Source organism: Anas platyrhynchos, chromosome 2 (genome assembly GCF_047663525.1).
Source record: "Anas platyrhynchos isolate ZD024472 breed Pekin duck chromosome 2, IASCAAS_PekinDuck_T2T, whole genome shotgun sequence".
In the NCBI taxonomy this organism is placed as follows: domain Eukaryota; kingdom Metazoa; phylum Chordata; class Aves; order Anseriformes; family Anatidae; genus Anas; species Anas platyrhynchos.
In genome coordinates this window covers 74452259-75513985 of record NC_092588.1, presented here as the reverse complement: position 1 = coordinate 75513985, position 1061727 = coordinate 74452259, and the positions used below count along the sequence as shown (strand labels likewise).

At 38.5% G+C, this 1061727-nt stretch overlaps 9 protein-coding genes, 9 long non-coding RNA genes and 1 other non-coding gene across 37 annotated transcripts; 11 read left to right on the top strand and 8 right to left on the bottom strand.

The window, feature by feature from the left end:
* Window positions 1-7858: 7858 nt before the first annotated feature.
* Window positions 7859-22253, top strand: LOC110352120 (uncharacterized). Of its 3 annotated transcripts, none has more exons than XR_003495489.3 (4): window positions 7859-7917; window positions 8028-8085; window positions 13079-13190; window positions 18392-20905. It is a non-coding gene; the product is annotated as an uncharacterized lncRNA (long non-coding RNA). The 3 variants fall into 3 exon arrangements; XR_002400549.4 differs by adding an exon at window positions 22000-22253 and having other exon boundaries at window positions 7886-8085; window positions 18392-18659; XR_003495488.3 differs by having other exon boundaries at window positions 7886-8085.
* LOC106015973 (uncharacterized) lies at window positions 21490-25141 on the bottom strand. Its single transcript, XR_001188343.5, has 4 exons — window positions 24686-25141; window positions 22497-24191; window positions 22358-22420; window positions 21490-22091 (listed from the first exon to the last, which is right to left on the bottom strand). It is a non-coding gene; the product is annotated as an uncharacterized lncRNA (long non-coding RNA).
* A 4690-nt stretch (window positions 25142-29831) lies between these two features.
* On the top strand, window positions 29832-36173 carry SNRNP48 (small nuclear ribonucleoprotein U11/U12 subunit 48). Of its 2 annotated transcripts, none has more exons than XM_027451736.3 (9): window positions 29832-30030; window positions 30122-30235; window positions 30425-30485; window positions 31301-31375; window positions 32882-33070; window positions 33986-34107; window positions 34475-34590; window positions 35587-35748; window positions 35878-36173. In XM_027451736.3, exons 1-9 carry the CDS (start codon window positions 29938-29940, stop codon window positions 35915-35917), a joined length of 972 nt encoding a protein of 323 aa, XP_027307537.3. In that variant the 5' UTR covers window positions 29832-29937; the 3' UTR covers window positions 35918-36173. The 2 variants fall into 2 exon arrangements, with proteins under 2 accessions (XP_027307537.3, XP_027307536.2); XM_027451735.3 differs by having other exon boundaries at window positions 29838-30030; window positions 35584-35748.
* ROPN1L (rhophilin associated tail protein 1 like) lies at window positions 36134-44277 on the bottom strand. The gene is made up of 7 exons (XM_005016340.6): window positions 44077-44277; window positions 43912-43962; window positions 42916-43073; window positions 40382-40505; window positions 40044-40205; window positions 37554-37729; window positions 36134-36674 (listed from the first exon to the last, which is right to left on the bottom strand). Exons 3-7 carry the CDS (start codon window positions 43044-43046, stop codon window positions 36611-36613), a joined length of 657 nt encoding a protein of 218 aa, XP_005016397.2. The 5' UTR covers window positions 43047-43073; window positions 43912-43962; window positions 44077-44277; the 3' UTR covers window positions 36134-36610.
* On the top strand, window positions 38831-40281 carry LOC106015972 (uncharacterized). Of its 2 annotated transcripts, XR_002400548.4 has the most exons (5): window positions 38831-39100; window positions 39200-39283; window positions 39389-39560; window positions 39719-39910; window positions 40010-40281. It is a non-coding gene; the product is annotated as an uncharacterized lncRNA (long non-coding RNA). The 2 variants fall into 2 exon arrangements; XR_001188342.5 differs by having other exon boundaries at window positions 38833-39100; window positions 39719-40281.
* Window positions 44278-58424: 14147 nt separating the features above from the next.
* On the bottom strand, window positions 58425-104121 carry MARCHF6 (membrane associated ring-CH-type finger 6). 2 transcript variants are annotated; one of them, XM_027451739.3, is made up of 26 exons: window positions 103989-104121; window positions 100064-100160; window positions 99123-99196; window positions 90319-90462; window positions 88765-88837; window positions 86558-86726; window positions 85827-86019; window positions 85456-85517; window positions 82901-82933; window positions 81404-81455; window positions 78383-78441; window positions 76261-76341; window positions 75763-75831; window positions 75556-75630; window positions 74622-74756; window positions 74031-74150; window positions 71775-71875; window positions 71190-71327; window positions 69487-69688; window positions 67615-67684; window positions 66242-66423; window positions 64984-65118; window positions 64018-64107; window positions 62456-62588; window positions 61583-61718; window positions 58425-58829 (listed from the first exon to the last, which is right to left on the bottom strand). In XM_027451739.3, exons 1-26 carry the CDS (start codon window positions 104005-104007, stop codon window positions 58739-58741), a joined length of 2733 nt encoding a protein of 910 aa, XP_027307540.1. In that variant the 5' UTR covers window positions 104008-104121; the 3' UTR covers window positions 58425-58738. The 2 variants fall into 2 exon arrangements, with proteins under 2 accessions (XP_027307540.1, XP_027307539.1); XM_027451738.3 differs by having other exon boundaries at window positions 100064-100163; window positions 103989-104107.
* Window positions 104122-114993: 10872 nt separating this feature from the next.
* Window positions 114994-122136, bottom strand: LOC106019145 (uncharacterized). Of its 2 annotated transcripts, XR_001193742.5 has the most exons (3): window positions 122005-122136; window positions 120111-120222; window positions 114994-118148 (listed from the first exon to the last, which is right to left on the bottom strand). It is a non-coding gene; the product is annotated as an uncharacterized lncRNA (long non-coding RNA). The 2 variants fall into 2 exon arrangements; XR_003495490.3 differs by having other exon boundaries at window positions 114994-120222.
* On the top strand, window positions 117924-127075 carry LOC101802880 (carboxymethylenebutenolidase homolog). Its single transcript, XM_005026098.6, has 6 exons — window positions 117924-118063; window positions 121198-121411; window positions 122044-122151; window positions 123933-124075; window positions 124510-124601; window positions 126691-127075. Exons 2-6 carry the CDS (start codon window positions 121206-121208, stop codon window positions 126868-126870), a joined length of 729 nt encoding a protein of 242 aa, XP_005026155.1. The 5' UTR covers window positions 117924-118063; window positions 121198-121205; the 3' UTR covers window positions 126871-127075.
* A 2740-nt stretch (window positions 127076-129815) lies between these two features.
* LOC140001919 (uncharacterized) lies at window positions 129816-141275 on the bottom strand. The gene is made up of 3 exons (XR_011807711.1): window positions 140830-141275; window positions 136762-136939; window positions 129816-130646 (listed from the first exon to the last, which is right to left on the bottom strand). It is a non-coding gene; the product is annotated as an uncharacterized lncRNA (long non-coding RNA).
* CMBL (carboxymethylenebutenolidase homolog) lies at window positions 140732-146981 on the top strand. 2 transcript variants are annotated; one of them, XM_005026096.6, is made up of 6 exons: window positions 140732-140940; window positions 143219-143446; window positions 144230-144337; window positions 145457-145599; window positions 146291-146382; window positions 146707-146981. In XM_005026096.6, the coding sequence occupies exons 2-6, from the start codon at window positions 143232-143234 to the stop codon at window positions 146884-146886; spliced, it is 738 nt and encodes a 245-aa protein (XP_005026153.2). In that variant the 5' UTR covers window positions 140732-140940; window positions 143219-143231; the 3' UTR covers window positions 146887-146981. The 2 variants fall into 2 exon arrangements, with proteins under 2 accessions (XP_005026153.2, XP_005026154.2); XM_005026097.6 differs by lacking the exon at window positions 140732-140940 and adding an exon at window positions 141989-142202.
* A 14755-nt stretch (window positions 146982-161736) lies between these two features.
* LOC101803585 (serine/threonine-protein kinase SBK2) lies at window positions 161737-174443 on the top strand. Of its 3 annotated transcripts, none has more exons than XM_027451741.3 (4): window positions 161828-161987; window positions 169287-169476; window positions 170244-170446; window positions 170706-174443. In XM_027451741.3, exons 2-4 carry the CDS (start codon window positions 169296-169298, stop codon window positions 171273-171275), a joined length of 954 nt encoding a protein of 317 aa, XP_027307542.3. In that variant the 5' UTR covers window positions 161828-161987; window positions 169287-169295; the 3' UTR covers window positions 171276-174443. The 3 variants fall into 3 exon arrangements, with proteins under 3 accessions (XP_071891064.1, XP_027307542.3, XP_071891063.1); XM_072034962.1 differs by lacking the exon at window positions 161828-161987 and adding an exon at window positions 162904-163448; XM_072034963.1 differs by lacking the exon at window positions 169287-169476 and having other exon boundaries at window positions 161737-161987.
* Window positions 174444-187067: 12624 nt separating this feature from the next.
* CCT5 (chaperonin containing TCP1 subunit 5) lies at window positions 187068-194595 on the bottom strand. Its single transcript, XM_027451742.3, has 11 exons — window positions 194395-194595; window positions 193981-194041; window positions 193732-193896; window positions 193036-193234; window positions 191761-191953; window positions 190910-191059; window positions 190457-190576; window positions 189841-190026; window positions 188692-188829; window positions 188303-188483; window positions 187068-187342 (listed from the first exon to the last, which is right to left on the bottom strand). Exons 1-11 carry the CDS (start codon window positions 194497-194499, stop codon window positions 187215-187217), a joined length of 1626 nt encoding a protein of 541 aa, XP_027307543.1. The 5' UTR covers window positions 194500-194595; the 3' UTR covers window positions 187068-187214.
* Window positions 194596-194749: 154 nt separating this feature from the next.
* ATPSCKMT (ATP synthase c subunit lysine N-methyltransferase) lies at window positions 194750-203852 on the top strand. Of its 3 annotated transcripts, none has more exons than XM_027451743.3 (5): window positions 194750-194890; window positions 195210-195493; window positions 198061-198198; window positions 199232-199282; window positions 202913-203852. In XM_027451743.3, exons 2-5 carry the CDS (start codon window positions 195212-195214, stop codon window positions 203108-203110), a joined length of 669 nt encoding a protein of 222 aa, XP_027307544.2. In that variant the 5' UTR covers window positions 194750-194890; window positions 195210-195211; the 3' UTR covers window positions 203111-203852. The 3 variants fall into 3 exon arrangements, with proteins under 3 accessions (XP_027307544.2, XP_038030809.1, XP_071891062.1); XM_038174881.2 differs by lacking the exon at window positions 202913-203852 and adding an exon at window positions 200278-200427; XM_072034961.1 differs by having other exon boundaries at window positions 194795-194932; window positions 202913-203256.
* A 17107-nt stretch (window positions 203853-220959) lies between these two features.
* Window positions 220960-233159, top strand: LOC140001918 (uncharacterized). 2 transcript variants are annotated; one of them, XR_011807709.1, is made up of 5 exons: window positions 220960-222282; window positions 222549-222692; window positions 223624-223660; window positions 228106-231764; window positions 232344-233159. It is a non-coding gene; the product is annotated as an uncharacterized lncRNA (long non-coding RNA). The 2 variants fall into 2 exon arrangements; XR_011807710.1 differs by lacking the exons at window positions 220960-222282; window positions 222549-222692; window positions 223624-223660 and having other exon boundaries at window positions 227626-231764; window positions 232344-232423; window positions 232985-233159.
* A 23601-nt stretch (window positions 233160-256760) lies between these two features.
* On the top strand, window positions 256761-398746 carry LOC106018009 (uncharacterized). Of its 2 annotated transcripts, XR_011807708.1 has the most exons (4): window positions 256777-257128; window positions 299519-299564; window positions 312418-312490; window positions 398046-398746. It is a non-coding gene; the product is annotated as an uncharacterized lncRNA (long non-coding RNA). The 2 variants fall into 2 exon arrangements; XR_002403506.4 differs by lacking the exons at window positions 299519-299564; window positions 312418-312490; window positions 398046-398746 and adding an exon at window positions 257225-257808 and having other exon boundaries at window positions 256761-257128.
* LOC106018008 (uncharacterized) lies at window positions 398681-402650 on the bottom strand. The gene is made up of 2 exons (XR_011807707.1): window positions 402510-402650; window positions 398681-398954 (listed from the first exon to the last, which is right to left on the bottom strand). It is a non-coding gene; the product is annotated as an uncharacterized lncRNA (long non-coding RNA).
* On the bottom strand, window positions 399047-399115 carry LOC113842993 (small nucleolar RNA SNORD123). Its single transcript, XR_003495899.1, has one exon. It is a non-coding gene; the product is annotated as a small nucleolar RNA SNORD123 (small nucleolar RNA).
* Window positions 402651-402818: 168 nt separating the features above from the next.
* On the top strand, window positions 402819-732190 carry SEMA5A (semaphorin 5A). 6 transcript variants are annotated; one of them, XM_072034958.1, is made up of 24 exons: window positions 403230-403369; window positions 405103-405194; window positions 480353-480448; window positions 500671-500866; window positions 523834-523933; window positions 539306-539351; window positions 584152-584214; window positions 590837-590935; window positions 591906-592119; window positions 606210-606495; window positions 609905-610040; window positions 614767-614971; window positions 634789-634996; window positions 647785-647902; window positions 652793-652974; window positions 654194-654337; window positions 662427-662574; window positions 698893-699118; window positions 706940-707158; window positions 715674-715844; window positions 719555-719710; window positions 723407-723454; window positions 725632-725843; window positions 727220-732190. In XM_072034958.1, exons 4-24 carry the CDS (start codon window positions 500737-500739, stop codon window positions 727337-727339), a joined length of 3231 nt encoding a protein of 1076 aa, XP_071891059.1. In that variant the 5' UTR covers window positions 403230-403369; window positions 405103-405194; window positions 480353-480448; window positions 500671-500736; the 3' UTR covers window positions 727340-732190. The 6 variants fall into 6 exon arrangements, with proteins under 6 accessions (XP_071891058.1, XP_027307545.2, XP_071891059.1 ...); XM_072034957.1 differs by lacking the exons at window positions 403230-403369; window positions 405103-405194 and adding an exon at window positions 402819-402958; XM_027451744.3 differs by lacking the exon at window positions 405103-405194 and having other exon boundaries at window positions 403220-403369.
* Window positions 732191-861504: 129314 nt separating this feature from the next.
* LOC110353702 (uncharacterized) lies at window positions 861505-867590 on the top strand. The gene is made up of 3 exons (XR_011807706.1): window positions 861505-861909; window positions 865480-865626; window positions 865890-867590. It is a non-coding gene; the product is annotated as an uncharacterized lncRNA (long non-coding RNA).
* Window positions 867591-1061727: the final 194137 nt, after the last annotated feature.

Below are 1061727 nucleotides of genomic sequence, written 5' to 3'. Positions count from 1 at the left end.
TCTGCCTGTGGTAACTCTGAATAGCAGAAAGGTTAAAAGAATGAATTTAACAAAATGGGAACAAAAAGGTTTTGGTGAAAATTCGGCTTATCTGTAGGAACCAATTCATCAAATGTATTTGCTTTGATTTTTATGAAATAAATGCACAAGAATAAAGTTGTTTTTTTTTTTTTTTTTTTTTTTTACTAAGTATATATCATCTAATTATAATAAATATGTTAATGAAGATGCAGGCAGTAAAAACTTCAAAGAGAAAAAAAAAAAATAACACCCTGATTCCACCTAGAGGGATACCTAAATTATTTCAATTTAGGAAAAAAAAAAAAAAAGTTTGATTCTGAAAATTTGTGGATTTTTTCCTATGTTCAGAATCTAGCTTATCTGCTGATTAGGGGAGGAGAAACGACTCAGTCCATTCCCACAGCTGTAGAGACACCATGCAGGGACCTCAGGTGAAAACTTTTCTCTCATCCAAGCTCAACACTTTCACCCTTTCTCTCAAAGAGCAGTGCTATATTCCTTGAGTTCTCAAAGCAAGGAGTCAGGCTAATACTCCTAATAAAGAGCAGGGACCATGTTTCCCATTTAATTTCATTGCTTTTACAAGTGCTGTCGAGCCCGTAGTTCACATTAGTTAAGCTCTGTGCAGCCTGACAGTGAGCAGCGAGCTACCACAAAAGGGTGCAGGTAATTGGACATAAACCCTCGTGCAGCTCCCTGAGGTGATGCTGCAGCCATTTGTCTGCCAGCACAGAGGTTCCCACCAATGCTGGTCTGCTTGGGCATGGTTGTATATTTAAACCAGATTATGCTCAGTTTGTAAATTCCTCCAGTGACACAGCTTGTGCATGGCAAATGGGGTTTCTTGTCATTTGTGCTTCAGTGTGCAAATTGCATTAGAACAATGTGAAGAAAAGCCAAAAATACCTGCACATGTTTTCAAAAGATCAAAAAAGCTGTTCCTGTGGCTTTTGTAGGAGGACAGCCTCAAACATTTCATCTAGAAGAGGTACCAGTTAATGTCATTTAAATTAAATACTGTATTTAGAAATTTTGTAGTAAAAACAAAAAAGCAAAGAAAATTAAAGATTATCTTGAAACAATTAGCCCAATATTATCATAATTCTCATCAACATCTGATCAAATTTTATTGATGGGAATTAACAAGTCAGGAGATTAAAATATCCAGAGCAGATCCCACTTGCTAGAGAGGCAGAATTTGTTTTAGTATTCACCCAACCGGAGGGAAGTGTGAGGAAGAGCCTTTATAAATGTGAACCTAACAGCACTTGCTATGACCACACCACTTATAAAGTCCACCCCATTTAGAAGGAGCAGGATTGGAGTTTCAGTTTTCTTAAGTTCTGGCCAATATTTGATGAGAAATCTTGCCTGATCTGAGAAGTGACATCTGCTGAAGAGCTACAGGTGGAAATCGCAAGATGTTTCCTAGAAACCAAAGCCTTGAGCTGAGTGATGAGAGTGGAGCCAGAGAATAGGAAATATTAGCAATCATCTTGCTAAATGTTAGTGTTTTCTCAGTTGCTGTTATTTTCCAGCTGGAGATCAGTCAGAGGAAATGGTGCTTAAAGTATCCGTGGTACCAGCCTGTTGGTGTCTCTGTCCAGTTAATATAATAGAGGGGCATAAGTACAAAAATGTGATACTGGTTCTTTTCAATTCATTTACTAGCTATGATTGATCATAACTGGTGTTCTGCTTTTAGTATGAACCTGTATTTTGCTTCTACTTGAAATCTAACACATGACTTATTCTAGAAAAAAAAAAAGCTTATTTCCTTAAGGCATGGTACTGGATCTAGCTGCTCTCGGCTTAGCTTGTATTGAACCTTGAAAGCCATGCCCGTGCTGAGCTCCCTGAGGAGTTCAAACTGTTGCAGCATGCTCCTGCTAAGGCATGTTGAATATATTATGCTGTTATGTGTTCTGATGTTTTTGAAGGTGTTGGGTAGAAGGCTGGTGGTGAAGGAGCAAGTGCAAGAGAAGGGGGGGGGATAGAGATGGATGGAGTTTCCATTCCAGCTGCTCTTTTCTAATATATGCTACTGTAGACTATGTTAATGATGAAGACCCTTGAAGCTTCCAGTAATTCCCTAGCGTGCAACTTTTGTTTTCATATTTCTCTTTGCTTTTGTCTTAAGGAATTTCTTGGTAGAAAACTGATGAAGAAGTATTTTTAGTGTTCATACGTTGTATTATCAAAATATTGAGGGAAAACAGAAGTTTGTATTGTATCTCTGTCCATGGCTCTGCCACCTCTGGGGAGTGGATTAGAAAAATCTCTGCTTTAAAGTTTTTGTTTGTTTGGTTTGCATAGTATTTCTTAAAATATTACACATTTGCACATAATGGCATTGCAACAGGCATTGTTTGATATGTCAGTTCCTGTCTTTTCTGTTGGACAAAGGCTAAGGAATATTGACAGTAGAAGAGCAAAGTGTTTCTCAAATGATAAGTTTAATTTATCTTTTAATAAAATAATACTATACAATAAATAAATGTATAAAAATGACTAGGGAAAATCCCATGTACATTATATTCCAAGATTATAATTACTGGTTCATTTGCTGGTGGTTTTTGTTGTTGTTTTTAACTGGATTGTTAAGATTGATTGTTTGTAACTGGATTGTTGTTGTTTTATCTGGATGTAAGAGAATGTATTTGCAAACTGTTATTTTATTTTTGAAATTTGTGTAGCAGAGGACTCCCCACATACATGTGAAAACATATTACTGAATTGGGATCTAAAATTAATAAGCAATGTTATCTTTACACCATAATCTTTTGTTCCTCCCTAATAGGATTTCTTTCCACATACAGAGAGTAAGCCATGTAGTTGCTTCACATGTTCCTAAAATAATTCCTCTGACTTTATTGTCAAATTATGCAACCAAAAATAGGTTGTGTTGATACTGGTATGAATAAGCCTGATGATGCCACTCCATATGGACGAAATGTGTAGCACATCTACCCTTGCACTTCTAAAATTTAAGATCCGTTCACTCCTCTTCTGCAGATTTCCTGCATGACTGTGGGGGCTTTGAGCCTACCCATCCCTCAGTTTTATCTCATGAGTGACAATAATGATACATCTCTGTACTTTTGGGATGTTCAGGACATGGCATTACAGTTTGGAAGAGGTGTTTGACATGGGTACCAAGTACCAGCCAAGTACCACACATATATGCCCTTCTGTCCTCACTGTTTTCTCCAGCACCAGTAAACTGTACAGAAGTCAGTACTGAATTCATTCTGATTTTTTCCAGCAAACTCCTGAGAAAACCTTAATATGTGACCTAGTTTCTGTTTCTAAAATATTATGTTTTTAATCCTCTTTTTTATTTCAGTTTTGTCTAATACAAATTGAGAGCTGGAGACTGCTATCTAATGCAATGCAGAACTGGAAAAACATTGACACAAAAACAGAAAAAGAAATGATTTCACAAAGTAAAGAAATTAAAGGCAAGATCTAGAAGTTTTGCTGCCCAATTTTTTTTGTATGTAACAACTCATCTTATCAGGCACCCTCTTGTGAGAACTTTAAGTGCTTTAACATATACCTTGCATCGGGTGGCACGTTTCAGCACAGAATCTGATTTCACGTTGTGAAAGTTAATATCATTCTCATTTGGTAGGTGCTGAAATTGAATTAGAGAGTATTCAGATGCAGCAGAGCAATGCAAAATATAACTTTAAACATGCAGATGTCTTATTTTGGCACTGCTCAAATGCTTTAAATGACTCATGGTTTAAATGTCTTGTCCAAAACCATACAGCTGGGAGGATGGGAATGGCTAGAGAAATCCATCGAAATACATCGAATACATCGAATACATCGAATAGTGTGTACCTCCACCAAGGCAACAAGTCATCATCTTGAAGCTATTTCTCCTTTCAGAATGTAACAAATGCCATCCGGTAAATACTGTAAAAGGCTCTTTGTGACATCTAAGTCAAACACAGTTATTATATTCAGTATACTGCATTGTTCCCAGACTCTTTCTTCTAGATAGTTAAATCTAAACCAGAGCACTGATAAACAAAGTGGTCTCCAGCAAGGCTGCTTGGATACAAGACTACTTTGTTGCTTCAAATTTTACTTCAGAGTCTGCACTTATAAGGTATCAAAATAATAATACCTTATATCAGAAAATGTGATTTCCTTATATGTGCCAGGAATCATGCCTCAGAGGATTTATTTTTTTTCCCTCTCCCACCTCTTCCTGAGATAATTGGTCTTTCTGGCATTAACTGGTGTTTCACCAGACTATGCAATCATACAATTAACTAGTGGTTTGAACTGAAAGACAGATATGCTTAAATATTCTGGAAATGTTTTATGCATGTATTTTATCAATTTAGTGAATTAGTGCCCTGGTGAAGATATGTGTGCTTTGAAAACATTTTAGAAACTCATAGGATGACTGTGAGGCTATTGTTATTTTCCTATTGTGCACATATTTGTTAGCTTTTATTGTCTCTAACAGGAAAATACTCATTTTCATCTTTACAGAGATGTGTTCTTCAATGAGATTATTTATTTTACATTTTCCTGGAATCATTTAAATTGCCATACTGCCAGGTTAAAATAAATAGACATTTGTCTCATCTGAAAGTTCCCTTGTTTCTTGGTGTTTTCATAATGCAATTTTCACAAATCAAAAATATAATGGGACTTATTCAGGAGACGCTCAAGTAAAAGCTGAATATTATACCTATAGTGTACCTCCTTAGAAGCCATAACTCCCACGTGGTCATCATTTATGCAATTTGAAGTACCTTTCTTACTCCGTTGTATCTCTTTTTGTCAGCACCCTTTAGCAAGAAAATACCAAACGTATTTTCATTTGCTACAGAAGAAATTAGAGAGGTAGGTCAGTAAATAACATTGACTCAGTTTCTGTGGCAAACTATGCAGTTCTGCTGGTTTCATCTCTGTTGCCTTGCGCAGCTCTCTTCCACATGGATATAGTCTATGAAAATGAAGAGCTGTTTACAGTTCAAAGCATAGTATGGGTCTTACTGGCCCTCAATACAGGGCTAGTTAACAAGTAACACCAAACTGAGACTATGATATCTCCTTCCTGTGTTGTTCTTGTTCCTTTAAAGATAAAAAAATAAAAAAAAAAATAATCTATGACTGATTCAGTAAAGCAAATACATGCTTCCGCGTGGTTGTGTTTTCTTTGGACACATCCTACGAGTCCTGTGTGTTTTCCTTTTGATTGCTTCTTGCACATCCAGCAACAAGAAAGTCTTTAACTTCCTCTGTAAGAAGGCAGCGTTGAGGGATGAAATTTCCACTGTCAAGCTGCTTCACAAACAGCAATTAATAATCAGAAGACACTGAGATAGGTAAATATTGTTATCTCTGCCTTTCAGTTGGTGAAGCTGAAATAAAGAGGTCAAGGTCAATGTCTTCCAATTTAAAATATATGGTTGTACTTCAACAGCTAAATGAGTGAAATGAATTGCAAATTTTTAAATCCTATGAAGTCAAAAGGACTGTGCATTCTTGGGAATCATGAAAATCTGAACTCATGTATATGCCGACAGTGGTGTAACCAAGTTAAACATTCTTGCTTTAATGATTAGGGCAATGTTAGGTCACAGTCAAAGATACCCTGACTCTCCCTAGTTTTTGGAGTTCTGTCTTATGTTCAGCAGAAGACATCTGCACTTAAATTACCCCCTCTATTTATTTATACTCGTGTTGTACCAAGATCTTAGGAGGAGTTTTTCCTTTAAAATCTCAGTTGCTCTTGAAGCTATGTTGCACTTAGCTTTCCTCTAGTTTCCCTCACTACAGCCTGTCTCATGCTAATGAAGGAACTTGCACTCTTGGTGAAGGAAAAACGTATCATCCGTCCTGTGGGTGGCTGTGGAAAAGATGAACACATGTACTTTCCTTATGACGAGAGAAGAGGGAAGAGAGAGCATCTTGTTTTCCCAGAAGGGACGGGACATGGTTGGTCAAGGCATCTTTTCAGGACAGGATTGGCAGTCAATTCTCTTTTGCATCCAAAAAACCCAGTCTGAAAAGGAGCCCAGAGTATTGTGGCAAGCAGTGATACAGACCTGGAGCAGTACGGCTGATGTGTTCTTTCTGCTTACGAGCAATTTTTCAGTAAAGTCCTGACCATGTGGCACTCAAAATGCATAGCAAGAATGCATGCACAGATTTTGTAGAACTCTTAAAGGTGTGAGGTTTACTTAACTGTAAAACACAATTGCTTTGGACTGCTTGGCTTTTTTAGCCCCCTCTCTCATGTTATGTATGTGGCCAAAATCAAGGTTTTCGCATTTTCAGCAGACATGACAGGAGAGTGTTAGTATAGAAGATACAACTCAAAACAAGAGGTCTTAGCTCATCCTTCACATGCTTTCAACCACCCTCACTGTGCATTTCTCTCCCCCTAGAAGATGTGAGAGTCAAGTCAGGCTTTCCTTTTCTCCTTACCACCCAGCAATGGCACGTCCTGCCTGAGGGCACAGAGCATCCTGGGCATGCTCTGCCCAACACCAGGCCAGCTAAAAAGGGGACTTATTAGCAATACAAGCAACATAATGAAGCGTAATTGGTACAAGGGCTCAGTGCGAACTAAGTGATCTGCAAAAAGTGCCATTTCAGAATGCAAGCAGGAAGCATAAACCTTAACATTTCCTAGAAATTTCCAGGAGGGATTTTACTGAAAAAAAATAGTCAGAGAGAATTTGGAACTTGCTAGCAAGCTGACTTTACTTTTCTTTTTTTTTGTTGACTGGTTTATAAAACCGTTATGTTGTTTATCACCTCGCAACGTGGTTTACCAGCAGGGACTTGTATATTGAGCTGTGTTTGATTGCAAACACTGCTGAAAATGCTGTTTTGGGAACAATGGGTTACAACACAATTGAGAAAAAGAAAGACTGCTGCTAATTTTTGTTGTAAAGGTAAAAATCTTCTAATAATATTACTGAGATAGGGAAACACATTCTTGCTGTAACAAATCTGTCAGTACCACTATAAGATTTTTCATTGTGCCACGCTGTACTGCGTGCTCTGAAGTTAAACCATAAGAGATAAGCTTTTAACAGGTTTCCCTGGGATTTCGAAACACTTATCTGATCGATTGAGAAGGACAGTTTGCCAGTTAAGAATGAAATGGCCTTTAACTTTAAAAAAACTCCTCCCATACCTCTCTTTTGTTCTTGACTAAATTAAAAATATATATTTTTTAAATAATAATAATAAAAAGGAAACCTAATAATTTAACAATTTAGGCTTTTGCTTACCCATTTATATCTAACTCTGTAATTGCGTTACTGGGATTTAGGTTTCCTTCTAGTGGCATATGCCATGCTCTTCACCCAACTTTTGTTTACCTCTGAGTAACGAATCCCTTGACAGCTAAGGCAAATGCATTCGCAATGCTTTGAAACACCACAGAATTGCAAGAGATGAAGATCTGAGTGCTGTGAGACACACATTCAATTCACACACAGTTTCCCTATGTGAATGTTTTGCAGTGAGTTGTTTTGGACTGCAGATGCTAGGGCGGCACAGGTGCTGCCATAGGTGGTGTTCCTCCCCCTGCACGGTGGTGGGGCCACACAGCACAGGTGCTGCCGCTCCCTGCCATCCACCTCCCCTCGTTTGTGCCATGGCTGGGTTCACTTTTGGTGTGGAGGAAGGAGGACTGAGAATCATCCTGCATGCCAATTCTGATATGTGCCCCATCTGAAGACTCTGAAATAGGGATTACCTGCCAGGTCCAGGTGGTGAGGGAGGCTGCTGACACAGCTAAAGGGTCCCAGGTGAGATTTTACTGAAGGATACTTTAAAGTGCTTTGAAAAGCTTTGGGATCCATTGGTAGTACTTTGAGAATGAGATATCAGCTAGTGGGGAAGCTCCCTGTGAGCAATAGGAGTAGGCTGTGGTCCCGGGTAACCAACTTTTTCAGTTTCTAGATGTCTCATGATAATCTCTCTTTTTTTTTTTTTTTTTTACTTTCCTTTTCCACCAGAAGTCAGAGCTTCTGAAATTGCCTGCTTATCTGTAAATGGCATTTTTAATCTAGAAAAGTGAGTAAAAGGAATAATATGTCTGCTATTTTAAATACCTGGTGATTTTGAAGATTATGTGGTTAACTCTGTTGTTGAGTACAAGATCTTTGAAAGCTTGCATGTGGCAGTGCTTGAAACCTGTGACCTACTGTAATATGTTTCCTACAAAATGATGTACAGACCATAAGTAGCCCCCAAATTTGTGATTTGTCTGAACTAATTCCGTTGAGATCTGAGATGCAGCTTCCACTCTCTGAATGCTTGCTGATGTGAGGCAGCATCTCAATGCCTTCACAAGTTAGTCATTAATTAGTAAAAACTCTGCATAACTTAGCTGTTAGGAATCAGTGGTTTAGAAGTATACCTGGCTGATGGTTCTGGTGAAGAAGATACAGGCTAGTGGTAGCTGGGGGCTCCCTCACCATATTGCCTGGCTAGAGAGCTCCCCCCTTAGAAATAATTGGCAGTCCAGCATCTACAACCCACCAAGTTCTTGGCTACTTTTCTGTGTCAGACTTTAATTTCTGTTCCTTCACTGTATACTTTTTATGTGTGGCCTCAGGACATCGTAAAGTCAATTCACATGACCTACCTCTGTTAGTGGGGGGCAAGTTTCATTAGCTATAGATCCGTGCTGGACCTCCGAAGAGAAGTTCCTGATCGATACCAAGCCTTCCATAACAAGGTTCAGCCTCTCGGGTCCTTCTACGCTTAAGGCAGGTTAATACTTTCCCATTGCAAGGAATCCTTAAAACTTCAAGTTTCAAATGCTCAGGCAAAAATTATCGTTTTTTAGGAAGGCTGCTTTTATAAATATGGTGGGTTTTTTGTTTGTTTGCTTTTAACCCTAATTTTTTTTGCTGTTTTCAAGGAAAAAATTGTATTTTGGCATGTTTTTAGGAACAACAAAAAGCACTTTTTTTTTTTTTTTTTTTGAAAATCAGATTTCCATAAATTTTTTAATGAAACCTTTTTCCTAAAGATACCTTCTTTCAGCCCATTACACCAAGCTGTCTAGTGGTCACTAGCTGTATGTTCCTTGTTTTTGGAGGATCTTGATTCTTTCCTTTCAAAGTTCTTGATCTGTTTTTTGAAAGGATGGAACATTCACTACTGCAACTGAAGCATACCCATGTTATAGAGAAATAGTAAATATAGGTGCTGTATAGTTCTTGAGGGAAAGATAGAAGCAATTAGGCATGTGTTAGGTATCCAAATATGTTTCTTTACATGCACTGAAAAAATCTGTCCTAAGCACCTCCAGCAGCAGCGTACTGTAAATCAGTGGACATTTATGACCCATTTTTATGCTTTACCTTCTTTGAAAAAGCTTTCTTTGTATGTGACAAAACTTATTTCACAGCGAATCATTCTCTTTAAGAAGTAAGGCTTTACTTCACTTCTATTCCTTTTTCTCTCTCTCTCTCTCTCTTTTTTTTTTTTTTTAACAATGAAATATAAAAGTTAAGGGGAGATGGGGACTATAATAGTTTGTGCACTACCTTAGAAGAATGGAAATGTAAGAAAAAATAAATTTCTGCCAGACTCTCTCCATTTTCAGCAAACTCCTCCTTTTACTCTACCCCCTTCAAAAATGCAACTCAACCCATTTCTAATCCCAACTCTGCACACCCAGGCTGTGCTGTGGTCCCTGTGTGGGGACATGCATGGGGCTCTGATGCATCCAGATGTGCTGAGCAGGCTCCTACCCTCTGTACAAAGCAGCTTCTCTGGGAGGAGACCCCGTGGGTGCCTCACCCCACCAGCCCATTACACAAGCCCTCAGGAGATATCTGCGGATTAGTGGTGTGAGGATGTTGGGTTTACGTAAGGTACCCGGCTCCCGGGCAGCATCCATCCGTCCCTTGTCAGGGCGTATTGTGCTGCTCTGCAAAAGGAGGTTGGCGTGGCCATCCTCAGCTTGCATCTTCAGTGCCCTGGCTGGGAAAAAATAGTGTTTTCTTGTGGTCAGAGGCAGGACAGCTGGTGCAAAGATTCACAATGGTTGAGCTCTAAAGCAGTGTGCCTGAGTGGATGAGGATTGCCTGCATCCTAGCCTGACATAAGCCTGAATTACCTCTCTCTGCAAACTTTCAGTCATAGAATTGAACACTACTAATCACCAGGCTGTCTGACCTCTTCATATTTCAGGCCGCAGAGCTAGCAGTGCCTATAACTCGCTTTGCTCAAGTTTCCATAGGAAGACTTTGCTTTCAGTTGTATGCAGTTTGTGTGAGCGCACCCAGCTGCCCAGGCTGGGGTTGTCAGAGATCTCTAAAGGCCTTTTAGAAAAAGTGCTTCTGCAAAAACAAGCTGGCATAAATTCAGGTCAGGGGAAACTATCCTTGCATATATGACAGAGGGGTTTTGGCCTCACCCCGCCACTGGATGCAGGCTTTAATGTTGCTGTTATTTAAGTGTCTGCACACCTCATGCCCTGTTCCCACAAGGCGTCTGCTTTTATTGCACAACTGTAAAATAAAATAGCAGTGCTGTCTTCTTGCAGTTTTTCCTCTGCTTTGTCTGTTTTGCCTCTGAGCTCTTTAGACCGGTCTCTCTTTCTTATAAACACTGTCTGGCTTGTCTGGACCCTGGTGTTACCCCAGGAACTTGCTGTACCTTCACTTCAAAACATGTACTAATACAACATAATTGTTGGCTCTTTGATTTCACTGCTGGGCAGCATGTGAAAAGAAAAACACGTTTAGGAAGAGGAGCGCATCTCCTAGGAATGATCATTTGTTTGACCTTAATCTGTCATTGGCAAAGCTTCCAGGCTGCACTGCATTAGCAGACGGATAATCGGCTCCAGCTGAAATTACTTGCACAGTTAAGTAGTTTATTTTCTCATTTTCCTACAGTGAGAGTCTCTAAGAACAGGGCTGGTGTATCAGCACCTACGTATGTGGCTGTATAAATGCATTGGGCTTGTGTGTGGGAATGCATGGGCATGGAGCAGAGGTGTTACCTGTTATTTTCTACCTTTTTGTGCAAGGAACAGAAACCGGAGCCCAGACCTTTGTGAGTGGACAGTCTGGCAGCACCCTGTTCTGCCCTTTAGGGCCCTTTCCAACAGACACAAGAAGGGAGGCTTTTCATAGCCTTCACTGGATCTTGGACCATCTTTTTTTTTTTTTTTTTCCTCTTAGAGAAGTTTTGCAAGTTATTCTACATCGGGCTTTTCAATTACGTTTTTGTGCCATGTAGAGAGAAAGTAATTAAAAGAGAAAATTTACCATAGCAGTAAACCTAATTAGAAAATCATAAGATTCGGAGGAAATAGGATTTAGCTGACAATATCAGAAAACTGTAGTTTTGCATGTACACAATCTTATTGTGTATTAATTCTGCTAGCAGGTTAAGGAGAGCTCTTAACAAGAACTCTATAAAAGTGTAAATACCCCCCCCTCCCCCCCAAAAAAAAAAAAGTCCACAAAAATTATCAATGGTACTAATTACATAGCTTCTGATGAGTTTGATGTCTCTGGAAGGGAATTCCACATGCCACAACTGGATCAGATTTGCATGCCTTTTTTATCAAGGTGACCACTCCCTTAAACAATTAAAATGCTGCTAGAGCAGAATGAAGTGATGTGTAATTCCTGTCTGTATCCCCATCAGAATACAAGGCAGAGGGCTCTTTGTTATAAATTAAAGTAGCATCAGCAAGTTGGGCATAAACTAAGTGGCATATCCAATAATTTTATTAGGGAAGAACGCATTTATTTACTCAGAAGTTACAAACAAAAATTTGCATCTGACAAATAATAATATACCTGCTCAGTAGTGTAATTACAGAACTGGTATGTTTGTGGTTTGGTGGAAAATTGACATTTGGAGCTGGGTTCTCTCCTTGACATGTAGACCTGGCATCGCTGTTACCAATGACACGGGGGTATTTCTAATGAAATATAATTTAAAGGCAGGTTGGATTTGTAACTCCCATGTCAAATATATTAATTCTGCTTATATTAACACCATGCAAAAGAAATGTATTTAATTATGCTTTATTCCTAATAGAATCATGGGTAAATGGCATTCAAAAGAAACTGGAAAAAAAAAAAAAGAAAGAAGAGACATTCCTCTGCCTAAAGCTTCAGGAGCTGGATAAAGAGCAGTATGGTCAGGCATATATCCTCTGGAGAGGTGCATGGTATTAATTTAAAAACAAACCAGAAACAAACAATCCCTCCACTCCACCCCACCCCCCCGAAAAAGTTTTTAATCTTCTGTCAACTTTGTAGTGCAAAGTCCATTATTCCAGTGTAATAATTATATTCTTATAATTATTCTTCTGTGTCTGAATCAAGTAACAAATCAAGATTTGCTTTTGTTCTTTTTAGGGCAAAGAGGGGAATGACAAAAATACTTGCAGAAACAATATGAAACTATATTTTTGCTGGACTTAAAATTCACAGGCAACATTTTCTCTGGTTCTGAGGAGTCCCTGGACTTTGCATAAATCAGCAAGCAGTGGCATTTTCCTAATGTCTCTAATGACATTTTGACCAAGAGAGTCTCAGCTGACTTCACTGCAGAACTGTGTGTGGCATATCCCGAGGGGAATTACTGCATCGCTGTGTTTGCTTGCATTACTCTTAGGCTGCCATGGCCAATAGGTGTAATTTGTTGTCCAGTGAAACAAGATCTTTCATTACCCTCTTTCTTAATGCTTAATCAAGGAATAATTCTCTGGGATATTTGCTTTATGTGGAGTAAATAAAACGTTTCCTCCTCAGCGTGGTGAATAAACTTACCGCTGTCAAATGGAGAATGATGAAAGACGTGGTTTACACAAAGGCACTGTTCTGGGGGGGGGATAAATAAGGGAAAATGGACACTGATCTGCTTCAGTGTTGTAGAGGCTATTATATGACAAACTGAGTGAAGAACGTATTACTCCAGGCTTGTACAGAATTATGTCAGCCAAGGGGCCAGCTGAGATTGTAAAAGTCTCTTACCAGGGGAAGAAAAACACCGAATGTTTGGTAATAACTGTGCTGTTACTCAGGCGTCGGTGATGGATTAGTCCCTGGTTAAAGTAACTGAGCTGAACCCACAGATGCCGAATTACACGGGAGGGAGTTCTGATATCCACCCCGCTGCGCTCCAGAGAGCAACTGGTGAGTGCTTACTCTAACTCTTGTACGTCTCTGCCACAGCACCTGGGCAGATTGAGCTCTTGGGGGATAATGAGGGAGGAAACTGGCCCAACGGAGCGAGGGCAGTTGTATAAATGTGTCTACATCACTTACGGATCATTAGGACTTCTGTATCTGAACCACCTCAAGACTTCTGTGGGTCTTTGCCCAGGATATCCAGCCAGCAGGGCAGCTGTGCCAGGGCTCTGGGTGTGAGCAGGGTTACCCAGTGCTGTGTTTTAAAATACCCCACCTTAATTATCATTATTAATATGTTCAATGTCTGTATATGGCCATCTTTCTTCTGAAAAGGTCAGTCTATGCCTAAATGGAGGTGAACATTGTAGGGGCATGCTGTTACACGTTGTGTGGTGTTGTTTGGCACACCATACCTCTAAGGCTGTGACATCTCATTTCTTCACTGTGTTAGGGCAGGGCTGTGTTAGTGCTAATATCCCAGAGCAGCTCTAGAAGAGGGCTCAGCATAATGAGGTGCACCAAGGGCTGAGGGAGGTGTGTGTTTATTTTATTTTTCATTAAATAAATATAAAGGCTTCAGTGCACAGGGCCTATGCTTTCCACACTCTGCAGAGGTTAATTATATTTTGGGGAAAAGGGAAAAATAATGTCTCTGAGTGGCATGTCCCCCAGGAGGTTAAAATATTCTCTCATTAAATTGGGTGACTGATTCCCTTGCCATTAAGAGCTATTGGACCAGTTTTAGTTGGACAATAAGGCAGTGGAAGAGGTGCTGGAACAGCTCATTAGTCCAGGGACCATGACCCACTGCTCACCTTTGCTGGCCAGAGGAGGTGGGGGAGCTGGTGAGAACGAGGGGGTGGGCTGGGGGGAATGGGAAGGCCGTCCTGGTATTTCTATCAAAATCAAGGTGGCAAACCAAGTTGTCACCTGTGCTATGTTTGATTAATAAAAGATAAAGCCTTGCTGATGTTTGGGGGCAAAAGAGCAAGTTTTTTATTTGATCAAAAAGAACGCTATCGAAGAACAAGTATGAAAAAACATGGATTTCATCAGGCTGACACCAGTGCAAAGAGAGAGAGCAAGTTTGCACTAGGTTCTGATGCAGGCAGGTTGGGCCAGTGAGGGAATAAAGTACAGCACTCATTGCACCTCCTGTAAAATGTTCTTCCCTTCTTGTTTAAACCTAGCTGCCCAATTTCATTTTGAATTACACTGTCAAACAGCTCTACAGCAGCTAGTTCATAGGAAAGACAAGTCATCCACTTGCTTGAACTGCTCATCTCTCGTGGCAGATCCTATGGCATAAAAAGGTGCAGTCTGCTCTAAAGCACTTAGCACATACTGAGGATAACTGGCCTTGAGCTGTGCCCCAAACAGAAGTAAAGCAATTCTGGACTGATGGAATAAGGTGCTCTTCCTTCCTTGTGATAAGACAGAATCATAGATGGACAGCTTTGGGGAAAAGCTAAGTTTCCAGTAAGTGTCCCAAAACTTGGTTAGATTTTGCTGTAAATGCAGAATCACAAAAAAATGAGATTGGACAGGTAGAACTGAAAGCATTTGGCTTATGAGATCTTAATCACTGGTGATTTGAACTGGAGGAAGTTTTTCAAAAGGCCTGTTTACAACTAAAAAATGAAAAGTTATGTTAGATGTTTTGTAAAATATATTTAATCACGTGTTACATGTAACTAGATATATACCCAGCAATGGTCCTTCATTTCTTGGCAGAATACCTGGAATATAAGCAGAAACAGCTTTTATAATAGAAGAACATGCCATGGGATAAGTCTTTTCCAAGCAATTACCTTTTTTCACAGAAATGCTTTCATGAGAAATAATCTGATGAAATTCTTTTGGAAATTCTTTTTTGAAATTAATTCTTTTTTGAAATTAAAAGCCTATTTTTAATTAAATACCCTAGGACAGCTCTACAAGATAAAAACATTTAGCTCGCTTGGTTTTAATGGTTGTCAGTAAACCCTCAATGATTCATGTGGTCAAAGAAGCTGAATTTGTGAAAAAAAAATCCTCATTCATTCCAGCTTGAACCTGTTGTTGGGCAGAGGGGCTACAAAGCAAGTTAAAGGGACTCTCTCTGCTGTACAGACCTCTAGAGGGTGCCCAGAGGGAATACCCACTTGCCCTTCCCTATTGGCATCTGGTTTGAGGCACTTTCAGGTAGACAACTGCTTTGATGCCATGCAGCTATTCCTAAACTGCTGTGTCAAAACTCCCTAAAGCTTGATCTTTTCCATAGCTCAGCAGTCAAAAGAAGTCTTTTGTGCCCCAAACATAATGAGAGTTCAAGCATGCTCTCAGGAAAAGTTGGTATATTATCTCTGATCATTATCAGCTGAGCATACTGGGGAGGGCAATCGATGGATTGATGCCTACAGCTCAGATAGAAAGGGGTCCTGAAACCGTGTGTGTGTATTACACAGGCACATATATAATTCCCTTTATATTTATGTGTGGAGCTTATCCCCACAGGCTGAATGTGCAGTTGAGCCAAGACACACAGCTTACTGAGGTCCCTAGGAATGAGGGTCTGGGGATTTCTGTAAGACATTCTTCCTACAACTGCCACAGGGCTTCCTGACGGCAGGAACAGAAGTGTGTTAAGCCATACTGTGCCGTTTTATATTTTGATTTCATTTCAGCGTTTTGAACACATCAGAAAAGTAAATTCGCTGAATGATACCTTGAGATAATACTCTAATGAGAACACGCTCGTTACAGGGGCAGCTGTCTGAGCCCATTAGCTGCACAGAGAGGAGAGTGCCTGAAAAACAGTCCTCAGAGCATATTAAAACCTTTGGATGATTATGGCTCCAGCTGATGGACTAACACAGAGGTGTAACCTCGGACGTGATGTGCCACAGACAGGCACAGCACCAAACGGGCAGCCACTCGGCATCAGTGGCTCGACCTCTGCCGGAAAAGTGATGGGCTCCATCTTACAGTGTTATATGTGAGATTGTAATGAGCTCAGCAGCTGGAAGGGAGGTTTGCATTATGTGTGGCTAGCTCAGCTCGCTGGCTGCATGCAAAATTCCTAAAAATAGAGGTAGCCATGTTGTCGGTGGTACAGTGAATGTATTTCAGTTTGGGGCTGACACGTGGGCCCAGCAGCAGAAAACAGGGCCAAGTCAGGAAAATATACCTCACCCAGAAGCAAAATTGCAAGATTTATTTTGTTTTAAGTTAATGCTCCAAGAAATTTCTACAGAGAAAAGAAATAGCACGTGTGTCCTACTTTTCATTGAATATTTCTGTTGCTTACACGTATTGATGGAATAATTTCCACTGTACATAGGAGTAATGTATTCAGTCTCTCTGAGGAAACTCAAGGAACCAACAGTATGAGCTCCCCTAGATAACACAAAGTATTAATGCTCCATTTAGAAACACAGGTAAGACCTTTACACTAGCTATGAGCCCTCCTTTCCTGAAAGCTCCTTGAAAAAATAATGTCTGGATTAGGAGCCAAGAAATTCTTTATTGCACAGGAGCAAAGTTTGCAGGGCAGAAGCAGACAAACTTTGAGTGATGCTAACAAGCAATCAGCGAATCTCCACTTCTCCTTATCTTTGATATATTAAAACTATTGATATGAAGCTTCTGATTAAAGTGAGTGTTCCAGCAAGGTACTCATTAATCAAGTCAATTTGTCTTTTACTGAGCTGGAACAAATGCTCTCATCATCTGCAGTTAACATGCTTTTATTTAAAAACAGTCTGCAAGCCTTAACTTGGGCTTCAGATGAAAATAAAACTAAATCCTGTAAAGGTCTGTCATAAAACCTTGCGAGTAAGGTTTTATTTCCACTATTCAGGTACAATATTTCTTTACGGGCAACCAATAGTAGGGTGACTGGGACGTACCCTACAGTACTGAGATGAAAACTGCGAGTCATTATGACCAGCCACGTCCTGCAAATGGTCAGCACCAGCAGGATGGGGATCGGTCCGGCTGCTTTGCTGAGCCGCCGCAGCACGGCCGCGTGGCTAATGACGGATTTCCACAGCACTCAGCGTTCTTGCCGGCGCTGTTAATTTTTCCCTTGGCTCTTTCATGGGACTCTGGTTGTCTTTTAGGCGTAATGCTGCCTTGCTAAAGTATGCTTAATGGTTTATAATTGCCATTTAAAGCATTTTTTTTTCTTTTCTGTAATTTTTACAATATGTGCTGGAGTAGAATACGGGGCATTGGCTTAGAAAATATGTTTATGACCAGCTCAGAAATTAATTTCTCCTGAGGGGCCTCAACACTGACCTGCTTCAAACCACAGGTTTCTCTTGAAATTAAAAGGCAGTCCTTTGCCCAGTCAGCCCTCTCACTCCGTGTTGGACACGAACACCAGTGCTCACAGAGCCAGCAGCAAGGCAGTTGTTCTAAACATTTGGAAAATGGTCTTTTCCCAGCAAAGTCACTTGATAGGGATCTGCTGTGGCTGATCAAGAAAGATTTATGAAAGAGGTGTTTGCTAAGGTAGAAAATGCTGTGGGATCTTTAAGCATTTTAAAACGAGAACAGGTTTTGGAGGTCGGGGATGAGGCAGAGGCCACCACGTGGGATGTAGAGCTGCAACTCAACCAAGAGAGTCCGTGCCCCAGGAAGGAGGTTCCTGCTACACGCAAGTGTATTTTCTTGGCCGCATGCCACTGTAGCAAGGGCTGTTGGTGGTAGATACAGGTGGGAAATGTGCAGCCGTGGCAGCCTCCAGCAGTGCTGTGAGGAGCTTCCTTCAGCTGCCTTTGGCAGGTGCGGCAGCCTCGTGCCCCCCAGGCACCGCCCAGCATCCTCACAGCACGGGCAGCATTGGGGAAGCCAGCCGCAGAAGACCAGGCAAAGTGGGTTAAAGAGGTGAATCAAACAGCTCGTTAAATAATTAACCTCCCCCTAAGAAAGTGCCTTTTAATGAGAGAAGGAAGGAAGCCTGAGCTGTGCATTTTTTACAGGGATTTAGTGTTACCTATTCATGCCACAAGGCGGGATAGCGGAGGGAAACTTTTTAGTGCCTTCTGCCATCCAGCTGCTTTCTGGAGAAGTCTTGGCATAAAGACAATTGTTACTGACACCGTAACATGATCATCAGTAATAATGAGTAGACGTGGTGGGCTGTTATTGTGCTAGGCACAGGGCAATTATTATGCACTCTGTATAACCCCAGCTAAAAGAGGTCTCTTCTCCTACAGGATTTAAAGCCCCGACTCTAGCCCTGTAAATTACAGAACACAAGTGCCGTGCCAGCGCAGTCGGTTGCAGGGGAGCAGTCAGTCACAGCACTACAGCCCTCCTGGAGCCGAGCTGGAAATTGCCTGGGAGGACCCAGAGCTTGTTTGTGGACCCAGCTACTATGCTTGATCTTCTCGTAGAGCAGAGGCTGCTTTTGGTTGAGGAAGAATAATGCAGCACAGGATGACTCTGATAACTCACTGTGATCACCCAGTGAATATTGTCACGGTGAGTCTCTGCTGGTCCCTGAAGGACTCCTGGATGTGCTGTGCCTTTCCTGTGGGTTAGAAGTGGTTACAGCCACAAAGAAATGAACAACTCAGCTAAGGCTCTGTAGTTGCTACCCTCTGACTGGACAGATGGAAGCTCCTAAATCCACAGTCTTACTGTGAGCCTAAACATTGTCATTAGCAAATAATTACCATAATTTAATCATGCCAACTTTACCACAGGAGAAATATCTAGGAAAAGTTATGAATTTTAGTCATTCATAGCAGCTGGTGTCAATGAAGGCACGTGAATTTGTGTTCTTTTGAGCTGACCGGTAAATGGCAGTGAAAGAGGAACTTTGCTGTGTCAGTTTTGCTTTGTCTCTCCAGACTGTCACCACAATTTGCAGCAGTCAAGTGAGGGCTCACTTGGAGGGGATGTGGCGTCCCGGTGGGGGTGTGCTCTGCAGGGCTCTGAACTGCAGCCAGAAATAAAGCCCCGGTGCAGCAGCAGCACATTTATGGCCCAGCCTGGTGGTCCAGCCCCTCGCTTTGCTGTCTGCACAGCGATTGCACAGCCAAGCCCCATATGCATCATGAACATTTTATTGTATGTTTTGGAATACGGAGCACATATGTGGAAGAGACTCACTTGCTTTTCCAGCTGCATAGTCAAACTGTGTCTGAAGTGGAAGATCAGAAAAAAAAAAAAAAACCGAAAGAAAAAAAAAACAACACTATTTATTGCTGTTGCTGTAGATAGCACCAGTGAAGACACCCCTTGTGAATCCTTGGGTCTCATCACTCAGAAGTCCACTCTGATTTCTTTTCTCAGATGTCTAAATGAGTGTGCTTGGACTGACTTCCTTCTTCAGCCCCCTCAAAAAACTTGACTGGAGTACTTGGTATTTCCGTGCTGTCAATATCTGATGAATTCCTCCTTCCAAAACCCAAAGGAAAATTAGCAGAGTGGGTTTCCCAATTAGTTCTGAATATGCATAGATCAAGACAGAAGAAGAAAAGGAAACATGAGGAGGGAAAACAGTTAAAAAGTCTTCATTTGGGGTAGATTTTTTTTTTTTTTTAATCTATTATGTATTGTAGGGGGAGTTACTGCTTTAAAGTGGGGTGAGAAGTAGCAATGCATCTCAGAAGTCTTTACTTCATTTCTCTTAACACTGGGTATCATAAGATTTCTTTAAAAATGAATTGCTTCCAGCTAACCTAAATTGGGGCTGTGCTTTGAGGAAAGCAATTCCCCAGCAAGTGTGGGTGAAGCCTGTTGGGGGATGGCAGTTCTTCCTCCCTGTCCATCTGCCAGCTGCCTCAGCCCACAGTCTGCTCTATTCCCAGCTGGGAAATAATGAGCTTCAAAAAAAAGATAGCAAAACAGTCAAACATATATTGAAATAGCAGAACCATTGAAACTACATTTTAGAAAAAGCCATCATATTGGCTAATGCAGCTTAACAAGAGCAAAAAATCTTTGCATTAACCTTTGCACCGCTTACAGATGGGGTAATCTATTATTCTAGGGCAGGTTTACCTTCTAACACATACAGTGAAATGTGAAAAGCAATACATGCAGCAGTTTAAAACCATTCCTTAAAAGAAGAGGAATAAAGTATTAAGAGGAGTATGATAAGCAGTTTACCCTCTGTAGTCTTTTCAATGCAAGTGTAGGTATTATGAGACCAATCTCTGAAAATATACGTCAATTTACTTTGTATTAAACGGTGATCTATTGCTTCTCAAATTATTTCTATGCATTTTTATAAATATGCATAAGAAAATACTTTTCCTCACACCAGTACTTAGCAGCAATTTGTACTGCTGTGAATATAGAAGACAGGCTCTCATGCTGAGAGCAATATTATTCTTTCCCCTATGTTCACCCTTCTCCTTAACCCCAGTTCAGCCTGGTGAGTGTGATGGCACCAAGCCTTGCCAAGTGTCATTTTTCTACCAAAATATTTCCTTTTCAGTGTGAGATAGCTGAGAGCTGCTGAGCTCGTGGCTGCGTAGGAGAAGTAGATATTCGCAGCAGTGTAACTCAATAAATAACGTTGAATCTTACTCATCTGGGACAGTGGCATGAATATGCTGGTAGTGATAAAGGAGAGGAAGAACTGGAAAGAAAAAAAATGTTTGCTTTATGGGCAGTCTGGGTGTTCTTATTCACAGATGCAAGGGGAAGTACAGCCTGCCTGCTCCTGAAGCCCTGCCCAGCAGGGCGATCCCAGCCGGGTGAGGTTGAACTCATGTCCTGGCTGTGCTGCCCCATCTCACTGCTGCTTTCAGCGAGCCCTCCTGCCTTTCTGGCTCCCTTCTCTGTTTGTCACGTGAGATTAATTGCAATCAGATTTGCCTTCCTGCTAGCAAGATTAGAAGGGTAAAGCCAAGCAAGTCCACGAGGGACTCAGGAGGCATGCTTTTAGGAAACTGGCTGGTTGGTTTTGTGGATGTCCCTCTTCAGCAATGTGCAGTTGGGCAGGACCTGATCTCCCTGGACACCATTAGCCAGATCCTCCTCCACTGGGAAAGCCAAGAGCACAGCCTCATTTCCTAGTCTGTGCTGCTGCACCTCTGCATTTTTCTTGCACGATATTTTTTGGAGGCGCAGTGAAACCTTTGTGGCACTGGAACATGTGAAAGACCACTGCCATCGATGCCTTTGTGGAGGAGCAGCACAGATATCTTCCTTACTGTCTGCAAAGCCTAAAGTGTGAAACAGAGAAAGGAGGACAGGGGCTTTCTATAGTTGTTGTTTTTTTCTATCTAAAGGCTATTAATGTTTTAAAAATGTATTTAAGCTCTAAACAAACAAGTAAATAAGCATGGCCAGGTGATTCTAGTCATTGATTTATTTTCATGTATAACTCTTACTGCTCCAAAGTTTCTATAGGGAGATTGGAGATCTTTGGTGACTACACCTTTTTTCTCCCTCTCGGGGTTTTTCTCCTGCAGCTAGGGGTTCTCTGACCCCCTTAACACATTCACTCATTTCACAGCAGCCTCTCATAGGTCTGTTCAGCTTATGACCCACTGCAATCCCTAGAACCTCTTCTCCAACACTTCCTAGCTATTTGGTCCCAATTTGTACTCAGGAAATTGATTATTCCTGCTCAAGTGTAATGCTTTGCACTTGTCTTTACAGATTTTCATCTTATTATTTTTTCAGTCTGTTTCTCCAATTTGTCAACTTTAAATTCAAATCCTGCCTCTGGCACATTTGAGGTAGGGAAGTAGGGCAGCGATGTGCAGTGCCGGTCACGTTGCCCCTACATCGTTAGGAAACTGGAAAAAAGAGACAACGAGAAGAATTTGAGACTTTTCCTGTTGTGTTATCTCTTCTACAGCTGCAGCGGAATGGGATCTTCATTCAACATCTGGAAGTGGAGCCTCCTGCACCATCAGGCGTAGCTGAGTCCTGTTCCTGCCCCAGTGCTCTCTGGAGGGAGACCAGCACAGCGGTCAGAAACACAGAACTGTGCAGGCTGTACCCCGAAGCACTCGAATCCAGCAAAGCACTCTAGCATGCAGTACCAGCACATGCCTGTTCCCATTGCTGGGAAGTTTCTGGAATTATAAATAAAGGCCTGCTCGAAGCTAAGCATGTATTTGTGTGCTTTGTTGGGTCAGGGCCCCAATCAATCTTTAGATGAGGTGTGAATAGGGGAATAAAAGTAAGATTAACTGCAACTGCTTTTTTCCTACCTCTTGGTAAGACTGGAAGGGTAAAGCCATGCACGTCTTGCCTTCACACTGGGACATATTGGGCTGAAAGAGAAGCAAAGGATGAAAGTTCATTATTGGCACTTCAACAGCAACACCCACTTCTAATAACAGCACTCACCACAAATATGCAGGATGAGGAGGTTGTACTTTTAACAGTCTTGCTTTCAGTAGAAACGTTGTCTCGTTTACAGGCAGATTGGTGTGTTTGATAATGACTCCGGCATTTAGCCGTGGCTATTTTGGCCTGTTTGCTGGGAGCCTCTAACAGCTTAGTGTGGTTGAGCTCATTTCAGAGCTTCCCTTAGCTCTGGGACCATCTGTTAACCAGATCACTTTTTTTTTTTTTTTTTAAACAATTTATTTCCTTGATTGGTTTCACACAGGCCATTTAGTTTGTTTTAAATTAGGCTTGTTTGGGGAAAATTATACTCTAATTTTCAGTTGCTTTCCCCCCCCAGTAAGTCGACGGAAAGCACCCCATGATAAAGTGCCCTGTTGAATTCCCCAGGCTGAGTGGAAAAAGGGCGTGTGAGGGGATTTTCTCTGAGGCTACAAGGCACTGCAGGTGAGCCTACAGACCTGCAGAACAGGGTGATGATTGCCACCAGCCTTCGCTGCCGTCCTAGGTGACCCCCAGTGTCTCTCAAATTAAACAGAAGAGCTAGAAATACCAACTTGTTTTTCTTACTCATGCTGTTGACCTTTTATGTACAATCTTGTATGCATCCAGACATACGTGCGTGTACGTAAATATACACTGTTGACCTTTTAAACATAAATATAAATGGTATATGTAATTCATCAATATGCATTAGATATCTGTGTACATAATATTAGAAAAACAGCTGCCTCATTTCCCCAGGGATTTTCTACCTTAATTTAAAAATCTCCAGCCTCCAGCTCGTCCAGGTCATGAGTGAGGCTGGAGAAGCACGGGGGAGACAAAGCGATATTAGAGAACTCCTCGGAGCCTCTTGAAAAAATACCTCCAGATGAACTCAGAGGCTCATCTTATTTCTGCAAATTGTTGCTGTTGTTGTTGCTTTTTTAATTTTGCACTCTGAGCAAGAGGCAGGAAAGGCTGAAGTGAAGTGTTGCCACTGAGGGGAAGGTTTAGAAGTGCTGGGCTGGAGGAACCTTGCCTTGCTCCCATCGTGATCATGTCATAACAAACAGAGTCCTCCAAAATCCGCTGGGCTTACACCTCTGGCACTTCACACTGAAGAGAAAATAAAGATGAAGGAGTCGCTGACAGGCTCTGGTGTCCTCTGTGCGGTCTGAGACGCTGTTGCAGCAGGCTAAGCTTCCGACAAGCACAGAAGTGCTCTTAATTTGAGCTGCTAATTTTCAGCAGCTTCAAGAGGAGAGGGACGGAGACGGAGAAGGAGATGGGGAAGGGGCTGGGGAAGTTTTTCAGGGGGGTCCTGGTGAAGTCAGGAAAGAAAACCCCCAAATAAAATGGGAAAAGGCAGCGTGAAAGACATGCTCAAGGTTTATGCTGGGAGGATCTTTACATAATGTAAAGATGCCAGACCCCTCCAGAAGCTACGGGAAGGGGTTGTGTGTAACTGTTTCACTACTAGAATATCTCTGGGTCTGTGCTGCTTTGCGCAGGGACCCAGGCCTGATTTCTCCCACCGCTGCCTGCAGCAGGCAGGAGCGGGGAGAGGACGAGCCGGGCAGGGTGGGCATTGCAGGGCAGCGCCTCGGTGAGCTGCGGGGCTTCGCTGTCGCTTGTGCAGCTCCACCTGGCGTCAGGCCGCGACAACGAGCCCAGGATCGGATCCACGGCGTGGTTCGGGTCGGAAGGGACCTCAAATACAATATAAATATAAATACAATATAAATCCAGCCCCCTGCCGCGGGCAAGGACACCTCCCCCCAGACCAGGCTGCCCAAAGCCCCATCCAGCCTGGCCTTGAGCACCTCTGGGCAGGGGGTTCCCAGCTCTTCATGGTCCCAAAAGCCACGCTGCTGGGGTGCAGCTCTTGTGCTGAGAGCACCTGAGAGTACGCCAGCCTCCTTCAAGGGCATCCGTAATCCACCAGCCTAATCCTCCTGCAAAGGGGGGATGCTGGTAGGAGTGCCTGCAAATCCACACCCAGCACACGAGGCTTGTTATAAAACCTGCCCAGCGCTGTGCCTGCTGCTGGCTCCTTTTTCCACGAGACTGTGAGTGAAGTTTCTCCTTCTGGAGCGCTTCCTTTGAAGCATTGCCTCAGCTTAAAAATCAGGTTGCTTGTTTCGCACACCCTTCTGGAAAGAAATGGCAAAGGAAAACCCCCAGGGACAGCCACCACTGCTCACCGAGAGAATAACAAGAGGCCGCGTTTTCAGGGCGACCTCTGCAGCTGCACAAGCCTGCGGTGGCAGCAGAAGCGAGCGGCTCTGCCTGCGTGTGCCTGGCCACTGAGCGTGGCTGTGCATTTGCTGGAGGGTGGAAGGGCTCCAGCTGGCCGTGGAGCATGGCTGGGACCCAGCTGGCTCACCTCGCAGCTCCAGGTGCTTCACAGGTCACAGGTGGCACAAAGGGAGGGATGCTCCCCCCCACAGAAAGCACTTTCCTGTGCCCTGCTAATAAAGGGCGGTGCGGGCGGCGAGGGGACCACGGGCTCCAGCTGATCTTTGGCAGGTGATCAGCTGGGCCAGCTCCCTGTGCTCGGGAAATAAAATAAAATCCTACCAACGCACGCCAGGCATGGGCAGCAGCGACCCAGGGACAAAGGCCTGGTGTCAAGCTGTGACAGCAGCGCTCAGAGCAGCAGCAGCCTGTGGCTGCAGCCCCAGGTACATGCACAGAGGGAGGGAAACGCACCGTGCTCCTCGCTCGGGCAACACTTTTTGGGCCAAGTAACAAATTAACAAATATTTCATCCATTAGCCCTTGCTGCTGTTACTGTGGGAAATGAAGCAGAGAGGCAGTGACACACATTTTCAGAGTTGGTTGTGTGTTATCTGCTGTCCCCTGCCTGACTGGACGCTCAGCCCCTGCTTTCTGGGGGCGTTGAGGGCTCTCGGCCCACATTCACCAGCAGGGAGCTGCCTCCAGGGCTGACACCTCTGCTCGGCAGAGATCAAGCTCCTGGTGGGGCGTGCTACAAAGCCTCACCTCCAGCTCTGGCTGTCAAGCCACCCCAGGAAGACTGGTGCATGGAAATGGCAAGCAGATGGGTAAATCGTTGGGTCTCACCTCTGTGGGAGAAAAAAATCAATTAGACCTCATTTGTGTGGTTTTGGAAAGACTGCACACCCTTCCCTCCTACTCAGCATTGAGGACAAGCAACCCCATGCCACAAGGGTCGCCACACCGAGAGCATGTAGGGCACGATGCTTTATCATTGAGGGCATTAACCAAATTAACGTGCTGGAAGCAGAACAATTCGGGAGGAGGAGGCAGGTGAGCAACCTCAGCGCTGAGCAGGCAGCAGGCATTGCCTGGCTGGAGAGCTCCTCGCAAAGCAGGAGCACAAAAAGGGCCAAAGATCACAGTGCAGCAGCCGTGAAGGTGTGAGGGCTTATGCAGAAAAGTCCACGCAGGAGCAAACCCACCCACGTTAAAGCTTCAGCACACAGGAGGAGGTTGGATTTGCTTCCACCCGCTTTCAGTGAGTTTCCAGGTCCATCATGCGAGGCTGTTTTCTGGCAGTACTCCTGCAGCGATACCTCTTGTCGCCATGTGCAAGCACAGGTTGGCATGCAGGCTCCGTGTAAATCTGACATGCGGGGGCAACTCCAAGCTTTCAGATTCTTTATCTTTAAAGATAAGGGTCATGCCAATCTGATCCACTGATCTAAATCTGCTGCCTCCACCGGAGATCACAGGAGACACAAAAAGAGGAATCAATAAGGCATTAGCGGGTGCTAGAGCTGCCACCTGTAAATCAATTTTGGAGTGTCCAGCCTAGTGCAGTTTGTAAAATACACCTTGGGCTGTAATTGTGAATGGGGCTAAGGTAAAAAACAGCAAGCAGTACGATGTGGGAGCCAGGGACCCATAGCAGGCTCTGGGTGGTACACAGCTGAACGAATAAACCAGCTGGGCTCCCTTGGCAGAGGAAATAATGAGGCCTGAGAGCAATCTCCGACTTCTCTGCTTACCATTAGCACCTGCTCTGCCCCACACCAGGGCTGGGGGTGACCTGGAAGGGCAGCAAAGCTGGAACTCAGACAGCAAATGATGGAAATTAATCTCTGATAACAGATCTGGCATGAGGAATTTTGAGGAGTCTGCTTATGCCGTGAAGAATATTTCTCTAATTTGATTCACGCCTGCTAGAGAAGCTCACCTCGTGTCCCTGCAGATAACAAGGTTGATCCAGCTGAGCCCGTGCTATGGATTTGGAGCGTGGCATCTTAGCTGAAGTCTAGGAGAGCAGGGAGCAATAGCTGCACTGACCAAAAAATGAAACTCAGGTGCCTGTGTGCTCTCTCCTGACAAAATCTCTGTCTAGTTCAGTAGTTTGCTGAGTGAACCCTGGGTTATCAGCCTAGGCACCACATCTTCCCTGGAGAAAATGAGTTTTATGCCCTGGTGGAGCACGCCCCAGCTTCAGGACATGTTGGTGGCTGCCAGGAGAAGGCTGCTCACTCCAAGCCCTGTGCTAGCTTGTAACTTTGCCAGGTATCTTGAGGTGGGGCCCGGCACAAATCTTTTCTAGTTGCAGGTCAAAAGCTGTCTTTTCTACCTGCCAAGCCAGCATGGGCTGCCTGGAGCTATAAGCCAGGCTGTTTCCATTTTGGCCTTTGAGTAGTCCCAAGAAGCATCTTTTCATCTTTCAGCTTGCTTTCCCTTGCTCCCTGGACCTTTCCCTTTCCAGAAACATGCAAGTACACCATGGCAAGGCCTAAAAAGGGTGTTAAAATGCTTATTTAAATTCTCTTTACCAGAAGCATGTTAAAAAGAATGAATAGTTTGAGATTTCATGGGTTTTTGTTGGTGGTGGTGTTTTGTGGGTTTTGTTTGTTTGTTTTTCTAGAAGAAACTTTTAACACAATACACCTCTAAGAATGAATCTAAGCAATAGAGGGAATGTTAAATATGAAAAGCCTGTTCTCTGCTACACTGGAAACAAATCATTTTGTTCAAGGAGCCAATATGCTTCTAAATACATATTTAAAAGGCTGCAGAGTGCCTGCAAGGTTTTGTTATCAGTGAATGAATAAAAACACAAGCCATGGGTGAGGGATGCTCCTCCCTGTGTGATCTGTGTGAGGAAGGGTTTTGTCTCTCCGAATGAGCCTCCTACCTGTGGTGCATGACCATCAGAAAGGTTTGGGCTGTATGAGCAGTATCAGAGGGTATCAGATGTGTAAGCAGCTGGATTTTCTAGCAGTATAAATTGTATCTGGAGGAGGAGGAGAGGTGGTACACTTATGGAGTTCCCCAGGAGTGCTGTACAGCCTTTATGCTGCCATAATGTATGCGCTATTTCCCTGTTGTGCCTTCTGCATATCCTGCAGTTTCGGATTGTTCTGCTGCACTGTGAGGGTATTTGGGGCCGGTTCCTGCAGAGACTTCCTCGGGAGATCAATATTGCCCAGAAAGAGCACCAGATTCCCAGCATACTCAGCACTGCAGCACTGCAAGGGGGGCAGGCTGTGTTCACGTACCCCCTTCTGGGAGGCTGTTCTGCGTGGGGAAATGCAGCTGTGTTGTTTCCTCTCTCCTCCTCAGAAGGGACCGCGGAGGCAGATATGCGTTAAACTCAATGGTGTGTTATCAGCCGTGTCGTTCAACCACAGACTCACAAAGCTGCTGGCCTGCAGCCAGCATGGTCCTAGCGTGCAGAGGAGGGTATGCCACAGGCAGGAATCAGCCACAAAAGGCTATGTAGCTGAAAGTCTGTGGTGATCTCACATCCCATTTGATGGGAAACCAATGTAAGTGTGCTGTTGCCTGTGAGGGAAAGCAGTGCTGTGAATTTTTGTGAGCTGGGAAAGTGGCTCATGGAAGTACCTTATCCTCTCGTGCCCCAAAGTGACAAATGCAGCAAGAGCCACAGCAGCTTTCACAGCTGCCCTGAGGGCATCCCTGGGATGCACTGTGATTGCAGCCACTTCTCAAGGCACTGCTGAACCTAAAATCTTGTCCTCCAGTTTTTGGGAGCCCTACCCAAGGACCAGCTGGAGCATCCCCTCCCAGAGCGTTGTCACCACTTCAGTTGGCACAGTGGTGTGGGGCGCTCGGTGCTGCCGCAGAGGATCCCTGTGAGGCTGCACACTGACTTGCTGTGTCGTGGAGCTGCTTCACAGTATCCCGATGTACTTTTTAAAGGCCTTGGCTCACCTTTTGTCCTCGGTTTTCTTGTAAACCTATTTCAGAGGCTTAATCTTAGCCCAGGCCCCACTGTGGTCTGTGCACTGGCGGCCTCGTAACTGGATTTACTGTATCACAGGAATGAAGCTTCACTGGACTTTTTCTCACAGAGCTCTAGAAAGGAGAACACTCACCCCAGTGGTTTGTTGCTCAGCCATTTCATCAAATCCATGAGGAAAAAATCCAGAGGAAATCAAATCCAGAGGAAAAATGATCACAGGAGCTGTTATTTTAGGGGGGGAAAAAAGCACCCAAGGATTATTTTGAATCACACAAAATGTTCTGGTTTAACAGAGCAAATTATCTATACTGATTTTGATTTTTAAATATAATCTTATTTTGATATATATTTTTTTACTTATAAATTTAGTTTAATTCTATCAAATTATTATTATTATTATTTTTTAAACTGCTTTGATATTTTGTTGAACTTGACTTTTGTAATTTTGAAGAAACAGCATTTTCCAGTGGAGAGGAGGTGGTCAGCACCATTTTGCCCAGCTGTTCTCATTACTCTTATGACAAAATGAGCTAATGTTAGCTAGCACACCCTGCTACAGCATAGCTGAAACGGCAAGGGCAGATGGGAAGCTCCAAGTATTCTTTATCGTGTGAAGTCAAAGATCCTCAGGCAAACATAGCAAGAGCCAGCAAATCTCCCAGAGGGCTAAAATCCCAGCTGAGTCTCAAATTCACTGTGCAGGAGAGAAATGGCTGTAATCTGCTAAGGAAAGCAGATGTACAAGAGTCATTCTGGCAGCTACATCTGTCGTGCTTCCTCCACCCCGCCCCGCCTTGTTACACTGACTCGTCTTTCGAGTCATATGCGCTTTTCCCACAGAAGACAAAAATAGGCAAGCAAAAACTGTCAATCACATTAAATGTAGTTCTTAGGATAGCTGTTCTTTCCTTGTTTTATGTTCCAGTTTTATTGAGTCCTCAGCATCTAAGGGAAGGCTGTTTTAATTTGGGCCAAACAGCGGACAGGATTCCTGGGGGCATGTGCCAGCTCTGTGGCTCTCCCCCACGCTGTCCCTTGGGCTGTGCATGTGTGGGGATGGTGCCAAGACGAAACGCACACCCCCTCCCTCCCTGTGCCGTGCAGCACCACCCTTTGGTACGGGGCAGACTGAGGAGGAGCCGGGGCGGAGCGGCGCCTCCCTCCCTCCCTGCCCTCAGCAGCCGGGCTGAAGCTGCCTCACAAAATGGCGCCGCCCCATCTCGGGATGCGCCCGGAGTAAAGATGGCGGCGGAGGCGTCTCCTTCCCTTCCTGTCCCTTCCCTATGGCGCTCGGGGGCGATGGCGGCTGGCAGCGCCGTGTGGCTGGGCGACCAGGTAATGGCAAGGGGGCGGCGGTGGCGGTGGGCTCCCTGGGGTTGCGGGAGCTTGGGGTGTCCGTGGGCGCTGACCTGTGTGCGGCCGGCAGGTGGAGCGGGTGCTGTGCCCCTACGACAGCCATCACCGGGTGCCCCGGGCGTCGCTGGAGAGGCATGCGGCGTCCTGCCGCCTCCGCAAGATGGGATACTCCGACCAGGAGCAGGTGGGATGCGGCTTACTGGGGGGGTCCCGCATCGTGGGAGGAATTGGGGAGGGTAAATTTGGTGCTGCAAGTAGCCCCCATGCACGGATCCCCCCGGGGACCCCAAGGGAGGGCTGCGGGTTGGGGACGCCACGGGCGGCACGATGAGGTAGGGCTGCTGTGCTGTGACCAAGCTGTTGTGTCCCGCAGGCTGAGATGTACGACTCCAGCTTCTTCTACGAAAACCTGAAGGTGCCCAGCGTTGCGATGGGTAAGCGGGTGGGTGGGTGTGGGGGCGCTTTGCAGCAGGGCTGAGGTCAGAAGGGGATGCTGGAGGTCGCCTGGTCCAGCTCCCTGCTCAAGCAGGGCTGCCTAGAGCTGCGTGCCCAGCACCGTGTCCAAATGGCTTTTGAGCCTCTCCGAGGTGAGAGAGCCACCACAACCTCTCTGGGCAACCTGTTAACACCATCCTTGCTCCTGTGGGGTGGCCTGTGTGGAGCACCCCAGGTGTGGTGAAGCCTGTGTCCTCATACCAGCACACTACACTACCTTGCCCATAAACTCTCCAAGACATCTTAGAAAATCTGAGTGTTTCCATCACATACATTTATTTTGTCTTGTCACTGTGCTTTGCCTTGCTTTACCTTATTCATTTAACCTCTTTCATTGTGTAATTCTGCTCTGTAGGTCTCTTGGCCATTTTAATAGTAAAACACAGAATCCTTTTTCTTCTTTGGTAATTTATCTATGTTCTTCCTTACATCAAGTGCAGAAAGCGCATTAAAAAGCACTTTAATAAGGCAGAAAAACTGGCCCTAGAGTTTAGACATACAGTAATGATACAGGAGAGAGTTCCAATGTACGTACACGTCTTTCCATATCCCTGTAACCCAGAAATCCTTTCCTTTTTTTACCCCTCCTCCCCATAGTTCAAGTATGGGATAGATTAAAATACTTTTAGTTTAGACTCCCTTATGCATCAATAAAACTACAGTGTTCTGTAAAATACCATAAATCTCATAATAGAGGGTGGGGAATAAAGACTGGTACCAAGTACTTGATGTAAAAGTTCTTCTCTATCTGCAGATAAAGATCTCCAGTTTCGTATTGTTCAGCAAGCTAAAGCTCAAAGTGTGAAAGAAGGCATAGGCTACAGTGAAGGTAAGTAGAATGCAGGTATGGAGATGATTTCTTTAGCTCTCTTGTGGAATTGCTGTGAAGGATCTTTTAAAGTTAATTTTTAATATTCCTTCTTGTCTTTATTTTGGGGCATAACAACTTTCTTTATTCAGGTCAACCAGGTAAAAGAATTTGAGTCTGTTGTACTCAGACTTCTAGTTCTCTTCAGACGCAAAACTCAAGAGTTTTCTGAAGCACTAGTCCTTTCCTTCCCATCCCATTATATGCACTTTGTTTTCTGCCTGTATTTTCTGTGTTCTGCCCTGTGTGGCCCCAGCTCTTTACAAGCAGCCTCCAGACTTCTTGTTCATGGAATGGGTGAGGAGGAAAGGAAAAAGGAGGACTGTGTTTTTAATTTTGTTTAAGGATTAGTTGCTAAACATGAACTGTGTGTGCTTGTCCAACACTTTGTAGATCAAAAACTGAGCGATGTTCACATTAGTATTATGTTGGATTGTTTCAAGGCTCTACATAGTTGTATAATAGATACACATCTACAGATATAATAATGTCCTTTGCCGATGGTCTCAGCTCATTATTTTGTCTCGTTTTTCAGTGGGTTTTGTGACTAGTCTGTAGAGTAGGTTGATTGTGACCTATGCTTCTCCTGAAGAGTTGAGGCTAAGAGTAGAAAAGTAGGGCCACCTATAGGAGCCACTGTAAAGCTGCAGTATGTAGTTCGGAAGTTACTGCAACACCTAAAAGATGCAGCATTTTGTGCCTGTACACTTTTGGTTTGGCTAGCACATGTGCAGAAGGAAAAGTGCACTTGTACTTTTCCTGACCTGACAAATAGAACAGCGCTTGCTCAGGCATAGATTTCCACGTTGTTCTTCTTTCTCTGGCTTGGCAAAGCCTTCATCTGATTGGCACTGTGTTTTTTGGAGTGCGTCAAGTGTATTTTGCTCTGGAGAGAAGTGGTAACTTAATTTGACACGTGTATATCCAAATAGAGAAAATAAGCCTTTTGTCACCTGGTGCACCACAAAGATATGTCAGTGAGCCACTAGATGCCAGTGTTTGCTGTGCAGTTTTCACTCCAAGTTTACACTTCTGTGAAGATCTCACTAAAACTATACAGAGTGATTTTTATTGTGGTGTCTTGGCCTATTCTAAGATTTACTGACTTGATGTTGCTTGTTTAATTGGAAATCTTTGTCAACAAAGACAAATGGGGAAAAAAACCAACGTAGCTGTATAATAGGACAGGAAGGCTGGTATTGATCATAAGCTGTAGGATTCTTGTAAAATCATGAGCACATAACTGTTAGGGCACTTTTATGGGCTTCTGTGACCCTGTAAGAACAGTACATTCTAAAAACAAAATTCCTGTGTTACCCTTTCAAGTGAAGAAGGACTTAACTCCTTACAGATGTATAAGGGTAGGATGAACATAGTGTGCGTGTTTATGGCATTGCTGACCTTTTCCTTTTTTTCCCTGTATAATTATGCTGTCTTACTAATAACAGTTCTCTGTTCAACTTCCAGGATCTTATTCATCACTGCCTGTAGAAGTTCCTCAAAATCATAAGCGTTACACTTGTGACCTGACTCAAGCTGACCGCCTTGCTCTTTATGATTATGTTGTTGAGGAAACAAAGAAACAGATGTCGAAGTCGCAAATCACAGAAAATGACAGCGATCTCTTTGTGGATTTAGCAGCAAAGATCACCCAAGGTTTGGAAGATGGTCTACTGTTGTTTTATTGCTCGGAGCTTTTACGTCATATAGGTAGATGACTTTTGGTGCAAGACAACATGAATTTTGCTACTTTTGAGGAAAAACATACTGTTCTTCAAAGCCACAAAGACAACCTGGCATCAGAAAATACTCGTCCGCTAGTCTTTGTGCTGACAGCTCTGAGAAAGCCTTGGTGTTCTTTCTTTGGCATAGATGTTATGTATATTTAATGGATAGATCTTCCATCATTGCAACTGACTTCAGGTGTCTTAATACTGACAAATTACTCGTGAAGTTTGGAACAGTATTTACTATAAGAGATGGCAATATTAAAGATCATTTAAAATTAAAAAAAAGCCTAACAAGGCAGGTTGGTGCAGTCATTCAGTTGAATTCTTGAGCATCATAGCAATGGATATAGTGGACAAGGCCTCCTACCACTATTGAGACGTGCTGCTGTGTAACTGTACCACGTGAAACTTACATTTGTGTTATTCTGTGACCCTGTTGTGCCTAGCAGATAGTGTTTGTTATCTATACAGGTAACAGTTCAACAGAACTTGTCTTTCTCAATCATTGTTTCTTACAGTAATACCAGCTTTGTATATATGGCTTGTGTTTTGTAGCATTTTGACCAAACTACAACCCTGTATGTTGATTTGGGTCACTGCTGGGAGACTGACATCACATAGTAACATCTTCGTGGTGTTTTTCTAGCCTTGTATAAACAGTAACAAAGTTGGAAAGGAAGCTTGTGTTAAGTCCATAATTGCTACTAAGTATTGGAGAAACTTCAGAAACGATACAGTGTATTTTGTTTCAGACTCCTATTACTAAAGCCAGCAGACTTGCTACGCACAGGTGCTCATGTTGTGCTAATGGCCATTTGTTTTACTTCTAATTTTTTGCTAGATGACAGTCAGAAAGGTCCAAAGTCCCATCTTGAAATTCTGGCTGAAATGCGAGACTACAAACGGCGACGGCAATCGTACAGGGCTAAGAACGTTCACATCACAAAGAAGTCTTACACTGAGGTGAGTGTCTTAAGACAAAGATATGAGTTATTGGTTTTTTGTATACTTTATATTGGTATAAACAATACACCTGATTAGAGAAGATGTCTATTCTGCTTCTTGTGCTCTGCCTTAAGAATTGCAAACTATAGAGAAATCTTCTTGTTTTGGTTAGTTGAAGCAAATTACAAATAACTGAAGCATTTCTGACGCTAGTAAATTTTGAATGTGAAAACGCCAACCAGATACACCAGACTGTTGTGAAATGCTATTAAATTTATGCTGAAATGTTGTGGTGGTTTTTTGTTTGTTTTTAAGATATATAGTATGTCATAGGCAACTACCATGGCATGCTGCTTTTCTGTTGTTTAAAATCTTTAATCTGCAGGTGATTCGGGATGTGATTGGTGTACATATGGAAGAATTCAGCAGTCAGTGGCAGGAAGAGAATAGGCTAGATAATGCAGAGATGTGTGAAGGAGGAAAGACAAAATCTTCAGGAAGGTATGTCACAGATAGAAAGGACGTTTTAGCATTCATGAGGAATTTGCTGCGTGGACAGAGCAGCCTGACAGCCTGTAACGTTATCCTGTTCTGCTTTCTATATAGCACATACCGCCCTCAGCTAAGACACATGCAGTTTATTGTATACCAATTCTGTTAAGTTGTTGCTTGAGCAGCTCTGACTGAATAAAGGACGGAGAAAGAAGAATTAGTACATTTCTTTCAGGGATGAGAAGATGAGCTGAAAGTGATCCATGTGGATAGATAGTTTCTGATGTAGCTGGGGAACAAGCACTGCTTCCCTGTGTCCAAACATACATACACATAATAGCTGGGAACAGAAGGATACTTGAAAATACAAGTGCAGGATTTCTTCTTATTCTGTAGCATATTCTGTCATGTGGTACAGTAAAATATAATGCCTCAAAGAAAAAGCTTTCCAAGTTTACTAAATATTTGGACCTTCTTAAGTTCTTAACACAATGCGTTTGTCAGTGGAATTACTACCTGGTCTACTGATGCTTCTTCACTGAGATGAAACAAACTGAAAGGTGACACTTTAGGTGTTTGTTTTCAGCACTAAAGTAAAGGTGAATAAAGGAATTAGGTCAAGCATGTGGGCTCCTCTAATGGTAGGTAGCAGCTCAGGGCAGGTGGTTAAAGACTTGGGGATTTAAAGCAAAACAGAATGAATCCCTTCCACGTTCTCCTGTTTCTTAAGTAGAGATAAGATTGCAATATTAGAGCAGCTTTGAGGAGCAAGGTTTGTAAGAAATGATAATTGGATTAGTTAGTTTGCTGAAATGGGTGCATATAAGGGTATTGACCCAGGACCTCTTTTGGGGGAGGTATTGCATTTTGGGGGGAGATGGAGAAGACTCATTAAGCCTCTTGTTACTAAGGCAATATATTGCACAAGTGATACTGAAAACAATAACGATTGCAAAGCTTCTTATTGAATAATATCAGTACCAATCAATAACTGTTCTTCAGAAGGGAAGACAGACGGTCAGCTTCAGTGGACTCGCGGCAGTCTGGAGGAAGCTCTAAGGACGCTGAACGCACCAGACACAGGAGAGAGACCAGCAGGAGTCCAAGTAAAAGAAAAAGGAGTCGTGAACGAGGCAAAGACAGAGAGTCACGGAGAAAAAGAGAGAGGTGAGCTTAAATGGTGTCAGCTGACTCCTGCTTCCGAGTCAGGCAGCTGTAGCCCTTGTGGGTAAGAATTTAGTACAGAGAATAAAGCATCAGTCTAACAGCATGCACACTTCTCTTTTTTCCTTTCAGGGAAGAAGACAAATACCACAGCCATAAAAGAAGGAAGTAGGACCAAGAACGTAATGATTTTGTTTGCCAGCTGTTCAAAGAATTACTTGCACAGAACATACTGCTACTTGTGTTGTGCCAGGGCCAGTAATTCTGTGAACATAATACTGGTGTTGCTTCACAGCTGTGTTCGGAGACAAAATGAAATAGTGTTCAGAGGTTGTCAGGATGGAAGCAGTGTATGCCAGAAACTGTGTAAATGTGTAAGACTAATGTATCTATTAATAAATTATATTGATCTCGTCTATTTGAGTTTAGTACAGCCTCTCTCTGATTTTATTCATCTTTGTCAGACTAATTTGCAGACCAGGTAGTCAAAAGACAATCTACACCAGTTAAAAAAATAAAATAAAAAAAATCAGTGCTTTACAGAAGGATAATGAGAAATGCACCACTTGTCGCTGTCCAGTCTTCTCTACACGTAGTTTTGTCTTTATGAAGTACAGACAAAGATTCATAGCAAAATACATTTCACTGTGTATAAACAAACGAGTCAAAATACCACTCTCAAGGTGCCTACATCTATTTAAGAGGCAGGAAATCAATATGACCATACAACTAACATCTGATAAAGGGTAATTTAAAAAAAAAAAAAAAAAAAAAAGAAAAAATCCTGCAGAAAAGAATCTTCTTGTATGCTACTTACTCCTGTTTATTTTTTCCACCCTAACCTGGTCCAGAAGGGTAGGCTTGATCAAAACAGTGTTGAAGGCTGGCTCAGGAAGTTTCTGAGCTGTACCATGCCATCTTGTTGGTCACTGGAAAGGAATAAAAAACAGATGTCTTAGAAAAGCACATATGGTAAATCCTAGCATGCAAGGCAAGATACAACTGAGGCCTATATTAACTGCAAGCAGAAGTGCTATTATTAAAACATGGTTCTAAGTAAAAATCAATCTGGTAGCTAATGACAAGAGTTCAGTTCATGTGTGTGCCTGTGCGTTTTTGGATTCTTGTGCGTGAAGTTGGTTGCAATCAATACAGAAAGACCCATTCCAAAAAGACTAACTTGGTATGAAAACCAAAACAGGATGAATTCAGGTGGGACGATGCACAGTCTTTGTCTTTTATACTCACTGAAGGCAACCAATGCCAAGACCATTCCAGGAAGGACAATTTACCATGGCTAATACTACAAAAGTTGCATAGCCGAACTCTTTAAGGCCAGCTATACGTTAAATATTCCCCCCTTGAAGTACCAGGGAGAAGTAATGTGGGAGAAACACAATAGAAACTTCACAGACTTCAAGTGGGAGCTCCCAGTTTCTCTCTGATTTATGATCCCAGCCACCACAAGAGCAGCCCATAAGACACCGATAGTTCCACTACCGTTAACCCACAGATGATACAAAGCTGTGTGTAACTGCTTCCTGAGGGGAAAACCACATCACCAGGCAGTAACTTCAATATTTCAGAAGTGGAAAAATAAAAATTTATCATTTAACAGCTCAAACCCCTAAGGCTGACCACTCAGAGAAAATAACTATTGACACTTTTGATCTAACCTTAGTCAGCTTTTACTCATGTAAGTATGGCTACACCTAAGAGAAGCTAGACTACGCATCTACAATTAAAGGCTTGCAGAGAGCCCAGAAGTGATGCTTATATTAAAATTGATGGCTGAATTGAATACTTACGCTTGTTCTTTAATTCCACTGAGGAACTCCTGAATTTTCTCATCCGGTATCTCTCCATCGATACTGGCCAAATAGGAGTAAAGGTAGGAGAATGTTTCGAAGGGAACGCGAGCCGCTCCACCTTCTGGGTCCTCCGTTAAAATTTCGCAGGCATGCTTCATCGAACTCAGCAAGGACTGTAGGGGAGGCAGTCAAGATACGAGAGGAGAAGTATCAGAGCCATGAACATCCTTTGTGCATCATGACAAAACGCAGACTGTAAGCCACTGAAAATCAGTGTAGATGAAATGAAGGCCTTATCATCATTACCTAGCTTTCATTATCAATTTACCAACCAGTACAAGTTGTGAGGTGGAAACAATACTAAAGTTCAAGTAACAGACAGAAATAAAGAATACCATAATGCTGTAATGCTTAAAGATCACACAGGGTACTCTGAGCCATACTCCAATATGGCCAAATTGCTCTATTCTGCTACTGTAAAAACTCAGACCTTAATATACCCATCTATACACACACATTATCTCAACGGGTCTAAATGAATTTGTAGCAGCAGTTAAGACAGACAAATCCACAAAAAAAAAATTAAAAAAAATTATATTATCAGTATATTATTTATTTATTTATTTAGGAATGATGGAATTTACTGTTTTCCTACTTGTATGCAGGTTCCATTTTAATAGTTAATAGAAAAAACACTGAGGCCAGAAACATTTCAAGAATGTTTCAGTTAATCAAAGCCAAAAAAGGTTCAAGTTCTCTGAAGGACAAAAAACACGCCTCAAAGTGTTAGTTCAAAGCATGCTTAAAAAAATGCTTTATTCCATACAATGTCTATCATCCATTGCCCTATCCATACTGAGCTATATGGGGAAGTGTGGAAAAATTTGCCATGGCATTGAGTTGAATGAGAGACTGGTTGGACACTATTAAAACAAACAAACAGGCTTTTGTTAACCCAGGAAGTCATATTTTTGTTATAACTTTTTCAAAATTTATCTTTACCTTCTCATTAATAAGTCAGCAACAACTTTGTATATTAAAAAAATAAAATAAAATAAAATAAAAAATCCCTACCAGTCAAAAAAGAAAAAAAAGGCAAAATTTAAAATAAATGCAATGTCATTTCAACGATCTAGAATACCTGCCAGAGAAGTCTTGTTTTTATAATCCCTTAACAGTTGAAGCAGTAATAGCTTCAGTAAAACCTCTTCCTGAAGTTTTTACTTAATGTAGCCCCTCCTACAGGAGGCCTCTCTGGGGACAGAGAAACAGCTGCTTACGTGATGTGAATCTCTGCATGGCCTTCTAGCCTCAGCACTTTGCTTCCACTTTACCACCATTCCTCCTCCTCCCATGCCAAGCTGCTACTCATTTCCTCACTTAATGCAGTAAATTTATTCCCACTCAATTTCCCACCTTTTAAAGGCATCATAACAGGCTATTCATGTGGTTATTTCTCAACAGGTAAGACTCAAAATACAGATCAGTTTTACAGAAAAATACTTCGGCTGACTGGTGTTATGAAGAAGTTCACACAATTCTAGGTTAGGACTCTACTTGTCTAGTCTTGTGTCTTAACTGTGACCCTACTATTTACAACTGGAGGAAATGAATCTAACAGTTTGTGAGCTTCTTCCTTTCAGGTTTAGGAAACTGAAGTTTAAGTTTTGCTATGCAGAGCCAAAATCTAATCAATCTCTTAATATCTGAAAGGATGGACAAAGGAGGTAAATCTAGGCTGTACAGCTTCATCAGAATGATGCTCCTGTGACTGCACTTTTTTTTATGTTGCTTTTTATTGTTATTTATTTTAATTTTGTTTTTTTAACAAGGGGAGAAATGCAAAATCATTTGGGAGGAGCTAGAATCAAGAAATATACCGTTCGAGTGGAGAATTAGGACTTCTGGATATCTCAACATTCAAAAATATTTTCTTCCTAGTAGCCCTTATTCTCTGTTGCAGAAGCCTTTAAATATTATCCTTCAGAAGAACATCAGCTTAGTGTAAGTACTTTATAATCTATCATTCTGTTAAAATGCTCTGCTGAGATTGCATTACTGACATTAAAAGAATTAAATGCAGATTTAGTAACATTAACTGCTTCTGTGAAAATGTAATTAGCTACACAATTAGAAACTGATGTTTTAATTTCTCCCTCCAGCTCTGCTCTGTGGACTTCTGCACTGAAGCCATGAGCACCATGCCTCCATTGTCCTGTCTCTCATGAGCTAAGCTCCCCGCAGCCGTGCCTGCTGTTCTACTGCCACCCTGTGAAGTGAGGACACAGCCCACCCTTTCTGGGTAAAAAAAAGCTGGCAGAGAGCAGAAGTAAACACAGGAGCCATTTAGCCAGGTGCAGCTTGCAGATGCACACCAAGTGACACAAAAGCACCTTTACACAACCTAACCCCAAGGTCCATTTGCATTACTTATACTCATACATAACCATTAGGTGCTGGTCCTGAAGGTTCCCGTTGCGAACATACCTCACCAAGCACGCTGCACCCCAGTGCCAGGATCTTCATCCACTCCACCTCTTCATCATGGACGTCCAGCTGCAGGATAGCTTCCAGCTGCTCCTCGGGCAAGCACAGGTTTTTCCATTTTTCCTTCAGTTCTTCTACACTAACCATACCCTTAGGAGAAAGCTGTAAACAAAACCATGCCACCACACTAAGAACGCTGAAAACCAGAGTGAAACTAAGAACAAGTCCCTCACCAAAATACATCAAGTATTTGACAGTCTCCCCAGCTGTCTACAACATTTTTTTGTCTCAGAAAACCACATTAGCATTTGTCACAATTGCCAAAGGCCGGTTTGTACCTGTTTATGCAAGACTTTAAGGAGCCCTGGGGTCAAACCAGCATCTTCTTTCTGTTTCGCTAAAGGCATTTCCACCCTCTCCTTCACAGGAAGGGCTTCTCCTTTTGACAGCGCTGTGAAGTACCTACATGAATGGGAACAGCAACACATTTTAATGCATAGGATGATTAAAAGCTACACAGAAGTAAGTGGTCTTACAGTTCCATAAATGAATCTCCATGCTCCCACACATAGGCAGCAGCGTTCAGCGAGCTCTCTGCATGCAGGATTGCTATTCTCCCCTGCCCAGGGGGTAATTCCACCGTTCCTTTTAGTGGAAACCACACTTTAAGACTTTACATAGTCCTTTTTATAATACTCTAATAATTCTTAAGTAACTTAACCTATTTTATGCACAATACACTCAGCCCTGCTTGGCAACTGCGGACAGTAATTTCCTAACTTCAGAATGTGCTTGCACAACCTCACACAGACTTTTCCTATTAGACCGATGAGCATCTTACTGCTGATTTAATTTACATCCCACATGCTACCCAAAAACCCCTGGCAACACTGTTAGCACTGCAGCATTCACATAAGCATTGGTGCTATTTCTGTCCACTCCGAAATAAAATTTAAGGATAGAGCAAAAAGAGAATGAGATGCACATGCTTTTAATTATAAGGCTACCACAGCCTTTAGAGCTACCATCTCTGCCATAAAGCATCCAACAATCTAAACTGGGAAAAACAAAACAAAACAAAAACAAACAACCAAAAAAACTTAGTTTTCATTCAGGCAGTGGTGGGTCTAACTCGAGCATTTCTTCATTCTTCCTCATTCGTATGTGCTGGTCATTCATGTCCATGCCATGGCTACCCCATGCTGTGCAAATACTTGCCAAAAAAGCACAGCAAACAGCACTGCAGAACTAAACTCACTTAACCAAATAGAAATACATTGCATGTATGTAGGTGTAACACCTGGGCTATTTTTCGGCTGGATCAGTTTTCCCATCTGACTATTCCTATGGACAAACACTACAACACAAGGTGACACAAAGTTCCTCAAGCAATTCTGGCACCACGTATGAAACTATGGCCTGCCTTTACTGCATTTGGTTCCCAAATCTGGGCATTATTCCATCTCAGGTGCTCTCACATAAGAATGTATTCCAGAAAGAAAACTGTTTTAAGAAGTTCCCACTGTCTTCCTCCAACGCTGCAGTTGTAGCAATTAGGCTGCACTTCTTTTATGGACAAGCTAGACTCAAACCCAGCTTCGTTAACAGCTTTTCCTCCCTCATGGACACAGGTACAGACAGTTTTCAGTTCCTCACAATTTAGACATTCTCACAAATACCATTCAGAGTACTTCTCCACACAAGCCGTAGGACAGGCGCCATGGTTTTGGCTGGGACAGAGTTTCTTTTCTTCACAGAGCTCACACAATGCTGTTTTGATTTTAGATGAAAAGTGGTGATAACACACTGATGGTTTAGTTGTCACAGAGCAGAGCTCACACAGAGCCAAGGCCTTTCCAGCTCCTGGTGCTGCCCTGCCAGCAAAGAGACTGGGGGTGCTCCAGGAGCTGGGAGGGGACACAGCCAGGACAGCTGGCCCAGGCTGGCCCAAGGGACGCCCCACACTGTGTGGGGCCATGCTCAGCAATAGCAGCTGGGGGAAAGGAGGATGAGGAGGAGGGGGATGTTCAGAGTGATGCTCTTTGTCTTCCCAAGGAGCCATTAGGTGTGATGAGCCCTGCTTTATTCACAGTGGCTGAACACCTGCCTGCCGATGGGAAGCAGAGAACAAATTCCTTGGTTTGCTTTGCTCGTGTGCACGGCTTTAGCTTTACCCAGTGAACTGTCCTTATCTCAGCCCATGAGCTCTCACACTTTTACCTGAGTCTCTCCCCAACTCCACCTGGGGTAAGGGAGTGAGAAGGTGGATGATGCTGAGCTGACCACCAGGTTAAACCACAACAACAAGACAAAATGATAGTGAGCAGCCGAGGTCAAAGAAAAATAGAACATAAAAAAGCAGAAACATCTTAAACATCTTAAACTTCACAGTGAGAAATTTATTATATGGACTAGCACCTATAAGTCACAACTTTGTAGGATCTTTTCCTTTTTTATTAATGTTTAAGGAGATTTTTTCCTGGAAATAAACAAAAAAGTAATCTAAGCAAGCTTAAGAATTAAATGGCTATTTCTACATTTCCTTTATATTCTGAGAATTAAGTCTCACGTGAGAGAAAAAAAATAGTTTGGTCTTCAGGATAGTAATTAACAACAACAAAAAAGAGTCATTTATCTCTAAAGAAAATCAAGCTATTCCACAGATATGCCAGTCCTAAATGTCAGTGAAGCAGAAAATACATCGAGTACTATACTATTTTTGAAAGGCTAACAGGTTCCATTAATACACAGAAGCATGTATGCAATACATGTTGTTTAATGCACTATTCAGCTCCCTTGTACAATAAAAAGGACCATCAAGACTTTGTGGTTCCGTATTCACAGCACTACATTACGAGAACACCATACTTACGCAGCTGACCACTGCAAAAGATCATGAGGTTGAGTCCTGATAGCAGCTTTGGTAAATTGCTTCAGAATATCTGGCAGCTCGGGGGGGATTTTGATCTGCTCAGCACAAAACATGGTTTCTGGAAGAGGCATGATCTTTTCAAATTCAGTTACCAGGGCCTGAAAGAAATAACAAAACAGCAGGTCACATATGCAGGATGAAAACAAAACACTGTCTGCATGCATGGCAGGAAAAGTATTACTACCAAAACTGCCTCCTTTCTTATTGGGGCTGCTAGAGGACATAATGTCGTAAGGGTAAGCAGACAAGCGATGGGAAGTCTCTACAAACCTTAATCTCAATGGTAACACCAAGCGAAAGGCTGGAGCTTGGACTCCAACCATTGCTCCAGGCAGAGAACTACGACTTTTAACACCTACCTTTAGATAGCTCATTTTCCTCCTCACACTTACCACCATATGCACTTGTAGAACAATGAGTTCAGACAAATCAAACCATACACAAGTGCGAAAAACACCTGTGTTGACAACTAAATACCGCTTGTCATTTCAGTACAGATTAACTTCTTAACTTAGCGTGTATAAATTTGCTTCAGTATTCACAGCCCTCAGGAATCCCTGGTCCTGGAGACAACAGAGAAGGTCTGGAGAAAGGAGGCTTTCCCTCGGTTGAGGAGGATCGGGTTAGATATCATTTAGGCAGACGTGATACCTAGACATCCACAGGTCTGGGCGGGATGCACCCATGAGTGCTGGGGGAGCTGTAGGACGTGGCTAAGCCACTCTCCATCACCTCTGAGAAGTTGTGGAGACGAGGGGAGGTGCCCGAGGACTGGGAGAAAGCTGAGAGGGGTACAGAGTGCAGGGTACAGCCTCTTCGCCATTCCAGCACAGCAAATTTGCATCGGGGGCAGACTTTTAATTACTACATTGGTCACACGCTTTCGTTTTGAGGATAAGCTAGAGACTTAGCAGGAAAACCTTCAGGAAGGAATACCTGTGTGTGCTGATGTGTCCTCGGGAACCGGCCAAGGAGAAGAATCCGAACCTAACCAAAGAAAAAGCAGAAAACAAAAACAAAAGTAAGAGCGTGACCCGCTCTGCTGTAACACGCCGTTAACGCCCGAGGGTGGCAGGGCCCGCTGAGGGCCGCCAGGTCTACCCGGCTCCAGCAGGGCGCCCCGCGCAGCGCTCCCCCGCGTCCTGGCTGCCCGAGGTCTCCGCGGAGGGGAAGGCCCCGGGGCCGGGGGGGGCTCCGCCGCTTCACCGCCCCGGCTCAGCTCGGCCGAGGCTGCCCGGGCAACGCGGCCGGTCGGCAGGGAGGGGCCGGGGCCTGGCTACGGGCAGCAGGCGGGCCCGGAGCCGAAGGGGAGGCGCTGGGGTGGCTGCCCGGCCCGGGGGCGCCTTGCCCGGCTCCCGCCTGGGTGGGCGTCCAGCTGCTGGACCATGAAGGGCACGCGGGATCAGGATAAAGCACTCGCTAGTCTCTGGGAAACAAAGAGCACGCTTTTTATTGCTTGTGTAGTCTTTTGATAAAACCTGGGTATGCTGCAGAGGCTGCTGTGGTGGTTGTACCTTGTTGGGCAGCTGAACGCTCCCGCTCCCTCCTGCTCAACGGGAACGGGGGAGAAATATGGTGGGGAGGGCTCTAGGGATAAGGAGAAGGAGATCACTCTCCAAGCGTCGTTATGGGCAAACCAGACTCGGCATAGGGAGATTAATGCAATTTATTGCCTGTCACTAGCACACCAGAACACCAGAGAATATGAAAGTGAAGCAAACTAAAACCACCTTCCCCCCCATTCATCCCTCCCAAGCAGTGCAGGGGTAAGGACAATGGGGGCTGTGGTCAATCCATGACACTTCGTCCCCACTGCTCCCTCACGGTCACTCCCTGCCCCTGCGCCCCGTGGGGTCCCTTCCACAGGATGCCGTCCTTCCCAAACTGAGCCTGCGGGGGCTGCCCGCAGGTAGCAGCTCTTAAAGACCTGCTCCTACACGGCTCTGTGCAACAGGGCCCATCCATCAATCCCCCAGGAGCAAACTGCTCCAGCACGGGTCCCCCACGGGCGGCAGTGCCCCAGACCCCCTCCTCTAGGTGTCTTAGGGTGTGCACTGGGTGTCTTAGGCAGGCAGGAGCTTCCCCCTAGAAATGACCCTGAAGGCTCCCGGTCAGGAGCTACTTGTGAGTCTTCCAGCCAGACAGGAGAGCTCTTCCTCTGAACGAGGAAACAGAGAAGACACAAAAACGTTGAGAAGGTTTCTCTTGAACACTAGGGAAGAGAGCAAGGGTGAACCTCAGACTGACCCCCCCCACCCCTCCACCTCCAGGCCCCCAGGACCTCGGCAGCCCTCCCACAGACTGCCCGTGTTGTGGCGGCACAGCAGTGCAGAGACCAGGTGCTCTCCTCCCCCATGCCTCGGGGCACAAGCGATGGCACCTCTTCATGCTCTGGGGGCAGGGGTGGGTGTGGGAGATGGCCCCTGAGAAGGGCTCCCACAGCACTTGAGTGTCAGCAGAGCTTTTATTGACTGCTGGGAGACCTGGCAGCACCTGGCTGTGCCTCCCTTGCCCATCTGCAGGCTGTCTGGGTGCTTTGCCCCCTCTCAGCTGCTGTCAGCATGGGGGGCTGCGCCACTGCCACTCGCAGGGAGCCCGGTCGGTGGCAGGGGGGTAGTGGAGGCCCTGCCCCTCCAGAAACACTGCTGCCAGCGTCTTGTGGCACAGGGAGCCCAGGCACAGGATGAGGAGGGGGCTGGAGGGCAGGCCCTGTGCCTGAGGGGCAGCCTGTCTCTCTGGCAGGCAAAATGGCCAGGGAGAGCCATCCCCAGGAGAGGGGCCCTCTGCCCCCCGACCCTCCTCCTCCTGCCTCGCCTCGTGAGGGCGTCTTTCAGGCCACCGACACCTCTCCCAACACAGCCACGTCTGGCCATGCGTTGGCCACCGTCACAGAGGCTTCCTGATGTCACAGTGGCATCTGCCCCCCGGATTGTGCCGGGCCCTATAAAAGGCCCCTGCGCAGGGCCCGCCACTCGCTGAGCTTCCAGGCCCTCTTACAGCCATCATGGATGGAAGAAAGAGGACCTGGAGTGGAGGCTGCCCACCCTTACGTGGGTCGAAAGAGGACGCAGTCCTCAAAGCGAAGAGAATGAGGCCACTGCCTTATCTGAGGAAGTGGAAGAGGGCCGGCGGTCGTGGCATAGGAGCGGTGCCCGGCGCTGTGGAGCCCATGGAGGTGGATCTGCCTCCGGATGAAGACCTGATGGAGGTGGATCCACCTCCAGATGAGGCAATGGAGATCGATGTGCCTGGGCTCCCAGCTGCCAAGATCCATCGGCGGCACCGCAGGAGCAGACCACCAGCTCCTTATCCACGGCCCGGCCGCCGTGCCTCATAGCACGGCCATCCTTCCCTTCCCTTCCCTTTCCCCCATCCTCCATCCCCCACCCCCACCTCGTCCAGAGGTGTCATCTCTTCTGCACGGAGGGAGTCTCAAGGAGTGGACGAGAGGGGACTTGGCTTCCTCTGGGATGCTGCACCAGGGTGGCAGAAGGAACCCCTCAGAGAGCCACGGTGGACCTTGGGACCTGGAGCCCGGTGATGTCTCTGTGTGAGGACAAGAAGGCTGCCCCATGGCTGCTTGAAGAGGAAGCCGCACCTTCCATGGCAAAGCACAAAGAAGAGCTGCAGATCCAAGCTGTTAGGGAGACAGCTGCTCCTCTGAAGAAGCAGAAGACTTCTCGTCTGCCGGGAAGAGGTGCTGGAGCGCAGCGTCACTGTTCATTCAGAGAAGAACAAAGAAGAGCTTCATTAGGAGGTCCTCCAACACCAGGCAATAAAGAGCAATGAAAAATAAAATAAGAAAGTGATAAAAAATCACAGAGAGCCACTTTCTTCTTTGGGGACAATTTAGCGACTGCGTCTGTACTGCTGCATCCCCTTCCCTGGGTGTTCCCAGTAGAGGAAAGATACTGATGTGTGTGCAGTGTGTGTAGTGTAGTGTGCCCAGCCCAGGGCATTCAAGACAGCGTGGCCCTGGGGCACACGGCGTACAAGGGCAGGCTGAGGGAACTCCTTGGGTCAGCATTAAGGAGAGAAGGCTCAGGGGTGGACCCGACTGCTGCCTCCAGCTGCCTCCTGAGAGCCTGTACAGCAAGCCTGTAGACCTCCTGCTAGCAAGTAAACCCAGTCCAGCTCCCAGCCCAACTGATTTAGTATGGTCTTGCCAGTGCCCAAGTACATACCATAGTAACACTTCAGGTTGGAAACATGAAAGCCTTTGTGGGATTCTTCTGGGTTGTGCCTGCGTGCACGCAAGGAGGGGTCTGGGGTGCCTGCGAGCACAGTGGGAGGGGTCCTGGGTTCCTGGGTGGGACGCTTTGACACTAGATAAGATAATGTCACGCTGTAAGAAAATGGCTTACGGCACAGAACGCTGGTCGTTGTGTCCGTTTGTCCCGGGGCTCTCGGTCGGGTTATCCTACAAGCCTTTGCTTGGGGTAACTGGGAGCTTTGTGAGGTAGCAATAGGATTAACAACATTATTGCTCACTAGTGTTTGAATCAGGTTGTGCGTACTCTGTAGTAGAGAAACAGGATCTCTCATTTTGGTAGCTACATGCTCATTTCCAAGGTGATGCTTAATTTACTTCATTTGTAAAAGTACTTTGTAAAAATCAAGTCCTCATGCTTGTAAAACGAATGTAGATTTACATGCATATAATTATATATTCCAAAACATTTCTATCTAGAAATTTAAGTCTTTTGTATGAACTAACCGTTTGGTACAGACACTTATGTAAGGAAAGAAAGAGTTTCTCTCTGTGAGGTAAAATCGGGAACAGATCGTGTCCTTCAGACTCATGCTGGCCCATCTCCATGAGCATGGAAGGTGGTTTAACATGCTGCTTAGCGTGCCTTGATGGTGCTGAGCCAGTCTTGGAGTAAGACATCCTCCAGTGTGCTCTGCCTAAAGCTCCTTCAAAGCTAAGCACTCCAGCAGCTTTGCAGCTTCGTGGAGAAATGCTACAAGGACGCAGCAGCCTGTGCTGGAAGCCTGATGCTGCAGGCAGCCAGAGCTGCTGAGCAAAGTGAACCTGCACAGATTAGCAGGAAATGGGGCTGCACCCTGGCTAAGAAGTGAAATGGGGGAAGGACACAGCTTCCCAGGATGTTGCCTGGTGAATGTCCAGAGTTTCTGCTAGCACTGGCTGGTACTCTTTGAGAAAGTGCCAGGACACAGTCTAGAGTTAGCAAGGATCATCAGCTATTCAGCATTATGGGTCGTCATGATGGGTCAGGCCACACTGTTTTTGAAGGAAGGGTTCAACTGTATGCATGCCAGTCCTTGCATGGTATTTGCTCCGCGGGACAGAGCAGAGGGGATTTAGGCAATGGGGTTAAGTGAGGAAGCACCCATGGCATTACTGCTCTTCAGTGGACAGTATTTTGGGGCTGTGGGAAGGGCCATGTCTATCCTTCATGTCATCTGCTCTCCCTTCTGGCCCACACACAGAAATTAGAGTTGAACTGGATCTTACCAGTTGATTTCCAGACAAGGAAAAGACCTGGCAGCACTGGGGAGTGCCCTGTAGCCCAACTTGGTGGACAAGGAGCCTATCTCCCTGCTGTGTGGCCCACACACCCCTCTGAACCTCTCTGCTCACATGAGTGCAGCCCCAGGACATGACCTAATGTGTCGCAGAGAGCAGGGAGCCCCAGGAGGCCCATGGCAGTGGGAGGCTTCGCTGCAGCTCCTGACTGCTTTACCTTTGTTAGATGTAGGAATTGATAGAACAGGAGAAAGGAAACTCTGGGAACCTGCCCTCTGCAACGTGAGCTTCAACAGCTGTCATTTGTGAGGTCAACTTTTAATGTTCCACTTTCCTCCCTCTCCTGCACTTAAAGGACTAGCTTCAGCCTACCCATCTAGTTAGACAGCTGATGGTTAGTTGTCAGTGGACTAAGTCGACCAGAAGTCAAAGCTATCTGACACCAAGTTCGTCTTTATGGTTTTTTTTCAAATGCGAGCAAAACTTCTTTGTACTCAGAGACAATTTAATCAAATTTCAGTCCCTCAGCAATTGCTCTGGGTGAAACAAACAAACAAAAAAACAAACAAACAAACAAATAAATAAATAAATTATCTGTGGTATTTTTTCTTCTGAGATTTAAGATTAACAATTCCGCTAACCAAACCCACAGCAGCTGCTACTTTTCTGCCATTAAACTGGGTGACACAGCTATTACAGTTCAAGACAATTTGGATATGCTGGAGATAACTCGAAATGACTTAACAAAATACAAAACACATATAAATTTAAAATTTCAATTTGTATTACTATATATTTTATGGTTATTCATGTTTCAATGAAAATGGGAGATGTTCCCCAAGGATTCTGCAAGTAGTAATGCAGATAAAAATCAGTTTAAATAAATACTGTGGATTCTTTAAATTTTAAGATCTTATAGCTCAAATGCTATATAATGACAAATATTAGATCCTACATAATCTTTCTGTATTTTAAGACTGCGTCTTGACGGAATAGTTATAAATGTTTGACAGAAGCCGACAACCACCCCAGACCCTTGGTTTTGTTCTCTTCAGGTACTACTCAACTGTGTTCCTGCTTTTAAAACATTTTTTTTTTTTGAAATATACTTAGCCTTTACTTTTTTTTTTTTTTTTAACTATTTTTTTTTTTCCTGGATAGGGAGGAGCAGAGCTTTAGTTTGTCAAATTTCTTGTAGAATTAAAAAGGCAGTAAATAAGTGATCGATTATCCCAACTAAATGTTTCCAAGGTTTGCATCAGAAGTTTTCAGAGTACTGGTACCACAATACTCTGCTTGTCAAGTATGTCCCCTCTGTGTATGGTCACAATCAGAAATCCAGAGTGTGGCTTCATTTTACACCTTCTATTTAATGTTTTGGAAAGCACAAAGAAACAAGTTGGTTTTCCTGCAGGATTTCCTTGTCATATAGCAGGTAGTCTTGTCTTCTGCTACGGCACAACTTGAAGTGACAAGCAAATCCAATTAGCCTGGGCAGAACAAAATGCTCCCACAGGCTTTGTTGCGTCTTGCATGCCAGTGGGCACTAAGGTGCAAAGCCCAACACTGACTTCCCAAAGCTCTGCTAATGCATTGTTTCCTCATGAAAAGATCCCAGTTCCTGGGACCTGGAAGTTTCTTAGAGTAGTAGCCCAGCAAAGGAAAATAGGATGTTCTGTACCTGGAGAGGAATAAGCCCATGCAGCAGCACTGGCTGGAAAGCAGCTTGGCAGAGGAGGACCTGGGGGTCCTGGTGGACACCAAGTTGAACACAAGCCAGTAACGTGCCTTTGAAAAAAAAGAAAGCCATCAGGACCCTGGGCTACATCAGGAACAGTGTTGCCAGCAGGTCAAGGGAGATGATGTTCCCTCTACTTAGCAGTGGTGAGGCCCCACCTGGAGCACTGGCTCCTCCCCTGCTCTGCACTACAGGAAGGACATGGACTTCCTGAAGCAAGAGTGAAGTGCAAAGTAATAAAGATTATTAAGGGACGGGAGCGTCTCTCATATGATGAAGGCTGAGAGAGCTGGGATTATTCAGCTTAGAGAAGGATCAGAGGGATCTTGTCAATGTGTATACGTTTGTTTTTTGTTGTTTTTTTTTTTTTTTTTTTTTTTTTTTTTTTTTTTTTTTTTTTTTTTTTTACTGGGAGGGCGAGTGAGCGTTGGAACAGCTTGCCCAGAGCAGTTGTAGAGTCTCCTTCTATGGACATATTCCAAACTTGAGTGGACACGACCTTGAGCAACCTGCTCTAGTTGACCCTGTTTTGAGCAGGGCATTTGGACGAGCTGATATTCAGAGGTCCTTCCAGACTCAGGAATGCTCTGCTTCTGTGATTCTGTTTGATCTCAGTGTCCAAGGTGTCTTCTTCTATCTTACAGAGACACTCCAAGAGGAGGTGAAGGCTGTGAGGTGCTTCAACACTGCAATAGTAGTATAAGAAATTAGCTATAAAGCCTAGCTTTGGAAATATAGGCTTTTCCTGCATTATATTGAAGAAATAAAAGGCTGGTGACAGCCTCCTTCATGCCTAAGCGCATTGCTCACTGAACTCTGTATGTAAGCTGGTGCAGTTTCAGGTGTTTTCAGTACAGTCATTGGCTATTTGCTGAGTACCAGAGATACAGTTCAAGCTGTCCAGGCACATTTAACAAGTGTATCAGGAACTTCAAATGACATGGAGTCAGTGCAGTGAATGCTACACTAAGAGTTTTTCATCTTTGTGTTCCGTCATGTTTTAGCAATCATTTCATAGACGGCAGTGCCAAGGTTCAATTTTGGTAAAAAAGGATTTTTTTAAAGCGGAAATTGACTGTGGTCTATGTTCTAAACAGCACAAGAGAAATCTTCCACAAGTTGAAAAGCCTAATGCTACGTTGCATGGCATGATTGTTTTCCTGTCATGGCATATCTGCATCATTTCCAAGCAGGGTACACTGGAGAGAAGGAGGCTGAAGGGAGACCTCACCACTCCCTACAATGGCCTGCAAGGAGGTTGAACCAAGTATGGTATCAATCTCTTTTCTCAGGTGACAAATGGTAGGACGTGAGGAAGCAGCCTCAAGTTGCCCCGGGGGAGGTTTAGATGGGTCTAAGGAAGACTTTCTTCAAGAAAAGGGTGGTAAGGCATTGGGACGGGTTGCCCAGGGAAGCAGTGGAGTTGCCATCCCTGGAGGATTTAAGAAATGTGCGGATGTGGCGCACATTGGTTAGTAGTAGACTTGATAGTTAGGTGGATGGTTGGACTTGATGATCTTAAGAGTCTTTTCCAAGCTAAATGAGGCTACGCTTCTCTGCTTTCTGTGGTGCCATGGCAGATTCTCAGTGCAACGGAGTTTTTATCTAGCACATTAATGAATGGTTTAATAATAGAGGAAGGGCTCCCGCAGCACTTGAGTGTCAGCAGAGCTTTTATTGACTGCTGGGAGACCTGGCACCACCTGGCCGTGCCTCCCTTGCCCATCTGCAGGCTGTCTGGGTGCTTTGCCCCCTCTCAGCTGCTGTCAGCATGGGGGGCTGCGCCACTGCCACTCGCAGGGAGCCCGGTCGGTGGCAGGGGGGTAGTGGAGGCCCTGCCCCTCCAGAAACACTGCTGCCAGCGTCTTGTGGCACAGGGAGCCCAGGCACAGGATGAGGAGGGGGCTGGAGGGCAGGCCCTGTGCCCGAGGGGCAGCCTGTCTCTCTGGCAGGCCAAATGGCCAGGGAGAGCCATCCCCAGGAGAGGGGCCCTCTGCCCCCCGACCCTCCTCCTCCTGCCTCGCCTCGTGAGGGCGTCTTTCAGGCCACCGACACCTCTCCCAACACAGCCACGTCTGGCCATGCGTTGGCCACCGTCACAGAGGCTTCCTGATGTCACAGTGGCATCTGCCCCCCGGATTGTGCCGGGCCCTATAAAAGGCCCCTGCGCAGGGCCCGCCACTCGCTGAGCTTCCAGGCCCTCTTACAGCCATCATGAATGGGAGGAAGAGGACCTGGAGCGAAGGCTGCCCACGCTTGCGTGGGTCCGGAGAGGACTCAGTCCTCAGAGCAAAGAAAAGGCGGCCACTGCCTTATCTGAGGAAGTGGAAGAGGGCCGGCGGTCGTGGCATAGGAGCGGTGCCCGGCGCTGTGGAGCCCATGGAGGTGGATCTGCCTCCGGATGAAGACCTGATGGAGGTGGATCCACCTCCAGATGAGGCAATGGAGATCGATGTGCCTGGGCTCCCAGCTGCCAAGATCCATCGGCGGCACCGCAGGAGCAGACCACCAGCTCCTTATCCACGGCCCGGCCGCCGTGCCTCATAGCACGGCCATCCTTCCCTTCCCTTCCCTTTCCCCCATCCTCCATCCCCCACCCCCACCTCGTCCAGAGGTGTCATCTCTTCTGCACGGAGGGAGTCTCAAGGAGTGGACGAGAGGGGACTTGGCTTCCTCTGGGATGCTGCACCAGGGTGGCAGAAGGAACCCCTCAGAGAGCCACGGTGGACCTTGGGACCTGGAGCCCGGTGATGTCTCTGTGTGAGGACAAGAAGGCTGCCCCATGGCTGCTTGAAGAGGAAGCCGCACCTTCCATGGCAAAGCACAAAGAAGAGCTGCAGATCCAAGCTGTTAGGGAGACAGCTGCTCCTCTGAAGAAGCAGAAGACTTCTCGTCTGCCGGGAAGAGGTGCTGGAGCGCAGCGTCACTGTTCATTCAGAGAAGAACAAAGAAGAGCTTCATTAGGAGGTCCTCCAACACCAGGCAATAAAGAGCAATGAAAAATAAAATAAGAAAGTGATAAAAAATCACAGAGAGCCACTTTCTTCTTTGGGGACAATTTAGCGACTGCGTCTGTACTGCTGCATCCCCTTCCCTGGGTGTTCCCAGTAGAGGAAAGATACTGATGTGTGTGCAGTGTGTGTAGTGTAGTGTGCCCAGCCCAGGGCATTCAAGACAGCGTGGCCCTGGGGCACACGGCGTACAAGGGCAGGCTGAGGGAACTCCTTGGGTCAGCATTAAGGAGAGAAGGCTCAGGGGTGGACCCGACTGCTGCCTCCAGCTGCCTACTTGGAGATTGTAGAGAAGATGAAGCCTGAGACTTCTCAGTGGAAAGGCAAACACCCCCAAGGCCACGCTTGCTGATGGAGACATCCCCATGGATAAAAGGAAAAGATTGTCCCCACAAGGGTGCTCAGATAGAAGAGGTGTCCAGATAGGCAGCACTGTCTCTGTCCTGGGGGACACCTGAACTTGACTGAACAAGGTTGGATGTTCCCAGAGGTCACCTTGCCCTTGGTGTGCCACTCAGGGATCTTCAGGCAGATGTAGCCCCTAGGCTTCCCAGATAACGACGGGAGGCTGGTTAGCTGGTTGCTTCTTGGACCCTCTGACTTGCCTGTCCTGAAGTTGGTCCCAGTGCTTGCCTCCTTCTCAGGAATCTTCTGGGGTCATCCTGACCTCTCAGATACATGCATAAGAAAACAGTCCCTTCTGAAATAGTGAGGAAAATTAGGTTCAACAGGTAAGTAAGGGAGTAAGGCTTCAGCTTCATGGAGTCATGGTGTGATGACAGCTGCCAATGAAACAGGTCAATGTTAGGTTGTTTAAGGAAACTGAGGATTACAGAGTTTAGTCATTTGGCTAGTAGGTAAAAAACCCTTTTGGTAAAGAATGAAAGAGATCACAAAGACACATTATGAGGGACAGTCATAGGGCCAAGATGCTCAAAATGTTCTAAGTTTTAAAGGCAGTTTTGGGAACAAAATAAAGCTGATAAAACTGTTATAACACAGGGTATAAATACACCCAAGTGTACTGAGCACTTTTACCCCTGCACTTTACCAATTACTAAAGGATTTTTACAAGGAAGGGAAGTGTATATATGGACATACTTGGTTTATAGCAGGATCACCTGATTTCATCTTCTAAATTCTTCAGCTTCTTCCTGCTTCCACCACTCCTAATCACAACTAGCCAAAGTATTCTCTATTAAAACTCCACTTCAGTGCAGCGGCATGGTTAAGTTCAGCACATTCATACTGAACTTAACTGAGACCTTTAACCCATTTTTCACATTCTTAACATGTAATGCTGGATATTCACTATCAAGGCTCCAATACAAATTCTATTCAACATAAACAAGTCTCAAGTTTTGCAGTGTTGTGTTTTTGTAAGCAACAAGGAAGCTCTTCCCTCCTGGTAAAACATATTTTCCAGGAGCAGGACCCATCCTTAAGACCAAGTGAGCTAATATTCTTCCCGTTAGTAAGGTTAACTCCCACCTTCCAACCTGATGTCAGACAACTCCAAATATCATAGAATCATAGAATATCCTGAGTTGGAAGGGACCCTTAAGGATCATCAAGTCCAACTCTTGACACCGCACAGGTCTACCCAAAAGTTCAGACCATGTTCAACTTCTCCTTGTACAGAAGGAAAAAAAAAAAAAAGCCTATGCAGCTTTGGCACTGGACAGTAGTCAACAAGCATCAACAGCAAGCAAGCATCTAGGCATCAAAACCGATGTGTACAGCTGTGAAGTCTTGTTGCTGCTCCATCCCCTTATTATTATTGACTTCCAAGCATTGTTTATTTTGGAAAAGTATTTGACCTTTGGAAATATCTTCTGAATATACCCATTATTAGGAAACTTTGATTTCAGCATCTCTTTTCCCAATTGATGTTGACTTCTAAACAAAGAAATTAAAAGCACAAGCATAGCTTGTCACTGCAATAATCCCAGACTTAATACAATTCTTGTAACTTTGCAATTCTTCAGTTCCAGTTGATCTAATTAATAACCGAGGTATCAGAGGAAAAGAGAGCTCTAACTTACCTTGACACTGTAAAAATTAATTTATCTGCTCTGTAGACAGCTTCTATTCCTGCATCCTAAACTTTGTTGTATTATCAAGGCTCAATTCCCTGTTTAATGCTTTCATTACAAATTCTGCCAAGAACCCCTGTCATTGCTTGGATGATACAAAGAATTTACAACCTAGATACCAACAAATGGACAGACAGCAAAGTACAGGGCAGCAACACTGATCAGCCCGCTGGACAGTGGAATCAAGAAGCTACTGTCAGTTGTAAACACAAGGTAAAGGTGTTTTTTTCTTTTTCCTGTTTCTTTTTCCCCAGAATTCTCTGAAGAGTAACAGGGCTGCTGTGAACATTTTTATGAAGACCTTTGCTCACACACAGGGGGGAAGCAAGGGACGAATGCGCTCGACTGAAAAATGATGCAAGCGCTGCAATCTCTGCTGGAGCCTGCACCTCGCCGAGGAGGCAGCCGACAGAAAATAGTTACAGGTTCCAGAGGGCCCTCAGAAATGTAAACAAGTAACTTAGGCTTTACCCAGCGGAGAAGGGGTAGTCAAGAGAAAAGATGCAGAGTTCTCACTGTTTTTAATCAATATAAAACATTCTGTGTAAAAACAGTCAAAGCCATGCTGCAATTAACTTCTTCGTTACGCAAGAGATGGCTACAAAGCCATCTGACAAGTCGCGGATAAAGGCTTTTAGACCTAACAGCATTAGACACTCAACACCACAGAGGGGATACAATTAAGCCAGTACACATCTCCAGCCCCCCCCCTTCCAGACCCAAGGTCAGCACAAATTGTGATGAAATCGCACACAGTTTCTCCCCCACTGCACGCTGTGTCACTAGCACAGATGGAAGCCACTGGTACAGAGCCTGTCAGATGTCCTAGCAACAGCCAGTTCCCTTGCATGCTTGCTATCAAGTTTCTATCCCAGAAGGGTACACAGCACAGTAAGGCAAACTATTAAAATTTAAAACAATAAAAAAAAAGTTACGTCACATTTAGCTCTTGTTCTAAACAGCTTTCTTTCCCCAAACACACTTAATGTAAGGAGACAGATGAGATTTTTCTTTGGAATCTTACAAGGGACAGTTTCAGAAATTTCACTCCACACCCATCATCTATAATGCAGTGCAAAAACAAACAACAGTTTCATTTGAAACCAGCTCTCATTAACAAAGAGCAAGTACAGATAACATAAACCACCACAAAATAGCTACAGTTCACATTACAAGACTGGACCAAGTAATTATTTCTCATGCCATGACCTGTAAAATCAACAGCAATAAGGAACAGCACGAAGGCTTTTTCTTAATAAATTTTAATGTTAAGACCAGTTTGGATAAAAACACAATGTTACAAGAACTGAAAATTCTGCATGATGCACAGTAGTGCTGGCAATATTTGAGTGAGAAGATCTGTTTGGAACTGTTTACAAAAGATTTGTCAAGGACAGAATTGTGGCATAACTAAGTATGGATGTTACCAGTGAATGCAATCTTGTGAAAAATACTTGTCCCACAACGTACGCCACTGTAAATATTCAAATGCAACATTTATGCACATCAAAAATATTCGGGGGTAAATACTCAATTTAGCCGTTAGGCAGCAAAGGTGAATTAGAGAGAAATATTGTGGCTATTTTTCCATGACTTCATTTCACTGGAAAAAGTCCTAATAAATCACTCCAAAACCTAGTATTTATGGGTTCAAAGCTTTCAGGAAAATAATAATTCTGTATAACAGTAGTTTCTGTCCTTATGACCGTGACAGCCCCACCCTCCTGACACTAGGTGCTGATGCATTCGGCTGGTGTGCTCACTGCCTTACAACAGGACAGTCCACACACTGGGAAATGCACCACCACCACCAGAGCCTGGACCAAATTAGCGCAGAACACATCAGATCAGAGATGCAACGTTAATAAAAGGAGATGACACGCTCCAAGCACCTGCCAGATTCTCAAGTATTAATTAGATACACATACAGTTAAGTGCAGAATACTGAAGGACAACGTACCAAGTAGCAAATTTAATCATTCCATCGATTTTCCGATTACTGCAATGGATACTTGCATTTCCCCATTTAATCTAAGAAAAGTATTGCAACCGTAGCACTAGATTTGATGGTACTTAAAGCCTTGTGATACTGGTATGTATTTTCTTCAAAACATCTACATTAAAAATTACTGCAAAAGAACTCTAGCTCTATATAGAAATAACACAAACTTGTTTTGGTGGCTCTTGTTTGTGTCCTTGCAAAGAAACCTAACTTTTCTTTGCCTGTTTAATAGCGTATATAATAACATAGATTCCCCTGCCCCAGAGGCAATCAATGGCATGTGATGCATGACTTCCTCAGGGTTACTCCCATAAAAAATTCATGCTGACCAATTCTGAAAGAATATATATATTTTTAAATGTAATTGTATAATATAAAATTCACACTGTAATTTGCAACTTAGGTAACTCACAGGAAAGGAGGAACAAAAAAAAAAAAAAAAAAAAAGATTTCAAACTCTTTAATTAAAGACCAGGTCAGAATGTTGCTTATACTATGCTCTTTGTTTCTGTGCAAACACATCAGATAAGGTTCATCCCTTCTCTTGAGGTCTTGAAAAATTCTACTACTGGTAAGTGGTAAACCTATCTAATTTTCTTGGTACCTTTAAATGCTTCCACCACCTAGCTTCAGTAAGTTTTTACTTACTGCTTCAATTCAGGAAATTCTGATTCCCAAAGCCCCAGAAAACCCCCAAACAAACAGAAAACCCAGCTGAGCCTCAACAAGTACATCTGAATTCTCAGAAAAGGACATCTTTTCTTGATTTAACAGTAACTGTACAATATTACAAACTCAGACACATGAAAAACAATCAGGCAATAGAAAATGTACAACAGCTTTGGTGTTATACAAAATAATAATAAAAAAAAGACTTGACCGCAAGAGACATAGTTCATTCTGTTCTCACCACAGCCACTTCACTGCTGACAGCTATTTACTTCTGATGTTCTCTGTGTGGCCTTTCCATCCATGAAAAATCATACGATCTTACTACAATAAGAACTGTTATGAACACCATAAAGTAAGCTCCAAATTTTATAAAAACATCTTGCCTCTTTGCACTATTGCTTTGTGGCACATTGTTTGTCAACAGAACAACAGTCCAAAATAAAGTGACAACTAGATTTAATAAATTAATATACTTTTTTTCTTTTTAAAGATGTACAATGCACATTCTTTTTAATCCAAGGTTTTAGGGTGTCAGGATGCTTCTATTTACACATATACAGACCTCAGACAGCATTGATAACACCAGAACACACAGATAAGGAACAGTGCCTTAACTGCTATCTGGATGCTACAAACAGAAGCCGAAACACTGCTGAGAGTATTATTGGGAGAGATATCCAAAAACTGAAGAAAAGTCTATGAAAAAAGGACATGTAAAGGCAAAGGGAAGGTCAAGATGTTTAATATGACCATCTATTCTTGCGAAGACTGAGGTGGAGTTGTTGACGTGCCTTGTTTACCAGACTTCCGTTCGTAATTCACAAGTCGTTGCCCAACAAGGTATCTGAAATTATAATAAAAACAGCAGTAATTTAACAGAAGTTACTACAATTCTGTACCATAAATCCACTCTATCTCCTTTGTTGCAGAAGGAGCTTTCTCATGTCAGTAAAAGTTATTCTAAACGACTCTCCACCCCAACAATTGCCTTCAACAGTCTTCATCTTTGCATCTTTTTTTCCTCAACTTTCAGGTATTTCACAATGGAATACATACCTATTATGGGGTTGTGTTTAGAGCCTTAACTTTGGGAGTCATACGTGTCAAAAATACACAACTCAAATAAGATTTGAAACATATATAAAAGGAATGTGTTTAGTATTATTTGTAAAGCCAGTCCCTTTTGCTAGATGATACTTTTATGAACACTTTTGCAGTGTTCACCCAGATGAACAAAACATCTGTAACAACAACTCAATACAAAACCAAATGAGTGTTAATGAGGTTCTAACTCCAGTAAAGAATCTGGCACAATGCAGAACATGCATCATATGAGTACAAGAGGCTCAGCTCATATATCCAATGAAAAAAGACCTTCGTTGGAAAAAAAAAGTAAGTATCGTAAATGAAGATCTTTTACCACGGCTCAATCCTTCTTAAAGGGAGAGAAAATATTCTCATGGTATTTCAGGTCAGGGTTGGGCCTAAGGGCTGTACGATTATTTTATTAAATTCTGTTTCCACATCACATTGCCTCATCAACTTAGCAGATTTCATCTTTCACATTATTCCTTACCTCCTCTATATCATTTCATACACCTACTTTTTGCCATCTAAATTCTTTTATGTGCTTCCTATTTGTCTGTTGGTTCTACGTGTAAAAGAACCATACGCTCCCATGAATTTGCCAACTGAAACTTACTGTTTCCTTTAGCACCTTTTCCCACTTTAACATAATCAGACCACGACATATTGTTTGCACATTGAAGAACGTCACAAAATTTGTATATTCTTTTGAAATTTGTTATGTAAAAGACGTAATTAAGCATATTTCTAGACTATAAACCTCTACAGGTTAGCATGACTATGCCTGCTTTGCGTACTGTAATCATAATCAGATCATTAACTTATGTTACACAACCTTCTTGTCTACAAGGGTGGCTACAATACTTTCCTTGATAAGTTCATTTAATATCAAAGTAATTTACACTTAGATATTTTCACAGGTTTGTAGGCTGCAAGAAAGCAACTTGCAATATTAATTCAAGTTGCAATTCAATATGTGTTCTGCCTAAAATATATTAACATTTAGCTGAGAGCACATTTGTAAAAAAAATATATATATATATACATGCACAAGTAAAGGCATGTTGGGAACAAAGATTTAAAATGCATGATAAAATTCAGGGTACTAAAATATACATTGAGCAGCCTAGGGTTTAATTTTAGTAAAATCTCTTCTAATATTTATAGATTTTATTAATTGTACATTTACACCACACACTTTTAATGTATCAGTAACTTCAGAACGTTTAAGCTTCAAATAAGTTCATTTTAGATGTGACTCTTTTTGTAGACAGTGGAAAGCAAATCCGTTGTATGGCAACTCAGGACATGAACATGTAACACATTTATTCCTTTTTTATAGAAAAAAAGAGCAAAACAAAACTAAGAAAGCTAGTTGCTGGGGTTTAAAACTATTTTTTCCAAATAACCCCCAAAGCAGTGGAACTGCACACTGCACTAATTAGGAAGGGACATAAAATAAAATGTCATAAGAAAAAGGCCCTATGAAGTATGTGTGCTCATACTTGTATGTACGAGAAACATGATGGAAACAAAAGTTCTAGTACTCAACAGTTAAAAGTGAGAAAACAACATTCCTGCCGAAAAAAAAAAAAGGGACATTTAATTTCTTGTTGCTTTCAACTTCAGAAAAATGTTAAGATAAGATGCATAAAAATGTAATGTAGAAACAGAATGGAGTAGGTTAGCAACTTAAAAATGGAATTGTCTAGAATAGAAAAAAGTTACAGAATAATTTGATCAGTTAGTTGCACTCAAATCTAAAAAACTAAATCATATTTATTCCAAAATGCTTTGGAACAGATCCTTTGTAACACCTGATGCATTACTGATCAACTTCAAGAAGAAAGGGCATGTTTTTAAATGACTGGAGAACAACAAGCATTTTAAACATGGGTAATAAGGATAACAACAAAAGCTTAGAAACTATTCAGGCTAACCAGAAAAACAACGGGAAAATAATAGTTTTTATCATGCATCTGAGTAATGCAGAGTAATAATTAGTAAAATCGTCACGAAAGTGTGCAAAATTTGGTAAAGACAAACTATCCATTCACCTGAACTTTAACAGGTTAATTGGACTAACAATTAGAAAGAATAAGAAAAAACATTATGCAGAAAATGCTGAAGAAACGGTTATAAGCAGCAGATGGATGTAAGATTTTACTTCCAAATATGTAACAAGTTTTTACACTCACTTGCCCTTCAAGGCTTAGAGAGGAGACAGACAAGCAACCAGCATCAAAAAAAAAAAAAAAAAACAACCTTCAAGTTAGACATCAGGGAGTATCTTCCATTTACAAAGAGAGCTTGTTCCTTTGCTTGTCTGCCTGAAGAACAGGTAAAACACTTGCCAAGACAAGAACACTTTACTGTCTGCCTTGGAAAGTCACTTGTCTAAAAAACTTCTTAAAATCACTTTTAGCCCTAAGTCTCTAAATTCAATCTCAGGTTGTTATCATTAAAGTGGGTAAATTAAAAGCCCCTAACAAAAACATACTACATACTCACTTGTCATTTTTAATATGTTCATAAAGGCGCTTGAACTGGCGGACTTGGAAGGAGAGGATTCCCATCAAAACCACCACCATGAGCAGAAAAGGGTAAATTCGACGCTGAACTAGGTTTTGCATTTCAGCAGTAACTCCTACAAAAGAAAATACAACCCTCACATAATCTGGCATTGCTGAAGGTAATGTATTCCTGCTTCGGCTTTTTGTTATACTGTAACTTCAGTGGTAGGGCAGTGAAGTAACACGTCCACATATCCCAGATACCCAACATGACAACTGTCTGTCCTGGTCATCATAAGCATTACAGCAGAAAGCTTTCCGTTAATACAGTGAAAATCCCCAGCAAACAGTGGCCCTCATCAGCTTTTCTTCCTTATTGACTTTTGTGTACCTCGTATCAACAAGTTGACACTGTAGAAGTATGCATTCAAATTTCACTTTTCACTTTTTCACTTTTCTAACCTTCCTTCAAAATGTGACAAGTCAGAAAAGATGTCCTCAGCTCAGTTATAGCTCTTAGAGAAAGAATAAAATTAAAGGTTGACTGTCAAAGGAAACTAATAAAACATCCCTTTCCCAAGCCAGCTAGATACCAACATTTCTGCAGGTAGATATTATTTAATCCCATACTTTTGATGTATTCTGCGTGTTAGGAAGCCAGTCAGAATAACATACTAAATTTCTCAAACAATAAAAAAAGCCGCCAGACTTAAGATGACAGAAACCCTTAAGCATTTACATTTGCTGGCAGAATAGCGTTGGCTCTTTTGTTTGTTTAAATAACCTAGAGCTTGATGTTTTATTTCCACGGAAATGTTTTCCTTGCCCTACAGCATCAGAAGACAATCAGGCATTCACGATGTATACGTACCTAACAAAGGTACCACCCCAGAAGCTATGATGTATGGTACACACAGGGAAAGTAACAGAACAGAGATCGCGGGTGCTGCCAGTTTACAGATTATGAATTGCAAATCAATGTTGCGAATCCCATTTGCATATACCTAAGAAGAACAAGATAGAAATAGAACGGATCAGTCAAGACAGCCACACCTTGTGCTTACAGTAGTAAGGTTTTACACAACTTTCCTCATGAGATGCAAACAATATTCCCAACGTGAAGAAAACCATGACAGTCAGAGTTGAGAAAAAAAAAAAAAAGCCAATCTACACCATGAGTGTCTCAGGAAATCATTTGAATAGTTCCCTGGAGAATAACAATCTGAAATAGTTTTGGGATTTGGTTGCAGCAGTGTAAAAGACCACCCAAAAGATTATTAAACAGAGCTGTGGAATGGCGGTTTTGTCCGTGACCTGGGATTGCTTTGTGCTGTTAACTGTGCTGAAAGATCCTGTGGCTGCTAATAGAGCAAACCTATTAAATTTGGCAACAGAGGCCAAAAATAAGAGGTTCTAAAGTATTCTTGGATGCATGTACTCAGTTGGGCAGACCAGAGCCTCTGCTTGTGAAGACAGCATCTCCCCGACCCCTGGGTTTCTGTAATTATGGCTAGGAGCTGATGTCTGAACGTGACTAGACTCATCATGGGAAACGGTCATTTTCAAACAGCTACCACACACAGCAAGACAAGGGACTCTGTCCCACAGCTTGGGTGTAATTATTTCTAAGGATGGCTCAGAAGAGCACGTGTATAACAAACAGGCCCAAAAAAAGCATTTGAAATGAAAGGAGCTGTGCCATAAAGCAAGAGGTACTCAGAGAATTAAGGCTACATTTCTACAGTGTGACACCTAAAATGATCAGCAAGTGGTTCAACAACTGGGACTCTGGGCTACATCTAATGAAGACAGGAACCTTTTGTACAGAGGTCAAGACATGCACCATGGCCATTACATTTGATGCAGGGTTGAAAAGTTATTTTCCAAGAAACAAGTGAGATACATTATTGGGGCAAGTGTAGAACTTAGAGGTCAGGCTCAAGGAAAAATTACTTGTGCCAAAAAAAGCAACAAGCTGTGCAACTTGTAACCACTCGCACCAACTTACTCAAAGGGGAAAGGCAACACTATCTTTCAGATATTTGTGTATGCATGAGGGAATCTCTACAGCTCCAGTGACCTCAGAGATTTTGTTTTTGAGCATTGAACATTATGTATATCCTCGATATGAACACACGTGAATTCATCTGAAGAATTGTTTCTCACTTTAACAAAAACCTGATAAGCTGCATATACGTACACACAGCATTTTCTTGATTTTCAGTTTCTGAGGTTTATTTTTATTCTTACGTGTACCATAATGGACTTGGATTTGCAATTTAAAGGAATTCTACAAGACTAGTTGAGTTTTACTCAGTTATTCAAATTACTCAATTACTAAAACAGTAATTTTAATTTTCTGACTCACACATACAAAAAAACATCTGTCAAAACATACTCTACAGGTAATTCACATTGACATTTTTTTCTTACCTGTTCAATAACAGTTTTCAGCCACCACTGAGGACCCATCAGAGTTATGGCTGCAATTATTTTGGCATGCAGAACTCCAAGAGCCCAGTCCTAATTTAATAAAAATGGGTTAGTTAGCATTAACAACTTTTTAAATACCTTGATGACTGAAAGGTTTTAGAGTAACTTCTTAATATTACTTGGAAATGAAAAAAATTACTTTCTATTTACAGAGGAATTTGTTTGAAAGAGGCATCATCATTTGCCATCTCCTAAGAAAGACAGGACACTCACCCTCACTTAACATCTATAAAATACTCAACTCCCTGGAACCGGGAAAATCAGCTTCTGCTAGTAACTAGAAAATTAAAGCCTTACACTTACAGCTAACATTTTGGTACAAACTAATTAGCATTGGTAACATTTACCTAGAAATAAGTTAGGAATTTTGTTCACTGGGCACAACTGAAAAAAGACCAGCTCTATCCTCTTGACACCCTCCCCTCGGATATTAACATATATTAATGCAGTCTCCCCTCAGTTTCATTCATATTGCACACCATTACTGAATTAAAATTCTTTATTTAAAAAAAAAAAAAAAAAAAAAAAGGCAACCGAACCTCTTGCTGCATAACTACAGGTAGAAAGCTTTCCAAAAAGCTGAGACAGAATACGTGCATCTGTGCATATAGAAACATAGCTATACTAACTTCTGTATGTAACTTGGTGTCTGTCTGATCACTGACATGCAAAGACCCTCTGAAGTCATCTCATAAAGTTCATCTTCTCATACTTAGATTACTAGACCTATCTGTCTGGTTTAAGTAATTCTTGCATCCAGCTTGGCTATCTTCTCTCTTCTACTTGGAAACATATTCATGGGAAATACACGGAAGCACTGAAACAATGTGAAACAAGAACTTGGGTAGCCCTTAATCTGAAGTCAAGAAATGGATCAATAGCAGCAGAAGCATGAGAGCAACTGACCTGCCAGGGATAGAAGAGAGGTGTTTGATCCAAAGGAACTCTCAAAGGTGCGACAATGACCAGTTCAAACAGAAGACCAAGCAAAAGTGGAACCACACCTGCTAGCAGTATAGCCACTATTAACGTCTTCATTATCTAAAACATCCAAGACATGCAATTAGTATGTTTGTCATGATTTGTTATTTTTAAATCTGCAAAACATAAACTGAACTACAAAACCAGATAAAACTGGAGAAAAAAAACACTACAGACGTCTAATTCACATATACACAGACACCCATAAAAGCAATTATAAACATAAAAGATCTGCAACAAAAATTTTCAGGACCAGGTCCTATTCTAAGCCCTCTCCAGAAAAAGACATGACTGTACCTATTACTATCCATATAGTTTTAAACCACAGACTTGCATTTTATCAGTAAGGAATACCATCCAATGGCATTATTACGTTGTACTTTTCCAAGACATTTACAAGAATGTAGAAGAACGTACATATTTTCCAAGCATTTAGAAGAATCTTTCCAAAACTACAGATTTTTCTCCAGTTAATACCAAATCTTACAAGTTCATCCATAATGGAATATATCTAACTTAAGCAAAAGAATTAGTAACAATAACATGCCTGAATATTTCTTCATTCTAGAATTCTCTCTTAATTTACATACGTCACCCAAAAATCAGATACAAAACTAGTATGACCTAATTAAGATGTTCAGATTAAGGAACAGGTAGAATATTACACAAGAACTATATTACGCAAGAACTCCGGAAAATAAAAGGATTTTTTCTATAAAATTCTTAATCTGAACAACACTCTGGAAGATCAGACAGATTATAAAGATCTTTCTGAAAACACGCACCAAGTTACTTTTCAGAGACATATTCATTATCTGTTATTTTACTGTTTTGTGTTGTTTGTTTGACAACGTTGAGTTACTAACGAAGCAACGGTTAATCTTTCAGGTGCATGTGAAAATGTCGATATATTTGAGGACACATCACATATGGGATAATATGCAACATACTCACTTTTACAGGAACAAAGAAAGACATGAACAAACATATATGCAAATCATGTACACTGCTTAACATTTCCAAAAGTTAGCCCATGCAATGGGAATGTAACCTGCACGAGCTTCAAAAAAGAAAATATAGTACATTACAGGGCAAAATTGGCAAGGAAAATTTGAACAATTATGTAATCTACTTTTTTTTTTTTCTCCTTGATACTTCAGTAGAAATATTTCATAAGACTCACCATGAGAGACCACTCTTTGACCTTCTGAAAAATGACTCTACGGCCCTGTGGCATCCAGGCTACCAGCACGGTCACTGCTCGGATGGTAAGCCAGCAGACATAAAGACCACAAGCAGCTGTGTACAGTTCGTGGATTTTGGCGGTGCCCGTCCAAAATGACATTAACCATCGCCCAGCAAATACTGAAAACACAAATGCTTTTAAGTACTTTTGGTATATTAAGGAAGGATGCCTATAAAAATACTTATCAAATTCATTGCTAATTATCGATCCACAAATAGTTTTTAGCATTACATGGTGTTTTGGTACTATACCCATAAAGCATGAATGTGCAAAGCCCTACAGAAATAACCATGTAGATGATGCCGAATACATACATACGATATTTTCTTATAAAATTTCATTACCCCAACGATGTCACCTGACCTAGCACAAAACAAAGCACTGAATGTTGTGCTATTCAGAGCCTAAATAGCAATCTTCAGAACTTCAAAAGGTAGTAATGTATCAGTGCATAAGCTTGAACTGAAATCTTATGGGTGATGTTTAGGCTATTTCACTGCCTCACGTTATTTGGTTATTTTTAAGGTTTACTATCAGGTTTTCTGAAGCACTCTAATGAAATGGCAACGCACATTTGCTGTTTCATTTTTTAAATGGGGTTTCTATTCACTAATACTACCACGGAATTACTTTTATGTAATGTTATTCAAACCACTACAAAATTTAGAACTCACACCTCAATATATTATTGACTTTAGGATCACTAATAAAAGGAGGTAAAAGTGACATGGTACTATGGTAGCCAGATTTAAGAGAATTCCAACAAATTTACATGTCTTACATTGTTCCAAATTACTTATAACAACTCTGAAATACTTTTGACTTGGTTAAAACTGCTTCTTCATACACATTTAGAAGCAGCACATATTATTTAAAAGTCTCCTAGTGACCTGTCATGGCAACACTTTCAGAAATATTTAATTAAGATACTGTAGGAAGCCAGGTAACAGCCTGTTTATTTCCCTTTTCTAAATGGCAAAGCAAACGCAAGGGGTATCAATTCTGTTTTTCTCACAATTTTACTACAAAGAGTCTCAACACTTGGAGCTCTCCCTTAAAAAATACAAAACAAAAAACATAACTAAATAAAGTAAATGTTGATCTCTTCTCTACTGAGTTGTCATTTATGTAAAGGTACTAACTCTATCATTCAAATTCTAGGCTTCTACAATTTTATGATGTACCTTTCAGAATGAGACATTGTTTCTCCATATTTTCTTCTTTTAACTTTACAGTGTGATTTGGAAGCATCTGCTATTATTGAGCATTAGTCTGCATTTTTCATCACACTTTTACAATAACAAACTTACCTGGTAAGGTAAGGCAGATAAGACTAGCAATCAGTAACGTTATGCACATGAAAACAATCAAAAGAAATATCTGAAAGAAGAAAGAGAAAAACTATTTATAAGAAAGAAGTCTGCAAAGAACAACTTAAAATGTTAGACACAGAAAAGCACACCAGATAAACAGAAAATCTTTGACAGCTGAACAAGTAACTGCTTAGTTATCATCATCAGTTCAACGTCAGCATCCCAAATTACTGAAAACTTATACTATGCAATGATTTCAAAGGGCGATGATTTCAGCCCATATCCTTATCCAGAAGCATCCACAAAAACAAAGCAAAACAAACAAGCAACAACAAAAAAATACAAAGGCACTTAGAGAAAGGAGGACTTTCCAAGCCTCTGGTTTAACACACCTGTTCCCCTTGAAAGTAGCATATCCACACTACAGCTGTTGTGTATTAGCAGGTCACAAAAGATATGACTGCTCTCTAATTGCCTCCTTAGCAGCCAAACTAAATTCAATCAACCTGTCCATCATCCCAGCAACTTTGTATGAACTTTACTCAAACTCAAAATGTTACAAGCAACATAGTTTCTTTAAAAATAACACCATAATCTTATCTGAATCTTCAAATGTGTCTAACCAACACCTTGTGTGTATGCATCAATTTTCATCTGGACCACTTTACTGATCAGCATATCAAGAAGGGAAGAAAGGAGCAGTTGCCATAGAAGTAAGACTGGGACCGCTCCTTTCAGTGAGAACAACGTATTTATGCTAGATTAAATTGGTCTGAGTCAAAAGCATGCCTTGACTTCCTGGTAGGACTAAACAGGTATAGCAGCATCTCCTATGTGGGGGGCAAATTCATTCTGTTTCCCTAGTCCTTTCATCCCTGAGTTACTGCCTCCCACTGTTCTTTCTGCAACAGTGGGAAGTGTTGTAGCTCATGCTCTCCTGCAGAGAGACATTTCAAAGAGTAAAAATAGCAGTGGAGGGAATTAAAAAAAAAAAAAAAGCCCCGACTTAACAACAGTTAAGTCTGTGCCTGTTCTAAGTCCTGAAATCCTTCCAGATTTGTTTTCAGTTCTACTTTGTTGAGTCTTACAGAAAAACATACAAACAAACAAAAAACCCCTTTCCTTTGTACACTGTTGTGAGATTTCTTTTAGCTTAAGCATTTTAAGGAAACTTCAGAGGTCAACAGTGCACTGCTCTAACTTCAGCCACTATTTCCACCCTTGAGCTGTATCTGAAACCATGGTAAATGAACTCTCCTGAAATTTACATTTGATTAACTCAGTCAGAGTTCTGGTAAAACCAAAACAATTTATCTAGTTTGACTTGCGTATTATTTTAGAATGTGAAGTATTTGCCAAGAAGCATCTCCTTTGTAGTAGCAGGCATTTAGAACTTTAAAGTACTTTAACACCTTTCTGTTTAATACAGACACAACAGAAGTTTTCCATTTAACTTTATAACAAAGGAAAGGAGTTTAGAACACGCTTCAGCTACAAGACTGAAGTACACCCTCTTGAAAGCTATGCCTTGTTACAGATTTTCCTGAGGCACCTGTTTGCTGGAGTTTATTACACCATTACTCCATTACTAATCATGAGGAAACCAAGACATGAAGTTTGATAAAATACACAATAGTAAGTGTAGCATCTATAAATAAAATAGTAATTGAAGGTCGCATTATAAAGCTGAAAAAAGCTGCACGTGAGAATATAACGAAAAGTCTAAAACTCAAGAAGTTGCAAACTGTACAGAACACGAAACGTGACCCGCCACTTGACTTCTGAGAATGTGTGGGCCAAATCTTTAAAAAATTAAAATCCACAGCTATTTTTCAAATGCCCTTCTCTTAATCTGTTAGATATACCTACCCTGAGTGGGAATTTTAAAGGCCTGCGATAAGGCTGGAAACCCACGGGTCCTCCTTGCTGAAGTATGGCTTGATGGGCTGCATGAAGACCCTCTCCCACAACCGGAATGGCATTGTTATTGCGAGCATGCTGGTTGTTTGGCTGCTGGTTCGCATTGTTTTCATTCTCTTCTTGGTCACCAAGTAGGTAAGAATGGAGGTCTCTGCAACAACCAAAATCTTAGTTTCGTCCTGTTTGATATGAATGAAAATCTTACAGATGCATAAATGCCATATATGTACTCCAAATGAGTACAGAACTCATAGAGGAGTACTGGCAGAATCTTGAAAAAGTAAAATAAACCATCTGACTACTCCATGTCTTCTTAAACACAGACTGTGGAAGGAAAATGCCATTGCGGATGCAGATTGGAACAATGGAAATACAGTCAAAGATCACCCATGTTTGCTTTAAAACATAACCTGGCATTAAAGTTCTGCATATAAAAGGGAAATTGCATCAATATTCCCATTCATGTAAGCAGACAGTTCAACTAAGATTTTATTTTGCTGCTACTAAGCTCTACTGGAAACAATTGCCTTCAAACCTCAACTGTACAGGGACAAAACTGCTTTACCATAGACACATTTACACTAGAATCTTTCAAGAAGATTCCAAACCATTCAAAACCCGTTCACAACTTTCTAAGAACATCAGCCCCAGAACCAGTCTATCTATTTAAAACACATTCTATTCATATTCCCTGCATACCACGTTAGCAAACAGATCTTGAATGTTTAGAAGTTAACTTTCCTCAGCTGCAGCAGAATTTTTATAGCAGTGAGATGCATGCAGATATTCTAATACCAGACAATGAAAGCATTTTCACAGCACTGCTTGCTTTTCAGTAAAACCCGAGTAAAGAATTTTAATCTTTGCTCAACTATAATTGCTACAGAAATATTTTGCAGTTGTTCTTAGCAACTGTGATAGTGAAGAGAGCAAACCCATTTCTATCATATCTGCATTTCTCTTCTTCTGTCACGTTTAAATACTATAAAAACACTGATAAATGAATTCCAAGAGTAACTCTCCAAAATACAAACTAAGAATGTGGTGGTGACAGTTTCAGGTCCTTAAGAGAAGTTGAAAAAATACACTGGGCTACAATGGAGTAAAAAGTCTCTCTCATTCATTTTCTTAGAGTCTCAGACAGCTTAGACTTGGTAAGAGAATGCCAATCTACTCTGAAGTTAAATTAAAAAAATATAGCAACAAAATCAACTTTTTCTTTCTTGACTACAACATGAATTCAAAAATCACTTCAGGTACGTGAAGTCTGGCTTTGGAGTCAAAATTAAAGAATCTCATTTTGTGCATTTACTCATTTACTTCGCGTTACAAATACACACTTATAGTTGTCTTTTGAGAGAGTGATATCTACCTTTAAAACACGTAATTTTAAGGTATCAGCGTCTTCAGCTTAATATTTAACAGAGTTAACAACCTGTTAGTCAGACTTTTTTTTTTTTAACTAGTACCTACATAGGAAGTTACTATACATTTTTTTTGTTGTTTGTTTGTTTTTAAATTAGATATCTATCTATAAAACAACTGTTAAAGCTACTTGTTGGGATATTTCTCTTGAAAGCATGCTGCCTTCATTTGAAAAACGGCTAAGCTGGACGCAAGGCTTGGAGTTGATTTTGGCTTTCTGCACTTACAGCAAGTATCCAGCAGTAACAGTCCATGCTCGTACGAGGCCTTTCAACCATTGTCTTGTGTGCCCTTGCTCTAGCAAAGCTGGGAGCACCACCTGAAGCAAAAGGAGCTCTAGGGAAAGTTCACTTACTGGAGCATCACTAGAAACAACAGGAAGAGCAGGAAATCAAACACAGGCAACGTTCTGTTAGTAATCTGTTACACTGAATTATACTAACAATAATATAACAATAACCTTGTCGTTAAAAATAAATGCAGTTACAGACATTCTTTTACTCATGATCAGGTATGAACATGAAAAACAAACACACTAACCTCCCTACAAAAAAGTTTAAGAGAAAGCTGTTTTGAAGGAATACAGAAAGTAATCAGTTGTCATTACGGAGATAACCCAAAATGCCTGCTGTTTTTCTTAACAGCTTTTTGACAAGTTATACTGTGTATCCACGTGGTTTGACATTTTACTTTTCTAGAACAGTTTGGTTTAGCTGTGAAAAAATGTCACATTAATGCTCAAAGAGCTCAAATACATTTTTTTCTAGTTACATGAGCATTGAGAAAACATCTTTCTGAAACGAAATACGTACCTGTAGAGCATAACATTATATGGAAGAAAGTTAGGCAGAAGATACTTAATAATGCGTATAGGAAGCCAGAGCATGAGCAGTACAATTGATCCAAAGACAATCTGCAACAAGGAAGTTAACCAGTTAGTTTGAGTAGCAGATTCAACCAACCCTCTGCTGCCCACCCTGGGCTAACTGCCCATCATCCACCCAGCTGCTAGTTCATTCCCCTCTCCTGCTGGATGGGGAGAAAACAGAAGGAAGGAAAGAAGGCTTGTGGATTGAGATAACCACAATAATAGAGAGCAGAAGCTGCACGTGCAAGTGAAATAAAAAGAAGACTCCATTCACCACTGCCCATCAGCAGGCACATGTTTAGCTACCTCCCGGAAAGCAGGGCACATGCTCAAGAAGATGAATGCCATAACCATGAACTCTGCCTTTCTTCCTCCCTTCCCTGAGTTTTTATTACGGAGCACAAGCCATACAGCATGGAATATCATCCCTTTGTCAGTGTGGGTCAGCTGTTCCAGGTTTATCTCTCTCTCCTAAAACCCTACCCACACTCAGCTTACTTGCTGGAAGGTTGAGGGAACAGGGCAGAGAGGAAAGGGAAAACCCCGATTCTGTGCAAGCAGTGTTCAAGTATAGCCACGAACACTGGTGTGTTACAACACTTTCAGCCACAAATCCAAACTGCAGGAGGATGTGGACTGCTCTGAAGAAACATCAACTTCACCCCAGGCAGACCAAATACACTGCATTTCGTGGTGAACGCCTTCAAGCACCAAACAGGATTTTGGCTCAATAAGCACTGACAGAATAACGTTGCACAGTTCTAGTTTCTTTCCCCTTCAACACCAAGATTATGAATTTTGGATTTCTCTCTTTTCCTAGCAGCTGGGTTTTCAAGCAACTTGTAAAAAATCAAAACTCTTTTTGAGGTTTCCTCTCCTCAACTAGATGAAAGATCAAAGCATGGGGGGGAAGAGGGAAGTATGGAAACCACACGCTTTTATAAATTCCACTTCCTTAAGGAACCAAATTAAAAATTAATTATTTTTAAATACATTCTTACACAGTATACAAAAATGCCACTAGAGAATAAAAATTCAGCAAGTATTGCATACTTAATATGCAAGGAAGAAATCAAATCCTGTTCTTTAAACTTAATAGTTCATGTTCTACACAAAAACATCCTTAAAAACATTGAAAAAGAAACAACCTGGAAGGTCTGATGTTTTTTGAAATGGCAACCTGTAAACAATCACCACCCTGAGCCTCATATTCCAGCATGAAGCCAGCAAAAGTTCTTGAATTAATTAGCTAAGCAAACTGTAAGGTGAAGTTCAAGTAACAGCCAGTTCCAATGCAGCCACAGAACGTATGTTTAAGACCTCTGGGAACAAGCAGATGCCTGCCAATATTTGTGCCACTTGCTGTGACACAATGTTTAATGGAACTAGAATATTGTGGTTATCTACAAAGGAAATATTTTTCAAGGCAAATAGGTCAACTCCTCTGATGTTCTGACAGGCTCTCTAATAGAGAGTGCTAAGATCTCTCTCTGAGCTTTCACTGCTCACAGCACTTCAGGTGCATATAATGCTGTGTGTTAAATAACTGTTTCCAGTACACCGGTTTTCACAGTTCACAAGACATTATTTTAAAGATAGCCTGAGACACTTCCCTCTATTGCCCTGCTAAGCAGACTTCACACAAACGAATTTAAAGGAAATCACAAAAAAATTCATTGATTCCAGTATCATAGAATGGTATCTGGAAACAGACACCACTGGCTACATCAGTGCAATTCAACACATAACTTAACCAGTAAGTTACGCTACCCTTTCTGCACTGCTTTAGCTGAATCAGACCAAAAATGTTTACTGCAATTACTGGGAGCATCATGAAGCAGTTAAGTGATTTACAATATCCACAATAATAAACACTTGTTGGCTGAATACACAAACATTTGCTGCAATTTTGTGTAAAGGGAAGATATTCAAGAATAATTTGTTTTGGAAGGAACCTCTAAAGTAAACTAGTCTGACCCTCTACTCAGAGCAAACCCAATTGCATCAAGATTCTCAGATCCTTATCCAGTTGAGTTTTCGTTATCTCAAAAGCTGCTAATTCTGTTGGCAACCAGTCTGAGTTTGATCACCTTCACGGTGAAAATGTTTTTCCTTAAATACGTAGTATTGTATATGTGAGTTAAAAGTAGCAGATGAAGTTTTCTTTCCAAGTACAGAAGTCTGTAAGAAAAATCCTTACCACGGATAATATAAACCTCCTGAGATGTCTATAAATGGGCAAGTGAATCATTTCCTGCACAGGATTAAAGTCCGGATCATTCAAATTCCTGAGAAACCATAAGACACCAGGTCTCAATACCTAAAGTGGGAAATAGAAAACAATCATCAAGGGAAAGTTATCTTTGTATTTCATGTCATTCGTGTTACATTCTACGTAACTCTGCTACACATTAAAAAAAACAAAAACAGGTGTATAAATGTAACATGGTTCAGCAAAATCATATGGAAAAAGAATAAGGAAAGCATTTTCATAGAGGACTAGAGAAGCAATAATTAATTACAAGATTCGCCTTCAAGTGTTAATATTTAACAATTGAAATGCATTCAGATTCACTGAAGCTCCCATTTTTGAAGACTCTGTAATCTGAAAACGTCGAATACTCTGTCATAATTTTCCAGTGCAGTAGGAACCACTGCTGCCTTTTTCAAACAAAACTGAAATCCACAGAGAACACAATAGCAGCAATACCCAGTTGCAAAAGATCTAACAGCTCAACACGCTAGCTTCTCTAACTAATGTTGCCTAACGATTTTGTCCTTATAGACTTACCTCTCTCAGTAGAAGAATGAAGGACGCAAAATAGAAGACGTAAACCATTCCAACTAACCAGTGCAGGAACATTGTGGTACCTGGCGCAGACTGAAAGCTCAATTCTCTGTCTTTCAGAGTGGCATCAAACATTTCCTAAAAGGTAAGTAATAAACAAATATAAATAAAATTTGGCAAACTTCTACAATTACTTACTTTGTTTATCCTAGTGCATACGCGCTATTTGACATTTAAATTAGTTGTCTGAGTCATGCATCCATAAATAATTATAGCATTTAAATAAAAAGAATACTTATGAACATTAAGAACAGCAAGTGAAGATCAATTTCTGATCCATGACATACAGAGAGAAGAAAAAAGCCAACTCAAGCATTTATATACACTGCATACGTTATAAATACTCAAACAGAGTAGCACTGTGATGGAATAAAACAAGTAAAATTACAGTTCTACGAAGGGTAGAAGAAATTAATTTTCTCTGTTTAGAATTAATCTTTTCTGGAAAATCTTTTCAAATTTTACTAAGTTGTCCTTTTTAATTCCAAGGAAACACAGCAAGAATCTTTTTAAAAGAGATAATGTAACTATTATACCATGAAGTCATTAGCATCTCGTGCAAGACAGCTACCATAAATATTCAGTGTACCAATTTGCCTGTAAATTTATTATCACAGTGGTCTTGTAAATGCAGTAAAAATGGTTACAATCTTATTAGCTTAGTTCTACTAGGTTAACTTATGTTAATGTTATGAGTCACATAAAAGCAAACAAAATTAAGTGCCTAAAAGAAACCCAACCCTCTCATCCTAGAAACGTTATGTTTACAAAAACAGTAAATGTGTCATCCAACTCGTATCAACAATTCTCATTAGAACTTTCTTCCTTTAAATATAAACACTTAAAAAAATAAATTATCCCATATTTCTATACCTACCAAAGAGCATATATCCAACCACCAGCCACAGATGAGAGGAAACACACCAATTTCTACCACCACTAACAAGGAAACCTTAGGGGTGGAAAAAAAAAAAGTAAAGAACAACTCAGTAGATTGACAGAAATTAAGAAAATTATAACATAACTTTAAATACAAAGAAGGTGTTTTGTTTGTTTTGCTACACAAAAAAAAAAAAGGGATTACCTTGACAACAATGTAGCAAACTCCTAACAAACGACGTGATCGCTGGAACTTAACAAGCGCTGCCAAACCCTAAATGGTTCTGTCAAGAAAATACTGAAAAGCACTTTATAACAAGCCCAGCATTGCTTAGTTTAATATAAAATATTATGTTATGCAGCTTTTACCAAAGGGGAGAGGAGAGGGGGGAAAGCTTCTTCACTAGTCTTCTTGGATAGACCTTCAAAATTTACCCAGAGGCATTCAAGTATGCCTTTAACCCCCCATAATATCCTAGGATTTTGTTTCATGAAAGACATAGAGGGGTTCTGAAGAATGCAGTTCCACTCACAACTTGAAAAAGGTCCATGAGAACTGAAAGCTTTTCTTCTAATTTCACAGAAAAAGCAGAGCAAAACGGTGAATAAGTTGCATCTGCAACACCTCTGAGCATCCCCAAAATATCTCCAGAAAGATGACTCATGTAAAACCTGAATCAGGTAACTAATGGCAAAAGGATACATGACAAACAATTAGAGTCACTGCCAGCAGAACATATCCAACTATAGTTGTAATCAGCCCTTCAAAATGAGATGCTTGAACCTGGAGGGGGAAAAAAAAAAGGAAGATTTATCAGTCTCTTAGAAGATTACATCTCTATTTCACACAATTAAGACAGAGTCCAAATCTCAACTCTTCAAGAAGAATGACAAGTTAATTTAGATTTTACATATTTTAATTTGCTACTTTTTTGGTAGCTCCATCAAGAGTAGAAAGCATTTCATTTACTGGAAAAGCCACATAACACTTTTCTTCATTTGTGTAACAACCTTTTTGCTGTCCCAATTTTCAATAAGTGCAGACAGAAGACCACAGTAATTACAGGCCTGTCAGTCTCACTGGTAAATTTTACCAGTGCCCGGTAAACTTATGGAGAAGATTAATCTAGGAGTTACTGAAAAACACCAGGAAGACAACTATTCATTGGTAACAGCCAATACAGATTCAGAAGGGGAAAGTCCTGTTTAACAAACTTAATCTCCTTTTGTAACAACGTTACCCAACTATTTGACCAAGGGAAGGCACTTCATGTGATCTTTTTGGGTTTCAGGAAAGCTTCTGATACTGTTTCTCACAGTATCCTTCTGGACAAAAGGTCCAGCATACAGCTAGACAAACACCTAATATGATGGGTGAACAATTTGCTGACAGGTCAGACTCAAAGGCTTTTAGTAAATGGGCTTACATGAAGCTGGCAGCCACTCACTAGTGGGGTTCCTCAAGGCTCCATTTTAGGGCCATATCTCTTTAATGTTTTTATAAATGATCCGCATGCAGGACTCAGATGTACACTAAGCAAGTTTGCAGACAACACTAAACTATGAGGAGCTGTTGACTCCTTTGAGTGCAGACAGGCCTTGCAGAGAGATCCTGACAAATCAGAGAGCTGGGCAATCGCTAACATGAAGTGTAACGAGAGCAAGTGCTGGATTCTGCACCAGGGAAGGGGCAACCATGGATATACATGCAGACCGGGGGACAAGAGGCTGGAGAGCAGCTCTGTGGAAAGGGATCTGGGGGTTCCAGTTCACAGCAAGTTGAATATGAGCCAGCAGTGTGCCCTGGCAGCCAGAAGGGCCAGCTGTGTCCAGGGTTGCATCAAACACAGCATTGCCAGCTAGTCGAGGAAAGGGATTTTCCTGCACTGCTCTGTGCTGCTGCAGCCTCACCTTGACCACTGTGTGCAATTTGGGGCGCCACGGTATGAAAAAGACAAAAAATTGTTAGAAAGTGTTTAAAGGAGGGCAACGAAGATGGTGAAGGGTCTGGAGGGCAAGACGTATGAGGAGCTGCTGAGGTCCCTTGGTTTGTTCAGCCCAGAGCAGAGCAGGCTGAGGGGAGGCCTCATGGCGGCCTGCAGCTCCCTCACGAGGGGAGCGAAGGGGCAGGCGCTGAGCTCTGATCTCTGGGGACAGCGACAGGACCCGAGGAAACGGCATGGAGCTGGGACAGGGGAGGGTCAGGCTGGGGGCTAGGGAAAGGGTCTGCACCCAGAGGGTGGTCGGGCACTGGGACAGGCCCCCCAGGGCAGTGGGCACAGCACCGAGCCCGACGGCGTTTGAGAAGCATTTGAAAAACACTCTCAGACACATGGTTGGATTTTTGTGTGGTCCTGTGTGGAGCCAGGAGTTGGACTCTGTGATCCCTGTGGGTCCCTTCAACTCAGTATATTCTATCATTAGACTCCATATATGAAACAAAGCATTATCTTACACCTCCTCCTAGCCTTCACTAACTACCATCACCAAATGTAAAAGTTACCCACTACACACTAAAAATGTACATGAACAAGATGCTGTTAACAAAACCACAAAGAAGACCATACATGCATTTTTTTCTAAAAGGCAGAAACCTCACTTGAAAGTTAAATAATAGAATAAGTGTGAAAGAGTGAGAGAACATTTTTAAACATAGATTACAAGAAGTTGTAGGGTTGTTTTTTTTTTGTTTGTTTGTTTTTAAAAAACAGACTTTCCAGGTTACAATTCTTATCACAAATAAAAGTGTAAAGATCCTACAGAAATACTGTGATTATACAAACAGTGGCACCTTTTACATTTTGAAAGTATAAAATAGCACTTACATATTCCTCAAAGCCCAGGCCAACAATGGAGAAGTGACCAATGTGGTATGGACAAAATGCTGCATAATGTAAGCAAAAGGGGAAAAAAAAAAAAAGGCCATGAGAACTGCTAATCTGAGTCTTATTTGCAGGATGTATGGTAATTATTCCACATTATACCAACATGGTAATTATTCCAATTCTCATCAATTTTGATAAAAAAACTCAAATAACTACACAAGTATTTGTGCTATACTTCAACTATTTTATGATGTCAGGTTAGAACTCACACTGAAAGACTACAAACAATATAACCCTGCACAAACTAAGATGACAGTCTTCTTAGCTCATACTGCAGTGTGTAAATTAATTCCCTTTTCCAGTCTTACATACTAGATTGTATCATTCTCATACATACACTGCTATAGGAACCTGTACGAATATTTACTTTCCCACGCTTCTGATTCCCTTTTACTGCTTTCACTTTTAGGATTACGAAAAATGAAAGCTCTGAAGATGACAAGGAGAAACAACAGTCCAGCAAAGGGATACAGAGAAACTGAGCATCTCAGGCTTTTACTTCTACCCCGAATTACTGTATTAAGAACTATCACCATTCCTGAGAACTCGCTCTTGCCAGTTTTGAGGTCTCAGGAGGAATGAATTCAAACACACAGTACTTTCACTGCTTCCGGACATCTCTGCATTTGTAACAAGATCAAACAGTCATTTTAGCTCACTCTGTGGTCTAACTAAGCTCCAAAGGACTCAAGAGTTCAAAGCTGACTTTCCTATGGGATTAGAGGCATGTAACAAGAAAGTAAAAGAGAAGCAATAACTGCATTTTTTGGCTATTTTGCATTCAGTTTTGTCTATAACCTTCATTTTTGCCTATACTGCCTTCAATGGTGACCTCAGATGTCTTTTCCAACCTATGATAACCCACTCTGCATACTACTGTAGACCAGACATATCCCTAAACGAAAAGCATAATGATTTTCTCTCTTCTCCTCATTTCTATACAAACCAACATATTAAAAAACTGCAAAAAGATTTATCAGGACATGCACTACCCTCAACAACAATCAGAAAGTGTTAACCTAAGGCCCTTTCAAAAAAAATAAAAAAAGACTCATCAGATACTGGGAAGGGCAAAAATGAGAAAGATAGGCAGAGGCCTCAAATTCTTCAGTGAGAACAGGAGAAAAGTCAGATGAAAAAAACATAACTACAACTCCTACAGACAGGAAATTCATGACTTCGAAGCCATGTGTTTTTTATTTTGAATGTTTTATGAGATTACAGTACACAGTTTATCATGTTTTCTAAAATAGCTTTCTTTAAAAGAGAAGTTTTAATAGCCCCTTTTCAATAGGAAACATGAAGGAATCCCTCTGAGTACTGTAACGAGCTACAGCGCTTATGAATTAACTCAGAACATAATCAACTTGAAGAGAACAACACAGGAGAACTTTTGGACCAGTAATGTTCTTTTCAAAGATCCAAATTCTTTCCCTCTGTTTTATCTACTAGTAAGTACTTCCTGTGACACTTAACTCACCACGACCGCAAAAACTAACAACTAAAGATTTGGCAATTCCAAGTTAGGCAGCATGACTTAGCAAGGAAGATACTAGAAATAGGTTTGAGACACAAATTAAATTCCCAGATCTCCGTCTCACTTGCTCTGGAAAGTCATTCACCTTCTATTCTGTTAGTCTCCAATCTGAAAAACACATTCCAAGCTACTGAAAAACCATCTATATGACAACTTTGGTGATTATTCTTATTATTCAGCTGTTCTTAAATTTAAAGAAAAGATGTAGGTATTTCAGAGTTATCAGCTATGAAAAAGCCTTAATTTCATAGCAAATAAAAGCTTGCCAATTAACCTCTGATATTTAATTTTAATCTGTAGTTGTCAGAACGAAAGAACTCAAGTGTATTCCTACATTCTTGTTAGAAAAGTTATAGTTTATAGTGAATTAAAATTTACATTATGATTCTTTTTACTTTATTCTGATCTCATTTGTTTCAGTAACTAAATGCTCAAATCACTGGTTTGGTATTGTGAGCTTTACTTTAAAGGGAAAATATCCTATCTACAGTATGGCTTCAGTTTTTAAAGCTCTAGGTCTTTTGCCAAGAAAGACCACTTCAAAAAAAAAAAAAAAGGCATCATAACCAACCTACTTTTATGATGCTAATTAAGAGCAAGTGAAATTTTGCTTCCAGTATCTCTTCAAGACTATAAAATGATCTACCTTGCACGTAAAATAATGCTGCTTCTACACGAACTTGTGTCAAATTAACAGCACAAATGAGCCTGACCATTGTATTCAGGAAGATAGTAGCAGAGGTGAATCAGGCAAAATTAAGGCACAGCGAAGGACTGTTATTCTCCAATGTCACTCGAGGTGCAACATACAAACAGAACTGAAACTGAACCACAATCTAATGCCTCTCAGGAGGATCTCAAAAAATATACATTTCTAAATTTGTTAGCACCACCTCCCCCCCCATTTTTTATTTAAAAAATAATTCAGACTAATTTAGTGGTATGAACTAAGTAAAGCTGTTCAGTATTTGTCTAGGACACAAAATTTGACAACTTTACAGAGCCAGCTGCATTCTTCCCACCTTCTCCTTCCAGTTTTGAGCTCCAAAAATGGATTCTTGATCTAAGAAGTGATGTGACTGTATCTAAGGAAAACTATAAAAAGAAACGTACCCAACTCTTTCCTAATTGCTCACCAATGAAATTCCACAAGGTTCCTCCTTTAATTTACCAGTATTCCAAAAATGCTATTTCCTTTGATCTAGCTGACATCATTATATTTTTGCTAGATTTCCTATTTCAAACTAAACACTTAAAGGAATTAAATGATAATGCTAAAAGCAATGAAGATTTATTATTTGTATTCTGAGTGCATTTGTGGTTCTATTTTTAAAAGTCACAACATCTATTTAGCTTTAAAATCAGGCTGAATTATTACTTTACAAAGAAATAACTTTTTTAAACTAAGAGCAAATGATACTTACCAAACACAAGTATGAACAATGTATTTAAAGATACCACCCAAAAGACATGTTCCTGCGAGGAGTATGGGGGAGGAAGGGAAGAAGAAAATAGTACATAAATGTCAGTCATTTTAAAAAAAGCGACTTCACTTTCTTGTTTTTATCTAAACATATTTTAATTCTCTCTTATTACCAGAACTTGCATATCTCATGTTAGGGCAGATTATGAAAACATCCGTTTTTTTTTCATAGATACCTACCTGGATAAGAACGTTAGCATTTGGCTTTAACATTTTTATTTTTACAGAAAAATCTTTAATTTTAAAATCAATATAAATTGCTCCCTTTAAAAGCAGTTACACAAAATATATGTGAATATTCATTTTATAAATAAGAAAAGTTTCTTTTGAATTTTAACAATTAGTTCGTAAAAAGAAACCTATCAACAAAACTGACAGCACTATTATAAAACTTTTAGCTAAGATGTGAACTCAGCTGTAAGTACACTGGAATTTTAATTATTACTGAGATCAATTACTAATGATGTAAGCTACTTTATTTCAAACATGAGATGTTTATTCACTCAATTATCTAGTAAATACATTAATATTTAAGAATTCTATTTCTTTCGCACACAAAATAAAGCAAAAATTACACTGCTGGAAGACAGCAAAACTCATTGTTCCCTTTAAAATAGAAAAGGCTTCTGTTTTTAAAATAGAGATCTATCAGATGATACCTGACGAATGTAACTGTGATGAGTTAAAGTTTGTTGCCATTGACTCTGCACTCCCTTCCCTCTGAACTCAACGTTTGGTATCCCCAGCAATCAGGTGGGATGGGCAGCAGAGACAATCTTAGAAGTAAACTGCAAGAAACTGCCCACTAGATGATATGCATTGTACATAAGAGTTTGTCAAGGAGATAATCAACATGAGTTCACCGACAGACAAGTGTTAAAAAGCCAGTTTTTAAGGAATGCTTTGCTCAATTCTCTTAACCAGAAAAAAAAAATTGAATCAATTCAAAAGATATAATTTTCATTAGGCTAATTACTGTGAAGATCTTAAAAAAGATTTAATACTGATATCAATTAAAATAACATGCAACAGGGAAAAAAATCTAGGGGGTAAAAAAAAAAAAGCCAACAAAGTCAAGAAACATAACTAAATATTTTACATTTTAAAATCTGGTGTATACCAAAAAAAAAAAAAAAAAAAAAATCACTGATGCTATTTTGTTGGTATTAAAGCAAACTAGAGAAGGCAAAACGAGGGCACTACTTCACTACTTCAATAATAACAAAGTGAAACTCCTAAAAATATACAATTTGCTTGGTCATGATATCATATGAAGATCTCTTTAAAGAATATACGTTAAATGAAAATGAGGACTTCAAAGAGAATGATTACATTAAAAAAAGTTTGTTTTTTTTTTTTTTTTTTTTTTTGTTGTTTTTTTTTTTTTTTTAAAGACAAGCTTGTTATAGAAATTCTTGAAATGCAGGATTTTACTTACTAAAAAAACCAGGGATCCATCAAGCCCAAGCATCTGTGAAGATAAGGAAGTTATCTTTATTCATCAGAAAAGTGCAAGTAACATGTCTAATATTGGCATCACAGAAGCCTTTTACACTCTAATTTTAATGTCCAATAGTCAAGAGTTTTTCTATTGCTCACTCAACAGAATCCAGAGACAAATTCTTAATGATAAAGGTCATTATTTATTAATCATTCTCATTAAATACAGTATACTTAGTTGATGAAAGGCAGTGATAACCATATAGACTATCTTAATATATATGTACCTATATATGACAAACCACCCACATAACCACCTAATTTATAAGGCTACTTCTATCCAAGATCTTATAAATACAAAGTCTTTGTTAAACTCTATAAGAAATTTTAGTGTTTAAACTGCTATTTAAAAGTCACCTAAACAATACAGTATTAAAACAAGAAACAATTTTATTTTGCTTCCTGGTTTCAAAATATGACCTTATGTTTCACTGAGAGAAGTGGAAGAGTATTATTTTTACCTTCAATGCAAAAAGTAACTAGTAACTGGATAATGTTGCTATTCCGTATGCTACTAAATTTAGAACAGAATTAGTTTACAGCTAGGGAAGACAGGAAACAAATCCACCATCGTTCTGCACAGCTCTTAGAGGAAGCATCCACAGAACTGCCAAAAATAGGATATCTATTTCTCCACACTTCAAGGTTTTTCTACTATTTTAGTCCTGACACTCATATGATTACTGCTATAAAGTTCCAGGCTCAAAGCTAATTTGTTCCAGGGTTTTGTGCTACAAGTTGTACATACTGTACCAAGTAAACAAAGACGCAGAGAGATTTTTGAAAATTCAGAAAGCTTGCACGTTATTTTCACAAGATGAAACAGCAGAGAACCCGTCCCCCCATTTTTGATATTACATGTTAACTAGAGATCTATTGCCTATGCCAGCAATAGGATTAGAAATGGTTCTGCAACTTTCCTAAAATTTATTTCTATATTCATGGAGAGACATCAAAATATTTCCCATTAGGAATATATCAGCATTTCCTAGAACATAAGTTCAAAAATAAGACTTCCCTCTTGATGTACGCAATAAAAGGTTTCAGAAACCTGAGTGTATGTATATTCTTTTTCATTGAATATCTTTCAAAACAAGATAAGCATCTTTCCATTAGATATATGCAAAGATCATGACCTGTCCCTGACATGACTTTGGCTGGGATAGAATTAGTTTTCTTCATACAGGCTTATATGATGCTGTATTTTGGATTTTTGATGAAAATAGTGGTGATAGCACGCTGATGGTTTTAGTTGATGCAGAGCAGTGCTTACGGAGTCAAAGAATTTTCTGCTTCTCGTGCTGCCCTGCCAGCAAGGAGGCTGGGGGTGCACAAGAAGCTGGAAGGGGATGCAACCAGCACAGCTGACTCAAACTCCTCAAACAGATAAATCCATACCATACGTCATGCTTAGCAATAACAGCCAACTGGAAAAAGGTGGAAGGTGGGGACATTCAGAGTGATGATGTTTGTCTTCTCAAGAAGACATCATGCATTAATGACGAGCCTTGCTTTCCTGGGAGTGGTTGAACACCTGCCTGCTGATGGGAAACAGCAACAAATTCCTTGGTTTGCTCTGCTTGTCTGCATGGCTTTTGCTTTACCTAGTAAGCTGTCTTTATCTCAGCCCATCAGTTCATGCACTTTCCCTATTCTCCCCCCCACTCCACCTGGGGGTTGTGAGTGAGTGGCTGTTTGGTACTTAGCTGCTTGTCCCTTGAGATGTAACTTGAATTTCTTGACCTTGTTCAAGGCAACAACTGTAACAAACAACTGTCTGCCTTGGGCACTAGTGGTAACGGTAAACGAAATGAAGCCGTTTCATCTATCTTCAGGTAGATTTTGTTGTGTGCAGTGAGCTTTGAGCTCAGATATTGATCTAAGCCACAAAAAGTAGTTCTTGAGCCTCTACACTGCTGCCTGATTACAGCGTACATCTCACATCTAACTATGGGACCTCTGATCCATAAACAAAAGAGAAGCAGTATTATATTAAAATGCTCCATCATTTTTTATGAAGTATATCTGTGTTTTTCAAATACATAAATAAAGTACCTAACCAAAATTTCAGGTTTCTTTAGTAGTTTTGATGTTATTGATGCTTTCATGAATATAAAAGCAAGTATTAAACTGTAATCAACAACGCAACGTGCTGTTCATTTGATCTAGCATCTTTAATGTGAACTGTAATTGATTTCTAAACCTCACCAAACTGAAGACTTCAGAGAGGTCTCTGCTAATAGATTTTAAGCTGTTACCGAACTACACATTAATGAAATGACTTTTTGATATTTAAGGGGTATAATAATATTTTATTTCTAATACAATGACCTTTTCAGGTTTGTAAAGGACTCTTACTACCAGTTTTCACACTAGAGAACAGTATCCAAATATATCCCTGATGGATTTTATTACAGAAATACTGCAAATCATTTCAAGTATAAATCAGAGAGAAATATGTAGAAATAAGTCACGGAAGTTACTCTTACTCACTCGCTCCCAAGTAAGCTCTTCTGCTGCTCGATCCCATTCCAAAGCATTCCAGTTCATGTCATCTGAGGAGACAAGAACCATTTTTACAGCTGCCAGACTCACCCCAAACCAGATTCAACTACTCCATGCTATGCTTTAAATGAACAAAAGGGCTTACGTGCGTAACGTTCAACTCACAAATGCTGATAGCTTTTCAGCAAGCAAATGCTTTAATACTCAAAAGAAAAATATGAAATTTGCAAAACCAAAAGGTAAATAATAAGAAGTGGGAAGTTATACAATTAGCTTCCTCGAGTTACGACAGCTTGATTTTCAAGTTTCATTTATATTTAAAAAAAATTAGAACATTACTGTTTTGAGTCACCTGTTACCTTGTGCTCCATTGTTTGCATCTGCTGCATCTTCTACTACAGCATCTTCTTCATCTTCATTATCCTCCTCTTCTTCATCTACTTGTTCTTCTTGAATTTCAGGGTTCTCGCCTACAACTGCATTCTCAGCAGCTGGGTTAGCAGGTTGATCAAGCACGGCATTTTCGACACCACCATTTGCAACAGCCTGAGCCTGCAGAAACAGGTGACTAGCACTCAGTTAAATTGATTATACTCTCTATACTTTATTTTGTATCCAGGAAAAACAAGAAGTGTAACAAATAGTATTCAGTTATTTAGGTAAGCATCAAGAAGCAACAATTTATCTCTTAAAAAAAAAGAAAAGAGACATTCAAGACTTCTTCACAGAAGAGCTGAGGTTGGGAGTAGCCTCTAGAGGTCATCTAGTCATCCCACCTACTTAAATCAGCTACAGCAGGTTGCTCAGTGCTGTTTACATACGGTTTTTGGTAACTCCACCACCTCTCTAGGCAGCCTGTTTCAGCAGCAGATTGCCCTTACAGTAAAAAAGGCATTATGTAATTTCTATTTTGATTTGTGCCTATTACTTTTTGTTCTGTCACTCAATACTACAAGACGACTCTGCCTCCATATTCTACACCCTCTGATCAAGGACCTATACACACTAACAAGGCCCAGCCTGAGCGTTTTTTATTCACATCAACATATTTCCTGAATTTATTATGAACTATTGGGCAGTTAAGTTTTACCTCATTTTGTTGACCAACACCATTGAGTGGCTGCTGCTGATTTTGTTCCAACCACTGTGGTGCTCCTCCATGGACAATCTGTTCACGTAACCAAACAAGGCTGATAAATGCACACAGAGTGCATGTCACCACAAAACAACCTTGCAGACAGTCAGCCAGTAAGTTCTCCCTGATAAAGAGAGAAAAACATTAATTATAAATTTATTTTGCTTATTAAGACTGCACTTAGTCATTGTTAACTACCACAGATATTCCTAGTTCAAATCAACAAAAACATATATTTATGTGAAAAGTTGATTTTATTAGTTTATCTAGGTAAAGAAACTATGCAGATGTAATTTTATTTAGTTTTTAAAAAATCTGTTCAAAGGAGGTTTCATTTAGGAAGGTTCTAAGTACCTGTATAAAAATGATCTTAAGTGCCAAGATAAACACTGATTTGGAAAACGTTGTATTTCCCTCTAGTTTGGCTTTCAAAATTAAATTACTGTTTAAACAGAAATATTCCTCAGAAACAGGTGGTGACACAAGATGAAGAGAAGCTTCAAGTGTAGCTCAGGAAAAACTATTTCCAAGGTATGCAAATGAAATACAATTGTCACTAAGTAAGCTAAATTGCTGTATCAAAGTTATTTCTTCTAGATATAGAATCTGGATTCAATACAATAAAAGATCTGTCTAAATGGCAAGATGCATAATTTCATCCACTGAAACATTTTATCTGCTGAGCTACCCTAACCAAACAAATGGAACTGCTGGGTTTGCCTTTGACTCTACTTTTCAGGTAGTCTTTTACACCAGACATTTACTGTTCCACAATGCACTTTAAAAATCCTAATCTATCAAGTCGTATCTAACTGTAAAGCAGGAGCAAAACAAAGTTCAGTTAGCTAGCTGAAACTAGGCTCCAAATAATGCAATAGGTACTTAAATTGACTTAAATAACCCTCATGCCTATTCAGGGTATCCCTTCCCAATTATTTCCACCCTTGCATTACTCTTTAGCCCCAGTGAATTTGCTCAGGGAACAGTCTGATGACACTAATTCATTTAAAATAAGGAAGAAATATGCTATCACTGTACTTTGCCATTCCCCTGTGAAGTATCAGCCTGACTCTCCACGCAGCCACACAAACACTTTTGCCTGCACGACACGGTGAATACCACAGGGACCAGAAACGAAAAGATGACATGGAGATGCTATGGAAATAGACTCTGTCAAAGAAATATGTGTCAAATCTTAATAGTGTGTGAAACTTTGAATCCTTTATTCTCTCCCTAAATATAGATTCCATAGGCTGTAAGAGACGTGCTCAAGTGAGCATCTCTCCCGACTATCAAAAATTAATGAAATGTAACACGCCCCAGTGCCTAAAAATCAAACAGCTCAACTGCAGGTAATTTAAAGAAAAAAATGAGATGAGTTATCTAAACAGGACAGGACATTCATTCAGCATCTGCTGAACTTGCAAGTGATTCTAATCAAACCGAGTTTCACTTCCTCAGGTTCAAGAGAATGAAAAAAAAACAGATCTAAGAAAAAAACTGAAATTCTGTTGTATTGATAATTTAGTAATTCTTTAAATTATATGGATTTAAAAAAGACAAAAAGGGACAATACACAATAATGTATGGTGACTGAAACATTAAAAAATAAATGCTACCTAAAATGCAAACAGATAAAAAAACTATCACATGAGAAATTCAGGACAGATAAAATTCAGAATATAAAAATGGAGCAAAGCAAACAGTATACCACTGTTATACATAGTAATATATACTAATATTCTACTATGTAGCAGTGGGTTTATACTGTTATAAAATCTTGTAGCATTGGGTTTATACTGTTATACAATCTTGTAGAAGTACTTAAAGGAGATCATTATTATTATTATTATTTTTAATAATTAAACAATTTTGCCACATAAGTTTTCTTAACATCACATATAAATCTTCAACCCACTAACCAGGACCCATTTTATAAAGCCAGCTTTCCATCTCCAAAGCTGTCGAGTAACAGAACTTCAAATTGAAATGATTTGTGCTGTAAAGCAGAGGGCCAAACATCCCATTATGCAAAGGGAAATGGACAGTTCCTAGTGTAAGACCATGGAAGAGAAAAAGCTGGAAGAGGAGGACACTGAGGGACCATTTTCACCGTTATCTGATGAGGAAGGCAATTTGTAACAAACTGGTGAAGTACTTACGTTGACAGAATATCTAATGGCAGTGTCAGTAGTGAGCTCACAGAGCCAGTAAACAAGCACTTGTAGATACGACCTGCAAAACAGAAACACAAGCATGGTATGAAGTTGTTTCTGGTTATGACCTCATTTGGGAAGGATCACAGGTACCTTCTTTTCACCTGACTTTCTAAATAACTTGTAGCACAAACAAAAACCTTAACTTCTGGTGTGTCAGCTGAACTCAAGACCACATATGACACATAGAACAAAGCCGTACTTGATGAGGTGACATTAAAAGAACTGCCGTGCTGTTAGACCCAATATTCAATTAGACCTGTCTCCACCAACACTGGTCACATCAACAAATGCCTAAGGAAGAGTATGGAAACGGGTTAAAGGTACTTGCAGCAATACTTCCTCAGTACATTCTCACATGTTTCACTGCCAAAATACCTGTGCTAATTAATCCTTGCTGGATTTCTTTCCTACTGATTTGTTCAATCGTATTTTGAACCTGCATATGCATTTTGTATCACGATAACAAAATGGTGAAACTCTTGGGTATGTGTTTCAGATCACTGCTTTGTCACTTAATACTAGTTCATGTTAGCTTTTTACTGCCATTTTTCAGTCTCAATCTTAAAACGAGTTTACCCATATGTATAGCCTACTTCAGAATCAGCCATGGAAAGACTTGAAAATATTTTTTGTTTTGGTCTAGGGCAGTTTGTAATCTTGTTTACTCCATGTCCAGAGAAGTTCTTTTTCTTGCACAGAAAGGACAGGCTACAGAAACAGGATCACCTTTTTACAGCTGACCTCGGTACTGTGCTACTTTCGAACTAAGCCAGCATCAGCTACTACTAGGAGCACAGAACATACTGAGAAACTGTCTAGGGATGTTCATTTACTGGCTTCCTGCTCTTTTGTTCAAGGGGTACTCTGTTTGTCGAGATGCCTTTCCAATCATTTCCTTCACTGAACACTATATTCCTTTTCCCTTCTTTTTCATCCTCTTGGTATTTCTACCTTGTTGAAATGTTTGTATTTGAAAAGTAAATTTCAAACTAGATATTGCAGCAACTTAAAACTTCCTCCCTTTTTCTGCCAAATTCTTTTACTATCTATAGGCCTTTAGTTGATTTTTCTATGCAGTTTCACTGCTCACTTTATGTATGACTATAAAGAACTATAATGTTCATACCAACAGAAAATTTGCACTTTCATTTTTAATTGTTAGAAAAAATAAGACAATTCTTCTAGCCAAATGTTAATAAGGAGTATCAAATTAAAACTTCCATGAAGATTTAAGAGATGATAATTGAAGATGCATTTTACGGAAACAAAAGTTTAAAAGCCCCTTTATGCATTTTGTCCTATCTCAACACCTTAAATGCATTGCAGGGCTGGCTCAAGAGTCAAATAGCTAGAATTTCTGAGTGAAAGTAAGTTGGATATGTCTTTGAACTATTTGTTTGTTGTTTTTTTTCTTTTTTTGGCCACACAAAGTATTTCTGCAGCAAGCAACACGTTCTTCTGTATATAAATGTTACAAGGCAAAAAATTTATACTTACATGCAGTAAGAGGTACTACTCCCAACCATGCAAAGGCCACAAGTGTATAATGAAACCAGTATCGTATTGCTGTGCCAATACTTGTAACCAGTCCAGCAAAGATGTCTTGGATTGGAAGCCGTGAAGGCATATCTGGGGAATAAACTGCGTAGAAAAGGCACTTATGAAACAGCTTTTCCTTTAAAGAAGCATTTATGTAAAAGTCCTGCCAACTACAAAATGTTTGTACTTGACAAAAAGCCTACTGTAAGAAAAAGCATATTCTATAGATTCCCAACAGATCACTGCAAACAAATAACAAAAAACTTCATGACACATTTGTTACACTGTGTACCGAGTTCAATAGGAAAATTAATAGGTTCCATGCTAGCTTTTATCTAAGAGTTTTCTTCGTAGCTTTATTACATCAATGGCAGAGTCTAATTATCTCAAAATAAGGTCATGCCTGCAAGAAAAAGCAGATGCTGAATTCAGTAGTCCTCCAACTCAATATTACCTGAAAGAGATCTCTTAATTACAAATCTAGTTCCAACAAAAGAGCACATGGAACAAGATAAATTACAAATTTTGCATTCTGTCAATTTATTTGTGCTAGATAATTTAGATTCCACTTGCAAACTAACAGCACAAAATCTAGCAAAGTGAAAGCACAGGAAAAAAAAAAAACAGGAAAAAATGAAGGCAACCAATTAAGTATCTACAGATGTTGAAATTTATGTAGAAAGGCTTTTACTTTCAATGGATATAAATTTATAGTAAGGAACATGAGGCAAGTCTTTCAGTCTACACAGACACTTAAAATAGTAAACTTTCTCAACATTTTTTAAGTCAACAAAAATGTATTACAAAAATCCCACCATATTCAAAAGCCAAGAAAAAGGGTGACAAGGTTTTTTCTTTTGCTTTCACTTTTATTACCACAGTCAGTACATAAAAAGTTGCCTGATAGGTCATTAACCTTGAGCATATCTTCACTTTTATCAAATTACCTCTGATATCTCTATATGTAACCTATCCTTCCCCAAATGCTATGAAAATATGAAATGATATTTTTCAGATTACAGACACTGATTGCCTGAAGTTTTCGTTATGTATTAAACAATTAGATGAAATCTACTTCTAATAACTTCATTACATTTAAATAGCTTCTACACACTAATATGGATGCCAAGAAGTCTTAATGTACGGTATCGATACCGGACTTGAACGAAGAAGATAAACTACAGTTAAGTGTACAGACACTGCTGCCTGGATGTTTAAAGGTTATGTTAAGAACAGCTGAACTTGGAGACTTCAATATATTTAACCACTAAACTTTTTTTTTTTTAATTAAAAAAAAAACTTGACATACTTTTAACCACATAAACAATGTCATTTTTTAAGAACGATAAGGGATTTTTTCCTTTCCTTCTCATGCAATCCTTTGACTTAAAAGTCTGAGAAACACTGCTTCATGAAATCTACCTGCATCCCCCTTTTCTCTAATGAACATCCCTTCTACCTGCATTCTTAATCACCCTTTTACTAATCTCAGAGAGAAAGCCCCGACGTGAACAGAGACCTTTTTTCTCTCCAGTGATATTTCCCTGAGTTTCTGTATTGTAAAGAGAAGAAGGGAACACAGCAGAGCAGTATCAATATACCAAAGAATGTGGAGTTTGGTGCATTCCAACAATATGTGGATTGTATCTGACTGAAGTAACAGCAAAAGAGTAAGACAAACAGTAACTGGTTTTAAATTTCAAAGAAAAAGGACTAAAATATAATATGCTAGGGAAGCACAGGTGTGAGAACACAGAATAGCAATTCAAAAGTAGGGCACGTGTTTTGATGTCTGCCAATTTACAATTTGGTAGTACCATAGAAAATACTAGTTAAAGACTTGCTAGCAAACACTCAGCTCATACTGAACCAACATTCTTGATAATTTAAAAAGCGGATGAGCAGACATTTGTTAGGGGTACTGAAAGAGCAGTTACCTGATGTGCATGTGTCACAGATTTATTATGTCACTCAGACAAAACTGAACTCAGCAGATACTCTGAAGCTTACTTTTTTCATTTTTCAAAAAACATATTTTGATCAATTCTTTGGAACTCCAAAAGAGGCTACAACAACATATTAACTAAGCATTAATGATCTAATTGTTAGGGAGAAGTTAGAATGGCTAAACAATAAAAACAAAAAATGTGTTTTAGGAATTACTCCAAACTCATACATTACAGTTCCCTCTGTGAGTGAAGATGCCCATCCTCAGTAAAGTTCAGTAAAGCTGCAGTGGCTATAAATGCTAGTAATTCTACATACCAATTTTTCTAAAGGCTTTAGGATTATTACTCAGCATTCAGATAAATGCTGAGTTTAGCTCCTACTCAGAGGAGACAAGCTACATTTCTCCAAATCTTAACAGTTTGGTGATTCTCGATGATGCCAGGAGCTGGGTAGGTGGGTGCAGAGAGCAGGGTTGTATTTCTCTGCTTTGCCACACCTCAGAATATGTAAAGCTTCTACTGCTATTTTGAGCTCATTTCAACTTTTCTTCCCCTTTGAGCCATCCAAACAGAAAGGTACAACAAACAGTAGTCCAGGAAGCTAACAAACTAAAGGGTGCTTAGTCACCTCCCTATTTCCATACACGTTTGTTGAAATTATCCCTATCTAGTATTTTCATTCCTGTTTTACTGAGGTCTCTCCAAATCATGTCTACCAAATAAAGCCAGAGAAAAAGCCTACTTTCGTTACTGCCTCCTAGTATCAACTTCTGCAATTCTAAAGTTTCCCAATTTTGTACCTCACGTTTGGGGTGTGTGTGTGCATATAAATCTCAGGTGGATTTGTGTTAATCCCGATTCACAGAGCAAACAGAAAAAGACTGTGGGCAGCTGCTGAGTAACTACCACCCCAAATTCCACTACTTCAAAAGGAGTCAAGAACCATGCTGAGAAGATAGAACTCTTCCTGTACCATTCAGGTAGGTGTAAACATGTAAAAATTCCTAGCACTACAGGAACCCCTGCTGTGCAAACATCTGCAGCACTGAAGTTTTCTGCCAATGATTTTCACAGGCAATCACCCCTGCTTGTGTCTGTCACTTGTATGTTTTTATCTCCACATTCCACTTCTCACCACCAGTATAAGGCCCAAGACTTTGCCCTATTTACATCCTTCATCTATCTCCTTCTCATACTTGTCCTCCCATTCCTTCCTCCATCTCTTAATTCCCATCCCAATATCTTTCCTAAAACAGTTTGAGAAGTTATTTTACCACAGTTCCTCCAGAGAAAGATTTCTCTACTGGAGGACAACTGAAGCAGTATTTTTTTCTATTACAGTTCTAGCTTGCAATTCAGATTTTGGCTGAGCATGAGTTTTCACAGCTTTAGCTCAGCTTTTTTCAGCTGTCAATGACATGGGAGAACAACCAGAAGCTTCTTGGACTCTTAGGTCACAACTGTGCACTCTAACAGCTATTTTACTTGCAGAGCTTGCAGCTATTTTACTTGCAGAGCACTAATTTTTTTTTTCCTCCCTGCAATTCTGACATTTTCAGTAATACAAATATAAATTTTCCTTCTCCAAAACAGACAGCTCATGCCAGTAATCTTATAATGGGTACTACACTGACACCAATAAAGTCGGAAAAATACAAGGCAGTCTTTAGAAATTTTCCTTCTCCTAGAAAAAAAAAAAAAAAGTAAGAAGGCAGACAACGATTAGACAATTACTTTTCAGGGAAGCAAGCTATCAATAAATTTCAGCTGGCAAAAAATCCACAACAGAAAAGTGGAAAAGAATTCCCAACGCTCTAGCTAACCAAAGTGACTGATACTTTCAGAATTATTGCAGGAAGCATTCTTAGCATTCCCAATTTCCTCTGAGGCTATTTAGCAGAAGCACCACACAACTGTGTTTTGACAAACACAATAGGGGTAATCTGCTGAATCTAAGTAATTCCCTGTAAACTTACCAAGAAATAAAACAAACTAACACTTTCCATTTAACCTCTCCTTCCCAGCCTGTTCCAAGCACCAGAAGTTAATCCAAAAGAAAAACTACACTGCACACACAATTTTCCTTCCAAGGAGATACAGAAATTATTAGCCCTGATGTGGGCAGTACAGAAAGAAGCTCTCATCAGAGCAGTGTCTAAGCAATAAAAGCATATACAGGTATTCAAAAAAGACTGTTATGATGACGTAAAGCATAACAATATTATAAAAACAGGTAACCTCAGACTTCACATTTATTACTTGTATTACAAAAAAAAAAAAAAAAAAAGGCTGGGGGAAGCAGCAGCAGTACAATCCCTGCACAAACCTACTTCCACAAAGAATCATCAGCAATTTTAAACTGATACCAAAGTGACTGTCCAAGAATCTCCCTGTGTCCTAAGGGCTTACTCCCAGTGAATTAGAACAGGTTGTGCAGGTTTAAGCAAGCTACAAGCTTGTTCACCTCCCCCATTTATGGCTAGTTCTGACACAAGGTAGTAAGCCGCTGATTTGTGAAGCATGCAAACAGTTGCAGAGAACTTAGATATACGATCATTACAAGCTAATAAAGTACAATGGAGAGTTATCTGTGGTTTTCATGCTGTTGGCCAGCAGGATTCAGAAAATGCAAATCTTTCCCTAGAAGGAATTAATGATCCTGAATGTTTTTGTTTTGTTTTTTCCAGTTTATATTATACCTACGGTTTTCATGCCTCCTACGAGTTTCTTCCTACTACACATCATCTTACTGTTCACTGAGGGAAGCAGAGCTGCATAAAGAAAAGCAACAATCTTCAGACATATGCTGTATCCAAAAAAAATAAATAAATCACTATTTATTACGACGGCTCAAATGGTTTTAACAGTTTTATTTTTCCTCACAGCTGTCACAACGCAATTGTATCCCATTTCATTTCTCACTCTTTTCCCATCTGAGTCAGCCTATTTATCTGCCCATAACCTAAGCAGATGCGTGCCCAGCATGGAAGAAAGCAGAACATCCTACTTTGCTTAGATAAAACTGTCACTTAGCATACTTCATAGAATCTCCACACTTCAATGGTCCTCTTATGCACAGATTTCCCACCTACCCTTACTTTCGCAAGTCATTTATATACCACCTCAATCATCCTTGTGCCCTGACCATGACAGTCTATATACATCAGAGTAAAAACAGGTACGTTTTACATTCCTGAGATGTACGCACAGATTTTACTCCAGACACCCAATGCAAAATGAGAAAAACGTCACCCCTTCTCATGCAAGCCACAGCCCTAACACAATGTCTGAAATTAACAATCTCATGAATTTCAACTTCATGTTCTTTGTGCACCCTGCAGCTGTCAGCAGATAAATCCCATACCCATGTGTAGTATTTTGTGTTTCAGAAGTTTGTTTTTCCAAACTAGACTATCTAGATAGGTTGAGGATATGGGCTACTGTGTTAGTCTGTCCAAATGACCAGATAAAAGAATTGTTCCATTATATCCTTCCATGAAATCTTAATTACCGTAGATAACGAGCCCAAGAAAACAGGTCACTCACTTTAGTATAATCATATAACATTTCACAGATCATTTTGTATAAAGTTAAAGATCCAGCAGTTTGGAGCTTAATAAATGAAGTACTACTACAAACAACATGCAATTACTAAGCAATGCTCTTGCATAAGCTACTTAAGAACACGAATATACAATTACATTTTAACAGTTTTGCAGTGATACCTGTTTTTCTTTGCCATAGTCTATGAACCTTGAATCCTTCCACATTACGCTAGACATGCTAGTCACATCCAGAAGGTTTTAAGAGAATCTAAAGAAGTATAAAGCTTAATGGATTAATTAGAAAAACAAGCAAACAACCTTATATATTCAGTGTGGAGATTCTCAGTCTGCTACAGGACCACTCAGGAGTTCATTCTATATGATTCACAGGAATAAATAGTTCCTGAGACAGCAAACTTTGATACTAACAGTTACATGTGTTTGCAACTTTCTGTTTAAATGGCTTTAAAATGGCTTTTTTTTCAGTTTAAATTATTTTAAACTAAAAGAGGGTAGATTTAGATTAGATATAGGCAGAAGTTCTTCACAATGAGGGCGGTGATGCCCTGGAACAGACTGCCCAGAGAAGCTGTGGATGCCCCACCCCTGGAGGTGTTCCAGGCCAGGTTGGATGGGGCTTTGGGTAACCTGGTTTGGTGGGAGGTGTCCCTGCCCATGGCAGGGGGGTTAGAACTGGGTGATCTCTAAGGTCCCTGCCAACCCAAACCATTCTGTGATTCTCACATATGAACAAAGGCGGGAAGCAAGAAAGAGAAAGAACAGTAACAAATTAGGATTACAACAATACAAACAAAAAACTCCAAGTGTACACAAACCTTGAATTAGTAGCTTTCCATGCATAAATCAAAAGCTTATTTCAGATTATGATTTATAAACTGAAGAACACCTTCCATTTTACCACCTTTGTATTTACTAAGCTTGAAGTGTCACATCTACCACTTATCAGCAATGCAGCTGCTTAGAAAGCAAAGGGATCAACCCATCCAGATCTGTAGCCGAGTATCAGACTAGTCTACCTCTGTATTTGTATTTCTGAAGATATTTATGTTAATGTTATGTTCTACAGAATAGAAACTGTCTCCTCATGGGAAATAGAGCTTCATTTTTCATGGATCAGTGCCTATGAATATTTAGTGTGACATCAAGAAAAGTACATCTCAGCACATCACAAAGAGGAAAGTACGTATGTGGGGAGGAAAAGAATATAGAACAGCTGCTTTTCAAAATCTCAGGAAGAAAATGTACAAGTTAAAAACAAACAAACCCCATGGCATCATTCAAAAATACAACTATTAAAAAATAGCTTTGGATGAACTCATAATTTGAAGAACAGCAAAAAATGAATGAATTTTAAAATATATAAACTTAAGCTTCAAAGTGTGCATTTGAAAATCAGGCCACTTGCCTACATGGCCAGACACTTTAGAGAATGACGCTATTATTCAAAAGAAAAATCAGTTCTTTGTGCCCCTTCCAAGATGCGGGCTGAACCTCCTACTCTCGTCTTCCTTTCCTTACGAAGGCTAACAAACCCAGCAGTCCAGGTGCTAAACAAGTCCCAAGATGTTATAGAATGTAAAGATAGTGAAGGAAGTAAAGAATACACACACCAGGAATATTTTTGAATACTCCACACACTCTCTTACACTAGCAAAGGATCATTTTTGCCAGAATGACAGTAACAGCCTCAATAAGCAAATCAAGCCAAACTAAAAGAGGACTGGTTGGTATTACTGCAAAATTACATTTCCTCAACTTAGTGCCTGCCAGTTGAAGCACGGATACTGATTACACATGTGCTTATTCCACCACATGCCACGGTAAATTAACTGCTAAGTGTTTTAAACCTGGCACGGTTATAGGCCAGATCCATCTTCATTTTGGATGACAGGCATATGCATCAACCGCAACTCCAATTCCATCTCTGCCTTGCCATTCTCCCTCCAGCATCTGTGACTATTTCCCAGATCCCACAAGCAGATCCAGTTTCCAAACTGCACATCCAGATTACCCTCCAAATGCAGAGGGATAACAGAGACTAAGGACAGTGTCATTGCATGCATTTTATGTGTGAGGGAAATGATGAAACAAGACATGCTGTGTAGAGGAGCAGAGAAGTCTATGCTAAGTACCCGACACTGCACAGGGTGGTAGCATGTCTAGTAGAAAAAAAAAAAAAAGCTTTTTTTTTTTTTGTTTGTTTCTAATTTGTGCAATGTGGGAAGCCAAGAAGAAAACCACTGAGTGTGCTAAGTCTGGGGAGCAACCAGTGTGTGACACAGGAAGATAAACAAACCCTTGCTAAAGGCTGAACAGGGAGGATCCTTTTAACTGGGACCAGCCGCACTGAAAGGGAGCTTTAATTTTGACCATAACAAACACCTAAAATACTCAAACCTCAACATCTTTCCCGACTCAAGACTGCTTTTACAGTGCAGATACTGATCAGTCAAAAAAAAAATTATACATTTTGCACTATGAAAAGCCAAGTTCAGCAATTGTGAAGAATAAAACGGCACAAATGAGCTTAATGAGAAAAATATGTAGCATACACAAGAATCACTTTACCCGTTCAACAGTTAATAACTTGGCAATACTAAATAATGAGCCTAGCCTGTCACAAGGCTAAAGGGCCCCGCTGAGTTCTACTACTGTTGGTCAAAATATAATTAAGAGTCCTATTGGGAACTATTTAGAGATGTAGTCATTTTGATGACTAAGGTATTCAGCCAAATCTAACATAACAGGTGATGTAACACCGGGTAAACACTGTACCTTGAGTGCAATGCAAGTGGAGTAATTATTGTTTACATTATCTATCAAAACCATTTGAAGTGAAACTGACAGAAGTCATGAAGCAGTGTTGCAGGCAGGCAGTTCAAAGGTAATGGGAAGCTGTGTTTCAAACTGGAATTTTGCTGTGATTTCACCTCAACGTTCAGAGGTCCAAACGCTCAAATTTATCAATAAAGTGAAAACATACCATCCACTGTAATGCTGACTACAGAAGAACAGGACTGAGGCAGTTAGGAAATATATGAAAAAAGACTTCTATTACGGCTCGCATAACATTATGAAAGCATCGTATTACTTAACCAGTCTGCAATAATAAGGGCTGCAATTCAAACAAGAATTCAGAAATTAAACAATTACTTTGGGTCTAGCATGCTGAATGAAAAGACTTCATAAATACTAAGAGAAAAAGAAATGAAGTTCTGAAGAAATAGAACCAGTGAAACATACTTACTTGGTGTGAAAGCAAATCTGTGCTTACATAATTCACAGTACTCTTTTCTGCTGTGTTTAAGCCACTGAACTAAGCTGCAACAAAAAGTCATCCCATTAATACATGCTATTGCATCTCTCTCCCCTTTTCCCTCCATTACAAAACCCACACCAATTCTCTACCCTCAAACATAAAGAATACCGGTATTAGCAGGGAGGACTTAAACTAGCATACTTATCATGTCCATTTAGGCCACAGAAGTTTCAAAAGTGAAAAAGATGAGCTGACTATGAGTAACAATGACATATCTTCAATTACTTAACTTACACAAAGAATGTACATCGTCAGTAACGTAAGTCACCGAAAAGGCCAACACCTCAGAGCATGTATCCTCACAGACACCAATCCTTAAACATTTCAAGATATGACACACATGCACACAATGAAGATTTAAAACCACTGTATTCATGAAAGAATGACTATTAAAATACAATCAAAAAGAGCGTGTGCATATGTGTGTGTGTGTTACAGACCAGAATTAGTTTTCATTTTAGCATTTCCCTAACAGACCGTATACCTCAAAATTTTGTTCATTTTGTTTTTTTGGTATGAGGTCAGGTATTCGTTTTCATTTAGAATTATAAGCAGATAGAAAAAAATCTGCATACTGATTTGCCTGCTTATAGTTTTCTGCAGATGTGTGAGCAAAACTGTCGTCTGGAAACACATAACTATTAGTACTTCCTTTTTGTATACAATTACTACATTCTTTGTGAACTATAATTAGCCATCGTGTTAAAAAAATAACCAACCAATCAACCTGCTCTTTAAAACTGATGTGCTGCCTCTGAAAATTTGCTTTTCTTACTTGTTAACATGAAGGCTTAGGAGGTACCATTTTTAGAAATATGTTAATGCATTTAATTAAAAAAAATGAACAAACAAAAAAAGACAGAACTTACCATTCCTGATGAATAAATTTAATACTGCCAGTACACACACATGGATGATACAGGGGTTTCTCCGGAGTTCCTTCAGACCGACAGACTCTGCATATATCTGCTGAACAGGACATAGAGCTTATTACTCTTCTGCTTAAAGAACTCATGTTTACCAAACAAATTATACACGACAGAAACTTTGCCGTGTAGCAAGATGAAGCCAAAGTAACTTAAAGTGAAAAAGTCTGGGAGATAGATTTCATCTGGTGGAAGACTCAGAGACAACCAGAAAAAAAAAAAAAAAAAAAAAAAAAGAACATTATAGAACATTATCTCCCTGTTCATCTCATTCAAAACAAACAAACTAACAAAAACCACCGTCTTATTATATATTTAAGATTTCTAGCATATACACACCAATATGTAGGGCTACTCTGCATAAAAATAGAAATTAATACTAGTAATATATCTGAAACACCATCTAGATTGTTAAGGATAGTCCCCCTGCACGTGGCTATAAACTTCAAAATGGAGTAATTCCATCCAAGTTTTGAACAAGTTAAACAGAGGCTGAGCAGAAGGGATTTACCAATGATTAACAATTACTTAAGACATTTACCACTGTTGAACCTTACACGCATGTTCCTTTGTGCTCTTTGATGACAGGAAAAGCAAACCAAATACAACAAATGTGAATAGGTACTTTGTAAGCTTGCTACTTCAGCTGAGTGAGGCCACCAGAAGCACATTCAGCACCACATCGGTGCTGCTACAAGCACGCACAAGGAGTACTTCCACCAGAGCTGTACCAAGCAACATCATGCTGCTGCCAACACCACGAGCCCCTGGTTTTCCCCAAGAAGCAAAGGATTCCTTTTTCTCGCAGAGGGTTCCTGCAGGTGACTGCCCACAGCAGCTCTCTCCAGCTTACAGCCAGGGGTAGAACCTCAAGCTGCTGTAGCCCCACCTTCCTCCAGCACTCTTAACAGGGCTACTTCCCCACGGCAGGTTGACAACCTGACAGGCTAGAGCAGCCTTGTAAAGGGTCTGGCCAGCACTAGGGCCAGCACCAAACATATGGGGGGGGGGCAGAAGGAAAATGTGGGAACCAGCAGCTACACTGGCTTAAGCTGGCGTGACATTGCTGCCTTAAGGATGCTCTTTGACACCACAGAGAGCAATTTAAAGCATATTCCCTGGCAGACCCCCAGAGCTCTCTCAACCAACCCACTCATTAATGGTCCATTGGCTTTCTCAGCAGAAACTGTTGGGAAGAGCAGAGCTTTCTTTAGTGAAAATAGATGAATTCTTTATTAGGGAAAGGATTTCCTTCCTCTGTTAGCTTACTGAAGTAAGTTAGGCCTAAATCTTAGGTTTTCAAAGGATACAAGAACTTCTAGATATTCTCACTTATTTGGGTTTACCAAACAAACACAAAACAAGTAACAATCTGTACTGTTAAGCAACACAACTTCAAATCAACAAACCCTGTTGATGGTCAGCATGTCAAACTATTCGCCTTAAAACCCATACACTGTCACTTTCAGGGAGATTTCCAGTGTGTAACAGACACTGCTTTTCTACTTGCACACACACTCGGCATCCTGTTAGTCATGTATGCGTTCAGGAAATAATGACCTTGGGTAATACAGTTCTTTCTTGAGAACATTCCTCTGCCCATCACATTTCTCTAATGAAATGTTCACCACTGTAACATCCAAAACTGAAGATCAGGCTATTTAGCAAAGAAATGATTTAGCTAGAAAGAAGCAGGGGCACCTGTCATCAGCAGACGCTGCTATCTGGTGCTGTCAGGTGCTACAGAGGAACAGCTCCCACATCAGGTCCAAGGCAAAGAAGCTGCCCCTTAGGGCTGCCCATTACTACCCTTAACTGCCTCTCTTTTCTGAACTCTTACCATCCAGTCAGTTCTCTGCTAACTCTACAACACAGCTCAGTCAACCACCAAACCTACCAGAAACCAAGGGCCATCATCAATGAGCCAATATCATCATTAACAGGTTACCAACAGTTACAAAAAGTCCATTGGAAACATACAGCAGAAGCTGGGGCTCTGCCACACGATAAAGAACCTGGCTTTCCTTTTCCTTAAGGCACAAAGTCTTTTCAGCTGCTAGTGTTTAAAGCTTTCTAATCTTGGGAAGTCTCTCTGGTGCTTTGGCAAGTGCTATGAAATTCTAATAGTGGGAACTGAAGTCTGAAACCCCAGCAGAAGTCACCATGTCCCAGCAGTATTTATGGACAGTGACCGTGAATCCTACGTACTTACAATACTATTTTTGAGCTTTTTTTAAGGGTAACACTGACAAGAGCATAATACTAAATGTAAGGTGTTGTATACAGTAATAATAAATGCATATACTAAATATATTAAAAAAAAAAAAAAAAAAAAACAACACAGAAAAGTCTAAACTCCAAAACTTCAAGTGCAGGGCATAGCACTAAGGTTTAATTAATGAAGACAATGCCCTAAAATGTAACTAGCAACCCCGCTTTGTCCTCTCCTCCTGGTCTTGCCACTGCTCACCAGATCATGTCCTGTAGAAGCACATGCGACCAAAGGCTACCAGGTTTAACAGCCTGCTACAAATGATCAACTACATTTTTTGGCTTACATCCACCGAGATGCATTTACCAACTACTGGAACGGTGGGAACTCAACTTGTCCTTGCTGAGAATGCACTTCACAGTTTGCTATGAACCAGGTTTTCTGGACGACTAGATGCCCAATACACAAAATCTCAATTTAATCAGTACATGTAACAGTGGGACTACAGAGGCTCAGGAGTTGCGGCAGTTGTGGAAATTGTTAGATTTTAAGCACACAAATATTTTGATAAACCACCGGTTTCCACAAGTACCCAGTTTGTTTACAGTGTGACCCAATGGACACTCTGCAAAGACGTTGACTTATTTCAACCACTGTTTCCCTTTCAGTTCTCTCAAGTTGGGAAATAAGTGACGGTAGATAAACAGCTCCGCTGAAAATGGTGCCTCATCAGCAGATGCCAAGAAGCTATTTATTCCTTGGAACTACCCAGCTACCACAACGCGTATTTGTGGGTATTGCTTGGGATGACAAGCAGCGCTCCTGTGCTGCCGAGAAGCACGGTGCAGCTCCTTTATTTGTTTGGGTTTATGATGAAAGGTCTGCGCTGCCAGCTCCAGCCGCACAGCTCCTCACCATCAGCTGGGCTGCACAAGGGCACTGAAGCAATGTTAACGCTTGGCTTCAAGCCACGCAGTACCCCCAGACGGGAACTACGCGTTACAAACACATCGCTGCAATCTTTCGGACAACTTTTTCAACGCGAGGTACTCATCTCTTGTAAAACAGAGAGGGAACCACCTGGGCTCCTGCCTCGCTTTATATTTTGGGTATTCCGGGCAGGCTGTAGAGCAGCTAAGCGCGGCGTTACCCTTAGCAGAAGCAAGCACTAGAGGGATAAAGGCAGGGCGGCGAGGGCCGGGGGCAGCGCCTCGCACACCCGCCAGGCTGCGGGGCCAGCCCCGCCGGGGCCCCGCGCGTCTTCCGCGCTCATCCCGTGCCCGGCGGCCCCTCAGGGCCCCGCTGCCGATCCGGGCCGCTCCCGCAGCGCCCCCCGGCCCCACACGGGCGGTGATGGCGGCGGTTACCACTACGGTGACTGTTACATAAGGGCAGCCCCCCCCTCCTCCCCCCCCTCCGCCCGCCGCCATTTCGCGTCGCGCCCCCCGCAGCCACCGGGCACGGGCACGGAGCCGGGAGGAGGGGGGGGGGGGGGAGCCCCGTCAGCTCCACCCCCCCCACACACTCGCTCGCTGCCGGTCCCGCTCCCGGTCCGCTCGCCCTCCTCCCGATCCCCTTCACCCCGTCCCGGCCGTGCCCGGCTGTCGGTGAGGGCGGCGGGGAGCACTGCGGAGAAAGCGGCGGGGATCGCGGTACCTTCCTCGGCGGTCTCCATCTTGTGCGGCTGACGCAGCGCCGGCCGGCCGGGTGGCGTGACCCGCGGCGGGCGGGGCGGGGCGCGGCGAAGGGAGGGGAGAGCGCCCCGCTCAGCCGCCACGGAGGGCTGGAGGACTCGCAAGGCCTGCCCTGAGCACAAAAATTCGCAGAAATGCCCCCGAATTCACCACAGATTCAAGGAAATGGGAAGGGGAGGGGTGGCTCTCTGGTAGCGTGTAGCTAAAGCACTTCAGTACAACGCACGTACGCAGTGGAGGTCTTCCTCCTGTCCTCCCTCCGGAAAAGGGCAGGGTGAAAAACTCCCACTCAAAACTGAAAATCACTTTATTTAAAAGCTTATTTTCATCTTCTCCCATTTATGACTGAAAATCACTTTATTTTAAAAGCTCATTTTCATCCCAACAATTCATTCCACGTATTAAAAAAGCACCACTGTGGTACTGTAGAAACAGCAGCGTATTCAAGTTGTCTGTGCAAGAACACTTGAAGAAGAAAAAAACACAGAAAAACCCAAACCAAACCACACCAAGACACAGGGCAGTCCAGTTTCCACCTTCACTTGTAGCTCCAGCTCTATGGCTTCCGAACGTGCAAGCTTTGTTGTTGCTCACTTGGCAATAAATACAAATTAAATGTCATCTACAGGTCCCTGAATTACCATTCGCATTTAAAGACCATGGCAAAATGAGTGTGTGTAATTCTCCATAATTAACACATGTAATTCTCCATAATTAATGTACGCAATTCTCCCAGTTTCAGGCTTTTAAGGTAGAGTGTTTTAAAATCAGATAAAAACTTTTGAAATGAGTTGCTACATGCTGCCAGGGAATAATTTTATTCCTGCCTTTATCTATCTACTCCACCTTTTAAACTATCTAACATTACACTTATACCATCTGCTCAGCAGTTAGAAAGAATTAATCCCCCAAATTTGTTCTTACCCAGAGGTTCGGTAGGGGCTACACAATACTTTACTAGTAAACATGAGTTGAAGGCAGCCCATTATAATTTAAACAGGACAGAAAAAAAAAAATTGTTGTAAATTAAATCTCTCTGAGCCTTCTGTGTGTTATTGATGAACATATTATTAATACGTGTCTATCCAGTAATACGTTGCCTGTTCTTCACCTGAGCAATACATACAGGTTACCTAAATTTTAACTTTTCGTACAGAGGAAGATGTTAGGAGACTGTTATTTGCTTCTGACTGTGATCAAGGTCAAGAATTAGTGTCAACAGGCTCTGAAAAAACATACCAAAAAAAAAAAATTAAAAAAAAAAATCTCTGCTTCAAATAAGTTACAACCTGAGTAACAGAGGAAACAGGGAAATTTTATAGGTGGGAACCTAAGATAGTGATAGATGTAATCCCAAATCACAGAAGGTCATGGCAAAAGGAAAGACAACTTTAGAATGAGTGGGAGGAGTGGAAAAAGAATTATTTTGAACGTGGTCCTATTTTGGCAAAGCACTTATGTTTTGTGACATTTAAATGCTTAGAAAATATCTTGTCTATTTTCAAATGTTCTCTGAAGAAAATATGAAATGAAAAATAAAAAATTGAAACCATGCAGCATTTGTACCATAACATTTCCGTATTTTCTCCAGTTTTAAAATAACTTCATAGAAATGTGTCCCTTATGTTTTTAGAGTTGTTTTAAAGTTTGCAGTATTGAAAAAGCCAAACAGCAAAAGCTAATGCTTTTCAGTTTGCTTCAGCTGAACATTTCAAAACACATTTATTTTCTTAATCAGCTTCAAAAAAAAAATAAAATGGAACTATGTCCACTATTTCTGTTTTAAATTACATCTCCATCCACAGAAGGCTCTCATTTGGAGGTGGCAGCAGCTTACCTTCCAATGTGCTGTCCTAATTCTTTTCCTTAGCTGTCCACCTGACTCATCACAAAAATGGGTCAGGGCAAGCAAGTTACAGAAATGTGGAAAACATGATGGATTATCTTAAAGAAAACCAAGTGGATTCTAGTTTATATGAATAAATCATCTGGAGTGAATAGGTATCTGGTTCCTGAGCAACTTACCAACCACTGTCAGGGAAATCTAGAAAGAGTCCCCATGGCAGAGGAGGTGCTGTTAAGTTAAAAGTAGATTAAGCACTCTGATACACAGCATAAAGTACATCCTACAGAAAGTTAGCATGACAAAATCAGAGATTAAAAAGTTCTGTGAACTACTAAGACACTGGGTAAAAAACATTGTCACTATGGATCTTCCTGATGCACTGCAGAGTCTTTTGAAGAACACATGTCCTGATGACTGGCCATTCGGCCACAATAACTCATAAAACTGCATCTACTCAGCAGGTATCTGCTGTGCCAGAGGATTCCTGACATGGAAATGGAGGAAAGTAGTCTTAGATATACTGCACATGCAAAAATGTTTACAGCTCCATTAGGAGATTTTGCTCTGGCTGTTGCATTAGTGCTTGATGCTGACTTTGAACCCTCTGTATGAATCAAGTTGCTTCCTTTCAGCTGGTGTTTGCATCGTGCTGAGTCCAGGCTATAAGTAGTAGCTACCCGAAGTATCAAAATTCCTGCATGAAAATGTGACTTTTGTTTCATATTTTGCATATATTCTATAAAACGTGTAGTGGTAATGCACCCAACATAAATTTAGGGATGGACATAGTGGCCTAGCACCATCAGACACAGCAGTGATGTAGGCTCCAGATCTGCTTATTTTAGAAAATATTTCGGAGGGGATGCTTGGCTATGAGATTTGTTTTATGGATTATTAAAAATAAAACCAAGAAAGAAATGATGCTCACTACTGCTTTCAGTGAGAGATGATGATTTTCTATCAAGTAAAAAAAATTACCTAAAATGATGTTACGGGATAAATCTCTGTTGAACAGATCTGACTGAGAGAAAACTCAAGGCTGTTTATCTGTGTCTGGATTTCAAGGAGCTAGATAATACTTGGATGACTGACAGATACCCATTTCCACGTGTTAAAGAGGTATTTGCAGAACTTGGTTCTTCTGAAAATCTGCAGAATGCACATCAGCAAATTGCACTGCTGAAGTGCAGAAGAGATCTTTTCACATGTATTTGTTACAGTGTGGATTTTCCATGTAAAACAGGCCCTATCAACTTGATTGTGATCTCCCTGTCATGCTTAGTGCAGAGCCGATGGCTGTTATTAACCTGCCTAGGATTCAGAGTTCTGCGGGTGCTGTTGTTCTCCAAAAGACTGTCAGCTTCAAAAAATGGCCTGTATTTGTCTTCCAGAATACCCCATTCCTACCAACGGGAGTATCATTTAAGGCATGTGCTTCTGTACCTTAAACACTCCCATCAGCCTTTTGTGAAATTCTTAGATAGTTTGATATTTGTGTCATTAGATTAGAACGATGATTTTTATATTTTTGTATAGTTCTCCTTGTTCCCCTTGATAATAGGGGGTGTTGTGTGAAATGTGTTACATGTCAAGTGACTGCTTAAAAGTCCTTCTGAGAATGTTGGTTGTCCTATCTTTAAAAATCTTTGAAGATACCATTACAGATGACATCAGGTAGTGTTTATCCTCAGCAGGATACAATCTTATTTTGCCAGAAACCTCTTTCTTGACCTTCTGGTGTGGATGTTGTTGGAGGTTAGGCCTACCAGCCAACTTAAATTGAAGTTAAAGCCACATTTAAAACTGTGAACGTTGCCAAAATGAGAATGTGTCTATCGTGGAGAACGACCTTCATTCTACCCACATAGTCACTATAGATAGCTTTTACAAAGACACCTGTGTTACTGCCTCTGCTTCTCCTGCTCTGAGTAGGAGGGAAATATGGAAGGGCTTAGATTTGTAATGACTTGTCATTACTTTTTCTCAAACATATGTAGCAACAGGAAATGGGGTGAGGGTTGTCTTGGCCAGGGAAAAGGGAGCTGTAGTCCAAAGGTCAGACTTATTACAGGTTGATTAGTCAATGGCCTCTGTTTTATGAGGTCGTCTGATTTCTGTAGAAGTTTTCCTTTCACTGTAGTTTCCACATTGAGAATGTGACATAAGAGCTAGCTTTGGTTTCTTTCCTTACGGCAATAACACATTTACTGTGTATATTGCCTTTCCTGTAGGATTGGCAAACACAGTGAAGAAACCTCTTAATGCTTTTGATGTCTAAACAGGAGAACAAAGTGCTTGTCTCAGTGAGGTAGATTTTCATTTGGATGACTGATATGGAAAATCAAACATTCAAAGCTAATTTTTTTTGGCTCTTTGTGGATCAATTAAATATTTTGATTTACGAGTTTTTGAATGCAGTCATGATGTAGATGAGCCTCTGCCAGGACCTCAGCCTAAAGGAGGAGTCATCTCACAAAGATGCTGATGCACACAGAAATGGCAGTGCTTGGTATTTCTTTCTCACAGACTTGTCCTCAGATGATCTGACGAATTGAGCAGTTCAGCCCAGCATCCTTGTTCAGCTCCTGAGAACAAGCCTATTTGGAAACTATCCTTTTCAAAACAGGAAAACTGCCTACTTTAGTGTCTACTTTGTCCCTACATTAGAAGTAGGAGTCTTTTCAAAGTCTGTATTTTTCTGTTTCATTGTTAGCTGAGGCCTGAGTATACAAATTGCTATCAGAAACCTGTACAAGATTTTTCTAGTCGATATTCTTATATTCAGGGTGGATATGGGGTTTTCCTTCTCTTTCATCTCTTTCCTGGATCCTCAAGATCAATTCCTTTCCCTCATTATTTTCTCTATCACTGATCTTATTCCAGGAAGGAAGAAAACATACCAGGGTCCTACAATGCAGCAGTGTGGGAACAGTCAGCAGCTATAGAGATGCAAAATATGGTAGAAAGGATTACAGTGAAGAGCATGGCCAAGAGGAGTGTAGAGAGTGGGGAGATGTGTGTATACAGCGAACTGGGAGATGAGAGGCTAGGAGAGGGTCTGGAAGAAGTCCAGAACTGGTTTTTAGGGGGAAGTCCTTGATGAATAGAAAAAGGCAAGTGTCATAGCCATCTTCAAGGCCAAGAAGTCGAGTTGAGGGAACTGCAGGTCAGTCAGCCTAACCTCAGTCCACAGTAAGGTCATGGAACAAATTTCCCTGCAAACTACTTCCAAGTATTTGAATGACAAGACATTATTTGAGCCAGTGTGGATTTATCAAGGGTAAATCAAGTTTGACCACCCTGATTCCTTCTGTAATGAGATAACTGGGCAATTTGCTTGGGGACGCGCAGGGCCCAGCCCACTGCAAAACCAGCACAACGTAAATGGCTCCTGAGAAGACGATAGTCTGGTCATATGCTGTGCTGTTGACCTTGGCATGGCAAAAATGTGGTGAAAGCCTCATGGCTGCTGGGGCCTGCAGCACAAGGGCAGGATGGTGGGCAGAGCCAGCAAGGTGAGGGTGCTGCGTGGGTGCCACAAGAGGGCACCTCTGTGTCAGCCCAAGGAGGTGGCTTAGGGACTTGGAGTAGAAGCAGACCAGGGAGATGCCTGCAATGGGCCAACCAGGCATGGAGCCTGGGAGCACGATGATATGAACCAGAAAGACCTGAGGAGTCAGGGCTTTTGCTCCAGGAGCACCTGGGCTGAGGCCTCCACCTCTGCTCAGCTGTGGGAAGTGTCCCTTGTCACTCTGCTCTGGGTGACATGGGGACAACCTGCCCCCATGCAGTTTCTAACCTTGCCCAAGGTTTCTAACCTTGATGAGGGCTCAGGTAGGAGTGAGTAACTGTCATGCCAGTGCCAGATTTTCCACTTCTCTGTGGATTTCAGGTTTAAATCTAGGAATTTCCATGCAAAATGCTACCTGGTGAAATGCTGTCTCAGCAGTGTCAAGCAGTCAAAAGTCAGGAGGAAGACTTTTGCTGCCCATAGGCAAAGAAGCATGGGACAGAGACAGGCAAGTGCAGGCACTCCAGCACTGACACAGCAAATGCTTTCGTGCCAAGAGCTTGTTGTGTGGATCTGTTTGTAATGAATGAGCTCTTGTCTGGCAGCACGTCCGCACAGTCCTGCTTTTCAGCATGCATGTGTGGACTGATGTGTCCTCACTAGCAGCCTTTACCTTGCAGTTACAGGAGGAAATCCAAGTAGGTCATGGGAGAAGGGATCCAGAGCTATCTATTTTGTCTGAGCAAAGAAGATCTCTAAGTGTAGCTGAATTGGAAGTCTGTGCAGCAAAGAGAGCTTGCAATTGGTTTTCTGCTTTAGATTTTGTCATTGTAGTCAAAATATGGATTTTAATAATGTATGTTTGCGTTACGTATGTTGAAGTATTTATGTTAATATATCTTCCATGATTAGATCATAAATGATTTTGGACCTGCAGTATACTTTGGATTGACTTGTAAATTTTGGATGTGAGATCAATACTAGGTCATTCCTCATGATCAAAATAGGGTTGCATTTACTTTGTAACTGAAAGAAACAAGAAGAAAGACTTCAAAGAAATCTTTCTGGTTTTGAAAACCCATATTTATAATATGCAGAACAACAAACCATTTCCTAAAACATAACTACAGGTCAGCGACTTTTCCATCTATTTTTCCATCACAGTTCCCCTGTGTACTATATTCCAGTTGCTATATTAATCTCTGTCAACTTCTCAGAGGTATTTACTAATCTTCTGTACTTTAATATCACATGCAATCACAGACGCTCTATAAGATTCTTTGCCTACTCATTCTCAGTTAATTAAATTGACCATACTTCGATGAAAGTTGGAAGCTGACACTTGCATGTCCATCCTAAACACTGTGTACTTACAAAATTTCCATATGTATTTATTGTTGTGCTCCATAGACAAATCAAACTCGTCCATGGAGCCCAGGGCATAAAAGTGTGCTGGGCCTCAAGAAAGTGCAGTGCATTGTAAGATGTGGGCAAAAACCAGCTTGGCTCTTCAGAGCTTGGTTTGAGCTTGATTTCTTCTTCAGCATCTCAGTCATGTTCTTTTTAAAATCTGGATACAAGCTGAAAAACAAAACAAACCAACAACCAAAACAACAACAACAACAACAACAACTTTTTTGTTTGTTTCCAAATTATCTCTTTTAAAAAAAGTGGTTTTTCCTCTTTTAAAATTAGCATTTAATTTAAATGGAGAGGCGTTTAGTACAAGAGAAAAGAAAGGTATGGTTGTGGTGAGGAGATTAGAACTGTTGGCTTTCATTTGCTCTTGGCAGATCACAAAAAGAAGAGTTCCTCAAAAAGATACCCTATCTAAAGAATATAAAGAATTCCTAACAGCCTTTGAAGCATGCAGATTCTCTGGGAGGTTTCCAGGAGTAAGCAGCAGGACTGCCAATAGTTCAGCTGACTGGAAAATGAACATAAACACATAAAAAATTACTCTGAACTGTACCCAGGTGAAATGTGCAGCATCTAGTTTGTGTTTAGCAAAACCAGTTGTTTCTCAGAGTTGACAAAACCTTTTTACCCCATCAAAGCAGAAAACTTAAAACAGGCTTTTTAACAAACATGTTATAAGAGCATCTTGTGTGCTAATGAAGAGTCTTAATTACAAATGCCAAGGCAGGATGCTTGTTTAATTAATTCACAAGTTCACTGAGGAATGCGCAGTTTCATTGCTGTTCTTCTGAGTCATGCCATGCTTACTGTTTGCTCTCAGCTCACATAATTTGTAGTTGTGCCTGGGAGTTTGTTTAGGTCTCAGAGCTCCTAAGTTTGAAAATACAGGCATTTATGTCTTTTCCTAGAGGAAGGAACTTGTGATTTTCGCATAATATATAGAAATGGTTGTGGTAGCTAAACTATATGTTGTTGTTTTTGTTTTTGATGCTGACGAGTAGAAATGAGCGGCCTATAATCTTTTTTTTTTTTTTTTTTTTTTTTTTGGATAAATGTATATTGTCATAAGTATCCACATGACCAAAATTCAGTTTTGATGCCACTTTTGAGGAAATTTTCAGGGAAGAGATCAGCAGCAGACACTGATTTCTGCTTAAAACCATAGAGGGAGTGTTGCAATAGCTAATAGTATACCTACATTTGACTGAAACAAAAGGAATGAGGCTTCTGGTTCCCACTCACATGAATATATATATATAGATATATGTGTATATATATATATGTGTGTATATATATGTGTGTGTGTATAGGGAAGATCTCCCAGAGAAGACAGAGGGTAACAAATAGCCATGTGGGTATGGCAGTCCACACATGAATGAACATAGAAGAAAGAGTAGCTTAAACAAGAATTTCTGACCTAGTATATATATGTAAATCTTCAGGGCCAGATTGTGAGCATATGTCTTGTATAGAACGTCCTGGGTCCTTCTTTCAGGACCTACACAAGACTTCCTCCCACAAAGTTATTCCTGTTTCCTTTATATCCAAGTTTCATTTCTTGAATGGACATTCAGGAAAATGCTATCTCATTAATGTTAATCTATTTCCCTCTCATGAGAGAGAGTACATGATGGCAGAGACACACAAGGAATTCCTTTTGGGGAGAAGATAGCTAATTTCCCTTTTTTCCCTCCCCCTATTTATGTAGTTAGCTAGCCCAGAGATCATCCACACCCTGGAGAACTCATTCATTGTTTATATCCAGGCTGGTGGGAAGGTTTGCACCAGCACGAGAAGAAAGCCACTGTGGTCTGTGGCAAGCTGTGATTTCACTCGAAAACATGTATCTCAGCTCCCCAGGCAAGCCTCCAAGCAAGCCAAGAGATCAGGGGAAGCTAATATGTTGTGATGCAGACTGTTGGTCTCTTTGAAGACAAGCAGGTGACTGGAAATTTTATGCCAGCTTGGTGGGGATGGATTTTTTTTTTTTTCTCCTACTGAACCAGGAGAACAGGCTGTAATGAACAGATGAGCTTGGCCTGATGTCTGAGCTGCAGCACAAGACCAGGCTCTGGAAGGGGCCTGACGTATTGTAGCTGCTCTGTCAGGTACAGGCAACCCACTGTGGGAAGGAAAGGAAAATCAAAAGGCCTGAGACAGGAATCTTGCAAAGGATTAAGGTGGACCTAAGCATTTTGCTTCTCAGCTTTCTGAAATCTCTTCACAGGTCTATCAGGCACCTGAGGTCCTTTTGTTTCGATCCTTTATGCTAACGTATGGAGGCATAAAGCATGCAGTGGGCTGGCTCCTCCACTGCCTGGGACCTTTCTTCTGAGACCTTCCATTCAGTATTTACTTCAGCATATGCTAAGGGACTTTTAGAAATTTATTACGTTGAACTTGTACAGACTAAAACAGGCCCACTCCCAGCACAAACTCAACAATTTACAGGCATGCACTGAAATGTAATTTTTAATACTAGCCCAATGTTCATTATTTTGCTTAAAAAGAGAGAAAAAAAAAAAGTAAGAACAGGTGCTCTCTGCAAATGTATTTATTAAAGTACCTTGGTTGCTCTGAATTGATTTATGTATGGTAATTACCTTGTAATGTAATTAGAAGGCCTCATACTTGCTTTCCTTTAACTTGCTGCTTTGATGTTGCATATGGGCGTCTATATTGCTCTGTGGGATACAATCCAAAGCTGTCTGGATTATGGCCAAATTACTAATGTGGAGACAAGTTTGGAAAACAGAAGTTTTAAAGACAAGCAGTCATAGGAAGTTTTTTTTTTTTCCTGTCATTCTAATTTTGAAGTTTAAAACACTGATTTACTAATAATTTACTAATTTACTAGTAGTTTTTTTTTTTTTTTGCCAGAATTTACCAATAACCAGTGATGGTAGCAAACTTTTACCCTTTTTTGGGTTAGGAAAAAGACCTCTGAATGTTCATCTAGAAGAAAGATAGTTTATGGGAGGTCATATGTAAGCAGAAATTTTGGGAACCTCTACGTTTCAAAAAGGATCTCCTGGAAAATCTCTCTCAATCCAATCAAACTGTTCAAGTGCACAGTGGGAGTTTACAGAGAAGCCAGATTTCTACTCACGATAGTTCCCTCTTCTGAAAAGTGCAGTAAAATCTACTGGCACAAGGTCCAGCTTTTAATCCAAGTCATTTTGTTTATATTGAAGACCAAAATTGTGTTTGTATCTCAGTGCAAACACAGCCACAATTATAGGCAAACAAAATGACCCGCTTACAGCTGATTAATCCCAGAAAGTTCCTGAAATATAAAATGAACAGTAGACGAGTTGTATTTAAGGAGAGAACTTGTACCAAGAAAATTTAAAAAGGAGAAGGAGAAGGAGAAGGAGAAGGAGAAGGAGAAGGAGAAGGAGAAGGAGAAGGAGAAGGAGAAGGAGAAGGAGAAGGAGAAGGAGAAGGAGAAGGAGAAGGAGAAGGAGAAGGAAAAGGAAAAGGAAAAGGAAAAGGAGAAGGAAAAGGAAAAGGAAAAGGAAAAGGAAAAGGAAAAGGAAAAGGAAAAGGAAAAGGAAAAGGAAAAGGAAAAGGAAAAGGAAAAGGAAAAGAACTCATTCCCTGGACCAAACTAGACCAAATACAAGTATTTTTAAATCATTGTTTATGGGGATGATTCTACACACAAAATCCAGCTTTCAATAATTAAATATGTGGCATTAATTCATCCTTGAAGATAATAGTCCTAAAGTTGATTAACTGAAAGAAAAAGAACTTTTCAGCCATTTCTGGATTTCGGATTTTAGCAGTTTTAGAGAAGAAGACAGAATGTGTGGTAAGAAAAAATAATGGACATATTGCAAAAAGCAAATTTGTAGGTTTTAGAGAGGGAAATGATCCTGTAATCCATTCAATTATCCATGTAATCTTAATTCTCTTGTCTTGCTCATGTATCTATTTATAGCATTCCTTGCAATAATGCTTCTGCCTCTGACTGTCGGGAGGAATTTTGGAGTAATTGCTTCAAAATTTACTATTTTTCCTATATATTTCTGTTAATATTCATAATTATGAATATTTAGAATTATGTGCCTTGTACTGAAATTCCATTAGAAGTGCTTTTTAATAAAACGATGAGCCACTGAATAACCTAGAAACACCTGGACAGCATTAGGTAATTTTGATACGCCTCTGTGCATATAACCCACAACATTAAAATAGTTTTCATTTTATTGCAAAATTAAACTTAACACTCCGCATTTTTTCTGTAAAGCTCACAAAATAGACCCTCCGAGATCCCACAAGCTCTTTCCTCAAACGGTAAATATTCACCATTTATGCATCTGCAGCATGGATCCCTTCTGAGCACTACCCCTCCATCCCTCTCAGCTCTCCCTTCCTCCAAGCCTCTCCACCAGCTCCTCCGTTTGGCAGCTCCCACGAGGTGCCCTCAGCAGCAGCAACCCTACCACAAGCCCCGCCGTCCTCCTTCCCTTGCCTGCAGCTTCTGCAGGCTGAGGCTGTGAGCAGAACACCACTCGTCGCAGGCGCTTTGAACAGGGCTTTCACATCGTAAATACAGCGTTTGTGATGATTTCAGCTTTCTGACAACTCTGTTGCTACCAGCAGCACTCCAAACACTGCACCAGGTGAAGGTAAATGAGGCATGTTTAAACCTGTACATTGGCCTCTCCATTGGACTCCTTCACTTTCGCACTAGATGCCAGCAGAGTACTTGCCTTGCTGGGTTTTTATGTATCACTAGTTATCTGTGAGAGCGTATCTGTCTATTTTGCCTCGGGACAGCAGGCTTGCATGTCCTAGGATCTTGTCTCTTATGTTAACATACAGGTAAAAATGCAGCTCACAGCTGTGAGGTTTTGCTTTGGGGTTTTATTCCACACCCCGTTCTGTAAAACTAGGAGTATTAGTGCAAACCTTCAGGGTAAAACCAAACCAAACCAAACCAAACCAAACCAAACCAGACCAACAAAACAAGCAGTAAAAGAAGATACGCATTGTGTGCTTCAGGTGAAGGAGAAATTTGACCACTCCAACCCTCAAATATCCTTTTTTTTTTTTTTTTTTTTTTTTTTTTTTCTGGAAATCCCTAAAAATAGGGTTATTTACAGAACAATTAAAACATAAATTTATAAGTTGCTTGAGACTATAGGAAATGCATGTGTACAGTGAACTCCACAACCCCGAGCCCATTACAGAGATGATTCCATCCTGTGAGGAAAGAGGTGGTTTCTGCAAGTCTGGGAGATCTGAATGACGTAGGGTTTGCAGGTCAAACAATCACAGCATGCAGGCAAGGACATGCATTACAGCAGAGCTAGCCCTTTGCTCTCCTTTCAGCCTAGCCATCCTCAAAGAGATGCTGGACAGAAAGACAGGATTTACAATTGCTGCAATGCTTGTTGGATCAGACGCCTGGTACTGCTGGTCTGTTCCTTGCACAGGGGGCTGCAGCTCAGTTGGACCCAAATCCTGGGGGAGCAAAGTAGGAAGACAGTGCTTAAGTCTTGTGGATCAGACTACAGGATGCCTACCCAGCTGGGGTTAGACAAACTCAGGCCAGATGTCATTAATATCAACATACAAACCAGATCTTTTCCGTGAAGTCTCCCCACTCCCTCCCTTGCAACACAAGCAATCTTTTTAATAGTTTCTTAAACAATCTTGATGTGCAAAGCTAATGACAGGTATGACAGGACAGAGAAAAACACCCTCTCTCTGGTCGTGACAAACCCTAATTTTGAGTTGCATGTGTCTCCCGCAGCACACAGAGGTGGGACTCGCCTTGCCTGACTGGCGATGTTCACAGCGCAGCAACCTACACCTGCGCTAGGCCATTAAACTTGGTGACAATCAGATCAGCACGTCTGGCGACATCTTGGGGGCCATCCACCTCGTTCTAAAGACATCCATAGGGTGTGAATCATACCCTAGGTCGCAACGGCAGCTGTGGGGGTGTAGACACCTTGCTGACATGGCCATCCTAATTGCAGATGTCTGAAGTTTGGGTGAACTGAACCCAACCATCACCAGTTCTCAGATTACCCTGTGGTCACGACCACACAGAGTACGGCCCAGGATCTACAGAGCAATCGTGGGACTTGTTTGTCCCACAGTTTATCACACACTTGGGATCAAAATTTGTTTATTGACCTTTATATGGTCATTTTCATTTAGTTCTTTGGTCTCTTTCATTTCTCTCCCCCACCCCAACACGCTCGCACACATAAATCACGTGCACACACAGAGAAAATTAAACCTACAGTAGACATCAGCCCGAGGGCTGAACTAATGTTCCTTGCATACATAGCCATTATGGAAATCGGAACGGAAAATTTCAGCGAGTCACCATCAATAACAACCGGTTCAGACTCAAATGTTTTTGACTTGTTGAAAGCAAGTCCGATCAAAAATAACCTGGAACACTTTTAGACTTGTTGAGAATACTTGTGGGTGTGGTCGTAATATGTTTCGTCTGTGTGCAGGGGAGACTTCCATTAGTTTTTATGCTGTAAGTTTGCCAGGACATACTCGGCTTCATTTGGCACAAATTCCATTAAAGGCATTTATTGTGGACAACAAAAGTGCATGAATATGCTATAAGAAAATGCATCTTTGAACTTAACAGCGCCTTAGCGGATGCACCACTAGGTGCTAGATGGGTCAATTAAAAATGCTGAGGTCCAAAGGTTCTGCAGTCTTAAATGGCTGCACCAGTACATTGCTTCATACCATTTTTGCACAGACCAGTTGCTTTGTAGTGTACAGGTCTGGAAGGGAAATCTTACCGGAAAACTGAAGTCTGTTAGTAAGAAGATTCACTAGTCCTTCTTTCAACCTCTCCATGCTATTGTGTTAGGAATTACACGTCTTTAGAGATGATGAAAAAATAAGTGCAGTTTAGCATCGGTGTGCGCCTTGCTTTCTAAACTCCTTAAATAATAAAAATAAATAAAGGTGGAGTAAAAGGCAATTGATTTGGAGCCTACTGAATCCACCAAACCCTGCCTCTCTGCATGATCTGTCTCCACCCCTTCCGGTCAGGATGATTTGTGTGCTGAGCGTCTCCTCCTCGTCTCCCAATCCCCAGGGCTGCAGAAGAGTTGAAAAGCACCTGGAAACTGGATGGGCAGCAGAAGCAGCAGCTGGAGCAAAACTGCCAGCAGAACGGGTTTTCTTCTTACCGTGTTTAGGGAAGCCTAGCTGGTATCTCACCGAACAGAGGAACCGAGCTGGGATAACGCAGGATCCTGTACTCCAGGTATGTCATGGCAAACTGGTCCACGAAGACTGAGCTGGCAGCAGAGGGAGGCTAACTGCTTGTAACTGTGTTGAGTGGGAGAAATCTGAAATTGCTAAGCAGTCAGAAACAGCTCTTTGAAAAATATGCAAAACATTCAGCAAAAACCACTCCTTTAAAGAAAGACTTTTATTTTGACTTCATTAAAAAAAAAAAAAAAAAGGTAAAAAACAAAACTGCACAAAGACAAGTATTAAGGAGCAGATAAGGTAAAGATAGAGGATATCAACTTTGGGAAAAACTAGATTTTGAGTGTCTGCAGATGCGGCATAGCAATAGGTCTGAGGACAACCCAAACGCTTTTCCCTCTCAATGTCATCATACATTGGCACAAATAGGTAAGGGAGGTAGTACGTTCAATTGAAGCTTTAACTCTAAACTGCCTGACATTGAGGGAGGCATCCTACTTCAGCCACAGTCTGGGGGCTTTCTGTAGGAATTACTGGCCACTATTTTATAGCCAGCAGTAGCAAGATCATGCTACAGGACCATAATTTCTTTTGCCCTTATGGTAATGAATTCCCATTCTTTCCCTTGTTTGGTCCACTGGAGCATTTAGCATTGAAATTAATTACCGCTGGAGTTTAAAATGTTATCCCTGGACCCAGGAAAAAGGCAAACATGTCACATCTTGGCAGCCTTAGTGCAAGGTCCTGGCAAAAAGCAAAGCAGTATGAGATCACGTGCTCCTACCCACTTTATGAGAAGTGGGGATTATCTTTAGGACTATCTTCCTCAGTTTTACCCGATTGTTTTTGAAAGAATATTAGCCTCACCTCTCAAGTATGTTTTTTGTTTGTTTGTTTGTTTGTTATTTAATGAAAACTAAGACTTGACAGGTTATAATCATGTTATTTGCTGCTCCCTACAAATTAATTAGTTTAGGTCTGTCCTGCCATCCAAGGGAGCCCACCTTTGCCTTGTGATAACACTGAATGATTCTCCTCAGTTTTTTTCATTACTTGCACAAAAGCTGGGTGGCACTGAGGAACTCAGTAAACCAAGGAAGTGAGACAAAGAAGCTATAAGGAGGCTTTCTCTAAACCAGCAAAAGGATGCCCTGAAACTCATGGACATCTCTGCTTGTTCCCTGGTAGTAGTAGTTTCCCCTGCTCCTTGCTTTGTGCTAGTGCCTGTGTCTCATCCGTGCTAGAGCTCAGTGACGAGAAGCAGGCTGTAGAGGTGAGGTTCTGCTTGCCTGGAACCGGGCCATGGGGAAAGCAGGAAGAGGAAAAGTGCAATGGATGAAATCGGTGGCAAGAGGGAATGAGGTGAGACAGGACAGGTAGGAAATATCCTGGGTCGTTGCTTCACTACACTGTGTTGCACAGATCAAAGCGGGAGGGAACAAATAAAGCTTCTGACTAAACAGGATCCCATCAAAGACTTCTAAGCAGTTCAGGTGTGGCTGGCTATTTACTATGGTCTTCACAGCCGGGTGCCTGGAGAAGAGCCAGCTGGCTGGGAATCAATCAAGATAGGCCAAAGAAATGATTTCTGGGAAGCTACCAAAAGATAGACAGTAGGCTCTTTCACAACTATTGCAAAGCTTAATGCCTCCTAAGCACTATTTCCTTGAAGGGGACACCATAGGTTGTGCCCTTCTGAACTAAAGGTGCTAATGGGTTAAGACCGTGGCTGCCATCTCAGAAGCCAATGGTGTTAGCTGACTTTGGGGATGCCTGTCAGTTCTTCAAGCAGGCTCTTGCACTTCAGCAACCTCATTCATCTTAGGTTTAAAAAAAAAAAAAGAAAAAGATAGGAAGTACTTTTGCAAAAACAGACATCATTCAAGCATTTTCAGGCTTGTTATGGGGGACATGAGACACTCCCCCACATGTTACAACATCTACTTGCACGTAATGCCAAAGCAATAGAGGTTTTAGTCCTGAAGATCAGGATAATTCATGCTTCCTAATACCAACCCAGCATTCAGATGTTGAAAAAGGTGGGAGAACAATTAACAAGTGTAATTAGCTCTCAGTTATCAGCAGAGGGAACTACTCACCATGTAAGATCACCCATCTCATGGCTATCTGTGAAACAGCTTGATTCTGGCAGTAGTGTCACATCCGTCCAGTTCCTACAGCTCTGCAGCACACTCTAACAGACAGGAGCTGCTGTGGTGATAAAGCACATTCAGTCAAAGTCAGTGCTCTACCTGTCAGATCTGATGACTCCATCCCCAGGGTTAGGAGAGGATTTCTGGTGGAAGAACGGTGTACCTAGATGATACTTTGGGAAGGCCGATTATCTTGGGCATAAAAAAAAAAAAAAAAAAGAAAAAAAAAGTGATGCTATCACTGAACCTGTTTTAATTTAGCAAGCTGCTCCTGAAGACCTAATTGGATTTATTGTACAGATGGATTATAGTACTACTTTTAATTAAAAGATAAGATTCTACTTTTTGCACAGAGTCCATTCCATGCGCCAGACACAGTCAGAACAACTTCTGACTCTAACTTCTCTGGCATTTGCTTGCTTTCTTGCAATCCCTTTCAAAGCCACATGGGCCCAAGGCCTTGCAACCTAGTTTAGAAACCAGCACTACATCCAGTTGCCAGCTGTGCCCAATAGACTGGGTGCCATGGGCTGCAAGAAGCACTGGATGCTATCCTTTTCTGTAGCAGCTGAGTGCTGTGCTTATCCTCACATAATTCAGAGAAACCAGTTTGTGATTCCAGCTGAAGACACATGTGACTGCTACAACCGGTCACTTTCTCCTACATCTGGGGAGAGTACAACATCTGAAGCCGTACCACTTCACACCAGTGCTGACAGAGTTGCATGGGAGCAAAACAAAAGTGACATAAGTGACATGAGACTTAGGACATGCATGAACATATTCTTTGTCATTTTGTAGCTTTCTGTCTCTCTTTCTTTGCAGCTTAATAAGTTATACACTAAGAACGATTCTGCACAGGAACATTGCTTTTGCATTATTCCACTTTCTCCTTTCAGACAAGGATGTCAATATTATTTTCAAAAAATATTGAATTACTTTCTGCAGGCTGCATTTGCCCTTATTTGCCTTAATCTTATATTAGCAAATTAGACTTTCTCACTCTTCTTTTTTCTTTCATTTCCCCCTCCAGGTTTCCAAATGGCGGATCCTTTCCTATATAACACTGGAGAAAGATCTGGATATGGATGCCTTGGACACGAAGTACAAGTTGAGCACATCAAGGCATATGTCTGTAGACCATCTTTTTTCACAGACAAAGCCGTGATTGTGATTCATGATATATTTGGATGGCAGTTCCCAGACATTAGATATATAGTTGATTTGATTGCAGGTCATGGATACATGTAAGCACCCATCTTTACTATTTTTCTGTTAAGAAATACACTGATAGATCACCAGGCCCAAAGCTAAGCATGGTATACATTTTCCACACATGTAGGGCAGCCAGACCATTTTACTCTGTGTGAACAGAAATGTTCCCGTGGCCACCAAAGCTACTGAAACTGACCAAACAGAAATGTCTCCCTGAGCAAAAAGCTAGAAGGAAGGTCATGAAGTGCCAGTGTTTGTGCTTATGTGGCAGTGCAGGTGATTAAAAGATAAGCAATAACAATGTTGGTATGCACTTTTAAGTTATGTAAGTTTGCCATACCAGGCCTTTTGGAGTCCAAACAACAATAAGGGTTGCTTTATCTTTTACTAGCAAAGAGATAAATATTTGTTCACATATAATCAGGAGGGTTGCTCTATCCCTTTACTTTTGTACTGTGTCTTTTTTTTTTTTTTTTTAATTTCCATTGCAAGACATATACTTTTAGCTCTGCCCATTGCCAGAACAGGATGAGTAGAATATGATTCAGATGATAACCATGTAGGTGTGTACTCTGGAGTAGAAAAGACATAAGAAAACATTTAGACATCCACATATTCTCCTCACCTGGATGTGAAAGTTGACTTGTTTCCATGTCTCACACAGAACCATCTGCCCAGACTTTTTCAAGGGGAAAGACCCCTGGAAAACTACTGATCACTGGCATGACTTTGCTGACTGGATGAAAGAACATGATCCTGTGAAAGTAGATAGGTAAGATGCATATTTGTGCTTGAATTTAAAAAGCGTTCAGCAAACAAGGGGAATTTATATGTGTCTGAAATGTTTAAAGTGGCACCTGACAGTGAGGCAAGATGGCTGCATGCACACAGTCATTTGTTCTGGGTGGTTCTTCTATGGTCCTCAGCACTGCCTTTGGATTTGGAACAGATCATCTGCTCCATCCATCACTCTACTTACTGTCCCCATCTTGTTTCCGTGGGCCCTTTTCTAACCATGTCATGCTGCCCGCACAGGCCTGTAACTGGTGTTTCACAGCCCTCCCGCTCACCAGTGCTGAGACTGCCTCAGCTCCTCAGGATAAGGAGGAAAACTCTTCCACAAGTGCTCAAGCTATCTGCCACTTGTCACTTGCTCACCTTGCTTTCTGCCATGTAAATGATAGTAGGTGAGATAATCTCCTGAGCAGCACGAGATCAAAATTTGCAAGACTGACCCAAACCTATGAGACATCTGATCAATTGCACTGTTTTTCTCTATTTGTGAAATACAGGAACTACTTTCTGTAGATCCAAGCAGTGCCTGTAACAAAGCTTCCCTGTTTCTTCAGCATCTATTACCACAGCCTAAAACTTGAGATAATGATAGTGAGACAGTGACACCCTATTACTCAGCTATCATCTCATGCAGCACAAAGTGTTTTTCTGGCCCCTTCAAGAGATTCCAGCGCTCGCACCCTAACTTCAATGTCCCTCAGCATAGATTTTGACAGTAGAGTCGCAGAAGCTGAGACTGAATTTTTGGAAAAAACAAATGACTAATACCTATAAAAATTAATTCTACATAACCGTAACTTTCTTTGTGCCATTTCAAATAAACTAGCTCTGAAAGAGCCCATCCATTCACGATGTGCTCCTCATGCAGGCCTAGAACATGATCTTCTGATCATATCACTCTCATACTGCTTTTTTGTCAGCCTAAGCAAACCTGTGATGACCATACTAATATGCCTAATACTTGAAAATATAGTTATTAGTATATGTGGTCTGCATTTAAAATTAATTTAAAATTCTTAAGATAATCAGAAATATAAACTATTGACACAAAGTTAGTAATAAAAATTTAATTGAAAATGTGACCTGCTCTGGTCTACACTAAAACCAATTTTTATACTTTATGCATTGTATACAATACCTCACACAGTTATCTTTAATTTTTAATTTTTAATTTTTAATTTTTTATTTTTTTAAACATTATAGCTGCTGACAGTTTAATTTGGAGTAGTTGCTAATTTGATATAGTATTTTTGCATGTGGGCTTGGTAGGATATTATTAATATTAACTCATGCAACAGGCATGACACACTTAAGATAAAACTTTATCTAAATAGGTGAACCCTGTAGAGATAGCACAGTGAAGCTTATCTATTCCCACATTCCATAAAGTAAGGTGCTATTCTTCTTGCAGATATGTCTCGGTTTTTGTTCTGTACTAAACAAAGCGATTCAATTAAAAAAAAATGCTTCTTTTGAAAACAAAGGAGCGGGTCACAATTCAGGTAAGTATTTTAGTACCTACAACTGTTTATGGCTACTAAACTAGGACCATAGATGTTAACTCTTATTCAAGAGTAGAAGCTACTGCTTTGGTTTGCAATTTGCCTTTTTTTTTTTTTTTTCCTTAATGTATTCTCTGTTTTAAATAATTGGGGGGTGCCGATGGAAAAAAAAGTATCTCTTTTAATTTACTTCTTAAATTGTCAAATATTGATTCTGCTATAGATTCCTTAGTTCCCTTTTGTTTATATGTCTTAGGGAAGCTGATGTTGTCTTGAAGTATCTAAAGGAACAATGCGGTGCAAAGAAGATTGGTATCGTTGGGTTTTCCTGGGGTGGAATGGCAGTACACCACTTGATGCTGAGAAATCCTCAATTAGACGCTGGGGTGTCCCTCTATGGTAGTGTAGAATACATGAAAACTTACATGGGCTGACACCACTATATGTAGTTTCTAAGTCTAGTCATTGCTTTGTAATGATTTCTGTAAATACTAAACTCAAAGGTGAGTTGCAGATTTTAATTATGGTTATTTCAGCAATATGCTATACTGATATCAATATTTAAGAATGGTGTAAAATTAAAAAAAAAAAAGTATTTCCTTTGGCACATAGATTTTCTTTTTCTTTTTTTTTTTTTTTTTTTGGGTTTAGAGAACTGGAACAATATTTTCCCTTTTTTTTTTTTTTTTTTTTCATCCATCAGAATAGAAGCTGTCCTAAGTAAAAAATGTATTTAACAAGTAAACCTAAATAGAAATTTTGTCTTTGAATTTTTCTTTCACCTTGCAAGGATGTTAACCTCACTGACAGACTGTTTCTCAAACACATTACAGGAATAATTAGGGACTCTGAAGAAAGATACAACTTACTAAATCCCACATTTTTCATTTTTGGTGAGAAAGACCACACTATTTCTCATGACCAGGTAAGCTGGAAATGATTTTTATTTTTCCTTTGTTCTTTTATCCTACACAGAAACCATAGCTTGTTAGAAACTATTTTCAGATACAAAAAAAAACCAGACAGACTAGATTGTTTTGCTTCTATTTCAACTCCCCACATATCTTGCCTAGGTTCTTCAAAGCTTCCTTTTGGGGCTGAAAAATGCAGTAAAGACCAGTGATTGGTCTCTCAGTGGCTAGACAGTGTGAAATTGAGCAGGGAGATCCAACTGGTATGAATCAAACACCTTAAAGACATGGATATTAGTGCCATGGATGGGAGAATGGGTAGTAAACCTAATGAACTTGGACCCAGAATGGAAAAAACAAACAAACAAATGAACAAAAAAAAACAGCTCAGAAACAGAACTTTCAGATGATGTGGATCAATGATTAATTGCTTTTGGTACAACAAGGCAAAATGAACTCTGTCAAAAGAGTGGTTGTGAATTTATAAAAAAAGAAGCTCACAACTTGTGGACCCTGTTTTGAATCCTGGATGCCAACTATATTCCTAAATAACCCCTATCATAAGCTCATCTGAAAGGTTGGATAAATACATGGATAGAAACTGGAGCACTCTTCTGTGCATACATTTTTTCTCTTTAGTGACAATGATAACATACTACCTCTTGTGTAATTACAAATTCTTCATTCACCATCCATTTTTCTGGTTAAAGTCGTCCTTCCCCTTCCCCATGGAACACAGTTTTCATGAATACACACATTACACCTTGAAACCATACCTTTTCCTCCTGAGATTTTCTCTCTCAGAGTTACCTGTGCAGTTTTTTATGAAAAAATCCTGAGTTTAATAAAAAACATCCTCAAATGGATTGTTTTCTGCACTAAGTAATAAAGGGTTATGTGAACAAAGAAACATAAACAAGGAATATATTACATGAGGTGAAATACACAATAGGTAGAATTAAGCTTGCAGGGGTGATCATTCTTTTTATTTTCTGAGTTTCTCATGGAAATAAGCACAAAAATATGTGTATATATGTGTGCAGGAAAATAATCATTAACACTGTATGTATACTTAACATCTGAAGATTGCACAAGAGCAATGCCTTTTTGTTGTAAACTAAAAATAAGAAACAGTTTTTTCTTAACTATCAAAATATTTTAGACTGAGAATCATTGGGATTTAGAGAATATGTTCTCTCAAGATCAGAGTTTAAAATCAGGTTACAAGCCATATTAAGTCTCTGAATATAATTGCACCTGTTCATTTACAGCAACGAGATTTGCCAAACTCTTTGCAGTCACTGTTGAGGGTTCTTAGATGTACCCATACTTTTGAAAACCATTTCAGTCTTATATTCCTGTCGTGGTTTAACCCGGCCGGCAGCTAAACACCACGCAGCCGTTCGCTCACCCTCCCCCCTCCCTCTCTGGGACGGGGGAGAGAAATGGAAAGTGAAGCCCGTGAGTTGAGATAAAGACAGTTTAATAAGACAGGAAAAATAATAATAACAAAATAATAATAACAATAATAACAATAATATGGTGATAATAGGGAAATAATAATAATATGTACAAACAAATGATGCACAATGCAATTGCTCACCACTCGCTGACCGATGCCCAGCCTAACCCCGAGCAGTCCGGCCCCCTCCCCCCGGCTAGCCACCCCTATATATTGTTTAGCATGACGTCAGATGGTATGGAATACCCCTTTGGCTAGTTTGGGTCACCTGTCCTGGGTCTGTCCCCTCCCAGCTCTTACTGCACCCCCAGCCTGCCCGTTGGCAGGACAGAGCAAAAGGCTGAGATGTCCTTGGCTTAGTATAAGCACTGCTCTGCAACAATTAAAGCATCGGGGTGTTATCAGCACTCTTCTCATCCTAAGCCAAAACACAGCATTCCACTAGCTACTAGGAAGAAAATTAATTCTGTGCTAACTGAAACCAGGACAATTCCACAGCAGGGTTTTCTCATCTATTGATCAACAAAAACCTGCTTCAAACATAACAGTGGAGAAAAGGCAAAGATGTAGGAATATGAGTAATAGCAAGTTTGGCAAACGTACAAAACCACAAGCTAACAGAAAAATGCTTTCTTTTACAGATTACCTTACTGGAGGAGAAGTTGAAACAGTACTGTAAAGTTGCATATAAAATTAAAGTTTATCCTGGACAGGTTCATGGGTTTGCACAACTGAAGCCAGAAGACATGAAACCTGATGATAAACCTTACATTGAAGAAGCTAGAAAGGATATGATTGACTGGATCAAAATGTTTATTTGACAAAAACCATGAAGTAATACTAGGCCTCAAGATTAGAGTTCAATTTAAATTATAGAGAAGAAATCAGTCAGTTGGAAGATATTTTATTTTGAAAACTAGGAACATTTTAACTTATAGTTCTTTATTTTTTACAAGACTCACAGAAGATTGTGAGCTCAAAGTTGGACTAAAGGACTTTTAGACATTAAAAAGTTGCTTGAATTTATCTTGCTTTGTATTTGCTTCATTATTCTGCATTATGATATCAATAGTAATGAAACTACTTATCCATTCTTCTGTCCTTGTGGGTATGACTTTTCATTTTGGCATTACTTGAGTTACAGTTTTTATTTCGTTATGAGGAGTCACAGGTGCTGTCATGAAGACACCCTGTTTTTGCATGCATGAAGACAATACTTTTATTATCTCAAACATATTTGTTTCAGATATACATGTATTGCTGTACTGAACAGAATTGCCCATGCATTTTCCCATTTCCCATGCATTTTCCCACCATTTCTCTGCAAACCTCAGAGGGCTGAGTGTGTCCAACAACACTACTGCAAGGTGAACACCGTGCTCAGCCCCAACCCAGAGCAGCTCTGGGGCCCTTCCTGGCCTCCCCACCCCAGATACCTGCAGCCATACCAAGTCACCAGCTTTGTCATGTTCAGCTGAACATCTTGGCCCTGGTCCTGCAGCATTCACGCTTCCCAGGGGAGAGCTTTGGGCTTTGGTGCTGCTGTCACCATGTTCTTAGGTAGCCTCAGAAAAATCCTCCAAATATTGCAGGCTGGTGAAGACAGTGCCACACGTTAACATGGTTTTGGTAGTAAATGAGTGTGTGTGTGAGCATGATAAGACTTTTTGCTTATCAAGAAAATAAAAAACCTGAGGTAGTTGGGAAAGCAAAATATACATTTTGTGGGAGCCCCCTCAGCTGGAGCTGATGAGCTGGGTTTTGCAGCTGTGGCATAGCATGTGTGACACAGAGCTGCAGGTTATGCGAGCAGCTTTTACAGAAGAGATGTGGAAAACTCCCAGTACTTTTCCCCAAACGCGCTCTGTCTGAGCCGTTGTGGCCAGCCCAGGGCTTCTCAAGCCCTGCTGGGGAGCCAGGCTCTCCTGCCATTCACAGCCCACAGCTATGGATGCTGTGGCTTCTGGTGCCTGGGCTAAATTGTTGCCAGGCTTGGTTGGTCCACCTTGGTGGTGATGGGTGCCCTCATTTCATTCCTGTTCATTCTCATCTGCCTGCATCTACCTTTCCCCAGTGCATGAGTACGGAGCTTGCAGGCAGTGTGTAAACTCTTCTCCAGGTCTTTGAAACCCTTAATTTGGGCAGGGTTCCCCACACCTGCAGAAAAGAGAGGATGGTTTGCCTCGAGAGAAAGGAGGAGCTTTCTTCATGTAAATCCTAGCTGCCCAGCCCAGACGTAAATCTCTATTTTAGGCAAGATCTGATGCTGATCCTTATCAGAGCTAACTTTTCAGCACTGCATTACAAGCGCTGTGGTTAGCAGCTGTCACAGCCCTACTCACTCCAGGAAATGTCCACAAGATGGGGCCCGGCTCCTTCATTGTCATCGGGAAAACTTGGTGGAGGTTTGGCTCCAACTGCAATAGTAAGGCTCTGAATGGTCCCTGCCTAACACTGCAGTAATGGTGTACTACTCCCAGAGGAGACCTGGCTTACTGGTCAGCAGAAAGCTGCTGCATATTGTCTCTGTACGCAGCAAGGCACTGTAGCCTGATGGATTTTGATAAAATGTGGAATTTCACCTCCTTAGGACTCTCCAGTTTATAAGAGGGAGCTCTGGTTGTGATACACTATCTTTACACCTTGTATTTTATTTTGCATGACTGAATGTTTATTATTTGAAAGATCAGTTTTTCATTACACAGCAAAATCAGGTCATCGGCCTGATAAGCCGATGAGCTGTAATAAGCATGATTTAAGTTGTACTCTGAGTGTGCTCTGTTTATGCTTGCTCATCGTGAGTACGGTCTTTCTTCACGTACAAACAAATGTAAATAAGAGATATACTGAGCTTCCTAGGGAGATTTTAATCATGACAAACAGTACTATTTCCCTCTGATAGGTTAATCTTGTAATTCTCTGTTATTTAAACTTGCTTGGCCAAATAGCTGAGTCACACTAAGATGACCCAGCAAACTGAAACACAACTGGAGGACAAACCTTAGGCAACCTACATATATATTTGATGAAATAGCATCCAAAGAACAGCAGCTAGTAGGTCTGAACCTCTGCCATACAAGCACCACCAGTGCTCTGAAAGGCAGGAGTAACCCCTGCTATAGCAGACTCCTATGGAGACCACTTTTTTGCAGTTTTGTCTCTGGCACACTTAGCTCTAGAGGGCCAGGGCTTGCTGGATGAGAAGATGGGGAGTTGCCACCTTGGTGGTGTGCCAAAGAGGAAGCAGCAAAAGGGCTGACAAGGTGCTTTTGAGCAGTGGCTAAAACAAAGTGAGGGATGAGGGAGAAGGCACGGAAGTGTTTAAAACTAGAGCTGTTTTTAGTCTATTTATTGATACTGGAGCTCCAGTCTCACCTCTGTGGGTGGGATAACAGCATAGATGCTGTTGTGCCATGACCTCAAAATTCACAGATCAGACATAGCCTAAACTAGGTCTTATGAAAATTGTGTTACTGTTTGGTTTTATTTTTATAGGAGGCCTAAATGCATCTGATTTCTTAGGTGGAGATCAAGTCTGAGTACTTCATATGTAAAGAAGTGTTCATGTGTCTGAGGCTTTAGACACATTTGATCCGTGTTTCATGTGCAGTTTCATGAAGAATTGATCTCAACTACAAGTACAAGCAGCTGATCTAAACTGCAAAAGCAGTCAGAACCCTAAACCAACAAACTCCTTCTCATTAACTTTGTGGTTGAATTACACATGGGTGGAAATTATAATTCAATTAATAAACAACTTCAATAATCCTGTTTTCCTCCATTTTTTATTTAATCATGTTTTTCTTAACAGTACCAGATGAATTCTACATTGAGAATGGGTGGAGGAATCTGTTTTTTTTTTTTTTTTTTTTGTTTTGTTTTGTTTTGTTTTTTTCATTGTCTAATCAGCATCTCTATTAATCCCTTTTGTGAACTATTTTATGTAGATTTTATAATCTACATCTATGTCAGTTTAATTAATATTTTATAGCAGGCATTCACTGCTGTTCACAGGTTATGCAGTGAACTCTGGCATGTTTCTGGCAGCAACCTCAGCAGTACAAGATGATTTTCTCCTTTCTATACATAACTCATCAGCATTCTTCAAGTCATTACATGACTAAAATCATACTTATCAATACAGCATATTTCTTTTGTTTACTAGCCTTGGAAATGCCATTATTTTTGTTTAAACACAGCTTCTATTTTGACATGTAGTATTAGGGTACTTTTAAAAGAAACGGGACTTCTACTTAAATATAAATGGATTTTTGCCAGCTTACTGCTCAGATGAACTGAGCAAAGTGAGGGAAAACAGTAAGCACAGTGGTAGGGGAGTTGTTCTAGGTCTGATAAGTTGTACAGCGTGCATTTGAAATCTCTTCCCATTGCTTTGCCTGAGGTTTGGGAAAGGTGCTGGAAAAGCTGCAGTTAGTCTGGTTAAACTGCACTGCATCTTCTGGAGGGTTTTTGCAGGTTGATTTGGAAGGTCAGGAGAGTAGCTCTGTTCAGAAACGGCACTGTGGAGAGCCATCCCTAAGAGGGCCAGTCTTCGGTGCTGGGAACCTCTGCATGTGTCACCCCACAGCACGTTGCCCTGTGAAGACAGAACTGATGTAAAGAGGCAGGATTTGGAGAAATTTGTGGTGCTGTTCACTGTGCTTTCCTGTTTTGGTTTTAATACCATTTACCTAGATATTTATGTACATTTGTAGTAGAGGAATTGAAGAGGGGAGAGAATACTGGAGATATATTGAGGGTCTTGGCTGACATCTGCTAGAATTAATTAGAAAATCCAGAAGGGGATAAATGGTTAGATACATTCCTAGCAAGCATATCTAATCATTGAAAAGCATATTTGAATTCTATTGCCAGCATGCTGGATTTCACTTTAGCAGTGAGACCAGCCAGAACAAGGAATATTATTCCAGTGGATTCATTTACATGGGAAGAGAGACTGTCCCTTGTTAATAAGCAAACATTGCCATTTTGATTTGTTAAGAGTGGCAACAGGATCAGGTTAAACAGCTTCCCAGTATGCCCCCCCCCCCAAAAAAAAAGGCTGTGAATGACTACCTACTGCTTGGTGGAAGGGGGAGAGCAGAGGACCCCAGAAGTTGGCCAGTTTTTTTAAACCCAAGATCCTACAGTGGCCTATCTCCTGAGAAAATCTCCGAGGCTATAAACTGTTTGGAAACCTCTCTTCACTCGAGAAGAAATAAAGTAGTTTCTAGTTTGTTCTTTAAAATGTACACCTCTAGAAATTTAGGTATCTGTAATGTACTCATAAACAACCCTGGTGTACATCCCTGTATTCCTTTTACCATTCTAGTTCAGATTACAGAGTGTGCAGAGAAACCCCTGCTGATTTACCTTCTCTGAGCTGATTTATGGGAACTTTTAGAGATGTCAGTTAACGATGAGTTCCCTGGGAAAGGGCTGTACTCAACAGGTGATACTGGGGGACCAGCAAAGTGCCTGTAAGCAACAGCAGCTTTGGATTCCCCATAAAAGAAGAGAAAGGGGACACACACAGTGAAAACTACAAGGGAAAAGTAGTCAGAAGAGCAGCTTGCTGACAGTGGAGTCTCACAGGAATAACAGCAAAAGACAATCATGTGCCAGACCATGAGGAGGAGGTGGAAGACCACAAGAGAGGCATGGTTTATTGGGAGTTCACATGGAAATGTAGCTAGCACAAGTTGGATTGCTCCAAGCAGAAAGATAGGAATGATGGATTGACATGGATTGACATGAGCCCTTCTTATGAGCTTATTGCACACTATGGTTATGCTGACTGACTGGAATTCATGAATGACAACCAAAGAGGGCCAGCGCCAGGAGCTGCTTTACAAGCTGCCTAGAGCTTTACTTCTAACCTTGTGGTACAAAGTGCATTTTACTAGGGGTATGTGGGGACTGCATGAAGATTAAGACCTATAATCATAGTTACTGATGCAAATAAATTACATTACTGTTTGTCCTGGTTGCTTTCCTGCAGATTTCCAGATGGCTAATGAATCGAGGCTCTTCCCATGTGATATCGGAGACAGATTTGACTATGAGTGTTGTGGGAAAGAAGTACAAGTTGAGCACATCAAGGCATATGTCTGCAAACCACTTGCCAGCGCAGTCAAAGCTGTGATTGTAATTCAAGACATATTTGGATGGCAACTCCCAAACATGAGATACATGGCTGATATGGTTGCAGATAATGGACACATGTAAGAAATGTTTTCTGCAAGAAATCCCACTCTTTGTGTTCTACCATTAGAAGACAAAGGAGACAAAGGCATTTAATAAGTGAAAGATAATTCGTTTCCCAGGGATCCCATTGCTGCCCTGTGGGCTGGGATGGGGAGAGCACACAGCAGTATCAAAGGGTGGCCTAATGATGGCAGCCTCAAGAGTCCCTGTTCGTTTCCTTCTAGTGAATGCATGACCCTGACTCTTCTGCTGGTCATGCAGCACATCTCAGGTCATCCTGAGCCAGGGTTTAGCTACTCTCGTGATGCAGGAGCTCTTCAGTACTGAGTGGGATCTTACTCTACATCTCTTTTTCCAGTCACCAAATGATATCTGCAGTAAAGCAGTCAGTCCATCCTTTTTTTTTTTTTTTTTCCCTAGCTCATAAGCAAGCCCCATCATGTGCTCTGTGGTAAATAGCTATTTCCTGTAGCTGCTTTTGTTTATTTTGAATGCTTTAATGGTGGATTTATGTTAAGTGGTATAATGTTGTATGCAAAATCTAAAATTGTAATCAGGACCCTCTTTGATCATTTCTCATTGAAACATTGAAAAAAAGCATATATATATACTTAGAAATGTTTTGTAAAGTATATAGGCATTTCTGTAGAGTAGTTAACAATGGTATTTAAAAACATGACTTTCTTGAGGAAAAGAAATAAAAACAATATTTTGCTTGGGTAGAAGCTTTTTGTTGTATGAAGGGCTACAACAAGACAACCCTTAAACAAAAAGTCTAAGGGTCGATGAATTTATTTAATTTTGATTTTGTTTATGTGTGTCTGCATGTGCAGAGCCATCTGCCCAGACTTTTTTTGCAGGAAAAGAAGCGTGGAAGCCTTCTGATCCAGGCTTGATGGTTGGCTGGAAACTCGAGATCCCAGAAAAAATAAACAAGTAAGGTGTCAGGGAACCGCATATCACATCGACTAGAATCTGTAAACCTTTAAACCCAGGGAGGGATAGTATGGATAGTACCCCACAGCCATTTGGCTGTTCTTATGACAGACAACTCTCATGTCACCTCCGTGAAGAAATTGGGACCACTGTGAAACAGAAGCTAGTGCTTAACACCTGTAGCAGTCCTCAAGGAACACCACTTAAACAGTGATCTGTGATCTACCCTGGCTTCCAGTTAGCCTGGAATTAACCTGATGTTTGGTTTTAACTTGTTAATATTAGGGTGTAAAGCGTGCTGCCCCTGACGAGATCATGTCTGTTACTTGCACATGTGCAACGCTGCTCAAGCATTTGTCATTGAAGACCTTCTGTCTCTAGCAAAGGTGCTCTGCTGCCTTAATAACAGAAAGCAGCTGCTGGCAAGACAGTACTGTGAAGGGTCCAGACTAATTAGAAATCAAACTAATTAACTTACGGGGAGAACAAATCTCTTTCTTGGTCTGTGGGGAGTAGCTACATTGAAGGTTGCTGGGCTTAGGTATTTGGTGAGAAGGTTACGGGAGGCATAATTGAATCACATCCAGAGAGCTCCTGTCTCAGAGGGGTCAGTTGTTGTGGAAACTTCTTAGTTTGGAATCTGTCCTCTCTCTGCTGGAATGGGAAGGAAGGGTTGGGCTCTGCCTGGCATTTCTTACAGGCAATTTACATGTTTTAAATGTCATCTATGGTGAAGAAAAATTTTTGGCACTTCATTTGTATATGTATATGTGGTGGTGGTGGGACAACAGATTAGGTAGTATTTGTGAGGCTGAAAATATAATCTTGAGGTGATATAAAACAATTAACTGTTACCTCTCTCCCACTGATACTTTACTGCCTCTGCATGGTGACAGGGTCCTTCGGGGTACTTCAGGGGTAAATGGATACTTCCAGAATACAGCATCTGGGCCAGGTGTATTTCAACTGACACTATAAATCCTCAAAACATCTTCCATGTTTGTCATGTTGACTTTTCTGCAGCAAGCATCTCCGAGCTGAACCTACAGTTATTGTCAACATATTGACTGTCTAATGAATAGTGTTCTCTGGAGAGGTTGTTATTACTTTTTGTGTCTACATTTACAAAACAAAAAATCATCCAACTTTTCAGAGAGTTTTAAGCATTTTTACCTCTTAGGTAGGTGTTTAAAAAAATCAGCTGTTTTCCATCCATATAGATTTCCTTTGATGTATGTTATCCATGTTGTGTTTTTATTTAATTCCATTAGTTTTTTTATCTCTTTGATGATTTCAGATTAGCAAGCCATAATATTTGCCTGAAATAATGGTTTATTTAATGTGTATGAAGAAGATATAATAGCAACGCGGTAGAGGGACACATATGCATATTTATATTTACTTTTCGAATTTTCCAATATTGATTTTATTATGGGTGCTTAATTTGCATTTGTTTATATGTTCCAGAGACGCTTATGCTGTCCTGAAATACCTAAATGACCAGTGTGGTGTTAAGAAATTAGGGGTCATCGTTTTTTGCTGGGGTGGTGTTGCTGCACATCACATGATGCTGACATATCCCAAATTAAGGGCTGGTGTATCTCTCTATTGAAGGATGTAATACAAGCAGGTACACATGAGTATGTGTACTGTATAGCTGAGGTACTTGATCTAGCATTGTTTCTTCAAATTAGGTTTTCAGTTGATGACATATTTTGAGCAAAGTAGGAAGGATATTATGCAAGGAAGATGGTGGTGAGGACATTTGTTCCTAGTTTCATAATGAATCGTAGGATCTGCGTCTTTGCTTCAGGTTTAGACAGACATACATGTCCTTGGGTCACCTTCCCAATTCAGTTCCCTTTTCCTGTTTACTACTGCTTTGCAACGGCGTGCTGCAGGGCTAGGACTATACTCACATACAGGAAGTGTTGTTTTTGATTTAGCTACTCCGTATAGTTAGACAGTGGTTATTTTAGCGTCAGTTGTCCTTTTATGCTCTGCTCAAGAAGCTGGGGTAGCTAAACTGCTCTTGGCTAATGTTCTTAGAATGTAGATTTTGGGCTACTCATTAAAGTATTGACTTCCCCCATCAGTTCAGAGTAACTCAACGTTGTATGCACAGAAAACATCTTTCAAGTCCTGTGAATTCAGATACTCTATCTTTAGCTCAAGAAACTAACTAAAATAAAGTTTTAATCTAGAAGGGTGTTCTTCTAGAAGCCATGCTTACAGTAGCTTGTTAAAAAGCTCCTGACATAATGACATTTACGGGTACAAGTTGCATAAGACAGGAAAACTTTTCACTGCATAAACAGAGTGCTGAATCTGAATTTCAACTTAAAAGTCAATTGACTTTTTTTTTTTTTTAATGTTTTCTAGGTCTAATCAAGAATTCTGATGATGTGTCCTATCTGCTGAACCCTACATTTTTAATTTTTGCTGAAAAGATGATTTCATTCCCCTTCATCAAGTACGCGAATAACCTCTGTCTTCTTTCATTTCTGTGTTTAATTTTTCCTCCTGAATTACAAGCCAGAACTCGGCCTTATTAAAAAAAATAAGCAGAAAAATGGAGGCAGACTTAGAAGGAATTACATAACTTAGAAAAAGAATTAAAACTATATATATATATATATATAGTTTTTTTTTTTTTTTTTTTTTCCTGAAATCTCTTTCTTTAGTGAAAGTATTTCCAGTAACCCAGGTGAAAAAGTTTTATAAAAATCCTCTTGCAGTTTTGGACTATTCAGGGAGCAATCCTTTGCTGTATGCCTTTTTTTTTTTTTTTTTTCCTATTGATTCTGGGTAATCTAGACATGATAATTTTATCAGACTTCAAAGTGAAGAAAAATGTAAAAGAAAAACTTTTACATAAAAGTGTAAAATTAGTGGAATAAATAAAGTCAAGGATATGATGAGGAACAGTGATTTAGAAGACTGTTTCTTCTTTTTATCTGCATTTGATAATTTTTTTAAGTTAGTATAAAGCAAATGGAACAAGGTAAGCCCATGAGCAATTACCTTCTGTATAAAAGGTGCACTTAAACTGCACAGAAAAACACCTGTATTGAGAATTACTATTTTTTATTGCACTTACAACATAAGCTCTTCTCAGTTGTGTGCAAATATATGTGCCTAAATGCAATTTTTGGTAAAATGATCAATTTTTATTGCTGCACACTCTACTCTAGCCAATGTGCTAGGGAGATCATACTTATGAAATTGAAAAAATGTTCAATATTAATTAATTTTCTAGTACTGCAATGAAGGAGATTTTTTTATGTGATTCTTTGTCTCATCCAGCTTTCACAAATTCTGTTCACTTTACAAATTTTCTTAGTTAAGTTTGTGTGCTAAATAGAAAGATGAACTTTAAAATGAAAAAACACCCACACCCTAGAAGTAACATTAAGAAATATAACACAAAGGATAGAATTAGGTCAGCTGAGGAAACATTCAGTCTGGGATTTACGAGCACTTGGTCATTCCACTCCCCAACATTACTGGCAACTACTTGCTGTGAAGCCTTAATGAGTGTCTGCACTGTGATAGTTAATAAGCCTTACGTGTAGATGTCTCCACGTATCCTGTGAAGTGAGGCCATCATGCAGGATGATGTGCTTGTTCCCATGCGTACATGTTCATAAAAGGATATCTCACATTACCTACACAAGTCCAAGTTCATAACTGGAGATCAGGTCTACAGGAATTTCCACTTGGATTTTTCACACTTGCACACATAGTCTGATATAGAGAAAGAAAGATTTGTTAGGTAAACTGTCATGCTCATGATTGATTAGCCATAAAATAAAACACATTTAAAAAGTCTTAGTGAGATGAAAGAACACATGGTTTTCAAAGTGCTAACTGAAGTCATCAGTGACACAGAAATGGGTGGGAATAAAGAAGATGGAGGCAGACTTTTTTCATTGGTATTCAGTGAAAGGAGAAGAGGCAATGGGGACAAAGTGAAACAGGAAATTCCACTTAAACATAAGAAAAAAAATAATCCTCTGAGGGTGCTTTAATATTTGAATCTGAGAGAGGTTGTGAAGTTTTCATTCTTGGAGGTATTAAAAACCCAGCTGGACAAGGCCCCGAGCTGTAGTTGACAGTAGGGGTTAGATTACATATTCCCCAGAGGTCCCTGAAATTTTGGTGTTTATATAACATTTGGAAGTGACACTAAAGTGACACGAGTTCCTAAAACTTGAAAAAAGAGATATCTTGCCCTCATTTATGTCATTCTAAACAATACATACAAATGTTTTTCAAGCTTTCCAGGCACATACACTCATAAACCACATATGATAAGCCAAATTGCATCCATTGGTGTCTGATTGAGGTTTGTTACTGAGTTTTAGTTTATTTAGTATTTTCATATGTTGTGTATGTAGGAAGTACTTTTATTGTATCCACATCTTTGTAGGTTGTTGTACCTACCTTTATATTCTAACAGATTTTCTAGACCCTTATTGCAATGGTGTTTTTTCTTTATATAATTTTACTTTTTCTTTTGTCCATAGGGAGCTTGATTATTAGTGTCTAGCCTACATGATAAATCAGGGAGTTGAATGATGAATAAACTAAGGACTGGCAGCATGGAATATATCTATATTAATGTAACTGTGACTATGCTCTATATTACAGGTCACCCTACTGGAGTAGAAGCTAAAGCAAAATTGTAAAGTTGATTATCAGGTTAAAATTTATCCTGGACAAACTCATGGTTTTGTACATCACAGAAGAGGAGATGGATAAGCCTTATATTGAGGAAGGAAGAAAAGATATGATCAACTGGCTGGATAAATATATTTAATAGAAAAGCAAACAATTAATTTATAACATAATCATGTAACATATCGTGGAGATTTTTGATAGCACATTTTAGAAAATTAGGAGGGAGAGTTTGTTGAAATTAAAGAAAAAAGGAAACAATATTTTATTTTATTTTTTTTTGGTCAGTAGATTCTAACTCGTAATTTCATGTTATATTCTTTTGAGGTGGTTTCAGATGTCACTTTACAGTGTCGTGTCTTAATATGCTGTGAAATGGTTTACAGTTCCTTGGGTTTTAGTGTAATACTTGAAATAATTTGTACTAATGGTAGAATAATATTTGTATGTTGTGGCCACTGTTCATGTAAGTACCATGTAAATCACAGGCCCAAAATTTAGGGACACAAATGGATTGTCTGGTGGAACTCCTTCTGAGACACTAGGTTTCTTTGACTGGTACCCTGGTGGCAGGTATTTATTTAACAAGCGACTTTATTGTGCATGTCTTTTTTCAAAATTTGGAGTCTGAGGTTATTCAAATGGGGTACTGCTTTCTCACATTACCTTTGATCCTGTGATACTGTATAGATAATTTCCCAACAGTTTCAGAAATCAAAAGTATAATACAAATGGCAAACAGGGCATTATTTTGTGGATTACAAACCATGGTTACTGCTTAAAGGAGAAATATTAAATGTTTTTGTGCAATGTATCTTGTTATGTAATTTTTCCATTGATGATACAGCAAAAATCTCTATGTTGCATCAGCTCAAGATTGCATCTACCTCAACACCCAGCCTTCATTGGTGGCCAGCAGTGGCTGCTTAGGGAATTTTCCTCTTGCTCCACATCCTGGCAGGCAGCGGTTTTGGGTCTTTCTGTGCTGGATGTGCCTGTTGGGGCACTGTGTTGAATAGCCACTGATGGACCTACCTTCTGTGAATTTGCCAGGAGAACTCTAATTCTGGCCTGTGGCTGCTGCTGAAGTGTTGCTTTTGATAAGATGCCATCTATACCTAATGTATTAATCTACCTGTTGCCTAGGTGATACAGCTCTTATAACAATTTTTTTTTTTTTTCCAGGAGAAGATTGTTAGAGGTCTGGAAGTCTAGTGTGTCTTAATTACCTCAGTGTAAAACCTAGGTAACCCTAAACTCAGTGGAGCTCCCTTAGCATTACAAGGTAAGCTGTTGTGTAAGAGAATGATCAGGTCATATATTTAGAGAATGGCTGTCATTCATAAATGTTTAAATGGCATGTGTACTGTAAAACTAATACTGTGACTAAGCAAAAGGAAAAAAAAAAACAACTGAGATGCAGCATTTGTTAGAAGTTGAAAGGGTAAATACAAGTTACTACAAGTGTGGTCAAGTCTTCACGATAAAACTGCAACTCACTGTGTAAGATCTGGCATTGTGAGTTTATAGTACAAAGTACAATCAACTGCACATACGGAGAGTGTGAATGTTTTGAATTAAATTTTGACTTCTAATTAAAAGTTATAAGGGGAAAATCTGAATGGATTGTCAGGGAACACAGAATCAACAAGAAATTAAATTAAAACCCATTTAATTTATAAAGTTTAATGTTAATATTAAGGTCATGGTAAATAGTCTTATATAAAGGAAAGTTTCCACAGGCACAGTACAGTCACTCAAGGAAGTGAGCATGGGGCGAAGCAATCCCGGTGAAGAGAAGTTTCTGGAAGAATTGCTGCAAGTGTCTTTCTTCTATGAATGATTTCAACTGCCAGTTTTTGTCATTTATTTTACTACTGTTCTTTGAAGTTGTGAAGAATCTAACCCTATGTGCTATAATTTTTGTAATTTGTAATTTATGTAGTTTGCAATATACAAGTGGGAACTCCCCCCTCCCAATAAAAAAAGACTACCAAAGGAATTGTATTTTGAACCTTACAACTTCACTCTGGAATTCTTTTGTGGGCTTTTTTCATTCATTTGACTTCAGATTAGGAATTGTAAGCAAATCATAGTGATAAAATTATTTAGAATATGGGCAAACAGTTTATATGTGAGGACTAAATTGCAAAACGGGTCACTTTGTCAACATGGGACAAAAGCGCATTTAGCACTATTTTTCAGATGTGCCTCTGAAGAAACAGTGAACTTTCACTGCTATTTTTACATAAAGCTCTTTAAAGAATAAAACCGATTATGCAACAAAAAGATCAGAAAGCCAAATGGGTGGGATACAAGAATCAGGCAGTCACTTTAATTCAAAAGGGAAAAAAATATATAACATGTCCTGATAGGATAAAAATGTATCAGCATTTAAAATAATTATTATAATTATATGTAGAGCAATCTACACAACTGCTACCTTTTCAGATTTTATTTGTTCTCATGCTGAAAGAAAATATTTTTCCTGTGCTGTGCTTTGTATTGTATAGGGCTTTGAAATGATGTCTCTGTGTCACTACCTCACCGTGCTGATGACTTCAGATTTCTCTATTACCAATGGATAAATAGTCTAAAGAAATAAAAATACTAGCATAATGTTTGAAAGTGATACTACCCCAACCTTCAAAAACAAAGGAACACCCTTAAAAAAAAAAAAAAAAAAAGATTAAACGAATTGCTCAGCTAAGTAAACATGTTTCGTAAGAGTTAGGAAGAACTACCAATATTAATACCATTTTGTATAAGCTACAGGGAACGTTTTGTATTCACATACAGCATGACTTGTCACAGTAGCACACCCTGCTTATACTCAGAAGAAAATTAAAGGCTTAAAAAAAAAAGTGAAACTCTATCTTTGTGACTCTGTGATATGCACAGATAAAGGCAGTAAATTACGCAACTCTTATTTGAAGAAACTTGATCCTTGCACTCACCCCTTCCATTTTATGAGTTAGCACTTTCTTCGTGATCCCATTCAGTGCTTGCTGTCCTTGCTGCACTCTTGTGGCTTGGCTCTGCTGTCTCACACATTGGCTGTGCTACAGGTATGTGTGTTTATTTGTTTGTTTGTTTTTGGTTTTGGTTTTAACTTTCACAGCTTTTCCTCATGAGAAACATAAAGCAAGTGCCTGCTGAGTCTGGACTCGGTGTGTTTGGAGGACTTGCACATTATCTACATGCATTTTTGAAGAGTTCATGGTCATTTAAATGGTACCAGAGTGCTACTTTCTTCCCAAATTATTCCAGGTCGCAGTTCGGAAATCTGTTGATTTCCTTCTCAAGATGGGGAAGACATCTCAGGAGGAGATTCAGGAGAACCTCTTGAAAGTGAAAGAGCCACAGAACATATCTTTATATTTTTCTAGTTGTAGATTGAGGTTGCTGAAAGCTAAAGTTACTGTTTGGCCTTCAAATGCTCAAGCACTTGCAGGTGGAGATGATAGAACAGAGAGAGTGCAGTGACGGATGTGGGCTTACAGCTCCTCCTAGAACACTATTTATTGTATATAAGGAAGGGAGAGATAAATTTTTAAGGAATAGTTCAATAGAATCTCAGAAACTGGAAATAGTACTTGTTTCTTTAATGTTCAATTGATCTTTTTATATTTTCTGATTTTAGTTTAATTTTTTTTTATTATATTTTTTTTAAGGAAAAGCAGTTATCAACTCTTTTTGATTATGCATTTAAACTAACTTTTGGCTTAAATTCTGTCAATTAATTCATTTTTCCTAGTAGACTTATTTTAAATTATGAGTCCTTTATATGAGACTACAGCATATGAAAAACACGTAGGGGGGTGTGGCTTATTAAAAAAAAAAAAAAAAAAAAACAACACTAAAACTTGAGGATTTGTATATATGTGTGCCTAACGTTAATACAGCTTTCAAATAAGATACAGCTTGTTTTGAAATTTTCATCTGTGAAAACCTAGCTTTGCTAACTCTTCTTGGGATATTCTGAAATGTAAATTATGTAAATACAGAACACCTTTGTTCCTGGAAGTCTGTGCAAATCTCCCGTCAGCAAGGTTGATTGTTGGTTGGTTCTCCTGCAGCTGTCCCTTTAGGGCTGCAGCTATTTAAGTCATGCCAGTTGAGGGACTGTTTGGTACCTGCTTTTCCTGTTTCTCTCTGTGAGCACATTTGGTGCAGTCAATACTGAACATCCTTGCTTCTGTACTAAGCAAAGTTTTCTTAGACAGTGCTCACAGACCTTTGCACTTTGTCTGGAGGAAGTTTAGGCAAAGCTTTACCTAAATTCTCTCCACACTCTTGAATAACTTGGAGGTTCCCTCTGCATATTCAGGTAAGTTATTTGAGTCTTTTTGCAGTAATATGAAGTCAGTCCAGTTGGTTAATCTAAGGTCAGTGGTATAAAATCATTAACTTGAGAGTGTAAGGATCTACACCAACCTGTGTTAGTCTCTGTTGGTGGCTTTTGACCTTTGTGAATAACTTGTTTATTTTCACCTAAGCAATAGTTTGTAATAATTTAACCATACCCTACTGTTACCTTGTTCGTAAAACGTTTGGCTTAACTCGTGGATTTTTCCTTAAATTCATTTTCCTCGTTTTTCTATCTTGAAGTTTGAATGTATTCCTTCTCTCTCTTTTTTTTTTTTTTAATATTAAAAATTTTATACTCCAGCTTCCACTGATCAGTACATTTTTCTAACGCATTTTTTAAACATCCTCTTTCAAAATCTGCTATATCTGAGGCTAATGCTGGTTTAGAAAAGGGATTTCTTGACACTGAAAATGTTTGCTAAACGAACTTTAAACCTCCAGGAAAATACCACAATTAATCAAGGTGTAATTATGTCTTTCTACACAAGTGTTTTTTTGTTGTTGTTGTTTATTTATTATTATTTTTTTTTTTTTCCAAAATGCAAGGTTCTGTATTAAGCCTTTACTGTCTATAACAAAGAACACATTCCTGGCAGGGACACATGCATGATGTAAATTAAAAGAGCTAGCTTCATCACTATGTAATCAATTTATGACGGTTGCCTGGCTGGTTGTTCTTTACTTTTCCTGTATTATTGTAGGGCACACAAGCCCTAGTTATGTGCCAGGTCCCCGCAGAAGAGTTTATAAGATTAGCAACTTTATAAGATAAGAGTTTATAAGACAACCAACAAGACTGTTACTTATAAAAAACATCCTGATGTGCTGATTGAGTGATGTTGCATTTTTGATCTATCAGTGATTGGTAAGTGTAGTGATTCAAAAATTCAACAGTCTATGACACCTCTGTGTTTTGATCTGTTTCAGCATGGTGTGCTGTGATATTCACACCTTAATGTTTTCATTTCTTCCCAGGGCGATATCACACATGGCTAACGAATTGAGGCCCTGCCCGTGTGACATTGGAGACAAGTTTGACTACGGCGGCCGTGGGCAGGAAGTACAAATTGAGCACATCAGGGCTTATGTTTCCAAACCCTCTGCCAGCACAGACAAAGCTGTGATCATGATTCATGATATATTTGGATGGCAACTCCCAAACACGAGATACATGGCTGATATGCTAACAGCCAATGGATACATGTAAGAAATCCTACTCTTTTGCAAATGCCTTTCATTTTTTTTTTTTTAATTTTATTTTTGAAACCATACAAACATGAACAATGTCATAGGCTTCATTTCCAGGCTTCTGTAAAGAATTTCCTGTTAAAGCATCATTGTCGAGCAGTCCCACCATAACGAGGTAATAGACAAAAAAATAAGGAAAGGAGGAAATGGAGAAAGTCTTATTTTGCATCTTTAGTTGGGGTACTGGAATGGCTCTGTGAGCATGAAACAGCTGCATCCTCCTCCCTTACATAGCACGTTCGCAAGTTCACTGCTATGGCAAAAATTCCAGGCAAGCTGAAAGTAATTCTGTGGAAGTGAACTGTACCAGCTTGTGCCAGAGAAAGAAATAAGGTCTCAGATATGTGAAAAGAGTATTGTATATCCACTTCCCTATATTACTGGGTTAGCATTCCTTCTTGCCCAAATGTATTGACTGTGTAAATGGTAGGTTTTCTTTTATTTCTAATTTAGTAGGAAACCACTAAGGTTTTTCAATTGCAATTAAAGAGAAAAACAAACAAACAAACAAAAAACAGATTAATTAATGAATTTTAAAAAGAAAAAAAATATCTGGAAGTTATGCTAACTATTTATCAGACACGGAAAAATAATGAGGGTTGCATGTAAAATGCTTCAATGGAGATTACATTCTATGTGTACTCAACAAAATGAATTTTTTGTAATACACACAGACTTCCCTTCAGTCCTTTCTCAGTGTTATTTCATGGGCATAAAATGTTTTTATTTTTCTTGCAGAGCCATCTGCCCGGATTTTTTTGTGGGACAAGAAGCGTGGAAACCTTCGAATGACTGGGCTTCTTTCGATGATTGGCTGAAAACTCGACAGGCCAGCAAAATAGACAAGTACAACTGTTGTTCATGGTCCAGCTTATGGACGTGCTTTTTTAGTAGGAATTTTTGTATCAGTAAAGATTCAGGATTAGGTCCTAAATTATTAATGGATCAAATACAGATGGATGTCCAGAAACAAAAATTTTGTGCAGTTCAAGTGTTAAGCTTGAAGGCTATGTGAAGAATGCTTTTTGGAGAAAAGCAGATCTTTGAACAAGAGTAGAAGTGACCACTATTTACTCGTGCAGAGAGTAAAAGGGGGATCAATGACTCAAAAGAAAAGAACCAACAAAGGCTAGGGGATACAGCAAGCTTCTTCCATTTTGCTTTGATTCAATTCCTATGGGCAGGCACATCTTCTATGAGTTTCTGTTAAGGTGCAAACACAGTCACCGAATGGGATTTAACTGGGGAACATTTGTCCTGCTCCCCATCAGATCCCAGCAACTTTAAATAATACTGTTTTGCTATTTTTCTAGCTGCTATTTTTCTAGCTGTATTTTTAACCATTTTTATCTGACCTGGCTTAATTACATAATACTGCTGTTGATTTTTAATCAACAATTTTAAACTTGCTGTCACAATTCCATGAAGTATTTGTGTCCCCTGGGAACACTTTACCTTTAGTCACATTTGTGATAATGGGATGTTCTTGACTGGATGTGCCTCTTTTAAACATTTTTTTTTCCCTAATGTAAGCCTATAGGACATATTGCCACTGGTGTATTTTGTTGCTGTTTATAAAATCACTTTAGATTCTAACCACAGTGATGTTGGAAGAGTGACTTTACATGTATTTTCCTGTCTTCTCACCTGCGGTTTGTCCTATAATTTAGAAATGAGTAATTGTAAGCAAGTGTTGTGGGTTGACCCCAGCCAGCAGCCAAACACACACACAGCCACTCTCTCACTCCCTGCAAGCAGGACGGAGGAGAGAACAGGAGGAACAAAAGGGAGAAAACTTGTGGGTTGAGATAGAGACAGTTTAATAAGTGAAGGAAAGAAAAAAAACACAAATGATGCAAAAGCTCACTACCTTCCGTAAGCAGACCAATGCTCAGTCAGCCTCTGAGCTGTGGCCACTGTGGAACCAGGCTCCAGTTTTAATTCACTTTTATCTCCCTTTTTTAGAGAAGTTGATGTTGTCCTGAAGTATCTAAAGGAGCAATGTGGCGTGAAGGATATTGGTGCCATTGGGTTCTGCTGGGGTGGAGCAGCAGTACAACATCTGATGCTGAAAAATCCTCATTTAAAGACGGGGGTGTCCCTCTACGGTAAGTGTCAAAGGTTTGTTATGTTGTGAGAGAACATGACCAGAGCAGGAGCTATCCTAGAGCAGCATTACTGTAACGAAACTTAACGTGACATCTTATGGGGGAAGGTGATATGATTTCAGAAAATCTTTACACAATTTGTCTTTATGCACCCACATTCTTGCACAGAAACAATCCTAAACATCAGGGTTTGAGTGGCACAGCCAGGATGGCTTCTGTGCACCATAGAGTACAAGGGACACCAAGGGCCTCACCATGTCTCAGATTCCTCTTGACTGGTGACAACAAAATAGTTTCTGTACAAATCTTTCATACCTGTTAGGATCCAGCAGCTATTGTGAGGTGGGTCTTTGCCTAAGGATCTCACCTACCTCCATTTCCGTAAGTCTTCAGGCAGGATGCTGCCCACTGTCTGGTTTTCAATATTTGGAAAATCTGTTTGAAATATGTGTCTGTACTCTATTCTGCTGTTAGGCTCACAGGAAAAGACATGGCAATAGTGATATTCTGCAATGTTTTGCTATCCTTCTGCCAGAGTGCAGGGACCTTCACTGATAAGTCAGCTGTGTTGGGGTCTGCACAGGCAGCAGGCCACCAGGTCATGGCATTCATTGTGATTGTTTATCTTTAATAGTGGTTTAACCGCTTTAACTAACATGAATCATTTCATATGCCTTTGATTTTTCCATAGGGGTGATCAGGTTCTTTGACGAGAGATCCTCTTTGCTTCACCCCACCTTCTTCATTTTTGCTGAAAATGATCATATTGTCCCACTAGAGCAAGTGAGTTTCCCATCAAAGATATTTATCTTTGTATGCTTTCTATCTTTGTTTTGTAATCTGGTATTTACTTAGGAGAAAACAGAAAATGAATTTTCTTCCTCTTTACTGTAGTTCTACGTAAATTTGTGTTGTTTATCCCCAAAGATTTACAGTGACACTAAAAAATGTTTTCTGTTTTTGTTGCAAAATACAATTGTTTTATATGTGGGAGTTGCTAGGAGGAAAGAAGCAAGAGGGGGGAAAAAAAAAAAGGGTTGATTTGAAGTCTGTAAATACATAACGTGCTAATTCAGTATGCAGCCAAGATGATATGTTCTGTTACAGGTCACCGAGCTGGAGCAGAAGCTTAAACAAAACTGTAAAGTTGATTATAAAGTTAAAATTTACCCTGGACAGACTCATGGTTTTGTACACCGTAAAAGAGAAGATATCAATCCTCAGGATAAACCTTATATTGAGGAAGGAAGAAAGGATATGATCAACTGGCTGAATAAATACATGTAGAAGACATAAAATGTCCGTAAAGTAAATATATTTTTTTAAAGGAAATCATAAAAATAATAAAGATTATATTGATTAAAATGTTCTTAAAACCAAAATATTTTGTAAAACCCTTTTGCAATAACACTACTTACATACACTTATTTTCTAAGGAGATGCATAAAAATTTTCAATCACAGAAAGCCTTAACTGTAAAAAAAGGTTTTTAAATTTGCACTCCCAGGCCCCGTAACTGGGCTGGGTTCCTGTTGCTCCCCTGGGATGTAAGGGCAGAGGGAGGGGCTGGACAGACATTTCTGTGCTTCCTGACAGTCCTGACATGGTCCTGGACTCAGCACATATAGAACCACTGAGTGGTTTGGGTTGGAAGGGACCTTAAAGATCACCCAGTTCCACCCTGCTGCCATGGGCAGGGACACCTCCCACCAGATCAGGTTGCCCAGAGCCCCATCCAGCCTGGCCTTGAGCACCTCCAGGGATGGGGCATCCACAGCTTCTCTGGGTAACCTGTGCCAGAGCCTCACCACCCTCTGAGTGAAGAATTTCCTCCTTATATCTAATATAAACCTACCCCCTTTTAGTTTAAAGCCATTCCCCCTGGTCCTGTCACTACACTCCCTGACACAGCTTTCCTGTAGGGCTCCTTTAGGTACTGGGAGGCCACTGTAAGGTCTCCCTGGGACCTTCTCTTCTCCAGGCTGAAGGACTCCAACTCCCTCAGCCTGCCTTCATAGTAGAGGTGCTCTAGCCCCTTGGTCATCTTTGTGGCCCTCCTCTGGACTCACTCTAATACATCCATGTCCTTTCTCCTGTCCACGTACAGGAGAAATTTGTGCACGGGAGAGATTTGCAGACACCTTTGCTCACTGGCGCATCCATGTCCCATGCGTGTGCCTGTGTAGCTCTGCTGCAACGCAAGGGTTGCAATGTGTAAACCTTCCCAGAAGGCAGCAACTTGGGTATGTGGTTCAGAAAGCCACATGTGAAGTGTGAATTTAGTTCCCAGATATGGATTCCTGCCCAATTTGCCAGGGTTACTACAAGAACAGACAGAGATGATGAAATGAAACACCCTACAACTATTGCCTCACATGGATTTTACATAAAAGGATCTTGATGTCTTTCCTTAATGCTCACCACTTTGCTTCATGGGAGACAATCAGTAATATCTTGGCTGGCAAACCATTCCAGATTGGACAGATTGGAGTTATGTTTCTTTTTATTTATTTATTTATTTATTTAAATGTGAACAGACAGATGTCTCCGGGAACTGAGCTAAGCTTTTCTAAATTTCTTCTGAGACAAGGGAATAGTGAAGCTGTGAATAGTATTGTGAGTAGCATTTTGTCAAAATTAATCATCCTTGGAGAATTCATAGTGGCTTGCTATAGGGCAGGTGTTGCATTTCATCATTTATTCGTATTTGCCATCACTGGGACCGTAGAAATATGGGACCTGACATAGAAAATTCAGAATTTTGCCAGTGTTAATATTTTCTTTACTAAAAATCACACACACATTAACAAAACTGGCACCTGAGAATGTTATTTGTATCTAGAAAGCACTGACATACAGGTTACAGAAATCCTTCTGCCAGCAAGGTATGTTTACAGGTCTATCCAATTCAAACAGTCTGTGCCTTTCCAATTTAATCATCTTTGGGAGGGATTCCCTGTTGGCACTGTGTATTATCTGGAAGATGAAATGTTAATCTGCTGTAATTTTTTTTCAGTAAAACGCCTCATCTGCATTTCTACCTTCTGAGACTGCAGCATGTGACAAGAAATTTGAATAGCCATGCTGCCAGCTCATGCTTCCCTTGGGAGAGGGCAACCCAGGAACCTCAGAAGGTTTTTGCTTTCTGTAAATAATATGGTAGGCAAAGCTGTTTGTTAACAGCCTTGAATAACCAATATAACAGGAAAACTTGCCAAACTCTTCCTTGAGGGGAACCTGTGGTTATTGTTTTTTAACTTTGCATTACAGGAAGAGAGAACCTAGAAGAATCCTAGTCACACCTTTTCCAGGGCGAGTAGGATTTTGGCCACTGAGAAAGTGTTAAACTAAGGAAGGAAACTGTATGGGCTAAAGTGAAAGAAATCTTCTGGTGGAAAACCACAGGGATTGGGAAAAGATAGGAAAACAGAGCATAGTGGATGGAGACCAGCATTGTGAAGAGCAAGAACACTTATCATGCACACTGCTGATCATCTCCTGATCTCCAGAAGGTTGAGGTCCTTTACATTAAAGAAAATATTAAAACACAACTTGAATCTGATTCACTGGATCTTCTGCCTTCTTGGAAGTTGAATTCTGTGTCCTCGTTTCTGCTCTCTGACACAAATATTTTGATAGCATCTGATATTTATAATCAATTTTATGTTACCCAGACTTTACTACTAGTTCTTCATTTGCTTCTGCTTCTACATACTGAGCGCTAAGTCTTTTATGGGTTTTCGGTATAATCTTTATAGCAACAATTTCTAATCAGCTTGATGACTCTTCCTTCAACCCTTTTATATTTTCTGTATTCCTCTCTATTAAGCTAGCCTTTACTGTTTCTTTTTACTGTGGTGCCCACAATGGATAGTCAGTATTTTATCTTAACAACCATTCTCAGCTTTTTTTGGCTTCCAGGTTCTAAACAGCTGTGGGCTTTCAGTGTGCAGGTTGAATTCAGATAGGACAAAGAAATGCACTCCCCCAACACATGCACACACACAGCAGTGCCAAAACTCCCATAAAATAATGTGTGCTAACTTAGTATAAAAAAAGTACATCTTCTGGCCTTCTGGCTCTCCTTCCCCAGGCTGTATTTGCATTACTCAGCAGCAACATCTAGCTCTAGGGAACTCTGCTGCTGGGTCTCTAAGGGTTTTTTTTTTGAATTTGCTTTCTTCAGAGTAGGCCCTAAGGAAGAAGTTCAGTGATTGCTGTGCTGGATTAGAGGGGTTTCAGTGCTATGAGGAGCAACCAGAAGTTGAATGTGATGGAACATGGGGAATTGATGGAAGAAGTGGCAGAGGTGACCACACCAGTAGATTTAGCTCCAGCCCATCTGAGGACCTCATTGTAATTCATTTTGGCCACATCCACAGGCATACTAAGCTTCTTATTTAGGACCGTAGTTACCTATCTAGCATAGCTTTTAATCAAACCATACTTTGCTCCTTTAACTTTTCATTGACTTTTCAATGTGTTTCATGGCAGGCAGTGAGTGGTAGCTTAGCCTCTAGTAATTTGTAGAGAGGAGACCATTTTTCAGGGAAGTATGCTTGTCACAGGGACACAAAACAATCTGGTTTAATTTCATTTAAGGTAAGGAAAAATAAAGGTAGACCCACAGAGGGTACTTTGTTGAAGAGCTACCTGAGAAGAGTGATGGGAGTCTGGTGCCTGTCTCCTGCTTATGCCCCTAGAAATCTCCCTCGGCACACTTCGCTTATTTGCCTGTTTCTGGTCTTTGGCACCGAAGTATATCAAAGCCCAGCAAATATTAGAGCATGTAACTTCAGAAAGCAGGGAGTGGAATGGGCTAATAAAGCTCCAAAACAAAGTTCTTCTTTCAGACCATGGAGCAGATGGTGACACCTGTGGCAATACATTTCCTTTCCTTCCTGCCACAGATAGATCGAGAGCTGATGAGGAAATTTTGCATCTGGGCTGGTAGTTTGCCATGAATTTCAGCAGAGCTATGATAATGTTATTTGTTAAGGGGATTGGAAATTATTCCAACTGTGCTATTAAACTGTTCTTTATTTTTTATTATTATTATTTTATTTTTATTTATTACCAGGTGTTGTGCTTACAAATTGTTGAAGATTTCTTTAATGTTCATTCTTTTTTTCCAGAATCTTGAGAAAAATTAGAGAATTACCAAAATACCTCAGCTGTGTGCCTGCCAACCACAACTAAGAAAATTGCTTTCATTAAAATAAAACAAAATAAAATAAAATAAAATAAAATAAAATAAAATAAAATAAAATAAAATAAAATAAAATAAAATAAAATAAAATAAAATAAAATAAAAAGAGCTGAGACAAAACATTATAGCTTCTTCTGATTCTTTTGAGGAGGGAAAGGGGAAAGAGATGCAAGGGGAAAGATGCAGGGGGGATGGGTAGTTCATATGTTGTTTATACTTCCAACACTGTACTTTGCAGCACTCTATGATGCTGCTTTAGAGAGTAGTGAGTGGTTACAGATCTCCCTGTGACTGTCACTGTCCATGATGGTAGTGTGTAGCACCCAGCAGCCCAGGGTGGGTTAGCAGCTTCTGCTGGTTTCAGCAGAACGAGTGTTTGCTGTTGTCCCAGATTGTCTCTGTTTTGCTCACACAGCTGGCTCAGCTCTGCCTTCACTCAGATTTTTATTTCCTGAGAGACACAGACAACCTGGATTGAAATTAAAGGAATGGACTTGTTTCTGTTGTACGCCACAGCTGAAATCTCCACAAAGCAAGGTTAGGCAGAGATCACTTTTTGTCCAGGCGTATTCCTGTACAAAGGTCTTCTCTGTAAGTCAGGGTACTTTAAAAGCCCTAGTCTGGTTTTGCACCCTTGTGGTGAACAAATACAGAAATTGCTGCCAAGAGGACACAGGGGCTTCATGAGTCTTGAGACGGACATGCTGTGGGCTCAGCAGCTCTACCTGGCTACAGACTTCTTCAGCTACCTACAGGGGCGTACCTACAGCTTCCTACATGGAGAGGAAAAGCCGAGGGGCAGCAAACAAGAGCTGCAGCATGGGAAACTCTGAGTGGTTATAAGGGAATTAATTTTCACTTTGAGAGCAGCCAGCAATGGAACAGGTGCCCAGGGAGGTGGTGGGGGTGTCCAAAGCTCACCCAGATGAGGCGCTGAGGAAGCAGTTATGTTAGCGGTGCTTTGAGTGGGGGCTTGGGTCCAGCTTTTTATTCTGTGATTCTACAAATTTCCAGGGGGGATTCAGCATCTAGGAGGCGAGATGAAAGCTTTTCTATGGTGGTTTCTGTACTTTATAGGTTGTATCTGCTTGTGTCTGTAGCACAAAAATCTAGGCTGTTGAAACTAAAGGGGCCAAGGCCATATTAGAGTACTTAAAAGGACTCAATAAATATTTCTCTGCAATAATTGAAAGGCTGCCAAGAAGAAAATAACTGTTAGTGGGGTTCCTAGCATGTCCTGGTGTAAGGACCAATGCAAGGTGGACCTTCTAGTCCCATTTTTGGCTGTGCCAGTGCTCTACTGTGTGACTTAAGCAAAGGTCTGTTCTCTTTACCTGTTACTGGCTTTTCCCTCCATCACAAAGTACTTGGAGGTCACATCAGGACCTGCTAAAGAACTAAAGATTATATTGAACTTGACTATGGGAAAATGGGATGATTTCATTGCTACCCTGTATATTTTCAGATATGTCAAATAGATTTATAGCGGAATATAATAAATGGTAGAATAAACATAAAACATGATAGGGGCACCCTCTGAGCTAATGCAGCTATAAATTCACGTCATTAAAATCAATTGAGGCCAGAAGATTGAAAGTAACAATGCCCTGCAGCAATGTTATTTCTTGCTCCTGGTTCCAGCCCACGCGTGCTGGTGTCGCTTTGCTACGTAACATCGAGGCAGAGAGCAACATGTTGTGTTTGGCTTTGTCAAGGCTGTTGCAAGCAGCCATGAACTTGTTCCCATTGTAGCCTGAGCCAGGCTAAAGCTGTGCAGCAGCCTTGTTAGCAGGGAGCTTTGCTTAGAAGGTTATGTCAGCTCAAAATCATTATTCATAGCCAAAGGGCTTCCAGGTAGGACTGGGCTTGTACTACAGGGGCTGGCAACATGGCTAGAGCTGACTTAATCCTGTTTCTTGACTCTACAAAATACTGCTGAGGCCCATCCCTAGTTATCTCTCTGTACCTCACTCTCTCATTTTTCTACTTTTGCAGACTAAATGTCTGCAAGCAACTACCTGTGGCAGGTGGCTGCAGGTGGGGCAGCAGAGGCCAGAGAGCAAAAGCAGAGATGGCACAGCTTCAGGCTCTTTCTGGTAGGACAGGGAAGAAAAAGGCAGGAGGATTCTTATGAAATTGAAACAGGCAGGGAGTGAGGAACTACCAGGTGGGACAAAGGGAGCACATGGCTGCCTAGGAAAGGGAATGGTGTGGGTGTCAGAGTGTTGTTGGCTGCTGAAAATCAGGGTTATGCAGAATTGAGAGGGTTTGTGCATCTCTGATAGAAGGAAGGAGCAAGGTAGGAGCACAGGAGGTAGAAGAAGAACATGTTATGATGTTTTGAAAAAAAAGACAAGGAGCTGGAAATTAATTCAAAGGAAAAATAATAATTCAAAGAAAAAAAACGAAAAGAAAAAAACATGAAAGAATGAAGTGGAACACATTTTGAATGTTAGTATCTCTCTCCCAAGCAAGCTGGTAGGTTTGAAGAAAGGAACAGACATGAGAGAGAAAGGAGAAGAAAGATGTGTGCACTGTATCATGCTATACTGCTAGGAGGAAGGAGGGGAAGGTCTGGCAGAGACCCCTGCAGGCTGGTGGAGTGGGGAGGAAACCTTCCATGTCTTGTTTTCCAGCTGGCTCACTGTAAACTGGTGACTGCTATTCCCATGATATCTTTGATATAATGTCTGAAGTACTAATGATGAGAAGCTCAATTCACCACTCAAGAGAGGGATTAGGACTTGCATCACCATTCCAGCTTGTCACTCACCAAGTAATTAAAATCTTCTTTGAATGTAGAATTTACGGACCCCATGGGAGAGCCTCCGGCTAAGGAAATGATGCTTTGAACATGAGATCACTGAAAGAAAATAATGCATTAGCTAGAGAGCTTTCAGCTTTCCAAGCTGTGGCAGAAAGCCACTGAGCAACATTACACAGAGGCACCTAATTTGTGCTCCAGCCAGATCATAATAAATACCCTAGCTGTTTCTCCTTCTGAAGAAACAGTGAAGTGTAATTCAGAGACTCCAAGAGATGGATAGTTTTTAAAGAGATTGTATGTTTAGTATGGAAGAGGTTTTGCCATACATCTTTCCTAATGGAGGAAAATATCTACTTAATGTCCTGTTTTTATCACTGACAGCTGGTCGTGTTGACCAGTCTGGAACAGTGGCTATGGAGAAAAACACCTGGAGCCTCATCTGAGCAAATGGCTAATGCTGCTAGCAATGACGTAAGTGAACTTTTGGGAAATAAGTGAAGACTTGTTTGGAAATGGCCACGTGCCCACATGGGAAGACCAGCTTTCTGCAGTGCTAGTCCATGATCAGCCACACTGCAAGGTTTTCAGCAGGAGTTGGCTGGTGCTGGACTAAACATGCACTACAGCAAGAAGAAGCAATGTCACTCATCCCAGGAGACTAGATGCTTGGGCGATAACAAGCAGTTGCTTTGGGTACTCTGTTTTCATCGAGTAATTTGGGCATTTTTGTTTTTAGAATGAATAAAAATAATTAAATTAATTAAATATTAAAATATATATATATATAATTAAATGTCTCCAGAAGATTCCAGGAAATAAAATGCTTTTAAAAATGAACTGTGAATTCCAGCCCTTACTACTTTTTTTAAAAAATGTAATTTTATTTAATATTTTTTATTTTATTAAATAAATTACATTTATTTAAAATGTAATTTTATTTCTAAGCTTATCTTCTATCTATCTATCTAGCTAGCTTTGGAATATTAGAGTAATTTGAGCCAAAGTGTGCTGCAGAATGAAGAGAGTCTATTGTAGCTGGTGGAGTTACACTGGATCTATGGAGGTGCAAAAGAATACGATGTGAAACAGGGCCAAAAAGTCTTTTTAGCTTCCCTTTTTATATGGTTTGGATTATACATTTTGGCTTAGCATCTTAGTATGTCCACTCCTACTAGCCAAGCCTACCCAGGAGTTTTCCAAACCTGTTACGTACATCCATTCACAGCTGTGTGTTTGCATTGCCATATGTCAGAAATAAGAATATGTTACACATACTTGTTTCACATGACAGCTTTGGTGTTCAGACCTGTACATACAAAACCAGTTTGGGGGTGCAACTAGAAACAACCAGAGCCTGAATCTCTGAGAAGTTTTGAGCACTGTTTGCTGTCTTCACTTCTAGTGCTGGCAGCTTTGATGCTTGGTTCTGGGCTGTCCAACTCAAGGAGACAAAACTACACATGTCCTTGAAAAGTTGATTTTAATACCTGAACTTCCTCATAAGTAAGGGAAAAATCTTGCAGAAGAACCTTCCATTGCATGGTAACACCAACAAGATGACGACCTGCACATTTCAGGCCACAATAGGACAGATATGTTTATCCTGGACATGTCCTTTCTGCCTGATTCTGTGATTAGAAACTGAGGCTTAGAAGATAAAAGCCTCTCCACAAAGTGTGGGAATATTTTACCAGGTATGTGAAATTGCTGAGAGCTGTTGGAGCCACCAGTTGTGACAGGGTATAAGCGGGAGGTAAGTCAGGGTTATCCTGGAGGACTGGTTCTTTTCACCTCTGGAACGATTCCTGCTGACATCGCAGCAGCAGCAGTTTTCTCCAGCTCGCTCAAGAGGGAGGACACTGAGCCTCCCAGGAGTGAAGCATCCGTTTTCACATGGTCACAGAGGCTGATGAAATCTCCTCACTGGAAGGCTCAAATTAAATCTGAGGTTCCCTAAGGATGGAGCACCACTGGGCATCCTATAGCTTGTGTCATGCCTTCAGATTTTCCCTCAAAGGGCAATTACCTGGATGCACCATGCAAACTGGTACATCTCCAGGTACTGCAGTAGTAGGCAGTGACTACATGAAGGCAAACCTCCAGGTTAGCAGGAATGAGGTGCTGATGAAAATGGCCAAGAGTCTTTTGCCTCATTTTTCTGTGGAGACAGACGAATTGTGGTATCAAGGTTGCTGAAGTTGAGTTCCCTACCCTTACATGCTATCCATCCAATAACATCTCACCAGGACAAGGAATTTTTTCTGCCTCTTTTGATTCTGCTTGCATATTTGCATGTCTATCCCCTATTCACTTTTGTTGCAGGTCTTCAGCCATCCATGTATCTAGGTATTTGTGTCATCTCATACCGGAGATGGATCACTGGACCACGGTGACTATGAAAACTGAGATTTGTGCCCTGGGAGGTCACCAGTTCAGAAAAAATGAATACTTGAAGGGTTTAGATGTAACATTTCACATTTGTGGCACTGAATGTCAAAGCAGCTAAGTGAATCCATATAGTTAATGAACTTTTCCATTGTTTAATATCACCCTCTAGTGTCACATGGGTCCAGTTTCCACATATTATATTTTTCCATACTAATCTTGGTTTCTTGCCTCTAGCTCTTAATAGTATTACCTTGCAGATGCAGCAGCAGCCACGCTAGCTGTCATGCTTCTGGGAAAGAGACAAGAGAAGCCGGCTTTTGAGAGGTGGATTTGCCAAGACATCAGGCTTCGAATACTTCTCCCAGGGAGTTTAGGAAACTTTCATCCTCCTTCCTTTTATGCATGTCTGGGTGAGAAGTCTTGGAATACAGTTGCTTCTTTCACCCATGAGCAGGAAGTGCCATGTTTGTTGGGGAGATTTCCACTCCTGATGCTGTATTTGCAGTAGATTGGTCAGAACAGACAGCTTATTTTGAAGTAAGACCAGATAGATACTTTGAATGTTAATAAGTCACCAGGACTGGATGACATTTGCTTGAAAGTCCTGAAGGAATTCAAATGTGAAATTGCGGACTGCTGGCCAAGCTGTATAAACTGTCTTTAATGTCTCTGTCCAGAGCCCTGATGGATTGCCAGTGTAACCCCCACAATAAAATATGAGCAGTGTGGGCTGTTCTGGTCTCCTTCAAGAAAGATGATGGAGTTAGAAAAGGTAAAGAGAAGGGCAACTACAGAGATCATGGGGATGGAATACTTGTCTGGTGAGGAATCACTGGAGAGTCTGCAGCTCTTCAGTTTGGAGTTGGTAAGGCAGAGAGAAGATATGGCTGAGGTTTATAAAATCATAAAGATGGTGAATAAAGTGAATGAGGATCTGTCCTTCATGAAATTTTGCAACATGATAACTAGATGGTACACAGGGAAGTTAGTATAAGAGGAATTAAAACAAAAAAGAAAAATAATTTCTTCATACAGCACTGAGTAAACTTGTGCAACTTGATGTCACAGAAGGTTGTAGAAGCCAAAGAGATCAGTGGGTTCAAAAAGGGATGAAACACATTTATGATACTACAAGAATTGGGCAGGGTTGCACCCTCTAGCTTTCATAACACAAGACTTCTAAATGCTGGATCAGGGAAATAGACTGCAGAAAGCGGCTAGGCCTGTGCTCTTAAGCATCATCTCTTACTCCTGCTATTGGAGGTAAAACACTGGGTTAGGTGGATCGTTGGTTTAATAAGGCATTTCTTACATTCTTAATTACTTTCAAGCCTGAGATATCCAAGGTCGATTCACTGTGGCTACAGTTCTTGGGAGATAATTTCCTCCTGAGACAGCAAGGTGGACCAGACTGCCTTTGTCAGAGAAGTAATCCCTTTCCCTCAACAGGTTGAGAAAAGTTGGAGAAATTCCTTAGTATCCCTCAGTTACTGAAGAATTGTTTTCTGAAAGATTGACTTGCTGCCCACTGCTCTGACACCATCCTGCAGACAAAGCATTCCCAGGTGTCTCTTTAAGAGAAACATCAAGCAAACCAGGATGTTACAGTTTAGGGCTAGTCTCCTTTCCATCTCCGGACACCTGTCCTGTAAGATCTCTTATCCACCTAGCAGACAAGCTCCCTCCTATCTCACCTCCTTGACCCTTCTGAAAGCTCACTCACCAGCTAATTGAATAGGAGGTATGGGAATTTGGGGGGATAAATGGTTGTGGAGTGGGGCCACAGAACTTATTGCCTTGCTAGTTTTGCCCAAGGGGTGCTGCAGCATATTAATGTCACCAAAGCATTTCATTAGTGGAATGAATGAGAACAGCTGAGACAGATCAGAATAAAAGACCCTTTAATTCTATAGCCTGGCTGTGAGACTATCCAGTGGCAAATTCCTTGTGGGAGATATAAGAGCATGGAAGTATGTAGTAAATCCCTCAAATATTCTCCTAGCCTCCAGCAGTCTGAGACAGATGTTGAATCTCTGTATTTAATAGTGCTTTTCCTCTGCAGCGTCTCTGTCCAGTTATTTTATGAAACCACATAAATGTTTATTACCCACCCTCTCCTGAGGCAAGGTGTCCACAGCTGAAGGCATGCTGCCTGGCTGGGGAAGCCTTGTGCTTGTTTTGGTCCTGCCTCTAGTGCTTGTATCTTGTCCTTTGAAGAGACAGTAAGCAGTATTATCCTTTCATCTTATTTATTCCTCAAGGAATAACCGCAAAGTTTTATTATACCTATTTATTATATCTATTACAGTTTCTCTCCCCTGTCATCTTTTCTCCAGAGAAGAAGGCGCTGTTAAAGGCAATCAGGAGCCTGTGCCACTTGATGTCTTTCAGAGCAAATTGAACAAAAATGAAGCAGGCCAGCTTGGGCACTGGGAAGCATCAACTGGCCTCGAGTGGGACCTCCCCACACTATGATGCCGTGTTGCTCCAGCCAGCACCAGAGGCCAGCTGATGTGTGTCACAAATGCGCAGCTGTGAGTGCTCCCCATGCCCCTGCCACCCAAATAGAAAGCAAGTGCTCACTGCTGACACCCCACGGGGGCCATCTCTGTCTTTCTCTCCTGATATTGACGACAACCTCAGAAGAAGCCCAGGCAATTGCTTGGCATTCGATGAGACACTGACACCAGGGATGGTGTCCCAGCAGCAGTGGTCTCCAAGGGGTGGCAGATGGTTTGCTGCTCCATGCAGATGAAGGTATAGAAATGGGGTGACATTGCACAGCAAGGATGAGCCTTCCTCAGGGAGACACAGCATCTGTTGCTTTGCAGCCATGGCTAAAGGCAGATATGAGACCATTGCAAATTTGAAAGGCGGGCAGGCACCATCATTTTCCCTTTCTTCAAAAGTGTCAGTGCCCTGAGGGTGCTAATGGGCATGGGTGGCCCTGCCCAGCCTCACCTGGGGCTCAGCTCACACCCTCACCATGTGGGACCAGGTACTCCAGGTAAGCTCAGGTCTGGGCTTTTAGTCCCTGCCTGATCTCAGCTCTGCCTGGCAGTCATCAGGTTGTGTTTGATGTGTTACCAGCACTGGGACTGTCCCTGACTTGTAGATCAGCTTCTCAGCTTGACCTCGGACCTGCTTATCACCACAAATTTGCCTGAGTTCTTGCCTCAGCAGAACTTGGCTTCCATCTCTGGGCCTGTCCCACTTGCCTTGCAGGGGCACTGTGGTGGAACAGCCCCTGTCCTGCCAGCCTTGCTATCTCACTCATCTCCTGGCTTCGTGATGTTTAGGGACCAGCTGCCCCCTCTCTGTGCCCTGACAGAAGGTAGCTTTCCCAGCAAAGCATGGTGTCTCTGCACCACTATCCAAGTCCCACTCTTCCCCTGCAGACCCAGTCATTTTTCCTGTGAAGCCCCACCACAACCTTTCCTTTCCAATGATATCTGATATCCTCAAGCTGACCAGACCCCGTCAACTCATCCTGCTGCTATGGCACCGTCTCACCAGGTAGGGGTGGGTGCTGTGCACTGAGCTGCCACCCAGACAGTCCCTAGGCCTGTACCTATGGTGACAGATAAGTCACCGAACCTCAGGGAGAATGCTGATATGCACCCTGGTTGCTGGATATTGTATATTATTTCAATCCCTGAAGGAGTGACTGGGAGGTATCCCAATGAAAAAGGTTAAAATACACCTCTTGTGAGTCCTCATCCCTGCACTGAGGTTGAACAGCACTGCCTGAGCATTGCCCTGCCCCAACGCTGCACTGAGGCCTTGGGGTCAGCGATCACCAAAGGGAGCAGCACTGCCTCTTGCAACCACCCTGCACCCAATGCACCCAACAGTGCAGTCCCCCTGCTTTGTAGCCCTGAGTGTAGTGCTGTTTCTGAGGGGAATGTGTCTGCTGGTGGACTATCTTTCTTCCCTCCTCTGTGTGTGAATGCAGGCGAGGTGGGACATTGCACCGCGCTGCCAGGAAGGCGGCCAGCAGATTCCTCAGCGATGGGGTAGCGCTGAATGACCTCAGAGCACAAGTGGTCTGTGCAGCTGGTGGACTCCTCTGAGCACCCTGCCTGTGCCGAGGAGAGCTCAGGGCCCCAGCTCCTTGTCCAGGAGGCAGCCCCCACCTTGTAGCACCCTGCAGATTGGTTTGCCTGCCTGCCTGCTGGGGCCGGAGGGGGTGCAAGTGTTTGTAGTTCACAAATTTATTAATAGAAGAAGATGTGGGTAGGCAATGGGAAAAATCAAAGAGCTATTCCCACCCCAGCATCAGACACTAAGCTGGTTCTGAAAAGGTCTGAACAAAACTCAAGTACTGGTATCCTCAAGTTCATAGCTGGGACAAACTTTCAGAAAGACAAAGGCAATCTTGGTTATATTATATTTGCAGCTCTGCCTCTGTTGACTTTGTCCAATACCTTGGTGGCCAGTGGGACAAAATGTGTGCAGCATAGGTGAGATAGGTGTAGGTGTTAAACTAACGGCGGTCCTGAAATGCCCAAGTACTGGCTTAATTAGTAAGATAGCAAGCCCTAGGGCCTCCAACAGCTGCTCTGTGCCCAGAATAAATAAATAAAGGAAATCTATTTGCTTAAATAAAACAAAACAAAACAAACAAACAAACAAAAAAAAACCACAACCAACCAACCAAAAAAAAAAAAAAAAGCTGGAAAATGAGGAAGAAGCAGGTCTGAATCAGTGACTGGAGTGGGGGAGAGAGGGACTGTGGAGTCAGGGCACTTGGGTTCCCTTCCCAGTGTTGCCCTGTAACTGTGACTTCAAGCAAGTCCTCAGGGACCCTTCTCAGTTCAACTGCTGAGTTGTGTTTGAAGTACAGGAAATAGTCTCACCCATTCTGACCCCACACGGCCAGAAGCTGTGTTCCTGGGGAGCTATGGTTACACCATACCATTTATCCCAGAGCTGAATCCTTGGATATTGGATAGGTTTCTCCTATACACTCCCACCAGCCCAACCGTAATGTTCTGCACTAGGAGCTTTGCACGCTGAAGGCCTTTCCCAATCACCGGGGCATCCTTCAAGCACAAGTGTGAAGGGGCAGCCTTGAATGACATGAGACCTGTAGGTCATCAGCACCACAACCTCATTCCCCACCTTCTTATCCAGAAGCACGGGGACAACTGAAAGCCTGACTATGCTACTGCTCTTGCCCTGTATTTTCTTGCACCATCTCTGGGTGGCAGCAGACTTGCTGTTCACAGGTCTGTGATGGCAGCCCGGTGCATCTCACCTTGCTGCCCCTGTGCTGGCTGGAGCCCTGAGAGACAAGCCCTTGGTGAAACCCCTCCACCTTCAGAGAGCAGTCAGTAAGGTTCAGTCCTGTGCTGGTAACCCGGAGTACCTATGCTTATAGGTGCTATACTTCTCTCCTGTGTTAGACTGTCTTTCACCTCTGCCCCCATTGCATGACCTTGAGACAGTCACAGTTTGCACCTGATGCTCAGTGGCAGAAGCAATTGAAAAATTGAAACCAAAATGTCTCTGTCCCCTTGGTGGCCAAGAGAAAGTGCTGGTAGCCCACAGTGGCCCTCATCCCTACAGTCACAGCCATACTCTGACATGGCACATGGCCCCAGAGCAAGGACCACGCACCAAACAGAGAAGCAGCTTTGCTCCCTCATCTGCAGGGACAGCCCAAGCTGTAGGGATGGTCTGGAAAGGGTGGATCTGCTGAAGGACCCCTGGGGCTCATGATGGCCCGGCTAGAGCAGAAACAACAACTCCACCCCAATCCCTGCGACACTTCCTCCTCCACGAAGGAGGCTGATGGATGACCCCCTTCTTCCTTCTGGGCCCCTTTTTTCCTCTCCCCAGCGGTCACCTTCAGCCCCGGGGCGGTGTGCCCCCTGGACCAGAGGCTGGGGAAGGGGCGGAGCGTCACGCTCAGCCCCGTAATGCCTGGCAGCCCCTCCGGCTGCTCAGCACAGCCCAGAGGCAGCGGAGGCGGCAGAGGCGAGGCTGTCCACGGCTGTCTGTCCTGCGCCGCTGGAGAAGGTGAGAGGCTTGGGACGGACAGAGAGGGTGTGTGGGAAGAGCGGGTGCAGTCGTGGCAGGATGACACCGACTGGGTGGGCAGGTGAAGGGGCTCAGCCAAGCACCCCTCACCAACTAGCCTCCGGCTTCACGTGCTGGCTCAACGTGGAGAGCCCCAATTCCCCATGTTTGGTGCCCAGCATGGTCTTGGTGGTGGTGAGCTCCTTGGGTGTCTCTGCCCCGAAACGCTGCTCTACGTACGGGGGATCGCTCAGCGGTTGTGCCTGGTGGGACGGTGCGGCGGTACCGGCGTGTTGGCTGGGAGGAGAGCGTGATGTGGCTTGGTCCCAGAGAGATGGCTGCTGATTTCTGACCGTGGCTCTGGTTTACTGCTTCCTGGGAGACACTCATGGGGCTGTCCGTGGGGAGTCTGGTGGGTGTTTCTGCCTGAGAAGAGCACTGCACAGTGCTGAGGAGGAGATAGCCAGGCTGTTCTCCTCGGTGAGATTAAGCACTAACTTGCGGACCTGTTATAGAAAGCAGCTCGTAAATCTATCAGTAAAAAGGCCAGAAACAGCCACTGTGTTAATATGCTCTGGTCTCTTGCCTGGACTAAACATGGTCTGCGCTAGAGTGTACCTTATAGGGAAAAAAAATACACATTCTTGGGTTAAAAGCCCCAAAGATGGAGGAATATTCTTCCATACTGTTTGATGAGCTTCTTAGGGGTAAATATCCTTCTTCATAAAATTTGCATCACATCTGAGGTCTGAAATTGCCTCATTTCAGCTTTTGGGATTTGTTATAATGACTTAGTGGGAGAGCCTCTTCAACAAATTTCTAGTACCTATGAAGGTACATGCAGATCATAAAATCATTGAGTCACTTTCTCACTATCTATATAATAAGTGAAAAAAAAGGCTGCTGCCCTGTAAATTTTCTGTCAGCCCTTTTAGCATACTCATGGTTCTTTTCGTGGTTCTTCTCTGGTCTTTTTTTCAGTCAAACTGTGCACACCAGTGCTAGTCTGCTGAACTGTGGTCTCACCAGTTCCATTAAAAAGATAGCAAGCATCTGATAGCTAACTCTGTTGATCCTCAGACATCAGCTTGCCTCCAAAATGGTTGAGGAAATTTACCCTAGAGAAACCAGGCTTTCACATTACTAGATTTTTGACATTCCAAAAATATTAAAAAAAAAAAAAAGAAACAAAAAGCACACCATAAAAAGTGGATAAATAATAATGCAAGGCAGAGCAAACCAAAGGAATGCGTTTCTAATGAAAACACAAAGGCCATTGGTGCACAATATTCTCAGTTCCAGTGCAGAAGTCATTAGCAGGTGGCCAGCTCTTTAGAAATACAGCTTTCCTAACTCAGCTGATTTTCAGAGATTAAGTTTCAGGCTGTCTCAAGGCATCTGTGTGTAGAAACCTCTCCAGAAACTAAAGTTCAGTGCAAGAGGCATATTGTCTCACAACAGGTATATTCTTTTATTGTAACTAATACAAATCTAGCTATCTTCTATTGTAACTAATACGAGTAAGGCTGAATGGCTATATCTGTTTTGCTGTTGGTGGTGGTTTTGTTTGTTTGCTTGTTTTGTTCTTTTTTTTGGTTTAGAGTGAAGCTTATTTTTCAATTTAACATCTGTAAAATTCTCGTTTGTCTCTTGTGGCTGATGTTTCGTGCATCTGATCGTTTGTGGACGTTCTCCTTATCAGAGTGAATGCAAAGGTTGAATCTTCAGCATTAGTAACTCTCATACATTATTCTCTTGGACTTGTGTCTGTGTCATTGAGATGTGTATCTGTATCACTGCTGTCTATTTCTAATGCCATTCTACATCTTCCAACTCATTAAGGCCTACAAAAGAAGTAGGGGTATACCAGATCTATATTTCTGGGTTTACACAGCACCAATTCTATTTACAAAAATGCAGAAAGAATTTAGATCAGTCTGATTACCATGACATCTAACTTTTTTCTTCCCTCAATGTCAGACTAAACTTCTGTCTTTTCTGTTCATTTATAATGATTTTTTATATGTGTGTTTGCATGTACTAGTTTTGTCAAGCAAGGTGTTGATTACTTGGTCCCATTTTTGTGTTATTTGCAAGCATTTTCTCATGACTTCAGTGTTTTCTTCTAGATCATTGATAAAGGTAAATGTCCTAGAACAGAGTTGGGATTTAATGAAATTAATTGTGTAGCATGAGGACACCACTAACACATGATAATTCCCACTATACTGAGTCTTTCAAATTTGCTTGTTCTTAAATCCATTACAAACTATGTGACTTACTGATTTTGATTAATGCCAGAATGTATTTGTACAGTTTTTTTTTAGAGAATGTTCACTGGATGGGATGTTTCCAGTAGGTGCTGTATAAACAAATATGAGGCTGAGAATGGTTCAGAACCTCCACCAAAGATTTAGTTGTTAATAAAAAAATCCCTGCAGGTCAGGTCCTTACACAGCCTTGAAACAGAAACGTGGTGTTTTGATAACAACAGAGTCCCTGAGTGATCTGAATTACTGGATATGCTAAGTCTATTCAAGTAAAATGTTCTGCATTAAGGGCAGTGGAAAAGTATTGAGGTAGAAACAAGGCAGGCAGCACCCTGAAAGAGATGTGTTGGACAGAAGGTCTTAGTTTGAGAATTAGACAGAAGGTTATTGGAAGATGTTAAACCAATAAGACTTAGAGGTATCTTGATCTGACAGCATGAAGATGTTTATTAAAAACTCAAAATGTGACTACAATTTCTGGAAACATCCTACCTCTTTTTAAACTAGCTGATGTGGACATTACAGAAGCGCAGTGTGCCAGATGGTTTGGAAAGCCCAAGTAAGGTGTTGGTTAAATACAGAGGCTGAGTATCAGGCTGCACCCTGCTAATTTTACTCAATCTAAGTAGATTAAATATGTCTTTATAGGCTCTAGTCATACCTCTGACCACGATGCCTATAAACCCTGCAACAGTCAGAAGAAACTTAAAGAGCACTAGAAAAGTCTTTTCTCTAGATGAACAGCAGCAGGGAGGTAAACTGATATTAGGATATCACATAAATACATAAAACTAACACTGGCTTTTATAGCTGACCACAGTTTGCCTTTGTATCAAGCCTGCATGATTTTTGGTAAGAGGTGCCCCAAATGCTGTTGTTGGTTATTTGGTTTGGGTTAATACTCTGTAGAAGGTCAGACTAAAAATAGTCCCTACATGCTGTATGCTCAAAGATGTTTTTAATGGAGCATCTGTGATATGAGGAGATGCTGAGAAAGCTGAGGCTCTTCAGTGTGGAAGAGAGATGTCTCAGAGGGGATTTTATTAATGAGCATAAATACCTTATGGGAGGCAGTGATGAAGATGGATCCAGACTCTTCTCATTAGAGCCCATTTATAGGACAAGAGACAGTGTGCACAAATCAAAACACAAGGAATTCAATCTAAACAAACTAAAACAGCTGTGGTGTTTGTGGTTTTTGTTTTGTTTTGTTTTGCTGTGAGGGTGATCAAATACAAAGGGACACCTTCATAGAAAACTTGCCCCAGATGCCCCTGTGTGAGCAAGGGAATTGGACTAGATGATTTCAAGAGGTCCCTTCCAGCCTAAACAATTCTGTGACTCTGTGATCACAGTGCTGTTTCTGTTATAGTGAGATTACTTTGGCTCTTGACATGTATGAAGTGCTTTTCTGGGCAAAATATAGTAATCATTTTGGCTGAAGAAGCAGAGTAACATTACCTAGACTTAGACACTGTATCTCCATAGGCTAGCTCCTCCTCAGCTCCTCAGGAGTTTGGGGAGCATCTTCTGATGGTAGAACGGGTGTGAATTTCTTTCTGCTGGAATTACACACTCTTTGTGGAGTTAGGATTTCCCACATACTGACAGCCTGGAATCAGGATCTCAAGCAGGGAAGGATAGTGGAGGAAAGAACAGTTTTGAAAAGGACCCTGCCTACTGCCTTCAATACAGCACAGCCAAATGGTGAGTGCATCTTGGCCAGGGCCCTGAAAGCATCCTTCCCAGTGCTGGTCACTCTGCAAAGGGCAAATGGCACTCCAGAAGGTAACAAAGGTTACCTAGACACACAGACACACTCTGCTCAGTGGTAGCCCAAATGTAGCCCTCGCTTAACTTTCTAGCTAAATCTTAACTTCATATCAGTGCTCAGGGACAGCAAGGGCCAAATCCTGCAAACTGTTCTGGAGTGGCTGCAGCTTAGGCTTCCTTTGTATGGAGTCCTGGTCAGATAGACAGGATTGTCATTGTCTCTCAGAACACTCTACACATGTTCTCTGGCTGATCTGTTTTTCCAAGATGTCTATTTCACTTTGATTCTCTTCTCTGTACATGGACAATCTTCAATTCCATGCCAGTGACCCATGTAAGGTTCCTTGCCATTTATATTTCAGTTCATCTGAAAAGTGAGATGGAAAGACACAAGAGATTTTTGGTTATTTTTCTTGCAAAAGTTAATGGACTGAAACGAGTTGGCTCCAGCTGAGCTGGAGTGAGAACCAATATACAGAGAAGAATATCTTCCCACTCACAAAAGCAAGTTTTCACACAGTAAATAGGAGACAGTTAATGAATCATGTAATATATAGAATAGATTAATCATATATTAAATAATTAAATGCTAATAAAAGCAGATTAGTGAATATATAGGTGCTTGAAAATTATATCTCCATTGAATGATTCATTAGGTGGATGCAATGATAAGATTCCAGCCTTTGGGTTAGATGGCACTAACAGGTGGTCAGCCTACAAGGAAAGAAATTTTATCTAAGTCAAGTTGGAGAAATTAAGTTATCTGAGAACATCGTAAGCCATTTGCTGACAAGAAGTTGTATAAGACCATGAATTTGATATAGGAGAATTACTGTCTTACAGGTCTTCTTTTTATATTTTATCACAAATATAAATCTAACATATCTGGCACAAGGCAAGCTGACATCTTCCCTTTTGTTCCCCAGTTAGCGTGACTTTAGCCTTTCTAATATCATGGGGAGGTCTGTTTTTCAAAGGTCTATTACAGTTCAAGTTGTTCTCCATTTTCCTAGATAGGACTCTTTAAAAGGCTGTTTCAGATATTCTGTTTAATGCCTAAATACGACAACAGCAGTTTGCAAATGTCAGTGTCAAAGCGGACCCATACATAGGTTCTGCAGTGCCCTTGCTGTGTGCAGTTTTGCAGGCTGTTGTGTTTGAACAGTAAACAGGAGGACATCAAAGCAAAATCTCTAAAATACTTTCCAGACTGACTTTCACTGTGTCTCCCCACCCTTCCCTTGTCCGCTCCCAAGCACACATTTGTTCAATGCTGAATTCCCTATGGACTGTGCTAACTTTGGCTGCTGCTGGCTCTCACACCAAGCCAATGCCTTTTCAGAAAACCAGGGCAGTTACTTGGTACTTCTGAACTGGCTAAGTTTAGCAATACAATCTAGACAAGAAGGGAAGAGAAAAGAAGGAGAGCTCTCCCACAAGCAGCCCTACGCTCCTATAAAAATCCAGCATATTTGCAGTTTTCCTAGATTCTTTTGTGACATTACTGCATTGTACAGAATGACCAGCTTTAGCAGCAGTGGGGGCTGTAAGGTGAAGGAACTGCAATAATCTCAGGTAGAGCAATGTAAAACCTAAGGGAAAGGGCTTCATTCTTTCTGCTCCCACTCATATTCCCAGGATGCCATCTGCTTTATAGCAACCTGAGGTCCTGTTCCCTCCCCTAACAGCATCATGTCAGTCAGAATGTTACATGGGAAGAGATTTTGAGTTCGTAATTGCTGAAGTGAGCACTAGTTTTACACCACAGCTCTGTCTTACTGCACACCAAGAGGCCCAAGAATGCTACAGCACTTGGGCTCTTGAGTTGTACCCTGGACTACATTAGGCAAAGTAATGCCAACAGCTCAAGAGAGGTGATCCTGCCCCTGTGCACAGGACTGGTGAGGCCACATCAGCAGTGGGTCCGGTTCTGGCTCCCCAGCAAACGAGTGACATGGACATACTGAAGAGAGTCTGTTAAGGGCCAAAAAAGTGATTAAGGAACCAGACCATCATATGAAGAGACCCACAGAGAACTGGGACTGTTTAGCCTTGAAGGGATTACCATATCAATGTATATAATGTATAAATACCCAATGGAAGGGCGTAAAAAAGATGCAGCCAGAGTCTTCTCAGTGGTATTAAGTGACAGGACAAGTGGCAGTGGGCACAAATTGGATTTCTATTTAAGCCTAAGGAAAATCTTTTTAACCATAAATGTGATCGAACGCTGGAACAAGTAGTGGTGTCTCCATCCTTGGAGATATTCAAAACCCACCTGGACACAGTCCTTGTCAACCTGCCCTGAGCAGGAGGTTGCTCTTGGTGCTCCCCAGAGGTCTCTTCTGATTTCAGCCATCCTGCGTTTCTGTGGTTCTGTCATGCAGGCCGAGGGAGACTGAGTGCCTGTGTTCATAGCACAGGGGGATAGCAGAAGAAGCAGAGGAAAAGAGTCCTGTCACAGATACTTTGAAATGCTGCTTTGTATTAGGCTAGGAAGACCAAAAAAAGCATTTCTCTGAAATGGGTCTGAAGCAGCTGGGTCTAGCAAAAAATGCCACTGACGTCCAAGCTTCCTTCCTGCCTAAGTTTCTTGGCCACACAGATGGGTGACTTTGGGTCAGAAAGGTCAGCATAGGAGGTACTGAGCTCCCTTTGGCCTGCTTAGTGCACACCATACTCTGACTGCTAATCCCCCTTTTGTCATGCACTAGCTGTGCCTCTGCCTAAGGGTGAGTATGTCCATGCTGCTACCTTAAAGACTTCCTTCAGTAAGTGCTAGGGACAGGTTTCTCTGTTTAGAGACATGGCCTCTCTGGGGTAGGCTAAGAAGGGCAATACATTTGGGTCACACGTCGCAGTCAGGGACACTGTTCATGTTTCGCTTGTTGCTGAACACCACTGAGTGTAGATTAGGAAGAGGCCTGGTAGGCCAAGCTTTAATACAGACACATCTGGGTCTTTGAAAAGAGGGGTTCCAGGGCCTATAATTAGGGAGAGATGAACACCTAGCTGGAGGCCAGAAAGGATTAGGGGGCTAAACAAGAAAAGCTTCCCTTCAGTACAAGGACCTTGTATATAATGAGGGGCTTTGCCCAGAAGTACACTGTATAAAAGCACAGACTCAACCCCAGCACAGATGGTGCTCCATGTGGCAGAAATATCCCTGGCCATGGCATGGTTTGTGGCATGTCTGATCTGTTTTTGCTCTGTGCATGGCGTGCTGTTCCTGACCTAGGCTGTGGTGTTTCTGCAGTGTTCAGCAATGGCCGAGAGCTCAGCTGCACCAGCAACAGTGACGGCAGCACCAACCGTGCTAGATGAGCTCCTGGAGATCACGGCTCAGAGCCTGGTGCGCACCGAGGTGGCTGAGCACTATGAGGTTATTCGGGAACTGGGCAGGGGCAAGTATGGCCACGTGGTGCTAGTGACCCACAGGCAGAGAGGTAAGGAACTGACTGCACCCTATGAGCTGTTGTGCCTCGTCTCCTTTCCACTTGCCAGGACACTGTGTGGGCTAGTGGCTCCCTGGGGCTGGGTGCCAGGAGTGGCAGGGGGTGCTCAGAGGAACCAGCAGGGCAGGGGCCTTCCAGCCAGGGACCATCCCATTGATCCCAAACAGGGAGTAGGTCAAGACAGGGGGACAGCCCAGAGCAACAGGCAAGACTGAGGTGATGAGGTAGGTCCAAAGTCAAGCTGGGATGTCAATCCACCAGTCAAGATCAACAGCATTCATGGACATGCACAGGCATGGATATAATATAGCTGGAACCAGCATTCCTACAGCACAGTGTAGATGAGGAATGAAGCCTTGGGCTTGAGCTTAAATGGGGCCTCTGGGCCCATGGACAGGGATGGGGATGGATGTCCAAGGTAGAGGTGGTCAAGGTCATTAAGGCATATATGTGCTCTCAGGGCACTGGTGGTGCCTTCTCCAGCAGTCTCAGGTCAGACTGATGAGCCAGTGTAGCTTGAATTTCCCCTCCCCTACTCATTGTTCCCATGGCACGCACTGACTAGCTCAAAACTCACACAAGTAGCAGTGTCTGTTTTCATGTCTGGTATCAGTATGACATACCTCCGTACAAAACTTTGGGCCAGAGACCTCCCTGTGGCTGTGAGTTTCCACAGCCATGGCTGCCCTGTGCTCTCTCTGTCTGGTCTTGGTGTGAGTGACTTTCAGCAGGGTCTAACACATTCTTCCCATTCCTAGGGACTCCGATGGCTCTCAAATTGCTGCCCAAAGCCAGTACCAAGCTGCACACCTTCCTCTATGAGTACTGCGTGGCACTCTCCCTTGCCACCCACCCTGCTATCATTAGCATGTTTGGAATTGCAATTGAATCCAGCCAGTACTATGGTTTCCTCTATGAACCAGCACTGCACAAAGACCTCATCTCTATCATCAAACCCCGGGTAAGTGCTGCTACAAAGGCATGGGGATTGGGACTGTAGTGTTTGGCCTCTGTGCAGACTGGATGGGTCAGAGGGAGAGAGGAGTCAATGGCATAAGGTCTCCCACCTCTGGGGTCTATAGCTTTGAAAAAGATTCGAGCTTACAAGACCAGAAACTCAAAGACTCCCTAATGCAGAGTAAAGATGGGAGCCCACCACCTTGGCAGGGCTGCCAAGATACCAAGAGGGCACAGCATTGCCTGTCTCTCTCCCCATGCAGGATGGGATCCCTGAACCGGCTGCCAAGCAGTGTGCCAAGCAGCTTGTGAGTGCGCTGGAGTTCATCCACAGCCGGGGCCTCGTGTACCGTGATGTCAAGCCGGAGAACGTGCTGCTGTTTGATCCGGAGTGCCGGCGCATCAAACTGACTGACTTCGGGCTCACACGGCCCAAGGGAACCAAGCTCAAGCTGGTGGCTGGGGTAATCCCCTACACCGCCCCCGAGCTGAGCAACACCGCTGATGCCCAGGGGGTGCCCATCGACACCAGCTTGGATGCCTGGGCTTTTGGCGTGCTGCTGTTCTGCCTGCTGACTGGCTACTTCCCCTGGGAGCAAAGCCTGCCTGATGACCCTTTCTTTGAGGACTTCATGCTCTGGCAGGAGACGGGCTTGGAGGAGAACCTGCCTCGCCACTGGAAACGCCTGACAGCGGAGGCTGCCCTCATGTTGCGGAGCCTGCTGGCCCTAGATCCTGCCAAGCGTGGCCCTGTTGGCGGGGCTCTGCGCTATGTCGATTGCCCCTGGCGGCTGGAGGACGGGTGCAGTGAGGGGGCTGCTGTGAAGCCCTAAAGACTGCTCTCCATGGGGGAGGGAAGGCAAGTCTCACCCTGCAAGGAGCTTCAGGGTTGGAGGCATCAAGGTGGGCCTCCAGCAGAGCAGCTGAGAGACCATGGTAACCCCAAGAGAAACTTCTCCACAGCACTGTCCGTGCCACCACGGAGCCATGGTCCTCACCACCACTGCTCAGTGCCACCTCTTTGTACTTCCTTGGGGCTTGAAAATATCTCCTTTCTCTTGCAAGTGGTGGTCCTTGTGTGAAGCACCCACTTTCTTCCTGGTCTCTCAGGGGTGGTTTCTAGGGGCTGCAGTGCCTGTCTTGTCCTTGAAATAGAGTAAGATATTTATTTATCCTTGTGTTTCTGTATGTGGCTCATCTTCTATCATAATAAAATGGGGGCTGTTTACTGTGGGACAGTGTGGGCATGACAAAGCCTCTGGCCATCTCAAAGCAGGGGCCTCCCTGTGCTGCCTGGGTCCCTGAACGGGTGGCTTCATAGAGGTGGGATGGAGGTGCTGGGAGCCCCCAGCATGTCACTGTGGGCAGTAGCTGGGGACTCATAATGGTGCTGTGAAGGTGGTGGAAGTCACTGAGGTGGGGTTTCGGAGGACCAGCTGAGGGACCTCAGCCTCAACTTGGTAGCAGCAAGTGGATATGGCAGGGTGTTCACAGGGTGCTGTGAGGAAATAAGCACAGGAAAAGGGTGGAGGGGAGGCAGGTGTGTGTGAGGACTGGCAACGTTGATCTGTGCCTTGCCTCTGGAGCTCTAAAACATCTAGCTCTGGTTTGGCTTCATCTTTGCCACTCATATTGAGCACAGCTGTTAGCATACAGACAACTATCATGGGTTCTTGCACAAACCATTTGAGGATTTTCCTGTCAGCAGACTTAGACATAAGGCTTATCTCTAACATAAGGATGTCTTTGCTGCCCACTCTCCTCACTGTCTCTGAAGTTTGTCCTGTTTAGTCTACAGTGACCGCAACTTCTTGGGCTTCTCTTCATCTACTTTCTTTTCTTCCTGAAATGATACTTAATGCCAACCACATAAATTGCTCAATAGGAGTTTCCTTCTGAAAGCCTCCCTCATCAAAGGGACAGAGCCACAGGGAGCCACAGGTCACGCATTTCTTCACATTTGCTTATGTTGCAGACCAGATGAGAGGTGGGCTTTTCTGGATGATGGGCTGTTAACAGCAAGAGTCCCAATGGCAGTTCAGTTTCTCTCTAGCTATTTTACCTCAGGAAAATGGCCTTTTGCAAACACCATCATCCTCGATAAAGCACAACTCACCTCTCTCTCTTGAGTGGCCTAAGTGCAACTAGAAAGGTGACTTCACTGCTGTGAACATCTACATATATGATTCAGCTGAGAAGACAGTGCTGTGAGGATGGTTGGCATGGGCATCACTATGGAAGGCTAACAGAGAGCTGTAACCACAGGCCACTTTATCCATAGGAATAACCCCAGCTATATCCCCCTGGTTATTCTCCTAGCAGTCCTGCACTGTTGCCTTGCTCTCACTCCTAATCCTCCTTCAGACTGACCACTCCTAATCCCCTCAGAGCCAACCCCTCTCTGTACCAGCCTCCACTACCACTTCTTCCCTCTTCCTATCCTGAATCCTTCAGTCCCAAGGAACCATTTCCAAAACTATCCAGTTCCAACCAAGCACATTTCCCTTGTACTGCCTTCAGGACCTAAAGCAATGTCCTCTATGTGCTTTTAGATGCCTGCATAATACTGTAAAAGACCTTCTTTATCCCATTTCTCATCACTACTGTAATCCCTCCCCTCTCTCCAGCAACACTCCTTGCCTAATCTCCAAATATCCTTGTAGGCATACATTTTAATCCTGGAAAAGGATAGCAAGGGTAGAATTAGGGATTAGAAGCTCTTCTTACATTCCTACATCTTTCCAGTCCTCAGGCAATTACAGTTGGTAATCCCTTCCAGCTCTCAGCACAGTGCCATTGCCAGAAACATCCCCAGCTCAGTTTCCATTCTCAGTGACTCTGTAAATTCCAAAAAATGAATTGTTCCAACACCACACTTTCTACCATCTCAGTTTTTCTTTCACCTCAGGTCCCTTTCTCCACATGCTCTTCTGTAATTCCCAACCACCTGCTCTCTTTTTCCAGCTTCTTCTCACTCACTGGAATTTTACTCCTACTTAGCTTCCACACTAACATTCCTTTTCTACCACTCATTACCTGATGAACCCATTTTTCTTGTTTCTGTCTCATCAACATCACTACCATACTATTTTGTCCTTTTCCTGCTCCCTACATTACTCATTCCTTGTGTCTTCCTTCCAACTCTCAGCCCTACATTATCAATCAGCACAGTGCTCACCTTCAAGATACAGTTTTCTGCTGCCTGCTTCCATTTTTGATTCTTTCATTATCCCAGAACATAATAAATGATACTCAACTCTGGCCCACATAGATTGGTCTCTAATTACTCTTTGATTTCTGTAGGAATAGCATAAGAGTGTAGAAGTACCAGTGGATTTCCTGTATTTAAAAAGGAGATGCACTGAGACCAAGGGATCTATAGGCCAAGTATAGGTTAACTATTTCCAGTGAAAAACAACAGAAAATCCAATACAGGTGCTTATTAATAGAGAATTAATAAACAAGAATATGGCTTTGTGCAATGCGACCCTCGGTGTTCTATTTGATAATTGTGCTTGATGAAATCATGATTGATCAAGTAAATTCATAGTCTTCTGGTATATATTTTTTTTTTGTGAGGCATGACCTATTGATATAAATAAAATTATAGTACATTGTATTGAGTAAGAAGGTTCACTATGCAAAGTCAATAAAGCATATATTAAGTGAATTGAGAGCTTGCAACGGACAGAAGAAATGATTGTCAGTTGGGAATGCTGTTTGATTATTTTGGTTGTTTTCTGTAGGGATCAATAGCAGAATACAAACTGATCAATATTTCCATCAATGACTTGAAGGTATATACAAAACCACCAGAGACAAAAACTTTCAGATGGCAGAAACATGAATAGGCTGATAAACAGCAACAGGATCAGGCATTCCAAAGAGGTCTGGATAAATTAATAGGGTGGGTGTATTCAAACAAAATACATTATCTTAGAGGTAGAAGAAATGTGTTCCAGCACGAGCACATAGGAATAAAAAACATTCTTATAGAAGGACACCTTTGTGTTTATGAACTTTTATTGATGCTTATAAATGTCCAGTGGGAGGGTGCAAAAAAATCATCATCAGAGTCTTATTGGGTACTGGGACAAGAGGCAATAAACACAAATTGAAATATGGGAAAATTTGTTTAAACATGAGAAAAAACGGATTTATAGTGAGGGTGGTTAAGCACTGAGACAGCGAGATTCTGGTGTCTCCATCTCTGGAGACATTCAAAACATGATTGGGCAAGGTCCTGGTCAACCTGTTCCACCTGGCCCTATTCTGAGCAGGAAGATGGACTAGGTAATCTCCAGAGACCCTGTCCACCATCAGTTGTTCTGCTATTCTGCAATGTTTTTCATTTCAAAGACATTCAGTGTTGCACTTAGAGATGTGCAGGACTCCCGGTATCATTGCTTTAGACCTGCTTGGTATATTTGGATCTGCTCTGCAGAGCTGGGCACAAGGTGCAAAACTGGCTTGATGAAAAAGGATGAGCCAGGTTTTAGAGTTGATTACACATTAAAGCAAGCCTAAACTGGTGAAACACTGATATCTTTGGGTAACAAATCAAGCTGTCCAATTCCATCAGTACCAAGGCTGTTTGTTGCAGGAGCCAATCAAGCTGATGAGGATCAAGGTGAGGTGACAAAGGTGATGTGGCAGATGCTGTTTTGCAGTGACCAGTGGCAATGACCAGGACTGTTTGCCTGTCTCCTTTGTCACAGCCTTGAAACATTTGTGGAAGGGGTCTCAGCTGCCAGAAAGCTGTGCAGTGTACAGCTTAGTGATGGAATCCACAGTGTGCCTGCACCACGCACTTGATGATGGTGTGGGCAGGATTACAATGAGCACAGCAGTGAGCACAGCAAAGTGCCCAGCTCATTTTCTCAGTGGCTTACCCATAATTGCATCTGGATTTCTTAAATCAATGAACAAACAGACCTGTTGAAGCCTACCCCCAGGGGGTCTGAAAGAAGATCTGCTGGCCCCATCACCCCTGCAGCAGCTGCTGGGAGAGGCTGAATGGAAGGGAGCTGCGTGCAGACACGCCGGCCCTCTGCACGCTCTGCCTCTCACAGCAGCAAGGCTGGCCAGGTGCCCAGCGCGTAAAGGGCAACACTTCAGCTCATGTAGGCACAAGGTATGGGGCGGATCCGGTGTCGTCCCCAAAGAGGCATCAGGTGGCTGCAAAAGGGGAGGGAAAGACCTGGTACCTCACTCCTCTCCGGGATGGAATGAAGAGATAAATTGGGCAATTACGGAGCTCGCTGCGCTATGTGGGCTCTGGCTGTGGTGACTGCAGGACAAGAAGTGTGAACCCAGGCCCTAGTGCCCCCGTGCATGCATCCCACGGCTCTCAGTAGGACTCGTGGTCTGCATTTCCTGATCTCCTTGTGCACCTCATGAGGCATTCTGGCCCCTCTCCTCCACCACTGCACACTCTATATGGCTCATGAATAGCCATGCTCAGGAGCAGCCTGAGCAAAAGCCTGCACGGTGCAGGAAAGGCTGGGTACAGCACCTTTGTGTTGTGTTGCAAGGGCAGGATGATTTCAGGTTGAGCCTGGACCCTTAACCAGCAGATCCCTTGGTCACAACAATCCTTCTGGTTAGAAAGTGTTGGCAGGAAGCAGTGGAAGCCATTCACTAGGCCAGACCAAAGATGTGGAAGCAAAGGCACGTATAAGAATGAGGACCTCAGGTCTCAATAGTGGTTGAACAGGGTCACAGCCACATCATCTGGGAATTAAAATGCTAAGTCTTCAAGGGAATGCTTTGGAAAAGTACCTGGACGAACCACAGGTCAGAGCTGCCCCCAACAAACAGAGTGTGTTGTGATGCTGGCTGGACTCAGGACATGAAAGGGAGGACAGGACCAGGCTGAATGGTGGTGTCAGTGCCATCTCCCCCTTCTAGGAAGACTAAGGAAAGCCACCCTATTAGTCTGGCTGACCCAGCAGCAACAGGCAGAGCACAGGTCCAACCTTCAAGCCCTCTCCAGTTAAGCTTCTGGGCTCATATCTATGAAGCTTGCAGCCTATAATCTTCCTTCTGCCTTCTGCCACCTGCCATGTCAACTCTGACACTCACTTCCATCTCCTCCCACCTAAATCCTGCTAAGTGCCATTGCTAGGATTGTGACTGAAATTTCTTAGGAAGGTTAGTGAAGGACCAGTCCTCTGCAACCTCAGGCCAGAGAATATGATAGGGCAGATGAAAGACTGTATAGTGCCTGTTGCTGCATCCTCCCACGCTGCTTTTTCTTGAGTTTTGGCTTTCACTTCAAAGACAAAGCAGGCCCTAGCTTTGATAAAACAAGCATACAAACAAAGGACAAAATATAACCCTGCTCTGAACAAGTGTCCCTGTGAGCCCAGGAATAGAAAGAGGCAGTGGCTGGGGGATGCAGGTGGTGGGAATTTGTTACCTTTCATCCTTACTGACATAGGGGCAGGCTGGCCGTGACTGCAGCCCAGCTGCTTGCTCCTAGAGCTCCTAGAGCTGGTCTCTGATGGGAAAACATGCAATGGCTCATGGAGTTTCAGTCATCACCCTTTATTTACTGCATCTGGCATCCCTGAGTGGAGGTGTGTGAACCAGAGAAAAGTGCCTTAGGCACAGTGATCATAAGAACCGGTTCAATAATTTCCACACCTTGTAGCTTGGGTTGCAGAGTACCTTGCTACCCATACTATAATTTTAAGTCTCCTTGAGCTGTGTTGGGCTGTCAGTGCCGGTGTTGACCGCAAGATGAGAACTGACCACCACTAAATCCTGTAACTGTTCTCCAGTGTCCTGGATTTCCCTGCTCACACCCCATCCAAGGTCTGTCTGACAGCCAGCCATGCTGGCCAATGGTCTGGGCTTGCCCATATACAGGGCTGCCCGTTGCTGTGGCTGTGTTTGTGTTTTTCCCTCGGGCTGACAGGCAGCTGGGCATGTTTATAGGCCCTGTGCCTTGGCCCAGCTTTGTGCAAGAGAAGGAGGAAGGGGAATTTGGCCCGGCCCGGGGTGGTGACAGAAGGTGGTCACAGTTGTCACGCAGACTAATTGCACTTCCAACCCCTCCGCGCTGTTTACAAGCTGCCCCACACCGAGGACTCGTGTCTCTGGCTGACCCCCGTGTCTCAGGGTGGAGCAGCACGGTGTTCCTGCCCGCACACGGGGCCCTGGTAGCACCTTTTGGGTGTTAACTCAGACTGACTTGTCCCCAGGCCCTTGTCTCCAGCCCTGCTCTGTGCCTGTCTCAGCCAGTTGTGCTGGAGGGGGAGATGGAGGCCCAGCAAGGGCAGGCCGAACGCCTATCTCCTGACAGTCCTTTCTGCAGAGCCTCTCTCTGCTTTACCGTGCACCTCTCTCTGAAGCTACTGAATAGCTCCTGGCTGCTCAGCCCGCTATTGCAGGAGGAACTGAAACACATTTAATGGCTTGCACCTTTATGATGTGCTAAGCCCTGTGTCAACTACAGGTCAATTCCCTGCGGCTCATGGATCTGGACAAGTGATGCAGAGATGGGGCTGAATGAGAGAGAAGGGTGGAGCACAGAGCAAGAAAGGGAAGGAAAAGAAACAGCAGCACACAAGGAAGATCCCCAAAAGTGCTTTAGGACCTGAAGGAGGGAAGAATCCCTTGGTTAGTGCCCTTCTTCAGCATGAGGGATATTAGTCCATAGCAGCAGCATTGCCCCAGCCCCATGTACTTGGGGCCACTTTCACCACCCAGTTTGGTTAATCCAGACCCTTGAGCATAGCAGAGCTATCTATGATGGCCATGCCTCCCAAATACATGGGTGCCTATACACAATAATGCTATGAACCCTGTGCTGGGACAGTCTTGTGTCTTCCTGTGGCCGGATCCATCACATAAACCAGCAGTACAGCGTGCAATTCCTGTGTTCAATCCCTATTGACTGCTCCAAAGGCAAGGAAGTTCACCACCTGCCCATGTCGTTCAGTTTCGGGCGTTTGGGCAGGGCTCCCCTCCCTCGTACTCATAGTGCTCATAGTGCTTCAGAGAAGACTGCAGCACCTTTATCCCACCAGGGTGGCTTATCACTCAGCTAGAGGCTCATGAGAGCACTCACGTGAGGAGCAGCTGCTGGCCGGGCACTGCTGGGAGCAGTAGGATGGGCGCTTCTATTCCCAGTGCTGGAGGAGGTTGGGGCAGGGAGAAGCTGGGCCTCCTGGTGGCTCTCTGCGTGTCTTTGAAGGTAGCCACTGATAATCTCTGTTTGAGTTTGCTGTTGCTGGGCTACCCACAGGGACTGCCGAAATTGTTGGCTTCTTCTGGATAATGGAAATCTGGGGATTAAGGGGGAGCTGTGGTAGGCAGCAGTTCTGATGGCCCTGAGCAGCCTGCCACCCTCCCACAGGAACCTGGCTGCACAAGGGCACCTCAGGAATTGGATAGGGCTGGCAGAGACCTGGCTGTAACAGGATGCCCCTGTCCTTTCCTTTCCTTCCATCACTCATGGCACGTGGTATGTGGGGGCTGCCAGGTGCCAGCAGCTATAGGAATGATAGGACCTCAGGATGGGGAGGTATTGTTGCTGGAGTGGGGTAGTTTATATATATATTTTTTTAATCTCACCTGTCTTGTTGGATGTCATTGTCCACGTTTTAGCACTTGCATGACTGGCCACCCATCACCAACTGCTCCAGCATGTACATAGTCCATTGCTACTAATTATCTTAAACTACATACCAAACATCTCCTGAGTACCTGAACTATCTACAAAAGATTGTCCTGTGCATCCAGTTCTACATCTGCAGGAAGACTTTTTTTCTAAGTATCTCATCTACATACAGCTTGATCAGGGTTGCATCCGATGCCCCCTGAGAGTCTCTGGGATGGGCAGATTCTCTACCCAGGACGTTAATCTGCACACTGACACACATCAGTTGGTCTGGGCACAGCAGGAGCTGCCTGGGGGATTCTCCATGGCAGCCCAAAATTCCCATCTGAAGAATCCTGCAGCAATTAGTCAAACGTTTAATTGTGAAGCTGGCTATGAGCTCAGTCATTGGTTGATCTGTCAGCAGCCCCCTGCCTCAGATCAGTCCATTGCCTCATCCATGGAGATGAACAGCCTCAGAGTTCCTGGAGAGCCAAGGAAATTAATGGCACAACCCTACCACCCAGCTATGTGATAGTTATAACTATAGGACAAACCTGAGTTTGGCACTTGTGACTTAAATTACACAGCTCTTGCCACACAGCAAATACAGGAAGAATGACACAAAAATCTGTGATGGTCTCATTCCAAAACAAAATCATTTTGCTGTAGCTGAAGAAAGGTTTGTGGGCTGATAACTCATGAAGTTTGGCACAGATATATCTTTACACAACCCCACACGCAATTCCCAAAGAAGCAAAATGTTTGGGGCATTTCTGTTGCTGGGGTTGGGTTCCATATGAAAGATTCTAGAAACAACATCTCTCTGCTTAGTCAAAGCAATTTCCTCTGACCAGCTCTGGCAGTTCCTTTCCAGGTCACTTAATGATTCATTTAATTCATCTTGTTTAAAATAGAGCTGTCTATAGTCATGCTGTTTGGATCTTATATCAGCTGTGTTAAGCACATACCTCCCCAAGAGCCATATAGGCTGTGAATTCCTGATGCTGGGGAAAGCAGGAGCAGCAGTGCCTGTGTGGACTCAGGTCCTGTTTCCTGTGTTCTCATTTTCTTTTTTCTGGCATGGGAACTCATTTTTCCAAGTTCTGATATGGATTTTGTTTCTCTTTGGTGGCTCTTTTGGCTATTTTCAGCTTGCTGTCTGGGGGATGGCTGGGACTGTTGCAGGAACATTTGTATGTTAAAATTGTGGAGGGGAGAGTAGCAGATCAGGACAAATGCTCAAGACTAGATTGGATTTCACACCCCTGCCTTTAAACTTGCAGCTTGCTCTTAAGGTCTGAGGACAATGGGGTGGGGAAACTATTTTCACATGGGTGATCTTAATAAGATGATAATAAAAAAGAAAAGAGAAATGGGAACCTTTGCAGACACTATTTTCAAGACAGGTTCACTTTAGGAAGGATAGTGTTCAGCTCCCTTTTCTGGCTCTTCCATTTATTCCAGGATCTCCTAGGATGCTGGCAGAAATGTTTACACTGATTCAAAGAGGGATTGCTTTGCATCTCTCCCTTGTTAGCCTTAGCTTCATTGTCTTTATTTATGTGTGTGTGATTTGAACATGTTTTTACTCCAGACAAAAAACTGCTTATTGTTTCCTTGCCAGATCATTTTGTTGCAGCAAGGAACCAAGGTTACTACCTGTCAGCCTGCAGACAAGGCAAGAGCTTATGTAAAGATATATTGCTAAGATTAAAAGACTGAAAATCACATTTCAGTGTAGCTTGTCAGGCAAGAACTACCATGCCAGTCATGTCTGGGCCATCACTGAAAATAAGGATTTCTTGCCTGTGTCCAAGGGCTGAGAAGGAACTTTTTAAGAACATGTCTGGAGACAGACTTCACAGCCTCTCAGATGAGGAATAAACTGGATTTCTTCACCTCCCCGCATTTTCTTTCTTTATAGAGCTGCTGAGTAGGCCAACAGTTATGGAAGTGTTGAATGAATGAACGGCTTCCTGAAAAAGGTCTTCAAAGCCTTCTCAAACCCACTTTTTTTGGGACTGCAGCTTTGCCTGGAAATTCAGTTATATTAGTACGCAGAGAGGATAAACATACACACTTTTTGTCAGTGAGTAAACTGTGCACAGAATGAACTCACCATGCATGGATCAGGTCTCTGATCTGGACAACTGAGACACCAGAGCTGCTAAATTATTTATTCTGTGGGTTTGACCTCTGCTGTCTCATCTGTGGCACCACGTAAACCCTCACAGGAGCTAGGCCATCCCCATCACGCCCATCAACAGAGCAATTCCTTCTCCCCACTTAGCTTCAAAGTGGGATTTTTTTTTTTTTTTTTTTTTGGGGTTGGGGGGGAGGGTTACATACTTTTTGCATTAGCAAAAGAGGAGAAATTGCTGTGAGCTTTCTTTGTGAAGGAAGAGAGGACAAGGCAGCTCTGCTCTGTCCCTCTCCTGACAGAGATCCTGAGGAGCCCGGAATGGTGCTCCCATGGGATTTGTCGCAGTAGCTTTTCTTAGGGACTGAGTCAACATAGCTGAAAAGCACAACCAGCATTAAGATGATGTTCCACTGCAATGCTGTGCCAAAGTTACTCAGCACAGGATCTTTCCTAAGCAGGTTTTCCGTCCCTTCAGATACTGCTGCTTCCCCTGCCCTCTCCACACATTACCTCTCATCCCGCTGAGCTGTGTTCCTGGCCACTAGAACTCACAATCTCGTAAAATTTAATTACCAGTGCTGCCCTTAACACAAAGGCACTGCTGGAAACTTGCCTTTCCTGGCCTGTGGCCTTCTTCCAATTACAAGCGACGTGTTAATGAGAAGACCACGGATCTAATCACCAAGTCACAGCATTTGCAAAATGCCAGCCAGCACAGTAGCTGGATGCAAAAAATAGGAAACCAGCTAACGTCAGCTAAGACCGCTGGTTGCAGGGTCCTTGGAGAAGCATTACATTCGCTGGAAGCCCGGCAGAGCATGAGGGCCATCAGCTCCTGCCACTGGGTTACGGAGATGGGTCTGGCAGCAGAGGAGCTGGCGGTGTACACGTGGGGGAAAGGTCAGGAGATTGCCGAGGGCTTTTCACTTGTGGGCTGGGTGATGGGAATGGCCGGTGAATGACGAGTACGAGCAGCTGGCAGAGAAGTTCATTGCAAGACAGTCCAGTTAGAGCGCGGGCACACGGCAGCTTTAATGCTGGATGGGTTTTTTACGATGCACTGAGAACTAGGTGGCATAAGGCACATAAATCAGAGTAGCTTCTTGAAACTGAGACAGTCTGAGGCCCTGATGCCCCGCGGCCAGAGCAGCTGAGGTGACACAAGATATTCCCCTGTGTACACGGGCCCTGCTTGTGCCAGCAGGGAGACTGCTGCCTCCTGACCCGGAGGGAAGGAATAAATGTCGTGTTTGAGGAACCAGCTTGGTTATGTATAAATTTTATGGAAACTGACAGTGTTCTCTGCATGGTGGAAAAAGGCGCTATGCAGTATCAGAGAGCATGAAACCCTAAAATGCAAACCAAACATTTAAATATTTGGTTTATATTTATTTTAGGGTTTATTATTAACCTTTGACATTAGCTCATTATTATTATTGGATTATATTTGCTCATTCACCTCCATCTGCTTTGGTTTTCTCTGTTTATCTCCTTATCTAGTTTCTCTATTCAGTCTGCTCGCCTCAGAGAAAGAGAGCATGAAAATGTCTCTCCTCGAATCATTTGACACTCGTGATCCCTTTCAACCTCTGTCACTCCAAACTTGTCTTTGGCGTTAAGGCTTCATTCCCTCGCAAGAGACATCAGGCAGAGCAAGTACTGATCGCGGGCTTGATGTGTGGCCATTGTCAGGAAGCAGCAGGAGCAGGCTGAGAGAGAAAGCTCCTGAGAGGAAGGAGGAGGGCATCTCCCAGGGTTTCTCCCAGCTCTTCCTCACCCCTTGCACTTCTCCCAGCAGCCCACCTCAAGGTGGCAGAGCTGTGCCTTGACACAAGCGGCCAAAGCTCTGGGAGGGAAGCAAGGGGAGGGCCGTCAGGGCCCTGAGAGCAGCGTCCCACCTTCAGAGAGGAGTTAGGCACCGGGCGGCTGGCAGAGAGCTGTTCCTTTCAGTGCCCACGCTGCGCACCAGGAGCCTCACCAGAGCACGGAGACCACTCCTGAATACCCTAGGGAGAAGCTTCATGGAGATGCAGACTCTAGCACACGTCCCAGGCTCAGTGTCTTGCAGAGCACACACTAGTGCTTTACCCTCCAAACATTTGTGTTCAGCAAACGTCTCTCTTGTATCACAGAGAGGACTTGTTTACAAAGCAAACACTGTCAGTCCATTTAATTGGCTCTTTAACATGGCGAGAAATGTTCCCTGGCAGAGAGCTCCCGGGAAACCCTCCAAGCTGTGAAATGGAGAGGTGCTTCTACGCAGAGAGGACAAACGAGGCTAGTTCCTCACAACTGAATCATCCCTCTTCGGGTGATGGTGAGGGTTCAGTCAGGGGTTGTCACGGCCACAGCCACTACAACAGCAGTTTTTAACAGTGTGTGGCACAGCAGCAACAGAGGAGGGAAGTTTACCTGACTTGTTCTGTACAGCAAAATTGATCAAGCCAGGATCTGCTTAGCAAGACTGCTGGACTGGCTCCATTTAGGATCCTGGTTGTGGTTGCTTGCCTGTTTGTCAGGTGGGATTGCTGAGACTGGAACTGCTCATGTCATGACCTCCCTTCCCTGCGCAGAACAGTCAGAAAAGGACAACTTGAAAGACAGCAATTTTTTTCTTAAGTGTAGGAAAATATGTTTGTACTAGAAAGCATCAGTTTGCAGCAAACCAAGAATGTTGTTTCACAGCTCTGCATAACCTTGTTCCTGGAAAAAATCTTCTCAGCCCCAGTTAAGCTGAATCACCAGGACGCGCCCAAAGCCCGAGGCCTGGCCCTGGACCAACAGCAGGCAGCGGCTGCCACGGGCTGGGTGTGACTGAAGGATGGGGGAACCTGCGGGCAGGGCTCTGGGCAACCTCACCTCGTGCACCTGCCAACACCAGCAGAGAGGGGAGGAGGGAAGGAGCTCAGGCCCTCAGGAGCACAGCAGGAAAGGCTGAGAAGTGAGTCTGGAGAAAGGCAGTTGGCAGCACAACTATTGTCAAAGCAAGGGGCTGGGGTGAGGGCCCTAGGACAATGTGGAAAACTGGGTCTAAGAAGGCACGTGGGACATGTATGAAATCAGTCGAAGCAACTGAGCTCCTGACAAAGATTCAGCTCTTGCTGCTGACAAACGCATGCCATGTGGGTGATGCTGGCAGAGCTGCTCGGCTCCTTCAGCTGGCTTTTAACCATGTCCGCAGTCCCTTCAACACGGGTGTGCATTCATCGCCCTCCAGTGGCGAACCTCGTGTTTTCCCTGGTGTAAAGCAGCAGTAGGACCTGAAGAGAACATGGGGTACCTGAGATCCTCAGCCCCAAATACACACACTAGGCAAGGCTTTCATTTCCCGAAAGTACTAATGTTTACAGACACAGCATGCTTAATTTAAACGTCTGTGTTTGTCTGCCACAGCTTTATCATCACTCAGATGTCTCCTCCACTCCATGTGCGGTGGTCTGCCCTAGTCACAAACTCACAATACTGCTACTCCCACAGCCCTGGTAAAGCACAAATCCATTTACATCAGCCCTGAGATTGTACCAGTTTGAGCTGCATCAGTTCCATTCATCTGGGTTAATGTTTTCAGTTGCACGTTGCTTGTCCTCCAATTAACTGCCTATGCAACAATAACAACTAAATATGTTAAACAACTAATACATTAAATTCAAGTAACTAAGGTATGTTAAATAACAATGTAACTGATACTAAATGTTGAAAATCAAAGTCTCTAATAAAAGAGTAATTCTTCATTTTTAGATTCTTTTCCAGCATTCCACCACTGAACTTCAAACTTTCAATACTGAGGTCTGACTGAAGGTTAATATTTATATACAGAGCACAAAGTCTTATTCCCTTCAGTCAGATTAACAAAAACACATGATCTTGCAATTCTTGGACTCTTCCATGTTGTTCTAGAGACTTCTCAATTAGGCAGTTTACTACAGAAGAAATATGTTCCCAGGAATAATAAAAAAAAATGTTAAAAACCACAATGTAAATCTGGCCAGATTTCAATTCACATATCATTAGAAACTACCAGCATAACATGCTGCAGATCTTTTTGATAGTGGGAACAGTTTGGTGTACACAAACTGTAGGCTCCAAGCTGCTGTGAACAGATTCCATATACAACCTGTGGAGCATTGCCACAGCTTTCTCCCCTCCAGTGGCAGTGCTGCTTGCAGAGCCTGCCCTCCTTCACGTCTCCTGGTCAGAATACCAAACTCAGAACAAGAGAAGCAGTGTCCAGCACTGCCTTACTTCTGGGCATCTCCCATTTTAAATAGGTCACATCATCTATGCCGTGCCAAAAGACTATATAACTGAAAGAGGTGAAGCTTTTGAATAATTTGGTCATGGAATTCACTGTTACGGGCAAGGACTTGAAGGGAAGAACTAATGAAACACAAATAACAAACCATTTTCTCACTTCCTGTTCATCCTATGTACAATCTCACCAGTACAATTAAACTACTCCTTGCAAGTCCTAGCTATAGCCACGTTCATTCGGAGCTATTAAGCAAAGTAAGAGCTGGCTCTACATGAGCCAATGGATTTATGGGATTTTAGTCACAATTACAGCGGTGAATCAATTCCAAGTGCCAGACTTCAGCTGCAGTATAACTGTGTAACTGTTCTGTCCATTGATCTGCATGTAGATAAACCTATTTTGGAAGAGAACAATGATGAACAGAAGTTACAGTAGTCAGTTTCTAATAAATTAAAATCAAGCTTTGCAGGATTCCTCCTTAAATAGTTATGGAAATACACTTTTATCACAACCAGCACTGGAACTTTCACACCATAAAAATCAGACTTCTCTAACCTTCCTCTACTGACACTCACTGAAGGATTTTGTTTCACTCAAGTGGTAATCGTAACACAACTAGAACAGAACATGCTAGCTAACAGAGGCAAGAGAAGTAGCTTCCTCTGTACTACTATGCAAAAACAAACAAACACACAAAAAAACAGAACCCCACACCAAAAACCTACATGCTATTTCTGGTCTGCCACTTGCTTCTTACTAGGAACTATACATGCAAAGATGCAAGGCAGCTTACAGGTAAATTTTACGCTTCCATTTTAAAATAATTTTTGGGACATATAAAGTAAGTACATTTCCTCTCGGTAGCATAGGTAAGTTCTGGGAAGAAAAGAACCAAATGTGTGGCTGAATGCATATCCCTGTAAAAAAAAACTCCTCCCTGCATATCAATCAGGAATACACTAAATGTGAGTGGTAACAGGCCCAATGAAAGTTAAAGTGTTCAGATAATTGGTTTGAAGATTCTGCAAGGTTACAAATAATCTTTTTTTCCTAAACCCTTTCCTAAAACCTTGTTTTTTAGGGTTTCCTAATCCCTGAACTTCTAGATGGTCATATTTGGTGCAGAACTGGTTATCTAGCTTGTTTCTTGTAATGTGATATTTGTACATGCCACTGTTCAAATGGCTCTAACACTGTAATTACTCAATGACTGTCAAAACCCAGGAATGCAACAAGCACAGGTTGCCTTGATATAAAAAAAAATTCCTACTCAGTACCATAAGTGAGAACTGGAAGCATGTAATCTGGATATTTTTCATTGGCAAATTTAAAATTCATACTTGAGATATTTAAGAATTACCAGAGGCTACAATAATTTTCTGCTTACTTCACTGAAGAGGGACAGAAGACCTCTTAAAATGAAAATCTGCAGACTTAGCTCACAGGCAGATAAAGGAATTAGCTGCAGGAGCAATGGAAAAATGACCTACAAAATTCTATTAATGCATTATCCATGCTTTTTTCTTCCTTCCCCATACATTCAAGAAGTTTTCCCTAAGAACATTCACACCCCTCTAAGAAAAAATGCAATGAGGCTTCCAAAACTAGTACTGAAACCATCAGTGCTAAATTGTGTTTTATTTCCAACAATTAGCCATTACAGTATCTGAAACAGTGTCCAAAATAAATAGCTGAAGATGAAGCATCAGAGTACTACCGTCTTCGCTACTGCTGTGGCCCCCTTAATGTTTCTTGCTTTTCAACTTTTACTCTTCAGATTCTCCAGGCCTACGGATATCATCAATCTTCAAAATCATTCTAACGACCTGAGTCGCCAGAGAAATCTGTTGTTTCTTACCAATCAAGGTTTCTATAACATGTTGCTGTTTCATATCTGTAAAAGAGATGTGAAAGAATTAGATGGCTTCCTCAAACCTGAATGTAATGTTTAACCCAGACAGTTATTTACTATATAATTTTAAAGATACTAAATTACTCTTGCCCACCATAGTTAAAACTATAGTTTATGCAAAGTATTCATTAAGTCTGGGTTCTTCCCAAAGACCATAGAACATTAAGATCAAACTCTTTTCCCCATTTAAGCCTTCCTCAATCATAACTTCACCTTCCTGTACTTCTATATACAAATATTAGAAGCATCCTAGGGGCAGAACGACCACTGAAAGCTGACGTGCCATAATGCAGAGACATCTAATCAAGGAAGGGCTATGCATTACACAAACACAAGGCTTTATGCTGTGTTCCAATATGTACTGCCTTTTTATTTTTTTCCTGAAAGGAACATGAAAATAAGAATTTGAACAGTGTAAATTCAGATGAAAACGTATTTTCATACGCTGATTTTGTAGCCTTCACTTGCTTGTGATAGGTCTATATATGTGCATGTAGCAGTGTGAACAAGACTACCTAAAGACATTTCCAACCATTTGCTTTCTTCTTCGCAAGCTGTTTCTCAAAACAACTGTTGGTTGGTAGGACTGCACTGTAAACTGGATCACTAAAAATACAGTACTAAGAACACATCCCGTTTTTGCCTCTTAGTGGCTAGTTTTTATTCCTGTCCCACCAGGTCAGCAGGATCTACAACTAATCTTGTCACTTTTGGTTCAAGCAGTTACATTTTTTCTTTGTGTCAGACATCATGTGTCTCTCCCACTCCCATTTATTAGGGCAAGGGAAAAAAGTTCATAATTAAAGTGACAGACATCTTTAAAAAACAACAAAAAATGAATTAAAAGAAAAAAGGGGCTGGGGGACAACATATAACCTTTTTAATTTTTTGAGGAAGTAAACCCCATTATGCTTCTCTCTTTCTCCCCATTACACATCTTACCATTTGTTCCTTTCTGCAAGCAATCAATGCCGAGAGCAGGATTATTTTCTTTCACTTGTCTAGCCCGTACTTCAGTCATAGTGTGTATTGGATTCATTCCACTGTTCTCCGACAGGGCCATGGGGATTACCTCCAGGGCATCTGCAAAAGCTCTCATGGCATACTGTTCCAAGGATGGGCACTAGGAAAAAACATAAAAAGGCACTTGCAACAACTTTACAAAGAGGGGAAGCAAAACTTTAACGCTGGTTATCAGCAAATGTCAGGAAGTTCTGTAATACGCATTTTTCTGGAAGCTCTTTGAAGCTTTTTGGAAACTCTTAAAATGGTCTTAATCCTTTTTTTCTCCATGGGAAATTAAAGAGAGTTGTAGAATGCTTCTTCCTTACCTTATCTGCTGCTTCACTGACTGCCAAGGCACAAGAAATTTCAGCAGCACCACCACCATACACAATACGATTATCACGGACAAGATTCCGGATCACACATAATGCATCATGAAGAGATCGCTTTGCTTCTTCGATGATCTGGAATTAGAACACAGCACACACTTTACAGCACACAACTGACTGATATGAAGATGAATTTCCTAGTATAGGAACAAAAACTGCACATGAACTAGAGGATCTCTTCACTGCTCTACTGCCGCTATACTATACTACTTCAAAAGTGTTGGCTTCCTAGTAGCAGAGAAGGAATGAAAAATACATACCAAGACAAAAGCCACAAATGTAAATGCCAACATTATTTTCAGACTGCAATTTGTGTCAACTCCAACAGATGTAGAAGGATTTAACAATCTATGCTAACCTTTCATGAAGCATTTTTGTTTTCTGGAAGAACTCTTTAGACTGGCACTTAGAATTCTTTTTTTCCCATTTTTCACCCAAAGTAGAATTTGACCTATACTAAATGTAATTCCACACTAACAGTTCAGTCAATGACTAGATTAAGTAGAGAAGCATTAAAAATGGTCTCATTCTGTTCTTTTAAACTGTTATAAATTAGAAATGACATACAGAAACACAGAAAACCTGATCTCACAAAAATACTAATACATCTTTACTCATAAAAATGACCTTTCCATGAGAAAAAAAAAAAAGCACCCACAAATAAAATTATTTCTCTATTTACAAATGATATGGTCTAATAGCGAGAAACATAACATTTTCATTCAAAAACATGGGATATGAATTTAACGTGACTTAGCAGTCACTGTTGTCTACAGCCCCACTTCCCCCAAATTCTTCCACAGTGCAGAGTAAAAATTAGATAAAAATAATTGAAGAGTTAACGTGCTCTTAATCTGAAAGAAACTACACATTCAACAACTGAGGCATCAAACATTAGTAACAAACTGCTGTGATCCAACCTGGTAGGCAGCTAAACAGCACACAGCCACTTGCTAACTGCAAGTGAGCATCAGTGCATTATCACCATTATCCTCATCCTCAATCTGAGCACAGCATCACACCAGCTACTTGGAAGAAGGTCAACTCTATCTCAGCCAAAAAGAGGACACAAACTAAGCACCTTACCATTTTATTTCCTCCTCTAATGAAAATGGTCACAGCTCTAGAATTCTGACACTGTTCAATGACGAGCATCCTGTCCTTTGTTGTTCCAAAGGAGATCTCTCGGACGATACCAGCAAACCCCAGCTTCTCTGGTGTGAGTTCACAGAAGCGAGGAACAATGCGCCCTCCAGTTGCAATGGCAATTAACTAAAATTAAACAACCATCAATTATTTTGAGAAGACTTCTCCATAGTGCTTAAATAGTATAAACGAATCTATCAAATGCCTCCAAAGTTACATTCTCATTGCCTCAGTCAAAGGGCAGATTTCAGGCAATGCCTTGTTTCTACACACACTAAGACTGAAAGGAGAAGCAATTCCAGCCACATAAAACCTGTAACAGGCAATACGCATGGACATCAATAATAGACTGTAACCCCAATAATCCTAGGTTCTTCCCCTAGATCTTCTCAGTGATTTTGCTCCAATATTTACCAATATCACACCTCATTATGCAGTTCTACCTAGAAAGCCCACACTTTTAATTGGTACAGCACTACACAACAAGCTGGTTGTATAATATGGCAGTATAACACGAGGACTGGTGCAAATCCCGGTTTCTGAAGATTTTACTTACTTCTATTTCAGGTCCACCAACCCAACGAACAGCAGGCAGCTCGTTCTGGAGCAGCAAGTGGTTTGCCTCATCATCAAAACCCCACTGGCAAATAGCAAGGTTTGCACCAGTGTCTTTTATCTGAAATCAACACACAACAATCTGCTGATCAGCACTAACACAGAAAGGAAGACAAGTTTAACAGTTTTAATTGCACTTTTCTCAAAATAGAACTCTCTGAAGAAGGCACGTACCTGTATAACTGGCATATACAGAATTGAAAGTACATTTCAAACTAGAGTGTTATCTATTACTTCCATAAACTTAACTTTCACTCACAGCCTTACAATTCCTTGTATGCTGCCTCTTATCTGGATTAGTAGCTCATTTGCAGAAATAAATCAATGCATTATGCTGTTTTGTGTAAAGGCTATGAAAAATTACAGAACAGAGAAGTAACATTGAACACTTCACCTGTTTCACCATTTCTTCAAACTTCTCCTTCTCGTACTTCTGCAGTGCCTTGTAATCTTCCACAGATGTGACATCAAGCTTATGCTTGGTTTTGGGCTTAGGTGGTTCAAATGGACAAGTAAGGATTGCAATTTTAGCATCTTTGAGCTCCTGTACATTAACATAAAATAAAATAAAATTAAAAGGTTGCACAGTAACACCTCTTTTATTTGCACAATACACAAGACATTGTTGTTAAAAAGGGAGAGACAGAAAGAACCTTGAAGATCACTTGACTCTTTCTGAAGTTTTAACTAACAGCCACACACTTCTATAAAAAATCTAACTAATTCAAAAGAAATTCCACAGCTTCAAGACACTGTTTAAGCACTCAATCTTTACCAGTTATTTTAAGTATTAAATTATTTAAAAAAAAAAAACAAAAAAAAACCTCCTACCTACTGTGACCATTGAAAATACTACTTCTATGGTGTTCCAAACAGGACAACACTCCAACTCATAGAGTGTAACAGTACAAGCTTCGTGGTACTGAGTTGCGTTAAAAATCAGTACACTAACATTTGGTTCTCAATTCTAACACAGTTCTTTGCATTACTCTCTACAAAGGACTTGCACTCTATGCTTGTTCTCACTTCCTTGTGCAGTAATCATCTCCCCAATCACTTCTCAAGACACTTGTGAATTCTAAGTTGGTCCTGTCCAACGAAGAATAATACTCCTCTTCCCTTCCTCTGTTGATACATGAGTGAAGCAACAAGTTTAAATGCTGCAATGCTAGAACAGCATTTTTGGTCTATTTCTATGCAGAATCATTCAAACTGTTACAGATGACAACCAGAGTGTTCACTTACTTTAGGCATCTGCGGATGACTGAAATCTTTATCCACAATCACTCCTTTAACCAGCTGCGTATCTTCCAGTCTACCTCCCACTTTGCCTTGCACTTTGATCAGCTCAAAATCAACATCTTTACGTTCCATATCTGCTACTGTCAGTACAGCATTCACAGCAATTTCTGCCATTTGTCTGTGACAGCGGTTAACTCTAAATAAAAGAGTACAAGGAAGATGTGTTACATGTATACAGTTCAGAAGAAAGAAATTGACTCTGTCAATATGAAATATAATATATGTGTGTATATATATGTATGTGCAGATACATATATATATATACATATTAGTATTACTAATAGCTTGTTTGCTGTATGAAGAGAGGGCGTCCTGCTCACTGGTTCACCTGAACATGCCAAACATGACAGAAACCAGAACACATGTCTTCATGAACACAATTGCAAGACACAGATTTGAAACAAGCAAGGAGAACTAACTACTACTCAAAATACTCTAGTCCCAGAAACCAATGTTAAGACAGGTCTGCACAGGAAGCTCTTACAACATGTCAAAAGATACTGCAATCATAAACTGCACTTTGCAAAAACAGGCCCACAGTAATTAAAAATGAGAGACATCCCTCTCTGTACTTTTCTGTTTTAACTCTCTCTCATGCGTTTCCTATAATTTTAGGTATTAACTCCACAATATCTTAGAAAGCTAATGCCCAAAGAAAGACAGACAAAAACTGTCCCAAGAAATAAAACTGGGAAATGACACTGATGCTCATTTACTCCATACTATATAGCAAATAAATGTTACAGTACAAATGGAAAGCTCACTTTCACCCCCAAGATCTTAATTTAGATTTGTATATTTTAATAAAAATGCACTTATGGAACCAGTAACTACCACTACATGTCTTTTTGGGTAAAGAGAGAGAGAGAACAAACAGGTAGCTAACTTTTACACAGTTTGCACTTGCTATGATGCACAAACACAGAATAAAATAGGTAGAATGAAATTGATTTTGCAGCTGTTTAACTTAATGGAGTTGCCCCTTTAGAGAACAAGGGTTTCACAGTTTCTTATCCTGAGATAAGAGTCCATTGAGAAAGCAGCCAAAATCAAAGAAACATTAAAGAGCAGGCACTCTAGTAATAACTTAATAATTCATCAAAGCATCAAGGATTTCTCCTTTCAACTTAAGTGGAAAATATAAGTATTTGTAAATTTTCATGTATGTATGGAAAATATAAACATTTGTAAATATTCTCTAAGGTTTTGTGAACTTACACTTTAGAGCCTAGCGTTGTCTTGGCTGTCTGGATCAGAGGCTCTATGTTCTGTGGGTCAACTGGAAAGCTGTCACTGATTTTGTCGAGATGCTCAATAGCAATGCGAGCTGCCTGCTCGTAACCATCCGCTATTCTGATGGGGTGAATACCACGGTCCAGCAACTGCTCAGCCTGTTCCAACAGTGCTCCAGCCAGAACTGTAAAACAAAATTTTTAAATAACGTTCATTCTCGCACAGATGGAGGCATCCTGTATTATACATTATCAAAAGCTTAAGAAGTATACTTTTGGATTTATTCTGCAGTACCAGTGTGAGGTTTATTAGGTAATAATATCAGTAATAATAATACCATCAGTGCCCTACTTACTGAGAAAGAAGACTGCATTGAGACTGTACAAGCACAGGAGACACTAAGATCACTACGGAAGAAAATTATGCAAAGAGTTCTGAAAGTACAAAGAGGCCTTCCAACACTAACTTCAAATGCTGCCATACTTTAAGAGAGACACAAAAGCACCTTTTGGATTAAAAAAACTCCAAACAGATGAAATAAAAAAGAATACTGACGCAGTAAATACTCTAAAAACGTGCTTCAGAAAAGCCTCTGTCACTCTATAAGTGATTTCTTAAAATAGTTTAAGAAACTTGGCTTTAAAACTAGAAATGCCAAACTAAATGTAAATCTTTTCTTACCAACGACTCCTGTAGTTCCATCCCCAATCTCATCATCTTGAGACTTAGACAGCTCCACCATGAGCTTGGCAATCTGGTGGTCCACATCCATCATATTCAGGATGGTAGCGCCATCATTGGTTACTGTCACCTCACCATCTTTGTCCACCATCATTTTATCCAAGCCTGAAAAAGACAGAACGTGAGGACAAATCTAGAAACCCCTGAAAAAAACATTAGTAAGTAGAAATAATTGAAGTGATTTATTACCGTTGGGCCCGAGGGATGTTTTCAGGGTATTTGCCACAGCCTTTGCTGCCATTATGTGAGACTATAAAAGAATGGAAAAGTTAAATCAGTATTTTGCGTCCACAAATAGCAGTATTAAGCTAAGATATATAGAGAAAAACTGTTATATTGTGGTAGTTAAGTATTGCAAATGTTATTTTAAGCAGCAACAGAGAACTATGACTGGAAAAAGACCTACACAAGCACATGGCTTTTAGATTAGGTATTTCACGAGCCTTTTTGTCACATATAGAGGTAAGGCTGATAGAAGAACAACTCACTCGCACGTTTAAGGCTCACGTAGGAAAACCGAGCGCACGGCTCCCCCCGGCCGCGTGTGGCGGCCATCCCCGGCAGGGCCCCGCCGCCGCCTGCCAGCCCCCCCACCCCGCTCACCTTGAGCGCCTCCAGCCCCATGAGGCGCGTCTTGCGCTCCTGGTCCTTGAGGATGAGGAAGGGCCGCCCATACTCATCAAACGCCAGCGTCCCCATGGCCGACATGGCTGCGGCGGCTCCCAACGGCCCCCAACCACTCCCAACGGCCACCCGAGCACGAGCCGCACCCGCCCCGCACGCCGCGCCGTGACGTCACGCGCTCAGCCCGCCGGCGGCACCGCGCATGCGCACAGGGCCACCCCGCGACACATTTCGCGGGGGGAACTTATGTGGCGCCCGCCGCGGAGCTTTCTGGAAGCGGCCGGGGGGCTCCGGGCGCTGCGCGGCGCTCGCGGCCCCGTCCATCGGCGCGGCGCCGGGGGGGGGGTGGGGATTGCGATTAGGCGCAATTCGGGCGCCAGGCGGGCCGCAGCGAGGTGACGGGAAGAGAATAAGGAAGGACAGCCCCGCTGCCGAAGGGTGCCGTGCGGATCTGCTCTTCAGCGTGTGCGGAAAGGTGCTCGCCCTCCTCCCGTATCCCCCCCGCCGTAGAGGGGTGGTAGGGTCCTCTTCCATAAATACGGCCGCCGGTGGTGGGAGTCCCTCATTGTGGGGTGTGGGGTCGGTGAGGGGGGGGAAGATGTCTTTTCCTCTTTTTCTTAATGAGCAATAAACCTAGTACCTCAGCCTCTTATATGCAATAATTTAACTTTTTTTAAGCTATTAGAATCAAATGAAGTGTTTAAGCACCTCCCTTGCATTACACGTGTCACATCATAATATTTTGCCCGTTAATCCCTCAGTGAAGCCATCCCCCTGTTAATCTTTGTCCGCAGGCATGGCGTCCAAAGCACTGGTGGCCGAGAGCCCCGCTCCACTCGCGCAAGGAAGCCCTGAGGAGCCCTCCAGAAGAAGGCAGTGGGGGCTGCTGGCCACGGGCGCAGTTGGTGGGGTGCTGGTGGCCCTGTACGCCGTGGTCACCCCCTTCCTGGTGCCGGCCCTCAGGAAGGTCTGCCTGCCCTTCGTCCCCGCCACCTCAGCGCAGATCCAGAATGTCCTGAAAATGTTGCAGGGCAGAAGCGGCTCTCTAGCTGACATTGGCAGCGGGGATGGCCGTGTTGTAAGTTACAGACGTCTCCTTCCTTCTCTACCTCAGAAAAGCAGCAAATACTCCACTCCTGGCCTCTGCTTTGTCATATTTACAAACGTTTTCCTTCACACCCATTGTATTTTACCAAGCTTTATGCAAAGCCTGAGAATGGTTTACGTTTAGTTTAGGTGAACAATCGATAGTTTTGTTCCTGCCTTACTCTCAGCTTGACAAAGTAGCATCCCAAATCATAACCTCATCTTGTCGCTTGGGAGGCATTGCACTGCGTTCACATAAAAAGATGTAATTAAAGGATTGGCACTGTGTTTTCCAGAGAGCTGTATTCCACATAGGTTTATAGCTGCAGCATGTGAGGCTGTGAGCTTAAATAACCCTCTGCTTTTGGAGCTGCAGCTCTATGATTACTGCATAAAAGTGACAGAAGAACAAAAAAAGATGAGAAAGGAATGATGGATTACAAAAATAAATATCATGGTATCATTAAAACTGTAGTCTTAATGCCATTGTACACTTCTGGCTGCCCCATTTCAGCATGAATGTGGTAAACCAGAGCCACTGCAAAACTGAATGGTAGGAAACAACTGTGGAAAGACTTCTCTGCTCTCAGCAGACTTTCAATACAGAAGCTAGTTCAAGGCTTTTTCTGTATGGAAATTAGGATAGAGGACAGGCAAATTCACTGGCTTCAAATGTTTTTAGTATTGTAACACCTATTTTTCAGTGTCAGTTTCTGGTCTTTATCATTATGTGGCAAAGTTAGGATTCATCCAACCCACTGCAAAATTATTTTAAGATTGAACTCAACAGCTTGCTGTGGAGTTTTGGGGCAGAAATAGATTCAAAATGAAGTTAGGGAGGTCTGGGGGGAAATTTCTGGGTAGCCAAAGTGATGCTGTGCTTTCAGGGCATTGCCCAGACCTTCCATTTGTCAAAAGTGGTGGTGAGGGAGGGTGCTGCAGAGAATTTTTTATTTTTTTTTTTTGTAGTTGTAGTGCTTTGGGTACTATTTTTAAAGCACCTGCTTAACAGGATGGTGCATTAAGTGGGTTGTTGACGGAAACAAGCAAGATCTTTCTTGAATACTGCCATTGTCCATATTTCATGTGAACGATTTGACCATCTGTCCATGCTGCAGTTGGAGATCCAAATCTGTGAACAAATTGCACCTAAGTAAGACCTAGGGAAAAGCAAGCACATAGGTACAAGAGAACTGCAATTTCTGATGTCCTCTCTACTCAGCATTCTGGCTCTTGACCCTTATCCGAGACAACTAATTTGACTAGTTACTGCATATTTTATTCCAGTTCCATATATATCTACATATGTAGGCACCTATATATATACATATATATAAATATACATGTGTATATATGCACATTAGTGCCTAAATGGAGACTGAAAGCTGCTTGGAGAGCCAGGTGCCCAAAATTGGATGCTCAGTGTTGCCCTAATGCATCTGTATTGAAAAAAGTTGAGCTTCTGTTCACGTTTGTAAATATTTAGCACTTAAATGGTGTATTCTGTGGACAAATATGAACGTACTTTATTTTCAAGCATGGTGCATGGTGAAAATGTCAAAATTCTTTTACTATATTTGAAAATATGGTGTGTGTGATGCAAGGAGCGTTATTTTAATACTGTGCAGCACATTGTGTGATAATGCTGTTTGAGATGTTGTATTAAAAAATGTGTACTTCTTCCTGATTCTACCCTGCCTGCAATTCATAGCTGATGAGGCTTGTCCTGATTAAAGCTTGGCAGTAACCTTTTAAATTATGGCTCAGTCCTAGATTTTAATATTTCTAAAAATTAGTGTGCTGTTTTGGTTTGAAGTTTCCTTAAAAAAAAAAAAAAAAAAAAAAAAAAAAAACCTTTGATTTAGTTAGAAGACATTTGCTATACAGTGTAATGATTCTGAATATTAAGGTCTGATTTGAGGGAGTATACTTGATACATTTTGTTAACTGAATTACCTTTTGCCTTTTCAAAATTATGTGTGACGTTTAGCATTAGATAAAAGATACACTTTGAGGTTTGCTCTGTGATTTTTTTCTTTAATTTTTATTTTTATGGATGTCAACAGATTGCTTTCACAGACTTTCCACCGATAGGTCATTTTGGCTTTGATGCAGGGATCTTTCAAGTGCCTTACCCTTCACTGCTTCTCAGCTAGGTTGAATGCTCTAATTTTGAGCGTATCTGCTTATGTGTTTTACTGTCTCCAGGGTCATTTTTGGCACTCTTGAATTCTAAGGTAGTGTCATGAATATGTTAAATTTAACTTTTATGTGAGCTGTAGACATAGTACAAGCTTACAGCTTTGTCCTGTGAACATTTAAGTGGTTAATTTTGTTTGTGTGAATATCAATTTCAACAGAAGTAGTCACAATAGCAAAATATAATCTGAATTTTTGTTTGCTATACTACCATTCTCTTAGGAATTAAAAACTGATTACTTGCAAATGTGTATTCCCTTGACGTGTAAATAAAATTCTGTCCTTTGTCCTGTTTGGATGAATATACCTTTTAGCACTCTCTCTCTGTTTTTAAGTGAAGATTTCTTCTCTTCCTTGTAGGTGATAGCAGCTGCCAAAATGGGATTCAAAGCTGTTGGTTATGAGTTAAATCCCTGGCTAGTCTGGTACTCCAGATACCGTGCCTGGAGAGATGGGGTACATCACAACACCAAATTCTATATCTCAGACTTGTGGAAGGTAGGTGCTGGAGTACCTAAGAATGAATGGGAGATTTCCATAGTTCAGAGATACTTTCTTGGAAGAATTGTATTTGTCTGGCCACAAGATGCTGTACTGGGCTTTGAGAAGAGTGCTTACAGCATAGAAACAAGGCTCACTGCACGTTTACAATGCTCTGCTGGTTTTGTGCTGTAGTGTCTTGCTGTGCTTTTCCAGTACAGATTTTCTGAGCATACTACATTGTACTTTTGCCAGTTGAATGATGTGGGCTACTGTAATGTCAGGCTTCGCTGAGAGCTACTTCTGTGGAGTTGGTAACAAGTCTCTTGTTCACCTAATGTGCAAGAACGCTGTCTTGTGGTATTGCATTAGATGTGTGTTCTTCTGTAGCTGTGCAGTATGTTACCTGATTCTTAGTGTTGCTTCAAGCTGTTTTTTTCAACGTGCATTCATTTGAATGAAAATTGCATCTTTAATGAGACTTACTTTTTGCTATATTTATGTTTGTCTCCCCCCAGCTATTCCCATCAGTCTTTTTTCTTTAAGTAGCATTTTGTAAAGAGTAAAGTGGATACAAAGAATTGGTAAAAAGTGTGAATATACTCTTTTTTTCTCTTTATTCAGGAGAGGTGTCTTGGAAAACTGGGCACTGACTAGAAGAACCCAGGCATTGCAATGGGAAGCTCCAATAACTAACATTTAACAAGATGGGGCAAACTTAAAGCATATCTTATGTTAACATATACAGGAGTTGAGGGAAAACATAACAGTGAATAAAATCATATAGTGTTTTCTAAATTGATTTTCTTCGTGCTCCTGAAATTGGAGCCGTATCCTTGACCAGGCAGTAGTTTTCTGTTACTCAGCAGAATAAAGTTGTCTGTATGTGGAAGTTTGTGTGATGAATACTTGATATTGGATCTCCTTCCTTATTTTTGGTCTAAATCCCTGTTCAAAGGACTGTATTTAGAAGGTTCAGGTGAGAATGGTGAGAACTTCTCCAATTAGAGTGCTCATTTCTTTAAGGCTTTTTTTCTTTTTTTTTTTTCAGGTTTCTTTTTCCCATTATACAAATGTTGTTATTTTTGGGGTACCTCAAATGGTAAGTTTTATTATTTTTGCACAGTTATTTTAATACCAACATACTCATCTGCAAAATAAATCAACTTACAAAATGTCAAAGGTAGTACTAATAATATTTAGGTATTTCATCGTTGGTTATTAATGTCCATGATAAAACCTGGTAAAACTTGTGATGGTGTGCAGACTGGAGCTCTAAAAGCATTCCTGGATGGTGGCGGTGGTAGCATTGTATTTAGCATCAATTAGTGAAGTTCAGAATCAAAATGAAAACTGACGTACTTAAGTTGCCTTGAGAAGGTGATAGATCAATTCTTGAATATTTCAGGTTTTCATACTGGGAAAAAAAAAAAAAGTATGTTTGCAGGGAGAGGAGGGAGTAAGAAACTGGCTACAGCTGCTTTTCTGTGAACTTGTCAATGGAAGTTACTGAACTTTTGTTAGATTATCTAAAAATGGGATGACCTCAAATTAGGCTAGTAGCTAGCATTCTGAAATAATTCCTTGCTCATTTTAGACTGTGAGAGTTTTAGGAAGGAAGACAAATACTTCAAGTGTAATTGCTAGAGAACAAGTGTACAAATTTCTTTGCTTTTTAGGAGGGCTTTGTAGCTTATGTTCGTCGTGTCCCATGGGTTCTTCAAAATTGCTGTAGATATTACTGCATAGAGACTATTTTGGTATATTAGATAAAATCAGTCAGGACTTTGACTTTGACTTTTGGCTTTATCTAGTTTTTCTTTTTTACTGCAGAAGAGAAAAAATATATTTTCTATATTTATCATTAGAAACTTCTATATATGTTGAACGCGTATGGAGAAGTGAAATGGAAATATATAAATGCTTCCGTACTGCTGCTTTTTTTATTTTTTTGTGCTAGGGCAGATGTGGGATGAAGTGGAGTGAAGAGCTTTACGTGATGCTATACTGTGCAATATGCATTGGTGTGGTAGTAACAGGAAGACACAACAAGAAGCATAATGATGTTTCCTTACTCTCTGATTTTTCCTTTATTAGCATTGGAATTAAAATACCTACTTCAGATTCACGTTGTAACTCGTGGTGAGAACTGAAGTGAAGATGCGTTTTTTCCTACTTTTCTGGTGGCGTATTAGCGAGAGCTGTTGCAGTGCTCGTGCTGCAGATGTTCCCAGGTTTGAATGCTGCGTGTTCTCTGGCCTGGATTCCAGGAGGGGGCAGTATGAAGATTTGAATCTGCAGTCACAAAGTCTGCAGTTGCACCAAGAGCACAAGTGCAAGGGAAGAAAGATATTTCAGTAAACTAAACAAATGCCCTAGGAGAATGTCAGCATGATTAGTTGAAAAACTGGCTGAATTTTAAAATTAGCTATTTTACCCCATTTTTATACTACTATGATAGAAAGAGTACCCTTTAGTCTCAGAATAACTTCAGTAAATTCAGCAAATATTAGTCTTAATTCTTCCAATAAAATACTGTCATAAATGTAACAGACCCAAACGTAGGAACTACAAAGTGTCCTGAGAATTAATTTGCTCATAATGTTCTTTCAATTTACTTTCTATGTTGTGAATGCTTAGTCTCCTGAATGACTAAATTGATTTTCTAGAAACTCTTAATGCATTTTCTCTCTCTCTTTTTTTTTTTTTTGACTGAGGGCAATAAATGTCTTTAGCTTTTATAGTAATAGTGGTCTGGTTTGATGTTGTCACACTGTGCTTTTATTTCACATCCAAGATTAGCTAACAGAACTGGGATGTATTGATCTTTAGTGAAGACTCTGAGACCTCTCTGTTCTTGCAAGCATCTGGGGGAAGATGTGTTTATCAATGAGTCATTGCAGAGAGACTTTTACTTGCTCGGGGTGGGATGACAGAATTTTTACCAGGTGTTCATGTTCACAACTGCAGTTGAATTTTAACTAAATATGTCCTGTACAAAAGTTTTTTACTAAGCTATTTATCTATATAGATGTAACAAATAAAATCTGAATGATATAAAATATAGTATGGTTATAACACTTAATGTTACTGAGAGATTTAGCTTAAAACCACTTTGGGTTTGGTTCAAGAATGCAGTTGCTTTTGGCTGAGCTGTTAATGAAATCTTCTAATTTGAGACATGAGATACCACTGTTTTTCATAATTACTCAGTAAAGATTAGGCTAGGTCCATGTTTGTGGACTGTATTAATTGCTATAACAACTTAGTCCTGTCTCTTCTGGTGTATTAGTTCAGTTTGAGATATGAAATTGGGCTTATTTTTCTCATTTATTTAAGCAAAAATGTTTAAAAGCATTTGCTGTATGGAATAAATCAGAGCACAGAATACTTAAAGGCATTCATAGATCTAATATACCCATGAGTTACCTCTGAACAATTTTCCTAAAATATCCCATTGTAAGCTTAAATTTAGCTATAGTGGGATGGAACATCAAAGGTAGGCCCTGCATGTATGTGAGAGTTCAAGTTAGCTTTAGCCTTTGAAAACGTTTTTGAAAGCCAATCTTGTTTTCTAATGTGTTCTGCATTTTTTGGTTTTAAATTTTTGTTTATCTTGTGTCCTTCCTGACTTAAATTGAACTGTATTTGTAGATAATTACTATCCTTTCAACCTTTTAATAGTTAAATGTTCTGCCACAATATCAAAGTATAAATATTTTAATTTTAGAGCTCGCTGCTATAATTACTCACTGAGATAGATATCATTTGTCAGAAGGAATTCCAAATGGATGTGCAGTGATCTACTGAAGCATAACACCCGATTTTTGCAAAGGACAGAAATGGATGGATCAATGCAGCATCCTCCCAGCCCCCAATATAACAGCAATCTGGGGGCTGGAAAGAAAATAGATGTGTTAATTCATTTCTCGCTTAATCCATAGAGGCATTTTTGGCATACTTATGGGAGATAAAGTGCCTGGGCAGAGTGTTGCTCAGTTCTGGAGGGGTAATGATATTTCCTGTAGCAAAAATTGAGGTGATACAAAAGCCAGTGGAGGAAGGTTGTACAGAGCAGGTCTCCAACCAAGGCAAGCTGTAGGGTGGTTTGTGCTGTTTCACACAGTGCTGTGCGGGGACTTAGGTGTTTGTGTTAATAGTCTGGAGCCAACAAAGCACAGTTCCAGTGCTGTGTACCACGCCAGTACTTTCTCATACAGTGAGAGCAGAATGCTTGCTTTGGTTTGCTGACCAAATGTGGGGTTTTGAGCCTCCCAAGATATGTCTTGGCGTTAGACTGGAAATCATGAGAAGCATCAGCCTTTGAGTATCACGCGACTTGGTGTTATAAATTCTATACATTTGGGATGCTAAACTCTAACTGTCTGCAGGGAAGAATCTCACTGAAGAGAATAACGAATTAGAACATGCAAAGTCTTGCCTTAATGTGGTTGTGTGTGTGTATTTGCTTTTGTTTTTTAAACTAAAGGTTTATCTACTGTAATTTAATTTTAAAGACTTAGTTACAGTTGTAGTGATCTCACTGGTCAGGGCACAATAACCATTTTCTAGTTTTAGATACTCTTTGTCAATGCATCAAACCAGAATGTATCAGGAATACTTCCTATTTTTTTGAAATATTCCTCAAACCTTGGACTTGTCTTCGACACTTAAATTAGAGAATGTTTCTGTTTTGTACTGTTCCTGAAAGTTTTTTGTTGCTGCTCCACAGATGCCACAGTTGGAGAAGAAACTCAAAGAAGAGCTTGAATCTAATGCCAGAATCATCGCCTGTCGTTTTCCTTTCCCTTGCTGGATCCCAGATCATACTACAGGAGAAGGAATAGACACCGTTTGGGCCTATGATTTGAAGAGTCCTAGAGGAAGCGAAAGTAAATGCTTAGAAACAACACCAGCAGCAGAATCTTAAACATCTAATGTGTTCATGTACTGAAATTTTCAGCTTTGACTTTACCAGCTGGAAGATGAGATTAGCATGAAATGGAGACCAGGATTTTGAGGTGTATATTCTCTAAAATAACTGAAGTACATTGGTTATCTGAAAACACAAAAAGGTTTAGTTAAAGGACTTGGTGTGTTTAGTAAAAGTATTGGAAAGTGTTACAGAATCAGAAAACTTTAGTATAGAAAACAGGATAAAACAGGGTTCAGTACTGTTATGGGAAGCATGTGTGAGTTCAAATGCTCAAATTGGCTAGCGTAAAACCAGAGGTCATTTGGTCCAAGCCCCCTGCTCAGGCAGGGCCACCTGAAGACAGCTTCTGAGTATCTCCAAGGAGAAAGCCTTTGCTGCACAGTGACTATGTAAGTTTGTCAGACCTCTGCACAAGTGCTGTCTGGAGATCTAAGCTTGAACAAGTTAGGGAGTTGCCACCTGACAGCTAGGCGGTTGTTACCATACCTAAAATTAGCTCAGGCCAAGAGAAGCAGAGAAATGCTGCTCTTGGGTCAACACAAACCCTGTGACATTTCATTAGCAGTTACAAAAACATGTTTCTTGAGTTTAAGGTATCTGACTTGAAGAGAAGCTGGTTGTTATTTGGGATGTGTAGCTACAGGTATACTTGTCCTCGAGCTTTTTCGTGTGTGTGTGTGGGAGGGGAGGAGGAAGGAGAATGTGAAATAAAATCCTCACTGAGGAGATGAAATGACGCAGTAGATTTTTTTTTTTCTCCTTATACTGTATACAAAACAGGAGAAGAAAGGGGCAGATGTATCCTCAGGAGTCTGCGAAAGGAGAGATTATTTCAGCCTCACATATGGCAAGGCACAGCTGTGAGCACTGGGGCTGTATGTCCTGAAGAACACTGATTACTAGTAAACCATCTTTTACAGCATTTCACTGCTGTGTAGCATAGTGGGTCTTGTAAAACTACACTAAACTCTTTCCACCACGATCTAAGAGCTATAAATACTACACAATGATAGGACTGAGCTACAGTGGCTTATCTGAATGTCTGCACTTACTTTAATATCCCAAGGCCATAAAGCTGGAATCTTGGACAAAGGAAGTCTGAAAATATTTCCACCAAAAAGATGGTACAAAAGGGGATGTTGGGTAACTAAGCCAAGAGTCCTTCCCTGAATGTTTATAAAGGAGAAGAGGCAAAAATTTTGGTAAATTGTGACTCATCTGCCATGCAGTGCTTTCAGCCAAGTTTCTACTGCTTGCTTTTACCAATGGTCACTAAAGTTAGTTTGCAAGGAATGAAGTAGATATTTGTTTTCCTTTTTGTTTGGCTATATATTTGCATATATATATTGCATTATCAGTTATTTGTCTTTTAAAAAGGAAATCTGAATTTCTGAATTGTACATGTAAAGACTTTGGAGCGGGCTTCTTAGTTACCACCTGTGGCTCCAGAAATACCTGTTAAGGAGGGCGAGATAAGGAATTAATGACCTGATGGTCTGAGCTTTAGGAACACTAAGTACAGTTCTCAAGGCAAGGAGAAATTTATGATGGCTCTTAAAGTGAAGCAGAAGGCTGTTTCTTACTCTGGACATTTACCTTTTGTTAAGTGTCTCTGCTGAAGTATACAGTGGTCCGTAGGTTTTTATTCCTTATTACATAGAGGAATGCAGTGCGTTTCCTGCTTCCATGGCTGAAGTGTAAAGCAGAAAGCAAGCTACTCTGCTTTACACAGGAGGATTGGGAAAGCGCTTTTTGTCATGTCATCCTCAATTTTCATGATCACTCGTGTTGGTATTTAATCAAGTAAACTATCAGAGGAGCACAACTGTGGCTTCAGTTATCACTGTATAGATTATTATCTTGATACATTTCCAATTGCTCAGGTGATTATGATTTCATTGATGTGCTGCTTCGAAGTACACATTTGTTACTTATGGAAACCAAGAAAGCCATAGAGAACTGGCTTAATTAAATTACAGCACAAGTCTGAAGCCACAAGAAGGAAACCCCCAAGCTACACTGCTGTTCAATACCGAAGTAATTCAGATACACAGGAAAAAAACAAAACAACAGTAGTTTATCTTTGTTTGCATCTTCTAGTAGAATGACTTGACTTTTGGGAGCCACTTGTTTCATCCTTTCCTCATGCTGCCAGATCTTAGCAAAAAAAGCTGCTACATTTCTGAAAGAGTAATGCTTTCCTGAAATCCTGTAGAATTTGATCTGTTTGAAAACAAAATGGATTGGAGTTCTTTTGGACTTGGACTTTCAAATTATTTTTTATTTATTCTTTGAGGCATGTCGTGTCCCCCATGGGCTTCGTGGTGCAAGATCAGTTGCACCGATGCTCCTATTACATAATCTTGTAGTTTTCTATTTGACACGAATTGACTTTCTAGAGAGAAGGACAGTGGTATGGTTTCAAGAGAGCCATCCTATATTGCAGGTCGCTCAGTAAGTACTGCACAGTCAGTATAACTACATAAGTCTCAGCTAAGCTTGCCCAGAATTGTTTGTGAAATATACACGTATTTTATGAGTTTTGGGCATTTCTGTGTTAGTAGGTATATTGAAGTTCTTGATTTACCCTCTGGAGTCTGATTATATGCTGTCATTTAATCTAACACTACTCCAAGGAAGCTAAGCCTCTGTCTCTGCGCTGCTGTTTGTTTGTGACTCATGAGTTGTAACCAGGTAGGAAAATAAGGAATCAAATTTAAAATACACTATCACATTCCACAAGGCTGCTTGAATGAGTATGGTTGGTGTGAAAACACTTCGAGAGCTCAGGCTTAGGGAAAGCCTTTAATGAAGGACACATCTCATAAGGTGATAGAGATCTCCCAAATTCTGTGTTTTGTGTTTTTTTTTTTTTTTTTTTTTTTGTGTGTGTGTTAACATAGACTTTTCTCATGCATGTAAGTTTTAACAAATATTGCCACCACAATACCATTCTGAGATCCAAGAAGGAAGTAAGCAGAGGCCGCATCTTGTTCATCTTCTATGTGTTGAAGTATGGGGAGAAAAGAAGGGTGCCTCACAGCCCAAGTATGGCAGTCCGAACTATTTCAAAAGCAGTTTGACAGACTCATCTTAGCTGTGTGCATTTCTCAGCGGATGGGTGCATCCTTAGTAAGAACAGGCTATGATGAAATGGGAGTCAGAAATGAGTTAGCCAGATACCACGGTGCTTGAATGAACACTAACTCTTCACAGATCACCTCAGGCTTCTCTAGATTGTTTTTATGTTGGTTTGCAAATACTGAAGCATTGTTCAAGAAACCACGAATCCTTCGGGTTCATGATCGAAGAGGGCAGCCTAAAATCAGATTTAATGACAAGAAATTCTGATTGGAGTTTTTGTAACTTTACTCATCCAAAATTAGCATATCTCTAGTTTTGTAAAGTAGCCACAATTTGTTTTTTAGAAGTAACATGTTTCTGCCAGAATAGTTCTTGAAATCTTGATTAGAAATTGTGACCTCTGTGTTTAACAGTTAAAAATCACCCCAAGTATGAAAGCTGCAAAATAAGGATTTTCAGTATTTTTCTTTCTATGATAATCTTTCTATTCATCCTTGTGTGCTTTACCGAGGAAGACTTTTACATGGTTAGTTAACAGTGTTTTCTGCATTCTGTTTTCTGCTATCTTCCTCTTATTTCAGCATTTGTTTTTATTTTTCATACCGTCTTTAACAGTTTTGACTATTTGTCTTCATAAATTCATCAGGTCTTCCCATTTCCTTTCATTTTCTGTAAACTGGTTGCCTTTTTCCAGCAAACCTTGCAGAAATACTAAATATATTGCAGGAATGTCCTCTTTCTCTGTAACTTTTTAACATGTATTTAACTAACCCACTTGATTTATTTAGCTGTCTGTATGCTGACATAAGCATGATTTTTGTTTCCAGTAAATGAAAGAAAAACATCCATCCATATGGTATTAGACTGAAAAACAGCCTAGGTCTACAACGGTTCTGGACATTTAGTAGTTTTAAGTACTTAATTTAGCATTTTTATTATATTTCATCACTTGGGAAATGAATACAGGCTTTTCATCCATTCAGTAGTCCTTTTCACTTGGGTTATTTGTTCAGGTGGGATTTTTGCTGATTTCTTTTTCTTAGTGTAATGTTGGGTTTTCTATTAGAGGCTTTGGCTGAAATGTTGAACTGGTGTTTTTGCTGTGAATTGCTGCGTGGTCCTTGAAAAATCACTGTAATACAATCCAGTGAACTGCTAGGATTGGTTAAAAAAAAAAAAAAAAAAGTAAAACCTGCTTACCAGTAAATGTGAAGGGATACTTCTCTGCTTACTGTATGTTGATGTTTTTTTTAGATGAAGTAAGTTTTGGAAGTCCCATGTAAAGCCTGTGGGATAAGGTTTTGAGGTCATCAGAGGTCTTTGCAAGGTCGGAAGCAGTAAATTAATGGCTTTCAACCTGAGGTCTGTGGTCTGCTTCTGGGGAGTCCAGATGTAATTTAATAGGCAGGTCTACTGTCAGTAGGTTTGTATTTGATACTGTAGTCTTGTCTTTCCATTGGAAAATTTTACTGTGTCTTAAACAAACATCTGAGAGTTACTGAACTAAAAAGTACTGGTTTAGGTACGATATTATGGGCTAATGGGAATGAGTTTGTCAAAGGAATGGATTTTTCTTGTCTTTCTCTTGTCCCTTGCATTGGGCTGCTGAGCCTTGAACCTTTCCTTTATAACAATGTATGAGTCTCTGCCTCTTCTTGTAAGCACACAACTTCGTATCTCCCTGTGAGGGCAGGTGCATTCTAATCAATTCTAGCTTTGAAAATGGAAATGTGTGAAGAGCACAGGGAACGAAATACAAAACCACTTGAGCATCAGTGTAAGTTCTGGGAGAGAAATGTGTGGTGTGGGGTAAAAACAAAATGCAAGGGGCCTTCTCTGTCACCATTCCTCTAGCCACCTAAAATTTTATGTCTTTTTTTTTTTTTTTTTTGTCCCCTGGCACTATGTAGCTCTGTTTGTAAGTGTACCTTTTTTTTTTTTCCCATGTTTTTCCCCCAAGCTTTTAGAGTGCACACACAATTTGAAATAATTTATATGTCCAAATGTGCCATTCTTTAAATTGTCTACAGGGCTCCTCATCTGTGTCCCCGTATTTATTATTGCTTCTTCCTTTTCTTCTGCACATGTAGAAGCCAGATTTATACTCTGACTACCTGCATGCTTAATTCATAACTAAGTTTACCAATCAAACACCAATTAAGGTTATTTGCAAACACAGATCTCACACTGAAGCAATTTTACAAAGATTCTGAGCATGAACAGAACAAGTAATGTTCATGATGCGTGAATACCAATGTTATTTATAATGGGGATGGTAGGATCTCGTGTTGAAATACAAATAAACCCAAGCCCTTCCAAGTGAGGACATTACCAACTCAAAAGGAAACTGCATTTATCACCCTGAGAAGCTGAAGAAATAGTTTCTAATATGAACACAGTTGCTGGTTTCAGCAGCTGGCTCACCATGAGTTAAGTATAGCATAGGTCAGATCCATATTGATTTAACAAATGGTTTAAGTTTCTTAGAATTGCTCACTCTTTTCTTGTAAACCTCCTGGACAAACCATCTAAATCAGGTTGTTTGCTCATTCTAATAAAAATCCTGATCAAACAGCACACTTCTGAGGTTTATTTGTCTGCTGCATGAAAATTAGATAGTCTTGAGCACTCTTCCAGGAAATAGGAGACTTGCATACTGGATCTTTAATGAGGATTTGTCTGATCTTATACGTCCTGTAGCAAGTCTTGTGCAGTTCCCATGTGCTCTTCCCCTGTGTTACATGAGGAACACTCCAGCTGCTGCTCCCTGTGCCTCGTGGTGATGGGAATCCCACTGACCCTGCCTGTGGGGTTCCTGCCTGCCATGGTACCTCTGGGCCCTTTGGCAGGCTGCTGGGATGGGAGTGGGCAGGGGATTATTTGGGGTGTCCCCATTGCCATTCTGTGCTCCTCTGTGGGTGTGCGGGTGAGCTTTTGCCACATAACCTAACATAACCTAAGTTTTGGTCCTTACAGCACAATTTCTATCATAAAAATATCACAATATATTGACATAATGAAAATGTAAGTATAATCACTGGTACTCTGGCAATAGACAAAGCCAAAGGTTACTGAATGGAAGTTTCTAGGTTGGAGAAAGAGACACAAGTGCCTTCTCTCTTTGGTAAGCGTGCATTGTTCCTATTAACTGTGAGGGAAATTGTATGCATTTAAAAATATCAAAAAGAAAAATAAGGTAGTTGGAGTGCATTGCATTCACCCCTGCTGTAAAACGTGATGCTAACACAGCAGTATTCAATTTCAAACTGCTACTGAATAGTAAATTTCACAGCACTTTGTAGGGTTGGCTGGTATTGTCTTCACCCTATACAACTGCAAAAACTGAAGCAAAGAGCTGAATTGTTCAGGACCATGGTGAAGACTTGTAAGTCTGCAATGGCTTGTCTGCATCTCCACATCTTCAGCTAAAATAATTCTTTTTTTGGCTGAATGGTTGCAGTACCTGTGCATTCTGATAACTAATGTAGGCAGAGATACAAAGGTCGGATGATCACACCTGCCATTTGGTGCTGCCTTCTTACTGATGACTGTAAGACATGGCACCTGCAGTGGTTGTGTCTGTCACGTTCCTGATTTTGATTTTACATTCCTCAATCTTATGTTTTTTTATAGCCTTTGCTACATCAAATAGCTCTTATGATTTGATGTCTCCTGGTTACTAGCTTTTAACTGCATTTGGATCCTTCTGTCACTGTTTATAGATGCAACTTCATAATAAAACTTCTAATTTATTTTTTAAGTGTATGACTTGACCAAGATGTAAAACATAATGAGTATTGTCTCACATAACTTATGAGAGTCAGTCTGGTTCTTCTGTATATTGATCATTTCCATTTTTTATGACAGAAAAGTTCAAACCACCATTGTTAACTATGCTGTATTGCAGACAATTTGTATTTATTGTGACCTTCTTATTGTATTGTTTTACTTACCTTATTTATTTATTTTAGCCTGAATTGTCTGTGTGTTAATGCTTTGTTGACATGTCACTAAATCAGCATAAATAAGATTTTTCTCTTCAGAAACTCATAGGATTGACCCATCATGGTCTGCATTTGTAAGCTCACATGTTCTCATTTCAAACTCTTATTTTTTATTTGTAATTATTCATAGATAAAAATGAGATGAACTCAAAGAACTGTTTTTCTTAGGCCTCAATGACTTCCTTTTATCAAGATGTCATGTAAAACAGAATTAAAAACTTTTCTGTTCACAAGAATTGGCTGCAGCTCTTGCTGTTATAACTCACTGTTCTTGGAAGCCCAAACTCATTTCACCCTGAGATTACCAGTGGTTTAAAGTACAGCTACTGTCTTGATCTTTTATTTCAGAACCTATTTGACAGTGATAAGGTTAACCAACTCAAAACCAGCAATGTTATGTGATCTATTTGTCTGTTTGGAAAACAGACTGCTGAAATTGCTGGTTGGAAAACAGACTGCTGAAATTGCTGGTGTCTTCCTAGGCTAGTTGGTTTGGCTAACTTTTCTAAAGTAAGAGTCAAAACTTGACGTTTATCCTCTCTAAACATGAACAACCCCAAGACAAAATACTGCTTTCTGTATCATATACAGGAAAATCCACATTGAATGATGCATGAACAAATACACTACTTTCACCATGGTAATCAAAGCTCTTTATCTACCAGTTAAGTAAATATAATTAAAGGTTATTAGTCCAGCAGCAAAACAGTAAACACCATTGCTGGTTTCTGTCTCTTATCACCAAATCACGAAAAGCAATCACGAAATCAGACCAGTCTTGCAAAAAAAAAAAAAAAAATCTCAGAATGAGTATACAGAAAAGGCTGCTTGAGACAGTTTTATGCACAGCAACTGTTTTCTGTAACCTAAGTTATTGAAAGATCAAGTGACAGCCCTTCCCCAGCCCCCAAACTGAAAGATTTCCCTGCACCACCTTATTCAGAAGGCTACTTTGCTCCAGTATGTTGATACACGTTATGCAGACCACTAGAATTAAAACAAACAAACAAAAGCTGCTAGGGAAAATAGTGGGTTTGCTGCTCAGTCCCACCGATTAGGTAATGTTACTCAGCCATAGTAAGGCTTGGATGTTCTGCATTCACTTCTGTCATGCTACATTGATGGTACAGCAAGAGCCATAAGATCAGATAAAAATCAATACACTTTTTCAGCGAAGGCTGAGAAGAGAGTGAACAACCCAGAAAGACCAACTGAATTGAAAAACAATTAAATCTGCCTCTGAGAAGGAAGAAGCCTATGCTACCTGCTTTCAAAATGCTTATTGGAAAGTAATAGAGAAGAAATGTGCAGCCCTTGATTTAAATTGTTTTCCTTATTATGGAGTTGTTAAACCATCTATTATATCCATAGGCATTAGGGAGTATCTATTCACTAGACAGCTTTGATAGTAACAGATTATGCTGATAAAAACTATTTGAAAAATCACTTGTCCTGCAGTTTGCATTAAAAAGAAAGATGAGATCCCTTCATTAAGGGTGAAAATAATGTAGGAAATTGATTTAAACAAGAACAACAACAAAAAACAAGCAAACAGAACACTGCCTACCGCCATGTAGTTTTGCTATAAAGAAAGCTGTTGTTTTTCTGAGCGATTGTGTAACAGAGCTTTAATTTTCAATGATCAAATGTCTGTGCTGCAAATGCCAGCTTTTTAATATGTTTGTATGGATAGTCTGCTAGAATAGATTACAATCCATATCTCTTAGGTTTGTTTATCCCACAGAGCACTGTGAATTTATACCAGTCAGTCTCAGTAAAAATGTGCTTCCTCCTGTGTTGTGGGCCAGGTGTGTTATTGGTGCGTGGTGCCATTAGACACCAAAGATTTCAGAAACAGGTTTCAGCTCATATATTTCATAATGCAGAAGGTAGTGAGATGTAAAAAACTATAGCATAAATGTACTTGCTCTTTAAGAAAAACTTTATACCATCTGATTTTAAAATAAAATGTTTCATATCCTGAACACGTTCCATGAATAATCTGTTGATATTTGGTTGCTATATTTACAGGGGACTTGTAAGTTGCACAACCTGCAAAGACCATAATCCTTGTTCTACTTCTTTCAGATTGTTCTTGCTATTTTCAATTGCCTTCCACTCTCTGGATCAAATTCTGTTACTTGCTCTCCAGACAGAAGTCAAACTTTCACCTGTATATCAGCGGTGTCCTGTCTACCACTGGCCTATCTGCAACGCCCACCCACCACCTACTTTCCCTCCCCACCCTTTCTAGGTGGTAGGTTTATGGAGTTTTTAAACTAGTAGAGTCTTGAGATATTATTTCTATGTTAGAAACGTTTACTTAAATCATAGTCTGGAAGATATAAATAGGAGGATTTACTTTGGTGCCTTCACCAAATATATTAATTTATATTTTAAAGAAGACATTCCTGAATAGAGAAGCCCCGTATGTTTTGTTTTGTTTTGTTTTCTTTTGTTTTTCCAAAGTGCAGGATTGAAGAGAACAAACAAAAACCTGCAAAAGTAGATTGTATCTTCCAGAGACAAAGTTAGGAAGACCTCTCAATGCCTACTGGAATGAATGTTGCAAATACAGTCCAGGCTGCAGATGCTGGTTGCCTCAACTAAAGAATGGGGAGGAGAAAAGGGGGGAAAATAGAGTCTGAAAAATGAGAGGATGGGTATCCTGAATGTTACTAAACCAGATGTCCATCAGAAATATGCAGAAAATAAGGAAATGTTCAATATACAAGCTTCAGTGAATGCTATTCATGTTAGCACTGCTTTTTCTTACAGTCTTGCTCTCCTGGGTATGTAGATTGAATAGGAGCCATCTGCCAAAGTTCTGGCAAGGTGGAGTTTGTCCCTTTGCCAGAGGTCTGAGCTGTACCTGTGTGTTGGCAGAGCCCCAGCTGGAGCAGCTGAAAGCCTCAGTTCAATGCACATCTGGCAAGTGAGGACAACCTGGAGGCTCACCCAGGGGAGTTTTCACGTGGGCTTCTGTCTCTACTGGAAGGATCAGGTTCTTTTAATTGCTGTCTCCTGGTATTTTCTGGAACAAACTGGGTAAGTGCGTGCCAGCAGGCCAAATCCCAATGTGAGAGCTAGTTACAAGGGTTGAAATATTACTAGGCATGAAGAGAAGGTGTATCCTCTGAAGTGAATGCTGCAGAGGCTGCTAACAATGACACATAAAAGAAAAGTGAGATAATTTTCTTGCTGTTGGCAAGACATTAATAGCTGGTAGTGCTCTTGTGACTTACAAAGGAGAATTAACTTTCTATCTCCTAAAAAAAAAAGTCTAGATGGAGTGAGTAAAGATATTAATTAGCCTTTGCTAGCGATAAATCTCTCTGAAGTGTAATTGGTCTGCACCTACTACACTTTTATACTTGCTGGCTCTTGGCTGATGGAATGGTTCCTTGGCCTTTGGCCTATGGAAAATGAAGCTGATTGCAGTGCCAAGGCTGCAGACAGCTTCTGCAGGTGGAGATTTATATGATCATAGACAATTATGCTGAATCCTACACTTGGAATGTCTCAAATTACTCTTGTAGAATTTGATGAAACTGTAGCAAAAACAAGACCTAAATTACAAAACAAAACCCTGGTCAATATTCTGTCTACTGTTTACATGCATTTAGATAATTCAGAAGCTTAATTCTGTTTGTCTGGTTCCTGAGTGTGATGTTATTCATACATTCTCCTTTATTAGTATTCATTCAGTATGGATAATATAAAAATAAAGGAGTTAATACCTTTTTCAACAGGTTGCAGCCTTCATTTTGTACATAAATGTTAGTGGAGGTCACTAAGAAATCGTACCATTTGAAGATATTGGACAGAAAATTGAAACTGTAACTGAGATGCAGACTTCTAAATCAATAGTAAGCCTTGTATCTAGAACACTGTCTTTTTACTCCTGTTCAATTAAACAGCATCAACGCACTCCTCAGCCTTTTGCTGGTTGGTATTGCATGTCACAATATTTGTAGTGCAACATATGTTTGAAGTACAGGATAATCCTGCAGCGTGTTCAGTTTGCTGCATCTAAGCCTTTCTGGATGTAGTTCAATCTCTCTTCCTAGGCCAATTGTTAATGGTAAGGTATCCAAACAACTATTTTCTTGTAGCGCACAATTCTGTCTCATTAAACAGAGAACTCCAACAGAGCTGCTGAATGTTAACTTTATTTTGTCATTGTACTAAATCTGCCTGACCTCCATACTGAAACGATAATAGCATAAAAGGTTAGATGAGGAAAATGGCTAAAAATAAATACTTGTGTATGATAAATCCTCACGATCTCAACAGTGAAGGGACAACATTATTTTATTGTTTGTATTTACTGCTTGATGAGCTAACCTTTCATTTTCCAGAGAAAGCTTTTATGATGAGATCACAAGACAATATGATGCGGTAGTTTTTGTTTAAAAGAGGCAACCTCAGCATTCAGTCCTGTTTGCCCACTTCCTGGCACTAGCTTGCTCTATAGGCAAAGAAAAAAAAAATAAAAAAAAATGCCTGAGATATTGAAAGAAATGGAATACAAGGCAGATGTAAGATTTATTCTATCACAGATTTCTCTAGATAAATGCCGTTACTTTTATAACTATAACTTGCATTCAGGAACAATTGTAAACCTGAAATGTGACTGAATCCTGTTGTACTTTGCCCCAAACCACATGTGAAAAGACTTTGTTGTCATAATTAAGTTAGATGCAACTGCTTGCCAGTGGTAGGAAGCACAGAGGACCTCAGTGCCCTTTGGAAACTTATTTTCAGTGAAAAGTCATGATTTGCTCAGTGAACTTCCCTGCATCATCTTTTGTGCTATAGTAGGCTTCTAATCATGTCCCAAAATGTTTGAAGGCAAATTCAGAGTCCTTAACCAACCTGTACTGACAAGGTACAGAGACTCAGCAGCCACAGGTTTGTCAGCTGTTTCTCATCCTGACCCACACCAGAAAGCCTGAGTGTAGCAGGCTGGAAATGGGGCTGTGGGTCTGCTTGGTGCTTTTATTTCAGTTGTTCTGTAAGTGAGAGGCTTCTTGATTACGGATGCACTCCATGGTTTTTCCCAGGTCTGCTTCCCATGACCTGGCTCCTCATGTTGCCTAGTGTAGGGCCTGGTTCTTAGCCCAGTATCTGTTTATTGCCAGCCTGCCTGAGTTTGCTCCTCTCCTGGCCCTGGAGATCTGTTTGCTCTGTGGACTCCTTGCCAGACTGACCTCTGACACCACTGGTTGGTTAATGAGAAGTCAAAAGTTTATTCTGCTTACTGACACTTGGTCTTTTGGCCTTCTTTGTTTTTACAAGCTATCAGTTTCTCAGGTGTAGCAAGAGTTAATGATGAGGCGCACAGCGCTATATTGCTCTGAGCAAGATTGTACACATTTCATTAGTTTGAACCATCTAGGGCATTATTCTCTTTGGAAAGAAAAGAAAAAAAAAAAAAAAGCATGCAAATTTAGTGTGTTCTGCAAAAGATTTAAATGCCAGAACTCTGTTTTGTTTAGATACTATTTCTATGTGTTGGTTTGTCGATATGTTTTCACACATTTGGGTACATCATCTACTCTGACCCTCATGGTAATTAGGCAGGTTAAGATTTTTTTTCTTTTGTGCTTGAAACGCGGGCCACAATTTGTCTGTTTAGTATTGCAAAATACCAGTAGTATGTTAATGTATTTAACTCTGAAGCCATTATTCCAGTGCAGTTATCTCTACAAACCCTTGTACAATTATTCCCTTTATATTTTAGATGGGATGCTATGTTCTTTCTGCTTTTGTGATAAACTACTTTCCCTTTTTCCTATTCAACGTGCGGCTTTGTGTTCCGTTGTTTTTGATACTCAGAACGTGAAGGATAGTAACATAACAAGCTTGATGCCGCTATTTTATTAGCTTAATTAAGATTAAACAATGGAGACATCAATGCATATTGTAGCACTGCTCATACACAAGTACAGTGACTGACTTCCTGATATCTTCACAGCCTGCACTTCTGCAGTGTTTGCTCCTTCTACCCCTACCTGGTAGATCTGATATTAGAACTAGTGCTTGTCTTACATTGGCTTCAACTATTTTTCTTGAAATATATTTAATAATTTTTGTTACTTTAGTTGTAGCAAGTCTGTGAAAGACAGAATTATTCATGATATATGTGTTCTTCTCATGTTAAGTGTTTAACTCATGCCTCGTTTTGTATAGAAAATTAGTTTTGTTCACAGGGCATGGAAGCTAATGCTGACATACTAGGAACTGATCTGGAAGAAATGATAAAATAAGTGTTTTGCTTCCTGTGAATGTATTTTAATGACATTTAGAGCCATTAAGACAGTATGCCTCTGAAATGATTCTTGTTTGTCGAAGACATTTTTAAAGGTGAATTTAGGACACAGGTATTTATTTTGCTCTTTCAGAACGTATGTAAAGGAGAGGAATTATATTGATGCAATGACATCTAAATCTTTGATAAAGGCCAAGTGTAATGAAGGCCATGAAAATGGCAGACCAAAAATCGTTGTATATAGCAAAATGAACAAAGTGTAGATATTCAAAGAATAGTTGGTATACTTGGCTTGCCTGTAAACAAAATGTTCTTGGATTTTAACTTTTTGAAGGAAAATGTTGAAGGAAAACATTCTGATTTCTGTATTTATCTATTTTTCTCAGTTAAAGCTATTCACTAAACTGTGACCTAATGTACAAATAGCTTTGACCCTGGAATTGTATTTTCTAAAAGTAAATGAGACATGATAAATATCGCACAGGTTTCTATGCAACATGCCATACAATGCTGTATATAGATAATTCTGCTCTAGCTGCAATCTTTTCATTTCCAAAGTGTGAGTGACAATCCTAGCTTTACAAAAGCTGAGGACAACTCATATATTATAGCCATTTCCCCCTAGATTATATATTATTTCGGAGAGCACTGTTTGATGTAATAGTAGAAGAATGGGAATAAAAATATCTCATCTATATAAATATCATATCTTTATTATATTGCATTGTTTACTGATTTTTTGCTACAAATGTTGTTTGGTTTTATACTGGATATAACTGAATTGAATGAAACTGGAATATTCTTCCTTACTGAAATTAAGTATTCAGAAGTCTTCTGTTTTTCAATGGAAAATATTACAGTTGCCTGTGTTATAAACCTTTCTCTGCCTGAGGGAATTTAGTCTGTGCCCCTATAGTGCCGGGGCACAGAGCTGTTACATTCACTATGAATTAGTAAGCAACTCCTGCTACAGAGGTTGTAAGCTGGGAGTCCCACATCTCAGTAACTGGTGCTGAAGGAGAGCCTTGTCATTGGGATCCTGGCTGCTGACAGAGCAGACCCTTCGCCACCAGAGGAAAACAACAAGCAGCAGCTCTTAAACCTGTCTTAACTCTTGTGTTCACCTTATTTTCAGCAAATCAATGGTGTCTGTGCATTATCATGGTGTGGAAGTGATGTGGAAACTTCCAGCCCTCTCCTAGGGAGGCTTTGCCCCAGCTTTTTCTCCTAGAAAGACCTGTTGTCTGCTCTGCTGTCTCCTCCTTCACCCAAATGAAGAGTCACGGAGTGCATGAAATGGTTACTGCCACCTTTGGGTATATTTCTCCTTGCTTCATTGATGCCATTGGTCAGGAGAACAAACCTGCTCATTTTCTATCCATAAACATTTTTTGGCAACACGAATACTCCTCTTTTTATCTTACAGCCCTTTCTTTTCTGTCATCATAAATCTTTTTTAGACTTAAATGACAAATGAGACAGGTACCTGTGCTACTATTCAGTCAAGTGCCACTCTGGGTCGTGCCCTAAGTCCTCAGCTCTGACTAACAATTACATGGTAAGTTTAAACTGAAAAGGCTGTCATGGTTTCCTGATCTTATGATATGCTTAAACTTACTGATGTGAAAACTTGCATATGGAGTATAATTAACACCTTAATGTGCAGGCCTTTATAATACGTTTTATTTTATATTCTCTTGAAATCCATAATTCAGCATGGCATTCCATTGTAGCGCAGTCAAAACAGAAACGTATAGTATCATGTTAATAGGGTTATCATAGTCTGCTGTCTTTTAAAGATGGATTTTTTTCTCTTCCTCCTGAATTACTTTATTTTTTTAGCATACTATGTGAAGACAGAAACATAAAACCCAAGTAGAGGTTTTTACTACTGTGTTGCAATGAAAACATTATAATTCATGATAATTAACTAAAAACCTTCTGTTTATTTATCTTTATAATGAATTTCATATATTAGCAGATTCTTAAACCAGTCTCTTTAAGACAAGAGTGACATATTTTACTAGAGAACATTTGGTCGGTAGATGGAACTAGGGTTCCTGTTTTGTTATTTACACAATTTAATGTCTTACATTCATGCTGAGAAGGTAAATAAGGTATTTCGTAGTTCAAGTATTTTACTTGGAAAACTTTCATCTGTCAGTCATGAGTTCCCTTCCACAAAATGAATTCCAAATAAAGCAAGAACTGTACATATTTTATTCTCAATGAAAGTAGTCTGTGTGGTAGATCTGAGTGGTAGGCTGAAGGAAGGTGTTTGTTTGTTTTGGTATTCTTTGTTGTTGTTGTTCTGTTGTATTGACTTAAATTTTGACAATTTGCCTATGAATGCTGAAGTACAAGTCAACGCATAGTTACTTAAAGTCACTATGTACATTACACACTTAGGTAAGAAAACAGAGCTAATTGTGACACATTTTCATGTTAATAATTACATGCCAATGGAAGTTAGTTTCTAAAAATAATGTATTACCAGTAGGAACGGATAATGCTTGATATATTTTGTGCAAAAATTGTGCTGAGTATGTCCTAAGTATCTGTGGCAAGATCAATAGTGGTAATATTCTATCTGATGCTGGCAACCTATGATTGAATGACACTCAAACCTATAATGTTACTTTTTGAAGATGGATGCTATTTGGAAATAACTAGAGACAGATGTTAAAGAGAAGAAGAAGAAAAAAATGAGGTAAAAGATGAAAGAAAAGTAGCCGTGGAAAGTATGTGAAGATTTTAAATGATAGTTCTTGTAGCAATGAAATGACTTTGTAAAGCAAACAGAATTTCAGAGTGTGGTATATCTGGTAGGTAAGATAAATGATAAGGAAACAGGAGTGGAATAACACCAAGTCTGTATCATTTGAAAGTAAATCTTGCAACTCAGTGCCTATATGCTGTAGTACATGCTTTTTACCATTAAGGGATCCTATATAAATCCATTTGTAGCATATCTATTTTTGTGTCACTGTCTCAACCTGACAAACACTTCCCATTGAAGTATTTGAGTATCATAAAAAAGAAATGATGGATTGTTTACAGAGACATAGTTATTCTGTAATTATTGATAATTCTGTAGCTGGAAGGTCTTCAAGCAGTTAATGTTCTTGGATTGCTTTTCTTTAAATGTGAGATCAGTAATTGTGAACATGTTTCTAAAATCAGAGGTTTTGATGTAGTATATCACCTCACGCTTTAGTCTTATGGTAAACGGCTTATTGGAGAAATGAGCTGCTTAGGAAACCTTGGCATTAACAACAATGACCTGAGGCTATGCATACACATATTTGCAAAAAATCTATTTCAACCATGTTCCAAGTTCTTGCCTACTTACCTATGTTTTTAGCAATTGATTTCCCATGAAGAAGTGAAAGCACATTGACATTGAACAAAATCATATTTTACCAACTGTGGTCTAATCTATTATATAACAAAAAGTCTCGGTTTTGATGTTGCTACAGTTAAGCAGAGGATTTTGCTGGCTAGAATTAAGTTGTCATGTAAACACAACAATTGGAAGAAAATTGTTGACTTCCTTGCTGCAGAAAAATCAATTAATATATTTTAGAATGTATTGAAGTTTAAATATCAGGTCTCACACTAGATTTCTTTAAATTTTGTCAAGTTTAAATTTGTACTTTTTCAAAAAGTATGTCAAGCCTTGAGAAAATTGAGTGGGATAGTCTTTGTACAGAAGACTTTGTTCACATTATTATGAAGGCGGGGAAAAAAAGACCCATATTTTTTCCCCCCTAATATGATGGAAACTTTTCACAGTATCTTCTAAATAGTGCAAATTCTGCAGTAGTTGTTTTCTTAATGTTTGAAGATTAACTTTGATGTAACCAGATTTTTTTTTTCTTTTAGTAGTATTGTATTTTGGGACATGAGTTTTTACAGTGAGAAATGGCATCTGTTTTTCAGAAAACTGGATGTCTGAAGACAATCATATCTGCATTAATATTCTGTATTTTCAAGCAATCATCAGAAAGCTGGAAGCATGTTTAATCTTTGAATGGAAAAATGCCTATAGGTAAATAAAGACCTAACTGTATGAGTTTATTGGAAAAGTGAATAGAGGTCATTATCCGAACTCAATAATCTGCCCATAATGTGTATGAATATTGAATATGTTCAATGTATTTCAAAAGTTTGAGATAAAAGGTTACTTTTTGGTACTTCAGGCAGGTGAATGCAATTCAAAAAAGCCTTTATAAGTATTCAGATGATTACTGAGCTATTGCTATGTCTAGTAATTTGTCATTTGAGAGAAGAGTAATGAGTTCTTAATTTAAAAAATAATTACTATTCATGCATCTTGAATTTAATTGTGTAAGTAGAGAAGATATACTGAAATTCTTATGCTGAAATTTCAAGTATGGGAAGGGAAAATATTTAACTACTTCCATCATTTATTTATTTATTTATTTTCAGAATTTGTCCTAGAAATAGTTCAATAAAAATAACAGTGTTTCTTATGCATTCACAGTTGTTTTTACCTGTCCTTGAGAGTTGGCAGTTCTTTGGGCATTGTAAACTCTAGAAGTACTTGCAGAAAAATGTCTGAAGAACAGGGAAGTGCCCAAGAAGTGTCTGAAGTGCAGGAAAGTGTTGGCCTTCTGTAGATGTCAGCATCCAAGGAGATTTTACAGTAGCTGTAAATCTTTCTTTTTTTTTTTTTTCTGACCACTGTAAAAAATCTGAGTAGCATATCCAACACAACTTACTTTTATTAGCAGTTATTTCTTTGCCAACAATTGGTACATAATGTGTTTGTGGTGCCGGTCCTGTCAGTATTCTCTGTGGAAACCTCTTTGGTCATTTTTAAATCTGCTTGCAGTTTCTGCTGGGTACTCTTTAATATCACCTTGTTACTAACAGATTTGAGAATAGGAGCACTGTGGGATACTGGGCTTATGTGTAGCATTAAATGCTCTCTTGCTTATGTTTAGACAAGCATCTTTCCAAGTTCATTTTGGTATATGTTAAATGTGCTTCACTTAATCTCACATACTCCCTTAAGCTTTATACTTTGTCAAGGACTTAGAAAAGACAGAATTACTCCTCACCTGAGAACTGTATTTGAACAGCTTTGGGGTGCTGGGAATACCCCAGGTCCCACTGATTTCAGCTGAAACAGTAAAACAAACAAACAAACAAAAAAACAAACAAACAAACAAACAAACAAACAAAAAAAAACAACTCAGGAACTCAGGAACTTAAATCTGACGTATTATACAAATTTTAAATTCCTATTGGAATCTGGGTCAGGGTTAATTTGAGTAGTCAAGGGAGAACAACTGTCTTAGCAGACAAACCTTCAAGCCTAATAAAAACATTCAGGGGTATCTGAAAAACTTTCATTTATGAAAACAAAACCTGTTCCTTCAATTTAAGACTAGTCCATGAAATGTACAAGAGGCAAACTTTGATCAGTTATGAGCAAGTTGTGATGATGGAAGTCTTTCAGTGGGTCACGTATTTGCAATTTTATTTATTTATTTATTTTTTTGTTAAGATGGATTTTCTAACCATCATTTCACATGTGTTTTATTAAATTCCAGGTATTTGGAATTCAACTGCAAAGTTTCTGACCTTCCTTTCTTATATGTTTCTTCACTGTTTTACTAGTTGTTTCTCTTATGTTACAGATTTTGCCTTTTATTAAGGGAAATCTATCTTTGCCAGTCAGTAACTGAGAAGCCAGCTGTAGCCAGAGGGCAGTGTCCCTTTGCCAGAACTTGAAGTCACTGATAAGACTCTGCTGTGACCAGCACTGAATTTGAGTGAGTCAGCCCTGAAGATTACCATAAGTCTTTATGTATTTTTTTCTAGTTTCATTGCTCTTTGGCGTATTGTCTTGTGTTAAGCAAAGTGATTCAGATGTTAGCAGGAGCTCTACCCCAACTCAGCTAGTGCTCTTTCTTCGGAGGATTTTCATGGAGAGGGAAAAGTTTCTTGAAATGCTTTGCAGTTGAAAGTTTGCTGTTGAAATACTGCTAGGCTTTCGTTTTAAACTTAAAGTGCTCTTGTTGTGTTGTCTTTGTTAAAGGTCTGCAGAAGTATTTACCAGTGATTGTTGCCATGAGACAAATCAGATACACTCAGCTCTCTGAACTACAGTTAACTGTTTAGGATTGGAGAGTGACAGGATCCTTGCTGGCATCACTGGATCTCTGAGCTTATCTGTTTCATGGTAATTAATACAACACTTTCCATTTAGTTTCCTGTCAGTGCAGTTCCATTGCCTCAGGCTTCATTTGCCTTGCTGCTCTGTGTTGAAAGCAGTTGCAGCCCAGCCCACAGCTTTCTCCCTGGACTTTTCTGATCACTATGAGTTTGTAGGAGAGGAAGGGGACTGCAGAAAATTCAGTATTCCTGAACTGGTGAAAAGAGGTTAAATTCGTACCTGGGGAGGAACCCCATTTGTCTCATTTACCTTCTGTATTTCCCATATTCTCATTTTGCTTACAACCAGCATTTTTTGAAGGAACAGGGGCTCGTTCCTTTCTTCCTGCATTGCCCTTCCTAGTGCCCTTTTAATCCTACCAATTCTTTATAGCATATGGCTGTGTCCCAGTGATTTCTGTTCCTACCTATTTTTGTACTCTTTACTTTGGTTCTAAATCTTGGCCTTTCAAAATTCCATATTGGTTTCTGCAAAGCATTTATATTTTCATCCAAAAATCTCCTTCAAATATTTTCCACACCTACTATTGTGTCTGTGGAGACCATTAAATGGTTCCCTCAGGTGTCTGTAGATCTCACATTTCTTGGTCATGTTTCCTTCAAGGGAGATTATGAAACGGATAGGAATTTGTTTCTCAAGTCCCTGTATATTTCAAAATCATACCATCAGATATACTACTCTGACATCCACTCTTGCAAGCTACATCAGGAGCTGCCATTGTCACTGACACCATGAACTAGATTCTGAGAAACATGTTAACATACTGGGGCTGCTGGTATAAACTATAAGGTTACAGGAAGAGAATGTAACTTAAAATCTTCTAAATTTCTCTAGAGGTTATGTCTGTTCTGACATTTATCATATGCGGTTTCAGACTGGTATGGTGTTTCTTCTAAAGTTTCACAAAAGGTTTTTCATCTTTCTTTTCCCAAAATAGCTCTGTGAATATGGAGATATGGGAAGACCTAGACAAGGTAAGACATACCTGAAGTTTTTACTCTTAGAGAATTTAAAAGCAGAGAATCACTGAATGGTTTGGGTTGGAAGGGGCCTTAAAGATCATTCAGTTCCACCTCCCTGCCATGTGCAGGGACACCTCCCACCAGATCAGGTTGCCCAAAGCCCCATCCAGCCTGGCCTTGAACACCTCCAGGGATGGGGCATCCACAGCTTCTCTGGGCAACCTGTGCCAGTGCCTCACCACCCTCTGAGTGAAGAATTTCCTCCTTATATCTAATCTAAATCTCCCTTCTTTTAGTTAACACCATTCCCCCTTGTCCTGTCACTATGCTCCCTGACACAAGAGTCCCTCCCCAGCTTTCCTGTAGCCCCCTTTAGGTACAGGAAGGATGCTGTAAGATCTCCCCAGAGCCTTCTCTTCTCCAGGCTGAACAACCCCAACTCTCTCAGCCTGTCTTTGCAGGAAAGGTGCTCCAGCCCCTTGATCAACCTTGTGGCCCTCCTCTGGACTTGTTCTAATATGTCCATGTCCTTCTTGTGCTGGGTGCCCCAGAGCTGAATGCAGTGCTCCAGGTGGGGTCTCACAAGTGCAGACCAGAGGGGGAGAATCACCTCCCTTGCCCTTCTGGCCACACTTCTTTTTATGTAGCCCAGGATATGGGTGGCTTTCTGGGCTGCGAGCACGCATTGCTGGCTCACGTTGAGCTTCTCATCAAACAACACCCCTATACCCTTCTCCTCAGGGCTGCTCTCAATCCATTCTCCACCCATCCTCTATTTGTCCTTGGGATTGCCCCGACCCAGATGTGGGACTTTGCACTTGGATTTGTTTGAAAAGATAAGCTTTTGACTTGAGCAGAGAAAGATTGGATCATTGTACCACCACATTGCACACTGTGAAAACGATGTCTTTCAGTAAGTGCTAATAGCTCTTACGCAATAATTTACTAGTGGCATAATATAAAGGCAGCATGCATAGGTTTTCACTTAAATTAACAAGCAGAATCCTTTTTTTTTTATATATGATTTTTTTAATATGATTTTATTTAAATCATATGTTGTCCACATTCTCCCATGTATTTGCAAACTCCCATTCTTTTATGTTCTGTGCTACATTTGCAAGGTTATATATGCAATAATGTAGCTGAAACCTTTAGTTTACCATCCTTTATAGATTGCCACTTATAATGGCACAAACAATGACCAGTGACCAGACTAATACTAGTTGTGATTGTGCTATGTGACTGTAGTGATTCTGTGTGATTACTGCTTTACTTTCAGAAAGTTGTCATGTATTTCATATAGATCAATATTATTTTATTGTGGGTTACTACTCAAGTGTGTCAATTTTTTAAAAAACTCTGATACAAGGATAAATACTCTCACAGCTCAAATAGTATTCCAATCCAATTACTGTCCTGAATACAAATATCAGAAAGAAATCGTGCTTTATGCAGCAAAGGGAACAGAAAACCTGGTATGTTAGATGTGAAACATAATGTGGCACAATGATACCTGTAAAGTGGAGATCTTTGCCACTGTTAGTTTATTCAGTGAAATGTTTCCTCCACTTCTGAGCTATCTCAAGAGATCATAAAACTAATGAGCAGTCCAGGGCACTTATTAACAATGCTGACATGAAAGATGGAGAATATGGTGGAAAGGGAAGATCAAGGTCTATGTAAAACCTCATAAGCTTTCAGGAGATTTTATTTAGTCTGTTGCTACAGAACTTGCTGTGTAGTAGTCCAAAGAAACAGCTTGTATCTGGAAATCTTTAATGGCAACATTAGCTTTACCTTCCAACTATGGGGAAAAAATGTATTCATAATTATTACAAGATGATAATGCATTTTGATCTTTCTTAGTGTATTCACTCTCCAGCAGAAGACATCAGATTCATTTTGATGAAAATAATTTCTTCAAAATAGATAGGACATATAAATAATAGCAAAAAGCAAAAAATAGCAAAAAAAAAAAAAAAAGCAGTAAAGAGATTTTATTTATATACATTCACTTCTTGCTTGTTTCTATTTACCTGTAATGACATGTTTTCGAATACCAGACATGCTGTTGGCAGTGAATAACTTAAAAGGTGTTTGTCCATCTATCTGTAGTTAAGAGGTTCTAGAAATAGCGCAAAGATTTTTTTTTTTTTTTTTTTTTTGTGCTATTCCAGGAGAGAAAACAGGACATATGTTCTTTCAGAGGTTGGACTGACTCAAAGGACTGATGATTCTTTTTATATAAAGAAAGCCAGGAAATGGCATGGATTTGTTGATCCATAGCTGAAACCTCCACTCCTCAAATGGGAAAAGCATTGATTTTCTGTTACTCTAGTATTAAGGTCTCTTTATTTTCTGAGTTTAAAAACCTTAACCAAATCACATCCATGTAATTGTGAGAATGGATGTGTTTTATTCAATTAATTTATTTGTTTGATGCATGCTACCAATCATTTTCATGTGACCAGGAACACAGAAATGCCAATTGGTTTTGAGAAAGGAAAACAACTGAAGAGGAACTACCTTATCTCCAAACTCAACATATAAGTCTTGAAGAAACTTCTTATGGGAAAAGGATTTAGAGTGTTACTTTATTTTTGTTTGATCACTGAACTGAGTGAGAGAAGAAAACTCACCCTGTAGGATTTTTCTTTGGATGTCTCAGTCCCACCTTGGGATCTGAATTCTAGCTACAATATCTAATTACAGTATTACTCCCCCTTTTCCTTTGACTCCCTATTTCTCATTTGTTCAAAAATGTTACAGTTCTGTTAATTTGTAAATTGCAGCTGAAATGGAAGTTTGGTTTGAGATGTATTCATCAAAATGCATAGGGGAAATACTCATTTTTTTCCTCTGCACCCTGCTGTTTTTGCATGCAGAGGTTAAACACTGACTAAATTCCTCTGAGGCTGCAGGAATCCCAAATGCTTCTCTTCTCAGAAAGGAGATTCAAGACAAGCCTACATCCTTTCTATCAGGCTGCTCAGTTCAACTTTTAAAAGCTTTGGGTATCTGAATAAAGTACAAGAAACAGCTGGAGACTGCAGAATAAAAAGAGGTGCCTGGTATGGAGCAAGATATTTAGATCTAATCTATACAGTTTTTACCAGCAAAGTCTACTGGCTGTAGACACAGCTCACATTTGCCAAAAGATACTTTTTCCATATTGTTCAAGTGACTAAGTTGCTTGCCTAAATAGACCATAAAGAAGTGGCTGGCTATACTGAAAAGCAGGAGAACTTTGAAGTGCTCCTCTTCCTTGCCAATTTCTTTGGATCCATGTGATTTATTTCCTTCCCTTAAATCTTTCAGGGGAGAAGGAAGGTCCAGATCTGTGTATTCAGGTCTTAGCCTGACATGGAATTAAGGACTATATAAATAAATATACAGAGAAACACACATGCACACATATATACGTTTTACATGGGTACATATGTATTGGATTTACATGGCAAAGGCTTGGTAGCAGGGGGGCTGCAGGGGTGGCCTCTGGGAGCAGAGCCCAGCAGCTGCCCCATGTCAGATCAGAGCCAGCTCCTGCTGGCTCCAAAAGGGACCTGCTGCTGGCTGGAGCTGAGACAGGGAGAGATCCCGTTGGGCCTCTGGAAGAGCAGATTTAAGAGGTGGGGAAAAAAGTCTGCTGTGTGACAACAGCTGCTGGGAGAATGAGGAGTGAGAAGCAGCCCTGCAGCCCCCGAGGTGAGTGCAGCAGGAGGGCAGGAGGTGCTCCAGGCAGGCAGCAGCAGTTCCCCTGCGGCCTGTGCAGGGAGAGGGTCCAAGAAGCAACAAGCTGACCAGCCTCCTCTCCTTATCTGGGAAGCCTAGGGGCTACATCTGCCTGAAGATCCCTGAGTGGCACACCAAGGGCAAGGTGACCTCTGGGAACATCCAACCTTGTTCAGTCAAGTTCAGGTGTCCCCCAGGAAAGAGACTGTGCCGCCTATCTGGACACCTCTTCTATCTGAGCACCCTTGTGGGGACAAACTTTTCCTTTTATCCATGGGGATGTCTCCATCTGCAAGTGTGGCCTTGGGGATGTTTGCCTTTCCACTGAGAAGTCTCAGGCTTCATCTTCTCTACACTCTCCCAGTAGGCAGCTGGAGGCAGCAGTCGGGTCCACCCCTGAGCCTTCTCTTCTTAATGCTGACCCAAGGAGTTCCCTCAGCCTGCCCTTGTACGCCGTGTGCCCCAGGGCCACGCTGTCTTGAATGCCCTGGGCTGGGCACACTACACTACACACACTGCACACACATCGGTATCTTTCCTCTCCTGGGAACACCCAGGGAAGGGGATGCAGCAGTACAGACGCAGTCGCTAAATTGTCCCCAAAGAAGAAAGTGGCTCTCTGTGATTTTTTATCACTTTCTTATTTTATTTTTCATTGCTCTTTATTGCCTGGTGTTGGAGGACCTCCTAATGAAGCTCTTCTTTGTTCTTCTCTGAATGAACAGTGACGCTGCGCTCCAGCACCTCTTCCCGGCAGACGAGAAGTCTTCTGCTTCTTCAGAGGAGCAGCTGTCTCCCTAACAGCTTTGATCTGCAGCTCTTCTTTGTGCTTTGCCATGGAAGGTGCGGCTTCCTCTTCAAGCAGCCATGGGGCAGCCTTCTTGTCCTCACACAGAGACATCGCTGGGCTCCAGGTCCCAAGGTCCACCGTGGCTCTCTGAGGGGTTCCTTCTGCCGCCCTGGTGCAGCATCCCAGAGGAAGCCAAGTCCCCTCTCATCCACTCCTTGAGACTCCCTCCGTGCAGAAGAGATGACACCTCTGGACGAGGTGGGGGTGGGGGATGGAGGATGGGGGAAAGGGAAGGGAAGGGAAGGATGGCCGTGCTATGAGGCACGGCGGCCGGGCCGTGGATAAGGAGCTGGTGGTCTGCTCCTGCGGTGCCACCGATGGATCTTGGCAGCTGGGAGCCCAGGCACATCGATGTCCATTGCCTCATCTGGAGGTGGATCCACCTCCATCAGGTCTTCATCCGGAGGCAGATCCACCTCCATGGGCTCCACAGCGCCGGGCACCGCTCCTATGCCACGACCGCCGGCCCTCTTCCACTTCCTCACATAAGGCAGTGGCCGCCTTTTCTTTGCTCTGAGGACTGAGTCCTCTCCGGACCCACGCAAGCGTGGGCAGCCTTCGCTCCAGGTCCTCTTCCTCCCATTCATGATGGCTGTAAGAGGGCCTGGAAGCTCAGCGAGTGGCGGGCCCTGCGCAGGGGCCTTTTATAGGGCCCGGCACAATCCGGGGGGCAGATGCCACTGTGACATCAGGAAGCCTCTGTGACGGTGGCCAACGCATGGCCAGACGTGGCTGTGTTGGGAGAGGTGTCGGTGGCCTGAAAGACGCCCTCACAAGGCGAGGCAGGAGGAGGAGGGTCGGGGGGCAGAGGGCCCCTCTCCTGGGGATGGCTCTCCCTGGCCATTTGGCCTGCCAGAGAGACAGGCTGCCCCTCGGGCACAGGGCCTGCCCTCCAGCCCCCTCCTCATTCTGTGCCTGGGCTCCCTGTGCCACAAGACGGTGGCAGCAGTGTTTCCGGAGGGGCAGGGCCTCCACTACCCCCCTGCCACCGACCGGGCTCCCTGCGAGTGGCGCAGCCCCCCATGCTGACAGCAGCTGAGAGGGGGCAAAGCACCCAGACAGCCTGCAGATGGGCAAGGGAGGCACGGCCAGGTGCTGCCAGGTCTCCCAGCAGTCAATAAAAGCTCTGCTGACGCTCAAGTGCTGCGGGAGCCCTTCTCAGGGGCCATCTCCTACACCTACCCGTGCCCCCAGAGCATGAAGAGGTGCCATTACTTGTGCCCCGAGGCATGGGGGAGGAGAGCGCCTGGTCTCTGCGCTGCTGTGCCGCCACAACACGGGCAGTCTGTGGGAGGGCTGCCGAGGTCCTGGGGGCCTGGAGGTGGAGGGGTGGGGGGGGTCAGTCTGAGGTTCACCCTTGCTCTCTTCCCTAGTGTTCAAGAGAACCCTTCTCAACGTTTTTGTGGCTTCTCTGTTTCCTCGTTCAGAGGAAGAGCTCTCCTGTCTGGCTGGAAGAATCACAAGTAGCTCCTGACTGGGAGCCTTCAGGGGCATTTCCATGGGGAAGCTCCTGCCTGCCTGAGACACCCAGTGCACACCCCTTCCTGCTCAAGCAGGGTCACCTACTGCACCTAGCCCAGGACCATGTCCAGGCAGGTTTTGAGTATCTCCAGGGAAGGAGGCTCCACAGCCTTTCTGGTCAACTTATTCCAGGGCTCTGTCCCCCTCACAGTAAAGCTTTTCCTCATGTTCAGATGGAACTTCCCTTGTTTCGCTTTGTGCCTGCTGCTTCTCATCCTGTATCTGGGCTCTACTGAAAAGAGTCTGGACCCCATGCTCTGGACACCTTCTCCTAACGTATCTATATACACTGATAAAATCCCATCTCACCCTTCTCCAGGTTCTACAGACCTAGCCTGTTATGCCTAGGCACCTTTGCAAAACTCTACTGAGAAATTAATTAAATTCCATTCCTATTTGTAAACCCCTGAAGGATGTTTGCTAAGGGTATCATTCACTATAGTTTTTGTTATTGTGTTGAAGCATCACCCATTAAAACGACAGCTATGTTGTGACCCAAAATGTTGTTTTCATGTAATTGCAAGGATCTGCAGGGTATTCAGAGGCAAGGTCCTTGGCATGTACTTGAATTAGGTTTATGTGGCAAAGGCTTGGTAGCAGGGGGTCTGCAGGGGTGGCCTCTGTGAGAGGAGCCCAGCAGCTGCCCTGTGTCAGATCAGAGCCAGCTCCCGCCAGCTCCAAAAGGGACCTGCTGCTGGCTGGAGCTGAGGCAAGGAGTGAGGCTGGTTAGGCCTCTGGAAGAGCAGATTTAAGAGGTGGGGAAAAAAGTCTGCTGTGTGACAACAGCTGCTGGGAGAATGAGGAGTGAGAAGCAGCCCTGCAGCCCCCGAGGTGAGTGCAGCAGGAGGGCAGGAGGTGCTCCAGGCAGGCAGCAGCAGTTCCCCTGCGGGCTGTGCAGGGAGAGGCCCCCAGTGGAGCAGGCTGTCCCCCTGCAGCCCATGGAGCAGATCTCCACGCTGCAGCCCCCCCGTGGGTGGAGGAGCCCCCGGTGGAGCAGGTGGATGTGGCCTGGAGGAGGCTGTGGCCCATGGAGAGCCCCCGCAGGAGCAGGGGGTCTGGGGGGAGCTGCCGCCCAGCCGTGGGCGACCCGTGCTGGAGCAGTTTGCTCCTGGGGGATGGATGGATGGAGCCCGTGGGACGGAGCCGTGTGGGAGCAGTGCTTGAGGAGCTGCTGCCTGTGGGCAGCCCGTGTGGGATCAGCTGGGGAAGGACGGCGTCCCGTGGGAGGGACCCCACGGGGAGCAGGGGCAGGGAGGGACCCTGAGGGTCACTCTGCTGAGTCTGCTTTGCCCGTCATGATACTTGTTGAGCAATCGCCCCGTCCTTATCTCAGCCCTGGAACCCTTTGCATCGTATTTTCTCCCCCTTTCCCTTTGAGGAGGGGGAGTGAGAGAGCGGCCGTGGTGGAACTCGGCTGCCCACCCGGTTCAAACCACCGCAGTTTCAAAGTCCTGGGAAAGATTTCTTTAAAGAAATTAAACAAGGTGTTTAACAAAGAAATGCAGAGTTTCCTTTTTGAGGCTTCCTGGAGAATTGGGGTTCTTTCCTATTCTCAAATCAGAGGAAGGGAATTGTTGATTTCACCTTCTTTTTTCTTACATGGAAATAAAAGGTGAACTGCTCTCCAAGTACGGGCAACGTATCAGAATCAAGCTCTTTTGGTCTGTAATCCCTTCTCAAGGAAAAGATTGATCACACACCTTCCACAGATGTAGGGGAGCAGGGAATAATGTTTGAACTACTCTAATTCAAGTCAGTTTGGGCATAGTGGTACTTCCCTAGCTGTTTCTGAGGCAGACGCGTTAGCAACAGAGAGTGTTGTGCCGTCACTGGGAGGCGCCTGCGGTGATGACTTCAGAAACAGAACTGAATTGTGTCACCACAGCACTTGGCAACAGCTGCCTCTGCGCACGTTTAGCTGGGAGGGACAGAGAAGGGTGCTGGATGTGATGAAGCCACGTGAGGATTTGTGGATCTCACCTCGAGGTGCACAGAGAGGGCCCATGCCCTTCTGTAAGTGTTTTGATGCTTGGCTGGGGAAAACTGTGTGGTTTTGTTGTGAATGTTTCATTTTAGTATTCTGTAGTTTGTGTCAAGTCCTTACAGAAGCCTCAAGGTTGGTACTTTGCTCAATGATGGAGCTGCACAGAGTGAGAACAGACCCAATGTACGGGTGAGGGCCTCTGCACGTTCTCTTCTTCCTACAGACGATCAACAAATAAGGGTAGACAGAGAAGAGTGTGCTGTGGTCCTCCCATAGACCGCAAGTACTAAAGCATAAACAAGAGGCTTAAGAGTCCCCCTGTCATGTTAAAATTCAGGACAGCAATGGACTTCATCACATGGGCTGGCCTGTCGACTAGTGTCTCAGGCTGTGGCGTATGAAGATGCACTCCATCTGCTTTCAGGGTAGCAATTGCAGTGGGCAAGCTGCCTGACCTTAACATTGTTCATTCCATTTTTCACCTGAAAAATGGAATCTTTCTAGAAAAAAAAGAAGAAAAAAAAAAAAGAATTTAAAAAAAAAAAAGGGAATTGGGATCAAAATAAAAGGATTTCCTTTCCATTCATTACATGTTCTTAACTTGACAGATTTGATTATTGACTTAGAAGGCAAATATCTGGCCAGACTGCAAGACTTGTGCTCGCAGCGTGGGACAGCTCTCGTAAAGGTGATTCAGGGTAGCTTCTGGAGAACAAGACATCAGATCTCCCAAACAGCTTTCTTTGTGCTAATGTAGGAAGGGCGAGTAAGAGTAAAGGTAAGAGTCCAGGTACCGTAAGAAGCGGAAGGTGTGAAGGAAACTTCCTTCTGGCTGATACAGCTCCATATCTAGTTGTCAAGTATGAAGAGAGCAGCTCTAAGTTTCTTGGGGAGAGGAAAACAAAGAGACTGGGAGATGGTACAGAGAAAAAAATGGGATGAGCTATTTCAGGAAATCCTAGTAACTGGAAATAGAGATTGGAAGAGTGCTTTAAGCCAAGACAGAAACTTTTTAAAACTAAAGCCTAGGAGTTAGATGAACCAAGAAATGAATCCATTTTGATTATGCAGTTGTGTCCAGCGTTATCTTGGGAAATATGGTTTCCACATAAATGTATCTGGTGCTTGAAGTTTTCCTAAGGCCCTTCTCTGTGTATTCCCTACTGTTTGGTAAGCAGTGAGGTCACACTGCAGACAGCAGCACGTCCTCTCCCCACTACTTAGCTGTCTGTTCTCACAACATCTCTAGGAACAGAATGGCTTGGACACAACTGCGCCTAGGACCGAGTTCATTCAAGCTGGTGGACAAGGTAAAAGCTCTGGACAAGCGAAGGGGAGGGAGGGATGGATGGACATACAATATGATCACTTTAATCTCATTTCTCTAAGAATCCTGGCTGAGAAAACAAAACAAAACAAAACAAAACAGAATCAAAAAGAACAGAACAGAACAGAACAAATGAAGCAAGCAGCTAGCTTGCTGGAGACATTGTCTGGGAAACAGTGAAAACACTTGCAGACAAAAAACATACCAAAGGACTAACTCTTTGAGCTTAATTCTAATCCAACAGCATAACCTCAAACTCCTGTTTCTGTTCGTCACAGGCTGGTACAGTAACATGTCACACTGGATGACTTTGCAGCATAGATGTCAGGAATGCAGCTTGGGATCACCTCCTTCTACTTAGAGGTCAGTTTGAAGGGATGAGCAAGTAATTTTTCCTGGGTTGACAGAAATCTAAAGTCTGTTTTCTAACACTCTTACAGACACTTCTCTGTCCATCGGCCTGTCCTGCCAACTCTGGTGTGAGCGTGAAGTTGTGGCAAGAGGGATTTCCCATTCCTATTTGACCTGGTGGACACCAGCTCTCCTAGGAAATGGCTGATGTTGCTGAGGAGGCAGCAGTATCAAAGCCCTTGTTGATGAAGGTACAACAAGCTGGGGAGGCTTTGGCATTTCTGCACAATGCTGCTCCCTGATTGTCACTCAAGACTCAGATTCTGAAAGAAGCAAAGCAAGCTAGAGGAAAACTGTACGTCCGGGTAATTTTCTTTCTTTCTGTTTTTTCATTCTTCACTTGTAAGAAAACCTAAGTCTTTAAACCATTTGTTTGCAAACACGGCTTAATGGAAATGCTTATGGGTGTGCTCCTTCACCTTGTTTGGAACCTGCTTCACCTCGCTTCAGCTATAGGACACCTATGCTCAAATGTATGCTTCCCATGATAAAGCGGTGTTCTTTCGGTATTCTTTTCTGAGATGGTTGCAGGTGAGGTTGAAAAGAGTTGTCAGTAGGATTCTTCGTTTCATTTGCAGGATCCAAAACTCCGTATTACAGCGGATCTTCTCCTCTGATCTGAAAAGCTTCACAGGCCAAAAGAGAATTGAGATGACGAAGGAAACAGAGAATGCTGACCAGTATTTCCAATTACCACCCGTAAGTTTTGTGAAAGAGTCCAGTGCATTTCTGTAGTGGTAGAAAGTTAATAAAGTCATGATCGTGCGCTTGAAGGCAAGCAATGCTACAAAAATGAAGAATGCAAGGCCCTGCTTAAGGGCAATCTTCAGACTGCTTCTAGATCAACAGCTTATTTGGTTCTTCCACAACCTCATCTCCGCTTGCTTAGAAGTTGTGAAAGTCGGAAGCACACTCCGTCTTTTTCATCCCCTCTGTGTATCTTTTCCCTGACAGCAACTTCTGTCTTGGCTCTTCACATCCAGCCAGAGCAGTTGCTTTGCCTCCGCAACCTGCAGGCTGTCCTCTCGTGTGTACCTGTGCTGGACTGAGGGCAATGCTTGTAACGCACACAGATGCTGTATTCACTAGGACTTTTAGAAAAGAGAGCAAGAAGCTAACCTGCGCAGCAGTTTCTTAGGTTTCTGCATATCTATCTCTCTATCTATCTCTCTGCGTATGTATTTCATTACTTCTTTACTTGTTTAAAGATCCTTTAAATACAGTAGATACTTTAAGAAAGCTTACTTGTTCTTCTCCTTTACTTGTTTTTAACGTTTACTTTTCTAACCGATCCTTAATGTTACAACATTGGATTTCTTTAGTTCTCAGTCCTTAGAAGTTCTCAAAGCACATCAGTGATTTCTCTATTTCTCAATCTTTCCATCTGCATTGAGACCTCTTATCTGAATTTAGGTATTAGGTGAAGAAGAACACTGCAACCAGCTGAAGCCGTATCGGACACATGCTTCTGCTAGGAATTCATTCCGAGTGATTCCACGGTGTACTTTAGACAGGTTTGCTCTGGTCCTCTGGACTCAGCATCCCCAAGGGATATTTCAAAGCTCTCAGAAGGACCTGTCGTTATCTCTGACACTGCAGCCTCCATTAGGAACGGGTAAATATTCCTTGCCCTTGTGGGAAGGAACTACTCAGTTAGCTGTTTCTAACCCAAATCTCTTTGTTGTCTTCTATTGACAGACACCACCCGGCTAGCCAAGCTAAACCTTTGAAAATGGAAGGAGTGGGACATCTTCCAAAGCCTGCTGCTGCTTCTAAGCAGAACTGCCATGTAGGTGGGGACACAGCAAGAGGACACGTCCAGGCCAGGGTGGAACTGCAAGGCACCTGTCTGAGCCACACAACGAAGTCAGCGATTCCCAGTTGGAGACTGTTGCTCAACTAGTGACAAAGCAGCTGGAGCGCTTCTGGTTGCTGCTGATGGGTTCCAGTGAATCAGCCAGGGATATGAGCTACGAGAATGGCTGAAGCGATCTGAACTTACCTGAAAGAAAGAAGACAAGAGGGGAGGGAAGGGGAGGGAATAAAAAGAAGGGAAGGGAGGGGAGGGGAGGGGTGGGGAAGGGAGGGAATAAAAAAAAGGGAAGGGAGGGGAGGGGAGGGGAGGGGAAGGGAGGGAAGAAAAAAAAGGGAAGGGAGGGGAGGAGAGGGGAGGGGAAGGGAGGGAAGAAAAAAAAGGGAAGGGAGGGGAGGGGAGGGGAGGGGAGGGGAGGGGAGGGGAGGGTAGTGTAGTGTAGTGTAGTGTATTGTACTGTAGTGTAGTGTAGTGTAGTGTAGTGTAGTGTAGCGTAGTGTAGCATAGTAGAGGGGAGGGGAGCGTAGGAGAGTATAGGGTAGTGTAGGACAGCGGAGTTTAGGGGAGTGTAGGGTAGGATAGGGGAGGGGAGCGTAGGGGAGCATAGGGGAGGGGAGCATAGGGTAATGTAGGGTAGTGTAGCGAAGGGGAGTGTAGGGTAGTATAGGGGAGGGGAGTGTAGCAGAGTGTAGGGGTGTGTAGGGGAGGGGAGTGTAGGGGAGTGTAGGGGTGTGTAGGGTAGTATAGAGGAGGGGAGTGTAGGGGAGTGTAGGGTAGTATAGGGGAGGGGAGGGGAGTGTAGGGGAGTGTAGGGGTGTGTAGGGTAGTATAGAGGAGGGGAGTGTAGGGGAGTGTAGGGGTGTGTAGGGTAGTATAGGGGAGGGGAGGGGAGTGTAGGGGAGTGTAGGGGTGTGTAGGGTAGTATAGAGGAGGGGAGTGTAGGGGAGTGTAGGGGTGTGTAGGGTAGTATAGGGGAGGGGATTATAGGGGTGTGTAAGGTAGTATAGGGGAGGGAAGTGTAGGGGTGTGTAGGGTAGTATAGAGGAGGGGAGTATAGGGGAGTGTAAGGTAGTATAGGGGAGGGGAGGGGAGGGGAGTGTAGGGGTGTGTAGGGTAGTATAGGGGAGTGTAGGGGAGTGTAGGGTAGTATAGGGGTGTGTAGGGTAGTATAGGGGAGGGGATTATAGGGGTGTGTAAGGTAGTATAGGGGAGGGGAGTGTAGGGGTGTGTAGGGTAGTATAGAGGAGGGGAGTGTAGGGGAGTGTAGGATAGTATAGGGGAGGGGAGGGGAGTGTAGGGGTGTGTAGGGTAGTATAGGGGAGTGTAGGGGAGTGTAGGGGTGTGTAGGGTAGTATAGGGGTGTGTAGGGTAGTATAGGGGAGGGGAGGGGAGGGGAGGGGAGGGGAGGGGAGGGGAGGGTAGTATAGCGGAGGGGAGGGGAGTGTAGGGGTGTGTAGGGTAGTATAGGGGAGTGTAGGGGAGTGTAGGGGTGTGTAGGGTAGTATAGGGGAGTGTAGGGGAGTGTAGGGGTGTGTAGGGTAGTATAGGGGTGTGTAGGGTAGTATAGAGGTGTGTAGGGTAGTATAGAGGTGTGTAGGGTAGTATAGGGGAGGGGAGGGGAGGGAAGGGGAGGGAAGGGGGGGGAGGGGAGGGGAGGGGAGGGGAGGGGAGGGGAGTGTAACAGAGTGTTGGGACAGGGAGCATAGGGGAGGGGAGGGGAGGGAAGGGAAAAGAGCAGATGGGAGGGGTGGGGAGTGCTACCATAAATAAAATTGCCAAATACATGACATTTTGGATCTGGAGCCAAATCTTTGTGTTGCTGAAGGGACGCAAGACACAGACTCCTGATGGCTCTTGAATAGGAGGCGTTTATTGCCCTTTTTCACTCCTACATGTCCTCTCCCCGTAGCCCCACGTGCTGTCCACGCGCCCGAATCTATCATACAGTTGGTCAGAGACCCTCAGACACGCGCCTGGAGCCAGCCAGCAATTGCCCACTGCCCAAAGGTCCTCTTTAACACTGTAGCCAATTCTTTATCCACGCGTCCCTCAAGGTTTTTTTTCTACCGCTTGTTTCCTCATTACCTCTAATTCAGGGACCTGCGAAACAGTGCGAAGCCACCTGAAAATTCCCTCCCCACACGTTGCCATTCATTCCACAACCTGATTTATCGCTGCCATCCGCGCATTGCACAGTGCCATGAAAGGTTTGGCGTGCACAGAGGTGGCTGAGGATTTTCAGAAAGAACTTTCCTTAAGAACTGCATCAAGACTTTTGCTGGAAGGCAAAAGATCTGGTGATTGATTAACGTAGGGAAGGCAGCTGAGCAAGGAAAGCATCTTCCAAACTTCCAAATATTTCCTGGATACAGAACTACAACTCCTCTGCTCTCCGCTTAGGAGTTTCTGTCACCTGCTTAGGAAGCAGAAGCAGTAAAATGGGATTTAGAGGATCCCGCTGAAGCGTCAGTGCCAGTTAGAGGAAACCATCAATGTACGGGGTTTGAAGAGAGTTTGACCAGTGTTCCAAGGAACATGTACTAGTGCTGCATATAGATGTATGTAAATATCTCTACAGCTGGCTTGTATCAGACATAGAGTGGCCATCAGGACTAGGGAAGCGGTTGTCCCTCTGTGCTCGGCTCTGGTGAGGCCGCACCTCGAGCACTGTGTTCAGCGAAGACCTCGAGGTGCTGGAGCGTGTGCGGAGAAGGGCTCTGAAGCTTGTGAAGGGTTTAGAGAACAAGTCTGGTGAGGAGCGGCTGAGGGAGCTGGGCTTGTTCAGCCTGGAGAAAAGGAGGCTCAGGGGAGACCTTCCTGTGCTCTACAGGAAGCTGAAAGGAGGCTCCAGAGAGGTGGGGATCGTTCTCTTCTCCCAAGCCCCAAGTGACAAGACAAGAACAAAACCCCTTAGGTTGTACCAGGGGAGGTTTCGGTTGGGTATTGTGAAAAATTTCTTCACCGAAAGAGTTGCTCTGGTGGGTTTACGTGGCAAGGTTTTGGTAGCAGGGGGCCATAGGGGTGGCTTCTGTGAGAAGAATCTAGAAGCTGCCCCACGTTAGATAAGGGCTCCACTGCTGGCCAGAGCCAAGCCAAGAAACGATGTCGCTTGTTCCTCTGTGAGAGCATATTGAAGAAAGGAGAACAAAAATAACAAAAAAAAAGCTGCTTCACAGGGAGGGAGAAAGAGAGGAGAAGCAGCCCTGCAGCCCCCCAGGTGAGTGCAGCAGGAGGGCAGGAGGTGCTGCAGGCAGGCAGCAGCAGTTCCCCTGCGGGCTGTGCAGGGAGAGGCCCCCGGTGGAGCAGGCTGTCCCCCTGCAGCCCATGGGTCCCCCACGGAGCAGATCTCCTCGCTGCAGCCCCCCCGTGGGTGGAGGAGCCCCCGGTGGAGCAGGTGGATGTGGCCTGGAGGAGGCTGCGGCCCATGGAGAGCCCCCGCAGGGCAGGAGCAGGCCCCGGGCCGCAGCTGCAGCCCCCCCGTGGAGAGGAGCCCCCGCAGGAGCAGGGGGTCTGGGGGGAGCTGCCGCCCAGCCGTGGGGGACCCGTGCTGGAGCAGTTTGCTCCTGGGGGATGGATGGATGGATGGAGCCCGTGGGACGGAGCCGTGTGGGAGCAGTGCTTGAGGAGCTGCTGCCTGTGGGCAGCCCGTGTGGGATCAGCTGGGGAAGGACGGCATCCCGTGGGAGGGACCCCACAGGGAGCAGGGGCAGGGAGGGAGCGAGAAGGAGCAGTGGAGACAAAGTGTCATGGGTTGACCACAGCCCCTATTCCCTTGTGCCATTTGGGGAAAGTTGCTAGAAGAGTGTGAATGGGTGGGGAAGGTATTAGTTTTGCTCATCAGGTCTGCTATTGATAGGCAATATATTTTATTACTCTCCCTATGCTTCGTCTGTTTTGCCCTTGATGTTAATTTGTGAACGATCTCCCTGTCCTTATCTCAATCCTTGAGCCCTTTTTCACTGTATTCTTTCCCCCTTTTCCTGAGGAGCGGAAATGACTGATTGGTTGTGGTAGATTTCAATTGCCCATTAGGGTGAAAACACTGGAGTATGTGGGTAAAATTTGAGTATTTTTGCTATATCAAAACATTCATTAGCACCTTAAATGTATTTTCAAAAGTCCTGAGCATGCAGGTGGGTAACTGATACTTTATGGGTATGTGAGGAAACAGCAAGAGTGGAAAAGTCTAGTTGGACCAATTGCTGTGTTTTTTCGAGTCTGTTACAGAGCCAGGGTCATGCAGTAATGTCAATATAGTAATGCAAGGTGGTAGCAAAGAACAACTGCCAAATTCAGTATTTTCCAAACTCTTAAAATTTAACTTTTGGAGAAAAAATATACTCAGAAAAGTATATACTCATACTCTTATATGTGTATGCCTTTATTATTCTAGTTTCAGTGGTGTCTCCTTTAAACTATGATCACGAGCTGATTACTAAAATTTCACGAGCATCATCAAAATAGCCTGGAATTTTAAAGTGGATGCATTTGAGCTGTCCTCTATAGGTATTACTGCCACTTAACTTTCCTGGTGTACTCTTTCCACATGCACCTTATGAAGGTAGAATCTATAGTGAAACCATGAGCAGCTTTGCTGAGTAAGTAAACCGAGGGTGTAGGTCAGAAAATTCGTATTTGAATAATAAGATAAAAACATGCCTGAGGTGCACTTTCTTGGGTGAGTGTATTTTATTCTCTTCTGGTACCTCTATAGTGAAAAAAACACAACAAAGCATTGTTTATCCAGGACATTCATTTCTAAATGTTTAAAGAGTGGTTTTCCTGAAGAGGTTGCATGAATACTTCTAATCTTCTAGGGCTTCATTTTATCCTGGAGACTCTCCTGGAGAGTCAGATTTAATCCTTTGATTTCTCCTCTTTGCTTAAGTGTTCCAGTCATTATTATAATTTGAGTTTTGCCAAAGTGGATGAAAGGTTTATATTTCAGATGTACTATGCAGCTAGCTGCTTAAGATCTGACTGACTTAACCTAAAAAGCCCTCACCAAAAAAAAAAAAAAAATACCCTGCAGCAAAACAGAGTGGAATAAGTAAGAGATGGATTTCAAATCTTTCAAATTGTTTAGTATTGCAAATAAGAAGGAAAAAATGTTCACTGCTGAGCACTGGATCCTCTATGGGAAGCAAACAGAGTCAAGTGAATTTATCAGTATGATCACAGGAATTGCTACCCTTGTAGTATTCCCTTCTATTTCCCTTTACACATTAATTCCTTGTTCCCTGCCATGGCTTTTGGTGATGAGTTTTCATACTTAGTTTTGTTTTTAATGTACTTTTTAGAAAACTTTAAACAAACTGAATATTCTTTAAGGTTTTCAGCTACTGGAATATATAAGATTTTTCAGGTGAACACACAATTTTCTATCTTTCCTTAACTCACACAATTTGTATTTAGCAGGCCGTGTTTTTCATAGCCTCTGTTTTATCAGAGCAAGTACATCTGTCTTGTTGGAAAATACTTTCATCTTTAGATTTAAAAACTTTGCTATATTTCAACACAGTATTTTCATGGCATTGGATCCAATCCTTCCTCTTCAGTCAAAAGTGCTTTTATCGTAGTTGTCACTAGCAACAGAAACCAGGGTCTTTAATCAATCCTTCCAACACTGCTGTGTGGTAAGTAGCTGGAACCAGCATATGATTTAGAGATGAGTAACTCAAGCAAACATGATAAATGAACTGCTGATCTCTTAATCTTTATTGGCAAACGTACAAATTTTAATTGGGGAAGGATGAGCTGGAGCACATCAAATGTGAATTACTGAGAAAGTTTGATCTGAACTTGAAACCACACTCAGTAATTTTTAATATTCCACAAATATTCCTTGTTTCTATGACCTTTAATATATATTTCTTCTTGTGATATAAAGCTTGGTGATCTTTCGGACAGCAGAGCAGCAGAGTACCTAGAAACTGGGAAATATCAAAATGAAGATTAGTTCAGCATTAAGATAGTGCTTAAATACAAATCATAGAGTTCAGCAAACAGAATAACAAAGCAGTTTGTAGTAAATGAATCCCGTCCATACTTACCCCAATGCCTTATTTAATGAATGATTTAAATTTTCTCCTGAAAATTGAAAACACTTTTTTTAATATAAATTGTCTACTGAGGATGATAATTTTACAAGTATCACAGAGGTGCTGTGAAAGGAATATGCTAAGAAAGCAATAATTTGTCTTCATTTTACAGAGAAAATAATGAGGTACAAAGAGTCTTAAAGCTGGAATTGTCACACGTTCTTGAGTTTTATATGCACTTTTAAAAGACCAGGCATGGCATTATATATATATATATATATATATATATGTATATATGTATATATGTATATATGTATATATATATATATGTATATATGTATATATGTATATATGTATATATGTATATATGTATATATATATATATAAATGAAAATAGATTTCCCAGGGTCTTCAGATGTATCTTTTCACATGATCAGCATTTTCAGCATTTCATCTGGAGCCTCAGCAGATAGACACGCAGAACATTTGGTGATCAGCTGTGAGAAGTTTAGTTTGCTTAACACTGAGAGCTTCAGGTCTGAGGAGGTGAAGATCAAATCAGGCCTCCCAGGAAGGTATTAAATTGCTGTAATCATATGACCATCCTTCTATCTCCTGCAGTCCCATGACTCATTTGGTGCAGACCTTTCCAGGTCCTGTAACAAAGGATGCAAGTGTCCCACAGATCGAAGACTACAGTGAGTGATTCCCAGGAGAGGCATCTTTTCCCCTTGTACAGGCAAAAAGTCAGGCTTTGTTTGGCATGACAGGGGTGCAGAAACATCAAATGGTACTAAATTAGAGTTGCATGCAAGAGTGGAGAAAGGAGAAGTTGCAAGAGGTTGAAGCAGAGATGCAGCATGGAAGTAGATTGTTTAAAGTCTGGCAACATTTTTATTAAAGTGAAAGGGGGTGTTTCAGCTAGTAAAGTATAGCAACCTTAACTATAAGCAATCCTGCCAGCTGTATTTATCGTAATTCTTGCTGTTAATCTTATCTTCTAATCTTAGCTCTCAGAAGCAGCCAAGTATTTTTGGTTTTGCTCTACAGAAATCTGAAATGATTCTTCAAAGGTTGTGTGGTGAATTTAGGTGTCCTGAATCAGTGCAGAGCTCTGTCTGGTGGATCCCAGATGGGAGCTACCTAGAGAAGAGTAGTTGCCTGTCTACTAAACAGTCTTTGGGCAGGTTGCTGAACTGTCTCATGAGGTTTAGTTGTAAAAGCCATACTGCAGCCCAGTAATATTGTGCTGTTATTCCAGGCTTAATTATCAATTTGATATCATGCTAGTAAATGACTGTAAACTTTAAAAAAGTTAGATTTTTTACTACATAATACATTCTGCTTTCTCTGTAAGCTAATTAAGAGCAAATTATATAACAGACAGTTATCTGGTGTACATGGACAGTTCTAGATCACAATTAATGTACAGTCTCACATATGCTTTTTGAGTAGCAATTAGGCTGAGATCCTGAAATGAGTAAGGAGGCATTTTCTTTTCAAAACTCAGATGAAGAGAGAGATTAGCACTGTCATTTGCTTCATTAGTGCTGTCATTTGTTTGACTTTCAACATCAAAATGTAATAGTGTGTTGCAAAGGAAACAGTGCATTGTAGTCACTCTCTTTGCTGTGCCTAACTTTATGCAGTCATACAGCAGGGCTCTGTTAGCTAAGGAGTTCTGCAGTGTAATTCAATCATTATAAATTGGTATGAATTCATTGTTTCCTTTTATTGCCAGCCCTTTCAAAATTAATGCTAAAACATTTTGGCAAGAGTTTCCACAGTAATTGGTGTATTGTGTTTCTGTTAAAGTACATTCTAGTAAAGTATTCTTCTGAAGAAAACATCTTCAATCTGGTCTGATGTGTGCATGAATTTATTTGAGTGCACATTAGGAAATATTCCTGTCAGCCTGCTGTATGTGACTGTCATGATGTGCTTTAAGTTCATAATGTCTGTGTCGAAAAAAATCCTGCTTCGTTTTGCATTTTCATTGTACTTGATTCCACATGTAGCACCTATACAAATAGCCTGAACTCCCCTTTACCAAGTCATTGGGTGCATAATCGTAAGGTCCCTGGCACTATGCTTATTTAAATGATGAAACATTTTCTAGCACAACCCATCCCCAGGAATTTCTTGAGTTTGCTGATTGGAAACACTACACCTAGTTTTGGTGCCACAATGAAACTTTGCTTCATTCCTATGTAAGACTGAAATGCTACTACCAAAGAATTATCTTGAATTTATTCTGAACATTCCTGTATAATTCTATGTTCCTTATTTCTGAATTACTGGAATAAACACCAGCAAATTTAAAAGTGAAATGCAGCATGTACTTTTGAAAATGGGCAGAACAGTGGTATTTTTTAGCAAGAGATCACACTACAGAAGTGCAGCTTTATGACTAAAATGTAAATCTAACAATAACATGATGTTATTTCAGCAGAAAAACATTATTGAAATTGCAAGGATCTACCATCTTTTACAGATAGCTTTTCTCTCGCTGTTTCATCAGCAAGACCTTCTGTTTTTATTTCTGTGAGGGATTCTGCTCATCTTCCCAATATTCTGCAGTCCTTAATATTACTCCTAAATCTGCAAGGCTGATGGAAGATTTATTCCATATCAGGGTATGGTTACTTTTAACTTCAGTCCCAGTTGTTCTAGCCTGGATCTGTTGTCTTGATGGGAGCTCTTCTTACATAGTGGCTTAGTGGAACATTGTAGCAGATTGGTTGGTTCCTTCTGCTTTTTGTTTCTTCCTCAGTTTCTTGTATCTACTATTGGTTAGCAGATACTGTTGTTTAGTTTAGTTTGCAATCTGGACAACTGTCCCTCTCCTCATTCTTTAATAGTAAGAAGGGCTATTTTAAAAGGGGGATGCAAAACATGCAGAAATAATTGCCTGTGATTTGTAGTTTAAACAGATTTTGTTCCATTCCTCTATTTCATCTATTAATGGGTCTGAATAGCATCACAGAGCCATCATGCATGTGTAATTGAAGTATAACTCAGTCAGAGTGCTATTAAGCTTTGCATTCCACTCAAATTTTGGAAAGAGTATAGCAATAGTAAAATCATAGTTTAAAAGTCTGAATGGAGTACTCTAATAATCCATTTTGTATATTGCAACATAGAGACAGAGTAAGCATCCGTGGTTACAGTTCTGCTTTCATTTTCATTAGCTGTCATATGAGATCGCTTTCATGTTGACCAAATGTTGCTCTATTCTCTCCTATTTAGAACAGCTCTTGGAATTCTTCTGTGTTTGGGGGAGAGATTATTTCTTACCACTCTAATTCACATCTTCTTAAAGACCCTGTCTGCAGCAGATGCCATATTGTTATCACTACAGGTAGTGTTATAAAATGAACTGTATGACTAAAATAGTCACATATCCACTTGTGCTGTTTCCCAGGCATTTTAAAAGTCCAGTTTATTCTGAATTGTCTATTCATCAATCCTAAGCATTCATCTCTCAGTCCTCCATTTGCACACTCGTCTGGTAGCCAGACAGGTTAAAAAAATTAAATGTTCCTATCATAATGTGAGATTATTCTGCTATTATCATTTTTGTTACGGGTATATTGTGGTTTCACTCCTTCCTGAACTTATTTTTCCAGAATGACTTATTGTACTACTTAGTATAAAGGCAAGAGGGCCATTCAGTTAACAAATGTGATCTTTCTGACTGTGGGTTTAGAAAATGAATAGGTTTGAAATGAATAGGACACTCAAATGTCCAATCCAAAAGTCAGTTTCCTGTTAAAGGCTGTCTTTTCTTAATTTTCTTAACAAGTAGTATTGGAATGATACAGTATTTAGCTCCAGTGTTTTAGTCCCAGAACAATTTCTGTATGTACACACAGTGATTAAGTCTTTAAGAGAGGAACTGCAGAGCTTATTGAACACCATAACCACTTAAGCTTCAGTAGCAGTTGTATTTTATGGGAAAAAAACCTCATACTTAATTCAGAATGATGTTGAGAACTAATTTTTACAACAGTTGATTAAGAATTTCATCCTGGATAAACATCCTGCAGTCATGACTCAGATTTCAGATCCTTAATGCCCGTGAGTTAGAAATAAAATATGGAGGTTCTTTTTGTTTTTAGAAGCTGTCATTTGTATTCCTCTATGTGTTTCTACCAAGAAATTATCTTGAATTTATTCTGAACATTCCTGTGTATTTCTATGTTCTTTACTTCTGAATTACTGGAATAAACACCAGTAAATTTAAAAGTGAAATGTAGCATGTACTTTTGAAAATGGGCAGAGCAGTAGTATTTTTTAGCAAGAGATCACACTACAGAAGTGCAGCTTTGTGACTAAAATGTAAATCTACCAATTCTGGTTTTATCTCAAATGAATGTTTACTTCACATTTCATCCGCCCGACTTTCTGATTGACTGACGGGAATGAATGATGTATCTAGCATATTGATGAGCGTTATGTTTTAGAAAAGTGAGGTTACTCTGGTTACATGGCTGAAGTTTGATTAAAATGCTAGAACAGTATTTTAGAAATTGCAAAATAAGTTTTTTAAAGATTTCCACTAGGGAGAAGTTACAGGTTATAGATATTTATTCAAAGATGGCTTAGAAAGTTTCAATGGCATATTTTGTACTTAATGAGGTACTAAGCAGTGAAAATTTTGCAGGGAAAATTGAATATTTTCCTGTGTGTTTTCTTGCAGTAAATTCTGCACCAGTTGCCCTGTTAGATTGATTTATTGGACATCATTGTTGCTATCATTAACAAAAGACTTTGTTTTCTACACAAGCACTAGGAAGATTAATTTTTATACAAAAAATTAACCCTTTTGTTCCTTGTCCTTTTTAGATTCCTCTTTCCTCAGACATTTCTTCCCTACAGCTTTCATATGCCATATTGCAATTTAATATATTTATTATCTTCATAAACTTAACGAGGCAGAAGGATTTAATATGATGGAACTCCACTGTCCTTCCCCTTCCCCTTTTTTTAGTGCTACAACTGACCTGCCTTACTATTGAAAAGTGCTACCCACAGCAATCTTTTAGACACATGGTGCTGAAGATGCCACATAGCTGCCTTTCACCACAAGGTGGATAAAGCTGTCTTAATCAGTGCTCAGGACTTAGCCTCTACAGAATTCTTTAGCAGCAATTTTAGTTTTGCACTGTTAAGCATTTTTGTTGTTGTTGCTGTTGTTTGTCATACTGAATGATGGTGGTGTCTCTTTTCTTTTGAAAATGGGTGGAACAGTAGTAGGGGGAAAAAAAGTGCCTTGTGCTACCTTGTTTGCTCACTTTCAGAGGCAGAGGCATCCAGTTAAGTCTGCCATGGAGATATGCTGAACTCATTCTTCTTTCCTGCTGCATCTGGAGCACAAAAGAAAATGGCAGAAGGAACTGAGCAGTCTGCAGAGTCCTTGTAGCTAGTGAGTAGCACAGTTTCTCTACTCTTTCCTTCTTTTACATTTAGTGTAGGCAGGGGACTTGGGGTACTGCTAAGGCCTGTCATGACCTGGGACATCAGGGTGAACAGTACTTGGAGAAGAAATGAGGCTGAGGTTCAGTCAGAACTGAATGCCTGGAGTCTGGGGTGAAAAACATCGGAGAAGTTGGGGTAGACACCAGGCAGGTGTGCAGATTAGAGCTTAGAAAGGATTTATATCATGATTACATCAGAGAATGCCTATGTGAATGATATCTGGAAGTTGTTATCCAAGAGGAATTAGATGCTAGTTTATGTTGTTTCCCTGTTCTTAAAAAAGTTTGGATTTACTGAACAACTTCAACACCATTCTCTGGTCCCATCTCAGCATTCAGAAGGTTTTTTCTTCGAGTTAAGTGAAGGCAAAAGGAGCCAAGAGAGAAGGATTCTCCCCAGTGTCTCCTCAGCATGGTTTTCACCGTCCATATATCTGTATATTCCAGGTGAAGAAGATTAATGAATGGTTTGAAAGGCCTGGCAATGGCACCTTGGGACTCCTTTGTTTCTGTTTTTATGTTGTACTGGTACTTGTATGTCAGTGAGATGTTCCAGCAACCGATATCTTTGTATTTCTTTGTGAGGCTGAGAAAAAGTGGAATGCAAAGGTCTAGGAAAAACAAACTAGTTCTCCATTTTTTATCCCCATGGGAAAAATTCTGGTGTCAGCACTTCCATTTGCAGCGGACTGACTGAACATGGTGACTGAATTCTCTTTTCACCTGGTGAACTATTTTTTACTGTTCTTTGGACTGTGGAGACAATGTAGCCGAATCTCTTATCTAGCTTTGTGGAGGTTTGATTTTTGGTTGCTTATTGCCAATAAGCATGACACCCTCAGAAATGGTGCTCTGCCCACAGACAAGTCTCTCTTCAATGTCCTCTGCTATGAATTTCAGGCGGCGTGGAACCTGCAAAACATGGTGTAGCCTAGCAACTAGAATGCTGCTATTTAGCAGCCGGCTGGTGAACTTCAGAGAGATCAGAAAAGCCTTTTCTTCTTCTTTCTTGAATGCATCCAATGGGTAAAAAGAATAAAAAGTTTAAGATGAGATGAAGATTCAAACTCTCATTTTTGCATTCTTAGTGTATTGCCACTTTCTTTCCAAACCTTAATAACACAATTTGAATTATTTTTATAAATATTCAGGTATGAGAAGAACAAATATGATCTTGATGTCATGAAAATGTCATGTTTTTCTAGGTCTTTTTAATGTGCTTGATGCTCGCATTATATTTCTGCCTCTTTTCAATACATACAGGTTACATACATAATGGAAATTCTAAAATCTAGAAAGAAGTTTCTTAAAGCACAGCAAAAGCTCTCAGCTGAATTCCGTTTTAATGGACATCACTGGAATTCCTTTATACTTCTTATTCCTTTATACGTTATCTTATAATGCCACCTGGTTTACATGTCTTTTGTCTATAAGAAAAACTAGAGCAAAATAACAGAACGCTTCCTGTAGAGTCACCTAAAAGTTGTAGTAGTTTTGGAGTTCTCATCTCATGACCACCGACTGCCATGGTTCTCACAACATCCTGCAGATGTTAGCTGGATTCTCCCTCTGAACTGTGGTAATTCCTAAAAGGAAAGAAAGGGACGTTACGGTTCTGAAGGAGTGAGTCCCTTTCTAAGAACAGCAGAAGGGAAACATTGAGAGGTTTTTTATTCTCATAGCTCTTTCATTTTGCTGATCTTTTTAAAACAATTCTTTTTTGGGGCAACAAGTACCGGTCTGCTTACAAAGAGAGGAAACAATTGGGAAGAAGAGGATCTTGCTAAGTATTTTTGGACCATTTGAATACTGAAAATTTATGATAGGTGGTCATTTAATTAAAAGCCTGATCCATAGCTCACTGAAATGAAGACATGTCCTCTATAGGAGGTCAGGAGAGAGAAGTAAAAAAAAAAAAAAAAAAAAAAAAGATTTGGAAACTCCATATTTAATATATGCTTCCATGTTTGGAGTGGAAATGTTCTTTAAGATTGTTAGGAAGTGGTGCCCAAATAAATTAAGTCTTGATTACATTTCAGGCATATAGTGTTCTTTACCCTGTGAGAGGGTAATGCTCAATTTTATTTTTCCCCTGATCTTTCTTAGAGCTAACAGACCTTTTGGCATGTACATACTAGAAGACTCATATAATAATTATTTTTAGATACATCTAGGGGTTTAATTTATGGCAAGCACATCTTTCTTTGTGTTTTTACTCTTTGTGCAGGGGCAGGGAGGAGGAGACACATTTACAGAAAAAAAACATTATTTTATTTTACCCTGTAATAGTGATACCTATTTAATAATATTTATGTTCATATAGAATATTGTTCATGTGCATGCGGCTCTTAGGGATTGCAATGCACTATCTCATTGATGAAGGATTTGAACTTTTGAAATGGATTTAGTTTATCTTACACAAATTTCTTCCTTTAATAGTTCTGAATCATATTTGTTTTTAATTACTTGGGTGCTACAGATAGTCTTGAATTTAGAAAAAAGACTTTTACTCAAGGCCTATCATAAGTTGTTTTTTTTTGTATGTGGTTAAATTCATATTCCAAATCTTCATATGATTTATTCTTGTGAAGTACATAATTCTATATCTTGTTAGGTATAATTTTGATGAAACACCATAAAATATAATAATTTTTATGCTTTAGATATTACTCCTGTTTCTCTCCATTTTTATTCAAGTCTTAGTGTAAGATATTTCATAATAATTAAATTGCAGCTATAAGAAGTGCGTTATTCTAGATATAATTCCTGTGCTTTTGTCATACCGCATTACCTTTCTTTTTATAGTTAGGGTTTTCTTAAATTGCATTTTCTCTTTATTTCTTTTAACAACAAATCTTATCCCGTAGTGCTGAGTAATCTTCCATTGCTTTTCTGTGGTGTAAATTTTCAAATCAAGCTCTTCTTCAAGAAGGTTATTAAAAGCTTAGGCCTGGTTTTACTGATTCCAAGTCTCTTTCTGAGGAGAAAGAGTAAAAGTCTGATTCTGATGTCAGTCACATTGGTCTGAATGAGGAGCCCTTTCTGCCCATTCCACCACAAAATGTAAAGAGAGATCTGCTTTCATAAATGAAAATACCATCAAGCCATAGGCTTCTTGTCCAGTATTTATTTCTTCCCAGGGAATCTGAGACTCTTGTCATGGGGCAAGAGTCCCCATGGTTAGTTTATGAGTAGATGGCTGTGGTTTGTATAAGAGATGCAATTAAAGAAAACTAGAATTAATGAGGTGAAATGAAAAAATATATATTCAGTTTCTCTAAAGAAGATAGAATTCCTTGCTAAAATTTAGGTAGCATACTGCCAGAGATTACTGTTGACTTGTGGTGATTTTGGACAAGTGATATATGGGATAGAATTCATGTGGATTTGGGGCAGTGCTTTCCTTAAGCTACAGGATTCCTGTACAGGGTTCTGGTGAGACTGTCTGAGTATTTGACTTGGTACTGTCCAGCCAGGGCACTGGCTTGTTCTTTGATCTCAGTGCTCCTTGTCACTATTCAGTGTTCTCTGCACTGCCTGATCTGTAACCATCACAGTTACTCTTCTCTAAGCTTTAAGTTGGAGTGAAGATTTCTGTGATGCCCGTGCTCATCTTTATTGATGCTTATGTGAAAGTAGTTGATTAACTGTATTTGGTAATTGTGAATAATAATATTACTGTAGCTAGTGAATGTATTGAACACTGCTGTCAATGCTGAACCCTAATGTAGACGTGTAGATTCACTTTGTTGTTCATTAAAATGCACAATAACCTTAGATGGAGTTGCAGAATTCTGAAGCACCTGCTAATGAACAATGTTAGGTGTTGTTTCTTTCATCATTGAGAAACCAATACTTGAAGCTCTACATTGAAAAAAGAATTGATTGTCAATAATTTTATAGATGAAGTTGCTACTGAAGTAAATTAACAGAGAGAGTACCTTTTTAGAAGGTGTTTGTACATTTCTTAGTAGTGGCTTCCCGTCTGTGCTCTAGCTATAGTTATGGTAAGTGGTGTTTAAGAAGATCGACACAGTCGGATGACTGTGAGACATATTTGCTGCATTAAGCAAGAGAAATCATTCTTGTAAGCAAGAAAACACTGAGATCACTCAAAAGACAATGTATAGACTCAGAGGTGAATCTTGGAAGATGCTGAGGACCATCTGCTGACATCCATTCTTTACTGTTAAGACTGCGTAGTTTGATCTTTGGCTGTGCTTTAAACATAGCCAAAGTAAGTCTTAAACTTGGTATAAGGATTGCTTCCTGCAATGGAAAACATTTGGGTAACACAGTTACTATAGTAATTCTTGTGCCCTTTCTTCTAGATACTGTCCAGATTAAGCGTGTCCAGTGGGAGCACTGATGTATGAACATTATGCCAGCCACTTAGGTGATGATGAATTACATTGTGTGAAAGTAATTTCCTCACAGTCACAAAATCTATTTTAAAATTTAATTTAAAATGGTGGCTTCCTATGTTTTCTTGCACCCAGATTGCTATATGTGTAGTATAAGGTCAGTGCATGCCTTCTAAGTAATAAATGCAGAGCAGGAAACCCTGCCTTTTGTGCTTTTGTTTTTGTACATTGTTCTTTATCCGAGGCAATCTCTGTGGTTGCTTTCATGGCTGCTACTGTCATAATGCAAATCTGTGTTGTATTTTCTGGCTAGTTGTAGTCACCTCAGAGCCCATCATTCTGTATGTGAAACTCTTTTTCCATATGCATTGCTTTACATTTATCAGCTGTGTATTTCATCTACCACATAACTGTCTGATCTTGTAAGACACTTGCGTGAAAATAAAAAATACACAATGCTGAAGTGCTTGCCCTTTACAGGGATTGTTGGGGGGGCAATTTCACAAACATTATATTGTAGAATACCCCTTGCCCTAAGGCTTAAATGCTATTTTTTAGGAAACCACCCTCTTGAGGCTCACTCTCCAATTTTCTAACTTCAGTGCTAGATAATTAGTTTTGGAAGGCTGAGCAGAAAATAAAAGTAAATTAATAGATGCATTTGAATAGTAGCTTTGTGCAATTTCTCTTCTGCAATTAGAAAATTGTCTGAAGTGCTGGTCTTCCAAAGGTGTTTATAAGCAAAAGGTTCAGTTCTCTTTTTTTTTTTTAATGAGTTCTGCCTGATGCTGAGAAGAAAATCAAGCCTTGTGCAGAATATTTTCAGTAGTGCTAATTAAGCAGTTCCTCCTGCTTATTCTTAGTCAAATTAGTTTGATCCAATTGAAAAACTAATGTTTTACTAGGGCAACTGTTCAGGCATTAACAAAATAGTTTAATGTCAGCTCAAGTAAGATGTTTTTTTCACTGAGTGAAATGTAGCTTCATATATACATACACACTGAGTTGTGAACAACTTACTGAATTCTATCTGTTTGATGGGACTATACAGCATGAAGTACTTTTCTGTTGTTTTTAGGGAAACACTAATTTGTTCCACTGACACTGGAGTGGAACATTTACATCCATGTTTTGGGCAACATTTGCCATGACCATGTTGCTACTACTGGGATCTGCCCAGACGTACTAGATTTAGGAATGGGTACTGTGATGCCTTTTAAGGTACACCATCCTGTTTTGGAAGACTCCTCTGTGAAGTAGCTGAGGAAAGCCATGCACATCAGAATAGAAATACTCAAAACTGTAGCTGAGTAGACAGCCCATTAAGCTAGAGAGTGTGAAATGCTGAGGAAGTGCTGAACTCGTGGCCAGAGAGTGTCATTTGTCTCCACTCGGGATTGTTAGTCAGGAACCTCTCAACCTGTCAACACTTAGGAAGGAGCGGAGAAAAAGCTGTCTCCTAGAGAGTTCATCCAGGAGCTGGAGTACGACTGCCAAACACACACATACAAGCACCTAGAAAAGGCTGAGGCTGGTGATGTGCTTTGTGGTGGCATTCAGTGCCTTTCCTGCTGAGGCTGTACAACTGCATGTGTACACATTTAAAACTAGTTTACCTCTGCCCCATGTCACTAAAACCTCTGGATTGGTAGAGGGGGGAATCTTACCCTTATCTGCTTGTGGGGCTTCCCCCTGGGGCGTGCTCGGTGTTTGGGTATAGGCCGGGCCCAGGGGTGGCAGTGGGGCTCTCTGACAGTCCCGCTGGGGCCTGCGCTTCACCTCAGCCTCTGTTCTGTGCCTGCTCCTGGGAGCTCCAACCAGCACCGGGCTGGGCAGCAGCTGAGGGATGCGTCTGGAGATGGCTATGGCTGCTGAGTGCTGGACTTGTGGTATGGCTGTGTTACAGCAGCTGCGGTTCGGGTGAGCCAGTTTGAGCAAGCTAGAAGCTGCTTAGCTCAGGTACTGTCAGCATTACAGCTGCAGCGGGAAGCTGGTTAAAGACTACCCACTGGCCTGAGCATGTCTCTTGCTGTGGCTGCATCGTCAGCAGTAACAGCCTCTGTGCTTTGGGTTTATCACGAATGCCTACGTGAGCTGTGGTTACAGTAGTGAATGCCAGACATACCCTTTACTCCTTGAAAGAGCAATTAAGTGCCATAGTGGATATATGCTGAAGTATAAAGAGCAGTGGAGAACTGATTTTGGAGTCAGACAGTATGCATGGATACCAGCTGATACTGCCTGGGGTTTTGCTGTCAGTTCTGATCCTGGGGTACAGGAGAATGTGGTCCTGTGCTAACGCTTATTTTTTTTTTTGTGGAGATATGATGTGGATGCTACCAATTAATGCAGTTTACAAATACAATTCTACTTTTCAATTATTTGGAATCACTAGTCAATAATCAGCATAGATCATTTATGCATTTGGCATAACACTAGAATATGTATGTATTAAATAATATGCATAGTAGGAGGCAGGATTTTTAAAAGACAACTTGGCAGGGTAGGCATCATATCCAGGGGTTTCCTTCATAGTCAGGAAGAAGCCAAATTCAGTGGTATATGTTTATTACTTGTCAGTGGGAATGCAACACTGTGCCATACTTACACTGAAAAACATGAATGAAATTCATTATGTCATTACTTTCTTGCAGATTTAAATTCACTTTTTTAATTTGTAGTTTATTAATTTCAAGTCTGTGTGTGTGTGGCTATTTCCAGTCTTGTTTAAAAGAAGCAAAACAATATTTGTATGGGAGAGCTGCCAAGAAGTTGAGGTATGATGTTCATGATTCTTTTCCCTAAGCAAATACTAGAAACTTTTGGCACTGTTGTGATGAAGGTGCCATGTTTATTAAAAAAAAAAAAAGAAAAGAAAAAAAAGTTTGATACATTTAAGTATATAGAAAATGGAATGACATTTGAAGCTGTTTTCTAGAAGCAAGTCTAAACTACATGTACATTTTGCCTATGAAATTGCCTTTCAGTGTTAATTAGTAATTCAGTAAATACGTCCAGTTCCTAAGTAGGTGAAGTACTGTCCTAAACCATTATCATTGTTTATTTTTATAGGTAGCGTAAAGGGAGATCCATCTGTTTTGGATTAGTTCTTTTGCAAATATGGTTTCATTTATGTAGGATGCTTCATGAACAAGAGGCATATATTATAACCCTTCTAAGCATTATTGTGAAAAGCAAGTTACATTGGCCAGTATCATTTTTCTCAGACATTTTCACAGAATCATAAAATTGTTGTTTGGAAGTTACCTCTGAAGGCCATCTAGTCCATTTTCCTGCTTGAAGCAGGACTGTTATACATTCCAGATCAAGTCAGCTGTATTTTTTTCTAGCCAATCTTGAAAACCTCTAAGGATGGATTCCACCTGTGTGAATAACATATTTCAGTGCTAAACTATCTTTCCAGTGAAAATTTTTTTCCTGATGTCCATAAGTCTTCCAAAGTGCAACTACTCCCTGTTGCTATTGGTTTGCCAAGTATGATCTACTGTAAGAGTTTGGCTCCATTGTCACTGTAACTACCTTTCAAGTAGCTGTAGTAGTCTGTTATTAGACCTACCTTTGCATAACCCCCTTTGCCAGACTAAACAAGCCCAATTCCCTCAACCTCTCCTCATGGGTCAAGTGCTGACCATCTACTGGAGAGTCTTCTACTGGAGTGTCTTCAGCTTCTTAGCATCCTTCATGGATTGCAGAGCCTCAAACTGCACACAGCTTACCAGCTGTGGCCTCTTCAATGTGATAGCTCCCTTGACCTGATATTCATTGCTCTCCCATTGTCTGTACAGCTAGTTGCTTCATCATAGAAAGCAATCAGGTTGGTCAAACACAACTTGGCCTAGGTAAATCCCTGCTAACTATTCCTGATGAACTTCTTGTCACTTCGTGTTCTTAAATATTGATTCCCTTTTGTCTTAACATGAGTTGTAGAGAAAAGATATGTTCTCATTGAGACAAGGCCACATAAATGCAATGCACTACTGGCAGCAGCAGGGGCATTTCATGTCTGGAGGGGAGAAGCAGGAATAACCTGCTTTACTGGTATAGAAAACTTCCATCCTGATGAAGAAGAAAAGAAACTCTGCATAAAGCTAAAAATTTGCCTTTGGCTAAGGTATGATTTTTCCAGGAATTTGGTGACATTTTAGGAAACAGCTACCTGGGAAGAGGGTCCTAGAAGTGTTATATTTGTAAGTCACTTACAAAACTTTATATTGCACAGTAGAATTCACTGATGTATTAATTATATTTTTTTTTGCCCCTGTGTTATGAAAATGAACTAATAAACCTTCAGATATTAAAAAAAAAAAGTGATACTTTTCTCTATTTTGGATGAAATATCGAATAGTAATTGTGAAATTAAAAGTTAATCGGTTCATAAATAAATTATTGTGCACTCGAGGTGAGAAAGTGTAACTTCTTGTGGGGAAGAAATAACTCTTGGTTGAATAATTTCATTCTCTAATATATTTAAAATTCACCTTCCCAGATGAGTTTGGGAAAGCTCGTTAACCCTGCCCTCGTATTGTTCAATTCATTGCTTTCTTATTTTCTCCTATGCCTATGTTAAGATGAACAAAAAATTTAATTCAGTCCTAGGTAATATTTCAGTTTGAACAAAGGCATGATCTACTTTGCTACTCTAGCATTTGACAATTCTTAATTAGGGATCCATAGCACTACTTTTGGTTGATCTGTGAAGGATTTGGCTCTTAACTGTAGTTGTGTGTCTAGGTTTCAATGAATTGAAAGAAAGTAACCCCCCAAAAGTTTGTTTGGATATTTAAAATCAGATCTTTGAGAGACCATAACCATTCTGTTTTCCTAAGAATTATCTGTCTTTGTTTCACTCATCTTCTGCCAGATTTGCACAGCTCTAGTACTTCACCAACTTTATGCTAGCAGTGCTTAATATATTCTTGTTACTGTTTAGAGGAGAGAAGACAGATTGCCTTGCTCACATCCAGATGAGGAGGTGCCATGTTGTTTTTCTTCTTTAAACAAAGGTTTCCAGAAAGGCAGGAACTTTTCTTTAATAGGAGAGTGAATAAAAAATTCCTCTGCATATGTTGTTTTTCCTTGGTGGCCTCATCTAGCTGATCAAACTTGGGCAGGGGCAGGTGGATTGGATTAGGCATCATGAGAGGACCCTTCCAATATCAACAGTTCTGTGATTTCGTGATTCAGCTGTGATTTCCATTTTTTACTTGTCTGTCAAAGGGTTATATAATCTAGAATGTTCTGGAAAAGAACTGTATTACTGTCATGACAGCACTTGCAAAAAGTCCACACCTTGATCTAGAGAAATTTTGAGACCTTCTATACTAGAAGACAGTATAATTACAGCAAGTGCTCCAGACTCCTGACCTCTTGGTAGCACTCCACTGAACTCTGCTGGGCTTGGTTCAGTTCATCAATGTCTTCTTTGTATGGAAGGGAGCAAAACTGGATGCAATATGTGAGATGTGTTCTAATAAGGGCTTTTATCTGCAAGCTATGCTCCTGATAACACAACCCAGGAGTCCATGACTTTTTTTTTTTTTTTTTTTTTTTTTTTTTTTTACTGTCAGGGTGTACTGCTGGCTGTCTGCCTTTTTAGTAGAGCTGTTCACCAGCCTTCCTAGGTGCAGGACTTCGAATTTATCTGTGTTAAATTTCATAAGGCTCCTGCTGGCCTATTCAGTCCCTTTTGACAACAGTCCTGCTCTTAAGCATCTCAGCTGTTTCTCCTGATTTGGTGTCATCTGCAAACTAGCTGAGAATGCATGCCATCACTTTTCTCAAGGTCACTGAGTGTGATGGGCTAATTGCTGTCTTCTGAGCCTGATCATCCAAGCAGCTTTTTACCCATCTATCTGCCTAGCAACCTGGTTCTTAACATCCTAATTTGGATGCAAGAATAGTGTGGGAGACAGTCAACCATACTTCTAAAGCTGAAGGTAAATAATATCCACTGTTCTTTCTTCATCTATGAATGTAATCCTTTATCCTAGAAGACAATATGTGCTCATTAAATCAGTACTGACTGTTTGCAGTTACCTTCAACTACTTCACGTGCCCAGAAACATGCTTGAAGACGACTTGCTCTGTGATTTTTCCAGCAAAGCAGGGCTTGGAGTTCCCTTAGTTTACTTCCTGTCTTTTTCTGAAGATGGATATAATATTTGCCCTTCTCCAGTCATGAAGTACCACCTGATATCCATGAGCTTTCTAAGAAAATACAGAGTAACCTTGCAAGGATATTGTCCAGCTCTTTTCACTCTCTTGGATGCTGCCTGTTGGATCCCATGGACTAGCGTGGGTTGGATTATCTGAAGTAATCCCTAGCTGAGTCCTCATAGGCTGCTGGTAGATCTTCATGACTCCTTTCACTAATCATAGGGGTGTGGGATACCATGTTGAAGACTGAGGCAAAGTAGACATTAGATACCTTGGCCTTATCTGTGTTTGCTGTTGCTAAATCACCTGCCTCATTCAGCAGCAGGCCCATATATTCCTTGCTCAGCTTTATAGGTGTTTTTCTACTTTTAGTCTCCAATGAGACATTCCCTTTCTGTGAAGCCACTGTAAATTGATGCACTTCTTATACTGGAAAACAAATAAACGTGAAGACTTTTAACTGGATATTGTGGGGTTTACAAGCAGCAGGTAAAATTTTATTAGGTGACTGTGAAACTTGTATGATTTTAGACAAAACTTTCATGTGCTCTGCTTTCCAGCTCTTGCTGATGGTGTTGTGCAAGTTGTCGTGGTCCTGGGGGCACAGTTGGCCTTGACTGTGCATGCCCACCCCCCAGAGCCACCAGTCCCTGTCCCATAGATGCTGCACAAGGTCGGCCTCCAGCATGCTTGGCCATGGGCCTGGCCTTGGCCCATCCCTAGGATACCCTAGGATGGGGCCTGGCTGCCAGGCCCTGTGGCTCCCCATCCCAAAAGGAGGCACTCACCCTTGCTGCTCCCTGACGCACATTGTCTTTCCAGCAGGGCCTTTCGGAGATTTGCTCTTTTTTTTCCTGTAAAAGCAACCAATATCAGCATTTTTGTAAGAAGCTCTCTTCAGTCATGGAATGAGGGCTAATTTAAATATTCAATATTAAACTGTAATTGATTAGGCATTTCACATAAGATATTAATAAATTGCTTCAGAATACTCTCATGTGTACTTCTAAATGCATTTGTTCTGCATAATAATCTTATCTATAAAGCCTGACATGGGAAAATATGAGACATTGCTGAAGTTAATCAGGGACAAAGGACCGGTATGACAAGGACACTGATGCAGAAGAGTGGTAATGAGCCACTGGGTTTAACTATCTGGGATGTTTTTTGTTTGTTTGTTCTAAGAGGCTCTTGAGAAAAAAAAAGAAATAGCAGGAATGGATGGACAAAGGGAAATTGGATGTCAAGAAACAAAAGATGAAAGTAGATAGCGTTCAAGTTCTAATGTGTTAAAATTCAAAGCTACAAAGATTTCAAATGCACTGTCCTCTGCATATATTCTAATACATTGGAATATGGAGTAGTATTTTGCACATCAGGGCCTACTGATTTAAAATATAGGAGGAAAAAAGTAAGCTGAAACTTTGTGTATATTCTGGATATTTCATGTCAAATAGTATTCCTTATCTGCATTGGTATTGTAGGTTTATTGGACTACTCGTACATGATTTGTTGAATATTTTCATAAACATCGAATATGTTTATTTCCTATCTTCCATTGTGTGCAGTATGCATAAGGTAGGTGGAGTGTTGTGCCATTTCAACTAGTCTTTATTTCCTCCTGAGACACTATTTGCAGATAATGCAAATTAACTTTCAATTAACTATCCCATTGCTGCCCATATCTTCAGGACTTCTTGAACTTATTGCCAGGTTCTGCATCTTCTGTCTCAGCAGAGTACCTTTTTGGTTTTGTTTGACAGCCACATCCCACTGCCTGAGCCAGGCAGTTGCTTGTGTTGTCCACTGAATTTTGTGTTGCTACTTCTCACTTAAGCCCTGTGCCAGGAAAAGGATGAAATCCAAACCCAGGAGAACTTGCTGAAAGATCAGGGTAATCTCTTTATATTTTACACCTCCCTCTTGATGCATTCATGTTCTTTGATGTAATGTTTTGCAGTGCTATCTGCAATTCTTGTACTCTAAAACAAAGGCCTTTCCTTAAAGAACTGCCTATAGCTGCACAGCTTGGCCTTTTGACCCCTGTGCTATGACCACTATGAACCACTCAACTCCTTCTGATAGCAATGCTTAACAAGAGAGAGAATACAGACAAGCTTTAAAATGTCCTTGATAGGACATCTTCATTGCATCAACTTTGAATGCCAAATGCTCCACACTTAACTTAGCTAGGCAAAGGCATGCAACACACAAACATAGATAAAAGAAGGATTTTTCTCATGGGAACCCCAGCTGGGCCTGTTCATTTACAATGTTCAGTTATGTGTTGCTCTTAGAATACCTTGTTGATTGTGGACCTGTTGCCCCTGTGCACAAAGAGATTTGAGGACACTTCTGAGCTCTGCTGATCTTCTTGAAAGGTCTTCTTTTTTCCTTCTGACCATGCCCTGGGACTTAGCCTGTCTGACACAGTGTGCCTGATCTTGTCCTCCAGAAATGAAACTAAACTGGAAAAACTTCACCAGTACTGAAAACTTCTTATGCACCTCTAGAATCAACCTTTCTATAATTAGGCTCCTGAAGAAGGATAAACTGTTTCTCAAAGTCACAATATCCCTGCAGTTCCTATTGATTTCAGTCACAGTTGTTAGTGCTCAGCAGTTCTGTTCTGCTTGCTGACTGTACGGACAAGGGCTCATTCACACAGCTGCATAATGAGACAAGCTATAGGAAACAAAAACAAAACTCCTTCTCTTACCTTCAAATCCGCTTTCAAATGCAGGTTGTGAGAGGCCTGAATTAATTACTGAAGAAGCTGCAGAATACCCAAAAGCACATCTTGATTCATTTGTTTTAGAGCAATTACATGTAGCACAACTCATGGAAAATGACACTCAAGCAAACAACTTTTAGGTAGCTAATACTATTTTTTCACTAGGCATTCAAAATTATGTACATTTGTTTTGTATTTTTCACTGTATCCAGTACTTCAATATGAGGGTTGCAAAATCCTCTGTAGTGCCTTTTCCGTTTTTTATTCATTAGTGTCTGCCACTCCTAGCAAACAGTGCAGTGTTTTTCAGGACTTTTTGTTTTTCTTCTGCACATGGCATGCCTTCTGGGCTCCTTCCCCACCCCTTATTGATTTAGCTATAGAAATTATGAAGTCCAGAAACCTGATAACTGCCTTATTCCTGGGGCAGAAAAAGCCATTATGAATGTTTCTCTCTGCAAAGCACTGTGAGGTGGGGTCTCTGCTCTCACTGTGCTATCCTTTTTGTAGCTTGGGCCTGAATAAAGACGTGCTTGAACGTATGATGCGCATGTATCAGCTATGCATGAGAACCCCAAACTGTGCATAAGTACAAGCTGTTGAGTGCTTAGCATTTGGTGTTGTTTTTTTTATAAGAATAAACTCATCAGAGTGAGAAGTTTCTGAGGGTCCATTCTGATTTCTCCTGGAAGATTCTCGTTCTATGATGTTAATTGTTCCTGCACTGGAAAAGAAAATGGTGGCCAAAGTATGAAATATGCTATACGTGACTAGTGGATTAATCTATTAGGGTGCTCATGGAACAAAGTTTCCTTCCTGAGGCCCTCTAGCAGTGGCCATAAGTTTCCTTGAAAGAAACTTTCTTCCAGCCCAGAAGTGAAGGGATACTCCTCCATTTTATTGAGAATATGAAATCATTTACATTTTGCTCTTACATTGTTTCCTCTGACCTTTCTCCTTTTCCCTCTCAGTATGTTAATATTCAGTAAAAGACCTCTCCCTACAGTAGGTGTTTCCAACATTCTCTGCATTTAGTTCTAATTTTCTGTCTGCTAATGAATTTTCTTAATAGTTAGAACTGCCTGGTAGCAACCACTCCAATGTTCTCTCCTTAAGCCTCTATCAAAGTTCATGAATTTGATGAATGACACTGAGAATCATCTGGTTTTTGCTGTTGTTATTTTTTCTTCTTCTCTTCTTGCTTTAGCTGGACACGTTCCCTGCTATCTTGCACTACCAACTAACTTTATCACTCTAGACTACTCTTTCGAATATAACAGCTGGGAACTAAAATCACATATGTCTGCTTTGGCTCTGCATATGTAGCAGAATCTAATTATTGCATTTATTTTCTCTTATGTGCTAGGTTGAACCTGACTGGCAGGTAAGCACTCACCCAGTTGCTTCCTCACTACCTCCAGCAGGTAGGCAGAGAGAATCAGAAGGGGAAAAGTGAGAAAAGTCATTGGTCAAGTCAAAGGGACTTTAACAGGTGAAGCAGAGCTGTATACACAAGCAAAGCGAAATAAGGAACTTTATCCTCACTTGTCATTGGCAGGCAGATGTCCAGCCCCTTCCTGGATAGCAGTCTCAGCACGAGTAATGGTTATTTGGGAAGACAAATGTAACCCTACATATTATACTCCCTGCCTTCTCCTAGCTTCTATTGCTGAGCATGACATTGTGTGGTATGGAGTATCCCCTTCGTCAGTTCAGGTCAGCTGTCATGGCTGTGTCCCATCTCAGCTTCTTTCTCACCTACAGCCCACTTCCCTGGAGGGACAGAGTGGGGAGAAAAGAAGTGAGGGGGGGGGGAAACCTTGAAAACTTCCATGCTGTGCAAGCACTGTTCAGCAGTAGCCAAAACGCTGGTGTGTTATCAACACTGTTTTAGTCACAAATTCACAAATCTAAAACTCAACACCCTGTATGGTGCTGTGAAGAAAATTAACTCCATCCCAGTCAGGCACAGCAAATGTTATTAAACTCTTGAGTAAAACTCAGTATCTGCAGACTGATTTAATTAAGTTATTCTTTGTCTGACCCATAAACATTGAGAATTTAAATTAAAACCCCACTCTATTTCCTTTTATGAAGTGTATTTTATTTTGCAGTGCTTGGTTGATACATGGTGTTTTTATTGGCTCTGTGTTTCAAAAGTACCAGGAAACAAACATGTATTAGTTTTCCCTGCTTCATTTACTGAGCTGTGTTTAGCTCTGATAGAGGCCTCCTTTTCCTGAGCTGGGACTGAAATGGTTGGCCCTCCTGGCTGCCAGGGCACACTGCTGTCTCATATTCAACTTGCTGCCACTCAAACCCCCCCAGATCCCTTTCCATGGGACTGCTCTCCAGCCCCTCATTCCCCAGTCTGTACATATTTCCAGGGTTACCCCATCCTAGGTGTAGAATCTGGCACGTACTCTTGTTAAACTACTTCATGCAGTTGGTGATTGCCCAGCCCTCTAATTTGTCAAGATCTCTCTGCAAGGCCTCTCCACCCTCAACAGAATCAACAGCTTCACCCAATTTAGTATCATCTTCAAACTTACTCAAAACAACTTCTAGTCTTCCATCCAAGTTATTTATAAAAACGTTGAAGAGAACTGGCCCTAGAGTGGAGCACTGGGGATCCACACTAGTGACTGGCTGCAAGCCTGTTTGTAACCCCCTTTACTAAACTCCTTTGGGCCTAACCCATCAGCCAATTGTTCACCCATCATATTACATTTTTATCTAGCTGTATGCTGAAACTTTTTTCCAGAAGGATACTGTGAGAAATAGTATCAAAAGCTTTCCTGAAATCCAAAAAGATTGTATCAACTGGCTTCACTTGGTCAACTAGATGGGTGATCTTGTCATAAGAAGAAATTAAATTTATTGAGCAGGATCTTCCCCATGTGAACTCATGTTGGCTATGACCAATGACCACATTGTCCTTCAGGTGTTTTTCAGTAACTTCCAGAATAATTTTCTCCACAATTTTACAATTTTTAGGCACTGAAGTGAGACTGACAGGCCTGTAATTACCCGGGTCTTCTATCTTCTTTAGAGTTGGAATGATGTTTGTGAGCTTCCCATCAGCTGGGACCACTCCACTCCCATGACTGTTGAAAGAAAATTGAAAGAGGTCTCATGATGGCATCAGCCAGCTCTCTGAGTACCCTGGAATGAATCCCATCAGGCTTCATAGACTTATATGCATCCAGGTGGAGCTGCAAATCACACACAAGTTTAGGATTGGGTGGGAGTTTATTATTCCCCCCACAGTCATGGTCCTCCAACTCAGGGCATTACTCAGCCCATTATCAGTGTTGAAGAGAAAGGCAAAGAAGGCATTAAACATCTCTGCTTTGTCTATGTCCTTGTTTGTGAGGTGACCATCCTCATCAAGTATTGGGCCAATGTTGCTTCTGGTTCTCCTTTTGCTGCTAACATATTAAAGAAACAAACAAGTAAACAACAACAAAAAAACCTGTTTATTGTTCCCTACAGTAGTGGCCGCTTCAGCTATAGTTGAGCTTTGTCCACACAAGTTTTCTCCCTACAAAGGCCAACAGCGTCCCTGTAGTCCTCCAATTTCACCTGACCTTGCTTCCAGCAGCTATACACTTTCTTTTTCCACCTAAGCTCTAGAAGAAGATTCCTATTCCACCACACTTGCCTTCTGCCCTGCCTGGTTGACTTTGGACATTTTGGAATTGCCTGTTCCTGTGCTATTAGGAGATGGTCTTAAAAATTTACCAGCACTGATGGACCTTGATATCTTCAAAACCAGTTTCCCAGGAGACCTTACTAACTAGTTCCCTGAGCAGCTTAAAGTCTGCTTTCCCTATACACAGGATTGAAGTTTTGGTGGCAGTTTTTCTCCTGTCACTGAGGATTTTAAATTTGCCTGCTTCATGGTCACTATGGCTAAAATGGCCACCAGTTGCCACTTCACTTTCTTGGCACAAAATTCCTTTTCGCTTATGAGAAAGGTGCATCCCATCAGGTGCCATTAAACCTGGTGTCATGTAGACCTTCCCATGATCAAGAAACCCCAAATTCTGCCAGTGGCACCATCCTTGGAGTCATGTATAATTAACTTATTTGACCTATTCCTTTCAATATTGTTCCCTGCTATTGTAAGGATAGAGGAAAATGCTACCTGTGCACTTGATTCTTTAACCAATTGTCCCAAAGCCTTGAAGTCCCTTTTGATTGCCCTTGGACTTCTCTTTGCCACTTCATCACTGCCAACATGAAAAAACAATGATAGGTAATAATCAGAGGGCCATATCAGGTGACTTTTATAGTGATTTCACTTACCTTAGCTCCAGAGAGGTGGCAGAATTTCCCTGTGGGTTGGGTCTGGCCCTCTGTTCCCCTCAGAAAGGGGTCCCCTATGACAATAACCCCATTTTTCTTGATGGCGGTTGTTGTGATACAGTCAGCTTAAGCCAATTGTGAAGGTCTAGGTGATTGTAACTCAGTTTTCATTGTATGAAAGCCTAGTCCACTGTGGGTTTGGTTTTTGCATCTCAGCTAAATGTTTATTAACTGCTTGGAGAATTAGAAGCCATCTTATAGTACCAGCTTCTAAGAAACGTAACCAAGATAGCCTAGTGTTCAGAGGGCAATTTGTAAATATTATGGACTTAATAAATGGACGTCTACAAGTGGTATTTTTTTTTTTTTTCCTTTCAATAAGGAAAGAAAAATAAAATTCATGATTTATGATTTTGTGCTTTGTTATCAGAAGAACCCAAAGATACAATCTTAGCTTCCTAGTTTGATGATTGGGCTGGCATTTGAATTTGATGATTTTCCTTTCCTATTGTTGCTGTTTTTCAGAACATTTTGTAATGAGATGGATATGGACCTTTTTGCTGCTAGTTCTGCATAGTCATTCTTCCTTAAAAAGAGTAGTTGCTTACTTTTCATGAGCTGGTAGCACCTTTTCTTTTATTTATTTGTTTTATATTTTTTACACTGAAGTGTTTTTCTCTTGATGGTTGAATGTAAATTTGAATTCCCAGTATCTCCAAGCCTTTACAATGGTTGTGCTTTTATTGCTAGAATTTAAAACACATTCTGAACTTTTCTTAAACCTTGGAAGAGTTGTTGTATACAGTGAGAGAACTCTTTCATGAGGATTCTATAAATTTGCAGAGAAATGTCCAAAATTTTAATTGATAATACACTCACAGTTCCTGGTTACCTGTAAATGAGAACTTTTGAAATCTCCTGAAGTTTGCTCTATCTAGTAAAAATCCCAGCATTTCCAGTTCTCCATTTTGAGTGGTCAAGTAACTATTTGTGGAGCGTATTGGAGGAGCTGAAGTATACTATAGAAAAACTATGAAGCAAATGAGAAAATTTATTCTTCTACTGCCACAATTAAAAATATAGCTATAAAAAGTCATGCAAATTAAAAAATCTAAAGGTTTCCGTAGTAACAATTACTTGTCTGTGGTGAGTGATTTATATTATCTAACATTATTGTTAGTAGCAGTACATGCATACAATTATATGTAAAGTGTCATCAGTACGGTTAATTAATATTGCTCTGAGAACCGTAGCTTTTGATTTTCCTGACCTCTGCATATTTAAATGTTTGCCCTTAATGCTGCATTAATTCAGTTTTAATTTTCTCGGATTTTCAAAAAATAAAAATGCCAAGGAGGTGTGAGGCAGAGGAGGAGAGCAGAGAAACACACCTAAGCTAGTGACACAGTGACCACAACAGAAATAAAAGTAAGCCAGGCTTTAATGCTGTTGGTTGTGTTTTATGTTGGTATTATCACTTTGCACTTTGTGGGTCCTGTCAAGGAACCGTGTTGCACCTAAATGCGTTCTCCAGCAAAAAACATATGCAACTGGTCAACAATAAACTTTTTGAAATATTTATTTTATAGGTGATGGGTGTAGCATATCTCTTGCAATCCCATAATTTCAAACTGTATTGTTACAAATGTCTGTTTTCATTGATATGTAACCTGAATTACTATGGGATCTCTAAGAATGGAGGGAAAAAAATTTTGGATGGATTTGCTTTCAGCTTTGTAGTTGCAATTCACATAGATTTTCATTAAGTTTTACACTTTTCTAACCTAACCAAAATTGTGTCTGTCCTGTTGTATTTCTTTCTGTGTAAGAAAGAAGGAAGTTAAACAGAAAGTAATGATTCTGCATCGAGTGAAAAAAAAAATCAAATAATATAATTTATGCAGATAGCTCCCTAAGCATTGCAGTTTTCCTTTCCTAATAGTTAATTTCATAATAGCTAATTCCAGGAAGCTTAAATGTATTGCTTTTATGCACTGAGTATAGTGTCTTACCATGGACCCAAATGGGGCTATTTGTGGAGTAAAGTACTTCTCAACCTGAAAAATAGCACAGAGTGGTGCTCTGATGGGTGAACATCGTTCCTTAGTGTCACATTTGTTGGTACAAGTTAAATAATGTTTTCCTTTGTATCTCCTAGTACAAGAGCAAGATGCAATTAAATACTCTACTGAATTTTTGAAAGAAGAGTCTCAGAGTTCAGGCATTTAAATATTGATATGAAATAGAGTGGTCCCACTGGGATACGTGCAACTATTTGGTTTGTGGATCAAAAGAAGATTGACAGTGTTAGTGTGTTTTTGAAGCAAAGCCTAAAAATTTGTGGTAGCTCTCTTGTGGTAGTATGGCTTAATAAACAATTTGACTTTATTCATACAGCCTCTGGCAAAGCTGGTCTCTAGTCTGGCTGAGGACTTCAGAAGGTGCTACAAAACAAATAAGAAATTTCAAAAAACCTTGAGGGGGCTATCTTCATGGTATTCGTTAACTTGGCTAAATTAACTCACCATCAAAAAATATGCTTTGAGACAGACTGAATATATTTGACTGCTGAATGTTAAAAATTCTGCCATTTATAGCTGAGGGATTTGAAGTGTTCAATAAAGAAGTAACCTATTGTAGTCATAACTATGGACAGCACACTGAATAATGGTAGAGTGATTGTTCACCTAAGGCCAAAATTGCCAGTGATGCATAACTTGGGGCAGTTCTAGCAGTGGAATAGTTTTTATGGGCTCATTAACGTTACCAGGTACAGGAGTAGCCCCAAAGAACCAACACTGAGGATAGTACGCTCTTCATAAAACATATGAAGGAGCAAAGGGAGGGGGACAGAGGTAGAAAAGGATCATTAGCTGTGCCAGACTGTTGGCAGAAAAGTTCTACTGACAGATGCATATGGCTCTCCTTTGCTCCAATACAGGGAGTAATCAGTAGAATGCACTTTCTGGAAGCGTGCTTCTGTAGTGATAAGTCTGTTAGCTTGAAGAAAAAACAGCCAGAAGAGAGCTATGATTCAAAATACTCTGCTGTTGATGTCCATTCTCTCCCAGAAGCACCATCTTCAACATCACTGCCTCTTTGTTCATGAGGCTATTAAACAAAGGAAAAATCAATACATAATTTATCTTCTTACATATGGCAGAGTTCAGGAAAGTGAAAGAAAGTGGTAACAGCCAAAGGAGAAATGCAATGCTTTTAGTATTGTGCTGGTAAGGAAAATCGTTTTTTAGAGGAGAAGTCTTAATGTGCTTTTGCACATGTTGCTTGCATGGAGCCTTATGTGATAACTCGATTTATGCTTGGTACTACTTTGAGAGGCTTCAGGAAAAAATGCAGAAACAAATACTTGCTACTAGGAATGGGAGGTGATAACAGTAATATTCTTCTAATCGAGAGCACAAGCCTCAGAATATTGATCCAGAATGTGAAAAGCGTAAATTCAGGTCTTTCTCTGTCTGAAGGGGCTTTAAAACTCATGTTTCATTTTCCAAGAAAAAATGAATTAACTAGTCTCCAGGGAGGCAAGACTGTAAAATGTTTTCAAATTCTATTGACATTATTTTAGTATGTATAAATATTTCCTGGGAATGTAACCAGAGTCCAAGTTCTCTCTCTCTCTTTTTTTTTTTTTTTTTTTTTTTTTTTTTTTTTAAGTGAGCATTTTGGCTACTAGCTTTAGAAAGTCATTCCTCTTCACTATCTCCTTCTGATACCATTTATATATTTATACAAAGCAGATCTTCTTCACCAGGAAAAGCTGATGGACTGTCATCTGAAAACAACCAGCAGGTTGGTAAACGAAGCACTCTTTGGGAAGCCATAGCACAAACCATACACAGCTTCTGCTTTTTCCTCTTTTTTTTTCTTTTTTTTTTTTTTTTCTTGTCTTCTGTGAAGTGTGGTCTGTGCAAGCTGGAATGAACTGCTTGACATTTGTACTGCTGAGTTGTAAGTGGTCACGACTCTTTCTCAGACTCCCCACCTGGCTCTGCAGACTCTGCATTCATACCTTGACCTGTTTGCTAAGGTCTTTCATCTGTGCTCCCTACCCTGAAGTTCACTGATTTATCCAAGTTGCTGTGCAGCAGAGCAGGTCGCATGCAAAGGGCTTGTAGCTTGGACTTCTTACCTGAGAGCCAGAACTTCAGCCAGACAGGGAGGACTGGTAATAGATAAATGCTGAAGGAAAAAGAATGTTTCAAAGATAGAACACTTTTCTTTTTTTTCTTTTTTTTTTTTTTTTTTTTTTTTCCCTTGCTGCTTCAGAGTCTTGAAACTTTTTTTTATCATTATTATTATTATTATTTTTTAATCTTTCAGTGAGAAGCTCTGTGTGTATAACAGTGTGTGCAGGTTTGTTTTTGCACAGCAGTATATATTCATCATGGGTTACACTATTATCCTTGCAGGAAGCTGTCATGAAAGCATGATGAATTACATCTGTCTAACATCTACAGTAATGGTTTTAGATATAAAGTAGGGAGCAGAATGAATTCACTGATACAGTACATTGATTTACAGTCATCCCCTGGTATCATTACAACTCTTTGCACTTAGAATCATAGGGTTGGCTTAGATTTGGAAGGAAACCCTGGAGATTATCTCATCCAGCCCCCTGCTCAAAGCAGGTACCTTCAAAGTTAGGGTTTTATACAGGTAAATTTTGAAATCTTCAAGGAATGGAGAGTTCACAGCTTTTCCAGACAACCTGTTACCCACACTCATCATAAATTTTCTTTTTCCTTATCTGTAGTCAGAATTTCCCTTACTACAAGCCGTGGCCATGACATTTTGTCCTTTTGCTGGGCACTCCTACAAGGAGTTTGGCTCCGTCTTCTCTGTCCCCTCTCCTGCTTCCCTCTATAGATGGCTAGAGTGATGAGATCAGCCTGAAGCCTTTGTTTCTTGTCTGAATAAACCCGTCCCCTCAGTCTTTTGTCCTGCCCCATGTGCTCTAGTCCCCAGCTGTTTTAGTGGCCTCTGCTTGTCTCCTTCTGGTTTGTCAATGTTTCTCTTACACTGGGGGGCCCCAAACTTGACTTCCTGTCTCGTGGAACACACAAACATTTCCAGATGTCTTTTAGCCTTTGATAGACTCTAACTGCTGGTAAGATCTGTGTGGTCTTTCAGAGTGACTACAGGCTGAATAGTGCAATTCATTTGTTTAATGAATAAATACACATTTTTGTATGGTCAGAAAGCTTTCTGCTTTGCAGGGTGGTATTGACTTTGCTGAAAACTCTAATAATAAAAGCTGCTGTTTGTATTTGCTTACTCTTCTGAGAAATACTTTTTTATTCTTTTACAAAGTTTATTTCTTTTCCAAGCTATGGGGGAGTAGCCTAGTTCCAACATTTTCTTTTGTTTTCCTTTCAAGACCCCACCCCCAAAATTCAGATTTGTAATATCAGCTTTCAGTGACCTGGCAGAGCCATAAGAAGCAACACATCACTGCTATACACCACGCTGGGATAAGTGGACAGAAGAAGAATGAGAATGAGAAGGGGCTTGGCATTGCCAGACCCAAACCAGTGACGCCAAAGAACAGTTAGGTGTGAATGAATATGACTGCTGGGCCTCTATTGAGAAGCGAGGCAGGAAGGCTATAAGTAGTTGCAATTCTGTCTGTCTGTGTGTGCAAATGGGTTAGTTAAAACCATTTGGCCTTTGTATATTCAATGTCTTTAACAAACCATAATTTTCTATTTGTATATTTACTACACTGGTCTTGCAGTGACTGTTGCAAGAAGACACTTTTTTCTCCCACTCTTCAGAAAAAGGAAACAAAATCGATGGGGTTCCTTCTGATACTAGCAGATGCTATTCCACTGATGTGGATTTAATAGTATCATTTTATTTCAACAGGGAATTTTGTAATGGTAATATGAAATTTGGTTAAGATAATATATAACACCTTCAGCTGTCTTGATTCCTACTGTTGGTCATGTTAGTTAATTTGTCTTTCCATTTCTTTTTCCTTTTCCTTTTTTTTTTTTCTCTCTCTCTTTTTTTTTTCTTTGCCTTATATCTATACTGTGGCAGATTCACCTCCAGGAGTTTGACATGACAGCTTAAATGTATGATAAATATCCATGAGAAAATTCTGCATGCAGGAATAATCTTCTAGGAAAGGACAGCCTCAGCTAGGAGGCTTTTTCTTTTTTTGGAACCAGTTCCAGATTTTGTGGAGCTTATGGGAGCTTATTTGGAAACAGGTGGGTTGTCAACTCCTCTGTCTTTCAGTTCTTTTTTGTCATTGTTAAAGGAAGGGCATCCTCATAGTTATCTGCTCTCTGATAAGGACTTTGCCTGATGATCAATTATTCCTGTAACTGGGGCTATTGCAAATAATTGTTTCGGTAACACCTACAAAGGATTTAGAAATGTATGGTTTGTGCAAAACGTGCTGTGAGAGTAGTTGGCTAGAGTCAAAATGGAGATGGTTTGTATTTTGCTTTATGCAACAGAAAAGTTTATCTGCTGTTATGCTACTGAGAAAAATCCAACCATATTTTTTTCATCACTGCACATCTGCAAGGGCATGGAAGACTCATGTCCAGTGTGTCTTCGAGTTTCTGATAAGTTGGGGGAGCTGGCCTCAGGAAAGAAGTGTTCCAGGGATCAGTTTTTCTGGCAGTCAACTGTGATAGGAAATCCTGAAGGGTACAATGACATATATTTAGATATATTCTTAATTGCTCTGTGTGATCTCACTGTAATTGTTACTCTCAAACACAGTGCCTTGACTATGAACCTTCATCATTTTCTTGCAAACACAGTGTAAACTGTGAAGTGTGAGAATTGTTCTTAACTAGTTCCCTTCGCTGGTATATTGAATCAAGATAAACAAATTAATCAGACTGGCAAGCTGATGTTTTCAAACAGGTCAAATGTATGGGATTTCTGCTCTATTTTTCTTTATTCCAGGCCCTTGTTATTACCATATTTAAGTTATTGATTGGTCTTTGCTGCTGTGGGTTTTGCAGGTGGTTTGAAAACACCTGAAGGTATTTTAAGGACAAGATATCTAGATCTGGAAATTGCTGGATAGATAATGAGTATATCAGTGCCTATACTCGATCGTGCCACCTTGAACTCTTCCACTGAGAGAAGAGTTTCTTGCATTTCTCATATTTCCATTCAAGGATGTTTTCAACTTAAAATTTAGAGTGACATTATGCCAGCAGCTGACTCATATTTGTAGTTCTGCTTTAACAATAACATGATTGCGGTTCAGTGCATGTAGGGTTTTCTATTTGGGATACACAAATGATTTGCAGTCTCACTACTGAATTAATTTTAACTTTCCAAGTAGGCTTCATTTCCAGAGGTGAGATCTGTATTTACGTAATTTAGGGTTGTTTTGATTGAGTCCACTTAAATAATGTATGATGGAGAGATCTTCCTGTATTCAGTCACGATTAGAAGACTGTAGCACTTCCTTTTGCAATTAGGGAATTTATTGCCATGAACTTATCAAATTGGAGTTAATTGTTTAGGGAGTGCATCATCATGTACCACTCTCAAACATTTATATTGTATTTCCTTTGTTATTAGGTATCAACATTTTGAGTAAACAGTAGCTGAATATTGATCTCAATCTCTGGGGCTGTGTGTACATTAGCAGTCTGGTTTTGAGCAGTAATGCATTTCTGAAGCAATCCCCCTGAATGTCTCCACTTACTGCACATGGACTCAGTTTTCAGGGCGGTCGTGCTGTATGTGAACGGGATTTCTTTCAGGGGAAACTAATCCAGAAGAACTCAAACTCTGGAGCCCATTTGGAACAATTGTAAGGGTCTGAACCAACAAAGTGCCACCTCACCATGCAGTACTTAACACACAAAAGGATGTTCTTGAATCACTGAGAACTCCTGTGCTATATTGAAGCATTTCTTGCACTGTATCAAGGACTAAATGTCATATGCATCCTCATTTTGCCATCCTTTGCTGTCTCTTAGTGCTTCATTTTGACTGCTGCTCCTTCCTTATACATCTACAGTTTTCCTGGTATATAACCTCTTTCTTTTTCTCCGTATTTTATCTTTTGTTGCCATAGTCCTTTGCAGGATCTCCCCCCCCTGAAACCCCCCGAATCACCAAGCCAGGTGTTGGTTTATATCTCTGTCTCCTAGAGCTGTCATGTAGGAGAGAGTCTGAAAGAGGTGCTTTGGGATTCATGTCTCAAGATCCCTCACAAGGATAACACATCCAGGGATACTTTTCTGATGTGCATTAACAATGACCTCTTGCTTCCAGCACTCCTGTCTTCACCCTGTTTGAGTTTTCTGACCCTGCCTGACTGCGAGGGATCCTGTGCCCTATAAAAGCCGCTCCCTGGAGTAAGTGAGCCATGACTGTGAAATACCTATGTCAGAAACTGATTCCCTTGCTGCTGTTCTAGATGAGGTCAATACTGGTGATCAAGTCAGTGGTGCACATAACTGTTCTGACACTGCCATGCTCCTGTCTTTCCATACAGAGACCCTGCCACACAGCACCTTCTGCTCCTCAAACGCACCAGTTAGAGGCTGAGGCCATTGTGGTGGCACTGCACACTACAACATTTTCAACCTCTGTCCTGCCCTGCAGACAGTATGAAGAGGCAGGGAGTACTGTTTATTTGGCTTGCAAGTTGGTTAGCTGCTGAAGCAGCTGTCACTTGACATGATGTTTTCCCTGCACCCACATGTACACCCTATGACAAACAGTGACACACAATCATGTGTCCACAGGCAGCCTCTGATGGTTTCCCTTACCATGCATGTGGCTTGGTGCAGAGACACTGAGCTCCCTACACTGCTGTGAGAAGCCGCTTCAGTCTGAGGAACTGGGGCTTCATGAGGAGGGTGCAAGTGATGGAGCTGCAGATCTGTGGGAGAAACTCTCCCATGCAGCTTGGCTCTTTAATGTAGAAGAGGAATAGCTGTTTAGCTATGTGTGTGACTGACAGAGCAATTAACAGTTGAGAGTGACGATTTTTATCACCATTGAAAGTCTTTCAGTCCAGACTTACTGTTCTGAAAGATACAGGCCAGACACAGTGGCCTTTGTAATACGGGAAGTGAAAGCAGGTTGTGATCTCTTCCAGTGATATGCCCTACCCTGATTCTGACAGATATTTTAATCTGATCTCTCTCTCTCTCTCTCTTTTTTTTTTTTTTTTTTTTCCCAACATGGAAGGAATGTTGCATCAGGGAAGCCTGTTGATTGCTTACCCTGTGTGGACATATGCAATGTGGTTAAATGGACATATTGGAATCAGGTGTGTATCCATTCTACATATATGCAAGAGAGCAGTGGGACTAGAGGCCCTTCTGCATTTGTTTTTTTATCCTAAAAAAGCCACAGACAGCCTTTTCATTTGATTAAATCATCAGTGAAACCCCGGTGTTTCATGGTCCTACAGAAGATGAAGCAGCGATGTGCTTCATTGTAGTGGAACCTCCCCTCTCCCTCCTTGCCCCCCTTAAAAAAAAAAAAAAAAAAAAAAAAGAAGAAAAACTAAATACAGTCCATAGATCCCTATCTGCGTAGGTCACATTCTTCTGCATTTTGAAACTTCAGGCTTATTAATGAAACCTAAGTAAGAAATGAGTGGTGGTATAAGGGTTGATAGCTCGTAGCTGACACGGTTGGAGTAAAAGCTGTAACAAGGGTATTTTCACATGTAGAGGGGAAAATTGGATTGTAAGGGCTTTGTCTTTCAACAAAATAGTGCAGCTACTTAATTGTTTCTAAAGTTGCATGCTTTTGGATTTTTTGTATGCCATCTTTTTAGCCCTTCAGTTTTATACTTTAGCATGTACCACTCACAGAGACACAGACAGACACTGAGAGTGGCTGGGAAGCATCATTGCAGAGGCAAAGTTTAATCAGCTCTGCTAAGCCTGTTAAATGAAGTATTGTCTGTACTCATACAACAGTTTGGTACATGTAAATGAAGTTTGAAGCTTTTGGTGTCTCAGGCATGCCGTTTTAAGGTCTGTTTTTCATGCTGATGTTCCCATTCCAAGCTGTCATAATGTAGTGTAGAGAAGGATAAATGCAGTTAAGAAGAAAATTTCACAAAAGTGAGTTGTAGAGTTTTATTTTCATAAGGCAGCTACACACATCAGAAAATGTTATGGAGCTTGCCTGTGCTGCTGAAGTGCATCATAGAGTAGCTTACACTGCAATGGGCACAACAGGGGCAGGAATGGGAATTGCTTGTGAATTGTGCTGAGGATGTAATGTGGCTCTGTGGTCTTGGGGTCACAAACAAGAATGACTCCATCAGCAGTGGGTTCTGGTGTGCTAAGCTCTGACATTACCACATTGAAAAGCCAATAAACATTTCATTTTATTCCTATAAGGCAATACTGTAACTGTTGATTATATGACTGTTGTAAGGAAAAAAAAAATAAAAATGAAAAAACACCATAGTGAAAGTCTTAAGTACTTGGAGATTGGAAACTAATATAGGTAGTGGTGATTTTGAAGGCACTTAGAGGTTTTGAACCTTATCTTTCTGTCAAACAGCAAATTCTTCTAGCACATTCCTGAATTTTCTATTTACCCTTTAAAGTTAAGGCATGTTGTGGGACAAAGTAATAAAAAACAGTACAGTTGTTCCTTCAGGCAACACAAAGAGACAAATGTTCCTGAACAGTGTAGGCCGTGGTTGTTATGTACAAGAGAATATCAGCATGCTGCTGCTTTGCCATACCTAAACAGAGACACCAGCATCTATAGGTAGTATCTGTACTCCAGGTTTGCTCCTGAGAGCACTGTGCTGCAGAGAATTCAAAAGGAACCAGGTTGTCTGCTCAGTGCTGGGAAGTCAGAAGCATCTCCTGTTGCTTCATTCTTGTGAGAAACTCAGCAACCTCCTTTACTCCCAAAATACAGCTGGAAGAAATCTCAGGTGCTAAACTTCTGCACATCTGCTCTGATAGCTGTCTTACTCTGTACTGACTTTTTGGGGGCCACTTGCTCTCAACTGTTAAAAGTTGTGATATACAAAGTGTTATTAGCACTCAAAGGAACCACTAAGAAAAGCATGTGATGTTACTGTCTGAGTAGGGCATGGTGCTTCACTTACAACATCATACTTTTCTCCTTTTTTTTTTTTTTTCTTAGGTGTACTAGGGTTCTTTACGTATCTATAAGAAAAATGGTCCAAATGTTTTTTTATACATCAACATAAAAAGGGTTTATAAAAGACTGATGAAATAAGAGAATAATGCCATTCTTTAAAAGAATAAGCCTTTATTTTGAAAAACAAAATAGAACTGCATTAATCCATTTATAAATGGAAATAATTGACCTTTAAATATGCAACACTCATTTATATACTTAATCATAATCACTCTGCCACAGGGCAGAGAATTATGTTTTACAGTTCTCTACCTAATTTTATGGATCCAGAATATAAAAAGTAAAAAGCACAGAACAGTATAAATGATAAATGCTTATGTAACAGCCTTTCATATTTTGACTGCTTTTAAAATACAGTAATGTTTGGAACTTAAAAAGTTGAATAGTTTGTTTCTACATTATTTATGCTTTCTTTCCCACTAAATGAAGAAGAGTTTGATGATTGCTGTGAAAGCTGTATTATTCCACTCTGCATCCTATATTGGTGACAAAATATGAACTTTGTTAATATTTAAACAAGTGAAAAACCTCAAACCTATATAAAAATGATGGATCACCTGGTCTTTATTGGGTAGACTAACCTTATCTTTTTTATCCTAATTTTGGGCATCTCTATAATATTCATTTTTATTTTCGCATTTTATCTTCTTTTCACTCATTTCTCTAGTTATTTTACATTTTCAGGTCAAATGTTGATCTACTTCTGTGTTTTAAGTGTTTTCCACACCTTTCTGGAGTTGTTGACTAAAACTACATACCAGTTTGGGAAGTTCTCAGTAGTAAATTCATTTTATTTTCTTAGTATATTTGATACATTAGTGTTTAGAGGTGGTTTCTACTGCTGGAGCTATGTACCATAAAACTAGTTTTTAAATTAGCATGTTGCAAATACTCATGACAGGTTTTTGCTTTCATTTGGTTGTTTTATCAGTTTCTCAGTACGTCGACTAAGAATTTTAACATGACTATGCCATTCAACCTGATGTAGCCTCTATGTTTTTGTATACTCCAGTGAGAGTCATCGGTGTGCTTAAATTAAATTTGAAGAGTGAATACTTATACTAATCCTGATCATTTATGCATAATCAACATAGACAGTTTTAACATGCAATTTTATTTTGTTTTAACTCTGCAGGAGGTCCTAGCTCATTCTGTTCACCACATCTCCCAGTGCTTTTTGAAAAAGTATCATTAATGTTGTAGAGTATGTCAACATACATAAGTTGTGACTAGGCCAAGGCATAAATGGGACTTGAACTGGGTGTGGTAGTACTCATCCTTGTGTATACATATTCTTATATGGGAAATACAAAGGAATTTGCAGTTAGGCAGCCAAAGCAAACCAGCTTTGGAGAAATGGATAACCACTGAAAACAGATCAAGTGAGGCTAGGAAGAGCTTTTTGTGATCAAGACATGACATTATCAACGCTGAAGAAAAATCAGAAAGAGTGAAGACAGTCTTCAAACAATTCCTCCAACAAAATTTACTATCTTGTCTAACAGAAAAAGAAGTGATATACTTGCAAATCACACAAACTCACAACAAAATGTAGGTCTAAGGACTTTCTATGTTAATCAGCATCATTTTCCCTTAAGAAGACAGAAGAAAGAACAGATAGAGTGGACATTGCACTACTTGTCTCCATGGGCCATGGCTTAGGCATGTCACGCTGCTTGCTGTATGAGGAAAGAAGATGCCTAAACCTGGGGTTCAACAGAACTTCACCATCAGAATAGGAAACAGAGAGAATGACAGGATGTGGTTTAGACTACAACAGATGTCTATTCTTCCAGATTAAGGCAGCTGAATTGTTTAAAATACCTCTCTCTGAGTAGGTGTGGGAAATTATCCCTAAATATCTCTTTAGTTCTGGAATGCTTCAACAGAAAAGACTAACATCTAGGGTGCATCCTGCAGTGTACATTGGACAGCAGGGATAGACATACCATGACTTTAGTGCTATTAAATTTGGTGCCAAAGATCTTCTGGTGTTTCCATAACTATACCAGGATTTTCACTGAAATAAGCGTGACGATGCTCTGAATTAATCCTGCATTGTACTTACCCATCTGTCTCTTCAGGGACCAAAATAGCTGTCTTTTCTCTTTCAGAACTGTAATGTTGCTAATAAATATAGATAATTTGAGTTTAAAAGTATTGTTGAGGACCCCAAGCTGCCCATCAGTTGAGATCAGAATCTGCAGAGACTTAGGTCTAACATATGATCCTCTTGTCTCTTGCAACCTTGTGCCCATGGGAACTGTGTTTGGCAGAAAGGACTGATGCAAAAGAGGCTAAGTTAGCAGAGACTAAATAGTAGGTTTAGACCCAGGATGCTTAGAGCTGTCAGATCTCCAAGTAATAGAAAGGAATGTATTTTTGTAAAAACAAGTTGCACTTTTTTTTTTTTTTTTTTGCTTTACAATGTAAATCATATTAATGTTACTTTAAAAATATATCTATTAATCTTAGAACACTTCATCCTTTATTCCTCAACAAAGAAACTTATGCCCAGAATGCTGATGATGACTTTAGGGGAGAATATTCTCATATCAGGTTTAAAAAACTGATTATAATGAATGTCAGTTAAGTTAGACTTGTAAATACTTATATGGTCAGGGTGATTATTTTTTTTTTCTGAGGTACATCTCAGATAGATAGTGATACTTTGTTCATGAGGATGGACAGTTAGTTGGTAAATTATGCATGGTGTCATTAGAGAGGATTTTGTGGCTTAAGAAACAGAGCTGATTAGAATTATTTTTTTTAACTACTTGAGTTGTGGAGAATAAGAAGTTACATTTCCTGCTATTTCAGAATTCCCAAAAGACATACAAGGCTTTGGTCACTGTCCAGAGACACATGAATTATTTAAGAATAGTTTATCACAGGGTTAGATTTTTCCAATTCCTGCTGCAAGTTCTGTGTATGTTTGACAAACACAAATTGTCCCAAGAAGAGGTCTCAAGGGAGCTAAGCCAGCTTTTTCTGTGTTGTTCATAGAACCTCACCTCTGAAATCACTACTGCTGGAAAACATACACTACTGAGCTCGGAATTTGTCACAGAAATAAAGCATTCCTAAGATTCATTGTAGCAAGGCTTTCCTTAAGAACTATTTCCTCAATCATGGGGATAAAGATAGGGTGAGAACAGAGATCTGGAGGCCAGCTAATGGATTCCCCCCCTTCAATATTACCCCTGCAAGTAGAGCTCAGCTGTATTTTTGATGTTAACAGATTGTCTGATCTGCTCTTGGGTACTGGAGATTCTATGGCAAGATTCAAGTGCCTGAATATCCTTTCTGTTTTTCTAATGCCCTGCCTAACTCTTCCTTGCTGTAGTTTTATTATTTTAGTGTCTGCCAAGGACATAAAGAACAGTTTATTCAACGTGATGTTAAGACACACACACATATATACATGTACAAATGAACACATCTGGTTTAGTCTTTCATCTGATTATTTTTGCTTTTCTCCAGGAAGTCTTATTTAGTGGGAATTTTCCTTTATTTTCCTTTATTTATCTTCATGGATGTCCACACTTGGTATGTGCCTATATGTGAGTATTGCTGAAGAAGTTTTCCCTGGGAACACCCATGAGACAAATCCCTAACCCATCTCTGAGAGGTGCTATCCATGAATCATCTCGAAGAGGGAAAGAGTAAATAGCCTCTCAGAGTTCACCTCAGCTTTTTCACTGAGTAAGAACAAATTTTTCATCCTCTCAGATCCTGACCTGCATCTTACTTCAGTTGTACAGACTTTTTTCCCTGCTAGCTCTTGAGTTTTTAGTTTTAGAAGCCATTTAAAAATAATAATGAAAATAAAAATTGTTCCTTTCCCCTTCCCCCCCTTTTTTTTTTCTTAAGTTCATCTTTAAAGATCACCTTAAAGATCATCTAATTCTGACCCCTGTGCCATGGGCAGGGACGCCTCCCACTAGAACAGGTTGCCCAAAGCCCTATCCAACCTGGCTTTAAATGGCTATTGCCTGTCCTGTTAGCTTTGGACATTGTGTTGCCTATGGATTATTGACATAGTTGCAACTCCTCCTGCCTTGGCATGAAGCACATTATGACTACATGACCACTTCAGACATGAGTTAAGACTATTTGTGGTACCTGAGGCATCTTGTATGTAAGCCCACAAAGTCTTCTACCAGTCTAGGACAGTGAGAACTAGTCCTACATGTACAAGTCATTATTCAAAAGAAGAAGAGATGGTGTCCTATAATCATAAGTATTTATCATCAGTACAACACTCCTGGGAAATCAGTTTCTCCCTCTTTCTACTGTATCAGCAAATTGTCCTTTAGAATTACATTTCAGTAATCACTGGATGTCACTAGCGATACTGTTGCCACTTATGTGGTGTCAGAAGTTTCAGGAGACCTCAAGTTTTTCAGAAGACCTCCACATTTCAGAAGACAGTACTTGATTAGAAAAAGGACTTGTTCAGTATTTGCTCTGCTGAGGTGCTGCACTTCGTGCACATATACACCTGCTAAGAAGTTTCTTCTGAGATTTTTTGAAATCTTCCAGGTCAATCTCAACAGGAGATTGACCTTTTGGTTCCTATCCATTGCCTTCCAAATTTCAATATTATTCTGTAACACCATATTAATTTTTATATGAAATATGTGCAAAATAACATACTATTCAGGATTCTCAGAGACAGATAATACAGATTTTCTGCAAGGTCACAATGCCAACATAGCTACTTTGCCTGCAATACCCAATTCAGCTGATTCAAGAGCTATGTTGCCATACTCACACAAAGCACCAATTTGTGCTTTTTAAACACTAACATATAGCTATAAAACAAGGATGAGATTATGGCTGTCTTGTGTGAGATTACCAAAGTAGGTGATGCCTGCGAGGCCTGATCTCCAGGACTGCATTGCTGTTGTACCTCACATGCACGAACTGTTTTTTTTTTTTTGTTTTGTTTTTGTTTTTTTTTTTTTTTGTGCAAGTCTAATGGTGGTGGTGAAGATTGGCAGAGGAGGTCATGGTGCTGTACCCCTAGTGCTGATTAGCCAGGACATGTGGTAGAATGCTCAAACAGGATACTCGTGACACATATTGCATGCTAACTTGTGTCTGGGCTGGCTAATGCATCTTTAGATTAAAATAAGTAAATAAATAAATAAATAAGAAGGTACTGAAAAGAAGGCCACTGAAAAAAGGAAAAAAAAAAAAAACCTTGTCTCCCACACTCTTGTATGTGCAGCCTAATCACAAGGCTGGAGATTGTTGCTCACCCTCCTGCCTCCCTCTGTTGTCTCAGTGAATCATTTATTTCTGTATGCAAAGTAGGCAACAGTGACAGCGATCTTTTCCCTTGTGACTCTCTAGCTGAGTCTTTCTTGGAATATGCTGATTTTTTTATTTTCCCTCTCCTTCACCACAAGCAAGGCTGAACTTAAATTTCTAATGTTGGAGTGAGATTTAGAGGAGAGGAAGAGTTCTGGCCTCATTGAATTAAAATAATAATCCTTGTTGTGCAACTTGATAAGTTTTTTCTTGCCACCTTTTCTATTCTTAAAGAGTGTGTTCTGGGGAGTACATCCCACTGTAAATATCCTCTTTCCCACAATATAGGTGTTTACAAGGATAACTATGGCTACCTTACAGTTGAATGCCTAATATTGTAAATCAAGAGAAAAAATAAATGTGAACAGTTTCAGATGATTTTTTTGTAAGTAAAACATAGGTCATCTTTTTGCTGGTCCACACTTCACCTGAAGAAAGTATAATAATGCTCTTAAAGGACATACAGTCCAGAGTGCATAGAGAATTTCTGATAAAATTTATATATTTTTTTTCCATAAAATAGTGTCTGCTAGATATTTTTTCATCTTCTGATTCACCAGAATCTTGTCCTCCTCTTCTTGCAAGCTGTAATGATGGAACCTGTTAAAGGACAGACTGAGTAATCATAAGTTTACACCCTTAACCTTATTCTAAATAGATGGTCTTGAATGCAGATGGATACGTACATGTATATATGCAAATACATGTATTTATATGTATATTCAGTCTTCAAACTCTACCAGATAACTTCTGTGCTGCCTGTTAGTTTGAGGTAGTTTCTAGGGAACAAGATGTGGCAATTTTAAAAGAATATTCTTCAGTACGCTAAGTGATGTTGCTTCTGCCTTTGTCTTAGGAAAAATACACTGAATAAAACTTATAAGAGGAAAGATGAGTTTCTCTCACCCTACTTCCTTCTTATTGGAATTTTTATTTTGAGAATCTGAAAAGATATATACATATTTAATTATAGAAATTAGTCTGCCTTTTTGGTTATGTTGACTCTTGTTTATCACTTGTTCTATACGTTATAATTTAAGTGGAGAAAAGCTTGTTCAAATACATAGGTTTCTCAAAATTTAATTGAAATGCAATGAATGTTCTCAGGCTCACCAGAAAGTCCTTTTAAATGGATAATCATCAAATTTGACATTGCTGATATTTTATTTATAGAAAAAGCACATCTCTCCTAACACATGCACATGACCCTTCTTTGTTTCCTATCTGAAACTTTAAGATAAGAAAGTTCAAATCTATGTTTTTATTTTGTATGCCTTCTTTCAAATTAGAGGGGAAAAAATCAATAGATTGTCCACTTCCCGAGATCTTCATTCTGCAAGTCCACTTACACTCATCAGGAGCCAATGCTTGTTGCAATCTGAGGATAAATATGCATGCGTGACCAGTGTGAGTGAAGTTCGTATTAGAATATTGACAGCAAATCAATGAATTGTCTAGCCGTTAACAAAGGCAGTCTAGGATTTAAAGGGTAGCTTCCAAAAGAGCAGGAGATAAGTCCTGATGTGAAAGTCAAAGGGTAAACTTTTTGCTAAGGACAGAAAGAGGATGGATCTTGGTTGCCTCTATAAGCATGCCTAAAGAGAAAGCCTTCCTGTTTAAATACATTTGCTCAGGACAGCTCCATCTCTTCTCTCATGTTTTCATTCCTTTGGTTCTCAGATGAATCATTTGAACACTGATTTCATGTTTGTATAAGTAAATGGAGTCCCATTCCATGAACTCAACTGGAAAGAAATTCTCTTTGTTCATACTCACATCATGAGTGAGTATGGCTGAAAATCTTGTGTAAGTGTGTTTGTGCTTTTTTATACTTGAAGCTGAGCATACAACATACACAAAAATCAAATCGTGTAAATATTCCACATGGAAGCATGGAAACTTGCTCAATTTCAAACAAAAAGTTTCACTTTTGCCTGTCTGATTTCCAAACCTACATACTGTTTCCCCAGTGGTTATACTGGTTTTATGGCAATGATATGATGTCAAATACCATAACAACAATCCCTAAGCAATTATAAAATTCCTTCCAAGGTTTCTCCTGGGTTTTGGCCTTAAAAATATATCCTATTAGTTGTAATTAAGTTACTAAAGATATGTGTAATATTTAGAGCATGCTGCTTTTGCATCATTATCACAGTATGAGAAAATCTTTAGTGTCTGACTGTACTATTGACTTGCTGGCATTACTCTTTTCTTCATCAAAATGGATTTCAGATATCTGTTTACAAACAGTTCTTTTCAACATTAGATACTTATCTTCTGTCTGAATGCTTTCTTCTTTAAAGCCCTTTTTACTTGCTGCCATTATTTTTAAAAGTTCCCTGTTCTTTAAAGCACCCCCACTCCTTCTTTCACAAATGTAACATTGCATGGTTTTGCTTTAAAATCTTTATGCCATTAAGCTATGCTGCATTATTTTTGAGGTCCTACTTTTCAGTATTTCATAAAAAAGGTTAAAGTTGCATATTAAATTAGACAATGGGAAGCAACTATTGGTAAAATCTTTCATTTTCTCTCTACCAGACTCCCCACTTTGCCATATTTAATCTTTCTTTTTCTTCTTTTGGAAAAGCTAATCTCAGCAGTCTTTCTTTTCGCTTTTCTTCTTTTTTAAAGAAGGCTTTTTTTTTTTTTTTTTTTTTTTTTTTTTATCAGAGGCATTCTGCCCAGCCTTACAGTACTTGATTTATGATTACTGAAAATTTCTTATATATAAGAGGTGAGGAACATATTCTGTCTATGCTATAGTCACAACGAGAGTAATGATAATACTGAGAATAAATGGAAAAGATATCTCATTTAAACCATAGAGATAAAAAAGAAATCTTTTTTCACATTTTTGTGTATTACTACTAGTCATTTTGACCACTTTAAAGAAATTTTACTGCATTTAGACTGCAGAATAAACAGTAAGTAACTTTAATTTGATTTTACTGTTTTACCTGAGAATATTCCCAAATCAACTCTATCAACATGCAAGATATAATCTGTTTTTCCACCCAGATCTAATATATGACATAGTCTGCAGTAGTCTGCAAAGTATTCATATTCTTTGGTATGCCTTAGCAAAACCACAAACCTTTTCTTTATCTGCCTCCATCAAAACCCTTATTTTCTTTGATGGCAAGGAAAAGGGCTGCTGCTGCTATTTGGCTTTAGTGCTCACCAGAACTGCGAACACCTGTTTCATCGTGTTCCTGACTTACTCCTTTACATTTGTTGACCTTTATAAACCTTTCACTATCTGAGATAAGGACTCCTTTTTCTTCCATTTGGATCATGTCTGTCAATGCAGGGTCATGTTATGATCAGTTATTATTGATAACGAACAACAGTCATCAAATTAATTGTAAGTTTGGATCCCAGCATCAGTGGCATGTACCTAGTGGTGGTTTATTGTTGTCACTTCAAGGTGAGTTCATTACTTTTCAGATCCACATGACAACTGTTGGTTTCTCCCACCAACCTCCAGCATGGCAGTGAAGCACTCTGTTCTTTAACACCTCTGCACATATCACCTTTGGGCTTTGTACGTGTTGTGCTAAGAGGAAGATTGTGTAGGACAACATGACAAATCTTATTTGTTTTTGTTGTTACCTTTTCTTAAAATGTCAAGTAATCTCTTGCTGCTTTTCACCTGTTTAAATATAAGAGGTTTTTTTTTTTTTTTTTTCCAAATTTCTGCTGAAAATCTTAGGTAGTTCTATTGTGTTAGTCTTTTCCCAGGCAGAAGTTGTCAAACTGAAGTGGCTAAAACTCACTTCTAAGAGAATGCCTCCTGAGGAGCTGAACTCTTCTTGGTGAATGGGTGCTATCAGCTAATGCTTTGGCACCAAACAGATAGTCCTGCAGCAATATGTCAGATACGTTGCACATCTCTGATAACAGCATTTGTCATTGAAATTACTTCTAAATGCATTAGTGTGAAGAGTGCATTTTATATCCCGGTGTAAGTATGGCATTGTAAAAACTGATGCTGAATCAAGGGAAAAGAATGATGTTTGGGGTGTAAATTGAATTCCATTCACAGAACAGACATTAAGGTTTGCAGCAGGTCAGAAATGTTATGGGACTTCCTTGCTGGTTTGGAAGGAAAGGGCAGTAAAAGATCAGACAATAGCTCTAGGCAATGTAGGTATGTGGATAACCATTTCAGAGGAGTGACCTCCTGACCTGCTGATTTGTGACATAAACCACAGTGTGGCACTCCTCCACACCTGACTGCAGAACAGAGATACGAAGTGTTTCTGCCCTGAAGAGTCACTTATGCTTTTGCGATACAGAGTAAAAATTTTGGCTGAGCATATTATAGCTGCCAAAAAGAAAACGACAAACTATTGTAAATAAAGAGTACAGTAAAACTATTAAAAATATACATATGTACTATATACATTGTATTCTTATTGAAGTGGTAAATGTGGCAGTGCAGGGAAAAGATCAGTTCAGATACTGTATATTTGTACTGACTCATAGACTAATGCATTCAAACAACTTTATAAGGACTACATTTGTCAGAGCTGCCTGTAAATCGGTTCTCATTTCCCAGAATTATAATTGCATTTCCAGAGCTGCAATGGATTCCCTTCCTATCACCTCTTTCATATTATTTCTGTGTTGACTGATGCAACATTATAATCTGCTTTGGCCAAAAAAGGTCATATTGCTTCTTCATTCTCAGAATGTCTCCACTTTTCTTGCTGGAACCTTGATTATTTTGAGTCAGTGATTCTTTTGAGGTTGGTGTCACAGTCTTTCAGCAAGAGAGTTGGCCAAATATTGCTATCAATCCTTAGGTAGTTTGTTTTTTAAAATGGGCTTTTTAGTTCAATTATTCTCCAGGATTAAGTATAACTGATCCATCTGAATTTGTAGATTTGCTGAAAATTATGGAGGTGAATTAATGTAAACGAGGATTGTTATTGTGCCACTATTCACATTCCTGTTTTGCATTTGAATTTATCATTACGTATGAAGTAGTGCTCTGATTAAGTTCATGGGTAACTGTAAGAGTATCAGAGTAAGTGGCCTTTTAGGAACTCAAACTGAGTGTAATGACTACCAGAAAACTGCTTTTGTCACTTAGCGTTCATAGATGAGCAGCCTGAATAAATTCTCTCTCAGGTTTTTCTCTCTGACGTTTAGCTTACCTCTTTCATAATATTTAAAGAATGATAATTCTGAGCTCTAACTTGGGCTTCTTAATTTTAGGCATCTTTTCTTACTTATAGATTTATCATTTCATGTGGGAATAAGCTTCTAGAAGGTCTTGATGTCTGTAAAGGAAAAAAGAAAGGTCTCTAAACTTGTACTGGAAATTTGCTGAGATCAAATAAAGTGTGAATATCTGCTTTGAAAAATTGGGTATTTTCATTTTTTTTTTTTTTCTGAGACCTCAAAGTTCCATTTATGGTTTCAGAAAGGTCAAGTAGGCAGAAGAGGGATATGAGAGACATTTGAAATATTAATTTGATTTTTCAGGGCAGTTTTTTTTTTCCTTAAAGACATTTTCTTTCATAATATTCAGTTTTTTTATTTACTTTATTATTATTATTATTATTATTATTATTATTATTATTATTATTATTATTATTATTATTATTATTATTATTATTATTATTTATCTGTCTTAAGAGAAAGGCAGACTTTATTTGTAACTCTTTCACAATAGCACTGGATTCTAATTATAAGCTATTTGTTCTGTGGACATCCCAGAGGGAAGTCATGCTGATAGAAAGACTTCCAGTGACATGTATGCACTTCTGTCTGGGCTTCAGTGTCCTGAAAGCAAATCAATACCTTTCTGCCCTACTGACAGTTTATGATGGCTATCAGTTTACAGTATTTAAGCTGCAGAACTTAATTTGTAGAACAAGAAAAAAAGCAGTTGGGACACCATATATATATACCATAAATATATGTATACGTCACTGCAGGTAGGTTACTGATTTAGTAGTACTACTGTAGCATGCTGTAGTAAATGAACAAATTGAGGTTCAGGAGTCAAAATTGTCAATAGTCATCTTTTACAGAAAATCTTTTACTGTTCTTTTTTTTTTTTTTTTTTTTTTTTAATTTTTCCTCCAGTAACATACTTTAAAAAAGAACCAAAAGGTATAGCAAAATTTTCATTTTCCCAAGCTGTCTTTCTTAAGATGTACTCAATTTTTGTTAATGTATGTATATTCAGTATTTCTGAGAGATTCAGTGTGAAGATAACATGATACAGAATTCTTGTAGGCAATGAGGTAAGAAATAGAGGTTTAGATGTCTCAACCAAGTTCTTAAGGAAATTTGTCACAAAGGGCACTGATTGACAGCAGAGATAACAGGACTTCCTGAATCAAGTCTCTTTTGGACTTGCAAGTTGATTCTTTCTAGGCCATCTGGAAGCAAACCTGAGCAATATGTCACCTTTGTGAGCCATGATATTGTCTGGGCCCTGAGATGGCTGGGTTTGCCACATGGCTGTTGCCAGACAACTGTTAAATAGGCACAGAGACAAAACTGCATTCTTACCCTGCGGCTGTCATTGCTATGTATTTATTTATTTATTTTAAACTTTTGTTCTTGACTGATTCTCACTAAGAACTGCCAGCCTCATGCTAGTGCTCCCAAGAGTACTGGAGATCCATTTCCTGTCCCTCCAAAACATCCACAGTATGAAGTGGTAGGTTAGGCGTTGAGTAATGAACAGCAGCCAGTTTTACCCGTCAATGTGAAGGTACTTTTCCTTACTAAGCATAATTGGCACAGGTGTCTGAAATGGTCCATTTTTCTCCATCACCTCTTGTTCTCTGGTTGTAGAAAATCTCACCTACTGATATCAGGGTTATCAGTGCTACAGATAAGATTTTCTTTCAGCATTTTTGCTGAAGTGGGTTCTTTATACTCAGATTTTGAATGGAGCTATGGTGTGATTATGGAGCAAACGTGGCATAATTTTCACCAAATTGGGAGAGCTATTCCTGATAAACAGACTGTTAGTCTGCTTTAAATTTGTGTCTCATCTGCCTCCATCCCTTGTGGCTCTTAGGAGAAGAAAAGTGACTTTAAAGAAAAAGAAAAAATAGCAGACGTTGCCAGGGTTTTGCCCACAGAGATAGACCTGATAAACATTCCTTGCCAAAATCAATAAATTCATGAAGTACCAAGTTTCAGAACAATCAGGGGCTGAACACTTCCAATCTGCCCCTGAAACTGGATTTCAGTTCAGCACGCCCTTCTTTGCCAGTTGGGTAGTTATTTGTGAGCATTGTTATGCTGTGCATAAAGCCTGCCGTCTTCAAGTTGTTTTGAGAATTGTGCTGATGACCTACATTGGAAGGCAACATTTAATTCCAGATTTTCAAACGAGGCTTGCAATTTATAAAATTTCTGAATAAAATTACCTTCTGGATCAATGTGAAGAAGGAGATCAGTAAAGCTGCCATTTATCTCTTCCAACACATCCCCCAAAAAAGCGAGAATTAAAGAAGTTCAAAAGCCTGAGATTTATTTTCTGTGCCAATCGAAGGCTGTCTTCGTGTTCTGTGTACAAAAGGCCATTTGGTTGTTACTGAAATTGCTGACTAAAATACCCAGAGCTGACATATTTGTCAGAAGACTGACAAGCAGCTGACTCAATAAAGGTTTTCAGCCTTTTGTTTGACATTTTGGTGGTTGGTTATCATTGTGAAGGGGATTGTTAGTGCATTATTTTCATCTTGTAGCTCATGCAGATATAACATATTTTGTAGCTCTGCAACCCTTAAAACCTAAGACAACATTTTTCTCCCTTCCATGCACTTAAGAGAACTTTGTTTTTAACAATACCACTGCTTTGAGATAAAATTTACTTATTTATTTGTTTTTTAAAAAAGCCAGTGCACTCTCACCATAGCAGAGCACCATCACTGCAGGCAGAGAGCCGAATCTATGGGTCATTTCCTATGATTTCCTTTTATTTGCCTTCAAGTGGCAGGGCAGGAACTTCATCTTCTTGACAGAATACGTGTGACAACAAAAAAAGTTTAAGCATCATGTAAATATTCTTCCTTCTGTGGTAGGAAGCTAATCTTTGAGGTCCAAAAGGCCATGGTCATTTTTAATTTATTACCTAGATAAACATTTGCTAAATCACATATTTTTAATGTTTGATATAATATAGCAAGTATGCTGGGGATTGTAATGTGGTATATTTGTCTTCTCCTTATAAAAGAACAGGTATGGATTAAGAGCATTATTGCAATGTGTTCTGAACTATGTATTTTGAACTGTTAAATTAAGCCAGAAAGAAAAAAAAAAACTGGCTTCCTAGGTTATTATGTTGCATTATATGATCTACATGTTATTTCTTGACAATTGTTTACTTCATGAAGAATGCAGAAAGGGCAGGGTGGAGAGCATAGGAAAAATCTTTCTCGACTTGTACAGCAGCCTGTACTGATAACCTCAGTAGTACAAACCACTATTCTGCCTCTGAGTGTGTCCCCAGTTTTGATTTTGAACCACAGCCTTCCTTAATTTATGTTAAAGCTCAGTATTTCTGTCTCAGTGGAGAAGATAGAAACAACCATTCATGAATTACCACACGCAATGGTCACATTCAGTTTTCTCTGCCATGTGCTAGAAGATTATGTCTTTTGTAGAGAGAAATTAAATTTCCTAATGGACTAAGATGACACTTGACAAGAATCATCCAGAACCTTCTTGCCTGTAACTGAAGCCATTCTGAAGCTGGCTATGTTCCACATCTTCTTTCCCCTGACCAGAAAGGCAAATACGGGGAGAAAAAAACAAACAAACAAACAAAAAAACAAAAAAAAGCTCTTTATTTCTGCTGATAAATTTCAAGATAACAGCTACTTCAGAGAGAAAATAACAAGGAAGCTAAATTTATAGATTATTGCTGCAGGTGTTTGGAGACTCTGGGTAACAGTATTAGCTTCGTGTCCCTCTAGTTTGTCTAGGCAACTACCAGGACCATCTTCTGCTTACTGTGAATGTAAGACCCTTGTTGGCCTGATGGCCTCTGCTTCTATATTCTGGCAAACAGATCAGCTGGGCTCCAGCTTTCACAGCTTTCATTGAGGAGCCTCTGCTAAATGTACGATGCTTCTTAACTCTATTAGTTTAATTGCATGAGGGATATATCTAAGTTACTGATTTACTCTTTAGAATCACGATGTGAAGATTTATGGTGTCTTTTGTTACTTGAAAAGGGCATGGTGATGTTGTGGTGTGCCTTTGTCTCCATATAACTGCCCGTTTTCGTAGGTGTAAAACTCATAGTTTCCAGTGCTAACCTAACCTCAGGAAAGGTGTTAGAGATTCCATCACTTGAGGCTTCTTCTGGCAGTTAATCCTCAGCTGAGCTTTTGTTGCCTTGCCAACATCTGAGAGTTATCACCCATCTCTTCCTTTACTGCTACTGTCACCACCTCCTGGTTGACTTGTTATTTTCCTCTTAATTTGGTGACATATTAGCCCAGGTAGGAAGTGTTGCTCTCCATCCTCTCACAACAGAAAAGAAAGATAATAATCTATCCTTGGCTTAAGGAAGTAAAACTGTCATATCTGTAAATTTAAGAATGTCAGTGTTTTATTCTCTGATAGCTGTTCACAGTGGACTGATCATAGACTTGTTCAGCCTAACCTCTGTTCCCCTGCCTCTGGGTAGGAGTGACACATGGAGAAGTTATGAACTTCAGTGAATCAAGGACATTCCATTCAAAGTCTTATACTCAGGATCTATTTAACTCTGATTTTTTTTTCAACTTTCTGTCTGTTATAGTAGCATTTTGTTTTGTCTGAAATTAGCTGTTGTTACTATACTTAGATATTTGTTCAAAGAATAGGTTCCTTATTGTCTTCAGAACACACTCAGCACCTCAAAATTAAGTCTCCAAGTTCAGATACAGAATCCTACATGTTTTACATTTCAATGAGATGGTACTGGATATTGTGTCAAAGAAAGCCTTTCTGCCTTAAACTTGTTTCCTTAAATTAGCATTACAAGCTGTTTTATGATTTAGTCATCTCTCTGTCTCCGCATGCTTTCAAGAAAATACACACTTATAAGATATCTAAGTGTCACTCTGCCTCCAGATTCTAGGCTATTTGGCTGAGGACCATGCATTCTTCAAGCAAACATCATGTCTATTCAGCACAGCAGTTCTCCCGGTAATGCACTTTTTGGGTTTTTGGATAGTTCAAGCCAGGGTCTGTAAGCAGGTGCCCTTCCTAGCTTCTCCCACAGCCCAGCTTTGATGTGACAGACCTCATACCTTCTGTTTGTGTGCCCTATTTAGGCAGCCATAAAAAGGACACTGATTCTGAGGAGACTGGAAACCCCATGTGAATATGCAATTTCAGAGCTTGTAGAACATTTTGGATCTGCTTCTGAGCTACTGGTGACAAAACTGTTATGTAGTGTTAACTGTTAAACTGTTTTCTTGAGGTCCAGGAGGACATCTTTTGATGAAATGGTAGTTTGAAATGAGTAACCTAGAAATTGGAACCCCTCTGTGATAAATACCAAGAAAAAGGATTAGGTCTTCAGGTCCTTAATCAGATGATGTCAAAAGCACACCTGAGATGTATTTCTGACCAAGTATGTGCCTTTCTTCCTCATCTGTCTGTTCAGGAGCAACTTCAGAGCCTGCCCCAAGTCTGGATCCATTCACTCAACTTCCTTCTGCAAGCACCTTTATTTCATGGCATGAATACTGAGTATCCCTCATCACTAGAGCACTGCTGCTCTTCCTGGGCAAAGGGAGTTTACTGACAAAATAATCCAGATTTAATGCATTCCTATGTACCCTTGCAAATTTCTTGCAAAGATAGCTTCCAAGTTTCACCTCAATACAATTTTCTTGACTAAATTCAGTTCCTCTAAGGCTTAAGTCACACCTCAAACCTCTGTTTTTGAAAGAACCCTTTCTTCTTACATTTACAGCCCTCCTTCTGATATTGGAGGGACTATTTGAATTAATAGCTACAGGTCTAAAGGAAAATCCGTTTCCACATAGTTAAAACTTTTTCTGCATAAATAGTATACTCTGTTACAGCTCAAGGTATATTTGGGACCTCACAGAAAAATGTTTTACATCTTAACATTTGCTTAGTAGTCTGAATCCCAGACTTAAGTTTTCCTTTATTGCAGAGGAATTCACTGTGGACACGTCTTGGTAAGACAATCCTTCAGCTAATGCCTGAATGAAGCACACCAAAACACTGGTAATTGAGCACGGAGTTCATTTGAAGTAACCTTCCTATGGAAATGGATGTGGGCAGTCACTGGAAGAAAGATGTAGGTTACGTTCTACTAACTACATTTTGCGCATAAATCAAATGCACATACATAAATGTTTCAAAGAGCATGTTTTTGAAGAAAATGTTTTGAAGGAAACAAAAGTTCTACTTACAGTGTCTTATAAGTTTCAAAAAAGTTTCAAAGAAATTTTGAAAATGTCAAAGTTGTTTCAAGGTTAATTTGTAGTGTAAATATTTACATTTAAAAACTGTATTATAAAAGTTAAATGAATATTAGGCTTATTTTGCTATAAATTGCAAAGGAAGTTCTCTGGCTTCAAGGGCCCAATGACGAGTTTTTCATTCCTAATCAGCATGGTTTAGTATCAAAATGTCTTACAATTTTTACAATTAACTAGAAATTTTGAAGAGTGTTTAGTGACTAATTTGTGGCAGAGTTAAAGCAGTTATATTGTATGGCAGGTTTACTTTTGTCATTCACCAGACTACAAAATTAAAGTTGGAACAAGGATTAATTTTGAATTAAATTTTTAAGGTGGCTTTTGAGCCCATCTGACGCAAAGGCAGAGGAAGGTTTCATTGTCTTTTGACCTATGACTACGTGGAGAAAAATATGTCCTTGGGCGTGTGTAAAACCTTTCTACCCAGTCAGTTTTCCTCAGGCCTGCAACAGGTCCCCAGAAAACAGGAAATGGTGAGAGAAAATTACAATTCAAATTTTAAGAAAGTGTCCTTAATATGAATCTTTATTGCTTCAGGAAATATTGGCAGGTATACAGTTGTCTTTAAAACTAAAAAGCTCTGAGCACTGCATATGTATATTTACAGTTCTGCGTGTGAGTGTTAAACCTGTTGTGTTGGATTTTGAATGTATCATAGACTGGTTGCTGTCAAGAGCCCCTTAAGATAGTACTGAACAGGGTAAGTATAGTTAATGTATGGCTTGCTGAGACTGAAAAATGAAAGAAAATCTATTGGAAGTGCTATATACTAGAAACTCTAGGGGAACTTGCAACAGTGGTCTTGATTTGTGATGGAGTTCATTTTGTAGTCTCAGTCCTTGAGGTGTTGCTTAGCTTTTGCACCCTTTATGTGCTGTTATAGTCATCACACACTTTTGCTTATAGCAGGTATGGATGAAAATCCATATACAAAGCTTGAAGCAGACACTTATATTTATGCCCATCTGTTCAGCTGACCAGATACCCTTTGAGAAGTGTGACTTCAACATGCATTTTAAATGGATGTATTTGCTAGTCGAAGTCTGACTTCGAAGTCTGACTGTGTGAAAACAGCACCAGTCTGGGACAATGACACAATTAATTGCATCTGCCAGTGGGATGTGACTGTGCCAAAGGCACTGTCTTTTTGATGTGTCGTTTTTATGGTTTTATTTCTGAATTTGGGATGGAGTTCATAATGAGACCAAGATATAGAGAACAACTCTGGCCTCCTATGAAGACACTGGAAGTTTTGCTAATGAATGTTTCTGTTTTTGGAGACCAGAATATTGTCTTGCTGTATGTCCTGTCCTGCTGGAAAATAAAACAGTTTCTCTTTCTGGATCCTCTCTTGCTTGTCCTTGGAAGGAAAAGAGTTGCTTTTGTCTTGGAAAAAGTTAACATCTATCTCAAGAATCTAGGTCCCAAAAAAGTTTCCTCTTCTATCACCTGAGATGGGACTTTGGTGTCTGTTGAAGCGACGGAATTATCTTCATCTCAAATCTTCTTCTTTTCTTTTCTTTTTTTTTTTTTTTTTTTTTTTTTAATATTTATTTCTAAACACCTTCTGAGGATGTCTTTGACCTTTGCCCATGTCAAGCAACTTGGGCTCTTGTGATATCTGACTCCTTCCAGAAGATGCTGTGGTCTTTTTTATCTTGAATTAAACTGGATTCTAGCTCCCTATAAATTCCCCACTCAGAACTTGATGGTCTCCACTGATTTAGTCTCTTATTTCTTTGTGTTTGTAAGTTAACCACTAAGAAAAGAAACATCCAAAGCCTGTAGACTTGAATTCCACCTTCATATTAGAAGGAATAACCTACAAAGTTTTGGAAGACTTGGCTTTCCAGGAATTCTGAAAGCATTTTTATGATTTTGGGGATTTGGATCTAATATTGACATTTACTGATATTAAACTATTTTCTGGCTTTATGTGGTGCTACAAAAGGCAGATTTACATAGCTACTGAACAACAACAGATTTGTGAATCCGCCTGCATCTCAAAATATTAGGAAGAAAGTTAGATTTATACTAATTCTAGAATGTCTTACACATAAAAAAATGTTTTGTTTGAATCAAATATGAGTGAATGATAGCTGAGACATACATTTGCTTTGGTTATTTCTCTCTTAGCCCTTTTTTTCTGTTATACTTCTGGTACTAATGCTACTCCTGCTGCTATTGTTAGCTACATGATTCTCACAAAGCTAGGTCTTGCCATGATTTCACTTTCAGTGAGTTTTAGCTGGGGATAAATAATATTATGTCTTTTGAATACAAAGCATGAGTGACAGGATTCTAACTTAAAAAAATACCTATTTTAAGTTGAGTTAGTGTTCAGGATTACTGTGTGAGGAGAGTGACATAATTTCCATCTTATTTAAATATACATGATTTAAAAAAAAACCTTTTGTATAAATATTAAAGGAATGTTCAGTAATAGACAATCTTGAAAGAGAAAAGATTATACATTAATTTTATTGATATTGTCTTTTTTATAATCAATTTTGTACCATTTATTTTTTTTTCTTTATTAACGTTTTGCTAATCAAGAATATTAGTGTACTTCATGTAGAAACAGTGAGCTTCATACCCTCTGTTTTTCATAGTATAAGCCTGTACCAATACTTTGAGTGAATACATTGAAATCTTGGAGGTTTTGTTGTTAGGTTCTTTGCTCTTCTTTTGCTTTCTTTGTAAAATTAGTGAATCACAGGGATTTTCTATGGAAAACATATACTTTTATATTGTGGTTTCACACACTTTCTAAAGATGTATATTTGTATCCCATATCCCTGTAAAATCCAGCATTTGTGTTTTTTTCAACTTTTACTGGGCTAAGATATGAAAATATGTAAGAAGCATTCATTCAAGGGTATAAAATTGTTGATATTGACATTATGAGTTTTGTTTGGAAAATAGTCATATTCTCCATTTTTACTACTACTGTTTTGTGGGCAAAATGATTTCAGATGTGATTTTCTGTAATGATATAATCTGAGTACAAAATTCCTCATTTAGTCATCTGTCTAGATAGGCATATTATGAAGTTAAATATCTAAGTGATAATATTGTGTGTGCCTCCACATAATTGTAGGCACCTGTAGTATATGAGTGCCAAAGCAAAGGCAAAGATTTTAAAAAAAATAAATCTGTAGTTCTTTTTATCACTCATTAAAAAGGCTGGAAACCAATGTACTCTCTCATTTTGGAAAATGCATACTGTGCAAGTGAATTTATATTCTAAGTAAGAAATACCTCTCACCACATGAACTTCCAGGCTAATAGCCTCAGCAAAATGCATATAGAATTTTTTCCTTTAATAGTAATAACATTTTCAGAGATTAAATTGTCAAGATAGCTATTAATACCCCCAAATTAAATCTCACTTATAGTCTTCATCATGCTGAAGATAGTTCTTGATATATCCTTCAGGAAATCCATACAAAGGATTTAGCCTTGTTTATGTCTGCCCAATTGCAGCAAAGGTGCACACTTCTTTCTCTCCCTCACCTTAGCTAGTCTTTGGCAGTTGGAAATTTTTGATAACACTATGAAAAAAAAATGTAATGCACATCTCAAGCTAATGCAATGACAACCTGACTGAGTTTTATTCATATGTGTTAATTAGAAAGGCCCAGTTCAGTACATTTATTTGTGAGTGTCTGCCAAAGAGACATTGCAGCAACTGGTAAGTTTAATGTTGGAAAAAGAGAAATGGATGCAGTGGATTTATGGCTAGACACATATTAGACAGGAAAACCTGAGTTCTGTTTTTTATTTTTTATTCTTTCTTTCTTTATTTTCCCCCTCCAAGTAGTATGTGGGTTTTAAAGAATAGCAAACAGAAGCCATCTGTAAGCAAACTCAGTGACACTAATTACTGACTAATAAATGACCTGAATTTTAACTGATACAGGTGTCTATTTAGCATGTAGAGGTTTAGTTGTCTGCAAAGATCAACAGTGACTAAAAGGTTCTAAAATATTTTTGGAGTTTAGGAGGGCACTAGGGACCTAGTTCCCCTCCATATATCTAGGTTGAAAATTCCTGTAAAAATTTTCAACACTGACTTTGGTGAGACTTTTCATGCACTGAAGGACTGTGCTAATGCAATGGGGAGGAGGAATTAAACCTCTGTAGCAGTATGTTTCTTGACTGCCTTCTGTCTGATGTAAACAATTAAGCAGCTACAATTTTTGATAACTCTTGTCATCTGTCCATCTCTCTCATGTACTGGAGAGGGTCTGGGTGGCTCTGATAACATAAGAGCTAGTTTAAATCATTATTTGAACCTCAAGACAAATGTTAATCAGTGTTTGAATACTTTTGATTTAATTATTTTGTGTTCCACTTTGAAAGAAAACCTTTCTTTCTTGGAATCACATCTCTTTGCAAGCCTAAGTTTTATACACTTCTAAAAGAGCATGAAAACTGGGTGGAAGTTCATGAGTTTTTTTGGTGTAATATAGAAGAATAAATATTTAATGGTTGGAAGGGAACAACATACATATAATACAACTTAAATGGTGTTGGCATTCAGCATTAGTTTATAGTTTCAGTACTGAATCTCGTGAATTCTAGAAGTGGGTATGTGTGTGTGCATTTAGTGGTATGCCTGGGCCTAAAAATTTGCAGAAACAGGTCCTTTAACATTACAAGAATCTGAAGACATAAATCAGATAAAATTACACATTTCCAGACTGTGTTAATGAAAATGATAAATAATTCACAGGAATTTCTTTGCATAGAAAATACTTAAAATAGGTTTTGTGAAATTTATTTTCAGTTTTGTAATATGCCCGCTCCCATTTTTGAAAATTGTAATTTAAAATGTATAATTCAGTAATGCTTGTAGGAGTTATTACCCTGGATTAATACTTTGGCATTTTGCAATATTCTGTGTAAAACTTTAATGCCCCTGTTTTTATTAAAGTCATTTCAGCAAAAAATCAGTCCTGCTGTTTGAGAGGTCTTGAAATCTTACTAAACTAAGTCAAAGAGGTAAATGAACATGATGCAAAAAATTGCGGTATTTTACCTTTTCTCATCAAAAAGTAAATGATTATTTAAGTCATTATGTGGCAATGCCTTAACAGTGTGAAAAGTAATAGAAGTTTCAAAAGTCTTACCACTTTTATAACTGGGCATATTGTCAAGGGCTTGGAGGTAGTGAGGGATAACTACCAGCATTTGTTACTGTAAATTTATTTTCTACTTCACAACTGTTAAAACCTAACCCTCATTTACCATAATGTAAGTAACAAGTAATTCTATTGACAGTGGTTTAATTGCTGAAACGTGCTCATGCCAATTTGTGTCCACAGAGCTGGAGGAAAGCTGCACGAGTTAAATCTGCACATCTCTTGGGTATAAACAAGGCCCCAGGTTTAAGTATGCATAGAAACTGAACCAATTCCTGCTGTCTGTGTTTAAACAACTGACAATCCATGTAAATAGTCTTATTTCAGTTTTGAATGGCTTGTATTAATTTTCTGTGAAGTATAGATTCGAGATAGAATTAATTAAAACAAAAAGGCCACCCAGATCAAAGCATCAAAGGCCAACAGCTTCTTGAGTTCTATTAGCAAGAATACAGCCAGCAACTCCAGGGATGTGGTTGCAGCTTCAGGGAAGTGATCTCTTCTCTCTGGCATTTGTGAGGTCGCATCTGGAGTATGGTGTCCTGTTCTGGGTTCCCCAATACAGGGCACTGATGTATGGGAATGAGTCCATTCCCATTCCCATGAGGCCATCAAGATGATCAGGGGAGTGGAGCACTTGACATACAAGGACAGAACTGGGTTTGTTCAGCCTGAAAAAGAGAAAGCTTAGGGGAGATCTTATGGCTGTTTATGCTGGCTTATTGGAGTACGCAGAGAAGATGGAGCCATATTCCTCTTGGTACAGAGTGGTAGGATGATATGCAAAGGACAGAAGTCGGGACATGGAGAAAAATGATTAAACAAGGAAATAAGTTTTGCCATGATCAAATACAGGAACAGGTTACCTAGGAAGACTGTGGAATTTCCACCTTTGTAGGGGTTTAAGACTTGACTGCTCATGGCCTGAATGACCGCATCTAATAAGTCTATATTATTCTGTGAGTCTGTGAAAACATGCTACTTGGAAAACAAATAAGCCTCCATCCTCTGCTCTGCTTTGGCTTCACAAAACTATCTTAATACCATTGTAAGTGTACTTTATGAGTAGATGGGGTCTTTGTTGAAGTTTTTTCTCTTAATATATCAAGCTTGGAGATAACAAGAAGGTACTTGCAATTTAGCTTGCGAGAACAGAAACTTGGAGGGCTTCCTCAGTCTAGAAAGTCATGCTCAAATACTTCTTTTTGATTCAGTAACTGTGATTCCCTTCCCAAACTGATAAAAGATAACACAGAGCAGGGAAGTAATTTAGGAAAAAAAAAAAAAAAAAAAAAGAGTATGAAGTTTTATTTAACAGAGCACATGTGGCTTCTATGAAAAACTGAGTAAGGCTGGACACTGTCCTGGTGTCCTGGTACTGTCCTCAATATCCTGTTCATGTTCCTTGAACTTTGGACTTCATTAGTCTCCAAACATGAGCAGGAATTTCCAGTTTATATTCTTTTGTTGGATGGCCAACCCTTGTTCCAAGATTTCTTTGCAGAGGGGGCCTGGATCACTGTAGATGATCCCTCAGCTTCATCCCGTAGAAGGAAAAAAACACATAGAGTATCAATATGTGACCTGGAACTCCTTGCACATCAAGGAGGATATCACTAATCATGGAACAGAAAGCAGACCCTTCATTTTCTGCAGATCATGTTTCAATTTCCTGGGGTAGACTTGAGTAAGCATTTTCTCATTTGAACTGTACACAGATGTACATGAGATATTATTTCACTGGTCACTTCTGTTGAGGTGTAATGCAATGACTTATTTTTAGCAATAAATATGTGTATACATACATACATACATTAAAAAGTTTTGGAAGTACTTAAGTTTCTCTTAATTAATTGTTTAAAATATTTTGCCAATAAACCGTATTTTGACTGTATTTTTTTTTCTGTCCAGTCTTTCCTGAAAGTGCTAAAGCACACTGAAACTGTGTTTGAGGTAAAATGACATTTAATTAAAAATGTGCTGTGATACTTTTTATTGTTCCAGGCTTCTTTGAGAGTCGGTTTCCTGTTGTTTCCACATGAGGACAGAGGTAAGCATTTCTGTTCTATTAAGTATTATATTATAACCAACAAAAACAAAAAATGTTTAATAATGGAATATGTTTGAGTCAGTTTTTGAATATAAATTGAACCTTTGTACTATTGCTGACCTTTATCTCATTTTAACAAAGGCAGAAGGCAGCAGGCACTATATGACTAATTTAGTCTCCTAGATCGTGCCAGTGTTTTTCACCATGTCGTCTTACAGAAGGGGAGAAGGAACATTAATGCTTTACAGCATAAACATCCTGCCCGATTCTGAAGTAGTGCACAAGGGCAGGCAGCTCCTGCCTTGCAATAGGTGTCATTTCACATAGGTCATGTTAATTTGCATTGCTTAGGTGAGGAATTTAACAGTAAATTCTGACATGTGATCAGGAAAAATTGCTGCTGGCGATGATGAGCTTGAAAGATCACAGTGAATCTTTGCTATGAATTTCTTCCTGCACCTGAGATTTGAGCAGCAGAGAAGAGACACTTAGGCATACATCAAAGGGTACTGTATTTTAAAATCAGTTTGTTTGTTTTTTTTTTAACTCTTTTCATTTTCTTTGTTGCAGAAATACTATGTAATGAAACAATGGGTAGAATTTCATGTTCTTAAACCATCAAATTTATTCATATGAATCTGAAAGAGGTTGTTTTCTTTGTGCTTAGGTTTGTAATATTTCCACAACACTGTATGCAAGCATCACTAGTAGATGTGCAGGTAGTAACCTAAGGTAGTTAAAGCTTTTGAATCAAGGGAAATGTCAGTAACCCTCTTGACATCTATCCAGTAGTGTCCTGGAAATTTCTACTTTCCCTTTCCTGTGCAAAATGTATTCAGAGAAATGCTTCTGAAACAGAGTGCTTTCACAGAATGTGTTCATCTGGTTTTGGAAAAGATTTTCTTTTCTTACCTGGTCAGAAGAAAAGCAGTCCTCTCTCCTATGCTTTTGTTAGAAATAGTTCAACTGACTTATTTAAATGAAACTTTATGTCATCAGAGTTCTCCTAATCATTTATTGTTTTTGTCTTTTGTTCTTACAGTGTTTTTTTTGTTGTTGTTGTTTGTTTTTTTCCTTCTAAATAAATCTATAGCTTTTTGCTGAAAATATCAGTGATATTAGGAATAAAGATTTTGCCTTATTTTGAATCCTAAGTCAAAGGGTCCCTCTTGCATGCTTTGGACTAGAGCCATTATATGATCACAGCCCAATTTCTGAGCCAGCTAACTGAACCTTTCTCTGAGATGTTGTCAGCTATAAGCTGAACTACCTAAAACTGTGACCAATCCAGAGCCATATACTTGCCTTATGTCTAAATTAAGTTTACTATTCTAGTACCTTGTCTTAGAGATGATTGAAACTCTCCCTAACACCTTGCAGAAAATGTTTGGATGAACTAATGAAATATTCTCACTTTTTTTTTTTTTTTGATAAAAAAGCTGAAATACTTTCACAAGAGTTTCTAAGCAATTCAAGTGAAAACAGGTTTGAGATTAAGCGTCCACAAGGTGCTTTGAAGCTGAAATTGCACTTAAAGTTTAGCACCTATTCCTTGCTGAACTCACTGTTTTTCTTTCTTAAAGAACAGCTCCAAGACAATTTTATAAGAGAATTAATGTTTATTTTGTACTTCATTCTCTAACTAAACAGTGAATAAAGTAGAAAAAGTTTGTGAGTTTAGGAATTCCATTAATTAATACAGCTTTCAAGCGTCCACTTGGACCTTTGAAGTAATGGAAAAATGCTTCTCTCCCCATCCTGCAATGAAGATACATTACTGTAGAGGTACAAATATTTGTATTACAAAGGGAAAATTGGAACAGTATTCTAAAGATGGAATCTGTGTGTGACTATGGCTTTGATTTTCATGTTTCTAGTATTCTCAAAATGCTTCATTTCATGATGAAGAAACCTACTGAGAAGGGGGTGCTGTAAAGGGCCTAAGCTTCATAGGCGAACACTGAATTACTAAGGGTTTGATCTTGCAGATATTAGAGCAGAAGAATAATGTTACTTGTTTGGAGTTCTGCTATCTCTATGAGATGTACTGAACTGACAAAAATTGCATGTATGCATGGATATGTGCAAAGGTGAATCAAATTAGTGCTGAATCATTCTAATAGAAAGTGTGCACATTGACTAGGTTGTCCAGGTATAATATAACAATTCCAATTCTTTAGATACGTTTTTTCCCCTACTTTCCTTTTAACTACCCAGTCTCAAAGTAGAGCACACTGAGAAAAATGATAGCTAACTAGGCAGCAAAAGGTCTAGTTAGTCCAGCTGTTTTTTATCATAACCAGTATAGGATGCTTAATGAGAGATATAAAAAGTGGGCAAATACAGAGTGACATATTCCCCTAAGTATCAGCCATTAGGTACAAAAATATATTTTTCATCTTTTTTTTTTTTTTTTTTTTTTCATTGAAAGAGTGCACAGATAATGACAAATAGTCTCTTGCTCAGATATATAGGCAAATTTTTCTTCTCTCCTTTCTATGATTTATGTCTGGACAACTGTTGTATGTCCTCCATCTTCCTGGGAAGATTGTTATTTTTATCATTCTTTGGGAAGACTGAATTTTGTGCACAGAGCAATTTCAGCACTACTTTGAGTTCCTCTAGTCTTGTATTTGGAAACTAGGTGTGATGATTGATTAACTGTATGGATCAGAAAGCAACAGAATAGTTGGTGTGGAATTTTAAAACTAGACCAATTCTTTGTGCAAATGTTTGTGTAATGTTATTATTATTATTATTGTTGTTGTTGTTGTTATTTACAATATTATCAGCACTGTACTACAGACCAAATATATAATCCATGGAAGAGCTCGGAAGAGCTCTTATCATGCTCCCGCATTATATCCTTTTCTCTAAATTGGAGAGACAGATTTGACAGATGAACTGCTCAGTGGGTAAGGAATTGGCTGGATGGTTGCACTCAAATAATTGTGGTCAATGACTCAATGTCCTACTGGAAATCAGTAATGAGTGGTGTTCCTCAGGGGTCAGTATTGGGACTGGTACTGTTTAACATCTTTGTCAGTGACATGGACAGTGGGATCAATTGCACCCACAGCAAATTTCCAATGACACCAAGCTGTGTAGTGCAGCTGACACACTGGAGGGAAGGGATGCTATCCAGAGGGACCTGGAGAGGCTTGAGAGAAGGACCTGTGTGAACTTCATGAAGTTCAACAAGGCCAAGTGCAAGATCCTGCACCGTTGTCCCACCTTGCAATCCCAAGCACACACAGGCATTGTGGAGAATGGATTGAGAGCAGCTCTGAGGAGAAGAGCCTGGGGGTGTTGGTTGATGAAAAGCTCGACATGAGCCAGCAATGTATGCTTGCAGCCCAGAAAGTCAACTGTATCATGGGCTGCATCAAAGGCAGCATGGCCAGCAGGTCGAGGGAAGTGATTCTCCCCCTCTGCTCTGCTCTTGTAAAACCACACCTGGAGCACAGCATTCAGCTCTAAGGCCCCCAGCACAAGAAAGTCATGGACCTATTGGAGCAAGTCCAGAGGAGGGCCATGACAAAGATTAGAGAGCACTACTGCTATGAAGAGAGGCTGAGGAAGTTGGGGTTACTCGGTCTAGTGAAGAGAAGGCTTCAGGGAGACTTTACAAGGGCCTTTCATTACATAAAGGAGGCCTGCAAGAAATCTGGGGAGGGACACTTTATCAGGGAGTATAGGTCAAGGTGGTAACAGTTTTCAAATTAAAAAAGATAGATTTAGATTAGATATAAGAAGAAAATCTTTACTTTGAGGGTGGTGAGGCACTGAAAGATGTTGCCCAGAGAAGCTGTGGATGCCCCATCCCTGGAAGCGCTTAAGGCCAGGCCGGATGGGGCTTGGAGCAACCTGGTCTAGTGGGAGGTGTCCCTGCCCATAGCAGGGGGATTGGACCTGGACAGTGTTTAAGGTCCCTTTCAATCCAAGTCATTCTGGGATTCTATTTCAATTGCTGTGCATCAGAGGTCAAACCTTGGCCAATTAGGAATACAGTACATATGCTTTCCAAGGATGATGTCTTGGAAGTATGTCTCTGTGTTTATCATCAGAAAAGAGGGGAATAAACCAGTTCTTTTTGAATCATTTTCTCCTCAGTCACTCAAAATCTCCCCTTTCCCCATGTATTCTATCAACATAGACAAGACATTAACAGGACATTGTGAGATAAATAGATTTTGTCTTTCCCTGAGTGCAACAAGTGCTGACCTTGGGTTTCTATCTGCTTTTCAGAAATTCATGCCTCTGAGAAGAATAGGCTACTGAGAATTATGGTAGGAAAAAAAATATTAGGCTGAAATGTTCATAAATAAAATATTTTGTTAGAAAAAATGAGGGAAAAAAAATAAATCAGACAGAAGTGGTCTAAAAGTAAAGCCTTCCAGGAAGGTCAACACCTCTAGTGTCAGAGAAGAAATATGCAGTAGTCAGAGCTGAAGATATGCTGCCTCCATATTGCACAGCTCCAGCTTGCCATTCTCAGAAACCCACTCCTGGCTGTCTCAAGGGTTATTCTAGTACATCCTCAGTTTATTTCAGTGTGACCTGATGTGAATACATACTTGCATCTTTGTCATGTCCTGTAGTGAGTTTAAGGGAAGAGAAAATTTGTTAAAAGTCTATCTTAAAAAATTAACTGCTCTATGTGGCAGTTGGAATTATTTCACTGAATATTCCATATCACAAGAATAGTAAGGGCTTCTTTATTTCCTCATTTGAAACCTAATACTGCTTCTTGAAATCATGTAATGTAGTATGTTGCTGTATGCATGTTCTGCCAGATAAAGTTTATGATCCTCTACAAAACTGTTCAGTTTTCCTTTAAAATCAGATAAGATGCTGTGAAGCTTCATTCATAGCACTATATTTCATTGGGCTGTCATTAATTCCTGAATTCTCAGTAATATCAAAGGGTAATATTTCGTGTGTTACATAGCTACAGTTGACATTGGTTCTTCAACACATGAAAGAAAAAGGAGAAAAGATGGTGTGGTGTGTTTAATTTTCTCTCTGTTATCACTGTTGTGGGTTTTTGGAATTCAATGAGAACTGAAAGTAGCTGTTAGATAAATGGGAGAGATATATGCACAATTAATCCCTGAAATTCTAGAGGACTGTCTTGTCTCATCTGCCTATGAGGACGGCTGTTTTTTGCAGCCACTGATATTCCCCCAAATTCCCATTTGGCAGAACTAGCCCAGCTTCCCTCTGGCTGTATAGTGTTAAGCTGCATTTGAAAGTGGTTGTTGGTTGTATTATCAGTAGACAATGGGTATAACACAGGAAGATGCCTCTCCGAAGAACAGGTGGCAGCCATTGCATCATTCTGATCACCCTAAGATGCTGTTGAAAAATTTGATTGTGCATTTTAATTATAAAATATAAATTCTTCCAAGTTGGTAATGAAAATCATGCAGCAATATATCTCCACTGAAAATGTGAGCTGTGCAGGAACAACGCAAGGAGAATCGCCCCCTTCCCCCCCTTTCTTTTTTTCTTCACACCCTGTGCTCCAAAACTTGTGTGAGTGAATTTTAGTACCACTGAAATCAAAGACATAACCCCTGCTGATGTTTCCGGGCCAGAGTTTGAGCAGTCCTAACCAAGTTACAAAGAGCCACAGGAATGTTCCCTCTTTTGAACCATCTGACAGAAATTGTGAGCCATGGTGGAAAGGGAACACATGGGGAAATCTATCCAAAAGCAGCACAGAAGTTAATGTCTTTAATCGGAGGAACCTCAGAAAGCTTAGAAGGTAGGAGGTCAGCTACTTGCTTTGGAAAAATACAAGCTCAGAGTTATTAAGGCCTGTTTATGACTCTTTATAACCTTCATACATCAACTTCAGCCTACCTGCCAACCGAAATGTAGACTGAAGCATGCAACCTGAGGTTCTCATTGATTTTGTGATAACCTAGTTAGAAAGACAGAACTGTGGCACCATTACGATGTTTTTCTGACAGCACATACAATTCAGAATATCTGCTTAAATACTGAAGACAAGACTGTGCTCCTCTAATTTGAGATATGTGTGTGAGTTACTTGTGTGGTCTCCATTAAGGTCAATGGAGAGAAAGATACAGAGGTATGATCAACTGTGTATACTAGGATGTGATAGCTGTATCTTGATGTGCCTGCTTCTGCTTACTGACTGCAAAGGAGCTGTAGGCAGATCTATATCTAGGCATCCATCTTAGATGTGGATGTCTGCTAGGTCATCTTGTAAGGATTAATAAGAATGAACAAGATTCTTAAAAGTGACTTATATGCATTTCTAAATGCTTACTGTAACTTTTTAGTTCTGTTTTATCCCATTTTTTGCTTATACCTGTATGTTACAACAAAGCATGAGTGCCTTCCACGCTAACTTTGGAAGCAGGCTGAAGTACAACATAAATCTTCCATATTTTCATAGTACAATAGTTTTCTTTTTCCATTGTCATTTGAGTGAAACAGAAACTAATGTGACTTTTATCTTTTCAGTTTCTAATTAGACTGTTGTAATACTCTAAATATATTTAAGATTAGCATAGTAAGGATGCTTATACTAAGGATTACTGTCCCAGGAACTGCACTGCACGACTGGGTATTAATCACTACCACTCAGTGATATCATGAGATCCTTCTGAGTTCATTCTTTCTTACTACCCAACTTGCTGACATCTTTTAATAGTAACAATAGATGTTCTGCTGCATTATTCAGATGATTAATGAAAATATCTAGCAGTACCATGCAGACCAGCGTGAAGACCTGTTAACTACATAACAGTACTTATAATCATTAGTTTTGCAACTTCTGTAGCTTTTGACCTTGGTTTCCTAGCTTCCTTACAAAAATGGTACATGGGATCATGCCAAAATCTTTATAACTTATTGATTTTACTGCTTTTACATTATTCACGGGACATGCAATTCTGCCAAAGATGCACATTACATTAGCTTAATATGATTTATTCATAAAGAATCAGCCTTAGCTGTTATTTATGTTTAGTGTGTGCTACCTTTGTGCTTACAATTCTGCTTGTACTTTTCTATGAATCGATGTTGATTGAAAACTCCCCTGATTTTTTTCTCCACCTATTTAAAGATATGGCCTATGTTTCTTTTTCTAGTCATTTGCTATTTTGTTTTCCTTTGAGGTCCTACAGACAGCAATTTAATTGCTGTGAGGCCAGTTCAGTCTTTAACCATGTTTGCATGAAATTCAGGCAAACTGTGCAGTCTGAGAATATTTAATTTAGCTGAGAGTATTTAGTTCCTTCTCCTTTAGGCTGAACTCCTATGCTGTTCATAAAATCTCAAAATAAATTGGGTGAATACCATAGTTAGTCTTTTTATTCCTTACACTTTACTGAACCTTTCTGCTTTCCAGTGTCCCATATCAATAGTTTTCTCTCTGTCTTTAGTAGTGGAACCATGCTATAATTCTTTTTCTTCCCTTACTACTAACAAAGTTTTATCTTGTTACACTTGGTATCCTCTGTTTTCTGTATTAGTTTATTGCTTTTTTGTTTGTCTGTTTGTTTTGTTTTGTTATTTGTTGTTGTATGCTGGTGTGCTTTTTTTTTTTTTAGCAATAAATAAAGGAGAGGAGGAGGGTCACACTTCATCTCACCCAGATCCCTTTCTCACTCAGTTTTTCCCTCTTCACAGAGTCACAACATAGTTGAGATTAGATGAGGTCTTCTGGAGTTTGTCTTGTCCAACCTGCCACTTAAACAGGGACATCTAGGGCAGGTTGCCCAGGACCATGTCCAGATGGCTTTTGAAGATATCCAAGGAGGAAGACTCCACAATCTCTCTGGGCAACCTGTGCCAGTGCTCAGTCACCTGCGTGGTGAAAAACTGTTTCCCAACATTCAGAGGGAACCAGTTGTTCCATTTTATGCCCATTGCCTCTTGTTCTGGCACTGGGCACCACTGAAAAGAGCCAGGCTCCATCCTCTTTGCATCCTCCCTTCAGGTATTTACACACATTTATACACATGGATGAGATCCCCCTGGAGTCTTCTCTTTTGATGCCTAACAGTCCCATCTCTCTCAGCCTCTCCTCAAAGGAGAAATGTTCTAGTCCCTTCATAATTTTCATGTACCTTTGTAGGACTCTGTCCAATATTTCCATGTCTTTTGTACTGGGAAGCCCAGAACTAGGTGCAGTCCTCCACATGTGGCTTCAGCAGTGCTGAGCAGAGGGGAAGGATCATGTCCCGCAACCTGCTGGTTGTACTTGGCCTAATGCAGCCCATGATACCATTAGTCTTCTTTGCAGCAAGGGCACACTGACGGTTTTCTTGACTGGAAGCTAATCTATAAGGATTTTCTAGTTGTTTTCTTCCTGTTTGTGTATATAGCAAACCTAGAACTTACTAGGTGCTTTGTACACTGATCTATTCCCTTTCCAACTGATTTTAAAGCTTCCCATTTCCACCAAATACAGTATTTTCCTCACAGCACATTTCTGTTGGTTTCCTTCTGTAATTATCACTCAGTTTCTGAGCTTAAAATCCCAGACTTGAATTCAAATTTATATACCTGAAAATGTATTCTCCTTTGTTCCTCTCTACTTTTCCTGAATACACTGGAGAAATAAGGATGAAAAGTAAAAATGTAAGTTTTTTCTCTCAGGCAATAGTAGTAAGATGTACAAATACAGAAGGGGGAAATTATGATAGTTCTGCAGATAACGTTCTGGAGATTTCAGGAGATCAAAGCCTGAACTGATGATGTGCTGTCCTTTGCAAGAGAGGTAAATGCCGTACTGAGGTGTGTGAATGGGAAAAAAACTCCAAGACATATGAAGTAATCTCTTTTGTTCTAAGCAATGCTTTTGGTTTTACTCCAGGATTTTACTCCATGGCTTTACTGGGGTAATGCACACATATTTGGGAAAGCATCACCTTACTGGGAAAAGTACAAGGAATAAGTGAGAATCAAAGGTCTGGAAAACATATTCTATCATGAGAGTAAATAAACAGGGATGTTTATTGAAAACAAAACTGAAGATATTAGAATTATAATATAATCATAGAATATAGAACATAGAATCATGGAACGTGTCAACAGCAATTTACTTAAAATTCAGGTCATCGCATTAGTGAAATTTGACCAAGCCTAAGTTATTTGAGAATCACTTTATATCTTCTCTGCCTTTAGTGACTTACATTGTTAACAACTATGCCAACACATCTTCTGTTACAAATAAAAAATCTGATATGCTTTTGTCAGCTTCAAAGAGCAGAACTAGATAAGGAAGACTAAAACAGAGAAGGCAAGAACTGGCATATGGGAACCTTATCTCTCATGTAAAATAAGGAATTGCCATGACAGTACAACTATTTTTGTGTTAGCTTTCATGACTTCTGCTAATCTTCTTCTGCTAATGGAGTATTTTTTCACAGACATTAACACTTCAGAAATTAATGGAATTGCTCTCATAAGTATCTGTCAGTTTTACTAAGTATCACATAATATATTTTTTTAATATTAAATCTCTTAAGGGGAATATTTGGGTGAATGAGAGCCTTTGTATTGATAAAATTTAAATATTAATACAAACTATAAAATCTTTAACTAAAACTTGTATGGAGTAGAAAAAGGAAAGCTGAGTTAATATTTATCAGTTTAAAGTGTGTTCTTACAATTTAACATTCACATGTTTCTGAGGTGTCCCCTGATATCAAAATAATAGCTCACTATTTTGTGCTCTCAAGTGTGATGTCAAGTGTGATATCATTGCTATCTTACAGGTGAGCAGAAAAATACTAAACCATAGTTCATAAACATTAAGTGTTAGATAAGAGCTTTCAGGTTAAATTTGGTTAATTCCCTTTACACATGCAATATGTGTCAGGGCTCTGAGGGCACTAATAGTCCTTAATGGCCCCAATCAGGCTCACCTGGCTCTACCCTGCATCCTTTGCCCATGGGCCCAGGAGCTGCATTTTGGCCTCTGTTGTTGGTAAGTCTATGTCTAGGTCAGTCTTCTATTGTTCCTAAATTATCATTTGGATTTCCCAGACTGACCTCAGACCTGATATTTTTTTCTGCCTTTGCATCATCTGGTGACCATGGGCTGCTTGGTGCTCTCACCAACCCAGCTCCACTTGCCTGTGGTGGGACTATGCTGTGGTGAGTGGGAATCCTGCCTGTGCTATGTTCACTCTTAGCTTTCAGCTGGTCCTCCCTCGTGGATCAGCTGCATAGCTCCTGCATGACCTCCGGATCTTGCAGGGAGCTATGGTGAGTATACAGAAGTAACATGTACCCCCTTCAGCCCTTTTGAACATCCTTGGCACCCAGAATAACCCCTGCTCCTTCCGCTGAGCTGGGGTGAGAGTGTGGAGATCTATCAGTCACGTGCAGCTGACCTTTAGTGTCTTCCCAGTGCCCAACCTAACAGATATAGGCTGATCAACAGAAACAATTTCCCAGCTCTTAATGGCCCTAGACTGAGTTGTCCTCTGCATGCAGCTGCTCAGTGTCCCCTTGCTCCAGGTATCTGATGTCTTGGTCAACATTTTGGAGCAGCTTTTGGGGGACAGTACTCATGCAACTGTGGCTAAGGCTATCTTCCTGAGGCTTTATCAAGGGAGTCAGTTGGCTGCTGACTACGCAAGTCAATTAAAGAAGCTGGCTGTGGAAACAGAATTTCTGCAGTTGTTGGAAGCCGCTGATTTCCACCACATGCACTCATTCTTTGTTTTGGTGCACAAATCTTCATGGTAAGGGGGAGTCATATTTTTGCTAAGGCTGATAATATCATCGTGCACATAAAGGTCACTTTTTGTTTCCCTAAAACAGTCTGCTCCTTTCTCAGTAATGGTGCATCTGATTTAAAATTTCAACTGTAAAGCAGAAGGATAATTATCTTTACATCTCTTCGTTCATGGTTGATTTTATTCATAAACTTTGTGACTTCTGTTCTTAATGTAATGAACTTGTCCCTAGCATAAAATCAAGCTCTCTGTTTGTTTTTGAAATGTCATAGTACAAATAAAGTTGTGCAGCCATTAAGTTTTCCCAGATATAGTTAGCTTTAAACACAGCAAGCAAAGTTGCTCGAGCTGTTACTGTGTGATCTTTACTTTTATGGTCATTCATTAATTTACATGAGTAATAAAGCATCTCTCCATTGTCAAAAAACAACAACAAAAAAAATCGTTATGATTTGTGTCTTCATTGATCTATGAATCCACTTTGCCAACTGCTTTCCATGTTTCTTTGAACTTTCCATAAACAAATTTGCCAAAATGAGGGAAAAGTAAGTTCTGTACCACACAAAAATTGTAAAGTGGTCAAACTTGAATTTATTCACTTTGGGAGCACAGGGCAGTGTTTTATAAGCTGAATTTGATATCCTGTATGCAGACTTCATTGGGATTTCCAAGGAAGCAGTATCTCAATGTTAAGCTATGATCAACTTCTATTGCCTTGTCACATCACAGTTTGCATTTATTTTAGCCCAGTAGGAACATATGGACATCTGTTACTTACCCAACTGAGTTTTTAAGGGCTTTCTGTAGTTGGCCACTGGATGTTGATACAGCAGAAAGAAGGGATCCAAAGGCACCTGGACAAGATTGAGAGGTGGGCCTATGTGAACCTAATGAAGCTCAACAAGTCCAAGTCCAAGGTGCTGCACCTGGATCAGGGCAATCCCAGACATGAGCACAGACTGGGAGAACACCTCATTGAGAGCAGCCCTGCAGAGAAGGACTTGTGGGTTCTAGTGGACAAAAAGCTCGATGTGAGCCAGCAGTGTGTGCTTGCAGTCCAGGGCTGCATCAACAGAGGTGAGGCCAGCAGGTGGAGGGAGGAGATTGTCCTTCTTTGCTCTGCCTCTTGTGAGGCCTCACCTGGAGTGGTAGGGCCCCCAGCACAATAAAGATGTGGGGCTGTTTAGAGCAGGACCAGAGGAGGTCCATGAAGTTGATCAGAGGGCTGGAGCTCTGGGGTTGCTCAGCCTGGAGAAGAGGGGGCTTTGGGGAGACCTTTTAGTACTTAAAGGGGACTTATAAAACCAGGGAGAGTGACTTTTTACACGGGCAGATAGTGATAGGACAAGGGGGAATGGTTTTTATATTAAAAGAGGGGAGATTTAGATTAGGTATAAGGAGGAGATTCCTTATTCAGAGGGTGGTGAGACACTGGCACAGGTTGCCCAGAGAGGTTGTGGATGCCCCATCCTTGGAGATGTTCAAGGCCAGGCTGGATGGGGTTCTGGGCATTCTGGTCTGGTGGGAGGTGTCCCTATCCGTGGCAGAGGGATTGGAACCAGCTGATCTTTAAGGTTCCTTCCAACCTAAACCATTCTATGTGACGTTATGTTGGTCATAAAGCTGATCAGAAATTATGGTTCAAAATGAACTGCTTCAAATCTAAAAAGATACCGGCTCATCATTTTTATACTGCACTTTTGTGTAGTTGTTAAGTTTATTAATGTTCAGAAAAGCTGCATTCAGTGTGGAGTTTTATTCGTATGAAAATCAAAGTTAATATTCTTCTGTAAGTTCACCTTGCCCCAGTGAATATGTATGTTGGAGGATTCTTCATAATGTGAGTGTACAAAACTAATGGGATGTGTTCTTAGATCATAAAGGAATGGTATGAAGGTATAACACTAACCAAATGTTTCTGATGTATTTTATTAATATTGTTGTGTCTAACTTCAGGCTTCCTTTCCATATTGCAATCCAGTCAGAGATTTTAAAAATGTTAAGCTGTATATTCTTAGACTAATGCTGAATGTTTACATTTTTTTTTGTCTGTTTTCTAATGATAACAATAATTTGTTATTTTCTATGTAAGACTCTTCTTTCTCGATGCTTTTCTTTCCTAGTGCTGGAAGTCATTTATTGCTTCTGGTCCAGGACACAGGGTGATCGCTTGCAGCGATGAGGAAGGAACCAACTGTAAGTGCATTGCAGTTCTACATAAGTAGCTACATTTTAGCTGTCACTGAAAAAATTATGCCTCTGAAAGTTCTGAAAAGTTGGAAAATGTCTGTTTATAGGATACAGTACTAGAATCTTGCTTGGCATGGCAAGCAATGTACTGTGGTTTTCTGGTTTGAAAATAATGGTCCTTAAGTAGCCCTACAGCCATCCTGTTCCATCTCCCCCCTCTTACCCAACTGATCTCCACGTTTATTCCCCTTGCTGCAAGACAAATATTATACACGTGGTATTTTTTGTTTCTTGTCTCAGGCTACGGAACTGAGTGTGTATATATATATGTGTGTGTGTGTGCATCTGTATCTGAAATATTCTGCTTTGGAAATAAGGATGCATTGCATTTCTATAACAACTTTGGATTGAGAAGAGTCAAAAAAGTTTTGTGTTTGCTTCCTGAACTATTTTTCTCTTTCACTAGGATGCATTAAGGGCAATGTATACTGTAGCAAAGGTAATGATCTCCTCAGACTGTTAAATTTGTCCATTAATAGCAGAAGCAAAGGATGGCACAGGTGCTACATGTCTGAATGCTATTCTCTGTATTTCTTGCTAAACCTCCTTCAGAACAAAATTTGGGTATAATTTGGTATTTCTTTTGATATGATTTTGAATATCAAAGTGAGAGCCAAAGCCATTTTTCTAACTCCATATCTCTAGATTTATTCACATTGGACGAATACGGTGCACTTTGTGACCACTCTGTCTATGAATTCAGGAACAGGATGTCGAGGAGTACTGTTTTGCCTTCAGCCCTAAAATGACCTTGGCTTTTATTAGTCTATTATATATTGTAACATGGGCATATAATTTTCTTTGCCATTCACTAAAATACCATACATCTCAGTAAGTTTCAAAGCCGAAACAGCTCAGTAATGGGGAAGCATACTCAAGCATATTAATGTTAGATGGGAAGTAATGATGAACGACTGAGTTACCTTTCTGCCTTGAACTGACCTTTCTGCTCTTGGGATGTATGACTTCTCTTTTACTTAGATATTTTCATAAGTATTGTAGGAAGTAGTTGAATATTCTTCAGCTGGAAATATGTCAAGTTAATATTATTATATGGGTGCAGTTGCAATACAGGAAAAAAAAAGATGACAGTAAAGATGTTATAACTGAATTGTGCAAAGCAGCTTTGTGAGTAAGCTAGGTCCACTAAGTGTTAGGTACCTAAATGGGAGTGCAGTACTAAATATTTTTATATCCTACCTTGAGCCATCCCATAAAAAAGAATGGGAAGACATAATTGTGTAGAGAGCTACTTCACTCTCAGGCATGGTCTCTCCTCTTGGGAGTGTGCCTGGGATTTGCAGCCCTGTTGTAGGAGGGAGAGTTGTTATAGAGGAGTCTGTGCTCTATCTAATAATGTAGCTGGGGACAAACCAGACTTCCTTTGGGAGAATGATTGAATGTGTCTAGCACATTTTTCATAACATAGTGGGAATACTTTTTCAGGATGGGGAAAATTCAGTGCTGGCTGCCTTTCTCAGCTGAGAGATACTTTTATTTCTCATCTTATAAAGCATGCTTGTTGCCATACTAGGCTTGGATAAGGATGTTCCCCTTTCCTCCAGTTTTATCTCCACTAGTGCACAACAAGGAAGGTGGACTTTGCTGATACTGAATGCAGTATTAATGCAGCAGCAAGTAATCTATAATAGGATTTATGTTACCTAACCTTAGGTGCCAGCAAGTTAAGCGCTAATTTTATTTAGGCTGGTGTCAAAGTTCTATCATAATCCATGATGGAGTCAGCTGGTCAGCATTGATTCATCTCACCAACACATCTGCTGTAGGATGTTAGTTGCTATCTGGTCTCCTCTGGCTGCATTGGTTAGCCCTCTCTTGACTGTAGAGGGAGCTTAGACACCTGCACTAGGAAAAGAATTTCATGCTTGGTGTTCAGCTAGGAACGTATGGTTATCCTGGACCTTGTCCTTTTTTCCAGGTCAGCTTGTGTATTTTATCCAACACCTGCTTAATGCACAATTCAGTATAAAAATCCCAAAGCCTGGGAGAGAGATACAGCTGCATTTGCAGAATTGTGATTTTGTTAGTGTTCTCAGATGGCTACCACACTAGCGCTTCAGCAAACTTGTGTAGGGGAACTCCCAGTTCCTGAATCCCATTGAGGCTGTGCCTGGAGAGGGTACACCGAGACACTTCTGAGCATACAATTACTGTTTGTGGACTTCAGATCAGAGACTGAAGTGTGTGTGGTGTTTGGATGCCTTTAACATTACTGAGTGTCAACTAGAGAAGGGGATTGCAGTCTGGGGTCTGCTTGCTTTCAGTTTTGCCTTTGTGTCATATAGCACCTAACTCACCTAACATTTATTTATTTATTTATTTATTTATTTATTTATTTATTTATTTATTTATTTATTTTTTAATCTGACCTTTAGAAATACAGTGTGAAAATAGTTTTTGTCAGTAAGCAGATTTGTTTTTAACACTTCAGTTAATTTCAACACCTTTTGGCATTCTTCAGAGTTTTCTTTTCTCCTGTGAATAACTTTGTTTTATTTATTTATTTATTTGAAGTAAAGGTTATGTTAAATGGCTGTTTAAGGAAATATCCCTTCTGAGCATATTAAGACAATAGTAAACAAGTAATGTTTATATTGACTTTCATCTCAATTTGATAGAGCCAGGTGCACTTTTACTTTCAATTCTCCTGTTTTCACCTTTATTCATTTATGTTTTTTGCTTTCCTTGTGATGTTGTCACACTCTGAATGCTCTATTTCTTTTTTTATATATTTCTTATTTTTTTTGGCTATGACTTGCTTTTTGAAGCTTTTCTTTAATTAAGATTCCACTTTTGTTCTGCTTTTATAACAATAATAATAATAATTATTATTATTTTCTGTGAGGAACCATTACCCAATTATTGTCAATTTCTTACAGTGTTTTTTTGTTTTTTCTTTCCTTTTTAAGAGGTAAGTCTTCTTCAAAAAAACAAATGTATGTGTTTGCATACATTGCTATTCACATTATTCATTCTTTTGGGGATTATCACTGTTAGCTATTGATTAAATAATTTTTGTAAGTAATTCATCTGGATACATTCAATAGGATGAGAGACTCCCTAATTATGATGCAGAGTTTGATCCTTAACAGTGCTTGTTCTGTTCAGGGGACTTCAATCATGTTATTTTTAACCGATTAATTAAATCACCATCAGCATGCCATCAGCAAATTTTGCTACTTTGCTGTTAAGTGTCGCTTTTAGTAGATCAATAATATATCTGTAAGCACTAAATGAGCTAGTGAGATGGTAGATGGGCAGAAGACCCAAGAAAATCTTCACCCTAGGGGAAACGGATTTTTTTTCCCCCCCCTGGTTTTCTGTTTGTGTGTGTCTGTGGGTATTTTTTGTTTGTGTACTTTCTTTTCCCTAGGGGATATAACTGGTTATGCAATGGGGATAAGTATTTTGCTCTGGGCCAGTTTTAGTTTTGGTCCAGGAATCGAATTAGTGTGTGTTCCCAGGCAGAAGGGCTTCTGCTTGACGGTAACTGGCAGCCTGGTAATAAATTCTAGCTCCCTTCTGAAGGCTTGCCTTTTTGTGGAGAAGAGGCTGAGAACACGGTAGTTCTGAATGTATGACTTACGTGATAAACACACATTTAGTTTAGCTTTACAGAAATACATTTGGATATGCAAATGAGGGCTGTCTGGAGCCAAGTCTAAGCTGCTTTCTGAATGTTATGCAAGGTTTACTGCAGTGATTACTGAGCATTTCCACAGTAGGGTAGCAATTTCCACTGCAACCCTTACATTGCAGGGACACATACACAAATACAGAAATACTGGAAGAGAAAAATAAACCTAGTCTGAACAACCATGGATTATTATTATTATTAAAACTTATCTCCTCAATAAAACATGAGGGAATCAGTGAAAATGAGGTGCTGGATCTTTAACCTAGAGAACTTCCAGTGTCCACTTGATGAGTAGATGAGGGTGGCTGTGGAAGGGAACAGATATCTGTAATCCTGTGGTGTAAAATAAAACACATCTCATCTGTTAGGCTGTTCCTGCTGTGTACTGGCTCCTCTGTGCAGTCTGTGTGCCTTCCCTTTCCTTAGGCTCTACGTCTTTAGCAGAGCAGTACATAGCTCCTGATAAGAGTTACAACTGAAAAATTATGGGGTGAAGGAAAGAGCTGATCACCTGCACCCTTGTTATTCCCTGCAGTTCTTAGTCTTACGAACTGGGAAGGAAGGAAATGGGGAAAACAAGGGTGGAACAGATTTTTTATTTTATTTTTGTATATCTTTCTTTCTGAGCTGGACTATCTAGATTTTAAGCCCGTCTTCTTGATGAATACAAAGGGAACACTTGACCTGTGTATGCCAACAGCCTTTTAAGGAAAGGATAAAGAGAGGTCTGAACTGGAAGCAGGAGGATACTTTGATCCAAGTAAGCAAGAGGAAGAAGGGCTATGCATTTATGGGGCACAAAAGCAATTCTTTTGTGAACAAGCACCTAAGATGAGTTTATTGCACTGTCTTAAATAGCAGCTGTACTTCTGTTCAATGTACTGCAGAACATGTTTTATTCCTCATAATGGTTATTATTTTGTCTTGTTCCCAGATGTATCCTTGAAGATCACTGCTATGCTTTTTTCACGTTTTTCTATGAACTTCAAAGAAGCAATTATTTTCTAGTGATGTTGGGGACAGGAAAATAGAGGAGCATTTGGGCATTTCCAGTTATTTTCCTTTATTTCTTTTTTTATTATTATTTTTTATTTTTTTAAGCTTTAATGACAAATAAGTTTTGGTTTAGGGACTGATGCAGACCTTCTAGATTTCAGTAGCACAGGCTGCAGGAGTGTGTGTATAAGAGAAGGAGAAAGAGAGAGGATAAAAGAGAAGCAAAGGGGGGGGGGTTGGAAAGATACTCAGAAGTTGAGAGATGTCGATATAATCAACCAAACACTAAAGATGTCACCACTTCTGATGCTGTTTTTCTTGAGTGTTCATGCTCCAAAAAGTATACGGAGACATGGGAAATGCACTGGAACTCTAGATTCACTGTATTCTATTCAGATACTAATCTCCCATGCAAAGTCTACTTTATTTTAAACTTACAAACTAGCAATTTTATATTTATTTTTTTTCAGTTTCTTCATATATGCACTTTCATATTTTATTTTGTCCTATAGCAACCTTTTTTTTCTTCCCTCTCTATACACAAAATATTTCATCTTCTCAGAGCTGTAAGCTCTCCTATCCAGTATATTTTAAGAGGATGGATTTTTTTTTTCTGGTAAAGTCATCCTATGTTGTTCTGTAAATGTAAAAAGTGAATCTGCATAGTAGATTATCATTGTATGCTTACAATTTTATATATTATAAAGCAAACAGTTATTATCTTGAGCATACTAGTAACAGTCATAAAATACTACAGATGGGTTTTGACAGTTCAGCATCACAGATATTTTATGAAGTCAGAGATAAATAATTGTTAGCTAGGACAGAGCACGACTGACAGGAGAAATATATTCTCACACAGTGCTTGAGGTGAGGCTGCACCAGCACAGAGTACAGCAGGACAATCCTTCTCCTCAGCTGCCTAGTAATGCCATGCTTGATGCATCCCTAGGTACAGCTGACCTTCCTGGCTGCGAGGGCACACTGCTGGCTCATATTCAGCTTGCTGTTGAACAACCCCCCCTTCTGTAGGGCTGCTCTCCGGCCTCTTATCCCCCAGTCTGTATGTATAGCTAGGGTTGCCCCATCCCTGGTGCAGAATCTGGTGCTTGCTCTTGTTAAACTTCATGTAGTTGGTGATGGCTGAGCCCTTTAATTTGTCAGGATCATTCTGCCTTCAAGTGAGTCAACAGCTCCTCCCAGTTTAGTGTCATCTACAAACTTACTATAACTTTGAATTCTTTGTCCAAGTCATTTATGAAAGCATGAAAGGGAACTGGTTTTTAAATGGAGCCCTGGGGAACCCCATTAATGACTGGCTGCCAAATCAAACAAACAACAAATCGTTTCTAAATTTCCTCTATTTATTTTCCTAAATCAGGATTCCATATATGACAATTGATTTGTCATCTCTGTTAGCCACTGATTTTCTTTACCTTTTTTGAGTTATACTTATAGAAAGCTGGGGAGAAATTCATAACAGAAGATTGGATTTCAGTGGTATGGCCTTCCTTAAGAGGTAAAATGCACTTAGAAATTATATATGATTGAGGCTATAATTTTGTGATGTTAGTAGCCTGGATGCTGAGACTTCAGCAGTAAGTCTTCTTTTTTCCTTTCAGGAAGAAAACAAACAAAAAAACACCACCAACAACAACAAAAAAAATCAAATTCTGAGCTATTTTTACTGACTGACTTATTATTTTTTCAATATAAATTGCATTATTTTATTTTAAGCACTCTTATATAAGACAGCAAAGGCCTTGGATACAAATGTATCAGGTGAGCCAATTAAAATACAAGGATGATCAGAAGGTATGGCCAATTAAGCACCTGGACAAGGTAAGGGTTATCAGCTCATCCAAGGCCCATACTCATCTGACCGCAAGATCTTATTCATATTCACTGAGCAAATCAATGTAGCTGCATGTGTAAAGGTGCTGCTGTATCAGGTTTGCTATCTCCAAACTTGCCAACCCCTATGCAGATTTGTTAAAACGTGCACAGCCTATACAGGTTTAGCTCATAGTCTGATGAATTCACACAAACCACACCTTCAGCAGTGGTTTAAGTTGATGTACTGCACTGTGAACTGGAGTGACCAACTCATGCATTCCCGTCTGTTGGGATGTGATAGCCTCCAGAGAGAGATGATGTGGAGAGTAAGGGGTGGTAATAGATTAAACCATTCCTGCTAGATTTGTCAAAGTTCATCTGCCAAGAGACTAAATTCATGGGTCTAAAGGATGTGATCTGTCTCCTCTTCATCTGGGTAGTTCTGAAGTAATTGCAACAAAGATCTTGGACTGAAAGCTGTGTTGGCTTGGTGTAGCTGAGGCTTTTATAAGATACCTTCAGGCCAGATGCCATTGTTTAAAAGAAAAAAGAGAATTTTTTTTTACAAATTTGTACAATTTTGCATCTCGCTTCATGAATCTTTGTGCTGTTGTCTGCTCATACACGTAACACTGGATATATTTGAATCACGATATGTTCTCTGATGTACAAGTTGGGCAAGAAAAAAAACTGTATTAAAAAAAAAAAAGTGTTTTAAATGGAGCTTGTTATATTATGAAAGTGTTTATATTATGTGGTATGCAGAAAAAGCATGGTAGTGGATGTAATGACCCAAAACTGCTTCTGATCTTGGTTTGGAAGAATTGGCATCACTTTATGGTCAGTTCTGGTTCATTTATACAGTTAAGTTGCCTGCTTACATGTGTAGGTTTTTGGGTCACAAATGTTTATTTTATTTTGATTCTTTTCCCCCTTCAAATGTTATTTTGTTAAGAATTAACACTGCACACAGTTTCTTTCTTTCTTTCTTTTTTGTAAATAAAATATTTTCCATATGCGTTTTAATATTCCTGAGCTGCTCTCTTTCAATATGCTGTCCCAAATCTTCCTGTTTTCTCAGGTGTAGTCTAGCTTTCCTTTCACATTTCAAAACTACAGCAGCTCCTTTTCATTTTCCATTGAAAAATGTAGCCAGAAACATTAGATGGTTCCCAGAGTTTTTTCAACAGAAACATAAATTCCATAGCTGCTGTAGCTCTAGAAAGAATGAATCAAGAAATTCATATTCACAGTGCTGCTTCAGAGAGAGGGGGAGAGAGAGGTTTTTGAAGTGTGCTATGTCAGTAGCCAGGGCTTCCTATCCCCCTCAGCCTGGATGCAGCTGGGTCAGCTATTTGTTTTACATTTCTTTAGGATATAGCCCTCCCTCCTTGCTCTTGGAGCTAAGCAGCAGCTTGAACGTTTCATGAGAAATGTAAGCCAAATGCTCACTTGAACTGAAAAAAAGCATCTGAGAAAGTCTGTGGCACCCAAGGAGACTGCCCACTCTCTTTTCCTCTGGCTTCAGGGAAGCTCACTCGCATGTGCTGAATCACGCAAGCAGGAGCTGCTTAATGCTACTGAGTGAACTTTTCCATTAGAAACAGGAAGATCAGCTGAGTAGAATATATGCAACAGGCAGGGAAGGAGAATGTAAAGCAAAGACAACAAGGAGGCAGGAGAAACAAAATTCAAGCAGTGTGTCAAGTAGCTCTTTTGAGGTGCTGGCAATTTTGTATTTTTTTTTTTTTTTCTGTCTCTGAGAGCATTTGCAGGGACACAAAGTGTTTTGTAGTTTATTTCAAGGTAAGAACTGTACTCAGTGACCAACTTATTCACTGTGACTCACTTTAACCATGTCTAACCAAGGTTTTCCAGAGATCATTTTTGTATTTTCTTTGAAGTAAGATTTTTGACGTTGACATACTCATTTTCAACAATGTCATGATAAGGGTGTCTGGTCATCCTGCCTCGAAATTAAAGGCCATTATTTGCTTTCTCATGTCTGTGAGTTTAATACTTAAAGCACTGCAATTCTTGTAACAGTGGGGGACACAGCCTCGAAGAAAAGAAAAATGACCCTAAATCTCATATTCTTGTTAAGTAGTTATATTTTTCTTCAAAAACTTCTGCCAACAAAAGCTAAACCCTGATGTCTACACAGATTTTCCCTTTTCTTCAGGTTAGGGACCATAACCTCTACTTTGTTAAAGTAGTGATTAATTCATGAGTACTGAGTTGTTTGAAGCACGGGTGTCATGGGTTAAAAAGACTGGAAACCATTCGTTATTGCATGATACTCTAAAAGAGCCTGCATTAATTAAATTCATTGTAGATAACAAAGTACCTTGTCTGTAAAGACCTTTACGGCTGTGTTTAGACAGAGTTAAAATAATATAGGCTGGCTGTGCTGTACCTCATTGTAATTTGACCAGCTAGTAAAACTGGAAGTATGTTATTAGAAATGTGCCAGCAGTACTGCATAACTTCTCTAGACATGCCCAAGAAAAATTTTCTTTCATAAGATGCTGCATTAGCTTTTCTTTTTAAAAACAAAAATCCCCTACCTTCTCTTGAGTCTCTATTTTAGGAGAAGATATGTCTTTATCTGGTTGGATATGGATAGTTCTTGCCTCCCTTTTTTATTTTGCTTTTACCCCTCTGTAAACAGGATACTCCTGAAGACATTTAGCCTCCCCAAACACTTTGTAACCTGCCATGTATTGAAAAGTGCAGAATTATGTAAAACAGGTGTCTTATATGGTACAACTCCTGTAGAAACCTATTGTAGCTCTATAGGCTGGTCTGTGCTTGTCAGCTGCCCCATTCTGAGGACAGAGAAACTATTGTGCTGTTGTGATTCAACCATTTTCACAAAGATTTACTAGTTGAGATTTATGAAAGATAAGCAGTTTAAGTCTGAAAATGTATGGATGATAAGTATGTATGCATGCAACTCTTAAGTGCATTTCTTTTTTGTTCCCCATTTGCCTCCCATCAATTTGGCCTTGTGGCTAGTTCAGTCATCTGCAGAATCAGAAAGCAAGTCATTTTCAGGAAGTGCAGTTTCCATTTCATGGCAAGTAAAGTCTAATGAAATTGAAAAATACAAATTAATATTCATTAAAGAAACATTTATATGTGTTTCCTTTGTGGCAGCCTGTAGATTAAGGACAACTTGTTGAGTTTGTATTTGTTATTGAAATAAATAAATTCATTATACAACTTGTTGTTGTAAGGGCAACAACAAAAAAGGTAGACTTTGATAGCTGAAGCAAAATACTCCCAAGTAAGAGAAATGTAATTGGGAAAAAGTTATTTGTTTCTCAAAACAAATGAAAGGTTTTTACAGTACTCCTAATGTGAAGATTTTCCAGGTTGTGTTGCTGTGAAACTAAACAATGCACAGCCATAGACAAATAAATAAAGCGAACATTTTAAACAGGTGTGGACTGTATATTCATACTGATGTATAAAACTATAGAAGGCAAAAAAAAAATAGTGCTTCTGAGTTCTTTGACTAAGGCAGAAATTTATCTAGAATCACAGTGTGTGAAAATATTGAGGGTCAGCATTGATCAGCTTTTCTTATTATATGAGATTTCTTAATTAATAACTTCTATTTAAACTAAAGATTGAAATAGATCCACCGGGTATTCTTGTTAATAAAATTTAGAAGCAAGCCCCTTGAGACTAAGAACTAGGAACACACTGCCATATTGGACATCAGAGAAAAGATGATGTTTGAGACATACCTGTTGACAGACTACTTTTTTTTTTTTTTAAGAATTGCCTAGAATTTCACAAAAGCAATAACAGCAAGTAGTGACATTTTAAAGTTTAAATGCAGTTGTCTGCTGTGGCTGGTGACTCATAACCTATCACACTCTTATTTTAAACATAAATACAGTTGTTCTTACAACTGTTGTAACTTATTGTAATAATTACTATTTGTAATCTAACCAGATAAGAAGGTATAACTTCATGATCTCAAAGATGTGTCCTTATCAGCTTGTCCCTTTGTTTTAGCAATTTCTTATCTTTCTGCAAAAGCTTTCTGTTTTTTTCTCCATTTGTCACTTCCAGATTTTCTTGGAAAAGGTTTTCTGTGACAGGGTAAAGACCATTTCTGATCATATATTATGAAATGACAAGATAAATGTAAAATGCAGAGAGATTTGAGAAATTATATTACAAAGAACATACAAATGTCACAGGCCTTAACAATGATATTTTCCCTGAATGGTACTAATTCTATTCCACTCCCCCAGAGGCATCTTTCCTATAGCAGAATGAGAAAAATGTTACATTTCTATTGCTTTCCTAAGAAAGGTGGAAAGAACTGCTCCATTCTTAGCTCAACATTAGAGAGTGAAGATATTAATCCATGCTTTGCTCCATGGGTTGGATTCATATTAATATATAATTCTGGAATGGGCTCATATGAGAGTAAGCTCTTGAACTGAGATCCAGCAGTGCAATCGTGCAAGAATCAGGATGACAATACAAGATTATCCTTCTGGTCTCCTTTTTTTTTAAATATATATATGTAGTTTGTACTTCAAAATAACATATGTTCCATTACTACACCCTGTGTAAGATTTGTAGCAAGCACAGTATGGAGCTGGCAGATTGCAGTACCCTGCCTATGCTACTGCTTATGTGTTTCTTACCCTCAGACGTTTCCAAGAAAGACTGAAGTTGGTATGACTGCAAGGAAAGTTTTTCCAGTAGTGGGGTTATTTCTAAGTATTCTGATGGGTTTCTGTAATCCATCTGCAGTGAAATGTGCCCTCTGTGCCCCCGAGCTGCTCTTTTGTATTTGGTGAATTCACCCAAGGAAACTGATAAATTTTAATGGGATTGTTGCTTTTAACAAGTGTTCAGCAGCATGAATAAGGATTGCATTTTCGAGACTTAAAATTTATGCTGCTTCCATTAGTAAAGATGCACCTTAAAATTCCTCCTCCCAGTACAATATTAATCATTTGTAAAGGGAAGAGATGTAGAACTTTCCAGATTATTACCAGGAAATATGTCCTGGGCAGAAGGAAAACAAACAAACAAACCAAATAAAACAACAAAACATTGCCACTAGCTCTAATTACTAGTAAAATATTGTTGCTGGTAAAGCCTAATTTGAAATCCTGGGTACAGTAGAATTGTCTTGTTTTAGTGAAAAAGAAACAAAGTATGTCTATAAAATCCAACTGCAAATGTTTTCCTGTACTGCCTCATTGATTCACAATGTCTTGCTGTACATCCTTTATGATTAGAGGTTTACGAACCATGCAGGTCATAGCATTATTTCCAACTTTGGTTAATTCCTCTCTGCTGAGGGCCCTGGGTGTGCGATGTAGCAAAATCCTTGGGCCCTTCAACAGTGACAGATTTCTACAGCAGCTTTGTGTGTTCGTTTTATCATCTTAAACTGAAACGTAATTGGCATATTTGCTGGGGAATTTGGTTTTACTTTTCAGTGTGCTTCCATTGTGTTTTTAAAAGTTCAACCTCACCACAGGAAAAAAAAAAAAAGCTAGATGAAGGGTAGCTGAAGACATTGACAGCTGTTTAGATTTCTCTTCGATCTTTCTACCGAGAAGGGTGTTGGAGGTAGTAGGATGTTACTAGTAAAATCATCAGCAATAAAGAGGCCAAATTCACAACAAAGGTACTGTTAACAGATCATTAAAGTCAATAGGAGCCATACTTATTCCTCTTGGATCTGCTGTCTCAGGCTGTCTACAAAATCCAAATGAATGACACCCTGAGATGATTGAGGCTGTTGTTGTAGAGAACTAATTTAAATTGTAGCCTCTCACTTTCCAGATCCTTTCCTCTTCCCCTTTCTTCCTTCCTCCACTCCCCAGCATACAGACCATTACTGTCACCATGTGATGCAGTTGCTCTGTGAGTTCCACTATTATTAATATTATTTTATTTTTTGGTGACTTCTCTCTCCAAACTGTTCTGGAATTAAATTATTTTTAAAATCATAAAGCAAGCAGCCAAACTTCAATCTCCCTTTTTGGGGGACAGACTGGGTATTCTGTTCTGTTTACTACTGAATCCATGCTAACCATCTCTTCCTTTTCTGTGTGTCTGAATGGAAGAGATTCCTTCTAAGAAGTTGTGCAGATCCGGACAATAGCATGCTATTTCTTCTGTTATGTGTAATACAAGTCTTCTGACAGAGGATGCATGCAGACTGAAAGTCCATACTGTCCTCCATCAGGGATTTTTACATAATAATGAACATGATCTTTGTGGATGCTGCAGTATTCTAGCTCTTTTTTTTTTTTTTCCCTAAATGCTGAAGTTAAGCATCTGTATATCGTTTAGTTTGAAATATCAGATCATGTTGGTATGGTGTTAGTACAGTGGCACTAATACAGATCATCCTAGGTATCAGTTTCTCTAAAAGAAGAGGAAAGCTATTGTATTTTGATAAGTTCTCTGTTTTCCCATTTGCATTGCATCATCCAGAGCAGGTTGCTTCTCCTCGTATGAGGCTGCTGCCTACATACATAAAGCTCTAATTTAGGATCTTTATTGAAATTATCAGGGGAAAATTTTGAATTTGAAAAACATAGTCCTAAGTGAACTAAGAGCTTTGATGGTAAGTGTACAGAAAAAGGAGTTTCTTTGAAGAGGGGGATATCTGATTTTGATTAAAAATGTAGAAGGTTACTAAACTTTATAGTGTGTCAAGTTGTTAGAACTGTAATGTGTTTTGAGCAGATAGAAGGAAAAGAAGAAATTATGCTTAGAACTGATAATATATTTCAAAAGCCAACTGTAGGGGGTTTCAAAATGTGCTTTCTATTTGCTAAGGTTATGTTAGGACAATGTAATTTTATGTCTTTATCACAAGATATGTTTAAATTTATTCATGGCTTGGTTTTGGTTTATGTGTAGTACGTAGATCTCTATAAAAATATGCATTTTATGCAGTTAATATATAGTACTATCTGTTAATCAATGTGTTAATTAGCAGAGAATGGCTCTTCCCAAGGAAAAACTCCAGCACTTGTTTGTGTTTGAGAATATCAAAGCTGCAACTACAAGAAAGTTTAGGGTTTTAGAACTGTATTTGATTTTAGCAGTAGAGATAACTTGTTTTCCTTGTGTTTCTGTGCAAAAGTCAGATTCCTACAATAATTTGGTAGCTCTCACCCATGTTCCCCCAACAAATTTAACAAACATTGCATTTAACAAATGAATTAGAACTTAACTAAATTGATTCTAGCTAACAGTAGCCATGCAAGTGCACACATGCACAAAAATCTGTATTTTTTTTGTTCACTTCTTTCAATTTTTGGCATACTAACTTTCATTTCTAGCTATACTCGGGGAAAAATATTTTGAATGGGAATTCCAGAAGGAAGAGAATAGAAATTCTTGCTCAAAAAATAACTCTTATCACATTTGCTCCAACTCGGATATTCTATGATTTTATGATCTTGTTTGTCACTGTTATTTGATGCTTTACCAGTTATGGTCTATTCTCAAATAACTTTTGGTCTGTACCTGGTGGTGGTGTGTTTTGGCTGTTTGTTTTTTATTTTATTATCTATTTATTTATTGACAGAGTTTTGCTGTTCAGCTCAAAGTGTGATTTTGTGATCTTTTAACAGTTGATGAAAGGGAAGAAGGGAGACCACCAGCTGTATCCAGAATGGCAAATTAGAAGTCTTGCTTACTGGTTGAAAAAGTTGTAAAGAAAGCTGGAGAAGGGCAATCTGTTGAGAGGCTGATGGCAGCTTTCAAAGGGAATTTAAAGTGGGGACGAGACAAAGGATTGACTCTTCTTTCTTGTGAACCACAAATTTTAGAGCTCCTAGGCAGTATCAGTCCACACTCTTGGAGAGCTAAGTAACTTGCTTATGCTGAGATGTCGCTGGGTTTCTGTTTAAGCCTATAGCAGACACAGGACGGAGCACACACAGACATGGCCAGTGATGAGCAAAGGGCCTAATCTGGGAGACCAGTCAAAAGGAGGAAAAGGTGGTGAGAGACAGGACACGAGGTGAGCTACAGCATGTCTGTAGGGTCCGTACAGGAGAAAAGACACCTGCAGCATAGGTCTGACTAGGAGACATGGTCAAAGACTTGTCCAAATGCAGCACACCTGAAGGCAGGAGTGCAGGGGAGGCCTAGGTGAGGCTGGTCAGGGCCATTTAGGTCTCTTGATATCCTGAGTTGTTAGCACTGAGGCAGGAGTTTTTGGAGTGTGGTTAGGCCTACAGTGACTTCCAGATAAAGCTGGCGAGACACTGGATAACTAATTATTTAACTGGTTTTATGTATTGTCATCTCTCTGTTAAGTTCGAATCCCTGTCTCTGGGGAGACACAATATGGTGTGGCAAGGAGGAGGCACTGGCTCCCATGGGGCACAGCAGTCCCTGCCTCTCCTAGAAGTCCTACAGCAAAGCCAAATCATTCACCATGGGCCAGGGGCTGCTTCCTCAGCCACTTGCAGGGGTTTGCTCTTACAGGAGATGAGCTGCCACCTCCTTGCTGCTAAAGTTACCAGCTAAAGTCTGGTCATTGCATGGGACAATCCCCCCGCTCTTAATCTTGTCCACCAAAACCGACTGCCAGCCTCTGTTCTGCAGTTAGTTGTGATTGTGTTCTACAAGTGTGGGTTTTGGTGCAGTAACACAAAGTTGTTATTTTACACTTTTCTTTGTTTTCTTCCTCTGTACTGGTCTGTGGGATGCTAGTCACACTGCTAATTAGAAAATTTTTATCCAGGAGTATCTTCAAGCCAGAACAGAGGGACTGTTGGCAACTCCAGCTGAGGCTGCAGCTGGCCCAGGTTCCCCTCCTGCTATGAAACTGTTTAAGTGGTTTCCTGTGAGTCATTACCTGAAGTAAATCAATATGTACTACTATGAGTGTTAGAATTAATGAAGACTGGTCTCTGATGGATTAGTATCTTATGATTACATTCTCTGATGTCTACTGAAGTACAAACTCCAAATGAAACTTTGTACAATTGAGGCATCGAAAATTTCTTTCTGTGCAGGTTTTCTGTTAAGGATGACTGCATATTATATCTGTTTCTTCAGCACAGGCACTGACTGGGGTCTCTTTTCTTTCCAGTTTCCTGTTTCAGTTAAATTCCCTCTGTTAAATGTGTTTGAAATTGGCTGACAAGTTCAAAGGTAACTGGGGAAATAGAATGGCAAATTATCACATGCAGACATAGTGCAATTGCATGAGATATGCTTCTTCAGGAAGCCAGGTTAAAAAGAGGTGGGAACAGGTCCCCTGCAGAAAAGTGGTCTATAATGTGGGACTAGAGGGGTGGAGAACAAGACTGCAATCTATATTCTATTTGTAAATGGAAGCTAAGCTTAAATAAGCAAGTATGCTATAACACTGCATAGCCCAAATTTTGTTTGCAGAGTAGATTTGGAAAGGCAGGGACTTATTCCTAAAGCTTTATTCACTAGATAAGAACACTCTGAATGTAGTACTTAATATATTCCTAACTGGCAGTTACAACTCAAGAAAGAGATTTTGGAGTTGTCATAAATGTTGCCTTGACGGTTCTCTGAAATCCATTAGCTCAGTCTGCAAAAGCCGACAGAAAAATGTTAGAAGTCAAAAGTCAAAAAATAAATAAATCTTGATCACTATCAGGAAGGATTTTAAAGACAAAGTAGAGTGCATTATTTTAGTGTTCTGTAAAATCCTTGTGCACTTACATCTTGTGTAGCATGTAGTTTTGTCCTCCTGACCTGAAAGAGGATGTAATATCATTGAGAAAGGGATATACAGAGTGGCAGTGCTAAAATAATAAAGTGGGTGAAGCAGCCTTTGAAGAGGGTCTTAAAAGATTTAAGTTTCTTCAGTTTGGAGAAAAGGCCAAATGGTGATATGACTGAAGTTTGCAAAGTCATGAAGGGAACAGGTAGGTGTTGTTGGAACTGCTGTTCAGCAGTTTCAAAATGCAAGAACAGAGGGGCATTATGGGCAAATTACAGCAGAGAAATTTAAAGCAGTCAAAAGCAAGAATGTTACATTGCGGGTTGTGAGCTTTTGGCATTTGCTGCTGCAAGAAGCTGTGGAGACAGTATCAGCAGGTTCAAAAGTTAGTTGAATTTATGAACTACAGCTCCATGAATGGGTACTTAAAGTGCAGGGGAGATTAGCACTGTCCAATATCCCCAATTCAGGAAGTCTGGATGCTGGAGGAGGGTATAGGCTGTAGAAAGTGACTGGACCTGTGGTATTCCTGAGCAGCATCTCTTGCTGCTCTGTTGGAGAGGTAGCACTGGGCTTGATGGACCATTGATCTGATCCCCTGGGACATTCCTTAGCTTCTCGTGTGCCTGGTAGTGTCCTGAGTCCACATGTAAGGTGAAAACAAGAGTGTGGACTGGAAGTAATGATGCATAAAAACACCAGATAGCTTCCCTAGTTTCATCTAGTTGGGGACAAAGCAATAAGCAGTTGCTCCCAAATATTATTTGGGTACAATTATAAAACCAAGAGGCAATGGATGGAAACAGTTTAAGTTTACTGCTTGGAGAATAGATTATAGATTTTCTTAGTCTACCTTCAGGCAGAATTCTGATCCACATGTTGAACCATGGCTAGTGATGGAAGTAAGTGCAGGAGATAAATGTTAGTGACAATTTATAGTAAAACTTGTGAATTTGCTTAAAGGTATGCTGTTAACCAGATTTTCTTCTTCAACAACAAAACGCCTCCTACTTCAGCAATGTGCTATGCGTCTATTCACTTAAATGATGAAACGTAGAATAGAGGGACTGATTTGAGAAAAACAAGAATTCTGTTCATATGCTGGCAACCAGAAGTAGCATAATGCATTTTGTGTGTGATCACAACACCCTAACTTCAAAGTGAAGATATTTGATAGTCTGAGGGTTGTAAGTGCTTTCTGAAGCAATTATTGAAGTATTTTATAAATGATTTTGCAAGAGGTAACATCAAATTAAGAGCTCATTTCTAAGTCAGGTACTAATTTAATTTTTTTTTGAAAGATTGGCCTTATAGTGTGGTGGCTCTTCAGGTGGTGTTCTTTTCTTAAAGACAAGAATAATAACAGATGTATATATCTATAAACGTTATACATTATAAGGGTATTTCTTTGACTATGTCTTATACATAGTGCATAATCTTTTTTTTTTTTTTTCCTTCATTAAATTCAATCACAATGATAAGCTAAAATAACATAAAAACATAAATGGCTTTGGGAAGTCCAGTAAGTAAGTTTGTAAATATTTGTTTAATATTTTCAAAGTGGTTTAGGCACAAGAGAAACCTTAGTCTTTTTATAGAACCAGATAACTTATAAGAAAGCCTCTTATATTTGTTCTAATCAGTGAAACTTTTCATGGATAAATTAAGCCTTGGAGAAACATATTCTTTCAAAACTAGCTATGCTTTCTGAAAATGTTAGTCCTTCAACTGTTCCTTGCTAACAGTCCATTTTAGGGCTATGGTAAACTAGCTTCACACTCAGTGGTTCTTAACACCATGAATTCTTCATTATAATGGGATTGTTGCTGATGTAAATAAAGATACAGATCAGAAAGGAAGCATATGGTCTTTTTTTTTTTTTTTTGTGTGTGTGTGTGTGTGTCTCCTGGAAGAAGTAAGGTAAAGAATATGAATGAGAAGAGTTTCAGATATGGAAATAAGAGAGAAACTTTAATAAAAATGCCTAGGAAAATAACTGTGGGGTGGGGTGGAAGAGAGAAATAACTGAATAATGAGAAGGGATTTTTGAACATTTTTTTGTTAAAGAACCTGCAAACTTAGAGACATCTTGGAGAGCAAAAAATAAGTGATTAATCTTGCCTATGAGATGACATAAAACAGCATAGGACATAAAGAGGAGAGAAAAGGAGAGGGCCAAGAAGATCTTCTGAGAAGACTTCAGCTACAGCAGGGAGAGTGCCAAGCACTAGTTTTTACTTCTAGCCCAGCCAGAAAGTCTGCAAGGAGCAGATAGCTCTGTCCTTTCCTTGAGATACCAGGGCCATGCCAGATCCTATTATACCTGTTACCTTGATTTCCTTTCAATCTGTGTGTTTTTCATCAGATAAAGCCTACAGATCTTCTCCAAAGTGAGCAAAGATGGTCAGTGTGGCCAGAGGTGGCAGAGACCGACCTTGATCCAGCTGTGAGAGTTGTGATGAGAGGTAAAGTTGAAGCGCTGCCCCAAAGCAGCAAGTCAGGACAGAACAGTTAGTTAACCACCGCATTATTTCTGCCAGGAGAAATATGTTTACTGTCTAGGCAGCTCTTTTGCTCCCCACATGCACGTTGATAGTGTGAATAAATCTTCTCTATTGACAGTCTTGCATGACTACTACAAGGGCTGTCTCCCTGTCCCTCTCCTGTTGCAGTGTAGGTGGCCACATAGAGCTGAGGGCCTCCGTGGCCTGTTCTAAACATGCTGTAAGGTTTTGAGGAGCCTGTCCTTATGTTGAGGGGCTGGGGAAGCTGCAGCCACTCATGAAGTGCTGGTTTGTGAGAGAAACGTGGGTTGGCTGGGCCTATTTCTGACAGGTGGATGTTGGATTGCCAAGCAGTCTGTGAAGACCCAGGACAGGGTGCTGCATGGACAACTTTGTCCTAAGGTTTGTCTGCCCTTAGTGCCCTGACTGGATATTCCCAAATGTGATTTGGTTTTGCCACACTGGGAAACTAATGCAGAGGACAGGATACAAATGGGTGAAGAGGGGTGGCAGCAGGGAAAGGAAATCATGTTCTCTGCCTATAGCTGACTCTAGAAAGAGTTGATATCAGTGATACTCCTGCTGGTAGGCACCAAGCAGAACTTTAGCTTGGGTCCCCTAGGAGGTGATGAGTGTGGGGAAAGAGACTACAGAAGCAGCAGGCAGTAAGGCAAATGAAGAGCCGTACTGGCACACTGCCCTAGCTGTTTATGGAGATTAGTAGGAAAATACATACAGTCAGTAGCCACAGAAAGATGTGAAATGGATGGGGACTGAGCAGAGACAAGGAGGCTAGGAAACACTAAGACCAATTTTGGTTGAATGGTTTTACTGCATAGCATTTTAGAGTGCTCAACTGGTGATTAATAAGAAGCAGAACAAACAGATTCTGAAATTTTAAAAGCTCTGCCTTTCCAGCTCTGCAAGGAAGCAGGGAGACAGATGCAGATAGAGACAGGGGTAGGGCTCATAGGGGGCTGAATTAAGAACAGCAGAGCATGCTTCTAAAATGAGTAAGGGAAAAGAATGGGAGCATTAGACAGTAACAGTGAGAACAGGGAGATGAGGATAATAGAGTAGCTTGACTACTGTGGTGGGCTGACCTTGCCTGGCTGCCAGGCACCCACCCAGCCGCTCTTTCAATCCCTCTTCTCAGCAAGACAGGAGAAAATAAAATGAAAGAACTAGTCTTGTGATAAGGATTGAGATTGTTCATAAGTTACTGTCATGGGCAAAACAGACTCAACTTGGGGAAAATTAACTTATTTTATTGACAATAAAAGAACAGGATAGTGAGAAATTAAAATAAAACTAAAAATACCTTCCTCCCACATCCTCTTCCCAGGCTCAAATTCTCTCCTGACCCTTCTACATCCTCCCAACCCAAGCAGCACAAGGTGGTAGGGAATGAATGGGGTTGTGCTGTGCTTCAGCAGTGCTGTTCCTTCTTCCTCACACTATTCCCCTGCTCCACATGGGGTCCCTCCCATGGGATGGAGTCCATGGGCTGCTCCAGTGTGGGTCCTTCCCATGGGCTGCAGTTCAGGAACTGCTCCTGCACGGCTCCGTCCCACGGGGTCCATCCATCCATCTCCCAGGAGCAAACTGCTCCAGCACGGGTCCCCCACGGGTGGCAGCTCCCCCCCAACCCCCCTGCTCCTGCGGGGGCTCCTCTCCACGGGCTGCAGCTGCGGCCCGGGGCCTGCTCCTGCGGGGGCTCTCCATGGGCCGCAGCCTCCTCCAGGCCACATCCACCTGCTCCACCGGGGGCTCCTCCACCCACGGGGGGGCTGCAGCGTGGAGATCTGCTCCATGGGGGACCCATGGGCTGCAGGGGGACAGCCTGCTCCACCAGGGGCCTGGCCACAAGGGAACTGCTGCTGCGTGCCTGGAGCACCTCCTGCCCTCCTGCTGCACTCACCTTGGAGCAGGGCTGCTTCTCACTCCTCATTCTCTCAGCAGCTGTTGTCACACAGCAGTTTTTGAAGTTATCATAGAGGCACCACCAGCACTGATGATGGGCTCAGCTTTGGTCAGCAGTGTGTCTATTCTGGGGCTAGCTGGAACTGGCGCTGTCTGACATGGGGCAGCTGCTGGGCTCTGCTCACAGAGGCCACCCTGGCAGCCTCCTCCTTTCTACTAAAACCTTACAATGTTAACCTAATACAACTGTGCAAAGCAGTTGGAATAGATGAGCTGGATTAGAAATGTCAATGTTATAATTGAGGAAGACTTGTTCAGTCACTAATGTTTCTCATTCAAACTTCTGATAGATTTAATTATGATGCTCTTTACCTAGTATTTGTAAGTATTTAGTTTGCTTTTGATGCTCCATTAACATGTGTCAAGCGGCAGAAAAAGTGAAAATGGCATCTGTCTGAAAGTTAAAATTCCATTTCTTTTATGTATTTTTCCTGTGATTGCTATTCATTTTCTGTCTTCAGTCTTAACAGTCTTAAAACAATGAGATTTCTATTCAGAGGTTCCTTCATCACTTCACTGTGAAGTTCTGCAAACTGCCATGTATGTTTCTGCTACAGAGAACAGTCTTCTGTTTGTATATGTGCTTAGGTTCCTGCCAAACCGGAAATCTCAGATATGCGAAGTATGACTTCAGAGTTTCTCACTACGGTCCCAGTAATTCTCTAGGCAAGATTTTTATCACAGAAATAATATAGATTACTACATAGGTATTTTTACAATGTAAACCTTTTTGTTGTTGTTTTGTTTTTATTTAAACCAATCAAATTAAAAGTCAAGATGATGTATTCCCTTTTGCAGATAGAAATATGAAACAATTTCGCTGTGAATCGGTGCATCTGGGCAGCCAGAAGAACTAAAGGTCTAATCCAAACTCCATTGAATCTGCAGGCTCTTCAATGCTATTGAATTCAGTTGGCTATACATCAAAGTCTAAAAAAAAAAAAAATAAAAAAAAAAATAAAAAAAAAAAATCCAACACACAAACAAAGATTAAAATCAGTCGTCATCATGATCAATTTTCCTTTGAATATTAATCATGGTGTTGCTTTGTTCAGCATTGCATTGACTTTGTGGGACAGACACAAAGAAGTATTATTTTTGTTTAGATTCATCTTATGGCTACAACCAAAGTTTTTCCAAATGTTCCAGTCTTTTGGCATCAATTTTCAAGGCTTTGGAGCCAACCTGAATACTGATGTTTTAGTATAGTGACAATCCGCATTTTGCAGAAGTCTGGTATGTCTGATGTGTATTTATCACAGATGCATTCATTTGGGCATAGTCATAAGATGAAGGTTTCACGAATATGAAAATGCATAGAGATTAATTTTTCATTCCAAAGATCAATGACAGGTTTTAGGCAGGCAAGTGAACAAGAACTGTTACAGGAACCTATTCCCCTGTGAGTCTTTGAGCATCCATGGCACTGATACGGACAACATTTATCATTGTGTCCTGTATAGCATGAGCACATTGGTGATATTTATCAAAGATGCATCTGAAGAATCATAATTTCTACATCCATTATTGGATGAAATCCAAAAACAGAACATTAAAATGATGAAATCATAGCTGTTATCATGATTCTTTCAAAGTTTGAAAAATGTTTAGTTTATTAGAGGTTTGAGATAGCATAAATTGTACCCGAGTTATTCTCTCTGCTCACAAAATCAACTCAGCATGGGAGGCAGGGAAAAGAAAAAAGCTGGAAAGGCTACAGAAGTAAAACATGATGTGAATGTCAGAGTTAATACTGACCGTTGAAATGCTCTTTATTTTTGGCAATCTTTTCTTTTGGGGCTTGGACTTTAAAACTTAAAGTATAATCAGCATACATTTTAGTCTTAATATTTGCAGAGAGTGTGGGAAGTTAAGTACAGAAAGAAGGCCATGAGCTCTATACCTTTTTCTGTAGAAGAAATCAAATAAGGAGATAAACCAGATAGAGAATAGGACAGACAAACAGTAACCCTAACCTAGCGCATTGCATGTACCTCCTCAGTTTACCTGTCAAGCAGCCAGATAGATGCATTGCCTTTCACGGTAGCAGGGAAAAATGAGACTGCATAAGCTCTGCTGCCATCACTGTTAAGCTGAAGGCATCAGGAGCAGGACTGTCATCTACGTGGCCACAGCAGGAACTGCTGGATATATTTCTTCCTTTTCTCTTTCTCTGATCTTTGCTCAGCCAAAAGAAGAATTTTCAAATCACTGTAAATTGAGTGCCCGGCCCCAACCAAGTCACTGAGTGTATTGCTAAATGGAGCTTCTGGAAAGAGTATTGTTTCTCACAGCTGAGAGTAGATGTGATCAGTATGAAGGATACAAGACAGAATCCAGGAAGGGTGATGGTAGCTTATTTCTAGGGTCAACTATAAAATAAATATTACATTTATCCAACTATGAGATACATTTAATGGGTACTGTTTTAGGGGCTGACTAAGGAAGCACATAATGCAGGAGGAAGTATTGTGGAACTCTTGTCACAGTAGTGCTATGATGTAGTATTGACTTTCTCTAAGTGGCCATAAAACCCAGGAGAAAATATCCACTGTTAAAGAAGTGCTTTGCACTAAGTCTCAACACTTTTGAAGTCATATTGGTAAGCTTAAGACAGTTATCTGTACAAACAGATTTAATTAGAAGTGTACCCAAGTAAACTTTCAGAACTGAGCTTACGTATTTGAATACAATTTCTTAAGAGTCTACAAGAATCATAGTTCATAGTTTGTATTTCTTAAAGTTGCTTTACTGAGAATGTTTTGTGACTGAGAGAGAAAGCACATAGTATGCCTTAAGAAAAATTGCTTTTGTTAGGATGTCTTGCCTTGGCTGATTTCCAGCAGGAAGAAAACATGCTATGATATAATTACATTACTGTTTTTAAATTTCTCTTCTCTGAATCCTCTAGGCCAGAAGCAGGGTATTTTATGTGGCTCTGGATTATTATTTTAATAATTCTTTATTCCCTAGAAACATGGCTTTATTCAACCAAAAATACTTCAATTTCAATCTGAATTTAAAAATTACATCAGTGGAAACTTTTCTGAAAGCCTTCTAGATAATGAAACCTGAAAGGAAAGAGCATATTTCTCTATGCTCCTTTTATTCAGTGGTTAGGTTATTCACCTGGGGTGTGGAAGGACTGCCTGAAGTGATCTGCAGTTATGTTGGAGTGTACCAGTTAGTGTTTTCAGCAGTCTGCCTTGGTTAAACAAGCTAAAATCAGTGCTTTACATGGGTCTGTCAAGCAAGTGGCAATATGGTTTGGAGCTCAGCAGAGATTCGGAACCCAGGTTTCTAGCAGGTTATCAAGGTGCATCAAGGCATTCTGAAATTGGTTCTTTCTGAAGACTAGGAACCAGCAATCCTGTCTCTCAGCATGCAGTTTTTGGTTAGAGGCAATAGCACCAACCTGGTAGTGCCAGTGACTTTAGAGCTCAGCAGGGTTTCCTCCACAGGTTTTAGAGGTAAGACAGTTTTGACAGGTGGTCTGAGGCTGAGTGCATGTGAAGCAAAACAATTTGCTGTTGTTTTCAGAATTTGTCAAGGATGTCATCCAGTTTTTCAGTTTGAAATTAACTGTACTGAGGTTTATAAGAGTTCTTTGCAGGTTAGTTCTTGTTGACGCATTACATCAGTTTAATCAGATCAACTTTAGCCTCTCACCTAATCTCACGGATGAGTGTTGTGCCACAGACTCCAAGCTGGTACTTGCTGCTTGCTGATGAGTCACCCAGTGCAGACCTTTACTGCCAGGCTTAGAGCCCAGATATGTTTGTCCTTGACTTTACAGCCCATTTTCCCGTACCTTTGGAAAGTGAGCTGGCTCACGTAGGGCTGACTTGAGTGTAGTCATTTTCCTTTTCGAGGTGAATTCTTGTAATGCAGAAGTGTCTTTAAGGTGTGGGAGACTTTTGTTTGTTTTGTCTTGCCTTTTATTTTGTCCTCCTCCCCCCATTTTTTTCCCCTAAAAAAGGCTTTGCATTCTTTTGTAGGTCCTAAATTAGGTGGTACTATGAAACTATTCATAAACAAAGAACTTTTTAGACCCAGTCACTTCTCTGGTAATTTCTGCTTTACAATATTATTTATCTGTACACTTACCCTTGGTGAATATTTAGAATAAAAAAGTGTTCATGGTTTTGTAGCCAGGTTCATTTCTTCCTACTGTATTTCAGAAAGAATGTAAACAAAGCCCAACCTTACACTTATGACTCCTCTGTTTGGGTGTGAGTGAGAGGAATCCTGAGAAAATTGTTAATGCCATGAATGTCTTCATTTAGAGGTACAAAGCCTGCATGACATGAAAATAGATAAATTTTTGCTCTGTGATGAATTTTTGGCTCATATGGGTCAATTTTCCCATTAAAACTCCATAAATAACTAACTCAGTTATAAATACTAAAATCAAGTGAGTACATTTCCATATGATGTTAGTTGCTTTTTGTCATTAAGCAGCTGTGCGGATTAAAAAATAAGTGCTTGTGCTGTGCTTTTCTCTGATTTTTCTTGCCAAGTTTTCATGTGTTTTTTAAGCGAAACCAACAAACTAATAATTTTGCTTTAAGCATGTGTGCTTCGAGAAGGGATTTAAAAAAACAAAATGTCTCTGTTTTGCAGCAGTAGTATGTAAAATGATTGAAAGCCCACTGCAGTTGAAGGAAAGACTTTCACAGGCTTCAGCAGGCTTTTGGCAAAGCCCTTGTTGTTGATGGTTAAGGTGTGCAAGAATGCAAAGGATAAAATGATTATTTCCTGAATATACGCAAAATGAGAAGTGAACATTAAAATGCATGGTATTATACCAGTAAGTCTGTACCCAGGGGTCACATACACTTCTTTGTCAATAAACAAATGTGACACATGATGTGACATTGAAATGGTGCCATGCAACCTTAAACAGTACCCAGGACTGTATTTCCTGTTCCTCATTATATTTTAATTAAATATTGAGGGACAGTTTGTTTACATCAGGCTTTTATTCTGTTAAAATTTATGCTGGCTTATTATTATTGTTAGTGAAATAGTTGGAGCAGCAAGTTGGTGATTAGTGTCAATTTCTCTTGTGACCCAAGAAAGTTAATATAAATAACACTATTAATTTACAATTGTCAGATGAACAGTTTTGCTGACCTGGAATATACTTAATTTTCTTAAGCAAGATCTAGATGAATAAACCCAAAGCATTTTAATGTATGCACTTTATGTTCTTATGGACCTTATGTGTACTGTAATGGGATATGTGAACTGTGCTATATAGACAGTGCATAATACTAATAAAAATCTGCAAAAATTATACAACACTTATTTTAATGTATAAGTCTGGGGCCAGGAACAGTGCTTTTTATGTTGCCTTAATTGCCCTCCTTTCTCCTTGTTATGCTGCATGTTTTCTTCTTCTCTGACCAGCTAATACATTTCTAACTTTCATGAACTTTTGTATCTCATTTAGTAAATTACTGAAAGGACGGAATGAAAAATAAATAAATAAGTTCCAGAAAGTACAGTTGTACTAGCAATTGGAACTGCCTGTCTTATATTTTTGTCATACCTCTTTCTCCTCATTATCTTTCAGGAAATAAATCCTGATCTCAATATAATGATTTAAGTGTTAGCACCGAGTAACATGAAATGTGTGAAAAACACAAACCCCAAATCAAACCAGAAGAAACTCTAAAACCATATCATTATTTAATGTAAGAAGCATTTGTATTAGGCAGATGGAAGCAGTGTTAGAGCTGAGGATGAGTACTTTATAATACAAAGTATCTTTCAAATCCTTTGGATGACATTGTAGACATAGGTATATTTGAAAGTATATGTATTGACCATGTGCTAGGCTAATTAAACTTCTTTTTCAGTGTTACAAAATGCACAGTTGACAATGAGGAAAGGAAGATGAATTTTGAGAGAGAAACCCCACTTTCAGCTCTGATGAAAAATTATTTTCCCAGCTAGGAAGAGAAACTGTGCCTCACGCCATAAATCTCATAGTCATCAGTAAAGTTACTTAAAAAAGAAACAGTTGCCTCTCCTTCTGAGAAGCTAAGTCACCTTTACAGTTTAGTTTTATCTCTCAAGTAACGACCTAATTCCTAGGGAGCTGCCAGAGATATGTTGTTAGCAAGTATGCTAGGGAACAGGGCATTTCTAGCCACCTGTTCTGAAGAAAAAGAAAAATTCTTTGATATAGAAAGGTGTTTTGAGGCTTCTTGAAAGGAGGAAAGGAAAAATAAGACTATGGGACAGTTTTATTCAGCTTGGTTCTGGAAGGCAAAAAAGTAAATGGAAGAAGAGTTAAGCATTTCTTAAAAAGAAAGGGTGTGTTTTGGAGAAATGGAAAGGAAGATATCAAGAACTTGGTATCGTTTTGTAGAATTATAAGCTGATGTTAACTGGAAGGGAGCTGTGAAGATCACATGGTCCAGCCCTCACTGAAAGAAGCAAAATCGAAGGTGAGGTTGCTCACAGCAGCCTTGTCTAGTCAAGGTTTGAGGGATGGAGATTCCACAGCTTCTGGGCAACTTTGCTCATGTGTCTTCACCATAAGGTTAGTTACATTTCCTACCATCTGAACAATTCTTTCAAGCTCTCTTCAAAGAGTCCATCTATTGGACTTGATTCAGTATTTCAGTGTATTTCTTTCCCTGGGGAAGCAAAAACTGGCCATGGTGCTCCAAGTATGGTCTCACATGTGTTGAACAGAAGGGAGCAGGCCCTTCCCTTTACCTGTTGGCTGCTCAGGTGTGAACACCGCTCAGTCTCTTTGCCTCTGTTCACCACAAGGGCAAACTGCTAACGCATGTGAACTGCTAACTTGTGAACTTCACTTTTCTGCAGAGCTTTTCCCTCACCAGTGGATGTCCAGCTGGGGGTATTTTCTCTCGTGTACAGGATTTTTTTTGTCTTGCTGTTGATTTATTGCCACTGAACTTCTTGAGGTTCCTGTCAGGCATCTTCTCTAGCCTCAAGGTCTGCCTGAGCAGCAGCCCTGCCCTCCAGGCTATTTATCACTCCTCTAAGCTTAGGATCATTGATGAATAAATCCATTGATAAATACAGTTGATGCGTTGTGCTTACCTGGATGCTCAGTTGCTTCTCCCGCCTTAGCCCTTTGGCCTTGGGCCATGCATATTAGAAATGTTTCATTGTTCTGCTCTGAGTGATGAGCTCAAAATAATAATAATAAAATCTTTGTTTTTAGTGTTCTGCATTCAGCTTCGTCATTGGAAACCTGCTATTCATTCCTCCAGGTGTCTTTTTTCTTGCCCTTAGCTGCTCATCAAAGTAGAGATGTTGGACCTGGAAGAAATGATATTTATTAGTTAGGTAACTGGCTGTTGTGTAAAGGATTACAAGGCTAGCATGATAATGTTGTGAATTTTAAATTAAAAAGAAGAAATAAAATCCCAGAACTTTTCACTCTGAGATTCACTGTGTCCCTGTCCACAACATCCTAGCTAAGGGGTCATAGCTGAGTAACAAGCTGGTAGATATCCTGAGCCCTGCCTACAACATGAAGTTTGTGCACGAGACATCATTTGAAACAAAAATTTTTCAAAAAAAACCTTTCCGGCATGTTTTATTTATCAGTGAGCATTCTCAATAAATTCCTAGGACTGTCTGCACCCCTTCCAGTCAGACTCTTCTTCAGAAGTCTTGTTTGCTTTGGTGGGCTTACGCCCTTTGGGGACTGTCATCAGGCCTCTGTGCTGGCCTCTTCCAGGTTCTGTGGTTGTTTAGGAGAGAAGGAACGGGATCATTTGTTTGCAGTGAAACGTAAAGATTTTGACCATCTGATACTGCTTTTCCTTCTCTGTCCTGAGAGCCATTTGCTTCAAGTGAATTAAACTGGGTTACCTCCCACCACTTTTTCAAACAGCACATGCTAATCTGCCTGACTGCCTGCAGCTGGTTAGAGGGTGCCCACAGGAGCTGCGCTGCTGCCAGCGGTGTGGTCTGGCTGACACTGGTCTCGATGTCATGAAAAAAATGGGTCCCTGCTGCCCAGACACAAGCAGGTGCTCACTTCTCTTTTAGGGCCATGCCTGCAGTGCTCATGTGCTGCTTACATGGTCGGCAACTATGCCTCTCTTGCTGCAGCCATTAGTATATGAACTAGTAAAATTAAATTAGGTGTAGCAGCATATATTCGGCAGTCACCATTCTTTCTGCAGTACAGATACTCCTTCCAGGTGGGATACAATATCCACACAGGGAGTCCATATGCAAAAACTGGAGTGTGTTACTCTAATCATAGTTTATTTTCAACAGCCTTCTGATTTAGGTAAAACGCAGGACTCTGCACATGTGGGCATATTTAGCAACATCAATTACAACTGGGTTATCTGCAGCTAGCACAGCAGCCAAAACAGCACAAAGCTTTGGCCTTGTTTGCAAAGAGTTAGTGCAGATTGGGAATGGGTGTTGCATTAGATTTGGTACCCCTGACTTAGCTCCTGCTGTGGCATACGCCTCTTCCACAGTAAGAGTACCTTATTTCAAATTACTCTAATACATTTTTGAAGAAAGGTCAGCTACTTCTGAAAAGGCACGATTAATTTGTAATAGATGAGTCCTACTGGGAATTGGTCAAATGCACAGCAATTCCGAAATAAACCGCTGTGGAAAGGGTCCTGTCTTTATTTCAAATACTGCACTGAAGTGAATTGGTGAGGTGTCTGTGCTGTGCACCTTCTGAACTGAGCCCCAAACAACCTGATTTGTAAATGTTCATTTTTCTCCCAGCTTCACGGGAAGACGTAACTTTTCTCCTTGTCCCATTTGAATCATGTTCTAGCAAGACAGCTGGAGATTTGTGTTGCACTGAATATTGTTTAAGTGGTGCACAAGAGGTGACATGGTAATCATCATGCATGAGGAAGAAGCTAGTGCTGAAGCATTTGTACTTGAGTAATCCTGCACTGGTAAATCTGATTTATGTTAATGTGGAGACCAGTGAGCTTTAAGGTTGAGAGTTTTTTCCCCTTGCAGTTGAAGTACAGCTAAGAAAGGAATGAGCCCTTCTAAAGTGCATGAACTGATGAGGGATGTGAGGGATGCTCAAAACTACGTACACAGTAATGTGTTACACTAGGACTTATCTCCACTTGTTCATTTATGCTTCCGTTTGTGTTGACGTGTCTTGCTGTGGAACTAACGATGTCTATATGTTATCATACTGTTGTCTTTGTAAGGGTTATGGTTAGGAGTGAAACACATAAACACATAAAAAATAAATCTATTGCATCCTCACCTGGTAAACATAATAATACCTGAGTCAAGAGGGAGTTGAATAGATGTGTGTTTCCTGTTCCACCCAATAAGACAGATGTGATATCAGTTAGCAGGGAGTCAGGGTTATAGGAAAAGATGATCTCCTTCACCATTTAATGTGCCTGAGCACAGACTTCTCCCCAAACTGATTTGAGATACTCATGTCTTACTCAGATTTCCTATTTTTCTTAAAGGGTATGGAAAGTCAAAATGTAATTTGAATCTAGCCGTAATTTATAATCCAATCCTCTCCGTTCAGGTGAGTTATACCTTGGATTCCTAATGATCACAGCAGGCAGAGTCCCTGCAGTGTGTCTATTTCAAAATTTGTGGTCTCAGTCCTGAAATTTATTTTTATTGCAACTAGTGCTAATCATCAGTAGCTTACCAAATACAACATTAACTGGGAAAAAAAATACTTTAAAATCTTTTTCTTCACAGAATTTATACCTAAAAAGAGCTAAAATCCCTCCACCCCCAAATCCCTCCTCGTGAATTTAGTTCTACTTAGTGGTTTATTTGTGTTGTAATTTATTTTGCTTGAGTTGTGGATTGACTGCTTTACTGGATGTGGCTTCACAGAGAATAGTGCTGCATGTATGAAAAAAAAAGGCAAATGGCACAGAATAGATGTGATTCATAAACATTTTAACAGCCAAATGTAATACTTGATAAGATACTAGAAATTATATGGTATAGATTTTCAGAATCAAAGAATGCCCATGCCCTTTCTAGCTTGTAGGAGTTCTATTTTTAGAGAGAGTCCAAGCACAATTACAGTCACACTTCAGAAAACATTATTTTAAGTGCCGTGTAACTGAGCCAGCCAAAGCTTTGAAGTACATCTGCCTACATGTTCTCTTATTAACTGGCTCCCCAAAGACAATGACCAAAATGGCTTTTAAACCCAAAGGAGCTGACTTTTATTCAAGTATAGCTTAGGAAAAATTAGTTTTTAAATAGAGAGGAAAAACAAAAGTGACTAGGTAAAACAGCTTAGATTAAGAAGAATTCATAACTAACTCTCCCCATGCCTTTAAGTGAAGGAATCCCTACTTTCACGCTCTCCTGTTGGCTTGGTGGTGGAGTGGATTACAGAATACCCTGCGGCATATCCATGGTACCTGAGGACACTTTTTTTTTGTTTTTCTACATTCAAAAGCCTCTTACGCTTCACAGCTCTTCTCTTACAGTTCACACTTGCTAACTGTGTACTGTACCTGCTTTCTTTTTGTCTCTAAACCAGCCCTTGGACCCGGGGGACCACTTTTCCTGGATAGGGGCAATCATATCATAAAAAATGAGCCATTCCCCATTTTCCTTCAGGATTACCCTGTGACCAGTCATCTCTTTTTAAAATAATACGTATGAAGTCTGGAAGAAAACAATTAAACAACTAAATAAATTGTGTCCATCACAGTGAAATTATAAGAATTTGAAATTACGAGAATTTGCAGTATTCAGGTGTAATTCTGGCTTTATTCTCTTAAATTTACAGGTCTAACATTAAAGCATAGTATCAGCAGGATTTAAGCAGTTGCATTTTGGAAATAAATGGCTGTAGTATTTGTTGTCTCATAAATACTCAACAGTAGATTTTCAAATCTGAGTATTTTTCAGTGAATTTAAGTGAGTTGAGATCTATTTCTTTTTCTTAAGCACCTGTGTTTTGGTTCTGAGTTGCACTGACAGACCCTGGTAGCCAGCCAGACAAGTTTACACATACTGATTTCCAGGGAAACAAATTTACATATGTTAGCTATCCAGGCATCTTATACGCAGCTTTCCAGGTGGTTTTTGTTCCAATAAAAATTGATTCTTTTAGGTTTTCTTGGTGTGCGTCATTCCTTGTTGCACTGAAAGTAGTATGTTCATCTAGATTATGGACAGTGCTTCTTAGCCAATACAAGTCTAGTGAATTTGGCTCTTTGTCATGGAGAAGGTAATTTTTTCACTGAAACCAATGCCAGTCCTGAAAATGAAGTAAACTCTCATCCACAGTCTTCTGCTTTTTCTTATGTGTATTGCTTGCTTGCATCTCTAGATTATTTTGATATTGCCCTTACTACCCTTGTTACTGTTTTAACATGTTCTGAGTGTTTAAATCCATTGACTTTTATGTGGAATGCATTTGTTGCCAGCATTGTTACTTACCATGCAATGTTACTTACATCCATTTTACACAAACTTGTACATCTGCAGTCAATATCATGCCAGATTCAGTTACTTCTGCTTCTTTGCATTTTGTATGACTTTTTTTTTTTAATGAACATTGAACATTTTTAAAAATAATCTGGAGGACTATTAGGAGAGACAAAGAACATGATAATGAGAATTCTAAAATAAGTTTCTTCTAAGCAAACATGATTAAAATCTAGGATAAGTCAATGAATTATGATAGTTAACAATAAAGTTTTGCTTTTAGAATAATATAAATTTCAATCACAAATCTCAAGATGAATTCTCAAAGATCATCCTCAAAGTCAATGTTTGGTGAGGATGATCAAACGTTTCTGTGTAAATTCCCTAATATCTCTAAAAATACGAAGCAACTGTGGTCAGCCAGGGTTAAAAAATAAGTCATGTTTAAATTAACACAGCTTTAACATGCTAACAATCGAAAAGCAGATGCTAAGTTAGCCGTAACATGATCTCTTTCTTTATCCTTCTGTTCATATGACTTGTTTACCAAGGCATACATATATAACCTAACGAGCAATGGCAAAGTGGGTTAGGAAGGCAGTGTTTACCTTCCATCATCCTTCTATTCAGGCCAGCTTAATAAAATCATTGCAAGCTGAGTCACAGCAATGTGCACTTTTATCATGATTTAAGAAAGCTCCACACTGAAAACAAGTGGACAGAACAAGCAATATTTTTTTTTTGAAAACAATTACTGCATCTTCAATATCACGGAAATCTCAATGTCAATAAGTTTGATTTGAAGGTCTATCTTAGATTCAGGCAACAGAACCTATCCACAGAAGCTTTGGGGGGTGGTTTGCTCTCTGCTGTAAAGTTTTCCTTCCCTCATTTCACTTTTTTTTTCCCTCCTTTTTGTTACTGTCCATATTTCTTGCACCAGTTTCAAAAGAGCCATTTTCATGTGGGGCTAAACTCTTACGAGAATACCTCATATGAGACTAACCACAGGGAAAGTTGAATTCAGTCTTTGGCGTTCATTGCATGATTCCTTGAAAGGTAAATGTGTTTCAAGTTGCAGGCAATCTGGAATGTTTATTCCATGTATATAGTTTCTGAGGTGTATCATCAATTCGAATCTACTGCTGAAATTGACTGTGATATATGTTTTCATTTATCAGTGAAAGCAAGCTACATTCAAGCACATAAATTCAGTAGCATTGTTGGCTGTACACAAGTATTGTCCTGACATAGCGTATTAACAGTTTATATTTTCTACTTTTGAGACAAATGAAGAATGATACAGCTTGTGAAATATAAACATACTTGTTTTAATCATATTTGAATGATGACAAGGTGACTGCTTTATACTGGTGTATTTCTGTATCTGAAAGGCGGTAATCTTGATAGATCTGTATATCTGGACTTTAAATTATATTATTTTTTGTACTATTATTTCTAAGGATACATAAAACATTCTCAGGTACACACTATTTATAAAGCTACAATTCTTCTGCTGTTTTTATATTTTTATGAAAGTGCAAGCAAAGTGCCTCTATGTGATATCTGGCCATAATCTGATTCAGTTTTATAATTTGTTTGTTTTGTTGTAACATGATTCTCCCAGTGTCCTGCGGGCTAAAAGTACACGCATCACATGGGATCTGTGGGTAAACAAATATTCAAGAATTGAATAATGTGAACTGAAAGCACCCTGTAACAGGCCCCAACACATTTAGGTTGCATGACCTGGATGATTGTATTTATCAGACAACAGGCGAAAGCATGAGTTATCTCTTAGAAAGTTAAGTCATACTGTATGGGGTTATGTAAAGGCAATGTTAACCTTGTGATTTACATGTACAAGGAACAGACAAATGGAAAAATATAGAGACCTGTTGTAACGTCACCCCAGTATCAGGAAGGCCACCTTCTCTACCAGTAGTCTCAGAGTATTTAACTAAAGTTGGAGCAGTATTAATATGATATTGGTTGATAGGAATGCAAACTTCTCTACAAAAAGCAAGAACTATCCAGACTATATTGTTGTCTACAAAATGAATTTTAAAAGTATTGCATCTAACAGCTAACAAAATTCTGCTTGGATTGGTTATTGCCTTGTGTGAAAAAAAAAAAAAAAAAAAAGTACAAAAAAAGTTCTTGATAGAAATTTAGACCTTGACACTAATGCATTATCAAGATCTTATTTGAATAAACAAGTCATTGTTTGTGTAGTACTTGAGTACCCAATATTGAAAATCTACTTCAGTCAAATTGCCATCATCCCAAGAAAGTGCAGGCAACAAGATACCTGCTGGAAATGAGGTGCAGGTGTGACCATTCCCCCACCAGGGATAGTCCTGACAGTCTCCTCCGTCACCTTCCCATTTTCCTGGGGAAGAGCAAGTATCTGTTGAGCTAATCTTCAGGAAAAGCTCAGAAAAAAGTCTTGTGGAAATCCTGATAAAAGGGATAATCAGTGAAATTAACTAAGATGTTGGCAATGCACAGAGACTTCTCTAAAAGACATCTTTTAGAATCAGTCTAATGAGGAACTGTTCTTTCTCAGTTAATCTCTGCCAGATTACTCAAATTAGTGCACCTTTGTCTCTGAACAGGGCTGCTCTGTCAGGTTCATTTTGTAGGTTGTTGATCAGTAAATGAGAATTTAATTCATAGATCTCAATATAGTGGCTGTTTTTTGTGTGAAATGTTTTACAATCTCTGATTTGTAGGTGAGATAATTAAAGCACAAAAGAAGTGAGGCAGTTAGTAAATCAGCAGCAGAGGTAAGAAGGTGAGGACAAAGTTCTCTTGATTCTTGAAATAGCGTGCTAGCTACAGGGATCTGAATTAACTTTTACAGAAACTGTGTCATATACAAAATTTATATGAACCATAAAGGGAAAGGATTTTATAATAATCCAGCATTTGCTTCTGACTCCTCTCCAAATTGTCTCACCTTCACTCTGCAGGAATCACAGTGCTGATGACGTTTTTAAATCTCCTGCTGTTTATTTCACTTGTGGAGCAAAAGCAATGTGATTTTAATTATGAGACCATTTGTGCACTTTAGATTTCAAATCAAGAATATCACATACTTCCAGACATTATCCTGGTGGATTGCTGCAAGTTTAAACAGAGAAGTTGTTTGCAGTAAATTTGACTACTCCACAATTAATCCAGCATGCAGTTTCCAGCAAATTGTGCCATAAGGGCTTCCTTCCCAAGCCAGTGTTCACATCTGCATTTTTGTCTTTCAATGTTCATAATGGTGTTTTCTTCCATTAGTTTGCCTAATCCTTTTTTTGAACTCATTTGTAATGTTCTAGAAAATTCAAAGTTAACCCAGCTGTTTGATCGCACTCTGTGTTAGAAGAATACTTCATTCTGTTTGCTTTAAGCCTGATATTTTTCAACTCCTGACCCTTAGCACTCCTGTTATCAGGAGCAGAGAACAGACACTCCCTGTTCACCTACTGCATGCTGCTTTTCATTTTGCAGACCTCTGTTGCACCCCTTCCATCATTCCTTTTCCTGTCTGCAGTGTCTAATTGTGTTCCTTCAGTTTGCACAAAAGGGTTATTGTTCTCGTTGTTTGATTTTCTTTTTCTAGTAATGTATTTTTTGAAATGCAAAAAGGAGCAGATAACTCCGAATTCGAGCACATTACAGATATATGCTGTGACATAATGAACTCTTCTTTGTTCTCTCCTTATTTTCTGATGTTCTGTTCTTTCTGGTCACAAATGAGCATTTTGCTCTTTGTTTCCACAGAACTATTAGCAGTGAGGATAAGACCTCTTTTTGATCAGAGTTAGCTCATTCATTACAGCGTGTGCAGTCAGGGTTGCTCATTCCAGGTGTTTACTGGCACTGAACTCTGTCTGCTGTTTTGTTGCATCGTTGCAACGTGAGGTCCTTCTGCAACTGCCTACAAGCTTGTGAATATTTAGAGGAAGGGAAATGTTAGAAGCGAGTGAAATCTGTTTAATCCCTTAAATACAAAGATTACTGTCACAGCACATAATGTCACTAATGTGCCTCCTTTTATGCTTGGTTTCCTAAAGAGTTCACTGGACACGGGCAGAAGTCTTCTATTAGCTCCTACTACTGCTGCACAAAGTATTCATTTTTATTTATCTCTCCTGTAAGAATGGCTTTTTCTGGACCTCCCTACTGGTCGTCATTGTGAGGTTTGAGACTCTGGTGGGAGAACATTGACACACATAGTTTATGTTTTAGCCAGCAGGCATGCTATTTTGTAGCCTCTGAGGAGTTTGGGAAAGTATTAGATCCATGAACAAGTTGGTGTAATCAAGGCTGTGGGCCTAGCTGGCTCCCAGCTGCCTTGTTATTAAGAGAAGCAATAATGTATCAGGCACTGGAACTGAAGGTGGAATGCATCATGATGACAAGAAAAAAGAAAGCATAAAAAACAGTGGTAGTATGAAATAAACTTCAGTAAATTGAAGGGTGATGTGGCCATCACTGTTGCTTTGGAAAACTCGAATGGTTTGATAATGCCAAACAAGTGCCATGATATTGCCACTGAATACACTATCATTCTGTTTTATCGGATAGGGGCGAGAGATGTTCTCAAGATCATTCTGTGTTTTATCTCTGTTCACGGAGACTGTGTATGTGCACTTTGTGACTAGTATTTGGGGATTGCATGGTGTGCCTAGATGAAGGCAACTTGTGAAATTTCAGGTGTCTTGTGATGCCCTGCATAGACCCCAGCTGCTAGACCAGAAGGATTCCCATAGATCCTCTCTTGTGTTTGGCTCGGCCACCAAGGAACTGTGGGTGCCTAAGGCAGTGCTCCCTAACAGTCTGGGAAGGGCAATGGAGACTGGATGCTTATAAGAGGGCACTTGTCAAAAACTAACTGAAAACTGGTTGGTTGCAGAGGAAACTTTTAAAGGAAGAAAGCTTGATGATGACTCCACAGTAACAGTGAATCATAATTCAGGGAAAATAATTAAAACAGGGAATTATGTCTGTGGTAAAATAAATATAAAGTAAAAACTTATACGAAGCAGCATATATTTGGCAAGAATGATTTGATTTAATGTCATTACTTCCTCATCTTCTCCAAAAGACTTCTTATATTGTTGTACTATGACATTTTTCTTTTTTCTTTTTTTTTTTTTTTAATATCTCAAAATTACACAAAAAGTCTTCAGATCTAGTGAGTAGTTTTTCCACCTTACTCAGAAGCAGGAAGTAGTGCTAATGGGCAGGAACTGACACGCACTTGGCTGGAAGTTCATGTTCTTCTGAATTTTCATAGTGACCTTTCTCCTTAGAGCATGATGCAACATTTTCCCACAATTGCCATTACAAAAGGGTCCCTTCAGATTTATTTCTATCTTTGTCTGAGTATATAAAATATGCAGCTTTGAAGATTGCTATCCAGAACAGCTAAAAAACAAAAACCAAACAACAACACGCTTTATGACAGTTGAGCTTCATTTCCAGTCATTGAGGGCTACCATAAATGAGATTTCAGAGACCAGGGTTGTGGGATATTTTGTGTGTGTGTGTGTATTTTCTCCAGCTTTTTAGAAAGGTGATGATTTTGATCAATACATTGCAGAAGTTGGTCAGAAGGCTTTATTTCTAAACTTTTAAGCTAAACCAGACAAAAAAGCAATAAACTGTATAACAGTTAATTGGTTCAGTGTGTTCCATCAGTTACTGTTAATGGGCAAAATGTTTATTATTTGTTTCATTAGAAAAAGTAATGTAAATGAAGTTACTTTAACAAAGTTGAAAGAGGTTGACACGGTTGTAGGGTCGGTAGTAGGGCTCAATTTTAAGGCTTCTCTTTGTCCAATGTTTATGGAAAACTCCTCGATACAATGTTTGCAATTTTATAGAGCCTTCCCTTTAAGGAAATTGTGATTCTCAGTAAAAGAATAGTGTCTTTTTGAATGTAAGTGTTGAAAGTTAAGTTTGAAATCAGATTTTTCCTTCCCTCTGAGATTTAGGGTAGTCTTGAAAACTAGGCATGAACTACTAGATCCATTTTACAGAAGACAAAGTTGGAGTACTGAGAGATTCAAGATCCCAGCAAATCAGTTACAAAGTTATGATTAGAGTCCAGATATCTGTTATTCCAAATTTTTGTGTTTGTGCTGTTTATGAAGTTTTGAGATTGCTATTAACAACAAAAAAGAATAACAATTACTCCAGTTTATTTTTTTTATTGCTGTTGTTGTTGCTAATAAATACCTTCTAAGTCATATTCTAGGATGTTTCCTCATTCCATCTTTATGCCTTTGTAACTGAAGTTGCTCAGTGTGGAGGAGGAGGAAGAGAAATGTTTGTTTGTTTGTTTTCTGCTGCTGTCTCAGGAAGCAAATTCTGACAGGTGTCTGTGTCTGTTTTTATATCAGTAACTTACTACTAGAAGCACAACTGAAGGCAAGAGCCATTCTGAAATAAAAGCGACAACCATTGGAACTTTATGTCAGCAATGAAAATAATGTGTATGTTTTCCTTTCATAGCACAGTTTTTATGTATGAATGCTTGCTTTTTCAACTACCAACAAAATCTGACAGGAAAGATTGTAATAGAATCACATCAAATGTCCTTCAAGAACATCTGATGTTTTCTGAAAAGTTTTTTGTTTTTTTTTTTTTTTTTAAGCATCCTTCTAAATGACCGATTAACTTCTCAAACAGTAGAAAATACTCATAAAGATCATGATCTATGCCACAAAGTTTAAAAATATGAATATAGAATGATTAAAACAAGAGAAATCTTAGTGAGCAAATGATCTGATTGGTATGATATAAAAAGCCTGTTTAACAGGCTTTGAAAAAAGGGAGGTTATGGTGTTATTTTTCACAACATGCAAACAAGCAGAGCTAAGCTAATTAAACTAAAACCAAGATACAGTGTTAAGGATAATCCCCTTTTTCCAGTTCCAAAATTACCCTGTGTACAGCAAAATAGTAAAAATACAAACAGAAACAGATACGGTCCATTTTGTTCTTCATCGTTGCTTGATATATGGTGTTGTGATTCAACCCAGTGGTCAGCTCAGCACCACCCAGCTGCTCTCTCCCTCTCCCCAGGTGGGGTGAGACAGAGAATCAGAAAGGTAAAAGTGCGAGAGCTCATGGGCTGAGATAAGGACAGTTCACTGGGTAAAACAAAAGCCGTGCACACTAGCAAAGCAAACCAAGGAATTTGTTCTCTGCTTCCCAGTGGCAGGCAGGTGTTCATTCACTTCCAGAACAGCAGGGCTCATCATGTGTAATGGTTCCTTGGGAAAACACCATCACTCTGAACATCCCCCTCTTTCTCCTCCTTTCGCTCATCTGTTACTGCTGAGCATGGCCCCACATTGTGGGGCATCCCTTGGGCCAGCCTGGGCCAGCTGTCCTGGCTGTGTCCCCTCCCAGCTCCTGGGGCACCCCCAGCCTCCTTTCTGGCAGGGCAGAACCAGGAGCTGGAAAGGCCTTGGCTCTGTGTGAGCACTGCTAAAACATTAGTGTCTGATCACCATTATTTTCATCAGAAATGCAAAACACAGAATTGTGTGAGCCTCTAAAAGAAAATTAACTCTACCCTAGTCAAAACAACAGTGCATGGATTCTTTAATGAAAATTAAAGAAAAAAATAAACCTTAGAGTTGCGTAATCTTTTGAGTAATCTAACAACTCAGTGACTTCTCTGCATATGTTCTATGAAAAATATTATAAATCATTATATTTGTTAAATAACTTAATAAGCTTATATTAGAGCCCATTTTGCAGGAACATTTGGTTTGGTAGGTCAAATAAAAACATTTTTTTTCACCAGTAGAGCCATTTTAAAAGTAAGTATTAAGTCTGAACAGTTTTTAAAACAGCTTAAATTAGTTTTAAATAAATATGTTTGCCTGTACTTCTGAGAGCTTGTCTCAGAGTTCTGCCTTAATTTAAAGTTTCTTCTCAAGTACTTAGCGTGTTTGAGGATTAGAGGGTAAATATTCTTAATCAGAGTGAGAGGGCAATGTTCAAAATTGGATGAAATGCCCACTGTCTGGGTGGAAAGTGGTATCCAAGAACTGTCTTCTCTGCAAAGGAGACATCTAAACTGATGCCCAGATGTAGTCTTTTGATTCTGAAGTGCGTCCTGCTCTGAAGCCTTACAGATATCTGGAGACAGGTCGGGTTCTTCAAATCATTGTTGTGAAAGATGCTGCACCATGTATAATCTCTTCCAAGTGCATTGAAGACAACGTACCAAGTTACAACTCTTTTTTTTTTTTTTTTTTTTTTTTTTTTTTTTGTGATAACTTCTAAATGTCATTTCCCTTTACTTTGATACTTTTGATTTTGCACTTTTGAGATGCTCCTTTCTTGACAGAAACTTAATAGCTGTGTTATGTTGGGGTGTGCCATTCAGTTTCAAAGTGGAGGCTAATGTATGATTCTCAAATTCCTTCTCCTTGGAGAAAGTGCTCTCAGGCTTCTTGCTGGCAGTAGGAAATGGGACCAGACTTCTTTGTACTTCACGTATCAACACTGAGACAAAGCTTTTCATACTGCAGCAGACCATTCTGATCAAATCATTTACTTCACTCTCCCCATCTTCCACCAAGCATGATAGGCCATAATTTCAGAAAAATTGAACCTGGAAAGAGCCTGCTTGTAGTACTTGCAGACCTCAAGCCACCCATCCTATGCAGTGCTCTTTGACAAGAGTCATACATCTGACTTGCCAGTGCCACGGAGCTGGTCCTTATTCACCTCTGAAGAAAGGAGTTTAGAACTACTTTTTTTTTACTGTTATCAGAAAAGAAAAGTGGCTAGAGTCTGACACCAGTCTTGAGGTGAATGACCTGATGACTTTCTTTAGAGATAAAAAATGGGAATATTATCAGTAGCACTAGGGTTCATAGCAGAGGAAGGAAATGAGTCCTGTGTAACAATAAGGTCTTTGCACTGGGAGTGTTTTTGCTCTCTTGTAGGCTGACACAGTTCTTGATAAAAGTTTCTACCATTCTGTCTCCACATGGCCCCGTGGATTTTCTCAGCTCCTGGCAGTAGATAATATGTCAAAAGAAAAAGCATTATTTTGTCCATGTAGGTATTTGGTTCTTAAGAGGCTATCTCTCACACTGAACTGTAAAGTCGACTCTTGAGCAAGTAAGAGCTAAAGTAAGCACGTAAAAGTTCTACCTGTCCAGTTCAATATACTGTTCATATTCTATTTACTGTTCAATTATTGGTCTGAACCATGAATACTCTTCTGTGTTTCACAGGTGCCCTGCCTCTCAAAAGATACCTTCATAATCTGAATGTGGATTTTTAACACTCAGTTTCTGCCCTGCTACTCAAATAAGGTCATGTGTGCCCACTCTCAGAGACATGACCACTTGCTGTTTGCCTGATATGAAAAGGTAGACTGCATATGCAGGGTATCTCCACTTGATGTTCAGCATCTGCGTCAGCAGTGATAAATACTTCTGTCTTTGCCTAGGAAGTTCAGTGAACCCAAATTCAGAGGCTGTGATCCCTGGCTGAGCACAAGTGAAAGTTAATGTGCTGGTTTCTTTCCTCTTTTCCACTTTGCTGGGAGCTGTCTATGAGGTTTGGTGATCTCTCTGGCAAGGGCCTATAGGGCTGTCAGTAATCTGTCCAAGGACTATGTTCCTTTTCTCAATAGGCTTATTTCAGACTTGTCACTCAAATTATCCTATGCTTGATGGTGCTGATATTAGAGAGCTCTTGAGCTCTGTTCATCCCCTATAACATATCTTGCTATTTACACTAGGGCACAAAACATTTTACTTCTATAAACCAACAACTTTTTATAAAGGCAATTATTAAAATGATGTTTCACATTAAAAATTGGATGATCTGGATGTATGAATGTTTATTATGTAATGTTTATGGATGATCTAATCCAAAGGCCCAAAAGGTTGGGAACTGGTCTCTCAGTCTGTGTTGAAGGTACGAAGACGTAGTTTCTCTCAAACTACGTAGTACTCTGATAGCAACAAGGCAGTTATTACCCTGGACATTAGAATTCAGAACTGCTACTGGGACAATGATTTTTATAATACAACATCCATTTGATTTTATTAATACATTTTTACATTAATATGTGGAAGGTTCAGTAAATTAAGCACAAGCATATTTTCTTTATAATGTTATCTCTCCAATATTTGTTGAACTTGTTAAATAGAATAAGAGAAGAGTTCCAAAGTGCAGTACTGAGCTGTCTCCTGTACTCTAACATCAGATTGCCAGACAACAGGTAATGTCTGCCATTAAACAAACAAAAAAAAAAGTACTGTATATTGTGCTCTTAAAGTTGTTATAAATTATTTGAATATGTATTTATATCTGATTAATTATGATAGAGATATCCTACCTTTCCTAGTAAACAGAGAATAAAGACTGAGTATACTTAAAATTAGCATATTAAAAGAGCATATTATCAGTAACATACAGCATGATTTAAAAGATGACTTTTAAAATACATATTCAAATAATTTATAACAACTTTAAGAGCACAATGTATAGTACTGTTTTTTTTGTTGTTTTTTTTTTTTTTTTTTTTACTTTTTCTTTTTTTTAACTTTTAACTTTTTAAATCAGAGTTAACTGATTTTTTGATGGAGAATATGATCTTATTTCACTTCATCAGTCTCCAATGTTCACCTAGTGTTGAGTAGCTCCTACACAGGCTTACATCCTTAGTATTCATTGGATCTCTATTTTGAGTCACAAAGCTGCAAAGTAGTTTTCTGAAGCTTTCTTGGGAAATGTTGACTGTTATCAAAAATAGTTTTTTACTGACTGAAGAAATTTCAAGCCCATAGAATGCAAGTGAGGAGTGTGGCAAAATAGATTTAATCTTTTTTCATGTATGAGTTCTGTTAATAAACCATAAATTTTCAAAATGCTTGTTGGGAGCAAATATGGAAGAGGTTTATATTTTTCAGGTGCAGTCACCTCTTTCCACTGAGGTACACTACTAGTTACTGGCCTACAGACTTCATTCTACCAGTCATCATGCTCTGGGCCTGGCCATTCAGCCTGTTTGGTTTTGATGCTGGGATTTCTTTATTTTTTGAAAAGCTGAATGCCACCTTTATTTTTAGAATTTGGACAGTCCCCCTTGACAATTTCAAATATGACATGGAATTCTGATTTCAAATGTAGATGACAATAATAAAACAATTTTATGTATTATAAAACAATTTTATGTATTATAAATACATAAAATTTGAGGTACAAATATGGGTACAAATGCTATCTATTTCCTGTGAATACTCACCATATAGGATGCAGTCATAAGTCCAAAATTTTACATGTTGTCAAGTCCTGCTGATTGCCAGGCTGATAAATATCAAGGCCTACCCTTACAAAATTCAGCAAGAAATTGCATACCTGTCTTAACTTATCCATGCTCACTGAAAATAAGAGTAGGGTTAGGGTCTGCAAAGAGATTTAAAATAAAATCTCTGGTAGAAATTCTTCAGAAAGGACATTCATGTCTGGAACTCTATTATTGACTCCTTGCATTGATAATTTAGGGAATTTAGTCTCAACAGTAGACCAGATATTCAAGTAAGCTGTTGAGACAAGGGTGAGGATTCAGCTGCTAGCTACAAAATGGTTTTGGTTAGACTTTACCAGTAAATAAATAAATAAATAAATAAATCCAGCTGGAAGTGTGTAGGATCCTGTATTACTATTTGATGTTGACTCTGACCTTTTAGTTCCTTCCACAAAAAAAAAAAAAAAAAAAAAAAAAAAAAAAAACAGAGCACTGTCATGTTTGCAGTGTTTGCAATGGAATTGAAGAGAATTTGGTGTTTTGCAGACTTGGGAATTAATGTCAGACAACATTAATTTGTTGTTTTAACTAACTACATGTTAAGATACTTAGTTTTAAACCACAGACAAGTGTTCTGTTGGATCAATTTAAACGTTACAGTGATTAAATCCCTTGCTACAGCATTGGTAACTGTAAGACTATAAGACGTTTAGCATCCTCTTGCTTTGTGTTTTTTTTAATGATACTATACTGTGATATCCCAAAGCATTTCCTGGGCCATCAGTGCTATCCCTTTCTTTCACTTTTTTTTTCTCTAGGAATTCATGTTGTTCTATCATTATTGCTATTACAACATTTTTTTTTCTTGTGTATAAAACAAAAAAAAAGCCTTTTTTTTTTTTTTTTTCCCTTAAGGCAATCATTTCACCTGTGTATTGCTCTGTTGAACATATTCCTGGTAATTTTGGCACCACTTTACCAGTATATGCCTAAATCTTGCATGAAGGTGATTCCCTTAGCTTCAGTATTGTGATTTACAAAGATAAAGTTAGGTATTTGCCTCTGTATGATTTTATTCCTTTTTTTTTTTTTTTTAATTTGCTTTATAACAAAAAGGAAATAAATAATTACAACAATAACGTTGTTATGTTGTTAAATAAGAACCATGGGTTAAGAGCTTGTAAAAATATATGTTTTTATTTTTTATGGAAGATATATTTTGAAATCAATTTTAGTTTATATATATACAATTATATAGCAATATAATTTTATTATTTTCTATTAAGGAATTTAGAAGTAACTCCATTTATATAGCAGATAAAATAATTATATAATAAATATGAATAGTTGCAGTAATGCCATAAAATCAAAAAATGATAGCAGAAGATTTTTTCTTAGTGAAATTAACTGCTTTTGCAAGGCACTCATTTTTAATCTTATTAAAATTGTAATTAATGAATTTAAGTACATATAAATACTAAGCTAAATTCTGTTTTCAGCTCTATTTGCCTTAGTTTGAGAATAATCTCATTTATATTGGTAACATGCATGCAATCATGTTTAAAAAGCAAAACAAAAACAAACAAACAAATAAAACACCTTGTCTACCTTGCATCAAACTAGGACATCCTAGAAATAGATGTTTGTCTTTGTAAGAGTATAAACAGTTATTAACAGATTAAATGGCACTAGTGATGCCATGTGAATATTATGAGAACAAATTCCTGTAAAATTATAAAAGGTAGATAAGATATTAATGAAATAAAATATCCCTTAATGGTATTCATATTTTTTTAAACCACCAAAGCTGAATTCCAGATATTCATCCCCAGAATTCTGATATAGTATTTATTCTTCCTTATTCTTTATTCTTTAAGTTCCATTTTATTAGGATAGTCAACTAACAATGAAGTGCTGAGTGGTTATAATAGCAGAAGCGTGTACAGGCTCAGCTAAAGTGTGTCCTCATCTGAACTAAAGCACGCAGAAATGAACTGGTGATCTTTACCACTGAAACATAACTGCCATGCCATTACAGCATCCATAGCACAATATTATCTTTAATATGGAAGAACCCTATATATTGGTCAAATTACTATTTGTTAATTAATATTGGGGTATACAGGGCAATAGACACAAGATGGTTTTGCAAACAGTGAAAGAATAGTTTCTGAGTAAGGGACTCTTTCAGCTTTTCTTATTCACATCTCCTAGTAATGTTATTCCATTTATTTAAGCATACATACATACATACATACATATATATGTATATATATATTTTTTTTTTTCATTACAGAAAACACTGAATTACCATTCCTTGGGAAAAAAAAAATACAGAAAAATTATGAAACATCAAACAAAGCCTTTGTTGTTGTTGTTCTTGTTCCAGATTTTTTATTTAGGGAAAAAAAATAAATTACTGCTCTTGTTAAAACTACTGGCAGAGAGCCCTAGTCCTGGTCAAGTCACCTCTTGAGCTCTGTGTGCAGCTCTGCTCACTCTCTCTCAGCAGGAACACTGTATAAACAGGGCCAGGCTTTCTTTCCACGGCACACTGCTTTCCAATTCACGTAAGGGATGCTCCTGCCTTTCTGCTGTCATCTGCCCTACACACTGTGCAGCTTGCCTCCCCCGCCTTTTCAGTAATTTGCACTCTGCTTTGCCTGAAGCCAGCTCTGATCTGGAAGTGCTGTGCTGAGGTTAATATAATAAGCCCATCTGAGAAACAGAACTTTTTGAACTGCTGCTGCTTCTGTCCACTTTGGCAAGTTTGCCTGAAAGGCTTGCTGGCAGCCTAGCTCTTTGTTAGATGGTGTACAAAGCCTCAGTGTAAACTTTGTTTAGATATTTCAAGACCTTGTTGGAGGGGACAAGAATGCTAAATTGTGTAGTGATTGTTATTCAGGTTGTTTTATGTCATGTTAACATTGTTCTTTCCATAACTCATCTCAATTTTTTGCAGTGAGTTTGGTCAGGAGCAGGGCACGTGTTCTGAACAAGGTGAAACTTCACACCTTTTAGCTCAGAAGGGCAGGGTATCACAGAGATCTATAAAATCAGGACAGCATGATGAATGTGAGCAAGAAATAATTTAGTCACTATTTCTCAAGATATGGGAACTTGAGTCAACCAATGGAATTATTGGCTCTAAGACCGAATTAAGTACTTTTTCACACAGTGTACCATGGTGCTGTGAATTCACTGCCCATGCAATGTTGGGAGGGCTATAAGTATTACATGGGTTTTGAAAGTGACTCTGTATGTATTCATAAAGAATAGGTCAATTGGTGACTAAAAACTCCTCTGGTCTGGATACAGACTCAGAAGGCCCATCCCTGACTATAAGGAAGATATACACAGAATTGTTTATTTTTTATTTTTTAAAGAAATCCCCTAGCATCTTCAGCTGGCCACTTTTGGAGGGAGGCTTTAGGCTCAGCAGACCAGTGTGGTGCTTGCTACTGTAGTACTTGTACTCAGGGGTCTCGCTGCTGCTCTGGTCCCTGGGGTGGTGCAGTGCCTGTGTGGGCCTCTCTGGCTGCTGCTGGTGAGCACTGGGTGAATGAATGCCCCACAGCAGAGAGTACACTGTACAGCTAGACCTGCCTGCCTGTTTTTGGGAGGTGTAATGAAAATGGAGCCTGGCTGGCCTCTCAGGTTGTCAGGCTTTTAAGCTGAACCTTTAGAGACAGTCTTTGGTGAGGGCTCAAGAGAGGTCAGCGATGCAGAGGACGGCATTTGGTTTGACCCTCAAACACTGGGCCTTTCGTTTATGTGATGTTGACCTCACACCATAGTTGTGCTCTGCTATGTTGAGGAATTAATGTGTGTCACTTTTCATGTGCTTGGAAGTATGCAAAACAATGTAATCACTACAGATTTCAAACTCACTGGCCATAAGTAACACATAACTGGATAGATAAATTCAGTGTGCATAATGTATATCCCAGCTGCCTTTATTCCTCTAAACTTGTAGTATTGACAGATCTGCAACAGTAGTGTTTATGGAATAAAACTTGGAAAAAGAAAAGGTAAAAAATGATAACAAGGTTTATGGCTATATTACAAGACATGTGGACTCAGAATTGTAGCCTTTAAGGCTGATGGGGAGGGAAGCTCAAAGTGGACTGTGATTACACTTTTACGCATAAATGTAAAAATGTAATGAGAAAAGGCCATGATATCTCACCAGCTTTCTCTCAGCTTTTCCTGCTGAGTAGGGAATGGGTTAAAAATTTGCTGTGCTGAATGACTTATCAATAACAGTTATAATTTGTGTATTTGAAGCGTATATTTATTCAGCAACAGAATGTTCAAGATATTCATCCCCTTGATTTCAGGGCACGTTTTGGTGCTTTTTTCCTCAGTAGACATTTTTATTCGTAGACACCTTGGAAAAATTGGGTCATGACACATCTGTGAACAAAGATTTTGTGGAATTTTATTGTCTTTACAGCACATTATTTCTGGGATTGTATTATTAAGTCTCTAGAAATATGCTGTGTATCAACTATGTATCAAACAGACAGTCAATATTAGCCCTGAGAGCTTATTTTTAGATTAATAGTTGAGACTAAAAAGAGGATTTAGGTGAACTAGGGGCATTGGAGTCTAACACTGGCCTCTGTCTAGTAGTAGGATGATCCCAGAAATATATCTGTTCACTGAACATGTCTCTGCAAGCAGCAAGATTCCTGCTGCCCTTGCCCTGCTGGGACTGGATTGCTGAGCAGAGTGATGTCTGTCCTGCTGTGACTTCTGAACTTGCCAAATTGCCAAATGCATGGGCAGTACAGAGCCTCTCACATGCTTTGTCTGGAAGGTGCATGTGTGTCCACTTACCAGACACCTTACTGATAACAGGAGGTTGCCAGTGAGTTACCAGTTATAGCACTTAACCATAGAACTGAGGACAGTCTGTGCTGCTCTCTGCAGTGGTGTTCACCCTGTCCTGGCACTTCCCTGCCTGCTGGGCTACCACCCATGCTGAACAAAAGCATTTTCCTCTTCCCTAGACAAGCTGGGCTGCTGCCAAAGATTCAAGAAGATTCAAGAATCCTTCAAATTGTACCAGGAGGCACAGCATGCCACAAGCTGGGGTTTTGGGTGGTTGTTGGTCACTGTGTTTTCTCAGACCCCGGTACCAGTGCACAGGATTCTTTCTGTTCTCATTTCATTCGTTTATATACATTTTACTCTAAGCCAGTAATTGGATAAGGACTTCAAACTTTTGTAGACATTTGATATGAGTGTTGAAGGAAATTTGGAAATATGTCAAAAAAGTGTCATTCTTTATAGCATTCAGCACTTGTAAACTATGTGAAATAAAAATAATAATTTCTCTCACTGTCAAAACCCAAGTTTGCTCCCCAAAGAATATTTGCATTTGCTTTTCTGTTTTACTAATAACCATTAAGTTGTAGAGTATGACATGCAATAAGCAATAGAGTTGTATCTCACTCAGTATGACAACGTGCAGTCCTTGTTTGACTGCAGCATGTCCTTACTCAGCACTGGATACAGAGACCAAACTAGTTGGAGAGGATGACAGCAGAAATGCACAGAAAGTCCTCTGTATTTATTTATATACTTCTAATGATGTCTAGGGCAATAAAGCAGTGGCAGGGCCCATGAAATGTGCATACATGCATGACTATGTCTATGATTTCAGGCAAACCTGGCTTATCTTCACTCTGGCATTGGTCCTTCCAGCTGCTAGCCACCTGAATATAAACTAACACTGCTGTGTCTGATACCAAATACACTCACATATTTGTACAAAGATGTGCTATGCATGTATTAAAGTCCATTAGATCTAGTCTAGCCTATGTCTACTTATCTGACATATTTACTTAGCTTTTCCAGAGAAAGTGAGAGTGATTCAAACATACAAAATGAAGCTTTTAAAGTTTTAAGCTTTTAATAACCAGGGCTTGAACTTCTGGTGGTTGAATAATTCTAAATAAAAGCAGAATGAGAGGTTAGCCTATAAAGGAAAGGTCAGGGACATCAAAAGACACCCTTGTAAGCTATAGAGGATGCTGTTGAAGGGAAAATGGTATTACATTCAGAAAGATCATGCACCTTTGAGAGAAAGAAATAATACTATGGGAGACAATGTACTGAAATATTAGATGAAAATTAAAGGGAAAAGTGTACTAAAGGTAGAAAAGAAAACACTGAACAGCTCTTTTTTTTTTTTTTTTTTTTTTTTTTCCCCTTCCCAGTTCTATTTAGGCAAATAATAAGAGTTCAGAGACTGAAGCTGAGAGAGATTTTGTACATTGATTTTTGAAAAGGGAGAATTATTGAAAAGAAGAAAATGAAGCTGCAGCTGAAGACCAAAGAGAATTAAGAGCACTAAAAGAAGTTAACAGAGAAGGGAGCATACATAAAATGCAATAATGATAAAAAAAGATGGTTTTTGTTTTGTTTTGTTTTTTCTTTGAAGTTTCAGAAGAGTATTTAGGATTTAAATAGGCTATCTAGCTAGCAGTGAGAGCAGCAGTTAGCCTCAGTAATTCAGCTTTGCCATTGTTTTGGGAGGACATTAAGAGCAATCCAGTTCATTGGCTCACTACTTCAACACATTGTAAATCTCTACACAGAAACACGCACATGGCCTACAGATGATAACTTGTCTCTAGGACAAGGACAAAAAGATGGTCTTTGATTCAGGCTATGTTAATGGGGAGAAACAATGACCATTTTTAGGGCCTTCTGTGTGTTGCTGTCTTACAGAAAGTAGAAGTGGAGGCACTGGGTATGCTTTTCAGGAGGTTTACTTGAACAGAAACAGGGAAGAGCTGAGCTGGGACTATTCATTGTTTAAAGGTTTACATTCTTGAGTGAATGTTTCTTTTGAAGTATGCTTAGAATTAAGATCTTCTTAGGGAAAGAAGTTAAAGAGCAGAGCAAGGAACTACTGGGAGAGCAGGCAGAGAACAGAAAAGCAAGGAGAAAGTTACTATCACATGCCACTTCAGGCAGTTTGTCAGAATTGGTGGGTAAATGAAAAACTTAGTGCAGTCCTAAATAAGTTGTCATGAAAACATGCAGGAGGCTGAAAAGACTTTATTCCTTGGATTTTCATTCCTTTGAAAATGACTTCATTTCTTTGAAAAGGCATGGTGGACATTTTTGCTAATATCCAGTCTGAACCTCCCCTGGTGCAGCTTTGTGCTGTTCCCACACATCCAGTCATTGGTGACCAGGGAGCAGAGACCAGCACCTGCTGTTTCTGACTGAATATAAGGTGTTTTCATTGTTTTTGCATGTTTTGTTTTGTGGGGATTGTCAGTATGGGAACAGGTTTCCTGGAGGAGCTGTGGAATCTATGACTCCATGGGGTCTATAAAACCCTGATAAATCTGATCTGAATACAGTGTGAACCTTGTTTTGTGGAGGATGCTGGATGAAATGACCTCCTGAGGTCCTTTCCTACATGAATAATTCTGTGAGGCTGTTTGCTGTACCTTCTCTGTTCTCTTTATCATCCAGGAGGAGAACAGGAGATGGGGCCTTGTGCTTGTGTCCACACTGAACATTGTCTATGGAATTTTAAATGCTACCAAAAAAAAAAAAAAAAACAACAAATCAAGGGATAAATAGGTATGTTCCTTTTCCCAGTGGTTCTTATTATTGTTGGCTCTCACATAAAAATAAATGAAGAATTCAAGAGTATTTATTAATTAGAGTTGTTTAAAGCCAGGTCTTACACTCCAGAAAAGTTTTCCAGTCCAGAAAAATTATTCTTTGGCTAGCTTCTCTGTAAAGGTCTGTTACAGAAGTCTAGCAAAATCAGTTATTGGAAACTTTAACAGCATCTTTGTGTCAGTGCTGGCTGCACATCTGGCTGTCAGCACCACTTTTGTGGAGAGTTGTCCGATCTTCCTCCAGTGATTCTTCTGTCACAGAGAGGTGAATGTTGCTGTGACACAGTACAGAACCCAATAGAAACAGATGTGGTTCAGAAGTTGTTAAGGGTGATAATTGGGTGGATTTTCTTGTCATAGATATCTGATTATGTAGAATATAGAAGATGTGGTGACCCTGATTTAACAGGATACTTTGGTGGTACATATCCTTGATAACAACTGCTGGTGGCATGTCTGTGGAGGAGCAAACAGAAGATAATGTTAATTTTTTCTGTAAAAGCTTAGAAAAAGGATTTTTGGAAAATAATGTGTGTGTTCCTTGCTGTGTCATGTATAAGGTCTAGAATGGGTAAGGACTCTGAGACTGTCACATATGAACTGATATAGCTGTGTCTCAGCTGGCAAAACCTGGAAACAAATTTTCTAAACAGCTACGTGATTTACTAAGTGCTTTTTATTTCAATTTGTGGTGTAGTGAAATCACATACACTCTGGCATTATTTCTCAGTGCATAAGAAATTTCTGTTCTTTATGGCAGGTTAATGTGTAAGAACATCTAGGCTGAGAAAGAAAGGTAGGTGCAGAGGTTTCATAAATTGTATTACAGATAAGGTATCTAGACATTTTACTGATGAGCATTTTGCCCCAGGAATACTGCTTAATCATATGGCAGGTTTTGTCTACAACTGGTCCAGAAAAGCTTCCCAGATTTGTCATGGGACAATTTCAAAAGTTTCTCCTCCCTTCTTCCTGAAAAAGTATCTCCACAGTTTGCAGCTGCCCTTTCATCTGTTTACCTTTCCCTCAACTGTACTTCCCTGACTAAAACCAACACCTTTGCATTTACCATGAAATTATTTTTTAAAATTATTTTTTCAGTTGAAACCTAGAAGACTTTTAATCAAAATCCTATTTGTCTTCTAGAAAATGTTTTGATGAAAAATAATTGATCAGCTTCAGTTTTTATGTCCTTTTCTGGAAGCATCCTGTATTGATCACCTACTGGTGCTTGCATCATACTTGACTCTGCAGAGGAATATCTATAGGAAAAAAAAATATGTTTCTTCATAACAGAAAGGTTGTCTAACACCAGTCAAACTTCAGACAAAAAAAAAATGTGATTCCTTTTTTGAAATAAAAGAACAGTTTGATTATGAGTCAGAGGCAGGAAGTGAGAATGGCAGGTTCAAACTGCAGTCTTTTGTCAAGAAAGAACATAAGTTGTCTTCAGTTGTACCAGAACTACAGTTATTTCTCCTTTCCTTACTAAAATATTGCTAGTAAATCAAGGATCACTTTATCAGACATGCAAAATTACAATATTACAATTGATAAGTTTGAGATTGCTTAGACAGTGAAAAGAATAATAATCAAAAAGGAAATCTGCAATCAATTCAGCATTTCTCTCCATGTTTTTTATCCTCTTCTTTTCTGAAAAACATAATTGCATTGACAAATTATGATCTAGCTTTTGACACAACTTTTAGTTTGCTGCTAGACAGATTTTTGTGCTTTTTAAAGATATTTTTTTTTTTTTACTTTCCAAATTATGTATGGATATTATTATTATTATGGCAAAAGGAAGTGCTTTAACTAGATTGAACTTTGGGATGTGTCAAAATGTAAGCCTGTGGGGCCTTCTGCAAGTTACATTGCTTTTGCAAACGTGCACAGTGCCAGCTGTGCAAAATGTCCCCTTTCTGCCTGAGGCTGGACAGGAAACTGCACCCTGTCTTCCTACGCTCAACTTGGCTGTGCTAATTCATGCTTGTGATTGCCAAGCGTGATTACTGCAACACATTGCATTGAAAAATGAAATTGTTAGCCAAGTCAATAGTCCTAAAGGGAGAAATGGAAGTTTCCAGAGAGGTTCCCGGGCTTACCTAAATGCAAACTAAGACTCTTAGGTCCAATGTTAATGACTGACATGTTTATCCCTTAGCAGCTTCTTGGCTTTTGCATGAACTGTCTCCACAAATCTAGACCAAAAAAAAAAAAAGTGTTTGGTATTTTCATGCTCTGTAATACCCAACAAGGAACTATGGCCTTCACTGTGCTTTCTTTCATTTCTGTTGCTCATACATACCTGTGAATATTCCGCCATTGCTGATATGGTTGACTGATCCTATCTGCTCTATAAAACCGGGCCATGTTCCTTCTTGGTTTGTACATTCACCAGCTGAATAGTCTAGGTGGGACCTGGAAGTGTTGATGTCCATTTAGTCCCTTACCTTTTCAACAAAATCCAATTTCTTTCCATTTCACCCTGTGCAGTCTGCTGTGGCCCATAGTCAAAGAATCACAGAGTGGCTTGGGTTGGAAAGAACCTTAAAGATCACCCTGTTCCAACCCCCTGACATGGACAGGGAATTCACCTACCACATCAGTCAATCATGTACTCTATGTTGGGGAACAGTAAAACACATCCTCCTGTGCAGCAGTAAGTTTTTCACTAGTGGCTTGGTAAGCTTGTTATTTTTAACTATTTGGAATTTTATCTATTAACTGAATAAAATATATCCTGGATTGTCTTGTCACTTTCAATGAATGGATTAATTATTTTAAATATAACTGTAACTGAACAGAGGATCTGCTTTCTCTACAAGTGTTTGTGTCTGTCAAATAATCTTCCCAGTATAAAATGAAATGACAAGGAAGAACACTAAGTAACAGTCAAAATCTTTTTTTTTCTATTTGAAATTTTGCATGTCACCATTTTATTTGTGATTCTTGCTCTTTTTCTTTTATGTTCTCTTAATGATTTATATTTTTCCCTTGCTGATGCCAAGAACCCAGTTGTTAATGCCAGTTTCTAAACTAAAAAACAGTTGCAACTTATTTTCTTTCATATATACATGTAAAAGAAGAAACTTCTATTGAATATCCCTGTCTAATTTCTTACTCTAGAAAGTGGTTATAAATAGCTAAACAGGGCACGTGCAGGTAAGGAAGCAGGTTTGGACTGTAGTTAGTTTAAATAGCTACTTTTTCATATTCTAACCTCTCCTTATCCATTGATTGTCCTCACCTCATGTTTCCTCCTGAATAACTTAATTAAATACATTAAGCTTTCACTTTCCTTCACAATAAGCTATGGAAAATGTTCATAGAGGTGTTCCAGATTAGCATGGTATATTTGTTTGTGTCACATGATATTAAATGTATTGAAGTATGCCATCCACTTAGAAATATCTTGATTTTGTAAAGTCAGTGACTCAGGAACAACTGCTGAATAACATGACAACAGTTGGCTGAGAACCAGGCTGGTATTTTGTAAGAATTAGGCAGTCATTTCTCCTGGAGGTTATTAATTTTGCTTGTGTGTAATACAGCACATAGTTTTTTCACAGGTTCTTTCACTTGCAACATACTAGAACAAAAATAAAAGGGCAGTTACTGTAAAACAAAAGTTGCCCCCATTCTAGTCAAGTATGATGAAGCACGTGGGATAGAAAGAACCAAAATGTAGTCCATTTTCACTTAGATTCCTGTCCAGCAATCAATTTTATTTTTCTTTAGTAGATAACATGAAAGATAATCACTTTGTCTTTCTAGTGAAAATTAGAATACCTATCAAAAAATCACCATGTAAGTATGTTTCAAGAAATCTTTATTTTCACTGCAAGTGAAAAATGAACTGAATATCAATGTGACACTCTTCCACTTAGAAGTTGTCATTTAATTATTTACTGTCTCTTTTACCCATTTCCACCCATGATTACTCATTTTAAATGACTGGAAATGTCTAATCAAAAATAATTTAATCAAAATAACATCATTTGAATGTTCAGTCAAAAGCCTTGTGCCATGTCTACAGTTTACATGTGTGCACAACTTGAGAGACCTGAGTTATTTTATTGAGGCCTGAGGCCTGGTATCGTAGGAAGTTTGACGTAGAAAGAAGGCAGAACAGGAACACCAAGATACAAATTCTTTATTTTATTTTCCCCTCTCTCACTTTTTTTTTTTTCTCCATTCTAAAAATACTGTTTAACTCTTTTAAATCACATTTATTTTTAAAACAAAAATATATGGGTTATAAACGTTCTGGTTGTCTTGCCTTGACATGGACCACAAGATCAATACAATTTGTATGAATAATAATTCCAAGTTTCAAGCAAGGACAAAAAATAAATACAAATCCTGAAGTAGTGTGTGAATGCCAATTCTAAATCCTAAAGTATCATCAAATAACCATCATAATTTGAGAAGAGATGTCTCAGCTGTGAACTTGCCAGCTCAGGTACTGACAGCTGTGCTGCTACTGTGGCATGAATTGCAGTGCAAGCTGCTAACTTTCCAAATCCTGGTAGGTACTTAAGACTAAATCATACACGTTCCTTGGCGCTACAGCTGCATGGGTAGCAACATCCAGTGCACATAGTGCAAAGCTAATTTTCAGATTTCTACATGAGCTGCAGTCATATCCTTTATTACTGCATAGATGTAGTCCAAAATGGTGCAGCATCTTGGAGGGTTCATTATGTCTGTTGGTCTGGTTTTGCTTTATCTTGTGTCTTAGAAGGTTAAATTGATGTAAAATGAGCTTCTCTGTGGCAGGCTGTCTGTCCCTGCATAAACTCTTGAATATGAAAAAAAAAAAAATGTGTTTATTAACAGACTGAATCTAGTTATTTCTATAAAATCTGTAGTGTCTTATGCACCATCCCACTCTCTGCTCCCTGTCAGTGCTGAAGGTCAAGGTTGTTGTCCTGGAGATGGATGTACTATCTCTATAACATACTTTTTTCTTCTACCTTTGATGACTTATGTTTTTGCTTAATACCTGTTATTAAAACAAAAATCCAGGGAAGATTGAGATGATTCACTTGAAGTGCTATGCTGCTGAACTTTGCTTGCTGTGGTTGGCTTCTTTTTATTTTTGTTTTCTTTTTATTTATTTTTTTATTTTATTTTTATTGAGTTCACTGAAACATATTTTTCAAATGTCACTGCTAAAATGACCTATTTCTGCCCTGTCAAAAGCTTTATCGTTTTTAAACTTGCTTATTAATTTATTTATTTTTTTTCTCTGGCTTTCAGTATATAGGTTGCTGTGAGTGTAAAGGAAAAAGAAAGACCTCTTCTGTGTCCCACTTCTTCTTCTAAGGGAGACGAGGTTGATCTTAATTGTTATGCTTACATTTCTGTGGGCTCTGATAAAGTCTGATATGCAGGCTGTGTTCATTCATGCTCTGCCAAAGAAACTTTTTTTTTCAGTTGTTCCCTTTATCTGACTATGAGGCACAAAATAAAGTATTTCAGCTTGCAACTACCTAACCATTGCAAGATGCAGAGTGCACATGACCTTTTAGAAATATATTAGTCACCATGTCACCTTGAAATAACACTGTAGGCACAGTGTTTTCAAATACTCTCTTTTAAAATATTTGAGGAGTTATGAGGACATTTTTTCTCCACATTTCACGTTTCTAGTGCATGTCCTTCTGTGATGCTCTTTCCCATACCCTCTTTCATGTTAATTTTTTTAGCTCTGTATTTTGTGAACTTTGCATGGTGATTTGGTGGAATCCCGGAATAACAAAATGCTTTAGATATGCTAAATGTACCTAATATTTCCATAGCACTGCCAAAATAATAAGCTGCAATATTTATGAGTTGGTTTATGACAGCAGATTCTCATGCTCTTCTTCTGTTTACATTGGTGTTTCTTTCTCTTGCACTCTGGTGACATCTGTTACGACTTATTAAGGTTTAGTTCTATCGATTCTGTATTACTAACTACTCTCTAACATTGTCTACTGTTGTTTTCCTACCATCATTTTCATTTCAGGTATTTCAGCTCTTGCTCCCTAACATTTCATAGTGCCTTTCTGTGAACTTTCTTTTTGTCCTCCAGTATTTCAGGTTTTAGCAAAATAGTCATTGAATAGCTTCACTCTACACTTGATAAGGAAACATCTTTTGTTACAATCATATATAGATTTTTCTCTTTGCTAATTGAAGGCTATTCCCTTGGAAAATCTGCCTTGGAAAGACCCTTTTCTAGTTCTAATATTAAGATAGTTAAAATACCTTCAGTCACCACCCACAGTTCTCATTTTAGACCAAAGTGTATGTGTTGGGTAAGAAGATGTATATCAGGAGAGTCTGTGTCTCTGCATAAAATTAATGAAGAGACTGCATGGTTCTAAAAGTATAATTTCATGAAAAGGTCAATGGGAAGAAAAATCAAAATAATATTAATGTAATTTCTACATAAGACGTACTCATGGATTCCTCCTTGCACAACTTTATAGTGACAGTAGGGGAAGATGAACAAAGAAGAGAAGTAGCACCTCCCATACACCAGGCTCAGGGAGTAGCTGGAAAATGAGAGAATAAGAGGCAATTTTACACAAAGCTGCTTTACCATGACACCATGCAATTTTTATTTATTTATTTATTTATTTTTTTCCCCCTCATCGTGTCTGTCTGTGCTGTTCAGTTTGGGCACATTTAAAATCTAGATTACGGGTTCAGAATTGGTGAGAAGCACACTAGTAACCTGTGCCAGCAGAAAAGGTGAACGTGCAGAAGAATGCAGTCCAAAGCCAGTTATATCTACCTGCTTGCTCCCAAAGCCATTAGCTAAGGATGAGGTAGCAGCAGCCCACAGGAGTGTGAGGAGACAAGCGTATCAATCCCAAGAAGAGAAGGAGAAAGGTGAAATGACAAAAATGACTATAGGAGCCTAAAGAGACTAAAACAGTCTGTAGGCCCTGCTACAGAAGTATAAGATACATTATTCAAGAATTCTTTCAGGGCCAGGTTCTGAATACAGCCTTACTGCAGCAGCTCAATGGCAAGAAATGAGGAGCCATAGCAGAATACAAGTAAAAATGACATGAAAATAGCTATTAAGGGCTTATAACTTGGGTAGTTTTAATTCTGTCAGAGATTTCTCTGTCATGACAATGGTTCACTTGCTAGTATGCCCACTCCACCTGTTCTCTGCTGAGTTAATACTGATGCATACCAATATATTGCCGTGAGGAATTCTGATGAAGGCTGCTCCAGGGCAACCTTTCAGGTTGTGAAGGGAGAATTACAACCGCGAGGGTTTGCCACTGGTTTGGGGAGCAGCCATTCTGCCACCTTCAGACGACTCGAGTTTCTCATTGCCTCTCTGACATTCTCTGATTCTTCTCATTCATCTAGGACAGGGTGAATGAGGTACCAGATGGCATCTCCCTGTCTTTTCTTCATGTTTCTGCTGTGTCATGTCATGTCTCACGATCACTTTGCTAGTCATTGGTCAATCTTGTTTGCCTTCCATTCTTCAGGCTTCCATTTGACTCTCTCTGTTGTTACTCCCCATGTGCCTGGCCTTTGATCACCTCCCCCTTTCCTTTCTACACTGGTTGCTTCAATGCTTGGGTTGGGAAATGGCACTGCTGCTGCTAAAAATGCATCTGCTAAGATGTGAAGTCACCATGTCTTGTTACACTGACATTTTACTTCTGCAGACACTTACCCACCCCCTTTGAAAAATAAAGTGGTTTGAGAGACTCATCCTAACAGCACAGTGACCTTTTGCTTGCTCCTAAAATATCCTGTCATTTCAAACAATAACCGTTCCGAATTAAACTCTTCCTCATGCAATTTCTTGAGACATTTTGTCTTCAAGAAGTTCATACGGAGAGGCTGTTCAGGATAGGGCAGGTCATTCTCTTAAAAACTTTTCAGTCCTCCACGTAAGTCAATTCAGCCAGTGCATTGTTACCACCCTGGGTTTCTTTCTCCATTATAGCAACAGTATCCTTCATATTTGCTTCATGCAACATAAATAAGCAAGCTGACAATAGAATGAAAAATACAGTCTTTCCAAATCTCTGAACTTGAAAATGAGGCTAACATTTTCAATTCAATTCTCTTTGTTCTTTTAAAAATATATCTATAAATTATTTCATCACAATACACAAACTGGAATTGCTTGCAAATGCTAGCACATAGTCACAGTACTTGCAGGCAGTTATCAGATGTGGTTTGATTTTTAAATCCCAGTGAAATATACTAAAGCAGCCTTGAAGAAACTTCGTTCAGTGCTTTCACCTTCATTAATCTTGACAGCCTGCTCTAGCGAGTTGGATTTTAAAAGTTAGAAATGTAATCTCTCATGTTTGTTTCTTTGACTATGGTTAGTAGCCTACATTTAAAGAAGCTTTCTATCAACCTTTATGACAGCCAAGAGAATGAGAATGGAGAAGAATCTGAGGAGCAGCCTGGAGGCTGCTGCTGGGTTGGTTCTTCTGACATCTTGTTCACTTTTCAGGAGAACTCTGCTTTTTCTTCTCAGTGTCTGACTCAATAGTGATTTCTATGAAGTGATTTCTTCCTAATCTGTTCCTCTTTCTCTTTGTTAGTAATGGGAGTACTAACAAAACTCCCATTTACTATAGTGGCAGTAAAACTGATTCCTGAATGATTACAGACTCTTGTCACCTTTAAATTCTGTCTGAGGTTGTTTGGAATAGTTTCCCAAAAGCCTTGACTGAAAGTTTTTTCTCTTTCAGCAGGTTACATTGCACCTTTCATCATTGTCACCAGAGTAATATCATTATCTATTTAATCCCTTCATGAGAAAAATTGCTCTTCAGAAAACTGGTCATTCACATCCAAGAACATCAGTGAAATAAATAGACTGAAATGGACTCAGGAATGTAAACTTGCTGTCATTTTGTGCTGCTGGTAGTGAAATACATCATGATTTAATTTGATGTGTCAAATTAGAAACACCAAACAGGTAAAAATGGCAAACATAATTGTGAACAAATTCATTCATAGAGATTCTTTCTCTTCCCATTCCCTAGTTTTTACATGAAATGAGACAAACAAACAAACAAAAAACAACTTAGGAACCTGGAGATTTTGTGGAATTTGGAAATATAAAAAAGGATATATTTTGATTGAATACATCTCAAATTTTCATGGCAGATATTATATATTCCTAAAAAAACCTACGCACCTATGCCTTACAACTTAGATTATCCAAACCCACATTGGTGCAACATAACTCTTCTGCCTTTAATTCAGAAGTACATATATGTCTACTCTTAATAATTTTTGACTGCCCACATTTATGTACATTAACAGTGCTGAACAGTTAGATATGTAAGACATAATAGCATCTACAGACAGACATTGTTCTGCTAACTGTTCAAGATACCCAACCCAGTAGCTCATTTGCAAACCATACTTATTGCATCACCATATGAAGAAGGCAAAAAAGAGGATGAAGAAAGTATACTGTGTTTTGAACAGTAATGTGTTATTTGGAGAGCTCATCTTCTCATTGGAAACCCTGTTTCCTTTACCTCTAAATCCTGTAGCGATTTAAACTCACATCTCCTCTAACTGCTCTAGCTACTGAGTTCCAGTGACTGGAGTTGACCATACTAGGCTTTACAAGGGATTGTGGTACCACCACAGTCCCTCTTTCCTCCTTCCATTATTTATAGGGAATGGTAAGACAACTTTCTTCTGAAGTAAGAAATCTTAAGTAGATCTTGAGTCTTTCTTATTTTAAAAATTAGATACCAAAGACTCTGAAAGTGTGCGTGCCAAGGCATAAGCTTCACATATTTGATATTTTATGTTACTCACATTGCTTTTTGTAGATCTTTTTCTCGCCGGTTCCACTTTTGTAGCATATCTGGAGGTTCCTCTGGACAGGTAGGTACCGGGATGCCAGACAGTGTAATGGTCAGTATGAAATCTATTTTCTGTCTAAAATTTAGTCTTCATCATTGAGCAAATACAGCTGATACCTTTGAAAGTGCTTCCCTTCCATAAACTCCTACTGCTTCTCATCTCTTGGATCTATTTTAACGATGGCCCTTGCATGTTATATTCCCCCTTTTAAGAAAGACATATTAAAGGTCTTGCTCTAACATTTAGAAAATCTTCAGGCTTACATGCATTCACATCTGGCAAACAAGATATTTTTTATATTCTGGCATACAAACTACCATGATACTTTCAGGGTTTAGAACAGTACCTGGCAAAACAGTCTAGTGTATTGAACTGAAGAAGATTAGATCACTCCCTCTGACACGAATGTGGGTACTTTGTTGTAACCAACCCCAACAGGTGGTATTACACTAGTGGCAGGAAACTGAAATGGGCTAAAATATTGTAGAAATAAAAATGTGTTTGAAATGAACGTGGAATTTAATATTATAGATACTCTGCACATGAATTCTGATAAATTTCTTTCTGATGAATCCATAAGTGTTCAGACACAGCTTTTAATAGACATTGGCAGGAAGTTAATTTTTACCATAACGCCCTTTTCTGCTTCTACAATGTGCCCTTTGTTAGATTTTCTTTCTTATGATTGCAGCCTTAGTGTGTCTGTTCACAGTTCTCTCATTGTAGTTCATGTGTAGAGTCTTTCAGTAATATCAATCAACCTGGAATTTTTCCAGGTGGTTTTTTAAAGTGGCATATAAACAAATACCATAATTTCTCAGTTTCTTCTAACTCTGGTTTCACTCAGATGGTGAGGATGGAAAGGCTCAAAAGGTCTTTCAAAAGATCAAAGGCTCACAGCTGTGTGTGTTTGTAAATCAATATTCTGTTTGTTTCCTAGAACACCATAAAAATCTGAACGTAGGATCCAGTGACAGGGATAAATGATTTCTAACTGCATGGATTTAATGTGAGGAGTCCTTAAAACCAGGCAGAGATTTTATTGATTTTTCTGCACAAGAATCTGGGTGTAAGGGTAATTGACATTTATCAAAATATTCAAGAGGAACCTGAAATATCCACAAAAATCTAAGTGATGTTTTCTATATTTCATGTACAGTGAAAATCTTTCACATGATTTGGTGTCTCATATACTAACAACAGGGCTAATACCTGAGTTGCTCAGAGTAGGTAACACTGTTAGGAGCCTTTGTTACTCATGTCCATTTTCTTTGAGGGGGATCATACTTCTGCACAGAAGAAAACATGAATGAATGGTTACTCACCCAAATCAATCAAGAGAATCTGGAATGAGAAAAGTTAACAGTTCAACCTACAATGCCTGAAAATACTGGAACAAAGAAGGACTAAACAGCATATGCTAGCAAATGAGCAAATTTTATGAGGGTAAGTCTTTGGAATGCGGAATACTAACAAAATTGAGAGACTCATCAAAAAAACTGTAGCCCCAAATGAATTGTTTGTGCTTAAAATTTTTGGTAGTGGAGTAAAACCTGAGCAGCATTTCAAATATTTGAGTTTTTACTGTCCTGCTCTAAATAGGTGCATAGATCTCAATTGTGGCAGTAAATATGCTCTTTGCCTTTGTCATAGACTCATATAATTTAATGACTATCCTTATGGCATAGTGTGACACTGGGAGTTACTGCTGAGATTTTTGTCCTCTCTCTCGTGAGAGTCACCTGATGTCTCTCCTTAGCCTGATGACTGAGTGTGAAAATGGATTTTGGTTGATTTCCCACTCAGACAAGTGGGAATGTGATCCAGTTTAGTCTATATGGTTGACTACTCTTTCATTTTGTGTTTACTCAGCTTACATGAACTGTAACAGCTTTCCTAGACAGCATTGTCATCCAGTCAACACTTGCTACCTTGTTCCTATGACACCTGATTAATTGAAACATGGGCAAAGGGAGCTGACATACTAGCAATCATGCATACACCTAAGCTTTAACATTTAAACAAATATTTTGTTGTTTGTCTTTTTGCTGATTTTTGTTTATTCTGAATTTATTACAGCAGCCCAGATTTTTGGTGAAAAGTTTAATAACGTGAGGCAAGATAGTTTTGCAGTGCTTCTCTGGAAATTCCCCTAGAGAAAGAAAGCTCCCTACTGTTCCTAGAGATTTCTAGCATTGTGTTTCTTGTTAGATGTTTCTCAATTAGCTCTTTTTTGGCTGGTAAAGTATGTACAAAATGATACTGTGTAGCACTGGTCCTTCGGTTAGTATGCCACACAGCAAGAAATAGAAAGCCTTACAGAATATTAATTTTATGAACTGCTTGGCAGTTACCTCCACTCCTCAAACTGTTATCTCCTTAAAGTACGAAATGAGACCTAAGAAGGCCTAAATCCCATAAAATCAAAACAAAACATAACATAGGTTCTGTTCTTCAAGACTTCAGCAGTGCTCTAATAGTCCTTTGTAGTGCAGACCATCGTGTCTTTTTTGACCGTAACAACGCAAAGGGGAAGTTTATTTTTGCTCTATATACTGTGGAATGATGGAGTTGTTGCCCTTTGCTTTGGTGTTTTCTGATCCTTTCTTTTATTTTGCTGGGAAATGAATAAAAGTGATTCAGGGATAGGAGATAGGATATGAATCATAGCTTACTGACAGCAAGCTTGAAGTCCTGTTGTATGTGTTACCCCAGAGCTGTTGTAGCTAATTGCTCTGTTGAGTACTGCAGCAAGCACCTTAATTCCTTGGAAATATCCCGTGTGCATTTCTGGTTATTTGATGTGCAACAAGTAGCTCTTAGGGGAATCAGTGCAGAAGATATTGAGGTGCATGAGAAGGCAGCATTTGTCATATCCTGCTGTGAAATGTTATGATGTAAAATCAATGCAGCTTAGAAAGATCATTCCCATAACAATTATGGGCTGCATAACATCTTATGCTCTGTGTTGTCTGAGACATACATTACTTATGTTAGAGATAAATGTCCATTTTCATATGTAGACAAGTATCTCATCAGAACAAAAGATAACCTGCTTGAAGCAAATGAGTAGGTTGTTCATCCAGAAATGCTGGCAGGGACTGGCTTCACTATTTGCAGCTGTCAAGGTTACTAGCAGCAGAATGCTCGAATGAGAAGTCATGTATTGATCTTTACTTCACCAAGATCCTCTGTAGTTTCTGCTACAAAGGTTTTTGTGATGTGGTCTAAATCACCTTTGGATAGTGCATGAAAAGCTGGATGAGTTTGTGGGTTACTATCTTGTCTACTTTTCTAGCCAAGGGAAGCTGAATAGATTTGAATGTAGATATGAACCTTTATAGAAAATCCCCTCTGTGAAGGACAATTTTGTACCAATACCTCTCTTAAAGTTCTCTGTTGGCTAGTTCTTAATTAATAGCACTCACATAAAGTGGGATTTGGCCTTTAAAAAAATTCAATTTGCATTTGAAGTAAATGCAATACATCAAGCATCTTCTTTTGCCACCTTTTCCCACTTGAATCATGTTATTGTATTTTGTCCTGAAGGGAGATTAAACACCTCTTTTGAACACAGGTTGTGAAGGGATCCTTCTGTTGAACTCTAGATTAATATGTGGTCGGTCCTGTTAAAAAAGTATGAGAGCCATGCAGCAGCTGTGGCAAGATCAGTGAAGAAGAGGATTGAGACAGCTCATTATCCCAGCGTAGTGGCAAATCCCTTCTGCAACCTTGTTCAGGCAGCATAGAAAGGGAAGGGGGAGTGATGATCCATCTGGAATTTGGCTATTAACACCTGTCTGGATTATATGAACTCCTATAAAGAGAAGAACTTACCTCAGAGGTACTTGTTCCCCTGGAGCGAGATGCCCGTGAAATGCTCTGAATCTTTTTGGGTACTTCTCTTTGTGTAAGGTCTCATTTACACAACAGAAAGAATTTGTAGCTGATTGAGGGTCAGCAACATGCTGGTAAGCCATGCTGCATGCTGTCTAGCTGCAGCAGCAGGCACAGGCAAACGCTCATCAGTGCTGCATTGGAAATGACACTTGGAACCGGATACTGAAAGGCACCGACTGGGTGCTGACCATGGTTCGAGCATTTCAGTCCCTGATGCTGATCTCCACCCCGTACACACAGGGATCTACATCCTGTACACATGGAGGAGCCCCTGTTGTTGGAGTCAGTTGACAGCCATGTGTTACACTTGTGTAAGCTTGGTTAAGGGGGGAGATTAAAGGATTTTTTTTTCTTCAAACTGATTCCATTATACATGAACAGGTAAAAAGACACAAATACTTACATGAAGACATAAATGTGTTTTTCTTCTGCAAAGGAAAGGCATGCAGCCTGTTCAGCAGCTCGGGTAGGAGTGAAATATGCAATAAATTCACACCAACATAGAGGTCCTGTGGTCTTGAATACGTGAAGCATAACCCCAAAATTAAATGTCCTAATTTGTAAGTTCATTGTATGATATTTACAGTAACAAAACAATTTAGAAAATAAAATGTAAATTTAGAAAACTAACAAAAAATCCCCCTGATATAAGGAATTCATACAGTATGAACTGTGGTTTGAAATTCCTCTGTTGTTTGTATAGATTGTTGCTATTGCTTGTTTTGGCAAATAAGAGAGATGGAGGTGGTCCAAGCACTTGGAGATCTGTTCTGGGTCATTGAATACATTTCAGGAAAGCTTAGCCCTAACTGAATAGTATACTTGTTTTTCTTATTTAGAAAAAAATAAGAGATGTTACTCCCCTGGGAGCAACCTCCTACACTCACTCATATGTAGCTTTGTTAGAAATGTTGGTCTTATGGCTTGGACAAAAAGTAGGATAACATCTTATAGTCAGTGCCTGTCCAAAGACGGGGAAATGGGAAACTGGGGAGTGGAACAAAGAATCAGTGGAGTTTGTGCTCTGGCCATGCCAAATGGCTCTGAGCTGGAGGATGACAGATGAGGAACTTAACAACTCATATCTCAGTTATAGCAGGATCTTGTAGTAATCACACCACCTTCCTTTTCCTAATCTTTACATGGGATGGTAACAATTACAATTATGGCTAAAATTTCCTAATCTAAACAAAGTTTAAAGTTTTATACTTCAGCTGAAGAGATGCATCTGCCAATTTATGATATGACTCCGGCATCTGCTTCTTGTTACTACTGCAGCAGAGCCAGTATGGATCATCTGCTTCAATACAAAATTAATCGAGCTGGTGTCTAAAGCAGCCTGGCAGGTTTTACACGTTGTATACAAGCTACGCCACTAGCAGAGGAGCAGACATAACTATTGTAGGTGGTGGTGGCAAGTCTGGAATACAACCTCTTCCCCAGGCACCACGGATTGGAAGAGGATGTCTTCTGATCTTGAGGTCTCTTCCAACCTAGAAATTCTGTGATTCTGTGATTCTCTCTAAGACTGGGCTTGCACTAGGAAGACTGGGTCATCCATATGTCATAGGCTCATCTTTTCCTATATATTATTCCTTAACCATGCTTCTTACACTACCTAGAGTATGATGGTGTTTATTTGTTGTTTTTGTGTATTTCCCAATGCGGTAAGTGCAGGTAGGTGTGATCAACTGAAACTATGCTGTACTGAATCATTTGTATACTATTCTTACCTTTTTAAACAGGTAATGAAACTTGAGTTCATCAGAAAGATGATTCTGATTTTTTCTTGTCTACTGAATGCCCTGGATTCCAAAAATCAGGTTCTCTTTGCAGTCTTTCTATATAATTCTGTAAAAATCACAGGCAAGTTTAACTCTTAGATACATTCAGTGAAGACACTTAAACTTTTTCATTTGGAACAGATTTCTCCAGATTAAAAAACAAGAAAATGGACAAAAAAAAAGAAAAAAAGGCAACAACAATCTTCAAAACTAAAACCAGCAATCTGTACTGTCCAAGTCAATATCAAAAGAAAAACTGTCTCTGTGACTGAGCCGTTAGTTCTGAACTTAGTGATATGGAAAAAGTATCTAAGCTTTAAACCTCCTGCTCTCTGAACAGATGCTATTAACTTTGCAGAAGGACCTTTTTTGACCTTTGTTTTTGTGACACAGAATCTGTGGTTCTTCTTTAAGTGTTCATCTGTAAAGAAACCACTCTTATCTACTCATGGCCTGTGTATATCTTTGTGCTGTTGTTTGGCTGAAGTGTATGATCAAAAATAAAAGCTCTTGCAGCCCTTCATCCAGCAAGGAAATAAAAGAAAGAGTGTCGGCAGTTATCTAACTCCCACTTACAGCATATGAACGTCTTCTAACTTGTAGCTCATTCTCTAACTTGTGCTTCTCAAGCCAGTAGGCATGAATTCCTTATAAAATCTACCACTTTTTATTCCAATTTCTTCCCTAATTATGTAAAAAAATAATAATAAAAAGTCTTATCAGATTTTGCTTCCTATTGATTTGAAAAGTTGCATTCAAAACACAAGACTTGTGCTCCTCCCAGAAGGACAGAATTTTTATCTGCATTGTTTTAGGAAAAAAACATTCAGTTGCTCCATCTGTCAGTAAGACTCTTCCAAGGAGAAGGAAATATCGACACACAACAAATTAAGACTGCTCTTTGAAAGCAAAAAGTAAGAACTTGTATCTTTTCTGTCTCTAAATTCTGTGATCTGTCTCTTGCTGTCAGAAAGGATGTAGTTCCCAAGACAGGTAATAGAAAGTAACCGGAGCAGCTTGGTTCTTAGTGTTGACCGTCTTGTGCAAAGGTAGAGAATGTGTAAAGGATTAAGACGCCTTTGTTAACACCTTCTTATCTCTCTCTATATATATTGCTCGTCCTGTTTGTCTTTGTTTTCTGATTGAGAACAGAGCTCAAAATGACATTTTGGTAAGGACACTAGTGATGCTGCTTTACCAGCCAGCTTAGTTTTTAAGGTTTCTCTTGTTCCTAGTATAATTTCTTTATCTCCATATGTTTCAGTGGCAACACTGAAACAGCAGTCATGATTCTAAAAATGATTGTAGTTAATTAATTGTTGGTGAAAATTGTCTTCTCTTCAGTACTATTCACAGTAAATTTACTGCTGAGTTTATTAAGGTGTAGAAGCAAATTATCTTCCCACTTCAGTATACTGCTAATGAAAATGGCCTAATACTCATGTGGTCACAATTTCAAGAACTCTCTAAGAAGTTTTTAGAGACAGAGATGATGAACACCCAATTAACAAAGGAGACACGGATCTTGAGTCAGAAGGACTTGCCCTTCAGCTTCTTCCAAAAGCCCTTCATCATTAAGTTATTGTCATGACATCAGTGCAGACTGTTCTGCTTTCACATTGCTCCCAATAGTTTTCAGAGCTTTGCAAGAGGTTCTGTCTATAGTTGATAATGATCCTGAAGACTGAAATACCTTTGATCAGAGATTTCTTATCAATTATTTTTTATCCATTTAGGTCCTGGAGACAAGTTAGTGATGCCTATTAGAGAAGATGTCCTGATGTCACCTAAAAATGACCCCAGCCATTATCATTCTAGTAGCTAAGAAAGCTAAACAGCTTTATTTAATGACAGCTGTTCCCAGGGATAAAGAACTCCAAAACTCAGATTAAAAAAGAGTAGAGGAAGTAGTCCACTATTGCAGTCCAACTATGCCTAACAGATAACATTACTGTATAAATATTGCTTATTGACAGGACAAAGCATCTGCCTTTTTTGAACAGATATGAGTGTCAAGCTGCATATAAAATGAATAAATGGCTAAATTTCCTGAAGGTTAACTAAGTTTCTATGAGTAACACTGTAAGTATTGTCCTTATAATTACTTATTTTTTCCATATAAATTTATATAATAATTGTAATGAAGAAGGGTTCAAATTTTGAAGAGAACTCGCTGGAGGTTTAAATTATTTGCAGGAATAAACATCTTAAGCTACTGAACAGATAACATACAAAGTCCCAGGAATAATATCTGCCCATAGATATTCTGCTCTTTTGGTGGAACCCCTTTAAATACCAGGGTCAGACAGCTGTGAAATACTTACCAATTTAAGGTGACAGGTAACCATTTGCACTTTATGAAATTAATTTTCTTTTCCTTTTAAAAATCTACCATTATTTGCAAATACAATCAATGTGTGATATAACCAAGATAATGCAAGTTTGATATGCTGAATAACAGCGACATTTCTTCCCAAACTTTGTTTTCAGATAACATCTTTACCTTTTCTTTGAGATTGCGCTAGAATAATCATTGGTCAGGTCCTAGAAGTTATCTCTTTTTCTTAGAAGTTATCTTTTTGGGGTGTTGTCATCACATGCATATTCTTTTTGTGGATTTTCTCGTAATTTTAATGGATGTCTTTCATGAATAGTATATGAAATTAATACAGTCTTACTTTATTTGATATACATTTGATAGGAAATATCTTTGGAAATCAAGGAAATAAAGTCTACTACCAAAAATTTGTTTCTTCAGAAAAAAAGGAGAAGTATTTTTTCTGTCTTTGAGTTTAGAAAACTGGAGGGTCTTGGACTCAAGATGGTAACATTACTTTCCTTTCTCTCTCACTCACTTTCTTTTTAAACCTTCAAGACATTTTTTAGCTTCCTTTAAGACACATGCTTCCATACTGTGAGCTATTTCTTTTCCATAAAATATTTGTGATTCACAGCAATGTAATATCATTCAGACTTTCCCTAGTTCTAAGGTTGTTTACAAAAAGTGTCCATCAGCTGCTTGTGCATATGGAGTTAATGCAGTTATGTTTGTTCAATAATTATTCAAAGGTATAGCTTTCAGGACAACACTATAGTCCTTGAACTTCAGCTTTTTTTAACAGCTGAACCTGATAAAAACTGAAGCGAATTGTCACTCGCTAGAGCTCCAAGTGGACTGCAAATAGCAATTTCATACCTTCCAGAGGAGAGGCTTCCAGTCCATCTGGACAGTCATCTGTAACCCCAAGATAAATCTGTCAGCCACAGATTTCAGACTGTTTCAGACTGTTACGCCACATGTCAGCTTGCACTTATTGCAGTGCCTGAAGCCAGACGTCACCCTTCCTCCATTACAGAGCTGGCAGAGGTTGGTATATCAAGCTGTATCAAGCTGTGGAATGTCACATAGCTACGTATGTCTCCTATCTCAGCTTAAACTGTGAATGTTCATAAAGATGCATCTTTCTCATAAAATCTCTGTTGCTGGTTCATGTAGCAGACTGCTCACTCAGACCGTTGGATGATCCTTGCTATCTGATCGCAGATGTAGATGATACATGAACATTTTTAGAGGCAAAGAAATCAAAGTAATCTGCAAGACGTTGCTTCTTCTTTTAAAGATTTCCACTGACCAGATGTTTTAAGACAATACATCCCTAAGTCCTTATGTGAACAAAAATGTAAGAGCCCATTCACTATTTTTCCAACCTAAAAGGCAAAAAAGTTTAGGGCATAAAATCAGCTATGTTGTTAAACCCTAATTACCATTTATCTCCCATAGGTTACCAATCATTTAAGAAAAAAAATACATTCAGAAGATGATTTCTGACCCCTTTCATGGGCTGTCCTTGGATCAATGCTTCAATGGTGAAGTCTAGTTAAAGACCTATTCACTATAAAAAACAACCAAGCAACCACCACCAACAACAAAAAACCTCCAAGTATTTTGTTTGTTTGCTTTTTTGTTGTTGGTTTGTTGGTTCTCCAGAAAGAGTCTGATCTCAGAATTCTCCTATGAATATAGACTGAAAGAGTTGGGGTTATTTAGCTAGGAGAAGAGAAGGCTCCAGGGAGACCTTATAGCAACTTCTAGTATGTAAAGGGTGCCAACAAGAAAGATGGGGTGGGACTCTATCTGGGAAGGGGTAATGGTTTTAAATTAAAAGAGGGTAGATTTAGATTAGATGTTAGGATGAAAATCTTTACTACAATGGTGGTAAGGCACTGAAGCAGGGTGCCCAGAGAAGCTGTAGATGCACCAGCCCTGGAATTCTTCAAGGTCTGGTTGGACAGGACTTTGAGCAACCTGATCTAGCAGTTGGAAATGGATAGCTTTAAGATCACTTACAAAACAAACCATTCTGTGATTCTATGATTCTTGCAGATATCAGGAAGGATGTCTCATGCACGGGTTTCCTCTGATCTCCTACTCAGAGAATAAGAAAAATAAGAAGGAATTCAGCTATGCCAATTGTAATACTTACAGTTTGTCTAAGGCAATTGTACCTCATGGCTTTCTTGCAATTCATCTCAGCATCTATAAACAAACAAGGAATATTTTCTATGTAACTTAGATGAAATAGATATAACCCTGAGCCTTCATTGCTTAAGAAAGCCTGGCCAGAGCAGAGGAATATATCTGTATTTACTGGGCAATACAAGCTGCCGCAGGTGTATCAAACTCATGTAGTGGTAGAAAGGAAACTCAAGGTTTCATCCTCACCTTCAAGACATTCATTCTGAAAGGTTGTCTTAACCTCTGATACTAAGGTTGTAGGCAAAGGATTCAGTCCTCTGGCACAATTAAACTATCCACAATAAGGAGAAAGCCAGTCTTATAAAATGGTACTTCAGGACCAGTCTATGATTTTGAATCCAATGTGAATCAGGCCATGACAATAACCACTTAATCAGGAAATGCCTATAGTGAAGCAACAGTCATAGAATCATAGAATATCCTGAGTTGGAAGGGATTACAAGAACCATTGAGTCCCACTTCTGGCTCCACACAGGACCACCCAAAAATCAAACCATAAATCTGAGAAAGTTGTCCAAACACTTGAACTCTGGCAGGTTTGGTGCCATGACCCCTTCCCTGGGGAGCCTGTTTCTGTGCCCAACCAACATTTTGTTGAAGAACCATTTCCTAATATCTGGTCTGATCCTCCCCTGCCACAGCTTCATGCCATTTCCTCGGGTCCTATCACTAGTCACCAGAGATAAGTGCCTGGCTCTCTGCCCCCTCCTTGTGAGGAGGCTGTAGGCCGCCACAAGGTCTCCCCTCAATTTCCTCTTCTTTAAACTGAACAACCCAAATGACTTAAGAAAATCCTCATACATCTTGCTCTCTAGATCCTTCACCATCTTCATAGGTCTCCTTTGGACGCTATCTAATCATTTTATGTCCTTTTTATACTGTGGTGCCACAAACTTCACACAGTACTTGAGGTGAAGCCACACTAGCGCAGAGTGAGAAAATCTCTTCCCTCAACCAGCTAGCAGTGCTGTGCCTGATGCACCGCAGGATATGGCTGGCCACTTTGGCTGCCAGGGCACACTGTTGACTCATATTCAACTTGCTGTCACTCAAAACCCCTAGATTCCTTTCCAGGAGACTGATCTGTAGCTTCACTTCCCCTAGTCTGTATGTATAGACAGCATTTCCCCATTCCCAGTGCAGAATCTGTCACTTTCTCTTGTTGAACTTCATATTGTTGGTGATTGCCCAGCCCTGTAATTCATCAAGATCTCTCTGCAAGGCCTCTCCACCCTAGAGGGAGTCAACAGCTTCACCCAATTTAGTGTCATTAGCAAACTTACTTAATGTATCTTCAAGTTCTGTGTCCAAGTCGTTTATGAAAACATGAAAAAGAAATGGCCATAAAATGGAGCCCTGGGGAACCCCACTAGTGACTGACCACTAGCCTGATGTAACCCCATTTACTATAACCCTTTGAGACCAACCTATCACCCAACTGTTCACCCATCATATTATGCATTTGTCTAGCCATATGCTAGACATTTTGCCCTGAAGGATACTGTAAGAAACATTGAAAAAAGCTTTACTGAAATCTGAAAAGATTACATCAACTGGCTTCCCTCAGTCAACTAGGTGGGTAACCTTATCATAAAAGGAATTTTAGTTTGTTAAACAGAACTTTCCCCTCAAGAACCTGTGTTGGCTTTGACCAATGTCTCCATTGTCTCTCAGGTGTTTTTCAATAACTCCTAGAAAATCTTCTCTATATTTTTATCAGGCACTGAAGTGAGACTGACAGGCATGTAATTACAATGGTTTTCTTTCTTACCATTCTTGAAAATTGGAACGACATTTGCCAGCTTCCAGTTGGCTGTCCCAGAATATATATTAATTTGGACTCATACCTCCCTCCTTGTTAAGGAAGAGGGAGTTCTTCCTTAATGCTCAGATAGCAAAGATTCTAGAAATAGGTAGTTGTTTAAGTGATAATACTCGACAATAATCCATTCTTCCTAGCTCCTCAAGAGTTTCTTTTTGCTGTCTTTTTTTTTTTTCCTAATTACTAGTATTTCTCTTTGAGATACAGCATACCTAATGTACATTTGCTTTCAGTAAAGGTTATCTATATGCTTCTAGGAAATTCTGATCTTGGAGAAATTATTTTGAAGGTTATATCACTGTATGACCAACTGTAGGGGAATCTGTATATATATAGAAATAATTTTTACAGTCTCAGTAAAAAGGCATCGATAATGGAAGTTATATGAGATTGTGAATGGAATCACTGGACTTCATTACAAAGATAATGAGTAAGATACAGGGGTAGGATTCATTTAAAACAAAAGCCTGAACTTGCAATACCTGCACACTAGAATCAGGATACTGCAGTTTCTGCAAAAGAAAGCTTATGGAGAGCATAGAGAACTTGCAGTATTGAAATAAAAAGTCTGAGCAAATATAACTTTGCTGCTGAATAGCAGCACAGAGTTGTTTATTCATTTCTTGTACAAGACAGGTAAAAGTTGGAAGAAAAGTTATATAAGTAGGCTTTGTCTCTTCAATTTAGAAGGCAGTTCTGAAACCACTTATGAGTTAAAATGTTAACCCTAAATTCAAGCAGTAAGGAATTAGGCAGAGTACAATACAAACAAAGCCTGGCATTTTTAACACAGAAATAGACAATGTCAGAATAACAGAATTGCCTAGAAGGCCTAAGTGACTGAAAACTTAATTGGTAACTTATGAACTAGTTTCTGTACAATACCAGAAAACAGGTGGTCTTTCCAGGAAAAAGAGAGAAACTGACTTCATTAAAAAGGACTTCACTTTTATTTGCAAAGTGATGGTGTAAAACTCACTGAGGACATGCAGTCCAGGAAACATCTGGTTCTGTCCTTCTGACATATTTTATGTGGTATGCCAGCATCATTTATATATAATCATACTAGTTTTAGCAGGACTACTGCCTCTGGAACTCTAAATGAGCACAAATATGTTGCAATGTTGGCAGACATTTTTGCTTTTCTAAACTTTCTAAACCATGATGTTTGTGCAAGATCCTAGCTGAGGAATTTATTTGCTGGGTTAGATCAGTTCAGTTTCCATATGGTACAATATAACTATTAATTTTATTATTATTGTTGTTCGTAGAACCCCCAAGCACAAAACAGGCATTGTGTAACAGACACATGTAACAGAGGATGTTGTCCACCATAACAAAGGGCAAAATAGTGAAGACAAACCAACATGTGCATGGAGATTATTGGACAATGTCAATTAAATGGGCTAGTGTCTTGCACAGTAGCAGAGCAATCATTCTTTCTCTCTCTCTCTTTTTTTTTTTTTTTGGGGGGGGGGGGCATAGATTTTTAGACACTGGGGAAAAGAGGTGAGCATGAAGGGGATATGGAAGAGGAAAGTTATGTATGTTTATAGGGAGATCAATACAGATTTGATGAAACACATTTTTAAACAAGTAAACAGATGTGGACTAATTAAAGCTCGAACCTCATCCCTTGATAAATGAAAAATTATTCGTAAAATGAGAATAGTTGTCAGTGTCTTTAAAAATGAATTTTTGTTCTCTTTGTTGTTTGATTATTGTGAGGGGAACAGTCAAAAATTCAAAGAACTGCATGAGTGTATCGAAGTGTTGGGCTCTGAAGACAGTCTTGGCAGCAGTGTATAAACAGATATGCCTGTGACAAAAACGCCTTTGTCAGGGCCAAGATGCTACAGTAAGTGAGCTGTAAAATAAGTATGACCTTAATGAGAATTTTAACAGCATAAATGGATGAAAAAGACTCCATTTTAGAGAGGGTTCTGCAGGCATAGCTGAAAGTCTAAATTAAAGCTGGCATCCAGGTCATGGGTGCCTGCAACTGGCAGGATGGTGAGAAACCTTTGAGAATCTGGAGTGAAGGCAGGAAAGAGATGGCTCGAAGGTCTGGTCTGAGAGTCTGGTCATAGCTATATTGAACTTGAGATGATAGCCACTCGTTCCCGAGGGCATGTCAGCAAGGCATGCTTTGATCTTATGTGATGAAGGTAACGTTTTCAGTAAGGGAGAGGTCTGGAATCAAGTGGTGTCCAAGATCCTTCAGATAAAGCTAATGGTGTAATTTGTAGGTGAGATTAGAGCAAAAGAGAGTCTGGAAGAGAGGAACACAAACTACTGGAAGTGTAGAAAACGTGACCTCACGAGAAATGATGACAGAATTAGGATTTTTCACCTGAAAATAAATAAATAAATAAATAAATATTATTATACCCTATTTAAACATTACATATAGCTGCAAAAAGGAGAAAATTAACTGCTCTTCACTGCAATTGGGATAAGAAGAAGTCAGCTGCTGAGCTGCTGTTGTTACATGGGCTATTTAGATAAATGAGAGGAAAAACCTGCAATAATAGAATAATAGGAGTACTGATGCATGAAGGCTGTGGTGCCCCCTCCGCTGGATTTTTTAGGAACAGATATGCATCTGTCATGAAAAGCACGAGGTATAGCCCACCTTGCCTAGGGCCATAAGGATGGTTCTAATGACTTCTTGCAGTCTCCCCACCAGAGAAAAAGTAAGTTTTAGTAAACGTTCTTGAACAATGCTTTTATGGGTATTATTATTAATGAGTGTTTTTTTTTTTTTCTATATATTTTGTGCTGTAAATATCAGTGTTCTTATAACTAGATTACTAATATTTTTTAGTTATATTTTGTTTAGATGAGTAAGATATCAGTCAGGCTCACTGTAACTCCTTCCTGCCTATAAGAACATTTTGAGTGTAACGTACACTTTATATTCTTTTGTTGCAGCATAATGAGTAAACTCTTCATATGAAAGTTTGATGCCTTCCTCTTAAACATGATTATTTAACTTATTCAATTCTTTATTGTATTAAAATTGATAGGGTATTTGATGGCTAGTATACAAAGATTTAAAGCCCTGTTTCAAAGAGAGGAAATAAAAATTCTTTGAGTATTGCAGAACTATGACCCAGTTATGCTTTTGTATTTTCTGTGGTAGTGACAATTATGTAGAAAATGATAGTGATAGTTATGCATAATGGTTAAAATAGTAGTGATAATTATGCATTAGCCTAAAATGGCAATGTTAATAGCCTTTTAAGGGAAGAGTGATGTGTAAATTGGTGGAGCCTTTACAGTAGGAAGAATAATCTTGGTCAGCTAAAACTTTTCTACGGAGCCAGGTAGAATTAAAGTCATAAAGGGAAACAGCTTGTCTTAAAAGTCCAGTCCTGTATGTTGGCTGCATGTTAAGTTCTGTCTTAGAGTACAGCGTTCCCTCCGTTCTGTCTCTCAAGTGCTACCTGTTGATTTTCTTAAATATCTGAAAAAAGGGAAAGGAAATGCAGACAGCTATGGGCTCATAATGTGCTGGAAGCAATGACCCAGTCACTCTTTCCCTCTCAGCATTAATTGAATCATTGAATCACTGAAAATAGGAATTATCTGAAGAGAATCATGTACCTTGAAATTATATTAAAGCTGTTTTTTTTTTTTCTTCTTTTCAACAACACATTCTGTTTACTTCTAATTTTTACAACTTGTTTTTTTTTTTTTTTGATCACAGATTTGTTCTTTTTTTTTTTTTAATGTATTCAGAAGCCAAAGAGACATTACATTAAGAATTTAACTATTTAACTAAGCTTTTCTGCAGATGAGTTATTTAATCATACTTTTTTTTTTTTTTCATCATAAACCCACTTGTTAGGTTTCCTCATTTATCTGAGATAGTAGTTAGGGTTTTTTCTTTTTTTGAAATTGCATATTTATATAAATGCAACTTACTATTTTATTGGTTGAAATGACAAATAAGAAGTATGGGGAAATACCATCCAATATATATACTGGGAGATTTGTGTCTGAAATTTGAATCTCCTTAGTACATGTTGACCAAAAAAATTAAATCATCTGTTGCTTGTATGTTTTAAACTTGTGGCCAGTCATAACTGTAACTGTAAGTTGAAATGAGTTGCACTGATGCAAACTGTGAATTAGTCTGGTGCTCTGCATTCACAATTGATGGTTTTCATTGGCACGACTATGGCATTGTATTTCAGTTCCTAAGTAACCACAGCGGAGCTGCGGAGCTCTAGAAATAACCAGGCTCACTATCTGACCATTGTTTAAAGTACTTGAATGCCAGTTGTAATTTTGACTTTTTTTTTTTTTTTTTTTTGGTCACAACATCAAGCTCAAAAAATTCTTGTCAGTATTCATCACTGAATCTTAAAGTTACAGCTCAAAATAATCATTTTGATCTGAATGTGTAATAATCTCATAGACCATTATGCTGTTCTTCAAGGAAAGAATACAAGCAGTAGAAAATTGTTAAGAAATCCCAAACTCTCTGTGTTAAAGTAGTAATCCTGACTTTTTTTTTTTTTTTTTCCCAATTTAGTCAAAAATCACAATGGAATAGGAACAACATTTTATAGCATTTTGCTGAGGTGTTTGTGAAATGAATATTGGCATTTTTGTTTAATACACTCTGAGGAAAATTCATCTGTCATTCTTCATGTACTGCAAGAGGCAATTGGGCAAATGCTGATGATACTGAGTTATTGTGGATGGCAAAGATGAAGAACAACTACAAATTCTGTGGAAAGACCTCAGAATATAGCATGAGTGGATGTTAAGAGGGGGGATGAAATTCCACTTATATAAGTGTAATGGGATGCACACAGAAGGAAACAACCTTAACTTTGCACAAGCAGTGGTAGATTCTAAACGTGCTGTTGTTATTCAGGAACAAGATACTGGAGTTGCAAGAGGCAGTTCTGTGAAAATATCAGCTTGACTCTCAGTGGTGGTCAAAAATAGAAAATGTTAGGAATTAATAGAAAAGAAACCCATAGCATCCTGAGCCTAAAATGATGTTTGCAGTTTTTGGCCAGAAAGAGGAGGCTGAGAAGACAGAAAATTGAGATTCAAAGAATCATATGAAGTCTGGAGAAGGCACATAGGGAATGACCCTTTACTCTTTCATATGATACAAGGACAGGAAAGAGAATAGAATAGAATATTTCATTTGGAAAGGACCTTCAAAGATCATTTAGTCCAACTGCCTGACCACTTTAGGGCTAACTGAAAGTTAAAGCACTGAGGGCATTGTCCAAATACCCCTTGAACACTGACAGACATGGGGCATCAGCGACCTTACCAGGAAGTCTATGCCAGTGTTTGACCACTCTCAAAGTAAAGACATTTTCCTCATGTCCAGTCTGCACCTCCCTGGCACAGTTTTATGCTGTTCCTGCCTGTCACGTCACTGGTGACCAGGGATCAGAGACCAGTGACTCCCTCTGCTCTTCCCCTCCTCAGAGAGTTGCAGAAAGCCTTGAGGTAACCTCTCAGCCTCCTCTTCTCCAGACAAAACAACCCATATGTCCTCAGCCTCTCCTCAGAGGACATGCCTTCTAGCTTCTTTACCAGCTTTGTTGCCATCCCATGGACACTTGCAAGTTATCTTAATATACTCACCTTGAATACTGCATGCAGTATTCAAGGTGAGCCTGCACCAATGCTGAAGATAGTGAGAGAATCACCTTTTCTGACAGCTGGCTATGCTTTGTTTAATGCACCCCAAAATACAGCTTAACCTCTTGGCAGCTAGTGCACACTGCTGGCTCATGCTAAGCCTGCTGTCATCAGCACCCGTAGGTCCCTTTTGGCTGAGCTGCTCCCCAGCCACTTATCTTCCAGTCTACCTCTGTCTGGCAATACTCCATCTCAGGTGCAGAACCTGGCATTTTCCTTTGTTGAACTTTATGCTGTCAATGATTGACCAGTGCTCCAACCTAGATCCCTATCTAGATCTCTATCTAGATTCCTGTGGAAGGCCTCTCATCCCTCCAGGGAATCCACAGCACATCCCAGTTCAGTATCATCAGCAAGCATACTGAGGATGCACTCTACTCCTGCATACAGATCACTGATAAAAATGTTAAACAGGACTGGCCCTAGAATTGAGCCCTGGGGAACATCACTGGCCAGATGTAGCCCCATTCATCACAACCATTTGAGCTCTACCACTGAATCAGTTCATCACCCAGAGTGGCATGCACCTGTTCACCTCACAGTTGGACAGTCTGTCCAGAAGGATACTGTGAGGGATGATATCAAAGGCCTTAGTAAAATCCAGAAAGATTATGCCTGCTGCCTTCCCTTCACTCACCAAGTGAGTGACCTTATCATAGAAGGAGATCAAATTACTAAGGCAGGAATTTCCCCTGATGAATCCATATTAACCATACCTGATAACAGCTTTGTTCTTTAAATGCCTTTCAGTATGCCCCAGGACAATCTTCCCCATAACGTTTCCAGGGGCTGAGGTTAGACCAATATGTCTGTAGTTTCCTGGGTCTTTCTTGTGCCCTTTTTATAAATGGGTATAACATTGGCTAGCTTCCAGTCAGCAGAGACCTCCCCAGACTCCTGTAACCTTTGTTTGTTGAGGGGGGGTCCAGCTGTAACATCTGCTAATTCCTTCAGCACTCTGGGGTGAATCCCACTTGGCCCAATGGACTAATGAACATTGAGCTGATACAGCCATTCCCTTTCAGTGGAAAGTCACTGCTCATTCAGTCATGACCTTCTAAGTCTGAGGTCCAGGCAGATCAGTAGTTACTATTAAATACTGAGGGGGAAAAAAAAAAAAAAAAAAAAAAAAAAAAAGCATTAAATGCCTCTGCTTTTTCATCATCCTTCCTTGTTACGTGATCATTCACTTCAAATGTTAGTCCAATGTTTTCCTTTGACCTCTTCTTGCCATTGATATGCTTGAATAAGCCTTTTTTGTTGTCTGACATGACAGTGGCCAGTGCCATCTTTTTGCCTTTTTGCTTTCTGCTTACCTTTTCCTTTTTTGTACCTTGAAGTTTTTCTTCATCTGTTTGCTTTTAATCTTTGCTTCCCTTTCATTTATTTTTCCTTTGTACCAAGTAGTCCTTTGGCCCTAAACACAAAATATAGGTGAGCACCCACACCAGTGAATGTGCTCTACTAAGAGTTTCTGCTTTTCCGTCTTTGGTCTTGGCTTTCAACTGTGGAGCTGAGCTGAGCTTGGCCTAGAGTCCTCTGTCTTCCAGCTATAGGGCATGATCAGGAGATACCATAGGGAGAGTTTCATGAAGAGTTATGATTCTCTTTTAATGTTGGCCTTTGTTACTACTACTTTGCAGAACTTGCAGACCATTGTACACTTGTTCACCCAGTGTGTAGAGAAAAGTGGTTTAGAGAAAAGTGGAGAAAAATGGTGCAGTCAGAGCTCCTGGCCCAACATTAGTGGCTGACAGCTTGGTGGGGTCCTGTGGGCATCAGCCTTATTTGCACTGTGACTGTAGTGCTTCTGCTATGCTTTCAGTGTTATGCTGGCAGTAATAAATATTTGGAGGAATAAAATTGTTCCTGTTTTGATCCAGGCAATCATGGATTTTTCCAAGATGGAGCTTTTCTAATAAGGTCACCTTTAATTGAACTAACACAAACAAATAGGGCATTGATTAATTTTTAGAAGTGGTGTACTACTTCCTGTTGAGTGGGAAGTTGGCCTATGGAAAGTGTCACTGAAAATCCTGTGTTTAATATTTGTTATGCTCTCATTCTTTTTAGGAAGTGTTTTAAATTATACATACATGTATATATATACATATAGCACAACATTTTCCCCCTTCTCTATTCTGTAATAATCCAAAGGACTTTGGTAAAAGACATGGAATGTTTCTGAAATGAGACAGAAGACATTAATTTGGCTTCCACTCCTTGGTCTTGGCATTGAAAAAGTAATTAATTGGCAAGTTAAAATATTCCCTTTTAGTTTCCAATGACCTAAACTGCTTTAAGTCCACAAACCATCAGTCTTTCTTCATCTTCCCTTCCTTTCTTGAGGCCATTGGTATTGATTTTATAACAAGCAGGGTCTGGTATCATCAAACCCAGCTGCACACATGCTGAGTGATTGCTGTGACATAACAAATTACATTTTCCACAGGATTTAGTCAAATGTGTTTTCGTTTATAATCTTACCCCCCTAAAAAAAAAAAAAAAAAAACAATTAGTAGGACTTGTTCATTCCTTCAGCAGTTCCATCAGTTACAGGGAAGATAGTTATAAGACAAAGGAGAAAATAAGTACCAAGAAAAGACATGTTTCTCAGGTAGCCAATTTCTGAGAAACGAAATGTACCCCTAAGGTCCTTTTAGCTAGATATAGTTAAACACTGCATTCCTAGATCCTGATGGTGGTGTAGAACTCAGATCTCTGTATCTCTCCTTAGTATCTGAACACCTATGGCTTTTTCTTATCACATTTGAAGAGTTTATCTTTAACAGTGTTCCCAGGTATTCACAGCATGCAACTTTCAATCAGACAGTAGGACTGTTATCAATTATTTATTATATATGTAACAGTAACACCCAGTGGTAGATCCAAGCCAAACTAGAGTCCTGTTGTGCTAACAACAATGTGAGTGAATACACACAGAGACATCAACTCTTCTGTTGTTTTCCAGGGCATGATATTTATAGATGATGATGCAGTGTCAGCAGCAACCAGTATTGTGGTGCTCTTAAACAGATAAAAGGCAAAATGTACTATTGATGTAACACAGTTATCAAACATAGAATGTAGGTTATTTATCTGTATTTTTGACTAAGTGATCTGAATACTAGAACTGAAAGGCATCATTTAAAATGAGAACAGAAAATTATGGTTTGCTTTCCTGATGTCAGCTAAGAAATCCAAAGAGTATTTTGCTACCCTTTAAGTCTTTCCTTGCTGATTTCTTTAGTCATATTGCTATATGTAATATGCATTTGAATTTTGTTTTGTCAGTTTATTCATAAAGAATTCCAAGCAGAATATAATTACTTCAGTCTTAGATGGTACTTTTTCACACTGTGTCACTTTTAAGACTTGCAATGTACTTCAAGATGTCACATAGTGAGAGCTTTGAGCTCTATTTATTTACAGTACCTACAATGTTCCTCTAATCGCAAATCCTATCGGCGTGCAAGAAAAGGTAGGCAGTTTGATTCCTTAAAAGGCTTTTGGTCATGTCAACCTAGAAATGATACAATCTGTTCTAACTCCAAGTGAAGTCAGAAAAATCTTTGCCAAGCATTTACTCTTGACCAAAATTTTAAAAATGTTTATAGATGTTCTTGTTGCATCTATCAGGGAAGAAAAATCCTGTTGAGTTAGCCTCATGAAGGTTCTTCCCGGTACTGTGCTGTAAAGAATGTCCAGACATTCCACATCTCAGCTCCATGCCTGCTGACCCTGGGAATGTCAGCCATTAAACGCTGAATAGAAGTATTTGGAAATTATGTTAATCTTGTAATTTCCTCAGATGTTGAGAAATAAAATTATATAAACAGCCGTATTCTATCAGTTCAAATTTATTTTGGTCACAGCAGCAGATTCAAAGCAAATGGTCACAAAAAACTTTTCTAATTCATGTGCATTTGCCTCAAACTGTAGCACATCTCTTCCCTTTTTAACAACAACAATTAAAAAAAAAAAGCCACAACACACCACCACCACCAAAAAAAAAAAAACCCTAGCAATTTGAGTAGTTTAGAAAACCAAGAGTTAATACACCTAGACCAAACCTGAGTTACTAATCTGAACTTACTGAACCAGCAAAAAGGTGACAAAATTTACCATCTGTGTTTTGGAGCTGCTCTCTGCTTAGTTCCTCTAAGTGAGGTTGCTTATTGAGACCACTTCTCTTTAAAAAGATTGTCTACATGTGGCTATCCTATACAAAAATCTTGGCCTTGTTGCCCCTGCCTTTAACAGTGGTGCCTCACAAATCAGAAGGAGGGAAATCAGGGAGAGCAAAGATGGTGATAGAACATATTTATTTGGTGGTCTTTCATTATACTTTGGGCATACATATTTGCTTTGTTGGTGTAATTTCAGAAAAATAGTATATCTAATAAAAAAGGTGCAGGGCACATATTTCTGAGTGTATAGAAAGCAGGAGGATCTGAGGGTTTCACTATTCGGACGTTAAGACACAGCTTAGGGAATGCAGGCTTCGGTAGATCTTCTCACGGAACTGCTTGCTTCCACATACAGCAGTTATGACATTGCATTTGCTTCTGTGTCATGGAGAAATTGCTCCATAAAACTCTTCCCAAACGTGATGCTAATGAATAGATGTTTCATTTATTTATTTATTAATTTTGCTAGATGATTGATCATGCCACAAACAGAAGCTGATAATCACCTACAATGTCCAGTGCCTGCTTTCTTTGGGCTGCAGTTGGATGAAAATGTTATTTTTTTGACTTTTTTTTTGAGATCATGCAAGTTTTTTTTTTTTTTCCCCACTTGTTGACTGAGTCCTGTTTTTAACACTCTCTTTTTTTGTAACAGAAGGAATTGTTTATCAGAATGAAGACAACAGCTCTAGCCATGTAATTCTTATGTACTTTTGGTCTGCTTCACTCTTGTCTTTTTAATTAAATTGTCTGTCCACAGCTGCCAAAACCAATTGAAATCTGTCATTTTAATGCAAATTAATGTTTTTGTTATGCTACAACTACTTTAAAAATGTCAGCCTTTAAAGTCTTTGAGTCTTTGCAAACACATGGCTGATGAAAAAATCAACAGCGACAGGCCTTATTTTGTTTATGTAGGTTGGTGAACATGCTTACCCCTTCACAGGCCCCCACTTTCTTCTCTGAATGAAGTCCATTAGAGATGAGGTACTTCAAGGTGTGTAGACATTTCAGTCTTGGTCTCCTTCGTGTGTTTTCTGGTAGTATTTAAAGCATGATGATAGACTTATAAGGTTAACTTAATTTCAGCTTCTTTACTCTAACATGGTCTATGAACTCCAAATCTCCTTATGTAGAAAAAAAAAAAGCTCTCAGTGGAGCCAGGATAACTGAAAAGAAATGATGGTGATTGCTCTCTGATGTTATGGCTGAATCTCTCTCCTCCTGCTAACTTTTTCGGAAGGAGAATTGTTTTCAGAAACTTTGGGTTTGAAGAATCAAATTCTGAGTTCCTGAGGCTGACTCAGGCTTGGTGTTCTGTGCTTCATAACAGTCTCTTTCACCTTTTAATTTGTCCAGCCAAAACTACAAATAATTAACCCACAGTATTTTCAATTGAGTGGTTTTTATTAACCAAAATACAAAGAAAATCAATTAAAACATTTTGAATACAATGTATTTGATTTAAATAATTTTGATAATTACAACTGTTACAGGCTATGGAAAGCAATATTAAATGAATTTAATAATTCAACTCATACCCAACATCTGATGTTAGCGGAATGCTAAGAGCAAGAAGTCAAACACTCAAGTGTTAGGTAGCACTAGAATTAGGATCACCCAGTGCATATTAATTCTACCTTCCTGCGACACTGCTGCTTCCTACTTTCTCTCATTGAGGAATATCATCTTCCTGACAAAGCCACGATGTGGGTTGACTTATGCAGATTTGAACAGAAGAAGAACATATCATAGGAAATGGCTGTATACTGTTAAATGGACTACCTGCAAAGAACAGATGCACTATACTTTTCTAACGAAGTTCTCAACCACTTAGGAAATGGTGGGATGCCTTTGTTCTGAGCATCACTTTGGGACAGAGACTGCATAACGACTAAAGGTATAGCTGCAGAGAGTTTAGTTCAATGCAGATTTCGCGCAGTGATGGTGCTGTGTCACTGGCCCTGTGGTCTGTTCTTGGTGCTGCTCATTGATGACCTTATAGATGATCTTTGAAAAACATCAGAAAATGATACTTGTGCACCATATGGGAGGGATTTGGGGCAGGGATCAGATGTAAACAGGGCTATTGACAGCAGTCAATAAATGATGTGAGACCAATACCCGCTATCCGTAATTCACGGCCCGCAGCATCTGCTCTTATAAATGGAACTTGGTAGAGGAATGTTCCTCAAATATGGTTGACCCTTAGATGCTTGACCTTGAACACAGACAGACAGAACAGAGCTGCTAAATTCAGAAGTGCAGCAAAAACTTTGCAGATCTGCTTGCTGGGCTTCCTTTCAAATCTGGAATGAAGTGGGCACCTTATTACACTAGTATCACTCTGTTCTGCAATGAATTAGTCTAATGATGGCACAGAAGACCAGACTTTGAGGTGGATGTTTTAGTATGAAAGTAAAGTCAACAAAGTAAGCCCAAAAAGCATTTTTTGTGTGTGTGTGTTTCTAAGTGATAAACATTAATTAGCTTGAATTTATTTTTTCTTTTGTCTTTGCCTAATGGTATTTCTATAGAAACTTTCAAAGTGTTAGGCATTGTGTTTTAACAGTTCCAGACTAAAAGGACTAGTTGCAAATCATACCATCGAGTTTATTTTTACTTATTTTTTTTTTTTCCTTACAGGCAACTGAAGAGAGTGTAGGAGCAAGAGAGGAAAATATCACTAGGATTGGACCTGTAACCTCCATTGTTGCTGTCCCCTTTCACACAGCACTCCTAATTGCCTGTCGTTCACTGCTTGTTTGGTGTGCTTTCATGGGGTAAATTAGATTTAGGGCTACTAATGCTATATCAGAGTGCCACAGAAATACTGCCTGAGTATGAGGGCTACACAGCTGGTTAAGATCTCTTCTAAAATTTGTGATGTTCTAATTCTGTGAAGGTAGGAGTTATGCCAAGTATTGTCTCTACCCACATTGCCCCTAAAAGACCGTCACAAAAGCCTTTAGTCTAATTAAGCTCTAGATTATGTGCTTTCAGAATCTGTCAGTGGTAAGTTCATATATATGTACCCTTTGTCCAAATCCCACTTGCACTGTTGGTGATGTAGAAACACAGGGTTCCACTGTTAATGATCATAAGCCTGTAGACAGAGAGGAACCAACTAATGGATTGCTAAATGCACATCCTAGCTTGATTTAAGGAGGTGTCTTGGGTTTAAAAAATTAAGGTGAAATTAAAATAGCCTATTATTAGCCTATATAAGAAATCTGTGCAAGGCTGAAGACAACAGAATGTATTATCATCCAAAGCAGAGGTAAAGACGTACTGATATCTTTATTATGTATTTAATAAAAAAATCCTGTATCTAGATTCAATTGCAATAGAGCCTGTGTAGGTTTGTAACTTTTCATAAATTCATTCCAGATTCTGGCCTATTCAAGAGACCAGAGTTATAAATATTTCCCATTATTTCTATTCCTCAAATTTTTTGATTTATCCAAGGCGTTCTTCGTTCTCACCTTCTCAGGTAAGGACCTTCTCACCTTCGTTCTTGCTCTTCATTTTGAAGACATCAGTTCAGAGAAGTGGCTGAAAGATAGAAAAACACAGACACAAAAAAAAATTGTTTGACTGCAGGTATTCACTGTAAAATATTCCTCTTTTTCTAGAGATGATATGAAGGTGAATCAGGAAATGGATGGCATTTTCAGGTCACATGAGTCAGTACCTCAGAATTCATCATTTTCACCAAATATCCGACTGCTTTTAGGGACTTGAAGTTAGATGGCCCTTATTTAATGCTGATATAACAACTCCTTTAACTGCCTTATCTGTCAGAGACTTTAATGAAAAGAAAGAGGCAATTACCAAAATGAGCTCACAGAACACATTTATAAATGCAAGTGCACATTTGTTTGTTTTATAGTTGCGTTGAAAATATCACCTTAAGCATTTGTTATAAAGAGCCTTAATCATACAAACACCATGAGAAATACTGCTTTATTCTATCTTTTGATCACAAACAGTAAATAAAAACTCATCAGAAGCACACCTAGCTCTCAAAAGTCAAGTAATTTAGAATCTCATCTCACTGTTCCTAACTCAGAGATATTACAGATGCTAGACAGCGTAACCTTTAGATACAGCACATAATGTGAGGCAATCATCTGACAAAAACAGAAGAGAGTTTGCAACTGACATTTATTTCCCTGTGATTTAAAGCAAGTATTGCTATGGTGTCTTTTGCTAAGACAAATAAAATTTTTGCTCAGTCTGAACTTGTCTAATGTCTGCTACTGGGGAACATGCTACTAGGGATGCACAGCTACAGCCTTGCCTGTCCTGCTTTTTAACAGCATACTGCTGGAACTGCCTGAGGATGGCAAATTTCAATTCTCTGGGTCACCTGCTTTCCTGGGGTGGAGAAGCCATTCATAGTTGTACTCATAACAACATCAGAAGCCCCTGACATTTAAATGCAGCAGAGTCACGGTGATCCAGTTGTGGAGGATGACTTTGCCAAATGCAGGTGGGAAAGGCTCACACCACAGAAATGCAGCTGGCCAAATGCTTTATTGTATCTCAGTGGGAAAGAAGGAAGAGACAGTAGTGTAGACCTGATGAAAGGTCTCTCAGCGAGGCTGAATAAGTGAGGTGGACTCAAGATACAGGACTGAATTGATGCTGGGTTCTTTAGAACTAGTTTGGGAGAGGGAACTTGTTCGCGTGTACCGTGCTCCAGCTGCTCTGTTTGGGAGAGTTTGCAGTTATCAGGAGAGTTTCTTCTGAGTAGCAGATGATGTGATTGAAAAAAAAAACCACAACTGGTGTTTCCAATGGAGTGAAAAAAATAATAATAATGCAATGGTAATAAAACCTTTGAACTCTGGTGTTGTGAAGCAAGCTGGGATTTTCACCATGACTGAAGCATAAAGCGCAGCACAAGGCTCAGTTTGAAGCTAACTCCTCCTTCCCTCTTTTTTTTTTTTTTGTCCTTCCCCCTTTTAACCTAACTTAAACTTTGTGCTTACAGTGCCTGACTGTGTTTTCCTAAATGACGAAAGACAGCCCTACTATTCAAGGTGCTCTTGATGAGTAGTGTGGAGACAGGCCTTCCTTTACACTGTGTCTTTCCTACCTGAACAGATGGAAATCCACCCCCTTTGCTGCTTTCTATTGCTCCTTATATCCTGGCACCACAGGGAGGAGCTGAAACCTGGCTTCCCACCAAGCTGGACGAAAGCCTGACAATGCTGTGCAGCCTTTCCTCTTCCAACTGCACTGCCTGACTGCATGCTGCCACCCTGTAACATCTGAGGCTCTGTTTCCTTGTAAGCAAGGATCAAGAATTAGTGTCAGCTAGAAATATGGCAGGAAAATAGAGGGCAAGGGAGGAGGAGGTCCATACTGGAAGGAAGGCTGGATGGAACTGGGACTTGGCCCTGTGAAGGCTTTTTTCTTCCTTAGATCATATAGCAGCTGCTTCTTTCTTCCCTGTCCTCCGGGTAATACATCTGGATTACATTAGGGTATCCTTTCTTATTTTGGGTGTAGTAGCACACAGAGGCTTAGCCTAGAACTGAGACACCATGGTACAAGGTACCTATACAGACACCATCCAAAGAACTAGCTCCTGATTGCATGGGTTTATTATAATTATAATATGTCTGGGGATTGCTTTGCCTAAAATTGCTTATCTTGCTCTCTCAACTCACCTGATTTAACTCTGCACTTAGACCTAGAGTTTAAATTATATAACATTTGGTAGCTTTAGCTCAAATACAGTTGATCTCATGACCAATTTCATACATCTTAGATCTTTGACCATGAGCTTCTCAAAGCAAAATCAAGTGGCATATCATTAATCATTGACTTTACCGTTGCTCTTGCCTGAGATTGGTAGTTAGTTATAAAGCACATGACTTAAAACCTCTGGAAGTGATATAAAGTATGATTTCAATGTAGTTTTTCTTAGGACACACTGTGTATCATTAACCAGGTATCATATTATAGCTATAAAGGTCTCCTATTTATTCAGTTATTCTTTTAACATGTATACCCATTCTTTCATAGCCAAACTGCAGAGGAATTGTTAGGGGCTAAAGTACGCAAGTATGCTTCACTCTGGGTGCTAATGATTTATTTTTTTTCTGGCAGTGGGTTTTGCCTATACTGTGTCTACTTTTCATTGTTGAAGTACTTATATATATATTTCTTTTTCTTTCAGCAGTTGGAAGAACAAACATATCTCCTATTTAAAAAGGAAAAGTCTAAAGTTATTGTAATAGATGAAGACATAGACAAAACATGAGACTTTCCAATATGGACAGATACATCTTAAAAACACAGCAAACAACTTAATGGGGTGTGTATATGAATCATCCTATATCTGCAGTTACTTTGATAGCACTTTTCAGTTGTTAAATGAATTCTTAGAATTATTTTCTAGAGATGAGGAAATTTCACAGGAACACGATGCTCCATAAATATTCATTACATTGCTGTCTTACAAAACAGTATCGTTACAACTAAGGAAACATCCTTGACTCTCAGGGCTATATGACTGGGATGGAAAAAAATGTTGGCCTTTGGTATTTTTTGTGCCTTTTTTTCTTCCATACCAAAAAACAATCAGTAAGGATGTTCCAAATTCCAAAGGTTCATTTTTGATGGTAATTACAAACTTTCATTAACATTTCTCCTTGAAAAAGTTTCTTTTATCACGTAGCCAAAGTTGCATTCTCCCCTGTGCTGGATGTTTCAAGCTCTTTGGCTTTGCAACATTTTGGCGCTCAGATAAGTTTTGACTCTAGCTGTTTTAATTAAGTATATTTTCAAGGGATTACTCTAGCGTGGATCAATTCCACGTTTTTGTTTGTTTTAATAAACTCTCGCTGCTTTTAGCCGTCTAAATGGAGGTCTCGCTGCAAACAGCACAAGCCAGTTTGTGCTGCGGTTCGTAGCAGAAGCATGCAAATGCTGCCATGAGAGAGAGAAGGAAATAAAAAAAAAAAAAAAAGCAAAAAAAAAAAACAGCTTTGATGGCATTCATTAAAACACACGGACGAACGAAAACAACCCTGAGCTTTAACACAGATGTGCGGGCTGCATCAAAAGGCACGCAGCGGGAGCTCGGCCACGTACCTGGGGAAGATGCCTCGGTGCCACGTCTCACCGGCCCGTCCACGCCGCCGGCCCTCTCCGGCACCCTGTGGGGCTGACACGTCGCTCCGTGCTCCAGGGGAAGGGGCGGAGAAAGCATCTAATTCTGCCCCAAAATGCCCCGGAGGGGGCCGGGGCTCCCGCTGCCCGCGGGCTCCGCGACTCCCGGGGTCCGGGGCAGAGCTGGGGGGTCCCGCAATCCCTCCCGCAGCCCCGGCTCCCCTTCGCTTCTCCCTGCTGCGCTTCCCCAGGAGCCCCTCGGGGCCGGGAGCCCCCCTGGGAGCCCGGCACCCCCGGAGCTGCCCCTGTCGGGGCGAGGCGAATCCCTGCCCTCCCCTGGCCGCCAGCGTTTGCTGCGCTTTGCTCTGGGGCGCCCCTGCTCTGAGAGCCGATCGCAGGGAGCAGCCTCGGGGCACGGTTTTTGAGCTGCGGTAAGTGCGAGGGAAAATAAATAAATAAAGAAACAAAAATAAAAACGCAGAAACCAAACCCCAAGCTCAAACATTTCGCTCAACCGGTTGCAACTTCTCGGCTGGCCCGGAGGGGGGAGCAGGGGGAGGGAGAGTGGGGGGGGGAAGCGGTGCGGGGGCTCCGTGCCCGGGGCAAGGCGGGGAGCGGGGGGACGAGGGGGCGGCCTCAGCATCATCCCCCCCGGGGCTGCCGCTGCTCCGCCCCGCCGAGGGGCGCTGGGGGGGCGGCGGCCGCGCCTCGAACTTGGTGGGGGCGAGCGGGGAGAGGCTGCGGCCATGGCGCCGTGAAGCGGTGGCGGCGCCGCGCCGGGGAGCGGGGCACGGCGCGGCGGAGGCGGTGGTCGGCACGGTGCTGCCCTACGGTGCCTGCAGGTAAACCCCGTCCCCAGCCGCCCTCCCGGTCCCTTTCGGTCCCTATCCCCCGGCGCGGAGCTCGGGGAAGGGGCGCGGGGATGCTTTGGCGCATCCCCCAAAACCTCCGTCCGTCCCCGGGGCCGGCAGCGGGACCCCCGGGGGTGGCTGCCCGGGAGCCCCTCGCTTTGCTGGGGCGCCCCCGGGGGGCAGGAGCCCCGGGTGGGCTCCTGAGAGCCGCAGCGGCCGGTGCCGGCAGGGGGAGCCGGGGGCCAGGCGGAGCGGCGCTGGTGGGGAGCGGAGCCCCCCCAGCACCCGGCTTTCCCCGGGCACTGCCTGGTGCAGCGCCCCCCAAATCCCCAGAAGGAGCAGGGTCCCCCCCGAAGGCAGCGCTGGTTTTGTCCCGGAGAAGGAAAACCGTCCCGGGGGGGACGCCCCCGGACTTCTGTCGCCCTGGGGTGTCCCTCGGTACTTGTGGTCGGCTGGCGAGGCTCCGGTCCGGGGCGGACCTGAATTTTGGCACTTTGCGAAGTGCAGGCTCGGAGTTGGCGTTCGCCAACCGCGCAGGAGGCGCCCCGGTGCGCTCTATCCCTCTTTATTTTCTCGAGGATTGCTCCAGCGGATTACTCCAGCGGGTAAATGACAGCTGTCAGGCTTTGTCGTGTCTGTCCGGATGGAAGTGTGCGGGGCAGATTGTCGCGGCGATAGCCTCCCGGGGTGTGTGTGGGGGGCTGTCAGTGGCACCCGGCTCCGTAGCGCACCGTGCCCTGCTGCCAGCGCCTGCACGCAAACGCGCCCTGGCAAAGAGAGAATCCGCAAGATTGCAGCCAAGGAAAGCATCCTGAAACTGAAAACTTGTTATAGTGTAATAGCGTGCTTGGGCAGCCTTAGGATAATTTAGAAGAGCGTGTTTTCTGAAAGCGAAATACTTCTTTTCTAATTTTAATTTTTATCAAGACTAAAATAGTGCTAGCCCAGCTAGGACTCTGTGAAATCAGAATAACTAGATTTTTCATAATGGAACTTGCACTCAGGTCTTAAATGTAGCGCTTTGGGCACCTTCGGGCTGGTAAGTAAGTAAGGCTCTGACATGATTTAGCAAAGTTTGACTAACTAAGAATTGTTGAACTTGGTGATGTCACATCTTTGCATGGAGAGACTAATGGTACTCAATCAAAACTGCGTTGCTGTTTGTAAAGGCTAAGATATGGCCTTAAGTGCTCCGTCTGGTGAGAGAGATTTTGGTAGCCTGCTGTATTTTGTGCTGTGTTCCCACCTTCCTGGCCAGCATTTAACTTCATTACGCTTACTAATGGGTTCATCTCAATTCCTCATTTTAATGTTGAACAGCTGCGAGAGGTCCCGCTGAGAGCAAAGGCTTGGCTCCGGAGGGTGGCAGTTTATAAAAACAAAATACTGTTTTGAACTAAGTAGTGTAAATGCTTGCTTTTAAGTTGTATCCTACCTTCCTTAGGATGTTGTAACAGTTTTGTTTTGACTGAGAAAGCTGAAGGCATTGGTATCAGTAGTGTCTTATTGCTTTTAATCTTTAACCAGTGCTGTTTTCTTAAAATATTTGCAGGTAGTAGGAGTGCTTGTGCACTTTGTAATGATCCATAAACTTTGGTTATAGCAGGTTTGTTGTGCTGATTTCCTGTTGGGCAGGCATGCAGAGGGTGGTAACTATTTATTCCTGCTGTTTTCAGAAGGAAAAAACCTTGGTTTTGGTGGTGGTGTTTTTTTCCCTCCCACAGGCAGCTCATGGAAACCACGTGGATTTTAACTTGTGTTGATGTAGTCCTATACACGTACAGGATTACCGCTGAATGAAGTTCATTACTTTCCAGTGAGTAAACTATTTATTACAAGCCATAAATCGCAGAAATACGACTGAAGCCTCCTGCAAACTTTATTCTCTGTGTCAGAAGTTGTGTGAAGGAATTCAGCACAGGAACAGCTGAGTTCCTGGGCAAGCAGGGGCAGACCCCGTCCGTGCTCCATGATTTGAGGGCTGCCTCTCTGGGCGCTGCCAAGGCTCATTTCTGTGCTGTCGGACAACACGTAAGTGGCTAGCTGATAGTGCTATCAGTTTCTCGGAGGTGTGTACTACCAGTTGCTACTAGGGGTGTGTATGCAATCTGATTCTGCGTTACTTAGCGTCAGGCAGTACCTCGTAATTAGTTAATATGTTGCGATGACTGAATTCCGAGTAGCAGTGATACGAGATGTAGCTGTAGGTTTAACATCTGGTTTATGAAATTTTGATATCATCTCAATACTTGGTAATATATGCTCTGGAGTTGCTATAGCTTCTGAGATAAATTAGTATTGCTGCTGCCGTAATTATAAGAAGCAGCATTGAGGAAGTTCTAATGTTCTGTGACATTGTTTTATGGAGATCTTTATTGGGAGTTCTTGTCAATGCTAAATTTTCTCCAAATTATTGTTAATCAGTCTGTTTTTCTTCATTATCCTCCTTTTATCCTCTTTTGCATGTGTATTCATTCCTCGTTGAAGTTACAAACTAGACATTTGGTGTCACCTCATGTGTGTGGTAAAACTGTAGCTGACTCAAAATAATAGCTTTTCTTTTTATCAAAACATTTTCAAACTGACCCTTCTGTGATATGTAGCTTTTGTCAACTGCTTCTGGTAGGCTAGTTTTAATTTGGAGGCTGCAGCACTGCAGCTGTGACCTATAAAAGACAGGTGGCAGTCTGCTCTCTGTAATTCTTCCAGAAACCTGCTGAATTTCACAGTTTGAGTCGTGCAGGTTAGGCATACTTTGCTGTTAAAGCTGTTGCTGCTAAAACAGCAAACTGTTTTCACAAAAGACTGGGGATTTTATTTTAGCTTGCTTCATAAGCGTGTCCAATTATTTGTTTAAGAACTTTGCCAGGTTGCATCGAAGTATAGCACATTTGGCTAACATTTGTCAGGAAGGTAGCAAATGTAAACCAAGCTAATGACCACAAAACTGCAGCCTAATTAGTGTCTTGCTCTTGATTTTGCTAGAAATGTATGTTCCAAAGTATAAGGCATGTAGATCTATTGCTATTTAGTGGATTTGTTAATGTATTTATTCTCAACTTTGCCTCTTCTCCGAGGTGATTTGACATAATCTGGCTGTCTGCTGCATAAATCAATTCTGTCTCTATACTCATTATTTTTGTATAAATACATTAATAAAATCGGGGACCACTTGGAAAGAAAGCTGTATTTGTTCCCCAGAGTATATTAGGAAATCAGGTAACTTCAGAAAGGAGCTCATGTTTGGTGGTGGTGGTGGTAGCAGAATGCTGGAATTAGCATAAAGTCTGCATTGAGACCTTTGCAGATGAAATTTTTGTGTTTAACTCAAATCTCAGAACCATATTTTTGAATGTTATCTTTTCAAAGAGTTTGATTTATTTTAGCAGACTTTAAGTTCTGTGTATCAAGTCAGCTGCACTGTCACTTCCAAACTTATCTCTGTTGAGCTCATCAGTGTTATTCAATTTCTGTGTAATAGCAAAATGGCATAGATTTTCACTCCTTTTCCCAATTTTGAAATCAGGATATCTCTCTGAGCTCCAGTATACCTTAGAGTTGTTAGATCATCCATTACTGAAAGAACTGGTCAGTATTTTCATGACTGGGGTTTCTACCATCCCAATAATGTAATGGAAATTGTTTTACTCAGAGGACATTGAATAGCTGTGAATCTTTGGCATATAGTTTGCTGATTTTGAATGCATTGCTAGATGAACAGTAACATGCAACCTTTTAGTAGTGCTTGGTTTAGGGGAAGCTTACAGAAATTATAACTTTCAGAAAGCTGAAATGCAGCCTGTTGCTGTCCTATGTCTCTGTAATGTTGGGGATGCTTTCTGAGCTTTTACAAAACACACTCCAACCCATTCACTGGGTGTATGTGATGGCTGCAGGGTTGGCTTACAATGCAAGTTGGAAGTCTTGAAGAGATGGGCCATACTGCAAATTGTGGAGTTTTCCCAGTTTCTTTTCCATACACCTTCTCTGAATGTCACTATTGAGCTCCTTTTTCTGCTGCCCTCCTTGCCTGAATCTAGGTAGAAGATCACAGCACTATTGAAATGTGTTATCAGATTAGAATTAGCTGTAACTGTGAATAAGGAGTACTCACTAAATTTAACAAAAAGTCTGGTATAGCTGGAGAGAAAGTACTTTAACAATTTTGGACTTGGTTCTTTTTGCCTAAAGTAAGGTTGTTGCTGAATCACTTGGTTCTATTGCTGGGGAACTCTGCAGGCAAAGGTATGTGAATGAATATTTATCCTGTAGTTTTAAAAATGATCAGGCAGTTTTTATGCTTGAAAAAACACACCACGGAACCTCAGAAATTCCTGTGTCTTGTTTTTTGTTCTTCATAATCAGGATCGTTTCTGTGATATGTTTTCAATGGAAGTTCACTAGCACTTGCATTGGCCCCAATGATTATGAAGCATACTGTACAACCTCTGCTGAAATGGCCTGGTGTGGCAGTAGGTGTACAGGATAGAGCCCTTTCTGTTGACCTTGTCCAATAAAAGTAAAATTGGACCAGTGTTTAATAGTGAGGAAAACTCCTGGTCTTGCCAGTTATGAGAGGATACATAATGTGTATTGCCTTGTGTGTCTTTCTCTACTAAGTCAGAGTCAAAACTGAAGGTTGTGGGAAGGGATTGCGTCTTGTGCACAGTCAATGGCTGCTCTTTTCTGTGATGGGCTTCCTGGCGTGTTCTTCAACAACAGAACCCAGATTAAGGAACACACCAGCCCAGATGAACTGCTGTTTTTTGATGTTCTCATCTATTATACCTTGTTCTGCTTCCTACGCTGAACTCACAGTAGGGTTATGTGGTTATTTTACTGGATTACTATCAAAATCAATGGTGGTGGTGGAATTCTAATTTTTAATCTAGCTTCTTTCACTCCAATCCGTACTTTTTTTTGCTCACTTTTTCAACCTAAGCAATGACATCAAAATATTTAGTAAGAATGTTTAGGAGAAAGTAAGTGTACAAAATAATAGTAAAATCACTATTAGCATCTGATGCTATATTGACCAGTGCTTCACTGTGGGACCCATACTGTAGCCAACAGACAGGATTTCAGCATTGGAAAGGAACAGAGAGGGCTGTTTTCTGACAGTGCTCTTCAAGGCTAGCCATCTGAAGAGTCAGGCTTATGAGCTAGCTGCAAAGTTGAAGTAGCTCAAGTTGGTGTGGGTAGTGTACCTGTTTCTGATGTTGTAAATCCACATCCCCTCTTGCTTACTAGAACACTTAGAGAGAGAAAACAAACAAACAAAAAAACCCACCACCACCACCAGCAAACTTTTTGTCTTCTAATAAAAGTTTCTCCTTGTGACCTGGCAGTCCTTGAGTGCTGTGTTCCCCAGGGGCAGGCAGTTATAGGTAGAGAATACATTCAGTAAGAGAGTTCTGTTGTAGTTTGTCATTCTTTGCTATTCTGTTTTTTTTTTTATGTCACTCAGTTGTCTACTGGGTCCTTTTAGTTGTTCCAAAGTAACTCTTTACATGGATCTGGACTGTGAGCAATATTAGGGAATGGATCTTCTTTAAAATGTTTTATTTTATTTTTTCCTCTTTCAAGTACCCATGGCTGCCAATGTTAGTAAGGCTCCATAGGCTCTGATCTCAGCATGAGTTAGGGTGGGGAATTAATATTGTCATAAGAGAAAGGAGGGGAGAGGAGAATCAGTTACGTGGGTAAAAAATTATGATTAGTTCCTCAAATAACAATGAAATTTAGGACTGGCAGAAGAATTCTGGGAAATTTTGCTTCAGTCATTTAAAGTGTATTGATATAGCCTTGTTTTACACTATTTTTATAAGATGCTACAGGGTCTCTTGTGCAGATTGCAAATGAACTGAGACCCAGACATATGCTGGTCTTCACCAAGAGTCTAAATTCATCTGCTGAGGACTGAGGTATCTGAGATGCAATGCCTCATTGCATTGCCCTTGAATGTGTCAGAAAAAGGAGAAATTCAGGGTAATAACCTGTTAAAAACTGGAGCTCAGTCTTCCAGAGCTTGTCTGTCAGACCTTACTCTGTTGAAAAATGATAATGGATTCTGCTGGAATTGGTAGCATAAAACGACATAACTGTTCTGAAAACCTACTTTGATTTGCCAAAGGCATGAGGTCATGCATACAGATTTAGGGATGTGTGATTGGTGAGGAAGTTAGAGTTTGTGAGGAGAAAAACTTCTTTTGATAGATGTGGGTATGAGTCCCAAAATGCCATTAACGTGAGCCCTGGAGACTTGTCATAAAGATTGGTCAGGGTCTACAGGCTCACCTGAACTGTCCAATAGAATTGCAAAATTTTCCAAATGATCTTCAGTTGCTTTCATGACTGTGTAAGCTTTGACTCCTTACCTGAAGAACTAGATGTGACTTCAAAATTAAACATAAATCAGTGCACCCTGGGCATCATCTTTTGTCTGGCAGTAATCAAAAAAAAAAAAAAAAAGGCTTGCAACAATAGCAAAAAGTGAGACCTAGGCTTTACATCAGAATCACTGTTCTTTTTGTGGTGCTTGTCTGTTGTTTTAAACTAAATTTATGGTCTGGGTGGAGGGGCTCATTTTGTTCAGTAATCCTCTCTACATGTGAGTTTGCAGCTAGCCTTTGGAATAAAATTCCATTTTTACTCTCATCTATAATTGGCAGGAAAAATTGTTTTGCAAATTTATTGAAACCGAAGGCCAAGGAGATCAGCATCAGGGCTTGAAGAAACACAGTCTTGAACTACAGGTAAACACTTAATTCTGGTATTTGACTTGAGTCTTTGTATTTGTCTCTCAAACCTAAAATCATGAAGTGCTCTTAAAATAACTCGAGCAATGTATTATTATTCCTTTGAATACCTATATGAACACATTGTCCATAGTGGTCTGTCTGCCTCTCAGGAAACACATTAATCTTTTTATAGGATGAATGCTGACAAAGCTTGTTCTTTAATTTCAGCTGCAGAGGTGCTGTATGGTGACTTTTTTTTTTTTGAAGTCTTTTTTTTTTTTCTTTTTGAAGTACAAGTTTGTTGTAGGGATATGTTACTAACACTTTAATATAAGGAGATGCAGTATTTTCATAACTTCAGATATAGGGAGCTCAGTTTGCAAAGAACTATTCATGAGGTTAACTTACTGTTTTGATGTATTGTGAATTATTTGATGTGAACATCAAATCATTAAATTTGTAGATTTAACGTTCCCCATGTAAAAGTACATTATAAGATACTTTTTTTTTCCTGCTACTCTCAGTAATCTTGACTTTAGTGAGCTCTGAATTGCTAGAAATGCTAACACTGACAATTTTGAAATTGGCATTTGAAACAAATTCAACAGCTGACACCATGGATGTTCTGTGCTCTCTGCACATGCTGACACGTGCAAAGATGTATCTGTGGCAATAGATCAGGTCTAGAAAACTTGATTAGAAATGAAACCTGAGGGTCTAGAGATGTTTGGATTTATCCAGCAGGTCTTGTTCACTTTTTGAAATCTTGTCTTTCCTTACCTTCTTTCCTCATTTTGATGGGTGTTGCTCTGTGACACGTTTGAGTCCCTTGTTTCCTTCTTGCTTATTCGATGACTAAAATTTTCCAAGCCTTATAAGAAATCATGGATAATGTGTTGAATGTTCTTGCTTCCACGTAAGGAAAAAAAATTTCCACAAATCAGTCCTCATATGAAGAACAGTGTTTTTGTGAATGTTTATATTAACCTACAGACAGATGGTAAGTGATATGAGCGATCTTAGGAAAAATCGTCTGGCTGTTTCTGAACATTGTTAGATGTTAAGTACTTTTAATCCCACCCTGCACCTCAAGACATTAAGAAGAGAAAAAACATTCAATTTCGTGATAGTATCTAGGTCGATTTCCATCTTGTATAACAAATCCTACAACTATTAGGTTTATGTGAGCTGAAATGCTTACATGAATGTTACATTTGACTGATTCACAAGGAATTGCGTTAACAAGACTTAGTATTATATTGTTCAAGTTTACATACCATACCGCGACTGAAAATAATTTGGGAGTGTTATTGTAACAACTGACTGGGAAAGAACTGATGACCATGCCTGGTTGATAATCTCTTCAGCCTTAGTAATGGTAACTGGTGTGTGAATAAGCTATTTGCATCTTCTGAAATGTCTTGTATAGCTTCTTTTTGCAGCAGTAGTTGCCAAGTACTCACCATTGTAACAGTAGGGTGATTACTGTACTTTTTTTCTCTTGGTCCCAAGAGTACTTCACCGGAGAAAGCTGTTCCATCAATTTACCATTATCGCTTTTCCTGGTGGTAGGCCTGGCTGTTCAAAAATGAATGGGGATGTTGCATTCCTGCCCCAAGGTGTCTGCGTTTGGACTTGCAGTTCACACAAGGAAGTCTATACTTGCTTGTGTAAAGTGACCGCTTCCAGTGAATTCAAGTGCACTTCAGGATGTGAAGTGTGGGATACACTCCGTGCAGAACTGTCAAAGTAAAAATAACATTTCTGGTGCCTTATGCAGTGTTTTATGAGTTAAGATAGAGACACTAGCTACCTGCCCTTCCTCTAGCATTTCTGTTGACCAGAAGCTGCCTGTGTCTTTCATCTGATGTGTTTGAATTGCTCAAGATTGAAACATCAAAGGAAGATTAAGTATGATGCATCCATATAGCAAAATTAGAGAGTTGTTAGGTACTTTAAAAACATGAAAAATATATTTTAATAAACCTAGGATACAATAGGCAAAGTTCATTTGAGCAATAACTTTTTTTTTTGGTAGGAATTATTGGATGGAGCTTGATGTCCAGAATTATTTTAGTTAGGTGACTGGGTTGTAATAGTGCTGTCTCCTGACAGTAAAACACATCTACGGTGTATAAACTTTATGTTGATTATAAAATGTATCTGTGATATTTGTAGTTTCTTAAATAAATGTTTGCCAAAAACATTTGTAGATGCTGTCTTACTGTATGCATGGTCAAAATTAACTTTTCTTTCCAGTTCCTACATATATACATTGTGTGTTTCTGTGTTTCTCTACATACACGCACATGCACCCTCCTCGTCCAAATTCTTATGGTCTATTCCAATTTGTCACAAAGTAGTCTTGGCTAGACTGTATACCCCCAATGTTTCTTGAGTCAAAATGCTGCTGTAGCATCCCAGACAAAAGCTGGGATAGTGGAAGGACAGACAGCAGGCCTGTCTGCAGGAAAGAACAGGTCAGTTTCAGTCCAGTGGCTTGTGCACAAGACTATGCCAAAAGACAAAGTGAATTGAAATAGAGATCAGAACGCTGCTCTGATAGTTTTAGTCTGAGCTCTGAAGAGCTCATCTCTTTGAAGAGCAAAGAAATGTTGGCATCAAATATTGATTATGTGTGCTATCTAAAATTCATAAACTTAACTTTTCTATGGCAAGCTGGAGTGCAGGGAAGAATGGAGTAGCCTTAGCTAGACAGTAAGGGGAAAAATGAACAAAAGAAATGTAATTTAAATTAATACTTCACAACAGCTACAGTGAGAACCTTTAAAGGCAGAGGTCATGATGTGATTTGACTGGATTTAGAAGATATTAGTGAACCAGTAGCATTCTGGTAAATTATGAAGCTGTATTAATGAACAGCTTCAGACCAGGAACATGGCCAAACTAACTGGGCTACAGTAATAAGAATGTACGTAGAGGTTTGAAGTTCTGAAATGCTTTTATTCTTTTTCCCGAAAGCTCATGAACACTTTTTAGGTACAAGAAATTCTCCACAGTTTGCTTTTGCATGGCCATGCATTCTTGCTGCAGGCTGTGATTAAGTCCATTTATTGTGTAAGATTTAAGAACACTTATGTTTTTGCTCCTAAAAACATAAGTGTACTTAAATATTTTGCTCCTTCAGATTGTGCCACCTTCTGTTCATTTAGAACTGCAGCTGTAGTTCCAGAAGTGTGATCAATAGATACTAATTTGTTACTGGAGATAATCTATGGCAGTATGTTGCTTTTCTAAGATTCTCAGTTAAAGGCTAGGTGATGAGGTTGCATAATACTAATGAAGCAGGGTGGAAAATTGAGAGTTAACTTTGACACTGGATCATGGACCAAAGAAATTTGGAAATAGATGCTTTACAGGGTTTGCTATCTAACTTCTAGTATGTACTATATATTTAGCAATATTAATAAAATGAGCTTCTATGCTCTGTAGAGTTCCTTTTGCTCTGTTTATGTATTAAGGCAAAACAATTGGAATATCCCTTGTTTTGTTTAATAATTTGTCTTAATTCTGCTAGATCTGCCATGTATAGGACACTGCCTAATGTAAGGGAGGCCAGGGCACTTCTGGGTTCTGCTAGCAGGTAATACACTTGTAAATGCATTAATGAACAACTGATTCTCCAGATACTCAAGTGATTCTTTTCTGCATAGTAATAAACTGGTCTGAATGGCAGTGATGGTTTAGTTTGCTGATCTCTCCCTGACTAATACATTATATATGAAAGCCTGTTGTGAGCTTTACATCTAGGTGGAATTACTTTTTTCTGCTTTTGCTCTCTAGTAAGTCAGCCAAGATGGTGTCTGAGCAGGTGAAATTGTTTCTGAAAGCAAGTTCTTTTCAAGCTCAGCCTTGAATTAGAAATGAGAAGGTGTGCTGAGCATCCTGTTACCTCTGTCACATACAAGACATGGTAGATCACCTTTCCAGCACTCCCATAGTCCATGCTGAGTGTGATCCAGTTGCTGGACTCTGGACACACAGGAGTGAGAGGAGCCTATCTGTATCCATGCTGCTGTCTGCTTTTTTCCTGCTGCTCCGTGTCCTGAAGCTCAGTACAAAGAAGGGCAGCTGTTGTTGGGTGGGTGTTTTTTAAATGCCTCATTCAAGGAGTAAAGATAATGAGGTAGGTAGCAGGCAAAGTGGGAGGAACAGCTGGTAGAAGTAAGAGGTGGGAGAGAAAGTAGGAGAGAGGATGTGTTGGATGCGTAGGAATGGGAAGTTTCAGAAGAAACCAGAGCCAACACTGTTGTATAAAAACAGTATGGTGGGTGCTAGAAGGCTGGATATGGGTAATTGCAGAATTGTGAAAGTGTTTCTTCCTTCTTTCCTCCAAACAAGTGTACCCTGCGACCCACTCAATCTCATAGCATTGCCCTGGGCTCATCTTCAGCTTGCCTTTGCTGCTCACAGGCCCTAACTCCTTTATGAGCAGATCATGAAACCAGGTTGCTGCTAACTGTGTCCACTGCTGCTATACTCCTTAAGTACTTAAAGGTATGCAATTTGCAAATGTAAGGAACTCTGTGTTAAATATTTCACGTATAACTGCATGAAACTCTATGGCAATGTTGATGTAAATAATTGGCATGCAGGAGGAGTTGCTAAATATTAATTACAGAAACTTAACCTTTAATTGGAAAACTGGGTCAGGACAACTGGAGTAATGTCACCAGGTTTGAGAATGAACACTGTTTTCATTTGGACATTGAAGGGCTGTGGATCTACAGGGCTTTCAACTGTCCTCCAGGTATGAACTTGCCATGCAGATTGGTTTTTACTTTGTGTTTCTTCTGTGAATTATTACATGTGTTGCAGTAGAACTTTGTCATTTATGAGGATCATCTGAGGTTATGGACATTACGGAGGTAAACAGATTAATTTTTAAAACTGATATAGGGCACTCTCAGTACATGCTTTGATTTATGGGATGGCATTTGTTATCTGTTTTGGGTTCTAGAAGTCAGTGTGAAACAGCAATAACTTTTTAGCTCTTGGAGAGAGATCTTTTGTTCAGCGTAGTTCCTTTGTAACCCAGGGCCAGACTCTAAACATTCTATTCTTGGAGAGAGAGAGAGAAGGAAAAAAAAAAAAAAGTAATTGTTTATTGTTTTTACTAAAGCAACTGATTAGCCAGTCCTCAGTCACCTGTGAGCTTACTATCAGCAGAAGACCTATGAAATGTTATGGTTCTGTTTGGTATGGGGTCACAGTTTAAGTAGGCTGAGATAGCATTGTGGACTTCTGCCTGATATTTATTAATTATGGTAAATATAGAACACACAATGTTTGCTTAAATTATCTATAATACAAAGCATAATTGTAGATAATAGTAAAAATTGCAGTATAGCTTTTTTTATTCCACTGTCAGCATGTCCAGACCTTCCCCCTCCCACCCTGTGTCTTTAAATATCATTTAGAAAATCTTTCAAAGGTAGTTTTATTAACTTAACATAGTGCAGATGTCTCTAGCTGTGAAGAATAAGTCACAATGAGTTGTAGTGCTGTGTCAAAAATATCATTAAGAGTCTTAGAACAAAGGGAGCAATTAATGAACAGTCTTTACGGTGAACAAATGTCAGAGACTCCTCCAGGGCTAAGCTGCTTCTCTGCCATATTCATTAATTGCTCTTTTGAACAAAGTTGGTGTTGATGACTGGGTTTAATTAAGCATACCTGAGAAAACCCACAAAAACAGAGCAAAAGTATTAGAATGGAAAAAGTGGCCTTTAATTTAATAAATAAAGACTTTTGCCTTCTCATGGGCTTTCATGCTTCATGCAACTGTTTCTGGCTGACATTTCTTTGTAACTATTGGGATTGTCTTCACTGGAGATTTTGGCAGAAGATACGTCTTATTTGCTTCAGGTTGTATGCCAAATACCATACTAGCATTTAAATCACTATGATTAAAAATGTATTAATCTATTATAATAGAATACAACTTGCTGTACAGTCTGTCGACCCATTGAAATGTGTCAGGAAAGGGAAAAAGTGCATGCAAGTAGAGGTATAGAAATCTTAAATCTTAATTGATAAAGGTCATCCCAACCTTGCTGCTCACATACCTTGGTTACTTTTGTCTTCTTGGGAAAGCAGACAGCAGCTCTGTAGTATAAACTCTTACACAAAACTGTATTGTCCAATGTACTCAGTGATTTATAGGTCTAAATTGCAATGTGACAAATGTTGATGATAACAACATCCATGTTGTTATGTGAAATATAGTGATACATTTATCACCATGTTTCTTTATTGCATTTAAGACTCTCACTCAATAAAGTAGAAGTAGCTGTGTCCTGTATAGGGAGACTATTCCAGTAGCATACACTGTAAGGTGAAAGCTATTTCTGTATTTGTGTAGGTTTTTTTTTTTTTGTGTGTGTGTGCATTGAACTGAAAGTTGCAACAATACACAGATCTTTTCCAACCTTAATGATTCTATGATACTAAACATTGTTATTTTGGGTTTTAGTGAGAAGGACTTCAGTGCAGGGGACAAGAATCACAACTGTCCTGTGCTAATTACACTCCTCTCAGATATTTATTTTGGTTTTATTCGTAAGTTCTGTTGTGTGTACATAGAATATGCAGAAGAGTTTTGTGAAAGAGCTTTGTAGTAGTTTGCAGTTTTGAGCCAAGTGGTAACTGGAAACTTTAATAACTTTACAGTGCCACTTTAGAAGTGGAGATGTGCCATGGGATGGACACGTCAAAACTTAGTATAAATAGCACACCCTATGGTGGCGTTCATCCAGCAATCTAAAATTAGCGTTGTATCCTGGATATGATACTGCTGGTGGTCACGAACACTAAATAGTATTCACAATCTCAATTACTCAAGCAGATCTTAATGTATTTATTTTAAGTGTTTTATGGTTTTATGCAAGGCTGGCTTACTGTTATAACTGTTGTTCTTTACGTGGCATCAAAATGTGCAGTGTGTTTCAAAGGCCAGTGAGGTTTCGCATGGTGAGTTCCAGTCCTGTGTGAATGGAAGCCAGGGGCAGAATTCCAGCAGGCTGCAGCCAGGAGTAGAAGTAAATCCCAGTGTATTTCTGATAACATATAAACGTGAACTCAGTCATCAGGGTTGTGAGCAATTTGTTTCACATAGTATTTTATTGTTGTAGCGTTACAATAGACTTTGGCCAAGTAAGCTTGGGGAAAAGTGCTGTTACCTGTATTACGGGAAAGTAAGGCTTGAGGGAAAAAGAAGTTGAGTGTTTTGTTTTGATTAATTGTTTGAATGTTTGTGCAAGCTACATTAGGTTCAGATTAGTTTTATGGTGAAACTCTGTACTGGCTTTTTGTTTGTTTGTATGTTGTTCTATTGTCTTGCACTCTACTGCACCTTTTTTAGAAGACAGAGGGACAAAGACTTTTTATGGACTCTAGGCAGTAAGTTTCTTTAAAATTTGTTGGAATGACCTGAACAAATAAGATAGGATTACCTTATGGTTTGTTTACTGAGTACAGGTGTGTGTCTCCTCCTCCACCCCCTCCTTAGAGAGTGCTCCACCCTCTCTCAATATATATACATATGTGTGTGTGGAGGGGGATGCAGGAGAGACAACAGAACTCTTGATATTCTCTTAGAGAACATCTAGAAACAAAATCAGTGTTTATTTTTCTTTTTTGTTGTTGTTATATTTTAACTATAAATCACCTACCTTTTGCAGTTCAATCAGAATATCTCAATAAATCTTATACTTTTTTTTAAATTATAATACCATCTACTGGCTTTTAAATAAGGCATGAGATTTCTGTTCTGTGTTTTCAGATTTTTCTGCAGATCTTTATTGCTTTGCTCGCACTTTTAAGTGTAGGTTCTTATAGTTCTTTGTTATTTAATAGTTGTAAGAATTTTAACAACTTCTTGAGGGATAAAACACTTTTCTACATCCTTAAATTATATAAAAAATTTCATTTAGTTTTACTTCTAAGAGTCTAGATAGTGGTGGCATGAAGAGGTTGAATTTTTTAGATGTAACTTTCACTGCTACAGAAAAGAGAAACCTCTTTATCAGTACAGATGTAGTGGTAAAACAGGTTCAGTGGGTAAGGCAGAAGTGTAATTTGTCCAAAGATAGGGCCTATTTCTGTTTATTTGCCAAAGTAGGCCATTGGCAGACTTTGAAACAGTGATAGGATGTGATGGAGACTTGTGTTTTGAAAGCAGAGAAAAAATGTGTTTAATAAAGGTGAGTATTCTGGTGATCTCATTTTTCTCTCTCTCGGCATTGTCATATAGTTTTTTAGAATGCAGGGCTTCGGGACAGTGCTCTCTCTTTTCCTTCTTCTATCTTCATAAAACATCCCTTGGGGAAGAGGAAGTGATTTGGAAGTATAATGCTAGCCAGCAGGTGTAACCTTCCTTTTCTACCACATAACAAAAGGGTGAGCTGGGAAGAAGAGCTTCTCTGGTTCCTCTTTCTCTATGAAATACTCAGTTTCAAATGCCCTATGAGTTTATGTAAATGGAAGCCCTACAGCTCAGTAAACATAAACATGATAGTGTAAGCAAGTCTGGATTTATTTATTTATTTATTTTAATTTTCACAGAATCACAGAATTTCTAGGTTGGAAGAGACTTCAAGATCATCGAGTCCAACCTCTGACCTAACGCTAACAGTCCCCACTAAACCATATCCCTAAGCTCTACATCTAAACGTCTTTTAAAGACCTCCAGGGATGGTGACTCCACCACTTCCCTGGGCAGCCTGTTCCAGTGCCTAACAACCCTTTTGGTAAAGAAGTTCTTCCAAACATCCTACCTAAAACTCCCCTGGTGCAACTTTAGCCCATTCCCCCTCATCCTGTCACCAGGCACATGGGAGAATAGACCAACATCTGCTATTGTAGGAGAACTAAAAAATACGGTGTTTCAGGAATAAGAGTAGGCCTTTCCCCACCATAATAAATCTGACCTTAATGTGCCTCTAACGTAGCGTGATGCCCCAAGGATCTCGGGATTCTTATGTGCATCTTGCAGGAGCATCCGTTAGAGCTGTACTATTATAGGGAGTGAATGGCATTACAAGAACAAGTGCCAGAATGTAGCTTGAAGTAGAAATGAGTTCTGCAGATCTGTTTTACTCTCAAAGTGAAGTTCGTGTGTGTTTCTAGTCCTTCATCTGCAGGGAAGCATTAAATGCAAGCACTGAACGGAACCTTCTACGAAAGTATGTAGGTCTATAATGCCTCTGTCTTGTCTAGGGAGAGAAAATAATTTTTATGTGCTGCTTGCAAAACCTATTGTAAAGGAGTTCAGACTGCTTCAATGGAAGTAGGTAAACAGGTAACTGGTATCCAAATTCTGTGAACTTAAACATAGTAATAATAAATAAGTAGACACTTTGAACCTGATAATATTGTGACACAAGGAAAAATCCTGATTGTGTTTTAGAACTCCTCTGGGTGGCAACCTAAACAGTTTAAAACATTTAATATCTGACCAGAAAGGCTTTGGTTGCTCCAGTCTTCCTGTTTAAAAATTTCTGATTGTCTTCTAAGGCTTGCAAGAAAAAATAAATCTGAAAATGACCAATTTAATGCTTTCTTCACTGGTGGCTTAGATTAAAGGCTGATGGATAACCTTTTGGAGGCAAAGTTGAATTCTGGGCCCAATCCTTCCCCCTGCCTCTCAGCTCTTGGGCTTCCCAGTAGAAGCATCTTGCAGGAGTGAAGTGTTGCTGTTTTGGGCTCATCTCTGCAAACAAGCAACATCTGTTGCTGGGATGGCTCAGTCCTTTAATCAAGGACTTAAACTTCATAGAAATAAATTATTCCCATATTGCTGTCAGTTCTGACAGTGGTTGTAGACACGGTTGCTTTAGATGTGGAAAAACTCCCTCATGTTACTTGTTTAGGTGACTTCTGCAGCCTTGCATAGGAAGTAGAAAACATGACTAGATCTTTTTGACGTGCCATTTTAGGACGGTTTGACAAGCAGCATGACAGACATTTGAAAACATGGGATGATGTAAGAAATCGCTGTCTTACCTAAATGTAAACACTGCTGGGAGAAAAGGTGAGCTTTTGTTTAAAACAAAGCAAATAAACAAACAACCAAAACCACACAGTAGAGAGAAGAACAAGCTATGATTTAAGCTATTTCCTTGTATGATTAACACCTGGATTGTCTTCAGAAAACAGTTTCTCCTTCTGCTTCTTTAATTTTAGGATGGTTATTGAGCAGTAGGGAGCTTTTATTTTTATCTGATGCCTTACTGAGTTCTGTGCAGTTTCCTGGCTTTGTTAAGAAGCTAAAATTCCAATTTTAGTTATCAGACGTAGAAATCATTAACAACATTTATTCATTTTTAAACACTTTTCCTTTATCTTGACACTGTCAGATCACCCTTATCCACTTTCCACAAAACAGAATTGAAAACAATGAAATGTATCAACTTTTGTGGATGGGTAACAGACTGGAGAAGATTTTTATCTGGCAAACCTTCAGTCTGAATGGCGTTTTAAGAAGCTGCATCTGCTAGCAGTAAGAACAGTTTTAACAAAGTTAAAGAAGGCTGTGCTAGAAGTCTGTGTGTCTGATTTACTTTGTCCTTTGCTTTAAACCAAGTGATGTTTTGTAGAGGTCACATAAGAAAATTGTAATGGAAGTTACACACAAATCCATTAACGACTTCAGATTTTTAGATTTCAGCATCTATTGCTTCAGTTCACAGTGAGGTTTGACTTTTATGGCAACAGTTAATAATGTGGGTTTGATTCTTGAAATTTGATTTATGTACAAAACTCCTTAAGAGTAAGTGCTCAATGGCAAACTGATTCAGACTGAGGAAGTAAGAGGAATTAAATGCAGCTTTAAAGTAGTGGTCCTCTCTATTTATCAAAGAACATTCTCCATAAGGAGTAATAATTTCCTGTCATACTAAGAAGTGAAGAAAGGCTAAAGAGAAGATAATTAAAATGAAGAAGTGAAGAATTCTTTTAATAGACCAGAAAGTAGGACAACTTTTTTTTAGTAAAATTTAAAAGCTAAAAAGGAAGACTACTAAAAATGTAAATGCTTTCTGTAATACATTAGCAAGTCAATACAATTTTCTCATATTTCACTTTGCTTTTGGAACCAAAGCAACATGAATATACTTCTTGCTGGAAATGTATGGTTATTTTTCCTTAGAAACTTGCAAGTTTCTTTGCATTATGCACGTGGCCAGGGAGTTGTATATTGACAGATTAGCATTAAAAGTAAGATAAAAGGAGATTTAGATGGTACAGATATCATGTACTGAATTTTGCAGCCTGAGGATGGTTGGCTCTCCCATGTTCATGTGTATGCCGTGTGCAAGTCATTTTGTCATTTTTGATCTTATAGATCATTCATTTGCTGAGAATTTACCAGATGGTAACATCTTCTAGTAAGATGTCCTGTGGTACCAGGAGACTGAAGTGCCAATCAGAACTCTGTATATAGAGAACATTATTTCTTTGTTAACATGGAAACTATATTTTTTTAGTATGCTTTCTGGATAATGATTATTTCATGCAGCCAAAGGAAAGTAATTCTCTCTACTATCTTGTGTTGTGTGCATTTAAGTAGGTTTTACAAAGTTTGTGTTATAGTGCTGTGGATATGTGTAGAATACTTGCTAAAAAGTCACGTGTGAGAGAGAAAAAAGGATCAGTATTGAGATAAGTGATCAGGAAGCAGAAGGGTGTTAGGAAATGGGTTTGGAGTGAATTTTAAGAGTGAAGAGGCTGACTGGGATGTGTGGGAAACATACGTTATTCTCAGTCATAAGATACAGAAGGCTGGTATTAATTTGTCATGAAGAATGTGATGAAAAATGAGACTTGGGTAACTGTCTTGAAGGCCTGAAAGCAACCTTTGATGTATTGTGAAATATGTGGACAATGATATTTTCTAAAATATTTTCTAAAGACAGCATGCTGTCAGCTCCACTTTACATCAAGACACTTAATTTCATTATTATTATTATTATTTTACATTTCTGTACTGTGTGACAGTATTATCACTGCCTGTTGTTGTCTCTATGGGATAACCCAGGATGGTGGTGCAGGCATGCTGCAAGGCTGCAGTCAGGTCTGGGTGCCGTGGAACTGCCCAATGCCTTAAACAGATATAAAGTGTGATGCTGTTGCAGCACTTTAAAAGGAATTCAAGTGGTCAACAGGTCATGGCTGGGGTGATGCTCCCTCCAGTGCTTCTCATGCAGTGGTTTTGCTGTCAGCTTTCCGAAGTGCATCTCTTGGTATGAACAACTGGTCTTCTCTCTGTGCCCCCTGTGGTAGCATTTATTCTCTGTTGCTGAATGTACGTAGAACACAAAGATAATGATGCTATTGTTCACAGGTGTTGTGATTTCATGTTTTGTACTTAAAGTATGCTCAGATCATTATGGGGCACTGGGCATTTAAATAAAGAGGCAAAATTCCTGAGCCCTGATAACGTGACTTGCTACATCTGGACTCACCATCTCAATTGTAGAACCAGAGGCAAGTAAAACTTGTCCCTGCATGAAATGCCATGTACAGTCTGACACCAGACTCTGTGGTGTTCTTGAGGACTTCTGTTGTTGAGGCTTGCAGAAGTACTAGCTGAGAGGGGCAGAGTGCTGTAGTGTTTTGAATATAAAATTTGCAAATTCTGGCTGAGACTGTTGCCTTGTGACTGTACTTACTGCTGGCCTCATTGAAACATACAGGAGCATGTTTGCTGTACTGTGGTTATTAGAAAGTATTAATTTCATTGCACATGAAAATCCCTAATGAAAGGTTGAGCATTTTCTGCCACTGTTAAGTTTTTATAAATGTAATTGCTGCTACGATTACAGAATGCCAAACTGAATTTGAGGACATGCACCACTAGTCTACCACTAGTCTAGTCAAATAATTTTTAATGAGACAGAGCTAGCTGAACACCCAAATTGGTTTGTTTACTTCAATAGCTTAACTGAATTAAAATCAAAGACCTTGCATGGGCAGGGTGTAGTCCATGTCATTGCTGGACTCCATTAATCCATTAATCACCTCCTTGACTGAGGGCAACAGTGTTGAACAGTGACTTATAGATGATTGAATAGCTTTGCTCTCAACAGCAGTAATGGTTCCCAGCAGGCTGCTAGTGTGCAATCACAAACATCTGCACATTTGAAAGCTTCCACTTCCCTGAACAGAGCCATATTTATCCCACCCCGCCACCCCCCCGCTAAACAAAACAAAACCGAAAAACAATTTAAAAAAAAAAAAAAAACACTTGCTTTTGCATGGAAATAGTTTGACTTTTGTATGTGATCATGTCGTCTGAGTTTATCTTTAGATCCTTCTGCTCTTGATGACATTAGTAGACTTTGTTTTATTATTAGTTTTCATTGTTTTGGCTCCATGGGATCTCTTTGACATTTGATACCCAGTAGTGAAAGAAAATGTATTCTGTTTGCCAAATAACTCATGGATATTTGTGTTTTAACTGCATTGAAAGTAAATGTAGTCACTCTCCCATAGATGCGGCATGATGTTCATTATTTGCACAAAGCTGATGGTTCCAGCTCTTTTGCAAACAAGCTTAGCAGAACAGAGAACAAAAATTGTTTCTCCAGGCTATCTTTCTTCTAAAGTGGTCTTTTGGACAAGTATTTGAATACATGGAAAGAGATTATTAAGCACCTACTATCCTTCTTCTTTAGTATTTTCCAGTGTCCATTTGGTTGCTTACTGTGCCCTGGGTGAGTGTTACTTATTTGTTGTCACTGTTGCAGAATCACCAAATGTAGGATGGTTAGGACTGGTGAAGATCTTGTAAAATTCTGTCGTTATGTGACCTGAGTGTCCTCCTCAATGTATTTTTCTGAGGCCTAAGTAGCATACTCTGAGGTCAGCCCCGTCTGTTCCAATCATATTTGTTTTATTTGGCATCTTGTAGCATGTTTTATGAAATATCTGAACCGCAGAAACTGTGTGGTCTTCATGACTTCCAGTAGTTGACAGAAATATCCTGTAGAAAATTAACACAAAACGGTAGTTGTATTTGAAATTTGATATTGATATTTTGATATTCATTATTCGCTTTTCACTATTTTTGTAGTAGAAAGACCTCAGATAAGAGGGCTTGGCAGGTATGAAAAGAAAGGGAGGGGTTGGGGGGGAAGTAAAGGAAAAAAGAATGCCTCCTTCATCAGTCAAAGATAATTGGTTCTGTACTGAACATGCATTTTATATTATGTAAGGACATGGATATGACAGGCTTAATAAGTTTTGTGAAGTGGTCAAAATTTATTGTATAATTGAAAGGTGAAAGGTTTACATCTGTTAATCAGATCGTATTATTACTTGGTAAGACTTTAGACTCAAGGATATCTTTATTTTACCCCAGTAACAAAGGAGAGTATGATGAATTGTATTTGTTCTCTAACGTCTACACAAAATGGTGCTTCTAGGTATATATCTGTTGCTTCAGAATATATTTTAAAAATGCTGGCAAATAGCATGAGAATAGGGCATGTAACACTTCTGTTAAATACCTGTTTGATGAAGCTAACTGTGATCTTTAGATTGTGTTTCTTTCATTATTATCACTTCAACATTGATACTGGGGGTGGAAAATGATACCCTGGTTCAGAGTTCTTACTTCACTATCATGCAGGGCGAGGGATTTTTCATGCTGTCTAAAATTGTCTAGATACTGAGATGAGACACCCTTTAATTTGCCACCTAAAATGTGTTATGTCCCTGAAAATCCTCACAATTAGTTCTTTGTGATTTTTCTAATCCGTTTAACTTCTATGGTTCTTGATACAGAACAAACACAGTTTCTTGTGTCTTGGCCTGAGCACCCACTGGGATGTTTGAATGTATTCTGACTAGTGATCTGAGCTGGTCAGTCCTATTGTTGGCAAGGAAACAGTGGAAAATAAGTGTCTGGCAAAGGGGTCATGATGTGCATGCTATCTTTTTTTTTGCCTGCTAACCTCATACATTTTATCTGTACATCTGTGTTGTATTACCTATTTCCATTTCTTTAAATACAGAAAAATTATTTTTGTGGTTAAAAACAAATCCACACCAGCTAAGGCATCCTCTTAAACACCTTCTGCTAACCAAGCTACTTGTATACATATATATTTGTAATAAGTAAGACAGGGCCTTCATGTGTCAAGACCAGAAAAAATAAGTTTTCATCTCATCTAGGAAGAATCAATAATGGGAGGACCATTAGCTACTGGCACTTGTCCTGGAACATAACCTGCAGATGCTATTAAAAGAGTGATTTAGTATTAGCATCCAGTAGATCACCATGAGAACACAGGGTAAACCAAGATTAAGTTTCAGAATACTTTTCCTTATAAAACAAAGGAAGTGATGAAACCTTATTTTTACTGTGTGATTTCCTTCAGAGACATGCACAGGTACTTGTAGATACTGTCAGTTTATTCAGAAGCAAAGTGTTTGTTGTGAATTAATTTATTTTTTTTTTTCCTGTACTGAAGCTGTCAGTGCTGGAGCCCAGTTCAGCTGATGGATTTAGTGACACAAATCTGGGTTCCAATCATGGGTGTTTTATGTAAACAATCAATACGTGGTGATAACCACCAACCATAACTAACTGAGGCTGCATCCACGCAGACACTGGTAGGTAGGAAGCTTTGGACACTGTACTCACTATCTGGTTGTGCACATACAGCTGATGTTTTGTCAGCTCTGAGTGTTTCTAGTGAAGGTTTTCAGTGTAGCCTTTGAGCAGCCACACTCTCAGTGGACAGGCAGGGTCCCCCCCATGCCTGCCCAACATGCGGCCAGCGTAGGCCATGCCCTGCGTGACATGTTCCTGCCACATTGCCATAGCAGTGAGAGCGTTGCTACAGCAATGGGAGTCTATCTGGGAGCTTGCGTCTTTAGAGACCATAAAATTTTTTGACCATAATAAATTTATATGTATTTTGTGGCAATATATGTTTATGACGTTCCCAACCCTCTGTGTTAGTTTCTTTTTTGACTTAGGTGTGGCAGCAAAAACTGTTTGCAATCTTGTGCTGTGGCCTGTAGGATGGAAGTGGCCCGACTTTTTTACTCTGGAAATAGTTCCCTTGAAGGACTAATTGAGGATTAAAGCGCCAGACGGCGACTTGTAAGAATAATGAGTTTACTGCCTTACAATAAAATATGATCCCAACTGTGTGGGATAGAAGCGGTAAGGTCAACTTTGGATCTATTTGAAAATGAAAGGAAAGTTTCTTTTTGAATATTTATGCATTATTCAACCATGTTGTATTTGTGTTGAGTATCTTTGGCCTAGTTCTGAAATTCTTGCACGTGCAATTACTTTCGTAAACTCTATTGGGGTTATTGTCTATAGTACATGTACAATGTCACTAGCAGTGTGTAGGTGTTCCTAAATTGTTAAAGTTCTTTTATGTTTATTATCTTCATATGTGAATTTTTAGTGCTGAATAATGAATATCAGTATTGGCACTTAGAGCTAAGTGTATGGTTGGACAGTAAGTTAAGGGAGTTTTTGAATGATCTGTGTTCACGTCTTATAAAATTAACATGAAAAAATATGGATAGTTCTGTCTTCTAGAGGAAAAATAATAACTTATAATCAAATCTACAATTGAATAAGTTACTTAATAAATTTTTCAGACTTATTTTGCTCTCGGTCAATTTTGTGACAAAGCTTCTCAAATCAAAGTACAGCTTTACTAGGTGTATTAGTAGCAAATAGCCTTAGAGATGACTCTGATGTTCACTTCATCCTTCCTGACATGAAAGTCTTATCTGGAAACTATAACAACAATATCATTTGTTGCTGTTGTACCACCAAGAGAAAAACAATTGACACAAAGATTTAACAGGGACCAGTAAAATTGTTCTTGGACCCAAGTATTGTGGTATATTTAATTTGATGCTGAACATATGTTATTGAAGGAGTGTGGGGAGGTCCTTATCAGAGCTTGTAGGGGTGTCTAGGGTAGCCTGACTTGTCTGTGGTAGGAGCTGGTTGTGCTGAGCAATCTGCACTTGTGATGCTGAGTTCTGTGCAGATCAGCACAGCGTTGCAGCTGATGTCAGTCAATTGTATAGGAAAAGGGCTGGTGCTAGGAGCTCTTTTCTATGGGGAGCTCAAGTCCTGGCTTTTAGGCTTATGTGTAGAGACCTCAGTATGAGTTTCCTGACATGAGAGGAGTAACACTTTTCTGGCTACGTCTTTAGCATTATTTGCTTTAAGTCACATAAATTATGTGTCAACTGCAGAACAAGATTAGCTGCAGTGTAAAATGGAAAAATTAGAGTAGGATTAAATATTCTCTGCTTCTTTTGTAAAGAACAGGTGGTGAAAATAACATACCTAACTATTTTGTGTTATTCAGAATTGTGCTGTTATCATCTGTTTTGTATTAGAAACAGTGAATGATACTGATAAAAGAAATGAGGAGGAGAGACTTGCATCAAAGCTAACTACTTTCCCATATTTTAAGATAGAGAGGAAAAGACCACTGACCTTTTTCATGCTTGCAAGCTTAATTACAGATTGAATAGCATCCTTATAGAAAACAGATTTGTAGCCTTGGAATGCTTGGAATTGTGGAAGATAGTATTTTGGAATAAAAATTACATGCTTAAATATTTTTTTTTGTGATGTTTTGTTTTCCTAAGAATATAGAATAATTAGTTGAAAAATCCTAGTTTTTCAACTCATTACTTTATCTGATTTATTCCAAAGTCCTATAACTCTCCCTACTCTACCCTCAGCAATGGATATTGTCTGTTCTTTGTATTCATCTGTATATGACGGAGGATGTTGATAGAAGCCTTTCTTTTTCTCTAAAGCTTTGTGAGATGCTGTTCTCTATTTCTTAATGGGCTAGAGAAATTGTATTGCTCAGCTTCAAGCCTTGGCTGCTATCTCTTTTGGTGTGTATGGAACTATTCCCCAGCTTCAGTGAAAAGGCATGTGAAACTTTTGAGATGGAGGCTACTTTTTAACAAACATAGTCATAGCATTGATTTGTGCACTTATAAACTTATATTTTGATAGTAAATTCTATGTTTGCAAAGTACAGAACCTAATTGGTTGCTAAACAAATTACAGGCTAATGTGGGCTTTTTTTTTCAGCAAGGCATATATGTTGCTTTCATTTATTTTTGACATCAAATACCATCTGTTTTCTTCTTATAATACTGCAGTTTTAGCAGTTTGAGCTACGTTGATAGAGCTGTCCACTGCATATGTTAATAATTTCTTCACTAGTTGGCATTGATCTCTTGTTTCATGCTGTTCTGAAATTTGGTGCTCTGTTGAATGCCCCTAAATTACTCAGCCAAAGAAACATGTTTCAGGTTGCTTTGATGCATTGTATGTGTAAGTTTAAATTATTTTAAACCCAGAATGGCCATGTGTGTTCTTTTGTTACACAGCTTGCATGAAGTAATGCAACTTGTATGGAATATATTCACAGTGTCTCCTGAATTACCCTTCTGGGCACTACCCATCTTTGAATAACTAGTGTGGGTCCATAGTTCAATGTCCAGGTGGAGATAAGTAATGAGTGGTGTTCCTCATGGGTCAGAGTTGGGGCTGCCACTGTTTAACATCTTTGTCGGTAACATGGGCAGTGGGGTCAAATGTGCCCTCATCAAGTTTGCAGATGACACCAAGCTGCATGGTGTGGTCGATACGCAGGAGGGAAAGGATGCCATCCAGACGGACCTGGACAGGCTTGAGAGGTGTGTCTGTGAAAACCTCCTAAGGTTCAACAAGGCCAAGTACAAAGTCCTGCACCTGGGCCAGGACAATCCCAAGCACAAATACAACTGTGCAGAGAATGGACTGAGAGCAGCCCTGAGGAGAAAGACCTGGGGGTATTGTTTGATGAAATGCTCAACATGAGCCAGCAATGTGTGCTTGCAGCCCAGAAAGCCAACTGTATACTGGGCTGTATCAAAAGCAGCATGGCCAGCAGGAGAGGGAGGTGATTGTCTCCTTCTACCCTGCTCTCATGAGACCCCACCTGGAGCCCTGGGTTCAGGACTGGGGCTCCCAGAACAAGAAAGACATGGAACTATTAGAGTGAGTCCAGAGGAGGGCCACGACAATGAGGGGACAGAAGCACCTCTCCCACAAAGACAGGCTGAGGGAGTTGGGGTTGTTCAGCCTGGAGAAGAGAAGGCTCTGGGGAGACCTCATAGTGGCCTTCCAGTACCTAAACAGGGCCTCCAGGAAAGCTGGGGAAGGACTCTGCGTCAGGGAGTGGAGTGACAGGACAAGGAGTAATGGCTTAAAACTAAAAGACAGTAGGTTTAGATTAGATATAAGGAGGAAATTCTTCACTCAGAGGGTGGTGAGGCACTGGCACAGGCTGCCCGGAGAAGCTGTGGATGCCCCATCCCTGGAGGTGTTCAAGGCCAGGCTGGATGGGGCTTTGGGCAACCTGGTCTGGTGGGAGATGTCCCTGCTCATGGCAGGGGGCTGGAATTAGATTATGTTTAAGGCCCCTTCCAACCCAAACCATTCTGTGATTCTGTAAATTCACTGAGATTTAATTGCGTTAGCATGATTCAGCCCTCTCAAAAATTCATCTGAAGTGGTTAGACGGGTAGGAAGATGAGTGCAGAAAAGTATCCGAATTGTTCACTTGAACTACTATAATGCTGAGGTTGAGAGCAGTTTGTTAAGGCTCCCAGAACTACCCTGCCAAATTATTAACACTGTTACATTTTGTGCATCTGCATTGAACTCACTCTGGTATTTAAAAATATATTTTTGTACGATCAGAAGCACAGCGAAACAACTTCTTCCTTCCTTAGTGTCCTGTTGTACATCTCATTTTATTCTGAATGTGCTCATACAGCTCTCTTAAAGGCAGAAGTAAGCTTGTGTTTGTGGTTGAAGCTGGCTGACTGGGAGCTGGCTCCAACCTGAAAGCAATGCAACTTTTCAGTGCAGTGCAGTGCCAGACTTAAGTTAACACCACCTTTTTTTTTTTTTTTTTTTTCCCCTCCTTCCTTTGGACATGTTGGCCAGCTTGGAGATCATGAGGTATAAGCCATTCTGCAACTGGTGGCACAGATGTGCTCTTTGTCACATATGTCTTTCATTTCTTTGGCAGGTGGTGAAATGGGTTTCCTGGTTAGAATTTTAGACTGTTCACTTTTTCTGCTCTACCTACATGCCTAAACCCATATGCTGTTTGGAACCTTTAACAGCATTTAAAGCTTTCTGTGCTCAATTACTGTTTTTGTTACTGCAGCACTTCAAAAATGGGGTATGGATGAAAGCCAAAATCAAGAGTATGCAAGTTAGAGAGCTCATAGTTAACTTTAAAGCTGGAAAATCTAATCCACAGTTTTTATATCTGCTTCATGATAGTTTAATTCACATCCCACTTGTGAGCTGGATACCCAGAAAACATAGGAAGCACTCGTGGGAAGTTAGCCTAAGCGACTTGTTAATCATAGCTGAATGAGGAGATAGAGGACTGACCCCAAGCAACCCCATCGTTATCTCCTCTGCAAGCCCTGCTGCTGTCAAAGTCAGCACCTACCTGCAGAGAACCACCCCCCCACCCCTCCCAGCCCCTCTGGCTGTAGGGGAGTGTGGAGTGGAAGTGGGGAGGTGCTGGAAATGTCAGAGCAGCAGCAACAGGCTGCTGAGCAGAACTGAAGGAGCTTCAAGCCTTGGCTGCTGGGCTGGAGCACAAAACACAACAGCAGCAGGTGACAGACCAGTGGTGGCAGAGTAACCAGGAATGGAAGCAGGAATCTGAAGTACTTGTGGTCAGCTTGAGCTCTGCAAGGGTCACTGCTCCCTACTCAGACGTGCTTTTCTGCCCTGGAACATTTCACATCAGTTGACTGGCTGCACTCTTAGGTTTATTGCAAAGGAACACTTGTTGTGGTAACTTAATCAGTGGCAGGCCACCAAATTCCTTTGACCCTTCAAATGGGATAGTAAAAGAAGCAAAACTGACATTTTTTTTTTTTGTACTTAGTTACCCTCCTCTAGGGCAGTTCTAGTATTCTTGAGAATACAAATGGAATTTGTTCTTATCAGCAATGGTATCTTCTCTGCTGGTTTCAGAAGCTTGGAAGCAAACTTTATCAAAAATTAAAGGTCGATCCTTTTGAAAGAAGGGGTGTTGAAGTCACAAGGGTGCGGACATTAATCAGACCTGCTTGCTGTTAAGCAGGTTCTCTGTTCCCTGGATAATCAGAAACTTTAGCCGCTGCTCTGTCATTTAGAGAAGCTAGCATGTATTTGCAACTGTAGAGAAAAGAAGCTATTTTTTTTCTACAGATGCCTCTAAATAGCTTTGGTAATTTCTAAATATCTGTTAGCTGGGGCTGAAAACCACAGATTAATGGGCAGCATTCTCTGTAGTGAGGAAATCTGATCCCAGTTACAAGATTAAACTGTGACCCAGTCCCTTCTAGCACCAGACCTTTATTTCAATATCCAAAGAAATTTAGTGAAAGGGCTTGACCAGGTCAGCCAATAAAATGCAGTTTCTTAATACTGGTTGCAAAAACTGGGTAGCAGTTCCTTCTGCTAGGTGGCATGTTACAGTCCATGCTCCCTTCCCAGGGTAGGACGGTGAGGGCCTGTTCCTGCTCCAGCACATGGGCAGAGGTGATGACAATTGCTGGATGGTGTCTTCTGATTCCAGGGGGATCTCTTTTCTGTCAAATGTGATGCTTGCAGACCATGAGCTTCACAATCAAAAAATCTTTTTGGGTTGGCCACTGCCTTAATGCATTAAACCTTGGATGTTGAAAGGTATATATTATTATCATTTTGCTGTTGTCATTATTTATTAATTACTTGTTATTAAAGGAAAAAAAAAATCCTTACCTAAGATGAGAGGCTGGTATCTTTTTACTCTTTTTATCAATTACCTAAATTTAACAGTTCAACAATTTCAAAGTTCATTTTTTTTCCTTATTTTTATGTAGTTTTTAAAACTTCTAAATTTCTTTGTTGCTTTTGTTGTGGGAGGAGGAATAGAACCAATATGTATATGGGGTCAACCTCTTTTCCTTGATTATCTTTGCTTTGTAACTGTTCATAAGAACCTGGGGGAGCTTCAGATTTAGAAGTTTGTTCTGCTTGGTTGGAAGTTTTGATGTTGGTAATGATAATTATAACTCCCTCCCATTCCTCACATGGAGAAAGAGGATGCGCTATGGATTTTGATACTTCAGCTTTAATTGGGGCTGGATGTTAGGGCAAGGAAATTGAAGATTTCTTGCACTATTGTTTTCCTCTCGTTCATCTTTTGTAATTATTTTTTTTTTTTGCAGCAGTTTTGATACCAAATTCTCGGTAATCCTTATTTTCTTTCTGCTTTACAACTGAAATTTTACCTTTTTAGATCCAGATTTCTTTAGTCCTAGTGGGTGGGACAAAGTTTTCTTTCAGAACTGATCAAATACTGTTTCCTTCCTTTCCTTTCTTCTTTCCTTCCTTCCTTTCTTCCTTCCTTCGGGGGAAGGGGGGGGTTGTTTAAATGTAATGAGTGCTGCTATCTGTTGCAGGCCTGTAATCTGAAGAATTTGGTATGCATTTTATGGATGGGGAATAGAAGAAGCAGCAGGGGATTGTGTTTTGCCTGCCACTTCCAGGCTGGAAATATGTGTTTTTCCCCAGTTCAGAGGACTGTGTTTCCCGTTATTTCTCACCTGATATTTTAGTGTACAGTTAACACAGGGCTCTGTTATTGTTCTCCATCTACTTCCTTGATAAATACAGGGCCAGCTTCCCATTCTGATTGGGATTTGGCAGTGGCAAGAGGGATGCTCCTTCCCATCTGTCTACTGAGTGCATGTGTGTGCAGGCAGCTCTGCCAGTTTTGATATTGGATCGGAATGGGGCGTGCCGTTACAGACCTGGATTTGTTCCGTCTGTTGCATTTCAGATTTGTATATGCTTTTCCAAACCACGTTGTCAGCATTAGATTTTAACCCAAATCAGTCTGAATTTCAGTTTAAAACACGTAAGTTACTTTTCTGCAGCCTCTAGTCTGCTTTCCAAGCTTTACAAGAACTCTCTAAATTTAGAAATTTCCTTAGGTCATACTGTTTTATGACTTTATTATTTTTGATATTTTGTATGATATTTTGAGCACCACAATTAGCAAAGACTAATGGAAATACAACAGAAAAATTGTGTGAAATAATCATAGAAACTGTATGCAGTTGATGATTATGTAGCTACTAAATGAAAGGTTATATGAAAGAAGAATAGGTAATCAAGGATTATCTTAAAGAATACTGAAAGTAAACTAACTTAATAAGATGGAAAATTGTACATAACTCTAGAGACTTTTTAAGGAGGGTTTTTGAAGCATCTGCAGAATGAACGTGAAAACATATTCCATGCCAGAGGAATGTTTTCCTAGTGCCAGGTCATGTTGTTCACTGTCACGAATAATTAAAAAAATCTAGATAAGGTTTAAAAGAAATAAAAATCTCTTGATTACTTTGTTTTCAATCAGGGTTTTTTGACTCTGTTTGCCCATTGGCATCCCTGTATTATCTTGGTTTTGAAACCCTTATGATTTCTAGTCATGTGATTTCTCTAAGTAACATATTTAGACTTATTACAAGATTTGTGAAAAGAAAAAGTTTGCAATAAAGGCCTATTTTCCAATGTCACAGGTGACTCCTGTAGTCATGAAACTCTCTATTCTTTTTCCTCATATCTCCACCTCAATCTGAAAAAAAAAAAAAAAAAAAAAAAAACAAAAACAAAACAAAAAAAACTACCTTTATGAAAAGAGTATTATTATTTATGTCCAGCAGGCTTGACATATCCACTAAAAGAAAGGCATCATGTGTTTGTGTGAAAAGTGTATGATTTGGGTCATTGTTGGTGATTTGACCTATAATGCACACCACCCTTGCTTGAGTTGTTAGAGGGCATGCTAGGGAACTGATTTACTGTGGAGTGAACCAGCTTTGGAATAGATCAAAACATGGCCAGAATTTCAGGGGTCTGTGCTAAGGAGGGTCTGTGGAAAGGTGGTGGTTGGAAATGTTGGTTTCCAATATAGCGTTTATAATGTTTTTGCTATACTGGTCACAGGCTGTATTTTTGTTTGTCAGCTGTAAGGACCAGGAAATATGTTCTGCTCCTTCAGCTTCCCCTGGTCTTGCTTGTCCCCCTCCAGTGCTTTTTTTATTGCTCACCTAGCCAGCCTATTTTGTCTTTGCAAAAACATCTGTTCTCTCTGCCGTTCAGTCCCAACCTCTTCCTCCTGAAGACTTACGGGCCAAATTTTCAATTTCTTTTCTACTCCACCTCCGGTTCATTGACAAGGTTTTTGTCTACATCCTCCACTTCCTTTTATTCCAGGCCTATCAGACCAGAAAATCCTGGTTTTTCTTTCTCTGTTTTCCCTCCTGAGCCTTATGTGGCTATGCCAGTCTCCTCAACCAGCCCAAAGAATTTGGATTTCAGGTCAAATGACTGCCGTCTTGCAGGCATGGGTAGTTCTCTGGTCACGCCTCTCCCCCTTCTCCCTTCCCCCTCTAACTGAACCATATCCCTCCCTAACCCTCTCCCTTTCTCACTAAGCAGCTTCCTTTTTGCCTTAGGTGTCTTGGGGGAGTCACTGCTAGTACAACTCTGTCCCTCTTTAAGTCCTCTCTTACTGTCCTCCCCAGCACAGCTGGATCTAGGGACTTGCTTCCTCCAGTTAGTCATCTCCAATGGATGTGTGTAACTAGTCTGGCCAATTGCAGGTGTTGAAGAGTGTGATTTATAATATGGCTGTTTTTCCAATAGCATCTGTACTTCAGCCTGAAGAGAGAGGTATGTGGAGAAAGCATAGATCTTAGTTGAAATGGAGTAGGCTGCTCTTTTCCAAGCAAAAGGATCTGGAAACTTTCAGAAATAAAATGTGGCATTTAATGGTTATACTACTTATTGCTTTCTGGAGCAGTAGTAAGTTCACACCCTTTCACATGTTGATAGATGAACCAGCTGGGCTTCAGGGAGTTGGAAGGGCTGGTCTGCAAGAGCAAAAGGCCTCAATGGGTTTGGACAGGCTGTGTTTGTTCCTAGGGCTGGGCTGTATACCTGGCAAAGAGCAGATCTCCCAAAGTAGCTGGAGTTCAAGGGTGGGGGGAAGATTTCATTGCACTGTGAAATGAAAATGTACTGACATGAGGAAAAAAAAAAAAAAACAAAAAACCAAAAAAAAAGTATAATAGATAGCACTCAATCACTCTAGACGTTTTTGTCTTCACTAGCAAATGATGAGCAAATCAGTCCTTAGCCCAAGGGCTGGGTTGTGGCCAGGACTGGAGATTGCCACACAAGTGACTTGTGTAACTTAAAATGCTTGTCCTGCACCTGCAGTTTTCTTTTTCCCCTTTTAAACACTAAAAAGCTGAGGTGACATGCTTGCTATTAATATCGCTGTGTAACAAGGTACATAAAAAAGATAAGCATCTTAAGGGAAGGGAGCGCAAATGTTACTTGTTCAATGCAAGGTGTCAAAATATGTGACTAACAAAGAATGGAAAGTCTCCGTGAAGAATGTTAATAGGTTTTCTGTTTTCTCATTTCCATTTAAAAGTTATTCATAATACTCCACGCAGAAAGCACTGTAAGTGGCAGCAATTCTTCTGTGTTTACTAAAGAGCTGCTTAGTAGTTTAATAAGTTTCAGTCAACATTCAGTCTTAGGTGCTGAGGTTTAACCCTTTAACACTTTGAGTTACCTGGAAGAAAGAGATCTTAGGTCTGTGTTCCAGAATGGAAAGAAACCAAATTGGCAGAATCATGATAATATTGTGTCAGTATCCAACATACTGAAGTCAGACAGTGTTGCAGATGTTAGACTCTAGGTGGTCTCTTGTGATTTTGTGGAAATGGATTTCACTTCTCCTCCAGCCTGAATCAAGGTGCAGTCTGACATGATGCCCTAGGATTGTTTGCATGCTGGAAGGGCAGTCTTTGGTCTGTGTTTTTGGTTATTCTCTGAGCTGCTTTGCATGGCTGGTGAGCCTACTCACCCCAAAATGAGACCATTCTTCTATAGCTCATAACTGGCTTGGGAAGCATCACAGTTGACTCTGAGTGGTAGAAAAAGTGAGGGTGAAGGATGTATGGGTCCCGCCATGCCAGCAGCAATAAGCTCTTTGTTTAGCCTCGCTGCCTTGGTTGATCATACAGCAAAGCTATGTGGAATTCAGCAAAAGGAAGACTGCTAGTATCCCCTCCACTCCCTGTCACCAAAAGCCATGGAGTAACTCAGAGAATAGTCTTCAAAGTAGTTTGTTGTGAACAAGACCTTGTATTTGCCATAACTTTGGTCCAGACAGCAACTGAAATCTTCAGCTGAAGCTTTCCCAAAGTATTTATTCTGCAGTACCCATGAGAGGCTGCAATCCAAGTGGGTGAAAACAGGATCTTGCTGTGTGAGGTGTCAGACAGCCTTGGAAGCAAGCAGTGAAATCCCATGGGCTCCAGCAGAGCACAGGCAGGAGGGAAGGAGAGGGAGAAATAAAGAGGGGAGAGGATAAAGAGGAGCATATGTGGTAGAGGGGGAATAAATAAAATAATGAAAAAGAAAAGAAAATGAGTTCAAATAAGAAACTCTGTCATGCTTTCTATATTCCTTTAGAATTTTATAAAGATGATGTGTAAATAATGAATGATAAGGAAAAAAAGAATCAAGCTCGCAAAAATCTGTTGACTGATTGCACTGTAATGCCTCAGGGATTATCCTTACTTCACCAAGATCCCAAGATCATTTTGTTTTTTCAGCTATGGCAAATTTCTACAACCTGAACTGGATGCTAAGGTGAGTGAGTCCTGTGCCAAATATTGACAGCGTCCTAAGAAGAAGCAATGTTAGCCAGTGTTTATGCCAGCATTATAGTTTTGATTTCTGTTGTAATAATTATTAGTCACTGTTGAGCCAATTGCTGTTGCACCAGATGGCAAAAGTGATCACACACTGACTCTGCTTTGCCTTGTCTGAAAGTTCTCAGTATCCAGCAGTGCCTGCAAAAAAAAAAAAAAAAAGTAATCCACTTATTACTGAGTACTTCTGGAGATTTGGCTGCTTTATTCAGGTACTTAAACAAGAGAAAAGTTCCAAAAAATCTAATTAGATTTTTCTATCTGCATGTACCGTATCCTATAAGCTTGCAGTACAGCCAAGTTTGATCTGTAGGTGCATTATGGTAACTCATGTTAGCTGTTGTGTGTACACACACATACCACCTGGCCATAGTTTTATTAACATATGATGTATGCACATGCTTCTATTTCATTCTGAATCTAGCATACATGGAGGAAGAGTAAAAGAAATTTTGTTCGTAGGTGAAATCTTTGTAGTGAAAAGAGAGATCGACAACAAAAAAATAATTTGATTATTGCCCAACCTCCTTGTTCAAATTCTAGCCATCTTACTATACCATGGCTGCCTGCAAGAGGAAGGACAATTTGCAATGCTGTAAACGGTGCTTTAGTATATTAAGAAAAAATAACAAAATATTGAAGCAAACTGGTCAATGTAAAATTCCACTGAGGTTTTCTTCTCTATTTTAAGTAAAATGTGGACTTCTGCTTTCTTTTTAATGGATTTTTTTACAAAATATTAATCTTTGAGTGCGTATCTCTACGGGTAAATTCAGGACAGCTGTCTGACGCTGCAGCCAAATGACGCAAAGCAGCCTTCACTGCTAAACTTTCCAGCCTTCAGAAAGGGGGCTGGCATGCAGGCTTGTCTGCATGTGGTATTTCCCAGTTACTTCTGGCTCCTGGAGCATATGCAGGAGGAGTTGGGATGAATGATAGTCAGCTCTGAAAACTGGGCTGGGGGTCATTCTAACAAACATTACGATAATGAAATTTCCAGTGCCTGGGAATATTTATTGGTGCTATTTAATCAACTTGTGTAATGTTGCCTCCATGGCTTCTAACAGAATGCATACAGCGAGGTAAGAATGTTAGGGGAAAATGATGATTATCTTCTGATGACAATAAAATCACAAGTGGTACTGATGGCACTTCCATGTAATGAGGTGCTACTTGTGGATGAATTTGTTTGTGTTGCATGTTGACCTTTTCAATGTCTGTTTTAGGTCCATTTTTTAATATATTGGTTTGGCATGTACTCATGTAACATTTGTACTCTGCAAAATTTTCTAATGGAACTGGGTTCGAGGTGTGACTGAATCCTCTGCCAGGTGTTGGTGGTGCCTTTAAATGAAACCAAGCTGTAGCCTGTAGCTAGACCAGCATCACTCTAAATGGCTAGCCAGGAGGTGTACACAGCGTGTTTACACAAGATAATTTTAGAACAAAGCCGATTATGCTTCCCAGGACTGTTCTACCGATGTGTTTGAATTAAAATTAAGCTTTTAAAATTCTTTATTGAAGTATGTGAAAGAGTGTGATTAAATCTGCAGTGTATCTGCTTGGCTATGGTGGAGGGGAACTTGCTGGACAGCATGCTTATCTAGCTGCAGCTCTAACAGGAGCAGGTGGCCTGGAGACACAAGCCTGTATGTGAGGAAGCTCTGCTGGGCTTCCCCTTAATGAGAAGAAAGCGAGGAAGCTTTGAGTATCTGTGCCTTTTAGGAACAGGGTGCATAGTAGCTCTCAGAAGGAGGGTCTGGGACTCTGCTTAGCTGAAGGGGTGTGATATAAAAGAGAGGGAGGACTGTTGAATTGGCCTTCCTGCATCAGCAGGAACAGATGTTGGAAGAAAGGTATAGTCAGATGCTCTGTTTAGAAGTGCTAAGTTTTTACTGAACTGGTGATGGCCTCTGCTGTCTGTGTTGTTGTTGTTGGTTTTTTTTTTTTTTTTTTTTTTTTTTATAAAATAACTAGTGAGGAAAAAAAAAATAATGGAGGCCAGCGCTCTCAGGTGGGCTTTGAGACTGTGCTTTTCTTTTCAGAGCATCCCCAGAACAGCTTTAGAAAAGTTTCTGCAACAACATTTAAAGATAAAATTAAGACTTTTGGAAACATGTGTACTGTAACGAATAGCTGTGCTTAACAGAGCAAAATTCAAGCAGGTATGCATTTTAACCAGTATATTAGTATTGTGACTTTTTATATCTCTTCTGAGTGTGTCTGAATGACAGTCACAAGAGAGTCCTGTCGCTAAACTCTGTCTCCAGGGACTGTGCTTGCACATTTTGGAGCTGTCTCCAGGCCACCCATGCAATCAATATTTACTATAATTACAAATGAAATGAGGGAGTCTTAAAGTGGTGGGTGCATTTAATAACACATTATAATAGCAGAGCAATGAATTGAGGATTAATCAAAACTTTTCAAACTGGTGCTGAATTGATTTAGTGATATGAATTTGGCTTAGTGCTGTGTGCCTGTTGACAATAAGTTACTTAAAAAATTGCACTGCAATTTCCTCTTAATTGCACATGGTATGCTTCAGGGTGACAGTGAAGATATTAAAATATGAGTAACAGATGTGATGTCTGCTAATGGAGCATCACATCCCATATATTTTCCCTATCCTGTTATTTATTTATCTGCAGATGAAACCTCTGCCTTTTTTATTTTTATATAAAAAAAAAAAAAAAAAAGACTGGGGGGGGGAAAAAAAGCTTCCTATGAAGTTTCTGTGTTTTTCCAGAGGGCTGAATAGGTCACCTTTGCCTCATAAATCAGTAACTGAGGAATAGCCCAGTAAAATCGTTATGTACCATCACATTATTGTTACTGTAGGATTATTAAGCTGCAGTTCAGCCTTCAGAATTTGAGATGTGCAATGCTGCATTTGGGCTCTGACCTAAGGACTGCGGGAGGTAACAGATGCTCAGTAGGGGGAGCCAAGTGTGGCCAAGTAAAATTGCTCCTCTCTTTGGCTAACCCTAGGGAAACCCCGTTTCCACAGGCACTGTTCTTCTTGTATCTAGCAGGAGTGGCAGCATGCATACACCTATATGTTCTGTACCCTGACTTCTTATGCTGCTGGTGACACCTTTGCCCTGCCTCCTCTTAAATGTTCTGTGCAGGCATTGTCTGTCATGTGCGGGATGGCAGGGCACTTGAAGGAAGCCAGAGTTCTTGAGGTTTCTCTAAGAGCAGATACTAATTTTGGAGATGCAGTGATAAGGAGGTACTAAGCATGCTTCTCAGCTACTTCTCGTGCAGCCTCTTATCCAGAGAAAGGCTAAGAGTGGTGTCTTCGTTAAAACCTTTAAAATACATAGATATTTCCTTAACTCATTGCTAAATCAACTTGAATTAAATTTCTTTTAAGAAAAATTGCATGTCATTGCTCAGGAGTAAGTATGACAAACTTGAAGCTTTTCTCCTTTCCCTTCATCCCCAAGTTAGCTTCAGAAAGGAAGAAGAAATACCCAACAACCAAATAATATATATATTACATATATATATATATGTATATTTACCAAGAACTGCTTCATGCTTATTTAATTCTTTCAACATCTGTCAAAAAGTTCAAAGAAAACCACCCCAACACTGTTTTATTAAACCTTGCTATGAGAGAAAACTTTGATAAAACCATAGGAAATGTAAGCCCCTTTGATTTCCATTTCCTCTTAGTTTTTTTCTATAAGTCTGAGAATGGAAAAAGTCATCGAAGCCTTGTTGTGATGTGCTAATATCCTTTAAGATCCTTTTCTTATTCTATTCTACCACTTCCACTGATGCTTAGAATAGCAGCCCAACAGAAGCTATTGGTGAGAAGTTGCTCTCAGTTTGTGACGAGTATCCTTGGTCTGTCAAGTTCTTCTTGCACCAACTCCAAGTGGTGCTTGTAACTTCTCATCAATAACACATTTTAATAGTTTAATTTAACCATTCCTTTGTGTTTCCAAAGAGATAGTGTAGCTTTCCGCATAGCTTTTTTGTTTGTTTGTTTTTCTCCCCACAGAGATGTGTTGCAAAATGTTGTCCTTTCTTGTGTTAATCATTCTGTCTAATTCCTATTAATTTTTAAGACATCATCCTTCTTTTCTGATTTATTTCCTTCAAAATTTACTGCTCAAGTTATCTTACCAGTTTCTTCACCAAACCTTCATGTGTCCTTGTGACTCCACACGATATAATACATATTGCATGAAATAAGGGTGAACTGAATATATGCCAGCAGGTACTACAAAAGTAGTTGCCTATAGGTGAGATATACTGAGGAATTCTCACTCTGTGTGAGTTTATTTTTACACCCTCAGAAGTATAATATTTCTTAAAGTTTTTTTATATTTGGCAGCTGTGTGACAAGTGTGATTCATTAAGGTGAAAATCAGTATCTTTTTATCATTGATAAAACTGTTCTAAAAACAAGCTTTTTAACTTATGTGAAAAAATAAAACAACAGAAGTATTTGTTTTGATGAATCAAGCAATTTTCACTTCAATTCTCTGAAGTGCTTTTCAGCTTCATGCATAGACTTAGGAGGAAAGCCTTGCCAAAATGTACTGTTGGAAGTTCTTGCCTTCTGTAATGTCACTGGGATTCTAAGTAAAGCTGGTCCTAAGCTGAGGAGACTTTTTTGTTTTGTTTTTGAAACAAACAATGAAAATAAAAGCATGTAGGTAGTAGTTATGATCTGCAAGTAGTAATTATGACCTTAAAATAGAGTTTATGGTAGAAGCAAACTGTCCTTGACAGTCCAGCTGCTTTTCTCGTAAAACTTTCTGTTGAGTTCTGAGTGTGGGGGATGAGAAGGAATTGTGAACGTTGCACGTTTGTGTCCTTGAAGGCTGTCTGGGTGTGATACTGTCTGGAAGAATAACAAGAGGTGTCATTGTGCTTAACCCCCAGCTCTCACCTCCACTTTTGCTTGCTACTGTACAGGCTGCCCACGTCCTCCAGCTGTATCAGTCTGGCAGATGATTTCAGGGGTAGAGGTGCAAGGGATGGACCTGATCATAGGAACTTCATAGTTGCTTTTTCCTTGACTGAAATGCTTACTGCTTTGTTTCTATAATTGGTTTCTGTTTTGTGCTGCATAAAACATTCACATCTGCTGTTTTATGGAGGGGTCTGTTCAGTGTAATTTTGTGCTGTGATGGGGCATGGAGCTTGGCGCTGTGTGGCCCTGTGAAAGCTTCATGTGACTGATATATTCACAGAGAGAGACAAGAGCAAAGCAGATTTTAGCTTCTCTTATGACATCCAGGAATTGCTCATCTAGCTAGTTTTTAAAGAAAACAGTTTTCTAATGTGAAAATAAAAGTTCAGTTCATGTAGCCATGGGTTTCTGAGTTACACAGACAAGTTTTTTTTTTTCTCCAATTTGAAGTGAAACTGAACTTTCTGTTGCATCACGCATTTCAGTGCTAGTGTGTATAGTACTTATATTCATGTATATCCAAAATAAGACACCTAAGTTAACTTATAAAATCTGATTTGGGAGAAGTTTTGCCTATAAAAAAACATGCTAACTACTCAGTCTTTTCACTCTCTTTATAAATCAAGAACCAATATTGTTCTTTTTTTTTTTCTCAGAATACAACCAGTGCAATCATTTTTCTTCATACTTACGCAAATATTTGCTTATTCTTATCGATAAAAGGAAAATCTTAAGTGCTCACTGTGCAACAGGCTAGTTGAAAAGAGGACATTATTCAGACATTTTCTAATAGGAATATTTATTTATTTATTTTATAAAGGAAAAACAAACTGAGGTGACTGTGTTTTTTTTTTTTTTTTCCTTTTTTAAAGGGAAAAAGGATTTTTCACATCACGAAATCCTTTTATATGCATGTCTTTCTTGATGGCTCATAATAATCCCATCTGTCAAAAATTACCACTTAACATAAAAGTAGTCTCATTTTGTAGCCTTTAAGGAGAAAACTATTTTTAATAGTAAAATACTTCCAGAAATAAGAAGCATGGGGACTGGGAATGTGACAGTATAATAATTTATTGAAGTAATATTTTGTTGGCGAGAGGAATAAAGAAATACTTGATTGGATATGTCTAGTTAACAAGACCAATCTAGTTTATCTAGGAGAAGTACATGTATGTCCTTGAAGCAGAAGGACTTTGAGGTTTTACTCTTTTCTTTTTCATATGTGGTTCATAGAGAAGGCATTTTAACACCCCATATATATGCAAAATGCCCCCAAATGAAAATTATGTTCATTATAATAAGGTACATTCAAAGTAGTACCTTGTCCATTCTGCTTGACTTTATAGGAGAAAAAAAAATAGAAAAGGTGGATCTCATGATTGTCATGAAGCATGTTAATGAAAACAGATGGAAAAAAAAAATGTTGAAATGTTTAGAGAAGAACTAAATAATCAAACTTGGCTTTGGTTGTGTTACTGATGTCTCAGAACCCAAGGCACAGCTTCTTTATGTATAAATTATTCTGTCTAATATGTTTAGTTTTTATGTCATCTCTAATCATAATATTAGCGCACCAGTGGATAAGCACACATTAATAAAATCAAAGTAGTTGTAAAGATGGTTCTCAGTAACAGGCTGTTGTTGGTGTTTTAATTTATTTTAAAGTTCAAGTCATGCTGAGGTGCCAAATACTAATTCTGTGGGTACTACGTCCTTGTGTAGGACTGCTCCGTATCTGGGAAGTGTGACTGACATGCACACAGATGTTCCCAGGCTAGTTTTATAGTATATCTATTTCAGGTTGGAAACACTGGGGACTTGAGCTTCATCCCTACTTCAGATTTGTACGTGATCAGGTTCATGCCTGTTCTGCTATTGATACCTGTGTTGAGTAGAGCTATACTGGTATCTGCAGCATAGATAAGCTCTGAAAGGAAAATTCAGGGAAATACTGCCCTAACCAAGCTGACTAGTGGTTTCCAGTGGCAAATTGTTTGCAGCAGTATACAAAAAGGAGAAAGGAACATTTTTGCAGATCTATTTTCAAGTAAGTTCCACAATAACTAGCCCCAGAACTGTGTCTGGGCATTTCCTTGTGTAAACAGGTCCTACCTTCTGTTTGCAGGGTGTAGGTGCGCAGCCTTTTGCTGTGTTCCTGAGACTTTGGCCGTAAGTAGCATGCTGTAGATAAGGAACTCTGTTTATCCCGTGTCTTACATCTACCTTGTAAATTTGAAGCCGTTTGCAGATTAATTTATGGGTATTTAGGGAATGAGGAATGGCAGTATTTGAATTATAATACAAACTGAAGTGATTTCTCTACTGTTTGTTAATTGTACATGTTTACCTAAAGAGACCAGAAGAGCGATATTGCTAATCTCACTCTATCCAGCAACAGAAGTGGTGAAGCTACAAATGAGATTGAGACTGAGGCATAGATTAAAAGAAGGAACTTGTTTTAAAGAATAGGGTTAAACTTTTAGCTTTTCTGCTGGTGATGCTTTGGAGTATAGACTGGTATTCTGTTTCAGGGAACATAAGAATTTATTCTTTTTCTGGTGCATGGAATATTTGTGTGCCCACTCAGTGGCTCATGAGTAAGATTTTGACCAGAAGCTTGTGGTGTGCTCCATACTTTTCTGTATAAATAAGACCATCTTTCAACATCACTTGTGTTGAGGAAATGTAACAGGAAAAGTAGGAAACTATTTCTAAAGAAAGTGAATTTGAAGTTATGTGAAAACTTCTGTTTGGAGAAAAAAAAAAATCAACCATAGATCTGGCATACTCAGATGTGAATATTTCAAGTTTGTGTTTTGATTCTTCTTAAAGTGTGTCAAAGTATTTTTTTGCTTTCCAGTTTCCTTTAAGGGCATGAGCATTCTTTTAATTATGAGCTGGCTGCTCAAGGCATTCCCTAAAACACTTGCTCAGCTGCTTCTTAACTCCAGATCAATAACTTCATAGATAATTAAACTAACTACCTCCTAAACATAGATGTCATCTTCTATATACTTTACACTCCCACCCTCCCACTCATCCTTTTTGACAGCCTCTGGCTTTGCTAATCTGCTGAGTTGAATATTGATACACTGGTGCCAGAATGCCTGGCCTTTGCCAGTGAACGATCTTGTGCAAACAGCTGCACAGCAGGCATTGTAACTTCATAGCTTGAAATGCAGGGGCATATTTATTTATCCTAAATATAACTGACAGCAGTAGAAATGTGTTTTTAAAAAAATTTCACTTAAATATCAACCCAGCTGTTGTTGTTCTGAAAGTTTGATTGGATTTATTGTTTCATCAGTTCTGAAATATTGTGAAGACTGTAAAACTAGCATTTGCTGATGATATTTTTTACCTTTAGAGACAATAACCTTAGGTTTATATTGAAACCTGGCTAGATGACTGTTACAAATGCAAAGTCTTGAACAGCTCAACTAATCTGAAATTTCTAAGTTTTGCTATGAAACATGACATTATTCAGCAAAGTATATTAAGATGGTGGAAAAGGTGGAGTCTTCACTTAGAAAAATGTGTATACATGGTTTAACAGTTTTGATCTGATTCAGCTCTGTTAGTTAAATATACTCATAATTCTTCCTAAATTGTGTTTTCAGCTTTTCTGGAATAAGTTGTATTTTGTCTATAAACACTTGCAGTGGAAGATAAAGCAGGTACATTCCTTCTTAGAGAATGTGTTGTCTTTCTTAAGGAATGTGTTGTTTTTTTAATTCATGAAGTTTAGTTTTGTTGTCTTATGTTGCCTCAAACAAAAGTAGTGTCAATTCAGAATTTCCTTTTAAACATTTATAGATGTTGAGAACAAGAGACTGGACAAATCTCTAAAAAAGTCATTTATAGAGATCAGATAATTTATTGTTCCATAGATATTTAGGTTATTTTTTGTAAGAGCATATAAGTTAACATCGTTATTTGCAAAAGGTCACAAAAGTGTCAGAGTTTGATGTACAAAATCCAGTAATATAAACTGGTGGGGGAAAAAAACCAAACACTTCTGTATGTTTCAGCGTGAAAAATTTGTGCTTCCAGTTACTGGTTGCTAATCGGTGACATTTCATTTTTGTGTAACTTGCTGTGACACCTAAACTTTCTATAAAAAGCATTTTTGCATAAGGTTGAGATAATTCTTAAGATGTATTTATATACTTTAATTTTTTTAACCTCACATAAACAACTCCGCTTCTTCTACAGTATCCTGAAACATAGTAGACTTTTATCAGTGTAGCTACAAATTTGCATAAAGTATGTGAAGGGTTTGTTTACTGTCTGTAAAAATGGTGTGCCAGTAGTATAATACTTTCAAAGGTCAGTATCTCCCCTATGGGAAATCCTGCTTGTTTTCTCTGGAAGAACTCTGCTTAAAATGAATTGGATTGGTTAATTATGGGCGATGATGAATGACCTGGTAGTTCTTGGTACTCGGAAGGAGAAAACAAACAAACAAAAAAAAATGAGACATAGTCTAACAAGAAACTGTGACTTAGAAAATGGTAGGAGCATATTTTTGGTAAAGTCAGTATGAGTATATGTTAGTGTGTTTATATATCTGTCCCAAACACATTCAGGAACAAAACACCAAAATAAAAGGAAAATGATGTCACACTCAGCAATAAAAGGTGGAAACAGGAAGAGGAGAGGAGGGGTGGGCTCTCGTTGGGAAAACGTCGGTCCTCCTCTCAAACACCGGCTACGTGCATTGAGGCCTTGCTTCAAGGACGTGGTCAATCATCGCTTATTTGTGGGAAGTAGAGAGTAATTTCTTTCCTCTGCACTTCCATATAGCCTTCATTTATTTTATTTGTTTGTTTTTCTTCCTTCTTTTTATTTTTCCCTTTTCCCCTCCCTTTTCCCCTTTCCCTTTTTATTTCCCCTAAGTTAAATTGTTTAGTTCATAATAATCTTTATTTAATTATTATTATTATTTCCTTTTAATTAAATTATTCTTATCTCAGCCTGTGAGTTGTTCTTTGCTTTACTTCTCCCCCTCCTCATCTAAAGGAGGGGGAGCGAGAGAGCTGTTGTGAGGTTTAGCTGCCTAGCACGGTAAAACCACCACAAACACAAATGCACTCTTTGTCTCACTGGCAGCTTGGTGAACACCAGAACTGGTACAGAGGCAGTGGGAGAGGTGTGTCATTAGCGGGAAGAGGAGCGGAGAAGCTCGTGTGTTCACTTGCTGAGGCCTCATGGATTGGACTTGACTGGTAGTGGCCTGCACTGAAACCAGAAGATAGTTTTCCCTAGTGGGTTTCCTGTTTGTCCCCAAAGCTAGGGAACAACAAAAGGATATTCAGAATAAAGTTTTCAGTGGGATTAGTTAGCCCCTGAGCTCACTGGCCTCATGGCCTTGTGAGCAGGAGGCCTGGGTTGAGAGCCTCCATGCAAGCCAAGGGAGTCTTGCCCCTTGCTGGCAGCTCAGAATTGCAGCAAAGTCAATCTTGCAGCTTTGCCCCAGCTCAAAATTCCTGCAGGCAGCACAGTTACTTTCACAGACCCTGAGCATGGAGAAGCTTACCTTGCAGAAAAGTTGATCCCTTCATCTTAACATGTGAGGTGATGATTCTCCAGTTAGGAAGTTTTTCACCTAAAAGCTCTCTGTGGAACAGTTTAGAGGTAGAATAAGAATTTTAAACCTACATTGTTAGAGCTAGCAATAATTGTATTCAGTGTTCATCTTACACGTCTGTTCAGAGCCACTTCTGAAGGTTTTGCATGCACATGCTCAATGTTTCTCCACTACATTTCAGTTTCGGAAGTTATGTGTTCCGGAAGAACAGAAGACTTCACAGTCATGGTTAGAAGGGCTGATTCTGTTTTTCTTATAAAGGTAATGCAGTGCACTGATAGGACTTTAAAAGAAACCTTGTCAGTATTATGCTGTACGATTGTGTACATGTAATCTTCCGTTTGCCAGTGTTTGACAGCGTCTTCCAGTTGCCACTACAGTGTGTTTCTCTAAGCACATAATTATTTTAGAACTGCATTTAAGGTGTAACTCGCATTTTTACTGAAGTGATATGCAAATATTTCCCCATGGCTTTAGTGTGAATTTCTGCACAGGTACCTGTATAGGTATGTTTCTCTTTCTACAACTTTTAATCCAGATTGATCTTCTGTTCATATTAATGGCAATAGAATTTTTGGGGGAAGAGTTTCAGCTCTGGAAGAAGAGAACAATTCTGGAGTGGCAGTATTTTCTTTGTCCACTGACTGGATTGTTTTTATCTTTCATCAGTGGATTTTATTGTCAGGGCCAAAAAAACAACCAACCAAACAAAAAGCTTGGAGCAGTAATGCCTGTTACTATCTTTATTTCAAATGATATAAAGTGTTGGATTTGTAGAGTAGTTTTGGAAAGAATGCTATATGTTGAAATGGTTAGATTTTATTTATGAAAAATTAGAAAAAGTCCTTATTTTTGTTAAAAATAGTATTTGCAGTATGACAGAATTCTTTGACAACACTTTTGAAATGTATTGGTCGGGGTTGAAAATGTATTGTGAAAGCTGTGTTTGTAAAGTTAATTTTTCAGGGGTGTGAAGTTCAAACATTGCAAGTTTAAATATTTAGTATCAGGGGTGGAAGTTAATGCACTTTCTATGAAAAATGTTGTAACTCAAATTATAAGCACAGTGAATTATTCCAACATTCTCATCTAAAATTTTTATGCTATTTATGTGATTAATTATCTCTTGTTATGACCCAATGAACTGCAAAATGCTAAAACCAAGCCACCATATTTTGTTTATTGATTTAAGTAGATTATTTAAATACACTAGATTAATTGAAGTAAGAGATTACTTGGATATTCTGCAAGCATCATAATTTAGCTGGTCACATTGTTTTGATCTGTTACTCTTGAGAATATGTATGTTTAATAATTTTTTAATTACTTGTTCAGATGTCTGTGTTCTTCAGTGTTTTTTAGAATAGTGCATTTGAAGTGGGGAGATGAAGATCCTCCAAAGCTTGTCAAATGCAAGTGCAAAATTAGAAAATGGAGCTGATTAATGGTTTATGCACACACAGTATTGTCAGAAAGAAGTTTTATCAAACATTAGGGAGAAAAAACATCAGGGACACTTGTGGATGATCATTTAAATTGAAAATTTTTAAAATCATTCTGCAACTGTAGAGCTTAGCCTCTGACTGGAACTGGAAGGTGCTACAGTCACTCAGAGTAATTGCTGCAATAATACAATGACTTGACTTCATTTCACCAGTTGTGAGCTCACTTGCTCAACAATTCCTAGTTCTGTAAAAGTGGAAAAATCAGTGTTGAAGGGCCTGTTGATATATGTAAATCTTCTGATTCATGTGCTTTACCATAACTTTCTTTTGTATTCAAATAACTCTTTTCAAAGAGATCTGTTGTGTTTTTTGTTTTTTTTTTTTTTTGTTACAGTACTTGAATGTGACCATTGTTTTCCAAGCCTTTTCTTTTGTGCATGAAATGTTTTTCATCAAAAAGTTTACACAGTAGCTCAGAGATGCAATTGTGTGGCTGAGAAAATCTGCATAAATACATATAGTTATTATTATGGTGATAAAAATCACAGTGCAATTACGATGATTTCATTTAAAGTTAATTGATCTGAGAGTGAGTTGACAGTAGGCTAAACATGAGCCCATCTGTGTGACCTGGCAATGCTGAAGGCTAAAAATATCCTGGGTTATATCACCAGAAGCATAGCTAGTAGATCGACAGAATTGGTTATCTCCCATTTTTTGGCACTTGTTAAACCACTTGTGGAATGCTGTGTATGTATTTGGTTCCCCTATACAAGGAGAGTATTGATCAACATGAGTGAAGCCAATGGAGAAGCCAGCAAGGCCAGGGGACTGGAACACATGAAGGAGAAGAGACAGGGATAACTGAACTTGTTTATCCTACAGAAGAAGTAGCTTTAGTGGCACCTAATAACAGGTGCATGGTCGAAGAATGGGAGTTAACAGACATAAATTGAAACAGAGATTCCAATTCCCAAAGGAAAAAAAATAAATCATGAGATAATTAAGCACTAGAGTTGGTTGAATGGAGAGGCTGTGAAGTTTCCATTCTTGGAAGTTGTCAAGAATAGGCTGGATGAAGCCCAGAGCAGCCTGGTCTAAATTCTCTATTTTCCCTGCTGTGAGCAGAACAAAGGACAAGGGGCTTCCTGAAGTCCCTTGTAACTTGAAGGATCATAGAATGGTTTGGGTTGGAAGGGACCTTAGATATCTAATTTCAGGACCCTGTGTATCTACAGTACAAGGATTGTAAAATGCTGCAAAGGGTTTGGTGCAGAGCTAAGAGAAGTCATTAAAGCAAATTAGCTAATAGATTTTCTTTTGTTGAGGTTTTAAAGTGAGTGTTGTACAAATCTGAAGGAAATGCTCATGTTCAGCAGATAATTTGCGTCCGATATGTAACTATTTACCAAGTAGCTTTACCCTGTTACTGTATGTTTTTAAAGAAAATACCTACAGAGTCCCCTCGATCTTGAACAGTCTCCCACCTTCCGTTCTCTAGGGCATGGAATGCATTTTCCTTTAAATGCCATATGTATGCTTTTTGTTGTTGTTTTGTTTGTTTTTGTTTTTATTTTTGTGTCCTTCCTACATTTTTGATATGTTTCTGGTTACCAACCAAGTGGCATCTTCAAAGAAAGCAGCTCCCTGTGGGCCTGACTGTCCCATGGGGGAGGCTGCTTAAGGTCTGTGTTCTGGCAGACATCATCTGGATACTGAGACAAATTTATTCATATGTCTGGTATGGTGTGTCAGGGATTGTCATCATATATACTTTTTCCCTTTACTGATATTTCCTGCTGTGTTTAAAGAGGTCCATGTCCCTGCTTAGCTTGTTTTCCACTAAGCTATGTTTTTTATATGTTGTTCTCTCTTAAAATCACAGAATGGTTTGGGTTGGAAGGGACCTTAAAGATCACCCAGTTCCAACTCCCTACCATGTACAAGGATACCTCCCAGCAGACCAGGTTGCTCAAAGCCCCATCCAGCCTGGCCTTGACCACCTCCATGGGTGTGGCATCCACAGCTTCTCTGAGCAACCTCTTCCAGTGCCTTACCTCTTAGTGAAGAATTTCTTCTTATTTTCTTTTCTTTAAATTTGTTCTAAACCTTCATATATGTAGTCATAAGGATGTATAGTGGTCTGCATCATTTTTTTCCCTTCCCTCTTTAGACTGAAATTGAAATAGTAATTTTGTTTTTCTTGACAGATCAGTTATTAAACACATTGCTGTTACACCAGTGACTTCATGCCCTAGGTCTTTCACAATTCTGGGGTGAAAATTGTGTTCCCTCAGTTAAAACTAATTTTGCTCTTAAAGGTCTGCTTCCTCTGTAGACAGACTTATTTCCAGGTCTGCATTGGTTGTCAACTGGGGTTGGCTTGTTTGTTTGTTTTTTAACCGCTTGTTTGAAGTAATTCCTTTCATGTGGTGGCAATAAAAAGTAATGGCTCCAAATCTAGGGTCACAGACAGATTTATTAACGCTGTTAGCTTTCTATTTACATAGCTGTTCCACTGCACATGCTTATGACATGTAGTAATAGGTTCCCTGCAGAACTGGAGGTAGTGGGTGGTGAGAAGCAACTGTGACAAGAAGAGGACAACACCAGGGGGAAAAACGAGTAAAAAGGCAGATGAGTTATTTTGAGCTGGGACAAAGGGACCTGGCTGCTGCCTGGTATTGCTGATTTGAAAATCTCGGTTAATTATTTACAAGAGTTATGCAGTCTTGAATCTGGGCATCACTAAGAAATAGTGGGACGGAATTGTCATCGTTTAACAGAACAGATGCTGAAGCTCAATTCTGGAAGCAGCACCATTGCAGTACATCGCGGTTATCAGTATGGGTAGAAAGCTAGAGCCGTGCCTTAGTGAGTTGTGTTTTGCTTACTTCCAGCAGTTTGGGTGTCTAGGGTGTGGATTTGCATTCTCAGTAATCCTTGCATATTAGACTAAAGTGGATAAGTTAAAACAGAAGTAGTACTTGCAATTTTTTTTGTTGTTGTTATTCTTAATATGTAATATTTGTTGCCAGGAAATGTTACCGCTTAAACTTTAGGGAGAAAACAATCTTTGACATATATCTCAAGTTACTTGACCTGACTTTGTTGAACCTTTAGTGAAGTCAGTACATGGTTTGTGTAAATTGGAAAATCCTTCCCTAAAAGTTGCTATGGATTCACAATTTGAATTGAACTTTAGACATATGATAAGAAATATACAAAAGGCCCTACTTTTTGGAATACTGGAAATAAAGGTTGCTTAATGTATCACATTAATTTAATTCCTTAGTATTCGTATTCCCTTCTTTGAGTCCTTTGCTGGCATTTCAGGATTGATTGATGTTCAACGATGTTATGCCCCCAGTAAAGGTTCACTAGTATAAATCTGTTGATGATGACTGTTTTCAAACTCTGACACTTATACCTTGCAACTTCTAAAATCTGTAGTAGAAAAATTTTAGGTGTGGAATATGTATTGATCTCTTGTCTTGAAATACTATAAAATACTCCGTAGTTTCATATGGAACTTCATATATTTGAGATCTGAAGTATTTCCTTGCTTTTCTGGCTCAGGGAATTTGTTCTTAAAAACAAACAAAACAAAACAAAAAACCAACTGTTACCAGTTTGACTCAATACCCAAATTTTACATTGAGGACTGACTGAATAGTTAGTTAAACAAGTAGATGGACTTTAAAAAGGAAGAAAATTAAAAGTAAATAAATACATCATTAAGTTGGGGAAGCATTCCTCTGACTAAAGCTGCTTGCCTCTGTGCATAGAAGTAAATAGCTAGAAGCTGTTTTTTTTTTTTTTCATGTGTTCATACTAGTTGTCCAAATGATTCCCCTCAGAAAATTGGGGCAAAGCTACAAATAAATAAGGATCAGGCAGTTAAAAATTAACAACTCACTACCCCATCCCTCACCCTGCACCAGTATCTTACTGTATTAAAATAAAATGAAATAGCTTTGAAGTGGGATTTTTATTTTACTCTGGAAATTTTCTGCATAGGGTTTGTTTTGGTAGTTAAATTCTATATTTCAGGTGCACATGTAGGATCAATGCTGCTTTTACATTCATTGATTTCTCTCAAAAATGATTTTGACAGAATCTAGTCTATGTAAAGAACTCAAATTGTTGTGTTTTTTTTTTAAATGATCGTTGCAAAGATTTTGTTTCAAAATGCTAGTCATTACTGCTGGAGTGACTAACAATAAAACAAAAAATCACCTTCTGTTTTTCACATAAAATCCCTTTTTAAATATCAGAAGACTTAGTTCTAAAAACCCAGCTTCATTAATAGTTGTGGAAATAAAGGCCATGATTGGGCTAGGTTCCCACATTTTTTTTTTTATATTTCCCTTTCATTCCTGTGAATAGACATATTCTAAGAATAATTCAGTTATCAGATAGAAGCAGATCATTTGATTTATAATGGTTAATTTTGGCTTTTGTCCAAATAAGCAGAGCCAGTATGAGTACGTTTTGTGAAAGACATGAGAGAAAATTGAGTATTCAGCTTGTAAGGCCAGTTGTGAGTACACCCCAGAGATTTTAGTCTGGTTCACTGAAGAAGAGACCCAAAGCAGGGAATTTGAGTTGGAGTGTTTTGTAGGGAATTGAGAATTGATGGTGGAGTATTAAGTGGTTTATATGGACTGTGAGATGCGTATCAGCTCCCTGGAGAGACAAAGACCAAGGCTGAGGCATTCCAAGAACTGGGGAAAAAAAAATCCAGGACTTTAAGCTGCCAGTGTGGCAAGGGCTTGTCATTGAAGTTTCTGAATAGAATAAAGCTGTTAATAAATGTTGTGCCTGGTGATTTAGTGTAGTATTCTTGTTACATGTTTATACCTTTCTGCTTCTCCCACAGATTAGAGGGGACTGTTAAACGTCAATAATAACAAGATGCACCTCATATGCATATTAATGGATTATAACTTTTATAGGTGCAATTTGTACCTGTCTCTCTCAGTGGATTCAGAAAGCAGTGCATGAGGAACAGATCGTTAAGCACCAGTAGCCAAGCTTTGCTAATTAGCACATCTTCAAGTGCCAGCACTCTTTTGTCCACTGAGAGATAATGTAAATTATGCTTATTTTCTCTCTCCATCTTTTGGACTCCTTGTGCCATGTATCTCTTTGACTAGGAAGCAGAGACTGCAGATTTGTAGTTCTAAGTTCTCATGATTAATTGAAGAACATGCATGGTTTATTCAAAAGCAGGAATGCTGCCAAAAAGAATCTAATTGGTTAAACAAACAACCCTAGGCTTTTATTACTCAAAGTGTTTTTATTGAATTTTTAATGCTATATCATCCTCCAAATCAGTAGATGTTAATGACTGATTTGCCTGTGGCTATTAATACTTTCCAGTCCATAGTAAATTGCTATGATGACTTCTTTTGCTAACTTGTAGCTCACATTTTTGTTCACTTGGTAAAATGGTGTTGATGAAGAAAGCACTGAAAAGTAGATACTGAATACAGTTGAATTTCAGCTGTTTTTAGTTTTTGTTTTTCTCCTAAAGAAAAGAAATATTTCATTCTATTTGTAAGAGCGATTATGAAGAATATTTCTGGAGAGGGGAATCAAAAAAGAGGAAAGATTTTTTGAGATTTGCTTGGTGTAGATGGGATTAAAAAACAGATAAACATAATGAAAGTATTTGAAACCTTTGCTGTGAAAAGAAGCAGTATATGATTTCATTGCAATGACAGGTATTTGCCTATCTGAAGAGGCGTGCACAAAGAAATAAGGCAACATAGCATGGAATGGCTATGACCGAATGCCCAGAAGAAAAAAAATAAATGAAATACGCTCTGATGACCAGTGTGAAGAACTAAAAGATCTGAAAAATTACACTTGATTCTTGTTTCTTTACACCTATTCAGTGTTCTGGGACTTCTTGTGGTGGTAAGGAACAGGCTGTGTGTGGAGGGGAGATGTGACTGAGTGTTATGAAAAAATGATATGGGAAGTGGGAAGTTGTTGTTTGCTGATTCCCGCAACATGGGAATTGAGAGAAATGTAGAACTTAAAGAGGCTCCAGTGGCACCACTGCCAGCACTGAACTCCTGGCGCTCAGTGCTACAGGAGGTTGCGGAGGAGGCAGGTGGTGTCACGCAGAACCAAAAAGGTGCATGTCATACTTGTGGGCAACAGCTCCAGAAACAGGCGCTGAGGATGCCCCCCCAGCATCTCTAATTCAAAGTCTTTAGGTGTTAGAGGAATAGGAGAGAACAGGCTATAGAAATTGGCCAGGCCTGTGTTATTCCCGGGGCACATCTTGAAACATGAGTGTAAGAAGGTGATGGAGGCTGGATAAATACTTTCAAGATTAAAGTAATAACAGTACATTTGTTTGGAGTTCCTATGTCACTTTTTGTGAGTGTATTTGCAATTTGAATTCAGTCCTTATAGAACTGTTTTTTCTATTCCTTGTTGCTAGGTGAAAGACCCAAGGCAAACAAAATGAGAAGGTGACTGCCTTGCCACTTATTGCTCAGAAGGGGCAGTTATACGTGTGGTGGGAAAACATACACTGCACTCTTTTTTCTGTATATATATTTTTAAATACTAATGGTATAAGATACCTTATAACAAGGTAACAATTTGAAATAAACATGTTTTTAATCACTTAACGTATTTAACTCTTTCAACAAAGTGCTGATATAAGAACTCCTTGCTTATATTAAGAATCAGGTCTATTTTCCTCATGGAGATCTAATCATATTTTAAAAAAAAATGATAGTGGTTTCTTCAGTGCAATGAAGGGAATCATTTGTTTCCTTGGTTTTCATATGAATAGCTACCTTTTGTACAGGCATAAGAAAGTCTAACTGGAAGCATACCACATTACAATGATATTACATCAGCTCTTCGGCAATGAAAGGTGAGGTTAGGTAACTATCTTTTCCTTTTTCAATTTTGTTATAAAGTATATCATTATATGATGTACTTCTGTCAGTGGAAGAAATGTCTAAGAATGAAGTCATGTATAGGGAAAAGGGATAAAGGTTAGAATTTATTTATTTTTATTTTTTTTTAAAAAGTCCACACAATAAACAACTTTGCTATTTTATTTTGGATTCTATGTATAATGAAGGAAGTATTTTTTATGTATAGTGTAAAAGGTAAACAAGTTAGCTGTAAGTCTGCAGTCTGCACGTTTAGTTTCTTATATTATGGGATCTAAAGCCTTGTCATCTTATAAAGAAATGTAGTGTGTTAAACCAGTAGTTTTGGACTGAGAGTCCAAAAGACCACCACCATCTCAGCAGCTGAGTTGCTAGATGATCTGGTTTCTGAAATGAGCCAGCTAGAATACACCATTCTACAACTGGTTTAAACTCTTGTAGTGTATATTGATTTAACTTTGGCAATTGCAAGACTGCATTCAGCTGTCAAAGTAAATTCCAGGTCCTTGCAATTAAAAATTTGAGTTTCTTGAAACTCCACTCACATAGGTTCTCATCCTTATATTAAAGATAGGAAGAAATTTACCAAGCAGAAATGCAGTGATACAGTCCTATCTGCATTCTTTTTCTTTAAAAGCCAAATTCTAGTGTTCAGCCACAGAAACTCTGATGAGCTCCCCCTGCAGAACAAACTTTATTATCATGAGAAACTGGATCATGGATGAAGACTGTAGAGTAATAGGTGTGTGTACCTACAAGATTGATACTGCTGTGCCTGACATCCAGGCTATTGTTGAGGAAACATTCTTCCTGAAGAACAACAAAAACTCAGCATCTGTATGAAGTTCTGGCTACCTGGCACCTAGCATTGGGAGAAAAAAAAAAAAAGTTGGTCCTTTGAAAGAAGATAGTGGGACCTTTTATTTTTTTCTTTCTTTCTTTTTTTTTTTTTTTTTATATAATGAAATAATTAGTGAAATAATTGGCATAATGAATTAGTCATAGCAACAGTACCATTGAGAACTTTGAATCCAAAAACCTCAGATTCAAACAACTAAAAATGGCATGCTGCCTGTCCCAATTTGCGCAGTAAACTTCATTGTAATCTGTGATCTTTGTATGTAGATATGCTGATAAAAATTTAAATACCCATTTTGTATAACATTTGGGCATACTTTTTTGGGAATCATATCCAACCTAAAAACATATTTATAATGAGTCTAAAAGGTAGCTGTATAGGTTTTATTATATTATGTATGCCTTTACTTCACGGTGTTTATTGCCTACTATTAAATGCATAGCAGTTTAAAATTATTTTTGGACTAATAACATTGCAACCAGAAAGTTATAATGCTATAAGCATCACTGCAGATATCCAGTTCTTCTTGCAGAATAGAAAGATCCTAAATAAATCCGATATATTATTCTGTACTGAAGATTTTCTGTACTTTAAAATTATTTTTTTATAGGTATATCAGAAGCCTAGTATTTTCTGTCCTGGACACTTTACCTAATCTTGTGCAGTACTTCAAGTCAGACTTAGAAGTTAAATAGAAAGTCAGGATTTCCTTACCGTGGTCCCTGACTTGCCAGCCTCATTGGGGCCATCATGCAGTTGGTTTTCCACTGAAATTGATCAGCTGATGCTTGGTCATGCCCCACTAGCTGCTGCTGGGAGGCAGTCTGAGGAGGAAAGAGACATGCATTTTGTCCTGTGATTTTTCTGAAGAAATGGTAAAGAATCTTCCCTACCACTTTTCTTCCTCCCAATATCTGACAAATCACGTTTATGCTATTGACCTACCCTTTAAATAGCAATTCTTTAGTGCTTGACTGCTGCAATTGTTTCCACCTGCATAAAATGGCAATAACGCAAAAATCTGCCATGTGTTCATTATTTGTATGAGCTTGTGCGGGTACATGAAACGCTTTTCTATGCGCTGTCTTAGTGACTACATCAAAGAGTATGTCACATACATTTTTGATATTTCATTCATTTGGAGGAAATTACAAAGAAAGCTTGTGTCAGAGCCATGCCTCAAGGTTGCCCGCAGCTGCCATCTAAGTCAAAGGCCTTTCTGCTAGCTTATCTGAAAATTGTGGGTTTTTCTTCTTTCCTTGATTATACTCACAGCTTGTGCTGTGGACTGAAGACCCACAAAAGATACCATATGAGGTGAACGTACATGATCAGGATAACAGTGCCAATTAGAAGTGCCTGAGATTTTTCTCTCTGATTTTAACAAAAGTAAGCCGTATCTCACTTTAAATCTTTCCCCCTGAATGCTTCTGGGCTTTTCAAGTTTTGTTTTGTGCATTAATATACCCTCTTCTCCAGACCATTTGCTGTTATTCTGTTGGACCCTAACTGCCTGCATGTAGAACCATTTGGTGTGTCAGCACTGTACTACTTAGTGCTCTGGGATTTTGGAGAAATAGATTAGCTCCAGTGCCAGGCCACTGCTGATTTTTGGAAATTTGTTTGTATCTTTGCTGGAACTATCAAGACAGCTGAGAACGTGGGTATTCGTTAATGCAGAGAATTGTGAAAGAGGAACCAGAAATTACAGATACCTGCCAGTTCAAGTTAAAATCTGATTTTAAACATCAAGTACTAACTCAGAACAAGCAATTTTAAAGCAGCGCTTTTTCAAACGTGGCATATCTTTCCCTTAAACTTTTAAAACCTTTTTAGCTGTCAAGTTCTACTTTGCCAAAACTGGATGAGGTTGATTGTCCTAACTACTATTTCAGTACTGGCTGAAATTCAGGTGTTGGCATATGTTGTACTGTTCCTGCCTGAAATGTGACCCTACCAAGGCAGTGTTTGTCAGCATGGATTACTTCAAACTTTGTGCATTCCTGTGAATTGCTGGTCTGGCTATTCTATGACTTTCTAATACCAAAGTGGAACATGTGCTTGCAACTCTTCTACTTCTTTTTAGATAGGAAACAGCAATTTTGAATAAATACAGTCAGTTGGACTCTTATTTTTTCTTCTTCAATGACATTTTCATTTTCAATGACATTTTTTGTCACTGCCTTTTTGCAATGGATAACTGCTTGTGAAAATGTGAGTTCATGGTTGGAAAAGGGAACTTTCTATATTGAATAATTGGCTAATTAACATAGTTCTTATGATTCTTATCATAGTTTTTTATTGTTGACAAATTATAAATATTGCATAAATTTTCCAAAGTACAGAAGTACTTTGCATCATCTGGATACAAAGTATCATCTGGAAATCACGGGACAAATGGAAGTAGTTTATTAATACCCTGTGATAACTGCTTCTTGATTTCTTGCTTCAACAGCATGCATCTTTTGGCTTGTTTGTCCATTCCTAAGTGAGATGTAATGATTTTCCAACTTATTGCAATTTTTTTTTTTTTTTTTTGAAATTTATGTTTGGAAGAGAGGTGTTTGCCCTGATAGAGAGATCAGACAGTAGGACCCAACTGAATAGTCTTATAACTGGTCTATTTTAGTCATTTTACACAATGACTTCATGGCAGTAAAACAGTCAACTCGGGGAATAATAATATTGTGATGATTATCATAAAAACAATAATTTTAATGAAGAATCATGGAACGTAAGAATCAGTGGAACTAGTCTTGACCCTTGAACTTTATCTTTTGCTATTTAATACAAAGTTGGAAATGATACATTTTATGTTTACAGTGAATTTCTGAGCAGCTTTAACTGACTGAGCCATATTTTCAAATAAGTGTAAGAGCTTGTTCCCTCGTAGATTAAAAAGGGGTAGAAAGCACTGTATGTGGACTCAGAAGAGCACCAACTTGTCTGTTGCATGCATCTGAATGTGTAGGAACGTCTGTGCTGGTTGAACTGCAATGATGTCAGTAGATGTGAACACAAGGGTGAGCCACGTTGGTTTAAAGTCTGCCGTGGTGTTTTAGAACTTCAAGATGTTGAAGGAGCAGGGAATGTAGGATGATGAAAATCTCATGGCTCTGAAGAGTTACAACTTAATCAAAACAAAATGAAGCCTATTAAATTTCTAAAGCAGTTGGTGTCTGTTCCACATGTGAAGCTGAAGAAAAGTAAAACTTGTGGAACCACGGTTTTATGAGCTCCAGCCTCATTTAAAAAATAAAAGAGGGGAAACGGTAGTAGTAAAAAAGCAGATACTGTGAAAAAGCAAGATAGTCATGTTGAAATAGCTTATCTGTGAGTCTAGAAAAATAACTCCAGAAAGTACATGGGTAAAACACATTAAGATAATTTCACATGCATTACAGATCCATTTCAATTGTAAATAAAAATTTAAGAATATCTGCTCTGAAGTCAAACTTAGATTATCTGAGATAAAACACTGTTGTCATAGTAGTCACGAAACCCTGAAATGTTCTGGTGAATTCCATAATCAAGCAAAAAGACAAACAAACAAAGAACAACAACAACAAAATCTGTTGACCCTTAAAAATTGAAATGTACCTTATTTTGTTGTTACGGGGAATGAGGGAATAAATGTCACTATTAGTAACAATGCTATATCCATATCATTGGAATGCAGGTGATGTGGGATGATTGGGTTTATGAGCAATAACTAATCTTATTTTCCCTATAATTGGTATCTGGGGTCTACAGGGTGTCATACCTGGGGGCTAGTTCTTTCCACTCATGACAGAGGGGCCCAGGATTCTAGAAAGTGGAATTTTTTGACTTACTGTGGCCTGGTGTTGCAGACCTGAATGCATTTTCTGAATACACTTGTGTTCTTTCTCAGCTGTTTGCTTTTCTCTACCCCTGTACTCAAGTTCCTGATTGCACTGTTAGGAGAATTGGAACTACTGATAGTTTGGACTGACTGGTAGTAGTAGTAAAAGCATCATGCTGTTGTTACGGACATTTAATGATGGGTATAATAGGAATTCATAACACTAAAGATAGTACTTCTTACATTGTATAAGCATAAGTAAATATTCAGAGTTTAGTGTTAAATGAGAAGTGAAGAAAAGTGAAGCTTTGTATTGTAAGATAATGCTGGATGAGAAGACTTTTGGGGGTACCCTTCTGATTACATGTTGGTAATGAATACTAAGAACAGTTTCCAACTTGATATCCTTCTGGCACTAATATCAATTTATTTCAGGACATTTTATATGTATGTATGTGTATATATATTAAATACCTATATGTAAAGAATTAAGGGTAAAATATTGTAAATAGTAAATATTGTAAAATAGTAAATAAATAAATATGTATGTATATTGTAAAATAGTAAAAAACTTATACTAGAATACTGTCACAGAATGCTGTTTGTGTTAGGAACCAGGTGAAGATGCCTGTCTCTTTCCATGAAACCAAAAACTGGGTATGTAGCTACTTCTGGTGAGATAGATTTTTAAACATGGTAACATAAATAAGTTTACTTATTTTATGCATCTCAGCAAGTTCATGTTTTCTGTAATTATATAAATTGTAAGGTATTACTCACTTTGGCTTTGTGCCTTATCAAAGCATGCCTGTTGCTTCTGTTTTCCGTAATGCAAGCCAAGATGGGCATTTCAGTAGACAGTCTCTGAGGTGGAAGAATGCCAACTTCATAGAGAAAGATGCTTCACATACATAAATGATGAGGAGAACACTTTTCTCTTTTTATTGAAACTTAGGTAAGTTTATTGCATAGGAAATGCAAGTTTTCTATGTAAAATATCTTCTCCTTTGTAGCCTTTAAAGTAGCCATCATACTGGAAACTTTGCTGAGTTAGCATACTCAAAAGCAGTCCTGTTATGGTGTTTGTTTTTATCTGCTGCATAGTTATAGTAGCAAACCATCTGTGACTTTTTGCATTAGATGGTAACACTGTCTTAAAAAAAATAAAAAAATAAAAAAAGAGTAGGGAGTTTGTGCAGATATATCTCAAAGGCACAAACATAAGTTATGAAGATCGCGTCTTAAAAAGAAAAGTTGAATTGAAACTGGAAATGTCATGAGCTATATAGCATGAGCTCATAAGCATTCTTCTAATAAATATCTAACATTTTATTTTGAGGCATTTAAAGGCTGACAAACCTTTTGTTTTAATATGCTAAAATGGTTTATAAGGTTTCTTGAGTGTTTTATTTGTGTATTTTTTTCTTTATAGTTGTCATAATGCTAGGTGTATTGTGTGCGTTTTGAATATGCAACACATATATGAATGTTGACATAAAATCATTTTTACAGTGTGAGCAGACATTATTTTATATAGGAAAAAACATTATAGAAGCAGATTTAGGAGGAAAGCTACTAAAGACAAACAGTGAGACAGGAAGACTTTTATATCCTTTACTTGGTTCTTAAAGAGAAAGATCTAGGTGAAGGAAATCTCCAATATCTCTGCTACTGCCTTCTGCAGCAGCAAGTGCTTGTCCCCTTTCCATTAGTGTGTTCCTGTGCAACACTCCCAGCCACGCAAAGTGTTTATCTTTAATAGTTAAAGTTCTATGGTTGTCAAAAGGTCATTCTATTGGGAGCATTGCTTATTTCTGACTGATTGTACGAGCCTACGTGCTGATCACTGTGACTCCAGTTTCACATTAGGACCTGATTTTCTTAATGTTACTCAGATCCATTAAATAGAATATTTTTACAGTACTTACTGAAGTCTTTATTCTTTTATCCTGTTCTATTTTACCGAACTATCAAAGGCTTATGAGATGACTGAAATACTAAGAGACAAATATAGAGATAAAATTTTTGTGAAATCTTAAAATGCTTTACACTGGGGACATGGATAAAGTTGTCTCTTCAGTGAGTACTTAATTAATATGGAACTGCTTCATTTTCATTGTTGTTGAGATTATCTTTAATCATTGTGGTGCAATAACAGTAGCATAAATAGGAAATAATAAGTTAAGTCTTGTTTCTTGCTTAAAGGGATTTTTTTATTTATGTTGAAAAGAGAATTATGTTCTTTATATGAAGAACTTTCTTAAATGTCTTCATCTCCTATTGCTTGTTGATATTTTCCCTTTTTAAGGATTTAAACTAACCTGCTGGGGATTTTAATGTAGGAGGACAGGCTCTGGCAAGTGTGCAAAGTCATGATAGTTCTTTTTATCCTGGTAATTTTATTATTGTGTTTTCTTGCCATATGCAAATTAAGATTTAAGCAGTTAATACAGCTTTTTATCCACAATCCAACAGCGTGTTTACAATGTTCTGTTTTTATGAAAAGCTATCCTTTTTAACTTCAACAACTGCATCTCTGTAGTGATAATATACTTTAACACAAACAAAAGTAATAGATTGAATTTGTTCTCCAGCATTTCCTCCGTTTAATGCTTTGGCTGGTAGATGAGCTCAGTCTGCCATTTTCTAATGGTTCACACCACTGCATGTCACTTATATTCAGTCGCTTACATATATTGGGCTGCTTACCTGGCATTCCATTGCTTTGAAGTAAACACATGTAAATTGTTCACTTTCTGTACTGAGTTGGCTCACTCTATGCAGATTTTTATGAAGAGAGTTTTACTAATGAGTATTTTATTTTGGAAAGGCAGTTATCACATGAAGTGGTCCCTGACTTTCATGTTTGTGCCTTCTTAGTACATGCTGAATGTATCCTTTCTTTCCTCTCTTAAAAACAATTTTGAAGTCCAATACACCAGGCCAGTCTTAAAAATTTATGTAACCCTTAAAAATATATATTTAAGGGGTGTGTGTGTGTGTTAAACTGAGGAGAAAAGGGAGATCTTTAATATGGAGGAGCTGTAGTTTAAGAGAACTATCCTGGTAACCACTCAGGAGACCTGGGGCAGGGCAAAGTGTTTCCACCTGAAACCAATGGATGAGCAATAAATAGTAGCACCAAGGAATAGTGGAGCAAGCTTGTCTTGTATTGTGAACAGCTGTGCTTATGCTGCTTTTTCAAGGCATAGGCAAAGCAGTGTAGGAGGGAGAGGAGAACAGTGAAGGGATTTGCAGATGCTGACATGCAGCATCTCTGAAGAGTGACTGAGAGGAAGGCCTGATGGTAAAATAGCAAGCTGCAAAGGCAGGTTGGAGGTAAAGCTGGCGGTTCATTTGGGAATAAGAGAAAACAGTCCATGTAGGCCTTGAAAGATTAGGGCTGATTTTTAAAATTATTTTTTATTTAAGGCACAGCTGAAACCTTAAGGAAGGGTATGGAAGTGGAGTCTTAGCAAGAAAAGATGTGCTAGGCTTGTTCACAGCCACGTGTCCAACTGATAAAGAGTGGGCCATTGCCTGTGTTTTGTGGTTGGCGAGGGGTGTTGCAGTAGTCACACCTTTGTATTTCATCTCTCAAGCATGTTTTATGTGGACAGATATGAAGAAGTGGCTTTGAAAAAATGTGCATGGAGAGATTATTCAGGCATTGGTCTTGAGTTTTGGCTTCTTTACTTGGGCATGAAAGAATGCCTAGAGGCATTCTTGCCCTGGTGGCTGTCCAGAGCCTCAAGGTACAAGAGCCTCTAGCAAGTTAGACAACAAAGGACTGACAACTGCTTTGATTAAAGAAAGCACATTACACGTTATTCTCACCTGTTGGGAAAGGTAGTGGAGAAGGTGGGGGAAGGGTGCTTTGGGAAAGTTATAACTTGATTCTGAATGAAGAACATCCTTTTCACTTAAAAACAAACAACAACGTACCAAAATGATAATAAAAACATATATAATTCTAGTGCTTTTAGACAATTATGTCTGCAGAAATTACAGACCTCTAGGAATTTTATTTTATATATATATTTTTTTTTTCTTTTTTTTTTTTTCTCCAGAAAGTAAAATGTTAATCATTTCATAAAGCAGCTTGGGGTAAAGTTTTAAAATTTTCAATATGGATTCAACTATGAGATTTTGTACTTTAGGAATAGTAACATTTATGCACCTTGTTCACAATACTTCTAAAAACCTCACCTATTGCTGTATGCAATAATAAAAAAAAAAAAAAAAAGAAAGAAATTCAGTTGATAAGATCTTCATGAAGAGAAAAGCAAACCTCTCTAAACTGTGTTTTCTTTATAATGAAAAGTTATTGCGGGATAAGCTGGTGTGCTTTTATTATTACAGCTGGGGCAGTTGGAGCTTGTTTCTGGGCCTCAGGTTCCCTTCTGCACTCAGGCCTTGCTGTGTTTCAGAGCTCACTCAGCCCGCAGGAAGCCTGGCATGGAGGAGAAGAAGGAGGTGGTACTGTCTGGCCACACATTGTGGACATTTCTAAGTGTCCCTGCTGTCCTCCATTGTTCTTGGTGTACTTAGGAGAAGAGGAGCTCTAGTATTTCTTCCTAATATATTGGTTTCTGCTTTTTTATTTTATTTTTCTTTCTTCTTTTCTTCTCTGTTTTACTTTTCAAGAGGAAGGAAGATTTTGTTTTGGTTCCAGCATCCTTCTGCTGGATCTCCATCTGACAAAGTGCTGGACTGTTTCGAACTGTGGCCAGTGCTCAGGGAAGGTTCTATACTACCAAGCAGTTGCTATTTCCAGCCATTTTGCTGGAGAATTTAGCATTTTCAAAACCCACATTGAAAAGCTTGTGTTTATGTTGGGAAAAGAGCAGCAGTTTCTACAGCTTCTATGACAATACTCTGAGAGCTGCAACTGATTTAAAATGAAGGTTCATAAGGTGCAATTTGGTTTACTGTAAAGAGTGGCTGAGTGTAAGTGTTGTGTTTCAGGCACATCAGAGTTGAAGAAAGCTGTCACATCATCAAGTAGGTAGCTGGGTGGTATAATGTGTGCTAAGTCCTGTAAAGAGAATACAAGAGAGCCATTGCTGGCACTTTCTCCTGTACCTGGGAAACTGTCCTTGCAGTGTGTGGATAGCCCGAGGACAACGAGCTGGGGAAGTTATGTGGATCAAACACAGAGCACTGGGTGGCCCTTGTCATTAGGCCATTGTTTTTCATATATTTGGTGCAACAGCTGCTTTTTTTTAATCGGATCTCAGTAAACTGTAATTTGTGACCAGCACAGTGAGAAAGGATTAGTTTAAACATCCTGATGGTGATGTGATTAATCCCATGAGCTGATTCCTAATTCTTTATTTTTCCTGAAGGTTTAATTTCTTTGTATTTATTTTATTTTTTATTTTTTCAATTTATTTTTTGCTTTGTACAGGGATTGTTGCTCTCTCTGTGCCTCTCTGCAATATCTGCTTCTTCCAATTCACAGAAAGTGTAATCCGTTTTGGTTAACACCTTGAACACTGCCCCTTTTTGTTGTTGCTGTTTCTGTTGTCCCTCTGTTCTTATCTTCAGTTTCCAGATTGTTGTGAGTCATGGTTGCTGCTTTTATGTTTTTCCACTCTTGTATGAAGATAGGCTGTTTAGCAATGGCGGTGTTAATAGTAGGCTGCATAGTATTCAGTCCTGCACAGGTAACAGGCTTTGATTTGCCCAGCCAAGGAACACGAGCTTATGAGAATGTCCTGCAAGATGGCTTTGTGTCTTGGTATTGAAAGCTTCTGAGGTTCTGAAGGATCTTGCCTTGAGAGTGGTGCTGTCATTTGTTATTCGGATGCATGTTACAACCTTCTTATTCTTAAAAGAAATGCATTTGTTGGTGTGAGTTCTGAACTAATCATATATGGTGCTCATAACCAGAGATGAGACAGTGTCACTGAATATCATATCACAATTTTCTACTGACTGATTTTACTGGTTTATTTTTTAATTTTTATTTATTATTTTTTTATGAGGGATTGGGTGATTAATCAGGACATCCATCTGTTTATTATGTACATTAATGTGTGCATGTGTATATGCATGTATATTCGTCTGAATTTAAAAGGACATAACATTAAAAATAAATAACATTATATGCATTTATATTTATACACTAAATACATTATATATACACAACATATTTATATTATATATACTATATAAAATTTAATATATTATATATATTTATATTTATACATTTATACATTATATACATTATATATTCAAATAAATAACATTATATAAATAAAAATAAATAACATTTAAAATAATAACCTGCAAATTTCATTCTCTAGTTCAGTGCAATTTATCTATCCTAGCCCCATAATGTAAAACTAAATGGTTGTCTTTTTTGTTTAGGATTGATAGCAATGGTTTTACTACTTTTTTTGTTTGTTTGTATGTTTTTTGTTTACCTACTTCTTACTATTAAAATTGATTTTCTAAGACATGGAGAGGCAGACCATCAAACAGGTATCCTGACATCCACAGAAATAACCATAAATATTTTCTGTATTTTGGAAATGACCAGATTTTCTTAGGTCTTTAGTGAGGCCTTAGGAAAAGTAAATTCTGCCTGGGTTTAGGAAGTGATATTTATTGACTTGCAGCTTTCTCATGTATTTTGCAAGAGAAAAAATGCTATTTTACAAAGCATTACCCCTCTTGGTTCAGTTTAATAATCCGCAACATAGAACTGGCTCTGAGTTGGTTTATAGAGCTACATTTTACCAAAAGTCAGGAATGAACTCAAAGCTTAACATCTGCAGGATGAGGTATTAGCATCCTAAATCAATGTTTGGTCTGAACATCTGTTGGAGGATGTTCACTTTCTCTTCCAAATTGTGAGAGATGATATATTCAAGAGGAGTTTCAGAAGATTTGCCATGATATTTGAAGTTTAATTTGACCAACCTTGCTAGTCAAACCTTGAAGTGTTTGAAAACTCCAGGGGACAGCTTACCTTTGTTTTTGTTCTTTGAAATTAAGAGCTTAAGGTGATGATCCAAGATAAGTAAAGAAGAATTACATTATAAAATTAGATCATTAAAGGAGTGCAATAAAAAGTTGAAAAGCCTTTTAAGAGTGAGCCATGAATTGAATTTTTACTAGAATTATCTTGTTTGGGAGGTGATTTATCGTGAATGATTTATTGCGAACTTCAGAGATGCTGATTTGCTGTTTTTATCATGTCTGAAGTTGAAAAAGTCCAATGCTTATAATGTGTTTCAAAATTGAATAATTCTTGCAGTGAATCTTTGGCCATAAGTATTAGTCGGATCTGTTGAAGGGGAAGAATGTCCTGTATTTCAGTACAGATTTAAATAAATATTATTTAAATATTTAAATAAATACTTTATATCTTGGGCAGTGTTTTTGAGGATCGAGTATAATTGTAAGCAAGAGCTTACCATATCTTCAGGTAAGTCTGGACAGCCCATACTAAAGAGTATGTAAAGAATTGAAATAATGCAATTTGTCTGACCAGTGCAAGGTGTCGAAATTCATCCAGAGCAGTTCTTGTGCACCAGATTGTTCTCCCTTGTTCCTTGTCTCGTGTCCCACTTTTTTCAGAGGGCTTTATTGCATTTATACTATATAAATAGAGCCATTTCATGAAACAGATGGTTTTAAAATAGGACTGCCTGAGAAGAAAGACTGAACAGATGAATGTTTTTCTGTTGCAGGACGAGATTATTGGAAATGTTGGATTCATTAAAAAAAATCCACTTCTCTCACTGCCTTTCCTAGCCTTTTAAGGGCTAGCCTCATCTCGTCTGGTGCACAGCACCCAGTGTCTCGCTTCCTGATTGTCTGTCAGCATGTCTTACGAGATGGAGAACTGGCTTCCTCATTAGTCCTTTGGGAGTAATTATAGGTATTGAAAGGCTGGAGCTGGAGTCGAATGAATTCCAGGCTTGCCAGTCTTGCACTTTTTTTTTTTGGTGGAGACCAGTGGGAATGCTTATAGTGACTTCAGTGGAATTTTTATCGTGGTTCCAACTCTCCTGTTTCTTTGTCACTCAGGGAACAACTCTGGCATCCTTAATCATTTTTTTTCCCTCTAAGAAAGTGGACTACACATCAGAAATGTGTCTAAAAATCGAAAGAAAATAAAAACAGCTTTCTTTGGTTGTGCTGGTAAAGGTGGTGGTCCTTCTAAGGCAATACTTATAAAGTACATTCTAGAAGCACGGGGAGACAGGCTCTTCTAACTTTTGTCTTTTACTTTATTAAAAAAATTGACACATAAAGGCAAGTAAAAGTGTATTAATAAAATTCTGATATAATGTTGGATAGAAAACGGGCTAACACAGACTAGAGGAGATTCCTAAAACAAACAAAACAAAAACAAAACAAACAACAAAAAACACACACACAAAACACAAACCATGAAACCATGTCTAATATGTCTAACTTTTTTTTTTTTTTTTAATGCAAGTTTCCCTACAAGATTTCACTGATGTATTTTCTGGAATCAGAATCTGGTTTTCTGGAACCAGAATCAGAGGTGCTGTTGAGCACCATCAGTTGTTTTTATTGACTCTGCATCCCACTGTACAGATGAGATCCCTGGTAAATGAGCTCATACATTTTGCCATACTACTGTCAAAAGGCAGGCTTTGACATTTCTAATGCTGTCGCTCAATAGGCTTTCAGGTCTATTGAGAAAAGATTATGTTGACTGGAACTTTGATCTTTAGCTTTCACTTCTTAGTATATCCTTAATTTTTCTTGAGGCAGATGATTTAACTTACAAACTCTGAGCAAAGCTCTGACCCTGAGAAAAATAACCAATGTCTTAAATCTCAATGATATCCTTTGTTACAAATCATAATAAATACTACCGTAGTCCAAAAAAATGGCAAACCATAGCACCCATAGCTTACCCATCACATTTTAGGTATCCAGATGTCTATAATGACTCGATTTTAAGATGCTTCAGAAGAGGCAGAAATGAGGCATGAATTGGCACAGCAGTCCCACTGTTTCTTGTTGAGGTTTTAAGCATGTATGGATGTGTAAACAAGAGCAAGATACTTTGTGCCAAGTTTAACCCTTTAAAGTTTTACCCTTTCATTTTCAATGCTTTTTTCTTATCTTTAGTTAATGAATCAGGATTTTTTTTTCTCTTCTGTCCTCTGCTTTAATGCCTGCCTCTCAGATAGGATCTGATTTTGCATTTAAAGACTACACAGTTCTTTGTCATTAATGCTATGTATAAAATGACGCATTTTCTTACCCACTCAGTATGAAAGCAGATGATCCTTGTGCTCTCTGAAAAGGGAGGGTAGCCTGTACACCTAACACCAGTGTATCAACAAGTGTTTATTGCTGTCTTGAATTGTTATCTTTTTTTCTGAGATGAAAGCCTCTGCCATTTAGTGGATGGAGGATAAGTAATGACCAAAACACAAGAGTATACCTTCTGCTTTGTGCCTATCAGCTCTATTCCAGCTGCTCAGAGATATATTGCCAGCCCATGATAACAAGTAAATATTACTGCATAATAAAGTAAAAATAGTGCTCATTTATTTTGCCTGCCCTGTTTGCTTATTGCCCTCAGAACTTCCCAACTGTGTGTCACAAGCTGTGTTTGCTGCCTGATCATCTCTTTGCTCTGCCTACTTTGAGACTTTAAGCAGAAAGCAGAAGGTCCATAGCTCTTGTGGGGAAGAGGAAGTTTCAACAAGGAAACTGAGAAACCTTTCACATGTTTTCCTAGTATTTCCTAGTTGTAGAATGCAAAGCTGTGTCCTTACAAGGACATTTCAAGGAATGACAAGGCACTGTGGCATAGATTGAAGTTGTATAAAGAAGAAGACTCTTAAACATTCAGAACCTGTTCTTGAATGACTAGGGGTGTGCTTGGTCTCTGAGAGGCAGGTTCTCATGGTCCAGTACTCCTTAAGACTTTGGCTTGAATCTTGACTATTATCTCACTAAACAAACCATCCAAATTTTTTTTTCTTGAAAGAATCAAAGTGATAAAAACATGGGGGAAGGGTAGGAGGGTGGAGAAAAGCTCAAAATGTTCTTAAAATGCAGCTGCATCTGAGCTGGAGATACAGGCAATATTTGTATGCACGTTTGGTGCAGAATACAAGTAAAGCAGAGGTTTAAAGTGGGCTGGGAGTTTAAATATGTTTTCCAATTTCCTGATATTTTCACATTTTTGTTCAGTTTTATCTCATCTGAGATGATTATAAAATACAACATTTATTTATTTATTTTATTATATTACTTTAATGATATTCTGTTTTAATCCAATTTTAACATTGTTTTTCTCTGGAATAATTTGGTATACCCTTCTGTGTGGTCTAATTTTCATTTTAGTCACTATGTACTAACACTGCCTCCAGCACAATGCAATTGAGAGCCAAATTCATTTGTTTTGGAGAAAAAAAAATAATAAAAAGGCCTTAGGGTAAAAACTTAGAGAATAAATTAAGATGTGGTGTGGGTGAAAGCACTGGCAAATGCAGCATGGGCACCTGCTTGCAGACTCAATGTACATATTGAGTCAGTGGTAAAGTTTGAACCTTGTTCTTAGACAAAGCGTGATTATCTTCCTGATTTATCTGCAATGCATGTTTCTTTTCTCTTTATTGCATTGTTTCAAGTTCTCCTACCTTTGAAGGAAAATAAGAATTTTGGAACATGCCAACTTTTCCAGCAGTCTATTTTGTATTTCTGAAGGGAGCACCAGTCCTAACATTAGTGTTTCCATATCAAATCTGGGTGCTTCTTACTTCTTTCTTCTCTTTGTTTGTGCTATTTATTTCCTGCATTTGTTCTAGGAAAATTTGAGGGACTTGCTCCACTGCAGATGTTCTGAATCAAACATCTTTTTCGTCTTATATAATTACAAGTGAACACAAACAGCGGAATCTTATGAGTGCTTGCAGACAGGATATATGTCCTCCCTTCCAATCCTACTAAGCAAAAATCTTCAGTGTCACAATTTAAATTGTTGAATATTCCCAAAGGCATTTGTAATAGCAGTTTCCTGTTTGGGGCAATTTGCTGCAGTCGGTGGTCTATGTATTACTGATTCTTACTATTAAGTTGTGAATTAACATTAAATTATGAATTAACATAACATTGTAAATGTTATGTGTTGTAATTGTTTGGTGAATTGTCAAAAATAGTGAGAACCAATAGCAGATACTGAAGCCAACATTGCATTTAAATAAACACCCCTCAGGATAATGTACTTAATATTTCTGCATACTTTTTTGCATAAATTCTCATGACCTTTTGAGTATGAAAACCCTAAATCATCCCCAGCACCAGGTATCAAAATCTATTGCTCTTTTATGTTGAATTTTTACACTCAACAAGTATTTGAAGCAGATTTGACATAGGGGAGCCCAACCAGATCCAGGTATTTATTCTTTTTCTGCTGCCTTAGGTGAATGTGGAGAGCATCAATGTGGTGAATGCAGAATCTGGTATTTCATGTTCTAGTTTAGTGGTTTAGCCTTAAAAAATATACATATAAATAAATAAATGATGCAGTATGCCACTTGAAACTAAGTGTAAGTTCTGCAGGGAGTGGAGATACTGGGTGGAAGGCAAGGAGGGCAGTGAAAGAGAAGTTCGCTGGGGGCAAACTGCAGGCTATTTCTGGGGTCTCCTGCCTGCTTTAAACTTGGCACACCACAGAGGATGATAGATGTTTTCTTTTAATGATGCTTTATGAAAAACAAGGTGTTGTAATAAAATTCTTGACAGTGATCCTACTCATGCATTAAACTCTTCTCCTTCCTTAATTTTGTTAGTACTAAATACAGACGTGTGTGCACGCACACACACAATCTGTTGAGGAGGAGCTTGGAAATTGTGTCCTCACTGGGATGATGCCCAGCACTAAAGTGTTTTCCTCTTTATCTTTGCTTTGCCTGAGGCATTTGTAATCCTTTCAGCACTGCGAGCAGCCAGGGAGATGGGAGTGTGCATGCATGTTGGGTGGCAAACGGAGGGATAGGCTGCTAGGAGAATGCCAAAGCACTGAATGCTTTCACTGCTGATGGGGAAAACATTTGGCCCTGGGGAAGAATATTTCTGAGAAGTTTTGGAACACCTCCAGATCACAACCTGTGTATCCTTGCTATAGCCACCTAGAGGGAATTTGGGGGGGGAAACACAGCATTTGACTTCATGCTGCAGACAGAGTAGTAGAGCTAGCAAGCTTGCTGGGGAAAGGAGGGGAGCATCTCTGTTTGAGGTTTACAGTAGCAGATGGACTATGCTGTGTGTTCTGGCTCTGATGATAGATACATTAAGTTTTGCCTTTGTCTCGAGCATGCTGAGATGGTAGAAGAGAAAGCATCCATTACTGAAGGAGAACAATCTAAGCCAAAAAAAAAAAAAAAAGAAAAGCAGATTTTGAAAGCAACGTAGATTAAAAAATGTGTTAATTCTGTCACTTATTTTTGTATCATAGATGATTCCAGTACATTTGGGATGAGAACATAAATTGTCTGAAGCTTGTTGATATGTTACACCAAAAAACAAAACCACAGCAGTATTTAACTCTCTCCCCACTTGAAAAGTTCACTATGAATCCATTTTTCTCCCTGGTATTTCACTCTTAAAATTAATAGACTTAACCAGGATTTAGTATGGTCTCCTACCTTTAAAGTGTAGTGGGTATAATTTGTTTAAATCATTTTGGAGCTTTTAAAAGTGGATAAGCCAGCTTGTGGAATAAACTGACATGCATGAAAATTGGCACAGTTGTTAAACACTGCACATTTTAATGGTATTTTGTTGGGGTATTATTACTTCAGCTGCACAATTACAGGAGCCTGCTGCATATTAGCAGGCGCTTTCCTCATAACCTCAAGCTATATGCACTGAGGTTTTTTTTTTTTTTTTTTTTTTTTTAAGACTATCTTGGTTTCTTACAGACCACGTATCTTCCCCCCCCCTTTTCTTTTTTTTTTTTTTTTTTTTTTTTTTTTTAAATCTATAACAGTGCATGCTGAAGGCAATGGTGAATGTGATACTTCCTGCATTGTTAGGTGATGGGCATTATCAGCAGCTGCAATATTCAGGATTAGTGTTCTCATTATTATTTGGCATCTGCAGTACCTACATGAATCTGTTCAGTCCTGTTTCTCCAGAAGGCAGCTGGGCTCTGACCAAGAGAGTGCAACCATAAAGCTTTCCTGCAGTTGCCACTATACTCGGGAGTTCGCTTATAATTGGAGCCACAGTTCTTACAGTGCAGTTCACTGCATATATATTTACATTTTGTTTAAGGAAACTGGTGCATACTAGAAGTCATCTTTGTATTTTACGGTGGTGAAACAGGGACAGAGCAAGGCTCTCAAGCATGCACCACAAATCAGTTGCTTAGCCAGGAATAAATTCCAGGTCTCGTAACCCCAAGCTTCATCCTTGGTCTACTAGCAAGCAGATGTCTCTGAATTGAGTATGCTACAGGAAATATACCAGCTGGTATCCTGCAGTACAGAAAATGTCTTTCAGAATAGTATATCAAAGCAGGTATACCTTTCCCTCAGGGTTGCGTACTTTTTTTTCCCCCCTCTAAAATGTGTCTGTGATCTAAGCTTCACCTGAATTAAAAAATAAAATAAACAAAACCAAAACAAGCAAACAAACAAAAAAAAATATAATTTGACAAGGTTCACTTTTTTTTTTTTTTCAACAGGCTGAATAAAATGTGAAATATTTTTTAATGTTTTCATATTTAAAGGTTCTTTTGCCCAAGGAGCTTACACTTACATAAAACTAAGGATCTTACGTTATCCTTTAATTTTACCTTTCGTAACTTATTTGCCCTTTTTGGTGCCAGTGTGTGTGTGTGAGGAAAGTAGCTGCATACTGATTAATGAAAGAAAGGGAACAACATAAATTAATATAGATACCAAAGAACTTAAATTTCCTTGGACACCATGTAAGGTTTATATGTTAACATCAGTTTTGGGTGAGACTGAGAATCAGTTAAATGTGACGAGACATTACCTGGTGGACTTCTGAAAGAGGAACACCATTATATTCTATGGGCCATTTTTCTTATCAGAGTGGGTGGGGTAAAGTCGAGAATATTTTCTTACGGGTGTAGAAGAGTTAGAAGCAGTACAGTGGCGCATTTTGAGGAAGAAAGATTTCTTTAAAGGGTTGTTGCAGAGTTTCCTTCCCACACTGTTTAAAAATAAATATATTTATCTGTTGTGTTTTGTCTTAAGGACAACAAAGTGTGCTAGAAACATTGATTTTTATCTAAGTCTTGTAAAACACCCCTACTTCCCCAAAATATTTTATGCACATTGTCCTGCAGGGTTTAACAACTCTGTACATTGAGTTTATCATTACTGAGTAGATTTCTCTGGCCCTGAAACTTCACATCTTGTTCTGAGTTTCTGGCTTGCGTGAAGTCTGTGCTAACTCTATTTGGCTGAAAAGGTGTTACTGTTGTCAGTATCCCAGAACTAGGAAGAAGTTATCTGGGATAACGTTTCAATGAACTCCAGATACAGGAATCCCTGCAAGGGTTTGGTGGCATCTAGATAGCAAATGCCAGTGTCAAGAGAACATTTGAAATGTCTTATAAACTTCAGTCAAAGGCTAGAAAAACACAATGGGAAATGGTGTCACTCTACAAGAGCAAATATTTTCAGAGCGTGTTTTACTGTCAGACTCCAGGAGATCAGCGTCGTATCAAAACTGATTTAATCCAAATAAAAATACTCAGTTGTGTGATTTGCACAAAGTTGGATAAAGGCCATCTTTCCCTCCACCCCTCTCTTTGAAGTCTTCATGAGAAATATGACTTCAGTGGGAGCAAGACCACAATAATTTTTTCTTTATTACTGTTTTTCTCCATCTCTGCTGTTTTAAAGTGGGTAATTCTGTTCATTCTGACAACATTCTTAATAATGTACTATATGTTTAAAATTACTATTTTGGGAATCTTGGTAGTTTTTGGCAAGAACTAAGTGCTGCTTTTGGACTATAAATCTGATTGTTTGTTAAAAGTGTAAATTTACACTAATGTATCTTGCCATTTTGACCTAGATGGGGTTAAAGAGAGTAAGTAGATCAAGTTCAGCAGTTTTTAGTGGACTGTTATTAGGCAGACCCCTGCAAAGTCAAATATGAGTTATGTCATTCTGCTTTATAATTTTCAACCAGCAAACTCTGGCTGATGGGTGACTTCGTGCACTCTGATCTATGCTTTCCCTGTCAACGATATGTTTCCCATTCTGGCACTCATCTCTCTTCATTCACTCTTATTTTGGCCTGGTAGAGAATGAAGTGTTACTGTAACTTGAGTTAAAAACTGGGGTAATTCATGGATCTAATTTTCTTTGTCAAGTTTTTCCTTTTTTGAAAAACTGGAAAAAAAAAAAAAAAAAGTACAGTGACCAGTAGCGTACATATCGACATGCAGAATATGACCAGGGTTCTTACTTCAGAGTTTTTGCATGAGTTACAGCACCTGCAAAGAGTCTGCTCTGTGGGACTCCTTTTTTCTATTTTATTTTTTTAATCTCCTTTTCTCCAGAGATGATCTTCATATGGGCTGCAAGTCTCTCATGTTCTGATTATGCTAGATTTACTATGTGTGTGAGTTAAGCCTGTCAGATTCTGGATGAGTCAGATCTATTGCTAAGTCAGATCTATTTGTGCGTGGGAGTGTGTGTGGGCATTCAAGTTTCTTAATGACTCGGAGCCTTTGTTCCATCAAGGCTAGAGTACAGCAAAGCTTAAGTACTGTTAGTGCTCCTTCTTTGTCCAGATGTGATTTCTGAGTTGAATCAGAAGACACATCTGCAAAGACCTAGATATTTCACAGCTTTACAGGTGAATGAAAGGGGAGTGGCTGTAGCACTCCATCCATTCATTCTGCTCTGGAACATGTGTCCACAGGTGTCTGTCTGTGTGGGATGTGTTTGGGTGGGCCAAGTCTGTTAAGTTTCAAATAATTCCATCTGGGACAAGCAGGAAACTGCTGATTTTCTTTCATTCTTTCCTTCCTTCATTTTTTTTTCTCTTAAGAATTTCCAACTTTTGTTTTGTTTTTACTTTGATCAGAAGAATACTGTGGTTTGAAAGACTTATAGATGTAATGCAATATCAGAAGAGTATTTCTATTTATTTCATGCTCTGTATGACTAGACCTTAGCTTAATAATTGCCATTTTTCTATGTCAATTCTTGAATCCAGCAAATAAACTGGATTTAATGAGATCACTTTCCTTATCTGAGGACCACTTCAGCTTGGAGGGAGAGATAAGTGGTAATATTATCTAGCTCACATTAGAAGGAGAAATGGTAGTTTTTGAAGAAGAAGCATAGGGTCATATATAGCAGCTGTCTTTACCATTCAACCTTGATTCACCCCCACAAGTGTGATGTATTTGCATTATGCAGGTGTGTTTTGGAGGAGGGGAAGAGGGGGGAGGATAACTGTATATCCTCCCCCATCACCAGTTTGGTACGCTCTGTTTTGACATAATTTCTCTCCTGCTGCCAGTTAGCAACAAAAGCATAATATGTTTGTGTTACTTAAAACATTATTAGACAAATTAAATTTTACTTCTACTGTACATGATGGTGGGAGCACTGAAATGGGGGGGGAAATGAGCCCTTGTCCCTAGAATTGCAGCTGACACGGCCCCACCAGCACCAGCAAAACTCATGTATGCCACGTGGGGTTATGATGTCTGCAGAGCAGGTACCGAGGACAGCTGGTGAAACAATGTGGAGCAAAAGTGTTCCTATGCCTATTAGTGGCATTTCTGCCTTGCCAAGTGAACCACAGTTGCCATTACATATTATGTAAAATCCTGGGCACCTAGGCTAGCTCCCAGCTGCCTGGATGAGGCCACGCTACTGGAGTGGCTGCAACAGGAGTGGGAGATCTTGGTGTTTAGAAGAGTCATGGTGTCTAGATGTGCTGTGATTATTTATTTTTCTCAATTCAGTCTGTAGTCAAATAACTTTCCAAATACCCTAGACAGCGTGAGAGTGGTGCCCTCATCTGTGTTACCATGGAGGCTGTTAACTACGTATATACTCTCCTCTGTGTCCCCACTGCATATTATCATGCTGGCTGGGCACACCAGTTACTCCAGTCCCATAGTCTAACAGTAGTTGGAAGCAGCACTCCTATATATTTATCAGTAAATTTAGTGAAGATTTCTGGAGAACTTCCACTAGTATTTACCTATGTTTTTGTTAACCACTTACAAACAGTGTGCTTTTGTTGTTATTTTTTAAATTAGCATGCTAATGGGCAAATCAAATGTACCATGGCTAAGTCCTCCCTGATGTGTGCAAGTGTTCATTATCAGATAGGGAAGAACAGCAGTTTGGAAAGTTGTCTTGTCTCTTGTCTTGCCTGGCCATTTTCATGAAAGTTTTTGTTTGATTGAAACAGGTCATCATTTTCAAAATTCATTTGAAAGGAAAGGGTGGGAGACAGGCAGAAAGCACTGTCAACTTAGTTTGTCGTCTTTAGCAAATGGTGCTAAAAGAAAGAAAAAGTAATATGCTTATAATGCCTCCAAATTTAAAACAAAAAAATGTGTTTTTTTTTTTTTTTTTTGTTTTTTTTTTTTGTTTGATTCATTTACTATTTCTATCAGATTGGTTTGGTATAGGCTAACTCAGAATAACAGCAGCAATTAGCTTGGTACTCATTCTTCCCACAACACATACTATACCTTGTCAAATGAGGGTGCCACCAGTCACAGGAACATCAGGATTCCCATATCAAGAAGTATAAAGGAAACAAGACATGAAGTTGTAGAAATCCAGGCTTCACTGGTTTGTTTCTGTGTGTGCATATTTTCCCGAATTCAAACTGTGTTTTCTGTTTTGTCTACGTACTTCTTTAGAATAAAAATAAATTTGCTAAAGCTTTTGTTTTTTGTAAAATAAAATCTGAGGATTCTATGTAGAAATATAAATCTTGAAATGAGTAAGGGGACAGTGGGTGGGCTAAAGCATATATAGAAGGCACTAGTACTGTCAGGTTTGTTTAGAAAAATGGAGGTATATAGCTTTCTTTGTAATGTTTCAAAGCATAACAATTCAGCTTCTTCTTCTGGTGTAGTGAGTGCATACATAAATCATTACCACACTGCATTTTAGAGATGTGATGCTTGTAGTTGTCTGTACAGCTTACCGTAGGGTAACTCCTGTAATTAATTAATTGTCAGGGTGAGTGTTTCAGAATACTTTGTCATCAATGTGTATGGATGGCAGGTAGTTGGACTGAGGTATTCAAGTATTCTGTGGTACGTAGTAATATAAAAAGTAAAACTTGGTTCCCTTCCAAGATTTAAATTTGTCCTTGACTTTCTGAAAAGTGGGAGGCAAATAAAACGGTGATGCAATGCAAGTTTCACCTACCACCTTGGACTGTGAAATTGGAAATGACTTTCCATACTGAGTTTCACTTGATCCCTATGTTATGGAGACACCAGATAAATTTGCTGTTGGCAGCTTCAACAGCAAAGTTTGAGGTCACTGAATTTCATGGAGGGGTGTGTGTGTGCGCATACAATATACACTATTTAAAAGAAAATAAATAATAAAGCCCTTAAGTTCTTGGTGATAGGGAGCAGGAGGTTGGTGAGAAAGTTGGGCATGGTAACCATCAACCTGGATCTTCCTTGTTTAACCTGGAGAGATCTTCCTGCAGGTGTGATGTTTCCCTGTTATACAATGTTTTTAGGCAGTGTTGTATGTGTATTCAGCAGACTTCTTGAGACTTTTGTAGGTCAGAAAAGCACAGGGAAAAAAAAATGCAAGCACTTTCAATCATCAAGTACAGTCACTTTATATAAGTGAGTAAACAGAGGGGAACAATGACTCTTTTTGCCTCATTCCTCTGATTAGGTTCAAGGGTGAACTGTTGATTGCTAGTGTATTTGTTCTGTGCTGTATACATTCTCAATCAAGAAACGAATGCTTAAATTAGATGGTCTGTTACTGATTCTTACCTCTAAAGTACCTTTTTGTTGAGGTGTTGAGAGCAGGAAACTGATATGTGATTCCTGCCTTGCAGATTCAAGATAGCTGTTGGTTGATCAGCAGTACTTTTTTTTTTTTTTCTTTTTTTTTCTCTTTTTTTCTTTTTTTTCTTTTTTTTTCTTTTTTTTTCTTTTTTTTTTTTTTTGCAGTTAAGAAAAGAGGTCGTTTTCTGAATCTTTATATTGTTTTTGCACTTCTCACAATGGATTAACATCTTAGGGAGATGCATTGTTAAGATCACTTCTTTAAAGTACCTTTAGTATTGTTCTGAGACATTAGACAGCAACTACATTTTTCTCTTGAACTTTCTGGTTTATGGAAAGATGAAAGATCACCAAAGTTTTGCGCACCTGGATGTTGTCATGAATTTCACTTAAGCCAAGATTCCAGTCCACGCTTGAGGCATATTTAATTTTAGCAGTGTTTAGGGCACCAAGGAAGATTTTTACAGTGACGATTTTTCTCAAATTCACATCATATGGATTTTGTTAATTCTTTGATGAATATTCCTCTTCTCTCATTCTTAGCACGACTGAAGCTGCCAATTATTTTAAAGAATTATTTTTTTCTTGCTTCTTTCTGTTTGATTCTTGTTTACCATTGTGCAGTTCAGTGCCTTACATTTCTTATTTATTGTCTTGAAGGACAGGTATTTTATTACTGCTATAAATCTCTGAGAATTGCCCATGAGCTTACTCTTCAATACTTGTTTCTTTTTGTTTCATTATCTCCTAGGAGCCTACAAGGTAGACCCAGGACCCCTCTCTGCTAGGCTTTTAACAAACACAGGACTGTGCTGGTGGATGATTGCAGAGGGATGGTGACTAAAAGGTAGGTAAGAGACTGTATTTTGTTCAGTGGGTAGGTGGTGTCATGGGGAGATTGTAAGATACTATCTGGAAAAAGACTGAGACACAACTTTGTAGAATGTTATAAGTGTTCTGCCTTTCTCTCCTCCCTAAGCCAGGGAAATGGGAGAAACAGAAATGGGAAGAAAGCAAGAAAAAGCAGAACCTGCAATTCTCTTTCTTTTTTGCCTCTCTTAAAATAGGTTTAACTTTGAAAAGGGAAAATGTAAAAATGAGGATGTTTGTTTAAAGAAAAAATTGAAAGGGCATCTCTAAGAGTAAAATATTTGTAGGTGACGGATACTCTATTTCAGGATGCTCTTTTGAAGGCTGCACGCAAATGCTGACCATTTGTCTAAAAAAGACTTAGGAGAAGGGAACCTGTGTAGCTAAATGACAAGGTAGAGGAGACTATTAAAAGCAAGAAGTTTTTTTCAAAATGCTGAGTCTGTGTTCAAAGGAGGAAAACAGACACACACCCCACCACTAAAAACAAAACAAAATAACAAAAAACAAACAAACAAACCTATCATGCTAAAAATGGAATTAATAATTTATTATTTTTTTTCCAAATACATCAGTAGTAGGAAACCAGTTGAAGACCCTGTGGGGCTCGCATATAGAGACATTATGAAATGAATGATCCAATATAAAGTCATGGCAGAAAGCTAAATAATTCTTGTGTGTATGCATTCACCATTGGAAAGTGTGGTGTGGTTCCTGTTTTGGAGTGCTTCTTATGGAACTCTTATGAGATTGTCTTCCTCAACTGAAAGTGTCTGTTAGGAGAGGCTGGAACAAATTTGCATGTTCCCAATTTGATAGGATGAGATGTAGCTTGCCCAAGTTGTTAAGGAATTGAAGGGCAAAATAGACCAGCTACAGAGTGTGACATGCAACCTCTTGCTTTATGTGGGAATGTTGACCTACTTGATGGTAGAGGGGCTCTGCAAAGGGATCTGGATAGGCTGGACCAATGGGCTGAAGCCAATGGTCCATTGTATGAACCTTGTATGAGGTTCAACAAGGCTAAGTGCCGGGTCCTGCACTTAGGGCATAGCAACCCTATGCAACACTACACGCTGGGGGAAGACTGGCTGCAAAGCTGCCTGGCAGAAAGGAACCTAGGGATACTGGTCGATAGCAGTCTGAATGTGAGCCAGCAGTGTGCTCAGGTGGCAAAGGAGGCCAACAGCATCCTGGCTTGTATCAGAAACAGTGTGGCCAGCAGGACAAGGCAAGTGATTGTCCCTTGTACTTGGCTCTGGCTTTTGCCTGCACCTTGAATACTGTGTTTAGTTTTTGGCCCCTCACTACAAGAAGGACATTGATGTGCTGGAGCATGCCCAGAGAAGGCCAATGAATCTAGAATTTCATTCTAGAGAATGAGTCTTATACGGAACAGCTGAGGGAACTGGGGTTATTCAGCGTGTAGGAGAAGAGGTTGAGGGGAGACCTTATCACTCTCTACAACTACAATAAGGAGGTTGTAGCAGGGTGAGGATTGGTCTTTTTTCCCAAGCACCAAGTGATAGGATAAGAGGAAATGGCCTCAAGTTGTGCCGGGGAGGTTTAGGCTGGATATTAGGAAAAAAAAATATTTACCGAAATGGTTATAAAGCATTGGAGCAGACTGCTCAGGGAAGTGGTTTAATCACTATCCCTGGAAGTATTCAAAAGATGTGTAGATGTTGTGCTTAGGGGCATGGTTTAGTGGTAGACTTGGCAGTGCTAGGTTAATGGTTGGACTTGATCTTAGAGGTCTTTTCCAACCTAAATGATTCCATAAAGTGTCACAGCGGCAACAGATTTGAAGTTGCCTAATTTGATGCCACATTTTAAAAAGCATTCAAGTGGAATCTGGGAACCTAGAAACCAGTAAGCCTTTTGTTTAAATTGTGTAGATTAATTGAAAAAAAAATTATTAGTGGGTGTGTTAGGAAGGACATTACATAAATATGATGGAGATACAGGGAAAGCATTGATTTCTTTAAACAAAATCATGATGAAGAGATTTAGAGACAAGCTACTATTAGCCTTCGACTACTTGAAAAGGTGCTTATAAAGATGATGGAGCATCTGCAGTGTTCTTAGTAGTAGCAAACCATGTAACAGGGGAGGAGAGGGTCAGCTTGCTTAGGTTACAGATTGAAGTGTTCTGATTGGACATTTCAGGAAAATCCTTTTCACTAGAAAGGTAGTACAGATGTACAGGAGAGGGGGATGGATCTCTCCTCATGGAGGTTCTCAAGTCTCAGCCGAACAAAGATATAGCTTACATGCTCTACTTCTGGTTTTTAGTAGTAAGTTGGATTGGATGGCTCCTAGAGATCCCTTCCAAATAGCAATTTTGTGATTTGAAGTTAAGTCTTTATAAACTGCTGCGGTCCTTTGGATGACTTAACAGGAACACAGATGAAAGAGACTTTACGATGTATTGCTTTACTTATATTTGAGAAGGCATTCAAAGTCCTTGCAAGAAGTTTTTGAAGGACCTCAATAAGCACAGGTTTGGTGGGAGGAGTGCCAACTGTGTGAATAATTGTTTAAAAGACTAGAAGCAAAACACCAGGACAAAAAGTGATCAATTCTCATAGTAGCTGGAAATCACCAGTGGATTTCCACAGAGATCTCTGTACAGGGATATTATTAGATTCCTAAGTGGCTAGGAGCAGAAGCTGAAGGGTGATGACAAAGTTTGTTTCAGATATTGCTTTATTCAAGGCAAAAGAAAGTAAAAAGAGGGAGCAGAATGAAACACTGCAGAAGAAACTTATTAGACTGTGGCCATTAAAATGGTAGACAAAATTCAAAGTCGGTAACATTTTTGGGGTGGCCTTTGCATATCAAGAATTAGATCTTGCTATTAAAAGCAGGACTTTAATGGAAAAATCATCTGTCAAAAAGAAAATGTATGTCACAAGTAGCTCTGAAAGGATAGAGATCAAAATATTATTAGGCCATTCTTAATCTATGGTGTATTTGTGTCTGAAATACGATGACAGTTCTGGTCTTCTATCTCAGAAAAAATGGAGCAAAACTGGAAAGAGAAAAGTTCATCAAGAATAAGTAAGGGCAACAGAATGAAGAAGGCATGGGACTGCTTCTGGGCAAGAACAACTAAGAGTGTAGATGAGAGCCTTGCAGTTGTAAAAGGGATGCTGGCCTGATGATAAGGGCACAAGTCTATAAAATCAAAAGAGGTGTGTGGATAGGAAATAAATATTCACTGCCACCTTATTTTTGTATCAGAGGAGATACCAGGTGAAACAGGCAGAGAGTACTTTCAAAACAAGGAAAAGAAGATTTTCTTTGCACAGTGTGCAAGTCAAGTCTGGAATTCCTTGCCACAGGATGCTGTGCCTGCTGCATGGTTATAAAGAGCTGCTGAACAAAGCTAGAAAAGGGAGGGGAGACATACACAGGTGTTTCCTCTAGGTAAAGCACTTGCTCATCTGCAAATTGTAGAAAGGTGTGCGTTATGTGTTTTGAGGGATGGAGAGGAGAATATTTCTACATAATTGCTCTGTTTTTCACTGTTGTCTGGACATTTGTATTTGGCTGTTCCTGGGGACAGGGTAGCAGGCCGGTATGATCATTCCGTGTAGGCTAAACATGCAGCCCAGCCTGCTGTGGCAGTTCTGATGCACTATTTTATAAACAGTAAGGTTGCAGGGTGCAGTCCCAGAAAGGAATTCTGTTGTTAGAATACCTTTTAGAAATATTAAGCTGTTATGTAATTTGAGGTCTTACGCTGAACTCAGAGACTTTTCCCTTGCTGTAAGATGAATGCTTATTTTGGCACTTGATGAATTACAGTTCAATTAGTCTTAATATGTTCAAGCTGTTTCACTGAGAGTTCAGTTCCTAGTCCAAAAATCTTTTTTTTTTTTTTTATCCTGACTGCATTCCCTGTTGAGTCTGTACTGCATGTCAATGAGAGAGGAATTACAAACAAAACAAAACAAACACACCTTTTCTCACTACTATCTCCTAGTGGCACTCATTTCTGGGTAGAGATGGTGGACTTTACGGGGTGAGATAAGAAAGTTTTCTGAGGATACTTGAAATAAAAATGGAAAACAAACAAACAAACAAAAAAACACGAGAGGGGAGAACAATATTTTTTCATTGGTTTAGGGAGAGTAGTGGCTTTTGGTAAAGAACAATTTGGCTAAAATAGTAGCAGAAGCAAGAATAAAGCAGATGAAATAGATACTCAAAAGAATTCTAGGAAACGTGGCCAGAATTTCTAAGGACAAAGAACATGTGAATGTTTTAAATAGTGACATACTGAGTCCTGAGGAAAGAGAATTTTTTTTGCCAGAGTAGGGGGTACAAGGGTGAGATTTGGGATAAATGGAGGGGAACTGCAGAATAAGAGCAGTTCACAAGAGAAAAAAGGAAGAGAAATATAATGTAGGCTATTACCACTTAAAAGTACTGCTTAGGTCAGACATTTCCCAAACCATTTAATTCTTTGAGCTCATCCAGGTGAAGGAGTGTCCTTCCTCACACTTCTAACTTTCCTGGTATTTTCCTTGTAGCACTGTGTGTGTGGTGGCAGGTGGTTTCCCTTTGTGACCAGGCTCAGAGAATTGCATCAAATGAAGAATAAAAATGAAAGGCTCATTTGTGGTAGTAGTAGTTGGTGTTGTTTTTATGTTACAAGTAACCTGCATTGCTTCAAAGTAGCAACAGCAATTTCTGGGTGGAATGAAGGAGCTTAGTTCTCTTTCAGAAGCCCTGTGTCTGGTATGTAACGTATCGCAGGCCACTGAACTGCAAACAGCTTTTTACTGAAGTGATGAATTGTGCTGTATGCATAGAAGGTGAAGGAGGATCATAGAGGGATGGATGAGGTCATTGTGTCTAATGGAAATACCCTTTGTTTTTTGCTACAGAAAATGAGTGTCTTCACGTTAAAGCCTGTTATTAAGTTTCCAGGATTAAGGGTATCTAGAAGCTGAGTTTTAACACCTGGTGTGAAACTAAGTGGTCTTTGATTTATAATTTTAATCTCTCCCCCTCCCCCCCCCCAAAAAAAAAAAAAAAAAAAAAAGAAAAAATAAAATAAAATTCTAATTAAGACTAAGGTTTAACTTTTCCACACTGGCATAACTGCACCTCCACTAGTCATGCTTGTCTGCAATTGAGATGCTATTTCCAGGTATTCCAGGTATCTCTCAATTGCCTGAAATCTCATGGATTGCTTTCCCTTGTCTCAATTGTTGAATATGTCAAAAGAATTTGCAGAAAAGGGCACTATTTTGAGACCCTTTGAGCCATCTCTGTTGATACAGATTTTTTTTTTTTCTGTCTCATTTTACTACACATGGTAGGTTTATTTATTTATTTATTTACTTTGGTGTGTGTGTAAAATAGTATAATCTGTTTGCTCTGGAAGCCCTTCTGCACAACACCACTGAAAGTGGCTTGAATTATATTTCACTCAGCTTAAGGTTGCATTTTTATAAAATATGGTGGAATTCACTGCTGGAAAACATGCAAGATTGACAGCCCTGGAAATTGAAAACTTTATTTATCTATGGACTAGATAATACAGCCTAGCTAGTACAAACTCTGTATCTTGGCAATATGGCTTATGATTAACCTGCTGAGATGACCTCTGCTTGAGTTATTTACAGAGCATTGAAGGTATGCACAGTGAGAGCCATGTTTCAATTTGTTTTCATAACTTTTTATATGATAAATTTATTAAATTGTAAATATAGGTTTGTATCTTTGAAAAGCAAAGATCCATGAAATTCCAACTGGATTTCCCGTGTAGAAAAGATGTGTTTATCTATAATTGTATTGATTAGTTGTAGAGTTCGATATGGCTGTAGTGACTGAATAAATAAAAGGTAAATTACATTTTTATACTAAAAGAAGTTAACAATTTAAAAGCTAGAACACATCAAGGTGACTTCAGCAGTATAGTTACTTTGCTAGGTCATCCTGCAGCTATCTTGTCATAGGGAAGGCCTATGTAACTGAGGAGAGAATTGGCCTGATAGGAAAGGATGGAGAGGACCCGTTGCTGCATCCAGACTTTTGCGACTCTCCAGTAGCGTGCAAGTTCCATTGTCTCTCAGTGGTGAAACATGCTGAGGCAGAACATAAACATGGCATGCTAGAAAGTTTCTGTTACTACTCCTGGAGAATATGAGTGTCATTCACATAATAAGTCTTTCTGAGTTATGTATTTTCTAACACTGATTTAAATTTATGATTATTTTTTTTTAACCAGTCCAAATACACACAGTATCAGGTAGTTTATTTTGTTGTGTCTTAAGTTTGTGTGTTAAGTTTATTTTTATCAGGTAGTTTTCTTTGTTGTGTCCGGTCTTTTTTTCTCTCTGCCCATTTCTAGGTCAAATTTTGCATTTCCTTAGTACACAAGAGCCCCAGTGGAAAGGCCTTGCATCCCTAACATTTTCTTTCTTGGCTCTTTATTTTGAGTTCCAACAATTCCATTCCAAAGACCTTTCTCATAGCAGAGGGGAGATGCCTATGATGCTTGCATCTCATTGCACTGCTGCTACGTAAACTGACATTTTTCTGCTCTGGCTTGATCGTTTTTCAACACCATACTTACAGCCAAGGGGCAGGGTATAATTGGACTTTATTTGTGGGATATTTTATAGTACTTGTGTTTTGCCTTGTCATTGTCAGAGGCTATTTGAAAGTTGTTTGTTCTTTTTTCACGGTCATTTTCCTTTAGTTGCTATTCCTTCTTGAGCTTTATGCATGAACTGTTGTTCTGAAAGTAGATTTAACATCATGTCTTTCTGTAGTAATATGCAAATGTCTTTGAGGCGGAGAGTTGGTAAACAAGGGAGAAGGAATTTAACTGCAGCATGTTTATAGAAAAGCAGAAGGGTAGAGGTGGCAGGAAATAAGAGCATACTCAGTATCTGTGAAAGTCTGATGGAAGAAATAAAGACAAATAAAGGAAGGGAAAGATATCTTGACATTTTGTTTGTGTTTAAATTAATACCCGGTCCTGTGAATACCCAAGCAAAAGGAGGTTTTAGTCGGCTCAGAAAGGAAAGACACTGAGGTCTATTATGACTTCTACAGCAGATTGCAGAAGTGCCAGTATGCCTTGATTTGTATGGGGTGTAATGCACTCCTTCACTCTGAACTGGAGGAGTCAACTTAGAGATCCACCCTTGCTTAGGGCATAGTGGAAGGTGGTGCTCACACAGTGGGGTAGCTGGTCACCTCTGTGTAGGCACAAGAAGGAATGGGCTGTTCCACAAGAATTCATATCACGTTCTCCTAGATTTCTTGTTTATTTACTCACATGTGGTACATGCCATGACTGCCACGTCCCCTGCGTGATGGACACTGCCTGGTCCCATCATTATCTGCCAAGGCTTTGTGATGAAAAGGAGTTGAGAAATCTGTACAAGTCTCAGTCCAAGTTTCAGCTACGAAGTGTGAAGATGCTTTTAATGGATCCCATGAGGAGATGCTTTGGGATCTGCTGTCTTCCAAAACTGAGCTGTTCAATGGCTTGTTGAATTCTTTTGGAAATGATGCTGGAGTGGTAGACTTGGAATCATGTGGAGACCTTTCTTTCTCAGTGTTTTAACTCAATTTTCTCAGTCACCACTTGCATCCAATGTAACATGCCAAATCTTTCAATACCTGAGGAAATGGGAAAGGTGGTTTGTCTGGCTTGTGATGAGTGCATTGGCTGGCAGGTCTGGAGCTCAGGGTGAATTAAGGGGGTAGACTGAAATATGTGCTATCCTCCTTGCTGCTGAGTAGTGAGTGGGATCCTGGCATAGTTTATATGAAATGATGTTTCTGGTGTGGGTTTGTATCCTGGGTTAGCCACTAGCCAGCTCATTATGTCTCAGTGGAAGCAGGGTATTTTATTGCCTCTCCACATTGTTTTGGGGAAAGCGGAGAAGGAAGCTCAACTGCAGTGGAGGGCGAGAGGGAGAGCAGAAAGGGGAAGATTTTTGTTTTGCAGAAGGTGCACTGTGATTTAATGAGCACAAGTTCTGTACACCTCTTTTTTCTTCCTACATATAGCAGTTATGGTGTTCTTAAAAATGATGCTGGAGGACAACTATCTGGGATGGGATGATATGAGGGAGAAGATGGTGCCAGTCACAAGTGAGTGCATGGGTCTCAGTGCTGAGACATGCCATTTTTAGCTGATGTTGGACTATTTGCTCTGCTACAACTGACTACTGTGAAAATCTAGACTGCCTGGGAGCTGGGGTCTTTGCTCAGGGTGTGGTGTTAGTCTGGGTGTTAGAACAGGGATATAGACTTGTGGACAGGATAAGATGAAGGAGCAAGGCAGCCAGGTGAAGTGGAAGCTGTACTTGTGGCATGTCAGTGTGCCAGTGTTGTGGTTATTTGTTCATCCCGGGAAAGGGAACCCTTGTCTGTGCTCTGTGTGTGTGTGTGTTGTTTTTGAGGCACATGAAATGTGAAGGTATGAAGATGTACAGAAAGTAGTGCAAAAAAGGGGTGCTGGCCATACTATGAGGCTTTTGGAAATAGATCTTGGTGGTCTTAAGCAACAGTAGCTAAGGCTGTTCCTGACTGGAGGTCATCCAGCCTTGCCCGATGGTGAGCACTGGGGAGGGAGCTCCAAAGGTTTTCTAGATGGTTTTCCACAGGCTATTGCTATGACATCTGTGAGTGTATTGTGTGGGTTGGACAGGAAATTTCCACTTAGACACCTGTGGGGGTACCAGAAAAATTTGGATGCAAGCAAAACAGTTTAAGCAAGCTGAAACTGCAAGCCTTTATTTTTAGAGTTCTGAGGGAATACATAGTCATCCTACGCATCTCTATTTATGAGTTCAAGGTGACTTTGACACATTAGCTCTCTGAATCTTAGATTCCTCAAAAGGAGGAGCCTAAGATATTTTTTCAATGTATGCAATACTTGCATACTTACTGTGTGCTTATAAGATTCCAAAGTGATAAATGAAAAATGATGGCTACAAAGCTATGGAAGTCTAAAGTGATTTTGGATATGATGAAGACATCAGTGACACTTCATGTAATTTAGTCTTTGACTGATGGAAATTGTCAGCCACTGAGAAATCATTGGGAAAGATGTCACCAGACAAATTGGATTTTCACAACATTGTTAGTTTGTGAAATAACCTTATGGAATAGATTTTTTCCTGAAAGCTCTTAAGTAGAAATGATTAAAAAGAGATTCATCATTAACAATTAGATAAAATTTTGTAGATGAAGTTTAAAACAAAATCAAAAACTTTTAAAGAAAGATGGTTTCAGTCTCAGAAAAAAAATAGAATGCATTTATTTATTTATTTTGAGATACAAATGTACAGAACAGCTCAATGTGTTCTGAAGAAAACCCACAGGTGTCTTTTGTGTGTAGGAACAAATATGTCAAGAGACATTCCTCATTTAACCTGAGGTTGTTTGACATCATCTTATTTGTTGTTTGACAGCTTCATTGAATGCATTCCACAAGCTAGTATGTAATTTCTGATGCACCAAGTTTTACTCCTTTTAAACAGACTTTAAAATAACTTAAATAATTTTGGACTTAAACAACTTAATGACTTTGAACTTAGTAAGTTCAAATAACTTACATTTTTAACAGTGATGTTGAGGGAACAAAATACAACTATGGTTTATTCTCTTTAAAATTATTTTATTTATTTATTTATTTATACTGTTTTACCATATCTTTAGAATCTAGAAAAATAAGCAAGTTTACATTGCTAGGAAGCTCAGGCATGTACAAGGATGTTCCTATCATCTGTGAGACTGTTGTATACACGTATAGTAAGTACATTACATGTATTACTTGTATTAATTTTGAATTTTATCTTTTGTTTTTGATGACTCTTGTGGTTGAACTTCTTAGCTACAAAATGGTCTTTGAAAAATATTAGAGGATTCCATTATGCTTAATTTCACATAGTTTATTTTAGGAAAGATTTTATGAACTTGATATTTCACAGAAAGTATAAGATACCTGCCTCCGGATTCAGGATTTAGTGAAAAATTAACAAAAGGTAGATGATCTTTTAAATAATTTAGCTGAAGCCAATATTTTCCTTTCAAACTTAATTTTTCTAGAATTCTGATAGTTTTATCAGAGTTTCCTGTGTTTCTGACAGGCATCTTCAAAAGACAGTATTGCTGGTCATGTATTCAATGTTTCTATTAAAAAAAAAAAGTTTGCATGCTGTCTGTGAATTGTTGTGGTACTAACACAACTGAACATGGCATAGAAGGGATTCATGCTTTTTTTCTGGTGCAGTTCTCATTTGGAACACAGATCTAAATGCAAAATCTAGTATACGGGTTTCAGTGAATCACAGAATGGTTTGGGTTGGAAAGGAAATTAAAGATCATATAGTTCCAACCCCCTGCCATAGGCAAAGACACCTCCCAGCAGACCAGGTCACACAAAGCCATCCAACCTGGCCTTGAACACTTACAGGGATGGGGCATCTACAGCTACTCTGGGCAGTAGAGGTTCCAGTACCTCACCACCCTCGGAGTGAAGAAATGTACTGTGGTAAAATAAAATAGGTGGGTTCTCTTTGAGTACTGTTGCCTATAGATTAGTTATGGGATTAGACTGAACATTAAACAGCACTTTCATTGGTGTGTTACATCCATGTAAATGTGTAGGAAAACATTTGCTGATGCACAAAAAAAAAAAAAAAGAAAAGAAAATCAGTCTTTGCAGTGGTAATAATAAAGGTCAAGGAAAGTGGGAGAGCAGCCTGCTTACCCTAGACTTTGTCTACAACCATTGCAGAGATACTGGGTGGTTCAGTCCCCTTAAGCCTTCTCTATAGGATACTGTCTCTGTTGCTTGCCCAAGAACTGAAGGAGGAGTCCAGACACCTGGTGAGATGAATTATGTATTTTGAGTGCTTATCTTGGAAGAAGAGTTACACATAAAGAAGTAGATGGAGAACAGAAGTGTTCTATAGCAGTGATGTGTAATCCCCTTTCCTTCATATCAGTCAGCTAAAACTTACTATCACTGAAGCTGTTGCCATAAAGAGATATGGTCTTGGTTATTGACAGGAAGAAAGAAATCAAAGGCTAGCAGTTGGCTAGGAATTGAGAGGAGGTGGGAAATGCATTTGCAAAGGGGTGTGTGGGGTGAGTGGATTCAACATATAATACAAGTGAATACATTTTTGTATTTCAGCTGTCAAAGCTGTGACAACCACAAATTTGCTAAAATTTGTTTAAAAGCCATTGCTCTATAAAAATGGTACCAAGAAACTGCAGCATTGAGCCCACCAGAAGAATAAGTTCACCTGAGTTATTTGACTGAAGCAGGTGGTCAGAGTAGTCATTTCATGACATTCTGGAGCTCAGCCAGCAGTTCTTTTAAGTAGTAACTACTTAAATACAATCTTTATTTTGGAAGTTCACCTAGTATTAATGTGAAGAATATCCACTAATAGTTCTTTTTTAGCAGTACAATTTTGTTCTTTAGATTGGTGATTTAATATAATACGTTTTGAAATGTGAGTCCTTATAAAAGCTAATTTCCAAGTACTACGAAGCACTTTCATACAGTGACATAAAATGGTAGAGAATTTTTTTATTTTTTTCTGGGCTTTACATTCTGCTATTTTCAGTTGGATATTAACTTTAAAACTAAAAACAAAAACACAGCTATTTGAAGTTGCTTCCTTCTGTTTTTTTACATCATGTACATTTTTTTTCCTGTATAAATTATAAATATAAAAATGTATTTCCAGATGGCTGTGATAATGTGATGTGATGATCTTCTGTCTTAATTATTCAGAAAGCACAACACAAATCTGTGTTGTCTTTTCCCAACTTATCTAGAATGCAACAGCTAAACTTGTGTTACTCTCATATTAGCACATTTTCTTCTGTTTTCACTGAAAGACACTTTTTGTACACTTTCGAGATCTTACATTAATTTTTTTTTTTTTTTTTACCTTTACCTTTCTCTTTCTCCTATTGGCTGATTAAAAAATACCCTCTTTCCAGCTAAACATTTTCCTGTGATTATCTCAGGGCATTGTCTTCTGCTGTTCTGTTGCATGGAATTCATCTCAATCATGAACTACCACCTTTTATTAAATCAAGTCGTGCTTTTAAATCTTTTTTTTTTTTGTAGTCCACTGTACAAGATGGTTTCCAATAATGTGTGGGGAAAAGGAAAATATGACAAAGCATCCTAAACTAAACTTATTTCCTGCATAATACCTATATCTGAATAATAGTCATGGTAGAAGGCAAGGTACATGTCCAGATTTAAAAGCATGAGCTTTTGTGATTTAAGAGTTTTATATACATAAATAAATTATATAACATAATGATAATTATGATATATAAATTATAGTGAAGGTTCGGTATATTGATTATGCAAAATAACAGTCACAGCCTTACAGTTATGACTGTGGTCCAGTATAAATTACCAGTTCCCAGTGGAGATACCTTAAAATTCACTTTTTCTGTTGCTTCCATATACAGAGAGCATGGATGACTTTTTACCAAAATATTGCAACAAGTAAGTTCGCTGTAAAGATAGGGAAAGAATAAGAGTTTGAAGGACGTTCATGAAATGTCATCATTGCAGCAGTTTCCATCTAAGTCAAAGCATTTTCTGCACTTCTCCAAAGTATTTAATTAATTTTGTGAAATAAATGTAGTTATGTAGCTTAAAACAAAGGAAAAAACAATGCCATAAACTGAGACTGCATTGGCTAGCAAATATGGTGAAAATAAATGTTAAAAATACTTTATGCTTCTGGTCATTTGCTTTTCTTAGTGTAATATCTGTTCAGTGTGGTGAACTGGCTTCCTTTTATTACACTCAAGTTTAATGAGTAAAAAAGATTTTTCACAAATAATTTTCATTTACTGAGGTGTAGAAATATGTATTGTAAAGCATCTTCTTTCAAGGGCAGCATTACGAAGTCTCTGCAAGTATATATTGCTTTAAATTTTTTTTAGCCCACAGCATTATATTTTATCTCTCAGGAGCATGCCAGAGATATTTAGAAAGCATTTTTGTAAGGTCCACTAACAGCATTGCTGGCTAAAGTGATAGAAACTTATGAAGGTTAATATTATATCGTGTTTTGTGAAGGATGACAGTTGCAAGAAACTCCAGTTAATGCCTATGTGAGAATGCTGATGTTGAAGCCTTTGCTGACTCAGCTGTAACCAGCAGAGAGCTTTCCAAACTGTAGAGCTTCCTAATAGATGGGTGAGGGAATATTCAGGAAAAAATGCAGCAGACTGGCTATTTGGGATGCTGTTTCTTCTTGTGGTCACAACTCACGCATGTATAGTACAACAATTTGAAAAAAAAAAAAAATAATAAAAAATGATGCAATGGCTTTTTCTTTGTTTTACAGTTGGACATGTTCATTTTTCACTAGACTTCATAAACAACGTGTAAATACTGACTTGTGTGTAACATATAGCAATGCAAAATAGTAAAATGCAAACTGAATGTTGCACAGAGCTGAGCTCAGATCTTTTGCAGAGTCTGGATGGATCCTGCCCCACACCTGGTCCCTGGCAGGAGCAAGCAGAACGTGGCTAGGGAAGGGTGAAGGAACCAGGCATGCTGCTAGTGGGACTTTCCACAGATACTGTTCCAGTAGCAGACTGCCACATGGGAGTGCCCAGATATTTAACAGCCATCTGTGGGTCCTGTTTCTATGGATCTGCCCAATCCCTTTGCAAAGCTGTGCTTAAAAATGCAAATTCAAAATCAGCAGGATAACGTGGCAAGGCACGTTTACTGAACTGCTGTTACTCATGGTACTTGTGCATATAGTACTACTAAGTGAGTTTGTAAGAGATGTTTTCCTCTTTCTTAGTACAGAACAGTTTGTGTTGTATGTCATATTGATGGTGTTGGCCATCTTTTGTGCACTAAGAAAATGCACGTGGTTTGCTGATATTAGTATCAGCTGAGACAGAAAGAAGAAGAAATGTGGAGGAGTGTGCATAGATCCTTGAGCAGCTACAGTTTATCCCTCTCCATTTCCTTTTCCTGCACTAGCTGTGGCTTCTGCCTTCTCCTGGCCCATTTTTTCTCATTTTACTCTCACTTTACTTTTTCCCTTTGGCTGCTAAACTTCCTCTGGTTTTCCTTCCAACTTTCTCCGCTTCTCAGAGCTTTATTTGCAAGCAGTGATTACCATATATATATAGATATATATATCTATATATATTTATATATATATATAAAAATATATATATATATAAAAATATATATAAATATATATAGATATATATTTATATATCTATATATATTTATATATAGATAGATATATATATCTATATATATATATAAACATATACATTTTTTTTTCCATTGAAGTTATTTTGTAAAGGAAAAGCTGTGTTAGCTGTGTTAGCTCTTAGGCTCTGTCAGAGAAAGAGGATCCCTCCATCCTCCTCCACAGACTGACTTTTAATTGCCAGACTGAAAATCACAGCTCAGTGAACATCTCAAGGAATGTGCTGGGACAGGTGCTCTGGATGACTGCTCTGGGAGGCTGGCTGTAAGGTGAAGAAAACTAGGGGTGAAAAGGGGATTAGGGGAGAGGGGGCTGGGGTTTTGATGAAATTTGGGCCTATGTTGTGCTGATATGACAGCCTTTACTCTTACCTCTATGATGCTGTTCTGTGTGGACCAACTGGGTGAGTTGGCACTTGCTCGAGGATCCTGCCATCCACTAGCACTCTGCCCCCCTGAAGAGGCAGATGTGCCCTTGGGCATGATTAATGAGATCTGAGAGCCATTACAGACCTGCTTCATTCAGGCCACTGTTCTTGAAAGCTTCCTTCATGTAAATCACAGTTATCTCAGCTCCTTGAGCTGTGCTGGAGAACTAGCTTTGATGGTGGATTCTTCTTTAATGAGTTGCCACCATCAGCTACAGATATTGGCAGGCTTTTGGCAGGATGTCACTATGAATTTAAGGATTGATTTTTGACTGCGTTAGTCAATGACAGCTGATGGGTGACTGCCTCTTGCAGATTTTAAAATTCATGCCACTGCAGAAATGAATGGCAACAATTTCAGGGGAAAAAAAAAAAGTTGAAGTAACTTGGTAATCAGTTTGTTAATTGAAGCTGAGTCTCACTATATAAGAATACAAATTAGAAGGACTTAGTCTGTTGCATAGCAAACAGTCTGGATTGCTGGGTCCAGTGATGAGACACGATAGTATATGCTTGAATTTTTTTCACTGAAGAACTATATAGCCTCCAGTTTCATCTTGGTGTTTAATGAGGTGATCTTTGAGCTATTGCTCTAATCTAATTGTGTATATGAGAGATACACAAATTGTTTTTCTAAAGCTATTTAAAATAAGGGATTTATCTCTAAGTAATTATACCACAAAGAGGTATAGCTTTTATTTGTGCATTTGACAGGAACCACAGGATTAATCACTATAGTAAAAACTATATTTTTTTTTTTTGTAAACAAGATTTAAATGAGTTTTGATATTCAGCATGTCTATGTATTATTAGGAGATGGATGATTAGAAAAAAGTCTCGGTTCATTTGTGGAACAAGTGAAATATGAACGTTGTGTAGAAAAGATTCTGGCATTTTTCATTGGAAGAGAGTGGAGCACTGTTGTTCCAGACAGATGTGGCCCATTTGGTGCCCCCCACCTGCCTCTGTTCCTTCTCCCTTCTGGGTGACACCAGTACTGTTGCCAGCACTGGCAATTGAAAGCACAGACATTGGAGAATTTAGTTAGATGTTTTTGGTAGCCACCCCACGTACGTTAAGTAAGATTGTCTTGCTGGAAAGCTCTGGATTTAGGGAGCCATCATCCTCTCTATAGCTCTTACTCTCTCCTATTCCCTTTTTGAAATGCATTTGCTAGGTAGGTGAGGTTATAAAGCTTCTTTTTTTTTTTTTTTTTTTTTTCATGTGGCTGCTGATACCATTTCAGGATTTTTCTGTGTGTTTACTAACAACGCACAACGGTGGTGCCTTTTCTTGCTAAAGAGAAAACAGCAATTCCCCCTGGTAGCAGTAAGAAAATATTCTTCAAATGACTTGCAAAAAACGTACCACTAACACTACAGTAGAAAAACTCAGTATTTTTAGTAAAACTGGCATGATTGAAGATTAAAAACAACTAGCAATAATTATTTCAAGTACATACACTGATAATATAGGAGAACATGTTTGTTTGCATTCATCATTCTATTCCAGTGCAGCAGTGCATTAGTCTGTGTATTAGTGTATGGTCTGTGTCATTAAGTACTTTATTTTTTTTTTCTTCTGGTTGATGCTTATCTACAAGGTGTATGTTGTCCAGAGCAGTTATTTAGTATGAGTAAAATTCGATCAAACTTTATTTGTTCTACAATCTAAGAAGTGGAGCAAAGCAGACAGGAAAAGTGAAATGGATCGCCTGCAGCAAGGTACGTGAGCAGTGTCTGCAAGAGTGGGCACTGGTGTGCATGTAAAGAAATGCTAGACCTGCTTGTGGGTGCATGTACACAGACCCAGTCCTGAAACTGGCATCTTTTCACCACACCACACTTGTTTGTTTACATACTTGTATTGACCTAAGTTCACTTTGTCGTGCACTGAAATTGCTGTTAAACTGACGCAGAATCAACAAAGATAATTATTTGAAAGCATCGTTGACACTGGACAGCTGCAGTTTGCATGGCAACTCTGTTTTTTATACGTCAGCTTATGAGTCAAATAAAAGAAAGCATAGTTTATAATTTAGAGGTAAATTATAATTCAAACATGGTGTTTTTAACTGATCTAGAAATACTGGCATCCTGATTGTTGGATTTTGAATATATGACTTTGGTGTTTGGATGGAATAGTCTCTAATGAATCTGCTTCTATCTAGCACAGCAGTTACAGGCCTTGCATGCTTAGCATTCACTTTTTTTTTTTTTCTCTTTAGCAGTACGTATCTTTTTGTTGGCTCAATTGAAATAGCAGATTTTGAATAGCTGTTTTTTTCCTCCTCAAATATCCATCGGTTTATCCTGATGGATAAACTAAATACTACTTTGCTAAAAATAAATAAATAAATAAATAAAAGAAAATAATACCCTTATGTAATAGGCCTCATTGATTTTTACATTTTGTCTAGGCAAACTGTGTCCAAAAAAGTGAAAGCAGGAGACAGAGAAAGTGCACAAGACCCTTTGAATATAGAAAATAAATTAATATATGGGATTACAATAAATTTTATGATGTGATTTTTTTTTTTTTAAATCCTTGGATTATATTGAGTTTGTAAATATAACTTGTTTAAAGTCTGATGTAAAAATCCATGCTAGGAAAAACTGTGCAGATAATGCATGTCTAATGTACTAATTCACAAATGCATAGCAATAATTTAAAAGATAGTCAGTATTCCTGATCAGTTTTGAAAAATTTTGACTTGACTGTTGTATTTCATTGTTAAGAGAGATTTGCCTACAGAAATCAAGGAAACTAGCCTGAACTTTTTGTCTTTATGGTTCTCTTGGAGTTTGTTTTATGCCCTAAGCTAAGCACCACTTCTTGGCACAACTGTCACACGTTTAGTAAAGAGAAGGGGCTAGTGCTTTGCCTGCTTCAAGACTTGTGAACTTGTTGCATTGTTTCAGAACTGCCACAAGTTCAGGTGCTGCCTTTGCTGCCTCTTTCCTGCAGGCAGGATCTCAGGGAGAAAGAGAGAGAGACACAGCTTGTGTTATGTGGAAACCCTCACTTGAGGCTGAGCAGCAGGGAGCAATATAATCCCTGCAAATTCTGTGAAAAAGGCTTTTCATGCTGTTAGCGTATGCCAGAGTGTATGTTTGTTTATTTCTTACTATTCTTTAAATTCCTCTAGCAGTATATTAGGTGCTGTTTCTAGAGTCCTTTTCCTTTCTCCATCTCTTCATACTGTAGCATAATGAAGTGGGTAGTGAGTTCCTGTTCCAGCCAGTTGCTCAGCTGCCTTAGCTTGTCCTTTTCTTGTAAGAGAGCTTGTGATGAGCTTTCCATCTGGTAACTTGGTTTACTGCTCTCTTGTCTGATTCAGGTCTCTGAAGACTCTCTTCTGTGTAGTTGCAAGTAAGCTTTTACTTGATGTCACCCACAATGTATTTGATTTGCATTAATTACTTTAAATGTATTAACTAATGCATTTTTTAAATAAAATAAAATTAATGAATTAATACATTTGATTAGTAAACTTAAACAGGTAGTGGTTGAAGTAGAAAGAAACCTAACTTTTTCTCTGAGATACATAATCAGAAATACATTTGCTGTTTTTCTTTTGTCTCCTTCAAAGTCTAACCTTGTTTTTGGATATTCTAATTAAGGGAAAGGAGTGTTTCCTGCCTTCATTTTTACAATGTGAGATGCATACAACAAGAGAAAGTTTGCATCTAGGTTAGGGAAAAATTATTTTGCCCCCAAATTCTTCTACTGTGTAACTATACATGTAAACAACATTGACAGGGAGCCAGAGAAGGCTGAGCTTCCAGTAGAAATATTTCATTTTGTTCTTGTTTAATTTATTTCCATTATATTCACATATTTGTGGGTATTTCTGAGACTTAACAAGTTAAAGGAAATAAAATTTCTTTCTTTAATACAAAAGTACTACATGCGTACGTGTTGGAATAGTTCTGCTGTACCATGAGCAAGAAAAACAGTCTTGAGCTTGTGATGTGATATCTGTCCTTCCCTTTGGTTTGTAAATACACATACATAATCTTATGGAAACTTGAATTAGAACCACCTGGTAGTAATATATTTGTGCTATCTATAAGTTAGTAATATCCATTAGCTATGATATTACCCGCATAAACTATGAATTTGGATATGAATGGTGCAAAATGTTTGAAATGTCATCCTTGCAGAACTACTGAAACATTGGAACAGGAGCTTTATGCCCACAGAATATCTATGAGCAGATGAGCCACAGGCAATTTATAAGGACAGATTCATATTGGAATATAGCATCATAAGATATATTACTTAGAAAGGTAGGAATATGAATTTAACTGGCTAGAATCACCCCTCTCACCTTTTTTTTTTTTTTCTTCTCTGAAACATAAGCAAATTTAGCAGAGAAGCTAAAATCGACTAATAAATTTATGTACTGCTTAGATGTATTATGTCTGTGGTCTATTTGTTTTACTTTAAATTAATGAAGATTAGATGTGTCCAGGTCGTAGCTAGAAGGCTTCTAAAGGCAGTAAAAATAAAGTGTGAAGAGTAGAGAAGTTCATCGGAAGATGGCTGGTGCTACAGTATGTTAGGAAACTGTGTTTACTAACCATTCTGCTTTCTGAGCAAAGCTTTTAAAACACTGGTCTTACTATGGAGCATCTATTAATTAAAAGCCCTTTGTTTCAAGCATTTAGGGTGTTTACACAAATAGAAAATTTCCACCTTATTAAACAACACACTGCAATTCAGTGAGATAAAATGTATTAGAAGTCAATATTGCTGATTATTTTTTCCTGAATGGCTCCATTAATTTGCAAAATGACATTTCTGCTTTAATTCAGTTGTCTTGATTCTCCAGCCTTCTTCCCCTAAAAGGCAATGATGTCTCATGAGTGTGTGCTATCAACAAGCAAGCTTGTTGGACTCAGTGTAGCTGCCAGTGGCAAAAGTGTTTTGAGTTGCACCATTAGGTTGTTAGTGCTTGGAACGTTTGATGTGATAAAGCTGAATGAATTGGGTTGGTTCTACAGTAACGTTGACACCATGAGTATTCTGTTGCTAGAAAAAAAAAAAAAAAAAGTTGTCTGGTTATTGGCCACTTCAAGAAAATAAATGGGGAAATGAAACTTCAACTTTATTCTGGTCATGAATGAAAGTCAATGACTTCGGTGATTGGTTTCTAGATTTATTAGAAAGAGGTCCTCAGCATTTGAATTTGCAATAAGTAACCTTGTCATCAGTCTCAAAAAATGATGGGGAATGGTGAGGGAGGGAATGAGTAACAGTTTTTGAATGCTTCTGGATGATAAAAGAAAAAAATACTCCTGAACTGTGTAATTGATGATAACTTTATAAAATATTTTTAGGAGCAGCTGTTTGAGTACTATCAAGGAGTGAAAACCTAAACAGACAGAAAATTATTTTGTTGTTGTCATTGTTTTAAACATCAAGAATTGCTTAACTTTTCTGTGGCATTTACTTATGTGCTTGAGTAAATTTCTTCGAATTTTCCAGGTGCTTTTCCCACATGAGTGCAAGGAGAGTGGCCGGTTGAAAGAACTGACTGCTGTGGAGGACAGCATGACCACCATGAAAGGAAGCTGCCTCCTTACAGTGCTGTTGGCAGGATTTGGGGTATTAGGAATACTGGAGCCTGCAGCAGAAGATATCCACTGCCACAGAGCTGAACACCCAGTGATTACATACAAAGGTAAAGAGTAAGAGCAAAGAAGTACCTTCTCCTTTCTTAAAAAACAAAACAAAAACAAACAAAACCAAACAACAACAACAACAAAAAAAAACTAAAGTAATCTCTTCATCCTGTATTCATATAGGTTGAATACAACTAAGTTTGAAAAGTTTGTTCACAACTTTGTGCTAAATATTTCAGTTGAAGGTGGGTGACTCATTTTCCTCTGTGATTAAAGCAAAGTTAGGGTCACAGTATAGTTCAGGTTGGAAGGGGAAGTCAGGAGGTCAACCTCTTGTTCGAAGCAGAGCTAGCTATGAGATCAGACAAGACTGCTCAGGGCGTCATCCAGCCTGGCCCTGAAAACCTGCCAGGGCACAGACAGTACAACCTCTCTGGGCAGTCTTATGCAGAGCCTGACTCTCCTTGTAGTGGTAACTTAACTTCCATATATCTAGTGTGAACCTCTCTTATTTCAGCTTAAGCCCATTGTCTCTTCTCTTTATTGTGGTTTAACCCTGCAGGCAGCTAAGTAACACACAGTAATTTGCTTATTCCCCCAATCCCTCCTTGTGGGTAGAGATAAAGACAGTTTAATAGGACAGAAAAATGAAGGGAAAATAATAATAAAAGAATACACAAAAGCAAGTGATGCACAATCCAACTGCTTAGTACCTTGTAATTGATACTCAGCCAGCCCCTGAGTAGCGGCAGCCACCCCCAGGCCAACTTACCTTATGTTTTATTGTTTGGTGTGATGCCATATGGTATGAGACATCCCTTTGGCCAGTCTGGGTCACCTGTCCTGTTTTTCTCCCCTCGTAGCTTCTTGCACACCCTCAGTCTCCTCACTGCCAGGGTAACATGAGAAGTTGAAGAGTCCTTGACTTAGTGTAAGCAATGCTCTGTGATATCTAAAATGTTAGTGAATTATCAAAAATATTTTTCTCCTAAATCCAAAACGTGGCACCATACCAGCCACAATGAAGAAAATTAACTCTGTCCCAGCTGAAACAGGACATCATCCACTGTGCACCGCTGCCGAGATCCTGGTTCCATCTTCCTGATAATCACCTTTTAGATGTTGGAAACTGCTATGAGGTCACCCTAAAAACATTCTCTTCTCTAGGCTGAACAAAGCACATTTCCCCAAGAGTCTACTGGTAGCTCATGTTGTTTAGGTTGTTGGCCATCTCATTGGCTCTCCTAACAACACTCTTGTGTATTGGAAGCTCCAACACTGGATGCAGTATTTTAGATGCTTCTAGTGTGATTCAGTAATCCCTTTCCTTGATCTTGTTCCTTTGAACAGGCTATACTCCTGTTAATACAGCTCAGGATGCTGTTAGCCTTCTTTACTATGAATGCATGTTGCTGGATTGTGTTCAGTTTGTTGTCTGCCAAGACAGCAGTCAGTCCTCAGCCTGTGCTGTGGGATTGTTCCTTTCCAGGTGCAGGACTCTGTGTGCGTGCTGAATTTTCTGAGACTGTTCTAGGTCCATTCCTCCAACCCATCTAGGTCCCTTTGGATGACAGCCCTGCTCTCAAGCTTATCAACGAATTTAGTGTTATCTACAAACTTAACAGCATGCGGCTTGGTGGTCCCCCTTAGCCACTAATTAAGATGTTAAACAGAACAGGTTCCAGGATGAATCTTTGTGATATTCTACTTGTTGCACTGGATTCATGGTGGAGTAAGTCCCATGAAACATTTACTCTCTGTGTTTGATCATTTACTTGGCTTTTTATCCATCTGATTCTCTGTTTGTAGAGGCAGACCATAACATCCAAACTTGCAGTGAGACAGAAAGACTTGAGATAGGTGAAATCCACTGCTCTCATCAACAGAACTAGTCCTTTTATTATAGAAAGCAATCACGTTGGTCAGGAATTGACTGTGTTTTGGGAAACCCATGTTGACTGTTCTCAGTTGCCACCTTCTCCTCCATGTGTCCATAAAAGTGCTTTCCAAGGGGACTAACAGTATGACTTTCACAGGAACCGAAGAGAGGCTGAATGGCTTGTAGTTCCCACGTTTTTTTCACTGTAGTCACTGGGAATGTTTCTTCCTCTCTGTGACTTTTCATAGATGAAGAGTGCCCAACTATCTCATTGTCCATGGATGCAGTTTGTCTGATCCCCTGGATTTATATGGGCTGAGATCTTGCAAGTTGTCCCTTACTCAGACTGTGTCCACCACTGGTAGTTCTTGAACTCCTTTGCTAAATACAGTAGCCAGTGAGACCTCACTGATGATGACTGAAACAGAAGGAGTATAGAGCACCTCAACTTCATCTGTGTCTGCTGGCACCGATCACCTGCCCAAGTTCAGCAACTGACTTGTATTTTCCCTGTTTGACCTTTGGTTATTATTGTAGCAGCAGAAGCTCTTTTTGTTGCCCTTGACATTCCTTGCAAGTCTGAACTCCCATTGAACTTTGGTCAACCTGAAATGGTTCTTAAGTGTCTGTGCAGTATTTATAAATTCCTCCTTGGTCACTTTGTCCCCGTTTCCACCTAATACATACTGTCTTTTTGATTTGAAGCCCCATCATGAGCACCCAGCTTAGCCAAGCCAGTCTCTTAATACATGTGGTTGTCTTCCTGTGTGTTGGGATGGACTGCTGAGGAATAGTTGGAACAAAGCAAAAAACACTTGGAGGGCACTGTCTACTAAAAATAAATAAATAAATTGATTTTTTTTTTTAATTTGAACTGAATTTTTTTTCCATTAGTATTGCAATTTAAAAGGAAGTCCAAATACTTTTTAGTTGGGAGGATGTGGAGATTTGGATGTATTACATCACCTGTTGCATTCCTCCTGTTTCACTAAGAAAGTGTGTGTGCATTTTTTTTATGTTTATTTCAATTAATTAGGATTTATTTAATTCTAATTGGGGAAAAAAAAAAAGGTTTGTTTCCATTTCTTCTATAAGATTATAGAAAATAACATAAATGCTTTCTGGGCAAAACATGTTGCTCTGGCATTTTAACGGTTTGATAAGAAAATGGTCAGATGTCCCTTTCTCCAATATATTGGAGAGTAAACTAAATTGGTCATATTTTTTACATGAGGATTGTAAACCATCAGTCTGTGGTGAAGGGAGGACCTTTATCTCTCATTTATTGATGGACTAAGTAGTATAATTTAGTCTGACGTATGTGGACTTTCTTAGTATTCATGTAGTATGTGTAAATTAGATTTGAAAAATTAAGTGAAATTTTATTATAACAGACATAAACAAAGTTGTAAATTAAAGAATCACGTTTAAAAATCCATCACTTGGCTGCTTTATTTCACAAACTGAAGGATTGTTTCATGTACATTTGTTGTGTACACAACTGTAAAAGCAAATAATTTAGACTCATTAGTAGAGTTACATGTTAGAAGTTGAATAAAAATGCATTGATATGAGCCTGATTCTGTCCATAAATTTCAGCCTGCATACAGGAGAGTAGCTTGAATCTAGTCTCTTCCTGCCTTTTAGATTGTTGCTGTTCTCCATCATATTTAATAGAAGGACAGTTATGTCCTTCTAGTTTTAAGTTATCTGTGCGAAGGCTGGTTGGGGACAGAGACCTGCTATCTTCTTGTTTCAGTGGCATCTTCTGATGCAGCCAAAGACGACATCACTGTGAGTGTAATGAATAATTTAGTTTTGCTGTAAATAAACGTGGGAAATGCAGCTATGTAGAAACATTTATTTTCATATTGTTAACATGAGATTTGGTAAGATTTTCAATGCAAGACTCTCTTTTGACCTTCATTGTAAAAGTATTAATCAGTATGTATCCACGATGTATTTTAGCTTTTATGAACTGGCATATCTTGAAAAAGTTTTCATTCACTTGAAATTGTGTGATAAGACGTAGCTCATAATCACCAAAATAATCTGTAGGGAGCCATCAGTAAATGTTTGAAATTACATGTGGAAATGTATGTTCAATGCATTATACAGTATGTGATGGATAGGTAACATAGCTAGTGTGGGCATGCAGCATTTGACTAGTAATTGCAGGGTTGCTGGTTTAGCAAAACCAAAGATGAGACACCAAAGGAAAGTATGAGTAAGAGAGGTTTCTTTTGAAGCAGTATATTAGGAATGGACTTCCTGGGGGTATCAAAATAAGAAATAGATGTGTGTGTGTGAGAAGAACTGCTCTGTGAATGAATCCTGTAGTAGGAGTTGACATGACTGAACCAGCCCTCTTCTTGTGTTCTGTATTCTCCCTACTGTGTTTACTGACTTCGTGAATGCATATTGGAAAACGCTCTCTGTATCTGCTGACATTATTAGTGATACTGGACCAATACAGCATCCTGGAATCAATTCTTAACCACTACGAAACCTTTCATTTGACTGCTACGTTGTTATCCTATTCTGTAAAATCATCTTATAATATTAGACTGACCAGAGCTAAATTCTGTGAGCGATGCTCAACATCAGCCAAGGCTGAGCACTGTTGTTATTGGTTGATAGGTTCTTTAAAGATTTTGAACTCCAGTACTAACTATACAGAAATACCAACTCTTTTACTTATACCTGACTAAGGCTATTTTTTGTACTTTTGGTATGCTGCGTTTTATTTGACTTCCTTTGAGAGGCATGGTAGATGGAGTATAAGCTATTAAATAAAACTAATGGAGTGAGAATCTGCTGTAGTGTATGATGAACAGCTGCAAAATACTAATAAAAAGATAAATTAGTCCACAAGAATTGTTGTGGTGAAATATGGAAGGGGACTATATCTCTTCCAAAAGCTTGCTTGCTTTCTGCACTGCCCATCAAAAAACACTTAGGTGATAGTCCTGTCAAGCTACCTTCTGTGGAGAGGCACATACTATTTCTATCATTGATTTTCTCAGCTAGATATTTTTAGCTGAAAGTCTGTGATATATCTTCTGATTTAAAATGGCAGGAATTCCACATACCAGTTGAGAACATCTACTCAAGTATGTAATTTGCCAGTTAGAGAAAAGGAAAGAAATCTTGCATATGCACATACAAATTGTTTTTGTCATGACCCAAATCCCTCTTCCATTGCATCTGTTTCTCATACATAGTGGTAATAATCAGTGTAATTTGTTTATCTGCATAATTCATGTTATGAATGTATAATGTACTTTTTCTTCCTCCCAGAAACTTTAACAACTAAGAAAGCCTATTCTAGAATTAAAATTGTTTCAACTCTAAAATTTGCTGCCCTAGGGCTTTCCTAGACTAGAAGAAGGCATTTTGTGTTTTACTTGGAAGCTGGAAATTTCCTTTTCTTATTATTTAAAGTTAGTCAGGGCTATTGCAGTGATTAGATTTATATAAAAGCAGATGTCTAATAAAAACAAGGATGGATCGAGAGGATCAGCCTCGTAGCATGCAGTCCAGTGTGTTATGTAGTTGGGGGTATCTGTGGTGATGCATAGTCCCTCCTAAGTCCCTTTCTCTTCAAGGAGGAGTCTGCCTCTAGGTGTGCAAATGTGCTAGTCTGATGTTCTTTTTTCCTTTAGTTCTGCCTGCATATTTTACATGTATTGCTAACGATTCATCAGCTATTCTAACATAAATCTCATAAAGATATTAGAGGCAAGAGGTTGCAAATCCTGTGCAACTTGTAGGTTTGGGTGCAAGGAAAAAAAAAATGGAGGTGATAGAATGGACATACAAAGACCAGGAGTGCATTGGTCTGTGCATATGTTTATATGTTTCAAATGTGTGAATAAGTATACTTATGTTTGTAATAAAAGTTTTGACAGGAAAAAAAAGGCCTAAAATAAGCTAATCTTTAAAGATCAGGCCTTACAATTTTTATTTTTATTATTTTTTTAATCTGGATATGCTTTCATGTGCACAGAGATATGAAATACCAACTTTGTGAAGCATATTAAGGTTTATTGATAACCAAGTTTTTCTTACTTTTTATTGGAAAAACACACCTTATTAATATAGTTTAGCCTAAATAGAGATGGTTGTGGAAATCACATTTCCTGTGGGTAGGAATGTTGAGGAGTAAATCATAGGCAAATGGTGTTTAGAAAAATAAAATGCCTGTGAAAATCAATGGCTGTTTATAAAAGTTTAACTATTCTTATACAAAAACAAAGAAAACCAGTTGCATAGACTGAAGTTTGTCTAAATATTTCCATAGGTTTCAAAGCACATAACTACCCACTTTAGGGAAACTATAGCAGATAGAGTTGATATTTTATTGCAGATTTAAAGACAAAATCAAGCAAACAAAAACAAAAACAAAAAAAACCCACCCACTATCTGTAAAAGTAGTTACAGTTTTGTGCTGTGTTGCTCCCATCTCCAGCATGTTGAACTTTTGAAATTGTCCAACCTGCCAAAATTTGCACACTCAACTGGAGACTTGTGTTGTAGACAGACCCTTTCTGTTAGGTAGACCTAAAGGGAGTATCCTGAATTGCTTGGCTGTGTCTTTTCTCTCAGATTGCAGCCCTTGCCTATCTGCCTCATATTTTATTTCAGGCAAACTTAACTGGGTTGCTTCATGTAGTTTAAATGGGTGGGGTGATTTAGCACAGCTTATTTTGCGTAAACCTGACAGCAGTCCTTGACTTAAGACTCCTCCACTGATGAATCATAGATGTGGTCACCACATCCACTGGCTGGACATGGAGGAATACTTATATTTACAGCTTCATGCAACCATCTCTTCATACTTTCTCATGCGTATACATGTATGTAGCATGGCACTGGCATGAGACAAGCTAGCTGATGTATTTGTGCCTTATTTTAACAATTTTGGAATGTAAGGCCTTGTTGATATTCATTAGGAAAACAGGATAAGAGGAAGATGGAAAAAAATGACCCAACACCAGTTTCAGATTTGAAGTTATACATATTGGCTGTTCTGCCGCTCACCTATACAAAGCCTAGTTTCCTAGGCTTTTTTTTTTTTTTTTTAGGAATAACGTACAGTTGTAAACTTGACTTAATTGATGTTCAGTGTACAGCTAAGATATCTGCTCTAGGGTAAATCTCATTCTTTTATACCTCTATAAATAATGGAAATTTAAAATTGTGCTGTCTCAGCAAAAAAAAAATAAAATCGTTTGACAATTTTAGAAGCTGTGTTTAGTGATATTTTAAATACATGCTGTGCTATAAAGAGCTTATCTGTTAAATAAACATGCTTAAAAATAACATGTCTCAGTCCATAAAAGAAATGAAAGTAAACCCTTCGCTTCTACTTGAGGTTAACCAGAAAAGAAAAGTAGCATAGTTCTTTTTTGATTTCTTCATTTGGGAATCCTAAGAAATATATTTTCTTAACCTTATTGTCTAACCACTACAGAATTCCCTCACTTGGTGTTTGTCTCAGTAATACAGATTCAGTACATCTTTGCTCCTTTTATCATGTGGTTTGTGTGTGGAGCAGATGTACTTAACATGTGCCAAGAGGAAATAACTTGTGGGCTGAATAAAAAAAGATGCATGTTGTATGAACTTGTTTTTTATTTGTACTCTCTTCTCTTTCCCCTAATCTTGTTGCAAGCTACTGTTTAAACTAATAATAGTCTACTAAGCTGCTCAGATTTTATTGCTCTTTTCTTCTTTATCCACTGGTATTCAAAAACACACTTTAAAGACCTCCTTCCAGTTTCAGCAGTGGGATTGAAGTGTACTGCTTTCCATCTTTTAGGTTTTCCTTTAAATAAGGGTGATTCATCAGTGAAGAAGAGTTGATTGCTAGTTGATATCACAACTTTGGTTTGTCAAGATGATAGGACTATGAGATTGTACAACCCTCTCAAAAACCAACCCCTCTTAAAGAGGAAAATAATTCCACCTTCAGCTGTGTATATATGTGTGTGTGTGTGTATGTATATACATATATATACACACATGTATATTTAATAAAATCAGGTCTGCCTTTATTTTCACACAGGAGACTAAGCACCCACTAGCAAATGGCAACTTCCAACTGCTTACAATTAATTCAAAAAATAAGTTTGAAGTCTACTATCCCTTTACTATTTGTCTAAATCACCCTGTATTTTTGTTACCCCATAAAGAAACAGGTTATGACACTGACTGAAACTCTCAAAGTATTGAATACCAGATAACTTTTATTTTTAACTTTCTGATAACTAGAAAACAGCTATGACTAGAAGGGCTAGTAAGCTGCACATAACATGCCAAGTAGCCTTTCTATGGCTGTTTTGTTTCCTTTTGCTCAAATGTGGATGTTGGGAGTATATGAAGTTTCCTGATCTTTAGCAAAACAGCAGAATAAGTGACAGGCTCCTGACAAATTCCACTATCTATACAAAGTGGGCAAAGGGAATTAAAATCTATGGGTTTATTTATTTATTTTTTTTAAGATACGTATTTTTAGTGGAGATGGGTATTTTTACATAAAGGTTGTAAAAGATAGGTTCCAACCTGGAATATATTGAAGGAACACATCAATGATCAAGAAATAAAGCTCCTAAGGTGGACTTCTATAATCTTCTAGAAGTTTCAATGTGTTTAAAGAGCTGATGAAACAATACTGCCTTTTTTTTCCCCCACCAGACAGTATATATATTTTTTCCAGAAGACGTTTAAGGAATACTCTATTCCTTCTATAGATAAGTTGTCAGCATGAATATTCTATTGATCTCACCCCCTTGGAAAAGGCTTTAATGAAGCATATCATAGAATTGGAGGATGGCTTGGTTTGAAAGCAGCATTAAAGATCACCTGGTTCCAACACCCCGGTCGTGGTCAGGGCCACCTCCCACTAGACCAGGTTCCCCTGGGCCCCATCCAACCTGGTCTCAAACACTTCCAGAGATGGGGCATCCACAGCTTCTCTGGGGAACCTGTATCAGTACCTTATCGCCCTCTGAGTAAATAATTTCCTCTTAACAGCTAATCTAAATGTACCCTTTTTTAGTTGAAAACCACTCCTCATCGTGCTATCACTATCTGTCTGTGTAAAAAGTCACTCTCCATCTTTTTTTGTAGGCCTCCCTTAGGTACTGAAAGGCTGCAGTGAGATTTCTCTGGTGCCTTCTGTTCATGCTGAACAGCCCCAGCTCCCTCTCCCTTTTATTCAGAGTAGAGGTGCTCCAGCCCCTTGATCATCTTTGTGGCCCTCCTCTGGGCCCGCACTAATATAGGTCCATGTCCTTCTTGTACTGGGGGTCCCAGAAAGATGAGGAGTACCGGATGCAACACTTATGTGGGGCCTCACGAGGGCAGAGCAGAGGGAGACAACCACCTCCCTCAACCTGCTGGACTCTGCCCAGGATCTGGGCTGCAAGTGTGCACTGCTGGCACGTGTTGAACCTTTCATCCCAAGTCCTTCTCAGGGACTGCTATCAGTGCAGAGAGGGCTACTCTTAATGAGTGAGATCCTCATGTCTGGGGTTGCCCTGACCTGGGTGTAGAACCTTGTACTTGGACTTGCTGAACCTCATTAGGTTCACATAGGCCCACTTCTCGAGCTTGTCCAAGTCCCTTTGGATGGCATCCCATCCTGTTATATCAACTACACTCAACTTGGCATCATCTGCAAACTTGCTGAGGGTGCTCTCGATCCCATTGGCAGTGTCACTGATAAAGATACTAAACAGAACTAGTCCCTAGCTGGACCCCTGAGGGACACCACTCATCAACAAGCCTCCACCTCGACATAGGCCCATCAACTGCAACTCTCTGGCTTTAACCATCCAGTCAATTTCTTATCCACAAAAGAGTAGACACTTCAAATCCATACTTTTCCAATTTAGAGGTAAATGTGTTGTGTGGAACTATGTCAAAGGCCTTAAGGAAGTCCAGGTAGATGACATCGGTCAGTGTTCCCTGATCACCCCATCATAGAAGGCCACCAGACTGGTGGCATGATTTACCCTTGATGAAGCTATGCTGGCTGTCTCGGATCACTTCTTTATCCTGTATGTGCCTTGACATTGCTTCCAGGAGGATCTGTTCCATGATCATCCCAGGCACAGATGCAAGGCTCACTGCTCTGTAGTTCCCCAAATCTCCCTTTCTACCATTTTTAAAGATGGGAGTGATATTTCCATTTTTCCAGACACTAGAGGTTTTTCCTGACTGCCATGACTTTTCAAATATGGCGGAGAGTGGCTTGGCATCTACATCAACTGCATCAGCTAGTTCCCTCAGGACCTGGCTACTTCATGGGACATCTCTGAAACTTTGAGGCCCCTGCTGCCCTTACTGCTTGTCACCAAATGTAGCCTTCTGTTAGCTATTGCAGCAGCTGCAAGATCTGAGGAAACCCTGGCCTGACTTGGAACTTGCCTGCAGCTCTTCTATTACCAGGAATCCTAGTGGTATGGAGGGAAAACATTTTAAACTTTTTTTTTTTTAATTTTTATATTATTTTTTCTTCCTCCTAGGGGAAAGGAGGAGGGAAAAAGAAGAGCAAAATCACATACCTAATTTCTTAAATAAACTTTCAGACATACTCTGTTTATTTGACAGAGCATGTGGAAGAAGGAGAACAGTCAGTGCTTCTTCAAAGTGATTTTTTTTACATGCTTTTTCTTACCTCATTTCTGTGGTACTGTTCTCTTGCTTTTGACAGGATCGTAGGATGCTGAATAGTGACTGATTTTGTTTGCATGGCTGAACATGGTAGATATTCATTTGTTACATGGCAATTTGTCATATTCAGGTGAGACCATACTTTGACGTGTCATAAGCTTGTCTTGCCACTAATAGTACTCACTTCAGGTTTTGTTATGATGGACAAAGGTTTTGTTTCTTCTGGACAAAGAAGCAGTTCTTCTCTACCATTTCTGAGGATTAGAAGATCAATTCACAACTAGATCTATAGTGCAGTGATTGAGGTACTTAATAATAATGACAGATACCTTTATAATTTGACAGTGCCTTTTAGCATTTTTTTATTGTCATTATTTTTAACAAAGAAAATTGCTATTCTATATTTTGTGGGCTTGTATTTTTCTTGCTGGTCACGTTTTTGTTTTGGCTTGAAGGCTTTTTCGTTGTTGCTGTTTTTATAGTAGGGGTGGGGTGTGTATTCCAGTCTGAAGTCCTAGCTCCAAGGTCTTACCAAGATTATCAGGTTTTGTCCCCTTTGCCCTTCATGTTACAGTATGTCTTCTTTTGTTGCTTTTTTTTTTTTTTTTTTTTTTTTGATATAAAGCATTTTCAGACTTGAAAACACTTTACAAGCTGTAGTCTTGGGTCTTGGGCAGAATTTATAAAATCAAGAAACTGTATTATGTTATAGCAATGTAATTAAAGAAGTTTGGTGCTGTAGCATGCCACCATTAGTGTGTCATTGCAGGACCTTCAGTCCTAGAAATAGTTTTGCTAACTGAAACAGGTGTTTTCCAGAAAAGTAATACGGCATTATAGTAACCAGGTTTTTGGCTTTATGCTTCTCTTCCCTACAGTAAATAAATAAATAAAAATTGATCTTTGTGTGCGTGTGTGAGAGAGAAACTCCCCATTAAGGCCAAATACTGTTTTCCGGTAGTCATACAACTTGATATCCTCCAAATAAATTCTGTGACCAAAAGCCAAAGCCAGGTTTTAATTGTTAAAATGTGGAAGTTTGATCCCCTCTGAAGAAAGGGCACGACCAAGGATGTTTGATGTTGCATGAGGTCAGTCTCTCTGTATCACTCATAGGAAGGCAGGCAGCGGTGGGACCAGTGCTGGTAACTGGAAGGAGGAGCTGCACTCACTGGGAAGAGTGTGTGGACTCTGTGCTGGCTGAGGCGTGAAGTTACTGGTTTATGTCTGCCTGGAGTGCCGACTAGCAGAACTGCCCTGGTGATGAATAGATCTCTCACTAGTATGGGGAAGGACAGATGCAGCAAGTAGAATTTCCACATGTCAAAACACAGCAGAGTTACGTGGCATGGTTTTCACAGCTCAGAAAATATTCCTTATTTTGGTAATGTGCTCATCTCCACCTACACTGCTGAATGAGTCCCTACACTGAAGTGTGGATCAGCCTACCTGCAGGGTGGCTGACAGTGTAAAGTGGACAAAAGTGTTTCCCTTGGTTCATCCTCCTTCATTCACTGATGTGTTTTTTTCTTTCTCCTGAGAATCCTACAGAGGTTTCTCACGCCCTTCTCATCATTTTTTTATTTCAGATCTCTTGCTTTGATTAGCTTTCTGTACTCTCTCCTCCTGATTTTCTGCTCTTATGTGATTCAGGCTTAGACTATCTCTCACTTTTAGACTTTGGATTGAGACATAATGTTAAGATTTGATAATACCACTACTGTCTACATTAGAGTTCTTACACTTTTTCTTTTCTTTTTTTTTTTTTTTTTTTTCTTCTAGGCCATCTTAAGCTAGCAGCTGTTGCAAATAGGATATTAAAGCAGAAGAAACTTAAGTGCAGTGCAGGATAATAACGCTTGTGTGTTTCACTGAGGCATTCTCTCCCTCTTTGTCTTTTCCTGCATTTGTTCTTTTCCCCCAAGTCTATTCCCGTTATTTTCATTTCGTGAAAATTTTCTGAAACTCTCTGAAACTTTGCATCAGCAGTTTTAATTAACACTATACTTTGTTTTATGCTGTATATCTTCTTGTGACTCCTTACCTGAATGTTATCCCATTTCTGCTTGAATCTACCTCTAATCTGAGGACAGGCTTCTGGTCAGCTTTAGTCTTACATCTGTTGCTTTTTAAAATACAGTTTGTATGTGATTTATTTTTCTGGCCTGGATACCACATCCTTTGCTTGACTATTTGTTTGTGTTTACAGATAAGACTCTTGGTTGAAGTGATACAACCCATAAACCATTCCAACACATAGTCTACTATAGTAAATTGGCTTTAGTAGCTTCCAGTGATCCCTCAGATCTCTGATACCTACCAAAGCTTCTCTCTTAAATACATGTTAAGCATTTTATTGTTATGCAGAAGAACTCATCCTAGCTGTGAACTAGTGGAGGTGACACCTTCGTTGCCCTTACAAACATGGCAGCTAACACCAGTCTTATGGTTCTGTAGGTGCCTTTTTCTGGAAATCCTTTCCATTGTGTTTGTTTTCTCTAACACCGCCCTGAGCTCCTCTCTGTTATGCAGCCAGGTGCATAAACAATTCAAGAAGAGGGGCAGTTGCTAAATCTGCTTCTGACAGCTTCACAAAATGAAAAAAGTTTAATGATTATGGTGAGAATAGCAGTTTCCCAGGAGCTGAGATAGTGGAGAATCTAAACAGTGAGAGGGTAGGCTGCAATCCCTACCGTGTTTCTACAGCAGAGGGCTTGAGTTTATCTCAAGGTGATGTCATTCAGGCTGGTATTTATGAATATTTCATTGCAAAATATTGAGAACAGATGTGTGCAATGACGAAACAATTAGAATGACAGTTCAATGCAATCTGAAAGTAGGGAAACTTAAGTTGGTATTGTATTTAAAGGCATAATGGAGAAATACCCAGAACTGAGCCCTCAGACCCCAAATGCTTCAGTATTGACTCTTCCCATCTCCTTTTTCCTTTTTTTTTTTTTTTTTTTTCTTAATTGTAGTCTGCAGCATGATGTTTTTTATGGTTCCTAGTTTGGACAGTTAGTAAAGATTAGTAGGCTTTTTGCTTTAAAGTGGGTTAGGTTTGAAAATCCTTATTTCAGTTTATGGCTTACACAACAGTCTGTAAGTTACTTTGCATTTGTTTTTCAAAAACGGTGCTGAAGATCAGGCAACAGAAAGTTTTTAAGCACGGTTCTTGGCAACTCAAACAGTTTTGAAGCACACCTAGTTATTATTTTTAAATACAATGCTATCCTCAGATGACTGATACTGTGTGATTTAAAAACATAACATCAGGTGCTCCATGTTTAAGTCAAGGGTTTGATTTCTTAGAAGTGGGAAGAGTATGGTTAATGATATCTCGGCCAGCTGGCTAGCATAACTTTGCAAAGTAGGTTCTATTGTTCTTCTCCCCTCTAGTTTCATACTGTCTCTGTCTATGAGAGAGAGAAAAAAAAAGAAAAAGTCTCTTAACTGGATATCGTGGCTGATACCACATCACTGTGTAATTTCTGTAGAACTCTCAAGTGATCCTAAGCATATAAAACCTGCGCTTGTAGCACTGAAACTGCTTTTATCTAGGTGGGAGTTCAATCTTTTCTCTCTTATTCCTTGCATTTGTATGCAATGTGTGTGTTTGAACAATGAAACATAAACAATTCAAACCCCTTGTACAGAAAAATAAGAAATAAGTAGTCATTGCAGCAGATGTTACTGTCTCTTCCCTGAGGGCACAGACAGTCAGAACCCAAATTCCCTTTAATTATCCCAGTAAAAGACATATGCATACACATAAGAATGCAGAAGTATGTGCTTCTAGCTGGGGAAGCTTTGAATGGGCAAAGAAAACAGGAATGCAGGCTTGGTTTTTTAGACCTTGAAACTTTGGAGGTTAAAGCAGATTGTAAAAGCAGGCCAAGGAACCAGGGAAGGGCAATTGCTGTGACTGCATCTCCCTTGCCTTGAGAGCTGTAGGCTGACTGCTGAGGCCATGACTTTGTGACTAATGAGAGCACCAATGAAAAATGTGAGGAGCTGGGTAGGCATGGGTAAATTTACAGCAAGTTTAAGAAAGAAGTTCAAGTTCATTCTTCTGTGATATAGAACTTGTTTTAAGTCAAGAGACAGATACTTTAAGTATCCTTTGTTTTCTGTTTCCCGCAATAAAAATAAACTATGTATAGCCCTGCCATGTTATCTCCAAAATTGTTTTGAGGCTGGTAATAGTTGTTTTAAAAAGCAGAGACCCAATAAGCAACTGGTGAACTTTCTGGATGATGTCAAGGGATTTATAGTCTTAGGATTCTTAGGATTTGTTTTATTACAGATGATTTAAAGTGGAGAGGGTCTTGGGGAGCTGGCAGATCTTCTAGGTAAGGCCAGAGCTGCATATTTATTTCTTGATTTCTGAAGTTGTCTTTGGAAGGAAAGGCAAACTTCAGGATGGTGTTAGGTTGTGATGGATAGTAGAAGAACAACAGCTGCTTTGCTCATGGTCTAAAGAGACCTCCAGAATAGTGGGTCTCAAAAGAAAGCCATAGTTTTGAGGTTGACTTTGTCTTTTTGTTTTTGTGGGTTTGTGTGTGTGTGTGTGCTTTTGTTTTTGTTTTTGTTTTTTTAATTCCATATTAGCAAAGATGAGCTCTGAACTGCAGATGAAGATCTGACACGTTTTCATGTTTCCAAAGGGGAATCAAATGTAGTATGGTAAAACTTAAAAGAGGAATCTTTTAGTTTGTGGTTACTGATTTAATCTTGGCAAAACAGTAACACCATCTTTTTTTTTTTCTTTTTTCTTTTTTTTTGTGAAGGATTTGATTGCGTTAGTTAATCTAGTCTGTACAGTTGTGTTTGTTTTTTTCCTTGGAGGTAGAAATGATGGTTTATTTTCTTGTTTCTTTTTGGTTCCCTGTTTTAGAAACTTCATAGTTCTTTTACTATTTAATCACCTAATCAATTTATTTTTGTTTTTCAATGTATTATCAACGTTAAAATATCCTTAATTTTTATAATAATTATTTAAATCTTCAACTTGATTACCATTTTTTGTTTAGGTACTGCTGGTATTTTTTTCCTCATTTATGATTTCTGCATTCTCTTAAATCTGTATTATTAAAGTGGTGTACACAGATGTAAATGTATTCTGTATGATGAGGGCTACATGCAATGGCTTTCTTATTAAAATGTGATACTGAATATGTGCTTAATAGACCTTGCTGTCCTAATTCTTTCAATTTAAAGGGGCGCATGAAATGACATCAGGAGATGCCGCTATTTTGTTGCTGAATTTGTGCTTTTCTCTGTATGTATAGCGTCCAATCTGCTTCTGGTCCACTCCATTTAGATTATTAGAACCTTCAGGTAGCAAAGACTGTAAGACCTGTTAACATCTATTACCATCCTTACGCTTGACATCCGGATATTTGTACCATATATACAAAGAAGTGGACATGCCAAATATCTTCCAATCTGAGTAAAAAGTGGACCAGGAATTTCACTGGAGTATTGAGCTGGGCTTGGCTTGGCTTTTTAACTTTTTAGTACAGAACTTTTTAAAGTGCTGTCTCTTTTCAATGCTGTCTCTTTCTGTAAGTTTAAACATTAAAGATTTTATTTTATTTTATTTTATTTTATTTTATTTTATTTTATTTTATTTTATTTTATTTTATTTTATTTTATTTTATATTTCCTCCCCCCTTAGTTAAATTTGTAATGCAGTAGTTTGTCCTACTGGTGTACTAAAAATCACAGAAAAAGAACCAGAGGCACCTACCTGGCCTGTAATTCATGCTTGGTATCTAAAGGTCAGATTACTTGTGTATTGTCTTGCTCTTAACTTCATACATAACATCAACTATGGCACTAAAATGCAATATCTTTAAGTACTGACTTTAAGCTCTGCTATTGTAAGAAGCATTAATAATTAATTCCTCAGCCTCTGAAATGCATAGTAAAGAAGGACAGAATTGTGAATCATGTAGAAAGGGTCAACAAACATGCAGAACTTTGATCTGAGTCTGTGTCTATATTGAGTGCTCCTGGCTTTGCAACCTACAGGGAGTCAGCACGCATGGCCTAGGTGGCAGGCACTCTGTGGGTTTTTTCCCAAACTGTGGCTCCATCTCCCTAGAAAGAGTGTGACACAGTATGGGCAAGACACAGTCATCTTAGTGATACAGTTCTGTAAGACATCCTGCCTAAGCAGCCAGGATCATAAAGCTAGGGAGGCGTATGGTCCTGGAAACAGATTTGCCAACATACCATTGCATATAGAAAGCATATGTCTGGAATTACAGGTTTTGGAAAAACAGCCTATAACAAGGAGCCTTTCTCTGCTTTGCAGTAGGCTGCTGTCTTCCAAGTATTCAGCTTCTATCACAGGCTTTATGGAAGAATGGCTTGGGTGGATGTTTGTGCTCAGATTTCGAGATGGGTATAATTAGAATATTGCTTTTTACTTCTAACTCTTAGAATGAGCCTTTTCTGTAAGAGAAATGGGAAAAATATTTGCTGTGCTTACCATATTTGTTAGATGAGTATTTTATGATTTATATTGCCTTGCATTACTCTCTCTCTCAAAACAAACAAACAAACAAACAAAAGCAAACAAACAAAAAACAACAACAACAAAACTTTTGCTGTTCTCATTGTGAATGCATCCGACAGGAATATTTTAATCAAGATTTCTGGCATGTTTTGCAACAGTGCTAGGCTAGTATAGATAGAGAAAGAATCTGGGCCAAAGTAAGTCAAAATATGTGAAGAATGACTTAAAGTTGTTAAATGCAAACATGTAAAAGATGGCTTTAAAAATATTTAACTAGTATCCTGTAATTGTATGGGTTTAAACATAATATAAGTGTTTACTATATATAGTTTAAACAGTATACACCAGAAGTAGAGTGAATTAGTTGTGGTGGACCTTCGGGTCACTGCAGCTTGAGGAATGCACAAGGCAGTTTGCTCAGGTCTAGCATAGGTTTCTCAGCACTACAGTGACACAAGCAAGCCTTGATGCCTGATCTAGAAGTCTGTTCACAGCTGTTTTCAGAAGCTTATCTGAGAAACAAACACCTGTATATGATATTTGTGTGTACACAGCCAGTTTCTTCCAGCATTTTAATTTAAAAAAAAAAATAAAAATAAGAATAAAAACCTTAGAGCTGAAAATTACTTAATACAGCAAGTCATTGTACATGAGTGCTGAGTAATGTACCTTGAGTAAATCCTAGAAAAGTAAGTTATGTTGTTGACACATTAAGCCTTATCCCCTTTTGGATATGTAGGGATGAACTGTGATTTGTTTTGGATGATGTGCAGCTGTTCTTTGGCTGAATTGTTTTGATGGAGTTCTCTGTTCTGTTGGCACCTGTGGAATAGTATTTGCACGTATTTTCTTTCTTCACTGGAGTTGTGGCACTTTTTCTCCTTTCATGTGCAGTGAGTCGATAACTTACAGGCAAGGGTTTGTTTAATTCACTTTTGTGAGGGGAGAATGCAGTGAAAGAGGTGGAAAGGAGCATTGATTGGAAATGTAAGAAAATATGTATAAACAGAAGTGACTTGTGAAAGATACAACAGGCTCCAGCATGCCATTATTTCTTCTCTCTCTCTCTTTTTATTTTATTTTTTATTTTATTTTATTTTATTTTATTTTATTTTATTTTATTTTATTTTATTTTATTTTATTTTATTTTCAGACAGAGAAATACTTGTTTTCGTGATGTTGTTTTGAGTGAATTTGTTACTCACGGAAATAGATCATAATGGGAATCTTAAAAGGAGGACTTAACAATCACCCTGAAATTGACAACAATGATACACAGAAATTACTTAAGAATATCCCGTTTTTCTCAGCCCTCACTTTGAAATAGCTAGGCACAATGGAGTCCAGAAATGCCACAGCTAAGAGTTCACCTGTGCACCTAATTTGATCCTTAAAGAGTGAAGTGCCGCAAATAAATCCCAGAACAGGGCATGCTGATGAGCAAGCAGGTGGATTGCCTCTTGCCAGCTGCAGTGGCTCACTTGATGGATTCTCCTGAGGTTAATGAAGCAGCGTGGCACATCAGAGCAGAGGCTTCTGACTTGTCTCACTCCCTTTCAAGAGGATGGTAATATAACACGAGTATCACAGGAAGGGAAGATCTGAGCTATGCTAAAATCATTATACAACTTCAGGAAGACAGGGATTATCCTATCATCCTTAGATTAGATACGTTTAATTAGAATAACTTCAGCATGCAGTAGTATATTACATTTTTCTTATGATAAGATTAGTGATTTTGTTGTACTGATGCCACCCAGAGATTTCTGTTAATATTGCAAATCTGATGGTTTTCAACAGTATTATTATTAATTTGAAGTTTTTTCGAGAAGGTGGTTCTTCATATGTCTAACTTTTTGCTCTCTATTTGCACAAAAAGACACCATTGCATGAGGTACCATATACATACACTGCAAACACTACCGATTTTTTTAAACATCTTTTAATTTGCTAATGAAATTTTTAGTCTCATCTCTTGATTTCATTTCTTACCATTAAAGATCACTTCTGAAGTCATTTCTAAACAAGCCATTCTTTTCCTTGTCAATTTATTGGGCTGTTTACTGTAAATCTTTGAAGGGCTGAGTAATGAAACCTAGGTTGGAGAGGACTTGATTTGTGGAGAACTGCAGAGCTCAGCAGCTCTTGGCTAGTCCCCAACAATGTACTCCAGACAAACCAGGGCCTGTTGGGCAGACAATATTTTTAAAGCAAAAATAAGATGGATTTCTGGACTTTCATTATTTGTATGAGTATCCAGTGCTGCCTTGGTTGTTATCCTGCTTTGTCTATAAAGTTCTTTAGGAGACTCCTTTGACCTTTCCTACAAGCTGAGGGGACTTCAGTGTGTTTGCTGTGCCATGGGTTTATGAGCCATGGCAAACTTTGCTTCCTAAGCTATTATAATAAGAACCAAACCCTGAAAAACCCATTGTGATTCACAGCATGTCAAGAGATCTTGAGAAAACTGCAGCTCTCTCTGACTCTTTTGACACCAGTCTTTTAATTCCATGGGAAAATATCCATTTTCTTTCAGGAATGCATTTAAGGCCTGCAGATTTCAGTCCAATATTAGTGGGATGTATTGGCTAATGATAGAAACATATTATGGTAGTACTGAAAGGGCCCACCATGTGTTGGAGACCTGTTGTTGTGATTGTATGTAAACAACGTATACACTTTTGCATGCACAGCTTCAAGTCTGAGAACAGTATCGGTGGGAATGTAAATGTATGTACTTGACTTTAAAGGTGAGGAGGAAAAAACAGGTTGAAGGTGTGTCTGAATAATGTTTTCAGTATCAGGAGTGAGAACAGAGACTTCACTGAAGGGCTAACTGTTTTATTCTGTTGCACCTGTGGTGAAGGTAGGGGAAAAGGAGGGAATGCCAGGAGTCAGCGAGAACTGTGAAATGGAGGGACTGCTGCAGCTTGTCACCTGTATCAGCAAGCAGTAAAGCAAGGTTACATGTCAGCAGGCAGCTTAATTAAATTACGCCTTTATTTATCATGTTGTAGTATACAAAATATATAGCTGTGTTATTTTTTCAAGCATGTCATGTTGCATCTATGTGATAAGCATTAATAAAATTAAATTATTATCATTACTTTACCACGAGTTTTTAGTTCTAAGAAAAATATTTTATAGACTTTTAGTAGCTTCTTACACATTTCTGACTCTAAGGAGATAATTCATAACAGAATGGAAAGGCCTTGTTTCATCTACATATTTTCAGCTAGATTCTGGTGTTTAGATGATGTTATATCTAATTATGCAAATAAATCAACAGAATAGACTTTCTGTACTTTAACTCAAAGCAGAATTTTACCAATAAGCTTTTATTTTAACATTTGTGTTTTGCTTGATTGTCTGTTGGTTTTGTTTGCTTGTTTTCCCACATGGAAATATCACAAAGTTGAACTTTTATTCCATAAAGGCTTGTTCCTGTGAGATACATGATGCCACTCTGGCACACAAGACACAGTTTCAGAGTATTTGCTGCAAAAAATGTCTCTTGCTGCCATTTGCTCTTCCTGATCTTATTCACTCAGGCAAGAATGATGTTGAATGCAACAGAGAAAGGATAAAATAATTTATTGTTTGGAGTGACAGAGGGGAATCAGATTTCAGATAGATTTCTTAACAAGTCCTCATTCTCTTCTCACTTTTTCCTGGGCTTCTCTTGACCCACCTGGCCTCTGTCCCCTTGCTCCAAACCTGGAAATGGTCTTGACCACCTCCTTGCTATACCCTGAAGCTTTATTTTGCCGTGCCAAAACAGCAGAACAAGTGGAAAAGAATTGCTTCCTTTAATCTGTCTCCCCGATAGACTTCTGGAGTGAGCACATGTCCTGGTCACTTCCAGCCCCTGGTGCATCCTCTGCTGTCTGTCTTGGTTGGACTCAAAGCCTGAGTAATAGCTTCTGCCTTTTGTGCAGCTTTCAAGTCCTGAATGAGAGTGATATTCTTAAAGACTTACATCTCTATTTCCTTATCGTCTTGTCCTATCTGATTTCCTGATTTCTCAACTTTTTTTTTTTTTTTTTTCAATTGATTATTTCATATGAAAGGCATTACTGAACGGTTAAGTTGTAAAATCAAGTACACAAATGTTAGGAAATGTCTATGTCAGGCTTTCGTGTATAGCCTTATATATTTATCTATTTATATTTATACATATATAAGACTAAATAGGCATATAGTGTGTGTGTGTAAGTGTAAATATATATATATATATTTCTCTTACTGAATCCTGCTACGTTCTATGCACAGCATGTGTAGCAGTAGCTGGTGGCAGCTGTAACCACAGTTATTTAATATGTGGCCCCATCCCCTCTCCTGCCCTGTTTCGAGAACCTATCCAGCACAGATGGAAACAACAGTGAATTTAGCTACAAATTCTGCAGAACGTGTACAAACTGGCATTACAGTCCTGTAATTGCCCAGATGCATACAGGCTGTCATTAAAAATACAGAAGTTAGTTTTCTGACACCCAAGTGATTCTACTGCATGGTTCCATCTGTTTTTTCCAAATATATGACGCTACTGCTTCTGCACAGTACATTTAATGTTTCTCTGCAATGGCAGAAAACATTTGGACACAGAATAACATTTTTCTCTGGGGCCCTCTCTGTAGGAATAGATGACCTACTTGTGCTAAAAACTTTAATATTTAAATTAAGAACAAATCATCCTGAAACAGGCACCAGACATGGATTATTTCAACCCAAACATTTTCAAAAGTGAAAATATGCATGTGAGCAAAGAAGGGAGTTTATAATGGGGGTTGACAACCTAAGCCATAGCTGGGGATACTAGTTCCAAAAATGACACTACCCTGGCATTCTCAGTGGTTGGTATTGACTCTGTGTCTCAAATGGGCATGACCAGGTGTTCATCTTTGGTATTTTTTTATTGTCTTTTTCATATATGCAGTCCATAAGTCGATAGTTCCACAGCCTGTTGTGTTATACATACATAGCCCTATTTATCTTTTACATATGTTCCAGACAACAGATTTACAGCAAACATTTAGAATAAAATAAAAGTGTTTTGATATCCTGAGAACTGGGGAAAAGATTTTTGAGGAAAAGGCTTCTTTGTAACTTCACTTTCTTTAAAGAAGAACTTATATAATTATTGAAATTTTAGGAGCTCAATGTGTCTGTGTAAAAGTAAATGAATCTTGCTCTGTTCCCAGAACAATGTTTGTGGTGATTGAAAAACACTGTTTTTGTGGGAGTAAAAATAATAGTAATACAAGTATATAAGGAGCTGGCATACAGTTACTTATGAGTGCTTAACTTTGCAACTAGAAATAGATTCATATTCTGAATAAAAGTAAAGCTTGTTGCTGAATTTCAGCAGCTTATCCACTTGTCTGCTCTGTGCTTTATGTAGCACTACATTGGTCTGAGAAAGATAGGTTAAAAAAAATGTTCATTTGAATTTCAAGCATGTTCCCTCTTACCTCCCTCATGTCTCAACCTTTTTATTGTGAAAATGATGAAAATTCAAATTTGCTCATTTTCCTCATTGCTTTCCACTTGTTCAAACCTTCATTAAAGAAGAAAACAAAAAATGCTAGTCCTTATCTGCTTCTGATGCATGGAAAATTAATCTGACTTCATTTGTGTATCTACCAGCTTATTGTAATTGTACTGTGTTGTTGTCTGCTTTACCTAGGGAGGAAAAACATCTGGCTTATAAATCAGAACACAATTAGAAAGTTTCATTCAAACACTTACTGGGTGACTGCCCAACCTGTTTTGTAAGTCTATAGTGAAGATTATGTGGTAGTAGTATTGCCTATCTTTCTTTGGAGGACCATACTGAGAAAACCTGCAGCCCCACAGTATCTGCAAATGTAATGCTGACTGCCTGATGTATTACAACTAAGACATTTACAGTAACATTTATTTCTTTTTCATTGTTTTAGAAATTGCCCCTTGGTTACATGTGTTCAGAGCAGAAGATGCTGTAGACTTCTCACAGTTAACATTTGATCCGGGACAAAAAGAGCTTATCGCTGGAGCAAGGTGAGAAATATCTTTTCTTTCCATGTTTCATCAGATTGGATTTTGTTCTTTCAAAAGTAATATCGAGTCAAATTCTAACATCGGATTGCTCTCATGACTTCCCTGCTTTCCACACCCACTCACCTGAAGCGTGTGTGTGTGTGTTTATTTCTCTTATTCCCGACCAGAGTTGGAAGATGGAGTGCCTGGTATCAAGGAATGCACAGTAGTTTGTACTTTTCTCATTTTAAAGAGGAATGTCCTGGAGTACTCTCAAACTTTAGATGCATACAGTAGAACAAGGGAGATGCTTTATGACACTGTGACAAAAGTTAGTACAGCATAAAACTTGTAATGATCCCAACTTTGGCTACACAATACTGCTGTTCTTGCCTGGGTGATTCTAATAATTAATTATTCATTGCAGTTACAAACTGTTAAAGTCTGCAGAATTAGTGGTGAAGTCAGTGATAATCATTTCCTCACAGTAAGACAGTACTTTGCAAGCTGTGATAAATAGTGATCCTGTCTTTGGTGTCAACACTGAAGCAGCGTCAGTCATTAAACACCAATTTTTATTCCCTTAGCATATGAAGTATAGTAAAATGTTTTTGTTGGCAAAGACAACTAATTTATTATTTAAATCTTCCTTTGAATATATTTTACTGTCTAAAATTTATGAACTTCCAGTCACTTTGTATTTCTGATACATTTAGCATTAGAGTATAATTCTGTTACCCAACTTGTTTCTTAGTTGAAATTGAGGTTGATTGCATGGAACTGTAAAATGCACTGCAAAAAATTTTTGCCCCTGTAAGGGGGAAACATTTCTGTTTATGTAGTAGATACTTATGTCTGGCACACCTGAAATGGGATTTACTGTGTGCTCATGTTGATTTGCTATTCTGTAAGCTGCCAAATGAAATGAGGCATAATGCTGTATAAAGACAGCCAGTGTAAGTCAGAGCTGTCTGAGCCTCTCCACAGTCACATGAAGTTGCATCTTGGATCAATGCACACTGTATGGATCTCAATAACCTATGGAAAAAAAATAAAAAAAATAAAAAAAGACTTTTTTGCCCATACTGTTCATGTAGCTTCTGAATCTCAGGGAAGAATATGTTCTCTAGAATTTGTGCTTTCAGTGAAGTCTTTTCAATCATTATTAATTATTATTAAGCTGCAAATGATTTTCTTGAATAATCAGTGACTATGAAAAAATACCACTTGCCAATTCTGCCTTTTGCAAAAGACTCAATGCAGTAGGAGCAATAGGAATAATTTGGTTTCTCTGCAAGTTACTGCAACTTCACAGCTTCATATCTCTTACTATGGCTAAAATTGCATAAATAAAAACAGTATTGTTAAAAGCACAACAGAAATCTTTGTTTTCTGCAGTGTAGATGGTTATTAAGTGTTCATTAATTTGGTAGATTTTTCTGTTCCTTATTTAATATTGTGTATTTCTATTCTGAATGTTGAGCTTTTCCACACTGCTGTTTTTTTATTTGTTTGTTTGTTTGTTGTTTTCCTGCACTTATCTTCAGGTTTCCCAAGCTGTTCATATTATTGTTATTAGTATCTTTATTTCAATATATTTTTTTTCCTTAACGCATTGTGCCAGACTATTTGGTGAAAGGCTTTGTGTGTCATGGGGTCATAGATTCAGTAGATGGGGAACCAGTTGTTGTGGTGCTCTAGTCCCCCAAAACTGCAAGTGTTGGTCTTGCATCTTTTACGTGGAGTCTGCCTGATCATGCAGAATGAATCCACTCATGTGGAATGTGATGTAGACTTTTCAGCTCATTTTCAGGAGTGATGTTTGCAGTCTTTTGATGGGTGTCGGGAACATGTGAACTTTTGCAAATTTTGAGAAGAGAAAAATTGAACTTTTGAATGACTGTGTGTGTGTTGAGTTATCAGTTCCTTGTGTTTTTCTTTAAAACATTGCTTGCAGATATGCTTCACACAAAGTTATCTGAACAGAGCATAAATATTACTGTATTTGGACTATGGCCTGTGGATTAAATTTTAGTTAAAGTTTCTTGCACATCTGCTTCACAGGCTTCATATTTCCTAAGAATGTTGAGAGGAATTCCTTTTCTGTCCTAAGCCATAAATGTGCTCTCATAAAACATAATGAGGAGAATGCACTGTTAATTCCTTATCCCCTGTGAAATATCTTTTGATATGCAATCACTTCTCTTGAACTATTCCTACAAATGAGAGATTGAGAATCATAGAATCATTCAGATTGGAAAAGACCTCTAAGATCATTTAGTTTCACCTTTAACCTTGTACTGACAAGGCACTAATAGCACTAAACCACTAAACCATGCTACTAAGTTCTAAATCTACACATTTCTTGAAGATCTCCAGGGACAGTGACTCAACCATTTCCCTGGGCAGTCTATTCCAATGCTACACACCCCTTTCAGTAAAGAATTTTCTCCTAATACCTGGTACAGCTTGGAGGCCAAGAAGAGACCAATCCCCAACTTGCTACAACCTTATTTAAAGTGATTGTAAAGTACAGTAAAGTCTCCCTGAGCTTTCTCTTCTCCAAGCTAAACAATCATAGAATCCCAGCTCCCTCAGCTGCCATTCGTAAGTATTGTTTTCTAGACCCTTCACCAGCTTTATTGCCCTTCTTTGGAGATGCTCCAGCACCTCAATGTCCTTCTTGTAGTGAGGGGCCCAAAACTGAACACAGTATTCAGGGGTTTGGCCTCACCAGAGCAGAGTACAGGGGGACAATAACTTCCCTAGTCCTGTTGTCCACACTGTTTTTGATACAAGCCAGGATGCTGTTGGCCTCCTTCACCACCTGAGCACACTGCTGGCTCATTCAGATGGCTATCAACCAATACTGCCAGGTCCCTTTCCACCAGGCAGCTTTGCAGCTGCTCTTCCCACAGCCTGTAACATTGCATGATTTTTTTTTGTGCCCCAGCTGCACCCAGCACTTAGCCTTGTTGAACATCATCAAGCTGGCCTCATCCCATCAACCTAGCCTCTCCAGATCCCTCTGCAGAGACCTCCTGTGCTTGGTCAGATCAACACTTGTGCGCAACTTGGTGTCATCTGCAAACTTACTGAGGGTGAACTCAATGCCCTTGTCCAGATCATTGACAAAGATATTGAAGAGAACTGGCCCCAGTACTGAGCCCTGGGGGACACCACTTGTGATGGGCCTCCAGATGTATATAACTGTTCACCATGGCTCTTTGTGCCTGGCCACCCATCCAGGCCTTGAGTAGCCAGCTTCTTCTGGAGAATTCTGTGGGAAATGGTGTCAAAAGCCTTACTGAAGTCTAGGTAGACCACACCCACAGCCTTTCCCTCATCCATTGAGGGCATCTCTGTATTGTAGAAGGAGATCATGTTCGTCAGGCAGGACCCTGGTAAACCCCTGCTGACTGGACCTGCTCACCTTGTTGTCCTATAAGTACTGCATGGTAATACTCAAGATAATCTGCTCCATGAGCTTCCCTGACACCGAGGTCAGACTGACAGGCCTTTAATTCCTTGGGTCCTCCTTCTGGCCCTTCTTGTAGACAGGCATCACTTTTGTTAGCCTCCATTTCAATGGGACCTCCCCTGGTAGCCAGGACTGCTGATAAAAAAATATACGTTTATATATATACATTATATATATATATATATATATATATACACACACACACATAATCTTCTTATGTTCTTGTACTAGCACATTTCATTACTGAAAAACCAATAGCTATGTCACGTGATTTCACTAAGATCAGAACAGTTAAAAGTTCCTTTTTCAGTTGTGAAACTGATAATTCATAGTCTTCTAACATGTTTTTTCCCTTGTGTAGTCAGTCATTCAGTAGCAGTGTGACACATGGCAAAGCTACAAATAAACTTGTATTAACGTATTACTTGGTTTACACTGTCAAGAGAAATATAGCCATTATGATTTACTTCCCAAGCATCCAAACAAAACGGGGGGGTGATGCCTGTACCTCTAGACTTCTGCTTTAGTTAAGGTGGTGTTCTTCAAAACTGATTTTCATAGCCCAGAGCTGTGTTCTGGCTCATCTTAAGTTATAATTGCCTTTTCTTGCCATAGCGGAGTTTGGAGTTTTGCCAAAATTTCTCTATCTCGGAAGCCAAATGAAAGTGTTGTGAAATTTCAATACTATTGAAATTCCTAAATTCCATTTCTGTCACTGATATTGACAGTGAATGATGTTCTTTTAGCTTCAAAATTCTGCAATCTCTGAAGAGGTTCATGACTTTTTTATCTTAATGAGCAAGGTGGAGAGTATCCCGTCTGGGATTCATTCTGGATTCCCACAGGGGGCTGCCAATGTCATGCAGCTATATAAAAACGCAAATAAGATCTCATAATTCATTGAAAACTAACTCCAGCAGTGACATAGAAGAATTGACACCATTGCACAAGATACCTGGGAGACCTAAACTGTAGCAGGAAAAAAAAAAAAAAAAATCCTGAAATTGGAAAAAGGTGTAAAGAAAGCCGGCTAAAAGAAGTGGGTTGGAGGTTGGAGTTAGTGTAGGGAAAAAAGGCTGAGCCTGTGCACAGCAACTGCCCATGAATCTATCAGTGAGTACATCTAGGAAAGGAAATAGCTGCATAAACTATACAGTAGCATTGGCAGAAAACCAAATAATTTTAAGTTGGACATGGGTAATTTCATCAAGAAACAATGAGTTCTGTCACATTTTATCAGTGTGAACAAAACAAGAAAACAACTATTTTTTTGAGATGGAGAACTCTAAATATATGAAAGGGACATGCTATATTAGCTAAGGGAAATGCTACATTATAGCATTTGCCATATCAGGCAATTACCAGAAAGGTCATATCCAGTCATGTATTGCTAAAATTAATCTTGCTTACCTATTTTGGGAAATAAAGTTGGTCCTCTGGATGTCTGTGGATATTCTGTAGTTGCTGTGCAAAAACACTTTTTTTTTTTCCACCTGAGCCTCCAGTCCTCATGAGAAATCTCCAGCTGATATTTTGTTTTGCAAAATGTCCAGCTCTCTTACAGGTTTTAGGTTAATTAATTTGAAGTATCCTTGTCCTATTTCAGTTTTGTTACACCATTCACACACCATTCTGTGAGTGTTGTCTTAAGTTGTCCAGTACTTGCTCACACTTTCACACTTTCAGTTTAATCATCCCATCTGCCCTGGCACTAGTATTTTCCTTGTGCTGAGGAGTTGCCTAAGTTTTGGAACAACTGCTCCATTTCCTCATTTCACCACACCCATCCAGGAGAGAGATTGGCAGTCTGAGTAAAGCTTGGGTTTTGCTCAGTCTGGTTCATTTTTGGAGTGTGCACACTTAGTTTCTCTGAATGCGGTTGAAAGAAGTAACTATAGTCAGTTTTTGTTGTTTGCATCTCAAATTTCTCACAGGTCTTGCACCTCCACTGTGGCAGATATTTCTCTCTTAGGTCGCAATCATATGTTTATTCCTAACATGAAGTGCAATGCTTATTTGTGACTGCTGTATTTTCTGCATATTGCTATACGATACAGGATCAATTGTACCTTCAATTGTAATGTTAAAAGTAAAGCTAGCAGTGCTGTTGAGTTTACACAGGTTTTGTGTCGAGTAACATTGTCAACCTTTAACCTCTTCCAATGTACGAGGTCTGCTTAATAACATATTTTGAATCTGAAGCATAAGAGTTGTAACACTTTTGTTTTAAACCATATCATTCTGTCTTCTGTCAACTTGCTGTGCAAATTGAAATATATGTGTACTTTTGGTGAGCGCTTCAGAGGGAGAGGAATATCTTTTAAAATGATGGATGAGTTAGCCTGGATCTCAGTAACAACTTATAGTTTTCTTGCTTTCCTGATACCCTTTACCACAAGTTGCTTGAGTAGAAAAGTTAATGTAGTTAGCTTCAAGAAATAAGGGGAATAGGGTAGAAGAGGTGGGTACAGGGAAATAAAAAGGTAGAGGGAGAAGTTGTATTGCCCGACATTGATGTAACCACCCAAAGTGCATAGTAAAGACAAGCAAAGATTAAAGTTCAATTTCTCAAGTTAAATTAGGGGAAGAAGAATTACTTGTATTGTAATTATGTATTATGTTTTAAAATTAGCATGTTAAAATTAGCAAGAACATGACAGATTTTTCAATATGTCGGGTTTAGATTTAATGTAAGAGGAACTGTTTCTAGTAATAGGTTTATGTTAAATTGGATGAGATTATACATGTAAGTAAAATGAAATGAAAGAAAAGAAAATAATTTCATGAGGGACTCTATACAGAAAGAATTCAGCATGGATGTAGAACAGCTGTCAGTATATTACAGGAATACTATTGGCTTTTGACATAGTTTCATGGGAATATAGCTACATTGCCCTATCTTTACAGCTTGCCAGATATTTTTCTTAGCATCATGTATGACCTGGCAGACAAAATAAATGAGCTCTTTTGCAAACTGAAACCTTCAAGGGATCTCATTTATTTTCTTAAAAAAAAAAAAAAAAAAAAAAAAAGCACCATATAGCAAGACAATTTACTTTTATAATTAAGTGGCGTCAGCAAAGGATTACTCTTAGGGCATTAGCTACTCACTGAGCTCAGGGAAATGAGAGGCTGTTTCTTTGTTTATCTCATTCTGATAAATCCTGATAAAATATTCAGTTGAACATTTCTGTGTGTGCTATTTAGTGGACTGACTTAGCACCTAATCAAATATGATAATGAATACTATGTTTTGAAATGCCAGTAAGCATGGAGATTCATGGATTTCCCCAAGAACTACTTAGCCTTCTTTTCCCAGTGAAAAGTGCACCTTTGTGAAAGTGCTTTGTCATGTCTCCTGTGGTGATTTTATTTATTTTATTTTATTTTATTTTATTTTATTTTATTTTATTTTATTTTATTTGGCTCCTGAAAAGGTCAATTGAGTAGGGAAAAGACCTGCCCAGGGGCAGGATACAGCAGTGTCTGAATTGCCCTGGCAAATTGTTCATTGCCTTCTTTCTCCTCATTCCCAGACAAGACAGTAAACACTTATTGACTCTAGCTATTACAAATCAAAAAGTGTTAAAAGTGTACGAGACATTTTGGTAAACCAAGAGCCAACTTAGAATCCTGTCTCAAACCTAGTAGATCAGGGCAGAAATCCTGAGGTTTGAAATAATGGGTTACATTTTCCTTTTAATACATTCTTATTCTTTTATTTTTTTTTATTTGTATTTTTTGTGACTTTTTCATTATTTCTTTTTCCTTAATGCTTTTAATCAGGCCATACCAGAATATAGTAGAATAAGATTGTTTAAATGAAAAGTAAAATAATCTTCTTCTCTCCAAGCTTCTTCTGATTGAAATTGTGAACTGGCAGGAGCCTTACTGGAGGTCATTCTCGAGATGTGGCAATTTAGTTTTTACGATTCAAGTTTGGCTAGTTCAATTGTGCTCTAAAATTTGATAGTTGCTTATCAGAAATTGATTTCAAAGCTATTCAACTTTTTTTTTTTTAAAAATTAGATAATATATCTTTAGACATATTGTTTGTGGATTTTTTTTGTCTGTTTGTTCTGTTTCTAACACAGAACACCTTAAACAAGAACACAGAACATCTTAAACAGTGGCTTTCTCCTGTATATTCTTCTGCAAGTTAATTAAATTTGCTTTGAGGTTTAAAATTTGCTTGGAGGTGGCTTATTGCCTCAGTCACTCCTTATCTTGTTGATGAAGGACTGTAACAGTATGCCTTTTCACTTAATTAGATGTGTGTTTGGGAACGTTAATTTGAACCATTACTACTACTTCCCACAATAACAGAAAGGCAAATTAAAGGATTCATTAACTAGTGGTTTAAGGATCACTAATAAAGGAATAAATAACTGTACAGGTTTGCTTCTCGCTGTTGTCTGCTCCCAGCAGGAGAATCTGAGAGCTTCTTGTTAATGAGATGTTCTGAGCGTATTGGGAGAATACACAGGCACCAGGAATTAGCTGCTGTATTCTCTGAACACCAGTAACATCAGTCTGGGTTTTATTGCTCATTTAAGACATTGTTGGGAGTAATCAATGTCTGTCCTTTCACTGATTGATTTGATGTCATCTCAGGTATGGTTTAATGTCAAACCTAAGAAAAAGTATCATCCTACTGCTGCTGGGAAAAAAAAAAAAAAAAAAAAAAAAAAAAAAAGTCTTTCTCCCTCTGCTTGTCTTCCTTTCCTACTTTGCTACTGGGTTCCAAAATATTTTTAAAAGCTTGTCCTCCTGTCCATGTCTTCCTCCACTATGCAGTTTTCCCCTCCTGTGCAACAGCTCTGGCAATAATCTGATTGCTAAGTAAGACTAGTCAATTCTCTAATCCCACAAAAATTATTACTTTTCTTGTGCTGGCTTAATGTCTTGTTATTCTTTAGCGAAACTAAAATGATGTATCATCAGATGAGCTCTGGAGTTGGCCCAGGGTAAGATGAAAAGAGATGAGGTGAGGGTAAATGAAGCTTTTATAGCAGAGAATGCTGTTATTTCACTGTAAACCATCTTTAGAAATGGTATCAAAGGAGAGGTGTTCTGAATTTACCTGTCTTTAACCAAATTCATTAATGTGTTTTTAATTAATTAATAATGTGTTTTAATTAATACACTTGATCTATGCTAGTTGTATGTTCTGCTGCAGAATATGTCAACTTCTGCCTTCCTTTTCTTCCCTGTTAGACAGTGTTCTCATGCCGTTTACCTTCTTTCTTCTGCAATGGATGTCAGTCCTAACATAATGTTTCAGTTCTACATTACCAACAGATAGATTGTGTCTGCTGAACTTGTCTACTTCTGTGTTCCTTAACAGCACTGGAATGTAGGGCAGGGTGCTGCTGCCTTAAAGTCTGATAACATGATATAGAAATCCTAGAGAGCAGCAGTGGGGTCTACGAAGGACTCTCTCCCACCTCTGAAAAACTGGTGCCTTGCATGAGTCAATGCAGACCCCTGTGGAGTGGCTGCACTCATCTTGTGACAGGGCCGCTCAGATGCTAGGTGTGCATGTAGGCCACAGTACTCACACCATGACTTCAGCCAGAAAATGTAACAGTGCAACCTTGCATACTGTGTATGAGACCTTCACCACAGTAGATTTGATGGGAGCGAGATTGCATTTCATATAGAGAAGTGTTGGCATCATGTGCTTACCTTAGTATGCATCCTCCTTCTGAGTTTCCCATGTACAGCAAATTTCCATTGAAAGGAGGGTTGTGTTGGAAACAAACTGCTCTGCTGAAGGACTGCAGCATGACCACATGAAGGGAAACTGAAGATTTGAAAATGTGGACCATGAAGTTTAGTATCTCCCTCCTTAAACACTTTAGTATTAACATGACTAATTATTTTTTTTTCATGTTGCTGTTGCAGTATCTTAACAAAATAAATAAATAATAATAAAAAAGACCAGTCTTTACTTTCTTAGTCTTTTCACCTTCTCCCCTACAAAACCAGCTTAAAAAAATTACACTTGCCAAAGTTGATTACTATGGGAAAGGAGGCTGCAAAAGGTGTGAACTGTCTAAAATGTCTGTGTTTATCTAAGCCCATTCCCGTTACTGTTTTTTTTGGAAAACATATAACAGCAAAATTAAATTTAACTTTAAATTAATTAATTTCTTAAACAGTGAAATAGTAACAAGACCACAGAGAACTTACCTGGCTACTTATATGGGAAGGTACTCCATAATATATGCCATATCTGCCAAAACATAAAATCTGGGGGCATATACTTTGAGACGTGTTGCAACATAAAAGAGTACTAAAAATTTTTGTCAGCCACAGTTATGTAATACAGGGTTAATGTTTTGTCTGAGGTAATATTTAAGAATAAAACTGAACCTGACAACAGTTAGAATGAATAGCTGAGTAAGCTCACAAACGCATGTGTATTTAAAACATAATAATCAGGAAAACTTTGATCTGAAGGCATCAGAGGACCAGAGGTGACAAATAGTCAGTGATCCATTGGGGAACCCAAGTGCTGTCTGAAAGATGCATGGGCTGACAGGAGAAGACAGTAATCTGTGTTTGAGATGGCATGAGGGGATTTCAGAAGAGTGAGGGCTGCAGAGGCAGGCCACTGGTACCCCTCTGCTTTTTCTGGAGAAGTACTTGGCAAGAAGTATGTAGAAGCAATGCCTTACTATTGGTCCTCTGTACAGGACTTTTATGACTTAGGATCTTGAGTCACTGCTAAGGCTGCATGTGGAGCCACATACTGTAAAAATTGTTCATCCTGACAAGTAACTGTTAGAGAACTATCAGTTTTCTGTTTGCAAAGCTCGGTGCCCACTGATCAGCCTGTGATAACCTGAGTCTTCCTCTTTGTCCTTATGAACATTGATAAAACTTGAGTAGTCTTTCATTCCTGTAGCCTGTTTCTTTCATTCCTATCACCTTTCGTTCATGATCTCCTGTAATTTTAGAAATTATTAAAGCAGGACAAAAAGACCAAAGATCACCATAATTTTTAAGTCAAACAAACATTACCTGCTAGCCTGAAATTATTTATCTGTGTATATGCAATTTTCACATCTTTGTCATTTATCAAGCTTGTTACTTTATTATTCTCATGTGATATAAGACTTCTATTTCCTGCAAAATCCAGACAAGAATTACTTACTCACCATTTTGCTTTTTGTTATGGTAACTTGACCTTTTTCATGTAACAGTTCAACTAATCCACCTGGATTAGGTTTCTTTTATTTCTGACATATTATCCTTAGCTCTCTCTCATATTTTTTCTATAATATCTTAATAAACTAAATCAATTTTCTACATCATAAATTTAAATTTATCTACTTTCCACCTGTTGTTTATTTCCAATTGCTGCTTTTATTACATTGCAAAACTAGAATTGCCTTTTACCAAAATCTTTCCTTTCTTGATCATGGAATTGTGACTTTTTGTTACTAACTGATTTCTTAAGAGCTTATACTTTTGTTGTTGTTCTTAATATTTTTTTCCTTCCAGTAAATTATGCTAAATTTTATTCCTTCATGTGAATTAATTTATTCAAAGATGTTCACAGGAAGGAATCTTCTACTGTTTTATTTCCAGGAGATTTGTCAATATCTGTATGGTTATGCCTTGAGTTTTTGATTTAGGCTATCAATTGTAGAGGAAATGGGAGCGTGCTTTTTTGTTTGTTTGCTATCTTACATTTTTTTTTATTATTATTATTTTTTTCCAAAACCTGAGCTTATAGTGGATTCTCTGAAGTGGTGTATGCCACCTTAATGTGCCTTTAATTCATGTCTGTGTTCATTGCGACAGTATTTATCAACAGTATTTACTGTTGTTGTGTTTGAATTTTATGCCCTTCTGTTTCATTAAGAAAAGACTAAAGTGCTAGACTTAACACCCATTATGAACACTATGCGCTTTCAGTTCTTTATGGATTTTTAATTTTAAGAAGTCCATGTCAAAATGAATTGATCTGCTGTATGTTTCTATGCTTTTATCTGTAGTCATGCTAAATGTATTCACTGCAGTAGACTGGAATACACTACTTTAAAGGAGGGCACTAAAGAATGCTTTTTGTGGTGCTTCATTCAATTTCCACTGATACAAGGGGAATTCTTTGCTATTGAGTAGAAGCAGGCTACATTTTACTTACCACAGTTCAGCTAGGAAAGTTGTTCAGTACCGTAATACAAAACAAAATACTTATTAACTGCTGAAGGAACTCAAAATTCTGTTTTGTCTTGCACTTGTGTTTTCTTCTCATTACAGTGTCTTTCTGCTTGGATTTGCTCTCCTCATTCATTAAGCACAAAATCGAAACACATTTACCAGTTACAGCCAGTGTCAAATCAGTTTAATTCTAGCATGTAATGTTGTATTTGTCTTGCTTTTATTACCACCATATTTGCAGAAGAGGCAGACCTACATGCTAAAAGGTCTAAAGCTATGCTTCCGAAATTACTTGGTCGCTTTTTATTTCACATCCTTTGTTGCCTTTGAAGCATTCATGCAGTAGAATATATCTAAATGGAAGTTGAAAAATAGCAATCCACACCATGATCTCAACAACATAACTGAATAAGCATTGTGACCTCTCTCATGAGGGGTATAATGACTCTGTATATATCATGAATTTTGGCATTAACTTTTCCTTTGGGCTGACAAATTTATTGCTATCATAATAAATTTCCAATATGTGTTTTACTATCAGTTACATTATTTTTAGTTTTTATATTTTTTTTTCCAAATATCTCTTTTTTTTTTAATGTGTTCTGTATGTTAAACTATTGGATTTATTAAGCTTAATGCAGTCTTGCTAGTTTTACTTAAGTGGAGATGTTCTTATAGGAACAATTCTGATTGCTATCTAGGTAGCTAATTTGCTGGTAGTCCTAGCTTTATTCTTGTAGTAACAGTCACTCTATGCTCTTTATTTACCCAATTTACCTTTTTGTTGAAATGGTTTAATGCTTTTAAAATGTCTTGCACTTTGATTTTTTCTTCTTACATTTCTTTCTGCTGGCTTTATGAAACTGGAAAAAAAAAAAAAAAAAGTAATTATTTGTTGGCAACAACAGGAAGTTAAAAGATGTCCAGTAGTTAGTTTTGGCTCTTGGCTTGTTCACGTGAACGTAGACATTTTAGTCTTCCTAATACTTATGGGGTCAATATTTCTAATTTGACTGGATATTTTAATGTGGAAATATAATAATGCTGTGCTCTACTGCATAGGATTAATTTAATTTTCTAGGGAAAAATATAATAAAAAAATTGCTTTTCTTTTTCTACAGGATAACATTTTTTTACTTATTTACAATTTGGGACAATAACTTTTAAATAGGTTGAAATGATATAATAATGAAATACCATAGCAAGACATCATTAATAATATGCTATTTCTTAATCACAATCTTCAGATGATACATCAGTAATAAATATTCAGTAGATATGTCAAGATGAAGTACCAAAATGTACATACACGACACTATGTGAAGTACTGACGTGAAAACCAAGAGTATGAGATGAGACTGTGCTCATGTATATTGGAACAAAGACTGCATTTATTTGTAGAGTGAGATGTGACTCTGATACTACCAAGTTAAGAAAACAGTTTATACCTGCTGGGGATGCAGTTCAAGTTCTCTGGAAGAAAAGAAGTTATTCTGTTTCTGTAAATGAAAGAAAGATTTGCAATGGCAGTGAAGATGCAGTTCTCTTTAACTTTGATATCTGGAGAGAAAGAAGCACAGTCAGTGATGGTTGATGGAAGTTGTTCCATATATGCAGTGAGATAAGGAACTGTTTTAGTATGTGTACATTTATATTCCCTGTTGAAAATTTCTGAAGAAAACTAAAACCATTAAGGTATTTTTTGTCCTTACAGAGGTAGTATAGATAGGGTAGAAAGACAGCATGCATCATCGCCTGACTTCCAATGAATCTTTCAAGTTAATTTGCATTTAGTTTGTGGATGAAGCTTTGTGTAAACATCGTACCATTTTCACTGTTTGCCTGTTTCAGTTCTCTTCATGACTCAAACACAAGTGCTTCAATTATTTTGTTTGCTTGTTGGGGGTGGTGGTGATTTTCTTGTTCTAATAACAAATGTTCTGCTTTCTCACATTTTTTTGCCCTTGCTAGTCTGCCTCTTTTATTTTTTTTTATTTTTTTATTTTTATCCCTATAGCAATATCCCTTGGATAGACTGATTTAATTCCTACACATACACAATTTACGATGGCCATATATGTACTAGAGCCAACAAATAAATGCACATACATGCACACCAGAGTCCATAAATAAAACTATGATAGAGGTTGTGTTTCTGAGATGCATGATTTTTCAAATAATGTTTTTCATTGTTTAGACACAAGATGATTTTTCTAAGGCTCATTTAAAATGTTTATTAGAGACATAAAAAACAGGTCCTAACCATCTGTACCCATTAGAAATATCTCACGCCTGTTTGGAAAGAGTTTAAATTATTATGATAAAAAATGTATCCACATTGTAGTTTCTATTATACGTCTACCAATTGCATGGGTGTAGTATTGCAGATAGTTTGCAAATATTGCAAAATATTCAAGTTTAAAATTTAAATTTAGTAATCTCTTTATTGCCTATTTTCAGTTACTTTGTTCAAAAGAATTTGTTGGAAGCTGTGAAAAATTAATCTTACATGTTTTTTATGAATAGATTTAAATTACTTGTGGTTTTATTTTCATATTTCAAAATTCCTTCCTTTTTATCTTTCTTTATAAAACAATCACTCTGTAGTGACCTTAGGTAAGGTGGAATGGCTTTAAATAAGATCAACAATAAGGAAAAGGGAACTGAAGGAGATTATGCATTTTTTTAAAAGGCATAATGAAAAGAAGAAAAATGGATATGAGAAGAGAATAAGAAAGAAAGTGAAGAGGGAAAGGTGGGCAGGAGGAATATGGAAATGGAGGAAGTAAGAAACTTTAGACCTACCACAAAAAAAGAATATTTGCTAGAGATATGGACCTGCTGAAATCAGTTCAAAGGTGGTGTGCTATTCATACATTTGTATGAGTTCTGTGAACTGAAAATATGGGTGCTATCACTAGAACTGGTTTATCAGAAGAGGTGTAACAGTACACGCTGAAGAAAGTATTTGGTCAGAGGGACACAGATACCTTTCTGAGTAACCTAACCCATCATTTCCACAGATTTCAAGCAGTGCCTTTGTGCTGCATCTTCTTCATGATTCACCTGAAATCCTCTTGTGTAGGTATAGCAATACTGTAGTAATGCAAAAGTGGAGTGAGAAATATTTTTCTAGTAAAAAGATGGATTTTTGTTAAATAGGTTTTGTACATTTGTAGCTCTGATATAAAAGGAAAACAAAACAAAACAAAAACAACTTATTCAGATTTCAAAGAAGTTAAAACAGGTAATGACAAGACTTCAGTCAATTGTGAAAACTCTGTGGCTTCTACAAATGCTTCTTTGTAATGGGATCCTTAAATTCAAACAAATCTGTGGCTGAGTTTGTTGTGCAAGCTTGCCATCATTGTGGAGAGAGATAGACAGCTTTAAGCTATGTGTCGTCTTATTCTTATTTAGACCTCTAACACTGATCATGTGAATCTGCTGAAACAGTATTTCTTGATTATAAGGGGAGACTGGAGCATATGTTTCGGATGTATAGATATGCAGTGTAGATACTTTATTTCATAGACAGCCTTCAAACTGAAACTCTGTTTTGGAAATTGCCTTAGCCTTTAGGCCAAGGGAAATGTTTTGAAGACAGTCCATGAAAGAAGTTAGTGTGACTGGGAGTCAGGACTCTCTTTTTTTTCTTTCTCTTTAATATTCATTAATTATACCTTTATTTAAATACTAGTAACAATTAACTTTATTTTTATTTTTTTTTTCCCCAGAAACTACCTCTTCAGGTTGCGGCTTGAGGATCTCTCTCTAATTCAGGTATGTTTAACATTTGTTTTCTTTGAATGATATAGGTTAGGCAGATGTTTTAAAGCAGATAATCAAGATACATTCATAAGCTTTATAACCACAGATAAGTATGCATCTGTTTTTGTCCTCTTTGCTGTATTATATAAATCGTATTATCCATTTTAACTCCAGATTAGTGTTTGTCTGAGGCCATACAGACCTGATGTTATTTTACTCTCTGCTGTGATTTTTATTAGAGAAGATCTGTACAAAATGGAGGCTGGTAGGATTATGTTCTAACAGAAAAATGTTTTAACTTATTGTGAGTTTTGTTAAAGCTTCTGTCTTCAGACTATATTATTATTATGGAGAAGATAACGATTTTTTTAAAAGAATGATAAATTAAAAAGTGAATTCATACTTGCTAAAGAAAAATTAGACTAATCAAGCAGCAAACTTTCAATGAATAAATCTGGTGTGAACATAAGTGTCAGAATTGAAGTATTGTGTAAAAGGCAGCTATCTGTTGTTTAAAACTTGTTAGAGCTTGGAATTTGAAAATTAAAGGTTTTTAGAAGTGGTTAGGTGTCATAGGTAAGTGTGAATCCCTGATCAGTTTATTGTACCCTGAACTTCATATGACTTCCACACTGAATTTATCATATACAAGCAGTCAGATCTTTCCTCAGTCTCCTGAACACCTCAGTGGTGTTCCTTGGTTAGGTTATGTTGGTTTTCTTTCATTATTTTTAACCTTGGCATCATCTCTAACCTTCATCATGCCTGTATGCTTGGCTGTAAGAGTTATTTTAGTAAGTTTAATTAAGTTGTCTAATTTACTGAGGTAAGGTAATAGGAAAATCACAATGAAATTGAAATTTGTTTTTTCATAATCTTTTCATTTACGTAATTTAAAACTAGCTTTATATTCAGTACTGTAGCTATTACTTCACAAAGTAATACTAAATAGTTAAGCAATGAAAAGTAAAATGCATCGAGGTAAAACTATCTTTGTGATTTGTAGAACACTGTGTGTATGCCTTAATTAGGTTTGAAGTCTTCCTTTACCTTCCTTTACTAGAAAATGATCTGAAGTTGGCTTATAATTAACCAAAATTGCAGTATTTATAAATAGTCTGTTTGTTGCTAGTGCTTAAGGCTGCAATGCAATGTGCACTTTTAATACCCAGAATTCAGATTGTTTACTTTCACCTCGTGTGACATACTAGACAACTTGGCTAATAATTTGTGTTAAGCCATGAAGATTATTAATAGGATGCACTGAAACATCTCTGGTGGTGCTGTTGTACTTTTTCTAACAGAGGAAAGCTGAGAACTTATACCTATGAATTAGCAAAATGAAGTTCTCAGCTTTACTCTGTTAGAAAAAGTATCAGTTGGCTGAGGTCACTAAAGCAGGAGAAATCCATAGATTTCGGAATTTTATAACTGTGCTAAACTAACCAACACCCACGTGGGTCAGCAAAAAAAATATAAAATTAGGAGAGAAATCCCAATGTTGATTTTATATGAGGTTACTGGATTTTGGTTTTACGAATATGCAGAAGCCTTTAAACAAACAGTCCTCTCAAGTTAACTTTTGGTAGAATTTCTTATTCAGTTTTCAATGATGTAACACCACTGTTTTACCTCTGTATCTTTAAACCTCTCCCTTTGATGAGATTGTATTTCCAAAAAACAAAGTATGTCATTATTTTCTCTTACAAGCATATCTTTACTGCTGCTACTCCGAGTTTCAAAGTTTTCTTCCCTGTTTTGTTCTCTACCATTATGAATTCTCCATATTTGTCCTTCACAGATCTTTTTATCCTTTTCTTCCCCTGTGCTACCCTTTTGGTCCTGTTAGAGGGCTCCAGGGCTGCCCTTCTCCAACATACTTGCTTGGAGTCTTCCAGGCTGGTGAATGTGCCTGTTATGGCAGCTCTAAGTCAGCTGTGAGATATTTGAAGCCTTTGTTTTGATGCAAGTAATGTAAGGTATATTCTTTATGACTCCCAAAGTCATTGTGCAACAAATTCAGGTAATTTTGTAGTCCTGTGTGGAAAGTATGATTGCAGTCACTGATATACTCATAAAAGTAGGTTTAGGAGTGTTTTTGAGAGGTCATCTAGTCTCTACTGGTACCCCCAGACCAGGATCATGATCACCACTTCTGTCATCATTGGGGGTTACTTGTCTGAACTCTTCTTACAATTTCAGTAGATTCCGTAACTTTTTTCAGCATTTGTTGGGAAATGTTAAGACGCAGAGGGAATCTCTCAAAGTCTTACACTAGAAAGTGTGAAAGCTTTATTAATTTAATAAATTAATTAAAGCTTTATTAAGCAACCATAACAATTCTCAAGGAAGCTTTGAATTCAAACTTGGCAGCTTTGAACCTGAAACCCACCTAAAGACAAGATTGTATTTACTGTACTATATTTATTGTACTGGCAGAATTATTCTTTTAGCATTTTTCTTCATACAGTTGTTATAATATATAAAAACTAAGCTTAATTTTTCCATTTATGTTGCTTTGATTACTTTGCATGAACCAACTCTTGTAAAACATGTAGATGTTTCACAAGTTAATTTTCACATCTGGAAAGAAAGGTACATGGTGAAGTGCTAGCTGTAAGATGTTTTCAGTGTGGAAAAATAACAATATGAGAGGGCTGGAAACAATAAAACATATACACCTGTTGTTTAATTATTTTAGAAAATTACTCAAGCTCTATTGTTGTTATCATGTGTGTGAAGAGGGAGGAAAATTGCTGACTCTTCTCATCCAAAGCAGATGCTTCCAGTGTGGAAGCAAGGATGTTTGTTAGAATTTGCATCTTCCTTTTCTACAGTTTTCAATTGGATTTTTATAACTGTTTATTTTGTTTACATTGCTGTTTTGCTTTTTTTTTTTTTTTTTTTTTTTTTTTAGCCTTGATTCATCAGTTTAATTTTTCTTATAGTATGTTTCTATCAGAAAAGAAAGGGAATACCTAACATTAAATCACCCAGTAGTACACCTCAGTTATTTCTGTAATAAATAAGTTTTCCCCATCTGCCATGTTTAAGTAGCTATTGGAATAGGTTATTTGATTTGTCCACATGCTGCTCTTGGGAAGATGTGAATGTTTCATGTTATATGTAACAAACTGGAATAGTAAGAATGAGTTATAAAAAATATATCCTTGTATATCTTGTTTACGATCTTCATTACATTTTTAAAAAGAAAGACATTGTAATATTATCAAACATTACAGTATTATCAAGTACAACTTTGTAATGGGAAAATTCTCTACAAAGGAACAGAGTACAATAATGACTCCTTGTTTAAACACTTTTTGCAAAAAAAAAAAAAAAAAGCTTATATATATGTGCTTTGTTTTTAAGTATGTAACTGGAAAATAGTTTGAAATGTAAGATAACCTTCCTTTAAAAAAAAAAAAAAGACATTTAAAATTTAAGTTCTCACAAAAGAAATGCAGAACAGAAATTCATTTATGAAAAGGTTTCTATTACTTTAGTGAAAGTTAATCCCCTGTAAAAGTGAGAGTTAGTGTTAATAGATTGCCTCAGACAGGATGTGTATCTAACATGAGGTAGGACTGTTTAGTGAGCTGTCATTGCCCATTGTAGATATATCAAAGATGTCATCTGACATGTCATGGTTCTGTGCTCTGTACTTTATAGGAAAAGCCTATTGTCTGAATGAGCAAGTTCAATACGATGGTGTCTATAGCAAACTGGTATTTGATGTGTCTCAGCAATTTTCTGTGTGTGGGAGAATAAAGAAGAATAAAAAGAGTGAAAGCCCTTTAAAGCTCTCGCTGGAGAAGCCTGAGAGTCAAATTGTTCAAAGCTGGCTGTCTGAACAATGTGTGTATGGTGATTATGGATTAGGAAAGAAGCCCTGATTGGGTTGTGGTTGTAGAATGCCAAATATTTTATACTTATTACAGTGTAGCCTCATATATTTCTTTTTATCATTGAAGGCTTGTTTGTTTTTCATTTGTGAATTTTGTTTTGCTATTTCTCACCTCAAGTAATAGAAGAATATTGCCTAAAAACATTGGCCAAGATGAAACCTGAATTTTCTGAGAACTCTTTTATATTTCTTAAAATGCAAAATCAGAAATCTAAATAGTGGTCAAAAAAAAAAAAAGTTTGAATAATTATGGTATCTAGGCAGTATGAAGATTAATAGAGGGACTTTGACCTTATGTAGAGGATGGCTGCAACAAATGTCTTTATTTTTCAACTTAAAAAAAATAAAAAATGAAAATAATGTTTCTAAATTCAAAGATTTGTTAGTGTCTGCCTCCCTGAACCCTGAGTAGTTTGCTGGTACATCTGTAAAGTTCATCACATGGATGAAGATTTGTACATTCCATCAGGGTTGTGAAAAGCTGATACATGCTGTCTTGTAACATTTTTTTAGGACAATTGTGACATCTTTGTAAGCATGTGTCCTAAAAATGCTTTTACTGTTTGGGTTCACCTTTCTCATCTGAATCTTTTGGCTGTGAAGCCTCTTCTCAGTTTGAAATGCCCGGAGGGTTTAAAATCAGCCTATTCCACTTGCTCCTGTAGTTATAGAACTCTCCTGAGGTTTTATGCTCATACTGAAGCAACACTTTTTTTTTGTTTAAAAATGCATATACCTCAAAGTCAATTTTTAAAGGCAATTTTAGCCTCAGTTTACTGCTAAAGAGTCAAAATTTTCACATAAGCCAAAAAGGTTGGAGATTTTTTTTTTAAATTATTATTGTTATTTAAGTTTAAATAGTGGAGTATTAAGCTGATTTTATTTATTTATTTATGATGTAATGGTTAATGAGGTATTCAGGGAAGTAAAGGCAAGATGGGATTTATGAATTGTCAGGAAAAAGAGTTGCTTTGGAGAAAGACTAAAGGGAATTCTTGCTTTTGTTTGCATGTTTCTAGAGTGTCTGAAGTACTTCCTACACAAGATTGTTCACTTTTATAAGTCATCAGTGCCTAGATGGTAGGCTACATAATGAGTTAATTTGTTATATATTTTGAATACATACTTTATGTTTTCTTATGTTAAGCAAAGAGAGAAGCTGATTTTGAGAATTAGTGTTGTTTTTTTATTATTATTTTTTTTACAGGTAAATACATAATTAGAACCTGAGACACTTTAGAAATTGAAATGCAGAATATTTTTAACAATACTTGATACTTTTAGGTAGCAAAAATATTTGCTACCTAATACCTTATTTTATTTTATTTTTTATTATTTTTTTTTTTTTTACAATTGCTTGCTATTACAAAGTGGGATCTTATAAAGTCTTTTGTGAAAGGCTTTTATAACCATGTTTTTGACTATGTGGTGATTTGGCCCAATCTAGAGAAAATGGCATTCCAATAGAGGCATAAAACACTAAGGCTCTCCTTACAGTTCATTTCTGGGACAGTGCCCTAAGCTTGTGAGAATTCATCACATAGAATCAAATCTTTAATTTATGCTGATATTAAAAACTTCATTATAATGAACATCACCTTCAGAGATAAAGTTAAGGAACCTGAGCTTTAATCTTCAATTTCCTTATTTTGTTTATTTGCAAAATAAGTAGAACCTCTTAAAGGCAGCTTGATGGTTTTTCTATAGAGCTTTCTTAGACTGTACTTCAGTCTTCATTTATTTCTGTGTTGCATATTCTTAGTTATTAGTGGAAATGGATGTCTGATTGGGGAAATACATGAAAAAGCCTAATGAATCATCATTTTATTTAGGGCTGAAGCTACCTGTGTGGAAAACAAGATGCAAGAAAAACTTTCTCTGTTTCCACACTCAAAACCATATGGGAACTAAACTGAACTAAACCATAAACCATAAACCATATGGGAACTAAACTAACCTGAGGATATCCTTAACTTGTTATAGGCTTAGGTTGGAATTGGTAAAACATTTAATTTGGATCCCTAAGGGGAAAAAAAACAACAACAAGAACAAACCAATCAAACAAACACTTAGACTGGGTCCTTCTGTGCCTGATAACTGCTTAAGGGTGAGGTGAGTAGAAAGCATTCCTCCCTATTATGGGTTTCTTTCCTCCTTTCTCATAAGGCACCATCAGCCACTAAAATATTATTTATTCTTTGTCCCTTCATGTATGCATTTGGGGTATGTGAATGAAAAATGGACAACCAGACCAGATAAGTTAGCATTAATTTGTCATTAAGATTTCCACAAATTCTTCCTGGAGAACTTTGGAAGCAAAAGGAGCAACTAGTGCTCAAAACTTTTTCAAAGAAGACTGAGATGAGCAAATTGCAGAGTGACCAGAAGATGGAAGAGCAAGCGCAAACATCTGCTTAGGTGCTATGGATGAGCAAAACTTGAAAAGGTGTTTAAACTCTTACTTTTTGTATAAGGTGGTGCTGAGAGGAGAATGTTCTTTTTAAAAAACAAATTTCTGTACTCTGCATATCACAGTTCTACTTCTGCACAATAATTCTTCCTCTTGCTACAGTTCTACTTCTGCAAAATACTTCCTCTTGTTGATCCCTTTCAGATGGTAGACTGATTCTATCATACAGCAAATCTGAAAATAAATAAGCATTTGGGGCTTTAAACGAGAGGTAAGAAGTCTTTGTGAAGCTAGAGCTAGTCTTCTGTAGCAGGTAAAGATGGACTTGGTGACTGCTTGTAGTTCCAGTTCTTCTTCTATGGTATCATTAGTATTTTCACTGTGTTGTTTTCTGCTTACACTTACAGAGTGTAATAACCTGATTGAAGATGAATTTGACCATCAGTGCATGTTTTCCTGTGTCTAATCTGTACCCAAATGACCTCTTCTACATGTAGTCAAAAGGGGTTTTCTAAAGGTGAATGCAACATGTTATATCGCACAAATGTTGATCTTCACTCCATGTATCTGCAGGGAAACCAGTTAGCAGCAGACAGTGCTTCACTCCCTGGAGGAGTTAAGAAAACAAACAACAGCAACAAGGATACTAAAATAGGCAGTGTTCATAGGTGCACCTACGTATTAATGCAGAAGATAGGTACTTAAAAAATATATATATATCCATATTTTGTTGCGTTTGCCCACATTTTCTTCCATTCTTCAGTCTGAATATTTTTCTATGAACGGGATTTTTCACCCATGGGATATTAGTTATATATCTTCTGTATTTAATTTTTTCTTTGTGTTTTTTTTTTTTTTTTTTTTTTTCTTCTTTCTTATATTCTGAGTTCAAATGCAGATCCCTTTACAAAACCACATAGGGTGCATATGAGGAAGCCAGTTGGATGTATGACTCTTCTGCTTATCCCTGTTTGTCAATCAATTACACTTCACTCCTAGATAACTAGGAGGTTTTAGTCTCCAGAATTTGTAGTATCCTACCCTTCAGTACAGCTTGATATTTGTCATAGAAGGTTAGAAAGAGTTTAGGTGAAGGAAAATAATATTGGCATATTTTCAGTTCTTTGCTGCTGCCTTGTCTTATCTGTGTGTGCATTTTGGGAGTATGGAGGAAAAAAAAAAAAAAAAAAAAAGAAGAAGAAGAAAGCTAGGCAAAGACATTGTCATTTGTCATTTATTTGCTGTGTCTGTCATTGTTTTCTGCCAGTACTGAAATACAAGCACAAGTGCATTTCAGATAAATGAGTGTGAACACATCCATTTTGCTAGAGAAGCTTAGCTTTTTATTTTTAGTTTCAATTTCCTACCTCTGCTTGTTAGGCTGCATTTCTTGTGTGCTTACAGTAATTTTCTGTACTGGTTTCACAGCAAAGAAGTAAAATAGGTACTGATTTTTTTCACTACTCCTCATTTCCTTTAGATAATAAATGTGTGTTTTATTTGTAAGATAAAGGGGAAACATGGATCACTGGTGTGTGTGTGTGTATAAAGCATGAGTGCATTTGTTCTCATGCGAAATAGAGCTGATTTCAAAAGCTCTATTTTACAGCACATATTTATGAAATAGCTATTAAGGATTTTTTACTGGTATACTTCATCTCATTTTGATTGATTGACTGCCAAATTTTCTCAGTATGTATGGTGTGCAACCAGACTGTACCTGAAAGTAATAGTGGAAATGTCTTTTCCTAAGAAAGTGGTGGTTGTGTTTATGTTTTCACAAATATGAATATACTGACACCGCTGCAGAAGAGTAATCACCAAGTAGCTTGTTTGAAGGTAAATCAGCTTTTGTTTTCCAAATATCTAGACTGCATAAGACCATGGCATGCTTCAGCTTATTCTGGAGTAAAGTATTCTGGAACAAGTCTGCAACATTTATGGAGGGATGTTATCTCTCCTCTGAGAATCAGCCTCTTTCCACATAGGCTCTATATTGAAAAAGTGCAGCAATGATAGGTGACTGTACAGAAAATGAAAGCAGAAAATACTAATACAAAGACTGAAAGCAGCTTGTCTTTATTCCTTTGTTGTCTTCATTCATATGTCCAGGAGGAGAGTTGGCAACAAGCAGTTCCTGATCAAGGGTTTCAGCTCTTCACCACATAGATGTTTCAGTGTGGAACAATTTAAAAAAAATCTGGAATATGCAGTATGATTTGAAAGAGATGTCCCTATTATATCTGTGATACAGGAAATATGCATCTGCATACCAACATCTGCAAATACGATTATCAGATTTTGCTTATAGACACTGGTATGGAACTTCATTGCCTGTTCTGGTGTATAAAAACTAATTTGAGTGAACCACGGTTTGCATGCCATGTATATCCTAGATGCAGAGAATAGCAGATCTCAGTTAGAGAGAGGATGGTGTTTTCCAGTGCTGCAGAGATCCATTCAACAGTTCTATCAGGCTTATGGATATAGATACTTTGGGGTAATTTCAAATATAGGAGGTGTGTTCATCTTACACCTCTGTGTATAACATCATCAGTACCTAGTTTAAGGGCACCATGTGATCCCTTGCCATTATACCTTGCCATTGCTTGTTAACATGTTAAATTAAAAAACGTTTAAACCAAGATTAAGAGAAAGAGTGCAGTTCAAGGATGCAGCCAGCTGCTGAATTACTCGCTATTTCCTTAAGGCAAAAATTTCTGCTCCCTTGATCCCTAGAGAAGAGGTGGACATTCTTCAAGGGCAGGAGACTAGCTTTTGTTTGGCTGGTAGGTTTGTTTTGTTCTCATTTGCTTCTGTGAGTAGGAAAAACAGGAGAGGCTGTTTTGAAGAAAGTATTTGAGAAAACAAAGCTCCTGAATAGAGCATTCCAGGAACGTGGACACTTGGTGCTACAAGCTAATGAAGAGGAAAGATCTGAGGAACTTACAATAAGAACACTGGTGGGAGAAGAGCCCCTATAGGTGCAAGAGACAGCATTCTGCTCTCATAAACGGCTGAGGGCACAAGGAGGGGTTGTGCTGCTTTCAGTGTGATACTCAGGTCAGCACTACTAAGCCCAATTTAAATGAGGATTGTTTCTCCTAAATGTTTTAAGACACTGTTTAGTTATAGCATAGGGAACTAGTTCTGGTCTGGATTAAGAATAATGATTAAAGTAGCTTCAAGTTCTATTTTGATAGGCGTATCTTGTCTTTCTAGAAAAATAAATAAATAAATAAATAAATAAAAGGCCTCATTTTTACCTATCTTTGTTGTACTGCATTTCCCCCTTCCTGTTTTTAGCAGGTGTTCTTACCTCTTTTGGCATGTATTGTTTTACCCATCCCAGATGGTACCACAACATGATGCTACTGTTGTCAAGTCTGGGAGCTATAAATAACGTCAAAATATGGGAATAATTTTATTTATTAAAAAAACTAGATGTGCTTTGAAATATATGGTGTTAGACACATATATGAGATTTCTATATTAAATCACTGTTTCAGCTGTTATTTAGGATTTACTTGAAGGCAGGAAAACTGAAAGCGTGCTTGATTTAGGTGATGATCTTGCATAATAAATAAATAAGTACATTATTTCTCTTAATAGCACTTTGATATTTACTTTATGGGTAAGATTATCGCCTTTTGAGGGCAGTTCAATGAAATGAGCAGTTAGGAGTTACACTTGGTCAATGGGGTTTTCCCTATGACAGTATTTCCACTTATTCCCCCAGAATGGAACTTGGAGTCCAAACTTAGGTGCTTAGGCTGTCTGCCCAGTGCGTGGGGGTAGCTTTATACTCAGGAACAGCATCCACCAACATCTGCATTCTAAGCTATCTAATCCAGCCAGGAAATAATGCTGATGGTACATGGAAGCATAAATGTCAGCCCATTTTTGAGTTAGGAATCCGTATGGAATTTGACCATAGGGATTTTGTCCATGTTGTCCATGGCTTTCACAGTCAGTAAATTACATGTAAAAAAGTAAACTAAGCTCTTTCTACTGTGGTTTATAAACTGAAATAACAGGTTGAAGTTGAATACCGTGTGACTACTAATGAGCATTCTTAAGCAAGGCTTCATTGCTGACTGAATATAGGCTGGTCTATTACATAATTAACCTTGTTATAGGCTTATTTGCTGTCCATCTGTGCTTTTTTTCATTTTCCTTTTTTCTTTTCCTCCTCCCTAATTTTAATACTAGCTTCCCTTCTGGGTTTCTAGTGCCTGGAAAATTATTTATTTTCGTCTCCAGGTCTATAAAATAATTCTATGATATGATGGTGGCTGGTGTATTGAATTGTCAGTCAAATAAAATATAAAATTAAAAAGTATAGATTATTACACAGTCAGGAAATTATAAACTGTAGTGTCTGTACTTGGGCTTGTTCATTTATCTTGAGATGTTTATGGTAATTTAGCTAGAAATAAGTAATGACAAGAATATGATTTGAAGAAAACTTAAATGAGTTAGTCAAACAGGAATTTGATTAGAGGTTAATATTTGTACGTGCAGTTGTATATATTTTCCATTATGGAAATTGCTTTCTTGATGAAAACCCATTAGTATTTTTCCCAGGGTATAGCTACCATTGCAGTAATCGGAAACAGTCAACTCCAAAATTGCTTGTGTTTTGGTTTATTTTTTATTGTTTTTATTTAATGATTAAGTTAGGTTTATTAAAATACCTGAGAAAAATCTCAGAATTCCATATTTATGTTGATACCCAGGGTAAAACAGCATAATGGAAGTCAGTTCTAGGAATAATCAGTAACTGGGGCAGAAGGAAAACAAATTTTGGTTAATTAGTAGTTAAATTATATCTTCATTGTGTCATTGACCATTTTCATATGGTACATGATTCAGTTCCTTACTGTTTTATTCTCTAAATGAAACCTGAAGCAAGGAGGATTTTTCAGATTTTATTGTAAAAAGTTAAGTTGAATCACTCTGGAAAATAAAATAAATAATCTTTTTTTTTTTTGTTTTGTTTTTGTTTTTTAAATTATTATCATTATTCTTTGACTTTCAGAACTTCAAAAATGAACATTTTGAATGAAATGCTAAGTTTGGTATTTTCCCTTTACATTAGTTTTCATTAATTACCTTTAAATATGAATTAGAGAATGCATTCATTCTGAAGTCTCATTGAATGCAGTAGTTCTCCAGTATTTGTATGTGCCATTCCTTTTAGGATATTTGTCAGTGGAAATCTCACTTGAAAGGGTTAGAGCCTTAAGCCCAAATCTTTGCCTAGATATTTGACAGTTCTGTGCAATGGTTCTGTGCCTCCTTACGCTTATCACAGAGACCTGAAAAGATGAAAGGGCAAACTGTTCCTTACTTTTTGAAACCCTGGTGTTATAAGATGAAAACAGGAGAGAGAAGAGAGGTGAGAGAAGGGACTTTATGCAAATTGGAAGTGTAGAAACAAGTCTACATGAACATTCAGATTTTTGCACACATCTTAATTACCATTGATGAAGTGGAAGCTTCCTCAGTGTTGTTCTTTCTGACTCCTAAATGAATGGCTTCTTTAGTTACTCCAGTAAAACTTTGCATGCTGTTGTCTAAACACCCAGCCATTTAACTAAACTAAAACAAAACGAGAAGCAAACAAAGTATCTGGATTAAATTTTATCCTGTCAAACTTGCAGAGAAATGTTGGCAACTGCATTTTTTTTTTGTACTTAAATTAGGATAACTGTTATTACTGAAGGTTTAATAATAAGCCAGGACAGGTTTAAAGAAACAATAAAGCTGTAAGTTCATGGAAGATCAAAAATCCATCATTGTATATTTATAAAGATTGCTCTAGTTGTGATTCCATAATCTTTTCTCACATGGCTGCCAGCTGTATTACTTGTAGAATATTGTGCTATGCATCTTGAGGAAATAAACTTGTGATTTTGGCATTAATTTAGCAAGTATTTCTCTGTGTCCAAGCCTTTTGTTCATGGAAAAGAATGGAAATTGCATGCTGAATATTTGCCAAAAGGCTTACCCTTTTCTTTTAAATTAAGTAACATCTGTTGAAAATGATAAGATAAAAAGATTGTCCAGGATAGAGTGCATATATTTCAATGACACGTATTTTAAACTTGCCTTAAAAATATTGAAACCTTAAGAATATTTTTAATGTAAGGTATTTTATAATTGAAATAATCTTTATAATGTACAACTCATGAAATCAGACTAAATATATTCCCTTTTTTCCTGAAGTACATGTAAGAATAGTAAATTTTGATGTCTGCTAGATTCAAATGGATGTTTTTTTCCTCTTACCATTATCATGACAGCTTTTCTATATGTTTATACACATGAGATTATGCTTATATGCACTAGTTAAAAACATTTGGGTAGGTGTTTCTAAGGTATTTCTGTAAACATTATTTTTAAAGAAATTCATCAGATAAGGACTAACTGCTGTCACATTTCTCTTTAAGTTGGATTCAGATTAAACACTATAATAATACTTCAGATATCCAGTGAAGAAGGCTGAGCAGGAAAGCTGAAAGTTGAGAACCGATATATGAAAATCCTATCCAAATTATTCTACAAAAACAGTCTTGCTGTGTAAGCAAAGAATATTATTTCACTCAATTTGTACTTCCAGTGATTTTTCTGCATACCCCCAGCTCAGACACAAAAAGGAAGAAATACTTTCCTTTGCAATTGAGTCAAGTTATTCTTATTTCTATAAGATAACATATAAAACATGTTGTTAATTGTTTGATTTCATTTTAATGTGGGTACACATTAAAAGGAAGGAATAAGGAATGATAAATCTAGCCAGGCAGACATTGAACAAGTACTTCCCCAGATTTGCCAAAAATTCATTAACATTCCTGATCAAATAAAGGGTAGTGCGATGAAAAGCTGGTTTCTAAAAGGTGAATTCTCCCTTTGACTTGCAAGCTGCAGAGAATAACTAAGCAGGATGGAACAGAGGAAATGAATGAATTACTGTGAATAAAAGCAATCAGACTGAGACACTGTAAATGCATTTTAGAGTTGATGTGATGTACAAAGCTCATGGAAAGTGTGCAGCTATGGAAGGTCTGTCTCTGCTAATCACCCTTGTGTATTGGGAAAGAAAATACATCTTTTAGCCTGAGATCACAGCCATGCTTGGGCAAATGCACTTTTTAGGTGTAGTAAGGGAGATCATACAGGAGAAAGTTCCTAGTTTAGTTCAAGAAACAAGTAAAAATCTATTATTTGTTTTTATCTGTGAAGATGATGTAATTTTTACCAGACTTTTCCAGAACAGCAGGTATATGTGCAATGCAAAAAATAACAGAAAGGATCTTGGCATCCTTGCTGGGAGAATCAGCCATACATAAACTCCCTGCTGTTGCTAAATAACCAGTTGAGGGAAAAGCACCAGAAAGCTGGAGGTAACTTTTTTGGGGGTGGGGAGCACAGATTGGATCTAGTTTATGTAGCAAATCAGAGTCAGATGAAAGAGCTTTAGTTGATGTAGCCTAGAAAATGGAGCTTTGGAAGATAAAATCTGAGAAGCAAAGAGGATTAAAACCAGTAGTTTCTTCAAGAAGAATGTGTGATCTGGCTGAATACATTGCACTAAGTGAGGCCATTTAAAAATGGTCAAAAATGGTCTAAAAACTAGTGTCTCTCTGTGAGCTAGCTAACATGAAAAAAATGTGAGAAAAAAAGCCCACCCCATAGTCATTGCAGAGAAGACTCTCTCAGAGTGCCAGAGCAGGTTGGAGACCATGCAAGTGTATGATGAGCAAAATAAAGGAGAAAAGCTAATACTGTGTTTACCAGGCTGATATGCATAATTTTCAGCCAAAATTCTTACAGAACAGGTGGTTGAGACTCTCCAGATGCACATCTCTACAAAGATCTGCAAATGGCTGTGCAGATCCTAGGTACAGTCATTCAAGATTCCTGGCTGAAAGACAATCTGCAGAGAGATGAGCAAAGCCCAGAGGCTGTCTGAAGTTATGTACACTTCCTAAACCTGTGGTCACAGCAGCATGTTGTACCTTTCATCTGGGAACATACAGCCCAACACAATCACTTTGTTAGCCATTGCCCACTTCTCAAGTGACAGAAGGCTGTTGCAGACAGTGAAATGGAGTGCTTCAAATAAAAACACCTTTGCTACTAAACATAGGAAAGGGAAAACTAAAACAAAGAGCGTTTTGAAACCAAGTGATTTCCAAATTGCTCCTCCTGTAGGAAAATCACTTTTTTTTTTTTTTTTTTTTTTCCTACAGTATACCTACTTAGTACAGCTGATGAGCTTTTGCAGGGTGGGATGTAACAGACATATCAAACCCCATTTCTAGAAGTGTTAAATCCATCTTGAAATGAATTTCAGGGCCACAACCCAGCATCAAAATATAACTTAAAAAGTAAAATGAAAATAAATGAATTCAAAGACTGCAGTGTATCAAACAGGGTCTAATTCGCAGAAATGCCCACTATTCTGAGGTAAAACTGGATCCAGCTAGCTAGTGAAGAAAATATATAATGGATAGTAGAAGAGCTTAACTACTTTTCTTTTATTCAGAGGTAGTTTGTCATATCCCTGGAAAACATTTTTAATTGTCTGTGTGGAGTGGAGTGAAAGAGGCAAGTGAGAGCTGGAAAGTGAAACAGTAAATAGCCTAACAGATAGCATACTGTCTTTGAGTGCAAGAGTCTGGCTCATGTCTGTATTTGTCATCTGATTCATCTGTATTCATTCATCTGATGCATTTGGACCTGTCTCTTCTGTAGCTTAATTGTGTTTCCTAAACAGGAGGCTTCAGAAGTCTTTTTTTTTTTTCTTTTTTTTTTTTTTCTTTTTTTTTTTTTTTCTTTTTTCCCTCTCCCTTTTCATTTTGCAGATTCCAGCAAAATGAAAATTTAATTCTAGCTCCAAGAAGCCTTTCTGGTAAAGCTATAGGAAAACTTTGAAAAGGTTTTGAACAGGTGCCAAGTGTGTATGAAATCAACACTTTCATATGTACCTTTATTGATAGTGTTGGAAAAGACCTGGCTAAATTTGTGTGGCCTAAGATTATGGCTTTAAAGGAGGAGAAGCCTGCAGGACATTTTAGGTGTGTCTGTGGCACGCTTCTGGGGCCACAAGCTCATACATGTAAGTGTTACTATTGGGGCCTGTTTGTTACGCTGACATTTATGTGGCACAGCTGAAGTTTTGTAATTCATCAGGTCGCTCATTTAGTTTGTGTCTGTTTTGAATAATTGATAGATGAATGGGTAGAAGGATTTGGATAATGCTGCTCTGGTGTCTTCCCAGTGCAGTGTAGACTGTGTGCTGTAGGGTTTGTGCAGATACATGGCATATCAGAGATGTGTTGGTGTGGCTAGTGGGTGCATTCATGGCAGTGCAGCTGTAGAAGCAGGGATTTCTACATAGCACCAGGCTTCCTAATATCATGGGACTGGAGAAGCAGATGTTTGTGTTAATTGAAGCATGTTGAGATATCCTTTATCTCACCTGTCTTTGATAAAGGCTTTGCTTTAAAATGCCTGTTGAACAGACACTGTAATTACTGTGAGGAAGTTTATAAATATTGTAATTACTGATAGTGATGTTAATGCACTACTATGATAGCCATGGGAATATGGGTTGTTATACCCTATTCCTTATGGAATTTATGTTTTCCCTTCTGTTTAGTTTTCATGAGGAGAAGTACAAAGACAAATCCTGCAACATGGGCTCCAGAGCAGTTGCAGCATGTTTGGTGTAAGTCACATCAAAAGAGGGGCACCTAAATCTACCTTTTCTCATCTGGAGAGTAAATAGACAGTTACAGATTCCTACATCATTTTAGAGAAGTGAATTAATGTGGTAATGTTTGTTTTCAGCTTGATTAGGAGAGACCTCTGTGACATGCCTGAAACCAAAGAGAACATTTAATTCTTTGGGGTAGCAGAAAAGCAAAGCCCTCGAAGAGGGAATGTTTATCTTTTCTTACAAGGTCTGCTGCTGCTGTCATTGCAAGTAGGACAATTGAAATGAAAAAATAAACTCTTGAAGAAACAAATGGAATGGTAGCAGTGTGAGCTTGATTTTTGACCATATGCTTTATTCAGTGTAACCCCTCTGCAAAGCTCTTGTGCAGAAAAGTAAACTAAGATGCTACCCTGTCAGACTCCATCTAGGACATATTCTTCCCTTCTGTCCCTTCCTTTCCCTTCTCGTTAGTACCAACAGTCTATGAGGTTGAACTGCATACTTGGTGATCCTCAGAGTACCCTACAAATAGGTTTTAAAAATAGGCTGACTGACTGAAATGTGATGAATATTCCCATTGGTATACAGAGAAAAAAGTGTTGAGGATGCTCTTCCATAGTCAGTTCTGCAGAAATATCTTGAGTAAGAAGAATGAGAACTTGCAAGTTCTAGAGAATAGATGGGGATCCAAATACACATGAGCAATGGATTTATTAACAGATTAATGCCAGTGATGGGTTGCAGCTTTTAACAGGCACAGCTAGTTATTTCTTGATGTGTTTTAGTATCTACCCAATGAGTAGAAGAAATTTTCAGCACTTCCTCTTTTTTCAAAAGGCTTTTTAGTATTATTTTACAGGTCTTGAGGATCAATATGAATAGAAGCTTTTCAGTTGTCTTCATGGATCAAAATTACCTTTCGCAAGAGAAGCCATTTAACAGTGTTCATTTGAAAGCATCCTACATACATAAGTTAGTGGAAAGCATAAATGCTTACTGTCTATACAAATTCTGTGTCTGTTACTATCATTAGAGTAAGTTACTACTTTATCCAGGTTGAAAGTATGAGGTCTCAATTGCCATTTCTGGAATGTTTATCACTCTTCACAGAATCACAGAATCACAGAATTTCTAGGTTGGAAGAGACCTCAAGATCATCGAGTCCAACCTCTAACCTAACACTAACAGTCCCCACTAAACCATATCCCTAAGCTCTACATCTAAACATCTTTTAAAGACTTCCAGGGATGGTGACTCCACTACCTCCCTGGGCAGCCTGTTCCAATGCCTCACAACCCTTTCAGTAAAGAAGTTCTTCCTAACATCTAACCTAAAACTCCCCTGGCGCAACTTAAGCCCATTCCCCCTCGTCCTGTCACCAGGCACGTGGGAGAACAGGCCAACCCCCACCTCACTACAGCCTCCTTTAAGGTATCTGTAGAGAGCGATAAGGTCACCCCTGAGCCTCCTCTTCTTCAGGCTGAACAAGCCCAGCTCCTTCAGCCGCTCCTCGCAGGACTTGCTCTCCAGGCCCCTCACCAGCTTCGTCGCCCTTCTTTGGACCCGCTCAAGCACCTCGATGTCCTTCTTGTAGCGAGGGGCCCAAAACTGAACACAGTACTCAAGGTGCGGCCTCACCAGAGCCTTTCTAATACACCCTTTTTGATATCATAGTTAATTTTGATGTAGTTTTATACAAGAAAGTCTAACAATATGCTTTTCTGACTCCAGAAGTTTAAAGTAATAATTGTCATTACTAAAACAAACAAACAAACAAAACCCCTACAATCTCACTTCCTGAAGCTTTCTCCATACCTGTTCTGGCTTCTGCATGTTCTTATAAGACTGATGTATTGGTTAAGAAATTAATTCTGTTCAAAATTCACTGTTCCTAAAGCTGAAGAAGATTCCAGCCATTTTGCAGTTTAAAAATATCCAGTATCCCTACATACCTGAGCCAAATATTCCGCTTATATTACAGTAAGCTCTTTCTAGTTTTTGACAGTGTGGAGAAGTGAAAACCATCAGTGAGAAGACTTTCACAGTCAGAACACCAATTCCAAAGCTTAACAAGATTTATTAAATATGTATAATGAGTGTTCTGCAGTGTATGCTGCAACATCAGCAAACTTTCTATAGATGGCTATAGATTTATAGATCTATAGCTTTATGTAATACTATGCTTGTTGTATACCTGTCCTTCTCACTTGCTCAACTTTCCATGTGTACTGGACAGCTGTAGAGGAACATTCATTATTTGTTTCAAAGTTGCTTATGAAATCCTTCTGCCCAGGTTCTAGACCATTTATTTTATAGAATGATGGCTCACAAGAGTATCAAGTTCCATTATCAACTGTATGTCTTATAACAACCTCTTTACAGTACAGCAGAACAACAGCATGGTTTCCAACAGCTCAGTTTCAAGTTTAAATTCTAAAGGCTTCAATCACAAAATGTTATGTTCCATATACCTCTTTAAGTTCGATAAATGGGGAATTTATGGCTCCCTGAATATTAGTTAAAGTCTAGAGACAAATTTTCTGTTCTCCTTTTTGAAAATTATAATACCCTTACAGTGTGGATGGTAAAGATCAGAGGAATGGTGGTGATCATATTCAAATGTTAAACCTTTTATTCAACAGCTGGGTACCCTTGTAGAAGCTTGCCATATGTCATTGCCTTCTCTTCATTCCAGTGCTCATTAAAATAATTTACAGCATATGAAAGGTTAACTTGAGGGCATAGAAATGTACTGATCTTTTTCAGAAACTTCAGTCTTTCATAATATACATAAGATTTGAGCATGTGATCCTGAGTTAAGAAAAAATCACATTTATTTCAAAGGTGACTGTAGATTTGCCCTATCAAGAGATCTGGCTATTCTGCTGCCAGAGGGACAAATAAAGACCAACATTATTTTGGAAGGCTTTGCTTTATCATTTGGTATTTCTAGAATCATAAACAGAATCCTAAATCATTAGACACTGACGAAGTAGCACTCAGAATGCCTATTGTGTAGTTCTTATCTGTTACATGTAGTAGTTGCTAGTTGGTTCTTCTCTTTTACATGTATTTATTTTTTTGTGTCATTGCTGTTTTGTTTTGTTTTGTTTTGTTTTAAGTCCATTTAAATACTTAAACTCCTCATGTGAGGAGATTTGCTTTGGAGAGTGGTGGAAAGAAAGGATGTGTTGATGTATCTTTCCTTCACATCTCTCCCTCTTATCTGTAAATCAATGATACATGTAGCCAAACATAGCCATTTCCTAATTCTGAGTGTCTAAACCTTATAGTTTCCTCAGGTCTAATAACTTTCTTTAAAGTACTACCAAGTGACTTCAAAAGAACAAGTAAATAAAACTGATCATGGGTAATGAGAACGGTTATGCTATCAAGCTGACAGATCATCAAGTGACCAAACTATGAAGGTTGTAGTAGTTCCTTGACAATGCAATCTGGTGCAATTGTGGATGCCAAGATTCCTACCCTTACTCTCTTGCTCTGTTTCTGGTTGAGTGTTGCCTTGCCCTCCCACTCAGTGCTCTCACTTTTCTGGTCTGTAAGGAGGTGAAAAAAAAAAAAAGACTGTCTTTATGCCATTTTAGTTGTAACCAGCTCACTGTAAGACCATGTGAAGGCAGTGGTGCAGAGGAGGAGGCAGGAATTTGTGGCTGGGAGTGAGATCAGTTTGGAGTGAAGGGGGAACTCACCTGGGTTCTCAGAAGGGGTTGTGGAACCACAGCTCTTGACCTAGTGCAGAACTGGGATTGGAGAAGAGAACCCCCTCTTTGAATCATTAGCTTATTACCAGACATTAACTCATCCTTTTAACATCCACCCACTACCCACCCACAAAAAGAAAGAAAAAGAAAAAGGAAAAAAAAAAACAGCAACCTGTGAAATACTGGTTGCACTGTTACTTTTTTTTTTTTTTTTAACTAAACCTTTTCATCTGTTTGTTTCTATTTGCTAAAAAGAGAAAAGGGAGACAACTGTGACTTGTGATTTATTTATGAGTAGTAGGTAAAAATACAATGTTCATAAATCTACCAGCTGTTAAACAATCAAACAAACAAAAGAAAACAAACCAACCAAACAAACAAAAAAACAACAGAAGAATCCAAAATCTCTTAAGAACACTTAGTCTTTTTGTTTTTTCTTCTCTTGAAGTTGAATTTTAAAAATCTGCTTTTGTGAGATCTGAGTGTATAACTCATAGGGATGGGTGTATCAGCTGGGAAAGTAACAGTATGGAAAAACTCCTCTGCCATTCAGCTGCTCTTTTCAAGTGTGGCTGCTGGAGATTACCACATTGGCCTGAAAAGGCCAAAAGCTTCAGTAGTTTGGAGCTTGAGAAATAAATAATAAATAACACTAGTTTTGCTTTACCTGGAAGATTCCAACCCCCTACTATCGCTTTTCCTCTTAAACCATTGTCTCCTTCAAGGCATTTTTTCTCTCAGTATTTTGTGTAATCCAAGTCTCTGGATGTAGCTGGCTGAAAAATCTTATTAAAATGGCTAGTTTCTTTTCAGACAGTTATTTCTGGTGAAAGTCTGTTCTGCCAGTCTATAAATCCCTGTTTTCTCCTTGTCTTCTTTCAAAATGAAAGTGGTAAATTACCCTTTGAAGTTTCAGAAATTATTTACTTTGAGGTATCCTGCTCTCCCAGGAAAGGGATAAGGTAATAAAAATAATCAGAAAGCAACTCAAAATAACGCTCCTAAACCAGCAGAATAAAAAAAAACAACCAAACAAAAAAACACTCTACTGTGTTTATGATGCTGGACAGTTTTGCAAGGAGGCATTGATGTTGACACTGGACCTTAATGTGAGTCTCAAATCTCACTGTTACATTAAGTAATGTTTCCTGTACCATGGCACTTCTCATTATGTGAGTTGCATGTTATGGAGCTTCATGAACTGGGAGATTTGAAAAATATCATGCATCCATTATGCTGTTGCAAACAATATTGACACTGAGATTTTATAAGTACGTAACTGAGGAACAATGACTCAAATGTAGGTTTTGAAACCATTAAAGAAAAATGAATGAAGAAAGTCAGTGTGCAGATAGTGAACTTATTTTCATAACAGGTATAAGGTATGTAATTTACACATATTTGTAATTTTTTTTTTCTTTTTCAAAATCTCCCCCATTTTTGGTATAGACTCCTATCTGTTTCCTGTACTAAAATGTTTGAACACTCTCAGACTACTCAAATTGTATTTACTTACGCTAATTTACTTACAGGTAAGGTGCTGGCTTTTGTTTGGATTTACACCATGCTTCAACATTTTATGTTGAATGTCTGGATAGCCACCTAGGAAATTTTACGGTAAAAACAAACAAACAAATGCCCACAAAGAAAACAACAATAAAAAACAGTTGCAGCTAGTCCTTGGCAAGTTCCTTTGTATTTTTTTTTGGCAAAACTTGAACTGCAAAGGTCTTTGTCCTGTGCCTGGGATGGTGGGTGGTTCTCTTACTACTACTGAGCTCAGTTCAGTCCCATTACTTTTATGTCAAAGACTTGGCTGAAAGACTTCTGTCTGATAATAAATTCATTCCAGTGTAATCCTTATCCCTGTGAGAAACACTGGCTAGATCGGATTAGCATGCTTCTCTTTAAATCTGCATTATGACATCTCAAATACAAAGCAAGTGATAACTTGGCTGAAACAAGTGTCTTGATGCCAAAAGTAATCATCAATCAATAAATAATTCAAATCCAAAATGCCATGTTATATAGTTTTTGACTAAACTAAATCTGAATAACTTGCCTATATTTCAAATTTGGGATAGCTTCTTCCAGCTGGAAGTCTGGAACTATTGCAGTAAAAAACAGTATTCATGCATGACTTAAACAGAGAACTTCAATAATGGATTGCTGTATCAGATGTGAAGAGCTACTGATGAGGAAGTGTAAGAATGTTTTTTTTTTTCTTTTTTTTTTTTTTCTTTGATTTATGGTTATGCCTGTTCATGTGGGAAAACTCATCAAATGTTGTTCTTCCAACTGTGAAACTTCAGAATTCAAAACTGAAACCATGTGTTTTTTAGTTTGATATTTATTTGGGCAAGTAATCATTCAATTTCACATCATTTTAATTGTCTCGTTTTATGCTGACATTATTAATGTGATTTGGGTAATATTGTTATAGGAAGAAATTGGGGAAGACATAATGATTTTAGAAAACTAGTAAGCTTGTCCCAACAACCTGTTATAACCACAAAGCAAAATTGTGCTGCATATCTCTTTCAGCCTCCCTAAGATTTTCCCTTAGTGTCAAGTGTAGCATTTCACATTCATGTTTCTCTCTGGGCTGAAGTCCCATCTATGCCTGGCATTATGTAAAGCTTTGTCTTGACTAACAAGATGACCGAAGCTATATAGAAACAGAATCTCAAAAGCAAAATGCTTGTTTAACCGTAATCCTAAATATACAAGGTAGTGTTCAGGCTAAAAGCAATAAAAAGGCATGTGTTTATGCATTGCTTCTAATCATATCCTCGGTCATTCTCTATGGCTATTTGTTCCCTTTCCTCCACCCAGTTTACAATTGTTGATTATCTGGATTCCCACATGGTCTCTTCATCTATGTATCTCCTTTCTTGCCTTTTTTTTATTATTATTTTTTTAGATCAGAAGATCTTCAAGAGTTTCAGTAGGGTTTCAGAATCCATGACTTCACCTTGAAAATGATAAATTATCCTCAGCCTGACTGGAGACCAATATGAATATTTTCATAAACATTCCATCTATTTTTAACCTGGTGCCTCTCTATAGTTTTATACGTCTTGCTTGTTTACCTTTTTTCATCTCTTTTGTCTTGGGCAAACAGTTTGGCCTATGTGCTATGTTCATTAATAAATAAATAAATTCTGAAATCTGTGGATTTCAGGGTAGGGAGGAAACTGTTTGAAGCTGGAGGCAAATTATCCGAAGGAAGTGATAGACAGGTTCAGAACTAGTTGAAGACTACCACTAGATAATTTTTGAGGATACATGAGAAATTTGATGAGGAAAAAAAGTGAATTCTGGTCAATCTTGGGTGAGCTCTGCTTGGTGCGCTTGGTAAATACTCTTGGTGAGCTGTTCTAGCCATTGTATGGGAATTTTGGATTATTTTACAAAATTTCAGTGTTTTAACTTTTCATGAAGAATTTTGACTATTCTTCTAGAATTTTTCAGGTTGTTTTAGACTTTGTTTTATATTAAGAGGGAAAAGAGCTTTAAAACCCAAACATGAAATAATCTAAATATTTTGGATTAAATTAAAAACACATTTGATATTTAATTATTTAGAAGAATGAATGAGAAAATTTTATGTGATGTGAAGGGCAGCAAAGGATTCTGGAAGTACATCACCAGGAAATGGGACAATGGTGAAAATGTGAGCCTGCTGCTAAATGTTCCAGGGCAACCAGTCACAAATGAAATGGAAAAGGCCAAGGTACTCAATCCTTTCTTCATATCAGGCTCTGCCATTAAGACCAGCCTTCAGCAGTCCCAGGTCCCTGAAACCCATGGGAAAATCTTATTGTTTCTTTTGGTATTGTCTTAGTGTCCTTGTGGGGTAGCATCCAGGATATCCCACCCTCAAATGAGGACTGTCTTTTATCAGACAGGACTCAGAATGATTGCTAGATCTGCATCCCTCAGCTTTGAAGCAGAGAAAGTGATCTGCAAAAGGAAAGGTGCAGAATACGCAAAATTTCACACAAGGGAAACTTCTTTAGCAAGACCAAATCAGAAACAGGAGCTACGTGAGTAGGGAGATAAATTCAGATCCAGGTAATATCATTGTGAGCTCAGACTTTTGCTGCCTAGAGCAGAACAGATTGTTAAGTCAGTGGAAAAGTGCTTCCCAAATCAAATGATTTTAGTTAGCTCTTTATAAGTTAGGTACACTTTTCAAACACTTCTATTAGCAGCTGCCTATCCATGTGTTTAAGGTAGTTAATTGTGTCAGTTGTAGCTATGGCCCACATTTTTGTGAAACTACTGGCTGATTTAGGAATTCTAGGTCTACTTTACACATAGTAGGTGCTGATACATTTATTGATGCTGATAAATCTTTTTGGTCGCAGTATGATTTATCTTTTTTCTTGTTTAATTTCATTGGTGTCTGTAATAAAAATCTGCACGTAGTGATTTCTTTAGATAGTCTATTATAAATTAACATGAATTCAGTTATACTTGTACAAAGCTTCTATATAGAGGAAGAAAAAAAATTGAGCATATGAGGGGAGAGGAGTCAATGTGTGCTGCTTTAACCAAAATTTTATGACAAAAACTGAATACATTTTGGGTGTAGTCAAGACTTAAGAGGGGATTTAGATCATTGATTTTTTTATTATCTTTTATAAAAAGCTGGTCCACTTTTGATAGACATTTATTTTTTTTCCTTCCTATAAAGCAAAACTTAAGTGATATTAATTAAAAAAGTTGTTCAAATTTATTTTTATTTTTTTCTGAAATTATTTTTAAAGGCATCTGAATAGTTAGTTTCAGTGGAAATGTATTGATCGTTTGCAGTAAATTAAACTAAAGCAGGTAATGGGTGATGTAACTTCGAGTTATAACTTCTGGATATCTATACTGGGTCAGATCAAATCTAGCCTACTGTCTTGTCTTCAGCCCACAACAGGTGACCAAGAAAAACCTAATCATGTAATGATACTTCCTCAGAAAACTTTCCAGCTATTTGAAATCTAGAAGCTTCCAGAAATTAAGGTGGTGTATAACTTTTTTTTTTTTTTTTTTTTTTTTTTTTTTTTTTAATTCAGTCAGATTTTCAGCTGTCATAGGGAAATTACATGGTGGGGTAACCACAAGAACAGAATCACACCACTCAGAGGCATAAATTTTAGTAACAATTAAACAATTATCTGTGTTTTTGTTGTTATTGTTTTTTTGTTTCTTTGTTTTTACCGTATAGTAGATTCATCTAATGAGTTCAGAGCAGATTTAGTCAAGATCTCACTTGCCTGAGTCATACTTTCAGGTCAGCTTCACCCCGTGACAATTAACTTATATCCACTTTTTGTATCTTCATTGTCCTTCAGAAAAGAGTTCCACACCTCATCATATGAATAAGGAACTTTAAAAAAAAAAAATCTCATTAAATATTCTTTAGAATTCAAAAAGCAGTGAATGCACTATGAATTCACTATTAAAACGCAATGAACAATATTCCCTGTACACCTTTTTCATGATTGTTTAGCTGTCTGTTATCTCTACTCAGATGTGCTTTTTCTAGGCTAAGGAATCAGTCTATTTAATTTTACCTTGCAGAGAAAACACAAAAAGATGGAGGTCTTTTGTCACCTTTCCCTGCACCTTTCCTAGTTCTACATTCAAATTTGAAATTGGAGGATGGATCAGAGTTGCACACACTATTCAAAACAAGAGAGTAAATGGATTTTTTGGTACAACGATGTTTTCTAATGCTCCATACTTCTCATAATTTATTCTCAATTCCTTTTTTATTTTTTATTTTTTTTTGTTATTGTAACTCCGGATCTCATTTCTGAATAACAGTATTCAGTTCAGAGCCCATCACTGAATACATGAAGTTAAGTCATTTTGTTATTTAAGGTTCTTTTTCCTGGTATGCAACACTGCATTTATTGAAACTGCAAATGAAGTTCTGTATAGATAACTAACCATTCATATTTGTAAGGTCTGCCTAGAATTCTATACAGTCAGCTCTCTACTAAAATGAATAGCTTGGTATCATTAGCAAGTATTGTCACTTCACTGTTCATTCTCTTTTCTGCATCACCTAAGGATATGTTGAGCATTATGGAATCTGCCATAGATTTCTTTGGGACTCAGCTTCTGGCACCCTCCCTTCTGAAAATAAGATATATGCTTGCCCCACCTACTTTTTAAGCTCTTCTTTTTCCAGGGAAAAGCCTTCTCTCTTATACTCTGGTTGTATAGTTTTTTGAAGAAGTTCTTAAAGATCATTTGGTGAGGGAACCCCAGTGCCTGTTGGAAATCCATACAGAGTGTATCATCTGGATATCCTTTATCCTTTGTCCATCATATCCATCTTTCCTAGCCAGTAAGTACCCAGATAGTGTTGTTGTAGGAGGTTATTCCATTCTAGATGCAGGTCTTTGTTGAACTTTATAAGGCATCTGACAGTTTATTTCTTCGGTATGTTGAGGTCTCTCTAAAAAAAGAAGCCTTGCTCTTCAGTGTATTGATCTTGCGTATTTCCTGTTTAGTATTACTTACAAACTTGCTGAGAGTGCACTCTAAGTTGTTAATAAAGACATTAAACAGCACTGGCCTAAATATCAGTCTCTTAAGTGACTGATATCTGGTTAACAAATGGATTTTATGCTACTGAAGACAAGCCATTAAGTCTAGTGCTTCAGACAGTTTTTCACTTGTCATGCCTATTAATCCAGTCTATATCTCATCAGTTGGGCTGTAAGGGCAATACTGGAGACAGTGTTAAAGTGTTGCTAAAGGTAAGGTAAAACAGAACTTTCTCATCCAAGAAGGCAATCAGGTTGCTAAGGTGTTATTTGCCCTTTGTAGATCCATGCTGGCTGTTCCCACTCACCTTGTTTTCCTGTCTTTGGATATGGCTTCTAAGAGGATTTGATCAATAGTCTGCTTGGGGACTGAGGTGAGGCTGACAGTCCCTCATTTCCCAGACTTCTTGAAGATTGGTTAGACAAATAGCATTTTTCCAACCATCAGGAACTTTCTCTGATTGCCACGACCTGCCAAAGGTGATAGAGAATGGCCTTGCAATGACTATGGGAGTTCCTTGGTCATTGTTGGGTGCTTCTGATCTGGTCCCATGAACTTGTATATATTCAGTTAGTTTACGTACCCCCTAACTCTGATGTTCCTCTACATTAGGTAATACTTCACCCTAACAGACTCTGCTAGTAGGCTGAGCAACATATGGGCAGATCTTATTGAAAACCTGAGGCTGAGAAGGCACTGAGTACCTCAGCCTTTTTTGTGTCATTTGTCCTTAGCTCCCCTACATACTGTGTAGCAAATCCTGTTGCAGATGGCGTATGTACAGACATCTTCCAGATGTTCACATCCCATCCTGGTTTCAACTCTGGCTGAGCTTTGTCTTTCCTAGCTCCATTCACGCGTGTTCTGGCAATATCTCTAGATTTTTCATGGGGAGCTCATACCTTCTCCCACCCTCTGTGTGTGTGTCTATATAAATACATATTTGAACGTGTTTTGTCTCAGTCAGGAGTTCATTGTTCATGTGTGCTGGCCTTCTGCCATGCTTGCTCTGAGTTCCGCAAGTTAGAATGGACAGGATTGCCCTTTCAGGGCAGTGAGCCATGGGGATCATGCCAAGAAGATCCTCAGACAAGCTGAAATCTGCAATTCTGAAGTCCAGAACTGTAGTTCTGCTATTTGTTTTGCTCATGTTTCTCAGAATTGTCAACTCCATCCTGTTCACTGCAGTCGGGGCTCACCTCACCTTTCACACACCTGACTAGTTGTTTCTTAATAACAACTCTGGAAGATCATCTCACCTGGCTGGTTTCTCACTCACTTCTATCAAGGGATTGTTATCAATGTACATGTATTTCAGAAATCTCCTGGACTACTTATACCCAGTTGTACTCTCCATTCAGCAACATCAAGATGGTTGAATTCCTGTACCAGGGCCTGCATCCTTGTTCACTATCTTTATTATTTATTATATAGTTTTATGATAATTTCTTTGGTATCAGCCTTGCCGGTTTCCTGGGTCTTTCTGGAGCCCATATTAAAAATAGACACATTTGCTGTCATGCAGTCCTCAGTTACCAAAGCAGTTATAGGCTGAAGACCTTATTCTGGCTACTAGTTCAGCACTTATATCTCTGAATTCCTTTAAATTTATTGCGTAAATAATGTTCTGGAACATCTGTTGCTTTTTCATCATCTGTCTATTTTCTAAGCCCTTTATCAGCATTGTGACTTTTGAGACAGAGTTTTTGATGAGCAGCCCATCCCCTCCAACAATTACCACTGTTATGGGACTAGATCTTCTCTGAGTTCTTCCATGATGAACTTGGTGTGGAGGGGGGGGGGAGGAGGGAGGGGGACTGTGGGGAAGGAAGTATTTTTCTGCTATGCCCCTATCTTCTTAATCACTTCTTTGATCATTTTACCAGTTCTGTGAACTGTCAAGCTTCTTGCTTCTAATGTATTTGAAGAAGGATTTATTACCAATATTTATAGCTATTGCAAATTGTTCTTTTAGCTCTTTTTTGTCCCTGTTATTAGATTTTTAGATTCAACTTGCTTGTTTTGTGCTATTCTTTTCCTTATTTTAGCACTACTTTTGTTTTCCAGAGGATGTTTTTTCCTTTTATTAACTTCTGCCCTGCGGTTAATCCATGCCAACTTTACTTTTGCCCTTTTTCTTGTGTCCTTCTGTTTGTTTGTCATGTATCTCCAGCTGAGTATCCTTGAATGCTGCCTGCAAAACTTTAACTCTTACCTGCTTCAGTTTGCTCCTTTTTATCAAGCTTTCTTATACTGAAGTTCTCTATTATGAAACAGAATATGCTGTAGTGGATTTGGGTCTTTAGCTTCTCCTGCAGTGATGCTGAATCTTTATGGCTGCTATTACAGTGCTATTTCTGCATGCTACTCAGAACAAAACTGAGAGCTGCTTCTTCACTTGTGGGCCTCATTTTCAGTTGCTTCATGAAAATCTTCATTTGTCTAAAAATTTCATCTTGTTGCCAGGCTTCAGTGTAATTCATACTTAAACTTTCTGAGAGTATCTGAAATGTTTCTGAAAGGTAATTTTATTTTTCTGAAAGAAAGCTTCTCTTTCTGACCTCATTGCATCCCTCAGAATATGCCTGTGGTCACTACAGGCTTCACTGGAGAGGATTCTCATCCAGATACCCCAATCAATTCCATTCTTAGCTGGACACTGGACAGAAGTTTTTACTTTTCTTTTTCCCTATCTATCTTTTATTATTATTATTATTTTTTTTCTGTAAGTAAACTTGCTTTGTTTTCATAAGTAACTTTGAAGATGATGCATAGCATTATCTGTAGCCCCCACTAGACCTGTCTCAGTTTTCTTTGTGTAACATCTGACGATTAAATCCCTACCATAGCTTGCTTCTTCCTTTTGTTGTTTGTTTCTTTTTGTTATTGTTGGCTTCTTTGATCCCATGTCTTAGCACAGGGAGACAGAACCTTACACTGGACCATTTTCCTCCCCTTATGCTCAGTCAACTTTTCCTGTATCACAGGGGCTTTCCTCTTCGGCCCGTGCTGTCCTGCAGTGTCACTGAAGTTCATCTCAACAGATGCCTGCATCTCTTTATCTAATCCTTCAACAGTTCATTGCTCTCACTATCTCTGTGTAGGCATTTACAGTGTTTTTTTCTATCTCATTCCAGTCGAGGCTCCCACACAACTATGGTATGTAACTTTCTCAGAAAAGGCTAAAAGGCACTTGCCCTGTCTGCTCACTGGGACACATAGTCACATAGTCTTTCTTTCACAGATGCAGCATATGTGACTATGCATTAGAGATGCACTCCATGTGACTGCCAGTACTATTAGCTGGTGCCTGTGAGAGACTCATGCCTTCTCTTCATTCGGTCTTGCTTCCGCTTACAGTGTTTCATTTGAGGAGCATGTATGAAATATGTAACTCAGGGACCAAAACTAAAAATTGTGTTGACCTGCTGTAGTAAGATATAAAAAAGATTGCCTCCGTACTCCCTGTGCAGCACAATGCATCTAGCCCTTTTTGAGCAGAAAGCAGCCAAAGCATTGACATTTTTGGCTTGTTCCATTGTTTTAATTTATACAACTGCATATTTGGCAGTTTGGAAATGAATCTGAACAGATTAACATTTGTGGAGAACCTACCTCCTAAAGCAGCTGAAACTTTGATAAGAGCTGTTATTGTGGTGGCGACAGTGGGAGGGATTTGCAGGCATGCATTTTAAGTATGTTCAAGCTGTTGCCAAGTCAGAATTATTATCTGTGCTCTGCCTAGCATCATATATGCATTATCCCCACAGGATTCTTTAGATACTAATCTCTCTTCATTAAAAAAAAAGAACAACAGCCAAATGATTGAGATTTCTCCTTGTGTTATAACATTTGGAAAGCTAGCATTCTTTCAACAGTAAGACATGACAAGTTATATCTATACCAGAAAAATAATGTATGCTAGAAAATAACTTTCAGCTAACACAATATCAAACATGATTTTGTACGTAATTTAGATTGAGATTAAAAACGTTTATTACACTATTCATTACTCTATTTAATGTGACAAGTTTGTATTTATTGAAGCTATGACTGTTGTGTAGTGGAAGAGGCTCATGTAAGTATTAGGAAGCATTCAGTGTGTTACTGGATTAGGTAAAATGTGTTAGTTTAGTTATGACACTTAGTGAATTAATTCCTCTTTAGAGGAGCTCAGATATGTTTGGAAGGAAGAATTTACTTGATGAATAAAAAAATAATTCCATTGCAGCAATTTGTTGCCTGTGGATCTGGAAAACTGAAGTAAAAGAAGAAGATGAAAACTGGCAAAGATGAAAGAGTTGCATCTTTCTCTTCCTACTCCTATTTTGCTTACTAATATAACTTTTATTTTACATTACTTTTATTTCAGTTGCTTCAGTTCACGTTCTGTTAATACAACTGTGCTTCTATTTCAGTTGCTTCAGTTCACGTTCTGTTAATACAACTGTGCTTCAAGTGCCCTCCTTCACTACCAGTTAGTTCCAAGTGCAAGGGGAGCAAGTCAGTGCTCTAAAATAAAGCATATGCCCATCTCATTTAGGGGTACTTCTCTTTCTTTGCAGAGTTTACTTGTTTGCTTTAATGTTGTTATTATGGGTGTTACTGTTATTTTTATTAGTAGTACTAGTAATAGCAATTTATCTTTTAAGAATGTATAATGTTATTGCCAAGAGTTTTATTTTTGGTATTGAAGAATTTGTCTAGAACAATTGAGTTTTCTTTCCTGAAGTCATCAACCATGGCTATGAAGTAAATGATATGTTATTTAATATGAAAAGGAACGGCAGAGAGGAGCTGTTATGGGATGGCCCCAGCTCCATGACCCATCCCCCTGAACTGCTTGGAGACAGGAGTTTGAGGAGTGGGGGATGGATGGGTGAGTTTGGGCCTGGGAAAAAGGGGGAAGTTGAGGCTAAGGTGTTTTCTTTGTTTCTCACCATCCTACTCTTTTTAACTGACAATTAAATTTATGAGAGCTGCTGGGTGGGCACTGTCAGCCAGTCAAGGTCAACCCACCACAACATCCTAACATGTTCTTATATACACACAATCATCTGCCTGTCCCTCCTTTCCTCTGCTCTTTCCAGTAACTCAAAAATCAGAATTATTGTTAAAATTATTTTAATTAGGAGAAAACAGGTAGTCTGAATGAACAGATAAGGGACTTCTTTTCCAAGGCCTCTTTATGGCATAGGGTCTCATGACTTATGAATATCTTCTGCAACTTTTTCATGATGTGGAACTGCATAACATAAACTCAACATTATTTAAATACTTCACAGAAGAAAGGCGTTGAATAGCCATCTGTTTCTACTGTTTTATACAAATTCTGGAGCGCATAATTCACATGCTTGCACAGTAACACAGACATGTGCATGGGTTCAAATCACATCAGGCATTTTTGCAGGATAGCATAGCCTCTTTGGACTGACCAGTTCATGATGTTTGAGCTGGTTCCTTGAGGCAACAACCAGACGCTTCAACACTGAAGAGATATAAAATGTTTGTAGTCTTCTCATTTGGAGTCTTCTCAGGAGATGTGGGAGGGGAATGGCTCCTTTGGAGTGCTAGGTGGAAGTACATTTTTAATTTTTTTTTCAGATGCCGTAAGAACTGCCCTGAAGGACGTGTTAGGAAGTTCAGGCTTTTGTTACCAGCTGAATTAGTGCAACATCTGATACACCTTTATTTTTGCCATTTCTAGGAACATGGCTAGGGAAGAATTAATTGTTTTAATTCATTTGAGAAGTTCAGTCATCATTGTCCTTGAAAAGATCGGGCAGTGAGACATTGCCTATGTTATTGTTCTGATGTAAATTATTCTGCTGCTTGGGCAGTTGGTTACATTAGTGCTCAGTCACAGTTAATGTGCAGGCTGAAAGGATGTCTCTAGCCTTATTTATAAATGAGAGTCTCTCAGTTTCCTTTTCCAAACAGAGCATCCAAGATTCAGTGATGTGTCTGGTCCTTTTATTGTAGGACTGTTTGTGTTTTTGGCATATTGTAAGGCTAAAGTGTTGGTATTCCTCTTATTCTTTTGATATATATTCAGTCTTGCATGTGACTTTAGGTGGAGCCTCATTCTCTCCTTGAAGATCCCAGACAGTAGAAGTCTATATGCTGGGTAGCAGTAACAAGCTCAGGGATGAAGTGTACTTCAAGAAAATTTATTACAGGAAAGTTTTCTTTAGTTCTGTCTGAATTTAGGCCTCAAATAATGCACCCCAAGGAAGTGGTACCTTTGCTTACATTGCAGAGTCATATTAAATATACAGTTTCCCTCTTCTTCTTTAAATCTTTACGTTCTTTGTCTATTTTTTCCCCAACTTCTGGATTCATAACCATTCTGTTTTCAGAGTGCAAGGAACATGTTTATATATGCAAACTTTGTGTGTGTGTGTGTGTGCGCGTGCGCGTTTCTTGTGCTCTGCATGATTTTTTGTGTTCCTTGAATTTAGGTGAAAGAACTGAGTAAATTTCAGTAGGCTTCACTGAAAGAAAGAAAGAGAGAAAGAGAAAGAGAGAAAGAGAGAAAGAGAGAAAGAGAGAAAGAGAGAAAGAGAGAAAGAGAGAAAGAGAGAAAGAGAGAAAGAAAGAAAGAAAGAAAGAAAGAAAGAAAGAAAGAAAGAAAGAAAGAAAGAAAGAAAGAAAGAAAGAAAGAAAGAAAGAAAGAAAGAGAAAGAAAGAAAGAAAAGAAAGAAAAGAAAGAAAGAAAGAATAACCACCTCCTCTGCCAGGAGAGGTTACAGAATCTGCAAGGAGACAAGCAGACTATTCAGAATGTTACTGTTAAAATTTCACAATATCTTTCAAAAATATAAGTCTTATTTCTTAAATAACTAAGTTTCAAGTTTGCTTCTGTTAGAAAATAGAGCTCCTTAGGTGTCCATCAGAGTGCATATAGCGGAGAAATGCTAAGTAAATGTATGTACCTTTAAATTGTTTTAAAATAATGTGTTTTCCTCCCTGCACTTCAAGGTAGATACAAATCCAGTGTTTTTTTTTTTTTTTTTTTTTTTTTTTTTTTTTTTTTTCTGGAAAATTTATTTATTTATTTTTAATAACAGAGATAAATATTATCCTTTTATTTTTTCCCCTCAAAAATACATTTTATTTTGATATACACCTGAAATGAAATAGCAAATTTATTTTGAGTTGTTGGAGCTTTTTCTCTCTGCAGCTTTGTAGAGGTGCATACAGTGTAGGCTGATCTGTGTTTCAAATCCAGTTTGCTGTTCACAGGATATTAGGTTCTATGAATGACTGGATTCTGATCTAAATTTAAAGTTCTTCAGTACTCCAGGCGTATATTAAAGGGGGTTGCTATTATAAGCCACTGTACAGAAGCTGTGTCTTTTCTTTAGTGAATTTAGAGAATGTTTACAATTTCTAGCCTCTCTTCTGTTCTTAGACAAAACTCCCTTTGATTTCAGAGTGTTTAGCTTGCTATAGTAAAAGCTCCGGGATTTGGAACACTGACTTCAAAGGACTCACTTCAGCAGGATAAGCAAGGGAGAATTTTTAAGAAATAATTCATAGTAATAAGAATGAGTTTTTGTTACTTTCTTTTTATCATGTTAAACTGCTATCCAATATACACAAGTGTTAGAAAGCTAAGAGTTATAACGTACCCATCAGGAGACAAATTGCTAATAAGGTATAATTTGATGGGGGAAGGCTAATGGCATCTGTAAAAAGAAATGAGAACCCTGTAGCTGCATAGAAGTGCCTTATTAACAGTTGCAGTGGGTATCCTATTGAATGAGCTTTATTTATCATGCTTTTATAGTTATCTCCACTGAGCTTTCAGCTTCTTGGTGAAAAACACAAAAGTACAATATTGTTCTGCCACTGTAGCAATCAGGGGGTTTCTAAACCAATAAAAGTGGAAAAGAGGCTACAGGAGTAGGAGGAGGGAGACATCACACAGCTAGTTCTGAAATAAATTTCTTCAATTAGGCTCCCTATATGAGATTGTTACTAAAATTTGTGCATGTCACTGAAACTTAGGAGATATTTTTCTTGACAGTTAAGGACTCCTTCACTGACTTTCCTGATGCAAACTGAGACTTGAGCTTTCTGTCACTAGTTTTAAGGCTCTGACACCCTTCCACTTTATTTCATAGATGTGGGGGTTGCTCTTTGAGGTTCTGTGCTGTCTGTGGTACCAGTGTTTTTGGCTTGCACAATGAGTTCTCCAGCAGCAACCTTCTCCTATATAGGATCTAAATCACCAGCAAAGGCAACTGTGTTATTTAGAAGTGCAGTCATGGATTTCTGGGGACGTGTGATGGCTTTTCTTTACAAATATTTGTTTGTTTTCCACTTGAAAAAAAAATGCAAAGAAAGAATGGTGTTAGAAACTCTTGCCAAATTGCTTTCACCATAGAATAATGAGCTCTTCAATAAAACTTTTCCTCGAGAATCTGATATGTTTAGCCAGGCATTCATTTTAATGAACTATTTTATTGTGCTTTGTTCATGGTCCTGTAATGCAAACAGATCAAGCAGTAATAACAAATATGAATTTGCCTTTGCACCAGACAATGCATCACACAGATTTTGATTATTTTTCTCCTCCTCCAATTTGATTTTAGAATGAAAGCTCTTGCAGAAATCTTCAGATGTTCATCTGTTGTAACATGGGTTTGGGTGTACAGCAAATAATAATTGAGCAACAAGGGCATTCACCGAATAGCTATGGTTTATTTCCAAAGTTTCAATGCATAAATATTTTATAGCAGTCTACTTAATGATTAATTAACTACTTAGTACACAATCAATCTATTGTTATAGATAATTACTCAGTCTGTCAGATAATAGGTTATGTATAAGTCTGTCTGTAATGTTTTCTACAGATGAGCTCATGACCATTTGTAACAAATTTCTCAGGTTTTAAAACAACTGTTAATCATTTGTTAAATCTATGAAAATTTAATTTCAGTATGAAATATGAAGTACGCTTTTTTTAAACACTACTAGAAGGTAATTATTATTATTATTGTTTTTTACTCTTGGCGATTAAGAAATCAATTATGGAAATCATCCACTGAGGTAACTGAAAGCATACTAAATGACTTACTTTCCTCACCAGAGGAATTTTGATGGACTGAGGTTTGTGATGGTTGGCACTATAGTAAGTCAAATAAAATTCTCCAACTCTACATCATTTTGCCTGTGACATACTCTCTAGATGCAAGTACACAAGTGATGAAAAATTCATCCCCCTTCATCATTGCAGCCCGTTGGTTGGGATCCTTAGGCTGAGTTTAAGGGTAGAGCACAACTTCCGACAGCTGTCCCATACGTGCTGAAATATGAGGTTAACCTGGGGAAAAAGTTAGAGACAAATTGTTAAGACATGATATTGATGATTGTTTCAATGAGTATCTTCTTTTCTGAAGTTTCTTGTGCGTGCAGAATGAGATAAACACCTTTATCTTTGACAGGGCTATATCTTTTTCTCTAAATTGCTGTTCTGTTGCCTCTGCAAAAATGGACATTTGTTGTTTTGATCTTGAGGCCTGTCTTGTAGAAATTTGGATAAAAATAACCCACTCAGCTGATACCAGGTTACCAGATGTCAATAGTTTGAATGACATTTATCACAAAACCTGGAGGAGAAAAGCCCTGTGCAATGGTATATTATTCTGTACCATTCCCTTATGTCAAAAAAGGAGAAAAATGAACTTTATTTAGCTTTTTTCATAGCCTCACCATTATTCCAAATCTTCATGATGAAATTGTGGTTTAAAGTTGCATTGCTGTCCTCCTTGTTACCTCTGCTCTTTCTACTGAGATTGGAGTATATGAAGTTCTCTTGAAGACCTTTCATATTCTGAGTAGAATCTTGTCTTAGTCCTGGTGCTCTTTAGTTTGTCTTCCTCACCCTTGCTTTCTATATAATTCAGTAATACAGCTACATTCCAGTGAGTTTCCAAGTAGCTGTAAGTTCAGTCTTTCCTGATGTAATAACCATCTTCTGTTTATTAATGAGAATTTTCCTCGTTCCGACATTCTTTTCGTTTATGTGTGTCTTTCTTCACAGTTCACAACATGTTCTATTGTGACTCTCAATTAGGTGCCTACTATTCTTATTCTTCCCCATATTCTTGTGATGTATTCTGTCTCAGATAATTTTAGTGTTTGTCAAATTAATTCCAATTACTTTCAAAATAATAAGAAAGAAATAAGTTTCTTCTTTTCTGACTGAACTGTCAGTTGTGTTGTCATCAACACTGTTGCCAATTCTGGAAATTTGGTGGTGTTTTTCTTGTTGTGTTCCATTTTGCCCCATCCATTTTCTAAGTGTCTTATACATCTCTGTATTGTTCTTAAAGGAAAAGAAGAAAAATCAATCTTGATGTTCCAAAATCACCTTTCTGGTCTATTGATTTAACCAGAAGGATGTAGAAAATCTTATGTTTGTGTCTCTTTGCTATTGAACCACATATTTATTTCCTGACTTTTCACTGTGCAAGCTGTGCAGACTGCTGGTTCTAACATTTCTTTTACTGCTTCTCAGCATTCAGTTTTCTCTCTGTTTTTATCTGCCTAAAATTGTTGTACCCCTATTTGGTTGCATATTGAATGGACATATATTCATTTTTAAATTTACTTCAGCAATGTTTGTCTCTTCATTGTTTTGTAAGATGACACTTTTAGGCTAACTTTTCAAAGAATTATTATTATTGTAAATAAGCTATTGCAAGTTCTGTGTAATAGAATTATAGATGGGTATTAACATGTTAAAGCCCAACATCACTAAAGCGTAATGGCAAAACTATCTGAATAAATAAATAAAAGAGACAAAAAACGTAATAGAATTTTTATTCTCTTTGTAATAAAACATGGATAAAATTATCTAAATATAAAAATACATTTTATTTTTTTTTGTATTCTCAATTATGCAGTATAATGTTCTGCTAATTCAACAAATACCACTTAGAGGATGTTATAAATTTAATCCTCCACCATATATCTCATGTTCGTCTGTTTGCTTTTGTAAGACTCATATCTGGAAGCTATAATCCAGCTGTCTGACATCTCAGGGACAAGAAGTAGTATGTAGTCTGCCTTTCTGAGAAATTATTTCAGGAAGGTTTTCAGTTTGCATAGAGCCTTCTGAAGTATCATAAATTCCTTGACAGTCTGAGATTCAAAGGTGAAGGGGGGATGACTGCTGGCCTAGGTCCATAATCCCACACTAGTGTGGCTGACTTGAACATCACATTATTATGGGGCAAGATGGCACACCTTCCAGTGACGCTGCTTCCTTTCCATTTCTGCATGCACCTGCTCATTTGCAGTGATGGTGCACAGGAAAATTAAATGTTTTCCTGTATTCAAGGTCAGAAGTGTAGTCTTAATTTTCTGAAATTCCTGTGCCAGGGGACTCTTTTTGCACTTATTTCACCTAGGGGGTTGGGGTGGAGAGGGGGGAATTGGGGAATTGCATTACAATATCTTTCTTTTTAATGAAATACAGAGAATCCTGACATTTCTGATCAGCACCTAGAAGTTTACTATACTACTTGTAAAAAAATAAAAATAACTTTCAAAAGGTCTTGGAGCCTACTAAAATCAATCTTATTTGCCAAAAAGTAGGGAATGCTTTAAAAGTCAATGTGCTAACACAGATGTTAATCTTAAAGGATTCACATATAATTTACTCAGTACATTAAATTATACAATATCTAGTATAATTTCAAACTGTGCATTAAAAATATGTTATGAAACATATCTCATTCCTACCTGCTGAATGGCTGCCAAGCTTGGGAATGCAAGAACGTTTGGTTGTTTTACCCCTTCAGCACAGTCCCACATTCAATTTTTAAATGTCCATAAAATCCTAAAAGCCTTGAAATGCCAGATTGGAACATTCAAAACTTTCAAAACTTCGAAAGTCATAGTGCAACAATTTTTTTTTTTTTTAACAACTCTGGTAGCAGGACTAAGACCCCAGCTTCTCAATATAATTAAGTTCTGAGTTGCTGACTTCAGGTTTAGAACTGTATTTTCCTCCATAAACCCATCTCTGTTAAGTATAAACCGAATTAATGTTTTGTGACATTTAGAAATCTTTGCAGAACACAAAGAGGGAATGCACAGGTGCATGGCTGGGTGACATTTTGTAAAAGTTCAATCTTGGGCAGAGTCTAGTGTCATTAAAGTTAACAGTGTAGATAACCACTGAGAGTCTCTGAAAGTTCTAGTAACAACTATTTTTCAATATGCTTATTTTTTTTCCCTTCTAATATTAGTTCTGAAAAAATTTTCAATTTTTTTTTTTTTTTTTTTTTTTTTTTTTGTGTAGTCAACAAAATAAGCTAAATAAAACTTCAGCTTGGAAATATATTTTTCATCTCAATTTTTATATATTCAGACCAGTATATTTGAAAGAAAACTCAGTTGACATCAGCATTGTCCTGGAAGCCAAATAAAGCTTCATATATTATTTGATTTAAGTATGAAATTATGTATCTATAATACTTAGTTTTAGTATCTATGATATTTAGTTTTTACTAAATATCATACCCTGGAAAATTCAAGTATAATTTGGTGTTTATTTCCATATATTTCATACTTCTCACCTTTTAAGAAACCGAGCGTGTAATCTTTTAACTGTGGATGAGCAGTAAAAGCTGATTCTGAACAAATCAAAACACACAATGTTATTTCCAGGAGAATTGACTGTTGCATGTGGTAATTAGTGGCAAGTTACCACAATTAATGTAATCAATTAATAAAGTTGTCCATACAGTACTGAACTTCTTGAATGAGCTGCTGGCCTTCCACTTCACAATGAGAGCCTCACCAGGATGCCTTTAGACCCCAGAAACCAATTTTTCTTTTCTTTGATAAGCAAAAAGAGAAAGCTATGTTAAAGAGAAGTCCCTTTTTAAGGAGCCTGTTGGCAAGACAGACAGCTTCAGCATTAATGGCTGCAAGGACAAGAGGTCATGGCTCTGTGGAAAACAAGGAAAATGGTTCCTCAGAAGTATGGAGATGTATAAATCTTAAGTGGCTCCACATATTTTCTGAAAGCAGGGATGTCATTATACCAAAGGATACCCTAAAATTTCTGGTAACCATCAAAACTACTACTAACACTGGCTGCCAATTTGCTGCTGTAGTTTTCAGTGGTATTTGCTGGTATACTTCTCAGTGCTAAATTCTCTCTCCACATTTACTATTCTGACACTTTATTTATGGTCTCTTTAAACTCAGCTTTTGGACTTGAGTATGCATGTTTGTTGAGACATGGTTTTGCAGGTTGTGAGACACCCTCGCCAAACAAGTAACAACTTCTTGAAGCCATTCCATTGCTGGACTGATGCAAACAATAAAGCAATATTACTCGTGTTTGTTGACATCTATTGTTATGATTATTGCTGTTATACCCCAGCTCCCCGAAGTATTGTTTAAATACATGATATAAGAGATGAAAGCAAACAGTGAAAAAGCAAAAAGGAAATATCATGTAGTTCTAATTTTTGGCATTGGATAATTAAACCATCTTCTTTAATGTTATTTTTGCCAGTATCTAATTAGCAGAGCCATCTGCCTAAGAAGTGCTGGACCATCTGTCTGGAATACTGTTCTGTTCTTTTTTTTTTTTTTTTTGGTTCTTGACTAATTAACTTCTTTCACTATGAAATATTGTACATTCTGTTTCTACACTGAAAAGAAGTTCATTTTTATATATATGTTTGTGTACCTGCCTACATGCATGTATTGTGAGTATCTATGAAGCTATAGGAATATAGTTATTCCAGGAGATCTGATTGTATACTATTATGTGTGCATATTCCACTAATATTGGTGAAAGCCATGTGGGTTTTGTTAACCTGTAAATGGAACTAATGCATATCTCACCTAATATACTCTAATTGACCAATCCTTGCTTTGATTGTGTTCATACTTGGCAAATTTCCTGTCTGCATTTACTAGTTCAAATTAGAGTTGTGGAAAATGGCTATATAATAGAGTTATTTACTTATGGTTTTGATTTTTTTTTTTTTTTTTTTTTTTTTCTTCTGGAAAATTATGGAATAATTTAGGTTGGAAGAGATATCTTAATGTCTTGCCAAAGGACTTACTATGTTGCTGCATGCTGGAAATGAAGGAAAACCCTTTAGAGTTAGTTCTTAATTGGGAGGGACACTTATTATTCACAGTTTTCTTATTTTCCTTCTATTTTAGTGTCCTTCTAAGGCATTTATATAAATCAGTTTAGACTGGGGATTTTCATTTGATTTCCCTTGGAACTAACCTCTTTGCATTTATTTAGTTTGCCCATTGAAGATGCAATTGTTTGACTTTTAAGTGAGACTCTATCACGCACCCAAACAGGGAAGTTTTTGAAATACATTTGTTGTTCCAAAGACTATGGTTGTTTTTTATTTTGTAACTTTTAACTTAACATTGGTAGGTGTTGGATGTATATCTTTCTTCATTTTTGAAGAAAACTGTTCCATTATATAGCTTGAGTTTGAATTTTTTTTTGTTTTCTGGCTGGACTCCCTTCTCATTTCCCCTTGAAATGCCAGGAACAAATTCACCTGAAGTTTTCAAAGTGTTTTCTGAACATCGATGATAGAATGTCTGAAAACACTGATACAGTTGTTTACAGTTGAGCTTTTACAGGAAGATGTCTGCCATCAGTTTGACACTTGTGCTCAAACTTAAAATGTGCGCCAAAGCCATGTTTCTATTCAGTCTGATCTTATGTCAGGTCTATACAGTGCTTTGTGTTCTGTATATTTTTTAAATGAAGAAAACAATCTGTTCAAAAGTGAACTGTGACTTTCTTATCTGACTACACTGTGACAAGTTCAGTCTTCAGGCTTGGACACACAAATTGGGTTTTGCAGGGGTAAAAATCTCACTGCAAACTTTTTGTACAGTTCTACCAGTGACTGTCAAACAGTTAAGGTTTATTTATATCTAGTAGATTGTAGCTATGTAGAAGATTAGGAAATTAGAAACAAACTAAACCAAGACATTACATTTATAGAAGTGCTTGAAAGACTGAATTTATAGCAGGATTTATGAGGCATGCAGCTGTACTAGAATCAGCTTGCTATCAAAGACAGAATGATGTGCTGCCTTATATGCAACTCCTTATCCTATACAGGTATGTTCTTTGTGAAGACATGTACAAGTAGCTGATGTACTACCGTACTTATTTTCTCCAGCAATAACATTCAAATTCTTGTTCCTTCCCTCCCCAGAGCAAAGAAAAGCATGAGTCTCTATAATTCAGTTCAATGCATTTTGTTGCCAGCTTAAGTAGAATTACAATATTAATTAAAAACGGTATGTGGAACGCTGGAGATTGTGTTTTGTCACATGAAAATTGGAGCTGCTTTTTTAAGACATGTAGGAATGAATAGATCCTAACAGAATAAACTTTAGTTGTATTGGTCTTGAAAGGGATAAAATATCCAACATGGTATTCATATCTTATTCTCTACACTACTTAGCTAAACTTTGAGAAATATTGTTAAATGGTGCAAAGCAGGAGAATATGTCAGTTTAAGGCAAACAATGGATAATGCTAACTTTTCTAAGTTAACCTTTCTTTGCTCTTGTTCTCTAAAATAAAATAATCTGTACATGTCAGACTGCTCTTTCAGAATTTAAACTCTAAACTCTTCATTGTCTAGTAACAAAAATTGCATTGTTATTCTGTTGGGATGTTTTGTTTTGTCTTCATGTATTAAAGATTCAGAACACATTTTTCTCCTGTTGCTTTTTTTCCACATTGAAATGACATTTAACTTGATGAGTTTCCACCTGTCTTCCTCCTGTGTATTACTAGTAGGCTTTGTTGAATAACTGAATTTCCATTTTGTGAGAAAGGCCCTCAAATTTCCTGAAGATTAAAAGAAAAAAATCTCTGTTTATATAAATGCTAGTTTATATCTGCTTGTTTTTTTTCATTTAATCAGTAACAGGGCATATGAATTTATTACTGAATATGTATGAACCTTGGGGACCAAAGTATAAGAGTCTGATTTACCCAGCTCTCTTCGGGTGCCTTTGTAATAAACTTCACTTGCAGCCTTCTTATTGTCTCCTCCAACAGTGGAATACAGTGCTATAGGGCTATAAAGTGTATTTGATTTCAGAGATGACTAGTGACTTTGTCACTAGTTTGTCTGTATGTACTTATTATCCAGACGGTATTACTCTTTTGGCATATGTGTATGAAGAGGGTTTTTCCAGAAAGTTAGAAAGTGTATGTATTTATGCATAGTTACAATAGTTTACAGTAGAATACAATAGTTCTATTTGTGTTCTTGTATTTGCTCCTAACTATTGTACTCAAATATATAGCATAGTGGTTTAATATTTAGGATCCTTATTTGAATCTATGCATTTCATGGATGCAGAAGAAAGTGATGAAAGTTTTCTTTCAGTTATGCTAATAACTTAGTGGTTTTGTGACCTGCTCATGGTCACAAAAGTATATTTTTCTAAGATTTCATGGAAAACTTGAAGAACTGTCACTTTTGGCTTCTGAATTTCTTATCCCCAAAGCCTGTTGTTTGTCTTTTCTGAAACATTTCAGTGCCTGAGAAATGTACTTAATTTGTTTGATTTATGACATTGCATAAGTTTTGCATTTTACATCTTTCTCCTTCAAATGACTCTTTTACCATGGACTTAGAGCCAATTGAAAGCTGGATATTTTGTCACTGAAAATTGATTTATTGATAAGCATTTTATCTTGACTCCAATCTTTCTGTCTTTATTCCTGCTGTTCATGCTCAGCATATTCTTCTCAGTTCAGTTTTGGCAAGAACTTTCCTTCTAACCATACTTTCAGTACCTATATTCAAAAAAGTCTTTCTATACTGACCTCCTACCAGTAACTTTGGCATTTCTCCAGGCATTTCAAATTTGTATTGTTTAAAGATAATATATTCAATATAAAGTACTTGTACCTATAGCCATATAAGCTAAAGGTTCAGTGTGTCCTAATGAATTGATAAGGAACCTACACTGCTTATCCAAGAGCAGTCATTTGTAGTGTTCTCATCATCATAGAGGTGAATTTTGCATTACAGAATCAAAAATGTTAAGTCATTGCTGCTTTTTTAATCTAATATAGGGTAAGATACATTTTGTTATAGATGCTATGGTCATTTGCAAGTTGACTTTTCCAGAAGTTTTCAATATAATCCCCAACATGCTGTGGTCATTTATCTGCAAAAGCAAATGTTTTAAATGGAAAGGCTTGGGCTGGAGGAAGAGAAGCAATTATGTTTGTTTTATACGTCTTTATTTCCTGAAATGAAAAGCTCATTCTTGGGCTAGTTGAAAAGCAAAACAGAGTACTACATAGTATACTCTGCAGGCATTTTTCCCCTTTGTTTAAACAGGCTTTCAACCTGTTATTTTTATTAATTATAGATTCTGCTATTAATATAGTCTCCATTGAAAGACAGGTACAAAAGATTGCTTATATTAAATCTGAATGAATTCTCTCATTATTTCCTGGTAAACAAAACTGAAAAAGCTGTGATTTCAATAATTAAGCATCAGTGGTTAGTTTAGTAATCTTAGTTCTTCCTGGTAAAATTTAAAATGCTTTGTGACATTTCTATAAAGAACAAGTGGACGTGCACTGTTGATGTGAAAGCAAGCAGGATGTATTTAAAATGCACTCTAACTACACAGCACACACAGGAATTCAAATATGTGCACGTATTGGCACATAAACACCAAGCATAGGACCTGCTCCACTGAACAATAGAGTTTGCAAGTCATAGCTGTTGAATGGTAAATATTGAAATAATTGGAATTAACTCAGGCAGTGAAACTGTAGTGATGCAGACTAGACTTCCAGTCCAGGCACAAATCTGTTGAAGCAGAGGGACAGTTCAAAAATGAGGATAAATTGCTTCTGCTTTGCAGTGCTCCATTTCACTCTTGTCTTGTATGTGTCTGCTTGTTGCTCCTTTCCTTCAATCGATGTTTTAGCTCTTCTGATTACTGCTGCAGTCACACCTTGAGCAACTAAAATCTCCATTTCATGCTTGAGAGAAATTCTGCAAAAACAGCAGGACTGTAGCCTTTCCCAACACACAAGGTCTCAGCAGAGCTGACCCCAGGTGTGATGTGTCCTGGCTGTGTTGGGGAGAAAGGGTTGTCCTTTCACAATGTTCTTAGCTGCTTAGCTTAGTGAGGCTGGTACAAAAGCAAGTAGTTAGTGTCAAATGTGATTGGGGTTCATTCTGCTGAAGCTGTAGGTACAGTGATTCATGGGGATGGCCAGTTTCACTCTGGATTAAGACATGAACAGCAAAACTACATTTCTAAGGAGAAAAGCTTGTAAGGTGATTATCGATAGAAAAACCCCCAGTTAATCGTCAGTATGCCTGAAGCACATGTCTCAAGTATGGGCCTACATGGCTAAGTTTTACATCTCTGTGTTCCCTGCATTTCTAATGAATTTCTGTTGGTTACAGGCAGTGGAATGGCAATGTGATGAAGCTACTAAAAGAGCCTGTTACAGTAAAGGCAAATCAAAGGTAAGCATGAGACCATTCTGCTTTTACAAAATTTTTTATATCAGCTATAATTCAGTGTATAAATCTCTTCTACCTTACGCAGTTGTGCTATCTCCCACTCTTTTCTGAGTAAAGTTGTAGTAAAACAGTATGACATTGATATATGTGCAAAGGTATAAAAAAACAATATAGGAAGGTGTCGGGTGGGAGGAACAGTCACATGATGATATTGTGAAAAGATCAAGGAATTGAGTTTCTAACAATTTACTGTTTGGACTCTACAACATGTCATGCGTAATGGGCTGTATTCTCACTTCATTTTCAACACTGTAAATCCCATATAACTGTGTAATTTCTTTACAAATTCATCAGTTTGTTTTCATGTGTATTAGATGCAATTTTTGAAACATTTATATTTCATACATAAGGATGCTATGAAGAAAATAGTATGTCATTCACTAAACTTATGGACATGGGCCCTGATGTTATTTTTAGTATTCAGAACCATTTTCTTATCTGACCAACTACCATTTCTTTTATTCAGAATGGTTAAATGCAGTCCTAAGACGGAACCTGTACTAAAACCATGTTCCTTACTGGCTGTCCTGAATTGAAAGTAGTTATGAAATTAAGTATAAAATCAACTAGAAGTGCATGCAATATATGTCTATAATTATTATGCTGTTTAATTGCTGAAGTTAATTGAGTTAAAATGTAAAGGAGAAACACAGAAGTACATTGCACAATAACTATAAGTGAACACACTTGATTTCAGGACTCACATTCAGCAAAACATGTTGGCATACGTTGCTGATGAGCAAAACTCAAAAGAAAAAACAAAGAAAGAAATAAAAGAACATAAAACCTTAGCAAGCTGAAAAATGTATTCCAAATGTTCATGCCTTCTAGTAGAGGACAGATCTCTTCTGCATTGTCTGCATAGTTAAATACATATAATCACTGACCTTTAACATCTCCCATCAAGCAAAGCAGTTCATTTTCAGCTTTTCTTACTAAGTGCTGGAAAATAATGTTGCAGCGCGGCCATGGTGTATCTGTTCCCATCTGAGATTGAAGAAGAAGAATTTAATTACAGAATCATGTCCATGTTATACTGTGAAGAGAGAAAAAGACTGAATTAGCTGGGGAAAATAAATAAATAAATAAGAAGGAGAAAGAAAGAAAGAGAGAGAGAGAGAAAGAAAGAGAGAAAGAAAGAAAGAGAGAGAGAAAGGAGAGAAGGAGTAGAAGGAAAGAAAAATATGCACTGTAAAGCATGGAAGATTATTGTCTTTATGGAGGAACATCTTTCACTGTAGATATGATTTTACAGCACTGAGAAAAGGAATTAAGGATGGCATTGCCTTTTTTATTCTTCTCCTTTCCCTTTCTTCCCATCCCAGCATGGGAAACATGTATTTAAAGTTACTGATAACTAGGCATTAACATGCAGAATTTACTAGGTGTGTATAGAAGGTATTAATAGCTAGAGAAAAGGAATAGGCAATATTTGGGCAATATTTTACCTTAAAATTACTGACTTGTGTGAAGGCTTTAATGGTAGAAATAGATTATAGATCAGAATGCTTACTAGATGCTTACTTGTTAACCTGCAGAGAGAAAAGAATTTTGTGGACCTCATATTTTAGACAAATGTTTCATTTTGTAAATTGTTATTTCCACCTAAAATATTTGTAGTCTTTCACGTAATATACCCTTCAAGGCTTCACCCTTAGTTTTGAGGTGACATAATCTGAAGTTAAAGAGCTTGCTCAAGTGACAATAGAATATTGTTATTTGGCAATGATTGAGGTGTGTACAGAGCAGAAAATATCACGGTAGGAATGCAGTGTGTAACTAAAAGTTTATGCCTCTGTTTTACAGTTATTTTTGAAATTTAAAACTGTGAGAATAACATTCAGCTCATCTGAAAATCACAGTGCAGTGACGGTAATCTAACATGATGGATGAAAATGATGGTAAATTTGAGGTTATAGTGGTATACTTTGACTATTATGTTTACAGTACTCTTTGTGGTTTAATATCCATATTCCTTCCAACAGTGCAGAAGCATATGTTGCTATTAAATAATTTTGCTCAGAAAAATACTCAACATTTGTGAAATGTGTTCAAGAATGGCTAGTGTAGTACATGCATACATGTTTTCATTCATGCTCATCACACTATTTTGTAGAAGTGATTGAAAGTTATGCTGTCAATGTACAATAGTATGTATTCTATTCTAATAAAGACCTCTAAGATTTCAGTACTTAAGGGGTGCTTATAGGAAAGCTGAAGAAAAACTTTTCACCAAGGCCTGTAATGATAGGACAAAGAATAATGATCTCAAAGAAGAGGCTAGATATGGATTATAGATTATTATTAGAAAGGGTTTTCATTGCAGTTTTTTGTTGTTATTTGCTTTTAACCACAAGGGTGGTGAGGCACTGCAATGAGTTGCTCAAAGAGGCTGTTGATGCCCCATCATTGGAAATGTTCAAAGCCAGGTTGGATGGGGCTTTGGGTGGTTTGATTTAATATAAGGTGTTCCTTTTTCTGGCAGGGGTGTTGGACTTGATGTTCTCATCTAAGGTCACTTCTAATCCAAACTGTTCTATGATGCTGTGATTGCTTCTTAGTATTGTTACTATTTGGATACAGATTTAGTGTATTTTGGATCTGTAGCCTTTTTCTTCATTCACGATCTAGAAGAGAAGCACAATTCTTGGATTTCATTACATCTGAATGTAATCCAGTGAAGAAATAATTCTGACTGAGCAACCAGCCCAGATGGAACGACAACTGTCTTTTTCTTTGTACTTTTCATGCCTCTTGCTTTCACTGATGTGCTTGAGGTTAAAATCAAAGATTAAGTTTAAGGCCAGAGAAAGGATAACCTGATGATATATGTCTTTTGCTGACTTATGCCCAAGACTAAAAGAAGTTCATGACACAGGTTATTTTTAAGAGCCATACTCTTTAAACTGGGAGAACTTACGCATGCAGATGAGGAAAGCACCTGCTCCGTGGCATGCTCCTTTTCCTAGTGAAACCACAGCAACCTTCACTTGAAAAAAATGGAAGTTAGCAGACCTGGAGGAATTCACTTCAGTGGTACAGTGAATTGTATTTTTTCAGAGGAACTCCCCCTGGAAGATTCCAGTTGCTGTTACCAGAAAGGTTGCTTCCTTGTTTGCTGTCGCATACGTAGATCCAGCTTAAACTGGGGAGCTGCTGGGGATTTCATTTTTGTAAAACTTCTCAGGGCGACTTCAGATTTTAGGCCAGATACATGTGTGACTGTAGGGAGGGGACAGGAAAGACTGGAGACAAAATACACAAGGCAAGTCCAGACAGTGGCAAAGGAATGGTGAGGATTACAAGGATGGCTGTGGGTAAGTTACTCACTCAGATCCTGGTTTCTCTTAAAGCTTTTCTGACCACAGACCAGTGTGGGGGCAGTGAGTCCAGGCAGAAAACCTCTAAGTCAGTTTGCTGATGGAGTGCCCTGAAATCACAAGCCAGCTTTGAACTGTGAAGCAGCTCTAGCTGTTTTGAGATAATGGTCAGTTAAATGCAACTTTGGTGTTGTTATTGAGAAAGAAGCTGCACAGAATTTTTGCCCCTAGCTGTTAGCAGTAGTTGTTGTTCTGAGGTTTATACTTTAGAAGCCAATGAGGGAAAAGAGCTGGAGAGAAAAATATACAGGGACATCTGTCACATCTGACAGTGTAATGCGCACTTGACTTTTGAAGGCTGATGTTTGTTACTGAGACTTCATACGTTTATCTACCAGTGTAAGCAGTTGCTTAAAATAACTAGTGGCTTCAAGAGTGAGCCAGACAAAATGATGTCCTTGTGGCCAGCATGTGTTAGCCTTTAGAAGTCTAAAATGGCACACATGATTAAGAGAATAAATTTGGCCATTTCAACTGGAACTTGTGGTAAGAACTGTTATAAAAGAAAAAATACAAATACACAAGGGAAAAAGTAAAATAAAATAAGAGATTAAAAAAAAATGTAGTCAAGCATCTTACCCCTTGTTTGTTTAAGATTGTAATGGTTGCACATATTAGCATATGAATTTTCTATGTAAGTATTAAAAATATAAGCACGGATGTATTTAAAATATTAGCCTATACAACAAATGTTGCTGCAAATGGCTAAGTAACTGTAGCCAGATTGTCCTTAAACTGTCAAGTAGGTGTTAAAATTAAGTAGTAATCTAGCCTGCTTTGCCGCTAAATTGTTTCAAATAGCTCCGTTTTCTTTAAAGTATACTGATATAAAAATAGACAGTACTTACTCAATTAATTTCTTTTTCTTTAAAAGGTATTTTTATGGGACAGTAAGAAAACATGGGCAAAGAAGTAAAGATGAAATGTAGAATAAGTCTACAGAAACGTAGAATAAGTCTACATAAAAGATGGCCACCAAAGCTACCACCATTCTCCAAAATGGGAGGGGAACATCTTTGTTTTTAAAGTCACAAATGCTGCTTCTATAACACACACCTCTTTTTTTCTTCTTTTCTTTTTTTTCAGATTTGAAAAAAAAGTGATTCTAAACATTTTAATTGACTAAATTTAATTTAATAATTTTTCAATGTTTTTGGGTGGTGATTGTTTTATTCAGGACTAGTATTTTGTTTTGTATTATTTTGGATTTGTTGTGTGAATAAAATAACCAATTGTATAAGCCACTTTTTCAGCTCTGATTTTGTTGTACTGTGTACCCAACAAAAGTTTTCTCTGAGATGTCTTATTTGCCCTGTTGCACTGTGAATGCTTGTGAAGTTGGCGCCAGGCTTGGAAATATAAAAGAGAAGTATCTCGTGAATCTCAGGAATGTCAGAGTTTTAAAAAATTACATTATTTTTGAACAAAAAGAGTAGGTGATCAACACGCAAATAATTTAGCAATGGCACTATTTCAGGGAGCTCTGAGATATGAAGAGAAGAGGTTGGATGGGCTGTAATGTCAGAACCCACTTATTTTTCCTACACTTACATTCCATAGATTGCAGCAAAGGGCGAGATGGAAACAGCCCAAAGAATAAAGTACTGTGTTAATTTATATGAAATTCCTTGAACATCCTTCATTCTCTCTCTTTCAAAAACCAAACCAAACAAATGAAAAAACAAAACAAAACACAAACAAAACAAATAATAAAAAAAAAATAACTAACGTCTTTTTTTTTTTTTTTCATATGTGTGTAGTTAGAACAACATGCATTAAGAAAGCTGCCCAGAAGCAGAAGTGAAATAATTGCACTTTAAAAGGCTTGTTGCACTGCCAGACTCTATTATATGGTTGCATTTTAACTTCTGTTTGTTTGAAAGAGTTTTAAGATGACAGTCTTGGTAAATTCAAGATATTTTTACCCAGCAGGAATCAACTCTTAGTTTTAAAATGTTTGACAATTACACTTAAGGCTCAAAGAGAAAGTTCTAAAAGTTTTCATGAGAGACTAATGCAGCTTCTTTTGTATGTGCATTTTTTGAAGATGTTGCTCAGTTTTGAATGTTTTTTGATGTTTTATGTTTTGGTTTGGTTTTATTAATATTATTCAGAAATCTTAAATATATTTTGTCCATCTTGCTTCATCTTGCTTTATTTTGTGCCTGATGAATTTATTCATAATTATATTTGTCTTTCAACATGAGAGTCTATTTGCAAGATAAACAAGCAATATACTTAATAAAACCATAGGACCAGATAATGGGACTTCTGCACTGTTACCATGACATGGATGTACTTGCATGATTTCCCTTAAAATGTTCAAACTTCATAGGTATATTTTCACAAGGGTTTTTTAATGCTTTACATGTTAATGAATGCTGGAAAAGCATTTTATCCAAGTACTCAAATGGAAAGATCCTGGATTTTTTTTTATTAGTATTTTTATTTTTTCCCTCCAAGCATATGGTTGATTTTCTTCATTTTATTTGATTCTTCCTTCATTTCTGCAGGATGAATGTTTGAGTCTATCCAATATACATTTCTGGGAGATCTTTAGTATTGCAGAAAAAAGCTCTCTGTCTGAATAAATGCTAGACATTGCTGTTGGTTCCTAGCTTCTGAAATGAGTGAAATAAATCATAAAGCATATACACATTCTAACAGGGTTAAAAAAAAAATAATCAAATTACTCCTCGGGGGTCAGTGCATGTGTAGTGAGATAATGAAATTTTTGAGGTTTTCATGAGAAACTTCAAATTGACAGAAATTTAGATGCTTATAATAATTAAAACCAAACAAACAAAAAATCAAAACATAAATTATGGAACTAGTAGGGATAAATCCATGTCTGGACATCTCAATAATTTTATTTATACTAGTTTGAACATACTCTTCTTATCAGCAAGCTGTTACTAATCCTGACTTCCTCCCTTTTGTGATCTGTCTTCAAAAACAGCATCTGATTTGTTGAAATGGCAGTGCATTAATAGTTTAGCTAAACTTTTGAAGTGCAAAGTCAGAAATAGTCTTTGATACTGAAGATCTTTTTTGTTCTGATATTAAGATCCTTTCACAAAGATGGATGCCTGTGTTTTTATTAGGAAGTGTTTATGAGTATCAGTATTGCTAACACATTGGGTGTTCATAAGCTTTGAATAAATTCTTCCTTTTCTGTATTGCAGGAGGAATGCCAGAACTATATTCGAGTGCTTCTTGTTGGAGGCAACCATCTCTTTACCTGTGGAACCAATGCATTCACTCCTATTTGCACCAATCGGATGGTATGACTTAAAGATTGTGTCTGATGAGCTCAAGTCTGAGCTCGAGCTCTAAGACAGCTGATTAATAGGCAGAGTATGCTGTGGTTGTGTCCAGACCATTTGCATGTGGGTTGGAGAGCTGATGTTTGCTGCCTACTGTACATGTGTAGTTATAGAGAAGATGAGTACCTGTGCTACTGATTTTTGACTGGTGAGAGTGAGAAATCTTTGCTGAAAAATAATTACATTTCTGGAAAACAAACAAACAAACAAAACCCTAGTTGCAATTTATGTGTGTCAAAGGATCAAAAATAGTCATATAATAAAAAACAAAATATTACTGTTTGGAATAAGTGAACTATTTATTTAAGAAGGGGAGAGTTGTTTAAATACAAAGAACAACTATCACCAAAAAACTCCTTGTCACATTTATTGTATTGAAAACTTTTCTGCCTTTATTTTCAAATAACATATTAACATCGCACTTTGCTATGTAGATGAAAGTATTAGGGCTGTTGAATCAGAGAATATTTCTACAGAGCTAGAAAGCTCAGTTTAAAAAAAATAAATAATAATCTCATTTTCATAAGACATTCTTTCCTAGAACACACCTACATAACAGTCATATTTTTTTACTATCTGACCAATTGCTGTGATGAATACCTTAGTGGCTTCTGGCAATCAGATCTATTTTTTATAGTAACAATCTGTATATAGATAATTATTTTTTGAGTTATTTCTAATATCAGACATTTTAGGCTAATGATTAACTTGTATATTTTACCCACCAAAGGTGCAGAAGCAAGATCAGACATTACATTAAAACTTCTATGAGACAGTTTCAGATAGATGTACAGGTCAGCTCATTAGTGCTGTAGAATGCCAAAGATGATAATTGGTGTTTATGATATGATTTTGCTCAGATTGATGCAGCTTGGCCAAAATGACAATTTTCAGGTCATTTTAATCTCATTTTCTCACTATTTTACAGTTAAGTAACTTGACAGAGATACATGATCAAATCAGTGGCATGGCTCGTTGTCCTTATAGTCCCCAGCACAACTCCACAGCTCTTCTCACTTCCAGTGGGGAATTATATGCTGCTACGGCCATGGATTTTCCAGGAAGGGATCCTGCCATTTATCGCAGTCTGGGGGCCCTTCCTCCTCTCCGCACTGCCCAGTACAACTCCAAGTGGCTGAATGGTGAGTACTGATGAACTATAAGACTTAACTGCTTCTTAACCCATGTTCTCCCAAATCACGTTGTTGAAATTCCATTGCTGAAATTCCATTCAGAGAATTTGAAATGTTTTAGACTACTGTTTTTATAATTTTAAAATTATTTTTCATAATACGTTGAATTTACATTTTTTCATAATACATTTTGAATTCAATACTGTTATAATGGCATGTAATTAACATAGCTGTTGTTTGTAGATGTGTGCTTCAATATTCAAGCTGTGTTTGCAGGCGTGGGGATGAGCTGTACTTTATCTCTCATGTGTGCTTACCTAGCAAAACTGAGTTGGCCAAGAGCAGTAGCTTGTCTTTAGTATTCTTTTGTTGAGTTCTTCAAAAAACAAAGGCAGAAAATAAGCAGACTGAATTTCCCCACCTTCTCTTGCAAGTCCCAGCCTTGACAAGCAAAAATAGTTGTGTTTTCAAGCTACTTAGGTGGCAAACTAACATTTTTGAAGCTTATTATAGCCAAAGAAAAGGGGCTAGTCTGAAAGACATATCATAAAAATAATATAGTATCAGTGACTATATAGATACAATAACTCCTGTACCATAGATGTTAAATACCTTGTGAGGATTTCCAGCTGGGAGAAGTTGTAAACTGACAGGTATTCCTCATATGTAACAGGGCCTCTTGCCAATTAATGCATGTATTTCAAAACATAGATGCAGTCCTTTTAAAATGAAAATTATTGTTTAGCATAAAATATAAAATTATGTACTTTATAATTTGCCCATGTTTGTCCCAGTAGGGAAAACAAAATTAATTTTCATAACTCATGACATGTAAGTAACCATCAGTCTCAACTCCCACAATGCATTTCATGTTATGATGGAATTACTCATCTTCAAAATTAAGTGCGTGTATAAACCCTTCCAGCTTCAGAACATTATGTCAGCTGCAAGTGACAGACTTTATTTTAGATATTTCAGTCCTTATATAACCCTAATGCCGAATTGTGCATCTTTGCTTGGTGTATTTTCCCTATTCAAATAAGCCATCAGAGGTAGCTTGGAGAGATTTCTTACATTCTCTGAAGGTCAGCTGATTTTAGTATATTAATTAACAAAACCAAACTGCATGAAATATAACAGAATTCTAGTAGTATAAATGAGGTATGAGAGGAAAAATGAACTCGTTGTATAGATATCCCTGTTCAGGCAGCATTTGTACACACAGACATGGTATTGAAGCTAATTGCTGTGCCACACCTGGGTGCTCCTGTCAAAGTGAAAACATTGTTCACACTGAGTTTTCAGCTTAACTGAATGTTCTATGCCAAAGGGCACAGTAAAATTCCCACCACTCCCCACCAAAGCTGCTCCAATTAATCAGATTGTCTCTATTTACATTTTGTCTATTAAAAGCTTCAGCTGCACCTATACGCGCTCTGTTAGAACTCATTCTTCTGCCTCAAAACTGTTTGGAATTAAGTTGTCAGGAATGTGTGTTTTTTATCTATGGGGAGGGAGAACAAGATGAGTTTTGTAATTGGAGCCAATTCAAGCAAATCCAATAAAAGGCTGGAAGCATCTGAGTGCCCTATGTGAAGAGAAGGGTCAATGTCTTCTGGGGTAGCTAAAAGTTGGGGATTATATCTTTTTATGTCAATTTGCCTGCTCATATGTGACTCCGTGCAAAGGAACTGCATTAGGTTTTCAGTGCTTAGATTGAAGTGAAGAATTTGCTTCTTTCAGTGAGAAAGTAACATAGGTAATCCTGCAAGAAAAAGGTAGGAAGCTTTATCAACTGGAACGGAAGCTTCCTAGTCAATACCATTCTATGATTCATAATATGTATTCAGCAGCATTAGCTGACAGTTATTCTAATTCAGCCTTGTTTTAGGCATGTGTGCATATGCATGTGTCTGAATATCTCCAATTTGAATGCATTTTTCCGTTTTTTTTTTTAGTTTTTCCCTCAGAGGTGTGATCTCTTTTCTCACTTAGACTTGCTACTGTGCAGTTCATATTGGACCATTTCAAACTGTTTCTGGGGTTACAGCAGTATTTTAAAGCACAGCTGATTATCTTGCTTTCATGTTTCATGACTAGGCAATAAAGACAGTGTTGCTTTTGATGGGTACTGAACTTAGAGGTTTGATGGCATAGTGCACTTAGAGGTTTTTAATGCCATCAGTCAGGCCAAAGGGACAGGCAGGCCTGTGTGCTGTCCTTTAGGGATTATGCTGTCAACATTCACTGTATCTTGCTGCAAAGGATGTTGACATGGAAAGCTCCAAATCTTCAATATAGAAGAAAACTTGTTCGTAATCTTAATTGGCAGAAGGCATGCAATCACAGGAACCATGAAATACAATGTGGGAAGGGAAAAGTGGCTTGGGCAAGGTCCTGTGTACCACGCTGAAATTTCAGTTTCTGGAACCTCAGATATCACATACAAGACAAATTTAGGTTGATGGCCTGTCTCAGCCTTGCAATTCCTTCTGATTCAGCCAGAGTCATAAATTTATTATCAGGTTCTGCCTTCTATTGGAGGCTTCATAAGTCTGGAAGCAATCCACATCAGCTGAATTGGAAGTTGGAAGTTATTTTCAGGATATGTTACTGAGCATCATTCTGATAAGTTGCTTAGCCTTAGTAGGGCATGGAGAAGTCAGTGAAATTTCATTCCTGTATAATCATTTTCTTGATGCACTCAACACTCAATTATCTAGGGTGGTGAGGAGTTGGGGTAGCTTGGGTAAAAATATGAATTATTCAGACCACGTCAGCTACAAGAATATACTGTGGGGGTATAACTGAAAGGAAAAACTAAAGTTCAGTGACACTGCAGTGTATGGAGTACAAAGATCTCTGATCCAAAAGGATAGATGGATAGCACAGCGACACCGTCAACACAGAGATTGTATTGGTGACTGGAGTTACTGTGGGAACCATCTTGGAGGGTCTGCAAATATACTGTTTGTTCACTAGACAACTTGCTGACAGTATTTCAGATTTGACTCACCTGAATTTTGTCTGTTCTGACAATTTTTAATAGCAGACAAAACACTTGAAAACTGTTGCAGACATTTGCCCACTTTGTAAAAGTTCTGGAAAAAATATAGAGTTTAAACAGTCTTGTCTTCAGTGCAAGAAGAAAGAAGCACCTGAAGGCAGTTATTGAATTTGCTGTCTTCTAAAATTAAGAGTAGTAAGCTATCCAGCTCTTGATTATAACTGGTGATCATATTCAGAGAGAGTTTATCTCAGATCTTCTCTCCTTTACTCCAAAAGCAAATTAATCTTCTGCCCACAGAGCCTGTTTCTGTCTTCTGGTGCTCCTACAGATAATGTTAAGTACAGCTGGCCATATGCAGTGTACAGGTTTTTGACCATGATCATCGTAATGCAGACTGTGCTCACCTTCATGAGGAGATACAATTGAAGGACCAGTGCTATGACCTGAGAGTTCACCATAAACCAGCAGTTCTACAGATCATGTAGCTCACCAGGAATATATTAGCTGATGGCAAACAGACAGACCCCATGTTACCTTAACCTTTCTTACCTGCCCTGTTAGTGTTCTTTAACTCTTACTATTCTCAGTGAAGATGAACCTGATCACCCAGAACAGTTAGCAACTTCTGCAAAACATTACTCTCCCATCCCAATGGGCCAGGACTGGCTGCAGGACAGTAAGCTTGGAACTTTTGAACAGAGAATGCACCTCTCCCTTTAATATTTTCCTACTTTGGCCTTCTCTTTTCACATGTAGACAAAAGACAAAAAAACAGTTCTTGGAGTTACTCATGAGTTTATGTATACATGTATGGACAAACCATAGGAGAAAGTAGAAAGGCTGCTTACCAGTATCTTACTCTCTAAGATGTGTTGTTTTGCCACCTATTCTCATTTCTCTTTATCTCTAAGTCTGTACTCAAGTACTTCTGTGCTTGAGAGAAATGATTTGAGGTCAATGTGTACATTTGAGCACACATTGAGCATTATATCTAAAGCAGACAGTTCTTCCATTGATTTCTTCTCCTGACCAATGCAATCAGCAAGACCTTGAGTTTCAGCCAACTGCTCAGGTCAGTAAAGGGCAGCATGTTGCTAGAACATTTTAAAATCACCTTAGTAGTATTAAAAAAAATAATATAGTCTGCCTTAGCAGTCTGCTTAGGACATTATTAAATGAAAGTAAATAAATTACATCTTTCATTAAGAAAAAAAAAATACAGTTTTATTTACAGCTGACATGCTGTTTATTTGAGTCTCTTTAAACTCTCAACATAAAACAGAGCTTAAATAATACCCAGAGTTTACTGTTACATTACGCTTCTAATTGGGCTTTGCTTTAAGGTTGATCCCTGCAGTGCAGCAGGGGCAGAATTTATAATCATTTGGTCTAGAGGATAGAGGTAAATGGAACAGTTAGGCTTGAAGTCCACAAACTGCATGTGTTCGGATTGACAAGGAAAAGCCTCCACTGCTTAGACTTGGGAGATTTAGATATTTTTTTTTGTAGTCCAGCATTTACAATTAGTAATGGTATTTCTCCTTTCAGTTCACCTTCTCAAATCATGTTTGATTTGATGCCTAATTGTGAAGGTTTAGTTTAGTCTATAATGTCTGTTTTATAACGGCTTTGTTTAGCCAATAAGAGGACAAAACAGATTAAACAAAAAAAAATTCAAATCCCAGTCAATCCCTTTGTTTTATCATATGGCAGAAAACTGAGACATTGGTTTCATTCTTTACAAAATGCCTTCACTTAAAATTGCATATTCAGGCTGCTTGGGTCTGAACTGACTAACTAACTGTCTTGAAATGCATTGTAGTAGTTTCTTTATCCTAGATATATAATGATAGATGCTCTTGGAACCCATTAAGTAAATACAAACTTGTTCTAAATGCCTAGTCACTTCATCACTGGGCAGATCAGAGATGATTAAAATGTGATTTAATAATGTGATTTTGTGGACCCAAACCAGAAAAAAATAAAAAAATAAATAAAATCTTAGATTATAAACCTTTTTAGCTGAGAAGAGTATAGGAATGTTTGGGTTGTTCTATTCTGCTGGTAGACACAATATTATTGATTTTCCCTCTTGCTGCTTGGTTATTAGATACCCTGAAAATGGTTCTTTTGATTTTTTTTTTTTTTTAATATTTTGCTTAATAGAAAGTTTCTTAATCTGGTCTTAACTTATTCTTTTTAATTTAGTCTTCACAAGTAATAACAAAAACAAAATTCTCACAGATAGTTGGTAAGTGAGGTTTAAATCCATTTTAATATTTAGTAGCTCTAAATCCATTCTTGTTTGTTCACTTCTATTATAAATCTTGTTGCTAGAAGGATATGTGGAAAAAAAAATATGAGCTAAGAAGAAAAATAATCCTATCACTTTTGCTTCTAAGCATTAATAGAAATGGGTATAATTACTCATTTTTGTTTGTTTGTTTTTAGTGAAAAGCCTTGTAAATTCCTGAAACAAGCTTTACTTATTATGCAATACATAATGTAACTCAAAACCACTGTTTTCTTCAGATGTGCAGCTTACTCTTACGTTTTCAGGTATGAGGCCTGACTGAAAATAGTCAAAGCATATGCTACCAGTTGTTTATTTTGCAAGAAGACTAATAATTACTTTTCTTTGGTTATGCTACCCATACAGTTCATTCTGATCCTTTCTGTTCATCATTCTTTGTGCCAGTATCCTAAAATAGTATGGAAATACCTATTGATTTTGAAAGACATCCTTAGGATTCTCCACTGGAGCTGCCACCAGAGGCAAAAATTGAGCCGTTTTGTGATTTTTCCTTTCAGAGCTGTATGTCTTTCCCTAAATGGTAATAAGAGTAGAAAAGAGGTAACGTGACACAAGATGGAAGTACGTCTGCTGACCTCCTTTGTCCTAGGTCAGACTGTTACTACAAAGCACCTTCATGCCACTTCCTCACCTATTTAAAATGGTAGAGATAGACATCTCTTCCCATGAAGGTGCGATTTTTTCCTTCTTATCTATCTCAGGTGAAGCAGCAAGTTCCACCTTTTCCTTATTGAAAGACTGTGAAGCTAGAGAGGGTAGAGCCTGTTCTTTTATATCTGGGCTGATCATGTCAACTCGTGTTGGGTGCCGGTTGGAGGGTGCTATACTAAGAAGGAAAAAAGGCATCCCTGCAAGTAAATCATCTGTGCCCAGCCCTGCCATGAGGTTGTGTGGCAGAAACATCAGACTCATTAATGCTGCAGAAAACAATAGTGCACAGTGAGCAATAGAGAATGGAAGAAATTAAAACAGAAAAACATCTCAATGAGGGAAAGAGAGAAAAAGGGATGAGCGTTGGGAAACAAGAACACATAAAAAACAACATTCACCAAGGAAAGTAGGAGGACAGAAATATCAGAGGCAGAAATAGAGTTTCAGTAGCCGACATATCAAGTCTAACAGTGAATGGAGAAGGGGATGATTATTAAAGTGAACTCCAATTTCCAGGAAAAAAAGCAAAACAGTAAAGAGGCCCAGATCCGTAGAGAAAACCCTTTGAAAGAAAACCTTGGCTCTTTCTTTGCAAAACTGGATGAGAGGAAAAAAAAAAGAAAGAAGAAACGGCTTTAAAAATGTTTGGAGTTTTAAGTAAGCATCCAAGCTTCTGCAGTTTGATGATAGATCCGTATAGACCAAACCCCTAGAGGTCCTGAGTGAATTACGGCAGTCATCTATATTCTCCCTCTTTGTGCTCCCCATCCCCCTTGTTTTCCTAATATCCTGCTGTGCAAGGTACCTATCTGTGAATATAGGAGACCAAAAATCCACTGAAGCTCAGATAGGACTCTCCAGAACTTAAATAGGTACTAGATCAGAGTAGAGAATAATTTATGTCACTGAATTTGTCACCAGCAAGTTTGCATCAGCTAATGATGTAATAAATTACAAAATATTATGCTCTATATGGAACATTTTACCTTGAAAATGAAGCAGATCTATTTGAAATAACAAATAATAATTTGTTTTGTAATATTATATTTGAAAACTATTTTTCAAAAAGTAATAATGGCATTTCAGGAATTATTAGAGTACATCAGTAAAATATGATGTCTAACAAGTGCATCCACTTTTATGATTATAGTGAATTGTATTACAAAATCTATCAGCAGTATAAAAGAAGATTGGAAAAAATATCCGTTATGCTCATTTTTATTTTGCAATCCTTGTTCTTCCATACCCATAAAGCCTTCAATTGAACAAAAGGAAGAGTATTAAAAAAAAAAAAAAAAGGAGAGTTGAGGCATTGCAGAAGAAATAATAGTTCAAATAGACTGGTAACCAACTATGGTATGACAGACGAGTATTTTAAGAATGTGTCCTTGATGATTACGAAAGAGGCAAAATAGCTACTAATAAGCAATGATTTCCACTAGTTTTATACTTGGACTTAACATTTTCCATTTCAGCTAATGAGGGTAACTATGATGACTACAGGTTATATATTACTTTGCAGGAGTTCAACACCGCAGGAAATTTTTACTCTAGGATTAAGATTTGTCCTTAAACAAGAAGCAATGCCTGGGGCAGCCTAATGTAAGATCTATACTGTTCCAACAGCTGCAGAGTGTTACACTAAATGAATATAATTAAAAAAGAAATACTGAGACGGCAGAATGTAAATAGGAAATGTACTTCATTAATTATGTTAGTAAGGTGGAGAAAAAAAAAAAAGTCAACTAGCACAACATTTGGAACTTAAATTCTTTCCATTATTTTCACTTTCATTTTGGAGAGCTTTTCTAACTGCAAGTTGAACGGTGTGTGTTTGGGGGGTGGGGTGGGGCAAAACAAACAAACAAAAAAATACACCACAAAGACATATTCTTAGAATTTAATGCTATTAAGTATTTTGCTGAATATAAGAGACCAACAGCAAGAGGGTGTGATTCATTGATCTAGTGAGGCTGACTAACAAGGTCCAAATGGATGTCATTCAGTTTTAGACCACTGTTAAGATTTTTAAGATTTTGAAAATATTATAGAATCATAGAATATTTGAGATGGAAGGGACCCACAGGGATCATCGAGTCCAACTCCTAGCTCAACACAGGACCATCCAAAAATTAAACCACACATCCAAGAGTGTTGTTTAAGTGCTTCTTGAACTCCTGGAGAGCCTGCTCCTGTGCCTAACCACCCCCCCTGTGAAGAACCTTTTCTTAACCCCCAGCCTGAACCTCCCCTATCACAGCTTCATGCAATTTTCTCAGGTCCTATTACTGGTCACCAGAGAAGAGATCAGATCCTGACTCCCTGCTCCTGTCTCCCCCTCCCTCCCTTGTAAGGAAGCTGTAGGCCGCCATGAGGTCTCCCCTCAGTCTCCTCTTCTTTAGACTGAACAAACCAAGTGATATCAGCCACTCCTCATAAATCCTTCCCTCTTCATAGGTCTCCTTGGGACAGTCTCAAATAGTTTTATGCCCTTTTTATACTGTGGTGTCCAAAACTGCACACACTACTTGAGGTGAGGCCACACCTCTTCCCTCAACCAGCTAGCAGTGCTGTGTTTGATGCACCCCAGGATATGGCTGGCACTTTGGGCTGCCAGGGCACACTGTTGGGTCATACTCATCTTGCCATCAACCAAAACCTCCAGATCTCTTTTTTTTTTTTTTTTTTTTTTTTTTTTGGTGGGGAGGGGGAGGTGGGGAGGGGGTGCAGAGAGGCTGCTCTCTAGCTTCTCATCCCCTCGTCTATCGAATCTGGCACATGCTCTTGTTAAACTCCATGAGGTTGGTCATTGCCGAGCCCTCTAATTTGTCAAGATCTCTCTGCAAGGCCTCTCTGCCCTTGAGGGAGTCAACAGCTCCTCCCAGTTCAGTGTCATCTACAGACTTAATCAAAACACCTTCTAGTCCTATATCCAAGTTATTTAAGAAAACATGAAAGACAGATGGCCAGAAATTGGAGCCCTGCGGAACCCAGCTAGTGACTGGCCACCAGCCTGGTGTAGCCCCATTTGCTATAATACTTTGAGACCAAACCATCAGCCAATTGTTCACCTATGGCATTACTTTTTTATCTAGCTGTACATGTATGCTATATCCATTTTTTCCAGAAGTATACAGTGGGAAACAGTATCAAAAACTTTACTGAAATCCAAAAAGATTACATCAACTAGCTTCTCTTTGTCAAATAGATGGGTAACCTTTTCAGGAAAGGAATTTAAATTTGTTAAGCAGGACCTTCTGTTCATGAACCTGTTTTGGCTATGACCAATGACCACATTGTCCTTCATGGATTTTTCAATAACTCCCAGAATGATTTTCTCCATAATTTTACCATGCACTAAAGTGAGACTGACAGGCCTGTAATTACCAGGGTCTTCTTTCTTGCCTTCTTTAAAATTGGAATGACGTTTGTGAGCTTCCGGTCAACTGGAACCACTCCAGATTCTCATGACAATTGAAAAATAATTGAAGGAGGTCTCATGATGACATCAGCCAGCTCTCTGAGTACCCTGGGATGAATCCCATCAGGCTTCATAGACTTCTGTGCATCCAGATGGAGCAGTGAATCTTATTGGTTGGCTAGGAATTTATCATTCTCTCCACAGTCATGGTTCTCCAAGTCAGGGCATATGGGGTCCCAGAGCCCATCATCGGTGTTGAAGATGAAGGTGAAGGAGGCATTAAATGTCTCTGCTTTGTCTATGTCCCTGTTTGCGAGGTGAGCATCCTCATCAAGTAATAGACCAATATTGTCTCTGGTCCTCCTTTTGCTGTTAACATATTTAAAAACAAAAAGCAAAAACTTTTTATTTTCCCCCACAGTAGTGGCCAGCTTCAACTCTAATTGAGCTTTGGCCACACAAATTTTCTCTGTACAAAGGCAAACAGACAACTATATATGCATTTTCTATGCATATACATGTATGTTTGTGTGTACATACACATTTGTGCATGTATATCCTCTGGCCCTCCCGAGTCCCCCAGCTCTGCACACTCTTGAGTCTCCTGCTCTGTCCTTGTGCTGCCTCCCAAGGTGTGCAACGTATCCTTGCTTTTGTGCTACAAGGATGCTGTTCTCTGGGTTGCAACGTCGGTGTCTGTTGGGTGGCAGAGCTGCAGCCAGTCCGTACAGGAGCAGTCTGCACTGTCAGGAAGCATCAGTGTTAAAACAGTGAGCATAGGCTTGGTCTTTGAGTTCCAAGCATGGGTGGAAAGAGAAAATTATCTAAAGGGAAGAATTGCCTCTTCTTAGTTAATGCCTTTTTTTTCAGTGCAGAGACTGTACTCCCTGGGATATGTAGGTTTGTCTCCAGTCTTTGGAAAAACAATGTTATTTCTGATTGAAGCACTATCTGGACTTTGTATGGTTCAGTCATCTTTTTACAACAACTCAGAAGAGTTTGTGGGGAAAAGTCGTTGCTGAACAGAGCCATGCAGCTTTAAGAGAGAAGCTATAGACATTACCAGACCTTGAAGTCTGATTGCTGAGTTAGCAATCTTCAGAAATAGCATGCTACAACCCTGTTTGCCTGGAGGCAGTGCTAACTAGTATGGCAGTGATTTCAATACATGGACTTGAGTATCTGTGCAGCATTGCTCCATGTACTACACTGGAGATCTTTGTCATGTCATGTTGACAAACTCATTTTCTTTCTTTCCTGATTCCATTGGTTCCATTTGATTTGTGGAAGTCTAATAAACCTGACACATCCATAAACTGAATATATATATGTATGTAAAAAAAAAACAACAAACAACTGTCATTTACAATAGTCATGACATTACAGATTGACAGTTTCATGTTGATCCATAACAGCTGTATCCTGTCACACAGCTGTATCACACACCAGAATCCTTACACTTGTTATAGTAATCTTTTCATTCACAAACAAAATGAATTTACTCTTCCAGAACTACGTGCAAATTCAGCAGGAAAAAAAATAATAAAAAAAAATCATTTCAACTTATCTAGTGAAAGCCTTTGTAAGAAGTCCTCCATGTCAACAAATGACATTTCATAGCACAGTATCTGGAAACCTATAAACTATTTTTTTCCTAGACAAGAATCTCCCTTTTCCTTTGAAGCTGTGAAGTGATTTAGTTCACTTTTCACAAAGAGAAAATGAAATGAAAAGTCTGACATGATAATCCCTCTATATCCACAGAATTCCAAGATAGCTCTGAGATTATTCAGTTTTCCCAAGTTTCAAGAGCAGGTCACGTTTTCATCACTTCATAATCAGTAAAGTATATGTACAGGTTTTTGCAGATTATAGACTATTTCTCAGTTTTGAATCCTTGAAATGTGAGTACTAGTTTTTATTTATACATGTACTATGATTATCAGTACAACTTTAAAATAGTCTCATGACAAATTGACATGGATTTTTCAAGAACCTTAAAAACATTTCTAAATGCATTTCATATTATGTTTGTTTCTACAGTTCATAGGCATTATCAGTAATTCATAATTCTAACTTTGAGAGTTTACAGTAGTGTTTTTGGTCCCGCAGCAAATTGCTTTTGTTCTAATGCAGAGACCTTTTTATGCCAGTGGTCTCCCCTTGAGAAGCGTCATTGTAAGGTCTGATTGCAAGGCATCGCCTCTGTGTTTAAGAGTTCTACAGGATGTTTTTGTAGGTGGACAAAATTGATGTTGAGCATTTGCCCAATAAATAGAATCTTTTTATAACAATCAAGATATTTTTGAGAAAATTTTAAAGAGCAAGTAGGGTTACAGGCTACAAGAATTCAAACACAGATGGAAACTTTACTTTTTCTTGCTATTTTGGTTGTACTGTTTTTTAACATATAATGTTAGTGGATATTGCTTTAATACATTAGTACAGTGGACAAATAACCCAAGTCACACTGCAACTAGTGGATGCTTTTTCTGCCACGAGTTCTTTCCATGGGAATAAGAACAATCTAAAAGGTTATTGTGTAGAGTGAGGGAAGAAAGTAACATGCATTACTGATTAAGAGGAAAAATGGCAAGGTGTGGTATGGATATAAACTGAGGTTGAAAAATGAGAGAGTAGGTTATTTTTTTTTTGTCTCTTTTTTTTTTTTTCCTGGTATTCCTAAAAATATTTTGTTTCTAGCATGCTTTAGTTAAATAAATACAAGTTTGCTCAATACAGTTGAAAACATGATACGTTTTGAGAATGAATGAAACATCATGCTTGGAGTTTACTTAAAAAACAAACAAACAAACAAACAAAAAAAACCCTTTCATGCAGAATATCTGTGGTCATATATTCACTATTTAATGTCTGCCAAAACTGTCTAACCTGTCTAGAGTGTGATAGTATACAATTCTGTGACTTTTAGCAACATATTTTTGTTACTTCAACATTAATACTTCTAATTAAATCTTATATTCCATTCCATTCCTCTGTTAAGTGTTCAACAAACATGCACATTATTAGAGAAAACAGATTAAGAAAATTAAAAAGTAAGGTCTTTGTTTCAGCTTTTTCTGTTTTCAGTTTTTAGTGTAACTGTGATAGTATATTACATGTGTATAGTTAAAGAATGACAGCTCAAGAGCAACTAAGAATTATTTCTACACATCTATAGACTCTAATAATGAAGTTTAAAGGTTATTGAAGTCTTTTAAGTGAAATCCTAGTGTGATGAAAATTTTACACATGTAGAATGAAGAGGCAAGTTTCTAATAGGGAAAAAGGTAACTAGGAGTGTAGCTCTTCATATATTGTCAATCCAATTTTACATTTATTGCCATCACAAGTCCTGTCAAACTATTTTGCCTTTGGCTTTTAAGATATAAATACACTGGTGCTGTTATGATGAGCTTATGTGATTATGAGAGCTCAAGATACCAAGAAGTCCTCCTCAAAAGTGTTTGGGTGCAATGTACAGATCAGAGCCTGGGGAAAATGTGTTGTGTTACAGACTCTCAAGGAAGTGTTGAATAGGATAACAAATAAAAGTTATAGGTAGGAGTGGGAGAGCTTCAAATATCTGCTCAGCTTCAAATATCCCAGGGAGGTGATGACCGTTGCTGCCAAAAAAAACCTGTCTTGGAGACTATCAGCACAGCAGATAGAGAGAGAAGCAGCACAAAAAGATGTGTAAACTGTGGGCTGAGCTGTCTTTGGAGAAGAGTTGTCTGACAGGGTTTGAACTGTTGCCTGGAAATGCCAGCTTTCTTGCCCTTCGAGTTCTCCTTAAAACTTTTGGTAGGTTAGAGGTGTTGCTGCAAAATGTTTAGATTCAATTGCATCAGCTTTTTTTTTTTTTTTTTTTCCCAATACAATAACACTGTCAAATGTTCATCTATTAAATTTTTGGGATTGTTGCATCACAGTGGATGTAATTCAAGCATGTTTGGTTTGGTTTGTTCTTCCACTTCAAAATTTGGGAATGAAAACAAATTTTTCTTGTTTCTTAGAGGTGCCAGCATTCTATAATGATTCCTTACACAAGGGGAATTCTTCTCCAAAAACCCATGTATCAAATTTGTCTTGTAAGAATTCAACTCATCAAGTTGTCAATCTCTCTTAAACTCATGGACTTTTCTCAGTTTTTGTAATCCTTATGGGAAAAGGGCCATGTGTTTATTGTACATACAGTTTCCCTTCTTCTATTTCAAGAAATATTATCATCTGTTATTTCCTAGATTTCTTTTTTATGTTCTCTGTTTTTTTCCTGTATCACTATTATTTTTTTTTTAATCATTTTAATCCTTTTTCTTAAAAGAAAAAAATACCATAATTCTTTGAAGAATTTTAAATGAGATATGTGGTTACACTACCATCAAATGCTCTAATTTAGAATTTTCTTTCTTTTCATTAAAGTGACTGAGCACATTCTTAAACACACCCAGTAACCGTCCATTATTCTAGTAATCTGGAGTGGCATGGTAGCAAAGCACAAACCCGCTTAACATGGAATGCTAAACCAGTTACGTAGTAAGAATACACTGTAATATAAGGTATAAGGATAATATAAGGGGTCTTTTTTCTAAACGTAGTGCCTGAAGTTATCTTCAGCTTGACATGAAAGCCAACTTTCATGTCCACATGAGTGCGTATATTACTGGGATACAATAAATAATCTTTTATTCTATTATTTTCAGAGCCAAATTTTGTGTCATCTTATGACATTGGGAACTTCACCTACTTCTTCTTCCGTGAGAATGCAGTGGAACATGACTGTGGGAAAACAGTCTTCTCTCGGGCTGCTAGGGTGTGCAAAAATGACATTGGTGGCAAGTTTGTGCTGGAGGATACCTGGACTACCTTCATGAAAGCTCGGCTGAACTGCTCTCGTCCTGGAGAAATTCCATTTTACTATAATGAACTACAGAGCACTTTCTTCCTGCCAGAATTGGACTTGATCTATGGGATTTTTACCACTAACGTGTAAGTAAATTCCATGATACTTTTTTTTTTCTTTTTTTTTTCTTTTTTTCTATTTACAACAGTAAAAGCTAAAGCTTCTGGACTGTTCTCTGTTCTGTATTTGTGAAGTAAACATAACAATTTCAAACCACTGTTTGCCCAGTCTTGTGAAAAAGAGTCAGCTTCATATGTGTCCAATATGAATTGCTGAAGGTGTATGAAAGAAGGCAGAATTCTTAATATTTCCTTACAGCAAAGAAGCAGTTATGTTTTATTCTGTCATCTTTTTCATAAATTTTAAGGCTATTCTGTCATCTACTTCATACATTCTTATAAAGACTTTTTTTTTTTGTTTCACACATTATTTCATATGCATAAATATATGATGAGCTTTTGAAATAAATATTTTATAATTATAATTTCATGTGTTCATGAATTTGGCTCAATGCAATTTGAGTCAGGAAGTGTTCACTTTACCCAAAAGAGCACAAGATGTGCTCTTAAATATTATAAATCAGTCCTAACATATCGTACTGTGAGCTTGAGAATCAAATCAAAATTTAATCTGTTTTGTCTGAACTTTATATATCAACAAGGTAAAATCTGAAATTGTAGCATTTAGTCTTAAAAATTAAAAATTGTTAAATATTAAAACATTGTGAAAAAACACTATGAATGGACCTAAAAGCTTTCTGGACTCTGAGCTTGATATCAAGAATAGTTTAACTTTCAGAAAAAAAAAAAAAAAAAAAAAAGAGAGAGAGAGAGACTTTATCTCAGAAATGTGCACTGTTACATAAAACGTGATAAATGGAGCTCATATGTTGCTCAGCAAGAGCAACCCATGAATTATGGCTGTGCAGCCAAATTTTTACACTTCTGGAACAAGGTTTCAGATTTTGGTTTCTGATTCTTTTTCCCACTTGCAGTTTCTTGCTGCATAAATCAGGTTTGCTTAGAATTTTAAAAGGTACTTGAGCACCTAAAACACAGCTCAGTGCCCCTTTCTAAACAGCTGAATACCTACATCCTATTTATATGCATATGTATATAGAGAGGTATATATGCACATATTAGCCAGGTAGGAATAGTCACAAATAAATGCTACCCTTAGTGATCACGACTTTGGGCCTCAGCTCGTTTCTGCTGCTTTTGGTACAGTCTGGTATAAACACATCTTCCAGACTGGGATATACCCCTTAGCTGGCAGCTCAGGCAGTGAGCATGGCTTGAGGGGCACCTTGCACCAGGTTGACAGTTCCTGATGTTGGGACTTTGGGTGATAAGCTTAACACTGTTCTTGTACTGAAGCAATGTGTTGAAGCTATATGCTGCTTTTTAATAGAGAAGAGCAGTCTGGACTACTGGAGATAGAAAATTTGGTGATGTTTGCAACAGTTATTTTAATATCATTAGTCTGTTTTACTAGCTAGTATGAGTCCTAGAGGACAGGCATTTCTTAGGTGGCATGCTGAAGCACTGTTCAACATGATCTGTCATGAGAAGTCAAAATAGCCTTGACACTCTCCTGCCATGGAAAGCCTGCTTGGAGGAATTCTGCTCCAGCAAATCTGGAAAGCTTTCGTCATGGTAGGGGAGCCCCTCTGAAGGACTGTCCTGGCAATCTGTGGAACAGTGCAGTTTCCTGTGCTACAAATTACACCATTTCTGAGGTTGTGTCAGGGCTACCATCATTCACCCTAATCCTTTTGAGAAGGAACCTGGAATGTAAGACCTTGACATGTGAAAGGAGGCAGTACTTGAAACTTTGCTACTACTTCCTTCTTTCCCAGTAGCTTAGCATTATGCCTTATCCAATAGAGACATTATTCAAAGAGGAATTAATTACAACTAATTGATTGATTCAGTTGATTGATTCACAGATATCTGCACAACCCGTACAATTTCAGTCTTGAAGCCTGATGATGGAGAGCCACCAGGGTTTTCCATGAGGGGAACCCACACACTCCTTTCCATTGGTGTAGCAGCATCAGATACTACTGAACCACATTCATAATTCTTCAATTTCAGTATCTTTAGAATTGCAGTTCTTTTTAAATATACTGTGAATCATTTTGTGACGGAAAAACCGAAGCGTTTCTGTCTGTAAATACTGTGAGTCACAGCAAAACATGAACCATTTATGTGTGGCTGACTTTTAAGTACATTGTACCTCCTGCTTCATAATGAAGCTGACTTTATTTCTTTCAGACCATCTGAATATTTACAAGCATCAGTTTGATGTCCTTGAAGGACTTCAGGAAATTCAAGAAGAATTTGATATTTGTTAATAGTATTTGTAAGCTGCTTTTAATGATAATTTATATAGGCAGGGAATTATCAACCCTATTGATAATTGATTCTGCAGAAGGTACTAGCACAAAACTTCAGGTTTGAGGGATTTTTGAAATAAGGGTGACAAACATAAACAAGGAAATTGCTCTCTTGTACTGCTGTTAAATCCATATATTTTATTTTTTTTGGGGGGTTTTGAAAAGTTTTGTTAGATTTGTTATTTTTTCTCTCCATCATTTTGGAGTTTCTGTAGTAGGTTTTCTAAAGGCTTGTGTAAAATGCAAGGTAAGTTACAAAATAGAAAATAAAAATAAAAAGAAGAAAGCTTTGTGGAACAATTGTCAGCTGTTTTACCTGCGGTGCAAATTTGTGCAACTGCCACCTTAATTATCTCTGTCTTTATCTCAAGTTATGGAAAAGAACAATGCAATTTTCCACATTAAGAAATCTCGTAGTCACTAAGTTATATTGTTTACACCATGCAGAATTGCTTTATTGTGAAACCTGTCACATTTTCAAGACAAGAACAGGAAATAGCATGTTTTGCCTGGCTGCTGTTTATTCCTGTAACAGGAGATCTCGTAAAGTATGCAATCCAAGTTGTTTTCCCTTGATGGGTTTCTTGAATTTGCATTTTTGTTGCTGTACATCATCATTTGGAAGATGGGATTTTTGTTCAGGCTTCTTACCCAGGGGTTCCATAGGGTCCAGAAATATGCCATAAGATGAAAATCCTTACCTCTTTGTATTGCCATTGGTTGCATAGAAGAACCATTAATGAGCCCCGAGAAGAATGTTTTCCTGAACTTTGAAACCAGAAGAAATATGTCCTTGATGCATGTGATTATATGTGGGAATAAAGTATGGCCTTCTTGTACTACAGTAGCAGCACAAAGTATGAAGTTTCTCCCATATGAGCTACTTGGCAAGGGTGACAAAAAAATTAAGTCCAATGTCAGCACATCATATATCTTTATCTTGAGATGCTATCTCCTGGATGATCATAATAATTTTGTTAATTACTTGAAGGATTGGAGAGTTAATAAAGGAGAATAAATATATATTTTAATTTATTTTTCAGCAAGTGAACTTCATAATGTTGTTATTTAAGTTAATGTTTATATTTGTTTTGCAGGAACAGCATAGCAGCCTCAGCAGTTTGTGTTTTCAACCTGAGTGCCATAACTCAGACTTTTAATGGACCCTTCAAATACCAGGAAAACTCTCGCTCTGCTTGGCTTCCATATCCCAATCCTAACCCTAATTTTCAGGTACGGATATGTGGGAGAAGGACACATAGTTCACATGTGGTGGTTTGCTTCTGAATGTTGTTTGGCTCATACTTAAGTAACTTTAGAGTTTCCCAGTATATTGTAGCCTAAGACTTTAAAATTTAAAAATAAATATATAAATGAAAAAAAAAAAAAGCTTACAAATTCCCCCTATTTCAATATCCTTAATTTTAGCTTTTCACAAAACAATTTGGGTTGAAAAGAGGATGTGCTCTGAAGGTTAGGAGAAAAAAAGAAACAACACTTTAATCTGTCAAAATATGAAGCATTGTAGTTATCTTTCAAGATAATATTAATTTCTGGTTCAAATATCTGGTTCAAATATTAATTTCTGGTTCAAACTTGTTATTCTCCTTTGCACTGCATTTGCGCTATTAGAATCTGGAAAGGAAACACCATTTGACAGGAAAAAAAAATGGTAGGGGGAGAAGATGGGGGGGGGAGGGGAAAGGATGAAGGAGGGGAAAGGAGTGGTTACCATTGTGTATATTTCCCCATGCAAGGTGGTCCATGCTTGTGAAGAGTCTGATTAAAATAATTTGTGAAGTGTTGTGCTCCTTATTTGAACTTGTCAGCCTTAGAGCATGTAATAATCTGTAGCTGGCTGACAGCATAAAACTAATTACTTCAAGGTGGGTCAGTCACTGGTACTCTTAAACAAAAATTAAAGGATGTTTCAGGTAAGCACATATGCACGCATTTGTTGTGGTTTAACCCTGGTAGCCAAACACCAGAGACACTCTGTCACTCACTGTCCTCAATGGGACAGGGTGAGAACTTATGATGATAAAAAGCTCTTTGGGTTGAGGTAAGGACAGGGGATTGCTCAATTACTGTCATGAGCCAAACATGCTCAGCATAAGGGAAATTAATATAATTTATGGCTAATTAATAACAGACTTGAACAGTGAGATCTTAAAAGTAAAAACATCCACTCTCTTCCACCTCCTCCTCCTGAGTAATGCAGGAGAACAGGGAATGGGGGCTGCGGTCAGTCCCTGATGCTTTTTCTCTGCTGCCCTTTCAAGGTCATTCTCTGCCCCTGCTCCACGTGGGGTCCCTCCCACGGGATGCCGTCCTTCCCCAGCTGATCCCACATGGGCTGCCCACAGGCAGCAGCTCCTCAAGCACTGCTCCCACACGGCTCCGTCCCACGGGCTCCATCCATCCATCCATCCCCCAGGAGCAAACTGCTCCAGCACGGGTCCCCCACGGCTGGGCGGCAGCTCCCCCCAGACCCCCTGCTCCTGCGGGGGCTCCTCTCCACGGGGGGGCTGCAGCTGCGGCCCGGGGCCTGCTCCTGCGGGGGCTCTCCATGGGCCGCAGCCTCCTCCAGGCCACATCCACCTGCTCCACCGGGGGCTCCTCCACCCATGGGGGGGCTGCAGCGTGGAGATCTGCTCCATGGGGGACCCATGGGCTGCAGGGGGACAGCCTGCTCCACCGGGGGCCTCTCCCTGCACAGCCCGCAGGGGAACTGCTGCTGCCTGCCTGGGTCCCTTTTGGAGCCAGCTGGAGCTGGCTCTGATCTGACATGGGGCAGCTGCTGGGCCCTGCTCAGAGGCCACTCCGCAGCTCCCCTGCTACCAAGCCCTTGCCACCCAATACAGCATTTTTATTCTTCTGCACAGTCACCACTCCCACAAGGAGAGTTATAGTGAGAGTGATGCTGGCAAGGGAAATAGAAGGAAAACTACGTTAATATAGTGATTAAAACTAATAACTTTTCACTACAATATTTAAATGTGGATCTGCCTTTCACCCTTCCTTTAATCTCGATACAATGTCAGGGGTTCAGTGCTGCTTCTGTAACACCCTTCCCTATCATGGGAAGGGTCATGAGATCTCTGCAAGCATGAAACAGAACCATCCACCAGGGACTGTAGGTAGTTTTAATTATGTCCTGATTTATGCAAGCAAAGGAAAATAAAGCACTGAATTTGCTCTGAATACAGGCCAGAGCCCTGTTACCTTTTCTGAATAGCGTGTTTGGCGTTATGCCCAAATGACAAAATACCAGTTAAGTAAGCCATATTGCCGAAGCAAGCTATTATCGGTATATAACTTTTTACATTTCATAGAAATAGTTACGTTGTCAGAATAATGATTGTAAGAAGATCCAAGTGAGGTTAAACTTTTGAAAAAAGAAGCCTGAAGAAAGGCTTGTATGTTAAAATCTTGCCTTCTTTCTGACTAAATGGAAGTCAAACGCAAGTTATTAATGTCTTCCTGCAAAACCTTTATTAATGAGTCTAATTATTGCAGAAGCATCCCATACAGAATGGTACATACAAATGAAGCTGACAGTTTAATGACTATATAAAAACAGTTGGGTGTCTATACTGTACCATCAGTAGTCATCTCTAGCTCCCAGTCCAGGCAATGAAATGTTGAAATTTCTTGTTTGGAGAGTCTGGCTGATTTTAGTATGACTCTTACTTGCTTTATCAAATTTACAAGACCAGCAACATTTCAACATTTCTATCATATCTCACAGAGCAACAGCTTTGTAGGCTAGCACTAGTTTAAAGAGCTGTAACGTGGCCTTTTAAAACACAGTATTGATGCCAATTCATGTTAACTGATCTCTAGATATCATTAGTGATGTTGAACTTATGTTTTTCACAGGTGCTATCTTTTATTCATTTGAACTTTCAGTTAGATTTTTGGCTCCATAAGTGCAGTGCCGTCATATACCAGAAGCTAATCTAATGCTTAGAGCTAGCTGTAACCTTTTTAAGATTTCACAGTGCTTTAAAGTACATACTGCACGTAGAGAGGATACATACACTGGCTGAACTTGTGATTTCCTTTCCCAAAAGGAGGAAGCATGGGTATGGTAAAATACCAGAAGTTCTGTTTATGTAGTTGGAGAATTAGATTTATCCTCAGAGTATTCAGCTACTCAGCAGTAGCAGACAGAAGCATGTGATTATGAAGGAACTCTACTGCTGGGTGGTGATAATTGCATTCAGCATTTTATTTCCAAGGCTAGATGTAATGATGTATTAATTGAAATATTTTCCAGATTAGAATAGTACTGGAGTCCCAGTCCTGAACAACACTGTTTCTCTCCAGAGCTTGTTACTTTTCTCTTTATGCAGGACATCTTCCATTGTAAGACCAAGGACAATATTTATTTCAGTGTACTATGAGCATTCTAGCTAGAATCTTTCTAGCTTGATATAATCAGAAGAATTCTTCTTTGGCATGCTATGGTTTTATTTTTTTTCCCATTGGTCTGGCATGCAAGAAAAATAATTGTTTCCTGTCAGTTGTATTTCATCCTCATAGGTTCTCTTGTTATGGAATTATTGATTGAATTAAAAAAATAAAATCTATATTTGGAGTCATCACTTAATTCCAGATTGCTAATATGGCAATGATGAAAAAATAACTTCTAGGGTTTTGCAGACTGTATGATTTAGTTCATATTTTGATTCATAGTGCAATTTATGACATAGTATCCTAGAATCATAAAATGGCTTGGGTTGGAAGGGACCTTAAAGATCATCTAGTTCTAACCCCCCTGCAATTGACAGAGACACTTTCCGCTAGTCCAGGTTGCCCAAAGCCCCATCCAACCTGGCCTTGAACACTTCCAAGGATGGGGGATCCATAACTTCCCTTCCTAATTGCCCTGACCCATTTATAGGACCTTACATTTGGCATTTTTGAACCTCTGAGGTTCACACAGGCCCACCTGTCTAGGACCCTCTGGATGGCATCCCTTCCCTCCAGTGTGTTGACCACACTACACAGCTTCGTGTCATCGTCCAACTTACTGAGCATGCACTCAGTCCCACTGTCCATGTCACTGACAAAACTGTTAAGCTGGTCCTAAATGTGGAATAGAGTGAAAAAAATATGACTTGAGTATCCTTTCACATCATTAATGTTTGATAATGTGAAGTACTGTTTTACTTCTCTAATGCATCTGTGTATGAGTAAACATGAAGATGTTTACATACTCACAGATGCTATACATATATCTAGTGTCCTCAGTTAGTTGAAGACCTACACACAAAGATTTTAAAATTAATTGCTGCTTATCTTGCTTTGTTTAGTTGTGTTTGGAATTTGTGCATGTGATGAATAAATACACAGAAATTAGTACAATTTTTAGATATACAATGTGGTCAGTTCCAAAGCAAACATATCTTTGCTATGGATAACATTTTTAGTAAGATTTATAGTTAGAGCTCTATTCTGTCTATTCTTGGCTAATGAGCACAAAGTCTGAAGAAGCTTATAGAACTGTGGAGAACTGTGCTGTGACCTGGGATTCCTGTCAGACCCTGGCTGTGATAGAGATTTCCTCTGAAAATTTGTAATGCCTTTAGCACTGTGTTTATGTAAATTGTAAAGAAAACTAGTCAGAATTTTTTGATAGTAGCTTTTCTTCTTGCTGCCCTGTGTGCATAAGTTATAGCCAAATATTACTATAACCCATCTGTAGTCAGTCTGGTGCCCTTTTGTATTACTTGGAGTTAGGGAGTCCCCTTAGTACTGTCTCAGGAAAGTGGAGCTTATTCAGTCACTGTGTGAACAGTCTGATCAGCACCAAAATGTGCCATGAATGTGGAATTCCAAAGTGTCACTATAATACACAGTCTTGGTATTCATGTTCTTATGCTCTAATTTATAGAGTAAATCTGTTGTTATCATTGAGGCATATGGTAACGTTACTTTTCTGTGTTTGCAGTGCGGCACCATGGACCAGGGTTTGTATGTGAATCTGACTGAAAGAAATCTTCAGGATGCTCAAAAATTCTTCTTAATGCATGAAGTTGTTCAACCAGTTATTCCAATTCCTTACTTCATGGAAGACAATAGCCGATTTTCTCATGTGGTTGTGGATGTTGTGCAGGGCAAGGACATGCTCTTCCATATCATCTATCTTGCCACAGGTATGAACTCTGAGTTGTTGTGATAACTGCAAAAGTGTGAGGTCTGTGAATTTTAATGGTCTGTAAATCAGTTTGGCAGTGTGTGTAACACCTTGAACAACAGCTTGTTGTTTTTGTTTCCTTTATAGCAGCATTATCTCTGCCGTTACATTTTCTGAGTAAACGAGTTCAGTAGTTTGTAGTGTCTTGGTTTATATAATAGTGTGAACTTAAATGTTAGTGTCTTTACAGTTCTTTGAAAGCATGAAGTCTATATGATACTAAGAGAGTGAATGGCTGGAAATTATGTAAACACGAATTGACAAGTTTCTCTCCTCTATTCTTTTTTATGTAGTTAAGGGTACAATCACACTCAAGATTCATACATTGCTACAGTTCTCTGCCTAAAATTGTCTTGATTAGAAGTATTGCTTTCTAGGTTTAAAATTTCATTCAAGCTCCTTAAAACACTGAAGGTGACAGAGAATTGTTTTTGCAGAAGAATGGTGTCCCTAACTGATACTGAAATATTAGATTGGAATAACATGTTTAGAGCTTTGTAGCAGAAAACTTAGGGCAATTCTCACATAGTTAGTTCTAAGCACATTAGCAGGGCATATCTCATCTAAACAGTGGTTTACTAGTGAGCCTTTTTAGTGTCATATTGAGTAAGCACCAAATACAAAATAAATAAATAAAAATCTGTTGATCAACATGAGGAAGAAAAATCCTATACAACTAGTTCTTCTTGCAGTCAATGAGATCAATTTCTATAGAATTTCATCATAATCATCACATCAATTATAGAGAAACTGAATCATTTTGATCACTCTTAAATATGTTTTATTATTGAAAATTGTATATTCTATGGCTTATCACTTATCAAGAAACTCAAAATCATAGAATGGCCTGGGTTGGAAGGGACCTCAAGGATCATCTAGTTCCAACACCCATGCCTAAGGGATGTCACCCACTAGATCAGGTTGCTCAGGGCCTCATCTAACCTGGTCTTGAACACCTCCAGGAATGGGGTATCCACAGACTCTCTGGGCAACCCGTTCCAGTGCCTCACCATTTAAGTATTGGAAGGCTGCAATGAGGTCACCCCGAAGCCTTCTCTTCTGTAGGTTGAACAGCCCCAGATCTCTCAGCCTTTCTTTGCAGAAGAAGTGCTCCAGCCTTCTGATTATTTTTGTGGCCCTTTTCTGGACCCGCTCTAACAGAGCCCCCAAGTCCTTCTCTGCAGGGCTGCTCTCAATGAGTTCTTCTCCTAGTCTGTGCTAGTGTCTGGGATTGCTCCAGCCCAGGTACAGCACCCTGCATTTAGACTTGAACCTCATTAGGTTCATGTTGGCCCACTTCTCAAGCCTGGTAAGGTACCTTTGGATGACAACTCTTCCTTCTATCGTATCAACTGCACCACTCAGCTTGGAGTCATGAACAAACTTGCAGAGGGTACACTCGATCCCACAGTTTATGCCATCAATTAAGATATTAAACAGTACCGAAAAATGTGCATTGTGGTTCAATATATGATTTATTATTTATTATTTATTTTCCCCCTGAAAACATTTTTTTTTTTAGTGAAGATTATTTCTTTTTGAATCTGAAGGGATTTTTGAGTAATTTGGCACATTTGTGTGGGACAATATTTCTTGTCATATTATCCTTTCTAATTGTGGTCCTGGAAAGACGGGCAGTAATCTGAAAGCCTTAAATAAGTTTAAAACTGTGCTTGGATTTGTCCAGTTGTAGTTGAAACAACCTGCTGGTTGGTAAATAATAGCCTTTTAAGTGAAATCATGCCTATATTAAGTGCGGTTTGTATTGCAGCGATCTGACAGAAACTGAATTACAGAAACATGTACTTGGTTTTATATGAAGACACTGTTACTGCGTTGTAGGATATTTACATTATAATGACAGCATTGAGAATTATGTAATTTGTCACAATTCTGGTTGTCTTCAGTTTTTCTTATTGTTTTTCCTTTTGTGTCTGATTCAGTAAGTGAGGACTGAAAATTTCAAGTTTTGTGGTTCATTAATAAATTGTATTCAATAACAGTTCCAAGTTCTTTTTATGCATCTTTCTTGCTGCTAAAAATATGATGCTTGTATATTCTTTATGATATATTCTTGCCCTGTACATTTATTCTTCTCTGTACTTCTGCTTTCAGTCATTTATGGAAGTAGGATTCCATGGGAGCTGAACCTTTTGTCTAACACCAGTACATGCTTTTACGTAATCAGAAAGTATGTTGTGCATGGATGTGAAAAATTGTACGATAAAGAAACATAAGTAACAATATAGTGTTATGGAAGATTTTTTAAGAGAGTAAATTCTAGTTCACTTTGATTTCACCCAAATTCAGGGTGTTATTGTTGGTTTTTTTGTTGTTGTTGTTGTTAACATTCCTTCTGTGTGTACTCCCAATTAAGCATAATTACTAAACTTTATTTAAAAAAAATAATTAATACTTACTTTTCAGAAACATTAGCTGATTGGTAGAAGTGAAAATGAGCCTCATGTTTTTATATAGATACCATACCTACAATACATGAGGGTAGTATGAAAATATCCAAATATACCAAAAACCAAAGCGTAGTTCTCCTAAAATCTTATGAACTGGGGGAATGACAGTATTTCTACATTTTTGGTGTGCAAGTCATAACTTTAATTTCATTATATTGGTAATGATGCAGGATCTTTGTTCTCCACAGAGTTAGATTATCTTGTGTAGAAGCTGTGTGGCAGTTAGCACTGCGTTTGCATCCTAAACTGCATGTGGTAAAAGATTACCAGGACAACACTGCTTCTATAAACAACAGAAATGAGAAGGCAACGGTGTTAACTGTGGAAACCAGCACTAACTTTAGAACCATAGAATCATAGAATGATTTGGGTTGGAAGGGAACTAAAGATCATCTAATTCCAACCTCTCTGCCATGGGCAGGGACACCTCCCACCAGACCAGGTTGCTCAAAACCCCATCCAAGCTGACCTTGAACGGTTTCAGGGATGGGGCATCCACAGCTTCTCTGGGCAAGTCAAGTGATGGGTCAGATTTCCCAGAAATGTTGTGTAGTCTCCACCCTTGAAGGTTTTCAAGACTAGACAGCTATCCAGTCTATGTTACGACTCGTTCTCCTTTGAGCAGAAGATTGGATTTGAGACCACCTGATGTCTGTTCCAACCTGAATTATCCTGTCTGTCGCACTCCAGTACAGTATGCAAACTGGTTGGTCTCAACTGCATTTTTAAACAACCCTGTGAGAATAGATGTCACTGTACTACTTGGTGCCAAAAGGGAAATACGTTCAACTCCTGATAACTGGTGGTAAGGAATTTATACCTACTGCCATAAAGCAGGATGAATCCAACCCATGCTGTGGGGGATGTATTCTGCCTAAGTTTTGTAGTTATAATTCATTGCAACATTCTTATAAAATTGCCTCTTAAAAATCACAAAACTGATTCAGTAGATAGGTAAACAGATTAGATTGAATACAAATGAATGTTCTGTCTTTGTTAATCAAAGCAAAAATCCTATTCTTTGAAGCAGATAGGAAGTAGTTAAGAGAAAATTCTTTCTTCCCGCATCTCATATTCACCTACTTCTCCGACCTGTTATCAGAATACAGGTATGACAGAGGAGAATATCCCTGACAGTATTAAAAGTGTAATCTAATTTCATTAAGACTTCAGTAGAGATAATACTACTTAAGGAGAGACTGGGAATAAGCAAACAAATGCATTAATCTGCTGTGTAAACAGTCTTAATTTCTTAAAGCTCTGCAAAGTCATCATTCTTCTGGAGATTCTGATGTGCTGGGATTTAACAGCTACTGCTGGTATCAAAAATATGTTCTCCTACTTTGGAAATACATCTTAATCTTCTGCTGCCCTGACTTCTAACAGAGAACGAAAGGATATATCAATTCCTGCACATTTGCTGTTGCTTAGAACTAGCACAGTGATGCTGTCTTTAGGAAGGAAGAAATCCCTGAAACATTTCAAGGAAAGAATTCACAGAAGTTCTGAACTACAAATTGTCTCTAATAATAGGTTAAAGGCGGAGCAGGTTAGTGAATGATCTGACTAGTTCTGACTACTTTTTAAATTTCAGAAAAAGTAAAAACAAAATGGTGTTACATATTTCATAGTTTTGTGCACTTTCCCCTTTCTCTGTCCTTTTGTCCTTTTCTCCTCTCCTTTTTCTTTCTCCCTTTAATTTAATTTTATTTTTTTTTCAATTTATGTGCCTAGGTGTCCTGTGATTAAAAACTTTGCTAATATAAAAAATGTATCCAAAATGTTTTTCAGGATACTACAACAAGAGCAAAAGCTTGAGAAAATATACTCCAAATAGCCTTTACTTAGAAGGTTGTTACAAAATGTATTGATTTATTGGAACAAATAAGAAAATTCTTAGATTTGATGTCTTAGTTTGAGGGTATTGTGAAACCAGTTTCTGGTTGCTGGCTTTTGAGAAAAAATAACATTGACATTGTCTGAAAATAAATTTCAAGGTCATGTTTTAAAAATGGTGGAAAAAAATCCCACATTATCTCAGTACTTGTCTCAGTAGGCAGAATATATACCCTCTGTATCCTGAGCAGAAATTACGTATGCCTGGTGGTGGATCTTGATTATGGCAATTTATGTTTTAGCACTGATGAAATTAGGGTATAGCTAATTTACAAAGATCTAGTGAAACGTGAAGAAATATTTACTGTTGGTTGCATAGCTTATCTGTATGCTAAGAGTGGACTTTTCACTTAACTGAGCCTGAATTTTTGTACCATAAGGACAAGTTTTATTTGAGACTTAAAGATGACCAGAGTATATTACGAAAGCTGTACCAAGAAGTTCAGGAAGGTAGCATTTCTTTTTTCAAAATCTTGGAGGAAATATTGTCATTTTCCTGGCAGACTACAGGTTCTGATCAAAGTGTGCAGCTTTCATATATAATGAGCGTAGTGTCATAATATATGCAGTAAGTGTGAAGCTATGGACCTTAACATTATAAGCAAAAATATATGCTTATATACATTTCATACATGGTGAAGAGAGCATCAAAACTTAATTTGACTGCATTTTTTTCCCAGTTTGACACTATTTCTGACTGTATTATCTCAAGTGTGTTGAGATTATTGAAAGTAATCTGCAGATAGATTTTTTTTAGAAAGAAGCTCTAGATATTTCCTGTAAGTTTAACAACACCTTTTTTAGTCTAGAAACTGCCATATAAATGCAATAATAACAATGTTTAAAGTAGTTATAATTTGAATCACAACTCAAGTGTGAAAGTGGTAGGTAGACTATTTGTATGTATTAATGCTTTCTAGTTCAAAAACAGAACAGCAGGAAAAATCAGAGTGCAGATAGATAATGGGGCATATGCACTGTAGCACGCTAGTTAACTGTAACTATAGTTACAGTTTTAAAACTCTTTCTTGTCTGTTCAGATACTACAAAAATTAAAAGAAAATGGTTGCTTTGATTCTGTCTTTCCTTGATAAAGGCATAGTGTGTTTATACACACTTGTAAACCTCCACTTCAGTGTTTTTAAAAATACTTCCCTGTAACTTCTTGTCCTCCTGGCCTTTTGTGGTATCGTTTTAAGAGCTTTGAAGCATGGGCAGTTACCAATTACTTTTCTGTCTAGAAATGGTGCACCTTGGAAGACACCAGTCAGCAACATGATGATTGTGAACATTGTTAAAAAAAAAAATTATGCAGTACATCATCAAAGGAATAACCTTATCCTCTGCTGTTTTTTCAGTGACCATAACTGATAAAGGAAAATCTACTTGAATGAACGCCTTGTTTATATTATGAATCTTTCCATGAAACATTTTGCTGCAAAGCCTGAAAAAAGATTGCATTGTTTTGGCTTTGAGAGTCTAATGTTCACTCTGGGATTCATGCTAATGTTATTACTGAGAATGCTTCTTATATGCTCTTGCCAGAATATTTATAATATTTTCCATTCAGAATAAAAAGAAAAAAAGGTAGTGCAAACCATAGCCATTTTACTAGGTAATTTAAACACAGAAAAGTTGATTTGCCTTATGTATCGTGTCACCTGTACTGGGCAAAGTGTCTTTAAAATGTTACCAGATTGGAATGGCCATGTTTGAAGTCCAGGCTACAAATAATACTGTCAGACTTTAGAGAATCAAACCCTGATTTTTAGATGTTTCCTAATGATTTCTCTTGGCTTTTTCACTCTGTGTGAAGATCTTTCATTCTGCCAGCTCCAGTCAGATAGCGCTAAAGAGGTTTCTTAATAAATTGATGACTCTAAGTAGAGCTGGTTAAATTATTCATTGACAGCAATTTATGTGTGAGAACCATTGCCCTTTATTTGGTTCACAAATTACCCACTATTTATTTGTAGTCATTTTTTATTGTTATTGTCAACTCATAAATAGGTCATGATTTTGATTAGTTTGTTACTGGTATTTGCCCAGATAGTTTGTTCATATTTTAGATAGCATGTTCGTGAATTGCTTGATGCAAATAGATGGCATTTGTATTCTGTTCTCATGGGACAAATTTAAGTAGGAGAAGCCTTTTTGTCTGTTCACAAGTTATGGTTATGTCTTTATAATTGCCCAGCTCTATTGAATAAAGACTGTAAATAAATGTCCAAAGAACATACGGCTTGGGCTCTTCTATGCCATCACTGGAAGTCAGAATTCGTGCCAAAAGCAGCCACTGCCCAAAGAACAGCCGGCTCTGTTTGCATGCAAGCAAGACTAATACACAGGCTAAGAAGGAGAGAAGCTGTGAAGAGCTGGTTGAGATTTCATCTCAACCTTCCATTCCACTCCAAGGGGGCAAGCTCCTTTTTGTCAGTGTTGCTGAGCTCTCAACACTTATTTGACTACTTTACAAATTTAGGATGACCAAATAACCTTCCCTTCTTCCTTCCAAGTTTTTTAGACTATCACCTCATCTCCTTGGCAAGGAAAGGAAACCCCTACATTCATGTGTTAGTAGGTGATTCTAAAGAACAGAATGTGAAGCTGATGGTGGAGGAGGTGTTCCTGCTGCCTTTAAGGCTGATGTCTCTATTAGCACCAGATTTATTTTTTATTTTTTTCCTGCACCACAACAAACAGTGTGTAACTCTTGTGTGAATACTCAGTCAGTGTTCAGGACCCTTCTTGAGAGATGTGGGGTGGAAGTGTTCCATTTCAAGGGACCTGGCTATACAAGAGCTTTTCAGAAAGCATTGGGCATCTTGGTACATCACTGAGCATTTTAACATCTGTAGAATATTCTGCAAGGCCTTTTACTTTCGAAAAGCCTTTCATTTAAGGAGAAGAGTGACTTAATGAACCCATTGCAAAACAAAGAAGAAAGCTGAATACTTATGAAATCAAAATATTTCAAACCCTACATGAAACTCCTTTTGACCCTGAAAAGAAGGAAATGGAGGATCACAAGTATGATGACATCATATATATGGTAATCAGTATGAGCTGTGTGAGTAAAGTTATTGTTATATAGGATATTCTACTGAATTCTTTTTGTTCACATTTATGAGCTTCTTCATTTTGCAGCATTTTTCTCAGTAAGCCTCAGTAAATCCAAATGTTTATGACTAAGCAAATATAAGCAGTGCCACTAGTAATCGGTGTGTTTGTTGTTTCTTATTTATTTATTTATTTATTTTTCTTGAAAGAGTAATTGTAAATGAAATGTTATGTTATTGACAGTATTGCGGCCTTTCAATGAAGTGTCACGTAACCTGCAGGTAGATTCACAAACATGTAGATTAGGCTTCATCTGTATTTTACTGTATCAAGGTACTGAGTAAGAGTCATAAAAAGCATTTGCAGAGAAGACTCACTTGTATACAGAGTCATTCCTTTAATTTATTTTTTATTTTTCTTATCTCACAAATCTTGGAAATTTGTTTCTATAACTGCACATGTTCAGAAGGAATGGGAATGACCACAACCAACACAGTGTCTGGTTCTCTTGTCTAGGAGATAAGAGCTGATTTTTCTACTATTGCCCTATTACTAGATGTCTCAACTTTTAGACTCTTATACAAAGAATATAATGTATTATGATAATATACATTATATATTATAGCTATTGCCGCTTTAATGTTGTAGGTTAGTGAGATGAAAATCTGCTAGGGAGGAGTTCTAGGTTCATGTCTCTAATAGCAATTTTGCTGCTGCCTCATGTCCATTTACTTCCTAATTTACATTCTGTTGGAAAGAAAATGAGTGACAGCATCTTTCTTTCCTTCTCTGATTTTGGACAAAAGTTGTGCTTTAGGCTGAAACTGCTGCTGACATTCTGTGCAAATCATAGTAGATTTGTACTGGTTATATATACTGGATTTGGCTCATCTGGAGACAGAGGCATACAGACACATACTGTGCAAGCTGCAAATGAGTTTGAGTAGAAGATAGCCCTTGACTCACTCTAGTCAGCCAAATTTACAATGCTACTGGATTGCTACAGCAGTCAGTTGTCTTTCTGACACTTCCAATCAAAATAGCTGCATATGACTCAGTTAAGAAATCAGGCAAGGTTTATTGTGGGTTATTATCTGAGAAGTAGTTTTCTCCACTTGTGCATGTAAGTGCTTCTTTGATCTGGGTGCTGGAAAATTTATTCAGTGGGAAAACACTACCATATTCATAGCATGCTTTGGGTAGTACAAGGTACTTATTTATTGTGGTGGCACAAAGAGAAGACAATAAAAAAGTAATAGGAGCAATAAGCACTCCCTGTCTGGTCAGATCCAATCAGAGTTAATACACCTCAACTTTAGAAGACTGGCAGTGATCCAGGGTCTGTATTCCATAGTGATTTTATCCTTTGTGTACAGCATGGCATTTTTCACTGCTGCTCTGTCAGATAGCAAGCTTTAAATCATAACAACCATTTCATCTTACAATTAATATCTATGTGTTTTTTTTCTTTTTTTTTTTTTTTTTTTCCCCTACTGTTTTATTAAGAGGTTACACATGTATTTGCACTATCTGAGCAGTTCAACCCTAGATGCTGATTAAATGTTATCGGTCTATCTTAAGTTGGAATGTTTTCTCTTCCTGAGAAGAAGCTTCTGGGAATTTAATATAGACTTATTAATTACATTTTGAATTGTTTTATTTAGCAGCAGCCTTATAACTATATTTCTGTTTCCTTTCATAATCCATCATATGAAAATTAGGTGTCTCTTGACAGGTGTAATGTTTCCCATTCAGAACCAAGAGGCTACATATGACTTGTGTCATCTTTGCCTCAGTTTCAGGTTTTGTGTGTGTGTATGTGTGATTTTTAGTAAAATAAAAGTTGGATGATGCCAACAAGAATGTCTGTTAATACAAAATATTTTGAAATGGGTGTTCTCTAGAATATATGCTTTCACTTGTACCTCTTGATATTGGGTCTGGGAAGTGATTGAATCACCATTCCTGGAGGTCTCCAAGAAATGTGTAGATTTAGAACTTAGTAGCATGGTTTAGTGGTGAACTTTAGTACTAGGTTAAGGATCAGGCTAGATGATCTTAGAGGTCCTTTCCAACCTGAATTATACGATGAGTCTGTGATCATTTAACTGGTCTTAGGGAGTAAAATGTTTTCACGTCTGGGAGTGAAAACTCCCAATGTTTTGTTTTTTTTTGAGAAAACTCCCAATGTTTTTCACATCTGGGAGTGTTGCCAGTAACACAGCTTTCAACCACCAAAGAGAAATGCTATATCTGAACTGCAGCCTAATTTGTATTAATTTGCTTTTGTTTGGAGGTACAAACTAGATAGCTCACTTGAAGTAAAACCTTAGGTACATCCCTAAAGACTCCTTACATGCTGTTTCTTGTCATAATATGTTGATAAGAAGAATTCATATTCAACAAACAGAAATATTTGAGACTTCTAAAAAGTAAAAGTAGTCTGATAGCACATTCAGGTTAATGTGCATATGGGTAGGATCTGTTTGCTTCAAATATAGTAATTATGATAAAAGGCAATAAATATGTACGTCTACTTTTGTCTGCAGGTTTTATGCACTATCATAGTCTTGACATTTGTTCTATTTCATATTGAACCTGACATTGAAATGCATTCTTTTTCTAAGCTGGAAAAATGTGTCTTTTTGCATGCCAGCCTGCTGTAAAAATAAATAAAAATAAAAATGCTGGCTACATTTGTCATGCTCCTTGTAAATTTTATTTTGCTGAGTTATTTTTATGGATATTGGGTAAATTAAATACAAATGCAGCACGAGGTGATCACTTGGTAAGATCAAGGACTTTGTGCTTGATGTTGTCATGAATTGTGCTTTTGCTTCATATGGTATACATGAGATTTGCTGATACCTTCACAGTGAAGAAAAAGAGAGAGTGCAGGGTATTAAAGCTAAATTTGAAATTGTGTCAATCACCTGTTTGCCAAGTTCCAAGAAACATCTCTCTGCTCTCCAACTCATTAAAGCTTCATGTTATGCTGTAGTTTTAACCACATACTCTCTGCAGAATCATCATTTCTTAAACCAATGTTAGTATCTTAAGTATTGCAATACGTTTGAATGTGCACATTTTAATATAACTTTCTCAAGGGGATATAAATAATGATACTTGGTATGGGAACACGATTGAGTAGCTGTGCCTTGAGCTAGTCTGATACACATCCATAGGATTATCCTCCTTTATGAACACAGCAACATGACAGAGAAAGGCCATTCCATTGATTCAGAGATCCTGATGGTAGCAGCACCCATATGGGGTATGACGAGCTGCGATTTAATTCCTCTTGGAGTTCAGAGTTCAAAGCCATCTGTTCCACCTCCTTGCTGAATGCTTAATTCAGAAGAGAAGGGGTGGCTGTGGATGGGGGAGGAAGCCTCCTAAATCCACTTATTGGTGGTATATTATTCTGCAGGCAGAATGCATGGTTCATCTGGCCGGAGAGAAGAAGCACAGCAGCTCACAAGCCAAATAGGCAGAGAATTCAGCTAGAGAGGTTTTATTGCTTCCAGACCATGCTGCAAGGACTATTAAAATATTTTTCCAACGCCTTTTTAAATAAGCAGAAAGTGCTCCCTGAAATTCCCCAAGGATATGAAAGGCACCTTTTACTTGCAGAGCATAAAATCACATCAGAACCTGCTGAAAGCAAGGAAGAGGTACTTTTCACAGACTTAGTATATATTGCTTATCTCTCTCCTTCCCTGTTCCCAGCAGTTCGATACTCTTCCTCAGTGGTGCATGGTAATGCAACTCTCAGAGACCATGATTTTTCCTGTCTGCAGCTGAGACTTTAGTTCAACTATCTCCTGTACATCAAGGAAGAATTAGGTAAATGTGTATCACTGGTTTTGATTTCTCAGTAAATCAAGCCAGTGTGCCAGAAAACACCATAACAAAAGAGGTTTGAAATCTCCAGTGAGAAAAGGTAGTAAGCTGTTCTTATAGTTACATAAAACAGTCTTAGAAAAAGTGAAGTTCCAAGGTGTTTTTCTTTTTTTTTTCCCTTTTTTTTTTTTTTCCTTTAGATGGTATTACTGTTCTGAATACCAGTTTCACATATGAAGGCTCAAGAGAGAGAAAGATGGCAATTGGATACATATCTCACAAATCTTCAAATTGATCCATAACAGCATTTTCTTTGTTAAAACTTTTATAACTGAAATGTAATAAAATGATCTTGCAGGTAAAAGATTATGAAAAGATACTGTTTCATATAGCCTTAAAATAGGTACTGCTTTATGTCTTATAAATAAAAATAATGCAGCACTGGTTGAAATTTTAGTTATTAAACAGTTTTTCATTGACTGTAGACTGTAAAAGATCTGTAGCTGCTATATAGGTATTAGGTAGATAGCTGTTAAAAGGTATTCTAAAGTTACGTTTTATTTCTGAGTAAGTTAAGTGTTGTGTTACAGATGGTTTCAGAACCTCCAAATCAGATAAAATTTTGTGAACATGCATCTTATCTCTCTCACTCACATCTTTGATGAGCTGAAAATCTCTTATCAGACTGAAAATGGAAGAGAAGTAGTAAATAAAGGTGTGACAATGAGCATGATTTTTTCAAAATACATACATTTTGAGATTGTTAAAAGTACTTTGTTTATTTTGTCGGACAACATGAAACATCTGTTTAAGGTTTAAAGAGAGTAAAAAAATTGCTGCTAGTGTATACAAGCTTCAATCTAGCAAGCTGAAAAAGGGGGTGATTTGATTTGAAAGTCTTTGCGAAGAAAATAGACCTAACTGATGTGGAGTCTGAGATGATAATCCAGAATGTATTTTGTTGTTTAGCGTGGGTTCTTGCTTAAGCTTCTAGAAAAGACCAAGGGGAAGCAGTAAAAATATTTTTAAATTTTAGGGATTACCAGCTTGAATTTCATAGATGTACTCTTTCCAGAAAGGCACGTTGCTCTGCTTTAGCTACTAGTTGCTTTGCATTTTCATCTCAGGTAAATCTGAATTTCTCTTTAGAAATTGAATTGTCTATTTATTTGAAAATTTTTGAATGAGTTGTATTTAAATCTTTCAGCTGGGTTTAAATTCCAGCTCAACACGAGACATGAAATGGCCACTGAGGGATGGTACACAAATTACGTTGTTTTCTAAAATGTAATACCTTTTTGATTCACAGGCAACACTGCTAATGGAAACCTTAATAGTACCAACTTAGAATCTATTGTACTTTGAGGAGCAGAAGATGTTGTGTTTATTAAAGTGGGTATTTAAAATTTTGCATGTTGATTACTGGAAGCTTTTGCTGATTCAACTGCAAATTGAATGTGTTCTTGTTGGATTTCATAATAAATGGAAATTAAGTCTACAGGGCATAGAAGCATTCAAAAGAATTCATTATGTTTAAAAACTTTTCTCTGGAAAGCAGTAAAGAAAGGATTGAGATGCCAGTTGTCATGATTTTCTTTGTTTTTCTTTGATAGATACATTTCAAAAGTGTTGTATTTGAAGATAGAAACTAAATTCCTGTAGTGTGTTTGAGTTGGTGGTGGTGTTTAATCTTCAATAGTCAAACAATCCAGAAAATGTGTTAGGGCTACATTTTATTTTGTCTTCATTTTATTTTTGAGCAATGTTCTTCATTAATTTGCATTTTCTTTATGTTCTACCAAACACGTGGCTTTATTTGAGGAAAGCTCCTGATTTTGGAATAACTAACATCTAGGTCAGTGCTTCTTAATCAAAGGAGTCATTGAGGCAGCAATTCAGTATCTTGTGTAAAAAGGATAGTACATAAATATTCCCTTCATAAAATAAATTAATGTTAAATTTTGACATACAGTCATGAGAAACTCTTCTTACTTACAGAGCTACAGCTGAACTTCTCTTCGAGTAGGGCACTAAGAAGCTTCTCTAGCTAAAAAAAAAATGAAATTTGTGTCTTGATAAAGCATCAGAATCCATATTAATTTTTTTGAGGTGCAATTTTTGTTTTTTTTTTTTTGAAGATAGGATGGAAAGTAAAGAGTATACATAAAAAAAAAAAAAAGACAATATAGTACTACTCAGTAAATTAGGTTGGGAATTTTAAAATCAAACTCTATTCTTTTTGTATCTATCTGTAGAGGTACTACATTTTCTAATAGTATTTTTAATTTCTAAAGCAGAAGGGTTGAAGGGTCGTTCACTTGTCCTTTGGGCTATAGTGTGATAAAACCCATCCCTGTAATTCAAGTGTATATATATATATATATATATTTCAGAAAACTGGAGGTAAAAGATTCATTAAGTAACAGAGGATGATTATTTTCTCTTATCTTCTAAGCCTTCTCCCCTTGCTTTAAAAGAAATTGTACCCCACCCCCACATGGGCAAACCGATTACAGCAAAGATTTTAATTATCCATATTCTAATGATTATTTAACTAATTTTAAAGTTAGTTTAAGGAAGAGCAAAAAAGAGTGGGTTTTGAATGCTCTCATATTCTGTGTACCATATGCATCTATTTTATTTTATTTTATTTTATTTTATTTTATTTTATTTTATTTTATTTTATTTTATTTTACACAGATTGCTAAATCATAAGGCCTGGGCTTTCCCTTTCTAAGCACAACCAGCTGCTGCATTAGCTGTTCCTGTGTCTTTTTTCTATGTTGAGCACATAAGCCATTATGCAACCTAATACTTTCTGTCATTGCAATAAATTTCTGCCATTAACCAAATGCATGTTTTGCTTTGCTTTCTTTCAGTTCCTGCAGTAGAAGAAAGTAAATACCAGTGATTAAAATTTATTTATTTCTTAAGTATGTTTATTGATCACCTTGCACTTTGATTTTGTACTGTTATGCACTCATATGCACACATTATTATTATTTTTTTAACTCAATTTAATTTTCTTCTGAAAGACCTCTGCTTTGAGGACAACCTTATTAATACCCCCCCCCCCTTTTTTTTAAGGTGTTTAAATAATACAATTATATGATGACTGTACATACTGTTTATATACACACACGGATAATATTTAAAAGAAATTTAACATTCACAATTTTTTTTCTTGCATTTCAACAGTCTTAGTACAGTCTGAATTTTTTTTTATTTTCCCACTGGAAAAAATGATTTGAATAGAAAAATAGTATGCAAAAGCACTGCATAAAGGAAAAAAAAAAACAAAATAGTTGAAAAATACCATTTTCTGAAGTATATTCCAAATTGCAGTCCTTGAAAACATATGTATTTTGTATCCATTTCAACTACGCTTTAAAATGTATGCCCCCAAATATGCATCTGTTAATTTTAAACTTTAGCTTAAAACAAAAAACCCTGATTACTATGTTGACAGATTTTAAGGTTATAAAGTAGACTGTTTTCACAGTATATCAAGATAGAATAGTATATTTTATCAGAGATGATACTTCATTCAAGTTTGGTTACAAATGTTTAGCATCCACTTTCTATCTTGTGTTGACTGCACCTTTCCTCCATATTGGCCAGATTTTTTCATCTCTTAAGTTATAGCTGGATACACTTAAGACATTTTACTTTTCTAAACAATACTATGTAGGAAAATAGGCCCTTATTTATATTGGTTGTTCTTAGTTTATAATTTGCAGTCAACTATACTGTTTAATTTTTTCTTGGTATATGTAAGCAGTGGAATTTCAGATCTGTCAAGGCACCTTGTGGTCCTCAGACAGTACAGGAATATTTGTTAAGTCACTAATATTAGCTAGCATGAGGATATACTTAAGAGTAATATACAAGTTAGTTTTGTTCTCAACTGGTACAATTTAGAAGGCACCAAAGACTTTTTTTTTTTTTTTTGGCAACATTGCTAAAAGCCAATACCATAGGCTTCTCTTCTGAAAGATGTAGACTTAGATTCTGTCTGCTACTGCTGTTTTAGGTTGCTTTCAAGAGACAACCCCCCTGTCCAAGGTCCTATGCAGAGCCATATTAAAATGAAGATTAAATTAGGTTTTGTTTCACTGTCAGCTATGGCAAGAATTAGGACTGTTTCCCCCCTGAAAAGTAAATAACAGATTTATTTTTTTTCTTCATTTAAAGAGGTCAATGTATATGCTTCAATTCTGTCTCACTTTGGACATTTTGTAAAAGATGTTTTTACTTGAAACTGTTACGAAACTTGAGAGATTAGATTTTTATTAGTTTGTTGCATCTGCATTTGTGTGTTCATTTTCTGTTGTTCTTTGAAGATGTCACCATTGATATGGTTTCAAGCACACTCTTGCAATGTTCTCCATTGCTAGCTGTGCTTTATTTGTATCTTAAACTTTGCTATTTAGTTTTAGAGTTTTGATTTTGAACCATTACCATTTTGTTCATTATGGACTCTGTAGCCTCCAAGCTTGTTCTCTACAATCTCATCTCATGTTTTCCATTCAGTTCTTCATACTCTTTTGTGCATTACATATTAATACTTCAACTAGATTTTTTCTTTCCTCTTCATCTTCTTTCATAGTTACTGTATTTCTAACATGCCATTGCTGGTTTTGTAGGTCTCTTTAAAAGTCTTTCAGTAAAAGTTAACACAGCACATTATTTACTCCATTATTTACTCGTTGTGACCAATATCATTATCTTTTACTTCTCCTGTGTATACTTGGTAATCTTTAAACCAAGGCTGACAGTGTCTGGATTTATTCCAGCATGTCTCGCTTACTCTCAGCATCTGAACATGCCATTCATTAGGATTTGTCAGGATTCTTGAATAAGAGTTGGATTCAGCTTTGACATCTGTGATGAACTGGGACTTTCACTGTGTCTGTGGGGAAAAAAGTTTTATCCGTTAGGGAGTTTTGTGTTTCCTGTTCTTCACTTCTGGGCAGAAGTGGACAGTTAGTGTGATTATAAAGATTACATTTCCTTGAAAGATTTTGACAGGTCTGAAAAGCTCCATGCTCCAGAGCTGTGTTCAACAATGATTTCTTTCCCTACTTCTATTTTTTGTTTCCCTACTACTGTTTTTTTTTTTGTTTTTTTTTGTTTTTTTTTTTCAACCGTGATGTGAAAATGGCTGAACAGTCAACAATTCTGAGGATGGAGCTGTTGCAGGTTCTTTAGGAAACCTGTGATCTATATGATATGTAATATTGCACACTGTAGTAGAATTGGAGTCTTGAGCAAAGTACCCGGCTTTTGAAAGTACTGGTGTAATAGATATGATTTTCTGCTGTAAGAAAGCCTGGCATAGCAATTATTTACATGTTAGTATAGTTGAAGAGGTTTATAGGTTGAAAACTACATCCCCTTGCTAATACCATACTCTAATGAACATTGCTGCCAATCCAGGGAACCTACCTCTCTCAAAGTTGCAGAATATAAACAGATTGTTACCCTTGCTTGGGCTGCTAGATGGTCCATGCAAAATCAGAAACATAGTCAAGAGGAATTTAAAGCAAAAGAGGTAAGTTATGGATGATTAGAAGTAGGAGAGCCTGCTGAGGCAGCGGTAGATCTCAGATAAGATTTTGTTCTTTTTGACTGATCAGGCATATGACCGCATTGCTGCTGAAGTAGAGTGTTTCTCTGGGATAATCTATAGGATCTCTGACACTGCTTCTTCACTTAAAGCCCAGTCATTTATGACTTTTGACATTTCTGTATGAGTGCTGATCCTATCAGAAGATAAATGGAAAAGGAATCACTTGGGAGATGCTGAAAAAAAAAAACGGATGGAAATGGAAGGAATGGAGACTGTATGCCAAGATAAAAAGGAAAAAGGACAAGAGCAATGACAGCTGTGTTGAGGAAGGCAATCGCAGTTCTTGAAATGAGAATATTTTATTTGCTGGTAGAGAAATATGCTGCTGTAACCATATTCTCCAGGCCATAAATCCAAACTTAAAAAAAAAAAAAAATGCAGTTCTGATTTCTATAACAAACACATTTGACGGGAAGAAAAGTGCAAAACATATTCTCTTGTCTATGTTCTCGTTTCCTAAATTAAATGTGCATGGGAAGAGACCTCCAATCCTGTTTGTTTTTCTGCTTGTTTTTCCCTCTTTTGTCTTTGGGGAAGTGTCCACAAGTGACTCAGTCTGTAGATGCCAGGCCTGGCACAGCAGCAGGGAGGGAGTGTTAGTCTGTATGAGAAGCAAATACTGAATGCATAGTTGATTTTTTGTCTCAATACAGAAAAAAAGATGGCATGCCAAGTACAGTGTATCAGCAGTCACACTGAATCTGTTGAATGCCAGTTAGACGAATGGTATAGAACTGTACTAACATCTACAAAATGATTTTTCATTATTCACATGTGTAAAATGATTTCACTCATTCTTCTTTTCTTCCTTTCACTGTTCCCCCAAGCTCATCTGTTTTTCACTAATGCAAACATTAATTTATTTTTTTATTTTTATTTTTGGATAATTCTCAGACCACATTTTGACCATGAAACTTGTAATTATAGTTGAGAGTCTGCACCCAACAAGCACTAGCAGAAGCACATGCTTGTTATGTTGTTTGATCAAGCTAGTAATTACTTAATTGTGAAGCAAAACTGATTCTTGGCAAAGGTTTAATTATTTTTTAATGTCTCTATTTTAAGTGGCTGACAAAAAAACAGTGATAATCAAAATTAGAATATTTTTTTTGGTCCAAAATGTTAAATTTTAATTAAAATTGTCATTTAATGGGAGTTTTTCTTTTGTTTAATTTTTTTAACAAATACTCTTACATATGATAAATCCTGACAACTTTGTGTATGCTAACATGGAAGAAAAAATTAAATAGTTGTATGAAGTGATTTTACTCGGAATTGAGAAATTAGTCAGAATTGAGGGGTTAGTCAGAAAACTTTAACATGCAGTTATGATCTCACAATCAGAAGCTTGCTATAGAGAGAGAAGAATGTACTTTATATATTGAGAAAAGCATTCTAAGTGAGTCTAATTAGTTTGGAGTTTCTAATAAAATTAAGCTCATATTAGCTAGTTATTAAAACATTTGTTAACAATGTGGTTAACGTTTTATACCTAAACTTCCTCCTAACTCTCCCTGCTGTTTTCCTTTATGCTGCCCCCTTCCAGTATTTCTGCGGGTCTTAGATTGACTCTTCAGTCTTCCTCGGGAAAGGGGAGAAGATCTGAACAGCAATTGCCACCTTGGGTTCTCAACCTTCTCCACCTCCTCTTCAGTTTTGGAATCTGCTTGCAGCTACCATTTGTATTCTCTCAAATCTGCTTACTAGCTGTTTCACCCCATGCCCTGGTAGCTGCAGACTGTCCCCTGCCCCATGCCCCAGCGGGGCTGTCTGTCCCCTAGGGACTGCATGGGGTTGCCCCCCCTCATGCCCTCCTAGAGCAAAGCCAGCACCAGGAAAGCAGTAGGCCCCTGCCCACCAGGCCACAGCTGCCATGCTGTGACCCCCTGCTGCCAAGGCAGGGCCTGAGGCCTCCACTGCCAGCTCCCTACCATGCCTCTGCCCCTCTGCTGGTGGTGGAGAAAAACACTTTCACTGGGGTGCAGGACAGAATATTTGTCTTGTGAGTGTTACCTACTCACAGATGGTATTTTCAGACTTTCAAGACTTTAGTTGAGTAAAGATCAACTTGAGTTGATCTCAGAATGTGTGTTCAGTGTTGGACCTTTAATATTTACTATTGCTGGCACATAGAAAATTGCATAATGCTGCTTTGGTCAGAGAGCTAGCTAAAATATTTATCAGTGTGAGAATGCTGTCCTTTGTGTTCAGAACAAGTGTTCTTTCATATTTTTAAATTATTTAAAAACTGCATGAATGAATCAGAAATCTTGTCAGTGATCTCACACTTTTTTGAGATACTTAACGGTCTTTGCTTAGAAATCACAATAAGAGTAGAAGTGAAGAGCAAGTGTTAAAAGATGTGATTTCTCAGAAGTTGAAATCCAGATAACCAAAAGAAGGGAAAGAGCCTTATTTTATTGCCATCTTCACCTATGCTCAGTTAAGACACATATAGGTGTTTATGCATACATATGTGCTTTATTAAATGAATGCAATACATGTCTAAAACCCATAGCTTTTAATATATTCAGTCTTAAAGCAGATGGGGTAATGGTAGACTTTATTGCTTTGCAAGCTGCTTTAAACTTTGAACATTTGTTTTTGAGAGACTACTACTGTGAAGTCTGTCCTGCACTAATGAAATTATTATTATTTTTACTGTTTTATACTACACAGAGAACATAATGGTTGTTTACAAGTTCTTTTCATTATACTGTAAGCAATATTGGAAACTCCAATGAGATCCCCACGTTTTGAGGCTTCATAGAATTCATCCTGTATAGGATGAAGACTTACTCATCAAATGACACCAAGTAGGTAGAATTGCTAATATGATTTTTCATAACTCATTTTTTCCTCTTGCCTTTGCAGACTATGGCACTATTAAGAAAGTGCTTGCCCCAATGAACCAGACTTCGAGCAGCTGCCTGCTTGAGGAAATTGAACTCCTACCGAAGAGTCAGCGAGAGCCCATCAGGAGTCTTCAGATCCTGCATAGCCAAAGTGTCCTGTTTGTGGGTCTTCAGGAGCATGTGATTAAAGTCCCCCTGAAGAGATGTCTATTTTACAAAACATTCAGGTAACAGCTAGCTTCATATGATTGGAGAGAAATGCTTGTGGAGCTTGCAGGAAAAATTGGAAAGAAAAGTGACTTTAAGTAGGAATCCAAATGAATTGTGCTGACAGAAGCACAGGTAATTCTCTGAGCTACGATTTTTTAGGTACACCATTTATCAGAACAGTCGCTGGGGATGTCTTCTGTTTGATCAAACAAGAAAATTAACTTTTAGAAATTACCCCTTGGTTTTAGACTGTATTATGGCAATTAAGGAGTTTAAAGCTCAGCATGAAACATGTTCTATATATTACCTAAAATTGTGTCTGGTTTGCAACACATTAGTGACTATTAATTTCATCTGATTAGTTGTGTCTTCCTTTGATATGTGTGGTTCCAGTAATTCAGTACAATTGTTCTGTTCTATGGCAGTGAGACTGAATGAGTGTGATGAGCTTTTTGAGAACTGTGACAGATGTATTTTGTATTTTTTTAGCTTGATTTTCTTTCAGCTTGTTTATTACACGTTCCTTTGAAAAGCTGGGCTATTAAAGGAGATGAAAAGGCTGACAGTTTCCTTCCTTGGCTGCTGTACTCAGGAGTTTTTATTTGAGAATTGTGAGGCACTGGAACAGGATGCCCAGCAAAGCTGTCGATGCCCCATCCTTGGGAGTGTTTAAAGCCAGCCTGGATGGGGCTTTGGGCAACCTGGTCTGGTAGGAGGTGTCCCAGCCCATGGCAGTGGATTGGAATCTGATGATCTTTAGGGTATCCCTAAAGATACCCCAAACCATTCCATGATACCCCAAACCATTCTCTGAATCTATTTGTGTAGCATATAGGGATTATGCCTTCCATGAACGTTAATGACTTTTTGCAGATGGAGAAGTTTTTGGCTTTCAGAGGGAACATGCACGTGGTCACAGAATGGAAGTGACTGCAGGAAGAAGATGCAGAGCTGCAGCTCAGAGGCAGCAGAAGGAATTTTCTTAGGGACCCAGCACAATGTAGGGATTGATGCCATGCAGGAGGCCACTGAAAGACTACTGGTTTGAGAACAAGACTGGAGGAAAAGCTCTGCCTTGGAAAGCTGGAGTAGACCAGGGAGCTACTCTCCTTTTTACAATTCTTTACAAGCCCTTTCTGTTTATGCTGTCCTATAAAGCATATTTTAGGTGTTTTCTAGTAAAATAGTTGTGATAGGGTATCCAAAGCCCCACTGGAAGTCCTGCAAAGCTCACTTTGAGGAAAAGTAATAGGCAAGTCTCTACCTCATAGGACCAAGTTTCATCTTTCCTTGGCTTAGCCAGTCAAACAGGATGTTTTTGTTTCCTCCTTTTCATTAAGCAAAGGGCTTGGAATGGGGAGGGACATGAGTGTGTGCATGTATGCATATCTGGAGAAAGAAAAAATCTAATGACATATTATTGTGCTTTTTTTATCTTCTTGTATATAACATGATTATGCCATTTTGGTTGTACAAGACATTGATCATGTTTTCTTAAGTATATATGTTTATTTCAGGAAGGAAGATCAGGTTGGTATCCTGTGTCTTCTTAGGGACTGTGTGCTCATGATGGCAATGATAAACACGAAGTGCTCAAAAAACATAGGTGCTCTGTATTTACACGAAACCTACAACTCCCCTTGGAATATTTGAAGGCTGCAGCCATATTCAGTGCATACCTTATTTGTAAGGTGTGAGGTCAGGTCTGAGTCTGAGACAACCTACTTAGTAGTTGCCTATGTGGAGGCCTCTCAAGGTCCATTGTACCTGTGCTTCTGTCAGCACAGTTCCCAAGTCTACTTTGTAGGGCAAGGTTTCTGTTCTCACAGGGTGGAACTGTTGCCTCAAGTCATAAACTCCATTCACAGCTGCAGGCCAGGCATTCCTCTCCCTGTTTGAGCAGAGGGGACTAATCGACTAGATTTTAAGAGCTTTAAAAAAAGAAGTGGTGCTCTCCCTGTTTTACTGAGTAGAACAGTAGTTAAATGTCTCAAATCCTTCTCAAATGAAAATTTATTCTTCTGCCCAGAGGAATGTGAATTCTCATCTTCCACTGGAATGACTTACTCAAAGGAAATAAAATTATTCCTCGTGGGGTTTTTCAGCCATATCTTTTGTAGTTGTATCACTTTGCTTGCAAGAATTAAATATTCATTGCACCAAATGGATTACCATCTATGCTTTCTTCCTGGTAAAAGCTCACCAGCAATTCTAGCTCTATTCTGTAAGAAAGAAAAGGATTTACAACTGTGATCTAGATGAAATAAGACACCTTCTCATCATCTATCATTAGGGACTCAGATTGTTTGGATAATGAAGACTAAATCTTTCTTTCACCTCTCACTTACTCATGGCTTGACTAGGTTTTTCCTGGCTTGTCATGCTGGATTTCAAGGATGCTTGGTTTCATGCATGTGGACAGATTGTAGGTACCTTACTTGGAGGCATAAATTTCACTGCTTATTAAAAAAATAATCTCAAACATTCACTGCATTACTTTTTTTTTTTTTTTTTTAATATTCACACCCTTTTTATATGTCGCCAACTATTTCTATGCTCTAGCAGTGGGTAAACAGAGGAAAACCTTAGTGGGAGAAATGCCTTGGGACAGTGGGGTTCTTTTTTTGATTATTTTATCTATTCACATTTATCATACTTATGGCTGTATAACTGCACCAAGGCTATATTCTGAACATCCATCAATAATAACTAGAGTTTATTCCACAGATCAAGGGCATGTGTAGCCTTTAATACTGACTTCACATAATTTTTTGAGAAATGAAGCATGCTTGTGTATAAATAACAGCCTTAAAAAAGCCAGAAGACTGAAGGTATACTTGTTCATCTGTTCTCTTTTTATGTCAATAGCAGAGTGCTTACTATCTAATCTTTTCTAATCTTTTTGTTTAGGTTTATTGCAAAGGTTTCAGACAATGCAACTCATTCCTTCTGTTGAGCAGACTGTTCCACAAGCTAATATCTCAATGTCAAGATAATTTCCTCTAGACTGACTTTTTTTTTTGCTTTTTTACTTTTTGTCTCATTATTTCTTGTTTTATCTTCATGTACCAGCCTCTAACACAAGTTGTTATTGCTTTTATTTGTAGTTTATTATGTCCCCTTAACTGTCTCTCTGATATGCTGTACATATTTCGATAATTCATATTTCCTTGTAAATCTCTTCCTCCTGCACTTTCTTAATTGTAGTGGATATTCTACTTGATGCTTCCACACTCTTCAGCTTTGTGGTATTGCCCCGAGAGACATACCCATTGGTCCAGGACCATCCTATTCCACCAGCTCACAGCTCCTCTCCCCACTTCCAGTAGGTTTCTGCTCCCACAGACACTGTTATCTAGGGCCCTTGAAAATATTGTTTTACATTTGGAGACTAAATTTGATATTTTTTTTAATTATTATTTTATTTCTGATGTTCTAAGTGCAGTTCTGTGCATCCTTTTCTACTGTTGTGACAGCAGAGCATATCTCATGCAGAGCCTGTCTCCGTGCCTGTAGTGTGGATTGCTCAGCACCTTCCATTATGCTGTGATGTTTTCATTGTTTATGAATTGCCCATTTCATTGTTATGAATTGTCCATGTTACTTATTTGGATTGGCAGTGTTCATGGGGGATATCTCCGTCAGAGCACTCCTAGCAGTTGAATAGTTTTGACCATCCTGCTCAAATAGTCTTACTGTTTTCAGGAATCAGCTAGGGAAAAAATAATTTGGCACATAATAATTCTTAGAAACAGTTCTCCAAAAAGCCCTGGCTTGTTCATGCTCCAGAAGAAATGAGCAGAGCAGTTATTTTATATTTGATGAAAGTCCTTCAGATATGTCCATATTATTGTCACTGGGGTATTGCAATCCACACATTTACAGAAGACCAGCAATATTATTTGCAGGAGATAGTATCTCCCATAAGAATTCTACATCTCCTTGTAATCCTTCAGCACGGAGTAGGTCAAGCAGAAAACACAACTGACTTTTGTATACCCAGTGATTAACTATAATGTGAGATAAATAGAATGATTATCATGAATAGATAACTATTAAAATCACTAAAATTGCAGTGGTTGCTATTTTATTTGAAAGCTCTGTGTCTTTGTCATAAGGAATAAAATGTGTAATAAGGGGTAAAGATTCCATCCCCTGAAACAAAGAACCAGTCAGCTTTCTTTTATTGGCAACTGCAGCCTTCAAAAGCCACCTTGGATGGCAGTGATTTCTCTGAGGTAAATCAGTCGATGTTACGATTTGTACTGGAGTTTTCAGTGCATCATGTCTAAAAGAAGGGGCAACGAAAGGTTGCATCAGCCTGATGTTCTACAAAATCTTATCGAGCAAGGGTCAGGAATTGTTATTCCTCATGGAAGATAGGTTTTGTGCACTTAAAAGGCTTGAAAACTAATCTTACTTTAGAGTTGTGTCTAAATAAATAAATAACGTCATCTGCTGAAAGCTTTACAGATAGCGACTGTAAACAGCATAAAAACAACTTTGGGGGAATTGTGAAGGATTGTTTTTACATAACAATCTTGTGACCCAGTATGTAATGTTAATGAATATTATCATAGTTATTCTACTGTGACCCTGACTTTTCCCTCTCCTTTTTATGGCATCATGTATATTTTGCTTTCTTTGCTATCAGATAAGCAATCCGTACATATGCAAAAGATAACAGTAGCAGCACAGTACCAAAAGAGGTACTGGCTTAACTAACACACTAAGAGAGTTATTGCAAATTTGATTATTTATTTCATTCCTAAGACTCCATCAAGATTACTGGAATAAGTTTTTTGAACACTGCTGCATTTCTTTATTTCATCTTGGCTGTAAGCGTTGCTTCCTCAGAAGTATTCTCACACTCACTCAGAACTTGTTTTCATTGTAACAAAACACTGTGGCTATCATTACCTAGTAGAATAATTATTCCTCTATACTAATATTATACAAGATAGAACCATTAATGTGTTCTAAACTATTACCAGGTGCTAATAGGTCCAGAATAATAGAGGCCCACCCTTGGAATTTAAATTGCTGTTTTGAAATAATAATTCCAGAATAGGTATTTTTGGATATCCAGGTGGATTTCTTTATTTCAAAATATGCAAGCTTTATTCCGCTTTAAATCAGAGAAACAAGCTGCTGCATTAGACTTCAAGTTGGTTCTAATATTCTAACTTGAACTGGTGATTTTAGAGTAATATTGCAGAATAAAAATGCTTGTAAATTTCACAGGCTGGGATAAATCTTAATCCCGGCTGTGAGTCTAGGTGATAAGCACCTGTTTTTTGAAATAAAAAGTCTATTTTTTAGGCATTAGGTAGATATAGTGTATTAGATACATTACAAAGTTACCTTCAGTTGCTGCGAACTTAACCAGAACACTAGTAAATTTAGCAGAACAAGGATAACAAGAGAAGCTGAATGTCTTCCTCACTCGAAGTAGAATATTAGTCTTTCACTGGAGATGGAAACAAATCAAGCTTTGCAGATCTGAGGTTGACCTATATTTTAACCTTCCTATTCAAGGACCAAGGGTTTTGGTGAAAGTGCCTTTGTCTAGCCCACAAAATGCATCAGAGAAAAACTGGACATTTACCTTTTGTTGCACATGAGATGTTGTATCACAGCTCTTCAAATCATATGACCTATACATGTATAATAAGCACATATTTTGGCAAACAAGAAGGAATTTTGATTAACAGGTAGAATTTTTCAGACTGCTCACTGTAGATTTATAGCAGTAACCAGATGAGGAAAAAGGAAATATCTTTTCCTTTTAGTTTGAAAAGTTGTAAGAAAACCATATGGACTTGACTATATATTTGCAATTCAGATTTTATTAGCAGGATATTATTTTAAACATAGCAGTAAACTAAGAAATAAAAATTTAACACAGGCATGTGGTTTTCATATGTTATGATGTAATTCATGCTTTTTGTTTGCTTTAAAAAATACCAAAAGTTTAAGAAATTTTTAGTTCAATATTGTTACTGTTACATTTTTCTTGAAAATCACCTGATATGTTTAAAGCAATCCACATTCCAGCGATTGCTTCACAAATCATTTGATACTTGGCAAGTATATTCTCTAAAAACAGAAGTTAAAGAGACAGGGTAGTGTTTTTTTGTTGCAAGTCTGGAAAGTTTTTTATTTTAAAATAATATAACATACCACATACTGGATTGCTCTGTAGGCAGACCAGCTCATGCACTATGCATCTCAGCTCTGTATTGCACTAGTTGTTTTCTCATGAGACTTGTTTACAGCTCTTTTAATACTCTATAATCTTTTATGAACATTTTCGTTTATTTGAAGTTTTACAGAAAATTAACATCCAAGTTTGGAGTCTACTATTGACCTGAATGTATATGAGGGAGAGAATATTCTTGATGCAACAATGTGAACCGTGGGCAGGATTCCAGGACAGGAGTCTAGATGCTCCATTTCTGGAAGCCCAAACAGAGTGACTTTGAAGACCATCTGCTCCTCATAATGTGCTGTCAGGCCAGTGGAAGTATTTACAGGTACTTCTGGAATTAGAGGTGATGGTGTCCTTGAAACATTAAGATACCTGCAGTCTGGTTAGTACTTTTAAGGAGCCAAGTTGTATGTCCTAAGTCTGGACCTGTTATTTTAATAATTCATTCAGATTCTAAGCATAAAATAAATCCCAGCATTTAAATTCAGAAGAAGTTAGGTCACAGCTGACTGAAAGGGTATGGAAGTAGTGTACCCTCTCTACATTTATATCTGCTAGAGATGCACAGGTCTTTTTCACGGACATAGGGATGCCATATGAAAGCAAATCTGTCCTGTATGGGCAATCATCATTACCACTTCTCTGGTCTAGGAAGAGGGGCTACAGTGAAGGGAGGGGAGGCAGCTGTGAGGGGTCTGGAAGAAAAAGGGGTGAAGGGTCAAGCTTGGCAGAAATGTGCTTAAACCTCTGCTTGCATCCATTAGAGCATATGCATGTGAAGCAAATAAGGTTATATTTTCCTAGCCAAATCCTAGTTTTCTGGGATTTTCAGGCTGCCTGCAGAGCAGCAGACAAGCAAGAACTGTGGGCCATACTCACTGCTAGAGCATTGTGCAGATTCATATCTGTATGGAGATGTATCTGTGCACTTGTCAAGCAGAGGGAATATATTCAGTGTAGTACCTGAATTGCAAATATTTGTGTTAGAGAAGGATATAGAGAAACAAGATAGTTTCAGCCCATTAAAAGTGAACCTTCAGTGCTCTGAAAACTCTGGCTGCACCTGGTGGACCCAGCATTTCCTGGATCCTACCTTCTAATTGTAGAATCATATAGTCATTTTGGTTGGAAAAGACCTTGAAGATCATCAAGTCCAACCATTAACACTACCAAGTCTGCAGCTAGACCATATCCCTAAGCACTGCATCTACATGTCAATGTGAATACCTCCATGGAGTTAATCAGAGGGCTGGAAGCTGAACCTTTTTTTTTTTTTTTTTTTTTGCAAGCCTACATTCTCTTGTAGAGAGCATGTTGTTAAAGAGTTGTCTTTCACATTTGTTCCCAGAATCATAGTAGGGCCAGTTGGAATCATTTTTGTTCAGAAAATTGCATGTTATAAACAACTTAACTAAACAAATTATTCATAAATTCCTGATTATGTGTTTGAAGAGAGCAACTTGCAGGTTTAAGGCTAATATTGGCAGTGCATGCTGCTTGATTGAATCATACCTAGATGCAATTTGATTGTCTTATATATTCAAGTCAGAGGAGGAAACAGTAGTTCATATAGAGTAGCTGATATGATTAAACATTTATTATTTATTTTTTTTTCTACTGGTACAGGGAAAGATTAAACAGGATTCTGCATGTTTTATACGCATCCTAGTTTGTGCTCCTAGGACATAACAAATTTTCTGCCCACCATTTATATTCTTCTGCATTACTTCATTGCGTATATATTTCTTTATCTCTCTAAAACCATCAGTAACAAAAACACTGAGGGGTATCTGTGTTCTAGTCTAGTATCAGATTCATGTACTCATTCAGCAATGGATAGCAAAGTGACTTGGGAACATGAGACTAGCTTTTATCTTCGGTTGTCTGTTCAGATTTGCTATGAGGAATCTGGGTTCTCTGAATTAAGGTGGTGACCTCAGTTCAGTTCCTGGTATACAAAGTGTCCAGGTCATAGCTAACGGTAATTGGAACTAGGTAAGCATGCTTATCTCAGTGGAAAGATTTGAAAGGGTCGGGAGACTGAAATACCTTCTAAGTGTACGGGTAAAGTGAAAGATGTTTCATTGAACAGTTTCAGAAGACACACATCATATGTTTATATATTCTCTGAAAAAAAAAATGTGACAATTCAAGAGGATAGTTTATTAGCAGTTAAAATGTATATTAATATGGAAATATGTTTCCACTGAAAGGAGATTTTGAAATCTCATTGAAATCAATTGTATTAGTATATAGCTTTTATTTTACTTTTTTTTAGAGCACACAATTTTTTTTTAGTCTAGAACTGTATTTATTTTTTATATATATTTCTCCCGATAGTATTTCTTGCTGCCTCATTTTCTGTCTAACTAAATCAAATATAACGAAAGTAGAGCAGTTTTGCTAGCCTGCTTGGTCATGATTATAAAATAGCTGAGGAAAATGGTCTGATATTGCTAGCATGCTTTGGAGTGGTGTGACTTATGATTATGTTACTAGTCAGTAAAAATCTATTGTTTAAGTGTCGCATGACTGTTAGTAGACATATTGAGCCATCACAGCCAAATGAATGCCTTGGAAGGAGTTACTAAACTACCTATAATTTACTTTTTGTAAATTAAAAAAAAAAAAAAAAGACATCGAGGGAAATTAGAATTACTTGATAGAAGCTGAAAGCCATTGAATGTTTTGATAGGGTAAATTGCATCCAGAGTCTTAGAATGAACTGATTCATGTTTACTCCGCAGATTTCCTTCCTGCACAAAATTGACAGTTGTAGCAAATGGGACAAATCACATGAAGTCTTGGAGATGTGGGTTGGTACCTTCTGGGAGTAACAAACAAAACATTGTTTTTTATCTCTAGTGAAAATGGGTGGAGTCCCAGAGACAAGATAGATAATGTAATACCCAGTTCTGCCAATTACTTGGTCCCTATCTGATAAGGCCCTGTCAACTGAAAGAACTAATCTTAATTTTGTTAATATATGTAGTGTTCCAACAGTAGCATCTAAAATGGCTTTAGTTTAGACAGGAATTTGGGAGGAAAAAGGGATAGAGATGCATAATGGTATCCAATTTTCAACTCTCCATACTTACATTAATTGCTTACAAGCAATTCCTCTTGCTGCTGTCTTTTGGGAGAGAGATTCATTACAAAAGACTTACAACAATATAACATTTTGTTTAACTGAGCACAGTAAGGACACATAATTATGAGAAAACAATAGTCCCTTTAAATTTCATATTTCAGATGGAAGTTCTGACATTTTCATACTTAAGATTCATTCTATCCTCATCACTTTCTATCTGTAAACTTATGGTGGTATCTCTGTGTTTTTGTTTGTTTGTTTGTTTGTTTTTACGTAGGCATAACAGATGAAAATAATTAGCCGTTGTTATTCATTTTTTTCCTCAAAGAAAATAAAATAGTTTTAAAAGATGACATGATCATGCAAAGATGGACAAAAATTTACCTGTATATTACCTCTTGTCTTTTCATTTAAAAGCATGAAAATGTATCTGTTTTTCAGAAATATTTGTGATATAAACAAGTGATCTAAGATAAAAAAGAGAACTCTCTCAAATATGGAGGAGAACAAGAAGGACTGTTGTGACAAGACCTGAAGATAGCACAGTTATTAAGCCAGGCCCATTTCATTTCACAGTTATATCTTAGCATGGTGAATTAAAATGCCAAAAAGATAGTGATGGTGAACTGCACTCTTGGCATAACTATACTGTCTAAATATAAGATTTCAAATATAAAACTTTCTACAATATAATAACAACTGGGACAATTGATTAGAATAATTAGAATGATTTAATGATCAGAATGATTTAAAGAAAGGAGAGAAAAAGGAAAAAAAAAAAAAAAAGGATCTTCATGAGGAATACCTCTCAGAGAAAATTTCCTGTTGCTTTCCTCAGAATAGTACATCTGTTTCCAAGATTGTTTCAGATTGTTTCATATAATTTTGTGTGCAGGTGTGCAAGGCACTTTGATTTTCCTGAGTAGAAAGGAATGTGGAAATGAAAGCAAAAGTGGAAATGGCATCTAAGAGTTAAGTGGGAGAAGGATCATCTGGGAGCTATGTGAGCAGAGACTGAAAGAAACAACGGGGCAATGTAGGTTACTCCAGAGGCTGCTGCAGTCCTATGATACCAAGCAAAAAGCTCTGTGACGGGGACCATCCTCACCACCCCCTCCAAAAAACACTCAGTTTGAGAACCTGAAGTGATGTGTCAGTAGTGCTGTGCTGTTGTGAGGTAGATGCTGAACAACGATGTGTGTTTCTTGTTCCTTTCTAATGGGCTCTCCTTATTAACTAACTGTGTTACTGGTGCGATGACTTCAGGCGGTGGGAAGGTTCTTTTGTGATCAGTGGGTCTCAGTCTTTTTTTTTTTTTTCCTCCAAGGAAAGAATAAGTCTAGTTCTACATAAAAGGATACAGGCTTTTAAAATGTTTCACTTAAAATAAGTAAATTTAGTTAGAAATATAACAATTTATATAAAGGAATTGTGAAGTTGGAGAAGCGAACACTTCTACATTGAGAAATAGCACAGTCAAGGTTGCCAGTTGTGCATTATGTCATCCTTTAACTTTGTTTTGCATTCTTTTTTCATGAAACATGCTTCCTCAGAGATACTCAGTACAGTAAAGAAGATCACTCAACATCTTGTCTTGCAAACACTGGAAGGCCAAGACACTTAAAACTTTTCATAATTTGCATCAATTGTCCTCCTCGCTTTCTAAATAGTTGACTGGAAACATGCAGCCTGAGTTACAAAAATGCTAAGTGTTCACAGCTGCAAGAGAAGTGGGAACTTTCTTCCAAACACTAAGTCTCCTAATCCAAAAGCTTTATCTTTGAACTGGCTGCCTAATTAGAAGCACCTAGGGAGTTTGTGCTATTATGCCTCTTATGCTAGCCCCATTTTGCAGATGGGAACTATCCTGCCACATAGTTCTGGCAGTCCATGTTGCCAAGGGTACCATAGGAACTAAATCCATAAAATTTGTAAGTATTAAGTATCCCCTATGATGGTAATATAGAATAGAATACTAGGGAATTAGTAAGTCTGCATTTTATCAGATGTTAGCGTGGAAATATGTGAGGAATGCCAAAGATAAATAGAAATACGAAGAAAACATAGGATCTGTGAGGGTAGAATCCCACAATGGCTGAGGCTGGAAGGAGCCTCTGGAGGTCATCTGGTCCAACCCTCGCTGCTCCAGCAGAGACACCTAGAGCTGTTTGTCCAGGACCACGTAGAGATGGCTTTTGAAGATCTTCAGGGAGGGATAATCCACAACCTCTCTGGGCAACCTGTGCCAGTGATCCATCAGCTGCACATTTTTAATAAATAAATTAAAAATATTCAGAAGGAAATTCCTGTGTTTTAATCTGTGCCCACTGCCTCTTGTTCTGTCACTGGGCACCACTGAAAAGAGCCTGGCTCTGTGCTCTTTGCACTCCCTGATCACATATTTATACACATGGATAAGATGCCTCATGAGCCTTCCCTTCAGGCTGAACAGTCCCAGTTCTCTCAGCCTTTCCTCATAGTAGAGAAGCTCCGGTCCCTTAATTATCTTGGCGGCCCTTTGCTAACAAATGTAATGTGAATAACTAAAGAGAGAATGAGCATGCCTATGGATTTGAGTTGAACAAGAATGATTGTTTTGGCATTTTTTACATTCTAGTCAACATTTTTGAATTGATTACCTGTATGTGTAATTGTTAGCTATTTTTACACTGACAAGTATTAAAACTGCTGCATTATTTTCACTATTATGGAACTTCCATCTCCTTTCTTAGGTATCTGAAGCCATGAGGCTGTAGACCCATAGCCTGGACTGTTAATGCTTGCCCAACCAGTAGCAAGGCATTTAATAGAGAAAAGATATTTTAGCTTTCTACAGTGCATCTTTCAGAGTCTATAGGGAGCTATACTGCCATCCTTCTCTCTAGCCTTCTTTTCGCCTTTTGATCTCCTTGTGTGATACTAGGACAGACTGTCTAGGGCAGAGTGTGATACATGAGAGTTGTTGATGGCAGCCAGTAATGCCTCTTTGTACTTCTTTCCAGGGACTACATAGCAGTGAAGAAAACAAATATCTGCTCTTACAGAGGTTTTTATAATTCATTTACAAAGAGTAGATGTTGTTACTTGATTTCTCTCAATGATGATAACTATGATTCCAAAACTGATAGAAAAGGCTAAGAACTGTAACTTCTGAAATCTTCTGTACTTGAAGCAGACAGCATTTGTTTTTTATGAATATCTGTAACTCTGTAGCAATTAAATACAACAGTGATAATTCTTGACTACATACTGTGCCTGCAGTCAGAAATTCAGTTATGCTCTTGAAAGAAATTCTTCTGGATTTGTGTAGGCATTCAAATTAATTTTTCTCTGTTTAATCATTCCATCTGTGCTTCATCATAACAGGGATCAATTTCACTACCTATTTTGATCTGTTTCATATACTTATGAAATATGAAGAGATGCTATGTAGTTATTTAGAGATCTTTGGCAAGTACAGACAAGGATAATGTTCATGTTTTCTGATTGGTTTTCATTCACAGTGCATGCATTGGATCCCAGGATCCTTATTGCGGCTGGGACATGGTGATGAAGAAATGCACTACACTGGAAGAAAGTCTGAGTATGAGTCAGTGGGAACAAAGCATTACTGTGTGCCCAGTAAGTCCAAAAACCTTCTTTTATCTCTTAAAACTTTTGATTCAATGTGAATCTCATGAAAATGAGCTTGCATAAGATTTCTCAAGCTTACAAAAATGTATTTAATACCATTTTCTTCAGGTCCTCCTATCAGACTTGAGCAAGATATTTAGTTTCTTTTCAATTTATTATCAAACTATATTAATTAGATCAAATTGTTTAGCGTTCTTTCAAAGGATAGTTATTTTTTGCCCTGCAATGCCTATATTCCTACTTTGAAAACAAATGCTCAAATGTTAGTGATATTGACACATTTTTATTTGAAGGATTTACCTCCGCATATTTTTTAGTTTAAAAATATCTAATTGCTAGTGTGATAGCCTTTCCTACACCAATCCCCACCTAGCTATAGCCTCCTTTAAGATACTTATAGAGCACAATAAGGTCTCCCCTGAGCCTCCTTTTCTTCAGGCTAAACAACCTCAGCTCTCTCAGCTGCTCCTCATAAGGCTTGTTTTCTAGACCCTTCACCAACTTCATTGCCCTTCTTTGCACCTTCTCCAGCACCTCGATGTCCTTCTTGTAGTGAGGTTCCCAAAACTGAAAGCAGTATTTGAAGTGTAGCTGAGAGCCTGAGCAGAGCACAGGGGGACAATCACTCCCCTGTCTGGGCTGGCTGCACTATTTCTGATACAAGCCAGGATGCTGTTGGCCTCCTTGGCCACCTGAGCACACTGCTGGCACATATTCAGCTGGCTATTGACCAATACCCCCAGGTCCCTTTCTGCCAGGCAGCTTTGCAGCCACTCTTTCCCCAGCCTGTAGCGTTTCATGGGGTTGTTGTACCCCAAGTGCAGGACCCAGCACTTAGCCTTGTTGACCATCATAAAGTTGCCCTTGGCTCATCGATCCAGCCTATCCAGACCCTCTGCAGAGATCTCGTACCCTCGGTCAGATAAACACTCGTGCCTAACTTGGTGTTATCTGCAAACTTATTGAGGGTGTACTCGATCCCCTTGTCCAGATCATTGACTAAGATATTGAAGAGAGCTGGCCCTAGTACTGAGCCCTGGAGGACACCACTTGTGACAGGCCTCCAGCTGAATTTAACTCTATTCACCATGGCTCTTTGTGCCTGGCCACCCAGGCAGCTTTTAACCCCATGAAGCGTAAACCTGTCCAAGTTTTGAGCAGCCAGTTTCTCCAGGAAAATGCTGTGGGAAACAATGTCAAAAATGTTGAAGGCAGAACAGAACAAAATATTAGAAACTTTTTTAACCTCCCTGCTTTGTTTCCAAGTGGTTCTAAAATCTCTACTGTTAGTAAATGTGCACTGATCTTTTTAACACCATAGAAAATTTGTTAGATGAATGCATGACCAATTTCTTACAAATTCACATCAGTTGTGACCTGTTTGTAGTCTAGTTTGGCACAAAATTAAGTGTGACCAGTAATACTTGAGAAGTTATTTTCTAGGGAATTATTCATGTGCCTGAACATTTATTGGCATTTCATGGTGGAGCAGTAAAGGGTCTTAGAGAGATAGCTGGGTATCTGTGCTTCTGTGTCTCTGAACTTTGAAAATCGTTTCTGACAAATACAGTTATTGTAGTTATCTTACTTTGATTTATAATTCTCAAGTGGGTATTTCTGGCATAAGTACACCAATTGTGAGTGAATACAGATAGTAATTAATGTTATGGCACATGTATCTGCTTTGAGCTTCTTCCAGTTGGTCAGATATCATTATTACTCATCTAAGTCTTTTTATAGTAATGAAAGATCTTGTTAATAGTTTTGACAAAATATTTTCCAGTGGTAACACTTGCAATCCATCACTAAAAATAGTGGCATCATCAGAGTGCTTTTACAAACAATAAAATAAAATAAAATAAAATAAAATAAAATAAAATAAAATAAAATAAAATAAAATAAAATAAAATAAATAAAATGTTTGAATATTTGGGGGAAATAAGGAAAGAAGGAAGGAAGGAAGGAGGAAAGAAGGAAAAGAAATAAAGAAGGGATTTAGGCAGCTACAGAAAAAAAAAAAAGTAAAGGGTAGCAAAAACAGGAAGGTATAGAGGGAAAGCAGAATGCAGCCATGTCAGGAAAATACAGCCATATTGTCTCTTTGGCCATGACTTTGCACTCAAGGCATGTCAGATTGTGAAAGGTTAATGGGCAGTGGTCTTGAACAAATTCTGGTGAGGGTTAAAAAACCCATGGTCAGTACAGTTTGCTTTCCTATAGTCCTATTACAAAATTGTTTGATTTTACTTGTGAAAAGGAGATATGCATAGGGAGAACAGGGAAATTGTAGGTAACATCAGAGACTACAGTGGGATGATCTTTGCAGGAATAGGGAAAAAAAATCAGGAAAGAGAAACCTCCCATCTGTATTTGCTTCTGAGCTCAAGCTTTCACCCGTGTTTTATAAATCATAGAATCATAGAATCATAGAATATCCTGAGTTGGAAGGGACCCTTAAGGATCATCAAGTCCAACTCTTGACACCGCACAGGTCTACCCAAAAGTTCAGACCATGTGACTAAGCGCACAGTCCAATCTCTTCTTAAATTCAGTCAGGCTCGGTGCAGTGACCACTTCCCTGGGGAGCCTGTTCCAGTGTGCAACCACTCTCTCTGTGAAGAACTTCCTCCTCACAGAGGAAGGAAGTTCTCACAATGCTTTCACTGCCATTTGATGTAAATTATAATAACTAAAGACAACTGCAGGTTTAGTGTATAATTGTTGGTGTAACAATAAACATGTTTTGGTACAGCATAGGAATAGAAAACAAGAAAGATATTTTCACATCTTTTATATTAATTGTGTTGGGAACATACCATTTCTGGTTTACAGACTATATATTTCTTAGAGTAGCAGTGTAAGAGGAATGTGTTTACTTGTCATTTAAAAAGAAGTACTTATTTCCTATTGTCTTATGAAAAATAACAGCATATAGTCCGTGTGAGCACAGATCAATGAGTTATTTTCAAGGAAAAAAATAGTGTCAGCGGAATTTTGAAATGATGAGTTATATATGTTGTAGCTGGCAAAATGTACACATAGTTATTCTGTGAAGAAGCTATATCTGTGAATAATAAATCACAAGAAATGTAATGAATAGTGAAATTAAGGAACCTTCACCACAGTGGAAAGATTCAGCCAGCACCCAATGTGGCAGTGGAAACATGTCTTGTGCTGTAATTGAATCTTGTGTCTTCGAATTATTAGTGAAATGTGTACTTCCCTTACCACTGTTAAAATGAAACAATACTAAAAACAGCAAAGGGAGACACTATTTCAGAATATTCATAAGAATTCTGCAAATATAGTTCCTATTTCAATATATAAGCAAATGTTACAGCATTATGTTCTCACACATTTGATAAAATATGTATGACTACATACTTATTTTTATCTAAGAATTGCTTTGAATTCTATTTAATCTTCAGTTGGTAGTACTTCTTTTTGACTGAAAGCTAAAATGTGGCAATCAAACCTGGCAATTGTTAGCATTGAAGTGATGTAGTTGCCATCATTTCAATTTATGGTAACAGATAATCAAGATTAACACCTTGCTAAATTGAATTAATAGTACAAACATTAATATTTGTTAATGGAGATGGATTATCCATGTCCAGCCCAATTGTGTTTAAAAGTTCTGATAGCAATAAAGGCTGATGTGATTTGAGCTAACACGTTTAGTTTAAGTTGAACAGTAAAAATTTCTTACTAATGTGTTATGGCTGCATGATGGAATCATTCCCATCAAGGTGAAAACAGTCTGACCCTCCCAACCAAAGGTGTTGAGAAATGACTTTAGTGAGAGCAAACTGGCTAATCATGTAGGGTTAGGTGCTAGGTGCTACTTATGCTTTTTAAAATTTTTTGTTTGTTTGTTTGTTTGTTTGTTTTTTAATGGTACATGAATATAATTGCTTCTAGGGTTCCCACTCTGCACTGGTACATCCTCAGCTTGAGTATTGTGTGCAGTTTTGGATGCCACATTATAGGAAAGATGTAAAACTATTAGAGAATACCTAACGAAGGGCTACAAAGATGATGAAGAGTATAGAGGGCAAGACATATGGGGAGAGGCCAACATAACTCCATTTGTTCAGCCCCGAGCAGAGCAGGCTGAGGGGAGGCCTCATGGCGGCCTGCAGCTCCCTCACGAGGGGAGCGGAGGGGCAGGCGCTGAGCTCTGCTCTCTGGGGACAGCGACAGGACCCGAGGGGACGGCATGGAGCTGGGACAGGGGAGGGTCAGGCTGGGGGTTTGGGAAAGGGTCTGCACCCAGAGGGTGGTCGGGCATTAGGACAGGCTGCCCAGGGCAGTGGTCACTGCACTGAGCCTGCCGGAGTTCAAGAAGTGTTTGGACAATGCTCTCAGACATAGGGTCTGATTTTTGGGTGGCGCTGTGTGGAGCCAGGAGTTGGCCTTGATGGGCCTCTTCCAACTTGGGATAATCTATGATTCTACAGTTTAGATATTGTCAAATGTAAAACCACATTTCACTATTTTGAAATGGTACTATTGGACGTATCTTTCCACAGACATTCTTGCACATACTATTTTATAATAAGTGTCCAAGTTGCTAATCACAGGCAAATTTTAGGAAATAGGCAATGCTGTCATTAGAGGATAACAGAGGAAGTAAAATACACTTATTGAATAACTGTAGGTTGAGTATGGTTGTGAAGGGCAATGGTTGTAATTATTGTTTTTGCTATAGTAGTGGCATCCAGTGGCCTAGATTATCTGGAGATTGTGGGAATCCTACAGCTGTAGCAATTGCAACAAGTGTAGTGTACTGTCTGGAAGATAATACTGCAGCATTAAGGAATAGTATGAAGCAACTATCAGGCCTCAGGTAGGCCTTTCTGTTTTGTTTATTTCTAGACGAGGAATCTGACAGTGGATGGACATTTTGGGACGTGGTCACAGTGGAAACCTTGCAGCCATACAGATGGTACCAGTGTTGGATCCTGCCTCTGCAGGACGCGTGTGTGTGACAGTCCAGCTCCTCAGTGTGGAGGGTGGCTGTGTGAAGGACCAACCATGGAAATTGCCAACTGTTCCAGGTAAAAAAAAAATAAATAAATTCAGGTTCTATTGCTTATGGTTTTAAATTTTTAACTTAATCATAAAAAACAAACAAACATCATTTGCATCATTTGAAATCTCATCCACAATCCACTGATCCTGTTATGTACATGAAACAGTCCATAGTGATAGCCACAGCAAATGAGGCATTGGAAATTCTTTCCCAAACATTGTGGGAGGGAATGGCAAATAGTGATTTTAAATGCAGTGTACCAAATGGCAAATAGTGCTTATAAATGCAGCGTACCAAATTATGCTGTCCTCTGTTAGTTTTAACAAAATGTTGGAGAGAAAAAAATAAATAAATGTTAGGTAATATCCAAATTATGATATTTTTCTCAGTTCTTTGAGTTCTGCGAGTCATAAAACTGGTGAAACCTCAGGAGCTCACTATTGTTGAGTTTTATTTTTCTTGATTTCTGTTTTTCTTCTACCAATACCAACTGTGCGCTTAACCATGAGATAGTTCTGAGAACTGCAAAAGTTTCTCTCTCTCTTTTTTTTTTTGTTTGTTTGTTGTTGTTGTTGCTTTGGGCAGAATATTAAATTCTTTTCAAGATGCTTGATCTCAAGTACATTTTTTCTAGTGGATGTTCTAGTGTATACTAGGGAGGTACAAGTGCCTTCACAAAGTTTGCAAATACAGGATATAGCCTTTGAATTCTGTTAGCTCTTCTGATAACTTACAAATAAGGTATTTGTGACTTATCAGAGTCTACTGTTGAAACTGTGATCTAATGCATTTTTATTTTTTTCCTTTAATCACTTTAATCACAAAATAGGTAGCAAAACTTGATGTTCAGATGTCTCTGAAAAAAAAAAAAAAAAAAAAAAGAGACCTGCAAATAATAATTGGACAAATATGTAATTAAAAGTTATCTTCAGAACTTTGGTACAAAAGTTTGCAAATCAAGTTTACCCAAAATAAAGTGACTGAACGCAACTAAGTAGCTTCATGTCTTTGGACTTTATTTACTTCTTGTGTAATGGGGTCCTTCCAGCAGTTTACAATGCAAGGAATATGGAAGGATCAGAGCACTTTTATTTTAGTTCAGTATTCTTTAAGAAATGGAACACAGTGAAGTATTAATGATTTCTACAGAAATATTAATGGGTCAGATTTTGCTGTCAGTCACACCTAATCAGCCATTCGCTATGTATAACAGATGACAGAGCCTGAGCTTTTTATTCTACCAGAAATGGAGGCTGGACACCATGGACTTCTTGGTCACCTTGTAGTACCACTTGTGGAATAGGCTTTCAAGTTCGTCAGCGTTCCTGCAGCAACCCAACCCCTCGACATGGAGGACGTGTCTGTGTGGGACAGAATCGCGAGGAGAGGTGAGTTGTCTTTTCTCTATTATCTATTTTATTTCTTCTGTTCAGCTGTATTCCACAGGATATTTTCTCTTTTACCTACCTGGTTTTTCTTTCATTCCGTTTTCTTCCACTCTCTCTTTAAACCCACTGCTGCACAATAGCAGTATTCCCATTAGCAAGGTTGTGGGGCTGCAGCAGTTCTTTCATCTTTCACTTCAGCTGCATCCCTTCCAAGCCAGCTGAGCTCCTAGTAGTGCCAGAGAATTGTGCTGAAGTCATGTGCTGTTGTCCCTTGAGACCCTGAAAATTGATTCTCCTGGAAAATTGATTGCAGTGTTTGAATTGTAAGTCGCCTGGGCTCAAGACCTGGAATTCAGAGCAAAATATAGTAAGGTCACAGCACTATGTTACTGATACCGTGAGTTCATTTTTTCTGCCTTAAATGAATTAAGCATCTATATAACGTCTAGAGAAGTTTCAAGGGCTTTGTTTTATATTTGATAGATATAATACACCTGGAGTCAAATATCTTTTAGCAAGGTTTCAGTATTTTTGTTGTTGTTTTTGTTGTTTTTTAAATTATTTGTATGTATATTAGCCCCTGAGAAGATCAAGTCAGCTTAAATATTGATTTCAACATCTAATGTTTCGTGCCAGACTGAGCATTTTGTCATTATCTCAGAATCTAAAATTCAGACCTCTGATTTTATCATACACATACCCAAAAGCCTTTAATATGTTATTTATGTGCTAGGAACTTTAATAGAAATTAAACATTTATTTAGATCAAACTAGAATATATTCAGATCCACTACAGCTCTTAGATGGGTTTATTATCTTGTTTCCTGAGGCATGCCAAAAAGTTAATAGCAGAAGACTGGTGCTGGTGTAAGAATTTGGATTACTGTAGACATCCATTACAAGAGATGGGTGTGGATATATTTCCTGTCAATATATACTTGCAGTTTACTTCAGTGCTTCTGTAAAATACTTCCACATAACCAAAGGAGAAGGGATGCTTTTGTCCTACAGTGCTGTCAGATCAAAGTAAGATTTGGTAACCTTTATGGTGAGTTTCAATGGGGGATTTAATTAAGCAACAGCTCTGGCATTTCCTCAGATGAAGACATTCCAGGGAAGGGAATTTTCATCACACATTTATGTATTGACAGAAAATAAGGGATCTGGCTTCTCTAACTCTAAATGTAATGGATTGGTATCGTAGAACATGTGAACACTTGCTGTTTCAGAGCCATTAATATTTACCATTTCATCACAGAGGAAGAGCATTTTGATATTTCAGAAATTGCTTTCTGAAAATAGTTTGCCCAATCAAAAAACCGTTCACCAAATGTAGAATTATATCTGCTGCCACATAGCTCTGTCCTAGCATGAATAACAGTTATTGATTTTCTTGAACTGAGAGGTCAGTCCAGGGCAAGATACAATAAGACTGGATATAGAAGAAAAGAGTTTAGTTTGAATAGACTTTTTGGTGATGGACTATGAATGTTAGCAGTCATTGTCATCTTTATTTTAGTATAGAATAGTCCAATAAGGAGTTTCAGAGAAACACAGAAAGCTGTGAGAAATACTTATCTGATTATAAGAGAAAATGTCCAGTATTAAGACAACGGATGCACTGAAAAAGCAGGTACAAAATGGAAAGTTATATTTACAATGAGTTGAAATACTTACTTAGAAGGATTGGATTTTGGTACGCAGTTGTTCTGAGCAAACAGAAAGCTTAAGTTGCTCTGCTTTTGTAGCCCGCAAGTTACTTGTACTATCCCTCTTTTGTCCATTTCAGCAGCAGTCTGGGATTATGTGCCAGTAAATTTACTGCAGGATACCTTTTTTCTCTCCCAGTTCCTCTGTAGCTGTTTCCTTTCTCCATGAAACAGCCTCCACTCCCACCAGGCCTGCATTGCCTTATCAACGTGCCTCTCATTCACTAGCTTGCTCACAGCTAACTTTCATACCTCTACCCTGATTGTGTTTAGGCTGTCCACGAAACTTTAGTGTGCTGATGCTTTTGGAAGGGTAATATATATTTTATTTCAAGAAGGTGTGGTATGTTAGGACATTTTGTTACACCATTTGTAAAGCAGCTTTTCTAGAGGAACGAGGTATCTTAACAATTATTTCCCAGGATTTTGTCAGTGTCAGGCAAAGAACTTGGATCTTTTCAGAGCTGTTAAAACTGGAGTCCTACGAAACTTGCCAGGCAGGGCTCATCCACCACCCACAGCAAGGGAGCAGAGCAAGCCTGCAGATTGTGGCCGGATTCAACCAAGCATCTGGGTCTAGGTGATACTGTGTTGATGAGGCAGCCTGAGATCCCAGTGGGAATCCAAACTACGGTCTTGAAGATCCCTGGCTGACCTTAAATAGAGCTCCTGGGCCCATGGGTGAGGTTGGTTGCCTCCATTAAAGCTTTTTGAGTGCCCTCAGGGCTCTAACAGCTTGTGGAGAGTTCTGAGCTGAGGGCAATGGAGTACCAGTATTTGTAGTAGTATTAATTCACTGTTTCCGTTCAGTGCCAGTGGAGTTACATCTGTGTCAGGTGGACACTGTGTACTTAAGAACCAGGCCCAATACATTTAGGCAGACTCAGCAAGTAGTCCACTTGCAGTACTTTTTAAGAAATGTCTTTGCCTACAGAGTGCCAATAAGCAGTGTCTCAGATTTTCTCGTGGAAATTAATTAATGTTTATAAATAGCCTAACATTTTACTTTCTTAGTGGCCCAGCCCATAAATAAGGTGAATATTTGTATAGTTTTACTAAAAATTAGTATTAGGTGGTTTACACACCGTGTGCTTTTGTCTTTACAAAAGTATACATTCATGTCACCTTCACACGTTTAGGAGATTAATTAAGGGATTCAGTTTCCACAATCAACATTGTGCCAAGTTTTGGAACAGCTTTTAAACAAACACTGTTTCCAGTAGAAATCCAGTGCATAATTACATAAAAATAAACACAAAAAGACAGCTTATTGCTGAGGTTAATTCTCCTACAGATGTGAATGAATATTCAGTTTGAGAATATTTTTCATGCGTTAAGGAGTAAATGTTTGGTCTAGGCTATGTTTGTTTTACCTCATGAAATCTGTGATCCTGCAATGTCTAATGCATCAAGTAGATCTGTGCTTGCTGGTCTTTCCCTTGAAGTCAGTGGAAATATTTACCAATTTAAAGTTTTGCAGATAGGTTAGGCCATTGCATGCTCTAGTGCTAAAGGATGGGGGGATGGAAAACATTTGAGAGATAGCAGCAAAGACTTGGATTACAAAGTCAATTTGCCTTGTAGAAATAGGTCAAAAATGCAGCTGATGTGTGCTTAGACAGAATATGGAGAGGGAATAAAAATAGGATTTTAACAGAATTTGCTAATCAGATGAAATAATATTGTAATTAAGGCTCGAGATGGAAAACAACCCGATGAATTCACTAGGGGCTTACAAAAATCTGTTGTTTTCTTTTCCTTTTCCTTTTTTTCTTTTTCTTTTCCTTTTCCTTTTTTTCCTTTTCCTTTTCCTTTTCCTTTTCCTTTTCCTTTTTTCCTTTTCCTTTTCCTTCTTTCTTCTTCTTTCTTTTTTTTTCTTTTGTTTTCTTTTGTTTTATTTCCCCTGTGTGTGGAATATTCACTGAAGCTGCTGAGAAAACTCTACAGGTTTGACTTTATAGAGTCTGTATTGTCCTGTCTTGACATTGCATGTCACTGTTCTGTCACTGAATGGAAATGCTTTTCCTCTCCTTGCTGAGGAAGATGTAGTAGTACAGCCTTGTTAAGTCCACTGGTCTTCCTCCTATTGGTGCAGAACTGAGGTACATTAAAATGAAAATCCCTTGCTTCTACGAAGTGTATTCCTCTTCTATTACAAAGGGAAAAAGGAAGAAAAAAGAGCAGAGTAAATCAGAATTAGAAAAATGAATTGGCTGCAGTTAAGGAGTAAACCATTGAAAACACTGGAAATTTTCAGGAGTACAATGTAGGAAGCAGCAGATATTGTCACATTTACTTTGTACACAATCCTCAGAAGATTCAGAACTCTTGGACTTGTTTCCATGAGAAGGAGGAAGCACTGAGAGCCAAACATCCCATCTGTGTAGCCCTGTTTGCTTCTGAGCAGAACAAATGAGCTCGGTCTCCTTCAGCAGAGAAGATCAAACACCAAGAGCCCTTGGACTTGCCCCTACTCCCACGACTACCCTTCCTGACGGGAAGTGTGTGCTCCCATGCTCCTCGCTTTGTCTGTTCCCTCCTCTTCCACAGAAATTCCTGAGAGCACATGCCACAGCCCCAGCCACCTTCCAGAGTCTCCTGAGTGGGGATTTCTGTTGATGCAGCAATCTCTTTCCAGAAAGGCATGTGTGTGCGTCATATGTCTGCCTTCAATTAAAGGAATCCAGCATTCCCATCAACCTCAGCACAGTCTGTGCTTCCCAGTAAGTTAGCAGCTGGTAACCACGAATACCCAGCACACAACAGTATTGCATGGGAATGGGTGGACAGTGATTAAAGTTAGTTTGTTTTTCTTAAATGCATACTAACATAATATTGTTCAAAATTAAGAGTTATGTCTTTAAACAGAATCTCTGTGCAGAGTGAAAAAGACACATTCATAACTGTCATGCAGTTAATGCGTTGTACTCAGTGCTGCATGACAACACTAATTTGACTAAAGTCAAATACTTTGTCTTTTTATAACACTGAAATAAATTGCTGAAATAAATTCCAGTTGTACCCTAATTGCCTGGAGTAAAACTTACAACTTACTCTAAGAACTAGTGGTTCTGGACATATCTGGATAGAGGATGTTTTCCTTTTCCCCAGTATGACAATTCCTTTATTAGGGCATTTGAACTTGGGCTCACTGTAAGGGAAAATGGGAAAGGTCACTGTACAAAACCCACATTTTGCTAGGCTGTTCTTCTATCTGACCTCATCACAGCTAGAGATGGGATTAGGGGAGAGGGCAGTGGTTTCACAGATCCAAGTTTCTTATATTGCGTGTTTTGTTGAATTACTGTAAAATGTTAGCCCTGTGGGTCCTGAGAACAAAATTAAGAGGGGAAGAAAGGGCAAAAGGGAAAAAGGGTTACTGAGTGACTTGAAATGCAGCCAAGAATCAATATAATGAAACTTGGCTCAAAGCCCCTTGCTGTAGCACAGCACTCAAAGATCAATTTCAGGGATGTATCTAATTTTGAAAACATACCTGATGTTTTTAGAGGTTGTCTGACTGAAATAAAAATCAGATTCCAATTGTACACTGTGATTTTTATTCCTTTTCTGAAAAAAATAAAAATCAGCAATCGGTTTTGTCATATTTTTTTTCCCTGATTTGAAAGTAGTATTTGCATGTGAATTTTAGTTTTTGTTTGTTTGTGTTGTTGTTGTTGTTTGGTTGGTTGTTGTTTTTTGTTTTGTTTTGTTTTGTTTTTTCAGTTTCATCTTGTAGTTTCAACTGTAACTTTAAACATTGCTGGTTAGCAGAATTGCTAGTCTTTGAAGTGCTTACTGTGTCAATTGCTAGGCTCCATTCTGTCTTCCACTTAAGAGAGAGAGCAGGTGATAGAGCACGATGGCATTAAGAGGCACTGTGTAGAGTCAGGAATCCCATCCAAATGAGATTTGTCACACCTGACTTCAGGTGTCCACGATGTGAGTGTTAATGCACAAGTGAGATGGCTGAATTTCCACTATAGTTTATAGATCTCTAGGCAACACAGGCAGTGGAGAACAGACTGATTTGTTTCATTCTACTATATATTCCTAAATTGTGCCAAATTAATGATTCTAGCTCTGTAGGTTATATCAACAAAATTTGAATTGGCTGTATGGAATCTTAGATGTCTCTCTCTCACACAACTCTTATAGTCATTATAGAGGAATCAGTACATCGAGGACTGTATTTGTATGACCTGTATTAGACATTTACTTTATGGTGACATAATTCATGTTTTTAAAAAGATTGTTTCTTTCCATGAGCTGTTGCTCGAGTTTAGATGAGTACTTCATTTCTAGAGAGCTACACTGTATGTGTCTATATTTTAAGGTGAGATGAATCCCACCCTTAGTTTCACTTTTTGCGTGGCTGAATATCAGTAATTGTCAATTTCATGGCAGACTTGCTTAATCCCATGTGTGTATCCCAAATTAATTTAGCACATCTCCATTCAAAACTAATTAAAATATGCAAAATATGTACTCATTTAAATAAATAAATGGTGATGTTGCATGTAAGTTTCATTGGGTAAACATTCTCAACAAATGATCACAGAGACCAACTATCACAAATATTTCCATAAATGAATGCATGTGACAGAGAATATGCATGCAGCTGTTTGAGTTTTTTGAGAAGAATATCCAGTCCCAGAACATTCCTCTGCATCTTTAGGGATAGCATAATATGAACTGTGAAATGCAAATAATGAACATTCAAGAGAAAAAAAAAGAAGTTTATGCACAAACTATGGTTGAAAAGACATTTACTCAAATCACACACAGAAGAATTCCGAGATAGCAGATTCATAAATATTGATTTTTTATTGTTTTCCCCTCAGTTTGCTGGAGAACAGCAGACAAGCCCAATACAAGCTGTTAATAGTTTACTTAACAATACCAAAACACGACACTAAATATTGCTACCCCATTTACCCCACTCCCAACCTTTTAAATTGCAGTGGAGTTGCTCAGACCTACAGATAAATTTTAAATCACAGGGTCCAGTGTATGTGATAAGCCTACTGATATATATATATATATATAAATATAAATATATATAAACTGATATATATATATCACACAAACAACGTTTTTTCCTTACAGACTTCTGAACATGCAAATTCTTTGGTAATGAATAATTAAAGCTTGAAGATCTTGGGGATTTCTGGAAAAAGAAAAAAAAAAGTTGTTATTCTTTCTGAAATGTTGTTATTCTTTTTGAAAATAACAACAGTTTATACTGTCATTGTTTCTCTTTGTGTAGAAAATGAATTACTGTTCAGTTTTCATGGCAAGAGAGTGCAAAGTGATGAAAGCCTGCCAGAAATGCAAGAAGACAGTGGATTTTGGATGACTGGTGTAAAAGATGAGGAAGTATTGTAATAAATGGAATTGTTTGTTCAGAACAGTCAGAAATAGTAGGAACAAGAGCCATACAGTGGCAACCACAGTGGTCCCTTTTTGAGTCCCAGTTGTGCTTACTGATAGCCCAAACCCTTTGAACCCACACAGAGGGGCTTTACCAAGCAGTGTATGCTACAGCCAGTGTCACTAGATGGCACACTCTAAAAATCAGGAACCTTAGGTTTTTACAAAAAGTCAAAAAGAAAAAAAAAAAAAAACAACACTAAAAGTTGGGACTTTCCCAAATGTCTGAATGTCGTGTAACAGTAATGATGGCTTTGTAATTAGATATTCCTGTTTCCCTCAAGATCTTGGAAGCACCCTGAATCAGTTTGCAGCCCACTGGGAAATCCTTCAAAGATTATAATAGCTAAAAACACCCCTTACAAGATAAAGCAGTAACACTATCAGAACAATACACTTCTCTGTGCCTAGAGTCAATGTTTCAGTTTTTATTTTGCCCATAAAAGTGGAGTCACTGTAGAAAGCAAAATGCAAAAAAAAAAAAAAAAACAGAAAAAAGAAAAAAAGCTTTCTAAGGATGAGAGAGTTGGTTCTTAATCAATGCTTGGCTGGAGAATGATAGAAGAGTGCCTGCCTAAATGGTTGTCTTTTGTTTGTTTGACTCATTTCTGCCCCAGATGTATAGCCACAATTGTTATTATGAAAGTAGCTGTCAGCCTTGCTTATGTGCTCACAGTGCAATAGCATGGTTGTATCATGAGTTGTATCATAGAGAGTATTAAGGCACTGAATAAAGCAAACAAATGCTTCAAATGCTTCAATAAATTCTTAAACTCTGCACAGTGTGATAACCATTAGTTCAATGTTTTATGAATAAGAGAAGGGCCCTTTGTATAAAATATTTTCTTGTACAAACACCTATCTGAATAATCAAATAAAGAACTTGGAGGAGTTTTTGTCTCGATACTAAACAGATTATTTGGCTCCTTGTCTGCCTCTTCTCACAGGTACTGCAATGAGCATCTGTTGTGCCCCCCTCATGTGTTTTGGACAGGCTGGGGTCCATGGGAACGCTGCACTGCTCAGTGTGGAGGAGGGATTCAAGCTCGGCGTAGGATATGTGAAAATGGTCCTGACTGTCCTGGCTGCAGTGTCGTAAGTAATTCTCAGCTTGCCCTTCAGCAAATAGGCATGTGCCCATGTGATGTACCCCTAACATGAGTCAGTAGAGTACATTTGTCTCTGCATTGCTGGTGTGTGCTGAAATTCACACAGTTTATTGGAGAAATATATATCAATCAGTTTTTATATAATGTCATCTAGATTATAGGCTTCCTGAGGCAAGGTTGGTGCAGACGGGGAATGTGTCTTCGGCAGGTTTATGGTCTTTTTTATTTTGTTCACCAGAATACATGGGAACTCTTGCTATGAGCCCAGGTCTCTGGTGTCTCTGGTCCTGTACAGCACAGAAAAGGATAGCTTTAAAATCTAAATAAATAATGTGACAAAAAGTGAATAAAGATTACACAGTGATCTTAGCATCTCAGCAGCCTAACAGCTGCCAATTTATGAAGCTACTGTGGGACAATTTTGAATGAATTAAATAAATTGTGAATACCTCATTTACAAAGAGAAGTGTGGGGAACAGCATATAGGGGCTTTTTCTTACATATGGAACAAACAGAGCATTATGTTTCATGGGATGGGCACATCAAAATGGAACATTGCTTTCTTGAAGCAGTATATACATAGCAGCGTATGAGTGTTTGAGAGAAACATAGCAGAGACATGCAGAGAGCAGGGTGACAAGTTCACTGCAGTACACTAGGAAAATAAGGTCGGTGTGAATAGTGATGAATGGTTAACGCCATCAAAGCCAAAGGAAAGGATTTTGTTGCAGTACAACTAGAAGCTGAAGGAAAGACTTAGCAAGTGTAGGTGAATATCAGAAGATGAACCTTGGGGTGCCGTTTCATGTTACAGCTAATTTGAATTCTAGTGATGGATTGTCATGGAAGGGGATATTATGTAGAAAGCAAAATTTGAAGTGGCTGAAACCTAAGAAGATAGATTCTGTTGCTGAATGACAGAAGGTATTGTTAATCTCCCCAGTGACCAAAATGAACACAGCTCAAAGGAAAATTGTGGGTTCTGTTTTATCCATGTAGAGTTTAATGACCAGGCCTAATGTTGCACACTGAGAAATATGCACTGAGCTTTGTTCCAGAATACTAGACACAGAATAATTTTTATTTATTTCTTTTTTCACATATTAAACCAATCTTTACATGCCTTCATTTCAGAGAGTAAACAATTAATTCTGAGGTTTGTCATCATCTCTAGACTATTTGTTAGTCTGGTAGTAATTCAGTACTAAAGGAAGGATCATTTGTTACCTTTCTTAATTTTAAGCATTTGTGTATTTTCCCAGGATTTGTTCTCTTAATATTTATCCTGGTGGTAAAGTGCATTTTCATTATATTGAAAACATCCAACATTTTTTTTCTTGTCTTTCAGCTGAACTTTAAGAATTAACCTAATAACTTTTTCAAAGTTTTCCAAAATATTTGTTTCCCCCAATGGTACACAAAAAAAGCAGACATATGGCCTAGATCTGTTGTTAAATCTTCATGGCTAGCATAGTAAAGAGCATAGTGTGAAAGGTTTCTGTCCCAGTCATCCCTGTTTATCCCATCTCCTAGTATTCATGACTTCATGGGATGGGATAAACAAGTATTCTAGTTTAACTGGTATTCATTATTCACTTGGAAAGCTAAATAATCTCAGGAAAAGATGCAATGAAAGTGGTAGTATTCTACCCTACCTACTATCAGATCTGGAGTAAAAGATGTTATAAGCCTTTCACCAAGTGAATGAAAGGCATACCTGAAATAAATAGGCTCAGGGAATTAAAATACCAAGTTCTCTCTTTTTTTTTTTTTTTTTTTTTCAATCATGAGAAGATAGCTTTAATATAAAAGAAGGCATTCTGAGTTTCTTATTTACCTTCAGTAAAGATGAATTCAGGGAAACTTTCATAATGCTAGAATAACCTGAGTTGCCATAGGTCTTCTGCAGTTGTATGGTTTGGATTCTGCTGTCTGTGTAGTCAGGACTTGCATTCTTAAAAAGCAGGAAAGAAGCACGTAGACAGAGGAGAGCATACCATTTAAGAAGAAAATAAAAATATTAGACTTCATTTCATTTTGAAATGTTTTTTTTTGTTGTTTTTTTTTTTTTTTTGTGATGCATCAGAAGTGTAGGGAGGCCTAAGTGCTGTCTTGGGACCATTTTCAACTATGGTGGTTCTTTATCTTTAAAACAATTTTTCAGTGGGGGGTTGGGGGCGAAAAAACACCGCAACTGTTTTCTTAAGAAAGGGTCTTCATATTGTTTGCCGGCAGTATCAGTGAACCAGATATCAGGTAGGGAGTACCTATCTCTTCTGTTTACTAATCTGAGACCAGCCTGTGTGTCTGTAGTACAGCCAACCTTAATCTCTTTAGCTGTTCTCATTTTGCTGCTTTTACCATATCCATAGCAGTTGTCTGTGTCCATCTGATGATTTCTACTATGTAATTTTTACTCAGCAAATTTCCTCCCTTTTAGCTCTGTTGTATTGCTGTTAGTCCATAACAGCACAGCAGGTGGCTACTGCTTGTGTTTTGCTTTTTTCTCATCAGCTGGTTCCTTGGCTGTATCTCATATTCAACCAAGACAGAATTCAACCAAGACGATTGGATATTTCTTATCAGTACTTAGTAGAGAGTTCCATGCAGCTATTGCAAACTTAGCATTTTATAAAATAATAATGAACCTTTTGATGCATGCAGATATTCCAAAGATATAAAAACATGATGGCATCTCTCACTGAAGTTTACTCAATACATGAAAATAGATGACTGGAGAATAAAGACCAAAACCATTTAAGCATTTATGCTCAATATAGAAGACCATAAACTTTTATGATATATGAGAGCTAGAACACAGATACTCCAGAAGGTCAAAAACATGAAGTTTGAAGTCAAAATCTGGAGCCATAAGGACCTTTCAAGATCTTTATGCTAATCAAAGTTAGTGCAGAATGCTGGAAATTGTCTAATGAGTGAGAGGATTGTCACAGCCAAATTTAAGAGCAGCCAAAATCAGGTAATTGAAAGCTTAGGTGGATGACAAAACAGGTATTACTCTAATGTATTCAGGTGATCCATGTGCTAGAGAAAGCACTATGGAATTCTGTGGACTAAGTTAATATGACTCAGAGGACAAATCTCTTTAGATTTTACAGCATACTTGGGTAAATTGTACGTTTGCTTCAGAAAGCTCTTTTCCCCTGAGAAGCATAATCTCAGTTGAGTTTGCCTCGGGTCAGTAATAAAAAGTAAATTATTTTCAGAATTATTCCTAGAATAGGAATTCTAGTCCAAGGCTGCAGTTGGATGACATACATTTTGTATTTGTGTTCTCATTTCAGTCATGCTAACATATACATTGATTTTAGTATTGTAATGGAAATCTGGTAAAGAGTATATACTTCACATATACCAAAACAAAGCATGTTAGATTTTTCTGTGAAATAGAACAGAAGAGCAGATTTTGTGTTGTTGTTCCTTATAAATAGTTCCTAGTGTTGCATTCATATTTTTTCATTATTATTTTAATGTTCCAGAATTGTGCTGAAAACCAGGGAATTCTTTATTCTAAAGTTTCTGCTAGGACACGTTTAAAAAAAAATGTCTTGGAAAAACAAATATCAGAAATGTTCTCTTTCATTAAGTTTTTAAAAGGAATTTGAAGATGGAAGGTTTGCAGAAATACTTTGTCCATCAGAAAGGACAGAGTCTGCCTTTAAAATATTTGTCATATCCCAAAATAAATTCCAAACGCCCATTTGAGCAACAAGAGAACAGAAAAGATCGTTATTGTGTTTTTATTTATTTATTTATTTAAGTTTCTGCCTGATCTCTAAGTTAAGGGAAAATACTCCATCAACTATTGCAAAACCAGAAAATGTATTCTCACATATGTGAGGTACAAAAAATTACACTTTTTCTATGACATTTGACTATTTCATGCTCGTTTCCTTTTCAAATCTTTTTTTTTTTTTTTTTTCCCTCTCTATAATGTAAACTCCATGGAATATTAGTTGTTTCTTGTATGTTTTAAATGTTTTGCAAAATAGAGCCTGCCTTCCTCTGATGATGTATGTGTAGCTGCAATTATAACCAATATCAAGTAATTAAAACGGTTTAAAAAATCACAAGAAATAGTTTCAGAAAATGCTGACATACTGAAAAGTGGTACATGTGACTCTCAACTTTGTCAGTTAAGTGGGTTATCAACTTGGCATGCATAGTCGAAGTAAATGTGAAATACAAAGTGATTGAAATGATGTGAACATATATCCAAGTATGAGGCAGTTAAGGTAGTGTTTAATTACATATACAGCAATCATTCTGCTGTTTGATTTATTTAACTTTGAGAAAGGGGCTAAATTGCAAGTTGTTTGCTTTCTTGCTTAAAATAAAGCATTGTGAAACTTCACTTTTTTGAGAAGTATATAATTTTAAAAGTAAAGCTACAAAATAAACCTTTGTCTCTTGGAAAACTATCAAAACTCCCCTTAATTCAGTACAAATTAAGAAATTCACTACAACCTACGACAGTTGACAGTGACTTCAGTTTTCTTCTGAGGTTCCTATAACAAACTCTTTCAGGGACTTCCAAGTCACGTGCAATATTTTATTTTATGGAACAATTATAGTTGTTTTGAAATCTTTTTCAAATCTAGTTGGACATGTTGCCCTAAATATGTATTCTCACATTCAGGAGCTTTGCCCTTGATGGTTATGTATGATACAGATTATGTGCTTTGGATTCAGAATCCCAGATCTTATTTAAAATACCATAGGAAACAAATGTTATGGTAACTATGCATAAGCTTTCCCAGGGCTTTCAATGTAGGGAATGGCTTTGTTCCACAAAGTCAGGTGAAGGCCAAGTGCCTCCGTTCATGTAAGGAGTCCTATTGATCAGAGATTGGAGCCTCTGTTCATGTAAGGAGTCCTATTGTTCAGAGATTGGAGACCTGATTCAATACATCCAGGACATTCCATGCTGTGTCCTAAAATGGCAAGTTCACCAGTGTCCTGTTACAACTTTTGCTATTTGTTATGGTTTTCAGCAGCTCCTATGCTGTAGATCACAGAATCATAGAATGGCTTGGGTTGGAAGGGACCTTGAAGATAATCTAGTTCAAACCCCTCTGCCATGGACAGGTATGCCACCCACTAAATCAGCTTGCCCAGGGTCTCATCCAACCTGTCTTTGAACACCTCCAGGGATGGGACATCCACAGCTTCTCTGAGCAACCTATTCCAGTGCCTCACCACCCTCCGAGTGAAGAATTTTCTTCTAAGCTCTAATCTAAATCTCCCCTCTTTTAGTTTAAAACCTTTTCCACTTGTCCTGTCATTATCTGCCTGAGCAAAGAGTTGCTCTCCATCTTCTTTATAAGCCCTCTTTAAGTACCAAAAAGTTGCAATAAGGTCACCCCAGAGCCTTCTCTTCTGTAGGCTGAACAGCCCCAGCTTCTTTCAGCCTTTCTTCAAAGAAGAGTTGCTCCAGCCCTCTGATCATCTTCGCGGGCCTTCTCCGGACCTGTTCTAACAGGTTCACATCCTTGTGATGAGGTTTGACTGGAGAGCTGTCTTACCTAACAATATGAAATTGCAACAAGTTGCGTGAAAAATACTGATTCATTAGAGGACAAAAGCTTAAATTAGTTTTGACCTTCAGAGACAGAGTTACTGCTGAGACCCTTATTTGTTCTAGGTTGCATCCGATGCTGGTCAGTGAGTTTGATTGTTAGCACACATGCAGTTTGTGACTAGCCACTGCATGTCTTTTAATTTTAGTGGTAGGACTGCTAAGTTCCACTGGCAGGAGATATGAGAAAGGGGAAGTGAAAGAAGGAAAAATTTTGAAGTCTTGAAATATAAACTTACAGGAAATCAAGCTTCATTAGTCGCTTATGGAACTACACGTGTAGTATAGTTTTCTTTGATAAATAGTATTTCCGTGAAATCAGAATTGACAACAGAGAGAATGGTATACATAAATAAATAAATACTTATTTTAACAGAGAGACTCAAGTAATGGTAAGATACGCAGCAACTGAAATGTATTTTGAGGGAATTCAAGACCAAAAAAGAACATCATATGTAACTCCCAATGTTTCTACCAGTCTGTTCTGGGAGAAAGTTTCTTCCTATCCTCCATCTAGCAATCATGAGAGCAGGTCACACCAGATAGCCATTTAGAAGCACATCTAGTATTTCCTGTACAGTTTCAGAGGACTGGCTTAGCCCACTAACCCCAGCTGCAACCAGTTTCAGGTGCTAAAAAAGAAGGCAAAGAATAAGGTAAAAGAAATACATGGAAAATCTGCATATGCAAAAGAATCCTTCTTGATCCCTGGAAGCACCTGACTAAAACTCAAAATATGACAACTGGTTATAGTAATTACTATGCTATAGAAATGCACCTATTTATAGATAGTAAATGTAATGGAACAGTTGTATGAACCGCATATTTTTAAGGACATCAGAGGCCTAAGATAGGAGTGAAACTCATATAGCTCTACATTGTGTGTTTTATGTGGAGTGAAGGAGGAAAAAAATAATCTCTGTCCTGGAGTAATATGTTGGGAGGGAGGGGGAATGATAGACTGCTGCTGTTGTTTTTTGTTTGTTTGTTTAAGAGAGAAAAAGATAGCAAGCTTCATATCTACATTTATCTAAATTAAAGGAAAAGAAGAAAGCAATGCAGGTGGAGAGGGGCTGTTTTACCTGATCTCAAAATGCCAAAAAACTTCAGCGTATAAAATAACTAAGATGCTGAATGGAAAGTGGAAATCAATTCCTTAAGATACTACTAAAGCAGACTACTTGATACATTCCTAGCATTATTTTTCAAGAAGATTACAGGGGCTTTTTTTGCCAATCAAATTGAAACAGCTTCAAAGTATATGGCTTTAAATTTGTGATACAGTATTACAAGGAAGTATGGTCATTGAAGTGATATACTAGCAAGAAGATGTAGGATTTGAAGGGTGTATCTAGCCAGGTATACATGTACTATTGGGTTATCATGGAAGAGGATATGTGAGATTATTGTGAGATTACTCTAGATTTCCTAAAGGAAAGAACTTGGGTTCTAAGAAAAAAAATAAAAAAATAATTTTCTTTGTAATACTGGCAGAAAAATTTGGATTATGTTTTCTGGTGTCCTGAAGTTGGGAGGCATCATCAACGCAGAGGTTGATTTGGTTGTTTTATTGCTAGATGTCTCTAAGGGCTGAAGTAATATAAGTGAAAAGAGTTGTATCATCATTGCAAAGTCATAAAGTTTCAAGGAATCTCCTGCTCTCACTTTGAAGCACAGTGAAGTACAAGACAGCAGTTGGGTGCACAACTTGTTTATAATACTAGCTAAAAGCCAGAAAAGTTATGTAGCAGTGAAAAAATGTAGATTTGGTTTTAGCAGTTAGGAAGTTTCAGAAAGGTATTTCCAATAAAGACATAAAGGTAGTCTAGGGTTTCCCATAAACAATCTCAGAAAGGCTAACTACAACAGCCCAGACTGAAGCTAGTTGAAATCACGTTGCAAGTAATGGTTAATTCTCCATCACTGGTTATCTTCACTTATCTTCAAAGTGGAGCTTATTTTGAAGCTGAATTTATCTAATTCCCTTGAATTAAGGACTGAAGTCATTGGATCATGTTACAATTTCCTCTACAAATTTTATAAATCTTTTCCATCACAAAGCTGTCTTTGCAAGTACGCAAACACCTAAATTTTACTGCAGGTAGCTCAGCAACAACCTTAGGGCATTGTGCAGTTACAATCAAAATGGGGAAAAAGGGTGCATGACACATCACATTGAAAATTATGCCAGAGGCATGATAGAGCTGTTCTATAAATCTGTTCTGTAGCCACACTTACTGTTCTTAAAGGAAAGTAGTAGAAGGGAGTATAGCCCTAGGAAATTTTCAGAGAAAGCCAAAGGCTGGGATTCTGATAAATCGGAGTAGACACGGTTCTAGTGTACAAAGGACCAATATTTAAAATAATAACAGATCTGCAGAGGAAACACTGCGATTTCTGTGCACTCTGTATTGTAATACACAATTTTAATTTTTAATTTTAAAGTAATATGGAGCCACTTAATTGAATTTAATTCTATTCACGGCATTGGTACGTGATGCAACTTGTTGCAAGACATTGTTGAGGCTTAAAACTTAAGAATAAAAAAAAACTATTCAACATATTCAGCAACTCTATACAAAGTGTGCAGAATAGCAGGATGAAATAGAGTTATAATAGATCCAAAAAAAACCCTAAAGCTTAGGTGGCATGGTAAATCACATTTTAAACTTTTAAAGTTTTTTTTGAATATGAAGAGTCTGATTGATCTGTGCTTTGAGCATTCCACTTATTTCTGTGCTGTCCTTTGCCAATAACCAGAGACAACATGCCTGATGTAGAATGGCATTTCCAATGTTCCTCTTTTTATTTTATTATTGAATAAGCTTATAACTAACTGTTCCTCTTGTTATTTTGTTCCTTTTAGCCTTAGCCTCCTGTAGTTAAAATGCTATCTTGCAAACATAGTTAATAACAGGTTAAACACTATATAAGAAACTGTACTCACATGTAGACCTGTTGGCTAACACAAAGCAGTGTTTTGTTTCAGACTTTTGACCTTAATAAGTTGAGGGATGGTTGAAGCCTGAAAAAATACTATGCACTGTTGCTGTTATAACTTCACTACTGCAGTGGATGTTGAAAAGTATAAAATTGATTTGTTAGCTGAGCTAATTGGCAGCAGCCCTTAGCCATCAGAGTGCAATTAGAGTGGATAGAGTGGATCTCTATCCAAAATCATGATGTTTATCTAACAGCTTTTGTTTTCACTTACTCTCAGAGTGTTATAGAAATTTTTAATTTATTAGGCAGTGATAGGATTCTGCTTTTCAATGAAAATAGTGTCAGGAAGCCCTATTCTTACCCAAATTATATCAGGTTGGGGCATCATTTTATATAAATTTGGGAATGTTTATTGATGAAATTAATAAAGTACTATTTTTTTTCCTCCTGGGTTGATTCCTTCATCCCTTCCACATTCAATTGTTGGCTTAGAAGATATCTGCACTAATACTATAGCCAGCAAATACAAGGCTGTAAGTTACTCAAAGCCCCTGACAAACATGTTCATAAGCCTTAAAAAAAGGCAAGCATACATTTTCATTGTGTTTATTCATCCTTTTGTATCTTCAGTGTCTTGTGATTCTGAGTCTACTGTAGCATACTGAAATATATTTAGGCCAAGATATTGCAGTAGATGGGATTGCATTCTTCATGTCTGAAAATATAAATTCATATAAGCACTGAACATATTTACTATTATACACAGTGATTAGCCTGTGTAGTTTAAAGGGCAGGATGTAGTTTCACAGTCTCACTACACTTGATGGTACTGAAAGCAGCACCACATAGCATACATATTTTTTTCTGACTGAGTAGTAAGCTGAAAGTTTAATGATGAATCCTGCAGATTCCAGGGCAGCATTTTTTTTTTTCATAAGACAATACTTATACCATCAACTGACACATCTGAAAGGTGAATGAATTTGAAGTCATAAACCCAGCCCTTTCAATTTACAATACAAAAGTCCTCAGCTTTGTAACTCATGATGATTTCTAAAACGAGAGATCAGTGAAGCATTTATGACCCTGTAAAGATAAAGACATTGACTTATCTTTCCTTTGAACTAGGTGAAGCCTCTGTGCAGACTGGGAGTGGTCCAGGTGGTCAGCCTCAGAATACAATTCTTGTTTGCTTTGTCCAGAGATGTTCTAAATGGAAAAAAGCAGCTGTAGACTATACCTTTAGTTTTCAGCTATCACATTCAGAGGAAGCACAGACTCACTTTCATCTCTTTGAGCTTTGAATTAGCCCACTTAAGGAAAAGTGAAAAAGAAACTCATTTAAAGTTAACATGCTAGCTGTGCTAGCAATTCACTGACATTTCAAATGGAAAGTCAGCCAGGTTGTCAGCTGGTACAAATTCATGACACCCTGTTGATTCCCTATGAGATGCACAAGAAAACTTGCAAGTTACAGCTTGACTATTAACCCTTAAAATTATAAACATTTCTCCAGAATAACATGGTAATAGGAGAACCTAAATGCTTTCACTATGTTCGTTAACTTAGACTACCTTCACTGGTAACTCTTTGTTCCATTCACCCTGCCATGCAGGTGTCAGGGTGTTTCTTCTCCACCATGCCAGCATGGAGACTGCACAAGTATTGCTGAGAAACAGGCTGTGTCAGGGATAGTAACTGAATCACTCATTTCCTTCCTGGATAGAGAAGAAGACGAAACTATCACCAGCTGGGTAGATGGGGGGAGAGCGGTGGATGTCATCTATCTTGACTTTAGGAAGGCTTTTGATACTGTCTCCCATGACATCCTACTAGCAAAGCTGAGAAAGTGTGGGATAGATGAGTGGACGGCAAGGTGGGTTGAGAATTGGCTGACTGGCCAAGCTCAGACGGTGGTGATCGGCGAAGCAGAGTCTGGCTGGAGGCCTGTGACTAGCAGTGTTCTCCAGGGATCAGTGCTGGGTCCAACCTCTTCTCAGTGGTTTGTGGGGATAGGACAAGGGGCAATGGCTGCAAGTCAGAGCACAGGAAGTTCCACACTGACATGCGAAAGAACTTCTTCATGGTGAGGGTGACGGAGCATTAGGACAGGCTGCCTAGGGAGGTTGTGGAGTCTCCTTCTCTGGAGATATTCAAGGCCTGTATGGACGCCTACCTGGGCATCCTGCTCTGAGGAACCTGCTTTGGCAGGGGGGTTGGACCCGATGATCTTTCAAGGTCCCTTCCAACCCCTACAGTTCTGTGATTCTGTGATACTTTGCCTGTTGTGTAGGCTGGATTGCTGGATGCCAGGTCAGGTACAAGACTGCTGCGCAGCTGACACAGAATCACAGAATGGTTTGGCTTGGAAGGGACCTTTAAAGGTACAACCTACCTGCCATGCTCAGCACAAGACTCTTTTGTATGATTGATGCTTTACTCCCAAGCAACCCCTTTTTTTTGTACATCAAGACCATTTTATGAATGTATTGGCTGATTCTAAGATTCTTTATAAAAAGGCATTTGTATGTTAGTTCATGTGAGGACATTGTATAAGGCTCAGATCTGCAACATGGTAGGTTCAATGTTTGGCTCTGCTATTTTGCTGTTCTGGTAATGTAATACTAGTGTGAATGTAACTCCTGGTAAGAAAAAAAATAATTTCCCATAGCTGATCTTATTCTGGTCCCATTCCCGTCAACACAAACTGTAAGAAAAAGCATTAGAGTTAGGCAACAAACTCACCTGCTCTCTTGGCCTTACCTGACTTAGCTATGTCTTTGGACAGCCTTCAATGATATAGCCCGTCAGAAGTCCAGAGACCGTATGTGGTTACTCTATGAATAAAACCAAGATGTATAATCCTGCTTTAATGTGAAGTATGTTCACTCTATGTAAAGCATGGAAGACATTCAGTCAGAAGTTTCTTAACTTTTCAGGCTATTGCTTAGAAAACTAGAATTACAGTATATGCATTCATGTAAGAGCACATAACCCTCTTTACAAATTCACTAAGCTCTGTATTAATAGCAGTTAATTTGTGTGTCCTATCCCTTCTTGAAAAGCTGATCCAGAATCCCTATTCATATATTGAAGCACTTGTGTGAGATAGCTTGGCAGCATGAATATTTTGTTAAAGAGACTTTAAAGTACTTAGAAAAATAATTAATATCAGTGCATATAATCTGCTTCTGCAATGGAGAGCTAAGAGGAATATTGGACATATAGTGAAATGTAACATCAGCAATTTTCTATGAAGTATAAGATCTTCAGATCTTAAGATCCAATGTGAAGAAAAAAATATGCTGTGTTATAGAAATTAATCCATCAAAAACCTGTCCGTAGGTCATAAAATTTAATTTTTGGGGAAAAAAAAAAGGTGAAGAATGGAGTCTTTTAACTGTCTTTAGTAGGAGAAATGTTTGAACCTCTTTTTTTTTTTCCCATAATGATTGACATTTTATTTGCCACTTAGTTTTCTAGGTGTAACTGAAGCAGTAAAACAATATGAGATGCCCTAAACATGAAGTCAATTCAGTCTTCCATGACAGTCACAAAATGTCAAGAAAAAATAATTTATGTTGCCTTAAGTTTTATAGGAAGAATAGTTTGCACAAGCAGAATTCCCTGTGTTGTGATGTGTTGTGAGAGGCAAGCAGGGAAGAAAGTAAAATTTAAATCACGAGATCATGAGAGTGCAATGTTTAAAAAAAAAAAAAAAAGCATTTGAAAGCATTTGTCTTTGCCAAAATCACAGAAGGGCTTTGCCAAAAAATAGTCAGACAAATAGAGATGAAAATGGCCTGTTAATCTTTTGTGTTTGATAAGGTAGGCATCCTTCACTATTTGGGGGATTTTTTTTGACAGGTTTAGTTCTTAGAACTGCATTCTGCCTGTGGTACCAGCCTGGTACAGTATATGCACTTTCTTAAGTATGCACTTTCCCTTTTCCTCTGCAATACCCCCTGGAGAGAGCCTTTGCAATGTTTTCCTGAAAGTAGACAGCCTTTTAGATATTAAAGTACTTCCAATGCTTTTGAATACGTTTAACCACACAGGTGTCAGCACAGACCGTGTTGGACACCTTTCCTTGTGAAAATTGAGCACGTATTTCTCTCTTCCATTTCCTATCTTTTAACCAGTTTATTATCCATGAAAGGATAGTAGCATTTCTCTTAGCTTGTGACTGCCAATTTTCCTTAAGAGGCTTTGAGAGACATTGTGAAATGCCTTGCGGAAATCAAAGTTCACTGTATCAACTTACTTCCTTTACTCATGTTAGTTGACTCCTTCGGAATAGGACTCTGACTCTGCAGTCTCTCAAAAATAATGTCAGACTTACCACCTTTCAGGCCTCATATGGGAAAGGAATTGTAAGCAAAAGGCTGTGTGCCACTAGCAACAGTTTAATTATTTCTTTTTCCTTAATTATATTCTTTTATGTCTGTTTGTTTGTTTGTTTTGTTATTTGTTGCATAGTGTCTTCGACACAGAAAAATTATGAACCATCACTGTTGTGGTATTGCCATTTCTAAATGCCTCTTGTGCACCTTTATAATATATCTGGCCTACAGATTGCTTAGCAATATTTCTGTCCATAATATGTTTTGAAGTAGGATTGACTTTTAGTTTTTAAACCTTTTGAAGTTCCTCCTTAAATTGTTTTTTGGCCTCCCTTATTCACGCAATGTGCAGATTTCAATATTCTTTCCATACATTTTCCATTTGTACAGAACTTTTTGAAGAGTGACTTAGTACTTTTAATAACCTTTCTCTCCCAACTGTTTATCTCTACTGATTTCTTTTCAGCCTTTCTCAGATTTCTTGATAGACAGCAAGCCTTTGCTCTCTGCCTCTAACACAGTGCCTGTGATGTTCCAGCAGAACATTGCTGGTTCATGTCCCTGATTCAGGTCCCTCATCAAAAGCTGTACTAAACTCACAGCTATCTTCTTTGTTCTTTTGTACTCCACAGAAGAGGTCAGGGACTAGTCCCTTAATACTTTTCTCTTGAGTAGAGTCACTTCTCAAGAGAGCAGAAAGCAGCAAAAAGTTTTTTGTTGTTGTTGTTGTTTTGTTTTCCCAGAAAAAAAAAAAAAAAAAGTTGTCTAAAATAGTGGGTTTGGTTTTGTTTTGTTTTTGTTTTGTTTTGTTTTGTTTCACTGTATTCATATTTCTTAACCTTAGATACCTAAAGCAGGAATCTAGTCTGCTTAGTGAAGGTCAGAGTTTTCCTGTGGAGGGACATTTAAGAATTGCTGAACTGGGCAATAGCTATATTACACTATAAAAGAACAAAGAAACAAAAACACCTCACCACCCACACTTCTGCATTAGTAAACTTATGCTGGCTAAAAGAGGTCAAGCAAAAGGACTCAGAACCCATATTCTGTGACAACAATGAAGTAAATACACCATTTTGTTTCTGCAGTTGTTCAGAATGATGTTATACTCCATATGGAATCACAAACATAAACACAAAGTGTTTTAGTGCTTGATTGCCACTGCAAAAACAGGGCCTCATCCAAAAGGCAATTTAGTCTTCCTTTGATTTGGGGGATGTCTGGTTCAATCTCAGACTTCGTCATTCTGACTGCTTTTTAATAAAGATAAGAACTTGCTTATAAATGGATTACCAGCAATCAAAGAATTGGTTAACATTATCGTCAGATGATTCTTTTTATGATTTGGATGTGGGGACTTCTGTTTGTTGGCTAATTTATTTTGTTGTTGTTGTTTTTCAGCATCCTTTAATGTGTACACCATTCAACAAGTATAAAAAAGATATGTATTTTTTTCAATCTAGCTTAATATAATAAAATTGTCACTTACAAAGATCCAGTTAAATAGATATCCTGTGAAGCTTTAAAGTTGCCATATTATTTTAGTGAAACACGATTAAAGGCTGTGAGCGTCTGAACAGTCCCTGATGAATTCACTTTCCAACTCCGTAAATGCACAAAATCCAGTACTTACTCAATGGAATAAGGAACGTGATTAAAAAAATAAAAAGCTCCAAACCCCACAGCTGGAGCACAGATGCCAACAAACATAACTTTGATGCTTCACAGATGATTTTGAATACAAAGCTGTTCCAATTGATTCCTTCCCTACATTTTCCTTGGAAAGAATTTAAGTACTCTGTGGTTTGTTTGTTGTTGGTGAAGAGATTATACAAGTTCATGAAGAAAGCCTTTTTTTTTTTTTTTTTCATAAATTGATGCATGCTTATTTGATTCCATTAATTAAAATTAAGAAACCACACGTCCATATATTATTAAGCTTACAGTACAGACTCAGTTTTCAGTGTTTTTCTGGATGTGAATTTTGAAAGGTAACTGAGGAAGTGGTATAACCGTGCTGTGGTAGAAAACTCGTAAATGTTTAACTCTGCAGAGTTTATATGATGTCAGGAGACTTTTTTTTTAACCTCACAAAGCAGATAGGACTTTAAAGACCACCTCTAAAACCTTCCAATTAAAATCTAACAGTGGAGTCCAACTTTCTGTTACTGTTGAAGCTAGACAGACAAGTTTTATATCCATATATAGATAAATCTATGACATATTCTTGGTTGAAATGCACATTTGAAAGTACACATTTCTTCAATGTGTGTATGCTCAGGAAGTACCTGATAGTTGAGCACATTTTAAACTTTTAGTGAGAATTGAAAGCACAGCTATATGGGGACACCTACCTGCTGGGGATTAGCTTAATCCAGTTTTGCCTGGATGGCTGCCTGAGGTAAAGGATACTGGAAGAGAAGGCCATGAAACTGCCTATGAAATGTTTAAAAGGATTTTTGAGCTCTGACTTGACTGAATCCCTGTAACTCATACTGGGGTCAGGCTCTTCCTTGGAGAATGCACATTCATCTAGTGTTTTTGAAAGCCATTTTGCTGTAGAGGAGTGATTTATAGAAAGAATGGCTTTACCTGTTTCAGCTAGTGGCCTAGTTCATGGTATTGTTCTTGCTTCTGTTATCTTTGAATAGTGCCAATCATTGCATGAGCTTGGGATCATTTAATTCAACAAAAGTGATGAATGAATGACTTCTATGAATTACTGCCAATAAAACTTGCGTCTCAGTCACTGGAAATCTTGTACAGTCCCAACTATAATTGAAAACCTTTCATAAGAGACTCATATCGGAATTGTATTGGCAGTATTCCAGGTTACACATGCATATCAGATGAAAAAAAAAAAAATGATAAAAGCATTAGGAAACAGAAAGGTTTATCTTAAGTAGCTTGTTTAATTACAGTGCTGTTATTTTCAAATCAACAACCAAGGAATATTAACTGTAATGTCTGTTTTACTGAAAGAACATTTTCCTGGCTTTCTGAATTGTGATGTCCCCATTTTCTTGTCCTTAAACTATGTCTAGGACAGAACAGTGTGCATTCAAAGATTTGGAGTACTATAATTAATGTTTAAAAAATCTAGATTTAGAGCAAAAAATTCTCAACACATTTTGAGACAGTATAAGGGTCAATGGGTGGCTGCCTGCAGATGAGCAAGTAACTCTAGCAGGTTCAGGCCTCATGCTTGTTCAATAACATGATTTATAATTTATGATTTACAATATTCTTGTTAATTTGGTGGTGATGAGGGTTTCTTTCTGTCACTTTTTTCACTCCAAGGCACTGAAATGGTGTGCCATGAATGAGAAGTTTAGATTTGATTCTCTTCTCAAAATGTCAAGAAAATGGAGGCTAGAAGCATTGTGGGAAAAAAAAAAAAACCAGATCCTTTTGAATAGTTCTCTGTTGTCCTATACTAAAGAGATTTCATTTTGTAGTCTTGTCTGCATTCATATTAGAATATTCACATTATAATTACAGTATAATCACAGCTGGGGAGGCCAGGACATTCATAGATTGCTACCACTTGATTAGCAGTTATCTCATAGTTAAGATAATATGGAGGGCACTTTCATTACAAAGAGAAAGCTTTCCAGGAGGTCAAGATAATAATTGCATCATCCTACTATTGGTCATTCTGAAGGCCATCTTTAAGTCTCTGAAATAAACATTTGTTCAATCTTTTCTGGAGAGTTAAGGCAACTTTTATTATTAATTAATTAATTTATTTTTTAATATTGTGCTGAAGCAAAGCCAAAAAAATATTTTGCAAAGCAAAAATTATCCATTAAGTCTTTTCTGAAACATAAATTGAAAAATATACCACAATCATTTTTTATTCAGGAAGTTGAAAAGAATGTTTTCAATTTCTTCAGTCTTTATTCTGAATTCCTCTACATTTCTTAATAAAAGTCTTTCATACTGCTAGTCACCTCTAGAAGTACCTATAGTAGAGAAAAGACAAAGAACAGAGAACTAACTAATGTTATCAGTTCGCCTTCTTCATGTCATCAATGCGCATGGGTAGTCATACTTTCCCCCAACCTTGGGGAAAAGCTTGGGTTGTTTCTTTTTCCAACATAAATATCCTTTTCTGATTTTAAGAAATTGGTAGATTTGTTTATATTTTAACCCAAGACACCTCAATGTGTAGGATTTTATGCTTTTTTGTCTAACTGTCTGGATTTTTGGTTCACATTTTCTTATTTAATCTCATAGTTCTGAATTCAAAGGTACCGCTGGTAAATCAAATTTTTTTTTTTTTTTTCTGATAATGGTAAAGTCTTCATTACAATAACAGAAAGGAATCATGTTTAAAAAAAAAAAAATACAGAAATGAAGAAGTTTCAAACTCAAGCATTCTAATTCTTGTTCTAATGACAATAACAGAAGTAGTGTTACCTTTGCAAATTAAAAAATGCTCTTAACCGTACAGTGCTTTATGAGAGTTTTATGCCATTTGGGGCAATGCTTTACCTTCACCCCCCACCCTGAGTTATTCATCAAAATTAATGTTAGGATAATGATAATATATTTGTAATTATACTTGGAAAATATTTCACTGTGGTTACCTTCAGATAGATTGACTCTCTCTACTTAAAAATCATATATATATATATATATATATATATATATACACATACAAACTTCACAAAATGCTGTCACTGAAAGTTGTTTCAGAATATTTATAAAAGCATTACTTTTTAGACTCAATATTAACAAATGCTTTTAATTTTTCAGCGTAGACGAGAAAGCAAATTATATATATAATTAAGTATGAATTAATTCATGCTGCATCAATTAACTTTTTTTTAAGAACCAATTAATATTTTATATCTTTATTTACCTTGCCAAACAATTTAAGACTGTAGCATACGAGCTCTTTTTTATATGACAAAACTGCCGTGTCTGTAGATTTACTTCAGGTATATAGGATCCAAACTTTCATCAGACTGCTGTAGCACCACAGTAGGTGAACAGCTGAAACCTGTAAAAACGTTAATAACTTGTGAATTTGAAAAGTTCCTTTGTTCCCAACTTAGAGTTTAGGAATGGGGGGGACACCATAGGGCTGAGCTTCAGAGCATTTGGTTTCATTGCTGACCTTTTCCACTTGAAATCATGCGTGCCACCGCTATAATAAAGAAACTTTATGCAAGGACATGAATGAAAGTTTCTCAAATACAAGGTTCATCACTGGGCCTTTCTTTCTTACACCTGAGATCTTATTGGAAACACGTTTTTTGTAATTTAATCTGTATAATCTTCTTATACAGACTTTAAGGTCTCAGACTTTTTTTGCTTTTGGCAGTGTTAATGCACATGTAAGAATGCAAGAGGGTAACAAAAATATATGGTGTAAGGATAGAGTTAATTCTTGATCAACAGTAAAAGTGTATAATTTGATATAAGAAAAATACCTTCCTGCACTTGAATTCCTGATGATAATGTCAAAGTTTTAAATATCAAGGAGTACAATATATTCATTAAAAAAATCTTTGGAAATAGTTTTTGCTTAGGGACATTCTTCAAGATTTTTTCAAGCAAGTGTGTTTGATATCTGATGTTTCACCTTTGCTAAACACTCTGTCCCTGGATTAAAGGTTACAAAAATCCCTAGGGGGAAAAAAATAATTCTAGTCAGAAAACTAGTAATGTGAGGCCAGGGGGGCATCACAGAAGATAACAGCTGTCTGCTGCAGGATCTAAAAGTTAGTCATAGTTGATGACAAAGTAATCATATCCTCAACAGTTCTAAAGCATTTGATAGTATCAACATAAGGCTCAAGAAATAAAATTCAAAAGCAGTTATGAGAAGAAAATGTTATTTTTGCAGCAAGACATCTGTTATACTATGTATTGAGAGAAGAATCTGAAAAATTTATGAACAGGAAAATAGAAAACTGTACAATATAAAGTAGTACTAAAAGAACCTTTTTACTGACATCCCTTAAAATCTTAGAAGTACACATAGTATGGGTTTGCTTGCTTTTGTTGTTGTTTTATTATTACAGAATATTATTATATAGGAATTTTTGCAGTTAAGTTAGAGAATAGGTTGTTTGGACTCCCATTAGTTTGTTGTACTCATAATCCTGCTACAAGTAAAAAGGAATATACCATTCTTGGAAAGTCAACAATTTCTTGTTAATCTAATTGCAGTATTAATCAGCACAATTCAAAACAGCCTAATCAAAAATAGTTTAAATTATGTGCAAATAAGATGTATACACTGTCTGTTTAGTGTCTCTCCCTTAGGCTTGCTCTCCCACTGTCCCTCTCTGTGTTAAGGGTGATGTTTTCAGTCTGTGCATGGGTATACAGCAACTGGTCAGTACCCCTAGTCCTTTGTGATGTTGATAGTTTCTTTCTTTTCACTTTAGGATCTGTCTGGGATAATTTTTATATTTTCTGTAGCGTCTATACACTTAGCCTCTTATTCTGCAAGCCTATATTGTGTCTGAATTTACTGTATATGCTGTGTTTAACGTATGTTGGATGCTTGTTCTTGTTGTCTTTGCTACCTCTAAAATTTGGCAATTGGTGACCTCCTGAGGTCGTGTTCCTTTAATGACCAGTAATTGGCCATCTGTGGGTTGTTTATAGCCTCTGGACCTCAGGTATTGTCCTCTACCTATTCTTTCAAAGCTTCTGGTGCTCTTCTGTGCTGTGTTTTATTACAAGGCCTAATAGGTCGTCCTGCCCACAGTAACTACATGTTACAAATACATATTAGTTACAAAATATATATCACTACAGACATTACATCATACAGTTATGCAAAGCTAATGAAAAGTTAAAACAAAGCAGGTAATATAGATCTGGTCATTAGATAACTGCTGTTACATCCGAAAAACAAATCTTCAGGCAGGCCAAGACAAGCACAGACAAAGCCCAGCAAGTCCTGAAGCCAGGATTGTTAGCTTAATGAAAAACCTGTGGCCTTTTATGAATAATGGTGACTTCATATTACAGAGGTACAAAGCTAGGAAACAAGTTAGTGGTTGAGTTATGATCACACTTTAAATGGGCCATATTGGAATGCCAGATTGTACTTGCCATACACAAGAAAAGAAAACAAAACACATGGGATTTTCAGTATTTGAATATAATGAAATAATATAATTTCAATTCAGTATAACGAATCTCTCAGTATTCACATCAGTGTTTCAGAAATCCCATTTCAGCTAGTGCTTGTGATAGGGACCTTGATTTGAAATAGGACTTCTGGAATGTATGCAGAACCCTTCACTTCCACTAGAATAAATTACACACTTATGTCATGAGCTTTTCATTGTTAATGCTGGATAGTACTCTTATCCCATAGGCAAATAAAGATACATCTGCTTTTTTTGGTCCTTGCAGGGGAAGGCTCATCACTGCAGAGAGACTCTTTATCTGGAAGTGTAGCAACAGGACAAGGGTTAGCAGTTTTAGAAGGGCAAGTTTAGAAGGAAAAAAATCTTCACTCAGAGGATGGTGAAACACTGGCAGAGGTTGCCCAGTGGATGCCCCATGCCTGTTCAAGACTAGGTTGGATGGGGCTTTGGGCATCCTGGGCTGGTGAGAAGGTGTCCCTGCCCATGGCAGGGGGTTGGAACAGGTCTTTAAGTCTTAAAGACTTTAAGTCTTAAAGTCTCTTTAGCAGGTCTTTAACCTTAAACTTGGTGTTTAAGGTTCCTTCCAACTCAAACCATTCAGGGATTCTTATTTAACTGTTGAGTAGATAACTCCCCTGATCAAATGCAGTCATCATAGATTGCATTGACTCATTGTCTCTGATGCCAGACAGACCCCATTTGCACCCCCTTTGCCAGAAATAATATATTATAATATATTATAATATATAATATACTGCATTAAGTCATAATCTTAACAACATGTTCTGATTGAAACTCCTCCAAGATAGATCCTTCTTTTTATCACTCAAGTATATATGAAATACATTGCTCTCCTTCTTACTACTGTTCTTAAACTCCTGTGCTGACCTTTTTTTTTTTTTTTTTTAATTAATTAATAATCTTCAGTGTATAAAAGGAGCATGTGGGACATCATTAAAAGACTCTAAAAGAAATCTGAACTTGGTGTTTGTTTAAATCCATGCAACCCAATAGCAAGGAGTTGCTTTGTTTAGTTAGAAATGCATCTGATCTGTGCACCTACTTTTCCTTCTTACTCTTGGTAGAAAAAAGGAAGCAGGGGGCTTTTTCAGATAAAACACAACTTTAGGACTTGAGGAATAACAAAAAGCTAGTACTACTATAGCATGAGAATTGGTCTCTATCTCAGTTGCCTCTTGTGTTAAGATAGATTCTGTGAGGCTAAACCGATGGAAGGAAAGAGGGGCATGTAAAGTATTTGAAGTTGTTCTCATTTGAAATGAGAACATACTTATACTTGAAATACTGAACGATGTAATTTTTTTTGAGGTTTAATGTCAGTGAATCCTATAAAAATTATTTGCATTGTCTATAATGCATAATGTGTTTGTCTCTGAGATGTGAACAGCCATGTGATTATAGATCCTGCGGCCAAGTAAGGAGCTAAAAGCTCTTTGAAACAGCCCCATGTACCAAATAAAATATCTGTTCCCTTCTGAGCATAGTAAAGCCATGTCACCTCAGACTGTTTCTGTTGAGGGTCCTTGAAAAAAAAAAAAAATTACCATTATGCATCCACCACAGATTCTTCCAAAGGGAAAGTGTAGTGAACTTTCCATTTTGTGAAATTAGAGACTTCACATTAGCTTTTTTTTTATTTGTCATTGGGGTTAAAAAAGCACTTGCATAACTTTAGAAATGTCTTGTCTACATCAGCTGCAGTTCAAGGAAAAGTAGCTTCAAAGCTGTGACTTCCTGCAAACCCATCCATTTAAGGAGAGACACCGATGCCATCTTAGGTGGCATAACAGTTACAAAGTTATCACTTCTCTTTTATGGGATGTAAAATAAACAAACAAAGGATTCTGTGTCCAAATAGCACGTATTGAAGTAATGCATCTAGCCAATGTTTGATACTGTGAATAAGAAGGTAGTGTCATGATACATGATTTTTACACATTAAATCTGTAGTAAACTCACATGTATTGTTCCTCCTTACTGAAATGCTTTAGGTATCCCTCTAATGCCTCTCCACTGGCATACAAATAACCCTGGTTGAAATTCTAAGGTTTCATATTATATTGGGATCCATTAGCACAGAGAACCTGTATATCATTCAGTGTCTGCAGAGTGATTGCTTTTATAAACCAAGGGCTAATTGCATAGCATGCATGTCTCACCTTCTGTACCTCATCACTGCTGCTGAAGTACTTAGTAAAACACCTACATCTTGCTGAGAAGCAAGACGTCATGAGACCTGCTACGTATTGACCAAATCTGGAGTCCCATATTGCACACCTTTTTGAATTTAACAAACTAGAAAATTAAAAGCTTTAGAACCATTTTGTATGCTCTTTAAAAACTTCAGTGGTATAAGTAGGTGAATTTTTTGGCATTAAAAAAATAGTCATTTGAGTCTTCACTTTAAGGCTTGTGATAATTTTATTCTGTGAAGTAAGGGATTTAATGAAAATGACATTCTGTCATCTTCATTCTTCCCTATCCCTTGGGATCCTGCAGTCTGCTTGTTTCTTCATGCTTTCACCCTTAAATTCTTGCCAAACACCTGCATTTTCTTAAGAGTGAAATTTCTTCAGATATTGCTGCTTTTATTTTATACAGTCACATTAACAACTGTCTATGGGTATACAAACTCAACTTAGTCTCGTTATCTTCTTTTTATTACATTTATTACCTTTAATCTAAACTCTACCCCCCACCCCCATTTAAGATTCTTTTCTTAGAATTCTTAAGGAAAAAATAAAAACCAAGCAGATTGCCCATCCTGGAACATTGTCTTTATATCCTTTTCCTTTCTACCATTACTGCTATTATTTGTGTTGCCTTTTTTTCTGGGCATCTACAAGAAAGACTTCTCTTTCTCAGAACTTGTACATTTTGATCAAAAGTGTTATAGTGGATCTTGGATCAGTGGAAAGACAAAAGTATTGCTAACTAGCTTTTCTAAAGGATACAAACAAACAAACAAACAACAACAAAACTTTTGTTGTAGTTTTCCCTTTCCAAATGGACAACGTTGAGCTGCCTTTTGCACCTCTGCCTAGTCTTTCCCAAATGGACTTCCTTTGGTGAGCCTCCATTGCTTCCTATTCATCCTGAAGGATGGGGGTCTTCAATTAGCCAGCTCCAATGGTGCTGTGCTCAGCAATCTGCCTTCAGAGCTCTGTTTGATAAGCCAGAACTCTTTATAAATGGCCTGACATTTCTAATTTAAAAGCACAATGTGAATACAAAATACTTACCATTTTCCTATAAAAATGAATTTGCAGTCAATAGCTAACATTTTTATTTTCCAGTTACTAATATCATTGGCCTGAAAATGCCAAGGAGTTGATAGTATGCTTACTGAGCTGTCAAAATGAAGCCTATATTATAAAGTATACAGTATACATTCAGAGCACCCATTCTGACCTAAAATTCAGCCCCTAGAGTTTGACTTGTGTATTCCAGACGTGTTTGCACAGTTACTGGCAGTGAGCCCTCTCCATATTGCTAGTAATTACTGAAACAGACATCATGTGTTACGCAGCCCTTGCTTTTCCAATAATTTCGATGTGGGTCTACATATTTCTTTGATAAGAAAACACAACACTACTACCCAGTGACAGTCTGCAGCTTCATTATCCTAAGCTCTCAATCACTGTTAAATTTTTCAGTCTTTGGCATTTAACCCGACTTTCATAACTTGTAGCTATTTATGCCTCTTTTCTGGTTTGTTGAAAAGAATAGTTTTGGTAGATGAGATTCACTGACTTTTTTTCTCCATTTTGATCACTGCAGTGTAAATCATTCCACTGTCATCTCCTTTCTTTCTTCCTTTCATAAATGAGGTTATGTGACTTTTGTGATAAGAAGTGGGGCAAAGCTGGCGTGCAGAGATTTGATTTGGGATAAGACGTGAGATGAGAATTGCTGAGTATAAAGAGAAGTGAAGGATCCTATACGTGCATTAAGTGGTAAAGTTTTTCTTTAAGCACTCTGATGAGTATTTTGTTAAGAGAGAATACTGTTAGAATTATAGAATCATTAAGGTATCCGAGATCATCTAGTCCAACCATCCCCTACCACCAATATTACATCCAACTTGTTGAAACTCATAAAATGCTTTATTTGAAGCTGCTTTGATTTAATTTTCCTGGGAAGCCATGCTCTTTTCCTAGTCAGTTTATTTTCATTGACACAGTTTTTTAATTCCTGTGTTTGTACAGTCTATAATCACTTTCTCCTTTTGTTTTCATGTTTAACTTTCTGGCTTGAATGTCTCTAGCAATGCCACCTTGCCCCAGTAGAGTTCTTTGCCTTTTTGCTGAGACTTCCAATAAGGTATAAAATAAAAGGGCTACAATCCTCTCCTAAGGAATTTCCCCAGAGCAGCAGAGCAGTTCTGACCGCAACCACACAGACTATAGTCAATTAAAACCTCATCTGGAAAGGAAGTACACAGCTATTTCTGCATTTTACTTCCTCAGTCTGGAAATAGAAAATATCAATTAGTACTTTTTTTTTTTTTTTTTTTTTGGTGGGTGGGGTGTTTATTTATTTATACTTATTTATTTATTTTAGAAACATCTGTCTTACCAGGAATTGGCTGGAGATCAAAAAATGTTTTATTTGCAACCACAGTTCCAAAAATACAACATAGATGGATTAAGCCCTTTCTAAACAAACTTTATATAAAACCAACAATATTAAAAAAGCTAAAAATAGTGTTGTGAGAGAGGAATTGATTTATGGGCAGTTTTTTAGATTGCTGCAAATTAAATGGAAAATGTGAAGCAGTTATATAAATCAACAGGAGATTCAGTTCTGACATGCCTGCAAAAAATGCCTGCCCACTTATTCCTCAGTCAACACATTGTTGCTCTGTTTCTGTGCATCCTGATCTTTTGAAAGGCTTGGTTTCTTCACAGTATGTACATCCATCATAGCATATAAGTCACGCAGAAGGAAGAGATGTTTCTTTGCATAAATCCCTGGGAGCAGCATCACATACTTTGCCTAGAACAGATTGCTGTGTGTGTGTGCATGTACTGGCACATGTTTTTGTTGCAAGCTCCACTGGGAAACCCAAAGGCAGGATTCAGCTTGCCTAAACATAGGCACGTGTTGCTTTTTGAGAAGCCATAGGGGATCTGAAACATCTGCATGAAAGTGGAAGATATATTTCCAGTATTAAGGATGCAAGTTCTGGGATGTTGATATCTACTCTTGAAAAAAATATGGACAATTTTATATGTATGTTTGACTGGGCAGTTGCACTTTCTGAACAGGTAAACACAAACCCGTGAATGTGTGTATGTAATTTGAGCTTACATTTATTACAGGCCTATTTTTCATATGTCACTATCTGGGTACCTGCTTTTCAACCAGGCAACCTGTAAAACGTTATGCTTTTATTTGGATTGCCTTTTCCTTTCTTATTTTTTGCCCGCTTAGTCACGGACTCTGACAAATGAGTTACACTGATGCTTGCTAGGGCGATTTAAGCAGCTCACAGCTCAGCTGTCCCCATTTGCTAGAGGTCATATTCTCCCATAGTGGAGTTGGCAGAAGCAAATGCATGTGCATCTCAGTTGCAGTGCTTCCTGGTCCAAGTGATTACGAGCTATGAGTGAAGATAGTTTTATGCTTATACATTCAACTGTAGCAGCAATGATCGAGGTGTGGACACACATCACTTCTGTCAGTTCTGCTGTAGCTTCTGCCCCGGGGAAAGGCAGATGTCTGTGGTGTGATAAAGTATTAAATTGCACTTAAGTGCACTTCAAGTTCAGTTATACTACTGCTCGCTTCAGTGTGTTTGGGTCAAGGCCTGAAAATGAGGTTTATAGCTTTTTTTTTTTTTTTTTTTTTTTTAACCTACTTGCTATACCCATTTTCCACAGGTGCTGTCCATTCCATCACCATTTAGAAAAATAAAAAAAATTGCTTGAAAGAACGATGTGCAGGTTGTATTTGTGTTTTTCCCTTTCACTCATTTACAGAAGACCAATGTGGCCTCTGAGCTATGAAGATGTGGATGTTCACATTCAGATTCATTTGACTTGCCTCCTAGCAGATCCAAATATTTGGAGTTTCTGGAGACAACAGTCCATCCAGTTCTGGACAGCTATCTGGTAGCCATATTTTGCCAAAATGATGCCTTCATCAGGATTCCAAATCCATATTCAGATTACGTTCTAAGTAGCTTTGCTTTCAGAAGTACAACACATACATTTTCTGCTGCCTTTATCAGAAGGTATAGATGATCACAATCTTTGAATGTCTCTCACTTGTGTGACTAAATCTGATTTTGGTGAATTTAAATAATTGCACAGCTTAATGCATTTGAACAAGCAGTTCTGTTTTTTACTGCAGCTCCTGGGTCCGTACTGGCAAGTCTGAGTCAAAGTTCATGGCATTTGTCATTTAACAGCTGCTCTAACATTTACAGTGTTATCTCAGGAGTGGTGACATTACAGGATTTTATTTTTCCCCAGTGATTTGTATACCATTTAAATCATTCTTTAGAATGAAAAACACAGTAAGAATATTAAAGTAATCAGATTTTCAGAGCAAAGCCAGACTTCATCTCTTTCCAACATCGGCTCTCTCAAATTTTGGTTCCATTTTTGTACAAAGCACAGCTCATAAATCTTTAAAAGAGAGAGAAAAAAAAAAAGACAAGCTGCAGTTGAGTACTGGTTCTCTAAATGAATTCACAAGCAGTTAATAATTTCATACTTCCAGCTCTGTTTTGATATATCAATGACTGGTAGTTTCATTTTTGCCCTCAGCTTAAAATGTGAAAGTTCAGCTGACCCTAGAAGATTGTATAATTGCAGGAAATCAGAATAATGATCACCCACAGGTTCATATAAGCACTAACTTTATATAAGGCTGCACTGATCATATAATAAATAGCTATGAACAAACAAAAAACAATCTCATAAAATGTGCTCTATGGCTGGATCTAAAATAGTAATAATAGTTTTCTTTTTCTACATTATTCATTGGCTGGCTTTTCACCCACTTGGTTTTCCAGGTCAGAATATTATGGAAGTAAATGTGTCCTCAGCACATACATTTCTAGAACTACTATCATTGTGCTTAATTTGAAACTGACTCATGAAAGACAGGAGCCATTTCTGTCCACAGGAGTACCACCCTGCTGCCTTATCCTCAATCCCATGATTACAGGCTATGCAGCTTCTCCTTTTTTCTCCTCCTCTTGTTTCACAATTACACATTGCTTTAGCAACCTGTAGAGTCACTGCTCTATGGTAGCAAACAAAGCAAGCCAAAATTTGTTTGCAGACTTTTCCCATTACTAAATTCAGGAAAAGGCACAATGACTAGTTACTAACAGCTGAACCTAAGAATCAGAAATCTAAGGGCCCAATTCTTTGTAAGTCACAAAGTGAAGCAACTCCAGCGTTATCTGTCAAAACTATATTGAAGTCCTAGATTTGCTTCCACGTTTAATAATTTAAATTGCTGTTGAGGGGGTCTCCTTTTCAAGCTCTCATTATTTTTAGAAGCCTACAGGAAGGAAAAGCTATGCTGTAGAATAGAAATCAAGGTAATTTGTATGAGGGAGCAGATTTGCAGACTTTACAAAACAGCAGTCTCTATAATTGAGGAGTTGACAGCCTTTTTGTGCCTTTTTGACTGTTGGATTATCTTCTAATGTTCTTACTCTCAGTTAATAAATACTTGGATAGCCATGCTTTCCAGCTATTAAAAAAAGATGCATTTTTAGGTTTAATAGTTAATAATAACTATTTCAGCAATTTAAGAGCAATTTTTGTCAGGAATTGTAGGGCCTATGTGAAAAAGTTAAGCTTCTCAGTAAGAGTATGTGGAGCTAATTGCAAACAATTGAGTTATTACAGCAGAGTAAATCACCCCTTATCTGTCTGACTTAATCCACCTTCTTCTGCATTTGTAATAGCTAAAGCCACATGCACAGATCATTAGCATGATCCAGCTGAGTTGGTAATGCACTAAGCTGCAGCAAATCAATTGGTTACAATAAGCTGAGCATACCCCCCCAAAAGGAATTTTGAAGAACCCCCTTTTCCCCACTGGTGAAGTACTGAGTCATCAGGTAAGAAAAATCACAGCTTGCAGGTAGCTATGTTCCTTTCACTGATATTTTCAAATTGTACGTTCAAATTTTGCCTTTCAAAACTGTACTTTCAGATTTTGTACTTTGCCTTTCAAAATTGTACTTTCAAATTTTGCCCTTCTTAATTTTAAAGGTAAAGCTGAAATTCCCTCTCTTCATAATTCAGTGTAGAAATATAGGTTTCAAAGCTGGTGTTTACACACTAGTTTTAAGTTCCGATATAAATGCTGAAAAAATAATTTTGATTCATGTGTAAGTTACACATAATTTGCCTTTAATTATATTTATATTTCACCATCTACTTTTCATGTTGTCACTCATATTTGGAGGTCGTGTCTTACTTGCTGCGGTTGAGACCTTCACTACATGGCAATACATTGCCTGCTTAACTGAAATCACTTTTGAATCAGTTTCAGTAAATCCATGCAGTCATTTATAGGTGGACAATCCCTTCAGCTTTACAGCCTTCATTATTTGCTGTCCTGAGTGTTCTGTTTTCATCAACTCAGTAATATATTTTATTTCCTTTGTGCAGGCTTTGCAGCAGTCTAAATGACACCACACAACATGCAGGGCAAAAATAGCTGAGCCCTTAGTTCTTTTACAGACACCTCCAGGCTTACTGAAGTTTAGCAGGTTTAGATGATCTTGTCCCCATCTTCTAATCCCCTCTTCCAGAGGTTTCCATCCCACAGCAGAGCTGCTAGAACAGGAGGCACACAGCAATCTGTGGTCATGATACAGCTTGCCAAGCCCCAGATAAAGGGGGACTTGCGATCAGACTTCTGACTCTTAACTAGAGCACATGAACCCTGGACACCAATCCCCTAATGAATAACTGTTGTGCAAAAGAATAATCCTCAGTGGAAGGATGGGACACTCTCTCAGTATCAGTAATGTTTTAACTTAATCACCTTCTTTTACTAGATGTACCAGCTTCCTGCCCCCGGTACTTTTAAGCCAATACAATGATTTTAAAGGCCTCAACAATTATTTACCAGTGTTTAGGATGGCAATTTGGTATCATTGATTCTTAATTAGTGGCAAGTTCCTAGTAAGTACATAACTGACAAAGCTGCTTAAATGTGATGCTTAAAATTAGTAGTGTACACAAATACAGAAAAGAACGTAAGTGCTTGAATGAGGTAGAATAATGAAAATACATTTTTTTTTATTTTTAAATCAGTCAAGGGAAAACTCTTTTCCATGTTCCTTGGTGTAGCTGAATATACAGTCCTTCAGAGCATGTTGCACAGCTTATCCAAGTTGTGAGGCATTTCATAGACCACAGGTAGAGTAGAAGAGAAGAAGGAATGAGAGGAAGAGTTTTCCGTTTAGGCCATACATTTTTAGAGGCATTGCTTGTCTCGTAATGGTTAGCAATGCTTTCAGTATCTTCAGTGCCCCAACAATGAAAGGAACAGAGTAATTTATGGGAGGATTATATCATTGTGGGCAAAATGTAGAAAGTACTCTTCATCCAAGGAGAACCGATGGCTAACTTTGTAAGAGAAGCCTGGAATTCCGTGTTACCCTGTACTACAAAGGAACAGGCTGACCAGGGATAGAATTCTGGTTCCCTTTGTAGACTTCAAACACATTCAAAAGTTTGTAGTTTCAGCCTGCTCAAGACATAGAATTCTGAATATTCAATACTCAATACTTGCTTGCAAGTACCAGATGACACAGCTGTAACCAAACTTCCAATGAATTGCAATGAAACACATTACATTTTAAATACACTTCAGTCTTAGTTTGAAAACTGACAGTAAATTCCACTAGCCAGATTTTTGACTGGCTTTAAGATATTGAGAAGATATCAGCACTGAGAATGGATTATTATTTTTTTCATCTTGTTTACATTTCTTAGTTACCATTGTGATCACAGCTTGGAGCCGTTTCCTGCCTTAGCAGTTGGGGAAGCACAGCATGGTTGCAGTCCCCATGTGTTGACTTGCAATTCACTGAGGGGTTTGAAACTGTTGGACTGAAAATTGGTTGTCTGCTATAGCAAGAATCTAGCTTCCAAAGCATTATAGCATTATGGTTGTTTTGGTACCTGAATGCTTTAATGATGAACCAGTATCCCATCATCCAAAGGCTAGAAAAGAGGCAGTCCAAAACGTCTTCTGCTCCAGAGTGTTCATAGTCTGACCATGCAAGTGTTAAATGGGTGTGGAGAGGAGAGGAAAGGTACTGTGTTAACAGGCTGTGCTGCACACAGCATTTAGAAGTGGGCTCCTTCAGTAGTTGCGATGGGATTGCACCAGGGACGCTTGAAGGATTGGTACAAACTAAGCTGTCAGCAGGCAGACTTGTTGCTCTGGATTTACTGTGGTTTTACTTTTCATTTTTCTACTAGCAGTGTGCAAAAATACGTATAAGTTCTTGATGTGTTTGGTTATTTATAAAAAAATAAAATAAAATAAAATTATCCTGTCCTGTATCACATAATAATTATAACAACCTGATTTCCTTGGTGCATTTGGTGGTCAACCGTGGTGCAGGTCCATAAATGTGTTAGGTTTGGAAGAATCCAAATCAACATCTTATTAATAAACTCTTTCTATATTGTCTTGAAATCTGTGTCGGAATAAAGAACCACTTCTTCATTAGACATTTCTAGTTTCATTTTGAATATGAGTTAATTACAAATATCATGCTTTAAAATGGACTGTTACACTATTAGGAATGTAATATACATAATGTATGAAACGAACTTTTATCACCCTAACTGGTTCTCAGGTGCCAATATGAATGTGAGCATCCAAGCAGCACCACTTAAAAATAAAAATGTCACTTTCTCAATGCCACTGGGCAGTTCTGTGGCTGCTGTGGAGCTGAAGGTGCTCCCACCAGCCTTTACCCCTTTGAGATATTCAGTTAAGTTACTCATGATTGATTGATCTTTTTTTTTTTTTTAATTTCCTTCATAAAAACTTAACTCATTTGACAAAAAAAAAAAAAAAGTAATAGAAAAAGGGGAAAGTGGTGACTTTCTTCACTCCATAATTCGATATTTATAACATAAGTACTTCAATTCTTTGTACAAAGCTTAATTGTTTTATGAGGCAAGATGAAGATTGCAGGAACTTTTCTTAGCTAAATAAAGTATAGGCAGAATGTGAGTGCTGAACTCTCACAATCTGATGACCTGCCCAGCTAGACCTGAACTCCTCCAGGGAAAATGGTTACAAATTCAGCTTTTAATTCCCTTTAAGTTTCCCTTTTTATCAACTGTGGGTTTTTTTGTTTTGTTTTGTTTTTCATTTGTTTTGTTTAAAGTATACAAAATAAAAACAAAAGGTTGTGCTCAGTCAGTGTTTGCATCCAAAAAAGAAATTCATTCACTTCAAAAGAAGCATGTTCCCTTTGCGTAGGGTAAAATGTTTTTCCTCCCTCTATCCATCAAAATATTTTTAAAAATCCTTTATGAACACAGCTTACCTACCCTTACTGTACAGCACTACAGGATTGCTTCTGTGTGCAGCGACAGTCTCTGAAGCCCTGTCTCCACTGAGATCAATAGAACTTTCCCCATTGATGTCAACTGAAGCTAAAATACTGCCTATAAACTAGGATATAGATTGCTCTTTGTGTGATGAAAACACAATGGAGATCTTAAAAGTCTTTTAGGTTTTTATTTTTTAAGTACAGCTGTGAAGTTTACAGTGTAGAAGATGTTTTGCCTAACAACTTTAACGACAGATTTGATGTGGTTTGGGTGTTCTTTTAGGTCATGCTTTTCAAATAGTACTATAATAGAAAAATGACAATAAAATAAGGTATATCTAATGGTATTTGTTTTAAGAACAGGGCTTTTTAAACCCTAAAAAGATAGAGGGTTTTCTGTCTTTTGTTTGTTTTAGTTTGGAAATGCTTTCTAAAGGGATAAGACGTTTAATAAAAATAAATGAAACATTCCCTTTTTCAAATTCAGTTAGTGATTCTCCTAAACATATTTTTTAGCCACTGCAAGGTAAATGCAGTGATATCTTTTGGTTCTTGAAGAGGGGAAGGGTATATTGGTCCTTTGGGAAACGTGTGTTTTGATGTGTAAACAAGGATCCCTATAAAGAGAAACAGGTTTTCTCTAGAGTTTTATAATGCTGTTACATTCATTTTGACCTTTGTTTTGATTGCATGAGAGAGCTGTCCTTTCCTTTAACTGCATATTACTGTTACAAGCTCAAAGCTTGGGAGAAGGCTGAGATACTCAGGTTCTTATATCTTGCTGCCATATCTTGTTCCATATGAAACACTAGACTATTCAATTTATAAATCAGTAACATTATTTTGCATTGGTGTTTTATCTTCTGAAAAAATTAACTAAATATTTTGGTCCAGACAAACCGAAGCGTGGCAGGATGGAACAAAGAGCAAACAATTTATAAGTATTTTTAACCAGTAGACTGCTCAGTGATTCCAAAATAATATTTAAGAATACTATATGTAAAAAGTAAATCATAAAACGTAACTGTTGGGCCAAGTATATTTGAATGGGCTGTTAATGTTGATTTAACTGCCTTGTCTCTCACATCAACAGATGAGAAAGAAAAACACAAATAAGAACAAAAGAAGTGTATTCAACCTGCTGTATACACTGAAGACATAAGAGTCTGTAAGGAGATAATTCTCTCCATAGTATGTGCAATGTAAATTGAAATAGAACATATTATCTAATCATATATATATATATATATGAAGAATTTTAGTTCAAATACAGGTTAGATTCTAGCATAGTTTCCTAAGGAAATTGATAAAAACAAATTTGAACTAGGGCTAAAAGTCTAAGAGACAGTAATATGCTTGAATTTTTTTTTAAAAAGAGATTATTCAGATGGCATTAAGAGATTATTCAAATGGTGTATTAGCAGCAATATTCAGAACATTGCCACTAAATTAACTGCTTCCTCCTTTGCTTATTTTTAATTGAGAATGGGTTAATTGCATAAGTCTCACACTGTTTTTCATGACTTTCACCTGTCTACACCATATCCCCGTCAGAAACACTTCCCATTTCTAGCAACTTTATTTTTGATTGAAAAATACAAAAATCAAGAGCAAACAAGGAACTGAAACTTTTATACCACTTTGAAATAACTGTGCTGAAACTAACCTTGTAGAATCTACTTTACTGATTGAACTATTCTTGCTTATATACTACTAGATAAAAAGTTTGAATTTTGAGGTATTTGTACATAATACAACACTTCTTCCGGATTGATATTGAATTTTTCCAAGGCATTTGCCTTCACAACAGGAAAATCTTTGATATGAAAAACTGAGCTCCATGGCAAACGTTAAATGGAATAAGAACTGGCTCACTGACAAATTGAAAAATGTGGTGTTAATGGACAGATATAAATGACTGGGGATGTTTTTAGCAGGGTCTGCCTGGAATCAGTTCTTGGGTCAATAGCACTTAACATTTTTATCAACAGTCTAGACAGTGATATAAGACATCTTCTGTGAAGTTTGATCATGGCATAGATTCCTGAGGTAGTAAATAATATGGTAGACAATTGCAGAAGCTAATAAAACATATCTTAATATTGCCAAACACCATCCTTTTATTTGGGATAGGAAGCTATATGAAGTTGTAAAGCTATGATGTAGAAAACAACAGGTTATCAGAGATAATTGGGTCTACTTAAGCTCTTTGTGCAGTGCTATTAAAGGAAAAAGTACTAATGTAATAATGTATGTATTAAAGTCAGACTGTCCAGTAGAACAATGTCATGATTCCATGTGTGTGATGTAAAGATAAGACTGCTTCTGGAGTGACAATTCAAATTTTGTCCAGTCTTAAGAAACATAAAGAGGTATGTCAAAAGGGAATATAAGAATTCACAGGACCTGCAGATCAATTTTAAAATGCAAAGTTTTAAAAATTTCAGTTTAGTTTACCATTATTTATGACTGCTTCAGCATGAAAAATATATTTGTAGGTACAGGACAAGGTCAATATTGTTGATAAAGGCACAACAAAATTCGGTGACTGAAAAATTAAATTAAGGGGAAAATGCAGCCTTGAATTAATTTGAAATTTGCTAGTTCTGAGGATTACTAAATAGTGTAAAAGGAGGTGATAGAGTTGTCAGTGCTAGACATCTTTTAAAAAAAGAGAGAGAGAAAAAATAATAAAAAAGGAAAGTTACTCTTGCTTGAAAGATGAACCGTAACCCAGCTGATGGAGAGGACTGCATATTACAGGTGAATAAGCCGCTGGGATGGCAAGCTGGGTGCTTCTGGCTGTTCCTGGGATCTGTTAATTTTATGAGTTCTTTTTAACAGTTCATGTGCTGTGAGGAAAGCAGTCACACATGTTTTGTTCTCAGTCTTTACATTAAATAAAACATTACATAAAACATATGTGATACAGCAAAATGTGAGTTAAACAGTTGCATAAAGGAGTCATTTCCCCTGCTATATGCAGAGTGAGAGAGTTTGCTTGTTCTTTGCTGTCTTCTGATCAAGAAACAAGTCAAGGCTGAAACTCAGATTTTGAAAAGGTTAATACAGTCCTCTGCACTTTGAGGGGATCCTCTTTCATAGATGTTTCCTGAATGTGGTCACTAATATAGTGATTGCCAGATTTTAAACTGGAAAGGGACTTTGTACAGCCTTGAGGAGTGAACAAAAGTAGTCCAGCTGAAACCCAGCATAAGATAGAGTATCTATTAGAAATTTAATAGCTTTGGAAAATCTAAGATCTCTTTCTTGCCTGAAATAATACAAAATTATGAAACCAGGAAGTTTGCCACAAAATAAAAGTCCTTCTTGCCTCATACTGTATGACTCTTAAACACAGATCTGGGTTCTCCAGGGCCTTGCCGTGTTAATGGAGTGGGAGTTTCTGGGGAGTCATTCTTACTCCAACTGCAATAGATAGAAAAATTAGAAAAGCTTTCAGGCGAACAACTTTGTTTCAGATCTGGAATAGCAACATAGAATTTAAACCAAAATACAGGTTGAGAGCAATTACTTTCAGACTAATTAGATGTGCTTATAAGTTAGACTATTTAATACCAGAAGAGATAGCAGACTAAATAAAGTCTGAGATAAAAAGGCTGTTATCTCCATTGAAGGAGAGGAGCAGGTAATCAATTGCCTGGTGGAACATGGTAGAATCAGCTGGGGTTACTGAAGAAGGAGATTATTATAGTATGTCATATAACTATTATTTCTAGTGTGTCTGTAGTTTATAGTATCTAGTGGAATTACTAAGCTCCTAGGCTCCTTTTCAACAGGTACCCTCATCTGAGGAGCTCTCTAAGAGGTCACAGGTAGTGAAATTGTTTTAAAATTGTTGTTCTATTGGTGCCTATTTCTTTTTATCTTTAATAATTTGTCAATGTAAACTTGTTCTGACATTTAATAGATGTTTAATTTCATCCATATAATTTACAAAACGTTTGCATTGCATCAGATGCATGTTGTGATCTGGTAGGTGAATGGTGGGACCTATAGATTTTGATGGTACTTCTCAGAAGAAATATATTGTCTTTTGATCCATTTGTCTAATAAGAAAATTGGCAATTCTGTGTTTGTTTCTTATGTGTAGTCTGTTTCCTTTGGTGTGAATCAGCCTACATGGAATTTGCTTCTTCTGATAGGTTTAGCGGTGCTGGGCATTGTGGGTAATATGCACCACAGGTAGCCAGATGGAAGATATTTTTTGTCCATTTTCCTCTCATAAATCATATTATACACAACATGTACAGTGGTTTGCTTATTTATATGTCACTAGATTTTACCAATAAATTATTTTGTTTTTTAATTTGAAGTTTATCAGAATTCCTTGTAATTTAAAGCTTTAAAATATTTAGCTATACCTTATTTGGGGATATTACTTTATAAAGGAAACTCATAGTTTTCTGCTTACTTTTTTTTACATGTCAAAAAGATCGTATATGTATCTTATAGATCTAATTTGTACTAGTATATTATAGCTTCTATTAGTGTAATACGGTGTTTGCATAAAAGCAGAATAAAACACTTTCACTTTGAGATTAGCATTAAAAGTTTATTGGTGATCACTGCCATTGGAAACAATGGAAAAATATATTTATTATTATTGGTTGACTTTTGTTTGTCTGCTTTGAGCTTATTTTTTTTAAAGTCGTGTCTAATGATTGTAATCACTATGACCATTTTCTTTCAGGAATATCAGCCTTGTAACACCAATGCCTGTCCAGAGTTAAAAAAGACAACTCCTTGGACACCTTGGACTCCAGTCAATATTTCAGACAATGGTGGCCACTATGAACAACGATTCCGATATACCTGCAAAGCACGCTTGCCTGACCCAAATTTGCTAGAGGTGGGAAGGCAAAGGATTGAAATGCGTTATTGTTCCAGTGATGGCACCAGTGGGTGCTCGACAGATGGTAAGCAAAGATAGTGTGGCTGCACAATGCCTCATGCTACTGAAGTGTCAGCAATTCCATTTTCATCATATGGAAGTTTTTGTTGGCTGGTGTTTTGCGTAACAGAATTGATAATGAAAAGGAGGACATAGTGATCACAGTAGGGAATCTGGCTTATATTTCCTCCAGATGTATCTTCATCATTCAGACTAATCAGGTTTCTTTTACTGCTAGCTATGAGATTTACCAGTTTGTTTAATATTTTGCAGCAATCTGTGGGCAATTACAGGGCATCCTAGTTATTGGAGTATTGTCTCACTTCCTTATACTGTCTTGACATTTTTCTGTGATAGGGTTTGTGCAATATATAATGCATTTGATAAATATTTAGCTAGAATGTATAGTATTGATGCTGAGAAGAACTATTCACTCACTAATGCTGAAGTAATGTGTCAGATTCATGCAGGTGTTTAACTAAATAAGGAATTTATGAAGTGGATAATTTCAGTTATAAAAGTTTATGTTATTCTATTGCCAGCAGTTTGAGTGCTGTTTATATCTAAGATGGCAAACTGAATTCCTGCAAAACTCTTTTCAACTCTAGATGACTTTAGATTGGAACTGTTTTATTTCTGAATTTTACTCTTTACCTAGCAGCCACACATAGTTTTTGAATAAATGTGTGTGTGTGTGTGTATACATATAAGAACAGAACTTCAGACAGTCGCTATACGTTTATTAATATATTTAATTAAATGTCTGTCCTTTATTACATTTTAAGTATTATATAATATAATTAGTATTTAAGTATTATAGTGGTAGAAGAAAATATTGATATTTAGTTATTATAGTTTAATATGTATGCACCTGCTTTCTACTTATATAGCTTTTTTTATTTTTACAACAGCCAGGTCAGCTGAAAAAAAAATTGCAACTAAAGACATTTGACTTATCAAAGGCCACAAAGAAAGAAATGTTGCTGAGTCTGTGGGCTTTACAAATTTATTTTATTTTTTTCAGACAAAAAACATTATGAAAATCAGTATTAAGAATTTCCCTGCCTTTCATCCTGTTAAAGACATTGATTCATGTGACATTTGTGACTCTAAAGAGGGCAGGATGTTAGTAAATTAAAAACAAAACAAAACATAATAATGACTGCATGAACTAATAAAACAAAGGCATGGAACTCCAGATAAAACTTAGTTGCATAATTTATGTCACATCCATTTCAGCCAATCTAGTCTCCAATTTTTATTTTCTGTGTCTGGATAGCAAGACAGGTTTTGGCATGGAACAACTTTTGCAACAAGTGATTCTATTCTCCTTTTTCATCTAAATTAAGTTTCAAACTAGCATTTTGCAAAGATTTTGGTCTACTTGGTTGATGTATGATTCTTATAGTAAATGAGACTTTTGGGTGCTGATGCTGATCTTTGCTGTCCTCCAGGAGTTTGACATTTATGAAACTTTTAAAATTTTCATGAGATTAAATGAGAAGGAGAACTTTATTTTTTCTACCAGATGATACAGAATTAGGAGAATTATCACAAGAACTAGAATTACATCTACAGAAGATTATAGATAGGCTCTATAGGCCTATAGATAGGCTGTATAGGCTGAGATGTCAGCCTTTAAGAATGGAATATACTCAAGCCAACTCACTACCTAAAGAGCAGGTTAGTAGGACAAAACAGATGAAGAGCCAGCTTGTCCTAGATCATATTGTTATAGGAAAATTAAGCATGGAGACACTTTCCTCAGTTCTCTCGTTATGATCATAAATGCTCTCCTGGAGCTGGGGGCATAAGGTGTCCTTTTCCTAAAAAACAAAGTCAGAAATATCAGTGCCTGTGTTTTGTTAAGTATGGCCTTCAGGCAGAGTGCAAGAGACCAAGTGTGTGGAGTCAAGGGCATTCTTTGTCTGATTAGCTTGAAGATAAAACTTCAGTTCTGAACATCAGATTCCTGAATGTACTGACGTTACAGCTTATTTGCCACATCTTGCTGCAGCTGCTGCTTTGCTTCATTTGGAAATCACCCGTCGAACAATGTTTTTTTTTTTTCATCAAAAATCCAAAACACAGCATCATATAAGCCTCAATGAAGAAAATTAACTCTATCACAGACAAAAACATGACAGGGAGCAACCCTGTTGCACAGTAATTGAAGTGTTCTTCAGAGAGAAGCATCTGTGCTGATTAATGTCAATACTGCTGAATATTTAAATACTTAATATTGAGCAGTCAACAAAGCAGAAACTAGCATACATCTCCATTCTTCCTAGTGAGTGCCCTCATAACTCAAGAGAGGGAATAGTATTACTTGCTGATGTGATGAAACTTATTTACTGCCTATAAAGTGCAGGATCCAGGAGCATTTTCCTGCTCCCAGGTTAGTGTTTGGGTCAAGACACCATGCCTCTACTGCTCCTTGATTTCACAGATAGAAAATATGTGAATAAGAGTCCTGTACTGTGTCTATAGCTTTTGGAACAGAAGAAGAAACCCAAGAGAATGGGAAACTATGAATTTTGGCAGACACTTTCACTGTTTCTGGCTAAATAGCAAGGAAACATCATAACTTACTTCTACCTGACCAGATCCTGGATACTGTAAAGCATTCTTTCTGTTATCTCCATGTTGAACTGCACCAATTTGCTGGCTTTTGTAAAAATATTAGTACCGGTACAGCATGCTAGTCATACCTTATTACCAAAGTTTTGTTCTGCAAATATCAGTTCTCTGTTCTTTGTAGAAGAGAGCCATTAGCTAGAAATTTTCTCATTGTCTATAATCTCCCACTGTGTAACTGTAGTCATACCGCATTAAACAGAATCATGTTTCACAGTCAGACAAAAAGCAAAGCAAACTTTCTTTGGAGCGTGAGCTTAGAGGTAGAAATTCTTGCCAGGAAAATACTGGACTCCTCCTGCATGTGGTAAGACTTCTGTCTAAATGAACCAAATAGTAGCATTTGCACACAGTATTCATGCTTTACAGACAGGTTTGATTAAGAGGAAAGAAATGAACCTTTTATTCTCTGCCTTTGGCTTTTCATATGGTGCTCACACAGGGGACAGGCAGGTATTCCAAATAAACCAAGAGAGATTTTGTACATATCTGCACAGCTTAATGCTGGATTGTCTATACAATCCAGCATTAAAACAGTCCAAAAATTACATCACTATATGCTTCATTGTGTGCTCATGAAGCATGTTAAATATTTAAGTTAAACATAATAATTTACTCTGTGCATTATTTTTTTTATATATATATAAGCACTATGAATTGTATTGAAAACATAAGCATTAAGAACAAGGGATCCATCTGAACATAAGCACATGATATAAGGGGCAGAAGTCACCTTCTGGAGGTACTACTTTGTTTCCATGGTGACTCTTGACTTTGACCTGGCCATAGTAAGGTGAAGTTGGCTTCCCAAATACCTTCAACATACCTTCACAAAACAAATAAGAAGGCCCTTCTAATTTCAGTATTTCAGTCAAACAGTTTGAAAGGGTCTTCTATTTTATTTTTTTTCTGTTGTTGGTTTTTGCTTGTTTGGTTTTGTTTTGAGAAGGCGAGAGGAAAAAGAAAATCTGAGGAAAACACACAAGTTCTTCAAAGGAGAAAAACATATTTGGAATCCTGAGCTTAAATTCCCAGTTGTGACTGCTTTCTCTATGCCAGACTTAACAAAATTATTATTTTTGAAGGCAGTTTTTAATTCTCTCTTAATGACTGTTTGTTTGTTTGTTTGTTTGTTTTTTGGCTGCAGTGTCTTCTATATTACTTAAATCCTAGTGTTACCTGTCTATACTACATTTAGAATTTAGAATAAAACAGGTGCTGATAATCTACAGTGTACTGTAGTCAGGAGGAGTACATGTTGAGATGTTATCTCTTACACTGCTTTAGCAAAGCTAAGCCATGGTGTTTTGTGTTAAGAACAAAAACAACCGTGAAAGTTAGAACTGAAATTAACATCAAATTCAAGTTTGACTGACAAACAAAAACTCTTTAATGGAACTTTAGGATCAAATATTTAAACAGAAAAAAAAACAGGTGCAAAAAGTAAAATTCTCATGGTGACATAAATATCCTCCCTCTGCACAGTGTTTTCTTTTAAAATGTTACCCTTGCATTGCATTACTGTTTTTCCTTGCATTTTACCATTCATTTTTACTATGGAAGATTTTAAGGTTTATAAGGTTTCTATCAGTTATATAGGTGTGAAGTTATAAAAGATTTATGCTTCAATGATGTTTTCAGATACTAGCAGAATATCTTCAGAAAATCACAACATTGAAACAATCTTTGCTTATCTGTTTCCTGCTGCACTTCAAGCAACATTTCATGCTGTCTTTAGAAATTATTCAGGATACTTGAATTTTGGCTCCAGATTATTATTTTTTTTTCCCATAGTTACTAACCTAGCCTGCTTGGCTAGTTGAGTTTTTACTGTTACATTCAAACAGGAGGCATAAATCTGCCTTGAAACTAAGGCATAAAGCAGTTGAGTAATATAGTTAATCAGGTGTCTCTGGGGAGACCAGAATTGAGCCCAGCACTCCAGAGTAGATAGGAAGGACCACCTCCTTTGACCTGGCAATGCTCATTCTAATGCAGCTCTAGCTATGTCATTAAGCTTTGCCACAAGGATGCATTGTTGGCTCGTGGTCAGCTGCACCCCCAGGGCCTTCTCCACAGAGCTGCTTTCCAACTGGTCAGCCTCAGTGTTTACTGATGCATTGGGTTTCTCCTCCCCAGATGCAATACTTTCATTTCTCCTAGCTGAACTTCATGAGATTCCTCTCCGACCAGTGGTGGTGCAGTGCAACCATCCAGCATATCAGTCACTCCTTCCAGTTTTGTATCATTAGTGAAACTGCTGAGGGAGCATTCTGCCCCATCGTCTAGGTCATTAATGAAGACATTAAACAGGACCCCATCGTCTAGGTCATTAATGAAGACATTAAACAGGACTGGACCTGGTATTGACACCCGGCATATACCACCAGTGGTTTGCCTCCAACTGAACTTTGTGTCACTGATCACAAACCTCTGAGCCTGGCCATTCAGCCAACTTATTAAGCCCATACTTTGTGGGCTTGTCTATGAGGATGTTATGGAGAAAAGTGTGAAAACCCTTACTTAAGTTAATTAACATACACTCTTTTCTCCTCATCCATGAACCTAGTAAACTCATTGTAGAAGGCTACAAAGTTGGTCAAGTAATATATAGTTTAATATTTCCAGAATGTAAAAAGATCTTGTTATTTTTAATATCATTAGTGTCATAATGTTATTTTTTTGTGTGCACTTTCTGCTGAAAGAAGAAGTTCTAAAAGCCCCTCTATGAGCACTATGTAAATTACGGCAAAACTGTGGAAAGATGGTTCCCTGTAATAAATATTCTAATGCCTTTTAAAAAAGAAAACACATGGGAACACTTGTGGCAGACCAAACTACATGCTGAAAAGATTTGTTAGAATATTCTTGTGTTTCAGAGCTAAACTACCTCAGAATTTTCCCTTAGATGATTTCCCTCCTCATCTCCCAATTTAAATTGCAAGAAGTATAATATCATAATGACAAATAAGGTCACACAGTTTCCTTAGGACTAAAAAATATACATTTATCCTGAATAAATGTCTTCAGAATATGCTAGTAGTGGTATTAAGTGATGCATGCTGAAGTGTTTTATGAGGAAAACGACTGGCAATCTAGTCTGATTAAGAACGCTTTTCCCATGTCTGCACTGCTGTTAATTTAATAGCTTGAAAAAAAAAAAAAGAAGAAGAAGAAAAAAAAAAAACCCTTGTTTGAAATCCTGGTATTGGAAAAATACTATTCTTTTGGTCTCACAGGTCCCTGTGGGCTTAATCTTCACATTTTGATGACTAAAATGATACAAAGTTTAAAAAAAAAAAAAAAAAGTGAGGGGCTCTTACAGAACTGGAAGGTGGGCCTATATTCCTGTATTCATAATTCCTGCACTGTTTCTGTGTACTTCCTCCCATTTTGAATTTGAATCTGTGTCATGTTTCTTGAAATGCTGCTTTTAATATCTTTGTGTAAAATCTGGCTCAGCAGGAGAGAAATAGTTACCGTCTGTAATCACTGAGAGATTTTACCCATTTTTAGTCATTTTTATATTGCTGTTCTTCTGTTTCTTACTAATCACAACAGTTTCTTATTACATGTATTTCTGTGTCACTGCATCATCATTCCAACACTGCCAGTTCTTATCAAGTGTTGAATAAAAATATGCATCGTCTTTTGGGATGATTATAGACGTACTTCTCTTTAAGCAGAATTTACAAAGGTAGAACGTAATAGTGCCATAAGCACTGGCAGAAATGGGGTATAATTGTCTTTATTCTGAACACCACAGAAGTGGGGCTTCTCCCATGCTGATTACCATTCAGCAGGTGTTCAGTAGGTGTTCAGTCCAGGACTCCTGCCAGGCACTCTCTTGACTGTGTTACCTGTAGCTGTTTCCAGTTCATGCCTCAGTCTGTCTCCTGCTTCTGTAGCTCCACTTGACTCTCCCATGGTGCCTGTGCATAAAAGATTTTCTTCAAAACAAATGTGTGTTGTTTTTGTGTTTTTTTTTCTGCAGTTTAAGTTACAAACAATTTTCTGGTTTTCTCCACTGTTGGTGATACTGTTCATCTGTACTTAACAATACAGAAGCTCTAGCGTAAGCAGGCAGCCATGTCCTCTGCTGTTTTAAGCACCATTCATGGGACTTTCTCTCAACACAACTAATTAAAGAAGTGCTTATAATAAAAGCAGAAGTTAGTAGTCCACCGAGCATTGAATTTCCAGTGTTGCTAGTACTGGGGAAAGTGAACAGCTTTAGCAACAGTAGGAAATCCCAGTAGTGATGCCAGAGGTGCTTTTGGTGTTGGTGCTTAGAGATAATGCTACAGGTCAAGAGTGAGCCCAGTGTTCTGATTACAGCTGATAGAGTCTCTTTCCAATCAGGACCAACCCTGTAAGTGACAAAGACAGAGCAATTAACTGCGGATATTTAGAAGGACTTCACCTGGGTTACATCTAAGCGTATAGTTCATATGACATGAACAAGTTTCTGTTTTTTTCCTTTTTTGAAAAATAATACACTTCAGTTTCCATCACTGTTAAATCTAATGCTTTTTCTCAGAACTAAACTCTATTAAAAAAGTTGTTTTTCCACTTCACAGATGGTTATTTTCACTAGAAAGTTTTCTATCATGTGTGTCTCCAAAAGGCTGATTTCTGTATGTGTTTTAAAAAACTTGACTCAGCGGAATAAAACTGTTTTTTAAACTGGCAAAAAAATTGCTCTTCATTAAAGGGCGGTGTCACTAGACTTTGTTGAACTACAGCAGTACACTGTCAAAAAAAAAAAAAAGAAAAGACTATGGTTATGACAAATATAATGCATTGCTTTCGAGGAGACCCATGAACCTCTGGGTACAGTGAGTGGTAGTGGAAAATGGCTGGATAGAGAAAGTGGGCAGATCCCGCCTATAGGACCAGAAGTGGCTTGATGAATGGTCACAGGCAGCTCAGTCTTGTCTTCTGTGCCAGCTTCTTGCTCTAAAACAGTGACAATAATTCCTAAGAGACGGATCCAGATCTTCACTGATCTTCACTGTGCAAGTGATTATGAGATTTCTATTATGGAAGAAATTCCTGAGATAAACCTGAGGTTGGCTTGTTAGGGTCTTTCCCTCCTGCTCATATTTACTATTAGAAGCCTAGGAGTAAATCTGAGGAGGAAAAGTTTGTTTGAGGATGTGATGTTGTTTTAATTCTGTATTTTTTTTTTCAACCTTTATTTTATTAGGATTATCAGGGGATTTCTTGCGTGCTGGACGGTACTCTGCTCACACCATCAATGGTGCCTGGTCACCATGGTCTCCATGGTCTCAGTGCAGTCGTGACTGCAGTAGAGGTATCCGGAATCGCAAACGAGTCTGCAGCAATCCTGAGCCCAAGTATGGTGGTCTTCCTTGCCTTGGTCCATCTCTAGAGTACCAAGAATGCAACATTTTGCCTTGTCCAGGTAAGAGTCAACTGAAACAAGAGAAGTATATGAAAATAATATAACTCATCTTCATGGCATGTTTTTATTTGTTTGTTTGTTTTATGTGGTTGTGTTAGGTTTTATTTTTATTTTTTTAAAGTAAATTACAGCTCAAATAATTGTTCTACCAGCTGTTTTCATTTCCAAGGAAACAAATTAGCTCAGCCCAGTTGAGCTTGCAAAAAGTCTACATAGATATTTCAGTGATTATGTTCTATTGCAAGATACACATTTATGATAACTGCCTATAGCAGAGAAGCCCATTGTAGTTTATGTTGCAGAAATATCTTTAAGGTGAGTACTCATCTCAGACATGAATGTTTAAGGGATAAATACCACATGGAAATCCCTTTTTTTTTTGTTACCTTTTCAAGAGATCATGTTTCTGATCTCTTGAAGAGAGAATTTCTTTCTTTGAAGAGAGAATTTCTTTTCTCTTGAAGAGAGAACAGAGATATTTTCTTTCTTTCTCAGTAATGTGTTCATACCCAGTAAAATTGTGACAGCCAGTTACACTGAAGTGGATTTGGGTAAGATTTCCAAGTGATGTCAATAAGTTTATCATCAACAGCATTAAAAGCTATGTCATCTTTCACTTTTGAGTAAAAATACAGCTTTAATAAATAATCTCATAAGAGAAAAAATACCTTATGAGAAAACTGCCCTCGTCTTTATTTAAAGTAAAAATATAACTTTCATTACAGTGATTGATAGAATTAAATCTGCTACCTTTTGAGTGTAGAGCTTCTAGCAAATAAAATTCATGACTGATCACCAAAATTGATGGTATCTCAAGCAGGCCTTAGATTATTCTTGGAAGCTTGAGCTCAGTTGTTTTATGATTCTATAAGAAGGATTGCAAGTAGAATATATGTTTTCAGGAAACTACTCTGGGTTATAAATCATTTTTGTATCTTAGAGATTTAGGAAGAAAAAACATCTTGGTTCTAGTCACCTCTCACCCTTCATAAAACAGACATCCAAATTCAATGGCTTTTGAGCTTTGCAGAAGGCTTTGTGGAAAAAGAAAGTGGAAGAATGTAGTTGAGAACAGATGAAGAAAAGAAAGTGAAATTGGAATAGAGAAAAGAATTCAAGGTACATTAAGTAATAAAAGAAGGATAATTTTTGAGAGTCTCAGTTCTTCCCAGTATCAATAAGTAAATGTAGAAATAAGCTTTCCTACATCTCTAATTATATTAATTATGTATAACCATGCTGCATATTTTATTATCGAGTACTTGGAGCTATTGACATTCAAATGTGAACCTGAAGAAATACTATAGTAATATACATACATATACATGCACATACATACATATATATATTTGTGTGTTTGTGTATATGATTACAAGTTAAAACTGCATTCTGTAAACACACATACTATTTTTTTAGTATGAACATTTTGTCCAATTGCGTAACATTCCTTATACTTGGTGAGATTCAGACAGCTGTTGTCCATTCTCTGCACCAGAAACTAAGCAGTAGATCTGTCCAAAAGACAGGACTTCCCTTTCAGCAGTATGTAGTTTCTTGAAAAACATATTTCCTTCTTGAATTAAACCTAAATAATGTGCTTTGGCAAATAATCCACAAAACTTCAGTTCTATGACCATTATGGCTGCTCAGTAACCATGAACTTCTATGTATTTTTATGCCTAAAGGGAACAGCAGTATTGCTTGGCAACTCTAGGTCAGGGGCAGCCTCCGTCTCTCCTGCTGGTGGGGCAGATCCAAAAGGAATTTCTGTTGCAGTTCCCTGCTTCATTCTGGGCAAAAGCCCACTGAAGCCAGCAAAGTTCTGAAGGAGGCACTTGGGCACAACAAGCTAGCACTTTCTGGTGAAATTCTCTTGCAGTATCCAAGGAGGAGGAAAGTAGCTTTCAATGTTCAATTAGCAGCAGCAGACTTGGCAGATCCCATAGCAAGGGCCCAGGGGAGAGCAGCCAGCAAAAGAAACCATGGTTAGATCAGTTTTCAGTCTTCTCATTAACCTTTGCACTATGCAAGTAGTTTTTATTTCCTGGGTGCTTGTATTCAGGACAGGTATATATAGTCATTTTTACCCACGCTATCTAAGTGAGTTTCTGAAATGTCCCTTTAGGCTTTGATCATACAGCCCTCGCAGATGTTAATGAGAAAGGTTGGTGTAGGTGTAGATGGTATTACTTCTTCATTTATAGTAGGCTATAAACAGAGGTGCAGGAACTGAGCAGAAATAGATACGTCAGGCCCTTTTTGCCACTGTGGGCACAGAGGAGAAAAAAAGAAGGGGGGGGGGGGAGGGGGGGGGACTCTGCAGTGTTCATTCTTGCCTGTGTAAGAAAATGGAAGTGCAGACAGAAAGGAAAAGGAATATGAGGGAATTGTGTTCTGACCTCAACACTAAAGCGCTGTCTGTAGTACTAGAAATAAAAAATGTAATGAAGAATTTGATGCTTTTTAAGGTTTACCTGAGCTTCCTCAGGGTAAGGACTGCTTCACATGTTCCCTGCTGGCACAGATCTATTTACTTATAGTTCAGTCATTACCCTTTCAGAAATATTCAGATATATACACTAAGGAGTGGGATGGTAGCCATAAAGAAACATTCCTGTTAACTCTGGCTTAGGTTCTGCTTTGCTACCCATTTTGCATTTTGCAGACAGGATCAAACCCTTACTATATAAACTAGTGAAAAAGAAAAGTGATTGAGAAAAATACTGAACAGTGCCTAAGTCTTGCTGAAAGTCAGTAGACTTCATGCATCTAAGTCATTGAAATTGGGCTTCATGGCATCCTGGAAGATACTGTGCCCTGAAGTACTGACACAATTAAAAAGTCCATGGAGTAACCATCAAATGTACAAGGCTCTTTAGTCTCATTGAATGTCTTTCAGCATAATTTTAAATATACTTATGAACAGCCAGTAATTTATTATTAAATGTACTGCAGGTTCCCATAACTTTAAGAAAAAATACTGAAACCAATTTTAACCTGTCTTCAGCAGCTACTCCTAAATCATTCTTGAGGGGAGAGAGAAACTACTGCAAAGTTTTTCCCACAGCTTGTAGCAAAGTAAATAGTCCACTGAAGTGTGGATTGATAGGATATACTGGACATATTAATTTTTGTTCATAGTACTCAACAGCTGAATATATAATATCAAATTGACCAGTACCAGAAATTTACCAGAAGTTAATTGTACCCAGACCCAGAAATATGATTTGTCTACATTGCACAAGTTTTAGAATGATCCTTCACACAATTTTGGCTTCAACTCTCAAGCAGTCTCTCAAATAATCTGCAGAAATAATCTAGGATTTTAGTGTAGGATAGGACCTATTCATAGTACTCAATTTCCATGCAGCCGAACTGTTTTGAGGAGCAAGAGAATTTGCACTGCTGTCTTGCGCTAACAAATTCCGTTTTGGCTCTGTGCCTCATCTCCTTTTTTATGTCTCAGAGATGTGGTGAATAGAGTCAAGCTGGCAAGCACTGAAGAGTCCCAATAACTATAGAAAGAATCTGTGAATACATTTCTGTTTTCTTTCAGTTACTGATATGTGGTCAATATAAAAATAAAGGAAGCTATAGTCAAGCATATCAAGATTTTTTTGTTCTTGGGAGCTTGTGAGATATTTACATAACAAAAAAGAAATAGATGAAGAAAAACATTGTTTGAATGCTAAATTCTGCAGATTTACAAAAATTCACATTTTTTACAAAAATTCACATTTTTTACAAAAATTCACAATTTACTAACTAAAAGATATGCATCTGGAAATAAACAAACATAAGGAATTCACAACATTACAGATCTCCAGTTATTACTGTAGGGAAAGACATTTTTTTCTTCATTTTCATTTTACTTTGTTTCCTGTTGCTTTCTCTGTTATTCTTTTACACAAAGAGATGCTTCACCAGAGTGCCTTTAATGCTTTAAGCATAGCTGTCTGAATACCATTTTAACTCGTTGAGGAAGTTTCTATCCCATCTTTTACTCAGAGCATACTGGTGGATCAGAGGTGAAAACGGACAGTTGCTGTTTGTGATTTGAAATTCTGCTACCTCATGCCAATGTTTTGAGATTTCACCAGTTTCCAGTTTCATTTTTTTGTCATAGTAGGTTTAGTTTGGTTTAGTGATGATGTTTTGCTTGAGAAAATCTGAATAAATTAACTGCAGGCCTTCATCAGTAAATGTGCTAACAGTAGTTTCAGATATACAAAACTCCCTGAAATACCATTTCTGGAGTTTATGCATCCCCTAAAGCCAGTTATTGCTTGCTGCTTTTTTTCTTCATTACTGCTTTTATTATTTTTTTCTTTCTTATTCTTATTTTTTTCCTTGCAGACATAGTTGGCCACAAAGCAACAGGAGCATATTTAAAGGAATGGTAAAAATAATCCTGTAGTCAATAAATCTTGTCTCTGAGGCTGCTGAAGTCCATCTCTCCATAGACATTGTTCTCTCTAGGCTTCCTCTGTTGCCAGTGAAGAGAGAGCTGAGCTGCCTTTTGGAAGTATCTATTGCTCTTCTAATTTAAGGGTCTCAGCTACAGACTTAAATCCAATTTGATCCTTAGGTTTTGTTGTTGTGCTCTTCCTAGAAGCATTAGTTTCCTCTCTGTGTTTCTGCACTACACTAAATTGACTGTTTGTTTCATCTAGCACTGCTTTTATGAATAAAAGGTGAACGTAACATCACAGAAACAAGACTTTACCTTTTCAAGCTTTGATGTAAAAACTTCTTTCCCACAGTAAAACATATGCAGCCATACCCTTTAGAACCAGGAAAAAGCATTAGACTATGTGATGTGGAATGGGATGATCCCTGTGTGCCTGGATGGGAGCAGTATGCTCTTAGGTCTGTAAACTGCTCAACAGACAGTGCCTCCAGATTTAACTCAGCTACTGTGAAACACACCAGCTGCATCTCAGTGGATGTAAGAGACTACTGCCCCTCAATTTATATTCTGTCCTGCATATAGAAAAGACTGAAATTTCTCAGCATTATTTATTCTCTTTTGCTACACTTTCAAAAAGATGAATATGAAAAGTTACAAACCTAATGTCATAGACCAAAAAAAAAAAAAAAAAAAAAAAAAAGACAACAACAACAAAAAAGAATAATTTTATTGGATATTTAAATTTAAAATGAGACCAGACAGTATATGAAAAAGCCTGCAATCCTGTCTCTGTCCTCATGAAAGCAGGAAAGGCCAGTGGGCCCACACTTCTTTCCTCTTTCTTATAACATCCATGTGCAGAGCAGGATATCCAGTTTACTAATCTCTTGGAAAATGTCCATCAGTGTGGATTTTTCATCATGTCCACAGGAGATCACATTTCTATGTACTGTTTCTCCCTAGAACATCATTTACTCCATGGCTTTTTTTTCATTATCATAAATAAATATGTATTAACTGTGACATAGTCAGTAGGCAAAATTTTTTTTGCTCACTACAAAAGACAAAAACATTGTTTGAGATCACCCCACTAGCTGAATAGGCCTCCTTCCAAAAGGGACCAACCTCAGTAATTGTCAGGAAATGTAAAGACTCTTTGTATCTTTCGTTGTGGAACTTCTTTAACTACTTTATTTTGTCCAACAGGTCTACAAAAGTGTTATGTAAAGAAACTGTAGTGACTGATACTTTCATTGCAACTTCATATTTTTCTTTCTATAAGAAGCAGAAATAATAATAAGGACTCCATGACAAAAGGAAAAAACAAACTAACAAAAACAACAACAACGACATATATATACACACACACACACAAAACAGATGGTGCTGTGTTGCCAAGCAACTTTAAAGAAAGATGAAAGAAACCACAGAGCTCTATTTATGTCTTGTAAAAACTGAAGCACTAAATATCCACTTCTTTGATATTATTAAACCATGGTGATGTTTTATCATCTTCTGTTGTTGAGAAGGAAAATTTCTGGGGGCAAACAAAAGTAGTTACATGTATGATAGTCCATGAAAGGCCTAGAAATTTAGGATGGCAGAATGTGTGTAAAGAGTTGCTAACAAAAACAATTATAATTGCACCATCCAGCTCACCCATGATCGAGTTTAACATTCTCTATTATATTGTCTGTCTTTTCTTATGTCCACTTCTCCCTTTGCATCTGAAAATTTATGGTATAGTCATGACCACCATGGTTGTGGAGCATGGTTACGTTCTCGGATATCACATCACTCTTTGTTATTGGTCACCTATGGATAGACAGCAGATGGCTGTTTCAAATGCACATTGGTAATTTTCACTATAATCCATTACAAAATATGTAGAAAATGTTGGGGACCGTGCCTCTGTTACGCTAAACAAGGCACAGGGAATGTTTGCAGACAATTTATCATCAGTCTGTGCAATCTTGGGCTGTCACTCGATTTCGTAAAGATCTATGTACAGCAGCGGAAATCCATCTGATTATACATTTGAGCTAGTAAAGGATTTATTTTAAATTAAAAAAAAAAAAAGTAACTGGGAATGTAAAGGCTCGATATCTCATGAAATGAATAGCTGGGTAACAGCTTCTGCTTTTATTTGATAACATTTAAAAAAAATAAGGGCAAGTTCTGAATAAAAGATATCATGTCTTTTCTTGAAATTGTTATAAAATTACACAGTATATTTTACCAGCGCTGAAGATAAATAACCAGTGGCTTTGTTAGATATGAGCTTGCATAATACTGCATTAACAGAGTTATCTCAGGCAAAAGACATATTTGTTTTCCAGTGGCTATATGAATGAGAGAACAAGTCAGGCATTCTAGTAAGATGCAGTATTTATTTATGGTAGATGGTGTAAAACTCATACATTTGTATAGCTAGATGATTTGGCTGATAAATATATCCTGGGGAAAAAAATGTAGCAGCCGTTGAATTCCTTAACAATCTAAATAATTTATTTAAAATGGCATACTCAGAATATAGCACCAGATTCCCCAAAATCTGTCTATCCAATCAGGCTGTTCAGAGTCTAGATACATCACTTGCAAAAGTTTTTACAGCTGCTCTTAGCGAGGAAGTGTCAGCTCTCTTCTTTCTTGATTGATAGGATAATATTATAAAAATACAGAGAATAAAATGATATGTATTCAACAATTCTGTTTACGGGATTAGTTAACTAACAGCCTTAGGTATGCACTAGTGAATTACCTGTTTGATTAGCACATGAGAACTTGAGGGTATGCTCTATCTGAAATTACTTTCATAAATGCACATACACATTTTAATATGAAAATAATCACATTCAAATAGCTTGTTTTCTCACTATTGCAGTATTTGCATGGAAATCATTCTACCTGACTCACAAGGTATATTTGCGATATACAATGCTACAATGACAAAATGACAAAATGAGCCATTTTTTAATGTTTTACAATATGTCCATCTAAGAGAGAATTTAAATGCAAATACTACATAAATATTTTAATTTAAGGGCTGTTTGTTTGTTTGTTTAGATTTGGAACCTCTTTTTCTTTTGCAAGAGACAATGAGGAAATAGCTTTTCAATAAACCTGTGGAAATGGTTTTACCCCTTGAAAGGCAATTTGATTAATCAAATGGCAAGGATCTAAATGAGTCATTGTGAAATGCTGTATGAATGTTTTGGAGACAAAAGTGCAATCTTTCAAACATAAAGTCAAGTCTTACAAGGAATGTCTCAAATGAGTGCACCACAAAAATTGTGTATAGAAAATGTGTACTTTATATTTTTAAAAGAAATATATGGTAAGTTTCTCTCTTGTGTGGTAAAATGCCCACTTCTCCTCTACGGGATGGGAGCTAAAAAAGACAAATGCTATGCTCAGTTCAGAACCCTGTAGTACTTCACTGATAAATTGCCATTATTACATACAGGTTCTCTTCTATGACTGTCAGTTAAATTACACACACTGTATTTTTTTCAATCAGGTGCAGACATGGCAAATCACTTCTTTACTTAAGTAATAAGGCAAGTGAAAACACTTCAAAAAGGTTTCAAAATAACTCCTTTTTAATTTTTTTTGTAGGATATTAATATTTTGATATTTATTTTTTTATGTGGAAAAATTGAAAGAGAAATTAAGAAAATACTAAGATTATTTGCAGAAGAAATGCTGTACCAAGGAAAAGTATGTCTGACTTTTTCATGTGTCTGTCTCTGGCAAATGGGCTGCAATATGGCCATAAATGCTATAAATATGTCCTGGAGTAGTAGCTTTAGGGACTGAGGTTACAAAGGATGCAGTTCGGGACAGGCAATCAGGTGAACTTTCTTTAAAAGTGTGTCCAGTGACCACATTTTGAAAGCCATCTGAGAAGTCTCCTGGGAAATCCTGCCTGCTTTTCAGAGGAATCCTGTGAAAACTCAGCCCATAAATGGAAGAGTTTGACATATACTAATGGTACTAAATATAATATACTAAATTAGATCCACAAAACATGAGAAAATATGGGCTGGATTATGTCATGTCACACATTAACTTGGAACTATAAGATATTTTGTGTCTTTTCAGTGGATGGAGGCTGGTCTTGTTGGTCATCTTGGTCAAAGTGCTCAGCAACTTGTGGCGGAGGGCATTACATGAGAACCCGCTCCTGCACAAATCCAGCGCCAGCATACGGAGGAGATATCTGCCTTGGACTGCACACTGAAGAAGCCCTCTGCAACACACAGCAGTGTCCAGGTAGAGCAAATCAGCCCATGCAGCTTTATTCTTTGTGTTCCACGGAGTAAGGCATTTTCAGATGGGCAACATAATGCTCCTTGATCTATTATTTAGGAGCACATCATTTCTCTCCTTTATTAAGTGCACAATCAGCTCTTACATGCTACAGTAAATCAAGTAACAGTAGAATATGACCTACAGGAGACCACCTCCTCCTGTCTCTGTTTGAAAAATATACTAGAATTACCATTTAAGTTACTGGTACAGGTTCTGGTTCTAGATAAACTAAAGGTGTGTAATATTTGAAGTGGTTCAAGCAAAAGGTTGAGAGACTTCTAATAAGAAAACCCCAAAAACAAAACAAAACAAAACTGCTTTTGTTTTAATAATAAATGTTCATGGCAATCGAATTGCTGAGGTTGCATATTCAACAGCATGCATATCACAAGGTCCTTCAAATAGCTAAGGCCTTACATCAACCTTTGTTTAAGCCCTGTTTTCATATAAAACAAAGAGCAAGCCTTAATGTTCTTTGTAAAATACATACTTCAACTTTGAATGTTAAGGAGCAGAGACTGTCTTTTTAAATAACTGCAAACTATTTATTAAAGGAGTTTCAGCACTCCTGCTAGTTGTATGGCATTATGGATCATGACTTTTTCTGTAAATTTGACTCTGTCTTTTGAACCATATTAAAGGAACCTGAATTCTTAATGAAATTTATGTCAGAAATAGAGAGTAAAAATGCACACACATTTACACACAAAACATAAAATCATGAGTGAAAAGGCAGTGGGAGAGATTGTTTTCAGTTATTGCTGATTAATGGATTATAGGCAACAGTCAAAGGAAATAGCTTTAAGCAGCTCCAAATATACAGCATTTGCTTCAATGACAGTTCCTAGACTTCATGGCAAAAATTTTCTGCCCTGATGATGAAGTTGTGCATGTGAAGGCACAAGTTCCATTAATGGATCCTATTACTTGTCTGGAACAACACTTTTAGATAATTTTCTTTTCAAGGCACTGCAAAAAAAAAAAAAAAGAGCAACACAGAAATTAGTTGATGATTTGATTTTTCAAGACAAATGGTATATATTTGTATATAAAAGTTACATAACTGCGTTGAGATCCTTAAAGCATCTTTAAAAGGTCAGAATTAGTGTGTTCATTGTACTAGTGTTGTAGCTCTTTCTCTTGCATTTATTTTCTAGTGACATTTTTCTAGAAATAACATTTTTAAGCATTTATAAATAATCTCTTTATCTTGTTTTGACCTGGTTACCTGAATTTTGAAGTAGATGGTGGGTGGAAGAGGAGGTTGGTGTCATGTTAGTTCAAGAAAGTGAAAATCATAAAGCAATAAAATTTCAGAGTGCAAATCTTTTATCTCACACTTCTGTGATGTTTTATTAATATTTCAATCTCATTGAAAATTTGCCATAGATTTTGGAAACAACCAGCTGTGAGAATAGACCTTGCCTCATGTGAGCACTGTAGATTTCACAACTTTTTTACTGTTCCTATTTCATATTGGTATGGTACAAAAATGACCTCAGTGCTATCCACGTCAAGTTTTTTGCATCCTTGCACAGCCATTTTGTTGTGGTGAGGATCATATAGCTAGTGATTGCTGCTAGTGCAGGTCTGGAAGTACCATTGGTCAACATTTGCTACTTGAGAGACATGCTTAATATAGTGATACTTGAAATCTATGAACCACCAACCAGCACAGAAATGCATGTAAAGAAATGGAAATTATTTCAAATGTTTCATAAGTTATGAAAAGAGCAAAAATATATTGGCATTTGAAATAGCATTTTTTGGCAAAAGAAAATGAGCAGAAAACTAAAATTTCAAGAATCATGATAACAGGGACTTTTTAAAGATGTAGAAAGGTAATTGCAAATCCAATTGAAAGTATATAGTTGTGCACTTAGAAAAAGTAACTGTCTTGCAAAATACACTGTTTTGTCATCCTTCATTTTAAAAGTTGTATCATCATGTTTGTTTTTTTCTTTTAATTTATCTAAATGCAATCACATAAATATGAATGGAAGCGCTGTGCTATTGATCCGCAGAGGTTTATAGGCTGCTTATCTGTAAGTGTAATCAGTTTCAAGGGTGTCTGTAATGTAATGAATAAAGCAGTGTTTTATATGTAAAGTATTTACGGCTGCTGTAAGAAGGGAAAATATATTCTGTCTTTGAAGTGCTAACTCACACATGCAAATAATTGATAAAGCAATTGAGCATTTAGAAATGATGGTGTAGTTCTGCATGGAAGAGATTTATGATTTTACAGACTGGTGGCCTGATCATTCTGAGGTACCTTCTTCACCCAGGGATCTTTTAACAACAGCTTGGACTTAACCTGGCCTCAAAGGCCAGCCAAGACTCTGCAGGAAAAAGACACGACAACTGAGTAAACGTTGCCATGTTAGAGGTGAAAAGCAGCTTCAGATTAAACACCTCTCCTCGTGACTTGCAGAGAATTCAGGAGCAAGTGGAGAGGAGACTGTTTGATGTGCAAGAGAAACTTAAATACTTTGAAGATAAAGAAATCAAAGGGATGAGGCAGAATAACTGAGTCTGTAGCAACACGTATAAAAGCTATGGCTTCAGCATCTCCATGATGACACATTCAGTAGCACATTTGAAATGGCACATCTACCAGTCATGTATACCTTAACTCTGTGATCCTCTGAGCTCCCAGCAGTGGCACTCCTCAAAATACAGGTTTGATATCAGGATCCACAATTACAGGGATGCCCATCTCTCTCACACTTGTACTAGTGTGCCCCATCTCTTCTGCAATTTTGTACACCAGGTATAGCAGATCCACATGGTGCTGAACCCACTGTGCACTCGTTCCTGCACTGCACCATGGGACTTCAACATGTAAGGGATGTACCCTCTATTGCATATGTTGAAAGGTCCCAAAGCACATAGTGCCTTTTACAGGACCTGCTGCTCAAAACGTCTCCACAGAAGACTTGTGCCTGAAGGGCTTGCTAGAACGACAGCTTTACCCAGTCACCATGATGTAGCCCAGTGTGATCCATACCCTGAGGTTCCTATGTTGTCACAGGATGCAACGATGAACCTTGTCAGCCAAGAGTATGTTGGATGAAAAATTATTATTAAATAATAATAACAAAATGTCCAGAAGATGGCTCTTAGGTAAACATCCTCCTTCAGATCTTGAATACATATCTCAATACCTGTCATTGCTATTTGTCAGGTACATAAACAAAATACAGTGTTGTTGTCCACCCTGAAGACTTAGTCTGAATTAGCTCCACGACAATCTCTTTCTGTCACAACTGTGGGGTCACAGAGAATCCCTCAGGCTTCTTCCTTCCATGTACAAAGGCAGTGGCAGAAGCCAAAACTGTGATACTTGGGTGACAAATTTACCATTGAACTTTACATTTTGGAGACCTTTACCAGTTTGTCCAAACTGGCTTTATTTTATTTTATTTTATTTTATTTTATTTTATTTTATTTTATTTTATTTTATTTTATTTTATTTTATTTATTTTTATTTATTTTTATTTTTTATTTTTATTGTTTTGAATTACCTGTCTGTCCTTTGATAGTGTGTACTAGCTGGAGACGAGGCTTTCTGTCATAATTCAGGAAAATGAGAAATTTCTCTCTCACTCAGCGTACTAGAAACATTTAATTGCAGTGTCTGTGTGTGTATATCTCTCTGCCCACTATAGACAGCTGGTCGGAGTGGTCTGAGTGGTCCGAGTGTGACTCATCTGGTGTTCAGCTCCGCGTTCGTCAGTGCATTATTTTGTTTCCTGTGGGCAGCCAGTGCACGGGTAACACCACGGAGAGCCGAGCCTGTACTTCTGACTCCAACTTCATACCAGGTGAGATCAGTCTTCCCCTGGAGGATCAGTGAAATCTCTCAACATTTCAGGAATGAGGCATAATACTGTCTCACATGGAACTGTGCAGTGACAAGACTTAAGACAGAATTTGCCTTTTTTTCACCCAAAGAGCACTGGTCTACAAGGTGGAGCTTGTGGTGCTAGACCTGGTGTCATGAAAATCTGTCTCAGGCTGTGAATTGTGGAACTGTCCTTGCTGTCACCACCTAAGACTGTGGTTATTCAGTCTCTAAGCCTTATGTAGGTCCTTCCATCTTGTTTGGTAACAGGGTGCAGGGATGAGTGCAGTTAGGAGAACTAGTTTGTTTCTCACTTTGAAGTGCTCTTGAGACTTTGGGGTTATTAGAGAAATGATCCTCTAGGTTTTGTGATTTGTGTATGCAAAACTGGGTGCAGGGGTATTTGATCAGGAAACTATTTCATGGAGTTGATTAGAGTAATAACCACCTAGAAAGTTAAATACTGTTGGTTGTGCCTCAGGTACTTATCTCCCCTATGACCACTAAGTACCTGATGGAGAATCATGTCAGGTATTATAGCATTTGTCAAAAATTATGAACGTAATTATTTTTTTTTAAATCATATCAGTCATTTAAATCCACACAACAGTATTGATGTCTACATTGCATTGCTGTTAACAGTCATCTTTCCATCTGTGTACATAACAAAGTCACCAGTCTATTCACAGGCAGATAAATTTATGATTTCAAGTGTCATTTGAAGTGTAATTATGTTGGTTCAGTGCAGCAACCTTTTTTCTGCAGCTAAGCAGTATATTATATACCGTGTATGTACAATATTAAAAAGAAATCAACAAACTTAAACACTGTATTTATGGATGATGCATAGAAAATAGCAATAAATTCACAAATACTATTTTTCCTCCCAAACCAATGTGAAAAATGTCAATGTGAAAGCAAAACCCTTCACACTGTATTTTTCCTTTTTTTTTTTTTTCTTGGGGTTTTGAAGCAGCTCAGTCAATATTCACATTCTGTGAATGCCCCTCTTAATCCAATGTAAAGTCTATGTACTGTTTTGGAAAGTATGCAGTTTCAAACTCTGAAATGATGAATGTTAGGTGAATAAGTAGCAGCCACCTCTTCCTTGGCCCTTCTGCTTTGTTTACCACTCCCCCTCCAATTTCTCACATCACAGGAGATGAAGTCATGGCCAGTACACTCACCTTAGTGAAACTCCCTTGCTTTCTTAGGAGCTCTCAGATCACTTTCACTCCTCAAGGTCCTCATACTCAGAGTTGTCTCCCTCCCAACTTCTCTTTCCTTTTCTAATTCGCCTCGCTCCTTTCCCCAGCTATTATACTGGCATGTCCACCCTCACGATGTCTCCTCCTCCCTCTGCTTACCTTAAATCTGTTTTTCCACAAAACTTAATGCATATAGAGTGACTCTGGCAGAGTGGCTCATTATCATTGCTGCTGCTGTTTTTCCAGAGTTAATCTTTACCAACATTACCTTGCAGAGCTTTCTGGCATATATATATTATCTTCTCTGCTTGTTGTTTAGATTGTGAATTAATGGTCTTGACCAGACAGAGTACGCTACCAGCCTTTAGCTATCTGTGAGAGTACTGTTCTGTCAGGTCTGTTACTTTCTAATGTTGAAAATAGTATTGATTTAGCAGGTGAAGAAAGGTAAAAAAAATATGTGATCCACTTTAGCAGAAGTAGCCTGTGGTATTTTAGATATGTGGAAGTCATAGCACTTTGTTTCACATCTGACAATGTGCTACAGTATATTGCAGCAGAAACCTCCAGCTGGAGAAGAGATTAATTTTAAAGCCAGACCACTAATATAGTCTTTGCTTCTCTCCTCTTTTTCCACCAGGCCTGCTTTAGCATTTATAATCCCCTTCTCCCAGAATCACACTAAAGGACTTCCTTCACTGCTCTGAGTCTGGATACAGATTCAAACCTTAAGCCTGTTTTAACAGGAAAAAAAAAAAAATCGTGCAATTTACTTTCCATGCATTCTTGCAGCTGAAGTCTGTATTATTAATCAGTCCTTTTCTATTATCAGATATTTTTAATATTCATAAAAGAACATCAGAATGTCCACACAGGTTCAGAGAAAAAGTCAATCTTGTCCAGTTCCTGTCTCCAGCAGTACTGTAATGTCCAGGGAAGAAGAGAAACAGGACAAGTGTATATCATCCTGCTTCTGCCTCCCTGTAGTTTTTCAGCCTTCAGCAACTTTCATTTCAGGAGAGTTTTTAAACCTGATGCAGTCAATCTGTTTAATGCTCTGAAGTGGTTCTCTCTCCAAGTAGTTTCTTGGGTTCCTTGCATCTTCTTTGCATCTTGGATCATCAGTTTGTTGGGAGGTAGAGAGCCTACTGTCTTATTCCTCATGCAAAAGCCATTGCATACCAGTGGCGGTCATTGCTGACCTTTTCTGAACTTTCTTATTGTATTAGAGGCATTCTGAAATGGGAAAACCAGAGCTGCATGCAGCGTTCAGGGTGTGGACAACTCATGGATTTGTAAAGACCCGTAACGATTATTTCCTGTTCTACTCACTCTTGCTTTCTTGGTTGTATCTAACATTTTGTTTGCTTTTTTGATTAATTCGGAACACTAAGCTGATATTTTCATGGAACAGTCTGTCATAATCCCCTGATGAGTGATAATGGTCAGCTCACAGCCATCATTTTATTTGTGAAGCTAGGATTGCTTTCCACTCTACACTGATCTACGTTCTGTTCTGTTTTTCATTTTATTGCCTAGTTTTAGAAGGCCCTTCTGCAGCTCTTCCCAATGTCCCCTTATCCATACTACCTTTAATAAATGAATATCATCAAACTTAAAAAACACAGTTCCTAGCCTTTTGCTCAAAAGCCTAGGTCACTGCACAAGTAGTAACCTTACTCCACTCTAAGAACTACACTGTTTTCTGTCCTTTCCCTCATCTCCCATAGCTACTTTTTTTCTTGGGAAGAAGGGATTTAAAGTAATTTCTGAAATCCAGGTAGGCTGTCCGCACTCTCACCCATATCCACATGACCATTGACCCTTGCAGAGAGATTCACAAAGCAGAGGTTTGTAAGGCAGGACTTTCCTTCACCAAAGCCATGGTCATTGAAATAAAAAATGGGAAAACTTGGTTGTCAACACATTTTTATTCAGTATTTATTCAGAATGCTTCCAAAGACAGAATGGGAAGGACATTGGGTGGAATTACATTTTATTAGTTTACGCTTGGGACCCATGAAATTGGCAGTCATCTTTTTTTAAGATTTGTAAATTCCCTCTTTTCACATTAGTGCTAGATGTGACTTCTAGAAGTAATGAGCCCGTTTGAACACAAGATAATGAAACTCTCATTAATTTTACTATTCAGAAATTCAGCATTTTCTCAAAATGGCTTAACTTCACAAAGATTTTTTTAATGTAGACTTCATCTTTTTATTTAAAGGGATATTGGGAAGCAAGAATAAAAAATATGTTACTGCTTTTGGTTGATAAATTAAAGAACCTGAAGATGTCATGGAACTTTTTTGTTAATTCCACCACACCATAGTCAAAATCTTTTTTTACTTTGGATTTGGAGTGAATGTAGACGAATACATTTTTTAAAATCCTTACTGTGTTGATCAAATTACAAATTGTCTGTTATTTTTTTCTCCATGGCATAAGCAGTTTATTTGTTTTTCTAGAAATATCGGTGGCACGATCCAGCAGCATAGAAGAAAAACGATGTGGCGGTAAGCTTTTGAGTTCTATCTGTGTATTAAATGGTGAATTATTGATTCCTTCTCCCCCCCCCCTTTTTTTGTTCCATTTGTTTCACATTTTGCACTCTCTTAGATTTATTCCACCTTATAAATGCCACATTCTCATTATTTACACTTGGTCCAGAAATAGAGATGTAGTTAATACAGAATTCCTCATTAAATATCCAGATGCCATTGCTGACCTTTGAGACAAGAGCATGTATTATTGATTTTTTTTTCTCCTTTTCCCTTGTAACAGTCACTTATTGTGTCCCAAAAAGAAATTCCTTTTATAAGTTAGTTATCAATATGACGAAATTTTTAAAGTTGCTGCACCTTTTGCTGGATAATAATTTCACAAACCTCTTTGGGACTCCAAATGAATAGCAGAGAACCAGCCTGCTAAACCATTTAATGGCTCAGACTATCTGGACTCATTTTCAGCTTTGCTGCCAGATACAAAACTAGAAAGTAAAAGTTCAATTCCAGAGAGTCTTGATGCTAGTGAAACAAATCTTGAAAGAGAAAACTGAACTGTTGGGGGAAAAAAAATGTACGAAGAAGAAGAAACGGGAAAAATGACCTTTTTTGTGTTTGTGCTTAGTTATCACGCTTAGTCAGTGTTGTCATGGTAGTAGCTGTGACCAGTTCCAGTATTCTTCTATGCACAGATAAGCTGTGTTTTTAGCCTAGTAAGGGACAATGAAAACACAGAGGTTATGCAAGGGCACCAGTGTGCATAGTTACATGTTATGAGAGTCAGGATAATGCAATTTGTTTTTTTCCTTATTAGCAGTGGAAATCTGAAAACATTTTGCCAAGTTCTGTGACAGTGGGAAACTCTTATTCAAGTGTAGAATGATATTTCAGTGGTAATTTACATATTGGGGTGGTAAACCTAGGTCAATATATTAGGTTGTGTTCCTTTTTTCCCTGTCGGTGTGTAAAGGGGGCTTGCAAAAAAACAGAACCCATGTGCTGTCCCATTTTTCTGTTTTACAGTGAAAAAGTCTAACATTTTTCAGACTAGTGCCAGTCTCTCAGATTAAAATCAGCTTCATGTGTGCAACCACAAATAAATATTCAATAATGTTAGGATGAAATCTCTTTCTTAATGATATTTCTTTCTTAATCAAAAGCAAAGCTCCAGTTGGAAACAGCAGTGAAAAGAAGTGTACATAGTTTATTTCCAGCTAATCCTACTTATGCCACGTCTGACCCAATTATATCTATATCAGGATAATTGGGAGGCAATTATATTTTAAATTCCCTTCTACAGTTTCATGCAGCAATGAGCCTTCTCTATGTTTTAATTCCTGTGTAGGTAGGGAGGGTTCCCACAGTCCAATCCCATAGTATCTTCAATGGGCAGAGAGGACTGTGCTCTGGCAGCACTCTCTGGCTGCTGTGGTTAAAAGTACGCTGAGCTTTAGGGAGTCTCTCTCTCTCCTCTTCACATTTTCTCCTGAAACACTACTGTTTCCTCCTCACTTCCTCATTACACGGAGAAAAAGTTCTGAAGACTGGAGAAGGGAACAAACTGCCAAATATCAAAGATGCAGAAACAGTGAGACCCAGCTGCAGTCAAAGCAGGGGATGAGAAAGAAGTACGCCAAAGTGTCTGGGACAGTCACCAAATAAGAGGGATGCTGAAAACATTTTAGGGGAAGCAGGTCTGTAATCTAAAGACATTAAGATTTTGTTGCTACAAGTCACTACGTGTAAGACAAAGAACTAGAAGCAGAGGAGGTGATAATGTAGTTCACTGGAAATAAGCCATGTACATTATATACATAATTTATATATGAAAAAGGGTTTGCTGTAAGAGTTTGCAGAAATAAATTTAGCTGAACTTTTCAAATACTTAGAGATAGCACTTCATTCATATGTTGTTTGGGTTCTGATCTTGTCTAAGGATCTTTCAGAAATCTCAGTCTTAATACTTGCAGAGATGTGTGGGTATCTAAGGTTCTCATAATGATCCCTTCAGGGAAGTGCAATGCATTTGCTGCTGTAGGGATAAACTACTGCAAATGAGATGTTTCTGGGAAACACATGAGATTTCCCTTGTCATTATTTGAATTAAACACTTTTCTATGTTATTCCCCAAACTTAAGCTTTTACTGCTGCTTCCTTAAGAATAAGATTGTCTTCTCTCCACTATGCAGAGTTCAACATGTTTCACATGATTGCAGTGGGATTAAGTAGCTCAATACTTGGTTGCCTTCTTACCCTGCTTGTTTACACTTACTGCCAACGATATCAACAACAGTCCCATGATGCTACCGTCATCCATCCGGTGTCACCAGCTCCTCTAAATACCAGCATCACCAACCATATCAACAAACTGGACAAGTACGATTCTGTAGAAGCCATCAAGGTGAGAAGCGGGTTGGGAGCACTCTAATGCACAACATACATGGTCCTATACAATTTTGCTATATCAGAAGAATTCTGTTTGATAGTTTTCTGCAGTGGCATTTGGACTCAAATTATGCTGATCGTAAATCACAAAGATAGATTTTACCTGAGGTATTGTAATTGCAGATCCTTTCCTTTGTCAGTCCCTATTACATATTAAGTTAGATTCTATGTGTAGGTACAATTTAAACAGCAGCAGCCTTTCCTGAAAGAAACCAGACCACTACTCAGGTTCTTTTTTTTTTTTTTTTTTTTTTCCTAATTGTGTTCTCTAGTGGCTTGTTGAAGAAGTAAATAGGGCTATTAACAGTCATCACAATATATATTGAAGATAATCCTTTGGCTCCAATGAAATGGTGTCAAGTGTACAATTCATCTTCCTGCACTGTCTTTATGCAGGACATGTACACAGGTGAATATATACTGGGTAAGGCTCTCAGTAAGTGTTCATACTCCAAATATTCAGTAAATGATCCAGTACAGATTTACGTTAGATGAGAATCTGGTGTGGTATCTATATCATATGACATTTTTTTTAAAAGACCTTTTAGAATAGCTCTGTTTTTTAGATCCACTGAATTAAGGAAGGATGAGCATTCTGAAAGTACTTAACTCAGTATCTTCAGATTGTACAGTTTATTCATTCAGATGTGAAGCTTTTCTCAAATGAGGATTTTTCTTAAATCTTACTTGGAGAATCCTACCTGGGGTTTTTAATTTCTTCATTTTTATTTATAATTAAAGACGTTTAAAGAAATTTCATTAAAAATGCAAGAGAAGTCTATGTGTTGTAATCAGTGGTGAAATATATACCTAATTTCAAGCTATTTCAAAACCTCCTAATTAATTCTCTGAATTGCTACCAAAACAGAAACATTTTTGAAAAATCTTGAAACATTAGAAAATGAGATTTGTATTCATAAGATCTTCAGACATTTTCCCCTCCATATTGCATTTAAGAAGCAAGTAATTAATACAGTAAAGAGTAAATAGTTCTTATTCACAAAAAAAAATAATAAGTGAGTTCTAAAAAGAATAACTGAATGTGATAAGAAAGTATTTTTAACCATAAAGTTAATTTTATAATATTATGGGGAAAAGTGTGTAGCTTTATTGAGTAGAATTGCTTTCTGTAGGAGCATTGTTATGTAAGCAGACACGTGCAGATGCAAGTTTTTTAAATGTGCAAGCACTTTTAAATGCATTTTTGACTGACTGACAATTCATAAATACTTGCTACTTAAGTCGTCTCAGTGAAATAGCATGTATTGCCTTCTTTTATTTTATCCCTCCCATTTTCTTTTTTTTTCTTTTTTTTTTTTTCTTTTCCCCCAGGCATTTAACAAAAACAACCTGATTCTGGAGGAGAGAAACAAATACTTCAATCCACATCTTACTGCAAAGACTTACTCTAATACCTATTTTACAGATTTCAATAATTATGATGAGTACTAACGGGCTTGTGTATTTTCTGGCCTCCTGTAACTTCCCAGTCCCCAAGGCCTGTGCTACATGACTGCTCATGTGATTGAGGCTTCAGAGATGAAGTTCAGAGACATTTCAAGCACGATCCAAGCCGTCAATATCCCATTGCTGCCAAATGTCCAAAACACCTGTTTGTGACATGATGTTTTCTTTGCGGAGTAAAAGGTTGGCCCTCAGTGTCAGGTGCAGCTGTAACCCCTCGGTGTCACTGAACTGCTCGTGAGGAACACATCGCTTCGCTGTTTCATAAGCATTCAGTCAGATTTCTCTGACAAGGGACTAAGCAATCCCCGAGCTGTAAAAAAAAAAAAAAGAAAAAAAGAAAAAAAAAATCTGTTACCCCTTAAAACTGCCGCAGGAGTACAAATGCAATTTTCTTTTTAGGCATCATCTTTTATTTCCATGAGGTTTGAAAAGGGAGCTGATCGCCTGCTGTGCAGCCTCCTGAAACTTGCACTACCAAAAAGAGCTGGCAGGGTGTTGAGAAGAACGGCAAGAAGAAACGCAGTGGTTTAGCGATGCTCTGCAGCAGCTCCGGACTCTGTAGGGCTGATCTTACGGGCCTACAAACCACTCAGGCTGCAGTTCAGCTGTTCGGAGAGCAGAGGCTAAGGCCGCACCCAAGGATATGATCTTGTACCAAAACTGGAAAGCTGCAGGGTAGGTGGTTTCCATGTGTGAGCCAAGCCCAGCCACAGAAAGGCTTCACCTTGTTTGCTTGAATTTTGGGGGTGAAAGGGAACCTGCTGCAGGGGGGCCGAGGCAGGAGGACAGGTCAGAAAAGCGTGCTGGAAGGCCATCCCATGTGTCATTAGCAGGCCAGCCTTACTGCAACCTGCACAACTGCACAGGCGGTGGCATCCGGCAGGCTTCCTCACCCTCATGCATGCCTGTGGGATTCCCTTAGTCTGACCACTGCAGCACTCGTGGTCAGTCCAGGTACGGGATGATGCAACAGCACCGCAATATGTGTGCTGTCTCAGGCTCGTGGGGCACGTAGGCATAATCAGTAGAGCTGCTTTCCCCTTTCTGGCTTTTACTTTATAGGCACGTGTTTGACAAAACAAAGCATCATCAGAAAACGCAGATGTATTTACAAAACAGTGTCTCATCTTACTGTCGTGTCCGACCCATGCTAACCAGCCCCTAAAGAAAACTTATTATGGTGTTTTAAGTGAATATCTTGTTGGACTTCATTGATGTAAATATTTAAAATCCTGTTTGAGTTTTAAATTATCAGTTTTAGTTCCTTTTGTAGTGGCAGATGAGGAAACACAAAGGATTTTTATACCATTTTTCTTTGTTCTGTCTGTCTGCACCCACATTCATGATGATGTCATTTTTTGAGCTGGAATTCCAGATGTACAACTAAAAAGAAAAGGGCAGGGATTTGGGCCAGATTTTCCAGAAGTAGTAGCAAGGAAACATAGTAGCAAGGAAACATTTCCTATTTTCAGAAGCTTGTGAAAATAAATTTAAAATGAATAATAAGGACTAAGGAATTAATTATTTTTTGTTTGGTTGGTTGGTTTGAGCATACTAGATGCAAAGATCATCACAACAGAATACCAGAAAGATATGCAAGGAAAGACAGAGTGGAAATGTTTCCAGTCCATGTTCAGAGCCCTTGATCATTAGGTTATGTTATGACAGACAGAGGAAAAAAAAAGTACAGACAATGATGATTAAAAATTATGTCCAAAAAAAAGCTACACAAAAATTACTTAGGAACATTGATCCTATGAAACTGCATTTAAGCACCACCTTCCTTGGTGGTCCAGCCACTTACAAGCCAAGTGTAAACAACATATGTAATGATGGCAGTGAGCAACATTCTTGAATGGGGATAAATCTGAATATAGCACTATCCTTCCTATCTCTGTTCTGTAGTAAAATGAAAAAAATGCAAAGTGATCTTTGAAAAGCTGTACTATAAAATGAACACACATTTACCATCTATGAAAATAATCAAGATCAGCTGCCTATTTTTTCTATCTGAATCATTCTCCCTGTTACTAAAACTCCATCAAAAGAAAGACCCTCCACCCTCTCACTAGTTTATTTTTAGAAGGGATGATGACAACACTTCTCTATATTTTGTGATTGTTTTACTGTACATTAGATTTGGTTTGCCAGGAAGCAATTACCTGATTGTCCTTGAGTAAGAGTAAATTTTCTCTGCAAGAAAATATTGAATCAAACAGAGGGGAAAAAACTCTCCAAATCATAAGTATGTCCAGTATCTGAATCACTCTGTTCATGGCAAAAGATAAATTTTCACATTTAAATATTTAAAAAAAAAATAAGATCTGAATTGCTGCTACCACTAAGAAAAAGCAGCACATGCACACACACTCACATACATGACACTGTCCCTCTCTGCCCCTGTACTGAAAGCATATTAGTCTGGCTTATGGATTTTGTATTTAGACTATTAGGTATGAATCCAATATCTTAAGAATATGTAAAGTATGTATTTTTATTTTAACCTTTTAAAATGAAATTTATACGAAATAAGCTTTTTTTAAAAAAAAAAATAAATAATAATTCAGTAGTTTGAGGCACACTTATCTTTAGAGTGATCTATTTTCCATTCCTTTCATGAATAGATATATACGTTAGATGTGTTATATATGCAGTGATAATACTCTAGGTTAAGTCTGCATGATCATAGGTAGAAGTGCATTTAGCAGATGCTCAGTCTGCTCACACTTCTATCTCCCAAAGAGCGTTTCAGATGTTCAGATCTCTGAGCAATTCCTATGTGATGTTATTTAAAGACCGTGCCAACTTGTCAGAAAAGTGTTCCTTTAAAACTTTTTTTTTTTTTTTGTCATTTAGCTTCCTAAATTACATAATTCTAAATCTCAGACAGATGTGTATTCAAAATTCTATCTAAAGCAGTTTTAGGCTTTATTTCCACATTCCTTTGGGTTAAACATAGAAATTTTAGATCACTTCAATGAGAAAATAAAAAAAAAATGATGGCAAGATCTCCTTGTCAATCTAGACTCTGAGACAACACATTTCAAAGCCATTATATTTTTGTGTCTTAGATAGCTTTAGAAGACCCCAGGTGCACTGATAATATCAGTATTTTCACTTTCTGAGTTCTGCATAGCTGTCCAGGTAGTTTAATACAGCCTCTCCTAATTCGTGGAGCAAAGCAAAGTGAGGTTTCTATTAAATTTCAATTTATTTATTTATATTTTTTTTCTAAAATTGGCCACACACATTTTGGTACAGAGCAGATTTCTGCATAAAAGCACGTACACTGTTTTGCCAAAAATGTAACAAAATCCTTTTGCATGGATAAAGTGATTTTTTCTGGATAAATAAGTATTACCTCTGATGTCAGTAGTAAGCCAGTGATGTAAGCCAGTTTTACACCAATTGCATAAATTTGAAAAAAATGTTGTTCTAATTCAAACAGAAACATATGAGCAGATAGATCACAATCCTCTGAGTAAATTCCTTTCTGTAAAGCATTGCTACATGAAGCCAAGAGGAAGCAGGATTGCTAGTCGATTCTGAACAGTATACACTGTCATTGGGTAATCCAAATTAAAACTTTGCTGGAGTACACATTTTAGGCTTGTATTAGTGTCCGATGCATAGAGCACATTCCTCAGTTGCTTAGAAAATGGACTCCTGTGCTTGCAGATTTATCCTATACTTTTATTTGATTCCTATGACCTTTATGGTCACTTAAATTGACTTCAGGTGGAAGCTTTTTCAGCCAACATCAGTTACCTGCTGTTGGAGCAGTGTGGTTTGGCTAAAACTAATCAAGAGATTTCTGACTAGGATTAGGGTTTTCTTAAGAGAGTGGGAGAGAGAATGGGGTTTAAATGGCTTTGATTTCCAGGCTATTAAGCAGTACTGATTAAAGTCTCAGATTGGTGTAGGACACTGTGCATTCAGTTAGCTCTATTGGAATCCCACAGTAACCTCTGGGAAAATACCATGTTAATATTCAAATCAAGAGCTACCAAAGCACTTATGTTAAGTGAAGAAAGTTCTCAGAGCATCAGAACATATGGCTGTTCAAACCAGAAAACAAAGTAAGAGGTCCCAGATGCAACAAAAAGTGGTAACGAGAATAAATACTTCAAGATTTTTTCCTCATAATTATTGAATAAATATACTCACTTCTTTAAATGTGGGACCAGTTTTATTGAAATCGGCGTGACATACGCTTATTCCTAAAGTTAATTGCGTGCATAATAGCTTTGCTGTATGAGATCAATTCTGTAAACAGTTTGGTCCAAGTTTATCCTTCTTTGCTTCAGGCATCTGACCAAGTTTTGGTTGTAGCTGCCAGCAGCATCCTCTGTGTCTTGTCATGGAGACCATCCTTAGACGTGCAGCGTTACAACCCAGAGGGGTCTTGTGTCTCCCCACCAACAAAGTGGTGAGACTAGAGAGATACACTTCTAATTTTCTCTGTCATTTTGATGCCTAAATTTAGACAGGCAAAACCTAGGCTCTTGAGCACAAGTATGATTTTACTCATCACATAAGTGACCACGCTGAGTTCAGTGGTATGGATGTAACAAGTTGCTTATTTTAATATGTTTACAGGATTGAGCCCAAAATATATCGCTTCTGCACAAATCCATGCACAGTACAAGGTGAACGCAGTAGTAATGAAACAGACTCATTTAAAATTGTTCACAAGCAAATCTGCATCTTGATATCAGGGAATAAATATGTGTTCATTGTGTGGGGTATTTGAATTCATTCCTTTCTTTGCTAAATAAATGAATGATAAAACAAGATACTGCTTGATTTCATTTAAAATAAAGAAGGGTTCTGGGATCTGTGAATGTTTTCCTTTTCTTTCTTCTCTTTCTCCACAAAAAATGGATCTGTATGTAGCTGCAATGGCCTTTAGATTGCTCTGTATAGTTGAATGAATGCTTTGCATTGTGTTGCCATGCGACAAGATTTTGTAACTGGGATGGTTCAAAGAGGGAAATGTGCTAACCTGGGAGGTTTGACAAAAATTTCAGCCCCAGCAGTAGCAAGGCTAGGCTAGGCAGAAATGAAAACAGAGATGTAGAAGAACATGACTGATGGCTTAGCAAAGAAAACTTTCAGAGAAATTTGGGGTCTTTTTTGGAACTGTCAAGGGCAGGGCTGCTGGGACTGTAGCCTCCTGAGTAGACAAGCCAATTCGCTGGTCCAGCAAAAAGCAGCCCAGCTGGCTCACCTGACCGACTGCAACAGGTACCTGTTCAGAGCTGCAATTACTGCCTGGGGGAGGAGTGAACTGGAATAGTTCTCAGCAACAGATTAGCCAGAAGAGAATGCAGTACTTTCACTTGCAGGAAGCACAGTGGCACAGGTGGCTTTTTGGCAGTACCTGTGCTGGCAGGAGACGCAGGGCAGATCTGTGGAGCAAAACAGCTGGTGCTGGTCTCATGGGTTTTGGACAGGCTCCAGTCTGGTCCCAGAGGCTGAATCCCCATTATCATGTACCCCTTCAGTTTCATTCACTCATTCAAAAAAGCCCACTTCACGTGTTCTGAGGTTGTTCCATGGGGCAAATGAAGGAGGTGCACATAAACCTTCTGTTTCCAGTTGGCTCTCTGAATCTAGGTTGGACATTTTTTTCAACTAATGATTGTGGAAAGCTGATTACAGCTCTGTCATGCTGAGCTTTTATCTTCATGAGCAGTTAATTTCAAGGACTGATTTTATACCAGTACAGAAGTCTGCTAAAACTTCGTATTGCAAAACTGTTATGAAGGCTTGCATAAAAACTGTTATATTGATACTGAATCTGGCTTGTTTTAATTGTTCTTAAACTGAATGTAACGTAGTCATTCCTCAACTGCAATGAATGTCTGAACAGAGATGGTAATTTCACAATATCATTATGGAAAAAAATTCAATCAATGTAACTTCCAGACTTCTCGGAATCCAATCCTGTTTTTTTTATTTTTTTATTATTATTTTTCCCTCAAAGGATTTATCCACAAAGTTCATACAATAAAAGCTTCATATTTTAAAATATCATGGAAGGCTGATAACAGTAACACAGAGTATGTTCCAGGCTTCAGCAGACATATTTGCTGATTGCTAAGCTCACGGTTTTGAATTAATTCTCCCTTTTCTAAGCTGCAGCAGTAGGCATCAACTGTAAGTGAAATAAGTATCAAATTTCAAATAAATGGGACATTTAAGGTCATAACTTCTAAATAAAATTTTGATGCCAGTACAGCTGTGAAAGAAATTGCTTTTATATCTGTGTGCTAAAAAGTGCTTTCTGTTGTCATGGCCCTATGAAATACCCTACACAGTGAAAAAAATTTGTTTTTAACAGTGATGTACCCAAGATTAAGTAATTGAAATAGAGTTCAGAGATTTTTAGAAATAGTAAACACTTTTGGTTTGGTATCAGGAGAATGCCATTGCTTATTGCAATAATGGGAGTAAATGATCTCTGCACAGAACTTTATATGGAATGATTTTTCCCTTGCCATTAACTCCTTCAAACACAGCTTCCAGAGCAAAACTTCTCAGAAAAGCTGCTGGAGATACTCATATTTAAGAAGAAACATTGGTGCAGTGACTCAAGCACAGAAGCAAGCATCTAAGCCAAACGCTACTGCAGAGTCATTCCACTCACATGGAGTTTACCTTGTTTACACCTACTGAGACAGCTAACAGAACATGTACAGGGGCTGGCCACTGACTTATTTAGCACTCCAGGGAGGCCATTTAACATAATGTTTTACTGATTATTTGGAACACAGAGATGAAGCTCAACTGGTAGACAGTGACTTTTTGAGACTGTTTTTCCATGTTATGTCTACACCCTGTAGTTCCCTCCCTAGTGGCAGAAATACCACTTTCAACAAATTGGATTCTAGGTGTGCCACTTTTTGAGTCCCTATTGCTTGTATTGATATTATTTTGCTGCCTTGATTAATACAACTTTTCTTGACTTTATTTTTTTTTCTTCCCTAGCTTTAATTATATGGGTTTTCCTGCCTTTTTTCAGGTCTTTAATGCCAGCATCACCTGAACTTCGTCCTTTTGTGCTCATTTAACATTTTCCACAAATCAGAACACTTACCTTTAACATGCACAGTCAAATCTCAACCACACATCTGTGATCTACTAAACTGTTTTTTTTGATCGCTTGTTTTTTGCAACAGTGGGAAACAGTAGTAAACCACAAGGGAATACCAAGTTCTGCAGTCATAAATTAGGATTCTGTGCAGAAGAAAAGATTTTTTTTTTTTATTGCCTTTGAAGTTTCCTGCCTGGTATTTAGTCAGGGGCATTAGCTTAGGAATATATTCCTTTCTTCAAAGAATAAACTTTCTTCAAGTTAAAGGTGTGTTTATGAGATTTTCCTGATCCCATAAAATACTAAGTGCCTTTGATTTTAAAGTAGACAAAAACTTGTGGTCAATCCATGCCACAGAGATGGATAGAAATATTTTCAAATCCCATAATTTGGTTCCAAATATGAATTTGAGTCTTTCATTCCCTTGGTTTCTTACAGCTATTCATAACTTCCCAATATCATGTGTTGTTGTTGTTGTTGTTTTACAACCTTTTCAATTAATTATCCACAGCCATAATAAACCCACTTTTGTCCATGGCGTTCCAAGAAACCTGAACTAGGGTTTCTCCTGAGGCACAGATTAGAGCAGAAGACACTATCTAGTAATAAAGATATTTCTGTTAACGTATAGATTGCTACAGAAAGGCACAGGTTGCAGAGGTCATTCTCTTTTTGTTCCCATTGGTGTCAATTATGTAAAAAAATGAGAACAGAGGAAAGTTAGCTAGCTTGCTTTGTTGGGAGTGGTTTTGACATATAAATTCCTCCCATAGATTGCAGTAATTAATGTGCCATAATGAGAGCCATTTTTGGTCTTATGCCAAGACCAAAAGCCTCTGTCCTGGCCGTAACTAACAGCATCTATATTGGTGCTTCTATATGGTGCCTCAGTATAGGAGCAGTGGGTGCTGGCAGCCTTTGATATAAAAGATGTATTATCTCTGAAAGAAAAAAAAATAAAGGAAAAAAATAAAAAGAAAGCAAGAAAGAAAAACAGCTGAAGGGTTACTCAGCCAGTCAATACAAATTGAGTTCAATTTGCCCTCAAGTTTGCAGGAAGCAAATAGTGATCATTAAGAGGGATATCACTGGGTTGCTAACAGGCTGCTCTGCCATATCTGCTCCAAAACTGCTCTATGAAGTTTCAGTGACAGACAAAAGAGATGTTAACAAAAACATCTGCTTTAAAGAAAAGCACCATGCATGAAACTTTACCTCCTGAAGTGTCCCCACTCGCAGACAGCTCTTAAGAGATCATCAGCTTAGAGCACATGCTTCTGTAGGGGAGGCCCACCACATATCCTTATATGCTGAAGAGTAATTTTTCTGCATATGCTTTGTGTAAGAAGATTCTCTCTCAATTGTGTGTGAAGCCTGAAAACAAAGCTTCAGGATATACCTTGGAAATGATGGATTTATTTTTCTTTCCTATTTTTTTTTTTTTAAATAATTTCTTGACCCCTAGTTTTTTTCTTTTCTTGTGGGAGTGGTATTGGCCATTCTCCATCTGATTTATTTATTTATTTATTGCTGGAACCATTGTCTTTGCGCACATTATAAACAGGGAACAATTTCATATTTCTCAAATAAATTTGTTTACCCTAAGAACCACAAATATCTTCTGCTAGACACTGGACGAAAGTCAAACTAGTGTTTTAGGAGGAAAAAATATGCTTGCCAACAGTAAAAAAGCACCTCTGTTGTGGGCTCTAGGCCAGGAGTCTAACAAGTTTCTACATAATAAAATGGACCTGGTGTAATGAACTTAAGAGCTATCATTAAAAAGTGGGCAATTGTCAGCAGTGTGGGACCTAATAAGAGGCCCTGTGCATGTAAGCCAACCTCCAAGATTCCCACCACCACCACCACAATTTCCTCTAATAGCAGACTCCCTGCATACCAGAAAAAGAAACTGCACTTTGAGATTGTTTTTTGTTAGAGAGATGTGTCCTGATGGTAGGCTTCAGTCTGCTTTGTCCATACGATAATAAAGGGTTGGTTTCCTCTCTACGCCAAATAAGTGTCTACAAGAACATTAGCCAGTTATTAATTTGAATTAACTTCAACAGTAGCCCTGTAACCAGCTGATAATGTCTTTGTCCTCACCAAAAGCCTGGAGCACTAAACAATAAGGAAAAATATTATTTTACTGTCTGGCTTATATACACTACAAATATTCAAGTTAAGATGTTCTTGTTCAGTATTTTTGTTATGCTGTCTGCTTCAGCCAAATCAACAAATAAAGCAGGCTGTTGCAAAGAAATTTTATCTTTATGCAAACATGTGAAATAGAATTTGTTTAATTTAATGAACTCTGAGCAAGTGTTAAATTATGAAAGCCTGCTTAAATACAATGAATGTAGTTGCAAAATATTTCCAAAGACGACTGAAATAGTTTAGAGTAAATGTTGAAATACATCACTGTTTCTGCAGCTATTTCTTTTGCTGTTCTGTCCTTGTAGGCATAATTATAAGAGCAAGGGTGAGAATAATGAACAGATAAAAAATGGTGATAGTTTACATAGGTTATCAAGAAACAAATGTCATGTAATACACATAAATTTTCTGTGGCTCTTTCATACAAATGGTGGGAGGTGAGGATGTGAGCACTTTTGCAGCTGGATGTCTTGACATTTTTTATCAGCCAGAATCAGATCCAAATCTAGTTTGCAAATTGCGAGCTTTGTTCAAGTGAAGCCCCTGGCAGCTGGCAAAGCTAGAAACACTTCCTTCACTAGAATAGATTAAAGGTGGCACCTTAAATTTGCAATAAACCCTGGGTCTAGTGAGACGCTTGCTGAGTTATATTTATCTGTATGCTGGGGGTGCCCTTATGCCACACCAACTCTGTTCAACAGGCACAAAACCATTTTTATTGGCTGGCTGAGCAGCTCTATCAATGTATGTAGTTGTCTTACTCTCTTTGAAAGGAGTTAGAGCTCTAAATTTGCTTGAAAATCTAGCATCATAAGCTTCCCTGAGATGCACAACTTGTCTTGTGACAAACCCTAGTCTCTAACCTAGAGGTTTAATAAAAAAAAAAAAAAAAAAAAAAAAAAAAAAAAAAAAAAGTCATTCTTTATCTCACGGTGACAGTTTTGAGGTAAAAATGGAGGTAGGCTCCCTAGCTCCTGTTGGGCCCACCTGTAAAGTCCCTAAGAAGGTGGTGGGGTGGTAGGGTCTCAGCTTTGCCAGGGTGGTCTGTCACCAGAGAAAAACCTGAAACAAATTCAAACAAGCTCTTTCTGATGGCTGGCTGAGAATGCATTTTGAAATGTTCTCTATTATTTTGCCATGTCATATCTTATTAACAGCTTTTGCTACAAATATTGCTCTTTTCAGTCTTTTGGGCATAATGTAGTGCAGAAATCTACTTCAGAATTAACCCCCTCAGTAGCAGGAAAAGTGGGAATACCTGAGCAAGTATCAACAGTTCTTCATCTCCCTCAAGCTTTTATAAATTCACCGGCAGAATCAGATTGCTATAATTCCACATACAATTTAGGAAAATTCTCCAAAAGTAAGCTGCACTATTGATGTGATCCTTGAGACCAGAGCAACCATTAACCTGTAAGAACTGCTTAGTGCCCCCTTAGTCTGCTCTCACATTCCACATGCTATTGCTTAGCAATTTCACTGCAAAGCCAAAACAAAGCTGCCAGAATGAAGTGCATTAGCACTGGCTAATTGATAGGTCGCTAGCAGGGAATTTTCCTCTAGATGGAAAGGGTGTTTTTAACAGGGTTCCACAGAAGCCTGTTTTCACCCCTGTGTTGTTTAGTACTTTTTGCATTGGTCAGGAAGAAAAAGAAATGCTGAAGTTGCTGACACAAATACACACAAAAAGAATTAATAAGTAAAGCTTCAAAGGAAAAAGCTAAAAGCTGCAAGGAAGCAGCACATGATAAACTTTGCACAAGCAAATAAACTGTAGCCTAATGGAAGTTCATAAGTATGTTAGGAGCAAAGAGTATAAGCCAGAAGTATTATTTAAGGGAGTCTGTTCTGAGAAACAGTGGATATAACAGAGCTCAGAGTCATGGTGGATAGTTAGATGTCCATAACCAAAGGCATGGATGGAAGCATTTCAAGATCAAGAGTTTCTATCCAACACAGTAAAATGGCTGCAAATTAAAACTAGGGACATTTATAGAGAATAAGGTGTGTATTTAACATGTATTTATATGAATATATATGAATGTATAATGTATACAAAACTTGCATATTTAGAACAATTAAGATAATTAATCATTAGATGAACTTGAACTCCTCTGGAGGGATGTTCTTACTATTTTTTTTTTTTTTTTTTTTTTTTTTTTTTTTTTTTTTAATTCAAGTGGAATTCATTTGAAGCACTCCTTTGTATGCTTATTTAGCTTAGGCCTTTCTTTAATTTGTTGAAGTTTTCACTCCTAATGTGACACATTACAGTAGAAGCCTACACTTGCCTGACACATCCCAAGGCAATTTTATGAGCCATTGGAAACAGCACTTACATGTAGAACGCATATATTTGATAGAGAAAGAGAGAGAGAGATGAAAGAGAGAAAGAGAGAAAGAAAGAGAGAGAGAAAGAAAGAAAGAAAGAAAGAAAGAAAGAAAGAAAGAAAGAAAGAAAGAAAGAAAGAAAGAAAGAAAGAAAGAAAGAAAGAAAGAAAGAAAGAAAGAAAGAAAGAAAGAAAAAGAAAAAGAAAGAGTGAGTAAAGATAAAACAAATATGGAACCTCATGTTACCACCTGTAAGAAGCCTCTTTATCTTCTCCAGCTTCTCAACTTTTTAACCTATTTCAGACAGCATGGAAGACTCTGCAAGCTATTTGCAAAGGCTTGTATAGCCTTTCCTGGACTGCAGGGGACTGATCTTACGTAGGTGTGAAATGAGAGGTCCTTGGAATTCTATGACCAGTTGCTATTAAATCCAGTGAGCATGCGGGGTCAGTGGTGTATCTGAGTGATCAACAGAGGAAAAATAATGAGTATCAAGTAAGGGAAAGGGAATATAGGGAGGAAATTAGTATTTTTGTCACTAAGGTTATTCAATGCTTTGGAAGCATCCAAAAGTATTGTTAGTAATACTTCCTTGAAGTCTTACCTATGTTGTCCCTTGCCATTACCCCTTTTCCAGCTGACAGTATGGATCATTTATTACATAAAGAATGTTGTAACCTTGGAGCTCTTTATGACTTTGATCATGTTCCTCCTGAGCCTTCCTTTTTCCTATAACAATTACGTAAATCACAGCGATTAATTTGGTTTGTTATGCAGATAACAATGGAGGTTTAAAGATTAAGCTGAGGAGTCATTCAGAATTGTAATGGGCAGCTCATTCTGAGAGCTCTCCAAGGGGTGGATGTCGCCACATAAAACGCAGTCACTAGAATAATGTAATTTTAGCTTCAATTTTAGCTTATTTAATGGATATTTTCAAATAGTATAGTGTATGTCCTTAATTTGCCTCTCTGTAATGTGAAGCTGATATCCTTGAATAAGAAACACAGAGGTAGGCAATTTAATTCCCCCCCCCCCCTCCAATAACACTCTTCTTTACCGTGGAAGCAATCAGCATTAAAAGAAGGACTGCAAAATGCACTATTTTTATATATCTCTAGTAAGATATCAGTTTGGAAGGTGTTCTTTGGTAAATTAATTGTAAAAGAATCTGCACGTAATTTTTAATAAAAGAGACAGTGGGAAGGACAGCCAAGGATAAGAATTAGAGTTGTCTTCTATACAGAACTATGGAAATTAATATGCCTCGAGTGTAAACAAAATCAAAAGATCAAAAATGAAGACCTGGGCAGGACTGCCAGAACAGTAGCCACCCAGGAACTCTGAAAAGACTGTAAGAGAAAAAGGATGTCCCCAGGCAATGCAATTCTTAACAGAAATTCCTCCTGAGATGTACAACCCTTTGGAGTGAGCCATGCAACTGCCCAAACATCTGCAAATCTAAAGCAAGGGCATTTGTGCAGTATTAATGTCCATGATTTTCATCCTTCCTCCAGGGAGACATGCAACAGACCCCTCTAAGCCTCAGAAGGATGTCAGTGCATGGATTTTCCCCAGGTGAATATAACATGTTGCCCATCTGATGTGGCAGATTGCAGTCGCTATGTGTAGCTGTCAATGCAACGAGTGATGGGGGGGCAGAGGTGGTGGAAATGACTGGCGACAATATTTTCCAGAGGCAAAACAGATTTGCAAATGAAAATGAAAGGAGGCACCTGGAGTGGCTAAAGTTCTCAAACACAGCTGGAGGAGGCAGCCTATTAATGTGAACATGTAAGTGTGAAGACTTTCCTCTCAGCTATCCTATCCTGGCTGTCAGTACTGAGAAAGTGACTTTCCATCTGATAACCAAGTGGAGTTTTTCAGACAGAGGGTAAAACTGTTTGCAGTGTGAAGCTGGTAGAGATAATGTGAGGCGGTTCATAACAGAGGAGAGATGCTTGGGGGATGCTTCACCAACCCCCTTTCCCTTTGGCTGACAGTGACTGTTTTATGTACGTTGGTTTACAGAGCTGCCAAACATCATGCGGGGAATCTGACAGCTTTCTTACACCTTCCTGCAGCCCAGCCTGACCCCTGTTCATCTGGATGTATAGCACCATGGTGCTGTACTTGTTTTTGTCATCTGCCAGGGCCCCCTGTGATGTTGGCTCTGCAGGCAGTCCCACAGCCGTTCTGTTTCCTTCCCTTCCCCCCCCCCCCCCATCCCTATTCACAGATCCATGACAGCAATGGATAGGCAACAGCTGCACTGACAGAAAGCAACTGGAATGGACAGAGGATGACAAGAAAAAGAGAAAGGAATCAAATGCAGGAAAAGTGCAGGAGTTGCTGAGGCTGTTGGAGACCTCATATTGAGGTATTGAGGCACACCAAGAGATGAAAAATCCCAGCCCCTGGACTGGAAGATGTCGAATCAGTCTCAGCTCTTGACATCAGTGAAAGAAAGGCATCTACAGTGTAAAAGTGGCCTCATATGGACCAAACTGCATTTCAGATGTATCAGGTTTGTTCAGAGAGTCTCTGTGTGTACTCAGCTTGAAGATGCTCAGCATGTCCTCGTTTCTTGGACCATTTGACAAAAATTAAGAAAGCACTGTGAGGAACAGCCACTTTTTAAAGAATAAAAGGTCTAGGTCAGGGCTGTGACTGCATTTGTAGTTTCTGCTCAGAGAGCAGGTGATGGTAAAGATTATCAAGCCTCAACCTGCGGAATTTACTTATGCTGGTCATCAGCTGTGGGTGAGCCAGAAAGAAATCAATTTTCCCCCAACCTACAGCAGGGTGAGGACTGTGATATCCACTGTGAGCTGGCTTTTTCATCACCGTTCCTCTCAAGAATGTGATACACATGTAGGCCAGACTGACCATATATATTACAATGATGTATCTGAGAGTTTTGCTGGGCTTTTATATATTATGTGTCAGGATGACAAGGACTAACCTAATTGTTGTGGAGGTTCCCTCCTTGAAGATACTCAAAACCTTCTGGACATGGTGCTGGACAAGCATCTCGGTATCCCTGCTTGAGCAGGGTGGTTGGACCAGATGACTTCTAGAGGTCCTGCCAACCGCAGCCATTCTGTGAACCTGCAGTTCTATTTATTCTGTTTCCAGCAGCTCCCTTGCTGCTTACATGTGTCAGGTTAATATGACTAAACAACATTTTAGTAACCAAAATCATAGAAGCAATTCTGAGCTAAAATCTGTAACAAGTCTCAGAAATGACTGGACAGCTGAATTATGGGATACAATGGCACATCCTTCTGAATATTTTTTTTTTTCTCATCCTGAATAAGTAGAATACAGTCTCATTTGCAGAAAATGATTGTTTCTGCACACCTTTGCTCTCTGTATCAGTTGTTGATTTATTTTGGAATGCAGTTAATAACAAAACCACAAAATTAAAATAAGTATAATAGCTGCTCCTGCTGTTCCTTTGCAGAAGCCAGACTTCCACCACTGCAGTCTGTCAGATACAATCCTCTAATGCCCAGTGCTACTGCCACAGTGAGGTAACAGCATGTAAGCAGCCAGGATAGCACCCTTCATTTGCAGAAGCTGTAAGGGGCAAAGTATTAGTGGGAGATGTGTCCTGCAACTGACATTTGCACGGAAATACTGCTGCCCTGATGGGTTAGGAGAAGATGAACCAAGAATGTGTCCTTGCCAGAGATGGCTGATGGGATGCATTAAGAGTGTTGCCAGCAGTTTGAATAACCAAGGATCCAACGGGTGACCATTCCCATCTACTCAGTACTGGTGAGGCCACACTTGGAGCACTGATGTCCAGTGCCAGGACAAGAGACATTGGCAGAAGCTGTAACACAGAAGTTTCCGTCTAAACATCAGGAAGCACTTTTTTAGTATGCACGTGATGAAGCACTGGTGCAGGCTGCCCAGAGAGGTTACGAAGTCTTCCCCTTTGGAGATCTTCAAAGTTTACCTGGACATGGTCCAGGTCAAGCTGCTCTAGGCATTCCTTCTTGACTGGGGGAGGCCCCTTCCAACCTCAATCAATCTGTGATTCTGTGATTCTGTGAAGATGAATCATCAGTGCTAGATCATGGTTGAAAGAACTGAGGCCAAGGACAGCTAGGGGCAGCTCATCAGCCTCAGAAACAAGGAAATCCAAGGAAGTCCTCCATGGCCATGTTGGTGGTAATGGGAAGAATGTGCTCAGTTGAACATGAAGAAGCAGGGATGAGGGGTGGCAAGGCCACTCATCTCTCTACACTTTGAGGATATACTACAACAAGATGTAAATACAGTATGGGATATTTAGATGGGAGCCCAATGACTACTCTTACAATGTCAACTATGACCTCATTATGGTAGCATCAGCCAAACTCACACTGGGATTGGTTGGCATAGCCTGAGCAGTAACATCACAAGTGAGATGCCAGAGAAGCAGGTATGCAGACAGGTTCAAGGAGAAGATTATTTCAAACATGTGTCCATAAAGAAAAGAGTGGAGCAGTGTATTGCAGATCTTACTGCAGTAGTACTGCAGTAGGTTTTCCCTGGGAGCAGTGGCAGTGCACTGGAAGGCAAGCAGATGCATGTTTCTGATGGAGCAGAAAAAACAAAATCTTTTGCAAAAAATGCCAGTTTTGAGGAAATAATTTGCTAGAGATTTAAAGTAGACCAACAATTCTGCATTGACTTGGGATGTTTTTATTTTTATTTCTGTTTTCTCAAATTACTCCAGCTTCCATTTCATTTCTGCCTTCTTTCCTCATGTAATTGCTTTTTGTCTAACCAGCTGCATTTAAGCTTGTATAGAGATAGTTTTGTTTCAGCATGACTGGTCAATCTTTTTGTGTTTTGCCCTGCATTTCCACTCCAAGGAGCATGCGGTTTTCAAATTTGCTCAGTTTACACAAGAGGCCATCGCACTGGGGTGGCAGCTGTCACTTAGACAAGACACAGCCTTTGAAATCAATAACAGGAATCACTATGGATCTGAGTGTGTGGTAAAAAGAGCTGAGATTGCCACTTTCTGTGTCTGACTTTCACATGTTGGATGCTAATGTGAAACTAAATACTCATTTATTTTATAACAAAAACTTTATCTTCCTTCCTTGAAGGGAAGTGGAGTCAAATTTAAGTCCTAGGAATTATCTCATTTCCTAGGCAAAAATTTAATGCTGCATTTATGTCACCTTAAAATTAATGCTGCTTAAGTGTTGTGTTAGTTAGGAATATTACAGCATGAGGCTGCTCAGAAGCAACATTCTTTTATGTAAATGCTTCAGGAAAGAAGAAAAACAACCATAGCAGTAAGGTCTTGACCTTTCTTTTTTGCATTAGTTGCTAAGTGTGTGTTACAAACCAACTTTTGTGACAACCTACAGATGAGATGAAGTGGTGCAGCACTTGCCCCAAAGGTATTTAGTACAGCTTTCAACTGTGCAGGTGCCTAGTTCAGTGCCAAGATGTCAGGTAAGATATTGCCACCATGTGGAAAAGCAACTGTAGAAGCTTAGCATTCAGGGAGCAGGGGGTAATCACAGCAGAAAACAGTGGTCAACAATGCTGGGATATTTTTCTGTGTCACAGTCAACTGCCGGTAGTAAAAATGAGTAGACAATACTACCCTTCTAGTATGTGTTTAGGGATCAGCCCAAAGACTATCAGTCACAGCTACTTTTATATTAATGCTCTGCTTAAATTTAGGCTGCAGCTCAGTAATGGAAGTATTCATTAGTCGTATTGTGAAGCCAAAAATAAAAGCTACTTTTAACAACTTTAAAATGTGTTTTTGAGAAGTCGATTAATGAAATGTATATTCCTTCTGTTCCCCGCTCTAACGTCTGTTTAGTGAGTGAGAGAGAAAAGCTGTGAATAAATAAATAAATAAATAAATAAATAAAAAAGGCATAAAGATGACCCTCCACCACCTCCACGTGTTCTGGGAAATGTTTCAGGGTAGAAGGTACAATAGTTGGAGAAAATGCACAGGCTGCAGTCTCGGAGGGAATGATGCTGGGTTATAGTAATGCTGCTGTAGTTTTCTGCTGTGTGGGCTAAGATCCCAAACTGTGCTAAGCTGCCAGGCAATAGCAGCCACTCTTGCAGATCTCCCACTCCTGCTCAAAAACATTTCTTTCAGTAACATGCAATAATGTTAATTAAATTAATGACTCTAAGTTAATTCAACTATATATTTTGTATGCATTCACAGTATTTTACAATACTATAATTTATGTAATAGAATATATTACTCTATTATACTACACATTATTAGTATATAATTGCACATCACATATTTATAGGTGATACATTGCAACTTAATGTTGTACAAATAGAAAATTATGTAAAAATTAATACTTCAATTATATAAATTTCTTCCATATATCAGCATTCCCAAATAATTTCTCTAACATATTAGAAATGTACATTATTTCATTTGTGGCATAAACAGATACCAAAATGCCATTTTTTAGCCAGATCTATTTTTAAAGAAAGGTGTGAGGAGCCCTCACAGTGCTGTCAGGAGAAGGCTGGGGAAGGCAGCACTGCCTGTGACAGAGGGAGGGATAGGTGTCTGGCTTGGGTGAGCTAAAGGTATGGTTGCTCTGACTGTAAGGATGGCAAGGAGAAGAGGCTGGAAATAGCTGGAGCCAGAAATCAAACCATAGCCCTTTTCTTCATGCTGGATGTCTCAGTTAATGCTGTGATCATATTTAACATCACCCCTACCAAATCGCTTCCTAACTGCTTGGACTACCATTGGGTTAACACACTGTTATTTACCGTGTATCTCAACACAGCTCACAAGCAACTTCCACTATGCCATTGCTCACAGGCTCCTGCAGCAAAGAGAGCCTATGACACTTGGAACAAGCATCCTTCCGAGGTTCCACTGTTTGTCTTCAGTGGGTAACACCAGCTGAAGCACACCCATCTGACCCACACATGATTTAGTGTCATGCGTTTACTCCTGCCCCTGTCCGACTGAAATCACTCTGTTCCAGCCCCTCCAACAATTACAGAGGAAGTGAAACCTGAAATGTACCTCAGCTTGGAATACTTCTGGTTTGAAATGAAAATAAGTAGCTGAGAAATGGCTTTCAGGAGCCGGTCATCCTTGTTCCCTGCATACAGCACCGCTTTTGGCACTGGAGATCAAGAACATCTACAAATTATCTCCCACTTTGTCACGGCTTGAGTCCTTGACAGAAAAAAAAATAAATCAATTAAAGCTCAGCATGCTGCATGACGCTTTTTCATTTTTAATGATAGTTTAATTTGCTACCCACTTCTTTTAGCTCATCAGCAGGGTTACATGCTCACTTTCACAGCCATCTCAGAGCCTTTCACTCTGCTCACTGACAAGACTGGATTTTAAGGGAACTAGGAATCATTCAAAACAGACAAATCCTCTCCTCGTTGAGAATGGAGAGTGTTAAAAATGGCAAATACTTGCCAAAGCAAACTGAATGTGTATTTGTCATTCATAAAATGTGACATGCTTTTGGGGTGAATTGAAGCAGGGGTTCAAGTGAGCTCCTAACACTGTTTTCCATATGCACAGTGGGTGGGCTATGGAGTAAGGTTGCTCAGGACTTTTTAAAAGAAAATCTGAAATTTGGGCAATGTTTAAGTAAACATTAACAGCACTATCTGTAGACACTGACAGAGTATGGAGCCAACTGGGGAGAAGCTGAAGCCAGGCAAAGCTTAACATTTTGAACAAAGCTTAACAGTTTGAACAAAATTTCATTTTAGGATTTATTCAAAACAGGAGTCAGAGACAAAAAAAAAACATATACTGTTGCTGAAAAGCTGGTTTGACTTTGGGAAAAAAAAAAAAGTCAAAAGGACTTCTGACTGTAGTTTCAGTTATTCCTTGGCCAACACCCTCCACAAAACCAAACCAAACCAAACCAAACCAAACAAAACCAAAAAATAACCCAGAAATATTTATGTTGGAAACTTTTGTCTGATAAAAATGTAGATTGGCAACTCTTTGTGAAAGTTGTGCATCTGGCACTTTGTGTCCTCATTTGCTTCTGCTGATGTAGCAGCTATAGGTAGACCATAGATTCCCTCTTTCCAACATGTCATGCTCCGGCTGATGGAGGCCTGAGGCTTTTGAAAGCTAACTCCTGGGAGACGGATGGCAGCAGTTCTGAGCAAACATTTTTTAGTATTCAGGTGTTCACATTCTCTGACAAAAGAAATATTTAATCTCTTGCTGAAAAGCAGCCTGTTATGACAGCAAAACCCAAATTTCTCTTAAAAAGAGTTCTGGAGAAAAACTTCAAATAAGCTGCAGGCAAGAACTATGGAAAATAGGAGGGAAAAAAAAAAAAAAAAGAGTATTAAGAGCTGTGATCTGAAAGCATGGGATTTTCCACAGCCCATCACAGGGTAAAATCATTTGAAGTTTGGCATTTAAATCCATTCAGGATTTAGAAATCTTTGTTATAGGGCTGAAATCCATTCACTGCAGGCTACTAGAGTAAACAGCAGTTCCTTCTGCCAAATGCCACATTTTTGCTTTTGTTTTGGTTTAATTTTAAGTGTATCAGTCCCTCAAAATGCTTACATTTATTTTTTCTAGTCTCTGCTATTGAGTATGGACAGGATTTCATTTTAAGTTCCAAAGATTGTTCCCTGTATCATTAAATGTCCAAAAAAAAAAAGAAAAAATATGAATCAGAATTCTTAGTGTTGCATTTCCTGCCAAAATTAGTAGGAAAAGCTGCATGTTCAGTACTTTTGAAAACAAGATTTTTTTAGATAGCTGTCTACTTAATACAAGGTTCATGTCTTTTAAAACCTGAAGTTTGATTTGTGAAAGGGAGTTTTGTATTTAGCTTATTCTTTCCCTACAATGGATTCATCCAAGTCCTTAAAATTCCTTGGTCTCTCCAAAATATTTTTTATTGGTGCAAATGCTGTTCTGCAAAATATTTGCAACTAACAGCGCAGGCTAAATGATAATGCCAACAACAACAACAACAACAAAAAGCCTCCTGGATCTGAAATTTTACCTGTAAATAAGGTGCAATAGTTATTATTCCTTGTGGGTGGCCTGTTAAAATGATGGAGGAAAACACATGTATTATCATCTCAGTTAAATGGTTGTACATTTTAAGAGGTGAATTATGCCTACTTGCCAGTCCTAGAACAAGGCATGAGCTTGGCTAAGAAGGCTCATTTCTCTCTTGAGGAGACAAGAGTATGCATTGCTCTTAGTTTTGATGCTGGCTGTCAAAGTAGGGCTACCTGAAAATGGCTAAAATATTAATATTGCATTAAAATAAAACACAAGAAACTATTAAAACATTAGCTTCTGCAATTACATGTCAAATTACAATTATTAATAATAATTACATATATTTGTTGCTTTGCCACTTCCTGATCTTCTGCAATAATTTTGCCAAGAGTGCATTGTTATTAATAATAGTTACTTCAAAGTTCAGAAAGATTGTTAATAAAGTGCCAGATAATATCCCATCCATAAAATTTAAATTAAAAATATGAACTTACATATCCTCAGTTGCAACCAACAAAATTTCTGGTTGAAATAATTGTGTGTTATTAAAGGAAAAAGAAAGGAAATAAGACAGATAAATGTGCACGTGCAGCACCTCCTTCCTTTTTTATTTGTTTTCTCTTCCCTCTGAGAAATCTTTGGGTCAATGGGAGAAAAAGATCTTCCAAGTTTCCATTTCCATTAAAATTAACTTCATATGGTTAAATAATAAATTATATCTACCAGATGCTACAAAAGTCAAAAGACATGACACTTTTTACTTTCAGTCACAAAACTAATACTCAGTAAAGACAGAAATGGAGAATGACTAGCCTTTGATTCTGCAGATAGTGAAGAAGGGTAGCTCTTCTCAGAGTGGAAATGCAGGTAATGAAAAAAGGTAGTTCTACTCAGAGGGAAATTGTTTCTGCACAGTAGTTATTTGAAGGCCATATTAATTTTGCTATTTATTTTATTTTATTTTATTATTTTATTTTATTTTATTTTATTTTATTTTATTTTATTTTATTTTATTTTATTTTATTTTATTTTATTTTATTATTTTATTTTGTTTTGTTTTGTTTTATTTTATTTTATTTTGTTTTATTATTATTTTTGTGGCTTAAAAGTAACTGAGATTACTTATTATGCACTTGACAACAAAAATTATTTGGTTATTGTTGGTTATTGTAGGAAATGAAGTGAGAACAAAATAGAAGAATCGGCTTTCAATCTGTTGAAAAAACAACAACAACAACAACAACAACAATAAAACACACTCATCTTTCCCTAAGCAACATGAAGAATTCCTACAGTTTCCTTGAACCCTGGCACACTTGATGGGAATATGTCAATACGCTGTTCTTGATAAAGTGCAACACTTACAAAGCAATGTGACAGAATGTATGCTGAAAATTTCTGTCTTTTGAAGACAGCTGGACGGGACATTTGGTCTGACTGTGAAGATTTATTTCTTTTTCTACTCTCTTGGATGGAAAGTAATTGTTGACAGCTACCAAGAGGTACAGTGGTAGGGGTGGGCTGTGGGAGAAGAAATTGGAATAAAGTGCAAATACATTAGCTAAGAAATACATCCAGCCTTTAGGATGAAAAAAAAAAAAATGCTTCTGGAAGTTACAAAGAGTCTAAATAGGAAAACAGCAAGTTGCGTTAAGACTGAAGGAGTTAAAAAGGACTTTTTTACTTAATTAAAGCAGTTTTCAGCCTCTCTGAGAGGATAAGCGATGAAGAAATCAATGACCAGCACAGAGGGTGAAGCAGCTTTGAGCAGCATGACATAGACAGTGTATCTTGATAAAAGCAAAATGTGGCAAAACTAGGCACCACATCTCCACATAAACACTTCTGTATTTCAGTTGTCTGAGAGTTCACTTACTGAATATGTCCCCATGTATGAAGAACTGCAGCTGAGCAATTTAAGGAAGTTTTCTTTATCAGATGTATTTGTAGGCAGGTGGTAGTGATTGGCCTGGAAACTGTATGCTCCTTATTTCTCAGTATTTGAATAAAAACAAATCTGTTTTCCTTCCTTTGTGACAGCTACATCTAGCATTTTCACACCCACAAAAGGCAGCAGAAGGAATGAAATCTTTAAATTACATTTTGATACAATACATTTTTAATTGGATAAGATAGCTAAAACCAGATTCAGTGTGCTCTATAATATATATATATATATTTATATATACATATTTATTATTTTTTTAAGTAAGAATTTAAAACAAGTGAATCCTTGGGTTTATGGAAAGACAAAAATTCAATGGTAAGTAAAGCACAGGTAAAATCCATTTTAATTATGCTAGCATAGTTTGCTTGAGTCTAGCAGGGAAAGTATATTATAGATGTAGAAAAACACAAAGAAAGTTTGGAAATTGGCCTATACAAAACAAAACAGCCAAACAAGCTATTTTTCAGGATTATCTCAATACAAATAAAATGTTTATAAACAATGAGAAGCTAATGGAGGTTGAATGTTGTCTTCATGACGTAATGTGTTGCAGGCAGATAATCATGAAGAGATACTCTTTCTTTCCTCTTTTCCCTTCTTTCTCCCCTTCCTTACTTCTACATCCAATAATCTACTTCTGTACAGCCTGGATTCCATCCCAAATTCCTGGTTTGTATATCTGGATGTTATTCCTTTCCCATAATTCCTCCTCCCACTTACTTACTGAGAAACATTTTATTCTTTTCAACCAGTTTCCTCCTCAGACTGGATTGCTACTAAAATGAAAGCCTAACAAGAGGAAAAAAGAAAAAAAATATTTTTTTTCCCTTGAGAATGTTTTTAATTAATTGGGACATCCTAGGGTTTCCTACCTGAAGCTGATGCCATGAGGGCAGTACTGTGCTGATAAGCCTATATGGCTACATACCAGTAAGAAAAAGTACAAGCATATTCTTATTCTGTTTTGTAGAATAAAGGGTGCTACTCCAAACTCAGGGACATATGTCACTGAACACAAGAGATTTTGACTTGCATCACCTTAGTCACTGGGTTTTTATAGCCTGGAGAAGAGGAGGCTAAGAGTCAACTTTGCTCTCTGCAGCTCCCTGACGGGAAGTGCAGATGGAGGTGCTGGTCTCTGCTGCCTTGTCGCTAATGATAAGATGAGCAGTAACAACATAAAGCTGTGCCAGCAGAGGTTCAGACTGGAAATGTGGAAAAGTTTCTGTATTGTGAGGGTGGTCAAACACTGGAACAGACATCCTAGCAAGGTGATTGATACCCCGTGCCTGTCAGTGTTCAAAGGGCATTTAGATAATGCCCATAATAATATGCTTTAACTTTTAGTTAGCCCTGAAGTGGTCAGGCAGTAGAACTAGATGTTCTTTGACGGTCACTTCCAACTGAACTATTCCAGTCTAGTCAAACTAGCATGGGTTCTTCTTTAAAATCTGCAAATGAGATCTTTGGATCATCTTACCTGAACCCCAGTGAAATCTCTGTAGCCATGCTGCATTTCATATTTTGTTCATGTGATTTATTTTCAGAAAGATTACTAATCAGTTATTGTAGGAATTACTTTAAGGAGTGGTAAGGCTTATTGCTTCTGCTGAGATATTTAACGTCACCCGGTTATGAGTCGAACAATTACATTACACTCAAAGAAAAAAGCATAAAAAACATACACGGATATTGTAAATTATGTATATATGTGTGTGTATATATACACACATATTCCATATATATGTGTATATATATATATATACATATTCCTCTGCATATCCTCATTTAGGAGATGCCTTTGAATTTACTTCTTGATGTTTGCTCACACACTAAAGAATTCTAATTGACGGGAGAGATAATGTATTTCTTTAAAGAAAAGCTAATGATTCTGGCTCTATATCATGCTCACTTTAAAATTTTATCATTCTGATTTTAAGGAATTTAATTTATTTTTATATTTTAGAGTCAGAGCCAAGCAATTGGAAATATGGATACTACATTCAATACTTCATTTTTCCAGTACAGGAGCTAATTTCACTAAGCAACTATGTATTTTCGTTTGCAACATAATCAATAAAACTCTTGCATGTTTTCAGATGATCTGGACATATACTATCAATGTTTATTGTTTTTTTTTTTTTTTTTTTTTTTTTTTATGTTCATCAGTTTGTTCACACACTCCATCACTATGCAAGCAGTAAATTGATATGAAAGAGGTTGCTCACAGCCTAATGCTTTCATGCTTTCTGTGAGTAATATCCTGTAAGTTTTCAGCAAAAGTACCCTAAAGTTTTCTGCAATTTATTTATTTATTTATTTATTTATTTTTACTGCCTGTAGTCTCAATAGATTTGCTATATTTCACCCTCATTTTGTTAGCTGGATCTCTATCTTCCAACGCTCTGCTTATAGTTTCTCTGACAATATGTACTTCATTATGGTTTCTCTTTACTGACTTTCTATTTCCCTTTATACTCTGTGTATGCAGCGTGTTGCAACATCACAGTGAAAAAAAAAATTTGCTTTTCTGATTTTAGTTTAAAGACCTTTTGCCAGTCTTCGTAATAGATTTAAAGCTTATGGTTGGTAACATTTTAAAAGTTTTTGATATAAATTGAGATAAAATGAGATATTAATTTTAACAATATAACAACAGTGAAATTATTTTATATTAAGAAGTTGGTCAGAATAAATGGCTCTGGAAGTTTTGCATTGTTTCTTTTTTAATGGAAATATTCAATCTAATCCCTTAAAAATAGTATTTCTTTGAACATAAAAGTAATTTTTAAGAGAGAATGCAAATAAACTTATTGATTAAATACAAGTAATTGAATATTAAAAAAAAAAAAAAGCTGTCAGTAGTTTGTTTGCCCTGAATGATCTTAATAGAATAACATAGATCCTTCAAATGATTAATATTGTGAATATTTGCTCAGATATCATAACTATATAAATAAATAATGATATTTTATCTGCTACAATTATAAATAGGCAACAGACGTTAAACTTTTCTCAGTTATGGATCCCTTAAATGTTTTCCACAAAATTTTGGCAGAACATAAGGTTTTATCCATGACATAGGGTACCTGAGGCTGTGAAAAATTGATTAGTGAGTGCGGAGGAGGATGTTCAGTTATATTTCACAGACCTTATAAAAAAGGCCAAAGACCAGTAGTACACAGGCCACAATTTGAAAACCACTGATAGTAAGCTATAAGCAGGACAAGAGCAAAAGTCAGGAATATTTTAAATTGGATTTCCATGCCATTGTCATTAAGGCAGTTGGTTACCAGGATGGATAATTTATGATGGAGTCGTCTCAGCTGTAATGATTTAGTCATAGGATAATGGTTGGCCAAATGCACCAGAAGTTCTGGCAAATTACTTGCTTCAGCAATCCCAACTATTTAAAGATTGCATTTGAGTATTTGCCACTCCTGTCACAGCTCTCCAAGCCAGGAAGTTAAATGGAAGCAAAAGGATAAGCTTATCCTTTGTGCTGCCATGCCAAAATGAATTCTCAGATGACTTTTTCTGTGCCTGCCCCATCCAGACGAGACAAAGCCAGCATGCTGATCCCATCCCATATGGAGAAGGTGTGCACAGTTGGAAAGGAGAGCAAGAATTGAAGCAGCTGCTTTGGGGCGAGGGAAGGCCTCTCCCCAGACTCAGTCATCTGCTTCCTCCCAGTTCTGCCAAAGTCATCACATTCTTGAAGGCTTTGCAGCACTTTGCTATTGTGCAAACTCTATCTCTGAAAATTAAAATTGCCAAACTGATTTAAGCTAAATGTGGTATCCTTATCACCATTTTCCTATCATCATGATCAGAAATATCATGCAGTAGAAGTTGGATTTCTTTTTTAGAATTCAGGAATATCATATTTTATGTTTTTCCTCTGATGAAGAAATACTTTGACAAAGAGCTAGCTAGATAAAATAGTCTAAACATTACATGGGCATCTTTAAGTGTGAGATTTTTGCCCAGTCAGTATTGTAAATGTATGGAAACCTGAACTGACATTTTACTGAAAACAAATCTATTGTATTAAGAACAGCCTATACACAGTCTTTATTCTGGCTTATGCTACCATCATGTGTGGGGTGAGGAAGAATGCAAATGACAATCTTTAAAAGTTTAATTTAGGACCATGAGCAATGCCTTAATGACAGCTATAAGGGACAATAACCTATAAAATTATTATGTGTGAGTGCATCACTGCTCAAAACTGCAGTCAAAGTGTAATTACAGGATTTTGTCAAACTAGAGGGCATATCAAGGAGGGTCCCATGAGGCTCTGTTCTGGGCTTGGTAATATGGAACACTGGCATTAGCAGATAGGATGATAGACAATAATTTACTTCCAAAATCCACAGATGACACTATAGGGGAAAAGAACTGCAAACACTTTAAAGAGGGCACAACTTTAAGTGATCTTGATAACTCAGAGAAATAGTTCAAAAACACTGAGGTGATATTCTGAGAAGCATACTACAAGTACTGGATTTAAGAAGAAAGTGACAAAAAATGTGAAACAGCTGGCTATGCTGCAAGCAATGTGGCAAGAATGAATGTTTACTGTGGAACAGAGACTAAACATGAGTTGAATAACACAACACATATGCAAAAATTGGAAAGCCATTTTATATTCTCAGAATTAGTGATTCCTCAGATGGGGTAGCTGTATCTGCTTCAAAGAGAATAGCTAGAGGAAATGACAAAGTGAGGTGCTTTAAAAAAATCTTTAAAACATATTGAGAAATTATCAATTTTGTACTTGTTATGTTTCACAATATTGAGTATACAAAGAACACCTGTGAAAAGGATAGGCTCATCTGTACTGTGTGTTCATGCAGAGTAAGACAAGAGATGGTAGGGCTTAACCAACTCTGGGAAACTGAAGACTGGCAAGCAGAAAAAATTTTTCAGCTGTCTTACTGGTTAACAAACATCACGAGACCTGTTGTTGAGGAGGTGTAAGCAGAAAGTGGAAATATATCTGGCAAGGACCTGCCGAATACCCTTGAACCTGCCTCAGAGCAGAAGAATGGGATGGATGATATCTTGATGTCTCAGATTTCCATAACTGCTCACACATCATCTCCCTGGGGCAATTTTTCTTTGCCATATGGCTCATCACACCATATGAGTGACTGTGGCTCTATGGAAACATGCTGAATGTCTGACAAAAGCAAAAAAAAAAAAAAAGTGTGTTTTTGATATAACCAGAGATCACAAGCATGAAGCCTTAGAGCAGTAATAAGTTTTTCAGAGTGCCAAAATTATAGTTCTCCTCTTCAATGCATTTAGATTTTGTTCAGATCTCTGGAGGAAAAGGTAAATTCATATTATTATTATTATTATTTATTTATTTATTTATTTTTCTGATGGCTTCAGAAGGGTTTCAATCCAGAAAATCTAAATCTCTAAATCTAAGTACACCTCAGAGGACTCAATGGATCTACATATCTTTATCACATTTCTGAACTGATACCAAACCATCAAACTGTTGAAAATGTAGCTCCACTTGTAGTAGCTTTCCAGTGTATTGGGCCTAGGGGTTATTTTTTTCTTTTTGGTAGTTTATCTGAGCAGCTATACAGAGGCAGAGAGCTTTTGTCCAAATCAAAATGGGAATGTAGGTCCCAGCTTCTTTCTCTAGTGTGTCTTAGCACTCACTTGTACCAATGCCCTGGCAGAGATTTATTTTCAGAGTGTGTTCTTCAGGGAAGCTTGTGCTTACACATGGCTATAGGCTCTTGACATACTAGGCTGATGAATCCTAAATACAGATCCATAAAATGATGTGGCCCAGCTTTATCTCATGGAGACTGGTGTTTGCATATAAAGTGTCAAAACTAACACTCTTTCTTCCAGCAATCAGTATTAGCGCAGCAGATTACAGAGCACAGGTGGTTTGTACCTGTGATAATCAATATTACAGGTAATTTTTCCCCACTATGAAAGCTTGAATGACTTGAGCATAACCAAATTTAAAAAGTACCTTCTGTGCAATTTGATGATGAAAGAAAACCCATTATGGAGAAAGTTTGCCCATGAGCTTGTGTCTATCACCAGCTGTTTCCTTTCATTTAGTATTCTAAAGACATGCAGATCTCCTGTTCAGATTACTCAGGGCATTGGCTAAATGGATGGAGTGGGACATGTTATTTGCATATTGATTTGTTTTGTATGGAAAATATTTTGATGAGTTTTTACCTTATTAAATTGTGCATTGTTAGAGTTCGTATATAAATACAACAATCTCAGACTGGGGAGCAATTTTTGAAATGGAAATACAAACACAGAAAAATCCATTTTATTTAATTAATAAACATTGCATATTTAATCAATAATCTCTCATGAATTTAGGGACTGGAAGTGGGAGAAATGCAGGATTTAGGAATTTGTAGTTATCATGTGAGAGGAGGTGTAGAGTCTACACTAGGTGTAGAGTCATTTGCCATCCCCAGAGCAACACAGAGATGCTAGATGAGGGCCGGTGGGCATGCTAGAAAATGGCTTTGTAGACTGTGTGCATAACTTTCATGTAACATCTTTCTGTATTCTTGCTCGTGGCAATTTAAAATTTTTACCTAAATAAGTAATCATAAACTAAGATCTGACATGGGCAACTCCAGAAATTTGTGAAAGGTTGTGTAGGATATAACAGGGGACCAGATGTAATAAAGAAGCTGTTCTCATTATTTTTGTAAGTGATTATTCAACAACAGTGTAAGTAATTACCTTAGATGTATATCATTATATAGTATATCAAGTATATATCATACTTCTTGCATTCCAGAAATAAGTGTATTGGTGACTGGAGTATGCCCTCTTTAGTTATGTATGTAATTCCACATAAAACCAATGGACACTTGGTTGGCTGAAGGTTGACTCAAACTTGAGTGATAATTTCAAGACCGTATCTGCAGCTGTTTGGGTACTTAGAAACCATCTGATGTTGCTGTGTCCAAAGCACAACCATTCTGGCTAATTAGCTTGGCAGAAATCTCTTCTCAATGAAGTTTCAGTACAGCTTGTCTTACTTTCAAGAAAGCCTGATACAATTTCACCAGCAGTCTCCATAGCACATTTTATGAGTTTAATTTTTTACCTTACAATGCCTCTCTCAGACATCAAAGAGTATCTGACCCATTGAATTTGACTATTTTACAGAAGTTCATCTCAGAAAAATGATACAAGATGGAAACAGCAGTCAAACATTGTAAGAAGACAATATTTATTTTTATTAAATAGAATGTTCCATTCTCTAGACTTGTCATTAATCTGAAACCTCAGACTTTGTTAGTAAAATCCCTGCATTTCTGTTCTTCTATTTTTTTAAACATGTAACTAACCACATTGCTACTATAGAGTTCTGAATTATTTTTTTTATATATAACTTACAGAATAACTCTGAAGACCAACAAACTGCAAAGCTGAGAAATTTGCCAGATGGTCCAAGCAGAGAGAATGCATTGCTCCTGCATTTTTAGCAATTAGCATTGAAATAGTGGGATTTGGAATGAATCTGAAACTGGCCTCTTGGGTTCTGATTCTTATGAAGAAAAAAACAGATGTATTATTAATAAATCATTATTGTAAGCATTGTACTCCGTAGCAACATACATTTTACCCTTGAGGACTTTTGAGAGACCTCAGTGTTAACCCAAGGCTTAAGCACTAAGCAACAACTACACAGTAAAGAGTTATATTTCTCTAAGTGAAGTGGTAGGTTCTTCTTCCTAGTGACCTAGCTGCTGCTCTGTTACACCCCACAATCCCAGTACCTTCAATGGAATGTGATGTGCAATGACTTTGCCCTCATGCCTCCTCCAGCCTCCCCCACTTCCCCCCCCCCCCTTTTTTTTAGGTCAGTTACTCATACATTTCTGTATAGCACTTGGTTTCTCATTCTTGCAACCACAGAGCCAGTTCTCTGTGTGGGAAACAAAGATGAGAACATGACTGTAGAAAGAATTTGTTTGCTTTGAATATCATGAAAGGAATGAATGTCTGGTGGTCTCTTCTACTTGTGGACATTACCATTGATACTACTAGTGAGATTCACAGAGAAGACAATGATGGAAAGGAAACAAGCTAGATGTGAGTGTAACTCCCTCTCTGCTGTATTGTTCATCGGCTGAAGCTGATACAGCTCAAAACCACATTTTATGAACTGGTCTGATCAAAATCCCAAGTCCAATGTTTGCAGCCTGGTAGAAATCTGTCTCAGAACCTCAAAGTTTGCCTCTCTAGAAGCATTTGGGAGTGTGTTCATATCTCCTGGAAGACACTCAGTTACTCACTCCAATGAAAGGAGGAATAAGGAGGGAGGGATCACAGGACCAAGGCAGGTTTCTTTATCCAGAGGTTTCCATGTTAGCATTCTTTTCAAATGAATATACATGCAGGGGCTGTTTTGGTAAATGTTTGGGAATTACATATGAACTTTTGGCATTTATTCTAACAATCTTTGAAGCCAATAGGAAAAGATTTGTCCAGTGATTTTATGGGGATTTAAATTATAGCTTTAAATGAAGCCCAGGAATGGAAATCAGCTGTATCTTTAAAATTCAGAGATTTCTTCCACTCCTTCCATCAGATGAGTTCTGGAGATGTGGCCTATCTATTGACAGCTGTCACAAGCTTTTGAAACAGAGGTTGAGAACTTATATAATATCACCCTAAAATAAAGAGGAGAAATTTGCAATGGCCCAAAGAGTAGAAATGGCTAATGTAAAGAAGCAGTTCCTGCTCTCTTTACTTTAAGGGGGTATCTCAGAATATACTTCTGGTTTCAAGTTAAAGTAGAATGTACTGGAAAGCAACTTGAGATGGTAGCCTGAAGCTATCAGAAAAAGACGGAAATTTAATTATCTTTTGCTCTGCCATGATGTCATTTCAAGGACATACCTGCATGAAAACTATTTATATGAAGAATTGCCAAAATCTCTTAATGAATCAGTGAATGAACATCTCAACTATTCAGCTCAGTGTTTCTAAATAACTACACAATGATAGGGATCAATAATACAGGTATTTCAGTATGCAGGCCAATCTTGCTTTTGAATCATGCTTGAATGTACAATACAAATTAGAACTAATGATTACACTGAAGTTCTGTACATGAACTATGAAACCTAGAATGATTTATCTCTTTTTAGCTACATGCAGTCTCAATGTAAGCTTATTTATTTAGAAAACAATTGAACCATATTCACTCCAAATTTCACCAAAAACAACCCAACTACTATACTGCAGCCTGCATTGGAGGCAAACCATTATGTATTTTCCCCAGATCAGCTCCCTTCACTTAAAATTAAGATAAAAACAAATTAATGATGGTAGACTTTCTAAGCTAACATCAGCTGAGGTGTATGTCCCTGTTCCTTAGTTCATTTTTATTTATCTGTCTGTTTAAGGGGCTGTTTAATTAGGTCTGACTCATAACAGTCAACTCTTACCAGTATGAATATTTAGCTACATACCCAAATATTACCTCTAGATACTAGGGACATATAGGAATTTGAAGAAGTTATTGATAGCTGAAACATAAATAATCCCAATCTTTTGCTTTCAAAAATGAACCCATAAGGCAGCTGGAAAGCTTCATATTCTAGGTCTCAGGGCTCATAAAGTTAGCAGGTAAGGATAGTGGATTTGACATTTTTTACTGATTTGAGCACTAGGTAGTTTTGTTTTCCTGTGTACTTTAAGTGCAAAGTAGTATTGAATCAAAATAAAAGAACATTATACTTGCTTTACCAAGAAGAATGTGACCAGTCAGTAGGAAATAAGTCTTAATGCATTGGAACAGCATATGGTGAAAAGATTATAAGTAGCAATGTGAATAGTATGCAATAGTATTAGCGATCGCACATTCACAGCTCAGATCACAGAGGAACTATAAGCTGTTTCACTCTCTTTGGGAGCCACCAGGTTACTCAATGCACAGTGCAGAGACTCTCCTTGCTCTGTGCAAAGCAGCTTGGGGCTGAAAGTAGTGCAGTAGCATTTGTCTACTTGCCCAAATAAAATCCTAGGCCATCCTGCTTTCTAAATGCATGACCTCTTTATCCGGTTACTGGGGGAAGAGGGAGTGGGATTTGCTGCTATTAGTTCGCTTTTAACCTGTATTTTTTAAGAGAGGTTAAGCCAGACTGTCTTTCTGAAACAAGTATCTCTCTGCAGGGGGATTCAGCCCTGAGCAGAAGGAACCTGTACGCTTAAAAAAGATACCTAATTCTATCCTGTGGTTCCTGCTACGGTGACCAAGTGACTAAATCCTTTAGTACTGCTGTCTAGTCTGCAGGATGCACAGACACTTCTCCCTCCCTTTTTATTTTTGTTGTTGTTGCTGTTCACCCTCATTGGTGAGAACAATATCATTAATTAATACAGGCAACCTCCTTCCTCTTCCTTTTTTTCCCTGACACATTCTACTTTGTACTCCCTTGTGGTAACATCGTTATCTACCATCAAAATACACTTCACTCACTAAAAGCCAGTGGTTGCCAAGAGGTAATTTTTGCATTTCCTGCCAGAAATTGCTGTGAGTTCCCTTCCCTTCCCTTCCCTTCCCTTCCCTTCCCTTCCCTTCCCTTCCCTTCCCTTCCCTTCCCTTCCCTTCCCTTCCCTTCCCTTCCCTTCCCTTCCCTTCCCTTCCCTTCCCTTCCCTTCCCTTCCCTTCCCTTCCCTTCCCTTCCCTTCCCTTCCCTTCCCTTCCCTTCCCTTCCCTTCCCTTCCCTTCCCTTCCCTTCCCTTCCCTTCCCTTCCCTTCCCTTCCCTTCCCTTCCCTTCCCTTCCCTTCCCTTCCCTTCCCTTCCCCCCCCCTTTTTTTTTTTTTTCCCTACACAACCATTCTTGTTTCTTTGTCAAGTAATATATCTCTACTGAACTATGTGTATGGATGTATAAGCAGATTTAAACTTCTTATTAATACCAGAACAGTAGGTCATGGAGTTCATACAGTCTGATGAGACTTCCAGATCAAGCCTCTACTTGCCTTCCCTCAGGATTTGCGAGAAGCTAGGAGCTGTGAGAAACAGCAGAAAGTGCAAGGCCATTAATCATGCGGAGCAGGCAGACTGGTAGATATGCAGTGTCTTCATTCTCACACCTGTACCCTGCAGTCAACCAAAATCTTTTGGCAGAATTAAGTAGTGATATCGATACATCTGTCTTCTTCATTTTGGCATGGTTTCAGTAGGCTCCATTTCAGAGCATAGATTTCTGTTGGGAGTTACTACAGAAAAACAAAGATAAAGAACTATTGAAATTGAAGCCAAACCATAAGCCAAAAGTAATTTAGGTTTCCACTTCTTGCAAGACTGAATTTTATCCTTCTTACAGTGGGCCAGCATGGTTAGAATCCTGTGGCTTTTTTGTCCTTTACTCCTATTTTCCCGCTCTGATATGACTGGGAAAATAGAAGTAATCTTTAGAAAATCCAGTCTCTTTTAAATCAGTTGTGAATGCACTCGAGATCTTTGCTAGAGACAAGGATAAGAAATCTATTAGTTTCTCGCTATGAGCTTAGATACTGCCAGCACAGTAGAAGCAAATTCTTCCAACCCTGAAAATGAAGTTTCTTATAATGTGTTATAAAGGGCAATATCAAATTGTTTGACATTACCTGACAAATCTCAACTAAGGGCCACATTCCTACACTCTCAAGATGGAGAGCAGAGCTTTAAGCAGGAACAGTTCTACTGAGGACTTCAGGTGTGAAGATACAGAAACTACTGTGGACCTGAAAGATACCCAAACTCAACCTGAGAATAGCTATGTTTCTGCTTCATAATCTGTCTTGTAAAATGAAAAATATTTTACCATGTCTTTTTACTTTCCCCAAATACTCAGTTTTATTTATCTTTTCACCTTTTGAAATTGTTTGTTAGATAGCTTTGAAATACATATTTGAGCTATGCTTGCATGCTCTCACTAAGAGAGGTTTTGTTTGGGGAATCAAAGTGTTTGTTTAAATTTTGGAGTCTGCTACTTGGAATTTTAGACTGAGCACTTTCACTTGAATTCATCCCATCTAATGTCAGCCACTTCTCTGTGACATAGGACTTTTCAGAGTGTGAGTCAGCCCACCCAAGATCTACAGCTTTTACTGTCTACACAGAACTTGTCCAAGGAAGTGTCCAAGTGTAAAAGATAATTAGGCATGATAAATCTCGAACATGGCAATATTTTTGTTCTCCAGACAGTGATATCTTTGTCAAAGTTTTTCACTGAAGTGCATTCTTCTTGTCTAAAGAAATAGTGTGTTTATTTGTTGTATTAAATGCACGTTTTCTAGAGGCGCAAAAATCACTGCTAAGCAAAGACTTGTACAGAACAATATTTTGTCTTAGCAGTTGAACTCGCTTTAAAATTACAAGACAGCATGTCACTGTCTGATGGAATAAATATGTGGAAAAGCTGACAAAAATTGAACAGAATTCTGATCATTAAGAAATTTTATTTTATTCTGGCACATTTATCTGAAATCATTAATGGGATTAGTAAAGAAGAATATATATTTTTCCACAGGTGATAAAGAAACTAGGTAAGAAAAAATCATCAAGTGTGGGCATTAGGGGATCTTTTTTACTACAGTGAATGAAGAATGAAGTGCTAATATCTCTGAACCAGTAATGACAGGTGCTATGTCTATTATTTGTCTTGCACATTGTCCCAGAATAATGCAACTCTAGGTATTTTGTTCTCACTGATTTTCATTTAAATGATTCCTGAAAATTATATATAGTTTCAAAATGACCCCAGTAAATCACTTGAGAATAACTATTTTAACACTGTGCAAAAAAATGCACCAACTACTGTCCAACATTTATTGTTGGAATAGAAGACAGCATCCTCATTAATTTAAGTGAAGTAATGTAGACTTTATAAAATCAGAAAACTCAGTGACTTAAGTAAAATTTTTTGACCTAAATAGAAATTGTGATGGAAATTTAAGGTTTTACAGAACCAGAGTCATCATATCATCATTCATATCATCATATCATCATCATTCGGGTCCAAAGAAGGGCGACGAAGCTGGTGAGGGGCCTGGAGAGCAAGTCCTATGAGGAGCGGCTGAAGGAGCTGGGCTTGTTCAGCCTAGAGAAGAGGAGGCTCAGGGGTGACCTTATTGCTCTGTATAAGTACATTAAAGGAGGCTGTAGAGAGGTGGGGGTTGGCCTGTTCTCCCATGTGCCTGGTGACAGGACGAGGGGGAATGGGCTAAAGTTATGCCAGGGGAGTTTTAGGTTAGATGTTAGGAAGAATTTCTTTACTGAAAGGGTTGTGAGGCACTGGAACGGGCTGCCCAGGGAGGTGGTGGAGTCACCATCCCTGGAAGTCTTCAAAAGACGTTTAGATGTAGAGCTTAGGGATATGGTTTAGTGGGGACTGTTAGTGTTAGGTTAGAGGTTGGACTCGATGATCTTGAGGTCTCTTCCAACCTAGAAATTCTGTGATTCTGTGATTCTGTGATATGTTAATCTCATAAATCTTTGAATGTTTTTCTGACATTTAGTTCATATGGTCATAGGGATATTGAAAGAGTAGCTACTAGGATGATTATTCCATCTATGTGGCCTTTAAAAATTATTTTCATTGGAAATATCAACATTTTATTCTACATAATCTATCAAAGAAGCATTATTTTGACATCCACAGATGACTTTAAGTTTAGGCATACTAGGTAGTGACACTGATCCCAGTTTATTCCTCATGGTAGTGGGTCTTGCTTAGGCAGTCTGCTTTGTTTTGCATTTTTTATACTCTTCATCAATTATTTCAAATGATTACTCTTTATATTGTTATTTTTAGGTCACTAGATACTTTATTTTCAAATTGCTGTGTAAACTGTCCTACTGTTAATCTTAATAAATCAGCCCCTTAAGCCTGCTAACCCCTTTTTATATTCTTTTCCATGGTCCCAACTGATAGTACATTTCTAGATATAAGACACTGTGAGCTGTGCATGTTTCTGCAGTGTAGGAGCATATCAACTCTTGGTTCTGCAGCTCTGCTTACACTGGCTGAAACCAGCCTGTACATAGATGCCTAAGTTTGTGAGATACCATTTTAACGTTGGCAGCATGTCTTTGTTAGAATATGTGACAAGGTAATTTTTTATCATTGGATTTTATTCACTTCCACACTTCAGACAATACTGTAGACCACAGCAGCCAGAGGAAACCTGCTGAGTTTGTTGGCAATTGGAGTAGTGAAGAATGTAAATGAGGAGAAAAGAGGTGTGCTTCTGCAAATATTTAGTAGAGCCATGGCATTAGTCCCCTCTCTGACTGGCAGCAAGACAAAGAACTGCTTGTTGGCAGCAGTCAGCACTTTTTGCAATAAATTTGTTCAGCTTTCATTTCTGCTCATCTTCCCAAAATGCTCAATATTCTGTGCTGAGAAGGATTGGCTTCCAGGAAGCAGTATGCAAGCCAGAGAAAAGTATATGGAAAAAGGGAAGGGGGAGGACCACAGGATAGATGATAGAGCATTTGGCAGCCTAAATGTTATTTATATTAAAGTGTGACAGATACAGGATCTTTGGTAGAGGCAGGGACGTGAGAATGGTGTGTACATAATCTGAATTCTTGAAAAGGATAAAATAGGACAAGGCAGAATAAATAGGCGGAGTTTATAACATGGTTAGGAAAGATAAAATGAAAGATCACTAATGGGATGTAGGCAGCTGCAAAGAGGACTCTGAACGGTGTGTGTGTGAGAAGTGGAAACAGTGCAAACACAACCTCTGCTTGGAATAGCGTGGAGGACACCGCAGTGAGACACAGGAGGTAACACAAAGTTCCCAGTATGGTGTTAGGGAGAGGGAACTGGAGGCAACGCATAGCACTCAAGGAGTGAAAAAGGCTGGGAAAGAGCTTGTGAAATAAAGCACAGAAGAGTCTAAAGAGTCCCTGAAGCCAGTAATATCCTGGAATCTGAGGTGCACAGTCTTCTTTTTACTCGGAATTTGCTGTCTGTACTGTCATATGAATCCTCCATCATGTGAGGATTATGCACCTCCATCATGTGCCTACCCTTCATCATGAGTTGGCATTCTGGCTCTGCTCTAAGAAAATGTACACAAAGGTTGTTTAGTTTAGAATGGAAGTGTTTCCTATTACATTTGTTACTGAAATGTCTGCTATCTCCACACTCATTTCTTTGATGAATTAGATACCTAAACCATGGAATCAAATTGATAAACTTGTTTTAGAAGCAGTTTGAGTTGAGCAGGGAGTCATTTACTTCTCAAAAAGCCAGTTATAGGCCAATAATTGACCTGGTACTTTTCAATGAATGTGAACTAATTGACATTGGAAATGGGTTACCTAACTTCCTGAAGGTACTTATAATTTATATGAAAATGAACAGGAAAAGATTTGTGAGCGTGCTAAAAGGACAATACTGTAATTGACATTTGTGAAAAGTGTAGATTTTCCCACTTCTCTCTCTGAGAACCTGGATGGAAGTATTTCACTCTTTTTGCTCTGAATTATGTGGCAAATCATTGGTTTTGAGCTTTCTAGATTATGGGAACACTGTGAAAGTGTGGAAGTGCGGGGGAGGAGATTAAAAAACACAAGTTTCCGTTTCAGTTGTCAGCTTAATTTTTCTAAGCATAGCTTCAGTTGAATTACCAGCAATCACAAACCATCCAAGTGAACACCTTTAGGTTACAATTCCGGAGGGCTGGAGGTGGTGGTGCTGCTCTCTGTGTTTGCTCTCTGACAATCTCTGCTCTCCTGTCCCTTCAGTCTTGGTGGAATACCTCAAACACCATCAGACCACATACTATATGAAAAGCAGCTGAATGGGAATTTGGAGCACAGTGTCCTCTCCTATGCAATACAGCATTCTTGCCAATCTGAGATAAACCTTTCCCTCGCTCTCCTGCCCTCCTCTGCTCCATGAACTGAGCTCATGTCTGCTGTGGCACTTTGGTGGAGCAATGAAGGAACATGTTATGAGGTGAGTTGCTGGTATCCTCATTCCTCAAGTGCAGAGGAATTTTTAATGCATTGAAGTTTCACAAGTTTGCTCATCTGCCATTCCTTGCTTAGCAATAGTCAGATTTGGAATGTGGGAAAATCCACTTGTAAAATGAACACAAACTCCATATTGAATTGAGAAAATAGAAATTTTCAAAATAGGTAGTGTAGCTGATGAGAGTCAAGGTGCAAAAATGCCCATACTGCTAAAAAAATAGCTGTAGACATAGCTATTGTCAGATTTGATGTATCCTGTCAGAAAGACCTACACACAAGATAGATGACTAAAGGTAAAGTACTCTGAAGTTGTATGTCTTTTTTTTTTTTTTTTTTTTTTTTTTTTTTTAAATCCGTGTTCCTCCTTCATGTGCTGATTCTGCAGTAAACAAAACAATAAGGGTATCCAGGCTGGTTACATAAAGCCAAGTTCTTTTCATCTCAAAAAATATGGTTCCACAAATGGACACAAATGGTTGACTACTGCTGCAAATATTGTACTAAGGAGATATACCTCATGGTCTGTTTACTGGAAACCTAAGGTTAAGATGTTCACTGTTCCATGTCAGTAGTTAGTTGAAACATTTTGAATAGTGAGAAGAACTATTTGGTTTAGTTGAACTATGCTCAATTTTGGTTCAAGAAAATATCCAACTAAACTTCAAAATGGAGGTTTTAAACATGAACTTAGAAAAAATTGACATATTGCTTTCTTAGTCTGCAGGAGATTGGTTCAGCACATTTCCTCTGCAATATGCTACACTTTTTTCTTTCCGGATTTGTCTCTTGGACTTAATATCTGAGTTTCAGCTAACTTCTCATTGTATTATTTCACTTTTTTTCACTTTTTCTTTTTTTTTTTTTTTTTTTAATCTTCTTTTGTCTCTTCAAATTTTCATAAAATCATAGAATATCCCGAGTTGGAAGGGACCCATAAGGATCATTGAGTCCAACTCCTGGCACCACACGTCTACCCAGAAATTCAGCCCAAAATTTGGATGTCTCTAGTTCCCTTTATATTCAGCCACTCTCATAAGTATTTGCAGTATCTATCCATATGTTTCAAGTGAATTTCTTTAAGATTTTTATTTGTTCTGTACCCTCAAACACTAAAGTTAACTTGTCATATTCCCAATGCATGTGTTTGCCCCCTCCATTAACTCTCTACATGTCAAGGTCCATAGTGAAAAGGTTTTATGTCAGTGATCTTACACAGGGTGGATATAAATTAATTTTCAGACATTACTTAAACGACAAAAAAACTAAATAGTTTTCATAGACCCTTCCAGCTTTCCTACCACTTTCCTAAAACAAGAAAGAAAAGAATCATATTTGCATGGAGACATTTTTTATTTTTTTATTTTTTTAACTTTCTGAGTGCACCAGTGATACATTTCTGTGCTTGTCCTTTGGCCATCACAAAAATGAAAACTATGTCTATGTTTTTATTAATTCTTATTTAGATTTTGAATCAAACTAATATTCTCCCACTCTCAGCATATATACATGTTTGTTTGTCTTAATTCATGAGACCACACAGACTCACTTGTCTTGGAAGGGCCAGCTGCCCTGGTGTTCTTGTGGCTGGTAATGGTCAATAGCAGATGTCTTGGCCAGAGCATGAGGGCAAGTCCAAAATGCAATGCTGCTTTCCCATCATACCCTCTCAGCCACCAGCAAGTGACTCTTCAGAGTCTTTTTCAGACAGGGAGCTGTCTTCATACTGAAAAGTTGTGGTAAGATTCTTCTTTCACAGTTTTGTACAGTAGCTTGATCAGCCCGTGAATTCACAAACTCCTGCACCAAGGGATTTCAAAAACCTAGGTACATACTGAGTGTATATGAGTGATATTCTAGTCCAGTTAATCTTGGATGAAAGTATACCAAAGCACTGATTTAAAGTAAACTGGTAAGTCTTTTCCTTTAATTTCTTAGCTGTTTCTTGGCCTGTTCCGCCTTAAAATAACTTTGCTTTATACCCACTCCAAAGAGGTGAAAGCCCTGAGGAGAACCAGGCCACGAAAAGCAGTTCAGTCAGTTTATAAAGTTGAGATTGACCAGGATTGGAGTTTAAAAAAAAATGTAAGCCCAAAAGACTCTACTCTTGCTCTGTAATGTAGTCAAATAAATATATCTGGGAACAGTAGATTAAGATATGAATTATGATTAAGACGCAATTAAATATTTACATTAGTTTTCACTAGTCTATGATTGATTTGTTTGTCTGAAATGGACATTTAATGGGTAGAGCACTGAGCCAATGATGAGTCATAAATTGCACATCCCAGGAGGCACACCACACCAGGCCAGGCTCAGAAACAGCCACTCGGGCAAAGGGGTGACTCCTATCTCCTCCTGAGTTCAGTGGAAGCAAGAGATAGCTAGAAAGTTAAAAGTATATTGGTTTGTTTCCTAGCAAGGGGAAAAAAAAAAAAAAAAAAAAAAAAAAACAAAAACAAAAGAAAAGAAAAGAAATTAAAACAAAACAAAAAACAAACAAACAAAGAAACCCACATGGAGAACAGATGCTGCTTCCTTATTTCCCATCTGCTCCAGCATACATACATGTTCTGCTTAAACTTCAAGTATGGCCAGCTTACAACAGAGTTCTTTTTGCCGCTTAATCCCTGTGTGCCTGAATAGCTACTGCATTCAGTAGGGTTTGGCGTCAAGGTCAATACTCCCATTAAAGTTTAAACCTCAGAGCACTGAACAGTCATTCTTAATGTAACATTAGCTAGGACTTGTTCATGTCTATTGAATTTGTATCTTGTTTAAAGAATGATTAATCAGCTCTCAGAACACTCTACATGTTGGAAAAAGGAAAATCTTCTCCCTGTATTCATGTGAATTACAAAATATTTTTCCATTGCCAGTCCTGATGTAATTGTGACTGAGTGGAAGAAAGAAAGGAAGATAAGGGTTAAAATGATGTTAGAAGTGTAACAAAAGATATTTTAATTGGCTAAGAAATAAAAACAAATGAAACATTTTCTATACTGGTTGAGTTGCTTCTAAAAAAAATATGTCTTGATGTAACTTCTGGTTTCACTGTTAGAGGATCTCTGCTCTAATCCAGTTACTGTATTTTAGAAGAGGATCACAGCATCCTTGGGTTGCTTTGAAGGTGATGAAGGAGACACCACAAAATCATCGTTTCAAATAATAAATATACATGTTATCAGATTAGCTATAAAAAATGTCCAGTATTGCACCTTTACCAACTTTATTTATCCACCCAAGTCTGCGTATTTTCTGAATGACAGAATCCATTTTCTTTTGAGTGAGTACAAACCCTTTTACAGAAATGAATGATGTCACGTATTTAGTACCATAAGTGTTTTATATGCTGTTTTAGATCATTACACAGAATGAAAATTAAATCTGACACCAGGTTCTCTTGCTTGCATAGCAAAATAAAGTTCTGATTAATATATGTATTCATTATGTTCATCCAGACATAGAGGTCTGCAACATTAATAGATTAACTAGGGGATAGAACTGAACATACATAAGAAAAGCCATTGATATTGTCCTAAAAACAGAATTGCTAAGAGGGTGGAAAGCACCCATTATTTTGGTGAAGCATGTGTAAGGGGGATAAAGGTTGGTAAAACATTGTCTTTGTCACAGTTATGATGTTGCTAAAGACTCAGAAATATTAAAAGTTTTTGTTTGTCTGTTTGTTTGTTTTCCAGAAGAAGATAAAGGATAAAGTTCAATAAACCAGAGACTAGGCTTCCAAGGAAAGTATATGAAGAATGTGATCATAATCTATCTGTAAAGTGAATGAACAATAGAGATCAGAAGCCATTTAAACCAACGGGACTCTTTTTCCAGAATGCATACAGAGCATCCAGGAGAACTCGAAAATGCACAGAAAAAAAGAAGAAAAAAGAATTAAAAAAAAAAAAAAAAGCAGCGATGTTATTACTTGTGTAAACATGTAAACATTTATTCAGTTCATGGTAAACCATTTTGGGTAATAAGATGGCTGAAGAGTAACCTACTACCATTATTTCAGAAAAACTTGGAATATACCATAAAAATAAAAATAAAAATAAAAGATATATGAGAAGCTTTGCTTATTTTTGGAAAGCCTTGCCATTGAAGCAGTGGAACTGCAGGCAATAAGCTGCAGCAATATATTAACATTCACTTGGTGTCCAGTCTGAAAATTAAGTGGAAACAGAAGTATGTTCCCTGTGCGACCGGAGTTACAATAAAGGAAAGTAACCACTAAACAGGCTTATATATTCAACAAGCTATTAAGACCACGAATTAGTCCTCTTACAAGGAAGTCAATTAAAAGGTTTGCAATGTTCAGTTGGATCCTACTGATTCCTTATTACCTCTTTTAATTCTGGCTGCAGACATATAGAGTAATATCAGCTCAAGGAATGTTTGCAAGAATGAAGCTGGGGGGGAAGGAGGGGTCATTTTACATTCTGCCATGAGGAACACAGAGTAAGATAAGGGGAAACACAGATAAATAATTTAACTGTTGAATCTACAGTTTCTATTTGCAACATGTCCATCAGTATCACAGTGTTAAAAACTCACATATTTGTTAATTGCTTATGAACACACATTTAATTGCTTATGAACACTTCAGTTAACATTAATTATAATATGCCAAGGTAAAAATACCTCTTTAAGAAGCTGTAAGAAGTAGGAACAAAGAGCAAGATAATAAGTTTTTATAGGAGAACCAGATAGTTCTGAAATTACCTTTCAGTTCAGTTGCTCACACATTTGGTTATAGATAGGATGAAACATCTGTCAAGGATTTGCTTCAGACAAAACAATCTTGGGACATTTGGAACTGAAACTCATGAGAATTCTTCTTTTTTTTTTTTTTCTCCTCCTGTATGAGTAATCAATATAATGATTTTACTTGTGACATTTCACTCACTTCATGCTATAAACTAAGGCCTTAAAATTTTGTTTGGGAAGAGCAACGACTTTTTCATCAGGGTGTACCATCTCCTTGCCTGAAAAATCTGCTGACATCTAAGCTATGCTGAGGGAAGCTGAGTACTCACGGGAGGACAACTGGGGCAGGAATGTACGAAAGGTAATCATTGATCAAGGACCCTGGCATTGTCAATGTGGCGAAATCCAGAGTTGGGGACCCTAAATAGACTAAAGTGGGAAGGGTTAGGCCATCAGACTGGAGTCAGAATAGGAAGTCTGAAGTACGTAAATTGACAATGTACTGGGATGAGGTTCCAAGATTAGGAGAGAGAAGACTTGGGTCTAGACCATTCCTCATTTTATATTTTTATAGCTGATTGATCCTACTTCAGTTGGCACTTGTCTGCATCAAATTTCATTTTTCTTCAAACCCCAGATGACAGACCCAGTTTTTAATAAGTTTTGCATCTGTTTTTCAGTAGTTTTATTTAAACCATGTTTCCTTGGCTCATCAAGGATATCATCTCCTTACATGTACAGCAGGAAAAGAATTTTAACTGTGTGATCACATTTTCTTTGTACACAGAATTCCACTCTTGGGATGAATTAGGGTGTGTGATGAGAAAGGAATATTTTCTGAAGGATAACTGTTTCATTTGTAGCAAAAGTTGAAACCTGTGCAACGAGTGAATAAGAAGTTGCGGGAAAAGAATGAATAATGGTCTCCTGTTTAAGGCTGTTGAAACCCATCCAAGAGATTGGATTCCAAATGAACATCTGCCAAAAAATATCAGTGTGAATCTGGGCAAGTCATTCACCCAATCTTCACTCAGGTGTTTGCTGGTTGTGTTTATTATCTACTGATAGCCATCAGTATAACTGGGATCATACTGTTTGATTTGCAGGTGTGTCAAGTACTCACAACTCAGACTGCAAGTTCTATTATATCAGTCTTTGAATCACAGGATCATAGAGCATTTTGGTTTGGAAGGAACCTTAAAGGTCACCTAGTTCCAACCCCCCTTCCATTGGCAGGGACAACTTCCACTAGACTATGTTGTTCAAAATCCCATTTAAACTGGGCTTGAACACTTCAATGTATGGGGCATAAAGGATTTGAAGATTTTGAAATACAGGTTTGTTCCAAATTAGTATCTATTCCTCAGGTTAAATAATTTCTGGTGGGCCATTTTTTATTGAACATGGAATTTCAGGTTGTTTAAACAGAGTAGTTCATTTTTAGATTGCATTATCATAGAAAAACTATCACATTTCTAAAAGCTTGAAGCTCCATTAAAAAAAAAAAAAAAAATCAAACCCCAAATTAGGCGTTTTGACTTTTCTGAAATTCAATGCTCCTCTCAAGATGAAATTTCAGTGAGTGCTGATATAGAACCATGTTTGCACAAAGCATGACTTGAAGGCAATTGTCTGTTCCAGGAGGTAGAATTTCATTTTTGCTTTCATCACTGGTTTCCATTATTGAATTTCCATTTACAATAATAAGTCAATGGCATAGGGTCATGAACACACTTTGCTTTATAACATTTATATTCTGTCAGTCTCTTGGAGTCACAAACAGATCACTAAATTAATGCTTATTTTTCACCTTAATGCATCCATATACCGGTTTTCCAGAAAATAATAATAATAATTAATAATAATAATAAACAACTCTTGAGTTTTGTGGAAATATTTGGAGATAAAGAGATAACAGCAACAGCAGTAATGGAAGTGCCTATAACATTTCTGTCTTTTTAGGAAGATTTGAGTGCTGTGGAATAAATAAGACCCGGGGCCATGCTACATGAAGTGAAATAAACCAAGGAGCTTATCAGTAATTAAACATTGTTTAATCTGTACCCTGATGTAGCTGAAGTGACATTGACAAAGCAATATGTGATCATGTAATCAGAGAGTACCACCATATATTAACACCAAGGAACTGTCTTTAAATTCTGCAAGGAGTTGAATTCTGAGACTTGCTGTCTTTGATCTGTAAGCTTGTAAATGAAGAAGGATTGAAAACTGGAAACCTTAAAATTGTTGCCAAGATAGAAATAAATAAATAAATAAATAAATAAATAAATAAATAAATAAATCTGTTCAGATTGTTAAAGACTTTCGTGTAGTTCTGGTAAATTTAAAGAAATAGCTATGTATAGGTAATATGGGGAAAAACCAGCCTATATTTATTTATAGTTTACTTGCTTTTCAAAGTAAATTGTTCAGACTACTTAAGAAAACCCGTGGAAAATATGCACTACCCTAATGTTTCCAGTGCCAGCAGATTTCAGGAAAATTCTTTTCTGTCTGCAAAGTCTTACCTATTAATTCTAGGTCTAGCAGCAGGCTCTGAAATGCTGCTTTAGATTTTCTGATATGCTATAATAGTCTAAATATTTTTACATAACATTGGAAAGAAAGCACTAAACACCAGATATTATAAATTCCTTATAAAGAGTGTTTCACTAGGCTTTTAAGTTGTAACCTACTGAAGCTAGTAAAGGAATGTTGAGAACATGTAAGTACTGTTAAATTAAAAGAAAGATACTTTTGCAAAAAGCCTTTCTCTCTTCCTAAGGAACACAAAGGAATTATTTTCAGGGAATCTCAAAGAGGCCAGCACTCAGATTTTCAATGCCATCCCAACTAGAGAGAGAGATAGAGGACTCTTTTCCACTTCCCCATATCTCTTTCCATGATAATAATAACAACAAAATCAGTTTGATTTACAAAGGATATAAGAATAGTCTGATTAGAAAAGGGTTGTTTTTGCAAACACAGTGCAGATTTCAGGAAACTTTTTGGAAAAAAATATATATGTCTTTCAAACTTTTTCTGTCAGAACTAAGTTTCCGTGTCAGAAACTTTATTACGATTATTTCCATCATAATGACAATTATTAAATACAATAATAAATACAATGTTAAATTTCTCAATATCTATTGAACAAAAACCTGCTTCAGTGCAGAATATCTATATTCACTTGAGGATTAGCTGGCTATAAGGCATTATTTATGCATCAGACCTTCACAAGTAAGATAGACAATGCTCTCTTCTGAATTTTTTAGAACTCCATTTGTCTCTGGGGACAGTTTATATTAACAAATCAGTTTAAGACTGGTGAAAATTCAAACACTGCATTTGGGTTGACTTATTTATAAAAACAGGTATGTTTGGAGTAACTGGAAACTGAATTTGAACTTCTGTTGAAAGCTAATTTAACCAAATATCTGAGCAAAAGGAATGAATACAAGAAAGACCTGAAACTGGAGTGGATCTTTTCTGAGTATTTGCCACAAGGCACTTGTACAACACTGCAAGTACATGAGCAGAGGAAGCTGCCAGCACTGCCATTTTAACTGTTAAGCCAACAAAGAATGGCTGATAGGCAAATTCAGGGGACCCCTGAAGAAATGTTGTCTCTTGTAAGGGTATGGAAGGAGGAAGGCAAAATGTCTTTGGATGAAGCATGCAGAGCAAAGCTTTCTTATATTTCACCTTCAGTTGCTTTGCTCTCTTGGCTCACTCCCCTGCCTTTTTCAAGCAAAAAATAGTAGCAAGAAGACAAAGAAGGATGCTGCCTGTACCATGGAATGTTACCTGCTGTTTCACTGTTACGTCTGTAATATAATGACATCACCTTAATACTATCACCATGGCTTGAAGGTCCAGAGGAAAAATGTGTAAACTCCACAAATGATTACATTTAACCATTTTTTCTAATGATTTAATATTCTGAAATGTCATTCATTTTAAATAGTGGCAGACTCTCCTACTTAACAGTACAACCCTTGGTAGAGGGTGACTGTATCTTCACATTGGGGGTATTTGAATTCAACCATTTACCTTCTGGATTTATCTGGGAGAATACTGCAGAGTGCTATGTACCCTATGCACAAATAACCCTCTAATTGTCTTATCTGAAGGTACTTTCCCATGTGTACCAGCTGGGAACAATGTCTGTGTAAGCAGAAACTATCATTTTGACTTAAATACATTTTCTAAATACAAAGAGTAGCTCAAAACTCACTTTTGCTACACAGCTGGACTTTTGCCAATAAATTAAAAATAAAAACCACTGTTTATTAGTAAAGGAAAAGTCTAAGTTTATTATTTATGCCAAAATCTTTTTGTTTCTTTAAAAGCGGGACTTCCCACGTTGGGCTTGGATCACCTGAATCTGTCAGGTGGGTAATACCCCTCACCTTTAAGCAATGTTACAGAAACAGAATGACAATGCTATTTAAAGGACAAGGCAACAGTGTGGCAATATATGTTTGAGAGGTGTTATTCCTGATCAATACAAGTGTCATTTGCTACTTCAGGAGTCAGTGTAGGAGTACTAATTTGGAGGCTTTTAGGCAGCTCTAGGTCTAGAGCTTGTATAGAGCTAATAGGTGTTGCAGGGGACTGCTCAGAATGCCTATAATAGGTTTCTGCACTTTTAACCTATAATATTACTTGCCACATGCAGAAATCCTAGAAAGATAAGCGTCCTAAGGTGTCTTTCTTATACCAGACAGTGTAAAGACCAGTTTTCCTTCTGTCTCCACCCAGTGTTAATAACAGGACAAAGAGATTGCTAATTCATGCTGATGAACAATCAAAAACATGACCTTGAAATAGTTGGTGATGGGAGGTTACAAGGAGAACAAGAAGAAGAGAAATCTGGGATTAAGTCTGTGTCTCCTGGCAGGTGTGAAATATCAAGAGAGACAACAGAAGCAGGAAGCAAAGCTAAACGTAGATGGAGAGCAGCAGTTTCATGTTCTCATGCCACCAGAGAACTACTGAAAAATAAAATCGAGCTTTTCTATGGTTGGGCTAACAGCTGCTGGTTGCTAGAGGTCATGCGTATCAGCTGTGTATCACTGCTGAGAATCATAGTTGGATTAGGGCAAGTTGAGGTACAGATGCAAGGAAAATCTTTTCATGCAAAGATGCTTGCTATTAAGCCAGTTTGGACTGCTTTGTACTGGAGAAGAGACAGAGTAGTTACATGGCAGCCAAGAAGTCGTTTCTGAGGTCAGTTGTCACTCTGCTGACTGACCAGACTTTTGGTGACATGAGCACAAAGCTTCTTTTAGAAAGTAGCTTTTCTGCTGCCAGACCTTCTAGTTCTATCCCATGTACACCATGCAGTATATGCTGTGGAGAAAGAACAGAAACAAGTCTCTTTACTTTATTTGAGATATTATTTCCACAGAGAATTATTTTTTTCAGGGGGAATGCAGCTGCAGAGTATGAAGGGTGAAGAAAAGGTTTCCCATGTTGTAAGCAAAGGAGAGCTCTTGTTTCCCCTGATCTTTGCTTCCCCTGATGAAGCAATCACAGTAGCAATGTGAGGAGCCCAGAAAGTCTCTGCTTTGTTGTCTTTAGCTAGAAGGTTATAGATGCAAAATCAGACCAACGAAACTGTTCGGAACTCAGAAGGAAGGGAGGCTCAAGATGTACAAACCATCAGGGAAACAAAACAAGGAAATAAGTTACAAATAGATTCTTTAGACAAAGAGATGATTATTTAAGTCATATTAGAAAAGGAGATGGAAAAAAATCTCCTCTTAAAATTTGTTTCCTTCCCTTAACTTCAGAAAGACTGCTGGAGATCCTTCAACAGACTTGCTAAACATGTTAGGAAGACCAACTGAACAATTTTTTTTTATACACCTACTTAAAACAAACTCAGCAGATCAAGCATCAATCCCAATGAAAACAAAGTACATATGGAAAAATTCTAATTCAGATTTTAATTATATTACATCTACAACAGCTATAGTGCAGATACCACAGAAACTAATTTACTTCCAGTTTCTGAGCTGATTTTTTTTTTTTTCACTCACTGCTTTACCTTAGTATTAAGAGTATGGCTGTGTTTTTCTTATTCTGGATGTAGTTATTGCCACTGAAGTACCTCCAAATTCTTTTCAAATACACCAGGCACTGAAACAGCTGTTTGCAGAACAGTCTGTTGTCATCATCCAAAGACCACAGAATCACAGAACTGTAGGGGTTGGAAGGGACCTCAAATGATCATCGGGTCCAACCCCCCTGCTAAAGCAGGTTCCTCGGAGCAGGTTGACCAGGTAGGTGTCCAGACCGGCCTTGAATATCTCCACAGAAGGAGACTCCACAACCTCCCTAGGCAGCTTATTCCAATGCTTTGTCACTGGAGATGATCTCAAGATCTCATGAGACATGCTGGAAAATTGGTTTTATTTTCACAGTGGGTAAAAAAAAGATGGTTGTGAATTGTGGAAGGAAATATTCTTTAATCTAGGTAGTTTCTTCTCAGAAGAACAGGACTTTGTTCAGAGGTCAAGTGTTTCAAAGGATAACTAAGAAACATGATATATTTACTTGTGGGTGGTATGTTTTGCCCTTGTTTCTTTCTCAAGATTTTTGAAGAGCAAACTCTCCTTCTATTTCCAAATTGAAAGGATGTATTAGAAGGAAGAGTATTCATTTAGGATCTGACACATCTGGGGCATGTTCCTTACTCTGCTGCAGATTTATTGTATGAGTTTACACGTCCTACCTGGAAGTCTTATCTAGACCAGACTTGGAAAAAAGAAAACGATAATGACAAATTACAATACTGAGATATCACTAATGTCCTTGTATTGTAATAAGGAGAGAGACCTGACACTGTTAGTTTCTGCCTTTGCATAGGTGATATTCTCAAACCAAGACTGGCATGTTGAAAGCATACCTGACTTGCAGAAAATGAAAAGATGCAGAAAAAAATTCTGGGATGTCTATTTTATGCAATAAATCAATGACTAGAGCATTCTTCTGAGCTTAAATCATCATTGTGCATGATTAAAAACAGAATAACCAATATCTCCGTATCTTGAGAGAATTATACAAATATCAGAATGTTAAATGTGCTGCAGAGTGTTGCTCACATTCTCTTTTTGAAGCTTTCCTTTTTTTATTTTTGATATTTGTGGTTATTTTGTTTTCTTTTTCTAAACAAAAGATTTAAGCATTCATTAATCTGATAACGAGTAAAGAAACCAGGAAGATGATTCCCTAAGACAACCAGAAGGCCAGAGAATTGAAATAAAAGCCCCACCTTTCTCCTCATACTTTCAGGGTGGCTGGGTTACATAGCTTCACAGAATTACAGAACAGTTGATGTTGGAAAGGTCCTCTGAAGTTCCCCTTCAAGAACAGATTGCTCGGGGCTTTGTCTGGTCACATTTTGAGTATCTCCAATGATGGAGAAAACTGCTCTGGGCCACCTGCCTCATCCTCACTGTAAAAGAGTTTTTTTTTTGTGAGGTTTAAGCGGCATTTTTTGTATTTCAGTTTGTGCCCACTGCCTCTTCTCCTGTCACTAGAGCTCCTGGGAAGATTCTGTCTCTGTCTCCCATACTGCTTTCCAACACTTGCTTATACACAATGATGAAATCCCTCATGAGCTTTCTTCTCTTGAAGCAGAACAATCTCAGCTCTCTTGGCCTCTCCTGATATGTCAGATGCTTCAGTTTCCTGGCTATTTAAATGGCCCTTTGCTGAGTCTTTTTCTGGGCCATGCCAGAACTGGAACCATTATTCCAGATATACCTCACCAATGCTGAGAAGAGGGGAAGGATCCCTTCCATCCACCTGTTGGCTCCTCCTAAGCAATCCAGGATGCTTTCAGTTTTTTATTTTACCACCAGGGCACATTACTGGCTCATGACCAGAGATTATTGTCCATCAGGACCCCAAAGTATTTCTCCGTAAAACTGCTTTCCATCTGCTCAACCTGCAGCCAGTACTGTTGCATGGCATTACTTCTCCCTGTAGACAAGACTTGGCATTTTCTTTAGTACAGCTTCATGAGATTTCTGACAATCCATTTCTGTAGCCTCTCAAGTGTCTCTCAATGGCAGCACACCCCTCCAGTGTATCAGTTACTTCTACTAGTTTTTATATGTAGTCTATATTTCCACTCATCTTTTTGGCTTGTCCCAGGTATTTTCAGTCACCGTAATCTCTCCAATACACTATAGGAGTCTTGGGTACATAGCTTTTGACTGCTAGTTTCATAAGTGAGTAAGACAGACATCCTTTGAAGCTATATATTTTACTCTTAGGCTTTATCTAAACTGTAGGACATGCAAAAAATTCCCAGATTTTCTCATTCACTCTAGTTCCATCTTTACTCCATGTCAGGGTGAGATTTAGGTATGTACATTTTTACTTCTTCACTTCACCTCCCCTGCTACCATTTACTTGGGAAGAAACCCTGATATACAGGCTGACAGGACCTTGGGTCCCTATCCATGAGGTAAGGATACATTAACATTAGCATTAGCAAACGTTAACACTTAATGAGTTTTCCAAGGAGGTAAGCCTTACAAGGGTCTTAGATGAGTCATCACTTCTGCTCAATTTATTTTTTTCACTTCATAAGAAACAGTGTTGAACAAACCACTTAATTTTTGAGTCTTCCAATTTCATTCCATGTAGATATGTGTAGGTCTGACTCTTATGTCATTTCCATCTCATTTCTAAACCTCAGTGCCATTGTATTTGCATTCTCCAGGAGATGAGGGAAGAATTGCAAGAGGGCTATTAGTATCCACCCTACTTTTGACTAGGATGTCCTGTCAGTCTTAATTCTGCAATGCAGTCACGGTCCTTCCTGGCACAACGAGGTCTACACTGCCTCTGATTCTTCCAGCATCACTGGAACAGAAACAGAACAGAGCTTCTTTCTTCCAAAGATAATGTCCTTTCTTCCAAATACAGGGTGCTGATAGTTTCATACATGACATATTGTAAATCTACACATACCAGCCAGAATGAAGTCTCAGAGGAGAATCATTTTGTGGGAAAAGGCTGAGAAAGCTATGCTGTTTCTCAGGGGAGAGGAAAACGTTTCATGCTGAGCGAAAAGATTGTGTTTGTTATTTTTAGTTAAACTAATAAATCCTCCATGCTGGCAAAAATAAAAACAAGGACATGAGAAAAATATGTAGACAAATACATGTCATGTTAGAAAGAATAAATAGGCAAAATCATATCAGAAGTTCAAAGGAAATAAAAATACAAATGCTTTCCTACATTTTACGGGAGTCTTCTTTTGGTTCATTTTATTCTAGTATGGAGCAAAACTTGAAATGAGCCAGTATTTGCTTGTGGAAGAGGGCTAGAATTTCTCTCATTTGTGCTAGACTTACCACATTTCAGTCTGTAGATACAGAATCCAGCTAGATTGCTTCATTCAAACAGAGTGAAGGGAGAAGAAAGGAATACAATTACGACCACCAGCAATAGTAGCCATCCAGTCAAAGGGATGTTGCCAAGAGCTTTAATAAACCTTTGCATCCAAATAAATCACACAGAAATACTACACATGAACAGCCATCTGTTCTGAAGGCTGATGAGAAAATTTCTACTAATGCACGTGGGTGGAGAAAAAGTATTTTCTTGCTGTATGAGTATAATGTGGAAAGGAAAGTGGCAAGGGGATACCATAATGAACTATACAATGAGAAAAGAGAAAACAGCACTGGCAAATGACAAAAAGATAGATGAAGAAGAAAAGAAAAAGAAAAAGAAAAAGAAAAAGGAAAAGAAAAAGAAAAAGGAAAAGGAAAAGAAAAAGAAAAAGAAAAAAAAAAGAAAAAGAAAAAGAAAAAGAAAAAGAAAAAGAAAAAGAAAAAGAAAAAGAAAAAGAAAAAGAAAAAGAAAAAGAAAAAGGAAAAGGAACAGAAAAAGAAAAAGAAAAAGAAAGAGAAAGAGAAAGAGAAAGAGAAAGAGAAAAAGAAAGAGAAAGAGAAAAAGAAAAAGAAAAAGGAAAAGGAACAGAAAAAGAAAAAGAAAAAGAAAGAGAAAGAGAAAGAGAAAAAGAAAGAGAAAGAGAAAAAGAAAGAGAAAGAGAAAAAGAAAAAGAAAAAGAAAAAGAAAAAGAAAAAGAAAAAGAAAAAGGAAAAGGAAAAGGAAGAGAAAGAGAAAGAGAAAGAGAAAGAGAAAGAGAAAGAGAAAGAGAAAAAGAAAAAGAAAAAGAAAAAGAAAAAGAAAAAGAAAAAGAAAAAGAAAAAGAAAAAGAAAAAGAAAAAGAAAGAAGAGAAACAGTGAAGATATGATTACAAGAGGAAAAGAAGCTTCACATTTCAGTCAGTAAATACAACACTCAAAAATCAAATGCATAAAGCGTTGTTGAGTATGCATGTCAGGAAAAAAAAAAAAAAAAAAAAAAAGCCTGTCCTGTTAGGTCCTATTAGACATCTGTAATGATATCACCTGGTGTATTTCACAGATCACTTCCAAGAAGCATTTAAGAATTATAGTCAGTTTCTGGAACAAAACATATGAATGATTGACTCTGTCTAAATATTTTTTTTTTTGAAGTGAGCAATCTATAGTGCCTAAAGACATCCTACAGTTGGGTCTTCACTAGAATAAGTGATTGCTCACATCAGTTTCTGATATCCATGATGAAATAACTCACTTACAATGAGACAAGTCATTTATTTGATAAAAAATAAAATCTTTAGTGAGTAATAAAAAGGAGGGATGATATAAACATATCTGTATAATTTACATTATTATAATATTACTATGGATATTAGCAAGACACTTTCTACAGTTTCACGGGTAAAACATGTTATAATACAGATCAGAAGAATTTGAAAATGGCTAACGTGCTTGAAGACCCAAAGATTAAAATGGTATTTTTGGAAGTTCTATTAAAGTCATTCTGGATCTAGCACTATTCTGAGTTTTGCATGTTACATTCTACATTGACCTCAAGGGAAAATTACCTGGAAACTTTACAAAACTGAAATAATTCTGAATGTTTTGAAAGTTAGGAGTCAAATAATGAGGATGATGCTCAATAAAAATAAGCATTTGTTCTCCAAACAGGATGTATGGTAAATTCAAGGCATTAACTCCTCATAGGATTATTTCATTCATCAGGTATTCCATGTTTCATCTCTTGCTATAATTGTACACAAACATAACCCATTTCTTTAGCTAAAAAGCCATGATTGTTAATGTAGGGCATGTGACTAGATAGTGCTTATAAACCTATACCAAACAAAATTCACCTACAAGTTTAATCACGTAAATTACCTTTGCAAAAGAACTGCCTCTGCAGTCTAGATGATCTAAGATTAATGATTAATATTACCATGTAGTAGAAAAGGAGTTAAAACAGTAACTAGGAAGGAAAACTACCTGTGAAATCCAACATACGTGCACTCTATCAGGAGAATGCTAGAACACTGTAATCTGACAGGCCAAGGAAATGTATGTGAGGAGAAAGGAAGGAATTTTTGCCTGGCTTTTCAGGAGGGTGCATCATTTCATTAGTCCAGTTTGCTGAGAGCAGAGGAGAGACATCACATAGAGTTAAGAGCACTGCATGTGCTTTTAACTTGATCAGCAAAATATTACAATACATAATCACTTCTTGCATCCCACCTCTCCCCTGTGCTCTGAGTTCATTTAATCTTGTCAAAAGTTGAGTGAATTTCACCTTGCTTCATGCTAATGGAGAATAAGATCTGACCCCAGGACAGAGATACCATACAACAGAGAGCAAACTGTTGTACAGGTAATTAATATTTGTCAAAGACAGAGACCTTAAAATATACATTACCTGGATGTCACTTGTTTTCTTCCTCCAGCATTTCAGAGTCTGTGTAGTTAAGCACTTGGGGAATGATGGATACTTGTGCCATTCCCAGCACTTAACACTCAGGCAGTGATTGATTGGGCATGAGAAAGGAAAGGAGCAGATAAGGCTCATACCCAGACAAATCCATTCAATAGTAATTTAGTAAGAGAGCAATGAGAAATTCAGTTGGTCTTTAATTAAACTCAAAAAAGCAGAAGGCTGCAAGTCTACATTTAAGATAAAGAGCAAAGTTCATGCTTTAAAGAAAAAAAAAATAGAGCAAAGGCATTTTTATGTTGATGTTGAGGGGAAAATTCCTAAATGAATTTATTCTTTAAGATCATCAAGTGCTACGAATAAGAAGGAAAGGAACGTTTTTGTGTCCTTTTATTTTGTATGGTCCAACTGTAAGAATGTCTTGGTGTATATATATAAATATATTTTTCATAATACTGTTAGTTTTTTTCGTCTAATTTTCTCTCTGAGCACTTCATGAGCAACTGGAAAACTGGCAAATTTATGACATCAGCTGTGATGTGGCTGTTTCCTTGAGGGAGAAGTAATTAATAACAGTAAAAACTACTTTATAATATACTAGAATACTAGTGTGGTGTTTTTTTGTTTGTTTGTTTGTTTGTTTGTTTTCCCCAGTCTTTTGTTAGTTACAATTTAATTCTAATGCTTGGAATAGCATCTGTGTGAAAAATTAATAAATAAATAAAATTTCTCTGTTAAAGACTCAAACTATCCAGTCTGCTTTGGGAAGGCATGAGATAGCTCCCCAGACAGTTCTTAGTTAACCACAGAGACTCTTCAAACTGAACCAGGAGTTACTGCTTGACAGTAAAGATATGTAAAGGGTATGTTAAAATAATATAACCTTATTTTTACCATCCAGTAATTACATTTAGAATAATGAATAATTTTGCTTAAAAGGGACTTCTGGAGTCCATCTTATCCAACCTCCAATGAAAAAAAAGGCTAGCTTTGAAGTTTAGTTCAAACTTGAATTCAAATTAAGTTGCTTAGAGCTTTGGTCATTAGTTTTTGACTGGAGATTCCAGCTCTGGGTACATGGTTTTAGAAAGCACAAAAGCCATCGTTAATTCATAGGAGAAGTATTAATGTGGATTTAAAGTCTCTTTTCCCCTGACTCCTTTTCTTGGTCAGAAGTCAGAAGTATTGCTGCTTACTCTATCCTCCAGATACAACAAAGTTATAAAAAGCTATCAGGGCACAATTTCTGTTTGCTGAGCACAACCACTGAGAGAGTACTTGGAACAATTAGTTGTTATATAAGATTTAAGGGGAGAATTGTCTCTATCTTGGTGGAGGATGCAGTAAAGCAATGCATATAGAATCACTGAATGGTTTGGGTTGGAAGGGACCATAAAGATCATCTAGTTTCCACCTCTGGGAAATGGACAAGGACACCTCCCACTACACCAGGTTGCTCAAAGCCCCATCCAAACTGACCTTGAACAATTCCAGGGATGGAACATCCACAACTTCTCTGGGCAACATGTTCCAGTGCCTCACCACCCTCACAGTAAAGAATTTCTTCCTTAATATCATATGGCCTAGCTGCTGTAAGGGGAAACTGTACCCTGGAAATCCCCACGCTCTCCTGTAAACTTCAGTGGTTTAGCTCCAAACCTAAACTAACTGAGCCCCTTGTCACTTACTATAGCCCAGCTCACAGTCTCTTTTCAGCATACTCACACTGTTCAGAGAGAAGTGACCATATATGCTCTCCTCAATGCACACATTTACCCTCTAGTGATGTGGAAATGTCTTTCTGGGGTAAGACATTCAGTCTTTAGTCTAGAAACAGCTTTTTTGATAGATTTATCAGAGGTGTAATTTGGGCAAAGAGCATTGACTACCTCCTTGATCTCCTGTGTCTATCTCTGGGGTAGAAATGGACGTTTTACTTTTTATCTTGGCCACGTTGCCCACTGGTAACCCTCTTTCCAGATATCTTATTGCATTGTTCTAAAATCCTTTTGTGCTGTTTATCTCCCGTGTTATCTGAATGACTTCTACCTCCTTATGAATTCAATTACTGCAGCAGCATTTAGCTTCCTTTGTAATTTTCAAGTAACACTACACAAAGCTGGTTATCTTTAGAAGTGTCCAAAAACATGTATATGAATGGGTCAGTAAGCTGTAATACAAGTAACATCTGCTCTCAGTGGGTATTCACAGGATCAGAGCTTTGCAGCAGTGTTGTCACCTAGCTTATATGAGGAGTTCCAGCAAACTTTTGCTATGGCTGCTACATAGCACCCTGCTTTGTTCTTTACTGTCTGTCCTTTTCTCAGGTACTGCATGTGACTGTACTTCCAAACGCTATTGATTTTTAATTGATACCTTAAAAAGGTATACAGCCAAGCACCTCTTGGATTCTGTCTTCAGCTCTTAGCTGATTATACTACCATATGAGTAATATTTATTTGAAGGGAAAATAGCTAACAGCAGCACTTGTTTTTACATCAAGAGAAGTGTTGATCTTGAACTCCTGCTCCCTTATGTGTAAAGAAAATCTGCAATCTGAAAGCTAATATAATTATTTGTTTGCCACTGCAGTCTTAGTGAAAACAAAGAGTCAAATTGTGCTCTGCAAGAAAATCATAGAATCATAGAATCATAGAATATCCTGAGTTGGAAGGGACCCTTAAGGATCATCAAGTCCAACTCTTGACACCGCACAGGTCTACCCAAGTTCAGACCATGTGACTAAGTGCACAGTCCAATCTCTTCTTAAATTCAGTCAGGCTCGGTGCAGTGACCACTTCCCTGGGGAGCCTGTTCCAGTGTGCAACCACTCTCTCTGTGAAGAACCCCTTCCTGATGTCCAGCCTAAACTTCTCCTGCCTCAGCTTAACTCCGTTCCCGCGGGTCCTGTCGCTGGTGTTAATGGAGAAAAGGTCTCCTGCCTCTCGACACCCCCTTACGAGGAAGTTGTAGACTGCGATGAGGTCTCCCCTCAGCCTCCTCTTCTCCAGGCTGAACAAGCCCAGTGCCCTCAGCCGTTCCTCGTACATCTTCCCCTCCAGGCCTTTCACCATCTTCGTAGCCCTCCTCTGGACACTCTCCAACAGTTTCATGTCCGTTTTATACTGTGGTGCCCAGAACTGCACACAGTACTCGAGGTGAGGCTGCACCAGCGCAGAGTAGAGAGGGACAATCACCTCCCTCGACCTGCTAGCGATGCCGTGCTTGATGCACCCCAGGACACGGTTGGCTCTCCTGGCTGCCAGGGCACACTGCTGGCTCATATTCAACTTGCTGTCTACCACGACCCCCAGATCCCTCTCTTCTAGGCTGCTCTCCAGCGTCTCATCGCCCAGTCTGTACGTGCAGCCAGGGTTTCCCCGTCCCAGGTGCAGGACCCGGCACTTGCTCTTATTGAACTTCATGCGGTTGGCGATCGCCCAGCTCTCCAACCTATCCAGATCCCTCTGCAAGGCCTTTCCACCCTCAACAGAGTCCACAACTCCTCCAAGTTTGGTGTCATCAGCAAACTTGCTCAAAATGCCTTCTATTCCTACATCCAGATCGTTTATAAAAATATTGAAAAGTACCGGCCCTAAAATGGAGCCTTGAGGGACCCCACTGGTGACCGCCCGCCAGCCTGACGCAGCCCCATTTACCATAACCCTTTGGGCCCTGCCCGTTAGCCAATTGCTCACCCATCGTATGATGTTTTTATTTAGCTGTATGCTGGACATTTTGTCCAGTAGGATCCTATGGGAAACCGTGTCAAAAGCCTTGCTGAAGTCCAAAAAAATCACATCAGCTGGTTTCCCTTGGTCCACCATACGGGTGATCTTATCATAAAAGGAAATCAGGTTAGTTAGGCAGGACCTACCCTTCACAAACCCATGCTGGCTGGGACCAATGACTGCTTTGTCCCCCAGGTGCGCCTCAATACGTTCGAGAACCATCTTCTCCATGATTTTACCAGGCACTGATGTGAGACTGACAGGCCTGTAATTGCTAGGGTCTTCTTTCTGACCCTTCTTGAAAATCGGCACAACATTTGCCAGCTTCCAGTCTACCGGGACCTCTCCAGATTCCCAGGATCGTTGAAAAATAATTGAGAGAGGTTCCGCGATGACGTCCGCCAGCTCCTTCAGCACCCGGGGATGAATCCCATCCGGACTCATGGACTTGTAGGGATCCAGGTGGAGTAGCAGATCCCGCACACGTTCAGGGTCGGTTGGGAGTTTGTCATCCCCACCGTCCCGGTCCTCCAGCTCAGGGCACCCTGGGTCCCGAAGCCCATCATCGGCATTGAAGACAGAGGCAAAGAAGGTGTTAAGCGTCTCTGCTTTGCCTATGTCATCGTCTGTGAGAAGACCTTCCCTGTCAAGGAGCGGCCCTATGTATTCTTTAGTTCTCCTTTTTCCATTCACATATCTAAAAAAACCCTTTTTATTTTCTCTCACAGACACAGCCAGCTTCAACTCTAGGTGTGCTTTAGCCACACGAATTTTCTTCCTACAGACACGAACAGCATCCCTGTATTCTTTCCATGTCACCTGGCCCTCCTTCCAGTAGCGAAACACTCTCTGTTTCCGCCTAATCTCCGTAAGAATGTTCCTGGTCAGCCACGCCGGCCTCCTGCCACGCCTGCCTGACTTGCGATATTTAGGAATTGCCTGATCTTGTGCTTCTAGGAGGCATCGCTTAAAGAGTGACCAGCACTGGTGGACATCAAGGCCTTCAAGAGCAGCTTCCCAGGGGACCTTGCTGATTAGTTCCCCGAGCAGCCTGAAGTCCGCCTTCCCCATATCTAGGGATGAGGTTTTGGTGGCACTTTTCCTTCTGTCACCGTAAATTTTGAACTCAACCACTTCATGGTCACTATGACCGAGGCGGCCACCAATCACCACATCTCCCACCAGACCCTCTCTGTTTTCTAGCAACAGGTCTAGGAGGGCACCTTTCCTAGTTGGCTCCGTTAGCACCTGCACCAAGAAGTTATCATCTAGGTGCTTCATGAACCTCCTGGACTTGCTCGTGTCAGCCGTGTGGCACTCCCAGATAACGTCTGGCAAGTTGAAGTCCCCCATAAGGACAAGGGGAGTTAATCTCGAGGCCTCTCTTAGTTCTGTAAAGAATAATTTATCGGCGCTATCGTCCTGGCCAGGCGGTCTGTAATAGACTCCCACAACGACATCCCCTTTATTCGTTCGTCCCTTGATCCTTACCCAGAGGCTCTCAACTTTGCCATCGCCGACCTGGAGTTCCACACAGTCCAGCCCCTGCTTCACATACATCGCCACCCCACCACCTCGCCTACCCTGCCTGTCCCTCCTGAAGAGCCTGTAACCGTCTATCGCAACACCCCAGTCACAGGACTCATCCCACCAGGTTTCGCTTATGCCGATGATGTCGTAGTTGCGGGACTGGGCCAGGACTTCTAGCTCATCCATTTTATTCCTCATACTGCGTGCGTTCGTGTAGAAGCATTTCAGGTGCGTCTCCTTACACTCAGCACCTTGTGGATCTAACCGAAGGACCTCACTGGCACATAGCCCCTCTGATTCTAGCGTACCATCCCTTAGGTCTTCACCGGCGTGCCTGGTTTTAGCCCCTTCCCCCTTCGACTCTAGTTTAAAGCCCTATCTATCAGCCCTGCCAACTCCTGACCAAAGATCCTTACCCCTCTCCGAGAGAGGCCCATCCCATTCGGTGCCATCAGGCCCGGCGTAGCATAGACCTTCCCGTGGTCAAAGAACCCAAAGTTCTGCCGGTCACACCAGTCTCGAAGCCACGAGTTTATGCGAACAGCGCACCTTTCTGCTTCGATCCCCCCTACCGGAAGGACAGAGGCAAACACAACCTGCGTGCCCGAACCTCTAAGTTGTCGCCCCAAATCCCTAAAGTCTCTTTTGATCGCCTTCGGACTTCTCTTTGCTACTTCATCGCTACCAGCCTGAAAGACCAGTAGCGGGTAGTAGTCAGTGGGCCGTACCAGGCGCTTGACTTTCTTGGCAACGTCCCTGACCCTGGCCCCAGGGAGGCAGCAGACTTCCCTACGGGTAGGGTCAGGCCGACAAATAGGACCCTCTGTTCCCCTAAGGACAGAGTCTCCCACAACAATCACCCTTCTTTCGTTCTTGGTGGAGGCAGTCCTGATGCGTGGAGTCGACCTCCTTGCCCTAGGAATCCTCCTGGGAACACTTTCTACCTCTTCCTCAGTTGCTGTTGATGAACGGTAATAGTTCATACTAATGAACGGTAATAGTTCATATTCCAATTGTCTTCAGAAATTTATGCTTAAAAGACTACCCATGGAACAGGGCAAGGGCTGATAGTTAAACAGAGAAAGTATACTCTTAATGGAGAAAACCTACTACGCCCATAATGAATATGATTGTTTGTTATACATAAACTTTCCATGCTGCTTCAGAGTATTAATATCGTGCTGAAAAGGGATAAAATAACAATTAGATAGAAAAAAATGTGACTGAGTTTTTGTTAAACTGAAATAGCTGCATAGGTATTTTATCAAGCTGTAATACAGATGAACGAAGACATTTTTTCTGCCGTAATAAGCACAACTGCTGATCTCAGATGGTATCAAGAAGTACTTCTCAGAAGCAGTTATACGTCCTTATAGGAATCATTGAGGCAAAGCACGAATGAGTGACACGGCTGCAGTTTTGCATTATCTCTAAAGCAGAGCAGTGCAGAACCACCAGCAAATATAGAAAAGACATTTACATCTCTGACTACATTGATACCAAGTAGAAATAAAGAAAGCTACAACAGTGTCCAAAATGCCAATACAAGTATGAGTTGTAGAAAACAGGCTGTATTGCATTACTGGTGCCTGTTTTGCAAGAAAGATCTTTCTGCACATGGTAAGCAAGCCTGTTTTCTGCCACTGGATTCAATGTGATCTTTCAGCAACCTAAGGTGATATCGGCTTCAACTTTGGAAGTGCAGTCAACTTCAGGGATAATGCCAGAGCTGATACTGCTGACTCCTTTGGGCCCCAGCTATGCAGTGTTGGATGCTCCCAGGTTATTGCTACCTCATGCCTGCACCCAGCACCCAGCAGCCTGCACAGCCTTGAAGCAGCTTGCACATCCGTCAAGATGGATGGAGCATGCTGAATGGCCTGTGGAGGCACCTGGGATGAATGCAGGAAGAGCAGCACTACATGAGCCCATCTCACAGCTCAGGGCACAGAGTCTGCATGGTCAGACTCAGTCACTCACTCTGAGGAGGATGACAGAGTAGCCAAGGTGTGATCCAGGACAGTAGAAATCCCCACCCCCACCTCTTCTTTTTTCTTTTCTGAAGTATTATTTATTTATATAGTTAAAACTGGTATTGTGACTGCTTTCAGCAGATATAATTTACTTGCCTGCATGTTATTTATATGCATACGTGATCTGATTTATGTTTTTGGTATTTTAGTTGGAGGGGAAATAGAGATGTATTCTGACTCCCTCAATTTCTTATTTCCTTATTTAGGAATATAATTTTATCCTTATTATTATTATTTTTTTCTGTTTGCTAGACCTGATAGCCATGTGATATTTTTACTGATGTTGTCTTTCATTACCCAAAAGAAAGACTCAACAAACTTTTCTTTTTTTTTTTTTTTTGTCTGAATATTACAGTAAGTAAACAAGACTCCTATTATGCAGAATCAGTTGAGTAAATGTTATATCTCAGCAGAACTGTATTCATTGTTTGTTTCTTTAAAAACCAACCAACCAACCAAGAAAATTCAGTTGGGGCACACATGATCAATAGTGCATGCTTACTGTGTGTTTCACACATCACTTCATGTATGTTGCTTGTTATTATGCCTGCCCCAAAGAAGGGTGCTTTCAAACACATCAGCAGGCATATCACAAAATTTATTAATACAGGGGAAGCTCAGGCAATTCAAGAAACATTGTACCGCTTCTGATGAATGTTCCCTGTAGGATGATGTGTGCATGGAAAGGGAAAGCACAAGGCTTCACACAGCTCTGGAGGAGCTGGGAATATTCCAGTTGGTTGGACAGACTCTCTAAACATGTGTTTGTTTTTGAACATTCAGATTTCTTTGAAAGTGCTTTCAAATGTATTAATTAATTCCAACACAAATACTTTAATAAGAATAAAGTAACTATTTATTTGTAAATCTCTATTTCATAATTTTCTTGGCCATATCACATCCATATAAATGGCCATAATTTTCATCTGCAATGCCAGTTACTTTGGCTGTTTCTGTGTCAAATCATTTGTCTTTCTCTTTCTACCATATAAACTACAAGAACATTTTTTAAATTGATGTCCCATTTATTCCTTGATGGGCTATAATAGTCCTAATCAATATTATGTTGGAGTCCATTTGGCCCACAGCATTGTCATTTTTTCAGCAAATGGGAGACATTTGCTGTCTCATACAAAAATAAAAAAGAGATTTATACTTTTTATTCTTGCAATTAACTCTGCTTGTTCTTTGTGCAGAGAGAAAGTATTAAAAGGTGGTGGCATTTTTTTTACCATTTCTCTAGGAAAAAAAAAAAATCAGCAATAAGTTTTCTGTAAAAAAAAGTGGGATGAGAAGGGAAAAGCTGAAGAATTTCTTTTAGGGTGGGTGTCTTCAAGAAATTTGTTACTGCCTGTCATGCATAAGACAATGGTTAGTCCTTGTAGCTGGAACTAATGCAGGCTTGGAACATCATTGTGAGCTTATAATAAGTTTACCTGGACCTCAGGTATAATACCAGTTAATATAATTGCATTATATAAAAGGCAGGAGCACATTTCATATGCCTTTTTCTCATGGTGTTTCTATTTTTTTTTCATACAAATTGTAATTGATGTATGATTTAATTATTTTATTTTATTTTATTTTATTTTATTTTATTTTATTTTATTTTATTTTTTTTAGTAAAAAGCTATAAATCTTTTTACAAGTTTTCTAAAATATGTAGAAATTGAATATATTTCTATGTTTATAAAGGAATCTATCTATCTACACTTTTATACTTTTTACTGAACCTATCAGCTGCCAGAACAGAACAGAAGAATGTGGTTAAAATATCATTAAATGGTTAACTGTAGGGTTCTTCCTCTAGCTTTCTTTATCCTTCATCGTATTCTGAGGAGAAAAATCACCAAATACAACAAAACTTGCAGATGACTTTCTGTCCTATGTTTGGCAACATAAGAAAGCTCACAGCTGTGAAATTTAGCCTGGTAATCAACTGAGAGGCTACATGACAGAGGTCTGTAAAATCAGTAGAAACTTTGAAAAGGTAAATATGGAGCTATGGCTCACTGTTCTGGTGGAGAAGAGCATATTAGATCTACGAAGAGGTGACAAGAACAAAAGAAGGAAAAATAAGTGATTCTTCAGAGAAAATGTTGCTCTACTACGGAACTCTTTGCCACAGGATGCTGTGGATCATAACATTTAAGTGAGTTATGAAAGCAACAGTAGAAATTCTTTGAAGAAACCCCCACTCGGAATGAGATACCGGACATCACCTCTGACTCTGAACATTCTGAACTTTCCAGGTTGTGAGATTATTCTGGGGAAATAGCACTCCATGTTTATTATTTTCTGTTATTTTTTCCTTGCTGTTAATCATAGCTAGGGACAAGATACTGGTCTATAAATCTTCAGTCTCACCTAACCTGTGAATATAGAAATCTAGTGAAGATGAGCAGAGTTTAAACACTGTACCTCACTATGTGTTTAGGACCACACCCAAGATGCAGATGCCACCATCATTTATATTAATAGGAACTAATTTTAATTTTAAATGTTTAATCCTTGAAATTACACTGTTTTTCCCCAAAGCTCCTGCTTGTTTCCCAGATCCTTGTTTGCCCAAATGTAAAGCTACCACTCTTCACAATGTACCTCTGGGACAACTAACAAAGAACACAATATATAGAACACTATGCTTTGCACAAAGTTTCTCAGTATCTTCTTTCTGTGAAGATAAAAACAGAAAGAAGGACATCTTAAACTGAAGTCTGCATCTCCACATTCATTTTCCTGTTTCAGTTTCTGCACCACTCTGAAGAATTCTTTCAGATTGAGAGCTCTCCCATGATGCAGTCACATTTCCCTGAAAAAATCACAGAGCTTTTTCCCATTTTGAGCTTTTTAATTTTATAGTCATACTGGTACATACCCTCTGGTACAAGGCATGTCTGTCTTTTCCTCTCTTCTATCAAAGTTCTCTGTGTGGCTCTATCATGCCTGTGAAACTTTTCAAGCATTTTTCTGCACTTTGTCTGACTTTTTTTTCCACTGACTGTATTCCTCTGCATCCGCAGAAAGCCTTCATTAAATGTCTCCCAGCTCAGTCAGACACGTTTCCAAGCTGGTGTGTACACAGCAGATTATCTGTGACCCATCTTCCTAGTACAGTGGAAACAGTCAGGGTTTCACTGCCAAGATCCTGCACTCTGCCTCCTCACGGAGGCAAGTAACATCATTGCATTACCTTTCATACACCAAATAGTTCTTCTCAATTCTCAGTCATCACCATGCCACTCTGTAATTCATTATCTCTACCTTTGATTATGTTCTAGTTTTGGATCAGACACAGATATTTATTCCATCTGAGAAACTGGTTCCTTTCCCCTTTACCTTTCTCTGTTTCTTTTTTTTCTTTTTTTTTTTTTTTTTCCCCATTCTGGTGTGTCATATAATCTTCATCAAAATAAATTTTCACAGAGAGTAAAGGCCTTTAAAAGACAATTCTAACTTCTGTTGTAAAACCTGCAGCCAAACCATGTGATAAGCTAAATCTTTATGGACTGGAAAGCTAAAAATATGTTGTTAATTTTCTGTCTCTCCCTCCTCCTTTATTTTTTGAGAGATTTTTAATGGTCATTTAACAGTTCCTCAAATGACATAAAATTCCACATTCTTGTTTCTTATGCTTCTTTTAACCTCATATCCATTTAAAACATTTTATATATTTTTTTTCACCTCTGCTCTGCAAAAACAATTTCTGTTAAAAGCAAAGATTTATTTTTGTCTTTCTGGAAGGTGCTTTTTATTTCTGAAGTTCTGGTGCCTTCACTGTGCAGGGCTGCAGGCATTCCAGGCATTCTCTGACTTTACTAATTTTTCTCAATTTTTTTAAGGCTTGGTCCACAGTAGGAATCCAGTACTTTAGTGTACACTTAAGCAAACGAAGACAAAATTATATTTCATGTCCACAGAAAGGACCCGTCACATGAGCTGATGTGGTTGGTCTTTTGTGTAAGGTAATAAGTGAAATCTGCTCACATTAGACCTTAGGATTGATCTTTTTTTTTTTTTTTTTTTTTTTTTTTTTTCTTTTTTTTTTCCTTGACAATTATGTTGTGTTCCTTTAAGAAGACACAAACTGTGTTAGGTCATCCTTCGTGGAAGGAGGAAGAAAAGAGTATGAATAAACTTTAATATACATTGATAATTTTATTTTGCAACATACCTCCGTGCACTGTTTGAGCAAAGAAAAACAATGAGTAGAAGTTCACTGTGTGAATGTTACAGTGTACATTGAGCAATACAATGAAATATTATGCAGCTTCATTTTACATTACAATTCTGTGAAAAATAGAAATTCTTTACTCTCATTCAATCCTACCCATATTTCCTCTTTCTGTGTTACTGTTTTAACCATACCTCTTGACTTCATTTTCCTGCCATTAATGGCTAACCACTGACAAAGCTCAATCTGAAAGTGTCAAACATAATGCAGTGTTATTATAAATGTGAAAATTTGCTATCATCACTTTCTATAAGAACCATCTTAGGAATTAATCAAGACTATTCTTGTCCATCAGATACAATTACTCACAGGAAAAATAATTCCTGTCTTTGATTATATATTCTATATAGAGCATGGAGCTGGGCGTAAAAAAAGTTCTGAAAGCATATTTAATGTCAAAGGTAGCTTTCTAACCCCACCATTGATGTACTTAAATTCCACTCATCCTTCCTTTTGTCTTGACAGCATAGGAAAGCTGAGAAATCACATGACTTTTCCCTAAAACTAATAAGCTTCAATTTGACAGGTATTACATTTTCTAGAACCCAATCCAATCTGTATCATATCATTGCCTGGAAATAGGACCTTTAAAGCACAGACCTCCAAGCAACCAAGTCCAATGGGCCAAAAAGGAAAAAGAAATAATTAGAAATGGAACATGACACATGAAGTTGAGTCAAGGGAGGTTCAGGCTAGGTATTATGAAAAAGTTCTTCACCAAGAGGGTGGACAGGCACTGGAATAGTCTCTCCAGGGATGTGGTCACAGCACCAAGCCTTCTGAATTTTGAGAAGGATTTGGACAATGCTTTCAGACATATGTTTTTTTGGGTAGTCCTCTGTGAAGTCAGGAGTTGGACTGGATGATTCTTGTGAGTCCCTTCCTACTCTTGATATTCTGATTCTATAATATGATAGCTGAACATTTGACAGGGGTAACAAATGTGGACAATTCTTGCTACATTCTGCAAAATCCACTTTTTTTTTTTTTTTTTTTTCCAAATTCCTCGGTGTTATGCTGCTGAAAGGTTAACACCGTTTTGAGATAATGACTGTTTCTGAAGTGACTAAAATGAGTGAGAGAGAAAATGAAACGTAAGGAGAACAAGGTACTGGAACTCAGATGCAATTAGAAAGCTTTATTTTTATGGGATAGACTGACAAGGTTGGAGGGAAAAGGAAAAATATGCTGATAAAAATCAGCAAACATTCTCTTTTCTGTATTTTAAACATTATTTAAACATTATTATTTAATCATTATTTAAACATTACTATTTATATTTGTTCTTTAAACCAAAAAAACCTGTTTTTTAAACATTTAATAATCAGCAAACATTATTTGCTGATAAAAATTTTTGAAGCATTTTACAGCTTTCCCAAGAGCATTTTCATTTCACATAAATTAATATGTGCTGATGTCAAATAACTATCATTGTATCACTTGTATTTTTTTATACAGCAAAAAGCAAAGAAAGCAAATTTCATTCTACACTTATTTAAGATGACAAAGCAAAGGGTTTTCAGGTAAGGATATGTAGAACTGACAGCAGCAAAAATATTGGAGTAGTTATTGTAAAGGCTATTTGACAGGCAGTGACGTTACCAGTCACAAAGAAGAGATTTTGGGGAGAGAGCCCAGAAAGGGAAGATGACAGAAGGTGATGATTTAGAAATAGATTGTGAAAAATATGCAGCCTATAAAGTTTAGAGCTAGCAAAGAGAAATAATTAAAAAAAAAAAAAAAAGAAAAAAAAAAGAAAAAAAAAGATCACAGATATAATATTATAATTAGCTTTGAGTTAGAGGGACTGGATTAGAAATTGAAATGATTTCAGAAGTAGAGAAGTGCATAGACAGTCTAACAGTCTGAATGAATAGTTGCAAGTATTTGGTGTTAAGGGTGTCCATAAGAGGTAGAAATGGTCTATACATGGTCTAAGTGTGTCAACAAAGACAAACTGTTCATATATGCAGAATCCAAATGAGATTATCTTTGGCCATTGTGAGATATGTTCATCTGATTTGTGTCAGTATGGAACACTGCTAGGGCCGCATGGTATGACGAATGTGACCTTCTGTCTTACATACCCTTGTATAACCACAAGTCTAAGAAAAACAGAGTGGTTAATGTATATAGTTCTTGTATCTTGCAAATGAATGTTTTAGCAATTCATGTCAATAGAAAGCTTGAAGGGAAATGTTTTTGTAGGTTTTTCCTTGAAGTTTCTGATATCTGGGGGAGGAGGGGGGGTTGAGAATAACTGCTAACTATTATGACTATTGCATGGGACACTATGCAAGTCTCTGATATCTGGCCAGGAGATTAAGGAGACGGGGAGAGCTGAAGAACAACTAAAAGACAAAGCTTGCAGGGGATGTTACACAAGTCTCTGACATACAGCCAAGTTGGACAAAGGAGAAGGACAAGAGGGAGAAAGAGTATGAGCCTTCAGCAGGAGAAACCCCCAGAGACCCTCAGAGGGACCACCGGAGACTGATACGCATGCTCCAGTAGGAGGGTTTGGATTCTGGAAACTAATTATAATAACCCTGTTTTTTTTAGAAGTAGTAATGAATATGTATTAGCCTAGGAGCATAAAAATCAGCTACTTGATGTAACTGGTGTGCGTCTTGGTGGAGCAGAGACTCCCAGCGCACCCAGCACTATTTGCTTACCTCTATTTCTTTAATAAATTGTAAACTTTGATTATAGTCCTATTTTGAAGACTGAGACATTTATTACAGCCATCGAGAGCAAAGAAATGGACTTTGTGTGACTTTTAAAGATTGTGGATAAAGGTGAGCTTGATGGCAACCAAACAGCAATTTCAATGTAAACCAAGGAGAAAAACAAAAACATCAACTACTACAACAAAAAAGCTCAGAGGGTTCATGCCAATTGATGGTGGAAGATCTCATTGCTGACAAAAAATTTTTGTGTTACACAGCACAAGGGAAGTGCAAATATGGATGTGCAGGCCAGAAACAGCTGAAGAAAGATGAAATTAAATTTCTGAAATCTGTGAAGAGATAAAATGACTGGGGAGGCTAGGTGACATAAGATGAAAAGACAAAATAATGAAGCAGAAAGGGAGTTGAAAGTTAAGTAGTAGTACTATTACAGCAGTACAGAAAAAAAAAAAAAAAAAAAAGAAAAGAAAAGAAAAAGAAATCAGTGTAAATGCAAAAGCAAAATGTGGAAAATTAAGTGGCAAAAAGATATTTGGAAAGAATGGTAGTTATCAGCGATTCACGATAAATTATCAGCTATCAGATGACAATCAGAAAATGGCAGGAACAAAGAATAATGGTTAAAAACAAAGTAGGAGCTAATTGCTGGTATCTAATAATGTCAATCAATTGCTTAGAAAAGACAAGCAGTTGAAGTGAAATAACAGTTGCTTAATTGCAATGGATAAAACGAGATGGTCTCTAGTGGCAAAGCAAAGCAGATGGAAAATGGGAGTAATAATGATAAACTGATAAAGCCTAGTTCTACTAAACTGGATCAGGTAAAGTGGCATAACAGGGAGAAGAATGACTATGCAAAGTAAATAAGATGAGCAGGTTAAATATCTGAATAAATATAGATGAAGAAGTTACTAAAGCTGTAGTTTAAAAACAAAATCTGCATAGTCAAAATACTAGAAAGTGGAGGTGCTGATCTACAATAAATTTAAATCTATAAGTATTTAATTATCATTTGTTGTAGGTATCAGAAGACTACAGATCAGACTGAAAATTACTGCTCTCTGAGGAAGGACTGGAAAATAAAACAGTCCTGAAATCCTTAGTGTTAGCTGTAAATGAAAATATGTGCAATGCTTGGGAAGAACTATTACAGAGACAGCAGTGTTGACATAAAATAAAAATTAATAAATAATAATAATAATAATAATAATAATAATAATAATAATAATAATAATAATAATAAAAACAGTTTCTGGTGCTGAAGAAATAAATGTGCAAGAAATTAAACCAAGATGAGACAAAAATGCTAGGAAGATGTAGATCCAAGTAAGCCTATTATCATAAGGCATATTCTCACAGTAACAGTTTCTAGAGTTCTCTGTCTTTATTCAAATAAGCTGTTTGGACATGAGCCATGGGATGATGTTAGCCTGTTAGCAGTGATGTGTCTAATTCCAATCTATCTTCTGTCTACAGGCAACAGCAGAAGCAAACCTGTCAGCTGAGAAAATTCTTTGATTTCCACTGTGGTTATCTCTAAACATGAGGACAGAGAAAAAGTGGTTTGAACAAATAGAATAATTCTTGCTGGTGGATTTTCAAACTCTTACTTTAAGTTGCTGTATTTTGTCTTTACACTTCCTGCATTGCAACCTTTCATAAAATAGATTGTGTTTTCTTTTCAGTATTTGTCTTAAAGATCACTCACTGAAGTTGGTGAAGAAGAAATAAGATGGTGATATAAAAACACTGAGAAAATGTTACTCAGACTAGGTGATATTTGCCACTTAATGGAATTTAGCTTAGGCATCTGATGTTGGGTTACATGGGGGAAAAAATTATGTTAACCCTTGTTAGTACAAGGGTTAGTAGAGCACAACTGTATACCTTCATTGTCACAGAATCACAGAATTGTCTAGGTTGGAAGAGACCTCCAAGATCATCTGGTCCAACCTTTGACCTGACACTAAAAAGTCCTCTACTAAACCATATCACTAAGCTAAACATCTAACGACTTTTAAAGACACCCAGGGATGGTGACTCAACCACTTCCCTGGGCAGACCATTCCAATGCCTAGCAACGATTTTGGTAAAGACGTTTTTCCTAATATCCAATATAAACCTCCCCTGGCACAACTTTAGCCCATTCCCCCTCATCCTATCACCAGGCATGTGGGAGAATAGACCAACCCTCACCTCGCTACAGCCTCCTTTAAGGTACCCGTAGAGTGCGATCAGGTCACCCCTGAGCCTCCTCTTCTCCAAAACTGAACACAGTACTCAAGGTGCGGCCTCACCAGAGCCAAGTACAGGGGGACAATCATTTCCCTTGCCCTGCTGGCCACAACGTTTCTTATGCAAGCCAGGATGCTGTTGGCCTTCTTGGCCACCTGAGCACACTGCTGGCTCATATTCAGCTGACTATCAAACCATACTCCCAGGTCCTTCTCTGCCAGGCAGCTTTCTAACCACTCATCTCCCAGCCCATAGAGCTGCTTGGGGTTGTGCCCCAGGTTCAGTACCCAACACTTGGCCTTGTTGAACCTCATACAGTTGGCCATGGTTTCTAAATAAGATCATGCCTGAATTTCTCCCTGACAGTGCTAAATATACAGTTAGGGTCTAATATTCTTATCTTTCTGCTATCCTTTCCCTTAAATGTTGGATAAATGTAAATGTGAATGTAATTTTGTCCAACTGGTTCAATAAAATAACTGTAAAGAGGCTTAAACACTTTAAGTTATAAAAAGTATAACTCTTCTTTTAAATTAAAGAAGGTAACAAAAGCATGATGTGTTAGCTTGTTTAAATTATTCTTACTGTAATTTGGAATATTTTTTTCCGAATAATGTATGAACACTTAAAGTAAGTGAGGATTAGGCTGCACCTTTATACCTTTATAAGGTGTGAAAGTACATGTATAAACGTAAACTGAATGCTACCAAAAACTGATTGTTCACATTCTTGCCCTTAATGGTGGCTATGCTCTTAAAGACACAAATGTATAAACTTTGCAGGTGATTCTATCTACTGTAAAGAAAGATACCAAATAGTTAACAATAGATATAAAAGCAGTATCAATACAGAAACAGTTCCTCATAACTGTGAGGTTAGCTTTATTAGACAGGCAAGAGCAATGCAGCTCACCTATGGAGGAAAGAGACTTCAGACAGGGACTGACTTAGCAGTTTATAATGCAAAACAGATTTAGACTTTACAAACTTCTGTTATCAGGGAAATACATTTATTATAATTATTATTATTAATTATTATTATCTTTACTTTTGTAGAAGTTCAGTATAGTTTGTGTGTGTCTAATTAAGCATTACCAGAAGAAAATGTTCCACTGCACTCATTCTTCCCTATGGGAGTGAGGTTGAAAAAGCAAACATATGGCACATGTTAATTACATTCCTTCAGACTTTATTCAGGAAGTGCTTTAATAAGAAGACTATGAGAAAAAAAATATGGAACAGAATACACTTAATAGAAGTATTAATATCCTGAAAGTATAATTTATGCTTAAAATGTTAAAAATAAACCTTTTAATTTAGGAGACCCACTGCTATAAAAAGAAATTGTCATTTCAAACATACAAGATGAGCTAAAGAAGTTGTATTATGAAAGAAATCTTGATAGAAAACATGTTTTTCCATTAATTCTTACCATATTGAAAGTACTCTGTGATGATCACTTATCCTGCCTTCCCATGAATTTCTTTCTTTGATGTCGAAACAATCAAAATACAGACACTAGAATGAAAATAAAGTATTTTAAAACATTGTTTTGAAAGCACATATTGGATCATCATTTCTGTGAAGATAGAAAGAGCTTCAAGGACACTGTTTTTTTGTTTCTAGGATAGGCCTAAAAAAGTCACAAAGTACAAGTCTGATATTTGGAAGTCAGCCAGACTTTTCTTGGGAAAGGTGATGTTAAGATACTCCAGCCTTCTGAATTCCTAAACTGGAGCCCAATAAAAAAAATCAGTATGGGTTAGACCAACTAACTAGGCTAGCTAGAAGCTTCAATTCTTTGTAACAGCATACTAACACTCTCTGCCTTCCCTGATCTTATCACATGGCAGAGATTTTTCATAATTACTAAATTAACACAAATTCTTATCTTTGGAAATAATATCCATTAGAATACTTTTTAATCATAAACTAAAACTATTACTACAGCCATAGTGTCAAATCCCTGTATGATAGGCATGAGTTACAAATATTGCAACCTTGTTCCTCTTGAATCCCATAATAGCTTATCTCAAGTATCTAGGGGAAAGCCAGAGTCCCAAGAGAAGCAAAACATTCATTAAGTAACAAAGTTTCCATGAAATAAACCAGCCAAACTTAATTAATATTTCATTCCACATCTTTGATTAGAGTGTTTCTAAAAGTCCCCTTACACTTCTTTAAAAAGTGCAATGTTTCAAAAAGACAAAGTTAGCAAATATAGTCTTACATGGTAATTTTGTGCAAGTATCATAATGTTGTCATTAATCCCTTTTGACTACTAGCTCCAATTTTCTATATGTGGCTCCATGAATGGAAAAAGGAAGTTGTTTGCTTCCTATTATGTTTTCTGAAAAGAATCTGACCCAGTTACAGATAGAAAGAAGTATGGAGAAAGCATTGCTTCTATGCACAAATTCTAATCCTTTGGGAAACCCTTTCTTTTTAAGTAAAAGCCAAAACCAGTGGAACAATTTTGAAAAAGGAACAAAACAAATCTTGACAAAAAACACTGTGTGACAAAGCATGTTACTTTCTTCTACCATCTTCTTTAAGATCATATTTTCTACATGTTTTCAATAACTAGCAGAGAAGTAAGTTAATCTGAGGAACTCTCAGATATACTCCTGATTGCTGCTGCCACCTTCCAAAGCTTAGGTTTTATTAACAAAGGTTAACACAAATCCAAAAGAAGGAACTAAAGGACATTTTAGACCTTGCTAAAATTAGGGCAAGAGAGTGGTAGACTTGGAGCATGTAGGAGTATTTATCAGAGAATTTTTCAGAGTTTCCTGGTTTTGATATATAAAAATAGAGCTTGAAATGAAATGTTTCATGGTGAAACATGTTTCATATGTTTCATAGTGTCTTCTGAAAAAGAAGATACACTTAGTCTAATACACACTAATCATTAAACATTTTCCTCTCCAAGAGCACACATTACATGAAGGATAGCAGCACCAGGCTGATGGGGTGTGATCTGTCATTGACATGGAAAAGTTGAAATGGAACACAAATAACAGCTGCTTGAATGAAAAGAGGTTTTGAAAGTCTGTGATCTACTAGATTTTGTGTGTGTGGTGTTTGTTTATTTGTTTATTTTTTTGTGTGTTTTTGTTGTTGTTGTAGTTCAAACTTTTCCAAAGCTACTTATGCCAGCGTCAGGATCATGAGCCTATTTCTTTTCCTCTTGGCATTAGGCTGCCTGGGCCTAGGGTCAACACAGGAAACATAGCTGTCTGACCTTGAGAAGCCTTAGGAGAGGCCTGGCCTGTTCCTCCTTCACTCAAGAGCTGCTTTTAAGCTCAGACTTTTACTCTTGTTCTTTGCCTGAGATATGCTGCAGCCATGCTTCTGTCTTGCCATTTGTCTCAGCAAACCAGGTCTGACTCTGTCCTGCTGACTGTTTTTTCTAGTCTGACCATGGACCTGCCTCATCACTGTGGACTTGTCTGATGACCACTGAACTAAACCAGGCTAAACCAGGTTATCATCACTAGTCCTGCCCTGTTCGCTTTTGTTCTGGTGCAGTGGGGCTCCCCTTACCACCACTCTTTCTGCCTGTCTTGCTGCTATGCTTGACTCCTGAGCTGTACAGAGAAGCCCATTTCTTGCTGCTCCCCGACAGACCTCTGGCTTCTTCGTGGTCATCATGTCTTTGATCCATAACAGCTTTTTCATGGGCTCTTTTCCAAGGATATAATCACTGTATTGAATATTAGATATGAGGAATAATTCAGTAGACAGGGCACTGCATAGTCTAGGAGACTGAATCCAGAGTCCTAAATAAAAACTTTTTTTTTGTCATGAACCTATTAAAGGACATGAAATATCCAAGAAAAAAAAAAAAAAAAAAAAAAAAAAAAGAAAGTTCAGAAGAGCATGGACATTGTGAATAGTGTAGAATAGAATAAAATTTAGATCTAATATTTATGTGTCTGCTTCTTGATAAGTGCACCAACACAACCATTGTGATGAAATGAAAAGCTAGAATAGTATTGCTAATGGCAGGGGAACATGTTTGGTCTCATCCACTCTTGGGCTTGAACATCTCCAGTAGGGCAGGAAGGAGTAAACTTCATTTTCTTTCTTTGGGCAGGGACACATAAAGCCAAATCACAGACTCCTCTAGGAAGAAGCCCTAATCCCAAAGGTATGGACAATATTAGGATTCTGTTTCTCTCTGTTCATGTGATTGAGGCTGCTCCAGTCTGTAGAAAACAATTCAGATTTATGAAGGCAAGGTCATCAGACAAATGATTAAATTACACTAGAAATTGCCTGAGAATATTCTTACCAGGAATGGTGAAATCCACAGTCTCACTCCTACTGTAAAAATTGTAAATACATTGGGCCGTATTTTTGTTACAGTGGGCATTCTGGGGAGAGCTGGCAATGTGCAGGGCTTGTTTTCTGAGTTGAAAAACATAGACATTGATGTCACTAGTTGCTGTGCTTAAGAAGTTTAGGTGCCTCAAGTGCTAGATAAGGTTAACTACAGGATGCTCCAAAGATTTACAGTTAACTACAGGATGCTCCAAAGATTTACAGCTTGAATGTTTAAACCATGGTTAGATACCACTTGAGGTATCAGAATCCTACTCTGGAGCAGGATCTGTGTTACTGGTACCACTAAGCCAGTCAGTATCTTTCCCAAATACATCAGTGTATACAATGTTATAAGGAATACATGTTCAGATACAGTTCCAGTTCTTTAGAAACTGTGGAATGAAGTCCCTGCCTGTCCCAGAAGCAAGACGCTGCCAAACAACTGATTTCTAGTATCTTAAAGCTCTGAAAGATGGGCTGATGGCAATATCTGTAGACCAGTTTGCCTTTCTATTTGATCACCTCTGAGATCTGACTCCAACAACAAGTCAGAAAATGTTCTATCTCACTAAGACCTAGATCCAGGAGTCTCTGAAAAAGAAAGAAAGTGCTGCTTGACTGATTTCTTGAGGTCATAAAAAGCCCAGACTTTCAAGACTTCCTATTTTAGTGAGTTTACTGGGATCTCCTGAAGGCTTTCTGAATGGAACTGGCATTCTGATGGGGACAGACATACTAAGTAATTTTGTTGCAAGGACTAAAAACTCTAAGGAAGTGAAATGAGCAGTCCTTTCTGACCCCTAGGAAGTTTACTTTCTGTCTCTCTGAGGCTTGCCATCAGTTTCCAGCTCTCCTCCTTAAACTGCAGAACTTCTTGTTCACCATAGCCTTCAAACTAGAAGCTTCTCTCCCTTCAAAATGTTTTTGCATCACTTGGGAAATAACCACCTCCCGTTGCCTCCAGAATCTGGGTATCTCACCCAGTCACTCTCCTTAAAGAAATGCTACTCAGAAATTGAGCAGAAAAAAAAAAACACTAAGAGATGTTGTTCCTTTTGTCAGTCAATGGGTCAAGATTGGAATAGAAAATAGTAAAGAAGGTATGGAAAAATGAGTGTAGAAGGAAATGTTTGAGATTTATCTGAGAAGCCAGAAATTTTCACCCCACAATTCTATGATTAACACACAAAGTGACCTTAGAACAAAGATTCTAACAAAATTTCTACTACATCTCTTGACAGTTGAAAATGAAGTACTTATATTTAAGAAGACAAGAAAAAAAAATCACAGAATCACAGATTTTCTAGGTTGGAAGAGACCTCAAGATCATAGAGTCCAACCTCTGACCTAACACTAACAAGTCCTCCACTAAACCATATCACTAAGCTCTACATCTAAATGTCTTTTAAAGACCTCCAGGGATGGTGACTCAACCACTTCCCTGGACAGCCCAATGCCTAACAACCCTTTCAGTAGAGAAGTTCTTCCTAATATCCACTCCTCTAAGGCTTGTTCTCCAGACCCCTCACCAGCTTTGTCGCCCTTCTCTGGACTTGCTCGAGCACTTCCATGTCCTTCTTGTAGCAAGGGGCCCAAAACTGAACACAGTACTTGAGGTGCGGCCTCACCAGAGCCGAGTACAGGGGGACAATCACTTCCCTTGCCCTGCTGGCCACACTGCTTCTTATGCAAGCCAGGATGCTGTTGGCCTTCTTGGCCACCTGAGCACACTGCTGGCTCGTATTCAGCCGACTATCAACCATCACTCCCAGGTCTTTCTCTGCCAGGCAGCTTTCTAACCACTCATCTCCCAGCCTCTAGCTCTGCTTGGGCTTGTTGCACCCCAGGTGGAGGACCTGGCACTTGGCCTTGTTGAACTTCATACAGTTGACCTCAGCCCATCGGTGCAGCCTATCCAGATCCTCCTGCAGAACCTTCATGCCCTCGAGCAGAATGACACACACATCTAACTTGGTGTCATCTGTGAACTTACTGAGGGTGCACTCGATGCCCTCATCCAGATCATCAATAACGATATTAAAGAGGACTGTCCCCGGTACTGAGCCCTGGGGAACGCCACTAGTGACCGGCCTCCAGCTGGATTTGACTCCATTTACCACAACTCTTTGGGTCTGGCTATCCAGCCAGTTTCTTGAGGAGAATGCTGTGGGAAATGGTGTCAAAAGCCTTACCTGAAGTCAAGGTAGACCACATCCACAGCCTTTCCCTCATCCACCAAATGCGTCACTTCGTCATAGAAGGAGATCAGGTTCGTCAAGCAGGACCTGCCTTTCATAAACCCATGCTGACTGGGCCTGATCGCCTGCTTGCCCTGCAAGTGACGTGTGATGACACTCAAGACAACCTGCTCCATGAGCTTCCCTGGCATTGAGGTCAAACTGACAGGCCTGTAGTTCCCTGGGTCTGCCCTCCGGCCCTTCTTGTAGATGGGTGTCACATTTGCTAGCTGTGAGTCAACTGGGACCTCCCCCGATAGCCAGGACTGTTGATAAATGATGGTAAGCGGCTTGGCCAGCTCCTCTGCCAGTTCTCTCAGTATCCTCGGGTGGATCCCATCCGGCCCCATCGACTTGTGCACATCCAAGTGCTGTAGCAGGTCGTCAACCATTTCCTCATGTATAGTGAGGGCCACATCCTGCTCCCCATCCCCTTCCACCAGCTCAGAGTACTGGGTATCCAGAGAACAACCAGTTTTGCTGCTAAAGACTGAGGCGAAGAAGGCATTAAGCACCTCCACCTTTTCCTCATCTCTTGTAACTAAGTTTTCCCCCGCATCCAGTAAAGGATGGCAATTCTCCTTAGTCCTCTGTTTTGCGTTGATGTATTTGTAAAAAGATTTTTTGTTGTCTTTGACGGCAGTAGCCAGATTGAGCTCCAGATGAGCTTTGGTCTCTCTAATTTTGTTCCTGCACAGCCTCGCAACATGCTTATAGTCCTCCTCAGTGGCCCGCTCTTTTTTCCAAAGATTATAAATCCTCTGTTTTCTCCTAAACTCAAGCTGCAACTCTCTGTTGAGCCAGGCTGGTCTTCTTCCACGCCGGCTCGTCTTTGGGCATGTGGAGACAGACCACTCCTGCGCCATTAAGATTTCCTTCTTGAAGAGTGCCCAGCCTTCCTGGACTCCTCTGCCCTTCAGAACTGCCTCCCAAGGAACTCAGCCAACCAGTGTCCTCAGCAGCTCAAAGACAGCCCTCCGGAAGTCCAATACAGTGGTTTTACTGGTCCTTTTCCTGGCCTTGCCAAGAATAGAGAACTCCACCATTTGGTAGTTACTCTGCCCAAGACAGCTTCCGACAATCACATCCTCCACCACTCCTTCTCTTTTTGTGAAGAGAAGGTCTAGCGGGGCACCTCCCCTGGTAGGCTCACTAACCAGCTGCGTCAGGAAGCTATCTTCCACCCTCTCCAGAAACCTCCTAGATTGCTTTCTCTGGGCTGTGTTGTATTTCCAGGATATGTCTGGGAAGTTGAAGTCCCCCATGAGAACAAGCGCTGACGATTTTGCAGCTTCTGTCAGCTGCCTGTAGAACTCCTCATCCGTCTCCTCATCCTGGTTTGGCAGTCTATAAGAGACCCCGACCAGGATGCTTGCCTTGTTGTCCCTGCCGATCCTAACCCAAAGGGACTCGACCTTGTCATTCCCAGCCTCAAGTTCTACAACATCAAAAGACTCTCTAATATAGGGAGCCACACCACCACTCCTTCTGTGCTGTCTGTCCCTTCTGAAGAGATTATAGCCAGTCATTGCAGCACTCCAGTCATGAGAGTGGTCCCACCACGTTTCCGTGATGGCAACCAAGTCGTAACCTCCCTGCTGCACGATGACTTCCAGCTCCTCCTGTTTGTTACCAATGCTGCGTGCATTGGTGTAGATGCACTTCAGCTGGGCCATTGCCTTCTCTCCCAGCCTTGCTATTGTTCCCCCTGGCACAGCTTTAACAAGCCTTGTTTCAGCCGCATCCCCCTTCTTACCTAGCTTAAAGCCCTCTCAATGAGCCCCACCAGCTCCTGGCCTAGGATCTGTTTTACCCTTAGAGATAGGGACCCGTCTGCGGCCATCAGACCGGGTACCGAGTAAAGCGCCCCATGGTCAAAAAAAACAGAATTTCTGTGCTGGCACCAGCCTCTGAGCCGCGTGTTTATCAGGTGGGCTTTCCGTGTCCTCTCTGTACCCCTCCCTGCCACTGTAGGGATAGACGAAAACACCACCTGTACTCCCGCTCCCTCCACTAATCATCCCAGCCCCCTAAAGTCCCGTTTGATAGCCCTGAGGCTTCTCTCTTCAATGTTGTCACTGCCAGCCTGGACTATCAAAGGAGGATAATAGTCAGAGGGGTGAACCAGGTTGGGAAGCTTCCTGGCAACGTCCCTGACCCTGGCCCCAGGGAGGCAGCAGACTTCCCTACGGGTAGGGTCAGGCTGACAAATAGGGCCCTCTGTTCCCCTGAGAAGGGAGTCGCCTACAACAATCACCCTTCTTTCTTTCTTGATGGAGGCAGTCCTGAGGCATGGAGTCGACTTCCTCGCCCTAGGCATCCTCCTGGGTAGGCTTCCTGCATCATCCTCACCCACCGGTCTCTCAAGCTCCAGGGCCTCAAATCTGTTGTGTAAGGGCATCTGGGAAGGCGGGGCTGGAAGGGGAAGGCATAGCCTGCAAGGTTGAGCAGGGACCTGTCTCCATTCCTCCTCAACTCCCAGGTCCCCTCCCTCTGCCCAACGGCGACAGGGCAGGGGGTCCACCCCCATTTGGGGTGTCTCACCCCGGTACCTCTCCTTGAGACCCTGCAGGGAGTCGCTCCACCAGTCTATCTCCTGTTCATACTCCCTGATACCCCTTAACCTCTCCAACTCCTCCTTGAGCTTCTCCACCATGCGGACCAGGTCATCCACCTGCTCACACCTAACGCATGCAGTTTCTCTGCCTCCTGCCGATGGCAGGAACACGCTCAGACACTCCCTGCATCCAGTGACCTGAACTGCTGCATTTTTGGACAGGCAGTCAGTCTGGGTATGTACTGACTTCCCGAATGAAAAATGAGTAAGACAACTACAGTTATTAATTATTTAATTATTTGACTATTTTATTATTAATTAATTATTAGTTATGTGTATTGTATGATTTCAACATGGTGAAAAACGTTTAGGATAAATTTTGGAGAAAAGTATAACCTAAGACATGAAAGCGAAGAGAAAATGGAGGTATTTTGCTAAAGGTACAGTATACAAGATAATCTAATAGCTTCTTATCTTGCAATAACTATTTTTCTAGACTAAGAAAAACAGATTTTAATCAAAGGGAAATACTTGCACAGAACAAATGGGTAACTTTATTAAACTTAACCTGGAACCTAGATGACGTTTTCTTTTACTAACAGCCACAGCTCAGGATAGGAATTTTTAACTTTAATTTAACTGTTTTTCCTGTAGTAGTTCTTAAATATATCTTACCTGGTTATTTCAATTAACAAACCCACCTGAGCAATTAGAACATGGAAATAACATAGAATTTCAGAAGCTTCTTTATAAATCACATTTTGAATTGTTCATACTTTAAAAATAAAAAAATGTACAACTGAAAACCGTATTGGTAACTTAGTATTATTGCTAAACTTTCTGAGAACTTTGAGCATCCCAAATAAATAAGGAATCTGGTGGGCAAACAGATGGATAATATCAGTAACTGAAAATATAATTTGGCAGAAAGTCACCTCAGCTTGTCAAAAGACATAAAATAAATATTTCTTTCTATAAATAAAGGCAAAATTGTTACTATACATTGCTGTAGTCTTTTTAGTGCGTAATTAAACTGCATGGAAGAAATTTTATGTTAATTTAGAAAATACAGGCCATGTGGTACCTCTGTGTATTTGAGGAATCTGAAGAGAAGTGGAAGAGGAAAAACTGTTTTTATGGCTTCCCTTGGTAATTATTACTTGTTTAGTTTCTAACTTCATCTTTAAAATTATAAAGCTCCATCTGTCAGTTATTGCTAGGGTGCTAGGCACACTCATGCCTCCTCAGACTTAAAAAATTGCAAAGAAGAAAATGTAAAGTGATCAGGAATGTGTTTGAACAAACCAACAATACATATTAGGAAAACTACAACAACAAAACAAAAAATCAAAACCAAAACTAACAAAGAAACATATCTCTAGGTATGTAAAACCCACTAAAAGTAGCTTGTTATCTGAATTAAGCTGTTAAATCACTTTTTATTAATTGCTTTTTTGCCTTCTTCAGCAGATACTAATGTGGCAGTAAAACACTACCAGATTATTTTGGAATTAATAGATATAAATATCTGTTCATTATATTACAGACAAAAATCAGGCCTATCATTGTAGCAATATTGAATATATTAAAATACCTGAATATTAAAATACCATTTTTCCAATATTACAGGACTACAAAATTATTTATGTGGAAGAGACATCATGAATTTAGAGAAAAAGTCACACAACGCTCTACTTGCTTGCTTTAAATTGTAGAGTATATCACATTCAAGCCCTTAATAAGTATCAGAGCCCCGGTCTCTGTGCCTAGTTAGCATACAAGCTGAGATGAAATCATCTGAGGAAGAAGAAATATCTCCACTGACATCAGTAGGCTCTGGGTCATGTTCAGATGCATCATTTCCTGTGTGAGTAATATTAAGGTAAAACCATATACTTCTGTTCACTATCAATAAGCATGTCAGACATCCCCTAGATGCACAGCATAGTGCTAGCTACTGTGTCACAGAGCATAAAACATGTCTGAGCATCCAACAGTGTTTCTCAGCTTATATTGCTCCTCCTAGGGTGCTCTGCTATTAATATTTCACTGGAGGCTTGCAAATCTACCTCTCTGATAGTGTTGGACCATTCTAGATTTGGTATAAATATTTGGATTCTCAAATATCTTGCTACAAAATGGCTGAAAGCATTAAAATAGGACTTCTAAGCTATACCACCTATTGCTTGTATATTAGATTTCTAATAGATGGTGCTGAGGGATTTCTCCCCGATATTGTCAACAAACTATAATGACGTAGGACCAGGATCAAAATTAGGCCCTGCTGATTTACAGAGTAGACTTGCTTGGGGCTAGCATTGTGAATCACTACATCTTCACTAACATTAACATTATATTGAGGAAAATTACCAGCGTAGGTTCTGTATTATTAAACTGTTTATATATTTAATGTTAACTATATTTGATGAGCTAAGCAGATCTCATCTCCACCATGCTCCTAGGGACAATTAAATTGAAAACTGCAGGGAAACATTCTGCAGATTTTAGCTCATTGTTGCAAAATAAAGCACTGTGACAAAATAAGAAAAACACTCTTTTACCTTGGAAAGAGAAGCAAAAGATCTCAGCAAAGAGAAATCAATGTCCCCCCTTCAAACACGTTAGTACACAGGTTTTGTTTATTTGCGTTACAACTAACTACACATGCAAGATTCTCTGGCCATTTTATCCTGGTCTTCATTTTTTCCAGAAGCATCTCTGCTGGGACATATAATTGGAGATAGATATGTGGAACTTATTGTCAAAGGATTTTGGAGGTTCTGGAGTTTTCCCTTGATTCCAAGGACAAGCTCACAGAGTAGAAATCTATTTAGTATTGTTAATTGCAAAGAATTTTCACCTGGCACTGGAAATCCTTTATCTTAAAATATATATAGGATAGGATCTTATTAGGGCTAATATGGTTTCTTTATCTCTACTTTTCTCTAAGCACTGTCCTGTGGAAATTGCTGAAGACAATATGTAGATCTTGATCTCTAAACACATTCTCACTAAACACATACAGTTGGTCAGTTACAATAATAAGTATTTCCATCAGTGACAGATTGGTTATGGGAAATTTCTGACTCTCCCTCTTCCACTCCTTCCTCCCAGTGAATATGGAAGAAGCCTTTTATAGTAGACAGAACTATGACGTTTATTTATTTATTTATTTTTCAAATTGATATCCACTTCTGCTTTCAAGAAAAATGTAACAGACATCCATCTAATCCACTAAGTGACCTACTATGATCCTGTTATTCATGCTAGAATGCATTTATACCAAGGAGGTGGGAGGTTCATAAATAACAGTAAGAAGTATGTTGCCTTGCTGAGTTTACACGTTCTTGAAGTAGCATCTGACTCAAAGCTTATCTGATTCAAATGAGCATTTATTTCCTGTGTTGTCAACCTTCTAACAGTCTGTAAATCTTAGAGTTTGTGTATGTGTATATATGTGTGTGGCTTATCCCTCAGGTAAAAATTAATCTAAAAAATTAATTTAAATTAATGCAAAGAGAAGCACCTCGTTGAAAACAAGGTAGTCTGGGCATCATTGTTCTTGAAAGATTAAAAAACAAACAAACAAAAACTTCCAAAAACACCTTGTAGTTTAATGTTGTTCTTTCACTACTGTTTACTTTGGGCTTGTTTGATACATTCAAAAAAGTATTTTGAACCTAGTAAGTATTATCCAAAAATGTAATGATATCATTATAGTTGTTATATGTGCATGCTCCAAGCCAGACATTTTACCAATGAATTTTGTATGTTTTCCCTTAACAAATTTTGTATTAGTCCAGAAAATGTATAATTTTCTTAATTCTGCTTCCTTCCTCTAAAAGATACTGAGTAAGAATGCTGCTACTTAAAAAGAAGCAGTTTGAAATGAATACTAATGGTTATATAATCTAAAATTTGTCCCCAAAGTCCCTAAGGAAAAACATGCAAATTCTATAAACTTACTACAAGTAATATGCTTAGGATGAGCTTCCGTATTCTCTACTAGGCACTAATATTGAACAACATGAAAATGTTTTCCATTCTATGATATCAAGCTTGATGAATAGTAGTTTGAATGTAAAGAGTCCCTCTTCTCCACAGATTGCTGACTTGCTCTTATGGTTGTCTATGCCTGAGAACTGCTAAAAGGGCATGAAAGACTATTTAAAAGCCAAGTCTAATACACAAATCTTTAGGAGACATTGCCCAACAGAAAGCATATTGACATTTGACATGTTATTTGAACTGAAATATTGGTTATATTAAAATCAGGCTGCAATTACTTAGAAATTATGCAACAAACTGGTGCATACCAGCAAAGAAGACAGGAAGAGAACTTTTATTTAGGCCTGTGACTAGAAAATGAGACCTTTTCTTAGATTTTTTTTTTAAATTATTTATTTAGATTATTTAACAAAATAAAAAATATCTGACACTATAGGCTTACATTTGTCTGAAGTCAAAATTAGTTTATAAAGTCTGCTTTGTTCTTTTTAAAAATGAACATTTTAAATATAAATTATAATACAGAACACAAGCATTTCTGACAAAACTTGAAAGATCTTTCTTCAACAGTTTTCAGTTTTCATCCCAGTGTAACATAAAAGCAAGTTTTGTTTCTGAGAAACAAATATACACAAATAAGATCATGATAAATTAGGAAAATTGAGAAATATCTATTTTGCTTCTCACTACAGCATTAAAATCCAGACTGTTGATTTAGAATGTGAAAAGATTAAAAATGATTACCTAAACTGAGCCAATGGAAATAACAGAAGACATCTGGAACATTCTCATTTATTATTTGTTGAGCAGTTCTTTCCAACCTAACATATGAGGACACTGTCAAAGAGGGTGATCCAAAATATGTCTTGTTTTTGTTCATCTTCCAGTGAAATAGATGTCAATTTTAATTTTTTTTCCCCTTGTTTCACACTCATGCTTTTGATTAGATGTTAGCCTTGATATATGTATGTCATCTGGTTTACATACACTGTGATATACATGAAGAACTCTAATTTACCATCGTTTGTCATAATGTAGAACACATCAGCTTGAAATAGCTTCCATTTGGCAATGTGCATTTTTGATCAGTTAAAGCATTTAGGAATGGTAACCAGAAATACCGATTCCATTTCTCCGGAACAATAACTTCCGTTGTCTATGCAATGCTTTGGCTAATATTTTATGCATTCTGTACTTTGAAAGTGACATACTATCACTACATTTTCCTTTTTGTTTCTGTACAAACTAACATATTTCTTCCATTTTGAATTCTTCTTTTAGTTCTTATTTCTTCATTCTAATTCTGGATTCTAAATTTGTTACTATGCGGTACGTAAAAATGCTATGTAAGAGTCTACACAGATCTGAAAAGTTAGGTAATAAGCCAGAACAAAATATGAAATGTTTCTTTTGTATTTTAGTAACACTCAAAAATATTAGCTACCAAAATTTGTCTGTAATTTAGAAGTGGCAGTTCAAGCTGTTAAGCCTCCTTTTTTTTGTCACAGAATTTTATTTTTTCTCTGTCTTCTCTGCTGATTCTTTTTTTATAGTGAAATCTTACAAGACCAAAGGAGCTGCAGTTTGTCACCTGGGATACAGTGCTTCATTCACTAAAACCTGTTGCAAAAGGCTGAATTCAGGCATCTACAGCTCAATATGTTAATGATAGTCTTAAAATATAAGTAGTTCGATTGGCTGTTATAGACGGTGAAAATGGAGGAAGGGAACATGTTTGTCAAAAAAATGTCTCCAAAGCATGTGAAAGAAATGTCACTCACAACATGCACATATACCACCTCTATTTTTTATTTTTTTTAATTCTGGTTATCAAATAATGCCCCAGTCAGCTGTTTTAGTATCAGGCATTGGGCATGCGAGGATGAAGGCAAGAAAAATTGCAGCACTTTACTCCAGGGTAAGCAACTAAGGTCACTTCCACAAGAACTGGAAGATATGGAATAAGAAAGACTAAGTGAGCATTAGTGAGCAAATCAGACCAGCCTGTGATGTTATAAGAGATAAATGTTTAATTAATCAGTAGCTGCTCAAGAAGAGTGGAGTCATCAATGGAACGTCATAAAGGTGATGACTTATCTCTCCAAAGGGTTTTAGCAAGGATTCATTTCAATTTGTTGCTATTAAAATGATGATACAACAGTGTTTTTCCAATTTTGCTAGTGCTTCAGAAGGTAGATGTAAATCAAATGCATCTCTTCAATACATTTAGAAAGAAGTCATGGCTCTTTATCCCCTACTTCTCCTGAAATATCTCCCTGTTGTATGTCTGCATGTGCCTACTTCTGTGTGAGGAAAAGGGGAAGAAGAATCTCAAAATCTGGGCAAATCTTCCTTTAATTTTCAAAACTTTTCAAAAAGTTTTGATGTGTCTAGATCACATTCTTGTTTTGATTCATGACCCTGTGTAGGTGGAAAGGTGCAGGTGCTCTGAATTCCAGTCATAATTCTTGCTTAAATATAGACTGTCTAATGTGAATGGTTTTCGAATCAGGTCAATTTTTAACTGGTGAATTTCAACAGTTGTGGAAATGAACCATTTTCAAGACAATAAGAGAAAGATGACATGGAGGACCCAAGGCTGCCTTCTAGCAAGAGCCAAAATGAGATGGGAATAGATGAATATCAATAAATACTCATCAAAGAGTACTGTCCAGAGAAAAAGAGAATTGCTCTTACTTTGATGAAGGGCTGGGAGTAGCCTGAAGACAAGTAGAAAGATGTACAACTGAGATATGAAAAGATAGAGATTCCATCACCTATTTTGAGGTTTTGAAACTCTGCACAGGCTGATGAATTTCTCTGCAAGACAGTGCATGCCATGGGAATGTAAGGGGCAGCTTACAGATTAGTGGGTTGTTCAGGTTGAGGAAAGAGAAAAGTATCTCCTAGCTCATACATTCCCTTCTTTTTCCACGAGTCACTTTTATTTATACAAAACAAAACAATAGCAACAGCAACAAGTAAAAAAACAAGCTGTTCCTTGCTACCACAAATCAGCCCAGGTATTCATACACAAGCAATAAGGAATTTTTTATTTTCTTTTTCAAGGAGTGTGCAGTTATTTTCTGCAGGTGTCAAGAAAAAAAAAACAACATCTTTTTCCTCTCATCTTAACTGATCAGTTAACTATGGGATTTTTCCATAGTTTCCTCTGAAAATCAGACATTGTGTGATATTGATGCATCTTCTCAGTCACAGAACCCCCAGAGTTTGTTGTGAATTAGATGCCACTTTATTGTTCCATTGCAAATACGCCTGGCTTCTTCAACTACCTGTGATACAGAATTATGCTTACAGAAACCTTGGCTAAGATAATGTGAATCTTGGCTGTGGGACAATAGTCTCTCATTACAAGGTGATCAGCAGCAATGCTGGGTGTTCCAGCCTCCCACTGCTCAGTAATCTTGTACAACATGACTATTTGCGGGGTTTGTGGACTGCCCCCACCTGATATAACATACAGTGTACACGCAAGTTAACAACAGTTGTCTAAGCATTCTTCTTCACTTACCACACACACCTGAAGGATAAAGGAGATCACTGAACATGCTGAACTGCTAATATGTGGGAAAGGACAGAAGTTCCCCTTTCTTAGCTAAGAAAGACCAATGCCCTGAGTCTTTTATGGTATTGGAGACACTGTCATATCACTAATCACTTGCATATACTAGTGGTGCTTGAAAATCATTGTTGCAGATAGTTCATGCTACAGCTCCAGGAGAAGCAGTAAATACTATATTGGAGGATATTCTGTCCACCATATGAGCTGTCACTTCCAGTAAATAAATCTAGTCTGTAATTCGAATGATTTATAGGGGGCAGGGGGGTGACTGCTAGTCTTCTCGAAGTTGTTTGAAGTTGATTACCAGGGAATTCCTGTGGTTTCAATAGCAACTGCTGTTTTGTGTGGATAGATGGACATTTCAAAATATTTTCATTGCGAATTGCAAGCCCCTTAGGTCTTAAAAATAACTTTTTATGGGGTTTAAAATACACTAACCACTATGTCTGTTGTTTACTCCTGGAATCACAAAATAAAAGAAAACTAAAAGTAGCATAGTTCCTTACCTGATTTTACTAATTATAATATTAATTAATAGGAGTAGCTCAGATGTTTAAGAGTATCTTAAGTCAAACTAGTACTTGCATAGGAAAAATGGCAGTAAAAATTATTGCAGAAAAACACAGCATGAGAGTTTATATTAATATAAGTGACTCTTTGATCTGTCAAAATATTTTTGATCATCGTATGAGGATGTTTGAAGAATATGGGAGCTCAGTGATTCACTAAACAAATGAAAAACAAAACTAAACATGGAAATTCTTTTATACAACTTCAGTAGTATAAGATAGCCATAAATTAGAATGGCTCTAAAGGGCACCAGAGGTATAAAGCTGCTTCTCATCTACCTAGGATGAAAGTAATATACAGATGAAGCTGTAGCCTCAGGTTTAGATCTCACCTCAAATTGCTTAGGTAGGACTGGCAGGTGTCTGGAGATTTTCTTTGGCATCCCTATAGCTAGAGATTTATTTTTCTGAAAATGGGAAAGGGAAGAGAGAAGAGAATGGGGAGGAAGAGAAGGAAGAAAAGTAGAGCAAAAAAAGGAGAGGGAACAAAATGATTAATACAAGGATGGTGAAGGGTCTACAGAACAAGTCTTATAAGGAACAGCTGAGGGAGCTGGGGTCATTTACCTTGGAGAAAAGAAGTCTTAGGAAGACGTTATTGTACTTTACAATTACCTTAACTGTGATTGTAGCAAGGTGGGGATTAGGCTCTTCTCCCAAGCACCAGGTTATAAGATGAGGGGAAATGGCCTCAAGTTGCACCAGGGAAGAAGTTGGATATTAGAAATTTCTTTACTGAAAGAGTTGTGCAGCATTAGAATAGGCTGCCCAGGGAGGTGGTTGAGTCACTATCCCCACAGGTCCTCACAAAATGTGCAGGTGTAGAACTTAGTAGCATGGTGTAGTGGTGGACTTGTCAGTACTATGTTTAAGGTTGAACTAGATGATCTCAGAGGTCTTTCCCAACCTGAATTCTATGATTCTGTGATTCTATAAAACATGATAAGCTGCTCCAAGATATAAATTCTGCTTAATAAACCAGTTTACACAACTTGTTTCAATCAAGACATTCTCATGGTAAGATGTTTTCACTGTCTTTTTGTCTTTTACTTTTCCCACTGAAAGCCATTATCCACTAAGTTTACTTGAATCCATTTTGTTTAGATTATTTGAAAAAAGCTCACCATAGAGTCATAATGATATGACTAATAAAGTGTATTAGCACAATGGAAAAGTCATTCTATTGTATTTTTGGCTTGAAAGAAAATTATACTACCTTTTTTCTTTCTCCTTAAATTATCTTTACTAAGCTATTTTATTCTAAATTTGACATAAGGACCAATAAATTGAGTAACACTTGATGGTTGTTCTCCATTTCCTCCTTGTCCAGCTCTCTGCTCTATTACAGAAACTGTAAGGTCCAGACAGGCTGTACATGAATGTCCCATTCATTTCAGCTTTGGTGTGCTGAATGGAGAAGTGGGGACAGAACCTTTGTTTTTCCCACTGTTCTGTGAGTATGAGAAGACTAGACAAATTGAAAAGCCAGGCTACCTACCTAGTCTGCTTATCTAGTGCTAGATTAGAAAAGAGAAACATATAGTATCTAAGTTATTTTACTGCCTGAACTAATGTTTTGGTGTATATTGTTTTTCCACACCTCTTAAACTAAAATAAAGTTTGATTTATTTGAAATATGTCCAAAGTGAAAGTGTCAATATAGCTGTCTCCACAGAACTTCTGCAGAACTTCTGCACAGAACACCTTGCTGTATTCCCTGATGAACACAGAAGCCCAAGGGAAGGTCATGGCCTAGCACTGCAGAGAGCAAGACATACAGTTCACATCTCAAGGAAAAACAAATTGGAATTATTGTGATTCAGTACTCATTCTGGATTTAAATATACCAGAATCCATTTTTGTCTCTCAGTGTGTCTGATGTCAAAATTTGCCGTTAGGTGGGACGAAGTGTCAAGATAATCTGTGTACTTGAATACGACACTCTCCCTTTGATCAGTATGCTATTATTCCCATGGAGCTAAGCTTAGCACTGTCAGCACTGTCTCCCATAACACTATCTTTTCAGAACACAACTCACAAGTTAACTGGCTGAAAGATAAGCTGTATTTTAGGTGAGTCACGTAATCTTTTCTATTGCAGTATAATGACAAGAATTCTTCAGGCTCTCCAGAAAGACCTGTGAACTAGATTTGGCTAGGAAGAATAATGCCCTTCAGCAAATTCCCAGACATGAGATAAGAATACATATATACATAAAATTTCATCTGCTGGCTGAGAAATTAAGGAACTGGTAATCAATTGTCCTTATTGATCAGCTTCAGTGACAGATTTCAAAGAGCAAATGGATTTAAATTACTAGTCATCTTATTCAGCTCAGTCCTAAAATATACTAAAATGCAGTAAGGGGTATAAGCCTGCTGTCTACAGTAGAAAAACCAAAAGCTCCAATACAATGTACATGAGTCATATCCAGAATTTAAATACCAGTTCCTGTGATTTTTTTCAGCTGGGATTCACATCTTTTAAATATATCAGCGTACCTCAGACAGACATTATTTGCAAAGATACAGTTAATCTGAATAAGCTTTACAGCTCTGATGTCAGCTGGCAAGACTACAGTAAAACTGGCCAATCTGACGGAGTTGACCAGCCAGCAGACATTGTTAGAAATGGAAACGATATCACTGGAAAATAATAAAATTGACAAACTAATAAGCATGCTTTCCATTAAGAGCGCCTTGTAAAGCAACAGGTATAATTCTAAGTCTGGAAAAGAGAGCAGTCTTTAGTGGGCAGGTTTGCGTATCTTCCAAGGACTTTAGCCCTTACAAAATACCACAGTAGTGGAAAGACACTGTTCCAATGAGCTCCCAAGATAATTTTAATTCTTAGAAGACATGGGAAATTTAGTGTTCAGAAACAAACATGACAGAGTAAGACTATATCCTTGAGGGCTGGAAAACATGGGTATAAAATAAGTAGAGTCCCAACTCTCTACTTGGTCTTAGCAGAGACTATCATAGGAGGAATTAGATTATTTTCCATCTATACGTGGCAAATTTACAGTTAAAACAATTCCTCTTCTTCACAGCTGGCATCAAATCATACTATTCAAATGTACTGCAGGGATTTGTAGCCACATCTGAAAGACTTTCCAAAGCAAAAATTTTTGTTTACATATTACCAACATGAGTATTCCACAGGATGAAATAAAATACCTGTCACAGCCTTGCAATTCACATGAATGTCCTTTTCCTCTTTTAGCAGCTTCTGCAATCAGCTTTACTGTCAGTGTACTGGTTTAGAGATTATTGTTATTTTCCAGCAGTCACACAGGAAATATTATACCCTTTCTGTATCAAAGTTGGGATCCCTTTTTCACGTGTAGCAGTGCATGGGGAAGAACAACTACTATGCATCTGTCTGATAAATGTGGTTCACAAGTTCTACAACCCTTCCTCTATAATAAAATGAATTTTTGCCCTTAAGTAGTGCCTGCTTCTGCAACATTTGAAAGCATCTACAGTTTGGTACACTGGCTTTTCTACACTGGCTGGCAAATTAAAGAGGTGTTTATCTTTCAGGTCAAAGTAAAGTTGTGTAATAATCTCATATCCAGTCATCTCTTATAGTCTTCAATTCAGATTTGGGCTCTCCATCATGCATACACAGTAGAACACATCTCTTCACATCTTTCTTGGGAAGTGTTATGTTAACTGGTATTGACTAGACAGCTTCCTTTTCTCTGACTGGTAGTTGATCTTTATAAGCTTAAAGTCTTCACTTACCCTGAAGCTTCTCAGTTCAACTTCCATTGACATTTTCTGATATTTCCAAATGGAAATTTACACCTCTACCAACAAGAGACCTGCAAAATTTGTTATAAACAGGAGACTTTTCAGAATGCAAAATTTTAGCATGGGCACATGCATTGCATCTGAGATGAAATTGTGACTGGATGTGAAACTGAATAAACTGTAAATTGCATAGATATTTTTTTGTTTTCTACCTCTTTTCCTCACTGATTATTTTTGGAATTCATTTTTTTTTCCCTTACATTTTCGTGCTTTTCAACCTATTCAGTTCCATATGTGAACAGCATCTTTGTATGTGTACTCAACTTCATACTATGGCACACAAAATTTCCTCCAGCATTTTTGGAAACAAACCTGTCATTCTAGACATTAGCAATGCCTATTTTTCTTGTAAATATGAATATCTTAAATGAAAAGACAGGTCCTCAGCCTAGTCCTTTAGTCTTTATCTATGATCGAAATCTCATCCATCTCTTGTTCTGAAGCCTTATATCTAGGCAATGCCGGAGCAGCTTAATTGTCAGATGCACAGGTCCTAGACTGCAAAGAGATAATTCTAATAGTTGTTTCAGAAGGGCTGGAAGTTCAGTTATTTCAAAATATTAAAAAAAAAAAAAAAAAAAGGACTTTGGATTGAGTGATTCTATTTCAATTAGTATGTTCTCCTAACAGCAATACAAGAGGACTGTTCTAGGCTAAGGTAGAACAGAAGACAGTGTAGTATTAAAATGTTAGACCTATAAAAGCTATTTGACAGATTTCGAATTACCTGTTGATATAGCTGGTTATCTCTACGCTGAGACCCTACCACAAGTTTAAGTGAGACATTTTTGTTTAACTATTTCTTTCTTTTTGGCACAAGGCAATAGGTAATGTGAGGCATAATGAGAATCAGGACACAATGAACAAATAAAATCAGGCAATCATTGATTCTGACAATGGATGTAAAACTGCCTTTACAAGTTTATTTTATTTTTTTTGAAACATTCTCTCTTACTATTTCCTAATAACTTTTGTGCCAATGCCCTTCAGAAATAATTTATCTGAAACACTGATTTACTTCAGTTGATAGAAAATGAGAGCTACATGAAAGTATGCTGGATAAATTACTGTTAGACAAATAGTGTAATCTGTGGCTGACCTGCTATAAAAGAAAAAAAAAAAAAGTATATTTTTACTGTTTTCATAATTGAAAGCAAATGTCCAAAGATTAAATCTGTATTTGAATCCTTAGCAATAAAAACTATGCCTGAGATTTTAACTTAACTTGCTATTTTGTTGATTCATCAGGCTTCCTGTGGTCTTAAAGTGAGATTTTCTCTTTTTATTTGTAGAATGATGATTTGTTGTCTTATTTACTTATTTTAACTAGCCCATGGAATAGATTTATTTCTTGCAGTAGATCAGTAGATTTTGGTGAGGATATTAAGTTGCTGAATTGTCATGGTAACAAATAGTGGCTGATGGAACAGGGAGGCAGGTTTATACAATACCTGCTCTCAATATATACAAATGCATTAGATTTCAAACATTTTTGGTTCCTTTCATGGAATAATACTGTGTGGTATTTTATGTTCTATGGCAGATTTATACTCTTAGGGTTATAATGGGTGATAAATTTCAGAAGAATAAGTGTTTTATTTTTATATGTTGAGGACAATATAATTGTACAACTAGATGCAGCAGACTTCTCTGCCTGACATTGCATTCAAGTGTGCAACTTTCTGTGAAGGAGGCAATAACTTTCATGATCTCTAACTGGTGATAGAATCATGCATTAGAATCACTCCTTTTCCGGTCATCAATATGTCAGCTCATGCTTGCTAATCCAAAAAAGAACTTGCATGCATGTTCTGATAAACCATAGTGTCTCATGTTACACATGTTCAGCAAGTCTGTGAGTCAATCTCACATGCATGCATGTAAAATGTAAGGCTTGACATTCTAAGCAGAAGAATTGCCCCAACTCTAACCCAATTCCTAAGTTATATTTTAAGTTTTTTTGTTTGTTTGTTTGTTTGTTTTTTCCCAGTTTAAACATCTGGACCACCTCAGAAAACTGGAGATTAAAAGGAGGAAGCTTTGAAGCTTTGTTAGAAATCCACTTGAAACAATCTTGAAATACGGAACACTTCAGCTGGTCCTAGCACCACTTTTGTGGTTATTCATCCAAAACATTCATCAGGCACAAGAAAAGATTCTTGCATTCTTGCATTGATCTGGAAAGTAAATATTCAAAAAACAAAAACAAACAAACAAACAAACAAACAAACTAGTTAATCATTTGTTAAAAAAAAATAAAGGCAAATCATGTTTGATATTTGTTCAAGGTAGAGAGGAGACAAAATAAGTAAAACGTAAGCTAGAGAGCTTTATGTAGAAGCTGTGAACAAGAAAATTTTGTGCAGCATATATAAGAGAACGTATATGGCTTTATCTTTCTGTGTTTACACCCTTGGATTGCTCTCGGAGGCAAATCTGCCAGGCACATCTCTGCCCAAAATCTTTGCTATGATGCCCCAACAGCTCTGAGATCCCACACTACCCTTACTAACCTGTAGGTAAGTAAGGTAACTGTAGGTAACTGTTGAACTGTCAGTCCTGGAAGTATTCCTACAAAAACACCCTTACTTCAGCCCTTATCTAGTGAAAAAATGTTGGAGGATAAGTGAGAGTATTAAAATGTAGGAATTCTCCTTACTATCTTGTAGTGTCTAAGTAAACAGTGTACTGTGTTTTCAGAAAGGTGTCACACTGCTAAATGATACTGATTTCTACTGCCAAGGGATTGACTATTTCTTCATAAGTAGCACTTTTTCTGTTACAAGCAGTTGTAGATGGCTATTGATGTACTAGATAAGACTAAATGATGCTGAAAAGTAAATCCTGAAATTTCATATTTACTTGTATTTTTTTTTCTCTCATCCTTTGCCAAATTTGATATCTAAGAAGTCAAGAGTAAAATATCTCAGGTTGGAAATTTGGAGAAATTTCTTCTCAGAGAGTGGTTAGGAATTGCCCAGGATTGCCCAGGGAGGTGGTGGAGTCACCACCCCCTGGTGTGTTTAAGAAAAGGCTGTATATGGTACTTAGGGACCATGGTTGAGTGGGTGATGTTGGTGTTAGGGGGCTGGTTGGACCAGATATCTTGGAGGTCTTTTCCAACCTTAATGATTCTATGATTCTACTATTTTCTACAAGCTACATGTGATTTTTGTTGCATAGTTTCTGTGTTAGGAAGCTTACACTGTAATTTATTTTAAGTAAAAAATACATAAAAGATATGACATAAAAATGCAAAGAAAGTTATTTTTGTTGTTGTTTGTTTTTGAAAGAATATCCTGTTTTTAGAAGGGACACTGACCTTTTAATTGCAAACAGCAGAATGGGAACCAAAACAGTTTAGAGACCCCAGGCATCACTGTAATAAAACAGACAAAAAACCAAACCAGAAATCTGAGGGCAAGTATTGTCTCTTATCCTCAGAGATGATTATGTGCACATACTCTTTTCCAGTTCCATGTATTATTTCAGAAAGAGCCTTTTTGTATTGCCATTGGACCAGAATTTCATTTTGGCTGGAAGTCACAGTTCCTGCATATTTATGTATGAACTCTACAGTATTGACATGGAAAACCTAGGATTTCTTATTGGACCCTTTTGCAATGATCTGTATTCAGTTAATAACTCTCCTGTTAGTCTTACAGTTACACATCAATAGCATGTGCATAGATGAACTCTATTGGACACTCACAGTAGAAACGGATCTCAAGCATTCTATTGCACATGCTCTTCAGGGAGCAATTACACATTTTTTTGCTTATGCAGCGCAAAGCAAAACCCAAACCCAGGCAGCATTACTTTGATTATCTGGCAAAATTCATATCTAATTTTTCTATTTGTTTCCACACTATATCTTCTGTTACCCTTAACCCATCCTTACTTGTATTTTCATTCACCAGGTATAACTTCTTTTTAATATCATAAAATGGTTTTAAACAAGGGGTTCTTATATATTACTTGTTTCAAAACTAGAACTTTGTAGACCAATATATCTGAGGTATTTATGTACAAGTATAAGCCATCTTTATAATAACAATGAAGCTTTTATTATTTCTCCTTCCCCAAAACTGACTTTCAAAACTGGGGCTTAATTGTATGTTACTTGGAGGGTAATGGTAGCTTTTAGGTCAGCATGGGCACATTTTAGTACTTCATCAGTAGAAGTGCTCAGGAGCATTTAGCAATGAACAATTTGTGATTTGTTGTTTGCTCAATATTATTCAGTATTCTATTATTCAGTATTCTATTATTCAGTATTATTATTAGCAAGCAGCAAGATGTTTATCGATAAAAGACCACTATTCTAAATGTTGAAAGCCTCATAAATTAGCTAAAAAGAATTCAACTTTGATCTTTATTGGATCCAGTTCCTACTCCATTAATTGCTAATTGTTTAGACACTAAAAAATCAGTTTGAATAACAAGGAGTGATTACAGTAACTACTCAAATGTCTGTTCAAATAAGCATGAAAAAATCATAAGTAACTCACCATAAAAATTAAACCAAAAATGCATTCAAAATCCATTGGCATAAGTATTAAACTAGAACTATTTTTCTTCATGACCAATAATATTATATTGTAGAGAAAATGCTTGCAACAGGAAAAAGGTATATATTCTAATAGCAGAGTAAAACACATGGTGATGATCAACCTTGTAGTTTTGGATTCTGTGATTACTGACTACGTTAGACTCAACCCACTTTTAGAAAAGCAATGACATATCTACTTCAACTTTGAAGATCTCTCTCTGGTTATCAAACACAGATTGATCAGCTTATAATTTTCTCTTCCCTTTAATTTGTTTTAGAAAACCATTCAAAAAGTTTGGAGGAACTTTCAGGCCAAAGCCACTAACTGTTTTCACAGCAATCAAATCATTTCACACCCATCTAATTTCTCCTGAGAGAGCCACTGACTTGGCCAAGGGATATATGCACAAGATGTGATACACACCAATTCGAAGTCCCAGAAAAGTACAGCAATAGATGAATAAGGAATCCTAGATGAATGAGGAAACCTAGATCAAATTAGTGGAAGGTGCCTCTGTAACTGGGGTTGGGGAGGGAATTATGTTTGAGAAGTCTTGTTTCATTAAGACTTTGAGAAGTCTTGTTCCTCGCTACAAGAAGGACATCGAGGTGCTTGAGCGGGTCTAGAGAAGGGTGACAAAGCTGGTGAGGGGCCTGGAGAACAAGTCCTACGAGGAGTGGCTGAAGGAGCTGGGCTTGTTCAGCCTGGAGAAGAGGAGGCTCAGGGGCGACCTTATTGCTCTCTACAGGTACCTCAAAGGAGGCTGTAGAGAGGTGGGGGTTGGTCTATTCTCCCACGTGCCTGGTGACAGGATGAGGGGGAATGGGCTTAAGTTGCGCCAGGGGAGTTTTAGGTTAGATGTTAGGAAGAACTTCTTTACTGAGAGGGTTGTTAGGCACTGGAACAGGCTGCCCAGGGAGGTGGTGGAGTCACCATCCCTGGAAGTCTTTAAAAGACGTTTAGATGTAGAGCTTAGGGATATGGTTTAGTGGGGACTGTTAGTGTTAGGTTAGAGGTTGGACTCGATGATCTTGAGGTCTCTTCCAACCTAGAAATTCTGTGATTCTGTGATTCTGTAATTTTCTACTACTACAGTAATAGATATTCTGTTGTATGGTCAGAAAGAGAAAAAGATAGAAGTTAAGCAGGTTTGCATCATGCAGAATTTTTTTGCTGGTATTTTTATTTTCTGCTGTCAAAAGTAGTTCATGAAACTAAAAATATATAGTCTGCTTCTGTTTGTGAAAGGTGATTTCCACTCCCTATTTAAGTGTGAAAATTTGTGCCACATTTGGAGTAAGAATTTATACAGCAACAACTTCCGCACATCTAATATTATGTTCACATAATACTTTCCTTATACACTAACCTAAACTTCTATGGAATAGTTGTTTTGAATTCCAGAAAGGAGGCGGGAGGTGCCTTTTCAAATTCAACTGAAAGATTCTTGATACTGCACTGTCCAACAGAGATAGTGACTGAAGAAGTTGGTGAGATGATAAACCGTCATTAGAGTCATTCCAATTTGCTGCTGGAAGTAGAACCCTGTTCCGAGTATAAGACTTCTGGTCCTATGCAGTGTGAAAGCTTTCATGGTTAATTCAGGATGAGTAATTTCTGTCTTCTGCTCTCTTTGATTCTGACTTCAATTTGTTTTCTTAAAGAAAAATAATAAATCTCACCTAGATCCAAACATGTTCCAAATGTGTGGTGGTTAAGGCTCCTATTTTTTAATGTATCTCATGAGAGAGTGACTTGTTTAGAGAGCTAATGAAATTCAGTAGAAATGTTGTCCTTCACAATCATTCATCTCAACTCTCATCTTCTTTCTACAACAAAAAACATGTTTTCAGCAGAGTGAATACCAGCCTATGACTCACTTATTTTTAATGTCTTTGGCATTTGACTCAGATTTTCATATTGTCAGACTTTTAGTCTCATGAATAAGCTGTTACAGAAGCATGTGCAGGCCCAGAAGAAAAGTTTCTAAAACTGGGGGTTTCTTTTCTTTACACTTTAGATCTTCCATATACATAATCACTAGCTCCAGTAAAGCATTATTTTCCTGTTCAGCTGCCGGGTTACATTCAGTACAGATCCCTCATTTCTTATCTCAGCATCTTTCCTGGGCACAGCTTGCAGTCACAAATTGGAAAATGCAAAATATCAGGCATTGTTTGACTTTGTAAAGTATTCATTATTCCTTTTTCCTCTTCATTTAACAATGTCTCTTCATTTTACAATGTTATTGGGTTTCTAACTATGCCCCATGGGCAGAATTCAATACACACCTTTAAGCTTAAATACAAAAATAGATGTTTAACAGAAAGTAACTTACTTATTCTTCTGGGGTCATATAGTCCAAGATCCAACTAGAAGGCAGATCATCTTCAACACAACCAGGTTATCTATGTCTTCGTCTAGCAAAATCTTTTAAAAACCTCCAAGACCTGGACTTCAAAGAGCAGTCAGCACATAGTATACTTGTCTGCTGCCAGTTACATCTGTCATCTGGTCATTTTTTGAAGGAATTATCCAAAAAGTGTTTTTCCATGATAATCTCATCCTTAACCCACTATCATCTATGATGGGGAGGGGGGGTGGTGGAAAGCCATAATATCTGTAAGGAATATATGCAACTGAAGGCGTACAGAAGGCTAGAAATGTTTTAGGATCCATTTTTATTTTCTTTTTCTCTTCTAAATCCTCTTTTTATCTCATTTCAGTCAGGTAAATCAGGCATTTGTAGCAGCAGTGCTACAAACACCACTGTACTAATGATGACATGCAACAATTTCAGCATATATTTGCTTGTTTTTCAGTTAAGAATAATGACTTCTTATTGGTTGTTGTTGTTGTTGTTTTCCATTACTGTTGTAGAACATGAGCAGAATCCTACTCAGATTGTTTACAGAAAAAGAGAACAAGAATTATTTCAATATACTTTTTTTAAAGAGGCATTATCATCTTTACAGTCCAATATATGATAAAGTTAGGGGGAGAGAGAGAATATGGGAAAAAAAGGAGATCCACATCTGAAAGTGGTAGTCTTAGGTTTCCAGTTAAGAGTTGGGATATTCAGTACAGAGGATGGGAAATAAACATGTTGTTGTTGTTGTTGTTTTCAGTGGTCAGTGCAGGATTTGCAAGAAAAGGGAATGAGAACAAGCCCCAATTAATTTGGAAGTACCCATACCAGACTGTCAAGAACCATCCCATGTAGTACTTATTCATGGCATGAATCTCTTTAATTCTGGCTTTCTCTGTAGAGAAATGTTGGATGAATTCAAACACTGCACAGCAAGTTACCAAGCAGTTCTGAATTAATATCTTATTTGCAAGTGTCAAGCTGCAAACAGTGTAGACATCATCCTTAGCATTGATCATGATTAGATAGTATATTTCTAAAGCAAGGTTAATCTGTGTATGGTAGCGACTAAGTGTTAAATAGCATTCTAAGCACATGCTAATAAAAATGCATGAAATCATATGCTTTAAAATAGCACTGATTTCCCTAGGCCTAGGGAAGGCTAACATGCATAAAAGTTTCATATTTGGGTCCTATCCAGGATTTTTCCTGCCAACTAAAACACCGCTAGTTTGGAATTTTGAACTCCATAAACTTAAATATGCCCTCAGAGGAAAATATGCACCCAGCTCTCTCTCAAGATTATAACTGAAATATTTCATAGGAGATTTCTACAATTAAGACAACATCCTATTGACACTCTTCACAACAACTAAAGTGTTTTCTCCTGGCAAACCTCCAACCCAAACAATACAGCCTATCTCTGCATTTTCAGTGGGATATACGTTCTTCACTTGCTTTCATAAGGACTGTTGTCTATTATACATGTTTACCAGCTACTTTTCTTCATGAAAAACTTAATTTCAACAAATAATAAGGTTATTGTGTGAAGTAGCCTCAAAATGCATTAAGGATCATAAGGTCCTGAGAAATGATAGATGCTGATCTACGGCCCCTTTAAGACAGCTGAAGAACCACTACAAAGCCTAGGAGATACTACTTTACCAACTGCCTGCTGGTAAACATACACTGCTGGTGAGTATTGCATCAGTGAAGGACAAGTACTTTAGATTCAAAGGTAAATAGATCCCTTTAAGCTCCTCATTGTCCTGAGGGAATTAGCTTGTTATACAACTTGCATCAGTAAGTGACCTCGTATTATCAAGTGCTGCTTGCCTTATCTAAATTTAAGTCCTTGAGCAAGTAAACCTTTTCATTGCTCATGTTGGGAAAAGTGGTGGGAAATTCTTTCAATTCAGTGATTCAGTGCAAAGATTACTTCCAAAACATTGGAAACTATGGAACATACTCCTAGAGCTTTTTGGTCCTTTGCAAGGACATCAGCTCTCACAGGCTGTAGAATTCTTTTAGGGAAACCTCATCATCATTGGTCATGTGCATGTTCAACTTCCTAAGCAGAAGAAAAAAGCTTAATATGTTATAGCTTAGGGTTGTTTGATATATAAGCAGAGTATTCCACTTCTGTACCCAGAGTCTGCATATCCCACTGTTGACATCATGTGCTGTATCAGTAAATGCTGATGTGTAAATTCCCATTTTCTGCCAAGACACATTTGCTAGATGGGACTGATATAGAGAAAATCAAATACATTTATTTGCATGGTTCTCACAATACCTATTCACTAGCAAATACCATCATCATCATGATCTCTCTGTTTTGAAGAAAATATGACATAAAATATTTACTTTCCACAATAACAAGTGTCAATAAATCAGTACTTAGGTCTTCTCTGACTACAATTTTTGTTGTGTCTGGAAGGCTTGCTGTCATTTTTTCAGATTCTATTGTTACCAAAATTCCTACCAAGGTTAAGATAGAAGAAGGCTATATTTTATTCACTGTGCCAGTCTATGAAAACAATTTCAGTACCATAAGTCCTACAGCTCTTCTTTAGGTTCTCTGAAAGCCCTAGTTTAGTTGATACAGAAGTCAGATCATCTGATTCCAGGCCCAAAAGACTACAGTCCACAGTACAGAAGTTAGGAGATTTTTTGTCTGCCAGATTTTTTTCTTTTTTTTCTCCACTGAGAGACAACCTCACAAAGAATCTACTCTGTGTACTTACTTGGCTAAAGAGACTGTGTCTTCAATGTGCAGTGTCCATTTATCTATTTTCAATTCCAAACTACTAGTTCCAATTTCCTTAAGATACCTGTTTGAACTCAAAGTGCTTGGATAATAGCCCCATTAGATCTAGACACAGAAGCATAATCTGGAGTCTCTTTTATCTACCTCCTCCTTCTCCTGATGACCAGATTCTCTATTTTATTGTCACCTCACAGTTCTTCAGAGATTTCAGGGATTAGTTAAAAAGCTTCCTCTACTGAAATATCCCTTGTTCTAATGGAAATTAATTTTATTGCTATGTATACTTTTGTGTCTCTTTCTTTGAACAATTACTCAACTTCTTCCCAAATCAATGGATGCTGCTTTCTTAGCTGTTGCAGTATGGAGAGGGCAGGATCATTTCATTCTACCACCATCACTCACCTATCAGATGTCAATTTGGCAACCTTCTAAGCTGTTCCAACTTAGCTGAGCAGAAAACAAACCTCAACTTGCATGAGGTCTTTCACTACCTCACAAGTAGACATTTAGCCCTACAGTGGGGCCACATATAGCCAGGACTAGGAATAAAATTTAGGCTTGCAACCTGGCAGCACAGAACATGAATAAAAATTATTTTCAACAGACATTTTTCATTATAATGGAAGAAAATAATCAGAGCTGACCTGGCAGTATTCTGAGGGATCAAATTACACTGGACTTTTGATGAGCAAGAATTTCACTAAAAATGACATGTACAGGAACAGGGTAACCACTGTCAGTCATTAATTTTTCTTCTGGAGTTGATTATGCATTATTTTACTTCAGGAAAAGAAATCCCAAAATATGTTAAATGAGCAGCATAAGGGAAAATAGGATTCTACAATTGTATGCACAAACTCTGTTGTTTTTTGTTTGATTGTTTGTTGTCTTGTCTGGTAAATAGGTATTTTATTTGAAAGAGTAAGTTAACAGATAATTTATTTAAAACCCCAGTATTAATAAATAATAGTTTCTTTATAACTCATATCAAGTCCCAGAGGACCTGTGTATTAATTTCTTTGGTCTGATTTTGCTTCATCATGATCCCTAATAGATTTGAATTCTTCAGATGTTTGCACCCTGTGGGGTGTAGAGTCGTCTGCTTTTGGATGGAAGAGATAAAAAAAAAAAGACAAATAGTATGCTAAAGATATACTAGGACTGGTGCAAGGGACACTTATGTTCCAAACAGGAAGCGACAGGAGCCACATTCCTTACCTTCAGAGGCAGCCCCATCCCTAATAACTGTTCCATGAGTCCACCTTTTTGTGACTTTTTTGGTCACCATTTTAGAAATTGTTACACCCCAAGTAAGCTGGCCATGCATATCCCCTTTTGCTTTAGGGAGGTGATAGTGAATCTACATCCTCTACCCCAGAAGCCTTTGATATTTTAAGAAACCATGCCAAAATAGTAAGGTAAAGAATTATGGGGACTCAGCATTGTACATGAATTATGAATTCAGGGTGGATTCCTGTTGTGTATGGAGCAGGGTTAGAAGTACATTCTGCAATCTGTTTGGAAAGGCCATTCTGCTTTTGAAAATGTGTTTGGAAATTGTTAAAAGTGTTGCTGAAGACTTTGCAAAAAAACTGACACTGACACATTTTTAAGGCTTTCATGGACAAGTTGGAAACACCATCACACCACAAGGTCTCATGGATGGTCTATATTAAAAGAAAAGCCTCAAAAGAAAGAGACCAACATCATGTGTTGGACAGGAGACCTACCCCAGAAAGAGGACAGGGGAAGGGGGGACAGGATTCCAAACAGCAATCTGGCCAAGACAAGAAGAAAAAGAGTAACATAGGTTGTATAGTGCAAAACAAACAGAAAATCCAGGGCAAGTGGTCTGTTGCAAGAAAAGGAGATATAATTTAGCAGAGATGGCTTTCATTTGTTGGTGCTCAGAAGAGTGTGCCAAATCCGAGTACTATTTCTTCAGAGTGTTTCTGCATTAAGCATTTTGTCTGGTGTCAGCTGCCACCTCTATTATAACCAATATAGTTAAGATCATCTAGTGAGCTAGCCCTTGAGAAATATGTATCAGAACATATGTAGTACATCAATGAAAAAATATTGTGTCTCAGATAACTCACAGAAGTATTATTTAGAATATTATTTAAAAGTGACAGAAACACTTTTTTGTTTTGTTCTGTTTTCTGTAACTCAAAAGATTCCTTTCTGTCTCTGCTATCAATGGCAAGTGTTCTTTCCTCTCACTCCTTTTTCCAGTTCATATTGGATAGAAAGGGATAAAGTGGGGTGAATAATGAGAAAGTGGGAAGGAATGCCATACCACTCACAAGAATCCAATAAAATAGTGACATAGAAATATGGAGACTGGATCAAATTAGAATTTATAGCCAAAATGATTGCATTGGAGGAAATAAATTGTAATTCTGGGCCTAGAAAATAAAAAAAACTTACTGTAATATATTGCTAAAATACTGAAGAATGACAAGAGAAGACTGGGAGAATTTGAGAAGAAAATTTAGGAATCTTAAAATATATCTGTAAATTTTTTGCCAATAGGTACCAAATTGCCTACAATATATTGGCAAATAGAAAGCTGGGAATCTTGCAGGGCTGTGGAAAATGGTAATTAGGGGGTGGGGGTGGGGTGGGGGTGGTAGTGATTTTTTTTGGTGGGTTCATTTGGTTTTTGTTATTACTATTATTGAATTTAATATGATTGTGCCAGGGCTTCCCACACCAGACAGAAACAAACCCAAAATTTCTTAGGCCCTGTGTAAACACACAACCAAATACCAACTTTTGAAGCACATGAAGTATTTGTATTTTAATTAAAATGTTTGCAATAACTTTAGAGTAATCATGTCAGAAAATCATCTATGGAGAACGTTATATCATATTTTTATTTCTTTCATTTGCCAGTTTGTTTTGCCTCATTTTCTTGAACCACATGTATCAGTAGTCTGGTGACCCTCAAAGACTATTTGAGAAGTGGAACAGTTTTGTCAAGGGCCAGATTCTAGCAGAAGATTCTTTGAAACTTGCTGTAAATCTCTCTGTTCTTGGTGCATCTAGATTTGAACCAAATGTCTGCGATGTTGACAGTGGATTCCTTTGAACAGCAACTGTAACTTAAATAGATATTTCAAGTGCCCTAGCACATCCCACATGTCTTCTGTGTAGGGGTATGTATGTCCTGTCTTGACATTTTCATGTATATTCACAGAATATCATACTAGAAACCTGCTAAAGTAGCACTGCTAAGGTCTTAAGTAGCTCTTCTCTGTTTAGATGGCTGCAGGAAGGTGTCTGCCTGTGTTGGGTCTGTCTGAGCTGGAGTCACCTTTTCCCTGCAGCAGCCCGCACAGTGCTGTGCTCTGCACTCGTAGCTGGAACAGCACTGATATCACTCCAGTGTTGTGTCTATTGCTGCACAGTGCTGGCACAGCATCAGGACTCCTTCCAAGACCCCAGGAGCCAGCAGGTGGGCAAGTGATGGGGAGGGGACATTGCCGGGGCAGCTGACCTAAACCAACCAAAGGGATATTCCATAACACCTGATGTCACACTCAGCAATAAAAAGGGGGGGCTCTCGTGGGGGACGGGGCTGTTCCTCCTGAACAACCACTATGCGTTTTGAGGCCCTTCTTCCCAGGACGTGGCCGAACATCGCTCATTGATGGGAAGTAGAGAATATTTTTTCCCTTTCTCTGTGCTTCTGTGCGGACTTATTGTTTCTTTTGTTTCTTTTTTTTTTTTTTTTTTTCTCCCTATTCCCTTTCCCTTTAACTAACCCTTTCTCATCTCAAACCCCGATTTCTCTGTGTTGTATTTTCTCTCCCTTCCTCTTTGAGGAGAGGGGGAGTGAGAGAGCGGTTGTGGTGGAGCTCGGCTGCCCACCTGAGTAAAACCACCACACTGCCCTGGGGCAGTGCCTCCCTGGGAGGAAAGTACCATGTGTTCCCCAGATCCTGGTGAGAGGCTGCCCCTCTGAGCACCCTCGCAAGGGAGGGCAAAGGATATGCTGGCAGGTGACCTCCTGCTCTGCTACACAGCCAGGCATTTGAGAGCGATTCTCCTGTTCTCATTATAAAGATATCCAACAGCTGTATACATTTACTAAAGTCTGCTTGGATATCTCTTACCAACATTTAAGAAAAATTAAGTTGACTTTCTTTTAAGAGCCTGTGGAAATTGTTTGAAAAGAGATAGAATGTCCTAAATTAATTACATCTTGAAGGGTTTCCCACCTCATTTTTATTATTTTTTTTTTTCATGACTAATGTAATTCATATTTGATTAAACCTTATTAGGTGATTTGGCTTTCTTCCAGTGAGTGAAGTCAAAACCATATCGAAGAATCCAATGTGAAATCCTACAAGAGAGATGTACACCATAGGTGTTTATTCATGAGGGAATCCTATCTTGGAACTCATGGAGTTTGAAAAGGGCAGATTCTGGTGGACAAACACATCATTTTGCCATGTATTTTGCTGGCCTGAAAAGGCTAAGGTAACACTTTTATGCGTATACAGAAGATTAATCCTTTGAAATAAATGGGTTTGTGTTTCATTTTCCTCTGTTTTGACCAGGATAGATTTCCAGTTATGGTGTCCACAGTTCAAGTATTAGAAGACAGACCTTTAACCAGGAGTGGGTAGTTTTCCTTAAATGGTTCTGAAAATCATTTTGTCTTTGAGAGCCATGTGTCAAGGAAGACTGGTGAGAAATCAGAACTTAGTGCTGAAGTGGGCAGGCAGTCAACATCTTAGACTAAGTGATACCAGTACCAGTGCCCCCTACTAACTTACTGTCTATCCTACCTTTTATCCAGCAAAACTAACTAATGTGCTGCACTTTAATCACCTCTGTGAGAGAGGTACAAAACCACAATCAAGTACACTTTTCTTTGATAAGTTAAAATGGGTTATTTCATCAAGGACTGTAAGAACCCTAATAGGAAATGACAACTTGATAATAGAGGATAATATCACAGTCAGGGCTGGGACTAGATCCAGTCACTGGAAGCTGAAGATAAACAAATTCAATGCTGAATAAAATTCTGGTTTCTGTATCTAAATTAGAAATAACTTCAGGAAAAGTTGTGTGTATGGTAAGGTGTTAAGCCTGCTAGTGTTTAAATAACTCCAACCTCAAATGTTGAAAGCTGGAGAATCAAATTATTCTAACTATCATATTTCGTGATAATTCATGATGCAAGTAAGTTTAATGCATACTATATAATTAGGTGCTGAACACACATGGCATACATGGTTAACTCCCCCCCCCCCCCCAAAAAAAAAAAAAGGGGGGGGGGAAGTCATAAATAAGCAAGGACTACAGGTTGGTTATATAACGTGTTTTCAAATGTATTGTTGCAAAATGTTCACATAATCAGAGAAGTCTCTGACAGCCTGAGATGGTACATTATGCTGCACTAAACTTGGAAACATTTCTAAGTTGAAACAAAGGATTATTCATTCCCTTCTTTCCTGATATGACTAACATTCTGCCAGGGAAATTTTAGAAGGAAATTATACCATCTATTTTTCTGAGGAAAAGCTTGGAGCTCAGTCTGCCATTCCCTTTAAATTACTGAAGAAAGGAGAGCAATTAGCTTCTTGTCCTAGTATTTATTGCTATCTTGCAGTATGTAAGACAATAAGTCAATTTACTGGTCACACTATACAACCACAAATCGCTATGCCTTTAAAATGCGGAGGGCAGAACCAAAACATTTTGATTATCTCCCTCCTTCCATGCTACAGGCAGGTTTCTGGGAAATACTGCAGTTTTGTGTGACCTTTGTATATATGGCCTGTTATGCGTGTACCTGGCAGTGATACATTGAATTGGACCAAACAGTGTATTAGATATACCATATTAAGACTATGATGGTTAAGTAGTGCGTGAATAGCAAATATGCTATGAAGCAGAGGGACAGAAAAGAGGAAAAACTTAAGGAAACAGAATGATTGAGGCGAAGTATGGTAGAGAGAGAAGACCTGCCTGTCTGGGCACCTATCTGGGTAGATTTGAACTTTGTGCAAAGTTAAGAAAAATTGTGTGACAATGTGCCAAGAATATTGTGACTGAAGTTGATGACAAATATAAGAGGGATTTTCCTTTTCTTAGATTTACTATTCTGTGATAATGTAACCTGATATGTGTGTGTCTCTCTCTCACAATACAAGACTTGCTTAAATATGGGAAATGTGGCATCTGGAGTTATAGAAATATTGAACTTCTCAGTTGTGTAACAAAAATTAATTCCTCTCTTGCTTGTCAAAGTGATTCAGGAGTTCCTCTCAGTAATATAAATGCACCCAGATCATGTCTTTTTCTCCCTATTGTTTCTCTTTCTCCATGTGGTAGAGCTAAAAATGGCATATAAAGTTCTCGCCCTGTTTTTACATTTTCTTTTCACTGAAGTTTTTTCACTTGGAACATACCTGTCTCTCTTTCTGGCAGATGTGTTCTTTTGCTGAGTACTGATTCACTTTCTTATTAAAAACACTTTGCTCATTCTAGAGGTCTTGACACACTGGCCGGTGACACACATTTTCAGACATTATGTTCAAAGCAGTAACTTGCAGGTTACAAACATCCTCCTTGTAAACCTGAGCTTTGTCAAGAGATTTTGTAAGCACAGCTGACATTTTAGCTGTGGGCCAACACAGTGATTTTTTCCTGCTTGTTTCCGGCTCTTTCCTCCTGCTCTTTTGGCATGCCACCCTCCAGACAGTTTTATCCCGAAGTTGTGTTATTTTGTCTGCTTCCTACTTTCACCACTGACCACATACTTACCATAAACCAAAATTGTGCAGAAATAGTAATACTATTATAGCTTAATAAGTAATCATTTAACAGACTCCCTCCCTTCCCAGAGGAGCTTTTGGTGCCATCTGAGGCACTAAGAAACAAGCATATTAAAATAGATAATAATAAAGAGCAATTGGCCAGATTTAACATAGTTCAATCTTTTGGAATTATACAAAACCTTTCTGCCTGCTCCCCATATCAGAAAACTTGGCCAGAGCACCCAGTTGATAGTCTTCTAATGGATGGGTGTAATCATCCAGACATACAAAGATCTAGGATTTGTACAAGGAGCAAAACCATATTACTGGTAAACTAACACCAATCCAGAATGATAATATGTATTATATAATAATTATAATATAATATGTATTATATAATAACTATAATAATATCCCATGGCATTGATAATATTATAAATTCTCTCTTTTTCAACACAGATTGCCAACAGTATAAGTCACAGCAAATAAAGCCTCATATTCAGATCTCACAGATGTTTTAGGACACTGATTTATTTTGTTACTTAAAATAAAGTTATTTTCATAGCGGGGCCTGAGTCTCTTAGTTCATACATTCTGTCAGCAGGGGTTCACAGGTTGGCTGAGCTTTCCTGCTCAAAGAAGCCCAAGCAGGAGGATGCCTTGTTCCAGCCTATATTCTGCTTCCTCTTCTTGCTGCTTTCCTTGCATCTCTCTGGTGCTCATCTGTACCCCAGGAAGGTGGTTTTAAACTATCAGAGAAGTTACCGATCAACCAGTGCTCTGCTTAATTGTGAAACTTCACCCTAAAGTTCTTTCATGAAGTGACACAGGGTACACAGAAGACTGCCAAGTAAGCATCAGGTGACAACAGAAGTCTAATATTAATTGTCAGAGATTTTCATATTGGATAATTAAACTAAATATTGCCCTGTCAAAACTGCAAAAAGATACACATTTGGTAAGCCTCCCTGGCACAACAAAGAAGCACAACAAAAGAATCTTTGCCTAAAAATAAGCAAATGCTTAAAAAAATCCTTTGGCAGACAAAAAATTTCAAAACACGAGGGAAAAACTGTTTTATGTATGAAAACGTACACAATATTGAATTAGAGGCAATGTGCTTTATATTAGCACCACTGGAATTGAACATTGCCTGGAGAAGAGAAAAGAGAGATATTTACAAATTAAAGGATATTTTCTCAAGAATGAGAAATGAAGGAAAATTATATCTAATTTTATGAATTCTCTATTGGCTAGATAAGTCAGCAAAGATTGGGTGTCCAAACAGGTAGACAAAGCCAATAAATGCAAATAAGCAATTAAGGCTATGATTACAGTGCCATCTGTAGTAGAGATATTTTTAAGCCACCTTTTCTTTTTAATATGAATATGTATTGACACTTCATATACCTACTATGATTTCAGGTTTCAGGCATGCTGCATTTTCACTCACACCATAGAAGTGTGTTGTATATTCAGACCAAAGTGAAGCTAGGGGATTATTAAGAACTAAAAACAGCATTATACGTATTACTATCATGTAGCTCAACTCCAGATAATGAAGAATGTCTTTTCTGAGAAGTTATCTTTCTGGCTGTTCCAAGGCTGTTTGCAGTGATGCTCACACAGCCCATCCTTTCCGAATCTTTCATATCAAGATTTTTAATTTTAATACTTAAGCATTAAATGCTAATAACCCTTGCTAATAAGAATGTGAGGCTAAACTGTGTGTGTGTGTGTGTAACAAATACACAAAACTGTGTGGTAGGGTGTTTGCCAAAAAACAATTAAGATGAAGACTGCCATCAGCCAGGATTAAACAGTAATGGGGGAAACTTTAAAGAGACAAGAGAGGAAGGAAGGGAGGAAGGGAGGAAGGGAGGAAGGGAGGAAGATCTAACCTTAAAAAAACTGTGAGACAAGCATTTGTAACAGGAAACGTCTTTAGAGTCGAAACAGTAGCAGCCAAAACCTAGTTAGGCACTGCCAGATGTTGCCCCACTGGCATCACACCTCTGTCTCACCCAGAGAGAGCATTGTCCCCACCAGGCATCTGTCTGCAGCTGTAGGGGTAAAAGCAGGGACATGCAATTTCAGTTCATCTGTGCACTTGAAATTGTGCACTTGAAACTAGGCATTAACATATTGCGGAGAGCAGCATGGGTACCCATAAAGCTACGGCACCCGTGTCTCTTTACAGGAAGTATGCAGGTAACTCCCACGCTACCAAAATGGGGATGGTATTTATAACCCATCCTGTAAGAAAAGGGTCGATGTGATGGTAGCTTTGGAGATGTATGGGTTTGTGTGAGTTTGTGATTAGAATCTTTGGTGATTGGTTAAAAATATATATACTTAGAAAATCATAGGTGATTACTAACATTTTGGAAGTCATTAGTTTATGATTTGTCTGTTGTATTAGTGATAGTGACCTTGAAAATATAGGCAGCTGCTGGTCAGTTACATGTTATAAATAAATAAATAAACTGCTTCAGTTGTCTGTGATTCTGTGATTCTGTGATTCTGTGATTCTGTGATTCTGTGATTCTGTGATTCTGTGAACTGAGACTTTTTTTTCCTATTACTTAGTATTATATCAGTTTTCCCCATAACTAGTTCCAAAGACTTTCTGGCTGAGTTTATATACAGTTCAGCTTTCCCTCATACTGTTAAAAAGGTTAAGGTTTCTTTTTATGTTGTGCTTTTGGAGACCACACTGTATGGGCTTTGGACAATATGCTATAATTTCATCATGCACACAAAAATATATGAAAGCAGCAAAGTCCTGATTCCGCAAACCATTTTCTGCAGTTTGAAATACTAGTATGATGAGAATTGAAGACAAGTTGCTGTTCTCTACCAAAGACCTTGGCATACCCATCCAATGGAACAGTGTTCTTTTAAGCCGATTAAGCTGATGCAAGTTTTTTTTTTTTTTTTTTTTTTTTTTTTTTTCTTTTTTCTAAAGTTTCTTCTTTTAATAGACAGATGAGAAGAAAATATCTGTCAGGTGATTTGAGAGAGATCAAAAAAAGATAGATATGAAAAAAAACAAAACAAAACAAAACAGAAATGAATAAACAAACAAAAAAACATTAATATCTTCATCATATTTAAGACTTGGAATGTAGAGATACCATAGATAACATTGCTGAAATGATTTATTTACATGACTTACAGAAGACACAGAGCAATAAAAGACACTGGCTCAGAATTGCAGTCCAGGCAACCCTTTTCACCCTCATAGCATAAAACAGATGTCTCAGGTCCTGAGTTTCAAAAGTTAATTCTAACAAGATAATTTTATGTGTTACAAAGGAAATTGAGGCACTTTCTTTTGGAAATCAGGAGTAGGCTAAGCTGTGGTGTGAATGCAGCTTATATTGTTCCAGGCTACACTGCTTGTTACTGTTGTTATTCAGGTTGTTTCTGGGGCAAAATTTAATACTAGCTTACTGAAAAACAGCTTGAATATCACTGGTACACACAACCATGTTAAGACAGATCTTAATGTAAGTGATGGTAAAGGGTGATCAATACAGACACTGGAGTTTGAAAGAAGGAAACATCCAATATAGAGAAAACCACGACCACTTTAAGCATCTGGCATTTCTAGGATATCATTTTCCTGAAAAATAGGTGACTGACAGAAAGATTGGAAACATCTGAAAGTATTGATGTAATGGCTGATTATTATGCCTTAGCTAAGCGTCATTCTATTAATATTGGGACTACATGGCATATTGTTATAAAGAAGAAAAGTATTGAAGTTCCCATTGAATAAAAAACAGGTGTAAATTCCTTCTGAGACTCCAGCTGACATACAATTCCAAGGGCCAGCTTGCAACTGGGCTTCATGTGCCTGGAAATAGCTCCCATGAGGACTTGTTCCATAATTTTCCCAGAGAATGAAGTAAGGCTTACTGGCCTATAGTTTCTATTTTTTTATTTATTTTTATATATTTATTTTATTTTAATCTTTTATTTTATTTTATTTTATTTTATTTTATTTTATTTTATTTTATTTTATTTTATTTTATTTTATTTTATTTTATTTTATTTTAATTTACTTCATTGTAGATGGCCTAATTGTCAGGGATTTCTCCTGGTCTCTATGAATTTTCAAAGATGATGAAAAGCGTCTCTGCAATCTTCTAGCACCCTTGGACATACCCTGGCAAGTCTCATATCTTTGTAGATGTCCAATTTGTACAGATGGTCTCTAGATTCACTCTCCTTGAAGATCCATCATTTGCTTTGCTGCTTCATGGCACAGCAACCTGGGGGCTAACTTGAGCCATGATATCTGAAACAAAGAAGGCCTTGAGTAGCTCAGCATTTCCTGTCTCATTTGCAGCAATTTGCCAGCACCTTTTAGTGGCAAATCTGTATCTTCCTTATACTTCTTTTTACTAACATAGATATAAAATCCTTTCTTGTTATTCTCTTGCCAGTTTGAGCACTAGCTGAGCCCCTGTTTGCCATTCCAGGCAGCCACGCTTTCTGAGACACAGCTAAATAGCAATCAAAAGCTGGATACAAGCATCTCCTGGTTGTATGTGAGGCCTTTCTCAGGACACTACAAAACCCCACTCCAAATACTTTCCATATGTCTTTTGCTTAGCTCATGGGTGTAGCTGCTACTAAATGTTATCTGGTCAATATTCATCCTGTTCTCCAGCTGACTTATTTTTATAGATAAGCTATTTTGAAGAGTGGAGTTATTCTTATACACCAATTAGCTGGAGTGAGAAAAGTACAAAATAATAATACTGCATTTGTTGTTCATAAACTAATGCAAGCCAAGTATAGACAAGGCAGAAAAGTACATATATGCACTTGTAACAGACTAGAAAACAGTGAAAAGAAATCTGTCATTTTGTTCACAGAAAGATAGCTAAAGATAGCTAGCTAGCCTGCTCTGATGATGGCCAGTAACACATCATATTATGGTGGCCACAAAATAATGAGAACCACAACTGTACTCTTTGGAATAAATTATCATACACCCAATTAAACAAATTCCAGTCTAGCTTCAACACTTTAAATAGTAAATATATTAACATGACATACCCTTGTGCTTTTTTTTTTTTTTTTTTTTTTTTTTAATCAAGACATTCATGCAGATTGCTCTGGTCAACTCCTTATTAATAGGAAATAAAATATTCAAGTATGCAAAGTGCATCTTTTTTTTTTTTTAACCAGCTGACAAAATAAACAGACATTATCAACAATAATAATTACATGTTATGCTGCATTGCTGGCAGCTCTGGTTTGCATGTATACACATGAACAATCTAAATAATTGTCATGAATTATTGAAATTTTCTTTAACATCTGCAACACTGGAAAGGTATTATAATAAAGTCTGAAAAAGAGCATTGGCTTTAATATGACAAATGAAAGCATTTGTGACTGCAAACTAACTCTGCACATAGATTGCATACCAATTTCAATGATATATACATGCAAATGTGCATTCCTAACACTGTAATAAAAAACAATAATAATAAAAAAAAAAAGTTGCTTTTGATTCAAGTGCAGAGGACTCGTCTTATTACAGTATATTTATGTTAAAATGCTAAATAAAAAATAAGCCTTGTCCTGTTTTTGGTGGTTATGCAGCCTTTTGCCATTCAGATTGTATAAATTGCAGATTGGTGTAAATGAGTCATTATGCTCATTTTTTTTTCAGGAAGGAAACAATGATTAAGAGGAAGAAGTATGAATTAACCCATGATCCTTCATCCCTACTTTCCATTGCAAAGATTTTGTACCACAAAAAGAGACAGTCTTCTACCCTGAGATCATAGATCCTCATAGATCATAGATCCTGGATCTTCAAAGGACCACCCAAAAACCAAACCATATGTCTGAGGTTCTGTCCAAACACTCGAACTCCAGCAGGCTCGGTGCTGTGACCACTGCCCTGGGCAGCCTGTCCCAGCGCCCGACCACCCTCTGTGTGCAGACCCTTTCACTAACCCCCAGCCTGACCCTCCCCTGTCCCAGCTCCATGCCGTCCCCTCGGGTCCTGTCGCTGTCCCCAGAGAGCAGAGCTCAGCGCCTGTCCCTTCACTCCCCTCCTGAGGGAGCTGCAGGCCGCCACGAGGCCTCAGCCTGCTCTGCTCGGGGCTGAAAAAAACAAGAGACTTTGGCCCCTCCAAGTATGTCTTGCCCTCCTTTGGGCACTCCCTAATTAATTTTATGTCTTTCTAATATTGTGGTGCGCCAAACTTCACAGAGTGCTTGAGGTGAGGCTGCAGCAGCACAGAGCAGAGCAGGACAATCCCTTCCCTCAACCAGCTAGCAGTGCTGTGCCTGATGCACCCCAGGATATGGCTGGCTCTTTAGGCTTCGAGGGCATACTGCTGACTTGTATTCAAATTGTTGTCAGATACCTTTCCGTGGGACTGCTCTCCAGCTTCTCATCCCCCAAATGTTTCATATCAACTGATTTCAGCATTTACAAATATCATTATAATTATCTAGAAATGCAATGCAAACACCTCCACAGTGTTTTGAAAATAAAACCAGAAAATTCTATCCATTTTATATAAAAATACCATCTCTGGATGAATCTAACCTGGAATTTCAAACATTATCCTCTGTTCAAGCAATCAGAGAACAACTGAAGTGTATCACTTTTCTGTACTAACATTTGGTATTTAGTTCAAAAGAAAATTGAAAATGTTTTGGAAATTATATCTCTCTTTTTTTTTTTTTTTTTTTTTTTTTTTTTTTTTTTTTTTTCCTTGGGTTGAAGTGGAATAAACAGGCTACAAAAGCAGTTACTTTCATTTCCTAACAGAAAACAGTAGATACTCTTGAAAATTCAAATTTTCCTGGAGATACATGAAATGTGAAACTTATTTTTATATCAGCTACATCATTTGTTGGTATGATCAGATTAATACAGAATTAACAAACAGCAGTACGTTTGCACAAATGCAGTAGGATGTCAATGGTTTTAATACTAAGATGATAACCATTTTCACTTGATCTTTCTTTGTATTAAATTGCAATATACTAAATCTCAAATACTTGCTGGATGTAATCTACAAATGTTCTCAAACTTTATCTAACAATTTAGTAAAAATCTAATAAGATAACAATATTTCATGACAGAATTGTATACCTGGAGTGTAACATTATGCTGTACTCAAGCATGAATTCTTTGCTTTTAGAAAACATTATTTAAAATTAAGCAGTTTTGAGCTTAGGGAAACGTAAACTTGTGCTTTATTTATTTATTTATTTGTTTGTTTTGCAGGAAATAAGGTTTATGTTTCTTAGAATGTGGCATTCTCATAAATATAAAACAGATTCTAAAACAGATTATCTGGGTATTCTTTGCCTAGCTAGTGGAGTTGCAGAATAAAGTGTGTGTCTCTATTCTTTGCAGGTTCTATGCCAAAACATTTATTTGTATAATTGCCTCAGCTCCATTGCCTGAAGTCCCCCCTTCCTCAGACACTTCCCTGCCTTTACACGCAGAAATATGCAAGTCATTTTTGAATTCATACTGGTACAATTCCTGGGTGGCTGAGTATAGGGTAGTCTAAGAGATTCTTCCTTCAGCTAATCACATTAAAAGGAAAATAGCTTGGACTTTTTAGATCAGTCAGTTCTTTTCCTTTTCTCTCCCTGCCCACCACTCACTACTACTAGACTACTGCATGGTTGCTGGAGGCTTCATGCAATTTCAAAAACAGAAACTAGCTTTTCCCTCTTTTTATTTCACCCAATTTTATTTTATTTTTTTTTTCAAATATAGATGCAGACAGTCATTATTGTATCACTGCTGAAATTCTCAGTTATTGAATTTAGAGTAACAAAATCAATTTCTATTTAATCTGTTGATAGTCATAAGTGCACCGTCAATTATCAAAATCTACTAAGTCACTACAACCACTTGGAAATCTTTCAATGAATTTAATTTAAACATTTTGATAATATTATCACAAGAATTCTTTTACATAGATCAATGAATGTTCCACACAAAGGGCTTCAATGAAATTTAATCTGAATGTGGATGGAATACTGAAGTCTGACCTTTTGGTGTAATAATTAGAGTTTCAAAAAAGAATTAAAAAGAATGAAGTCTTATATTGCTGTTTTTCCATTCAGCAGTCTATAAGTGCATTTTAAACCCAAGAAACCACAAGATACCTACCCAAGATAATTCTACACGCACAGATAAAATTTTATGTAAGGCACTTCTCAGTTCCTTAATTTTAGGACACAATATAATTTATACCTACTGTATAAATAGATTTACATTATTTGCTCAGTGCACTTATTTTTTATTACAATTTTTGAAATGTAATTAGACCCTTGTTTAATGAGGCAATAGGTAGAAGCAAGTCCAGTTACAGTAATAAAATAGTAGAGTTAGTTTCTGAATAATTTATTCTTTAAAAAAAATAGTATTTATGTAGGAAAACCAGGTCTAGAAATATGTATTTGATGTTCTATTACTTAAAAAGATTAAAAACTATATAAAATTTTAGTTTTAATACTGATACACTTATTTTGACTGAACATTAGTGTTGTGATAAAATCACGCATAAACATTTTTTTTTCTAAAGCTTATCTGAGGTATGTAGTAGTGGAGAATTTCATTCTATAAAAAATATCAATACGTGCAGGAATTACAGAAAATAGCCTTTTTATTAGCAGTACTGTGAGTGCAGTAAACATCTTTTTGGATAAAATGTCTAAAACCAAAATATTAGAGTCATGATGCTTGACATCTTCCTAAAATGATTTTAGACACTGGTGACTAGGTAAAGATTTATTGTAAAAGGTATTTGGCAGCCTAATTTGAAAGTTTGTGTGTTATGTGATCCATGTGGTACCTGGCAAACACATCAGAATTCAGTGTAATTGTGAAAAAATACCAAACAAGGAGAAATATAGTATTAGCTCTCATGGATAATGTCATACGCATGTTAAGTTATTAAGAGTATAAAAAGCTGTCCATACAAAAATAAGAGATGGAGTACCATATTTGACTAAGAACCAGGTGTTTGAACCTATTAGTGCAATTTGACTTTTACTCCATTATTCACACTAGCTGTCTTCTTCAAAAATAAGAGCTAAATTATTTCAGCTCAAGTTGTTCAGTTCTGGACTGTGGGAGAAGAATACTGTTCTCAATGTCTCTGTGAGCCATACAAAAGAAACCTCTACAGGACCTGGAGAATTTGACAGATGTATTTTACTTTCTGCCTATGCAACAGAGAAATTTATTCCTGCTGTAATCTGTAATGATGAACATATCAACAGACGCTGCTGAATCTAATAGGGCTATCAGCTGACACATTTACTAATTTTAATCTAAAATCAGTTTCAGAAGAAAGCTTTGTACAAGGGTGTTTAACCATCTGCATTCAGTGCATTCAGTCCTGCAAAGTCCAATGGTTCACATCATTTGATGTTAATATACTGAAACATGTATTTTATCCATATAGAAATTGTTACTCATAAGCCTTTGAAAATATTTTCCAAAAGCTATGAGGTTTGATAGGACTCTTCAATAGTTTGCTTAGCAATTTGGGAATTTTTACATCCTGTTTAATAGCATTTAAAGGTTTAAATAATGAACATCTTTAATGATCTAGCAGTTTCTCCAACAGAATCAATACCACGTGAAGAATTGGCAATAAACTGCAATCTATATCACACAATAATTTTTTCCTGCCCCCATATTTTACTCTAAGTTTTTCTCATGACTTTTCCTATTTAATCTGAAGCACTGCATTGAATAAATTTGTAGGCTTATACACAGTACTTTAAAGTAAGCATGCAATTAAATTAAGTTCTGTTTTCCAGAGTAAATTCTTAAGCAAGGAAGGAAGTTAGAGATCTTGTTTACTAAACTTGAAAATAAGCTATTACTGTTTATCTTAACTATTAGGTACAATTATGACATATGAATTTTTGAAAACACACCAGTGTATTAATGGAAGACTGAGAAAGTATTGCAAGTATATTTTCTGCAGCAAGTTTAGTGTACACAGACTCTATGTCACTCTATGAGACAACTGACATCTTTCCAAAGACATGCAGAAGTGTGAGATGGTAGAATTTCTTTAAATGAGGCATGTTAGTGGCTGGCCTACCTCTGAAAATGATTGTCATTCTCGATTAAAAACAAACAAACAAAAAAACAAACAAAAAACCCAGTATTTTTTATAATTGAATTGAATGTAATTGCATAGCTAGAAAGAATCTCTCTCTCTCTCTCTCTTTTTTTTTTTTTTTTTTTGGATAAAAATATACCATGGAGGTTAAATGCTGTGGTGATTGATGAAAAGCTGTTATAGAACACACATTAGTTAAGAGGTCTCTTTAAGCCGAACAGTCTTGGCTGAATAAATAATTCGAAGCCATAAGTACCAGATTCAAATGAACACAGCATATTCCTAGAAGAGTTCTTGAAGATAGGATTTTTTAACTTTTCTGAAGCTGGTGGAGCTCTGAAATTCTGAACAGGTCCCCCACATGTCTTTTACAATAAACGTTTGTGCTAAATTCATTTCCTTTTTAGAATAACAAGGGATGTATGTATATCATCCTTATCTGTGCAAAAGCATGTGAAAGAATAACAGCCCCAATGGATAAATAAAGCTGGCATCAGCTGATTTTCTTCACAGCATAGAATAGAAACCAGATAAGAGTGGAATACGTTGAATTGCCATGGGAGAAGTTAGCACTGCTTTCTCATTTGGCTTATACCGCCTGGAACATATTTTTATAGTACATCATATATAAGTTCTGACTCTGAAGCTGACTCCTCTCCGTCTGGATGTTGTTGTGTTGAGCAGTCCCTGAAGGGCCTTTAACCAGGCCAAACAATGTTTGCCAATGAAGAGCTGCATTTAGGGTATTCAAGAGCTTGATTATGGATTTCTGGAGCTTCCGCCTTTGCTGCCATGTAGGCACAATCTTGTTTGATCTATCTTGTTCTGTACTACAGTGGAAACATCATGAGAGCAACAGGTTTCTGGCTCACAGGTCACAATACTGATGTTGAAACCATCTTGACCATCTGCTGGTGATTTTAATTAGATCACAATCAGCTTGGTTGTATGGTAGCAAGGTTGGAAGGATTAGCTTCTTTCAGCATGTCTTTTTGTGTGTCTGGTGGAGAAGGTAGTTTCAGCCACAAACTTCTGCGGAAACAGGCATTGCTCTGCCCACCTACCTGTGGGCCGTTCATTTGTGTCCACGGAGTTTGGGACTGTGTGGTTACTCTGCTGCTTATGTGCTACAGTTTGTGCATGGAGAGAAGAGGCTTCATTCTGCTTTAAGTTCGTATCCTATTTTCCTTTATAAAAAGGAACTTCAACCAAGATACCTGATCTTAAAACAAAAAACAACACCCAAAAAAACCTCCCCCACCATCAACAACATCTCTCTCACAAAAAACACCTCTCTACTATGGATCCTTAAAACAAAAAAAGGGCCCAAGGCACTAAGTGTTCAAAATCTGGTAACTAAGAAAATCTACAGCCATATTTATGACAACCATAAGGATTTATGGTTGAAAGGCATCTGGTAGTGTACCCAGGTGCTGGTACTGGGTGCTGTGGGGCTGGGGCTGCTGCATTAGATAGGGTCAGGGCTGCCCTGTGCCAGCTTCGGTGGCCCCAAAACAGGGCATGCGTGGGCCCTTTGGTACAACAATATGGGGAAGAAAGGGCAGAAAACACCAGACAGGCAGAGGGTGGGGAGACAGTGGGAAACCTCAGGGTGAGAGGAAGGGGAGGTGCCCCATTTAGAGCAGGCACACCCCTGAGGGGACTGCAGCCTGTGCAGGACTCCAGAGCATAAGAAAGGCATGAGAAGGGCAGCAGAGAAGAAACACTACACAGTTACCCCAACACTGCCTGCATCGCTCATTGCCTTCCTGAAGGGACCAAGTGTGAACTTCAGCACTGATAAGAGGGAAGGAGAGGTGCTTGAAGTGAAGTGGAGCCTGGGAAAGGGGGACAAGAGGTATTTTAATGTTTATTTTCTTTGTTCCTGAGTACTCAAACCAGTAATTAAATATTTATGGTAATTGGAATAAATTAATTCAATTCCTCAAGTCAAGTCTGTTTTTCCAGCAGCCAGAGAGCATTTTCCCAGACTTTACTTTGACCCAAGACCTTTCTCACTCCTATGCATCTCCTTTTCTGCCTTATCCCACTAGGTGGGGGGGGGGGGGAGCAGTGAGAAAGCATCTGGGTGGGTGCCTGGCTGCCAGCCTTGGCCAGCAACCCAGAGAGTGATTTTAAAACTCTTTGACATTTTAAGCAGAGATGCTGAACTTTGAGCATAAACCAATTGTGAGAGAACAATGTTAGTGGAATCATACATTTTTGTATCTCATTGCTATTAATGAGAGTTAATATCATTGCCACTGATATGACATTGAGATATTTAGGGTTTCTGGAACTTACACTACTGCAACATGGAGATAAAACATGACTTTAGTTTAGTAATGTTTTGTTGCCAAGTTTTCAACACTAAATAGAACACTATAAAGCACATATGCACTCAAAAATCTTTTTAAACCTTTTCATGTGGTATATACAAACCAATCTTGCTTATAGTCAACTACCTTTCTAAAGATGATACGTAGCAAATGTATTGATAGAGGTTTTGTTATACCTTAAACATTAAAATTACACGCATCTGGTATTTGAAAAGCCATTTATTTATTTATTTATTTTACAAGAGCATCTAAAATTTCCATACAGAAACTATTTTGGGCTCCATTTATATTTATACAAATTTAGATTTATATATAATAAAATATATTTATATTTCACATTTATATTTTTATCTTTGCTATATTAAAAGACAAAAAATGAAGTTGAAGAGAAAATTAATGAGGTTTCAAGTGCAAGACTGATTTTTTTTTTTCTTTTGCAAATTTGTTTTCTTCTGTGTGGGAGAATTTTTTTAAAGAAATTGATAGGCTTTTAGTTCAGAAAAAAATATGATTGATCTTAATAAAAAGTTTTACATCATATAAAATATACTATGACTCTTAAGAGTAATTCTGAAGTTTACTTTTACATTATAAAAATGATCTTTTGTTCATTTTTGGCACATCCGTGCATGATGCCAAAATCTCATCTGGAAATCGTTTACAGGGAATTTTCATAAGAATTATGAACAAATGAATACCAGGTTCATAATAGGACTTTTATATTCTAGTGTAATATTACCAGGAATGATATACAATTTAGCATCTCTACTAAAATCCAAATGCTGTAAACAACTATATATACCCACCATATACTGAACAAAACTGAGAGCTGTCTTTATTCACCTAGAATGACACCCTTTTCCCAGCCTTCCTAAACCAATGAAGCTTACAGTTCACACTTCTTAATTGCAAATTCTATTAGTTCTTCTGCATTTTCCCAGAAACTTAGACTTTACAAGAGTACTAGTTTGTTAACTGTATAAAATCCTTGTCAATTTTTCTCATGTTGGAATCTGAGAGTATAGAATCGTTAATGGATTTCAGATACAATGTATGAAGTCTAGCTCTGATCCCTTGCACATATCTTCATGTAGAAAGTTGCACACAAGATTTGGTCAACTGCATGAAGTTCAACAAGGCCAAGTGTCGGGTCCTGCACCTGGGGCGCAATAACCCCAAGCAGAGCTACAGGCTGGGAGGTGAGTGGTTGGAGAGCTGCCAGGCAGAGAAGGACCTGGGAGTGATGGTGGACAGTCGGCTGAATATGAGCCAGCAGTGTGCTCAGGTGGCCAAGAAGGCCAACGGCATCCTGGCTTGTATCAGAAACAGTGTGGCCAGCAGGGCTAGGGAGGTGATCGTCCCCCTGTACTCGGCTCTGGTGAGGCCGCACCTCGAGTACTGTGTTTAGTTTTGGGCCCCTCGCTACAAGAAGGACATCGAGGTGCTTGAGCGGGTCCAGAGAAGGGCGACGAAGCTGGTGAGGGGCCTGGAGAACAAGTCCTGCGAGGAGCGGCTGAGGGAGCTGGGCTTGTTCAGCCTGGAGAAGAGGAGGCTCAGGGGCGACCTTATCGCTCTCTACAGATACCTTAAAGGAGGCTGTAGTGAGGTGGGGGTTGGCCTGTTCTCCCACGTGCCTGGTGACAGGACGAGGGGGAATGGGCTTAAGTTGCGCCAGGGGAGTTTTAGGTTAGATGTTAGGAAGAACTTCTTTACCAAGAGGGTTGTTAGGCACTGGAACAGGCTGCCCAGGGAAGTGGTGGAGTCACCATCCCTGGAAGTCTTTAAAAGACGTTTAGATGTAGAGCTTAGGGATATGGTTTAGTGGGGACTGTTAGTGTTAGGTCAGAGGTTGGACTCGATGATCTTGAGGTCTCTTCCAACCTAGAAATTCTGTGATTCTGTGAAAAACATATTGTCACTGTAGCAGAATTTCGCTTCTGGCAATATCATAACTCCATTTAATATCCTTAATTTAGTATTTTATGTTTAACACACAGCTCTCTCTGGCTTAAAAAGATCTTCAGGTAGACTTATTAAAATTTTGAAACTGCATCTAAAATGGGCACAGATACTATAACATAAATAAGTTATTGTGCCCCATACATGCTATTATTCTGCTCATATTATCTGCAAAAAAAAAGATACTTATGTGCTTATATTTTATTTGGACTTCCTGAATTTCCAGAGAGTAATGCAATGAAACATGAATAACCATAAAATATATAGTAATACAAATTGAAATTTTAAATTTATATGTGTTTTGTATTTTGCTAAGTCATTTCGAGTTATCTCCAGCATATCCAAATTGTCTTGAACTGTAATAGCTGTGTCACCCAGTTTAATGGCAGAAAAGTAGCAGCTGCTGTGGTTTTGGTTAGTGGAATTGTTAATCTTAAATCTCAGAAGAAAAAATACCATGGAACCTTTTTTGTTGTTGTTGTTTTGTTTTTTTTTTGTTTGTTTGTTTGTTTTTGTTTTGTTTTTCTTTTTTACCCAGAGGGATTGCTGAGGGACTGAAATTTGATTAAATTGTCTCTGAGTACAAAGAAGTTTTGCTCGCATTTGAAAAAAGGAATAAAGACGAACTTGGTGTCAGATAGCTTTGACTTCTGGTAGACTTAGTCCACTGGCAACTAACCATCAGCTGTCTAACTAGATGGGTAGACTGAAGCTAGTCCTTTAACTGCAGGAGAGGGAGGAAAGTGGAACATTAAAAGTTGACCTCACAAATGACAGCTGTTGAAGCTCACATTGCAGAGGGCAGGTTCCCAGAGTTTCCTTTCTCCTGATCTATCAATTCCTACATCTAACAAAGGTAAAGCAGTCAGGAGCTGCAGCGAATCCTCCCGCTGCCATGGGCCTCCTGGGGCTCCCTGCTCTCTGCGACACATTAGGTCACGTCCTGGGGCTGCACTCATGTGAGCAGAGAGGTTCAGAGGGGTGTGTGGGCCACACAGCAGGGAGATAGGCTCCTTGTCGACCAAGTTGGGCTACAGGGCACTCCCCAGTGCTGCCAGGTCTTTTCCTTGTCTGGAAATCAACTGGTAAGATCCAGTTCAACTCTAATTTCTGTGTGTGGGCCAGAAGGGAGAGCAGATGACATGAAGGATAGACATGGCCCTTCCCACAGCCCCAAAATACTGTCCACTGAAGAGCAGTAATGCCATGGGTGCTTCCTCACTTAAACCCATTGCCTAAATCCCCTCTGCTCTGTCCCGCGGAGCAAATACCATGCAAGGACTGGCATGCATACAGTTGAACCCTTCCTTCAAAAACAGTGTGGCCTGACCCATCATGACGACCCATAATGCTGAATAGCTGATGATCCTTGCTAACTCTAGACTGTGTCCTGGCACTTTCTCAAAGAGTACCAGCCAGTGCTAGCAGAAACTCTGGACATTCACCAGGCAACATCCTGGGAAGCTGTGTCCTTCCCCCATTTCACTTCTTAGCCAGGGTGCAGCCCCATTTCCTGCTAATCTGTGCAGGTTCACTTTGCTCAGCAGCTCTGGCTGCCTGCAGCATCAGGCTTCCAGCACAGGCTGCTGCGTCCTTGTAGCATTTCTCCACGAAGCTGCAAAGCTGCTGGAGTGCTTAGCTTTGAAGGAGCTTTAGGCAGAGCACACTGGAGGATGTCTCACTCCAAGACTGGCTCAGCACCATCAAGGCGCGCTAAGCAGCATGTTAAACCACCTTCCATGCTCATGGAGATGGGCCAGCATGAGCCTGAAGGACATGATCTGTTCCCGATTTTACCTCACAGAGAGAAACTCTTTCTTTCCTTACATAAGTGTCTGTACCAAACAGTTAGTTCATACAAAAGATTTAAATTTCTAGATAGAAACGTTTTGGAATATATAATTATATGCATGTAAATCTACATTCATTTTACAAGCATGAGGACTTGATTTTTACAAAGTACTTTTACAAATGAAGTAAATTAAGCATCACCTTGGAAATGAGCATGTAGCTACCAAAATGAGAGATCCTGTTTCTCTGCTACAGAGTACGCACAACCTGATTCACACACTAGTGAGCAATAATGTTGTTAATCCTATTGCTACCTCACAAAGCTCCCAGTTACCCCAAGCAAAGGCTTGTAGGATAACCCGACCGAGAGCCCCGGGACAAACGGACACAACGACCAGCGTTCTGTGCCGTAAGCCAATTTCTTACAGCGTGACATTATCTTATCTAGTGTCAAAGCGTCCCACCCAGGAACCCAGGACCCCTCCCACTGTGCTCGCAGGCACCCCAGACCCCTCCTTGCGTGCACGCAGGCACAACCCAGAAGAATCCCACAAAGGCTTTCATGTTTCCAACCTGAAGTGTTACTATGGTATGTCCTTGGGCACTGGCAAGACCATACTAAATCAGTTTGGCTGGGAGCTGTACTGGGTTTACTTGGTAGCAGGAGGGCTACAGGCTTGCTGTACAGGCTCTCAGGAGGCAGCTGGAGGCAGCAGTCGGGTCCACCCCTGAGCCTTCTCTCCTTAATGCTGACCCAAGGAGTTCCCTCAGCCTGCCCTTGTACGCCGTGTGCCCCAGGGCCACGCTGTCTTGAATGCTCTGGGCTGGGCACACTACACTACACACACTGCACACACATCAGTATCTTTCCTCTCCTGGGAACACCCAGGGAAGGGGATGCAGCAGTACAGACGCAGTCGCTAAATTGTCCCCAAAGAAGAAAGTGGCTCTCTGTGATTTTTTATCACTTTCTTATTTTATTTTTCATTGCTCTTTATTGCCTGGTGTTGGAGGACCTCCTAATGAAGCTCTTCTTTGTTCTTCTCTGAATGAACAGTGACGCTGCGCTCCAGCACCTCTTCCCGGCAGACGAGAAGTCTTCTGCTTCTTCAGAGGAGCAGCTGTCTCCCTAACAGCTTTGATCTGCAGCTCTTCTTTGTGCTTTGCTGTGGAAGGTGCGGCTTCCTCTTCAAGCAGCCATGGGGCAGCCTTCTTGTCCTCACACAGAGACTTTGCCCGGCTCCAGGTCCCAAGGTCCACCGTGGCTCTCTGAGGGGTTCCTTCTGCCGCCCTGGTGCAGCATCCCAGAGGAAGCCAAGTCCCCTCTCATCCACTCCTTGAGACTCCCTCCGTGCAGAAGAGATGACACCTCTGGACGAGGTGAGGGTGGGGGATGGAGGATGGGGGAAAGGGAAGGGAAGGGAAGGATGGCCGTGCTATAAGGCACGGCGGCCGGGCCGTGGATAAGGAGCTGGTGGTCTGCTCCTGCGGTGCCGCCGATGGATCTTGGCAGCTGGGAGCCCAGGCACGTCGATGTCCATTGCCTCATCTGGAGGTGGATCCACCTCCATCAGGTCTTCATCCGGAGGCAGATCCACCTCCATGGGCTCCACAGCGCCGGGCACCGCTCCTTTACCACGACCGCCGGCCCTCTTCCACTTCCGCAAAACAGGCAGTGGCCGCCTTCTCTTTGCATTGAGGACTGAGTCCTCTCCGCACCCACGCAAGCGTGGGCAGCCTTCGCTCCAGGTCCTCTTCCTCCCATTCATGATGGCTGTAAGAGGGCCTGGAAGCTCAGCGAGTGGCGGGCCCTGCGCAGGGGCCTTTTATAGGGCCCGGCACAATCCGGGGGGCAGATGCCACTGTGACATCAGGAAGCCTCTGTGACGGTGGCCAACGCATGGCCAGACGTGGCTGTGTTGGGAGAGGTGTCGGTGGCCTGAAAGACGCCCTCACGAGGCGAGGCAGGAGGAGGAGGGTCGGGGGGCAGAGGGCCCCTCTCCTGGGGATGGCTCTCCCTGGCCATTTGGCCTGCCAGAGAGACAGGCTGCCCCTCGGGCACAGGGCCTGCCCTCCAGCCCCCTCCTCATCCTGTGCCTGGGCTCCCTGTGCCACAAGACGGTGGCAGCAGTGTTTCTGCAGGGGCAGGGCCTCCACTACCCCCCTGCCACCGACCGGGCTCCCTGCGAGTGGCAGTGGCGCAGCCCCCCATGCTGACAGCAGCTGAGAGGGGGCAAAGCACCCAGACAGCCTGCAGATGGGCAAGGGAGGCACAGCCAGGTGCTGCCAGGTCTCCCAGCAGTCAATAAAAGCTCTGCTGACACTCAAGTGCTGCGGGAGCCCTTACTCTATTATTAAACCATTCATTAATGTGCTAGATAAAAAGTCCATTGCACTGAGAATCTGCCATGGCATCACAGAAATCAGAGAAGCGTCGCCTCATTTAGCTTGGAAAAGACTCTTAAGATCATCAAGTCCAACCATCCACCTAACTATCAAGTCTACTACTAACCAATGTGCGCCACATCCGCACATTTCTTAAATCCTCCAGGGATGGCAACTCCGCTGCTTCCCTGGGCAACCCGTCCCAATGCCTTACCACCCTTTTCTTGAAGAAAGTCTTCCTTAGACCCATCTAAACCTCCCCCGGGGCAACTTGAGGCTGCTTCCTCACGTCCTACCATTTGTCACCTGAGAAAAGAGATTGATACCATACTTGGTTCAACCTCCTTCCAGGCCATTGTAGGGAGTGGTGAGGTCTCCCTTCAGCCTCCTTCTCTCCAGTGTACCCTGCTTGGAAATGATGCAGGTATGCCATGACAGGAAAACAATCATGCCATGCAACGTAGCATTAGGCTTTTCAACTTGTGGAATATTTCTCTTGTGCTGTTTAGAACATAGACCACAGACAGTTTCCACTTTAAAAAAATCCTTTTTTACCAAAATTGAACCTTGGCACGGCCGTCTATGAAATGATTACTAAAACATGACAGAACACAAAGATGAAAAACTCTTAGTGTAGCATTCACTGCACTGACTCCGTGTCATTTGAAGTTCCTGATACACTTTTTAAATGTGCCTGGACAGCTTGAACTGTATCTCTGGTACTCAGCAAATAGCAAATGACTGTACTGAAAACACCTGAAACTGCACCAGCTTACATACAGAGTTCAGTGAGCAATGCACTTAGGCATGAAGGAGGCTGTCACCAGCCTTTTATTTCTTCAATATAATGCAGGAAAAGCCTATATTTCCAAAGCTAGGCTTTATAGCTAATTTCTTATACTACTATTGCAGTGTTGAAGCACCTCACAGCCTTCACCTCCTCTTGGAGTGTCTCTGTAAGATAGAAGAAGACACCTTGGACACTGAGATCAAACAGAATCACAGAAGCAGAGCATTCCCGAGTCTGGAAGGGACCTCTGAATATCAGCTCGTCCCAATTCCCTGCTCAAAACAGGGTCAACTAGAGCAGGTTGCTCAAGGTCATGTCCACTCAAGTTTGGAATATGTCCATAGAAGGAGACTCTACAACTGCTCTGGGCAAGCTGTTCCAATGCTCACTCACCCTCCCAGTAAAAAAAAACAAAAACAAATGTATACACATTGACAAGATCCCTCTGATCCTTCTGTAAGCTGAATAATCCCAGCTCTCTCAGCCTTCATCATATGAGAGACGCTCCCGTCCCTTAATAATCTTTATTACTTTGCACTTCACTCTTGCTTCAGGAAGTCCATGTCCTTCTTGTAGTGCAGAGCAGGGGAGGAGCCAGTGCTCCAGGTGGGGCCTCACCACTGCTAAGTAGAGGGAACATCATCTCCCTTGACCTGCTGGCAACACTGTTCCTGATGTAGCCCAGGGTCCTGATGGCTTTCTTTTTTTTCAAAGGCACGTTACTGGCTTGTGTTCAACTTGGTGTCCACCAGGACCCCCAGGTCCTCCTCTGCCAAGCTGCTTTCCAGCCAGTGCTGCTGCATGGGCTTATTCCTCTCCAGGTACAGAACATCGTATTTTCCTTTGCTGGGCTACTACTCTAAGAAACTTCCAGGTCCGAGGAACTGGGGTCTTTTCATGAGGAAACAATGCATTAGCAGAGCTTTGGGAAGTCAGCGTTGGGCTTTGCACCTTAGTGCCCACTGGCATGCAAGACGCAACAAAGCCTGTGGGAGCATTTTGTTCTGCCCAGGCTAATTGGATTTGCTTGTCACTTCAAGTTGTGCCGTAGCAGAAGACAAGACTACCTGCTATATGACAAGGAAATCCTGCAGGAAAACCAACTTGTTTCTTTGTGCTTTCCAAAACATTAATTAGAAGGTGTAAAATGAAGCCACACTCTGGATATCTGAGTGTGACCATACACAGAGGGGACATACTTGACAAGCAGAGTATTGTGGTACCAGTACTCTGAAAACTTCTGATGCAAACCTTGGAAACATTTAGTTGGGATAATCTATCACTTATTTACTGCCTTTTTTAATTCTTCAAGAAATTTGACAAACTAAAGCTCTGCTCCTCCCTATCTAGGAAAAAGAAAAAAAAAAAAAAGTTAAAAAAAAAATGTAAAGGCTAAGTATATTTCAAAAAAAAAAAAATGTTTTAAAAGCAGGAACACAATTGAGTAGTACCTGAAGAGAACAAAAGCAAGGGTCTGGAGTGGTTGTCGGCTTCTGTCAAACATTTATAACTATTCCGTAAAGACGCAGTCTTAAACTGCAGAAAGATTATGTAGGATCTAATATTTGTCATAGTATAGCATTTGAGCTATAATAATCTTAAAATTTAAAGAATCCACAGAATTTATTTAAACTGATTTTTATCTGCATTACTACTTGCAGAATCCTTGGGGAACATCTCACATTTTTATTGAAAACACTGAAAATAACATCCACACATCACAGGCAACTGACTTAGCACCATTTGAGGGATAAGAGTTGCAATAGTTATTGGAGGATTATTGAGTTTATCACCAGGCGGACTCGAAAGAGAAAGTGAAAGCACATATGTAATACGACATAGAATTGTAGAGAACAAGACACGGTTTCTTATCACATCATGTGTATACTGATGTTCAAGTTAACAAATCTAATTGTATTCACTTTTCTCTCTGTTTGCAAAATGTAGGGCATGCACAGTATTAAAAACATATTGTCACTGTAGCAGAATTTTGCTTCTGGCCATATCATAACTCCATTTAATATCCTTAATTTAGTATTTTATGGTGGATGAGCGAAAGGCTGTGGATGTGGTCTACCTTGACTTCAGCAAGGCTTTTGACACCGTCTCCCACAGCATTCTCCTCAAGAAACTGGCTGCTCTTGGCTTGGACTGGCGCACGCTTCGTTGGGTTAGAAACTGGCTGGATAGCCGGGCCCAAAGAGTCGTGGTAAATGGAGTCAAGTCCAGCTGGAGGCCAGTCACTAGTGGTGTTCCCCAGGGCTCGGTTCTGGGGCCGGTCCTCTATAATATCTTCATCGATGATCTGGACGAGGGCATTGAGTGCACCCTCAGTAAGTTTGCAGATGACACCAAGTTAGATGCGTGTGTCATTCTGCTCTAGGGCATGAAGGCTCTGCAGGAGGATCTGGATAGGCTGCACCAATGGGCTGAGGTCAACTGCATGAAGTTCAACAAGGCCAAGTGCCGGGTCCTGCACATGGGGCGCAATAACCCCAAGCAGAGCTACAGGCTGGGAGGTGAGTGGTTGGAGAGCTGCCAGGCAGAGAAGGACCTGGGAGTGATGGTGGACAGTCGGCTGAATATGAGCCAGCAGTGTGCTCAGGTGGCCAAGAAGGCCAACAGCATCCTGGCTTGTATCAGAAACAGTGTGGCCAGCAGGGCTAGGGAGGCGATCGTCCCCCTGTACTCGGCTCTGGTGAGGCCGCACCTCGAGTACTGTGTTCAGTTTTGGGCCCCTCGCTACAAGAAGGACATCGAGGTGCTTGAGCGGGTCCAGAGAAGGGCGACGAAGCTGGTGAGGGGCCTGGAGAACAAGTCCTGCGAGGAGCGGCTGAGGGAGCTGGGCTTGTTCAGCCTGGAGAAGAGGAGGCTCAGGGGCGACCTTATCGCTCTCTACAGATACCTTAAAGGAGGCTGTAGTGAGGTGGGGGTTGGCCTGTTCTCCCACGTGCCTGGTGACAGGACGAGGGGGAATGGGCTAAAGTTGCGCCAGGGGAGTTTTAGGTTAGATGTTAGGAAGAACTTCTTTACTGAGAGGGTTGTTAGGCACTGGAACAGGCTGCCCAGGGAGGTGGTGGAGTCACCATCCCTGGAAGTCTTTAAAAGACGTTTAGATGTAGAGCTTAGGGATATGGTTTAGTGGGGACTGTTAGTGTTAGGTTAGAGGTTGGACTCGATGATCTTGAGGTCTCTTCCAACCTAGAAATTCTGTGATTCTGTGATTAAAAACTAATCTGAAAGCCATACTTTTACAATTAAAATAAACAACTTCCACTATTACTGGTAGATGATCTATTATTTAACTATCCCGTTGAACGTTATTACTTAAACATATAATCTTTCTAAGTACAAAAACAAAAAAGATAAAAAAGTGTCCTGATTTTTATAGAGTTTCTCTATTTCAGATGTTCCTTCTTGACTGTGCTTCCCCCACAATCTAACACCAATCTTTTCCTATATAAAAAAAAAAATAAAAAAAATCAAAAATCCCTCTCCTCTCCTCTCCTCTCCTCTCCTCTCCTCTCCTCTCCTCTCCTCTCCTCTCCTCTCCTCTCCTCTCCTCTCCTCTCCTCTCCTCTCCTCTCCTCTCCTCTCCTCTCCTCTCCTCTCCTCTCCTCTCCTCTCCTCTCCTCTCCTCTCCTCTCCTCTCCTCTCCTCTCCTCTCCTCTCCTCTCCTCTCCTCTCCTCTCCTCTCCTCTCCTCTCCTCTCCTCTCCTCTCCTCTCCGTTACAAATCACACACCTGAAACATAGCCAACTGTTTTAGAGAGATAACCTTATTAAAAAGCCACTGCAACAGTTTGTGTAAGCCAGTCATCCAAGGAGAAACATTCACCAGTCTGGTCAATCTGAGAACCTGGCACAGATATACAATATTCTGTGGCCTACTACAAACTAAGTGTAAAAGCTTGATGGTATGGGGAGAGAAAGCCTGCCAAACCACTATACTATTGCCCTCCATGATACTCATTAGAAGAATTTAAAAAAACAAAAAAGTCTTGCAACAGACCTGGTATCTGAATCTGACACTAATCCCCAGAATTGACATGTAATGAGACTCCTATGGAATCTCTTTGTGGTATTTTCAAATTGCAATTAGCACAGAGTTAATCCTTGGTGTGATACTTCTTTTTTTAATTATTATTATTATTTTTATATCAGTGCACAGAGTTACAGTCTTCCTTAATTTCAGCACTTCTGACTTCTGAAGACTTGATTTTACTACACTACTCCTCTTTAAAAACACTTTTGGTGGCCATCTGTACTGATCACTTTTTGAATGATTCCTAAAAGTATGGTCGTAGTGTAAGGAATGTTTCAGCAATTCTTGTCAATAGAGGGCTTAAAGGGTAAACCTTGAGTCTCTGATATCTAGGGGGGAGGGTTCTGTGAACTATTGTGACTATTGCATGGGACACTACACAAGTCCCTGATATCTGGCCAAGAGATTAAGGAGAAGGGGAAAGCTGAAGGACAACTAAAAGACAAAGCTTGCATGGGATGCTGTGCAAGTCTCTGACGTCTGGCCAAGACGTCAATCTTCTCCCTGCAACCTGCCAGAAAATAGCTGTCCTGGTTTCAGTTAGGATAGAGTTAATTTTCCTCCTGGGAGCTGGTAGGGTGCTATGTTGTGGATTAGGATGAACACACTGATGTTTTAATTGCTGCAGAGCAGTGCTTACACTAAGCCAAGGACGTTTCAGCTTCTTGCTCTGTCCTGCCAACGAGCAGGCTGGGGGTGCAGCAGGAGCTGGGAGGGGACAGACCCAGGACAGCTGACCCAAACTAGCCAAAGGGGTATTCCATACCCTCTGACATCATGCTAAACAATAGATAGGGATGGCTAGCCGGGAAGGGGGGGGCCGTCTGCTCGGGGATAGGCTGGGCATTGGTCAGCGGGTGGTGAGCAATTGCATTGTGCATCACTTATTCTGTACGCATTAGTAGTAACAGTACTATTATTATTATTGTGTTTTGTTTTTTTTTGTTTGTTTGTTTGTTTTCCTGTCTTAAGAAACTGTCTCTGTCTCGACCCACAGGCTTTGTTTTCCTATTTTTTTCCCCCATCCCAGAAAGGGAGTGGGGAGGGCGAGCGAACGGCTGTGTGGTGCTTAGCTGCCGGCCGGGGGAAACCACAACAACAGCAATGTAGTCATGTAACCAAATTAAAGCCAAAACTTTCATCCCGGTCCTTCACCTGAATAGGGAGTGAGGATCCGGATCCTGGCATATATATGTGATAGTTTATATGCAGCCAAAGTAAATACTGCAGTCAGAGGTCATGGCACTAGACTTTGAAAAGTCCTGCATAATGAAGAGATCTCAGAAAAGTAAATTTAAATAACGATAAAATCAAGAAAAGTCTTTCTGGTTGCTATATTCTTTATCTGTCGTGACTAGACAGTTGAAAATCTATGATGGCAATTTTGCCTTTTAGGTCATTTTCTTTTTTCTTGTATTTATGTCTTTTATTTATGTTTATTTATCTTATTTTGACAGGCTCTGTACTAATTTTCCTCACAGAATGACTAGCAGAAATATGACCCTTATGTGCCTTTTGTAATTAATTCATTAGGTCAACTCTAACCACTAAGCCCCTTGTCAGGTTATTTCTATTAGAGATAAGGAGCAATTGAACCTAAAACATTGAAGCCAGGTTGATGAGCTTATTCCACAAGGTCTCTTGGCTCCACCCTTGTGAAGTGAAGTCTGCCAGGTGGGGATCATTTGACCTTTGCTATATAGGAAGCATGAGGATTTTATGGGAAGAATTGCTACTCCAGGGGAGTTTGAGGTTCAGATTACTTAGGGTGCTTTTCTACTGTCCTGGTGAAATGGACTTTGTATTCCTGAGTAGGCTGTTTTTCTTCATGTTTTCTACCATTTCTGTGAAATAGTTTTGGAGACTCTATGAGCTAGTTACATTGGTGATGACTTCTCAGAACAGGAAAATCCTGGTGGTGCTACTTCCCTGTGAAGTAGTTTGGCAGTTCAGAAGCTGGCAGGTAAGTGTTCCTGGGTTCTAGAGTTGTTGTGTTGGGAAGCTTGAGGACTTCCTTCACCTTGTCTGTTTTCAGTGAAGTTAGTTACATGGATTCTCAATGGGTCCCCCAGTCTGAGCAGGCTGCCCAGGTAGGCATCCAGGCAGGCCTTGAATGTCTCCAGAGAAGACTCCACAACCTCTCTAGGCAGCCTCTTCCAGTGCTCCATTACCCTCACCATGAAGAAGTTCTTTTGCATGTCAGTGCACAACTTCCTGTGCTCTAACTTGTAGCCATTGCCCCTTGTCAGGCACTATTCCCTCATCAAGGGGGAATATTGATGGCATATTGACAGGCACTATTCCCTCATCAAGGTCGTCGATGAAGATGTTGAACAAGATTGGACCCAGCAATGACCCCTGGGGAACACTGCTAGTCACAGGCCTCCAGCAGGACTCTGCTCTGCTGATCACCACCCTCTGAGCTTGGCCAGTCAGCCAGTTCTCAACCCACCTTGCCATCCACTCATCTATCCCACACTTTCTCAGCTTTGCTAGTAGGATGTCATGGGAGACCGTATCAAAAGCCTTGCTAAAGTCCAGATAGATGACATCCACCGCTCTCCCCCCCATCTACCCAGCTGGTGATGCCATCATAGAAGGCAACGAGGTTGGTTGAGCATGACTTCCCCTTGGTGAATCCATGCTGACTACTCTTCATAATTTTTCTTCTCTTCCAATTGCTTGGAGATGGCATCCCAAACAAGCTGCTCCAATACCTTTCCAGGGACAGAGGTGAGACTGACTGGCCTGTAGTTTCCTGGATCCTCCTTCCTGCCCTTCTTGAAGACAGGAGTGACATTGGCTATCCTCCAGTCTTCATGCACCTCATCTGTTCTCCAGGACCTTTCAAAGATGATAGAGTGGTGTGGTGATCACATCTGCCAGCTTCCTTAGCACACGCAGATGCATTCCATTGGGACCCATGGATTTGTGTGTGTTGAGCCCACTCAGATGCTCCTGAACCACTCCCAGGTCCACCAGGGGGGAGCCCTCCATTTCCCAGACCCTTTGTCCTATTCTCAGGGGCAAGGAGTCCCAAGGGAGCGTCCCTGAAGCAAAGACTAAAGCAAAGAAAGCATTCAGTATCTCTGCCTCTCTGCCTTCTCAGCGTCTCCCATGACCAGGACACCTCCCTCATTCAGCAAGGGACCCACATTGTCTTCCTCTTGCTGTTTACATACTTGAAAAAACCCTTCTTATTATCCTTTACCTCTTTTGCAAAGCCTCATCTCTAGGTGGGCTTTAGCCTTCCTTGTTGTGTCCCTGCAGGCCCTGACAACACATCTATGCTCCTCCCAAAAGGACAGGCTCCTTTTCCACATTTCATAGACCATCCTCTTCCTTTTGATCTTATTGAAGAGCTCCTTGCTCATCCACATGGGTTTCCTGCCCCCCTTCCCTGATCCCCAATTTCTTATTCTTCAGGATGCACCGATCTTGAGCATGGAAGAAGTGCTGCTTAAATGTAGCCCAGCCCTCACAAGCACCCTTGCCTTCTAGCAGCCTATCCCATGAGATACTCCCAAGCAGGTCCTGGAAGAGGTCAAAGTTAGCTCTTTGAAAGTCCAGGGTAGCAATCCTGCTTTTAGCCTTACTTGCTTTGCCTAGTTCCATCCAGAACTCCACCATCTCATGGTCACTGTATCCCAAGCTGCCCCCAACCTTCACATCCCTAACAAGGCCATCCCTGCTGGTAAGAACAAGGTCCAGAAGCACCCCCTGCACCTTGTTGGCTCCTCCACCACCTGCATCAGAAAATTGTCCTCAACATATTGTAGGAACAATTTGGACTGCTCGTGCCTGGCCAAGTTGCTTACCCAGCAGATGTCTGGGTAATTGAAATCCCCTATGAGGACCAGTGATCGTGAGGCTACTGGCAGTTGCTTGTAGAAGGCCTCATAGACTTCCTCCTCCTGATCTAGAGACCTGTAGTAGACCCCTACCACAGTGTCTTTCATACCAGCCCACCCCTTCATTCTTATCCACAAGCTCTCCACCTGTCCTTCACCTTCCCCCAGATGGAGCTGGGTACACTCTAATTACTCCCTCACATAAAGGGCAACCCCACCCCCTCCCTTCCCCAGCCTGTCTTTCCTAAAGAGGACATAGCCCTCAACAGCATTCCAGTCATGCGAGCTGTCCCACCATGTCTCAGTGATTGCACTGAGATAGTGGCCCTGTGACCGAACACAGATCTCGAGCTCATCCTGTTTATTTCCCATGCTCTGTGCATTGCTGTACAGGCACTTTAGGGAAGCAGCAGGTGCAGTTACCCCTGGGGGGATGCAAGAAGAAGATACTGGCTGAGGGATCAGGAACGCTACCTTCTCTGAGGAGTCCTCAGACAATCCTATGGGAGAGCTCAGAAATTTTTCCCTGTCTTCAACAGTGACAGCAGTGATAATTTCCCCCAGCCCTTCTCTGTCACCTTTAGCTCCCCTCCCTTCCCCCAACAAACCTAGTTTAAAGCCCTGGTAATCAGCCCAGAGAGCTTGCTCCCCAACACACTTGCGCCCAACTTGCTCAGTTGGTGTCTGTCCGTAGCCCACATACCCGGCCTCTCAAAGGATGGCCCAAGATCAAAATACCCAAATCCCTGGTCCAGACACGACCCCCTCAGCCAGTCATTTACCTGTCCTGTTCTGCTCCTTCTATCTGCATCCCAGTCACCCAGCGGGAGGACAGAGGAGAACATTACCTGCACCCCCGATCCCTGCAACAACCTCCCTAGGGATTCAAAGAACTTTTTAATGTTCTTCATTTTTCTAATAGCAGCTTCCCGGGATCCAACCTGAATGACTATGAGAGGATAGTAGTCCTCCAGTTTAATGAGTCGTGGCAGAGCCTTCCTAACATCTCTCATATGTGCCCCAGGAAGACAGCACACTTCTCTGGCTAGGTTATTTGGGCGGCAGATAGGAGCATCAGTGCCCCTCAGCAAGGAGTCTCCAATCACCAGGACTCTCCGCTCTTTTTTTTTTTGTGACACAGGTTACAATGCAGTGCTCCATCCGGCCCTGATCCTTATGTTTTGCACTTCCCCCAATCTTGACTCTTCTCAGGGTTGCTTCCCAGGTTCGGACTAGTGTCCAGACCGGACAGACTAGTGTCTAGTGTCCAGATCCTTAGCCTCTTCTGCAACCTCCCTGAGAGCCTTAAATCTGTTTCCCAGGGACACCGTGGGGGTAGGTGGCACCATGGGTGTCGGGGGCACATGTCTCTTTCTGCTCTGAGCCTAGACAAGGGTCCAGCCCCTTGTCTCTTGTGGACAGTCTGGCCCTCTGTTCTGCATGTGTACAACGGGGGCAGCCTCTACCCCTTGTCGGGACATAGGAGAGGGCTGTCGAGCAACAGTAGGGGCGGGCAGACCCCTCCTATCTGTGACCCTCAGAAAAGTCCCTAGTCCTGGTCCCCCCCTAGACGGGCTCCCTGAAGAAAAAGTGTGAAAGGCATCATTGTTAATAGTTTCTGAGGTAGGGTCAGGGGAAGATATGCTTTCCCACTTGTTCATTCTCCCTTTCTTCTCCTCCAGGCAAGTTATGGTAGCCTTCCAAAGCTTCGACTACCTTTGGGATGTTGAGACGAGCACATTCTTCTTGGTATGTCTCCAGAATGCACTTGAGGTTTTGTCAAAGGTTAAAGAAATCCTAAAGCGTCTCATGCACAGATGTGTTGAGAGGTAGGAGAGTTATGTGTGGCAGGGAGAGGGGGAGAATATCTGGTCCCCAGAGTCCCAAGGGTGAATGGTGGAAGGCACTTTGAAATCATTGCAAATTGTTCTTGTTGTCAATTGCCATGTAAATTAAGGCCATGCAAGTACCTTCTACTGTTTCCTATTCCCTTTCATTTTTTGTCTGCTTAATACCAAATATTACAGATTTGTTGAAATGCCTTAAAACAACATTACTTTTTAATTAACAACTTATTTTTTTCTCTCTCTAGTTATGCCATTAGCTGACAAAGTAGAAAGGTGTGCTTTTCCCTCTTGTTCTTGTATAGAGTTAGAGGCAATGGCAATTTAATCTACAACTGAGGCTCTGCAATGGTGCAAGTCTATCCTACTGCTTCAAGTTCAGTGATGCAACTTGAGTTTACGCTAATTAACTTTCAGGGATTGAACCAATTTAAAGCTTTTGGACTATGACAATTCTTGGAAAACATTCCCACAGGTTTATTTTCTTCTTTTACATTTGTTTGTTATCTCCATCTCTTTAAAAGCAGTCAGGACTGGTTTGCTTCTCTGTTCTCTGGAAAAGTTCTCTGCACTAGGAACCATTGTTAAAATCAGAATCCTGATCTAAGAGTATTGTAAGGAATGTTCCAGCAATTCGTGTCAATAGAGGGCTTAAAGGGTAAACCTTGAGTCTCTGATGTCTGAGGATAAGAGAACAAAGGGGTCTCAGGATAACTGATAACTATTGTGACTATTGCCTTGGACACCAGGCAAGTCTCTGATACCTGGCCAAGATAGACAAAGGAGAAGGACAAGGACAAAGCCTGGGAGGAAGACTTTGAGCCTTCAGCACAAGAGACCCCCAGAAGGACCACCGGGGACTGATATGCACGTGCCAGTGGGAGGGTTCGGAATCCGGGAACTAATTATAATAACCCTGCCTTTTCTAGAAGTAGTAATGAATATGTATTAGCCTAGGAGCAGAAAAAGCAGCTGCCTGATGTAATGTCTGTGCATGTTGGAGGAGCCCAGACTCCTTGCGCATGCAGCGCTGTTTACCTGCCTTTTATTGAACCTATAAATAAATCTTAAAGCTAAATTGACTTGGAATTTATAACAGTTGGTTACTGTAAACCAGACCACTACTTTAAAAAATTTTGGGCAAAACCAAACAGACACTTGTGAGCATGTCATCTTCATTCATAATGCTTCAAGTAATTACAGAGAGCTGAGAAGCCAAAAAGCCTGAGAAGGACCTGAAGGGATAATGCTGAACATCTCTGGATGACAAGGCTTCCCAGATGGCTCCCTCTTGATACTGAGCTCAGCACAGCACAAAGTTCTGCAACTGAAGAAGAAGGATCCTGCCCGGCCTGCTGCCAGTTCTAGGATGTAGAGAAGCCCCTGCTCCGCCCAAGGTCAACATACAGCACCAATGCAGTACCTGTGTACCTCAACCAGCAGCCCCCTCTTCTGACAGCCCTGGCTGATCATGTTGGAAATATCTCACCTGTGTGATAGGTCTTAGTTCAGACTTCTTCCTGATGTCTTATCTCAGCAGGAACTATAGGACCTTGTTTTTATGGGAGTGAAGTCTTCCTTCCATCTCAGAGAGAGGCAGACCCTTCTGCCTCCTGTGTCCTACCACACTGAGCAAAATCCTAGCTAATGAGTCCAGCTGCTACTGAGCTGAAACCATACATCCATAAATCTCTCAAATGAATAACTGCAATAACTTTTTTGTTGGACATATCTACGCACTATAATGTTATGGTGCTTTTACCCTGCTTGTCAGCTGAACTCCACCACAACGACTCTCTCACTCCCCCTACTCAAAGGAAAAGGAGGAGAAAATATGATGCAAAGGGCTCAAGGTTTGAGATAAGGACCAGAGATCACTCAATAATTAGTGTCATGGGCAAAACATAGGAATATTAATATTCTTTATTGCCTATCACTAACAGACTAGAACAGTGAGAAACTAAAAGCAAACTAAAACCACTTTCCCCCCCCCCCCTTTCACTCTCTTCTACCTCCTCCCCTCAAGCAGCGCAGGGGAATGGGGTCCCTAACAATACATTTCTGCTGCTCCTTCATGGTCACTCCCTGCCCCTGCTCCACGTGGAGTCCCTCCCAGTCTGATTCTGTAGGGGCTGCCCACAGGCAGCAGCTCCTCAAGCACTGCTCCCACACGGCTCCGTCCCACGGGCTCCATCCATCCATCCCCCAGGAGCAAACTGCTCCAGCACGGGTCCCCCACGGCTGGGCGGCAGCTCCCCCCAGACCCCCTGCTCCTGCGGGGGCTCCTCTCCACGGGGGGGCTGCAGCTGCGGCCCGGGGCCTGCTCCTGCCCTGCGGGGGCTCTCCATGGGCCGCAGCCTCCTCCAGGCCACATCCACCTGCTCCACCGGGGGCTCCTCCACCCACGGGGGGGCTGCAGCGTGGAGATCTGCTCCGTGGGGGACCCATGGGCTGCAGGGGGACAGCCTGCTCCACCGGGGGCCTCTCCCTGCACAGCCCGCAGGGGAACTGCTGCTGCCTGCCTGGAGCAACCCCTGCCTCCTGCTGCACTCACCTGGGGGGCTGCAGGGCTGCTTCTCCTCTCTTTCTCCCTGTGAAGCAGCTTTTTTTTGTTATTTTTGTTCTCCTTTCTTAAATACGCTCTCACAGAGGAACAAGCGACATCGTTTCTTGGCTTGGCTCTGGCCAGCAGTGGAGCCGTTATCTAACGGGGGGGCAGCTTCTAGATTCTTCTCACGGAAGCCACCCCTGCAGTCCCCCTGCTACCAAAACCTTGCCACGTAAACCCACCAGAGCAACTCTTTCGGTGAAGAAATTTTTCATGATAACCAACTGAAACCTCCCCTGGTACAACCTAAGGGGTTTTGTTCTTGTCTTGTCACTTGGGGCTTGGGAGAAGAGAACAATCCCCACCTCTCTGGAGCCTCCTTTCAGCTTCCTGTAGAGCACAGGAAGGTCTCCCCTGAGCCTCCTTTTCTCCAGGCTGAACAAGCCCAGCTCCCTCAGCCGCTCCTCACCAGACTTGTTCTCTAAACCCTTCACAAGCTTCAGAGCCCTTCTCCGCACACGCTCCAGCACCTCGAGGTCTTCGCTGAACACAGTGCTCGAGGTGCGGCCTCACCAGAGCCGCGCACAGAGGGACAACCGCTTCCCTAGTCCTGATGGCCACTCTATGTCTGATACAAGCCAGCTGTAGAGATATTTACAGACATCTATATGCAGCACTAGTACATGTTCCTTGGAACACTGGTCCAACTCTCTTCAAACCCCGTAAATTGATGGTTTCCTCGAACTGGCACCGACGCTTCAGCTGGATCCTCTAAATCCCATGTTACTGCTTCTGCTTCCTAAGCAGGTGACAGAAACTCCTAACCGGAGAGCAGAGGAGTTGTAGTTCTGTATCCAGGAAATATTTGGAAGTTTGGAAGATGCTTTCCTTGCTCAGCTGCCTTCCCTACGTTAATCAATCACCCGATCTTTTGCCTTCCAGCAAAAGTCTTGATGCAGTTCTTAAGGAAAGTTCTTTCTGAAAATCCTCAGCCACCTCTGTGCACGCCAAACCTTTCATGGCACTGTGCAATGCGCGGATGGCAGCGATAAATCAGGTTGTGGAATGAATGGCAACGTGTGGGGAGGGAATTTTCAGGTGGCTTCGCACTGTTTCGCAGGTCCCTGAATTAGAGGTAATGAGGAAACAAGTGGTGGAAACAAAACCTTGAGGGAGGCGTGGATAAAGAATTGGCTACAGTGTTAAAGAGGACCTTTGGGCAGTGGGCAATTGCTGGCTGGCTCCAGGCGCGTGTCTGAGGGTCTCTGACCAACTGTATGATAGATTCAGGCGCGTGGACAGCACGTGGGGCTACGGGGAGAGGACATGTAGTAGTGAAAAAGGGCAATAAACGCCTCCTGTTCAAGAGCCATCAGGAGTCTGTGTCTTGCATCCCTTCAGCAACACAAAGATTTGGCTCCAGATCCAAAATGTCATGTATTTGGCAATTTTATTTATGGTAGCACTCCCCACCCCTCCCATCTGCTCTTTTCCCTTCCCTCCCCTCCCCTCCCCTATGCTCCCTGTCCCAACACTCTGTTACACTCCCCTCCCCTCCCCTCCCCTCCCCTCCCCTTCCCTCCCCTCCCCTCCCCTATACTACCCTACACACCCCTATACTACCCTACACACCCCTATACTACCCTACACACCCCTACACTCCCCTACACTCCCCTATACTACCCTACACACCCCTACACTCCCCTCCCCTCCCCTCCCCTATACTACCCTACACTCCCCTACACTCCCCTCCTCTATACTACCTTACACACCCCTATAATCCCCTCCCCTATACTACCCTACACACCCCTATACTACCCTACACTCCCCTACACTCCCCTATACTACCCTACACACCCCTACACTCCCCTCCCCTCCCCTCCCTTCCCCTCCCCTCCCCTCCCCTTCCCTCCCCTCCCCTCCCCTATACTACCCTACACTCCCCTATACTCCCCTCCTCTATACTACCCTACACACCCCTACACTTCCCTCCCCTATACTACCTTACACACCCCTATAATCCCCTCCCCTATACTACCCTACACACCCCTACACTCCCCTACACTCCACTCCTCTATACTACCCTACACACCCCTACACTCCCCTACACTCCCCTCCCCTCCCCTATACTACCCTACACTCCCCTACACTCCCCTCCTCTATACTACCCTACACACCCCTACACTCCCCTACACTCCCCTCCCCTAGACACCCGTACACTCTGCTACACTCCCCTCCCCTATACTACCCTACACTCCCCTTCGCTACACTACCCTACATTACCCTATGCTCCCCTCCCCTATGCTCCCCTACGCTCCCCTCCCCTATCCTACCCTACACTCCCCTAAACTCCGCTGTCCTACACTACCCTATACTCTCCTACGCTCCCCTCCCCTCTACTATGCTACACTACACTACACTACACTACACTACACTACACTACACTACCCTCCCCTCCCCTCCCTTCCCTTTTTTTTCTTCCCTCCCTTCCCCTCCCCTCCCCTCCCCTCCCTTCCCTTTTTTTTCTTCCCTCCCTTCCCCACCCCTCCCCTCCCCTCCCTTCCCTTCTTTTTATTCCCTCCCCTTCCCTCCCCTCTTGTCTTCTTTCTTTCAGGTAAGTTCAGATTGCTTCAGCCGTTCTCGTAGCTCATAACCCTGGCTGATTCACGGGAACCCATCAGCAGCAACCAGAAGCGCTCCAGCTGCTTTGTCACTAGTTGAGCAACAGTCTCCAACTGGGAATCGCTGACTTCGTTGTGTGGCTCAGACAGGTGCCTTGCAGTTCCACCGTGGCCTGGACGTGTCCTCTTGCTGTGTCCCCACCTACAGCGCAGTTCTGCTTAGAAGCAGCAGCAGGCTTTGGAAGATGTCCCACTCCTTCCATTTTCAGTGGTTTAGCTTGGCTAGCCGGGTGGTGTCTGTCAACAGAAGACAACAAAGAGATTTGGGTTAGAAACAGCTAACTGAGTAGTTCCTTTGCACAAGGGCAAGGAATATTTACCCCTTCCTAATGGAGACTGCAGTGTCAGAGATAATGACGGGTCCTTCAGAGAGCTTTGAAATATCCCTTGGGGATGCTGAGTCCAGAGGACCAGAGGAAGTCTGTCTAAAGTACACCATGGAAGCACTCTGAATTACTTCCTAGCACAGAAGCATCTCTGCTGATACGGCTTCAGCTGGTTTCAGTGTTCTTCTTCACCTAATACCTAAATTCAGATAAGAGGTCTCAATGCAGATGGAAATATTGAGAAATACAGAAATCACTGATGTGCTTTGAGAACTTCTAAGAACTGAGAACTAAATAAATCCAATGTTGTAACATTAAGGATTGGTTAGAAAAGTAAACGTTAAAAATAAGTAAAGGAGAAGGACAAGTAAGCTTTCTTAAAGTATCTACTATATTTAAATAAGTAAAAATAACTTAAAATAAGTAAATAAGTAATGAAATATATACGCAGAGAGATAGATAGATATACAGAAACCTAAGAAACTGCTGCGCAGGTTAGCCTCTTGCTCTCTTTTCTAAAAGTCCTAGTGAATACAGCATCTGTGTGCGTTACAAGCATTGCCCTCAGTCCAGCACAGGTACACACGAGAGGACAGCCTGCAGGTTGCGGAGGCAAAGCAACTGCTCTGGCTGGATGTGAAGAGCCAAGACAGAAGTTGCAGTCAGGGAAAAGATACACAGAGGGGATGAAAAAGACGGAGTGTGCTTCCGACCTTCACAACTTCTAAGCAAGCGGAGATGAGGTTGTGGAAGAACCAAACAAGCTGTTGATCTAGAAGCAGTCTGAAGATTGCCCTTAAGCAGGGCCTTGCATTCTTCATTTTTGTAGCATTGCTTGCCTTCAAGTGCACGATCATGATTTGATTAACTTTCTACCACTACAGAAATGCACCGGATTCTTTCACAAAACTTACGGGTGGTAATTGGAAATACTGGTCAGCATTCTCTGTTTCCTTCGTCATCTCAATTCTCTTTTGGCCTGTGAAGCTTTTCAGATCAGAGGAGAAGATCCGCTGTAATACGGAGTTTTGGATCCTGCAAAGGAAACGAAGAATCCTACTGACAACTCTTTTCAACCTCACCTGCAACCATCTCAGAAAAGAATACCGAAAGAACGCCGCTTTATCATGGGAAGCATACATTTGAGCATAGGTGTCCTATAGCTGAAGCGAGGTGAAGCAGGTTCCAAACAAGGTGAAGGAGCACACCCATAAGCATTTCCATTAAGCCGTGTTTGCAAACAAATGGTTTAAAGACTTAGGTTTTCTTACAAGTGAAGAATGAAAAAACAGAAAGAAAGAAAATTACCCGGACGTACAGTTTTCCTCTAGCTTGCTTTGCTTCTTTCAGAATCTGAGTCTTGAGTGACAATCAGGGAGCAGCATTGTGCAGAAATGCCAAAGCCTCCCCAGCTTGTTGTACCTTCATCAACAAGGGCTTTGATACTGCTGCCTCCTCAGCAACATCAGCAATTTCCTAGGAAAGCTGGTGTCCACCAGGTCAAATAGGAACGGGAAACCCCTCTTTCCACAACTTCACACCCACACCAGAGTTGGCAGGACAGGCCGATGGACAGAGAAGTGTCTGTAAGAGTGTTAGAAAACAGACTTTAGATTTCTGTCAACCCAGGAAAAATTACTTGCTCATCCCTTCAAACTGACCTCTAAGTAGAAGGAGGTGATCCCAAGCTGCATTCCTGACATCTATGCTGCAAAGTCATCCAGTGTGACATGTTACTGTACCAGCCTGTTACGAACAGAAACAGGACTTTGAGGTTATGCTGTTTGAGTAGAATTACGCTCAAAGAGTTAGTCCTTTGGTATGTTTTTGTCTGCAAGTGTTTTCACTGTTTCCCAGACAATGTCTCAAGCAAGCTGGCTGCTTGCTTCATTTGTTCTGTTCCATCCTGTTTTGGTTTGTTTTCTCGGCAAGGGTTCTTAGAGAAATGAGATTAAAGTGATCATATTGTATGTCCATCCATCCCTCCCTCCCCTTCGCTTGTCCAGAGCTTTTACCTTGTCCACCAGCTTGAATGAACTCGGTCATAGGCGCAGTTGTGTCCAAGCCATTCTGTTGCTAGACATGTTGTGAAAACAGACAGCTAAGTAGTGGGGAGAGGACGTGCTGCTGTCTGCAGTGTGACCTCAGCGCTTACCAAACAGTAGGGAATACACAGAGAAGGGCGTTAGGAAAACTTCAAGCCCCAGATACATTTTATGTGGAAACCATATTTCCCAAGATAACACTGGACACAACTGCATAATCAAAATGGATTCATTTCTTGGTTTATCCAACTCCTAGGTTTTAGTTTTGAAAAGTTCCTGTCTTGGCTTAAAGCACTCTTCCAATCTCTATTTCCAGTTACTAGGATTTCCTGAAATAGCTCATCCCATTTTTTTCTCTGTACCATCTCCCAGTCTCTTTGTTTTCCTCTCCCCAAGAAACTTAGAACTGCTCTCTTCATACTTGACAACTAGATATGGAGCTGTATCAGCCAGAAGGAAGTTTCCTTCACACTTTCCGCTTCTTATGGTATCTGGACTCTTACCTTTACTCTTACTCGCCCTTCCTACATTAGCACAAAGAAAGCTGTTTTGGAGATCTGACGTCTTGTTCTCCAGAAGCTACCCTGAATCACCCTTACGGGAGCTGTCTCACGCTGCGAGCATAAGTCTTGCAGTCTGGCCAGATATTTGCCTTCTAAGTCAATAATCAAACCTGTCAAGTTAAGAACATGTAATTAATGGAAAGGAAATCCTTTTATTTTGATCCCAATTCCCTTTTTTTTTAATTTATTTATTTTTCTTCTTTTTTTCTAGACCACGAGTGAATTGTGGGAAACCAGCAAAACTCAGGTGAAAAATGGAATGACAAATGTTAAGGTCAGGCAGCTTGCCCACTGCAATTGCTACCCTGAAAGCAGATGGAGTGCATCTTCATACCCCACAGCCTGAGACACTACTTGACAGGCCAGCCCATGTGATGAAGTCCATTGCTGTCCTGAATTTTAACATGACAGGGGGACTCTTAAGCCTCTTGTTTATGCTTTAGTACTTGCGGTCAATGGGAGGACCACAGCACACTCCTCTGTCTACCCTTATTTGTTGATCGTCTGTAGGAAGAAGAGAACGTGCAGAGGCCCTCACCCGTACATTGGGTCTGTTCTCACTCTGTGCAGCTCCATCATTAAGCAAAGTACCAAACTTGAGGCTTCTGTAAGGACTTGACACAGACTACAGAATACTAAAATGAAACATTCACAACAAAACCGCATTGTTTTCCCCAGCCAAGCATCAAAACACTTACAGAAGGGCATGGGCCCTCTCTGTGCACCTCGAGGTGAGATCCACAAATCCTCACGTGGTTTCAACACATCCAGCACCCTTCTCTGTCCCTCCCGGCTAAACGTGCACAGAGGCAGCTGTTCCCAAAGTGCTGTGGTGACATAATTCCCTTCTGTTTCTGAAGTCATCACCGCAGGCGCCTCCCAGTGACGGCACAACACTCTCTGTTGCTAACGCGTCTGTCTCAGAAACAGCTAGAGAAGTACCACTATGCCCAAACTGCCTTGAATTAGAGTAGTTCAAACATTATTCCCTGCTCCCCTACATCTGTGGAAGGTGTGTGATCAATCTTTTCCTTGAGAAGGGATTACAGACAAAAAGAGCTTGATTCTGATACGTTGCCCGTACTTGGAGAGCAGTTCACCTTTGATTTCCATGTAAGAAAAAAGAAGGTGAAATCAACAATTCCCTTCCTCTGAGCTGGGAATATGAAATAACCCCAATTCTCCAGGAAGCCTTAATAAGGAAACTATGCACTTCTTTGTTAAACACCTTGTTTAATTTCTTTAAAGAAATCTTTCCCAGTCCTTTACAACTGCGCTGGTCTGAATCGGGTGGGCAGCCGAGTTCCACCACGGCCGCTCTCTCACTCCCCCTCCTCAAGGGAAAGGGGGAGAAAATATGATGCAAAGGGCTCAAGGGCTGAGATAAGGACGGGGAGATCGCTCAACAACTATCGTAAAGGGGAAAGCAGACTCAACATAGGGAGATAGTAAGAGTTATTGCCTACTACCAACAAACTAGACACGTGAGAAACAAAGGAAAGAAACCCAAAACGTCTTCTCCCCATCTGCCCTCTTCCACCTCCTCCTCCTGAGCAGCGCAGGGAAACGGGACTGAGGGCTGCGGTCAGTCCCTGAAGCTTTGTCCCCGCCGCTCCTTCTCGCTCCCTCCCTGCCCCTGCTCCCCGCTCCCCGTGGGGTCCCTCGCATGGGATGCCGTCCTTCCCCAGCTGATCCCACACGGGCTGCCCACAGGCAGCAGCTCCTCAAGCACTGCTCCCACACGGCTCCGTCCCACGGGCTCCATCCATCCATCCATCCCCCAGGAGCAAACTGCTCCAGCACGGGTCCCCCACGGCTGGGCGGCAGCTCCCCCCAGACCCCCTGCTCCTGCAGGGGCTCCTCTCCACGGGGGGGCTGCAGCTGCGGCCCGGGGCCTGCTCCTGCCCTGCGGGGGCTCTCCATGGGCCGCAGCCTCCTCCAGGCCACATCCACCTGCTCCACCGGGGGCTCCTCCACCCACGGGGGGGCTGCAGCGTGGAGATCTGCTCCATGGGGGACCCATGGGCTGCAGGGGGACAGCCTGCTCCACCGGGGGCCTCTCCCTGCACAGCCCGCAGGGGAACTGCTGCTGCCTGCCTGGAGCACCTCCTGCCCTCCTGCTGCACTCACCTGGGGGGTTGCAGGGCTGGTTCTCATTCCTCTCTCCCAGCAGTTGTTGTGCAGAAGTTTTTTTACCTTTTAGTTCTGTTTGTTTTCCCAGAAGCCCAATCAACTTTCCTCATGTCAGCTCTGTCCAGCAACAGGTCCCTTTTGGAGTGGTCGGGAGCTTGCCCTGATCTGACATGGGGTAGCTGCTGAGTTCTGCTCACAGAGGCCACCCCTACTGTTCCCCTGGTAACAAGGCCTTGCCAGGCAAACCCAATAAAAATATCCTATGGCAACCCTCCTTGTGTAATTTCTTCTACTCTGGTTCTGCTGCCGTGGCAGGCCAATGACCAGAATCATTACCATTGCATAGTAATACTCTTTGGCTTTACATCAGAGATTAATTTGTTTCCTAAAGCCTGTGCCATGATTGGGATATGACTCATTAAAAAGCAGTGGTCTACATTTATTTGTCTCCCTGCTACAGGCACTGAACCAAATTGTTTTCTGACTGTTTAAATGAAATCTGTACTCTTAAAATTAGGTCATTGCCCTGATAAATCCTTCCTAACCATATATCCAGAGAGATGATTAAAATCCAATCCATTTGACATTATAATTAAGTCTCACATCTAGTTTACAGCTTTATAATTACATCTCTGCATCCTGAGAAACATGAGAGGTCTCTCCTGTTCATCTGAGGGATCAGAACAATTCTGCTGAGAGCATCTGAGGGGAGGCAGCACTGGCCTTTGCACATGGAAGTGCAAAGACAGACATCGGCTGCTGAAAGAGGCCCTTGTCAATTAGCAGAACTGCCCAGCTCTGCAAATGTGCCCTGCAGGAGCAGTGCAGCACTTAGAATACAAGGGGGAGACTGATTTTTCAATGAGACTTAGCAAGGAGAGGTTAGTGACCAAAAGCAACACGAGCTGATTCTTCATTCTTAAGTGTGGCATGATCCAGCTCTCCACAAACGTGGAAGCAAACCACCAAATGTACTGTTACCCTGATTTTACCTGATTTTCCTGTCTGTTTTTCACAGCCAGTCCTTGCTTTTTCATGTTTCTCAAAAACAGGTGGGGCAAGAGAAAGCGGGAGAGAACTGTCTGTAAAGATCCAAAGTTTTATTTCATTCTGAACTTGCTTAAAATATATCCAGAGAAAGCTTGTGCCTTTCTTCTTTTGGCTTCAATGACTCTAAAGTTATAAAGAAAGCATTGGGAGAAGGCTGAGATATGGAGTCAGCACTATTACAAATTGAACAGATAATCACTACCCATCTTCCTGTAAAAGGCACAAAAATGCACCTGGGTTTCCCCTTTTTAATCAAAAGCCTCCTTTGTTCAGTCAAGTCTTCCTCCTCATCCTCATGTCTAGTGATAGGAACAAACATACATCTGATGTTTTCAGCCTTATCCAGTAATATTCTGGAGCTTTTGCTATTATACCATGAACTGTGGCATGCAATTCTCCTTTGGCAGAGATCAGTATAAACTTGCAGCACAAATGCAATTAATGTGTAACACCCATTGGGATTTCTCTAAATAGATGCCAATATCTGGCCTTATGTACTTCAGAGATCGCTTGTCCACTTATCCGTTGATCACATGCATCAAAAGCAGTATCGTTCACCATCACTGTGCTGTTTAGAATAAGTGTGAAAAGCACATGGGAGGAAAAATGAAATGGTGTCCATTTTCACTCCTCAGCATTTTACTTATGTTTTACTTATGTTTTCTTTGCAAAACAGACTAGAGAGACCCTTTAAAAAAATCATAACTGGTCTGTCTAATAGTCAGCCTGTTGCCTGACTATTAGCCCAATAGTCCTTTTTTTTTTTTTTTTCCTTTTCCCTTTACCTCTGTATTACACAGCATCATGAAGAACACATGTATCAAATAGTTTTGCCATTCAAAACACATGGTGCCCTACTCTTCATTACCCTGGGAAGCTTCCCAATTCATCCTAATCTAATTTCACTCTTAGCTTTTCCACTGTAAAAAATATACTAAACAGCACTGTAGTTAGCTCTCCAAATAAACCCATTTGTCAACTTTTGAAATGATACTGTTTTCAGAAAGTGTGGTTCTTCCATTCATAAAATTTTCATTTGTTTTCAATTGAAGTATAGGCATCTTTTAAAATTAAAATAATAATAATTAATTTAGTCTTTTCATGTGCCTTGGTGATCAGTTACTTCAGTGATTCCAGATCTTTTTTTTTTTTTAATTGTTATTTTATTTTCAGTAAATACAAAGAATTTTGCAAATAAGAGGATTTTAACATCCATCAGTAAATCTTGAATAAGGCATTTCCTCTTACTTTATCAAAACATTGCTTGCCATATTTACCAGAATACTTTATGTGCTCAGATGTTGTATTGAAGAGACTGGGGAATCTCCTTATATCAGGGCTTTCTCCAGGTGACATCTCATTTCCTTTCTTATGCACAGTCCTGTACAGTGATGTTTCATAAATGTATTTCTAAATATTTGCAACTCTGGAGTTATCTACCCTTTTTATCAAGCTAATCTATGCTTCAAGATGATATTAAGTGCTTTCTTTTCTGGTAAGCTGTCATATCAGTGGGCACTAGCTGCACAGACATATTTACTTTTTAAAATTAGGCTTTACTTTCTGCAAGCAGTCAATCACATTTAGGCTTCATCTTACAACCAGGCTTAATCAGAACATAAAATACAGCTTGTGTTACCTCTGTGATCTGTAAAATATTCTACAGTAACACAAATAGGCCTTATGTTTTTGGTTTGTTTGTGTGTGTTTTTGTTTGTTTGTTTGTTTGTTTGTTTTTCTTATGAGTATCTTTCCTCTTGCCTATTTTGATTGGTAATACAAGTCTCTTGCTCCATGAGAATCCTCCCCACGAGTTACTGACAGATTATTTTTCCTTGCTTCAGTTATATAACCCAGCTTGTCTTTACTTTTCTACCTTCTCTCTCCATCAGCTCTGACTGAATGAAATGCATGCGGTCTATTACCTTCCAGCTACACATAAGCAAAGTTAATGTAGTGTAAGCTGCAGGTCCAAATCTGGCAGTCTGATTCATCCAAGTCACACCTTTCTGTTGGGAACCCACAATCCACTCAGTGTTGTTTCGCTCAAATACAGGTCTGTGCAGCGAGGTGGCAATCACAGTGAAAAACAAAGGGAGTTGATCCCATTGTTATCATTTATTCTTCATCATGTATATCACTCTGAGTTTCTCTTTTTTCCCACTTTCTCTGTCTCAGTTCATGTGAAGAAGCTTTGCCCTGCAATCAAGCTTAAAAGAATGAAGAAAAAGAATATTAGATGAGTCTATAAAGATGATTCGAAGCTCTTTTTCCTCAGTGCAATAACTGTAATTGTAGCCTTGTCTGAGAGACTCAGACTGAGACAATTGTGCTTATCTGTTGTTCTGTGCAACCAGAAAAAAACTTCTACAGCTACTTGTTCTGTATTTGCATAGGCTCAAAGCTTTTTTTTGTGTCAGTACTAATGCTACTGGAAAAACAGTTAAGCAATTTCTAGCTAGGCAACTGTCTAAACCCCTTGTTCTGTGAGGCACCATAATTATATGAGGCACTATAATTTTAAGTAAATCATTAGTCCCATTTAACTTGAAGCTCTAATAGTCTTCTGCCCTACTGGCTTATATAGCTCACCTTCCCAAATGTTTGAAAGTGATATACTTTCATGCTCACATAAAAATAGAGGCTAACCACTATTGATGAAATTCTGTCATTGTTTGGCTGGCAGACAACTTAATCAAGTCTCTGCCTATTACCAATGCAACAGCATCATGGAGATAATAACTGCACATTGTTCAAAAATCTGAGTTAATTGGAAGAATAAAACTCTGTATTTATGCTTCAGTAACATTCCCTCCACTTTGACTTCTAAACCAAATGGATCCCACTAAAAATCTGCTTGTAATGGAAAACACAATGACAGCAAGCACATAGTCTGTGTTTAACAGTTAAAAATCTTTTTTTCTACATATTAAGGTTCTGCATTTTCAGAGAGAAGATATGGTGAAAGATGGCAAGAGAATAAATGAACCACACAACAAAAATCTTTTATCTGTTCACTCCTGACTATTATTATGAAGTTTATAGTTGCATTTTTATGGGAGAAGTGATTGCTGTTATAGGTACCATGGGACAGAGAATTAAAAGAAGTAAGTGTGCAAAAGGAAAGAAAGAAAAAGAAAAAAAAAAAAAAGAGAGAGAGAGAGAGGAGAGAGAGAGAGAGAGAAAGAGAAATGGGGAAGAAAATACTATTTTAAACATTCTTTATATAACTTGTTTTCTAATTATTCACTTTCAGACGTCAAAAATGTTCATCTAATTAGTTTCTTTGCTAGCTGCTAAGCTTTTCTTAAAAAAAAAAAAAAAAGACAAACACAATGTAGGACTAATAACATTTTATCTAGCTAATGGGAATGACAAATTAAGCATGACTGTCCAAGTGTAAAATAAATCCAGTCACTTGGGTCAAGTGTTCCTGATGTGCACAGGATTTTCAAAGGAGCTTTAACTGAGTCATATCTATTGTGACAGATGAACTTTTTAATACAAGCTTTCTTCTCTTGCTGACATCTCTTTATATTCAGAAATCTGAATATAAAGAAATAGAGTCTTGTGAAATAGAGAACTGTACAAAAGTTAGTGTCATCCTGAGCAAAGTGAAGCAAGAAAGCAGGAGGCAGGAAGATGTGTAACTATGCATGAGCAGCATCTAGTGGCTAACATCTCATTATGAAGCATGGAGGTACTGGACTTTATTCTAAGCCTATTTTTTATGATGAGAGCTCCTGGAAGGAAGTGAAGCATGTGAGGGAAAAGGTAACACTGTCTTTTAGTGCAATTTCTGAACTAAAAATTCCCAAGTACTCCTCTTTACTCTTTCTTCACTTTGTGCCCTCAGGTAATAAACTATGCATTTGAAAGATAAGCCTGTACCTGCACATGGCATGGGTTTTGGGGGTTGACTAAACAGGAGGGTGTGATGCAAAGGCCTTTCTGTGTTGAGTGCTATGGTAGTGCCTCATTCCTTTGGGAGGCTGAAACTGGTCCACAAATGTCCCCTCCAGCTGTGCAGTGAGAAGAGGAGGTGGGAACTCCTCATCCCTGTTTTCCAGGAGTCATTTTCATTCTACCTGAGCAGTCCGAGACTCACAAATCAGCCATAGGTTGTGCATAAGAAGAAAATGGTCCTATTACAATCCTGTCTCTTATGTCTTCATGAAGGACATAGAACTAGGGCTATTTTAAAAGTATACACAGATATTCTTTAATAAAGTTGTTTTTAAGGAGTTTCTGATTGCCTTGCACTGTCATCAAGACAAGCTTACCCAAGCGATCAATAATCCCCACCTCATCCCTTCAGAGAAACAGAAAATCTCCAGAAAATGAGACCTCAGTGCCCTCATTTTCTTCTACCTAGGGGAAAAAAAAGTCAGTATGCAACCAATATTTTTGACACTTTCCAATAGAAGAGCAATGGGTTGCATATTCCTGCATGTCCATGGGCAATCTTAAAAGAATACTGTGAAAAAAACAGATTATACTCTATGGAACTGCTTCATGCTATCTTATTTTAAAAATTTTGCAGATGTACTAATTAATTAATCCTCCACATGAATCTGTGGTAAATATGAAGTCGAAACAAAGTCCCTTTGGCCATATCAGCTAATAAAAAATCTTGAAAAAATTTGCATACATCACTGCATGATTGTACCTTATGAGATGACGCCTAATGCATAATATACTCCAAAAGATACTGTTTGGTGTTGTTGGTTGTTTTTTTTTTTTTTTTTCCCAACAAGAATATTAGTTTTACCTTCATTTCTCCTTGATCTCATTTATGACTCCTTCAACACCCATTTTCTCCCAGAGATCAGCTTGAATTTTTCCTAGTTGTATGCTAGAAGTGGATAACAACGTGCCTTCCTTTAGCAAGAGTTATCTAAACTTTCAATAAAGAACATATAACTTCACTGCGTAAAATTTCTGTTTAAACTGTATCTTATACTACCACTGTTTGAGACAGAATGCTGCACTTATGTGGAACACTGGCTTGAATACATTTTCTAATTTTCTTACCTTCTTATTTCTTCACTAGCTTACTGTTAACAGCTTTATCACTCAAGTTTTTCTTTCTTCTATAGCTGTAGTAGATCCTTTTTTCCTTCTCTTTTCTAAAATCCTAAAAGTTTTCTGAGAAGTAAACAAACAGCTATGTGAAGACTGTAATCTGAGGAGTCAGTACAGAGTCCTAACTGAAAATCTTAGAGAAATTAAAAGTTGAGCTCTGTTCACCTTGAGAAGAGGTGTTGGTGAAGACAGCAGGTTACATGACTTCCTTTGACCTAGTCCGTGCTATGAAGGCCTTTGGAATCAAAGGAATTATAAGAGAGGCTGGCAAAGGACACAAGTCTTTACACCAAGATCCTCATACAATTCCTGTGCAGTGAGCCTGGAGCCACAGACTCTTTTTGCCAGGTTTTGATGTACAGAAACCGAGTTGTTTGTAAAAGACTTTTGCAGGAAGTCCTAATGGTATTTCAGTGCTTGTACATGTTTTTTCTCATAGTTTTTACTTTGCTTAGTGGCACACTGGAACATCAGTACCTGTTCTATTCCTTGTGCAAACTCTGAAAGCATGGGAGAAACAAAAAAGTGCCACAGCAGGAGAAGCTAGGATGCTGCTTGTACAAGTCATCCCTCTCTAGCACAAAACTATGCAGATACCCATGGATCTCTGCCAACCCTGGTTAGCTATAGAGACATTTTGTTGTGCTGATATGCACACAACCAATGAAAACTTCTCCTTCTCGTTTACAACAGAAAGGCCTCTCCCCATGGCTGGTGAGCCCACCACAGTTTGGCAAGAACACACTATTGGGAATGCATTCTCTAATTTTACAATACAATGAACACAACACCTTTTATTCCAGCTTACTCTGTTCTTGGGAAAACTGCTCTGCTTGACTTAAACTAATAAAAGTAATTGAAAAGCTGTTTAGAAACTTTCCTTATCCCTTGTTATATCTCCTCCTGCTAAGCTTCCAGAGGTGACCAGCTGCACCAGCCATAATCAGGTAACTTCATTAAACAGTTGTCTTTCCCATGACAAAAGTTTCTGGAGAAGAAGCAAATGGAAAAATACTTCTATATTATCTCTACGCTGTGAACTACTACCTTTCAGTATCCTAGTGAATTGTGGATTTAAAGGGATAATAGAGAAGACAGCAGACCCATTCTGAATAGGAGGCAGTGCAAGACAACCTCCAGAGCTTCTTCCACTTTCTTTAATGCTATGAAATAATCCCACACTGAGTCTTCAGGCTGGTGTATCAGCCCATAAAGAAATCCAGTTAGAAGCAGAATTCTGAACAGACTTCCCAAAGCAGTAGTTTTGTTCATTTGAAATCCTCAGAATATATCACCTAATTGCCTCCCATCCTCAGCTGTCATTTTCAGTCCTTCATACTAAAGCTCTAAATGAACTCAGAAATGTGCTACTCATTTTTCTGCAGGCATCTGTCAGATCATAGGATTTTATGCCATATAGGGAAGCTTTTTTTATAAAGGGTCAACAACCCTCTTAGGCAGTGCTGAAGAAATATAAGCAAGGACCATGTTAAATTGCAATAGATCCCAAATTACACATTTTGCACTTTCAAAAGGTGATTCACAATTTTCTAGCTTCTCAGCTGACATGTTTTAAATTGGCATTTCAAAATGTCTGCTGTTAAGCTGACCTCAACGCTGTCATCCTTGCAAAAAAAGAAAAAAAAAAAAAAAAAGCAGAAGGTAGAAAAAGGAAATAAACTCAGGAAAGGGTATGTGAAAATAGCAAAAAAAAAAAAAGAAAAATAGCAAAAAAAAAAAAAAAAGAAAGCAAAAATGTAGCAGCACAAAGGAAAAGGAAAAGGAAAAGGAAAAGGAAAAGGAAAAGGAAAAGGAAAAGGAAAAGGAAAAGGAAAAGAAAGGAAAAGAAAGGAAAAGAAAGGAAAAGAAAGGAAAAGAAAGGAAAAGAAGTAAAAGAGTGGTAAAAATAGAAAGAAAACTGAGAAAGAAATTAAAGCCCAGTTCTGAGCTTAAGTTGAGCTCTTGGACCAATGGGAAGAGTATGCCATGTTGCCAGTTGGTCAGGAAAATTAAGGCCCAGTTGTGCACACAGGGACCCAATGTGTTGAGACTTTCTAAGTTTCTGGTTCTCAGCTTTGAAGCCTTCATTTTCTTTAAATATTGGTTGTGATTTTCCAAGTCGTTTAACAAACAGTCACAACACAGTTGTCCTATCACATTAGCATCTTGCTCATCAACATGACTAACACCTCTAGAATCCTTATGATTACTACACTTGTGTTACTGAAGGTAGGTCCTTGATAGTGCAATAGAAACAAGGGTGTCTGGCTTACAGAGTTTACAGAGTTTACCCACAATCTATCATGTGAAAGGAATAAAACATGAAGTGCCTAGTCAGAATGAAGACTCATGATGGATTAAAGCGTATCACCTGGAACAAAATCAGAAATTTTACCTACTCTCCTCTGGCACATGTATAAACTGGGATTATTTTCAAAATTAACTTTGGGTAGCTTTTCAGTGGGCCATCAAAAGGCATATCCATCACAGTTGCCACCATTTAGAACAGTTCAAGTGCTAGTATCAGAGCAAAGCAGAAATGAGAGAGCAAAGAAAAAGTCACTAGTGTATTAGGTTAGTTTCAATATTGGTTTAGTTAATACTGCACATTTCTTGGCATCCCATTGTCAGGATTTGCTCGATTCATTCCCAGAATAAAATCAGGTCTTCTCTTCAGCCTCAGGTGGAAAAGTAGCACAGAGAGTTTCATTACCAGCCTTCACACTGGTAGAATGTAGTATAGACCTGACCCATAAAAAAGACTAGAATGGAAATGCTCTGGTAAGATTAAGTAATGCTAACAGTGTCATCCTGCTACCCCACATAGTATTTCAATTAAATGTGTGGTTTGAAATTCTGAAGCTTCCATCTGTTATCTCTTCTATACTGAGCAAAAATAGCCTGGGTGCAATAATATAGGACAGTGTTGCTTAAACAGCAGTATAAGCTTCTCAGTATTATCCCTATCAATGAACTCTAACCCTGATACTGGAAGTCAAGGCAATAAAAGAGAAAGTAAGTTAAGAACTACTTCTGTTGTCTTATTCTCTTTAAGTCTACTAACAAATATTGTATCAAGACTGATTTTCCTGAGTTTGCTAATACCCATCTTATGCCAATACATCTACCACAATTGATTTCATTTAAAAAATTAATAAAAACATTTTCAAGTCATAATGTGCATGTCATTTAGTGCAAATATCAAATAAATTTGAAAGAACTATGTGGAGAAAAGACTGAGGGATTTTTGGGGCTCTGCACTCTCATTTCTGCCATAGATATATTAATACAGTTAAAAATGTTCACACAGAAGCTGGAACGTGACATGTCAAAATGCAGATAAAGAGGTATTGGCACATTGGTGTGGTAAGTCTGCATACTCTTATTTCATATTCTGTTTAGAAAGTAATTACTTCATTTTTAGAAGCAAATCTCTCTCCCCTTCCCGCACCCCCCTCCATATATTGAGGCAGATGATAATGAAGTCTATAAATTTAATGTTAACACAATCATCCTTATTAGCAAATATATTAACAAATATTATATGTTTTCAAAAGATGAACTCCATATAGGATGAAATGTTTAACAGTTCTAGTGTGTCCCACATACATCTGAGATAAGATATAAATCCTGAGTTTTCCCCCATATAATTATTTATAAATGGACAGTGACTAAGGACCAAATTTTGTATTCATTACTTGACACCATCAAAATTAGCATTAATATTTTTCATGCAAAAGGTTGATATCAAACTTTGGTTTTATAATCTAAGTAAAGTCAATTAAAATGTCAGATAATAACAAGAATTAATTATTATACAAACATACATCTACTCAGAGGTTATATTCAATGATTCCTCTTCCTGTCTTTCTCTGCTGTTTCGTTAAGTGAGATAAAATTCTGTGTGTTTCCATCTATTACCAATGTGGAACTGCTCTATAATTATTTATGTACATTGATCTGGTTAGTTGAGAAGTTCATTATTCTTGTTCACATATTTGATTCAAGTCAACAAATGACTGTTCAGGACTAGCTCAAGCTATGTCACTCTTTGATAGTTTCCTGGTAGTAGTTAAGCCACCAGCTTTGAATATTTGGCCTCCTGTCCTGAAAGTCTACAACATTATTTAAACCATGTAGGGAAGAGACCCATGATGAACATAAAAATATCAAAGGAATTATGGTTAGTTTATGAAGGAAGATTTAGGCAGGATCAATTCTTTGAAGGAATGAAAAAATGAATCAGAACCCTCTCAGAATTACCTCAAGGTGTCTTGAAAGTCTGGTTTACCTTGAAGTAAGCCCTTTCCTGTAAGAGACAAGTTTGTAGGACTTAAATGAACTTTTAGTTTTAGAATATTGCTTTATCCTTGTATTTCAATCTTAACAGCTCAAGAAGAAACATATTATGGACCTCCAAGGAGAGAATTGTTATCATCATAGTCTAGAAGCCAGTCTGGTTTACTGGAGAATTGCAAGGAATACCAACAAGCAGGGAAAGGCAAAATTTTCACCATGTGGGTAGATGAACTTTTTTTTAATTTTATTTTGATGAGAATAACAAGTTTTTCTTCATATTAAAAGCCTATACATTAAAAATAAATAAATAAATATAATTATTTACATCCCATTTACACATAGGATTTACCTGTAACTTTTAACTTTTCTTTTTTTTTTTTTTTTTTTTTTTTTTTTTTTCTCTTTAAGGACAATTTTCCCTCTTGCATGGGTGCTATCCAAAACTATGAGCCTTACTATCTCATTCTTTTCTAGTTTCTAATGTTGTGTTCCACCTGGAAGTAACTCAGCAAATTCTCTGTATGATGTAATAAATGTCTCTCCCATATGGGTCAATCTTGTCCTTACTACTCTCCCAGAAAAAAAAAAAAAAAAAAAAAAAAAAAAAAAAAAAAAACAGCGGCATGTTTATTCCTGATACGCTTTTATGTTGCCATGAATTCAGTTTTTTATTCAGGATAAAAAATTGCAAAAGAGTACCCTATACATGGAACAGTTTGGGAAATTTAGGTAACTCCAGTATCTTGGTCTGGGACAAGCTCTTCACAGAATTTTGCTTCCCTCGCAGATGAATTTAATCGTTGCTACAAACAATACTGTTACACCTAAAAAGAGTTACTGATTGGTATTGTAAAGCTTTAGGAAATCTCTTTATATAGGGCTTAGATTACTGTGTGGCTTCAAAGTGAAACCTGAAATTCTAGGTTACAAAGAAATGCAGTAAGATCTTTGTAGTCTGCAAAGGAGAAAAGCTACAGCATTTTTTTCCATAAGAATAAAGTTCATTTTCCTCTATTTTTGATGGCAAATCTCACCAGTAGAGGGAAAGTCTATACATGATGATGTTTGAAAGACACAAATATATGTCTTTGTCTCACTGTTTTTTGGAGATATTCTCCATTCTTGATATTCAGTCACATCACTTCTCTCTTTGGTGCCTCTCATCTGGATGTATCTTAAAGGCACATTAGGCACATCAGGTCAGGTTATTTGCACAATTAGAAGTTTTCGGTAGTTGCTGTGAATTAATTTGTTCAATTTTGAAGACTGACTATATAAAATAAAGGATGTATTGTATAAAAAGATGATCATTCCTATTAAAGCAAAATAAGCAACACTGCATATGAAAACCTTTGTGACAGTGTTCCCACATTGCAAATTACTTCAAAGCCATAACATTTTTCTTTGAAGGATCGTATATATAAAACGCATTATTAACATATGAAATGTTATGGAACTCTACACTTAGAGTATTATGACTAACAGAATACAGACAGTGACTGTAAACTCAAGCTGTACTTTCAATGATAGAGTTCTTCCTTTCTTTAAAGAATAAAGAGGCTTAGTTTACTAAATGAAAATCTTTAGTTTATAAAAGGAGCATTTTACTCCTCTCAACAAAAAATACTAATTCATGGTAAAACTTTCCACCATTTAAAGAATAAACAATGTATTTGGAACAAATTAAAATGTTTCAGCATTTTAATCTACTGATGGCAGAACTAGCTTGAGGAAAATCATGTAGTCATATCTTGATGACCATGTTACACAGGGAAAGCAATAGACCAATGTGGGTGTTGGATCTTGCAACATTTCAGCTGAATCTTTGCATTAGAGAGATGCTAGCTAACAAAAGTGGTGTTATATAGTTGCCTGATATTGCAGCAGTGTGCTGAGCAGGCAACTATTGCTCACATTTGTGGCTAGAAGTATAGGTAGGCTACACTTAAACAGATACTCATGCAAATGTATCTTGGCTGCTCCCCAAAAATATTAGAGGAAATGTTTTGGCACATATCCTCATTTGTGCCTTTTTTTGGGGAAAGATAATCTGTCTGAGTTACAAGAAAAGTGCTTTACATCTCTCTAGGTGAGTCCCTGATCAGGACTGTCAGGGTGTCAGTGCTACACAAAACATCTTAGCATGAGCTGACCCTCCATTCAGTCTAGAAGAGGATGTAAAGGGTGGCCAGAAGCCATTGTTTACACAATTTTTCATTTACTTGAAACCAAAACTTTTATACTCTCCCATAGTCAGAAATGGACCTGATTCATTGCTTTAATCTACATTAATTCTTTTTAATTAGTGAATCAATACAAATTTTCCCATTGTCCTCAGTGTACCTGTATCATTCTATAGGGATAAATACAAATACAAATGTAAATGTAAATATAAATATAAATATATGTGTGTATGTGCAAATATAAGCCAATTCAGATGTTGATGTTATTACATGACTGCAGAATACATAATTCTAGATGGGTTTTTATTCTCTTTATAAGTTTATCTGAGTTTGCTTGTCACCACTGGTATTATTCTATAGGAACAGGACATGTTCTTTCACTAGCTGTACCCCTCTCACATTATCATGTTTGGTCATGCTCACTGCTTCCAGACTTTGGGCAAGGAAATTGACTTCTTTTTTTTTTTTTTTTTTTTTTTTTTTTTTTTAATGAAAACTTGGTCTTGTTTCTTTCTATATATTAAAAATTTCCCAATCTCATTACTCTTTCTTTGTTCCCATTTCCTGCAAATCCTCTTTATGAAACCCTTTCTACCTACAGAACATCGGGTTTTGGAGGGGATATAAATAACATTTCTGTGTTGATATATGATGTAAACGTCACCTGTGTATTAACTCTGTTTTGTGTTTATGTTAGCACTAGAGAGGATCAATCACAAATGTTTTACCACATACAATATAAAAACAATACCTGGTTCAATATCCTTATAGCATAAGCAAAACTCTTTTCTTTATCGGTATTTGTTGATGAGTGGCTGTGTCAAAGAGATACACATTGATAGGTAAAGTCAAAGAAGGGAAGCCTAGCATTTATCGTATATATCTGAATAATTCAAGTTATGTAATTTCATTGATCTGTATAGTATAGTTTCACAAAGATTTTGAAAGAAATCAAATCATTTGGCTAACCTGGCCAAATGAATTTTTTTACTCTGTTCTCTGCACTGTGAGTGAAATTCCAGAAAGAATTATTTACAACTTCAGTGGTCTGCATCTGTTCTCATTTTGCAATACTAACATTGTATGTATGCATATTTATAAATCATTTTATTTGGTATTTGTCTGCCATTCCTAATAATTCACTTCCACATTCACAAACAATTAATAATGCAGCCAATTCCCAAATTTATGGCTACAAAAACACTTTAGTGATCTCTCTATGTATAAAACACTAGCTAACCATGCAAATGTTAAAATCAAATAAGCAAAGTTGTGAAAGTCCAGGCAGCTTTGAAATTATTAACATTATTTATGATATTGTTGCAGGATCCATTATGCATCTGAGAGTTGACATTGGTGGCAATTATATAATTAACTAGCCAGAAACATTGTTTATTAAATCAAATCTGGATTGGAAAAAAAAAAAAAATAAAAAAACAAAAAAAAAAAAAAACAAACAAACCACACACACACACACACACACACAAACAGTTCAGAATATGAACATATTTTTTATATTGAGACTTTGAAAGAATCTAAGATCAAAGTAATATTTAAACCTTCAAGAAAATTGTATGCTATTTGTTCACAGAATTGAGCTGCTTAAGTAAAATGTATTCCCCAATGACACAGAAGAAAACAAGCTAAAGATTCTTCAACAAACAAGAAATGATAAAAGGCAAATTTCAGTTTTGATATGGAGAAACATTATGCAAGTGACTTATCAAAGTTTGTTACATTGCAAATTTGAAAGGTCCTGTCTACCATTTCTTTTGTTCTAATCCTAGTGAAACATATCCCAAAAGCATGGATTTTGGCAAATGTCCAAACCACTTTACTGCATCTGAACTCTTACTCAAGGAACAATGAACATCTACTGATACTGTTGTGGTCTCCTGGGTCAGGAGGCTAGCCTTTGTTGCTTCCAGTTTCATTGTTAACAACAGGATATCAATATCCTCAAGAAACAATGAACTTGTATCTCTGGTTTTATTAAAGAATCTTTTGCTCCTCCCGTTGTGTATTGTGTTTCATTGCCACTTGTACAGAGACAAACACAGGTTTCAAAGGTTTCACAGAGCTGGCCCAGACCTGTGCGTTCCAAAATCTGCCTGTCATCTTTCAGCATAGGTAGGTTAGGAGTTATCACCTCTTGGACTGCAGTAAGTGGATCAGTTCTTCAGATTAATATAAATTACTCTTATTACATATCCTTTTAATGTATGATTTCACTGCCATGTTTAATTGCTGCTTTCTTGTATTGAAACATGCCTTTCATTTAGGGATGCTTCTGCATGGAAGATACACCAGCCAGTGGTGCTTCTTCCTCATTTTTTTTTATTAGCTAAGTCTTCGAGTCTTAAGAAGACATGTTGTATACGTGATCATTTTATACTAGAACAAGAAAGGTGTTCAAAACTTTTAGCAGGGTGGAAGATGACCAACTATTAACACTCTTCTCTCTGTTTTTAACGATATACTGACAGAAAATTATCTTCCATATGCCTGAATGAAGCAATTGTTTCACTGCATGGTAGATCATATTCTTTCATTTGTACCATAAATATAATTGAAATACCGTTAATGTTGCTTCTGTGAATTCACCCCCAAGTGGAAGTCAGTTTCTTCATAAGTACATGTACCTCTAAGAGGAGCACAGTAATTGTACCATATTAATGTCAAAAGAAGAGAAACAGAGTATTATTTTCAAATTACTTTGCTTGACAGCCTGTAATTCCTTCCATACCTTAAAGAGGATGCAAGATATGTCGAGTTTTAAAAGCTGATGAACATCGCTTGATTTCTCTGTTCTATCTGTTGCTTTTGGGAAATATTTGTACTTGAAATGATGTCTTCTAATTTCATGTAAAGGATCCAGAGAGCCAGGGACATAGTTATCTCTCTTGGTACAATGTAATAACAACATAAAACATGGGAGCACAGGGAATATTTTGTAATTTTTTTTGGTGTGCAGTAAAGGTCAGAGATATACCTGGTTCAATGCCAAGAACCATCCTCAGTAAATCACGGTATGGAACTACATTGGGTGCAGGTGCTTAGGTGCTAGTCCTGGTGAGGAATACTGGGACAGCCTCTCTGAGCAGAATCAGAGACTGCTGACACAAGTCCTTGCATATGCATGCAGCATGTAGTTTTTTACTGATGTTACATTGCTTCAAACAGCATAATGCTATTAAACGCAGAGAGACAAAGCATTGCTTCCTCCATCATTGGTGACCTAAATTATAGGTACAACATTTTTGTATTTTTATGGATAATAGTATGGTTACAAAGAGAAAAATAAATCTGTTTAAAAGAGTATCCATATATGTATCTTTTTGGAATACACAATGGAATACATTTTTGGAATACAGAATTACTCTCTATAGCATCCCATGCAGAAAATATCAAGCTAGGACTTACATATTTAAAGCAAAAAATATGGAATCATTTCAACTGTAATTAAATTAGTAATTAAAAGACCTCACTATCTATTGTCACCATTCTTTTCCAAAGAACAAAACAGAGCAGGTTTAGTAGGATAGAATTAGATAATACAGTGATAGATACTGTAAAGTTAGCTCAAGCTTCTTTAAAAAAAATAATTAAAAAAAAAAAGGCACAGTCTCAGTGAATGATGAAGTAATGAGAAAGAAGACAAAAAGACAATATATTTCACTCAAAAAAAAAAAAGAAAAGAACATCTGTTTTATATTTGTAGACAGTGCCTAACTCTTGGCTATTTTATAATAAGCAAGTAGAAGTTTTGTCCATTATACATAGCTATTCCAAACGAAGTCATGAAATATAAGGTAATCAAAAATCAATAGATACATTAAAAAATAAGTGAAGAGTGGATAAGTATCAATAATACCTAGAGAAATTTATGAAACTTTACTCATAAGATAAATGCATATTTATATTATTTTGCGGGTTTGAATATTTTTAGAATAGATTTTGTTCCCTAAGTAAAAATTGATAAAGGAAATCTGATAAGCAGAAAACTGTTTTCCATGTTGTTGTTGTTGTTGTTTGTGAGTGAGTGACAATCAGACAGTGACCTAAAAATCAGTCATTTATCCCTTTATAAAATAGGCTTGCATCTTTGCATAGTTCACAAAGCTGTTTAAAAAAATGAAAAACAACCCAAAACTTATGGAGTGGAGTGAATATGAATGGTGGATAAATACAGAAAAAAAAAAAAAAAATATATATATATATATATATACACATATAGTATACATATATATGTATATACATATAGTATATATATATGATCTTGTTTGCATACACCTAATTAACAGAAGAAGCTGATTTAGCTGAGTCATCTTCAGTCCTAAGCAGCCTTACTTCAGTCCTAACCAGCCTTACTAAAATTATATGACTTCCAACTTCACAAAAATTAAAATTAATAAGTTTTTGAAATAACGTTTCTATTCCCATTATACCTGTAATAAACGTCTCTTGCATTGAGCAGCTGTATCTGGACAAATTATTATTAGAGCCTAAAAACAGCTTTTAGATTTTACCATCATGAACTGCACTTCAAAACTGCATAGCTAAAAAATTTATGTACTGTAGCTTTACTGAAGTGAATTTATAATGTTACTGTAAATCTTCAATATTTATCATGAAAATGCACTACCATCTTATTTATTGGTGGGTTTTATGTACTTTTGTCCAAAATGTAACAGGAATAGAAATTTAAGATATGATCATTTTATATCTGAAGATTTTGAGAGCAAAATGTACAAAATACCTTATCTGTAAAATCCTTTTGCTCTAAACATAATTACTACCTAATAAGAGTGTTCATTCCAATGGTACTCAGACTTCAAGAATGTAAAGGATTATGTATTGTGTGAAAACAATTATTTCTATTAAAAATTGTCTTTCACTTTCAAATCAAGGAACAGGAAAACTAGTGTCCACTGTGAATTTTTTTTATGAGGGAAGATACGCACATTCAGGATTCTGAAAACTCAAACTAGAGCAAGAAAATAATAAAAAGAAAAAAGGAAAAAACAAGCTTGGAAGTACCCCAACATATGGAGATCTATAACTAAGCTGTCTAAAATGACCAGTTATGTACATGGAACTAGAATAGTAATAATTAATTTTTTTGACTTAAGTGGGACACCAAAATATGTTATCTTCTAGCATATCCCAGGGTCCTTTTTGGAGACAAGAGTAAAGGCGGAGTGCATTTTTCTGATGTAACATATGAGTTTACAAATAGTGCCCAGAGTTTTACATGGGGCCACACTAGAAAATTAATTTAGAATACATTAGTTCAGTTGGAAGGGATCTTCAGAGATCATCTAGTTCACCTGCAGGATTTGTTTGATAATATATTTGATAATACTAATAATATATTTGATAATACTACATATTCACAAAACTTCACATCCTTTTTCATGTTGCAATTCACAAATAAATCAATGTAACACAAGAATATAGTTCAAATTTTTGTGCCATGATGGCAACACTATGTTAGTCTTTTATTTTGCCTTGCTTGGTTTGAAATAATTTCACTTTGAATGATCAGCTCTATTTCAACTCTCTCTTTCAGGCAATACATGGAAGCTTAAAAAAGGAAAGATTAAAACTAGAGGGATAATGTATTTTTCTCATTACATAGATGCATAGATAGAATTAATATATATGCATCAAGACAGAAAACTTCAGTATGTCTTTTGTCATGACATAAGTGAAAGAATAGTGACATACCTGTGCCATTTCTTTGATTTTCAAGAAGCCACATAACTCCATAGTCTGTTGAAGAAATTTAATTTGTGATTATGATTGAAAGATTACGTTTTACCAGATTCTGCCTTGGAAGAAAGCTCTATTCTCCTGCATAGAAGAAACATCCTTCTGAAGGAGAACTGGCTTTTTCCTGCTTTTAAATGCAGAGCTGACTCACATCATCACATAAAAATATTAGTTAGGAAAAACTGAGAATGTAAAGTAAAGCCAAAAAGATAAACATTCTGACAATTTTCCAGGAGTTTTAACACTTCATGAAATCCAAGGTAAAGATCTCTATCTCAAGACTAAATTCCAATTTCAGAACAATTTATTTTGCCATGAGCATAACATTTTCCATCTACAGATCCTCTAACAAAGTAGTTACTAGTCTTTCCAATGCTGCTTTGTAGTTTTTGTTTGTTGGTTATTGATATTCTTCCTCCAACTATGCCACTTGCAGGCTGAAGAACTTACCCAATTTATACAGTATGTTAGAAATAGAACCAAGAATAGAATCTGTTTTCTTAACTCTCAAGCTAGTGCACAATGCTTTGGGTCACTCTTCTATGCCAGCAGGATGGATGAAGAATGGACTGGTGGCACTATCATGTTGCTAACATTTTTACCTCATGACATTGTTATGTGAGCAATAGAGAGTCCTCTCAGAAACCTGTCAACCAGCAGGAAACAATTCTATATGTAGCGATTGTTTATTTGTTTCTATATGTGTGATTGTTTCTTCCTGTTCAGAAGTTATCAAGCCTACCATTTCAAGTAGAAATCAAATGGCAATTTCATAATGCCATAAGTTTCCTTGTACCTTTTCTCTGTTTTACTTCAATGGACTAAAAAAAATATATATTCATAAGACAGGATGTACCAATCCATGTAACTCTGTCTCCTGTGCTTATTGACTGTGGGTCAGTTTCTGACAGAGAATGACTGTGATATAGTTCTTCTTTTCAGAGTTAAAGAAAATAAACTGCAATTGAACTTTAAATATGAAGTCAGGAGTGAAATCTTACATTAGGGTGAAAATTTGAAGATAATTCATTTATATGCCAGTCTGAAGTTCTAGAATGACAAATATGGATTAATGCATTCCGTTGATAGATTAAGATCATCATATAAGAAGCTTAAACTCCTCTCATGATTTTAGGCTGTATTTGTATTTCTGAATAATTTGTGCAGGTGTCATTTTGAACTATCTTTACTACCTGTAGAATGTGTCTAAATTACTTTATTTCACTCTTGCATTTCAAGTTCAGAAGTAATCTCATTTTTCATTAAAAATGGATTGAAATTACTTGGATATAAAAGCATCAAAAGAGGAAACTATCACACATAAGAACCATATGTAATTAGGAGGCTAGGAATTTTGAATTAGGTGCTTGATGAATTGCTGCACGTAGTATACATTATGTGCACGTTATTTACTAAAGTAGATTGAATCAGTCTCAGAAGCTATTTACATTTAAATGCAGTTTAATGTTTCAGTTTACCACAGGGATGAGTGCCTGTCTAAAACAAGAACTGACCCAAGACAAGAGTGTTTCTTTAAGTTTTAAATGATTTGATTAGTTCTTTCTTACCTTCATTGTTATTTTTGTGGATTTATCCTAATTTTTAAAGGGTTGAGAATTGAAAATATGAATACAATGAAAAACAGAAAAAGTGACAGAGAATCTCAGATCATGCACATAAGTGCAACTTACTGAAATCAAAGGGAGTTACAAGTGATTGCCTTGCCTGTGACCCTTGCTTACTGTTCTTATAATGAAGCTTAAAGAAGCAGTATTTATAGTTTATCAAGACACGCACTGTTACTAGTTGCTACTGAAAACAATACAAACAAACACAAAAAAGTGAAACAGAATAACATATATATTTCTGCTATTACTTACCACCTTATCCAATAGCTTAATAAAACTTTAGGAAAAAAAAGAAAAACAAAAGAGAGAGGAAACAAATAAGATGAACACCATTCTGTTGATCCAAGCCAGGGGCACAAAAGCTTCTCTTGCATCTAGATGATGCTGTTCATCCAGTTATTATTAAAATATTTTCCTCTTCAGAGTTAAAAATCAGAAGCTTGTTATGATTACTAACTTGCACAGGTTTCCCGTTCTCAGGAACTAACTCTGGTTTGGGATATTAAATCCATAGCCCATAGAAAGGTTTCTTTCTATAAATATCAAACTCTCTACTGGTGATGCATGAAACATACCTAGCAACATAAGATATTAAGATCATCCATCAGCAGACTTATAGTAATCAAAAAGGTTTCATAACTCTTTCTGTTGGTTGGTTTTCCTAAAGGCCAAGTAGAACTTATGGGGATATTCATACCTCAGAGGAACTGTGGGTCATTGAACACATCCCTGTACATTACGATTCATGTGAGAAAATGTTGACATTTTCTCTGGCAAGAATAGCACTAGTTAAAGTGCTCTGCTTCCATTCCTAATATTTCTTTGACCAAGAAGGCAGGATTTTAAAAACAAATAATTTTATCAAACTCCTTGTGCTATTGAAGTTCTTTGTTTCATGCAGATCTACTGTTGATTAACTGAATAACGGGGAAGAGAAACATTACATTATTATCTTGCCTCTCTGACTCAAAAGTAAATATATATATATATATTTTTTTGATGCCTGATAAAGAACTGTGAGGGAAAAGGTGTATTTAGGTGTATAGTCATGTACTCCTAGAATGAATGCTTTCTCATGAAATCAAATGAGGGAATACAAATAACTTCAAAGTTTAAAATTTAATTTTGCTAATAAAAAATGTATTCATTCTCTACTTGCACTTTACTCTTTTCCTATAGTCCAGATTTGAAAGCTCAACACTTTTTTTTTTTTTTTATTATATATCACAGTCTTTTCTACATTGTAATTTATCAAACCAGTAACTAAAGACATATTATATCAAAGTATTTGAAGACAATAACAATTTTCATATTCCTGTGGCCTGTGTTTGCTGATGTTTGACCAAGCTAATTATATCTTGCTTCTTTACACATTTATACAGTAATTGCTAATGTGTTCTTTTAGAAGGATGGCTGCCAGAAGGACAGAAGAAATGGCATAGAGAATGCTAATGGGACTTGTAAACAGTTGCTTTTAAACGTTTGTGACTGTAGTGGGTTTACGTGGCAAGGTTTTGGTAGCAGGGGGCCATAGGGGTGGTTTCTGTGAGAAAGATCTAGAAGCTGCCCCATGTTTGGGAAGGGCCCTATTGTTTTCCAGAGCTGAGCCAATAAGCAATGTTGTTTTGTGCCTCTGTGAGAGCATATTTAAGACAGGGAAAAAAACGCTGCTCCACACAGCAGCTGGGAGAGTCAAGGGAGTGAGGAAGAGCCTTGCAGGCATCAAGGTCAGTGTAGAAGGAGGGGGAGAGGTGCTCCAGGCACCGGAGCAGAAGTCCCCTGCGGCCTGTGGTGAGGACCATGGTGAAGCAGGATGTCCCCCTGCAGCCCATGGAGTACCACGGTGAGCAGGGTTCCACGCTGCAGCCCGTGGAGGAGACCACAGTGGTGCAGGTGGCCCTGTACCGATGGAGGCTGCCGCCTGTGGAAGACCCCTGCCGGAGCAGATTCCTGGCCGGACCTGTAGCCCGTGGAGAGGAGCCCACGCAGGAGCAGGTGACCTGGCAGGAGCTGCTGCCTGTGGGAAGCCCACGCCGGATCAGTTCATCAAGGACTGCATCCCGTGGGTGGGACCCCACAGCACAGGGGACGAGAGTGACAGAGAAGGAGCGGCACATAAGAATCGCTGTAGACTGACCATAACCCCCATTCCCCGATTCCCCTGCGCCACTCGGCGGGAGGAGGTGGAAGACGGTGGATGGGGGGGAAGGTGCTTTTGGTTTCTTTCCTTTGTTTCTCACTTCTCTCGCTTGTTAGTAATAGGCAATAAGTCTTACTATCTCCTTATGCCGAGTCTGTTTTGCCCGTTACAATAATTACTGAATGATTTTCTCATCCTTGTCTCAACCTTTGAGCCCTTTTCACATATTTCCTCCCCATTCCTCTTTGAGGAGGGGGAGTGAGAGGGTGGCTGTGGTGGAGCTCGGCTGCCCACTCGAGCGGAACCACGACAGTGACCTATCATATAAGAGTATGGTACTGCTGCATTTTAAATAAGAGGTGGAGGAGATGTGGAAAGCACTTGTACTAGTACTAAATCTGTATGGCATAGCTAATATTATTTATGATTCACAGCAAGCAGGAGGTGTTGTCCTAAAGCTCATTCTAATACTACATGACAATGAATATGTTTATACATTGCCAGATCAATAAGTTTAAAAAGAGGATTCAGATTCAGTTGAACATTTGTTTATGTCCAGTGGGCATATGCTTTTATAAAACAATGAAATTATACAATTTTGTATATAAAAGTGAGAAAATTTTTAAGGTGGTACAACTTAGTCACTCTGAAAGTGACATAAAAACACAATTGCTAGAAGTTTGGGAGAGAATATTAATTAACAGTTTATTTCTTCACAGCTGTAGAATAAATACAATTCCAAATTTCTTATTAGATCAGCTACAACAGATTGCAGGGTCTTGAATTTTTAATACCAGCTTATCGACATTCATGTAGGAAAGTGTTTGGAGTCAAATCTTAATCAAGGAATGCATATAAAATAATAAAAATGTCAATTTATACAACTTGTAAATTCAAAGATATGCTCTGCATAGACATCCAACGGGAAAAAAAATAAAAAAATGTTATGCTTGAGTAGCATATTATTTATAGTGTATTGTTTGTTTTGTCATTTAAACACAACGATGCAGCTAAGCACTGCAACAATCTAACTCTGGTATTCTATGTTTTCTTCTTCCCAGCAATGTTGAGTAGATAACTGGTAGAGCATGGTGGAAAAGGTCATTTTTAGAGCTGAGTGTTTTAATACCAGTATGTCTCATAGCAATTAAGCTACTGCTATTTCCTAAGAAAAGCACAGTCTTAGAAAAAGATCCAGAGTATATTCAGATGCCTTACAGGAGAATAAAACAGACTTTAGCCTTCTATTCTGAAATTATGTTTCTGAAAAACCTGGTTCGGTTGCCAAATATTCATTCCCTAAGATGTATAAATTTTGGAGGCACCTGAACTTTTTCTGTGACCTTAAAAATATTTTTTTCTATAGGTTCTCAAAACAACATTATACACAGAACAGATCTTAATACCAATCTTTATATATAAGGCTAATGAAATGAAACTAAGAAGCTGGAAACTAAGGAACCTTTACATCTTTTCTGAAAGACAAATGTGATAGGTTTATGCTGAAAGTGTAAGCTGAAATAAAATATAGCTCTAACCATGACTGAATTTTAAAATTGTGAAGGTGGTCCAGCTTAACACAGTAATTTCCACTAGGAAAATCCTCCCCACACCAAGGTTATGGAAAACCTAGACCTAAAGAAAGGAATTAAGAACAGCTTTGAGCATGACTTTGAAGACTAATGATTAAACAGGCAGGAGGCAAGGGAATCTTGACTGTCAAAGTCTACTCAAAGAACTGGCAATTTGTTCCATGTAATGATCTCATCTTTGAATAATACTCAGATTTCCAGTTAAGGATATCATTTTGGTCACGCTTGGACTACCCTGTTTCAGATAGCATTGAGCCAAAGACAAAAGGAAATGAAGAATATACGCAGAAGACCCAGGAGATGACTAGCAAAAGTCCAGTAAAAGTACAGTTCTTGTGTTTACTTGACAGTGATATTCTTGTGATTATTTGGGTGCTTATACGTTTAGTTTTGTAATTAAAATTGCAGTATGTGTTCCATCAGCATATCAGATAATATCCTTTGCTTTATCTGTCTCTTTATGTGATAATTTTGTAGTACTTCTGATTCTGCAGCATAAAACTAAGATTACAATCCACTGTTAAAAACATCTAGTTTGTATTGATTTCACTTTTGTAAAAAGGGTGTGAAATTTTATGGTACTAAAACACTTAGTTAAGCATCAGCATGCAGCCTCTTTGCACTGTCTTACAATTAGTATCAATGGCATTCTTCTGACACATCACTGGTTTTATCATTTTTTCTTTGATATCATTAGCATGTTTAAGTATAAAGCTAATAATGAAATTCTAAGATTGTGGATTTCACTAAGCCGGTGGAAGCACTGATCAATCAAGACCTAGGCAGAGATGAAGCTGATCTGCTTCAATACCACTGAAAATAGTCTGCCTATACAGGATGTATGACCTACAATTTAACAGTTTAAATGTTCCCCCCTGGTGAGTTATTGTATTTTATGAGTTTTGTACAGAAGATTCAGGGCAGTAGTGTCTGACAAACAATGTATGTTATATTGTGATATTTTAATACCTTTAGGGTACTCATTTACCATAAATTCCAATTCTTATCTAATTAGCTATGGGAATAACCTAAATGTGGGAATAATTTTCCATTCTCAATACACTGAGCTCAGTGAAACAGCAATGGTAAGGGTAATGGTGTGTTACTGCCCACATTGCTGCTTTAAGAGAGTTCTTTCAATGTAACCCTTTCTAGCTAGACTGCAAGTCTCATAATTTTGATTAATGTAATTGTCCTTCCAGAGTTGCCCAAACTACTTACTGTCTCAGGAGTATGAAGAGCATGGCAAAAAGCTACTCTTTTTAACACAAAGATAAAATAAATAAGTCCTCAAATAAAAGTAGTTTAAGTTAGCTTTCTAATTCTAAGTTACATGAAAAAAAATATTTAATCATATGCATTTGATTTAATGCAAGAATGCAAGAACTTGTATACAATGATGAGCATCTCTCTGCAGCATAGATATTGATTTTCAATAGTGCTTGGAACAGTGGTAAAGATCCAAAAAAAAAAAACAAAAAACAAACAAACAAAAAAAAAAAACAAAAGTAAAACAAAAAATTTTGAAAGAATGAGACAGCCTAGAGAAATGGTCCAACAGGAACCTCGTGCAGTTCATGAAAGGGAAGTGCAAAATTCTACACCTGGGAAGGAATACATATGCACCACTACATGCTGGGGGAGGTCCAGCTGGAAAGGATGTTTTCAGAAAAAGGCCTGGGTGTCCTCGTGGACAACTCGAATAAAAACTAGCAATGTGTCCTTGCTGCAAAGTGTGCTAATGGTATCCTGGCTACACTAGTGTTGCAAGCAGGTCAAGAGAGATGACCCTTTGCAGCTACTCAGCACTGGTGAAACCACACCTGGAATGCTGGGTCCAGTCCCTCGACCCCCAAGTACATGAGAAACACAAACATTCCGGAGAGAGTCCATTAAAGGGCTGTGGAGATGATCAAGTGCCTGGAACACCACTCCTATGAGGAAAGAATGAGAGAACTGGTAAAATAATAAGGGGTAGTCTTAAAATTAAATACTCAGTTAATATTTTACATTTTGATATTGTAAATATTCCGTTATTTGCATCTTTCTTGAAGAGGATTCAGAAAAAAAAAAAACTGTGGTCAAATAATTAAATAAATTGAATTCTGTGCTTTTGTAATATGAAACTTTATTTATCTATTAAAAAATGTATTTGAGTAAGTTGAAATTGCCATTGTTGTCATTCTAGGCCAGTTTATTTCATCAGAAGTATGACAACAGTTCCAAGTACAATGACTAATCTGAAGGAATAATGTAATACTCTAAGCTATAAACATGAAAATCTCAAAAAATAGCAGACTGAGTCTTTTACCTGTGAATTTGGCACTGCAGCAAATGCTGAGCACAGTGACTATCACAGGAAAAGAATAACACTGATACATAGGAGCTGGATAAGAAAAGAAGAAATGAGAGTGATTTAAGATCTGGGAAATATTTGTGGAAAGATATCTTCCAGCTCTATCCAATGAAAAGAAGGTTAATAATTTTCTTGATCATAGTCCTTAGAGATACCCAAAGAGAAAGATTCTTTTAATTATTAAAGGTATTACAGGAGCCCATTGCTGGAAAACTGACTGTGGGAAAGTGTAGTCCAGAAAGAAGTTGCTCTATTGTAGCAGTTGGGATGTGTGCCCGCTTTCTTTTTTTTTTTTTTTTAATTTTATATTATCATATTATTTTTTTTTTCAAAAATGGTGTTAGATCCTATTTTTTTTTCACTAGTAGTATTTAAATTGGGATAGAAATAGAAATATAATCTTATTATATCACAGCACTCTATGCCACTTTTCCAGCCTGTGACCTGAGCCATACCTCTGTGTTGAGGTATGCAGAAGATTCAGAATTCAAAGCAGTAACATTTTTTCATTCAGTTTCCTCTCCCAGCCCCTTGATGAAATGGGCAACTTATGCTGGAGCTTCAGATTTGCAACACTCCCCTGCTGCCCAGGGAAGTGGTGGAGTCCCCATCCCTGGAAGTCTTTAAAAGACGTTTAGATGTAGAGCATAGGGATACGGTTTAGTGGGGACTGTTAGTGTTAGTGGGGACTGTTAGTGACTCGATGATCTTGAGGTCTCTTCCAACCTAGAAATTCTGTGATTCTGTGATTCTAAAACGCTTCCTGTAGACTGCTCAAGTGGCTGGAGTAGAACCTAAGTACAGCATTCTATCTCTATACTCCACAAAAGAGTTCGTAACATTTCCAGAAGAACTGAATGAATAATAGTTTGTAACATTCCTAGAAGAACTGAAAGAATTAAAAAAAAATACATTAAAAAAAAAAAAATCACCTGAGTTACATATGCTCCAATATGGATATTTATTTTATTTTATTATTTTATTTTATTTTTATTTTTTTCCATTGCCTAATCTTTGGGTTTATACATTCTAGATTATAACTTCAAGAAAATCTCATGAAAATCAGTGCTTTTAGCTAACTAAGAAAAATGATCTCATAGATAACTTCATTCCTTTAATGTGGAATGGCTATTATTCATTTAAGCCTATTCAACTACATATTCAAATATTTATTACAAAATAATTTTCCAACCTGTATATAACAGCTTAACCATCTCTGTATTATATTAATTTTGACCACTTAAACAATGCTACTTACATAGCTTGCTCAAATTTTCATAGTTCAAGCTTTGAAGGATATCTACAGAATAGTGGACAATTTATATTTCTGTTATATTTTTGGTAGCAGTCTCATTCATATAACCTGAGTATATACATACACCACCAATGAAACTAATGTGATATTCATGATGTGTACAGTAATAGAAAGACATTTTCCAGAACCTTCATGAATTTATTTCAGCTCATATATTGAAATATATATAGTGCTGTATCCATGTTCTGAAGACTAAGGCAAAAGGCAAGGTGGAGCTATAGGGTCCTATCCACCACATCAAAATCTATAGGGCTAACTCAAAAAACGAGGCATGAAAATATTTTTCTCTTATCTGCTGTTTCTATATAATCTTTTCTTTAACAGCTAGACCTCTAGTCTCACGAAACTTAGTTAGGCCTTATGTATGGGTTATCCAGGACTGCAGTGTCAGCAGCTGCCAACTTACTTTAGCCAGATGTTTTGTCTCTAGACAAAACTTAATTTGCTTTCCTGTAAAGGTCCTTCTGCATACTCTATAGGAAAAGAAAGAGCACTGGTCTTAACATATACTTCTCTCTGTCTTCTTGTCTTTCTGACTAAAATGCCTCATGCACATGCATTAGCAGCTTTCAGATTACATGTGTGGGCTAAATATGTGATAGTTACTCATAAAACATCTGTGAATGAAGCTGGTAGGTCAATGGGAATCTCCTTCTCTAGCACCAGTGTATCGAAACTAATTGTACTTTCTCCACAAACATCTACTGAAAATGTTTGATTAAGGGAACATCACTACTCTCAGCTATTCATTCTGCCTGTGAGGTTACATATTGTTTATGCAGCTGTTGACTGATGTGGTTCACCCAGTTAATGTACTGAAAAACAGACATGGGAGAAAGATAAGTATCTGACATATCTAGATATGGCACAGCAAGAGCCCAGGAACTCATAGCTAGGGTAGGGTGAGAGGGAGAATAAATGAAGACTGTCTTCTTTCAAGAGATTTTTCTGTTATATTTTCTTAGCATTTGCATCATAGGATACATAAGTATACATAGATACATAGGATACATCAGTACCCTATGACTTTACCCAAGGCTAAGAGAACTTTTGAGTTGCATTCTCAAGTTTGATTTAGCTAACTAAATTTATGTAGGAGGTTTATGATATTGCTGTTAATCACCACATTATTCAAGTTCTTCCTGTCTAAAGCCAATAGTGATGCTGCTGTTGTCCTCATTTGGGATTGGGGAAGTGCTATATCTGGAACAGGATTAGATTTCTGGTTTTGTTAAATTTTATTTAACTTACTCTGTGAGGTTAGTTTGGGTAATGGGGGGAGGCAAGAATATCAGGTTCCAAATTAGGAGAAAATAGATGAATATTTAAAACAGCTATCAATGGCATGTCTGGAGAATTTGTTTAACATTGAACTTGCTGCTAACACTTTCTGAACAACATTGAATCTGCCAATATGTATGATTTTTATTACTATTAATACAGTTTTCATCCTGTGGAATGATAACATACTTAGTGTAGGCAACCACAGGCTATTTTCATACTTATTAAATGGATCATCTTTGTCAGAAGAATAGGTAACATTCATTTTTATTCATGTTAGACAAACATTGCAGGTATAAGAGGTAGTGTCTTTCTCCTTACCTTATCTGCATAGGTAAATCAAATTTTACATATTTTAGTCTTCTCAGAATGTATAGTGCATTGCACAGAATAACAAATATATTCAGCTAGTTAGTTACAACTATTATTAAGTAATATTATTAGTAATATCTGAAAGAAAATCAACAAATATCCACTGAATTGTTAGCCCTACATTTGAATCCAAAAGAAACAGAACTAGAGGAAATACTCTGTTTTGGCACAGGCTGCACAGTGAAATAAGCAATGGGGAGAACTGTTTAACTTTTCAATAGTAGGTAATACCGTTCAATATTTATATTTTCCTAGCTGTGCAATCTTGCTGATTTCCCTACAGAAAATTCAGATGCAAACAATGATATTTAGGTAGAGATATTTTTTTTGCACACAATTGACAGAAATTCCATTTACTGCTTCTCCTTTTCATGACTTTTATCTGAAGTGCAAACAGATCTTGTATTAACTCCTGATGCTTGTCCAATCTCCTGTGAATATTTACTGAATGTCAAAGGAAAAGAACAGTGTTCCCTGAAGCTATGGTCTCAAAGGACATGAACTCTCTAAACTGTCATGCTTAGGATGCCTTTCCAGTTTCTGCAAATACTGCAATGAATCCTTCTTCAGCATCTATAGAATTATGCCTTTATCCATTGCTGACTTAGTAATAATTATGAGACACGATGATATGGCAGTAAATAGAAAGCTAGTACAATTTCTATTTATTCATTTTATTATTTTTTTTTCATCTGGCTGGAGGGTATTTTTTAAAGCAGTGATCTCTCTGAGTGAAAATGAAGGTCAGCAGAGAGTTTGTCTCTTTTCCTCTAATAGCACGTTGCATTTATTTTGCCTAAATACTTACCTTCTGGTTCAGTTCTTGGTCCACCACTTGTCAACGCTATAAATATATGAGTTCAAAACTGAACTCTCTTTTGGATTGGAACAGCTAGTTTCCTCTGAGACAAAACCCATCTGTGATTCTGAGCAAGGCAGAAAAGTGGGCTCATTCCAGAATATTCACTATCCAGGTGGTGTAGCTGAAACTACTCCATGACTGCTTCCTGATCTTGGCTGGAGTATGTACATTGTTTACTGGTCCCAGAAACAATCCTCATGTCCATAGCACTGCCAGTGAATTAGGTAGTGAAATTTCCCCTGAATTAATTTAGAGTCTAAAATTTGCCTCACACGGTACTTTGGTTCCTCTTACTCTATGAATCTCTATGAATTCAACTGGGGAAGTGTGGTGTGGTCCATTTGATAAATGAGTTGATTTGGTCAAGAGTTGTAAAAAGGCCCTAAATAATTGTGGCACAGCTTGGCAGATGGTCAGGCAGTCCAGATGTACTCTGCAGAAAATCAAGCCCAGTTCCTAACAGGAAAACTTCAGAAAATCTGCTTTATCCTCTTAAAATAAATAAATAAATGAAAATACCTTAGGTATTCTACTGTTGACATTTCCAGTTTCTTCATTTCATAATTAGGGAAAGACTGAACACTGACTTTCAACTCACATTCACTATATTTTATGTTAGTCTCATTCTGAGTGAGTGACAGTATACTGGTGCCCTGACTTGAGATACTAACTGGCCATATGTTGAGAGATTTTATCTGATTTTATGAGTAAAGTCCACTTTACTCATAAAGCCAATTAGAACTTTATCATTTATCTTACTGGGAACACGTCTCTACCTATATTTCTAGTTTTATACCTTTGGTATATCATTGACTTCATTTCTGTTTGTTTGTATTGCCTTTTATAGTTGTTTTGAAATTATTTCCAAAGCATATTCAGCACTTCAGCATTACAAGGAACATTTCCCAGAGTATTTACTGATCATTGAACTATAGTACTATGATTACAAAACTGTTTTCATGTAATTCCATGTCACTTGAAAAGATTAATGCAACTGCGTAATATGTCTCTGCTGCCTACTGTTGTATGGATCTGCAAATTCTCCTTCACTTGTGACCTCTTTCTTCAAATACATCCATTTCTTAGACTTAATACTAAAAGTCTAGTCATAAAATGTTCTGAAAGAATTTTCCTCTGGAGCTATTCTGAGATTTTTCCAATTAAGTTAAAAAATGACTGACACTATAAAGGTCACATATTCCATCTCCTCTTCTGTAACAGCAGAATGTCAGAGAAGTGTTTATGATAGTTCCATACCATAGGACCTTTTTTTTCTTAACAAAGTTTTTATTATTTAGATGTAACAAGATCCCATTGCAAGAAAAGAGCAATGATTTAAAAAGAAACAAAAAAAAAGGGGGGGGGAGGGGGCAAGGGGAAGAGAGAAAGAGAGGAAAAAAAGGGGGAAAGAAAAAGACAAGAAAAAAGAAAAGGAAAGAAAAAGGAAAAGAAAAAAAGGAGTCTTCATTACAGGAAAGGTGGTCTCACCCATATCAGACATTAGAGAATCCAATCACAGGCCTCTTTCATGGAGAGCAAGGTTGCATTACTGCTTTTATACATGGAATGAATTTTATTTAAATCTTTTAGCCTGATTAAAAGCTTAAAATATATAAACAAATTCAGGAAAACTTTCCTCAGAAAACAGACATTGGTTTCTGCCAGAAAAGGCAAATCAAAAAGGGATGTGCTTTTTAATTAAATTTTGTCTTTGATATCAAACTGTAGTGGTATTTTCAAGCTTCAGTATGGTTTCAGATTCTCGGGTGCTTTATGTGAAAAACTTCATGTAAATTAAACTTCATAACACAATAACAAAGAAAGCAGTTGTTGGATTTATGCATAGCTTAAAGAAGGTATTTAAAAACTAAGGAGAATTTCTGCAGTTGTTTCTTACGTGTTATATTTGGGTAAGCTATGCTGTGCTTCACCTCTGTTTTGCTTTTTCTTATGATAAGAGATTTCTGTCATATCTACATTTTATCTCCATATCTAGCCATTCTCACCTAACCTGTTGTACTGGGTCTGGCTGGAACGTTAACTTTCCCGGCAGCAGCCCATACAGTGCCGTACTCTGTACTTGTAGCTGGAACAGCAGTGTTATCACACCAGTGTTGTGTCTACTGCTGAGCAGCAGTGGCACAGCATTGGGCCTTTCTCTAACCCTCCTAGGGGGTGGGCAAAAAGTGAGGAGAGAAACATCACCAGGGCAGCTGACCTAAACCAACCAAAGGGATATTCCATACCATGTGATGTCACACCCAGCAATAAAAGGTGGAAACAGGAAGAAGAGGGAAGGGGTAGGCTCTTGTTGAAAACACATTGGTCCTCCTCTCGAACACTGGCTGCGTGCGTTGAGGCCTTGCTTCAAGGACGTGGTCAATCATCGCTCATTTGTGGGAAGTAGAGAGTAATTTCTTTCCTCTGCACTTCCATATAGCCTTCATTTATTTTATTTGTTTGTTTTCCTCCCTTCTTTTTATTTTCCCTTTTCCCCTTCCTTTTCCCCTTTCCCTTTTTATTTGCACTTAGTTAAATTGTTTAGTTCATGGTAGTCTTTATTTAATTATTATAATTATTTCCCTTTAATTAAATTATCCTTATCTCAACCCGTGAGTTGTTCTTTGCTTTACTTCTCCCCCTCCTCATCTAAAGGAGGGGGAGTGAGAGAGCGGTTGTGGGGTTTAGCTGCCCAGCACGGTAAAACCACCACAGCTGTCTGTATTTCCTTGCCAAGACACAACACAAAACCTCACCAGATAAGAACTCTATTGCTAGTGACCTCCATTAGTTTCTTCTCAAATATGAAGAAGTTAAAATATCCTTTTTGGTGGCCAGTGGCCCTCTTATTAGTATTATTATTTGAACAAAGTTTTAAGTCTGCTTCAGGGGGGATGTAATCAGAAAGTGGGGTGGAAATACATGTATTCTGGAGGAAACCTACTAGTTCCCATCATGTCTCCTTCTCAGCACATTTAATAAGATATAGTTACTAGGTCAAGCTCTTATATTGAAAGCAAAATGTGGCTTCCTTGACACACATAAAAGGTCTACTATCAAAGCAATCTCACTGGAAATATGAGACGCTTTTTTCTAAGGTTGGCTTCCAAAGCCTAGAAGCTGAAAAAGCAAGAAAGTTAACAGTCTGTTCATAATGCTGCCTTATACCACCAAGATGACCCAGTTGACTACCTGGGAGTAGTTAAGGATTCAATTAGGTTTATTGGAACTGTAGTCAATATTTGACAAACACTTAGAAATATAATGAAACAGATAGAAATAGCATTCTTTTTCCATCAATTCTTTAAAAATAAAGATTGTCAAGATGACATGCTAATGTATATTTTGGACAGCATTCTGTCAAAAACTCAGGATTCTTTCATTGACTGGAGAGTTTCATGTTGTTACTGAATTCTTATATCACTAAATGCAAGGTGCCATATATTGTATTAAAAAAAAAAAAAAAGGCTTAAAAATCATAAAAATTGAAAAGAGATTTGGAAAAAGCCTCTGTTGGAAGAAAGATCAAAATACATAATTGGTCAGATGAATAGTAAGACATATTGCAAGCCTGATGGCTAAAATTTGCCTGTGGGTACTTAGTTGTTATAATAATTCTGATCTTCAGATAAACACAAAGAGTCTGTGAAAAGCTATGGAAAAATAGAGTGTTTGGAGAAAGCAAGGGGGAATTCATAAAGAGGATCTGTTTCTCTGAAAAGAGGAAAGAAAAAGTGACTGAAGTACTCTGTGTAAGACACATGCAAAAATAAATATGTGCCTGTGTTTTTTTAGCTGTTGATGATGGAGGAATTAAAACTTGATTGAAATATATTTTTACAGAAAATGAATACTATTATGAGAAAACAGCTTAACTAATTGTACCCGCAGTGAGGTATACCACAACGCCATGTAGTCTGCTTCAGTGACCACTTCAACCCCAATTGGTGTGGGGAGAAGAACACTAACCAGGCCAGGTTTGTCTGTATCATGCCCTGGATAAACAAAAAGTGGCAGGTGGTGCCAGAAAATGTATATCAGGTCTTAACCCAGAAAAAATAACTGCCTCTTTTCAAATTCAACTATCAAAATGCTTTGGATGCTACATTATAAATCAATCAAAGCACCTGTTGCTATATTAAAGAGCATCCAGAACAGTTATGTTACTTTTAAGAGCAATAAAACATTCTGCAGTTGATGAGGGGAAGACTGAGATCGAGAATTGTACTCTTACTTCCTGAGAAACTTCACCATGGAAGAAATGGATTTTTTTTCCATCAGTTTTTAAAACTGATTGTAGTGAGAACTTCACTGAAATCTGTTTTTCTACACGAGCAGTTTTGCAGGTAACTATTCTTCTGATTTAACTCTATTTTCATTTTATCATCCCTTTAAACTCTGCAGATCTTTTAATCCCGAACACATCGTGACATACTGGAAGCAGTTTTTCAACTTAACACTCTGATTGAATTTAATATTAATAACATTAGCATTCTAGCTATGCAAGGAAATATAATGACACAGGTTATTAAACTCCATGCTGGAGGGAGGAAGCTAATTGTCTGTAGAGGTCAGGAAGGAAAATCCCTTTACTGCAGTTTATCATCTCACAATAGGTTGTTGTATTACCCAAGAGTTCACTTTCACCTAGATTGCCAACTTCAACCTCTCTCTCAAGGGAAGATACCAGCTAAGATAAGCCTATGTTCTATTCTTTTATATGCAATGTTATATATTTTTTTTACATGACAATTTATTTCTTATCTATTACTAATAATATTAGGCAACTTCATATTTGATGCCCTACATCTTATGAACCTTTGTTCCACTCAGTTACACAGGAAACATCTCTTATGATCCATGATTTTTATTGAGAATGCTGTTTAATTTAACGTCCTACCTACCCAAAATCAGGTTGCTGAGGAACTGTAAAACCCCCTTTGTAACACAGAATAAAAAGTATTAAGTACTATACAAAGTATTTGGCATTGTTTTTTCAGTTTACTCTTGTGAATTATGCCATTCATAGTTATTAGTTTCAGAAGGCACAAAGTATTTATGTATGACACTAATCACATGTACAAATATGTGAAGCAGTTAATTTCTTATTCCAGAAGAACAAATTAAATATAACAATAATGGAATAAATTTACTTTCTTGTTATATGTGCATACAACTGCTAACAAAATTTAAAGTTCTGATAGGGAAATGAACTGATACAAAGAGGTGTTTTTTATAAAGAAACATGTAGAAATGTCTACCTAACTCATGTGAGTAGCTGAAACACAAATACACCTTCAAACAGTTAATATTTCTTCATTAAATAATTTCTAGTAAGTGTAATGTGATGTCAATACTCCTTGCTGTTATTTGTAAGGTTTTAACAACCTTGATTGTGGATGCCTTAGAGACATAAGGGACCAGCTCTCTCCTGTGCCCAAAGACTCATCTGCTGTTAGATGTAGTCAAATACGGTGGACTCTGGGACTCTGCCTGATTCACTAGAAATATAGTGAGTTCTTCCTGGCCCCACAGAGGTGCACACACACATACAACACACCTACAACCAGCCATGCAGAGAGCAGTGACTTTCACAGCACCCACACAAATGTGTTCTGTTGAGTACAGATGGACTGAATGCATTCCTTCTCTCCAGCTGATTAAAATCAGTGTCTGCTAGCAGGATACACAGGCATACACACAGAGATCTCTCCAGTAGCTTGCCTCAACCACAGATCTTCAGGCTCCTTAGACCTTTGGTCTCCGTCCAATGACTGACACCCAGGCCTCTTTGCCTTCTTGCCAATTAGTTCCACCTGAAATTTGCTAGCAGATCACAAACATAAACACAGAAAATAAAACACAGAAAATAATTAAGAGTAGAACTTGATTTGATTAGTACCTAGTGACCCAGTCCTAAGCACATAACATAACACGGCATGTGTGCTGGATACAGTTGTGCAATGAAAGGCACTTCCTGTTATAGTCTAGATAAGAGCCTGAGAAATGTGTGTGGCACATACACAAGTATACAAAGTATGACTCCTTTCCTAACCTTATTTTGTCTTTTGGGACACACTTCACCATCTTTTGATGCTGGGAGAAGTGACTGATTGTTTGCTATTTGTTTTTAATTCCTGAGAAGACCATTGCCTACTCTAGCCAATTAGAGTTATTGTAGGATGGTTAAATTTGCACTGAGATCAGGGAACTACGACAAACCCCTGTTGATATTTACCTTTTCTTTTCTGCTTCACAGGGGACAGAGTAGAGACTTTAACCTACCAAATGCAACAGAAGTGCAGGTTATTTAGCACCCTCTTGCAGACCTTTAATTTTTTCAAGAATCCCAATAGATCACGAACAAGATACATGTAGAACACATTTTTGTGTGTTTAAAATGTACTGTTATAATCAGGAGAGATGGAAAGCTACCTCACTGAAGAAATGTCCTTGTCTGTTATGTTAACTGGTTTTCAGTGATACAGTGCACTGAGTGGAGTACTTCAAGCTCTCTCTGTGGACAGATTAACAACTCATTTTGCTAGAGCTGAGGAGACTTTGTATAGATGAGCTTATTACTCTGAACAAGTTCATAGCCTTTTCTTGACAATTTATTTAGTAATTAAAAAGGTTTTCCTGTATGCAGTGATATAATTTGTTTTGTCACAGCCCTACCTTTTTGTTAGCACAAAAGATCATTATAGCACCAGTTGGACTGACTAGATATGGAAATAAAGGCAGTTACTTGTCAGTAGTGAAACTGCATTATTAGTATATTGAGAATGATTACAAGCTTTAAATTATTTTGAAATTTGATGGAGAGCTTAGTTTCTATCTCAGATATTGAAATCACAGAATAGGAAAATGCATCTCAGCATATTTGCCAATGATTTGTTACAGCAGAGCCTGGCTTTGCTAATGGCTGTAGAGCTTCTTTTACTTTACGTATCAGGTAAAATATATATATATATATATTCAAAAGCCTGTATCTTCCCCACCTTATATGGAGGTCCTCAAACATGCAGACTGGGTTTGCAATAATTTATTTGAAAACTTCGGAAGTAGGAGACAATATTACACAACTGAGACTATTTCTCACCTGAAAGTAATTTATGCATTCACTTGCCAGGCTTTTTACTGAAATCATACAATCATAGAAGGATTTAGGCAGGAAGGTCCCCCTGGAGGTCTCTTGGCCACCCCAACAGCTAACTTCAAAGCTACTTCAGGTTGCTTAGGACCTTGCATTAGAATTTGAAGATCTCCACAGATGGAGGTTCCTCAGCTTCTTTGATCAACATTTTCAGTGCTAAACCATTCTCCTGGTAATTTTTTTTTTATCTTATCTGACCAGATGACCAACTTGTCAAGTATTTATACATGTATATTTGTATTGCAGAATCATATCCAAAAGCTAACTGACATTAAACAGACATGTAAGAAAGCAGTATTTATAGCCCCACTGAGAAGTGAGAGAGGAGTATAAATGAAAAGAAAGACAACTACTAAAGTAACTTCATGATAAAGGCGTTTGTCTTAGGAAGCAGCTAGTTGCTCCTTACAGGCCTTTTTCCAAGGGAAAGCAGTCATGACTAGCTAATTCTTGAATCCAAAGGTTTTTTGCCTTCAAAGCAGCAATTCTGAACATAAATGAAAACTGTCAGGCAGTTGACAGAAGATTAAGACAACAAACCACAACATCCAGTTCCCATTTCTATCATATATTTAGTTTGTTTTGTAACAGTGTAGTAATTTGTCTTGTAAGTTGGTTGACATGGTGTTGACTTCCAACATAAGTCACTTTCTCTTCCAGTTCTACAGTTGGCTTCCCAGTTAATGCTCAAAATGTCACAAATTTGTCATGCTTAAGTGTCCCCAATCTGCCAGCATATAGCAAATTCACCAAGGTACTTGATTGTCTGTGATCAGCCTGGTTCCCAAGTTAATACTCCTTCTAGCATTGTGTTAAACAATTTAAATGTTGAAGAGAATATTAAGTGACCAGTGTTGTGACCTTATAAAAGAAGGAACTCAAATCCAGCAGTAGCCAAATGCTGACTTTTTTTTTTTTTTTAAATCCTTGTACTTGGAGCCAGAAGGTTTATTGCTAAGTCATACTAAGTATCACACAGAACATAATCATGAGCCAATTACTTTCATTTATTGCTGCATCCCAAGGGTGTGAATCCTGGCAGAATATCTGAATTTTATCCAGCATTGATATAGTTCATTGGTTTTCTTAGGTGCAATTCTCACAGGGAGGTTTACAGCTGCTTAATCAGGAATTGTCTGAAGCCACCATCTTCAATAACATTTTATATGTTCTTTTCTTCCAGAACTATAATAGATTTTAAATTTAAAGCAGTGACAGGTTTTCTTGATACCATTGAAAGAAACATGGAAACACCTTTAGAAAATATTCAACAGCTTATATTAAGGAAGATCTTTAACTGCTAGTAATTAGAGAAATGTTCTGGCCCTCGGTCCAACTTTGCTCTTTGTACTGAAAATAATTGTTTCTTTCATATTCTATGCAACAACTTACATATTGCCCTGAACATTCTTTCTCCCTAACTATGACCTAACAGGATCCAAAAGATACCAGTCAACACTCCAACTGTGACCTGCATTTCAAAAAGGGAAAGAAGAGAAGGTGTTGCTTCTCACATTACTGCATGCTGATAGAAGTCCTACTGTACAATTCAGTCTGATCTATTGTGTTTTTTCATAGTCTTCCTCTCTTTTCATCCTTACATAGAATGCATCACCTGACTAATTTCTCTGTTACACATAAGCCACACAGATCTTTCCTCTCATATGGTGCAATGGGCACAACAGATCTCTGTAGGCCCGTGCCTAATCATCTTTATCTTGACAAACTAAAACCACTGCTTGAGCACGTTGCTATCAGAGTCATAGAATTGCAGGATATCCCAAGTTGGAAGGGACCCACAGGGATCATCGAGTCCAACTCCTGGCTCCACACAGGACCACCCAAAAATCAGACCATGTGTCTGAGAGTGTTTTTCAAATGCTTCTTGAACTCTGGCAGGCTCAGTGCTGTGACCGCTGCCCTTGGGAGCCTGTCCTGGTGCCCGACCACCCTCTGGGTGCAGACCCTTTCCCTAACCCCCAGCCTGACCCTCCCCTGTCCCAGCTCCATGCCGTTCCCTCGGGTTCTGTTGCTGTCCCCAAGGAGCAGAGCTCAGCGCCTGCTCCTCCACTCCCCTCATGAGAAAGCTGTAGAATGCCATGATGTCTAAAAAAAACCAACCAAACAAACAAAAAAACTACATCTAAGAAACATTTCAGGCAAAGGTCCATTCAACCTTCCTGCCTCTTTCCTAGAGCAGCACTCACCTTGAGAGTTGCTCACAGGGTCCAGAAAGCTCAGAGTGCTCAGAGGGTCCAAGAAGAAGAAGGGAGTCCTTGAGGCTAGGATGCAAACCCCCCAAAGGTCAGTCACACAGCATCTCCTTGGGTGCACTGGGATAAAGGTGTCCTCAATCTGCTTTTCCTCTATCAGGGTGCAGCTGAAGCTCTATGTCCAGCTGTGGGTAATGTAGATTGCAAAAGTTTGTAGTGAGCTTTCTCTAACTATTCTGAAAGCTGAAGGAATTAGGCTTTATTGGAGAAAAGAAAAACAAAAATAAAAAAAGATATCAAGAGAGAGCACTAAATTTGCCCTTGTGACCATGGGAGAAAGCATAGGAAAAATGAAAGGCAAGTGTTCTTCAGTGTTTGGGACAGACCAGCCTGTCATGGATGGTCTCCCATCCATCTCCCAGTGCTTGGGGCTAAGACTACATGATCTCAGACAAGGTCACTTCCAGATCTCCAATTCTGTGACTCTGTTAATGATGTTGTAGGAAGTGATTCCTGCAAAACTGCAAACAAAACAGTTCTCCTGCTGAATATTCATACATTTCAAAACACATTCTGAACATACAGCTGGTTTTGGTAGGTAACCACAGCAAATACAGGGTAAGAAGGATGTGTGAAATATCGATGCTCTTGATGTATAGTGTATTTGAGCTTCATTCACCTACAGATAAACTTATATAAATTATAATTTCCAATAAGTGATGAAAGTGATTGCAATAACATTTAACTACCCAGAGACTGGTATGTTATTAAGCTTGCATGATATTCAATTATTGTTACAGCAAGCTGTAGTAAGATAGACAACCACCAATGGAAGATCACAAATAAACTCCCAGTGGGAAAAACAATGTTTCTCAATGACAAACAGTAAGAACTCTTGTTTAGCTCACTTGAAATTCATTTATGCATTCTTACACTGATTTATGCACTCATAGTTATTGCTTAACCTTGAATAATCTTGGTAAAAGGCTTTTTTATTTAATGAGTGTGCATGGAAGGGTGAAGGCTAATGAGGTATTAGTATGATTTATCCACTTTAAAAATATTTAGCTCTAACTATTCTTCTTAAGGTGCATCAGGCTTATCTGCTTTGGTAGCACTAAAAAGTCAACAGTTATGGTATATCTGAATCACATAAATCATAACTACATCAATGTTATAAAACCATTATTTCAGTAAAACTAATACGTAGAGACATTATCCTAAAAAGTATAAAAAGCCCTGAAAATATTTGCACCATTGCTTCAGAAAATCTGTTAATTGCTTTTTGAAAACCAGCTCCTAATAAAAAGAGATTTAATTGATTCTGCAAGCACTTTCAATTAAAACACCAGTAGAGAAAAAAATGATGTTGAACTCTATTTTTTTTTTTTCAGGCAAGCGAATATCTTAGAATTATTTATAAAGGATGTTGCTATTAGAGGTTCTTCATCCGTAACAATTTATGGGCCAAGACTTTCTCATATAGGGTTAATTCCTCAGATGGTGCAAACTGTCATCAGTAAATTCATAGGCATGAGAGTTTGCAGGGGCTATAGGAAAAATATAACAGTTATGGCAGAACTCTTTATGCACTATTAGGCCTTAATTGCCCAGGATCTCCACTCCTATGCCTTTGCCTGTGGGTCCAGAAGGTCTTGGGCCTTTCAGTTCTTGCCTGTGCTACACCATTGGTATAACATTGTCTCCAGTCTTTCTCTGGCTTCATCTTCTGGATGAACCTCAAATCCATATAGTAGCTTTGTCTCCAGTTCTGTCTCCAGCCATGTCTTCTGGATCTATGCAGTAGCCATGTTTTCAGTCCAGTCCCTTGGTCCATCTCCTGCTATCCCTTATGGGGCCCCATGGACCTGATGCATCACCTTGCCAAGCCAGGTCTGACAAGAGAACCTGTTATCAGCACCCTGATCAACCTATCCTGCTCAGATATTGTGGGGCTCCACCTAATTTGGTGAATGCATGCAAATAGTAGTAAAGTACTCTTTCTTATGCTCCTCATCTCATAACTTTTCTTACTTAGACATTATTTTCCTAATTCCCTTGTGGCTAAAATGTACCATAGGTTGTCTTCAGGGACCAATTTAAATTGGTTGATCAGCCAAAATTGTCTGATGATTCTGAGACCCCAAACTTTCTATTATGCACAGAGTGAAGTAGACATTGCCACAAAATTCTCCCTCCCAATGTGCAGTTATTAATTTCTGCATGTACTTCCTTTTTTTTTACAGAGAACTGCAATCCAGAAACTGCAGATGAACTGTCAGTTATATCACTAAACATAACAAAAGTGGCACGGGCACTTGACTTAATTCTAATAGCCTTCCTGCAAACTTTCTAAGTAGAACTCAGCAGAAGACGAAAAGAATTAATACAACAAGAATATAGGAGAGTTAACAATTTACAATGTGAAAAGGGTATACCAAATCCACACATGCATGAGTTTCACTTAGATCTCATGGGGTTAAATGATCTTTTTCCCTGCTTTCTACACATACATTTCAGAAGTACTGTTTTCACTAGATTTGAGACTCTTAATTGTTTCCTGTAATCTTAACTGATACTGAATTTACCTAACTATTATTGTAATAATCTTAGTCCAAGGTAGCTCCCTACAACCACATTATAAAAATTATGATCAAAGGTCTTGCTTATTTTCTTTTGAAGGAAAAAAGAAAATGTTTTCGTGTGAAATTCTCTCATTTGCATGATTCATTTAATAGACTGTAATTCACATCATGTCTTAAGAAGAGTGGATCTTAATGCTGCTACATTTGATTCAGGTTTGTTTTGAAGGATTGATTTCTCTGCTCTGACAGTTACTTCCAAGAACCTTTTAAAAACGCCACCAGTGTGTATTCTCTACCAGGTCCCTTTCAGATTTAGGATTTCTTATGTTTCCTTTTTGTGTGTTGTTAAATTTGCCTTAAAGTTTGCTGCAGTTATCAAACACAGAAACACTGGTTAGTTATTAGGCTTCATGTCATGACCTCAAATCCACTGTTCTGAATCAAAGTGATAAGAATCTTTCTGCATCAGATAGTTCAAATCAGTATTCATAGACTATCATGACCACCATTACAACAGAAATCTCAGGAATTAAGCAGCTTTCTGAAATAATTTCAATCCACTTATCTTGCTTTACTTTCTAATTTGTTACAAGAGATCTAATAAAACTATTAATTATCATTTTTGTCAGTACTTGTTTTAGTATTCATTAACATACAATTTTCATTCAGCGATATCAGAAGTAATCTTCTTGATCCATCCCTGCTAAATCAAGATAATTGCAATTCCATTTGAACAATATGAGAGAAGCCCAGAACAAGCATACACTGTCTTTTTCTCTGTCTTACATATGAAACATAGTCATGGGGGAAACCCAAACAACCAAAAAAACCCCACATTTTATCTTTAGAAACAGTCATTCACTTTCATACATTTGCAAGTCTGTAGACACCACGGACTGATCTAAAATAAAATTTTATCCAAATAAGAGAATTTTCTGGTTGAAACATTTATATTTTCCCCAGTATTTATATGTTATGGACCATCCTCTCTTGCAATACCTTGATTTGTGGCACAGTTGAACAGAACTTTTCACACATGATGGCACATAGCTGGAAAAGATGCCTCAGAAGATTTTTTTTACCTTTCTCATTATCAGTGGTCATTATGCTCATGCTTATTCTCTGAAGAACACATACTTGTTGTATAGAGATACTGGTACAACATATACAGACTTATTAGTTTATTGGTTTCCTACACTAGAGAAGTACTATATTTTGGTCTTCTTTTATTCAAACCATCTCTAGTCTGTTTTTTATAGCTTAATAATACGGTGTTGTTTTTTGTTTGTTTGTTTGTTTTTTGTAGAGTGCAGTGGGAATTATTGGTGAAAAAATCTATATAAAAACTTCATGTTGTATTTACTGGCTATGTTCATTTCATTGATTTATGAGAGCAAGAAAGAGAGCAAAAAAGGTGAACATGCTCTCTGAAGGATGTCCCCTTTGTGCTACAATTAGTGCTATAGTGGGGGGGGGGGGGGGGGGGGGCAGAAGAGACAAGTTATATATAATTCCTCTCTGAATATTTTAAAGGAGAGTGGAAAACTACAATAAGAGTTTATTGATTTAAAGTTGATTTAAAGAATTCTAAGAGTTTTTTTTTTTTTTTTTTTTCTTGTCTGTTTGTTTTTGTTTTCTTTCACTAAAATTTACCTTTACTGAATGTCTTCATAATTTAGGGAATCAAGGAATTAGGTGGGTTTTTTTTTCATCTTTCATTCCATTAAATCTTGTTTTCGGTCTGTTTTGAACTTTCAGATTGAAAGATGCATCTGAGCTTCCTAAAGTATATATGGTCAATACTCCTTTGAAAGTAAGCACCAGAACTGTATCTGTAGAAAGTAATAGGTCTTCTGATCAGATACAGAAATTCATCTTACTTGGGTATTGCAACTTGGGTATTGCTGGGGTAAAAATGTCACATGTAGTATGTCACAAGGACACATAAGGAATCAAGTAAAATTATTATTCATGCAGGAAATGGGTGATTAAATTAATTACAACATCTTTAACACCTTCTGTAATTACAGAAATGTTTGTAAGTATAGATTGATCATAAATATAATATTATTTGAAGTGTAAAAATTACTTTTTTTGCATTAATATGATAGCTTTTGGTATAGAATTAACTGGTTATCTTTATTATGGAGTAGATAGAATGTGTGATTGTTGTACAAAACTTCCCTTGCAGGAAGAAACAAACTTTTTACTGTTGTAACAAACTAAGGTGTTAAGAGCTTTACCCTCCTTCCCTCTCTCCCTTCCTTTTCCCCCCAAGAATCTTTCCTAATAAAAAACCTCCGTGGCGTTAATTGACAATGCTCTGAATATTTCCTTTACAAACTGACCAAAGCAACCAAAGAACTGGGCCACTCAGTCCTCCTTGTCTCAGCTCTTTTCTTTACTGTCCTCCAGTAGGACTTCACGAGTCAAGTATGTCTGTCAGAATTCAGCAGATGGGGGAGGGCTGTGTAGCATCTTTCTGGACTGCTCACCTGTTCTTTTGTTTGTTTCTCATCCTCCCTCATGATGGCTCCTGAAAGGGTCCTGGATGCAGCCAATGACCAGGGAGGATTTAAGAAGATGTCCAGGAACTTTACTTGGTACACGCAGAAAAAATGTCTGAAAGAGTTAAAAAAAAAAAGCATATTATAGAATGTTTAATAGCAATATTTACAGAAGAAGAATTGTGTCTCTTTTGTCTGTAAATTACATAATGTTTATTTCTTTCAGAACATAATGTTTGCATAATGTTTATTTCTTTCAGAAATAAACATAGCCAAGAAGGAGCCTCCTAGGTTAGTGAGCCTTGTCATAGGAAACTATATAATCAATGCCTCTTCATAAAAGTAATAAGATCATCTTAAAAAAACCTTCTTCTAATTTCCAAACTATATTTGCTCCCAGTTACTTTACATCTATTGTTCAATACCTTAAATAATTGGGACATCTATTTGTTAAGCATAAAAAATACTTAAGTGTGTTTTTTATTGTTGTTGATGTGCTGTACTAAATAAACCAATTACTCATTGTGCTACTGAATTTCAGATAGATTCCTTAAATCTATCCCTCAAAGTTTTATTGTGTACCACATTCCAACCCTCCTGTGCACTGACAGTGACTCCAGGTTTTTCCTTACCAACTTTATATGCCATAGAGTTTGGACTGTAGACTGATGGCACTGATAATTTAGAGCTGAAGGTCATTATTAGCAGTGTCAGTAAACTGACAGCTACTTGTTTACATAAAATCAATGAAGTTAATCAGGGCACTGAATACTGCTTCTAGTAAATTAGTGTAAACAGGAACAGTTGTTCTATAGAAATGCTTCATGAGTATGAAAAGGATAGTGTAAATGCAACATACCAATGCAGTCACCATTTTGAATTCATGCAATTCCCAAAAGAGTGCATAACATTTCTGATAAAGGCTTAAATAGTTTCAGAAGTTTTTGTAACCAGATAATACCTAGTAGCACACAATACAAGACTGCCGTGTAGTATCCTTATGGTGTTTCAAATTTCACATGTCAATATGCCAATATACAATAATTATTCAAAACTACTCAGAAATGGTTCTTCTTGGCCAGATAACAGAAGCTGTTCCTGATCTTTTGAAAAAAATATATATACTTAAAAAGTGTTATTAAAAATTATATGAGGTTAGTGATTTAAGTTTCTAGCATAGAAATACATAGGATACATAAAAATGTTTCAGTGTAGAATATTATAGAATTACATGTGGCTTAGTCAATAAAACATAGGATGAAATATAAGGGAAGGCCAAGTGCTTAGATATCTTCACAAGGACCTCATGTAGTAATCTTCCCTCTTCACATTTTAGCCCTTCCAGTCATTATTTTAGCTCTATTCATCTACCTAGAGAAGATCAAAAAGAATGTCAAGATTTAACTTTCTTTCTACAGCAGACGTACAATAAGCCTAATAGTAGTGTTTGCATACAGAACAAAAGCATTATACAAACAATTCTCAGAATATGCACACACTGGAAGGTTCTCCACAACTCAGTATGAAATATTTAGATAGGCACAGCTGTGGATATTTTACCCTGATTATTAGAATGCAAAAGCAGAAAGAAAATCTGAGGAAGCAAAGGTATTCTCAACAGGTTCAACACATATAATCAGAATAAGGTACAAATTTAAGAAGGAGTTTTTAATTACTATCGCTACTTTTCTAGAGAGCTAATAAAAAAAAAAAAATCACTCTTTTAAAATAATCCTAGTAGGACATACAAAAGCTAGAAGTATCACAGTGAAGCAACATATTTTATTAGACTATTTTGCAATCACATTTTATTCTCTGAGCTGAAGGCATATATTGCTCTTGTAGCAGTCACTGAAAGCAATTCAGTTATACATTTGCAACAGTATTTACCAGCAAATCTCTGTTGCTCAGCAGTGCCTTGCGTAGAGGCAGAAATGCTTCCTTTCAAAGGGCATTGGAGAGATGTGCGATTTGATTGCTCTCTGATGTCTGTTATGCTGATGTCTGTTATGCTGAAACTGGGATGTAAGAGTGGCTGAATCGGCAAGGGCATAGCTTTGTGTTCTAGATTTACTCTTATATTTTTGATCTAACATTAGAATAAATCTAGAGCTACTATATGCTTACTCTCTCATCTGGTGCATAAGAGAGGGTGGAAAAGCCTTTTAAAATCCTGCACAGTTACATGCAAACACAGGGCTGTTCTGTGGTATACAGTTTCCTGATGTTTAGATGTTTTGTCAGGAAGAAGTGTGGGGACCAACTCTACAACCAGTATGCAACTTGCCAGTCATTAACGTTTGGAGGGTATATAAACTACCATATAATCACATCTAGACTGCATTCTCATGGAACACCTTCACTGAATACTCTCACTTCATAATACCAGTGTTCCACAAACATTTTGAGACTGCTTTACTATCCCCCCCTTTTCCCCATAGCAGAACTGTATTTTTTTCCCCTTGTATCATCATTTCTCCCAAGCTGCTTCTTCAGCATCTTGATGTTTTAATCATTTTTCTCTTTATTTATCTTCAGTTTTTACTGAACTATAGCCTAGGACTGTTGCAGCTAGCATTTGCAACAGCCATAAACAGTGAGAAGCTGATACCTTCTTGCTGTATGCAACCCACAATATCTTTACCTTTACCTAGATAACTTACCTAGCAAAATCATGAATCAGTTGCTATCTGGCACCACCTGTCCTTGGCTTCTGTTGTTGATTTCCTTTTCCTCTTTCCTGTCAAAGGATCTCAAACCAGCCTTTGGGAACTTTGCCAGTGCTCTTTGATCCAATCCAACTTTAATGCTAAAGTGAGGTTTTAGAACAATCCAGACCGGAGTGAAAAAATGCTTAAACAGAGAAAAGAGCTCTGCTGTGTGAGAGAGAATTAAAAAGGGATTGTAGACAAGATCTCTGTCTGTTTAAACTATCCTTGCAAGGTCCTTCAGTCTTGCCCTAAGACCAGTAATTTTCTGAAGCTTCCAAAGTTCTAATGAACTGAACAGAATAGGTCCACATGATTTTTATTTTTTTTTTAATATATATATATATTTACAGCATCCCAAAGCCTAGCTGCCTAGCTGCTCCCTGTGCTTCACAAAAGTTACATCCTTTGAGTCTCTTCTCACACTGCAGACTTCCTACAGCTGCATGTCCTTCACATTTCATACTGATTCCATCCTGCACTGCTCATGAGAATGTGTAAGCAAACACACTCTCAAACACAATCTCCTTGAGAAGAGCTTGTAAAACCAATTGTAAATCAGCCATGACAAATGAAAGTGGGAAAATCGAGAAGAATAGGACTTAACCACACCTAGTGAAACACAGAGACATCATCTAGCACAGCAAGCATCAGATCATCTCTACAGCAGAAAAACACACCATTAAATTGCGCCTATTTGATACTAACTCTGCTTTGGGGGACGGTGTTGGGGGGGATATAAATAAATAAATAGACTGCTGTCACAGTTTCTCTTCGCATCAATAATTTCCCTTTGCATTTCAAATGCAGCTCAAGCCATTGCTTTCCCCTTTGCAGGTTTCTCAATCTACCTTAGCTTTTTTTTTATTCTGTCTGCACAATTTCTCCCTCCCCTTGTTCAGTCCATATTGCCTGATTAGTTATCTGTTTGCCCTGTTAAGCTTTGGAAACCTTTTATCACTAACTTTTCAGAGATCTCTTCCTTGTACGTGACTATACATAAAACAGCACCCTAAACAACCCATTACTTCTTGGTAAAGCTTATTTTTTGTAAAAGTCCTGGATTGCCTTCTGCTGAAAGTGTTCAGAAAACCAAGCAGCAGCAGATCTCTGTTGAAATCAAATGTGACCCAAATGAGTTGGATCTCACAGGCAGTGAGTTGATGTCCCTAACAAGAGTGATGTCTTCCTTTCTTCTCTCTTCTCAGCTCTGTTTCTGTTTTCAGGCTTGTGTAACAAGCACTTCAAGTAAAAAAGTCTTAATAGAGAAGAAGACCTGTTGTACAGTGGAAATAAGCTTTTAAGGGACAGACTGAAGGATATGTTGTGGATATTAGCAATTAGGATGAGAAAGAATTTTTCAAACTATACCAAAACTTGTTTGCAAGATTTATATGTTTTTAGCCTTAAGTTGTTTGTTGTTTTATTTAAAGTTTCTTGGATTTAACAAAATTAATGGTTATCCAGAATGGAGTCCTTATGGATTCTATGATCTAATGCTCTGGTGGAAAATGTGTGCTCCCATGTCATCTAGCCCTCAGTATGCCAGGTAGACTCACCTAAAACAAAGGACCTTGCAGGCAAACCTCAGTTCTTTATTTTATGTTGATTCCTTCCCCAGCATGGAGATTCCAGGGGTTCTTTACAGATACAATTTTTACTGTATACAGGGGAATTTCCACCTCTTGCATAATTATCAAAGAGCTGATTTCTAATGGATCTAAAGCCTTATTTTTTCAGCCAGCTCTGATAACAAAAGTAAGTAAAGTGACAATAATGTACTTGTGCTAGCAAGGTACATGATTTGTGAAAGATTTGTCAAAATGGTTCACTCCTCACAGAAATGTGGAATGCCCAGAAACATGCAAATTCAACTATATATGAGCTGGGTAACCTCACATCAATGATTCTTAAGCCCATTTTGTTTCAACTGAACATACGTGTGTCAGCAATTAGTTTTATTTTTGGCTTAAGGTTGAAAGGCACCCCTGAAAACTGGAGTTCTGAAGCCATAAACCAGCCTTTGAATTTCTTTTATTTATTCCCCCTGTCTTCTGTTCTTCTTCCTAGTTTGTTTTAGATACACCTCATTAGTGTTTATTTGGCATTAGTCAAAGAGCAAGACAGTAAAGAACATAAAACAACTGTGTGAATGGTTGAATGACAATTTCATTTTGCTGCATAAATTGTTGAATTCTTTGTTCCATTTCCAGGAGAAAATGTGCATACAGTCTTATTTCCACTATTGGGGTCTATTTTAATAAGAAAGGGTCAGCACTAAAAGCTTTCAATATGAAATCACAGATTGACCTATGTAACTACACCTCACTCTAAACCTTAGCACATTTTATGTAATTTTGAATTTAAGGAATCATACTTCTTCTGTTTAACCAACAATAATTAATCTTTGCCTTCCTTCAGGATTTGAAAATTGTTTAGCAGAAGGGGCAAACGTCAGCCATTAGTGCTATTATAAAAGGGTGGGAGAAAGACTTGCCAGAGATCTCACACACAATGTACATACTTTTGGTCACTCCCAGTTAACATTCTTAGGAGCATAATCACTTACTTTCCTGTAAACAGTCCAGGCCAGGTTTATAATGAAGAAATACCAGTATGAATTTGGTGCATAGACTTAGGACTACAATTTAATGAAATATTAAAATATATAAAATTACTAATAGGCTTTAAGATGAGCATGAATTTACTGCTTTGCTAAGCCATTTTATGTCAGGGCTTTTCCCATATATGAGGAACAACCTGCAGTATTTGGCATACAAAACCATTTTAAAGCAGCACTTGGACACACAGTCAGCTGATTGTGTCCATGTCGTTATGTCTGAAAGATAAGTTAGGTGAAATTTTCTACAATGACTTCAGTCAAAACAGCATTTAAGGCTGAAACATACAGTGTGGTCTATAATAAATAAGCATATGTATATATTGGTACGTGTGTACCAAGTCACTTTATTTTTGCATACGAATCTGTGATTCTTTTTAGTAAGAGTTTTTCCTGAAAGAGTCTCAATTCAAAACAGAGTTCAGGCTCTGAATGTAACTAATACAACAACAAAATTGACTGTTTAAATGAAACATGAAGAATCCTTCACAGCAGGAGATAACTGTGGAACACTGATATATTCATCTGACATTTTGAGTTATGTTGCCTGGGGTTACATCCAAATACTTCCCACATAGTTGTACTGAGTGCTTGCTCCTGTGTGACAAAACAGCGTTAACATTAAAAATGCATGTAATTATATTTCTATTATCTTCTTCTTTTAAGAGAGAGTACAAGAGCAAGGCTCATAATGATGCTGCAAATCATGGAAAATACAATAAAATCTTTACAACAGAAACTAAAATCAAAGTAAAATATTTCATAAATCAGATATTTAACCATAAAACTGTAGATAAGTCAGATTAATAAGGAAAGAGGGAGTGTTTGGCTATCTTCTAAAACAATGGCCAGAATAAGCATGTCTTATTTCATCCTAAATTATCTACTGCATTAAGCTACTTAATGTGTAAATATTCCAGCTCCCCAGACTGCTTCCTTGGTACCTTTTGCTGGTGTATATAAGTATTTGATTGTTACTTTGGGACTTGGAGCCACATCTTAGATAACTATTGTCAGACATATTTGATGCAAGTGCGCTATGGTTTGTGTTTTGCAATTTACTCCACCTTTCGGCAATATTTTTTATCAATATCAATTTAACAAAAAATTCCATCATCTTGTATGCAAGATTATACAAGATGATCATCTTATTCCATCTTCTTCTTATTCCATTTTATTCCATCATCATATACAAGATTAGGTGTAACCTAATACAAAGATAGTAGATTATGCAGGTTTATATGGCTTGAGACATACAATATCTCATAAGAACACATCATCCTCGTTTGAAGTTTCTTTTTTTTTTTTTTTCCAGACACTTCTCATATATTTCTCAGTGCTTTCATGTGAAAAACTACTCCTATTTAAATATGCCAAGGAGCACAAGAAGAATCTGGGTGTTTAGTTGTCTTCCAAATCCCTTCTCATATGTATCTCTTTGCAAACTTTGTTCTGTTTAGAGGTGGGAATATATCCAAACAATTCCATATCTGTTTCTCAGTCTCTAAAGCTATTAAAATGAAATGTAATGTTGTCTAATGAGGGCTAAAATATTTCCCATAAGTGAGAAATATGACAATGTTGGATTAATATTGTAGGAAGACAGAAATAATTAACACTATTGAGATATTAGCTCAGGAAGTGATCTTTACCTCAGCTAGGAAAAAAAAAAAATATATATATATATATATATTCATATATATATATATAAAAGTTTATGACTGCATCTGGATGAACACAGAACATAATCTCCCCCCCCCCCCCCCCCCCTTGGTCAAGTCATATGAAACCACTGGGTTGTTTGTTTGCTTTGTGTGAATGTGTGTTTTAACATCCTTTTGAGAGTTTAAGGGAGTCTGTTTCTTAGGAATATGTAGGAGTCACTATTGCGTGGTCCAGAGATGCCAAAGATTTTTTTTGTCTCTCCTACAACAATAACTGCCACCCACATGTGTATCTGCCTACGTGTCCATTACTGTTTGATATGATATGTGATATATTTGAGGAAGCCTGTGGAGCAGCCATCCTTGCCCCGTCACAGATGTTCTGGGCTGCACCTCTCAGGATCATTGCTGTCTGTGGGAGAGCTAGACTCTGTGGTCTCTGCTAATAGCACTTTATTATCTTTCACCTGTGAAATGAGCCATGACTCTTTTTACTGAACTTGGCTGATAGTAGTTTCTAGATGTGGTCTAGTATGAGGGAGAAGAGTAGAACTTGGAGCAGGTGTGAGGAATTTCTAAGAGGATTATCCTGTCTGTGCTTGGTTCCATGTCCTTTATTTCCTGTATGTATTTTGTTTTCCCTTCAGTGAACAAGATTGCCTGTACCAGCTGGAAAGTATAACAGAGAGCAGGTGCAAAGTTCGTAGCACAGATCTGGGCCCACTCACCTATAGCACAGGAGATTCAGAGAAGTAAGAATTGTCCAATACAACTCAATGGGATACTCTCAACTGAATCTGACCATGCAGAGAATACTTCTTAAAATCTGGGACACGTAGGTGGCCCCCTCCCAGATACTACCCCTTCTCAACATCCCACCCCCTTCCCCGCACAGAGTTTGTTTTCTAATTCATAAGTAAATTAGAATATTCATTATATTCATGAATTAGAATATTTATCTAGGAATTAAGAAGGAGGAGGAAAGGTTTAAATCTTACATAGTATAGACCTAAAGGTGCAAAGTGTCTACTGATCCTTGTTCTTGCTTATGAAGAAGGGAGAAGGATCACCTGCTCCTCCACTCTACTTATGATGTGTTCTCTTTTTTAAATCTGTTACAATGCTCTCAGTCTTTATTCCCTACTAGCACCAGTTGAATACCTAGTGCCACTGGGTTTTTCTCCCACTGCTCCAGCCTGCTGTAGCCTCTGCTTCTTATCAAAATATCTAAGCTCCTAAGTAGATGCAAACAAGTCACTTGTTATGCCTACGTCTCAGAAATCTCTTGAAAAAACAGCCTTTCAGTGACCTCAGGCCAGTCTTCAGGAAACTTGATTTACATTTTAACTTTTGACAACACTCCATTTTATCAGTGTTTTTTTCTGGCTAAAACTGTTAAAGTCAAGTCCTGGTGTGCATGCAGCTTAGAAAACACTGAAAGGATTCCACCTCTAAAGGAAAATCATGTTTGGCCTAACTGCAATGATGCTAATATTGTTTTATAATCTGGCTTTGGCTCTGCAGGACATGATGAATAATATATTCTATACAGAGTCAATTAACCAGTAGACAGTTTTCTAGTATTCTTCTCTTAGTACAAAGCCTTGCATTTTCATGTTAATGCCAAAGTCAGTGTGCCTGCAAGGATCAGGGCTATAATCATGATGTGCTGAAGTAGTAGGCTGTTCTACCTCTGGGTACAGATATTTAATACTGTGCTTTTCTGTCCTCCCCTTATCTCAAGTAGTAGAGGTCTGCAGGATTCCTTATTATTGTTTCTCTTGGAAATGTAAAACCCTAACTGCAAAAGCTATGTTTCTATCTCTGCAGGTCTCTATATATTTATCTTCACACATGTATATCAAACTTAGCAGCTCTTCTTATCACATTATTTCAGCAGGTCAAGGGAGGTGATTGTACCCCTCTGCTCTGCCCTTGAGAGGTCCCACGTGGAGCCCTATGTCCAGGTTTGGGGTCCCCAGCGCAAGAAAGATAGATCTGTTAGAGCATTTCCATAAGAAGGCTATAAAGATGATCAGAGGGCTGGAGCACCTCTCCTGTGAAGAAAGGCTGAGAGAGCTGGGGATGTTCAGCCTGGAGAAGAGAAGGCGCTGGGGACACCTCCTTGCAGCTTTTCAATACTTAAAGGGGCCTTATAAAAAGAATGGAGGACTTTTTACTCGGGTAGATAATGACAAGAATATGGGGAATGGTCTTAAACTAAAAGAGGATAGCTTTAGACTAGACATTAGGAGAAAATTCTTCACTGTAACAGTGGCACTGGCACAGGTTGCCCAGAGAAGCTGTGGATGCCCCATCCCTGGAAGTGTTCAAGGCCAGGATGGATGGGGCCTTGGCCAACCTGATCTGGTGGGAAGTACCCCTGCCTATGGTGGTGGGGTTGGAGTTAGATGATCCTTAAGGTCCCTTCCAACCCAAACCATTCTATGATTCTATGACAAACAGCTATCCCATGTATTCTTGCTGTGACTGATCATTCTTTTATTAAATAAACTTTTCTTTTGTGTAAATGATATTTGAAATAAGATTGGATAACTTTTTTGTTGTTTGTTTTTTCTTTGTTTGAACTTCTGTATGTAACAAGTCTTGTTCTTCTGAGAGGGAAGGATGGGGCCAGGCAGCTCTCTGGAGGAAGAAGACTGCTCTTTCCCCTAGAAGAAAACAGGTGTTCTTCATGAGAGACAATGGACAGTGTAGAGTAAGATAAACTAACAGTGAGACTTCTTTGAGGAGCAGACACCAAGCAGCACCAGCAGAAGAGGACCAAGGTGCAGTCACACCACTGAGATAAGGAGAGGAGAGTCTCCATGTGGACCAAAAAGGATGACACAGAATCTCTCTTTTTCCAGGAGGACTCTGAGTTACCTGAAAACAAGCCCAAGAGCAAGGGCACATCCTGTAGGGGTACAGCAGTGGGAAGATACTGATTTATCAACCCTTCTTTTCTGACATGACTTATTCATTCATTTTGAGTTTCTCTATCTTAGAAGTTAACTACTCTATTTTATAGTCTAGTAAAATCTGACTTGGATTTAAAGCTTTCTTGGTCTTATAGAGAGACTTTGTTCCTTCTATTAACAGAAGGTTGAGGCAGGTCAACCTCATAACACTGGCTAATTTGCATCCCTGTGACAGAAATCATCCTGGATTATTAAATAATTTAAAAAAGATAGTGGAGAGGTGCAGGCTGGTAGCACTGCTATGTTACCAGAGCCACTGAAACTATATTGTGATTAAGTGAGCAGTTCTTTTAGGTAACAAAGACCTGTGTTTGATAAGGGCATTTAACAAATGACATGTCTCTGTCTCTGCACACTGCTTCTTCTTTCCAAACATCTGTGATACATTGGCGATGTTGTAATGGTGGGCTTTACAGAATAATGTCAGGTTCTTTGTTTTGCTCATGTACAATATTGCTTTTTCCACTCCTGTTATTACTTTCTAATTATTTGTAGTTCCTCACTTCCCCTTCACCTACTTTTAAAGACTTTACGCAGGTCTGGAATTTAAAAGAAGCAACTTTGCAGACAGATTCAAACTTGAATTGAAACGCTAGAATTTGATTATTTTCTAGAAGTAATCTAAAACAATCAGATTTTGGATTTATTTTTAGAGTGATAAATATTTTCAATGGATAAGAATGCATTTTTGCTTCCCATTTGTTGAGAACTGTGAAGATATGTCAGGGAAATAGTTAATTTTCCTCATCTTTTTCTCACAGCTATTTCTTAGTTCACATTTCAATTCTTTTTACAGTTACATTGTTTAGCAAATCACTACTTCTATTTTGTGTTTCTTACAAGTTAAGAAAAAAGTCTTTTGTTTATCTCTTCCTTCCTATGCTTTGTTTACTAGTAATACACCTGGGATGTCTAAGATGCAATAATGATCTAGGTACTGTGCTTTCCATCGGATTTCTTGTTTTTATAGTTGCTGTGAATTGTGGGGGGTTCCACAGTGTATTATGTTGATCCACCACAAGACTTGTTGCTTTTCCTTGATGTCATGGACTAGAACCAACACTGCAATTCTTTTCTGTACTCTGTATTCCCATCTGTATATAAATTCCTTTATTATTTATTGATCCATGAAATACTCACTATGATCAGCTAGTGGTTAAGAGAAATCCTGTTATGTTCCACGTAACTCTCCTGTGTACTTTGAAATTTCTTACTTATAAAACAAAATTCCTCCAAAAAGCCAAGGTACTTTTTCTGCTTCAGAATTAGGTGCCTGGCTGCTCTGCTTATTGGCAGGGGCAAAAAGTACTGTGGTTATATTTATCATTTAAAACATGGATTATTGGAGCCCTAAAATTTCTTTTAATTTTTTCTGATGTTAGGAATTAAGTGTGATGGCTACAAATGTATCTGAAATAGGTAATTTCTGAGATATAGCTGTATAAACATGAAAATTGCTACTAAAGATATTTCCATAAGAAAAGCCTGCTAAACTGCATGATTGCTGCTTAAAAATTACATCTCTATCTTTAGTTCTGAAATATTGATATTCTGTGTGGAAGACACTTTAAATGATCTCCCCGCTACTTCTACATTTTTAACAAATCAAAACTGATAGAAAAGTAATTCTAGAAATTGATTCTAAAACTAAGAGCAATAACTTTTTATTTCTAATGCATTAAAATAAAGACAATTTATCATGCGGGAAATATGTTATTTTTTATGATGGGATTGTTTAGTGTAGATTTTTATTATTATTATTATTGTTTTAAAATTGATTTAGTTTATCAGGTTGTGTCCCAAATGCTTTTAGAATCACTGCAGATGACAGGTGCTTGCACAAAACCAGGCAGAATCTGAATTACTGTGACTTCATCAAAGAAAATTCAGTGTACCAAAAATAAAATAAAATAAAATAAAATAAAATAAAATAAAATAAAATAAAACAAACAAACAAACAAACAAAAACATAGAATTCAAGATCAAGATGGAGTAAACATTGCTTGCATCTTGGTAATAGATCCAGGAAGAAATTTGTTAACAGTTTCATCTTCATTTTAATTTGCATTACCAGTAGTCAACAATTGGCCCAATACTATTTTGTCTACATTTAAGCTTCCATAGCATTAAATCTTTGTGATACTTAACCCTGTCCAAATCCTCCAATATCAATATGACTAGTCTTTCACCAGATCTTACATGCTACAAGTATCTGTTTTCTCTCTTTCTATAGCTGAACTGTTGTACTGCAAAGCAAATGTATTATTCTCCAGCCCTTACAACCTGACACTTCAAAAGGTTTATGCCCAACTCCTCAATTAGTAAAAGACAAATGTTATGTCAATAGTAAATCACACTTTTCCTACGTTCATGGTCAAAACTTTAAAATCATAGAATCATAGAAACATTGTGTTTGGAAGAGACCTTCAAGATCATCTGGTCCAATCACCATACCACCAATATCACCCACTAAACCATATCCCTAAGCACCACATCCAATCTTTCCTTAAACACCTCCAGGGATGGTGACTCCACCACTTCCCTGGGTAACCCATTCCAATGCCTGACCACTCTTTCTGAGAAGAAATATCTCCGAATTTCTAACCTGAACCTCCCCTGAAACAACTTGAGGCCATTCCCTAGTGCTATCACAAGTTATCCATGAGAAGGGGCTGACCCTCAGTTCCAGACTCTTCTTGCTTATGTCTAATTGAAATGATCTATACAAATAGCAAGTAAAGATAAAGAAAATCCAAACAAGCATGAAACAGTTACCTGATAAATTATAATACTGTTTTTAGATTACAATCATTTCAAATCACATTATTAGTCTATATGTGAAATTTCATGGGTAAGATGATTTAGCGTGGTCAGTACACAACTTAATGTGAACCTGGAAAGTCTTTCCAGCACCTTGGCAAAAATCCAAATCTTCATAATTTTGCTGCTATTGCCTTGACATCTTTGTTGCACCCCAGGAAATGCATAGAATCACTAAAAATTCCAAGAGCAGCTGTTAATAATCTTATATTTTCTCAATGGAAACACAGGTGTGGTTTCTTTTGTTTTGTTTTTGCAATATTTGCTAGAAACACGTTACTAAGTCAAGCCTATATTGTTTTATTTTATATACATACCTACTGAGTTAAGAATAATACTTGTTTTTTGAAACTGGCATTTCTTTTCTGCATTCTGTGGGCAGGGAGTTTCTCCAGGGGACTTACCTAGGGGCCTGCAGCTTTAGCACTGATTTGGCAGCTCAGGATCCTGTTCTCCACGTGTGTCACTGCTGAACAATTGGATATATGACTTTCACCAAGGCTCCATTCAAGCGTGATAATATTTCTGTTTCTTTGTCACTTTTGGATCTCAACTAAAAGACTATTGCATTAATAAGAGAAATGGAAAAATTAAATCAATCATGAAATGACTCAGATTACTTTTGCCAAACAATAAAAAGAAGCAACCTGTCTACAAAGTGAAAAATTAGTTCACTTTAGAAATTAGTTCTGTTTTTGATAAAACCCGCAGCTAACAAACTTGCAAAAAATACTTTTTCTGGATTTTACCTCAATCTTCAAAATAGATGTGAATTCTTATAATATCTTTGAACATATTTGAATGTGTTAAACAAACAAAGCAATTAGTTTCCTAGGAGAATATTTACATGTGATTGGTCTTTGAAAAATTTGTTTTACTTCCTGTATTTAAACATATGAAATCACATGACAATGTCTCTTTTACCTCTATGGGAATTATGTGAAATTTCTACTGAGAATATCTAAAACTCTAGATTCATCTAAGATATGTAAAAAAAAAAAAAAAAAAAAAAAAAGATACATCACTGTGATATTGGCTTTTCTCAAGCAGTCATATTAGTTAAAATAAGTTTAAGACCTTAGAATTCTGTTGGCAGTGATTTCACAAGGTTGACCTCAAGGGCTCTGCACAGTACCATTAGAAACTGTGTGTGAAAGGCAGTATATAAACATAGCTAAAGTTAATATATTCAGAAATTCAGACTAATATGACTGGCAAATCCTGTAGTGCTCACCAACTTCAGTCACTAATGTCTGGTGCTGTTAAAAAAAAAGTAAAATGTCTCCACTCAGTATAAAAGAATAGTGAAGAAAAATGGTATTTAGACAGTCTGTGATATCCTTTGACAAGACTAAGATCTTAATTAGGTTTCCAAACTTCACATATAGCTTTACTCTTAGTAGTACCTGCAGAGAATACGAAGAAAGAAACTTTTTTGTTTCTTTGTTATACTAGAAGGTAAATGTGCTTTTACTGCAACTTTAAGTTTGCACCATTGTAACAGCACAGTTATTATGTAAGGGAGATGTAATGCATTTTTAACAGCATTTTGCAGCCACCATAGCCTTGTGATATGAATAAACTTGGCTATTATCAGCAATGGATTTAATTTTACGAGAATAAGTATAATTATGGGCAAATAAATACAAACTTGAGACAAGAATACTCTATATCAGTTATTGCATAATTTAAATTGGAAGAAGCCTCTGGAGTCACCTGGTCCAACTCCTGGCTCACACTTATTTGTACTGTAATTGTGGATTGGGGCTCAGTTAACTGTATACACAATGATAATGTTCATCCCAAATGACATATAACCTAAGTCAGCACAAGAAACTGAATAAAAGAGGAAGGCCAATTCAAGAAGGCAACTCAAACAATGCTAAGACGATCAGAAACAACGAATACATGATTGTTGTGTTGTCTTTTTAATTTTCATATGTAGCACCAAGAAGTTTATTATCATCAGTTTTCAGTCTTGGCCAGAGCCAGATCAATAGATGACTCCTCCATGAAAGCCAGTACAATAAATCAAGATTTGCCAGTTGCAGTCTAAAAAGTGAAATGTTGAGCAGTGACGGGAGAAAAGAAAGCAAACCCAGGATATACCTGTGATGCAACTGAAAGCTCTGGGGCAATTCGAGATAGCATTGGTTTAGCTACATCAGCTTCTAACTGCAGTGGAAACAACACGCTACAGAAATTTTGTTGGAACTGCAGACTTAGCAGTGCAGGATGAAAGCTATTCATTTAAAGCTCTCTAGTAATACCTTTTAAAACACAAAGCAAATGCATCCCTTTTCAGCCAGCTGGGGCTGTATATGTCTTGATCTGGTAAGACTGACAACAAACACAAATGTTGTTGACTGCTGTATAATTAATACTTTCATAGGTAATAAACGGTGATTTATTTTAGCTGGACAATTAATGGGCTGAACTCAAGAGGTTCAATGCAATTTAGTATTGATTGCTTTTTATATATAATTAAATTTGCTCACAGATCTAATAGTATAGTTCCATAATTATTTGCTGACCCTATTTTAAAACTCTAAGACTACAATGCAGTCTACTTTCTAGGAAAGCTCTGGGGAAATAAAAAGAAGACTCACAATTTTATTTTCCTAAAATACATGACATACACTAAAATTTAAATTCATTTTAAAATCAAATTATACAAATTATCCTCTGTTGGATTGCTGCATGTATTACATATTTGATTCCTGTATTCCAAAGAAAATTTATTTCTAAGTTTGCATCAAAGTTTGGCTAAAAATTGTTTTTGTTGTTGTTGTTATTGTTATTGTTGTTGTTGTGTTTTTGTTGTTTGTTGTTGCTGTTTGGTGGTTGTTTTTTTGTGCGTATCTTTTTGTTTATTTGTTGCAGTGTTTTTTTTGCAAGCTAAATTTAAGATAATCAATGCTGGATTTGAAGATCATCTTAAGGAATTTACTAGGAACACTCAGGAAATTTGTGAATTTGCAATACTATGGTATACTCCCCACATCTTGATAAACAATTCCATCTCGTCATAGAAGTAGCACAATGAGTTTCAAGAGTAATGCTACTAATAAATGAAGAAGATATTCATGTTGAGTGTAGGCTTTGGAGGTGGGGTGCCATTAGTCTTAGGATTTGTAAGCAGCAGTGTAATGTTAAACACATGCTTCGTTTTCCTTTATGCTGGACCACCACTACAGTTCTGTCTGTACGGGGTATTAGCAATAGTTACGTCTTGCACCAGTAGTAGTACATATAAGAGAAACATACCTATTGATTTTAAAGGAAGCTAAACTGTCCTCTTTAGGCACCTGTCAAGATCTTTTATTTTCGGTTTTCACATGAAAGAGCAAATTAATTCAATTAGTTGAAACAGGCCATGTGTATTTAATGTGACAATTTGAAATTGAAGTACTACCTTTTAGCCCTGAGAATTCTTTCATCTTTAAGGTTGTTTACAGAAATCTACAAAAGTAAACGATTGCTATTGAACCTCATCATCTCTGAGTTGGAGGTTGAGTGATTCCTGGGTCTGATAAGAGGAAACAGTCTTTCATTTCTAGATCAACGCTTTGTACTTAAACCAGAACCACAACAATGAAAAATCATCATCAACAACAGACAGACAAGCATGAGCTTTGAAAGTTTATGGTGTCAGACTGTTTCATAGGGTGCTGGTACCTGACTCAGAAGTATCTTTTGCAATCAGTACTGTTCTACAAGAACATTATCAAGCTACTATCTAGCCCACAGAGCAGTCTACCCTCTGTAGAAAGCACCTTAGTTCCAACTACCATCAAACATCCATCTTCTACCAAAATCAAAGTAATTTTGTAAAACAGAAGTGGCCTCTATAATACAAATTATTTATTCTTCTGAAGATGACTATTCTAAAACTATAGATAAAACAATCTGTGATGGAGCAAATCCTGAAGAACTTTTTCTGTTCTCCAAATATTAGAGGAATCTTTGCAAGTCTGGCTATGCGTAGCCTGTGAGGAATCTTTCTTTTCTTGATATACTGTAGTTTCTCTGTATTCAGGGTCAATGCTTTTACATTGTGCCCTAGAAAATATTTCTGAAGATAGCAGCAATACACTAGTGTTAGTTTACAGAATATATATACAATAAATATGTGTGAATCATAAGATTTAAAAGGGGTTATAGCTATACAGTCACTTGAGGCATTACTTTAAGCCATCTTTTACATATATAAAGATCAAACCTGTAAGCATCATCTGTGGTAAAGACAGAGACCAATGACTTAAGCAGCCGTGTTTTAGTACCTCCTTTAGCCTAATAACCCATTTATATACTATCTAGCAGAGCCCTGATTATCATCCCTCCTCTCCTGAGGTTTTTGCTGCCTGAGCTCAGAGACTACAGTTTGTGACTCTGAAGGAAACAGCTGGAAGAAGTCTCACTGAGGTCCTACCTCTTCTGCAGTTGGAAACTGCTTACCTCAATATATCGCAGACACATATTACAGTCTGGGTCCTGTCCTGAGTGTTACTGGCTATGTACTGTCTTGATCTGCTCCCTAATGTTGACTTGACTTTCTAGTTTGACTTTGATCCTGTCTCATCAGTTTCCTGGAGCAGACTCAGCTGTGGATGACCCTAGGTACTTTCTCTAGGTCTGACCCTGACCGTTGCTTTAGCATGCTAACTTGACTTCCCTGTTTGACCTCGGACCTACCCCATCATTGCAGACTTGTCAAGTGATCTTGACTCATGGAAGAATCTGGTGTCACCAGACCTTCTCTGCTCACCTTGCTCAGTTACATGGTATTATTACCATTTATATATATATGTATGAAAAACATACATATACATATATATATATATATATATAACATACTCAGTTACAACCCCGCAATGTTGTTATTAAATAACAGATCTCTTCACACAGTTTGGTACTATTGAGATTCTATTTCTAAAAATACCTTATTTTTATTCAAGAAACTATAGAATTTGGCTTGTATTTTTGGCACAATCATGATGAAATTATTGTTTATATGAAGGGTTCTGTATTTATGATTCCAAAATTAGCTGAACAATTGGCACTGAGATAGTTTAAACTGTTATATTTTGTGCTATCTGTTCCCAAGGAGTCTTTTGACGTGCATAGTATGTCCTTGCTTATGTATTTAACAGTTTCCCTGAGTTATAGCATGCTAATGCAGACCCCATGAAAAGATTGTCCTTACATTGCCACACTCTCTGAAAAGACAGAAAGGGTTAATGATTTTATTTCTCTTTACAGAATACTTCCATTAGGTTGTTATTTAAGGTATTATTTTTCTTTTCTCCTTCCAGAGCAGCGTTACAAAATTACAGTGGTTATAAATCCTTCATTATGGCTTTTCAAGCTAGAAATGCCAAGGTGCATTCACCATTTACTTCAACAGGCCTGTTCATGGCAGCTATTATAAATGAGGTGATATATGTGTCAATGTCATGCAACATTATTCTGGTTTATCAGTATAGCTATCTTTGTAAATAACTTTTTACATTATCAGAAATATGTTTACTACATCTAGTCTTTAAAAACTTATTTTACTCTCAAACTTCCCTGTCCAAAGAAAATTTTTAAATGGCATTTCAAGAAACTACTGATAACCTTCAATTGCAAACAAAAGCTATGTACACATTACTGGCTAAACAAGTGCCTGGGAGCAAATGCAAATACATAAATCCTAGTTATTCACACTGTTGGATTGCTCCTGAGTCCTGCTCTGGAGTGACAAACAGTCCTTTAAAACAATGAATTTCAACAGGCCTTTCATGAGCATTTGTTTCCACACCATGGTTCAGGGACTGCTATACTTCTTCAGCATCTCATCATAAAAAAAACATTGAGATGTTAGACAATGTTCAGCCATCCATGAATGGATGAATGCAAGTGGCCTGGGAAGCTAAGGAGACTAGCACAAAGGTTTCTATCCAAAGACAAGTTGCCTCAGGTCTCTATTGGTTTCCTGACAGACAGGTTTGACACCTCAGTATATACCACCCTCACAGCTCTAAGCCCCTGCTGTTTAAAAGATGAAGGCAGAATCCCAGCATGAAAAGGTGCCCTGACATAACACTGGAAAGATGTCTTAAGCCATATCAGAGCTTTTGAAAAGGTACACATTCAAACACTGAACAATACCAAAATAGCAGCGTTCCAGTTTCATAAAAATCAGTGGTACCACTTCTGGTGCCAGAATTGCTTCATTTCCAACTTAAAGCTGTTCAGCTTCCCACTTGTTTGTGACCCTCTTGGAACTCCTGCAGAAGCATCACAATCTTCCCCAGGAACTGCTCCTCTGTGGCAAACTCAGCCTGCCCCAGCTGGCCCTGCAGGTGGCTTAACCTGAATGATCTCCGGGAATCCTTTCCAACCTCAATGGTGCTGTGATTCCAAGATTGGTCCTGGATCTGCAGATCAGCACTGTGGTGGTTGTTAAAGAATGTTGGGTGGATGCCAGGACCCAGGAATTGCTGCTTCCCAGACACCCAAATGCAGCAGGTGCATGTGGAAGCTACAGTTCCTGCTTGTAGGTCAAACCAGAAGTGAGTCTAACCACGTATCCCACATGCACACTGAAACATACGGAGGACACTTCTGAAATCTGTCTGACTCAGTGTTCATATACCACCACCAGAACCGAAGGACGGAAGTACAGACGGCCCAGTCCTGTTCTCTCTCTGGATGATCAGGATTAGAGTTCACTAGGGGAATCACACGCACCCCTACTCTTTAGACTTAAAAGCATGTTCATGTTCATTGATTCCTTGGGTATCAGCCTGTCTAATATCTATGCTCAGACCCTGTGTCTCCTTATAGGTCTCCCTCTCTCTATATATAGGTCTTCTGCACACTGCCTAGTCCAGCTTGATGTTCACCAGCAAAAGAGAGACATGCATGCACACATTTGTGTCTCATATACTTCTGAAATAAAGGACACTTTTGATACTGTCACAGGCTTTCTCAGCCTGCCTAACATCTATGCTTGGACCCTGGGCTCCCTTACACCGTACCAACTCTGACCTTGAGACACACATATGCACACAGGATTAAGTTCACAGGGGAAAAATAACTACATTCTGTGTTTTCCAGTTCTGGCATTTAGACTTTTCACAGTTACCTGTATACCCTTTTCCTTCCACTTGCTCATACAAAGAGCTACAGGCCCTGTGACTTTTCTCCAGTTGCAGGTACTGGTACTCAGAACTCTTGCACACTAGTCTTTCCAAATGCTGATATATAGACCATAGGATAAGAAGTGGGTTTCCAAAAGACAAATAATTGAGAAAAATGGCACAATATTAAAATAACATAGATAGAGGTGATCAGGTGCAAGGCTCAGTCAGGCAAGCTTACAGACTGGCAGATCACTTACATGTGACTGGCCCCTTTTATTGCCTTTTTACATATTTTCACAGTTCTTCCTCCCCCGTCCACCCCGTCTTCACTTTCTCTGCCTTTGGCCCTTCCCTGGGCATTCCATAGCAAATTTTGCACAGCCTACAAGGCCCTTCACATGTCCCATAATAATCAGGTTAGTGTTCTTTCCACCTTCTTATCAGTTATAAGGTTCAGGCTGACCCTCTTCAAGAATGTGCATGAGCAGATTTTTAATGGCCTGTCATCCAGTGGTTGAGCATGTTTGTATATCCATGTGTTTAATTTATCACCCTCCCTGTTATTTCTTATTTAATTTATGATGAATAGCTCTTAACCAGATAACTTAATGAAGCAGATGTTTTCACATAACACATACCCCTACAATGGGCAATCAACCCAAATGGTCTGCAGATAAAGTCCAGGATGCACCATGTGAGATATCATGCATCATGATGTCCTTTGACTTCTATAGTGTGAATGATACATTTTTCCCTACATTAGAGTGTTATATTCTGGGCTTTCTGGGGACCTGATTCACCCACTGTATGGGCTTCTCTTTCAGCTATGCCACTAAGTGAACAGTCTCCTACAGCCGTACATCCACACACAGAGCACCTTTTATGTTTGTCTGTCTTCTCTACTCCATATCCAACTGCAGCATCAATTTCAGGCTGTACATACAAGTGCTGGAAGGCCCTATCCTGCAGCAACTGGTCCATATAGAAAGGCAATAGCATTCACATATAGCTTCTATCAAATCCAGACAGCACTTTTCACAGTTCTGGAGACCGTGATGTCCAACCTTCTCTCAGCACTTGCCACCTCACAGGCAGCCAGCCATATTTCAGAGCCCAAGTTTTATTCCATGTCTGTGTAGAAATTTCAAGTTATGATGTGCACAAAGTCTCCTCAGCAGTCTACCAGGGATGATCATTCAGTGCCACTGTTAGTTAATGTTTTCATAGGACTCCTTTGGGCAACGTGACTTGTTAAAGTGGGCAAAGGCTCTTATCACCTCAGGAAGGCAAGCAATGCAGATGGCTTGCGAAAAGGTGAGCTTGACAATGGATTTACAGTTTTCTGTCCATCTTTGGACTGACTGGCAGGAGGGATGGCCACATAGACCCTTATGTTGTGCACAGCTTCTCTCTTCTTTAGGTACGAACCACAAATCTTTCAAGGATAGTTGTCAGGTGCTTGAGCTGACAAGCCCTCACAAGGAGCTCAGGGGGATCCCTGGAGCACTTTTAGTCTACCCCACGTGCAGAACAGTGGAAACTGGTTTTCTAGTTCCCGAATCTCTGCCCACTGTAGGAAGACTGTTGGATATAGAAACTCAGGCAGCCCACAAGACTGATTCCACTGACCAGGAGTGGCACACAACGTTTCTAGTGGTCATTCTGGTGGCTAACCTGCAGCTCCAGGATGTCTTGTTTGCATGGCATGTTAGTGAGTAGAAAGCAACTTGCCAGGTGCCCTTGCAGACAGTGCAAGACCTGCCAATGGCCTGAAAAATTTGTCTAGCAAAACACAGCAGTGGCCAAAGTATCAAAGTACTAGCAACCTGCAGAACTACAGAAGAGGCAATGGGCAGCCTGTTTTTACTGTAGGCAGCAGATACATACTGCCGGCCTGCTCACCTTAATGGACATTACTGAGAATACAATGTGTCACCCAGGGAGCTAAAAAGCAGTGAGCATGTTGTGTGTTGTGCTACAGAGGCATCTGGATGGGCTGGCACTAAGCTCTTTGGGGTACTGTGAGAAAGGTAGCCCTTCAAGTGCAATGCAATATGGACACAGCACTTCTCTCTAGAGTGTACTGAGCAATACAGACATGACCAAAACCACACATCCACACTTGAGAGGCAGTGAAAAATCTCAGAGATAAATATTGTCAGCAGCACAGACATAGAAATGTTTTATTTAAGCTGGTAAGGGACAGGAAAATACACCTTTTTTTTTTTTTTTTTTTTTTTTTTTTTTTTTTTTTCAGGGGGGGAGAATCAAACAGATTATATCATTTTTTCTTGATCATACTGAGACATGGTACAGAAAAAAAAATGCCCAATGTAGGTGAAAGATAAACTATATGAAATAATTCTCTCATTATTTCTGGTGTTGAACTGCAATACCACAGTACTGTTAATAATATTCCCTGTTGTTTTATTTTCCTGTTAGCAATGTTTCTTCCCATAGCTGAAGTAAACCTTCAAGGTTCTACAAGAGTGAAGTATGGAAACCTCTACTAGTCAGCAGTGACTGCTAGTGGGAGAAATTCTAAGGAATTATTATTCTTCCATACTTAAGTATTTAGGATATAGGGCAATATTTCCTACTGTAAGGAAGCAGACCAACAACATAAGAGAAAGGGAAAGACCAGAAATGACTGAGAAGGTTGTTCACATTCTCTGAAATTTCTTTCATTCTTAAAGCATGAATATGAAAAAGTTACATCCATGTCTGCGATTAGGCAAATAAACTTTCACACACTTGCTAAAGTATAAAGGGTTGAAGTGCTTGCATTTCCATTACATCAGCACTTGAGCTGTACTGCAGTGTGGTTATGATCTGAAAATTAATCTGTAGAACAAATGCATGTGGTTAATACTCCTGTGGGGTTTGTTGTTGTTTTTTCATTGTTGTCCTTTTGCTTTATTGAATTAAAACAGAAGGCTTCTACTGCAATAACCTGTGCGATGAAAGCTGGCCTGGATTTACTAGAAGCTGTAGCAGGATGAATGTGGGTGGCTCTAGATCCCTCCAGCTACTGAGGAGCACATTCCTGTGTCCTTTTCTCCTTTCTCTCTTCCCTTTCCTCTGCCATTTTTGAACTGGATATGTCTGCCCTTAATTTGTAAAATCTGTCTCTTTGGAAATCAGTGTTTTTGCCATTGATTTCAATCTTTCTCACAAGCATATTCTTATGCTTCTGTGACACAAAAATTTCAGGATCATATTTCTGAGACACAAGAGGATGTATTCTGTGTGATCTTTAAAGAAATAAGAAACACAAAAACATTTGTTTAGGTACATGGGAGCATGTTTGTGAACAAAGAGAGATTTTTCCTTGTGATTTTTAAAAGAAGTTGGCTTGAGGCAGAAACTTCTCCAAATATTTCTAAATTCTAGAATGTTTAAAATCTAGGTATGACTTTAGTTCAAAAAGAAATTTAATTGATTGAACATCTCTCTCTTTTGCATAAGTGTTTCAGCTAAACCTAAAAACAAAATACCATTTTTCAGACTATGATGGTAACACCTGGCTCTCCCATACCTTCATACCTTTGCTTAGGTATGCTTTAGTTATTTTAAATACCACATCTGGAGAGCACTGCTTAAAATATAATATTTGGAGAGACCATTTTGATTCGTGGCACTGTTTCGATTTTATACTCATAAATTGAATGAAAAATTATTTTTTTCCTTTTGTGGGGTTCTGTCTTTGTCACCTCCGACCCACCATATGAATAACATTAATTCATCAAATAATCCAAATATAATTCAACTTTAGCCACTTAAAATATAATAGATTTTCTGTAGCTTTCAGAATGTCATTCACAGATCTGTGCTAGTTAGCAAGCAGCTAAAACAAATTCAAAGATGAGGTAATTAGAATGGCACGGCCCTTCTACATAAATCCATTTCAGAACATTTCTGCACCTTACTGGATAAAAGGCAAATGTGCTTTGCAATGCACATTCTGAGATTAGATATGGCATTCATTCCCAAATTTGCTTATCCTAACTTGATGGATGTATGTTCAAGCCCATGTTCAGTAAAGGTTTTTAGCAGATATTTCATGTTTGCAAGTTGTCCACTTGTCTTCATCACTCACCATCTGTAAAAATGAGAAACAGCTCTGCTGTTCCCTGTGACAGTACAAAGATGTCATTTAAAGCTTAAAAAGATAAATTCATTAAGCATTTGAATATCATAGTGGTAAGTGCTCAAAAAAAATACAAAACACAGACATTGGTATTACTGTCAGAGAGGTGTTTGGATATGATTCAGTAAACAAAACATGCAGCTACATGCTGAATTAGTTTTAAAAAGAAATATAGGACAGCTGGTTCCTCCCCTGAGCATCTATTTTGTGTTGCAAGGCCCTAATCCAAAGTCAGTGATTGCAACAAAAAGGCCCCAGCTAACAGCAGTCAGCTGTGGACTAAGCTCCTGGCAAAGAAATCTGCTGTAAAATTAGCAGAGAATCGTGTTTCACATCTTCCAGCATATACTCACAGAGGTAGAAAGAGTCCTGGAATCACAGAATAATTTGGGTTGGAAGGGACCTCTTGAGGTCTCTAGTTCAACCTCCTACTCAAAGCATAGCCAGTTTCAACACTAGAAGAGGTTTCTCAGGACCTTTTCCACCGGAGTCATTAAAATCACCACCATCTATAAACCCCACAGGGTTTATAGCACTGTTCCAGTGCTATATAAGCACTTTATATAAGTACTGTTCCAGTGTTTAACCACTGTGGCTGTGAAATGTACAAAGGGAAGCATTCCTTTGACACTTTCTGGCTTTTTGGTGATTTATTTTTTCAGCATAGCCACTTTTACAGGTTAATATCTAACCTGATTTTGGCTAGGATAGAATTAATTTTCCTCCTAATAGCTGGTATGATGCTGTGTTTTGGATTTAGGATGAAAATCATGTTGATAACATGCTGATGTTTTAATTGTTCCAGAGCAGTGTTTACACTAAGTCAAGGACTTTTCAGCTTCTCGTGCTGCCCTGCCAACCAGGATAGCTTACTCAAAATGACATGGCACCTCAGGCCATCAAGGAAGAGATGCAAAATTTAGATGGACTTGTCATCAAGGGGTGCATGGACACTATAGCACAGGTTATTCATGGTTGCAAAATATGTGCTGCAATCAAGCACGTATTGAAATATATGTGCTTGAATATAAATATAAATATAAATATAAATAAATAGAAATAGAAATAGAAATATATAAATATAAATATAAATATAAATATAAATATAAATATAAATATAAATATAAATATAAATATAAATATAAATATAAATATAAATATAAATATGGGGTACCACTGCTTAGGGATGGGATGGGCATTGGTCAGCAGGTGATGAGAAAAAGTACTGTGTATCACTTAATTTCTACTATTATTATTATTATCATCATTACTATTAATTCTCTTTCTCTTCAGTCCTATTAAACTGTTTTTACCTCAGCCTAAACTTTTTGAGACGGATTTACATTTTTCACAAAGTTTTTAAAATGTCCATTCCTGATTGGTGAGTTTGGTAGTGAGTGTAACATCAGCCATAAAATTAGGATGTAATGTAAATGAGATGCAATCATGTTGTATAGTCAGCAGTCCTTTTGGTGTTTCAAGTTTCTTCCCTTGCTGTGGTAAATATTTCTTGCCCCAGAGATAGGAGTGGTATGTGTCCTCCAATAAATCAATGACATGATGGAGAAACAACACATGAAGGCCCTTTATTCTCTAATACAAACATCAAGGTTTTCTTATTCTAGAACACTTAGGTGAGACTTCATACTTCTTGAATTTAATAACACGTGATGATAAATATATTGTGGGGAAGAAAGGCATTTCTGGGATTTAGTTCTTTTGCCACTTAGCTATCCCTTATATCACTGGTGGTGCAGTACCTGTAGTGGGAGAGTTCTGCCTGCTCAGAAGACAACTGTAGTCTGCCTTCAAAGTACATGCAAAATGTCAGTGAATTTTTTCTCCTTATAGAATCTGTTTTACAGATTTGACATTACTGATATCATAAAAAAAAAAAAAAAGTGTTGCCAGTTCAATTTATAATTTTTATTTCATATTCATTTTTTCCATTGCAATAATTATCTGTAATTCTTGACTTGGTAAAGGTTGTTAGCCACATTAAAAAAAAAAAAAAAAAAAAAAAAAAAAAAAAAAAAGACTTGATCTAACCAGCACACAGTATCAGACCATTTGCATAAAGTTTCATTTTCTGAGGTGTTTGCTTTTTGTCGACCATTTCATTATCATGCAAATGGGGCTGGGAAATTTCTGCAGACAATCTAATTGTTAGAGTAATATGTTCTCATTATTTGTATAGTGCTGTAGTTTGCATTAGGCTATTATCAAGTGTAACAGAAACCCATATAACAGCATGAGTTTTGAGAAATGAAGGCTATTTTTTATCAAAGGCTATACTGGATACCAAACCCAGTCACAGACAAATCAGCTGCTCTAAACTGCACAGCTCTTCTGGAGTCTGAACATGCATTGTTTGAGTCAATAGGAGCAATGCTAGTTTCATAGCCCATTCATTTGAAGTCTTCCTCCCCCAGTGTTTGCTGCTTTGAACAAGCTCTAGCTCTTAGACCTTGAAGAAAATACTATATTAAGCAAAGGAATTAAGATAAATAAAGCATTACTAAAATAGAAAATGGAAACAAAACTGATTTGCTTTTAGCTAGTAATTGGAATGCAAACACTTAAACTTTCATCCTGTTTCCAAACAGTAAATCTTATCTTTCCAGAAAGTGCTGCCAATTGAGCACTATTGAACTTTGGCATACAGCCATCCACACATAAACACATTTGCACATTATTTTGGTTGGCTCTTGCTAAAACCATATGTTGAGGGGGTTTTTAATTAAAAAGGCACCTAAGAAACACTTTCAGTGATCACACTGGGTAAAACATCTTTCAAGGTTCTAAAATGTCAACAAAATATTACAGTAAATAGAATAGTCATCTCCCCCACCCACTGGATGACATAAGGACATAACACTTACAGAGAGGATTTTAACAGCCATTTTTACCTGTTTACAAGGAGAATTTTCAGTGTTAGTCAGTAGTTTGAAGTGGAAGAGAAGACATGGGAGAGAGATCACCATTTTGATGCACTAAGGATCAATGACTTCTGAAACATGTTGACTGGAAATAAATCCATACTCCTTTGCTGGTTACTAGGGTTGTAGTACTCATCTAGGTCACTCTGAGAAAGCAGCTGAAGGTCAAGGGTTACTTTTAGTTATTTTTCAAAATAAAATCAAATAAATTCTACTTATCCAGTCATTCAAGAGTTTTCAGTTTGCAAGGCTCTTAAGTTTTCTGGAAAAGTCTCCAAAACCTTTCCTGGAACCTTCTTTTGATGCAGTAACTAAGCAGTTTAAGTATTTATACATCAGACAGGATAGAGAAAATGAAAAGACAAATGAGCAAGCCTTGTTGTGAGGCTCTATGCTGAGTCCTTGCTTCCAGGAGTGCTTCCACTGCTTTCACTTCTGGAGGAGTGTCGTGGTTTAACCCTGCTGGCAGCTAAACACCACACAGCCGTTCGCTCACCCTCTCCCCTCTCCCTCTCTGGGATAGGGGAGAGAAATGGGAAAATGAAGCCCGTGAGTTGAGATAAAGACAGTTTATTAAGACAGGAAAATAATAATAGCAATAATAATAATAACAATAATAATAATAATTGTACTACTAATAATAACGTGTACAAACAAGTGATGAACAATGCAACTGCTCACCACCCGCTGACCAACGCCCAGCCTAACCCCAAGCAGTCCAGCCCCCCTCCCCCGGCTAGCCACCCCTATCTATTGTTTAGCATGACATCAGATGGTATGGAATACCCCTTTGGCTAGTTTGGGTCATCTGTCCTGGGTCTGTCCCCTCCCAGCTCCTGCTGCACCCCCAGCCTGCCCGTTGGCAGGACAGAGCAAGAAGCTGAGACATCCTTGGCTTGGTGTAAGCACTGCTCTGCAACCATTAAAACATCAGGGTGTTATCAGCACTCTTCTCATCTAAGCCAAAACATAGCGTTCTACCAGCTACTAGGAAGAAAATTAACTCTGTCCTAACTGAAACCATGACAAGGAGCTGCAAAGTAGCACAGTCCCACTGCCTGCACTGGGGAGGGTGTGGGGAGCCTTTTTCCTGAAGCCTCCAAATACTTCCTTGCTTCAATAAACATTTATAATTGTAGTTATATACAGAGAGGAGTGGTGTCAGGAAAATAATTTGTCACATTCCCCATCTTATCAACACTAATGCGTAGCCTAGCATGGCATTCCCAAGAGAACATACGACCTGTTCTGACTAATGTGACTGACAGATACAGTTCAGTTTGACAGCTACTAGCAGGAGACGAACCTTCAGATGTTAGCCACTGGTTACTAGGTGAAAAACAACTAAATATACAGGAATGGCATTAGCTATTGCTCTCTTTGGTTTATTATTAAAGTTTTGTGTTCTGCTTTTGTTATATATGTGGCTGTCTTTGTTACAAATACTGTGTTGGCAAAAGAATAAAATGTTAATATTTTGGTTCAACCCACATGCTTTCAATTCTTTCAGTTGTAAGGCCACACTGTTAATGTCAGCTGCTCCTACAGACCCAATGATATGCTTCACTCTTACATTATAAAATGCACGGTGTTACAAATTGTGATCTAATCATAGGATTAAATCCATTTTTATCTTCATATAAACTTCTTCAGTTCTGTGCTTATAATTTTTTTATACATTTTTCTGCCAGATAGGTAAATTACTCCCTAACTCTTGACGGTTTTGTCACAATCTTTGGCAGTACCTTTTTTCCCTCCTTTTCTTTGTCACTTATAATAAGCACCAAATATGTGTGAGACTTATGGCTCATTTCTGGTGACAAGCTGTCCCATCCCTCTCCCACAGTATTTCTTGCTTCTCCAGATGAAGAGGTTACGGTTTGGGGTTGTCAATGCAACGGAAGCAATGTGACTCAGAAAATGTCAAAACACTTGCACAGCCAAGGGAGTCTTGCAACAAACTGCATGAGCTTGTACAAGTTTCAATGCATCATCTAATCACCTCAAGAGCCTGATGCAGTTTTCTATGAGGTGAAGAACATTTCCTCTTTGTACCATACAGATCAATGCTGGCTTTCATGAGTGTTAAGCAGAGAATGATTATTCTAATTGGGGATTTATGTCTACAGCTGACCTTGGTAGCACAGAACTCTTCCACAGAATCATAGAATATCCCAAGCTGGAAGTAACATGCAAGGAGTCCAACTCCTGGGTCCCCAAAGGGCCATCCAAAAAAAATTCAGAACTTGTCAGAGAGCATTGTCCAAACACTTCTTGAACTCAATCTAGATGTTCTGGGGAGTGATAGATGTACTGTAAAGATCGTACATGTGTAAACTCTGATCTAACAATGGGGAAGATTTCTGTAGCAGCAGTATGAGCAATACTTCACTCTTTGTTCTTTTCTCCTTTGCAAAGAGTTGGAATCCTTTTTTCTTCCTGGTGTTGGTACAGGGAAAGCCTGCAGCCTCCTCATTTTGTCTCAATCTATTGGCTACATTGGACGTGAGGTTCTGGAGAGCAGTGACAGCTGGAACAGATGAGAGGATCCAGGCTGCTCTTGCCTGCCTCCGAGCCCGTGGACACCTCAGCCATATCATTCCTACTAACAGCTCCATGGTATTCAGCTCAGCCCTGGTGCAGATCAGGTAGTGTTTCTCCAAACACCCTCTGAGCTTCTTGTCATCCCTCCCAAACTTCCCCTAGAAATTCTGACTGATTGCAGTGTGTTTTATGGGAGACAAGAAATACATTGCTATAGAGCCTTCCAGCAATTTGATTTATAGCTGTGCAAGCTCTCTGGTAATTGCATGTAATAAGTTACTGGTCCAGACTACAATATCTTGCACTTCTTAATGCCGGGGGAAACTCTTTCTGCTTGTAAAGCTTTTCTGAGTCTTATCCACACTTCTTGGTTCGCTTTTGATATATTCTTAAAAAGATGTTTTGTCACACTGGGTAAACTGTCATCTGGGAAAGTTCTTCTTAATGTACTTTGTGCTTGTGCTGTGAGAGGGTAGACTTATGAACAATATTTTAGATATATTTCAGTCTTTTTCTACCATGAATATTCTCATCAGAAAGGCCAGTGAATTTTCCTTGTAAACACTTGGACTAAATTACAGTACAAAGTAATAAGATTCAGTTATAAATAATTTTATTCACCAGTTCTAAACATATTTTGATCACATTATGTGAATTAGTACCCTCTTCGTGATTTATGTAAAAGAGTGAACAGTGTATGCTTGTCAATCCATTTCTGATTGGATTTATTATTCATCTTAGGTACCTGTTTTGGATGTCATGTTGTCACAGAGAATAATCTGAAAGTATTTTGAAAATTTACCTAATAGTTTTATATCATTTTAACCTTTCTGGGCTTACTCTTTTCTTTATTAAACCTTATGTTCTGCTTTTTTAAAATTGCCATTAATCAAGAAACCAAGAATATATTCAGTGATAAGTATTCCTCTAAAACATGTATTTCTCAACAAATAATCCCTTCTGATGACATATTTCCTGCTTCTCTTTTGGTCTCTGAAATGCCTCCATAAGCTTTAGTCTAATATCCTTTCATGTGAAACCATTTGCCTTGCCATATTTATTGGCATTTCAATCTTACTAACAAAGTTTAGATTCAGAAAGCTGTTATGTTTTCCCCTGTAAAAAGATTAGATTTTTCAAAACATAACAAAAGATTATAATGAAGGAAGAGATAGGGGGGAAAAAATTGTTTTGGAAGATATAAAAGAGCTTGTAACTGAATTGTCCAATTTATTAGGAAGAGGCACAGGATAGCTAATTATTTCTGCTAGACAAACTAAGAAATGGGCAGATTTTTGCCTATTTGAACAGCAAATACTCTCCAATCTACCCTTACAGGTAGCCTTGCACTGAGAGCATACTGACAATCTGCAGTACCAAACTTAGAACATTTGAAAGAACACTCGAGGAACAAATGATCTTGATGAAATGGAAAGACAGACAAAAAAATACAATTAAATTACATCTAGATAAGATTAAACAGCATAAATACATGGCAGAGACAAGTAGGAAAGCATCTGAATGTTACTGTATCTAAAAGTCAACCATGTCCACCCATCAGTGGAGACAGAGTATTCCAGAGACAATTAATACTATCCTAAATGAGTAAGTGAGGTGAGGGGATGGTTACAAAAAAGGAGTTAACAAAAAAGGAGTCTGAAAGGCCCCATACAGTTTAGGTTGGATGTCTGGCTTCTCTGTTTTTGGTTATTTAAAAATGTTTGTAAGATGAAGGAAATATGTGATACTCTAAAAAAGCATCATATGTTGTTCAAAATTCCTGCACCTTTAGAGCTATTTGAGTGACGCGAAAATGTCGCTAATTTTTCCCATGATTTATAGAAAAAATGCCTGACATTATGGTGTCAATGGTTAGCTAAATGATTATTAAAATCTATAAAACAGAGGAGCTCCTGATTTGTCAAAATCTTTACCAGAAAGCTTTCTCTGGAGGACACAGTTGTAACACCAATATTTCATTATGTGCTGCTTGCTCCTGTTTTTCAAACATTAACTTTGACAGGCAGAGAGAAAAGTCCTATCTGAACCTTTGAGACTATCTACTCACCACAGAAAATGAATATTCACAGAAATGAACTTACAAGCAATCCATGAACAGATACTGAGCTATGTGCTGTGCACTTACAAAGCCTGTCATTAGTCTATTCGTTCCAAAAAATGCAAGGCTAACCTCAGTGAATGGCTTATTCTCCATGGCTGATTTGACCATCTTTAATAAATGATGCAGATTAATAAAAAAATAATAATAATAAAAAAAACAACAACAACAAACAAACAAACAAAAACAACACAGTAAAAGAGATATGGTATGGAGGAACATTGATCCTGAGCAGAGAACAAAAATGCCATGAAACACATTCTCACTGTGAGCTGGCATTGTAACATTGGAGTAGATATAATGAAAACAGTGCAGCACTATTTAATCAATATTTAACTGACGTAATTTCCATTTGTAAGCAGTTCAGGTAGGAGGTTATACATATGAAATTTCTTAACTTAAAGAACTATAAACAATTTAGAAATAAAAGGCACTATGTATGACCATGTGTTCCCTTCACTGATATCACAATGTTATTGATGGAGTAAATCTGGACCCCAGACACAGGAGAAGCATATAAACCATAGGCACAAGCTCTCTTTTCTTTTCCTTTTTTCTCCTTGTGCCAGGCTGAATAGACAGGTTTGCAGTCCAACAGCTACAGTGTACGTTAATGAGTTCTGAGTATCCCATTTCAGGTTAATAGCATAGAAAAAAAATCCCTTTCACCAGTAGTAAATTCACACATGGATGATGTGGGATTAAAGAGAATTTGTACAAACTTCCAAACTGCCAAAGCACAGGAGCTATAAGCCATCAACCTTCTTACACATCATCCAGCTATGAGAAAACCTTTGAAACCGTTGAGGCTTTCATTAAAGCATTGATCTCAACCAGTAGAAATAGAAGATGAATTAAGTGTACCTGAAAATAATTACTTTAGAATTAGCCTGGCATTCACACAACTAAACTGGAAGGAGAGACTTTCTTCAATACAGAACTGAAACAGAAAATTAAATTTCACCCAGGCAGAAAAACTTGCAGATTCTAATCCAGGAAAACATATGCTTACAAAATTGACCGTGGGTATTGTAAGAGATCTTGGACAACTGTGGTATAATTGGATGTCATCCCTTGAGGACTTTTTCCTAAATTTACAAGTAAAAACCTACTTGTCCAGTGTCTTAGAAAACTGTCATTACAGTTCATATTTTTGGTAGTAAGGTTTGTACAATGCTCCGGCTAAAATAAGATGAGATATATGCCTTAGGTAATGGCATAAGAACTTCCTGGGATGAAAAACCTCTAACAAATTGGAAGGAATAGGCTCCTTGGAAAATTGCTGTGGAAATGTTGTCTACTGACACATAAAGCCAGCTACATATCAATCTGAAGTAGATTTTTAAAAAAAAAAATTAGAGAAATAACCATAAATAAATATATTAATAAATATTAAATTCATAAAGTGGGCTACATATGACTTCATTGTCAGCACATCATGTAGTCTATGTATACAAGTAAGAATATATCTATGGGAAGGAATATATCCATGGGCTGTGGAAAACTCCCGGAAGCATGGCATTCAGGCAGTGACTTTTGTGCATGTTAAAGCCTATTAGCTGAAAGTATAATACTTATGTTAAGTAGTACCTCCAAAACACAACATTGCCTTCCACATTGTGCACCAGTGTTATGGAGACTTACACAGTGCTGTACTGAGCAGCATAAGCAAGTACTTGACATCCTGTACCTGTGACAGACGTCAACAGTTTCAGAAATATCATCTCAATTTCAGAAGTGAATGAAAAAAAAAAAAAAAAAAAAAAAAAAAACAGAAAAAGAGAAGGTTCCCTATGATCCTGTGTGGTAAAACTGTTAATGAGCTTTCTTAGATACGCTGTGTATGTACACCTGGATTGCCAAAATGAACAAAAACACTGTTTATAAGACAAGGAAATACTGTGATTGGTATAGAAATTTGGGTCTTACAGACCCTGAGAAAGCTCCTGCAGTCTATAAAAGAGCCTTACCAACCAGAGATTCTCTGGTGAGCTAAAAGAATTAATTTTAACTATTAATTAACTACTTACAGTAATTAAGTATATCTAATAATTCTTCATTCTTAAATCTTTTCTGTGAACAATGTCTTACATTGACTGTGTACTCCAACACAGTGAAGGCTTGTGAAGGTTTTCACATAACTTTCTACACTTTTCTCATTTAAGCTTTATTTAGGTGGAGAAAGTTTAAACAGGTTTATTTGGACCATAAGCCATAATCCAGCAGATCCAGCCATCGCCATTGATTTTAACCTCAGCCCATAGTCAAGATCAAGCATGTCATGGTATCAACATCTGAAGATGGTGGTACAACCTACATTCTCAGAAGTTAATAACATAAATTCCAGCTGTTTATATACCACCACAGAGGCTTCTGTATCTTCTAGGCTTATTTTGATACATTTACTAGGCAAGTTTTAGGTGCATGAATAATATTGGTGCAAAATATGTAACAACACCAAAATCTGTAGTTTATTTTTCACTCTGGCACTTGACTTATAGTTAGATTTTTTTTTCTTCCCTTTTTTTTTTTTTTTTTTTTTTTTCTTCCTGTATATCAAGGCATCTTCCATGCACTGCAGATTTGAAAGTTAATTGGTGTCCAAGTCTCAATGGATGACAAGTCATAACATTTCTTGCATTTGCCTCAAAATGTGTCAAGCTGCCAGAGGTTTAGAAAGTCATAGCAATAATAATTAAATGACTATTTTTCAATTTGCCCTTTACATGAACACAGAAAAAAAAATGCAGTAACTAGTATTCCTTGGCAATAATTTGGGTGGCATGAAAGCTCCAGATGTACATGAAATCGGGCTTTAATGTTATAGCAGGTAAATTCCTAATCCATTCCAGAATCCTTCTGTCTGAATGATGACTAGGTTTCTGGAAAAATGCCTTCAATGTTTAGGAGTCTTGCTTACGTTTGTTGCTACATTTTTTGTGATTATTATTTCAGCTGTATTGATACAAAACAATTGTCTTAAAACAATTGAATTAAAGCAGTTCAGATTTCTTCTAAAAGGATGTACCACAGTAAAACTTTAGTCATTCCCAATATCTATGGAAATGTTAAGTTCTTGTTGTTTATGTTAGTAATGGGTGTTTTGTGTTGGCCATAGTTTAAATTTTCCTGTAATCTGGTTCTATTCCTTCTGAAGTCAGAATGGATTTAATGTGATTAACTTAGATTTCTGCAGGCTGGATAAAATCTTGATTGAACTCCATATGCTCTGTTGGGTCCTTGCCACTGCTTGCATTTCTGATTGTGAACTGCCTGAGTTGACACTGCTTTTATCACACCATCAGCTCTCTAGCACACAGTACCTCCACAACTTTTATTGTTCTTCTACTGAACATTTTCATTAACTGGTCTTTTCCACAACTGAATGGAAAATATAGACAAAAACTTTCACAGCACCAGGGTACGTAGCTGAGATACTTTCTTATCTAAACCAAAATGCATATATCTGGCTTTCTTATCTATAATATTGAATATCTTTTAACTGCCCATTTGTCTCCATATATATGCCAATTCAGAAATAGAGTAACTCTATTTCAGTATAACTTTGATAAACATTGGTAGGGTCCAAGCAGATGTTAAAAATGTCATCTCTAACCCTAACTCTAACCCCTAAATACAAGACTAGATATCAACCTTAATGTCTCACCAAAACCTTAACCATACCCTAACTAATCTCATCCTAACACTAAATCAAGCCCTCAACTTTACATTAAGCTCAACCCCCCCATAAATAAATAAATAAACAAATAAATAATAAATTTGACACTGAACCCTAACCTTACTGTCATCCTTAAAACCTAATCATAATTATAAATCTTATTAACCGTATACCTGTAACATGTACCCTCACCCCCATGACACACCTCTAAACCCCAGTGCAACACCCGAAGCCCTAGCAGAATACACTAATACAAACCCTAACCCAACCTTAAAACCCCAACCATAAATTTAATTACTAATACAATTCTCAATTCTAACCCAAAGCCCAAGAAAATCTCTAAATCCAAACTCTAAACTCTAATACCACACTCTCAAGGAAAACTGTAAATCTGAACCCCAACCCTGAATTTAAACCCCAAACTTAAACCTAAGCATGCAAACTGCCATCCTAAACCCTAGTCCTAACCCAAAATCTAACCCTAAGTTAAAAGGGTTAAACCCGAGCTTTAAAAAAAGCCTTAAACCCTAGTTTTACACAAATCCTTAGCCCAACCAGCTAACCCTAACCTAAATCAAACCATAAACCACAATACAGATCCTAACTCTAACGTAAACACTAACTCTAAGCCCTAAAACAAATACTTAACACAACAAAAGTCCCTATCACAAACGCCAAACTCTAAGGCCTCTCAGAAACCTTACAGTAAACTAATCCCCAAATGATCACACAAATATTAACTTTAATTCTTAAATTAAACTCTAAACCTAAACCTTAAATTAACCCATATCCTCAAACCCTAAACCCCAACCCAGCCCTATTCTAGCCCACCAATACATGCAATTATCCTAATGCAAATCCTAAGGACAATCATTAACCTCTACCACAAAGTCATTACCCTGTCACAAATCCCAGCCACTAAATCCCTAACCCCAACCCCAAATCTGTAACCCTCAACACCTAATCATAATGCCCTAAATCTAAACGCTAATACAAGCTTTAAATCCTACACTCTAATGCAGATCCCAAGGCCTAAACCCTAACACAAATTTAAGTCCTAATGCAAACTTCTGATCCCCAAGATCTAACCCCAGCCCCAATCCTCACCACAACTTTTGGTCTAATTCTAAATCCCTAGTATAACCTTAAACATAATTCCTTACACTAACCTTATAAATGCAAGCCCTGTCCCTAACCAGAAATGAAACTGTAACTTTAAACCTAAGACCTATCACTCAATCTTGAGGCCTCAGTCATAACTTTAACCCTAAGAAAAATAAAAAAATAAAAGATCACATTAATTGAAACTTTGAACTTAACATGCTAACACCAACCCAAGACAATAAACCTAATTCCACTCCTACTCTAACTGCAGAAAAGTAACATCACCAATAAAAAAATATTTACGAATACTCGCATGGCTATGCACTAAACTGGGTGTGATACAATTAAAGAATGCCCTCCAGAAAATGTAAATTTTATCCAAGGAAGGCAAATAGGAAACAGTGCTAATTCTGTTAAATTTAAACTTCAACACAAGAAAATAAGTCAAACAGGACAAGTCTTAGGAAGTGTTAAAACTACTGAAAAATCTTTTTTCAAACACATTAGGAGCAGAAAGTCGGATAGAAAATCTGTAAAGCCACTTGATGATAAAAATGTGAAACAACTCCTCAGAGAAGACAAAGTCATAGAAGAAAATTTTAAATGAGATTTTTCACTTCTGGTTTCACTGTGACAAACTTGGGGAACTTAAGGAGGTTCCCATAGCAGACAGCTCTTTATGGGAGATGTTATGGAAGAATAAGTTTTAAGTTGAAATGTCAGTAGAATATATAAAGCAAATAACAACAACAACAAACAGTAATATCAAATTACTGGCCCGAGACAATTTCCACCCAGAAGTTTCCAAGGAGTTGTAAGGTAATATATTTGAACTAGTAACTCAGATTTCTAACCTCTTGCATAAAACTCCCAGAAAAGGTGAATACAGTGCTAATTTTTAAGGAAATTGGTGGGATCTAATAGCTAGAGACCACCGTATCTGATGCTTAAACAGGCAAATTAGTGGTAATCATTATAAAGAATAGAATTAAAGAAGTCATAGGCAGATGTCAAGCAATGGGGAAGTCAAGAAAACTGTAGTTACATTATTCTTTGATAAAATCTGGAGTGGCACTTTTTAACTTCGTGTTAGGGGAATGGATAAGGAACCAGTGCAGATGGATAAAAAGGAATGGAATAAGTGAACGAAAGCAATAAAAGAATGAAAAATAGGTAGTATAATGGAAAAGAGAGTAACAAAGTGTGAAAAAGGAACAGGAAAGCAATGGGAGAGAAGGAGAAAAAAAAAAAGGAAATATAATAAACAATGCAAACACCCATCAGCACTTATGATCTCAGATTGAAAAAGACAAATGTAGAGAAAGACTTCTGGGGTAGACAGTAGAATAGAGACACTTATCAGAAAAGACTGAAAATTTTGTAGTTCCATCAAATCAAATCCAATCAAATGAAAAATTTATTCAAAACATGACTGTTCTGCATATATATGTTCACATACATCAGGAACATAAACTGAAGGACAATGCTGTCTTAAGAATATATGTCTAAGGTAGCCATCAATAGATTAGGGATGAGAATTCCAATCAGCAGAGCAGTGAGGTGCTGCAATAACCTTTGAGTGGGAATATTGTTTTCAGAATAATTATTAAATTGTGACATGTCAAAACAGGGGACTATAATCAATGAACCTGGTGTTCCGTTGCAATTCTAGGTCCCATACATTAAATAACAGGAAAAAAAAATGTAAGGGAAAATATTACAGAATTGTCAGGGATAGGGTTTATGAATCTCTGTACAACATAACAGGAACAAATAGATTCATAGAGTGTAGAGCTTGCAGAGACACTTAAGACTTCTAGTTCGATGTTTTGTAATCACAGGCCATTACATTTCCCTCATTTAACTCCCTCTTGAGTGGAACATCTACATCAGTTAGATGTAGAACATCAGTTAAACATCTACACAATATTTCTGATTTGAATTTGAGTGGCTTTAGCTTTTTACAATGCTGTTCTCCATGACATTAAAAATCAAATCAGAAACTTCTATTTTCTGTCTGTGAAAGGACTTATACAATATAATCAAGTTAACTCAAATCTTCCTGAAAAATTAAAAAAAAAATGGCTGAGCTAAGCCATTTGTTGTAAATCATATCCTCTAGCCCACAAACACTGTTGGTGTATCTCTTTTAACTTCTTCTATTTTTTCAGCAATATCTTTAAAATACAGACATCAGAATCATTTACACAATTTCAGATTCAGCTTTCTGTGCTACAGCATATATTTCAGAATCACAGGTCTTTCGAAGGCAGATATACTGACATGTTACATATTTTTAACCTATAAGGACAAGGCAAAATACTGTTGTATAGAGGTATCATTGCTATATGCATTGTTTTCCTGGCTCAGTGGGTTCGAAACCCATTTTGTAGAAACCACTGAGAAGATGAGGGGAATTACAGTGAATCATTACCATAAATGTATTACATTCACCTGAGGAAATTTTCAGATTCAATAGGCATAAAAAGCTAAGTCAGTCTGCATGAAGAGATAAAGTATAGGAGACATACACTTGCATTGAAACACAGATCCAACAAAATTGTATCAGTGTCAGCATCTAGCATTCCCTAACAAATTTGCTTTAGTTATTCCACATGTGAAGGATCTAATGTTTAACAACAAATTTACTTATTTGAAGCTCTTTTGATATTTCATGGCATTTTGATTTTGCAGGGTGATACAATGACATACTCAAAACACAATGCAAGCACAAATTATCGGAGTATAGCAATTGCAATATATAGTTGAATCACATCAGTAATGTAATTCTCTGTAATATATTCACTATCATAACACTGGGCACCCTCAACTGAAGGGAAGGAGTAAGTGGTTGAATCCAGCTCAAGTCTGTTTCACTATTTAATGTGTTTTTGTTTTTTTGTTTGTTTGTTATTCAGTTGTTATATTCTTTGTTAGGCACACTACATTGGGTAATGTACTACCAGTTGCATAACTGTTTCCACTCTTTTTAATTAACTCAGGGGCTGACCCTTATACAACTAGTTGATCCCCTCAGCTGATCCAGGCATTTGATTCACCCAACTAATACAGACAGTTGATGTCCTCCACTCACATAGTTGGCTGATCTACTCAACTGATGCAGCCATCTACAAGAAAGACAATTCTCTTGTCTCCCATGTGTTACATTTGTCTCTCTTTGCAACAGATGTGTTCATTCCCTACATTCCTCCTTGAACTTCATGAGTACATTGCCCTTCCCATCTCCTCTGAGCCTTCTGCCATTATAGCAGTTCATTGATCAGCCACAAACAGACAGGGCCTGGAAAATGCTGACAAAGTTAGTAATGTATAGACTGCCTATTGTTTCGTATTGTTTTCTGCTATGTGAACCCTATCTGCATCCTGAGGACTAGTCAGTCACTGGATAATTAATTCATTGCTTCAAAAAGAGGTGAATTGCTTGTGCAGAGCAAAGCTTGGACCTGAGATGGCAGATAGGCTGAACTCACAATGCTGGTCTTGGGGTACAGGTGTGTGAATTCAGTTAAGAAAGGTAAAATGTAGATCAGGAATATGTAAGACAACCTCAGGTCCAAAGTAAAAGTATATCTTTAAAGCTTGTGCCATGCAGAGGTAAAAACATCTCGTTATTCCTTCCCTATGCAACCCAGATTGTGTTAGCCTCAAACCACCACAGCGTAACATGGGAACCCATATTGAGTTGTCTGTCAGTTTTGTTCCTTAAATCCTTTTCAGAGACACTGTTTTTCAAGCCACCCCTTTCCATTTTCTTAGGCAGTCCTACTTACCATGTTCTCTACCTGAAAAAGTATATAAGTAAAGCAATCCAAACTGTTCCTAATGGTAAAGCTGCTTTCCACTACTCCCGCTGGAGTAATGAGAGATATTGCACTCCCTGCTTTGGCATAGCAGGGACCACCAAGGAGCCCAAAGTGTCACGCAGCACAGTCTGGCTGTGCTTCCATTGGCCATGAGGAGCTGCAAGGCCCTTGAAAGCTGCACTGACTTGTGCCAGGCTGCCATGCCACAATACAAAACCCTATGGAGAAGAAGGATACTTATCAGGAACTGGTAGCAGGAGATCAGAGCCTATAACTTGCTAGGTACTGGCAGAGAATATTATAATAATTGAGATGCGTACCAAAACAGCAAAACAGAAAACTGATATATTACTGGGTATACTACTGTTTTGAAAGTTATCAACAATCTAATGCATAGCTGAAAAATGAAGATCTAGTATAGCGGGAAAAATATCCCTCCCCCCTCCAAAATTAATCTTTGCAGAACTGGTGACTAAGGAACAGGCTGGAATCCTGATCAAAAAATTCTTCACTAATGGAAGGGAAACAAGGTATTCACAGCTTTCTTCTTTTTCTTATATTTATGTTCCTATGGTTCTGTTCAATACATCCATGCCTTATGTCGTTGTATTATATCTAAACTCAAATGCAGTGATGAAACCAGGTGTCTTTAATTTCACAAAGAACATCAGACTTATCATAGATTAAGAACACTTTTGCAGAACTTCAAATTCCAATTTATTCAAACATATAACAGAGGTATTAACAAAACATATTTTATGTAAAAGCATTTGTGTTTTTTTTTGTTTTTTTTTGTGTTTTTTTTTTTTTTTTTTTTCTCTCTCTTCATCTTTCCATGTGTTTAGAAGAACTGTTTATCTGTTTTTAAAATAAAATAATAAAATCAAACTGGGGGTACATTATGCATAACTGATAAAAACCACTCTGTGAAAGAACAGCACATGTTAAAACAATACCAGAAACTTAGCCCAGAGATGCCTGGAACCTGTGTTTTTCCTCTGAATATTTGACTATGTTAATAGAAATAATCCATATAACAGCTGTTCAATTTAAAACATAAATAAATAAATAATAAAATCATTGAGCTTTATTCTTCTTCTACTTTAGTAAATATGTATTTTTTTCTTCATTTGAATTGGGACAGATATCTCAACAACTTCTTAAATACAGTGAACTAAATAAATCTGTAGGCAAAGTGTGCATATAATTTAACTTACAAGAAAAATAACCAGATAACAATATAGTCCACTTCGAGGTATGCAGCTTTAGGTGCTGTAGAAATTTTAACAGTTTACAAAGAAATACGCGTGTGACTCATTCACAGAGTATCAAGTCTTCTGAATGAAAACTTGGCTAAAATTATTACAACAGACTCAAAAGGATATAGTTGGTCTGTTGGGTAATGGAATCCCCAGAAGAAATACACTTTAGTGATTTTTTTGGGGCATATTTACCACAGCTGGTAGAAATCTACTGTTACAAGATGCACTGGTTTATTGAAAACACAAAGATGTTGAACAGTGCTGGGCAAGCTATTCTCAGTTCTTCTGTAGGTCTGGGCTCCAGGAAAAGAGAGGTTTATGATTAGAAAGTACTACTGTATTTCTAGCAATCAACATACTAGGCCTGTCACTCATAAATCATCCACTAAATATAAATACAGAAATATAGACAACCCTAAATGATGGATTGTGAAGAACCTAGGATCCCTAACAGGGAGTGAGAAACAACATTTTTTGTCAGCAGTTTACACTGCACCACATTCAGTGGTTGCATAGCTGTGGTTTATTCTATGACACCGCTAAATCAAATGCCTGGTTATGAAAAGACGTAGGGAATTCATTCATGTGGTACAACATGAATTCCAGCATGGATATGTGGCTCCGTATATAATGTAGAATTCTAAGCAAAGCAGTTATATAAAGTAAGTAAATTAATATGTTTCTTGATTCAACATCAGACAACATATTTCCTAATATTAGATCTCAGTTTTCTCTACCTTGCATTAATGTCTCAGCACTTTGTCCTGCCTAACTCTAATTGTTGAAGATAAAAGCATTGAAGACATATATTTTTGATAAGATAGTGCCAAAAGATTTCTTACTGCATAGCTTAGTAGAAAGTATTGGGAACATGACACATGGTAAGTTATACGTCTCTGTCAAATAAATAAGGCTCATTTTGCTGCTTTCTGAATATGAATATTTTCTTCTGTTGATTACATTTGCATTTGTTCACTTTGTAGATGCTATACCTTAATATGGCAAGATTTTTTTGCTGATGTTTACCAGAATGTCAGTCTTGAGAATTCTTCTCTAAGGAATTTGATATTATTTGGGGATATTCACATATCTTCATTGATTCTTGCCTCTTCCTTTCTTTCATTGAGAACATTCTGGCTTTTGCTTCTTATGTACTGTACAGAAAGCAGAGCTAGCCACTACAGTCACATGTGGGGAAAGGAAAGAGATTTATTGCTTCAATGACCTTGTGTGTAATTTTACATCTCCATTGTAGTACAGGTGAGGGAGTGGAAGTGGATACGCAATGAACAGTAACAAGATAGAGCGGTTGCTCTCAGCTGCATTGGTAGGAGGTAAGGAAGGCCATAGACAAGAAGGATCCAGTTTACATCTGATCCATATAGCATTTTTTCATAGCACATAATTATTCTGCAAAACAAACAAAAGCAAAACAAATTAAAAAATACACCACCACCAAAAACACCATATCAAAGGAACAAATACCATTTTAGCAGAATAAAACATCACAAACTTTGTTCCAGAAATTAAAGCTTTGATCTATGAGCAACATCTGAAAATAATAATAAATAATAATAATAATAATAATAATAATAATAATAATAATAATAATAATAATAATAATAATAATAATAAATAAAAATATCTGTTCATATTAGGAGATACCAGAAAAATATTTGAGCAAAATTTGTAATTTATCCAGTGTTTGGGTCCTTGACTTCAACAATTTTTATAATGACTTGGCATTAAATTACAACATTCCAATTACTTACTGTTGGTTACTCCACTCAACTAGATAAAACATATGAGGGCAATTAATGTGTCATTTCTATTCAAGTGAGAATGTATCTTTCTTTCATGAGGATTACTGCTTTTTTAGATTAAAATAACTTGTACATGAAAGCACTACTTGTGCTGTCTCAGATGAGCAATTCAAGTTTCCTGTCTTACTCCCTTCTTTTACTGACCTTTGCCACACATTTTTCTACATGACATCCATCTGCTAATGAAAGATTGATAATTTGAAGTGGTTTGGTTTTGTCAGCTCAGGAAGACACAAGTTTTGCTGAGCTAGCTTAATGTATGCTGCATTCCTACTTTCACATACTGACTGAAATCAAGACAAATGACCAGAAGCACATTCTAAACATCCATCATTTTTCTAGCAAGTTTCAGTCAAATGAGAAACTCTTTAGTATGCACGAAAGTGTTACAATTAATTATTATATTTAGTTAAGCTTAATAAGCCCTTGCATCATAGAATAGTGTTACTGCCTCTGGAATAAATATTTAAATATATTTGCAAGATGGATGCCAAATATGAAAACATTAAACCTTTATAAAATATATAATATATATATATATATGCCTAGTAGAATCATCTACAGCACATTACAGTAAGAGTTTATTTGACCTTGAAAGTATTAGTGTCCCACTCCACTAGAGACACTGCACTTTAGAAACTAAAATGAAGAGCACCATTGCATAAACCATGACATAGCAAGGAAACATTTGCTGACATAAAGAGCAAGCATGATAGGCTATTTTCCTTGTCTTGAACTCCAAAGACACTGTTTTATTGTACTTTTAAACATTTTTCTATCTGGAAATGTATGCAACTTCCTTATAGCTTCAGCCATGTACTTTGAAAAAATGCAGTGCATCTTGTTGAGGGCATGATCTATTGCTTGCTTTTCTAGCTGCTTTCATAAATATGACTGTAAAGGTATGATAACTTTATACCTAATCAAATATTATGAATAAATTTCACAGTGGTACACCAAATGAGCAAAATTCATCTGAAGGAGTGTGACAAGTTCTGATGGAAATTATATGTTAAATTTTAGCTCAAACTGTAATATGAAAAATAAATAGATGAAAGGTGAAGAACAGAAATGAGCCTGAAAGTCATAATATTACTCATTTCACACAATAATTAGACCATCCAAAAGTTCACCTCTGCTACCTAAAGCAAACTTCCTGGGTGTTTGGTTCTTAGAAGAAGAAGTCTTTCTAGAAGTTGTATTAATGAGCAATTGACCACAACCCCCACAGTTATTACGTGGTAAATCCTGAGAAATTTAAATACCACACTGAAGGAATCATCAATTAGAAATTTTTCTAAAGTCAAGATGAAGTATATGCATCTTCCAGATGCTACTGAATTGTAGACTGTACTTTCCTAGAGTAATCAATTTTATGTGCCAGTCTCTTTAACCCATTCAATTAATATGTTTTCAGGTGAAAGGGGACACACAAATCAAAACATATGAGTCTATTGCATGGGATCTGCATCATTCTGGCTGTGCAAATCAAAATCAATTACCTTCCTTTTTTTCTGGCCAAAAACCTCAATGTGATTTATATTACTACCAGGTTGAGAAGAAAATATTTGCAAATGGTGAGACCACAAATGAAAACTTGCTGTGAATAATGGAATTCCTTTATAATTAATTATATATATATATTTCATCTTGTTCTAAGGTACATTCATATACTAAACTTTCAGTCTCTGCCCATTAATGCCATAAAACACCTTAATGTGCAGGTGTATATTTCAAAGAAAAACATCTGTATAGTATTAGAAATTAGAGTACTAATACAGTGATTAAGGTGTCAAATATTTGCTTATGTTAAATAAACCAACATGCTAATAACATTTTTTTCCTTCATCCCTTTTGTGGAAGAACAGGAGTCAGATGTTTCCTCCTCAGTATATTTGATTTAATTTTCTTGAGGAGTTACAAAAGAGAAGTTTTTGCTCAAGAAATGATGACTGTCCGAGAAGTAAGAAGTAGGCTAAGGTGTTGTTCTGAACTAGGGCTGGCAGGCGAGGTGAAAGAGATGGTGCAGGACTCTTTCTGGATCTCAAAAAGAAGGGCCTGACAAGAAACAGCTTAATAAAATAGCTATTTCAATTAGATAGGCAGATGGGCTGTTGGACCTGTGCAGACAAACTGAAAAAAAAAAAATTAAAATAGAGGCTAAGAAAAACAAAGAACATCTCTAAACCAAAGACAGGCCTATTTATTTATTTTTGTCTGAATAGCTTCAATCTATTTTCTCAGATAGAGAGCATTATTTCTGGCACTCCTCTTAATTTTCTTCTTAAAGAAAGTTTTCTTTAAGTAAGAAAGTTTTCTTCTTAAAACTTCCTTTTTGGAAATATTCCTCCAAATTTACAACAGTTCAATGATCATAAGACTGAACCTCAACACAGGGCATGGTGTAACCAGATAACAGAAATAACAGCCCTCCACAGCTCAAGGCTTTGCTCTTTCTGTTAGCAGAGACTATACTGGAGCTCTGGGGTAGACATCAGTGAAAGGTTAGGAGGAACTGCTTGTTCCTACTCTTCTCCACCTAGTTAGGAGTGATGTTGACCAACAAAGGCAGAAGAGATGTGAGATGGAGTTAGGAAAACCCAGTGATACATGTTTTCTTTCCAGGAACTACCTTTTTTAATCCCTACCACCCCAGGACAGTTCTTGACAAGGACCAGCAGCTCACTGTAAATCTCTGCAACATCAGAACTTTTCTCTGGTCTGCCACTTTGCACTAACCAATGCCTTCCCCAAAGGCTGGTGTGCTTCAGTTTCTCTTTTGTTGCCACTAGTGGGTAACACAGCAGAAAAAATACCAGAAGGCGCTGGCCTCCTTTCAAGTCACTGCCAAATTACCAAGTGTTTATAACACTGCCAATTTTGCCAGCATGAAATGTAGCAAAAAATTAATTCCACATATCTGCAAATTTGGCATTTGATATCCATATCTCACAGTTTCTTAAAAATAACTGTCGTTTTAGTGATGCTGAGTTAATATGACTTTCTTTTTGCAGAACATTTGCCCAGATCATTCTTACTATCTTCTTTCAAGCTTCTCAGATGCTGAATGTTGCAAAGCACCAAGTAATTTATAATTCAATATAAAATTATGAACAATCTCAGAACATTGAACACATTATTGTAAACTGCACAAGGGAATTAAGGTTTTCTCCCCCATGGTCAAGTGCATCAGTTCCTTAGAGACTGAATATATTACACACAGGCCAGGTTAAGCAGATCCATTGTCAAGATGAATTCATGGACTTGATTCTGCTTTTAAAATTTAATGATAAAGTTTCTACTCATTGCAATGGTTAACCATTTGCCCTTGCACCTATTAAAATGAACATTGACATAAGAACCCAGCAGGGCTCATAAGTAGAGGAGCAGGGAGGGGAAGAAAAATTTAAGGAGAATTATTCTGAGCCCAACAAAAGCTAGGAGCCATTATCTTGAATGCAGCTGCTGACAGATTCTGCCGTCAGCTCTAGGGTAACCTTTTGTATATGATAGTGACCTCCAGGTCAAGGAAATCCTATAGCTGTTAAAAAGCAGCCATATGCCTATGAGGCATGGTGTGGATACTGCTCTACACACTGTCAGTGTTCTTAGTGCACTAACAGTCCTTAATGGCCCTGGTGACCAGCCCCACCCGGGATTTCGACCTTAATAGGCCCAGAGGCCCATTAGAACCATTTCAACATGGTTCTGTTTGTGCCTGGTCATGGGCACCATTACTCCAGATCCTTGACCTCTGAATATCCTACCTTGACCTTGGACCTGCCTTATTACTATGGGCTTGCCTGTTGATCTGGACCCTCAGTCATCCTCAAAGGACTGCCATTTCCAGGCCAGAAATGCTCATCTCTGCATGGGGCTGTGCCCCAGCTCACACAACCCCTGCCTTGACTTGGTATCATGCTTGGTTCCTCATCTACTGAGGAGCAGGTGGCCTTTTCTGCTCCTCAGCACAACAGCTTGACAGTCTGTCACATAGCTGTGTACTACTCTGTTCAAACCATTGTACATGCTATTGGTTATCGAGCACCTTAAAGGACAGAATTAAAATTGATGCATTGGCTGTGCAAACCTTCTAGATAGGGAGACAGCAGGGAGGTAGCAGGGGGAAAAAGACAGAAAGGAAAAAAAAAAAAAAACAAAAAACAAAAAACACACACACACACACACAAAAAAAAAAAAAAAAACATGCCACAAAGGTAAAATAAAATGAAATCTTGGATCAGTGTTTCATCTAAAATCATTAAAAAGACAGGAAGACATGAGTGAAGGAGAAAATTAATAAATACCAGAAATGAAGGTGGCAAGATTTGAATGCATCTCAAATTTTAAATTATTGTTAGAGGCTCCTGGGATAGTTTAAAATGAATGTTAATGAAAAAAGCTTACCTTATGTAAGTAAATCCATGTGTCTAAAGGGTATGCAGGTCTGACATAATTAAATCGGCATAGTATAAAAATAAATATAAACTGTCCAGCTCATACATTATATAAAGTAACAGATCTTGTCAGATGAACACTGAAGTCAGGACATTATTGATTCTCAATAAGAAAAGTTACTTCTGGAACTCATTTCATACTCATTTTTCAAGCCCTCTGTAGGGCACCCTTTCATTACTGTATATACATCTTCTTCAGCATTTTGTAATAGTTGAAAAACGTAATTCAGATGTGTGCTGTTTAATGAAAACATCAAAAAGCTCTCAATGTATCAGCACATGAACTCGGGTCTAAGCATCCTTTCTAGTTGAAAAGTCAGGGCAAGGATAGAAAACTCTGAAGGACATGGCTCATAAAATTAACTCTTCAAAGAAGATTGATAATTTTTTTTTTTGTCCCTGTGGGGACTGCTTTTTGCAAATACACAACAGAAAGCAATATTTGTCAGCTGGAGTAGATCCATGAAAGAATGGGATTTTAAGGTCTTTATATTCTAGAAATTAAGTAGCAATGAAGAAAACAGACTAAGACATACATTGAATTCTAACCACACTACCACTGACAGCAGGAGACTTCAGAAAACATCTTGTTGTTCTCTCCACAATTTTCTCCTAGGTTTTAAATCTGAAAATGAAGGGTGAAGGTTAATGGAACTAGGAATGATATTAAATGAAATTAATTTTTCAACTTCCATTTCACTAAGGTGTTAAAGGCCAGCATCTATTGCCAACTTCTTCATACCTGCCCCCAACCAGCTGAGAAAATGGCATGGCTCTTATTTGCTCTTGTTTTGCTACTGTTCATGTTAATCTGTGCAATAGCATTTCCAGTCAGAACAAGGTCTTACTACATTGTGTGTAGCAAAATCCTAAAATGCAAAGTTCCTGCTGTAGAATGAATATACTCAAATGCTAAAATATGATGAGAACACAATACACACACGCACAGACTACAAAACTAGAGTCAAAATTATTAAAATTCCTCTTCCACTGAAATTGTGTTTAATTACTGTCAACTCTGTTATTTGCTAGAAATCACCTTGCAAGTTAAGACAAGTGACATGAATTTCTAATACATGTAATTATTATATAAAGAATTCATATCACTTTTCCAGACTATAATTCCTCAGGTTTTTGTTTGCTCCTAACTTCAGATCTAACAGGTCTCTTTTTAAGGTCTTAATTAACTTTGCCTTTTATATACCATATAATAATAATAATAATAATAATAATAATAATAATAATAATAATAATAATAATTATTATTATTATTATTATTATTTAATATTTATAATAATAATGATAATAATTAATAATTAATGATTTATTATTATTATTATTATTATTTAACGTATCACTAGTTTCCTGCTCACTGATAAAAGAATCTGCATCACTTTTTTTTCCCTGCTGCTTCCCAAGAGTATGAAACCTGGATGAGTTATCTCATCAAACATCACATTCTTCTTTTGTCATATAACTAGTCATGTTTTCTTGTTGGTACATGATTGAACTTGCAGATGCTGCAGATGCCTCCCTGTCTCCTTGACACCTGTCATCTGTTTGTCCCCTCAGTGAAGGTGTTCAGTGCATTATTATTCCTGTCCAAAGAAAGTCCTTGCGAAGCATCTGTCAATAAGGTGTGTAAGATCACTGAAACACAAACTTATATTATACCTTTCTCTAGGCCACTACTCAGGAATGATGACATGAGTCACAAGGATAAGCCTATAATAGAAATAGTCTTGACATCTGCTATGCGCAGTCAAATTGTATTGAAACGTATTCTGAGGATTCCAGTCCTACAGTGAGCTCAGCACACATATGGAGATCCTTGAATCAGTACCTTTGTATAGTTGGTTGGAAGATTTGAAATAGCTGAACTTAGTGAAAATATTTAGAAAATATATTTTGTTGTTGTTGTTGTTATTGGTGGTGGTGGTGCTGGTTTTTTTTCAGTCTCTGAAGTAAAACTTCTAAAAAATATTCTTCACCATTTTTATTACCTGGTACGTTTTATAGGGCAGAAGTTGAAAATCTGAACAAATAGTGAGGTAAGAAAAAAGTAAAGTTGAGATATGTTACTGACAATGACTGACGTTTTAAATGGAGATATATATCACTGATTATCACAAACAAGTGAAGGACAAATGCTGACAGGAGAGATCATCAAATTTTTGTCAGAAAATGATGACCTTCAGGATTTGTGCAGCGGCTTTTTCTAAGCATGTGATCACTGCTAAAGTTAGCTCAGCATTTCTGAACCACATTAGATTGACAGGCACAGAGATAAATCCTCAGCATGGACTCACAAACACTCGACAGAGAAAGCTGTCTGGGATCAGCAATCTCAGGCCTCTTCTGCAGTGGTCAAGTGTTTGAGTGACAGAATCATTTAGTCTCCAAACTGCTTCAGTGCTTAACCTCTGCTGAAGCTGCTAAGTAGACATCAATACCAGTTCTAACATCTAATTGTATAATGTAGATATCTGTCAGCTGAGAGCTAGCCACCGTCTACATTTCAGTTAAGTCACAAAAGAGCCATCACCCAGCAAAATGCCTTGTTGACAAGCCTGCCCGAGTCCAGATTGAAATATACAATAGGCTTTCTTTATTGGTGTTTTTACCTTTTAAGATAATCTAAAAGATGTTGCATTGAGCACAAGTGAACAGAAAAGAACTCCCCAAACATCTCTGCAAAGAGGAGTAGTCACACAGGACTCTGAAATTGATAAGATTATTACGGTAGTGCATGACAAAGGGACTCAGAGGAAGGAAATGAATAGGTAAATGAAAGAACCAGATCAACTGACCACAGAAACTGAATTTTATATATGGCTAGGTGATGTGTATGTTTGGAAGAGCAGGATAAGGCTGTGATAGTCATTGAAGGATGAGAGCCTAAATGAAACATTTTGAATAAGATGACAAAAATGGGTGTTCTGTGGGAATGTTGAAGGCTAGAAAATCAGTAGCACAGGGACATCCCATGAATATCAGATATAAACAAGCAATATACATACAGAGTTCAAGTTTTGGTGTTCGAAGTTGTCAGCTGGACCAGAGATGGAAGATAAGAGAGGTTATGAAAGGAGTGTAAAGAGTTAAGTTAGTCATATTTTAACTAAAAAGATGATGACTCATCCTGGGCGAGATACTGGGGGCATCATTATCAGCATGAGATTAGAAAATTCATAAACAGATTTACAAAATCAGCACAAAGTAGATGTGTATGGATGAACTGTCAGAAGTAATGTACTGAGAGAAATTGAAAATGAAGGATTTTGGAGTACTTCAGAGACAACAGGAGAAAATTGAGGCCATCAAAATAGGTGTTAAAAATAGTTAAAGAAAACTAAATGAATGGACTATTATGCTGAAAGCAAATGGCCCACAAGGCCATTTAGGGGCACCTCTCAAAAACATAGCCATCGGAGGGCAGGAGAAAATCAGAAATATCCAGCATAGCTAAAATCATGAAAGATGATCATATATTTGGGGCTCTGAGTTTTAGGCAGGAGCAGATGTTACAGGCAGTAGACATGTAGAATGCACATTTAGAGGAGGGAAGTCAGCACATACAAATTGTGCCTGAGGGACAGAATGGAAAATCAGATGAAGAAGCTGTACTTTACCTAATATAATTCAATTTATTTTTAACGGAAAAAACAAACAAACAAACAAACAAACAAACAAACAAAACAGAATTCAGCTGATCCTATAGTTCAGTATTGTATAAATTTCAGGTAATAAACAACACCCTTGAAATGTTCATCCACCTATTTCCTAGAGATAAATGCAGCTTGCACATATATGTATGTGTTATATCAAAAGATGTCAAGTTTTGTCCACTCATATATCAAAAGAATAAATCCTAATGGAAAGGAGAAATAGCATACATGCCATAGAAGAGATTTTAACTTGTGATTACATAGAAGGTCAACTAGAATCTAGACTGGAGATTTAAAATGAAAGATGCTTTTGGACATTAAAGCATATGTGGATGTGAGGAATGTTTTAACAATTCCAATTCGTGTCCATAAATTCGTGTCCATAAATAAATAAGTCCGTAATAATGTAATAATTCTGTTTGAATCCTGCCTGCCTCTGGGCCCTGCACTGGCAATTTAATTCTTGAACCACAGATGCAGTGTGCTCCGGTCTCCCCCTCATTCCAGTCAGTTTATCACGTCTTCAGAAAACACTCCTTAAATTTATGAACCTGTTTGCTTTTGTTATTCCTGACTTCTAGTTCTAACAGTTACAGTTTTTCTTTTCTGTCTTCTCTGTCGAGATTGATTTAACACTGCTATAGATGTTATGTAGATGACTGTGAATAGCTGGGAAAGAATGTTTTAATTGCTCGTGAATTGCCAACCTGTTTGGGAGTTTTAGAACAACTGATAATAACCGGTGACTGCTGGTGACTGTTATGGGATCCTTGGTATCTGGCCAGGGGGGCCAAGAGATTGAGAGGAAGAGAAAAGAAGCTGAAGGACGGCTGGGAGACAAGACCTGGGAGAGTTTACAGAGAGTGTTCCATAAACTTGGAATAGTGCCAAGTAAGTGCAAAGGGTGAGAGGAAGACTACGAGCCTTCAGCATGAAAGACCCCTAGAGACCCCCAGAGGAGACTGATGCGCATGCTCCAGTAGGAGGAACCGGACTCCGGAAGCTAATTATAATAATCTACTTTTTTAGAAGTAGTAATGAATATGTATTAGTCTAGGTGCATAAAAATCAGCTGCTTGATGTAACTGGTGTGCGTCCTGGTGGAGCAGAGACTCCCGGTGCACCCAGCGCTGTTTGCTTACCTCTATTCCTTTATATTCTTTTAATAAATCCTATTTTTTTATTTAATCCTAATTTGAATCCTGAGCCATTTATAACAGTGGAGTCAGAAAGAAACAGAGTAGGAACTGTTTCTTATCATCACCCACTAGGTAAGTCCAACAAATCTACACTTCTACTACCATCCAACAAAGCTACACTTGATTCAATTATTCAATATACCGAATCTAAGTCTTAGGATTTCATTGAATTCCTAAATATTGGTCCATTTACACTGTTTTTGTTTGTTTGTTTGTTTTGTTGTTTTTTTTTGTTTGTTTTTAAATCCTCTCTAAAAACTTCTAAGTTTTAAGCAAGGTAATAATTAGAAAGAAATTCTCTTTCTGGACTTCAAAGTGTTTCTTAAACACCGTAGGCCAAACAAACATTTTCATTTTGATCTGCTTGATGCAGAAAATTACTACCAGAAGCACTACTCACTCCAGAATCATTTGACAGTCACTCTGTCCAAATTCTGTGTGGGTTTAGGGCCTTCACAAAGGAGGAATAATCTGGGGGGTGGAGAGGGGTTGAACATTTTTAGAGGAACCTTCTGATATTATACAAAATCAACACCAATACAAAACACAGCTTTCCATTGTAGTATGATTGGAGTTAATTTTGTGTTGGAAGAATCCAGAACAGTCTGTGGACCAGAAACAGTTCCACCTGTCAGCTGTCCTTCCATATTATTTGTAACTTCTTACATATTTATGCTCCAGGTGACTCCCCCATATAAATTACTTCTACATATATTAAATTTAAATAAAGTCCTTTTTATCTGAAAAAGTATTCCAAGAATATTCTGTCTAAAAATAAATTAAAGTATTTAATTTCTTCCCCATGTTAACAGAAATTAATGATAATTAAAAAAAAAAAAAAAAACAAAAAACTTCTGTTTCTCAGCTGACAAATAAATGGACTAAAATGCAACTTCACAGGGTATTCAGCATTATACCCTTTCCACTTAAATGAGCTTGCCAATAATTTCATTAAGAACAACAAGCCTGCAGTTATTTGTTCTCAGTTATGGTTTCAATAACCTTTGATTGACATATGTATACTTAGCTGAATTCAGCAGTACAGCACAGTGATCAATATATTGTGTTAGTCATACTTTAACAGCACATGACTCATAAGAAATTTGAAAAATTCTTAAAGATGAAGCCATTTGCTTTATATGCCTCTGAAAATATTCATGTTGTATCTATCTGTATTTAATGTGAAATCCTCAAACAAAGGCATTTCCAGAAACCATGCAATCTTCTATTATTCATTTTCATTATACTAAAATTAACCTTCACATTTCCCAAATTCCCAGACAAATTAATTCTTAGAGAAAGCAAGCAATTATTTTATCAAAATCACTGAACAAAACTGAGTTTGAGTGTTAGGTCTAGCATACAAAGCTGAGAGAAGATCAACTTAATTCTGTCCCACAGGGATTTTGCAGAGAATACTGAGCTCAGACACACACTATGGCAACTGGCATACAAGAAACATACTGTGAATTGTAAATACCATATCACAAAGCTGTTAGCGTCAGGCTGCAGGTTTTCTTTCTTTTCAGATAGGCCTTTCATGGATGGTTTCAGGAGGACAACACAGATATTATTCTTCCACATCTACCCCAGTTGAAAAGTTAGCCAAGACACAGCATTCCTGTGTTATTTGGTTTTGAGTCAATTCAGTCAGAAAAGATAAGTCATTTAGCAAACAAGAAAAACTTTTTGTATGCATGGCATTTTCCTTCAAGAAGTCAAGACTCCCGGGACTTGGATGCAAAGAACAGTGTCACCACTGCATGAAGAAAGGGGCAACGTTCCTCATGATTGATCTACTGCAAAACATTAATAAATAAAAATCTTCTGTTTTAATAAGAAAACACGGACTGTTACTTCTGTGAAATGGTTTTGGATATGTAGGCAATAATGACGACAACAGGTCAATCCCTAAATGCGGAAGAACATGCTACAAGTATTAAGAATCAAATAAGTTAAGAGATTTAAAACGGGGATTGACATTGTTTTCTTTTAAACATACCTTTGCAGCTATATATTTCTATCACCTAGATAGAAATAGGAGGAAAGAGGACAAGACTGGAAACATTACAAGAAATCTGTTTACTTAAGTATTGTCAGTAGGATTGTAAACAATACATCTGGTGGCTGATACTGGTCAAAAAAGGCAATAATGTATCTCCAGATAAATCATGGGAAGCTCCTCTCAAGCATTTCATGCAAGAATGGACAGAGGACTTAAGTTGCCAGAATTTACTTGAATCTAGTAACCCCATCCACCTATGCTATGAGTGCTTGACTCAATTAGACATGCAAAGGCCTCCTTGAGACAGAAGAATCCCAGAAAAAGTTTTTTTCAGGAAGCAGACTGGCTGGCACAAGCATGTTTTCACCAACTTCTTAACATCATTGAATGAGAAACGTTTATTTTCCACAATTTTCACATAATTAATTGCAAGTGGGTGTGTTAACTAACACCAATTCCAAACAAAACTAACTCCCTAAGGGTTAATCCCACAAATAAAATGCAAGATAGTATAATGTCAGACACTTAACAAGTGTTCAGGCTCAGCAGACAGTTGGGTCTTTGAGTTTTGTAAAACAGAGCAGAGATCTTTGAATTTCCTACTTTTTTTTTTTTTTTCATTATGATTATATTTAAATAAACCAAAGGGGGTTGGTATCATCCAACTGGTAGTTATAGGGAAGCTCCATACAACCAGTTATGCCCTGGGTAAAGTGTATGCATAAGTATTTATAGGCCATCTAAACACACACGTGTAATTTTGCTGATTCAGTTCTGTGGACAAAAGTGTTTCAGCTACAAAAGCAAGTTCTTAATTAGCCTGACATTTTAGGATGTAATTGTGACTACAGTGAAACCTTTCAAATCAGCAGCTCTGTAAAAATTATATGTGAAGTAAACATATGGAGAATCACGAACACTTATGATACTTAAAGGCAGCCTAACACCCATCCCATCTACTTTATTTTAATATGATTATAATTCAGAGCCAACTGATACACTCTAATAAATTTAAGATTCAACATTTGCTAGCATGTAATATTTTAATGTAGTATTTAAAAAAATATATTCCAATTACACTCCATTCCTATTATGTTTAATGAGGCAGAGACAATGAACTAAAAAGCTAAATACTGAAAAAAAAAAAAGTGCTAATATTGAAATATACAGTTATATATATACTTTATGTGCTATATTGTTTTAAAAGTTCTATATACATAAGAAACAAAACAATTTGGGGTACATGACCTTTTCCAAAAGAAGTATTAATAATAAATATATTTATTAAATATATACTTTGAGAATAAGCACACTATCAAATACTTTTGGTATAGCTCTTCTGAACTACCTTAATTCTCACTATCATATTCCCAGCTCTCCAGTGGCATACATTTCCTTATTGTTCCTTTCAAGTTAACTGCTTGCAAATTAAGTTGACATGTAAATAAACGACAGTCTATCTATTCAGCAACCATATCTTTTAGGATGCAGGGTCTTATCATTTATCTGTGAAAAATTAATGTGAATGAAATCAAAATTGTTCTGCTTTCCAAAATAAATTAAGAACACTTTTAGTTTAGAACAAACATTATTTAATTTCCCAAATGAGAAATCCATTTGGTGGCTCCTGTTTGAGTCAGATCGGGACTAATGCCATCCTGAACCTGAATAAAGGTAAGCAAAGAATTTGATTTTTTTTGAGCTCCCTCGTTGCCGGCTGTTTTTTGCCCGTAATTCTGCGCGCGAAGATCCGGACGAAGACGACAGGGTCGTTTGGATACCGTTCGGTTGGATTCCGGTGTCCGGGATCAAATCGGATGAAGACGACAGTCGTTTGGATACCGTCTGGTTCGATCCCAGACGAAGACAGCAGAGACGCTGGTGGATACCGTCCGATTGGAGTCTGGACGAAGACGACTGATTCGTAAGATACCGTCCGGTTGGGTAAGGATACGGTTGCCAGTTTTTGTGTGTGAGAGTGTAACTGAGACTTCTAAAGTCAGCGTGGAGGTCTTTTTGTTTTCTCACTGGTTCTAATCTCCTGTCGGGGGGGCTGGACTGGTGAGAAGAGGGATACGTGGGTGGGTGATAGGTCCTAAACCCCCTGCAAGACACTCTCACTGGGCAGCCAAGGGCTGTGGGAATTGCCACTAGTAAAATTCCCGGATGGGTCAGATAAAATCGAAGACCAAGGACCAGAAAGGGAGCAAATTACCAGATATATGACCAAAAAGTCCATTATGAATAATGATTAGAAATTGGAACAATAGGGGCCCCAGAAAATTAAAGAGTAAATTGAAAATGATTATTATATGATAGAATGACCAAAAGAACCCTTAAGACCCCATGTATTTTGATCCACAGAGGACGGGGTCTGTCAGGCTTTGAACATTAATAGTAGAATACCTGTGGATCCAGAAAAGAGCAAGCTGAAACATTGGAATTAGAAATTAGAGAGCAATTGATTAAGAATGAATATGTGCTACATCTGTGCTGTGCTGCGCTTATACCACCAGATAACAGGAGCCTCTCGGACCCCGAGAACCGGATCAAAAACAACCTCACGGTTCAGACTTTAATCAAGGGGTCTAAAATAAGGAGGACTGTTCATAAAGGGACAGGTTATGTATATGTATAGGAATGTTTATGTATATGTAACTTTTTACTAAAGCAATTTGTCACGTTAGGCCTGCACGACTTTGGGGGGACTACCCGCCCCGTGCTGCACGGAACTGAGTAAACATACCTACTTTACAATCCTACTGATTGTGGAGTCAGCTTTCTGAGAGTCATTTTGGTGAGCCAGGCAGGAGACACTCTGCTCGGCTGTGGGATCGGCTGCAGCGTGGACGCCCCTAGGTGCACCCTGAGCGTTTTTGCTCGGAGGGGACTCCACTCTCAGCTGCTCACCGCAGGAGCAAAGATCTCCCGAAACTGCAGACAAACGGTATGTTTTCAGCTGCTGGAGGGATACTAACTGGAGTGTTAATAATTGTATGTGTTTTTATGTATGTATTTTGTGTTGAAAGTATTTGTGTAAATGTAAGGGTTTGAAACAAAGTGTTACAAGTCACTTCATGAAAAACACAGTCAGAGACAATACTTATTTGGTTGGTTATCATTCTAAATTATATTCCTGTGGTATGAATGAGATGTGCTGGAGGCCTCCGTGTGCGAGTGTGCTGTGTGAGTGAGACGCAGCGTTGCTGCAAAGCGAGTGCAGAGTTCCGATCCGTTGTTCCGTACTCTCCGCAAGGGGAGTGGGCAGAGACGAACGAAGTGCTTGACAAACTGAAAAGAAGTGCTGTTTTATCCAAGTTTTGAGTGGTGGTGCCTAATATATGGGCCCGGTGTATCTTGTGTATCTTGTGTATCCTATTTTTGCTCTTAAATGTTTTGACTGTGACAAGAAAAAGGCAGGAGCATGATATGACATGCTTCCTGCAACATATGAGGCCCGCACAGGCCGAGACCTGGACTCACTGAGACCCAGACTCGCTGAGACCTGAACACGCCGAGAGACTGGAGCGGCGCCGAGAGACCGGAGCGGCGCTGGGAGGCCCGAGACACTACGGAGGGACTACCGCTGGACGGAGAGAGCCCTGAGAGATGCTGCAGAGCCACGGACGGCTCTGAGAGACACAGAATAGACCTGACAGAAGCTGCAAAACGCGGGGAAATTGAAGTAATTGCAGAACATCCGAGATCGAGTTGCTACGGGAGACCAGAGGCGTCAGTGGACACCGGTAGCTGACCCTCAGCGTGTGGCGAGTCCGCACAGAGCAGAGGGGCGGAGATCAGGACCCTGCAGCCTGTCTGACGTAACCATGGAGGCAGCGGCGGCTGTGCTGCTTCTCTTTGGCATTCTTTTTATAAGAGGTTTATCTTGCAATGCAAAAAAGACTATTCGTCCCCAGATCGGTGTTATAACTATGTTTCTGGATAACATTCCGTGGGGTTGCCTCAGTCTACGGACTATTAATGACGATTTAGCTCTATTGCAGGGCAGGAGTGCAGAGACGCAGATTACACTGCCAAATGACCACCGGCAGGCTCTTTCACAAACCTAAGGTTGCAGCTGGCACTGCCTGCAGCCGTATAGCAGACGTTACACTCTCTTTCCTAACTCGTAATCATGTGTCTTATCCATTTGTGGTGAATGGCCAGTGACAAAAAGAAAAGGGGGGAGACAAAGACAGAAACGGTACAAGGAGGATGCCACTGACACTAACAGCATGGGTAATAGGAGTAGTATAAGTGACACAGGTGACGGTGCAGGGCGCTCTGCCTGCTGCTCACCTTCGCCTGACTGTGCACTGCTGCCAACGGTGCTAGAGTAAAATGTGAAGACTGCTCAGATGGCAGTGATGAGAGTGCTTGTGTGAAGAAGATGTGTACTGAATCTGACTTCGTGTGCATAGATATCAATAAAGTGTGTAACCAGCAGAGAGACTGCAAGGACTGGGGTGATGAGCCCCTGAAGGAATGCAACATACATGAATGTGACTGTCCAGCTGGGTTTGAGTTTGTAGACAAGAGAAACTGTGGAGATATTGATGAATGTCAAAACCCTGGTATCTGTAGTCAAATCTGTATCAACCTGAAAGGTAGCTACAAATGTGAACGTAGCCGTGGCTATCAGGTGAATCCTGCTACAGGAACCGGGAAAGGGCCATACTGGTACAAAAACACAAATAACACCTGTGATTACAATGACGCTGCTAAGCAGGGTTTAGGGGTTTGTAGCATGGAGACAAGGGGTAACAACTACAGTGTTTGGAACAATTGTGCAGCTTTGGCCTTACCTCCTGATGTGCTTCTGATTTGTGGGGATGGGGCCTGGCAAGGCATCCCTGCAAATGCTATCAGATGTCCATGTTACTTAGATAAACTCATTGTATTTGCTCCTAGCTTATTACAGTTGCGTGAGATCACCAGACATAAATGGGCATTGCTTGCATCGGATTGCAATGATAATGTTGAATTGTGTGGGGTTGCAGCTAGAGCGGCATTAGCAATTTCAGTGCCTGGAGTGGCATCTGCGGCCGCACGTAACAACTTAGAAAATTTGGTATGCTGGGCCAAGAAGCAAGCCTATGCCGTGACAGAGATACTTGAGGAGATGTTACCAGATCAAAATAGTCTGCGACATGCGCTCTTACAGGATCAAGCTGCTATTGACTTTTTGCTTTTGGCTCAAGGGCATGGGTGTGAGGGACTGTACCTTGTTTTACTGACTACTGAAACAGCTGTGAGAACCGCAGAAAGGGACCCATGCATCCAGAATAAAAGGACCAGTAACTACTGAAACTTGGAGGGTTGAGTCCGCTCCTGGGAAACTGAAACTCAAGCTAAGGAAGAACTAATATTCTGGCAACGAGGCTCTGCATGAATTAAGGATGCCAAATAAAGGGGACAAGCCTGAAGGGAGGAAAGGGAGAAGGCAAGACCAGGGCAGGACCCTCCACTGCGGTGTGTATGGTCTACCGAGGGAGGCAACCCCTATGGGTATTGACTGCCGAGTGAGAGGGCCTCGACTGGACTTCTCCCACACTAAGGTCAGGTTGTCCTGAGAAAATAACATAAGAACCTTTTTTTTAACCTATATAAAATTGTGATTCGTTTTCCAGGAGCTGGATCACCCTGACAGGCCGAATGGTAACACAAGCCTGAATCGACCCTGAAGGTGTTTGCCGTGTTTGCCTATTATGATCCAGATACGTGGGCAGAAGACAGATCCTGGGACTATAGGACCCCAATATATATATACTTAATAGAATAATTAGGTTATTAGCTGAAATGGAAATAGTTATAAATGATGAGAACTGCTTTGTATCAAAATTGCCTAGCTTTGGATTATTTACTAGCACAAGAAGGAGAAGTCTGTGGAAAATTTAGCTTTAGTAATTGCTGTTTAAAGATTGATAAAAAGGGTGTTTCTTCCTAGTAGCTGATAGAATGTTATGTTCTGGTTTAGGATGAGAAGAATGTTAATAATATGCTGATGTTTTAATTGTTTTTAATTGTTACAGAGCAGTGCTTACACCAAGCCAAAGACCAAGCCAAATTCAGCTTCTCACTGTCCTGCTAGCAGGCAGGCTGGGAGGAGGACTGGACTGCTCGGGGTTGGGTTGGGCATCGGACAGCAGGTGGTGAGCAATTGCATTGTGCATCACTTGTTTCGTATACATTATTACTAGTAGTAATATTATCATCATTATTATTGTTATTATTATTATTGTTATTATCTTCTTGTTTTTATCTCAACTCACAGGCTTCACTTTCCCATTTCTCTCTCCCATTCCAGAGAAGGAGAGGGGGGAGGTGAGCGAGCAAACACAAACCTGGAAGGATATGGAATGGGATTTATTTTCATGGCTGCCTGGTGGACCATGGGTTAAAAGAGTGTGGTGTAAAGATGTTATTGTCTATACCTTGTATGATACCTTGTCTTACATTATTAATACACCGGGCGATAAATAGTACATTGGTAATAACTTCGTTAAAAAAGGAAGGGAATATGTCAATTATGATGCTTAAGAACTGGACCCTCCGAGAACAAACTGATGAAATCCAATTATTAATAACAGAAGAGACACGAATTGGGGATATTAAAAAGAAGATAAGGGATTGTGAGGAATGTTTTAACAATTCCAATTCGTGTCCATAAATTCGTGTCCATAAATAAATAAGTCCGTAATAATGTAATAATTCTGTTTGAATCCTGCCTGCCTCTGGGCCCTGCACTGGCAATTTAATTCTTGAACCACAGATGCAGTGTGCTCCGGTCTCCCCCTCATTCCAGTCAGTTTATCACGTCTTCAGAAAACACTCCTTAAATTTATGAACCTGTTTGCTTTTGTTATTCCTGACTTCTAGTTCTAACAGTTACAGTTTTTCTTTTCTGTCTTCTCTGTCGAGATTGATTTAACACTGCTATAGATGTTATGTAGATGACTGTGAATAGCTGGGAAAGAATGTTTTAATTGCTCGTGAATTGCCAACCTGTTTGGGAGTTTTAGAACAACTGATAATAACCGGTGACTGCTGGTGACTGTTATGGGATCCTTGGTATCTGGCCAGGGGGGCCAAGAGATTGAGAGGAAGAGAAAAGAAGCTGAAGGACGGCTGGGAGACAAGACCTGGGAGAGTTTACAGAGAGTGTTCCATAAACTTGGAATAGTGCCAAGTAAGTGCAAAGGGTGAGAGGAAGACTACGAGCCTTCAGCATGAAAGACCCCTAGAGACCCCCAGAGGAGACTGATGCGCATGCTCCAGTAGGAGGAACCGGACTCCGGAAGCTAATTATAATAATCTACTTTTTTAGAAGTAGTAATGAATATGTATTAGTCTAGGTGCATAAAAATCAGCTGCTTGATGTAACTGGTGTGCGTCCTGGTGGAGCAGAGACTCCCGGTGCACCCAGCGCTGTTTGCTTACCTCTATTCCTTTATATTCTTTTAATAAATCCTATTTTTTTATTTAATCCTAATTTGAATCCTGAGCCATTTATAACAGTGGAGTCAGAAAGAAACAGAGTAGGAACTGTTTCTTATCATCACCCACTAGGTAAGTCCAACAAATCTACACTTCTACTACCATCCAACAAAGCTACACTTGATTCAATTATTCAATATACCGAATCTAAGTCTTAGGATTTCATTGAATTCCTAAATATTGGTCCATTTACACTGTTTTTGTTTGTTTGTTTGTTTTGTTGTTTTTTTTTGTTTGTTTTTAAATCCTCTCTAAAAACTTCTAAGTTTTAAGCAAGGTAATAATTAGAAAGAAATTCTCTTTCTGGACTTCAAAGTGTTTCTTAAACACCGTAGGCCAAACAAACATTTTCATTTTGATCTGCTTGATGCAGAAAATTACTACCAGAAGCACTACTCACTCCAGAATCATTTGACAGTCACTCTGTCCAAATTCTGTGTGGGTTTAGGGCCTTCACAAAGGAGGAATAATCTGGGGGGTGGAGAGGGGTTGAACATTTTTAGAGGAACCTTCTGATATTATACAAAATCAACACCAATACAAAACACAGCTTTCCATTGTAGTATGATTGGAGTTAATTTTGTGTTGGAAGAATCCAGAACAGTCTGTGGACCAGAAACAGTTCCACCTGTCAGCTGTCCTTCCATATTATTTGTAACTTCTTACATATTTATGCTCCAGGTGACTCCCCCATATAAATTACTTCTACATATATTAAATTTAAATAAAGTCCTTTTTATCTGAAAAAGTATTCCAAGAATATTCTGTCTAAAAATAAATTAAAGTATTTAATTTCTTCCCCATGTTAACAGAAATTAATGATAATTAAAAAAAAAAAAAAAAACAAAAAACTTCTGTTTCTCAGCTGACAAATAAATGGACTAAAATGCAACTTCACAGGGTATTCAGCATTATACCCTTTCCACTTAAATGAGCTTGCCAATAATTTCATTAAGAACAACAAGCCTGCAGTTATTTGTTCTCAGTTATGGTTTCAATAACCTTTGATTGACATATGTATACTTAGCTGAATTCAGCAGTACAGCACAGTGATCAATATATTGTGTTAGTCATACTTTAACAGCACATGACTCATAAGAAATTTGAAAAATTCTTAAAGATGAAGCCATTTGCTTTATATGCCTCTGAAAATATTCATGTTGTATCTATCTGTATTTAATGTGAAATCCTCAAACAAAGGCATTTCCAGAAACCATGCAATCTTCTATTATTCATTTTCATTATACTAAAATTAACCTTCACATTTCCCAAATTCCCAGACAAATTAATTCTTAGAGAAAGCAAGCAATTATTTTATCAAAATCACTGAACAAAACTGAGTTTGAGTGTTAGGTCTAGCATACAAAGCTGAGAGAAGATCAACTTAATTCTGTCCCACAGGGATTTTGCAGAGAATACTGAGCTCAGACACACACTATGGCAACTGGCATACAAGAAACATACTGTGAATTGTAAATACCATATCACAAAGCTGTTAGCGTCAGGCTGCAGGTTTTCTTTCTTTTCAGATAGGCCTTTCATGGATGGTTTCAGGAGGACAACACAGATATTATTCTTCCACATCTACCCCAGTTGAAAAGTTAGCCAAGACACAGCATTCCTGTGTTATTTGGTTTTGAGTCAATTCAGTCAGAAAAGATAAGTCATTTAGCAAACAAGAAAAACTTTTTGTATGCATGGCATTTTCCTTCAAGAAGTCAAGACTCCCGGGACTTGGATGCAAAGAACAGTGTCACCACTGCATGAAGAAAGGGGCAACGTTCCTCATGATTGATCTACTGCAAAACATTAATAAATAAAAATCTTCTGTTTTAATAAGAAAACACGGACTGTTACTTCTGTGAAATGGTTTTGGATATGTAGGCAATAATGACGACAACAGGTCAATCCCTAAATGCGGAAGAACATGCTACAAGTATTAAGAATCAAATAAGTTAAGAGATTTAAAACGGGGATTGACATTGTTTTCTTTTAAACATACCTTTGCAGCTATATATTTCTATCACCTAGATAGAAATAGGAGGAAAGAGGACAAGACTGGAAACATTACAAGAAATCTGTTTACTTAAGTATTGTCAGTAGGATTGTAAACAATACATCTGGTGGCTGATACTGGTCAAAAAAGGCAATAATGTATCTCCAGATAAATCATGGGAAGCTCCTCTCAAGCATTTCATGCAAGAATGGACAGAGGACTTAAGTTGCCAGAATTTACTTGAATCTAGTAACCCCATCCACCTATGCTATGAGTGCTTGACTCAATTAGACATGCAAAGGCCTCCTTGAGACAGAAGAATCCCAGAAAAAGTTTTTTTCAGGAAGCAGACTGGCTGGCACAAGCATGTTTTCACCAACTTCTTAACATCATTGAATGAGAAACGTTTATTTTCCACAATTTTCACATAATTAATTGCAAGTGGGTGTGTTAACTAACACCAATTCCAAACAAAACTAACTCCCTAAGGGTTAATCCCACAAATAAAATGCAAGATAGTATAATGTCAGACACTTAACAAGTGTTCAGGCTCAGCAGACAGTTGGGTCTTTGAGTTTTGTAAAACAGAGCAGAGATCTTTGAATTTCCTACTTTTTTTTTTTTTTTCATTATGATTATATTTAAATAAACCAAAGGGGGTTGGTATCATCCAACTGGTAGTTATAGGGAAGCTCCATACAACCAGTTATGCCCTGGGTAAAGTGTATGCATAAGTATTTATAGGCCATCTAAACACACACGTGTAATTTTGCTGATTCAGTTCTGTGGACAAAAGTGTTTCAGCTACAAAAGCAAGTTCTTAATTAGCCTGACATTTTAGGATGTAATTGTGACTACAGTGAAACCTTTCAAATCAGCAGCTCTGTAAAAATTATATGTGAAGTAAACATATGGAGAATCACGAACACTTATGATACTTAAAGGCAGCCTAACACCCATCCCATCTACTTTATTTTAATATGATTATAATTCAGAGCCAACTGATACACTCTAATAAATTTAAGATTCAACATTTGCTAGCATGTAATATTTTAATGTAGTATTTAAAAAAATATATTCCAATTACACTCCATTCCTATTATGTTTAATGAGGCAGAGACAATGAACTAAAAAGCTAAATACTGAAAAAAAAAAAAGTGCTAATATTGAAATATACAGTTATATATATACTTTATGTGCTATATTGTTTTAAAAGTTCTATATACATAAGAAACAAAACAATTTGGGGTACATGACCTTTTCCAAAAGAAGTATTAATAATAAATATATTTATTAAATATATACTTTGAGAATAAGCACACTATCAAATACTTTTGGTATAGCTCTTCTGAACTACCTTAATTCTCACTATCATATTCCCAGCTCTCCAGTGGCATACATTTCCTTATTGTTCCTTTCAAGTTAACTGCTTGCAAATTAAGTTGACATGTAAATAAACGACAGTCTATCTATTCAGCAACCATATCTTTTAGGATGCAGGGTCTTATCATTTATCTGTGAAAAATTAATGTGAATGAAATCAAAATTGTTCTGCTTTCCAAAATAAATTAAGAACACTTTTAGTTTAGAACAAACATTATTTAATTTCCCAAATGAGAAATCTGTGTATGTGTATTTTTGGTGAATTAAGTATTTGCCATAGAAGACACCTCTTGCTTGGTGAATTTAAACATATCTAATGCTTTTTTTGGCTCTTTTAATTTTTAAATAAATGTCTTATGTATTATATTTGGATACATGAAATAGCAATTAGGCAAAGTCATTAACAGTGTGACTTTTTTGTCCCAGGCACATTCCCTCTAATTGTTAACGGTCAATTTCCATCAGCTTTGGTATGAAATGTATCAAACTGAAAGTGCATTATGAATGACTCAGTCTGTATTTTCTGTTTATAACACTGAAAACTATGTGTCCCCAGATTGCTGACAGTCTTTATGGACTTTCCTTTAGGGAAGGGATTGGGAGCTTGAGGTATGACCAGCAACTTTTACAGCAGTTTTTACACTTCTTCCTTCTTTAAAGTACAATACAGAAATGCAGCTTTGAGGATTTAGACTCGAATAGCTGCAAAATCTGATAGAACAGTATCTCAATCCTTCACATGGAATTGCTATATGCTTGAGAAGACTACAGACATTTAGAAAAATCTATATTAAATTTGCATACCAGAATCTTGTTTCCTCTCCCTTCTTCCCAAGACTTTATGAAAGTTGGTTCCCCGGATATATTCCTCAAACACGTTTCATCAGATTTTCCAGCAGTTTTCACTTGATGGTTTCTCTGGTGATATTGAAGAATGGGACAGCCTGAATTACTTTAATTTTTCAGATGTGGTGTTAATAAAATTGCCTACTACTGATTGCTATACAATGTCTCTGGGTTTTTCCTTTTTAATTTGCTCAGCTAAATTAATAGCAGCTAAGTTCATGTCCTGGTTCATTTTTTTTTTCTCTGTGCTCATAATTTAATACATTTGCATAAAGCAAAGAGGGAAACATTGACTAAACTTTAAGCAATTTTAATAACCCCTAAGGACACATTATGATTATGCTAAGAGACCCAAGGGCAGGTGCTTATATTAAATAATCATATTCATGCTATGGGGCAATGGATTCATGTTTGGATTAACCTGTCACAGGAAACCTAAGGCACAGATTTGCGTGCTGTTTTCTCCCTCTTATAACTCAGATGCAGTTCTTAAAGCACTTTCAACTATTGGTGAAGGAAGTCTTATTTCCTTTTATAGATATATATTTTTTAAATTAAATTATTCTGCCCTCAAGTTAAGTAAAAATATTTTGATGGAAATAAAAAAAATTAATAATAATAATAATAATAATAATAATAACATTGTCTTCAGATAACTGTGTTCTGAAATAATTGATTTTCACTAACCAGCCAGGTGAACTAGATCACAGGTAGGAATCTTGCATTGGTTTCTTGATTTGCCTAGTTGCTGTCCCTTTTGTACTCACATCTCATAACTATCTAACCTCCTCCTGATCCCCTTTGCAGACCAGTTCTTTCTTTCAATCTCTTCTTTTGGCTACTTCCATTCTTCTACTGGCAGGGGAAATCCCTTTTGTCTTTACTTTTTTTTGTGCCTAGCATGTCTTTGCTGAAATCAGTAGTAGTCTTGTTAACTCTGGTATTTTAGTAATAGGCATAGGCTAAAGCACCTGATTAAAACTCTTCAAATATATGTAGGTGATTATTAATTAAAGTTACTAAATCAATGTGATTTTTATAAACTCATTAGAGCAATCTCATTTCTTGCAGCAAATGTCACTTTTCTGGTACTACCAAAAAGGATAAACCATATTGCATACTGTACTTTGGAAGTTGTCAGCAGAGAACATGCTCTGTACAATACCCATTGACCTGTTTGAAATTACTCGCTTTTATTTAGGATTTTGGGTTTATGTGAGAAACTAAGTTGTGTTTTTGCAGTAGAGAACTAATTTTCTGTATTCCAAGGTAGTTGCGTAGCCATGATAAGGAGAAATACTAGATAAGTAGACAGAAGACGGCTTCATTGTTCCAAAATAAGGTGGAAGCTTGAGAAAAACAGGATGAACAGTGTGAGAATGGTAAAACAAAGATCACAAGTTCTCATAACATAAGAAAGGGGAAAAAAGGGGGGAAAAAGAGAAATTAAAGGGTTGAAAAAAGAATTTGTACAAATATGGTATGGAGGAGCATCAAGTAACTTGTGAACCTGTAGTATTCAGCCAATGAGGACACAGGGGAGGTGATCAGGTGTCGGGTAATAGGGAATAAAAGGTTATGATTTGTTTACTAAAATGTGAACCTAATTGACAGGACGCCCGCCATTGCAATCATGAATAAATTAGCTTCACAGAAGATCCTGTCTGAAGAAAATTATTTGAGATTTTTCTCACAGTTAGGATCTTATGCAGGAGACCAAAGCAAATTCAGTTCCAGACAGAAATAAATAAATAAATAAATAAATAAATAAATAAATAAATAAATAAAATGATAATTTAATAGTGATTCATTGCAGTGACAATTTTTCTTCTTTAAAGGAGTGGTGTTTCTGTTATGTTTTACTAAAAGATAACTGCTGCAAAAATCTAGCATAAGAAGAAAAGGAATAGTGACACTGTGTCTTTTCTTCCAGTTGATTTCAACATCTCATTGTACCATGTAGATAATTGGTTTCTATCATATTGGGACTTTCCATGACTGAGGAGGAAACAAGAGTACATTTACAAACATTTCACCAAAGTTTAATCATAAGCATAAGACCTCTCCTCCAGTGGAGAAATGAGAGCTAACCATTAGAATTTGCAGCACCTTATGTATAATTTGCAACAAAACACCATGCAAACACATCCAATCATATCATTACTACAGTCCTGACTTCGTCAACCACCTTCCTGCAGTTCCATGCAAACCAAAGCTTCCAGCATGGAAGAGGTGCAGGCATTAGGTTCATTCCAGTCCTCTGTTTATGTGTCCCTTAGAACTTGCTCACCTCCAGTAGTGATGTTTACTCAAAACGGAGTTTGGGGTAGTTTTATCACATAATCTGCTTGTTGCTCCTAGTACATCCTGCAAAAGTGCTCAGGCAGGTTTTGACAGAGACAAAGCAATAGGTTATTACCTTCTAAGCAGAACAGTTAGCTCTTCCCTTACAGTTGAGCATTTTGTCACATTTTCCATTGTCCATGACATTATCTTTTCATCTGTTCAGATTCATGCCCTCAGCTTCATGTTAAAGCATCATATCATCTTGTCAGCATTGTCCATCTGCTTTCTCCTTCTCACTTGTCTTTTTTTTTTTTTTCTTTTCAAGAGCTGAGCCCTGTACATGAGGTTATCATGTACATTGGTATGGTTATCATGCCAATCGCATACTTATCTTAAAGCATAAATGCACAGATTCTTACCAAAGTAAGGACATTTGTTGTTAGGCAGCCTGATACAGGAATCTATAAAGTAAAATTTCTATGCTGTAAGCAGATTAGTTTTTTCAAATTTACGGTATTTGTACCTCTTCCTTAGTCCTTTTGGTTATAGTTTAGGACAGGCTGTGCACTAAATGACAGTTTATATGTGATTTCTGTTTTTCAGTGCAGACAGTGAATGCCCATTCTTGCAGAACTGCATTTCTTACTTCATCTTAGAATGAATGTATGAATATTAGTTCTATTGGTGTTAGATTTATCTCCTCTCTCTCTCAAGTTTCATTAATTGTTCTTTCCCTAATTTTTACCGTCTTTTATATACGCAAGTAGCGTGTGCAATGTACTGATTAAAGTCTGTAGGCATCTCTTCCCTTCCTCTGGTTTCACTTCTTTGTTCAGGTTCCATACCAATACTACCATGATACATAGTGCCAAGAGATATTCTAAGGTGATGGAATCATATTTCTGTGCAGTTAATTTGCTAGAATGGTCCCTGATATAGCTTGGGCCAACTAGCATGGTCATAAACAATTCTCCTGTATAGTTCAGGAATTAAAATGGACAAGGTGTTATTCCTAGTAGAGACTTAAAATGTGGCCACCCCATTTTAAAGAATAGACATTAAAGATGACAGTAACGTTCAGATAAGACCCTAGTGGTGAGTAGGAGTGAATTATTATTGTTTATTGTTTTTGTTTTGGGCTAAGTTGGTTGTTTTTTTTTGGCTGAAGTCTGGAAATGCTGATTATTCCTCACATTTTCAATTTAACTGATTACTTTTGTGTCTATAAAATATTGACTTTAAATTCGTTATAGCTCTTTGTGATATTCTTTCCTTTTCTGGTCATCAACTTTCTTCAATTGTCAATAAATAATCTTCAGTGGCTTTTTTCTAAAATCTGAGTAGGCTCCTTGATCTTTGGAGGTCCTTTATGTCTTTGTCCTATCTTTATCATCTTTATATTTTATCTTAATTTTATTATTTTTTTTTCTCTTTACACTAGGTAATGTAGCACTCCTTTTCTCTCCCTGTCATTTCAGTAAGTGCTGTTTGAGGAGTTGGTGACAATAAATAATACCATAAGTATTATGAAATGGACAGAAGTACATTGAATTGCTGTTTAGTATTAGTGAAAGAAGTGGAATCACTTTTCTCCTAGACTTTACATGGCATTGCATTTTTGTACAAGACATGTTTTTTTCAGTCGGAGCTTTCTTCCACACAGATCAAAGCAGACCATGGATTCAGAGATGGTACATCTGTCACTGCTTTTATGAGGTCCTTCCCCATGCAGTCAGCCAGTTGCTTAGATATGTGTCTGTCATTCTTCGTATCCATGCCTTCTTTTAGATGTACAGATAGAGCAGAAGTAGACTAGACCAGTTAAACATCATGTAAGACCTTTTCTGTTTCCACCTGACAAATGCTTTCCTGAATAATGCAGCACTAATTTGCATAGATATAACTACCAGCTTTACTTTCATTATAGATTTGTGCTATAAGCAGGGTCATGGATTCGTTCTGGGACATTGGAAAAGGGTGTGTTCAGTTTCACATTTTCTCATCATTGGCTTCCAGAGTTAGGGACTACTACTTAGCTGACAACTGAAATTTCCATTGTCTTGCCATTTCTCCTCTCTTAGACTGCAGAGATTCTGACTGTTCCTTTTCCTGAGAGATGGTGGGCTGATTCATAGTTCACTGTTGGGGGTGAGGAGGCATTGCAAATGTTATCTTCATAGTCTCATTTTTCAAGTTTTCCTTCTTGGGCTTTCTGAAATTCTTATTTTATTTGTTCAATACTTCACCTAGTTTTGACTATTTTCAATATTCATCTGGATTTCTTCCATCATTTAACTTACAGCAGTCCCTCAAAACATCAGGGAAACTGTCATGCTCTGCCTGGATGCCACAATTCATTAATCCTTCATGTGCATTTTAAAACTCTTTTTGAGTGCACATTTACTCTCTCGGACTTGCTTGCTGGACATTTCATAATTTGTCTTAGTTCCAGCACATGCTATTAGTTTAAATTAGAGCTGCTGTAAGCAATTTATCAACATGCTGAAGTCTGATGAAAAAAGCTCCTTCATATTCTTGTGTAATATAATATTCTCCTGCTGTGTTTCACAAGCAGGAGGTACTGCAGAAAGTAGAGTCTGAGGAAAAGGAGACCTCTGTGAAGTTTGCTGAGACAGTGTTACTGGAGCTGGAGACCAAATAGTCTGGAATCAGCCAGTTCCATAGTGCCATGCTGAATTAGTTCCAAGGCCTAATCCTCTTTTTCTGCATCTGTTTATTAAAACAGGCTGTTTCCTAACTCTTTGGAATACCTAACTTTTTGGAAATTTGTTTCCTAATTCTTTGGAATCTACCTGAAAAAAAAAAAAAAGAGAGAGAGAAAAAAAAAGAGAGAGAGAGAGAGAAAAAAAGAAAAGGGGGAAGAGGAAGAAAGGACTATTCTGCAGCCATATTGCCAAGCTTTCTGTTGTATTTAGCCCAGCACAAAGTATTCTACCAATGTCTAATGCTCATTAGCTCCATTCCACAGGCTGCTTAAATACCAAAGCTTAAAGTATCAGGCAGCAATCTGAAATCCATTCTTAGCCAAAAATTGCTTGACTGTGAGAATGAAAAGCTGTGATATTAAGATGAAAGAGCTAGAATAGAATAGAGTGGATTAGAAAAAATATAATAGAACAGAACAGAATAGGATAGTTCAGTTAGAAGGTACCTTCAAAGATAATCTAACCCAACTGCCTGATCACTTCAGGGCTAACTGAAAGTTAAAGCATATTATTCAGGGCATTATCCAAATGATGCTTGAACAGTGATTGGCATGAGGCATCAACCACCTCACTAGGAAGCATGACCTAGGCTTGACTACCCTCACAGTAAAGAATATTTTTTCCTCACGTCCGGTCTGATCATCCCCTCGTGTAGCTTTGTGCTGTTCCCATTCATCCTGTCATCAGTGACCAGGGAGAAGAGACCAGCACTTCCCTCCGCACTTCCCCTCTTTGGGAAGCCGTAGAGAGCAACGAAATCACCTCTCAGCCTCCTTTTATCCAGACAAGAAAATCCAAGTGTACACAGCCTTTCCTTCATAGAACATGCCTTCCAGCTCTTTTACCAGCTTTGTTGCCCTTCTCTGGACACATTCAAGGACCTTAACATCTTTTCTACATTGTGCAGCCCAGACCTGCACAGAGTGCTTAAGGTGAGGTTGCAACAGTACATATATATATATGTCTCTAGTGGGATAGTCACCTCTTTTGATCAGCTGCCTATGCAGTGTTTAATGCACCCCAAAACGCAGTTTGCCCTCTTGGCTGCCAGTGCACACAGCTGGCTCATGCTGAGCCTGCTGTCACCAGCATCCCCAGGCCCCTTTCTGCTGAGATGCTCTCCAGTTCTGTACCTGTGTCTGGCAGTACTCCATCCCAGGTGCAGAACACTACTCTGTTGAATTTCATGCCATCATAGCTAACACTGTGAATTATGTAATGTCTTCAAGAATGTTTGATATTGATGACTGATTTCAACAAGTAAGTGAGAATCATATTGAGCCATGTGTTCTTGCAATCAATGTAACAAATTTGCCTTCTGGCAGCCAAACTCCTGAATAAAAAGAGAAGAGCCTCTATTACAATTCAAGTGTGACAGCCAGCTACGCACCCCTCCTTCCCCTCACCCTACCCCCTCTCTCCCCCACTCAAAAAAAGCCTTAGAAATCTCAATAATTTCTTCTACAAAATTTTGTCTTACTATGTCTTCCCTTCCTACAGTTTGCGTGTGTTGGACAATAAAGTCATTGTTTCCTGACTAGTGACTCAAGAATGTATTTGAATACAGATAATTTCCATAGAAATCCTTGCAGTTCCTGAAAAGTTCTTTTTTCTTTTTTTTCCCCTTGTGTGTTTATGCTTGTTGTAGGAATTGGTAGTGACTAGCTGATCTTTAATGATCTTACAAGCACTGTTACTACATGAAACTCATACACCTATGAGAAAGAACTTCATGCACATGGCAGAACATGAATAATTTCCTCATTTCATGTTCGTTTTCTTTCTTTTTTTTTCTTTTTTTTTGTAATTTCTAAAATTTTATTTGACCAAGTTCCTCTCTGCCATTCAATAGCCAATTTTTTTTTGCCAAAGACTCAGGTAATGGTATCTGTCTCACCTATTTAAAAGACTTCTACAATGTAGACATCGGTATATGAACAACCTTCCTAGAGCTCATCCTTAAGAAATGAGAAGAAAGATGTACTTCTCATAAACAATTTATCTCATCCCAGGGTAGACATCAGATGAATCACACATCATATGAGCCTTACTGTCCTCAAAAAAGGAATATAGGCAACTAACTCAGACACATATATCTAAAATCAAATAAATCAAAATCTTCCTTAGGATTGTTCTGTTGTAAGATTAAATGGAGACTAAGAATAGTCTTTCCATACTTGGATAATTAAATACACTTAGTGTGCAGACTGTAACTAACGGGCTTTCAGTAGATTAAAAGCTTGGAACAAAAAGAGCCCCAGAATTAAAATGAGCAAAACCAGGACTTAAAGCAGAAAGATCACCAGGCTGCCCATCCTCAAAGACCAGTCATAAAGGAGTACCAGAGATCATTTAGACCCAGAAGAAAAGAAGGGACCAAATAAAACATTTGCATACTCCTTCAGGTAGATGAACTGCATGGAGAAGTACAAGACGTTCTTATTTTACTGCATATCTTTTCAATGGGCATGTGATGTACATGTACACATGACAGGTAGCTCATGATTATCATGGGAAAGGACTTGAACTATAGGCCCAGAGGAGCTCTGCAGAGACATGGAAGCTTTTTCTACTTCTATATGCTGTCCAGCCTTCTAAGCCTGGCAGCTCCAGTTCTGCTGAAAAAGAGGAAACTGGAGAGGTTTATCAGTACATCTTCCAGGGAAATCAAAAAACAGTCACTGTCAGGCTAGCAGCTCCAATGTACCCATGTGAAACTTAAGACAATAATTTGTGATATATGTATGGGCATCATTATAAACATTAAAAAGGAGTTAACAGTCTACAAATGTTTTAATGAGCCATGAAAGGCTTTTAAATAACAGTACCAAAAGGTCAAAGATACACAGGTGACATCTTTACCAACTGGCCCAGAAATTTGGATTCCCTTACAGTTTTCCCCATAAATTCAATTATTAGCCCCCTCTTGTCAAACTATCTCCAAAACACTATTGCACCAACCACTTTAAACAGTACAGTCTGCATAAACAATGGCAGCCTACAAACTATGATATATAGGAAACCTGCATGTCAGAACACCTATCTATATATACAAGGTACAATCTTTCCATGAAAGTGAGAAGGTAGAGGTTTGCCTTTTCATACTACTGCATTTAATCTGCGATGGCCACCTGAGTAGTTGAAAGAGGACTTTTATCCAATGAAGATTCTCTAGAGGAACAGGCCAGATTTCCAACACCACATGAAGTATTAACTAACTGTAAGAAAAAATAAATCCCACTTGGCACATAACATTCTACCCTAGAACTTGTATAGAAAGTCGTTTAATACAGCCTTTATTGGAAGAAAATCCTGGAAATAAATCTTCCCCCAACCATATTCCTGAGCCTTTGGGCTCACTTAGCAGAAGCAAATTCTCCATAATCCAAAGAGCACTGAATATAGACAGTGCCTATGCAACAAAAGTGATTTTCACTAACATGTCTGTACTACTCACTATGAATAAGCTCTACAGCCAAACTGTTAGCTTCTGTAGATGCTGCACCTGCACGTGGAGAAATGTCAAATGTTTCACACAGAGCACCAGATGTCACCACGATATATATATGGTTGATGCTAGGCAGCCATTATGCACCAACATGAACTCACACATCCAGTCTATACATAAGAGAAATGTACAGATATCAAGGGAAGGCATTTCCCAGAAAACAGTCACTCCATCTCCAATTTTGTGGATGTGTTCTAATCTCCACAAAGGAAACATACGAAAAACCTTCTAAAGACAACCCTGAACCCTCTCTTTATAACATATTATAATGACCCACCCCAGCATTAACCTTTCTATGTTCCACAGATTCTACCTTTCTCTTTCCCCTAGGTGATAAGTACCTATTCATCTCTCTAGACTTCTGTTGTTTTTACATTCCCTGATTGCCTCTCTCCTTTCTCAATTCTTTTAACCCTCCCAATGTTCCCTCTGTACCACAGACCTATTTTTCTCAAAGACAGTTTAGTTGATATATAATTAGCTAAATTCTGACTAATTGTTCTTACCTTGCATTTTGTTTTGAAAGCTCCTACTTCTATTTTGAGACTTGGCAGAGGAATTGCATGCCCCAGATTTTATTTTATTTCATGTTTTTCTCAAGAATATTAGTAGGTCTAATAAAGAATACTATCTCTTCCTAGAAAAACCTGTCCTGCTGATGGATTCTTGATCTTTATGATATGGTGTAAATCCATGTTGCATTTTCTTCTGAGATATTGTATGTGGTATGGGTTTCCCTATTTAAAAAGAAAAATAGAATTTGAAAGGCAAAATAGCATTAATAATCAAGCAATCAAGGATTTGAAAGAGATGCCATACAGAGAATGAATAGGTAGATTAAATAGTTTGAAGAGGCTTGAAGAGGCTAAAGAGATGACAGAGGAGGATAGATATAAAATCTTGTGTGACGTGGAGAAGGTGAACAGTAAATAGTTAATCCATATTCCAGTATAAGATCATGGGCAACAAATATCACTTACAATACAAAGCTAAGGGAAATGCTTCTCTTTGAGTGGAATGCAAAGCTGAGATGTGAAACTCCTCACCTGAGGATAACTTTGGGATGGTAGGTTTAGACTGCCAAGATCTAAATCTCCAGTACTCTAAACCTCTCAGGACTTTAAGCCCCCAAAATTTTTTTTTTGTTTGTTTGTTTTTTTATTTATTTGCTTGTTTGTTTGTTTTTTTTTCTCCAAAAGAAAGAGCAGAGGGAGTGGTACTTGCCTTCTGACAAGATATATACCACTTTGAACAAGTATGTTTGAAGTATATACATGTATAAAACGATTCCACAAACTGTCACAATACAGGCATCCTTAACACCTTTAAAAATGATGAATGAGATACAGAAAGGTGACGTCAGCTTGCTTTTCCTAATATTTACTATGTCTTAAGAAGACAAATCATCCTATATGTTAATTGATTAAACGCTCCATAAATGCTTAAAATTAGAATTCTCAATCTGCATTACTTCCAAACATTAATAACGTTACTCATGGGCTCCAGAATTTTTTTTTATTTTTTTGAAAAAACTCAGTTCTTATGAGCTCACCTAGACTGGAACAGACTATTTGTATTATTCATGTTTAGAAAGTGTATTTTTGTGCCCTTTAGAGTCACTAAGAGTGCACCCTAGGGGCCCTAGGTGCTAGGTGCCTTTTCTAATCCATGGCTGAATAGTGTAATTTTCCTAGTCCTAAAACAGGATAGGTTTTTTCTTCAGTACCTACACATATATGCAAGTATACATACACATATACACATACAGTCATCTGTGTGGTTGTCCACTGTTCACCCTGTGATGCCCACTGTTCACTCTGTAATAAGTTTAGGCACCTCTGAGTCTACCTGTTCCTGGAGGTTTTCAGAGAAAGGAGACAGAGTGCAGAATTATGTGTGTTTGTGTGCCTGCTCTCTTCAGTAACTGGGAGTGGATGAGGAACATGTTCAAACTGAATTAACTAACATAGTCACATGGAAAACATTCTCATACCAAAGCTAACCTACAAAATTGTGAAGGCAATGAAGCATTACATCCATCAAGCATATTTTTGTATAAGTACTTTGAAAGCAATTCTAATAAGCCTTATTGTTTCAAAAATACATTTTAAATTGTACTATATGTTTCATGCTAGGCAGACAGGTTTTATTTGTCTAGAACACTGATATTGTCTGGGGTTTCCTTACAATGATGTAATTATAGTAACTTGTCTCTGTAACAAAGTAAACTGGATTAACTAATTATACAAATGTACCTGTAAGATAGCAAAGTCAACAGAAGTTACAAATTGCCACTCCGTTCAAAATTACATCTACAGGATGACAGTAGTCCCTCTTAGTTATGTGACAAAGGCAGATTTCAAATGAATTATTAAATCCAAAAGTTCTACCATTTCAGTCAGTTTATTAATCAGTCTAGCCTTAATAATCTGCTGTTCCATAAGGGCTACAAAAATCTTCAAGATGAAAACCTACTTCCCTCAGTGAAGTCTGGGTTTGAGAAAGAACAAAAAAATTCAAAACAAAATTTCTCTGGTCTTCAAGCCTTAATTTTTAGGAGGTCATTACAATGATATATGCTTTTATATCATAATATATGAGAAGTATTAGAACTATTTCCTATTAAGACAGTTACATAATTGGAAAGTAAATAAATATGAGTAGAATGCTCTTTCAGTCTGGTATTAGCCCAATATCCAGACATGCAGTGGAAGAAGATTTCTGTGATATTTTGTGAGTGGGCATCAATGCAGAAAGTAATTTATATATGTGTTATTATTTGTCTTTTTAATCACGTGATTAAAATCAAAATTTTAATCAAAATTTTAAAATCAAAATAAAATTAAAATTTTATTCATGCTTTGGTCTGACATTAAATCTATTTGATCCATCACTACTGAATGCTTTGTGGTTTGCTAGACAGTCTTCTGTATAAAACAGTAATAGGATCAGAATATTGAGCTTGCTTCATGTAATTATGTTATATAATTTTGTCAGATGGGTATCATGCAGTGTGTTTGTAATCACATTAAATCACTGTATGGATTCTGTTTCAGCATAGCAGATCATTTTCTGATATTTTAAAAAGCAACACAGATAAAACATAGATCTGAACATACAGGAACACTTACATCTCTGGGGAAATGAACACGATTTAGAAGGCTGGTGCTTTATTTAAACCAATATTAAATTCCTATTTGAACTTATATCTCAGAGAATACACAAAGTGAGGTTAATACTACCCGGAGGACTACTAGTAGTTTTTCAGACATTAAAGCAAAACATATGTGAAACTGAAGTAAAAAAGAACAATGTAAGAAACAGAAAATACCTGCTGCAAGTTATCAGAAGTGATGTATTGATATAATGCTATAATACTTGTGTACACAGGACTGGGGAAAAATCAGTCCACTAGGTTTCTGCACATTTCAGATAATATTTGGAGAATAGTAATAATAATATGCCCCAATATTTCAAACACCTTTTACTAATAAATTTAGATTTCTTTTTGAGATGATCACCCAAATGCAAGTATTTGCTTCCCCAAATGCTTTGAAATCCTATGGTGCATTTATTCTACACACAGATACAGTAAACAATTTTGTATAAGCACTTTGTCTTTCTAATAACAGGAATAAAAATACTGGATTAACACACTTTGAATAGCCCTAAGAGCAGGTCAAATCCATAACTGTATTTGATGAACTCATTATCATTTCATGTTTTTTTATATGGTATCAACACTCGTTAGAGGAATGAACAAATGTTACATCCCTCCCCCTTTCTCTACTTATACATTGAAGAAATTATTTAACTTGTTAAGAGCCACGTGCTATTCCTTGTCGAAAGTATCAGTCTCCTAAATCTTAGAAGACCTAAATCTTAGGCAGTCTTCATGTTTTTCCATAGATCTTCTGTCCAGCTTTAAAAAGCCTCGGCTGAGTATTCTGCATATCAAAACTCTCCTTTTCACTCATTCACACTCCACATCACAAGAGAAGCATGGCAGAAAATGGTCCTTACATTTCCAGTTTTCTGAGCATGAAACACATCATTTGCTATGAGATGTCTGAGTTCAAGGATAAGTAACCTCTCAAAACAAGAACACTTAAAGCAGGGAACCTTTACTCTTACTCTTTTTTTTGTCTATTTTTTCATTATTCAAAACTTCCTTTCGATACTACTGTTTTATTTCTTTATCCTTGAGACAGGTCCTAGTTCAACTTGTGTAAAGAGGAACTAGTTCTGTGATATGGTATCAGAAGTCAAATTTTTATTTCTTTTTTCCTCGTTTTTATTATTATTATTATTATTATTATTATTATTATTATTAATTATAATAATAATTAATTATATTATTAATTATTATTATTAATAATATTAATAATAATATTAATAATAATATTAATAATAATGATAATAGTGATAATAATAATATACATATATTATTATTAACTCATAACATAGTCCTATCTCAAATCTTGCTCTGTTTCCAGACCAATTCATGATAGCAGATTTCCATGAAGCTGTCATAAGAGAAAGTTGCATAAATGAAAACTTATCTGGTAAATAAAAGAGGCAAAAGACAGTTAATGATTATTCAAGAAATCATCTGCTTTCCATGTGTATATATTTTGCAGATTTGTCCTTCTTCAAAATTATTTTACTGCAGATTGGAAGAGACAACTTCCCAGACCCACTGCCAATTGCTATGGAACCAACTAGGGGACACATCTTTATCGTAACGAGCCATATTCAGGACTTGATTGTACAGGATTCTGAGTAACCTGATTTAGCCTTGAAGTTAGCCCTGATTGGAACAGGATGTTTGACTACAAAATCTTTCAATGTCCCTGCCAACCCAATTTTTTATATGATATTATTTATTGTGGAACAACTGGGTAAACCATATTCATATCATGCAGTCTTAAAACTGAGAGTCACTGGAGTCAGAACATCATGGATCTTGCAAGTTCTCATGAACAGCTGTTGCAATGCCCACTCTCCAGACACCTCCTCATGCATCACCCTTCCCAGACCTGGGTCATGCCACAGCTCCTAAAATGCCCAGAAATGCCTGTTTTCATCCTTCTCTCTGCCAATCTTAACTGGTCATCCAAAAAAAAAAAAAAAAAAAAAAACCATATGTATGATATGTATGTCACCCAGCTTCCAATCCTGTGAAGAGGTGACCCTGCACAGCTTCAGCTGAAGAGCAATGGAATTTTTTGCAGCTAGTGGATAGCAGAGGCAAGCACAACATGCCTCATCATCTCATAGAGGAATAGGCTCACAGTTTATGGGCAGAATCAGGATGTGAAGAGTCTTCCAGCCCATTCCTGTGCCATTTCAGGACCTGATGAGAGCCACAGCTCCTACAAAGCACTGTGTCAGCAAAGTAACACTTCTCAAGTAGGAAGTCTAGTGCCTGCACAGAGAAAAGACACAGGGAAGCACCTAGTAATGCTCACAACACTCCCAGTAGTGCCCTGTGACTGACAGGTCCACAGCTTGCCTACACAATACCAGAGAAGGTAAGGACAGCAATATGCTTCTAGTCTCTCCCTCAGTGCTTTTGCTACCCCTGTAATACCTCCGCCCAACCCACCACCCTTCATCTCAGCTGCTGCAAGGATTCACATGTGAAAGCTGACCCCAATACAGTGCTATCCTCAACAGGCTAACGTTGAACCATCTTGTCTGAAGTCTGCCTCAAAGCAGTCCTTTCAGGGTATAATCTTAAAAAGGGCACCCCTACAGATGCAAATCTTGTCTTGCAAATCATGGAACATACATGCAAGTGTCAGTAAAGGGTATAGATACAGGCAACCATGCACAGAATTGTGTCTATTGCAAATTAATTTGTTTCCTTTTTTTTTTTTTTTTTAATCTCTCTTCCTTTAGAGAAGCATACAAAGGGGAGATTTTATGTCCAAGTCCCCAAACACTGTACAGGGTTCCTCTGGCTTGGATTATGAGCTTGTTGAAAATGGGAGATGGAAAGCAGAGGCTGAGCCTTACAGGGGCACAATTAATATCAATAGGAGAAGTGATCCATTTTGACATGGGAAGTAATGTCATACAACTGATGCAACTTCTCTACCATGCACTTTTGTGAAACCTATTCTTTTGCATTTATCAGGAAGTGCTGGTTATGTCTTTGAAGTCATAAATAAAGGAAATGCTATCAAAAAAAAAAAAAAAAAAAAAAAAAAGACACAGCAACCCACCTGTCAGTTCTTATCATTTCTTGTAAATAAATGCAGGGTAACTGAGAGTATTGCTTCAAGTAAAAACTGTCTGCTAAGTGGTGGAGGAGGCTACCACTTTAATACAATAAAATAGAATGAATAGAATAAAAAAATTGTTCATGAGTTTGCACCAATACATATTCAAAACATAACATCATCATTTGGCACCTGACAATGAGAAACTAAAAGGAGCAGACAAATAGCAAAGATTATTTTACAAGTAACCTCATTGCATCTCCTCTTTTTGAAGGATGATTTGTAATTTATATTTATATAAGTATTAACCTAATCAAGGACAGAATTTAAAATCTTTAGGCTAAGTAGTAAATCTATGTAAATAAAGATATTCAAAATAATCTGGAAATTTGATACCTTCTTTATTAAGTTTATTTTTCTTGTTAGAAAAACAGAGATCTTGTGAGAACCAGATCTCTGTGAGAGGCAAACCTCCTCCTGTGTGGCAGAAAGGAATGAAAAAAAATGCCTACTTTAAGAATTCCTGGGGAGATCATGATTTCCTAAGGAGAGTCTGAAGCAAAGGCTGCCATGTAGTTTCTCTATTAGAGCACTGCCTGGTACAGAGAATAGTAACAATCTATGTAACGCCAGTCTTGGCTTTTTTTTTTTTTTTTTTTTTTTTCCAGAGGACAAACTCCTCATCAGTGAACTGGGTCAATGTGCTTAACATGGGAAGTGAAGCAAAATCAGTTAATTGTATCTTAGCTATGACCCTATTTATTTATTTGTTTGTTTGATTGGTTATTTTATTCCCAAATCTATTTCAGAATCATTGAATGAAGGAAAATATGTGTTTAATTTCCCTGAAAATAAAATAAAATAAAATCTTATAAAGCATATCATCATTTTGTTCTCTAGAAGACTCATAAAGTCATCATACTATCTAAATAATCAAAAATCAGTTCTACAGAGATCTGGAATTAAAAAAATAAATATTATCCTTACAAAGTGGAAAATACCAATCCATAAGAAACAGGCCAAAGGAGGATTGCTATATAATTAAGATTAGACAATTCACTTGAATTTAGATAGACCTACATCAGACATTCTGCTTCAATTACTGTTAGATTTAATATTAAATACAAATACAAATGCAAATAAAAAGCTAGAAAGGCATAAAATATACTGGAAGGCAGACATCCCTGACTACCTGAATACCTACATGACTGAAGATTTCCATGAGAAGGCAGATACTTAAAGTTCAGACAAAAGTCTGAATTTGGCAAACAGAAATCTAAAACAGCAGATCACATTCCAAATGAGACTGCTCTCCGAAAACTCATTGGGTCTTCTGTGTTTCACTCTCGCTTTTGCAGTCTTCACCAGTTTTGGGGCTAGTTTACTCCAAATGGTGAACTTATTAAATTTGTATAAGATAGTAAAATTAACTTCTTTTGCAGGTCTAGTTCCAAATATGTTTTTAAAACCCCACCAGGAATTAGTAAACCTCCAAATGGATTAGGTATATCATATTTTACACTATCTATTACTGCAACATGTTTTTGCCAGCACATATTCATATAACAGTAGTTTGATATATATTCTCCAGTAAAAGAGAGAAGACATCAATGTCAATACACATCCCACTTACAAATCATATAAAATTTATTTTACATTAGAGAATGAGTCACGGGGGATTGAAAAATTTAATTTAATTCCATTTTTCTCAGAAAAATAAAGTGCTGTAGCATTTCCCTTGGTTATTTAAAATGTGCTTATAGTATAATCGATTAGCTTTGAGAGGGAATGCTTAGTGAAATTGACCTTTAAATTGTCAAAGATCAAAATATTAAACAAACAAACAAACAAACAAGAAGGTCCTCAAAATTGAAGCTTACATTTTATATTGTTACTACATATCTGAGCAGATTGGTAATTGCTTAAAACTGATCTGATCCACTGCATACTCTTCAAATGTGCTTATTTCTTTGGGGGAAAGGGGGTGGGGGGAAGGAGGAGGGGAGAGAAGTTCTAAAGAAGTGACAGACAGAGAATTCTTTCAGAAAGCTCATTTTTGTAAAAGAGCTCCTGTGATTTGGAAAAGCACAGGCTTTTGAAACATCTGCTTTAAACTCAGTTTTATCCTACAAAGATATTAATACAGAGGTTGATTAATATGAAAAACTTTGTCAAAATGGCAGTTCAGTGTAGCTGTAGTGTTAGAAGAAAATTGGGTTATGTTTGATGATTTGACAGTGCTGATTAAGGCAGAAGAAAAAAAAATGATTAACATTATAATTAATTTGGTAAAGCTATTAACCTTTTTATAAGCTTGTCAAATAGGATGGTTTATTACATTTTTCTTTCAGAATGGCCTACACAACACCCTCTGGTTCACTAATAGCCTGTTTCTAACTACAACCTTGAGAAGGATAGTGAGTCATTCACCATTGAAAAACAGCCATTCTTTAATATAACATTTTTTCTAAGACTGATATTTACTTAAAATAAACATATTTCTACTATCACAAAATTTCTTCCTGTGATCATGACTTTTCTAACATTGTAAGAAGAACCGATGTATGCATTAAAACAGAAGAAAGAAGACCAAATCAAGATTTACAACACACACACAACAACAACAACAAGAAAGAAAACTCCTTATTAAAAAAAAAAAGGTCATTGTTGTCCTATTGTATGTGTGGGGCTTACCTTTTGGACAGAATGAGGATGAACTAGCCCTACTTGGTAAGATTCCTTTTGTAAAATCTTACCATTTTCTCTTCTTCCATCATTCCAATCCAATTCCTTAGAAATGATTTTCTATTTTTCCCAGGTTTAAACCACCTTTTTTTCTCTTTCCTCTAGCAGTGTCTCATTAAAGACCATGCCCTTCCTCACCAACAGTTTTGAGGAGATTTTTCATATAGATGATGGAGTTTCTGTGGCCATTGGTAGTAGCTGTGGTAGCCAGGGATTTTGCTGGTGACTTCTGTTTTTGAAGTGCTTCCTTGGAGAATGAGAAAAATTATTACTGTAGTGAGAAAAAAGATTAACTGTGAAATAACTTCTGCGTGGTCATGGTATCTTCTAGTGAGGCTGTGCTGGGGTCTGAGTAGAGCGGGAATTTTAGGTCATAGAATCATAGAATCATAGAATATCCTGAGTTGGAAGGGACCCTTAAGGATCATCAAGTCCAACTCTTGACAGGTCATCTCTTTCTCCTGATCTTGAAATTACCGGAAGGATTGTTTTAGCAGATATCATGACTAACATTTTCAATAATAACTAACATGACAGCAGATTTTGTGAGTAAGCACTCAAGCAAACTACCAGGTGTGCAGGTCAACCAATTATTCTTCACTTTAGCAGCTGCTGCAGTCATTTTGACAAAAAATGTGAGATAGTCTGTCCTGGTTTCAGTTAGGACAGAGTTAATTTTCTTCCTAGTAGCTGGTAGAATGCTATGTTTTGGCTTAGATGAGAAGAGTGCTGATAACACCCTGATGTTTTAATGGTTGCAGAGCAGTGCTTACACCAAGCCAAGGATGTCTCAGCTTCTTGCTCTGTCCTGCCAACGAGCAGGCTGGGGGTGCAGCAGGAGCTGGAAGGGGACAGACCCAGGACAGATGACCCAAACTAGCCAAAGGGGTATTCCATACCATTTGATGTCATGCTGAACAATAGATAGGGGTGGCTAGCTGAGGGAGGGGGGCTGGACTGCTTGGGGTTAGGCTGGGCATTGGTCAGCGGGTGGTGAGCAATTGCATTGTGCATCACTTGTTTGTACACATTATTAGTAGTAGTACTATTATTATTATTATTGTTATTATTATTATTGTTATTACTATTTTCCTGTCTTAATAAACTGTCTTTATCTCAACTCACAGGCTTCACTTTCCCATTTCTCTCCCCCATCCCAGAGAGGGAGGGGAGAGGGTGAGCGAACGGCTGTGTTAAACCCGGCTGCCGGCCGGGTTAAACCACAACATAGTCATTGAGGGATGTTCCAGTTACCAACACTTGTCCGAGTCCCAGACTCAAAGAAGAGTAAAATGTTGCCAAAAAGAGGGATCAAAATGGCTTTGGAATTTTCCTGAGGCCTTTGGAACAATTTCATGTCCCTCTGTTCCTTTAAAATCTCAACCTGTCTCTGTTCAACCTGGCTACTTCATCAGCTTTTCTAGCCAGCTAAGCTGGAGGCCCTTACTGAGAAACCCATGTAATCCATCATGTATTTACACCACTTAGTTTAAAACAAGCTAAATGAGGATCAAGTCAGAGACTTCTATGCTTTCCTCCTGTCCCCTAGCCTGCCCAGCTTTCTGCAACAGGAGCAAATCCTATCATTTTGTTATTCTCACCCTTCCACTCAGTCTACATATCTACAAGGAAGTTAACAAGTATTTTTTTAAATTAGGGACTACTTCCTGTCTTGTGTTTGCAAGGTGGTGATGTCTCTAACAGTTCTTTCTCTACTTCAGTTCTCTGAGTATTTATACTTGGAAGAGAGAACAATGAATTCAATGAAAGCTCTAAGGAGTTTCCAGTTCCAGTTTTCCAGTTCCTGACCAGGTTCATTATTTTGAACTGTTTTCAATATTCAGTGTAAGGTAAGGGTAAGGTAAAAAAAAAAAAAAAAAAAAAAAAAAAAAAAGACTTTTTTTAATTAAATAATGTATAGGGGACATTATTCACTAAAAATAATAAATTTATTCATACATAAATTGAAGACCTCATTTAGCTTTGTCTAAAAGTATTCAATGAGTCCATTAAAAATATGATTATAAATAACAGGAGAAGATAGAAATCACCAAAGGAATTCAATGTAAACAGAAATGTAAATGTAAAAAGTACTCAGAAGTGTCTGCATTTATTTTTAGAGATAAGTCCAAAATCCTTCATCAAATATTTCCTCATGGGATTTGTCTTTTTGATGCCGCTAATCTTTGCAACTGATGAAATCAGCACCTACTTCCTACATAAAACAAAGCTCTACAGCTTTTATAGGTCTTGATAAGTCTGTCACAGCATGCTCTTTTACCCAGCAAGAACTTTTAGACCCTGTGTTGCGTGGGCCTGTGTTGGAACAAGTCATTGATTTTATCTCAGGGTGTTAGGTCATTGCTCTAGAAAGCTGTTCTTTTCCTGAACGTATGAGATCCGTATTTGAGACAGCAGACCTTTCTAGGTGCCCATCATCACTGAGAACTGAGCTGTACCTCCAAAGCCTCCTGACACTATTCAGGTACCTAGGTTAAGTATTTGGGAACAAGAAGTTAGTGAGAAGAATGCATTTTTTAACTTGCTTTCCCTACTGACAAAACAAACAAACAAAAAAGACATACTTGTACTTCTCTCAGTACAAAAGAGTTACTAATATTGGCAAAACACAGACATCTGAATGTAATTCCTTCCTTCTTTAAGTCCTGGCAATGCCTAATAGTTCTACAGTTTCAGTTTCTGTACTTTTAGAAGTAGTAAGGCCTTTTGTCTTTTTTCCTTATCAACAAGCAGAGCCTTGAGAAATGTCTGGCTGACTTGTCTCTATACCTCTCCATGAGGTGAGAAACACCCACACTTCCCTAGCCATGTTAAATGTCTCAGTGAAGATACCCATTTTCTGGTTGCACGATGACCTCATGCAACATGAAGTAAAATCAGAAGCAATATGAATTTCAGGCTACAGTGCAGGTTATGATTGTACATGAGATTCATAAAAGAAAATTAAATTCACAGACTGGCACACACATATGCCAAAGTCTGTCATACATCTGTTTTTGTATTCAGATTTGGATACAGGTTTGAATATGATCTCACTCCACTAATCTCCATTCAATTACGTGTAACAACTCAGTGTACCATTCCAGAATTAAACATATCACAGAATCACAGAATCACAGAATTTCTAGGTTGGTAGAGACCTCAAGATCATCGAGTCCAACCTCTGACCTAACACTAATAGTCCCCACTAAACCATATCCCTAAGCTCTACATCTAAACGTCTTTTAAAGACTTCCAGGGATGGTGACTCCACCACTTCCCTGGGCAGCCTGTTCCAATGTCTAACAACCCTTTCAGTAAAGAAGTTCTTCCTAAGAACTTAAAAATCTCCTGGCACAACTTAAGCCCATTCCCCCTTGTCCTGTCACCAGGCATGTGGGAGAACAGACCAACCCCCACCTCACTACAGCCTCCTTTAAGGTATCTGTAGAGAGCGATAAGGTCGCCCCTGAGCCTCCTCTTCTCCAGGCTGAACAAGCCCAGCTCCCTCAGCTGCTCCTCAGAGGACTTGTTCTCCAGGCTCCTCACCAGCTTCGTCGCCCTTCTCTGGACCCGCTCAAGCACCTCGATGTCCTTCTTGTAGCGAGGGGCCCAAAACTGAACACAGTACTCGAGGTGCGGCCTCACCAGAGCCGAGTACAGGGGGACGATCACCTCCCTAGCCCTGCTGGTCACACTGTTTCTTATGCAAGCCAGGACGCTTGGCCTTCTTGGCCACCTGAGCACACTGATGGCTCATATTCAGCCGACTATCAACCATCACTCCCAGGTCCTTCTCCGCCAGGCAGCTCTCCAACCACTCATCTCCCAGCCTGTAGCTCTGCTTAGAGTTATTGCACCCCAGGTGCAGGACCCGGCACTTGGCCTTGTTGAACTTCATGCAGTTGACCTCAGCCCATCGGTGCAGCCTATCCGGATCCTCCTGCAGAGCCTTCCTACCCTCGAGCAGATCGACACACGCACCTAACTTGGTGTCATCTGTGAACTTACTGAGGGTGCACTCAATGCCCTCGTCCAGATCATCGATGAAGATATTAAAGAGGACCGGCCCCAGCACCGAGCCCTGGGGAACGCCACTAGTGACCGGCCTCCAACAGGACTTGACTCCATTTACCACGACTCTTTGGGCCCGGCTATCCAGCCAGTTTCTAACCCAACGAAGCGTGCGCCAGTCCAAGTCAAGAGCAGCCAGTTTCTTGAGGAGAATGCTGTGGGAAACAGTGTCAAATGCCTTGCTGAAGTCAAGGTAGACCACATCCACAGCCTTTCCCTCGTCCACCCAGCGCGTCACTTTGTCATAGAAGGAGATCAGGTTCATCAAGCAGGACCTGCCTTTCATAAACCCATGCTGACTGGGTGTGATCACCTGCTTGCCCTGCAAGTGCTGCGTGATGACTCTCAAGATAATCTGCTCCATGAGCTTCCCTGGCACTGAGGTCAAACTGACAGGCCTGTAGTTTCCTTCTTCTTTCCTTCTGTAGCCCTTCTTGTAGATGGGCATCACATTTGCTAGCCGCCAGTCAGCTGGGACCTCCCCCGATAGCCAGGACTGCTGATAAATGATGGATAGGGGCTTGGCCAGCTCCTCTGCCAGTTCTCTCAGTACCCTCGGGTGGATCCCATCCGGCCCCATCGTGCCGTACAAGGTCACCAACCAGTTCTTCATGGATAGTGAGGGCCACATCCTGCTTCCCATCCCCTTCCACCAGCTCAGGGTACTGGGTATCCAGAGAACAACCGGTATTGCCGCTAGACTGAGGCGAAGAAGGCATTAAGCACCTCCACTTTTTCCTCATCTCTTGTAACTAAGTTTCCCCCCGCATCCAGTAAAGGATGGAGATTCTCCTTAGTCCTCCTTTTTGTGCTGATGTCTTTATAAAAATGTTTTTTGTTATCTTTAACGGCAGTAGCCAGATTGAGCTCCAGATGAGCTTTGGCCTATCTAATTTTCTCCCTGCACAGCCTCGCAACATCCTTATAGCCCTCCCTAGTGGCCTGTCCACTTTTCCAAAGATTATAAACCCTCTTTTTTCTCCTAAGCTCAAGCCACAATTCTCTGTTGAGCCAGGCTGGTCTTCTTCCCCGCCAGCTCGTCTTTGGGCACGTGGGGACAGACTGCTCCTGCGCCATTAAGATTTCCCTCTTTAAGAGTGCCCAGCCTTCCTGGACTCCTCTGCCCTTCAGAACCGCCTCCCAAGGGACTCTTACCAACCAGGGTCCTGAGCAGCTCAAAGTCAGTCCTCCGGAAGTCCAATACAGTGGTTTTACTGGTCCTTTTCCTGGCCTTGCCAAGAATAGAGAACTCCACCATTTGGTAGTCACTCTGCCCAAGACAGCTCCTGACAATCACATCCTCCACCACTCCTTCTCTTTTTGTGAAGAGAAGGTCTAGCGGGGCACCACCCCTGGTAGGCTCACTAACCAGCTACGTCAGGAAGCTATCTTCCACGCTCTCCAGAAACCTCCTAGACTGCTTCCTCTGGGCTGTGTTGTATTTCCAGAATATGTCTGGGAAGTTGAAGTCCCCCACGAGAACAAGCACTGAAGATTTTGCAACTTCTTTCAGCTGCCTGTAGAACTCCTCATCCGTCTCCTCATCCTGGTTTGGCGGTCTATAACAGACCCCGACCAGGACACTAGCCTTGTTGTCCCTGCCGATCCTAACCCAAAGGGACTCGACCTTGTCATTCCCAGACTCGAGTCCTACAACATCAAAAGAGTCTCTAATATAGAGAGCCACACCACCACCCCTTCTGTGCTGCCTGTCCCTTCTGAAGAGCTTATAGCCAGTCATTGCAGCACTCCAGTCATGAGAGTGGTCCCACCACGTTTCCGTGATGGCAACCAAGTCGTAGCCTCCCTGCTGCACGATGGCTTCCAGCTCCTCCTGTTTGTTACCCATGCTGTGTGCATTGGTGTAGATGCACTTCATCTGGGCCATTGCCTTATCCCCTGGCCTTGCCATTGCTCCCCCTGGCACAGCTCCAACAATCCTTGCTTCAGCCCCATCCCCCTTCTTACCCAGTTTAAAGCTCTCTCAATGAGCCCTGCCAGCTCCTGGCCCAGGATCCTTTTTCCCCTAAAAGATAGGGACCCATCTGCGGCCATCAGGCCGGGTGTCGAGTAAAGTGCCTCATGGTCGAAAAACCCAAGATTTCTGTGTTGGCACCAGCCCCTGAGCCACGTGTTCATCAGGTGGGCTTTCCGTGTCCTCTCTATACCCCTCCCTGCCACCGTAGGGATGGACGAAAACACCACCTGCACTCCCGCTCCATCCACTAACCGTCCCAGTCCCCTAAAGTCTCGTTTGATAGCCTTCAAGCTTCTCTCTTCAATATCATCACTACCTGCCTGGACTATCAAAAGAGGATAATAATCAGAGGGGCGAACCAGGTTGGGAAGCTTCCTGGCAACGTCCCTGACCCTGGCCCCAGGGAGGCAGCAGACTTCCCTACGGGTAGGGTCAGGCTGACAAGTAGGGCCCTCTGTTCCCCTGAGAAGAGAGTCTCCCACAACAACAACCCTTCTGTCTTTCTTGGTAAAGGCAGTCCTGAGGCGTGGAGTCGACCTCCTCGCCCTAGGCATCCTCCTGGGTACACTTACTACCTCTTCCTCACCCACCGGTCTCTCAAGCTCCAGTGCCTGTTGCGTAAGGGCACCTGGGAAGGTGGGGCCGGAAGGGGAGGGCATCGCCTGCGATGTCGAGCAGGGACCTGTTTCCATTCCTCCTCAACTCCCAGATCCCCTCCCTCTGCCCGACGGTGACAGGGAAGGGGGTCTACCCCCATTTGGGGTGTCTCATCTCAATACCTCTCCTTGAGACCCTGCAGGGAGTCGCTCCACCAGTCTATCTCCTGTTCACACTCCCTGATATCCCTTAACCACTCCACCTCCTCCTTGATCTACGCCACCATGCGGAATAGGTCATCCACCTGCTCACACCTAACGCACGCAGTTTCTCTGCCTCCTGCCGATGGCAGGAACACGCTCAGACACTCCCTGCATCCGGTGACCTGAACAGCTGCATGTTTTAACGGGTAGTAGGTCTGGGTGTGTACCGACTTCCTGAATGAAAACTTGCTTCTCCAGATGAACTACTGCCCCTCTCACTTCTTTGCTCAGTCTGCTGCTGTGCTTTGGGCTCTGCCAGGGAGGCTCTGGCTGCACGTTCAAGCACCCTCTCTTTAGCCGTCTCGTCCCCAGACTGAGACACATCCCAGTGTCCCCCCTCCCCAAGCCCGTGGCCGTCCTCTGAGGGACTCCTCCTGTGACACCAGTACAGCAGCCACGTCCCCTCCTCCCCTCTCCTCTGGGGCTCCACGAAGAAGAAGAGATGCCACTTCTTCAAGGGCGATGGGAAAGAAGAGCACACACAAGCCTCAACACTTATCAAAACAACTATCTATTTACACAGTGTCTTACAGGCAATCCTGCAAGACATCCAGTCTGGCGCTTCTGCCCACGTTAGTGGTGGGCACGCAGGCTCTGCCGCGCATAGGGTGCTGTCTGGGCACTCCTGCGATGGTCTTGCCGGGCTCTGACAGTGGACACCAAAGACATGCCAGGGGATCTCCATGCTTGTTGTGTCAGCGGTGGATCCACTTCCATGGCTTCTTGGTCATCTTGGAGGGGATCCACCTCCATGGGTTCTTGCTCATCTTGGGGGGGATCCACCTCCATGGGTTCTTGCTCATCTTGGGGGGGATCCACCTCCATGGGTTCATCCACCTCTTGGGGGGGATCCACCTCCATGTCTTCTACCATGTCTTGGGGGGGATCCACCTCCATTTCTTCTACCATTTCTTGGGGGGGATCCACCTCCATGGCTTCTTCCGTATCTTGGGGGGGATCCACCTCCATGTCTTCTTCCGTATCTTGGGGGGGATCCACCTCCATGTCTTCCTCCATATCTTGGGGGGGATCCACCTCCATGTCTTCTTCTGTATCTTGGGGGGGATCCACCTCCATGGCTTCTTCCACGTCTTGGGGGGGATCCACCTCCATGTCTTCTTCTGTATCTTGGGGGGGATCTACCTCCATGGGTTCATCCACCTCTTGGGGGGGATCCACCTCCATGTCTTCTACCATGTCTTGGGGGGGATCCACCTCCATGTCTTCTTCCGTATCTTGGGGGGGATCCACCTCCATGGCTTCTTCCACGTCTTGGGGGGGATCCACCTCCATGTCTTCTTCTGTATCTTGGGGGGGATCTACCTCCATGGGTTCATCCACCTCTTGGGGGGGATCCACCTCCATGTCTTCTACCATGTCTTGGGGGGGATCCACCTCCATGTCTTCTTCCGTATCTTGGGGGGGATCCACCTCCATGGCTTCTTCCACGTCTTGGGGGGGATCCACCTCCATGGCTTCTTCTGTATCTTGGGGGGGATCCACCTCCATGGGTTCATCCACCTCTTGGGGGGGATCCACCTCCATGTCTTCTACCATGTCTTGGGGGGGATCCACCTCCATTTCTTCTACCATTTCTTGGGGGGGATCCACCTCCATGTCTTCTTCTGTATCTTGGGGGAGATCCACCTCCATGGCTTCTTCCACGTCTTGGGGGGGATCCACCTCCATGTCTTCTTCTGTATCTTGGGGGAGATCCACCTCCATGGCTTCTTCCACGTCTTGGGGGGGATCCACCTCCATGTCTTCTTCTGTATCTTTGGGGGGATCCACCTCCATGGCTTCTTCTGTATCTTGGGGGGGATCCACCTCCATGTCTTCTTCCACATCTTGGGGGGGATCCACCTCCATGGCTTCTTCCATTTCTTGGGGGGGATCCACCTCCATGTCTTCTTCCGTATCTTGGGGGGGATCCACCTCCATGTCTTCCTCCATATCTTGGGGGGGATCCACCTCCATGTCTTCTTCCATTTCTTGGGGGGGATCCACCTCCATGTCTTCTTCCGTATCTTGGGGGGGATCCACCTCCATGTCTTCTACCACGTCTTGCGGGGGATCCACCTCCATGGGCTCCTCCCCATTGGCTAGCAGATGGATATGGCTACGTCCGTGGTTCTTGGCAGGACGACTGTAGGGCCATGGTCCCACACCGTTCTTTCTCCAGGCAACACGCTGGGGCCCTGTGTTGGTTGATGCTACCTTCAGAGCCGCACTCTGCGTTCCGCTGGGCACGTGGATGCTGGCCATCACCGTCTTGCCATAGTAGCCATTCATCGTCCCGGTCTGCTTTGTGGGATGCTGGGGCCTCACACTGCTCCCTGACGGCTTCACAGCCGCACTCTGCGTTCCGCTCTTGACGTGAACGCTGGCTATCACTCTTGTGAGCAAGCCGATCTTCCTCCTCTCACTCCACTTGGTCTTCTGATGATGCAGACTCCTCCTTGGGTCTGAGAACACCACCAGACTCTTCAATGCCTCACTCAACGATGGGCAGCCACCCGTCCTCTTGCTCTGGCTCCTCTTGCTTCCGCTCCGCCTTGGCGTTCGAAAGCCTCGCAGCCTCGCAAGTGGTGGGCCAGCTGTGGGGCTTCTGTATTTATAGGGCCCAGCAGGAAAGGCGCGGTGGCTACTGTGACAGAAGCAGGCCGCTGTGATGGCCATTGTGACGGGGGCCCACACCTGTAGCCAAACATGGCCGTGTTGCCATGGGAAGGAGCTTCAGCCTGAGGGCCTACCCCCTCCGGGCCTGAGGACCTCGGGGGCCCTCCAACAAACATGTCATTGTTAGGATACTGATGGAGGAATTGTAACCCTTTGAAAACATGCGTGTTACCATGTTGTGTCTCAGGGACCCCAACACGGGATGAGGAGTGATCTTGAGCCCAAGTCAGAGGAGGAGAGGTGCAGAGCAGTGTCTGCGCTCAAGGGGCAGCCTGTCTCTGTGGCAAGGAACATGGCACAGGGGAGCCATTCCCAGGAAAAGGTTTCTCGGCCTCCCTGACCTTTCTCCTCCTTCCACATGAGGGCATTTGGCAAGACTTAGAACCCCCCTCGCAATACTGCCAGACATATGGCCGGACGTATGGCCCATCATCACAAGGGCAGCACAGAGGCTCCCTGATATTACATTGGCAGACTGAGACACCTCCCAGCGTCCCCCCTCCCCAAGCCCATGGTGGTCCTCAACATTATTCTCTGAAAATATTATGAATGTGTTAATGGTAATGACCTTTGATGTATCAACACCATGATGTGTAAACACAATAAATATCTTTAGTAGCATGAAGTATATAGGGTTTTCCTTAAGTTGGCATATATCAATGATTTTACTGCTCAGAAAGCAAGTTTGGGTGAATGTGGAAGGCATCTTGCCAAATTTTTCAGGGAACCAGTATCTGACAGACTTTGGATACTGCTGGATATAGAATATGTAAGATAGGAACAGTTAAAGGAGAACTTCATGTACTCAGTAGAAAGTCATCTTCTGGGGAAAACTATTGGATGAATCTGTCATGTGTAGCAACTGAACACCTGACTTCTTTGACATTCTGTGGATTTCCAATGTTTGAGCATGACCTCACTTTGAACTCCTAACTTTGAAAATGAATATTAGAATATTATTATATTTTTGTATGGGTTATGCTGAACAGAATGACTCTTTTAGTAGAGCTTTTAACTTCTCAAATTTCTCCACATAGCATCATTAAGAGCATTAGAAACTCCTTCTTGGTATTCCACTTCTCTGCAGCTTGTAGGACAACATGTGACAAACTTCAGATGTTTTCTGCTAAATAATTTTCACTGATCTACAAACAAAGACAAAAAGCTATATTAATCTCTGTTCTTTGGGCTACCAATTATGGAGAAAATTATTACATTTTGACACTGTGACTTCTCTTAAGACTCTAACTGGTCTTATCAGAACTTGTAAGAAGAAATTTCTGAGATCTGCAGGAAAGTTGCTGAAGCAAGAGGAGAAAGATTTGCTTTTCTCCTTCTCCCATCTCTCTCTCAGCATTTATACATAAATATAAACTTACTTGTGTAATATACATACATCAGTGAAAGAAATACAGGAAAGCTGCTTCTATATGGTACGCAAAATATTCAGTTCCTGGAAAAATTGCTGGCAGGCATAAAACTGAGGTGGGCAACATTACTTCTGGAATCCACCTCTCAAAGGACATAAACTTTGAAATGAAGATGACAGTCACCCCCAGAAAGCATGCAACATTAAACCGCTGCAACTGCATATTGGGGAATTTCAAAAGGCACAAAGGAGTTGATCTTGACCTTACATACATAACTGTTCAGCATTCATCTGTTGCCTATGCACTTGCTGCTTTTTTTTTATCAATGGCCCTGAGAGGTACCACAGCTCATCATATGAGGAATGTGTTCATGGAGAAATTTTTCCTGCACTGGAGGAAGGTAGTTTTCATTTAGTGGCAGGAGCAGTTTTATTAGTAAGTGCCAGTTTTAGTGCACAAGAAGGGCATGCAGTGGTTTGTAGTGGGAAAAAACAATGTTCTCACTAACTCATGGTCTAACTTGCTTGTATATATTTATTTTTTCATCAGGAGAACTTCTGCTCTCACTGTGACATCTGGGCTTATAGAACAGGCCAAAGAATATGTTATGCATCTCTACTTTCTCTAGCTACATGTGAACACAATATGCTTAAGGAATATTAAGGAGCATTCAGGAATGTTATTAAAGCTGGAAATACCCCTTTTGGCATTATAGACATTGAATTCTCCAATCCCTTTCCAGTATGTACGTTACCTTTTTCAGGGAAAAAAAAAAAAATAATCTTGAAACATAAGCAAAATCCTTCTTTCATTCATTTGTTCAGCTTTTTTATTCCTTCCTCAGAAGGTTCCTCAAAAAAATGTAGCAGAACTATGGAATACAGTATTGAACAATAGTGCAAGACATAGTTTTGCTTTGTTTTCATACCCTTGCCATTGGTTGCTATTTTTCTACCAGATCTGAAAGCTGCTTAGAATTACTCACAGCAAGAAACTGTATGTGCTTCACTGACTGTAATTCATTTTATGCAGGGACTAGACTAGTGTTTTTTTCCTCATTCTTCATTGTGTTTAAAAAATGAGCTCAGGAGAATAGATACAATCTGAAAATCAAAATTTCAAGGGGTTGAGAAAGACTTTTCCAATTATGATTTTATCAGAGAGCTCTCAGGATTTATCACACAAAATGTCAGAAACTACTGAAATACAGGCTAACTATAGTGAAACGTATATAATTAGGCTGGAAAATGTCCTTAAGCGTCTAATCATAGAAATATCATTTCTATGATTTCTATTTCTATTATTTCTAAAAAATATTTTTAAATTATAATAGAAAACATATCTTAAATTGGCTGCGGAAAATATGAAATCCTGTGTGCTGTTCTTATCTACTGTTAAAACAAATATTTTTGTAATTTAAATTGCCATGTGCCCTGTTTGATGATTGGTTGCTTGTGCACTGTTTGATGATTGGTTGCTTGGTTGTTTTTTTGTTTGTTTGTTTTTTGTTTATCAATTTGTTTTTGTTTGTTTGTTTGGTTTTGTTTTATTGTTGTTTGTTTGCTTGTTTCATTTCTCTTGGTAGTAATTCTGAATTTATTCTGTAAGTCATTTGTCATTACTACAATTACCTTTTTTGTCATCAAAGTTATTTTCAAAGGTTGTGCACAATATCACATGCTGCTATTATGTATGTTTCATGGCAGAGCTACATCACCAGCACTCCCCAGACAGACTTTGCAGATTGTCTTTGAAATAATTGCATTGTTAATTTTCCATTTACTTTTTTTTTTTTTTAATAAAATGTGGTCTATTAATCTATTTCCTAAAAGATTATCATTTTTTTTCCATAGAACTGTTTAGAAACAACTGTCAACAATGAAGAACTTTGCTTGATACATTTCAAATTAATCACCATTGATACATTTAATGAAAATATTCCTCTCATAGACATATGAGAAGAGATTAAGTGAATTGGGTTTGTTTAGACTGGAGATGAGAAGATTGATGGCAGCTGTGCAGAAGATGAAACCAGACTTTTCTTAGAGGTTCACAAAGAAAGGACAGTTACAACTGGAAATTCACTTACAAATGTGTGGTTAAGCACAGGAAAATGCTGCCTTTGTAGGGTGTATAATCTCGAAACCTGGGGATTTTCAAAAGTCAGATGAACAAGAATAGATTTTCTTACAGAAAACATAATTGCAAATAATAATATTAACTTAATACATTGCTTAAGTGGAAGTTACATTGAATAAGTCTAGCACTTTCAGACCCATAGGCCCATTAAATCATTCTGGAATTCCTGTTAATGCCGTTTGCTGGTAATCTAGTACACCTGATATATCCTCATTGGAGGATTTTTATAATTTTTTTTTCTAATATGTATAAAAATACTTCAATGAAAAAACAGAATACACTTCTGGAAGGAAATGGAAATCTGTGGAATAAAATAAAAAATAAATCTGTTTAATGTTTTAAAATAAAAATTCAACATAAGTTAAAGAATGTTCTAGACAGAGCTTGACCAATCCTCTTTCACTCCATCTCTATTTGGTTTCCTAACAACAATTTGTTTTTTGTTTTAATTCGAGGTCCATCTGTAAGTGTGTGGGCATTCTGAAATAGTACAGAGACATTTCAAAGATGTTCAGAAATGTTTGGGATACACTGTAGTGTTCATAAGTAAAGCGCAGACTTTCAGAAAACTGTTCTACTCTAGCATCTCTGTACAGTTATTAGAAGTGGTAGGATGCTACTGACAAAATATAACTAGTTTTGTGCAACACCTTAAACCACGTTTCTCCTCTTTGCTCAAATTTAATGCTCCTGCAGTTCTGATATGCTGATTTTTCAAGTGGCAAAATTGAATCTCACAGTTTGAATACATAATTATCTAATATGTCCATGATACAATTCACTTAGTTACAATATCACAGCATAAAAAAAAAAAAAAAAAAAAAAAAAAAAAAGATTAGTAAGAGAAAATATCTTTAAATTCTTCGCTTTCTTAAGCTCTTTATCTACCAATGTTTATCTACCAATGTGGTGGCTCATCTGATATATTTCTTTACATATTGACTTTGCACAAACATCTCTTGTATATAGAATGTTTATGCCGATGGAAAAAAAAATGGTCACAGAGGTGACTTGTGTCTATTTGGAAACATCCAGCACTCCAAAACTCAAGGCAGGCTTGTAGTGGTATTCTTGCAGGTATGTCAATTGTAAATGTTATGTCACATTTTTGGGGTAACTTTATTAAGGAGAAACAGCTGGGAGACACTTGGAAGGTAAGAAGAACATAAAAATTATAAGTTTTTGAGTCTATGTCACTACAATAAAAAAAAAAAAAAATTGAAACTGCAGTGCCATCTTCTGAGTATGGTCATGGTTCTGACCCTGAAATACCACTCTGCTCATAGTTGAAGTCACGAAGGACCCCAAATTGTATTGGGAGTACTAAAGATTGTGGTTTCTGGGGTTTCTCCTTTTTTTTTTTTTTTGTTTTGTTTAACCATGTTTCATGTTCTTCTAGAACATGACCCACTTCTGAGCACTCTATATTCATGCAGTTGTTTCAGAAGTACATGCTTTCAACAGTTCATTGAAAACCAACTTCAAGCCTTATACTTTCTGCCTTACACACTAGCTAAAAAGTGAAAATTGTGAACTTGTGGGGGAAAAAATGGTTTGATACTAGATAAAAGGAACAACATAAAAATCACTTCAAAGCAATATGGCATGCCTTGGAATCACAAATTCACCTGCCAGCATGTGGAACATGAGCTAATACTTAATGTTTTATTTTATAGCTCTAAGTGATTCCTGGTGAAAAGACACTCACTGAAAATGCCTGTTTTTGCAAAATAACAACTTTAATATATCCTTTTATTTTCTTGAAGTCCTAATTATGTTATTTGTACCTGTAATTTTGGAGCCTCTATATAGATATTGGAGAATTGGTGTCCCTTTATTTATCGTTTTTCTCTTTTGTTTCAATTTTTCCTCTGTGAAAAGCTATCTTTCTAACATAATTTCAGTCACAGTGGAAATCATAAATGCTGTGACCTACAAGAAACTCAGGTTTGCTTTAAGTATATATCACTGAAATGATCCAGAAGGATGTAAATTATGGTATATTGCTGATATTTCATTTTCACTTTCTATTTCATGAATTCAGAAATTCCACACCTAACCGGCAAGGTTCTCTTGTGTTCACATCTGACAAGAAAATAACACCTATAAAATTTCATTTCTAACTTCCAAGCTGATGAAGGGAACACAGCAGTTTCCATATTCCCTTTCTCGGTGATGATTACCACAACCAGCTTTGCAATATTCAGAAAAAGAGACAGTTGGTCCAATGCCAGCCCCTGTTTTGGGAAGTCCTAAAGCAAGTGTCTCCCCTGTTAAGTCACAGAGGCTAGAGAAGAGTTAACAGAGTAGAGAAGAGTTAAAAGGGACCTGTGGAGGCCTCTAGCCAACCTCCTTCTAAAAGCAGGATTAATACCAAATTATCTTAGGTTAACTGTGGTTTTGTCTAGCCAAGTCTTGAAAGCCTCCGAGGATGAATATTCTACCATTTCTCTGAGTGACTGTTGGAAGAAATGTCCAATCTGAGTCACTCAACTTACAACTTGTGGTTGACTTCGCTTTCTGTATTGTCTGCTACAACCACAAAGGGTTTCTTTGTAATCCCTTGACAAGCAATTGTAGGCTGCTGTGATTTGCTTACCCTCTAGCTTCCTGTTTTGCAAACTAAACAAGCCCAGCTCCAATAGCCACTCCTCAAAACTCATATGCTCTGGGCCCTGACTATCTTGGAAGTCTGGCCGGACACTCTGCAGCTCTTTGACGTTCTCTTAACAAGTGGCTTATCACGTCCCATATCCTTTCATCACAGATCACAATGCCACAGACATTTAGTTCAGAAGATGCCAAAGGAAGCTTTTTAAATGCACCTGCCACTACATGCTCAGTTACCATTTATTAAATAAATACAACTCTGAGAATTGGGTATAAGTGATTTCAGGACACAGCAGACTACTATGAAACAAAAAAAATTATCCAACATCATGTATATGGTGAAAAGCCAAAGATTACAAAAAGATATAACGTAAAAGGCCATCACAGTCCACTCTAAGAACAGGAATAAAGGAAGAACAAAAAGACAGGAATTGCTCCAGTACTGTGACCCCGAGTTAAGGACACTGCTCCAGATTACTACTAATTAATCCCCAACAAGTTACTTTGCCTTTGATAGAGACAAAGCACTGATTTTTGAGATGCCATTTACTACATTTTGTTACCGCAGTCTCAGCAATCCTATTATCTTTTACTGTATAATTGGGTTTAGTAAATGAGATTTTTAAAGAGCAGCGTATGTGCCTGTGTGTTTTCGGCTCCAACGTTTTTACATGACAAGGTAATTGATACTGCAGCACTGACTCAGGGTAAGCTCAGTGGCAATGCCAGTAACCCCTGTTTAGTATTCATTACAAAAACACCCAGTCTGTTACTGCTGCTGCGGTGCCTCCTGATGCCACTGCTTCTGCCTACGTGCTGCTACCTGAGAATCAGAAAAAAATCAGGACAGACCCATTACTGTGTTTCATTCTTCTCCACTGGCTTGGGGGATGCCAATATTATGCATGTGCTCCAAGATCTGAGGGAAACAGTGGGTCTTTGCCAAAGATATTTTCCAAGACCTCCTACCTCAGTCATAAGACTGGATTTGGTTATAACTACAGCCTTGGCTAGTGTTCCCACCACAAAAAGAGGGTTTTGATCCAAAAAAATAGTACCCATTGGAGGAAATGTGTCAGGGACAACCAGAAATCAGGACAGAACTTTTAGATGTCACCTTTGTGACTGCTGATTGTGAAGCATGCTTGCTATTCAGGGTCACAGTAGCATCTTTCAGAATTCATATTTCTCAGAAAAAAAAAAGAATTTTCACATACCAGTGGAGTCTTGGAACCTCTAACTTGTAGCTATTAGTGAGCAATAAAATGGGCAACAGATTTTTCTTCCCTAATGCATTCATCTACAAATGTTGAAAACAATAAACCTCCAATTCCTCCCACTCCCATGGTTAGAGGGAGTGGTAGAAATCACTTCAGAACAACAGATAAACATAATGCTTTTACATCATAATAAATAAATAAATAAATAAATATTGTTCTTTAGAAAGTTCTCTTTGTTCATAACAGAAAAGCATAAGCCACCTCTGGTTTTAGCACAATTAAAATGGACTAGACTATCCCAAAATTCAGCTGGTTTTCAGCAAAGTAAAACACACCTAACACATACTGGATCCAGAACAGGACTGCCTTGTTAACCTAATTGATCAGGAAGGTACTCCATCTCTCAATATTTCTGATGGTGGAACAGGATTCAGGCCCTGCCATAGGATCTGTAGTCTCCTTCCCCACAAAGATCATGGCAATCCCAGAAAGCAGCTCTAATACAAGAGATCTGAACAGCTGCAAAAATAAGCTATTATCTCCATTCCCATGCCATTGCTTCTGAAACATCCCATGGAGTCTGAAACACCATGACTCTTTAGTTTCAGTTATGAAGATGGAACAGCTCTGCCAGAATTGCTACAGATGATTCATTGTCTCAATATCTATTGTTATAATGGCTTGGTTTGGAGGTCAGCCAAGCCAAAGGTCCCCCAACAGAAATATCTCTGGAAGAAAAGAGCATCTTAAGCCTGTGGAGAGATGCAATAAATTCAGCTGTTGCCCACATCTAGTCTCCAGAGATATCTGCAACATGGGCACACTTTACAACTTACTGTGAAGATAACTTAACTAGACTCACTTCCTGGCAGAGAGTCCCAGGAGGACAGATCAGAAGGAGGCTTTAGTGGCCCTGTGGACATTTTTATTTATTTGCTTACAAGTGTTTAAAATATCCCAGAAGATGTAAGGGAATGCTGAAAATAAAACAGCTGCTTTGCAGTTCAGCTGCTAGTTTGTCACATGCTGCAAGAAGTTGTGTGTGCAGTGATGCACAATAGAAGAAGACATTCATTTCCTGAATCTGAATTCCTGTTTCAGTGCCAAATCAGTCCCAGTTCCAGCTCTGGCTCCTTTTCTTCTTTCCCTGTTATATTCACAGGATAACAGAGTCATACTCCCTGCATTATTATTCCTTGTAGCTTGATAATTAAATTTCACTACTGAAGAGGGATGATTGCTCCCTACTTACTATACAAGGGCAAGAGAAATTACAAGAGTGGGACATTCTCCAAGAGACAAGAAACACTGTGAGCATAGGACAGTGAGATTCCACTGTCTTGATGGCCCATTATGGAAATGCTGGAGAATGTTCACTTCCCTTTATATGCAGTATAGTCACTGTTTATATGAGCAGAAGTAAATTTTCAGTAACACACTTGAGACTTGTTACCTTCTAAAACCTAAAAAACAGCTAACGAGGAAATAAAAAACAGAGTTTTAGAAAACAAGGTTTATTATCTTCCATTCAGCAATTACTTGCAGATTTCAAATGTTTCTTCCTAACGTATGTACAGGAACAAGACTTTAAAAGACTAACAATATTTGTAAGTATGGACAGAAAAATATTATTCCTGTCCTAGTCTCAATTTTAGAAATGGGTAAACTGTTTTTGTTCAGATTTTTCACAATATATTCAGATGTTCAGAAATACATAAAATTCTGCCAGCTGGTTGAAACCAGGCAAAGTTATAAGTGATTGAAAAGAAGGTTTGTAGAATCATAGAATCACTAAGCTTGGAAAAGACCTCCAAGATCATCTGGCCAAACATCACCATACTACCAATGTCACCCACTAAACCATGTCCAGGTTCTGTTATGGGAAACACCAGAACAACCAAAAATAGATACAAATACCAAATTTACTATAAATTCCTCAGATTAGAGCTATAAAATTTATAGAATACTGAAGTGAAAAAATATTAGTGAGATTTATATGGAAGCCTAGAAGAAATATCACCATATTACTAGAGAAGATTGATTGTTTCATTGAAAATTGCTCCAAAGACAATGTTCATGTTTTAAAGAGGAATAATCCTGAACACCAGACTTCTCTAAGAATTAATGAATAAAAATAGTCTTCTGAAATTTGACTTTCCAAACAGCCAGCGGGAGGTTTTCAGAAATCCTTATTATGCTGAGAAATGCCTTACACTATTAACAACAAGCTTTACTTGGGAAATGTAGTCTAGCTAAAGATAGTCATAGAATGTAAATTAGAGATAGAAAGATTTTATTTTTTTTTTTTTATTTCCAAGAAAATTAAGTAGAATGGGTAATAAAAACTCATGTTTTTGTTGTTGTTTTTGTTTTGTTTTGTTTTGTTTTGTTTTTTTAATTAAAAGTAAATAACAATACATGGAACACACCTCTGATGTAGTCCCTTTTTAGGAATTTAGGCTTCATCATTTCAGATCATTGGAAGAAATCATCACTTCTGCTTGTGTACAGCACATGAAAAAGTTTTTACTTGTTCATCTTTATATGAGCTATACAAGTATGGGAAATAATTACTGTATCATGCAAACCATTCTTCTTGGCTTTTAAACTGCATTTTTCACTACTGTTTTCTATGTTAACTCATTTAGATTATTCTGCTTTCTTACGTCAAATTAAACTAATGTTATGTTTTGTTTCTGGCCATAAGTACTGTATACTGAACTAACTCAACCTAAATGAGGCTGTTTGAGAGGTCATTATCACTGTCTTTTAAAATTAGAATGCTTTCCTAGCTTTCCTAGCAATTTTAGCATTCCTAGTCTTAGAAACTGTTATCATGCCTGTAGAAATAGTGTTTCCTTATTAAAGTGCACAATAGTATAAAATAATTTTAAGGGTTTTGTGGCTCCTCTTGCAAAACAGACATTGTTCTTTAATATATGTAACATTTTTCACATTACATGATAGAGCATGGATGGCAGTCTCCTTTACAGAATATACCCTAGTACGTGGATCACTACATAGGGTATCAAAATATATATTTCTGATGCATTTCTTAGTTAGAGCAAAAAGATTAAGGCTAAAAACACATTTAAAGCAAACCAGGTAGACAGTTTCTTTTGTGTTCTTTCATATTGTTTGGAGAATCTTTTTGTTCTGTGTGGTTCATACCTGATTCAAATGCTGGAAAGAAGATGTAAGTTTATTTTATTCAAGACCGAAAAACACTTTTTTCATACAAGCATGTATAAATAATTCAAGTATTGAATTAAAATTAACTTTTTGTGGGAGTTCATACATGATAATATTACACATAGTTATGTTGTACAGTTCTAAATTTGGGTAGGAAAGGTAAATAAAAGGAATGACAGACAAGAAAAACAGTGTAAATGCAATGAATTTGTCTTTGTAATCAACCTCTGATGCGAAGTCATTTTTCTGGGACCATGGCTTTTTTTGTTCTTTGTGATACAAGTTCTAAAAAAATGCATTATATTGACTGTTCTTTATCAAAGACTTGGTTGCCTACTGTGAATATAGATACAACACTTAGATGCTACTCAATCTTTATAACACCACATAGGAAACTGGCATGAAAAAGCTGGACTAGCATATAGCTTCTTTCATTCTGAAGGCAGCAACATATTCAAACTCTGTACAACTGGTACAGTTGTATTGTCCTTGCCATATTAAGTCTGCTGTGTCATGGATGTCCTTTGTACTGGCTCACTAATATTGAACTTTTGAGAAGAAATGTAAGGTAGTTTTATACATGCTCCTTAAGAAGGATGTAGACACACTGAGGAGGGGGAGTTGCCCTTTGTGGAAGAGAAACACATGGAACTGAACCTTGAGACAGACAAGGCAGGCTTCCACAGAAATATCCATAGCAAAGGGAAAACTAAGAAAGGTGTTCACCTCTTTTTGTTCCGGCAACATTCACCCTCAGGAATATTAGAATCCTCCAGATCCATGGGAAAATCCAGGAAAATATAGACTAATCCTCAGCAGAGGATGAACAATTGAGGAATCAATTAATTGAAATGGATGTGCACAAGTCAATGAGACATGATGAGGGAGCTGGCTGATGTCATTTTAGGGCTGCTCACAACTATCTTTGACAGGGCATGGTAATGGAGAATGGTTCCTGAAGGCTGAAAATAAATAAATAAATTAATTAATTAATTAATGTCTTTCCTTTCTTCAAGAAGGAGAAGGAAGATGCAGAGAACTACGGCCCAGTCAACATACCGTGTTCCTTTGAACAGTGATAGATGAAAACCTCCTGGAAGACATGTACAACCATATTAAGGATAAAATAATAATTGGGATTACTCAGCATGGATTTACAAAGAAGAAATGCCTGACCCTTCTATGATGAGATGACTGGTTCAATGAACAAAGGAAGAACTGTGGATATTGTTAGTTTGTTGTTTTTTGTTTTGTGTTGTTTTTTTACTTTAGCAAGATTTTTGACACCATCTCCCATGACATCCACAACAAATTGTGTCTTCCTCTCCAATATAATTCCTTTTCACTGTCATAGAGATACATATTTGGATGGGCTGTGATTTTATCTTTAGGTATCAAGACTCATAAATTGTGGAAATTATTTCCCGTCAAAGCGATTTTTCCTATTTTGTTCAGAATACATCTTACCCTCAGAAATGAGTATTCACTTATGGACATACTCATACCAGAAATGGGCAGATGTGACAGACTATGTTCTTATTTGTCCATAGATTCAGTGAGGCTTTTAGGTCTTATTTATATTTTCTGCTAGTACATGCAACACAATTCAGAAGATCTGAGAATTAGGAAAGCATAACAAAATCGAAAGATATAAACAGAAAGATAACCAAGAAAACAGATATTTATCAAGAACCATTAGCATACTATGAGCTTGCCAATAAAACCCAAAGTCAGAGAAATGCTGACATTATACAGAATTAATGATACTGAAACATCAAAAAGAAACACACCAGAATTTTTAATGAACATCTAATACTATTTTATCTGTAAAAGTAAAATTTTTATTAGTTTTGATTATTAAGATAGAGTCTTCAGTGTTCCAGCACAGTAGTCCTCTGTTTTTTATCATAAAAGATAGTTTGTACTCTTTTAAATCATAGATGTTGTGCTTATGCAATGGTCTTGCATACCACATTATGACATTATGCACATGACTTTCTTACACTGAACCACTGAAGACCCTAACTGAACCAAGTACATCTCAGAAAACCTTTTTTTTTTTTTTTCATTTGGAAATTTCTGAAAGTGACATTATAATCAATGGACTGAAAAATATGAAGGAAGCACAGAAAATTGGAATATTAGAAGAGGCTCATGCTTTTGAGATACAGTAGAAAATAGTCTAGCTCTCTTGACCTTTATCTTAAAATTTATGAGGGATCAGCAGAGTGGAAAAGCAAAGGGCACAACCAGAGATGAGTATAGGCAAGAGAAGCAATAATTGGAATCAGTAATGGGCCTGGAAATAGAGAAAGGATTCTATGGAATGGCATGAATATTGATGCAAAACCACACAGGTATTTGCTTTTGGTTTTGTGTATCAGTGTCCAAGATATTTCCACTTGCTTCCCCAAGACTAGATCAGTCATGTACACAATTAAGTGCTAATTGAGAAAAAGAAGATGTGCACTAGAGGAAAGTTGGGAATCTTTATTCTAGCGAACATCAAATATAAAATATAGCTGTCCTCTTGAAAAGGACTGTATAGTGACATTCTAGCTTCCATTTATATAATTTTTCACTAATTTGAATAATTCATATACACTACCATCAATCATTTATATACTCATTTAGTACATAAGAAAGAACAGTAAGTGTTTCACATGCACAGCTCAATATGGTATATATGGTATGTTAATGTTAATGAAAGAAACAGGACATAGTTGTGGCCCCAAACTCTCTCCAGTTCATACAGTAACACCATTCAGCCCTGCAATTTGCACGCTTTTTTGGGTATACATAACAAGACATTAATTTCCAAGAATGTTGTCAAAAAATTTGCTACACAAAGTTTTGTATTTTGTTGTGGTGTTTTTTTTTCTTTTTTTTCTTTTTTTTTTCTCCTTAATAACTATACAGTAAGTTCTCTGTCCTTAAAAACTAGCTGAGAATATTAAGTTAAACAAAAGGTTAAAAAACAAAAACAAAAAAACAGGAGTTAAACAAAAAGCTGCATAGTGTCAAACTCCATAGCTTTAAGGTTGTTTTAAATAACACAGACAAGTGTAAACTGTTTCATGAAACACAGCATGGCTATTTAATGCACAAAACAGAGGTTGATTTGTTTCGAGAACTAAGAAATACATGTTTAATGTTATTTCACCAGCCCGATTCTCACCATAGTTTCATCCAGCCATAGAGCTGAATACCTTAGACCTTCCTGAGCTGGCTAAAAGTTTAATCACCTTAGAAAATTTGTATGTTATGTATGTTTTTATTACCACATTATATTAGAATGAGAACCAGAAAATGTAAAACGATGAATGCATTAAAATTACTCACTATGGTCACATTCTGAAGACCGTAAGATCATTCTAAAGGCCAGGCCTGATAATTGAGAAATTACTTACTCCTTAGGCACCAGTAGCCTTGGCTCCATTCAGGTCAAAGCTCAGTTGGTGATAAAATAAGAGTTTATGTCAATTATACTTTTAACTGCAGTTTCCTGTCCACTACTGCTGCAGGCTTCTTCTGTCATCACTGCAGCTACTGAAATGCAAAAGCACCCAAAATACCACTCATTTCAGGCACTGACTTTCAATGGAAAACTGAACGCTAAGGCAGATAAAATGAAATGCTCCAAACAGAGGCCTAAACCTCAGAGGCTTTTATATTCAAATACCCTGAAAATATGTACTATCTCAGAATAAGAATGCAAAAAATTTATTCTGATGTATTCTATATTGCCCCACTCTAGGATTTACCCAGTCATTTCTATTTGGGTCCATAATGAGGAATGCTGTAGGAAAGAAATGTGAAATTAATAGATAATACCAAAAAGCCAAAGGCATCAGAAGAGAGTTATAAGCCACAGGATCCATGGTCCACTGGGTCATTATTTTTTTAAGCACAAAAATATCCATCCATAACAGTCTTATGAGTCATTGTTGGTAATCATTTAACCAGTTAATTTCCTTTATATCTCATTTTGAATCTTTTGCAATTATTGCAAGTTTTTTATCAATACGAAAGCATCTCCTTTTATAAGTGATCAAAAAGCAAGAAATCAACTTCAAAAGCATTTAAACAGATAATATTGTACTTACTGTAAAAGAATGATTTTATTGTGCAGAGTGTATCAGTGAAGCAGATATTTCTTTCTATTCAAAAAGGAGATTTCTTAAGTCTGAGAAATTAAAAAAAAAAAAAAGTTAAAGTTTACACCACATTTGGTCTGAGAAATCAAGTGCTCAAAATTCAAAACAACAAATTCCTATGGTATTGACTCAGTCATGTAGTATACAAGCCCACAAAGCAAGAGGGAATTTTTACAATTTATTTTACATGGGCACACACTCTTTTCCAAAGTGCACATGAACATCATCTAAGGGAACCATATGTACACATCTAAGTACAGAAAACAGGAACAACATTGCCACCTGTGGTGCTTTCTACAAGAACACACCACAGCCAGAGCAGGAAGGATGCCTGTTGCAGATCTTCACCTGAGATACAAAATAATTTGCAGTAAGCCACTTAGGCTGGCAGAAAAAAAAAAAAAAAAAACAAACAAACAAACAAAAAAAAAAATGTTTAAGAGGTGAGCTACAGTAGTCTGCAATTACTTGAAAGGCAGTTACGCAGATGATGGTGCCAAACTCTTCTCGGCTGTGGTAGTCAGAAACTTCAACATGGGAGGTTCAAGTTTGATGGGAAGGAAACCTTTACCAGGATGGTGCAAGAGCACAGGAATTGTTTATCCACTGAAGGGTGTGGAAAACCTCCTTGGAAGTTTTCAAGACTCATATGAACAAAAACATGGCTAACCTGGCCTTGTATTTGTAGTAGCCTTGCTGTGAGTCAGAAACTGGATAAGCCACATCCAGAGGTCTACTCTAGCCACACAACTTCTGTGATTCATTGAAAAATACCCAAGACCTGTCATTCAGTGCTGCTGCTGACACTGTCTAGGAAAAGAAAAATGAAGAGTGGCAATGGACTTAAGGAGCCTAAGGGTAGGAATAGGACATACAATGCTTTAGAATTCTCTCTGTATCTTTTCAAATGTCTCACTATAATTCAGACTTCCTGTCTTATTAAATCAGAGAGGAAAGTGCCTGCAATTAGTTAGTGCTTAACCCAATTACATCAAATCCAAAGAAACAAAGTTACTTTCCCTTTGAGAACTGTAACCCATTGACAAGATGTTAGTACTTTGGTTGAAAGAAAAGAAACAAATATGTTTTGGTGATTCTAAACAGCAAACTAATCTCTAACACCTTTTACTCCAGCCTACCACAACAAAAGAGCCAAGACAAAATAACCTGAACTACACCATGACTTGGATAGGATTTTCAGTAAAGTTTTTCTTTCTTCAAAGCTTTGAGTTTTGTAATAGGTACTAATCAAATTCAGTCCAGAAACAGCACAAATTTCAGAAACTCTAAAAAACCACAATTTATACACCAAGGTAATTTTTTTACAAATAAATATATATTTAAAAACATGTTCAACCGCTCCATTCTGATGGAGTCTGGTACTAATTTACCTAAATTTACCTTATTTGCCATTGAAAAGCAGAGAAAGCAGCAATTCAGGAATGCTTAATATTCCAAGCAATGAGAATGTAGCTGCTGACAACTTTGTTACTTTCAGAACAACCTTTTTAAAAAGTCATTCCAGTTTTAATACCTAATCTATGCAGTAAAATGCAAATGCTCTGTTTTCTGGTCTCATCTGCTTGCCTGCCATGAACTTTAAAGCTGAAACTTAAGTTAATTATGTTTTTTTAAATAAAACTAACAATATTATCTTAAGTTATCCTGGAAGATCAAGAACTGTTACTTCTCTTGATTGCACATGGAAACATTAAAGATCAGACGTAGAAAACCAAAAAATGCTTGAAGTGGGATCCAAAACCTACTGAAGTCAAGAGAAGTATATGGAAATATTTTTACTTTTGTGTCTAATTTGTATCCAATTGGCCTATTTTTTTCAAGCAAATTAAGTATTGTAGTAATACACATTGTATGTATATATACATACAGTATGCAAATATTGTGTATATATATACAATATATTTATATATTGTATGTATATATACATACAATATGTATGTATATATATGTATGTAAATGTAGACCACACAATTTAGCCAGTCACAGATGCATATAGCCAACAAATACTGGTTATAAAGACAATCAAAAAGAAAAAAAGAAAAAAAAAAAGTAAACTGGAGAAGTGAGCTTCTTTTTCTCATTTTATCCACTGACCTCTCTGTCCAGTGTGTACTGGAAGCAGAGATGACGACATTTGCAAACATTTCTTCTTTTAGTAAAACAGATTTCCCAGTAATCTATGTATATGTGTAAATCACATCACATTTTCCTACACTTCACCATCAGAACAGTGTCCATACATAATTTTATCATATCAAATCTTTGATCTGAAAGTGATGATATAAAAGCAAGTATAGTTCTGTATAGTCCAAATTTTGAGTATTTTCTGTTTTAAAGAATCAGGTGTCTCATATTTTCTTGGCATTATCTCTGAATTCAATACAGTCTTCATAATAGCCTAGCTTGTTATTCACTGTATTTTGCAAAACTTGAGGTATATTTAAGGGTGAGAAGGGATATGATTACTGTCTATAAACATATCATCAGAAGAGCAAACTCTGGAAGGGAAAATAGAAAACAATTTAAGCTAAACGATGTTTTTTGACACACGAACAAATGGTTGTCCATTGAAGAGTAAATGTATTCTGGAATCAAGAGGTTTATTTCTGCTTGAGGACTGAGCTCTGGAACAGCTTTTTTAAGAGACACAACAGAAAAAAAAAAAAATAATAATAATAATTGGTCTTAAAATGGTGTTTCTATCTGTGTATGAAAGAGATTAGGCAGCGAGGCTGTCTGCAACAGGAGAAAACCAGTCTGAGACAAGTGGATCCTTCCTAGTGTATATTGCTACTCATTTTGAAAATAAAAGTAGACAAGAAGATTTGAACCACTGAAGTGTTAGCACTGCAAAACTTGGAAATCTATTCATAATGGCTGACCTATTTATATTATTTTTTACCCAGTGAAAACTGCTTTATTACGCAGAATTTAATTTCATTGTACAAAGATCATCTGATGGCATTTTTCATCCCCATGAGCATTAAGCAACACCTGTAGAAACAAAAGGATAATTATTTTTCCTTAATGTGTCTCTGTTTAGATGTAATGCAGTTTAAAACCACACACATATATCACAGAAGATAAGCATTTTAAAGGAAGAAAAAGTATTCATAAGATTTAAACATTTTTGCTAAATATCTCCCCTAAAAGAAGAAACAATTGTCTCAAGTTACCAAGTGATATTGCATTATGCACACTTCACTGTAAACTGCCTGGGGAGCAACCTGAGGTAGAACTTCAAACACACTTTCCTTCTGAGCCTTGTGTTTCAGCAGAATAGTGATTTGGTTTGATTGATTTGACTAATTTAATTTTGGGTGAGTCCTCTTGAAGGAGAGTCTGATACTATCTTACACTCTTTATGCAGGAATTTAAGGGGAAAATTAATGATCTTTTATAATTTACTGTGCCTTTAAAACTCTTTCACCTATCTGCTACTTCCTGCCTGGTAAACTGCAGATCATAGGATCTTTTTGTTTCAATTGCATGCATGATAACTGGTTGTTTTAATTATTAAAGACTGTTTTTTGTTGTTGTTGTTGTTTGTATGCTCTTTGATTTGAGAAGCCCTTTAAGATGCTCAACACATAGTTTACTTATTGCTTATGTGGTACAACTTCTTGGGAGTATTACTTAGTAAAAGAAGGTTGCAGGGTGACCAAGATAAAAATGCCTACACAATACTGTTGTTTACAGCTGCAGTCTCCTCACATGGGATGTTGAAATTGGCTGTGATCACTACTAAATGCTGTAATCTTGCAAGTCAATCTTTTAATTCACAACACTAGACTTTCTGTTGAAGCACTTCTATGCTATTAGGTTCTGTACTGTTCGGTGTAATAAACGAATCAAAGAGAACTTATACATTTGATCTGCATCTACTTTAAGTTAATACAGCTCCAAGTGGAGAAGTTTATTCACTGCTTGTAAACAGTCAGCTAGGGCTTCATTAGCAGAGGTCAGGGTAAGAACCACCATATTATTTCAAGGATGCTCTTGCTTCTATTCTATTTGCAACAAACAGAATGACACTGATGGGAAGAAAAAATAGGAGATTACAAGAGATGTTGCCTCAGAAGGAGGGATCTTGGGACAGTATCTGAGAACTTTGAAAGCTACTGGTTACTGGAAACTGTAGGCTTAATTTGGAGAAGACAAGGCTCACAGGAGACATTACTGCTCTCTACCACTACCTGAAAAGAATTTGTGGGGAGCCTCTTCTCTCAGATAACTAGTGATAGGACTAGAGGGAATGGCCTCAAGTTGCTCCAGGGGAGGTTTAGGTTTGAAATTAGGAGACATTTCTTCTCAAAAAAAGCATTAGAATGGGTTGCCCAGGGAAGTGGTGGCATCACCATCCCTGGGGGTGTTTAAGAAAAGGTTGGATGTGGTGCTTAGGGGCATGGTTTAGTGGGTGACATTGGTGGTAGGGTGATGGTTGGACCAGATGAACTTGGAGGTCTTTTCCAACCCTAGTGATTCTATGATTCTATGATTGTCCAATATTTCTGTCTTCAAACTAAAATATCTTTTGCTCATGGACTTTGCAGTATTGCTGCATTCTTAATATATTGCCCTTGTCTACCATGCTAGAGAACATACTGGTTTTACTTAAAACTTTGATTGCTTCCACCTATTATCCTCCACTGGAGCAATTAATTAGCTGCTATGAAGTTCTCTCACTAATGCTTGCAGGCATTTTCAAACTTGACTTACGGAAGCAGTATTTCATGGGCAGAAATTTGATGTCGCTAGAGGTTCTCCTTATTTAATCTTTTCCTGATTTGTTTTTTAACTAAGTTACCTGAAAAATAGTTGGCTTTTTCACATGTAAAGATATGAGATTGTCATGAGACTTTTTGCTGTGTGTCAACGAACTAACAGCAGTTGTACCACAGCTAACTTTACAATGGATAGAGATAGATAGATACCAAACACCGTATCTGTAGGTCAGTAATCTAATGAGGAAAAAATTTATTTCCTAACTAGCTGAGAATATTGAAGATGTAACATTTATTGGCATGCAGAACTACTGAAAGAGCAAAAAAAGGTACAGATAGTACAATATCTAGCTTTCTGGTTCCTAAGTAACTACTTCCCAAGTTCTGAATTTCAGTTCATGTCAACATTTTATTTTCTGTAAGGAAATGAAACTTACTTCTGTAGGCCATATTCTCTTCCAAGATATTGATGGCTTCAGAGACCAGAGAGGCTGGGAGACATAGATGAAACCCAGAGTAAGATCATACAGTTATTAAAGTCAGAGAACAAGAACACATACCTGACAGACAGGAGTTCTTGTGCCTTTCTAAATTCTGAATTCCAAAGTAACTTTCTAAAGCTGAGGCAGGAACATGAAAGCTGTGAGCCCCAATGGGTTATGGAATTATTGTCTACACTCACAATTGCTCTGGGTTGTGTTTCTGTAGGTACAAAAGTGGTTTCTTTCTTAGGGCTGTTATGCAGAAGACTCTGGTCCACACTGGAGTAGTTATTCCTGGGCACTGATGTGCCTGGGAGATGGATGTGTCCAGACAAGTGAAGCAAAGGAGGAGGAAAGCAAAGGAGAAGGAAAGCAAAGGAGGAAAGGCTTCAGTTGGGAGCCTTCTGCAGATCCAAGGGCCTTCAGGCTTTGCAGAAGAGGATACACACAGGTGGTACAAGAGAGGTGAGGTGAGATTTACATCATCCCATATAGGCTCTCAACTGGCCTGAGAGAAAACCTGACAGAAAACATGAATGCAAAGGTCTTTTTTTGAGCTGCTCATTTTAGGTGAAAGGACTGCCTGGGCATCCTTGTGCAACCTCTCAGCATCACCTGAGATCCCACCACAGTGCCTGTGAAGAAATACAGCCTGCATGACTACAGCTTTATCTGCACCATGAGACGGTGTTCATGTGATAAGACTACAAACAGGTTCCCAGAAACACAGCAGTGATGTTGCTTACATCTTTCCCTGTCTTTCCTTGTTCAAAAATTGACCAACATTCCCTAATGTAAATTAGGGAATTCCCCAATTTGGTAATTCAACTCTGTGCATGAAAGCATTGTTTACACCCACAGCTTACTCGTGTCTGTGGACCTGGCACGGCTATTTTCAAAGTGAATAAATGCAACTTCTAGTCAGTGACCATTCCTTCATCGGCATGGATTTAATTCATCTAGAAAAACAATGCACCAGCCATACAGACTATGAAGCAGTAGCACAGTAGACAACTTGTATGCTTGTTTAAACTGTATTGTCTAGGTGCAAGGAAAGTGTCATTTTTGGCTTTTGCAGGTGCAGTATTCAACCATCATTTCCCTTACTGTGGTTAATCCACTGAGAAAAATATAGTATTTTACGTTGCTGCCAAAATAGCCTAAGTAGTTTTTTCAAGGTCTGTTCCCCTGATGACTTTGTAGCATTATAGTGCATCACCAAATGGCACCAGTTTTGCCCCCTTTCTCCTGATCTGAAATCCCTGCCTTTTTAGCTATTAAAAAGGAGGAGAGGACAAAGATGCAAGGGAAAAATCTACTCAAAATTTGATTAATGGTATTTATATTTGTCTCACACATGGCCAAGAACCAGTTCCATGCAGAGCACATTTAATATCTGGCTAAGCAAGTGTTCATTTACATTTATTCCATTTAGGTCATCCTTCATATCAGCAGTGCGTCTCTGTTGTGATTGAAATGCCAGGCTGTAATGTAGCATCATCAACATATTGGGTGCAGGGAGGGCAGAACAGGGTGCTTTATCATAGAGTCTCATTTATGTTTGTTTATGATTTCAATATTCATGATGGGCTGACAAGTTTATCGATTCAGCTCTGAGGATGAAAAATAAGAAAAGGACTTGTGGGGAGAGATTTCACTTTCACATTTTGCAGACACAACTTTTATTCATCAACACCCCCATAGAAATGATCAACCTTTCAAGCCCACAGGGGTGGTTTCAAGCTTCATTCTATTATAACAACATGTCAACCACAGAGTCATTACTGAGCAGATAAAAGGAATGCAGTTAGTTAGATTTGAAGGTCTAAGGACTGAAAAGGATAAAATAATAAAATAAAGATTGTAAATGCTGCAGCTGGAGCTATCAAGACTAGAATTTGCAATCATTCAGAAGTACAAGGTGAAAATGGAGAATGTGATAACATGATAAATGGAACTGATCATATCTGTGACAGTCTTTTGATCTTCAAAAGCCCAATGGGCTTGAATTTTGCTGATAAAGCTTACTATAATTACTTCATGTCATTCAAACTCTATGCGGCACAGGACAGGAGAAGGCTGCAGGTGATATTGTTAGGGAAAGCGAGGGCTTGCATACCTTCTGATCACCTTTGCATCCAAGCTGACAGGAAAAAACAAGTTGCAACTGATGAGATTTGCACTGACAAGTAGGTTTTTACTGTTTCTTGTGATCCTGAGATTTCTTGTGCTTTCAAACAGCTTTTGTAAATACGGCTCATGTATCTTTTAGACACAGTGCTTTTCAGAGATTTAACTTCCCCAGATCTGTGAGGAAAACAGCAATTCTATGGTATTAAGTAAATTCTACTGCTGTGAGTTTTTAAGGCCTGTGTTGATTTGCTGTAGTGATTTGGCCTGCATCTTCTAATCTTTATTTGTTGAAGTATAACTTCAAACTGGTGGTTAGAGTAAGCAGAAGTGCATGAAAATCACCTCTTCCCCACAAAAGTTAAAGCCAGAATTTACATATATGACATTTGCAATCACCAGATCTGTTCAGCAGCTTCCTATGACTGTTCTATTTTACTGGCTATTCATACAGGGCAGTCACATACTGATGGCTACAGAGGGAAGAGGGGTTGACCTCAGTAACTCAGAAGGTCTGTCTGGCAACAGCAGAACCCCAACTCATGAAACATCACCTGAACCACCTGAGGATCTAAAAATCATTGTCTGAAATGGGATCAAACAACCTAACACATGGACTTCTCTGTCTCTTGGGCAACAGGCACTGTGCTGGTAGGCCAGCTGTTTCCCTTTTCCTAAGGGCTGCCTACTGCCCAAGAGGTACTACCCACATAGACTAAGTTCACACAAAAAAGGAAGGAGGATCTGGAATGTTAACCCAAAAATTCACCACATAGGATTAGGAGGACCTGAGGTATCTGCAAATAAGTACAAGTGCTTCATAGTAAGCCAGTATTTCTTTTCAAAGTCTTACTATCTCAGGAGAATTATTTCCAGCAGATGATGGGGAATCCAAGTTATAATGGATGAATGCAAGACTGCCATATGCTGGCAGCAAAGATTAATTTTCAAGATGCTCCCCACTCTATAAGCAGGTAAGGTAAAAGGATAAAAAATAAATCCAGTATCTAAGCTGCATTCTGCATATTCATTACCCAGTTATTTCTTGTGAAATTCTTAGAGAGAGAAACTCACAAAATGCATGGCTTCTGTGAGTTAGAGACCTACCAGAAGTACTGTCTGGAGAAGTTTTATCATTGTCTTGCAGCAAGGAAAAATGAAGTTACAACCTTCCAATATCTGATAACACATCTTTTCTATGACTAATACAGAGAGGAAGAAAAGAGCAAACACAGCAGCACCACTGTTGTTTATTCCCAGCACATGCAGTAGCCATCTTCTGGATGCAAATAAGAACAGTGATCCTTAAAGAGCTGATTAAACAAACTTGTACTATCTAGGGAACCTCTGGAAAACACAGATTATGGAAAAAGCAATTCCTATGTGGAAAAATATATATATATAGTCCTGTGTATATAATAAGACAAACAGTAATAAGTTTGACAGACTCTGCTGCCATGGTGGTCATTTCTTCTGGCAAAGGTAAAAAAGATAGAACAGCTGTATCAGCAGAATTCCACACTGATGGAGTGCACCTATTAAAGAAACTTTTTCTCCTAACTAGTTAGGATTTCCTGAAGTAAAAATAGCATACATGCAGGGAAAAAATAGCATATGTCTATGTAGATGCATAGGAGATTGTAGAGGATTTCCTTGGGTACTTCATGGGGTAGCAGTAGAAAATATGCAGAAGTTCATCAAGGCCATCCAGGTTTGTGATAACTGGAAGTTCAGTCATGCCAGTCACCATAGCATTTGGCCTACAATGAAACTGATTTTATGAAGGTGTGACACAGTATATGTCACATGCGAAACAAGTACCATTTTCATCTGAAAATAGCCCAGTCCTCACAATAGTTGTTTTAAAGAGCAAGGCTAGCTAATGCTAAAGGTCATTAAGAGAAATCCTGTTCTAAGTAGGAAGTGTGTGAAAAAGGATTTTTTCTCAAGAAATAAATTCTCCACAATGTCATAAATTGGATATTAACTTTGGCGTGTTATTAATTTAAAATAAATTTTCCCTCCTGTAAAGGCAACTCAACATGAGGGTTTATCCCTGAACTAGAGCATCAAAAATGTAGAACTATTTGTTACTTTTTATTCAACCTAAAATATGAAGTCATACCACATTTATTAGTCTGAAAACTGCTACAATGTGTTACCCCAGTCATTACTGGTGCAAGATATGTCATTACTGAATTCCTAAGGTACATGTGTCAACATGAGGCCTTCTGCTAACACCCATATTAGAACAGGAATTAGCCACCAGTCTATTCCTCAAGGTAGCTTGCTCCTCATTTTTAGGCATTGCAGTATCCACCTCTCTCGCGGCAGTCACAGTCATTGCTACACAGTCTAAAACACAGGTACATGACACCACATTGACCAGAGGACTAAAGAGTATACTCTGATTTGGATGGTGGCATTTTTGGAAGCTGTCAGAAACTTTAATCTTAATACTATGCAGTAAGTAGAAAATCCTTAACTTGTTTGAACTGGTCCAGTTTGACTGGCTTAAAAAAAAAAAAAAAAAATGATCTTCAAATGTTGAATATATCAAATGCATATCTACATATGTATAAATACACAAAAGTTATATTAAATACTTATATGCGGATTTTTTTTTACTTGAATCTAAGTTTTCCCATGAGACACAGACATATGGAAAATGCATAAATGTTAATTAAGGTATTTTTAACAGATGGTGTATTTATCATATCTTTTCTTTTACATCTAAAGCAAGCCTGCAATTCATCTATAACCATTTCAGAATTCAGGTCCTGTAAGAAAACTTTCAACGTTGTGCTCCAAAAGTTGTAATATCATCAGTAGCCACCAGGAGGACACCATTACCGAAAATGCCTAGGAAGAAACCTTTTTCTATCAATAGTTCATTTTAATTGATTCCACGCATCGATAAAAAAGTCTTTTTCTGCCTGACTGTCTTGTATGGAATTATTTTCTAGGTCATTGCTTACTAATTGTCTACCTACAAACAAAATATTTTAAACGTCAAACATTATAAGGAAATTAAAGGTCACTGCATTTTTAGTGCCTTGGGGTTGGGCAGTGAAGGACTTGTCAAAGCTTCAGCAAGTTGCACTAAGCTGTGGCAGCAGTTTCACAGATTTTTCGCTCAACTTCCAGGTCAGCAAAAGTCCATTCAAACATAAAAATGAAGTTATAAAACTTTTTCTTTCATTGAGAATAAAAAAACTGCTCTTGGGAAGATGATGAGCTATTAAAAGTGGAGGCAAAGCAGGAGGACCCTTTGGGAAGGAAGAGCTGTGGGACAAATCACAGCTGAATGAATGGACTGTGTTCCAATGGACAGGAAGCTGGAGCAACAACCTGAACTGCTGGCTAAAAGCCCCACATCTCTGCATGATGCCAAATGCCTGAATCTTCTGCAAGTCCCTGATACAGACACTCAGCCAATATAACCATTGCTTGTTTGGACTTGACTACAAATTCCCATCTGCTTTATTAAGCTGCTCTCATTTGATCTTTTGCCATGTACGTCTCTGCAGTTTACAACAAATGGAAGACTTTCTATCTTGCCAATGTCAATGAACATTGCAATGGCTGGCAACTGGCAATTATTCTGATGAGCACATTCAGAAACCCAGCAGATGAGGCAAAACCATTTGCAGTTTGATGTTAACTCTAATAATACTCAAGAAAGAGCAATACAATGGTTATAGAAATAGTGCATTAGTGTTTTGATGATTCAGTAGTGCAATGGACTGAGTTAAAATTGCAGATATCTATAACTTGTCTGAGGGACTGTAGAATTTAAACCTCACAATCAATCAGGCCATCAGAACTGGAAAATTAGACAATTTATGTTTGCTTTTTTATACCTCTTTCTATTATATATCATGTGAATAGGGTCTACTGATATTTGGATTATCTGTAGAGTAGTCAAGTGAAAGATCTATATGCCCTTGCCATGTATGAAAAAGTAGTACAAATCAACTACAGCTTGGAGGTGATCTCACTAACGAACTTACAGCAAACTTTCATAAGAATTGCATGTTTTTTGATGAGACAAAGGGAAAGAAAAAAAAATGGTTTTGTCTAATATCTAATAAGGCTTCTACTTAACTACTTAATTACTTAGTTAATCTACTATTTAGTTAATCTACTTAACTTCCTAAACAGGGAAAATAAAGTGGCAGAAGGTACTCTTCATGTCTTCATGTACATACAGTTTTTTTTTGTTTTTTTTTTTTTTAAAAAAAACGTCTGTCTTCTGCCTTATAAACAACCATATAGGAAAAAATCTTACATCCTGGAATATAATAATATTTTTATTGAGATAACAATTTGTCTGAAATAAATACTTTCCCCCTACTCTCCACTGTCAATAACCTATATAATAAATTGGCTTAATTGTTTAGTTTCATTTTCATCATATACATCCTATTTTATTTTTCTTTATATTTCTGACTTGTATGTTATATTTTGAAAAGATAGAGCACTCCTGAAAGCAAACACATAGCCACATAGCAGAGCTTAAAACAAGATAAAACTTACATTGTATATTTAACTAATCCATTCTTCAAACAAATGTGCTGTAAACACACTACTGGATGGCATTGCTACACCTGGTCTTTAAGAGAAGTTAAAGGTCTCTAGGACCTATAAGTAGAGCAGCCTGAAGGGAATCAGTTGTTTTGCCAGCAGCACATTAATGTTTTGAAATGGGTTTTATTAAGAACTAAAACTGTTGAAACCTTTCACAATATTATCATTATGAACTAAATTGTTTGGAGCTGGAGATGAAGCTGCCAGGGGAGTGGGGAGGAAGAGTCCAGTCATGCAGCTGTGAAATGATCTCAGATACATTTTCCCTCCCACAAATTTGATTAAAGCAATTTCAACTTTATCAAATGTTCATTTCATCAAGATTAATTTAGACAGGCTCAAAGTAATAGCAGTAACTAGTACAATGAAGTGCACCAGTTCAAATGAACATCTCCCAGCATAGCCATCACCCTTCAGCACTGTAATAAATAATACAGGAAACACTAAAATAATAAAGGAAGAAATATGGAGAAAAATACAGAATAAAAGTAGAATGAACTCCTCTGAGATTGTGAAATATGCAAAGATAGGAAGATAGACATTTCAGATAGGCATAGAAAGCTCATGTCAAACTGTAACACCTATTAATAATCTTAATATTGACTTAAACTACTTCTGCAGCTTAACTGCAAACTTATCTCTCAATCTCAAAGACCATGAAAAAAGAGACTGTGCAACAAAGAATCCTCATGACAGTTGAATTGGTGTTTTTTGTTTGTTTGTTTGTTTGTTTTGTTTTGTTTTGTTTTGTGTTTGATGATGAGACTGTTTCAGCTTCATCCAATGCAACTATCTGCTCCTGAAGTTCAAGCTGCCCCTTAAATCCTTGTGCTTTACCCCTCTTGCTTAGTTTCCTGTCTGGCTCCCTCTATAGATGCCAGAAACTCAAACAGGATTTCTCCTCTGGAGGTCCTCAGTTACACATAACTCCAATGCTAAAACATAATTTAACAAAGCAATACACACCATGTGCATCCTTCCTTTACATTTCTTTTACTGTCTCCTTCTGTGAAAATAATAAATAAATAAATAAATAAATAAATAAATCTCAAAAATTCAAAGTTTAAAAAGTAAAATCTCACATGAGGCAAATGATTTTTCTAAAACATGAACTCTCAACAAGTCTGTAAAAAGAGTTTGTGACAGCTGTCGTAATGATTTTCAATGCTTACAGATTGAAGTCTTTTTTACAACACTGTAAGAGTTGGAATTTTTAAATGATATTTATAAGTGCTTCTGTCTTCATTCTACCATGACTTTTTGTGCAGAATCTCCTTCAGAAACTACCAGGACTCAAGTCCTTCCTTGCCAACAACTGCAGTTGCACTAAGTGGTGCCAGATTTTGAAAATTATTTGACGCTTTCAAATAGTCTGAGCCAGACAAGTGATTGTTAGCTCTCCACATGGGCTGTCAGAGTGGAATATTAAACCAACCTGAGCATTTGTTTTTGGTACGCTCTTGTCAGAATTGATTTATGTGTGAAACTTCCCAACTCTCAGCCTGTATATTTAATACATATCTCCAGTGAAGTACTTTGAATGATCTGCTAAACAAACAGCCACAGGGACTTCTTTAGATTCAGAGAGAACAGCATGAATTCTCACTTCTGGAGAAACTGGCCTAAACCCCAGTGATCATTACCAGTATTTGTAAATATGCAAGCAAAGGACGCAGAGATCTTATTTCATGTCAGACATCAACTGTTCACCTTCAGGGGTCAGGAAAGAATATTCTGCCCAAGCGCAGCCTGGTGTAATTGTCCAGTCTTTTTATTACTTTTCTGGAAGTTAGCTCTTGACAGCTGATGGCTGCAGAGGATGTGACCAGCCAAGTCAAGTATTTTGAAGTAACTTGAAAATGATATGATTTGTTTTCTAATTTCCTGTTGGAGTTTGGAGAGCTTCCTACAGGAAGTCAGAAATCACATTTTGGATGTAAAACTACACATTCTTACCAACACAAAGGCAACTTTATTAATGTTCATCAAGGAAAAAGAATGTTGAATGAGATGCCTAGGAAAACTTGCCAAAGATTTTTAAAAACTCTCAATACAATATAGGAGATTTTTTACCCAGAATAGGCTGTGTGCCTATTTTGAGGACAGCCTGTTGTTATAGGAGATAATCTGTTTCAGCTTCATTCTGAAGGTTCAGATTAAATTAGTCTAAGTACATACTACATTCCCTCTTTTCTTGAGGAATTCCATATAATTTTTACTGAGCCTGATAATACTTGCAGCATGGCTTTCTGACAACAGATGTGTTTTTAATGAAATGAATGTAAACTTTGCAGTCAATTTCTCTGTACATATGCATTACAAATTTGTTTCAGCCTTCCACTTATTCCATAGGTGTACAGCATTGTCCTGGTCTACTGGACCCTACTTCATTCCTGACAAATGTTTAAGAAAGTGTTGCCAGTTCACACAAAAATCTATTTTACCAATATTTATGGGTGATTGATTAAGATGAAAAATAAAAAAAAAAAATCTTTTCTTCACTGTTGTAATCTGATCCTTAAATCCATACTCTGGATAAATGACAGGAAAGCAAAAATGGCTGTTGTATATGACTAAAATACATTAATTTCATGCCTCTATAATAAATCACATCAGGCTCACGTGCCATTTTCCATTGAACATATGCAAAAATTGGGTTGATTTGTTGCTTTTAATATCATTGTTTGTGTTACTGTATTATCTTCTGGACACAAAGGGGACTGCATGTCATTGTTGTAGACATTGTGTAAATGTACGAAAAGTTACAGCATTTTCTGAAAAGGTTATAATGTAATAGCAAGGTAAATACAAAGTACAAGAATTATTATGTTTATCCAGCTTGGATTCTGAACCTACATGATTCTTCAGAGGCCACATAAGGAGTGTGTGGCAGAACCACAAATTAAAACAGATTTTCTGAGTCCTGTACAAAAGCCTTACACACAAGGCCATCCTTTGATTTATGTTTTCTCTGTACTCATCATCAACAGTTGATGGCTTCTAACTACCAAAAGAGCATGCAATTTGCAAGTCACGATTTTCCTGACTGATGCTTATTTATGAAAGACAATGCCTACAAAAGGTCAGCCAAAAAATAAATAAGTAAAGCATGTGATGACAGAAATAATCGCTGGAGATAGAGAGCTCTGGCACTGAACAAAAATCCTACCAGTAAATGATCCCATTAATACACATGTTGTACTTTGATAACATTTCAGTGTGTAGGGATAAACTTATTCCAAAAAATAAATCATACAAAAAATAATTAATTTGGATAAAAGGAGGAAGGAAACTAGATGTAAATTTAAATGTGTAGGATTTTTTATTTTTAAATAGTACATTCTCAGTCTAGAAAGCACCAGGTAAACAGGACTGTCTTCAACAACCAACAGATCACATCCTATGAAAAAGGTGGTAAATGGGTGAAGCCAGTATTAAGGGTTTCATTTGAACACTAACCTGTAGTGTTCAAATTTAACTAACCTCCCCCAACCTGTAACTGGGGAGAGGACCCATCAGTCTCCAGCGCTGGTGACCACATCTCTGGGACATTCTCTCAGCAGGCCCTTCCATCATCATAGTCCCTATGTGTTCAGTGAGGCCTGCCAGGAAGATGCAAGCTGGATTTTATCCATTTCATCTCAGGCAACTGAATCCAGGCAGGAACACAGAATTTTGGAGTTCCAATTGACATGGTAGTGAGAGTAACAGCATAAGGAATTAGGGGAAAATAGCAAAATACATGATTTACCTCCAGGTAAGCCCAACAGGAGCTTTAACTTCAATTCAAAACAGTTTGCAAATGCTCTCCTTTTTAGTGACACTTGATAGCCAGAGGAATTGCCAAGCTTTCAGCTCTTACACTCTACTTTTCTAGATTTCAGACATGTCTGATTTTAAACTGTTGAGATCTAAGTTTTTTATTTTACTCTTTCATAGGCAGGCAAGACATGCTAAAGTAAGTACTGGGTTGAATCTGACCAGGATTTTCCTTTAGTTCTATCTTTGGGCAAATACAACTAAAGATAGGCTAAATTGAGGGCAAAAACATGCAGGAATGAAGTCTGTGATGTTTTCACAATAGTACACTAGTACACTCAGTCTCATAAATATCCACTAGTCAGCAAGAGAGAGAAAAGCATTACAGAATGGTAACTAATGAGATGTTAATTCAGATGTCACAGTGCCGATGACCTCTTCCTTCTAATGCATTTTGCAAAGACTGATTGCTGCTTCAGAAAGAAATCAGCATGGTGGGATTTCAAAACCCAGGACCTATCACTGAGATAAGCCCAGTGCCAAAGAGCAGAAAGGCACTAGAGGCTTGTTCTGATAAGCTGTTTAGGGGAGATAATAACAAGACAGATGGCACCTTTCCAGGAAATGAAGAATATGTAAGGCACAGTTTTGCACAAGAAAGCCAGTGAGTAGCAGACTGAGACAGAGAATGCTGCTGTTTCTTTTCTATACACTCATCCTCTAGATTTGGTGTTTCTAACACCCTTTCCTTCTGTCATTTGTACTTTTGCTTCGTAGGTTTTTCTCATCATGCTCCATTCATACCCTTCTAGAACTTTTGATTTAACTACCAATTTAGTGCTTACATTAAGGACAATCAAATGCAAGCCTATGTGATCTCTCTTGCCTTTCTGAGACCTGACAAGCTAGGATCAATTAACTAAAAAAGAAATATATAATTCCTTGGGTGAAAGCTGAAAAGACAAACAGACCCAAACAGCATATTGTCAAGGCAGCTGAGTCCAAAATGCTGACATTTCACAGCTTAGTTGCAGTTCCCAAATACTGGTTCTGTGGTGACTTACTGGGGTGTTCCAGTGGGAATCCCTTCTTTCCTTCCTTTTGTGCCCTTAAGCAGTAGAAGTGCTCGTGCAAGTGAAGATGCTAGTACAATTACATCCACCAGCTGCTGCCACTATAACAATGGCAATCCTTTTTTTTTTTTTAATTCTTATCATACATAAAATTCAGATGATAAACCTCATACAACCAGTAGGTGTGGGCTACTCAAACAGATACCAAGTCATGTCCATGTAGCGTATAATGAAGAAGTCCTTTATAGTATTCTAACTGTACTTCATTCTTTATGTAAACACGTGCAGTTGTAAAGGGGACAGTCTGCAGCAAGTCACAACAAATGGACAAAGTATGTTGTTTCTTACAGGTTGTTCATACAGTTTATAAAACATTTCTGTTAGGATCTTTTACTTCAAACATTGTCAGTATGGTCTGATTCTAAGACAGCAAGTATTGCCAGAAGCAGGTCACTTAGCTTAGTCTTCATTTTATTTGTTTAATTTGAATGGGATGGAGGAAGCAAAGGAATCTCTTGCTAACTCTGAGCTGTGCCTGTAGGATCCTGGGTTTTAAAACTGTGCTGTTCCATTTTAGCTATTATCTGAGAGCAATGCTAAAGCTTAGCATTTGGCTTTCAGGCACAATAAACTTCTGTTTCATTGGCTTAATGTGGAGGGTATGTTTTAAGTCTGCTATACCTCACATTTTCCTTCCTCTTTCCCTGAAATGTTTTTCCAACACTGAAATCCAAAGTCAATAGATTTATATGATTTCAAATTATTCTTAAAACCATAAATCACAAAAATGAGATGTTCGAATTCATAATTATTTGATCATATGCTCGATCCCGATGTAATAACAGCTAATTCTGAAATCAAACTCTCATACAGCTTCAGTTTTTGGAGATTGTATAATGGCAATCCTGAAGGCATGCCCATCCCCTTCATTTTCCAAAGCATTGAAATAACAGTAAATAAATAAATAAATGAAAATCAATCTGTAAGTGAAATAAGAAAATACAGAAATAAAAGTAATTAACAAATAAAAGCAAATAATATAGAAATACAAGTTAATGAAAATAAAGTGAAATTTATTAAGATACTGTTTTGTTATTATGCCACATGTTCAAATTCCTTGTGCATCTTTGTGGTCCTTTGCTGGATATGTTACAGTATGTCAATGCCCTTCTTGCACTGTGAAGCCCAAAATCAGGCACAACCCTCCAGGTGTGGTGTCATCCGTACTCAGCACAGGGGAACAATCTCCTCCCTTGACGGGCTGGTAATGCCTTTCCTGATGGAGCCTAGGAAGTTGGTCTGCATTGTAGCAAGAACACACATTGCTGGCTCACATTCAACTTGGTGTCTATCAGGACACACAGTCCTTTTATTCAGAGCTGATTTCCCATCACTTGGAATTCCAGCCTGTGTAGATGCATGGGGTTATTACTCCCTATGTACAGGACTTTGCATTTCCTGTTGATAAAATTAATGAGATTCCTGCTGGCTCTGTGCTCCAGGCTGTCAGGGCCCCCTGAAAGGCAGCACATTCTTCTTGTCTATCAATTGCGAGTCCATCCCTGCTTCCACCTCCCCCAGAGTTCTGTGCACCATCTGCCAGCTCGCTGAAGGTTGTGCTCTGCCCCTTCATCCGTGTGTTACACAAAGATGTTAAACAGGAGTAGACCCAGCATTGACCCCTGGAGCACACTCCTAGTGACTGGCCTTCAGCAGAGTTGGTGCCTTTGGAGCACAGCAGACCAGCCAGCTTTCAGTCCACCTTACTCTCTACTAATCCAACCAGTACTTTTTCAGCTTCTCTATGCAGGATGTTATGGGAGACAGTGCTGAAAGCCTTTCCAAACTCAAGATAAACAACATCCGCTGCTCTCCCCTCAGCCACCAAGACAGTCATCTCATTATGGAAGGCAGACAGGCTGTTCAGACATGATTTCCCTTTCATAAATCTGCGCTGACTACTCCCAAACATATTCAATGTGTCATTGCAGTCATCTTGAGGTGGATAAGAACCCATATCTCTGCTTATAACTGCAGCCACAGATCCTGAGTTTCTTACTGGTATGATATGATATGCCAGTCTGCAGAGAAGTATATTGTGAGAGGGAGTTTTGGAAGTAAACTGGAATTTCATAATAAAGTGCTCGATGACTTAGAAGAAACCTGCTTTAGTTAACCCAAAAATTCACATTACATTTTCTATTCATACACCACCTAAGCAAGAGCTCATCCAAGAAAATCATATTGTCCTCATACCAGAAACAAGTCTGCAAGTGCTGACATGCTGGTAACAGGCTGTCACACAACTTGTTCTGTCATGCTTCTTTTGAGTGTTATTTCAAAAAAAAAAAAAAAAAAAGTTCTGAAGTTCATTACAGAACTTCACTTGTATTGATGTAATGTGTTTATTATTTCCCCTTTTGCAGTGGAGCAAAAGAGGCAATTTCTGAACTACCATTTATACTCCCTGTCAATGTACTGCTGGTTTAACAAATGATGACAAAAGTTGATTACTCTCCAATAATTTTGATTGTTATAAATAAATATATTATTATGCAAAGTAAACCCTAGCACATAAGAACAGGATACTATAAAAAGTAAAGTGATATTGATATAAGAGGGGGAACTCAGCAGGCACAGTACATATGAAGCAAAAGACTTTTCCCTAGAAATAAAGAATACTTTTAAGACCAGCTCTTCACATAAAGTCACTGAAGAGATACTTAAATATTAAAACTATATAATTTAAAACACATATAATGAGATCTTCAGACATGAACCCCTCTTCTAATTATTGGTAAGACAACCAAGAAATCAAGTTCGGTAAGTATCAGAAACACTGTCAAATACTACAGAATCTTATAAATGAATTTACTCCATCATTGTTCCTAAATAAAAAATAAATCTAAAAGCATATTTTTTTTCATTATGTTCAAAATTTTCTTCCATTTCAAAGGCTAACAATTCTGTTCTGCCTAAAATCACATCTATAACCTGTCCAGTTTTGTATACACAGGTTTCTTTCTGCATCCTCACTTGCACAATTTTTACTATGTTTGTTCTATGTGTGAGAAAAAAGGCAGATCATCAAAAACTACATGAAAAGAGTTCCTCTCATCATTTTTATTGATTTTAGATGTCATAGAGTAGAACAGACTCTAGAGAGTTTGATCAAGGCCTGACCTAGAAAGAAATTGCTACCTTTCTTGAAAAAAGTCCACCCAGCAAAAATGACAAAATGCCAACAGGCTCAAACAAACAAACAAACAAAAAACGAACAGAACTGAAACTCTTCAGTTTGTCATTTTGATTCCAAATCACATCTGAAAATCTTGCATTTAGAGTAGACTGTGGGTGAACTGCTGAGGAGTGAAGAGCCAGGCAGCCAAACAGCTAGAAACAAGACAGAAAGAGACTTAATATTCTTTGAAAGCTACATCAGTGTTGGCACCTTTATGTGAGGTGTCTCACTTTTGGTGTACCAGCATTCTGCAGTAGAAAAAGACTTGTGGAAAATTCCCTCTAATTCTAAAGCCAGTGACTGTGACTGTACTCATGTCTGCTCTTTTTCCCTAATGTATACTGCTTGCAGAAAGGTTCAGAACAGATACTGAGAAAATACAGAAAAACTACAACAAAGCCAACAAAGCTGTAAAACTTTCTAAAGCAAAACCAGAATTTGTTAAAAAGAGACTAATTTTATTCTGCTGATTCTCTCTGTAAAAAGGTAATACTTCTAGAGTTGGAAATGGAAATCAAAACTTTGAAAAGTTACATTGGTGTTTGTATGGATATATCCTCTTAGAGGCTTTCAAGACAGCTAGACATGTCCAAAACTGACCTGAGGTAGTGCTGGTGAAAGGGATGCTCTGAACAGGAGGTTGGACTAAGGATCTCCAGAGAAGGATTTCTTCCAAGCAACAGATCCCAACTCTGCCTTATTTTCACCTTGGAAAAAACAGTGTTGGAAAGGGAATCACAGGTTTAAACATCTCTGAGTGGTTCTAGAAGATTATATCATGAACTAATATCCTCTGAATACTAAGGCAACAGCTGCATTAAAATTAGTGAACTATGTTACCAAACCCTAGCTACAAATATAAAAGAAAACAGAATATAAATTCAAACTGATTTATACTAATTTTTATTTTATATAATACAAAATGAAGCTGATTTCACAGTTCATTTTGAGTAGAATATAAAATTATGATGTATTTCCTTTTGATACCAACAGTGCTTATCATTTTCAATTTAATGCATACTTTTAAAAGAAGTGTAAGGAAAATTTTGGACTTTCCCATTTTAATCTGAGAATGTTTATTCAAAGCTAAGTTTGTCACAGATACAAAGAACTCAATCAGTGTTTGAATTTTATTATTTATCTGCTCTAAAATCTTCCATGGCATATGACAGGGCTGTCTGAGAGGAAAAAGGGGCTGTACAGGCCAGATAAAGTAACATGGTACAAGGATAGAGATCATTATCTCAACCTTTCTAAATTGAATCCTGCTAACACTTGGCATGCAAGCTGAAAAAACAAAGACCTGACTGCCAATATTTGCTAATCATTTGAATTCACTAAATCCCTTGTGTGTTAGGAAAAATACAGGACAAATTTAAAGTGCACATTTAAATACACAAACTTTTCAAGACCAAAGGGTGAATTTAAACAACTTTCTGGTGTTGTGCAGTACCACACTACAAAAAAGAGTTCAAACGCTATATCTGTATTTCCATGTAATTCATAATGTAAATGGACTCAAAGTATAAAAGAATATAAAAGACTTGATAAGAAATACAGGTCTTCTAGCTGTCCAAAATGACAGTGCTGTGCTTAGTGCTTCCTCCCTCATCATTTCTACTGTGAATGACTAAACTGCATGAAAACTTTGAAAAGTTAGACTCCTGAAACTTCTGACATATTTGCCTTAGTCAGACTTGACCTGTTCCCCCACATAAATCATGACAGCTGATAAGAAATGTTCTTAGGTGTTTTCTGCACCTACAGAATCCATTAGCTATATATACCGTCTTCCCCATCCACGCATCACTATCTGCCAACAGCTGTGTTTACTTTCCCAATTGTAGGAAGGACAATTTGCTTGCTTACCTGGGCACATGAAAGTGCACAAATAACTGTGCTTTGCACCTAGCTTGATATGATCAAACATAATCATTTCATGGAAGACTTTAGCTTGAATGTCATCTAAACTCCTTCCTCTGTCCCTCTGAAGGCTAACTTCAAAGTCTAGACTGGGTTGCTCAAGACCCAGTTCTGGCAAGTGTCAAAAATCCCCAAGGATGGAGATTTCACCAGCTGCTTTGTGCACCTGCTCCAATTCATGCTGCTCCAATTTGTGCTGCTCCCCTTTTAGTGGTAGAGTCTTCCCTGCCCACACAGAACCAGGCTGTAACAGAGATATGTCCACTAGCTTGCAAACTTCTCTCACACAATCATTTCCCAGTTCTGATGGAATATAATGTCCCAGAAGTGTAGAAGAAACAGCAGCTTCTGAGAAAGGGAAAGGAAAAGCTGGGAACGTATACGTGGGAACCATGACCCCTCTCATGAAGACAAAGTGCAGATGTTAGTCTGTGCTGTAGGAGTAGTCCAACTGGAAACCATCAAGAATTCGTATGTGATAAAACTGACGGTTCCAGCAGGAACATGTCCATGTGATCCAGCAGAGTGTAGAAGCAGACACCCAAACAGTAAATCCCAGGCAAATATGATCTCATTATCTCTGCTGAAGGGCAACATTTGTGCAGAGCTATGCACAAACTCACATAACGCTATCTCCTTTGGCACCTTTGCCAGTCTGGCAGCCTGATGCTGCACAACCAAATATATCTACCTGCAGGGTGAAAATGGTTTCTTTGCCTTCTGTAAAGTGGGCATTCACCATAAAGTTATCTAAAGACAACACAGTGTATACTTTGCCATTTTAATAAAAACAAAGGCAAAAAAATAGAGGAAAATCTTGCATTGAATGTCTCAGGATAACAGTGAATAAGATGCAGATTACTCCAGTTACTGTAAGACATATTTCAATCTCGCCTATAAACTACTTCATTTAAAACCAATTTTTTCTCCCCAGTCAGTCTTTATGCTAGCATCAAGTATGATCAGAGCTTACATGCAAAATAGACATTACTTGGCAGGTTTATTTACTGCTGCAGAGCAAAATGAGTGGACAGATGAGATGTAATCAAATGAGTGTGAGCCCAGAATAGCATAGAGCTCAGCATCTTGGATCATTCCATAAGACTGAACTGCTTAAAACTACGTGTTCCATCAGAAGAGAACACAGAAGACAATAAAGCTCAGATGATAAAGGAGACAGTTCAAATGAAACACCAAGTGAACAGAGGACATCAGAATAAGCAGACAGGACCACTGTAAGGACCAAGAAGAAAAGCACCTGGGCTCTAAACCCTTGACCATCACCCCAAGAGCCACGGGTGTTCTCTTGATATACTCCAGGTCCCCACTGGTGACATCACTGATGGCCTCATGAAAGATCAGCAGAGGTTAATAGTCTGAGGGCTGGAAAGGCCTCAGGAGTCTCTCCACAACTTCTGGAATGGGAGCACCTCACAAACAGCAAAGTTCTCCAGGTGACACATCAGGTTGGCAGATGGGGGCCTCCCGTCCCCCTCAGCAAAGGGTATCCTTTTATTTTCATTCACCCCCTATTCCTGGTGCTGCTGCACGGCTGCATGGCATAGGCAGCTGCCACAGGCAGGACGACGGGGTTGGAAAAACATTTGTTGGCTCCTAGAAGTTGGTGTCAGCTCACCCAAAGAGCAAAATGGGTGGAAAATACTGATTCCAGACAAATCTGGACAGACAGAATGAAATGTAGTGGCAGAGTAATCTCCCCTAGAGTAACAGCAACAACAGTTATTTGGCTGCAGCAAGCATGGACACTGAATGTCTATCAGATTTGTTGATTCAGTAGAGCTGGTAACACAGAACACTAAACCTAACCAATCTTAATGTACAGGCTGCTGACAAATACCAACAGCAGCAAGTTCACACTTGAGATCAGTACAAAACAGTAGGCCTATAGCAAAATCTTGTTTCAGAATACTGGCCTGCATTCTTGGTAAACAGATGAGAGGGATTTCTCACAATCCATCCCTCCAAATTAATGTCTGCTAACCATGCCACCAACATAAATGCAAAGTTATTTCAGCAATCTCCTAAAAGCTGGCTTTGAAGGTGTCTTGGCTTCTCATGTACAACCATAAGGAAAAGCTGTAAAAAAATTCTTCTCAGATATTTTATTATTTATTTTATTCACTTCTGGTGTTTCTTTGCAGTATGTAAGGAATTACAAAAACCAAAAAGATATCGCAAATTGAAAGCACACAGGCCCCACTGATCTCTTGATAAGAACCTGAGAATGTGAAACTGAGAGAGATGGTTTTGAATGTGTCAGCATATGAATGGTTAGCACAGAAATGGAAGAAGCAACAGGCTGTGTAGAAATGTAGTGCCAAACATGGACTCTGGGGACCAGATCTGTAACAACTGTCTGTGACCAAAGAGACTCTGAAGAGCTTATTTTGAGAAATGTACCCGATTCATGTGCTATGTAACACATGCTTGCCTAAATCTCCTACCAAAAGAGAAGAGAACCATTCCCCTTTACTTCAAGAAGCCTAGGTAAATTATTATAGAGACAGTCTTCAGAGAGTAACAGAGCATCTTAAACAGATCAGCTTGAGGTTTATGTCGTAGATGACACAATTCTGTGCAGAGTATGTCTCATTATTTCATAGACAGATCAAAATGTTCATATAACTAGTGTTATACCAGACAGAGTTTGGAAAAGACCATGAGGAAAAAAAGAACGAGAAAAGTGTCATTTAATAATATTTTTTACTTAAATATAAAAAAACATGACGAACCTTAAAATAAATAAACATGGTTATTGACTTCAAATGCCAAGACTTCAACTTTTAGCTACCTTTGGTATACTTTTTAAGCATATAATTGTTTTTTTCCAATACATATGCACACAAATATTTAGCCCTTCCTGCCTTGCCTTGCCTTGCCTTGCCTTTGCCTTGCCTTCCTTGCCTTGCCTTCCTTGCCTTGCCTTGCCTTTGCCTTGCCAGAAGAGAAGAGAAGAGAATTCAGTTTTACTTTGTCTAAGCATATACAGCTAACAATGTTGCTCTTCTTCCACAAGTCAATGGTCATTTTTGATATTTCTGCTTGTGAAAGACTCCAGTGTTGATTTCCTATTAAGAGCAAAACAGAGCTCTGAAAGTACTATTGAAAAAAAAAATAAAAAATAAAAACAAAAATCAGATAGAACAGACATTAGAAACTAGAGAAGCCATTAAAAACTGGAGAAGCAAATCCAGACTAAAATCTGATGTAGACTACATTTCTTCATTACCAAAAATAGTGGAAATAGACATCATGTGTACATTTGTTCTCTCCCTCTGTGGGAACAGGAGAAATGGCCATGGTCTTGCCAAATGAAGGTTAATGGTCTGACGACTTGCTTTTTTTCCTCAGTCTATGAGTTAACATCATTGAAAACTATGATCTTGCAAAGTAAAAGGGCTGCATCAAATTTCAGCTTATATAGTTCAGAGCAGATGAGCTGAAAACTGAAAAAGCCTTACCAGAACTTTATGAAATAACATACTCTTGTTTTCATGGAGCTCTCTTGGCCAAACTAGGCAGTCCTGGGGAAAGAAGATCAGAAGATAAGCAAATTATCAACAATTGAATTGAAGATTCTCATGCTGAAGGCTGGATAAGCAACATTTTGCTCTCTGAAGACCTAATACCAACTCACTTCCTCAATACCACAGAGATGTGATTTTTGCAAGTAAGTTTTTAAGTAATTACACCTACTGTCTTAATCTTACACCGACTGTCTTAGAACCCTACTACCTAGGAATCGGAGCAAGAATTTCAGGGATTTCTGATGTTAATGTGTAAGTACTAATATGAATTAAAATTATACCGTCCTTCAGCCCCAATCAAATGAATAGTCAGAAACCTGTTTAGTTCATCATTTTTTCTCTCAAAAGAAAATTAAAAAAAAAAAAAAAGAAAAAAAAGAGGTTGAATAAAATACAGAATGCTTGGTATTTCATTGTTGGTATTTTCCAGTTTTTTAGTGAAATTGCTTAAATTTTCACCCTCAAGGGCAGTAATAAAACAGTAATAAAAATTTACAATTTGTGGAGATGAAGGAGAGATCTCCTCAAGGTAGAACCTGAAGATGCCTTGTTTTAAAAACAAGATGAATATTCAGGTTGTCAATGTTATCTGTGATCTGGATAGCTGACCCCACGTGATGACCAGTCTTGTCCCCAGAACTACTAACTAGAATGGCAGCACACCACATCTACTTGCATTGATAAAAACAAGCAGAAGCTTAGAAAGGAGTCACAAGATATTAAGCATTTCAGATCTCATCTTTTTCCTTTTATTATTAAAAGGAAATCTATTTTTATTTATTCCTATTATTATAAAAGATACAGAACTCAAGCAGTTTGGCTTCCTCATTTAAAGTAAATGACATTATATTCCCTTAACATTTTAATAGTTTTTACCTAAGTTGCTATGCATCCTTATTGACCAAATTCAAAAACGAAACCAAATAAACAAAACAAACAAACACAAACACACACACACAAAATCCTTTTATTGCCTCTTACAGAAAATAAATAAATAAATAAATGTAGATAAATAGACTTAAGGCTGAATGTTTAATTGCTTTTGTGCAGTGGGTACATATTTTATTTATACAACTGATATCATACCTGATCAGTTTGCTTCAGTGCTATCCTGCAAAAATATATCAAACTTGATACAGATAGTCTGTAGTTGTCTAATGGTATGCAAAAGGTTTCCTAAAATTATATCAAAGCTGATTTATCCTGGTATTTTGGAATTCCCCAACTATGGCATTCTGGGAAGAAGCAATGCTTGGCTTAGTTAGTGTTATATTCCTGCTGTTCAAAAGGCCATTTTCCTCATAAATGAAAGAAATGCCATAGCTAATTCTATTCTATTAATATCTTGATATGGAAGACTCAGTCTGTGATTTTTCAAGACAACAAAGAATCTGTTGCTCTTAAGCACCAAATCTCAAAACTAAAGTTAAGCCCTACTAAGTATATACATCAAGATGTTGCGTGCAAGCCTGGAATAAAAGCATCAGTTTTGAAAAACAAATTACTGCTTTAGAAATATTTTCAAACTCATTGCTGTGCTTTTTTTTTTTTTTTTTTTTTTTGAAATTTTATTAGCAGCAGTTTCACTACAAAAGAGTAGATCTCTTAGAAAATTAAATAGGGCATAAAGATTGATGAGTCTTTTTTGTAAGATGTGACTGTGGCTACACTATGAATTTGCTTTACCTTCTGTTGAAGATCAATTCGCCCATAGGTCAATACAAAAGATTTCTGCTACAAGGGTTTTAAGAGGCTACTTTAGGCCTCAGACAAAATAAATCATAAATCAAGAAGTCTATCTGTCACTGCTTCCAAAATGAAGCTAATTCTACCAGCCAAAAATGATAAATAGAATCACTTGAGGTTAAATTTGTTAAACAGTCTCTGGCCTTTGCAATCATTTTCAGCCCTTTTAAAATTATTGTGACCTTAAATCAATGGACAGTCTCATGTTGTCTTCTCCCCTGCTGTTTTCTTTTAAAGTGATCTTCTATTTACTTCTGAACATTGCTATGATACTTTCAACTCCCCTTACAAAGGGTAACACAATGCTTTATGTGTATTCTCTTGAGTTGTCTTTCTGTTTGTATGGTACCAGTGCTATTGAGACATGTCCACATGAGCTTGAATAATACCAAGAATACAGCCACAGAAATCAGACTAAAACGAACTATAGCTCTTACATTCTTTCTCTGATCCAGTGGTAAAAATAAAACTGTAGAAGAAAGAAGAGAAATATATAGGTAATGACTGGTAAGAGGAATGGACTGCATAAAAAAAAAATTTACAGAAATGGGTTGCAAGCTAGATTTGAGTGCAGAGGACAATGGATGATAGTAGTAATTATCCATTATGACAAATTCAGAATGGGACACTACAAATAATGTGTTTGATCATCTATAATAAAAATACAAGTGACTTCTTTTATGCTTCACCCTTAACATTGGGATATTTTCACCGATGATTTCATAAAAGACTTGGAATACAGAGAGCTTGTGCCATCCATGCACAATCTCTAATTCAGGATAAAAGAAATCCATCCAAATGAACAAATTTCTTGACAGTATTACTTGCTCATAAGTTCTCTTACTGTTCTCTTTTGATATGTCAACATATTTTGACTTGTTTTAATCAAAGTAACAATTTCCTTGAAAGCAATTAGATTTACTTTTTTTTTTTTTTTTTTTTTTTTTTTTTGCTTTTTTCCCAGTAAATCTGTGCTGTTCTCAGTCTTTTATTTCTCTGAAACTATATCACCCAGCTTCTTTCAACATCACCCAAGGTAGCACTTCCAAAAACCTTAGGGAATTTTCATCCTTCCCCACCTTAAAGAAAGGAGGTATAAAAATGTATTTTCTGGCACTGCAGCTGCTCAAGGTCCTGTTAATTAGTGAGAAAAAAAAAAAAAAAAAAAAAGGTTTTATTTAAGAACACAAGAGTGTTTGAGGAGCACAAGTGCCTACTGTTGATATAGTCGGTATCACACGTTGCAGGCTGCACTTACTCTCCCAGAGAGATACTAAGACCCACTGCTGAAGGCGACATACATGCCATTCCCAAACCTTCTGGCTTACCAGGAACAAAAGTTGGCCAGAAAGCATTCATCTTCCAAAGCATGTCATTGATTGTGTTAGCACAGCACATTTCTGTACTGAAACGTCCCATACTGCTGACTTTGTCAGAATTTTTATCTAACATCAACTGCAAGTTACTGACTGCAATATAGCAGAGTCCCTAGCAGCTGACGACAGCAGCTGATGACAGCACAAGATCCCCTGCCTCCTCAGAAAGCAAGTCCACTTGTGGCAGAACTGCCTTTGTCTAATTCCTCTACTACAGTTTTCTACCTGAGATAAACTGGGCAGCCTGTCTCAGGAAAGTCACTGTGTTTACTCTGAACGGTGTGAGAAATGAATCACAGGCAGTTTGTGGCTCGTTTAGATCAAGAGTCCCCTCTCAACCCCAGCATGCAGCAAGGAGACAAAATCTGAGAATAAAAAACAAGTACACTGAAAATTAATACTCATGACTCTTTAGATACATTACTCCCACTGTAATGATCCTTCATATCCTTTCTTGAAAAAAGGCTCTTGTACATGTCTTAGGTAGATTTACAACAACAGAAATCTGTGTAAACTACATTGATCATTGAGTACTTATTTGCTGTCTTGCCAGGGCTTGATTTTTCTTTGCTCCTGGGTGATGATAAGAACAGGAAAAAGAGGATGCAGACTCTTTTTCTGTCATCTTGCACATGACCAATGCTGGAGATGTGTATTATGTACATACTTTCTTGATTTCCCTTGACAGGATTTTTTTAATATGGAATTAAATAAATTCAAATGATGACACAGCTATCTACATCGTATTCTCTAGGAGGTCACTAGCATCAGTGCTAGAGAAAATATTTTTCTCTTTTTTCTCTTCTCTGAACAGCCTATGAGGAAAGAAAAAAAAGGGCATACTCTCTGTAGAAGGCAACCCAAAACATACAGAGATTCTCTGGTATAAGCTCAGAGACGTGAAATCAATCCATTAAGACATGAAGAAAGCATTTATCCTAAAAGAAAATTGATTTTATTGCAATCATCCCTGAAATATACAGCAAGAGATAAGAAAGAGTTCTTCCACTGCTAACTCCTCTGTCTTTCAGCCGTATCTATATGCTTCTCTACACTTTATTGCAACAGTAATACCAGAGATATTCTATGAGAAAAAGGGAAAGAATGCCAGCCTAGATGCTATCATTGTGAATATTGTCATGAAACACAATAATGAATGGAAATTATGAGATATTTTCAGGAAGCAGAATCACCACTAGAAGAAGGTACATTCAAATCCAAACATTGAAATGCAGATGGATACCTCCTGGAATGAAGAAGACAGCCACAAGTATGTGCAGAAGAGACAGAGGTTATCACTGGAATAAATGAATCTGCAAAAGAAAAGTGTGTATGCAAAAGTGCAAGCACAAAGAAACAAGAGAGACAGAAGGAAATACAAGAAAATGGAAAGAGAAAACAGTTAAATCTTTTCAAAGATTCAGCATGGTTACATTATAGAAAAAGACCTTTTTATTCCGGCTTTTTCATATAAATAACACCTACAGTTGACACTAAAGTATTATACAAGTATTATGAGGCAAGGAGGTGGTTTGTGCAACCTGACAATGGAGGAAGGGCACCAAACTAGATAAAATGTTGTATCAAAATGTGCATAATACTATGATATATTTGAAACACCTTGATTTACAGTGGGTCACATTTATACTTAGAGCTATGCAGAACATTAAAACTGGTTGGTTAGCAAAAGTTATATATTTGTGAAGATTTTATGTATTTCAATGAGAAAATCATTTTAAGCAACTGTGTTGCCCTAAGTAACCGTAATTCATGAGTGAGGGAAGTAAGAATATCACAAAAATTCTTTGGCAAAATGAAATATACATCCTAACAGCAATTTATTTGCTATGTCATCACATATGATAAAACATGAGTTGGCATGCTGTGCGTACAAGGCGATGACAAATTGTGTGAAAGAGTTGTGAAACAGTTCGTTTGACCATTTAGCAATCACCATGTCATAACTACGAGAATTTACAAAGTCCCTCGCTGACAGGAGTATATGCATTCAAAATCTGTGAGTCCTTTAATTGGAAGTAGTGTCATAGTTTAGCCCTGGTAGGCAGCTAAGCACCAGAGAGCTTCTCACTCACTTCCCATCCTACTAATGGAAAAGAGAATCAGAAAAGCAAAACTAAGAAAACTCATGGGTTGAGATAAAGACAGTTTAATAAATGGAGAAAAAAAAAAATAAAACGATGCAAAAGCAATCACTCGTCACCAGCTCACTGATACCCATCCAGTCTCTGCGCAAGGCCCCCTTGGAGGCCTCCTTTCCCGCTACACACACACAGATTTTATTGCTGAGTGTGGTGGTTGGTGTTATACCACGTGGAACATCCCCTCTGTGGTCAGTTGGAATCAGCTGTCCTGGCTGTGTCCCCTCCCAACCTCTTGCCTATGGCAACTTACTTGCTAGAGACAGCAGCATGAGAAACAGAGAAAGCTTTGATGTGGTGAAAGCTCTGTTCAGCAAATGCTAAAATATCTGTCTGTTATCAACAGTTTTGGGCATAAATCCAAAATACAGCACAATATGGGGCTGCTACAAAGAAAATCCACTCCATCTCAGCCAGATCCAATGCAATCTCCACCTTTTGTTCCATGTCATTTACATCATGCTCAGGTCCCACACTACTCAATGCATCCTCATTAACAACCCTCACCCCTTTCCTATCCTTTACCATACATGTACATATATACTATAGTACACTATATACTATACTTGTATGTATGTACAAGTGTTAGTCCTTCAGTCTATAGACCAACCCTGTAAATTCCACTGTTAGCCTCCACTGTGCATCAGACTTTGACATTACCCATGTGGGACTATTAAAGGGTGAACAAATCGTGTTATCACTCCCTGGCTCTCCAGTCAACAAATCAGCTCCTGGTTGGGGCCCAGGGAATCTCAGCTGGTGCAATATTGTTGTCGTGGTAGAATTTGACACCTGCTGCCCTTCAAACCACAGCAGGTAATCTATGCCAAGGCTGCGGTGAGGCTGGACACAACAAGTTGCTTTTGCCACTTGTTCATACCTTAGCCCACAACATGTACAGCTATCAGGATGTCACAGAGAATGGCCTCATCTTCAATCATCTTAAAAATCAAACAGACAAAAGGGAGAAAGAAAGCAATTCTGAAGAATACTTCTGTCCATTTTATAGATGAAAAACTGGTATCCCATTAGAAATATCTGATGATAAACTGAATATCACAATAGAAATTTTAGGCAGATCCAGGAACTAAAAACTTGAATCTGAATTTGGTAATGTGCACTTGTAAAATTACGACATCTTTTCAAATGCTAAAGCAGACTCAACTTGTTGTGGTTTGTTACCTGTTTTCAGTTACAAACCTCTAAGTAAACAAAATAAATCAGAACCAGTGTGTTCACTGGTTTGTGGGTTTTGTGGTGGTTTTGTGGTGTTTTATTTGTTTGTTTGTTTTTCATATAAAGAGCATTTCTAACTCCAACTAAAAGCATTGCAAAGTCATAATTAATTTTAATGATGTTCTATATCTCTCTCCTAGAATAAAGGAAAAGTAAATTTAAGGTCATCAGCAGCTGGTAGTAAGTCCATGTTGAACCTTATTCTGTGTCATGCAGCTTATGGTCCAGATATCTCATTGTTTTTAGATATAACATATTATAGCTTTAGTAACAAGCTGATAAGTCTTCAAATACACACTTATTTCTCTGTATGTACATGGTTTGGATATCTGGCTTATTTCTACTTCTTGTATAAGCTCCCCTCCCAGTTTGATGTTCTTGGTTACAGATCCAGATGGTCAAGCTGTCCCATGAGAACGCTGGTTCTTAAGATCTTTCGCCTTTGGGGATGCCTGTGGACAGGACATACAGTACTTCCAGGGTCATACAATACTTCTACAGATGCCACAATCTTCTTTTTTACTGCACTGGGCTATAGTCTTAGAGAAAGCACTCACATGCAGAGACCAAAGCAATGTGAGACCAAAGCAATATCATGACCCCTCAAGGCCCCTCTGCTATACAGAACCTTATGTGGACTGCACAGGGAAGAAATAAATAAATTCTCACAACCATTGCATTCCTCATGTCATCAACAGCAAGTGGCCTCATACAGTCTCATCTTTATCTCAGTGCCATTGCATGATGGACGGTGTAGGATCTCAGACTTGTGGTGGAACAAGAAATAGTTCTCAAAATGGTAACAAAAAAAAAATCTATCAGAATGATACTGGGCATAGCACATGTTCTAAATGCACTACAGAAAGTCATCAATCTACACCAACAAGAACATGAATGCCTTAGCCATCTATTGATATGTACTTTGTACTTGAAACTGTCAGAGATATCTACTGCACTTCAACATTACAACAATTAACTATCATCAAGATCATCATTAACTACCATCATTTAGATGCATTAGAAATTTAAGTGATCATCTGAAAGTCATGATTACCTGGATCTCTCTCTAATTCAAAGCTGAATGCCCTGCAGTGCTATATAGCCTAAAAATATATATATATTCAAAAAAATAGCAATGTAATCATTCTTTGCTGAAGTCCAAAATTAAGAATAAAAAAAAATAAAAATAAAATT

What these genes read in the sequence shown, in the direction of transcription:
- SNRNP48 (XM_027451735.3), top strand. Translation starts at nt 29,938, where the DNA reads ATGGCGGCGGAGGCGTCTCCTTCCCTTCCTGTCCCTTCCCTATGGCGC. An exon ending in GATACTCCGACCAGGAGCAG is followed by an intron (nt 30,236 to 30,424) that starts GTGGGATGCGGC and finishes TGTGTCCCGCAG; the next exon opens with GCTGAGATGTACGACTCCAG. An exon ending in AGGCATAGGCTACAGTGAAG is followed by an intron (nt 31,376 to 32,881) that starts GTAAGTAGAATG and finishes TTCAACTTCCAG; the next exon opens with GATCTTATTCATCACTGCCT.
- ROPN1L (XM_005016340.6), bottom strand. Translation starts at nt 43,046, where the DNA reads ATGCCTCTTCCAGAAACCATGTTTTGTGCTGAGCAGATCAAAATCCCC. An exon ending in GGTGCAGCGTGCTTGGTGAG is followed by an intron (nt 37,730 to 40,043) that starts GTATGTTCGCAA and finishes CCTCCCCTACAG; the next exon opens with TCCTTGCTGAGTTCGATGAA. An exon ending in AGTGGAATTAAAGAACAAGC is followed by an intron (nt 36,675 to 37,553) that starts GTAAGTATTCAA and finishes ATTCCTTTCCAG; the next exon opens with TGACCAACAAGATGGCATGG.
- MARCHF6 (XM_027451738.3), bottom strand. An exon ending in CCATTAGATATTCTGTCAAC is followed by an intron (nt 86,727 to 88,764) that starts GTAAGTACTTCA and finishes TCTCTTTATCAG; the next exon opens with GGAGAACTTACTGGCTGACT. An exon ending in GAACATATTAAAAATGACAA is followed by an intron (nt 58,830 to 61,582) that starts GTGAGTATGTAG and finishes TTATAATTTCAG; the next exon opens with ATACCTTGTTGGGCAACGAC.
- LOC101802880 (XM_005026098.6), top strand. Translation starts at nt 121,206, where the DNA reads ATGGCGGATCCTTTCCTATATAACACTGGAGAAAGATCTGGATATGGA. An exon ending in CGCTGGGGTGTCCCTCTATG is followed by an intron (nt 124,076 to 124,509) that starts GTAGTGTAGAAT and finishes AACACATTACAG; the next exon opens with GAATAATTAGGGACTCTGAA. An exon ending in ACACTATTTCTCATGACCAG is followed by an intron (nt 124,602 to 126,690) that starts GTAAGCTGGAAA and finishes TTTCTTTTACAG; the next exon opens with ATTACCTTACTGGAGGAGAA.
- CMBL (XM_005026096.6), top strand. Translation starts at nt 143,232, where the DNA reads ATGGCTAACGAATTGAGGCCCTGCCCGTGTGACATTGGAGACAAGTTT. An exon ending in CTAACAGCCAATGGATACAT is followed by an intron (nt 143,447 to 144,229) that starts GTAAGAAATCCT and finishes TTTTTCTTGCAG; the next exon opens with AGCCATCTGCCCGGATTTTT. An exon ending in ATATTGTCCCACTAGAGCAA is followed by an intron (nt 146,383 to 146,706) that starts GTGAGTTTCCCA and finishes GTTCTGTTACAG; the next exon opens with GTCACCGAGCTGGAGCAGAA.
- LOC101803585 (XM_027451741.3), top strand. Translation starts at nt 169,296, where the DNA reads ATGGCCGAGAGCTCAGCTGCACCAGCAACAGTGACGGCAGCACCAACC. An exon ending in AGTGACCCACAGGCAGAGAG is followed by an intron (nt 169,477 to 170,243) that starts GTAAGGAACTGA and finishes TCCCATTCCTAG; the next exon opens with GGACTCCGATGGCTCTCAAA. An exon ending in TCTCTATCATCAAACCCCGG is followed by an intron (nt 170,447 to 170,705) that starts GTAAGTGCTGCT and finishes CTCCCCATGCAG; the next exon opens with GATGGGATCCCTGAACCGGC.
- CCT5 (XM_027451742.3), bottom strand. Translation starts at nt 194,499, where the DNA reads ATGTCGGCCATGGGGACGCTGGCGTTTGATGAGTATGGGCGGCCCTTC. An exon ending in TTGGTGGACCTGAAATAGAA is followed by an intron (nt 190,027 to 190,456) that starts GTAAGTAAAATC and finishes GTTTAATTTTAG; the next exon opens with TTAATTGCCATTGCAACTGG. An exon ending in CTTGCAGAAAGGAACAAATG is followed by an intron (nt 187,343 to 188,302) that starts GTAAGATGTGTA and finishes TCTCTTTTACAG; the next exon opens with ATATGAAACAGCAACATGTT.
- ATPSCKMT (XM_027451743.3), top strand. Translation starts at nt 195,212, where the DNA reads ATGGCGTCCAAAGCACTGGTGGCCGAGAGCCCCGCTCCACTCGCGCAA. An exon ending in GCAGCGGGGATGGCCGTGTT is followed by an intron (nt 195,494 to 198,060) that starts GTAAGTTACAGA and finishes TCTTCCTTGTAG; the next exon opens with GTGATAGCAGCTGCCAAAAT. An exon ending in TTTTTGGGGTACCTCAAATG is followed by an intron (nt 199,283 to 202,912) that starts GTAAGTTTTATT and finishes GCTGCTCCACAG; the next exon opens with ATGCCACAGTTGGAGAAGAA.
- SEMA5A (XM_072034957.1), top strand. Translation starts at nt 500,737, where the DNA reads ATGACCACCATGAAAGGAAGCTGCCTCCTTACAGTGCTGTTGGCAGGA. An exon ending in CTATTTGCACCAATCGGATG is followed by an intron (nt 590,936 to 591,905) that starts GTATGACTTAAA and finishes ACTATTTTACAG; the next exon opens with TTAAGTAACTTGACAGAGAT. An exon ending in ACTGTCCTGGCTGCAGTGTC is followed by an intron (nt 662,575 to 698,892) that starts GTAAGTAATTCT and finishes ATTTTCTTTCAG; the next exon opens with GAATATCAGCCTTGTAACAC.